Source organism: Ursus americanus, chromosome 27 (genome assembly GCF_024610735.1).
Source record: "Ursus americanus isolate L20-20 chromosome 27, mUrsAme1.1.p, whole genome shotgun sequence".
NCBI lineage: Eukaryota > Metazoa > Chordata > Mammalia > Carnivora > Ursidae > Ursus > Ursus americanus.
In genome coordinates, this window is record NC_142153.1 from 12,453,906 (window position 1) to 13,607,338 (window position 1,153,433).

Genomic DNA, 1,153,433 nt, shown 5'->3' on the forward strand with positions numbered 1-1,153,433 from the left:
AGTATGCGTATTAATGAAGCTGAACACATTTTCATATATTTCCTAGGCATTTCCATTCTATCTTCTATGAATTGCTTAACTTGTGTTATTTTTCTAACTTTCTATGGGCTTTTTGCCTTTCTCTGATAAAATTATCGGGGTTCCTTTTATTATTATTAATTCTTAAGTCACTTAATGTATTGAAAATGGTTATTTTCTGTTTATTCTGAATATGTAACCTTCCCATTCCAAAAACATGATGGACATTAAATATGTCTTTATTTTTGTTTATAATGGCTGCATCTCATATGCTGCATAGAAATATGTTTTCTGGGGCGCCTGGGGGGCTCAGTCGTTAAGTGTCTGCCTCTGGCTCCCTGCTCGGTGGGAAGCCTACTTCTCCCACTCCCACTTCCCCTGCTTGTGTTCCCCCTCTCGCTGCCTCTCTGTTAAATAAATAAATAAAATCTTCAAAAAAAGAGAGAGAGAGAGAGAACTGTGTTTTCCACCCAAGATTATTCATATAGAATTTTTAACAGATACACCTTATTTAAAATTACAATAATTGATAGAGCTAGAATTTGTCTTATTATGATAGAAAGTAAAGGTCTAGGTTTATTTTCTTCCATATGACTAGATGGTTATTACAATACTATTTATTAAATAGATGCACAATTTCCATTATTTTCACATTTCATGGGAATGTCACTTTTAACACAGGTTCCCACATATGCACACACACAATATATGTAAATATAATATATATAGTATGTATAATACAAACATAAATAGAATATGGAATATTACTGAGTCATAAAAAAAAATGAGATCTTGCCATTTGCAACAACAATGGATAGACCTAGAGGGTATCATGCTTAGTGAATTAAGTCAGACAGAGAAAGACAAATACCATATGACATGATTTCACTCATATGTGGAATTTAGGACACAAAATAAATGAGTAAGGAAAGAAAAAAGACAAACAAAGAAACGGACTCAAATATAAGGAGTAAAATGATGGTTGCCAGAAAGCGGGGGTAGGGGGCATAGGTGATGGGGATTAAGAACGCACTTACGGTGATGAGCTGTGGTGGTAACCACTAGACCGAGATGTCCTTACTCCAGCGGCAATGAGCACCTGTGCTACAAAGCTGGGCATAGCTACCGTGTCTTTTTCTGTCTCTACATTTCTTGTGTGAGATTTAGAATCAGCTCCACTTTCCTTCCAGGAGCCATCGCCCTCATGGGGGGCCTGTCACAAGGATAGTTGACACTTTTTTTTTTAGAAAGAAAGATAAAAGCACTGACTAAGATGACTGGGGGAACAGACGTGATGGGGCCTCACCCTCCTAGCAGATTGAATACAGTTCTGTAGTAGATTCACCTTATTTTCTTTTGTACTTTTTTTTTTTAAGATTTTATTTATTTATGTGACAGAGAGACAGCCAGCGAGAGAAGGAACACAGCAGGGGAGTGGGAGAGGAAGAAGCAGGCTCCCAGTGGAGGAGCCTGATGTGGGACTCGATCCCAGAATGCCGGGATCACGCCCTGAGCCGAAGGCAGACGCTTAACCACTGCGCTACCCAGGTGCCCCTTCTCTTGTACTTTGTATAGGATAACCCATGATGTTGAAGATTTGAGTTTTCCCTGTCCTCTTTCCCTATCATTGATCAAATATTTTAGAATAAGATTTTTAATTCTTTACCAAACCAGTCAAAGTCATTATATATAGTGCTTTTATTCCCCACCCCCCAAATTCAAAGCCCAGGTATTTTACCCAGGTTAGAAACTACTGACTGGCTTTCGTCCATTATCTGCCTCCTCTTGGCTTGTCACATATATATGATTATATATATATATGTCATATATGTAATCTTCAGAGTTTTGTTTCAAGGATTTGACCTTACATGAATTATGGGAGCCAAGTCAGCAGTGTCTGTAAGGTTACTGTCTTCGTGGCTGATGCCGGAGCTTGAAGTGTTCGAGGCAGCCCGATATAAAGATCAGGAGCAGGCTGGAACCCACAAGCAGAAGCTGGAGCCTGTAATGAAGAACCGAGAGTTTCTGTTGCCTCTGTGGTGAACAGTCTGTGGAAGCCAGAGCTCTTCATCAGGGAGCTGCAAATCTCTCAAGAATCTCTCCCGTGGCTCATTCTAACAAGAAACAGGGAAGAGGATTTGGGGAACTGTAGTTCAGCCCAGCCAAGTTGACACATCACAAAGCCACCCCAAATCGAGACAGATGAAGTCACGCTGCCATTTGAATCGGAAATCCTTTTCATTCCCGATGCAAAGATCCAGGATATATTTTAGACTGGAGAAAAAGATTTGAATCAAATATCTATATATGTCTGTTTCTTAGGTGAGGTTCTCTCAAAAGCAGACCCTGAATGAATGAGCAAAGATTCATCTGCAAGTACTTTATTGAAGAATCGCTGCGAGAAGGAAAAAAACAAAACACAACACAACAAAACCATGAATGGAGCGAGGGATGGGATGGGGAACCTAACAAAGGCAGGCCGGAGTACAGTCTGATTGGCCAGCGGTGTGGGTGGCACTCTGAAGCGTAAGGTTACACCCCAGAATTATTTGTCCTGCCTAGAGGCAAAGGCTTTGGCCTTTCGTACCCACTATGGAACAGGGAAGGGAAGGGACACATCCTCCCAGCCTCTTCTCTTATGTCCATTCATGTGCAGCACCTAGGTGTCTCAGGTGAGCAGTCATCAGCACAGTAAACAGAACTGAACCAGGAAGATGGGGTCTACGAGTAGGTACAATGATCCGGGAGTATCTGGGCAGGACACTATGTTACAGATTCTATTTCATGTAAATTACCGCTCTCCTATGTGACTCCAAAGCCAACATCCTGTTTTCTCTCTACAGGTCCTCGCTAGAAGTTTATGTTAATGAATGCAAGAAAATCGAATCCCTTTCACTTCAACAAGACCAACACTTTATAAAAAAGGGACAATTACCCACATAGTCACAGACACATGAATAACAGACTTCCTTGAATACTTCAGCGTTTAATAAATTTTCTGCTTGCTTTCCTATTTTTTTTAAAATATCAATTTCTTGGAGGCATAAAAATACTTTGAACAGTTTTTATTAATATTGTGTCATGCTTTATGCCTTATAGAGTGCTAGTCCCTTTAGTTGCCCATGGCAAGCTAATTTATGATGAAATAGTGAGAAAATCGTCATGCCTAAGATAAGTCTACTTTAGATCACGTAACCAGTGCTGAGTTATAAAAGATACTTACTGTAATGTTGCAATAGACTAAACATACCTACACTTTGACCGGATTTTAAAAATTCTAATCACTAAGATGACACAGGGGAGGAATCCAAAAAATACCTCAGGGTTGCAAAAGAGGCACCAAAGCACCTGTGGTATATTTTCCAGGAAACTAAAGAAGTCATAAGATCCTTGAAATTGGATCCTAGAAAATGTATCAAGCTTGGCCCTCAGCAAAATTCATCCAAAAAAATGGTTTGCAAATGAAGAAAGAATTGGATGTTTATCATATTGACTTCTAAGGAGTAAATTTTACGATACTAACACCATCTTTTCTACAAGAATGATCATCCCGCAGAGCTGGTCTCAAAGCCTGCATTAGAAGAACTAAATCCACGGGGGTGCTGAGTGTTAGGGGTAGACATGGCTTCTGTGGGCAGAGACATCCATATGTAGGAAGGGTGGAAGTCTGCGAGAGGGATGAGTTTTCACATCATGAGCTTGCTTAGTGCCTAAAATTCCCACCACCGAAGTTACCCACATGGGCTTACATTAAACCTTAGCAGATAAATACTGTCTCTCATCAAAATGCGAATGTATGAATTTGGGAATTTCAACACATAAACATATTAAGCCCCCAAAGAAGGATGGAACCCATAGCAGAAAACACTTTGATGGTAGCTGAGGAACGAGAGAGTCTAGAGGCTCAAGAATCAGCAGGAAAGAATGGACCCAGGCAGCGCTTTGAAGTTTGTGTGTCTAGACAGAAGTGGGTATCATGGAGGTGTTAGGTGGTCATGAGGCGCTTCAGCACCTAACCTGGAGAGAGGGAATCTGAGAGCAAAGGTTGGCAAAGCTTGGCAGAGTGTAGACACGAGGACTATAGGCTCACATCTTACCTCTTTCACCTACTTAATTAATTACAGCTTTTTTAGCCTCACGGTTTTGATCTTAACACCAGTGTCATAATATATCCTCTCAAGACCATTGTCAAAATTAAATAAGATAATATGCAAAATGCTTACCATGGTGTCACATTGAGCGCTTACTATGCCCTAACGAGTAATATATGATTTCGTCTGTCAATGGTTCTCGCCCACTCCTTCACAGACATCACTGGCTTCTGCTGCCAAGGGTAGCAGCTTTTCTACCTTTTCTAGGTTTCAGGTGGGCTCTCCAGACTGCGCTGGCCCAAGCTCATCTCCGGAGAAGGAAGTATGTCATACGTAAGCGACATAATATCTATCTGGACAGACCTGGGGATTAGGAATGGGCAGCGGCAAAGACAATTTTATTTCATTTTAAAAATCTTTTTAAAAAGATTTATTGGAGGGGCGCCTGGGTGGCACAGTGGTTGGGCATCTGCCTTCAGCTCAGGGCATGATCCCGGCATTATGGGATCGAGCCCCACATCAGGCTCCTCTGCTATGAGCCAGCTTCTTCCTCTCACACTCCCCTGCTTGCGTTCCCTCTCTCGCTGGCTGTCTCTATCTCTGTCAAATAAATAAATAAAAATATTTTTAAAAAAAAGATTTATTGGAGAGAAAAAGCAGAAAGAGAGAGCACAAGCTGGGGGGTGGTGGTGGGGGGAGCGCAGAGGAACAGGGAGAAGCAGACTCTCCGCTGAGCAGGGAGCCCAATGCTGGGCTTGATCTCAGGACCCTGGGATCATGACCTGAGCTGAAGGCAGATGCTTAACCGACTGAGCCACCCAGGCGCTCCAAGAAAGACAATTTTAAATACGAATTTCATTGTAGGGAGAGTGGGAAAGATGAAAAGAGAGAGAATTACTTTTATAATATTTTACCATGTGTCCAGCACTGCAGTTGGCATGCTACATGTTATCGGATTCGATATTCATCACAACCTTGCAGTATATTCACCACAACTATTACCTTCCTCTTACAGGTCAAAAAAATTAAGGCTTTGAGTTTATAAACTTATAGGTTGGCAGATCCAGAAAAATAACTACAAAAATATACACCAACGGAACCAATGCAAATATAAAACACAGTTTTTCAAAGAAAGCACTCAGAGATGCCCAGCAAATGTTGCTGTGACTTTCTTTGTATAAGCAATTCTGAATCCTTTGAAGTTTACAGAAAAAGTAACATAACATTGTTGCCAGATTTCTGAGTTGCTAGAGTTTGACAGGACAAGATGGTACATTCTATGCTGCCATAAAGGGAGCTCTGCACTTGCTTGGAAAGTTGCATGTGTAACCTTCCCACTGGTGATGCTGATACGACCATCTTGAGGGGAGTGCTTGCCACCGATCTCTCCTGAGCACTGGGGCTGGAGCAAACCACTGCTGATGGCAACAACAAATTATATTGTTCATGATGGCTAGGGGAGAAAAGCTAAACATCCGTTACCTGGGAGACAGGATACTTCACTCCGAGCAGGTCTGGTATTGGGCCACAGCAAGAGGAAACATCAGGAAGGAACTACAATTTCATATACTGAACCTTCTTTAATCCTATCCTAAGGAGGGTTGAATACATTTCCTAAGAAAGCGAGGGAGCACTGAAAGTTCTGATGAGCTCTTCTTGAAAAGTCCATTGGAAATGCTACTGGGAGACTAAAATTGGGCTTCCCGATGGCCGAGGGAGCTGATAATGTTTTCCTAGATGTATGGAGTCTGATGCGTGCGAAATGAGGTGACCGCATGAGAACTACCCTGTAGGAATTTGGTGATGCTGGATGCCATTGTTTTGAGGGGAACAATCACCACTGCAGACAGAAAACCTAAAGCTTCTGTTGCCAATGGGATATTCTGGACATCAGAAAACCCTCTGAGCAACCCACTCGGGAACATATTGAACATAGTTCAGATTCACTTTTTATTCAATTAGAATCATTTTTTTTCCTCATTGGCACTGTGCTATCTAGGAGCTGGACCTACCTTCAAATAGCCTGTAGTCAAAAGAGGGTGAGATGACAAAAGTAAACTGTTATAGAAACTTCTGTAAATCTTCTGATGAAATAAGCAGGGGCTATGAGAACAAACAGCAATATAGTGTTAAAAAAAATCATTTAAAACTTAGCAATAAGACAAAAAGGCAGGTGGAGGGCCCCGCTGGGATGTTTCAATGCTGCACTGGGATGCTGTTTAACAAGGATTATATGTGATTTTCTATGGAAATGTACCTTTGTTTGACTTTCCTATTTCCTACTGGGGGCTCAAACTCCATGAAGTCATATGTGAACTTGTAGGTTTCCACGTGGAAGAGATGTTAACCTGAAGTTTGATGGCTCCATGGGATGCTACCCCAGTTTGTCTCTGGCTCAGCAAGCTATTTCAGAATGAGCCTTTCCTGGTGGACCACACCCACTTTCTGGAAATGCTCTTTGCAACTTCCCAGTTTCATTCATGAAAGAATTGAATAAAATCTTTGATGCTTGCTCACTCTATATTGGTATGAGAGTTGTGTTTTTTAACTTTTGAAAACTAATTATTCAACAGCAACAGGAAACAGCTCTGGGAGGATGGGTGTATTAGTCCACTCAGGCTGATCTAACAAAACACCAGACTGGGGCTTAAACGATGAATATTTTGTTTATCGCAGTTATGCGGACTAGAAGTGCAAGATCAAGGTGCCAGGATATCTGGCCATCACTAGGTGGCCCCTTCCGGGCTTGCCAATGGCCATCTTCTCACGGGAGCCTCACACTGCAGACACAGACAGCTCTGATCCATTGTCGTCTTATAAAGGCATTAGTCCCACCATAGGACCCCACAAGCATGACTTTGTGTGAACCTGATTGCCTCCCAAAGACCCTATCTCCAAATATCATCCCATGGGGGCGTAAGGCTCCAATATGTAAATTTTCAGAGGCTCACAAACATTTGGCACATAATAATGGGAATGGGATTGATCGGACAAGGTTTACAGGATACAGTTCTGGAGGATGGAGCGGCTGATAAAACTGACCTGGTATCGGCATAAGGCCATTGAAAGGGCTTTGGATTCAGGAAGATGTGAATTCAAATGTGTTCAGGAGTTACTAGCTGGTAATTCAGCTGCTCGGGCTTTAATTTCCTCGTTAGTTCCGTAGAGCTGATACTAGTGACAGTATCGGGGGCGGGGGGCTGTGATTATTGGAAAATAACACTGAAACACCTAGCACAGAACCCGGTACTCAATGCTTAGTGCTTATGTCCCTTCCTGGCCATTAATACTTTGGGAATTCCCAAAGATAATCAAACCTGGAAGCTTAATTCCACGCTCTCAGTTCCCGGACCTCTCATCCCTCACATTCTAGATGGTAAGGTTTAATAATCTCTTCTTGACAAATTATGTACAATTTTCCATCAAAACACTTCAGAAATACAGCAGCCCAGGAACTTGGAGCTTAAGGCAGCTGTAGAGATCCTGAACCTCATCTCCGGTTTCTACGTTCAGCAAATGGTGAGGCCTCAGGAAAAGGAGTCCATGAATAGATTTCCATCTCATTAACGCAGGCTTGATTCAGTATTTGTGACAATTCTGATAAAGATCAGCATTGTGTTTACCTTTGCTCAGCAAAACCCACTTCAAAGATTAACAATGCGGTGGAAATTTGAGGAAGAATTTTTAATATATTTGAGAAATTAAACACTATTTATGCACCTACCTTAATTGCATTTCAAATATACACCAAATTATATGTAAAAACAAAATGTTCTTATCTAGTCTTTAAAGTTGGTCCCCAAGGGCTATGTACTAAGCTATACTTCATCACTTTCAAGTGCATGAAGTCAGATAAGTAAACTGTGTGCAAATGAATATTGCTAAGAGTAGTCTATAGCTTAGATTTTTTTACTAATTTAAATCAAACTCCCCTATTAGTCCAAATTGGCTTTCGGAGTAAATACAGTTTTATGCCATCTTGCAACATACATTAACACCCACTCCATGACACAGTCTGAGGATAAATAAGTAATTTATTTCCAATTACAATATGCAGAACTGATGTTTTGAGAGTCTTTAAGGGAATGTGGTAGGGACACAAGATGATTACAGGTGGCTTTAATAAATTTGCTTTTGAAAATCCGGTTCTCTTGAGCTCCTTTTGCTTTCTCCGTCTCCCACACATCTTTACATCTCTTAGAGGCAATAATCACCCCACTCATTATCACCCCTAATTGCTCAGCCTTATTGCCTCCTAAAATATGCTTCCAGATGCCACCATTATTAGTGTTGCTGCCTTGGTGGAGGGAGATTTCTCGTTCCCTAGTTTTTGGCGTAAATACTAAAATAACTAAAATTTATCAAGATTGCGAACCTGGCAGACACCAGGTTCAAGACTTTTATGTGAATGCACTAATTTAATCTTCTCAACCCCATGCAGTTACCATTATTATTATGGAAGGTTTACAGGCACAGCAAGAGGGCATTTATGTCTGCAGAAGTCACTCAGGGTCACACTGATGGTAAAAGGAGAGTCAGGTTTTGAACTCAGGAAGTCTAGCTTAAGAGGTTACGCATTTCCCTACGACCTTCATTTTTCTGCCTCACCTTGAACATGTTTCCCAAACAGTACTCTGTGGTTACCCGTTATAATTACGATACTTTTCTTTGGAAAAGGGACTGCGATGGTTAATTTTGTTCATCAACCTGACTGGGCCCCAAGGAACCCAGATATTTATTTAACCACGATTCTGGGTGTGCCTGTGAGCGTGCTTCTGCACAAATTAAAATTTGGATTGATAGACGTAAGCAGATTGCTCTCCCCAGTGCGGGTGGGCTTTGTCCTATCCATTGAAGGCTTGAATAGAGCAAAAGTCTGAGCCAGAGAGAACCTTCTGTCTCTGCCTGATGGTCTTTGAACTGGGACATTGGTCTTTTCTGCCTTTGGACTTCAACTTTCACCAGTTTGAAGGTCATCAGGCCTTCAAACTGCAGATCTTGGGACACTTCAGCCTCCATATCACATGGGCCAGGGGCCAATTCCTTTTCTCTCTCTCACTCTCTGTCTCACATCTATTTCCTTAATCTACATCTATACCTTTATGTATCTCTGAATCTATCCTACTGGTTCTGTTTCTTGGTGAACCCTAACTAATACAGGGACCCAGGACACATGAGATTTCCCCTAACCCGTTGTATATTTTCCCCAATATTCCACATTAGCACATGAAACATCTTACCAAGATACTGGGTATGTTCGTAAGTATAAACAACTTGTGAATTACTCCTATTCATTTTTATTACAAAATGACTACAAGACACAGCATCTTTCTGTGTATCTTTAGCAGATTTATATATTTAATCATTTTATTAAACGTATAATAGTAAAGAGAATGGAACTGAGGTCTTAGAATTAGAAAACTGCTTCTGTGACAGACCTATCAGCTAAATCTACCAACTGACTTAGGAGATGTCAGTACAGTATAAATACCCGTTACATATGGCCCTACTATTAATAGAGTAACTGGCCACATTTCACTTCCCCCAACTGCTGTGAGATCATTTTCAAGTCTTATATAAAATCAACTCGTATTTTTGTTTGTCTCCCATCCCCAACTTTTCATGTGTGCATCTATGAGTATGAGTGTATGTAAACGTTTATTACATAAGGCTTAATATCTTTTAAAAAAGGTTCTCCAGGCTTAATCATGTCTTGTTAGGTATGTTATTAAGCTGCATAATAGATAATGCAGTAAGGTAGAAAAAACATGGACATTAGAGCCTGCCAGACATGGGTCTGAGCCTTAGTTCTGCTACTGCTTACCTATGGGATCTTAGCTTGGCTTTTTAAACTTTATTAGTAATCAGGGAAATGAAAATGAAAATGTCACAATAAGAACCCATGTTTTATTTACCAGACTGACAAGAAATTTTAAATTTAGCAACACCTGTTATTGGCAAAGTTGTAAAACAATAAAAAATAAAACAAAACTGCTGTAAACTGTTTGTAGGACAATTTGAGCCCAAAATTTTACTGCTAGATGTATTGCTGGGACAGTATCTTGCACTTGTAAACCAGAAAACATCTCAGCAGCCTCGTTTGTAACAGCAGAAAATTAGAGACAGACCAAATGTTCACAAGCCAGAAAAAGGACTAATATATTGTTCCATATCCCCATACGGAGATATTAGCCAGTACACATGAGAAGAGCTAGAGACACACTCTTAAGCATGTATGAAGCTCTGTAGTTGAATCCCAAGAATAAAAAGATGAGTGAAAAAAAGTAGTCCCAGAATAACACGTGCATTTTAATGTTATTTATATGAAGTTTGAACACTTGCAAAACTAAAAGACGTACCATTTAAGGATATGTTCATGCATAGTTTGTATACTTGTATATACTTGATACATAATTCTATATATTATGCATGGTAATTATATATTTTATGCGTAATACATACTTTCTGTATATAAAATATGTATATTATATACGGTGAAAAACGGAGATAGGTAGCTACATCTGAGAGTGGGAAGTAAAAGGCTTCAGTGTTGTCGGCACGGCTTAATTTTTGCCTAGGTGTTACACAGGTTTTCATTATTTATATCTTAATAAGTTTACATTTTTTATGTACATGAATGTTTATTTTTTGCAGAAATGGGATTGATAAAATAAAAATTATATCTTTAAGTCAATCAATTTATTATTGTAAGTTTACTTTCAGCTCCAGCATTGCATGGTACCATGAACTCAATTTTCAAGACCTTTTGGAGAATCTCCTTATCTCATTTCTCAGCAGTATTTTTTGTGAAAGTGTTTCTCAAGTGTTAGGGGAGTTTGTGAGAAGTAACATCCAATTTGGAAGGATATCCCAACAAAATTTGTATTTCTTTCTGTTCTGTAATCTGTGAAACATTAGTTAGGCTCAGAGATCATGAAAGATTTTTTTAGCAAGTATAGAATTCTAGATGAATTCTCTTATATTGTAGAGATAGGAAACTATTTTATGTAGGGCTGCTGATACAGAATAAAAGGCATTATGAATGAACCAATTAATTTCTAACATGTACGTTGACGATTATGAAATATTAAACTGTATTTTTAAAAATGCAGAATAAAGGTTTATTAAATAAATGCTTTAAAATATACTTCTAGACTGTGACTGGCAAAGCATAAGAGACACAAGAGGAGGAAAGACGGGATAATAGGGGAAGAGAAGAAAATAGTCTGCACAGCAAGACTTAATTAAATGTGAAAAGTGTTGGAAAGACAAAGGAAGAAGCAGGATATGTATCGGACACATTCACAAATAGACATACACTAAATAATCACGAAATAATTTACCCATCTGGTGGGAATTGCCAGCAATCCCTGTACGGAAGGATAAAGATTACTCCAAACATTGCCGTCGAGAGAAGAGCAGAACGCCACTCAACGCTCACAGACAAGACCCTTTGCTCTTCTTTGCTCCGGCTTTTATTGGTCCTTCAGGATAATCACAAATCCTTATCACTGTTTCTCAAGCACAGGATGTTGACAAAGGGTCTTACTGAAAACTGGGAGGATCTGTTTATAGGGAAGATACAATATGCTGTTTTGGGCGTGTTCTATTAAGCACAGCCTAAGGGACAATGCCTACATCTCAGATCACAGGGCGACTGTTTGGGCTCGGAAAATTTCTGGGAGGCAACTCCCCGGCATTCCAAGGGCAGAGCGATCTCGCAGGCTTCTGCATTCCCAAGGCCTACACCCTTCTCCGAAACCTTCCCTGCCCTCAGCCGCCTCTGTGTTCCATTTTCACAAGCCAGGCATTATGGCTGATTTCATGCTCTACGTTAACTCCAACACCCATCTCCTAGTTTATTTGGGTCTACTTTGAACATTCTGAAATGTTGTTACAATGCAACCAAAAAAAAAAAAAAAAAATCTTTGGAAATATCAAGTACCACCCCGGCTAAGCCCTCTGGCCCCTCCAACCCCCGCACATTTTGCACCTGCTCTTCAGCTTTCTTCTGCTCTTCCATTAGGCCTGCTCCCTTCCCGGCTTCCTTTTAAAGGTGATAGAAGTAACCTTGGTTTATTCATGCTCATGGAATGCTCTCGAAGGTTTGTCTTTCTTTCCAACGTTTAAATAAAAAGAACTTTTCTCCCACCCCTCCTCGTGTGATCTGTAGGGTTTCATGAATATTAATCTCAGATTAACTGTTGTTGTCGTATTCAGCCTTTTGTAGACATGTAAAGAGAAATAAAAATGTAATTAATCTCTCCGTCGATCTCAAGATTTGAAACTAAGCAAGTAAAGCAAACCAGCTGGCCTCTGAGGAGCGGCCAACTGGCGTGCAGAGAACACTGGGGGTGGGGGCCGGCTTCTGCTCTCAAGAACCCTCAGCATGGGACAAAAAACGCTTGGTTTAGCGCATTGGAAATGGATCTGCAAATGAGTAAAATTGAAACAAATCAGTCTCTTTTTCCATAGTGTTTACGGCCGGTGAGTTGACGGTGTCAGCCGGGCCTTATTCCAGAGGCAGGGGAGAGAGTGAGATTCCGGTGCACAACTGTAGTGTTCTACCACGCTGTTATCATCAAGCCCAGAGGGGACTGTGTATTGTTTGGAGAAAGCTCCGTGCTACACTGCGCAACCTACTAAACCCTAGGGTCCAACTCAATGACTTTTACTCCCAATTGCTCTTTGTTTAACATACAAACTCGGTCCCCAGGCTATGGTTTTGCAGTTTGTGACTTTTCTGGACCTTTAAATTAAACACATTTTACGAACCCCACGCATCTAGCAAAGAACGTGAGGCCAGGCTTAGATCCGGTCTGTTTCTCTCTCCTAAAAGGGGGGCAGCAATGGGTCTGGAGGGGTAGACGGAGGCTCCAGGACCTGTGTGAGGGCAGAGCTGGACAGCAGAGCCACGGAACCGGGTTCGGGTCCAGTAGCCGCACTATGGGATACAGGTTTCTCTTCTTTTGTCTGTAAGGTGCCCTTGTTTCAAATTCAACAGCTGAAAAAGGCACAGTGGACTCAACCTGGGGCTGAGAGGGAAACGCAGGGAAGCTGTGTTTTTGGCTCCATTAGAATAGATTCTGGACGGCCCCTCCAGCGTCTCTAAAGGCAAAGAACATTCAGCTGGAGCCCCAGGGGGGGCATCTTTACTAATTAGCATGCTGCTACCTCCTCAAAGTAAAGGTTAAGTGTTTGAACTTCATAGATCACTTCTAAGCCAAACCCATTATGCTGCACTTCAGGGAAAAAGAAGGTACGCCCTCGGATTCAATAGGTGGAAAGGGAACAAACCATTCGACTTTCGAAAATAAGTGAACAAGAGAAAAACGTTCGGTGTCTTTCAGGGAGCTAGTCACCTGAATTGGGGGTGGGTTGAGCTGAATGTCACCCACACAGGTAAACACATTTCGAGCACATGTTTTATGCCCGGTCCTTGTCATCTGCCAGAAACATAAAGGCAGAAAAAGATACAACCTCTGCTTTGAAGGGACTTCTAGTCCAATGGGAATAAAAGACTCCTACAATTACATCACTAAATAGTAAAGTAAGTAAAGTGATAGAGGTGTGAGGAGAGCGTAACGCAGATGCTCGTAGTGGCTTAGGGTGTAGGAAAGGTCTCTTGAAAGAAATCGTGTCCAAGCTGAGTCTTTTGCAAGATAGTAGCCAGGTAAAGAAAGGTCGCAGAGGCGTTCCACACGGAGGGGAGAGCATAAGCAAAGACACAGAGGGGTGAACTATAATGGAGAGTAAGAACCTTGAGGAATTTTGCAAGACTCACTTGTCCAGTGTGAGGCCTGAGGTCATAAACAACGGGGCTGAGAAACCTCCGCGGGGGCAAGCCCCAGGTCTAGATTTTATGTTGAAGGAGGCAGGGTGGTATCCTTGGGGTCCAAATAGAAAAAGCGCCAGCTTAATTTACAGAGCACATGGAACATTCTGCCACACGGTACAGAGCTCTTATCCAAGAGAAGACAGAAAGGCAGGGGGGAGCATTTGAATGCTATTGCAACCTCTTGGTCAAAGCTGATGTCTCATGCACCAACCCCCCCCCCACCCCTGGGGGCAAGGACCAATAGCAGTCAAGACAGATGCGAGCAGGGGAGGGCACAAATGGTGAGATTTGGGGACAAATTGGAGCAGAGGGGTAACAGGCCAAGAGGAAGTTGAGATGATTTCAATTCATTCAGGACAGATTCTCTGTTTGCTGTTTTGGGGAAGAGGGTGAACACGCCTTCATTTTACAAAGGGGGAGCTGCATTCAATTAGGCAAAAGCACGAGTGGAGGGCTGCTCTTAGATGCAAGTTCAAGGTGGAAGCATGTGTGCAAGCAAGCATGCAGTATGGGCTCAAGCCCTTGTGCTCTGTGCTCTGCTTCACGGAGCCGCGCTGGTGTCCTCGTGCTTCTCTTTGGTCAACTGATCCTTCCAAGGGGGACCAGAGAGAAACAAAAGGCAGGCGGATTGAGGAACCAGAGCCTGGCCCCTTTCTGATCTGCTCGCTGTCTCTGTCGGCAAGAATAGACTCGCTTCAGCATGGGCCCTTCACTCCGGCCATGGCGTTGGCTCCCATCTCCCCCCTTTGTCCTGGCACATGCTAAAGCTTCATGGTACATCCTGGAAGGCATAAGCACCAACCAGACGGCACCCTCTCCTCAGAGGGCTGAGTCCCAGCTCTGCCTGGGGGCTCCAGCTCTTTACTGAGCTCGTAAAGGCCCATCCTAGGTGGCCGGCCTCCTGACTCCGCAGGTCTCCTCCAAGCCTGTCACGTCGAGAACCCCTAGCTTGTCTCTGTGACCCAGCCCCGAGGTGTACCGGCCTCCTGCAGGTTCTCGCTCTGTTTTTACTCTGTTCTCTTTTGGTTTTTTCCCAGTCCAGTTTAGCCAATTCCTTATATTAAATTCCCTTTACTGCGATACTCAGCGTCCTGTCTACTTTCCTGACTGCACCCTGACTCATTCGCGCTTGCATTGAAGGATTTATTATTTTTTGTCACGTTGTGTTGGCGATGCCCCTTCAGATAGAGTTAGGTAAATCCAGCAAGTTACTCATTTTATGTCTGAAACTCAAGGAAGAGAACATAGGAGAGTCTGTGCTATTAATTCAAAATTCTCATTTCATTCATTCGTGGTAGTTAAAATGTTAGAGACGGGGCGCCTGGGTGGCACAGCGGTTAAGCGTCTGCCTTCGGCTCAGGGCGTGATCCCAGCATTATGGGATCGAGCCCCACATCGGGTTCTTCCGCTGGGAGCCTGCTTCTTCCTCTCCCACTCCCCCTGCTTGTGTTCCCTCTCTCGCTGGCTGTCTCTATCTCTGTCGAATAAATAAATAAGATCTTTAAAAAAAATAAATAAAATAAAATGTTAGAGAATATATAAGATGACTCAAAATTCCAAGAAAGGAACTAGTCTCCCTCCTGGATACAATGTGCTGCTAAGCATTCCCCAGAATCAAACACCTCTAAGGATCATGACTTACTTGCGTGTGTGTGTGTGTGTGTGTGTGTGTGTGTGTGTGTTCCATTCACGCCCTGCACTACGCTTGGCACAAGTAAGAGCTTAATATCTTTTGAGTGAATGGAGGAAAGAAAAGAGAAGAAAAGAGTAAAGCTGAATAAGAAAACCTTCAGGTTGAAGGGTATGGTAGAGGCTATAATATCTCTTCTCCCTATATTATTAAGTAGAGGAATCATGATTTTATTTGAGTTATTAATGAGTCTATTTCCCAGATCCCTGCAGCTAATATGGTCACGTGACTACATTATGACAAATGACAGAAATGTTCCTTATGACCTCTAGGACCAATTCCTAAAGGAAACTGATCCCACTAGGGCCACACTTTTTTTTTTCTTTTTTTCTTTTTCCTTTTTCTGCTGTCTGGATGACGCAAGGACAGGAGCTCCAGCAATCATGATGCACCAGGAGGTCACTCTGAGGATCAGAAAGAGAGGAGTCTGTGTTTCTCTTGGCTGAATCGCACATACATGCCCTAAGCTGGCTATCTGTCTCTGGACTTCTTTAAACGAAAGAAATAAACTCTTGTTTCACCAATGCTTTTATTATATATAGTCCAACAGAGCACAAAGCAGCCCCAATGGTTCTTAAAGACCTGTAAGACGTATTTGAGGTTCCTGTTTGAACTTTCCTCCCATTGGTTGCCTCATATATGCTGACAAGAATTCTTCCTGAGGAACTTTCTCTGATTTGGAGTAGTTCTGACTATTATAATTTCATTGAATGAGAGAAGAGATTTCTACTTTATCACCTGGATCTACTTTAGTGAGTGTCATCAAAAATATCCATTTCTGGAGGTGCCTGGGTGACTCAAGTCAGTTAAGTGCCTGACTCGGTTTCAGCTCAGGTCATGGTCTCATGGGTTGGTCTTGGGATGGAGCCCCGCGTTGAGCCCTGCATTGGGCTCCATGCTTGGGGGAGGGGTGGGGTCTGCTTGAAATTCTCTCTCTCTGCCCCTCCCCCACTTCTCTTTCAAATACATAAGTAAAAATATGCATTTCTTCTTCACTAGAAAAGTATTTAGATTTCCAAGGACAGTTATAATGGCCTCCCTGCTTCTTGCTTCTGTTTTGCAATTAGATGTGGTATAAAATTCCCATCTTTACTTAGTTTCTAGGTAATGGCTAAATGGAGATACTCCTACATATTGTTTCCCAATCGTGTTTAATGTCGTTGTTTTGTTTTTGTTTTGTTTTATAAGACTCTTACTACTATGGATCCTGTGACTGCAGAAGGGTTAGTAAAATCTTACAAATAGTGGGGCTGCCTGCAAGTGCCCCTTTGCTCCACTGGAGAGCCTCGGGGACAGCCAAGGGAGAAGGAAGGAACCCCCTGGATACTGCATTTTTCCTCATAAAGATTCTCATAAAGGATGTCTACAGGTACCAATGAAAGGTCTAAAACGTTTCAAGCCATGCTGTCTACTGAGAGGCAGTGTGGCACAATGGCTAAATATAGACTCTGAGCCAGACTGCTTAAGTTCAAACCCAGCTCTGCTTCTGACCCACCTTGCTATAAGTCAGTTTCTTCATCTGTAAGGAGAAATCTTAATAGTATCACTTTCCCGGAGTCACTGTGAGGGCGAAATGTAACTTCCATGTAAATTCCTCTGTAAAGACTTAGAAGGGCCGCCACTCGGTCTCATCAAAGCTGCAGCAAGACAGCATAGTAGTTACTCCACAAATGTGTTCTATTTTTATTCCGACTTGCTGGTGGAATTTGATACATTGGCTACGACCATGTTCTATGCTGTTCTGGGAATCTTGACAGACTGTCAGAATCGCTGCCTCAGTTTGAGAAGAGAAAATGTTTCTCTCTTCCTCGGATGGTTTTCCCTTTCCTTCTCAGGAAAGTCCACTAATACATTAAGACTCAGCCTCAGGGTCGCACATTTCTTGTTGACGGTGCCTTCCCCTGAAATAGCAAGCTCCTCAAGGTCAAGGGCCCCTATATTCATTTGTAAGCACCTTTAGTGGTTAATATCATATCATTAATGTCATAGCTGGCATTCTGTAGGTGACTGCCACGTGTTTGTTGAAGGATAGTGAATCACTGAGGCATGAAAATAACAGATGTTAAAAAATAACTACTTTAGATCTTCTCCTTCTTTGTTTTTTAAGGACCAGACCGTAATTTTTTTGAACTTATACATTTGATTTCAGACAGGATAACTCTCTTTAAAATAGTTAACACTTTTTTATCTCTTACTATGTACCAAACTCTGTGTTAAGTGTTTGAGCTGTATTATTTCATTTAATCTTCACAAAAATCCAGCGAAGTAGATTTGAGCTTCATTTGACAAAAGAGGAAATTAATTTCTGAAGTTTACATGGCTAATGAGTCGTGGATTGAGTTCTCTCTCATCCCAAATCTCTACTCTAAATCAGGAAGCTACGCAAGTGGTTTTTGAACCTTACTTTGGGTTAACAAGTCACCCGGGGATGTTGTTAAATGCAGGTCCCGATTCAGTGGCCTTGAGATGGGCCACATGCTCCCAGGCAATGCTGATGTACAGACCACACATTGAGTAGCCTGAATCTGCTCGCCCTTCCTCCAGCTGTGTCTCAGCCGCTCTGTTTATGGTCCTGATTGACCATCTGTGGATCGCTGCCCTGCTCAGCAGGAGGAAGGTGGGAGGGTCCCTTTTCTGCAGTCCCCACATCACTCGTTTCAAGCCTGATATCCATCTCACCTTCTCCATCACCTTCTGTCTTTCATCTGCCTTATCTGTGCATGTTCTGACTCTTGACCCCACTGTCCAGTTTCTCACCATCCTTCTTCAACAACCAGTGCTCACCTTGCCTGTGAGTCACAGCTCACTTTGGAACATTAGCCGAGAGACCTTCTTTAGCTCTTGGCTTTTTGGAAATTAGAGTTGCTAAGACATATCTTCAGCAACAAGGAAGATTTAAGTTCACATAGACCCTCTTCGAGATCCAAACACGTAGTAATCCTGGATGAAAGAAAATCAGAAATATATAAAGTCAGGTTCGAAAGATGGTAAAATGACTTTCTTTCTCAGTAATAGAGAATTCATAACCAAGGCAGTTACTGTACAAGCTACTTAGTCATAGTCCAGAAGGTCATAGATCTCAATATAGGTGTGCACACTTCAGGGGGGTTAAGATTCAATGTCCATCCAGGCACAGAAGCTGTAACCTTGAAGACTGCATGAGACGGACAGAACTAAGAACAATGTACCCGGAGAAATCTGTGGAAGACTTGCTTTTCCAGGAACAAGGAGTAAAAAAACACCCACTGCCATGGACAGCAGCAAGAAAGCATATCATCCTCTGGGGTCTTTCAGAGGGAAGAAAAAACCTCTTGTGAAAATCAAAACCCCAAGATTTCACCACGGACAGATGTGAAACCTTAATTGACGCTGTGTGTGCTACTGGTATCCCATTTGAATGAATTAACATAGCAACTGAATTCAGAAGAGCAAATGACCTGAGACCTCCAGGAAAAGCACATGCCATACCGTTCTATTTATAAATTTCTAAATGACATGTCCACCGATATCCCACAACTCCCACCACACACACATACATACAAACCAACCCACCAACTCCCACTGAATATGAGCTCACAGTAAAACATGGCGAAACTCAAGACTCCACCATGGACGGATATGACCCTTGAATTCATACTTCATGCAGTGCAAGTATCCCAGGATGCAAACTAACATATAAAGTGAACTGAGAGCAGTCTTACCCCAGGGCCCAAAGCAGAAGCTCAGGCCATAGCGCTGTATTCAGAAACTATAACAACTTATGGCGCAGAGACATTTTATGTGCATGCGTGCTATGCACACACACACCACAAACAAGCAAAAAGACTTCCACTGAAAATGAACCTGCAACGAGACATTATAAATCTCAAGACTCACATGAGACTTATGGTGAATTAATATACGAACTGAACTCAGGTAAGCGATTTCCCCAGTGCTGTGCAGGGGAAGCTCATGACGTAGCATTCTATTTGGAAATTTCCCAGACTCACCGTGCACAAATCTCCCATAGAAAAATCAACTTTCCCTGAATGTAAGCTCAGAATAAGATGGAGTAAATTCTTTAGGAGAAGCTCTACCTTGTATGTGACCCGACACACTAAAACTCTGAGACATAATAGAACAACCTAAAAGAGACGATAAGCTTATTTACAAGTACTAAGGAACAAAAAGAAAAATAAAAATTACAATGAGAGAAAAGACATCATGAAAAATGGATAGGAAGACTTTTGAAAGATACAAATCAAACTAATGATGAAAAGCACCATCATTAAAAGTAATAACTCAATGAATGGATGAAAAAGGAGATTTGATAGAGAATTCGTTAAATCGAAGGGGAAAAAAGTAAGGAATTACTGGTAACTCAGCCCAGAGGGAGAAATTAATGAAAGATATCAAAGCAAATCTAAGAGACATTAAAGATAGCGTGAAAAGTTTTAACATATACATCTTTAAAGTTCAGAATATTTTAAAAAGGAAAAATGTTGGAAGTGCAATATTGAAAAGATTATTGAAATTTTTCAAGAATGGAAGGTACACATGGGTTCTGAGATTGAGGAAGCCCACCAAATTCTGAGTTTCTAAGCAAAACTGTCTGTAGAACAGCAAAGAAAATGAAGATGGCCAGAAAAGCAACCATAAGGGGATTACTTACACAAGAAAAGCAAATTTGACTGGCAGCCAACCTCTCTGCAGCACAGTTGAGATGAGACGATAAGGACATGATATCTTCAATATGTTGAAAGGAATAATCATCTATCTAGATTCTATATCCAGCTCAACTACCATTTAATAAAGGGAAATTGCAAATTGCTTTGTTCTAATAAAACAAAGATTTTCAATAGAACAAAGAATTTCAATAAAGCAAAGAATTTTCTTCTATAGACTTTTCTACTAAATGATCTTCTAAAGGATATGCTGAATAAGAAGAAAATTAAACCCAGGAGTAAAGACTAGCTCTCGCCCATAATAAGCAGACTAACTGATAAACTTCCTAAACATGAGGAAGTAGGTAAATAATTATTAATTGTAAAGAAAAAATAAAATAATAATATAATTTTAAGAATGATTTTGGGATTTGACTATAAGGAAAATGAAAACACTGGGTAATAGCATGGAATTTGAAATGGCATCATTGGAGTTAAAGTGTTCTTATTTCCCTTTGTGGTTCAGGTGGAATATAGAGACCATCCTTAAATATATACACTCCCAAGTCAAACGTGCATGTGAGGGTTAGGAGAAGAGAGAATAATTTCCAGTCCAGAGAAAGCAGGTGTAGGTATATGACTTTTCTATGGGTGCCAAATAAATGAGCACAATGGACAGCTTAAAACAGTGGAAATAGTCTCTCACTGTTCTGGAGGCCAGATGCTTAACATGTTTCCCTGGGTTAATTTAGTTTCTCAGGCCCGAAGTCCTCCGGAGTTTCCAGGTGAGAATGTGTCCCTTGCCTCTTCTAGTGTCCGGTGACTGCTGCCATTCCTTAGCTTACAGCCACATCATTCCAATCTCTGTCTCTATCTCCACATCATCTTCTATGGGTGTCTGTCTAATCTCCCTGGGCTTCTCTCTTTTAAGGCTGCTTGTGATGGAATTTAGGACCTACCCAGATCATCTAGGATGATCTCTCACTTCAAGATTCTTTGCTTCATCACATCTGCAAAGATCCTTTTTCCAAACGAGATAATATTTACAGGTTCCAGGGATTAGTGTATGGATGTATCTTTGGAGCCACTATTCTTCCCACTACAACAGGAATCACAAAAACACAGGCTATCCAAACACAGCAGAGAAACAGAAATAATGGGAATAATACAGCCAATAACCATTTTCTATCCACTTTGGCCGTTATTGACTGTTTCATGTCCTCAACTTACCTTTTTACTCTGAACCTAGATTGGAGTAATGGAAAACATTAGGAAAAGAGTCATCAAACTGTGGCCCATGGACCAGATCCAGCTCTCCATCCGTTTTTGTAAATAAAGTTTTATTGGGGGCACCTGGGTGGCTCAGTCAGTTAAGTGTCTGCCTTTGGCTCAGGTCATGATCCAAGAGTCCTGGGATCGAGCCCCATGTTTGGCTCCATGCTCAGCGGGGACTCTGCTTTTCCCTCTGCCCCTCACCCGGTTCATGCAGGCACGCTCTCTCTCTCTTTCATATAAATAAACAAAATCTTTAAAAAATAATAAAGCTTTATTGAAACTCAGTCATGTAAATTCTTTACATATTACCTCTGGCTGCCTTTGTGCTACGATTTTAGTGTTGAAGAATTGTCACAGAGACCATAAGGCCTGCAAAGCCAAAACTATATATTATCTGGCCCTTTCCAGAAAAGTGTGCCACATCTTGCATTAAAAGATCTACCCCAAGAGGAAATAGGAAGGAAGAGAATTAGATGGATTAGTCGACTGTGTGTGTGCGTGTGATACGTATTTTGAACTAATATTGTCATTATTAGACTGACACCTTCAATGGACTTAAAGTTCTCTCAGAGAACTGACAAGTAAAGGACAAAGTTTCGCTTCCTTGGATTCGGAAATTTGGATTCAGGATTTTCTTCAACTCTGCAGAATATTCTTAGAAGGAAGATTTGCAATTAAATGCTAAGCACATTGGGCTAGAGGGATAAGGAGCTGTAAATACTGCCAAAAATTTTATGAAAAGTGTATGCAGCCCGTATTTTACTCCTAATGGGATGCACATTTTGGCCTCATTTTTACTTCTATTGTAAGCTGCCTCAAATCATTTTGGTGGAAGTAGATGTGGTATAAATAAATAACCATACATGGACAGCAAAGAAAGAAAAGAAAAAATGTAGAGCAGAAAAAATAAATCTCATAAGTAGCTGTACTGTAAGTGGAAGGTCAGGCTTTGCATTAGGTAGTATTTATAAGATATTTTGTGGAGTGCCTTAAATGCCATGGAAATGTCAATGATGGTCACGGCTCTTGAAAACAATAGCGTCAGAACAGCTAACTTAGTTATTCCACTCCTTGGCTTCCATTTCTTCGTAAGAAACAGAATACCTGCTCCTCAAGGCTCTGTGTCAAGTTCAGAGATCACGTGCTCGCCCACCCAGGGTGCCACTGACAGCTTTCACTGACACGCTCCCCTAACAGGAGGAGTGAGTACACATGGACTCTGAATTCACAACCAGCATGGCTAAATATTTAGGGATCTGAGGTTTTAGGTTTCTTTTTTCTCTTTCTGCAAATTTTAGAAAAGGAACGATAGATATTTCTGTTTTATGAAAAAGCCTCCACATTATTTACATCGATACTCGTCTGAGCTGCCTGGAAAGTCAGCTGGAAGAATTATCACTCTCTGTGGTTTGAGACACACTTCTTCTTAAAGAGAACTGACAAGAATAACAGGATCGCGCCACTCCTCACTCCATCCTTCGCTCATTATGCTTAGCCTTGCATCTCTTCTCTGCCTATCTTGAAAGATTCTCAGAAGAGGAAGGAAGGGTCCCAAGACATGGTTGGAAAAACAGGGGACGGTCAAGTCTGGACTCCCCAAAGAACATCAGAAAGCATACCGATGAAGCAAACCTGAGTTTATTTGGCCCACTGCAGGCAGGGGGCATAGGACCCTGGTAGGAACTTTCTGGCATCTCAAAATTGGAAGTTCAGGGGAAGATATTTAAAGGGTTTTGTTATTTGGGCAGATCTTTCAAGGCAGAGAGCTGATCAGGTTCCAATATGGTGTTTTGGCCTGATACTTGAAGATTGGTGGACACCATGAGGTGGTGGGCTCAAAGTCAATCTTGATAAAGAAATTCTTTGTTTGCTAAGTGAGCTATTTGCCCAAGGGAACAATGTGTTCATCCTGATAGGAGAACTATTTACCCAGATGAGCAAACTGTTTGTTCCCATAAATTGATTTGCAGAAATTCCCTGAAGCAAACAGTGAATTTTTTTATGGCTTTACAGCTTTATCTTTCTGGGCAAGAGTTAAGTCAGGTTGAGAAGGGTGGCTTCTGCTGAGTTCTGTAGTTCCCTGGATTCCGGAGAGTCTCCTCTCTGAACGGTTTTATCTTAAACCACGATACAGATTTATAGGCTAAGTTCATTCTCGTTTCTCCACTCTTGGGAGTTGAAACTTACTTCTTATATCTCCAAATATATTTTCCTGAACAAATGTGTCTAAAGCTTAACATTGTTTGGGGAGTGTTGTTAGCCTCTGCTCATCTAGTCACATTCAAGTATCTGGCTGTTTGCTTACTGTCTATGCTTGCTCAGCCTTCAGTGGAACTGAAGTTCTCATAAAGAATTGATAATAGAAGGAAAAATATTTGGCCTTCTTGGAATGGGAAATATGGACTCAGGATTTCTTTTCAACTCTGCATTCGGCTTTCTTAAACGCAAGAATCGGTCAGATGCCAAGCACAGTGAACTAGAGAGAGAAGCGGTGGTAAAAGTTGGCAAAGGTATGCCTACCAGACTGTATCCTTTACCGTCTCCTACACTAGGTGCCCAGTTTCAAGGAATGGGAGAACAAATAGCAGAAACTTGCACAGATGACCATGTTTGTTTGTTTGTTTTTTAGACAGAGAGAGAGAGCAAATACGTGGAAGTGGGGGAAGGGGAGAGGGGCAGAGGAAAAGGGAAAGAGAGAATCTTAAGCAGGCTCCTTGCTCAGCACAGAGCCTGATGTGGGGTTCGATCTCAAGACCCTGGGATCATGACCTGAACAGAAGTCAAGAGTCAGGGGATGCCTGGGTGGCTCAGTCAGTTAAGCACCTGCCTTCAGCTCAGGTCATGATCCCAGGATCCTGGGATTGAGTCCCACATCAGGCTTCTTGCTCAGTGGGGAGCCTGCTTCTCCCTCTGCCTGCCACTCCCCCAACTTGTTCTCTCGCTCTCTGACAAATAAATAAAGTCTTTAAGAAAAAAAAAAAAGAAGAAGAAGTCAAGAGTGGGATGCTTAACCGACTGAGCCACCCAGGAGCCCCTAGATGACCATGATTTTAGAACTTGATTCTGTACCTGGAAGCCTGATGTTTTGGGTGGCTTTGTTGTGACCCCCTCTGGAAGGACAGGGTCATCTGTGTGATGCAAGAACTGGTCCTAAAATATTATAAAATCTATCAGAAACAAATCCCTTTACCTGACCAGAATTTTCATGTAGCCACTGCCCAGAGACTTCAAACCATAAGATCAGAGTCCTTGCTATTATGACAGTCAAAATTAGGCCTGAGTTTGCCATGGTTATTCGTTTAGTGATTAGAAACGATGGTGCCCTTTCTTACCTCCCTCATTCTCCCGGAGACCATTGATCTCTTTGTTCTTTATGTGTTGCTATAGATCCTGAATTATTTCTTTTACTTCATCATCCTTCACTAAAGTCTTAACATGGCTCTTGGGCCTGGGTCCATAATAACTCTCAGCAGCCAGCTATGGGGAAGACTGCTATGTCCTGGGTGTATATTCCACGGGGACCGTCTTAATGTTTGAGGCCAAATTAGTCCACCTGAACTAAAAGAAAAGTCAACCACAAAGCTGCCCTTCTGCTTCCCATTCCCCCAATCTGCTTTGCACCTAATTTTCCATCTAATTAAGCTTCTTTTCTTGATTCCTCTCTTTGCTGAGTCTGGTTAGAGTTGGATTTTATTTATTTTTTTATGTTTTTTATTTTTGTAATTCCAGAACGTGAGCCCAGGTTCTGACCTGGCACATAATTGGAGGCCACTTCTAGCAATTGTCACTAAGATCTTCATGCAAAGAAGACTGAACCCAGCACCTCCTAGCAACTTCCAGGGTATTCAATCCTGGTGCTTACCCTCCCACTGTAAAATCTGTTCTCGAAGGCTTCTTGTCCAAATGCTCCCTCTCCATGTCCTTCCACCCAAGATGCAGCTCATCAGACTTCCCTTTGGGGCTCTCATTTCTCAGGGGAAGGACGGGGGCCTCAGAACTTGTTCAGGCTGCTGGGGACTTGTGGAGCTGTTCCTGGGCTAGCCGCCCCTGGAGGTACCCTGGAGGTACCCTGTTCTCTTGCAACTTGATTCTGGCACCCTCTTTCATCCCCATTGTCTTCCCTCTGCCTTTCCTATGGATTCTCCTTTTCAAAAAAAAAAAAAAAAAAAGTTAGCCAGAGCCTGTTCCTCTTGCCTGCAAGCAAAGTATCTTCCCAACTTTTGTTGCCGTCAAAAATTGAGGTCGAATCCTTGATTTCAGTCCGGAATGCCATGTCCTGCCCTGGTTAATTGCAACAGAACGCGGGCATCTTCAGTCAGTTACAGCCAGTTCCCTACACAAAGCTCTATGAAAATAATCACACTTACAGGAAAAAATATTTGTTCCTAAATTGAATACTATATCTGGCTATATCAGGGACAAATTACTTCCTCCTCTCATACGATAAGCCAAGTCAACAAAGAGACCATTTCAAAATGCAGTGAGTCACTATCAATTTCGGCTCAAAGTTAGCCGTTCAGAAACCAGCTCCTTCCTGAAGTTTATGTTCCTAGCTCTGCGCGCCTGTGTGTGTGTGTGTGTGTGTGTGTGTGTGTGTGTGTGTGTGTGTGTGTGAGAGAGAGAGAGAGAGAGAGAGAGAGAGAGAGAGAGGTGCGCATGCGCGTATGCAAATAGACGCGTACGCGCGGAGGGGCTGATGGACCGACAGACAGATCCGAAATGGAAGCACAGAGCTCGGTTGAACACACCGGCAGTGTTCGTTTGGTTCATTACATTCTTTTCCCGAGGGAGTGCTGCTTGTGCTTTCATTTGCGTCTAAACCGGTCTTAAAATCTCCGTCTTCCTTATCTAGTCGTTCTTTGGTAGTAACAATCAAACGACAACCCAAATGGCACGGAGGTTAAGATTTCCCCAAGGCCTCACATCGGCGATTCCCCCGTTCAGGGCAAGGGTCTTCGCGCCCGGGGCAAGTCTATTTGTGTCCAGAGGCCTATCTACACTCACCTTCCTCCTAGATTTTTAATCAAATGAAATCCTGTCAATGTGAATAGCCGAGGCTGTTTTAAAGAGAAAGAGAAATCCTGGAAGAGTAACCGTGGACGGGGTTCTCTTTTGCCCTTTGTCATAATGGTTTTGATGAAGAGTAGATGTGGGCTAGTGATTAATGAATACTAGTATACTATACATACACATACATATACTAATGTATATGCAGGCATTACAATATATGTGATATGCACGCGCGCATAGAAATACACTAAACATCCAGCTCTCACTTTATGGCTCCCAGCATCCTCGTGAGATGGGTGTTCATATTGTTGACATTATGAACCCCAATTTAGAAGTAAATAAACCCGATGTCCCCACTTGGAGTGACTTGCTTCGGTCCCAAGTTTAGTACTTGACTCTCCCCGACTAAAGGATGTTTGTGGACCCGCAACATCAGCATCGCCTGGGAGCATGTTAGAAATGCAGACTCCCGGGGGGCGCCTGGGTGGCTCAGTCGTTAAGCGTCTGCCTTCGGCTCAGGGCGTGATCCCGGCGTTATGGGATCAAGTCCCACGTCAGGCTCTTCTGCTGGGAGCCTGCTTCTTCCTCTCCCACTCCCCCTGCTTGTGTTCCCACTCTCGCGGGCTGCCTCTCTCTCTGTCAAATAAATAAATAAGATCTTAAAAAAAAAAAAAAGAAAGAAAGAAAGAAAAGAAATGCAGACTCCCAGGCCCCACCCAGAGCTACTGACTGTATTTTCACAAGCCCCCAGATGGGTCTTTTGCACACCAGAGTTTAAGGAGCACTGCTCTGGGTCGAATCTCTGTTATGCGTCACGGAAGCTTTAGTGCTTTTATTACCGACCACCACCTTCTTCCTCAAAGCTTCTCTCCAGGATCATGTCCTAGGAGTCTGGCAATTAGGGTAAGGAGTCCCAAAGTCTGGGGCCTCCATGTCCCTTCGGCTTGGCTTTAGTCTGAGAAGCCATTCATTGTCACTGTCGGAAAACCAAAGGACGCAGAGCCGCAAGAGGACAGAAAGCAGGAGAGAAAAACAAAGTGTGCTCGGTAGATTATTTCCTGTTCCTTCTGATTTAAAGAGCTGCTCCAAAAGGCACAAACCATTAGGACTAAATTTTGAGGAGACTGGGGAGAGCCACAAATGGAGTCATTTTGCTGTCTGTTGTTAATGTAATCTTCCAGGTAGACAGACATGATTTTGTTTCATTTGTCTCAGGGCTGCAGTACACTCTCTCTGTTGTGGAATTTTCACAATGAGAAATGGCATGGTTTAAGAATGTGCAAAATTATATCTCTCACCGGGAGATCCAGGCTGGCAGGAGCATATATTTAGGCCAGGCCTACACGAAGATGTAAAGCAGCCAAGACCTCCGCCCCGGAGCCCCGGAGGCTGAATTCTGTCCTGCCAGCCCTGCTCGGACTCCTGTTCCCACTGAACATCAGAAGGTTTACCTGTTATCCCAAAGCCAAGGAAAAGACAAACCAGGATGCTGTGTCAGTTTCTCTGGTTCTGATCATACTTCGCATTTGAAATTAACCGATGTCTGATCCGTGATCCGACTGGTGAAAGTCAGAGGGCTGCAATCGTTCTAAGGTTTGAAAATCTACCTCCCACTACTCAAACCGAGCACTATCTGCCCGCTAAGTCCTTCCCACATTTTACTCTATTTCCAGACATTTCATTCTTTTAATAGCTTTTCCTTGCCTGGTACATATTTTTCATTTCAAATCAAATGATTTTATGTGTGTGTGGCTGTTTGTTTTTGTTTTATTCTGAAAAGTTAAAAGGCACAGTGCTTGAATAGGATGTGAAGAAGCTGATTGGCTGGAAACTGGGTCAAGGCCTATGTTTCCTTCGGAGATATCCTAAAACCTACTTCCCAAATGGAAAGAAGATCTAGTTAACAAATACAGAGATTTCCAAAATTCTTGCTGTTGGTTTTTCTACAAGCTTTACCTTATTGGACATATGAAGATGATGTTGGGGAGAGCACATGTGGTTCTGAGCATAATGTCTAGTGAAAATTCCGCAGGCTAGAGGTCAGGGGAGGAAGACTTCATCAGTGGATGGGTTCATTAAATCAAGCACCTTCAAACTGGGGGGAAGATTTTTTTTTTTAGCTTTTTATTTGAATACGGTTGATGTACAATGTTCCATTAGTTTCAGGTGTGCAACATGGTGATTCGACAGGTCTATACATTGTACTCTGCTCACCACAGCATAATTACCCTCTGTCACCATACAACACTATCCCAGTACCAGTGACTACATTCCCCATACTGGTCCTTTTGTCCCTGTGACCTACTCATTGCAAAACTGGAAGCCTGTACCTCCCACTCCCCTTCATCCATTTTGCTCATCCCCCTGCCCCCTTCCCTCTGGCAACTAACCCTCTGTATTTTAATCGGTCTGATTCTGCTTTTTGTTTGCTTGTTTATTCATTTGTTTCGATTTTTAGATTCATCTTTGCCGGCTTGCTTTCTCATGTCCATTTGTAGAGTGTCACGGTGTTGACTGTGGGGTCGTCTGTCAGCCACCTGATACATACGGAGCAGCTCCGGTGTGCTGGAGACCCTGCAGGCCGCCAGCTGAACAGGAAGCAAGGCAGACAAGGCTCCTGCTCTCTCGACGCTTGCGTCCAGTGTGGTTGGTTTTCATGATGGCAGAGACGGTGAGGGACCCGGACGAACACTACCAATGATCTTTTCCTACGGAAAGGGATGTAGGTTATGCGAATTTCTCTGAAGGTATTTATGGGAGCTGGTTGAACGGTCTGTCTCCCCGATCACAAGGCGTCAACATGTATCATAACATCAAAGCTCATCGAGCCGGACAGCCTCGGTCTTCACTTTTCCCTTCGTGATCACATGGGTGTCACAACTGCTGAAGGAACCTCAGTCCCAGACACAGATTTCATCAGCTTATTAAAGCTGAGGTTCTTAGAGGGGCGCCTGGGTGGCACAGCGGTTAAGCGTCTGCCTTCGGCTCAGGGCGTGATCCGGCGTTGTGGGATCGAGCCCCACATCAGGCTCCTCCGCTAGGAGCCTGCTTCTTCCTCTCCCACTCCCCCTGCTTGTGTTACCTCTCTCACTGGCTGTCTCTCTCTCTGTCGAATAAATAAATAAAATCTTTAAAAAAAAAAAAAAAGCTGAGGTTCTTAGAAACGAAGCATAAGGGAGTGCTGAGGGACCCACCTCTGCAACTCACGTTTGCCCACCAAATTGATTCTCCCCAAGTATCCACTTTAAGTGGAATGGATTCTCACATTTACTCTGCCTTCCAGCATAAGCTGTACTAGCAAGCAACCTCAATGGCTGTCATCTGTCAGCAGTTACTACCTACCATTAAAGCTAAAGGGAATGTTAATGAAAAATATTACCGCATGCTTTGTAAAATTCACAAGCCATTTTAACATCACCCCCTGCCAAGCCGAACAGAGCGGTTTGCCTAACCACAGAATTTTGCCTCTCACATCTTCTCCTCTACCCTCCTTTCCCAATACCCAGCATCCATCCACCTGGCAATAAGAAAGGCCACATTTAATTACTTAATGCAGAATTCAGTCACGTTTTACTAGAGGTTATTCTGCAAGAGTCTTTTGTGTTTAGTCTTTCCGAGTGCTGAAAAGAGTGTGTATTGAAGGTTGCAGACCATTCTCCCTGAGATGATAGCCTTATGCGGACTCAGAAGCCTCGTTGCGCTGTCTCACGAAGCTGTAGGAAAGCCGAAACAATGCTCTTCAATAAATAGACTTTGTCTGCCCGTGCTGGCAGCAACTGCTTCAGAAAGAGTGCACAGGCAGCATGCTAGCGCGTATTCCCCGTAGGCACGCCGCACTCCTGCACACAGCTTCCAAATCTGTCATCTTTCTATTCTGCTCTGGCCAAATTCCTATTCTCCTTGGCCAGGGACATAAGGCATAAGTTTCTTTTCCAGTCTCCAGGGCCCATGATCATTCTAGCCTTGAGAATGTTCACTTTCGAGAGAGGGGATACTGTGGGACTAGTTCCCCGTGGTGGAAGAAGTGAATTGTATCTCAGGGCCCGTAAGGCAATGCGCTGGTCAGCAGTTCTAAATGCAAAAAATAAAGAAAGGGGGGTAACCAGAAGGGGGAATGAAGCATGAGAGAGTATGGACTCTGAGAAACAAACTGAGGGCTTCAGAGGGGAGGGGGGTGGGGGAATGGGATAGACCGGTGATGGGTAGTAAGGAGGGCACGTATTGCATGGTGCACTGGGTGTTATATGCAACTAATGAATTGTCAAACTTTACATCAAAAACCAGGGATGTACTGTATGGTGACTAACATAATATAATAAAAAAATATTATTATAAAAAGAAATATTTTATAAAAAAATAAAAAATAAAAATAAAGAATCCTGGCTCAGCCTGTAATCAATAAAATAGACTTGGATCTTTCTGAGCTTTTGGTCATCTTACTGTCTCCCCACTGTGACTGTCTTCAGAAGGATCTGAACCATCAGGATACTGAGGAGAGCTAGAGACCCAGCGGGGTTCAGTGTCCACAGTTAGTGTCCAAGCTGGGATCAGAGCACATGCTTCCTGTTCTCCATTTGACCAGCCTCACCTGAGTTGTTCAGAAGGCTTTGAAGAGGAGGAAATCTTGGAGCTAGCTCTTGAGGGTAAACATCTATGTGTTAGGAAACGAAAAATCTGAGAAAAAGTACAACCACACAGATGAAGGCAGGCATGTGCTAAAAGGTGGCTTTCCAAGAACCTCAAGGAACCCAGGAGAGCAAATGAAACCCGGGGTGCATGAAAGGGGGTGTCCGTGACAGAGCTGGCAGAAATCCTTGGTGCCGGGGATGGAGAGACCGATAGGTAACTCCAAGGAGTCTATCTCATGAGTCATGGGGACTTGCTAACTGACATGATTAGATTTCAGTTTAGATAGGTCATTACACAGTTTTGCTCTCACAAAAACAATTGTCCTGGATATTGGAAATAAAAAATATCAAATGCAGAGAGCAGTTCTAGCCAGACACTAAGGCGGTAAGAGAAGAATTTGCTGAAGAAATTCAGAAACTGCAGAGTTCTCAGGCTAGCTGGAAAGATAAGAGATACAAGAGCAATTCTTTAGAAATGTGGATTCAGAGAATGCCATAGGATTCAACATTTATAATAGGCATTGAGATAAAGTTTAGGAGGGGGCAAGTTTGAAGAGCAGTGGAACAGATTTTTCTGGAGAAGAATTCGTCTGGGTTTTGATGGATGAGAGATAAGAATTGAAGGGGAAAATAAATATTAAAAACAAATAATTGTGGGATATATAGAACTAAATTATTTGGTGGAAAGGACAAGCAATGAAGATGTTGGTGAGAAATGACTATGGGAAAAACTCTGGGAGGGGGGAAATAGTTGACCGGGACCCTGGATGCCAGATCGATGACATCACAGCTTTAGGGAGTTACCCCCATCAAGGTTCAAGGTCAAGGTTCAAGGAGCCCAGCTAGTATCATCAGATGGTTGAGCAAAGATTTTTTGTCACAGCCAGAGTTATATGTCACAAGCAACTGAAATTGACATTGGCTGATTTGTTCGAGAAAAGATTATTTTGAAAGCCTATCAGGTATCGCACAGATTTGCTTGGAATTCTGAAGTAATAGGCACTGAAAATGAATAGGAATAAAGTGAGAATATCTGGCCATACCACAGCCAAGGTAACTGCAGACACAGTCCGCTAGGGAGTTGCCCCCTCCATTGCCGAGCGCAAGGCTGTGGCTCACACCCACAGGCCTGAGATCACCAGAGCCTGATGATGTCACCACCACTGCTGCCAAGAAGGATACCTCTGGCCCTGGATCCTGGTTCAATACGAGACCTAGTGGGACTACTATGCCCAGCCGAGGTCACAGACTCATAGCAGCATTGTCCACAATAGCTAAATCGTGGAAGGAGCCGAGATGCCCTTCAACAGATGACTGGATTAAGATGTGGTCCATATATACAATGGAATATCACTCAGCCATCAAAAAGAATGTTTCTCAACATTTGCTGCAACATGAACGGGGCTGGAGGAGATAATATTTTTTTTAAAGATTTTATTTATTTATTCGACAGAGAGAGACAGCCAGCGAGAGAGGGAACACAAGCAGGGGGAGTGGGAGAGGAAGAAGCAGGCTCACAGCGGAAGAGCCTGATGTGGGACTCGATCCCATAACGCCGGGATCACGCCCTGAGCCGAAGGCAGACGATTAACCGCTGTGCCACCCAGGCGCCCCTGGAGGATAATGTTAAGTGAAATAAGTCAAGAAGAGAAAGACAATTATCATATGGTTTCACTCATTTATGGAACATACGAAGTAGGAAGATCGGTAGGAGAAGAAAGGGAAGAAGAAAGGGGGGGTAATCAGAAGGGGGAATGAAACATGAGAGACTATGGACTATGAGAAACAAACTGAGGGCTTCAGAGGGGAGGGGGATGGGGGAATGGGATAGGCTGGTGATGGGTAGTGAGGAGGGCACGTATTGCATGGTGCACTGGGTGTTATACGCAAGTAATGAATCATCGAACTTTACATCGAAAACTAGGGATGTACTGTACGGTGACTAACATAATATAATAAAAATAAATAAATAAATTTAAAAAAAAACAGACTCAAACTTGGAAAGGGGCTGATACGTGAGGCAACACCAAAAGAAGTTCTATCTGCCACAATTTTTTTGTCGTGATTTTTGTTGCTGTTGGGCACACGTTCTCGCATTTTTCTTATTGATGTCATGAGAATTACCAACAAGGTCTCTGGAAATGTTCTAAGTTCCTGAAGTCATCTCTGAAAAACCTTAACCCCGGTCCTTACAGCAAAGTCAGAAACACCACCTGACCCCCGGAGATTCTCATTTCTCCTTGACCAGAACACTTACGGACGGGAGGAGGCCAGAGTTCTTCTTTCAAGTGTTTGTTTTTAATTGAGCTAAAATTCATGCAACATAAGATTCACCTTTTTATTTTAGTCAGTTTTGCTCTATAATTCAGTGGTTTTTAAATATATTTGCAGTGTTACAGAACCATCACCACCATCTTATTCCAGAATATTTTCAGGACGCCAAAAAGAAACTATACACATTATCCAATTACTCTCTATTCTCCTTCCGTTTGAGCCCTGACAGCCACTAATCTACTTCATCTCTACAGATAGCCTATTCTGGATATTTCATATGAATGGTGTTATCAGGTATTTGTTAGTCAAGGGCCAGTCCTGAAGACAGGACTTTCTTGGAAATGTACAGTGTTTGAACCATTGGCAGGTAAATTAACGCTTTCTTCCATGCCCGGTCACCCCCACCCCCACAAGCCCTTGGCATAGGCTGTCTTAGAGCAAAACTGTCGTATCTTTCTGGATATCTGTATATAATATATATATCTGATACAGCAATAGTATCAGCATGAATATGCCTCACATCTGAAGGAGTCATCATGGAGTAGTGATAGACTTAAGAAGACAAATAATCCAAACTCTAAAGCCATTACATACATTTTCATATCTTTATACTATTGATTACTCATTTTTTCCCCTTAATTTACCATTATTTGTACCTTGTGGTAAACTCTGTGCAGAACTATTCAGAATAGCAGTGCGTTCATGGTCAGCAAAACCCGGTCTTCCCCAGGTCATCCATTTTCCCTTGGCATTATATACTGAGGAGGCTTCCCTCCATCTCTCGATACACTCAATCATCAATACCAGTGTCATTACATGACATATATACACAGGTCATTACATCTTACCAAAAATGCCAGTGTGACACCATATCACAATATGGTTATGATACAATTCTGTTTTAATACAGAACAGATCAGTAGGAATTACGAATGTATTTGACATCTCTTCTCCATAGAATCAGCCTTTGCCCAATGTACCAGATATTACTGTGGATAAACACTGTTACAATTGGCACATAGTTCTTTTATTTCTGGGTGCGAAGCCAGTTGGAGACAAAGCCAGTCACTCTGTCCCAGCTGCCATGTTTGTGCTGAGACTGCTATCAATTGTGTGCTATTATATAAGAGGGCTCAGTTCCTTCCTGGGGGCAGGACACGTGTTACTTCGAATTGTAATTGTACTGCATTATATGTCTTATTGTCATATATGCTTGGCATGAGCGTAGTCATGGTACGTCGGTGTAAATTGCAAATGCCCTCTGAGATTTTCTGTGGCATGAAGGTCCCCAAGAGTCATATAGGCAGACCCTCTGGGCCTCAGCAGCCAAGTAGAGGAGGCATGGCCTCACGACTCCTTCACCCTGCATTATTAACATAGTCAAGAGGTGCTTTTAATTTGGGACACAATCCCTTTCCCAACACTGGGGTCTAACAGTATGCAGCATTAGTCCTTGAAACTGCCGGACCCACTTCACTAAAGCTTCATGGGATTTCCAGACTTATTCCCATCCTTTGCCTCCTCCTTGCAGAGAATTTCCTCCAATCAGTTAATAAACCTTTGTCTCTGAACGCCACTCCTCATTAAAAGCAAATTTAGCTGGTCCCATGATGCTTAGATTGGCACCTAAATCTCTCAAAGCTCTTCTCTGGCTTGGGGTCCAGTGCCATTTAACCTGTCATGGATGCTGTTGCCATTATGTACGAATGGAGCACGGTTCGGTTAGGGATATGTGTTCCATACCCCAAAATGCTGAGTTTCCCACCCTAGCATTAGATGGGGGGACGGGGGGGTAGTCACACCTTGATGAAATTTAGTCTGAGTATGCCATGAGGCCTCCTATAGCCTTTCTCATCTCGGTCCTGGGAATTCAGACCCACCATGGGAAGCCTTCTGCTTTGTACCCATCAGGAGCCCATTATTCCTTTCTCTTCTGGCTGCCACCTTCTCCAAGGTGCTCTGTATTTGTTAACGGCATGGTCATACATGCAGCTGCTATATTGTTTTCCATTAGAAGCAGGGACCTTTCTGAGCATTTGATCATCAAGGTTTATACCGAACAGTTATCAGTCTGCCGGGAATTGTACACTGCACAGTCCGAGGGCCCGTGGGGAGTAGTTCCTGGAAATTCCTTCCCAAATGATGCCCTTTGTCGTATATGTAACCTGAAAAATGAGTCCAAAGATACTGGCACATGGCCAGTGTTCCATGCAGTCATTAACAATAGGTCCAATGTATCATCATGTCGAATAACCCAGGGATCTCCCAAAGCGATGCCACTCAGGCTTGCGGGCTTCCGTTCGACCTTGTCCGTTCCCAGAAGCAGGAATATCCTGGAAAATGTATGGCTTCACCTTTTTGAGCATCTTAAATAACTGTGCTAAGAGATAGTATCATTCCCTTACTCTGAGCCTCTCTTTAGGCACCAAGGTAATATAGGATTTCCCTCTTTGTGTAAGCCATTTATTCATTCTGTACCCTCCACTCTTATTTCTCCTCTCTTTCTCCATTTATCATCGTTTTTAACCCAAACTTCCCCACTTGTGAAAGGAATACATACTCAGTCCTGCGCTGGTCCACACTGCTGGCAGCAAGGCGAGTCTGGCAGTGCCCATCCTCACCCACTGCAGTACGTGAGGCAGGGTTACATACGTGCAGAACGAGTGAGCTGTCTCAGCCACTAGGATACACTTGCGTTCACGGTCAATCCCACTGTTCCCAGATGGCACAATCAATACCATCAGGCCCTTGGAAATTTTGGCATAAAGGTTTAGAAGTATGCTGACAGTTTCTTGCTTAGGAATCATCCCTGTTGGGGGCACCAGGAGCTGCGGCCCTGATCCTAGGACCACCATAACAAGTAGGTAAAAAGAAATTTAAGGTAAAATTCTGGGGAAAAACTATAGAGCTGCACCTCCTCGTCTCCCAATCCTCTTCCCCACGTCAACCAGAAAAGCAGAGGAATCTGTTGAGGAGGAACTTTCCTCGGCACTCCTCATGTTGAGTGTGAACCCACACTCATGAAAGCATGTAAGCCAGACCCTCAGACTTTCATCTCCTCTCATTTTAGCAATAAATGTTACAATTGCCCAATCCCATTCTCTATAAAACCACTTACTCTGAAGATGGCATGGAAGACCATGTGTACATATGACATGTTATCCTATTTGCCCATTTTTGGACACTGTGGGCTCTCAAATGTGTTTCTTGGTTTGAAGAAATGTAACTTGGCCATCCAAACTGGTACAGTACCTTCAGTTCCAGTCTTTACTTTTCCTTCTTCTTCTTCTCCTTCTTCTTCTTTTTTTTTTTTTTTTTACCATTTTGAGCATTTGTGTGATGGACTGAATTATATCCCTCCCCCCCAAATTCATATGTTGAATTCCCCATCCCCCAACTATATTTCAAGAAAGGACTTTTGAGGGGATAATTAAAGCTCAATGAGGTCATATGGGGTCCTAATCTGATGGGACTGGTGTCCTTAGAAAAAGAAAAGAAACAAAAGATCTCTCTATCTCTGTCTGTCTCTGCACACACAAAGAGAAAAGGCCATGCGAGCACACAACAGGAAGACAGGTTTCTGCAAGCCAGAAAGAAAACGTTCACCAGAAACCAACCTGGTTGCTGGTCCTTGATCTTATACTTCGAGCCTCCAGAATGGTGAGAGAACGGGATGTTGTGAAAGCTACCCAGTCTGAGGTATTTCGTTATGTCAGCCCGAGCTGACTAATACAATTTGCATCTATCACTTGATATGCAAAGTCAAGTCCAGAACAAATGTCTATTTATTGTCAGGACCCATTTCTAGACTCCTAGTGTTGTCGGTGGTGGTCCAGTGACGTCTATGTGCCAGCCACACGTATGGGGAATCGGCCCCACAGTCATCTTCAATTTCTGTCTCTCTCGCTGGTCTTTGAGGCTTAGAAGGTGCAGGAGGCACATATCAATGATCAGCCCATCTCAACGTTGCTGACACTCCTCCATTTCTGCTCACGTCATGGACCCATGTGGCCACCTGCAGTGAGCGCTGCAGGATATCCATTTACTGGTTCCAATATCCTTCCGATCCTGGAAGGGGATTCTTCTGATTGGCACCCACAGGTTCTACTCTAATGTGTCTCTCAAATTCCCAAAGTGGCTTACATCCGGACTGGGACCATGTAGGCATGACTATCCTCCTGACCTTAATGGCCAGACCATTGGCCATCACTTCTAAGTCTGTATGCACCCAAACATTAGGACTTTTACTGTTCAATTCTCCCATCACTGCGAGGAAAACAACATGCAATCCAGACCATGGAGTTGGTTTGTTCTTGCCTTCTTCAATCAGAACTCTTCCACCGGCCAGTTTAGTGTGGCAGCCTTTGGAAAAGGATCCTGTCCACAAGCCAACTAGTTCTTTACTGGTCAATTAAGAGTTGTTAATGGGGCACAGCCCATGGGATAATGGGATCTGGGAGCCCCTCAGGTGATTCTAAAGTCAACCCTAGAGGAAAAAAATCGGCCTACTCATGAATACTCCTGGGTACCACCTCGCGTTCTTTCAGTAGCGTATTCCTATATAAACCATTTACGTTTTATTATGCAACTCTTCTTGGCATTGCCTTCCTTATGAGAGCATTTTTTGGACATTACCCAAGACATTATGGGTATTTTAGATTTCAAGATTATTTTATGGCCTTCAGTCATATGGGCAGTTTCAATTAGGGCCCAATAATGAACCACTGTCTCTCAAATGGCATATGCCGTACCGCCACATGTGAAAATTTCCTGGTGCAAAGTCCCCGTGGTCACTGCTGGGCAGCACTCATAGGCTTTTGCCATAAGCTCTGATCAACATAAGTGCAGGTCGAAGCTTCTTCCAAACTAATTTGAGTGCGGATAATAAGGGCCCAAAGGAATTCATTGAACCACCATCCTGAAATTCTGATACAGCCTGCTGTTATTCAGTTCCCCATTCAAATCACGGTCTACTTTCACGTAGTTTTATGGATAAGTGGCTGCAATATTCCCACATGTCCTCCCCAGTCCAAACAACCCGATCAAGTGCTGTGCTTTTGCGTAGGTAGGCAATGACCACAGTTTATTTCTGGTTGCCTGTGGAATTCCTGGCATAGATGGCTCCTGCCCTGGTTATTCTAATAATTCCACCACTTAAGCAGACGCTTGCCTCTTTGCTAAGTTTTTCAACCGGCCTCTGTTAGTCACGTGTGCCGTCACTTGATTCAAGACAGTCCTCACTTGTTCTTCTGTTTTTAATAGAATGATATCATCAAAATGTAGTGTTCTAACACAGGGGAGACCTGCAGTAAAATTCCCTCTAAGCCATACGGTTTAAATTCCTTCTAAACCAAATGATGATAGAAGTTGGTGAATTCAAATAGCCCTCTAGTAATAATACAACAAATTGTAAATCGAAAGCCTTTCCACGAGAAGGCAAACTGTAGTTGGCTCTTTTCTGGGATCGGAATTGAGAAAATAGCATTGGTAAGACCAATCACTGAGTGCCAGTCTCTTAGATTTCGGTGGGTTTTGAGCTTTTGAAATCATCTCATGGGCTGCTGGTGCTCTAGGCCATGCAACTTTATTCAAGACTTGATAATGGACTGTTAGTCTCCATGAGCCACCTGCCTTTTCCATGGGCCATATAGTGCAATTGTACTGAAGACGTGTTGGTACCGCACTCCAGTTTCTAACATGTCATTAATTAAAGTGGTAATCCCTTTTGCCACAAGTTATGCAATACTGTTTCAAATTAACAACAAATGTGGACGCAGGCAATTCTATGGCTTCCCATTTACCATGTCTAATTAATACTGGCCAAAGTATTACCATACCAAGTAGCAGAAGTGTTTTACACTCAGATACAATATCCCTCCAATAATACATTCAGATAAATGAGACACTTTTACTTCATATAAATTCTGTTCAAATATTCCAGTTTTCATCCAAACTTTTACCTAAATCCCATCAACCTTTGCCTCCCTATAACCTCTCAATCTAATTGTAGTCCACATTAAGACTTCACCACTGGTTTTGGAATTACGTTACCTGGAGTTTTGTCAAGAAGACCCAGAAAGCTTTCTTCTGTGAGCCCTTGGCCACTTTATCCATACATGTGCGTGTGACTTTGGGTCCCCAGGCAGGAGTTGCACCAATAGACTTTAGTTCCTTCATCAGTCTCCATCCTGATTAATTTGCCAGACCATTGACACTGGCAATTAGAGGTTAGGTTTGTCATTGTCATTTTGTCATCCAGCTTTGTACATTTCCCCCCAAATAGGATAAATTGAGTAGATTTAATTAGGGATCTTCAGTTTTAGGAGACCGTCAGGGGCTCACATCAGTCCTCCCAATCTCTTACAGTGTTACATTAAGACCTTTTCATTGACTCCACTGATATCTACATTATGCATACCATTCCTTAATTGCAATTTAAAGTCTTTTCACTGCATTGCCCAAGTCCCTTGATACCACTTTGTTTTCCCCCAGTTCTCTGTGAACTACTCTAATTTTTATAGCATCTGTAATACCCATAAGCTGAGAGAAAACTGTTATGGCTTCTGGGATCATTGATTGATATTTCAGCAGAAAGGTACAATGAGATACCCATGCAAAAGGGGGTACCTTAATGACAGCATTTACAATGACCTTAGTAAGAGGCGTATTAAGTAGATGCACATTCCAAACAAGCAGGACTTATACATGCAAAATATCAGCCACTTCATTTGGGAAGTTCCCCTTGACATTAAAAGAACAAAGGAGAAGTGCCCTTCTTGGATAAACAAACTGCATCGGCTTTGATCCAGTCCACCAAGCTAGCTGTCACTTAAGGAACATCGGTTGTATGTTTGGATCATGAACAGTCATCTGTGATGGTCAGTGGTAAGCAGCAGTACCTGCATTAATACATCCAAAAATGCTTCTCCGTTCTCCTGCATTGAAAACCACGAAGACTGCTCCTAAGCGAGTCACTCTTATAATCCATTTGCCTAATCTTCAGAACCTGGTAATAGCAATCCACAAAATAAGACCACTCCATCACACTATACCCCTTGGTTTGAGCATTCTTGTGGTTCCACCACCTAGACTACGTTTTGGTGTTCAGATTATAGAAGTGCTGTCTGTTGTTCCAGCATAATTTTTCTCTTTGCTAGTGGCCCTGAGGCCAGTGGTCATAGCTTAGACTGGCTACAGTCTGAGCCTGACACTGTGCCAGGATCTGCCCAACACCCTTCCTTACTTTAATTATTACAGATAAAAATAAGCAAGACATTGTATATTGAGCAGCATGATTTTCATTATTTTGCATTCCCTTATGTATCTAGTATATAATTTCTACCATTTTAAATTCCACTGGTAATTTTTACTAATGTAGCTGGTTGCAGTGCAGCTGCCGTCTCATACTATGGGTAATTCAGTGGCCATCAGACGTAAAAGTTGGGTCATCTCTCATCCCATCATTTTTCATTTTCCCAAATAGTACTTTTCCCATGTTTTAGTAAGTCAGTGTCATGCTACTGAATCCCACTTGTGATCCCAATTGCGCTCCAGAAGCCAAGACCACCCTCATGCTCAGTAATTTGCTAGAAGCACTCACAAGATTCAGAGCTGTTATACTCACTGTTTGAGTTTATTACAAGAAAAAAAGTCTAGCAGAAACCTGGCAGAAGCTTCTAGGTGTCTTTTTGCATGGTCACACAGACATGCTTAATCATCAAGCCATCCGTATAGATTTATACTTCCCAGTGTTGATGTGAAGTGTTACCAACATGTGAGAAGGGTTGTCAACCAGTAAAGCTCACTTGAGGGGTGATGCCCAGGGTATACATTGGGGGTCGGTTATGTTTGCATTCATCCACCTGCATGACTGACCTCAGCTACTCAGGTTCCAGACCCCAAAGCCAAAATAGGCATTCACCAGAAATCACACTTGGTAGCATGAACTACCTGATCACATGGATACCACGTATCCCAAGGCCTCAGGCATACAAAAAACAAGCATTCACCATAAATCACATTTGTTAGTGTAAACTATCTCATCAAACTGGTACAACACAGCCCAAAGCCTCAGACATTCAAACACAGTCTTCACATTCTTATCAGGCAGAGTATTCCAAGGGCTAAAGCTTGTCTGCTAGGAGTCAACTAAGGATTAGTTCTAAAGACAGACCTTTTTTGGGAATGTGTAGGGTATGGCAATCTAGGCCCATGTTGATAGCCCTTTACCACACACCTTCAGTTCCTAGTTTTTGGATAATTTTTTAAAATGAAATGGTGTTGGGTTTTGTAAAATGCTTTTTCTGCACCAAATGAGAGGATAATGTGCTTTCTCCCCCCTCCATTATATTAATATGGCGGATTATAGTAATTGATTTTCATATGTTGAGACATCTTATGTTCCTCAGATAAATCCCATTTGTCATGGTGTATTTATTTTAATATGATGCTGGATTTGGTTTTCTAGCATTTTGTTGACTTTTTTTTTTTTTTTTTTAAGATTTTATTTATTTATTTTGACAGAGAGAGACAGCCAGCGCGAGAGGGAACACAAGCAGGGGGAGTGGGAGAGGAAGAAGCAGGCTCCCAGTGGAGGAGCCTGATGTGGGGCTCGAACCCAGAACGCTGGGATCACGCCCTGAGCCGAAGGCAGACGCTTAACCGCTGCGCTACCCAGGCGCCCCTGTTGACGTTTTTGAATGCATATTTAGCAGGCATATAGGTCTGTCGTTTTCTTCTGATGTATGCCTTTAGTATGAGGTTCATACTGGTCTCATAGAAAGAGTTAGGAAGTATTCCCTCCTCTTCTATTTTTTGGAAGAATGTGAGAAATATTGGTGTTAATTCTTTTTAAAGATTTGGTAGAATTTATCAGTAAGCCATCTGGCCCTAGGATTTTCTTTGTTTGACATTTTTTGATCATTGAGTCAATCTTTTTCTTTGTTATAAATTTATTCATTTTTTTCTATTTCTTCTTGAGTCAATTTTGGTTGTTTGTGCTTTTCTAAGAATTCACATTTTTCTTTCTTTTTTGGATACAGTTGTTCAAGTATTCTCTTAAAATTATTATTATTATTTTTTAAGATTTTATTTATTTATTTGACAGAGAGAGAGAGACAGCCAGCGAGAGAGGGAACACAAGCAGGGGGAGTGGGAGAGGAAGAAGCAGGCTCACAGCGGAGGAGCCTGATGTGGGGCTCGATCCCATAACGCCGGGATCACACCCTGAGCCGAAGGCAGACGCTTAACCGCTGTGCCACCCAGGCGCCCCTAAAATTATTTTTATTTATGTAAGGTCATTCATAATATCTCTACTTTTATTCCTCATTTTAGTAATTTGAGTCTTCTCTCTTTTTTCCTTGGTCATTGTATTTAGAGCTTTGTCAATTTTGTTGATCTCAAACAAAACAAAACAAAACAAACAACTTTTGTTTTATTTATCCTTCCTAAATTTTCTGCTCTCTCTTTCAGTTATTTCCATTCCGATCTTTATTATTCTTTTCTCTCTTTTTGCTTTGGTAAATAAAGTTCTTCTTTTTCTAATTTTAGAAGGTGAAATTTTAGATTCTTAATCTGTGGTCTTTTTCTTTTTTAATGTAGGTGTTTATAGCTATAAATTTTCCCCTGAGCATTGATTTTTCTATGTTGCCTAAGTTTTGGAATGTGCTATTTGTGTCTTCATTTATTTCAGAGTATTTTCTAATTTATCTTGTCATTTCTTCTTTGATTCATTGGTTATTTAAAATTGAATTGTTTCATTTCCACATACTCACGAATTTTCCAGATTTCTTTTGCCTATGGATTTCTAATTTCATCCTACTGGTGTCAGGATATTTTGCATGATTTTAATCTTTCCAAATATATTGAGACTTGTTTTGTGATGTAGTCTATAGTTTATCCTGGAAAATACTCCATCTGCACTCAAGAAGAATATGTATTTTCTATTGTGGAGGGAAGTATTGTACATATGTCGGTTAGATCTAGCTGGTATTTATAGTGTTATTCTAGTCTTTAATTTCCTTGCTTACCTTCTGTCTAGTTGTTCTGTTCATTACTGAAAGTTGGGTATTGAAATTTCCACCTATTGTTGTTAAACTACTTATTTCTCCCCTCAAATGTGTCATTATTTGATTCGCATATTTTGGGGCTTTGTTATTTAGGTACATATACGTTTATAATTGTTATATCTTCATACAACTACTTTATTAATGTCCTCTATATTGGCCTTTTAATCATTGTATATATAACGCCATCAATATAGATCTATACTTACTGTTTCATGCAGTTGTCTTTTAAATCAAATACACAAAAAAGGAATTATATCCCAAAAATATATTAATTCTAACTTTTATTATTACCTATGTTGTGACTTTCCTGCTGTTCCTAATTTCTTTGTATGGATTAAAGTTACTGTCTAGTGTTCTTTCATTTCAGCCTGCAGTATTTTCTTTTGTATTTCTTGTAGAGCAAGTCTACTAGCAACAAATTGTTAGTTTGTTTTTATCTGCAAGTATTTTAATTTTCCTTCATATTTGCAGGATAACTTTACAAGCTATAGAGTGCTGGGAGATGAGCTCAGAGAAAAATGAAGTGCCACAAAGCTCTCTTACTGAGATGCAGCTATTTTTTTTCTTGATTAAGGATTTCTCTAGTTGTTTCAAACTTTTGGCTAGTTTCCAGAGTTCAAAAAGAGTTGATTATGACAGTTTTGCCAATGTATTTGTTGCTTTTGTGGAGGGAGAGCTTTTAGAGTTTCTTATTCTACCATTTTTGCTGATATCACTCTTTCTTTTTTAATATTGTGAGAGACATGTCTCCAAAGGGTAAATGATTCTTTTAATTCCATTTGAAAACTTACCTTCCACCTCTGTTATGGAGGATAATCAGGACTGAGCTAAGTGGGGTTTGGCCAATTCAGGGCTTGTAGGGTATAGAAGGGTGCTAAAACATAACATGCAAATCTGATCTGTTGACAGAGCCCAAGCCAGGTAAAGGCAGTGAGTTTGCAGCCACACAGAACCATGTCAGAGATCATACTGAACTTGGATATGGTTTATCCAAACATGGGTTCTGGTAACTGCAATATAAAGGGCATGCCAAGGGGGTGGAAAATTCTAGACCAGGGATAATAAGATTGATCTGGGTTACTTGGAAGTCATATATAGGCAACTAAGTAATGATATCAGAAGCTGACAAGATATGAGGCAAAATAAGATTTAGAGTGAGAAATAGGTCCACTTATAAGTTTAAGATGAGGCCGTGAAAAAAAGAAGAGTAGTAATGATTTAGTTAATTCATCTACTTTTCAATCATTTTATTAATCAATCATCAATTAATTGAATAAAAACTCTTTACCAATCCTATGCTACCTCCTGCTCTAGGTATTTTGGATATTATACTAAACACAGTAACCATAACCATATATTAATGATGCTTTCAGCCTGGTGGGGAAAGCGTGTTTTAAACAAATAAACATATAAAATTATAAATTGTCATAAGTATAAAAGAATACGTTACTATGAGAAAGAGCCATAGGTGGGCCGAATTTGGCTAAGGAGTGGAAAATGCTTAAGGAAGAGGAAACTAATACTGAAAAGATGTGGAAAGTTTCACCCGGCAAAAAGCAGAACATTCCAATCAGGAGGAATAGTATGCTCCATTCTTATGTTGTTGCTGTTGCTTGGTGTGGGGTTATGCTTGGTGGTTTATAAGACTGGGAAGAAAATGTAGCTTGTTCTTGTCTTAGCTAAGTAAATCCTGTTGGTAAGTAATTACGTCAGCTAAGTAAATCATGTCACTAAGTAAATAGGAGGCAAATTTGGGTAACTAATTAGTAATGGGTATTAGGAAAGATATGTCATGACCCATTGTCTTACGAATACTTAGGGATCATTCTTAATACCTACAATTTGAAATCTCCTCATTGGTAAAGCCAATGCCAGCTTTAGTGCCCCAGCATCATTTGAGAACCCTTTGGTCCATTGCTGCCAATTCCTTCAACGTTTCCTCTTGGGGACCATTCAAAACCTAATTCTCTTCCCACTGTCTCTATTGACTCTTCTTTCCTTCATGACTCTTAACAAATGTGTCCCGTATTTTCATCAAGAAAACTTGATCCACCTGGCATGAACCATCTCAAGCACCCACAAACTCCTTTTACAAACTTATATCACATTTCCCAACATTTTTCCTCTTTCTTCGAGATTCAAAGTGTACATTAGGTCTCTTTCAATTCTGGACTACCTCTTCCACCATACTTTTAATGACATCCCCTCTTCTAACATAGAGTATGATAAAATCATTAACCCCTCATCTTTCACATGTAATACTCTCTTTTTTCCTCTGAATCTTTCCTTTCAACCTGAGAAGTTACCATCAAACATTTCTGTTTAAAAAGAGTCCCCATCGGTCCTGTCTCATCCTACAAACTGCCCTCTTTTTCCTTTCCTTCCTAGTCAAATTTCATTGACTTATTCTGATTATAAAAATATATAAATCTATGTTTAGTGTATACTACATAAAAAGACAAAAAAAAATCAAAGAAGAATACTAAAATTACCCACAAGTTCTTTCTCCATTTACACTTTTATAAGGTTTTCTGAAATAATAGACACTTGCTGTCATACCTGTGTTTCCAAAACAATATCTCAGTTATCATTTGGTGAATTTCTATTAGGAGCTCAGTCTATATAGAATCAAGGTGAAATATTTTTCTTGTTTTCTAATCTTCTTCTGGTCTTTCTGATTCTTGGAATTGACTTCTATGGCTAATTTCACCTCAGTGCCCATTCTAAAGGACCCAGCAGGGCTCAAGGGAAAAAGAAGAACTTTGAGGAGATCTAGTTAGTGGCACAGGCAGTAATAAAGGTCTAGTGATGACCCATGGAAGGCTTTAACCTAAATTGCGACATGTACAGGGGTTGTCCTTGATCACCTTCCTTCACCTTTTGATGCGTCTCCAGCATTGCTGCCCCAGCCCCTCCCCAGAATCTGGATTTTGGGGCAGAGCAGACTCCATCTTCCCCAGCTCAGAGTATGACTTTGCTAACTGTGGTGTAGAATGTTCTTTACCTCCTCAGTCCAGTCAACATATGCGTGTCCCATGATTCAGTCCCTCAGCACTCTAAATGAACTTAGCAACACTCATCAAAATAAAGAGAAAATACAGTGAATGTTTCTTACAGGGTTTAATTTGCCTTCATCAGATCCCATAACAATCTAGCTCAATAATTTGTTCATGTCGGGGCGCCTGGGTAGTGCAGTCGTTAAGCGTCTGCCTTCGGCTCAGGGCGTAATCCCGGCGTTCCGGGATCGAGTCCCACATCGGACTCCTCTGCTATGAACCTGCTTCTTCCTCTCCCATTCCCCCTGCTTGTGTTCCCTCTCTGCTGGCTGTCCCTGTCAAATAAATAAATAAAATCTTAAAAAAATAATAATAATTTGTTCATGTCTTTTGAAGCCCCCCCCCCCCACATACACACACAAATTCTAATGAGGGAAAACTTCATCTGGAAATTTCTTATCAACGACATTCTTACAAGATGGATTTCCATCATAGGTCTTGAGACAACTGATTAATAATTAAGAAGAAATGGAACATTTGAAAATGTGCTCTTAAATAGTACTCTGTTGCCAAGAGCAGCATTTCATGTGGACTGAGAACGTCTGGACAGGCTCAGCAAGGATTTGCCAGTGGGTAGAATCAATTCCAGCTCCACCCTGAATGTAGCTCCACTTGCCATATCTACTAAATTTCTGCTGTGTCCTCACTTAATTAGGGCAGTAGTGGGTGTACAGGAATGTAGGCACTGCAGGAATGCCCATCCTTCTAAAGATGTTCATCCTACCCCCTTTCCAGGAGCCAGTGGATGAGCCATTTATGTTCTGTCTACAAAAGAAGTCAAGTCCAGGCTGTCCGTCCAAAGAAAGGAACGTCTTTCAGATGAATGATGGATCCATAAGTTGAAAAAAAAAATCCAGGGAAAGTGACTCTTAGAGTAGGGTTCATTGCCAGCATTTCTGTACCAGGCAGCAGGAACTCAGCCACTATATCAGGGTCTGGAGCAGATTCTAGCTGTAAAATGGTGACTGATAAGGATATGGTAAGTTTTCAGTCTGAAGGCAGCTGAGGCAATAAGAAAATCGGAAGTGTGTGTCCTGGAGAAGAAGAGCTACTGAACAGAGAGGTGTGTTCAAAATGCCTCATTCGATCAAACCCCATTAAATCAGCAAATATTTACTGAGCCTATAGGGTAAGAGAAATAGACAGGAGGTAAAAGAAGGATATTATGGAGTCTTTATCCTTTAGAAGATATTAGTCAATGTAGAAGGGTAAGATATAAAGAGTCCAAAATGTTAAATAACAATGCAAAAATCTCATTTATTAAGGCAAAGTGCTAAGATATGTTAAAAACTAGACATGGTTAAATGGTTTGGTTTTGAACCAAAATGGAATTTTCAGACTGAACCTTTAATTTCTTTGTAAAAATTATTATTAATATTAACTGGGAGACATGATAAATGATTGATTATGAAAGTGGTTTTTGTTCATGCTACTGGGTAACATGCCATGTACTCTATAGCATTTTTAAAAATCAGATCTTGGAATGCCTATAACAACGCTTCCTAATTCCTCCTTCTTCTTGCAATTACTTTTATTTGGCGTTTTTCTGAAATAGGTCACAATGAGAAATTCTTATCTATCTGACCATTCCCCAGGGCTAGCTACAGACAGGTGGCACCCAGGCTTTGGCAACCCGGTTTAGCAAGGATGTTTCCTGCCAAGCTTACTGCAAGGCTCACTTTGCTAGTGTCTCCATGACAACACCCCAGGCTGGGGGATACTCCATCAATTATCCAGTTGCTATATTTCCATAAGGCTCTGTGACTTATGTGAATAGCTTCCCCACTTTTTTATTGCAATGACCTTGTATAAGCTTATATATAGTCCCTACTTTTGAAGTAAATGGGTTTATACCATATCATGCCAAAAGAATAGTTTTGTTCACCAGTGAACTAGTTCTATTAACTGTGAACCTACCACTTCTATGGGAAGTAAATGGCCACTGTTCTTTTTATTTTTTTTTAGAGAGAGAGAGAGAGAGAGAGAGAGGACATGTGTGTGCACGCATGGGCATGAGTGAATGGGGGGAGGGGCAGAAAGAGAGGGAGAGAGAATCCCAAGCAGGCTCCACACTTGGCAAGGAGCCTGATCTCCCAACCCTGAGATCTTGACGTGAGCCAAAATTAAGAGTCTTAACACTTAACGTACTGAGCCACACAGGTATCCCAAATGGCCACTGTTCTAATGGACAGCTTAGCAAGTAGGGTTTTTCTTCTTCTTTACGTTCATTCTTCCTCCTTTTCTCAAGTTTCTAAAAAGAAATTGAGCTAATGGCCATGTAACTACTTATTAACGTGTCAAGTTCTCAGCTCTACAACTAAACTGTAGTAAACACACGGGCAACGCATACGGAGGAAGCACCCAATTTCCTTCCCATTTTCTCCTCCATATATATTTATGATAAAATATCCTGTTTTGTGAATATTGCATTTTAATGAATTTTAATATGCAGAATCCTTTTTGAGAGTTTTTAAAATCATTCTTTTAATTACCGAGATCAGCTTGAAGCAAAGGACTTGAAAAGCTTTGCCAAGGAGGAAAAAATAGTATTCCAGAAAAAGTCAAAGTAAAGTGTTTTGACTTTATTTTTCTTCTGTTAAACTCATGGCAGTATTATGCTAGCAATTACCATCTTTCAAGTCAAAACTTTAAGAATCACTAAATATCAGCTAATCAACAGCATTGTGCAAATCATTAAGAAAGATTTAAAACCCAAGTGCAGGAGGAAAAAAATTTCAAGTGGTTCTGATAAGCTCCCAAAGATCAGTTCTTATTTGAAAAATTTGATGGAATCAGAGTAGAATGGAATGTCGTCATTAACCAGGGCCATTTCTTCAGCTAAATCATTTTTCCAGTATTGAACTTGAATAAAACTAATTCAGTTTGAAGAGGTCACTTTCTGATCTCTCCAGTAAGATATTTTACAGGTCTGCATGAAACTCTCTTTCTTAGAATCAAAAATAGGGAAGTGTGAATTCCCAAATACTAAATGTAGGGTCAGAAAACACATTTTTTTTTTAAGATTTTATTTATTTATTCGACAGAGATAGAGACAGCCAGCGAGAGAGGGAACACAAGCAGGGGGAGTGGGAGAGGAAGAAGCAGGCTCCTAGCAGAGGAGCCTGATGTGGGGCTCGATCCCATAACGCCGGGATCACGCCCTGAGCCGAAGGCAGACACCCAACGACTGAGCCACCTAGGCGCCCCAGAAAACACATTTTTTTAAACAACATTTATTGGGGCACCTGGGTGGCTCAGTCGGGTAAGTGCCCGACTCTTGATTTCAGCTCAGGTCATGATCTCATGAGATTGAGCCCTACTTAGAGCCCCGTGTTGGGCTCCACGCTGGGTGTGGAGCCTGCTTAAGATTCTCTCTCCCTCTCCCTCGTCCTTTCCCCTCACTCCTTCTCCAAAATAAAAATAAAATAAAATAAAATAAAATAAAATAAAATAAAATAAAATAATAAAATAAACAGCATTTGTTATCACATTAGAATGGTCAGGCAATGGGGCTCTTGCTTTATTAGAGTACAGTCTTCATTGACATGCTTTCCTCTACGTAAGAACATGTTTACAATGGGACCAGTCAACTCGCCCTGAAATTTTTGTCAATCACTCCTAATAGAGAACATTTCCCTGAAGATGTACTATTCGGTTTGTCCTTGAAGCAAGAAAACAAATGAGAATCCAGAGATGCGTAACTGATTGTTTTATTATTAAGTTTAAGGGAAAAAACTGTGAGTCATGCTCTCATAATGTTTATGTAATTTTCTGACTTCATGATAGTTTCCCTAAACGGCAAATGCTCGGGATAATAGATCATAGGCCCTCTCTTGTCGTATATCATTGTGACTAACTTCTACCCCCTTCTCTTCCACTGCTCTACGTTGTAAACTTGGCAGTTATTTTGAGTATTGTTTCAGTCAAAGTGAACAGTATGTGCTGTCTTTAAGTGGTTTTTATAATTTAACCATTCTTTCTTTTTTTTTTAATTGAGTTAACAATTAGCATTAAGAGACTTATCCATACTCCGCCACATACTAGCCTTGTCACCTTATAAAAGTCACCCATCTTCCCTGGGTGTCACTGTGCTCGTCGGCAAAGTTATGTGGGTGACCATGACAGTAATGCAGGAGCTATGTGCCTCACAGAAGGGACTCCCAAAAGGCAATCTGGAAATACAAATGGTGGTATCGTAGGGCAGAGTTGTGGGAAAATCTGGGATTAGGTGGAAAAAGATCAACACCTGGCTAAGGGCAAATCCAGAGGCTTTTGGAACAGACAAAAGCGTTGGGATTTTGCAGATCCCTTTGTGTGTAATTGCAAACCCTGTGAATTCCAAGTGTGTAGCAGCTCTGTGAACAAAATCCTAAACGAGCACAGAGTCGGGATCCAAGTAGCTGTGAAAAGTCCAGGAAAGGTCAGGGACTAAGAGCTGATGCACACAGCAAGGACATTGCTGCTTTAGATGTCACTCTGGCCTTTGCCTCCGGGATAGAGGGGAGGGGGGACTGTGGAAGGAGAATGGGAGACCACTCTAGAACTGATCCCGGGGCCAACCCGAGGCACAGAACTCAGTTCTCTGCCTCAGTGCACAAAGCATCACAGGGAGGGGGCTGTGGTGGATGTTCACCGAGGATCCCTGATATAGAAAGCACTGGGGTTGGTGGCAGTGGCTGGGAATCAGAATTTAGGAGATCGGGAAGCAGAAGCCCGGCTCTCAGGTGAGATTTAATAAACAGGAGAGGTCCCTGTGCGTGACTGGGCAGGCGTTTAGTCATCCAGATGTGGATGGCCTGGGAAACGGAAATTAAAGACAAACATCGAAGTCTGGATGTCCAGAATAGCGAGGTGGTCATCTCAGTTTTCCAAACATTTGCTGCCGGGCACTGTGAACACAGAAATAAAGACAGGGATGGTATTTTTAGGCTCAAAATCTAGTCCGCTTGAGAATTCACCAACATGTACAGAGCAGAATTAGGGCTGAGAATGACTGGCCATGCTGCCCTCGCTACCTGATCTTGAACCCCAAGTGTGGAATAATATACCATTTTCACCAGGACTGTAAGCAAACAGGAGAAAAAATATAAAGAAAGTGTTATTATGGTCACCAAAGTTTGCATTTCCATAACTCAAGTAGTTTATGAATCAGTTGTACCATGAAGCAATTTCTTGTTGCTTCCCTGGCATTCATTCCTACTTCCCACGTCCCCAAAGCTCTTCCTTCTTTTTGTTGTTCCACACAGTCACAAGGAATCTGGCTCTCCTGCCAGTTCCATGCGTAAGGGTAATTCCATAACCTAGGCTAGCCATTCACGGCCTCCACCCACTTGGCCACAGCGATTGGTCCCGGTAGGCAAGTGATCTAAGCTGGTCTAGTTAGTATGAGCTAGAGGATTTCACTGAGAATATGGAGATGAAAACGCTCTTTTCCTCCTAAATGTCAACAAAGAGGCAAGCAACTCCAGAGGTGCTGGCAGCCATCTTGGGAGCACACGGAGAGAGCCAACGTGAAAACAGAACGGACTCCCAGGGAGAAAAGTTGAAACTGGAAAAAGGAAAACCATGTGGTGTCCAGACCATCTCTGGGAAGGCCAGCTATGTGAGCTTTTGCTGGCTCCACCCCCACACACTTTTTTTTCTTTTTCCTTAAGCAAATTTGGATTGACCTTTCTTTTATTTGAAACCAGTGACTTTAAAAAAAAAGATTTTATTTATCTATTTGCAAGAGAAAGAGAGAGAGCACGAGAGGGTATAGGGTCAGAGGGAGAAGGAGACTCCCCATTGAGCAGGGAGCCTGATGCGGGACTCAATCCTTGGACTCCACGATGATGACCTGAGCCGAAGGCAGTCGCTTAACCGACTGAGCCACCCAGGCACCTGAAACCAAAGACATTTTTAATGATGAAGCAGCTATTCTCTTTACCCTCAGCACCAGGCTCCCTGGTCTGCCATTAACTTGCTGCGGTCCTTGTGATTTCTCTGTGGGACATGGTTTCCTTATATCTCATACATGGAGATCGGACTAGTATCTATTTACCATCATTTTCATATCTAAAGATCAATGATATTCATCAACATGGCCCCAGACTTTCTGATCCTACTCTGAGAGTAAGATTGGCTGGAGAGAGAAGTGACCCCTAAAAGCCAAGGGACAGTGACATGGAATGAAGAGTGTCCAGGATACACTTGTACTGGCTTCATTTAGAGTTTCAGCCAAGTTGTGACCCCTGGATGCTTCTTGCTACTCTGTTTAGGAAATACCTCAATAATGAATAAAAATATGTCCATGGTGATATGGAATTGATTATCTAAAGGTACCAGCACAGCATTCATGGAGACAATCTGACTGAGCTATTAAACAAAGTGAAAATCTCTGGTGGGAGAGTTAAAGCAAATTTGGACATTAAGGGGCACCAAAATAAAGGCAGACCTCCTTAAAGACTGGAATGGTTTCTTCTACTTCTCCATGGTTTTCTATGGAACTAGCCCAGCATTGTGCCTGTCCGTGTTAAGGTCAACGGCTGTCCCGTCTCCTTTCCCTAACCACTCCATCCAGCAGCACTCCTGGAAATATTGAAAATCCAGAACTGATAATCTAGTTGCATTGTTATCTCAATGGGAATTTGCAACATAACAAAATGACATGTAATTAAATTTATGTTTGCATTTTACATAATGCCAAAATGTGCCATTATCTAAAATTAAATCTTTGGAGGGCACCTCCCCCAAGTTTTCATACCTGTTCTGGGGTCATCATCCCCCATAATCTGAGTGAACCCTAATAACTGCAGCCCTTCTCAAAACCACAGGGGAGTGCCATCAATGCCACCACCTTTCCTGTTCCCTGAGTTATCTTCATCTTCGGCATTTCACTCCTATACTGCTCTACAGGGGGGAGACGGTAATTGCTTCTCCTTTGCAGTGTCACCTTCCGCCCACAGTCATCATAGTTTGCTCTTCCTGTAACTCTTCCTGGATTTGCCAGAGAATTACTACTAATTCCCATTGGACATCTTTTCCTCAGTGGTCCTTTAGTTCCCATAGACCTAGATCATTCCCCATATTTAACCAGCACCTCCCACCCCAGTCTGGTTAAATCATGGCACTGTTATTCTTTGATGTCAATTCAGAAGACACTTGTTTGTTATATCATCAGGAGATTTTTGTACTCCAAGGACAGACAATCTCAATGCGTTGGTGCTACAATGGTAACTAAAATCGTAATCATAAGTTGCTCTGCGTTTAATTTGGATAAGCCTGATAAATTTGATTTAAGTTCATCATGGCCTTTGTCCTTTAATCTCTTTTTGGAGTACAAACACCTTGATAACATGGCAAGGATTTAGACACACAGCTTTAGAAGCGATAGTGGAAGCTTGGTAGATGACCAATTCCATTACAGTGATAACTAAACTTCAAACATCAAGTAGCAATCATCATTCAGTCACCTGGACACACATTTATTAAGCACCTGCTGTGTGCTAAGCACAGCGCTGAGTCCTACACCCAGAACAGTGACAAAAAAGCTCTGGTCCTTGTCTCCAGAAGTTTATACAGCAGATCTGACAGTCTTCCAGCAGCTTACAATATGAAAAAAACTAACAAGTTTCTGGCCGAATAGAATAAAGACCATGACAGAGATATAAGCAGGGTGCTTTGGGGACACAGAGAAAGGGGGGTTAATTCTTTGAGGGGAAATTGGTACCAGCTTCCCAGGGGTGTTAGAGCATAATTTGTAAGGAAGAAAGGACAGAGCAGGCCAAGCAACCAAATGAACACAAGCTGTCCCCTAGAAATCCTTACTTGCCATTGTTGTTTATGTCTATGCTAATGGCAATAACAACCTGTCAGAACAATGAACTCTAGGTACACATAATTTTGTTTCATCTTAGAACCTACCCCATCATTGAGACGGCACAGATCATGGCAAGAGAATGAAACTGCACATAAAAATTTATGGCATCTCATCAGTGTTTAAGTTTCAACATGTCAAGGAAATTGTGTTTAATGCATATGAATGGGAATTTCTTGGAGCTATGAAATGGATTGCACACTGCCACCCTCAAGTCAAGTCAATAATGTGCCTTGATAGAGCTAAACAGGGTACGCAGCCTGCCTACCTCAACGATCTCACCTTTAGCCGCTTCCGCCATACAAAGTATTCATAGGCCTCCATGCTTTTTGCCTTCATGCTATGGTTTCTCCTGAATTGGTCTTTGTCTCTGTTGTTCCCTCTTGCAGGGATGCACGCTTGTCCTCCTCCACCCTCTGCAGGGCTAACTGCTATTCGTCAGAGCTCAAGAATCATCCCTTTGGGAAACTTTCAATGATACCCCCTTCTGGAATAAGCACACTAAGAGACATCTGCCCCGACTATTAGGGTACTCGAGGGTAAAGCAGCTTTTGTAACCCTTAATTTATTGGTATTTATCTCCCACCAGGCCATGCGATTCTTGGACATTAGACATGTGTGTTATTTTTATTTATTTGCATTTGTCTGTTGGTACCCGCACAGAAATAGTAAGCACATGGCATATTTTGCCCTCCTTCTCTCTTTCTTCACACAGAACAGACAGCAAAAGCCCACCTCCACATCATTTCCTACTACGCTTCTCAAAAACATTCTCATCCCAATTCTCCAAGCAGATCCTGCCAATTCCTGAGTTGGCCCACAGATCCGTGCAGTAGTCTTGCCTTTACTAGGCTCGAAATCCTCATATGAATAATTAATCTATCAAAGATTGCCTCCTATTTTCCTAATATCATACCTGGAGCTTGTGTAAGAGGTGCCTACTTTGTTCAAGCCACACTCATGGCTGTTTATAGACATTACCTGCTGTAATCCTTACGACAATGTATCTGTGCTAATAATTAATTTATTTTCCACATATGAGAAAACAGACACACGGGAGTTCAGACACTAGTCTGAGGCCATGCTAGTAAGCCTAGATTACAAAGCACAGCTACAGAGTTTCTGTCATGCAAAAGCAATTGATTCTAGAAAGCTCCTGTCTGCATAGCACCTAAAGATGATACCACTATCTTGTACCATCTTAAAATTTGCTAAGAGGGCAGATCTTATGTTAAATGTTTTTCTCACACATATATAAATAATAAGAAAAAGATGAATAAATTAAAAGGGCAGGAGAAAACTTTTGAAGGTGAAGACCCTATTACGGCGTAGACTGTGGCAGTGGTTTCAAGGATATACACTTACCTCCAAGCGCATCAAGGTGCATACATCGAACAGTTATGGCTTCCTGTGTATCAAGCACGCCTCAGTAAGGTGCATTAAAATATGAATAAACCACAGCTGTGTGACTTCCAAGCCTAGGCTTTTTCCACTCTCGGCAGGAAACTCGGATTTGTTTTGTTGTTTGCGGCAAAGCCATCGCTTCAGCCACTCGTACTCAAGGCGCTCAGACTCGGGAACCCGCAGTTGCTGCCTCCGCTCTCTTCCTGGCTGACCCCCTGCCCCAGGCCACAGTAGAGAGACAGGTGGGTCTGTTAGCGTCAGTGAGGGGAGGACGATGGCGGAGCTGGCCACAAAGAGAACGGGGATGCATGTCGACTGAACACAAATTCTCAGATCTTCATGACTCTTTGTGGAATTGGTCTTTTCCTCACTTTTTTCCAAACATGTTCTCTGCCCCATTCCTTCTAATTGCCCTGTGCAATGGAAGCTGCTCTTTTACCACGTGTACTCTCTTCCTCTGCGTCGCACACACACAGACCGATTTGTTATTTCTGGGTTGTTCTGGAGTTCTGGACACTTGTCGATGGTTTTTTTTTTCTCTCTCTCTTGGAAAAAGGAGCTGCAAGGCATTGCCTTTCAAAGAAAAAAAATGGTGCTAGGGAAAGAGGAAAACCACACACATGGACGTTGTCAATAGATCTGTTTCCAAAAGCTTTCATTTACTCCAGTCAAATTTGGATGCCATTTAATCCAATCCAATCTAATCCAAATTAATCCAAACCAGCCTGAATGGTACCTCTGCCTATAAAGGAATTAGCTAGAACTTCCCATCAGAAACACACCATTTTGAAGCTTAACACGGACATGTCTTTAGATTTAGTCCCTGGGAGCGGAAAGTATCATGACAAGTGGCAAATGTGTCACTTTCTAGCTGCTCTTTCCTCTTTTCTTCTCAGCGCATGATCTCCTCGGCAGAGCTTGGGCTTTGAACAGACTTCGGTTCTGAGTCATCTTGGTCACTTTCATTTTTTCAAATCTGAGATTATATGAATGTCCGCAACACTCTCCCAGTTTAAATCTCTGCCAAAAATAACCTTTGGAGAACTAGCTGTGAAGTGAGAAACTGGAGCTCATAGCGCAGATATGTGAAACTCTGGTCCCTCCCTCACTGTCCCCACTGGAAGAGCTGATTGTCATCTGGGAGAGTCCAGCTTCCTTTTAAAGTCAACCCTGATCAAACTGAGGGCTTCAGAGGGGAGGGGGGTGGGGGAATGGGATAGGCTGGTGATGGGTAGTAAGGAGGGCACGTATTGCATGGTGCACTGGGTGTTATACGCAACTAATGAATCATCGAACCTTGCATCAGAAACTAGGGATGTACTGTATGGTGACTAACATAATGTAATAAAAAAAACATTAAAATAAAATAAAATAAAGTCAACCCTGATTAAACCAAATCACTTATGGGGGCACCTGATTTGCTTAGTTGGTTAAGGGTGTGCCTTCAGCTCAGGTCATGATCCCGGGGTCCTGGGGTTGAACCCCCCAATGGGCTCCCTTTCAGCGGGGAGTCTGCTTTTTCCTCTCCCTCTGCCCCTCCACCACTTGTATTCTCCCTCTCTCTCAGATAAATAAACAAAATCTTAAAAAATTCACTTACGAACTTTTGCCTTGCTGCAGAAAATCAGGAAAACTCATTCTCTTCTCTTCAATTAATCCAGATGACTAAAAACCACTGAAACCACCTAACTTGCTTTTCTAAGAAGTATCTTTCATGCCCTGGAGTTCAAGCTGCTCCAATGTGAAAGTAACATATTACCTTTTATCCTAAATAATGCTGAGTTCTATGCTATTTACCCTCAGGAGTCAATAATTTTTGAATGAATTAATAAGTCTGAACATGTATGAGACTAACTCTGAACATGTCCAGAAGGTTAACTCACTTTTAACTAGAGCATAATGCTGAGACAATGAAGATTCTATGCCAGTCTTAGTTCACATCCTGCCGTTTGTCCCTCCTGGAGCCCAGGCCACTCACTGTCTTATCCACTCATGCTTTGGGCGTAGAGGAGAAGAGCAAGAGTGTGTGGAATGAGCAGTGTAAGAACAGTGTCACTCCTGGGAAAGAAGTGGTCCTCAAGACTTTTCGGATGACTAGTGTAGCTCCTCCGTTGTCTGAACATCTATGAAGAAAGCAGGAGCAGCATGCAAGATTTGGGGTTGTTTTTTTTCCCCCAGTTATTCCTCTGGATATATTCAAGGCCATTGTAGTAATCTTCATCCTACCTTTCTTCAGGAAGCACATACTGGAAGGACATTCTCTACAGAGTATTATGCTAGAGGATAGGGGATGGCATTGGAGTTAAAATAATTTTACGTTTTTGCCTAAGGGAGAGAACATAAGCAGGTGCAAAATAATTATTCCTTGTTTTGCGTTATGCTTTACTGCTGAGTACAAACTTATACGTACATTAATTATTGTATTTACCTTCGTAACTCTCGAGGTGAAGGGATAGGCATTATTACTTGATTTTAGAGATGAAGACAATATTGCTGGGAATTTATATTACTTGTGGTAAATTGCATGATTGTCTGAATTCCTCACCCCTCCCTGCATCAATCCCCTTTGCCAAGTGACTTTAAGTTCCTCCCACAAAAGGAGTGGAGAATATTTGCCACCCCTTGACACTGACTTTGCCTTTATCCCTTGCATTGGCCAACAGAACAAGAGGGAAGCAGTGGTGTGCCAATTCTGAATGTCAGCCCAAGAGGTCTTGTATGTTTACATTTACACACTGACCCTCCACCGACAACATGAGAAGAACTTGCCCAGGACACCGTGGGGGTCCCAGGAGAAGGATGAGAGGAATGTGGAGCAGAGTGACCCCGGGTATGCCCGAGGTAGATCAGTTGGCAGCAGACTCACGGGGAATAATAAATGACTGGTGTTTTAAACCACTGAGTTTTGGCTGGGTTTAGAAGTAATAACACATACATTGCCAAAACTACAGTGAGTTAGGAGAAGAGTCAGAGATCAGTCATTACTTTTGACTCCAAAACCAACATTCCATTATCCCAGATGCCTCCTGGATATATCATCTGAGTCTAAACAGCTTCTCAGTTTTGAGGCTAAGAAACTTTCTTCTGGCAACCTGTAACTTACAAGCTAGTCCAACATACCTATCGTTATCCCCTAACATACTTCTCTGCTGTGGATACACTGCTATGCTTCCGCCAGCTCTTCTTACGTGTTCTCTTTCTTTCTCTATGTCCTCAGTCCTAGTGGTCACTACCCCTTCTCAGCTCAACCAAATCTGCGTATCCGACACTTCGCTTCCTGTCCATCCATTCATGAGCTCTCCCCTACCACCTATTCTCTGCTTACCTGGCACTTAGCATTTATTTGTGGTCTCCACCCCACACAATTACACCTCTAATCCCTGTTCATGATGACTGTATGTCTTGCCTCCATAGCTCATATAAGCTCCCCACAGGGCCCAAGACCTGTGCTTCCGTGGCGTACCTATAATACATAGATGAGTGAATACATAAATAATAATTAAACTCACAGTGTATAAATTATAAGGAGGCTAAATTAGTACAGCGTCTTTTTTACTGCTTGCATCATTGCTGCACATCCCCAGACTGCTGAAAAGCAAATACAAGAACTCTGTGGCATTACCTTGATCTCTTCGCATCTGAAATCCTATCAGAAAAGAAGAAATAAGTATGCCTTACCCAGAGAGACGAATGCTTCCATTCTCCAGCAGGTGTCTCCTCAGGTTCAGCCATTGTGAGCAGCACTGCTGTGAAAGCTGAGGACGTGGCTAGGTCTGACACGCAAGCGCAGCGCAGAGGAAGGCCACCTACTGCAAAGGACTGCAGGGCTGGTTACGGAGCAGAACAAAGCAGGCAGAGACACAACTTCAAAAAGTTGCTTTCTTGTGTGTGTGCGATGTGGGCACAACAGTTATTTCAAAGAACAGACCTTCTGAAAACATAGCTCATGGATCATTACTTGTAAAAGATAGCCAGCTCTTCTTTTAAAATGCAATTTCCACCTCAGGGAAAACCTTAATTTCCAGGCCTATCACACTCATTACCGTTGGTACATAGGTGGCTTATTAGCAGACTTTGGTATTCTTGAAGATTCTTCTGTTGGAACTTTTGCATTTGAAAGAAAACCAAAATCAGCAACAATAACTCAGCATTTGCTCTGCTGTTCTTCCCAGCTTTCTGCTGGCTGCACTCGGAGTCGGAGGCCTACGTGAGCCTGGCCCCAAACCGTCAACGTAAGAAGGACCATCATAACCACACATAGGTACCTTGTGGGTCCAACAAACTGAAGGACATGCCAGGATGCTTCCAGGGACAGATCATTAGAGCTAGGGAGTCAGCAAAATAGGAGGTGAATCTGCTAGCCTGAGTACAAAAAGACATGGGCTTTCAGCTACAAAACTTCTATAACAACTAGGCCCTCCAAACAAGAAGCTGTTCTTTTGTATATAGCATGTCTGGCTTGTCATTATTTCTTTTCAGGGTTTGCCCTGGGTATTTATTTATTATTATTATTTTTTAATTTTTTTAAAGATTTTTTATTTATTTATTCGACAGAGATAGAGACAGCCAGTGAGAGAGGGAACACAAGCAGGGGGAGTGGGAGAGGAAGAAGCAGGCTCATAGCGGAGGAGCCTGATGTGGGGCTCGATCCCATAACGCCGGGATCACGCCCTGAGCCGAAGGCAGACGCTTAACTGCTGTGCCACCCAGGCGCCCCTGCCCTGGGTATTTATTTTAACACCAATTCCTTAGATGAGTGTGTGTGTGTCTGTGTGTGTGTGTGTGTGTGTTGTGAGGGTTGTACCTGCCCACGAGTATGAGCTTGATCTATGGAAGAAATCAAGTACTGCTTTGTCCAACACCTTTTAAGGCTGTTCTTACCTGATCAGAGGGAAGAAGAAAGCATTGTTCACCCACTGATTAGCTAATTCCTGTTCCTTCAGAAACCCATGGGATCAAATCAGTTCACATTCATGTTCTGCCTGTGACCTAACATCAGGTAGATCAGATCAGAATGAGGACGGAGACGAAGCAGGGTGGAAGCATGGGCTGAATTTTGCTTCCCACCAAAAACATAGGCTGAAGTCATAAGCCCAGTATCTCAGAACGTCCCCTTATTTAGACATCAGGGGTTTTTACAGAGGCAATGAAGTTAAAATAAAGTCATTAGGGTGGTCCTAACCCACTATAACAGGTGTTCTTATAAATAGAGGAAATGGGGACATGGACATAGACACAGGGAGAATGCCACATGAAGGCTGAGAATAGGGCGATGCAATGACAAACCAAGGAATTCCACAGACTGCCAGTAAAGCACTGAAGCTAGGAGGGAGGCAGGAAACAGATTCTCCCTCGCGGCCCCCGGAAAGATCCAGTCCCGCTGACACCTTATCCCAGACTTCTGGCTTCCAGAGCTGGGAGGGAATACGTTTCTGTTGTTGAAGCCATCCAGTTTGTGGTATTTTGTGCCAACAATCCTAGGAAACAAATACAGGTAGAGATAGAAAAGAGATTCTGTGCTTCTGACCTGATTGATAGAAGACCTGATTGCTGGGAACTTCTGTTTAATTGGTGGTGGGCTGGGGTGGGGTGGGGCTGCAAGGAGGTGAGCCAGGAAAGGCATTCCTGGTTAGAAGCTGTACTGTCCTATTAATACGGATTAACTAAGTAGACGTTTGGACTCCACCAAAATCAGGATAACCTCCATTCTCCCGCAGAGAATGTATAGTAGTTTTCAGTAACTTACCAGTTATGTGTTGGATCAGCTTCCTGTGAGACATTCCGTTCTGAACATAGATGTTGACATTCCCTAATTTTGTTAGATAATAGTCAAATCCATCATGATCCCTGGCATATCCTGTGTTTTAGCAATTGGTCACTAGCTGGTCTCAACCCCATCGAGTCATTAAATCCCAAGGAAATGTTTTGGTTAGGGTTGTCATTGTTATCTTAAGCAAAAAGTCTCCAAAAGCTCATGATGAAATAATACCCTCTAGTGTCAGTTTTTGTCCTGCCTTTTGTCTTGGACCATGTTTAGATATGAGGACAATATTAAGTAGCTGGGGAGAATTATAATCAAACAGACATCATCGCAAAGCTCCATTTCACTCATGACATTTCCCTCGGCTCTGAAGCAGGCCTGGCATGTGATCCTGGGTTATAATAAGGACCTGGATACCAGCATTCCCATCTTGTACTACTGATTTTTAGCTCTACTGCCAAGATCTATCTTGAAGACGCCCACATTTTTATTCCGGTAAAATACAGAGTGAAACATGAGTATAGACACACAGTTAACGGTACAGGCTACTCGTGGATCTGGCCTTAAAACTATATAATCTGGCCAGAAAGGCTTAAATATTGAAGGGTGTGTGAGTAAACAACTCAAAAACATCTAGAAAGAAGTGCTTATTATCAATTAACCAGCTCTCCTTCCTAGGCGGGAATACTTTGCAATGCGCACAGCACCACTCGGGTCTTCATTCTTAATGAAATTAATTTAATTTCATGCACAGAATGCTGCACTGGGGTTTATATATTGATCATATTTTCTTTATTTTCTTTTTTTTGCTTTCAAGAGAAAGAGTATGGCCAGATTGCCTCCCCAGTTAGACTTCTGTCTTGTTTTTTAAAAAATGGCTTGAAATGTAATAGAGGAAACGGAATTTCCCTTTGATGGCTGCATTGGTAAATGTCTCTTCCCTGGAACCTAGGGCCCAGGAATTTGGAGCTGGTAACTACTGTTAATATATGAGAATCTTAGGCTCCAGGTTGTGTGTACCAGAGCCAAGTGACTGACACCCTTGATTATGACACTCTCTGAAGAAGAGTTTTGTCTGATGACACAAGAAGGCACCCAGCTGGAAACTGAGCTGAGATCAACATGGAAGGTGGGCCCCCTGAGAGAGACTCCTTGCTGGCGTGGAGGAGCATGGGTGGGGGTATTATCTTTGAAGGGGCAGTAGGGGAACCTTTCTGAAAAAAGTCCTACAGAGACTGGCAGTTCCCCGTTCTTCCACCGCTCCCCACACATCTCCCCCAGAGAGAGAGGTAGAGGGTTTCTCACATCATTGTGGTCCAGCTCAGGGCAGGATGGGGTGCTGGTGAGTCACGGGCCAAGCCCCTTGGACTATATCACAGACTTTGAATAGAAAGTAGTCATTCCCGGGATAGACTGTGCACATAGAGAAAAAATGCAGACTTTAGCTTTCAGCATTGCCTGGATCTGTGTAATAGCCATTAGAAATGGCAGTAGCTGTACATGACAGAAATAGTTGATGTAGTGTGAATCCCGAGCAACTGCAGAGACAGAATTCCCGAAAAATGGCCGAGAAGCCTCCATCCAAGGAAATGATTCTTTCAGGGCAGGCAAGTTTAGGGTGGAGAGGAGGGTGAGCAGAAGGGTCAAGATCAGAACGATGAAAGCAAAGCAGGGTCCAAACAGCCCCAGAACACAAATAACACCCACTTGTCTCTCTGAGTGAGGCAGGATTTGATACCAACACGGGGACCACGAGCATACCATTTGCAGTTGTAAATCTAAAAGTATTCTTCCATTTACTTTATAGTTAACCCAGCAGGTCACTCCACAGCATGGACCCATCCTCAAGGAATCCTTGCGTGCTTGTTATGATACCCCAAATAAAAGATCCTCCCCAATTAGCAGACATTGTTTCTCTCTTCTTCGTGGTCTCCAATTGACAACTGCACTCAGTACTCCAGTTTCCAGTTGGCTAAACAGGTAACGAAAACAAAAACAAAACAAAACAAAAAGCCACACACACACACACACACACACACACACACACACACCCCACTTGGAGAATACTGGCTTTCTAAAGGTACGTATTGCTCACAAATCCTAATACTGGCTGTGCCTTAATTGCCATTTGAATGGCGAGCAACGCAAAATGCTGAAACAAACAGCATCTGCTTATGAAAACAAATTCCGGATTTGAAGCTCTAGGTAACAGAACTGGCCACATAGTGGGAAAAGCAAGTTATTTTCTTTTAAGTTGTGACAAATACTAAATGTATACTTTTTAGTCATCCTTCCCTTGGGAAAAACCACAGCCGCGGGCTTCCTGCTGACAAAACTTATCACTAATTCATCTGCCTCCTTTAACAATAAAAAACATTTTCCATAAACGAAAGTGAATTTGCTACATTATAACTCAATCACCAACGAGGAGCGTTTTCCTTCTGCATCCGTTGGAAAACATTTACATTTTTCTCCATTCTTTGCTGTGTGAGAACGTGGGTGCTTTCATGGTCCCATTTTCAACCCTGAAAAAGTGGTTCCATTCTTGAAATCCAGGCGCGTCTAGATGCTTCATTTAATCAAAGCTTCCCTTGTCTTTGTAAAGTTGGCCGAAGTTTCGTAGGTCTGGGAAGGCACGGACGCTGAAGTTATTAAGTTTGTTTAAGTAAATAAATCAGAGAGAATCAGGAGCCAGCTGGTAATCAAACTGCCCTCCAGGCTTCCTGGGAAGTCTTCCCTTTATGTATGTATGTATGTATGTATTTATTTATTATTTTTTTCTCATTTGTAAGCACTCATAGCCTAGAGTAGTTGCGTTTGGGCTGAGGATACATTGGAAAATAATATGCTTTGCTTGTAGTAGCTAGGACACAGGTGGGGCAACAGTTTTTAAAACATGTTGCATTCATAAGAGTTATTTAATTATTTTAAAAAATATTTTATTTATTTATGGGGGGGAGCGGTGAGGGACAGAGAGAGAAGCCGACTCCCCGCTGAGCAGGGAGCCGGATGTGGGGCTTGATCCCAGGACCTGAGCTGAAGGCAGATGCTTAACTGACTGAGCCACCCAGGCACCCCAACGATTATTTAATTTGGAATACTAAAATCAGTTGTTATGAAATTGAGTACCAATTGATTCTTGAAGTATTACTTCGAGGCTGTGGGTAACTAAATTTAGTTTTGATACTACTTTGTCGGAATTACACGAGTATCAAATGTGTGATTAGGATGGACAATTGAAGGTCTTTGTGCTGCAGTGATTTATAGTGGTGGTGCGACTCGAGTACCAAAGAAAGCTCTGTGCAAAAGAGGAGGAACAAAACCCACCACACAACAGAATGTATTGCGGCACAGTAACAAAAGAGCAGTGTCTATGCAGTCAAATTGAATTCAAGTGTCATAGAGCACTCCTCAAGATGTCCAGGCTCAGCCCCATTGATATTCAAGTCCCCAGAAATAACTCTGTGATAGGTGAAAACAGTAGTCTCCAAACTTGGCTGCGTACTAGAATCCACTAAGCCGCTTTGAATGCGGACACCCAGGTCATACTCCATCTTAAGTCAGAATGTTCGAGGGTGGAAGTCAGACATCAGTATTTTTTTTAAGATCTCCAGTGACTCCACTGTGCAGTAAAGTTTGAGAATCAGTAAGTTACAGAAAATAAAGGTTCAAAGATCAAATGGTCTCCAAATGTTCAAGCAGATAGTAAGTAGTCACATTTTGACGGGATGCATGTAAGTACAGGCTCTCCATTCCTTATCTGACATCTTTGGACGTGTTTTACTCTCCAGAATGTTTCATGTTTTAGAAGTTATATAGTAATATACTTACATCATGTAGCTCCTTGATCAGGCTATGGGGATAGAGAACCGTGTAGCCACAAAACTAATATGTCTGTAGGAAATCATTCACACTAAGTGAGGAAATTGAAACTAGAGATAAAATCACATTTGCTGAAGTCAGGTTTTGCCACCAAATGAATTCACCCGTACTTATAAATCTGCTTTTGATTTTCAGAGCTTCTGGAATTTCATAACTGTTGATAAGGGTCTGTGGACCAATACTGATTCAAACTTTCAGCAAACCAAATAAGACCTAAAGCAACAGACTCCACTATTAGTAATCAATAGTAGTGTCATCAGTGAGGTTGACAGTGATGAGAGTGAGTAGACCACCCTGTCATCTCAGCCGAAGTCTGGTCCCCTTACCTCTAAGAACAATTCTCATACACGAGCTAACTTTTCTAAAAGCTGAATTCCTCGTTGTATGTGTTTCTGCACACATACATATATACATACATACATAACATCTGCATGTGTGTTTGAAATGCCAGCCCACTGGAAACTATACCTTAAAGAATCAACCAGACGCATTCTGAGAGTAATCAATAACCATAGATTCCCTGGTGTGCACGTCTCAAGGCTGTCAAACACAACTTCACAACCATTGGCACTACCTTGTCATTTAGTATCTGTAAACCACAGCTGCGGTCCAACAGCTTATGGAGCCTAGCAGCCAATCTCATCACATCCAGAAGAGAGCATGCTGAGTTATTTATCGGAAACAGTCTATTGGCTTTCTGTCCTGGGGTGGAGTTGCTCACTGATATTAATCAGATGAAGAGGAAACTCATGGATTTTTACTGGGGAAAGATGTGTATGGTCAATGAGAACAGGACCAACCCAAAGATGAAAGCTTTCACTCTAAAGGCACCTACAGAAAATATAGCTTCACGGGAGACAGTAAAAAGTCGAAGCTGGTTATACAGCTCTGATGCTAGTTAGCCAGTGGAGGACACCACATAGTTAGGCTTTAGAGGTATCTGGTAGGATAATTAGAGGAGATCTAAGAACTACATAAAGCTAGAAGAATCATCATTGTGCACTAAGTTCTCAAGACTTCCTTCAGGGACGGATTGAGAAGTAAGTAGCTTCACCTGATCCCCCGATGCCACCTCCCTCGCACCCCCCCCCATGCTCTCAGGGGCAACAAACCCAAGAATCAAGGGATAAAGCAGGTCTCTCTTGCTAGCATTGTTTTAGGCCCAACCAAGCACAGGATTTATCATACTAAGACAACCACCAAGGGTAAGAACTACCAAATCCATTTGAAAATCACAGTTTGGTCTTCAGAAATGCTCAAATGACCTTCTACTCCTTGCTGGTCACCTGTCTCTAATTTCCCATAGCATTCAGTACAAATGTCAAATATGAAAGAATATTCAGTACAAAAGAATAACTTTTAGAATAATGTCCCCCACCTCTCTCTCAGGAAATGAAGCTAGCTGACTGAATGAAACGAGCCTATGATGCGTGAGTCCCCTCACTTTCCTCCCCAACACCTACAAATTGACAAGAACCCTCTCCCACTTTCCTATTTCCTTGCTCCTCTCTCCACAATTGTCCCACTTCTTCTCCAGTTCAGGCACCTCTCACCTGTCCTTCTGCGTCCCCTTCCCGGATAGATCTCTCCTTTGTGAACGTGTTTGCACCTTTCCCACTCAAAACCCAGCAAAGAGGGGACATGACCTTCAGTTTGCCATGGCCTCATTTTCTTTGCTTTTTAGAGCTTCTGGAAGGGGCTGAATGGGAAGTGAGAAAATAGAAACACTTACCTTGGCTCCCCCTCCCACTTGCACACTGAAATTGTTCTTTCTTGGGGGCAATTATCCTAACAGCTAAATTCAGTGGGCATCTTTCAGTCCTGTCAAGCCTCACCTCTTCGCGGCATCTTTCATTCTTCCTGAGCTAGCATTGGCCTTTTGTGACACCCACTCCTTCTGAGTTTTTCTCAGGCATCTGGGTAAGCCCTTTGCTCTCTGTTTTCTTAATGTGCGCTTCTCTCACCTGCCAGTTAAATGACTGTGATCCTGGTTCTGTCAGTGATTCCAACTGCATCCTTAACACTGCCCAAACCTATCCTCTTCTCTCCTGCACCACTGACATTAATTTAAAACTTCATCATTTCTCTTTTGGATTTCAGCAACTGCCTCCCCCACCGTTCTCCTGGTTTTGCCTCACCTGCCATCAATTTGATGGCAAATACATGGCCCATCATCTACATTCCTCCATACTGTGCCCTTGACAACGACAGTCATTTTTTAACAATGCAGAAAAATATTTCTTTTGGAATCTGAATCTTCCCTTGACTTACATTTCCATTAAATCCACAATATGCCTCACCTTTCCCAGATAGTGAGGGCTGAAGTCAGGTGGATTTTTTTTGGAATTGATGCAGCAGACAGGAGCCATGCCTTCTGGAAATTGTGTCTGGAATAACAGGCATCCCTGAGAATGTAAGTATGGCTTTTTCCCAGCTGAGCCTGAACATGGGACCCCTCAGCATCCTTCTCAACACAGTGCCAATTAATGGGGGTTGAATGCTAGTTGAAAACTATTTGTCATTCTTGCCTCGAGTATTCCCCAGTGTGCTTCAGCGCGGTCCTTCTAAAACAAACAAAAATGTGGAATGCTGTCACCACCTTGCTGAAAGTGTTGTAATTCTCCTCCTTTGCCTACAGGGTACATGCTACAGTTTTATTCTGACACAGAAGTTCTCACAGGGTCTAGTCCTGCCTGTGTTATCAATCTGCCCTCCAGCACTCTCGGTCTTTCGTGAACTACTTACTACTACCAAGAGCTTCAGGGTTCGTTTGTTTCTGTAAGATGTTTAATAGTTGCACCTGGTGACTGTGGTTAACAATACCGTACCATGTACTGGAAAGTGGCTAAGACAGTGGATCTGAAATGTTCTCACCACGAAAACAACTATCCAAAAGCGGTGATTAGGTGAGGTGCGGGGTGTGTAACCTAACCTTGTTGTGGTAGTCATTTTGCAAGATATTTGAGTATCAAATCATCCCCTTGTATGCCTTAAACCTACACCGTGTTGTATGTTGATTATATCTCAGTAAAGCTGGGGGCAAAAGAGCGTTCATCTATGAGGGTAGGTGAAGTCAACAAAGAAATGAGCATTTAAATGGGGGACAGAAGGACTCAGAAAATAAACCCTGGCGGAAACCTACATTATAGGAATTAAAGAGAGGAGGAATGGTCAGAGAGAGAGAGTGGGAAAGAAAAAGAGAATTATAAGGAAACTTAGTAGAGAAAAATGTCCCAGAAATCAATGGGAGAACAACAACAACAAAAAACCAAACCTGTGTGTGTCTGTGTGTCTGTGTGTCTGTGTGTGTGTGTCTGTGTGTGTTTTGTGTCTGCTTGCCATGAAAGTGCGGGGGAGCCGCGAGGAGTGAGGGAAGAAGTAGATCTGAGGCCAGGAAGGTGAGCAGTAATTGCAAATATCACAGATGGAGGGAAGGAAACATGGCCTCTTTCCCCATTGGTCCATGAGCTTTCCGGAGGCAGACACTAGCATCTAGTACCGGTCTCGTGTGGCGTTCTTGGATAAATATGATTTCTAAACTACCCAGCTCTGTAAAGCCTTCGAGCCATAACCTGATCATGGCAATGAAGCTGAAAGCACAAGAGTGCCTTTGATTGACCTTTATTAAAGCTTGCCATGGGGACCAGGTGGACATCCTTTGCTCCAATGGATGGTCAGATTTCATATCGAAGCAATCAGACTTCAGAGTCAATGGTCTTTCACTTGGAAGCAATTTAATACATTTGAATGATCTAAGAACAGGCTATATAACCTCTATTGGAGGATTATGTGAATGAGAGAGCATTTAACCTAATTTTCCTCCCCATTTTTCTGGTTTTTGCCTTTGTGCTACTCTATAAACAATATGGAGCTTATCTCTTGACCTTCATCCCTCTAGAAGATCTATGCTGTCTTCACAATTTCAATTCCACCATGTCTTCATTTGTTCTTTCCTTTTTTGTTCCCTCTGTGCTATGTCATTCAGAACCTCTTTACTTTTCACTCAATTGATTTAATAGCATTTTTGAGGCTAACCGTGTCTTAATTTTTTTTTTATCTCCACATACTTTTCTTGCTAAAACGCAAAGAAAAGAAATAATTTCACAAATCCTGTTAAATTGTTCTCTTTGACTTTCCCAAAAAACTTACCCTGATTTTTAAGACTCGTTCATCTAGTGATTATTTTAAATTTTATCTCCAATGACTTCTCTTTCTACTTTACCCCACCAGACCAATTAGTCCCATTCCTACCAGGGTCTTCTGCTGTCTGACTTATTCACACAGTTTTTTCCCCTTTCCCTCCTTTTGGGGGTCTGTCCAAATTCGTTGTGTTTATATTATGGGTAAAGCAATCCACGCCACGGAGTCCTTCTGAGTCTTCCCCAACTGGAACATACCTTCTTCAACTGGGAATGTCCACAGTCTTCCACGCCTTTTTGATGAGACATATCACATTCTGCCTGTGGTATAGTCATAAGCAGATGTCTCAGTTCCCCCCCTAGATCTTCACCCAGTTCTTAGCCTTATGCCATCTGCACTGTAATTACTCAATAAATATCCAATGAATGAAAGAAGAGGTGAAAATTGAGGTGCACGAGTAAACCGGAATTAAAAATCAATCTTTGGAGACTTGCAAAGCAGTCTTTTTCTTTAAAAACTGTGGACTTCTAAATTGGCTAAATTAGATAAACAAAACAGCATAGTGTGTCATAAATTTTGCATTTAGTATTAGATCCATCTGGATAGGCAAACCTCCTCTTCATATTTGACTAAACTGATATAGCAAAGAACTGTACCAACTAACAAGGATAAAGGACTGGAAAGTCTGTTTGAGGCCAAGCTAATCTTTACTACGCAGACTTATGGTTTAGATGTTTGTTTCTATATGGAGACCAGAGAATTAACAACCCTAGGTTAGCAGTGTCTCAACAGGCATTTATAATGCAAATCTTTTAAAAGCAGGTTGTATAAATAGTTGCATTTATTCTTAAAATATTTTTTCCATAAAAGACCTAAATATATCCATCCACCAAGCCCTTAAAAATATATATTAGAAGTAACACTGGGAGTAGAAAGCAGGATGGAGCCAGCCTGGATTGCGACCAGGTCAATCAATTAGTTGGAACATGATGTTAATGAAGCTGGGGTTACATATGCAATCCCCACGTTGACCAGTTAGCTGGACTTCAGTCAAGTTCCAAAGTCTAAACTTCAGTCCCCAGTCAAATGAGAGAATGGAGCTGGATCAGCACAAAAGTATCCTTATTCTTAGAAAACAGAGCAAAATAATTTCCTTATGTAAAGAGGGTCAGAAGGGCCCTCTGGTTAGAAAAGATACAGCCCATTTTTTTTTTTTAAGATTTTTTATTTATTTATTTGACAGAGATAGAGACAGCCAGCGAGAGAGGGAACACAAGCAGGGGGAGTGGGAGAGGAAGGAGCAGGCTCATAGAGGAAGAGCCTGACGTGGGGCTCGATCCCAGATCGCTGGGATCACGCCCTGAGCCGAAGGCAGATGCTTAACCGCTGTGCCACCCAGGCGCCAAGATACAGCTCATTAAATTGGGGACAGGTTTGAAGATAGAGGAGTGGGGAAATCCTGGGGAGGAAAACAGGACTGGGCTGCAGGTGAGCAGGGAGCTGCATACCTGTGTCCCCAACGGAAGTTTGGAAGTTGAAGAATTGGGATGGGATGATTCAAAGTAGCTGAGGAGAAGTAGTAAAGTATTTTGAGGAAGAGCCATGGAAGACTGAATGGTGTGGAAAACTAGAGGAGAATTTTGTCAATCCTGTTCTGGTCCCTTTCTCAATTTTATGTATCACTGCCTGATTGTCCTAGTAGTTTATTGCATTTTTGAAGGGGTAATAGGAATAGAAACATTATCAAAGTGCTTCCTCTCAAGATAGTTCTGCTGTTGAGCAAACAGTTGAATGCCAAACAGCGTTCCTGGTAGAATGCATTAAAACACACATTTCCCTTTTTACTTTCTGTCAAATTTACCAGGGATTTTCTCTCCAAGGCAAATGATATAGGTGCCAGTTAAAAGTAAACCATTGGAGATTGGAAGCTGGACAGTCAGAAATTGACACTGGAATTTGAACTTTCCCCAAGCAAGTAACCACGCTTGTCTATAAAACTGCTTCAAGTGAGAAAAAGAAAGGACATTGATTGAGGCAAAGAAATCCACTGTGAAATGTTCATGTCTCCTTGGTGGGCAGCACGTATCAAAGTAACTAATGTTCCCAAATTACTTTATCCTGGGTGTGTATCCACTTCCTGTCTCTCCCTGCACCATATTTGTTTATAATGACATATTGATTTCAAGTCCAGCTTGAAACGCAATGGAAGCCACCCCTCCACCGGAGAAGGGGGCATTTCTCCTGAGTCAGCTCGCCTTGCGCACATTCTCAATGTACCATCTGTCTCCTGGCTGATTGGTCCTTGGACCACGTCGCGAGATGAGGTTGAGGAAGAGGAGCTGGGGAAGGGACGAGAAAGGAAATGGAGCCTTTCTCATTTCAGAGGTGAATTGAGTTCCAGGTCTGGGTTAGGAGTTGTCTATCAAAATCTGTCCAAATCCTTCCCAAAGTCAGACACATTCCATCTAACAACCTTGACAACTAAGGATACACCCTTTTAACCGCGGAGCTGAGCTCAAGCTTTCTGTCGGCATTGGCAGCTGCTGCCAGAACTACGATCCTGTCGTGAATTACATAGCAGCTTGTGAAGGAGAGACTGACCAAGCAACCAGAAGACCTCAGAGAGTTTCCATTCTAATTTCAGAAAACCTCCCCGATTGGGAATAACTGGGAGGAGAGGAAGCACACCGCAAAATACGGCGGCAACAAATCGCGACAAATTACACCGTGTTAGATATGTGGAGGTCAAAATAAAATGTATACATAAAGCAAGCCCAAATTATGGATGTTTTATAACAGTTTTATAACTTTCAGCTGCATACAGTAACTTTGATAGAAGGGTGTTTCCAGTTACAGGGTTGACTGCATCTGCTATAATGAACAGATAAAATGAGTTTGTCTCAATTGCTTTCAGTTTACATAGAAATACAATGGCAGGGCTTTAAAAATGCATTTTGATCCAAAGTAAAGGAAGGAGCGAATAACCATGGGTTTATTACTAAATGTTGAGACCTGTGTTGGACAATTTACATATGTTACCTCTTTTAATGGAACTCAATTTACCTTCATTGAATTAAATTTAAAATTAATTTAATTCTAAAGAGTATTTAATATCTCCTTTTTACAGATGAGAAGACTGAGGTTTAGGAAGGTTAAGTAAAAATGCTCAAGTTTATACAACTAGTAAGCAAGAGAACTCAAATCGAAATTCAATTTTGATCTGCTGAGTCCCATGGAACAGATTATATGTGCCAAAGAACACATTTGTTTTGTTAAATAACAAAAATTCAACAGAGCTAATGTTAAAGATCTAATTGGCTTTATTGAGTCATTCATGAATCGAACAGCATCCCATCCAAGTAGGTCCAAGTAGGAGCTCTGCTGAGCTGCAGAGAGTGAGAGGTTTCTAAAGGGGGAGGGAAGCAGAGAAGGGAAATTATTGGCAACGAATGCCTTGTTTCAGGCAAGGTCACCCTCCGAAGGGGTGTGGAAGGGCCTATAGGGCAGATGACCTCACTAGTGCTGACCAGGTAATTCCAAGTTGATGGGTTAAAGATTACAGTCCTGGGGAGTTGAAAACTCCCGGCAGGTCGGGCATTAAGTCTTGATTTGCTGAGGTTGGGTTTAGCACAAGTGACTCTGCAGAGGGCCTGCTGTCTCCTTTTTAACAGTTTCTGTTATTAAAACACACCACAGGAGATGCGACTAAAAGATAGACTTGCTTATTAGCAGGTAAGTGAAATTATACTGCTCAAGGTCCATGGATAGCTCATGTATACAAATGTTTTCCAGAAGTAAATTTGGGAAGTCTTAAGCTTATTCTATTCATGCCACTGATCCTTAAAAATCTTAAGAAATATTTTAGAACTCCTCTTTGGAGTTTAGAGGCCGTATGAAACTATATTTAGGACCTATTTATTGAGGACCTTCTAAATCCCAATCACTAAGCTGGGAGAAAATAAAAATAGGTGAAAACTCCATAATGCAAGTCCTGCTCTCTGGTAATTTAAAATCTGCTGGGGGGAGTGGGATAGTTATATGTCTTCCTGGATACAAGGCAGTCAGCCGTGCCCAAGCCCCGCGAGTGTCAATTTTCTACACATCGCGTGTGCAAGAATTGACGGCTACTCTGTAATTCAATCTGGCTGACTGAAGAATTTCAGTTTTAATTTATTCTTAATTTTTCCCTTGAAAACGTATTCCAGTAATGTGCAGCATGAATTTCTTACCTGTATCTGGAAGAATAGATACCAATCTACAAGTGGAAGGAGTCAAGGAAAGCTGATCTTTTCTCTCAATCCAACAATGAACAGACATCGTGTGTGTGTGTGTGTGTGTGTGTGTGTGTGTGTGTGTGTGTGTGTGTTAAAAAAGCAAAAACAATAAACTCCACACAAACTGATGACAATGAGGGTATTTTAGCAGGGTTAATGGATCATCTTGTTTTACCTACGACATCTTGGCTAAAAATGAGGAGTCTCGTGACGTCATGATAAATCTGGCCAAAAACGGATTGAACTTCCACCTTAGTTCTCAGATTTGGATTTCGTCTTTTGAGGAGAAGTTTTCTTTTTTCAGAAATGAGCAAAATCATCCATAATTGATCATTTTCAAAATCTCCTGTTGGAAGCTCTGATGACAGTTTTTTTAAAAAGGAATACAAAATGTGTGCCTACCCGATAACACATCTGAGGTTTGTTCGGGTCCGTTTGGTTTGTTTGCTCTTCAACAACGCATTTGGAATGAATGACCAGGTGGCTTCCAGGTGGCCCTGGGAAAGAACAACATGTCTGTGTCAGTATATCAGACATGACATGACGTCCGGCTCTCACTCTGAAATACCAAATCTTCCCGTCGTTGCCGGCCAGACTAAGATTTTATTTTTGCCATTAAGTAAAATCTTCTGTCAGGGTTTTCTTTACTATGTGATGAGCGTAAGATTTGCTTTCAGTTCAGAGACCTTGTAATTTGGCCTTTTATTACCTACAGTGCCCTTGGAACAATGTTGGCTCAATATTTCCCTTTGCTTTAGTTAATCCAGTTCCATAAATGGTATGCATGCTTATGGCCAAGAAAATAGGGACATTTAGTAATTACCTGGTTGCCGGTTGTTGCAGAAATCCATTGCAAATAATTCAATAATTCAGGCATGGAAGTGGAGTTCTGGGCCTGAACAGTTCAATTGGGCTATCATGAGCTATGTATAACCATGAGATTTTCTTTTTTGTTCAGTGCTGTAAGTCAGTGGCAAAATGAAAAGGTTCCTAGGTACAGTGTAGATAAAAAGAAGGACACAAAAAGCAATTTTGCTTCTGTATTTTCCCTCTCAAGGCTTTAAAAATTCTGATTATTAATCTGCTATGGGAAGTTTTCTATCTGTGCCTCTTTCCAGTTATCTTGCAAGCAGGTATTCCAGGAGACCTGCCCTTTCTAAATCTAACCTTTCAATAGATAAATAAATATTCTAGAGGCTGGGAAATCAACAAAACCAAGAAAAAAAAAAAAAAACAACCCCCGAAACCCACAACCCCACACCACGTGTGTTCCCCCACTAGTCACCAGAAAACAAGTATCGATAGCATATTACAGGACGGAAATGGTTCAGGCACTGCTCTGTGTTGTCAAGCCACCCACGCACACAATGCCCAGAGCAAGGAGAAAAAGCAGCATTTTACTGCTGATTTCCATGGTGCATTGTTGTGAAGATTTGCAGGTATAACTCAGGAATGCCAAGTTCATTGCTGGGCCCAGAGAGGAAGGAAGGGTAACCTGTGGGGGGGTGGGAGGAATCACTGGAAAAATAATGTAGCATCAGTGTTTCTACCTCTCTGGCCATTAACTCAGAGAAGAACTAAACCAGATATGAATTGAATCCCTTCTCCGTGTCTTTCCTTACCTTCCAGACCCATCCCTCCTTCATCATTAAGCCCCAACTGCACTCTCCCTCCCACTGCCTTCTGTCCTTTACCTGAATCCTTCGTCCTCACAGCCTTCTTGTGAATGTTGAGGCCACAGGTCTGGACAGGAAGCAGGTTAGGCTCTCACTTTTGCTTTCTCTGGGCAGCCTGTAGGCAGAAGAAGGTGATGCTACTCTCACAGGTCTGACTGGTGAGGAAGAGAGGCATTCCTCTGGTAGAGGAGAGACAAGGAGAGAGGTGCACTTGATTAAGCTCCGAACTAAAACTTATTTTGTATAGTCATGGATTTGCAGTAATTTGACAATTTTTTACACTATTACTGTAATCATTTATTTATTTAAACATTTTACTTATTTACTTATTTTAGAGAGAAAGAGACGGGGGTGTGTGCATACACGCATGCTAGTAGGGGAGGGGCAGAGGGAGAGGGAGAGAGAATCTGGAGCAAACTCCACCCTGAGCATAGAGCCTTACATGGTGCTTAATCCCACAGTCCTGAGAGCATGACCTGAGCAGAAACCAAGAGTCAGACGCTCAACCAACTGAGACCCGGGTGTCCCTACTATTACTATAATTATTTTTCTTTAAAATTTTTAAAAGCTAGTCATGATCTCCAACTAATCGATTACCTCTTTTGATATGAATTCATTCACACACACACACACACACACACACACACACCCCAGAATAAGGCAAAGAGTTGAGTCTCTTGTAGAGACTCGAATTGAGGCTCTAATAGACCCGAATATTGTTCAAGTAGCACCTGCTATTCACGTGAATCCAAAAAAAGTGGGCCATTTTCCTGAGGGTAAAGTCTTCTCAGAATTTTGAAAGTTTGGCTTCTTGGATTGTGGGATGTTCCCATTATCTTCGTGTCCACAGAGTTGCATAACCAAAGGATCACCTTGACCGACCACTTCATCGGGTGTGTGAGCTTCTCTTCACAACATCTTCCAGCTTCTGGTTGAAGTATCTAAAGGGATTTGTAACTTACTGCCTTTCTTTCATCTTGGGTGGCTCCAAACACTACAATCTTCTTCCTTCTGGGGACACAAAATCTCTCACCTGTAAGTTCCATACTTTGGTCCCATATTAGTCTTTGCCCCCAAAACAGTTTGATCCTTCCACAGGGGAAAGTTGTGATGAACTTTATAGATGGATAAAGTTGCCACTTATTTATATAATTCAGAAGAAGGAGTTATTTAAAAGCAACCCACTTGCAGCTTTATTTGTGCTTTTTTGGGCTATTATATTCTGAAGTAATTTTCTTTCTTTTTTTTTTAAGATTTTATTTATTTATTTGACAGAGAGAGAGACAGCCAGTGAGAGAGGGAACACAAGCAGGAGGAGTGGGAGAGGAAGAAACAGGCTCCCAGCGGAGGAGCCCGATGTGGGGCTCGATCCCGGAACGCCGGGATCACGCCCCGAGCTGAAGGCAAACGCTTAACAACTGAGCCACCCAGGCACCCCATGAAGTAATTTTCTGTTACAGAGAGACAGCAAGGCCACACATATGGGTATAGAATCGGGTTTCCTCAGAAGAAAGTGGAAAGTCAGACTGTCAACATTCCTGAAATGAATCAGAGCTTGGAAAAAAGATTTATGACACAGAAGAGAAGGAGAAGACTTTACTTTCCCTAGCCCTGACCCCATGAAGACTAGTCCTCTAAAAATATAGAGAAGCTTAAGTGTACTTCTAGACGGCAGGGAGCTCTGCAACAAAGCACCCCTCTAGTTGGGTAAGGAGGTTGCCCGGTAGCCATCTAGAGAAGCCCCAGAGGATTGGGCTTCTGCGTCCTGAGAAGAGCCAGCTCTCATAGATGGTTGAAACCTTTTCCTGCATTAGAATCTTCTTTAACCTTCAAATGTCTTTGCTGTCTCAATAAATATGCAATCTGGGCTTAGCTGGACTGAAAGTTGGACTCCCAAGGCCAGTATATTAAAGGCAGAAACCTTTAAAGCAATGGTCTTAGCCAACGCAAGCCATTCTCATCCCTCCGGGGGGCACTTGGGAATATGTGAAGACATTATTATTGTATAATCGGGGGTGCTGTTAGATTGAGTGGGTAAAGATACTGTGATGCACAGGGAAGCCCTCAAAACAAAGAATTTGCTGTCTGCAAATGTCATTAGAGCCAAGGCTCAGAAACCCTGCTCCAAGGTCACGCCTCCTGCCTCAGACCTGTAGAAGGGGCAGATTGGGGCCCGTGTGCGAAAGCCAGACTGGCCACCCAGAGCCCAGAAGAGTGAGCGGCAGAGGCGGTGACAAGGACCAAGTCAGAAACACATGTGTGACACTCACTGTGGACACAGTGGGGTCTCCTGGAGTGGAGGGGAAAGCCTGAAAGGGAGACTGAGGTGTATCTATCATTCTTTTGACCCTGAAATACACCAGGTTTCGCCAGTTAGATCCATTTTGGTTCCATGGGTCCTTGGTCGCTGTGAGGCAGGCAGCCTTGATTTGGCTGTCATTGCCTTGGACCTTGACCTGGTGCGGTTTTAAGGCAAAAAAGTCAGCTTGGAGCCTCATCGTTTGGAGCCTAGCTGTTGTCTTTGGGCGGGGCATGTGTAATACCAGAACTTTCACCATGCTTTAGCGTATGGCCTTACCGTCTCTAACAGGAGAATGTTCAGCCTTCCCTTCCCCAGCCTTAGCTGGGCATTAGTTTAGCATTTGTTGGGATTTTTAATCCTCTCATCCGAAATATCTGATTCTTGGGCTGATTTTTACCTTCCGTTTTGCTGAATCTTTGATTCCAACTCAGTATGTATGTCCGTATATTTTCTGTTATCTTGGCGCAGGAGAGATTTGCTTGGATGGAATCACAATGACAATCGCTTTCTTTGGTGTTCTGAGATTGATCTGGGAGTATTACTGCACCACTTAGCACGTTTGCATCATTTCTGCATATCGCATTACAGTTGCTGATTTCTTTGTTCACAGGGCTATGCCCATTGCAAACCAAAATGCAATAAATATCATTACGACGTGTATTGTGTTTAAGATCTATTTTTGCTACAGCAGAAAGTGTCGAAAACCATTTGCTTTGTTTTTAAAACAGATGCCTTTTCTATAATCATGGAAGTATTCAATTTCTAAGTATGCCATCCTTTGTAATTTTCAGTGTTCTTGAAAAACTACCCCACCTAATTTGAACAGTCGGCCTATGTTCTTTATACAAAGATTATGATGAATATGTTATTTATTTATTTATTTATAATAAGTACGTTATTTATTTTTTGAAGTCCCCTGGAGTTGCAGAACTTTATTTATTATTCACTGGAACGGACTGTCCACTACACACCTGGGATTTAGAGGAGGGGGGTTTTGGATATAAACGGTGTATACGACCCACGGTTGTTTGAATTGGGGGAAATTACAGTGTAGGTTGAAACCAAATCCAGATGCCTCATTTCCTTATATCCATGATTGTTGATCTTTTTGCAACTGTTTGGGGTAAGATCCACCTGTGATTTGGTTTTTCCAATCGTGACCTCTGAAAGGTCTTCCTGAAAAACAGGAAGAATGACATGTCGAGTGTGTGTACCCTTCTCAAGCTTTACAAAGTCGTCCTAAGGACTCTTTAATTAAGGGTCAGTAACCCATGAATCCCCCCTCCTTCCAATCTGGCCTGTTGATTTGGTCAGCTCAGAGCTCTCTGATGCAATTTGAAACAGAAGAAACGAAGACAATACGCAAGAGTGGTTTATTAGGGATGTATTATATTCCATGCTAATGTCAATATAAATGCAAAATAAAAAGCCTTGGAAAGACTTCGTTGTTCTTCAGAATTTCATTAATCCAGGCACAAATAACAGAGGGCTGGTCCATCTCCCACCCCACCTCCTTCCCCCCACCTTCAGTCATTGTTCAATTTTAAATAGTTTTAATGGCTCTGGAAGTATTCATGAATTCCGCCGGCTTCACTCTCCTAATCGTGTTGTCGGCTTAAAATTCACATTTAATTAACCTCTTCACCCAAGGCATAAATCAATAATAAAGCTCCAAATGCTTACCATACCAATAGTGATTTCCATTTGGAGGGAAACTGTTGAAAATTAGACTTTAGAACGCCTGAAGAAAAGCAGAGACCCAGTGGTGTGGAGCTAAAAAGAGCGAACATGTAAACTGTGGTAATGAAAATGAAACCCTGGGTTTGAGAGGGCATATCCTTTTAGTCCGACTTCAGAGACAAATAGGTGTTTAGGTTGGGTTCCGAAAATAATGTTTTGTCTAGAAACATTAGGGGCAATCTCACATACTGATAGAGGAGCGAGGTAACACGCAAATTCTTAGGGCAGAAAATGATCGACGACGTGTTACTTAAGCAAAGGAGCGAAGGCTTGACAAACAATTCACAATCTGGCACCAACACGTTAGCTTGGTGAATTTCATAGGATATTTGCACATCTCTATGTGTCAATTTCCTTGTGAAATGGAAATATTGGCATCTACCCAATTGAATTATCCTAAGCATTAAGCCTAAATACATTAAACAGATGGAGGAGGGATTCCACATGTGTGTACAATGGTGAGCATGTACGGAACACACACACACACACACACACACACACACAATATAGCAGACAGCGTCTGACTCTCTAATCGCTAATGATTATTGATTGACACAAAAGAGCACTGGAACCCACACCAAGACAACCAGTTTTCTTTGCTGGAATTTTTAACTGAGAAGAGAGTTAGTTTGGGCCTCTCTCCACTAAGGATGCTATTAAATGCAAGGCAAGTCATGTTTCCTGACGCGAAGAGAAAGTGGGAGGTAGGAGATATAGATCAAATGTACTACCGTTGCAGAGAGGGGAGTTGGGATACAGCACATAAAGTGGCGACACTTTGTTTTCTGGATCACTCTGGGGTGACTGGAAAAATACTACATGAGCCTATTATTGTAGACCGTGATTTTCTTCATCCAGGGACATTTAATATCAATGACCCACTTAGAGGTCATAGAGCAGATTTATAAAATTGGGTTCCAAGCAGCACAATATAAAATGACATGGTGATAATCGTAACTCCTTTGATCTGGACACATATTTCTGTGAAGGCCTTCTTTTGAACACCACATTAAAAAACAATCTCCTTGATAAATCGCCCTTCACAAAACTTTTCTAAAATTATTAAAAGCTCTGAGAGAGTTTTACATAAACTGCTATTAAACCAGACCTCCCATGTCTCACCCCCTCTTCTATTTGCACTAAACAATTGATTTAATTGAGCCTAAATGCTGGAGTTGATATTAACCTGTAAAATGTTGACTTCCCATTTTTATTATAAGAGGATATCCTTGAATACTTACTCTGTTGTTCAACTTCTTAGCTATTCCCCTCAAATTTATGGAATTTGCACATTAAATGGCCATGATCTTTTGTGTCCTTCACTCTATTTAGAAAGTTTTCGAGAGTAAGAATGATTTCAGACTTGAGTAAATAATAGGGACTAGATTTAGCCTCACATCCTCACACCTTAAACAACTAGAAAACTGGGAAAAAATGTGTGAAACAATGGTTGTCAGCAGTTCAGAACTGTGGTTTCTGAGAGAAGAGAAACAGATGGGATAAACTCTAAGATTACCCCAAATAACTGACTAGGCTAAGTTTTGAGGTTGCAACATAAGGAGGGGATACCTGGTTGCAGCCCAATGACCCTCTTGAGTTGAAGAGACTGAGCTCAGCATTGAAATGCCAAAGAACCCTAGAATGTGTGAAACACATTTGCAGAGAGGAGGGACTGCGCAGAGAGATGTCCAGAGATGTGCGTAAGTGATGTTCCCTCCCATCTTTGGCATAGATGGGCAGTGACTGCGCAAGGTCATGGAAAGAACCACGGAAAGCAGTAAGACAAATAATTCTCAACCTCACGTAAGACTGGGCATCTTTTATAATAAAGCCAGGCAGACTAAATGATTTCTTAATACACAGGCTTCAGTTAATATCCTGAGGGGATATAAATTAGCCTAAGACTAAAGACTAAACTGGACCCACTCTAACAAGCCTTAAAAACAAAGCTTGAAATAATCAAATGGACACCCATACCTTAACAGTGTGCCTGGAAAAAGTACAATATCATTTAAAGGAATAAAACAAAATCCAGAACCCAAAAATACACAACTCACAATGACTGACTATTTAGGGTTCCACATCCAATCCCACCGTGGGAGTGGGGGGAGAAAATGAGAGGTTCCCACACCAACAAAGGAGTCTCCAGGTAGCACCTGGATGTCCTAGGATTCGGCTCAATTCTGACACCATCTACCCTGAGATAGCATCAGATTCTACAGGGTAAGGACTCCGTCTCAAGAAACTGCCCTCCACTTCAGATGCCAATCACAAGTCCAGCTTGTTACCTGTGCTTCTGACCAATTGGCTATAAATCAGAGGTCCCCATAACCCCCCCTCTTGGGCTCAATTAATTTGCTAGAGCAACTTACAAAATTCAGGAAAGCTGTTTACTCTGTAGATTGCAGGTTTATTACAAAGGATGTTAAAGGACACAAATCAACAGCCAGCTGAGGAGACACACAGGTGGAGCCGCTGTCCTTGTGGAGCTTGGGGCCCACCTTGACAGCACGTGAAAGTATTCTGGTTCCCTGACCTGGAAGCTCTCTGAACATCCCCCCCTTCCTTTTTTTTTTAAGTGGAGGCTTCATGACATAGGCAAGATTGATTAAATCATTAACCACTGATGATTGACTTAACCTCTAGCCCATTTGCCCTCCCTGAAAATCAGGGGGTGGGGCTAAAAGTTCCAACCCTGTATTAATGGTTGATTTCCCTGACAACCAGCCCCCAACCTTAGGTGATTTCAAAAGATACTTCATTAACATAAACCCAGTTATGATGGAAAGGGGCTTATTACAAATAACCTCTACTTCAACTTTATGACTCTGGAATGATTTCAGGAACTGAAGACAAGAGGCCAAATTTATAACAAAAAAGATTCTCCCATTGCTTTTATTGCTTAAGAAATTCCAAAGGTTTGGGAGCTGTGAGCCAGGAACTGTGAATGAAGACCAAACATATATATTTCTTATAAATCATCTGAATTACCAAATACATATTTCTTATAAATTATAATATTGCATTGATAGCCAATTGAAAATCACCAGGTATTCCAGCAAGCAGGAAATTAAGATACAGTAAAAAAAATCAGTCTATATAAACTGACTCAGAAACAGCAATGATGATAAATTTAGTAGATACAGATATTAAAACAGCAATCATAAATAGGCTCAATTTGCTCAAGAATGGAACATGGGGATATGACCGGGAGAGACATAAATGACACAGAAAAGACCCAAATGAAACTTCTGGAGATGAGAAATGCAATATTTGAAACGAAAAACACTGGGTAGGACTCATAGTCGATCATACACTTGATGTCTTTAAGGCCAGATTAGATGGTACAAAAGAACAGGTGGGTAAACCTGAAGACACAGAAATAAAAATTGTACAAAACAGAGCATATAATAATAAACAATAAACGACATCAATGACTTGTAGGACAATACCATAAAATCTAACATATGTGTAATGTGATTTCCAGAAAGGGGGAAGGAAAAACATTTGCAGATATGAACGTTGAAAATACCACAAATTTGAATTAAAAAACAACAACTGTAACTCATAGATCCAAGGAGCTCTACAAATTCCCCTAGGAATGAACATAAAAACAAAAGAAAACAAACATACAAAAAACCCCACGATAATCAAATTGTGGAAAACCAGTGATAAGGAGATAAAAATTAAAAACAGAAGAGAGAAGATATATACAGTTTAAAAAGCAAGAATGATGACATACTGCTCATAAGAAACTATGCAAACCAGAGACAAATGGAAGAACATTTTTAAATACTTAAAAAAAAAAAAAACAAAACAGAAAACTATCAACATAGAGTTTTTTTATCCAGTGAAAATATTTTTCAAAAATGAAAGTGAAATACTTTCAGACAAGTGAAAGCTGAGAAAACCCATTCCTAGCAGACTTGCTCTACGTGAAATAATAAAGTTTTTCAGGCGGAATCACATACACAAAGCAATGAATAATGCTGGTCACAGAAATGAGCTAAGTAAATATATATTTTTCTCATTGTAAAATCTCTTTAAAAGATTATTATCAGCTTGGGGCAAACATAATAAAAATAGGCCGGGTTTATAGCACATAGAAATAAAATGCTTGACAATAGGACAAAGTATAGAAGAAAAGAATATACTTTTCTTCTACATGTAATAGAACTTTCCAAGTTCCTACATTATTTGTAAAATGCTATACTATTACTTGAAGGTAGGCTGTGTTTGCAGAAAAGAGGTTACCTCTCTCAACTTGTGTCCAGTGTTTGGGGGCCTGCAAATGAACAGACAGTAGACAGGTTTAATAGGAGAAAAGACAAGGTTCACTTATATATACATGTGGGAGCATTGGGATGAAGGTGGGGTTTATATGCCAATCTAATAGAGAAAAGGAAAGGGGGAGAAAGGAATTCTATGAGAAAACAAGTGGGATTTTCGGAAAGACAAATAGAAGATATGACAGGTTGTGATAACATTTGTTTATGTGACTTATCCCGGTGTAACTGCTGAATCTCCTACCTGGCTGTGAAGCTCCCTCGGAGAAGGGATTTAGAGCAATTGGACTCTCTGAAGGCTCTGATTTTATTCAAAGAAGGAGAATCTGAAAAGACTACTTTTGCATTTGCTATCTTTCAGGTGTGATAAGTTAAAAATACAAATTGTTAAACATAAAGCAACAACGAAAAAAACCAAAATAGTGTATCTAGTAACTCAATAGTGGAAACAAAATAAAACCACACAAAACACTCAACTGTCCCATTAGAAGGCAGAACCCCAGGAAAAGAGAACAAAGGCCAACTGGACAAATAGAAAACAAGTAGCAATATGGGAGCTATGACAAAACAGGAATCATAGAATATTACAAATTAGACTCATCAAAATAAAAAAATTCACTGAAAGACATGGTCAAAAATTAAAAGGCAGGGGCGCCTGGGTGGCTCAGTCATTAAGCATCTGCCTTCGGCTCAGGGCGTGATCCCGGCGTTCTGGGATCGAGCCCCACATCAGGCTCCTCTGCTATGAGCCAGCTTCTTCCTCTCCCACTCCCCCTGCTTGTGTTCCCTCTCTCGCTGGCTGTCTCTATCTCTGTCGAATAAATAAATAAAATTTAAAAAAAATTAAAAGGCAAACCACAGGCTAGAAGAAAATATTTATATAACATATATGATAAAGGATTTATATCCAAAATATACAAAGAACTTTTACAACCCAATAATAAGACCAACAACCCAATTTTAAAGTGGGTTAAAGATTCTAATAGATCAATTACCAGTGAAGATATACAAGTGACAAAAAGCACAGAAATGTTCATCATCACTCCTCATTAGGAAAAATGAAAGTTAACTCCAAAAATAAAGCAGTGAAAGTGAAACCAAGATGAGGTACTTGTATACGTTGTTTAGAATGGCTAAATACCAATGACGTATAAGGAGCAACTTGAATTTTCACATGTTGTTGATGGGAATGCAAACTATCAGAACCATTCTGGAAAACAGTTTGGGGGTCTCTTATAAATTTAAGCATACCCACACCCATTCAACACGATAACCACACTCCCATGAAATTAATCCAGAGAAATGAAGGCATATATTCACATAGACTTATTTGTTCAAAGTAGATTAAAAACAAAAACAGAAACAAAACTGGAAACAATCCAAGCAATTCAAATCCCCATCAACTGTTGAATGGATAAATTAATTGTGCTAGAACCATACAATGGAATAAGTAAGCAGTAACAGAAATAATGAACCACTGATACATTCAACGACACGGATGGATTGCAAAAGCATTTTTCTAAATGAAAGAAGATAGAAAGGGAGTGAATTAAATGCTTTATAATTCCATTTACATGAAACGCTAGAAAAGTTAAAACCTAATGACAGAAAGTAGACTGGTGGTTGCCAGGGTGATGACCCGGGATGAAACGACTGACTGCAAGGGATACTGGGAGATGTTTTCAGACTGTAGGAATTTTTCTATATCTTGATAGTGGTGATGCTTACATGGCTGAAACAATTCTCTAACTCCTCCTTTTTATGGTATATAAATGTTATTTCCATAAAACTATTTTTTTAATTGTCAAAATCAAGCATTTCTTATGTGTCAGGCATCGTGCTAGATACCAGAATTAAATCAATTAATCCATCCACCAACCAACTAACCAACCAACCAACCTCAGTCCCCTCTTTTATTATCTAGTTGGGGAGATAGACAATAAATTTAGTAACTGTCACATAATATGATATGTGATTTAATAAGTGTATCACAGGGTTCTAAAGAAACAGAATATTAGAAACTTGGGGGAAATTACCAGATGAGTAGCTAAGGATGGCAAAGCACGTGTCCCTATTTTAGCAACCTACTAAATTCACATCTTCCCCTAATACATACCATATAAAGGCAAATGAATTTGCACATCAGAATTTTGAAAATTCTGTAAATAAGATGGACGTATTGAAATTGCAACTCTTAAGAGATTTGTGCATCCCTTCTACTCTTATACTTAGTTTGCCTTCATTTTTATGAATTATAACATATAGTATCTTAATTGTACCACGCACAAATCTTAAATGGACCACACAATAAATTTTCACGTGCATATTATTTCCTCATAGCTACCACCTACATCAAGGTGTTTTGAGATTGCTCATTGATTATTTATTGGCATTTTGGAATTTGAGACAGAGGACAATGCTGTCACTCTACAGAAAAACTATAGGGGAAGACCAAAATTGTCATTGCTACTTATACGAATTGTTCAGCGTGATCAATTTTCACTCTGTTAGCTTCATTATGAAGATAGCTCATTTAGGTAACATTTGTAAGCACTCCCAGGGTGAAGCATGTCTTTCTAAGAGAGGTAAATATCAATATTCTGCCCTTGGGAAAGCTATTGGAATTTTAAAATCATTACACTACAGGTAGGAAATTATAATTTTCAGTGGGAACATGTTGAACCCTGAATAAGATGGGGGCCTACTAGCAAGTCTCCTCTGTGCTTTTGTATAAGGAAAGACTACCTTTGCGAGTTGACCTTAAAATGCACTTTAATCTATGGCAATAATCTATGGTTATCCACTTGAAATAATAATTAATGCTAATGAAATCGATAATTAGGAGCCAGTCTCAATTTTAATTAGACGTACAAGCATTCTAATTAACCACTTTCGGACTTTGTCTTGAAGTTGAAGGTCTTCTATTCCTTGACAGACAACGAGGACAGCTCAGGAAAAAAACAAGCACATCCTCCTTGAATTCGACTACACATTGCACGGCCTCCCACTAGCCCTGTAGGGACATGAAGGCTACTTTTCTGCTGGGATTCAAGCGGGCTGGTTTCTACAGTGCCATCATTCCCTTATCTCTGCCTTGTTGACTACAAGTGTCCAGTTCTAAAGACACAAGTCTGCAGGTACGAGCATCCCAGACTCTGACCACCCCCACTGCACTTGTCACTCTTAGGACGCATATCATTAGAATGAGACAGGTTGGTTTATTTCATTTTCAGACAAAATAGAAGGGCATGGCTTGCTGCCCAGTCTACTCATTTAAGGACCTATCCAATCACTAAGCATTATTTTTGCAAGACAGAATTTCAAAGTACCCCGGAGCATCAACACTATAGGGGATTGGGTAATGGTCTCTGGAAGCTTGTACTTTTTGTTAAATGGGGTATTTATTTGGAATAATTTGGGATAAACATTTTATTTGTGATCATTTTTGACTTATAGAAAAGATAGTACAGAGTCCTGTATACCCTTCACCCAATTTTGGGTTTCCCTTATGTTATTGTCTATTACTGCAGTACCTTTGTCCAAATTAAGGAACTAACACAGATACATTAACTAAACTCCAGATTTTATTTTAATTCTAACAGTTTTTCCCTTAATGCCATTTTTTTTTTCTGTTCCAGGATCCAACTGTGGATCAGTCCTCTTCCCATCTAATGTGAGGTCCTTTCTAGAATTTACCTTCAGATATCAGTATTTTCTTTCCAAGAATTCTTTGGATCTGCCTTGGATCTTAATAAGAACAGTACTAAGCCCTGAGCTCCATGTAGTGGGTTGTTTTGCTCCTCTCCACAGTGAACACAACTCACGCTTACTGCTCTGGATCAAATCAAAAGAGAGTAGAAGGGTGATGGGTTTTTGAAAGTGTCCTTCATTGGTTTTACCAAGGACACAGTAGAGGTAAGCCCAGTCTTCTTTCACTCTCTCTTCCTTTCTTTATTTTCTTCTGAGTAAAAACATTTAGGTCAAATATATCTGAACTAAAAAGCAGCTGAATTTTCCCTGGAATCAATAAAACCCTTCCACAGCATCCACACTGAAACAGACAAAACCTTCATCAACGCCCCTGACAGGTCCAGGACTCTCTGCTTTGTGCACCTGTAGGGTCACTCTGAGGCTGCAGCCTTTAATAAAAAAAAAAAAAAAAAAAAAAAAAAAAAAAAAAAAAAGTCCTTCAGCCCTCCAAGAATAACAGAAAGGGCACTATTCCTTGGTCTGGGCAGTTGTAATGCATCATATTAGATTCCGTTTGCAAAACCGTTCTTGCAAACACCAGCACACCAAGTACGCTGCTCAGCTATTGTCTCTTTAAAGCTGATTAAGCAGAGACATTGAGTTGCTCTTTTTTTTCCTAAACCTCTGAACCTGAAGTTTTTGCTCCGCTCCAGTGTCGGTTCACAGTAGCTCAGTATCGATGCACGTAAAAAGAAGGACGGCAATTATTTCTGAGAGTAGCCAAGCCTGTGCTAGTGGGGTGGGGAGGAAATCGTGATGAGGATTGTAGTATATTTAATTCACTTATTCGCTGAGCGAAAGGAGGACATTATAGACGGTTTTTAAAGTTTTCCTTTTTAATGTCCACTGCCTAGAGAATTATTACAAGTCTCTAGTGTTACAAGATTACATGGACAAAACACCCAGCTAAAACAATCACTTCGAATTTGATAATGAACTCTTTCAGTTTGGAGTGAGTTTGGGTTTTACATTGCTTCACAGTAAATCTTCGTAATTTCAGATCCCACTAACAGGAATTTAAAATTTCGTGGATGGGTTGGGTTGCGATTTCGTTTATGCAATTGTGAAAGCATGTTTTTTCCTTAGTAAATTAACCCTATGAACAAAGACTCTTGTGCAGGGGCACCTGGGTGGCTCAGTCGTTAAGCGTGTGCCTTCATGTCAGGGCGTGATCTCAGAGTCGCGTGATCGCAGAGTCCCGGGATCGAGTCCCGCATCAGGCTCCCTGCTCCTCTGGGAGCCTGCTTCTTCCTCTCCCACTCCCCCTGCTTGTGTTCCCTCTCTCACTGGCTGTCTCTCTCTCTCTGTCAAGTAAATAAATAAAATCTTAAAAAAAAAAAAAAAAAGACTCATGTGCTAAGGTTTAATCCTGTCAATAGAAATAGCTGCTTTCAAACAGTGAGGGTGTTCAACTGGTTGGGGTAAAAACATGAAGATGTTTTGTTTTTCCACTGTTATCAATTTAAAAAACCACTACTATCATAACTGATTCAAAAATACACCCCTCCTCACCCCTCTAGCGGGAGGATGAACCCATGGGGCCTGTGACCCCGCTGGGAGAATTCTATTCTGTCCCGTGTTCTCTCTCTCTGGTGCAGGCACCACACGTACCCACCACAACCCCCATCTCTTGCTTCTTTTCTTCTTCTTCTTCAAGCCCCCCCCTCCGCCCCGCCTCCTGGTAATCCCATCCCCAGTGCATGAAAGCACCAAGGTAGCCAGTGGATAAACAGATGTCAAAGCATAAACAAAATGTCCGACTTCCCTTTTGGCAGAGCCTCAGGCTATGAAGAGATTCTCTTGTGGATTCCCTCCTCTGGCTGCTATCCATAATAGGTGCATTAATTGAAAAGTGCTTATACGTATTCTTAGCTTTTAATTCACACCTTAGTTAGAACTTTGAAAAGTGGCAAATACTTCCCAAATGCTTAAATAAAATGAAGAAAGCAAGCTAAGTTCATGTCATCAAGTTAAACATTTAAGTTGTGGGGGTTTTGCCATTTAGCTTATTAATTTGTAGAGTACATAAATAGGTTTCGAGGAGAAAAGTAGGTAATATATTTTTTAAATGTCCATGAAATAAGCCAAAAGAGTCATTGTTAATATCCAAATGAGCTATTAGCCCCAAACCATTAGCTACATTGTTTGCTTTATCTTATCTATTGCAGGAATGTAGCAAGTTGAAATGAATGTGCTTCCATTCATGAAAATATTGTTGTTGACAATGGTGATGACAAGTTTTACGTTCTAGGACTGATTAATTCTTGCTCTCAATCCCACATACCCCAAGAAGTGGGAGGTGAGATCAGCCACTGGAACTTTCTCAGGACAACCTAGATATTCTATTCCCTTTATTCCAAAGGGATTTTGATCTCAAAGGGAAAGCAGAGAACTCAAGTCTGACCTCTTGCTGCTTGTTCTCTTTCCCCATCTCCCCTCTCATTACTAGAGGCTCTTTTTCTCTCTCCCATCTTCTGAGTGACCAGACCTCCAGTTCTATTATATTTTCATCTTCTCTAATTATAGACCTTTCTTTAAAATATCATTATTTATTTCCTTGTGTCCACAGTCTTCATGCCCTAGCTTTAATGGTGGGAGCACAACAGTGGAAAGTCATGGGTTAGTAATCAATAAAATATTTCCAAAATATTGTCCTCACTATGGAAATATTTGGGTGTAAGTTCACGGCATAAGGATGTTCCGGACTTAATTTTTTTTCTTTAATCCCGTGCTATTCTCACCGATTTCCATGACTCTGCTTTCATGACATTGAGGCATGTTGCTGCTCTTCATGCCCTAGGCCTTTTCCAACATGACCTATAAGCTCAATTTTCATACCAGTGATGATCGTGTTTTACTGCTTCTTTATCTGGGAGCCAGCCTGCTATGTGAATCAGTGTTTCCTCATCTTTATTTCATTTAAAAGGTAATAAAGTAGCCCAATCAGGAAACACAAGGCTACAGGCTATACTCTCAGAACTGTTATAAAACACTCTATAGCTAAAGAGTTGGGAAGGTAGTTTGGTAACCTGGACATAAACTTGCATAATGTTTGAGTAGACTTCACTTGGCCATATTGCAATACTGCCTATGGGAAAGAAAAAATAGTCAGTGGGTAGTTTAAAGTGTACTATTACAAAATTAGAGAGTATGTTTCTAATAGGATTATTTTCCACTGCTTCTTAAAGTTCATAAGTTTACCACACATAAATGAGAATTGACTATATTAACATAGACCTAAAAAGTTCTCAGCTCTAATTTGTTTCCTCTGAGCTTTAATAAATGACATTTAGATGCTGATGTACAGGCTTTAGAACGGAATTGAAACTGCATTTCTATTCCTAATACGTATGGTTCTCCTCCATAAAGAAAAGTCCGCCATCTTTAACCAAGCTCTCAGCTTTGGGAGGGAAACTCAGAGAATCAACAGAAGAAGAAGAAGATTGTGTGGATCACCGGGTGAATTGGTCATTAGGACACCTGGAGACTTAGCCGTAACAGAATACCCCTGAATGTATAGATTCTTTATTGTTAGAAAGCAGATTTTCATGATCAGTTTAGTCTAAATTAGGGCAGCTGGATGATATCCTTTGAAATAGGTTTCTCTAGGTGGCAATATTTCTTATAATTTAACCTCAGAGATTCAAAGTTTATTTTTTTTAAAGTGAGATAAAGACATACCTTCCAGACAACGGCAGAGATGTATCAAAATGACCTAAACTCTTAGGACCTTAGTTTCCTCAGAATTAAAATGGGGGAGAGAGAGAAGTGAGGTCTCAATCTTTTGCTTGTCTTAAAAAGCAACAGAGACAGATTTTGGACTCTATGTTTCTGACCTGTTTCCTTCATGAGCAAAATGAGGACATGGCTCAATTGAAAACAATGGTCTGATATGCATGTGTCTTGATGATTTCTCTCTTGCATCTGTTGCTCCCTTGAGGATGAAAGGTTTTGCCAAAGGTTGGAGCAACCCCATGAGAGCAGCTCCATAGAGGAACCCAGGGAGCAGAAATACCAGGACGACTTTTTCGTGTGTTCATTCTGGGTGGGAGGGAAACTTAAATTTAAGTGAATTTCCGCTCCCTAGTATTAAACAACAGAACTTCTCATTCTATTAAAAGACTCCAGAGAGAGGTATGATTCTCTGAAAACAACTAACCCTTGATGGGGGGCTTTTTAAACAGTGACACCATTAATGAATGGCAAGAAAGAGCTTGGCGATGGCCAAAACAGAGTTCGTGAGAATCACCAACAGCACATGGGGATGTTTAGGGAAAACCCGGATTCAGCTGCACCTAACTGGTACTTCTTTGTCCCACTTTCCATTATCCAAGGGCTTGAACAAGTTATTTATTTTGTTTTGAGCTCAATTTTATCATCAGTAAAACGAAAAGGCAGGTGACTACGAAGGATCGTCCCTTCCAACCTCTATTGTTCTAAGGCACTGGAGACACAGTTGTTGCTTTCACCCTTTCTTTGACTAACACAAACAACTCCATGGAGAGTCTAGTGATGACACCAGGTAGATTGAATTCTGAAGCACGCAAAGGGATGTGCATTTCATTCATAAAAATGGTCTCTGTTGAAGTAAAACAGGTTTTTGCCTACTACCACCCCAGCCATTACAACACAAAACTCTAGGAATTCAGAAGGGACAAAACATAACCATGTGAGTACAGGACCCTAGCATTTAACACGCGCACGCGTGCACGCGCGCACACACACACACACACACACATGCACAAGTAAATAAGAATACTTTGGGACAAAGTGAATTTGAAGTGTTAAAAGGGCTGCCTTTTCGGTCATTTTCAAATTGATAAAATCGTATTATGTATTAGTACTTAGAACAATTTGGACTACAGGGACAAAATGAAAATCTTTAAACAATTCAAAATAACACACTGAAATTAAGATTGGTAATGGGAATTTCAAAAGCATTTGATACTTCTTATAAAAAGGTTACTCTCTTAAATAGTGTGGAGCTTTTGGTACAACTTAATAAAGATTTAGAGATTTTTTTTTTAAAAAGCAAATAAAAAAAGGGGCGACAATATAAAGCTAAATTAAAGCTAGTCTTATGCCATTTGTCACCAACTCTGAGTCAATGTAGTATGCTTTAACAAATTCACCCAAGAAAAGCAGTAACTCAAAACAAAACAAAAAATTTGGTGACAAGAGAGCTCATGAAGGAAAAAATAAACTAGTAACCAAATACATGCTTCAAATATCCTTTTTATCTCTGCACATAACACAGTATGGCTTTCAAAATCAGTTAGGAAGAGCTTTTCTTTTTCATACTTCTTTTCTTGCTATCATTTCTTAGTTAAAGCAAGTGTCCTGCTTCACTGGGCATCACATTTCAATCGCTCTGACGTGATTGGCAAATATGGCTGCTGCTCTGAGATTTAGCCTGTTGCCAACCAGGTGGAGACGATCTTCCTAATATCCTCGCATTTAAATAGATCCTATCTCACAAGGCCCCCTGACAGTTCCTCACTTACTCATCCTTGCAACACTTCAGGAGGGAAGACAGGGTTTGGCTCTTCATGCCCTGGAGTAGAGAAATCAGAGACAGGGAAAGGCTGCACAATGGAACATCACAAAGCAAATCCACCATAAGGAATCAGAAATGCTGAAATATTTTCAAGGTCGAAATTAGGCTTCTAAATATATTCCCTCTAAAATCCTCTCTCTATTCATAAGCATTTAAGAATGGAAAGGGAGATTCACAGTATACCATTTTTTTAATTTGGTGGATTGGTGTGCGGGAGGGTATTGGAGAAGCCCCTCCCCCTTCTTGGGTTTCTGCCTCCAAGGAAGCTGGCAGAACCATCTCTGCTCAAACAGACCTAGGCTGGTTTAACCCTTGAATACTGCTGGCATCCAGATTTGCAGAAAGTTTACGGCTCACAAACTGCTACTTCCTGGGCTGAGTTATTCAAATGCCGAAGGACTATGAACTAATTTGCTTACTCTTTGACACTGCCAGTTGATTACAGTTATTATGCACAGAGTAATGGTAAACAATTATTGTCATGAAAAGGTATCAATAGACTTAAAATGTTAGTGCATGTACTATATATTCAAAATTTTGCCTTTGCTTATTTGGGGGGGGTGGTTATTAAGGATTAAAAGACTGTGGAGAAAAACAAGACTCACTCCTGAGTGAGGATTTGTTTCTACTTATTTATCAGGGGGAAGATAATCACGGACATTTTTTTTCCCCGTGTAATCAACATGCATTGAGAAATCTGTGTTTGGTGCCAGGGAGACTGATGAAGGCAGTGGGGGACGTGCGATTTTTCAGCATCCCCTATCACGAACTATGCCATAACAGATAGATTTCTTCTGGCCCAAACTCACAAAGGAATAATACTTCAGCGCCCAGTCACAGAACAGCAAAAAGCTAATATGTAGACTCTAGTCCAGCCATGTCATTTTTAAAATATTTGGATAAACTTTTTATGTTAGTGTCAAATTTGTAGAAAAGCTACAATGGTGGTATAGGGCATTTCCATACACCCCACCCCTAATTTTTCCTATTAACTTCTTATGTGATTATGGTCCACTTGTCACCAGTAATAGATTAATGCTGATACATTTTTATTCACTAAATTTCATTCTCTATTTGGACTTCATTCATGTTTCCTTAACTGCCATTTTCTGTTCCGGGATCCCATCCAAAGATCACATTTCAATGAGCTGTTATATCTCCTTAGGTTTCTCCTTAGTCGCTTATTCCTTTATTTACTTATATCAGAATGAATTCATAGATAGGTATTTCGTATTTCAGATTATACTGAGTTATAATCTAATACCATATTATATATTTCGTTGCGTAGCTTGTTCTAGCTTTACTATTGGGAGCTCCTTCTGCTGACTCCTGTGTCCTGGCATCTAGTTCTGGGAGTTCTGTCCTACTTTCAGACCCTACAAGACATTCCAGGCTCATCTGGTATCTTCTCTGCCTCAGTCCTCATATCAGACATTTTTTTCTGAGTAGCCCTGGTTCCTTTTGTTGGAGAATGGTATTAGAAACAAAGATCCGAGCACTGGCAAACATGTCATGTTACAGATTACATAACCGAAGCTCAGAGAAGTTAAGACATTTGCTTAAGAGCCAAAGGTGACTAGTTGCAAAGCTAACACTGGGAACACTGCAAAGCTAACAAGTTATCTTGATGCTGGGGTCACTGGTCTGGCTATTACACCACTCCGTCTTTCCTGTCACATTCCAGGACATGCAGCCTTCATGGGCATATAAATGAAAAACTCTGTCCTTCGTCCCTGTAGTCTAGACATTCTGAGTGTCCTGCAGTTACGTGCATTTTTATTTATGCAGGACTTTGAACCTCGCCATGAAAGAGAAGATGAAAGCGTAAGAAATACAGCTATCTTAATAATGACAAAGGAAACCATGAAGGGCCATTTGCCTATGTAAGGTGTGGGTTAGATAACATGGTGAAGATCACGTGCGTCTTTTTAGGCTCGGAAAATCTGCTGTGTGATCTGTGTGCATGCTTATCATTTCCAAGATCCTCATCAGTTCGTCACAACCCTTTCAGACGCAGATCTTTAAAAAAAAAAAAAGAGACACGTGTCTTTACAGCTGTGCAGACCCAGAGCCTGTCTACCTGGATACACATCCATAAAGAGCAAAAATAACTCTGTGGCTGGAAATTTGAAACTTGTTGTAAAATAATAAAGATTAATAAATAAAGAGTAATGCGTAGTATTCCTTTTTGGAAAAGACAAGTAGCATGATTCCCTGCAGTCTTTGAGATGTACCAAATTCAGTGTTCAGTTAGTATGTAAACATAAGAAAACCTTGGACAATGTTTTTTGGTGCCAGAGGGCAAGCATAGCATACACATCTCCTATCATCTTACTATATATTATATATAGCTTAATTTTATATTTTAAAGGTCAGCGGATCATTTTAATATTAATGCCTTAGGCTTATTTCTTTTTTTATCTATATAAGACGTGTTTCTAGTAGATCCCATGCATTTAATGGTGAGTCATGCTTATCACTATGGCTGGTTATTACCAAGACTGTTCCAGCCATATGGGTGATGCAAAGATGAATAAGTCCCAGATCCTGCTGATAAAATGGTACCCTAACGTATATTTTACTGATGGCCTCTGTAGCTCCCAATACAATATATAGCATACACGATAAGCATTAGGCAAGCAATCATTGTTTAACAAATTAATGGTCAATCCATATAATATTGGGCCTTTACATTTTTCACTGTAGTTGTTTCATTAAAATATGTATAAGGCAATTGGTCAACACGGCAAATTCTGTGTTATAAAAGCTTTTAATGATTATTTCCTCTTGTCTGTCAATATCTTTGTACTTTTGGTAATAAAACTTGTAAAATAACAACTGAGCCCATGACTACACAAAGGCTTTCTTTCTTATTTATCTCATAAGTGAAGTAGTAGGAAATCTTTGAGGTAACATTTTCCTGAAGGCTTATGCCTATTGGTCAGATTGTTCCTAGTAGTGAAGGGCTTAAGCACCCAGGCTTTATTATTTTTTTCTTAAAATAGGACTATATTTTATTTTATTTTATTTTTAAAATAGGGACTATATTTTAAGTATACAAACTTAGGGGTGCCTGGCTGGCTCAGTCAGTTAAGGCTCCAGCTCTTGGTTTCAGCTCAGGTCATGATCTCAGGGTCATGAGATCGAGCTCCCTATCAGGCTCCACATTGAGTCTGGAACCTGCTTAAGATTCTCTCTCTCCCTCTCCCTCTGCTGCCTCTCTTCTCCCCGCTTGCTCTCCTTCTCTTTATATAAATAAGTAAATAAATAAATAAACAACAAATAAATAAATAAATACACATCCTTAGAAGCAATTTCTGTCAATTATTCTAATTTTGGTGCATAAAAGAAAGAACTTGATATACTTTTGAAACTTACACACACCGTTCAAATTCCAAATGTCAGATTTTTTTACTCTTTTATTATTTTAAATTTTATTTTAAATCTACATTTTTATATGTGATTGCAATTAATGCAAATGTGTGACATTTATACCAATTACTCATGCGGTAGCAATCAACCAGTTGCTAGTACTAAATGTTTAATGCAGGCAAAGCCTCTCACTCAGTAGTAGGAATAATCACATTTTTACTTACGTTTATATTGGCTCATCAATATCTGTCTATGCATGTAATTTATTGGAACACTATGATGGAATATGGTCAAAGGCAGAATTAAGACTTTTAAAATAATGAGTCATTTTATGTGGGTTTGTACTAAATAAAGCTAATTGATGTTAAAGGCAATATCTTTAAAGAGCTTGTTAAGGGATTTTTAGACCCCCAAATACGCATATTTTTTCTTTTTTCTTAATTCATATACACTGAACACATTTATATGCTATCTAAAGCAATTTATCCCTCATCCCAAATGGACAAGGGTCGTTGTTACTTTTATAGCCCTTTACGGTATGTCCACAACCTTCGTAATGAGTGGCTGAGTTTGAAAGTAGCAGACATACGTGAAGACATTGAAGGAACTTTCCAGCTTGCCTGCATAAACCTTCAAGCATACCATCTACCTGAGAGATCTGGTCAGAGTATTACAGATTGGCTGGTGGTTTTTCTGTAAAGGACTTTGCATCTCACCAGAGATCTCTCAAGTTCCCTGCTTTCTGTCTTCAGAGAAAGAGAAAGTTCCTCAAAACTAATTTCTCAATGAAAACACACACACACACACACACACACACACACACACGAAAATAAAATAAAAAAACAGATACTAAAAGCAGGACATGCTTAACTTTGTTCTTGAATTTTAGCAAGTCGTAACACTTTTCTTAATTCTTGCCTCATAATTTTTAAAATCCAAGTAAACTTCTTTGGTTTTAGTTTAATTTCCTTATGGAAAGTTCAAGTTGGTCCCGGTTTCCTATTTCTGCTAAGAAGTTCTTTGGTAGAATAAATTCAGAAGAACATAACAAGATCCCCTAAACTTATCAAACTGAAATGGACCTATGAGAAAAGTAAAGGCATTTGTGAAACTGAACTCAAAGTCAATCTCCCATATTCTAAATCCTGGAGAGTGCTCAACACACCAAAGGCTAAGCTGTGGTCTTTGGTTTGGCATATTATCATGCTCTGAACTGACATTTGGACTAACTTCCCTGATCTGTAAAGATTTCATTTTCCTCTTTGAGGATGAAGTGAAATTCTTGCCATCTAACGAAGCAGCAGGATATTAACACACCCCACAATTGCTTGTTTTCCTTCCGGTAAATGACGTGAGTTGAAAACAATAACAACCCAGAGCCAATGCTGAGACTGTAGTCGTATTCTGAATATCCAAAAGCTCAGCCCGAGAGAATTTAGAGCATCACCCATATTGCCATGGTACTAAGAAGAAATGTACCAAAATTTTATCTCTTCAGGGCATACAAAACAAAGCTGTATCTATAGGACATAATCCTAAAGGATTATGGGGTAAATATGTAGTTCAGAGAACATCTGGGGCCGAGTGACGGGCCCAATGCTTAGGGAACTACACAGTTTGGTCTAGGACTCCTGACTCATCTTCCTTCTGACTCTACAATCCTACCTCATGCTTCTATTCCATGGCCTATTTGTTCAGGGGCAAGCTTTTAGTGGTATGTAAATGAACACAGGAGTTGTCAAACTATGGCCCATGAGCCAAATCTGGTCCAATGCCTGGTTTTATAAATAAAGTTTTATTGGAACACAACACTGCTCCTTCATTTGCACATTGCCTCTGACTGTTTGGGGGCTACCACAGCAGAGTTTAGCAGTTACGACCGATATCATATGGCCTCTATAGCCTAAAATATCTTCCCAGCTGACCCTTTGCTGAAAAAGTTGGCTAACTCTGAACAGAAAGGATCAGCTGATAACTCCGGATTTGCAAACATTAACATATTTGCTGGCTCAAAAAAACCACTAATCATTACACCCTATATTTCTTCATTGAATAATGCAGCATTTCAAATCCTAGACCATCTTCTCATTTTCACTCTGCAAAGAAAACTACGTGCAGCATGTGAGGGAAGGAAATAAATAGCCCAGCAGGAAGGAAATTTGGAATACTTTCTCTGACTCCACTACTTTTCTCCACATCAGTGACTTGAAAACCCTAAGAATATCATGGACAGCAGGATCCCACGCTTCTTTTCAGCTCATCATTCCTGGTGTTGCAAGAAGGCACAGACTTCTTGAGGTTTCACACCAGGGTTGGCGTGCGTGCGCGCGTGCGCACGCGCGCACACACACACACACACACAGCTAGCCTGCACGCATACCTGGTACCTTTCCTCATTTTGTACGTCCACTCAGGTGCTGGCCGCCAGCTGGCATAAATGACAGATGATGCTAACTTTCAACAGATGTCTTTCTGACCCCAAAGATAATGGAAATGACAAATAATAACTTTGTAATTACCTTAACTCCAACCAAAGCATAAGCTGAAAAATAACCAGATGAGAACTACAGGGAACATGTGGGACTGACTTCCCTATTAAGCATGTTTAAGTGTCCCCCGTGCTGTGCAGCTCAGAGGCTGTGCCAAGAGAGCGGGGAAGGCAGCCCAACATGTACCCAACCATAAATCTTTCTGGCCCCATGATAAACAAACAAGATTTCAGCATCTGCATGCACAGCTGATGAGAAAGGGAGAAATGAAGATTAAATGGGAGCTAGGGCACCACCAGACCTTGCAGTTTTACAGTGAGTGCTTCAGATCAGATCAAAGTCCTCCAATTAAAAATACATTTTAAACGCGTATATTCTCTTTTCTTCTGTTTGTTGGATCTGGTCCAGAGGTCTGGGAAGAAACAATAGGAGAAACCAAAACACAAACAAACAAAAAAAGACACAAACAAAACAAAACAAAACAAAAAAGACAAATAGAACTTGAACTGATGAGAAGAGAGTTTGCCTTTGGCTGATATCCTTGGCTGGGGAAGTGGCTTAGGCAAAACTGTGACATGTGGTGCGCCATTTCTAACTCTGACCAACAGCATGGCCGTCTGGTCTTCATCACGCTTTGAGGATGACAGAGGGACCCCTGAGCCTGGGGAGACTTTTCTTTATTTTTAAGAATCTGGAGATGTTTGATCTAAGTCTTTGAATAAGCACCAGAAAGTGAATTTGTTAGTTGGTCTAAAAATTCTGACCATCCTCTCTATTCCAACCAATCTTTAGGTAGAAACAATTCCTACTTCTGATGACTAATTTTATGTGTCAACTTGACTAGGCCACAGGATGCCCAGATATTTGGCCTGCTATTATTCTGGATATTTCTGTTAGGGTGTTTGTTTGTTTGTTTGTTTTTGTTTTTTGTTTTGAATGAGATTAATGTTTAAATCAGTAGTAAAGCAGATTACCATCCCTAATGTGGGTGGGCCACATCCAATTAGTTGAAGGCCTGAACGGAACAAAAAGGCTAATCCTCCCCTAAGTAAGAGAAAATTCCTTCTACCTGATGGCTTTCAAACTAGGGCATCAGAATTTTTCCTGCTTTTAGACTCAAACTGAAATATCAGCTCTTCTTGGATTTTGAGCCCACTGGTCTTTGGACTGGAACAGCTCTCCTAGGGCTCCAGCTTACTAACTCAGATCTTGGGACTTCTCAGCCTCCTTATTGTATGAATCAATTCCTTAAATTTACACACACACACACACACACACACACACACACACACACACAATCCTATTGGTTCTGTTTCTCTGGATAATGCTAACTAGTATACCACTGAGTCTGAGGCTAAGTATCTTAGGACACACATGAGATGGCAAAGATCTTACTGAAATTTTCTCTGTAGCTTCCTCCCATCAATACTAGCTATCCCGTTTGTAGCTATAACAGAATTAACTATATGAAGACAATTGCCATGATCACGTTCTGCAGGCTAAATATGTCCATTTGATCTAACCATTCCTCATTCGACATAGCTTGAATTCTTCCAGCTCACAGTCACTCTTCCCTAAATGTCCTACGGTGTGTCTATATCCCACTTGAAGTGTGGCTTACAGCTTCTGTAGGTACAGAGCAGCATTATCACCTCCTGAATTCTAGGGCTATCGAGTCACTGATACAGCATCTATTGGCATTAGTTTTTTTGATGATCGCATTAGTTTTTGATCCACATTAGCCTAAATACTCCTGCCACCCTAAATGTTTCTGCCAAACTGCATCTTTTTCTTTGTGTAGTAAATTATTTTTTCATTACAGAAACTTATTAAGCCATAATCTCAACTCTTACCTATAAGCTGTTCTCCCTTGGATCAACATTTCTAGAACAAGTATTTCACCTAAGCTCCAACATCAGTTCAATCACCTACTGGGACGTCCTTCGATACCCTCCAAATGTAAGCTCCACAAAGAAGGAATTTGTTTGTTTAAATCACTATGTATGTCCAGCACCAAGGGTAGTGTCTGGTACGTAGGAGGTAGGGTTTCTGCAAACATTGTTAAGTGAATAAATAAGTGAATCTTAAAATTAACATATTCAAATACGGTCTTATCACCTTATCCTTCTTCCTACATGTCTTCTCAGGAATAGTGCCATTATCTCTGCAGGAACCAAAGCCAAAAACTCGAGAGTCAACCTCTATTACACTCTCTACATCTCACATATCCAATTAGATTTCAAGGAATACTGATTTCTTTCCTGGGTGACTCTCAGGATGATCCCCCTTTCTCTTACTCACCATCACTGCCTAAGTGTAGGTCCTCTCTCCCCCTACTGATGTTTTACAATAGCCCCCTAACTAAATTAATCACTCAATTCTTGCCCCCACTCTTTTAATCCATCCATTCTTCATACTTCTGTCAAAGTGGTCTTTCCGAAATGCAAATCTGATCAAATTTTTGTACTGCTTAAAATCCTTTGGTGGTTTCCTATCATGGTCACAGTCAAATCCAACTTCCTTAGCAAGGCCTTCAACATTCTAAACTCCTTCAGGACCTGACCCATTCCTACCTTTCCAGCTTCATTGTTACTCACTTGTCCACCAAATGTCCTATTCCCCGGCCATAACGAACATGCCACGCTCTCCCCTCTGACCTGGGCACGTGCTATCGCCTTTGCTTCTTCTCTGTATTTATAGAGTTAATTACAACTCACTAAACCGTTCAGGAGGTTGTCGCCGATCATCTCCAGCCTGAATAAGGCACCTCGTCTGTGCTCACAGGACACCTCGGACTACCTCTCTTGTAGGCAATCCCAACAAAGCTGTGATAGGCACACTCTCTCACACTTGATTCTGAACATGTACAAATTTGTATCCTCAGAGCTCAACCTAGTATTCAGGACACACTAAGTGCTCAAGGGAATGAATTGCACTCTATTAAGCATGTTGCAAGAAGTAGAAGAGAAAAAGTATTGAGTGGGCGGGAGACATTCTAGAACAAGTGATGAGCAAAGGCACAGAGGCAAGTGAACTCTGCTTGTGTCTGCAAGACTCAGGCATGGAGTTCAGGAAAGGAAGTAGAGAGCAGAGGGCTAGGAAAAAAAGTTGATATTTATGAAGTGAATTTCTGAGGTCAGTGAGTTGCCATCTGGCCATTTCTAGTCATCCAAACCAGCAATAAATTATGTGCCTCATACAGACTTCCCTCTGAGTGTCCCACATCTGCCATTTTGCACTGTCTCCCCTTCATCAGCAATAACAGGCAAAGCTGCTGAGTTCAGCACAAATTATCTTGTTAGCAAGGTTTTCCCTTCAGTGCTGCCTTTTTGCAACTCAGTCTCTCTCCTGCTGACTGCTAAAGTGGCTTGATGTCCAGATGTAGATTCCACATCTGAGTCAGGAGATCTGAAATCTGTTCCAGCACGGTGGAAATGTGCTGGCAGATGTGGTAGTGATTTATCTCTAGCACGTTTCTTGGAACATTCCAAAGCCCTGAACAAAAATAACTCACATTTATGGAGTACTTGCTTTTACCAGGTATTGTTCCATATATTCTACATGCATAACATCACAATATTCCTATGAGATATATACCATTATCATCCCCATTTTATAGACAAGGTCGTTGAGGCACAGGGAGATCAAAAAAACTCTACAAGGTCACACAGCTGGCAAGGTTTGAGTTAGAATTGTTCAAATGTAGCTTCAAACTCCATAAACTTAATCATTATTCTATGGTGTCTCTTTAAAATGGGCAAGAAATACAGACCAAGAAAAAAGAGTACAGCTTCTAATATTGACTTTCCTATAAACTGTGTGATTTTGGATAAGTCAAAACTCCATGAAACTTAATGTATTTCTTTGTACAATGACAGAATCTGTGTAGAAGATCAGACTTCAAATATTTTTACTTCCACAGCCCTTAACAACGGTTAAAAAAATATTATATCCCCTTGTACATTTTAAAAGGACTTCTAGATTTTCAGTATGTTTAAATATTTGCCAAAAAAGTACTTTCTAGTATTTTATAAATACTGATTTTTAAATAAAACTTTTCTATTGCCCTTTCAAGATAAGTACTTCAGCTCTCTTCTGGTATATCTCTTTCCATCCTTTAATTCTCAACCATCTATGTCTGAATATAAACTATGTCCGTTACAGCACATATAATTAAATGTTGCTTTTTCTAGTCTAGACTGATGATTGTGCCTTTTGATTGGAGTCTTTAGTGCATTCATACTTAATATAATTATTGATGTGGCTGGATTTATGTCTGCCATTTTTCTATTTGTTTTTATATGTCTCATATATTTTTATTGTTGTCATTTTCCAGTGTTTCTCCTTTACTGCCTTTTTTTGGTATTAAGCCAGTATATTTTAGCAAATTTTCAGTGATTTTAAATTACTCTGTTAAAATTTTAGCTTTGATTCTGTTTTTTAGTTAACTTTCTTAAAGGTTTACACTAGGGACTAAAACATGTATTTTCCTTTGATAAAAATTATATATATTTAAGATGTACAGTATGATGTTTAACATACATAGACACAGTGAATGATTACTACAGCCAAACTAATTAACATCCCCCAGCACCTCACATAGTTGCCGTGTTTTTGTTGGTGGGAGCACCTAAGATCTACACTCTTAACAAATTTCTAGTGTTCAATACAATATTATACTGTATCAAATATTCATGTACATTAGATCTCTAGAATTACTCATCCTACAAAACTGCAACTTTGTATCCATTGGCCAACATCTCCCCATTTCCCCCACCTCCCACCTTAATTCATCACAGCCCACTTCAGATTTGATTGACCTACTTCTAGTAAAATGTGGTTCCATTCCCCACTCCTTGGTGCTAAAATTGTCATATATATTGCATCTATATATGCTATGAACACAGTAAAAGTGTTATAATCATTTCTTTATACAAACTTATGAGTATTTTTGAGAAATTAAAAGAAACCAAAATACATAGGAAAAGTACTTCTTATTTACCCACATATTTATCATTTCCCTGTTCTTTATTCCTTCTCGTGTATTTCACTTCATGCCTAGTTGTCATTTCCTTTCAGTCTAAAGGATGTTTTTGCAGGACAGATGTGCTAGCAAAAAAATTCTCAGTTTTTTGTTACCTAGGAATGCCTCTATTTTGCCTCATTTTTGAAGGATAGTTTTGCTGGATAAAGAATCCTTGATTGACAGTTCATGAATGTCTACAACCCGCTAAGTATGAGGCAATTAGGACTTGGAGAAGCATTCCCCAAAGAAGTGTATCTTTTGGAGAATGAGTTGCTATGGAATATCCATGGTCTATTATAGTTGGAAAACAGTGGTTTCTTTACATTAGGGATTCTCAGAGTCTTTCAAATGCTAATATGTATCTTGACTCTTATAGATGGTAGAGCTTAAAATGCTTCCAAAACTTTTCTGACTATAGAAAACTTTTTCTACTGAGTGTCTCACTTGACTGGTGTTCTACAAACAATATGTTGAAAAACATTGATCTAGTTTGGATAATTAAACTGAGAGACAGAAAGAAAGAGTATGGCCCAGTGGATGAAGCAATGGCTCAGTGAAAAGAATGGCAAGATGATAATTCCATCCTATTCACTCCCAGGTGCCTTACAGAAGGATCAATTATTGGAGGCGTAAGAGTTATGACATTTATTGACAGTCAAGGAAATACATTGTGATTTGTTTATTATTGGGCTTTTGGTTATTAATTAGTGCCCCATGTTTGACCATATAGCTTGATAAATGATCTGGAACATTGTTTGTTATCTTCACCTTAATGTACCTACATGCTTGACTGTTACAGCTCACACTGAATAGAAAAAAAATTGCTGCAGCTGAAGCATTCCTACTTTATAATTACATTCTGATTGCCAAGGCATTATCAGGGCATCCTGCAAAGCTCAACTAATGCAAACTCAATTCTCCTCTAATACCAATCCCAGGAAGAGTTTAACTTGAAAACAGTAAGATTTATTTTTGAGTCTGTAGATTATTTTAAATACTGGTTGCTGGATTTTATGTACCGTATACAAGGGAGAAAATAGATAGAAGGTTCTGTTGTTTGTTGTCTTCTGAAGGGGACAGGGAAAAGCACAATGTTCACAGTGGTCAGTTGTGTAGTTTGGAAGATGATTGTAGGAAATCTGGCAAATGATTGCAGAGCAAACAGGTGTACCATTACACAAAATATATAACAAGCCCTCTGGTAAGATATGTGAGAATAGGATTAGGTCTCTTATAGAATTACAATCATTAGTGTAGTTAATATTTATCGAAGTCTTGCTATACATCATTTTATCCTCACAACAATCCAATGGGGTAGCTATTACTAATTATTTTCAATATAAAGATCAGGAAAACAAGCTAGAAAGATTAAGTAACATTATAAGATTCACCCCTATGTCCTGTCTATGACTCCACATCTATGCTTTTAACTACCGTTCTGCACTGTGGATAACCATATAGCAGCGGTTCTCAAAGTCTGGTCCCCCAGTCAAATCAAATAAGACCTGGGCACTTGATAGAAATGCAAATGCTTAGACCTACTGAATCAGAATCTCTGGGGATGGGGCCCAGCAATTCATTTTAACCAGCCCTTCAGGTGATTCTGAGCCTCTCTAAAGTTTGAGAACTACTGTCATTTAGCATGACAATTGGGAAATGTGTGTTGGGTTGAGGTATATTTTAATAGACAATTTAAGGGATTTTTTTTTTTTGCTACACATTAGAAATCCATCTCTCAAGTTTTCAATGTCAATCTACAGAGCACATTATAGCATACACCTTACGTCTTATTTATAAAAATGCAACGCAAGAGTTTGTTTCTCTTTGTCTTATTTCCTATAGCAGTTAAGTTTTCCCAAGTGCCACTGCATTGCATAAGCATCTGATCCCACTGCCTTTGGAAAAGCCAATCTTACTTCCATTCAAGTCTTTTGAGCTTTTATCTCCTCATATATATATCCCGCCTACCTACCAGAATTCATCAGTATCCAGCACAGTCTCTGGCACATAAGAGGAAATTCATAATCATTAATTAAATAATCTGTTAAACTGCTATAAGCCCTGATGCAGATTTTATTTATTTTATTTTTTTAAAGATTTCATTTATTTATTTATTTGTCAGAGAGAGAGAGAGAGCACAAGCACGGGGAAAGGTAGGCAGAGGGAAAAGCACGCTCCCTGCTGAGCAAGGAGGCCAATGCGGGGCTCCATTCCAGGACCCCAAGATCATGACCTGAGCCAAAGGCAGACACTTAACCGACTGAACCACCCAGGTGCCCCTCTGATGCAGATTTTAAATGATTATTCTAGGTATTCTTTTGAAAGTGAATTCTTAATATTAGCTCACTATCTGACTGATTTGAGTGTAACAAGAGTCTACTAAAGCCAGGCATCATCATATTTCATTAAGGTGTACATGACAAATGTGGTCACTACTCTTCAAAGATGGATTCCCCTGATGAACCATGCTTCCCAGGAATCATGTCCTGTATTGTGACATTGTGTTAATTCCAAGACGAGGTCCTAAAAAACCATGCAGTTTGTGCATTGGTCTCCTGGAATATGTGTTCAAGGAAAAACTAGCCACCGTGTAACAAGTCTATACTGAGACCTTCTTGCTATAGGCATCTAGCTAAAAGAGAGACTCTATGGATAGAGAAAAATACCCCGTCAACTCCCAAATGTTCTGTGCTTCTCAGGTGAGGCACAAAACTTGTGAGTTAAAAAGTTATCATGGACATCCAGTCCAGCAGGGCCTTCAGTTGGGTCCCATCTACCATAAGACTTTGTTGGGTCCCATCTTCCATAGGACTGAACCCACGTGAACGACCTCAGGCATGAATAGCCCAGGTGAGCTCCGTCACTCAGAAAACAGTGAGAAACAATAATAAATTGCTGTTTAAGTCACTATATTTTGGGGTAGTTTGTTATATAGCAATAGATAACTATAAGAATAGATCAGGGCTTAAAGGTATCCCATATGTCATGATGCCTGAATATAATACAATGAGCTAAAGGAGAAGGGTCAACTTTTCAAGTATATAATAAAGTAGTATTACCTATAATCACCATGCTGTACATGAGATCCCCAGAACCCATTCATTTTATAACTGGAAGTTTGTATCCTTTGGCCAAAATCTTTCCATTTCTCCCAACCCAAAGCCTTTGGCAACCATCACTCTATGTTTGTATGATTTCAGCTTTTGTAGATTTTACATAAAGGTGAGAACATACAGTATATGACTTTCTCTGTCTGAAATATTTCACTTAGCCTAATGCCCTCGAGGTTCATCCATGTTGTTGCAAGTGGAATTATATCTTTCTTTTCCATATATGTGTATATATATATATATGTGTGTGTGTGTGTGTACACATATATATACACACACATATTATAATAAATTTATTATATTAAATAAATATATTATTATAATACATAATATATTATAATAAACATGGGAGTGCAGATATCTCATCAAGATCCTGATTTCAATTGCTTTAGATATATACCCAGATGTGGATTGCGGGCTCATATGGTAGTACTATTTTTAATTCTTTGAGGAACCTCCCTATATTCCATAGTGGCTGTACCAGTTTTCATTCCCATCAACAATACACTAAGTGCACAGGTTCCCTTTTCTCCACATCTTTGCTAACACTTGTTATCTCTTGCCTTTTTGATAATAGCCATTTTAACAGGTATGAGGTGCTATCTCATTGGGGTTTCGATTTGTATTCTCTGATGATTAATGATGGTCACCTTTACATGCACCTGTTTACCATTTGTGTATGTCTTTGGGAAAATGTCTATTCAGCTCCTCTGCCCATTTTTATTTACCTATTTTCTGTATTTTATTTTTTTGCTTTTGTTTATTTTTATTGAGATTAAATTCTTATAACACAGAATTAACCGTTTTAAAGTATACAGTTCAGTGGTATTTAGTACATCCACAATTTGGGCAACAATCACCTCTTCCTAGTTTCAATATGTTTTCATCATCACAAAAGGAAACCACATACATATTAGCAGTCACTCCACATTTTCCTCTCTCTCCAACTCCTCTGCCCATTTTTAAATCAGATTATTTATTTACTCTTTTTGTGATTGAGTTGTATGAGTTTTTTTTTTTAAGATTTTATTTATTTATTCGATAGAGAGAGAGACAGCCAGCGAGAGAGGGAACACAAGCAGGGGGAGTGGGAGAGGAAGAAGCAGGCTCATAGCGGAGGAGCCCGACGTGGGGCTCGATCCCATAACGCAGGGATCACGCCCTGAGCCGAAGGCAGACGCTTAACCGCTGTGCCACCCAGGTGCCCCGAGTTGTATGAGTTCTTTATATTTTTTTCATATTAACTACCTATCAGATAGATGATTTGCAAATATTTTCTCCTATTCCATAGATTGCCTTTTCATTTTGGGGATTTGTTTTTTTTGCTGTGCAGAAGCTGTTTAGTTTAATGTAGTTCCACTTACTAATTTTTGCTTTTATTGTTGGTGCTTTTGTTGTCGTAGCCAAAAAAACATTGCCAAGACCAATGTCAAGAGAACTTGCTCCTGTGTTTTATTACTGGAGTTTTATAGTTTCAATTCTTATGTTTAATCCTTTAATCCATTTCAAATTAATTTTTGTGAGTTGTGTAAGATAGGAGGCCAATTTCATTCTTCTACATAAGGTTATTCAGTTTTCCCAACATCATTTACTTAAGAAACTATCCTCTCTTCATTGAGTAAGTATTCTAGGCTCCCTTGTCAAATATTCGTTGACCAAATATGAGAGAATTTCTTTCTGGACTCTTAATTGTATTCTCTTGGTCTGTTTTGATGCCAGTACTGTATTGTTTTGATTACTATAGTTTTATAATATAGTTTGAAGTCAAGACATGTGATGCCTCCAGCTTTGTTCTTTCTCAGAATTCCTATGGTTATTCAAGGTCTTCGGTGGTTCACTACAAATTTTAGGATGTTTTTCCTCTATTTCTGTGAAAAATTCCATTGGGATTTTGATAGGGATTGTGCTGAAACTGCAGATCACTTTGGATGTATAGGTATTTTAACAATATTAATCATTCTGATCCATAAAATGGGTTCTTTCCTTTTTATTTGTATCTTCTTCGGTTTCTTTCATCAGCAGCTTATAGTTTTCAATGTGCAAATCTTTTATATCCTTGGTTAAATTTATTCCTCAGTATTTTATTGTTTTAGATGCTGTTGTGAATAAGATTATTTTATTTCTTTTTCAGATGTTATGTTGTTAGTGTAAGACACACAACTGATTTCTATATGTTGATTTTGTATCCTGCAACTTTACTGAATTTATTTATTAGTTCTAACATTTTTTTTGGTAGAGTCTTTAGGATTTTCTATATATAAGATCATATATCTGCAAACAGATAATTTCACTTCTTCATTTCCAATTTGGATGAGTTTTATTTCTTTTTCTTGTGTAATTGCTCTGGGTAGGGTTTACAGTATAATGTTGTATAAGAGTGGTGAGAGTGGACATGCTTGTCTTGTCTCTTCACCATCTTAGAGGAAAAGCTTTCAATCTTTCTTTATTTGGTATAATATTAGCTGTGGGCCTGTCATACATTCTCTTTATTGTGTTGAGGCATGTTTCTCCTATATCCAATTTGCTGAACATTTTTTTTTAAAGATTTTATTTATTTATTTGACAGAGATAGAGACAGCTGGCGAGAGAGGGAACACAAGCAGGGGGAGTGGGAGAGGAAGAAGCAGGCTCATAGCGGAGGAGCCTGATGTGGGGCTCGATCCCATAACGCCGGGATCACGCCCTGAGCCGAAGGCAGACGCTTAACCGCTGTGCCACCCAGGCACCCCTGCTGAACATTTTTATCATGAATGTGTGTTGTATTCTGGAAAATGCTTTTTCTGCTTCTCTTGAGATGATCATAGGATTTTTCTCTTTCAATCTATTAATGTGGTATATGACATTTGTTGATTTGTGTATGTAGAATCGTCCTTGTATCCCAGAGATAAATTCATTTGATAATGGTGTATGATCTTTTTAATGTGCTTTGAATTTGGTTTCCTAATATTTCCTGAACATTTTTACGTGTGTATTCATTAGGGATATTGGTCTATAGTTTTCTTGTAGTGTCCTTATCTGACTTTGGTATCAGGATAATGATGGCATTGTAAAATAAGCTTGGGAGTATTCCCTCCTCTCTAATTTTTTGGAAGAGTTTGAGAAGGATTGATATTAATTCCTCTTTAAAAATTTGGTAGATTTCACCAGTGAAGCCTTCTGGTCCTGAGCTTTTCTGCGTTGGGAGGTTTTTGGTAACTGATTCAATCTCCCTACACATTATTGGTTTGTTTAGGTTTTTTATTTGTTCATGTTCCAGTCTGCGTAGGTTGCATGTTTCTTGAAATTTATACGTTTCTTCTAGGTTGTCCAATTTTTTGGCATATAATTGTTCATAGTGGTCTCTTGTGATTTTTTGTATTTCTCTGGTATCAGCTGTAATGTTTCCTATTTTCATTTCTTTATTTATTTGAATCCTTTCCTTTTTCTTAGTATAGCTAAAAATTGGCAATTTTATCTTTTAAATACACCAGTTCATAGTTTTGTTAATCTTTTCTATTGCTTTTCTGGTCTCCTTTTTCATTTATTTCTGCTCTGATCTTCGTTATTTCTTTCCCTCTGCTAACTTTGAGCTTAGTTTGTTCTTTTTTTCTATAGTTCCTTGAGATGTACAGTTAGGTTACTTATTTGAGATCTTTCTTTTTACTTATTTAAGGTGATTATCGCTATAAACTTCCCTCTTAGCTCCTTTTTGGCGGCATCCCATTGGTTCTGATATGTTATGTTTCCACTCCGTTTTTTCAGAATTTTTTTTTTAATTTCTCTTTTCATTTATTCTTTGGCCCATTGGTGTTGAGAAGTGTGTTGCTTAATTTATTTCCCTGTGTTTGTGAATTTTTCCAGCTTTCCTCCTGTTATTGATTTCCAGTTTCATCCCATTGTGGTCAGAAAAAATACTTGGTATGATTTCAATATTCTTAAATTTATTAGGACTTGTTTTACACCTGTTATATGATCAATCCCGAAAAAAATTTCACGTGTACTTTGAATATAATGTGTATTCTGCTTCTGTTGGATGCAGTGTTCTGTGTATGTCTGTTAGTTTCACATATTCTATAGTGTAGTTCAACTCCAATGTGTCCTTGTTGATTTTCTGTCTGGATGATCTATCCATTGTTGAAAATGGAATATTGAAGTCCCCTACTATTATTATATTTTTGTCTATCTATCCCTTCAGATCTATTAGCATTTGCCCAATATATTCAGGTTTATCAATGTTGGGTGCATATATATTTACAATTGTTGTATTTTTTTTTGACGAATTAACCCCCTTATCATTATGTAATGACCTTCTTTTCTCTTGGTAAAGTCTAATTTGTCTGATATAAGTATAGCTGCTCCTGCTTTCTTTTGTTTCCACTTGAATGGAATATTTTTTTCTTTCCCTTCACTTTGAGTCTCTATGGATCCTTAAAACTGAAGTGCGTCTCTTACAGCCACCATATACTTGGGTCATATTTTTGTTTTGTTTTGTTTTTTAATCCATCCAGCCACTCTGTATCTTTTGATTGGAGAATTCGATCCATCTATATTTAAAGTAATTATTAATGGGTAAAGATTTACTAATGTCATCTTAACAGTTGTTTTCTGGCTTTTTTCTAGTTTTCTTATTCCTTTCTTCCTCTCTCACCCCTTCCTTTGTGAATTGATGATATTACAGTATTATGCTTTGATTCTCTTTCTTCATCTTTTGTAAACCTACTGTAGGTTTCTGCTTTGTGGTTATCATGGGGCTCACATAAAACATTGCAATGCATATAGTATAAAACAGACACACACACATATGTGTTACTCCTCCTCTTTTATGTTTTTGATGTCACAATTTACATCTTTTTATATTCTGTGTCTATTAACAAGTTATTGTAGCTGTAGGCATTTTTAGTACTTGTCTTTAACATTTATACTAGAGTTAAGTAGTTAACACACCACCATATTGCAGTAAACAGTATTCTGAATCTGACTATATGCCTAAATTTGCTATTGTGTTCTATATTTTCCTATGTTTTCATGTTGCTAACTAGCATCCTTTCATTTCAGCTTGAAGAATTCCTTTCAGGATTTCTTGTAAGGCAAGTTCAGTGGTGATGAATTCCCCAGCTTTTGTCTGTTAGGGAAAGTCTTCATCTCACCTTCATTTCTGGGTAAAGTATTATTGGATGACATTTTCTTCCTCTCAACACTTCGAATGAATCATCCCATTCTCTTCTGGCCTACAAGGTCTTGAGAAAACCACTGATAGCCTTATGGGAATTCTCTCATCAGGGTGATTTTTTTTTTTTTTCCTCTTGCTCCTTTAAAAATTCTCTGTTTTTGGTTTTGGAGAGTTTCATTTTAGTGGGTCTTGGAGAAATTAGTTTTGGATAGAAACTTTGGGACACCTATTAGCTTCATGAACTTGGATGTCCAAATATCTCTACAGATTTACAAAGTTTTCAGGGATTATTTTTTTAAAATAGCTTTTTCTATCCCCTTTTGCACCTTTTCGCCTGGGACTGTAGTGATGCATACATTGTTTCTTTCAATGGTGTCCCATAAGTCATGGAGGCTTTCTTCATTCCCTCTCATTCTTTTTGTTCCTCTGATTGGAGAATTTCAACTGATCTGTTTTCTCGCTCACTGATTCTCTCTTCTGCTTGACCCAGTCTGCTATAGAAGCTCTATTGAACTCGTCAGTTCAATCATTGTATTTTTCAGCTTCAAAATTCATGTGTTTCTTTTTATGTTTTCTGTATCTTTGTCGAACTTCTTATTGTGTTCTTTTATTTTTTTCCTGATACTGTTTTTTGTTTTTGTTTTTGTTTTGTTTTGTTTTTAATCCGTGTTCTCTTATAGTTTTTTGGAGCATCTTTAAAACAATTACTTTGAATTCTTTATCAGGAAATTCTTGTATCTCCATTTCTTTGAGGCCAGTTACTGGAGGCTTACTATATCCCTTGGTGGAGTCATGTTTCCAATTCTTCATGATTCCTGTAGCCTCGCACACTTGAAGAAGCAGTCACCTCTTCTAGACATTATGGACTAACCTCAGCAAGGGAAGACATTCACCTGCAAGTGGGGGCACAGTGGAGTTTGCTGTGACCCTGGATCTAGTGGTACAGGACACCAAGTATGGGGACATGTAGTGGCACTATGTCGAGGAGGGGGCATGATGTCTCTTTGGTTCAGTCTGTCTAGGCCCATGGCATCAACAGCTGTGTGTTCTTTGGCAAGTATTGGTTATGGGAGGAGGGGGGCGTTCTCACAGTGACCGCAAGGGCTGTTGGGTTCCTCGGCGGCACCTCCAAGTTCAGTAGCTAGGGACCAGGACGGGTGGCATTGGTATCTGGATCCGGTGGCGTGAGCACACTCAGCAGATATATACATAGTGGTGGGGCCCAAGGTAGGCAGCAAGGACTGGAGCCAACTCCGGGTTCACTGGCAGCTTAGAATTCCTGGCTGTCAGCATGCTGTCCTGTAGCAGCACAATCTCTTCCTGGGTAGATGCACTGCAGAGGAGGTCAGTGACGAGGGTCAGGCTGGCGGTGTGCACAAGGGCAGCTAGAGAGACGAGCTGCAGGTGAACACAGTGGTGCACTAGGTCTGACCCAGGCCCACAGGCAGCTGCAGGAGCTCTCCCATGGCTCTCCGGTGGCTACACAGCTCTCCCCTGCCATGTGCACTGCGGGATAGACCAGTTGCGCGCCTGTGAACAGCTGGAGGAACTAGCTCTAAGCATGCATGTGACAAAGAGGGTCGACTGGGGGTCTAGACTGGCATCTTGTACTTCCACAGCTACAGAGGCCTTAGCTGGTTGCAGTTTCCAGGTTCTGGCAGGGGCGGGGGGGGGGGCGCGGGGAGGGAGTGAAGAGAGGCTCTGGCAACTGGCATGAGCAACCATGAATACCTGTGGAATGGAAGCTGGTGAAATCTAGGGAGTCCCCGATGGCTGTGCTGTCTGTTTGGTCCCTTTGATGGTGAAATCTGCTGGGTTTGGCTACAGAGCAGAGCACCGTGAACCACAATCATTTCCAGTACATCGCTGCTAGTGGTAACCCCTGCTTTTCTTGTTTCTAGTCTCTTTATACATGTCAGCTTTGCCAATTTGGTTGAGGTAAAACCAAAGCAAGACCTAGTCTAGTGCTTCAAAGGGCTGGGGAAGCTGACTGATCTCCTGGCTTTTCTGTCCCTGGCAAGAAGGACTTTTTCCGGCTGAGAAGTTCCCTCTTGCACGGTGCCATGGGGGAATGGGATGATGCAGGCAAAATGAAGCTGTCTCACTTTTCTTCTTGTGTGGTTATTCTCGGGTTTTTTTGTTCTACTGTGTTGCCCAAAATTTTAAGTAGAGTCCAGAGTTCTCCCAGAGCCGCTTCTGTTCACACATGGCTGTCTCGTTGTTGCTTTTTGTTGGAGTCTCTTATGTTGCCATTTTGGTGACCTGGGGCAAAGGTCATTTCTTAATTTCCTTTTGTATCCCCACAATGCCTAGTTCTGTATAATTGAAAAGCTTTAATAAATATTTATCAAATGAAGAAGTGGAATGCATGCATGGTACATTTGAAAGATACTGCATTTATTTTACAGACTGAGATACTTACAGGATTATGGGTAAGATTTTATTTTTAAGTAATCTCTACACCCAACATGGGGCTCGAACTCAAAACCCTGAGATCAAGAGTGGCATGCTTCACCAGCTGAGCCAGCCAAGCGCCCCTAGGATTGTTGATGTATTTTGATTGCTTTATCCTCCATCTCTGATTTGCCTGCTGAGCTCTGCACTTTATTCTGAAATTTTATTCATCTATGCAAAGCACCGACTCCTTTGCAGAAAGGCATTGATTTTAATCCTGTAATAGGCCTGGGATCATCACCAGACACTACTCTCAGCTCACCTCTCGGCTTGACTTAAGTAACAAATACTCCGAGCACCCCTGTGTTTTATCTATCATAAGAGAGATAGAGAGAACTCTGTCGTTAGAGAAAACTTTGGGAAAATAATTTACAAAGTCATATGCAAGTATTCAACCCTTTGTAAAATATTAAATCAGCGTAATAGGTGACCAGTGAGCCAAGCAATTGACATTTACTTGCTTTGTATATACTTAAAAGGAATCTCAGCCTAATGTTTAATCTTGAGCTCATGGAGAAGGTGATTTGCAACATCCTCTAAAATATTCCCAGAACTTGGTCTCTCAGTTTATAACACAAGGATGTTTATCCGTCCATAATTTGGAGAATTTGGTTCGTATGGTACTAAAAAGTCCCCTTGCCAAGAATACAGTGTGGATATGTGCTGTGCAATGGCCCAGGCATCACACGGCCACACCTCCGCTGAATACTTCAACACTTACAGCTTTGTTTTGTTGTATAATAATTTGTTATTATGTTATGTTAGTCACCATACAGTACATCCCTAGTTTCTGATGTAGTGTTCCATGATTCATTACGTACGTGTAACACCCAGTGCTCCATGCAATACGTGCCCTCCTTAAACAGGAAATCCTTCAGGAGGTCTCCAACTACTTGAGCAAGTTCTACCAAGTTCTACTAATAGATTTCATTTTGTGTGTGTCACACACACACACACACACACACACACACACACACACACACACGACTTTCTGCAGTGGAGAGGAGAGCCCAGCAGGCAGTGAAGTCTTTGCTCCTCTCAAAAGCTCCTTCTATTTCCCCTTCCTTAAGCACTTCGTTACTAACTCCTCTTTCCTCTCTCCAGCCTATTTGCACTAATATTCACAAGAATTCAGGGGGCAAAAAAGAGGAAATTAAGAAAAAAATGCCCTCTTCATTAAAAGGTAGGAGAACCCCAATATATGCTTAATTGTGGACCATTTTCCACTGAGTCTACAGATGGGAAAAGAGAGGAAGGCATCAGGGATGCAATAAAATGTAGTCCATATGAGCAACTGGTACCCAAGGGGTTGATGGCTACATTTGTTTGCTTGAGTTGCTAGAGCAAAATACCGTCGACTGACGTTTAAATAACTCTGGACTCTGGGAAACAAACTGAGGGCTTCCGAGGGGAGGAGGTGAGGGATTGGGATAGGCCGGTGATGGGCATTCAGGAGGGCACAGATTGCATGGTGCACTGGGTGTTATACTCAAACAATGAATCACGGAACACTACATCAAAAACTAAGGATGTACTGTATGGTGACTAACATAACATAATAAAAAATTATTAAAAATTAAAGAAATAACAAACATTTATTTCTCAGCACTGGAAGCTGAGAAGTCCAAGACCAAGGTGCCAGTAGATATGCTGTTTGGTGAGAATCCTTTTCTTTGTTTGCATTCCGGCACCTATCGTGTCTCTTCCTAGGAGGACACTAACCCCATTTATGAGGGCCCCACCCTCATGACCAGTTACCTCCAAAGGCATCCCCCCGCTCCAAAGACCTTCATACTGGGGGATTAGGGCTTCACTATATGAATTTGGCAGGGGGACACAAACATTCGGTCCATAGCAGTGGCTTTAGACGGGGTGGACACCAAGGAAATCTGTGAGGCAGGGGAGCAGAGTGGAGGGAGGATGCATTTTGCCGTGAGATCTGAGATCCCAGTAACAAAATCCTTGAAACTATGGGATTCATTCTGCTCAGCTGATTTCCTCTCTCCATTCCACCCTCCTCTTCAGAACTGATTGTTTTTAAAACTTACATGTGCAAAATTTTCACAGTACATATAGACAGCTCTGCCTAAGACTATGAAAGTTATATAATAATAGAAATAATGCTATTGGGAAAAAATGGAGCCAGCACTTTCTCATTTCCATCAAGTCCCAGGAAAGCAGCACGTCTGTGCAGCTGCTTGACACATCTTTTTTGTGTTCTCCAAACCAGTCAACCTTAATTCTTTCCCAGAAAAATCACTGGTGAGGTTGTCAGAGATCGGACATGACGAAGAAATACTAACCTTTAGCACCCATACATTTCAGATTTGTCAGCTGTGGCAGTTACTCCCATTTTGTTCATGATGCAGCTCGGGCATCCAGACAGACAACAGACACCTGAATTCCAGGGATGACGGGCAGCGGATACAGCTCCCTGTGCTCCCCGTACTTCAGTCACCCCTCTCGCTTCATCTCAGCTTGCCCGTCTACACCTCCTACCTCCGATGCCACTGACAGATGTGCATCTTCCTTCCTCCCCAAATCACATTATGCTTCCTGCCTCCCACGCTTCCATCACCCCCGGGGTTTATTGCATTCTGCCTTAGATTCTACTTATGAGTCTGCGTCCTCGCTCGCTTCGTTAACTGCCTGCTCTCCGAGGGCAGGGATTATAGTTTGTTCACCTTGTATTACCCATAGATTCTCATATACAATGCATTTTGTGATAGGCACTGTTTTATGCCCCTTAGTGTGTTGTCTCAAGTCTTAAGACACCAGGACAGTAGCTGCTGGTGTCCCACCCATATATCCTCGGGCCTGGAAATTATAATCTTCCTAGGATCTCCAGCTGCCGGAACCAACGTCTCTTTGTCAAGAATTTCCTCCAGAATCCATTCAGACCAATGGCTCCCCAGGAGGAAGTGCTGAAGAATTAATGTTTATTTCTGAAACCCTCTCCCCATCCTCAGTAATAACTTATGGGAGTCGGTACATAAATATCCCAACTACCTTCCTCCCCTTCCCCTCCCCCAATAAAATAAACTCTGAGACAGATTTTCTGCATCTGCTTCCACAGTTCCCTAACTCATTAGCTCTCAAACTCGAGGGAGCGTCAAAATCACCACCAGGCTTTGCTAGACCAGATTGCTGGTCCCACATGCAGAGCTTCTGATTCGGCAGATCTGGAGTGAGACCTGAGAATTTGCATTTCTAACCACTGCCCCGGTGCTATTGATGCTGGTCAACCAGGAGCCATACTGCGAGAATCCTTCTTTGCTTCAGGTACCACCCGATAACTTGCTTCTTAGCCTCTCCTTCATTGGTTGTCTTTTTTTCCCTCCCTCCTTTGCTCCTTTACCAGTGTTTCTGAGATCATCTTGCAAGGAAACTATTTGTACTCAATCCTTATTTGTGGGCCTGCTTCTAAGAAAACACAAAATAAGAAAACCACTATCTAGATTGTTATTCTTACCATGATGAAATGGGAATCTCCGTGCTTAGAGAGATTAGGTGACCTGTTCCAGGTAACACAAGTGGAAAAGTCCAGCTGTGAACCACTGCATGACGCTGTCTCCTCGACCTCATGCTCTCGCCATAGAAAGTGTTCGATAAATGTTAGAATTAAATTCAATAGTGGTGATCAACTATCTCACAAGTATTAGAATCAGAACTTGCTTACTGTTTGAAGTCTCAAAGTTACCACGACAAGTGTTTCATGTTTTAGAGCAGAGCTACACATCTGGAGAGGTGACCAGGTTTGTTTAAGTCATTCTCCCGGCACCTGAAGACTGGGATGGGCTTGGCTCTGCATTGACACCACGGTCTTTTAGTGGCATTGAGGTCCGGTGTTGCACTCTGAAAACTCAAACAGTAGCCTGGAGAAGTTTACAGCTGCTTGGCAGCTGGGAGTCCGAACATCCTAATGCCACCCTCTGGAGATAATTAGACCCACTGTCTGCTGTCACTGCTGCCCTTGGTTCCTCATTTTATATTAGCCAAGAGCCCAGCTCCATCTCGCTCCAGTACGTATCATGTTGGCTTCAGCTCACCACCCTTATACAAGTTTGTTGTGGGTTTATTCTTCCCTTCCTCCTTTTATGGATGACGGGACTTTTTTTCCCCACACAGAACAAAGCATATGTTGCAGTTCTTGAGTGATCTTATGATTGAATCACACCACTCTTTAAACAGACTTGTCAAAAATTTGGAGGTGGTTGAATACTCAAAGCTTAAAATCAGACAGGGCTCTGCCTTCGTAGATCAGTCAATCACTGAGCGTTGGGCGCCCAGAGAGAATTGTACATAACAGGGGAATAATATGTAATTGCGTGAACAATTCACTTTATTAGTTTCCTTGGGATTAAGCTTGTACCATCTATAGTAGTTTTGACAGCAAAGGAAGAAAAAAGGGAGTGAAAACTGTGTGCAATTTTCATAACTTATTCTTAATAGAATAAAATTTGAATTGAATTGTGTGATAAGCTAAAAAAAAAGGAATACTTAAAGTGAATGTAAGTTCAAGCTGATTTATTTTTAATTAATTTCAATGATGGTGAAACAAGCCAGATTTTAGGCTTGGGAGTTAGGAGAATGCCCAGAATAACAGAAAAAGTAAATAACGATGAGAGCTCTGCATAGTCCATGCAAAATGTCAATACCACTTCTGCCACGAGTAGAAATACTTTAAATCGATGGCTTGGAGTTCTTACAGACAGTCCTTCGGAACAGCCTCATTTAATATAAGATACCTCAGAATCAGGCCCAATATTGTAAGTCCGTTTGTACAAAATAAGAATAAGAGAGGAATCTTGAAGCAGCTAAGCATTTTGTCTACTGTCTGATATCTGCAAAAGATTACTATTATCATTGAAAAAATAACAGCAAACACCTCTCTATTGCTTATTTCCAGGGCCAGCTTCATGAGTATGTGGTCAGCACAGCCTCCTGGTGTCCCCCAGTCAGAAGGGAGACCCCCAGTAAGGTTTAATATTCTTCAGTTGCCATCTTAAAATTCTTCATAATCTTATCCTTAATTCTAAAGACCAATGGATGATGGACCATATGCTGGAGGCCTGGAGGCCCAGCCCATATGCAGTACCCCCTCCCACTGTCCCCTTGTGTCTCTAGGATATGTGCTCAGTCACCTTCTTTCCCAGCCCTTGGCACTTGGGTACTATGTTGGCATCTGCCCAGTGACCACGGCCACCCTCTGCCCCCAGTGGGGGCCTGGGTATGGATACAGGGAAGGTTGAGCCCTAATCCCTAGAATTATGCATATAGTGAGATATTGTGCCCGTAATTATGTTATGCTCCATGGCAAAAGGATTTTGAGAGATAATGAAAGTTGCTAATAAATTCACTTTGAGTTCCTCTAAAGGGAGATCATTCAAGCGTGCCAAATCTAATCACACGGGACTTTTAAAAGCAGTGAGTTTTCTCTGGCTGGGAGCAGAAGGAGAAATCAGAGACTTCGAAAGTGGGAGAAGGACTTGGGGTAGCTTTGTTACATTGCAGATGGTAAGAGTCATGCAAGATGGAATGTCAGGGGCGGGGTTTTAGGGGGGTGCTCTGGGAGCAAAGGGTAGCCCTCGTCTAACAGCCTGAAAGGAAACCAGGACACTAGACCTACAGCCACAAGCACCCGGATTCTGAAAACAATGTGGATGATCTTAGAAAAATATTCTTCCCCAACAGTCTGCAGATAAAAGCTCAGCCTGACTTTGATTTTGACCTTCTGAGAGCTCAGCCAAATCAGCCTGGGCTCCTGACACACAGCACTGTGAGCTAATAAATGGGTATTGCTTTAAGATGTTCGGTTTGTGGTAATTCGTTATACAGCAATAGAAAACTAATACACTTCCATTCTTCCTAAGTGGTCCTTTGGCATTATTTCTTTTTAAGAAGAAACCTGTTACTACATAAAATTAATGGTTGGTTAAAGTAGACTCTTAAAATACAGCTTTTCTGTGTTTACATACACCTATAAACAGTATTCTTCTATGAAATAATTTATGACAAAGCTGAATAGTTTAATGAGCCATAACATTTATAGTCATGTTAAGTAAAGATAATCAAATGCGCATTAAAATATAGGAATGCTGGAGTGTTCTACAACAAGTTCTTGTCCTCACTCATGTCAAGCCCATATTTTGTGCAAGATCTTATAAAGCTTAAGAGGAATATTATAATCTTCTACATCTCTGATGCTCATGTTTACTCAAAAAACGTGTCGGAGAAAGAAAGTGGGCATTTTCCTAACTCCCAAGCCTGTCCATGGGAAGGGGTATGTCATGTTTCCTGACCTCTGTTTTTTATCTTAATCTGGTCACTGTGTCTTTTTAATGAAAATAATTTTACCGTAAAGTCAGAGGGAGTCCTCAACATTCAGCTCCTGTGAGAAACACGTTGGTGAATAAACAAGGTAAGGAAAAAGGAAGGAGGGTTTGTGCTGGACAGAAGGGAGACCATTTGATGCCCAGCCAGGATTAAGGCTTGGACCAATCGGAGCTGGGCCCAGTCTCCTTATGCTAGAGCTTAACCGTCATGCCATTACAGTTAAACTTTCATACTCCTCTCCTGAAGCATCTGAGTCATCCAGGAAAAAAAAAATTAATCAATGATATGCTCTGAATAAATGAAATTTAAGTCAAGACCCATATTATTATTTCACACTTAAAAATCCCCAATGGAGGGAGTTTTATTTTACTTTATTTTTTTTTTTTAATTTAGTGTGTGTGTGTGTGTGTGTGTGTGTGTGTGTGTGTGTGTCACTCAGCCAGGAGACTCTTAAACACAGCTTGCTACCAACCATTATTTATGCTCCGTTTCTGAGCGGCACCTAATAACTGCTAATTAAGTCTTTTGTAGCCTGACTCTGAGCTAATTAGGGTTAATTGAGCCTGCTTGTGCATTAGCTATTCCAGCTCTTGTCCTGATAATCAGGATTTTGGAGCACATTGAATATTTAGTCAGTCTGTTAGCTTAGACTTCTTTCCACTGGGCATTGTGTTATAGGCCTTTGTCATATGGTAATGGGCAACAGTGGGCCACTCTCGGCTTGATTTGCACCTTGCTTTATTGTGTGTGTGTGTGTGTATAAACAGCCAAGGAATATGCTAGAAGAATGAGTCCCAGAAGAATGGACAAGCAACAAGGTTGGTGTCATGTTATTTCAGCTTTGATTTTTAATCATTAAAGAGAATCACTAATGGATATATTTTCTCAGTGAATGAGAATGGAGTTTCCGAGGTGGTTGTTTGTGGTCTATAAATAAGACATTTTTAGTCCTCTTTCCTAGTCTTATGCATTGGTCAGATGGCCGTACCTTTGAACCGATCTTAACTGTGGTATATCAGGGACCACAATAGATATTATTATTGTTATTTTGACTATTTTAAGCATGATCACTTAATTCATATGAATAGCTTCTGTGAGAGGCAGCTCCATTTCACACCATTTCAGACCATTGACACAGCAGTGTGTTTCTGTTTTGTTTCGTTTTTAAGATTTTAGGTATTTATTTGAGAGAGAGGGAGAGCAAGAGAGAGCACAAGTAGGGGCAGAGGGTGAGAGAGAAGCAGACTCCCCACTGAGCAGGGAGCCCTACTTGGGGCTCGATCCCAGGACCCCAGGATCATGACCTGAGTTGAAAGCAGATGTTTAACCGACTGAGCCATCCAGGCCCCCAAATGCAGTGTGTTTTGAAACTTCAAAAATTCTTGATCATTGATCTTGGAATCCCGTTCAATTGTTCAGCTGTCTTTACCAATTCTACATAAAAACCAAATTGAGAAACATGTCTTCTCTTTAGTTTTTCATGGTTGCGCCTTTCAAGGGGATAAAGTTGACAACAAAAACTGAAAGATGATTTTTAACATCATGTCATACCTTTTCTAATCTCAACAAAATGACTAGTTATTCAACAATTTATTTATGTGTGTTACCTGAAGAGCCAGGATTTAAAGCAAATAACCTGGCCAAAACAAACATAAAAACAGTGTTTCTTTTTTTCCTTTTTCCTTTTTTTTTTTTTTTGAGAGAGAGCGTGCATGCATGCCAGATTGGGGGAAGGGCAGAGGGCGAGAAAAAGAGAGAATCTGAAGCAGGTTCCATACAGCCCAGAGCCCGACGTGGGGCTCTACCCCATGACCCTAACACCATGACCTGATCAAAATCAAGAGTCGGATGCTTAACCGACTGAGCTACCCAGGCATCCCCCAAAACTGTGTTTCTTTCATGAACCTCTGACAGGGAGATAGAGAGAGGTCACCCTAAAGCAAGAAGCCCAGCTGGCTTTTCTTTTCTATCTCATATGCACTTAACAAGAGTTGGCTGACAAATGAGTGATTGAATGAGTTAGTGAATGAGTGTGTGTGAATAACGCAGTAATTGATACAGTCACCTTCTCTGTCTCCATTCATGCAATCTAGATGTTCATGTTATGCAATTCTTTAATTCTATACTCTTGCTGGGTTAGCAGGTGAAAAAGATCATTAATTTCAACCTCTCCCTTTATAGATGATGAAACTATGGATTACAGGGGTCAAGTGATGAACACTAGTGCACTCATAATTAAGTACTGGCAAAGCTTTACCAGGGGTAAAGTTGAAGGGTTTCATTGTGAATGGAAATTCTGAGTACTGATACTGTCTGTGTCTGGTCATCGGCTGTAAGCTCCTTTGCCTTCAGAAATAAGACTAAGCCAGTTACAGAGGCCTGAATTCCAAATCTCCATGTCTGCCTGAATGCCCAGAGAGCATCCCGTGGCCACGCCCATTTGACATAGTTTATTGCTGAATATTTATTTTACTTTATGAAATGTATATAAACGCGGTCAAAAGAAGTTGTCATTACAAAGCTTTCTTGTTGTTGTTTTAAAAGAAGATTTATTCATTTACTCTATTTTTAAAAAATTTTTATTATGTTCAGTTAGCCACTGTATAATACATCGTTAGTTTTTGAGATAGTGTTCAATGATTCATTAGTTACATATAACACCCAGTGCACATCAAACACGTGCCCTCCTTAATACCCATCACCCTGTTACCCCCTCCCCCTCCCCCTCTCCCATCTGAAACCTTGAAGGAGGAGAAATCAGAGAGGGAGACAAACCATGAGACTTAGGGACCCCAGGAAACAAAGCCTTTAATTTATAGTAGAAATCTCCCTTTAAAAACATATCCAGGGGTGCCTGGGTAGCGCAGTCGTTAGGCGTCTGCTTTCAGCCCAGGGCGTGATCCCGGTGTTATGGGATCGAGCCCCACATTGGGCTCCTCTGCTGGGAGCCTGCTTCTTCCTCTCCCACTCCCCTGCTGTGTTCCCTCTCTCGCTGGCTGTCTCTCTGTCACATAAATAAATAAAAAATCTTTAAAAAAAATAAAAAATAAATAAAAACATATCTAAATAATATAACTAATTAGTTATGTATATAGAGATACGTACATACATCAAAAAGCTCAAAGAAAGCTGAAAATACATGCGCGTATATAACTTCATAAGCAAAAACTATGCATAAGTTTGGTTTCTTTTTAATTGAATCCAAAATTAATCAATACAATTATTACTTAGCATATTATCTTTGAGCTCCTAGAAACCTCGTTTCATGGTTTTAAACCAATGATTCTTTAACATGTATGAAAAAAGTACTGCCAACAATCGGCAGTGCATGGGAATAATATCTAATTACTTCAGTAGGTAGGGGAAATAATAGAATCTATAATTGTGGTCTAAAAACTGCAATTTAAAGGCTGCGTGCTGCTGTTAAGATTTATGATCATAGTAATCAAGCTGATGTCAGGATTTATTTCATAATAGGGATTTTATGATTCAGGGAAACAACCATGATGGCTGAGAACAAGTTAAATGGATTTTGTCGGAGGTGTCATTCCAGAGAATGAGGTGAATGTGTACTTCAGTGCTTCCTAGGGAATGCCTCCATTTCTTTTCCTCATAGCTCCCTACATTCTGGTGTGATTAATACTACTGGAAATTCTTGATTTTTCTGGTATGATTACGATTATAGGCAATTCTTGGGGGAGAGGGGCATGCAGAGTACTGATCATTAGAATGAATCAAATTTATTCAAGGACCCAGTACTAGTTCTTGTTGTTGTTGTTTTTTAACAATAATTTTTTATTATGTTATGTTAGTCACCATGCACTACATCATTGGTTTTTGATGGAGTGTTCCATGATTCATTGTTTGTGTATAACACCCAGCGCTCCATGCGATACGTGCCCTCCTTAATACCCATCACCGGGCTAGGCCAATCATGGAACCATTGTCATGATTGGACCTAGAATTTAACTTATGGAGACCAACTTCACTTTATAGAGGTGATGACACGGAGAGGTCAATGCCATTTAAAGAAGCTTTATTGCTCATAGTTCCCAAGAGAAGGCAACAGGCCACACCACACAGGTCTACGTGGGAAAACCCGCAGGTTGGTTAGGAGGCAGAAGAAGTGAAGGAGAAAGTGCAGCTCAGAGCTCTATTGTGGTGGCTAGGGAAAGAAAATGAGGGCTCTAGGGTAGGCAAACTTGAGCAAGTTTAGGATTGGACAGTTTAAGTAATTTCACCAGGCTCTAGGCTGTAGGGTGGTCTCTGATTATGCAGTCCCTGACCTGGGATGATTTAGGGCAGGGGAAATATTGACTCCTTGAGAATTACATAAAGGAAGTATTGGGGAGTGGGCTTTGCATTGGTTAGTTTGCATAGGAAAGCTGTGCCCCATGGGAGAGTCACTTAGTGTCTTGGAATTAGCTAGTCCTGGGAGGGGCAGCCTCTCCCAGCCTGCATGGTACCAAGATGTCCAAGCATCATAAAATATAGAAAATAAAAGACATGATTAATATAACCACCCCTGAACACACACTCTCTCTCTCTCCTTCTTGGCCTAGCCAACTTCAAAAGCAAAGATTGGTCAAGGAATGAACCAAACTGAAATGAAAATCAGTGGTTTTGGGGCACCTGGGTGGCTCAGTTGGTTAGGTGTCTGCCGTCAGCTCAGGTCAGGATCCCAGGGTCCTGGGATCAAGTCCCGCACTGGGCTCCTTGCTCAGCGGGAAGCCCGCTTCTCCCTTTCCCTCTGCCTGCCCCTCCCCCCATTTGTGTTCTCTCATGCATTCTCTCTCTCAAATAAATAAATAAATTCTTTAAAAAAAAAAAAACAAAATGAAAAAGCGGTGGTTTTATTGGGTATCATACGTAATACTAAGACAATTATTTTCACATTTGACTATGTTGTGAATGTGTTTTTCATCAATTACATAAAATATTAAGGAACTAGTTCCACATATAGTAAACATCACACAGGTGTATGCTACCCCTTGCTAATATTTAAACCTGTTGTGGGTTTATATGCAAACCACTACTTATCTTCTGTATAATCTTCTTTCCTTTCAGAAGCACAGTCTCTCTCTCTCTCTCTCTCACACACACACACACACACACACACACACACACACACACACACACACCAGGAGGAAGAAGAATTTGGAAGTCCTAAAAGCAAATAAGCCCTAGATTTGATAACCGAGAAGAGGCATGAATTAACTCTAGATCCTTTTGCTGAGTCCTTGGACTCTTTGCATCTGAGGGACTGAATTCAAATCTTTACGCTTCCTTACCTGAATATCTCTTTCCTTTTACAGCGTTCCCCTTCCCTTTCTCTCTTCTTACCTTCCTCTTCTCTTCCTTTCCTCTTTTATTTCCTGTTATCTTCTTCTAAGAAACAAACAAAAATATGATTGGGCTCAAATTCTACAGTATACTGGCTGAGTCCTGGTGATACAAAGATGAAAAGAAATATCAGTATCCTCAAAGAATTGGTAGAAAAACACCGCTGAAATATGGCTGTTTTCTGGATACTCTGGGAGCTCTTCTAAGAAGCGTAGGTGAAGAAGGAAGCATGGAGCAGGGAGAGTCTCAAAGGAAGGAACTCGAGATGAGAGAAGACAGCACTTGAAAGGTACCAGTGGGAGCAGCCATCCCAGGAAGAGGGAGGCTATGTGCTTAGCGGTGAAGGGAAATGCGGTGTCTTTAGGAAACTGAAGGTAGTAGACACTGACTGAAGCTTAGGGACTATGGGAAGTGGAAAATATAAGTGAGAAATAAGGCAGGGGCCAGATCATGAAGGACCTTTTATGTCACACTGTAAAGTTCAGATTCCACCGCCTCCATTCATAAATTCTAATTGAGAATCTATTCTCAAGACACCATCTAAAACACTGGGTATATGACAGTAAATAAAATATCTGAGTCTTCTTACATTTCGGTGTAAATGCATCAATAAACAAATGTATAAAATTGTGTCAGATGGTAGTATCTGGAAGGAGAAGGACCGAGATGGGGGTGCTGTTTTAAATGAGGTGATCAGTGTGCCTGGGTGGCTCAGTCGGTTGAACATCTGACTCTTGGTTTCAGCGCAGGTCATGATCTCGGGGTCAAGCCCCACGTTGTCGGGGGGTGGGGGGATCCGCTTGAGATTCTTTCCCTTTGCCCCTCCTCCCTTCTTTTGTGCACTCTCTCTCTCTGAAATAAACAAATACATCTCAAATAAATAAATAAACAGAATGATCAAGAAAGCTCCCCAAAGCACAAGTCATCTAAACAAGGCTTTATTGAGCTCTAAAGAAGTAGTATTTTAACAGACCTGAGGAAGTAAGGGGAAAAGCCAGGAGAATGTTTTAGGCAGAGGCAGGGATGAGCTCAGGATATTTAAGACAACTGGGAAAGACCACAAGGTGTGAGCTGTGCGAGTGAGGAGGCGGTGGTGGGAGTAAGGCTTGAGAGGTGGGCACGGTCCCACCGAGGAAATTACATAGGCAAGAGGGGGAATTGCATTTCAGTCTGTGATGGGAAACTTTGGAGAGTTATGACAAGTAACGTAACAGGATTTATATTTTACAAAGATGACTTTGATGTTTTATATTTTAATTGGATGGTGGCTTCACAAATACATGTGCTCACCAAATTCATCAGAACATATACAACATCCATGTATTTCATCACATGTAAATTATGCCTCAAAAATATTTTTAAAAAGAACTTTTCCTGCTGTATGGAGATTCGTGTAGAGCCAGGTCGTATGAGTTGAAGCTGTACGGACAGATTTTTTTCTTAGCCATCAATTGAGAGGCATTGAAAACTGGAGAGAGACGGAATCAGATTTATGCCTTTTGAAAAATAACTTGGACAAAGGAGTACGGGATGGATTGGAGAGCCCAAGAACAGGAAACCTGATTAAGAATCCACTGTTGCAGTAGTGTGGGTAGGAAATAAGGGCAGGGTTAGCACAGGCAAAGAAAAGAAGAATAATTAAAGTATTCAGGAGACAATCGCCATGATTGGGCCATCGGATAAAGGAGTGACGATCAAGAAGGGTCTAAGATGAATGGAGATTGGAGAGAATAGGATACATTTATTGAGACAGAAGTTACAAAAAAGAGAAAATGATTTGCAATATGTTTCATTTGCGATGTTATGGAACACATGAGTGCTGATGACCAGTATGTCGCCGTAGATAGAGGTCTAAGAGCTGACAGTGGTAAGGTCCGTAAATAAACATTTGTGAGTTGTTAATAAATGAATATTGCTTAAAACTTTAAGTATGAATATGGATGCCTTGAGAGAGTGCTAAATCATGGTCTACAGTCTTCAGAATTCCCTATTGTGGAAGGATGATTCACTTCTCCATAATTCATGTCATTCAAACAAGTCTTCACTAAGCACTTACTAAATGCTTGGTGGTAAGTAAGGCAGCATGGTTGATTAAAGAAAAAAACCTGTAATTTACATGCAATTCTTCTCTTCGTGGGAGCTGGGTGCACAAGTTGGTTACCAGAATTATCAGACCCTTTAAAACCTATCAAGTCTTAGCCCTATTTTATAGAGGAATTACTATTTATTGTATGCCAAGTATTTGCCTGGAGCTGGGTGATTTTCACACAAATTCTATCACTCTGCAATAAGTTGAATTCTAAGACGTCCCCAAGATTTCCTGTCAGTGATGTACATACTTTCTCTAATCCTAGGTCTGAATAGGATAGATTTCACCCCATTGATTAGGTTATGCTTTAGGGCACAACTGACCTTAAAATAGGGAGATTATCCAGGTGGGCATGACCTAAACACAAGAACCAATTAAAAGCAGAGACTTTCCTCTGGCTGGTGGCAAAAGAGGAAATCAGAGAAATGTGCTCCATCTGGCCTGGAAATGGGCACATATCCATGTCATAAACTGCCCGTGGGAACCACACAGTGAAGAGCCGCAAGCAGCTTCTAGTTGCGGAGAGCCACTCCCGACCCAAGCTAGCAAGAAAATGAGGACCTCAGTGCTACAACCATAAGGAAATGGATTCTGCCCACAGCCTGTGAGCTTTGGAAAAGATCCTGAATGCCAGATGAAAACCACAGTCCTAGCCAACGCCTCGGCTTCAGCCCTGAGAAGTCCTAAGCAGAGAGGATTTCCAATCGTTCTGTGCCTGGACTTCGGATCTACAGAAAGGGCAAGATCATAAATGGGTGTTAAATTAGCGGCCATTTGTTATGCCGCAGTAGAAACTAGCACATACTTAGTACCCAGCAATTCTCCCTGCGGAGGCTCAGAGAGGTGAAGCCACACCCCCTACTGCAGAGGCTGGTAAATGAAGCCTTGCGGATTACAGCCCCAGTGCGCTGACTCCAGCCCCCTGCTTCCCTCCCACAGCTCATCCAGAGAAACTGCGAGGCGGTGGGATAGTAAAGTGGTGCCGGCTGGAACTGAAGCTTCTGAAGCTTCGCGTCCGCTCTGTAAGCCCTTTGTTTTCGCCTCTGAGCTGGACTACCTCGCTACGTCGTCGGCTTCTATCCACAACACAGGGCCGGCGGCCTCTCCAGCATCCGCCTGCCTGCCTGCCTCCGGGGAGGGCCTTGAACACCCTTCTCATGTACCAATTAATCTTTGACCACTAAGGCTGCCTGACAGAGGCAGCAGGGGTGAAATAAACTCGTGTTTTTAGGAAGTGAGCTGAGACCCCTGATTTATTTCACCTTGTTTGTGAAACAGTAGCTAATGATTTTGGTTCACTCCCCACTGGACCAGACCTGGGGTGGGGGGGTGGGGAAGCCGTGTGGGCGGAATCGCAGGAGAACACGGGTAGGGCATGGGCCTGTGCACTTCTGGCGTGGCTGTAACTCCTCTTCCCCTAGGCTCAAAAGGCTTGGGTAGCCAGGGAACATTTACTGTGCTCTTAGAAAAAGGTGTCGATATCTTGATGACTGTTTGTGCATGAGCAAGTGTGTATTTTAGTTCTTCCTTTACCCAGATAAGCAAGCAAATACTCTTCTTGTGTCAATAGCAATACAATAATGAAGATGCCTGGTCCTTAGTCTCCTTACGTTTAACATGCATACAGCAACACCTCATGGAAATATTGTAAAGATCAAATGTGATAGTACACAAGAAAGTGCATTACAAACTGCAAAGTTTAGGGGCGCCTGGGTGGCTCGGTCACTAAGCGTCTGCCTTTGGCTCAGGGCGTGATCCCGGCGTTCTGGGATCGAGCCCCGCATCAGGCTCCTCAACTGGGAGCCTGCTTCTTCCTCTCCCACTCCCCCTGCTTGTCTTCCCTCTCTCACTGGCTGTCTCTCTCTCTGTCAAATAAATAAATTTAAAAAAACAATCTTTAAAACAAACCCAAAAAACTGCAAAGTTTGGATATTACTAGAAGAGTCTCAAGGTTGTTGTCTATAAAAAGCCCCAAATCTTAACTGTTTGAAGCTTTAAGCGTGTAGAAGCTACTAGAGATGAGTCATCGGGAGTTGAATCTATTTTCTCTGTGTTAAACCTCTCACACCCTATCTCTCTGTCTCTATCCCTGTCTCTCTGTCTCTGTCTCTCTCTCCTTCTTCCTCTCTGTCACACACACACGTATTATTATGAACTGAGATGATCCACTTTAACATTTTCAATCCGTTCTTACTTCCCCCTGAAAAATGCTCAGGTCCCTGTGAAGTATGCTCAGTGACTCTTGGTCTCGTGCTCTGACCTCTTAGAGACAAGGTGGTATTACTTACTCAAAGTCGAGTAGTGGGCCTGATACCAGGCATCAGTGGGATTCACCTGGAACCAGGTACATCAGAACCATATACTAGGGGTACCTGCGTGGCTCAGTTGGTTAAGCATCTGCCTTCGGCTCAGGTCATGATCCCAGGGTCCTGGGATTGAGCCCCCGCACCGGGCTCCCTTCTCTGCGGGAGGCCTGCTTCTCCCTCTCCCTCTGCTGTTCCCCCTGCTTGTTCTCTCTCTCTCCCTCTCTGTCAAATAAATAAAATATTAAAAAAAAAAGAACCATATACTAGACCAGAGACAGCTGCCGAATGAGATGCAGAAATGGGTAGGGAAAAGAAATGGAATTTTTCAGCTCGTAAAAGGGTATTACCCTCCCTGGTGAGTGGGAAAGAAGAAAAATTACTGAGAGAGTGTTAGAGAGTTACTTAAAACATATTTTTATGCATCGGACAACAGCAAGAAATTTGTCAGCAGTGGGCAGCATTATGGTTTGCCAGAGTTATAAAAAGGTTATGCAAACAGTAACCCAAAAAGAATAGAAACACATTAGAATTTATAGGCCTAAATTGCTCGCTATGTAAATGAAGCTTTCAAATATATATGGTTTATGGAAATTAATGTCTTATATTTATTACTCAGCTCTGAGATTAAAATTGGAACCACACTGATTAGGTAACATTACAAATCAATTCCCATAGAGAGAAATAATAATAATACATCAAAGTACAAATGCTCTGATTAAACAAGTTGATATATAAGAAGAGGAAGGATGTGTGCTTTTCCTGACTGCGGTTTCTGAATGCTAGTCAGTTTTCTCCTTATTCTTCCCAAAACAATGGGCTGAAAGGAAACAGACAAGCTGGTTATGACACTTCCTATTTCAGTAAACACACAGGGAGAAAAAAAGAGGGAGAAAGATCTGGGCTCCTCTCCTGCAAGTTAAATATCGAATCATGTGAAATTTGTGTTGCTGAATGTGGAGACACTCTCAAGTGCTATAATCAATGTAGCATTTAGCCAAAGAGAAGGCAGGAAGGCAAACAAGGTATCACTGGACCAGCCTTTCAGCCCAGTATCTCAATTCCCCTTAGTTCTTCCAGGCAGGGGAGCAGCGTTATAAAATAGAAGGAATAATATCAAAAGCTTGAAGCATTCATTTCTTAATTCAGTCCGATGTGCTCAGGACCCATGGAAACTGTTAGAATGCATGATGTCCATAAACAGTAGAACATTTTATTCCCGGGTGAGGAAACAAAGATCTTACCCAAAGATGAAAGAATGAAAGTAAATTGGAATCTCGGTGCCTTTCAGGGTGCCATGGGAGGAAGGAGACGTTTCTAGAAAGGTGCTTTCGAAGACTTCCATGGGAGGATCTGGGAGCTCAAACAATGCTAGCAGAAGTAAGGACCAGGTCTCCTTTTACAAAGAAGCAGAGTGTCCCTGTTAGGGAAAGTACCACCAGATAAATGAAACAAAATTTAAAACAGACAAACAAATACATATTTTTTAATTAACAAAGTGACTCCCTTCATCCTGTGCTTCTGTCCAGTTCCAGCCCAAATGTCTCATTTATGAAGCAAATCGAGACTGTTCCCAGGTTAGCGGACAGGGAAGGTTTTTCCACTTCATTAAAGACCGTGGGAGACTCAATGTAGCCTCAGTATTTTATAGCAATACTATTTCCCCCTCATGTTGCTCTTTCGCTAAGGTGAATAATGAGTGTATTCATTCTAATGTTGGGATGTCTTAGGTGTCCTGGAGAATTCTGACTTCGTGCCAATTACACCTGCAGGCATTGGGTGACACGCCAGGCTTGGGCCCCTCAGGCTTGACTTAAACATCTGCAGCGTTAGGTAGACTCGGAACTGAAAAAAAGAAGTACTGGAATTTGCTAATTGGCACATGCTGTCTTGGGAAATAATACCTGCCAGCTTCAGAACGTCGCCATTTCATACGGAGACGCTACCAAGTAAGGAAAGCATGTTTATTGCACCAGACTCATCGGTCTTTGAGTTCCTGTCGTGTTAATGCTTTCATGGTCTTGCCATCATCCTGGATGTGTCCATTTTCAAAATGGGTTGTTCCGGAAATTATGTGCAGAGTCCCGTGCCAGGAGCCTTAGCGGGCACCAGGGAGAAGGAGGTGAGAGCCTTGCCTTGATGGACTCCAGTCCAGTGGTGAAGATGGGGCAGATAAATAATGACCTTGTTTGATTAGTGATTTTAGCGTCGCAAAAGATATCCAGGCCCTGACAGGCTCTTAGTCACCACTCTGTCTTGAGTAACTCCTCACTGAGGTCCCAATTCGATTCACTGATCTGATTCACATCCTGATCTCTGTTATGTGATAATGATTTCTCCTCACGTGTTTACCGTTTTTTCTCACAATAACCTTCCATTCTGCTCTTTTGGTTCCAGCCATAAACCTATCTCAGTTTTTGGTTCCATTATTTCGTTTTCTGTCGCTAGTATTCTCTGAGAATGGGGGAGGTTTCATGAAGAAACCAGCAGGGCATTAGGACCTTGAATTCTGTGGGGTTAGGCTTGTGGAAAGAAAAGCCAAGATGTAGGCTACCTCTGCTTCTCGGCCCAGGCACACCTCCCTGGGGGCAACAATAACGATTCTTCTCTTTTTTATACCCGGGGTCCTCATTTAGATCAGCTAAACTAATAATAATATTTAAATAATATCTGCCAGCTTCAGAACATCACCATTTCATCTGGAGACTCTTCCGATGAAGATAAGCATGTGTACGACCCGGATAGAACTTGGCCACATAGAAATTGGTCTGAAGGGAGGAGAGGGCCTTTCTTGCCGAACAAACATCATGAGCCAAGACAGAAAGGGGGAAAGCATCTGTGTTAAGTTGTTTGGCTGGAACAGTTTGGCTGGAACATAAGGAACACACAGGAGACTTATGGGAGAGAAAATTTTAAGTCATATTAGGCCATATTAACATGGAAGATTTCAAATATCCGAGGTATGAGGACTTAATTTTAAAGGTAATGGGAAAATAGGAAAGATTTTGAACCAGAGAGCACAAGATCAGAGCTACTCTTAGAAGAGGAGTAATTTGGTAGCTAGGTATGGAATGTTTTAGAGTCAAACAAAGAAAGAAAGAAGGGGGGGAGGGAGGGAGGGAGGGAGGGAGGGAGGGAGGGAGGAAGGAAGACAATTGGAAAGAAAGCAGTTATAAAAGTTCACAGAACACTATGGCTGATCGAAATGGGGACCACAGGTATAGAAAAGAGGGGACTCGTTATTGTTGCCTCCAGGGGTGGCTGGGCCAAGAATCAGAGGTAGCTTACATTTTGGCTTTTGTTTCCAATAACCTAACCCACAGAATACCTTATAAAGTTTGTAGGAAGCAAATGGGAGGGGAAGTAGGGTGTTCAAGAGGAAGCAAGAGTGAGAGCAACAGAGGGGTCTGTGGCTCATGGGAGTTATGGGGGCAGCTTCCCAAAGAAGCCTGGCAAGCGCTTAGGCACCGAGCACCTGCCATGTCAGATTCTTTCCTCCCGTGCATGGCTGGAAGGACCTAAAGGCACCATGCAAACTGGGGAGAGATATATCTCATCACCACAGATATCTAATAAATGGGGGCTCCCTCTAGCATCCCCTCATCGTGGATGTCCTAGAATGGCATATGGCCTGACGTATGGGTGCAGGAATGGAAGGAACCCCAGATGTGCTGACCTTGAGTCAATCTCTTGCCAACACAGCAGGAATAGGACTCAAGAGAGAAATTACATTGATTCAGAGGAGAGTAAAAATGCTCTATTTCTTATCCACTTGGATTTGTGTACTGGACATACTCTAAATATCTTATGTATTTTTGTATTCTGGGCAGATAGCACGACATGTGCTAAGCCGTCTATACTCAATAAATAGGAGTACATAAATGTAAATGGATGAGATTCAAAATAAATCCAATTTGCAAACATATTTACCTTATAGTACATAATAATAGAAATGTCTGTATATATATTTACTACTGATAATTGCCTACTTTTTTCCTCCAAATATCTGATTTCTTTGTTTTGAAAATCAAATTATCAGACCACATACAAATAAGATTCTTTTGCTCCTCTGAAAGTTCCTGATTGTTTTCTTTTTGCTTTCCTTTTCTTTTTTTTTAAATTCAAGGTAAGCCTAATATTGCTCACAGGTTTTAAATCCCAAGAGATAACAATTGTTCTATTTAGTCACAGCATTAACGGTGAGGAAAATGGAACTATTTTGCAGAAAAGAAATTTAATTATGGCTTTAGCAGCAACAAATATTTAGTTAAAAATATCAGGTAATCACTTGCTTTCCTTGCCACATTTGACATTTTTTTTTATTAATGGTTTGCATCGATTTACATCAGAATCGAGTACATTTGCTGGCAGAGTCTGCCCCCGGATTTGTGTCTGTTTATTGAGCCAGCAATGTCACACAGTGGCCAACCTACATGTTAATTCCTAGGCACTGAAAACACCTGGTAAGTTTCACATGGGGGTGCAGCCAAGAATGTCCTCTCTCGTATTGACTGCCATTTACATGTGGGACCAGGCATTTTCCCGTGGAAGGAGGGCCTCTGCTACAGTGATGGAAACCTCCCTATGCTACATACTGACCAAGAAAACAAGGACCGTCATAGAAAGTCTTATTTTCTTCCCCCCAAATCCAATTTGGTTAGATACCAGATGAAGATTTTACTTGTCATAGACTAGAAAAGATTGTCTAAAGAATCTAGCAAGTTTTGATGCCAATAATGTTTACCCATGATTCTACAGCACTAAGTTTTCAAAATGTTTGGGGTCCTTTACCTCACTTATCTTGATCCTTCTGGGAGACTGGGAGGTAAACAGACACACAGACAAGCTGAGAGATCTGAAGTGACATATTCAAGGTCAAGTAGGTGGCTTAAGGCACAAGAAAAATGAGCACACAATCTTTCTTTATACCACTTCAGTCACTGATTATTCTGCCAAGGCTAAGAGCCTGTTATGTGCTGGGTACATTGTAGGCCCTTGGAATAAGAAAATCAAGAGGCATAGTCTTTGTCATTGAAAACGGTATGGTGCTTTATAAATGGTTGCTCAGGAGGGGGGCAATCCTAAAACAACATAAATACAATTTTCCAGGCTGATTTTACTTTCTCCAGTAAAACAAGAAATAGAATTTACTCCAGCTAGTCTACCTTTTTTTTTCCTTGTTGTTTCTATTACACTCATGCCTTTACAGACCCAATGCACCAGGACTATGCATAGCTACAGATTCCTGGCAAGGAGTGATTTGGTCTCAAGAAATGGAAATTATCTTAAACTGGCTTAAGCATAGGGAGACCTATTTTAAGGACACAGAAGTAAGTCACAGAAACCCAAAGCAGAAAACTTAGATAGGCCCCTGACTGGACTTTGGAAGACATTGAAGGCTATCAAAGACTAAGGCAGTTTCTCTCCTCTTGTTAGCTCCCTGATTTTACCAAATCGCTTGTAGGGGCGCTTCTGTTTATGCATTTGTTCTGTTTTCCCATATGAAAGACAAATGCACTGGACAGCTAAGATGATTTTATTCAGGATATTGCCATAGAAAAACCACTGCATCATAAGGCAGGTGGAGAACACTTGGGATTTTATAAAACAGGAGAGTCATTGAGGAAAGCCACAGATGGGTCTTAGCTCAGAAATGCAAGATAGGATTCTTCATGGTTTGCTCTCAATCTGAACACAAAAGGATCGCAAGATGGTGGGGGGACTTCTCCACTGCTTTCCAGGACGTCTCTTTGCTACAGAGTTTGTCCTGCTTGCTCACCAGCATACATAACCCAACGATGGCCGTTCTGGACCCAGAGTCTACATGATCACCTGTCTCCAAAGAGAACCACAAACCGAGTCCTGATTAATATTTTCAAGAGTTGGGGGATTAAAAAGGACCTCGAGGGTCAGCTATTTAGCCCAAATGCAATAATCCCACAAAGGCTGGGGTAAGTGAATCATGGCACTAGGACCCATCTCTTCTGTTGTATTGGTGGAGATGGAGAAGGATGGAGAAGAAATTATGAGCAAAGAAAATACATCAATAAATATCAGTTACTTAGATAACTGTGATGGAGCTTCTTGGAATGCAATAGCACTAGATATTTGGATGGGGAAGTTATTTACACATTAAAACAGATAGGATACTGAGGGGCGCCTGGGTGGCTCAGTTGGTTAAGCGTCTGCCTTTGGCTCAGGTCATGATCCCAGGTCCCCGGGATTGAGCCCCACATTGGGCTTCCTGCTCAGCAGGGAGTTTGTTTCTCTCTCTCCCTCTGCCCCTCCCTCTGCTCGTGCTCTCTTTTGCAAACTCTTTCTCTCAAATAAATACATAAAATCTTATAAAAAATTAAAATAAAATAAAATAGATAGGCTACTGATCAAGATGGCAGATTCCACAAATACACCTCATTTCATTTCTACTGAAAAATTCTAGAAATGACCAAAAAATATATGAAAGAAAAAAAAATTCTCCCAGCACTGAAAATCAAGAAAGTGTGCCAATAGCAATTTTGAGGACTTTCTAGAAGAAAAGAGCAGATGGCTTTGGATCAATCCATTAAGAGACAAAGTTTATTGATATTTTGGAAAAGCCTCCATCCTAGGAATGTAGGATAATTTGACATTAGGCAATCTAATGATATATCTCACCACATAAACTTATAAAACAGAAAAACAATAGAAGCCATACACACACACACACACACACACACACACACACACACACACATATGTATTTTTAATTCAGCTCCCTTTTTCTATATACACTGTAAACAAGCTAGGACTAGAAGCATTCAGCCCTGATTTGTTTAAAAGTATCTGCCAGGAACCTATAGTAAGCCTCATTTTTAATATTTAAAACAGAAAAATTCCCACTGTAGCAGAACAGCAAATTTCCTCAGGCTTTCTTCATTTCTCCAGAACTCCTTGACCTCTCCTTCAGCCCCCAGTGAATAAGTAGCAGCAGCTGACAGACTTATTTCAGTCCAACTTAGTTTAAAATATACAATTTAAAATATACAAAGACCCACTAATGTAAACAGTTTCTCTAGGTACAATTAGATATTCTCTGAGATACTTACTCAGTGTTTTCATTTCCTCCCCTTCTCCCTGGCTCTTCAATTGGCACCTGGGGTATGGGGACAGCCTTTCTATCTGTGTGACGTTGGAGAGAAGGGGGACCTCTGGCTCCTCGTGAGCCCCTGGGTGTACACTACCTGCCGGCGGAGGCACTACATTCTGCTCATACCTTTGTTATGGGCTTCAGAGCTTCTCCATGCTTGGTCAGTATGTCTACAGGTCTCTTGGCTACAACTTCTCTCTGCGAGCCCTTGTCTTAACCTCCTTTGGACCCGGGGTGAGACCACCCATCACACAGCAAGTCACCCCACCAAGCAAGCCCTACAGAAAGCCTTCTGGACAGGTTGGAGCTAGAATAACCCCAAATAATCCCTTGTTCACTGTCTTTCTCCCTGATCCAAGCTGCTCTTCACTATTATACCCATTGTTGGCAAAAACCAGCCTACAGAGCAGTAGAAAGAAAATTATTCAGCTATAGTGACACCAGCAAGATCACAGGATATGCGTTTCCACTGGCCCACCCCTAACAGAAATATCAATTTGAACAACTATCCACAAATGAAAAGGAGAGTGATATGAGCACCTGACTTCAATGCAAACCCTGAACCAGGCCCACCCCCCTGAGCCCCAACACCAGGCCAGCCCTTACAGCCTGAAGACCTGTGGACCTAGCCTCTAGATTTGCCCCAGTGCCAAGGAAACTCACAGCCTCAGGCCCCAGATCAGCACCCAAAGCTCCACGTTCTAAGCTCAACTTAGTGTCAGGCTAGCTCCAGTGGATCCAGCTCCTATGCCAGCTCCCATGACCCCAAGCTCCCATTCTGCCCCAGCATCAGACCAGACTCATGGGCCCAGCTTCCAGAATGGCACCTCTAGCCCCAGGCTACAGACTGATCCTGTGGTCCTAGGCTTACAGTCTGCCCCAGTGCCAGGCCAACTCCCACAGACCCAGTCTCCAGCCTGCATCCCAAAGAGGTAGGACCCTAGCTCACCCCAGCACCAGCATGCCCCAGGCTCCAGGTCAGCACTCACAACCTCAAGCTCCAGTCCAGCACCAACAGAGTCAAGATCCAGACCCATCCTTACAGTCCAAGCTTGCTGCAACTCCAGGTCAGCACTCACAGACACAGATGCGAGGCTGGCTCCCACAGACCCAGCTACCAGTCTGCCTTTGCACCAGACCTATGTAACTTAAGGAATACCATTATACACACACACACACACACACACACACACACACACACACACACACATATTATGGGAGTCCCAAAGGAACAGAGGAAGAGAAAAAGACAGAAAGCTTATTTAGAAATGACAGAAAACTTCCTCTGGAGTGAGGGAATAAACATTCAGATCCATGAAACCCAAAGACCCCAAATAGATTAAATATAAAGAGATCTTTACAGAGACACATTATAAATTATCAGAACTGAAAGACAAGGAGAGAATTTTAAAAGCAGCAAGAGAAAAATGACTCATCATATACAAGGCAACCCTCATAAAGCTATCAGTAGATTTCTCAGCAGAAGCTTTGCAGGCCAGGAGGGTAGGATGATATGTTCAAAGGGCTGAAAGAAAAATGAACAAACAAACAAAAAACTACCAACAAAGAATACTATACCAGGTGAGATTGTCCTTCAAAATTGGAGGAGAGGTAAAGATTTCCTCAAACAAAAGCTTCAGAAGCCCATCACCACTAAAATTGCCCCAGAAGAAATGCTACTCAGAGTTCTTCAAGTTGAAACAAAGAATGCAACCAGTGAGAAAAAACATAAAAGTATAAAACTCACTATAAAAATAAGAATGTAGTAAAATTCAGAATACTTTAATACTGTCCTGGTGATACATAAATCACTTTTAATTCTAGCATAAAAGTTAAAAAGCAAAAATATAAAAAAAACTATAGCTATAATAATTTGCTAATGGTAACATCATATCTGTAAAAGATAAGAAATGACATAAATAATTTGAAATGTGGGTAGAGGGGCAGTTAAATTGTAGAGATTTTGTATATAGTCAAAGTTAAGTTGTTATCACATTAAAATTAACTGCTATAATAAGATGTTTCATGTGAATCTCATAGCAACCACAAATGTAAAGAAACCTGTAGTAGATACACAAGAAATTTAAGAAGTGCAATCATATTACAACAAATAAATCATCAAACCACAAAAGAAGGAACTACAAAGTAGTCAGAAAACAGTTTTTTTAAATGGCAAGAGTATATTTTTACCTATAAATTTCTTTAGATGCAATTGGATTAAATATTCTACAAAATACATAGACTGGCTGCGCATAGACTGAAAGTGAAGGAATAGAAAAAACATCTCATGCAAATGGTCAACAAAGAGAGTAAGGATGGGTGTACTCATGCCACACAAAATAGACTAAAACAGAATCTGTCACAAGAGACAGAAAGGTAACTATGTAATCATAAAGGGGTCAATTCATCCAGAAGACGTAACAATTGTAAATGATTGTAAACAACATCGCAGCACTGAAATAAAGAAAGCAAACACTATCAGAACTATAGGGAGAAATAGGCAGTAATAAAATAAGAGTAGGGGACTTCAACACCCAACTTTCAACAATGGAATCATAAGCCAGAAAGAAAGTCAATAAGGAGGGGCGCCTGGGTGGTGCAGTCGTTAAGCGTCTGCCTTCGGCTCAGGGCGTGATCCCGGCATTCTGGGATCGAGCCCCACATCAGGCTCCTCCGCTATGAGCCTGCTTCTTCCTCTCCCACTCCCCCTGCTTGTGTTCCCTCTCTCGCTGGCTGTCTCTCTCTGTCAAATAAATAAATAAATAAATAAATAAATAAATAAATAAAATCTTAAAAAAAAAAAAGAAAGTCAATAAGTAAACAGCAGACTTGGACCTAATAGACATATAGAAAATATTCCATCCTGCAGCAATAGAATACATATTCTTTTTCAATGCACATGGGACATTCTTCATGGTAGATCACATATTAGGCCACAAAACAAATCTTAATAAACAACATACATATCAAAACCTAGGGAATAGAGCAAAGGCAATTTTAAGAGGAAGTTCATAGCAATAAATGTCTACATTAATTAAAAGAAAAATTATAGATAACCAACCTAACTTTAAAACTCAAGAAACTAGAAAAAAAGAGAACAAAGTAAACCTAAGGTTAACAGAAGGAGATAATAAAGATCATAACAGAAATAAATGAAATAGAGAATGGAGAAAAGTAAATGAAAGTGAGTTGGCTTTTTGAAAAGACGATCAAAATTGACAATTCTTTAGCTAGATTAACTAAGAAAAAAGAAGACTCAAATAAATCAAATTACAAATAAGAGACATTACAGATGATACCACAGACATAAAAGGATCGTAAGAGACTATTCTGAACATTTACCAGCCAACAAATTGAATAACATACAAGAAATGGATGTTTCTAGAGATATACAACTTACCAAGACAAAATCAAGAAAAACTATGAAATCCAGATAGATGAATAACCAACCAGTGAAGAGATTGAATCAGTAATCAAAACCTTCCCAATAAAGCAAAAAAAAAAAAAAAAAAAAAAAAAAAAAAAAGCCAAGACTTAATAGCTTCACAAGTGAATTCTACCAAACATTTAAAGAAAAATTAATGCCAATAATTCTCAAGCACTTACAAAAATTGGAGGTGAGGGAACACTCCCAAACTCATTTTACAAGGCCAACGTTACTCTCATACCAAAGACAGACAAGAACACTACAAGAAAAAAAAAAGAATATATATATATATATATGCGCCAATATCCCTGGTGAATATGGATGAAAAAATTCTCAACAAAATATTGACAAGCCAAGTTCAATAGCATATTAAAAGAATCACATACAATGATCACGTGGGATTTATCCCTGGGATGTCGAATGGATCTACATATACAAAACCATGAATGTGATAAACCACATCAGTATAATATAATATTAAACATATGATCATCTCAATCAATTCAGGATAAGCATTTGACAAAATCCAACATCCTTTCATAATAAAAACTCTTAGCAAACTAGTATAGAGAGAACATACCTCAATGTAATAAAAGCCATATGTGACAAGCCCACAGCTCTCATCATATTCAACAATGAAAAGCTGAAAGCTTTTCCCCTAAGGTCAGGAATAAGACAGGGATGCCCACTCTCACCACTTTTATTCAACATAGTACTGGAAGTCCTATCTGCAGCAATTAGGAAAAAAACAAAACAAAACAAAACAAAACAAGAAGAAGACAAAAAAGAAGAGGAAAGAAAGAAAAGAAAGAAAGAAAGAAAGAAAGAAAGAAAGAAAGAAAGAAAGAAAGAAAGACAAGGCATCCAAATCAGAAGGAAAGAGGTAAAAATTTTCCTATTTGCAGATGATATGATATTATATTTAGAAAACCCTAAAGATTCCACAAAAATCTTGTAAAACTAATAAACAAATTCAGTAAATTGACAGCATACAAAATCAACATATAAAAACCAGTTACATTGTTATATAATAACAATGACCTACTCCAAAATATATAAAAAACTCAACTCAATAACAAGAAAACATACACCTGATTACAAAATCAACAAAGGACACATAGACATTTCTCATAAAAAGACATACCAACAGCCAATAGATATTTGAAAACATGCTTAACATCATTAATCATCAAGGAAATTGAAATGAAAAGTGCAACAAGATATCACCCAGTGCCTGTTAGAATGGCTATTATGAATAGACTAAAGATAACAAGTGTTGGTGAGGATGTGGAGAAAAAAGAACGCTTGTATAATGTTGGTGGGAATGTAAATTGGTACAGCCACTGTGGAAAACAGCATGGAGGCTCTTGAAAAAACAAAACTAAAGCTACCGAATGATCCAACCATCCCAGTTCTATGTACATATCCCAAGGCAATGAAATCAAGATCTTGAAGGGATATCTACACTCCCATGTTCATTTTATTCACAGTAGTCAAGATACGGAAACAACTCAAGTGTCTGTCAATGCGTGAGCGCATAAAGTTGTGGTATATACCTACACACAATGGCATGTTATTCAGCCTCGAGAGAGAGGGGAATTCTGCCATTTGTGAAAACATGGATGCACCAGGAAGACATTATGCTAAGTCAAATAAGCCAGACAGAGAAAGACAAATGTATTAGCCCACTTGTATATGGAACAAAAAAAAGAGAGAGAGGGGGAAAAGTCAAACTCATAGAAGCACCAAGTTGAACAGTGTTGGGGGGAGGGAGAGATATTAATCAGAGGATACAAAGTTGCAGGCATGTAGGATGAATAATTCTAGATATACAATGTATAGGTGTGAAGACTATAGTTACTAATACTGTTTTGAACCCTGGAAATATGCTAGGAGAGTAGATTTCAGGTACACTAATCATCAAAAAATGGTAATTATATGAGGAGATATGTTAATTTACTTGAATATAGCTATCATTTCACTATATATATTTCCAATCATCATATTGTACACTTTAAATACATACAATTTTTGTTTAACATATGTAAATAGAAAAGAAAAAGAATTAAAAGTTTTTGTGCTTATACAACAATGATAACAAATGGAAGGAAGGAAGGAAGGAAGGAAGAAAGGAAGGAAGGAAGGAAGGAAGGAAGGAAGGAAGGAAGGAAGGAAGGAAGGAAGGGAGAAAGGGAGGGAGGAAGGAAGGAAGGAAGGGAGGGAGAAAGGGAGGGAGAAAGGGAGGGAGGAAGGGAGGAAGGAAGGAAGGGAGGAAAGAAAGAAGGAGTGGGGGAGGAAAGAGGTTTCCATTCATTAGGAGAGAGGCCAAGGAAGGAAAGGACTCTTAACAAGGGTGGAATTCACTTCCTTATTCAGTCTCCGTCCCGTGTGTGACTGCGCTCATTGCAGCCCCTCCCAGGTCAATTCAGTGTCATGAGGTACTCCAGTAAAGCTTCCTCTTCCCTGACAAATCCCCTATCCTATTTCCCCCTGATACGACGAAGTTTAAACTCTGATAATACAGCCTAAAAAGTAGGCAACCTTTGCTAACGCTCTGATCACAGCTTGCTGCTTATAACCCAATCAAGAAGTCATAGGCAGGGCCTGGCTTGCTGGAAAGAAAACCTTTACTGAATATGGAAATGTGTGCAAGGCTCCCGTGGGTAAAGGTTAAGACACAGAACTCCCACAACAACTTGATTAAGCAGATACATGCCAGAGAGAGAGCTCTGGGAGGCTGTATTAGGGAAAAGTAGATCAGTCAAACCCTTGACAAGGATGATAGAATTCAAAGCCTTGCTAGCTGAATTTCATACTGACTTTGTTGACAGAAGACCCACATGTTCCTGGAGGCATCAGCCAAGAATAGCCCTTCAGAGCCTCTTATTAGGGAAATATGTGTGCTTTATAAAGTTTAGACAACCAAGAGGGGGAAATTGGCTACCCCCTGACAAAAGTCATGCAGAGCCCCTGTTAGCCTCTTGTCACAGAGTTGGGTTTATTGACTATTCCAGCCTTTGTTTCATGTGACTCATCTCGTGTGGGGTCTTAGAAGCACACACACTTCTCCCCCAATGGAGTGGATTTATTAAGAGTTATATACCAGCTCTCGGAAGTGTCTCCCAGCTAATCAATATGCTGAGAGGCTCTATAAAATAGGCGATAGCCATCACAGCATGTCCAATTTCTCTGTGTTTTCACTTTACATCTGTTAAAGGTCAGAGACTATATTTATCACAACCAAATATACATGGATATTGAAAAGATACCATTGCCAGCATATTGTTTGGAAATGGGATGGCGTGTGAAAAGGCTTTCTTCTCGTTTCTGAAAAGTTCAAATTAAATTAAAGCCCATTACACTTTTATATGCTCCTTTCCATCAAAAGATTCCAAAGTACTTAAACAACTTTAATTAAGTTGCTCCAGTATCTCTCAGGAGTAAATCAATATTTTTCATACTCCTTGTTACAGGCTGGAGAAATAAAGCCCAGCATTGTCCCCCACCCCCAGCTCAAACTGAACATTCCTTCTTTGAAATATGGAAAATTCCTCTTGAATATATTTAATTAAAAAGGAGTAAAATTTTCCTCTTAATGTGCCTTACCTTTTTTTCCTCTGTTAGAGATAAGAAGGGGTAAAAAAAAAAAAAAAAAAAAAAAAAGCCAGCCCCAAATAGGAATCTGAGAAAAATATGATTTTTTGGAGGCCTGGATATTGAAAGCAGAAACAGAATATCTTTTTCATCTCTCAGGCAATATGGGAGGCTATCTGATTTTTTCAGCCTGTAAACAAAAGAAGTATAGCCATATTTTCAGACTCCTAAAAGATTAAAAAAAAATAATAATCTAGATCCGCAAAAGCAGCAGAACCAACTCTTCCACCTCAAAAGTGTCACCAGAATGAATCAGAAAATGTCCCTCTATAAACCTGTGGCAGAAAGGGAGGTGGGTGCTGACTTTTTCTTCTGTTCTCTTTGTAGGATAATTGGGTTTCCTGGGTCTTTGGATTGAGGATTGACATTCTCTGCTCTCAAAATGTCTAATTGTCCATTGGGGAGAGTCTAGGCTTCTGCAGCAACCAACAGATGTCGAGCTGGCCTCGGTATGACAGGAGGGCAGGAAAAGGCCGCTCTGCCCTCTCCGAGGTGGCACCATGGGGACTCAGGAAAAAAAAAAATCTAGGAGGAAAAAAGCAAGTTTACTCACATTTCTCCACCTGGGGGCTACTGTTTGTAGGAAACAAATTGCTATAATAATAGCTACACTTCAGCCACCTTCCTAGGTTCACCTTGGAGACGGATTTAAGCTCCTGAGATGGAGGCTTTTTTGCTGTTAACGTGAAAGCTTGAGTGCCTGCCACTGCCCCTTAATGGCTTTTGGAAATAGAGGCCTTCTGCATCTCCCGCATCAGAAAGCTCTGAATCTGAGAGCATCTCAGTTGAGCTGTATCCAGACTCGCATTTAAGAAGTGGCTTTACTGCGCAATCAACAGCCTCTAATTCTCTGTTCGTAGCATAAAGCAAAGGGAAATGGCAGCCACTGGACGCGACAAATGGACATGCTAGGCTCCTACGCATTTGGCAATCTGTTGGTCATCTGTTCTGAGACATTTTATCCCAATGTCCTTGAAGGTAGTGTTGGTTGACCTTGGTGACCGGGAGGGTGTTGACGATGGTCTCCCTCTCTCTGTTCACATGCCTACTGCCAGGGACTAAAACCTTTCCCGAAAGAGGAATGGTTTTTGATCTATAGTATTCAAATATAATAGAAGTTGATAGAAGAAGGCTAACAGATGTCACCTCTAGAAAAAAATAAATCTACATTGTGTTTCTAAAGACGCACTTAGGAAGGCCTACACGTGGGATAATCCCACACCCCCAGCACCCCGGTTGTGCCTGTTTTCCCAGTGTAGTTATTTCTATTGCTTCCTTTCTCCCTTAGAAGTGTCCTGATTTGGCTTACCTTCTACATGGTCACGCCACCTGGCAAGGTCTTCCCCAAAAAGAAGGGATAGAGAGAAATACTTGGAGAATTAAAGACAGAATGTCTGGTGCTAGAACAAAAAGAGAATTATAAAGACTAAAAAGGAAACAGTTCTGGCCAATTCCCTCGCAGCACCCTGGACCTGCCCGGTATGTCTACTGAGGTAATTGAGCACCTAAAAGACATGAAGACCCCCACACCCAAGCCGGAGTAGTAACAGCTCTGTGTAGCGTGTATGCGTCACGTGGACTTGAACAGTGCACTTGTCAGACACCACCACAGTCAACGGCAATCGACGAAAGACTAGAGAACATTTCTTCAGCTTCCGGGCATTCACATAAGCCACCTGTCTCCAAAGCTACCACCAAGTTTAAATTTCTCCCAACCATGAATAGTGTGGGCACAAAGTCAGAACTAATCTGATTTAGAAAAATTAAACAATGTGGTATTTCTTACCGCCAGGTGCAGAGATAGAAAGTCGCATGTGGTCACATATGTGTGCACATACAAGCAGCTAAGAGCTTGTGTTTGGATCACTAAAGGGATTGTTACACAGGTGTCTTTCGAGTCTAGGACCAGGTGGCTGCATCAGTCACCATGGGTGGTTGGAGCTCTCAGTGGCCTGGGATTTCCTCAGGGCCTGGACAGCCAAATGGGAAGGAATGGAGGGACTTGTTGACAGGGTCACTGGAGGGCTGCTTAATTTATTCAATCAATTCCACACATATTTATTAAGCAACATTAATGCTTTCCTAGCTGTGATGGAGTCTTGCCCATGTACTCCATAGGCCCAGGTCCCTCCTACATGTTGTCTCAGATGCAAGAGTCACATGGGGGAGAGATACTCGAGCCGGGGAGTTTCTTCATTTGTTGGTTTGGTTTTTGTCTAAGTAGAACACAACATTTCACTGCACACATGGGTCTAGGGATTCATATCTGAGGCAGAAAGTTCCCAACATGGGAAAACCCAAAGTCATAATAATTAAAAGCAAACATCTATTCCAAATGAAACGATTACAACAGAGGTATTATGGAAAGGTATTATGGTATCCAGGAGATTACACTAAATATTAAGTTAATTAGCTAATTAACTAATGTTCTACCCGTTTCTAAAAACAAAACAAAACAAACACATAAGAATTCGAAGGTGTAAGCAGGGTAAGACAATTCAGGAGGTACCCTGAGTGAATGTATACCCACCTCTTCTATGGTGCTTTATAGATGCTGGGAATAAGGATACAAGTGGTGTCGGCTGCTGTAGGCAGCCTGATATATTAGGAAAGCATTCAGGGAAGGACTCCTTGGAGGAAACTGGTGTGTAATAACTAGGACATCTGAAGGCTTATTAACCCAAGGTTCATGAGTCAATGAGCTTGTGGAAGATTTTTAACGTCCTGCTTGCTATTTCCCATAAAAGCATCCAAAATGAAAGTACAAAAGAATATGAAGTTTAGGTTAATATCCCTAAAAGTATCCATAGACAGCAGAGGCAACCGAGGCTTCATGGGCTTGCTGGCTCTGAACAGCTTTGGGGTGCGCTTTGGTGAGATGGGCTTTGAAGTATGGTTAGGAGATTGTTGAAATAGGGGTAATGAACTTCATACTTGTTCCTGTGCTCAATTCCAGTCATCCTGACCAATAGCAACCGAAGCTAATGTGCTTGTTTTCTTCCTCTCCAAACTGTTATTCTGCTGGGTGCCTCTCAGTGGTTATATAATAACAACAACAATAATAATAATCAGAATCAGTCATGACCTAGACCTTGAGTGGACATAATGATGAGTGTCTATGCCAAGGCTGGTCCTCCCGTTTGTGTAAGAGCCTCAGAATTAGTCCTGGGTGGTTGCCCAGGAGGAAATTAGTAAGTCCGGTATCTCATTTACTGAGGCCATCAAGGAGCGATCAAGCAAAGGTGACCTTCAGCCACATTTGACTTTGACTAGATTCAAACCAGTGACCTTGAAGTGGGAAGCACTGGCTATAGACTCTCTTCCCTCTGACAGGCTGCAGGACTCTTGGCACTCGGTTGATTTAAGCCTCGCAGCTGTTGCATTAAAAATTATTTGCGCTGCTACTGAAATCCTCTTGCTCCTGCCCCCTTCCCAAAATAATTATCAGTTACAGCACAGATATTAAAATGGCACTTTAAAAAATTAAAATACAGTTCTAAAAAAAAGACCATATAAATGTAGAATTAATTGCTGTATATGCTTCAAATTACCGAGAGACTTTATTTTATTTCTGTCACAGCAGAAAGTGCTTCATCAGGAGGAATTCATGTGGCGATCCAACCATGTCCTAGTTATTTTGTGTTTAATATGCTTGAGATGTTTAATTATTTTTGATTAATTCATTTACCATCAAACTGCCCAGAGACTTTGATGTGTTCTGCACCACGTGCCTCGCCAGCGTGTTGCTCGACGCTCCCAGCCTTAAAGGAGTCAACATAAAAGCCCAGCATTGGGGGTCGAAGCAGATTCAGATTCAGATCCTGGCTCCATTACTTACCGGTTGTGTGAATTTTGATAGTAAACACCTCTGAGCTACGGTTTTGTCATTTGTAAAGTGGGTAATACAATGAATCCAGCCTCATAGGCTGCTTTGAGAATTAAATGGGAAAATGAAGGTCAAGCATTTTGGACTTGTGACTAGTGTAGGCAAGCACTCAGTGAAAGGTAATTGTTACCGTTCCTGTTATTCTGTGGACCTGCTAACCGTCCACTGTACACAGAAGCAAAATATACAATTGCTGCTGGCTTTGCCTCACAGTCGTAGGCAGATGCCTGGGGATGAGCCCTAGTCTCAACTCAGTCAGATAAATCTAAAGGAAATCAAGGTGAGGAGAGAGTTCTAGTTGGTCCTAGATCACCTTTGGACCCTAGCCTAAATTTTTAGTCTTATCTTTTACTGAGACTCCAATGAACACTCAATTTCAGTGAAACTGGTCTCCATGATGTCCGCTGGACACTCCCATACTCCACTTCTTTCCCGTGTTATCTGAAAAGCCTTCTGTGACCACTGCAACCTTCATGCTAATACTTTCTGGCACTTTACTGAGGAGACCCTGACAGAAGCCGAGAATTTAGAACATGGAGGAACTCACAGAATGTCAGGGAAAGAAGGGAACTTGGAGATCCATTAGCCTTCTTTGACAGTTAAGGAAACTCTGTCCTTAAAGATTAAATAACTTGTTCAAGGTTGTACAACGAGGCAATGACAGAAACTCCCAGTTCCACATTCCTGTTCTTACCAGCCTTCCTCAGGTGCCTTGGCTTGCTGATTTGTTTCCAGGTGGCAAGTTCTCAGACAAGAGTAACTACTTCAGATTCTCTGTGGGGACATCTTGGGGTAGCCTAAGTAGCAGAACAGGAATTAGAAGAGAATGTCTTTGCCTCTATCTTTACCACCCTGTATAAGTGTCTGTCTCCAGGAGCAAGAGGAAAGAGAAAGAACATAACAGTTTTTGAGTCCTTACTCTGTAATCCTTACTATCCCCTTCCATGGCCTCACGTTCTCCAAGCTAGATCTAAAAACTGGAGAAAATGAGTGTTCTCTCCCACCATAATGGTAAAGCCAGATGTCCTCAAAATTCCTAGCCCTAAGTCAATTCTGGACATCCTGTGGGGATGTCTCACTTCTGCTACGAACATCTTCACAGCTGCTGAGTGATGCCTGCCATTTTCCTCTTCTCTTACTGGGGGAATTGAAAAATCTTTTATCACCACTAACTCAGCTGGCATGATACAGACTGTGAAGCTACCACAACATGACATCTTCTTGGTGTTGCCATATATGCTTTGGTGTCTCTCAGGAATCGAGATGCTACATTTTTCTATATCACATCATATTCTAGGAGGAATCTAAAGAGAGGGAAATGCTGTTCATTGGCACAAGCACCACACCTCATTACAACAAAGCATCATTTACTCTCAGTGTTTGTCTAGGAAAACTAGACTTTTCTTTGCTCATTGAAGAAACAGGCCCGGATAGGTTCTGAGAGGTCCCCGACACATCTCCACTCCAACACTTCTGTCAAGTCCTCAAACAAAATTTGTTATCTAGGCTTCTCCCTTGTCTTACAATGAGTTACCCTCCCTGCCCCTCTTGAGGCTCTATCTTCACACAAAAACTGTGGTAGGACTACCTCACCAGCCATATCTTCATACTAATCTGAATTTATAGGACTATGTTTACACAAACTTTAATTTATTTGATTTTTACAAAACTGTGAGGTATGGGAAGTATTACTTCTATGTTTCAGATGCCATCTCAAGGTGATAGAACCAGTAACCCAAAGCCAGGAATTAGAGCCAGGAATTGACCCTCTATTTGAGTTCAGGCTCTTGATACTGCACTGCAAGACTCGAGAAAGACCCCATTCTCCACCTCTTCTATGCACCAGTTCAATTCTGCTAAGCCTATTCTCCCAGCTTTCCTTATTTAAGAGCTCCTTGTGATTTTTACAGGTTCCTTCTATGAATGACTTTATTGCACTGTTTGTATCCTACCACCATTACCCTTGCGACCTACTTTGAACTACCCAAGTTTCTAATGTTTTCTTACAATCCAGTAACTAATCTACTGTCCAGCTTCTTTTATGTTAAAGACAAGTATTTAAGAAAAACACACAACTACACCACATTTCTGATTAAAATTTATGATGGACTAGGTATAAGCAGGCAAAGCTGTTAGATATCCTGACAGTGACTAATAGAAGTTTGTGTGTTTTAGTGAATTATGTATGCGGTACTGTAGGTACAGATGACAAACAACGCAATCTATCTCCTATTTTCTTTAATGGTCTGGCCCATAAAAATAGGTCGATCATGAAAAGGCCTTCTTGAAATGATAATTTGGAAATAAAACTTCCATACAGACACTCAAATGTAATTCAACATCCAAAGGGAAGAATAAACCCCTAGACTCTGACGTAACTGCCGACATGTACATCGTACGGAGATCTCTGTATATTTACCATATCTAGAAGCCATTAATTATCATGAGGATTTCAAACAAAGAAGGCTTCCTGACATGCTGGTCTCTCAAAATTTAAGATTCAGAAAAACCGTTTCCAGAAATTAAAGGCATTACAAAGGGTCACTCCGGATGGCAGATTAAGTGTGAAAGGCAAGTTCAGGGGCAGCTACCCCTCGTCTTCTACGCTCCATGTTGGAAAAGTATCAGGTCTCTTAACATTCTGGAAGAGGTGCTATTCTTGATCAATTTAACTATTACCTCGTTATATACCTTAGGGCACAGCAGACACATTATAAACTACCCATCTCTTTGGGATTAAAAATTCCTATGAGTGCTAAATGCCAGGCAAGCTAGAATTGAGACAGGCATTCCTATTTATTTGTGGTATCTGTTCTCCAATTGCTCACCTTAACCTTAGATCATCATACTATGAGATAATGTTAGCAGCAATGGCTAACATGAGTCCTTCATTATCTTCTCCAAAGTATTTGTGAAACATTAGTTGATTTAACCCTGACAATGTGACGTCGTAATCTCTCTCTAATTGTTCTATCTTCTTCCCAAGTACAAGACTTAAGCACACACTACCCAACTTTGCTTCTACCTAAAAAGATAAACAGCCATCCCTTGTCTTCAGTCTAGCCTTTTCTCCTTTACTGACACTCTTTCTGTACAAACCTTGCTAACATTCTTCTAAAAGCTCTAGGTTGGAGTTGTCCAATAGAGTAGCCACTAGCCCCATGTTACTATTTAAATGTACTAAAATTAAATATAATTAAAAATTTAGTTCTTTAGACACACTAGCCTCATTTCAACTGTTTGACATGTCTTGAAATAGCCACATGTCTATGAATGGTTATTGTAGAGGATAGTCCAAGTACAGAACATTTCCATCAACTCGGATAGTTCTTTGAACAATATTGCTCTATGATGAAGGACTAGTTATTGTTGACTGGTCATTGTTTAGTTTTTCCAATCTATCATAAAGCTTTTTTGATCTATACTCTATTCAGGAATTTCTCTTCAGGCTACGGTGGAGTAACAAGGGCCATTATTTATCCATTTGTCTTAACAACTAGAAAACTGGAAAAAAAATACATAAAATATATTTTGAGTTTTCAGGCATTGGAAAAGTGGCAGCAGAGAACTTGACACGTGAAAAAAGTGAAGCAAAGAGAGGTAAGTTCTATGATTGACCCAATTTATGCTCAGTGACAGTTTCTAAGCCTCAGGGAAGAAAAATCTAAACACAGCCTAGAAGTTTCCATGAGTCTCTGTTGAGGAGACAGAGTAAAGGGAGGTCCACAATGCTGGAATATGAGAGATGCAGTACCAAGAGAATTGACTACATAGTGAGAGAAATCCAGATGTTTTTAGAGCAGTTCCTTCATGTCTTTCGCATGTTCTCCATCTATATGTGCATGACAGAAAAATACCCAAGGTTGAAACAAGGACCCCTGGAAAAAAACAGGCCAAAACAGAATTCCCAAAGAAGGCTGTGAATCGTTTTTGTTCCCACTAATCAGAAGTGGTTGAAAACGACATCATAAACACCTGGTCAAATCTTCAGAAGGATATTACTTTAGTAGTGGATATAAATTAGCCCAAGATTAAAATATGTTCTGGATGTATTCGAATAAAGCTTAAAAGCAATCTTTAGAAGGATCTACCTGCTCCTACCTAACCTAACCCAGTGCCAGAACAACACACTATTTAAATAAATTCAAGAAAATATGGCTCCCAAAACCTAAAGTTCGCAAAATCTAAAAAATTGCTGGGTGTGCCAGGAAGCAGGAGAATACAGCCCAAAACCACTTGAAAAATCAATAGATTAAGACAGATCACCGAATGATGTAGATATGAAATCAGCAGATGAGATGCCTAAATGTCTATCATAAATATACCTCAGAAGACCAATCAAGTAGAGGAAAATGTGGGGCACCTGGGTGGCACAGCGGTTGAGCGTCTGCCTTCGGCTCAGGGCGTGATCCCGGCGTTGTGGGATCGAGCCCCACATCGGGCTCCTCTGCTATGAGCCTGCTTCTTCCTCTCCCACTCCCCCTGCTTGTGTTCCCTCTCTCACTGGCTGTCTCTATCCTGTCGAATAAATAAATAAAACCTTTAAAAAAAAAAAAAGTAGAGGAAAATGTGACTATAAATGTTGAAAGAAATGGAGTATATATCTAATCCAAATGAAACCTCTAGAGTTTATAAATAAAATATCTAAAAGAAAAAAAACCCCACACATTGGATATAATTAACAGCAGGTTGTAATACTACAAAATAAAGATTGCTACATTTGAAGACATAACAATAGAAATTATCCAAAATGAAACACAGGAGAAAAATAAACGAGCATAATGAATAGAAGAGCAACAACTTGTGGGACATTGTGAAATGATGTAAGTCACATATATTTGGAATTTCAGCAGGAAAGAAGGGAAAGACAGAAAAAAAAATAGATAAAATAATGCTCAACTTTTTTTTTTCAAATCTGATGAACACTTAGAACCCACTGAACCAAAAATCTCAATAAAATCCAAACAGAATAAACAAAACAAGACTGTACTAATATACATCATAATCAAATTGCTGAAAACCTACAATAAACAGAAAATCTGAAAATATTTCAGAGGCAAAACCAAAAAAAACCCAAAAACAAAAATGGAAAAAACAGTAAATACAAGGGAACAAAAAGAAGAATTTTACTAGACTTCTCATGAGAACTCTGCAAGCTGTAAAACCATGCAGCACCATCTTTAAATGCTGAAAGAAAAAAAATTTACCCAGAATGCTATACTCGGAAAAAATATCTTTCAAAAACAAAGGTGAAATCAAGACTTTTCAGACAAGTATAAGCTGAAAAATATATCTCTAGCAGATCTAGACTACAAAAGATGGTAAAGAAGTTTCTTCAGACAAAAGTATTTGAAAGTATTATTTGAAAGTAAATTGTGAGAAGTTAAAGATATATATTGTAAATACTAGAGCAACCACTAAAAACCAAAAATAATTATAGCAAGTTAGACAACAGTAGAGAATGGAAATAATAAAGATAAGAGCAGAATCCATGAAATAGGAAACACACAGTAATGCATAACAAATCACATGCTGTTTTTTTGAAAAGATTAGCAAAATTGAAACACTAGCCAGACTAACCAAGAAAATAGGAGTAACTCTAATAATTATAACCAGGAGTGAAAGAGAGGCCATTACTACGGGTCCTAAAAATATTAAAAATATGAGACTATTATGAATAGCCTTATGAAAAATTAAACATCATTGACGATGTGTAAAGATTCTCTGCAAGACACAAGCTACCAAAACTCACTAAGAAAGAAACAGATGAGTGGTCCTACATTTAATTTTTTAAATTTTTTTTGTTTTAGATTTTATTTATTCATTTGACAGAGAGAGAGACAGCCAGTGAGAGAGCGAACACAAGCAGGAGGAGTGGGAGAGAAAGAAGCAGGCTCCCAGCGGAAGAGCCTGATGTGGGGCTCAATCCCAGAACTCCAGGATCACGCCCTGAGCCGAAGGCAGACGCTTAACGACTGAGCCACCCAGGCGCCCCCCTACATTTAATTTTTACACCTGAAATCACAGACTAAAAAAAATCTACAAAGAAAACTTCACAACTAGATAGCTTCATTGGTGAATTTTATTCAACATTTAAGGAAGAAATAATATCAATTATAAAAACTATTATAGGACATAGAAGAAGGTCAACCCTCCCTAACTGATTTTAAAAAGGTTAGTATTATCCCATTTCTAAAACCAAAGATACTGAAATAAGAGAAAGGACCAATCAATATCCCCCAAAAACACAGATGCAAAAATTCCTGATGTACTTTTTAGCAAATCACATCCAGCAGTATATGCATCATGCCCAGCTGGGGCAAATCCCAGGAATGTAAACTTGGTTTAACATTTGAAAATCAATCACTGCGATTCATTACGTTGACGATCAAAAAAGAACAATCATATGATAACTTCAAGGAACAGCATTTGACAAAATCCAAGGCCCATTCACAATAATAATTCTCAGTAAACTGGGATACAAGGGACCAGTGTTCCACAATCTAATAAAGGACACAAGATAAAATCTACAGATAACATTATAATTAATGGTGAAAAACTTTCTCTCTAGATCGAGAATGAGGCAAGGATACCCCATTTTCTCCTACTGTTCAACATTATCCTGGAGGTCGAGAATGAGGCAAGGATACCCCATCTTCTCACTCCTATTCAACATTATCTTGGAGGTCTTAGGTGGTGGAGGTGGAGGGAAAGCACAGATTGGAAAGGACAAAAATCAAACTTTATTTGCTAATGTCACAAATGAATCCGCATGACTCTACCACAAAGTAACTAGAAATGATAAGTGATTTTAGCAACTTAGTAGGATACAAGGTTATGGAGGTCCCTTAAAAAGTTAAAAGTTGAGCTACCCTATGATCCAGCCATTGCACTACTGGGCATTTACCCCAAAGATACAGATGTAGTGAAGAGAACGGCCATATGCACCCCAATGTTCATAGCAGCATTGTCCACAATAACAAAATCGTGGAAGGAGCCAAGATGCCCTTCAACAGATGACTGGATTAAGAAGTTGTGGTCCATATATACAATGGAATATTACTCAGCTATCAAAAAGAACGATTTATCAACATTTGTTGCAACATGGACGGCACCAGAGGAGATAATGCTAAGTGAAATAAGTCAAGCAGAGAAAGACAATTATCATACGGTTTCTCTCATCTATGGAACATAAGAACTAGGAAGATCAGTAGGAGAAGAAAGGGATAAAGAAAGGGGGGGTAATCAGAAGGGGGAATGAAGCACGAAAGACTATGGACTCTGAAAAACAAACTGAGGGCTTCAGAGGGGAGGGGGGTGGGGGAGTGGGATAGGCTGGTGATGGGTAGTAAGGAGGGCACGTATTGCATGGCGCACTGGATGTTATACGCAACTAATGAATCATCGAATTTTACATCAAAAACCAGGGATGTACTGTATGGTGACTAACATAATATAATAAAAATATTATTATGAAAAAAATACAAAATACAAAAAAATACAAAATGTATTATATACCTTATTCAGTATATTTTGATGCAGCAATATCAAATTGTTATAACAATTTCTATTATTTATTCTCAATTTTTGTACTTTTCACTTTATGGATTGGTAACAAAAAATTCATGGACAGACACCCATCTATAGACCACCACCCAAATTTCCCTTTTACTAAAAAATAGAGTCTTAGTATCAGGCATTGTGTTAAACAGAGGGAATCTCCAAAATGAGCAAGGCTCAAATTCTAGGATGGAACCCCCAGTGTAATTTGTGAGATAAGACAAGTATACATATATATATGTTTACAGACATAAATTATGAGAAGTTATTTGCATCTGAAGAATAGGGGGGAAATGGAGAGTTGTGCTGATCCAGAAAATCTTAACAGTTGAAGAGATATGTGAATATGCCAGAGAAGAGCAACATGGAAACCCACACTCACCCACATAGCAACGACCTTAACGGTGAGAACCTGATATTCCATACTGGTTAGTTTTTTAGGAAATGGATTTCTACAAAAGCTTCTGGGACTGGAGGGTACATAAAAAACTGACTTTAAATCTCCCCCTTCAAACATCTTCCCAATCTACCCGACCCACTCATACTTCTGGTTCCCACACAGAAATTATATTCATGGCTGAAACCCCAAGAATAGAGTTTATGAACAGACTGTGAACCACTGTATCATAGAATGGCAGGGTGTTAGTAATGGAAGATCCCTTAGGGGTAAGACGATACCAAAATTTTGCAAATATGGCAATGAGAGGTAAAGTTTTTTCTTAGGCCACGTGGCTATGCTGGTATTACACTTTAGATCCAACTCTGACATGAAATCCAGTGCTCTTTCCATTATGCCATAACGGCTCCCCAGGCAGCAAGGAAACCGAAAGCACCAACTGCAGCTGCTGTCGCTGAATGTAATCAACAAACCTGGTTGAGTAATCTGTGTAATAGAATGACAGCTTTAATCTATACATAAAGGCATGTCTGAACTTGAATGAAGTACTGGGGACAAGTCCCCTAGGCATCTCTTTACAGGAGCACTGAAGAAGCCTCCTGATAAAAATATAATCAAAAGGAAAAGAAGGTATGGGAAAATCAGTTCATGCATATTAAGTCATTATTGAAAGGAGTAGGTAAAGTTGAAGATACTAAGTTATTGCTAAGAAAAGTTGGTGCTTATTAACTAACAATCACATCCCAGGAACAATAAAATCTACAAGATGAATTTCAATGAAAGATCAATGTCACATTGAGAGCAGTCTTGGCCTTGGCATGGCGTTGGCAAAGGCAGCAAGACACTGAAGGAGCGAAGCTGGTAGTGGTAGGGACAGCACTCACAGCTGGTTCAGTCAGCATTCAGGGGTGCCTGTAGTTTTAACATAAACACCAAAATAGAAGGAATCTACTCCCATATCCAACCATCAGATGGATTGCAAAGCACGTGAAGTAAACCAAAAGAATAATCGTGGAAACCTTCAATAAGACAGGTAGTAGCACATTCTTATTTTCAAAAAAGCCAAGCTAAATAGAAGACAAATGTATTTTTAAAAATACCTACTGGAAATTCCATGCTCTCAGAGTCCTTTCTCCTGAATGAATAATTGAGTTGTGAGTGAATGAATGAATGAATGAATGAATAAAGCATTTGTGTTTTTGTTTGCTTCAAAATCATGTAGAATTACCCTACACACAACAAAATGAAATACTACATGAATAAGAAACCCAACCAAAATGATTATATCACAGCATAAAGAAGAGATTGTCCTAAAAATAAATTTCCCATTATGCCTTTCAAACTGTAGACAGCAAATTTCTGACACTATTCAAATGATCACATCGTCCCTATCTACAGGCTTCAAAAGTTTAAACATTGAACACCAGTCTCAGAGGAGTATCTTTCCACATCAATAATTATTTCATGACTTTTTTTATTTTTTAAGACTTATTTATTTATTTTAGAGAGAGTGGGGGGACTGCAGGGGAGAAGGCAGAAGGAGAGGGAGAGAGAGAATCTCAAGCGGACTCCCAACTGACCACAGAGCCTGACAAGGGCTCTATTTCCTGACCCTGAGATCATGACCTGAGCCAAAACCAAGAGTCAGATGCTTAACAGACTGAGCCACCCAGGCGCCTCTACTTCACGATTTTAAATCCACATATTTATATGTCTTTATAACAATAGCACCCTTCTACTTAAGTAAGGTAAAGTGTCTTCTCCCTCCTGAAACCCAATTAAGTCATAACCCACAAAAACAAAGAGCTTGGAAGTGAAATGACACCAGAAAACAGAGGTCGGTGGTTTTCTGGAAGATGAAAAATATTGACTGAGCGGTAAATGCCTTCACATAGCAGAGAAAGCTGGATCCTGGGTGACAACAGAGATAGAAAGCAATGAGCAGTAAACAGACCCATGCAAAGAACACAGGGACACCTCAGGAACTGGAAGCCCCAGGCACCTCAGATGGCCATGGTGGGAAGTGAGGTTAACAGTAGGATCAATTTAAGGTTGAACAATGGGAAGTTTCACTTACAGACCTTCTTTCCAACTCCATGCTGTTAATTCATATTTAAGATCTCACGATATTTGAGGAGCACCATTATCATGAAAGATAGAGACCAAGTCAAACAAACGAAGGACGCTCAGAGAAAAAAGGGCAAAGTGGAAAGCAGAATAATTTTTTTAAAGAATATAAGATCTTTACAGAGATGAGAGAAAATTTGGCATAGCTTAAACAACAACAAAAAACCTATAATAAAAATAATTTTAAAAAGTTCTTTCAGGACTTAAATTTGGATTAAATTATATTTATATATAAAGAGATTTATATTATATTATATTATATATTATATTATATTATATATTATATTATATTATATTATATTAATTATATTATATTATATTATATTATATTATATTATATTATATTATATTATATTTGAACTTGGAGGTCCTGATGTCTCTTCAAATTAGTGGTTTGGTTTCCTTTGGATATATTCCCAGAAGTGGAATTCCTGGATCATATGGTAGTTCTATTTTTAATTTTTTGAGGCTCTTCCATACTGTTGTCTATAGTACTATACCAATTTACCATCCCACCAAAAGTACACAAAGATTTCCTTTCTCCACATCCACACCAGCATTTTTTATCTCTTGTTTTTCTTTTTGACAACGGCCATTGTAACAGGCATGCGGTGATATCTCATTGTGGTTTTAATTTGTATTTCCCTAATGACAATGTTGAGCATTTTTTTCATGCACCTGTTGGCTTTTTTTATATATCTTCTTTGGAGAAATCTCTATGTAAGACCCTTGCCTATTTTTTTATTGAGTTATTTGGGGTTTTGCTATTGAGTTGTATGAGTTCTTTATATATTTCAGATATTAACTCCTTATCAGATATGTGGTTTACAAATATTTTTTCCCACTTCATAGGTTATCTTTTTCTCTTTGTTGATGGTTTCTTTTGCTGTACAGGAACTTTTTAGTTTAATCTAGTCCCCCTTATTTATTTATTTTTTCTTTTGTTGCTTATACTTTAGGTGTCATATTCAAGAAATCATTACCAAGACTCATGCCAGGGAGATTTGTTCCTATATTTTCTTCTAGAAGTGTCACGGTTTCAGAACTTAGATTTAAGTCTTTAATCCATTTTTAGTTCATTTTTGTGAGTCCTGTAAAATATGTGTCCAGTTTCATGCTTTTACATGTGAATATCCAATTTTCCTAGTACCATTTATTGAAGAGACTCTTTTCTCCATTGAGTATTCTTGACTCCTTTGTCAAATGTTAGTTAACTAGAGATGATTGGGTTTATTTCTGAGCTCTCAGTTCTGTTCTATTGGTTGATTTGTCTGTTTTTATGCCAGTACCATACTGTTTTGATGACTATAACTTTACAGCATACATTGAAACCAAGTAGTGTGATGCTTCCTGCTTTGTTCTTCTTTCTCAGGATTTCTTTGGCTATTCAAGGTCTTTTTGTGGTTGCATATAGATTTTAGGAGAGTGTTTTATACTTCTATAAAAAACGCCATTGGAATCTTGGTGGGGAATGCATTGAATCTATAGATGGCTTTAGTAACTTACTTAGGTAGTATATTAAAGAACTAAGACTTGAACATAGCTGGATTTTACATCAAAGCCCATGTACAGTTTTGTCCATAACACTCTGAACCAATCTTATAAACGAGTGCCTGATTATAAACCCCATAAGGGCAAGAACCATAATAAGCATCATAGAATTATCTCCCCATCAGACAGTATATATACTGTCTATATATTGTATACACTGTATATAACAGCCTGGCTTATAATAAGTACACAATAAATATTTGTTGAAGGAATGAGCTGTTTGTACAATGTTTCCTCCATCATTTGTGTGCTCCTTGAGGATATTAGTCGTCCTTATATGCTGAGATACTAGTGCGGTGTTTGTTGAAAGAATAAATGAATGCACCACATATTCTCTCTCTTTCTCTCTCTCTCACACACAGGCACACACACATACACAGTCACGTTTGACTGCTCGTGCAGGGCCTTGAAAACATACCCTGCTGCTGGTTTTGGTATTATTACCCAAACAGATCACAGATCTTTAGAGTCAAGAACCATGACTTCCAGTTCCGGATCTCTCCGCATTCGTTTGCACACTCGGTAGATACTTGATGCTTAAAAAAGCTGTTTTTGTCGCTCCTCTTGTGGCCTCAAGAAGAAAAAAGAGATGAATCTGTTCAGTGGACTGTACAAAAAGCTTACATATCATTTGCTTGAGTAACTCTGCTTTATCCCTTCAAGTGAGACACATGTTTGGCTGTGCAGACTTGAAAGCCATCCGACATGGACTGGTCTAAATGATACCCTGGCACTGAGAGGAATCCTGCCAGGTTGGAAGCCCTGTGGTTTCCTGCAATGGGAGTGTTCCAGAAAAAGCCATACCTGTTCCTCAGAGCTGGTGGGGACCAGGATATGGGTGAGAGAAGAGCATTAACATTTTACGTCTGGAAATTAGAGGTTTTGGCATCCCAGGGAAAAAAACGATGTGGCCTTTTCGAGGCTTCAGGGGCTGCTGCCAAATGTCTTTCCCCTTGAAACAAAAACTGTGTTCAAGGCTAGATAATTACCACTGAGCTGTGCCAAGCCCAGAAATCCTTCTCAGCCAAGCAGCCTCACAGGGAGTCAAAATTTACATTTATAATCATTTATCTCCAAAAAAAAGTTAGGTTTTAGGACCAAGCTTCACACACATAACCTTGGGGTTAGATCTGGTTCAGTCTAAGGCTGGACCCCCCTATACCAACCAAGAAAAGCCAAGTAACAGAAAGACAGCTTTTTTTCCTTTCTCATTAATAGAGGATGTTTGGAGGGGAAATATTGAAAGACTAGAACAGCTAAAATATCAGAAGCAAGATTGCTTTTGTAGTACCATGTAGCCAGTTTTTCTGGAATTTTATAATCCCAGAAATGAGCAGCCTGTTTTTCATCTGCTCCCCAGAGGACTCTCATTGACTCAAGAGAGGCACAGTTCTCAAATCCATCTGATCCCCTTTGCCTATCTGAGCAGAATCAAAACACACAGAGCCCCCAAATATTTGGCCAAACAACAGAAGTAGCCAGGCAACAGATACTTAAAAAGAAAAAAAAAAAAAAGATTAAATCGCTTGCCTTTTCTTCTGATAAAGAAGCAGCCTTTATTGTCACTGAAAACATTCTTCGATATTATTCATGTCTGATTAATTCAGAGTAAGTCCCAGTTTTCTGTTTTGATCCCCTTGGTTTATGAATTCAGAATCATTAACTGTGTGTCAATGCCTTATGCTTTTATTTTCTTTTCTCCCTGGAAAAATTAATGTCAGTCTCTGTTGATTTCTCCATCTTCCCCCAGAAAAGATACAAAAAAAAAAAAAAATCCAAAAAAACAAAACCAAGAAGATTCACAAAAGAGATATCGGATCTTAGCGTGAATGGTGGAGGGGGTGGGCGTTGGGAGTTAGATAAGATGGGAGCCGGGGGAGCGTTCTGCTCTCAGCCTTGTCTTACTGTTGGGATTCATCCACAGTAGAAAAGGAATTCAATGCCCCTCCCTCCTTCTTTAAGTGTGACAAGGGTAATATATTACTGCCAAACCTTGTGAAAACGTTAAGAAACATCATTCCAGCTGTTAGAGTCAATGAGAAAAGCCATGAGTCTTGTCAAGTCCTTTTGCTACTTCACAGCATAAAACTGTCACTTCATTAATTAGATGAGCGTGTTGCCACGCGACTCCAGGATGCTCACTCTTCATCACTGATCTTTGTCAATTTTGGTAATAAAACAGCAATTTAATAATCCCCCCTCACACATTAGTAACTGTTTTATGATGGAATTTCAGTTTCCTGGTGCACTCGATTAATCAGTCTGGGGAGGTCTTAAATAGATATATTAAGAATTTAATTAAAAGGCAGGCTGCAAAAAAAAAAATCCCACAAAACTGAAAGGAAGACAGTTCAAAGAAAACAAGTTCAAGTGACTATGCAATAAAATGTATCTATATTTTAGATAGTCAGTTTATTATATGCATCTTAGGCTAAAAGCAGACGAATAAACTCATGGGAGGAGGAAGCACCACAGATATTTCGTGTTCTGTCCACAGGATTCCAAAAAAGCAGAGGTTTTAATTGTCTACTGCTCACATCCCCACCACGCACCTGCCAAACCCCTAGTTAGCACCACTGGCAGTGACTCAGGTGGCTCGAGAACTCCTTTGGAACTCTATGTATGGTACCTGGTGATAACCTTCCTCGGGTCTCTTGGCAGCAAGAACTGAGCTCTCTCTCTCTTTCAGGCTATGAAAAGATTCCATAGGAGATTTTAAAGTAATCTGATACCTGTCCTCTGTGGTGGAATCTCAAGTATTAAAAGGGTATACATTAGAAACTTCTAGGTATAAATGGAACAGGCCAAAAATAAATTGGCTCCCTCACTGGATACGAGCTGATGGTGAAGAGCAGCCTAGTGAAATAGGAAGAGAAATGGGTTCTGGTTCTGACTCTTCCACTGGCCACAGCAATATCTTTGAATTAATTCATTAATCAACCGTGTAATTTTAGGCAACTGTTTTCATCTCTCTCTGCTTCGGTTTTCTCATGTGTAAGACCTCTACTGTCCTTTCCACCTCAAACATTCCTTAACTCTCTATGCTACGTCTTGACTCCCTTTCCTGTCCCCCCATGCCCCCACCCATTCTTCTCCCTGCCCTAAGCAGTGTAGCTTTGAAAAGTGCTGTAGGGCCCTGAGGGTGTGTGTGGGGTGGGGTGGGGTACACTTTAACTAAAAAAATAGGCACAACCTTACCAATAAAATTAGCCAGGGGATCCATCAGGCAGTTACTACCACACTCTTAAGTGAAATTATATATTGCCATAAGGGCAAACCTCAAAAACAAACAAACAAACAACAAAAACAACAACAAAAGACCAAGATGAGTCTAAGAAAAAACTATTAGAATACCTAGGTTAAAAGGGAAGGTCACATAATTCAAGCAGGTATAAGGACATCTCAGAGCACCTTTTTAACCATTGGAGTGGATATAATATAGGATCCATATTAACAGTCAAATCCTATGAGCCTTTGAACTGAAAATTGATAATTTTGACTATCTTACCCCAACAATAACCAAGAAAAACACATCCCACAGCTTGCTTGAGAGGAAGTATAGTTATCCAGTCATCAGTGCATTTCCATGGTACTTGTTACTAAAGTACCTATCTCTTCTCTTCATCCTTATACTCTGCTCTCTGAGAGGTCCTGCAGAGCAATTGTTCCCAGCTCTTAAGTGGTCTTGTTATATATGATTTTAAAGAAACTCAGGTATACAGAATTGGATCAATTATAATCTTAAGTTCATGGTAACCTATCATCAATAATCCATATATAACATTACTTTAGTTATCTATTAATTTTAATAATATAATAAATAACAATACACCATGAAACCCAGTAATTCATACTTTGGCACTATCTTTTGTCTGTTTATATACTCATCCCAATCCTGCCCTTCAACCCCAAAATAAATACAATCCCAAATTTTATATTACTTATTTCCTTTAATATCTAATAGTGTTAGAAATATATATATATATATATATATATATATATATATATATATGTAAACAATATATCATTTGGTTTACTTGTCTGAATTTTGTAAAAGAATATTTAAACTGTGGTCTCCTGGAATTTGATTTTTTCATTTCCATTAATTTAGTAAGATGGATTCATGTCATAATGGATACATGGGGTTGATTTAGTTTATTGCTCTGTAATATTCTGTTGTCTGAATATACTATAATTTTTCATTCTTTTAAAGTTGTTTCTAGGTTTTTACTATTATGAACAATGATAATGTGGACATTTTGTTTACATCTTCTGGTGGTCCTATGCAACAATTTCTCTTGGGTATATACCAAAAAGTTGAATTGTTGGATTGTAAGTGTGCAACTGTCCAACTTTCCAAGGTAATGCCTTATTTTCCAAAGGTCTTATACCAGTTTATACTCCTACTAGCAAATGATAAAAGATCCTATTTATCTGCATATTCTTTAATACCTGGCATCTTTAGACATCTAAAATTTTTATCAACAGCATGCATAAAATGTGTTATGACATTACAGTCTTTGCATTTCCCTCATCGGTGATCAAGTTGAATATTTCTAAATATGGTTATTGGCCATAAATATATTTTCTTCTGTGAAATGATTATTTTCCCTTTCTAATACTGTATTTTGGGAGTTCTTTATCCACTAAACAGATAGTGACCAATCTTTGTCAATTGTAGGTGTCAATTTCCTAATTATTGGATTTTCTTTTTCCACTTTCTTTGAGCTATCTTTTGATTATCAGAGGTTTTCATTTCTATCACAAATTCATCTATCTTTTCTTTCTTTCTTTGTTTGAGAGAGCGAGAGTGAGAGAGCATGAGAGGGGGGATGGTCAGAGGGAGAAACAGTCTGGGACTCCAGTATCATGACCTGAGCTGAAGGCAGTCGCTTAATCAACTGAGCCACCCAGGTACCCTTCCTATCTTTTCTTTAATGATTAATAATTTCGATATCTTGTTGAAGAAAAAGTTTCCTACCTGGATTATCTATGAAAATTCTACTTTTAGTAGTCGATTCTTCAATGCACCTGAAGTTGTTTAGTTTGTATGGTATGAGATAGATATCTAATTTCCTAGCCAGTAGAATAAAATAGGAAAAACAAGTAAAGTATAGGGCTTGGAAAGGAAGAAAGAAAATAGATGATATGATTATTCAGAGAAAACCCTGAAGAGTCAACAGAGAATGATTATAAAAAATATATTATAAAATATGTAAACATGATAATTTTATAAATAAAAGGAGAATTGAACAGTTTTTAAAAGACAGAATATGGGGGGCCTGGGTGGCTCTGACTCTTGATTTTGGCCCAGGTCATGATCTAGGTGTCCTGGAATCCAGCCCAGCTCAGTAGGGAATCTGCATGGGATTCTTGCTCTAGCTCTCCCTCTGCCCTTCCCCCTGCTTGCATGCCCTTTCTAAATAAATGAAAAAGTAAATAATAAATAAATAAATAAATAAATAAATAAGATCTTCAAAAAAGAAGAAAAAATGAAAGAGCACAATATAAAATGCTATTGTGTTTCTATATATCAAAAGCAAATAATAAGAGAATGTAAAAATCTAAATAAAGATATTACATAGCAAGTAATACTGTAAAATATTTAGGAATAAATCTAACCAAAGATGTATAAGGCCTAGGAGTACAAATTTATAAACTTCCACTGAAAGACATTCCAGAAGACCTAAGTAATTGGAGAGAGGATCATGTTTGTGGCAGACACACATCACGGAGATGCCAATACACCCCAAATTTATCTAAAGACTTGATGCAACTCCAATCAAAATCCTAACTTTGACTGAGGCTTATTCTTAGATTTCTGTGAAGGTGTGAAAGGCCAATAATAATCAGGATAAATCTAAAAACAGCTAAGAGAGAAGACATGTCTTGTCATATATTTGACTTTATGATGGAACTCTTGTAAATGAGACAGCACGCATTAATGAAGAAACAGACAAATTGACAAATGGTATGGAGTAGAACAGAGAGCCCGTAAAAAGACCAACATACACATGGAATTTTGAAAGATTATACAAGTGGCATGGCAGACCACTGTGCAGAAGGGAATCATAATAAAAACGGAACTGGAGAAGTTGTTACTCACAATGCCTGTGGGTAGGAATTGGTTTGATGTCATTTATATAATCAATTGGTATTTATTAAAGTGGTACTTCAAAGCTCATTGGCTTGTCTTCATTAATAACAAGCTTCCGGAAGTCTTCCTTTTGGAAAAAAATCTGAATGTCATAAGGGGGCTGGATTAAGATCTCTAAGGGACATGCTTGAATAACAGGGAGTCCCTATTTCCCTTTCAAGAAGAATGAGGCTGGTTAACTAGAAGTTTTCGGACTGGTGAGTGAGAGAGACAATTTGAGACCAAAGTTGAACTCCATGAGGTCAAAAGGAGAAGCTGAGTACTAACTCCAGCAGTCATCTTTTGAGGCCCTTCCCCCTCACAGTATTCACCCTCTTTTCTTCAAAACATGTCAAGTAAGTTTTAAAGGACACAACTAGTAAACTATTAGCTTCCTGGCAGCACTCATATAGTTTGCTCTGCTTTTGCCTCACAGCGATTAACAAAGTCACAACGCATTTGCTTGGGTCCGCATTTCAGTGCATTTTCAGATAACCATTCATCACTGACATAGGTGCATCTCTCTTTACCCCTGAACCTTACCTCCCTGTAGTCTCAATATGTGAGATCCTGAGCACATTAATTCATTTCAGCCCACAAGTGTTCTCTTATAGAAACTTACATGTTGTCTATAGAAGTATTCACTTAACCTTTCTTTCATCTACCCCATTGATATTTATTAAAGTGTCACTTCAAGGCTTCCTGGACAGTACTCAGTAATAATAAGTACTCAAAAGGTTTTCTTTTCTCACCAGATGTTATCTGAATTCTTTTGATTCGTGGCACCCTATGCTGTACTTCCCAATCTATTATTGATCTTCTCTGCTCTTGGCTTAATATTTTGTCTGTTGACTCAAATCTTCCTCTTGAACATAAGGCTGATATCACTGTTTAGATATTTGACTCTTTGTGTCAGTTGTCATTTTAATTTCTCTTTGTTCCCATCCTACTTTTCAGGATAATTTTGAACGCATTCCCCAGAAACAGGACCAAACCATCCTACCCTAGCACTAAATCAAGTGTCTAGCTTTCCCAACAGGTTTGCTCCTTCCTCTGATGGAGAAAATAAGTCACAGAGCGCTATTATAAGCTTTTTCAGAAAACGTACATTTTTGGAGAAACAAAAGGTACACATTAAATAATTAGAGAAGATTCCCAGGCTCGCATGTCTTTGTGCTGCAGCTCTGCTGATTCAAATACACTGCATGTTTTACCTGCCTGGCTGAATTCCACCTCTTATGGAAAATCTTATTTCCTCTTTCACAATTTGGATTCGTGCTTTCTCTGCTTCGGAAATATGGAAGTGTTCCCAAATCAGACAGAAACATAGAATGGATTTGTTATTTGGAGTGCTTTTTTCCCTGCTGGAATCCCTATAGCCATTACTCTGCATTTCACTCACTTGACACAGATACATTAAAGACAATTAATAGGTTGAAAATGTATGGCTTATTTCTCCTCTTTGCTCCCTGAGACACTTAGCTCTTCCCCCCTTGAAAGTCCTCTCTATATCAGTCAGGGTCCTGGAGGAAGCAGATGGCACATTCAAACTGGGATAATTTGTGGAAATTTAGTAAAGGGGCTATTTACAACCCCTAAGGGATAGGGCAGTATTCAGGGACTAGGAATTATAAGGCTGATTCCTTGACTAGTTCTAAAAGACTAGAAGAAAGAGCAGTCATCGTAAGTCAGAAGCAGAGAAGGCTTTGTGGAGCATGCTGATTGATTTTTGTCCAAGGGAAGCATCTAGGAATAGTGTCTCTATAAGGAGAGTACTAAGAAAATTACTACCGTGGCCACATATGTCTCCCCTCCTTCCCTGTCTCCCCACATTGCTCCCCATTGAAAAACAAAAAGCATGGGCAGAAGCAAATGCAAAAGCAAAAGAGGGTCCCCTGTTGCAGTCTGTACAGACAGCCTTCCAAGGCACAAATCAAAGTGGAGAGTAGAAAATGGGTCTGCAGGGACAAAAGGAAGACATATAGCATATTTTCTGAGCCTCAGGTTATTTACATACAACGGACCCAACCAAAATGGAATTAAATTAGAAATAAATAGCAGAAAGATATCCAGACAATCCCCAAATATTTGGAAAATGGATAGTATGTTGGTGAAAGAAGAAATCAATAGGGAAATTAGAAAGCATTTTCCCTGAGTGAAAATGAAAGCATACTATATCAAAATCTGTGGGATGCATGTAAAAGAGTACTTAGAGGGATATTTATAGCTTACAATTGTATTAGAAAGGAAGAAAGGCTTCAACCTGATGACCTCATCTTCCACAGTAAGAAAATAAATAAATAAATAAAAATAACAGTAATAATAATAAAGGCCTGAGCAAAAACCAACGTAATAGAAAACAGCAGAACATTAGAGAAAAACAAGAAAACTAGAAGGTGGTTATTTACAAAGATCAATACAAACGTTAAACCTCTAACCAGCCAGAATGACCAGGAAGAAGGGAGAAAATACAAGTTATTAATATCAGGAATGAGAAAGGGGACATTGCCACAGATTCTTCAGATAGTAAGAGAATACTAAGGGAATATTAGGAAAAAACAATATGTCGACTACTTGGACAGCTTAGATTAAATAGCCAATGCCTGCAAAGACAAACTAGAGAGGCCAGCTCAAGAAGGAATGGCTAACCGGAATAGTTCTGCATCTATCGGACGAATTGAATTTAGAGTTAAAAATCTTCTCACAAAGAACACTCCAGACCCAGATAGCTTCACTGGGGAATTATATCAACTACTTAAGAAATAAATAATATCAATTCTACATAAAACCTTCCAGAAAAACATTAAAGGAAAAAATAATTTCTAATTCATTCTGGGAAACCATCCCCCTCTGACACCAAAACCAGACAAAAGCATTGTAAGAGAAAACAAAGCCGCCTACCAATAGCCTTCATAAATGTGAGTGCAAAAATACTTAGCAAAATCCTAGCAAGTCAGCTCGACAATACAAAAGAAAGGTAATACATTATGTCCAAATGGGGTTGGCCCTCAGGAATGCAAGATGGCCTTAACATTTAAAAATCAGTTGATAAAGATGGGACACCTGGATGGCTCCGTCTGTTAAGCTCGAACCCTTGATTTTGGCTCAGGTCCTGATCTCCGGGTCATGAGTTAGAAGCCTGTGTCAGACTCTGTGCTCATCAGGCAAGTGCCTAGGATTCTCTCTCTCCCTTGCCCTCTGCCCCTCCCCCAGGGACACCCCTCCCTGCTCCTGCACCTGTTCCTTTTCTGAATGAATTAATGAATTAATGAATTAATGAGGGAATGAATGAATGAAAATCAGGACACCTGGGTGGCTCAGTCGGTTAAGCGTCTGCTTTGGCTCAGGTCATGATCCCAGAGTCCTGGGATCAATACCCGAGTGGGGCTCCCTGCTCAGCGGGGAGTCTGCTGCACCCTCTGCCCCTCCCCTGCTTGTGCACTTTCTCTCTCTCTGAAATAAATACAATCTTTTTAAATAAATAAACAATTGATATATTCACCATATTAAAATATAAAGATCGGAACCATACAATTATCACAATAGATGGATGAAAAGCATTTAACAAAAACCTACACCCTTTTAGAATAACATCTCTCAGAAAACTAATTATGTAAGGGAACTTTCTCAACCTATAGAAGGCCATCTACCAAAAGCCTACAGGTAACATCGTATTTAGTGGTAAAAGATGTTTTCCCTCGAAATTCAGGAACAAGTAGGGACTTTGATGAGCCTCAGATTAACTGTGGTTGCCATGCAGACAACCTGACCATGGAGGAAGTGCTCAAATGTTCTATTTGGGTTTAAAATAGGATGGGTCACCTGTGCTTACAAACATAGGTTCAAAATCCCGCCTAGCTTCATGAAACTATGACTCACATGCTCCGATATAGTTCTCCCTCAGCAATTTCATCAAATCCTTGGTTTAGTTCCCTGCCCTATCTCCTTTACTCGCTGTCTGTATCTACATAGAAACCCCACAGATCTCATTAAGACTTCCAGGTAATGCCTATTTCCCTGCTTGTGTTTCCTGGCGGTAGGAGGGTGGGGGTGGGGGTGGGGAAGACCCAAGAACTTGTCTGTAGTCAACTGTCACCATTTTTGTCCCACACATTCTCTCTTTGTCCTACTCCAAACAGGTTCACTGGTTCACCAGCCTGGGCCTTACTCTTCAGTTCTAGGTGCAGAAGTCCAGCTCCTTTGCCTTTTCTCTGGTCTTTCCCACGCCATGAATGGCAATACCATTCACCCAGCAAGTCAGGCCCCCAAACCTATAAACCAAGCCTGATACTTCTAGCCTCAGCAAGTCCTGTCAGCTGTTCACAGGATACTCCGCATCACACCACTTCCTGCGGTGTGGCCCTCACAGCCAGCATCACACCTCCCCGCGACTACTCTCCCTTCTTTCACTCCTGTCCCCTGAAAACCAATTCTCCTTCACTTAGCGGCTAAGTGACCTGACTCCAGGTCAGACCTAACAATGTTCAGAACAAAATGCCCATGTCTGCCCCTCCCCACACTACGACCCATAGGGCTCCACGTGACCCAGCCCTCCCCAACCCTTAGACTTGACCCCCTACCTCCTCCTTTTCTCTCACTTTGTTCTAGTAACAGTGGTGTTTCTGTCCCTTCGTCGACTATACCAAGCTTATTCTGACTTTTGAGGCTTTGAATTTGTCGTCTCCTCCGCCTTGAACACTTTTCCCTCAGGTACCTGCCTGGCTTCTTCCTGCGTGTCAGTCATATCTCTGCTCAAATGTCACTTGCCCTGAGAGGCTTTCTCTGACCGTACTATTGAAAAGAGGTCCTCTTTGTCCTAATGCCGCTTTTCCCCCCAAATCTTGCTTAGTATCTTTTACCTTAAATCACTTAAACCACATTAAATTATATATTTATTTGCTCAGGTGCTTATGATCTGTCTCCCTATGTAGAAATACAAATCCCAAGAGGACATGTTCTTTTCCTGTCTTACTCATCCCTGTATGCCTGGTGGCTAGAACAATGTCTGGCCCATAGCAAGTACTCAATAAATATCTGTTCTAAGAATGAAATATTGAGGAAAATATTGTGTCAGATCAATATATTCCATTAAAACCTTGCCATGCTTTGAGATTTAGTTATTCCCCTTTTTATACAGCCTTTTGCTAATTGCATTCTAGAAAACGGAAAAGTAAGTAATTTCAATAAAACAAAAGAAATTCAAGGCAAGTTTACATTTAAATATTAAAAGCATCAATCATAATAATGTCTAGGTTTCAATAACACTTTTATGGGGTTCTGGGTACTTTCTTATATACTCTCCCATTTAATCTTTATAACAATCCTTCATTAGTAGCTCCATTCTGCATATGAGAAAATGAAAACTCAGTAGAGCTGAGGGACTTGAACAAGTTCACGCTGCTAAGAAATGACAGAGACAAGATTAGAAGCACTGTTCGTCAGACTTTTCACCAAGGATTTGTTCACTATGTCACACCCTCAAAGCTAACCTGAATCCTTTCCACTCTGCTTGTACCAGGTCCAATGTAAAAGAAACAAATTTGAAATGGCATTCCATGGCTCACATTGTGAAAATGTATATTGTCCTTATTTTATTTTTTTAAAAGATTTTGTTTATTTATTTGAGAGAGAGAGTGCACAAGCAAGGGGAGCAGCAGAGGGAGAGGAAGTAGCAGACTCCCGCTGAGCAAGGAGCTCAATGTGGGGCTCCATCCCAGGGCCCTGGGATCATGACCTGAGCCAAAGGCAGATGCTTAACTGACTGAGCCACCCAGGCGCCCCATAAAAATGTATATTGTTTTTAAAAGCCAAACTCCAGTTTGAAAAAGATTCTGATTCTGATTCTGATCCAGGAACTCTAAGAAGCAGCAGACGGGGAGCTTATCTCTTCAGATACAATTCCCAGTTACAGGGCAGGGGCTGTAACACAGGCGTCAGGCAGAAAAGACCACCTGGGAGGGGCAGGCTCGGACCCTACCTGGTAAACAGAAGAGCAAGGTGGGTTAAGAGTCAAATGATTTAATACAGAGGAATAGCTGTAAATGTGTAGCTTATGGGCCCTATAGAGTCTGAGCATTTTAGCTTGGGGTTCTATTGCGTTTTGCTTTTATTTGTTTTGTGTTAGTGCGGTAAAAGTTTATTTTGTATTTTAAATTCGTTTTAAATATTTCCCGCTCAAAAGACTTCACATAAAAGTCTTTTGACTTTTATGGGTTTCTCAGCTTCCTTTTAAAACTTGGAAAATAGAAGGACAGCTAGTTTACCACATAAAATCATGACAAACCATACTATGGATTAGTAACTACCCCTTCACATGAGGTATGTATTTTCCATACGCCATGGTCCCCAGTATTTGCTCATAAATTCCAGCTTTCTGCTTTACTCATTTACATTGTTTTCTTGGCCTCTGTAGATATTTAAGTTTGTGGCCTCTGATTTAGGAACTCCTTAGCTATATGAAGCAAACATGAGGACCCAGATAATCAATGACGGGAGGTGATATGAATGGGTTGTAGGAACTTGTATCCCTAAATAAATAGCTTTTGTTTGGGAAAAAGAAAAGCATCTTGAAAAGAGTGTGTTCATAATACATATATTGCATCTACAATGCACAGCCATAAGGAGCCAAAGACCATCTTGCCTAGTGGGACTGACTCCCCAGTGTAATCTGCTGCCTTGATGTACAAGCTGAAACCATTCGTTATTAATTGCTTCCCCTAAATGTTTCTCCAACAGCCCCTCAGAATCTTGAAGAAAGAGCTCCAGAGGTAGAACATAATACCTTATTTATGAAGGGTGGAACTCACTACCCCAAACCAACCATTGCCATGGTAGCATGTAGAGCAGAGCCATCAGGAAATGGGGAACACGACAGAGGAGGAAGAAAACCATTAGGTATTTTTAACCAAGACAATACTGGATAGGGTGATCTCGTGAAATACTTGTGCCACTTAGGACAACGTCTGGGCATTGGGTGTTGTGAGGGCAGAAGGATGGTAATCACAGTAGGAGGGGACGGTAGTCCCCACAAAAGAAAAGTATGGGGAAAACCCTCTCCCTCCTACTTCTCCAGAAAAGAGGAGTCACTTGTGTTATGGGTGTATTTAGAAGACCTGGAACCGGTTCCACTCAGACTCTTCACGCCTAGCTTCAGTCTGCCTGCAGAGAAAATACGTTTTGGTATGGTCCCCACCATGTGATAAGTTTATAAATTCAGATTCTGCCTTCAGAAGGGAAAGCCTCTCAGTCTGGGGGAAGAAGTTCAATTTGGGGGTGAATAATAAGATGTCCATTATGACCACACATGGGAAGCTATTGTCTCTAGTTAGCAATACTGTCATTTTTATTTCCATTTGTTTGTTTGTGTCTCAGTACCTAATGAGCACGGGAGGGGATAAAACAACTTATTTATAAGAACCATAGAGCCCTAAGAATGCTGAAAAAAAGTGAAAGAGTTGAGAAGTAGTTATCTTTCCTTGTCTTGGGTCTAGGATTTTTCTTGCGTAACTTGGAGATTTTCAATAGATGGGCTCTTGGATGAGGTGACATGTAATTTTCCCTTGAACCCTAAGGTTCTATAATTGTATAATAAGATGTATTACTGGTAATTGATATGTTTTCCAGTTGTAAATGTACAATGAGACAAGAGAGGTTCCACAGCCTTTGCAACCAATAAAGGGAAGCAAACAACTAGTTGTTATAGACTCACAGAATCTGTAAGATTGGAAGGGAGTATGTAAAACAATTTAGTTACCAAGCCATTGTCTGTGTGTCCTTCCTATTCCTAACTAGTAAGCCCTCTACATATGCATAAACATTCCATATGTTTGAAAATGGAAGATCATTCATTTTGAATGGTTGACTCTCAGGTTGCAAACTATAGGAATATAGATTTTTAGCACCATTTTATGAAAAACATACATAGAACAGAAATGTACTGAATACCTACAATGTGCCAAACATCGTGCAATATTTTGACAGTATAAAAGCAATATCTTTGAAGTCAAGGATTTCACAATCTCTTTAAGAGAACATATGTAGACAAATAAATATATTTGATTTCTGGTAAGTAGAAAATGCAGGTGCTGTGTGAGACAAATGTGAGTGACAAGGCTGGCTGAGGGTCTAAGTGGAGTTTCTGCAACAGGGTTTTCACATCTTCGTTGTGCACCTTGGGTTTTCCTTTAGAAATACTTTCTCAATTCTTAAAAAAGAACCTTCATAATTGAACGTTCTCTTTCTGTTTTCAACCAGTAACAGATAATAAATGATGAAGTAATCATTTCTTAGGAAACAGCCTGAAAGTTATTAGATATTACGCTTATTCTTAAGTATCTGTTCATATTTGTGATGCTAGCACTTGATTCGAATTCCCGTTAATGTAAAGAAACCGTAAGCCTCATTGAAACATTATGACTAATCAGTAAGGTAATGAACTTAACAGATCTCCGATGACCTCAATGAAGCAGTCATCTTCAGCAGCCCAGCTCAGGGTCACAACCACCAAGTGTAATCATCACAACTCATACGCCTTTGAAATCTTAAATTTGAAAACCTACTCTCTTATTATTATGACTCTTCCAACTCTCGCTTCTTCACCTTCATTATACCTGATCTCAACCTTGGGAGGACTAGAGTCCCAAAGAAGTCAACCAGTCTTCCTTGCTTTGTCAAACCCCAAATGTCCATCACTTCAGTCACAATGTCCTCATCCCTCTTCCATTCCGCCACACCCTCCTGAAAAACCATAGGACTGGTCATTCCAGCCTCTTGACTTCTCTGTTCCTATACCAGGCCTGTGGAGCAATACTTGAGGTCATTCTGCCACATGATGGATTGGTGGCTTTAAACATTCATGCCTTAACTGACAGCCAGAAAATCCTTTATTTTTTCTTAATAGAAAATATTTCTTCAGGTGCCTGGCTGGCACAGTTGGTTAAGCATTCTACTCTTGGTTTCAGCTCAGGTCATGAATTCAGAGTGGTGAGATGGAGCCCCAACGTGGGCTCACAACAGTGCAGAGTCTGCTTAAGATTCTCTCTCATTCTCCCTGCCCCTTACACTTGTGTACTCTTTTTCTCTCTCTCTCTCAAATAAATAAATAAATCTTTTTTAAAAAAGAAAATATTTCTTACTTCTTTATTAGAAAATCTTGATTTTTTTCTTTGTCAGTGTTCTTTCTCTCTTTGCCTTCAATAGTTATTTCATATTAAATAAAAAGTGATTATATTAAAATCTGGAATACAAAATACTATAAAGAAAATAAACACCACGTACAGAACCTTTCTTCAAAACCAACATTTTTAACAGGTTGCTGTATTCTTTAGGTCTCTTGCCTCCAACAAATAGGGTAATTTCATGCTATTTTATTTGTATAGCATTTGTGAATTTGTACCCTGCTTTTCCAATGAACCCTTTAATATAAACAATTTTCCTTGTTATTATATTACTTAAGCATCAATTAAAAGGACTGCACAATGTAGAGAAGATGTACTATGGTTTTATCATCAAATTTCTTGAAAGAATAGATGTCCCTTACTACATTTACTTAGTCATACACCATCACTCTATCATGTAGAGTCATAGGGCTAATTCTTGTTATTTGATGAAAAGTAACCCAACAAAACTCATCAATGAAGTCATACCAAGATTGGGTTCAATAACAAGTAGCACTAGGGGTGCCTGGGTGGCTCAGTCATTAAGCGTCTGCCTTCTGCTCAGGTCATGATCCCAGCGTTCTGGGATCGAATCCCGCATCGGGCTCCCTGCTCAGCAGGAAACCTGCTTCTCCCTCTCCCACTCCCCCTGCTTGTGTTTCCTCTCTTGCTACCTCTCTCTCTGTCAAATAAATAAATACAATCTTTAAAAAAAAGTAACAAGTAGCACTAGAACATAAAACAAAAAGGCATATAGGATATAAAAATTTATCTCCTACTCAAGATGAAGTCCTGCCATGGGATGTCCAGGGACAGTATGACAGAGCTGCTCCATGAGGTCTTCGGGGACACAGGCTCCCCGGATATATGGCTTTACGAGCATGACCACCATTCACAGGACCATACTGTTGTTGAAGATGGCTGCTCCATCTCCAGAAACAAAAGGCCTCTATCAGCTACTTAAAAAAAAAATTCTGGAAATTTTGATAGGGCAATTATTCTAATGTTTCCTTGGCAAGAACATAGTCATCTGGCCACAGCTAGCAGCAGGGGAGGATAAAGCATATAAAGAAATTCTAAGGAGTCATTTCAACACCATGAAGAATAGGAGAATATGTATTGGAAGATAATGAGCAGTCTGTAACATATCCTAATTACCAATCCCTCAGCATTATTTATCCCCATTGATGCCCTTACTCAGTACCCACTTTATGCAGTTCTTCCACTTTAATGATTATTTTTCATAAATTTCCACTATGGTGGCTTTCCTTCTTCTTCCTACCACAAAATGTTGATATTTCCCAGAGTTCTGTCCTTGAACTTCTTGTTTCTTCTATTCTACTTATGGTTACTATGTGTTCTCTCCGTGTTTTTACTACTACATGTATAGCAATGATTCCAACTTCTTTATTGGCACCCACGTCTTCTATTAGAAGCTTGAAATTGATGTATTTGCCATCTCTTTTGTATTTCTGGACCCAGTTCTCAATTGGGGAGTGGGAGGAGAGGTTTTCCACACCACTAACAAACAATTCTGGGACATCAGTAGGGTGTCCAAGAATTCAACTCAGTTTTGACACTATCTACCCAGAGATAGTCAAATTCCACAGGTTAAGAATTCAGTCCTGTAAGATGGCATCCACTTCAGACTCCGATCACAAGCCCACCTGTGGGGCGCCTGGGTGGCACAGCGGTTAAGCGTCTGCCTTCGGCTCAGGGCGTGATCCCGGCATTATGGGATCGAGCCCCACATCAGGCTCCTCTGCTATGAGCCTGCTTCTTCCTCTCCCACTCCCCCTGCTTGTGTTCCCTCTCTCGCTGGCTGTCTCTATCTCTGTCAAATAAATAAATAAAATCTTAAAACAAGCCCACCTGTGCTTCTGACAAACTCGTTATAAATTAGAAGTCTCCATGAAATCCGCATTGGGTTTGGTTAATTTGCTAGAATGTCTCCCAGAACTCAGTGATAACATTTCCCTTACTAGACGACTGGTTTATTATGAAAGGATTTAACACAAGGACAGCCAGATAGGAGAAATGCATTAGCACAAGTTATGGGGAAAGGGGATGGAACTTCCATGCCATCTCTGACATGCCATTCTCCCAGAATCTCCATGTGTGTTTACCAACCTGGGAACTCTCCAAACCCCAACCTTTGGGGATTTTACGGAGCCCTCATTACATAGACATAATTAATTAAATCATTGGTCACTGGTTACTTATTCAGTGTCTAGCTCTTCTCCCCTCCCTGGATGTAGGTTCCAACCCTTTAATCACATGGTTGTTTCCATTGGCTATCAGTCCCCATCCTTCTGTGAAGTTCAAAAGTCACCTCATTACTATAACAAGAGACACCTTTGTTGTCCTCACCGCATGGGAAATTTCAAGGGTTTACATACTTTGTGCCAGGAAGAGGGATAAAGACCAAACATACTTCTTATTATAAATAAAAATATTACATCATTCTATTTTGCATCTTCATGGATACTCAATGGAAATCTCAAACTCATCAAGTCTATAGCTAAGCTCATTCTTTTCCCTTATAAAACCTCTTCTCCTCATGTCTTCTATCTATTCTTTCCACCATAATGCTAATGAAGTTAAAACCTAAGGTCATTCTAAATTTTTCATTTTTTTGCACTACTACTCAGCTAATCGGTAATCCAGTTTTATAAATTACATCTTCAGTATTTCTCTCAAATTCATCTCTTCCTCTACATCTTTACAGTTGAAGTCTTGGAAAGTAACAGTGATTGCTATTCTGCCCTTAGAATTTCTCCTTCTTAGACCAAATTACACACTGCCCAAATGATCTTCCTAAAACAGTTGTTCATGCCACTCTTTTGTTTAAAATCTTTTAATGACTGTAATCAGAATAAAGTCCAAATTTATTAGCATTGTTTAAAATGTCACTTGAAGTCAAATAGTCCTTAAACTATCCAACCTCATTCTCATCTCTACCTTAACTAATGCCATCACTCCAAGTGACTATTGTACTTCTCAGAGCACACCATATTGTTAGATGTGGCCATTTTCTACTATATGTTGTCTCCTATGTCTGAGCCCCCTGACACACACTTATCCACCTATGTTATTCATATTTGATCTTTTAAATACATTAAAGATCATCTCTCTGATGGAACTTCTTTGGCCTTACTTCCTCCAACAGAGAGAATTGGATGTTCACTTTTCTGTACTCAGTACATATACATCCCTACATATCCACCATATCCATTCACAATCACTCTTGTTACGTTGTATTAAGAACGCTTGTTTTCATCCTGGACGCTTTGAATTATTGACTGCATATCTGGTGTGTCACCTAATGTGTGGCACATATAGATACGGATTCATTAGGGAGAATTTGGCAAAGATTGCCTTAACTTACCATTTCTGGGTACCAAACTCTCGATTTCAATAGGTAAAAGGCATTACCAAGTAACTCTATTTTTAAAAATAATACTTCAAAAGATATTTTAGCTTTGGAACGATGAAGACAATAAAATGTTTTACTGAAAATAACAAAAGCTATGCTTTGAAATGAGATTTCATGTGAACAGATTTTTATTGTATTAACTTACAAAAAGTAGTAAAGGTTTTAACATCAAATTCTTGTTCCTTTTCACTAAAACATTCGTTACAATAATTTCCAATAGTGAGGCTACAAAAACACTTTTGGTCTATCATGAGCCCACTTCTGAGTGATACACATTGTTCTTGTCCCACATTATAGGGTCTGCTCAGAAGTATCTGCTTCTTATTTCAGGATTCTTATTCTAATCACCAAGAGCTCTTGGTGTTTTGTAAATAATACCAGAAATGGCTTTTCAGCCTCCAAGACATCTTAACACAGCTTCAACTGAGCAACAGTGCCCTACCTGCAGGATCAGAATTTTCTCTTTTTTTGTCCTTTTAAAAGATTTATTTATTTAATTATTTGAGAGAGAGTGTGTGTGAGAGAGCGAGCCAGGAGTGTAGCGGGGGGGGGGGGGGGGTCAGGGAGGAACAGAGGGCAAGAGAGAATCTTAAGCAGACTTCACACTCAGTACAGAGTTAGACTCTATATTCAAACTCACAAGCCTGAGACCACGACCTGAGCCAAAACCAAGAGTTGGACACTCAACCGACTGTGCCATCCAGGTGTCCCTAGGATCAGAATTTTCTAATTCTGGCCTTTACCTTCTTTCTGTCATCACTACTTTCTTTTATGTACTGTGATGTTGGGAAGTTGTTTTAAACTTCTTCTAGAGATCTATAGTTCCATACCTATGAGGAGTGAGAACTAAAAATTGATCTCTACTTATTCACAGTCCATGAAAGTGTCTGCATTCCATCATAAAAAATAGTGACACAACATTACTTTTTAATCATTTCCTGCCCAGTTCAGTGGTTTCCAAATGCTTTTGTGCAAATGGGCTGCATTAGAATTGCTTGGGAAGTATATGAAAATTACAGATTCCTAGGTTCCAACCCAATCATTTTGGAGAATTTCCAGAACTGAATCCCTTTAATCTTCAATCTTGTTTTAAACAAGAATAAAAGCAATTTTTATTCTAACCCAGTTTGAGAATTTACAAGAGCACAATGACTATCATATACATGAAGTCAACAGATACCATTTTCCAAATCTAAAAAAAAAGTCAATGAACGGGTAACATTTGTAAACATTAAAAAGTCATAAAGAACTTATATGACCTTTCTAGACCCTTGACTCCAGGCAAGTGAAAGCTTACCATCTGTTTGATAAACTAAGGCAGCCTACACTTCTGCACGTAGGTAGAATGCAGCCCATAATAGCAGGGCAGGGCTTCTCTAATAACAACAAGGAAAAGTCATATATATTACCAAAATCCATATATTTTAAGGCATCAAAAAGAATTAGATGATCTAAAACCCCAGAAGTGTGGAATATTTCCAAGGTACCCGATCACGCCTAACCTCTATCTTTATCTAGGAGAATTTGTCAATTCTGTGCCTGAACTGACAATAGCACTTACTGAGAGCCTCTTCTTGGGGAGGTGGGACAGGAGGGATGGAGAGACAGGAAATTTTGGAGAGACTGTGTGGTGTTGGACTCAATTTGGAAATTTGAGGGAACAAAAATGACTGGCCAGTTTTCCCTATGATACACTTGCTAAATTCTGGTATTGTGAGGATGGTTTCCCAGGGGAATTCCTCTGAGTATTTAAGGAATAAATTATACCAATCTCATACAAACTGTTCCAAAAAAGTAGAAGAGTGAATACTCTGCCTGTATTTATAAGGCTAACATACATCTTGATTCCAAAAATTTTCAAAGAACATTGCAAGAAAGGAAAATTACAAACCAGAATCGTGTAATTATGGTTGCAAAAATCTTTGACAAATATTACCAAATCAAACCCAATGGTACATAATAATATAGTTTTAAAAGAATAATACTCTACAATACACTTGGGTACTCCAGGAGTGCAAGATGGTTTTGAAATTCAAAAATTAATCTATTTAATTTACTATAACAACAAAACAATTGCAATAATCATAGGATCATCCAGATGAATATAGGGGGAAAAAAACTCTAAATATTCAAAATCTACTATGAATAATAATAAAAAAAAACTTTAGCAAATTAGGACCAAAGAATGTCTTTTAAAAAAAATCTATAACAAATTTCACACTCAAAAGTGAATTGTAAGAGATTTTGTTCTTGAGTTTAGAAACAAGACAATGATTCTCACTGAAGATCACTCTGTTATTTTGTTCAACATTGTTCTTGAGGTCCCAAGCAGTGTGATAAAGTACGAAAAGAAACAAAAGACAAATGGTTAGAAAGGAAGAGATAAAGCTATCATTACTGGCAGACTATGGGATTATGTATATAAAATCTATCATACATATTTTCAAAATAATAGTGAAATTAATAGATGAATTTAGCAAGTTCATAAGTTATTAGATCAACATTTAAAAATCAGTTTTATTTCTATATACTAGCAAAAATAAATAAATACAATAATTTAAAATATACTATATACAATGACTTTTAAAAGCATTAAATGCCTAGGAAAATATCTCCTGAAAGATATGCAGAATTAATGTTAAGATATTGTAACATTTTTGAGAGAAATTTTAATAAACCTAAGGAAATGGAAGAATATATCACACTTAAGAAAAGGCCAACAAAGAGCATCGTATCAGACAAAACTCTCCTTCAGAAATTAAGGAGATACAAAGATATTCCCAGACTAACAAAAGCTGAGAGAGTGCACCACAACTATACAACTATATTTGCCTTACAAGAAATGCTGAAAGGATTTCTACAAGCTGAATGAAAGAACACTAATTATTAATACGAAAGTATATGAAAATATATGGCATACTGAAAGTTAAGTATATAGTCAAATTCAGAATACTCTAACACTGTAACATGGTAGCATGTTAACCCATTTAACTCTAGTGAAAAGATTAAAGGACAAAAAGTATTTAAAAATAACTATAGCTTCAATAATTTGTCAGGGGATACACAATATTAAAAAGGGTAAATTGTGACATCAAAAACATAAAAGGGTAGAGTTTTTGTATTCAATTTAAGTTAAGTTGTTACCAGCATAAAATAGACTAATATGTCTATAAGATGTTTTATGTAAACCTCAAGGTAAACACAAAGCAAAAACCTACGGTAGGTACACAAAAGATAAAGAGAAGGGCATCTAATCACGCCACTATGGAAAGTCATCAATCCACAGAGGAAGGCAGCAAGAGAGAAAATATGAAACAAAACAGCCAGAAGACAATGAATAAGATGGTGTTAGTAAATCTTTACCTATCAATAATTACTCTAAATGTAAATAGATTAAATTCTCCAATCAAAAGGCATACTGTTGCTGAATGAACAAAAAGAAGAAGGTTCAACCACATGCTGCTTACAAGAGATTCACCCCAGATTTAGGGTCACACAGAGGCTCAAAAGGAAGGAATGGAAAAAGATATTGCATATAACTGGAAACCAAAAGAGACCAGGCGTACCTCTACTTATATCAGACAAAATAAACGTAAACTAAAAAGATTTAAAAGAGACAAAGAAGATCATTACATAATGACAAAGGGGTGAACTCATCAAAAGGATAAAATAGTCATATATATATTTGTAGCCAACGTTGGAGCACTCAAATATATTAAACAAATACTAACAGATCAGAAGGAGAAATACACTCACATATAGTAAGAATAAGGGAATTCAATATCCCAATTTCAATCATGGATAGATCATCCAGGCAGAAAATCTATAAGAAAAGCTTGGACTTGAATAATACTTCAGACATATGTGGAACATTCCATCCAAGAGCAGCAGAGTACACATTCTTCTCAAGGGCACATGGGACAATTTCTTGTTTAGATCATAGGTTAGGCAAGTCTTAGAAAATTTAGATTATAATCACATTACGTATCCTTTCCAACTAAAATGACACGACATAGAAATTATTAACAAAAGAAAAACCGGAAAATTCACAAATCTGTGAAATTAAACAACACACTCTGAACAACCAATGAATCAAAAAAGAAACCAAAAGTGGATTTTTTTAAAAAAAATCTTGACATAAACAAAAATGGAAACACAATGCACCAAACTTCTGGAATGCAGTAAAATCAGTTCTAAGAAGCAGTTCAAAGTGACAAATGCCTACATTAAAAAAAAAAAAAAATCCAGGGCGCCTGGGTGGCTCAGTCGTTAAGCATCTGCCTTCCACTCAGGGCATGATCCCAGATTCCTGGGATCGAGCCCCACATCAGGCTCCTCCATTGGGAGCCTGCTTCTTCCTCTCCCACTCCCTCTGCTTGTGTTCTCTCTCTCGCTGGCTGTCTCTCTCTGTGTCAAATAAATAAATAAAATCTTTTAAAAAAAAAATCCATGAAAGATCTCAAATAAACAACCTAACTTCACACATCAGGGAATTAGAAAAAGAAGAGCAAACTAAGCCCAAAATTAGATGAAGGAAGGGAATAACAAAGAAACAAGCAGAAATAAATGAAATAGAGATGAAAAGGACAATAGAAACAATCAATGAAACTAACAGCTGGTTTTTTGAAAAGATAAGCAAAACCGACAAACTTTTTGCTAGACTTAAAAAAGAGCAAGAGAGCTCAAAAAAAATACAATTAGAATTGAAAGAAGAGACATTATAACTGATACATAAATACAAAAGATCCGCAAGAGCCTACTATGTACAATTTATAAGCCAACACATCAGATAACGTAGAAAAAATGAATTCCTACTTAGGAATTCACACAACCTACTTAGACTGAATCATGAAGAAATAGAAAATTGGAACAGGCAAATTAATAGTAAAGAGATTGAATCAATAATCAAAAATCTTCCAACAAATGAAAGTCAGGACCAAATGGCCTCACTGGTGAATTCTACCAAACATGTACAAAGGAATTAATGCCTATCTTTCTCAAACTCTTCCATGAAATAGAAGAAGCAAAACTCTTAATCTCATACAAGGCCAGCATTCCCCTAATATGGAATCAAGATAAGGATACCACAAGAAAAGAAAACTACAGGCCAGTATCCCTGATGAACATAGGTGCAAAAATCCTCACAAAAATATTAGCAAACCAAATTTAACAGTACAGTAAAAGGATCATATACCATGATCAAGAGGGATTTCCTCCAGGGAATGAAAGAGTGGCTCCATATCAGCATATCAATCAAAAAAATAAAGGACAAAAATCATATGATCTCAATAGCCACAGAAAAAGCATTTGACAAAATTCTGCATCCATTCATGATTAAAACTCTTAACAAACTGGTAGAGAGGAAATGTACAGCAACATAATAAAGGCCATATATGACAAGCCCAGAGCTAACACCATACTCAATGGTGAAGAGTTGAAAGCTTTTAGCTTCTCCTTTAAAATCGAACAAAACAAGGATGCCCACTCTTGCCACTTTTATTTGATGTAGTACTAAAAGTCCTAGCCAGTGAAATTAGGCAAGAAAAAGAAATAAAATCATCAAGATCTACCTTTGTTATCCTGACTCTCTAATTGGCCTTACTACCAGTTTCTGGCTTCTCAGTTCTCTCATCTGTATAATCAATTCCCTGCATTTAAGTCTTTCTGTTGTAAATACGCTAAATACTGTTTGGTAAATAGATCCTGACTAATGTAACTGTCCATTTCAAATTACAAATTTACAACCATCTTTTACTCACACAAGCATGAGCTGATTATTTCATTAATGCCACAGGGAGTAGGAGGACAATACCCTCATTTGGAACAATTGACAGATTGTGACTCTGAATCTGAAATTACAGTGAGAGTTAAATTAGCCAGAGGAGTTCAAGATTGCTTATCATGCACCAGCCTGTTGTATATGTATCTATTAAATTCATAACAAGATGGGGGGAAACATGCAGCATCACTTCCCTTCTAATAGATGCAAAAACTGAGTCACAATGAGTGACTAGTCGTATTCACTTGCTCCTATTGTCTAAGGGAATGAGATCATCTTAAACCCAGTTTCTCAACTCACAGTAATAGGTGGATGCTGTATTGGCACTTACACTAAAATACCTGAGAATTCTCATCCAAAAACTTTATAAATGTATGAACTGAGACCTAAAATGGTGACCTTTAGGTATGTCCAAAGGGTAGGTTCAAAATATTTGTGACTCTTGACTTCCAAAACCATGGTCCCATGGAAGCAAGACTTCAAAACTGGTCTTCTACTTACCTCCAATATCCCCATTCTTGCCTTGATAACCAAAGAGAATTAAGGGGTTGTTATGATCATTCAGAGGAGACTTTGATTTTATCATGGCAAGATCTATTTTTTATGATTATATGCTCATAATCTTTGCAGATTCTGAGCAAGGTTTTCAATTTCAGTCAGTGCATGGGTATTAATTTTCTACTACATTCAGAACACTATGCTACGTACTTCTACAGCCAATGGGGTTTAAATCAGATTTCCCATTCAGCTATATGGATAGAGAAGTTGGGCTAGTAGATTAAACAGAGATAAGCATTTATTTAATCATTTATTCATTTATTTAACAAATATTATTTGAGCACCTACAATGAAATGTGCACTGTTTTGTATACTGATGATATATAACTTTTAATAAGTAAGATAGACACAGTTCCTGCCTTCCTGAAGCATCTAAACTAGTGGAGGCATAAGACACAAATAAACAACGAATAATTTCAGCATGTGGTAAACACTGTGAATGAAACAAATTGGATTGCATTTATACAGTCATGCGTGTTTCACACACACAACCCTAGGAGGCGCTATTCATGTCATGGACACGGCAGATTTGTATATTTATTGAAAAAATTGTCCGGCAGGTGGCAGTAAAGTGTCTTGTTCAAATAAATTAGTATATTAAGATCATTTTCTGACAATCTAAGTAAAGAGTCTTGAGGAAGAACTGGTTTTTTGTTGTTGTTTTGCTTTGTTTTTCCCAACTTGCCCAAAGACACCATACAGACTAGTGGAGGCGCTTTGAAAAGAAAGTCAGATAAGACCATTTTGATGAAGTGACATTTAAGCCAAGGATAAATAAGAGCCAGTCATTTGCAAAACCAGAATAAGAACACTCCAGGAAGGAGGAAAATCATGTGCTTGACATTATCCACTTTTATTTTTGGTTTGTTTGTTTTGACATTATATTCTTACAATTAAAAATCATGAAGTTCTTTGTAGATGAACATTTTCATTAGCGGAGTCTGTGTTTTGCATGATTTGTTTTTCCACCGGTGATGACCTAGTCTCCTTGCTTTCTCCCTCGAGCACACACGTTCAGAGCTTTTTGCTGAGGTTAGGAATGCAATCTTTGATCACATAACCTAGCCGACTGACCTCATATAAACCAAGGACAGAGAAAAGTAATATAGCAAAAAATTAAGAAGTAATTTTCATGGCAATTACGACCATTTGTTGAGCATTTATTAAAAGCAAGGCAATATATTAAACTAAACAATTAATCTGGACAATTGTACTGAGCAATTAATCCGACCTAATCAGCCACCACCAAGGAAACATCCCCCCATCTTCCTTCCCTCTTCGTACCAGCTAGTTTGCCTTTCACCTATATGGCAGAGTTGAAATAGCTATGACTTAACCTTGTAATAATCATAACTTCTAGCATTTGTAGAGTGTTTATTAAATGCTAAGTATCATGTTAAGAGCTTTACTAACTTTAGCTCATTTAAACCTCAACAACCCAGATTAGATATAATTTTACCCAATTCACAGAGGAATCTGAGGCCTAGCATGCCTCGTATTTGTGGAGTTGTCCAAGTAGCCTGACTCCAGAAATCTCGCTCTTAATTTTTCATATAATACATGGTATCTAGAAAGATTTTCAATAAATGTTTACTATTACTGGAGGAAGAATGGCGTAGTGGTAAAGGGTATCACTCTATTAGTGATCACTTATCACTCCAATAAGTGGAGATTCCTATTTCCCGCATGACCTCTTATAACCTAAGAGAAGATATTCCAAGTTACCAAGTTTTCCTTAGAGAAACAGGCCAAACGAACTCAGCTACCATGGGACTTTTATTTTGCTGTGTGCTTTCATTAGTGTTCTGACATCTTTTGTCTCAGAAAAAGTCTTCACCTTCCTCCACGTACTCCCCAGGATAAAGCATGCTTCATTCTCTCCTAAAAATACCTGATGTCAAGGAGAAGAAGATATAGCACATGCATAAAGTTGTCTTCATTCATCCAGGTCCTCCCTCCCAAGAGACTACTACTAGAGTCCCCTAAGTGACAGAAGTAAATGGCAAAAAACACCAATTAGCAAGAAACCACTTTCTCCCCCTTTCATTTATTGTGAGAATACTGTTCAAATATTTAAAGTGCTGTGTGGCAGGTTTTTGCAGAAATTTGCAATTCTGAAGTACAAGGAAAACCCACATCGTGATATTAATTTGATAAAGAGACAATACAAAGCCAAGAGACTATTTAGACATGTCATTTTATCAAACATCATAAAGTCTGCTGTGTTATAGGCACAGTGGAGTCAATAAACCATTAATACAGCATCATGCAATAGCCAAGAGCAGAATGGGAACCAGCTTTGATCAGGTGTGAGCACAAAGCAGAAAGTAAATTGTTCAATCAATTAATGGGAACAGAGTTAAACACTCTTGTCTATCAGTAGGCTATAAATCATTGCATCCCGGTGGAAAGAGCTACAATAATTCCATAACAAAGCTCAGTGATTCTAAGCACTGTGCAGTAAATCTTTAATCAGCCTCAGCCTGGCATCTTTGTCCCAAGAGCCAATTTGTACTTTGTGGGCTCAGCCCAATTCAGTGCCCAGAAAAGAAGATTTCAGTGAGAGGGACTTGTGAGCAAACCTCCAAATGTTCACACACCAGATCTTGGATAGATACCCACAAGTTCAGTGGCTTATGTTAACTGTTGAAACATGAAAATTCAAGCTGGAATATGTGAGAATAGGCAGTGGGGGTAGATGGAAGTACACACTTCAGAGAAGCCAGGGAAAATTAAGAGTCACTCAAGGAAATAGACATCCAGACGTTTCAAATTTCTAAAAGTAATATTGAAAAATATTCTTTCTTTTTTTCCTAGACAAATGTGCTCCTGGGTCTCCAAAGATGGCTCCCTAAAACTGAAAACTCCCTCTCCCATTGCAGCTGAAGCCTGAAGCACTGAGAACAGGCAGAGCTCATTCTCGGAAATCTGGAAATTGAAAAGTCATAAGCCAAACTGCAACCAGCTTTGATCACCCGGAAATGGGCTCCTTTCCCCTCTCTGGCCTTTGTCATTTCCATTCAGCCCCTCACTTTTACAGTAATAACCTCAATTATTCTTAATGAAAGCCTGCCAGGAAAGCCAGCTTCTACCGACTCTGGGACTAATCTTCACCCCAAACAAGGGACATATATGAATTGCTTAAGTGTGGCAGTAACTCACTAGTTCAACCTCAAAGTCAGTCTTACTATAGAGTCTTTCTGACCTTGGTGTCAAAGTTCCCAATAACGGGTTTCATGCCATGCTCCCCAGTTATGATGGTAAAGTTGGGGGCTTAGCCTCCTGAATACCAATGTCTAGATTTTGACCCTGAACCTTAATTTTCCCAATATTTGTTCTAAATCTCTCCACATGCCACCAGCCTATTTGTTTTATCTGTATATTGCTCCGCATTATCTTGACTTGCATAGATTTTCCTTTCTCACACTGATAAACCTCTCAGCTTTAGAGGTGAGTTCTGATTCCTTCTTCCCTTCCTTCCTGTCAAACATTTATTGAGTGGCTATTTGGAACTTGACCTAAAAAGAGAAAATAACCAAGTCCTTGACCTTAAGAGTAACCATGGGTATCAACATCAATATCCTGATCTTGAATGACGTCGGGATCCGGTCCTACTTAATCCTTGGATCTGCTCGATCTCTGGTTCCTATTCTACCCTATAGGGCTTAAGAAACTGAGGCTGGGGTCCCAAGAGGATACGAAATACATCACTTCAAGTTGTTAGGCCTATAGTTTTAATCGAGAGCCTCTCCCATTGGTGTCCAAATTGCTAACTGGTTCGACTTAAATTGTTTTCTTTTTTTTACTCTTTTGCCTAATTAGGTGGGAAAGTATTAGGGCTAGAGTTTCCGCACAAGTCAATGTCTGCATTAAGGAAAAATATTTAGTAATTTTGGCAATAGATTATAAACTTCATCCCTGACAAGGACAGTTGTTTGTTTGTTTTTTTTTAATTTCAATTAGGGTATTTTGCCTTCACCTGTGTTGTGTTGTGTCCTGTGTCAAATAAAAGCTTGAGGTTTTCCACACGGGTATCTGAATGGCAGAGACCACTCAGTAACCCAACCAACACCTTCTAGCTCAGTTTTGATTAACAACACATACATTTACAGTTAAACTTAGAAATGATATTCCTTCATAATTGAAAGACGAACATAAAGTGTTTTCTTATTTTCCCTTCTCTCTGTGGATGTCTGTCAGCATTTCTCCAGCCAAGAGCAGTGTAAAGCTGACGTTGTGAGGCAACTCTCTAACCATAACTGACTCTCCTGTTCTCACTGTCTCCACACACTCCCACCCACCACACCCCCCGCACAAACACAGATATTTTTCAAACTCCATCTACTCTTTTAAACAGAAAACAAAATGAAAAAGCAATGAAAACACAACATCAGCTCCTCTGTTTCCATACTTGGAGCAATGATGGAAGAGCCGTCAAGAATTGTGGATCTCAACCACACTGAGAACACACACTCAAGACCATACCACAAAACTAACAACACGGTTTCATGAGAATCAAATACTACACATCAGATCCTTAATAGTTACCCTTGAGAATTATGGATTTTACCAATTAGCAAGTTCTTGACAAACACATTACTTATTCATGGAAATGGATTTGATTTTCTTCACTAAACCATCAGTTGCCTTATTTGGTAACCTTCGAAATGATACCTGGGCGCTGAGGAGGACTTGTAAAATGTTTTGTATTTCTAGAAGAGAAACTAGATTTTCAATCAGAAGACATGGATGGGATTGAAGCTTAGTCCCTATACTCATTAACTATATAATATTGTGCAAGGTATTTTACCATATATTTAGAGGTTATTAATAATATTAAGAAGAACCGCTCTATCAATTTGACTACACTTTTGTGAATTTTTTAGTAATTTTTTATTGTGATAAAATATACATAAATTTATCATTTTGACCATTTTTATCCATACAGATCTGTGGCTTTAAGTACATTCCCAACGGCATGCAACCATCAACACCATCTATCTCCAGAACTTTTTCATCTTCCCCAGTCGAAACACTGTACTCATTAAACACTAACTCCCAATTGTTATAGCCCTATTCCAGCTCCTAGAAACCACCATTCCACTCTGTTTCTGTAAATTTGACTGCGTCAGGAACCTCATGTAAAAGGCCCCAGACAACATCTGTCCTTTAGTGACCAGCTCGTTTTGTTTAGTCTAATGTCTTCAAGATTCACCCATGTTGTAGCATGTGTCAACATTTCCTTCCTTTCTAAGATTGAATAATATTCTCTTGTATATTTACATGCCATTTTGTTTGTCCATTCATCTATTCATGGACATTTATATTGCTTCCACTTTTTGGCTATTGTGAGCAATGCTGCTGAGAACATAGTGTACGAGTATCTATTTGAATCCCTGCGTTCACTTTCTAGAATATACACCTAGGAGTAGAGTTGCTGGATTATATGGTAATTCTAGGGTTAATTTTTTGAGAAATTACCATACCATTTTCCTTTTTTATGGGTTTTAAGGGAGATAATATTTGGAAAAGAGTTCTGAAGCTCCTATCTCTCATAAACAAAATAAGTTAGGTGGCAGCAAAGTCTATTTTTAGATAGCGTTGAGAATGTCTTCTTTGGAATTTTCCCCTTCTTTCAATCTTTACGTCTCTGAGCCTCAGAATTGTCACTATAAAGTAAGGATCCTTATTAGAACTTGCAAATTTGTTGAGAAGTTTGCATGTTATAATAATATATACATTGTTTTTGTTGTAGGTTAAAGATGGTCAAATATTGGCAATTTCACATACCTCGACCTAATATGCTTGCTAATATTCATTTGCCCTTCTAGACCCAATCTAGATTTTGACATAAACTATGCTCTGTGTTCTAAGAGGCAGAGCTGCATGAACAGCTCTCTTGCCATCTGGCTTCCAGTTAATTTGAAGGGATAGGAGGTAGATTGCCGGACAGGGGGAGAGTGTGTTTGGAATATTTATTCCGCAACTTCCTTGCTGCTAGAATACAGTCTGGCCAGCAATTGCATTCATCCAATGAATGCGAAGCTCTTCTCACATGGCCTTCCCCTTCAGCTAGTTGTAACGTCACCACCATCTACATGTTAAGCCCCTTCAGGCCTAGGGGTGCTAACAGCCCTTGGAGATTGATAGTAGCAGGGTACTCCACCATCTTGGATTGGTTCCTCTTAAATATGTCCTCATCTAGACAATTTCTTTATTAATTTCTCCTTAATTATCCTGTTTGAGTGTGCCATGTCTTTCCTGCAGAGACTCAAACTGATATATAACATCTTTAATATATTGCCTTGCTTTTATTAAGTGCTCAAAAAATGATAGTAGTTGTCATGAAAATTACGCCTAGTATTTTGATACTATTATTTCTCTTTGTCTTTGATTAATCATACTTCTTGTCTCAAGGCAAAATTGCTCATATGCTGGTGGCATGATCAATGAACAATCTTTGTAAAGACCATGTGCAAAGGTCAGGGCACCTGGGTGGTTCAGTCAGTTAAGCATCTGAATCTTGTTTTTGGCTCAGGTCATGACCTTAGGGTTGTGAGATCGAGCCCTGTGTCCAGCTCTGTGCTCAGTGGGAGTCTGCTTGAGATTCTTTCTCTCCCTCTCCCTCTGCCCATCCCCCTTTTTAAAAAAGGGGGAGAAAAGACCATATACAAAGGTAAGATCTTCTTTCAAGTATGCTTATTGGGTTCTCCGAGTAACCAAAAAGCTGGAAAACAAAACTAAACTAAAAAGATAGCTTAATCTAGCTCCTGAAGTCCTTAATCCTATCTTTGTTCCATGCTTAATATGTTGAAATAGTTTGAAAATAACTTATTTGAGAAGCTAAACAACCCAAAGGTTACTTTTGGCTTCCATTTAAGGAAAGCATTTGACCTCTTGTGGAAGATGTCCTGTCCCTGGCCAACGACAGTCAAAATGAAGAAGAGCCTAACTACACTGCTACTTTAGACAGAAGAAAGATAGCAAGGATGGACTCATGAATGAACTCATGCATCTTAAGCTGCAAGGGCCCTTGCTTGTATAATCTCCTTTCAGGATCTCAGGCAGGAGACATGGGTGCACAGGGTCATAAGTGTTTGTAAATTTGCAAAAGTAAGACAAACATATCTTTCCATTGTGACTTCCCCTCTATCACATTTTCTCTTATGGTGGGTAGGATTAAAGTGGATGTGGGCCTTGTGTGGAATATTACTAAGAGCAAGCTGAACTGGGCATTCATTGGGTTTAGTGGGATGCATTAACTCTGCTTAGAAGTATTTCTTGGTAAAGTTAATTTACTGTTAGCTATTCCATAAAAACAGCTTCAAGAATTCTATCTCTGGCTACTTTGCTGACTCAACCACCACTGTGGCATTAAGATGCAAAAATAGAGGCTGTATCACAATATGAATGTGTCGTACAACACCTGGCACAAAGATCTGTGACTAGTGGAAGAAAAACAAGATTTGCAAATACGGAACTAGAAGCTCATCTATATGAAATTCTTTCAGTCATTAGACATGTAAAATTATAAGCAGAGAACTTAGTTCTCATCAACGTCTAGTCAAAACAGGAATATACTCAATAATGCAACATAAAATTATAAAAGCACCATACATTTTCATTTTCACATGGTAATCATGCAAAATAAAATTTACCTGCATTCCTGTTATTGTAGAGCACAAAACTGTAGGGATACTAAAAATAGCAATGAATGTGTCTATATTAGTTCATAAATGAAAGAAACTTGATAAGCGTTTTTAAAATTTTGGCTACATTACTGAAAATTTTATATGACATTACTATAGTGAACTGTGAGGCAAAAAAAAGGTAACTTTTCTAAATCCATAGTCATACTGATCAATCACGGTAGATGAGAAACTGAATTATTGTAAAAGACAATAATTATTACTGTGATTAAATTTGTTGTGATGTCTTTCCTATTTCTAAATAAATATGGACTCTAAGACCTATTTTTTATTTGTTTTCTGACAGAGGTCCCCTCAAATTGTATAAGCCTCAAGTACCTTAAAACTTGTAGCTACCCCGGAACAGCAGAACAAAGGTTACATAAAGTCTCCACTTCTACCTAGTAGAGACACTCAAGGTAACCTCAGGCATTTGCTTACCATCTCCAAAGGTGATATTCTGTTTCTGCACCTCAGTCTAAGTAGAGTTTTGAATATTTGATGCAAATGGGATCTTTCTACTCAGAAGTGTAGAAATGCAAAATAATAATAATGATAATAATAATGATAAAAGTTCATGTCTCTGGCTCGATGGTCTATGGGATAAAGTCCTCCCTACTGGAGACTCCAGACACCCAGGTTCTCTGTTCCACTGAACTGGAGGGGGAGAAGAGAGAGAGATTTTCAGGCATCTTCTGCAACTTCTTTTCACGGACAGAATTCTAGAATCTCAGAAAACAACCTTGCATTTGTGAGAAGCCCTATCAGGGAACTAACATTTTCTACCTTATCCAAGGAATGGGAAGTGGTTTGGGAGAAAGTGAGGGAGAGAAAAAGAAGACGCTTCTCTGGTTTTCTTTCCCACAGTAAATTTTTTGGGAAATTTGTCAAAAGTAGCTGCTACGTTCCTTCTTTTAAGTGGCATTCAACCAGTGTCTACTCTGGAGAAAGATAAAGCCATGAAAGATGAGTTCATATTTTTCACTGTATCTCCTTGTATTTATAAATAAGGAGATTACTATGACCGGGGAGGCAAGTCCCTGGGGGCATTTTTAAATTACGGCAAAAGAACTAGAGAACACTAATGCTAATAGCACCAGAAGTGAAAATCATTTTTGCTATTCGATTCTGCAATGTGGCTTCCATCTCAAGATGTCAAAGCTATTACAATACTCTTGCATTTATATCCTCTCCCCAATTAGCCAAGAGAATCTCATGGATTTTGCTGAGTTTGGTAGTTAAGCACCAAGAGCCATGGAACACAGTCATAAAGATGGTACGAGCACTGCACAACTTACACACTGTTATATACCAATTATAGCTCAATAAAGCTGGAAAAAATAAAAAGACACTGTGAGTTGTTAGATGAATACACTCTTCAATAAACACATGTGACTTAGGGAGGAAAGAATAGTGTATGCCTGGGAGAAATGTAAGATGTTAAAGAACAAATCTAATTGAATTAAAAGTTAGTAACTTAATTGATTACTTTATTAGCAAAGTTGGGAGAGAAAACAAAAAAAGAGAAACAGATCCTGACTATAATATGGGAAGTTTTAAGGGTATATAAAATCATCATCCCTTCCACTCCTGGGAAAATGGGATAGAAGCAATTTTCCCTATCCCTACCACCAAGTACAACTGAAAAACCTTGAACATTATAAACAAAATAAATCTAAGATGATTCTGAAGGATGGAGAGAAGAAGGCACTCTATTGGGACACTGAGACCCCAAGGAATGACATGGTGGTGAGTTCCCTGGGTTTTCTATTGCATCATATACCCTGGATTTACCGTTGAAAAAACCAGCAACCCAAAAACACCAACATGTGAACACTTAAGAAAACAACCAACCAACCAACCAAAAAACCCAACAACAACAAAACTTGATCTTTCTAATAAAAGGATCAGTAAAGGGAAAAAGAAAATTTTTATACAATAACTACTCTACAGCAAAGGTGAAGGGGGAGCATAGAATCCCATCTGAATGGAACTGTTACAAGGTGCCCCAACAGCTCTGTCAGTGTGGTGTCAGTAAAGGCCAAGGAGGGAATCAGCACAATATCGTCATCAAGCAGTAACAAGGCTCCCCCATGGTATCAGTGGACACCATATGTATTGCCTAAACTTCTACCCCAACCAGGAGGTAATGAGATGTTTCTTCTCCCCCGCTTTGCAGGGCTATCAGAGGAGACCTCGTTGAGAGTGAAAACCGGCCCTGGCTTCCGTTGGTACTGAGGCCATCCCCCATTGGTACTTAGGCCACATGAAGACCAGTAATAAAACACTCTACTCCTTCCAGCCAGGGTGGTATCAGTAGAGGCCTAGTATGGAGCAAGCACTAGCCCCCCACAAAAAAAATTAAATTATTTTTTCCACCCCTGCTGGGTGTCAATGGAGACCAGTTTGGAAACTGAACTTCTACTCCCAGTACAAGTAGTGACTCAGCACTTCCATCCTTTCCCTGGATCAGTGTCAGAGGAAGCCAGCTAAAACAGAAGTCTTCAGTAAGATTCAGAATTTCATAACATAATACCAAAAATATCCAGCTTTCAATTTAAAAAAAAAAATCACTTGTCATACCAAGAGTCAAGAAAATCTCACCATGTATAAAATGACAATTGATAAATGCCACCACTCAGATGACAGAGATGTTAGAGTTATGTAACAAAGATTTTAAAGCAGCCATCATGAAAATGCTCCAATGAGCAATTACAAACATGCTTGAAACAAAGAAAACAGTGCAAAGTCTCCACAAGAAACAGCAAATCTCAGCAAAGAAGTATTATATAAACTGAATGGAAATTTTGAACTGAAAACTACATTAACCAAAATTTAAAACTTGTAATGTCTTCAAGTTCACTAATTGTTTCTTCTGCAACACCCAATCTGATATCTCATCTAGTGTAGGTGAAAATTTTTTTTATATTTACAGCAATTTTAGATTCACAGTTAAATTGAGAAGAAAGTACATAGAGTCCCTACATGCCCCTTCTCCTCCCACACAGCCTCCCCACCATCAATATCCCTCACCAGTGTGGTGCAATTGTTACAATCAATGAACCAACATTGACACATTTATTATCAACCAAATTCATAGTTCATATTATGGTACATTCTTTGCATTGTACTTTCTATCATTTTTTACAAATGTACAGCAGCATGTATCCACCCTTATGGTATCATACAGAATAGTTTTATCTCCCTAGAGCTCTTCAGTGCTCTACCCATCCTTCCTATTCACTGCTCCCTGCCCCGCCCCAAGTCCTTGGCAACCACTGATCTTTTTACTGTCTCCACAGTTTTACCTTTTCCAGAACGCCATCTAGTTAGAATCAAATAATATTTAGCTTTCTCAGATTGGCTTCTTTCTTCTTAGTATTATGTGTTTAAAGTTCCTCCATATCTTTCTCAGCTTGATGGCTCATTTCTTTTTAGTGCTAAATAATATTCCATTGTATGGCTGCACCAGACTTTACTTATTCATTCACCTGTTCCGTGTTTTGGCAATTATGAATCAAGCTGCAATAAATACGCATATGCAGGTTTTTGTGCAGAGATAAGTTTTCAAATACTTTCAGCAAATACCAAGGAGCATGATTCCTAGATCGTTCCATAAAAGTATGTTTAGTTTTATAGAAACTGTCAAACTGTCTTGCAAAGTTGCTGTACTGTTTTGCATTCCCCAAAAATACTGAATGAGTGTTCTTACTGCTCCACATCCTCACCAGCCAATAATGTTGTCAGAGTTTGGGATGTGGACCATTACAACAGGTGTGTAGCATAATCACATCATTGTTTAAATGTTCAGTCCTTAATGATATATGACGTATATCTTCTTTGAGGAGGTTCCTGTAAAGGTCTTTGCCTTTTTTCAATTGGGTTGTTTGATTTTTATTGTTGAGTTTCAAGGGTTCTTTGTATAATTTAGATAACATTTTTTTTATCAGATTAATGTTTTTTGCAAATATTTTTTCTAGTGTGTGGCTTCTCTTCCCATTCTCTTGGTCATCTAGTATATTTCTTATCTCATATATAGTAATTTTCACCTCCTGAAGTTTGATTTGATTTTTATTTGGTTTGGTTTTTGACTTTTTTAACATATTTTAAGTCTCTACTTATTGTGCCCGATCTTTCCTCTAGCTTCTTAAACATACAGAAGACAATTGTGATTATTGTTTTGTTGTTTCCTTCCACTAATTCTAGCATCAATGTAATTTCTTATTTGATGCCATGCTTTGTAAATGTTGTCTTGTGGGGTGTTTGATATGTTTATCTAACTATAAATATTTTGGGCTGTGTTTTGAGATTCACTTAAATTAAATGAAAACAGCCTGATTTGTGGGGTCTAAAACCAGTTTTGCATCTTTATTTAAGAAAGACCCTTCTGAGGACCCATTACCCCATGAATTACGAAGTTTTCCACTTTGGTGCAGAACAAATCATCCCTGACACTGGCTGAGCTGGAGGAAATACTCCATCTGATTTTCAGGCTATTTATTTCACTGGATAAATTTCTTCCTACATGAGCTGATCAGTTTTCAGCTGAAGACTAGAGGGGGCATCCTCTACAGATCTTCAAAAACTTGCTGTCTCTGAATCTCTCCTCTGATACTCTGTGCTGTGAAGTCTACCTCCTTGGCCTCTCTGGGCTCCCAGTTCCATGTCCTTCGGTGAGAGAAACTGAGGTTTCACCTGGGGCTCCCCCACCTGCACCATAGCCTGGAAAGTCTCCAGGCAATAACAAGGTCATTTATTAGGCTCACCTCAGTTGTTTCCCCATCTCTCAAAGACTACTATCCTTTATTACAGGATAGTCAGTGATTTTTTTTTTTAAGTTTTATTTATTTGAGAGAGTGAGTGAGAGAGCACGAGCAGGGGCAGAGGCAGAGGGAGAAGGAGAAGCAGACCCCCGCCTCAGCAGGGTGCCTGACATGGGGCTCGATCCCAGGACTCTGGGATCATGACCTAAGCCAAAGGCAGACGCTTAAACAACTGAGCCACCCAGATGTCCCAGGATAGTCAATGCTATAGAAATTATTGTTTTATTTATTGTGACCAGTTTTTGTTGTTTCAGGTAGGAAGGTAAATCTAGGCATTGTTACTCTCTATTTGGGCCAGGAACTCTTTGAGACCCAGAAGCAAATCATTAGATCTTCACTAAAGTATTACAAGGTAAAAAAAAAAAAAGGAAAGGAAAACATTTGAACTTGCAGACCAAAGTATGGTTTCCTTCAGTGGATCCCCCATCTGGCCTACTGATACCACACAACCTTGCTCCCACTATTGTCAGTGAAAATTCAGCTTCCTCCCATCAAGTTCCTCTCTTCTCACTGTGCAGTAAGAGGCTACACCAGCTTATTGATGATTTTTGAATTTTATAGCTGTGAGTCATCAGTCTCTGGATTTCCCAAACTCCAGGGAACATATGTCGATTTCTCTGAGAGCTTTCCTTGATCTCCCCTGACCCCACCATAAGGACTCTGACAACTCTCTAAAAATATATTCTGTTCCTATCTCCAAACATTTAATGAATTAATAGCCTTATTTCATAAAAGCAGCAGATAATTGATAAACTAGGAATTGTTAAACAATCTTCCAAAGTCTTAGCATTATCTTGCAGAGGTCATCTGGTAATTACTGTTCTCAGCTCTTTGAAGCCAAACAACTAGATAGCAGGAAACTGTCAGTTAAACTGTTAGCTTAGTTAAACTGTTTCATATATAATATTTTATACATTAGGCATTTGTTAATATGTTATCAAAATACATGGAAATACTGCCTGGCAAGTAATGGGCTTTCAATAAATGTTTGTTGAACAAATAAATGCACAATCTTTGGGGTCACCCAGGTTTGTTAGGATATTATTAACTCTAGAGTATACAGACATTAAAACACTCGTAGAAAGGGGAAAAAAATCATCAAAGATGAAGAAAATCTGAAAAGCAACCAAAACAAAGGATATGACTTTTCCTTTATAGCAGACTTCACATCAGTACTGATAGGTTCTCAAAGACAATAGAACACTATCTCTACACTGCCAAGAAAAATAAAGTTGCTTTCAACCTGAAATTCTGTACCAAGCTAGGTTATCATCATACAAGGGTGAGAAGCAAAGAATATTTTCTGACTATCAAAAAAAAAAAAAAAAAGATAATCTACACAGCACAAACTCCAAGTAAAAGAACTTCTAAAAACATCTATGTCATTTAATAGGAAAGAAAATAGAACCAGAAGAAAGCAGAGGGAAACAAAAAGTAAGTGTGGATAAAGAATTTTTAAAAATACATTAATAGAATTTAAATGAGAATTGACTGTTCACAATATACCAACAAGGTGATTTGTTATGTTTAAAACTAAGATGAAACTAAGAATTATTTTTTATTTAAATTCAATTAATTAACTTATATGTTATATACATTATATGCTAATGAATTTAAATAAAAATAATTCTTATGACAAAAAATAAATAAATAAAATTTAAAATGAAAAAGAAAAAAAAATCTAAGATGAAACTAAAATAGAAGCCATAACATGGGAAATGAAGGTAAATCAGAGTGAAAATACTCCAAAGTTCATGTACCAATCTACAAAAAAATAGGGACTGAGGGACTGTTGGCTACCTTGATTTTTAGGGAAAGGATGTTAAAGGATTTAAGAGTAACCATTAGAAGAATAAAAACAAGTTATATAACTTCAAGAAGAAGTCAGAAAAAAAGGAAAACAAGAAAGTTTAAAACTAGTTTTAAAAAATAAGAAAAGGAGCACCCGGGTGGCTCAGGCGGCTAAGCGCCCCGCCCGACTCTTGATTACGGCTCAGGTCATGATCTCCAGGTCCTGGGATCAAGCCCTGCTGGGGCTCCTTGCTCAGTGTGGAGCCTGCTTGAGGATTCTCTCTCCCTTTCCTTCTGCCCCTCCCCCTGCTCACTCTCACACATGCGTGTGCTCTCTCTCTCTCTCCCAAATAAATCAATAAATCTTAAAAAAAAAAAAAAAAAGAAGAAGAAGAAAAATAAGATGTTAGAATTAGGGGCGCCTGGGTGGCACAGCGGTTAAGCATCTGCCTTCGGCTCAGGGCGTGATCACGGCGTTATGGGATCGAGCCCCACATCAGGCTCCTCCTCTATGAGCCTGCTTCTTCCTCTCCCACTCCCCCTGTTTGCGTTCCTTCTCTCACTGGCTGTCTCTATCTCTGTCGAATAAATAAATAAAATCTTTAAAAAAAAAAAAGATGTTAGAATTAAGTTCAAAGAGGCTCGGAGAAAGAAAATCTTCAGTCTCTGAGACCCAGGAAATAGCCTGACAATTGCAAGTAGATCTCAGAGTTCTGCCAAGTAGGCCTGTCTCTCAAAGTAGACCATGAGTCCGATGTAAGTAATCTCCCAGAACACTGACTTCAGACGAAGTCGCTATGAGATCATGATTAAGTGAGACAAAACAAGACCGCTTTACAGTCCTGTCTAAACCTAGTCACTGTCACTGTACAATCCACAAAATGCCAGACACCCCCTCTCCTGGCTAATGTGAGTGAATGCTACTTCTTTCTTGTAAGAATCACATTAATCACACTGTTGTCCGACTCTAGCCTGCTGTCCTTATAGCTCAGATTTGTTAAGACACTCAGAGAATTGTCCCCATTTTCTGATAGCACTTAATCCAGAATAAGCCTTTTTTCCTAGACCATCCCCCAAATCACTGCCCCAAAGCCCAAATCTCATAAGAGGTCCTTTCTAACACCTTCTTACTGAGGCATCTCATTGTTCTCTACAATGTCCTGCGATAGGAGTTATAAACCCAACATTCACTTATGTGTGTGGTTCCAGGGTCTTTGGCTAGAGAGCACTGACACCTGTAATCATAATAAAATTAAAATTATATTTTAGTTCACTCTTTTCACTAATCGCTTCCTCCATGAATTTTAAAATAACTCTGCTAACAGTCCGCGAACCCTCACAACCCCCCCCAAAAAATCCCTTTGGAACTTTTCATTCTTAAAAGTGCATAGTAATGTAGTGAGAACTAATATTTTTCCAGTATTGAGTTTTTCCTTTCAGAAACATGACTTATATCTCCATTTATATACATCATGGTTTATGGCGTCTTTGTAGTTTTATTCATAGAGATATTATGTACGACTTGTCAAATTTATTTCTAAATAATATATAAAAAGGTATTCCTTAATATTTCTGTAATAATATTTTACAAAGATATTTATATATGTGTGTCTCTATATATGCACATATGTAATTCTTTTTTTTAATGTTTTTTTATTATATTATGTTAGTCACCATACAGTACATCCCTGGTTTTTGATGTAAAGTTCCATGATTCATTAGTTGCATATAACACCCAGTGCACCATGCAATATGTGCCCTCCTTACTACCCATCACCAGTCTATCCCATTCCCCCACCCCCCTCACCTCTGAAGCCCTCAGTTTGTTTCTCAGAGTCCATAGTCTCTCATGTTTCATTCCCCCTTCTGATTACCCCCTCTTTCTTCATCCCTTTCTTCCCCTACTGATCTTCCTAGTTCTTATGTTCCATAAATGAGAGAAATCATATGATAATTGTCTTTCTCTGCTTGACTTATGTAATTCTTTGCACAGTTTCTGTACATGATTTTCCAAATTTATTCATATATATTTATATTTTTGTGATGTTATATATTGCTATTAAATATCTCTATTATACTTTTTGTTTTCTAATTCACTAATATCCATATTTACTTTAAATCCTCTGGCATATTTTCTTAATCTCTTTCTAGAATTTAGAGTAAAATGATCGTCTAATTTATTTTTAATAAGCATTTCAGAATATAGATTTTTCTCTGAGCATATATTTGACCACATGCTATAAGTTATCATACAGACAGAGTGCTCTTCTTGTCTTTTATTCTTAATGAGGTTGCAACTATATTTTATCTTAGCTCTTGAGGAGAGTTGATTTTTTTCCAGGTCAAAAGCTTCATCTCTTTAATTTTTTGTAACCAATTTCTATGTTTAGATCATGATGGTAATGGACTCCTACCTGTATAATAACTGACATTTCCCTATTTTCTTTTTTTCAAAAAAGATTTAATTTACTTATTACACAGAGAAAGAGCAAGCACAAGCAGGGGGAGCAGCAGGCAGAGGGAGAGGGAGAAGCAGGCTCCTCGCTGAGGAGGGAGTCCGATGTGGGGCTCAATCCCAAGACCCTGGGATCATGACCCGAGCTGCAGGCAAATGCTTAATGACTGAGCCACCCAGGCACCCCGAACATGTCCCTATTTTCCTCAGTCATCTTCATTTTAAATAATTTTCATGAATATTTAAAAGGCAATATATTTTCCAGAAGATACAAACATTTGCATGGGCAGGGTGCAGCCCAGCCCAGAGCCCCATGTAGGACTTGAACTCACAGCCCTGAGACCATGACCAGAGCTGAGATCAAGAGTCAGTCGCTCAACTAATGGAGCTAACCAGGCACCCCTGCACGTATATTCTTAATACACATTCTTAATATATATACATCTTTACCAATAAGCTTTCCTATATACCCGAAGCTCCAAAGTACAAGGACTATATTTGTCCTTTTCACTATTGTGTCTTTAGGGCTTGGCACAATGCCAGGCATACTCAAGAAATCGTTGTAATTCAACGAATTAATAATTATTGTCATGTATTCCTTTGCCCTAAATGATCTCTCCAAGCTGAAAGATGTGCTAAAAATCTTCCACTACTATGGTTATGTCAAAAGGTCCTTGCATGTGTAAAAGCATTCATTGGGTATATTTATATTCTCCACTATTTACTGGATCGAGGTTTGTAACTGTGATATCTTCAGTGTGGAATTTTCCATCAAAATTAAATCATCTTCTTTGGCTGCTTATTTCTTGTGGAACTGATTTCTATGTTGATGCAGCTCTGGCCTTCTTTTCCTTGATATCATCTGATAAATCTTTGTCCCAATTGTTACCTTCTTAAAATTCTCTCATAGTTGTGCTCCTTCTAAAAAGCTATAAACTGTTTGTGATTTGGTTGTTTTAACTAATATGAGCCTTTGGCCTCTAAAAGATGACATGTCATAAATATTTCTTACACTTTTAGCTTTTATGCTTTTTGTTTTCTTTCCTAATTGGTGTTTGACCAATGTCTTTTGCTTGCTTTTTTTTTTGTAGTTCCCTAATAAGTTAGAAAATATACATTGTATTTTAATAGTATATACTCAAATATTTATAATCATAACGTTTCTCAATACATCCGTGTAACAATAGAAATAATGTTCTGCTTCCCACCAACACAATATTAGGAAAATAGCGCACTTCTACTCTCCCCGCACCCTCTCCACCAATCCCCGACACCCTCTTAAGAAAGAGAAATCTGAGACTATCAAACTGGAATATTGGTACTCAATGTCATTTACATTAGTGGCTCCCTTATCAAAAAAATTTCCTGATATTTTAATTTTGATTTTGTTCATATTTACAATAATTCTTTAGTCTTACTTTTCTGTTTAAATAGTTTCAAGGTTTACTTCTGGCTTTTGTACCACAATGTTCCCATTCTTGAGTTCTTTGGTTTCATTTTTCTCTAAAGAAAAATCCAGAAGACCTGTTTAAATATTTTTCTCCCCAGGAAAATAAATCTATAAAAGTAGTGTACTTTCTGCTCATGTTCACACAGTTCTTACTGTTGCCTTCAGGTGAACTCGAACTGATTTTCCTTCTGATCAGGTTTGTGTGAGAGAAGACTGAGGTCGGGGTATTTACATGTTCCTTTGTATTTTCTTTTTCTTCCCATTCTTGTATACATGCAGAATTTTCATTTCTCTTGTCTGGATAGAAGGTGGGTTTGGTCTCAGACAGAGCTATCCAATAGAACTTTCTGTGGTGATGATATATCGTGCGGTCCAATACAGTAGAAATCAGCCACATGTGGCTTCGGAGCATTTGAAATGTAGCTACTGCAAATTAATTTTATTACATTTTAATTAATTACATGTAAATAATTGCATGGGAGTGGTGGTGACTACCACATTGGATTGTACAGTTCTAGAATGTTCCAAGATCATGAGGGAGAAGGGGAGGGGAGTTCGATTCTATGTAACTTCTCACCTTGTTTTTATCTTCCTAATTAATTCTGCCCTCCTTGAAGAAACTGGACTTTCCTCAGATTTCTTTGGCTAGAGTGCAGATCTGGAATCTTGCTTCTGGCTACTTTTCCTTCCAGTAGTCTTTGCTCCATTTCCTTGGACCACCAGTAGAATTTCCACTTTGGTGCCCCTCGCGTCTCTGTTTTCTTCCCTAGCTTTTTTTCCCCTCAGACTGCAAGACTGGAGCTATTTTTCCACCAGCCCTGTGTTTAACTGCCGCATAAGAGCATTTGTGAAGGGCATGAACTTGGATGTTGCTTCACCCAAGAGTTCTATTTGATGGAGGGCTTGTCAGTTTCTTAAGATAAAGAGAATCTTCCTCCTCCTTCAATGGTTTATTTTCAAGCCTCCACTCTGCCCTTGTAGTGTTTAAGCCCCAAGGGTTGTCTTTTCTGTTTGTAATGCAAGTGTCTGATTGAAGCTTTGACTGCCAAGGCATCCACTTCAAGGGTATCTCCAAGAACACATTGCTAGCCACAGACTGAATGAAGAGCCAGGCCTCCTTCCCCCACCGAGTAGCCTTCGTTTTACCGATCTTGGTTGATTTTAGTAACTGATCATTTGGGTCACTTGTTTTTCTTTTCCCCTGGCTTCAAATTCTTTCTCTTACGTTTTACATTTGCCAAGGGAGTGAGCCCTTGAAACCCTAGACCCCCACCCTGGACCCCTTATAAGCAGAACCCCAGGCTCTCACTATCTGCCAGGGACCTCACCGTGTGCCCCTGATGTGCCTTGTATGCTCCGGGGCTGGTAACTAATAAACCCTTTTTTCCTTTCAGGTTTCCTAATGGTTATTGCTGAAGGGCATCATGCAATCATAATAAGAACCACAAGGGTTGGTCTGGTGCTAACATTATGTTTAGATAGGGAAGTTGTCAGTGGGAAGCTCCCAGGGGCCCAGGGGAGCGCCCCCAGGCCTTTCTAGCCCATAGCATTAGATCAAGAGGCAGAGACCAGCACAAAACAGTCTTCTTGTGCTTTTCATCCTTCTCTAAGACGCTGAACTGTCAGACTGCTACAACTCACTTCCAGGCTTTGACTGTTTCGTTTCCTGGGGCTTTGTTCTGCCAGCTTGGGTGTCTCTCCACACCATCTTCCTAATTTTGGCTATTCCAGCATATGTTGCCATTTCTCTTGTTCCTTTTGTAGTTACTTTCCTGCTTCTAGTGCCTTCACAGCCAAATCAGCACTTTGCCCCAAGTGTCTTTTTTTTCTTCTCTCCAAAATAGAGGCAGCTCAGCTGGACCGGGAAGCACTGAAAGGTACTGGTATCTTTTCCCTGAAGTGGACTCCAGGCCTCAGATTCACTTTGGGTCAGGAGTGGGAGTGAGGACTTTATGGAGAAGTCCAAAATCACCTAGAGGAGTAACTGGCTTATGCATTCCATGGCATCCTTCCATCTACAAGATTGTACTTTGCCTCTCTAGTCTTCCTAGAGACTGCTACCAAGCGCCCTTGTATCAAGGTCGAGGGTGGTTTCAAGCCCTTTCCAGTTTCTGCTGCCCAGCTCCTGGAAGCAACTGGAGCTGACTAATTGATCTAGAACCCAGAGTGGCCCATGCGATGCCGGTTTTCATCGCGAGAAGCACAGTACCCATCTTTGAAGCTCTCACCATGCCTGCAAGGTGGGAGTGTCAGTCCTGTCTGGGGCATCACGGGCACTGCAGGTTTTGTTTTATCAGAATGCCAATTTCCATCTCAGTCTTAAGACGATCTCTCCCAATTATACCCAGGCTTGCTAACAACTCAAATTTGCCAGTGACCTTTCCATTTTGAGGTTCAGGCACTGAACATGCAATCTAGATTCTAAAACCATGAAGCCTCTCTGGATTCCTTGTTCATGAGGTCAATGAGCTCCTCTGGAGCCTTTTATTACCTCCTGCGGCAAGTGTTCCTCACGGAGTCCAGGGATGGAGTAAGCTAATTTCAGCAACTCAGAGGCCGGAAGAGGCGGTGGTGGGCGGGACTCTGGTTAGCTACGCCCCTTGCTGATGGGTTTGCAAACCAAGGTGGTGGGTGGTAGGGAGGAACTTCTAAATTCCAGAAAGTCTTTCAGGATTAGGTCTTCCCCTGCCTTCTCTTTCTCCTACTCCACCTTCCTCTCTCATTCTCCCTTCCCTTCTCATTTCCTTGGACCTCTAAGCTGGTGGATGGAAAGAGAATGCAAAGAAGGTGAATGAGAGGGTGTGGTGTAACAGGGGAATTTTTCTGGGAGAGGAAACCTGGTGGGAGTGGGGAGGGAAGGTTGTTGCTTTCCAGTTCAGTGCTTTTACAAGCTAAGTGTACCTATTGCATCTTGTTTTGCTAAGTGTGCTTACTGGCTATCTTGATTTTTGGTTTTAGGTCTCTCAAACTTGGGAAAATTTACTTTATGACTTTATTTCTTCTTGTTTCTATATTCTGGTGTCTTCCTAGGGGACAACAGTTATCTGTGTCTTGGATCTCCAGTCTCTCTGTCTTCCATATGCATGCTATCTCTTACTATTTCCTTTCTTTCCACATTTTGGAAGGATGTTTGCAGTATGTCATCCACAAGTCAGTATAATCCAGTGTTGATTCTGCTCCTTACTGCAATTAAACCAATTTAATTATCCTATTGTATTTTTACTTACTGTGTAGCGTTGCTTTCTCATTCCGCTCTCTGTTTCTTCTGCCTCTCAACCAGCATCTTGTACATTTCAGCTTTCTGCTACTGCTTTTTATCAGCTTTCACATCTGATTTTGGAGTCCGTTTTGGTGAATTTTCTTGAGCATATTAACCACATGCTTTATGCGATTTCCTTCTCTATCTAATTGTAAACAATTTTTAGAAGTACTTTGTTCCTTCTCCAGTTTAAATTCTCATTTACATGGCAGATTTCTTTTATGGGCTCCATCTTCTTTGCTTTTTCCTTCCTTCCTTCATTGCTTCCTTCCTTTTTCAGGAAAGAGAGATCCATGTACTTAAGCAAGGGAGTAAATTTTGGTTGGTTCTCACTGTTGATTGTTTTCTGCCTTCTCTTAAAAGGTCTTTTATTTTTAAGACTTTATTTATTTATTTGAGAGAGAGAGAGCAGATGCAAGAGAGAGAGAGAGCCCAAGCAGGAGAGGGAGAAGCAGACTCCCCACTGAGCAGGGACCCCAATGTAGAGGCCAATCCTAGGACTCCAGGATCATGACCTGAGCCAAAGGCAGCCACTTAACAGACTGAGCCACCCAGGTGTCCCATTTTCTGCTTTCTCTTATATGACAAGCAGGAAAGCTAAACAAGGTGCACAGATCCAAACCCATTTCTAGTGGTTATGTAGCCTTTCATTTAGAATGGCTGGCCTGAAGAGTCTTCTATTTGACTTGATTACCTTCCTATTAGGGGTGAGCTTAACTTGTTTTATCTGAAGCAATCTGTGCTTCTTTACTGGTCAAAAATGGTAAGTGAAAAAACATAGCTCTCGGAGTGCCTGGGTGTCTCAGTCGGTTAAGCGTCTGCCTTCAGCTCAGGTCATGATACCAGGGTCCTGGGATTGAGCTCCGCATCAGGCTCCCTGTTCCTCAGGGAGCTGCTTCTCCCTCTCCCTCTGCTTACCACTCCCCCAGCTTGGGTGCTCACACACTCTCTCTCTCTGTCAAATAAATATATAAAATCTTTAAAAACAAAACAAACAAACAAACATAGCTGTCTTTCAGCCCTTTGCCTTTGAAACTTGAGGTTTAACTTGTGAGGTTCCCTGTCCTTTCCATCACCACCATCAATTATACTTCATGTTGGAGAATGTTTGGTAAAATCATATCCAATTAGGGAAAATAGGAGTGCTGAACCATCCCTACTCAATAGAAATTGGCTTTCTTCCCTCCAAAAATGAAGACCTCTCTCCTCTGAGGTCTGTGTGTACAGGGATTTGATGGATTCAACACTTTATCAACTTTTTCTCCATGTGGCTTGTCATTCTGCCTCAGGACTTCATCTGAGCTGTGGTCCATGGGCATTCCTCATTACATCTGCATTTCCCACAGTCTAAGACCCAGACTATTCTGTACTACTAAAAATGTGCATACGTTGCTGTTTTCTCAATGAAAAGATAAGATCGGGTGAGAGGCGAATTCTTCACTTTGCCACACATCGTGGTCTAAGAGGCTTGGTCAAGCAAATGCATATGTTTGTACAGATTCTCGTTGCCCTGGTAATATTCTCTCCCTTTAAAGAGAAATGGCCACATATTCACAATCATGAGTGATAATTGAGTGTTGCCTCAGCAGAAGAAATACAAGAGGAGCTCATTGTTCAACTAAAGCTTTTGTTCCCTGGCTGATTCATGTCATTTCACATCCCTTTCACCTCTCTGATATTTCCCATGCCTGTTTGTACCAGCAATCATTCAACTCATTCATTTGTTCAACAAACATTATTTACCAGTCTCTGCATTAGGCATTGGAGATATAATTACTACTTATACACATACAGTCCTTGCTCTTATAAAATGTATAGTCTAATGAGAAGAAAGCCAATAAACAAGTAAATGAATGGATAAAGAAATATTTATAACAGTTATGTTACTCGCTATGAAGAGAGTAAACTGTGAGCTGTCATAGAGAATGCAGAGGGGAATACTTTAAATAAGGTGGCTGGAAACTTCTCTAAGTTGAGAAGAATGAGAAAAAGTGAGTTTTGTGAGGTAGTGTGAGGATGACAGTCTGTGTCCCAGGCAGAATTGCAAGTGGGAAGGCCTGGAGGCAGAAATCAGGAGAGTGATTGGAGGATAGTGGGAATGGAGCCATAACATGAGATTTGGAGAGATGGGTGTAAGACCGAACATACAGGTTTTCAAGGTAAGGAATATGGGCTAAATTCTAAATACTGTGGGGAAACCTCTGAATGATTTTATTTATTTATTTTTTAAAGATTTTATTTATTTATTCGACAGAGATAGAGACAGCCAGAGAGAGAGGGAACACAAGCAGGGGGAGTGGGAGAGGAAGAAGCAGGCTCATAGCGGAGGAGCCTGATGTGGGGCTCGATCCCATAGCGCCGGGATCACGCCCTGAGCTGAAGGCAGACGCTTAACCACTCTGCCACCCAGCGCCCCTATCTGAATGATTTTAAAATAGAGAGTGACATGACATTTTAAACAGGGAGTAATATGATATGTTTCAAAAACATGATTCTGAAATGGGGAATGGAGAGGATATAGAGAAAGAGTGAAAGCAAAAAAGTCGTTTAGATGATGACAGTATCCCCGCTAGAAATGGACACACTGGAGATAAATCATACGAGTAGAATTAGCAGAGCTTGCCACTCATAGATGCAGGGGGTAAAGGACAGGAGCAACAAAAGATGCATTTAGTGTTCTTGCTTGAGCAATGGAGCAGGTGATAATCCCTTTGACTAAGATGTGAATGACTGGGAGAGGAACAAATTGATAGGGGAAAGAGAAATCAAAGGCTCGCATTTGGACGTGATACTTTTGGGAAGTCTTTCAAAATCATATGAATGAAGTGAAGAGGTTAACACCTAATGAGAGAGAGGAAGTAAGAAAGTCCTTGGCAACAACAACACTTTGAATTTGGGTAGAAGAGGAGGAGCCATCAGAGGAGACTAAACAGGAAAGGACATTGAGGAGAAAGAAAAGAAAGAGAGGAGAAAGAAAAGAAAGTAAGAAAAAAGAAGGAAAGAAAGAAAGAAAGAAAGAAAGAAAGAAAGAGAAAGAAAGAAGGGAGGGAGGGAAGGAGGGAGGGAGGGAGGGAGGAAGGAAGGAAGGAAGGAAGGAAGGAAGGAAGGAAGGAAGAGAAAAAGGAAGAAAACCAGTGAAGTGCAATTAGATGAAAGCCAAAAGAGGAAAGTTTTCAGGAAGGAGGAACTCTGTGTTGGAACTGCCAAGAGGTTGAGGAAGGTGATATGTCTTCAAAATTTGAAATCAGGGGTGCCTGGGTGGCTCAGTCAGTTGAGCGTCTGGCTCTCGATTTCAGCTCAGATCATTATCTCAGGTCCTGGGATCAAGCCCCACAGGCTCTGCACTCAGCCTCAGCGGGGAGTCTGCTTCCCCCCTCTCCCACTCCCTCTGCCCCTCCCCCCGCTCACACACTCTCTCTCTCAAATAAATAAATAAATCTTTTTAAAAAATTCAAAATCACAAAGGTCATTAGCCATCTTGACAATTTCAACTTTGAACAGTGGCAGCTGAAGGAGGAGGAGAGGGAGCTGAGGAAAAAAGCATCAAATTAAAAATTAATGTAAAATAAAGGGGGATAAAATAGTGAATTGCACTCAGGCAAATGGAGATAGCATGTGTGGGTAACTGTTGCAAGATCTTGGTCTCTGAAGGGTGCAAATACTCGGGGCAAAATCTCAAGGACAGCATACCAAAGGTTTTTAAAAGATGGGAGATTCTAGAGCATGTTTTCCCACTGATCATAATGATCTTATAAAGGGGAAAGAGACCAGTGATGACCAGTGATGAAATCAAGGAGAGGTGATCTGTCAGAGCAGTATCCCTGGGAAGCTGAGGAGGACTGGGATCCAGAATACACACATGGGATCCGGGTTTCGGTAACAGAAGGGAAACTTTAGCTATTGTAGTAGGAAGAAGAAGACTGGATGCAGGTAAGTTTATAGTCTTCTAGAATTATTCCAGATTTTACCCACCCTTCCTTGCTCAGAAGAGCAACCCCGTCCTAATTCTGCACTGCAAAAATCAGATAACAAAGTCAAAGTCTCCACCATCTGATCAGCAAAGCACTAGATTCTAACTTGTCCAGCTGTTCTCTGGAGGTCAGATGCCAGATTTTGGATAACCATGCCGCAGGGTAGTAAAGGGTAAATTCTGTTCAGCATCCAGAAGAGCTTCGTTTGCTTTTACTCACATATTGTATACCTGCTGCTACCTCCGTATCAGTTGTTAAAAACTAATTTTGTTTTAGTGATGAGGACTTTTAAGTTGTCACTTTTGTTCTAAAAGTCTAAAAATAGGGAAGCAGGCACACAGACTGGGAGAGGACTGCAGTATGTCCTTTCACGATAGAAGAACAAGACAACAGCATAACATGGAAGCCATTTTCTGGTATACTTTTTTTTTTTTTTTAAATGTTTATTGCATAATTTTCAGTGCAATGTCCTGGGATTTTGAGCCACGGCTGGTCTGGCTAGCTGACGCTGACATTTTCTCTTATAAGATACATCTGACAGCCCATAGCTCGCTAGTCATCCAGCTTATGGTAATATTTGTGGACACCTTTGAACTCAATCACACAGCTAGTAAGACCTACCGAAGAAGGAAAAACAGTGACAACTGTTAAATAACACTTGTCTTATTTTTCCGCTTTTCTTAGGCATGAAGTCAAGGGTTAAACGCACACATTAAAAAGAGAAAAATGCCTGCTGTTAGGGACAAGTGAGCCGTGGTTCAGTTAAAGGAAGATTTGAAGAAACATCCCATAGTAGAAGATTTTCTCTTCCTAAAATGAAGCAGCATTTAAGGTTTCCACCTACATATGTCAATTCAATTATAAAACAGATTTTTATAAGTCAGAAGCAATAATAGGGTGCTGGGTGAGTGGGTGTGTGTGTGTGTGTGCATGAGTGTGTAATTTTTAAATATTCAATGTGCAGATTTTGCACTCCAGAGAATTAATCAAACTGTCAGGCCCAAGACCAAAAACTGAAAAGCACACACAGTGGTATGTCATGGTAACTTAGCAACCAGAGCTGAAGAGGTTAAGACAGAAATTGCTGTCATTTTCTTACATGTAAGAATTTCTACCTTATACTCTCCTTGCTCCCCGCCTCCCAAACACACATTCTGATTCCTCCAGGTGGTAGTTCACTGAATCAAATCTTTTATATATTTTAATGATCTTGTGTTTGACAATTTCTATTTGTGGAGGATAAAAGGAATCACCTAGTGAGTATGGAATTTCAGAGCATCTGTGGATACTTCATTGATCAAGACTCTCAGGCTTTTGTGCATAACACAGGTGTTACCAACTCAACACAATCTCCCATCAGAATGTGAAACATCCATAGATAATGAGCGATTCCCATACAGAAGCATAGCGTTGGAGGGACATAGCCAGTTCCATGATAGGCCCGTTCTGCTGCTAAATGGCAGTCGCCTCTGTCAGGATGACAGGTGTGCAGCAGCCCTGAAGGGCACCACGATAGGGCCTTCCTATGGTAGTTTCTCTAGGTCAAGCAAATTCTGGTTTAACATATAGAAAAGAGCTCTGTACCTCTTGAGGCTTAAGTATAGAAGTATTTGCAAATAAAATATAGAAGGGGGCATTATTAGGGTACTTAAAATGCTGATATATTTAACAGTTTGCGTAATACCCCTATTGGCCTTGGATTAGAGAGAAGACGGAGGGATTACTCATCTCCTTCCTCCCGATCTCATCAATGTTGGCCTGTCGTATTGAGCGCTCGTTACACCAGGCTCTTACATCAACAAAAAGAGGCTTATTTGAGGGTATCAATGATCAAAGGTGAAGTGGAGCAACTGCATAATCCTTGTCCTCCATGCTGACCCTTGGACAGATGGCTGAAAAGGTCATGTGTCTCCTTTAAGGTAGACGTGGCTGGGGGTGGATGGAAAATAGTAATCCCTCTCAACTCTAGCATGATTGTGCTAGATTTTTGGTGCGACTTTTAAAAAGAAAAGGTCAGAATCTCAAGATACTGTATGGGAAAAAAAGAACGTGATTATGCCAACCACCATCATTCCATTTCATGATTTGAGACTCCATTCTTGCGGTGTTCCTGGCCCTGGCCCGGTCCGTTCAACATACTTGCTCCTGCCTCACTGGCTCATCTTTCCCCAAACTGGTGATCTCAGAAGCAGTATTTAATTATTCATTGGGTTATTTAGTCTCCCGATGAGCAGGAACTTGACTATTGGTTCATTGGTTTATCTTAACGAAAAAGACACAGTGAAAGAACTCTAGAAATAAAAATATTCTGGGCCAGGATTTACTGGAAATAATCTGGCTATTAGGATTTTTTTTTTTTTTGCTGTTGCTTTTATTAAATCAGAGTTCTTGCAGTTCATAAAGACGTTAATCATTTTTTAATTTTTTTCATTTCCTATGTAAGCTGGTCTAAGAGACATATGGAAGCCATATATATAAGCAGAGATAGGTGGGAATAAATAAAAGGAAGCAAAGAAAAGCTATGTGGCTTCTTTCTTGTCTAGTTTTGCCCCTTTTTCTATCATTGATGAGGCTGTGGCATGACACCCTTCCTCTCTGTGTGCTCACTATCTGTTCATTCATTTAAGCGGTATTAACTGAGTTCCTTTGGGGTCAAGTTCCACAGTCTCAGAATGAAATAGGTCATTTTCCTTCCCCTTAGAGCTGAAAATAGATATACTTCAAGTTAAGGCATTCCACATCAGCCCCAGGGCTGCGCTTTCTCTGAGCTCTGCTCCGGTAGGAACACCACCCTTGGTCAAAGGACAGCCTGGTCCTCTTGCCTGTCCTCTTGAGTCAGTGATGCTCAAAGGCAGGTGTATGCACTCGCTGGACCGTGGAAGATAACCGCCTGGAGTAGAGAAAGAAACTATTAGAACTTTCCTTAATATCTTTTTTAAATTCAGGGAAAGGAAAGAAATTATGGAATCCTATTAACTTGTTCTCATTTTTTTCCTACTTTTGGAATCACAGGACATTCGTAGCATACGAGGTGCCCAGAAGAAAGAGGAGGGGGCTGCCGCACAGATGGCGAAACGGTAGCATCCTCATTTGCTTTTCAAGTGTTGTAATACTGGACAGCATTTGTCCACTTAAGTGGGCCTGTAAATTGTACTGTCTAGTTCGACTAAACTAACCCTCAAAAATGTACAGCTGCCTTAATATATTCCTGAATAAAAACACCGCTGATTAAAGATGAGAATGCAAGTACAAATGAACACCAAAAATTGATGAAGTTGACAATCTACCTCTCCTGCATATTCTTTTTGCAAATCTTACAAGGAAAAAAACAATGCAATGTTAATGAGGGCTCACACGAAGTTGCCAGAATTTTTAGAAATTAAGAAAATCATTTACAACATGGAATTTTTATCCAATCAATGGATGTCATTTGGCTGTGTTTTGTAATGGACTCCGGGGTAAGTAAATTATGTTCCTTATGATGTAAGCTAATACCAGTAGTAAATATATATACATATTTATACATATAAATATGTATATATATTCAATATAAATATATACTTATATATTTTATATATATAAAATTTACGAATAAATGTGTGCATTTATTGGAGTGCATATTCAAAAATAGTTAATCACATGCATCCATGACCAACTTTAAGCCCTCATGCTGGAGGTCCTTTTCTGATTTAGTGACCGCTGCAGGGACACGGACTCTGTAGGCTGAGCCACCTTGACTCATCTGGCCCTTGAACCAGTATTGATCTGCTTGGCCCTTTGTTCGCCTGTCTTCTCCTGACCAGAACAGATTATGTATCAAATCCTAAGGAAAACCTTTTGATTTTAATGAGAAGAAACATTTCATTGATGCCTCCTCAAACCTGCATCCTGCTAAATTTGGAATGTATCTTTTCTCTATGGCCTTCCCCATTTTTGCCTCCAAAGGCTGTCAGCCATACTTTGTCTTTAAGTGTGGCTGGATCATATTTTCCTTCAATAAATACTTACTGACCATCTGCTAGGCTCCCTTCTTTGTAGCAGTGCTCTGTGCAGTTCCTCGAACAGGTGCATGAGGCCAGGTGACATTTTCGGGGGGCCCCCATACTCATGCAGCAATCCATAAGCATATAACACACAGGCCATGGGTCCCCACAGAGAGGTCAGTGGCCACCCCCCCATGGATGCCTCATTCCCAAAGCCCATTTCTGTGGTCTCTCGTCTCCGAGATGGCCCGCCTGCTGTTGGTTTGCAAATCCCCTGAGCAGCTAGGTGATATCTGAAGCTGGCCCGCCAGCCCCTAGGGCAAGAAGAGACCGAAGAAAAAGCAGGCCCCCTCCAGATCAGTAGGGGACAGGTTTCATAAGCAAGGGAACTCACCTCCAAGACTTGTGTTGGGTGGCCACAAGCTGAGGGGATCTCCATAAGCACCAGACAGAAGCATAAGTTTATGTGGAGGCCCTAATCGGTTTCAGTCATGTGTACTGTCGGGTGGTCTGAATAAGATATTGCTCTCTCAAGGCTGCCTCCTTGAAAATGGCTCTGGCTGCCGAGATAGTGGGTGGAGCCTACAGTCCAAGGACAGGGGAGGGGGAGGAGCCTCTGATTCCCTGGGCCCCTCTCAGGTCCACCAGAGGTCATGCCCTCCCCATAACCTCTTTCAACAGTCAGGGTTTCAGGATCTCACATTACTGGTATTTGGGGCCAGAAGATACTTTGTTGTGGGGACTGTCTTGAGCACTGTAGCTTATTTGGCCACTTCTCCTGCTTCTACCCACTAGTTGCCAGTAGCAAGCCCTCCCCGCCTAAGGAAAAGTGTCTCCAGACACCGCCAAATAGATTTTGGAGGGCAGAGTCACTCCTGGTTGAGAACCAACTCTTTTCAAGGCTGAAACACAAAAGAGCAGATGTCTAAGGTAAGAAATATTAGTCAGGGAGGATTTACACAGGGCTACCTGAGAAAGCCACCCTTGAGAAGGAGGTATGTAAGCTGCCACCTGAAGACTGAGAAGAAGCCAGTCTCCTCATGTGGATGGGGAAGAGCTTTCTAGGTTGCAGAGATAGCAAGTGCAAAGGCCCTGAGTCTTGAGCGTGCCGGACTCTGGGATCTGACAGGGCCAGAGTTGCTAAAGTACAGTGGTAAGAAGTAAGCCTGGAGATGTAGGCAAAGTCAGGATTACCTGGGCTCCGGGGCGCCTGCGTGGTTAAGTTGGTTAAGCGTCTGCCTTTGGCTCAGGTCATGATCCCCGGATTCTGAGATCAAGCCCTGCATTGGGCTCCTTGCTCAGCAGGGAGCCTACTTCTCCCTCTCCCTCTGCCTGCCCCTGCCCCTTGCTTGTGTTCTCTCTCTCTCTCTCTCAAATAAATAAATATAAATATAAATATAAATCTTAAAAAAAAAAAAAAAGAAGATCACACAGGCCCAGTACTCCACTGTGATAATCAGTTCTGGGGAAAAGTCCTGATCTGCAGCCATTCTGTGCTCATTCTGTGAATTTCGAAGAAAAATGCCACATAGCCTTGTGGAGCTTTTCAGGAAATGGTAATATTGGAAGTTATAGATTAGTTAATCTTTCTAATAATTGAAGACATTCACCCTTTGAGCCTGAAAGCTGGGACTAGTGACACACACGTGTGCACACACACACACACACACACACACAGGTGTAGAATTCACTTTCTGGGGTCGAGGGTTGGCTTCTGCAATACACAGACTATTAGTTAATTTAGAAGTAGATCTGGAATATTCAGAATCCTTGGGTGTTGCTTGAAATAAAAAGTTAGAGAGGGGAGAAAATTGAGATATTTATTTCTACAACTCAGAAAATGCATTTGCCAATTCCTCCCAGAAAATAGTTGAGAAATTAATCTGTTGTGTTCCAATTTGCATAATTAACTTTGCCTAACCCCAGATCTCTAAATTCACCTGCTTTTCTAGAGAAAGGTATTGGCTTGACAGCTTCAACTATTTGGGCCTCAGTTCCTTTCTCTATAAAATGCTAGGATTTCTAAGACCTATTCAATGCCTAAAATGTTTTAATTCTCTGCTCTTTTCTATTTTGCTCCCTCCCAGTAAATTTTTTTCCACGACATCTTCATGACCGTGTAGAATAATTGGAGAAAAATTGTTCTTTTTAATCTCCCTTGTGTGGATTACTTGGATTTGAGTTTGAGAAGATATATAGTACCACACTCTCTTTCATAACTCAATTTCTTTATCAAAACCGAAGGTGAAACTGGCAAGTGCCTTTGGCCCAGCATCCAGCCAAAGATATATCCAGGAGCAATTTGCTGAAAAGAAATAAGAAACTTTCTCTTCTGCCAAACTTCCTCATGCCTGCTGCTCTTGAAAAGCTATTTCTACAGAAAAAAAATTCTATAAACACAGATATAAAAAGCAACAGTTGCCTCTGTTCAACTTCCCATCACATGTGACCTAATTTTTCAATCCTCTGTGATGTCTGGACCCTTGTTACCCAGCAAGAGCCAAAGCAAACTGCTTTCAAGAGTCTCCATCTTTTGTCTGTTTGCAAACCATACCCAGTTTGCCCATTAGGCGGACATCTGGCACGGAGACCCCAGCACAGCTTCCTCGTGGAGCCTCATTCGGAGACAGGGGCCAAGCTGTACTCTGTCAGAACGCATCTGAAGATGTAGAGGTCGGTGTCGGGTGGGATAAATGAGCTGGTTTCTGACATGAGGACCAAACAGAAAACATCTTGGGACAATGGGTGGCCTGAGGCTGATACTGTTTTCCGGGGAAGAAGGGTGAAGAGTACGGTCATCTACCGACTGCCCTTGGAAAAGCCCTTGCAAGGGGAAAGTGTGTGTGTGTGTGTGTGTGTGTGTGTGTGTGTGTGTGTGTGTGTGTGTGAAAGACGGAGAGAGAGAGAAGGAATGTGAGCATGTAACTAGAAACTGAAAGCTAGAGACCATCATCAAATCATTCTAACAATAATTCCCCTAGTCCTTCAGACCCTTCTTAAAATCTTTAAAAGAACTATTTTTTGCAAGAAAAACATGGACTTCTAGTCTATTTTGCTATCATTTGTACCTGCTCTTTGCCATAGTCATTGACTGCAACTTCTTCCTGACATTTTGGACAAAACCAGTGTTTTTGGAGCCAGATTAAAAATTCTGTATGAGGATGCTCTTGTACTCTGGGGTAGAAAATTCTGCTGATCTCCTTTGCATGCATGAGAAATTTAGGAAGCCTGGAGTTGCTTAAACTTGCAGTAATATTCTTGATGATTTACACACTCTAATAAAAATACTACCTGGACTGGTTTATTATTGCAGTGTAATAGATAATCCTGAACCATAGTGGATTAAAGCAACATGCGTTTACTTGGTTCACGTTCCGTGGGTTGGAAATTGAAGCTACTTTACCATGTGGTTCTTCTGGCCTTGGCAGGGCTTCCTGTGCAATCAAATGCATGCCAGCTAGGCAGCGCTGCCGCTAGGGTTGTCTGGCTGTTGGCAGGACGGATGGTGACAAGTGAGCGACAATGCTCTCATCTTCCAGGAGGCTAGCCCAGGCATGTGTAGTGCAGTCACAGGGGTCCAAGAGAGCAAGCAGAAGACCTTAACTCAGAACTGGGACAGTATTTATTAACCCAAAGCAACCCACAAGATAAGGCTCCATTCCTCAGGTAGGGAACTAGACTCCATGGATTGAGAGAAGGCGCTGCAACGTTACCTTGAAAAGGCTGTGGATACAAAGAGCGGCCATTTTTGCCATCTCCCTCACTACTCAATGCGGGCACACCTCAGACCTATTGCTGGTTTGCTTCCAGACCCCTGCAATAAGGGGACTATCACAATAAAGGGAAGCAAATGAATTTTTTGGTTGCCCAGTGCATATAAAACTTATGTTTACCTTATAATGTAGTCCAATATGTATAAAAAACATACATACCTTAATTTAAAAATATTCAATTGCTAAAAAATGCTAATCATCATGGGAGCTCTCAGTGAGTTGTAATCATTGATCACAGATCACCTTAACAAAAATAAGAGTAATGAGAAAGTTTGAAACATTGCAAGAATTTCCAACATGTGACAGACACAAAGTGAGCAAATGCTGTGGAAAAAAATAACTGCAATAAATTTGCTCGATGAACAGTTGTCACAAACCTTCAATTTATAAAAAAACACATTATCTGCAAAGCACAATAAAGCAAAGTTCAATAATAAAACACCTCTGACCATGCTAAGTGACTGACATCAATTTTCACCGATTTTTGCAAGAACCCAGTTTGTTAAGTATAATTTTCCTATTGTAGAGTCGAAGAAACCAAGATTTAGAGAGACTAAGTAGCTTGGCCAAGATCATAAATAATAAGCAGACCAGCTTTGGACCAGGATTTGTGTGTACGTGACCTGAAATCTTCCTCTTTTTCTACTCCTACTTGATATATTTCTCTATTTTCATACTTATCAAATTCCGTTATCCAATTCTAGCATCTTTATTCCTCTATCTCTTTTTGAAAATCTCATTTGACTTTATTATTGCATCTATATAATTTATTAGTGTTCTTTTATTAAAAGAAAATTTAAGAGTTGCTAGATTTGGTAAAGACTGGAACTAAATATTTTAGTCTTAAATAAAACTTAGATGGTAGTCTACGCTATGGATGTATTTCATGCAGAAAAATATTTCCTGGCTATGGTCCAATCTTCATGAATACACTGGAGTCTAGGAGTGGGGGGATGTGAGGGTCCAAGAGATGGGGAGATATAATTAGGAGGATGAGAACAAAAAGAATGAGTGTTCTAGAATGGATGTGAAATTTTGGTGGTTCTTATATCTTCACTCTCCCTTGGAAAGGTCCTCCAGGATGAGTGCCTTGACACATGGTAGAGGGAAAGAGCCATGTCCTGGCAATCAGAACAACTTGCATCCCGACGCCCCTTGCATGACTAACGAGTTGTGTTAAGTTGGTACATCACTTTATTTCTCTAAATCTCAGTTTCTTCACTAATAAACCAAGAATGTTACAGTCATAAGCAACCTTGGATATAAACTATTCCCGCATTTTGATTCACTGCACGAGGACACGTGCAAGAGAGACTTCCGGGGCTGAAATTCAGCCAGCCTTCTAAGCTGGGCTCTCCCTATTGGAACAAACTGCTGTCTTTCCCAAATTTTTAAAAAAGTCCACTTTCAAAAAGAATGTGAATGTTCCATGCCTTACCCAAAGGGATGCCTTTTTAAATTCTCATAAATTTCTGTATGGTTAGCCTTTGTATTGCCCTTAATGGTCTCTACTCATTGTCTCCAGGAAAATGGGAGTGAGAACTGCACAAGTGTTAAGCTCTCCTCCTGAACCATGGATTAATATAATGACCATTGCCTTCTAATTGAGTACAAGCACGTGGTGACAGTAGCAATGCTTCATCCTCGTAAAAGCATCACCTAACGTTCACTCATTGTTAGTGACATTCTCCCCCCTTATACCTGATGTCTGAGATTAACTTCCTTTTGGAAGGAACAAGTCAAGAGAAGGTCTGAGGGGAATGTTTAGGGAAACATGGGTCAGGCAACTTCTGTTCTAGGCCTCAGGAGAAACACTCTTTGCCTTGATGTCTTTTCTGACTTCTCATCATCAGAGGAATAAGACCATATCATTTCAGATGAGATCGGGTGCGTTCAGGGTGCTATGGCCGTAGACAGACCTTATCATTTCAAATAAAGGTCTGTGTTAGGGGATGAGAGCATGAAGGAGGCTGTTTCTGGTGGTGGGAGGGGATGCTTTAGAATGGCCACACACGAAGAATCCTCAGACCCGGCAGATGCCCAGCCAGGCACATCAGAATTGGGGCTCTGCACTGGGTGTGGTACCCAAACATCAGCTTTTAAGAAGAATATTTATTTGCTGGCTTTGTGCCCTTTGCAGATTTCACTCAGGAATCTGTGACATCAGCAGACACCTCCCTATAAGCTTCACAGTGTCAGATCCTGGTCAGTTTGGGCCCAAGTAATGTACGTAACTATTCAGAATTAACTGTGTAAACTATGAGGATAGTCTTATCCCCTGGGATCCCTGCTAATGGTAAACTTTGTCACATCTATGGGCTAAGCATTTCCATTTTTTAATTTGCTTTTACTATCTCTAGTTACTCCTTTGCTTACAGGGCGACAAGCTAGCAGAAAACCAATACAGAGTTAATATTCTACTTCTGAGATTTGCGGTAATGTTTTCTTCCAAAACCAAGTACTTACTTTTGAATAATAATGATAATAGTAGCTGTTACTGTGTTAGTCTACAGGGACTACCATTACAAAATAGGCTTTATTTTCTTACAGTTCTAAAGGCTAGAAGTCTCACATCAAGGTGTCAACAGGATTGGTTTCTTCCGAGGTCTCTCTCCACGGTCTGCAGATGGCTAGTCTCTCACTGTGCCTTCACATGGTTGGTCTTTGTGACCAAGTGCCCCCGGGGTCTTCCGTTCTAATCTCTAGACATAGCAGGTCGGTGCCCCCCCAAAGACCTCATTTTAATTTTATCACCTCTTTAAAGACAATATTTTCAAATACAGTTACATTCCGGAGTACTGGGGGCCAGGGCTCCAATATATAAATTTTAGAAAACACAATTCCACCTCTAACAATCAACATTCTGTTTTTCACCAGATATGATTCTAGTCACTTAATACAGATTCAAGGCAGGGTTTCTCAAACACAGCTCATTCCTCATCAGGGTGGGTAGGAGGCTGTCCTGTGCGTGGCAGTGTGTTTAGTGTCATCCCTTGATTGGACCAGTAGATGTCAGTTGCACCTCCCACCCAGCTAGTGACCCCCAAAAATGTCTCCGGACATTATTAAATCCTCCCTGGGAGACAAAACCGTCCCTATTAAGAATCCTTTATTAAGTCTAATCTTTAGCACAACGTTGCAAGTTACCTTTTAATATCCCCAATTTATAGAGAAAGATACTGAGGTCAAGAGAAGGTGAACGATGGGTCAAAGTCACGTGGAGACTAACTGGCAGAGCCAGGATTTGAACCCTGGTTATTTTTTTATAACATTAACCTGCTCGTTAGGGGCTGCCCTCTACCTCTTCAACCTTCAACTGTCTCTAATCTAGTTAACTCAAGCTCTGAAACACTGGTCTCAGACTAATCAGTAGCTAACCATTTGATGATACTTTTTAGTCTCTTTGTGAAAGTCCAAACTATAAATTGCTTTCCCCAAATACAGACCTATTGGTATTGCTGATTGTCAACTTGACATCACACTAATGGTCCTTAACAGGGAAGCCCCGCTGGCTTAGTCAGTAGAATATGCGATTCTTGACCTCACGGTCATGAGTTCAAGCCCCATGTTGGGCATAGAGCTTACTTTAAAAAAATAAATAAGTAAATATCAAAATGGTCATTAATAATTGAGAACTGGACTGTAGAATACTCTTCAAGAATAATAGATTTTAAATCCTCGCTGAATCCATCACGCCTACAACGTGTGCAAGCCAATTTTAAAGAAGAAAAAAGAATCAGAGAATTTGGGATATTGGCCTTTGACTCCACAAAGAACTAGGAACAGAATTAAAAGGTTTACGTTCTGCCTTGTGAGAAATTGTTTAAATATTTAAAAAGCTTGCACAGTGCACCCCAGATAATGCGACAACTTCACAGTGATGTCCATTTTCTCTTAAGAGCCTGTGGGCTCATCACATCTCACCTGAACTTCTAATAACCTCCAGAGAGGAGAGAAAACTAACCGATTGTGCAAGCGTGTATACTGTGGTGTTCTGGGAGAGATCCCTTCCTTACTCGCAAGAGGTAATCTTTGCTTCCCTACCACGAAGCACAAGACTTGATTAACTTTATCCTAGCATACCAATAAATGTTGTATTGGCCATAAAAACCATCAGCTCTAGTATAAATCCAACTCCAGTATTTAATTCCTTGACCTTCCATGTCAGAGAGTCCCACAAGCAAGCTACATGCCCTGTGAAGTGTCTCCTTTTTATTGGCTCTAAATTTACCGTCTCATCACTTTGCAGCTCCTACGCTCATCGTGCTATGAGACGACGTAAAAAAGGACCGTTCCAGAGACCTTCCTATTTTGGGACATCTTTATCTATTGTACGCTGACTGTTCCCTCGGCCCCAGCTCTTCCATATGGTAATGAATCTCCTGGGGCAGATGTGATTTTTTTTTTTTTTAATACAGACTTGAAGCAAATGAGAGAGAATCTTCGCTTCAATTGAGAATGATACCAAGCCGAATCCTCTGGAATATTATTTTCACTTTAACAGTTATTTTATTATAAATATAATAATTTACCTTAAAAAATTTCTAATCCCCATTGTTCGTGCCATAGTTTTTAAGGGTGCTATCTAACAGAATGAGCTTTGGAGGTAAATTTAAAAAAAAACTATTCATAGATACTGCTAGTAAAGTCATTGTTTATTTATAGGGCTATATATATATATTTTTTGTTTATTTATGTGACAGAGAGACAGCCAGCGAGAGAGAGAACACAGCAGGGGAGTGGGAGAGGAAGAAGCAGGCTCATAGCGGAGGAGCCCGATGTGGGACTCGATCCCGAAACGCCAGGATCACGCCCTGAACCGTAGGCAGACGCTTAACGACTGTGCCACCCAGGCACCCCTATAGGGTTATATTTTAAACAGTATAAAAATCTTCCTATCCCTATTCCTCTACCTCTTGAAGAGGCTTCTCCTTTTACTGTTTTGAAATTTTTATTTCCATTTTATCACAGTTTTTTTTTTATTATCAATTTTACCAAGGAAAGATAAGGCATACTGGTCACTCTTGCCTAGGAACATCTGTGCCTATGATTCTTCACCAAAATGTGTCAAAATCATTCCTGGGGATTTTCCTGAACTATGCCCCATGATTCTTCTCCCTGCAGAGATGCACGTACACTCCGACATGCTGCAAATCACAGAGTTACTTTTACCAAAGACAGCACATTGTATCTCTTGGTATGTCGGGGCTGTACAATAATATTGAGAACCACTGGTCTGTGTTAAAGAAAACGTATTTCGTGGAGTGGGATTTTTTAGAAGACGAAATTTTAGGTTTTTCCCTGGAGTACTTTACCCTCTTTGTATATACCCATACACATGCTGTTGTCTCATCTGGGCTGTCCTCCTCTGATGTTCCTATTTGTCTTTAAGTATCTGGTTAGCTGTCTCCACTCTGGAACACCTGCTCCAGGCGACCAGGTGGAGTTGCTGTACTGGCCTGTGTGCTCTCATGGCACCTTGAGATGAGTTGAAACCTTATACAAAACATACAGAACTGTCTCAGAGTCTGTCTCTTCTGTCACTAGACTTTCAGATTTTGACATTTAAAGATGACAGGGAGATCTATATCCTTCATACAAAGAAACATGCCCAGCGTTTAGAGGACGCTCAACCAATGCCCATGAATGAATGGATGGAGATGAAAGAATGAATGAACAAATGAAAACAATTGAATGAATGACACTTTAGGGAAAGTATGGACTAAGAGAGAATTGAGAAATGTATTGTGTGGACAAGCGTGAGCAACATGAACACAATATGAGGGGTCCTAAACACACAGCCGAAGTAGAAGACTAAAGACACATTTGCTTCACAAATCTGCCTCTAGCCAGTTAGAGGAGGACCACAGGCAAGGAAAGAATTGCTTTACTTTAAGCCCCACAGTGTCAATGTTGTTTCTTTAACCTGCCAGCCTCCAGCAGACTGTTCTCATTTTGGGTGAGAGAGTAAATAGTAATATTTCACCCCACTTAGAAGTACTGAGATAGATAGATGATAGATGATAGATAGATAGATAGATGATAGATAGATAGATAGATAGATAGATAGATAGATAGATAGATGATAGATAGATAGATAGTAGATAGATGATAGATGATAGATAGATGATAGATAGATAGATAGATGATAGATAGACAGATAGATAGATAGATGATAGATAGATAGATAGTAGATAGATGATAGATGATAGATAGATAGATGATAGATAGATAGATAGATAGATAGATAGATAGATAGATAGATGATAGATAGACAGATAGATAGATAGATGATAGATAGATAGATAGATGATAGATAGATAGATAGATAGATAGATAGATAGATAGATGATAGATAGATGATAGATAGATAGATAGATAGATAGATAGATAGATAGATAGATGATAGATAGATAGATGATAGATGATAGATACAGAGACACATAGATACATAAATACATAGATGGATAAGTATAGAGATATATATTGGTTTTGGGGGGGGATTTTTTGTTTTTTCTCCAGCCCCAACATGACAAGACAGAGGAGATGTCACCGGCAATGGGTTAAAAATATTAAAGATGTTCTGAAAATTTGATGAAAGCTTCAGGGTAAATGTTATTTTAACGTTAGACGCTGCAGCAACAAGAAGACTAAATCCTAGAATTTATGAAAAAATAATGAAAAGGATTTGAGAATGCTGTTGTTCCTAATAATAATTTTTAAAAAAAGAATAATGTTGTCAGTTAAGTCAGTCAAAACTGAAACAGCCTCACAGACCCCCATAAAGAACAGAGTCCCAAGAGCAGATGGAGACTTCTTCTGCTCTGTGCATGGTGACAGAGGGGAATGTTCTCTCCCCCTTTACCTCGCTAATCGAATAAATGCCAGGGCAAGACTCAGGGCTTTGCAGGGCGTGCACACTCACACACTCACACATACACACGGCCAAATTCCTTCAATCTTGTTGGACTTTGCAGATAATTACTTACCCAGCTGCCCAAGGCTAGTGAAAATTGAGATGGTCCTCACCATTGGGAAAGACAATTTGGTTCCTCCTGAAAAATATTTGAAATATGCGTGTGAACTTTCCCTCCATGGCTACTTCTCATCCAGATACCCTGTTTTCATTCTTTGAATCCCAGAGCACCTTAAAAGCCAGTTGGGGGGGGGGGGCAAAGTCGGCCAAGTCACAAATTAGGAGAAACTTCTGTTTAGAGAAACTTTGGATAAAATTACACATACCTGCATGAGGCTTGAAACCGGAAAACAAAGGAGAGGACACATGGACCAAACACTCCAGTTTGGGAAGAGCACAAGGAGCATGGAAGCAGGGAACCAGAGAAGGTGAGAAGCACAATGATTCAGAAACATTTGTGGGTTCTCCTCCACATCCCTAACAGCAAGTGGGTATTTGGATTGAAATGGCAAAGGGGGGCTTTTCCCCCTCTCACCTGCTCGAGCTCCTGTCTACAAATCACAGAACTGGGCAAAATACCTTGCTAGAATTTGTGTTAAATCATTATCACAAAATTTAATAGAGGGATGACAAACTCATGGCATTGAGGTGTCCCTGTCAGAACTCAAATTCTCAGATATGGTCAAAGCTCATTTTGCTTCTCTGTTATCTGGCTGTTTCTTGAAATCCTCTTGAGAGAATGTGTGACTTTTGGAATGACTTGGTGGATGGTGAAATAAATGGAATTTGTGACTATGCCCTCTCTCCGAGGCACGCTGCCCGTGCTGAGGAATTGAGCAAACTAAATCTGAACTGGGTCTAGGAGTGAGCACCAGCAAAAGGGAAGGAGTCCAGCGTAAAGAGCACCCAGGTGGTGGCATGCCCTGTGATCCGTCAATGACCGTGGCAGACACTGCTCTGCTCTTGCCAAAACGGCTCCGGTTTTCCTCATGGACACAAGCTACGTTACAGTTGCCAGCCTCCTTTGCTGTGAAATGTGGCCACAGGACAGAGTACTGACCAATGGGATGTGAGTAGAAGTGATATTTGCCATTTCCATGCCAGCTCAGAAAAATGAACTCTTGCCCTGCGTCCTGGCTGAATGAAGGAGACACGATGGAAGCATCTGGAGAAGGGTGCAGCCACATGGTAGATACTGGACCCCCGAATGGCCACAAGAATGCCTCTCCCTGACGGCAAACACAGGCACTGGACCCTGTGTGGGGCTGAAACGTTTATGTGTTAAACTGCTTGGATTTAAGGGTCTGTTAGCGTAGTGTGACCTCGTAGACGTTAACCTGATTGACTAGGCTTAGGTTAAATCTCGTGGCTTCAGTTTCTTCATCTGGAAAAAGCGGCTGCTCTCTGCCTTATTCTTGTTAGCACAGTTTGGGGAACTAGCAAGTGAAAGAACATACTTATCAAAGTTTTGGAACATGTGAAGTGGGATACGAGGCATTATTGTGTCGCACCCTAACACAATCTCCTCGCGTCCGACATTTTCACTCTTCCATCCGCCATCCTGGCAGGCTTCACCCACAGCCCAGCCTCTTCTCTGCAGTGGAGGAAGTTGATTGCCAAACATAGCTAGGAGACGGGAAATTCCTGCTTAGTCATTCTTTGGTGACCATGGTGAAACTTAATGGTAAATGGATTCACCAGATTCCTTCCTGACAGTAGGTTTTAGTTTTGTTTGTTTGTTTGCTCGTTTTGCAAAAGACAAGGAAGAAAGCAGATTACTTCAGACACATAACAAGGGCACCATTGCTCATCAAGAAACTTTCCAAGACCTTTTTTCCAGGGGTGAGAGTAAGCAGGGTCATCTTCTCTGGTTGCTGCCAGGACACGGGAATAGGCAAGGCAAAGACCGCCACGTGATCTTAACCAAAGCAGGCATCTAGAAGCAGCAGAAGGAGAGCCAGTCACAACAGTAGCGAATGAAGTGGAAGCTACTGTGATTACATTTGAGGAAAGCGAAAAAGTATACTTAGCTTCCAAAATGTTTCCCATGTTGGCACCGAATAGTGGCCAATGCTTTCTGCGGCACGCGTGGGGGTTCAGGCTCCATGAGTCCTTTGTTGAAACGCATAGGTCATCTTTGGGAGGATCGTACTCGAGCCTACTCCCAGGTAATTAAGGCTGAAGTATCTTAGAATGCATCTAATTCTTTCTTCTCCTGTTTGCATATGTGACCCAAGGTGAGAAATAGTTTGTGCAGTGCCACGCAGTCAGCCCCAGAAAGTCCAGATCTTCCGATTTCTTATCCAAAAGGCTTTTTAACTCACTATACTCTGCTCTCCAGAGAGTAGTAATATTCCGAAAAGCAAGAATAAAAACAGCATCCTTTCTCCTTAAGTCTGCCGGTATTTCTTCTGTGTCTACAAATACCAAAGCATCATCTAATGTCCTCGAACATCTTACATAGCTGTTCGCTTTGGCAGGGAGGAGACTCGGTGGTAGAGGTGAGGGACAAAAGCTACCATACATTTCCTTCTATGTTCAGTACATATGAACAGTGTAGAGAACAAATTTACCCTACAGATATAGGAAAGCTCTCACTTGGTAAGAGTCACATGGTAAAACATATCAAAGTATAAGCATCGGATTTGTTTGACAGCAATTAGCCTTTTGCATCTGCCATAGAGAGGCGGTTAGAATAGAATGAGCTGGGATAAAGCAGTTGAAATAGAATTACACCACTGGTGGGTAGATGCAGGACATAAGCCACAATGAAGAATTTTGTCTCTTGGCTTTTGGCTGCTACAGGCTAAAGTTCCAAAGACATGGCCACATCACTGCAGATGCGTCCTATAACAGAAGGCCACATGTACACGTATTCACACTGACAGTGTGCCAAGCAGACTGCCTTACCTATCTTCCTTCCCAAACTTGCTCCACCCAGATCTTCTCCCTCTTGGTTAATGCCAAACAGCAATATTGCTAAGAAAACACGTGCGCGCGCGCACACACACACACACACACACACACACAGAGCTTAGATTTGTCCTAACTTCTCTCCTTTTTTTTATATACTCCATATCTAATCTGTCATCAAATCTTGTCAATTCTACCTTCAATGTATGTCCCAAATCTGACTAGTTCTTATCACCTCTACTCCAATCCAAACCACCATCTTCTCTTGCTTGGACTTTTTGCAGCTGCTTCAACCATCTTTCCATTTCTGCTTCTGTCGCTGTCCATCTATCAACCCCAACCAGAATAAGTCTGTGAAAACATAGGTCAGATCTCATCATCTCTCACTGCTCAAAACCCTCCAGCACTTCCCATCTCTCTTAGATTGAAGCCAAGGTACTTACAACAGCCCATGAAGCCACACCCGATCTGTTGCCCTCTTGCCTCTCCAACTCCGTCTGCTATTCCTCTATCCCTCCCTCCTTCAGCTGCCCTCACACTGACCTTTCTCCTACTCCTCAGCCATGCCCTTCACTCTTCCATCTTCAAACACCGCATGCTTGCCCTTCCTTCTATCTGGCGCACCTTCTCCTGGATAGTCTCATGGCTTGCCCCCTCACCTCTGGCCTTTTCTCTGAAGTCACCCCCTTGGTAACTTATTCACCAACAACTACATCTAAAATGGAAACCTGTCCTCTCACCTCCCTCACCTTCCCTATCTACACTTCTGTGCTGAATGTTTCTCCATTCTTCTTGTCATCCTCTAGTGTAGTCTATTATTAATTTTGTAAGTTGTCAGTCTCACCTCTCTAGAACGTAACCTGTGTGAGCGCGGGGATTTTTGTCTGTTTGGTGGGTAGTGGTATCTCCAGCACTTAGAATAATACCTGATAGACACTCAAAAAAAGATCTATTGAATGAATAAATGAGGGAACGGATGAATGAGAAGTTAAGGAATAGAGGGAAAGCTTAGTATATTTCGGGATTTTAGCAAATCGTTATTTTTCTGCTATTCTCCATACTTTAGGGCAATGAGTTATGTAGTGGGAGCCTCCAGATTGGAAAGATAAGCAAAACCATCTTCTTTTACTGGCACAGTATGGTTGTTACTGCTTTTTATTTAATTTAACGCTATGAGGCAGCTCACGGATGTTATTGCTCACCATTCCTCCTGCCCCCGTTTGTCTTAGACTTGGCTGATTTACACATTTACCTTACCTGCGTGGTGCTTGAAGGCATTTGAGTTTGTGACCCTGCTAATTTCACTTTAAAGACTGCTCTGTAGAGCAATGTTTCAGAAGCCGAAGTCATAATTCGTTGATTCATTTATGTGACTCGAGCATTTGTCATGACCTGGGCTAATGCCAGGGCACCAAAGGTGAAGACGTCCCTTCCTCCAATGCTGGAAGTTAAATGGGGCTGTCACAGGAAGCCCAACTCCCACACCCAGCAGACCCTTTGACTTCACACAAGAAGCCCTCTTCTCTCCCCCAGAAAGGTACATTTCAGAGATGCCATCATGCCAACATATCGTCAGGTAATTCCTTTCTTCCTCTCACTCTCCTGGCCCATATATATTTTTTCCATCTTAACTAAATAGACTTCTCTCTGAGGAGTCTGGTCCAGGCCAAAATCTTCTGTGTGACGTTGGAAGCCCAACGAGGCTTTGTCTGTCGGTCCTCATGGGGGAAAGCATCCCTCCCAATCCAGATTTGGTGCACAGCAAATGCATTGTAGTTTTTCAGAAAGATGTGTGGTCAAGGACTGGTTGCCCACCCCCACTGCCGGGCCTGGTCCAGTCAAGCTCATATGCACATCTACATTCCTAGCCCAGGGGCCTTGACTGAGGGACTTTCCTCCACTTTGGCTCAGTACCTTTCTACTCCTGGTCCTGCCCCCCTGGTCCTGCATGAGCCCATAAAAGGGACAGGAATCTTCTGTTTGGAGTTCCTCAGTAGTGAGATGATTTCCTTTGTCTGCACTGCTTCTGCCTGACCCTTGCTTGTTGCTGTTCTGTAGGGGGAAAAGGAACACTAGGAAGTCAGCATTTCCTTTTGCTTCCTGGTTGCACTGTGATTATTTTTTGACCCTCTATATCCAAGAAGGTAGTGGGAAACTAATCCTGACTTCTAATTCTCCTGTGTTCCCCTACTTCTTTCCCTTCTCCCTCCCTTAATATCTTGGGACCAGAGGAAGGCCAAGAATTCTCTTGCCTTTTGCTTACCATTTTGGAGACTATGATTTTTCGCTTATGTTTAATAATCCTTCCTACTTTGGAATAAATCCTGTTCCCTGGAAACCACTAACGCCTTCCAGTTGTACCTAGAATGGCATGTAAATCCCTTACGGATAATCATACCCTCAAAGTTCTGGTCCTCACTTCTCGAAACTTACCTCCTAATAGTCTCCACCTCGTTCATTCCATGTCAGCCATGCTAGTCTTTCTGAAACAGATCAGAATCGTTCCTGCCTCAAGGATTTTGTACACATTTTTACCTCTGCCTAAAATGTGTTTCCCCAGCTCCTAGCATGGCTGGCTTCTCATGCCTCAGATCAAACGTCACCTCCTTAGAATTGTGCTTTTACTGATGTGTCCTTCACCCAGACATTCTTAATTTCAGTATCTTGCTTTGTTTTCATAACCGTTGTCACTACCTTAAAATATGTTGTTCATTTATTTTGTCATCCATTACTAGAATGTAGCTCTCATTTACTTCATATTCCAGGGCTCAGGACAGGACATAGATAAGTACGCTTTCTTCCTGTCCTCCATGTTGACATCCGCCAGCGTCCAGGTCGTTCATTGTGCTCCTAATGCTCTGAGTGTGTGTCCAGGTCACATTAATGGGCTATTCAGTTCTGCATTGTACAGTTCCACGAATTCCTCTTCTTAAATGTATTTCACCATTACTCTGTCTCAATGAGCCATTCTGAGAACCGTAATTTGCCATCATCTCCAACTTCTAAAATCATCCTCTCTTAGACAACAATTACCTATCTTTCTACCACACCCCCCTCTCAATTCCGACTGATTCTTTCCTTGAAGCTCTTATTGATTTCCGACCCTGAATCCTTTTTCTCCTACTTCCTGATAAATCTTCTCAATCCATTTCCTCTCTCATCTGCTTGGAACTCATGACTAAACATTTCAATGTGCTCTCTCAAGCTTTGAAAAGATACCTTTGTTACATGCCTGTACATTGGGCTTCCCTGGCAATGCACTTGGACTTGCAATATCAACGCAATGAACTTCACAATGACTGTATTCTTTTTTTCCTATCCTGTTTCAGGGTAGAGAGTACAGCTCTGTTTGGTAATCCTTTAATTCATCTCTACCATGCCCTTTCTCATTCTTCAAAAACAGATAGATCCTCCTCTTTCCTCAAGCTTCCAGCTAGTCCCTCATGCTGTGCATAAGACCACACCTTTTCTATTGAAAAAATAAACGATAAACTTGATTCCATCAGACATAGGTTATTTCAATTCCTTACCTCCTTAGCTCCAAACTTATCTAAGCCATCTCCCGCCTTTGTCTTCTTCCGAGCTATCTCAGAATAGGAAGTGCACGGGGCGCCTGGGTGGCACAGCGGTTGAGCGTCTGCCTTCGGCTCAGGGCGTGATCCCGGCGTTGTGGGATCGAGCCCCACATCAGGCTCCTCCACTATGAGCCTGCTTCTTCCTCTCCCACTCCCCTGCTTGTGTTCCCTCTCTCGCTGGCTGTCTCTATCTCTGTCAAATAAATAAATAAAATCTTTAAAAAAAAAAAGAATAAGAAGTGCACAATTTATTCCTGCATTTTTCAGTACCTAGTGCACTTTTGGGTAGGCATTTTTTATCTATTGATTGAATAAATGAAACAACAGCAGATGGGCAATTCAGAAATTTATTAGCAGAAAGTGGGATATTTAATATTCTGAAGACTAATACAGATGTGCTCAGACAGATCGGTGGTCTAGAATAGAACAAAGCTAGATACTAAATCCTTTTGACTTGGTAACATTAGTAGGAGCACTTAGCCCTGCTGTCACACTGGGTCATATGTGACTGCATCGTTTAACAGATACCACCTGGGCCTGGAGTCGGGAAACACAGTTTCTAATCTTAACTTTGCTACCAGCTGTCATTAGCACTCTAGACTTCAGTAACTTCATCTGAAAATGAAGGCCTGATAGGCTCTAGTTTCTCTTCTGGCTCTAAAAGCCTATGATTCTTTTATTCCCTTGTCACTGTGTCAAATTGACAGCTAACAGTGAGGACTTCATTATAGAGTAAGTGAACCTAGGTAATAGGAAAAATATTTCAAGTGGGACTCTGGAAGGAAAGAAAGCACAAGGACATACTAAGTTTACTTATCATATTGTCGGGACCTGGTTATAGTGGGACATGTGAAAACTTGAAGCAGGAACTTCTAGTCTTGGTACATATTTCATAAAAGAGCAAAATTAACAATCAAGAGGCGGATTTTGGTCAGAACATGTAATAGGAAGGCCTTGTACACCATGCAAATGATCTTGTACTTCAAGTTTTGATGCAAAAGGAAAAAAAAGGATGGGTTTTACACTAACAGAGATCTCCCTTGTAGATATCATAGATCTAATCAGACCGATGAACACAGGAAGGCCAATTAATTTTGTGACGATTTCAAATGGACTGTATAACAGAGTTAATTATTGATTTTGAGTGTGAAAGCTCTCAATTTGCTATTTAATCACTTTTTAGTTATGGCCAAGAAAGATGAGGGAAGGAATAAGATTGGGTGAAGTAATCGTCCCCTGTTTTTCTGAGAGTATTAACTGATGATCTCACCCATCACAGACTCAAAAACCGCGATTTTTAATTATTGCTTGTAAAACTTGTTACATTTTACATTTCTTTCTGTCACCTAGTTCTGTCCTAATGCTACATGTTAAGCCCAAGAAAATATGTTACGTCTCTGCATATACTAGTATTGATAAAGACTCCTAGGACCAAGAAGATACAAATAAACTGAACCCTATTTTGCTCCTTCTCAAGCATATTGTATATTTCTGTATGGTTCCAGCACTGAGAGTAAACTCAATAACAAAGTTAGTGAGAAGATAGCTATTTCTTATTTTATTATTTACATCGTGTGTATATTGTACAATGTATTCTTGTTTCATTGAGGTATAATTGACATGTGACATTATGTTAGTTTCAAGTGTCCAACATAATGATTCAATATTTGTATATATTGTTAAATCACCACTACAAGTCTAGTTAACCTCCATCACCATACATAGTTACAAAATTGTTTTCTTGTGATGAGAATGTATTTATTTATTTATTTGAGAGAGAGAGAGCATGCGAGCAGGGGGAGGGGCAGAGGGAGAGAAAGAGAATCCTCAAGCAGACTTCACACTGAGCGGGGAGCCCAACTCAGGGCTCGATCCTGGGACCCCAAGATGATCCCAGGACCCCGAGATCATGACCCAAGCCAAAATCAAGAGTCGGCAGCTCAACTGACTGTGCCACCCAAGTACCCCTCTTGTGATGAAAATTTTAAGATTTACTCTCTCAGCAACTCTGAATTATGCAATACAGTATTACTAACTACAGTCACCATGCTGCATATTACATCTCTATGACTTACTTATTTTATAACTAGAAGTTTGTACCTCTTGACCACTTCCACCCATTTTGTGCTTCCCCTCCACCCCCACCGCCAGCCACCAGAAGTCTGTTCTCCGAGTTTGTGGTTTGGGGTTTGTTTTATTGTTTTGTTTTGTTTAGATCACACATGCAAGTGAGATCATGTGGCATTTATCTTTCTCTGATTTATTTCACTTAGCGTAATGCCCTCAAGAGCCATCCATCTTATTGCAAATGGCAAGATTTCATTCTTTTTTATGCCTGAATAATATCCCATCAGATATACATATCACATCTTCTTTATCCGTTCCTCTGCTGATGAACACTTTGGGTTGTTTGCATATCTCAGCTATTGTAAGTAATCCTGCAATGAACATGGGAGGGTGTAGTTATCTTTTCCAGTTAGGGTTTTTGTGTTCTTCAGATAAATACCCAGAAAGTGGGATTGCTGGGTCCTATGGTCTTCCTAGTTTTAATTTCTTGAGAAAATGCCATCTTGCTTTCCATCCATTGGCTGGAAATTTACCTTCCCACCAACAATACACGACGGTTCCTTTTTTTCCACATCCTCACCCAAACTTGTTATCTCTTGTCTTTTTGATCATGGTCATCCTCACAGGTATGAGGTGATATCTCACTGTGCTTTGATTTGCACTTCCCTGATGATTAAGTGATGTCCAGCATCAGTGTACTCTTTATTCAAAAATACAAGTTACTAGGCTTTTTGTATAACTAGATGCAAAATGTTAGGCACCACAGTGGGAAAAGAAAAGGAGTGTGTGGGTCCACTCCCATAACTGGGTTTGTTGATGCAGTATGGGTTGTGAGACCAAGATAGCATGCTGCATTCCCATCTGGAATGCCCAGTTTTAGAGGAATGAAATTTTAACTCAGGCATCAAGATAGGAGTGTTATCATTTGTCTTTCTGCGAGGATGATTGTGCAGGAATGCGCAGTACCAGGGCATGTCTCAGGATCATTGCAGCATCATCTTCACATAAAACAAAAATTATTTGTTTGTTTATATGTCCTTGTCATTTATCAGCTGGTCTGGGCCATTATTGGTTACTGAAAATGGTGACTTCTTTAGAAGCAGGAATAAAGGAAATGAGTCTGCACAGTGGAAAGCCAATTGGATGTTTAATAAATGGTTTTATGTTTTAATGATTGAGATCCACTTTCAGTTGCATTGGGTTTATATTTGCTTAGTGGCCATGGAGTGCCTGGCATTCTGCAAATGACACAGCTCTTACGAATGGTCAAATTTGGACAGACATGCAGCCAGATAGTTGCATATACTGACAAAATGTACGAAACCAAATACTACATGGACTGAGCACCACTCTGGGTGGCTAAAGGTGGTAAAAAGCAAACAGATGCTGTTTTGTTTTGCTTTTGTTTTTGTTTTTCAAAAAACAAAGGCAATTCAATCACCCTTTAACTTTCTCCTTACTAGCACTAAAAATGATAACATAGATTTATTCCATTGTTTACTTGAAAGAACTTTGGCATCCCAAGGTACTCCTATCAAATATCCATGAGCCGTGTATCTTAAAACACCTGTAAAATTACCCAACCAGGTCCTTCAGGCCCATAGTATATAAAATACCAAATAAAAATAAAAACAATTTCCAGGTTCTCCTTTTCCCTAACAAGCAAGAAAACCTATTCTAATACCTGAATATTCAGTCGTAATGTGTGCAATTTTGTAGTCCTGCTGTAACGAATATTTTTCCTCCTTGTACAAAGACATAACAGATGCAATTAGAGGATATTATATTGTCATATGCATCAGAGGAATAGAGTTGGTATTAAATCTTCCACATGGCACTCAGGCACGAAGACATCAAAAAAGGAAATGGCATTACTCAAAACCCCTTTCACCTTTCAGCGCCAGGGGGTCTCATTATATCTGAGGGAAGATATTTGCAAAAGTCAAATGCAGAGTGGGCTATACATTGTCATGGGGAGTGGTGGGGAAAGTAAGAATTCTCAAGAGCCAGGAGCAGCACCCTCTCAAGGACCGAGTAAAGTGGTGATTTTTCATGCTCTGCTGATCCTCCAGATACTGTGAGTAGAGGAAGGGGAGGTTTGATAGATGAGACAGCCCACTTATGATTACAGACAATGGTAAGTGATGGCATTGAATAACAATGACCAGAGAACAGTTCATGCACCATCACCTGCAAATCCTGATTACACACAAGACACCTACAAATGACTCGGAGATTTGGAAGTACCACAGTCCGAGTTTTATCAGCAACTTGGAGCAGCCTCTGTGGGGTCATCAACTGCCAATCTTCATTGTATTAATATTCCAGGTTTCATATTCATTCAGATGAAAAAGTAATGAAACTTCAAAACAATGTAATCATATTACAGTACGTCTAAACCTACCTTCTAGACACCCCCTGTGCTTTGGATAATGCTTTGTGTCATTCAAGCAGACATCTTTAATGCTACATTAGGTTTTTTTAAAAAAGGCTGGAGAAAAATAGCAATGCCGATGCCACTTGCCGCTTTTCTGATGGATGTTTCTCAAGTCCTAAAATGTATTCCTCTTGCATGGAATTTTCTTCTCTATAAATGGGAAAGAGAGGCTGATTTGAAAGGAAATTCACTGAGTTTTCTCTCATTTTGAAATTGCACATTTCTCAAAGTTATTTTTAAATTTATTGAGCACCTACTGTATGCCAGATATTTTTATATATGCCATTTATTCATTTAACAAATATCTGTTAAGTGCCAGACACTGTTCAAAGAAATAATTAATAGGGTTGTAAACAGGGCAGACAATTTCCCCATCCCCTTCACAAAACTTGCCTTCTATTTGTGGAAGGCAACAAATGCAGAGTAAGTGAATGAATAAAGACAAATACAGATTGTGATACATACTGTAGCGGAAATAAACTGAGTGTGCCAACATTTATTGAACATCTACTGTGTGCGAAACAATGTACTAGATAAAGTTCCTGCCCTCCAGGGGCTTACAGGGTGTCGGAAGACATAAATCATCAATCACTTTGTTCAGGTTTAAGTATTACGCATGTGCTCAGTTATGTGGTTTTATCTCTAAGCTCAATTCCTTAAGCTCTCTTTCATAAAAAGTTCACATAGGAGAGTATCATAATAAACAGTGGCTGCATTTTAGGAGAGTTATGTACAAATCTGAATTTAAATCCGAGAGAGGTACTTCATGGACAATTTCATAAAGAATAATTTTGTAATGTCAACCTGTACTGGGGACAGTTATGTAAATTTCTCACTTCTTTTTTTTCCAAAATTTGATATGCCGTCTAACAAGCAAAAGTGGTAATTGGCCTGGTTTTTGAAGGAAGAATAGAAATTTGCAAGGACATAGAGGTATATTATAGACAGGTGAAATAACATTTATGATGGCCCTGGGTTAGTTGATTTGGGGAATGTGAAACATTCAAAGAGCTGGGAAAAGGGGGAGAATAAAAGAAAATGAAGCTGCAGGTGGAAAAGGGCAAAGGCGGAAGCCCACCAATGGCTTTATTAAATGTGCTAAGGATTTTGGTTTTTCTTTTAAGACCAGTAAGAGGGCAGTGTAGTGTTTTAAGCAGGAGGTCAATATAACCATAATTGTTTTCAGAAAACATCACTATCTTGCAAAATAGAATACTGATTGGAGACTAGCACAGTGTGTATAAATAGAAAAACTAGGTGGCTCTTGAGGTAGTTCGCTCAAGGGATAATAGTAGCATAGGCCAAGTTGGTGGTGGTAGAAATGGAAAATGATAGATATTTGAGAGACAATTAAGAATTACAGTTGATAGGATTTAGTGATCCATCACATACGGAGGGTAGAGGCAAAGGAGATATCAAGGAAGACATCTTTTTTTTTAAGTTGTATAATAAGATAACTGGTAGTGCCATTCACTAAGATGACTACATTTAAGTGAATAATAAAAATTTACAGGCCATAAGTTTGAGTTGCCTTTTAAACATTCAAGTGAAGTTGACAAATAAGTAGCTATGTTCCAGGTACTGTATCAGTCAGGGTTCAGCCAGAGAAGTACAACCAAGAAGTTATAGCTAGATACCTATAGTGTGTGTGTGTGTGTGTGTGTGTGTTACAGGGAATTAGTTAAAAAAATTTGGAGAGCTGGTTAAACAAGTAAGTCTCCGAAGACTATTGTCTCTGTAATAGAAAATTTGAACAGACCAATTACTAGCAATGAATTGAATCAGTAATAAAAAATTCCCAAAAAACCAAAGTCCAGGACCAGACGTCTTCAAAGGTTAATTCTACCAAACATTTAAAGAAGAGTTAATATCTATTCTTCTTAAATTATCCCAAAAAAGTAGGAGAAAGAAAGCTTCCAAATTCATTTTACAAGGCCAGCTTTACCCTGATACCAAAACCAGATTACAAACGCTACAAAAAAAAAAAAAAAAGAGAGAGAGAGAGAACTATAGACCAATATCTCAGGTGAACATAGGTGCAAAAATCCTCAACAAAATGCTAGCAAACTGCATCCATCAATATATTTTAAAAAATCACTTATCACAATCAAATGGGATTTGTTCCTGGGATATAAACTTGGTTCAATATTTGCAAATCGATCAACGTGATACATCACATCAACAGGAGAAAAGATAAAAATCATATGATCATTTTGATAAATGCAGAAAAAGCATTCGACAAAATACAACATCCATTCATGATAAAAACTCTCGGGGACGCCTGGGTGGCTCAGTCGTTAAGCGTCTGCCTTCGGCTCAGGGCGTGATCCCGGCATTATGGGATCGAGCCCCACATCAGGCTCCTCTGCTAGGAGCCTGCTTCTTCCTCTCCCACTCCCCCTGCTTGTGTTCCCTCTCTCGCTGGCTGTCTCTCTCTCTCTGTCAAATAAATAAACAAAATCTTTAAAAAAAAAAAAACTCTCAACAAAGTAGATTTAAAGGGAACATACCTCAGCATAATAAAGGCCATGTATGAAAAACCCACAGTTAACACCATATTCAATGGTGAAAAACTAAGAGCTTTTCCCCTGATAAGACGAGTATGTCCATCTCATCACTTTTATTCAACATAGTACTGGAAGTCCTAGCCGCAGAAATGAGACAACAAAAAGAAATAAAAGGCATTCAAGTCACTAAGGAAAAAGTAAAACTTTTACTATTTGTAGATGACATAACACTATATATAGAAAACCCTAAAGACCACCAAAAAACTACTAGAGCCAATAAATGAATTCAGTAAAGTCACAGGATACAAAATTAATATACAGAAATCTGCACATTAATAACGAAGCAGCAGAGAGAGAAATTAAGAAAAGAGCCTCATTTACAATTGCACCAAAACGAATAAAATACCTAGGAACAAACTTAACCAAGAAGATGAAAGATTCATCACACACTATAAAACATTGATGAAAGAAATTGAATATGACACAAACAAATGGAAAGATATTCCCTGCTCATGAATTGGAAGAACTAATATAGTTTAAATGTCCATAGCACCCAAAGCAATCTACAGGTTTAACGCAATCCCTATCTAAATACCATCAATTTTCACGGAACTAGAACAAGTAATCCTAAAATTTGTACAGAAGCACAAAGACTCCCAAATAGCCAAAGCAATCTTGAAAAAGAAGAACAAAGCTGGAGTCATTACAATACCAGATTTCAAGACATACTACAAAGTTGTAGTAATCAAAACAGTATGGTACTGGTACAAAAACAGACACATAGATCAATAATAGAGAGTCCGGAAATAAACCCACGTGGTCAGTAAATCTACAACAAAGGAGGCAAGGATATGCAATGAGAAAAAGATGATCTCTTCAACAAACGGTGCTGAGAAAACTGAATAGCTACGTGCAAAAGGATGAAACTGGACCACTTTCTTACACCCCACACAAAAATAAACTCAAAACAGATTAAAGACCTAAGTGTGAGACATGAAACCATAAAATTCCTAGAAGAAAACATAGGCAGTAATTTCTTTGACATCAGCCATAGGCAGATTTCTCTAGTTATGTCTTTTCTGGCAAGAGAAACAAAAGCAAAATTAAACTATCGGGACTATACCAAGATAAAAAACTTTTACACAGCAAAGGAAACCATGAGAAAAACAAAAAGGAAATCTACAGAATGGGAGAAGGTTTGCAAATGATATATCTGATAAGAGATTAATATCTAAAGTAAATAAAGAACTTTAACAACTCAGCACCAGAAATATAAATAATCCAATTTAAAAATGGGCAGAGGACCTGAATGGACATTTTTCCAAAGAAAACATACAGATGGCCAATAGACACATGAAAAGATGCTCAACATCACCAATCATTAGAGAAATGCAAATCAAAACAAGGAGATACCACCTCACACCTGTCAGAACGGCTAAAATAAAAAGACAAGAAATAACAAGTGCTGGCGAGGATGTGGAGAAAAAGGAACACTTGTGCACTGTTGGTGGGGATGCAAACTGGTGCAGCTGCATTAGAAAACAATATGAAGGCTCTTCAGAAAATTAAAAGCAGAACTACCATATGATCCAGTAATTCCACTACTGGGTATTTAACCAAAGAAAACAAAAACACTAATTTGAAAAGATATATGCATGCCTATGTTTATGCAACATTATTTACCATAGCCAAGATATGGAAGCAACTCAAGCGTTCATCCAAAGATGAATGGATAAAGATGATGTGGGGTGTGTGTGTGTGTGTGTGTGTGTGTGTGTGTGTGTGTAGTGGAATATTACTCAAGCATATAAAAGAATGAAATTTTGCCATTTGCAACAACATGGATAGACCTAAAGGGTATAATACAAAGAGAAATAAGTCAGAGAAAGACAAATACCATAAGATCTCACTCATGTGAAATTTAAGAAATAAAACAAAGAAAAAAGGCAAACAAACAAACAAACAAACAAAACAGACTCTTACACACAGAGAACAAATGGTAACTGCCGGAGAGTGAGTAAGGGGATGGGTGACATGGATAAAGTGGGTTAAGGGTACACTCGTTTGGATGACCACTGAGAAACGTATAGAATTGTTGAATTATTATAATGTACACCTGAACCTAATATAACACTGGATGTTAATTATACTTGAACAAATATTTAAAAATAAAGGAGAATGTTGTCTCTGTATCTGATGCTGGAACTTGAAGTCCATAGGACAAACAGGCTAAGAAGATCACAAGCGGGCTGGAATCCACAAGCATGAAAAGCTAGACCCCCGTAAGAACAGACGGAATCCCATGATCTGCTCCTATTCCTCTGACCCTGGTGATGAGATTACCTTACAGAAGTCAGGACCCTTCATTACAGAGCTACACACACGGACACCAGGCCCGGGAGTCAAAGAAGCCGAAGGAGGATTCCAGGATAGGTAGAACGATTACAGGCCCAGCGGCTGCTTCATACCAACAAGGAACATCAGCAGGTCAGCAATGTGTGTGAGCTGTACAGTGGCTGCTGCTAGTCTTCTGCCTTCCAAACTGCCCAAGGATCTCCCTTGCCGCCCACCCTAATGGAAATTTACAAAAAAGCAAGTTCTGGAAAATGCAGTTCAGCCTAGCCAAATTGACACAACACAAAGCCATCACAGGCACTATGCTATTTTGGATGAGTAATGTGAAGATTAAGACCATTTTTCCTGGTTTTGCATAACTGACATTTTTCATATTTTTGATCGTTTTAAAAGTAAAGATATACACATGTGCTATGGAAGTCTATACAGGCTTTTCTCCCAGCCTGGAAGTTTAAACAAAAAACAAACAAACAAAAAACTTTCTAGACTGAGTTAAGCCTTAAATAATATGCATGAAATAAGGACACAAAGAATGATGGGAACTGAGGTGCAAACAAGGAGAAGAAACAGAGAGAGTATATAAATCCGCTTTCATTAGAATATGCTAATGCATATTGCAAAGTCTCAATATAGGTTTGTTTTACTTATATTGATGTCCATTGTATTTGGCTGTATTTCTCTTTCTAATTTTCATTCCAAGCCCCAGATTGTAAAAGCAGTTCTCCCTGAAGATAGAACATGCCTCAAAGGAGAGAAGAGTGAATAGTCAAATGACACAATGACTCTTAAGGACACTTGGGAAAATCATAGAATTCATTTCCTCTCATATGTTCTTGGCCATAGAAAGTCACATGGCCATGCCTGACTTCAGTGAATTGGGGATATATAAACATCTACATGGAGGGGTAGTAAATCTTTCAAACAAATAAAATAACAGTGTCTTGATCACAAATATTCTCGTTCTTCCCTTCTGTACACTAAGTTCACGCACTCTCCCGTCTTTCCAAAGGAGACAACCAAAAAGTCGCATTCAGATTCAAATTCTAGGGTCTTTTGCTAGTCTCTGTAGCAAATCTTCACGTGGCTCCTCTTGATTCAGTGACGTAAACTTAAAGAGATAAACTGTATTTCCTCACATATTCAATATGTAATAATGGAAGAGGGAAGTTGTAACTAAAATAAACCTTCCCGTTTGGAAAGGGGAAGAAATAAGACACTCATCACTTGCTCATCTATGTCAATCCAAAAATCCCATAGGGTAGGTAGATATTGTAAGTGGTCCCCATTCTGGAGATCTGAAACTTTTTAAATTTTTCCCAAGATCTACAACCTAGAAATAGCTCTTCAGTTCATCATGTCTGTAACCTTTGACTCCATCTTTGGAAGGCTCTTTTTCTTCCTTTTATCATCATTAGCTACATTTGAATATGATGCTGGAGAGTGTGGTTTTCTTAGAGGCCCAAGAGCATCTCTGTCTGCTTCCTATCTATAAAATCTTTGGGGTCCAAGATTGACTATCTTCTCCATACAATTCAGAAATTTCAGCAGAAACTTTGTTGGCAGTACCCTAAATTTGGACCTTGCCATTAGGCTGTTTTAATTGGCCCTTGATACCCACAGATCTTCCAGATTTTATATCTTTCTAGTTGGAAATGGCTTTCAGTTGCATATTCAAACTCTGCAAGTCCCATAATCTCTATCTTTTCTCTATTCCTCTCAATTATGGGCAAATCAATTAGTTCTTTTATGAGCTCATCTTTTCCTACCGTATTTTGTCAAATATAGCCAATAGTAATCATATCACCAACATTCTTTTTTTCTCTTTATGTCCCTAAAGCCACAAGTTTATGAGGTACATTATTTGGCTTCTGAGTTATTATAGGTTGTGGTTTTACACAAGCTGGAAGAATAGTGACAAAACACGTTTCCTCAGTTCCACCAACCCTCACTATGTGGCCCAAAAGCCAAAGCTACATATTTTAGTTCTTTTTTTAATGGAGGAACCCATTTTCATATTAGTCAAATTTCCCTAGATACTGCTACAATGAGAAACAACCCCCACACTTGAATGGCTCTCAACAATAAAAGTTGCTCACTTATATTCATGTTCATTGTTAATGGGCTGTGGCTGTGCTCTGCATCCTCTTTATTTTGTGACCCAAACTTGAAGGAGCATCCCCCGTCTGGGATGCGCCGGCCTAATGGCAGAGGGGGAAAGAGTGAATGGTTGAGAGACATGGTGGCTCTTAAAGATTCTGGTTTGAAGTGGCAGTTTTCAATCTCACCCACATTCTCTTGGCAAAAGAAAGTCATACGATCAAGCCTAACATGATGGAGTTGGAAAGTATTACCTTCTCACAAGGAAGGGCAACACATATTTTCAACAAATACTGTCATCTCCCACAAAATTTAACCTGAAGGGTGACATTCATTAGCAGTAAGATATAAAGTGAGACGACAGGAATGGTGGAGAAAATACTAGATTATTGGATGGAGACTGGTATCTAGAAGGTGCCATATGCAATACTAAGGATGTACTTTTGTTTTCAAAGCCAAGGGGAATTATTGAAGGTCTCTGAGCAGTGACATAGTGATGTTTTTAGTTTATATGTAGTATTCTGGCAGTGGTGAATACAGGGAGGCTGGTTAAGATGTAATTTCCATGGACTCAATGAAGGATGACGAGATCAAGAGCTAGAGCTATGGTAACAGGAAAAGTTGGGGGTGTGCTGTGTTCTCATTTGGTAGGTAAATATTCATATAAAGAAGGGAAGGATTGTAGAAGGGAAGGAAATTTGACTACACTGAAGAGAAAGTGCATAATCGATGATCTTAAGGGACATGGCAGGCAACAAGCAAGGTTAAGGCTACATTTTGTAGGTGGTGGGAAGAGTAGCTGTTTGTTCCTGAAGGCTTCAACTTTTCTGTGTGAGACATGGGACATTCAATTCTAGATGAAAGGATATCGGAGTTGGGTAAGAGGCTTGAACAGAATATCAAAGACCCCTGGTCTCTGAGAGGAGTGGGCGAGAGAACAAATAAAAACTAAAACTGTAAGGTAATGAAGAGCCTTGCTTCCTGTAAGTTTATAATGACTTTAAAGGGCACATTTGGTTGCTTTTCTCCACCAATGCTAAGCAGCCTACGGGTTTGAAGGGATTATGAAGTTGAGCTCATGAAGGGAAGGTACAGTGGAAATACTGGGTTTCAAGGTAATTGAGGATGCTACTGAGAAAGCAATTGAGGTAATAAACTAAGTAGTCTGGACTGGTTAGGGAAATGAGCAAGTCAATAGGTGGCTGATAATCCAGAAGACAATAGGAGAGTAATGGGGCCATTGCCTATCTGCTGTCAGAGTAGATGTCATCAGAGTGAGGACATGAGCTTGACTGATAACAGTCTGAGGTGAAAGGGTGGGATTTCTGCATTTAAGATTGCTGATTTGGTACAGTTCTGATTCCTGGTTGGTGATGAGGATTAGGACAAGGAAAGCATACAGTCTGAGTGATGCTCAAGAAAAATCTTCAGAATTGAGTAAAGGAAAAAAAGACATGTGAGGATCGTATATTGGCATGGTTATAGAAATGGATGTTGAAGTGACTCTTGATGTGAACGGTGGAAATAATTGATAAGGCTCTTTTTGGGAAGGGGCAACTACTACAAGAATGGCTAAGGAAGAAAATTAGGAAATTGTTGAATGTGTTGATTCCTACCTGTGGTTAGCAGAACTCTAAAATGACCTCCAGTGACCCACACCCTTGTAGAATCCCCCCTCTTGAGTGTGGAATCCTCCCTCTTATGACTTGCTTCTGACAAATAGAAGATGCAGAAGTGATGGCATATCATTCCCATGATTCTGTTATGTTATATGGCATAGATAAGGGATTTTGCAGACGTAATTAAGACCCCTAATTAATTGACTTTAAGTTAATCAAGCAGGAGATCATTCCAGGTGAGCCTGACCTTTACAGGTGAGCCATTGAAAGTAGGTCTACAGCTCAGAAAAAAAAGAAGTCAGAGGAAGGCTCTCCTGCTGGAGATTGAGAAGCCAAGAGCCATGTGGTGAATTTCTTTTTTTTTTTTTTTTCCATGTGGTGAATTTCTAATGGAGGAGGAGGTTGGGTAATCTTTAGGAGCTAAGGGTCTCGTTCCTACAAGCACAAGGAAAAGAATTCTGCCAACCACCACATAAGTTTGGAAGATAAGACCCCAAATCTGGCTGACACCTTGATTGTAGATTTGTGAGATCCTGAGCAAAGGACCTAGCTAAGTGAGGCCCAGACTCCTTACCCACGGAAACTGTGAGATAATGAATGCAATTGTTATGCAGTGGGAGAAAACGAATATACTATGTTAAATATACCACCTTATGTTAAGAGACTAAAGTGTTTTCATAAACCTTGTGTAAAATTCTATAAAAAAAGTTTTCAATTTTTTTTTGCCTTAAACTTTTATTCACAGAAGCAAACACGAGATGGTTTCCAAATTAAGATTGTAGATTAGAGCATGAGAAACAAGCTGTGCAGTAGATGGATAGAGAACAATGGGACAGATCGCAGGCATAATTCTCTCTACTCCTACTCCTCTTTCGTCACCTTGTCTGCATGGAGAAGAAACAAAAGGAACAGGTGCGTCCAGTCAGAGGGGCTGGATCTGCTGACAATCAACACCTCAGGAAAGGAAGCTGGCGAGGAGGGGGATAAAAGAAGATGTGAAGTTGGCTCAGAATGAAAAGAAGGTGGTAGAAAAGGAAACAGGACAAGGAAGCAGAGGAGAGAGTCAGCTCAGTGCTTGCTTGATGGACACATGATTGCATGATCACTTCTGGCATCTGCCCTCTTCCCTAAAATAATTTCTCTTTCCAAACCATATGGGAGAGCTTGCCTAGCCAGCAAGCAGTGACAGCAAAATCTCCTTCACATTCTGAGTTCTACCCTTGCAAGGTTATCAACAGTAACATTCTGCCATTCCAGAACACCAAACAGGTCTGAATGAAAGCTTCTTCCATTTTCTTTTATTCTATCGTGTCTATAGGCTTCATTATAAGTGAGAAGGAAGGGGCTTAATATCTGTTGGCTACAACAAAAATTAATGGCCATGCAGGAAGAAAGCATTAATGGTTAAATGGAAAGAAGTATAAAAACGTTTAGTAATGTATGAATTCACATCACTTGTACTTACATAAAATACATTTAACATTTCGGTTCTGTTCTAAAGGTTCACTTTAGAGCCAGAATGCAAAACTTTATGAAATTGCTAAGTGTTTCAGACTAAATTATGAGTAATGCTTTGGGACATGGTTAAAGATTTGTTAAACACACCACAGAGCAGTTTAAAGTGTGCAATGATTCAATAAGGTACAAGAGATACGATGGGCGTCTTTGATTCATTATTTATGGAATTACACTTGAGCTATCTCTATAGAGTGATTTTTCAATGCTAGCCATATATTCTTGACTGCTGTGGCTCATGGTTAGGGGTAGAAGGAAGGCGAAGTTGATTCTCAATTCAAGATGAGAAAAAAATGTCTTTATTAAACTCAAGAATTAAACAGGCAGAATCAGGACAATGGTCAATATGAAATTTTCACCACAGTATGTGATTGGGGAATAATTTGTGTATTTATGACATGATTTTCAAAACGTACTGCATTCATTCATGTGTTCATTCATTCAACAAATATTTTATAAATACATATACATCTTTAATTCAGAGTGATCTTGACACACCTTTCAACCAAAGAGAGAGAAATTAATCCTTTTCTTTCCTCATTTATGAAAGCTATTTGACTAATTACATTATATAATGGTCTAGTCAAAAGACCTCTACCTAAGTGAGAATTTAATTATGTAGGGTCGGCTGAATTTATCACTAATACTTTTACAGTCTGTATCTATCTCCTTGGCAAGAGTAGTAAGAAAGGAAATTTAGTTGGCCAGCAAGTTAAAGATATTTCTTTTATTTTTTTAAGATTTTATTTATTTGACAGAGAGAGAGACAGCCAGCGAGAGAGGGAACACAAGCAGGGGGAGTGGGAGAGGAAGAAGCAGGCTCCCAGTGGAGCAGGGAGCCCCGTGTGGGGTTCAATGTGGGGCTCGATGTGGAGCTCGATCCTGGGACCCTGGGATCACGCCCTGAGCCAAAGGCAGATGCTTAACAACTGAGCCACGCAGGTGCCCGAAGTTAAAGATATTTCCGTTGTTAGTCTGCGGTGTGTAAAATGAAGGGGGTTGTTGTTCAGAAATAGGAGATTTGGACGGAGCAAGAGCAGCTATTCAGAATTCAGAGGCCCATACCTCATAAAGCTGCGTTAGATATTTTGAACCTAATATGTTAAGTACATAAAAATTAGCAGGAAAAATAGTCCTGCAGGCAGGACTAGGGGGAAAAAAATCATAATCAGTAAGTCTCTGGTAGGGAGAGTGCATAAGAGTCTGGAGAAATTGTACCCAAACTGAAATAAAACCAAAAGTTAATTGTGGAGATGGCCTAGGCAATGCCAACGTGCCTCTGAGACCGGTGATTTTCAAACAGGGGGAAAAAATCATCCTTCTCACCCTCAGTGGCCTTTTCCTGCATTTGGAAAACTTTCAAATCAGAGAACACATTTCCCTTATGCTCTCTATAAACTCATTTATATTATGTGCTATCTCTACCACCTCTCAATTTACCTTTATAGTATTTTGATATAAAAAAGGAACATGATTTTTAAAAAATTTTCTAGCTCCCATCTCCTTCAGAATAAAAAAATCCCAATCTCTTTAGATTTTTTTTAGAAACTATTATTCCCCTACCATTTAATTATCTCTCTTATTTTCGTCTCTGGACTCCATCCAATTTCCAGATATCTCTTTTCACATACTGAAATTAAACCTGGTGCGGTGTTCTGTTAAGGTCTTGGCCGATTTTCGAATAGCATCTATGTGTCCGTGTGTTATTAAAGCTTCAGCATTTGATAGTCCTTCTCACACTCAAGGTCAAGATAGCCTGGCTGAGCCCTCTTACAACCAAAAGAGTTCAGGTGAGGACTCTTGTGTGTGCTCGTTGGCCTGGCCAAGGGAAGTTGCTGTAGGTTCTTAGAGAGACTGTGGCTCTCTCCAGACATTATTGGCATTGTTAGCTCATAGGCAAAGCACGTTAAGCAGTGTTTATTTATAGGCTTTCCTTCAATGAAGTGACAGGAGGCTCCCAAATGCTGCTCAAATCATCACATGATGAACTGCACGATACATGATCTTATGGCACTTCCGATATCAACTCCCAAGAATCACTTTAGACACGTGTATCTCCTTTCTACAAACCGTGGATAAATCAAATAGTGGTTGTTTGACTTCACAGGGTTTAGAACTGACCTCCAATACGATTTTGTGCCTTATAGATAGAGTCATCAGCTGGAATTTTCCCTGGTGACGTAGTTAAGCTGCACAGGAATACAGCACTTACATCCTGAAGGAGAAAAGAGAACCCAATTATAGAAGCCTTTTGTATTTATTTTTACTTATTCCTAATGGTTAACTACATGCATTGCCTATTTCCATATTTTTAAAAAAATCACAAGATGTTTATATTCCTTTAAGACGTCTGACAATGGACTGGGAAAGAATCCTTGATTTAAATATTGCAGAAGTATTAAATGTTTTAAAGGGGTGATTACAGATGGGATTTGTATCTGAGCCATTTTCCCCAAACAAGTTCTCAGCTGCAGGCCACTTAAGCACAGTTAATTCATTAGAACAAGAAGAACTTGAGTTAAATACATTAGCGATGAACTGTTCATCTGTAATAAGGCGGACTCATGCTGGCAATTTCTTGCATAGTTATTATTCAACATGTACTCTAGAGTCCTGACCGAAGGAGAGGAAAACAATGAGAAATGCAGCTTGTCTTTTAGAATCTGGGTTTTGAGAATAGTCTTTCCATGGTGCTGGCCTAATTTGATCATCCCAGTGTTATACTTCATAGACATGTCCAGTTCGAAGAGGCTAAGCATATTTCTATGATGCCCTACTATTCAGGGAAGGCTGGGGACCCAGGGAATTTAGGGAACGATATGCAAAGATGGGTGAGGTTGTTTTTAAAGGTCCATGTCTTCAACTCTGGGCCTTGAAATGATGTCTTTACAACAAAGCAAGCCCTACTTAGAGCCAATGACTCACCAGCAGTCCCTTATTCCCTGAGCAAATGAATTAATTTGGCAGTTGCTATTCCTCTCCAGACCAGCCATGTGATCTAATTGCCTATTTCCTCCTTCCGGGTTTCGAATGAAATACCTCCCTCTCACTTCCTATATTAAATCAAAGCATGTGTCAGCATCTGGTGGCCTCTAACAAATGTTCTCACTTGTCCTTCTCCCGTCCTCTCCCCCCTGCCCTATCTAGAGATTTGGAATTTCCAAGGTCAGGTCTTTAAATCTCATTAATTCTTCCTTAGGTGATGTGCCTATAAAATTCAAACTTATAAAGTAACAATCGATAACCCCGATAAAGGTCCTTTTGTAACAACCCCATGACTGCACCTTTAGAAGCAGTGTTTTCTTCGCTAGTGGATTTATAAGGCTAAGTCTCTCTCCAATCCTGATCAAATATTTAGAAATGCATGCATTGCAGGATCCCTAGTATCAATCAGCATACATTGCACTATCCGGGGTTAACCTCTAATTTTAAAAGAATCTTACTATTTCACCTAAAATGTAGTTTTAAGAAGACACTGTGTTAGAAGTATTCAGGACTGAGGACTTAGCATAGCCACAACGAAGTTACACACGTTTGGGAGTCAGCATTCTCTGATACAGTGGAGTGTAGCCAAAACTAAGTACCAAAATGCTACCAAGGGTCCTCCCTAAAAAGATAGACTTCATAGCCCAATCCCCTCACCTACAGAAGCATGATCTTCGGAACGAACACCTGGGATTCTTTGTTTTTAAGCCCATCAGTTAACCATTTTATGTTTTGACTGTCTCTGTCTTTTAGGATATAGGCTCTTTTTCTTCATGGCTAAATCTGCAGCGCCTAGACCAGTGATTGGCACATATTGGTTGCTCAGGATTTACCGGTTGAATGAACAAACTCTTGTCCAGGGCCAGGTTTGAGAACTACTGCATTAGCCAGATGATGCTTAGCTTGAATCCCAGCTCTGGCAAGTATTACCTGGTGACCTTGGGCTGGTCCTTCATCTTTTTGAGTTTTAATTTACTCATTTTTAAAATGGTGGTCATAAAATTAAAATAAATAAATAAATAAAAATAAAATAAACATTTGTCAACTAAGCTAGTGAAACCCTCAGATCAGTGTAAGATCGGGGTGACATATCTTGAAAACAATGCCTCACTCAGTAACTGACATCCATTGTCATTATTTGGACATGGAGGTAGACAGGAGTGGCCAACCAGGGGTCATGTTTATGAACACCTGAGCATGAAGCTTATGGGAAGGCTAACTGGACATAATGAAGTTAATGGCTGGCCCTAAGAACTGAGACTTCTGTACTTAATTCATGACAACTAATAGAACCAAATAGGAATGTGTGGGTGGCTCAGTCAGTTAAGCATCTGCCTTTGGCTCAGGTCATGATCCCAGGGTCCTGGGGTTAAGTCCGGCATCTGGCTCTTTGCTCAGTGAGGATCCTGCTTCTTCCTCTGCCTGCTGCTCCCCCTGCTTGTGCTCTCTCCCTCTGACAAATAAATAAATAAAATCTTTTAAAAAAGTAATAAACAAACTAAATAATCAGGTTCTCTCCAGTGATAGGAATTTAGCATAAAGCCACATAGAAAGCAAGAAAGGAGGGGAATCAGTGTCATTGGAAGTGCAATAGAGCCTCCTAGAAAACTGGAAGTTTCAGATGCCCCCGAAGTCCCAGTGTCCCCACAGAGTCTAAGAATCCATCTTTCCCCAACTCTGCTCTCTGCTCAGCTTCTGCACTGAGTGCAGGGGCTCTTCCACATAACCCACAATTCCTCTTTCAACCCCCTTCCTGAATCCATGCTTTTCTTTGGCACTCTATCATCTTTCTTTGTGTCTCAGGAAAAACTGATAAAATCAGTTCCTTTCTTAGAAGATTTAGTCATAGTCTAGTCTAATCTGGACCATCCATACTGAGTAAGTGTCTCATGCCAAGCCACCTTACAGGCTTCTGGGCAGCCTCTGTAGGTAATTGCCTGGGGCAGAACTCCCCCCTGTAGGACAATCTCTGGTGGTCAGGGCGGCAAAGTCAAAAGGCTTGAAGTTTGGCAATGTGTATAGAAGGAGTCACTTTTGGTCATCTTGCCTAGGAGACTTAAGAGGCTGTCATTTTGCTCTTATTGTTTGGAGATTGTATTAAAGAGATCTAGCTATGAGACTCTGAGTGCCTATCAGCCTATTGGTCCCTTCAGGGCAATTTCTAGTGAGGAAGGACTTTTTATGTCATTATGAATTATCATTTATGGCAATGCTAAACCTTATATATCTTAGGAAGAAATCATCTAGTAAAATATTTTAGGTCCTATCACTATTTATTAAGTTCTCAAACTTAAAATCTATCTTTACCATCATAGCTATATTGTAGATAACACAAGCTTAATTGGATTAGTCAGAGGGAAATAATATACAGGCACCTGACCTAGGCCGTGGTTGCTAGTCCGAGGGTGGAGAGGATATCAAGTGCTTCCGGTTGTTGTCTCGCACATTGTCTTCCAGCCTTACCCCTGAGAAACAAAGCATGTTAGCTGTCTAGGAGAAAAGGGCCTGAAACCCAAAGCAGGCCAATAAAAGAGTGGCATTCGTAGAGGCCAGGCTAGAAACTAAATATAAAAAAAAAAAGAAATTCTCAGGGTGCCTGGGTGGGTCAGTTGGTTAAGCATCTGCTTTTGCTCAGGTCCTGATCCCGGGGTCCTGGGATCGAGCCCCATGTCTGGCTCCCTGCTCAGAGGGCAGCCTGCTTGTCCCTTTCCCTTTGCCCCTCCCCCCTGCTTGTGTATGCTTTCTCTCTCTCAAATAAGTAAATAAAATCTTTTAAAGAAAAAGTCTCTTTTGTGGCTTCAGGGATAGACTGTAGCACAGGTGAGGAGAAGGAAATCCATCTCAGCATGATGAGAGTGGGCACAAGATAAAACAGTATCACCACGACAGGAGCACACGGGGTTGTGGCAGAAGACAAGGCCTCCCACAGGCTTTTCCGAAGAGAAAAGCCAGATGGAAGAGCGAGAAAGAGGTTCATTCATGAGCCCTGGAAGTCTGCCCTATCCCCTTCCGCACACGCACATGCCCTGAAGAATTTATGAGGCTAGGGTTCCAGTGATTCTGTTCGAGACTGATGAGTCTGGATAGGTGCTCTATTGCTGCATACCAATGTGTCCCAAAACTTTGTGGCACAAAGCAAGGAACATATATTTTCCCAGTTTCTCTGGGTCATGAATTTGAGTGGCTCTGGGTTAGGGTCTCTCATGAGGTGGGAATGGAAACGTCAGCTGGGCCTTCAGCCATCTGAAGTCTTGACTGGGACTGGGAGATGTGCTTCCAAGCTCGGTGTTTGGCTGGAGGCCTCAGGTCTCACTGCACAGAGCTGCTTGAGTGTCCTTGTGATATGGCAGTTGGCTCTCCCCGGGCGAGCAATCCGAGAGAGAGAAAGAGAAAGAAGCTGCGATGTCTTCTACGTCCTCATCACAGAAGTCACATCTGTCACTTCTATCGAACTCTATTCCTTAGACGTGAGTCACTAAGTCCAGCCCACACTCAAGGGAAGCAGTATTAAGTTCTACATCTTAAAGAGAATTCATAGACATATTTTAAAATATTACATATTTTATGACACATATTTTAAATAGATATTATACATTTTAATTTATAATTTATAAATATGTATTAACTTCTCTAAAATAATACGTATGTGGAAAAGAGAATTCATAGACGTATTTTAAAACCATTGCAATTTGTACTTTGGCCACATTTATTTATATTTGTCTCACATGCAAAATACATTCAGCGCCCTTCCCAAGAACCCCAGTTTGGTATCAGCTTGAAATCCAGGATGTTGTCATATAAATGAGATCATATAAATGAGATCAAAACATGAATGAATCTTCTCAGATGTCGTTCCTTAAGTACAGATCCTTAAGTACAGTTCTTCTTGACTGGAAGACCTGTGAACTAAAGAAACGAGTTATTGCTCTCTGTCCATGCCCTACATTCAATGAGGGGAGAGGCACAGGATACACTCTATAGACACGGAAGATGCCCAGGAGTCACTGGTCTAGACCAGTTCTGAAATCCAATCTAGCATGGGGTGGCAGTTTCTTGACTGGGACTCAAGGACTGGGAATAATTCTCCACAGCTCTTGGCCGCACTCTTATTTTTACCTTCTGAGTCATCCTCCTTTTTCATGAAAGCTAAAACGTTTGTAGCTGAGTAGTTTTCTGAGCCTGATTCCCCTTGGTAGAACTGGACGGGCAGGGTGGGGGGTGATTCCTCTTTTTATTTAATGCTGTCTCTGGGCTTTCAGTCTAAGATGACAGTGTTTCTGCTGATATAATTCTGTTTTTAAAACTTCGTGGGTCTCCTGTGAATGTTGTTGGGCTCCAATTCATTAGATAAATCTACACCTATAAATCAAGATAAGCTCCTCTCTAGGGCTTCTGCTGAGAGACAATATCTGTAAGCTTCTTAGAAGCCATATTGTTTGATTAAGGGGAGATCTGAGACAAATGGATCTTCAGAGGGCCCTTTTCTCTGACTAAATGGTATTCTGAGGCAGCACCATTGATCCCTCTGAAGTCTTAATAAGAGATTTCATAGCCACACCCTCAGCTTCAACATTAGAACAGGCAGGGCCCTTGATCTGATATTTGTACAGAAGCTATTTCTTAATTTTAACATCTTTCACCATCTGGAAAGGCTATGGAATTTTTTTAGAGATTTTTTAAGTTTTTTTTTAAGATTTATTTATTTATCTGAGAGAGAGCGAGAGAGAGCACGCACATGTGCACACACGCACGTGAGTGGGGGGAAGGGCAGAGGGAGAGGGAGAGAATCCCAAGCACACTCCCTGCTGCGCCCAGAGCCCAACTGAGGGCTCACTCTCATGAACCCGAGATCATGACCTGAGCTGAAATCAAGAGTCAGACGCTTAACCCACCCAGGTGCCCTGGGGCTATGGAATTTTTAAAGCCAAAACACTAGCTTCTTTTTGTTCAACCGAACTTCCATAAGCTTGTCTCTCTCCTCTCACATTTTACTGTAAGTAGGAAGAAACCAAGTAGTCCCTTCAACATTCTGCATAGAAATTGCCTTAGCTTGTTCGCCCAGCTCAAGTCATTTTCCACTTCCAGATTATCACAGGTGACAGTACTGTTCACCTGCCTGCCACTGCACAACAAAGCTTTCTTCCTTTCAGTTTCCAGGCAGATAGTCCTCACCTTGCTTTGAGCCTCACTGACAAGCCACTCAAAAGTCCCAACTTCTACTAACAGTCTATTCGAGGTTCATAAGCTTTCACTCCCACTTCAAAGTCTTTCTTTGTGTCTGCCCATTACTTAGTTCCAAAGCCACTCCACACTCTGCATCTGTTATGACAGCAGCCTCACTTTCAGATACTGAAATGTGTCTTGGTTATCTCTTTCCACATAACAAGTTATCCCAAAACTTAAAAGAAAATAAACATTTATTATCTCACAGTTTCTGTGAGTCATAACTTTGGGTGTGCCTGTAGCTGCAAAATTCTGGCTCAAGGTACCTCTTGAGGCTGCAGTCAAATCCAGGAGGAAACCACAATATTTTAGGTCCTAACTGACCTCACATGTGTCATTTCCATCACATGTATTAGAAGTGAGACATTAAATGCAGCTTCCACTCCAGAGGAAGGGTTTTAAGCCCCATGTTTTAAAGGAGAATGTATCAAAGAATCGGTGATCATATTTTCCAACCACCAGAAACCTGAAAGTATTCTATAATTTGTATTGAAATCATACTGTACCCCGAGGGAGATCTGGCCTAGGAAAATGACGACTGCATTTATACAGTCAAACTTTGCCAATGTTTGCAGCTATGAATAAACCCTACCTAGCTAAATCTAATGAGCAGATCTCAGTCCTCATCTGACTTCACCTTTCGGTAACACCAGGCATCACTGTGTACTCTTTGCAAGTTGCTTCCTTTGGCTTCCAGGACATCACATCCTCCTTATCTTTCTTCTGCCGATAACGAGCCGCTTACTTTCAATCTCTTGTACCACTTTCTCCTCATCTCTCCAACCTCATCACATTGGAACCCTAGAGTTCATGCCTTGAACCTACTCTTTATCTACACTCAGTTTTGTGGTGACCTAATGCTATCTCAAGTCTTTAAATACAATATGCACTTACAACTGTCTAATTTATATATCCCTTGTGTAACTCTTCTTCAACTCTAGACTCATGCCTAATCGCATCTCCACTTGAACGTCTAATAACGATCATCAGCATAACCTGCCCTAAACTGAGCATTTGATCTTTACCTCAAACTTACTCTTCTTACAGTCTTCCCCATTTCAGTGAATGGCAACTCCATCTTTCCAGTTGCTTGGAATCTATTCTCATTTATAGATTCCCTCGCCCTCCCTCATTTCCTTCCTTCTTCTTCTTGTGACACTTTCATCCGTCTGCAAAATTTGGTCTACCTACAAGGTAAATTCAAACTCGGACCACTTTTCACAAGCTCTGCAACTACCACAGTGATCCAAGGCGCTACTCTCTGTGTCCTGGATTCCTGCAGCAGCTAGTTCCCACCCACGGTTCCCCTCCACTCTTGCCCCTGTAGTCTATTCGGAGCACATCGTCTAGAGTAATGCTGCTAAATGGAAACCAGTTCATATCCTTCCTCTATGTTAACTCTCTGGTGCCTCCCTTTGTCACACAGAGTAAAAGCCTAAATCCTCAAACTGGCTCACCTGGTCCTATGCCGTTTGGCTTTTGTCACTTACCTGATATCATCTCCTACAGTTTTCCCTTCTGCTGCTCCTGCTCCAGCCACATTCTCCCGCCCACTGTTTTTTTTTTTTTTTAAGATTTTATTTATTTATTTGGCAGAGATAGAGGCAGCCAGAGAGAGAGGGAACACAAGCAGGGGGAGTGGGAGAGGAAGAAGCAGGCTCATAGTGGAGGAGCCTGATGTGGGGTTCGATCCCGTAACGCCGGGATCACGCCCTGAGCCGAAGGCAGACGCTTAACCGCTGTGCCACCCAGGCGCCCCCTCTCCCGCCCACTGTTGATCAAACTTACCAGGCATGACCCTCCTGCCTCAACACTCAGTTCTTAGATCTCCATGCGATTTGCTCCCTCACTTCCTGTAGATCTTCAAATGTCATAATCTAAGTGAGACCTTCCCTAACTACCTTATTTAAGGTTGTCCCCAGTAGTCCCAAGTCATCACTTCTGTTTTATTTTCTCCACAGCAATTATCATCATCTTAGCATTCATTTGACTTATTTTTACGGAATGTAAACCATGTGGAAGGTGAATTTTTATTGTTTTGTTTACTTTTATATTCTTCTGACACATAAGCCTCAGTCAATATTTTTGAAAGAATAAATGATCTTTCCATTAGTTTCTTCATCCTTATTTTCCTGGAATTCTCTTCTGTCTCTCCTCAGATCCTCTAAATCCTGACTTAACCCCACAGCTTAGCTGGTAAAGGCTTGTCTACTCCAGGAGACTTTCTTCACTAATTGAGGCTGACATCGATCTTCACTTTGACTTTCCTTAGCCCTTGTGGTCACAGCCCAGGTCACATTCCTGTATATTTGTTTGTGGGCCCCATTTTTCTCCATCTTGCTCATATATTTTTGTTTGTCTAAAGAGATCCTTGAAAAACCATAGTCACTTCCCCTTTTTTCTGAACCACTCTTTTGACCCCTTGTAATTACACAACACGTACTTTACAAATCCCTGTTTCATAAATAACTGCTAACCCACTGAAATGAACTCCTTAACTTCACACAGCTGATGGAGGATGATACTTTAGGACAACACAGTGTTTTTGTAAAATGCATGCAATCATTTTCAATTTATACAGTAATAAGTTTCAGGTAAAACCAGCCAAGCTACACGAGCATCTCTGTTCTAATACTCACACGCTTATTATATTCTCTTTAGGAAATGGAATCCATTTTTCCACATGGACTGGAAATCCTTCGATGTTAAAAATATTTTTAAATGCTCCACTGAGATTTAGCTTCTTGCCATGAGACTCTAAATTATTCCAGCGTTCTGTAAGGCATTATAAAACATTGTAATTTCTATGCTCCGGAGCAAGTACCTCTTAAAGCGTTCACCAATTAGTTCATTTCAGAACCTGCTTCTGATATCCCTGCAGGTAGGTAAGAAAAATCCCTTCGTATGCAACCTGAGTATAAGACAATATCAAAATCACTTATGTCAGCTCAATATTGTCATAAGAGCAGCTCTAAGTTTTCTGATAGTGGAAATTTTGGAGAAGCTCAACAAATGAATAGATAAGAATTTTGCACATAGATGTTTCCTTCTGGGAATTTAACACAACCCTCTACTTTTTCCTAAATTAATTTCATTGTATCATGATTCAGATTTTGCTTAGAAGTGAGGTAGATTGGAACTGTCTCAATCAGTTCATCTTAATCCCTGTCACCTCACCTCGGATCCCATACACGTCCACTTTGGTTGTAAGCAGTCATCTTAGGGTAAGACACACATGCACACACGAAGTCTAAACAGTGAATCAGGAATATTAGACTCTCCTTCGAGGAAGAAAATTAATATTTTAAAAAGAAAACGAAAGACTTTCTCAACTATATTCAAATATTGAATTCAGACTCATCTAAGTATCTGATTCTAATTCAGAACTCTGGGTTTATTTGCAAATAAGCTCAGCTAGATACCTTTCTCACAAATAAAATTCATTAATCTGTACTTTTATGTTGAAATCTTTGCTAATTTATTGTTTTAAATAGTTTTGCAAAATATATAAAGTAACATGAAAAACATCGACACTATATAGCACTTAAATTTTACTATAAAGTCCAGGTATTGTTTCATACATATAATTATAATCTGTTGCTCTTGTTCCTATGAGCCATCACTAAAGCATCATCTTAAAGGCTAAATGTTAAGATGGGAATTTACCAGACATAGCTAGCTACAAAATACCTATCATATACATGTGTGTGATCTCAGAGCTAAACAGGCAGTAGAGCTATCTAATTCATGGGTTGATGACCTTTCTTTCACTCAGCACACCTGAGAAACAAGTTGGTCTTTAAGGGAAAACCACGATGTAGAGTATTAGTTTCTTACTGCTGATATAACAAATGACCACAAATGTATCGTCTAAAAACAACACAAACCTATCCTTTTACAGTTCTTAATTTCAGAAGTCTAAAATGAGACTCATGGAGTTAAAATCAAGATGCCAAGAATGCTGCATTCCTTCTGGAGATGCTAGGGGAGAATCCATTCTTTGCCTTTTCCAGCTCGTAGAGGCTGCCCACATGCATTCCTTGACTTGTGTCTCTCTTCCAGTAATCACATCATTTGGACCTACTTAGACCTCTCCTTTCCTGACTCTGAAACTCTTGCCTCCCTCTTAAAGGACCCTCGTAACTACGTTAGTCCCACGAAGATCATCCAGGATTTTAGCATCCCTATCTTAATCTCGTCTGCAAAGTCGCTTTTGCAACATAAGGCAACGTTTGCACAATTTTCAGGGATTAAGATTTAGGACTTCCTTAGGACTTCTTTTGTGGGGAAGGAAGGGCATTATTCTATGCACCACAGGTAGTGATTTCAAGTAAGAGGGAAGGGTATAGTAGCACGTGTTTGACATATAAGCAGTATTGCATTGTGGTTAAGACCATGGACTCTAGTGCCAGATGGCAAGTTCAAATTCCACTTTTGCCATTCAGTAACTATGAAATCTCAATGCCATATATATTATTGAAACTCTCTGTGCCTCAGTTTTGTAATCTATAAAACCATAAATGAGAATATTAGTAAATACTTCATACTGTTGTCTTAAAGACTCAATGAATTTATACATGTAAACATACTTAGAACAATTCCTGACGCATAGTTAATGTACAATAAACATTTACTATTACTATGTGCTTTCATGGAGAAGATTAATCCAATCCTAACTTCTTTTACAGATGAAGAATTTGAGTCCCAAAGAACTTAACTGATTTATACAAAATAATATAGTGACATTAGATTATGAACAAGTGTTTGATAAATATGCTTTCAATGGTACCAGAATTTTTAAACTACCTATTTTCTTATTTCTGATCATTCTTAATTTAATGGTGATATCAATAATGCACTTCACTCTTGCTTTAGTAATGGGAGCCCTATAAGCATATTTTATTTCTTTCTCAATTTTCTGAGTCCTGATATGGTTGTATTACATTTTGTAAAAGGTAAGATATTTGACAAGCTGATAAGAATTTGAGGAGACCCCCAGGCCTAGCATTTCACATGATGAACCTGTCTTTGACGTTTTGTATCCAGATATTAGTGTACATTGCTATTAAAGTATTTAGAGGGCTTTAAACCTCTGTTCAAAATGTTAGTAAGTTTCTTCTAGTTATAGATTTGATGTTGTCAATCTATTAATTCTGCAGTGTAATCAATCAACTGCTTCCCACACCAAACTGACTATCAGAATATCCGCACTAAACAGACCATTCAAGATAATGTATTTCAATAATTTTCATTATGTAAAAATTACCATTGATTCTTATTTTCAAATATGCTTAAGAATCTTTCAAATCGGCACATCTGGGTGGTTCAGTCAGTGAAGTGTCTTCCTTTGGCTCAGGTCATGATCCCAAGGTCCTGGGATCCAGTCCCACATGGGGCTCCTTGCTCGGTGGGGAACCTGCTTCTCCCTCTGCCTACAGCTCCTCCTGTTCCTGCACTCTCTCCCTCTCCCTCTCCCATCCTCTCTCTCTCTTTTTTCTTTCTCTCTGACAAATAAATAAAAAAATCTTTTTTTAAAAAAAGAATCTTTCCAATCTAGGATTAGGATTCTGAGAGTAGATGTCATCTCTTTCATACTTATGATCCTCCCACCTCTATCAGGTCTGAAATGATTTTTTTTTAATCTCCCTTTACTGACGTGTTAAGCATAAAGTACAAAGAGAAAACTATTTTATATAGAGAATTACGAAGTCAAGGACATGTTATTTTATCTTTCCAATGAAATAGAAATTTCCTACTAAAAGTTACAGTCTCTCTTTTCCCCCTTTAACTAACAAATTGAACAGAGTCATGAAATTCAAGAACTGGAAAGGAAATAGAGATTATTTGGTCAAAAGTCCTCATTTTGTAGATGATGAAGGATATGAGGGGGAAATAAAATTGAGCAAGTTAATTTTAGGCATCTGAAAAAATTCAATCACAGAATATTTTTTTGGCTCTAGGCCAAAAACATTTCATTTGATTGTGAATAAGACACATTTTCATTCTCTGTGAGTTGTTTTTTTTTTTTCTCACTGCTCTGTTCTTCAGGAAGAGGCAAAACGTGTTAACCATCCTATAGGCCTTGATGGTACCGTACCCTTTTTCTAAATGAGTTTTTGCTGTTGTTTTGCTGCCAGCTAAAGATGGCCTTGTGCTCTTAACATATTTGCAATGACTGTTCTACCAGAAATGTTTATATATTCCTAAACTACTGTGCTTATTCGATTGTCAAGCATCAACTTGGCATTCTTCTCCTTTTGATGCCATTCTTCTGCTTCTTCTTTTTTTTTAATCAGCTCTGAAAGAAAAAGTGTAAGCCCTTCCTGGATTCTACAACCATCTCTACTGAATTTTTTATCCTGAGCGACCTTGATGAAGTCACTTAAACATTGTGTGCAACTTTTCTCATCTGTAAAATGAGGGCAACGACACATACGGAATGGGATAATTACAAAATGAATGTAGGCTTCAGAGACAACTGTTAGTTGTCATTGCTATTAATTATTTTTTGCCGATTAGAAATATTTATTTGGGGATGGCTCCTCATATGCACCCCTACACCTGCTGTCCAGTCCCTGTGGAGTTTTCCTTGCTTGCTGCCTACCTGTGTGCTCTACCGTCCCTCCAGGAAGTGACTGGCCTTGAAATCACAAAATTAAATATTCCCTTAACGTTTCATGTCCCTCTCTTTATTCTTTAGGTCTCCTAAATCGTAAGCTAATTGTCTCTTCCTTATGATCTCTATGACACAGCACGGCTGGATCGACCTCACCTCACACACATTCAACTTACCGACCTGATCCTAGGCAATTTCACTTAGACTATGTCCTTTAATCCTTGAAGGAACCTATGAAGGAGATATTATTACATATTATAAATGATGATCCAGGTGAAGAGACATTAAGCGACCTGCCCGAGGTAATTTGAATATAAGTGACGGGGTCAGTCAAGATTTGAATCTAGCTTAACACTAGGTTCTTCGGGCCCTAAGGAAGATTAGTGCCTTCGCTGAGGTGTTGGTCTCATAAGGCTAATACTTTAAAGTATCTTTGGTCCTAGTTTTAACAGTTGTATGCTAACATCACCAGGCCCCTGGATTAATTTAGGGTTGTATCCTTAACCAAAGGAAAGGTAGCTACTAGACTTCATCTTCACTTTGCAATGATTACCATAGTTTGTCTAGACAAGAAACACCCCCCAAAAATCTGAACACCATACAAAATGACATTGGCATGTATGATGATCACACAACATGGTTTAAGAGAAAAATAGCTAGGGGCGCCTGGGTAGCGCAGTCATTAGGCGTCTGCCTTCGGCTCAGGGCGTGATCCCGGCATTATGGGATCGAGCCCCACATCAGGCTCCTCTGCTATGAGCCTGCTGCTTCCTCTCCCACTCCCCTGCTGTGTTCCCTCTCTCGCTGGCTGTCTCTACCTCTGTCAAATAAATAAATAAAATCTTAAAAAAAAGAGAGAGAGAAAAATAGCTAGCATGAGAATTTAAACCTGTCCTGCTATTGTGTGATGTCACCAGCCAGCACCAAGAAGAGGATTTTTTGCTCAGGGCCCTATGTTCTAATTGCTTTCATTATGCCCCTCCCTATGAAAAAGGTAAGCTAATTTTTAAAAGTAATATTTTCTGCAAATGTTGAGAAATCATTCTTTTTGATAGCTGAGTAATAGTCCATTGTATATATGGACCACGTCTTCTTAATCCAGTCATCTGTTGAAGGGCATCTCGGCTCCTTCCACGATTTAGCTATTGTGGACAATGCTGCTACGAACATTGGGGTGCATATGGCACTGGAGGAGATAATGCTAAGTGAAATAAGTCAAGCAGAGAAAGACAATTATATGGTTTCTCTCATCTATGGAACATAAGAATTAGGAAGATTGGTAGGAGAAGAAAGGGATAAAGAAAGGGGGGTAATCAGAAGGAGGAATGAAGCATGAGAGACTATGGACTCTGAGAAATAAACTGAAGGCTTCAGAGGGGAGGGGGTGGAGGAATGGGATAGGCTGGTGATGGGTAGTAAGGAGGGCACGTATTGCATGGTGTACTGGGTGTTATACGCAACTAATGAATCATAGAAATTTACATGAAAAACCAGGGATGTGCTGTATGGTGACTAACATAATATAATAAAAAAATATTATTATAGAAAAAAATTAAAAAATAAAAAAAATAAAAGTAATATTTTCTAATCAACACAGGATAACAGAGTCTATGTTCAGCAACCCTCTTGTAAATCATCTTGTTACATTCATACATAGTTGTTTGTCATATTAAGTAAAACCAGCTCTTGACTAGCTTTGACACCATCATCAACAGAACTCAGAAGGGAGCAGTCTCAAAACTGAGCTTTCTTCTAGAATTCATTGTTGTGGGTCAAGTGATGACCTCAGGTACTCAATGTAGTACCATTCCTCTGTCAGCATTGAAGACTTCATCAGCAGAAATCAAGAAGTCATCTGTGCACTTAACATAAGACTGCTGCTTTGCCAACTAGCTAAGATCAAAAAGAATTACCTATACTCAGAGTTAGACTTCTTTCTAGTCCAGACCGTCCATCTTTTCCAGGTTTTCCTCCCACCTCTTTGGTCACTACTCAATATGCTTTGTTGGCTTTTTTTTTTTTTTCCATTTCCACGATCTGTATTATTAAAATGCCCAAGTCTCAGTTCTTAGATCTCCTTTCTTTTTAATGTTAGTCACTCTGTTGGGTACATCATCTAGTCTCATGGCTCTAAATACAACCTATATACTGATAACTCCCAAATTAATATCTCCAGCCCCATTCTTCTTCTTGAACTTCAAACTTGTCCTATTACCCATCTAGCATCTTAGCTTGGATTGATTCCAGGTTATCTCAGACTTAATAAGTTCTAACCTAGGTTCCTGGACTCCCCCGGTCCAAACCTACAATCCCACAAATCCCCTCTCCATCCCCACTCCAGGTAATGATATCTTCATCCTCCGATCAAAATTATAACTACAAATTTGGAGGCATTCTTGATTCTTCTCTTGTTCTCACAGCCTAATTCCCAACCAGAAATATATCTTATTGGTTCAACTTCAAAATACTATAGAATCCAACCACTTGTCACTTCTTTCCCGGCTATCATACTAATTTTTTTAACCATTAACCATGAACTACTACTGAGATTATCATAATAGCTTCCTAATTGTCCTGCTTCTGTCTTTAACCCACTACCATCTATTCTTAACAAAGGCAACATTATCCTGTTAAAATATAAGTCAGGTCATGTCACAGCTCTACTCAAAACCTTCCAATGGTTTCACTTAGAGTAAAAGCAAAAAATGGCAATAGCTTACAAGGTCCTATATGATCTGTACCCCTCCCCCAACACCTCTAAACTTACCTCCTCCTACTCTCCTCTGCATTCACTCTCCTCTAGCTACACTGGGATTCTTGCTATTGTTTGAAGATGTTGGGCATCCTCCTACCGCATGGTTGCACCTGGAATACATGTTTTCTGCATATCCATACTGCACCATTTCTTCACCTCTTTTAAGGCTTTGCCTCTTTTGTCAACCTCACTGAGGCTTTCCTGGGCAACCTTTATAAATGTGAAATTCTCACCACCACCCCCCAAATTTGCTATCTTACCTCCCTGACTTTTTGTCTCCCATAGTATTTATCACCATCTAGCATATCATATATACTTACTAATTTTTCACCTTGAAGTCTCCTCCCACAAGAATGTATAAGCTCCAATGGGGATGGGGATTTTTGTTGTTGGTTTGTTCTTTTTTATTCCAGAAATTGGCATAATGCCTGGTATGTAACAGGTACTCAATTGTATTGTTGAATATTGACTACAGAACATTTTTTTTACCATGATCTGACAGGGGCCTTACATTTAACACATATCATCTTCTTGTTCTTCCTGAAGCATGAGTTTTATTCATTTAACATTCATTCAACATGTTTTTAAGTGCCTTATGCGTGCTATGCATACTCTCACACAGATACCCCACACAAATGACTGTATAATTATAATCGAGCTAAGTGTTTTGTAGAAAATCAGATAGACTTAGAGAACACTTAATAAAGAAGCCTGACATAAGTTGAGGAACGCAAAACTTAATTAAAGAAATGTCATTTGAGCTGAGATCAGGAGGATAAGTAGTGAGAAAGATTTTCAGGTGCAAGACACAGTACCTGCAAAGTTCCTATGATGAGAAAAGCATGGAATTAAAAGGAGACCTGGGGAGCCCAAGTGTAACGCAGTCATTAAGAAAAGGAAGAGTATAACTAGAGGCCAGAGGTTTGCAGGTGACTTACAGGCCATTTTAAGGATTTGGGTTTTATCCTAAGAGCAATGTGGAAGCCATTAAAGACATTTCAACCTGGAGAAGACTCCATCAGATTTGTGTTTTCAGAAAACAATCCTGAATGCGATAAAGGACAATAGGAATACTGGCCTGGATATAGGGAGACTATTGTAAGAATTGGGATTTCCATATGGGAATTCCTTCCCACATGTCTCAGGACATTTGTTTTTCAGAATCCCAAGAAAAATCAATCAAGAGATCAGAAAAACAGGAAAAAGTAACATAACTTTCCTGTAAGAACCAAAGTTCCACAATCCACATAGAGGCTGCTGGTTTGAAAGAATCCACTGACACTGAGTGACAGGTCGGAGCAGGAAATGCTGACATGGACACACAGAATGGAAGGCCAAGGTCAACGTTTCTAGGATTTGAGACAAGGGCACATAGCAGAGAAGTAGTCACAATCAAATCAGTCAGTCAGCTCTTGTCACATTACAAAGTATCTCTGTAGCCCTGTATGCTGATAAGGGTGAGTTGTTCACTCAAATAGAAATTATTAATAAATGTATTCACGTAGTATACTTTATACAAATCCTATGTGTGATGTTCCAAAAAAAATAACAAGTTTTGGATGCAAAGTACTTAATCTGCCAGTTTGACACATGATTCTGAGTAGTGTTATTAAGCTTGTTAGAAGATCGGAAGTCATGTTATTTTAATACTTTTCAAAAAATGATTCACCAGTGTTGTCTAGTGCTTGAATATTTACTGTGGGCTACAGTTCAGTGTAAACACTTGAACAGAGGAAATGCAAAGAGAAGAGGATATTGTTGTGGACGCCTCAATACAAAATTAGAAACTGACCTGAAATCTGAATTAGTGGAAGCACTAAGAATTTCATGGCAAAATTAAAATTGAAGCGAGCTGACAGAATACTTTAATTGATTTTTAAAAATGAGCTTATATGAAGTAATATGTACCTTTAATGCCCAAATTGAAAATGCCTCTGGATCCCCTCTTAAAAATTTGACTGCCCATATGAAAGATGTTCAACTTCGCTCATCATCAGGGAAATGCAAATCAAAACCGCAATGAGATATCACCTCACACCTGTCAGAATGGCTAGAATCAAAAAGGCAAAAAATAGCAAGTGTTGCTGGAGATGTGGAGAAAAAGGAAACCTCATGTGCTTTTGGGAATGCAAGCTGGTGCAGCCACTGTGGAAACAATATGGAGGTTCCGCAAAAAATTAAAAATAGGAACACCACACAATCCAGTGATTCCACTGCCAGGTATTTACCCAAAGGAAACAAAATACCAAATTAAAAGGATACATGTGCCCCTATATTTCTTGCCCAATAGCCAAAATATCAATAGATGGATAGATGGATGGATGGATGGATGGATGGATGGGGAGATATATATATATAATGGAATATTACTCAGCCATAAAAAGGAAAAATCTTGCCATTTGCAGCAACATGGATGGACCTAGAGGTTATTATGTTAAGTGAAATAAGTCAGACAGAGAAAGACCATATGATTTCACTTACATGTAGAATCTAAAAAATGAAACAAGTGAATAAACAAACAAAAAGCAGAAAAGGGACCATAAATACAAGGAAAAAACTGATGGTTGCTAGAAGGCAGGGGACATGGGGGTGGGAAAAATGGGTGAAGGGGAGTGGGAGATATAGGATTTCAGTTACAGAATGAATAATCCAGGATAAAAGGTACAGCATAGGGAATATACTCAATGATACTGTGATGGCAGCATGCGGTGACAGATAATAGCTACAGTTGTCATATAGCTACACTGAGCATAGCATAACATATAGAGTTGTTGAATCAGTATGTTGAATTCACTATACCTGGAACTAATGTAACTTCATGTGTCAACTATAACTCAAAAAAAAAAAAAAAGAAAAGAATGAAAAGAAAAAGTCTTGTTGAATCTAAAACAATATTAAAGGTATTTGTATTACATGCATGCAACTACAAAATAACCACATAAAATACCTAATTAAAGAGGTAATTAGAAAAAAAGACTCTGTTACATCAGTTAAAAATGAGAAAATAAAAACTAAAAAAATTTAAACATTCGAATGCCAATAAACAGTGTAAGAAATTTTGCTACATCTGCAGTACTTGTCATGAAACAACAATCAAGGCTATTAGAGCAATTAATGCTTTGTGTGTTTTTACATTTCATTTTAAGAGTAATTATTAAATATTTGGTGTTTCATATTTCAATTTTAAGGAACTTATATTTTGGCATTTATTTTGTATTACTGTTTCCTTTATTTAATGTTTTCTGTCACCAAATGTCTTTATCAAGCCGAGATCCCTTTATATATTTCTGAAATATAGAATTTTGTCACAATATGCTGGTTCATGATAATAAGAAAGCATGCATTTATTTTTATATTTTTATAGAAAAATCTCTGAAACTTCTAGTACAGTCCTACCACAGAAATATGATGCATGGTTTATTATTATAGCCATTTGTTACTTTTAATCAATGTAAATATGTACAGGTAAATATTGTTAAGAATTATTGTTACAACTCTCCCACCAAAAAGTACATAGATTGTTATGAAGAATACAGAATGGTTTAGGATTTCAGGATTTCCAAAACATTCTCAGGAATTCTGATTTCTCATTTCTAAATCCTGAAGTTCAATATCTTTCAGGAATTTGAAAACATTAACAAAAGCGCATGAAAAAGATGGCAGTATCTTGAATTATAGTGCTAACAATGAAATTGGACAGAAATAGACAAATCGAAGAAAAAGCCAGGAAGTAAAAGTCACAGGAATTGTAGACTAGCTGAATGTGGGAAATAAGGTAACTTCTACGTTTCTGATTTTTGTGAATTTGTGATGGTTTGCAGCATTTATTAAGACAGAGAACACTAGAAGAAAGCTACTCTGTCAGCTAAGGTATGCTTCAAAAACTAGCATCCTCCAATTATTACTGATGTAAATAATAAAAGTTCAAGGACCAGAAGTAAATTAGAGGTCACCTGGAGCTGGAGGTAGGGACTGGGGTAAGCGGGAATGAGGAATGACTGCTGATGTATATAGAGTTTCTTTGGGGGGCTTTGAAAATGTTCTTAAATTGTACTGTGTTGCACAGTTCTGAATATACTAAAAACCACTGAATTAATTTTATGGTCTGTGAAATATATCTCGATAAACTATAATGATTCATTTCGCATTCACACTACATGTCCATCTCAGGTGAGACAGGGACTCTCTTCTATGGCATCCTCGTTTAGGAAACACAGTTGATGGCATTTCTACCACCTGAAATGTTGATTTCTTTGTCAGGAGGGAAGGGACTATAACAAATTTCACAGCAGCTCTTAAAGGCTTATATGCAGACGTGATATATGTCACTTCCACTCATATTTTGTTGACCAAAGCAAGTTATGTGACTACACCAAGCTTCGATGGCACAAAGAAGTACAATATACCAGAAAGAAGAGCTCCAGAAATAACACTCGCTACTACCACCAGGATTGAGGGGAATATGGGCATTCAATCACAGACCTGAGTTTGAAGTGCCTTTAAAACACCTCGAGAACATGTTAAATGGACAGTTGGCTTTGTGGGGCTAGGAGCTCAGAGGAGCTATCTGGGCTAAAGATCCAGGTCAGTTAGTCATTCATATACGCGTGGTTGTCTAAAGTCATGGACGCGAAAGAGATGCAAAAGTCGATGCCATCTGTAAATATCCTATACGGTCACGTTTCCCCATGTCACACACCCAACACACACACATGCATGTGTCACATTCTATCATGACTTCTCTCCTGAGCCATCTGGAATTATAACGATTAAGAGAAATGGAGAGGGTGTCAAACTCTCTTTGGTGGCTTAGAAATATTGAAGGTGACTAGAAAGCAATTGGTATTTTATATCTGTCAAACTTTATTCGAAAGGCCACATGCTCAATGAAACCCCTGACATGACGTATGCTCTCCTTGCTCTTTGAATTCCATCATACTGTATTTAGATCTCTCTTATAATAAATTTCACACTCGATCCCTAAATAGGTTTATATGCTTGTGTTATCCTTCCTGCTGGGCAATAGCCTTTTGAGTTGAGGTCTGTGTTTTCATCTTTTTTTATGGCCATTGGAACACCTACCACTATACCTTCCATGTAGTAGTGCAAAATATGCAGCAAAAAAAAGTGTGTTGCATGAATTATTTTCCCCCCAAATAAGCTGTTAGCTCTGTAAAAACAGATAATCTGCCTTTTCTTTCATTGTGTTTTGCTTTCTGCCCACCATAGTGATTTCCACGTAGTTGGTATTAGATAAATGTATTGATTGACTGATGAATCGGTTCAGACAAAAATTAAAAGCCTTTTAATACACATTTTTAGAAATTATTTGTATTACCTCCAGATGCAAATACATGTACAGACACACCTGATGCGTTCCCTTCACTTTTCAACAATTCAAACTTAAATATTCAAAGTTATTACTCAAGTTATTACTCAGTTATACTCTCAACTCCAGAATCAAGTGTAAGTTTGCCTGCCCTCTTAAGTGTCAGACTGAACAAGTTTGCTATTGTCAATTCAACAGAACTGTGGGTATTAAATCACAAGGACGTGGGAATGAATTGGTGTTGAAAAAAAAAAATCATGAACCAAAATTCTTAGAGCCCCTGAATTGTGATATGGCTTTCTTTTTGAAATCATGCTTTAGTGAAATACTGTAAATTTTTATTGAGCACCTACTATGTACCAGTTCCTCTTTTATGATACAAAATGAAAAGAATACAGTTCTCACCCAAAGAAATTTAGACCCCATTCCAATATAAATGCTAATCGCTTTGGGAGTTGATTCTTTCCTTTCACTAAAGACCTTGAAATTCTAGTTGCCACTTCCTTACAAAATACCAGCCCCTCACCTCCCTTGGACAGTGAGCTGATTATGGATCAGTGCAGCGCATTTTATTCGGCAAGATAGGTAAATGCTGGCTCTTCCATTTGGGAAGAAGACAGTCTGAGATGAGTCTGTCATCCTAAAATGTGCAGAAATAACCAACCGCCATATTGACCCTAACAACAGATTAGCTATGTCATTTTTAATTACCTCAGCTTGAGCAAAATGAATTTAAAAAAATGGCCTCCCTCTGCCCTTTTCACACATGAACTCTTTAGGCTGCTATCTCCTGAATGTCTGAGCAGGGTGCTGCAGGCCTCCTGAGACAGCCAGTCACAGATAATGAACCGTAATGGAACTAGCTGCTGAACTAAGCCTGATAATCCCAGCCCTTGAGACTTATCTATGCAGGTGGGGCATGGACTAATTCCCAATCAGATTCCAGCTCAGCGTTTGCTCCTGAAGTGAAATCATTTCCAATTACCAACAATGTCTAAAGGTAATCATGAACCCTCACGTAGTCACTTCCGCTTGCATACATGGAGCAGACGGGGCGCTCGCTCGGACGCACATTATTCCTGAGTCCAAGCAAAGACCTTGAGTCTGAATGAGTCAATAACTGCCACGAGGCGGACTCCTGGCACTGGCTGCTTTCGCTGTTAGGAAGGTGGGGTTTAGACCGACCATTGAGGACTTAAATGCCTTCATTTCACTTGGTAGTGAACTGTTTTCTCCCTGCCCCACCTCCATGGCCTTCTCACCAGCCCCCAGGTCTTGTAGGAGCACCTACAGAGAGCCTGCAGGTGTCAACGAAGTTCAAATCTCTTGACATGGACCGCACCCCTCAGCAGACCACATTGAAGAGCAGTGTAGACTTGGAGTCAGAAGCCCTGGGTAGGACAGACGCTAAGCTTTCTCCTTTACCAGTAGGGTGAACTTGAGCAAGAGATAGAACATCCCTGAGCCTATCTTTTTCATCTGGGAAATGGCTATAACAACACCTAATTAAAGAAGTTCTAAAACAGGAGGAAAATAGCCAGAGAAATTGGCATGGAAAAGGCTGTTGGACTGCTGTGGCAAGGTCCCCACAGAGTGGGACTGTTATGGCACGTGCTACAAAGTCCCATTCCCCATTCCATCTTGCAGGCTCAGTGACAGGAATGGCTGTTTTAACAGTGACACTTCACATTAGCCATGCACACGGAGACCGAGGTCTGACTTCTGAAAGCCTGTGCTTAATTTAAAATGAAAACTGTAACTACCAAGGGGCACTGCACTTCTCTGTTGGTACCTTACCTCCCGGAAGGCAGGGTCCCTGGGAAGTCAGATTATTATTAGAAGGGGGTTTCCTGGGGTGCCTGGGTGGCGCAGTCGTTAAGCGTCTGCCTTCGGCTCAGGGCGTGATCCCGGCGTTCTGGGATCGAGCCCCACATCGGGCTCCTCCGCTGGGAGCCTGCTGCTTCCTCTCCCACTCCCCCCGCTTGTGTTCCCTCTCTCGCTGGCTGTCTCTCGTTCTGTCAAATAAATAAATAAAATCTTAAAAAAAAAAAATAGAAGGGGGTTTCCTGAATATGCAGTTACATTTAATTAGCTGATTCTAGATATTTGAGAACCACACACTCAGACCTATGAACCCATCCTCATAACAAGGATACACGTGCCATAAAAATAGGATAGGTCTAGTTCTTCAGCACTCTCTCTCCTGGAGAGCACTTAGTGGTCACTAGAAAAAGATACCTGCAAGGTGCTCTTTCCGCTAGACTTCTGTTGGTAGCCAAATCCTTTCATCATTGGCGTATTCTTTTCTTAATAAATTCAATCAAGTTGATATTTTTAATTGTCACTCAAGTGTTTCTACCTAAAAGCATTCCTGACTCTGAATGGGGATTTTGCATACCTTTGCTTTGATCTGCTGTATGCTAACTTTAAAGATACTCCTCAGAGCAGTATTTCCAAGTTGTATGTTCATTTGAGCGATTTAGAATGGGAGAGGGGAGGATTGGAAGCTAGATCTGTAGAATCTCCGATTCAATCTCGGAATCACTGATCTATTATTAAATTAAATATATCAATATTTGTTAGCTCCTATGTGCTTTATGTGATGAAAGCATTATAGAACTCTTGATAATACTGTTGTGTTTAGGCATTTATCCTTTGGGATAAGGAAGCCTGTAGGGGGTTGTTCTTTTTGTTTTTAATTGACAGACAATAAACTGTGTATATATGGATTGTATGATTTGATCATTTTTTACGTATATATTTCTGAAATAATCATCATATCCAGATAATGAACGTGCATCCACCACCACCGAAAATGTCCTAGTACACTTTTCAATCTTTCCCTCCCACACCTGTCTGCTTTGCCCTCCTGAGGAAAACACTGATCTTTCTGTCAGTATAGATTAGTTTGCGTTTTCTACAATTTTATATAAAAGGAATTATATTTTATTCTCTCTTTTGGTACAGCTTCTTTGGACATAATTACTTTGAGAGTCATCCGTGTTGTGTGGGTATCGGTAGTTCATTTCTCTTGGGGCGCCTGGGTGGCTCAGTCGGTTTAGAATCTGCCTTCAGCTCAGGTCATGATCCCAGGGTCCTGGCCCCGCAGCCCGGCACCAGGCTCCCTGCTCAGCGGGAAGTCTGTTTCTCCCTCTCCTTCTGCCCCTCCCCCCATTTGTGTTGTCTCTCTCAAATAACTACATAAAATCATTAAAAAATATAGTTCATTTCTCCTTGTTGTTGAGTAGTACTCCATTGTACATAGATACCAAAGTTTATCTATGCACATGTTGATGGACATTTGAGTCGTTTCCAGTTTTTGTCCATTACGAATAAAGCTGAGATAGTCATATGCTTTCATTTTTCTTAGGGAAATACCTAGGAGTCAAACGAAGGGGTCCATATGGTAGGGATATGCCTAGCTTTTTAATGAAAATACCTAACTTTTCCAAAGTGGTTTTACATTACCATCGGCCACGTAGAGGAGTTGTCTTTCTTCTGCATCATTGACAATATTAGACTTGGCCAGTCCGTAATTTTAGCGATTCTAATAGATATGTAGTGGAATAGCATCGTGGTTTTAATATGCGTTTCCCAAAAGACTAAAGATGTTTTATGTGTTATTTGCCAGCTCTTTAATCTTCCTTTGAAGCATCTGTTCATATCTTTTGCCTAGTTTGTAATAATAGGGTTTTATTTTCTTATTACTATGTTTATGTGTTTTAAATATAGGTTCTCCACCAAAGATACACTTTACAAGTATTTTCCCCCGTTTCTGGCTTCTCTCTTTTTAATTTTTTTTTATTGGAGTATAGTCGACACACAGTGCTGTCAGTTTCAGGTGGATAACAGAGTCAAAGAGTTTATGCATTACTCTGCACTCACCACGAGTGGGGCTACTGTCTGTTAACATCTTTCACAGAGCAGAAGCTTTTAATTTTTATGAAATCCAATATATAAATTTATTATTTTACAGATGATGCTTTTGGTGTCATATCTAAAAAATATTTACCTATTCCAAGGTCACAAAAGTTTTCTACTATGCTTTTTTCCAGAAATTGTATCATTTTTAGGTCTTACATCTCAGTTGAGGATTCACTTTTAGTTAATTTTTTGGATATGATGTGAGGTATGAGACAATATTCTTTTTTCTTTTCTTTTTTTGCATAGAGATATCTACTTGTTTCAATATCGTGTGTTGAAAATTTATAATTCATTTTACATAAATTATAAACCATGCACTATATTTTCATTTTGTTTAAGCAGTCTAAAACTATCTTTAAAAGATATATCACAATAAAATATTTTATATTTATCCCAGTTTTTACCATTTTAAGTGCTCTTTCCTTCGTGTGAAAACCATATTTCCGGGCCTGGGAGTTAAGATGGCGGAGGAGTAGGGGACCCCTTTTTCAGCCAGTCCCCTGAGTCGAGCTGGATAGGTACCAAACCAGCCTAAACAACCACGGAATCAGCCTGAGACGCAGGAAGATACATCTGGATCTCTACAAATGAACATCTCCAGCGCTGAGTATTGAGATAAATAAATAAAATCTTTAAAGAAGAAGCCCACATCCTTAAGATCCCTATAAAACAAGGGGCACGGCCTGGGACCCAGTCAATAATTTGGGCTCTGGACAACCCCGCAACCTCTCCTCATCAGAATGACAAGAAGGAGAAGCCCCCCCCCCAGCAAAGAAAAGACAGTGAGTCTGTGGCCTCTGCCACAGAAATAATGGATATGGATGTAACCAAATTATCAAAAATAGAATTCAGAGTAACGATGGTCAAAATGATGAGTAGAATTGAAAAAAGTATTAACGAAAAGGTTACTGCGAATATAGAATCCCTAAGGACAGAAATGAGAGCGAATTTGACAGAAATTAAAAATTCTATGAGCCAAATGCAGGCAAAACTAGAGGCTCTGATGGCCAGGGTCACCGAAGCAGAGGAAAGGGTTAGTGAATTGGAGGATGGGTTAAGAGAGGAAAAAACAAAAATAGAAGATGGTCTTAAAAAAATCCAAGCCCACGAATGTAGGTTACGGGAGATTACTGACTCAATGAAACGTTCCAATGTCAGAATCATCGGCATCCCCGAGGGGGTGGAGAAAAACAGAGGTCTAGAAGAGATATTTGAACAAATTGTAGCTGAAAACTTCCCTAATCTAGCGAGGGAAACAAACATTCGTGTCCAAGAGGCAGAGAGGACCCCTCCCAAGCTCAACCACGACAAACCTACGCCACGTCACGTCATAGTGCAATTCGCAAATATTAGATCCAAGGATACAGTATTGAAAGCGGCCAGGGCAAAGAAATTTCTCACGTACCAAGGCAAAGGCATCAGAATTACGTCAGACCTGTCTACACAGACTTGGAATGAGAGAAAGGGTTGGGGAGCATATTTAAAGCTCTTTCAGAGAAAAACATGCAGCCAAGGATCCTTTATCCAGCAAGGCTGTCATTCAGAATTCATGGAGAAATAAAGACATTTCAGAATTGCCAGTCATTAACCAATTTCGTAACCACGAAACCAGCCCTACAGGAGATATTAAGGGGGGTTCTATAAAGGTAAAAAGGCCCCAAGAGTGATACACAAAAGAAAGTCACAACCAATACAAACAAAGACTTTACTGGCAACATGGCATCATTAAAATCATATCTCTCAGTTCTTAGCGCTAATGTAAATGGTTTGAATGCTCCCATAAATGCCACAGGGTTGCAGATTGGATAAAAAGAAATGACCCATCCATTTGCTGTCTGCAAGAGACTCATTTCGAACACAAAGATGCATTCAGACTGAGAGTAAGGGGATGGAGTACCATCTTTCACGCAAATGGACCTCAAAACAAAGCTGGGGTAGCAATTCTCATATCAGATAAATTGGATTTTAAACTAGACTATAGTTAGAGACGCAGAAGGGCACTATATTATTCTTAAAGGAAGTAATCAACAAGTGGATATGACAATTATAAATATATATGCCCCAAACAGGGGAGCAGCAAGATACACAAGCCAACTCTTAACCAGAATAAAGAGACATATAGATAAAAATACATTAATAGTAGGGGACCTCAACACCCCACTATCAGAAATAGACAGAACACCCTGGCAAAAACTAAGCAAAGAATCAAAGGCTTTGAATGCCATACTCGACGAGTTGGACCTCATAGATATATATAGAACACTACACCCCAGAACCAAAGAATACTCATTCTATTCTAATGCCCATGGAACATTCTCAAGAATAGACCATGTTCTGGGACACAAAACAGGTCTCAACCGATACCAAAAGATTGAAATTATCCCCTGCATATTCTCAGACCACAACGCTCTGAAATTGGAACTCAACCACAAGGAAAAATTTGGAAGAAACTCAAACACTTGGAGACTAAGAACCATCCTGCTCAGGAATGACTCGATAAACCAGGAAATCAAAAATCAAATTAAACAATTTATGGAGACCAATGAGAATGAAAATACAACAGTCCAAAACCTATGGGATACTGCAAAGGCAGTCCTAAGGGGGAAATACATAGCCATCCAAGCCTCACTCAAAAGAATAGAAAAATCTAAAATGCAGTTTTTATATTCTCACCTCAAGAAGCTGGAACAGCAACAGAGGGACAGGCCTAATCCATGCACGAGGAAGCAGTTGACCAAAATTAGAGCTGAAATCAATCAAGCAGAAACCAGAAGTACAGTAGAGCAGATCAAAAGGACTAGAAGCTGGTTCTTGGAGAGAATCAATAAAATTGACAGACCACTGGCAAGACTTATCCAAAAGAAAAGAGAAAGGACCCAGATTATTAAAATTATGAATGAAAAAGGAGAGGTCATGACGAACACCATTGAAATTGGAAGGATTATTAGAAATTTTTATCAACAGCTATATGCCAATAAACTAAGCAATCTGGAAGAGATGGAATCCTTCCTGGAAACCTATAAACTACCAAGATTGAAACCGGAAGAAATTGATTTCTTAAACAGGCCAATTAATTATGAAGAAATTGAGTCAGTGATAAACAACCTTCCAAATAACAAAACTCCAGGCCCGGACGGTTTTCCTGGGGAATTCTACCAAACATTCAAAGAAGAAATAATACCTATTCTCCTAAAGCTATTTCAAAAAATAGAAACAGAAGGAAAGCTACCAAACTCATTCTATGAGGCCAATATTACCTTGATCCCCAAACCAGGCAAAGACCCCCTCAAAAAGGTAGAATTACAGACCGATCTCCCTAATGAATATGGACGCCAAAATCCTCAACAAGATACTTGCTAATAGAATCCAACAGTATATCAAAAGGATTATCCATCACGATCAAGTGGGATTCATACCTGGGATGCAAGCGTGGTTCAATATTTGCAAATCAATCAGCGTGATACAGCATATCAACAAGAAAAGACTCAGGAACCATATGATCCTCTCAATCGATGCCGAAAAAGCATTTGACAAAATACAGCATCCTTTCCTGATTAAAACCCTTCAGAGTGTAGGAATAGAAGATACATTTCTCAATCTCATAAAAGCCATCTATGAAAAGCCTACTGCAAATATTATTCTCAATGGGGAAAAGCTGGAAGCCTTTCCCTTAAGATCAGGAACTCGACAAGGATGCCCACTCTCACCACTATTATTCAACATAGTACTAGAAGTCCTTGCAACAGCAATCAGACGACAAAAAGGGATCAAAGGTATTCAAATCGGCAAAGAAGAAGTCAAAATGATACTCTATATGGAAAACCCAAAAGAAGCCACTCCCAAATTATTAGAAGTTATAGAGCAATTCAGTAACATGGCGGGATACAAAATCAATGCTCAGAAATCAGTTGCATTTCTATACACGAATAACGAGACCGAAGAAAGAGAAATTAGGGAATCCATCCCATTTACGATAGCACCAAAAACCATAGGTTACCTTGGAATTAACTTAACCAGAGTCGTAAAGGACCTATATTCTAGAAACTATAAATCACTCTTGAAAGACGTTGAGGAAGACATAAAAAGATGGAAAGATATTCCATGCTCATGGATCAGAAGAATTAACATAGTTAAAATGTCCATGCTACCCAGAGCAATCTACACTTTCAATGCTATCCCGATCAAAATGCCAAGGACATTTTTCAAAGAACTGGAACAAACAGTCCTTAAATTTGTATGGAAACAGAAAAGGCCCCGAATCTCCAAGGAACTGTTGAAAAGGAAAAACAAAGCTGGGGTCATCACAATGCCGGATTTCGAGCTGTACTACAAAGCTGTGATCACAAAGACAGCATGGTACTGGCACAAAAACAGACACATAGACCAATGGAACAGAATAGAGAGCCAAGAAATGGACCCTCGGCTCTTTGGGCAACTAATATTTGATAAAGCAGGAAAAAACATCCGGTGGGAAAAAGACAGTCTCTTCAATAAATGGTGCTGGGAAAATTGGACAGCTACATGCAAAAGAATGAAACTTGACCACTCTCTCACACCATACACAAAAATAAACTCCAAATGGATGAAAGACCTCGAGGTGAGACAGGAATCCATCAAAATTCTAGAGGAGAACATAGGCAGCAACCTCTATGACATCGGCCAAAGCAACCTTTTTCATGAGACATCCCCAAAGGCAAGAGAAACAAAAGATAAAATGAATTTATGGGACTTCATCAAGATTAAAAGTTTCTGCACAGCCAAGGAAACAGTCAGAAAAACTAAGAGGCAGCCCATGGAATGGGAGAATATATTTGCAAATGACACTACAGATAAAGGACTGGTATCCAAGATCTACAAAGAACTTCTCAAACTCAATACACGAGAAACAAATAAACAAATCAAAAAATGGGCAGAAGATATGAACAGACACTTTTCCAATGAAGACATACAAATGGCTAACAGACACATGAAAAAATGTTCAAAATCATTAGCCATCAATGAAATTCAAATCAAAACCACACTGAGATACCACCTACGCCAGTTAGAATGGCAAAAATAGACAAGGCAAGAAACAACAATTGTTGGAGAGGATGTGGAGAAAGGGGATCCCTCCTACATTGTTGGTAGGAATGCAAGTTGGTACAGCCACTCTGCAAAACAATGTAGAGGTCCCTTAAAAAGTTAAAAATTGAGCTACCCTATGATCCAGCCATTGCACTACTGGGTGTTTACCCCAAAGATACAGACGTAGTAAAGAGAAGGGCCATATGCACCCCAATGTTCATAGCAGCACTGTCCACAATAGCCAAATCGTGGAAGGAGCCGAGATGCCCTTCAACAGATGACTGGATTAAGAAGTTGTGGTCCATATATACAATGGAATATTACTCAGCCATCAGAAAGAACGAGTTCTCAACATTTGCTACAACATGGACGGCACTGGAGGAGATAATGCTAAGTGAAATAAGTCAAGCAGAGAAAGACAACTATCATATGATTTCTCTCACCTATGGAACATAAGAACTAGGATGATCAGTAGGGGAAGAAAGGGATAAAGAAAGGGGGGGTAATCAGAAGGGGGAATGAAACATGAGAGACTATGGACTATGAGAAACAAACTGAGGACTTCAGAGGGGAGGGGGGTGGGGGAATGGGATAGGCTGGTGATGGGTATTAAGGAGGGCACATATTGCATGGTGCACTGGGTGTTATACACAACTAATGAATCATCGAGCCTTACATCAGAAACCAGGGATGTACTGTATGGTGACTAACATAATATAATAAAAAACCATTAAAAAAAAAAAACGTATTTCCATTGCCTGTCATTTTCTTTCTGCCTGAAGGATTTTCTTCGAAATATCTATAGCAGTAGTCTTCTTGTGGTAAGTTCTTTTAGCTTTATTCTGTTTAAACATTTTTGTGTTCCCATTGTTTTTGAAAGAAAATTGTGCCGGGAATAGAATTCTAGGTTAACAGAGAGCTTGCTATCTCTTTCTTGCTTTCTTTCTTTTCTTTAAAGATGCTGCTTTACTGTTCTCTCGCTTATACTGCTTCCAATGAGAAATCTGCAGTCATCCTTATCTTTGTTATTCTATCTATAATCTCATTTTTCTCTAATTTCTTTTAAGACTTTCTTTGTATCACTGGCTTTGTGCATTTGGTTATGATCTGTTTCAGTTTAGTTTTATTCATGTTTCTTGTCTTGGCCTTTATTAAGCTGCTTGAATCTATGTGTCTATAGCTTTCATAAAATTTGGAAAACTTGGGCCATATTTCTTTGTTTTTTTCTGCTTACCCACACACTCACCTGTTTTCTCCTTGTTGAAATTTGACTATAGTAAATTAGATTGCTTGAAACATTTCACAACTGACTGACGCTCTGTTTATTATTTTTTCTTAATATTATCTTTTCTCTCTGTTTCAATTTTAATAAGTTCTATTATTATGTATTTAAATTTACTAATAATTTTTCCTGCAATGTCTAATCTGCCATTAATCCTATCCTATGTATATTTGATTTTACACATTGAAGTTTTCAATCTCTAGAAATCTATTTTGGGTCTTTGTTGTATCTTCTATGACTCTACTTAATTGTTAAAACATATGGAATGCAATTATAATAACGAATTTTAATGTTGTTTTTGTTCATTTTAATATTTATGTTTGCCTGGGGGTATTTTGATTGATTTATCTCTTCATATGTTTACATTTTCCTATTTATTTGCATGCTGGAAAATTTTTTATTAGAAGCCAGATATTGTATTTTCACCTGTGTATTTTACATGGTGGATGTTTTAGTATTCATACAAATACTCCCAAGCTTTGCTCTAAAATGCATTTAATTGTCTTGGAATCAGTGTGACCCTTTCAGTCTTCAGTTTAAGATTTATGAGCCTGCACCAGAACAGTGCCTGGTATAGGGCCATTTATGCTCCACAACTGAGGCTAGATTCTCTTGTGTATTCTCAGCAACTTGAGAATTATGAGGAGTTCCAGTCTAGTTGTTGAGAACAGGCACTACTTCTGATTCTGTCTGTGTTGGGCATCATCATTTTTTTAAAATAATCAATTGGCTTCCTTTTTTTATTTTTTACTGAGGTATAAATGACATATAACAGGTAGTATTATTTCTAATCATTTCAGGTGAGTCTTCCCCACCTGAGCAGCTCCATCAAGCACACATTTTTACTGATACTCTACTGAATACTTGAGAGAAACCCCCTGCAGCTCTCTGGAGTTATTTTCTTGCACGGTTCTTTCCTCTCTGGTACTCTTTCCCGTGAACTCTAGTTGCTTTGGTCTTCTCAGACTTGTAGCCCTATCTCAACTCAGGGTTTCTCCCAGGCTGTTCCTGGCTCCCTCCTCCAGCACCTTGGCCTGGAAACTTTTTCAAGGCAATAATCTGGGGCAACTGTAGAGTTCATCTCATCCCTGGAGTTTGTCATCTGATGCCCAGTGGGAGTTGTTGTTTCATAATTTTATTTGTTTATTGTTTCAGGCAGAAAGATAAACCTGGTTCTTGTCACTCCATCTTGGCTTGAAGTAGAAATCTTTGGCTGTGGCTTTTTTAGTAATATATATTTATTTTATTCTTCTTGACCAAAGGCTTTAGGGTAGAGAAGGGAGCTGAGAGTTTCCTCTACTGTGTATAGTAACTGCACTTTTTGTCCATGATTAGAACTTCCTAGAGTCCTCTCTTCACCTGCGCAGATAGGTTTTAGGACCAATGTATATGTTCTTGTGTACTAAGCCAACAATTTAGGGAATGCAGGCATTCTTTCTCAGTGCATTTTCAAATTACTTAAGTAATTCCAATATAAATAGTAAATCTATTGATTGACTTAGGTGTCACTGTGAAAATGTCATTCATTCTAAAGAAGATGCTTTCTTCTCTACTTTCTTAAGCATAGGGTATTTTGTTGTCAGCCTGGTTTCATGAAAAGAGAGCTAAGCTTTAGATAGCACTCAGTCTATCCATCCTCCACCTCTTCTCACAGAAACTTGTTCTGGCAGCAAGCCTATGTGTGACATAAGATGGACATGGATAAGGGGCGCCTGGGTGGCACAGCGGTTAAGCGTCTGCCTTCGGCTCAGGGCATGATCCCGGCGTTCCAGGATCGAGCCCCACATCAGGCTCCTCCGCTGGAAGCCTGCTTCTTCCTCTCCCACTCCCCCTGCTTGTGTTCCCTCTCTCGCTGGCTGTCTCTCTCTGTCAAATAAATAAATAAAATCTTAAAAAAAAAAGATAGACATGGATAAAACATAAGTTGCAATTAGAACAACTCATTCACTGAACTTTCCGATGGGCAAGAAGCCACTATTTTGCCAAGCAAATTAACTCTTGAGCCTACTGAGCATAATAAGGCACTCAGGAAACCTACCCAGAAACTTATCAGAACCTGATGTTAGCTGTTTTCCTGGAAGTTGGTTATAGTCAATATGCATCTATCAACTATTGGGAAACATTGAGTAACTGATAAGCATAATACTTTCTTGTATATCTTTTCACTATAAAAATATGGGGCGCCTGGGTAGCTCAGTTGTTGGGTGTCTGCCTTCAGCGCAGGGCGTGATCCCGGCATTCTGGGATTGAGCCCCACATCAGGCTCCTCCGCTGGGAGCCTGCTTCTTCCTCTCCCACTCCCCCTGCTTGTGTTCCCTCTCTCACTGGCTGTCTCTCTCTGTCAAATAAATAAATAAAATCTTTAAAAAAAAAATCCTAGTATTATTATCCTCAGGTTGCATATGAGGAAAGTAAAGCTTGGAAAAGTCAAGCAGCCATCCCAATGTCATACAGCTGAAAAATGGCCGTATACAGTTTGATTCCTGAAGTCCACTCAGATTCCAAATTTCTTGGTCTTTCTACTGTTATCATGCTGCCTCCAGGAAGAATGTAACCTTGACTCAAATCAGATGGCTTAGTGTTTCAATAGCAGGCATGAAATTTTATCCCACATAGATGTTTTGCACTGAATAATTACAATTTTTCTTATTATGGTTGATTAAAACTCAGAGATCATCTTGACAGTGACTTATTTAAAAGTTGTTTGGCTATTTATTGTGTCTAGTGAACTTTCTGAGAAAAAGATCGTCATAGCTTTAGTGGCAAACCATGATCAGAAATTATGCCATTCAAGAAGCCACTACAATTTTAGGGTTGATATGCATAGAAAGTCCAGCAATAGAAGAAACAGAGTTTTGTCTCTGATTGATTTCATTTGTATAATTTTTTTTTTTTTTTTTTTTGCTGGGGGTAAGGATATTTTCAACAATCTCACAAGTTAACCAAATATCAAATCTAGGCAAAGTAGGAAGAAAGATATCAATATGGCATCCTAAGAGGATTTCATAAAATAAACAGGGTATTATGTATGTTCTTTTAAAGTGAACCAAATAATGTAGATGGAAAGAAAATCTAAAAATCCGGATTTAATTCTAACAGTGATTTTGAGCCAGTATATGACTTCAGACAAGTTACTCACCTGGTTGATTTCCTTCATTTTAATGGGGAAATTGGGGATCAGAGAGGTTAAATGGTCTTTTAACATTATTATTCTGGTGTCTTAAGGTAAAATAAAAATCCTCTCAGTATATAAATCCAAGAAACCAGGTTTGATGATGACACATTCTGCAATAGGTACCGAAGCAAACCCTGTAAATACAGAGCTTATTTGGTTCCAACGTGAAGGCAACTTTCAAATATTGCCAGAAATGTGTAGAATTTACGTTACTCCACATTTTTGGCTAGATTATCTACTCAAGAGCATCTAAGCATAATTAGATGTTTATGTCAATAATAACAAAACATAGAAAGCAAGCAGGGCATCAACTATGTATGACTCAGTTTCTGAAAAAGAAAGTTTGCTCTGGACTTAATCTGCTCTAAGTCCCTCTAGCATCCTGATACATTCCTGTACCATGTCTTACTATCTCCTATGTCTTCAAATATCCTGGCATACATAATTTCCATGACCAAGAAGGATTCTCAGTGAGTATATAATCTTGATTCGTATACAGAATACCCACTATATAAATACCAGACATACATATGGCAAACCCATGGTGAAATTCTCTCTCTTCAAAAATGTCCCTGCCAAACACTGGACAATCTCTGTTCTCCACCCATCAGTTTAGCAGGAGACTGGAAACACAAGCAAACCAATAAGTAACACAAAACAAAGCAAAACCTTTAATGGTAGGCCATCTAAAAAACCAACATGGAAATATGTTCCAAATATAGAGTATTATTACTAAAAGCAAAATAAAAAGAGTACAACATTCAAGTGATCGCTTCTAAGAACTGACAAATCACTTCCAACTCTTGCTCATAAACATCATTTTTTTATAAAGATTTTATTTATTTACTTGACAGAGAGATGGAGAGTAGCAGAGGGAGAGGGAGAAGCAGACTCCCCACTGAGCAGGGAGCCTGATGTGGGGCTTGATCCCAGGACTCCAGGATCACGACCTGAGCCAAAGGCAGATGCTCAACTGACTGAGCCACCAAGAGCCCCTAAACATCATTTTTTAATTCTTTTTAAGCCTCATTGAGTAGCTATTGTGTGGAAGGCACTGTACTCTTTGTTACATAAAAGAAATTATGGTCTGAGACCCTAAGTAACTTACCACATGAAGGAAGAGAGAGATCTTTACATGCCTTATTAATAAGAACAAAATATAATGAAGGAAAAATGGCAAAAAGTATATCAAATATATGATAACTTAATGGACATGATAAAAAGAATTGAAACCAGAGTCATGCAACAATTATTCAATAAATCAGTGGCTTGAAATTGTAACAGTTCATCAGAATTGCCTGAGGATATTTTTAGAAATATCAGTACCTGGGCCTAACACGCAAAATTTCTGACTTGCATGGACTAGGGTAAGACTAGTATTTTATAAAGGCTTCACAGGTTATGCAAATATGCAGGCAAGGTGGAGGACCAATGCATTAAAGATGCTGTTGGCCACTACCAGAAACCAGATGCTGCATGCCCAGTACCTGGTAAAGATGAATAAATACTTGTCCCCCTTAGAAAGGTAATCACACTGTAATTGGGATTCTTATGCAGTTATTAAATTTGAATGACTGGACCATTATGAACTTGAAGGGAGAATTCACCTGGAATAACACAAGGCTCTGTTTTGTCCAGCAACTTGACTTAAAAAGAAAATAAAATAAAAGGTAAGCATTCATCATATCTATGGATCATCTGAGACTGGCAGGGAGATTGCACATTTACAACCTTTTAAATCAAAATTTGAGAATATTAGAACATACTAGAAAATAAAACAAATCTTAAAAAAATCAAGTGGGTCTAAGATAATAGGAGTAAGATCATATACTTGGGTCCCAACAGTCAACTGCGTAATTATGTGACAGAGGAGTCGTAGCTTAGCAAATGCTAAGGAGTCAATGGTGAACTCATTTAGAGTCAACTAGAGGTTGAAGTTACCAAAAAAAAAAAAAAAAAGAACCCACTATAAATTATATTCTGAATTAATAGAAACATGAAATCTAAAATTAATGTTGACATAATCTCACTCTGTCTTGTCAGACTAAACCTAGACCGAGGTCTTCTAGTCATACTCTCATTCTTGAAAAGAGATATAGATGTACATAAGAAAAACAAATGTAAATTAAGCAAGGCAATGAAAAATTTGGCATGCAATTTAGATGAAGAATATTGAAGGAACTGGGGTAGAAATACAAGAGTTAGGATTCTCTTTGGCTGCATGTAATAGAATGCTCAACTGAAAGTGGCTTAAACTGTCATGGACTAAATGTTTGTATCCCCCAAAATTCATATGTTGAAGCCCTAACCTCTCATATGCTAGCACTTTAGGTGAGGCCTTTGGAAAGTAATTTGAATAAGGTCATGAGGGTAGAGCCTCCATGATGGGATTAGTGTCCTTTCAAGAAGAGAACTCTCTCTCTCTCTCTCTCTCTCTCTCTCTTTCTCTCTCTCTCTCTCTCTCTCATGTGAGGACACAGGGAGAAGAAGGTAGCTGTATACAAGCCAAGAAGAGGGTTCTCATCAAAACCCGACCACCCTGGCACTCTGATCTCAGACTTCTGGTCTCCAGAACTATTAAAAAATAAATTTCTGCTAAGCCACCAGTCTATGGTATTTTATGATAGCAGCCCAAGCTGATGACAAGAATGTTATTTTATTATCTCAAAAACCAAGAGGTATAGAAGTTGGTAGTTCAAACATTGTTTCAGTTGTTCATGATGTTACCAAGGACCCAAATTCATTCTATCACTCTACTCCATTATCCTCAACTTTTTGCTTTGCATGCTTGACCCCTCATGATGGCAAGATGGCTCCTGCATTATTCCTTCACACACCCACATCCAAATCAAGAAGGTGGTTTTCTCCTTATGTGCCTTAATTTTTTTAATTGGGAAATAATAGCAGAATACACTATATGTGCCCTCATCAGAACTTGCCATGTACCTACCCTAGAATAATCTTTGATATGAGGGAATAAAGCAACCATGACCAGCTTGGAACAATCATGATTCATTTCCAAGGACCAGGAAATTCTTAAATATTGATACAACCCAATATCTAAATAAAGTTGGGGAAAAATAAGGAATGGTTGTCGATTCAGAAATGAAAGGATTTTTCTGTGATGTTACAGAGAGGATGGGCCTCTGTGTTACATAGTCCCAATAGCTGTCTTCCAATATTTTGGGGAGATATAACTGGGCCTTATTTAGTATAATCTCAAAAGGTTAATCTAAGACCAATGGGAGACACCCATAAAGAGAAAGAGCTTTTTCATACAGCTGTACAAAAGTTCCTAAACACTTTTGGATTTGCTTTCATCAGTGATGGACAAGGATAAGGAAATGCAAACATCAGAAGCTTTGTTGGTTGAAAAGACCTTAAAATATCCTTAAAGTCTATACTTCCAGAAATGGGTCTGACAAAAATATAGACTTTTTTTTTAACCAGTAGTATATGAGGCCTACATGGGTTAGAAAAAAAAAGTATTAGAAATTTTTCCTTTTCAAAAATACTTTGTATTAGTTTCTTATTGCTGCTATGACAAATCATGGCAAATTTAGTGGCTTACAACAACACAAGTTTATGGTCTTACACTTTTTGTGGTCAGAAAGCTCAAATGGACCAGCAAGAATGGGTTCTTTCAGCAGGCTCTAGGGAAGAAGCTATTTCTTTGCCTTTTCCAGCTTCTAGAAGCTTCTCATGCTCCTCACTTGTGACTCTACATCACTCTGTCTACTGCTTTCATCACCACCTATCCTTCCTCCCACTGCCACACTTGTCAAAAAATCTTTGACTCCAGCCCACCTGTCTCCCTTTTGTAAGGATTCTTGTGATTATCTTGGGCCCATCCAGATAATTTCCCATCTCAAGTTCCTTAACTTAATCACATCTGCACATTCCCTTTGCCATTTAAGGTGGCATATTCACAGGGTTTTGGAGATTAGGATTTTGACATCTTAGGAGGGCCATTATTTAACTTACCATACACTTCAACTGGTTTTCTTTTTATTTTTTCTGTTTAGGATTCTTCACTTCACTGCAAAAAACAAACATAAGAACCATCCTTAATATTTCACACTGATATTAAAGAATAGAGTTAACATATATTATGAGATTTTCTATTTAAAGTAATACAGATACACTAGACATTACTTAATAAATACAAATTATTACAAAATAAATATGACACCAAAGAAACTGTATTCTGAATCAGTAATGTAACACATAACCTCATAAACATGTTTTCCTTCCTTGGACCAATTCGAAAGATCAAGAAAAATGAGTTCCATGAGCGATAGCAGGGAGGGGATATTTCAAATGTCTACAATATGAGGTTGAGCATATGAAATTGTTATTTTTCATGGGTCAAGCACAATTGAATACAAATAATTGTATGTAATTCAACATAATATTATAAGTCTTTATACAAGCATCTTCTATAATATTTATTATGAAATATTGTAAACATACAGAAAAAGCAATTTATGATGGACATCCATGTAGCTACCACCCAGATTTGTCAAATATTATATTAATAATGTGATATATTTCCTTTTGATTACTTTTTAAATAACTAGAACAGTAAGGTTGAAGCCCTTGTTTACACTTCTCCCAATCCCAGTCTCTTTGGGGAGCTAGAAAATATTCTTAAGGATATTAATGCTCCTTAACTGAACACAAGTTCATCTTTTTTTCTCTGAAAACAAAATCAATATGTACTTTCTTTTGGTCCATTGAGCCACTCAATTTTTTTCATTAAAAAATACCTCTCACATATATGTTTAATCAGATTCCACTCAAAAAAAACTGAATAACCTTTGAACGCTCTATTGTATATAAAGGGGAAAATGTGCAAAAGTAAATCTTGAGGTCTTCTCAAAAGCGATCTGTTTGGCTAGTCACACTGATTCAAACCATTCAACCATCTTTTGGCAGGTGGTCTCAAAACCTCTGTGAAAGAAGGTTTAAGAGTAGAATGAGAATCCTATCTTGATAAGATGATGATACAATGGATCTGAAATCATTAATTTGTTTACTTTGATTTTTTTGTCATTATTGGTTTTGTGTTTACACAGATTCTTTCTCTTTTTATTCCTCTTACCTCTTCAATATTCGACACACATCTGCAAGATTGTCTGCCCTTCTTGGTCATGCCATTTGGGGCCTCAGCTCTGAGACACACAATACTTCCTCAACACATGTGAGAAAATCAGTCATGAATATTAAGAGAAAGTACTCAAAGGGCTCTGAAAAAAGCCAAGCAGTTAGGGTTCACCTGATTGTATCCAGAATAGAGCTACTCATTTACAGACATGTGTGTGCGTGGGTAAGTACAGCTGCAGAATTAAAGGTAGAATTTTTTTAAATAAAAGTTTATTAGACTGCAGGAAATATCTACCCCACGGGGAAGGACTAGTTCAAATATTTTTTCCAATCTCCAATTTTGATTAAAGTTCACATCATTGCCTCATGTCCATGTGTAAGTAGCCATCTCATCCTGAATTATGCTGACAGCCTTCAAAATTTAGTGGAGGATAGTGAGTTTCTTCTGGAAATAAATGAAAAATTGAAGTTCCTAATGAAGGATATTTAAGTTGGAGTTTAAAAGACCACAAACTTTCATTTGTCATTTGAAGTCTACAAACTTCAACCTTTTTCCAAAGCTTTCTTACCAAGAAACCCTTGCATTTCATTTGTTATAAAAAGTATTTCAGAGGACGATAAGAGTTTTGAAGTATAGATAGACAAAGAATATTTGATTACTTATGTTTTGATATCCACTTTTTAGGTAGTTTTAGGGGGGAAATGGTGAGAGGTACTTCTGATGAAAAACACCATTTATTTCCACGGAGGTAACTTGAAAACTGCCAAACTATCACCAAACTTTTCAATGTAATTTGTCATCAGCACCAGAGCAAAAATGATTGTAACCTTCACATTCTTAAGATTGTATATGTGAGTGTGTTTAAATGCATAGAATCCTAATAGAATTGTACATTGGTATATGTAGGAATTCAGCTTTCATTTGGCAAGTTATTTGACATACGTCAAAACATTCTGATTGAGTGTTTCATTCCTTAGAATAAATAGTCATATAAGGATCTGGGAATGAAGCTTTCCAAAATCTCAGTTATAATCATCCCACTTTCCAAATGCTGATTCCCAAAAATCCACTGACATCATTAGGACCTACCATCCATTGACCTACCACCTCATCACCTCTCATACGCTTCTTTTTCCCTTCATCTATCTATAAAGACCACTCCATGGTCTTTCTGAGATACCTTACCCTCCCTAGCCTCGCTTGCTATAGTGCACCACCCAGAACCCACCTTCAGGACAGAAGCATCCATTCACCCAGCTGCTAAGACTACTGGCTGTCTTTGGTTCACATCTGAGTCTCCCCCTGCTCCCCAGGAAAGGCCTTCCACCAAAGGGAACAAGATTGTCCAAGATTACACCTCTTCCCCAGTAGCATCTTACTTTCAATGACTGGTTGATGTAGGGGTACAAAGACCCAGCTTTTTTTTGTCCCAATCAAAGACATCTCTGAAGGGCTTTCTCAGCTCTGTTCTCCACTAGAATCAACTGAAGACCACATTGGACTTCAGTTTCTCCCTCTGCCTGGTCCTATTCCCATTACCCCATGCAGGTTTACTCCCCAGATTGCTGTCCTATAAAACACCTGCACACAAATCTCCATCTTGGAGTCTGGGATGGAGACTTAAACAGTTAGAATTAGAAGTGGAACTAGAGAGTAGATCAAGTCAGAATTTGGAATGGGATCATCTGTCTCCAGGTCCAGCAATAAGGACTATATCACTGGTGGGGGAGGGGTCAGGATAGTTCCTGGTGCATCGCAGCGTCGTGATTGTGGTAAACAGAACTGGTATACCCATGGAAGAGAGTACACTGAGATCTGATGTCTCAAGCATTTGAGAGATACAGGAAAATACTAATCATGCAGACTATAGAATTGGACAGCTGCTACAGGGGAGTGTTAAAATATTGTAGAAGGATAGTGAAAGGCTAAGGGTAATTAATCATCAATATAAGGCACATCATGAAAGTATCCTTGGCAACATGGAAAGAATCTCTCATCTGCTGCAGCTGGAAGGAAAAAAAGAAAACCGAAGGTCAGGTTCAGGACTTCAGTTGGTAGCGGAGTGCCACATAAGCTTGAATTCTGCAACCTGAAAAGTCTGCTACATCAAGGTTGGGGACCAGATTGGGAAGTAATGTGACTCTAAGACTTGAGATGGGAATGTATGAGCATTTCCAAATTTCAAATGGCTAGATTTTCCTGAACATTCGGGGGCTGCAGACACGGCCCATTCCTTTCTGTTAAAGTCTAGTGCCCTCCTTTTACCTGAGAGGAGAGAGAACAGTCAGCTTCCAAGCTCACCAAGGTTGCTGGCAGAATTTATTTCCTTGCAACTGCAGGACTGAGAGCTTTAGTCAGAAGTTGCCCTCCAGCCCTAGGGGCAGCCCACATTTAGTGACTGGTTGATATGGGGGTCTAAGGGGTCTTTCTTCCCTTTGCTCAATCGAGACATCTTTTGAGTCATTCCAGTGTCTAGATCCTGAGGAATCCTGAGGGGCCACACCAGGGAACAGTTCAGCTCTTCCCTCTCCTCAAATCTGCTTCTCTTCCTCTGTTAGAAGTGTCTTTCCCAAAAGGGCAAAACCATCTGTATGCAAATGTCAGCTTCAGAGTTTATTTCCCAGGGAACATAGCCTATGACATTTGGCTAAACCACATGCTGGTTGAATACAATGCTCTTCTCACTCCTTGTTTACATCCATGAAGTTGCTGATGACTAAGAAAGCACACAGCAGTGCTAACTGGTCTTCCTCGGCCTTCATGCCCACTGACCTCACACAGACCCTCAGGGCTGCCCAGAAATCTTATCATCTTTTCTTTGTCCAGTAGCTCTTACCTTCCTTTAGACTATTTCTTATCCTTCCTTTCTACTATTTCTTATCCTTCCTTTCTCTTTGCAGATCTGCAACATGTCCTCTCCATTCTCACTTTCAGCTGACAATCCTGCTTTTTATATTGATGATGAAAAAGAAGCGTTAATGATAGAATCTCCACTACTCCCACCATCTCATCTTCTCACCTGCCTGCGTTTACGCCTGTTACTATTCAAACTAGTCCTGCTCCTGCCAAGCGCCACTTCCCATACAAGTAACATTTTATTCTATCCCCTTTCCTCAAGGACATTGCTCCAGAAATTCTCACATCGCTACCATATATAACCCTGTTTCACCGCTCTATCAGATATTCCCCAGCTGCACACAACCATAATGCTATTTTTTTCTCTCGACACCATTTTATCATTCAGTTGCTGCCCAATTTTCGGTTCTTTTTTAAAGCAAAGTTCCTCAAAAAGGTTGTTCGTATTATTTCCTTGATTCATCAGTTCACATTCCTTCTTGAGCCTATTCCAAGAAGGTTTTAACTTCTCCACTTTGCAGAGACTACTCTTTTGAAGGTCACCAACGACCCAAATCCAACAGACAATTCTTAACCCTCATCTTGTAATGTCAGGAGCATTTCATACCGTTAAGAACTCTCTCTTCCTTGAAACACTGTTTTCATTTGGCCTCCAGGACTCCATATTGCTCTGGATTTCCTCCCACTCCATTGGACACTCTTAGTCGATTCTACCAATTTCCCCCTCTTCTTCATAACGTCTTACTGTAGGAACAGCCTAAGATTCAGTCTTGGGGTATGTTCAGAAGCTGACCCCTTTTCACCTTCTCTTCCGCCACCTGCCTGCTCCAAGCCAACATACTCTCTCCACTTGATTATTGCAAGAGTCTCCTAATGAATCTCCCTAATCCCACACTCTCACTGTCACTGTCTATTCTCAATACACCCTCCAGTGTAATCCTGTTGAAATATAAGTTTTAATGTTATTCTTCTGCTCAGTACCTCCCAATGGCTCTGTGCCTCACTCACTGTAGAAGGCAAAGTCTTTCTAGTGGTCTGTTTGCCTTATATGTCCTGACACCCCCTTGGCTCTCTGAACTCATTTCAATAGAAATTTTCTCTCTCTTATTTTATTCTAGCCATACTGTCCTCAAACATCCATGCACACCCCCTTCCTGCAGGCCTTTGCAGTTGCTATTCCCTCGACCTCTAATGCTTCCCCTAGTTATCTGCTTTGTCTTTGCTCATTTCCTACAATCTTTATCCAAATGCCACCTTTACAGTGAGACCTTCCCTAACCACATTATCTAAAATCATACACGTCCTTTCTTACACATATGCTTTCTATCCCTCTACCCTCCTTTATTTTATTTTCATAGCGCTTTCCACCCTCTAGCATACTGTAATGCGGCTACTTCTCTTATGGATTGTCTGTTTCACCTGCCTGGACTTAAGGTTCATAGGGGCAGAGATTTCTGTTTTGTTCAGTGTTTATATTCTTAAGGCCCAGAATAGTACATAGCACACAGGAGATGTACATTTGTTGAATAGATGAACCAGTAAAGGAATAGATGGATGAATGAATAAATGAATGAATGAACGAATGAATGAATAAAGTTGAACTCTTCTGTATCTGTCAGGGCACCTGCAGAGAACGCATGGGAAATTCAAATAGGGAAGTTTCAGTAAAGTTTAAAGCTCTTATTTACAAAAGTGTGGACAAGATTGGAGGGGACAAATAAGCATGGTGAAACACCCCAGGGCCAGGAACAGTGAGATGGTGCTCTTGTCCCTACACCTAAAGGAGCAAGGAAAGGAATCAGATGCCAAAATATGAATCCTGTTGATTCCTCCTATTGGACAAACCCACCTGCAGGTCAGAAGACAAGGAGGCCTGCTAACAAAGTCCTGCAGAGCCAGCACGCAAGCACAGAGTAGGGTAGGAAGGTTGGAGAGTGAATCTGGAGAGGAAAATGGCAACTGTCCAGGACATCTGTTTTTACCCTCTATCGCTTACAATAGCTTATGGGATGGGATAGAACAAAAGTATTATTTTGAAATGAGCATACATTTGCTGTAGAAGACAATTTTCATTTATACTAGAAATTTTGTATCTCTAACTTTCTTTTCCCATTGCCTGTTGATCACTCATTCCTTTCCCTTAAAATGAAAATATTCGATCCTTGGACAGTTTGGAGTTTTCCTTACATCATTACAGTTCAGACTGTTTTTCCCAAATCAAATACTAACCTTTAAGAGAATGTCTAAAGGCTACATTCTTTGGCCTGTTCTATTTAAGAGACTAGGAAGAAATAGCATTGAAATTTGCTAAAGGCATCTTTGGAAATTTTTTGAAATGAGTCTTTAAAAAAAAAAAAAAACAAATGGAAGCAAGTAAGATAAAGGAAACTGAAGTAACAGCCTTGCTGTGGAAAGCAAAAACTCAGCCGTGGCTAAAAATAGCATCCATAACTGCTGATGAGAAATTGGAACATCTGGTAGAAAGAATGCATTTATCAGGTGACACTTTTGAGAAGGTGCTAAAGCATTTAGGACACCACAACCATACCAATATAGTGATATCCCTGAGAAGCTGAAGTAGAAAACAGACAAAATTTTAGCATTACTCATGTTTAGGGTATAATGTAAGTGGTCTTAGCTTTCTGTCCTATATTGAGACTTTCTACTTGTGAAGGACTTCCCCTGTCTTCATGTGCCTTTACTTTAAAGAAAAGGAGAAAGAGAGAGAGAGACTCACAAAGAAAGGGTCATGGGTGACTCAACAAGGAGGCTCGGTAAGAGGAATCAGTCACTGGAAGGACTTTGGCCCAATTCTGGAGGCTCAAATGTAAGTTCTGTAAACTAGAAGGTGCTGGCATAATACAGAATTGAGTAATAATACTACAAAATACTCCAGTGCTTTTGGTTGGGGGCTATTGAATACGGCAGTACTGCCTGTGAGCCCTGATATGCATGCATTTACCATGGAAATGCTCACAGGATTGTCCTGTTTTCCTTTTGAATGTTGTCGTTTTACCATGTATTTCTCTCTTCTTCCTGCTTTGAGCTCTTGGGATGTGTGATATATTTCTCTTTTCTCTCATTGCTATCTCACAATTCAAACTTGCTATCTTTTGCCTCCTCTTCTTGTGTCTGTGATTCTCTCACTACCTTTCTTGATCAGCAAATTTGTGCTCTGTGTGACAGTTACTATTCATCAATAAATGTTTGCTAATTTCCAATAAATCCCACCGCAAATCATTTGGTCACTTTTTATCCTTTCTGGGAACTCTTGGCATCTCTGAATCAGTGACCCTGCCATATTGTCCTTCCCCCTCTCAGTAAATCTTAACTGTAAATGACAAAGAAATGTACCTTTCTCACTTCTCTTTAGCATCGAGACTCCCTCAAAACTCCATTTTCTCCCTCCACATGCAGCCTGGACTCCTGCTTGTAGACATTCAGGCCTTTAATCAGATTAATCCAACTTACTTCAAACCCTGTTCCATCTGGTTAGGCCTAACCCAGATTACTCTCTCCATCATTATCTACACAGGTAGATAATAATACAAGACTAAGTGAGAGCAATTTTGTTTGGGAAGCTCTTAAATTGGATGCTACTGCTTCCATGCCCTATAGACACACATTTGCCTATGGAAATGATAAGTACTATGCCAGAGCCCTCCTCCATTAATAATCACATCTGACCCATCCTATCTGCAAAGTAGGTACTGTTCTCCCCATACCACAGATAAAAATCTTAAGATTCAAACAAGTCATTGTCCAAGATCATATTGTTGGTAAGTGGAAGAAATATGCACAATACAACTACTTGCTAATTTAGTATTTCTCAACCCTCAGTGTTTGTTGGAATCATCCATATCAGTCTTTCTCAATACTTACTGCACACACGAATCACCTGGAGGATCTTAGTAAAATGCGGATTATGATTTATTAGCTCTAGAGTAGGGCCCAAGATTCTGCATTTCTAACAAAGCCTCAGAGGATACCAATATGGCGGGTGGTCATGAGACATACTTTGAGCAAAAAAGACTTAGAGTGCTTTTAAGAAAATATTTTTTCAAACTCATTCAATCTTTGAAGATAAGGGGCCTTGTGGTACAGGTACACAATGGAATACTACTCAGCCATAAAGAAGAATGAAATCTTGCCATTTGCGACAGTACGGATGGACCTAGAGGGCATTATGTTAAGTGAAATGGGTCCGACAGGGACAAATACCATGTGACTTCACTTATATGTGGAAGCTAAAACAAACGACAAAACAACAAAAAGAGAAGTAGACTCATGAATATGCAGAATAAACACGGTAACCAAAAAGGAGGGGGCTGAGAGGATAGGAAATACAGGTGAAGGGGATTAAGAGGTATAAACTTCCAGTCATAAAATAAATAAGTCGCAGGAGTGAAAAGTACAGCACAGGGAATGTGGTCAATACTACTGCAGTAACCATGTATGGCGGTAGATGGCGACTACACTTACCATTGTGAGCGGTTGGTAATGTATGTAATTTTGGAATCCAAGTATGTTGTACACCTGAAACTGACATATTATATGTGAACTATGCTTCAATTAAAAATAAAGATAAATATTTTTAAAAGATAAGCGGCCAAGCAACTGACTTAGAAATGCATTCAAAATAAGAGGGATTAATGGATGGATACATAGAAACGTGATAAAGCAAGAATATAACAAACACAAATTTTAGGAAGTAGTATGTGGCTTTTGACTCTAAAGTTCTATGCATTGAAATTTTTTTCACAATAAAATATTGGAAAGCTGGGTTTGGGAAAAAAACCGTTTGGGGGCTCTGAAACACTTTCTAACCTTCAGCATACAACAATTATACCACTCTCCTCTAAAATAACCCCATCTGTTACACCTTTACATATTTTTTATTTTATTTCATTTTTTTCTGTAAAGTTATTCCTACTTGTTTCCCTGATAGGGAGAGTTCAAATCTTTGAGGTGATTTAATACATTGCAGAGCATGAAATTTGGAGTCTGCTAAACCATACCAAGGTATAAATTTTAAATCTACTCTGTCCTTTGCATATTAGTATGCAGTTTTACCCAAGTTACCTTGTTGCTATTAGTTTCATAATCTGAAATTTGGTAATTATGATAATATTAATAATAATACTTTCCTCATAAAACCAACATAACTACACTGCATTAATATATATTAAGATATTTCCTTTCTATGTACACTTTTTAAAGACACTGAATCCTACCATGTAGTCTTTGCTGTCCCAAACAGCCACGTTTTGTACCACATGGCTTGTTACTGACCCACCACCAACCTCCCCGACACGCTCATACACTGGCACAACTGATTGGGCAAACGTTAGACTGGTAACTAGTTGACACTGACTAGTCAATGACATCTGGCTTGTAACCTGTTCAAAAAGATGCACTAAAACTATAATTATATCCCTCAAGAATATAAACCAAGAGACTCAGAGAGAGGCAGCAATTGGTAGTGGGTTCTGAGATAGAAAATCATATAAAGACAAGAGCTGGAGGTCATCTTCATTTGGGTCAAATAAGTTTACTGAAGGAGAAAGAAAAAGTAGCAGGTAAGCGGAGAGAAGCAGAAATGTGAGTCTATGCAGCTGTAAATTATGGATAAAATAGCACCAGTTTCTGACCTTCAGTTTCCTGTTCCAGTGAAACCTAAGTGTTCTTCGTTCTAACTTATGACGTGCCTAAGATTCCCTGTTGAGTCCTTTCACTAAGCTCCCCTTCATTAGAAATGGGTTGAACAGATCTCCATCAGTCAGGATAGACTGTAGTTTGTGGTTGTAACACACACACAAATCACAGTGGTTTACAATAACAAATATTTCTACTTCTCACACATGTTACTCATGGTTTACAATAACAAACGTTTCTAGTTCTCGCTCAGCTCAAGTTAGCTGGGGCTCTGTTCCACAGCATATGAGGCTTTAGGTAAGGGACATTTCTCTTTGAAACATACCAGTGATCAATTACAAGACAAGCCACCAAGAACCACTCGGCGAAGCTACCGCACAGAAGTCACACTTGTCACTTCTCCCATTTCACATGCCCATACCAGAGTTCAACAGGGCAAGGATGTGTACCATCAGGGAAGGGCACTGAATATTAGCCAATAAAACAATCTATTACAAGGTCTTTGTTGTTACTGTTGTTGTTGTTGTTTTCCATAAAAATAGCTCTAAATGAGAGATAACATATAGAAAATGGCTGGTACATAATAGATAATAAATCAGTGTGGCATGTGTCCTTGTGAAGGTCTTTGCCCATTGAAGGCCTTTCTCAAAGTGTCAGATGGTTTTTTATTCATTAATTCTTCCGATATATAGAGTGTCTGCTATCCGCCAGGCAGGGTGTTAATGCCAGAAATAAAATGAAGAACAAGATAGATACAGATCTTACACACATGGTGCATAGGGAATAATAGATAATAAAGACCAACAAATAGGCAGTTTCAGTGCCTATTATAATGCCCATGATAAGACAAGTCCTGGGTGCCTTAAGACATAGAAGGTGAATCTAATTTAGATCTGGGATACACAAAATGGTTCTTGGAGGAAGTGACGACAGCTGAAACCAGACAAAAACGAATTAGCCAGGCGTAGGGCACAAGAGAAGGAACACTTTCTAAATAGAAGGGCCAGCAAATTTGCAGAGTCAGATGTGAAGAAAGCACGGAACATTCAAGGAAATGCAAGAAGGGAGGGGAGGGGTCCAGCAGTTGTAAGGTGTGCAACGGAAGTTGGACTTTATCCTAGGCAATGGGGAGACCCTAAAGGTGTAAGGAAAGGAACTTCACCAAATTGGTGTTTTAGAAGGGACACTGAGAACACGGTAAGTTGCCAGGGCCTATGGCCCACCTGAAAGCCATGCATTTACTGGCCAATGCTTACCTCCTACACACATACCTGTGCTTATGAAACAAAAAAGAATGGACTTGTTTCAACTAAACTATGTGTTTTTTTCCATTTCTCATCATAACTATTTTGTACGTGGCTTGCAGTCGTATAGCGTGCTGAAGTGGGAGCTAAAGCATTGAAATGGAAATCGGACAGGTGCTAGCCCCAATTCTATTACTTTCTCAAAATGGGCAAGTCACTTAACTACTCTGAAAAATAGTGATAACAGGTTAACCTAAGAGCTTTGGTAAATATAACTCTATTACTACGGATACCATTATGGGGAGATTTTGAATACCAGTAGTTGAAAAAAAAGAAAAAAAAATCTGTGCGATAATCTAGTTGTGGAACAGGTTAGATTTGCACGGCATAATTAACTTGTATCATTTAGATACAACTTACCAAGAATCCCTTTAGCAGAGGCGGTACTCTTCAGATACTATTCAGATGTATTAATTGAAACTTTTCTTCAGTTGTGTGGCTGACAGAGTAAAACAAGAGCCTTTGGGAGGTGAGTATCCTCACCCAGGAGTCACTCCTGAATACCGAACTCAGTCCCTTTACACACTTTGACTTTTCCTAGTTTGGGTTGGATTTTCCAATTTGCATGTGAAATTCAAAATGTCAGGCCTAATACTCTTGCTACATCTCAGAGGGCATGACATGGCCTTTATAACTAAATGTTAAAGCATAACTTGATGTCTGATAGTTGCAATTCCATTTTCCAGTCCTTGGTGCTGTCAAAGGCAGCATGTGATGTGCTGTCACGCCGGGTTGGTCAAGCTACGCAGAATACAATCTCCTTTCTGGATATTGTTCTTGAAATAAGGAGCATCTCATAGGCATTCCAGTTGTCTCACAAGTTGCCAGAAACACCTAGGATTCTTTTTTCTCTCTCTTCCTTTAAGAAGATTCACCAGAGAAACCCTTCTGAGGAGCCAGACAGTTGACGCCAAGGAATTGCTAAAGCTCATTTTTTATTTTCTCTATTGAACAGTTCACTTGTATTTCAAGTGAAGCAGCTGCAGAAAGGAAAACTGTCCTCCAACTAGGTAGATTCACGCATTTCCCAAGGATGGCCTCTACAGCCTGCATTGATCTGCTGGGGGGGCGGGGGGAGCAGAAGTACAGTTAATGTGGATAAAGGCAGTTTAAACATTCAAGAGAAATATAATAAGTATCTAATGATTTTGAATAAGAGATGTCCACGTAAAAGCTAGGACCAAACTTATTTTTAGTTCAATGACCTGGCTCACTATGGAGATGATCAAAAACTACTTTCGCAGGGGCTGGATAAAGATTGACAAATGACTTTTGCCAACAGATTAACGAATGATGAATCTTGATGGAAAAAAACAAACAAAAATAGTAGAAGTTATGGCTTCGCCAAAAGAAAATAACACAAGGAGGGCGTGGTTGGAAAAAAAATGCCTACGGTCCTGATCTGTCAGTGAAGCCCAAAAAATGTGGAAATTCAGGAAAACAAAAGTAATATAATGAAGAGTGTCCCCTTCTGATAGCGGAGGAGTTTGTTGTAAACCAACTGTCCATCTGATGAAAACTAGTAAAGCTGGTCAATTTTTAAAACTTGTGTTTGAAGGCATTATGGCATTCGCAGAGCAGCCAGGACTTGAAGACTTGGGATTCCAGAGGAAAAGACTTTTGACACCAAATGTTTTTCCCTTCAGACGTTTTTCAAGGATCTAGGATGACAAGACAGAGAGCTGAGGAGAAATCAGTGGCTAAGAGGCTGGAAAACAGCACAATTTTTGGAAATTTCATGGGAATGGAGTAACAAAAATACATTTCAGGGTGCACCAGGGTAGTAGGGGCAAACATCACATACCGCCAGTTAGGACCCAGAAGGGCTGCATCCTAGGAGTAAAGACAACCTAAAATAGACCCAGTGTTACAAATTCTACAACCTTGACTTGAAACAGCACAGTGCTAAACTCTAACGGCCTGTGCCAAATTAAAGTCAGTCTTCTCTGGAGAATGACAACCTGAGGCAGGGTCTCAATATATCTATACAATTTTTCTAATGTCTGGCATTTAGTCAAAAATTATTAGATATGGCAGGAGCATGTACCAAATGATTGAAAACAAGGTCCAAAAAATATTCAATGCAAGCAGATTCTTAGGTGATCCATATACCATACTTAACAGGTATGAGAAAAAAATTATTATTATTAATATGTTCAAGGTAATTGAAGACCATGGAGAATTTCACCAGAAAACTGGAATCTATAAAAGGGAGTCCAATGGAAATTCTACATCTGAAAAAAATAATTAAAATTTAGAACTTAATGAATGCGTTTAAAATAGACTACATGGAGCAGAAGAGGAGTGAACTTAAGTTAGAATAAGAGAAGCACCTAGAAAAAAGGAAAGAAGGTAAGAGACCTATGGAACACTGTGAAAAGCTATGATGTATGTGTAGTTGGAGTGGAAAGAAGAAAGAGAACAATACATCAAAGAAGGTTTTTTTTTTCAAAACTGACTAAAAAAAAAAAGTTAGACCACGGAAAGAATAAGCTCACTACTTTCCCCAAGCAGGTTAATTACAAAAAAGCCACACCTAGCCATATCATATTAAAACCCCTGAGGACAAAAGACAAAAGGAAAAATCTTATAAGTCTTACAAATCTTACAAAGGGGGGAAGAAACCCAGATATCTACCCTTTATAAAAACAAGGCAATGCAAAAGAGTATTTAAAACAATGGAGGGGGGGTTGGATAACTACCAACATAGAATTTTATATCCAGTAAAAATAATACTGAGAATGAGTATAAAAAAGATATTTTCAAACAACCAAAATCAAGTGACGTTTTTCACCAGTAGATGTTCACAAAAAGAACTATGGAGGTAAACACTTCAGGCCAGAGAAAGGCAATCCCAGATGAAAACTTGGACTGCAGGAAAAATGACAAGCAACTAGAAGAGTAACTATGTGACTCAATGTACATAAGTACTGAGTATGTGAAATCAGTTTTTGGGGGCCGAATGTAGATGCAATGCAGTCCCAGACAAAATTGCACGGAAAGTAAGAAGAGTTAAGAGAATTAAGTGTTCCTGGGTCCCTGCATTGTCTGGAAAATGGTCAATATTCCAGTTTATACCAGATTCAATAAGCCATGGGTTTATTTTATTATCTCTATACTACCACAAAATGAATTTTAAAAGTATAACTTACACAGGGGCACCTGGGTGGCTCGGTTGGTTGAGCATCCAACTCGATTTCAGCTCAGGTCATGATCTCACAGTAAGGGGTTAGGGCCCCAAGGCGGGCTCTGCGCGCAGTGAGGGGTCTGCTTCAGATTCTCTCTCTCTCTCTGCCTGTTCACTCTCTCTCTCAAATAAATAAATAAAATCTTTTCTTTAAATTATAACTTACGCAGTAATAGAGTGAGAAAGTTGAATAAGAAGAATATTACTTGATTCAAAAATAGGTGAGGACCGGGAAAAGAGCAGGGATAAACAGGAAACAGAGAGTAGGATGGTAGACTTAAAACCAAATACATCAGTAATTACACTAAATTTAAATAAAACAAATACTCCAGCCAAAAAACTAAGATTACCAGACTAGATTTTAAAAATATATTTAATCATATGCTACTTATCAGAGAGACACCCTAAATTTTAAAAAGTAAAGATACAGAAAGATTGTAACAGTAATCAAAAGACAATTAGAGCAGATCGAGAGCATAAAAAGGTAGACTTGAAAGCAAAGAGTATTACTGTAAATAATGAAATTAATGATGAAAGTGGCAATTTACGCAAATAATGGATTTTTATGGAGATAAGAAGGTAGATTGAGCTTTGAGTTCCTGTCAAGCTTTTTCAAGAGTTCATAAAGTCATAATTTATTGAACATTGTTTTTATAATTATCAGTTTATCCGTTGTTTCCCTCATCATATTATAAATTCACTAAAGGTAGAAATTATATTTATTATTGTATACCCGAGTTCTAGCATACAGCCAAGCACAAAGTAGGAGCTCAATAAATAATTTTTAACTGAACGAATGGTTGGATGGATGAGTACAGGGGCAGATGGACAGATGGATGGATGGATAGATGGTCAGTCTGGGCTTCAGAAGAACATTATGTTTTGTTCACATGATAAATAAGATGATACTATATCTGGACAGTGATGATATAACTTGCATATTTTAAAAATTCTAATTATAGATTTTAGTTTTTTTTAGATTTTTTTTAAATTTATTTGAGAGGGAGAGAGATAGTAAGAGGGAGAGAATGATCAGGGTAAAGAGGGAGAAGCAGGCTCCCCACTGAGCCAGGAGCCTGATGTGGGGCTCAATCCCAGGATCCCGGGACCATGACCTGAGCTGAAGGCAGACGCTCAACTCACTGAGCCACCTAGGCATATCTAATTACAGATTTTAATAATGTAGTGAGGAAATACCAGGACATCTTAATTTAAAAATAAAACAGTAGGCTTTAAAAATTATAATACCTTTGGGGTGCCCAGGTGGCACAGTTGGTTAAGCGGCTGACTCTTGATTTTGGCACAGGTCATGATCTCAGGGTCCTGAGACCAAGCCCTATGCCGGGCTCTGCATTCAGTAGACAGTCTGTTAGAGAATTGTCTCCCCCTCTCCCTCTGCCCCTCCCCCAACTCATGTGTTTTCTCTCTCTCTCTCTCTCTCTCTCTCAAATAAATAAATAAATAAATATTTTTAAGAAATTATATTACCTTTACTTAATGAGTATGACATGGTAGAAACTTTCTCAAGGCTGATTGAACTTGCCCCCTCATTCTCCATTTAGTTCATTTGCTACTGGTTGTATACACATTTTTGAGGCTCTTCATGGGATAATAGGTTGTTAGAAGAGAAAATGTGAACATTCCTGGGTCTTCTAGTTAAATGTCATCAATCTCCCACAATTTACTTCAACTAAACTCATTGGTTCTGTGTTTATTATTATTATTTTCACTGCCAGCTGCTTCCCTCTTATTTCTTATACTCTTTGGACCTCAGGTATTTAGATAAGAAGATAGTCAAACCACAAATGGCACACAGAATTAAGACTCTTTCGGTGGGAATCACAGCCTCCTAATTCAGTCATTTCCCGTGGTTTTATTACTGATCACGTTCCCAATCCCCCTCTCAATCTATCACGCTGGTGGTCTATATCACCAAACCAAGTTGTCATGAAGAAAGAAAATCAAGACATTCTTTCGGGAAATCCATCCAGATAACGCCGTGTTCTCTAAAACATTTAAAATCTTTAGGCATCTGTTCAGTTTTAGTTTTTGCACAAAAGAGTACCTGCTTCATAGTCATAAATACACTGCACCTTCCTGCAGACCTATAATTGAGTTAGTTTGGTTTCCTGGCAACCACCACGATTAATTAGAATACTTGAGCATGGTAAGTTTATAGATGCAGAAAATATTTCATGTATAAATAGTGCAATCTGTTTATGCTCAAAGGAATTTTCCCCCTCAGTTGAGAAATGGGGTTATTTTTTTTTCTTTTTGTGTGGATTAATCACATTTTCTTCCCCATAAACTCTGTAAGTAATATTTAAGGATTAATGTTGATTGAACCCTTTCAGCCAGCACTGGCACTCATTGGTGATTGCTGGCCTGAATCCCAGGCGCATGCTGGGTGAGGCATGATTGTACCCACAGTGTATTTAGCCACAAAGCTGGTGAAGCCATCCTCTGGGTCCCATCCACATTTCTGTCCTTTTCATAAATTAGCCTGTGGTACAAATTATTGTAAGACTATTTGTGTTAAAATAGGTTTTGCCCTACGATAAACCTTGCCCAAAACCAAAAGGGAGCTCAGCCATATAAGAAAGAAAGAAAGAAAGAAAGAAAGAAAGAAAGAAAGAAAGAAAGAAAGAAAGAAAGAAAGAAAGAAAGAAAGAAAGAAAGAAAGAAAGAAGAAAGAAAGAGAAAAAAATCTCCAGGCAATTAATATTTGTTTCACATTAGACAATATAGGAGCTATCATTTATTGAATGTTTACTCAATGAGTCAGTCATTTATCCAAGTATATCCCATAGGCTACTTCACTTAATCTTCACATTGTTACTATGATAGTGATGCTATGAATCTCATTCAGAGATATGCAAACTGAGGTCCTGGTACCTTGAGCAAATTGCTCAGGGTCCCTCACATACTAGCACCAAGTTTGAAGTTCAAACCTGTGGAAATTGACCTAACTCAAAAGTCTAGGCATTCACACATCTGCCCTGGCCATCACCACTCTTCCTCTGAAGTGGTCCCAGAAGAAGGAAGAAGAGAGATTCTGACTTTACATCGAAGCAAGACACCCCAAACTCTCTTGGTTAGCACAGAATCTGTCTTCACACTTCTTCTGAAATAGATGAGATGGGGTACCTGTGTGACATGTCAAAATTTCCTTTTACTGACACATAGCTGGCCCCAAACTGAGTTTTCAGCCAGGCATAACTGGATTTTAAGCTGGTTCTCAAGAAATGTTATTCAGCATGTATAGGTAAGTCTTGTGCCCCCAGACTAGGGGGTGTTGGGGAGAGCAGGCAGCCAGGTAGAATGGAAAGGTCATTGAGCTGCTTCTAAGGAGTTCTTTCACTAATTCGCTGTGTATTTTAGGAAAGTGCACTCTGAATTTTAGGGCTGGTAGAGGTTCTAAGAATTACTCTTAGAGATAACAACACGAACACCCCTCCATTCAGTTATCTAGAAAATACCCTCTATGGCTAGCCCATTTCCTTCCAGGCTGTACAACGCTAATTGCAGAAACTCACCTTCTTCCTCTCTTGGCTAAATTTATTACAGCCTTAGGAAACAATGGGAATTCTAAGCTATTGTCTCAATAATTTACATGTTGGAACTAGAGCAAAGATCCTAGGAATGGTTAATTAACAGTCTTATCTCGGATCACTTCCCAATTTTACCATTCCCCTTTTGTATTAATAATAATTTTACTGTTTATCATATAAGAATATCTAATACAAAATCTGGTTCAAATTTATTAAATCCCAATATACATTATTCTGAGACCTCCTGAATCTTAAGTGAGATTCAGGATTAACTTGTTTTTACTAGAAACTTGGCAGAATTTCCTTTTACGTAAGCTGGTCTCAGTTGTAAATATACATTTCCTGCTTTCATATTTTAAATTCCAAAATGCATTTGCAGTCTTACTTAATTTTTTATTGACACTAATAGCTTATTTTATTTTTTATTGAGGGATTATTGACATAAATGTGACAAATTATATTAGTTTCATACATACATGCATGTATTAATATGCAACATAAGGATTTGGTATTTGTATACACTGAAAATGATCAGTTTGGTTCACAAACTGGTCCCCATAGGGGGCAAGGAGAGACCAAAGAAAGGCAGGCCACTTCCGAAGTATATCTCCATACCTGTCCACCTAAATCTTAAAAAACATTCAGTCATGTGTAGCATCCAGAAGTTCTCAACAACCCATTGCTTCTTGAAAATGGCTCCCAACAGAGGGAAGAGAGCACAGGGAAGGGGGTGAGGGGCCTCCAATTGCCCAGGTCCAGCCCAAAGGTCAACTGGGTGTTACATCTTCTTGATCTCCTCAAACAGATCGCCACAATAAGTCTAGTTAACATTTGTCACTATAGGGGCGCCCGGGTGGCACAGCGGTTAAGCGTGTGCCTTCGGCTCAGGGCGTGATCCCGGCATTATGGGATCGAGCCCCACATCAGGCTCTTCCGCTATGAGCCTGCTTCTTCCTCTCCCACTCCCCCTGCTTGTGTTCCCTCTCTCGCTGGCTGTCTCTATCTCTGTCGAATAAATAAATAAAATCTTTTAAAAAAAAAAATTTGTCACTATACACAGCCACAAATTTTTTTCTTGTGATGAGAACTCCTAAGATCTACCCTCTTAGCAACTTTCAAATATGCACGACGGTATTATTAACTATAGTCACCATGTTGTACATTTCACCCTCATTTTATTTATTGTATAACTGTGTTTGTAACTTTTGACTCACTTCACCCATTTTGCCAACCCCCATTCCACCCCCCGCCTCTGGCAACCACTGCTCTGTTCTCACATCTGTGAGTTGGTTGGGCTTTTTTTCTTTTTTCTTAGAGAACCCAGATACAAGTAAGATCATAGGATATTTGTCACCACGTATTAGATACTAATTTAACTGCACCAACATTGTTGGTATTTCTTGGTCATGACATTAGACTGCTTCTCTAATTTACACAGATCCTCAATTTTAGGGTCATCATCTAAATTAACTTTTACTAAGAACATAGAAAATTCTGAAAGTTGTTCTCATTGAATGTTGCCAACACCCAGAATCTGTACGGCATACAGAGTATCTAGCTTGTTTGTCTCTTTCCTTCCTCCCTTCTTCCTCCTTTCCTTCTTTGACAGAGAACTGTTCTTCTTATCCCCTCCCCTGGCCTGCATCTCAAGCTCCCCCTATTCTGCCTTACTCCAGACAGAACACAGCTCAACCAATGTGCTTAAGCAGCAATGATAGCAACTCAGGTCTTCTGACTGTAAAGATCTCCTATGGTGATGGTACAAGCCTTTCTGAAAGAGTAGATGAGGAACTGGAGGCAAGGACGTTTAAGAAAATTGCCTCAAGAGCCCATAATGTCAACTGTTTATTTCTAAATCTCTTAAGAGAACATCGGAAAACTCACTCAATGGGGGAATAAAAACGGTTCTGAGCATGTTCCCTAGAGTCAAAGATTCTAAGTGTCCCTGTCCTATTCAGCTGTAAATTTCTAGCACCTGCCATAGGCCTGGAAGATAGTAGGAGATCAACAGATGCTCATTGGATTGAAGTTCAGACATCTTTTAAGTACACTAAACATGCTTATTTGTAGGAAATTTAGGAGGATATTAGGAATTCACCAGTTGAATTGATCTAACCAATATGTTTGTGCTTAACTTTATGGGGCTTTGTTTCAAAAAATTTTACTGACTTATAACAAATTTAATCCTTTTGTTATTGGAAAGATTCTGATCAAGTTCATGGGTTATTAAAATGGTGTTGCAAACAATTAAACAATTGTAAACGCCAACTCTGATTCTTTCTATGGTTCATCCAACCAATATTATGCCTAACATGATGGCATCAGGCACCAGGATTATGTCTAAGATGGTCCACCAGTGTGGAGAGAAAACAGTCATCTCCTCCATGGCATCCACCTGGGATGTTACGGACAGCCCCTGGACGTAAACTTCTATGCTGACTCATTACCTCAAAAATTTTGAAATATATTTTCAAAACCAGCAAAAAATAATAATGGCTAAAAGCTCTGAAAGGGCTTGGTGAATATTTCTTACTTCCTATAACAACATGCTAATGCAATACTTACTATTTTCCCTTATTTGCCTTCTTGGAACTTTTAAATGAAGACCCCTAATTCTTCCATCCTCTGTTTGGTAAACATATGTCTATTGTACCTATACACTTTGCTTTTTCATGGATATGTTATTCTCTTACCTTTCGCCTTATCTTTCTATACTTAAGACTCTTCACCATGTCTCTCCCTTCACGTGGCCACCCCCAAACCTACAATCTCTTGAGCAATTCAGATTCTCTCACCAAATTTCTTCATCTTATGAATCTATAGTTTTTGACCCCAGAAAAGGGACTAAATTTCTTTATGGCTCAAGGAATAATCCCAGAGAAGTGCTTATCAGCAGGCTCAAAGAATGTCCGAGGCAGGCTCCAGGTAGCTAAAAATGGGTGGTGACAATATAAGTGTCCTGTCTAATGAGGGGCAGGTGTCACTGAACTGAATGGCAGCGATCCTGCTTCTTCATATAGGTGACAGAACGGTGGCTCTGGTACAACTCAAGTTCTCTTGGCCCAATAGCCTCTAAATGCATATTAGCATGACATTTGTCCCCTCTGGTAAGTGTCATTAGGGTTTTTCTTTTCCAGTGGTTTCCAAAGTGGCACTTCACATGTGCCCAAAGACCAATCATTTGGCTATAAGCACCACATGACTTATGCCCTCTTCTACTCTGGCTTCCCCTCGTCACAGGCATGAAGTCTTCCTGCCACCACTGCTCGGACTGACTCTAATGAGAGTCACACTACATGACACAGGGATATAGCCTCTGATGCGCCCAAAGCTGACGTATTGCAGGGAGCCAAAGCAGACTAGGTTCTGTACGGAAGCAGAGAGAGCATCTTTCTCTCTCATTCTGAGCTACATTTTGTCACCTGGTACTTAAAGCAGTTTGGCTTAAGAATAGAGATCCACAAATTCTCTCATAAATAATTTTACAATTAACAGACCTTGTCTCTTACTCATATAGCTCCCAACTCAGTCCAACGGGCCAGAAGGACAATTGGAGTTACGTGTTAATTTTCCTCCTTGTCCTTCAGTTTACATTCATAAGCTTTTCCCCATGATCCCACATGATCTCCCCCAGACCCATTTTCTGTCTCTCCTCAGAATTCTTAAACAGCATTAGTTTAGCAGTGTTTGCAGGGAACTTATAATACACGAGTTTTTGTCCTTGTTATTGTTGTTTTTATAATATACGAGTTTTTACGCAGTTAGGCAGAAAAAAAATCAAACCCCCACATTTGAAAAGGCAGGACATTCTCTTGAAGATTTTTTAAAAGATTTTATTTATTTATTTTTGAGAGAGAGAGCACGAGCCCATGAGCAGGGGGGGGGAAGAGCAGAGGGAGAAGCAGGCTCCCGTTGAGCAGGGAGCCTTAGGCGGGACTCACTCCCAGGACCCTGGGATCACGACCTGAGCCGAAAGGTAGATGTTTAACTGACTCAGCCACCCAGGTTGCCCTCTCTTGAATCTTTTAAGCAACAAAGTTTTTAGAGTTCGCTCATCAAGAATTCAAGAAAAAAAAACCAGATTCCAGAACAGGATCGCTGTGTGACATGGAGAATTGTTTGACTGAGGCTGGGTCCCTAACTAAGCTGAAGGTACTGTGAGCAGAATCTCCGCCTTGCAGAGAGGGAAAGAAGGAGGGGTCCAGTCAAAGAACTGCACTAGGCTCTGGTCCCTCAAGGGAGCCAGGGCACAAGCCTGGAGACAGAAAAGCAGGCATGTAGACCGGACCCCTCCAAGGCTGAGGGAAGGACCATCTCCAGAAAGACTCGACCCAGGCTGCAGATCAATCAGACTATTGTAACAGGATGCCAGGCTCAGCACTTACTGATTCACACTCAGGACTACAGATTCTGATCCTTCTCTATGACAGCTGGTCCTCAGGCGAGGACTGACTTCCCGGCTGTGTCATTTCTTCTTTGACATATAACAACCAGAATTGAACACGTTCACACAAGTGAAGAAAAGCCCTCCCGCACCCAAATGGTTTGGCGTTAAGATAAATGCATTTACTTTTTGATTTCTCATCATCCATGGTCATATTGGTCCTTTAGTGGCCTGTAAATTAATGCTTTTATTCCAAAGCCATTGGTTCTGTAATATTGCAGAGTGACCCTCAGCTGGGGTCTGATACTGCTTTGGGGAGGTTACACGGTTTTATTAGAATTTCAATGCTAACCACATGAAAAATAGTAATAAAAGGTACTTTCATTGGGGTCCTACTTTATGCCAGTGCTTTGAGGGGTAGGGAGAGCTGTAGGCAAGGAGCACGAGACTGAGAGCCCCCCACACACGCCCATGGGACAGAGATCTGCCTCTTCAGCACTCTTCCCCTGAGCGTCCCTTGCACCTGTGCCGAGTTCCCACCTGTCACCTGAGCCGACCCTCCTCCTGCCTCATGATTAATAACTGGCTGGTACAGCATAACCCAGTTCCCAAAGCCCTTACACATGCGACATCTTGCTTGATACAACAACCCTGAGAAGTCCATAGATAACCTTTCTTTATCCTCTCCTCCCTGACACAGACGTTTCGGTTTCCCAGCGCACGCGGCGAAGACTGAAAGAGCAAGGTCGTAGAACACAAGGGGTGTGGAAGCTGTGCAGTGACCAGAATCCGCCTTTCCTCACATATAGCCCCCTCCTTGCTGCCGCCTTCTCCTGCCCAGTGTGTGAAGAGGGCCTTCTTTTGTGGGTTGTGGCGGGAAGGAGAAGGGGAGCTTCCAATCATCTGCATACCAACAGACCGCTCCTTCTCTCTCCCTTCTAACATCACATCTTGGAGGTCAAAACTGAACTCTTCCCAGGCGGGTGTTTGCGCTTTGTGCCTGTGGCTTTGACCCCCCGGGGGCTGGGCCGGGCGAGCAGTTGGTGCTCCATATTCATTTGCTCAGTGCACTATCTATCGTCCAGCTGCAGAGATGCAGAAAGTTTGTGCAGGGGAGCAGATTTCAAGGGCACATCCGCCGAGCCGCTGCCTGCTTCCAGCTTGCCGGCTTTCCTTATTTACTTGGAATTACCCGAGTACTCCCGCATCAGCTCCCATTTCCGGTTCCTATCACGACGTGTGTATTCATCAGAGTTGTTATCCAAGCACAGACGGTAAATAAACTACTTAGTGAATACGTTCTGAGCCTACCTAACACAAGGAATTGTTCAGCAGCGCGGAAACAGTTGCTTATTTACTCCCTGACAGCTTCTGAGCACAGGGTTCCGTGCACCACGATGGAGAGATGGGGAGAGGCGTGGCTGATACTGCGGAGGGATGGGCGGTGGCGTCGCATGCCTGGTTGGCCCAGCACCCAGCAACAGGTAGTCAGGTCATTCCCTCCACCGGGCCGTAGGGCTAGGGATGCTGTCTTCATCCTCCCACCGCAGAACCCGGACCGTGGGAGACTGACTCTCCGTACGCAGCCACACACCCCTGGCAGGGACCCAGCAGCCCTGCAGAGAGAAGAGGCAGCTTAGAACGCCTAGCTCCTAGAGACACGCTTTTCCACCGGGCCAGTCTGGGTCACCTACACGCCTGCACACCCCGGCGCCGCACGTCTAGGTGAGTGATCATGCGTATACGCACGTGCACACACATAGATGCACGCACATGCATGCGCACACACATATATCCACGTCCTTGACAGAAATCAGTCAGTCCCAAACCAACAGATGAGAGCGCTACGTCTCATGCCTGAAGTCCGACAGATCTCCCTTCAGCTTACATCTTGAAAATATGCCCTTACACATTTTAGAAGGCACGCAGAGAGGATGGGTGTAGAGCAGGTGGCAGGAGGAAGGGCATGCCCAGTGTCCCCTGTCCACAAACTAAACTCAACAGGCATCGGGCCTCTGAGCATCTGTCAGGAAGGGAAGAACAGAAGCTGTAACCGTCAAGACTCTGGAGCCCGAACCAGTGAATAAAACAGTCATCTTCCCATAACCGCTGACGGGCGGGAAATCCTCTGTTACAGTTTCTTCGTGATGTGTAACACGGTTGCATCGGAGATAGTTCACGATTTGTTTCAGCTATTTAGTACCACCTCAGTACAAATTGAGCTGAATTCTTGACATTCGTTAGCACACACGGATCCATTTATCTCTGTCCCTTTTTTTGCTTCAAGAAACCAACCTTGCATTGCAAAAAAAAGTACACAGAGCCCATAAAGACCCACTGATAGAGTGATAGATCTTTTTTAAACACTGGGGCATTACAGGATTTTATGAAGCAGTAAAACTTTCTCCAGGCATGAGAAGTGCAGACTGACAGAGATCATTTTATCTACAAGGCATTAAAGTATAAGTGCCACATCGAACAAGCATAATAGAAGAGGAAAAAAATAATAATTTCGAGAAAGGCTGCCCACTCCTCGAGGAAAAAGGATCGGACCAGGAGGTACCTAATGATCTTCAAGAAACCTGAGGAAGGACTAGCGCTGCCATTGCCTGAGTTTTCAGTCAGGGGAAACTTGGCTGCCACTCTGCCTTCCATTGCGTCGCAAAAAGCAGAAAATTGAATTCCAAAAAGTATTTCCTGACATAAATACTTTAGGCACTAAAAGAACGAGAGGATTCTATGTTCTCAGCCCCTTCTATCTCATTTCCCCCATCACTGCAGCGACCACGTGTGCAGTTTCATGGCTCCGCTACTATTTATTGAGCACCTACTAGATTGCGCACAAGGCATTTTATGCTGGGAAGAGATGGCCAGGTCTCTGCCCTCGTGGCTCACACGTCGTTATGAGGGGGAACAGACCCTATGCTAGTGACCAAATGAAATACACTAGATAATTCAGATTAGTGTAACAGCTGAGTAGAAACAAAGGAGGATGTTAGGAGGCATTGACAAGAGGAGCGAGAGTAGGGAAAACTCGATTTTGTAATCTGAGAAGAAATTGAAGAAGTAACTACAATGTGGGCTTTACTGGATGCCCCTGTTCCCTAGTAGTCTCGGAAGAGTTCATTTCTGGGAGGCATCTCCTGTCTTCGATTCATTCCACGTGCCTCTCTTTAGACAGTTTGGCTCATAAACCTTTCCTGTGAGAGGGATGTTTGTCCCATTTTAAAGGATGTGGATTCTGAATATTATTTTTATACCATTCTTGGGTTCAAAATGTCTTTAGTCATGACATTTCTACTTCGAACCCATTTCCTGTATTGCTTAATGTAAGCATCCATACTGTTTTTCCGGTTTTAGTAGAGGACCTAAAACTATTATCCCACCAGCAAGCTTTCAGATAGATGTGCTTATTTTCTTTATTTAACCTTTACACATAGTTACTATTTTCCAAGCTTTGTTTTCTCTAAAGAGACCTCTTCAGAAACATCTCTAGTAGTCTGTCTCGCCATGTAAGCGTGCTCCATTTGGATAAAATACGAGTCACTTTTGAATGTCTTCGGCAATGACAGCCCATTGAACATTTTTGAGCAGTGAGGGGAAATGATAAAGCCACTTCTAAAGGATCACTTCCTCAACTCAAACTTCAGCGTGTTGATGTCATATCAAGGGAGGCAGACAGATTAATAAAGCCTAGGGAATAATTCTGTTACAGGCAGTCCTGGATATGATCTGTATTCTTGGATGAGGGAAGAATTTGAGACCATCTGTAAGTCGCTGAGCTTTGCATGCTGAGTTTGGATCAAGAACTGTGTGTCCTTACTTTATCCTCTGCTGAGACCAGTGTATGAGTCGCAATATTCGAGTCCGTTTGAGTGTGACATCTGGCCCAGGTGAAGTCACCTCCTTTCCCCACAGCATGCTCTCGGTTATAACATTGCCCATTGGTGGAGAACACTGCAGCCATCCCGTAGCATAAACTTTGGTTTTTCCAGCACTTTCGCTGATCCCCACATCATTCAGCTGTTGTATTCATCATCCTGTAGTCAAACACACCAGGGGATTCTAAATGGTGTGTAAAGAGAACATCTGTCCACTGCAGGATGAGCACATCTGCACCCATTAATTTTTCATCATTTCCCCAAATCAGAGGTCAGATGTTCACAATGTGCTAATGTCCTGGCATCTCTCTCCCCTGGATGTCACGCTTCTGAAGCAGATCTTACAATTATAAGAATATGGCATGGATCTGGCAGAGAACATGCAGACTCGTGGAAAGATTACCTCCTACTCTTAATGAAAAAAAAAAAAATATATATATATATATACACACACACACACATACACTATTTTAAAAGATTGTATCTTCAAAGAAGATGGAAACAAGGCATCAGCTCGCTGCTTATTAAATATGGGATAATCATCTTTGTTATTTCCTACATGCTTGTTTAGAATAAAATAAACATGATTTTCTCGCTTGAGAGCTCCCTTTCTGTATTGTTCCGAAATGTAATGGCCTGTGACATTATCCTCTTTTTCTTTCACCTGCCATCGGAACAGCTTACCAGCTATTACCTCTTTCTTCCTCTGTGCATTTCTCGATCTTTTATGTTTTACTTCGTCTTCTACCTTTTTATTCCAAAGGACGAAGACAGTGATTCGGTGCTTCCAGACACCTTCTCTTAGCCACTCCACTTGCTCAGATTTTTTTATCCCTTCCCTCTCATTCTGTTATATTGGGTTGGGTACAAGGTAGAGAAACAATTTGCAGCAAGACAGACAATCATGACCCCTGTATGTGGCTGGCAGGGATGAAAGTCCGCAATGAGGTTAACACACATTTGCTGTAGGAGAGGAAAACCCTCATGCAAATATTACCATCATATAGAGAAGCAAACTATTTTCAGAAACATTGCCTTGGTTAATTACCAATCTCATGGTGTGTTAAATATCTAAAAATAACTATTGATTGTCCTTCTTTGCAGAGAGTTGAAATAACAGCAGGAGGGCCAGGGAGAGAAAAGATGTTTTTAAAACTTGGATGGTTTCCCAGGATTTTTTTTTCTGGCTTCCCACTTTCCAAAAATACAAGGTAACTTCAGAGATTTCCCAAGCTGTCATAAGGTTTGGAGAGATCGTGTCGGCATGCTCATTGCCCCTTAGGAAACAGGCTCTCTGGTTTTCTTCCCATCTTTGCAGTCCATGTAAGCATTTTGTTAACAGCAGGTCAGCTGTTTCAAATTCGCAGTGGCTATCAACATAGACCTCGTTATCAAGGGTAAGAAAATGCTTTTTTTCCAACCTAGTTTTCTTGAAGTCTCTCCTTTGTTAGAAACCATGGCCATTAATGCTTTTGTGAGTATACTTTATCAACAACCCTCCTTCCTTAAGTAAAATTGCCTGGCTCCATTCCAGGTGCTTCACAATGACTCAAAACCACTGCCAACAGCAGACACTGGCATCCTCAAGGTAATTATCCAGCAGACAGAGTCAGCACTGGGCTTTTCTTCTACATACTTAAAAAAAAAAAAATAGCAGTTTAGCATCCTGGCATCAGTTGAAATGTCTGAGTACCAGGTCTCTTTACTCTTTATCAATCAACCACTACAGACTTTCTGTTTGTTTCCGAGGAGCTAACTTTGATCCAGGCGTTACAGGATTTAAAAGCAAAGATAACTGGCACTTCAGATGTGTATGGCATCTACAGTTTGCAAAACATTTTCATAGTTTTCATGTTTTCCTTCTGACAACAGATTAGATAGTATATAAGATGCAGTGACAATCTGTGGGGGAAGATTGGATTTATACATGTTCACTTTTTTTAATTGGGAAAGAAGCTAATATTTAACATTGCACTAGGCGTTGTAAATTTTTATACGTGTTATCTCATTTTTCCTCAAAACAACCTTGCAAGATAAATTTCACTGCTCAAATCAGCCTCCAAGAAATGAATAACTTGTCCTAAGTCACATGTTTGAAGCCAGCTCCAACACCTGGTCCTTCCACTAAATCACACAGACTGATATTTATTACAAATATTTTCTTCAAGAATACAGACAAAGTATCGCAGGTCGCCTGGGTGGCTCAGTTGGTTAAGCGCCTGCCTTTGGCTCAGGTCATGATCTCAGGGTCCTGGGATCGAGCCCCAAGTTGGGCTCCCTGTCTAGCAGGAGCCTGCTTCTCCCTTACCCTCTACCCTTCACTCTCCAGCTCATTCTCTCTCTCTCTCTCTCTCTCTCTCTCTCTCAAATAAATAAATAAAATCTTTAAAAAAAAGAAAGAAAGAGAGAAAAAGTATCGCTGCTAAGGAGCCACAGGGTGCTGTATTTCAGTGGTCCTCATGCATTAGGGTGTTAAGTGAAGTCAGCAACGGAGAGGACCAGGTGGGATTTCATGTACCGTGAGGATCCGTTGGGTCCTTCGCCCACGTCCCTCTTCTCAGCCTCTTCACCTGACCGAGCGCGCATAGAATTCCATCCTGATCACCGTCGCTTCGTGGATGTGTTCATGTTCCTGGTCTACCCATAAGACTGGGCAATCTGAATAAGCAATCTAGATAACTCTTTTCTCTTCCGTTTCATAAGCACTCATTCTTGGAAACAGACATGTCCAATTTGAGAAGGAATTGGTTCTGCTCTGATAATTTACCTAGAAATGAATTGTATGAAGGCTACAAAGTGAGGTTAACTCATCCTGGTGTTAAAGAATGTGCAGATACAAGTAGCTCCCTAGTTGTCAGAAAATAGGGACTCTACCTATTAAGATCCATTTCATTTTTTTTTTTAGGACTTTTATTTATTCATTTGACAGAGATAGAGACAGCCAGCGAGAGAGGGAACACAAGCAGGGGGAGTGGGAGAGGAAGAAGCAGGCTCCCAGCGGAGGAGCCTATGTGGGGCTCGATCCTGGGACTCCGGGATCACGCCCTGAGCCGAAGGCAGACGCTTAACGACTGCGCCACCCAGGCGCCCCTAAGATCCATTTCAAGGGCAGTTGAACAATATGTGCCCAAAGCCCTAAAAAGTTCTCACCATTTTTCCCAAGAAAATCGAGTCTAGAAATATGTTTTAAAAAAACAGTTTTGTAAAAATATTTTCATGACTCAGTGGGTCATCACATATCAACACATTGTTTTCAAACCAAACTGTGGTTTTTAAAATTACTTTATTGAGGTATCATTTATGTACATTAAATAATATATAATTAAAGTATACAACTTAATGAATTTTGATTCTTGTTTCTACCCATGAAACAACCAGAAAAATCAAGATATTGGACATTTCCATCCTCTCACGCTTTCTCATCCAACCCTCCTCACTCTTGTCCTCAAGGCGACTGTCCTCAGGCGACTGCTATCATGAGAGAGCACTTTGTATCCTATGAAATTGTATGTAAATGGAATGATTAGCACTTTATTTTTGGTCTGGATTCTTTTGGTCTGAACAATGATTTTTGAGATTGAACCACGTCACTACATGTGCTAAGTAGTGTTACCTCGTATGTACACACCACATTTTATTTATTCATTCACCTATGGATGGATATTTTGGTCACGTTCAGTTTGAGAGATTACAAAATATTCACATATAACTCTTCATATGGACAGATGTTTCATTTCTCTTGGGTGAATATCTGAGCAGTAGAATGGCTTATCAATCATGTGGTAGGTGTATGTTTAATTCATTAAGTGGAGATTTTTACACCATCTAAACAAAAAACAATAATTAAATAAAATAATGGTGCTGTCTCCAAATGGAACATGATGCAGTATCTATAATTTAAAATGTATGATTCTGAAGAATATTACGAACATGAGAAAATGTTTATAAAGCATTAAGTGAAAGCAACTTAAAAATAGGCTCTCAAACAATGTGTATGATCTTTAGAAAAAAGATATGAAGTATGTACAATATTGTCAACAATCGTTTTCCCAGGGGATAATTTTCATTTTTTTTTCCAGCTGCCTTACCTTTCTAAATATTCTGAGATGGAAATGTATAATGAGAAAAAAAAGTAGTTATATAAACTATATATATTATATTTTTTTCTTTTAGTCTTCCCAAAGGCACACCTACCCTATGAAAGAAAGAGCTTTCCCAGCACAGGAACTCTGGGGAGAGATGGGGGAGTCAGAATAAATGTTTAAAGATAGCTGAGTTGCTTTGCTCCTAGCCAAAAGGTTGATGACCAGCTATTCATAGAAATACAAATCATAGTCCTTAACTTCTTTCTGAAGCAACGCTTTGGATGAACAAATAAATAAATTCTAAAATTCACCTACCGTTTTACTGTTTACCAAGTGTTTCCCACATATATTAACTCTGGTTAACCCTCACAACCACCCTGTAAGTGGTCCCAAAGGAGTGTATTGCCGGAGTAAGACTATAAATGTTGAGCTTAAAATTTGCTAGTGAATAAAGATACCTCTTCAAGTGCTTTATTCAAAAATATAAACTTTAATAAACATCACTTTATCATAGGCTTACTTTGTGTACCCACATGTGCAGGGGCTAGAGGAGAAAAGCCATCATGGCACGTGCCAGTGAAGGACATACTCTGAGATGCCTTTGTACTGCTGTGAGCGATCATGGAGACAGAAGTAGGAGTCTAGGTTCTATAAACTTAAGCACAGAAGCAGTTCTCTAAGTAAGAAGATGAAGGAGATTTTTTTCTTCATATACCTCCTCGTTCCTTAAATCCATCATCTGTGCTCTCTCCTCATCTCTAATAATGTGCTGCTCAGTGACTGATGAGTGACCCTAACTCCAAGACTTAAGCTGAGTAAACCCGGGTCAGTGCCACGAAGGCTTTGCGGTGTTGAGTAGATTCTGTACTGAACGCTCTCTCAGGTTCCTGCTCTGACCTTCTTCAGAAAAAGGATCATTCAGGGTGCCTGGGTGGCTCGGTTGGTTAAGCGACTGCCTTTGGCTCAGGTCATGATCCTGGAGTCCCAGGATTGAGTCCTGCATCGGGCTCCCTGTTCAGTGGGGAGTCTGCTTCTCCTTCTGACTCTACATCCTCTGGTACATGCTCTCTCTCTCAAATAATAAATAAGCAAAATCTTAAAAAAAAAAAAAAAAGAAAGAAAAAGGATTGTTCATTGACTTTTCATTGGCAACGTGTAGGCTAACCAGGGGTATGGAGCTCACACATATGAAGCCACGTTAAAAGAAAGCAAAGTCACCTAACTTACTTCCTCTAAAATTTTGAATCCTTTTTTGACTTCCATCTTTTTATGTATACAATATATTTAATTTACTTTATACAAGTTTGTACTATGATTTTATACAAAATTTTTCCCAACCAAATTATAAGCTGTCTCTTATTTCTCATCTCCGTCACCTCTACCTCATCTGTGGAAATTTGTAGAAAGCATAGTGGCTTTGTACATAGTACGTGTTCAGTGTGTTCAATATGTTAGTTGAATTCTATTTGTTTCATTGATTCACGGTCCATTTTACAAAATACTAACAGTTTAATGTACCTTAACAAGCTGCTTTCATCAGACTTTCTCTGGCATAATGATTTTCATGAGTGATTGCATTGTCACCTCAGGTTATAGTCCAATGTAGACAATGGACTTTCTGTTTGTTCTGTGGGTTTGCTCCATGTTGCCCCCAAAATTCCTCTTTCTCCTACTCCAGCAAGAGAGGTACAGGCCAAGTTCTCAGCATCTTTGGAATGATCAGTGCTATTTCTAGTTCTGACACGTAACTCCTCTGTGAAATTTTACTCTACTTGCAAGCTAATGAGTCAGCCTGACATTGTTTTGTGGGTTTTCAGGTAGAAAACATACAACTCCCATGTCAGAGACAAAGGACATTTATTAGTCACAGCAACAGCAAGTGCCAGAGCGTTAGCTTTTATGCTGGCTCTCTGAGACAGTGACACAGAGAGATCCCAATGAAACCGTCACATGCAGTAGGTTCCACTACAAAAAGGGACCCTGAGCTTAGGGAACTAGAATCTTTTATCATGGTCAGAAATCATGCCTGTGTTTTGCTCCAGAAGGAGATCTCATCTCTATCTCCCAAGACTATAAGTAAATCTGTCCTTTACTGTGGAGGGAAGCATGATCTCCAGCATCCAAGAATGTTTGCTATACAAGTCTAGAGTGAAGGCCAGTCAATGTTTTGCTTCCCAAGTTGCACAGAAATACAAGAGACTCATAGAGAATTATCTTTTTTTATAATAGTATTTTTTATTATATTATGTTAGTCACCATACAGTACATCCCTAGTTTTTTATTTAAAGTTCCATGATTCATTACTTGCGTATAACACCCAGTGCTCCATGCAATACGCGCCTCCTTACTACCCATCACCAGCCTATCCCATTCCCCCACCCCCTCCCCTCTGAAGCCCTCAGTTTGTTTCTCAGAGTCCATAGTCTCTCATGGTTCATTCCCCCTTCTGATTACCCCCCCCCTTTCTTTATCCCTTTCTTCTGTGGTTTCTCTCATCTATGGAACATAAGAACTAGGAAGATTGGTAGGAGAAGAAAGGGATCATAGAGAATTATCTAACCAACATTTATTGCTCATTCCTATGTCATCCCTGTCTCTAGAGAATTTTCCCATGAGTTCTTACTCCACTGCCTACTCTGAATAATCTGACCAGCAGAGGCTGGGACCAAATCCAGTCAGTTTGTCTCATATAGTATTTAATAGAGATTATTAGCAACAAAACTCTGAGCAGAAGGATGAGGGCAGCCTGTAGTCATAACCTCAACCATATCTCCCAGAATCCCAGATCCAGCCAGCTGAACAAAACACATAGGCCATCAGGGTTTACTTTAGAAAATCAAGTGACTTTCTCTTTAAATTTCTGTATTGACTTTTGCACCTGAGACATTAATTCATGTACAGCAGGATGTATTTGGCATGTTCCCAGACTCTGTGCCTTGGCCCCATAAGAAGGAAGTCTAGAATAATCTCACAATCCATAACTGTTCTTACCAGTGAATTGGAGCTAAATGGAATGCTTTCTAGGGTAAAGTTTGTGTCATTGAGACGAATTTTTTACCACTTTTTTTTTCTAATTGAATGACACCTATCGTATGGATAACTGTCCATCATAAAGATAACTGTCTACAAGGTGAGCATAAATAATGAGCCAGTTATCCCTCCAAGAATTTCCTTCTGATATCTAAGGGTAGCTTTACTTTAGACAGATCTTGCAGTCATTTAATGTCTACACGATCTATTTTTGGTGTTTCCTTAAATACTTGAAGGTCTCTCATGATCACCATTAAGGTGCCAATAACCATATTTTTGGAGAGAGGCAAGTTATTGAATGTCTGACTTCCTCACAGAAAGTACAGTCTTGAAGGTACAAATAGCACCACTTAAAAGAGTTCACAATTATTAGGCCCTGCCAAGTGGACTCTATATCAGTCTGATGGCAGAAGTTGACAATACCTCCAGGATAGCCTCCCAGTCGGATGGCAGGTCTTGGGTTTTACAGTTCATTTTAGATAAGTATTTTTGGAGGGACATCCAAAAGCCAGTCTTTCAGTCTGTCATGTTTATCCGTGCCATAATGAATGACTGAAAACAGTGGAGAAGACATCAGAAAGTGATGACAGGTAGAAACTGAGGGCATCCCCTGCTGTTATGGGGCCCCTGATAGACTTGTCAGCAAATTTAAGAGAAAATGTGATCCAATCGTGGTCAGGATTATCTCATCAAGAATGGCAGACCCAACACTCAATTAAATTTAAGTCGCTTGCAATAGTTGGGGAGCAGTGCAACAGGGTGTTTCCCTTTGTGAAGAAAGCTCCAGAGACAATTCTGAAAGACAGAGATCATTAATATTTACCCTCCCCCCCACTCCAATATTTCTCAGGGTCTAAGTTGTTCCCTCCTAGGTGCCAAGATTGCTGTTCTCATTCCACTGCCACAATAACATGACCTGTTCCCCACATGCACTCAGAATTTTGTCCAGAAGGGCCAAGTGCTAGTGGGAAAAGTAAATGTTCACAGAACTTACATAGACCCATTATGACTGTGTATGATGAGGAATGTGGACAGTCCATCGAATATCTTTCCCATTAACCTTTGTTGGGTGGTTGTGGCAGTAAAAGGTACACCAGTGCATCACATATTTAGTCTGGAAAGTATCTGAAAAGCTAAAAACATGGCACAATTAGTTTCAAAGGCCACGTGGTGAGGCCTGGGTCAGCTGAATGGACTGGCACAGCCCCACACTTGCCTGAATCAGCAACATAAAGTCTTTCGCACCCAGTCTTCAGTGGTAGGGGTGTTGCTGCGTGTGGTATGATGGGCGATGCAGGCAGATTGGGTGATTTGTGTAGTTCAGGCTTCATCAGCAGCTTGCTTACAGTTGGTCTTATCAGAGAACGGGCCCTTCCCAAGAGCATCTTTGTGAATGACACAGATGGTTCAATCAGCAGTCCCACAAGTGCCTTTAATCTGCTCCAAAGGGTGCCTTTAATTTGCCCCAAGGGTGTCTTTAATGTGTCTGCTTCTGGTTTTCCAAGTGGCAGACCAAACAGCCAGACCACTGGCAACATCTCAAGGATCAGGAAAAATATAACAAATTCATAAAGGCAGGTATTGGCCAAAGCTATGAGAACAACCCTGTGTCCTGTCCCGTGGAGTGGAAGGGCTTGGGTGGAAGAACCGCATCCATTTCACTGTTATGCAGCTGGTGCGGGAGCTCAGTGGATGCCGTCCAGCGCCATCTTAGCCAAGCCATCTGTTAGCCAGGCCCAGTCATTTAGGAGAACCCCTGGAAATCAAGAGTCCCATTGAGCCAATGACATTGCTACAGGCGGTGGAATTGGGAGTGAAATTTCCCCCAAATGGAATGGCTGTCACTTTTTCATGAAAACTGAGATATGGGTGGAGCCAGACCCTCTATATTCTCGAATACGCCATTTCGAATTGAAAAGCAATCTTGTTGGACCAGTCCCACCTTCTCAGTCAGTAAGTATGAATTGATCCACTCCAAAATAGAAACACCAGGCTGTAACGCATCAAATTCTCTGTGATTTAAGGTTTGGTTTTGACAAAAGTCCAATTGTAAGCTAATAGTGCTTTTCGAAGGGGAGGCAACAATTCCAAAACACTTCCAGGGAGAGGCTGGAAGCTCCAATTGGTGAATTTGTAAGTCACAGAGACTTGTAATTCAAAGTAGTCTTTAGAGTTAAGGGACCCCAACAGTATGAGTATTTCTCTAGGTGCAACAATTCCTAATTAGACTAATCCTCTCTGTCATTTATGGGACAGAGAAGTAAAAGCACATACGCATCAGTTCTTCCAATGCGTTCACTGATGTAGAAACATCAGTGCGTTGAATCCTCCCAAAGCCCCACCCACAAGGTCATGTTAGCTTTCCTTTTTCACTAATCTTTCCCAAAACCTCTGAGTTAAGTTTAGGGACCCCTCCCCCTCAGCAAGATTGAGTAGAACGGTGACTTGGATGCCTGTATTAACAAAACGATAGGAATTTAAGTCGGCCCCACCCAGAAGTTCCCTACCATACTTAGACTGGTAGGGACTGGTATACACAGCCTTTGGTAGTCATCGAGGACAAAGAGACCTCAGTCCTACTTCTAATCATCTTCTCCTTAAAGCAGCTGGGTTTGGAGCAGAGGAGGAAAGTCTAGGTGGCACTAATCACAAGGTATGTTTGCTTTCGGTTTTGAGAAATATGGCGGCAGCTTGTGACTCAACCAAATGAAATTCCAGTGTGTTTTATCCACTCGAAGCCCATCGATTTCAGCTTTGGGAACCCTTTGACTCAGCAGCCATAGGAGCACTATCTTCCGCCTAGGACCTCAGGGTTTACATTTTCGTGCACTTGGGCTTGACTTGCATAGTAGCACCTTTCTTTTTTGATAGATACTAAGATATAAAGATTTATTAAACAATTTCCTTATTTATGGGTACTGCATCACTTTCTACTTTTTAAACAGATACAATTTTTGTTCTTTTTATGACAGTTTTATTGATGTATAATTCACGTGCCATAAAGTTTACCTTTATAAAGTACGCAACTCAATGATTTTTCATATATTTCATAGAGTTGTGCAACCGTCACCACGTTCCATTTTAAAACATTTTCTTCACCTCCAAAAGAATCCTCAGACACATTAGCAGTCACTACCCATTCACCACCACACCACCGTCATTCCCAGCACCTGGCAGCCACTAATCTACTCTCTGTCTTTATGGATTCGCCTGTTCTGGACATTTCTTATGCAGGCTTCACCTGCTATCCAAAAGCAGAATGTTCCTATGAAAGCTTTGTAAGCCCAAATGGCCTAAAGCAAAGAAGCAATTGCCATTTCATGAAAGCAAAAATCCTCTTTCAGATTTGTTTCAGTTAGCAAAAACAGAATCTAAGAGAGGTCTTTTACAAAAGTGATGTGGCATAAAGCAAACTTTCAGAATACAAGGGAAACCTGTAAACAGAATTACACAATATGTGGCCTTTTGTGTCTGGGTTCTTTCACTTACCGTAATGATTTCAAGGTTTAGCCATGTGTTCTTTTTTTGCAGTATTTTAGTATCAAGGTGTAATTCACACAACATAAAATTCACCATTTTTAAGTGTACTACAATTCAGCGGTTTTTAGTATATTCACAACACTGTGCTTCTATCACTGCTATCTCATTCCAAAATATGTCCATCATCCCAAAGGGAAACTGTGTACTTGTTAGTAATCCCCCATTCCTTCTATCCCCTGGCAAGATTCAGCTGTTACAACACATGTCAGCGTCTCATTCCTTTTTACGGCCAAAGGTTCCATCATATGAATACCATGTCTTATTTATCCATTCATTAGTTGACAGCCATTTCAGGGTTTGTTTCTACTTTTTAGCTATTATGAATAAGGCCGCTATTAATATTCATGCACCAGTTTTTGTGCGGACATATATTTTCAAGGTCTAGGTGTGGAAGTGCTGAGTCGTATGGTAATCTAATGTTCATCTCATGAAGAAGGTGCCAAACTATTTACCGAATCAGTGGTTTTACCATCTTACCAACGACGTATGAGGATTCTAATTTCTCCACATCTTTACCAATCCTTGTTATTATCTGTCTTTTAGATTATAGCTATCATAATGTGTGTGACATCCCATTTTATTGTGGTTTTCATTTGCATTTTTCAAATGACTAAGGATACTGAACATCATTGCATGTGCTTATTTATGCTTATGTATCTTCTTTGAAGAAATGTCCATTTATGTCCTTTACTCATTTTTAATTGGAGTACTTGTCCTTTTATTATTGAACTGTAGACATTTTCTATACGGTCTAAATCCAAATCCCTTATCGACTATGATTTGCAAATATTTTATCCGATTCTGTGGGTTTCTTCATTTTCTTGATGATATTTTTGAAGCACAAAAGATTTTAATTTTGATGAAATTCAATTTATCTTTTTTTCCTTTTTCTTGTGATGTCTTATCAAAGAAATCTTTGCCTAACCCAAGGTCAAGAAGATTTATTACTATAATTTCTTCTAAAAGTTTCAAAATTCTACCTTGTACACTTAGGTTTATGATCCATTTTGAGTTACTTTTGTTTAAGAAAAGGGTCCAATTCCATCCTTCTACACATGTATACCAGTTGTCCCAGCACTTTTTAAAATTGAATTGTCTTGTTATCCATGTTGAAAATCAATTGACCATGGATGTAAGGGTTTAGTTCTAGATTATTCTATTCCATTGATCTATATGTCTACTCTATGACACAGTAACACCTTTTTTTAAGGAGTGCATCTTAATCCCAAGCATTTGCTGCTTCATTGTCATGGTGACATCTTGTAAATTCTTGCCTGATTTCAATACAAGGAATAAGAGACTGTTCTAGGACAATGGGGCTGATCGCAAGAATGTAATTTACTTCCTTTGGGACATTTTCTCATTCTCCAGTGGGTCACCTTCATCAGCACTGAAACCGTTTCTGGGGCAACAAGAGCCCAAATATTAATCACTGTCTTATCTGTGGTTTTTCACAGGATTTTGTCTGTCTTGGGCAAATCTCCCCAAGGAGCTAAATACCTTTATAGCTGCCCAGTCTGACTGCAAAGAACTCCGAGACTTTTTACTGTCATCTTCAAATAGATCTAAGGTTTGCATAAAGGCTGCAGGAAGGGCCGAGCCATAAGATGATCTTGCTGTTACCTTCCTTCCCAAACATGACATGTTCTCTCCTAGCAAGAGAATCAGCCAAAATTCTAACAAGTCGCCTAGATTCTGACCATAGGGGCCCTAAATGTCACGATTGCGCAGATGCATGTCTCCTTAACTGTTATGGAGTCTGAAATGTTACCTTGCTTGCTAGCTAACAAGTTAACCTGCTGCATTTTGATGGATGCTAAAAGAAGACCTGAAACCACGAAATCAGACACCAAGGACAGTTTCTTACCCACAGCAATAGCACTAAAAGTAATAGCATTGGTTTTAGTTACCCACACCTTATTCTTATGGAGTGATACAAAGAGGGACATGTGACGTCTTTACAAACAGTGGGTTGCATTCCCTGAGAGCAACCCAGAGCTTTGGGAACCTGATCCTCTATAATGGACATAAGCATGTTTACCCCTTGTTCTGGAGGGAAACATTCTCTTTACCTTGCAAGGCTTTAATGAACCTGCGTTTTGCTCCAGAGGAAGACACCATCTCTATCTTCTAAGGCTGGTCACTATATAAACATCTTTAAAAAGATAATTTGAACAAAGGCTGGTCAATGTGCAGAAATGTGAGAGTCCCATAAGGAACGGTCTCTCAGCAGGCAGCGGCTGACAAAGTTCAGTGTTTTTCTCCTGCTTGTGGGATCCCTCCTAAGCTTTTGTTGTAAAAACCTCAAGGGCGACTCTCCATTGAATAGCAGTAAGGTGTGGGGCCATACCCTATTTTGTCGATTTGTTTTTCTTATACTTCCTTCAACAAAGCCTATTCAGTGCCTAAACAAAGTGATTTTTTTGTGGTATTCTATGTTTTACAAGAGTCCTGGTTTAACGACTCCTCTTCTGAAAGACACTTGAGTGGATCTTTGGATGTAACGGAGGGGTTGTGAGGGGTGTGTGTGTGTGTGTGTGTGTATATGGGCTATATTTTTTAAGACTTTATTTTTCAGAGAAGTTTTAGTTTTACAATAAAATTGAAAGGGAGATACAGAGATTTCTCATAAACCTTTTGACTCCATACATGCATGGTGTCCTCCATTACCAACATCACTCACCAGAAAAGTACCTTTTTTTTTTAACCAAGGATGAATCTACATCGACACATTATAATCATCTTATCTTTCCCTTTTTATTATTCTGTATTGTTTTCTGGGGGAAATATAGGGGGATGGGAAGGTAGGCAACCACCATTGCTTCCAGCTACCTGGAAGTCCTAGACAATTTATAAAAACATGGATTGAAATATGGATTACTGAAGCAGTTCTAGAGTTTCTGTTTCAATAGGCCTGGGGCAGGCCCTGTGAATGTACATTTCTTACAAATTCCTAGGTAATGTTTAATGCTGGTGGTCTAAGAACCACACATTGAAAACTCTTTCCTCGTGCAAAACAGACACTTGAAAAAATGAAGCAAGAGGAAAGGATTATCCTCCATAACATAGGAATGTTGACCCCATGTTACAGTATACCTACACTGATTGCTTCCATTTGACATGGCTTCGGGGGCGGGGGCGGAATATACATATATATATATTATATATATATATTATATATATGAAATATATAATATATATATTTGATTTATATTGATATATAAAATATATATAGACATATATGTATATAGACATATATATATAGACATATATATATATATATATATAACCAAATAATCTTAGGAATTTAAACTATGAAATTATGGCAGTAGAAGATGGAGCTGAAACTGAAAAAGTAGCTAGAGATGGAGTCATAGCTGTTGGTCCATGAGAGTGCTATCATCACAGCTCAAAGTCTGAGGGAACATACAGAAAGAGGGGACAAAAGCTGAGAGTGACACAAGTCCGTATTTTGAAGTAATGATAAAAGCAATGAGAAAAATGAGATAGGATTACGTAAAGGAAAGTGAGTGGTACAGAAGTAGGGTTGGCCAGTGAGGCAGAAAACGAGATTTGTATAAATAGACAAACTAACAGTATTTGTATAAATAAAATATTGTATTGTAATATTGTAAAAAATATTTGTATAAATAAAAATAAATTTATATTTGTATAAATAAAAAAGGCTTCTCTAAGGACGTGATATTTGACCTGAGAAATAAATGATTAGCGGCAGTCAGCCATGCAAAAATCAAGGGAAGAGAATTCCGAGGGGGATACCAAGTGTGATGTCCTCAGTGGGAATATAAATAATAAAAATGACAGCCTTGAACTGACATTTTCATAGCTCTCTGACCAAGGGCCAAAATGCCTCTTTCCCACCAGTTCTGGCCTAAAAAATACTGGAATTGGGAACCTAGTGGGTTGATTTGGTCCATATGCTCATTGCTAAATCAATTACTGTGGCCAGAGAATTAGGGTCCTATCTGAAGAAGGAGGAGGAAGCATGGAAACAGCCACAAGGATGTGTTGGAAGCCAGGTAACCACTTTAATTTGTACCTAGTACATTGTATCTCTTTTCAGTGTGTGTGTGTGTGTGTGTGTGTGTGTGTGTGTGTGTGTGTGTGTGTATGTACATAAATACATACAATTTGTATGGATGTACATACATAAATACATACCCTTCCTATACATACAATTTTTAAAATGTCCTTGCTTAACATGATAAAATGCTTTATATGCAACCACAAATACATTAATCTTGCCTACTAGAGACAAGTCAAAACCATGTATACCTTCTACATCTCATTTTCTTTTATTTTTTTAAGATTTTATTGATTTATTTGAGAGAGAGAGAGAGTAGATGGAGGAGTAGAGGGAGAGGGACAAACAGACACCATGCTGCCAATGAAGCCTGATACGGGGCTTGATCCCAGGACCCTGAGATCATGACCTGAGCCTAAATCAAGAGCTGGCCACTCAACCCACTGAGCCACCCAGGCACCCCTGCATCTCATTTTCAAATTTAATCAAATCTTATATACGTTCCTCAGAAATTCTCAATCTTTGAGCTAAAATTGCAACCATCTTTAATACTTCCAATTTACAAGATATACAAAAAGATCATCACATTAAAAATTCCCATGGTGAAAAGTAGAACATAGAGAGCAATATTTGGTACCATATTCTCCTTTCTAGGAAAAGCACAGATTTCTTGTTGGAGTAACCTGGCCAGCTTCACTTTTATTCTTTCGAAGAATTTCTCTTGTCCATTATTCTTCAGGGCTAAGAAGGAGCACTGAACAGGGCTTTTCTATTAGAGGCCATTTTCCTTTAGCAGACCCTTTATTGTTGGCACAATTATAGAAACCCAGAGGTTGACTAAAAGAAGATGAAAGTTATAGACCTTAAAATATGGGCCTGGCTGAGCCAGTGGTAAGCACGAGAAGTGAGAAAAGACATCAGCTATGGTTAATTTACTTCTGACATGGGACTTGATCCTTTTAAACCAAACTTTGGTTCATGTCGGCAATGGCTATTGCTCTTTGTAGTCTGTGGGAGATTACAGGTGTTGAAATTTGCAATACAGTGAATGAGAGTAGAAAAACTTCTTAAATATTCATAATTTTGCCATTACGGATTTACTATTCCTGAACATATTTCTACTTTCAGTCTTTGAATATAGATTATACCTGGAGAAGAAAAGAAACTTTGTAAAGGAATCACTTTCTTTTCTTTCTTTCTTTCTTTCGTTCTTTCTTGCAGGGGGCTGGGGGTTATCATTTTCTTTTCTAACCAAGTTTAACAAGTCCTTTATTTATAGACCACTCTGAGAGTGGGGGGCAGGGAAATACCACCAATGCAGGAGAACATGATCTATGGAATTTAATTCTAATAGAGATCCTGGATACTTTTTGTAAAACCCATAACACACACACACACACACACGCACACACACACACACACACATTTTACACGTAAAGTTAATCTAGTAATCCATCCAAATAAATCAGTAGATGTCAGCGAGCCTCAGACACTTAAAAATACTTTCTTTCCAGGCGGCTGTTTTATCTAGATGTTAGCCAGTAGCTTTGATTTTTCTTAAGCACTCTGCTCATCTTTTTCTAGTCCAGTGATTTCCAACATAGAATCATGTGTATTTAATAAAATGCACACTAACTCCCAATAAATAAAACAAATAAAAGCATATTTATTAGTATATTTTACATTGACAAATATTAACTGAATTCCACTATCTACATATACTTGTAAAGCTAAGCAATAAATAAAGCCAATTCATTGGTCGTTTTCAATGTGTTAAATGTCAAAAACACATTTGAATGTGCCTATTTTCTTTTAATTCAACTTTTAAAACAGTTTGAAATACAGTATCAAAAACCTATACACACCTCCAAGAAATAAACATAGTTTGAAAGGCACAGTCTCTACGGCTATATTGTTACATCTTGCCATGTTTCACTTAGCAAGTTTCCGTAAAGCACTGGTTGTACTAGTTTACCATGCTCGCAGTATAAAAAACTGTCTGCCTCTAGTTCCTTTAAGAACAAAGTACATTCAGAGCTGTTAAGTCACTTTTTTAAATTATCCTGGTTACATAGTGACTCCAAAAGCCATCAATAACCAATGTGTCTAGCAGACGCCCAGGAAACACTGATCATAGGTTCCCTCATAGAGGAACGCCTGGGGGGCTCAGTCAGTTAAGCATCTGCTTTTGGCTCAGGTCATGATCCCAGGGTCCTAGGATCGTGTCCTTCATCAGAGAGACTGCTTCTTCCTCTGCCTTTCACTCGCGCTGCTTGTGCACCCTCTCTCTCTCACGCAAATAAATAAATAAAATCTTAAAAAAAAAAAAAAGAAATTTGCCAATATGGAGATTGCTATTTTCAACTTTCCTTTGCTATAATTCCGTTAAATGTTAACTTACAAGAGAATATTAGCTATCCTGTATGAACTGGCTCACATACACATTTTTATGTAGGAAACTGGAACTCTGGGTGGGGTGTGTGTGTGTGTGTGTGTGTGTGTGTGTGTGTGTAAGGAGATATTTGGACAACCACTGATAAAATGAAAAGCAAAACATCAATAACCCACTAATATGGAAAGATTTGGACATTCTTTGGGCAAACATATTAGATAACTAAATATTTGGAATATTTTGACTCTGTGATTTTTCCAAAAGGGGGAGATTATAGAACTTAATTAATAAAATACAAAAAAAAAATAAACATGATTTAGGACTAGATGAAGGATTAGGTCACCTAAATTATAGTCCAAATTGGTTCTATGACTTTGGCGATCAATCTAATTTTGCAGAGCACCCCTTTATTCATTTGCATAACGAGACTGTTTAACAAGCTGTGGGCCTCAATCGGAATTACCTGGAGTGTTCTTAAAGACGCTGATTCCTGGGCTCATCTCCACCAAACAAATCAGATTTTTTGGAGCTGGAGCCAAATTTTGGTGTTTGGTATTCTTTTTCCTAGGTGATTCTAATGTACGGACTGGGTTGAGAACCACTGCTTCTCCTTAGAATCTCCTTAACCACTAAGATCCTATTTTTCGTTAAATTTCTTCTGATATTCCAGCTCAGGGTTCCACAAACCTTAATGAGCATCAGAATCACCTGGGGGACTTAGGAAAATTCCGGTGTGGGGTCCCATCCCCGGTGTTTCTGATTCAGGAGGTTGGAGGTGGAGCCCCACAATTTGCATCTCTACCACATTCCCAGGTGATGTTGGTGCTACTGGTCTGAAAACCACATTTTGAGAATTACTGCTCCAGCCTTGAGCTAACTCAGGCCTATTCCACAAAGTATACGTGGGCATACAAACATTCTGTTTAGAAGCATGGAAGTTTTCACCTTTGCAAGCAAGCTTTGAGACCATCTCCTAAACACTTAGTTGTTCTACAGCTGAAATAAACAGAGGCCCAGAGAGCTGAGTAATTAACAAGGTCATGGTTAAAGCCTCTGTGGCTATTAGAATCACTGTCCACTCTACCTTTCCAATGTTTCAGAGAAGGAGAATGTTTGCTCCCTAAAGAATTGTTGTCGGTGGGGCGCCTGGGTGGTGCAGTCGATTAAGCGTCGAACTCTTGGTTTCAGTTCAGGTCGTGCTCTCAGGGTCCTAGGATTGAGCCCCACTTCCAGCTCCATACTCAGCGTGGAGTCTGCTTGGTATTCTCTCTCCCTCTCTCTCTCCCCCACCCCCTGCAGTCCCTCTCCCCCCCCCCACAAAATACATAAATAAATCTTTTCTTAAAAAAAATTTGTTGTCACAGACAACAATCTTCTTAATAAACAATTGTTACTAAATAGTGAGTTAATGCCAGCTGCATCCGACGAGTACCTACCATGTGTCAGATACTCTGCTTTAGATGCACCATCACAGTCAAAAATGAAACTTAACTGAGGTCTTCTTGTGTGCTAGCCACTGTCCTAAGTGGCTGTCCATGTATCAGTCCATTTAGTTTTCACGAAAGCCCTCTGAGGTAACTAATATTAACGCCCCTGTGTAATAAATGAAGCCGTGAGGCAGGGGAGGTTAAACAACTGGCCCAAAGTCCCAGATGCAGAGTCAGGCAGTCAGCCACACTGTTCCGCCACCTTCTTCTCATTGAATCCTGCCAGCAATCTGCGGGACCATTATTAATACCCGTCATTGTACAGATGATCAGATAAGGTCAGAGAGCAGACAATTTGAGACTACTAACTTGCTTGCTAATAAACTGGTAAGGACAGTAGTTGAAATTGATGAACTTTAAAATCCTGGCTTTCCCCACTATGCCAGCTCCTTCATCTGCACATATATATTAAGATTAGGACCAGGCAGGCTATGCCGAACAATGGAACTGGGAAAGCTGGACTTGTTGGCTTATCTTTGGGCCAAAGAGCAAGTCTCTCTCTCACCTTTCTGTCTTCCAGTGGTGATTAGACCAGAAAGTGGTGCGAACAGAGCGTTGCTGACAAATCCTTTTCCTCCCACTGTTCATTAGCTTTTTGTCACACAGCTTGTCCCGAACATCCCTCCCCTTGTTCGGCTTCTCTGGGACGTGTGTCAAGCACAGCTGGAGGGGGAGTCACATTGACTTGATGACTTTGCTTTGCTTCACAGGTTTTTCTCCTTTCCTCACTAAAATTAGGCTTCCATTACTTCCCAAGCAATAAGTGTTTGGTGAATGTCTACTACATTCCTGGCACCGTGCTGTGCCTTACCAAGATAGAAAATTCTGAGACCTCACGTACAGTGTCTTCGCAGTCTGAGCTTCTGGTTGGGAAACCAAGAGAAATTAAACAAAACAAAGCTAAAGACGATAAAAAGAACTAGAGAGTGAAGCAGTCTATTAAAAAGTGTCTGGGGCACTTGGGGGGCTCAGCTGGTTTAGCGTCTGCCTTTGGCTCAGGTCATGATCTCAGGGTCCTGGGATCGAGCCCCACATCGGGCTCCCTGCTGAGTGGGGAGTCTGCTTCTCCCTCTCCCTCTGCCTCTGCTCCCCACTCATGCTCTCTCCGTCTCAAAAAAAATAAAATAAATAAATAAAATCTTTTAAAAAAATAAAATAAAAATAAAAAGTGTCCAAGGTCCCTTCTAAAAATGGGTGCAAAGGAATCTGAGAACTGAGAAGTGATGTAAGCTAGAATTATCATCTGAAAAGACTTACTAGTGGTCTCCAAAATTGCTGTAATTATCTTTCAAAGAAAAAGGATACATAAAGGGAGAGGGGAGGGAAGTCATTTAAATGAGGGAGGAAAAGCCTGGTTAAAGCGTGTAGTGGGCTAAGGCAAACACTGCCATACCACCTGGTTGAGGCGCTCAATAGGCTGTATTGGAGAAAGGTCTTAACAAAAAACAGAAACACACACATACACCCATCTCTCACAACCCCTCCTTTACCACCAAACTCCACTGAAGAATCTGACAGAAGAGTTGTGGTTAAACCAGGATTCTTGTAAACATTCAACACCACAAAAAAAATTAAACAAGAAGAAAATCAACAGATCTATACAGCAGTATTGCAAAAAGTCAGTACACATCAATTTCAGAAGGCAAATACCACCCCCCTGGAAAAAAAAAAAACCACAAAACAGAAGAAAACTGCAAAATGACATTCCAAATGGAACTAAATATACTCAAGCAGGCATTCGAGGACATGAAACAGTTTTCAACATACGAGAACTTGAATTCTGCACTCAGATACTGTTCTTGAAGTATCTACAAAGAATAAGCTCTACCAATTAAGGATATGACTTTTCTTTTTAAAGATTTATTTATTTATTTTAGAGAGAGAGAGCATACAAGTGGGGAGAGGGGCAGAGGAAGAGGGAGAGAGAGAATCCTCAAGCAGACTCCCCGATGCAGGGCTCTATCCCAGGACCTGAGATCACGACCTGAGCCAAAATCAAAAGTTGGACACTCAACTGACTGAGCCACCCAGGGGCCTCAAGGGCATGAGGATAAAAGTTCAGTGAGAGGTCTGATGGTTGAGCACTTCAAAATACAGAATGTTTGCCAGAGTTTCTCAACGTTGGGCCTATTGACATGCTAGTTGTATAATTTTTTGTTTGGGGAACTCTCCTGTAAATTATAGGACATACAGCAGCATCTCTAGCCTAGATTCACTATGTTCCAGGAGCAACACCATCCTCTGCCCACGATCATAATCAAAAATGTCTCCAGATGTTGCCAAATGTCTGCAGGGAGGCTTTCGCCTCTCGATTGGGAACCGCTGATGTACATCTGAGATTAAAACATCAGTAGGGATGAGAATGGAAAATCAATGTATAATATATATTATGACAAAGTAGAAATAATAGAGAAATAAAGTAAAATAATTGATTGCCATACAGGCAACAGGTAGGAATTAAAGGATGCCAATAAAAAAACAGATAAAAGATTAAATAGTAAAACAATGTTGTTTTAAAATATAAGCATGAAACTAAAATAAAATTATAAATATATTTAAATATCAATTTTTTAAGCTTATTTATTTGAGAGAGAGCACGAGCAAGGGGAGGGGCAGCGGGAGAGGGAAAGAGAGTTTCAAGCAGACTCCATACTGAGCGCAGAGCCCAATGCGGGGCCCCATCTCAGGACCCTGAATTCATGACCTGAGATGAAATCAAGAGTCAGACACTTAACCAACTGAGCCACCCAGGCACCCCTAAATACCAATTTTTTTAAATTACAGGACAAAGGACCCAAATATTATAGAGGTAAAAAATTGGAAATACAGGGAAATACACGTCATTTAAAAATTCTAATGCTAAACATATCAATAAAAAAGGCTCAGCACACATATTAATTGAAGGAGATTTTAAATGTGTCTCATAAAATAAACTCCAAGTGTATTCTGGACACAAGAACCAAATTTAAAGCAAGAAAAGTTGGCAGAAAAAATAAGTGGTAGACAAAGGTATCAGGCAAACGGAAAGAAAAAAAAGATGAGAGTAACGATCCTGACATCAGACAAAGCAGAAGTCAAGCCAAAACAAGTGATAAGTAAGGGCACTTTTTAATGCTAAACATGACAAGGTCACAAAGAAAGTATAAAACTGATGAATAACTGTGCACGAAATAACACAGTAACCATCTTTAGGAAGCAAAAAATACAAAAGGTGCAAAGAGACATAGATAAAAACCCTTGCACTAAAAATGCAAGACTTGAGTACATCATTCACAATGTAAGTCGGATCGAGCAAATAACAACTAAAGAGACAGAATACTTAAACAACACAATCAACAAGGCAGAATTTATGAGTATAGATCAATCTTCAATCTGATAACACAGGAAGAAACTTTTTCTCAAGGACTCATGGAACATTCACAAGAATTAACCAAATATTAGGTAACAAAAAATGGGTAATTTCATATCTTAGAAATATTACAGTACAGTAAAATTAGAAGTTAGGAATAAAAACCCAGAACAGCCCTTAAACCTGGAAATTTTTTAACTGTTAAATAAATCTTCAATTAAATAATATAAACTGAAATCATAGAATTTTTTAAAAATAATGAAAATGAAAATGCTACATACCAGAATTTGTGGCATACATTTAAAGCAGTGATCAGAGTAAACTGCATTGCACTAAACATTTTCATCAGTAAAATAAAAGAATGCATATAACTGAATTCAATTACAAGATCAAGAAACAAAGAAAAAAAAGATACAATAAACCAAAAGAACGAACAAGAGAAGAAATAAAGATAAAAACAGAAACCAATGAGGAAACATAGACCTAATCAGCAAATCAAAAATAATAATGATAATAATAGACAAACCACTAGCCAACTTGGAAGGAAAAAGAAAGAGATCACAATATGCAAAATACAAAACGAAATGGAGACACAACCACAGAAATTTAAAAATAAATTCGTAAGATACTACTTTGCCGATGCCTTTACAACTAAACCTGAAAACCTGGATTAAACAGATAATTTCTTAGGAAAATGCAGATTGCCAAATTTGAGCCCATTAGAATTAGAAGTTTTATTCGAAAGATCAACAGGACTAATTTCCATGAAGAAATACAGAGATTTTTTAAGGAACTACCCTACAAAAAAGCACCAGGTTCAGATGGATTCATGCTGGAATTTTACCAAGTCTTTAAAAAAGATAGTTCCAGTGTTCTACATATAGTTCCAGAACATTCAAACTGAAGAAACTCCTTAGTTATTCTTATGAAGCACCTTTAATATCAATACCTAAACCTGACAGACACAATACAAAAGAAAGAAAGAAAGAAAGAAAGAAAGAAAGAAAGAAAGAAAGAAAGAAAGAAAGAAAGAAAGAAAGAGAAGAAAGAAGAAAAAGACCACTATCACAATATCACTTTATGAATACTAATGCAAAACTACTAAGTTAAATTATTTACAAACAGAATTCAACACCACAAGAAGAAGCTAATACAGTATTACTGGGTGGGATGTATTCCAGGAATGCCATGTAGATTCAATATTAGAAAGTCCATTGATGTCATATATTAATATAGCCAAGGAAACAATTATGTAATTATTTCTGTATGTGCTGAAAACTCATTTAACGGAATTTGACATTCATGATATAAACATCCAAGGAAATAGGAATCAAAGGCTACTTTTTATGAAATGGTACAATAAGCATAGTTCATTCTAAAGCCAGTGTTTTACTTAATGGGCAAAAATATTAGAGGCATTTCCACTAGAGTCAGAACCAAGTCAAGGATGTCTACTATCTCTGCTGCTTTTCGGCACTGTATTTGAGATATTAGCCAGTTCAGTTGCATAAGAAAAAACAAAGGCATAAGAAGGAAAGCTTAAGAAGGAAAACTATCTCTGTTTGCAGAGTGACAGCCATTCTGCAAAAGACCTGACCAGTATTCTTCAGATAGGTCAAGGTTATGAAAAATAGGGACAGACTGAAGAATTCTCATAGAGTTGGGAAATGCTAAGCAGAATACCAACTAACTCCAATGTGAATTATATCCTGGGAAGGGAAAAAGAAAAAAGGCATGTAATTGGAAAAACTGGTGAAATTTGAATAAGGTCTTTAAGTTAGTACTATTACTATGTCAATGTTAGTTTCCTGGTGTTGGTGATTATACTCTGATCCAAGAAAACTAGATGGAGAGTACATGGGAACCATTTTTGCAACTTTTCTGTAAGTCTACCATTACTTCAAAATAAAAACTTATAATAATAAATGACTACAGCAGGCCCTTCAGTTGATTCTACTGCAGGCTAAAATTTGAAAATCAATGCACTAGAGTAACAGTCCTGGCCTCTTCCCTCTTATTATTTTTTGCCATAGAGGTGACCTTCATTTGTCTATATTTCTTTTTTTTTTATTTTTTAAATTATGTTCACTGTATAGTTTTCAATAGTTTTTGATGTTGTGTTCAATGATTCCTTAGTTACGTATAACACCCAGCGCTCATCACAGCACGTGCCCTCCTTAATACCCATAACCCTGTTACCCCCTGCCCCACCTCCCTCCCCTCTGAAACCCTCAGTTTGTTTCCTGGGGTCCATAGTCTCTCATGGTTCACCTCCCTCTCTGATTTCTCCCCCTTCGGATTTCCCTCCCCTCCCCTATGGTCCTCTGTGCTATTGCTTATGCTCCACATATGAGTGAAACCATATGATAATTGTCTTTCTCTGCTTAACTTATTTCACTTAGTATAATCCCCTCCAGTTCCATCCATGTTGATGTAAATGGTGGGTATTCATCGTTTCTGCTGAGTAATATTCCATTGTATATATGTATCACATCTTCTTTATCCATTCATCTGTTGAAGGGCATCTTGGCTCCTTCCACAGTTTGGCTATTGTGGACAATGCTGCTATGAACATTGGGGTGCATGTGCCCTTTTTTTCACTACATCTGTATCTTTGGGGTAAATACCTAGTAGTGCAATTGCTGGGCAGTAGGGTAGCTCTATTCTTAGCACCTTAAGGAACCTCCATACTGTTTTCCAGAGTGGCTGTACCAGCTTGCAGTCCCACCAATAGTGTAAGAGGCTTCCCCTTTCTTCACATCCTTGCCAACATTTGTTGTTTCCTGTTTTGTTAATTTTTGCCATTCTAACTGGTAGAATGTGGTATCTCGTTGTGGTTTTGATTCGTATTTCCCTGATGGCTAGTGATGTTGAGCGTTTTTTCATGTGTCTGTTAGTCATTTGTATGTCTTCTTTGGAGAAATGTTTATTCATGTCCTCTGCCCATTTTTTGACTGGTCTATTTGTTCTTTGAGTGTTGAGTTTGAGAAGTTCTTTGTAGAACTTGGATATCAGTCTTTTACCTGTAATGTCATTTGCAAATATCTTCTCCCATTCCATGGGCTGCCTCTTAGTTTTGTTGACTATTTCCTTGGCTGTGCAGAAGCTTTTTATCTTGAGGAAGTCCCACAAGTTCATTTTTGCTTTTGTTCCCCTTGCCTTTGGAGATTTCTCAGGTGGGAGGATAAGAACCAGATGAATGTCCTTTCTATTTCTCTCTGCCTTTGATCTGCAAGAGGTTCTTGCTGTATGGAACCAATCTTTCACTTAGGCTGACCTTCCCAAGGTCTGAACTCTGGGCCAGGGTGAAAGAGGAATGTTAGCTCTTTTGCACAATGTTCCAGAGTCACATTTTCCAATCACCTTATCAATAATACAGCTAATATCTGCCATTTCCTGCTTCTGTCTTTCCAACGGTTTTGAACTTAGGAAGTGGAGACCTCTCTAAAACCCAACACCTTAGTCAATCAGCTGTGACCAAAGCATAAGGGGGTCACGTGATCTTTACAGGACACTTAGTTGAGGGCAGGCAGTAGGAAGGGCAATTTCCTAAATTAACTCCTGAGAGCAGGCAAAAAGATACATCTACCAAAGGATAATTACTTGCCGTTTAAAACATATTGGGGAATATATCTAAAACAATCAAGAAATGTTCCTAAAATTTTATGTAAATACATGAAAGAAAATACATGAAAGAAAATTTTATGTAAATACATGAAAGAAAATGATATACAAGGAGCCAAGACAAGTCAATGAGGAAAAGAGTCTTTATAATAAATGTGGTAGGACAACAGGCTATCCACACACAAACAAATGAAATTGTGCCCTTTCCTTGCATTGTAAGCAAAAATTAACTCAAAATGGATCATAGACCAAAATGTAAGCCTTAGAACTTTGAAATTCTTAGAAGAAAACATGGGAGTAAGTTCTTATGATCTTCAGTTATGCAAAGTCTCCCCCGACGTGTCACCAAAAGCACAAGAGAAAAAAAGAATAAAATGGATTACTTGAACCTCGTCAAGTGAAGACAACTTTCAAGAAAGTGAAAAGACCATAAAACAGGAGAAATGTTTGCCAATCATTTATGTGATAAGGGAATATATTCAGAATATAAAAAGAACTTCTACAATTCATTCATACAAGGATAGATAATCAATTTAAAAAGAGGCAAAGGATCTGACTGGGCATTTTTTTTTTTTTAAGATTTTATTTATTTATTTGACAGAGAGACAGCCAGCGAGAGAGGGAACACAAGCACGGGGAGTGGGAGATCGGAAGAAGCAGGCTCCCAGCGGAGGAGCCCGATGTGGGACTCGATCCCACAACGCCGGGATCACGCCCTGAGCCAAGGCAGACGCTTAACGACTGTGCCACCCAGGCGCCCCATGACCGGGCATTTTTCAAAGAAGTTATAAATCATCAATGAGCATATGAATTGAGGTTCCATATCATTAGCTATTAGCGAAATGCAATCAAAACCAAAACGAGATACCACTTCACATCCACTAGGATGTCTGTAATCAAAAAGTCAGATAACAAGTGTTGGCAAGGATGTGGAGAAATTAGAACCCTCATACATTGCTTGATGTTTGAGGATGTAAAATGGTGCAGTCTTGGAAAATAGTCTGACAGCTTCTTAGAAAGTTAAAAATAGAGTAATGATATGCTCCAGAAATTCCAAGTCTAGGTCTATACCTAAGAGAACAGAAAACATACATCCGCATAAAAACTCGTACACAAATGCTTAAAGCAGCACGATTCATAATAGTCAAGACGTGGAACCGGCCCAAATGTTCATCAACTGATGACTGGAGATATCAACGTTGTATATGCACACAATGGAGTGTTATTCAACAATAAAACGAAATGAAGTACCGATATGCGTTACCGCATAGACGAACGTTGAAAACATTATGCTAAGTGTAAGAAGCCGGGCACCAAAGTGCGCATTTGTATGATTCCATTTATATAAAACATCCAGAGTAGGCAAACACATAGAGTCAGAAAGTAGATTAGTCGTTTCCCAGGGCTGGGAGGTGGGCGGGAGGGGGAGGGGAGGGCAGGGACCAATAAAGCCAGTCTGCAACTTCGGGTGATGAAACTGTCAAGTTGATTGTGCCGATGCTTCTACGACTGTCTGAATACATGAAAAGTCATTCAATGGGTGAATTGTATGGTATGTGAATTCTATTTTCATATGAATACATGAATCAGCAAACCTGCTTTTTTAAAGAAAAGTCTTGAGGAAAGGAAAAAACCTTATACAACTCCATTAAACAAAACTTCACCTCAAAACCTTTAAATGATGGACCACGATCATTGCTGGGTGATAAAATTAAAGGTTACTATTTTCTTCTTCATACTGCTAGTGTATTTTCAACAGGCACCAATACTATTTTTAAATGAAAAAAATTAAACTTTTATTGTAAATGATTAAGATGGAGGGGGAAAAGCTGGCTAACGTAACAAGTTCCTCAGCGTACCAAAGAGAGCTATTTGAGGGGGAACACGTCGGTTCATGACATGAATCCTTGGAACGGTGGTGTCTCAGGACTGAAATGCATTTGACCCAAGTTCTGGTTAGCCACATGTGACTGACAGGCCTCTTTGGGCCAATCTTGAGAGAGCTTTCTAAACACCATTTTGATTTGCATCAGGTAGCCTAGAATCGGAATCAGAACTCGCCAAGCCGCTTACTGGCCAATTCCTCATCTACAAAATATGGAGAGAAAATAAATACACACCATGTAACGATCCGATTGCACTAGACTGGGGGCTCTCTTCACAACATCCTCTGTGAACCTGAGAGAAATGTACGTTCCTGGGCTCGCCCTCAGACCTCGGGAATCAGAAACTCTGGGAACACAGGCCAGCAATCCGTGTTTAACAAACCCTCCTCGTGCTTCTGATGCTGGCTGGATTTGAAAAGGACTGATCATTATTTCTTCAGGGGTTGAGAAGGAAATCATCAATCAGTACCCGGGGGATGTTTTTGAATTACATATCTTTAAACCTCAGGCATTCTGAAATGCCCCTTTGACTCCTTTCATATTCTGTCCCAAACACACACACACACACACACACACACACACACACACACACACACTGGAATTGCTGTCTTAACAAGTCACTCATTACTCATGAGCATCTCTCCCTCAGGTGTCCAGGGATTGTCAAGATGGCTCAGGACTTTCATATAGATTCCCTCTAATTTCTCTCAACTCCAAAATGCTGTGGTCTAGCAGAGTACAAGAAACCTCCCCAACCATCGGGAACAACTCCAGTGTTATTTCTGGCAGGGGCAGGTAGACATCTTTTGAGTCAGGAAGTCATTTAGCACCTCTAAGTTCACACCCCTTCTTTTTTGGATATACCCCTGTTGGAAATACTTGCCCTGCCTTTCGCTGTGGTAATTTCCGGTTTTTTACAACATTTTTCATTTCTTACGTTTAACTCTAGACTTCTTCAAAAAACTTCATGCTGACAGATTAAAGTATTCCTACCTCCTGTCTTCTTTGTCACCCAGCTGTCCTGCCCTTCACGTCTGTTGTGGAGAGTGGGGGCCAAAAGCTAGCTGCGATTTTGAGAGAAGTGGTATGCCATTTAAAACTGACTGGAAGTCTGAGTAGCAGTGGATCTCTCTCTCGCTCGCTCGCGTGCTGTCTCTCTCTCTCTCTCTCACAGATCTCATGCACACAGACACACTCACTTAAAGGGAAAGGTGATATAAAGGCAGAAATGTCAAAGCACCTTGCTTTGCCCACCTGAAGGAATCTGAATTCAGATTGCGTTTACTTATACATTTGTTTTTCACTACAGCTCTCTTCTGAGAGACCCAATTTCTTTGCCCAGCACATTTTGCAATGCCCGAGACCTTCTATGAGTGCCTTGATCTGAGAACCACACAGAAAATGTTTGCAGGCTGCACAAGAAAGTGAGGACGGACCTCAAGTTAAATCTCTTCTCTCACCTTTCAAAAACAGCAAAAATAAGCAGATGCAATTTGTTATACTCACATTGTTGACAAGATTACCATGAATGCTACAGGCAAAGACAGCAGCAAAGAGCTCACTTCATCTGCCAACTGCTTTGTGTCTTAAGGGAATGTGTTGACTCACTGAATGACTGAACTAAGCCATTCTGCAGAATATATGAATCTTGCCTCTGATCCTAGCACTTAATGGCTATGTCGCGGGACTGTGTTCTCCGTGTCAGACACGATCTGTAACATGATAACAGCACTATCTCCTTTCCTCCCTTTCTCTTCTTATTTTTCTAAGGATAAAGAAAAAGATCCTGTCACCTACCACAAATATTTGGATCTTTCACCTTGTTTTTCTAAATTCAGGCTTGAAGAAGTTGATGGAGCTCGTCATTTCCTAGGCTTTGGTAATAATTTCTCATGCTCAGAGAATTCTAGCATAATAGTAAGATGGTATTTGTTTATTTGTTCACTCCTGTCAGACAAGAGATCTGTATGTCCATAACACGTATGAAATTCACTGGGAAGGGCAATAATACTCGGACACATTTTTTTCTCTAAAATGATCTGGTAGCCCATTTTAACAAGGAGCAAAACACGAAGTTAATTTGTATCTGGAATCCCTTTCCTATCACTTCCCTCCTTAGATCTTTCTGGTCTAACGCCCCTAATGGAAATACTCAGGGCACTCAATGCCTTCCTAGTTCCTTGGTTTCTTCTGAATGCATTTAACATACTCCAGGGATAGTGTTCATTTCTTTCTGTTCTCCAGGCCTTATAGAACTGAAAGACTGAAGACACATAGTCTTTGTTAAGTGGAACCACTCTGGGAGGGTTTGCCGCCTTACCCTGCACCCACAAATCAACCCAACAGCAGTCTGTGGCCTTGAGAGACTAGCCTAAACTTTGCCTCCATTCAATTATTCAATCATATCTTTGTCTGTCTTGGAGAATCCTGGACTGATGTCCTGTACCTTTTGTTGTTTCACTGGTTGCCAAGGAATGTCTGTCCTCTGGATCTGCTCTTCCCTCTCCTCATACATGCTATAGAGCGTATCCTCAGTTCTCTCTCCAAACAGAGTCACAGCGGGAAGGAAGATGTGGGGGTGGGTCCCGCCATGGGTGTGCCAGGTCCTCGCTGCAGTGGAACGGAATGACACGTGGGCTTCACATCTAAGCCCCACCACATACAACCCTTGTGAGCTTTTCTAAGACTTAGTTTCTCTTGCATATGCGATATTGACGATAATACAAGTCTAAGGCAGTGCTGCAAGAATTCACCTGTTAGTTGAAAAGTTGCAGACAGTATATTCAATAAATATTCATTCTCTTCTTTCCTGTTTTCTCCCCATTTATATCATTAGTAAGTAGATTTAAGACTTAGGGTATTGAGGGGTGCCTGTGTGGCTCAGTCAGTGAAGCGTCTGACTCTGGGTTTTGGCTGAGGTCAGGATCTCAGGGTCTTGAGATCAAACCCTGCATCAGGCTCCATGCTCAGCGGGGTGTTTGCTTGAGAGTCTCTCTCTCTCCCTCTGCCCCTCCCCTCAGTGCTCACGCCTGTGCACATGTGCCCATTTGCTCTCTCTCAATAAAATAAATAAAGCCTTTTTAAAAAAGACTTAAGGTATTAAAGGTCATAACAGAGTTCCAGACCTCACAGAAACTAACCATGGCATATGACCAAACTTCTAGTGGTAGCATATTTTTTTTAACAGTATAGGTCTTAAGAAAAGAATTTGTTTCCTTTTTCTTGCCTCACTAAGTTTCCCAGCAAGAACAACTAACTGCTAGCGAGGTGATCTCTAGTCATAACCAATCCCTGTTACATGGTTCCTGCTTCTCGATCACACCACACCTGTGTTCTTCTGTCTGAGAAATTACCGACCCTCCCGGACAGCTTTAGAAAGCACACTCTGCACTGCTGTTGCGGGAAATAAAAATTTGGGCTGTAGATACGAATGCTATTAAAACTACAGATCATTTTTTAAATTTCTACCATCCAAAGATTAGAAGCCTCATAAGCATGTTATTCTCTGACTTTTGACCACTACAAGCTGAAGAGTTTTCAGTATTGCATCTCAAGGCCAGAGCTTTTCCGTGCGGATCTGCATGGCTGCGTTTTATAGTACGTGCAGCTAATCAAGGCAAATGTAATCACGAGGACACGATGCAATCGTCAGAGCTAATGACCCTCAACATTACCAACCAATACACCTTTGACATTTATTTAGTTGGAATAAGTATAATACCGAAGAGCAATTAAGAATCTATTTCTTCAGGTCCTGGAGCAGCAACCATGCCCTGATTGAAGAAGAAGAAGAAGAAGAAGAAGAAGAAGAAGAAGAAGAAGAAGAAGAAGAAGAAGGAGAGAAGAAGAAGAAGAAGAAGAAGAAGAAGAAGAAGAAGAAGAAGAAGAAGAAGAAGAAGAAGAAGAAGAAGAAGGGGGAGAGGGAGGGGGAGGGGGAGGAGGAGGAGGAGGAGAAGGAGAAGAAGAAAAAGAAGAGGAAAAGGAAGGAAGGAAGAGAAAGAAAGAAAGAAAGAAAGAAAGAAAGAAAGAAAGAAAGAAAGAAAGAAAGAAACTCAGTTTGAAATCCATTGACTTGGTTTTTCACAAATTATTTTCATATTCCAGTGTATTTGCCCCACATCGAAATTAGCAAAGTCATATGAAACGTAAAACTTTGGCACTTTTTTGGATAGTGCCTGATTAGAGAAACGCCCACTTCTGAATCACCAATTTCTGTAAAATCACAGAGCGGTGTGAAAAGGGAGCTCGGGGATATCATTTCTAGCTTGTACCGATGGGCCTTCTCCTCTGCGACCATAAGCCACAAAAGATAGAACTGGTTGATTTCCAGGGATCCTGAAAAGCAATAAAAATCATGAAGCAATAAACACTGTTTACTTGGTACAACTCTCATTTGTCTTGTCAAATTTTGAAAATGTCACCTCATGTCCTAACAGTTAAGGTTTATTTTTCCCAGGCAACTCTATAGGCCCAGCAGATTGATTTTTCTCAGTGAATTTTTTTTTCCTGAAATTAGATTTTTTAAAGATAACATCCGAACAATTCCAAGTGAGGCACAATACTTAGGCTTGTGACTAAAATCCAAACAGAGGAGTAGCCAGTTCTTCTAAGAGGCCGTTTCTGATTGTCACACGTGTCCTCTGTCTGCCACCTTCTTTCAAAGAGAAGTTGTATCATGAGAAAACAGGAGGCACGAAATCATTTACCTGGAGGAAAGCTTATGTGTCATGAAAAGGTACAACTTGTCATTGCAAGGAAGGGAGGGAGAGAAGAAGGAGGGAAGGGATGGAGGGAGGAAGGAAGGAAGGCAGGAAAGAAAGAAGGAAGGAAAGAAGGAAGAAAGAAGGAAGAAGAAAGCAAGAGAGAAAGAAGGTAGAAAAGAAAGGGTGAGGATTTAATTCTGTTTGTATTCTGCTAGGTTTTCAAGCGTCAGAATGGACAAGCCCTGTGCAGCATTGAACTCACCCCTCTTCTTAAACTGCTGGGCTTATATTGATGAAATTAATGCCCCGCCATCAATCCTTTGAATGTAGACAGATTTCTAGTGCCGAGTTCAGCAGAACTATTAAGAACAAAGTTTGGGTCTTAGAAGCTGAACCGAAAAGCTTTTCTTTATGTAGTGGCTAAAAGATGGCAAATTTTCTTTTATTTTCTGAATGGACAGAGTTATTCAAATTCTAAGTGCGGACGTATAGCTTCAATTGGAACTAAAGGCTAATGTTTTGTCTAAGAGGTAATTCCGAAGTGATAATGTTAATGGGCATTCTATTTCCTAATCTGATCAAGAAATGGCTCTTCGAATCTCTCCAGAGATCCTGTAACATTTTATACCTGCTTCATCATCATTCATCAATATTCATAGACACATCTGTAATTTTGGACACACTGAACAGAGCCTTGTTGGTGATGCAGAAAAAGCAGTCCCTGGAAGGGCAGTATTGTGACGGAAGTGAAGTGAGCCCCTGAGAGACCCTCTACTCCAGCCCCACCCTACCCCAATTAGGGTCTCTTCCTCCGGGTATCTCCCCACTGTCCACTCCTCCCCAGAGCCTGCCGTGACTTCCTGTGTGTTCTGCTCCCCTTCCTCTCTCCCCAAAACATCTTGCTGCGATCCCGAAGTGATTGTAAGTAACCTAATTTGCATGCACATGCTAATGGTTTGTAAGAGTGTTTTGTGTTCCCCTCCTAGGGGAATGCTTACACACTTGCATTTCTGCTTCAGCTTCTAGGGCTCTAATCTAGAGGAGAAACCAGACATGCTTCAGACGGTGTTTTCTGATTTTAATAGAGCCTCCAGCCACCTCCAGGAAGAGCATCTTCTTTCCACCTCCTTTGCCCTGAAATATGAAAAATCAATAACCGACTTCTCAAAACGATTCTGCAAGGGGGAGTCCACCCCGAGCAGTAGAAGCGTACTGTTCAGGTGACAGCCCCTGGACTAACACGTTAGCCCTCGGTGGCACCACGGCAGAAGTCCAGATGGATTTGTCACTCTGACAGCACTGCCGAGAGCCCCTCCGTCACTATGTCCGATGAAAGGTGAGAGTGCCCCAGCCCAAACATGGAAAAGCACCTTCTTGTAGTTATTGATTCCAGGCGAAGAGGATTCAGAAGAGCGTGCACTGTTCAAAGGCTCTAATCCAAAAATTGCTAGGGCGAAGAACAGAAATGTCTCCGGGGGTTCTTTTGCTGCTGCCCTGACCCCTCCCCACTGTGCAAACTTCTAGTATCACGCCCTTCACCCCTCATTCTCTCTCATCTTAACACCAACAGGAGAGTAGGACCCAAGTTAATGCTGAGAAATCTTTTCTTCTTTGTCATGCAGAGTCTTGGGGCTACAAAATAAGGCATTTGCGGGCCCGATTATTTTCCGGGGAAAGAGAGAATCTGCAACCACTTGAAAGTTGTTCTTTTCTCCGAGTCCCCTAGCTTCAGCTCTCCGTCGTGTAGACCTGTTTGGTGGCACCGTTTTATACCGAAGACACTGTTTTGCGGATCTTTGTCCCTTCCCAAGTAACTGTGGAACCATCTGGCACGCAGTAAACAGGCGTATGCAGTAACTGTGCTCGGGAAATCTGGCAGCTCACAATTAATTTTCTCCCTGAATAACACAGTGGAAACGATAACCGATGGGACACAAGCAGACAGCACTGGAAAGGGCTTGGAAGACCCCGCATGTCTACAGATGTAGAAGTTCCTATGCGTTCCCTCCCATCAGAAATCAAACCCAGGTCGGATCGTCTTGTAGTTTATGGATTCTAGTTGGTTGCGTAAATGGCAGCCCACTGATTATAAATTCCGCACAGGCTTCCTTTAATGACCTTAATGGGTTGCCATTATTTTACTGTGCTATCGTTCAAAAAAAGCCCATCTGGTATTCATAAATACAGGCAGAGGAGGGTGGACTTTGACATTTATAAATCCAACTGGAGACTCTCTTCAGCTCAGGTGGAAGCAGGAGCTTCTCTGGCAAAGCAGTCTCCCTCGGTGAGTTTCCACGATTCCTTCATCAGATGCATCAACTCAAACGCCCACCATTCGGGACTGGGTGAGTAAATGGTGTTTCTTTTACAGGATGGGTTATTATTTTCAAAGATGTTTACCGAAATTCAAGTACTGGGAAAACAGTTCAGTTACAAAAGAATGACCCAAACTGAACACGGGCCATAATCTCTACCATCTAACAAAACTGCCGAGGCCTGCTGACAAGTGACTTGCACTTTCTTGGCCTCAGTTCCCTCCCTTTCTCTATAAAGAGAAGGGTCCCAGTCGCAGTTCCTCCTCTGCATGTTCTGAATAAGGGTCCCAGGTACAAGTAGTTTATTAGGGTAATGACTCCAAGAGGCGCAGGGAAGCGTGAGAGAGTGAGATTCAGAAAAGCAAAGGAGTGTTGATCAGTGAGTTAGCCCTGTGGAAAACTGGAGAGACATCCTGCTGGAGATGCTCTGAGATGCTGACTTCTCAGAATTCCCCACCGGGGTGTGTATTCATCCACACCTGCCCTTTGTTGCTCCCGGGACACTTAGTCCTGTCCCATGGGGACCAAGCATGCTTCCGGTCCCAGAGTCCAGAGAGCTGCAGGAAACCAGCTGAGCATGGGAAAGCCGTCTCCAGGGGGGGCCATGGAGAGGCAGGGAGGCTATCTAGAGCATCTGCTGGAAAGTAACTGGTTTAGACAACGTCGGACATGCCTTCAACTGCTGGGAGCTTACTTAGAGGACAGGGATGTTACTAAATGATCTTGCTTTACATCTTTTGCATTTTCCACAATAAGCTTTAAAAGGCAAAAAATTGGGGCAGCTGGGTGGCTCAGTCAGTTAAACATCTGACTCGTGATTTCAGCTCAGGTCATGGTCTCAGGGTTGTGGGATCAAGCCCCGAGTCGTGCTCTGCTTGAGATTCTCTCTCTCTCCCTTTCCCTCTGCCCCTCCCACCTCTCTCTCGCTCGCTCTCTCAAATGAATAAAGAAATCTTTTTTTAAGTGTGTTATTAATTAGTTATTAGTTACCACAATTTCAAAGCAGCCCTCCATCCACCTGGAGAATTCTGGAAGACCACGTAGGCTACACCCCAGAGATATTCTGTACAAGAGCCAAGGGACCTGAGTGTTCAGCCCTCCCACATGTCATTTGTTGAAAACTGCTTCAACTGGGACACTGACTCCCCAATATTTCTGGTCTACACCGTGGTGGCATAGTACGTTTGGATGGCCAAAGAGCATCCCCAGGTAAAGAGAGCAGGTGCTTGGCATTGGAAGTCAGCCAGCTTACATAAAAACGGCAAAGACAAGGAGAGGAGTAAGGGCACTGCCAACATCTGCTGTAGAGGAAGTTCGTGTCTCAAGCCCTCCGGTAGACAGGGAAGCCCTAGAGGGCCGTGTACTGTGTTAGACATACAACCTCTAGCTTGCTGCAGTCATCAACAGAGGCCACTGGACGGGTGGCGGGGAGGCACGCCTGAACAATCCTACCGCCTCCATCAAGGGTCTCCTAAGCACCACACAGGAGCATTTTTATCTTCTTCAAACTCTTCCCATGATGGCATTGTCTCTGCCACCCGCTGAGAACGTACAGAGCCCTGTTTGGTTCTATAACTGTTTCTGCAGAAGAGAGCCTCTGTCTTATTCCGTTCCACTCTCAGTGCCCAGCACACAGCGACGTTCCACAAATACTTGTTTCCTTGGATAAGCTGCAAAAAATTAAGTATAGAAAAACTAAAAAGAAATGTGCTCTTTAAAATGGCATCCATGGCTGGTGGGATTATTTCCTGCTTTTGTTTTTGCCTTTGCTTTCTTTTATTTTTAACTTTTGTTTTTTTCATGAAAACAATATGTGCTTTTTTAGAGAATTTGGAAAGCATAAAAAAGCCATTTTTTAAAAAATCGACTTTGCTTATAAAGACGAAAGGAAGAAAACAGGCTCCTGCTTCAAATATAACTCAGCCCTACATCTGCGATTGGCTCTGTATTATATCAGAATGGTTCAACTCTCAGGCCACGTGGTAATTTGTTAAGTGATAATTGTTCTCACAGGCCCACCTCAAAGAGCACTGCCATCTTTCAGTAAAGAAAAGAAACGGTTAAGATGGAACAAATGACCTAAGTAACCCATCCATGTTCATCTCCAGTTTCTCAAAGGGTTCTTTACCTCATTGCCTCTAGAACTCTCCAGATAATATAGGATACTTCAGGTATAAAACTTGCCTGATTTAATTTAGAAACCAAAATACACTTTAGTGTAGGGCTAAGCTTGAGAATGAGCTTTGAACTGCAATGACCTTCTTTAATTTCAATATATCATTATAACTACCAATTTAATTTCTCATGTTTTAGAGAAACCCAGGTTTCAATCACCACATTATTAACAATTAATGGTCAGATTTAGGATGGGGTACTCTAATTTTAATAAAAGCCTTCATAGGAAAGGTCAGTGAACTCTGCAGAATCAATCATTTATAAGCAGTCTTTGGTTTTCACTGAAATATTTATGAATGATAAAATTATTTTGACAAGGCAAAGTTTGATATGGAGGCCATTTCTGACGACATGACATGGTTTCATAGAAATTCCTGGGTATAGTTAAAATAAGGCAAAAAGTTAAGCCAGAAGAAATGGATAATTCCATTTTAAATTCTTCCAGGAACAAGAGACATCGACTGTGAACATCTGCATGGTTATATATGCAACACGTTCTCAGGATTGGACCAAAAGAGCAACCAGAATCAACCTTGAAATAAAAATAAAAGAAAATACAACTGTTTTCCACTGTCTTAGCAAGCAGATGTTGGAAGTTTCTATAGTATAACGATGGCATTCAGTCAAAACACTGGTAGAAACGTGAAGAATCGAGTCAATATTATTTTTTAATGTAGAAATGCCTGCCTCTTCTAAGACCAAATTGCAATAACAGAAACCAACCGCATCCCGTTATTTAATTCAAATGTAGCAGAGATTACGCGCAGTTAAATTAAGAACGTCCGCATCATGGGCACAGTGAATTGGAGCCACCACCTTGCATATCACTGGAAGAAAGAGCTGCCTTTCAAATCCCTTCCTGGAACATATGTATAAAATTAGTCCCTATAGCCTGGCAACATTGCCAAACAAAAAGGCGGTCGATGTTCCTTTGAACCTGATTTCACATGTGCAGAAACAGGAAGCTGGTAGGAAGTCATTCATAAATGGGGTGAGTTCACAGTGATTTGCTGCTGACCCCTAGGCAGCCCACAGCTCCACAGGCCCTCTGGTAGAGCAAATCAACAAGCCTGGTGTTCACTGGGAGCTACACCGTATCTGAGGAGCAGAATTAGGAACGCTGAAATGAATGAAACGACCTTGAAGTACCATAGCTCGGTTTACTTTCCTTCCATATCCTCCCATAACATAAAACATAGCTAGGTGAATTGGAGTCAGTTACAACTGCCTGGAACTAATCTGGACTTGTTTAAACTTGCTTAATTTTGTTTGGACGTGGGACTCTGGGAGCCCGTGGAATGTTAGAAAAAAATAATATGAATCTGATCTATGGATTTGCAGTGTCAGTAAACTCACATTAATTCAGAATAATTAGGCAGAAGTGAACTACACAGAATATAGAAACGTTAACATTATTTTAAGCATATATATATCACATATGATATAATTAAACTATTTCCAACGGGAGGCCGTGAAACACTCCAGTTGCAATATTAATGAAACTTATTCTATTTTTTAACATTAATCATACGCCGGTGACTGTTGTCCAAGTGGTTTCCGAATACAGGAAAACAATTAATTTCCTTGGGATTTTGAGGACAATGCTGGCCTGCCTTTACTAGTAATCTGCTTAAGGAGTAATTGTTTTCTACAGATGGTGGAGAATTTCCAACTAATAGACCCTATTCAAGTCAGTACAGATTCCAAATTAGTAAAACCGTGGTTTATTACAGCATTTATTCCATCTCTAAGATTATTTGCTTCTGGAGGAATAGAATTCAGATTCCATCATGACAATTACTAACGTTAAGATTTAATTCTCTGAACTCTTGAAAAATGAGTTTGCAGTGTGGGAGCCTGCAGAACTTCTGCCAACCTGGTGTGAGCTCTACCGACGTTTCCCGGCGCTGATGCCTACCCCCCCCCCCCCCAGCAGGCTCATCTCCAGCACATTTGAGATTTCTCCTTCAGAGTCCCTTCAAAAGCATCCTATCCTTTGTCAATTAATATTCCACGAATGTAGTCTCTTGTCCCTGCTGGGAACCACCCCCCACCTCCTCCAAAGCATTCTGGATATTTCCCCAAACACAATTCTGATCTTGATAACTTCTCTAATTAGAAATCTTCAGTGGCCCCCACTGTCTGAAGTTCACGAACAGTAAAGGAACATGGGTTGAATAACACAGCTTACACAACTGTATTAGTAAACAAAACAAAACAAAAAAACTGCACTTGCGTTTGTGATCTTACCGTGTGTTCACATTCTCCTCTGTTGAAATGGGATACCTGCATTACCCGCGTCTCAAAGTAAGTGGGAACGTTAATGAAAAAGATGAAAGCGAAGTTGCTCTGAAAAGCGTAAAACTCTAAACACACGTAGGCTATCAGTGTATTTCTGTAAGCTTCTTGGCCTGTTGGCTTTTTGGCTCGGGAAAAATCTGGTGGTTTCTCTGGTTACAGCTAGAACATGAGGGGACACACTTCCTTCACTGGTCCTTAATTTCTGTTCTGCCCGGAGGTAAAAGAGCTAAAGTCACACGCGCTTAGCCCCTCGCTGTGAAAACCATTATTATTCTTTTGCATAATTATCATGCTTACAGATTTTGTAATTCTTTCTTCGCATTTGACATTTTACTCAGTGCCCTGTATCCAATTTTTGTGCAAATCAATTCAATTTAATCTCACCATCGGCCTCTCGAAGAGACAGTTTCAAGACACCAGGCTTCAAAGTCTCGCTCACTCCCTGCCTTCTCTAAACTTCACTTGGTATTTCCAACATTCATATGGTCTCTTCGGAGATCACCGCATAAAAGAAAGGGTGCAAAAGGCCATAAGGAAACATTCCAAGATGCTTGTAAACCTAATTTTCTGGGTCCTTCCTGAGAGTCACATTTATAAAATGTGCACTAACAAAAGCTCAGTAACCTATTATAGTGCATTAAACTTAATCCTCTGTGGACTTTTCTATTAGACTGAACTCCAATTTGATTAGGCGCAGGAGATCCCGGGACATTAAAGCTGTCTAAAACAGACCGGGCACACGTGCGCACACACAAAAGCTAGCTGTTTGAAAACCGGTGCCGAACCGATGCCGCCAGAGCTTTGCACGGCTTGAACTTGGCAGTTCTCACCTTCTGCATTTCTGTGGATACTCAGGTGGCAGGTCATTTTGTTGTGTTGTATCCCCGCCCCCCACCCAACACACACACACCCAAGAGAAAAAGATGGGAGGAAGAAAGGAAAGAAGGGAAAGAGGGGCAGAGGAAAGGAGACAAGACAAGAAGAAACAGAAAAGGAAAGAAAATGGCCAATGTGTAAATGATAAAAATCTTTTTAATGCAAAAGAGATGAGAATAAGGAAGCATCTCTTGGAAGGGCCACCTCAATGCCAATGCCGCGCCTGCCTCATCTCCCGCTGTAAGGACGACCAAAGCAGCTGTTCGCTTCTTGAATTCACTCCAGTTCCAAATTTCAGGGCTATTAATGAGAAAGAGCTTCTTCTCTCTGCGGCTGAGAAATAATAAAATAACAATAAAATACTGTTGTGAACACATACATTTGTGAATTAGCGTGCGCCAACCCCGCTCTTGCATGAAGGCTCAAGGTAGTGCAACCTGGTTTAAAATGTATTGAAAAGCAGACACTTAACCTCTGCTCCTTTCCATTCTCCATGCAGAGTTATTTGGTAATTAGGCTGGAAGCATCTACATAATATATGTCTAGACTCACTAATGTTCACTTTCTGTGGTTGCTGCCAGCACTTTACATTGCATTGCAAAGTAACTACAAAATATGAGTTGTGTTAAGAGTCTTGACAGAAGACATGAAGTATAATTTTCAAAGGAAGGAGGAAGTTAGGACCTTCTTTTCTATTGCAGAAAGGCCTTAGTGGGTGCATTTTAAAATACATATTATTAAATTTTTTGGTCTCTGTGTTTGGATCCTACATTAAAAGGGAAATGGCACTGATAAAAAAAAAAATATCATTTAGATGAAGTATGTTTCTTCCCTTGAAGATGACTGGAAGTTTTTCTTCTTTATAACTCACCTGAATGACACCATGAACAAAGAAACCGAAATCAATAAACAAAGGGAGGAAAGTGAAAGCCGACTGTGTTGCATTATAAAACGTAATCTACATCTCCACAGGAGTACTTTAATTTAGAAGAAAATTAGCAAGGTTCTGTTAACAGAATAATGAATAGTTTCCGAGGTTTACCATATCAAAAAGCCCTAATTGTGTTCATTAATACGCAACTCAACATTATTGTGGGAAAAAGTAAATGTGAACAAAGAAATAATGTGCCTCATGGTCTCAGAAACCTGCGCAAATGCTTGCTATCTGTTACATTGACTTCCGGATGTCCCGTCTTAATTACCCTGGCAGTATGAATATGACAGTCTCTAACGACAGGGAAAATTTGATTTTCAAGGGGTGTCTGGGGATTTCTGGGAAAGAAGATATGTGACCTTACAGGTCAAGATAGAGTTATGGAGACTGAAACAAGGTCGTGTAATCAAAGAATTTATACCATACAGTGTTGATACATACAATGGCTCTTGGAGAGAAACTGAATTTACACAATTTAGTAGGAAAACAAAATCAGTCAAATTGGTAATTTGGAAACGTGTAGACAAAATGTCCAGATGAGTGACTGGCGTTTTCCCTCCTCAAACTGGTGTTTTTGGCAATATTAGACTCAATATTGATGTCTGTGTTCTGGGGGAAATGAGTTTCTCTGTTGCAATTTTTCATTTTTAATAATATTAGTTCAAATTTCTCCAATGCCTCTCATTCCATTAGCTCAAAGCACTTTTCAAACCACTAATGAATTACACTGGCTGACATTCCAGCAAGGCAGAAAGCATCCCATCCATTTTCATAGCAAAATGCTTCACTTCCAGCAGCACCAGCCTGTAGAGAACAGCCACAATTTTAAAATATATTTTTTTTATTATTTTCTTGCTTCCCATTTTATTTCCTGCTTCACAGGTAAATCTGAGGCATTAAGTTCAACGAGATCGTCTAAAAGGGGAGAGATCAGACCTTCAATCCTCACTAAGTTTGGTCTGCCCTACACCTTACATTACCCACTGGAGACTGATCCACTCAGTTTCCAGAACTCTCCACAGGAGGCCAAAGGAGAAAGAGAGATGGCCCCCAAATCCAGTCTCCTACCACGAGGCATCTCCGTTATCCTTTCAGCATTCATCAGCCAGAAACAGAAAGCATGGAAAAGAACAGGTTAGGTGACAAAAGTTATTTCCCAAAGCTGAGTGAATCATTGACAACATCATCCATTATACTGTGAGAGAGAAAGCAACTGCCAAAGAGAACAACGTTAATTTCAGGTCCATTTAAGTTCCAAGTCACTTCTTTAGAGAAATCCATCCTGAGTGAGTCCTGGGTTTATAAACAAACAAATGAGATGAGATGAAAGCAACTGAATGAGTCTATTTGCTCCCAGTTCAAACAATCGAATATGATAAGTTCCACAGTTATCACTTCTGACATTTCTGTTTTTAAAGCTTTTCACCAAGGGTAAGGGATGACTGGATCTGTTCTATATCTATAGCAGATTAAAATAGGTCATATCACCATGGCATTGTCACCCGCAACTTGCCTCCCACAATTACTGCATTTTTCTATTCCTAGAAAATTAGACCCTTTTATTCTTTTTAAAGCACGCAGACCTTCCATTTGTCCTGAAGGCCCAAACGAGTTGGAAGAGCTCTATGTCCCAAGTGACTTATGGCTCCATGAACTTAAGAAGGGCAAAGCGACATAGGCAAGAATGAGGTGGAAGGAGAGCTTTCTATGAATCTCAGAGGTCATAATATTCCTGCCTGGACTCAGTAGGAAAACGAAACAATATACTAGAATCTTCAGAGTCAGAACTTTAGGCAGTGTCGTCGTGCTATATTAGAAAATCTCAAATTATCCAACACGTTCGTAGTTAAATAGTAATTCAAACATATTTGAAGTCAAATTTAAAACCTATAAAAATTAGACCATTACATAGTAAAAACAATACCAAAAAGGCACCAGAACTGCTCCCAGTTTGCAGAGATCGTAAAGAGTCTCCTGCACAGCCTGTCTGGATGTGCCTTTCAAAACACACACCGGAAAACAGAGTGCGGGAGGGAAAGCTTCCACGGAAACCCGTAGTTACGCCCCATCGACACCAGATGGCCTTCCACCGTCAAGTGTTCACTTGGCGTTTCCCCCACGTTAAAGAAAAGTGACGGATATTCAGATCGCTGCGATAAATACTACACAGAAGTGTGTGGTAAGCATTTTTAGATAAGCATATCAGCAAAATTTAAAGCTATAGAAAAGCAGAGACCACTTGTAAAGTTTTTTTTTCTTAAGAGCTCAGCATATTAGTTTATTGATGTCATCCTATTTCATCATTGATATTCATAACAATTTCCTCTGGAAATAGAAAAATGAATATTACACTATTTGACTAATAGCGATCAATGGGATACAGAGAAATCCAGTTATGCTAGAAGTTAGTGAAGGAAAAAAAAAAGAATCTGGAGGAATAGAAATCACTCGGACCTCGGAAACCTAAGTAAAAATTGGACAAAATATAAATTAATAAAGTCCCCAATATGTCATTTTCTATCTTCCTTGTGAAATTACCTTTCAAAAGAAGATGAGTGTCAGGCCTCAGGCAATATGTGTTAAGATCCCCGGATAAAACATGCCTTATACGATTTATTCTCTACTCCTATGCCCTCCCTTTGCTTTTTTGTTCTTTCGGTGTTACTAATTCTGGAGTATATGCACTTGTCATATTTTGCTCGAGATGGAAAGCACCAGTAACCGAGATACTTCTTCTGTTGCTATGTAGCTCAGATCCGACATGGATAAACAGAGCACATTAAGACAAAGGGACCAGATGAATTTCCCTTGAAATTTCCATCCACGCTACTGAAGAGGTAGAATGCTTCTTCAAATAATCCACTTGGCACACACTCCTTGGTAAGGGGCATGCATTCGATTTCTTCAGTATGCTTTCCATAGTTGTATTAAGCAGTTAAAGTGATGTCACTAACTACTTTGTGTCACTGATAATGGTTATTGCTTTCGTTTTGAGTGTTGGGTGTTACTTAAGGATGGATGAATTACCCAAAAGAAGGGGGAAAGAAATTGGTGGCATTGAATTGGTGCTCAACGTGTAAATTTTGCATCTGCCCCGAAGGTGGCTTCCAGCTTGCAAAGACCTCCACTTTCTGCATATACCTGCTGAGCGAAGGACCAAAAATGTCACGGTTACCTCCTTCTTCGAGCGCTTCCAAAGGCCAGGGACATCTTTCCTGGCATAGTACTGTGTTTTGAACCAGTTTGGGATCAGAAAATATGCGTAATCAAAGAAACTTGATGTGTTAAATAAACTTGTTGACATTAAATCAAAAAAAAAATGTTTTTCTTCTGAGTGTGTGACACAGCTGTGGGTAAGATTTCACCAACTGACGGAGACAGGAGTCATTCCCCTTCAGGGGCTCTAGGTCCCAGCCTGACATCAGTAGGCCATAGCCAACTATAGGCTTTTGCTGCAGCTACACAGCGTTTAACACATCTCTAGGCTCTAGAAGAAACTAACAGCACTAGTAAAAACTAACCCAGAAGATCTGATATCCTATATCATAAGGGATAGGGATATACATATATATACACATATATATGTATATATTAAATATACGTATACACCTCAGTAAGTATCCCTAATTCCTGAAGATGAGCTACTCAGCCTGACAATGACAAATTCCTCCCGGGTTTCTGCCCCACCTGAAGAAGCACAGAGGTCATAAAACAAAAGCAAGAATCATACAATCATAGAAAGGGGAGAAAGGGCCAAACCCGTCGCTCCTCTGTTTTTCCTAATTCTGCACAGGAAAAAATAGTGCCTGCCCCCTACGGCACTCAACAGAGAAGATAGGAGTGGTGATGCCTCAGAGTTGTTACTTTCACAAGTAATTAAAAAAGACATTTTTCTGACTTTGGGGGGGAGGGTGGGGCCTGGGTTGTAAAGCGTTGCGGCTAAGTCGCTGTCTCACAAATGGGTTTGGCATTCGGCTCAAAGGAGGAAAGGTTGTGTACATCTGTATGCTTTGCTTAGGAACCTTGGACCCACATTTGAATGCCAGCTTTACCACCTACAGGTTTTGTAATCCTGGACAAACTCACTGTCCCCAAGTGTCAGTTTTGGCTTTGCTTTTCTTATAATCCAAGATGAATGAGGCCTCCCTCTATTCTTTCTCACATTTCCAGGCAATGTTAGCTTCCAAGACCATAGCATCTAATTGAAGAAATGGTTTCTTCTTCCTAGTTACTGTCCCATGCAAATTCAGGAAAATTATCTGGCTTGTGGAACATCGAAATAGAATATTTTTAGTTTCTTCATCAAGAACTCATTTTGCAAAAAGCCTCAAAAAACATCTTCCCTTCCTCCTTCCCTCCCTCCCTTCTCTCCTGCTTCCTTCCTTCCTTCCTTCCTTCCTTCCTTCCTTCCTTCCTTCCTTCCTTCTTTCCTGTTTTTTTTTTTAAAGATTTTTTATTTATTTATTCGACAGAGATAGAGACAGCCAGCGAGAGAGGGAACACAAGCAGGGGGAGTGGGAGAGGAAGAAGCAGGCTCATAGCGGAGGAGCCTGATGTGGGGCTCGATCCCATAACGCCGGATCACGCCCTGAGCCGAAGGCAGACGCTTAACCGTTGTGCCACCCAGGCGCCCCTTCTTTCCTGCTTTTTTTGTGTAAACGTCCCTTTATTTACTCACTAAGTCTCTATAGCCCTATATTTGATCCAGAGTGGCTCTCACATCCAAACAAAACAAAACAAAAACTCTCTTGCAGACTTTTTTTTTAAGTAAAACAACCTGTGAGCACACATATGTGTGAATTTCTCGTTTTGGAGTAGAAATAGTGAATCACAGGGGACGCTCACCTTCTGCTTTTCTGGGTAATGCCAACTTGTTTTTCATGGTGGTTTTAATAATTTTGCTCTACCAGCAGTATGGGAGAATTCCTGTTTTTCTTGGTCTGAGCCAACCAAAGTAGACTTTTCAGTTTGTTCATTTTTGACAATCTGATGGGCATAAAATGACATCCAATAATTCAATTTGCATGGCCTCAATCGTTAAAGGATTTGAGCTCCTTTTCAAATAGTCATTGGTCATTGGATTTCCCCTTTCCCAAAATGCTTATTCGAGACTTTGAGCCATTTTTCTATGGGATTGCAAGCGCTCTCTTTTTATACTTAATACAAGCCCTTTGGCATCATATATGTGTCAGATATCTTTTCCCACTCCATGCCTTGTCTTTTTGCTCTGTTCATACTATCTCCTTTTTTTTTTTATGAATAGGAGTTCTTGATTCTAATGTTGTCATTTTATTAATCATTTCCTTTATGGTGAGTGCTTTTTGCCTCTTTTAAAAGAAATTCTACCCTATCCTGATTTTATCAGTTCAATTTTCCTTTCCCTTGGTTTTCAAAGAAGATTGAGTTTACCAAGCACTTGAAAGCTGCTGATTTAGCCTCGATTCCACAGTGCTAAACCATACTTAGAACAATACTTGCTCATTAAATGGAAACTGCTTCAGTGGCAGAAACAATATTTTATCCTTTTATTGGTATGATGGCATTGTCAAATCCTCTCATTGTTTGTAGACCTGTAGATTTGCTGGATTGAGGCAAAACCTTCCACATAAAGTCATCAGTAGAAGATACATTCCTACTAATAGCTTGATCTTAGAGGAAATGCTCAGAGATAGGAGTCCTTCACTCAGTGAAAGGCAGAAGCAATGGCAAGATCACTAAAGTATCATTTAGTGTGCATCGAGTTTATTCAGGAGGTAAGATTTTCCTCTTTGTTAAGAAAGAAATTTTAAAAAAAAAGTTGGTACCACCCCACCTTAAAAGAGGAGAAAAAAAAGACTAGGGTAGCAAAATCTGTAGGACGTGGTTAAAATCTCATAACACATTCAGCATCTCCAGAGAAGTATAGTATTCTTTATTCTATGGCGTTCGGTTTTTATAAACATGGTAAGAACTTCCTCTTAAAAGACACCCTCCACTTCCTCACTTTGGTGAATGCTCCAGGCTCCGCTTAGAAGTGCGCCATCCAGGGGCGCCTGGGTGGCACAGCGGTTAAGCGTCTGCCTTCGGCTCAGGGCGTGATCCCGGCGTTATGGGATCGAGCCCCACATCAGGCTCTTCTGCTATGAGCCTGCTTCTTCCTCTCCCACTCCCCCTGCTTGTGTTCCCTCTCTCGCTGGCTGTCTCTATCTCTGTCGAATAAATAAATAAAATCTTAAAAAAAAAAAAAAAAAGAAGAAGTGCGCCATCCTGGTACCATGATTAATGTTTACCCCTGGGCTCAAAATGCCCCTTCAGACTGTCAAGACTTGTAGGCACAAATCAGGAAAACAGCCACAAATCATTCTCCTTAAATAAAAAGGTCAACTGGTATTAAATTAGTTCATTTACAGAATCATTGAAATTAGCAGCATGTTCTTAAATTGCTTCTTGATTGAGGACATTTGCCTCATTAATTCTGAACAACCTGAGAAGACTATTAAAGTCTCACAGAAAAAATTGACCAAAGGACAAGATGCACAATACACTCTACCTCGGGGGCAAATGGTAAATCCCAGAAAATGTATCCATAGAGAAAAATCTCAGATGAGGGAGCTTAATTTCCACGTTCTACAGAGGAAGTCCTCACTGCATGTGTGTGTCCACGCGCATGCGCGACAGCCAGAGGGCGCTTCCTAACACACAAACCCGGCCATGTAATTCTCCAATTCAGTGGTTCCCTTTTGTCTTTAAATAAAGCTGTTGAAGATGTAGCTCTGGTTTCCCCTCTACCTGCCCCGCCAGTGTCCACCATACCAGACCTTTGGTTCCCTGAGTACGCCATTCTCTGGCTCACCTTCGAAAATTTTCTCCTCCTGCTCCCTTAGCCTAGACCAATTTCTGCTCATCTTTTAGGACTCAACTCAGGTACCCCTTTCTCTGAGAAGCCTTCTCTGAATCCAACGAGCTGCCCTATGTGCCCCTTTTCACAGTTCTCTTTACTGTAATACCTACCCCATTAACACAATCTCTTGTTAATTCTTCTCTCTCCTACTATAAGTTTTGTAAAAACAGAAACTCTGTCTTATACATCAGTTTATTTCTGGCACATTTACTTGGGCCTTAATGGGAGCTCAATAAATAGTTGAGTGAATGAACAAGTGAATGCTTTGATTAGCTTAGCTCTTACTGAGCCCTTTTCTTGTACAAAGCTGTGTTCTGGTGGGGGATACGTGATGCCACTGTATTGGAACCTATCACAATAAGCATTCAGTATTTTACTGAAGAATCATGCAAACAAGTTACTAGAGTGTAAGATACCAGAAGTTTCTTACAATGAGATTTTAAGGAGGGAACTTGGAGACATCAGGGAATCCTACTGGTGTGGGAGAAGGTGGGCAATATGATACAGTTCATTTGATCATCAATTGATGATATGTAGGATTTGGGTAAGAAAAAGAGGGGACGGGGCACCTGGGTGGCTCAGCTGGTTAAGCGTCTGACTTTTTTTTTTTTTTTTTAAGATTTTATTTATTTATTCGACAGAGACAGAGACAGCCAGCGAGAGAGGGAACACAAGCAGGGGGAGTGGGAGAGGAAGAAGCAGGCTCATAGCAGAAGAGCCTGATGTGGGGCTCGATCCCATAACGCCGGGATCACGCCCTGAGCCGAAGGCAGACGCTTAACCGCTGTGCCACCCAGGCGCCCCTAAGCGTCTGACTTTTGATTTCAGCTCAGGTCGTGATCTCAGGGTCATGAGATGGAAACCTCCATGGGGCTCTGCTCAATGGGGAGTCTGCTGGAGATTCTCTCTCTCTCCTTCTCCCTCTCCCCCTCCCTGCCACATGTATGCTTGTGCTCTCCTTCTCTCCTCTCTAAAATAAATAAATAAATCTTTGAAAAAAAAAAAGGAAGAAAGAAAAAGAGGCAACAGGGAAGAGCATTCCAATACAGGGAAGGAACAATAAAAGCAAAGAGACAAAAGAAGAAGGTTATTCATACATTCCTTCATTCACTCACTTATTAATCAGTCATTGAAAACTTATTGAATACCTCCTTTCTATGGCTGAGACACTGTGCTAGGTACAAGACACTCAGGAATGAGTTAAACAAGCTCAGTCCTTGCTCTGTAACACTTTCAACAAGAGGAAAGAGAAACATTATATAGTGAATCATGTAATTATTATTTGCTTCTAATCGTAAAGGTACTATATACTATAGATAAATGTCTTTAGCATCAGGAGAGTGGGATTGAAGGAGGGTATTTTTACAATGGATGACCTGTGAGCATGTTCTAGTCCTGGTAGCAAAATCTAGGAGATGAAGTTAAGATATAAGTGAAAGAACAAGTAACCAGTAGGATAACATACCATAAAAGGCCAAAGGAGATGGTCTCTGGAGAGCATGGATGACCTTAGATTTTAAAAAAATAAATAAATAAGAAAGCAAGAGAAGATGAGCCTAGGGTTTGGAGATTTGGCCATGGAAAGTTGATGTTGTCCTTGTGGTCCTGTGTGAAACTGGAGACCAGAAAATCTCCTGATGGTAAAAAAGAAAGTTAGAAAAAAGGACCACTGTCTGACGTTTGAAGAGCATGAATATGAGCATTTGTGGAAAGAAAAATACAGTTCAGTTTGACTTAGGGTTTGAGTTGTGGGAAATTAGACTGGGAGTAGAAAGTGGAGCCAAATAATAGGGGCAGTAGTTATAAAGCTTAGCATGCCTACCCTTCAGCTTCTGGCTGCCATATTGGAAAAGAAGTGGGAAAGGAACACCTAGCTAAAGAGGTACCTTTTTTTTCAGTTAAATAAGAGTTTCTAAACACCTTTATTCTTGGTTGTGCTAAAGGAGAGGAAAAGGTCTTGCCTTTCACTCTGTGCTACTCCTGGACTGGTGAGAGAACCAATTCTCAGAAGAAAGGAAATCACAGAGCACCTCTTGCTGAAAAAGTACACAGACCACCTCACAATCACTGCATTATCAGTGGCCAGAAATGGCGCTCATCGGTGGTCTGTTGCAGATGATCAGATGGTACCATCACACCAGATCGCGGGAACAGAACTTGGAGACCCTGTCATTCCTTTACCTCATAATCCAGTTCACGTGGAACTGCTGGGAAGTGAAAATCCCCTGCAGCTTCCATCACAACACCACAGTTCCAGTGTGGTTCCTGGATGACATTAAAATGATCACTGATCCTGTCTTCTTCGTTTATACAAAAGAATCCTTTGGTTTGTCCAATTTTGGAGGACTTGAAATTGCAAGTTTGGTTAAGTCCCTACTTCCATCCCTGGTGCAGCCGCTAGTCAGCCATGTTTTGGCCATGACTTTCCATACTCGACAGTTCCAAGAATGTTAGTTGGCCAGCCTACAGCAACGCCCTTTCTTCTTGCAGTTGGTTAGTGTCTTTCTCTTGATTCTATCAAGAGGTTACATCTATTTTGAAACATAATCAAGAATATCATCCAAAACTGGGAAGGAAACATGGTTCGGGACACAGGTAGGATCCTATTTTCCTCCTAACCTGTCTCGGTGATACCTCAAATCGTGACTGCCTTTCATTCTACGGAACAGCTGGAAGCTGCCGTCGTCAGGGGCCAATCTATAATGTCTCCCAGGTATCCTTTTCTGGCTTATTCATGGTCCTCTTTGACTTTTTTTTCCCCTGGGAGCATTCCTCTGAACACACTCACACTGAAAATACAGATAAATATCCCACCATATCTTTCACCAGACTTTGGGAAATTATCTTAATGTTCCCGGTCCTGAAATGCAAAGAAATAAAGTAAAAGGAAAGTCAATGAATCCGACCAGCATCTTGCTCTGCCCCTGAGCTTTACCTAGACCTTAGCTGACACTGACTTTGGAGGGAATCATGAGGAGTGTTGAATGTAGAACAGATGCATCGTGTTTGTGCCCAATTATGTGCAAGATCATTGTTGATGTCTAAAACTACACATAGGCAGATACATGCTATAGACCGAAATATGAAAGTACGTTCTGGAGAAAGTTTGAAGAGTGGGTGTCCCACCACCCCTTTCTGTTTGCCTCCTCTGCTCCCAAAAAAGGCATTACTTTCAATGAAATAACCTTGAACTTAATTTCTTCTATCATATCTAAAGATCCTTTTATGTCAAACGACGTCGTATCAACCCTAGAGGAGACAGACTTACTGTAAAACTGCATGTGCTCAGGTCGAGTTATTAATTTAGCCCCAAATTTCAATTTCAGACAGCCCGAGGCTGGCCTCCCTAGTTACCAATGCTGTCATCATCCACGAGCCCTTTGCACCCCCTATAACCTTTGGCTACCTCGTTACCGTCTCTTGCATAAATATGCACATTGAGTAAATGAGTTGTAGAGAAAATGGAGCAGAGCAATGCTTGAGACAGCATGGAGGGGTTCTCTACTCTGCCACCCCCAACTTGGTGACAGACCGGTCAGCATAACGTGAGTGCCAAGATAATTAGTGGGAATGCTCTTTATGGCTGCGTAATTTCCAGCACATCTTAAAAAAAAAAAATCTCCACCTGACACTGTGTTCCAAGGTTACTTTTTTTAATGAGCTGGTATGTGTGAAATATTAATTCTGACACATAAAAATGGAACTGCTGCTGCCAAGGAAGCCCAATGTTGTTTTTCAAATCTTATTTTTATTATTTTTAACTCAGTTTTTATACACAGATTTTGTGGTCTGAAGACATAAAGGATGCCAGACTCCAAAAATACAAATTCGAAATGTTCAGACCAGTTGAATGAGTTACATTTCATGGCTTCATCACAGCAGAATTTTATGCATCCACTGATTGGGAGTCTAAAAATCCTTTCCTCTTAGAAAACAACATCCTTTCGCTATCCCATAATTTCCACATTTATCTTTGCAAATATGTAGGAATACATTTAAAATAAAAAAAAAAGAAAGAAAAGAAATGAGAGAGCCTCATCTACAGCTGATATTTTGTCTTCTTTTCATGACCCAAGCAAAATATTCAGCCAAACTGTTAATCACCAGAGACGGTTGAAAGAAAACACTGGGAAAAAATGAAACTGTTTGGATTCACTTATCTAATTCTAACTTAGAGGAACGGGTCACTGAGGAGTCTTCTGGCTGTATGTCTTAGAGTAGAACAAACAAGACATCTGTATTTATTATCTCCTTTAAGAGATCCAGGGACAGACACCCCTGAGCGGATCAGTAGTGGGACGGGGGGACTGTCCTCACCATTCTGGCTGCTCATCGTCGTGCATGCGGTCCCCCTACGGCATGGCAGCTACCGAACTCCTACAACGAAGTCAAGGCAGGGAATAGGAATGGGGGAAAGGCTTATTCCTAGAAAACGTCTGTCTTTTTATACTGGAAGCGAACTTCCCCCATCTCCCACACTTTGCTTTATGTCTCATTGGCCAGAACTGGAACTTGAGCTTCTCCTAAGACAATCACTGGCAGAAGGGAATGGGATTGCCACATTCGATAGTTCGTCCCTGGGACTAGCTAGGAACAGGTCCAACTTCCACTGGGATGGAGGATCTTTTTCTACCTTTGTCTGTTCGCAAAAAATAAGAGCAGGTGACTCTTGGGTAAGCAATTAATCGTGTCAGCCACACAGAGTGGACACTTTGTCTCCAACCACTTGGATTATTAAGGTGTTTCTTCCATTGACAACTGCTTTGTGTCTGCATGCCTTCCCCCATTAACTTCAGCTCAGCTCACTCCTGGCAGACCTTGGGGTTTTAGATATCAGGACCCTTATTCTCACGTATAGCGTATTTTCCAGCACCTAGACCATGGCATGAACCATCTTCTCATAACATATAAGAATCTTCTCCAAAACGGCATTAATAGAGCAACCAGGAAATGATACTTGATGTCCATACAACCTGTATAGTCTGTAAAGTTATTCATAAGCATTATTTCTTCTCACCATTAAAAGAAAGAAGTTGCAATTTAGGCAAGACCTAGATGAAATTCAGGGAAGGAAACTGACTTGCTCCTCCAAGGTTACATGGCTATTTGGTTACATAGGAAATACTTAACTAGTGATCATCTGACCCATCTAGAGCCTTTCTTCTGCTACCCTGAGGCTGCTTCCCCTGCGCCCACTGCCATAACTCTTGAAGCCCGCTCAAGCTGCAACTCCCAGCCGCTATGCTGGTTCCATAAGGACAGCGTCTTTATATAATTCTTACAGGGGCGCCTGGGTGGCTTAGTTGGTTAAGTGTCCAACTCTTGATTTTGGCTCAGGTCGTGATCGTGAGATCAAGCCCCACGTGGGGCTCTGCACTGAGCATGAAGCCTGCTTAACGTTCTCTCTCCCTCTACCCCTCCCCCACCCCTTATACTCTCTCTCTCTCCAAAAAATAAATGAATGGATGAATGAATAAATAAATATAATCCTTTCAATTATCTTTCATATAGTTTCATCTTTTAGACAAAGACAATGTGGTAACAGAGCTAAATTTACTCAGCCAAAGTCAGAGTAAGTGTCAGCAGGGAGTTAAAAGCCTAGCCCATACCATTCCAAATTCTACACTCTTTCCAACAAACACATGGCTTCTAGATCACTTTTTGCCCCAAATGTGGGGAAAGGGTAACGAGAGGAAATGAGACGTGAAATGCTACCTTTTCTCTCATAACATTAACGTAAACTCTCAAAAAACAGCTGACCCACCCTGACTAGCATCTCGAGGTGGGGGGATTTGACAAATGGTCATTGGGAAGCTCACAGCAAACAGGGTGACCCTAGAACTTATTGTTCTAATTGGAATATTTTTGAAAGTGGAAGAAGGCCCTTTTGAAAATTTTATCAGGATAACAGGTGTAAACAAGGCTCTTCCTAGGAAAATTAGGACATATGGTTGCCCGAACTATAAACTATAAAAACAAAAGCTTGCAGAAAACAAACCCTAAGGGGAGGAAAATCAAGTAATAATCAATTTAAGATTCTGGCATCAATGTTCACTTTCTATGCTCCAATTCTATCTCTAAGAAACTATTTCCACCACTGCTCCACGTACAAAGTGCATCTGAATTGCTCTTACAAAGTGTAACTCCCCTTATAAGATTTAAGTCAGGGATGTTTTGGCTTTTTTGTTCCAGCAAATCTTGTTTATCTGCCTCTCCCGTCTCCCCAGCCTCATTCTCAGGCCAAGCTTTTAGGGAGGGAAGGTTCCAGGAGAGCCATATGATGAAAAGAGTTTTATCCGCTGAAACTGCAGGGAGCAGTGCACCATGGATCGGAAAGGGATTTTAAGAGTTCTGTTTGTGCTGGTTTTCCTTCAGTGCCCTCTAGGGAAAACTCTCTGGGAAGAAAATTGGCTCTTGAGCCTGACAGGATAGTGGGAAGATCTTTGCTCAACTTTATAGACTGTGTTGAATTATTTGGGGGCTTTAAGGAAATCCAGCTGGAAGGAAGCTAGCCAGGAGCCCTATCAGTAAATGCAGGTGTGATTCAAGGGAGTTTTGATTTTGGGGTTTCCCCCCCCCTTTCTTGGATGATTGTGTGAGGTGAAAGCTTTCGGCCCTCTGACTGCTGGGAAAATGGGGAAGGGTGGAAGGGAATGCTCTTCCACTTGGTCTGACTTCTGGGAATGCGGGAGGCCATCACAAGGATCTGTGCTGCGGAAGGCAACTCGGAGTTGGACCATCCAGGATGGAAGTTACTCGAGGACAGGTGCATGCCCCCAAGGCAGAGGGATGATTAAGCTGTCCGGTCACGTTCACTAGTTTTGCAACTGCGGTGGCATCTTGTTCTCATGCCAGCCCGGACCACGGGATGTGTTGATTGCAAAGGTCCAGGCCCTTCCGTTCTTCGGCAGGGAGAGAAAAACACACTTAGGCTCTGACCAAGCTGGCCTCTCCCCCCATATGCTGCTTCCCTGCTACTCAGCCCCTGATTGATGAGAGAAGGTGGTTGGGGGTGGGGGAGGTGGTGGGAAGTGCTTCAGGTGCTCCAAATTAGGAATAATTCAGCTTATTAGCCTAATGAAGTCAAAAAGTTAATTTGTAGCTGCCAGCTGTTGCAAGGAAAATTATACAGCTCCGCAGCCCCACGCAGCCAAGGAGGGGGCAACGCTGAGGCAGAGCGAGACACGCAGAGGACGTTGAATAAACACAATCAGTGGTGTCAGCGGAGGAAAGCGTGGCAGTGGCCAGGTGGCCTCGTGGAGGAAGAGATAATGGGAATAATGACGGAAGGTGGCCAGAGCTCCCGCAGGGAGAGGAAGGAAGATTTCTTAGCTCTGGCGCTGGATCGAATCCCTGGCTTACAGCACATTCTTGTCAGCTGGTGCCAGGCTTAGAGCCCCTGTCACTACGGGGATAACACAGTTAGTGTCATTTCTAGGTTTTAGCCTCCCCTGGTAATTTATATTCAGCTCCTTTGTCCTCCTATTTTTTTTTAAAAATCCACCAACTAGACCCTTTTTTTTTAAAACTGGCTCACGTCTTGCATTGACTCGGGGAGTGTGCATTCTAGGACAAAAGCAAACTTCAGTTGTCTTGCAGGAAGGAGAGCAGGCTCTTTCTAGCTCCGTGTCAGGTCCAGGTCGCAACGGGCTCTTCAATTTCTCATGACCCACCCACATGCAAATCTTACTGGGCTTCCGAGGGGATTCCAGCTTAAGGTAATTATCCTCCTAACTTTGACCTTAGAGAAAATGCAAGTTGTCTGGGAAGGTAGTAAGTACACACTATGCTTCAAAAAGCGTACAGGTAAGCAAATAAAAATAAAAGATTTGCATTATCTGTAAACACTCCTTTTAAATCCACAGAACTGTTCTCAAACCGCCCCCCCCCCCAGCATTTGGTAGATGTTGGTATTTCAGGATGTCTCACACCGTATTGTGTTCATGTGTCTAGAATGTTCTCCAGTATACTACTGTCTCCTCCATGGAGTTCTGAAAGAAATAGTAGGTCTGAGAAACACCTACAAAATGAATTAAAAGCTACTCTTTAGATGGAAGTCATCAAAATCAACCCTGGTTCTTGTTTTTATTGCCATTGGTTGTGGAAAGCTGTTCACACACTTAACCAGCCTTATAGACTCCTCTGCCCCGAACACGGCTCCTTAAGAGCATTGCAGACTCATAATTCGGATGCATATTTAATTGGCCTGCTGTCTCTGGACTGAGTTTGGATTTTAACCTAAGAAAACCGCTTCTTGTAGATCAGGGACTGGTCATATGTGAAAAGATTATCCCCTTGCTTGTTGGAAAATTATGTGATGTTGTGGTTGTAAAATTGGGTCTTAATATCTGGCTGGTGATTAAGTCTATAATCACCCACTCAGTGCAGTGATTTAGGAACTCGGCAAATGAACTGTTGAGGCTTTTTCCCTGGGGCTGGAGGCTCCTCCAGCTGCGCTGCTTGCAAGGGCAACAACTCTGAGTTCCCAAACACCGCGATCAGGCCACACGCTTGGTATGTCGCAATTCATTAAGTCCTCCTGTGAGCAGGGAGAACGATCATTATCTTACAAATAAGGAAAGTGAGGTGCAGGCAGGTTAAGTAAACTGCCCAAGTTTGCATAGCTTGTAAGTGGTGAGGCCATCGTTGGAGCTCAGAACCATGTAAAAACTCATGATGTTTATGGTTTTCAGTCTGCCGTGCAAGAGTCCTGCTCTCTCACACCAGTGAGCTCTTTAAGACAATGTGTTGATTTGGGGATTAGTTATGAGATCACCGTCATGAAAAACATAAGCACCTGTATCATCACGTTGACCATCTTTTAGTACCCGTGTAGTAACCACATCACCTAAAAGTCTAAGTTTGTGTTTACGAGCCTGCTCCTTCCAAGTGATAACCAAATAGTGTCAGGGAACATCTTACAAATCAGTATATTTTACTGCGATTTAAATAGGGAAAAGGAGGGGTGCCTGGGTGGCTCAGTTGGTTAAGCATCTGCCTTCGGCTCAGGTCACGATCCCGGGGTCTTCCTTGCTCACTGGGAGTCTGCTTCTCCCTCTTCCTCTGTTGCTTCCCCTGCTTGTACTGTCTCATTCACACGCTCTCTCTCTCTCAAATAAATAAATAAAATCCTTAAAAATAAATAAATAAGGAAGAGAGTATGAACATGGAGCCACCCCAAGGCCCTGCAACCTCAGACAACAAAAGCTGTACCAAAGTTGTGGGGCCACAGGCAGATGGCCCATCGATACCCCGCAAAGATGTCCATCTCTGTGTGGATAGGCACAGTAACGGAAAGGCTGCACCGAAAACAATTTCTATTTCTAATCCTAGTGAAAATTGACCCTTTGAAAGCAGACTTCAATAACGCAGCAGTGCTAAGAGTACCAGTATCTTTAATTGAATAAAACAACTTTATAGAATGAAACTTCATTAAAATTTGCTATCATGAATTGATTAGTGGCAATTTTGATTAAGTATGTGGCCTGATTAACTTGAACTAGCCAATGATGCCTTAAAGGTATTAATACTCATTTGTAAAACATAATTACAAATTAACATTTTCTGCATTATTGAAGTAAAAATACCGAAAGAAATTAAATATAGGCCCAAACTTGAGACTGTATCGTTCAATCGTTAAACTAAACATTAGTAATTTAATTTCATCAAAATAACACCATGCATCATATTAAATTAATGTTATTAATTTGAATTTTATTGATTTTACGGTGTTTTTATATTTAATTTACAAACTTGCTTTGGTTTTACTCGAGAACTGTGAACATAGGAAACATGGAGTTATATGTTAGTAGATATTAAATAACATTTTCACAAAATAACTGAAGTCAGGACTCGGGGTTTACAATAACTTTATTTTGACTTTAAAATGAGCCAAAAGTCTCAAGTTGGAGGGCAATTGCACTGCTTCCCTTAGGAAAAACCAAACAAACATTGAAATCTCAACTTGAGAACGAAGCAAACCGGAGAAAGTTATGGGTAAAATATTATATGCCAGGTTAGTATCCTGGTTGGAGATGCTGCATTTTTATTTATTTGCTTTTAGATAGATTCAGTGACTAAAAATAGCATTTGTCATGCTGAGCTTTTTCTGTTAAATACGCGCGCGCGCACACACACACACACACACACACGCCTAAAGAGATGTATATAAGGATGATTATAAAAACATTAACAACAGTATCTCAGGTGGTGAGACTTTAGTATCTCTTATTTTTGTCTTCATATTCGGTGTGTTCATTTCTTTCTCAAGGAGCATAATTGGAATTGGGAGGGCGGGGAGAGAGCTCTTTTCATCGTGGAAAAATTAAGCCAAAAAGTGAAATACAAAAACAGTACCTATGTTACGTTTGTCATTTTAAGATTATATCTGCAGGGGCACCTGGGTGGCTCAGTCGGTGAAGCGTCTGCCTTCGGCTCAGGTCATGATCCCGAGGTCCTGGGATTGAGCCCTACATGGGGCTCCCTGCTCAGTGGGGAGCTTGCTTCTCCCTCTCCCTCTGCCCTTCCCCCACCCCCCTAGTGCACTCACTCTGGCACTCTCTCTTGTGCTCTCTCTCTCAAATAAATAAAATCTTAAAAAAAAAAAAAAAGATTGTACCTGCAGATGAACAATGGATGGAAAGGAACATTGGATATTGAAATCAATATTGAGAGGCTTAAGTGGTGAGAATACTGTTTGATTTAATTAAGTAAAGGTGTCTATTAAAGTTTTTGTCCAATTATAAAGACAAACACTTATTTCAAGGGCTCTCAGAAGAAGAAGGGAACAACAAAGGGAAGAAGGGAGGAAAGCAATGATGGAAAAATGAAGCAGAACCTGGAGTCCACACAAGGTTTCCCAACTATGAGTCCAGAGCACTTTCCACAAATCACTTTAACTGATTTAATTATTTATTTATTAAAAATTATCAATTTTAATAATTCGCTTAAGTAGGCATTAAATGCCTATGCCATTGTAGATGTCAAGATATCAAAATCCCTGCCCCGATGGAACTTAACTGTAGTGGGGAAAAGAGATAATAAGTAAGTTGCGTAGTATGTTAGAACCTGGTGAGTGTTCTAGAAAATAAAATAGAGCTAGAAAACCAGTCGGGAATGGAGGCGGAGGGGCCATATGAAATGTTAAATGAGGGCCTCACTGTCTTTGAGCAAAAATAAGGGAGTCAGCCAAGTGGTGGGGAGGAAGCCCTGTGGATATTTGGAAGAACATTTTTGGCAGGAAGAGTAGCCAGTGCAAGGGCCGTGAGGCAGGAGTGAGCCTGCTGTGTTCCAGCACCAGTGAGGAAGCCAATGAGTCAGGAGTGGAGTGAGGCGGCTGTAGGAAGAAAGACGTGAGCCATAACAGGTGGCAGAGGGCAAATTGCACGGAGCCTACAGACCAGCCTAAGGACTTGGCCATTTACTCTGGGAAAAATGCAGAGCCGTGAAGTTTGAGCAGATGAGTGACGTGACCTGATGCTACCGGTCCTAGCACAATCATTCTAGCTGCTGTGTTAAAAACAGACTGATGAGGGAGGGGGGGTGCACAGGGCTATTGCTATAATCTAAGTGTATCAGTCAGGATCCCAGATGAAACAGTGACACACTAAAGTGGGTAATTTGAAGAACAGTTTAGCAAAGGGACTATTACAAAACAATGGGCGGGATGTCAGGAAACCGTAAGCCAAAACCGTAATGGAGCATTTACCCTTACCACCCCTAGGCCTGATGAGGTGAGAGAGAAAGTTGTCACAAAAACCCAGAGACAGAGAGTATTGCGTGGAGGAGGCCGCTTAATGGAGGCCCGGCCTTCGCCTGAGGGATGCAGCCAGGCTGCCGTGACCCTGCAGGTGTCTACGGGCCACGTGTGCCCACATCCACTCCCCCCTCATTCCTTGCTAATGTTCCCCCACTGACCGACCCAGTGGAATCCCCGGGGCAAGGGAGACCCCAAAAGAGTGCAAGGGTTGGCCCACTGGCCAAACGCAGCCCAGCGCCTTTTTTTTTTTTTTTAATATTTTATTTATTTGTTTGATGGAGAGACAGCCAGCGAGAGAGGGAACACAGCAGGGGAGTGGGAGAGGAAGAAGCAGGCTCCCAGCGGAGAAGCCTGATGTGGGGCTCGATCCCAGAACTTCGGGATCATGCCCTGAGCCGAAGGCAGATGCTGAAAGACTGAGCCACCCAGGCGCCACCCCCAGCGCCTGTTTTGTAAAGAAAGTTTAATTGGAACAGAGCCGTGCTCATGCATTTTCTGATTATCTACAGCTGTTTTCACACCACAGCAGCATTGAGTATCTGCAACAGAGACCAGCAGGACGGCAAAGCCTTAAATATTTACTATCTAGCCCTTCACAGAAAAGGTTTGTTGATCCCTAATCGCCCACACCAGTTTGCCTCCGGGGAGCAAGCCACAGAGTGCGGTGGACGGTGGCTCAGAGGGGGCCAACGGAAGCTAGCTAGTGCCTTGGGCCTGAAGTAATGACGGTTGAGATGTGTTTTATGTCCCAGTATATGGTCTATCTTGGTAAATGTTTCAGGGGCAATTGAAAGGCATGTGCAGTTTTCTGTTGTGTGGCGAGATAGTCTATAAACGTCAACTATGTCAAGCTGATTGTTAGCAGAGGAGATAGTGAGGAGTGACTGCGTTCTGGAATGATTTTGAAGTTAGGCCCCAAAGGATTACAAATGAGTTAGATCTGGAGTTGAATGGGGAGTGAGGAGGCCCGGGCGTCAGCCCGGCAAATGGAAGGGTGGGAACCAGAAGAGAAAAGCTGACGAAGGGACAGAGATGAAGAAGGCAGTTTGAGGGGCCCCTGGATGGCCCAGTCGGTTAAGGGACTGCCTTTGGCTCAGGTCATGATCTTGAGGTCCTGGGATCAAGCCCCATGTCCGGCTCCCTGCTCAGCGGGAAACCTGCTTCTCCCTCTGCCCCAGCCCCCCTCATGCTCCAGCGTGCTCTCTCAAATAAATAAATACGACCTTAAAAAAAAAAAAGAATGCAGTTCGAGATATGTTAAATTTTAGATGCCTGTTAGACATCTCAGAGGAAGTGTTGGGCAGACAGTCTGATACACGGGTCTGGAGTTCAGGAGGCAGGTGTGTATTGGAGAAATAAATTGGAGAGTCATCAGCATACAGACATCTGAAGTCCAAGACTCCATGAGACCGCTAAGGGAGTGAGTGTATGTAGACAGAGGAGAGAAGAGGTCTAAGTACTGCACTCTGGGCCATTTTAAGTGTTTCCCATGTAATTAATCCTCACCATAATCTCCTGATGTGACTAAATGATTATCCCTACTTTATAGATAAGAAAACCAATGTTCTGGGGCGCCTGGGTAGCGCAGTCATTAAAGCGTCTGCCTTCGGCTCAGGGCGTGATCCCGGCGTTCGGGGATTGAGTCCCACATCGGGCTCCTCCGCTGGGAGCCTGCTTCTTCCTCTCTCACTCTCCTGCTGTGTTCCCTCTCTCGCTGGCTGTCTCTCTGTCACATAAATAAATAAAATCTTTAAAAAAAAAAAAAAAAAGAAAACCAATGTTCAGAGGACAACCTCATCAAGGGTCACCCTGCTATGAGTACCCAAGTCAGGATTTGAACTTGACTCTGAACATCAGAGCCCATGCCTTTAATATTCCAAGGCAAGCCTTCCCCTGCTGTTGCCCTGTAAGCTTCTCCATCTCACAACTTCAGGCAGGAGCCTCGGCGCCTGTCACTTCCCAACCCTCAGTCCCTAGGTTCTTGCTGGTTCTCTTGGGTTTTGTTCTCTTCCAGCGTATACCTTCTGTAAGTCTCTATGGCAGTTGACAGAGGAACTGAGAGAGTGAAAGGAAGCAGAGTTAACTAAAAGAAGTAAGAGACAAATAGTAAACAAATACATGATTAATATACGGTGCTATCTAACTTAAAGCAATAATGCTAGTTTTTTGTAAAATAACTATTAAAACATCTGTGAAATTCCAAATGTGTTTCGTGATCCTTGGGTGAGTAGACTCTTAAGTTAATTCAAAGGCAAAATGAATTTTCATGTAAATGCATATACGTTATTTGTGTACACACACACACACACACACACACACACAGACCCACCCTAAAAGGCACTGAAGAATGATGACAGCCCTCTGTTACACGTCACTATGTAGTCTCAATGGTTGAACTGGTAAGTTTTTTAAGTTGTGACATCAAAATGAATTTTGGCACTGAACCCTTTTGAGGTTTTCTCCTATTTAAGCTAAAAGTATGAGACCCCTGCCTGACACCATGGTGTGAGGCCAAGTGTCTAACAGTAATGAACCGACAAACGGAGAAAACCAAAAAGCAGTTGCTTTTTGTTCAAAAGCAGTCAAAGCGCATGACGTCTACTACCTAGGTTTAGGCTAAGATACTATGGTGTGAGGAAAACAAGACGTCAAAACAGAGCGCCGTCCATCAGGCACTCATAAAGCCATGGTGTGGCTCTGAACCGAACTTCGAGCTTCCTTAAAGATGCCCGTGCGACTCTGGACTCTGGGAAACAAACTGAGGGCTTCAGAGGGAAGGGGGGTGGAGGATTGGGATAGGCAGGTGATGGGTAGTAAGGAGGGCACGTATTGCATGGTGCACTGGGTGTTATATGCAAATAATGAATCATGGAACACTAACTCAAAAACTAAGGATGTACTGTATGGCGACTAACATAACATAATAAAAAATTATTATTAAAAAAAAAAGATGCCCGTGTGAAAATCTAAGAAAGCCATTCTGCATTCATCCGTTCTGATAAACTTCTTCCTTCGCCTTCTTACTAACAGTTTAAATTTAAAGCCATTTTTAATGAAATACCAATTTAAAAAACCAAGCATGAAGCCCAGAGGAACGGTGAGAATTTTACAGCGGTTCAAAGGATCCTGTGTCCTATTAAACATAAACTCTACGATCGCTTACGTTACTGCCGCATCTAATCAATTTATACGCAAGGTTTATAATTTCTATAATACCTATAAATATGGTTTGAGAACACGCTGGAAAAGGTGACCCGTAGCCCCCTAGCCCGAGTGAATACATTGAAGACCAGTCTCACACTGTATTAGCATTGCTGCAGGAAAACCCTGTGACCGGGAGCCTGCCCCCCTGGCAGGAATGTAAATGGCTGTGTTTAGGGGCTCCTCTCTCCTCGCTCTGCACCGGTGTTCTCGCCATCAGCGTGGGCCTGTTGCAGTAAAAGAGAGTCAGCCGGTCCAACGCTGCCACCTCCACTGCAAAGATGTATGAAGACTTCCTCCTCCCGGTCATCAATCCGCACTCACCGAGCATGTAGGACACCCTCCACGGGGCTCCCTCCCCCAGCCCGGGTGGGAGGTTCACTCACCTGTGCCCTGCCAGCCCCGCTGCCTGGGGAGAAGTCGGCAGAACTGCTCCGGGTCCAGCTGCTTGGGCTGGTGTTGAAAAATGTTGAATAATCAAATTGCCCGTTTCTGCTCAATTGCTCTAATTTATTATCCCAGGCATTCGGAATGCTAATGAAAACTACCTATCATGCCAGTCCATGTCACTCTACTTTACGATCTTATTAAAATCTCAGCGTTTCTTAGCCCAGTGACAACGAGTAGAGAGTGGGACAGCTGTCCTCCTGCCTCCAGTGTGGTTCATACACCCGCCCTGTCACTGCTAACGGCTGAATGATTTAGGCTAAACGAGCAGCCTTGGAGTGATATTTTTATACCCGTGACAGGATTATATAACTTAGAGAAAGGCCATTAGCGAATACAAAGGAATAAGCAGGAGGGGGAAGCAGGTGACAAATGGGCAAGTAAATCTTTGGATTTGACTCTTCATAATAAAATGCCCTTCATATTGAGATTTAATAAGCTGGTTATCTCACCAAAAGGGAAGGGGGAATCTGTCGCCCAAGCTTCTGGGCTTTCCTCAAGATGGACCCAATTACAAAGGGGAGAGGCAGGAACAGCGGATGCCCGGCTCTAGCCCATGCAAGGTGGCATTGTCGCGGCAAAGCAGCCCTGTGGGAACAATTAGCAGCCCTCGGATCTGACAGGGACTGGGAAGAGAACCCAGGAGTTCATGTGCATGACCCAAATATGAGATAAAGCTCATGAATTATGTTAACTATTTAGGCTTTTAGAGGGTTTGTCCGTTCTTTGTAACCACTTCATCGAAATGGAAAGGGCACTATTCTGCTAGCACCAGATGGTAGGAACTACTGGACAGAGTGGCCTAAAGCCATAACGCTGAGGGCGTGGGAGGTGCTGGCGAGAGCCAAACCGAGGTTCTCCAACTCAATATTTTCTTTTCATATTATCTAGGAGAACCATACCACATGAAAGCTCCCAGAGGAAAAGTATCCCTACCATTTACTAGTCAGGAAATATGTGCATTTGCTTTCCTCTTGGACATGACTCATTCATATGAGAAAAAATACTTGATATTTATGTGCATATATTATCATTTCTCAGAGTTCTCTGGGTTTTCCATTGTAAAGCGGACATTAGCCTTTGTTCTAGATGATACTCATATATAAAGCTGTGCCATTTTTATTATATACAATACACATGTAATATACATATGTTTTTATGTGTGTCTGTATGTATATGTAACCATATAAAATTCCTTAATGCCCACCAAGCTCACCACCTTATGGGTCCTAGTCAGATGCCAGTAGTCATCAGATCCAACATCCTTAATATTGATATTCTTCTGTCGGAGAGTAGGAGTTCATTCTATTTCTCCAGGTATTCAAAGAGGGTAATAAACAAGACATGGACATTTGTTTTACATTTATTTGGGCCTTGGACTCTGCTTTTCTTGCCAGCCCAGTATCTTAGTGTGGCCCCAGTTGACACCACCTACACCTGCTCAAAGTGGATTGTGTTAATCTTACTTTCCATCCCGCCACCCCAGCCACACATACACCTCATATTCACAAGCCCCAGGGCTTCTGTACTCACCTCTTTACTGTTTGAAATTCCTACCTCTTAACCTCCAGATGTCTGATGTGTCTGTCTCTCTCTGTCTCTTGCTTGTAAGGAAATTCCTTCTCCTTTATTTTTAGAATCATAATTTTTACTGAAGAAGTGGTGGGATGGTTACAGCAGTAAGACAGGTTCCAACACAGGTTCTCGCCATCACCTCCAAAGGATGGAAGCAATGGAAGTTTACCACCCAGACCTCTCCTCCTAAGGGAGCTGTCTTCCCTTCAGGGGGCTGAACTGGGATGCATTCAAACATAGCCTCAATGTACATAGAAATATTCTTCCTTCTACCTTCCGCACTATTGTGGGGCCAGGCTCCTTCCTTCTTTATTCCGATATTTTTCCTCCCTGCAATCTGGTTTCTTTTTTTTTTTTTTTTTTAAAGATTTTATTTATTTATTTGACAGAGAGAGAGAGACAACCAGTGAGAGAGGGAACACAAGCAGGGGGAGTGGGAGAGGAAGAAGCAGGCTCATAGTGGAGGAGCCTGATGTGGGGCTCGATCCCAGAACGCCGGGATCACGCCCTGAGCCGAAGGCAGACGCTTAACCGCTGTGCCACCCAGGCGCCCCTGCAATCTGGTTTCTATCAGGCTCTATACAATTCCTCATAAACATCTGTACTACTCTGCATCCCCATTGTGGTCAGGGTTTGCGTTCTTACCCACTGGCTGCCTCCATTCCAGGCAAATAATAGACTGTGGCTGTTCTTAAGGGTGGGGATTAATAAAATGTTTTCTTAACCTCACATTCTTGCATATACTAGATTGAGCTGCATTTAGTTGGAGCTATTACCAGGTGGGAGAAGGATTAGAAGAAAAGCGGATGAAAGAAAGTAAGTAAATCTGGAACTAGTTAGCCCTGACATTAACTGATTTATCTGGACATTCACCTAATGATATATTAAGATCCAAGCTACACAAGGGGAAACAAATGTTAGCCGCATGCTGTTAAGCCATAACCTAATGATCATGTCAATATTGCCCGTGGAGATGTTGTGTTCTCAAACTTGTCAAATTTAACCAAAAATTGTGAATAAGGAAAATACTGGTTTTCTATTCTATACATCACCTGCAGGTCGAACTGTTTTATATGTCTGAGGTATCTATGTGGATGCCAGGGAAACAAAACCGTTTTCATGTTAGACTCAGCTTTTTTATTCTACTCACTCACTGCTGGAAACAACATTGCCATAGAAGGAGAAAGACAGGATACAGCATGAGTTCTTACTCAGCAGGCTAAAATCAAGCTCTGTTGTCTATTTCAGCTCTCCCCTGGATGGCCTCCTGTGTGTAGATGTGTTGTGTGTGCACACATGCATGCATGTGAGAATGTGTCTGTGTGTGTGTGCGTGTGTGTGTGTATGCTAACCATCACTGTCACCCACCTGTGAAGAAAAATCTTCAAAGAGGAATTAGAATAATAGTTGTGGCCTTTAAAGGCAAGAGCCATTTATTATTCATTCCAGGGGATGAGAGGCCATATATGTTACTGTCTCAAACCTGACTAATGCTCTCTTCTTCGCTTGGTGTTTCAACAAACATAAAGAATCCTATGGCAGAGGTGGGCAGGGTAAGTCTGTGAAATAAAAAGAGCTTCTTTACTATTGCTGTCTACCCCTTTATTAGCCTTTCCATGTCATCCCTCTCTCTCTGCTATAGAAAAAAAAAAGATATGCATAATCTGGTCACACTACAATGTTGGTTATTCAATATGTCCTTCTGAGAGATGTGCACATTTTCACAGAAGATCATGAGGATAACCTAATAGCTAATAGAAGGAAGTGAAGTGTTGAAAGTAAAATCCAAAATATTGATAGACAGTGGGGTAGGTGTTTAAAGGGCAGTAGAGAGGGGCGCCTGGGTGGCACAGCGGTTAAGCGTCTGCCTTCGGCTCAGGGCGTGATCCCGGCATTATGGGATCGAGCCCCACGTCAGGCTCCTCCGCTGGGAGCCTGCTACTTCCTCTCCCACTCCCCCTGCTTGTGTTCCCTCTCTCGCTGGCTGTCTCTATCTCTGTCAAATAAATAAATAAAATCTTAAAAAAAAAAAATAAAGGGCAGTAGAGAGAGACATGCTGCCATTCCTCCAAATTCTACTGGGTAAGCTATCACTTCCTCTGCCAACACTGATATGTTGCGTGGAAAAAAAAATGGAACTCATAGATTATGAGACCATTAGCTATACTGAGAGAAATTTTCCAGTTCGGGTAAAGAGCTTAGAGACAAGTCATGACATATATTCTAAAACTATACAAAAGAAAAAATTGAGGCAATTGTTAACTCCAAGGAAAACAAATGGTACAAAAGACAATGTAATCTATTGCCCCACTTGGCTCAACTATAAACACTGAATATTTAATAAGTATGTTGGGAGGGTAGAATGGTACAAGTTATATTGAAGTTGTAGTGTAAGAGTTAAATCTTCATCTTTTATCAAGAAAATTTTTAAATGTCTAAAACCAAAAATATAAGAAATAACAATGCTACTTAAGAACATCGAAATAGAAGAAAATTAAAGGAGTTAATAGTATCTGCCTCTGCTGAATGAATGACTGGGAATGGGTGTGCAGGGACCTGCTCATTATTATTAGAATAAGTGTTGCAGATCATTTGATCTTTTTCAAGTAAGTACATGTATTTTGAAAAAAATAAAAACTATATTAAAATGTTTTCTAAAAGGCTCAAGACAGGGAAATCAAGAGTTCCCATCTTACAAGATATGCTGTAGCTCCAGGAATCTAGACCAATAAAAGAAAAGGACTATATTTCCTTGTCTGTTCCTTTTTAAGAATGAGGAAACTTCTCCCAATATTCTCCCAGAAGGGTCTCACTTCATATCACGATGTCTAGAACTGGTTAGATACCCATCCTTAAACCAGTTGCTAACAAAAAAAAAAAAAAAAAAAGAGATACCATGAGTAACTTGGACTAATCAGAAAGTAACCGTTGAGTCCTATGGAATGAAAGAAGAACACCCAAACACACCAGGTGCTCTGCCAGTAAGGAAGAACAGAACAGAGTTGGTTGGGTGGTCAACCAAGTGTCTGTTGTCACACAAAACAGTTTTGATAAGACCCATCCTTCATTGCTCTTTGCTTTTTGTTTTTGTTTTAAATCAGTGGAGGAATACTTGAAGGCTATAGGAGTAAAATACATTTGGGATCTTATAAACGTGAGCATATCAGGACTTGATGTTTATGGGCTTTAGGCTTATACTCATGATGAAGGAAAAGTGTCATATACATAATACCAATATACCTACATCTGGGACTATGTGATATTGACTTTCATTTTTAAAAGTTTTTATGAAAGTTCTGCTTTTGGTCCTAGTTATGTATTGGTTCTCAGTATTTAAACAGTCACATGGGTTTGACAACAACTAATATTTGTTCACCAACTGCTTGACGTATATAAAGAACACTTAAACTATACATCTGTGATATGTACCAAGAGGGGTCTTGACTCTTACAAACCACACACTTCCAGATAATGCTTTGCTAGAAACCTTATTTCCTAAAGGCCTAGTCCTACCCAAGATAGTTGTGAATGAAATGCATTCATGGCTTTGGGGCATCATATCATCCTAATCTATGCAGTATACAACTTCCGCAGGTGTTCTCAGTAGCCCATGTGAGAAACTCAAATATAACCAGTTAGTGTTAACTTGAAGGCATGCTGAACAGTTACCTGATACAAGATAGGATTTTGATGACAGGCTCAAGTTTGGGCAGCTCCAATCTTGGAAGATCAAAACATATCCCTGTAACTTGACTCCATAACTTAATAACTACTGAATGAGTAAGTTAGATACTTTAATGTCCAGTTTTCTCATTTGTAAAATGAGAGAAGAAATAATAGTAATCCCAAATGTATAGAACTATTGTGAAGATCAAATTATATAATTAATGTGTTATAGCTTTTAGAACATAATTATCATCAAATAAATGCTTACCATTTATTATATTACTCTTATTTGAATGTTGCTTTCAAGATTAGGTGAAATGACGCATACACCATGTTCAATAAACTGAAGGAAAAAAGGAGCAGTACCACCACTGAACTAACAGGCGGGGGGGAGGGTGTTTACAACTATTATGAAATGAATGATGCAGCATGGAGTTGGGCAACCCAGAGGCCCCACATGGGAATACCTGCTAGGTATTATTATTGGCATTAATAATGTCTGATCCTTCTTCTCAAAGGCCAAATAAATGATCTACCCCTATTCTACTCACAGAGTGTTTGGGTTACACATTGCTATTAACTTTTTCAAGGAGGCTCTGATATTTTCTCCAGTTTTATTAAGATATAATGGACATATAGCATGGTATAAGTTTAAGGTATATAATATAACGATTTGATATATATTTTACAAAATGATTACTATGATAAGTTTAAAGGTGTTTTTTAAGATTTTATTTATTTATTTGAGAGAGAATGTGAGTGATAGAGCACAAGCAGGGGGAGCAGCAGGAGGAGAGGGAGAAGCAGACTCCCCATTGGGCAGGGATCCCAATGCAGGGCTCGATCTCAGGACCCTGAGATCATGACCCGAGCCGAAAGCAGCCGTCCAGCCGAATGAGCCACCCAGGTGCCCCATGATAAGTTTAGCTAAAATCCACATGTCACATAGTTACAAACTTTTTTCTTGTGATGAAAAGTTAAAAAAATGTGTTGTATATATGGAAAGAAGTAAGATAGATAGATAGATAGATAGATAGATAGATAGATAGATAGATAGATGATAGATAATCTTCACTGTATATATAAAGATGTAATCCTAGCATTTGAGACAATATGGATGGACCATGAAAGTCATTATGCTACGTGAAACAAGTCGGATGGGGAAAAACAAATATTGTTTGGTCTCGCTTATATGTGGAATCAAAAAAATCCTTAGAAAATACTTAGAAACAGATATTAGATATGTGGTTGCCAGAGTTAGGGGACATGGATGAAGAATAGGAGAATTGAGTGAAGGTGGTCAAAGGTACAAACTTTCGATTATAAGATAAATAAAATTCTGGGGATATAATATACAACGTGACATTCATTTTAAATCAATTTCTTGTTAGAATGGAGAGAAGGATCCATGATAGAATTTGCTCCTGAGGCTGCTACTCTAGTGACAATTCAAGAGACAGCCTGATGGGCTCTTGGGAGGCTCATGTGAACCTAGGCTCGAAGCACATCCCAACACTGCAGGCTTCCACAGCCCTGGGCTGATCCTCTGGCCCCAGGCTCCCAATAAGCTCCTACAAACCTAAGGTCCACATGGTCACCTACAAAACCAGGACCCTAGCTGTCTCATCATGAGGTTGGCTATCAGGGACCCATGATTTTGACCTACCCCAGCACTAGGTGCACCCCAACATCAAAACAGCCCCACAGACCCAACCTCAATCTGGCCTCTAAAGCCCCAGGTTCCAGGTCCCCATGGCCCCAGCTTCCAGGTTGATTCTTATGAAGCCAGACTCCTTGTCCATCCCTACTGGACCAGTTTCTGCAGACTCAGATACCAGGTTCACCCCAATAGTCCCCAGTTTCTGGTTGGCCCTTTAGAAGCCAAGATCAAGGGGCGCCTGGGTAGCGCAGTGGTTAAAAGCGTCCGCCTTCGGCTCAGGGCGTGATCCTGGCGTTCCGGGATCGAGCCCCACATCAGGCTCCTCCACTGGGAGCCTGCTTCTTCCTCTCCCACTCCCCCTGCTTGTGTTCCCTCTCTCGCTGGCTGTCTCTCTGTCACATAAATAAATAAAATCTTTAAAATAAAAAAAAAAAAAAAAAAAAGAAGCCAAGATCAAGATACCCCCCATACAGACCCAGATCCCAGATCCATCACCACAGACTCAAGGACCAGGCCTGCCCCGCTGATGGGGTTCAAGCCTGCTCCCACAGACCCAGGCACCAGGCTGGTTCCAAATGCCCAAATACCAGGCTTTCTGAGACGTTGACCTAGGCAACAGGTCTACCTGCTGAAGCTTGCCCACAGACATCACCAGATAGCCCACACAGAATCTCTTGATGGGCTGACTGGTGGTGAAGGGCTTTCCCTGCTGAAGCCAATCTTTAAGGATTGGAAAAGGTGCCTATTTCCTCAAATTTACAGACACCAACTAAGTCCACAAGGATGATGAATATTCAAAGACGTACGACACCACCAAAGGAAACTAATGAAACTCCTAAGACTGACGTTTAAAGAATGAAGAGCTATGAACTGTCTAAGGATGAATTCAGGACAATAAAGAAATTCAGTGAAATATAAGAAAACACAAATGAACAACTAAAGGAAATTAGGAAAGATTGCATGAACAAAATGAGTTCAACAAAGGAGTAGAAACTATTTTTAAAAATCCAGAAATCCTAGAGTTGAAGAACACAGTGACAGAATTAGAGAATTTACTAGGGAACCTTGATCTCAGTTTTGAGTTCCAGCCCCATGTTGGGTGTAGAGATTACTTAAAAATAAAATATTTTTAAAAAGAGAAATTAAAAATAGAATTCCCTTCTGATTCAGTAATCCTACTCCTGGTTATATTCTAAGGAAATGAAATCACTATCTTGAAAAGATATCTGCATTCCTGTGTTCCTTGTAACATCAAAATAAAAAAATGTGATATATATTGTATATGAAATATTAGGCAGCCATAAGTAAGAAGGAAATCCCGCCTTTTGTGACCACATGGAAGGAGCTTGGTAACATTATACTAAGGGAAGTAAATCAGACAAAGAAAGACAAATACTGTACATTCTCACTTATATGTAGACTCTTAAAAAGCTGAACTCATGGCAATAGTAGAATGGTGGTCACCAGAGGCTGGGGGTGGGGAGACGGTAAGATACTGGGGCAAAGGGTACAAACTTCTAGCAATAGATTAGTAAGTTCTAAGGATCTAATTTAAAGCATGGTGAATATAATTAACAGAACTGTGTTTTATATTTGAAAGTTGTTAAGAGAGTAAATCTTAAATATTATCACCATCTGTACACACACAAACATAATTATGTGAGTATCAAGATGGTAACTAACATTGTGATAATCATTTCACAATATATATGTGTATCAAATCATCACATTGTGTACCTTAAACTTATATAAGTTATATGTTAATATTATCTCAATAATGCTGGGGGAAAAGCAATAATGCACATTTACTGAAAAAAAATTAGAGAATATTAAAGAATTTCAGGAAGCATAGTAAAATTGCTAAAAATCCCACTGCCCAGAGATGATACCATTAATAGCATTAGCATATGGAGGAATTTTTTTTCCAGTCATTTAACTGTGTATATTGTAAAACTGGCATAATAATTTGCAACCTGCTTTTCTCTTTTTCTTAATATCATGAATATTTTTCAAGTCATTAAAGTCTCTGACAACATAGTTTAAAGAGAGAGAGAGTCTGATGGACTGGATTGTCCCAATATAAAACTTTAAATGGAGGACAGCCAAGAAATTCACCTCATTGTACTCTACCTCATTCGGTATCAATATTAATAGTAAAAACAATGTGGACAATGCCCTACTTATCAGGAAATCAGATTTCAGGCATCATCAACCATCTGTAACAGAACAATGACATTTTTTTTAGTAGAGAGGAATCTAAGCACAATATACTGTGTAAATGATTCTGCTTTATGAGGTCTATAGGAATACTACTTTCATTATCATATATTATATATACTGCATCGCTTTTAAGAAACAGAAATTATCTTCTGTGTGTAGTATATGGTTGTGTTAATGTCTCCCATCCTCTCTTGAATGTTCTTTCCTTTCTTAGTTATCTATTATGCCAATGATAATGGTGGTACCAATGATGTATCTAAATGTTCTAATAGTTTCTGATATATGGTAGGCATTTCATAAAGTTAAAATTTTTTTATACACCATCATAGGAACTTGCAGCTGTGCTCAGCATCCCATGTGTTCTCAGGTCACCTTTGAATATGTTCTTGATATTAAGTCCTTACGACAGTCCATAGGCAAGGTGGAATTCTTGGTAGTCAATTTATGCTGATGGGGAAGTTGAGGCACTAGGAGCATTAGTAGATGATACAAGATTATGGGGGTGATGGGTACCTGGCTGTGACAGGAATCCAGGTTCTTTGGTCTCTGCTATAGGATCCTGCTTGGAACAACTGTGGTCTCTACATACAATGTAAGATCTAGAACAAACTCTTTTTAGTTTAATTAAGTAGTTAATTTCAGCCCCAAATGATGTTCAATTCTATATCATTAGGAACATATTTCTGTTAGAAAACTCTGCGTTTACATCATAGATGTAATATGATCTTTACATTACTCTTACAGAGACACCAAGCAGGGGAAAGACAGCCATGGTATAATTTCTGGGCCTATTAATAACAACCACGAACAGTTATGGAGCGTTTGCTATGTGCCGATCACATTCTCTTGTTCATGCTTCAAAGAAAACAAAACCTCATTGATGTATATCCTATGATTTCCCCCAAAATACAGAAGAGAACTATGGCTTTTAGAAAGGTTTAAGTAGCTTGCCCAAGGTCAGACATCAAGTAAGTGGGAGGACATGGGAACTCAGATCCAGGTGTTTTCAATTCCAAAATTCAGGGTCTTGGAACACTAATTTCTATTTCTCCCTTCCTATGTCCATAAAAGTCTCCCCACTAAAAATGTTATTTAGGTCTGAAATTCTCTGCTAGACTTTCTGAGCTTGGTCTTGATTCTCTGCTTGGTTAAGACACAGTCACCCAGTCTTCATGGGCTTGGCTCCACCAAATCTAAAGAAAACACAGTTTAGAGGTTTTCAGGTGAGGAGAGCCGCCTCCAAACTCCCTTTCTAGAATTTCAGTACTTCTTCATTTACACTAACTTCACTCTGCTCCACTCTAGTCCTGTTAAGCAGTTACTGACAACTTACTCCTTGTGATACTATACTTTATTAAGTATAGATTTGGCCTTTTTAAAAATAATAATATTTTTTATTATATTATGTTGGTCACCATACAGTACATCCCTGGTGTTTGATGTAAAGTTCCATGATTCATTGGTTGCGTATAACACCCAGTGTACCATGCAATACGTGCCCCCCTTAACACCCATCACCAGCCTATCCCAGTCCCCCACCCTCCTCCCCTCTGAAGCCCTCAGTTTGTTTCCCAGAGTCCATAGTCTCTCATGGTTCATTCCCCCTTCTGATTACCCCCCTTTTTTTATCCCTTTCTTCTCCTACCGATCTTCCTACTTCTTATGTTCCATAAATGAGTGAAACCATATGATAATTGTTTTTCTCTGCTCTGTCCCCATTTCTGGCCCAGAGCTCCTAAAACCCTTGGAATTTCCAATGAAGAGAGTGGTAAAGGACTCTTCTGTTATGTTAATAAGGCAACTATTAGAAAGCACCTGAGGATGGGAACCAGTTGCCAGTGAAGCCAACCAGGTGTTTAAAGTGTTGGAATTTTCAGTCCCATCTGTGACCTCTGGGGCGGGGAGAGGGGCTGATGGTCAATGATTTAACCTGTCACGACTGCGTATCGAAACTTCCATAAACCCAAAAGGGTTTGGAGAACCTTCCGTGTTTGGAAAACTTCCGTGTTGATGAAGATGTGGAGACTGGGGGAGAGTGGCCTGCCTGGAGAAATCATGGAAGCTCGCCCTATCCATCTCTTCCATCCGCCTGTTTTTGAAGAAACCAACAATCTAGTAAGTTAAAATGTTTTTCTGAGTTCTAGGAGCTGTTCTAGCAAATTAACTGAACCCAAGTAGGGGTTGTAGGAACCTTCTGTCTCTGCTAGTGCGTCGGAAGCCTAGGTGACCATTTCTGCTCGCAGTTGGTGACTAAAAAGGGTGGCTGCAGTCCTCTGGGACTGAACCCTTAACCTTGAGATCTGATAGTATCTCTAGATAATGTCAGACCTGAATTAAACGGTAGGATACCCAGCCGGCATCAGATTATTGCTTGGTGGTGTAGGGAAGGAAACTATACATGGGAATGGGTGTCAGAACGGAAACGCTCTCCTTGTTGAGCATTTCGTGTATCTTGTATATTGCATAGTTTGGGTATTATTTTGTATATTGTCGTTGTTGGCTTAGTGTTGGGCTCCTTCTCTGACGGTCACTCTTGCTCAGATGGTTTGTATTGCTGGATTTTGCCTCCCACGCTACAGAGTTAAACACTTGAGAAACGCTTTGTTTTCCTGCTACCCCAGCTTCCTTTTGGCCTTCTAAATTTAATAATTAAAGCAATCATCATCATCCTACCGTAATTCCTATCATAAGAATTTCCAGGGATAAGCTCACATTTAAAGAAACTCCATGTCTACAAATATCCCTTTAAGGTAGGAGTTCCAGGCTGAATCTTATTAACATTTAACGCCTCTGGCTATTCCTTAAGCTGATCAGAAAACTTAAACAGGCCCGAAGGGTCCTGCCTCCATTACATTATTAACCTTACCTGGGCAAAGACGGAGGGGGCGGGGAGGGAAGGGAAGGGAAGGAAGGGCCTTACCCTGAGAGGCTGTTGGAGGAACTGTGTGGTTGAGAGAGGTCAAAATAAAAGAACCACCACAGGCTCCAGGCAAGTGTTCCATACAGCCAGGATACGCTCACCCAGTAAGTAAGGAGGGGGGGGGGGGCTCCCCGCAGACACCTTTCTTTCCAGCCATCACAGGAGTTCCGTGAAGCCATTTTTATCACTTGACTAATTCTTGCAAATACCTTGTAAAATCTCTTTTTGCAAATATCATAAAAGTGGTTGAAAGGGAAGGCAGACACTGAATCTCTGTTACTTAGAGCCCAGCATCAGAATAGTAGAAATTCATCTTCTTTCCTATTTAGCAGCAGCTGATCCCTAACTAAGTACAGATGGCTTAAGCCACAGCATAGAGGATCGAAGGACAAGTAGACTGAAATGCTTAAGAAAAAGATCCATCTTTCTCCTCTTATTTTGTCTGATTGATGTGAGATTAGAACTACCTGTGATTTCCTTCTATGGGTCTCCATGATTCCTTCCAGCATATCTGCAAAGTGAGCAGTGGGAACTGGGGGGGATGTCCTACGGGTCCATTGGCCCCTGGCACGGTCTCAAAAATCTCGCTTCCACAGAATAGCTCCCAAAAGGCCCTGGGGGAAGCAGTGGCACAGGTTGTTCATGGAAATATCTTGGCTGTGGAGAAATGAAACTCCCAACTTGGGCTTAGTTTCCCCATTTTGTTTAAAACGAATGGCCAATCGCTTTCAAATGCACTTTTTTTCACTTCCCTATTCCCAGCTTTCCATTAGATGAACCGTTCAGTGGTGTATTCAAGACTACATTTGCAGTGAGCAATAATTTTACTAGGGAGGTGACTTGAATATAAAAAAAAAATCATTGTTGCAATAAAGGAAATCTAAGAGGAAGACGAAACTGACAAATGTTTTGACCGTGCGCACCTGGCGGGAAATAGGTAATTGATGTGGGCACAGTCTCCCAAATAACAAGCTATCGGCCTGGAAGGGAAATAAAGCCAGAATTTAGAGTAAATTGATAAAAAGTAAATATGATAGACTCAATTCTGACCACTTCCTTGTTGCTCCCCTCCCCACCCCAACCCTTAAACCCCTTGTGATTGCTTCCAACCCAAGTTTCTAAAGTATAAATAGTTCAAGCCTCTTCTAGTTACCAGCCCAAATCCCTCCCCATTCCCTACACCTGCACTCCAGGCCCCTTTCCCCATGAATCCTCTTGTTCCTATTTCCCTTGCTCTGAACCCTGTGTCCTACAACTTGGCCTTTAAGTTTTGATTACTTATTATTCATAAGAGTGTCCAGGTCCTTTGTCGACATTTCCTGTATGCCAGTCATGTCTTCCCAACTAGACTGCTTACTTCTTGAGAGCGGGAACCATATCTTACATTTCCTTAGTATTTCGGGAAGAACCTAGCAGGGGGGGAAGACTCGAGTTGATTTTGTTGAATGAGCTAATGCCTGGTACGCTCGTGTTTCTTGATCGAACCATTGTGAGCATTCACCTTCTAGGGCTTGAAATATCTTTTTTTTTTTTTTTTTTTTTTTCCCAGAACAGAGAGATGTTTGATGTCTGATGAGATAGTTGGTGGTTTATGTTTGTGCTTGGCAATTTATCTTTCTTGCTGCTACTGTAGCTCTGACCTGGCTCGGCTCCCACAGCCTGAAGTAATGTCACATCATTGATCTGACTTGGATTGAACCTTCTTTGTGTCAGAAAAGGCACCTACTCCTGGTGTGTTTTCATGCAGGTTTCATACACCTGGCAAACCCTAAGAACACCATGTAGGTTGAGGCTAATTAGAATTTTTTTAAAAGATTTTATTTATTTATTTGACAGAGAGACAGCCAGCGAGCGAGAGAGGGAACACAAGCAGGGGGAGTGGGAGAGGAAGAAGCAGGCTCATAGCGGAGGAGCCTGATGTGGGGCTCGATCCCAGAACGTCGGGATCACGCCCTGAGCCGAAGGTAGACGCCTAACGCCTGCGCTACCCAGGCACCCTGAGGCTGATTAAAATTTTAACTGCATCTGTAGAAGTGGCCTTGGTTTTGGAGGTGGTGGCAGAACTGTGAAAAACCTCAGAGAGGGGACAATCACACGGGGAACCTCGGGCCTCCTGCTGGTTCCTGCTCCGCTCAGCCGAGATTTTTAAGTATATTAACAGGATTGGTAAAGTTTCTTTTTCTTTTTTCCATTCTGCTGTTTAAAGTGAACAAATACATATTGGGAGCCTTCCACTTCAACGAGGCTCTTACTCTTTCCCTCTACCACGAATTGCTTTGCTATGGAAGTCTTTGGTTTTTCTGAAAACGCCTCATTGTCTAGTAGTGTATTTGTTTCCCCCTTTATCACAGGAAAACATAAATATAAGTTTTAAAATGTTGAATGGTACTTAAGCTTATCCTGAAAAATAGCAGTTTTCTTCTCTATCCTATGGACTCCTAATTCTTGCTCCCCCTGAGGAAACCCCTTTCACTTTTTGGCTGTGCTTTCCTATTTACTTCTATATTTGTAAATACTATTTCTATACTACTTTCCTGAATTTTCTTAAGCTTTATGTGTTTTCCATAGAATACCTACTAGGGAGGATGAGAACCTCGTTCTCTTAAATACTTCACACACCCCCTCACATACAAAGACAAGCACACACAACACAACCATATTCACTCGTAAGTATCGTATTCTCTCAATATAGTCAGTCTCTTCTTCCAATGAAGTTCTATCACATTTTTGTTAGATTACTATTAATGGGTTGATATTACCAAGACTAGGAAACAGTCATTCACAGCTGAACGGTGTAGGTCACCACCATCACATTTGCTCATAAAATGTGAACTCCTTCCCGGTGGCCCTCTTTACCACATTTTAATTTTGCTTGGTGATCTCTGTATCACTCACAAATCTATCTTCAGAGCCTCTACAGATTTGAAGACCTCACCTGAATATAGTCAAACAACTCAGGTGTTCTGTCTTATCATCTTGCTGGATATCTTTCTCTGGGAGCCTAGATACTTCCTGCTCCAACTTTGATTCCCCTCTAAGCTTGAAGCTCAGTGATATCCCAGAACCTGTGTCATCATCCTGGGGATCCCTTCTGCTTCTCTTTTGTTTCGGAGCTCTGTTTTCTGGATTCCAGATTTTTCTTTTGCGAGTTTTCTCTCTTGTTTTCATGTGCATATCTTCCTGGAGTTCCCTAAGAAAAGAAAATGTGGAGACCTTTCCTGTCTGAAAATGCCTTTTTTCTATCCCCTCTAATTAGTGATAGCTTGGCTAGCTAGAGAATGCCAGGTTGCCAATCACTTCCCTTAGAATAGAGAAGACTAAGGACTTCCTTCCTCCTGTTCTTTTGTCTTTTTGACTCTGGAAACATTTAACTTCTATTCCAGGGGGCGCCTGGGCGGCTCAATTGGTTGAGCGACTGCCTTTGGCTCAGGTCATGATCCCAGGGTCCTGGGATCCAGCCGCCTGTCAAACTCCTTGCTCAGCGGGGAGCGTGCCTCTCCCTCTCCCTCTCCCTCTCCGCCTGCCTCTCCCTCTCCCTCTCCGCCTGCCTCTCCCTCTCCCTCTCCGCCTGCCTCTCCCTCTCCCTCTCCGCCTGCCTCTCCCTCTCCCTCTCCGCCTGCCTCTCCCTCTCCCTCTCCGCCTGCCTCTCCCTCTCCCTCTCCGCCTGCCTCTCCCTCTCCCTCTCCGCCTGCCTCTCCCTCTCCCTCTCCGCCTGCCTCTCCCTCTCCCTCTCCGCCTGCCTCTCCCTCTCCCTCTCCGCCTGCCTCTCCCTCTCCCTCTCCGCCTGCCTCTCCCTCTCCCTCTCCGCCTGCCTCTCCCTCTCCCTCTCCGCCTGCCTCTCCCTCTCCCTCTGCCTGCTACTCCACCCGCTTGTGCTCTCTGTCAAATAAATAAAATCTAAAAAAAAAAGTGGGGGGAACTTCTATTTGAGGAGCTGTGAAATTTCAAAGTACTATGTCTCACTGTGGCTCTTTTATTTTACTTTATTCTATATTTCACAAGGTTCTCAATTTATGTCGTGCCCTGCCATTTGAATTTTGTTTTGTTTTGTTCTGGGCAATTTCTTTTTAAATGCTATCTGCTTTTTCTGGAATGGCTATTATTCGAATACTATTTTCCAAGTTTAATTCCTTAATTTACTTATGTTTTCTCATCTAATTTTTGTATCTTTTGTTCTAGGTTTGGGAGTTTTTCTCAACCATTAAGTTGAAACTACAAATACTTAGATGGAATTATTTTAAATGTTGGTGTCCTATTTTTAGTTCTCGGAGCTCTTTTTTTTGTTTTCTGATACTTCTTTAAAATAGGATTTTTTTCATGTTTTATACTTGCCTGTCTTATCCCTCTAAGAATATTAATCATAGATGCTTTTAAGTGTTTGTTGTTTTATATCTTGTTTTTAGTTTGAGTCTTACTACTTATATTGTCTTTATTTTCCTCAGTTATTTTCTTCTCTTTCAATTTTGGTATCCTTTGGGTTTCTTGAGGCTTTCCTCAAATGTCTGGTCATCATTGGGCTTCTATTCATATTTTAAAATGAAGTATATACACATAGTACCCCTATTCAAAAACTCTGGATGGGCAGGTCTCATCAACTGATAAGCTTCATGGTTAGGTAGTTAGGTCGACCTGCTTGTCTTGTTTGAGGACCTCCAACCTCACTATCCAATGTTCTTCTCTCCCAGTCGTGTTCATTTCCTTACAGAAGAACCCACCAATTTCCTGCATGCGTGATACAAGCATTGTCAGAAACGAGATGGGAGAAGGGTGTACCATGGTCTCACTGTTCAGTATATTTACTGTCACCCTCCCTGCTCTTTTTTTTTTAATAATATTTTTTTATTGTATTTCGTTAGTCACCATACTGTACATCCCTAGTTTTTGATGTAAAGTTCGATGATTCATTGGTTGCGTATAACACCCAGTGCACCATGCAATACGTGCCCTCCTTACTACCCATCACCGGCCTATCCCATTCCCCCACCCCCCTCCCCTCTGTGGCCCTCAGTTTGTTTCTCATAGTCCATAGTCTCTCATGTTTCATTCCCCCTTCTGATTACCCCTCCTTTCTTTGTCCCTTTCTTCTCCTACGGATCTTCCTACTTCTTATGTTCCATAAATGAGTGAAACCATATGATAATTGTCACTCCCCCTGTTCTAAGCGTGGCACACCTTCCTTTCTGTGGCTGTACCTGAACTGGTTCTCTACAGCTGGTTTGTTTCCGCTCCTTCAAGGTAAACAACCTCTGATCAGCACAGGGCAGCCCCCTCGCGTGATGGGGAAAGTAGCTGGGGGTCTATCTGCAACTGTTAAAGCCTATTTCAAAGGATCCTGCTGGCTGATCGACTCCGTATCCTCCCCTTCACTCTTTGGTTGCTACAGATCCCCACTTGGAACTGCACTTGGCCCGTAGGAGGCGCTCAGTAAATATTTGTTGAACTAATGAATGATTTACAACTTTAATTGCTGACATGTTTCATGTAGATTCCTACCCTGCAGGTCTGGGGTTCAGCCTTCTCAGGGACGCTACTTTAACTACCCAGATTAATTTCTCCTTGCTGTTCTTTGATCCTTTCCTGCTCTTTCTGACTTTGTGGGTTTGTGCTCAGTTTATCCCTTTACTTTTACCATTTTCATGTCCTTGTGCCATTTTTGTGGGCGATGGAGATGGGAGATACGAAGACTAATATGATTTAATGTGCTGCAGAGATACAGGAAAGATTTTCTGCTTTAATTGTCATAATTACATATATTCTGTCTATTTATTTTACAGGGAGAAAGGGGAAGGGGCAGAAGAAGAGGGAGAGAGAGAATCTTTTTTTTTTATTATGTTATATTAGTCACCATACAGTATATCCTTAGTTTTTGATGTCGTGTTCCATGATTCATTGTTTGCGTATAACACCCAGTGCTCCATGCAATACATGCCCTCCTTAATACCCATCACCAGTCTACCCCAATCCCCCACCCCCCTCCCCTCTGAAGCACTCAGTTTGTTTCCCAGAGTCCGTAGTCTCTAGTGGTTCATTCCCCCTTCTGATTACCCCCCTTCATTCTTCCCTTCCTTCTCCTACCGATCTCCCTGCTATTCCTTATGTTCCACAAATGAGTGAAGCCATATGATAATTGTCTTTCTCTGCTTGACTTATTTCACTTAGCATTATCTCCTCCAGTTCCATCCATGTTGCTGCAAATGTTGGGTAATCGTTCTTTCTGATGGCTGAGTAATATTCCATTGTATATATGGACCACATCTTCTTTATCCACTGTCTGTTGAAGGGCATCTTGGCTCCTTCCACAGTTTGGCTATTGTGGACAATGCTGCTATGAACATTGGGGTGCATATGGCCCTTCTCTTCATTGTGTCTGTATCTTTGGGGTAAATACCCAGTAGTGCAGTTGCTGGGTCATAGGGTAGCTCTATTTTTAACTTTTTGAGGGACCTCCACACTGTTTTCCAAAGTGGCTGTACCAACTTGCGTTCCCACCAACAGTGTAAGAGGGCTCCCCTTGGAGAGAGAGAATCTTAAGCGGGGCGCAGTCTCACAACCCTGAGATCCTGAGCTGAGCCGAAATCAAGAGTCAGATGTTTAACTGACAGAGCCACATGGGCACCCTTATATATATTTTAAATGAAAATTTTCAAGCATTGAGATTGTATGGGAAGTATAAAAAACAATAACCTATATATCCACACCTGCTTTGAAAAGTCTTATCATTTTGGTCATCTTTGCTTCAGATTCATCTTTGTCTTAGTATCTGTCCCTGTCACTTGTGTGCTCACTGTCTTTTCACTCTCATTTTTAAAGAACCACAGAATCTCAAAGACATAGGGGTAAGACCTCTGTTTCTTCAATTTTGTTCATTTCCTTCCCTCCTCAGAGCAACTGCTTCATTTGATCTGTCTTATTCCCATCCACGTGGAGATCTGAATGTCCATGTATGTAGCCCTGAGTAATTTACGGTTTTATTTTGCACCTTTGAAATTCTATGTAAATACTGTCGTATTACACATATTGTTCTGCAACTTCTTTACATTCAGCATGTTTTCACGATGTATACGTGTTGGTGCATTCACGTAACAGCTGTCAGGCATTCCAAGCATATATTCTGTATCTTTTAACTTTGTCTGTCTTAGATTAAAAGCTATCCTGGAACACCTATCGGGTCCATAAAACTTATCGCATACCCCCACTACAAAGAAGCAGCATAATTTTAAAAGCCTGGATTGAAATCTAGAATCTTTCACTTACTAGCTGTAGAGTTTGGGGCAAATTACTTAACCTCTCAGGTCTCAGTATCACACTTATAAAATTTAAACACCGATAGTGCAGGCCTTATTGTGAGTGTTAGGTAAGCATGAAGATTTAGTACAGTATAGGACAATAGTAAATAGTCAAATAATGTAGCTGCTATCACGTAACGGCAACAGTTTGCTGACTCGGAATCTTGGAACTGGCATTTCAGTTATTTTAGGATGTTTGGGTTTGCTTTACAAAATCCCCTCCGAGTCTGGGTCTGGCCTCCGTATGAACACATTCAGTGACTTGAAATTCTTTGAGTTCCTCCTAGTTTTGGACAGCTCTGTGAATATTATGCTCCCTGGAAGGAATTAAAGTCTCCGCGAAGTTTCTGCAGATTTCGTCCTAGTTCTACCGCTCGGGACCAGGCAGAGCAAGTCTAATCCTTCTTCCATGTGACAGACTTTCAAATACTTGAAGACCAATATCGAGTCCCCCCCCCACCCGAGTCTAATTATAGGGAAAGTGGGGGGGGGATAGAAAAGGAGGGGAACTGGTACATGTCAGTGATGGATGAAACCTCCCCTATTGAAACAAATTGGTAAAAACAGAGAGAAATACCTTAGAACTTCCTCTTCTGCTGGTTCCTCCAAAAGAAAAAGCTGTCAGCAGAACCTCCCTTTGAAAAAAATCTTGTAAGTGCTCTTGAAATTTTTTTTGTTAGTACCTTTTGGGGGATCTGCCTTGATGGTATTAACATAAGTGCTACCAAATGGACTGGGAAATAATCTTCGAACATATCTTATAAAGAGAGTCTTTATTATAATCTGCTATACTTGAGGCCTGGAATGGATAGTCATAGAAGGGGATGCTCTGGTTTTATAAAGCAGTAATGTGCCTGTGCAGTCAAAGTTTATTGGGAGGCAGACCACAGAAGAGTGTATCCCCAAGAAGCTCTCTGACGAGCTCCAGAGCTGGGATCAGTGACAGAAGAGAGTTTTGTTAACAAGTACAATCCTGCTTTCTACTTCCCTGAGTTTCTGACTTTTAGTCCAGATATTATGTTCAAAACACACACACACACACACACCCACCTACCCCATCGTTGCATCTTCCAATGAAAGCCACTTCTTAAAACTGCCCGCTTAGATAAAAAACATTAATACATGAAGCCTTCTTTTCCCCAGTTCTCAGCAGATTCTCAACCTGCAGAGTCCTCTCTGAGACGCCAGTGAATCTACTCCTGTTCTTTGGACACGTCGTCCCTCCTGAAAGTAAGGAGAGGCTAGAGCAGAGGTTGACAAACTATGGCTGTTGGGCCAAAGCCAGGCTGCTACCTGCTTACGTGAGCTAAGAATAGTCAGCATTTTAAAAGGCTTAAAAAAAGATCAAGAGTGATATTATGTGACCCATAAAAATTATGTGGAAATCAAATTTCAGCATCTATAAATAAAGTGTTAGTGCAACCCAGTCACACTCCTTAGTTTACGTATGGTCTATGACTGCTCTCTTGTTACAGTGGCAAGTCAAGTGGTTTCAGTGGGGACCTTGTGGCCCCTGATATTTACGCTCTGGCCTTACCCAAACCGTGTGCTCATCGCTGAACTAGGGAATGAAGATCTGGTTACTGGGAGGGACCAAGAATCTGTTTGAAGGGAAAGAGAAAAAAAGTCTGATGTCTTAGGACAAAAATGTGGGGGGTGTGGGGTGTGGGGGATAGATTGTCAATAAAGAGAACGTGGACACTGTTTGTAGGCTTCAATGAAAGTCAGGGATCAAAATGACCAGAAGGTTTTAAGATTCCTTAAAAGCTCATCCCAGATTTGAACAACTCTGTGAAAATTATGCTCCCCTTATAGAAGCCGGGGGGTCGGTGGGGGGCAGGGAGTCTCCTTGTTGTTTCTGCAGAATTGGCCCTAAGTCTCCCTCTTGGGACCAGGCAGAACGAGTGTGATCTGTCTTCCATATGACAGATTTTCAAGTATTGGAAGACCATATCAAGTTCCCCGGAGTCTAATTATATTAAAAATGGGGGGAAACAGGAAAGCAAGAAAAAGAGGAGCATTGGTACATGACAGTGATGGATGAAGCCTCACACATCACAACAGAGTTTTTACCCTCCCCCTCCTCCCCCACAGGCTCACTAGTTCGTACTAACTATGCAGACCAGTCCTTAAACACGTGTAGGAGTGGCATCGCGTAGATTTCGGCAAGGATGGAGATGATGGTAAGAGAGGCCAGGTGACTTCTGTCCTCCCCTAGTGGTTTCAGATGTTGTGTTACTGGTGTTGGTGGCAAAGAAGGGAAATAGACCTGGCAGTTCTTGGGGCAATGGAAGGAAACAACAAGAACAACAAAAAACAAAGCACAAAGCACAGTAGTGACTTGGAGAGTTGTTGAGAGATCCTGCACCAGTACAAGTCTCCCAGGAGATTTTCCAGACACACTGAGTATTGTCAAGAAAAACTTGTCAAGGACTTGAACACGGACAAAAGGAAGTACCGAGTGTCTTTTCAGGGAAGTGCTGGGTGTTGTTGAACTGGCCACCTGGGGACTGTTTGATTCTGCAGGGGTGTGCTCCTTTGACCTCCTCTGACTTGCTTACAGTACAGGCCTGTAGGGGGAGAAGATAAACTATAGGAAACTGTAAGTCCTGCAAATGAATTTTGTCCAGACACAACTGAGGAGAAAAGATAACCGTGAATACTCTATTTTTATTGTACCACAGGATATTAAAATATGGGTTAATATTACAAAATCGGCCAATACCCTATAGGGCATCTATTATTACCCTATAAGATATTAATCAGTTTTTTCTGTTAGCATTTTCATTTCAGAATTCCCATGGGTATGCACATGTATGTCTATGTGTGTGTACGTATGTATGTGTTCTTCAAATTCTTCTTTGGACTAATGTTAACCAGTGTCTTCATTAATAAGTTATGTGTATCTTTGATATATATTCATTTTGTGTTCACACGTGAGCTGTTTTTAACTATCTGAAAAACACATTCTTTTAGCAATGTAAAGAATTATATCAATGTATTCCCTATAAAACATCTTTCAGGTACATGAATAGGTTCCCTTCCAGAGCACGCTTTTTTTTTTTTTTTTTTTAATGCATTTATTTGTTCTGCTTGTACCAGGAAGGAAGCTTCTGGAAGGAGCTAGCGTGTCTTGACCAACTCTAGTGTCTTCTGATGGTTTCCAGTCTGTCAGGGCTGCTGATCTCCCCCTTTCAACAGAAGCATTAGGCTCCCAGAAGCCTGTAGCGAGCGGTGGCTTATGGGAAGCCAATGCAGAAGGTCCGCCTTCTAGAATCCAGGAGTAGCCGCTGGGAGAATTCTTTAACTGTGTGCCTGGGTGAGCCATTCTGTCAGAAACCTCGCATTCTGCCCTTGAACTAAGACCTTCCATTCTCTATATAGTGTGGCTAAAAAACCCCCCAGAAAACCAAAACCAGAAACTTCGTTTTCTAGAATAAGCACCCCAGAAGAAGACCTGGTTTAAACTCTGCCACCAACTAGCTTTGTAATTTTTGGCTAAGCACTGCATTTCCCTTCTACTTCTGTTTTGTTTAAAGAAGCCTATAATTACTTACTTCCCAGGACTTGGAAGAAAGTTTCTAGACACAAAAGAGATAATGTCTAAATGTATGAATAAGTGGATGAACCTAATGAACTTTTAGTCAATCAGTTCCTTAATTTACGAGGCTTGATTGACCACTATTATCATGTCCTTTATCCCTGCCGAGGTCAGTCACCAGAGGTTGTCCGTATCTCCCATCCACTGGACCATGATTCTCCTAAGGGGTCGTTCATCTGACCCATTTCCCACTTTCCCCACTGGTGAAACCCTTCCCCGGTGCTTTCAGTCCTCACCAAAATGCTTTATATCCTGATAGGGCCTAGGACACACTACCCTAAAATATGGCACTTTGGCATATTGAATATCTGAAGCTGAAGGAATTTGAGAAAATGGCATGAACAGGAAGGTCACTGTGACCTCTCCTCTTCCCCTTCTTCCCTGAAAGCACGAGCTAAATCTCCCATGTGGAAGGTATCTTCCCTGTACCAGGAGGGAGGGAGACGTCCCTATCACCAGAGATCAGGAATGTAGGGCCGAGAGGCTGTATAAACAAGCCCTGTTACTTCTTCACCATGTGCCATCCCTAGCCCAAATCCCGTGGTCCTGTCAATTCTTCACCAGTTTATTGCTTCTTTGTCTTAAAGGTATAAAAGCTTCCTGCTCTGGTCATTTCGTTTTCTTGTAAAGGCTCCCTGTATATGTACAGATTCAGTACAATGTGTATGCTCTCTTTATGTGTTTTGTGTCTGTTGGTTAGGCCCAGAGACCCAACGAGAGTAGAGGAGAATTTTGTTTCTCCTCGGCAAATGGCATCACTGAACATTTCCTTCTCTTTCTTGCTCTTCGTGAAACCTGGCTCTTAAAGAAACCCCTTCCACTGTGGTCTTTTAGCCGATTGCTATTTTCTCTTCTATACTTTCTGTATCACCGAAGTTGTTTTTCCTTCTCACGGCCAAGGCCAGACCATCTCTCTCTCTTCTCCCTAATATTTTCCAGGTTTTGATACTCCTATTTTGAGAGCATACCAGCCACTATCTCTGCTGGTTGTAATAATCGACAGATGTCCAAGTCAAGTCCTGTTATTCGCTGAAGCATTCGCTTCTGACCGTCATTCCATGCAACATGCTCCCATTCAAATTTTGGAGATCTGAGTATGCATACAGATGATTCCTCTACCTCCCTACTCTAATTCCTTGAATGTTGATTCTCCAATGATTTTGTCTTTGATCCTAGCTCAGCTACTTACTCTGACCTGTCAACATACATAGACCAGTGGTTCTCAGCTGTGGTTGCTCCCTGAAGGATCATTGGGCTTGTCTGGAGATGTTTTTGTTTGTCACGGTTGGTAGGGACTATTGACATCTTGTGGGTACAGGCCAGGGAGGCTGCAGAATAGCCTATAAAGCACAGAGCAGCCCCTGACAACAGAGAATGATCCAGCCCCAAATATCAGTAGGGCCAGTCTCAGTAAGATTTTGCCTGACAACCCTAATTTAAAAATATAACCCAAATCACACCCCCAGAAACCCCATTCTTTTCTTTGTCTGACTCTCTATTTTCCTTATTTAGTCTTTACTCTCTGCCTCCCTTCAGAATGAATGAAATCTCTGTGAGTGGGGTAGCTTTTGTTCACTGTCCTACTCCCATTCTTAATAAGTGCCTCCCCCAATGAAGACAATAACTATTATTTTTTTTTTAATAAACTCAACACCTGGGTAAAGTAGAGAGTCAATACGAGGTACACTTAAGTGGTAAATTGTCCCCATTTTTGCTAAGAATATAAAGAATGATACAAAGAAGTGATAGTTTGGGCCCATAAAAGCCAGAAGTGGTTGTTTTTGTTTGATTGTTTGTTTTTATTATTAGGGGAGGGGCAGAAAGGGAGAGAGAGAATCTTAAGCAGACTCCATGCCTAGTGCAGAGCCCGACATGGGGCTCAGTCTCCCCACCCAGAGATCATGACCTGAGCCGAAATCAAGAGCTGACACTAAGCTGATTGAGCCACCCAGGTGTCCCCAGAAGTGTTAACTCTTAAGCTCTTTCGGTGATGGTAAATCGGTAGTTGTTGACCTCAGCATTTTATATAATTTTTCACTTTTGATGTTGTAAAGAGCATATTTCCATTGATCTTTCTCAACATACGTGGATATTTGGAGCTCAGATGCTGGGAGAAGAGACCATCTCTATTTCTCTGGGGACCCTAACCAAATTATTCAAGTTAGGGATCCAAGGAGATGAACAAAGGCCGGGTCATTTACTTTTTTTTTTTTTTTAACCTGCATGTCTAACAATTTGGTCTCCTATTTTGATCACATCGTTTCCTTTTGGCTATGGGCAGATAAAGGAAGTGGGAGGGGATCTGCATGATGCTGATTTTACAGATGAGGAAATTGGGACTCAAAAGTAAAATGAATTGTCTGAGACTCCACCAGCGGGCATGACCATTAAGATTAGAGAGCTCATTACCTAATTAATGCCTTCTTACCCTGCCCTGGGCTCTGTTAACTGCATAGCATCTCCCTCGTGGCTGGACACCTAACACTCACCCCTTTGAGATGATAGATATGTTGAATTTTTCTCCGAGCTTAGCGAAAACAAGGTTACTTGATACAAGTCATTGGAAAGATGCCTCCAGCTCTTAAAGTCATCTTTAGAAGGTGGAGCAAAATATTTACAACTCCTTCTTATCAGTTTTCAGTGTGCCTTTTTAATTATAGAGGAACATGGCTACATCAAGCATTCATAGCCAAGAATTAAAATGTTAAAAAGGTTGCCATGGGCTTAGCATATGCTCAGAGATGAGAAATTTTGCAAAGTGCAAAGAAATGGGTTGGTAGATGAGAAAAAGTTGAAGAAAATCTAGACGGAATTCATCCAGGATGAAGGACCCAATTTCTCTCTTCTACATCGTTGAAAAGTGGATCCCAGAGTATTAACTGTGAGATGTTACTACGTGCTCATTAAGAAGGAGTGAGTGACAACTATTCGGAAAATGTCGTAGACATTGTAGCCTTGGCTGAGTGATTAAAAATTCATATTAGCATAATTCTTTTCAGTTTTCCTATTTACAAAATGTGACTAATACTAGTACTGACTTCATATGGTTGCTAGGGGATTAAATGAGTACAGTGCCTAGCAGGTTGAAAGTATTCAAAGAGTATTGACTACCTTCATTATGTAAAAACCTTTGAGAATTCTTACAGTAAAGAAGACCCTGTGAATGTGACTAAGTCCGCTTTTCCCAAAGGTGGCTAAACATAGGATCATTACCAATTAGTCCCTAATAGCATAGCATAGAAGATCTAGCAGCTTATGAGGACTGGAAGCATGACAAGCAGTATGGTAGCCTCTCCTGAATAAAATACTTATGAATCTATCTATTATCTATTCAAATATTCAAAATACTTATGAATCTATTTATCTGTGTTAATATTCCCATTTGAATCCTTTCCTCCTTTATTTTTGTCTGACAAATTCTTACTCCTCTCTGATGGAGATATTGAAACCACGACCCAAATTCTCCACCCTTCCTGCCTCCTTACCCTTTAAAGCCCTGTGATTTTTTCTTTTTTTGCAATAGTTCTCATCAAGAGTTGGATTCTATTTCTCTCTATTTTGAATGCACTAGTCTTATGAGTTATGTGGGCCAATAAAATATCACAGAAATGATGGCGTTCCAACAAAAATCTCTACATACTTTTCTTCCCCTGCCTTTACCATGAGAACATACGCAGCTGAACCTACCGCGTCATAAGACCTATGGGGCAGAACTTAGTCCTGTTGTCCTAGCCAAGGCCCCCACCATGTAAGGAACCTAGTCTGGAAGGGCCGGCCCAACCAACCTCCAGGATATCAGCACATAGAGGAATGAGTTCAGCTGAGCTAGCCAAGCAAGGCTCGATCAGGACCTTCCTACTGATCCAGAACTCTGTAAGGATACTAAATGGTTACTTTAAGCCACAGATTACGGGGCTTGTTGCCAAGTGTTCTTATAGCGATAGCTTTGTTAATATATCATCTTTACATCTTAGCCCAGTGACCACGTGTCCGTGTTACTTTCCCTCATACAACACAACCTGGTCTCACCTCTCCTCCTTTATTCTCCCTTAACAATCTGCACTCATCTCTTTCACAGCACTTGTTTGATGGCACACTAACCCCTTGATACAGAGACAGTAAGCTTTGTGAAGGTTGAGTAGGGGTGTGTGTGTGTGTGTGTGTGTGTGTGTGTGTGTGTTTTGTTTTACGAATGCCCACTTTGTTATAGAGGGTCTGGCATGGAGAGAGTAATAATGCCCAGGTAACTTTTTAATTGTTGTATATCCTCTTAAGATTTTAAGGCCTTTGTGTTGTCTAAAAACCAGAAAATGGGTCATCTCATTGATAGGGCATCTACTCTATGCACGATCACTATTCTAAATAATGCTATTGGTCTTAGTGATAGATACATTTTAAATACGTATTTCCCCCATCATCTGCCTCTAATTCCTTCTCTCCTAAAATCATTTTAGGTGAGTGGATATAATGGACCTTAATTTTAAGCTTATTTTTAAAGCTTACTGTATTAAGCATTGACCTTTATATTTGAGAAACAAAATATTTTACTTATTTCAGGGGTCATAAGACTTTAATTTTTTTTTTTGCCTGAAATAACATTCAGGTAGCTATCAGAAAGATTAAAATTGAGTACATCTTTGCCCCTCTTGTCACGTTACTCTGTTTATATAATGAACACTCTCGGACATCTCTGTTCAGAACCTGGATGAGCCAGAGAGAGCTAGAGATGTATTTAGTCATCATACTATTTCTTGAACATCTATTTCGTACCTAGTGAGCTTGATAGGATTATCTCCTTTGAAAGAGAGTTTCTTGGCCAAGGTCATGTGCTCAGAGAATGGCAGACTCAGGATTACTGCCTACCTGTGTTGATCTCAAACACATTTTGTTAACTACCATGCTTATTGCCTTTCTAAAATAAGGTAAAAGTGAACACTCATTCGTTGCTTACTAAGTACCATATAGTGTACTAAAGGCTTTACATGTAGGGTTTTTTTTCCTTCACTTAATCCTCATACTTTGGAAAGAATCTAAAATTCTATTATCATCCCTATCCTATAAAGTAGAAACATTAAGTATTTTGTCTGATATTAAATGCTAAATGACATGGGCAGGATTTGAACCCAGGCTTTGTTATCCTGTGGCAAATCTAAATATATATATATATATATTTTTAAAGATTCTATTTATTTATTTGACAGAGAGAGACAGCCAGCGAGAGGGAACACAGCAGGGGGAGTGGGAGAGGAAGAAGCAGGCTCATAGCAGAGGAGCCTGATGTGGGGCTCGATCCCAGATCACCGGGATCACGCCCTGAGCCGAAGGCAGACGCTTAACGACTGTGCTACCCAGGCGCCCCTAAATAAATATTTTTGAATGAATAAGTAACCCTATCAGACTAAATCTGATCAAATTCTAATAAATGTTGGCTACAAAGAATAAACATTAGCCCAAAGTAGCTTAATCCACTCGGAATCAGTTACTCATTAGATAAAATATTTTTTAGACAAAACTTAAAAATATTTTGAACAGTTGATTATAGGCTCAAGCTGATATGTTCTATTTTTATCAAAATGAGCTAGTTCTGTTTGACTCTGCCAGTCACAGCATTCCTTGTAGTTGACCAACTCAGATTGGGTTTGTTTGCTCTATTAAAATAGTTCTGAAATTTTTGGCTTGGCTCTGCCTAACCATACTGATTTACCTAGTTAATTAAAACCAATTCTCATTCTACCAGTAACTTAAATATATTCTAATTAGCTTTATAGCACTGGAACCACTCACAGCCACTTTGTGGATATTACCATCCCTGCTAGTCCTATAAGATGATCCATAAAAAGAATTATATGGTCCAAACATTTAGGAGATGTTGCATACATTCCTCTTTTAGAGATCCATCCTATACATTAGACCCCTCATACACTTACAGGTTTTCAGAAATCTAGAGAATGTGGTTTCATTTTATGCCATAGTTTTCCAGACTTAATTTGATGAGTCAGGGTGAGGGTGGGGGTCCAAAACCTCCTATCTTACTATGGAAATTGTATTTTGTTTAAAGATGAATTTTGGAAAATACTGGTTGCAAACCAACTTGTGACCTTCTTTTAATTTATGACTAATTGAAATTGATCAGAAACCATCTCTGAGCGGACCACACTGTTTCAACAGACTCTGACCAGCTCTACAGAGTGATGATTAAATTCTTAGGATCTTGGGAGTGTTTGGCATTTTTAAAACAATTAAACAGATTCAGCCAGTGAAGCTATATCTGAAATGCACAACATTGTGCTTCTTTTTGTAACACCTTTCCCATGGAGAAGCAGAACATTTCTATAGTGTCTGTGAAACAGTAACCCAAGCATTTTGAGGACTAAGGTGAATGGTCTCCCGATTATGGTGTGGTCGGGATTCTCTCACAGTTTGTAACAACGTGCTAAGGGTAGCTGTGGATGTGTGCACAGAGGTTGGGTTGAGAACCGTAGGAGACGATCTCCTCTTTGTTGCCAGTAGCCTCATGGTGTCTCATTCTTGAGGCCACAGGGAGAAATTAGGTTCAGTACGTTAATAGGTATTTGGAAACTGTCCTCCCTGTGATGGGAATTCCAGCTCCTGCTAGGATGTGGCGGGAAGTGTACAGAGGGGCTCCTCCTTGGGATCTCAAATTTCCACTCATGGAGTATCCTAAAATGTCAATAAAAGACTCTTTATTCATAAATAACTGATATGCGGTAATTTACGTCTGTACATTTATCTTGAAAAGTCTGTAACCATCCAGTTTTGTTTTTTTGTTGTTTTTTGTTTTTTTGGGGTTTTTTTTTTTTTTTTTGCAAACTCTACATAAAACATCCAAACGGTCCATTTTGTTCAGTACAATATAACACAGCTGTTTGGCATTACCAAATATATATGTATATATATTCATAGATATGTACATGTGCTGAAAAAGAAGCCAGTGCAGCCTTTTCTAAGAAGTCCATCCAAGTATTTACTATACAACATTCAGAATTTACATTGATAATACAAGGCACAAAAAGTGTGGTATGAAGCCAAGGCCATGCTTTATTCGAACTCTTCTCTGGCTTGCTCCCTCCTTCAGCTTCATGTCAAATTAAGTGTTCAGTTCTGCTTTTTTTTTTTTTTTTTTTCCGGCTTTGAACACATCAAACAAAAGTCGAGAGTGGTATGGGTTGGAGATATGAATCACGAAAAAACCACCCCCCCCACGCACCTTCCCAAAATAAACAGAACAAAATGAAATCTGTTTTAAAATTCTTCCGTACAGAAATGGAGGTAAACAATTACTCAGATCTTTTGAGTTCGGGTCAGGAGAATAAGCCAGTTTTCCTCTAACTGCTTATATTCACGCTATTTCTAGGGCGACACGGACTGTATCAATTACGCGTACCAAATCAGAAACACGTCTGAAGAATGAGAAATTTAAAATCCGTCTTGATTCCAATTTGGAAAAGGAGAAAATTGTTTTCCTGACCAGAAAATTCGCACACTTTTTTTTTTTTTTTCCCCACCTTATTATAGAGACGTGTTGAATGGGAAGGACCTTCGTGATCTAGGCTGGGCCGTAGAGAGTGTTTCTGATTGACATTTTTAAGCTACACTCTGATGAGGCTCAGATCAGAGCTTCCTGCGAAGGGGTGATCTTACTTCATCAGTCTCATCAGGGCTCCTAACGGAAGGATTTTGGAATTATTAGATGTATTTCTGATTGTAATGGGGGTCATAAGGCAAGACATTCTGCTTACAAATTCCCTTAAAATTTCATCTTCCCATGATTCGACAGAACCATAGTTAAATCTCTACCTCCCGCATCTCTTTAATTTTAAGGGACTTGGAGAATTTATCCCGTTTTGGAATTTGTATGTAAATAATGCTTGCAATAGTGAAATACTCTTTGGGGTTAGCAAGATTGGAGGCAAAAGGACATTTTTGTCATAATCATGCCTTTTGTAAAAGTACTTGGCACACTTTTCCACTCATGCAGAGGGTTACATTGCCAAATTTCGTGATCCATTTTATAATTCAAGGCTGTACCTTTTTGGAGAAGAGGACGTAGCCTCTGCCCGACTCAGTCTTAGGGGTTGTGCGGGGTGGGGGAGGATATTCTTAAGCTTAGGCCTAAACATGAAGCTTACTGCCTTTTTAATCTTTGGGTTCAGATGGAGGGTGAGCACTAAGACATGGCGCTCGCGGTCACCGTCTTAGGCCCACCTTGTGAGGACATTCCAAAACCCGTGATCTTCACAGCAAAAGGAAATAGCAAAGTAGCTGCTTCAAACACCACGATTATTCTATGAGAGTTAAATTTCCTACCTCAGATCACAGTACTACACACTAGTGACTAACGGCCAGGTCTGATTTCCATCCCCTTTTTATCTTTCGAAAAAACACAGCACACAAATGGCCTTTTTTTTTTTTTTTTCCCTCGCTTTTTGCTGACGACCCTGGAGTGGGGATGTGAAGAGTCCGTGATAGACGCTGGCTCTCCTAGAATTGCTTTTGCAAAGAACACCACATGCTGTCACTACAGCCAAACAGCTTTATAACTGCAGCTTCTGAAAGAGTATGGAGAGTAAAAACACAAAATATGTAACACATCTAAGATTAGCAACATTTTCACTTTGTGACATTTGACGAAATACATTTTGCTTGGAGTTCAGGAAAATTCTATGCAGACAGAACAGTGGAAGCTGCGGAAGAGGGTGGCCGTTCAGCTTTTGGCTAAAGCATCGATTTTTCAAATACAGCACTATGGCAACTAACACCGAAGAGAGAAGAACATTTTGTCACTGCCTGTAGGACAACATTTTGCTCTCCCATTTGCTGTGGACGTGACCCCCTAGTCCAGTCAATGGGAGGTGCCAGGATTCAGAACTCTGCAATGTTTCATGAGGAAAAGTAATGGAAATGGGCCACACGATGGGCCATAAGAAGCATGTTTTCCAGCTCCTTCTGGTTCCTGAGACCTTCACAGATCTGGAACAAAGACCTCTGAGGGAACGTCACCTTCCCCACGTCTGCTAGTTAGGATTCCACACCTTTACAGAAGGACTAAGAAATTGCAGCGAAAATGGCAGAAAGGAAATACAAGCACATGAAAAGGTCTTCTAACATTTTGAAATCCACAAGTCAATTTTGCCAGATGTTTGGCAAGTGGAGAATACGATCTAAACCAATTACAGATGGTCCCCGACTTAGGGCGGTTCGACTGACAACTTTCTGACGTTACGATGGTACGAAGGTGATAGGCATTCAGGAGAAGCCGCACTAGCAACTCTGAATCTAGATCTTTTCCTGGGCTAGCGATACCTGGGCTGACCTTCTCATGACGCTGGCTGGGCAGGGGGCAGCCACGGCCCCTCCTCCCCCACCATCAGCCACAACGTCACGAGGGTAAAAACCAATACACTGGCAACCGTTCTGTTGTTCACGTTCAGTACAGTATTCGAGTCATTACAGGAGATTTTCAATACTTCATTATAAACTAGGCTTTGTGTTAGATGATTTTGCCCAACTGGAGGCTCATGTCCGTGGCCTGAGCACGTTTGAGTTAGGCTAGGCTAAGCTCTGGTGTTGGGCAGATTAGACATGGTAAGTGTATTTTCGACTTAGGATATTTTCAACTTATGATGGGTTTATGGGAACATGACCCCATCATAAGTCGAGGAAGATCTGTATACCATTTTCATATTCCACCTTTGCTTATCAATCGTGATGTTGAACATTCTTCTCAAGGAAAAGAGATGCAATACATTCCAGAACTTTTCATCCAAAGAGAACCCTGTTTCTGTCATCTGACTTAATAACCCCTCTCAAAGTCCACTGAAAGAAAAACGTAGGGACCATGGCACTGGAGAACACCTGTAGCTGGAGATAAAAATAATAAAAAGAGAGAAAATTTCCCCTCTTTAAAAAGAATTGTGTCAATTCCTATTCATCTCTTACAAAAAGGCCAATAAAATGTTTGTGGGAGTACATCTGAGTTTTACGAGACTTTCTGCACCGGTAAATGAGGTTTGCATTTAAATCCGCAGACTGAGCTTCCTTTTGGCTTAAAGGGTTTTAATGGAGACCAGTAAGACTGCACAAGCAACGTTGTAAAAACTGTAAATTAGCTTTATGATGTGGCGGCAGTCTGGTACAGCTGCGAAATGCACCACTTTGGTGGCATAATTTGAAGTCCTGTTTCAAGCATGACCGTTAGACTTAAATGCCTTTGAGGACTGAAAGATTTGGCATTAAGTGGGATATTTTGTAAAAAAAAAAAAAAAAAAAACAAAACAAAACCTCTTTAAGTAACCTACCAAGTATTACAGCCCACTTTTAATGTCTTGCTTCCTTTTACACTAGGACAAGAAGACTTCTAAAGTAAACACTTGTACTGACAAGTGAATCTTTTTCGAGAGGGGCATTTGTGTTGGAATGCGAAAACATTTAAATGGAACAAGGGTTTAGGTCCTAGCGAGTCACCGCAGGTTCAAGTGTCAGTGAAGTCTATCTGATCTGTGATTTCCGCTGCTCCCTGACACCCCTACCCCTCAACCGTGTCTGTACATCTCACAAACATGGGTTCTCTTTGGAATTCTATTGAAATACGGTCTTGACATGCAACGGCCACAGAATTTCATACATTTCTGTAGAACTCCTATGTAGAATTCTAGCAGAAATAAGTAAGAGAAATGAAAAGAGGGAGCAAAATGGATGGAAAGTGGATTTGAACCTTAGGCTGAAGTCAGCGGTGAATCCTATTAATTTGCTTCCTTTGTTGTTCAATATGGTACGATGCCCACATGCATTTATAAAAACCCAGGTCAAAAAAAAAGAAGTCCACGGAAGGAAATTCTAGATGTTGAGGGATTGATGGTAATCTGTTATCTTAAAATAATCTAGATTCTAGGGGAAAAATTAAAATATTCCGTTTAAGATATAAAAAAAATGTATCAGATCCAGAAAGGATCTGCGTGGATTCGCGGAATATATATAAAGCAATAAGGCCAATTAGAAGGGAAGAGGAAAAAAGGGTAGGATGGTTTTAAAACAAAAATCCTCCAAGATGGAAACTGACAAAAGTACTCTATGTTTCTACAAGTTATTATTAAGCAGTCAATGCAGATGCTTTCTGTATATCTCCGGGCCAATCAACTCTCTAGTTTATTTTGGGTGACTGACCATCTACTTCAACTTCTTCCTCTTCCAGAAATGTTATCAAGGGTGTCAGATGATTTACCCTCTCATGCCTTCTCTTCCTTATTCCCCGGAAGGAATAAACAAGTAGAGACGTTAGCAAAAGAGTCTTTTCCTGATCTAGAGTGATCTAGAGATGGTATTTTGAAAATATTCTCAGCAGTTCTAAGAGGATCTGTTTGTTCTATATAATATGTCTTTGGTTCCTGAGAAAAGCAAGATGCTTTTGAATTTCATGTAGCAAAGCCTTCCGTCCAATACAGGGGACCATATATACCACACGTTAGAGAAAATGGCTAACGCATTCAAGAGTTCTTAATGCCTTACCCATGGTATCATAAATTCCACCTATTTCTAGGTCTTTTTTACTTTGGTGGAGATTTACATTTATTTTTAAACAGGACTTACAAAAACATTTTTTTAAAAAATTGACCATATCCCCATTGCCAAGTACTCCCCAACTCCCCCATCCCTGACTATATTTTATTCTAACGTAGCCAACCTCTAAGTAGCTGCTCAGCCTTGTAGTTAATCTGGGTCCTTGACCTTGCTTGTCCTGATTGTGCACAGCTAATTAAAATATCCACTGGAAGATGAGGAACAGATCTGCTCATCTTTAGTCCACCAGGACATCTTGTCAAAAATGATTTAATAGGATAAAAGATGGACTAAAATGTTAAGATGGGGTTCACAAATTCTCTGTGGACTTCAGTTCTCCACAATATCACTGCCTTTTTTAAAAAATAGAATCTTAAAGCAATAGTCCTATGTTCATGGTCCTGTAGAGAAAGCATACCGGGTGAGGTTGAGTAATCAGAGCTCGAAAGCTTCCTGAACAATCCATGTGTTTCTGTGTCGCTGTGGTAGACCTATTCCTCACGTCTGTTTACTCCTATCATTTAGACCAAAGACTATCTGCTAATTTTTCAAAAGGCAAAAGGAGGATGCCCTATAGCCCTACGGAGAGATTTTGTGATAACATAGTACCAAGAGGCTAGAAAGTTTTAAGAACCTGGATTGAAGAGTACAGCAGAACCCCTCATCTCCTTACAACAATGTTTAGAGACTGGGTCAATCCCTCCATCCTAGAATTACAGCTTATCTGAGCCCTGTGGCAACTGCAGCCCCTATCTTTCCCTGGGCTCGATTTGACCGCCCCCTTCCAAACCCTTCGAGCTATATTCTAACAGCACTCTGCAATTCGAGTGGTTTAGCTGGGAACAGAGGGTTCTGTTTTGTCGAATTACAAAAAGTAAATTTCCATATTGAGAAGTTTAATTATGCTCTGAAACTGGGCAAGGAAGGGGAAGAAAGAAGGTGGGTAGATTTGTCTCGGGGAGAAAATGAAGGTGGCGTACACTGCAAGAACGAGTTTGTGGTCCGTCTTACCTTCTCGTTTCAGTGAAGTGGCTAGGAGAAATGGGGAATCGGTGCTGGTGTGATGGGCTCGGAGTCTAGATTCTAAATGCTCTCCTTGACATTACCAAAGTCCTACAAATGGGTTGGCAACCCCATCTCCCTTTGCAAAGCCGGTTTTACAATGATTGCTGACATCACGGATGCCAGTTGGTAGACAAACCTGACAATCTGGTACCAGGATCAGCTGGCCCTTTGGGGCACCTCATTAAAAACCTGTTTCAAAACATGCACGATTCAAGCTCTGTCTTCCTGGCTTTATCGTAGCTCATCTTTTCCCCCCCGCAGTTATTTTTCTCTAGCTACGCCCTCGCTTTTATCCTCCCCACTCCAAAGCTGAGAAAGTTCATCAAGTGTTAACCCGAGTGTGGATTCAGACGAGACAGTAGAGCCCTCTTATATTTAAGAGAGCTTGTACTTTTCCCTATGAACATATTATACCTATATAAAATTCAGTTTCTGCAACCAGGGATTCGCGCTGATTGTAAATGAAGGCTGAATTCTCCAAATGCCACTGGGCAGAAAGCTGCCTCTTTCCCATTTAGAGCAAATGTCCCGAAGCTGGCCGTCACTGTCTAGCGAGCGATCGCGGACTAGAGTCCGTTTTGCCTGCTGTAGTTGAAGTCGGCTTCATCGAGCTTGGATTCCGTAATGTTTGAGAGTTTCGTGTGTGTCCTCCCGATCTCTTCAAGGGCACAGGCCAGGGAGTCAAGATTACCATCGTGCTGATGACGAGCTTCCCACAGGTTCAGAATGACAGCAGATGGACTACTTTGTGTAGCAAAATAAGACAAATTCCTAGACAGGCGGATTTAAAGAAACAATAACAAAAATGAAAACAGAAATAAAGGAACAAATAATCATTTTAAGGGAATTAAAAATGAATTGCAATGGATATTATAGTAGGAATAGGAGGTTAATGGGAGCTAGTTACAGGTCTTGTAACTGTAACCAGTATCCTAGTAATTACAAATGTCCTTCTAATCTCACACTAGGGCATTTATTTGTGACTTTTCCCTTTATGTTGTTGCTTTCTTTTTGGCATACTCAGTCTTCCTTTGCCCTTGGAGCCATTAATGCTGGCTTAGGTGATATTTTGTTTCTTGTTTTCATTCAATCTGTTCTCTCCGCTTGGAATACCCACTTCCTCTCTTTACCCTCTGTTTCTCAAGATCTGACACTCCTGTAATGCCTGGTTCAATTCTCCTCTACTCTGCTCAAAATGCTTTATGTCCTCCCTGAATTTTTTCTATTGTTGCGCTTAAATTTTCATATGAAAAAACTGCTTATATATTTCATGGGAATTTTGCCCACCCAGCATGATTATAGACATCTGAAGGGAAAGGATCATCGCTAATAATCTTCTGATTCTGCAACAGCCCTTATCCTAATACGATGACAGGTGTTCATTCAATACCCATTGTCTTGAGTAATGGATTGCTATGAGCCTTTTTCAGATGATACGGGATCTTTGGTGAAAACAAACGGTAACCTTTTGGTCAATGACTTTGCTATGATGAAGATTAAGATAACACAAAAGATTAAAGGTCACGGTTTTTCATAGGCACTTTTACAGCAGGGATAGAAATGTCACCTTTGGTGAAATTTTGAAAAGTTGAAAAGATTTTTGAGAGTCAACCAAGAATTGCCTATTTTGGGGATGGCACCATTCTTCCTCACCACGTTCAGCACATCATCACGAAGTAGACTCATGTAACAAAGAGCACTTAGAAGAGAAGACAAGCTTTTAAGGGCACATTACCATTTACAAGCACACACACATACAATAAGTTTGAGTGAATAAAGTGCCATTTTATTCAAAGGTCTCAAGGGACTGCTTAAAGCTACTTGGTTGCCAAGTAGCATAAATATCAGGGAACCATATATACTTTCTACTATATCCAAATCTGTAATTGGGAGCGGGAGAAGGCCAGCTTAAAAATGTTCTTTCTGGTTTCTTTCATCTTTTTCCTTATTCCCCCCACCCCTTCCCCACATTTGGAATCAAATATAGTTATTTATTTCTACACTAATGGAAATGGCAAATCAAACCTTGCTTGGGCAATCGAAGGGATACTAGTTCTTTTTATTTAAGACCTTTGTGTTGAATGCTGTCCCTTCTTCCTGGTCATGGGGCCAGTGTTTGTAGAGAGAGCTGCTATGCTTCTAGGTCTGTTCAGTCCATTGATACCCTCTTCCCAGCGTTCAGGCAGAACACAGACTGAAGCGGTAGCTGAGAAAGAGACAAACTGAGAGACTAGGTGGGAGTGAACTCTGGGTGGGCTGTGTGACCATCTCTTTCTATGCCCTTTTTGAGAATAAAGACCATAAACATACATTTGTTCCTGGAATGGGTAAATATTTATGCTTTCTAATGTTGTTTCAAAAAGAAAAAAACAACAAGCAAAACAAAAGCACAGATTTCTCATCATTCTATTGAGGATTTATATTTTGTATTTTCCCTTGAACACCAAGGGACTAGTGTCCTGTGGGAATGAGCAGAATCCTTGTGATCTTATTAACCCCCAAACTAGGCTTTATTCTATAGTAGGGTTTGATAAATATTTCTATGAAGACCAGCTAGTAAATACTTTTCCCTTGGGGTCTCTAAAGCAGCTACCCAACTTCGCTATGGTAGTGTGAAAGCTGCCATAGAGGATACATGTGAATGAGCGTGGCTGTGTTGCAATAAAACTTTATTGAGACACACTGAAATTTGAACATCCTACAGTTGTCACATCACACAATATTCCTCTTCGTTTATTTATTAATTATTTTCCTGACCATTTAAAAAACCTAAAACTATCTAGCTTCTGGGCTAAAGAAAAGCAGGTGGTGGGCCAGATTTGGCTTTTAGGCCATAGTGCTGATCCCTGTCCTGTGCTATCTTACAACCCAAGCTCGATTTCCAGAGGAGCTAACTATTTGAGCGAAGATTAGACTGAACTTTTTGTTTTGTGTTGCCTTTGAAAAGAAGTACCCAGAGGGCTAAAGTTGTTGAATCCACAAGTCCCACATCCTGATTCAAGCACTTGGACAGCTTCATCCTCAGTATGTGTTCGGGGATCTCTGACCTTTCAAGACAGGACAGGAAGACCCCGGAATAAAAATGCAATTAATAAAACTCGGGGGGAGGCATACAGAATATGTTTTGGAGTCCGGGATGAGTCTTTGTCCCAACAGAATATCAGAAGTTTTCATGAATCCGTGGTGGGGGTGGGAAGGTGTGTGTGTGTGTGTGTGTGTGTGTGTGTGTGTGTGGTTTTTTTTGTTTGTTTGTTTTTGTTTTTTAAGATTTTATTTATTTGACACAGATAGTAAGGGAGAGAGCACAAGCCAGGGAGCAGTAGGCAGAGGGAGAGGGAGAAGCAGTCTCCAGCATGAGCAAGGAGCCAGGGGAGGGGCTTAATGCGACGACCCTGGGATCATGACCCGAGCCAAAGGCAGCCACTTAACCGACTGAGCCACCCAGGCACCCAGGGGAAGGTGTTCTAAGTACACCTGCCTAGAGGAAGAGGAGTGGGGCTGGCGAAGGGCTCCTTCCAGCCATTTGGTTATCAGAAGTCCTGCAAGCGTCCTGACTTGTAGAATAGGCACCCAGGGCTAAAGCAAACTAAGTGATCAAAAGAGGCAGAAATAGGACTCTCGCTTGGCACAGGTCTCTGAACATATTGTCACGAGTGAAATGTGCTCCCCAAAGCATGGCTCGGATTTATCCCCTATACAAGCACATTCATCACACACACACAAATCTCAAATTCCACTTAATTTTTGTAGATACGTACAAGAACATAATCAGTCTTATTAAAAATGATTCAGTTAGCTTTGTGATTAAACAGACCGATTAAATTACCTTCACCTGTCTACACCAGGATAATTAGTATATAAAAGACCCTAAGATCCTAATGCAATAGGCTATTCCTCCAAGATAGCTGGATTATTTTAACCGTTTACATGTGTGCAAATGCACGGATTTTTGTTTTGTTTTGAAAATTGGTATACTGTGCCTCTGTTAGGTGGTTTCCATACTGCCCTTTTGAAATTATTCTCAGCCCAATCTATGTGACCCATTTCTCTTCATAACGGTGGTGCATTTGGACATGAGCAGCTAAATGCACACACAATCCAGGGAATATTGCTACTACTAGAGAACAGAATTCATAGTAACAGTTGGTATCGAGCAGTTTTCTGGGTGTCTTTATTTTTTTTTGATGAAACCAGAACAATTAGCAAAAGTAGTAGTCTCGAAATTTAGGTGGATGCCTCAAAATAAAACTTAATTTTTTTCTTTCTCTTTGAAACATGTTTAAGGAACTGAATGTTTATGATGCTGGTCTTAGATGCTTCAAATTGTTATTATTTTTTTAATGCTCTGAACTTTTGTCATAGCCTTTTAGGATTCTCATAGACTAGAGTTATTTTGAAAAAATAAGATTTCTTTTTTTGTGGTGTCTTAAAGATGCTACGTATCATGCAGGTAAGATTACTCTTAAATTTTAGGAATTTACTTTAGAATCCTTCTAGGTCTTCAGGTCACTTTATTTGTCCTAAGCTTTGTAGATTCAAGGACTTTTGTCTTTTCCTTTGGAACTCCCACTAAAAGAGTAAACTATAAAAAAACACATGTAAGACAGCTGGACAAATTTATCCATGTAAGTTTACTGAGTAGTAATGGTTTATTAAATTAAATTTTGTTTTGTTGAGCCTGCATGCCTTCTATTCATCGGAGTTCCGGGCTGGGGTAGGGGGTGGGGGAAGGATGGTTTTTTTTATCACCATGATTAATTTCCTCTTTTTGAGACTTTTTTATCCCCATCCCTTATCCTCAATTAAAATCCCATGCTTGAGGTAGGACAGAATTGGGAGCATGAATCTTTACCTTCGCGATTTCACTAGCTAGACACAGGCCAATCTAAAACAGTGTCTTATGGTCCAAAACCAAATTTTTACACAGAATCCCAGTTTTCAAAATATATCTTCAAATTAAGGACCACGTTAAATGAATAATGGAAATTAGGTTAAAATTTGAGGATTTCTGGAAATAATGACTGTGCCTGTTTCCACTTTTGGATGCAAAGAGGAGGAGAGAATTAAGGGCCCATGATAAAATTCTGCCCTCTGATGTCTTTATATCCTATTATTACATGGGCTGGTTTTCCCAAATGGAAAAGTGGCTGGGTGTCCCTTTGGTGTGAATTTAGAGACACCACCTTTTCTTAAGTACTTGAAAGAGTGTTCAAATATAGATATCTTCAGGAATAGTAACATCTAAACTTTCAATCACTTAACAGGGAGACAAGAGTAATGGGGACAGGCACTCAGCCCTGGGGAAACAGGCCGGAACTCTCCTGAGGGCATACTGCGCTCACACTGGAGTTGGCCTGGCTCACTGTTCTTTGGGTCCGACTGTGTGTGTCCTAGAAGGGTCTCCCTTTCATTCTGAATTCCAGATAACAAACTTTCAGTTTCTAAGAATCCTGCTACCATGGAGGCTGATCTACCTATTTTCAGGCTGTAAGATCTTCTGGTAACTAGGAAAACGGATTTTCTACTGAAATATAGTTGGGGACCGCATTAGAACTGTAGCTTAATGGGGTGCCTGGGTGACACGGCAGTTAAGCGTCTGCCTTCGGCTCAGGGCGTGATCCTGGCGTTATGGGATCGAGCCCCACATCAGGCTCCTCCGCTATGAGCCTGCTTCTTCCTCTCCCACTCCCCCTGCTTGTGTTCCCTCTCTCGCTGGCTGGCTATCTCTGTCAAATAAATAAATAAAATCTTAAAAAAAAAAAAGAACTGTAGCTTAATGTCATTAGCACAGAAGACCTCCCTCCCCCCCCCCCATACCAGGTGCATGCTGTAAATTCATTCAGAATTGAGGATTTCACCCAGGTGGGGGGGGGGGGGCACTTGCCCCTGGAACATGAGGGCACCGAGTCTGTTTATATTCTACAAACTTGCCATTTACATCGCAGTCAACTGAATTGTTTCAGCCTTTAAAAAGCATATTTTAAAAATATCTTCTTTCCGAGTAGGCTTGTAGTATAAAAAGTGAAAACTAAGTTAAGCTGCCTCTAACAAATCGGGAGCCATCATTTATAGGAACAGTGCATAATCCTGCTAGTGCCAGAGGGACTGGGGACAGAGTCCTAATGAAAAAATATTAATATCCCTGCTATCATCCTCATTGTCTCATTTAATGAAAGCCTCGTATGTGACCAAAACCAACCCTCCATATGGTTCTTTCGATGCGGGCAGAAGAGAAAAGCCATTCATATTGAACAGCAGTAATTGGACACAACGCAAACATTTGTCCCACCCATCAGGCTTCCGTCCCCAAACTTCAACCTCTCTGGATACTCAACAAACAGCAAAGCAGCTTTCAAGATAAAGCCACGTCAGCACAGCATTTTCCAAAGAAGTAGCGAAAGACGGATGCCATAATGGAACCTCTGACTATTGGCTCCTGTGCCTTCAAGAGCAAGGCAGCTGGCAGGGGGGGACCCACAAGGATGGGGGTACAGGCAGTAGAAAACATGGAGTTCCACTCTGTCTTGCCCTAGACAGGTGCATTGTTTTAGGTCAATGAATGTGGCCATGAGATTCCTCTTAGTTTTTCCTTTTGTCTCTTCTATTATCTGGCTCTGGAAGGGGAATAGCAAGGATTTTTTTTTTTTTCCTTTCTTTGTCAAACATTTAAGGACCTGGAGGTTTCAGGGCCACCCGTGAGTTGCCAAAGGAGAACAAGCCCAGTTGTAGACCCTGTTGTCAGTGCTCTAGTTTCATTTCTGACAGGATGAAATTGTCTATGACAATTTGTCATATTTGGAAGTGAAGGGCCATGATAACTACCAAATGGAGTTTCTAGTGTTCTTTGAATTGGGATATATCAAGGAAAAATAGGTCTCCTTTAAACTAATTTTCCCACTCCATAACCTTGAGATATTGTAAGCATCCTGTGGGCGAAGGAGAAGGACCAGCGTGTGTTCCGAGAGGAGGGACCACTGTGTCAGTGCTGAGTGAGGGAAGCGAGCAATAGTTAGGCTTCTCCCTTTGCCAAATACTCACTAGGAGTTCCAATGAAACCTCGCAAATCACTGAAAAGGAAGTTAATCCCTTAAAGGATACTCTAATGAATTGGGTTAAAATCCTTCCTGTAATTTAATGTTCTCAAATGATGAAAACATCGTATTCAGGCATATTGATGCTGCCAGCCTTTTCACGTACTGTTTGAGACGGCTCTTCCGAAGGGGATTATTTAGGCTCTAAAAGGGGCCTGGGCATGTCCATCTTTCCTGAAAACTCTATTAACATAAAGGAGGAGAGCCTATTATTTCTTTAAGGATCAGCACAAAACCGCCCCTTGCCTAGAAGGAATGCAGTGCCCTTGTCATCAGCCCCTGGGGCTAGCGGGAGCATGGCTTTGGTTCTCTTGGAGGAACGTGAAGAAGCTTCTTTTCCGTAGCACCTTTAGAATGGACATCTGCCACTTGTAAACCGTATACAGCTTGTTCCCGGCTACACTTGTCCCAGGGCTACTGCTTCAGCTTTGTATTAGCGGGTAGTTTCACGAGTCCTTGATCTCGGGGGAATGAAGCTTTGCTGTGCTGGGTCCCTCTGGCTTCACTGTAGGGCTCTTGGCATTTCACCCCTGCATAAGCCTCCTGTGCCAGAACCAGAAAATCTGATTGGGGCTTCACTCTATTTTGCCTCCAAGGACCCGTGTAATGCTATCCCCCCACATATTAACTTTCCTTGGAAGAGTCCTAAAGGTGGCTTTTTTGGAAATGACGGCCTCATATCCGTTTTTATTACTTAAAGGTTAGGATGTGTTTTCTAGCCTCCAGCCTGCAAAAACCAAGAAAGTGGAGTTTGGTGTCATCACAGTAAACCCCAAACCACAGGAATGAAAACAGCGAGCCTCTGTGGTCACTGCAAGACACCCCTCAAGCAGGCATCCTGTATGGCTTTTGTTCTCCTCTTCCTCCCTCACCCCAAAAGGCAGCTGGCACTGGGGCTGCTCTACTTCTGGTGAATTCTCAACAGTTATCCCAAGATAGATGAGGACGCTGCCTCGTGACCTTCCTCTGTCCGCTTCCACTGCCCTCTGGTCATTTCACTGGGCCTGTGTATCCAATTAACAGGGTAGACAGAGGGAATGAAAGGATATGACCTCAATATGAGAAGATTCTGTTTCTCATTAGAGGTCCTGGTGGAAAAACTGGTTATACAGCACCGCTGATCAGCCATGAGGTTTGAGAAATGTCATTTGCTCCCAACTGCTACACCATCACCCATGAACATGAACAGGCAAAATGAACTATTTTAACCCTTGACCAACAAGAAATATGTTTTAGGTGACCCTTGAACAATGTGGGGAGTTAGCCCTCCCCCCACCACACAATCACAAATCCAGGATCACTTTTGACACTCCCAAAACTTCACTGCCACTAGTCCACTGTTGACCGGAAGCCTTATTGCTAACATGAACAGCTGGCACCTATTTGTGTATCAAATACTATATTCATATAATGAAGTAGCCGAGAGAAAAGAAATGTTATTAAGAAAATCATAAGGAAGAGAAAATACATTTATAGCGCTGGACTGTATTTACTGGAAAAAAAAAATCCACGTGTAAATGGACCCGTGCAGTTCAAAGGTTCAACTGTGTTGTTCAAGGTTCAACTGCATACTATTATGAAAAACCGTTAATAAGATGTAATTATGTGCTTCTCTCCACTTTGGCATCCTCTCTTCCATCTCGGCTGCTTCCCCTCCGCTCAGACTCCCATGTCTCATGCACTTTATCCAGCAGCTGTTCCCATAGCAACATGGTCAAGCTGGCTATGTTTTCACAAGGGTTTCTGGAATATGAAAATCACGCGGCCTTAAAGAAGAATGAGCTAATGGTAGAATTCCGGGGACTGTGGAAGAGCTGAGAGAAAAGACCAGAATCTTCCTTCATGTGAGCCATGTAAACTGTTTTCCTGGGAGACCAATTTTCAAAATCCTCTGATGCTTATTCCTATCAATTGTATTTATGAGGAAGAAAGTTTTTGAGGTCAAGCAGAGTTAGTGTCCCATGAGAGAGTTCATGTCAAAATTCAGAAAGGACTGAATTTCCCCTAAGTAGAGAGAACCACCCTGGTGGGCTTAACTAGAACTAAAGATACAAAGTGTCCTCCTACTACAGAGCGCTATGGAAGTTTAGAGACGGGAGACTACTTTGGGCTGAAGCCGTTGTTTCCAATTAATCTGTTTAGTCCTCGGCGGGTGTTCCCCGCCACCTACTTTCATGATCAATTCTTTATTTCTCAGCCCTCCCCACCTACCAATCACATGGGGCCAGGAGCACTGGAGGGTTATTGCAGCTGAATTTAGAGAACGAATGTGCAACCTCAGCTTTGGAATGCAGCAAGTACGGACTCTGAGTAATAGTCAGAGTTTGCTCACAGAATCTGTAATTGCAACTGTTGTCGGTGACATTCTTTGCTAGGCTCTGTCGCTTCTTCAGTGCGATCCGTATGCCAGGCAAGTTGCAAGGCCACCTGTGTTGCTGCCTCATAACACACACGACCGACATTTCTCACATTCTCATCGATTGCTAAGCCTTTCACTTTATATTCCAAGTCGTTTTTTTCCCCCCATTCAGATCTAAGTAGAAACTTGTTTGGCAAAAAAGCAGATTATCATCAGTGACATCTGCATTTCCCCAAAAGGAGGGCAGGAGAGCATTTTCACTGGCAGTCAAAGAAAAGCAAACGTTTCCCTCCACTCCCTTTGAAAACTCTTCCTTCGTGATTTGAGCACTGTGGCTTTGCTAGCTTTTGGATACTTCTGGAAACTGAAAGGAGGGGGAGAGGCAGCTGAGAAGTGCTGTCACCAGATCAAGGAAGGTGAAGTCTCTAACAGAAAGCCCACATGCTTTTGTCGTCCTCTTTCTCTTGTGAGCCCAGAGTGGACAGGATCTCATGCAATGGAACGACTCTCTTGCCCAATAATATCAGCAGATTGACAATGTCAGATTTTGTGTTTTAACACACCTTAATGATCAGTTCCATGCTCTATTCTGTGTGACCCTAAGAGAGCCCGGCCAGTGATCCGGGATTATACAACAGGAAGTTGTGACAAATTACATCTGAAAATCCCATTCCTCTCTGTTACGTAGGGCTTCTTCCCATGTAGGAGGAGGCAGATTTTTAGTACAGTAATGAAAACACAAAAGGAACTTGAACATTTCTGCAAAATGAGAATGAGTTCACGGTGCAAGGTGGTTTTCAGTAGTGTTTGCTCCACTCTGCTCCTGTGAATATGCTGGTGGCCTTTCTGCCAGAAACAACCAGTCTGCAGAAAAGGGTCCTATCCAGGGGCGCCTGGGGGGCTCAGCTGTTGAGCGTCTGCCTTCGGCTCAGGTCATGATCCCAGGGTCCTGGGATCGAGCCCCATATTGGGCTCCCTGCTCGGCGGGAAGCCTGCTTCTCCCTCTCACACTCCCCTTGCTTGTGTTCCCTCTCTCGCTGTCTCTCTCTGTCAAATGAATAACAATCTTAGAAGAGTCCTATTCTATCCCCTCTCGCCCCTCAAGCTTGGATGCTGAGCTGAGAAGCCTCATCTTTGGGTGTTACTATGACTGAAGCAACAAGGTCTTACTTACTAAATGAGGGCAGATTTATTTAAATGAGGGGTCAGCAAACTACGTTCTATTGGGCAAATGCTGGTTGTCGCTTGTTCTTATAAAGAAGTTTGTTAGACAAATAGGCGTAGCTGTGTTCCATGTATTTTTTCTGGCTGATTCTCACTAAAGAAGCAGGGCTGAATGGTGCCGAGTAATTACAACAGATCCTATATGGCCTAAACTATTTGCTGTCTGGTTCTTTAACAGAAAGAAGTTTGGTGATTCTTAATTTAAACCAGTCTCGCTCCATAGTTCTATGACTTTCAGAAGGCTAAGCTAGAGAATGAAGAGGGGGCAGGACGTGCCATTCACTGAAGCTGAAGATGTTCACCATAGAAGATTTAAAGAGAGTAGGTTACATGTATTCATGCCGTCCTAATTTGCCATTAGTGAAAATTGCAAAGAGCAACACTGATTGAAAATCAACATATTCAGGGGGGCGCCTGGGTGGCTCAGTTGGTTAAGTGTCCGCCTTTGGCTCAAGTCATGAACCCAGGGACCTGGAATCGAGCCCCGAGTTGTGCTCTCTGCTCGTCGGGGAGCCTGCTTCTCCCTCTCCCTCTGCCTACTGCTCCCCCTGCTTGTGCCCTCTCTCTGCCAAATAAATAAATAAAATCATTTTAAAAAAATGGAAATCGACATTTTCTGGGCACTGTGTTAGAAACTTTCCATTAAGTAGGTCATTTGTGTTTCTTATGTCAAGGAAATTTAGGCTTTCCTGGAGAAGGGGTCTTAGGGACAGCCCAAAGCAAGGGAACAGGCCCACAGAGTGTTCACACTGGAGGACCCTGGACACCAGAGGGGCGGTCTGCTCCTGCGCAGACATTCCCTGCTCATGAGAGCCGAGACACAAAAGGTGTTGACCTTAGTCTCCCAATTTGAAATGCATTTTCCCTACTGCGCAAGGGCCCCAACTGCTGACTTTGGGGGCACTCACAGTCGTTCTCGTAGGTAGACCGTAAGCAGAGAATGAAATGGAACGAGGCAGAAGGAACGTGTGCAGACTCATCCAGCACACGGATGGTAGCTTCTGTGGATCTGCAGGTATTTTGGGGCAATTATTTTCATGTAAACGGTGAATTAAAAATCATAAACTCTTATGGTCAGAATGGATTTGGGAGTTAACGCAGTTCGAATTCTATGAATTGCAGTTGTAGAAAAAGAAACAGGGCTGGTGAGTGATGTGTTCAGGCAGACTGGTATGAGTTGTAGAACCAGGGATGCCTTACGGGGGCCCAATTTGCCCCCCCCGACACACTTTTTTCTTTGTCAACCGAATTCTGTTCTCTGGGTTGTTTTTTGTTCTTGTCCCTGTGTTGATCAGAAAGTGAGCCTGACATCGTCAGGGTGCTCATGGGTTATAAATGAGACATCTCCTCCCTTTGTCAAACTTGCTGGGAAATATTCAACTTAATTTTTTTTCTCCTGTACACATACATTTTTGTATTCTTTCATTTTCAATATTCGACTCTCAAGAGTGTATCTGTTCTCTCTGGGTTTGCCTGTCTCTGCAAATCCCCTTTTCTTCGGCAGCCATGCCTCCTTTCTTGCTTTGCCCCTCTGAGCCTGACTGCTTTCTAGTTGGGTCCTGCGTTCTCGGATTTCTTGGATCCCTTTTGAGACAGGGAGTGGCACTCTATCATTTCCTGGCAGACACCTACCTCCCTTTCAGAGAAGAAAGAGTCAGGTAGGATGTCTGTGGAAATAAAGAACACAAAATGGAAATGACAGAGTAAGGCAAACAGTAAGAAAATAAGGCTTTGCCTCAAAAGGAAAAAAAAAAAAGAAAAGAAAAAAAGAGTACCAGAGGAAAAGGGAAGGAAAATGGTTCTGGCAAAATTTGTTCTCTTTTCTATTCATTCTGGGGCATGGCGGGGGTGGGGGGGGGTGAGAGGAAGAGGGGAGGCGGACGTGGGGGAAGGGAGGTATTGCTTGCCAATGCCCTCTCGCTGCTGGTTATCCTTCCAGCCCAGCCGAAGTGACCTGCCCATCAGTGCTGCCCGGGATGCCATCACTCTTGCTTCTCATCAAAAGTAATCAAGCCCATTATGAATCTCTCTATTCTACTCTCAACTTAACTACAACGCTAGCATTGGTAATGGGAGTCCGGGGAAGCCGCAGGCTCATTCACGTGCTTAGGTCACCTGTTTGTTTCACACCTTCTGCATTCAGATCTGGGAATTCTCATCCTCAAACTTCTAATACCAAGGCACCCACTTTTGCCGGCTGAACGTGTCCCCACGGAGGGTTAAATGATGCTTAAGGTGGCCTGATGGTAGGGAGGAAACACGTACTTCCCTGTCTCTATTATCACCGACTCAAGACAGTGCTGGGATCTCCCACAAATACCAAGATGACCTAGTCTCTGTCCCCATTTGGGCGGCCCAAGTTAGCCAACCTCAAGATGGGACCAGGACCAAAGTAAGACTTTTCTATCATGTCCCCAAAGGCAGAGCGGGTGGAAGGAAATGCCACACACAGTGTCCTGTTCTTGTTTCTTGCCCACATACGTAGCTAGGCTTCACACGAAATGTGGCCAGAGGGATTTATAAAGATAGCAGGGCCTGGAAACCACATGGATACGCCCAAACCCCTTTGTTTTTCAAAACTCTCAGGAAGAATGTCCTCTTTCCAGTTGCCCCCAATTACCTGTTGATGCTGTTTTTCTGTGCTAACATCTGCCAGTCCTTGCCTTTGGCATTGGGCGTATCGAAGGTGGCACAAATCCGCTGTCTGATGGAGTAAGGGATTTTGAAGGCTTTGGGGCCAGTCTGTGCAGGGAAAGTGCTATCCTCTTGTGCAAAGAACGTGATGGTTTCTCTTTCACTCTACAAACAGAGAAAGCATGGTCAGATCTAAATGGAAGCATTACCGAGAAACACTTTTATTTATTTTAATAGAAAATTAACACACACGCACAGCATGCTTGCCATTGTGATGGACTCTGTAAAATACATTGACACGTTCCCCTTTTTCTAACGTAGTAAATAAGTTCTCTGGCAGCCTCGTGAATTATGTACTGGAGATTTACAACAGGGTCTTCCACTCGGGGGGGGGGTGTCCACAATTGTCAGCCTCCTACATCCAGGGAGATGTCAGGTGACAGCAGGATTAAACCTCCCCCCCCCCCCCCTGGTTCTCAGGGATAGATCTAGAATCAGTAGGAAGAATCCCCCAAAGGACAGATTTCAGTTCAGTATAAGGAATGACCCTGTGATAGTCAGAGCTGACCGAAGACGAATGGGCCAATCCAAGTTGCTGGCTGGGCAGGTAACTGTCAGGAAATCTACAAAGGGGAACTGATTGTATATTGATCATCTTTAAGTGTGTGTTGCCCCACCCTGGTTGTGAAGTGCTGGTAAGTTTATGTGGACCAACAGAATTTTAAAGCCTGAAAAGTATCCGATTGAATCATTCCTGTGACTATGATAGGTTACAAGACAAGGGATTCCGCAGATGTCATTAAGGCTTCTAATCAGGTGACTATGAACTGATCAAGAGAGATTTTCCAGGGTCAGCCTGACCTATTCACGTGGCCCTTAGAAGAGAGAAGAGGCAGCTCTTATCTGGGGGCATCTCTCCTGCTGGGCTGGTAGAAAGCTAACAGCAGGGCTGTGAACTGGCTATAGAGCGGGGGCAGGGAGCTAGGACCTGAGGGCATCCCCTAGGAGCTGAGCGTGACCCCGGTCCAAGAGCCAGCAAGAAAATGGGGGACCTTCAAGGAATTAGATTTGGTCAACAATCCAAATAAGCTTGGAAAAGGACTCTGAGCTCTAGGTGAAAACATGTCCCCAGCCATCACCTTGATCTCAACCTTGCGAGATCCTGATCAGAAAACCCAGTTATGCCATGCCTGGACTTTTGACCTACAAAAAATGTGAGACAGTAAATGGGTACTGTTTAATCCTGTTAAGTTTATGGTAATTTGTTATATAGCAAAAAAGAAAATATAATAATAATATAAAGAGAATTTAGCCTTCGAATTTGAGATGGGGTTGAGGGACTAGTTAGGACTGTTTAAAGTCCAAGGAACCATCCTTCATGTTAGGAATGTGTCCTCTTGTATTTTCCGTTCAGCTAACATGTGCCATTTCTGAACTCTTCTGCGATCCTGCCCTGAAGCTTTTTTCAACCTTAACACCTCTTCCTACTGTCAGCACCACAGCCATGAGAGGCCTTCTTGGCAAGGGGCCAGGCTCACATGGCTCTAAACCTCAGTGAGTCTTGTGTCTTCAAGAATCTGTTAATTGAGGAAGCTCGTTCATGCAGAGATCTTATTAATGATCATATGTTTTGTGGTTCCATAGCCATCTGACATAGTTACATTTTGAGGGCTGCATCTTGGAAACAGTGCCTTAATGCATTATTTCCAAAAGGGTATCTCAGAAGACGTTCCAAGAAAGAGCAGATCTCTGGTCAAATACGTTTGAGAAATGCTGCATATTATAGCTTCTGCTTGGAAATTCAAAGTAGATATTATCATATTAAATAGATTCTACTGGTTTTAGTTCTACTCCCTGGAATATTATAGAACAACACCCATCAAAATTCTTCTAGTGTTTTGTATTAGTGTGGGGTAACAGAAAAGCATGGTTGGTTTTCAGAGGCAGAGGGACCTTGCTTTGGGCTATGATTTGATACTTCCTAGCTCAGTGACCTTGGGTACTCCATGACATCTGTCCAATTTCCTAATCAGTCTTTTGGCAGCTTTTATAGACACCACAAAGGTTATGAAATGTGGTGAAAATTACCCAGGTACTTTGTAACATGGCTGAAACTAGAAGTCTGATTTTCTAATACCTATACCAAAATTCATTTCTCTACAGCACCTGCTTCAAGACAAGCAGGTGGTTAAGAAAAATGCTGAGCGTTATTAGATTTATGCTTCTGGAATTAGCAGCAGGAAGGGCTTCCTGGAGGAGGCATTTTGGTTGGCCTTGAAGGATGAATAGCTATTGATGGAATAGAAATTGAGTGGGTAACTAGTGATTTTTGGCAAAATGAACAGTTCTTATTCTGATATGTTGGTTACAAAATGAATCAACTCAGACTTCTTGCTATATGAAATAGGTTATGAGGAACAACATTTTTTTAAATTTTTTTGTAAATAGAGTATTTTTTTATTTTTATTTTTTATAATAATTTTTTATTATGTTATGTTAGTCACCATAGAGTACATCCTTAGTTTTTGATGTAAAATTCCATGATTCATTATTTGCACATAACACCCAGTGCTCCATGCAATACGTGCCCTCCTTACTACCCATCACTGGGCTATCCCATTCCCCCACCCCCTTCCTTCTGAAGCCCTCAGCTGGTTTTCCAGAGTCCATCGTCTCTCATGAAGGAGGAACAACATTTTTAATCATGGTTTGTGAAATTTCTCCTAGCCTTTAAAAATGTAAATTGAAGACCGTTTCCTTCAATTTCCTGACTTAAGGCAGGAGGATGTACTTTAAAAAGATAGTAGAAACTGTAGAGAGGAAAAAAAGGAATTCTATGCAAGATAACATGGGAGCTGTCACTGTAAACCGACACCAAAGGGTGTTCCCATGTGAAAAGGTGGCTTGCCAGTGAAACTGAAAACACTGAAAGTAGCCACAACAAAGGGCTGCATAGACAGAGCTGGCTTGTGCAACCTCTCATGGCATCTTTGGGTGGACCAAGCTCACCAAGCTCTGTCTTTACCGTTGGCAGAAGAGAGACCACCCTGATCCACAGTCTTGAGGACAGAAGTGGTAGGAGTTCAAAGTGAATAAAATATTGGAGGAGACTGACTCTTAAGTATTTTTTCTGTTTTCGATACTTTGATAAGTGGGCCCCCATCCGTCATAAAGTTTCCCAATTTAAATATTTGCCACGCATAAGGATGACACTTTATGTAACATTTATGGTGCATTCTAAAAGACAGCTGGGCCAAGTAATAAGAATCCTGTAGATACATCACATTTCCTGATTGTTTAAATTAAATATGCAGAGGAACAGCAGATTTTCATGCTCTGCACATCTGAGATAAGAGGCTGCTACTTGGCTAGCTGGGGAGTGTAAGTCAATGAGAAATTCCAAGTATTCTGTCTATTTTGCGACAGACAAATCATCCCCCAACCTTCCACCACTTTTGGAAGAAAGATAAGAGAATTGCTTGAAGGGAAAATTGTAACATGCAAGTTTCCCATTTAAGTTCTTTTTACCAAAAAAAAAGAAAGGAAAAAAAGTATTCTCTAATAATATTACTTTAACAAGGGATGATGCCATAAATTACTTAGGGATTCTGCCCTCCTCTTCGATATTAGTAAAATTATTTTGCTTTACTCCGCAATTTTCCGATCGGTGATACAGTTGCTTTTACAGAATGTCAGTTGGTGGTAATCGTTTGGTAATTTGGTGAGGTTGCACTGAAAGAGAACCACCTGCTTCTACGGATGGACACAATAATGGTCACTCTAAAAAACAGAAAAAAATACGCTATCTTGATCATGGAAATAATTTTTAAGTTTGAGAATGACATGAATGATTCTATTTATTTGGAAAGCCATTGAGATGAGACGCATGAAGGAATGTGGTGGATGGGAGGCTAGACATAAAGAACCAAAGGCCTTCAATGAGCATAATCACTGTACTGATTCAGACATTTAAAATAAATATTATCTTATATATACAAGGACCTACATACGTATATCTTTTACCTCTCATGGTTCCATCGTTAAATTCATGAAACAGACGCTAAGATGATACGTTAAAGTAAGGTAGGAAGTTGGAGCTCTGAGCTTAACAATACAGGGATTTTTTTTTTTTTTTTGAGTGGGGAGAGGGACAGATACTTAAAATTCAGACATCTATTGAAAGCTTCAAAAGATTTATTTCCTTACTATTATTCTTATTATCTTTAATCAAAGAAATCCTATTACTAACTTATTAAAACCAGCTAATGCAGGGTCTTTCAGCCTAGAGGTCATAAAGTGTGATGCACTTACTGACCTATTATTCCCGACTCACTGACTGATACAAGTTCATGTCTGGAATGTATCTTGTCTCCTCTCCAGGTAATCCCAGTTTCTTAGCACTTTATGTATCCTAACTTTTTCTGGAAGTGTCTACCACAAAAATCCAAGTCATTTTTAGGGAGAAGAGGATACTTTGTATTCACCACATCTATTGGTAGATGTACACTTCTGGCAGGAATGAGACAGTCCTGGAGTTGGAAAGAACGCGAGCGATCGATCATTCACTGAAGACCTCCCTTTCCAGGCAGACTGACACGTGGGAAATCTATTCTATTCTTGAAAACCTATAGAATGAACACTTATTCTAGCCCATCCCATCCTTCTGCAGTCTTGAGGAAAGAACTTCCCAATTTTCACTCTACTTTCATACTCAAAGACAGAATTTTTGATGCTGTGATGTTTGGCACTAGTGCCTAAGCCCCCCAGAAAGAAGGCTTACATTATGCAGAAGGCCCAAAGTCAGTATTGCTAAATTAGACTTCCCTGACTGGGATCCGGAAGTAGTCTAGTATGGAAATCCAGACTTTGACCTTGACGTCAGGTATCTCAGTTGGGAACTCTGGCTCCCCATTACTGGGTTTATCTATCATCTTGGTTGACCTCTTTGAGAATGTTACATCATGCCAAATTGTGACAGTATAGTATTTACTCCACAGAGCTGGATGGTTACATGTGAAAGTGCATGAAATGGTACCGAAATAGAGTGGCTTTCAAAAGTTTTTAATTTTCTGCTGACAAAATAACAGATTTGCCTAACAAATACAGTTTATTACAAAGAGATGGAGATGCACTGGGCCAAATGCCAGCAGGAACACTTGAAACAATTAATAAAATCCTTCCAGGATCGAAAGGGTTAATAGAGCTTCTAAAACGCATTGGCCTCCAAACTGGATGGCGGTAACCCAACAGTGAGTAAGTATCATTCGGAGGCTGGCTTATTATCGAGAGATAGCGTGGTGTCGTCTTTTTCGAGGCATTTCAAAGTGATCGTAAGCTTGCGAAGCATTAGACAAGGAAATGGAGAGTAAAGGGTAAGATTGTGGTTATTAGCTCATTTTCCTCTGGTGTACTTCCAAAATTTGCTTAAGCAAGGAGCACAGGTATGAGGCTGTATCAACTCTATCACAGTCCTTTAACATGGATTCCTGTGATAGCAGAAGTTGGTCCTCACCATCGGAGTGCCTTAAAAAATAACAACCCTTTAAACCTGGAATTGTTGCATAGATCTGTGATCAGACATTTAGGGCAGTTTGCACCAGAGGTTATCTTTCTGTCCCGCCTTTTCATGCTTGCTTCTGAACACCAGAAGGAAAATCTGCTTGGATTTTCCTTTTGTGTTTATTTTAAAACTTTCCTGTGATTTTTTTATTTTACTTTGAAATGTATTGTGTTAAATATGCCACGACTATTCAAGAAAGACTCTCAAAATATCCTACCCTCCGTTTCTGGATCTACCTTTCCCATCAAAACTACTTTAGCGCACAATGTTAATTGGTGATAATGAATGCAAATACCGTACAAACATGTCAGCTAAGACAGCTATCAATTTTGAGGCACAATCCTTTGGAAAGCCATCCGCTCTTCAGAAGAACTATTCAGGGAATTAGCAATGTTCATTTTGCATAAACAATGAATTGAAATGAGAATGGAGTGAAGTGATAATGCTATAAGGCTACAGGTTTTCAAAGAAAAAACCCCCCTGAATTGAGTGGTATGTATATAACATTTGTTAAGCCTTCTGCCAAGCCTGAATGAATAAATACATATTATTTATATATTGGTACATAAATACGTATGTGTGCCTGTACACATGCATATATATATTTATATATTCTACTGATGAGCAATAAAATATGTTTTTCTACACTAGCCAGGGATTACCTTACAATTGCTCAACAGAAGCATCACATGCTTCCCCTGATTCTACCCCTCAGCTACTCTAGCCCTCTACCCTCAAATAATCATTCAGGAGGGAATGCCATCATCTCCTCTCTGAGCCAAGTCCACAGCCATGAAGACATTCAGTGGTTTAGGCAAATCAGAGCCATGGCGGAAATCAGGTGTCTTTTTGCAAAAGTGAATTCTCCTCTGACTCCCATTCTAACTCTGCCCTTCAATAATGATAGGACCTTGGACAGTGTCCTTTCCCTCTTTGCACTTGCATTTCCTTACTTTGTAGAATGAGACTTCGGTCTACTCTGTTGTACATGATGGCATCAATGAATCAGATTCAATTGAAACAGGGCTATGCAGAACCCCGAACCTGGGGGCTAGGAGACATTGTAAGACAGCAGGGTACCAAGGTCCTGAAGACGACTTCTGGAAAGCTGGTCAGAACCAGTAGAGGGGCGCCTGGGTGGCACAGCGGTTAACCGTCTGCCTTCGGCTCAGGGCGTGATCCCGGCGTTATGGGATCGAGCCCCACATCAGGCTCCTCCGCTATGAGCCTGCTTCTTCCTCTCCCACTCCCCCTGGTTGTGTTCCCTCTCTCGCTGGCTGTCTCTATCTCTGTCAAATAAATAAATAAAATCTTAAAAAAAAAAAAAAAGAACCAGTAGAAAAACAGCCCCATGGTGACCTTGTGCCTCTTCATGGTTTATGTCTCAAATGTACCATCAGCCACCAATGAATCTCAGGAGATATTGCAAACCTGCAATGGACGATTAGATTGTTTGTGGTTTTGTGTTTAAAATGCCCTCTACCAGTTCTTTCCCCAAAGGGCTCTCCACGGAGCCTAAGCTCTGATGGGTTGAGTTTCTCTGCCCAACGGGAAGCTCAGTTCAACCCTCAGCCTGAGGAAAAGTTAATCTGCCCTTACCGGTACCGAGGATTAAGAGCGAGAGCATTCCGAAGCTCTTTTAGACCCTGTGTAGCACGACTGAAAGAGGCACGTTGATCTCCGGGTCTTGTCGAAATGGAGTCAAGTGGTCCCGCAGACCAAGGACTCACCTCCAGGATGGATGTCTGCACTTGGAGGATCTGTTCATGGCCTTTGAGCTGCCGGATGCAGATTTTGCAGGACAGCTGGGTGGTGGTGGGCGTGTAGCGCTCCAGGGAGAAGGCACAGTGCAGGGGCTGCCTGTTACTGCACCACACGCGGGCGAATGGGACTTCCTGCAGGGAAACGGGGGAGAGAAGAGGGGTGTGGTGTGCAGAGCCCGGCTGAGATGAGTAGAGACTAGGAGAGACTGAATCGCAATAATTATGATGATAATGATGACAATGATTGCAGCAGAGATAACTGCCTCGGCGACTTTGGTGGAATTGTAGAAATAATGGTCCAGCATATGCCAAGCAGCACAAAAAGTAATTAATGTCAATTCCAATTGATAACATTTGGATTCCAAAACCACAGCGCAAGAACTCAGATTTCACTTGGTGACACATACAATTAGGATACTATCAAAAATTAATCCTCATGGTTTTCCACGAAAAAAAAATTCGTTGGAACACTCCCCTGGTCCATCCTTCTCCCTAAGCTTGGGGTAGGGTGATATCTTTTCCCTTAAATGAAAATTATGCTAAAGAACTGACTGCCCAGAACGTACCCCAACACCACATAAACTCCTACAGAATTGTGTAAACAGAACACGATATTGCTAATGTACCCAGCATAAAAATCATATCTACTGATGATCACACACACCCCCCAGAGAGAGAGACAAACATATGAGGCTGCCCTGAACAGTCCAGTTTGCCACCTCCTCATTTACTCAGTTCATCCATTCAGCAAGTAAGTGCATGGTGCCTGCTAATGACCAGACGCCGTACAAGAGAAACAATAAGAAACTAGGTTCAGTCTCTACCATAACAGGACTTACAGACAATTGAGTGGCAAAAGCAATTTTTGCTAAATGGGGGGGGGAAATAAATCTATATACATCAGCCTTTTTCCCCATTACTACTCAGTGTCTGCCACTGATTAGACTGTGGTCAGGCATGTGACTTTACAATAATGCGAACTAGAGGTCACTCACTGATAGTCTTTCATCTACTAAAAAGTCTCTCCTTCCTACTCAAATCAAGCTGAGATTCTTGGCAGTGACCATGTATGACCAGCTTCTAGTAACATTCATCCTCCCCTTTTTATCTTTTTGTCATCTCGTTAATGTGCTCTTTTTTTCCTGTTGCTATAAATATAATTTTTTGGAGGTTTGATACTCTGAAGTGTGACTGGTGATGAAGCCATCATGTGTTAGAAAATGGGGCGCCATTATTAAAATTCAATCTACTCACTTGGAAGAACTAGGAGTTACCTAGTTCTTCCTGAGCTCTCATGGGCACGTTGCTTGTTTCTTTGTTTAGTTTTCTCTACTGGAAGTCTCACAGATCTGGATTTTGGATGCTTCCTGGGGGGACCAGCAAGGAGGGATGTCTCTGATTGTTGTCCACGTGAAGAGAGGAGTGCTAGCTGTAGGAGTCGGAGAGAAGAAACTCATGCCCTAAGCCTACCACATATCCCAGCAAGCAGTATAAAGGCTTTGTGGTTTTGTTTCATTTGTTCTGTGGAATTTTCATCTCAAGAAGCAGAGAGGAGTGAGATGGGTTGGTGAGGTCCCCCAGCAATCTTTGGAGGAAGTAATTTTCCCAACATTCAAAAATGACTTTTCACCTATCCCAAATTCTACACCAGATAAATAATAACATGTATTTACAAGGTCTGCCATTTCTTCTTATTGTCCAACCTCACTCTAATCGTGCTTCTCCCCCCAAGGCTTCTTCCATTTTGTAAGCCATGGGTAGCCCTTACTTCATTATCTCGGCCTCCAACACATCTCTCTCCGCTTGCTGACTCTTCGAGATCCCATCTGCTCAGAGACGCCCAACTGCCACCTCGCTATGGAGAACTCCCAACAGCTACATCTCTGGAATTTATCTATTATCAATCACTGACATTATACCCCTAATCACTACAAATCATTTTATGTGGCTTTTACTTTCTCCGACAACTCTACCTTTTCAAACCTGATTATCACCATTCACTGTCTCGTCCTTCTCTAATTTTCCCATCGCCATTAATGATCCTCTTCTCTCCTCATTAGAGCTAACTGTAGTGACCTACTCCCCAATCTCCTGCCTGCATTCTCTATGATACCGAGCTAATGAGGGGGTTAGGGCTTGACTGGAGAGGGAAACAGGAAGCAGCTGATTGGTATTCTTCAGGAAATAGCATTGCAATGTCTCTTTTACCTCTAATCATGAGCGGGGGTCACTGATGTGACCAGATCGCCTGGGAACTCTGCTCTTGTTACAAGAATCCTTTGCGATGGGGCCCACTATGGCCGCCTGATGCCTGCCACATTAAACAGAGTCTCCTGCCTGGTGCTGCCATCATGTGTTGTCCCATCTTCGTTTTAACAGCCCTCAAATGAACGCTCCTTCAAACTAGTACATTTTTTATAGTTCCTTTGCACCACCCCCTTTCATGAAATAAACTGTAACATAGGGCTCCATGGTTAACAGGTTTTGCCTAACTGAGAAAACTAAGGGGACGCCTGGGTGGCTCAATCGGTTAAGCATCCAACTCTTGATTTCAGTTCAGGGTCATGATCTCAGGGTCATGAGATCGAGCCCCGTGTCAGGCTCTGTGATAGGTGTGAAGCCTGCTTAAGATTCTCTCTCCCTCTGCCCCTCCCCCCACTCTAAAAAAAAAAAAAAAAGAAAGAAAACTAAGAAGGTTTTTATGTTCTTAAACGGATATTTGAGTTATTACAATGTTGCATAAGTTCTTAGGCGGCAGGGCCAGAGCTGAATTCAAGGTCCTGCTCTTAAACTGACCTCCATGTTGTGCGGTGGATCTGAATCCTTGATAATGCTTCCTGTCCTAAAAAAAAAAAATGGTACTGGCCATTTATTGAAAAGTATCTTCTCTGGTATAATTTGCTACATTTCTTATATTTTCTCCGGAGAACGCTGGCAGAAAGGTAAGAGAGTTATGCCCACTGCAGAGAGAATCCTCCCTTGCAGAAAGCCATGAGAATCAGCACACACGCACACACACTCGATCACTCTCCTCTCTTTTCTCTTTACATCCCACTGCACACAATCAAAACATTTTAAAAATCTGATTTTAAGACCGTATCAAAAGAGTATTTCTTTTTTATTGTTGGCTTGAGTAGCAGCTGCCAGGAGGGCCCGACAAAACATTTAAAAGTAATAGAATTAGAATAGATTAGTGTGTTGTCAGGGCAATCATCTTTGCTTTCATTTATTAAAATAAAAAACTATCAAGATGCTCACTGAGTGAGAGGAATGATGTGGCAAGTAATATGGGAGGACAAAGTGTAGCAAAGTTATGGGTGTTTAAAGAATTCCGGAAATGTTTTCATTTTCATTCCCATTATAATTAGGTTCCTAGCAGATGGAGAGAATGTAAATCATATCCTAGCAGGAGACAGACACTGGGTTCCCCAAGACACAAAAGCATGCTGAAAAGACAGCTGCTTTTATCCTAGTGAGGTGGCAGCCCAACTTCGGGTTTTGTAGGATTTAAAAAATAAATAATATTTTATTGTATACTGTCTAATCCAGCTTCTCTACCCCACAAGCAGCCAGAAATAGCAGAACGCGTGATTCAGTAGCACCCAGGTCCCCGTAACCTATGGCAGGCAGACTTATTTACCCCCTAAACGAGGTCTGATAAATCTGTGGAGGGGATCTCTAACTGTGGTCAAGTCTGCCTGAGAAGAAGGAATACTTGGTTTTTCGGGGTGGCTGGGTGGGGGGGGACTAGCCCTGTGGGTTGTAGCACAGCGTGTTGTCAACTGTAATCCTCCCGAAACTAACCCAACGAGATTTCAAAGCCAGCTGGTCTGCCTGTGCACGGGGTTTCCGCACATAGCTCTGGACCCAGCCTTGACGTCACACCATTCTGAAAGCGTGCCTTGTGCAGTTGGTTGGTGTCTGATGGGGCAAACGTTCTCTGCAGTGGGTATCTCCCAGGCCTGAAAATTCCTGGTAAATTCCACCTTTCCCAGAAGAAGAAGGGAAGGTTTCCGAGGAGAATAGGCTTTGGGTCCCAACTGGAATATGTCGCTTCTCAGATTCCTGATCTGTAGTTAGAGAGTGGGGGAGAGAGGAAGACCAGAGGTCTTCCATGCCCAGAGCTGGAAGATGACAAAAGATGACAGGGAGATTTACCAGTTGAAGGAGACCTATAAATGATGTCGGGAAGAGTGAGGTTTTCTGTCCCTGCAATAGCTCTCCGTTAGTTCCCATCCACTAAGCCCTAATGAAAAGCCATTCTCTGTTATCCACGCCAAGTTTATCAGTGCACGTCCTGTTCCACATGAGGTTCAAGCGGGAGGAACACAAACCCTCCCCGAAGTGCTTACAGCTGATGCCTGGGGCAAGCGCAGCAGGACCATTAAGCGCAGCACCGCATGTATTCACACAAGCTAGGGGATTTCAGTGGTGACAGGGGCAAGACAATTGGCGGCAAGGAGGTGGGGGGGGGAAGGAGGAACAGAGCAGAAAGCCATTTGTGGGTAAGAAAAATGAAGTGGAAATGCAACTCAGTGGCAAACCTCCTGGTGCAGAGAAAATTAAATTATTTCTCAGCCTTCCAAGACTCTTTCAAATTATGCTCAATTACAGAAGGCAAATATTTATCCATGTTCACAACGTCCACGCAATCCAACCCCTCCCGGCAGTAAAGCTTATTGCGTTTCCGTGGGAGCCAATGCCCTTCGGCTTTGGCTGGCCCTGTCGCATGCTCTGAGGTCCACAGGCTCTTAGCCCCCAGCGCCTTTCCCGCCCGGGGCTCTCCTTGGAATTCCTGGTGTTGGAATTTTTGTTTAAGGGCTGGTGCAAGGTTATGGTCCTTCCAGCTGGTTTTTTTTTTTTTTTTTTTTAATCTTTAAACATTAAACTTAATAGTTACTTTGGACGGAGGCACCAGCATTAGATCCAGTGGCATGATGCCTTTAAGCCTATAAAGATTAATACAGAGGAATTTCCATGACTATCAGGACCTGTTTTAACAATGCCCTGAAGTTCAATTTGGTCTGGAAACTCTGAATCCTGCTTTCCTGGACACAGAGACACCTAGGTCTTAGAACATCATTAACAATCCATTTATTCATAGAAAACCTCTCATCATAAGGAAATATGCTGAATGTGTCAAAAAAAAAAAAAAATGTCTGGGGCTGTGAGAAATGCTCCTGTTGCTCTGAATGCCCTGAAAAGGTACACAGAGGGGCAGTTCCCAAGGTAACAAGAGGTCTGGAAAGTAAACAGGAAAATACAACCTTGTCCAATCTGAAAACCATGAATTTTCAAAAGCGAAAGGGTTGGTGGTTCAACTTTTTTTTTTCTAACTCTCATGGCTCAGGCAAGGTCTTTCTCTGTGATTTGGCTTGTTCCCATTCTGACAAGCTGGTTTACCTCGTGCAAGTTTTTGGCTTTTGTTTTTAATAAATGCCACAAGGATGGAAAGGTTAAAACCCCACAGAGCTCTGCAGGTTATTACAGAACAAAGGCATCTGAAAGCCTCCTGTGATTCTGGATCAATCTGAGCCCACCAGAAGCTTTTCCAAAGTTAAGGACCTGTCCTGTCACCTGGAGCACAGGTGACTTTGGTTTAGGAAGCGACTGGAGACCAGCTAGCTGCTTGTGGTGACGGCACTCATCACGGGGAATTTCCACAGCATTCCGTGGCAGGGTCACACACTGATAAGAGGTCTTCCTATACTAAGCAATTACTCAAATCCCCTAAAAGTTATTCGAGGAGACGCTAAGTCATTTTGCAATGTTTTAAAATTCTCTGGTACAGAGATAGGTGAATAATAACAGAGAAATATCTTTACATATTTGTAAAAGGATTCTAAGGGGCATGAGCCTTTCTTTGGCTCCCAGCATCTAATTTCCTCTTCCCATCTTACCCAGCTTACTTGGTGGCGAGCACTTCATATATGCACCTCTTGTGCATACCTGGCCAGCCAGGGCTCCCCACAGCTCAAAACTGTCACCCTTGGAAGGACTGACATCCAGACCATTCGTTGCTGACCACAGTTAAAAACCATGTCTTGTAACGACCTGGTTTTAATCAAACAACAAACCAACTTCGCTCTAAGCTGTTAAATGACCATCTCAACCTGTACTGAGCAAGAGTTTAAGTGGGGAGAGGAGAAAATTCACATTACGTGACATCAAAGCACCTTTCTCCCCCACCTGCTAGAAATCTGTGAGTTGATGACAATAGGATTAATTCCCTGGGTGTAGTCCCAACTGCTACATTTCTGTGACAGTTCTGAGATTAAATCCATATTTTTAAAGGAGCTAAGTCAAGAGTACCCTCACCAGGGTTTAGTGACAACGTACTGGTTAAGCAAAGCTATTTCTGTTAGCGGCCCATCTGGCCAGTACCTGGCATGCAGTGAATGGTTTAATTCTCCAGAGGAATGGGGGGATATCAAGGACGGAGATCTGAAGACTGAAGGTGTTCCCTTTGAAATGCAGCAACTTTGGCTCTTCCAGTAGCTGTCCACCTTGGTGCCTTTCATCTGAAACCACTTCCTAGGGGCAGGAAAGAGAGAAGAGGCATAACAATGAAGTATCCCATTTCTGCCACATTTCTTTCCATAGGCAGGTATGCTCCCTACCACGTGTCTCCTGGAAACAGACAAACAGCATGACAGACACACGCTTCTTTGATACCCCTCCTGTCCTGGCAAGGTCAGGACTGGGGAATGACTCAAAGCTGCGGACTAATAAGAATCTGGGCAGGAAGAAACAATTGTTCTTAATTATTTGCTTTGCTTAGGCTTTTAAACACACCATACCTTTCTTTTAAAACTAAAAGACCTCCCCTGCCCCAAGCAAACTGTTACACCGTTGAGTTTCCACAACTGTGTGAATTTCGTCCGCTATGACTATAATCAAAGGATGTGTTGAGATTTTTTAAAAATTTATTTATTTGACAGACAGAGGGTACAAGTAGGGGAGCAGCAGGCAGAGGGAGAGGGAGAAGCAGATCCTCACTGAGTGGGGAGTCCAACGCAGGTCTCGATTCCAGGACCCTGGGATCGTGACCTGAGCTGAATGCAGACGCTTAACTGACGGAGCCACCCAGGCACCCCGGATGCATTCAGATTTTACACTGAAAGTTGAACAGCAACTTCACCCTTTTGCCCCTCTACCCTTTCACATGTCCATCATGAATGTGGGCATTATACAATACTTAATTCTTTGGTTCGAAATAATGCTATAGAGTGCACGTATCCTATTTATTTGAGTAATGTTCATTAAAGTTATGCCAGAAGGCCAAGAAAAAAGTTGTTTATCAAGTGAGTTTTAGCTCAGAAAAAAGAATCAGATCCCTGAAGATAAATACTCCTGTATCTTTCGTTGAGAAATCTTTATAATTACATTTAATACAAACAAAATTCATCTACAATCTATTGAGCAAGCCATTTTAATCGGTTCCAAATGTGTGGTGTCTAGAATCCTATTGGAGCAATGATAAGCCAAATAAAATAACCGACACGAATTCTGCAAAAGCTTAACCTGCCGTTGGGGTGAGGCTGTTAGTGTTACTGGAGATAAGAGAGCTCCCTAAATCCATTTCTTAGACTCACCATTAATTGACTTATAATTCCCTTGTAGAGGTACAATAAATAAGAACACTGAGATCCTTTAATTATGTCTTGTAGTCTTCCCAGATTCTAAGAGATCGTGAGAAGTCAGGCAAGTAGGCTTATAAATACAATAAAACTTACATTTCAATTATCAGTGAGTAAAAGCAGCTCCCAAGGTTATCTTACCGACTCTTGAAAAACAGGAATAAAAACATGTCTTACTAAGACTCGGCTGTCCAGCTTTTACCCGTCACGTACACGTAAGCATTAATCGGTTACTAGTATCTATTCTCAGGACTAAGTGATTCCACTCCGAGGTCATTTGCTCCGGTTCTTTTAATGAGAGGGGTGTTTCTTGGGGGCTCTTAGGTCAGGCTGAACTTTCCGTGATGTTAGAAATGTTCTGTATCTGTGCTACTCAATGTGGTAGCCACTGGCCACAGTGGCTATTGAGCACGTGAAATGAGGCTAGAGCGAGGAAGGAACTGAGTTTTTCATTTTAATTAACTTCATTGTAAATATCCACACGTGGTTGGGAATTACCGTACTGAACAGCACAGTGCTAGGGAATTCCTAACAGTGTAGGACTAGGAGTTGGGCATGACAGCATGGTGGCCGGCATCGGATTGGGCTGAGTGGAAGGATCGTGGCATGGTGGGGCGGAGAGAGAATTCACTCCAAATGCTGGTTTGAGGTCTTTCCTTTTCCTTTGCCTTCCCCTTCCCCTTCCCTTCCTTCTTTTTATTATAATAATATTTTTTATTATATTATGTTAGTCACCATACAGTACATCCCTGGTGTTTGATGTAAAGTTCCGTGAATCATTAGTTGCGTATAACACCCAGTGCACCATGCGATACGTGCCCTCCTCACTACCCATCACCAGCCTATCCCATTCCCCCAACCCCCTCCCCTCTGAAGCCCTCAGTTTGTTTCTCAGAGTCCATAGTCTCTCATGCTTCATTCCCCCTCTGGTTTGAGGTCTTTTATCCATGCTGATCACTGGTTCCTTGTTGAGATTTAATGAGTGTCCACAGGAGCTATGCCTGGGCTGGACTCTGAGTTTATAAAATGAAACTATCCCCGCCACCAGGGAGCTCACAGTCTAGTGAGAGGCTCAGAACAACAGTAGGCATCTGATTATCGTATCTAAATATTACAAATACACGTCTACCGAGGAGGTCAAGGCAAGGCACGGGATAGCCTAACGCAGGTGGGAGGAGAGGCCAGGAAAAAGAAGCGGGAAATTCCCAGAAGAAGGGATATCTGAGCTGAACCTTGAGGTTACGATCAGGGATAGTCACAGGAAAAGGAGGGAGCACGCACTGGGGGCAGTGAGCAGGGTCTGCAGGAAGGTATGAGGCGAGGCAGAGCTGGGACAGGTTAGGGGAGAAAGTGAGTGGCTGGAGATGATGAAAATCAAGTCATGGATTCTCACTTGCTGTGCTGAGGACTTTGTATTTAATTTTAGAGCATGGATACTCAGGGTTTAAGGTGTGCAAGAATCTTTGGGGGACTACATCTACTCAAATGAGGATGAATCTTGTAAACCAAAAATGGAGGCCTGGGACTCCAATCACATTTCCATGCGGTCTTGGGCAGATTACCTGTTTTCTTTAGGCCTCTGTTCCTTAGCTGGGGTTATTCATGGCCAAGCAAAATCATCAGCCTGATACTCTATTAGCCTCTTTTTTGCAATTTTAGTGTGACGTTAGAAACAAGTACAAATAAGCAATGTACTTATTCAAATCCACATGAAAGCCACACGATAACACAGTGTGGGCTTTTCAAAGTATATTTGGGCTCTCTAAGGCATACCCCTTTTCTTTAAATAATCTAACTTGCCCGAATGTACAGAGAAGTAAACTGAGGTCAGAAGATGAGGTGTCTTGTGCAAGATGGCACATTTCTTAGTGTAGAGCTAGGCTATTTTAATATTTAGAAACCACACGGAGCATCATCGCACTAGAAGAGAAGCGTAGTTTTAAATCAAGAGATGAAAATTGGAAGCACACCCTTACCCCCAAAGAAAGTCCTCTTCCTAAAGGGTTAGTGATAGAGCGAAGACTCAAACAGGGCAACTTGACTGTGGTCTAGTATCTTTTTCTACATTTCCCTGCCTTTTTATATCCTATGCTGGATTTTTTTTTTTTTTTTTGAAGTCCTGTGAAGGTCAGACTGTTATTAACTCTGTCCTGTAAATAATTTTTCACTGGTGCAAGATATATATAAAGATGACATAAGTCAGTCGTATTTGCCCTACGGTGATATACACTGCCTAAGCAGTCCCTGAAATGCAGAATGGAGAATGTTAGAAAATTTTAATAGATGTCCACTTATGATTATCGCAGAGGAAAATGGTACCTTTTAGAAATTCTGCTTTAGGGCCCCCAATTTAAATACAACCATGATTTATTTTTGCCTTTTTTTTTTTTTTAGCTTGCTTTCATCTCCACACATTGAACCAACTATATATAATTAAGAGTGTCTCATAATCTTGCACAAAATATTAAGCAGTCATAGTTATTCTGTAACAAAACAAGTAATTATTAAAATGAAGAAGCCTGATAATGAACTAATCATTGTATTTATATATTTGTAAAGGCACAACTGGCTTCAGAGTTAAAGGAACTCCTGAGTATGAGCTTTAAAACACTCTCCAAAAATAATAAATTATACTTGGCACAGAATTCCCAGTTATGCCCACAACCTATTGTACTCTTTTCAGGGCTGGGCCTGGACATCTGTATTTTTAAATGATGATTCTGATGCCCAGCTGGGTTTGAGAATCAGTCATACAAACAATTCTGCTGAGCTGATTTTGAGTCACTCAGTGGACACATCACCCCAAGCGGGAGGCCTGATACTTCATTTTTCCTATCTGCCTCCTATACCACAAGGACCTTATGTTAAATCTCCGGTTCTATTGTTAAATTGATATCTGCATTAATTAAACTAGAAAATAGGGTCTGGCCAGTTTATTTCCTATAAAATGTTCCCAAAGGCTACGGTTGGTGGTGGTTCGAGTCTGCCTCCCTCCTTATTTCACACTGGGGGCTGCCAGCTATCCAGATCCTGGAGTTGTGGCCAGGAGAAGCCTGGGCTTTGTGCCTCAGTGAGCTCTTTATGTTGATTTAATGTGACAGGCAGCAATATTCAGGTGTGCTTCAGGGATACTAAAACAGGCAGGCTGAATTTACATATTTATGAGACAAAACTGTTTGAACTTAAGCATGTGTGTGTGTGTGCGCGTGTGCACACACACACACACAGACACAGAATTATGTCGCTGTGGTGTTTTCCTTTAAATGCTTTACGCGAACAATATTTCCCAAGGTTGCATTATTGATAAACACAAGAACTACATCTGGAGGAAATCCTTTGAAATTAGATTCTAAATCCACATTAATGCCAAGTAAGTAATGAGTACCGAGAGGTACTGAATAGGAGGGCTGGGAGCAATGGAGAAAAAACTAGTTGTTTTTCCTTTTTTCTTTCTAAGATGGGGCAAGCGGTTAATTCCTTGCTTTCCCTGTGTCAAGGTGTGTTTGAGCTGTGTGTGTGTGCGTGTGTGTGTGCGCGCACACCCATGTCAGACAGACACAGAAAGAAAACACAGTAACAGAAACCTAGGTCTTAAAATGTTACTGTCTTGGGGCGCCTGGGTGGCACAGCGGTTAAAGCGTCTGCCTTCGGCTCAGGGCGTGATCCCGGCATTCCGGGATCGAGCCCCACGTCAGGCTCCTCCACTATGAGCCTGCTTCTTCCTCTCCCACTCCCCCTACTTGTGTTCCCTCTCTCGCTGGCTGTCTCTATCTCTGTCAAATAAATAAATAAAAATCTAAAAAATCTAAAAAAAAAAAAAAAAAAAAAAAAAATTTAAATAAAAATAAAAAAATAAAATAAAATAAAATAAAATGTTACTGTCTTATAAATATACCACCATTCCTCAACCTTTGGTTTGAATTTACCAAAGGAGATGATGTCAGACACACAGACACACAGACACACTGGCAGCTTTAATTATCGTGGAAACACGGGAGCAGGAAGGATGAGAAGTCATGGGTTGTTCTCTTATTCTCCTCTCACCTTCAGACAGATTTTTACTTAAAAAAACAAAACCAAAAAAACATCTCTGAGCTGATTTCACTTCCCGGAGACAGTTGTAGATGTATTTATCAGAACAGATCATCAAAAACCGGAAACTAAATGATGTCTTACCGGGTGGAGGAGGTATTTTGTTTTTGTCACTGCGAGAAACCGAGAAACCGGTACTATTATTCAGATGAAGCACCCCCAGAGCAAAGGAGAAGCCAGCACAGCAGCCCCGGCAAGAGGTACGGGGGCGGAGGGCAGGCCTGGAAAGGGACAGGGTTTCTGTTCCAGTACAAAAACCCTCCATAGGACTACAGTTTGGTGGGACCATTATGTCACCAGACCCTCACTGGTTCTAAGAGGACAGAAGACTTGGGTCTGGAAGCTGTCATCCTTCCAAGGTTTCTAGGGAGGGGGGAGATTTTAAGTATTTTATTAGCCATAACTTCAGTGAGCTACGAATGACGTCATCACGATCTTCAACCAGGCTTCTGTCTTGGTTAAGAGGACAGTCCTAGGTGGGCACACGTGTGTTGTCATTTCTTTGAGATGTGAAAGACGCGCTACCACAAACACCACAACTGTTGCAACCAAGCTTGTATCTGTTTCCAAGTCACAACGCACATTTTTAACACCGTGGTAATGGAGGCAAATTCCAGAATAGGGCATTGCTGCAGAAAGGCTTCTTGAAAGATGGCCCGTTACTTTAGATTAAGGAGTCAGGGTTCCATCCGCGTTACGGAGCATGAGTCATCACTGTATACGATATTTTCAGCCCACACCACACAAGTTGGGGGAGCTAATATTAATGTGCGAAGTCTGCGAGAGGTTCAAGAAGTGAACTGTTGCTAAGGCTTTCTTCAAGTGGAACAGTTTTAATGGGTTAGTAACTATATAATTTTCCCCTCTGATTAAATACCACATACGAAGCTGTGAAACACGTCACGTGGATGATTTGGGATGTTAAGGTGATGTAAGGGAACCTGGGCAGAAGGCCCTGAACGTGTTCACTTAAGAGCAACGTAAAAATCCAAAAGCTGGATTCTCTCAGAAACAAAACCCAGAAACGAAGACCACAGACCTCACGGTTATGTTCTGAAAAGCTACAAGTTATGTTTTAATCTTACTGTGGGCCGGGAAAGCTATTCAGCCAAGGCTGACGATGTCTCACCACCCTGGGGGGAAGCATGGCCTTTACTGCTCATGACAGCTGTCACATACATCCTGTCAATAACAAGTCCAACCAAACCCAACTGTAAAATCCAGCTTTATTGGACATGGTAGGAAAGAGAAAAAACCACTGGAGGTAAATAGATGATGACAAATGGGGTCAAGAGTATTTCTACCGGAAAACATTTCTCTAATGCAAAATTATAGTGTTTTAAGAAGTATCTCTAAATGATGAAATAAAGATATTTGGATTCAATTTAGAGGGAGAATACCATTTTCCCTAGCACTGACGAAGAAGGGTATATTACCCATAGGAAGGAGAGTGGTTTGAAAACCTGCGTTTAGGGCCTCGTTCTTGTGACTTCCACTGCAATTCAGATTCATCTGTGAACAGCTAAGCTGTTGTGGAATCTGGTGGCAATCAACAGGAATGAAAATAGATTATCCGAAAGTCACTTCGTTTTTTCTTTAGGCAAACGTCGAACTCACGGGTATATAACATACATCAGCATTACTCAAAGCAAGATCAAAATGGCTGTGAGGGCCTACTTCCAAGGCAATCCTCACAGGCACACTGGTCGGCAGTGGGTTACCCACATGAGCCCGGAGGCTGGAAATCCTCCAAGGCCTGCCTCCCCACCCCATGTTTACTCCAGTTTACTCAGCCTTCAAAATCTGGCCGAGTTACTAAACATCCGACTTGAGTCATGATGCATTCAGTGGTAATAACGACCTCAGTTCATTCTTTATTTTTGGTTGCCGAATGTCTGTTAATGTGCTTCATTTTGGAAAAATGTTCTCATTAGGGGTGGCAAAAGCAGATTAAATGATCAAATAGCCATCACAGGATGACATTTAAAGACTCGCAAGGAAGATCTTTCCTCTACAAAATGGCGTCCCTCTGAAAAGAGGCCCTTTAACGAGCAGCCACATAGTAGGTGTGCCTTTCAAAATGACCTGTGCTACTTAGGAGATAGGGCAGGTTCGGGAGCATGGGCTGGCACTGTGTCACCTTTCCTGGCTTATGTTCAGGATTCGGGTCATTGTAGCTCTTCTATTGGTAAACATGAGTTTTCCAGCTCAGTGTCTTAAAAGCTAGTTACTGAGGAAATGCTCTGCATAACGGACTTAATGATCCAGGACTGGAATAGCAGGGATCTGGGATGAGGTGTGTCAGGAGAGCTAGGCTATTTATACATGGGCAAAGCTTACACAGGCACTTCTGCATTATCCTTGCCGCTATTAATAAACTCGCACTCTTCGTGAGTAGCTAATTTAAAAGGAGTCTTACGTGATTAAAAGTACCAAAATTGGAAAGGAACCTTGAACTCTCTCTGCCCTAGTAGCCCTAATTGTTAATAGACTATGTATCCAGGATATAACCTGACTGCCTGCTGATAGATAGGATTTATAATTGTTGTTCCCTAACTGTAACCTTCAGCTGGTTCAAGCAATTTTCTCACTGCCTTCTGCACATCAAATAACTTGTTCTTCCTGTGGCTCATGCCATTCTCCTTTCATGACATGGTAGCCCTTTCTCTTTTGTTCCTAAATGACATCCATGAAGGTTCACCAAGGGCTCTCAGAGATTGTTTTCCAGTCTCGCTATTGCAGTTGGGCCTCTGTTTTCTAAATTCTGACTACACTTGTAAGTCAGTTTATAATTCAGCACTGAATGTTTTCTATATGTGTTTATGTAACTAATCTCTATTCTTTAAGGTTTTATTTATTTATTTGAGACACAGAGACACACACAGACTGAGAGAGACAGAGCATGAGCAGAAGAGGGGGAGAGGGAGAGGGAGAAGGAGACTCCCTGCTGAGCAGGGAGCCCCATGCGGGGCTTGATCCCAGGACCCTGAGATCATGACCTGAGCTGAAGGCAGACGCTTTACCCACTGAGCCACCCAGGCGCCCTGACTCTTCTCCAGTGCCAAGCACCTCAGGTCCCTGGACCTCCGCACATTGTTGGACATACGGTAACACAGCTCTTGCTTCAAGAGAGGTATCCCCAGCAAGCCAGCGGTGTGGCTTCATTTTGCAGACCCTCAGCAATAGAATTCTCTGTTGGTCTTTAGGAAACCCCATGCTTTCATGACACCACAAGAATTCGAGAGGAAAGGCTGACCTGAAATGCCCAAGGGGTGTTGTCCACACAGTAGACCCTCAGGTTGTAATCCAGGGAGTTACAGGACATGCAGCCGAAAACCGCCACCTTAAGCTGCTTCACGGCACAGTCTGTGACTGGCTCTCCAGTGAGGGCGTATGTCCCGAAGCTGTCGAGGAGCACGTGACACGCAAAGGGGTCCAAAAGGCAGTAACAGGACGTGGATTCATCCTCCACTGACATCACTTCCTGTGGGGGAAGAGGTGTATGAGATTCTCTCCGCTTGGAAATAAGATGCGATTTAACAGTGACTTTGCATGGACGTAACACAATTATTCCAGAATATTTTTATTGTCTTCATTTCCTTGATGTTAAATGCTGTCTTTCTAGCAAAATAACTGCTTACATCAGGAATTCGAGAAATAGTTTTATTCGGTGTGTTGGGATTCTATAGGTTACAACAAACCTCATTTCCAGACTTCTCCTTTTTTCAGTTAATTCGTGCAGTGCCGGATTTAAGAAAAATCTTAAATATTAACACCCGACCAGCAAACTCTGTCTTGAATAAGGTCTATTTCTGAAAATCTCTTTCAATATCCTTAAGGTAATATTTATTTTCCTTCAAGTATTTTATCCTCTTTCCACCAAATTCATTCATGAGGGACCATTAAATAAATGGTTTTGGTAAGATGTACTAGAATATTCCACCTTCCCTGATAAGAACTTGGGTTTGTGTGACTGGTTGGGTAGAGCATAAATATAACACCACCTGAAAAGCTTGTGAGGAAGTGCTCAACAGAAAAACTAAAGTGGTAAAAATCAAGGCAAAGCAAACCCTAATGGAAAAGAGAGCAAAACCTGGCCCCTTTATGAAACCCACGGAACTTCATGCCCAGGAAACGTGCCCCTGGTTGTACTAGGACTGAAGAAATAGCAGGATGCATTTTCAACAGAGTACAGGCTAGTTGCAGAGATAGCTGGGCAGGGTAAATGTAATCCATTGTAGCAACTGGGAATTTTCTTCTCCTAAAGAAACAAGATTTTCCTTTTACTCGTTTTGCCTGTAGCCCCTCCTGGGGATCCCAGGGCTAGCGGGAACAGGTCATTGTGTTCCAGCAAGAAAATTCACCTGCTTTCATGCAAACTGACTTCAGACAGACATAAAAGGAATCCCTATCAGACAGATAAATCAGAGGTTTCACTTAAAATAGTAATAACAGTGCAATTGTTGCTGTGTCTGTCTCTCTTGTTGTTACCCGCCTCAAACGCTTCCTCATTGTCTTATCTCTCTTCTGCTCTCCCCTTGGACTGTATCACTTTCATATGTGCTCCTATACACAGGGCAACAGACGCTCGATAATTCTCAATGCATTCATTAATTCACCAAAATATTTTTAGCAACTACTGTGTTGCTGAACATTTCAACATGTTCTAATCCCTCTGATGGCAGAATCAGAGAGAAGTTTCTTTTATGAACACAGCCTGTGTGCCCTGAGTCGCCTCCCGATCTCGCCTCCCCATCTCCACAGAGGCCACAGGGAAAGTCATTCAGGCAGGGACATGGTCTGGGAGGAAGGAGAGAAGTAAAGGAACGCACCAGGAATGGACACATAAGGGTATGCTTCTGTGTGGGTAATTACAACTGTATCGTAAAACCAAAGAGAAGAGCTCGGGATGCTCTCTTGCTTCTGTTTTCCATTCTCAGGAAAAAACACTAGCCAATACCTTGAGGTTATTGGAAAACCCAGCCACCACCCTCTGAAAAAAAAACAAGAAAACGCTTACAGATTTCACAGCAGACTCATCTTGAAAGAAGGTAAGGTTAAATCTACCCCATAGGTGGAAGCTAAATCTTATTTTTTCAAAAGGAAGCTGAGGGTCTCACCTCCCACTTGCCCTGCTGCGTCCTCTTCTTTAAATGGATGTTCCAGTGCTCAGAGCTGACGTCCGCACAGTGTGGTATGGTCAATGCAAAGGGAGTGGTGACAGTCATGTCTGGGGGGCCACAGGTGACTTCAGGACTCAGAAGCACCTCGCATCCGTCGGACTGGAGGCTTCATGGTTGGGAAAGGGTACAAGAAGCATGTCAAGAAGGGGGAGCGTTTGAAAGAGAATTTAGTTATAGACCGGGGCTTTCTTCAGGCTGAGGAAAATGGTTTCCCAGGATTCCCTCCTGGACGGCACCACACATGCCCAGGGCTGGTCTGGGTGACAGCCATTTATCCTGAACAGCTCAAGCACGCAGACAAGTTTAGCTTAGATTTCAAATCTAGGTTTTGACAAACAAAATGACAGGTGCTTCCTCAGAAATATAGGGCAGAACAGAAGAGAGCAGAGACCTGGCTGGTGTGTCACAAACCGGCTGCTGAATCCTTATTCTTGTTGATAACATTATCAATGACCAAAGCCGAGAGCTTTGTAGGAACAACTGACCTAGTAATCTTCCCATCAGATTCCTTTCTCCCAACAACATGGTCTACAAATATTTTTAATGCTAGGAAGCGATAAAACAAATTATTACAGAACAAAGCAACCCTTCAGACATACCCAGACTGAGTATGTCACTTCTGTTTTTGAAAACATTTGTTTTCTGCCAATGCACACATAGGTTATATAGTGATAGCATAGTAGACAGTTATAGATATGCATAATTAAATACATAAATACATAGCTTTCAACTCCTTCCTATTTTAGTTCTAAATTTAAAGTCATTCCACCCAATCCTAGTGTTGAGACTTTTCTGTATTGTGAATTCTTCACAATGGGAATAGAGTTATGAAACATATAAAAGGAGGTGAAATTTAACTAAAGGGAAATGATATCATTGAATGTTTCTTTCAATTTCTTGTCTTTTGGTTTTAATTTCTGTCCCCAAATGGTAGGTGGGCTGGTTTATAGGCCAGCAGTCAATGAGAAGAACCCCGAAGTCTACTCATTCTTCCCTAACTGCTTCTGTGTTTTTGAACAAGTTATCTGATTTTTTTTTGGGGGGGGCTGTATTTTCACTTGTAAGAAATACAGTGATACAGAATATAGTCCATAAAGCCATTTAGGACTCTCAGATGAACACTGCTCTGTGGCAGCTGGGACTGGTATTAATACAGAAGTTTTCTCTTACCCAACCTAGGAAGGGCATTTAAATATGTCATCCCTTGTCAAAAAAGCCACCCCTTGAGCAAGATAAAGATGAAATTTAGCACCAAAAGGTACCACCTCTTCCATGGTCTTGTATAAACAGTTTTGGTTTTTTTCTACGAGTACATCTAACATGTTATTAGTGTCTGACTTGCTTTTGTTGACATTGCTTGTTCTCTTAGAAATGGTCATACTGTAGCTCATTATCCGTAATTTGCTGCTGCCTTCAAAGTCCAGACACAGAAGTGGGCAGGGACAGCTTCTACCTACTGAATCTAAAACAGACCTGAATGTGAATGGAGGGTCCTCCCCACTCCGGGAAGCCCCAAAGATGGATTCCCAAAGTTCAGTCCTCCACAGAGGCAGCCTCGGTCCAAAGTCGACAATTCTTCCCATACAACCAGGGCACAGGGGGAACTGAAAATATGTCTGCATTTCCCTTTAAGCAGAGCAGGTGAGCGAGGCAGAGGGGCTTGGAAAGCAGTGTATTAGCAAGAACAAATGCTCGCTCAACAGCCTAGATACAACAGTATACTTGAGGTTGGTGGGGGGCGGGGGGGGGGGGAAATTCCAGCGTGAGCTCTAAGCAGCACGGGGTGGCCGCTCGTCTGTGGATGCCTGCCAGTGGCCATCAGAGAAGGTTAAGCGCTTTCCGTATAATTGCTGCCTGCGTTCATCACAGACAGGAATAGCAGGGATGCTTATGAGTGACCGATGACAAGCTCTCCTAAAAGAACTATTTAATTGCTTTCAGAGAATCATCCCCCTTGTTGAACATATTGTTCAAACATATGGGAATTTGGGGAATTATTTAATGCCAAATGAACTGAAATCAGCTAATTAGATGAACTCTCACACTCGTGAATAACAAGGCTCCTTTCCATAATAACTTAAATAGCATTAGGAAGCAGAAGCAGAGCACATCGAGTCTCGGGCAGAGCGGGGAACGGGAGCTTTGCATTAAGCAGGCACTGGGCACTTCCCCCAGTGCAGAGGAAGTAGACCAAGATTTATATCTAAGCCTCCTACTGTGAAAACAGTGTCTGTGGGTGTAGGTCTCTGGTGAAGGAACAGAACTCAAATCTCTCCCCCCCCCCCATGATTAATAATAATTTGTCCTTCTCTGCCATCTTCTATCTATGGCAATCAGGGAGATGTACGAATACTAATGAAAGCTCTTCACACACCCGTGGAGGCAGGTGTTAGCAGCATAAGGTCACAGAGCAGTCCGTCAAAGCGAGGAGCCGCAAAATGTACCCCAAATTCCTGCCTTGTCCACAGGCTCCTGCTCTCTGTGACCAGATGTATTTTCCTTCTCTGTAACCACGAGCAGATTTCTGGTCAAGCTGCTGGCTCTCGTGACATCCCAAGGAAAGACAGGGGGGAAAATACAGTCCCCGTGTAGTCATGGATACAGACTTAGGACATTTGAGGACGGAGGTCTGGGGAGAGAAGGCTTTAATTGGGCTTGGGCAAAACTGAAGATTCCTAAGGACAGTGTGGATGGCATTTCAGGTTTCCCAGAGCACAGCTGACATGGAAGTACTCTCGCTGCTGCTAGGAGGGGAAAAAAAAAAAGACACATTTTTCTAAAATTGTTGTGAGCTAATGATAACTGTGAATTAATGACGGCAGTGATTGCAGGGCTATCCTAGGAACCACCTCTCGGCATCACACACTCTAGTGTAGATGGAAAGGTCTGGGTGTGTTCGACTTTTGCTACTTGTCTTTTTCCTTGTGTTTGATCTATCTGTCCGTCCATCCGTCCATCCATCCACCCATACGCTGTGCATATTTATGAACCCTTATGGATATAAAAAGATCAATAAGAGCCAGTTCTGTGTAGCCAGGTGGCTTGTGGGCAACTGTATGGTAACCGGGTTGTGAATTCAAATTTCCGCTCACACAGTGTGGCTGAGGGTTCGAGGGAGAACTCTGCCAGCTTTGCAGTGACCCGTCTGACCTTTCTGTCATGAAAACCACAGTGCGGCAGAAGGGAAAGCACAGGCCTTTCTAAGCCTCACTTTCCTGACATGCAAAATAACGCCTACTCTAAGATTGTTGTGAGAATTGAAAAAAAAAAATACCGCAAAAAACCATCTAATATGTACCCCGTGGGTGAAGGTTCTGCTTCTCCAACCTCGAATGCCCATCTTTCCTGCCTTTTGAGGGGCCTTCTTTTCCTAGGAACTGTGCTTTTTGAGATTGCTAATTGATTCAATAAACTGTCATTCTAGCAAGATATGCTTTACCAAACATTTCACGGCCTCAGAGATGTGCACTATTTATGGGAATTTAAGGCACCTTGGCAATGCTTCCCTCCTTACCTCCCACAGTCTGTCCTCAACTCCGCAACCAGCGGAATCCCACTGAAAATGCCAACGTGTTCCCACCTCCAGGAATCCCGGCTGTTCTGCTGCTCTGGAGAGCTCCGTGCTGCCTGGAAGTTTCCATCCCGCCAGCCACATGCTGTGCTCCCTCACACCCTTCAGGTCTTTGCACAAATGACGCCTGCTAGGGATGCGTTTCCTGACCATTCCCAACACCAAAGCTGATGTTTGCTTTTCTTTTCCTCCACTACACTTAACTGCCCTATAATACATTATACCATTTACATATGTATTTATTTTTGTCTCCCACAAAGGAGAATGTAAGCTCTATGAGGTCAGGGAATTTTTTTTTTCCTGTTTGTCATTGTATCCACCATGTCTACTAGATGCCCGTTGTAAGCACCCAGAAATAGTTGTTGAGAAGCAGAGAGGAGTCAGCTTGAAGTAGTTCCTACTGGTCAAAAACTGGAACATTTTGGGGGCGCCTGGGTGGCTCAGTCGTTAAGCGTCTGCCTTCACCTCAGGGCGTGATCCCAGAGTCCTGGGATTGAGCCCCGCATCAGGCTCCTCTGCTGGGAGCCTGCTTCTTCCTCTCCCACTTCCCCTGCTTGTGTTCCCTCTCCCGCTGGCTGTCTGTCAAATAAATAAAATCTTTAAAAAAACTGGAACATTTTGAGTATCAAAGTAAATAATGGTAGGTATAGGATTAAATCCACTGAATAACATAAGTCATGATATATATATATATATATATATATATATATATATATATATACACACACACACACACACACACATATGAATGAATAACGAGAAGAGAAAACTCTCCTATGCAGCAGGAAGCCAACTAATAAATGCAGAAAATCATTTGGCAACCAACCCTGTTGATACTTGATTCAGTCAAGAATTATGAATGGAAGCTAATCTACTTGGTGGAGGATTAGAAAATAAGAAGGAACTATTTATAGGGAAAGTATCTTCCCACAAGATACTAATTACAAAGGGTAAAAGACTGCTTTACAGTGGAGAACCTTGGCAGACATCACCTAACCAACTTACCCGAGTTCACACTGGCAGTAACAGGACGGATGGACAGAACATGACTCCCGATAGGACACAGTGAAAAGAACTTCGCATTTCTCTGTAACATTCCTGCCAATAATATACCACCTGAATCGAGCCACAGGAAACTATCAGACAAGCCCAAATGGAGGGACACGGTGCAAAAGAACTGATCCACACTCTTATAAGGGGTCAGTGTCAGAAAATAGAGACAGATGTACGAATTGCTCCAGATTACAGGAGACTAAAGACACGTGGCAATAGAACGGACTTGGATTTTCATTTGCTACAAAGGATGTTATTCGGATAACAGGCGCAATATGAATAAAGTGTGTGGAGTAGATGATACAACTGTAGCAATGTTAATTTCCCCATTTCGAGAATTTGATATACACACTGAAGTTTCTAGGGACAAAAGGACCTCTTGTTCACAGTGCTTCCAGAAATATACATGCATATGTGTGTGTATGTAGGTCTGTTTTGTGTGTATATGCACACAACGTGGAGAGAGAAGAGAGCAGAATATGGCAAATTAGTAAAATGTCAGCACTGGTGAATAGAGCTGTGGGATGGCTGGAAATGATATTCTTACAACTTTTCCTTAAGTTATTTTTTTAAGATTATTTATTTATTCGACAGAGATAGCCAGCGAGAGAGGGAACAAAAGCAGGGGGAGTGGGAGAGGAAGAAGCAGGCTCCCAGCAGAGGAGCCCGATGTGGGACTCGATCCCCGAACGCCGGGATCACGCCCTGAGCCGAAGGCACACGCCTAACGACTGCGCTACGCAGGCGCCCCTATTTTTTTTTTTTATGAGAGAGATAGAGATAGTGTGCAAGTGGGGGGAGGGGCAGAGGGAGAGGGAGAGAATCTCAAGCCGACTGTGCTGAGCACAGAGCCCAGTATGGAGCTCGATCTCATGACCTGAGCTGAAACCAAGAGTCGGACGCTTCACCAACTGAGCCAGCCAGGCGCCCCATCCTGAAGTTTGCAGTTGTGTCAAAAATAATTTTTTTGAATGAATGAATGAATGAAAATAGAGGCCCAGGGAAAATTTTCTAGACCTCTTAGAATGAAATCCACGAGGTCCTGGACTACCGCATAAAATGTGCGCTGGAGGACGACAGGCGCTGCAGCTGGTGGTCCAAGCTTGGCCACACCAGCCGCGTGGTAACTGCCACTATGCGGCACGCATGCGCACACCAATGGCCACAGAAGGTCACACTGAACAAGGTCCGCCACCAGACGGCAAACTGCGAACCACTGCGGGTCTGGAGGTGGATCTGGGCACATTTTGCTTTTGCTCTCAGTATTTCTTGACCTGATTCTGGACTGGTAACGTGTCACTCTCTTCAAGCAAAGCCACCAACTCCGTATTTCGAGAGGAGATTTTCATTGTTGTTGTCTGCCATGCTGCGCTTGGTAATTACTGCCTCCGCCTTTCCTCCTCATGGTCTATATTATAGATTAATGTAAGTTTGATCACCTTTACCCAGAGTATCACTCAGGAATGCAGGCAGGAGAGTAATGATAATTTTACTACGCCAGGCCCTGGGTCGATACATAATTAAATCATATTTTAATGGAATAGACGTAAAAGGCACAGAGACGAAGCTATACTTAGTCTTAAGATTGGCGCTCAGAAAACAGGGTAGCTCCAGCCTCCTACAGTTTCCTGCCCAAGAAGATACATAGTTTTAACTATTATTATTCTCTTTTCCTCTTTTCATGAAAAACCTCCCATATTGACCTGAATGCTAACATTGCTGTGGATGAAAATCAAGGTTTGGGGTTTATTATTCCTGTTGTTTTATTTGAGTCAGACACCTGTCTCATTCTCCAGCTCTGACTAGACCCTTCAGCCAAGCCCCAGGAACATGACATCACAGAAGCTCCCGCGGAGAGGAGCCCCTGCAAGCCAGCGTGGCCCATCAGTCACCCCCAACACCATGAGCAGGTCTCCTGAGGACTTTCCTTCTAAAACTGCCATGTGTGAGTTAAGAAAAGACTTTTGGAAAAGGAGAATAGGGGGGTGAGGAGCAGAACAGAGGACAAAGAGAGAAGTTAAGCAAAATCTCTTTATCGCCGTGGGTTCCTCTTTCAGCGTATAAGTGGTCTCGAAACTATAGAGTGGTTCAGAACTCTTTGGGCGGCTTAATCAAAATGATACTTGTGGACAACGCCAGTTAAGATTTTGATTCTGGGGGGGGGGGCGCCTGGGTGGCACAGTGGTTAAGCGTCTGCCTTCAGCTCAGGGCGTGATCCCAGCGTTATGGGATCGAGCCCCACATCAGGCTCCTCCGCTATGAGTCTGCTTCTTCCTCTCCCACTCCCCCTGCTCTGTTCCCTCTCTCGCTGGCTGTCTCTATCTCTGTCGAATAAATAAATAAAATCTTAAAAAAAAAAAAAGATTTTGATTCTGGGGATGCCTGGGTGGCTCAGTTGGTTAAGCGTCTGTCTTCAGCTCAGGTCATGATCCCCGGGTCCTGGGATCGAGTCCCGCATGGGGCTCCCTGCTCAGTGGGGAGCCTACTTCTCCCTCTGGCTGCTGCTCCCCCTGCTTGTAATCGCGCGTGCTCTCTCTCTCTGACAACTAAATAAAATCTTAAAAAAAAAAAAAAGATTTTAATTCCATATTTCTGGGACAGGGCCCCGAAACCTACGCTTTTTCACCTGTGTTCCTTACATGCAAAGTAGCCCTGCCACTAATGTTTGAGAAAAACTGTGTAGCTCTTGAGAAAACAGGGGCTTGGTGGTCTGTCCCATGTAGAGAGGGTAGGCTTCTGAAATGGAAGTTGGAGGCTGGTCAAGGTTAAATGCTCAGTCTTGAGGCCTCAGATGATGCTTCTGTGATGGAAAATACAGCCACACAGGAACTGTCCTACATCCCCTCTCTCTAAACCGCATGTGGTTAATAAGCAAGGATGTCAGCTTGGGGGGCGGTGATTAGCAGTAACTGGAAATAATGCTACCCCTCATATTCCATTAGCTGGGGTGGGGAAGGGAGCCATTAGAACAGTGGATTGCAACCAGCAACAAGCACAGTTCACTGAGGATAGAAGCATACGGCTCTACGATGAAAGGGTTTAAAGATCTGGGTCACCCACTCGGTATTATCTGAAATAGGATCACAGGAGGGGAGATGGCACGCGGGGGGCTGGGGCGGGAGTGGAATTACGTTCACATATCTGAGTGAGCAATCCCACACTGAGAGATTAAACTGTTTGCATACATGAAACGGCTTTAGTTTACACACACATGCATAGGTGTTTACCAATTAATATACTAAAGGAATCACAAATCATGTGTAAGCCACCAGTTCTTAGACACAATTGAAGCCTCACCTTTCATGCAGTGTCGGGCTTGTGTTCAGCTTGTTTACCAGGAGGAGCAGAACGATGGCTCGTTGAGATGCTTTATGGTGAAAGACGGGATGGGAGTGTGTGGGTCTATGCGGCACACGACTACGACAGTTTTTATATCTACCAAGTTGTCTATGCATTTACATCTTGAAAGGGAAAAACAGACTCTTCTGGAGCAAGCCTGAGTCTTATTTCTAGGATCATTTTCTTTTAGGCTGGGAAAGGACCCAGGATTTATCAGCCCCAAATTCCATTGTTATTCAGATGACGAAACAGGAGGCATGGCATGGGGAGGAATGACATGGTCAAAGTTAGACCTCGCTTGTGACCGAGTGGGGACTAGACTCTTCTGTCCTGTTAGTGGTGGTGGTTGAGGGGTATGTGTGGGGGCAGGGAGGTGAAGGAACCGATGTTCCCTGGGACACATTCCCCAAACTTGGCATTTCTAACGTTAAACGCTGGCATGAGAGTTACAAGTGTATATTTGTAGGGACTGAGTCTTGGGATGATGGCAGGGCACTGAGGTACAGTGACTGCAAAAGAAGCTTGTGGTAGTTTCCCGTTATCACTGTGCCACAGACTTCCTGGCTTAAGACAGCCCAAACTTACTATCATGCAGTTCTGTGGGCCAGACATCTCACTGAGCTAAAATGAAGGTGTCAGAGGGGCCGCATTCCTTCTTGAGGTGCGAGAGAAGAATCCATTTCCTTGCCTCTTCCAGCTTCTGGAGGCCCTTCTTCATCTGGCACGAGCAGAGATTCCTTACATCTCTGTATCGGACGCTGATAATTTGCACTTTCCTCTTACAAGGACCCTCCCGTGGCCCACCTGTATAAGCCAGGGTCATTTCTCCCTCTCAAGGTCCTTACCCTTAATCACACCTGTAAAGTCCCCCACCTGTAAAGTCCCCTTTGCCATGTAGCATAACATTCACAGGTTCTAGGGACTAGAATGTGGACATTTTTGGGTGGGTGGGGGGCATTCCTCTGTCTGCTACCTGGCTTTTCATGGCTTGTTCACTTTAAAGTTAGAACCTAGAGATCCCCCTGCTTCTGCCACCTGCTCCCCTCTTGTCCTCAAGACACTACACAACCGGGCCAAGGTGTCGGTTGACCTTTGGCCATGCCCATCCTCGTTTCCAGAGTGAGGCTCCATCTCTGCATATGACTTTATGGAGTCCCGGGAAGTTACTATTCCTTGGTCTGAAAGATGATAACCAAAGGGGTTAACAGGTTGGTCATCTAGTTGTTTCAAGGGCTGTGTGGATTGTCTTAGAAAGCATGGAGGCCAGCCTCAGTGTGGGCTTGCGTGTTCTCCTGGCATTTTTATTAGGCTATAACTAAGTGAAGTGGAAAGGATGATATATATTAAATATCTTAATAGGACAGGTTATTTCTACTTCCAGCGTGGGCAATAAAAGAGATGGCACACACAAATAAAAATAATTACAGTATGCGGTGTTCCTTTACAATGCGCAATCAAACTCACGACTTTCCTCTTATTGAATTAAGGTGCACCTTCCATTCAGATCTATTAACAACATTCACAAACCATTGTTATCTTGTCAATGGCATCTTTAATTAAAGACTCCTCTGGACCATTCTAATCACTTCACATTGTGAGCTCACAGGGGCTTCAAACATACTCATGAAAATGATGGCAATTTTTATTTATGCATATTTGTTTGTGGACCAAGGGGGCGTGGGGTGGAAGGAACGGTGAAGAGCGTGGTACTGGGAAATTCTTTCCAAAAAAAGCAGATCATAAAATGTCATAAAATGACAGTGCGAAAGTTCTCCCCCCTCCCTTTCTCTTTTCCCCCTTTCCTTCTTTCTCTTTTCCCTCCTTCCTTCTTTCTCTCTTCCCCTCCTCTCATTTTGGGGGTAATGACGTTCTAGTCTAACTGAAATGACTTTGTGAAGGAGCCCATGTGAGTTCACTGCAGTAAAGAGCACAGTCTTCAGCTAACGGTGCATTAACCTTTCTAAGCCTTCAAGATACCATTTGATTAATTGCCCCTTTTATCACATGCATGGCACCGGTAGCCTGCACGAATTAACGTGTTTCCCAAATGGCCGCAATTTGCTCCCCTTGCACTAGCGGAAAAAGCCCCTTTGTTTGTTCCTCAGGAAGCACCTTCTGTCCTCAGCAGTTGCCGCTGCCTGATACCGAGCTCATTAATGCCAAGTCCCCTCCAAGGGACAGATGTTTGCCATTCTGATTCTTCCAATAAAAATCTCTAAAACTCACTTAAAGCAACAAGCAGGATTCCAATCTATGACTGAGCACTGAACAGAACTGGTGACAGAAACAATCTGTTCACTTCTGTCCATCACTATCGAGCAAGGGAAGCTTGACAAGGCTTGTGCAAGGTGGCCTAAGCCGCCAGCCCAGCTTGACTGGTCACTGATCTCCTACTATGAACACGAGGCCACTGGTGGCACGCCACATAATAGGGCTTTAGAGTATAACTCATAGGCACCAATGTAAGGAGAGACAGAAATAGACTCAAAGGCATTGATGCACAGAGTCCTTCGTATCCTCGCACGGCTCTGATTTTAGAGTGAACAGTTAATACAGTTACTATCACTGAATTGATCTTTCCTCCGAGTCTAGGAATGCGATAGCAGTCAAAAAGGAACCCAGCATCACTGGGACAGAGCTAAAGCAAATTCCATTGACTCTAGAGAACTTATCTGTGTAATAAAAAAAAATAAATAAGGCCAGATGAAGGACAGTAATATCCAAAGGTAGCATTTGTATGGTGCTCTGTATTTTGCACAAGACTTGCTGTATGTAAGGTCACTTTATTGTCGTCACTGAAATCCTGGAATGCAGCTAATAATACACAAGATTGCTAGATGGTACAGATGAGACCCAGAGAAAGAAAACGACTTGCTCACAGCCATTTAGGCTGGAGGTGTCATGGGGGAATTGGAACTCGGGTCTTAGGAATCCCTGTGCTATCACTGTCCCCCATCATCTCCTTTCTGATCCTTCTTTACCTCGCAGGGGATGCCAATGACTGCGTCTACACTGCTTTCCTGACAAGTTATGTATGTTATCAGTTCACTTCAGTGAACTCCAGGACTGGCAGATTCTTGCCCAGCTACAGAGGCAAAGAAAACAAAGGTGGGCAGGAGACTGTGCCCTGCACACAGCAGGCGGGCATGGTCTGTGCCCAATCTCGTGACTTTCTGCTCTAAGTGTATGTGCTGCCACGCACTCTGGCCAAAAGCTCGACATGGGATTTCCATTCAGCAGCTGTCTTTTTTTCTTGCTATAAATATTGTTTTTGCATTGTAATGATTTAGTCTTTAATCAATTTCCTCTCTACCCCTTTCTTGTAAAAGTCAAAGGGCTGTGTTTATTCCCTGGAAAGAAAGCCAAAGTGGCTCCTGGAGCAAGTATTATCACAAACTCTCAGGTGACCTTCAGCTGGCAAATCTCTCTCAACTAGTTAATCATCAGTTCCCGGCAGAATTCTGGGAATGGTCTTCAACTCCTTCATCTCTCACATTAACACACCCCTCCCAATCTCTTGTGCACAACCAAAGACAAGGACACTCAGAAGCAGAGTGACTATAATTTATTGTCCAAACTCAGATACTTTCGAGGATGAGGAAGGGCACTGTTAATAACTGTGCTGGGCAAAAATGAGGCATATTTTCACTGGGCTCACAAGGAAGGTGCTGGCTTAAGGAAGACTTCAACTGAGGAGTGGTTGTGGAGATAAAGCAGAAAACAATACCGAAAATGTAAATAGGACCAGGTCTTCTGAAGCTGATCCTTCCTCAATCCCTGTCTAGCAGGTAGATGTCCATTGCTCCTGGGCAGCAAATAACCCTCTAACATAGTCTAGGCCTTATCACTCTTCCTTTCATATTTTGTTCAGATTTGCTTGGTTCCAAAATACATGATGCTATTTATACCCCTGTGCCTTTGCACCTTCTAGTCGCTTTGACTGGAATGCCTTGTACTCATGCTCAGTTTTTAAGTCAATTGTCCCTTCCTCTTGGAAGCCTTCCCCGAGCCCTTAGACGGGGTCCATCCCTTTGCTCCTGGCTAGCATCTGCGTGTCTCTGCCACCACATGTATCACCCTGTGATATCATCAGTGATCTGAGTAACTGGGTTTGCTTTGAGGGCTTCATCTATTAGGGTATTAGGTGGCTCTAGTTTTCCTAGTGGAAGTTGACCCTTGAACAATACGGGCGCTGGGGGTACCACCCCCATACAGTTGAAAATGAGTGTATAATTTTTGACTCCCCCAAAACTTCACAGCTTACTGTTTCCTGGAAGCCTTACCGAGAACATAAACAGTTGATCCATATATATTTTGTATGTTACATGTATTACATACTGTGTGCTTATGATAAAGTCAGCTAGAGAAAAGAACATGTTAAGAAAATCCTAAGTGCTGTACTGTATGTATTGGGAAAAAAATCACAGAGGTCGATGAGCACTGTTCGAACCTGTGCTGTTCAAGGGTCGGCTGTAATTGCTAACACTTGTGCTTACCGGAACTGCCCACGGTAACAGGGTCCCTTGAAGACTTCTCGTTTTGATTCTATAGCTATTAAAATAGTTTGATTTATTTACTAAGCAGAGGAGACCTAAAAACTGTTTAAAAATTTAATCTTCCATCTGATTCAGAATTCCACCCCCACCCCCGCAGTACCCGTGCACACAGATGCACGTGACCACACACACACGCGCGCACACACACACACACACACACACACACGGGGCTCTAGATGCTTGGTCTGGGGAGGAGGGAGCAGGCTGCCTCCCTCTTCCATGAGCTTATCCCTGTGGCACTGTGATAGAGCGCAGGGATAGGAAAACACACCATCTCCTTTCGTAACTATCTGGGACAAGGTGATAATATTTTCTTGGATGACTTCAGTGTCTTAAGATAATCCTTATTGGGTTCAGTACAGATAGGCGGGGACACCAAAAGACCTCCCGGACAGAGGGTGCAGGTGATGGGATCTCAAAAGAGTTGGTGTGAAGCATCTGTAGTTTCTTGTGGGTCTCAGTTACTTTTGCCAACTGGCCCCCCTCTGGCAGCATCTTGACCCCGCTCTCTGACTTCTTTGCCTCACATTGCGCTGGCCCCTGGCACTCCTGTTTTCAATCTCACTTACACTCTCTGGCTCTGGTCAATCTTCTCTACCCCTTGGGAGGATGGGGACCCGGGAATAACAGAAGTGTTCTTTGTCCCCCTCTCCTTGGCTTTAGCAGCCTGGAACAAGTCAACAAGCTTAGAAACAAGAAAATCAAATATCACTGTCCAATTCTGCAGATGGCCCAAATTTTGCGAGTAATTCTCTTGTGTCTATTTTCTTTGAGTCTGGAGAGAGCAGAGGCAGCCATTTTTGATACCTGTACTCCTCCAAAATAGGACTTATCTTCTCTCTTCTTGCCCTATTCTTCTATCGACAGGGAGGGAGAGGACCTGGTGTGTAAGTGGGTTGGGGGGCAATAGTGTCCATGCTGATGAAACGATGCTTCTTGGAAGGTTCTGCGGGGAGGTGGGAAAATTAGCCATTGTATGATAGCTGGAAAATCTCTGAAATTAGAATGTGGGGGCACTTCTCTCTCTTGCTCACTCTTTTTATAAATGAGCTCTGAGTTTTGTCAAAATTTTCAGAATACAGAAAAAGCCACTGCACCCCTAAACATCATTCTGCTACATACACACAACCTCTGTCCTCCAACCATCACCTCCACCAGAAATAAACTCTTTACAGAAGGGACTGTATTTAATCCTGCCCTATAGTACCAGACACATTTGGGGCGTAACAGTCCTGCACTACACCGAACTCTGATAGTAATTGTGAAAACTTTTCCAGAAGTCGGCAACATTTTTTTTTGCTGTGAGAAAGGGGCAGTGTTGTTTTTGCCTGAGCTGGAGGATGGCTTGAGACGGAACATAGTGGGTAGGTCCCCCAAGCTGGAGAAGGCCAACAGAGATAAACAAATCAACCCAGAAGCTTTTAGCCAGGTTTTCTCCCTGGTGGCAATATCCTGACCCGTCACCGGGTGTCAGGGTGGATGCAGCCAGAGGCAGGCTCTTGTTTGGGGGACCACCACACTAACTGCAGTACCCCAGTGGCCGGGCTTCCTTACCCTGTGAGAAAGCAGAGCTCTGGGAGGCCCCAGGATAGAGAAGGCGGTTTCCTACTTCACTGTGTGTGACGAGGGGTTTTAGAATGGCCTCAAATGTCTGCTTTCACAAAAGCCTAGTCGACTGTAGGTTCATTCATTAAAATATCATTTTTACAAGAATGGCCATACATATCTGGGTTTTCTTCTTACTCTTCCAGAAACCAGGTCAAACAGTCTAAGGGTGTTTCTGAGCGTTTAGATCTTGTAGGCCTCATAAGTGAGGATGTACGTGTGTGTGCGTGTGCCTGATACGTCAGGACGTATGTGCATGTGCGTGCATGCGTCTGATACGTGAGGATGTACGTGCGTGCGCATGCGTGCTGGTCTCACTGCCGCGAAGGCAAAGCTACAGGAAGCCGTTCCGCAGGAGCGGCCTCCAGCATAGTGTTTCGTGGTGAGCCGGTCCTGGAAAAGAAATTCTCTTCATTTCCCAGGGTGACTTTTGGTGTCTTCCTAGCCTTGTATTTGGTCTTACCTCATGATTTGCTATTAAAACCATTTTGCTTCATCAACGTGCGCTAAAAACAGGTCATGTTTCCTAACACCACTGTGTCTATTTTCCTGATCTTCACCCCAAGAAGCACCCACTCAGACCATTCGATAGCAAAACAAACAAAAACAAAAGAGAAGTGGTTGAAATATACCATCTGGGCTGAGCCCAAATTCCAAAATATGTGTCCTTTTGTAAAATCTTCAATAAGATTACTTATATTTCCAATTCCAGTTTAAGCATTTGGTCAGGGCTAGCCACATGACAGTTTAATTGGAAAAAGAAATGAGTGTTTGCCTTTGGTTTCGTTTTATTGCTTCTTGGAAGAAAGCTCCATATAATAATTTTCTGGCCCAGTTCTCTACTCTCCGACTATGGGTTGGGGAGGGGTGCAGGAGTCGGGGGAGGGGAGGGTCAGGGGGAAGGTTGTGCTGCATCCACATCATTTTCTCTGGGGGGGGGGGTCTCTGACATGATACTTTAATTCCCTTCTTGAGACACCTGCGTTTTATAAAAACTTATCAAAACCTGGTAGGAGAGGATGAGAAAAATTTCCCCCCACAAAGCTCCTGTAGAAATGTAACAACTACCACCCCAGATTCTTTCAAATTGAAGTTTGGGGAAAGAGACGGGTTTTCTGAGAATGATTAGTGCTGGACTCCTGCCCTCCAAAGGGGGCTGATAGGAAAGGAAGCCACGTCTCACTTTGAGCAAGCTGCTTAAAAGCCCCGGATCTAGGAGGAGCCCAAGGGCTTCCCCTGCAAATACTTCTGGCAGCCCCCATTTCATGCCCTTGCCTTTCTGTGAGGCTACTCGAGTTCCCGTTCCTGTGATGTCACTGAATGTTTTCTAATTTGTGAATGGGGCAGTGCGTGAAACCTAACTCTTTGTCCTATCTGTGCCCTGGCCTGGGGTACAGTTGGAAGGAAGCTGCTTAAGCCAATGACTTAGATTATGACTTAAAAGCAGGGAAAGATATCTGGATTTAGCCGCTCTTACAGACTTCTCCCCCTGCCCCTCTTATGCTATGTAGATAATGGAAAACGTATCCTGGATCTGGACCTTGAGGTACTTACTGACCTTATGCCTTTCTTTGCCTGGCCAGTTTCTACTGATGTTTTAGAGTTAGGTCAAGTGACATCTTCTGGAAGTCACTCTCTCCACACCCCATCTGTGAGTCTATGCTTAGAGTAGATTAAGGGCCATTTTGTATTTTTCCATGGTTTTCCATGATATCCCCTATTGTGCTGTGGTTCCACACTGAGTTGCAAAGTGATCGTGGCCTTCCCAAATCTGGGCTCCTCCCCATCCGTTTCATGGTGTATTCCCATTATTAGGCATAAGCCGTGTCTCTCCCCAAGTGTGCTTTACTGGACTCACGGATAACATATCTAACTGTGCCTTACGGTAGGGACTGTGATGTGGCATTGAAATACGTTAAGTGAGATCGCCCGGCTTTGGCGCCTTGTCTTGCTACAACCTAAGTCAAGCTTACTAACTTTTCTTGGTGTTAATTTTCATATCTATAAAAATTAGGATAATCATATTATCGCTTACCATACAGGCTCGATGTGGAGATGAAAGGATATACTGTGGGTAGAATGCTTGGTCAAATATAAGTGTAGCAATGACGAAAAGAACACCTATTCTATCATCATTTAGATTTTTGTATCACTGTGTACCATGCAATCCCACGATATCCCTATAAGGTAGATACCTACTGTTTTTCAGAGGAGGACACATCTGGGTTGCAAAGAATTTAGGAACTTCCCTCAGGTCCCATGGATGATAGCAGTGAAGCTTAGATCTGAACCCAGGGCCTTTGATGCCTAAGCTCACACTCCTAACCACGGAGCTCAGATGTTTCCTAACACTGTATCTGCTAAGACAGCAATTTAGTGGGACTTGTTTCCAGCCTGTGCTCTCCGTTCTATGATGGAACAACAGCAATTTACCCGATATACTTCTAAGAAAAGTTCACCTGGATCCTGCCTTTCTGCCTTGCTTAATTCTCACTGCTCAGACTGAGAGATTCCAGAGAATGTCCCTTTCTAGAGGCCAAGAGTTGGAACGCAAAAGTGAGAAAGCTGTTTCTATAAAGGCTCTGACATCAGGGAGAGATGGCATCCTTCAGTGTGTGAGCACTGGAATTGTGGTCAGAGAGCCTGAAGTCAAATCCCAGCTCTGCCAGGAGAGTAACACACCCTTCAAAGCAGCTTTGCTTCTTGGAACCTTCATGTTTTTACATTTGTTTTTTCTCCTTCCACAATTGCTACAAAATCCTCTTCTTTTGACATGATGGAAGACTAAATGAGTCAAATGCATGTGAGAGCACTTTGCAAGTTACACGGAAACAGAGGTAATTATTACTTTTCCAAGAATGCAAAGTCCTCGTCCGGCAAACCATTTAATACGCATGTCTGGACAAAAAGCCAACAGAGATTATTTCCTAAGCATTATGAGCAACCAGAGGTCCAGACTGCTGCACGAGGTTGGAAAAGATGCATTAAAATGATTGTTCAAGCCTGAAAGTGTAGACAGAGCAGGGACACTGAGGAAGAATGACATCATTCCATTTAATGGAAAGTACAGAGTATCCTCCTGGAGGCTTCCCAGCAATAGCAGCAGGACCCCCCCCCCCCCCAGAGGGCCAGGGTGCATGAATCCATACAATGAACCCCCTCACTGAGAACCTACCAGGAGCCTATTCAAATACAGGGGGTTATTTTAAGTCTGTGAGTCATTCCACACAGCCCTAATCTCTGGGAATCTGGTACTGAATTTGGATCAATGATTTCAGTGACACGTCCACTAAAGCATCACCTCGCTATCCCAGAGATGTCACTCAGAAAAAAGCAACAGAAAGGTACCATCAATAGGAAAACAGAACAGACTTTAAATATAGCATAAAGAGACTGTTTGGAAGATCTGACTGTAATTCTGGGTGTGGAAGCGACGGAGAGTCAGAGGTTAAAGAGACAGAGCCGTGCGGTTTCAGGTCTACGATGGTGAGAAAAATAGGCTTTACTCTGAGCACAAGTTCAGCAGGACAGGACGACAGCGTAAGAGGAAAATGGGTTTTTAAGTGACATCACAAAAGCAAGGTGACACTAAATAGCACTACGTTAATGGCCTTCTGATTAACCACCGGATTAAAAGCTGCAGAACTTGGATCCGAGCAGCCTCCTGTTAGCGATGGAAAAAATCACCAAGCTTAAGAAAAGTAGCAGCAGAAAGGCATGTGCTATTTTTAGTGTTTTCATCAGTAGTCTGGAGCTTCTTGAAAAGGAATGAAGATTGTCAAGGATGCTAAATGAGCAGTAGCCCGGGGACTGGCCATTTTCTTAAGAGCTAGGGTCATCTGGGAAGGGTTGAGCAACATGAGAAGGAATGTGTGCGTCCTACAATTGTACTTTATCCTCCTTTTAATAGACAGGAAAATGCACATCTCACAGATCTGAAGTCTTGGATGTCCTTGTTGCTGTCCACCCTCCTGGACAGCTGTAATAAACTCACATCTTAGATACAGACGGATAAGCCAAATCAGTTAACAGAGAACTTACAAAGCTAGTGGTGGTCCAGGAGGCGACCGCATCAGGCCAAACCTGTCTTTCAAGGTCTGTGGGCTCTGGCATATTTTTAAAATATTTCTCCTTATTTTATAATTGCAGGACATCTCGAGTGATATTTCCCATACAAGTCCTGTAAGTTTAATGCCTTCTGGCATACTCTAGCTCTGACCTCCTCAGACGCAGCTTCTAGTAAGAGACGGGGATTGACGTGAATCACAAATTGGGTGCCTTTGAAAATGTGAACTAGCCCTAGGTTGGTTCTCACATAATGAGGTGGAAGACACCGGGTTTGAGAGGAGCTAAACGTAGGCTCAGTGGATGGATTATAAGGAAGGAAGCGGGATGCAGGGGTGAAGGTTGGCAGGAGGCCGTGAGTCAGGCAGGCTGACTGGATTTGGCCTCGTACTCAATCTTTGCAGGACGATGTGTTCAGCAGCATGTGTGGAATGGACCCTTACCCGAATTTTAAACAGGTATGGTTTCTCATGTAAGTCAACCAGAGGGATAAAAAAGAGGTGACCCTTATCCAGGAAACTCCATTTTTAGGCTTGCCTAACTGAGGTTCTGAATAAACTCTCCAAACCCCTCTGTGCCTCGGTTGCCTCTGTTTGCACATGGAGGTGTTTAGACACTCTCCTGCCTTCAGAAGTGCCTCTGTTTGTACATGGAGCAGGTTAGACACTCTCGTGCCTTCGAGTGTTACACTCCCAAAGGCACGAGAAGGGATCTAGCTCTCCAGGACTGAAGGAGATAGCACGAGAGCCGACCACAGCCTACTCGCGAGGCCTCTGAGAGCCTCGCCAACAGCCAGCTAGCAGAGCCTTTTGCATTCCTTCCAAGCTCTCGCAAGCAGAAAGTTAAAACCACTGGGCACCAGCAAATCCTTTCATGGAGATAGCTATCAGAATCTGTTCAAACCATCTGTTTCTCTGGCTTTTTTTTCCTTCCAGTGTTTTTCCTTCATGTGTTCTCACATGAAAAATCTGGCCTAAAATAACCAAGATGTTAAGACTGAAAATGCCAGAGGTATACATCCACTTTATGAGAGAAATTGCTTTCTAAAGAGGAGCTGGGTTTATCTTGTGTGGAGGAAAGCAACATTTCCACAAATATTATACTTGTGCTAAGAAAATAACCAACTACTTTCATTAAAGACTCTGCGACAAGATTTGTATTTGCTCATGTAATTGAATTTAATGCTACTGAAATGTGTCAGACCTGAAAGCCAGTGCAGCGTAGACGGTATTTTTACAAGGAGGAAGATTACCTGAGAAATCCTCTCTCGGCCTAGAGCAGTTCTTGTGCTGACCGGAAAAGGTCACAGGTCGGCCATTTTCCACATTTGCATAATGCCTAGCACCGAAAAGCACCTCCTGGGATGATTTCTTTTTTCTTTTGAGAGGAAGACTATGTGAGGCAGTCAGTATTGACAGAGGGCCCTGCTAACCACTTGCTTACCGAGTCACAGTTTTATATTTGGTGTCTGCGGTCAAGAGGTCAATGACCTAGATTAGTCACCCAAAACTGTGGAGCTAGCTCTGTGTGTTTTCATTTTAGCCAATAGTTTTGCAACTGGTTTCTCCTTCTCTATAGTCAAGTAACTCACAGATCTGAGTTGTACACCTCCACCCCAAATTATCTTTAAAAACTCAGATTTTCTGCAGTAGCTCCATTCCACATTTGAGATGTCCTCAATAGGCCACCCTTCTCTGTCACTCACCTGGGTTCACCTTGGTTGATGGACATATAGATCTCCCAAGAATTCTCTTCTGGGATGGCGCCATGCGGTATGAGCAAACTCACCCCTAAAACAGAGAAAGCCAAGAGGTTATTTGTCGATTTTCCAATGATCGTGAAGCCCCTTAGCTGAGCCCCTTACAGATGCGTGCACACACACACACACACACACACCTCACAGCAATTTATGAAATCCTGATCTTGGCAAAGTTTATCAAGTCCAAGATACTAATGGAGAAAACATTGTTTCCCAACAGTGACATAAAGAGGAGCATGTTATCTGAGTGTGTACTCAAATTCGCTTTTTATTTAGAGTCTTCCCAGTATTTTTTTAAATTCTCTTCAAGGATTGGGTGTCCCGAGACCAGGCAGTATCAGACATGTCTGAGAATGTAAGAGTTTATCAGAGTATCGTTTAATTTGCTGCAAAATTTCAATATGTATTGTATCTCGTCCCTCTCCTGTCATTTCCTGAAAAGGCAGCTGAGATGGGGGGGCGAGCCCTCTAATGCTTTGCTCAGGCCTGGTGTGAAATTGTCTTATAAATTATGCATCCCAAAGTAAGTTTAAACAGGTGATCAACGGAGTACTGTATTTTGTCAAGAAAACTGGAGGAAAAAAAAAAGCATGGATAAATTTAGGGACATTGTAGGTTGTTGTGTAGCTGGTGTTTGGTCCTATATTTGCAAACCAAAGCTAAAAAAGATGAAAGTTAAAGGCGGCGTAATCATATTCATGTTGGTGTCAAATCAGAAAAAAATCAGTAGCCTAACTTCAGCAAAATCCTGTAACGCAGGGAGGGAAGGCCAGGAAGGCACATCACTCTGTGTATGCAACGTCCTCTCTCTCCTCTTGTCTCCTGTGAAGTAAATATTTCACTTTGGCCAAGAGAGAGGAATCTAGAGAGGGCAGAGATTCTCTTTAATGTAGCTTCTTGTTTATGAAAAGAGATGAAATAGAGACACAGTAAGGCCTTTGCAAAATAAAATCTCAGGGCATCCTCCTATTCTTTGAATAATGCAGTTCCCACCTTTCCCCCTTTCATGAGAACTAATGTAAGTGCACAGGAAGCTTTTCGGGTTGCCGACGGTAATTTACATCTAGAGAGGGCAGGCTTTACTGATCTCCTTCTATGTGCCTGTTAGCTGCTATGGAATCAAGGAATGCAAGACTCATTGCAAAACAAGTTATTCGTGATGCACATTTCTGAGCATTATTCAGTAACATGCTAGTTATCATCAGTATCTTTCGCCAGCACGAAGAATGAGGCACATTTAAATCTTGCTTACAGCTTTCCAGCAAGAGTATCCATTTATATTCTGGACTTTAATGTCAATGGAACTGTAATTGACATACTTAGGGGCTCTGATCAGGCTCCTCCTTTCATTTCCTGTTCTTTTTCAAATGTAGTTGCCAAATGAAGTGGACTCTAGTACATCCTTCCCCCCGTGGAGCAGAAGTTGTGACACACAGGATATTCAGTGTGTGTGGGTGTCCAGCGGAACGCACACCCTAGACATTCTGTATTCTCTCTCCGCTCGACACAGTGCTTTTTCTCTGTTGCCTCTCTCTTAGACTAGGCCCTTATGACAACAGAGATCTTCAGTCCTTGTTCTTTAGGTTCAGAAGCAAAGGCGGCATCATCAAGCTATAATGCTATCTTCGGCAATTAACCCGATAGAATAACTTTATCGTGCTCACATTTTTCCTATTTTTTTTCCTTTTTGAAGGTACAATTCACAGGCAATAAGTTGCACCCATTTTAAGAGTACGAATTGATCAGTTTCTCACGTATACTCTCATGTAATTACCACCATAGACAAGATACAGAACATTGCCACTGCCACAGAGTTTCCTGGTGACCTTTATAGTCAATTCTTCGCTTGCCAACCCAAATGATCACTTTTTACTTTCTGACATGTTGATTAGTGTGCCTTTTGTAAACTTGCAGATAAATCCTACAGTGTGTTTAAAATAAAAAAAAAAAAAACACCAAGGATAGGCTTATTACATCAATAACATGTTGCATAACGCCTGGCACACAGTAGGCCACTCAAAAACAAAAACCAAATCCTAAATAGATGAAGGACTGGATTCAAAATTGTTTAAAAAAAAAAAAAAAGAAAAAGCCAGACTCTGAGACGTGGTCTCTTCTCTAGATCAGTGTCTGACCGTCAGCTCCCAGCTTGAATCAGAATAAATATGTGTGTGGACTTTTGAGATAGGGCTGTTTGTAGAACGGATCATCTCTCATTCCTTTCAAGTCAGCTTAATTCCCTGTGTTCAGATTGAAACATTATTTCATAATACTTCTAAATACGACCTGAATCTACAGGATCATTAGAGCTTTAAACGATTTCATCTTTCCTTCAATCAGAAATTTTATGCTTCTCTTTCAAACATACTTCCCTCCTCCCACTTAAACCTGCAAATTGTAAACAGAGATGGGACACAAACACAGAGGCGGGGTCATGGTGGGTGGCAAGTCATAGCTTATGAAGAAGGAAGGGCTTAGTGGGGAATCTTCATGCTTATGGTCCCCTAAAGAAGTATCCTTTTTCAATACGTCACTCGCCAGTTATCTCTGATTAAAGAAACATACTCTCCCCCAAACTCCACCTGCTACCCTGACAGACTTTTATTTGATATGACAACAGAACCACCTGTCTGAGTTTCTTGCTTCACACTGTGCATAATAAATGACTTCTACAGCGTGGGGACCATCCCATCCTTTTTGAAAAATCATTGCCAGGCACCATACAATAATTCGGGATGGATGGCATTAGAACAATTTAATTGCTGTGCCTTGCTTCTTTACACTTTAGCCCCCTAGGGCATATTTTGCATTTATGTTCTGCAAATAACATAGCATATGTTTCAATTCCCCACACTTATTTTTCCTCAAACTCATTCCCAGTGAACAGCTTCAATCTTGTCCAGGGCTTCTTATTAGAAGCTTTGGAAATGCCGTTTCACAGAGGAAGTGTTTGGGAATCGGACAACGCCATCAGAACTTTGCGTTTGCAACACAAGTGCTTCTTAAGTCAGAAGGGAAGAAAAAGAGAAATCTGTTTCATGATTTCATCTCACTTTCTTTGATGAACGTTAAACGAGCCAATGAATGGGTTGATCTTGGCATGCCTGTCACATGTATGTAAACACACATAAAGATGCTAAGAGAGAGGAGGAGTGTGGGCCAATTTATTCCACCAATAACCACTGGGAGCCTCTGAAGTGCCACACACTGGGTTAGGAAGGGAAAGGAAGACAAAATGCAACTTTCCAGGATTCCGATGAATATATCCTGTGCTTAGGAGGGGTTTGCATCATGTTCTTTTTCCAGAGCCCACACTTCCAGCTGATAGGTTCTTACAAGAAGGGTGCTTGGTAAGCATGGCTGACTGACTCATTTGCGCTGAGTCTCCTGACTGCGAGTTATGACCAGGGAGGATTACGTCACACGTTGACATTCACGCATGTTTAAACAAAGATTCTTACCATGTTCTGAAACACAGACCAAGGAAGATTTCGAGAATTGAAAGTTCAGGAAACAAAATCACGAGGAGGGGCTGCATCTGAGGGCGATTTTTAAGGAAGCAACTGATGTAGGAGAACAAGACAACATTTCTCAACTTGAACCCAAGTGTAGTGTCGAGTCACTAAGCCACCGTAGGGTCAGTTAGCTGGAATGGGAGCTTCAGACTAGTCCTATCGCAGATTTCACTTCTGAGGATAAAGTGATTGAATTGGAGAGGGTGCTGAGCTATACCTCAGAGAGAAGGCACTTGAGGCCCCCGTGGTCCCGATTCAATGCCGTCTCGTTGTTTGTCACACAGAGACGGTGCACCCTTTCCTCTCAGCGGCCAACCAGCGATGATTCAGAGCACTACCTAATTCTCGTTGCTTAGAAATCAGAGGAGAGAATGCCCTCTTAGGCCACTCAGGTAAGTCTTAGATGGCATCTCTGAAGACCAATCCATACATAGAATGTCATTTTTAAAAGTGATTTGGTCTATACACCTAAAGTAACCTTGTCAAAACATTAAGAAAATCCCCCTTTGAACCAAAAGGAGGAAAAAATTCTTGAGAACTAATTATATGCATGATATGGCCCTGGACCTGAAGTTTGCATTCAAGGGTGACTCTGTAATGAACCATCGGTATTGCTTGTCATAAAGTAACATTATAGCAAGGTCTATGGACACTGACAGTGTTTATGGGGTCAGTTATGGAGGAAGTTCGACTCTGGGTGTCCTTCTGCTAAATTATCTACTAGTGTATAAACCTTGTTTGGCTATAAAACATGGTATTTCTCGTTCCCGGCAAGGAATATTTTCACTTCCTTCTGATCATGTTCTAGGAAATATATTTCAAGGGGGCTTAAACGCTGGGGACCACCCAAACCTTCTGAGCAAATATGGCTGTCAGCTCTAACAGGGCATCAAATGGCGCGGCCGATCCGTGCTGAGGTGAGGGCTGCAAAGTCTAATCTCAGTGTTGATTCTGGTTTGCTGTGCAAATCGAGGAGGCTTATACAACCACAGTTTGTAGCTCTGACACAGGATGGCAAGCATCTCCAAAATGAATCTTATGGGACATAATTGTGTCAACATAAACCACTTAAAAGAACACTCGGAAACACACAAACGCACACTTACCACCCACCTGTATTTGGCATGACCAAGCGTCCTCCTAAGTGGCCAAAGACCCCAGTGGTCCTCAGTTCCGTCCTTGTGGGGAGTGATGAGAGATTCTGGATGTAGGGTGTTTTATTTCTGGGATGCATTGTACTAAAGCTGCGGTTGTTTCCGTGGGGAAAAGTCCCGGAATGATTCTTGCCGTGGTACTCGGCTCTCTCAGACACGCCCAGGGACACCATGAATGAGCTCTGGACTTTGACTTTGATGTCGGACAAAGGGTTGAAGAGTGAGGACTCTGTCATGAGTTCCTTGTCCAGAGGGTCCTGGAGGCAGATGGGCCCGCTGTATGTTCGGCTGACCGTGAGGTCTGGTTGCATGGAGGAATTCAGGAGCAGGGAGTTACCTGGTCAAAGAAAATGCATCTGTCACTCAGAAACAAAAAGGCATCACACTTACCCCCTTGCCTCTGCCTCTCCTAACCGCATAACCACCCGTGCGCCTGCCAGTTGCCCTTCAGGCCCACCCCGAGCATCTGCGGCAGCTCTCATGGGCCGTTCAGGAGTGACCAGAACCTTCGAATCGGGAGCTCTGGCTTTCCCAGCAGATTCTCTCAGTGCCACTGAACCCAAACCACTCATTTTCCAGAGTTCCTTGGATGCCATCTTTTCAAAAACAAGTATTTCTGGCACTCCGTCAGGCAACAAACTCAGGTATTATTGTTGATGTGATTATTTTAACTGGCGAAGAGAAGCTTTAAGAAAAAAAAAAAGGAAGAAAGATGTTTTGCAATCCAGTTTGGAGGAAAAATAACATCTGTTCATTTTAAATGGTAAGAGGTGACACAGCTAGGTAGGGCTGTTTATAAGTAGAGTGGTGTTGGTGTCAGCATATCTCGCGTGGAATTCTGGGCAGTTTCTGGAGCTGGGGGAGGAAATGCTGTGTCCTCGGAGCAGAAGGGTCAGGGGAGCCCACGGATCACTCCATGTCTGAGGAGTCAGTCTGTTCTAATAGCACATATGTCACTCTGAGAGGGAAAAGAGGCCCCCCACCGGGAGAGTGAGACTCCCGATTCTACGTGGGGAAGCAGCTTAGAAGGGCTTCCTTTCTGTCTCAAAACAACCGAAAACAAAAATCTTTACGAGAACACGAGAAATTGGACTTTCATCTGTTGGGGCTCACCGATTTTTTTTCTAGGCCAAATATTAAAAAAGAAATGCCGTGCTATTTTCTGGTGATGAAGTAATCTCATTTATTAGTAAATAACGAAATAACCCTCAGTCCCAAACCTCCCACCCATATCAGTCCGTCAATGTGACTTCTCAAATTGAAACCCAAACCATATTAAACAATTTTCCTTCGAGGCCTGACAAAATGTTTAAAGTATGATATTTTTGAAAATGTTGCAATTCCAGGCCATATCGTATTAGCCTCTATTGTTCTTCCAAGTCATAATTTGTAGCAATGCCAGCAGGAAATCTATAACCCTGACTTTTCCCACCTCTTGGTCTGATGCTCTAAGAATCCAAAATCATAAAGGAGGAGGTTCAAAATGAGATGAAATGGCTTTGTAGATCTAAAGGCTCCTTGATGATGCCTTTTTTTTTTTTTCATGCTTGAGGCTCCAGTGCCAAGACATAGTCAAGGAGCTGTGCTTTTTAATGGAACTGCATTGAATTCTACAGGTCTCAGCCTGGTTCTTGTTTATGGTCTTCCCGGGCAAGAAATGGTACTTAAGAACCATGTCACATCTGAAAAGAATTTGGAACAGGCCCATCCCCCGAGACCTGAAAAATCACATCCCTGAGTCTCATGGCTATTTTATCTCAAGCCCTCACCTTCTGGAGCTTAATTTTTGGCCACTTTTCAAAGACCCTCGTAGCTTCTGTGAAGCCAAGCAGCAAAAAGATTTCCTAGAGTTACAGTGAAGTCTAACTTAAGGAGAAAATGCCTGATTCTAAAAGTCAGTACATTTGACAAGAGTCCACGCTTGAAGAACGTTGGCTGGTTACTCCACAGCTCCCTTTGGAAAGCCTTTTAAAACTTCTGGTGAATTCGAAGTATGGCATTCTGTTTAAAAGTCTCATCACCCTTCACCTTGCAGTTCTATTGGCTCAAGAAGGGATGTCTTTCAAGACAATGGAGGTGAAAATCACAGGAAGGTCAATGGGAGGTGTATCATCGCAATGAATATAGGGTAGAGTAGAATCTGAGTAAAGGATTTTTGCTTTAATCACTAGCTTTGGGGTAGTCTTGGTTAAAAATAAAAACAAAATGGTAAAGTAAGTTTGGAAGGGCTAGCTACGCTTTTAGAGGTTCACAACACAATGTAAGCTCTAAGGAGGCCCACACGAAGGAGACGTGGTCCAGCTTATGCAAGTCAGCATTCTCCAAATGCTTAGGCGAGGCAACCACCCCCTCACCTGCTGCCTGCCGCTCCAGGGAGCACACTGGCCTCCTGTGCCAAAGTCAGAGGAAACCACTAGCATCCAGACTTCTACTCGTCACATTTATTGAGCACCTTCCGTATGCCAAGGGCTTATAATCCGTGTTATTCCAGGTCATTTAATCCTCATGTGGATCCTCTGAGTGGATAGGAAGATCCCATTTTATAGCTATAAAAACTGAGATCCAGAGCATAATCGATTAACTGGGTCATAGAGCAATTTTGGATTCCATCTATCTGACTTCAAAGCCTCTGTCTCTCAAATGACTCTATTTCTTCTATTTTAAAATATTATGGTCTGAGACCCCGAGGTCTTATCATTTGATGGAAAGGTTTCCATCCAGTTTCTTACGTAGTCTAAAAATCAGTTCTTCGTTCGATGTATTTCTGATTAAAACATACCTACTAAGCTATGTACCCCAGTCAAGGGGATGTGTCCCTTTCTGAGGCCAAGCAGGCTGAGACCTGAAACTCTGGTGCCCAGAAGTGCGCGGCAGGCAGGAAAGCATTTTGTCTCTGCCGGCCAGTTTCTCGCATGTTCGCGTTCCACTTGGGAACCTGGTCGCTACCCAATCACCGCCAGGCAGTGAAACTTGTCTGGTCCAGGGCTATCGGCGCTCGTGATGCACGAGAAATAGAAATAAAGGTGACAATATGGACAGCAAGGGTCACCCTCTGAAGGGGGAGAGTTTCATTCTTTTCGAAACCAAACCCCATAATATAGCTCATCTCCATCTTGCAATCAGAAATAGATTTGGTTCACATAAGAGAATTAAATGACTCTGTTTCGAAAATGAGCATTGCTATAGTTTGACATGATCGATTTCCTTCTCCTTCCAACCAAAGAGTGCCTCGACTGGGCAACAGGTGAGAGTCCTTTAAGCTGGGAACTTCATTTTTTCTCCCCCTGTTGGCTACCTGACCCCTCACAGATTCTTTGACGTCCTTTTCACTTCTACAAAATAGAAGTAACACAGATAACTCTACCTAATAAATAGTCTAATTCATATGCGGGGGGGGCGGTTATGGTAAAGTAGTTGGTGCTCAGTTTTGAATAATCAGCATTTTAGTTAATATCCTCAGAGCGGGCTTGTTAAAATAGCAAGTCGGATAACCTCAGACAAAAGAACTTGCTGAGTGTACGACATATCAAAGATGGAAGTGCCTCACTGAGAACGTTGCTAATGGTAAACTGAGATCCACTCATCCTCGTAGCCAAGGCCTGAGGCAGACCACCCTACCCAGCCTGGTTTCCTAACACGTGAAGACAATTAGGCAGCGGCTCCCAGTGCCAAGAGCTACCTTCACACAGGGCCGGAGAGCACTGGGGGTCCTGTGTGAGCGTAGTCTCTATGGTCCTGAGGACGAGGTGTTGGGGGGACCTACGCCGCTGACCTTGACGGACCGTTTTGAAGTTGAAGGTCTGGAAGCCACCTGTCAATGCAGAAGAGTCAATGACGTCCACGCCATAGTCACTCTGGCTCCGTCTATAAAGGGTGACGCCAATGACCAGGACTGCAACGGCCACCACGGCAGCGCCCAAGCCCGAGTACAGAGCAATGTCGCTGGCGTTCTCAATGCCTGAAAGACACAAGAGAAATCCTAAATGGCCAACATGGGCACAGAGCCGAAGAGCCACCCTGGGATACCAAATGAAATGCTATCGGAATTTCTGGAGCTACCACTCAGAGAAAATGACAAATGCAGCTAGCCGTAAGTTCTACTCTCACACGTAATCATGTTTCTCAGATACCCTGTATATATCAGAGGGACACCAGTCAAATATCTTGACTGCATTAAGGTTAGCACATCATAAAATCTTAAAGAGAATCAATTTTGCAAAGAAAGTAATATTTTTCAAGGAAAAACAGACAACTCCTTAATTTACTTGATTTAGGAAGTCATATTCACCCACAAAGTATTTTTTGGCATCTTACTCTTATTTGAGGGGGGACATGAGATCCACATACAATGACAAAACACGGGCGAACCGCTCTGCTTCTGTATGATGGGCACATGCATTCACAGGGGGTGGGCTGGGGTCAGAAGCTCATACGCAGTATAGGAGTCGGGAGAGAGAAGACCAGAGCTCACGAATAGGAATTTTTTAGCTTTGGCACAAATCGTTCAGTTTCAGAGAACATCGACAACATCAGGTTAGGGTATTTACAATCATCATGAGAGAATTTCTGTTGTGAGATATGGAGGTCTTGGGTCCTAGGTGCTCCGATGTCCATGGTCAATGTTTTCTAGCACCATTAAATGCTAGACTTAATACGTTTTTGTGGAGGAGGACTGGTGTCTAAAAGGGCACATGCTGTTTCTCCCATACCTCTCCTACTCCATCCTATTGAATGCATAGGCAAAGCAAAAATAAAAGCGTTAGTTTGAATTGAGAATGTGGGTGTCTCCCCATCCCCCAAGATCGGCAGTAGTTGGTTTCCAACTCGTTTGCTAGTTGTCCTTTGGGTGTGGTTCATCCCTGACGACATTCATCATGGCTACTGCGGTTCAGAATGAGATTTATCCAAGACCACACAACCCTGAGAGAGGCTTCATCTTGGAAAGTATGTGGAAGGAGAAGGTGGCAAGTGCTATGTAATTCATCTCCCTACAGATTATGGGATGAGTACACTTAATAGGTCCCAAAGTAATTACTCTGTCACCCTGTATTGGGTTTAGAGGCTAAAATAGAGCTCTCGTATATTCACCCTGTAATTGCATGGTGCTTACTATGCATTCACTGCAGCCTAATATGGTACTTATGTTATCAGCTGAGGGCTACTAACCACACAGGTGAAAGGAATTTATTTTCGACAAAGTTAGTGGACTGTAAAATAAGGCACTACCGAATTAAAGAGTGAACGGGGAAATCAAGCAGAACCAGTTCAGCAATAGGGCAGCAAACACATACAAATAATTTGCAAGGGCGCGTAACCATCCAAAAGAATGGTATCTGAAAGGTTAGAGGATTATAAGACACTGTCAACGACCAAAACAGCCCAGGGGGTGTTGAGAAACGGGGCGTGACTCGGGTTTTAGTTCCAATGTCTTGGTGGTCCCAGTGGAGAGGGAAGGGGACGGAGGCTTCCGAATGGTGGTCTGCTCTGACCGCCCAGAGCCAGGCATTTGTTAACTGGAGCCGATCCCAAGGTTCCAGGGTCTGCCTGTGTCACAGAGAAAGGGAAGGGCAGCTATGCTCCCACTTAGGCTCCCACCCTCCCTCTACTCAGTTAAGCTCCTTGGAGGATGTAACTATACACAGAGCGGAGAGAGGACACAGAACACAGCCGGGGACCAGGAGTAGTGAGAGAACTCTGGCTTGAAACCAATTAGCCTTCCCCTGCTTGCCACCACTGACTGATGACACTATCAGCTTAAAAGGGGAAATCTGGGGAAAACACACCTGCTTAGCATCCGAGCGCAGAGAGAGCAACAGCCTGGCCGTGTACTGAATACAGCTGCTGAGATGGCAAAGTAGACACGGTGACCCCTTTAGCGTCCCAGGGGCTAAAACAGGAGCAGAAGCCAGGAGGATGACCAGGGCAAAAGACTTCTGCTGGAAATGGACATCCCTAGACCGGGAATATCCCGAGACGAAACCGAGTAATGGGAACAAGTTGTGTCTGTTCCTTTGTATTCCTGTCTTGTTCTTTGTTTCCACCTCCTTGCTGCCCAGACAACCAGAATTCTCCTTCTCAGACACAAACCCTGTTTTTAGGAAAGGACCCTACATGCACCTTCAGACTGAGATTTAAATGTTTGATATGGTTCAATGTGTTTCCCAAGAATATTTCCAGAATCTGTTTGACTTAAGAGAATGAAATACTGAATTACAGAATTAAAAAAAAAAAAAGTATGGGGACTTTGGGGATGGGGTTCAGGAGAGAAGGGAGAGAGCATATGGACGGCACTGTGTCCTTATAAAGCTTAGCCTGGCACTTGGTGGGACAGTCTAATCTAAAAGCCAGAAGGCAATCGACTCCTACAGGAAGATAAGCAACGTGGTATTTACTTTACAAGAACAATCTGTCTTGGGAATTAAAAACTTCAGAATCTAATAATTTCATTTATTCAACAAACATTTGTGAAGGGCCAACCGTGCCGTGGAAATGAGGATGCATGGATGAATTAACATATTCTTGTTTCTTGTCCAACAGTAGTGATGAGATTGACAGAGACAGACACAAGCTACTCGAAGCCACACGTGTGTGTATGGAGAGATGTAATCAGACATCCTTATCCACACTCAAACCCTTCCAAAGTTGGCCCACAGCACTTCTTTCTTCTTTCTCTTCTGTTTTTACTTCGCCTTATTCTTTTGTCTTTTTTTCCTCTGCCTCTGTCTTTTCTAATCCATCCTCCAGGAAAGGAGAGTGGTTTCCCCTGTAAGGATTGCTGTGTGCTTAAAATGTAATCCATTCATTTTTCTTGTGTTCAGGATGGGCTCCAGGAGAATCAGAGATTTAGTTCCACATTTTCCACTACAACTTCAAGGACAAGGGAGGAAGTGGGGTGTATGCGTGCACGTGCGCACACAGGCACACACTCAGTTCTTATCCAAACACTGGAGGCTGCCATTGCTCCTTCCCAGGGGAGTCTTTCTAACCACATGACCACTTGCACTGGCAATACCCAGGCACTGACCCTTTTCTCCACGCCGTGTCAGTGCTCCTGCTGCCCTTTGCTGTACCGCCCTACACCCCAAACTCAACTGTAATTTACCTGCCACATGGATGTCTACTAGTGAATGGCAGGTCATTGTACAGTATCGCCCCACCTCACTGGGCATCTAGGTACCACTCATGCATCAGGTGCCAGCTCAAGGTCCACCTCCGCCAAGAAAGCAATCTTGGCCTGGCCAATCCAGCCAACCCTGACCACCATGTTCTTCTAAACTCCAACGTCACTTCAGGGTTCCGACAACTCACTTCGGATCATCCTTTTTATTGTTTAATTATCTGAATGCCAACGCATTCTCCTTAACTGCTTTAAACACTTCAAAGGCAGTAATTGCAATTTCCCACAGAAATTTGCAAATCACTGCAACTATTTATTGATTGTTTGCCTGGTCTTCAACTGTGGGAAGAGAAGTATTAAAGAAATCAGTCTGGGGTTGATTACAGAACTCTTGCCACAGGGACTCCCTTTATATTTAACACGTGTATGTTTACACCTGTCTGCTTGCTCACATACACATGTGTTGCTGGTCTGTTTGCTCAAAGTGATTTTGAACAGAAGCACTGAGACCCCGTGACTGATGCTATTCTGCTTTCTGTGGGCACAGGATACTTTTCTCTGACTTTGTTTCATGAATGAAGCTTTACATATCAGTGTGTTATTGAGGTTTTTCCTGTGTCTTCACCCCCATTTTCCTTGATCCAAGAATCACAAAAGCTTTAGGCAAAGCACAGAAGGACCCAACATTTAATACAAAAACATGGTTGTGTAGGGGAAGGGAAGGAAAAATAAAATAAGATGAAAATAGAGAGGGAGGCAAACATAAGAGGCAGAACTCTAGGAAACAAACTGAGGGTTGCTGGAGGGGAGGTGGGTGGGGGCATTAAGGAGGCACGTGATGGAATGAGCACTGGGTGTTATACGCAACTGACGAATCACTAATTCTGCCTCTGAAACTAATAAATTGTTGCGTAAAATCTACACCTTAGAGAAAACAAAACAAAACTGAGAACTGACTGAGAAATCTCTGGTATTCCAAATTAGGAACTACTGAGGAGTATATTCGTTGCTGGAAGGAGTGTGGAGTATCTGCAGAGAAAGGCTGCAAAGATTAACAGAGAGCTGGAAATTAGGGCCTGGAGAGGACATGTTTATGGGTTCATTTGGCTTGGAGAAGAGAGAGAGAAGTAAAGTGACTGGAGGTGATCTTTAATGCACAGAGGGTTGTCACCAGAGGAGAACAGCCCCACAGTAGGCACTCAATGACCCTTCCTTTAGGACGACGCGAGGATCCAACGCTTCACCATCTCCCACAAGGACCGAAAAGGAGAACATGGCCTTTCATTACAGCAGTTGAGATTCTGGTTAGATATTAAAGTGACCTTTTCTACAGTGAGGGTTGTTAAAAAGAGTGTGCTGTGGTTCTGAGGGAGACTGAAATTTCCGAGAGTCTCTGGGGAAAAAAAAGGCAGCATGACTTGACAATGGTCTGCAGTCGTTTTATTTATTTATTTTTGGTCCGAGCTGGTGAGAAGTGGCCTTTCAAAGCCCCTGTGAACTTCCTCGTGCAAGGAACAGGCATCGGCAAGTTCCATGTCTTTAGGCATTGCCATCACAGCTAGTCACTTAGAGGAACTAATGTAGTCCCCGAAGGATGAAATACAAGGGCTATTTACTCGGTTTGCCTTTCTTCGCATGACTCCCATGTGAAAGACTGATTATTGCCACTAATTAATGGGAATATAACTCAATTCTCGTGTTATGAGCTTAACTATATATCAAATTAAAATCTATTTTATAGAATTAGATAGCTACACAAAATAAAGGAGCACAGCAAATGCCTTTCAAAACATAGAATATTCTATCTCCCATTAAATATGGTAGAACGACCATTGCTGCCATTTCAGGAGCAAAACCAACTTGAATTGGCATATACTAGAGATGGTGAATTACCAAGGAACCCACACAGTCAAAATTCACAGGTGGAAGATGGACGATGGAAGCTATTGCTGTGCTCACTCCCCTAGAAGGGCAGCTCCTGGCCGTCTCAGGATCTGCCCCTGGCCCCTTGCACAGCTGGTGCTGTGGAGACAGAGTCACGTGCCAGAATATTTAATTAGATGCTGAAATATGATAGAAGTTTCTGTTAGAGTTGTTTATCCTTGCTGTCATTGAGAAGCAACTTTTTTAAATAACACGTCAGAAAATAGCTTTAAATGGTCAGCCATGGCCAACCATGGTGAACCATTCCAATTATATTTGCACTGCTTGGAATCTTATAATAACCCTTGCACCAATCAGCACCTTGGCTTTTCTGATCTCCCGTCAAAAACCTCATTACTGTTATTGTGGTGATTGTTTTTACCGTTGTAGCGAATGACCAAAGAGCCAATTCCTAAATGCGCTTACCATGTGCCAGGAGCCATTCTAGTTCAGTAGGGCGTCCTCCTCCCCCGCCCTTCTTTCTAGCTGAAGAAATGGAGGCCGTCCCATGTGAGCTCACTCCCTTACACTCTAAAATTCCTCTGCTCTTTCACGCACATTTCCTTCCCTTTTCTCTGTTCCCTGAGGAGCTGCTCCTCTTCTGTGTCAGGCCGGCTCTGATTCCAAGCCCTCTCCTGCCTCCACCGGGACCCCCACTCATTCATTATTCCCTTTCGGTCTTGCATCTTCAGACTTTTCCTCTGCACCCGAGCCTTGCCATCTGCCTCCACACACACTCTAGTCTTCATCAGTCACCTCTCCCCAAATCCTTCGCCCAACTTCCTCTCCGATAAACTTCTCGAAGATGCGGTCTTCTCTGCACCCACGGATTCTTCGCTCTTTGTTTAAAAGAACTTAGAGCATTTTTTTTTTTTTAACGTTCAGCATTTCTTAATAGGTGTTTTCTTAATACATGATTTCCCTAACCAATTCACTGCTGTCCCTGTTAAGGGAATAAATAAAATACCTGTATAAGGGGAGAAAATGTTTTCGGAAGTATAAAAACAGGATGCAAGGAGAAAACCCATCTTCCAACTACTCCTTCTCCAGAAGTGGTCTTGATAGTATCTTTGAGACCTTTTGGTGGAAAAAGATGTGAATGTCCTTTATTTATTTTTTACCCTAAAGGATCCACATTATATTTTCTTTCCTGTACTTTGCTTTTTGTTGTTGTTTGTTTTTTTTGTTCCCCCCCACATACAGTATCTTGCAGGTCTTTCCTATCAGAACCTGGAGATGCACTTCGTTTCTTTTTACATTTGCCTAGCCCATGGCCAGGCGGTATGATAATTTAATCAGTCCAGTATTTCTGTATTTGATTGTTCTCTTACCCTTTAAGGTCTGTCTTTCCACCAAATCACTGTTCCTTCTTGAAGGCTGTTTACAACCACTGCCTCAATAGTAATGTTCTCTGTCTTACTCTTTCCCACTGCTCTGTGGCAGTAGACAAGCCAAGCCAACCCTCCTTCTAGAGAGAGAAAAAAATTCCTTAAACTCAATTCCCTTACCTTCTTCTTTCTTACTTAGTAATCACCCTTCATTCTCAAAGTTCTATAAATACACTTTAAAGCTCAGTTCTTAGCCCCTTTCCTTTCTCCATGCCAATCCAATTGAAAAATCACTCCCAGTCAGTGCTATTTCCTTGATGCCTAACACTCTCCACTGGAGATCTCCTGCCTCATCTCCTATCTGCAGACCTCATGCCGTATCTCCTTCCTGCTCAATGGACAAAACCCCTTGCATGTTGTGCTGACATCTCAGATCTGTCATCTGACTTCTAGATTCATCGTTCTCATCTCTTCAAATATTTTCTTCTCTTGAATTCCCTTTCTCCGGTAATGTGACACCATGAGTGAGGCTGAAGAGTCATCTTTCACTCTGTCCCCATTGAGTCCTTCCCCAAACCACTCATATGTCTTACTCGTTACATCTCCAGTGCCTCTCGCGTCTCAATTTCAAGACACCCCACTTGACACCCATGGTGTACAGTCTCGTCTTGCCTAGTACCCAGTCTTGGTCACTCAGAGCCATTGTACACGTGGATTAGTCTTCCCAAACACAGTCCTGGTACTGCCACTCCAACACCTTTCATTGACTCTCTGGTAGGAATTGAGTCCACTCCAACAGGGACTTACATTATGGCTCAAGACACTTTATGCTCTGCACCACCCCATTTTTCAGAAGCATTCGCCCACTTTTCATTCGTATGGACCCTACTCTCTGGCCAAGTCTGAGTACTCATTTTTTTCAAGTAGACCTTGTTCTCCAGGAGACGTTTTTTTTTTTTTTGGTTCAGATTTTTTGCTCCTACTGAAAGGCTCTCCCCTCAAGTATCTGTTTCAATTTTAACCATTCTTCCAAGATTGGCAATAAAGGTAATCTATTTTATAAACTGATTCTTGATAGTGTACATTCAGGAATGTTGTATTCCTCCTTTAAGCAAAGCTGCCAGATTTAGCAAATAAAAATATGACACTGTTAAACTTGAATTTCAGATCAACAATGAATAACTTTAGTGTATTTCCCATGCAATATCTGGAATATGCTTCTGCTAAAAATTTATTTATCTGAAATTCAAGTTTAACTAGGAGTCCTCTCTTTTATGTAGTAACTCTACCTTTGGCTGCAAAAGAACTGTGCTTTTCCCCATCAGATAGGAAGACCAAGTTAGAGTAGGGATAGACTCAAAAAGAACAGGATTGGAACTCCAGCCCTTGAGAAAAATGACTTCCCTTTAATTTCCTATCCTCAAAACTGAAGGCACAAACTCTGTAAACTTTGAAAATACTGACAAGTGGAGAGATGAGGCCTGTGAATTCACATTCTAACAAGCAACCTGGGTTATTCTCTTGCCCAAGAACATAGTGGTCTATCAACTACTCCTCTGTGCTTAGTTCAGAGGTATATAATGAAAAAACTCCCATCACATTCATTAAGAGCAGAGCCAACAATATCATTGAAAAGAGTAGTAAGAAAAGGCACACACTTATGATAGGATAAAAATTGGATAATGAGGATGTCAGAAGTGGTAAGAAAATTACAGATGTTGCCTATAAAGACAGATTGATTCACAGTAGGGATGATCGTAAAGGACAAAGCAAGTCATGCAATTTGCAGAAAGTGCTGTATTTATGTAACAGAAAATAATCAGGAGGGGAAGAAAAATGATGGGCAAAATACAAACAACAACAACAACAACAAAAACCCCTGTGTTTTAAAGCATGGCTAGAAGATCGGCATTGATGCCAGTAGCCTAATGTTAGCTTAGAAGAGCCTAAGCCTGTTCAGAATGTAAGGGTAGGTCCCAAAGTTGCAGACAGTTCTATGGGCTCAAGGCACTAGTCAAGTCTTCATAGCCTAAATGAATGTCCAAGATACAGTGTGGACCCTGTATCTTCTGAGGTATTCCCTAACCCTGGGAAGATCGCAGAGGATGGTGATTCCCAGGCCCCATATGATTGCAATATCGATGAAGGCTGTGTATTTTTGGAAAAGATGTAGAATGGGATGGGTGTTAGTAAGGAGTATACCTCATTTTTAGACTTTGAGGACACTTTTGGACCCCTCTTTGATGGAAATGATTCTGGAAAGCATACGCTTTGGGCTTTGACTTTGTATCTGGTACAGAATCAATGATTATTCAAGATTGTTCCTTCCCCTTTTCTCAAGTCATGTATCATCTTCTACGTTGTATTGAAGTTGTGGGGAAGAAACATTTCTTATTTTTTCCCTCTTATTGAGTGAGACAAGACTATTTACGTAGAACCATTGTATAATAAATAGCTACTACATAAATGAATAAAAATATTTAGAAGCAGACTTTATTTTCACCTTAACAGTAAAAGGCCCCATGAGGAGTTAGCTGGAGGATGTAGGGCATTCACGCAAGTGTTTTTGAGCATCTCATACATACTAGGCCAGCGGTGAATGCTACAGGTGTGCGAGTAGATAAGACTCAATCCCTGCCTGTAGGTAGATAGGATAATGTCTGAGAAGGGGAATCCAGACCAGCATCAGGGCACTGAAAATACAGAATTAGGGAAATAGTTTGATACTGGGTAAACTACAGGAGGCTTGGTGGGTGAAGGTCTTGCAGGGGATCTGAAGGAAGAATGAGCTTAACAAGTTAAGGATTAGGTAGCGTGGGGCGCCTGGGTGGCTCAGTTATTGGGCATCTGCCTTTGGCTCAGGGTGTGATCCTGGGGTCCTGGGATCGAGCCCCGCATCGGGCGCCCTGCTGGGAGCCTTCTTCCTCCTCTCCCACTACCCCTGCTTGTGTTCCCTCTCTCGCTGGTTGTCTCTCTCTCTCTAATAAATAAATAAGACCTTTAAAAAAAAAAAAAGGATTAGGTAGTGGGAACGAGTTTGTGGGCAGAAGTAAGAGAATGTATACGCGAAAATGGGCACAGGGTATTCAGAAAGCCCAGAAGCTTTATTTGGCTGAAGAATATAAGAAGTGGTGAGCAGGTAGGAAGTAGCTTACCTAATGATTAAGCTGATTGAGAGAAGCTGATGTGATGCAGAAAAGGAAGCTGAGACCAGATCATGTACCTGGTCAGTACGTTGGACTTGATCTTGGAACTAACGGCGAGCAACTGAAGAGCTTTAAACCTGGAGGTGGTGTGAACCAGAATTTATGTTTCAGAAAGATGAGATAAACTGATGAAGGGCAAGACCAGATCCAAGGAGGCCACTGTAGAAATCCTTGTTGGGAATGAAGATGGCCTGAACTTTTTGAACTTTTCTTCTGGGACATCATGTTCTTTTCTTTTGGTTTTTCTCTTACTCTGCTGCCTATTACTTTTCTGTCTTCTCTGCAGTGACTTCTGACCTCCTCTACCTCTAAATGTTGATGCCCTGCAGGGCTCAGTCCTCCACTTTCTTCCCCGTCTCCACGCATACTCATTAGCCCGGGATCCCTTTCAACCTAATGGCTTTAAATATCATCTGGACACTGACAAGCCCCAGATTTATGTCACCAGCCAGGACTCTCCTCTGACCTCGAGACTCATACATTCAACTGCCCGCTCAACCTCTCCATTTAGATGTTTAAGAGGTATCTCAAAGTTAGCACTAGTAACACTGAACTCTTGATTCCCTCTCTGGATTTGCTAGACCACAGTTTCTCCGTTATCAGTAACGGCAACTCCATCCTTCTAGCTGCATAGCCAAACTTCTGAAATCACGCCTGACACCTTTCTTTCTCTCACACTCGATATCCATTCCATCGGCAAATCCGTTCTGCCTTCCAAAGATATTCAAATATGACCCATTTTTACAATCTCCAATGTTGTCTATCTACGCCACGCCACAGTCATCTTGCACCTTGGTACTAAGAGCCTCCATATTGGAACAGCCGAGATTACTGTAACAGATTATTGTTACAATAGGTCACTGTAACAGATCTTGCTTCTGCTTTGATCCCCTACTCAGTGCAGCAGGTGGAGTTTATCCTCGCAAATATTAGGTCATGTCACTATGACTAACGTTCAATGGCTTCCCTTTGGTCAAAGTGATTATAATGGCCTGTGATACGTCTGGCAGTTTCCCGTCTCATCCCACTTCTCTGATCTTAGCTATCGGGGCTCTTTCCTTTGCCGCTCTGCTCCAGGTATCCTGGCCTCCTTGCTGGTCCTCAGACACTCCAAGCAAGTCCCCACCTCGCAGCCTTTGCATCTGGTGTTCCCCTTGTCTGGCATGCTCTCTCCCAGACATCCAGACTGTTTGTTTGTCAGGTCTCTACTTAAAAGTCATTTTTATACAGAGACCTACTCTGACCCCACCTGAGCCCCTTACCCAGCTTTACTCCCCTTTACGACACTTATGATCAGAAATATAGGTTTTCTGGTTTGTTAGCATCCATCCATCCCCACACACTAAAATGGTAAGCTTGGCGGAAGCAGAAACTGTACCTGTTCAGCTCAGTGCTGCTTCCCCACCGCCGCTTCCTAGCACGGCGTAAGCGCTCAGTAAACAGCTGTTGAGTGAATGGCGGGATGGACATGGGTAGAGTGAAAATGGAGAAATGTTGATGAACTCCAGAACAGTCAGACTGTAACGATTCATTGAGCAACGAGCAGAGCAGGAGATAGGAGAGGAAAAAGAGGGGTCTCAGAGACTGCCCAAGTTCTGCCTCTGGACAAGTGAGTTGTTGATGTGGTACTGACCGAACTAGAGAAGATGGGATGCGGGACTGGATTAAGAACAGGGCAGAGAAGGAGAAATTCACTTTCGAAAAAGTTGAGATGAAGGCACTTGGGAGACACTCACTTGGAGCCGTCCTGGAGGTGGCCGACTCTGGAAGTGCTGATGGGATTTGTGCCGAGCGGGCAATGCTATTAGATACTACAAGGAAAGATGAAGAGAAGACCATGTGTGCGCATGCGTGTGTGTGTGTGTGGTTCTGGGTTACTTTTTAGGGGAAAGCGGAATCCTTCTCATCGCTTAGGTGAATGCGCTGAGCGAGCCGCTCCTCAGGAGCCCAGGGCCGTTCAGAAAGCCACAGCCCAAGCCTCCAAGGAGCCCCATTGTCTGAAGGCAGCCTTTTTTCCATCTGACTCTGGGGGTGCGTGTTTGCCATTCAGAACCTACTATATTTTACTGCACCTCCTGACATTGTTACACAACATTTATTGAAAGCACATTTGATGGTAATGAAGTTTCTATTAACTATGATTAAATCTCATAAAGCACCTGAAGATAATTTAAGATGTGCAGAAGCAGAAAATGAAACATTCGGTTTAGTACATTAGGAAACGTAATTGATTAAATTATCTCATTTACAATAAGTGCTTTCATGAGCTATGCGGTGCACATATTTTCCCCAGTTTGTCATTATGATTTGCCAACAGATATCTTAAGACCTCACTTTCTCTTTACACCTCCCTGCAACTCAAAGCGGGCTCCTCGGCCCGCCTGCTCGCAGAGCAGTGCTCGCGAGCTCTGAGTAACGTCTTCTATCCACCAGGACTTGTGGAGGATCACGCGTACAGCTATATATGGGAACAGGTTGTTTCTCAATTATCTTCATAATTGACTTTGATTTTGCATCAGTGATGATTCATGTAGTCTTCAACTAAGCCCCTCTTTCACTGAGCAACCGCAGCCTGAATTTGCAAAATGCACTCCTAACCATGCAGCTTACAGAACCCCGACTGGATTCCTCTGGGAGCCTTTTGCAATCACATTGATTCTGTTAAGGTTTTATTTTTAGGAAATCACAAATTAAAACAGTTTAAGCGATTCCGTTGCAGTATCCAGCAATTAAGCATGGTGTTCATGAGCGAGAACCCCAAGCAAAAACTAATTCAGGAGTCCCTGAGGACTAGAAATAGCTACTGTGGGGTTTATGGCTGGAAGTACAGATGTAACCAAATTAGAATGGCACAGGACTCACAAGCTAAGCATGAAATTAATTTTTAAAAAACACATTCCTAAGTAACTCTCACAGTGGCCCCCACATGGATACCCACGATCTTGCACGTGACCACGGGTGGGGGGCATGGCTATGTCACCAGGAGGCAGCTGGGAGTCCAGCTGTCACCCTGAGCTCTTGACACAGGCTCAAGCCAAATATTCACTGACCCGAATTTTTTCCTCCCTCCCTCAACATACACGTACACACACACATACACCACCAGGTTCCCCCACTTTCAATCTTCCTGAGTTCAAAATCAAGCAAACTGGAGATCAGGGGACCTCTCCCTAAGTGCCAATCATGACTTGACCAGCAGACCTCAGGGGAAAAAGGTTAAGGAAGTTTGTTACTGTTTTGCAAAGTTCTCAGACTCAACAGCCCCCTTCTCTCTCTAGCCTGCCTCAAGCAACATAAGGCAGTATGAAACTAACAGCTTTCCTGGATCTTTCTCTCACTTCTCCTGACCCCTGTCCCAAGGTACCTATTTCTGTCTATCCTCGCAGGGTCTTAATTCCTTCAAAGAAGTTAGCTCATAAAAACTATTAGCTCTCCCAAGCTCTTTGAATTTTAATACCGTAGGATTTAAAAGATCAAAAGTCATTTGCTTTATATTAAAATGGGAGATACTGGCCAGGGACACCTTCTACAAGCTTATAAACTAAACCAGGCAGCTCGCTACCTCTCCTGTTGCTAAGAGCTGTGCTGCTGATGCCCTTCCGTCTCAAGATTTCCCCGGTATGCTCGACATACTTCTGAGTGCTTCAGGATCATGTGAGGAACATATGAACACAGAGATTCCCAGGAGGACCCTCCCCCCGCCCCCCATCTTGTTCCAGGGGTCCGGATCTGTTTGTTCTATTCTGACGTGGAGTGTATTTAACAAGCTCCGACCACACCCCATGATTCTGATGCACATGGTTGCTGATCCACTTTTTGAGAAAGATTTTTCTAAGACAGTTACTCTCAGCCCAAGCTGCACACTGGATTCTGAGGCTCTTTTAATAAAGAGGCATTCCTACCCTTCTATGTGGAATCTAAAAAAAACAAATGAGCAAACAAAACGGAACAGATTCATAAATACAGAGAACAAGGAGGTGGTTGCCAGAGGGGTGGGGGGATGGGTGAAATAGGTGAAGTGGATCAAGAGGTACAAACTTCCAGTTATAAAACAAATAAGTCATGCGATTTAAAGTACAGCATAAGGGAATATAGTCAATAATATTGTGATAACTATGGTAATTAGACTTATCACGGTGGTCATTTCCTAATGTACATAAAAGTGGAATCGCTGTGTATATAATATTGTTTGTCAACTATACCTCAAAGGAAAAATACATATTGAAATATGCATTAAAATTTTTAAACCCTAAACAAACAAAAACCAGGGATTCTAACCCACCCTGATTCTGATTCCATTGGTCTGGGGGTACAGCCTGAGAACTGGGGTTTTGAAAAGGCCTCCAGGTGGTTCTCAAGTTCAGCCAAGGCTGCAAACCATTCATGCTGTGAGGCTTTTCCCAAATCTGCTGGCTGTGTAAGGTGGGCATAAGGCAAAGGCCTGCCCAGGAGGTAAACCTGTGGATGGAGAGCTCAAGCCAGCACCTGACACCAAACTTTTCAGTTGCTGATGGTTTCTCTGTGGAATGCTGGTTTTTTAATCTCCCCAGTTGCCATGGAGTTCACGGTTTGCATCTCGGGGGGGCCCCCTCCTCCTCCTCTCTGGTGGAGAGGCATGTAGTCAGGCTCTCGCCCAAGGCTGCTCTCCTGAAAGTTTGTACTGACAAATACTTATTAATTTTAATGCTATAAATCTCCTCAGCAATAAGAATCCTAGATGACATTTGCAGAGAAATGGACTTCTAGGCAGGCAGCATCAAGAGGAGAGATTTACTTTCTCTGAGGGAGGGACGGGGAGGGGTGTGCATATTTCCTTTAGATTTCAACCTCTGATATGTGACTCCAAACCCGATGAGGAGAAGCCCTGAAAGTCCTGGGTCTTTCGCACAAACTTCAATTCTGTTTGGCTCCTAAGCAAATACAATAGTAAGGCAGCAAATATGAGAATAAATTATATTCACAAGAGGAAAAATAACTTACTTTGGGGTTTTATTTCATGAAGAGGTTTTTTATCTAAAAGAAAGAAAGAGAAAAAAAGAAAGTTTCATTTAATAAATTTACACGGAGCAGAGAGATTTCCTATATCACTGTATGTCCACCTCTATAAATGAAACATTTTCTCTGTTTTTGCAGACGATACGGATTATGTTGTCCGTATTTTTTCTTTTCACTCTAATTTTGTGTTTTTTCTCTTGCGCGATATTTTCCCGGGGTGATTGCTTCATTCCTTTGATTTATTTATTATTTTTCCTTTTCCCTCAGGCTTACTAGAGTTTCTCTCTTGTTGCATTTGCTAGATTCTTATCAGCATGCTGAGCGCGCGGAGCTTGCAGCGAGTCCCTAGTTCCTATACCATCAGAAGACTGCTCAGGTAAGGGATGCTATGTCACTATATGTGACGATGGAAAAAATGAGCTGGTGAATACATATTTAGAGGGCTCCTACATTGGTTTAGCGGTTATCATTGCCTAGATGAAAAAGTTCCAGGCTATGCGTTTTGCCCTTCCCTGTGGAGGATGGGTGCAGTATTGCGAGCTTGCTGGAGGTTTGTCTGTTTCATAGCCCTCTGATCTGTTACAATGTGTACCATCTCTCTGTAATCCCCGAACTGAGCCGTGCAGCAGGTGGGAGAAGCAGACAGAGAAAATCCATTCAGGGGTCAGGCTCAGGTGAGACCTTTTTATCATTTCTCCACAATGCCCTCCAGCCACTCTGTCCTGCCCTGTCTGCCATCACTACAGAACCTTGTAAATGAGACTTGGTGCCCATGGCTAACTTTGTCTCAGACTACAGACCATCTACTTCCCAGTCCCCATTCCCCAGCAGTCCCAGGCCAACACGACTCCACCATGACCCAGAAACCTGGGAAGATGGTGTTTTAGTCACCGCGTCAAGATTCCAGAAGATTTGCATGGCGTGACCTCCCTCTGATCAGTCCTCTTTGGGGACTTAGATGGAACACGGTCAGACTAAGCTCTGAGGCTGTTGTTTCTCAGTCACAGAGTCACGCTCCGGTAGGGGGACCTTGAGAGGTCACCTTACACAGTCCCTTTCCTCCACTTGCCTGAAGGCGAGCCAAGCAGGGTGAGACACTGTCATTTTGGATTACGTTTTTAACGGCATCAACTCTCGCCCACTATGTATTGGAGAACTCCATAAACATGATCTGACTGCCACATAACCCCTCCCAGGCGGAGAGACACAGCTCTATTCTGAATCCTTCACGAGATATGTATTACCCTGACCCACTCAAGCCCTTAATATTGATTCTGACAGAAAACCCTCGTGGTGTGCTTTACTGAACACAGCTCTCGTGTGTTCTGCCATCCGATTTACTACGGAAGTAACTTTAAAGTTGTAAGTCACACTCTTGCAAAGGGACCACCATTTTTTTTTCTCATTACAAAGAGAAGGTTAATTGGCAAGGGATAATTTCTGACAAATCTCCCTTTAAAATGAAAAATCTTCATAAAAGATAATAATTTGCTCAAGCGGATAGGATCATATTCAGATTGTTACACCATCAGGTTTCTTTTCTTTTCTTTTAAAGATTTTATTTATTTCACAGAGATAGAGACAGCCACCGAGAGAGGGAACACAGCAGGGGGAGTGGGAGAGGAAGAAGCCGGCTTCCAGTGGAGGAGCCCGATGTGGGGCTCGATCCCATAACGCCGGGATCACGCCCTGAGCCGAAGGCAGACGCTTAACGACTAAGCCACCCAGGCGCCCCAGGTTTCTTAAAACAGACAACACTTGCATCCCCCTTCCTGCACGAGTCGAGGGCGGCTAGTTTGCCTGAGAGCGGGTGGCACTTCCCAAAGTCCAGATGCTAATACACTCAAGGATTAGAACCCAACGACTTTGGTGTTTTTAACCTGACTTCAGTTTTTTGCTTATTGCCTGCTGGTGGAAAGCATCTGGCACGGGTGCAGGATGCTGGCAGGCCAGGCCAAGACGTTTGGAAGTGATGTATTGCTAACGGTACACACAGAGACATGCCGCACATCTGTTTAGGGCTCTAGCTGAGCTTAACAGCATTTTCTTCCTCCTAAACCACAGGAACGAAGATTATGCTGGGTAGCAAAATGAAACTCCATTAAAAACAGGTGAGATATAGAACCACTCCTCAGAAAATAAATCAAATACAGTCAGGCTGTTAAAACACTGAGGTGGTCGGGTTCCACTGGGTGCAGCTCTACAGGAAGAAAGAGTGAATGGGGCGGAAAAGCCAGGGCTTAACTGGTCATGAGACAAAGTCGGGCTGCAAGGGCACCCAGGGCAGAAGAGTGGGGCATTTCCCTCTCTGACCCAGCTCTGGGGTCATCGTGACTGGCAGCGGCGTTGTGGAAATCGTGCAGACTCTCACGGTTAGAACAGGACGTCCATCTTGAGTGGTCTTCATTCTATCTGTGTGACCTCAGTGTTCACGGAAATAATAACGTCCTTGAGCATCGGTGCTGAGATTAAACATGGTCAATATAAAGCCGATAGCCTCGGGCTAGCACATGTTCGCTAGCAATAAATGGTAGCGGATACATAATTTCCACATGTTATGAATAAGCTCATCATTGTCAGTCACTCAGAGTAAAAACAGGACCCTTTGGGCCACTGCCTGGAGACAAGTCTGGATCGCAGGAGTACTAGAAGGGAGTTAACTTGCATCCAGTCAGTCAGTCCCAGCTTCTGCTTTAGGAAACAGAGCACAAGCCAAAACTTCATTTTCCTGATATGAAAAATGGACGAGGACCGGAAGACCCCTGTGGGCTCCCTAGCTTTCACCCACTATAAATCTACAGAATAATAAGCAAAGGCATTCCACAGAAATCCATGTGGCACGATTTCCTAAAGCAGAGTAAAAAACTATTCGAAGGGCCATTGCTCTACTGTGGGATTTGTCACGCTTGGGTCCAGCGTGTCAGTGTGCATCCTCTAATAGAAAAGGCTGGAAGCCTCTGGTGCCCAGGAGAGCTCCAGTGCCCTGGCATCAGCATCCAGATTGGGTCCTGCTGGATTTTGTGAGATACCAGTGTCTTGACATTAAACATTTTCCCGGTTTGAATATCAGAGATTGTTCTCCCATGAACTTGGGAGAGAGGTCTACCCACCGACCTCACTATCTTTTGAAGAACTGCCCAGCCCACACTCCGTGTTCTTTTATTCGGTTTGCAAAATCATTCTCACAGGCCCTGGGCCGTGCATCCACTTGGCCTTGGTCAACCACATCCTCTCTGCTTTCATTTTACCTCTCTCCAAGGCCATGTTCAAATAACCCCTTAGTAAATTAATCCATTAGGGCCATGGTTCTTAATGTTGGCTGTACATTAGAATCACCTGGGGAGCTTTTTAAACAAATACCCATGCCTGGGCCCGAGTCCAAGACCTCCTGACTAATTGGGGTTTGTGTTTTTGTGATTATCGAGTGTACCACTACCTCCTGCCAACAGATCTGGGGCCCTGTGTACTCAACTTCAGCTAGTCTTGCCTCTCTAAGAAGCTTCGGGGTGGCTGCAGTATACAGATGGACCCAGAAGGAGCCCTCCTGGATCCTGCAGGCAGAAAAATGTAATTTTGAGCTAGTGGCAGCCGCCGAGCTGTAGTTTGGGAAAATCACAAGTTTTCCTGGGGTCTCGCTTAGACACCGGGAGGTACCTTCTGGGTAAATGGACACTGATGTCATTATAACTCAGTCTTATAATGACTGTGTGTATTTACAAGTTAAAGATGCAAAAACATTTTTTTAAAATTTAGATTCAGTTAGTCAACATATAGAGAACATTAGTTTCAGATGTAGAGTTCAGTAATTCATCAGTATGTTTTAAATCGTCATGTTTTCCTTAAGAATCCTTTTTATTATTTACATAGTCAGTACACAATTCGTGTATCCAAAATAAAATATATATGTAAGTACAAGGAAAAAAAACCTCATAATTCCACACTGAGAGATAACCATCATTAATATTAAGTTGTATATACAAAGTCTAGGCTTTTTTCCCCCTGGGATTTTATGTATATATAAAACCATTTACACACATATATGTTTGCTCATATATATTTACAGGAAACTACAGAAGACTGATAGTAACTGATCATTTTTACCTACAAAAACATGGAATTGTCTTTTATATATTGTTCTGCAATCTGCTTTTGCCTGTGGTGTGTGTATAGAGATATACATATTTACATATAAGAAATGATTGAGAAAAAGGGAAAGAGAGGACAATCTATATTTTTATTTTTGGTAGTGATTCATTTCTTTGCCATCTTTACTCTTCCTCTGTTCTAGGAGATGCTCCCCGAGCATTTCCATGGTATCCATTGTTCTTAGGAGCTAATTATAGCTGCACCCCTACCTTCCCACCCACAGCCAGCAGTAGACTTTCTCTGCTAGGAAACTGGTGTGGCCAGTTACGCGTACCTTTGCCCCTATCCTAGAGAGGTAAAGAGAGCAGGTCTCAGGAGAAATGGCACATGGGGACAGATGAGTTCAACCCCAACCCACAGAGTGGGCAAGAGACTGCTCCTCAAAACCTGGGCTTGGTTATTTGAAATCAGCTCCTCTGCCTTTTAAAGACTACACAGGTACGTGTGGTATCAGAGTCTATTACGTCACTATTTTTGAGAATCAGGCACAGAGACTCTCAATGTGACTGAATACCCACCAGGACAGCAAGCCCGGCTTCTCCTCCAAGGTAGCAATTCACATATGTCATTATAGTCAATGATTATTATCATTCTTTAATTTCACGAAACCAGTCATGTCCCATTTTTTCATCTCCAAAGACCATCTTCAGTATTTCCTTCATAGATCTTATGCTTTGAAACCTTTTTCACCAGCCCCCACACCCCCCCAAAAAAGATACATGTTGTCAGTTATGACTCTCCACATTCTTTGTCATCTTAAAATATTTAAGAGCTGATTTCTGAAGTTGGTGGAACAGTCTTCTTTCTCCCCCATTCTCTAGCTATTTTTGTATTCACTGGAATGATTCTCCAGCGTCAGCACCCAGGAGTCTACCATGATTCCACATTGCCTGTAAGTCATGGCCAACGGCTCTGCCTGCCCTTCCGGTCTTCTAGGACACCAATCCAAGCTCTAGTCTGATCGATCCCTGAGCTCTCCAGGCTCCCCTCCGTGCTGTTGCCTCTCCTTGGGATGCCCTTCTCTCTCCTATATAAAAATGTCCTGTTTCCAAGGCACAGATCAATTTCTGATGCCTTCATGAATTTTTTGGTGATTACTTGTTCACAGGGATGTCTCACCTCTCTGGACAGTTTATCTTACTTACAATACAATGTGTGTGTGTGTGTGGGGGGGATGCCTGGCTGGCTCGGTTGGTAGAGCATGAGACTCAATCTCAGGTCGTGAGTGAGTTCGAGCCCCACAATGGGCGTAGGGCTTACTTTTAAAAAAAAATGTGGATTTTTTTTTTTCAAATGTACACTTCGGAACTGTTCATTTGATTTATTTTAGACTTCTTAATCACTGTCAGTTATGGGTCCCTAACATATAAATCATATTTAAATGATTAGCTCATGAGTAATTGGCACTGCAACCAGAGAATCACAGCAAGAAAAACAGAGGAAAAATGAAATTAAAAGCTATTTGCTTGATTATTTACTGATTGGTAGAGAAGAAGTTGACATTATTGATTACCAATATGTTTCCTTTATTCATGCTTTCCCTACCCACCCCCCCCCCCCCCCGCCCCCAATAACTAGAAATAATTAAGGACAAGTGTTACGCTCTCTGAATCCTAGCCAAGGCTGCAGGAAATCCCAGGGTCTGGCCAATCTGCTTTATATTAGCTCTGGCAGATAAGGAGATAAACACAAGGCCGGCTTTGCATTGGCGATACCACTGCGACTGAGTTTGTCAGGCAGACCCTGAAGATGACAAGTGGGGATTCTATTCTATTCTCCTCTCGGTGCTGAAAGTTCTTTAGGCAGGAGAACACACAGAGACACCACCCCCAGCCCTGTGCTCCTCAAACTCTTCCAATGATCAAAACCACAGAAAAACCAAAAGAGCATAAAACAGAGCCCATCTCTGGTTTCCACTCTTTTGAGTTTTTAATTTCCTCACTATATTTTTCTTTTTGTTCATTTCAAAGATCCTGCTCAGAACTTATGCTTTAGAGACCGGATTTCTGACACATGTTACTGGGTTAGTTCAATTCTTGCTTCCTCACCCACTCCTCCTACCTCTGCCCCTTCCCAACCTAAACAGACTATTCCAAGATCTCTTCCTTTGAAAATGCACTCTGAGCACATCCCTAGAAGGAGGGGCAGAGAATAGGAGGATTTTTAGAGATTCCTCCCAGGGTTTCCCAGCTGGTCAGAGATATCTGGGTAATTAGCGACATTCAGGGACTGAATGACAAAAACACCCATCTGAATAAAAACTCAGAAGGTCTGAGATACATTATTAGTAAATGAAAAACAGCTCTATGGACGTCTTCTCCCAACAAATTATTCAAGATCCCATTACGTTAATTAGGGGAGGTCAGACAGGTACCACAACAGAGAACTTACAGGTGTCACTTCTCTTGACAGTGATCTTCCAGAACTGCCCCTCAGTCAAAGCATATGATTACTATGCATTAGAAGATGGCATCTTCCCCCACCTTTCTGAGGTCTCTTTATAGAAATGCCCTTTGCATTGTCTAAACTCAGACAAGTCAGTGTCCATAATGACCATGTTCACAAGGAGCATTTGCATATTTCATTTTTGAGCTAAATCATGTGAATTTCTAGAATCCACACCATCTTTGTTATAAAGTTCTTTCCGTTCCCACTGATTCTGTTAGGTTTTTTGTGATAAACAGAGTAAAATATGCTCTTGGGTCGCTGCAAACAATTTGAAGCACGGGCCCACAAAGACTTTATCAAGAAATTGGCCTCAAAGTAATAAAATGCAATGTTTCTATCTCTGCTCCCAGGGAAGATGTCTATTAAAATCCTTTTTCTATCCAATAAATTAATTTGCTTTGATTCCCTCCCTTCCAACCACGATAGGAATACACGCACATTCAACACTAAACACTGTTCAGATTATGTAAGTTTAAGGAAATAATTTATTGGTTAAGGTCCTGATGATTACTTTCTTTACCTTAAGGCAGGAGTGATATCCAAATTCTTTAAAAATTTAAAAACCTTCCTCAAGATGTTAAAAATAGAGCTACACCTACGACCCAGCAATTGCACTACTGGGTATTTACCCCAAAGATAGAGATGCAGTGAAAAGAAGGGGCACATGTACCCCAATGTTCATAGCAGCGATGTCCACAATAGCCAAACTATGGAAGGAGCCATGATGCCCTTCAACAGATGAAAGGATAAAGATGATGTGGTCCATATACACAATGGAATATTATTCAGCCATCGGAAAGGATGAATACCCAGCATTTATATTGACACAGATGAAATTGGAGGGTATTATGCTAAGTGAAGTAAGTCAAGCAGAAAGACAATTATCATGTGGTTTCACGCATATGCGGAACATAAGCAATAGCGTGGAGGACCATAGGGGAAGGGAGAGAAACCTGAAGGGGGAGAGATCAGAGAGGGAGGTAAACCATGAGAGACCATGGACCCCGGGAAACACACTGAGGGTTACAGAAAGGAGGGAGGTGGGGGGATGGAGTAACCGGGTGATGGGTATTAAGGCGGGCACGTGTTGTGATGAGCACTGGGTGTTTTATGCAGCTAATGAATTGTTGAATGCTACTAAAAACTAATGATGTTATATGCTGGCTAACTGAACATAATAAAAAATTTTTAAAACCTACAATGTAACTGCCAGCGTTGACTGGGTAGGGAATGGATGGGGATGGTGAGATTCAGGAGGGTGGTGGTTTAATGACCATTTACCAATTGCTAAGAAAACACTTAGCAATTGATAGACATAGGAGATCCCTCCCGCCTTAAAAAAAGTTGCTTATAGAGAAATTGTGATGAGCCCTTGACTTGTACCTTTTTTTTTTTTTTTAAAGATTTTATTTATTTTGACAGCGAGCAAGCACAAGCAAGGGGAGCTGGAGAGGGAGAAGCAGACTCCCCGCTGAGCAGGGAGCCCAAGGTAGGCATCCCAAGGCCCTGGGGTCATGATCTGAGCTGAAGGCAGATGCTTAACCGACTGGCCACCCAGGTGCCCCTACTTGAACATTCTTTTAAGCTTCATCACTCCCTGTGATGTATCTACCATTATAGACTGAGCTACCTGCACTCAGTCTGTGACTGCTTTCTACCTACTCCCAGTCCCTAGAACAGGAAATGGGATATAGTAGGTACTCGATAAGTATGTGTTGAGTACGTCTACAAGTTTTTGTTGAATACAGCATCAGGGTCCATAAATTCCCTATGGTCTGTGCAAATTCATTGGATACGTGGATTTTCAGTGAAGGGATTGAAATGGAAAGCGAGAGGCCTGACTTGATGATTTATTTCCTAGGTGAGACTATCATGGTTTGTATCATATCTAAAAGTTATCCCCCCCTCATGCTGCTTAATAATCACCCAAATGGTTAACTTTAGGTGTGTGAATGAATTAAAATTTCTCCTCAAAACTGGCTAAAAAACAGTATCTGAATGCACGGACCTGTGATAGTATTTGCATATTTTATATGCATACATGTATTAACTATGTTATTGAAAATTATCTGTGAAATATATATGTGTGTGTGTATATATATGTGTGTGTATATATGTGTGTGTATATATATATATATGCAAGCTACATTTAAGATATAAAATTATAATTTCATGTTTTTATAGTGGGATGAAACCTAGAAATCATCTTGCCCATCTTTTTAATAGATACGGACGAAGGGTACAGAATTGGGAGAGATTTGCTCAAGGTCACGTGTAGGTCACGACACAAGTGAACGCAGACCCAGGACTCCTGATTCCTATTTCTGAGCCCTTTTCACTACCCCGTGATCTCTTTTCTCAATGATCATGGCAATTTTCCACTCCACTGAACACTCACACTGTCCTCTGCCAAACACATGTACCCGAAGCCAGGTCTTTTCTTATTGTAATACTGACACTTCTCTGGAGAAAGGCAAAGGCCAGGTCTGCCGATGATGTTAATATCTTCATTTTAGGTACCACTTTTCTCCATGATCTTGAAGACACGTGTGCACGTGTAATTTAAGGAGAAAAGGTAGGATCGACACAAAGAGGTTTCCTCTCTATTAATTCACTTTGTTAGCACACCCCAGGGGCCACTGAATTCTCTACGCCATTTTAAACCACTTCCTTGATTGGGTTCTTGCCATTGCTTTTATAGCTGGACCACTCTATGATCTCAGGCATTAAATCTTCCTCTAGTCTAGACTAATATTTCTTACCCAGGGTTGTGTACTGTTGAGTCCTGATTACAGACACTGCAAATGTAGAATCTGGATTCACACAAGTAATGAAATGGAAAGAGTATGTTTTATATGCCAGAAAGCCTACTTTCTGGAAACTTCCAAAAAGGACCTTGGATATCCGTAATCACTGACCACCAGACCTATGAAGCATTTTTTAAAAATATGGAAGAATACGGCAAAAGTGCTAATTTTCAGATGTGCGAATGTAGAATAAGGGAAGTACCAGACATGTAACAAATATTAATTCAGAATGGTTGGCAATAGGTGGGTGATTCTGGAATCTGCATATACAGTCTCATAGTGTGTAGGCTGGATTATTTTTTTTCCAGAGAAAAAGAATTTTTGAATTTGTGTTGGAAAAATAAGGACTTGCTTTTAAAAATTGGTTTTCTGATGAGGTGGTCAGAACATGTGTATTTTTATAACATGAAGGAAACCTATATGATCCCCCACTTGTTATTGTGAGGACTGATTTTCTCACCTGGGGATCATCCACGTCCCTCTCTGCAGCCTTCCCCTTGAGTGATTTTGAATTAGTGATGAGAATCCTAGAATTTTAGAAGTGGTTGGGACCTCATAATTCACCTGCCTCGTCCTCAGGACCGAATCCCATCTGCAAAGGAAGACTGGACGATTAAGAGCTCTTTGTTCAGCTATTTAGAAAGTTCTGAGAGGGGCACCTGGGTGGCACAGCGGTTAAGCGTCTGCCTTTGGCTCAGGGCGTGATCCCGGCGTTATGGGATCGAGCCCCACATCAGGCTCCTCCTCTATGAGCCTGCTTCTTCCTCTCCCACTCCCCCTGGTTGTGTTCCCTCTCTCGCTGGCTGTCTCTATCTCTGTCGAATAAATAAATAAAATCTTAAAAAAAAAAAAAAGTTCTGAGAAAGGACACTCGATCTCTGGTTTGACATGAAGTTTAAGAATCATCACGATTCCCAGGCCCCTGGGTGGCTTAGTGAGTTGAGGGTACGACTCTTGATTTCGGCTCAGGTCATGATCTCAGGGTCCTGGGGTCAAGCCCTGGGACGGGCTCCACGCTCAGCGGGAGTCTGCTTGAGATTCTCTCTCCCTCTCCTCATCCCTCTGCCACTCCCCCTGCTCACAAGCTCTGTGTCTCTCACTCTCAAATAAATAAATCTTAAAAAAAAAACACCACCACAAAACATCAGATTCCTAAACTCCATTTTCCAACAACAACTACTAATCAGAACTGGCTGGTATAAAGAGCACAAAATTTGTATCATAGATTTTAATGACAAGTACATTTTATTTCATTAGATATACTATATTCATCAGATATATTAGGAAATGTTTTAAAAAAACATCTAAGTGTCACAGTGTCAATATTTAGCAGAATATGGAAAACATAGTTTTTCTGCCACAGGAATCCCTTCACTAGATCGCACACACACGATAATTATTTACACAAATAGCGTGCTTTCTGTGAATGCTAAATGCCTTACGGGGATTAGCTCATCTCCTCCTTGAAAAGAACCCTTTCTAATAGGCAGTATTAGACTTTTTAAAAATAATTTAAGGATTTTGAGAGAAAGCGCGTGAGCAGGGGGAGAGGGACAAGTGGACTACTCGCTTAGTGTGGAGCTGGACACAAGCCTCGATCTCCCAAAGCATGACCTGAGCTGAAATCAGATGCTTCACCGACTGAGCCACCCAGGTGTCCCGACACTATTCGAACTTTTATTTTATAGAGGAGTAAATTTAGGCTTAGAGAAATTAAACTTTCTCATAGGACTGTAATTATAATTCAGACTCAAGCAGTCTGACCCCAGAGCCCTCAGTCCTCAACCCGTTCTTCATCTATGGGATAAATGTTCAAATCTTGTAAGCTCAGCTCTTTCATTTCTTTCAGTCCAAGGTTCGGGTCCATTTCCAATCTTTGAAAAAGAGAAAAACCAGTATCAACTCAGAATCACAGAGGACCTTCGAAGGCTGTTCAGCCTTTGCTCTGAATGCCAGATCTACCATCCTGGGCCAGCCCCGCTGAGCTCAACTTCCAACAGTCAGTCCCAGGTCAGTGCTGATACCTTCCCCGTGCTTCTTGGGTTGGCATCTACCAAAATTTCTATTTACTTTGTTATGGATGTGCGTTCCCACCAACTCTCTGGTTCTGTGGCTGAAATTTCACTTCCTTAAGAAATGTTTGTAGGTTTTCTGGGCTGTCTCGAGTTCACACTGTCATGGAGATCTGTTCTTATCTGTTTACTTTTCTTGGGTTTTTGTTTTTTCCACTTGAAGTAATATCATCTGGAGGTAATGTACCCTGCTCTCCAGCTGCCCAAATTTAATTTTAAAGTCCTTCCTATTTACAGTGGAGGTGTTTTATTTCAATTCTGTTCATAAACTGAACAAAGTTAACAAGATGTGCCTGAGACAATCTTCCAGAGATCATGTTTCTGAAGCATGTGTAGCACTTTCTGTCCAATTCCACCAAAAAAATGTAAGCATAGTCAAAAAGGACACATTGAAATATGTAGACAGGGCATAGAGTAGGAAAAGAGAGATGGAAGAGACAGGCGCAATAATTGCCTTCCTTTCAATTAGTTGAGACAAATTCTTCCCTCGTTTCCCCTGTCTTGACTATGTAAGTAAGTGCAGCACACGGGGTCTATGAGGAAGTCAAGAGAAGGTGGTGACAGAAGAAAAATTTCCTGGATGGGAAAAGCCATCTTAAGTATTTCAGAACCGGTTAATAAGAAGGGCCATAGATTTAATGACTTACAAAATACTCATCCATCACAGACCAATGGATAAAAGCCAATCCTTACTTGGAAGGAGGATTATGCTAGAAAAACGATCAGATGTCTTTATCTTTTTATTAACAAGGCTAAAAGTAGAGAAGTCTATAATGGATGGATAACAAAGGGGAGAGATTTTATGGTAATTTGTGGAATATGGCTGCTTCTTTATCCTCTCTATGCTCCATTCCACTCAGGATACGACCCAAAAATGACAGTTTTAGCCCTGTAGAATTAAAACAACTGCTTCCACGAAAACACATGCGTATTGAGCTATCTCTGCTTTATTTTCTTTTTTAATTAAGCACAATGGAAACTTTAGTCATGAGCCACTCCACTCTGTCTCATTAAAGCTTGTTACTCACAGGCTTTCTTATTGGGTCCCATAATGGGAAAGTGTTTACTGGGGCATGGGGGAGAGATTGTTGCTAAGCTGCTAATGACACCATATGTGTCCAGATCTACATTCTTATTACTCCTGTGGGTCTGCAATAGTATATCCACTTCTGCTATGCAATATACATGAAAGCAACTGTGAATTAATCAATTGTTATACAGAAAGGCAGCTGTTGGGTATTTCTAGGAAAAATCTGTGTGTCAAAAGGAGAACCTACCATGTACTATAAATGGGCTGGAAATGGGTTTTTAATATTAAAACTCCTTGGGAGAATTAGCAAGCAGTAGTAGACGTCGTGACAACTTAAGAATACACTGGGCTAGCATGTTATCCTGCTGGTTCCATTTTCCTTTTGCTATGTAGAGTTTATGGTATAATTAAGCAATTGTGCAGGGCAGCTGCCTCTGAAACATGAACTTAGCCAACACAGAGTTTAAGAATGAGTCAGTCAAGTAGGTACTCCGGACTCTCTTGCCCGAAGAAAGGAAAGGATGGGTTTTGTTTGGGTAAAGGGAAACCTACCCTTTGTAATCCTAGATACAAAAAGTAGGCATTGTGTAAACCACTAGCGGAAAGAGTTGTTTTAGATGCACTGAGCGAACCCAGAATGAAAGTTCTCTTCTTCGGTGCCCTAGGAAAGACCGGGAAGGGACCCAGGTAATTACGGTAATGGAAAACAATGAAGCTCAGAAGGTCCAAGAGAAAATGCTTACCCAGGCAGCCTTTACTTTGATGTGATTACCGGCTCACCTTTTCAGGTGCTTCCTTTAGGTCATTTTAGTAGATCATTTGATAGACAATGTGGTGAGATTATCAGATGTAGCTTGGGGATGTTTATTTGAACCTGCTATTGTACAGATGTCTTTACCCTTGATTTAATTTCCAAACTGTCTATTCGAACTTTTCGTATCAATATACCCATCCGAAATGAAACCAAACTGGCATTCAACTGATATTTTGGTTGCCGAAGTGTCACTGTTGAACTGACCTATCTCACATCTTGACGAGAAGGACGGATCAGCTATCAGGTAGCTCAGCCTTAAAGATTTCCTCTCTCTTTCTGACCCCTGTGGCATTTCTCTGGCTTTGGTCTCATGACACATCAAGGCACTAATCTCTGAAGCAGACTGATTTAAGCTTCTCAAGCCACAGCCCTTAGTTTTCTATCTGGTAGCACAGAGGGAGAGGGAACAGGCTTCTCTTATTCCTCGGGTTCAAGCTAAACACCCCACCAATTTCACCCTTCTGTTCCCGTCAATGAGGCATACACCTGTTATTGACCTCCGGCTGCGATCCTCAGAGCAGAGAAGCCGCTAGGTTCAGCAAGTAGAAAGGGCATTGGTCAGAAAACCACCCAATGCTGGTGGTTAGGCTTAGAAAAAGTTTCTTGACAATCATACCACATAATTATCTTTCCGGAAGAGAAATGTGCAAGCATAAAAGCACTGGATATTTAGTTTAGCTTGTAATTTGGATCCTTGGACTGTTATTGGCAAAGATTGCGTGATCTTACTCTCGGGGCATTCATTTTCTTGTGGAGGGCATTTAGGTGTGGCCATCTGTGATAGCATAACACCAAGGTTCTGTGCACCAGTCACAACTGACCAAGCAACAATCACACCCAAATATTAAAGCGATCATTCAGAGCTGGCAGCTCCATCTCCAGAAATGCAGCCCTCAGGGACAACCAAGGAAATCCAGAGACTCTGTTGAAAGCTAAATAACATCTAAGAATTGAATTGTAGGTCACCCAAGAGTCAAGCAGTGCCATTGTGAAACCTCCCGGAGAGGTCGGGAACTGAAGCATTGCTTTAGGGTCATGTTTGGCATGAAAAGAAAAAACTGGAGTGAAGGAGATTCCCCAATTGTAACATGACCTAGATCCTTCGCAAAGCTCCTGCTCCATAAAGCTGTTGCCCAATGCTATTTTAATCAAACCCGGCCTTCACTGCTGAAACAGCTAGTTTTACCAAGAGCACTCTGGCAGGCTACCAGTGACACGTGCGGTGATGCTGGCATCATTTACCTAGACTGCTGTTCATTGCTTCCTGCAGAGACGGTAAAATGTAATTCGTTTTTGTTGAACTGGTAGCCACTCTCTGTCTAAAAGGGCAGAATATATCCTGGTGTTGGGCTCTTATACACACACCCCTTTCCCATTGATGTAAAAATAGATCTTATTCACCTCTATGATTTCAGAGGCTTCACTCTTTTTCCCTTGGAAAGCTTAGTCATTGTAGCCATTACGAGTCTCTGATCCTATCTGACCGACATCTCAATATGCAGAAGATGGAGGCTAAAGGACGCTAGAAAACCATGCATCGGTAGACAAGAGAGGAATGAATAGAGGGGAAAGGCTCACACAGCATTTTATACTCATGGGGGGATTTCACAGTGATCTTAGCTCCAGTGCTGGACATATGCCAAAGTTCCTTGTCTTCCTAGTGATTTTATGTCCGCTATAGAAAAATGGAAATCAAAAGCCCACTAAATTACACGTGCGTGACTAAAACCATACACGGCCAATGTCCACAGAGACGTTCATTCAGTAAAAGAAAGGACTTTAAAATGGTGGCCAGGAAAAGAAAAGAACTGCTAAGCTAAAAAGCAATGGTAACCACTTTCTTAAATCAGCTCTCTTGAAACGTTACTGGTTAGATTAATAGGTATGCACCTTTACGGAAGTTACGGTGATATGATATTTAAATGACCCCATCGCTACTAAAGTATTTGACTACTTGGCTACTCTTCTCACTCGTTTTCTTTTTGCTCTTGGAGAACGATTTTGCTTTCTGTTAACGTGTTCAAGCAAATGAATGGTCACAACGTTTCTTGCCATGTTGTGGACAAACACTGAAAATGTGAAACAGAAGGTGTTACCTAGAATGCAGAGACCATCTGTACAGTTTTCCGATTCCTGGCTTAGCCCTTCACAGAACTTGCCCCCGTTCCTTGGGGGTGGGGCCGTGCACTCCCGAATCCGCAGATGCTCGCACTCCGGGCTGCAGACTGACCATTCGCTCCACACTTCCCAGCTCCCGTCCACTTCAAGGGAAACAAAAGGAACCACCATTAGAGCGAAGCAGGCAGCTGTCAGGGGACTCACCCCAGGACTGCTGTTGGTCTTACGGCTGGATTTTAAAGAAATCACCACTACCACCAAAAAAAAAATAATAATAATTTCTGCTTATCTTCTCTCCATGGTTTCTGTCCTCAAGACAGAGGCTAACAAAAGCAGTGGTGTAATTCTCTGGCTACTTCAGGAGGGGACCAGTTACTGACTTTAGGCAAGCATTCACATGCTCCGTGCTCCTGGGGTGGCTAAAAATGTCATGACCCGTTCATTCCCAGTCTGGCATGCCCAAGTGCATCTTAGCTGGACAGATGAAGCATGTGGGGGTAATCACCAGTTCCTAGTGGGTAGACAGTTTACAACAGAGAGTAGAATGAACTATCTTTAAGCCCTGAAAGCCCTAAACAATAAGAAGTTAAACCTATATATATTGATAGTATTAAAGTAAAACAGGTCAGTCAAACCCCAAGACACCAGGACTTACATAAATAGAATTTCGTGGGTCATGGATTGTAGAAATGAACAAACTGATTTTAATTCCACTAAAAATTGACCCTAGAGATTATGGCAGCTGTTGGAGGCAATTGTCCCATTACCTCCTAGGAATAGTCCAACCACGCTTATGTGGGTTAAGATAGATTGTGCAATTTTTAATCTAGAGCAATTAGTCAAGAAGAGGGTAACATAAAAAGTACTGAACTTGAAGCAGCCTGGCGACTTGTCCTGGTTGTGTTCACATATTGGCTCCTGGGCAATCCCTTAGCCTCACTGTACTATTTCTGTCAACTGGGGGATAATAAAACTCACAACACAGAGCTAAATGACATTACATGTATAAAAGTATCTTGCACAGTACCTGGCACATAGTAAGCACTCAATAAATATTTACCGAATACGAGTTTAAAATGAAACTCCAAGAATAAGCTGCTGCTGAGAACCTCAGCTTAGCTCTGAGCGGAACTAGATCTGAAATTTTAAAGACCCGAGGCTCGAGTCCAGCGTCCTTGGAGTTAATGTTTTATAATGCATGTGAGACCCAGCATCAATTTATTTCTCAGTGGGAGGATATGCTTTCCATAAAGAAAGTCATCTTCCATCTCATCTATTCCTCATTGTAGAAATTGGGTTAGAGCCAGTAAGAGATGAACAAAAGAGCTTATAAGAGCCATATCTGGTCAATGAAGCCTCTATTCAGAAAGGAAGGCGAAGGCAAACACAGACCACATGTCAAATAGAAACTGCTGTGATACTAGACAATCCCTGCCAGTTGCATTGGAAATAAATACAAAGCTGATAAGGTTAGTTGATTGGTAAGTGATGAAAAAGGGTCAGAGTTTTGCTTCCTGCTTTGTGCTCACGGACAACTTCATCCTTGTTATTGTACAAGTAAGTGCCACCAAATGGGAGAACCCAAGGAGAGAAGGGAGGGCTTAGCCCAACCAGACACGGGTAATACAGAACTACTTCCAAGCCTTCGGCTTGTTGATGGTGAGTGTTCAGGATCATGTAAATATTAAATATGTGTGTGTGTGTGTATGTATATACACACACACACACACACACACACACACACACATACCCCCAAACGGAGGTATCTCACCCATGTTCTTGCTATCCTAGCGAGTTCCACACTAGCACTTTGCACAGAGGTTGCATTGTGAGAACGTGGGGGAGGATAACTTTGGGAAGGAAGGTTCTATTTGGTGCTTCCCACCAGCTTACTAGTGCCGGTGGGTCAGAAGGGAAAAGGGAATCTACACATATCTCACCAGGACAAAGAGAAGTGCAGGTTATTTTCTGCACTGACATTCCCTCACAAAAGGCCCCACCATTGAGAGGAGCTGGGTTGGTGCAGGTCCGGGAACGTTTCTGCCATCCTCTACCACAGCGAACATTGCAGGCTGACCACTCTGTCCAGGAAGACCAGCCTCCATTCACTGAGAGAGAAAAGTGGGGAGGGGAGAAAGAAAGGAGAGAGGGTTTTATTGATTGCCTACTATGTGCAAGCCACTGCGCCGGGTGTTGTGAGCTCGACATCCAGGGACCAGGAGACCCTGCGGACCCATACTGGCTGCCCCGTCACGAGGCACCAGTGGGGCTCACCTCGCCTCTGTCCCTCAGTCTACTCATCTGATAGGAGAGGGACCCAGAGGATTTCCTCTGTGGGAAATTATGAAAACTAGGAAGAAGTCATCAACATCTCTCTAAAGCACTTGAAAATCCAGGGAAGGAAATATCAGCATTTGAATTTCTATTACTTTAAGTGCTTCAAAAATAAATCCCAGGGCTCTTCTGTTGTGGAAGGGAATGCCTTTACTTAAACAGCCAGCAAGGTCTTCTATACAATACCTGAGCTATTTAGCAAATAGCAGTGTTTGTTTCTGGTGGATTTCCTATGCCAGGAGAGGAAGTGCCCACAGCGGGTCTGGGGAGGATGGGAGTGGATGTTGTATTTGGGACGGGTGGGGAGGCAGAAGTTGCCCACTTTGCTTCTTTTCAAACACAAACACAAACACAATGGGAGAAAATGAACGACTTGTAACATTATTTTTAAAAGAGGGATTGGAAAAGTCACTCTCTCACAGTAGTCCGGTACTGGAAGGAAGAACAACACATCAGTAGCAATAGGGATGTGTTCTCTCCCTACCAGGTGGGAGAGGCAGGCGAGAGCACAGTTGTGGATGACCCCTACAGTCCTTTCAGCCCTAAACAATGAAAGTTGTAATGAAAGACACATCCCTCTACTTCTCTGCTTTCCGTCCTCCCTATCCATTCCTGGACTTTGGGCTGGTCTTACCATAAACCACCACTGTGGCTGACAGGCTTCTCCTCTTGGCCACGATGTTGGCTGCCATGCAGGTGTAATTGCCCGAGTCCGAGAGCCGCGCCTGCCGGATAATGAGGTTGTGGTCCGCCCTGGTGTCAATGTTCTCGTCTTGCTCGGAGTCGATGGGCTCCTCATTTTTCAGCCATTCCACCTATAAGAAGAAAGGAATGTTTACTGGTCATTAAAAAGAAAAAGAACTCTTTTCTGGAATTGCTAGGTGAGCAGTTCTGGTGTGGGGGAGACAGACGTTCCCGACACACAGAGCAACAACAGTGATTTTCCACATCCCGTCCCTTTTATCTAGCCAATTTGGCACATTCAGGGAATGAACACTCGAGTTAATAAATGGAGGCAAGAAAAGAACGCAAATATGTACTGACTTTGACCTATTTTTTTAAAAGGCGGTGGAAGAGAGAAAAGAGGGGACTACAATGAGGTCATTTCGTTGTATTTCATTTTATTGCAACTCTGATGATGACAACTATGTTTCCATGACAAGTCCAATATGGAGCTCAGAAAATCAACACCTATATGCAGAACATTGTGCTGAGAGGATATTTATGTTGTCAGACAAGGTTTCAGGTCAATGTTTGCATTTAAACCCATTTTTAGAAAAGTGTGATGGGGCGTCTGGGTGACTCAGTTGGTTAAGAGTCCAACTCTTGGTTTCAGCTCAGGTCATGATCTCAGGGTCCTAGAACTGAGTGAGCCCTGCCTCGGGCTCCATGCTCAGCAAGGGGAGTCTGCCCCCCACCCCCTTTCCCTGCTCGAGTTCTCTCCTTCTCTCTCTAAAATAAATATTTAAGAAAAATTTTTTTAAAAAAGTGTGATAATGTATAAAGGCCAATATAATACAGATTTGGGCAATCATAGGCAGTAAAATCCAAATCTCAGTGTTCTCTAGTCTTGGAGATACATTTCTCTGGTGATCAGTTATGTAACTCCTTCAGTGATCCAACAGACATTTAGGCTGGGTCAGACGTCCGGCACATTTAAGGCCCAGCATCTCCTCTGGAAGAGTGGACTTCTACCCTTCTCTGGGCACAGGCTAGTCCCAACTCTGACTTATTTTCTCTAGTTTGCTCCCGGAGAACCTATTTTCCTCTTTCCAGTTCTACTCTAATCCTACTATTGGCCCAAATGTCCCTTTCCTTGGACATCTGGAGAAGACAGAGGTGGAATCTTCTGCTCCCTAGATCCTCTTCTTTCCCCCAGATGGCGTGTACCACCCTTAAGTGCCCCTATTTTATCAAGCAGGCCAGTTTCACCCCTGAACTAACTGCCCTCCTTCCTCATTGTGTCCTGTGCCTCCACATCTAAACAACATCTCCACTCCCCAGTGCCATCTTGGTAGCGCTAAATGTATCTCGTTCAACAATAACCGTCGAGCTCCAGGTATCAGCGTATATTATACACGGACATTTAACAGACTCATCAAAATCGTCATTTAACACAGAAAGCAACAGCAGGGGCGCCTGGGTGGCACAGCGGTTAAGCGTCTGCCTTCGGCTCGGGGCGTGATCCCGGCGTTACGGGATCGAGCCCCACATCAGGCTCCTCCGCTGGGAGCCTGCTTCTTCCTCTCCCACTCCCCCTGCTTGTGTTCCCTCTCTCGCTGACTGTCTCTCTCTCTGTCGAATAAATAAATAAAATCATCTTAAAAAAAAAAAAAAAAAGAAAGCAACAGCAGTGATTACACCAAAGAGACCCCACACAGAAGCATATGCATTGGGGGACTTTCCCTCATGCCCTGCCCACCATTAGCATAGATGATTGAAAGTTGGTTTTGGAGTACGATGCCTCATTTCTGTTTAAAGAATTTACCAACAAACAAGTGGTGTCTGTTGTACAACAGTTCGGTTTTATAAGGATTTCTTGGTCTCTACAAAAAGGGATTTATTTATCAGAAGAAAACCTATTAGGATCCTTTTATAATGACATTTATCCCTAGTACTCCCCCATTAACAAGAGCTCAGAGTAGGAGAAATCATCGCCATCCAAAAGCTACCCTCCAGGAGGTCAATTCTGGAAACTAAAGTGATGTGAAGAGCCAAAAGCAGAGGTCTGAGAACTGCTTCTACTAGCAAGAAGAGGGGGGAAAAGGAATGTGGTTCAGGGCCAGGAAGTAACGAAGCCAGACTACAACCCCAGGAGTTCCTGACGGGATCACCTCGTCCCAGCCTGGAGGAGGCCTAGGCACTAACGATGACCCCTAAGCCCCAAAGCACTGCTCTGCTTAACCAAGCAGGACAACGGAAAGGATTTTAACACACATTCGACCCCCAGTCTGTGACAAAATGCCTTCTGTTCCCCACTGACCCTGCATACTTTATAGTAATTCACTTATTCCCTGATGAATATTCAAACACACACGGGATATCAGAGGGGGGTCTGGAGAGTTGGGTAAAGCGAGATAGACAAAACCATATAGCCTCTTCTTTCATGGGTCTTAGAGTTAATGGGCAAGGTGGAAATAAAGAAGTCGGTCCACATCGCCACCAGAAAACAAGAGGCGGGAGTCACACTGTCACCAATATCTGGGATGAAACGCTTACCGTAAGGCCGACAGGGATGGATTTTTAAAATCCTCACCGTCACAGCTATGTCACTGGAAAGGAAGAACAAACTGGTCTGCTTAAAGCAGGTCTGGGGAGCTTCTGTTCCACTCCACTCTCCTGGTTCAGAAATTCCGAGTGTAAATTGCCCCGTTTTCTGATTGCTTGTTCCCTTCCTCTTGCTATTTGTGGGACCTAGAAAGTTGTTCCCTGTGTCCCCACCTAAGTCTTCTTTACCACAGTTCCCACAAACAGCTGGTCAGTAAAATCGGGCAGTTCTGATCCAGAAGGAAATTATCTCTAGCGAGTAAACAGCCAGAAAGAGCTCTGGAGACCAAAACCAAAGGAGTCCCAGCACCTGGAAATCACAGAAAGCTTTCCTGAAGGAACTCCAGCTCAGAAGAAATCAAAACCGCCATCATCAAGTAGAGGTTGGCCTCAAATTGCAAACTTGCATAAGAGTAAACCATACACAAAATGAAACAGCCAACAAACTAGGGAAATATTTGCTACAAATGCGGCAGATAAAAGGGGGAAAATATGATGATCCGAGGACTCATAATCTCAAGAGCTCAAGCTCTCATACACTGATGGTAGAATTCCATCCTTAATAATACAGCATAAAGATGAAGGAAAAAAGGGACACCTGGCAATTAAACAATGAATAAATATCCTACACCACTTTTAAAAAGTTACATATAATGAAGTTTTTCCTACCAAAATACCAAAGACTAAAATTCTACACACACACACACACACACACACACACACACACACACAGTGGTTTGTTTTTTGGTGAACTTGCAGAGCATGGGGCATTTCTGCGGTTGCAGAAATCCCCTACCATTATCCCCTTTCCAGGATGGGAACGGCAGCCTCTAACCACCTGGGCTGTTGCCTGCTTTCATTCTCGCCTCCACAGTTGATTCTCCATGAAGGAATCAGATCATGTCGCTTTCTGGCTCGAAATCCTTCAATGGAGAATCTAAGAACAAAATAGCAAATCCTTATCAAGGCTAACAAAGTCCTTCCCGGTCTGAACCCCCAGTTGGTTCTCCACCTCAGATGCCGCTAAGCAACCCCTGCTCCCACGGCTCCAGCCCTCCCAGACTCCTGCCTGTCCTGGAAAGCTCCATCAAGTTCCCACCTCATGGCCTCAACACTTGCGGATTCCTTTGCCTGGGAGGCCTTTCCCGATAAGCACCCTCATGGCTCAATCTCACTTCTCATTCAAGTCTCTGATCAAATGTTACCTCCTCAGAGAGGTCTTGCCTAATACACCCTTTTCCTAAGCAGCCTCCCTTCCCTTGCCCATTCCCTGCCCTAGCTGCTTTAATCTTCTTCCTAATATTTATCTCCATCTGATAGTCTTAAAGAGAGTAATGCCTTTTGTTCTTGTAATGATGATCCTAGGAATTTACTCAAAAGAAAGTATTAGGGCTACACCAAGGATTTAAACACAGTAAATTATTTTTGGTAGAGAAAGAGAAGAAGGGAGGGAGGGAGGAAGAAAAACGTTTGCCAAAGCCACATGCCAAATAGAGCTTTGTTTAAATAAATCATGATGTAACAATATGATTTAATGTTATATAGACATGAAAAGTCCTGATTTCAACTAGTGAAAACACAGAAAATGCTCCTAATAAATGAAAGAGTTAAAATGCAAAATTATATGTTTAGCTTTGTCATAAATTTAAAACAAAAAAAAATCATGAACATATATATACTTAAAAAATGATTGGAAGAAAATGCAGTATGTTTATAGAGGTTTTAAGAGAAACCTTTTCTTCCCAGTGGTTAATCGTGGCATATTCAACGGAAAGCTATTTAGTAATCTGACAAAATCACTTTAGCTTAAAAAATCTCTCTTAATTACCATGTGGCACAGTGGTTTTCAAATTTATATTTAACCATAGAACGTTTCCTCAGTTTAATGCTTATCTGAAAGCCCAAGATGAAAAAATAGATAAGGAAATTTCTTATAACGCTGAAGAAGTGAGGTTATCAGAGCCACAGATGGGAGGGACCCCAAGCTGCATTAACATGGCCATTCCCAGAGCCACTGTTGGCAGAACTCCAGGACAGATCATGCCTATCCTTCCCTATGTCAGTCATGCCCCAGAGAGATGTTCAGTGCACAATCTGTACCACCATAGAAGTTGCCCCACCATACGATCTACCCCCTCCCCACCCACACGTAGTATGGACATATGCAGTGGTCTGTTGCTGGGGCTTCCCAGATCATGGTTTGCAAAACACTGATCTAGGATGAATGCGGTATCGTAGTTACATACATGTCACGGTATATCAGTGTTTATGATGTCATGACGGAGCTCCCTCAACCCAGTTATGTCTATAAACAAGCAGCGCATTAGGAGACTCCTAACTGGGGGACTGTGTTTTTTTTTTTTTTTTTAAATCCGTAAACTAATAGTTTATCCATTAAACTGATGGCAGGATCTTTATGAGGAAATCAGTTTGGTATGTTCTGGGCTTATAAAAATGACGAATTGCTTTTGGATTTACGCTTTTGTCACTTAGAGAAATTTTAAAACATTTTTGATGAGCTAAGTGCTCCTAATGTTGAGTAGTTTAATAAATAAGATAGCAAAAGCGTTCCCTAAACCAGCAGCTGCAAACTCCAATGTTCCTGGGGGCCAGGGAGGAAACATAAATTACCGAAGAGGCCCTGGGTACAAGACATCCATGCACATCGCTTGCATATTAAAGACAAGGGGCTGCTCATTTCCCCAAAGGAATGAGCTCACTCTCATTTGTCTTAAAAAATATTATCACTTTCTGTCTGCTTTTGTTTTTCCTATTTTAGGTAGAGACATGAGTATTAAAAAACACCCCCCAAAACCCCAAAAACCCAAAAACCAACAACTATAATGAAAGTGACAACGACTTCATTTTTGCTTAAAAATCTCTCGCTTTTAATGTATCACGGCAGTCTTTGAATTTCTGGAGTATTGAGCCTCCGAGTCAGGATGTATGGGAAAGTGGTGGCCCTTTATGACAAAATGTAGATGACCAGTCAGGTTCAGACCGTGGCTACCCCTGTAACCAGAGCTTCCAGCTCTCCCGAGAAAACCAGGGACGTAGAGTCTAACGTAATATATATATATATTTTTAATGATTTTTTATTATATTATGTTAGTCACCATATAGTACATCCCCAGTTTCCGATGTAAGCCTCGATGATTCATTAGTTGCTTATAACACCCAGTGCACCATGCAATACCTGCCCTCCTTACTACCCATCACCGGTCTATCCTATTCCCCCACCCCCCTCCCTCTGAGGCTCTCAGTTTGTTTCTCATAGTCCATATTTCTTGATTCTAACACGATGGCTCAACATCTATTGTGAGGGCCAAACAAAATATATCTGGGAACGAGATTCACTCCCTCTTCTCCACGGATACAACACACCAGCTTTCTGGCCACCCCCCTCTGGCCACAAAGAGGAGCTCGGTGTCCTTCACTGAAGTTAATTCCTTTTCATTAAATCTGCCTCCCCCGTCATCCTAAAATGTTCCGGTTCATATGTATCAAATGCCACTCTCAAGGCTTTCTCGTGGAAATATCTGACAAGTATCATAAGGGCACGGATATTGGGTTAGAAAATTATTTTACAAGAGGTTGCCAACACCGGGAAGGCCCTAATTAAGCCCTTAACAGAAGCAACACAAATTTTCAAATTAGCATTATGGGATCAATACATTGACCGCCTCGAGGCTAACGGACATCTGTATGACTAAAGCCGAATGACCTCGTGCTAACAGGTCATCTCTTGGACAGAGAGGCTTACCAGTCCAGAAGGTTGTTGGAGGCATTCGCCCCTCAGAGAAATAGTTCTTCATACGTTTCTCCTTATTTGGTTTAGATGGATAATCCCAGTTAGGAGTGTGTGAAGAAACTAGTTACTTAGAGGTAATGAGCTTATGGATTTGCAGGATGCCCGCATCTATTAGCATAGTGTTATGTACAGATGGTCTGCAATTTGTAGATTTTTCCAGTTTATAAACAAATCTGGAAAAGCAGACCATCAAAGACAATTAGATTTCGTGCCAGACAGCAGGTCCCTGATCAGTCATTCTGGTTAGCGGGGGGCTGAATGTATGTAATTGATGAACCTATAGGTTTTCTCAACAATAGGCAGCGAAGTAAATAGACGGGGAGGGAACCTCCTTTGGAAGAGTAATGGGTTGAAGCTTTGTGGGGGCTTACCTTATCTGAGACCTGGGTTATAGGTGAAAATGGCTGCACGACACCTGACATTTCACCTCTACTGACCTTTTGTCAAAGACATTTATGAATGTACACACATAAGCCTTACACTTAAATGTTTATTTCCACCAGACACGATGTCAGAGTTCTAATGTTCCCTTGCTTGTTCTTAATATTCCATAAGAGAATGAGAAGGCAGTGTTACTAACCTTTCAGAAATGTAAAAAACAAAACAAAACAAAACTAGATTAGAAAGAAAAAGCCATTGTAATAGGCCAGCTCTCTCCCCATGCAGGATCCCAAACCTCTTCTTTGAACTCTAGAAAGCATCAACCGGAAACTTTTCCTTAATATCGCAGGGAAAATGCCAGTGAGGACCATTTGTCGATATCACGTAGCTCTCCTCCAATTCCAGTCCTCTGTCAGGATGTGCTAGACTGGTTACAAAATTGAGCTGCTCGTATATATTATAGATGTAAACTCAGATTTATGACTTTTGAAGGGTCTCCAACTACTCATTGCCTGTGATCATTTTCCCTCTGAAAATGACTCCGTGGCATGGTCCTTAAGAACATGAACAATGTTTTAAATAGTCTCATGTCTTGCAAAGAATCTACTTCCGAGGATGTTCAAGGCATCTCTTGGATACATTTTCTAGCTCAAACTGATGTGCTTACAAATTGAGAGACTGGCGTGATATACACATACAATAAAACTTCAAGCTGCATCATGGAGTGAGGGTCAAAGGAGAAGGATATCCTTGCTTTAGATCCCAGAGTTGAGCGTTTAAGCTATGATCCAGAAGACAGACATTTTTAGTGTAGTTGTTCTTAAAAATATTCTGGGAGCCACTTCCTAATGGCTACATATGGTCTTACGTTGAATTTTATGTATTTACTCAAAGTATGAATTATCTAAGAGTAATCAGTTTTCTTTCCTCCCTACACCAACTAAGGATGGCTTGGGAAGGCAAGCCCGTAGGCCAGAGAAGAGAGAAAGACTACATTAGGGAGTAGGAGAGACAGCACCAGGTAAATACTGGAAGGGCATAGAGGTTCCCACTGTGGTCATTCCCTACGTAACATCTCAAACTTTCTGTGAAGTTCCCATCTTACAAAATAAATGTGATGACTCCTGGGAGAAAACGGAGAAAAGCAGAGGAATTCATTCTACCTGGTAAGGGGCTAAACTGAGATAGCGCCCTAGCATACCTTGCCCGGAGTCAGATACATAGTCCATGGCAGGCCCAGAATCGGAATCCAAGAGGCTTCGTTGCAACAACTATGCTCCGTCATCTCTACCATTTGCCAGACTTGGGCGGAATGACCATATGCTATTTGCAAAATTACACTGAAATAGGGAGGACTGGCACCATCGAAGATAATTTTGTAGACATATTTCAGGATTTCATGATCATTCCTAAGGAAGAGCTGCAAAAATTTTCTTGATAAAAGCTCCTCTGTTGGAATAAGTGTATGATCTCCTGGAGGGTGGATTTAAAGGACAGCTCTCATTCGAATATGCGCATTCTGGTTATATTAAACTAACATGTCAGAATGTACAGAACACGGCCCAAGTTATTTTGACATAACAAATTACTCAGTATTTGTCCATGTATAACTCTTGGAAAGTTACGGTAGCCCTTTCGAAGTTATCTGGCGTTTTATTTGTTTTGGCAGTAAGTAGAAATGAGTGGAGCACACAGTCCGTGATATCAGGCTGGGACGATACAGTCTGCAGCCTTAAAATATTTAAGAAGGCCAAGCGTATCTAAGTCCGTTGGGGGATGTGTAGAAAAGCATTCGCTTTCCTGAGAAAAGCAGCCGGTATTTCTGGCCTTCTCCCTGTTTGGGCGTGAACGTGATTCTAAAGCCATGACAGCCACCTTGTGACCATGAACAGAAGGCAAGAAGCCACAGAGATTTCGGTCATGGTCTTTATACCTGCCAAGTTGAACATGCGGTGACTCAAGACATTATCTCATTTGATCCTCAGAACTCCAAGGTAAGCAAAGAAAAGATTTTCTTCCCATTGCACAGATTCTATGATCTGCCTAATAGAACATACTTGGAAAACGGCAGCACTCGAAGCAGTCGCCTTCAAATACTTTTTCTACCGGAAAACATTAGCCATTTTCTTATGTCTTTTACTGACCACGTAAAGAGCTGTTCTTAAACATTTCCCATGATTCGACCTGCCGTTCTCGAATAAGTCTTAACTGGGACTTACCTATTACATAGAGTGACATTCTTCTACTCATAATGGAGCATACTGTCTTTTTTTTTTTTCAAGATTTATTTGAGAGAGCGTGCATGCACTCACATGTGAGCGGGGTAGGGGTATGGAGAGAGGGGAAGCAGACTCCTTGCTGAGCGGGGAGCCCAACGTGGGGCTCGATCCCACAACCCCAAGAACAGGACCTGAGCCGAAACCAAGAGTCAGGCGCTCCACTGACTGAGCCACCCAGGCGCCCCGGAGCACACTGTTTTCTAAGCTTAGTTCAGGCCATGACTTGCTTTGCTACTTTCAGATGAGATGTCACCTGTCCTCTCCTCTCTCCTTGATAATATTTCCTTCAAGTTAGTTATTTATAACCGTACTATCAGGTTTCCCCTTTTGTCTTCCTTTTCTTGCTAGACCGTATAGATTGATTTTAAAGCCAGCTACACTGCAGTTTCTTCCATTTCGGTCTACTTATCTGATTATGCATCACAAAAGGAAGCAGAAATCCAGCTTAATTGTGAAGTCACAGCAGCAGAACCAGGCAAATGATAGAAACCTAATGATCACAGATTGAATCGCACTCGCTGAGGCTGAAGGAAACGACAGACATGCGGACCTCTGCAGAAGCCGGAATACTGATGATGGGGCTCGATGTTCTGACACTGGACGTCTCTTGTCAGATCATGTTGTCCTCTAACTTCCCCTTTTTCGTTGTGAAGGTCAGGTGTGGTGCCATGTTATTTTCTTATTCATTTTGACAGGTCAATGGTCTCTGAGAAAGGGAACACCCCGATCCACTGTTTACTGAAACCGTAACATTGTCACGAGTGACGAATGAGCCGTGTTTACATTAATGTGAAACATTTGCAAGAATGATGATTAGAGGCAAAAGACATCAATAGAACAGGGAGAGAGAAGCGATGGGCAAAGGATTTGTCAGGGAGGCACCTGCTATCATTTTCAGCTGTGTTTTCCATAGCGCAACACATCTTGCGTTTTGCTAATTCTACCTTTGTTCATTCCCACCTGCAAGGGAAAAAAAAGGGTTCTGGGTTTGACCCTTTGATGAAACAACACATAGAAGGTGCTTCCGAGGCTTGCTATCCCAAGGAGTGATCGTAAACATAGCGTCATGCGCCATTTCATTTTAAGAGACTATTTTAGGATGGGAAGAACTCTCTAACGAGATTACAAAGAGTTGGCCTTCAGAGAGACTCAAAACTGTTTCTGTAGTCACATTCCCTCCCCTAATTTCCACTACGTAAATCAGGTTTAAGGGTGGTGGTTGGGAGATTGTAATTAACGGTTCCCTTTTCCTGTTCTTGCCACCATGTAATATATGCTCAAGTGTTGAGAAAATAGCCATTTTTAAGGATTAAAGCATTAAAAGTTCATATCACACACTGGTTTTAGGTGCGGATATCTGAGTTACGTACAATTAGATAAAGATACACAAACGTTTCACTTACGCATACACATATACACACCATTGGAGAAACCTGGTCTGCTCAGAATAAAAATGTTTCCATCAGCCACAGTGAAAGACTAATCATGTAATGATCTACAAAGGAAATGCACGGACAGATATGGATTAGCTCAGCTCCGTATATTGGGTGGCTGAGAACGAATTAGCATAATCATAAATTTGTTCCAATTACAGAAGGCAATTATCAGAGACCAGCGTACAGCATTATCAAAATGAAATCACCAAAGTGCATCTACATTCCAGGTAGATGTCACTGAGTTAATAGTGCTTTAAAAAAAAAAAAAGAAAAGCAAAGAATAAAGCTCTATATTCATTCATCTTTCATCTCTTTGATTACTATAGACTCCATACAAGTTCCCTTTTAGCTGACAGTCACAAAGCCCCTATGAAAGAATAAAAAAAAAAAATACATGATGTACAACAACAACAACAACAACAACAAAATCATCCTCAATACAATAACACAACTGTAACGTCTAAACCCTTGTATGGATAATTTCTCTAGATCAGTGGTTAAAGATAGTGCTTTTAAATTTAAGACAGTAATTCCCACCACCTCTGTGTTCTCTCCGAAATATTGATGAGGAGTAAAACCGTGACTAACCCTGTCATCTGCTCCAAACAAAAGTTGTCTGTGCAGAAACATAGTGCTGTTTTGCCAGGGTAACTCCACGGTTCGTACTGTTTTCACGTTTGCCTTCCCATTACACACAAAAACTGTTGCCTTGTTAACCACTGCCAGCCTGGGAAGAGTCCAGGAGAGTTAAATCTATCTTGTAAAGAGGGCAACAGATTTAGTCTCCAAATTTTAGAGCTCAAAAGGCGATTCAACGTAAATAGTTAAGATTATACATATACATCAGAATGTGCTCAGCACTTCAGGAAACAAACATAAAAGAGATGCTGGAGAGAGGGCAGATTACAGGGAAAGACAGAAAGTTGTTTTTATTGTAACTACATACAGCGGGTTGTACTGTTACAAAGGATGGTGGGTCCAGTGGAGCGGGAGGAGGGAATAGAGGAAGGGAAGGGAGACTCCCATTTTACTTACACTGACTGCTACGAGTAGATACTAGTCTAGGCTCTTTCCCATCTTAACTCACTCGGTGAGCTGGGCATTCTGATGTTTTTATACTTAAAAAATAACCACGCAGGCAAGAACTGAAATATTTAAACATACTCAAAATTCTAGCGTCTCCAACCAATCAATAAGCAAACAAAAACTCCTTCCTTTCTTTTTTCGTAGCTGCCTCTCTTGAATTCTTTGGCAAATACTCACCCCTTATTATATTTCAGTCGGGCTCCCGCCCCATCAACTCACTGGAATTGCTCTTGCTAAGGCCACCAGTGATCTCCTAGTTGTTACATTCACTAAATGCACATTGTTTTCGCATTCTTACTTGACTTTTAGGGATAATGAGAACATTCTCTAATTTTCTCTTCTTTTTTTTTTTAAATAATTCCACATGTTGTCTCTTCCCAACCTTCTGGCCAATCCTGCCTTGTCTCTTTTGTTGACATCTTCTCTACCCAAACGTGAAGTGTTGCATTTCTCTGGCTCTCAGGATTAGGCCCCTCTTTACACCTTGCTGTACAGTGTCTTTCCATATGAGGTCACCAGACCTGTGTGCCATCCATGGCCACATACTGAGTATTTCCAAATCAATATCTTCAGTTCACTGACCTTGAGGCTATATAGCCTCTTATGTTGAGATGCCTACTCAGCACCTCTTTTTGTAGGCTTCAGAGATACTTAACGCTCAACATGTGGAATTGGATTGAGAATTCTTTTTCTTGCAGAAGAAAGGAGTAGAGGATTTCTTTACATGTATGACATAATATTTGAAACTTCTCATGGGAAAATAGGGACAAAATGGGAGGGTTGGTGACATAGTATGTTTACATTAAAAAGCACACTCTTGATGTCATATGTAGAATATATAGGGAGGGACAGGCAAAGCTAAGGCAGAGAAATCCTTAGAAGACTGTAACAATCAAGCCTGGGGAGACTCTCGTGGAGTGAACCGGAAGGCTATGATGGGTATATAGCAAAGAGCCTTGACAAGAAGTGAAGGGGTAAAGCAGAATGAATAAAAATTTGTGACTGATTTGATGTAAGATTTTATAAAGAGGAGGGCGGTCGAAATTTGGCACCCATATTTTTGACTTGGACAAATGATATAGAGAACACAGATGAAAAGGTCATTTGGGGATGTGGTACTGATATGCATTGACTGAATATCACCTTGCTCCTAATATACAAAGAGCACTCTCAAATCAATAGAAATAAACTGACAAACACGACAACACAACAATAAGCCTGGTACTTGAAAAATTAATTCACTGACACACACAGTGAAGTTTACAATGTATGTAAGCCTTTGAAATAAACACCTTCAACCCAGATCTCTCTTCAGCTCCAGAGCAACAGAGTCAACTACTTTGCGGGTGTATTTCCTCCAGGCTTCAGGATAAATTGTATCCAAGCCTCTAGGCCCGTGTGACATCAGGCAGAAAGTGTAAAATGGCTGGGGGAGGCGGGGCTAGGTTTAAGATACAATACCCTAAAGAAAATTCACCATTTTAACGACACAAAAGGGAAAACAGACTGCAAAAATATGTTGTTGATATTGAGGTAAGAGAGAAATCAGAAATGTATGTATCACAGAAGCCAAAAAAGAAAACATAAGTATATAAAAATTAGCCCTGAAATAAAAGGTGAATATAGTAAAGTCCAAGCTCCATTTCAACATAACACTCCTTCTACAGCATGAGAACTGAAGGACTCCACTCTTCGTTGATGTAAATAAATAAATACATAGACAGATAAAATACTTTCCTCCTCTTGCACTTTCCTCAATATTCACTAGAATTTCCCCACGGTCAATGACCACTTGAAAAATAAAGTGGTATCTCTTTTTCGCTCCTTAAAGTAAAACAAACCCCAGGCATATAAAATACAAAAAATATAGTCAGTGAAACCACAAAAGCACCATAAGAAAGCACAGGTGAATATTCCGGTGATTGTTAGACTGGAAAAGGATTTCCTATATGGTATAAAAGCAAAAGCCACAAAGACTGACTATTAACATTTTAAAGTTTAACATATGTAAAAGATGTCTTAAATATAAAGGTGTTTGCAACACATGACAAAGTGTTATTATACTAAAATCAACAGAGATATTAAATACATTTTGCAATTTGTACAGCATCATGCCCATCCCATAAAAACGGATGCTGGATACTATGTTCTACCAGAATGTACTGAATATCAGCCTGCTTTCTAAGATACAAAGCTCATGCTAAAACCAATAGGAAACACGAGTTCCAACAGAAAATGAGCTAAGTACCTGAATAGACTATTTAGAGGAGAATAATATGTATGGAGAACCAACTTATAAAAAGTTGTTCAACTTCTCCAATAATGAAAATGCTCTGGAGGATTACTGTTAGCCTGTGCCTGTGGCAAAACCTGAAACTCTCTGGGGTCATCAAAATCGTAAAGAAACAGATGTTTTCATTTAGTTTAGGTGCTGGTCTAAATTAGCACATCCCTTTTGTGGGACAATCTTGCAATTTTTACCAAAATTGAAAATACTGCCATCATTTGATGTAAATTTCTACTGGTTCCAGTGGAATAATCATCAGTAAAAATCCAGAGATATGTGCTACGATGATAATTATAACCTTGTTTATAATCATGAAGAAACTGGAAGCAACTTAATTGTTCACTAACAGATTCAATCAATTATGCACATTTATTCCACGGAATACTATGCAACCATCAAAAAGAAGGATGCATTTGTACTGAGAAATAGCTCAATGAGACATTAAGTGTTAAAAGCAGATCTTAAAAGTATATTTCTATTATCTCTCCATTCAGAGACACTCGTAAATAGCTGGAAGGCTGTTCACCAAATGTTATTTGGGTGGTGGAATTTTCAGTGACCAAAATATTCTTCCTTCTAAATATGGATACTGCTGACATTTTTAGTATGAACTACTTAACAAAATTTCTGGCTCCCCCTTTTGTAAGTTTGGTTTCACTTCCTGATCCCTTTTTAGTTTGGTGGGGTCATGTGACTAGTTCTGGTCAATGAGTCGTCAGTACAAGTTGCTTGTCAGTTCCGGGACTGAGTATTTATTTTCCTGTGTTGAGACTCTTTTGACTTCTCTTTCTCCCTCTGCCACAACAGCTTACAATTTTTTTGAAAATGGCTATTCCATTAACCTTGGACGTGCAGTAAGGCTGTCATGAACACAGCTCCCAGATGACATGTGATCGCTACGTAACACAAGAGAGAAATCAATCTTCACTGTTTTAAGCTACTGAGATTTCTAGGTTGTTTGTTACTTTATCATAATCTAGTTTACCTTATTTTCTGCCATCTATATTATGTTTTTAAGCAGAAAGAAAAAAGCTATTTTCATTAAACAAAGATATGTTCCTCCAAATGTTTATAACACTCCTGGTTTCTAAAAGGTAAACAAATTATCTTAAATTGCGTATCTTTTCTCCCCCCACAAACTAATACATTAACTAGAAAAGCAATCCATTTCTAGATGGCTGGCAGGCTAAGTGACTGTCCCATATCGCATTTTATCTTCACTGGTGTCCTTACTTGGTTATTTTAAATAACGCCTTGATTTCTGCATCATCTTACACAGTGTAGATCATGGCTCATGAGTCATTGCATTCAAACTCTAACCTCTAAGTCCATGGAGGAAAATTTAAATGAAATTACATTACTTTTACATGTCATGCTTACTTTAGTTACCTATACAATTTCATCAGTAAAATTGAGTTTTTCCAATTCTGTTTTTACTTTTTTAAAATAACATAGGTAGTGTCGTGGGTTACAAACATTCCAAGAGAAATCTAAAAAGAAGTAACTGAACATCCAACACTGTGACATGGTCTCATTTGGGGAGGGTGTTTACGTTTCCCATTTTAATCAGCCTGGTCAATTAAATTGGATGGTTTCCTATTTGTTTCCTCCCAGTTTATCCCCCTCTTCTTTGCATTCTGGTTTTTTATGAACTAGCTCAAAGCTGCTTTTTGGTTTTCACAACACTACAGGGAATGTTTTAAAAAATAAACTAAATTGCCTTCATGACTTTTTTTTTTTTTTTCAAATTTGCCGAAAATGAGATTTTTCAACAGCCTCTATGCCATAACCCCCTCCTTCCTTTTTAATTTAAATTTTGGTACTAAAATGAGCTTATGATATTCCATTAATATCACAAGGGGAGACACTTGTTTCCTATGCAATATACAGGTTAGTCTGTAATTCTCCCCACTCCTATCCTTCATCATTCTATGATGTATATGTTATATATAACTGTATATAATATATTTAGCAGTTTATTTGCCTTCAAAATTCTACTTTTCCATATTACTTCTCAAAAGTATTCAATGATCGAATGATCACAACTGTTGAAAAAGAGAAGTATAAACTATTTGGAATTGAATATTTAATCATTTGGGGAAAAATAAATGCATATACGTGTATCTTAAGTGAGCGTACACTTCTTTTCTTTTGATATTTTATTTATTTGTTAGAAAGACAGAGCACAATCAGGGGGAGCAGCAGGCAGAGGGAGAAGCAGACTCCCCGCTGAGCAAGGAGCCCGATACGGGACTCGATCCCAGGACCCTGGGATCATGACCCGGGCCAAAGGCAGATGCTCAACTGACTGAGCCACCCAGGCGTACCAAGCATACAGTTCTTATTAAAGAATTAGCTGATTATATGGTCCAGAAGACCAGTGGTATGCTAGACTATATAAGTATACATGGCACTTTCTCCCCAGAGAACTCATGAATTCTCAAATGTACATAGAGATTATCAAGAGTTGATTCTGTGTAGGACCTGCTCGTTAAATTAGGGTGGAGTTAATCCCCTATTATTCCTCTGTAAAATAAGAAAAAAAAATGTTCCCTTTTGTCCCCTCCTTACAGAGATCTTGGAAGGTTGAAAATGAAACCATGGATGAAGAGATTTTGGTACAAATATAAAGCAATACATTAATGTAATGTGGTGGCAGATTCCAGGAACAGATAGATGGTCTTGTGCGGCTTTATTCAGGATGTAAAGTCAGTAGTTCAAGAGGTTGAGACCAGACAACAGCAGGTTGAAGTTTGAATATGTGTCCTACACGCCACTTATGGAATTTGAACTCAACCCTGAAAGCACTAAGGAGCCACGGATGGGTTTGGTTTTTTTTGTTGTTTTGTTTTGTTTTGTTTTTAATGTTTTTTTATTACATTATGTTAGTCACCATACAGTACATCCCTGGTTTCTGATGCAAAGTTCGATGATTCATTAGTTGCGTATAACACCCAGTGCACCATGTAATACGTGCCCTCCTCACTACCCATCACCAGTCCATCCCATTCCCCCACCCCCTCCCCTCTGAAGCCCTCAGTTTGTTTCTCAGAGTCCATAGTCTCTCATGCTTCATTCCCCCTTCTGATTACCCCCCCTTTCTTTATCCCTTTCTTCCCCTACCGATCTTCCTAGTTCTTATGTCCACTGATGGGTTTTAACCAAAGGAGTCTGGGTTCAAAAAAAATCATTCTGGTATCAATGTGAAGGTGCCATGGGATACTGGATTAGAGAGGCCAGATGGGTAGTTTTTAGTCCACAAAAGGAGAGAAAGGATGAAGGCCTGCATACGGCAGTCAGTAAAGATAGGGATCCAACACAGAGTAAACACAACTGATACATTATGGTAATTGATCATCAGAGAAGGGGTGAATGAAGGACCTGAAGAAAAGTGCCTAATTCACAAAATCTGAGCCTGGGTGATGTGTACCCTTAACCAAGACAAGGGGTCCTGGATTTTCAAGGTCAAGTGCCTGTTTTGTACATGTTTTCTACATTGTCGGACACATTCAAGAACTGATCATCAACTTCAGCAACTGGTCTCACCCAGCTAAGCAGACATCCCAGCAACACGCAGCAGTCAGCGCGTCTGGTTTCAGAATACAGACGGCTTCCAGCAGCCAGAGTAGTCATCAGTAAACACAGTGCTTCTCTGTGGTTGGTGGGGATCATGTCATAGGTCACACCATGAAATGACTTTATAATTCTTCAGTTAAGAGGAGGGTACTCTGACCTTTACACACGTCTGACTTTCGACTGGGTCAGGAAGTGGAGTGTCCAAACATCAGAGGGACCACATCCCACGTCACCACTCCTTGAAGAGAGCAATCAATCGTTTTCTGGACGTAAGCTCACACTGGAACCAGCGTAAAATTAGAAAGGTCAACATCTGGCTGGTGGTTATGACTCATTTTCTTAAAACCTGTTCTTTTTGGTGTATCAGCCCACGTTCTTGGTAAAAAAGAAAGAAAACTTAGTTGAAGGTTCTTTACCCTTTATTTTTGTTTTTATTATTATTTTTTTTTGTAAAGGGAAATCATTTATTTATTCTACAGACATTATTTGACCGTCCACTATGTAGGTGACCCTGTACCGGGCGCCGTGGGCACATGGAGGGAGCGACACAGTGCCCCGCTCAAGGAACACGGAAGCAAATGGGAAAACAGGACGCACACGCCAGCATACCCATATGGCATACCCACGCATGCCAGATTCTGTGGCACAGAAATTCAGAAGAGTTAAGGGCATGCTTGCTTGCCCTGCTCCCACATCACCGGGAACGTAGTTGATTTTAACACTTGCCACATTGCTTGTTCACAAACCACTTACCCCAGTTCATCTGTGACCCTTTATTTTTAAACCAACCACTTCTCATCGGCATTTTCTAGTGTAAGCAGACATATCAAAATAAACAACGACTGAATGCTTTTTTTGTCATCATTTTACAAAGTGCACAGTACCTGGGATAGAAACGAGGACACTTTGGGAATAATTAGGATCAAATTCTTTCCTCCAAAAGTATTTCGAAAATATTCTCTCTCCCTCTACGTCTTTCTCTGCCACACATCTAGACATATCTACCCTAACCTCTACCCACCACCCTCCTCACCACCACCGCCACCATCACCAGCGCCCTCGTGATCTAGACAGACATGGTTATGGGAAAAGGGTACCTGCCTCATTTTCCTGTGGAGTCCTAGCGTATCATGAATACTTATGTTACCTTGAGGCCAAAAGGCTCAAACCATCAAAAGTGCACCGCAGCTACCATTGTAATCAATAGAGTCAATCCGTCTAGTGCTTAAGAAGAACAGAAACGCGAGCTGATTGGATTTGTCTTGAGAGTACGATGAATTGGAATAAGGGTAGGAAGGCAGGTTGGCTGGGGAGTGTTAAAAGATCCATCATTTTCTATGAGGCTCTGGGCTGCCTAAAGACAAGAAATGTGCCTGCTGTGTCTCCTCGACCCCGAGCACGGTTTCTGGCACACAACAGTTAGGAATAAGCAAATCTCACTGAGGCCCTAAAGGAGATGTATGGTAACAGCAAACTTGCGACCATTTATGACTTTGTTTCCTTTGCAGGGCTGTTCCTTTTTTTTTTTTTTTTTAAAGATTTTATTTATTTATTCGACAGATAGAGACAGCCAGCGAGAGAGGGAACACAACCTGGGGGAGTGGGAGAAGAAGAAGCAGGCTCATAGTGGAGGAGCCTGAGGCTCATAGTGGAGGAGCCTGATGTGGGGCTCGATCCCGTAACGCCGGGATCACGCCCTGAGCCAAAGGCAGACGCTTAACTGCTGTGCCACCCAGGCGCCCCTGGGCTGTTCCTTTATAGCCTGGATTTGCCTGTTTGAAAATAGGAGCAGGGGGTGTGATACATGTAGGGAGGGAGGGCTCGGTGTTGCCTGCTCTGGGGTCGGCACCTTCCCCTCCCCTTCAGGCTCCTGGAGCGAGTATTTACCTTGCTTTAAACCAAGACTCATCTCCTACGCGCTCATCTTTTTTACACAAATCACAGACTGAGCGCGGTTGTTCACCTGCTCATCCACACATCTGCAATCCCTATCAAGCTCGCCGGTAATGCAATCTCACCAGAGGGCATTGTCTGCGTTATGAACTGCTACAGATTTAATAAAGCACGGGGCCTGCCTGGGCTCTACCGCTCTAGTCTGTAACTCTAACTAGAGATGGGGCCGCCAGACCACATCTCATTAGAGAACCAGGTTTCACTGCAATCCGTCTATACTGTGTACAGTTCTATTTTTCTTTCTTTCTTTCTTTCTTTCTTTCTTTCTTTCTTTCTTTCTTTCTTTCTTTTCTTTTCTTTCTTTCTTTCTTTCTTTCTTTCTTTCTTTCTTTCTTTCTTTCTTTCTTTCTTTCTTTCTTTCTTTCTTTTTTAAGCTTCTGTTTTGTTTCTTTTTGATTTTGCTAAAAGCAAAGAGACTCAAAGGAACACACGTCCTCTGCAGTTCATACCGGGACAGTGCTGGAATTGATACACGTTTAGGACAGTAATCATGCTGGCAGCAGAAAACCGTGTTTTGCAACCCACTGGCCTATTTCCTATGAGAACATACCGTTGGCACAAAATGATGCTAGGTCCTCGGCCACAGAATTTGTGGAGTGCCGGGAGGGAAGCACGATGGGGCAGGAATTAAGGTGAACGCAGGCTCTCAAGTCACAATACAACTGCCTTGGGTTCAGGGCTGGGTCAACTCAGGAGTCCCAGACAAGAAACCTGAAGAGTGAGAAACCCATACACTCGCTAAACAGATACAATTCATCGTTTAGTTCTGTATTCAATGATACGTATCCAGTGATATGTAACAGAAGGTGATCACCCAAAAGGGGTAAAATGTGGCAAGAGAGGGAAGGTTCACGGATAGAAGCTTTGCTTCCGGCCGATCAGAGGCTGATGTGTCCTACACGTCTACTAGATTGGCCCAGGGCTCCTCAGATCTCCCGAATCTTGCAGAGCATGGGTTCTAGAATCTGACATAAAGATCGACCTACAATTGGGGGCCAAAGGTCCTGAGCATAAAGTCTAAAGCAGTGTAAGGACAGAAGGAAAGCGAATCACGGATATGAATGTGAAAATTGTACATTTTCTCTTTGTATGGCTTCTTTCCATCAAAATCTGCCAGTACAAGGCCCATTCCCAAGCCTTTCCTATCCAAAAACCTTCCGTGGGGATTTTATTTTAAAGATTTTGTCTATTTATTTGAGAGAGAGAGAGAGGGAAGCAGACACCCCACTGAACAAAGAGTTCAGCGTGGGACTCGATCCCAGGACGCTGGGATCATGACCTGAGCCGAAGGCGGATGCTTAACTAACTGAGCCACCCAGGAGCCCCTCCCATGGGGATTTTAAACCAGAACCAAGAGTACACCAGAAATGAGGAAGTTAAAAATTAAACCAAGAAAAAAAAAAAACTTTAAAAAAATATATTCAGACTTTTTAAAAAAAATGAAACTAAATTTTAAACAGAAACACGGAAGGCACTGAAACAGGCATGCCTAAGTCAAAACTTGGGTTCCAGATTCTGAGTTTTCTCTACGCTCAATCAAGGCTGTCTCATTATTTCAACCATTAGGAACAAGGCACATACCCAATAGTACCTCTCAAGAAGCTCCTCGCCTCTGCAATGATTTCATAAATGTTCCCTGAGGCAGCCCTAGGTGTAAAAGCGCTGTGCCTTGCAGTATTTACCCTGAAAGGAGAGCCACAGGAATTTCCACGTCACCTATTTCCTGTCCCTACCTAGGACCTTCAGCAAGGGATCAGAACCCCTAAATATACACCAAAGGCCTGGAGGTGCGTGGGAGAAGGAGAAAGGTGACTTGCTCTAAGCTCATCTCATGGAAGAAGAGAAATCAGAACCCAGGCAGAATGCGGTCAGCCAGAATTTGCTTGTAAATAGGCAGCCCCGAGGGGAGGGAATCCATTTATTCCCAAGCCTACTCCCTAATTGTCTAGTGCCATGGCTTTATTTTATCTCAACCCATAACTCTCTATATGCAACTCTGCTTCCCTCTGCTTCCCTTTTTTTCCCATTTCCCCTGTTTTATAACATAAACCAACTCCCAGCAGAATGAGAGTGATGAAGGGGTATCTTTGGTTCTGCATACATTACAAGGATCAAAACTAAATGCTGGGTGATAAATACCACTGGAGAGCACAGAATGCTCCAGGAGAAAATGATCTTTAATGGAGTAGCTCTTAAAAGTATCTGCATGTGGCAATGCTAAATACCATGAAGTCTCGGTTACAGATCACAGAACTCAAATGCATGAATATTAAAGAAGAAAACAGCAGTGGAGCAGCTAAAAGTGAGTGGAGGAAGCTACTAAGAGAAAACCACATTCATCAGGCTTACCACCTGTCCATGGACCCCTTCAGGCAAAACCACAATAGACATAAAACTTTTTCTTCTTGATACATTGTTTCACTCATCCTCTCTTCTTTCCATGCTCCTTAATCTTTCCCTTTCTATCATGTCCTGCCCACAGAGATAGGATCTGAAAATATTTGAAGATTACAAAAATGACATAGTTCCCTACATCTGCATTTTAATTGGGGTGAAAGGTTTATTCTAAGAAATGACTCTCTAATGGTGAAATTTCAGGCAAGAATGAGAAAATGAAGGCTAGCTGAAAATGGATGGAAGTTTTAGTAAATTAAATCTTTTTTAAGTTATAGCCCATAAATGGTTTCCTTCATTCATACAAACTCTTTTCTACAGGGCTGACTGCTACTCTGTATTCTTTTCCCTTCTAAAAATGGGTGGTATTGGTGGTGGGGATGCTTAGAACATCGTTATATCACGTGTTTCAAATGCTGACCCTTTAAAAGTCCAGTTATCACTCATGCCTTTGCTCCAGCAAAGCCGATATATCTTGGAAACGATTTCTGTTGAACACTTGCTTGCGGTGAGGACAATACCCATTTAAATTGCAGTTACCTACAAGATAGAACGTGAGGCTAATGGGGTTCAGGGGAGGCCACCTGAGAATGTACCACTTTGGTGTGCAGATTATTTCAAGCCAAAGACAATCAAATTCAAGAAGAGCTTTTTGTTTTGCTTTTAACTGCCTAAAATAACTTAAATAGTAGGCCTATACCAGAAAGTGAGTGATTATCAAAGATAACTTTTTTTTTAATCAGAAATAATTATCCCCATAGCAAAGGCAAATAATTGATCACCAAACATTTGCCCCTCTCATTTTTCTGTGAATTGCCTTCTTCCTCTTTGAAATCCAGACCCCTTTCCCCTTTGTCTTTAGTTCAGGATGGGATAATAAGCCTCAAATGCCTGTCAGGGGGCCCCTCATGTCTCCGTGGGGCTCCTGAATATATGTAATTAAATTTGTTTTCTCCTCTTAACCTGTCTTCTACCACTTTAATTATCAGACCAGCCAAAGAACCTCAAAGAAAGAAGGGAAAAGTGTTCTTCCCCTGCAGATGGTGCCCCAACAGGGAGCCCTCCACTCACTGGAGCCCGCTCGCTCCAGAGCTTCTATGGCTGAGAGATCCCGGGACCTCTGACAGAAGCTGGCAGAAAGTAAGAATTCTTACCACGTCAGTCTCCTGGACCTCTGGCTGCAGGATCTAATGGAAACAAAAGGAGTGAAAGTCCTTTTCTCTGCTTTTCTTTTTTTCCCCCCAAATTCAGATTAGCAGGAGAAAGTATTTGTGTGAACTACTTCTTTGGGTGAAGCGACTGTGGCAAAAAATCTATTAGGAGTACTCTTGTTTCCTATCGATCCTTTTCCTTCAAGAGATGGCCATCGTTTTCCTCTTAGTCTTTTGTGTCATTGTCATAAGAGAGAAAAGCACAGGCTAGAACACAGGCAGAGGTCCTATTAGCCTGTGTTTCCGGTCGGCCACACAGACTGGACAGTTCACAGTTCTCACCAGACCAGTGTCTGTTTAGACAAACTTTGCTGTGGGTTTCCTACGTAAAAACCAGATGAAGTTTTCCTTTCATCTTCTTTCATGCGCTGAGAGCCTGGCTTTGTGACCAGTGAGAATATTCTCTCAGGTCTCTGCCTGCTGGAAGGGGCCAGTACAGTGTGTATTATGTGGCCAGTTGAACATTCATAAAGTCACGAGAGCAAAATTTCTGTCTATCCAGCCATGCCAGCTTCCAGGGAAATTTCCCTTAAGGGATTCGGCCCATAAGTGGCCTTTGTCATCTCAACCTTGGTTGTCTTGTTAGTGCTAGAAAAGTCCCATTCCAGTGGTGCCTGCCTAGTGTCCCAGATCAGTGGGTTTGTGAACTGGAGGCATCTCATGACCCCATGGGAGGCCACAGACACGGTTCCACTATACCACTCTTACCACCCATGACAGCAAAGGGCTTTGCTTTCTTAGGCTAACTCAGGGAGAGAACTTTGTGGATCTCAGGAGGGCCACACTTTTTGCACTTTCCTTTGGACCCCCTCTTGTGCCCTTGGTTAAGCCATAAAAAAAGGATTAGTGATTTGAGTTACTATAGAGATGAACAGATCCTGCCATCAATGGCTAGAGAAGGTTTCTTCCTTAGAAAAACTTAAGTATTTAAAAAAAATTCTTTTTAGAAAATTATCTTATTGTTACCTATGACACCCAATTAAAAAGGGGCTACAAAAGGGGGGCACCTGGATGGCTCAGTCCGTCAAGTGTCTGCCTTCGGCTCGGGTCATGATCCCAGGATCCTGGGATCAAGTCCCACTGTCGGGCTCCCTGCTCACGGGGAGCCTGCTTCTCCCTCTCCTCCCTGCTCATGGTCTCTCTCACTCTCTCTCTCTCAAATAAATAAATACAATCTTAAAAAAAAAAAAAAAAAGAGGGGATATGAAAGGGTATAACGGCTGGCCTTGGGGACTCCCTAAGATGAAAAAACAAAAATTAAACTTAGAACAACATTAAAGTCTACATTCAACATAAAGTCACTTTCTTGAAATCCAGCCCATCACCTCCACTCCCAAACTCCTTCCCCAGAAAATTGGTTAAAGTGCCTATCTTAGCTTCCCTTTCCCTACGAGATTCATAGAGAGCACTCTAGCCTCATCTATCCCTTGAAAATATAAATCTTTCCATGTCTTTGAAATGTAAACACCCCAGGAGGTCATTAACACTTGAACTAAAGGGGGTGGTGGTGGTGGTGATGTAGGAGGAAGAGGAAGAAGAAGAAGAAGGAGGAGGAGGAGGAGGAGAAGGAGGAGGAGAAAAGAGACCTTTTAAAACTATAAATCACAACAGTAAAGCTTACTGACTGTTACTATGTGCATGAAACATGAGTATTTACATACATTACATGTTTTCATGCTCAACAGTACTATAAGGGGTATATAAGTATCTTCCATTTACAGGTAAGGACAGAGAGGTGAACTTGCCCAAAGTCACACAGCTGCTAAGACAAAAAAAGAATAAAGAGACCACTTTCAAGTATAAATAAATTAACTAATGAATTAAAAAAAAATACAAACTGCCAAAAAATCTCTCCTGTCCAAACTCCAGACCACAGCCTTGTTAAGATGACATGTCAAGGTCAAATACAAATCCTGAAAGTTTTCTCCACAAATAGTAAAAAGCTTTACTCATTTGAGCAGATAACTTACTCCAACTGTTATTTATAAACTGGTGAGTTTTATATTGTTATACCTGATTCATGGTTAAAACTTTACAAGGGAAGCTTGAAAGACCTCTCTGTTCATCTGCACGTTTATGTAAGTCTATGTATGCTCCAGATGGCAGGGATCACAGGAAGTCCCCCTCCAGGAACAAAGGAGCTGGCAGGCACCATCTCCTTCCCCACCAGCATAAACACGGGGCCACCGGTAGGAACCAGTACTGTGCCGGCATTCAATATCTCACTTGCTTACACGAAGCCCCACCTCCCCATACTTCAGAGGATCTGCTCTTTCCAATCATGTCTGCCTCAGTCCCAGAGCTGTGGGTCCCCTCCCCAAGAGGATCCGCGCAAACCTTGCCAACACATCTCCCCACCTGTGTGCTTTGTGGGGCGGGACCTCAGTCCCAGCTGCAGTTGCGCAGCCAATGGAGGACCAACATGCACCTTGTTAAAATCGTGCATGTTGCCCATGCACAATTTGTGGATCCACCAGGCCAACCCAGTCCCTGCAGCCCAGCAGCAGGTTTTATTTGGCAAGCGGGCCAGGACACACGGTACCCCACGCCGGTCTAGTCCTAGGGTGGCGGCATGTCTCCTCCGGATATGCCCTCAGCTGGGGCCCACGTAAAGCCGTGCCACAGCCTGGCAAAGAGCAAGCAGCGCCTACAGAAGCCAACACCAATCCAAAGTGACTCCATCCCTGGGGTGAGGGTAAGACAACCCCACATGCTAGTGAATGGTGGCCCCAACAGTGGGCTGGGGGCAAACGGTCCGTCTGACTGCAGGCCCCGCCCACAAAGGAAAATCTCTCAAGGGACAACACAGGGAAAGTGCCCCGCAGTGTGGAACTACTTCATCTCTGGCAAATGCCTGGTCCGACTCAAGTCCAAGGCGGCCCAACGCTGGTCCACTAACACCACAGGGACCAAATGCTGCCTACCAGAGGTAACGAGACCCACTGCACAGGGCTGGCTTGAAGGAAAAAGTGGCCCAGACCCCACAGCAGGGTGCATGCAACACACACAGGAGATGCCCTTGAAGAGCCAGGTTCCGGTGAGCCGCGGACACTGCACTGCAGGGCACTACCGGACCTCTTCTTCATAAAGCCACCACTTTCTAGAGCAGGGGATGTAGCTGAGTTTCTGAACACAGAACCAGGCAGAGAGTTAGACAAAATGAGGAAACAAAGCGCTATGTCCCAAATAAAAGAAGACAACAAAACTGCAAGAGAACTAAGCAAAAGGGATATATACAATGTCTGATGGAGAAGGTAAAGAAACGATCATAAAGGTACTCAATGGATGTGAGAAAAGAGTGGAGGACCTCAGTGAGACTCTTAACAGACACAGGAAACATAAAGAACACCCATCAGAGATGAAGAACACAATAAATGAAATGAAAAAAAAAAACACTCGATGGAATAAATAGCAGGCTAGAGGAGTGAGAGGAAGGAATTAACAACTTGGAGGAGAGAGTAATGGAACTAATCGAGCTGAGCAGATGAGAAAAAAAATTATGCAAAATGAGAATAGACTTAGGGAACTCAGCAACTCCATCAGGTGTAATAACATTTGCCTTATAGGGATCCCACAAGAAGAGAGAGAAAAGGGGGCAGAGAGTTTATAAGAAGAAATAATAGCTGAAAACCTCCCTAATCTGGGGAAGTAAACAGATATCCAAATCCAGGAGGCACAGAGATCCCCCAACAAAATCAATCCAAGGAGGTCCCAACCACAACACATAGTAATTAAAATGGCAAAAAGTTGTAATAAAAAAAGAATTTTAAAACCAGAAAGAGAAAATAAGGCAGTGTCATATAAGGGGAACCCCATAAGGCTATCAACGGATTTTTCAGCAGAAATTTTGCAAACCAGAGAGGAGTGCCATGATATACTTAAAGTGTTGGGGGGGGGGGGATCCGCAGCCAAGAATACTCTATCCAGCAAGGTTATCACTCAGAATAGGACAGATAAAGTGGAAGGAAGGAAATAACAAAGATTAGAACAGAAATGATCTAGACACTAAAACAAAACAAAACACAGTAGAATGGATCAATGAAACCAGGAGCCAATCCCTTGGAAAAAAAAAAAAATCAACAAAATTGGTAAATCCTAGCCAGATTCATGAAAAAGAAAAAGGGGGGGGGGAGGACTCGAACAAAATCACAAACAAAAGAAGAAAAATAACAACTGGCAACAAAGAAATACAAAGGATTATATAATATTACGAAAAATTATATGCCAACAAGTTGGACAACCTAGAAGTAGATAAATTTCTAAAAACATATAACCCATGAAAACCAACACAAGAAGAAGCAGAAAATTTGAGCACACTGATTATCAGCAATGAAATTGAATCACTAACCCCAAAACTTCCCCAAAACAAAAGTCCAGGACCAAATGGCTTCACAGGTGAATGCTACCAAACATTTAAAGAAAAGTTAATACCTATTCTTAAACTTTCCCAAAAAATAGAAGAGGAAAGAAAATTTGCAAATTCATTCTATGAGGCCAACATTACCCTGATACCAAAACCAGGTAAAGATAACACTAAAAAAAAACCATAGGCTAATATCTCTGATGAACATAGATACAAAAATCCTCAACAGAATGTGGGCAAACCAAATCCAACAATACATTAAAAAAAAATCATCCACCACCGACAAGTGGGATTTATTCCTGGGAGGCAAACGTCATTCAATATTTGCAAATCAATCAACATGATACATCACATCAATAAGAGAAAAGATAAGAACCACATGATCATTTCAATAGATTCAGAAAAAGTCTTTGACAAAGTACAGCATCCATTCATGATAAAAACTCTAACAAAGTAGCTTTAGAGGGAACCGACCTCAACATACTAAAGGCCATTTATGAAAACCCCACAGCTAACTTCATACTCTACGGTGAAAAACAGAGCTTTTCCTCTAAGATCAGGAAAAGGACAAGGATGCCCACTGTCTCCACTTTTATTTAATATAGTACTAAAAGTCCTAGCGACAGCAATCAGATGACAAAAAGAAATAAAAGGCATCTAGATCGGTAAGGAAGAAAAAAAAAACGTTCACTATTTGCAGATGATGTATTATAAGACAAAAATCCTGAAGACTCCACCAAAAAACTACTAGAACTGATGAATGAATTAAGTAAGGTCACAGGATACAAAATCAACATACAGAAATCCATTGCATTTCTATACACTAATAATGAAGCAGCAAGAAAAAGTAATTGAGAAAACAATCCTATTTACAATTGCATCAAAAATTAACAAAAGACACTTAACGAAAGAGGTGAAAGACTTGTAGTCTGAAAACTATAAAATGTCTTATGAAATAAATTGAGGATGACACAAAGAAATGGAAAGACATGCCATGCTCATGGATTAGGACAGATATTGTTAAAATGTCTACCTTCAGATTTAATGCAATCCCTATCAAAATAACAATAGCATTTTTTATAGAACTAGAATGAACAATTCTGAAGACCCTGAATAGCAAAGTCAATCTTGAAAAACAAAAACAAAACTGGAGGTATCGCAATTCTAGACTTCAGGTTCTATTACAAAGCTATAGGAACCAAAACAGTATGGCACTGGCACAAAAACAGACACATAGATCAATGGAACAGAGGAGGAAGCCCAGAAATAAACCCACAACATGGTCAATTAATCTTTGATGAAGCAGGAAAGAATATGCAATGGGAAAAAGACAGTCTCTTCAACAAATGACGTTGGGAAAACTGGACAGCTACATGCAGAAGAATGAAACTGGACCATTTTCTTACACTGTACACAAAAATAAACTCAAAATGTATTAAATACCTAAATGAGACCTGAAACCATAAAAATCCTAGAAGAGAGGAGAGGCAGTAATTTCTCTGACATCGGCCCTAGCAGCATTTTTCTAGATATGCCTCCTGAGGTAAGGGGGAAAAAACAAAAATAAATGATTGAGACTACATCAAAATATAAAGCTTCTGCACAGCAAAGGAACAACCAACAAAAGTAAAAGACAGCCTACTGGATAAGAGAAGATATTTGTAAATGGCATGTCTGATAAACAGTTAGTACCCAAAATATATAAAGAACTTCTAGAACTCAACATCAAAAAACCCCAAATACTCCAGTTAAAAAATGGGCAGAAGACATGAAGCGACATTTATCCAAAGAAGACATCCAGATGTCCAGCAGACACATGAAACGATGGAATGCAAATCAAAATTACAATGATATATCACCTTACACCTGTCAGAATGGCTAAAATCAACAACAGGAGAAACAACAGGTGTTGGCCAGGATATGGATAAAGGGGAACCCTCTTGCACTGCTGGTGGGAATGCAAACTGGTGCAGCCACTCTGGAAAACAGTACGGAGGTTCCTTGAAAGTTAAAAATAGAACTTCCTGGGGCGCCTGGGTGGCGCAGTCGTTAAGCGTCTGCCTTCAGCTCAGGGCGTGATCCCAGCGTTCTGGGATCGAGTCCCACATCAGGCTCCTCCACTGGGAGCCTGCTTCTTCCTCTCCCACTCCCCCTGCTTGTGTTCCCTCTCTCGCTGGCTGTCTCTGTCAAATTAATAAAATAAATTAAAAAAATCTTTAAAAAAATAAATAAAATGTTAAAAAAAAATAGAACTTCCCTATGATCCAGTAATCCATACTATAGGGTCTTTACTCAAAGAATACAAAAACACTAATTGGAAGGGATACATGCACCTCTATGTTTACTGCAGTATTATCTACAATAGCCAAACTATAGAAACAGCCCCAGTGTCCATCGACTGCTGAATGGATAAAGAATAAGTGGTATATATATATATATATATATATACATATACATATATACACACACATATATATACACACACACACACACAATAGAATATTACTCAGCCATAAAAAGAATGAAATCTTGCCATTTGCAAAGACATGGACAGAACTAGAGAGTATAATGTTAAATGAAATAAGCCAGTCAGAGAAAGAGAAGTATATTATGATTTCACTCATATGCAGAATTTAAGAAACAAAACAAAGAAAAAGAAATAAACCAAAAAAACAGCTCTTAACTACAGAGAACTGATGGATACCAGATGGCCAGTGGGTGGGGGATGGGTGAAAGAGGTGATGGGGTTTAAGAGCACACTTACCATGATGAGCACTGAGTAATGTACAGAACTGCTGAATCACTATACTGAACACCTGAAACTAATATAAAACTGTTAACGTTATACTGGCATTAAAAAATTTTAAAAAGAAACAAAGTAGAAACTAACCCAAATATTTTTCAAGTTCACATTATCTAGGATAACTTTCAGTAAATAAAAGCTAATTTAGGATACTCAGTTTAATTAATACAGACATGTCTGTACTAATAACAGCATTAAGTATAATACTTTTAGTATATATATGTTTACTAAATGTCAAATAAGCTCATGTTGCCTCTGTTACAAAATTTGTCTACCAGAAAAATCAGGCGATGGCTAGCTGCTTTAATGTCTCATGAAATCTTCATGAGTAATCGCAGTGTGATTGTTAAGGGCAAATGAAATAAATGTGAATTAAGAGTTCTTAGTGAACTTTTTAGGAATAATCGTTTTAGGATACCTCTAATTAAATAGTTTCCAAAACCTCTTTGATAACTTATACCCTTAGTGTTTTGGTAAGGTCAATTAAATGATGAAAATTCACTGAATATCTAGATCATTTCCAAATAAGATAAAACATAGAAACATTAATTACTGAACATAGGTTTATTCATTTTTGGTGTCCTTTTACAGAGGAACTAAAGCTATTTGGGTCTATCAGTAAACATATTTCATGTCACATTGAGAAACTGTACTATGAAGAGGCATAGATCTCTAGAAATTATGAAAGGTATTTATAAATTTACCGATCTAAACAGCACAGTTCACAACCGCTTAGTTTTCCCTAGAAAGTAAGGTTTTTAAGGGTTAAAATTTTCAATTTATGTAATTAAAATTACTAGGAGTAATAAGGGAAACAACTCTGTATGAAAGGAAAGTAGGATATGTTTTTTTGGTTAGAAAAGGTAGGAGGTATGAAGACACATTTTTGTTAAGAGAAAAGTTATTTGTCCCAAAATGAAGGTGGTTATTTCAGAATAGAAAGGAGGAAAATAAAAAATAAACCATGGATATAAAACAATGACAAGAGAGCAAAAGATGTCATTTTGTGTGGTCAAATTGGCTAAAAATTGAATTGTTAGTATAAGCTTTTAAAATGAAGTTTTAATAACAATAGCATAACTTACATAAAACTGACAATTTTGTTTCATCTGCTAAAAGGACAAAATTTTCTTGGACTATTGATCTGCTCTTGATGTTTTACAAAGTTTTCCTTTGCACAGTAAGTAATATGCCTAAAACAAAGATTTTGTGTCTTGTCAAAATAATTTCCTATGTTTCATATCAAGTCTTTGATTACTTAAGAGGGCTGGGTCTCATAAATACAGAGAACTGGTGGTTCTCAGAAGGGAGGGGGTGGGGGGATGGGTAGAGTGGGTGAAGGGGAGTGGATACAGACCTCCAGATATGGAATGAATGAGTCATAAGGGTACAGGGTATAGAGAATATAGTCAATGGTGTTGTCATAATGTTGTCTGGTGGCAGATGCTCACTAAGACTCCGTCTTCCTTGTAACAGGAAACAATTGGAAACTTTGATTATATTAGCAAAGCTCTGATGGAATGCCATCTTTGAAAGAGAGGTATGAAGATTCAGATATAATCAGACAGCTTTAAGGAACTAAGGTTGACTTTATGGAGCCCATAAGACCCCTTGGAGAAACTGGCCTGCTACTTTGCTTACAGGGTTCTAAGCAGCCTTATCAGGTGAGTAAGGGAGGTCACTTTCTGGCAGGTGCAAGAACCTCAGGATATTTTGGGGCCTTTGAGAAGAGATGAATTAATCCAAATCTGTACGTACTGTACGCAAAATCTGATGGTAAGTTCTTGGCATGGTTTCCTAGACTCAAGAGGCTTTTAAAAGTCCAACCTGAGATTGGACTTATAAAAAGTTTCAGCAAAGCAGATTAAAAGATTCTATATGGTCAATAGCTCTTCTTGCTGCCCTTATATAAATAATCAAGCCAACTTTATTGAAATGATGTATTGTGCAAACAAATCAGTCTTACTATTGTTATCTTGGAGAGAATTGGGGGTGACTGTTGCAAGAAAAATTATGTTTCGGTAGAAACTATAATGCGTACTTGTGGATATTAGATATTAACTGTCTTTGAGATTTTGTTTTCTACCTATAAACTGAACTGAATCCTAAATTCTTGTTGTTTCCTCCAATATTTGGCCACAACTCTCCAAATTAACACTTTCTTTTTTTTTTTTTTTTAAAGATTTTATTTATTTATTTGACAGAGATAGAGACAGCCAGCGAGAGAGGGAACACAAGCAGGGGGAGTGGGAGAGGAAGAAGCAGGCTCATAGTGGAGGAGCCTGATGTGGGGCTCGATCCCATAACGCCGGGATCACGCCCGGAGCCGAAGGCAGACACTTAACCGCTGTGCCACCCAGGCGCCCCCAAACTAACACTTTAAATTTTTCTCCCACCCTTATGACTTGGAATCACTGAGAACCGAAACAGTGTTTTTTTTTTTCAAACCACGCCAATTAAAGTTGGACAATGTGATATCAACTTCAGAAAATAATCATCACAACAGGCCATGTACAGACAATCTTCATACCTGTTGCTGTGTGGACGACTCAGAAAGATCATTCAGAAAGATTCAACCTGGAAACCAGGACAATCTGTCAGATTGCACCCGCCCACCCTCACTCTAACTGAAGAGGCTTTGAGGCTGACAGCTAGAAATCTTCTTGACTGGCTCTCCTCTGAACTCAGAAACTGGTTTATAATTTGCTCCAATCGTCAACCATCATTTTTCTTTTGCTTCCATAGAACTTCCTTATTAAACACCCGATTTCTCATACAATATAGGCTTAACTTTGGGAGCCCAGCCGTGTACCACCTCCTAAAATGAGACACAACTGTTTAACTGAACTGACCTATTTTCAAGACGAAGAGATTAATTCAATGAAATACTAGAGCAATCTAACAGCTCAGCTTTTAATATGTGAAATTTCCAGGGAAAAAGTTTCAGAGGCGGCAACTGATGGGGTTCAAAGCAGGCTGACCCAGAATGTGCTATCTTGGCGTGCAGATTATTTCAAGCTGAAGACAATCAAGGCCCGAGAGACTCAAAAGTTTTTTTTACCTCCCCCTTAACTGACTTAAAATAATTCAGATACAGAGCCTGTACCAGAAAGATAGCTAATAACCAGATGTAAGGTTTTACATCAGAAAGACTTATCTGCATGCCATGATAAACATTTGTTTACCAGGCATTTGCTCCTCGCCGCCTCCTATAAACTGTCTTCCTCCCCCTTCGAAGTCCCAGACCCTTACCTCCTTTCTCCTTAGCTCAAGATGGTATATAAACCTGAATTGCTTGACTGTTGGGGGGCCCCCTCATGTCTTTGTGGGGGGCCTTTGTATGTACATAATTAAATTTGTTTTTCTCATGTTCATCTCTGTTATGTCAGTTTAACTATGATTCCAGACAAAGAATCTAGAAGGGAAGATGGGAAAAGTTTTCTTCCCCTACAAGGTCATACATTTGTGCATGTGTGTGGATGTGGGTATGAGCACACCCACGCACGTGTGCACTTACAGAAATGTACCTTGGAGATCTAAGTTAAAAGATAAATAGAGGCTCATAACTGCATCGTTACAAGGAAGTCAGCAGTCACCATAAAATGTAACAGAGGTGATTAATCGAAACAGACCTCCACAATACCCAGAACACATCCCTAGGCTTACTAGTTCCATCTTGTGCATGTTTGCTTCTATGATCATATTGTTATGTCATCAGAATAACAAAAGACATAAATCTTCATTTCACAGAATTGATCACAAACCTAGGAGAAGAGGAGGTCACTTTACCTGTGATATTGTCTGAACAAATCCACGGAGAGATCTTGAGTCCTTTAATCACGGCACTGTCATTTGGTTTGGGTAAGCATATTTTCCCTTCATTAGATTTAATATATAATCTCATTATAGAAACCTGACACTCTGCACTGACTCTCAACTCATAAATCAGCTTCTACTTCTATTCCGGAGGCCCAAGAAAGGGGGGGATAAAAAAAAAAGAAAGCAACAAAGTGTGATAAACATGCATAACATAACACAATTTGAGCCGTTCAGATAATGCTCTCTTGCTACTCCGCTTCCTGTTTGCACTGTTGATTTATCCTGGTCCAACTGCCACGTGGACAATCACGCCGACTCCCATTTTTCTGTGCAATCAGACATTTAAAAAAGATTTCATTCATGAATCTTTCCAAAAGGTCACTGTCTCACCCTCCCCCCGAATTTGATCGCATCAACTCTTCCGTTTTTACAACATCATGCAACATCTGGGTACTCTCAGCCCCCCAACATATCTATTTATAGAGCATCCATGACACGTCCTGCACTTTGCCTGCTGCTAACTGGGATGGGAAAGTAGACGGATTCCCTGGCTTCAAAGATGATGTAATACCTTTGGGGGAAAAATATAATTTTAATCCCAAGTAAAGAGGCTTTCTAAATATTGATCTGTACCTGCGGACATTCTACCATGAACAGACATCACTTAGAAAATAAATCTTGTGGACATAATATACTCCTATAAAAACTTTCTAAAGAGTTTCAAAATAATTTCTTGTATAGACAAAATGAAATTGTTTCTCCATTTTGTAATAGTGTGACCCCTAAAAAAATCATGAGTCTGTGGAGGCCATATAATGTTTTAGTTCCCCAAAGGGGAACTATGTCAACCTAAGGAGAGGTGAATTTTACTAAGGATGAGAAAAATACTAAAAAAATGTATTTGTTACCGCACACGTAATGTTAAGATGTTATCCTGTATTTCACATACGTAGTCGTTATGCCTTTGATGGTAACAAGTTACACAGCATATTTATTCAAACCTCTCCTCTTGATGACTAACTTTTCCAAGCTCATTTAAATTTTCATTTTACTTACAAAGTTGTAATAGTGTGCCTGGTTGGTCCAATAATTCTCTGAAGATGAAAAATTTCTCTCTCTTCATTTCAAAGTTGTGGAAGACTGCTAATTTTAAAGACTATAAAAATAACACAATCTCAGGCAAAATGCCAGAAATAATCAAGAATTATAATTTGTAACTGGAACAGAGCCCTTCGGCTCTCTTGGATAAAAATGATAAATCTTCATACTGTCTCCTTTTGCATATGGACATTAATGTAAGTATATACTGCACCTAAAAATCTAGTGTGGCTTAAGATACAAGCCAACAACAAAAAATTTCAAGCTTTTGCAAGCTTTCAGCCAGATTTTTGTGTAGACAGACAATGGGCATCAAAGAGTACTTGGTTCTGCTTTCTTAAATATTATATATATATTTTCACAGTAAAGTGCCACATCTAAAAATGAATATTTATTTTGGGAGGAGCGTGTGTGTATGCATGTGTGTGCGTGTGTATGCGTGTGTGCGTGTGTATGCGTGTGTGTGTGTGTGTGTGTGTGTGTGTGTGTGCGTCTACTTGTTATATTTTTTAAAAGCTACTGGAAGATAGGAAGCATAAGAAGGCATGCGTGCACGTTCCTCTTTTATAGACGTTAATTCCACTCTGGCCTGTGCTGCTAAAGCTTCCCCATGTGCAGTCTACACTGAATAACTCAGCCTTTGGGGGCTGTACTGTGATTGATACTTACGTTCCTGGGATTGCAAAGTAAGGAGAGAGAGACAGATTCTGGGACTAAGAACCAACCTAACGGTGATGGAGCTATGGGGTAGAGCTCCCCCAAAAGGGCCAAGGTTTGCATTATGGAAGCTGAAAGGAAGTACCTCGTTGGCCTGACTTGAGGATGGGGAAGAAGGTGAACAAGAAAAGCCAGGAAATGGGATATGTTCAAGAAGGGAATCCCTGTGAAGTGGTTAACTCATACTGCATTTGCCTTGATTGATGAGGAAGACCATTTTTAATCAGCCATATTCAACTTTTTGGCTTTCTATGCTAAAATTCCCTCTTCATTAACCGTCACATTCTCGGTTAAATCTGATACACCTTATAGCTTTACCTGGTTATACTGGGAGGAATACAGGCTGTAGACAATGAAATCAAGTGTGTCCTGCCAAACACACTTCTCTTGCATCGAAGTCGGACTGCAAGGGTTTCCAGAGGCCAGGGGCACAGCTAGCAGACGTCTGAGCTGGAGAAGAGAATGGTGAGCAGGCGCTCAGGATTCCTGCCTATCAGCTGAGAGGCAGATGGCTCAGGAGGGGAGGCAAGACTGGTTCTGCCTCTCCCTCATAGAGAAGAAGAAAGTGACTCCTGACAGGGGGAGGCTGATGCTTGAATCACAAAAGTGTAACTTGAAAACTGTAACATATTCTTCCAGCTGAATGTGGAAATGGTTAATATCAACAGCTCCCAAGGTGAGTATCATTTCCATGCAAATTCAGGTAGCATTTTATATAAATGTGTGACTGAAGTTTGGCCCAGCTTTATATTATTCAAATTTAGAATATAAAGTTACAACTAGCAAAATTAATGAATTTTAGACAAATGCTTATGCATTGCAACTATTGATTATAATTTGGCTGTTGGCATTCTGTCTTTTCTTGTGTTTATGATGCTCCTAGTTGAGTTATTCTCCTTGTAATGATTTGCCCCTTCCTCCTCAAAATTCCTAGAGCATTTATTCTCCGCACCTTCAACTGGCACTTCTATCTTTTTTTTTTTTTTTTAAGATTTTATTTATTTATTCGACAGAGATAGAGACAGCCAGCGAGAGAGGGAATACAAGCAGGGGGAGTGGGAGAGGAAGAAGCAGGCTCATAGTGGAAGAGCCTGATGTGGGGCTCGATCCCATAACGCCGGGATCACGCCCTGAGCCGAAGGCAGACGCTTAACCGCTGTGCCACCCAGGCGCCCCGGCACTTCTATCTTATATCATTAATTACCTTTTCATAAATTCTGTCTCCTCAACTAAACTGGAAACTTCACAGAGGAATCAAGTATATCTCTGGGGATCCCCAATATCTATTGTTTATTATGCAACAGTTATTATTAAAATGATGACCATACTGCTTCTTTTAACGATTAAGTACAAAAATGATTGCTGTCCTTCTAACAGAGCAACTGAAATAAAAAGGATTTAGAGAAATGGTTATAAAGTCCATTATTTCTATGCACAGCTCCTTAGATACCAATTAAACACCCTAAAGAAATGGGCATTTGCCCAATACCACCAACTAAGACAATATGTATGAATATTTGTTACATAACCAGGAGACTTACATCTCAATGAGAGAAGATGACAATATGTTCGGCTAATATCCATGTGACAAATGGCCCAAACCAGATGAACATGAAAAACTTCATCTTAAGCATTTTTACGATCCATGTGGAACCACTGATAATCTCAGGAACCCTAAAAAAATTACCATATTTAAAAAAAAAAAAACCTTTTTAATAGGATGGCTAGGCTGGTGCTAGTAAGATAAAAAATTAGAGACCAGACATCTCAAGGTGATTTCTGGGTAAGTGAGTCTAGGAGTAGGCATTTTCCACTGGTGTGCCTTCCAGTCCCTGGGGCAGTGAGAAATCATACAGAATAGGGACAAACCTGACATCCAAGTAAGTAGGTGGTCATCAGAGAGCCTGGCACAAAGCAGGTACTGACAAAGGGCAACAACTCACTGAAGACACACTAGAAAAAACACACAGTTGGAGTTGATGTTAAGTGAAACAGGGAAAACAAAAAGTCTCTTCTGAGAGTTCCTTACCCAAAGTCCGTTTTCCGAAGAGTGAGGCCAAGATTCATTATGATAAGAAAAATCTCAGGAAGTATCAAATGAGTAGTGTCCCTAAGTAGGTAGCAGAAACAATTTACAAATATTCTCTAGAGAAACACATTCTAAGCATAGGCCACAAATTATTCCTATAGATGAATTCCAACAAACATGTGCTCATCATAAAAAATACCTCTAAGTACATGGGGAAACAAGTCCTATGAATGAATTTGCAGAAACAAAAAAATAAAGTATTTGATTTGCAAGACTGATTGTATGTAATTAATAAGAATATAATACAGCCTCAATATATTTAAGTCAAAGAATATATGAAAGCATGCCATATGAAAACAGGCCTATTAAAATTGATCAGGAAATAGTGAAATAGAAACAAACAGAATTTACGGAAATGAAAAGTATTTGAATTTACAACTCAAATGAATAAAGCTGAAAATATAAAATCTAACAATTGAAGAGGAACTTTGTAAACGGACATACACAGATCAGAAATTACGTGCAAAGAAGCACTGAGAGAGAGAAAATAAGGCATCTATGATCAAGTGGTTAAGAGACATGGGAAAATAGAAGAAGAGGGTCTAAGATAGTTTGGTCCAGGTGTGGTTCCTAGAATAATAGCACTGGCATCAGCATATCCTCAAGACGCAACATAGACCTACATGTAGTTGAAAATGTATTAAATTAATGAATGACCAACTCTGGAGACTCAAGAAGTTCGATTTGTCCCAAACAGGATAAATAAAAAGAAATCCTCACTTACAGTAAAAATAAAAAACATGAAAGAGCAAAGATTTTAAAAGCAGTGAAGAAATTCAATTTAGAGTCATAGGAAATCATAGGAATACAGTCTAGCCTAGAGAGAGGTCAGTCCAGATAAAAGCAGATGAGAAACCTACAGGAAAGATTGCTTCAAGATGGTAATAGTCACAGAACACACAATACCTAATGTGCTTGAATATATAAAAAAAAGATTTTCATACCTGGCAAAAATTTCAGGGGTTGAGTGATTGATAATCACATAGAAAAGTAAGAAAGTGGGGAAAAAAAAAAAAGATTAGTAATTACTCTCCAGGGAATCCAGGGAAAACAAAATATCGTGTAATAAAAGTAATCACGCTATACCTTGCTCATTTGTGAACAGCTTTTCTATATTGCGAATATAAACGATCATATAATGACCTACATAGTACAACTATATTGGGAAGATGGGCACTAGAATGTGTCCATGTATATAAGGAGGCTCAGGAGAGAAAAGGAAAGGCAACCCTCATTTTCTATGAGAAATAGAGTGAGTATCTCAATTTGAGAAATCAAGACCTAGCACTTGAAACATGGATAGAAAGGCCAAAAAAATTACTAAAATGGTAAGCAGTTGATTCTGACGAAAAAATGAGAATGTTTTATGTTTTTACTAAGCTTTCTTTAACTAGTTGACTCTTAAACACAAACTTGTTCAACTTTCATAATATTCCATTTTATCTTCCTGCTTACTAGCAAAAAGCTGCAAGTTTGAAAACAAAGTGCTACTGAGTAGGACCATAAGGATCAGTTAGGGCTGGTTAAGAGTTTACTTTTATACAAGCACTTAGAAAAATACTTTGGGGGGCGCCTGGGTGGCATAGCGGTTAAGCGTCTGCCTTTGGCTCAGGACGTGGTCCCGGCGTTATGGGATCGAGCCCCACATCAGGCTCCTCCGCTATGAGCCTGCTTCTTCCTCTCCCACTCCCCCTGCTTGTGTTCCCTCTCTTGCTGGCTGTCTCTATCTCTGTCGAATAAATAAATAAAATCTTAAAAAAAAAAAAAAACTTTGGTACGGCACGGCGAAGTTGGATATGCAGACCCTGTTAGCCAGCCTATTCTTACGTATGTTCCCCAGAGAAATTCCTGCATCTCTGCATAGGAAACATATCAAGAGTGGAAATAACAGCATTGTTTGCAATCCAAAGGTTTTTGTTTTTGTTAAGTTTTTATTTAAATTCCAGGTAGTGAGGACACAGTGTAATATTAGTTTCAGGTGTACGACATAGGGATTCAACACTTTCATATAATTAATGCCCAGGGTCCATCACAAGTGCACACCTTAGTCCTTACCACCCATTTCACCCATTCCCCCCCATCCACCTCCCTTCTGGTAACCATCAGTTTGTTCTCTATAGTTAAGAGTCTGTTTCTTGTTTTGTCTCTTTTTTTCCCTTTTGCTCATTTGTTTTGTTTCTTAGATTCCACATCTGAGTGCAATCATATGGTATCTGTCTTTAACTTATTTCACTTAGCATAACACTTTCTAGCTCCATCCATGTTGTTGCAAATGGTAAGATTTCAGTTTTTTTAGGGCTGAGTAATATTCCACTGAGTGTGTGTGTGTGTGTGTGTGTGTGTGTGTGTGTGTGTGTGTGTGTGACATCTTCTTTATCCACTCATCATTTGATGGACACTTGGGCTGTTGTATAGTTTGGCTATTTTAGATAATGCTGCAGTAAAAATAAGGGTACATGTATCCCTTCCAATTAGTGTTTTTGTATTTTTTGGGTAAATACCCTGTATATGATTACTAGATCACAGGGAAGTTCTATTTTTAACTTTCTGAACAACCTCCATACTGTTTTCCAGACTAGATGCACCAGTTTGCATTCCCACGAACAGTGCAAGGAGTTCCCTTTCTCTGCATCCTCGCCAACACCGTTGTTTCTTGTGCTGCTGATTTTAGCCATTCAGACTAATTCTGAGATACTGCCTCACACCATTGATTTCTATTTCTCTGATGATCAGTGATGTTGAACATCTTTTCATGTGTCTGTAAGCCATCTAGATGTCTTCTTTGGAAAAATGTCTCTTCATGTCTTCTGCCCATTTTTAAGTGCATTTTTCATTTTTGCGGTGTTGAGTTGTATAAGTTCTTTACATATTTTCCACACTACTCCTTGATCAGATATGTCATTTGCAAATATCTTCTCCTATTCTGTAGGTTGCCTTTTAGTTTTGTGGATGGTTTCCTTCACTGTGCAGAAGGCTTTTATTTTGATGAAGTCCTAATAGTTTCTTTTTCCTTTGGTTCCTTTGCCTCTGGAGACATATCCAGAAGGAAGTTGCTACGGCCCATGTCAAAGAGGTTACTGCCTGTATTCTCCTCTAGGATTTTATGGTTTCAGGTCTCACACTTAGGTCTTTCATCCATTTTGAATTTATTTTTGTGTATGATGTAAGAAAGTGGTTCAGTTTCATTCTTTTGCATGTTGCTGTCCAGTTTTCCCAACACCATTTGTTGAAGAAACCATCCTTTTCCCATTGGATACTCATTCTTCCTTTGTCAAAGATTAATCGACCATACAGTTGTGGGTTCATTTCTGGGTTTTCTATTCTGTTCTATTTTCAGCTATGTGTCTGTTTTTGTGCCAGGGCCACACTGTTTTGATTACTATAGCTTTGTAATATAATTTGAAGTCTCGAATTGTGATGCCTCCAGCTTTGCTTTCTAAAGGTTGTTAAGTAGGAGAGTGACTACATATACTGTGGCATAGCCACCTAGCAGAACAGTATAGAGCAGTGAACATGAAGGAACCAGACTTACGCACATCGACTTAGATGGATCTCAATCACACACAAGTTCATGAAATAAGACACAGAGGAGTGCAATTTCGCTTACATAAAATTCAAAACTAGACAAAACTGAATACCATACTGTTTAGGGATGTATCCACTATATAAAGCAGGAAAAATAAAGAAAATAAAATAAAGGAATGACCAGCCCAAATTTCAAAATAGAAATGGTGTTTAGTAGGGAGAGGGAGAAGCTATAAGGCAGAGATGGGGTGCGGAGGGCTCAGTCACCCGGAAGTTTTATTTTTTTAAACTGTTTTGGTGAGTTTTCTTAAGCTTATTTAAGCTGAAACTGTAAGTTATATGTAGTTTTTATTTTTCCCATTAAAAAAACAGTAAAGCATAACCTGATTCAGGCCACATACCCAGATTTCGATTTCTCAAACTGTCTGATCTCAGCCTCTGCAAACCTGGCACCTAGTTCTGTTCTCGACCCCTGTCTCTCCATTTCCTGCTTCCGTGTTCTCTTCACGGATGCACCTTTTATGGTGACTCTTAGCTTCTAACCTTGGGTCCCTCCAGCTATGCTTCGCTTTTCTTCTTTTTCTTTGTCTCCCTATATTTACACACAACCTTCCTGCTCTGGCCTGGCCCCTGGGAACTCCTATTCACATGCACTGTTCCCAAAAGAGAAAAAAAAAAAAAAATCCTAGCTGGATTGACCCAGTTTATATATGGATACCAGAAAAATCAAGGTTGTGTGTCTTCACTCCCCACTCAGGGCTGTCCTTTCAATGACACTCACTCTGTTGTGTCCAGCATCCATCGGGGGTAACATGAACACTGCACTATCCCTGATAGATATGGAAAGTTCTATGAGCAGAGCCTGCCATATGACCACAGAGCCAAACACCTGTTAGGCCACCGAGAATACAAGACCTTGAAGGGATATAAAGGGACAAATAAAAAAAAAAAAAAAAAAAAGCTTATTTCTTGATAAAGTACCTCCTTCTCCTTGAAAATCATCATGATTTGCAAAGATGCTCAAGGGTATTAGCAATGCAAATTCTAGCTCCCTGGCTTCTTTGCTGCAAGTGCAGGCCCAGGTCTGCGTCAAAAAACAGCCACCTTTTCCACAGTGCCTCCACTTTGTAAGCCAGGGTAGTGATCCTAAGAAGAGTAAAAAATACTCCTGCTCTCAACAACCCGTCACATCAGAAACTGCTTCGTCAGGACTCACGGAGGCTCCTGACACCCACAGGAAGTCAGTATTACCTCCGAGAGGAAGCCGGAAGAGCCAGGGGGCTAAGCGACCAGGAGACTCACACCAAGTCAGTCACAGAGCAGAAGCAGAGCCTTCATCATCCTCTACTCTCTATTCGAAATTCCTGGTGCCACGGGATTATTTGTCAGATACGGGTTACGCAGACCTTTCCCGAATCTCTGTCTTCATGGTCTGCGTGCAAAGGTTTGCGACTTCCCTTGCCTGCTCATTATAACAGTGTTCCTGTATGACTTTGACAAATTTTCCCCATTCTAGAAATATGCTCACCCAATGACTCTAAAAACCTGATTTATAAACAGGATTATGGAAATGTGACAAGATTCCTTCCCTTTGTTCCTTCTCCAAGAATGTAATCTCAGTGACAAGCGAAGTCTTCACGCGAGACAAAAATGCAACATAATCTCTTTCTGATAATTCCTGTTCTTGACGTTGCATTGCCTCACTAGACCCTGGACGGTTGCTCGCGCTTTTTATACAAACGGAAGTCAGTGTTAGGTGTTTTAGATTATCAGCTCTTGAGGACAGAGGCAGTATTGGCCCTGTCTGGTAGCCTTCTGAGGCACATCGTGCCAAAGTACGATGGACTCAACTCCATCTGTCAATGACACAACTGGACATTATCAGATCTTGACTTAAATATTGCCAAGGGTTCTCACTTTACCTCCCGTTCTCTGTAGCTTCTGTCACTATTGACTTACAAGGAGCTGGGGATCTTTAATTTCTTTAAGGATTTCTGGTCTGTGAGGCTGTTGTGAGAGCAGGTGCTTGTGCCCTCTTTATTAATGATGTTAACAGTCCTGTGATGACTGTTACTGTAGGGTATACAGGGTGCAGGTTCCAGATTTAGGCCATATCATTACGTAATAATTACGCACTTTATTATTATTTTTTTTAGATTTTATTTATTTGACAGAGAGAGACAGCCAGTGAGAGAGGGAACACAAGCAGGGGGAGTGGGAGAGGAAGAAGCAGGCTCCCAGCGGAGGAGCCTGATGTGGGGCTCGATCCCAGGACCCCAGGATCACGCCCTGAGCCGAAGGCAGACGCTTAACAACTGAGCCACCCAGGCGCCCCAATAATTACGTACTTTAAAGACGTGATCGACTGCCTAATGGAAAACCATATTCTATAAAGAAGAGCTATTTGGCTTTTTTCCTTTCTTTCTTTCTGTTTTAGTTGCCATACGCACCCATTCCTTTCTTTCTGCAGATGCTGGACTATGATTTACTGGTGACAGAGGGACCACAGACATTCATTACATGTACTTGGTACACTTTGAAGTGATGCCCAACACAACGATCAGTTGACTTCAATTACTCTCTAGTAAGAAATAAATGACCTGACGATTGCTGAAACTCTGGGTCCCTAGACTATTGTTCATGGGAATGAGAACAGCAAATTACGTGAGTTGTCTTTGGAACAGTACTTTATTTTGCTAACCTGGGGAGTAAAGAGGGAGAGAAACACAAAGCCTTGCTTTCTACAATGCTGGTGTAAGCAGATTTCTTGAATCTAGATCAACAGATTAAAGGAGTCCAAAATCATTGTCTATACTTATTTCTAGTTTGTCTTCATTTATAATTAACCAGGAAGTGCCTACACATTGCCAACAGATAATCCGTGCAGAAGGACAATTGTAGATAAGAATGCACCGATTGTATTTTTGTATAATCTTCTAGTAGAGCATTTGTCTAGCACTCATTTCAAAGATTAGGATCTGGACATAATTATAGAAAACCTAATGCGATAAATCAATAAAGTTCTTGCGTATTTCTATCCCTTAATGCGAAAATTAAGTAGTAAGAAGACTGAATAAAATTTAGGAAAAAAATGTACAATGTTGGAGGTCTCAAAAGAAACATAATTGATGCACACAAACGCCCAAGTACACACACACACACGCACACTGTCTCAGATATACACACACACCACACCGGGGCTCAAAACTAGGATTTTTAATGCTAATGAAACATCTTGATAAATGCACCATGGTCAGAAAAAAATAAAGTATTTTCCATTGCAGGCTTGTGTGATCCTTATTTTTTTTTTTTAAGATTTTATTTATTTATGTGACAGAGAGACAGCCAGCGAGAGAGGGAACACAGCAGGGGAGTGGGAGAGGAAGAAGCAGGCTCCCAGCGGAGGAGCCCGATGTGGGACTCGATCCCGAAACGCTGGGATCACGCCCTGAGCTGAAGGCAGATGCTTAATGCCTGCGCCACCCAGGTGTCCCGGTCCTTATTTTTGATTACAGCAGCAACTTGAGTATTTCTGCACTGTGTGTAAAAGCAACAGAGTCTACGTGTGATTACGTTTAGAGTTATAGCTAACCAGGAAGGCTGCAGATATGAGCCATTTTCTCTTGATAAACAGTTGCCTTCCAAGAGTACATTTTTCGTTTGTTTATAAGATGCAGGTGAAGTCAGACAGATAGAAACATCATTAAGATCTGCTAATGAATCATCCTCCTATTTGCACTGGGAATAAGTATTTGAACTCAATGCTGCATCTACGTTTGAAGAAATACAATTATTGGTTAACAAATGTGTTACATTTCGGTGGGATGGCTGGATGAGTACTAACTACGAGAAAGCACGGGGTCTGTTACGCTAACAAAATACAGTACATCAATGGCGACATCCCATTTTCACCTAAGCAAATGCACATTTACATTCTGTTAAATATATTTATCAAGTCCGAGTTCCTGTTTTAAAATTAATACTGTTCTTTTCCCCTGATAACACATCTATTGTAAAAACTGAAGAAAACAAAGAACAAATAACCATCAACAATCCCATCATTCAGTGATAAACACTGTGATAATTTGGGTGTCCCTGCCATCTATCTTCTATTGTAGATACCCGAGCTAATTTATTGGTACCCACGCTCTTCTTTGGAGCAGACGGAGAGGGAGATGTGCTTATAGAGATGCTAGTCTTCAAGGACCACAGTACCGTCACGGAACTCCTCCTCCCCAGCACATGACTGACAAGCATCAGTCATGACACAGGGGGGCCATAATTTACAATGCGGAGTATTTCCATGAGTGGGCTGAAGCCGTGTAGTGGTAATAATGTCCGAACTGAAGACGACATCTGGAACAGAGACAGATAACGGGGAGCTGATTTTCACTGGCTCGTGAGCACCTTCCAGTGTTCTTCCCAGGGCTCTCTGCTTCATTCCAGAATCTTTGACTCAAACGGCTTCTGACATGTCACGACTTTTTTTAAAAAAATGTGTTAAGTCAGTAGAAGTGCAGTGTTTCTCTTGGATTTTTCCACATCTAAGTAGGTAACAACTCTTGTTTCTCAACTTCATGCATTCCCTAGTTATCTACACATTACTCTTTTTATAATAATATTTTTTATTATATTATGTTATATCTACACATTTAAAGCAGAGACTGTGTTTCATATGCCTGGTCTGGGTGCAGCATAAACACCTGACACGCTGTGCGCGCTCAGAAGACGGCAAATGTGCTCAATTGTACAGCAGTGCTGTTGTCTTAAATGCTACTCTGCTCCCTCTTTATTCAGATGTCACTTATGTGACTTCATGGGCCTTCATGTCACTTACATTACTTCATGGGCCAATAGTCTCTGCAGAACTCAACGGACAGAAGGTGTTATTGGCTTTATTTGGGAATTTGTTATTACTGTTAGTACGGGTTTACTTCTGGAACACCTTAGCACAATCTCTTAAGTACAGGAGATGTATTTCTATATCTCCTAAAAACAAAACCCTAAAAATGAGAAGTTTTTAGGCAATTAAAGCCCTAAAAGAACACAGACCTTACTCTTACAAAGGACCGATAAACAGGCTATAGACAAAAGAAAGTTGGGTCGAAGTCATCATTCTCTGCCTTAAAGGTCTCATCTGCCTTGACCTTGACCAGCAAGAGTCTAGGAGGGTAGAGAAGAGAACAAAACCCTTGACAAATAATGTGATTCTTTTGCCTTGCCACCATGGATTTTCTGAAGAACACCCATTTCTACTTGAAAGTGTCCTAGTTCAGGGACCCTCACATAATGCCACTGCAAGGAAGTGAGGCTCTGGGTTTTCTGCCTGGGGAAAACACCGCACTCGGATTACATATGCTGAAAGAGAGAGGGAAGCACTAGAAACAAGTGATAAATCAACTTAAAAAATAGATTTTTTTTTTTGGATGGAGAAATGTTGCACGTGGGTACAAGGGTCTTACAGCTTCCATGCATTTTTTTTCCTTCCAGTTTCTTTCATTGTTCGGTGAGAGGGTCATCTGGAGGCTAAAACTGCGAAGCAGGCCACCTCCGTGCATCTTCCTAACGGAACACAGCGCGAGTCCAATGGATTCAATCATTGATTAATCAGGAGACCAGGCTGCTGCTTCAGCTTCTTCAAAAGCAGTGTATAAAGCCAAATTAGGGTTCTGTCACCCACCCAGAGCAAGTTCCTCAGGGAAGCGCGTCCAAGAGTTCCAAGGTACATAAAAAAGACATTTATTTTAAGACAATAAAATCAGATTTCTACAGAAAGAAGAGGTGGGGATGTGGGCAGGTTACACTGTGTGTGTGTGTGTGTGTGTGTGTGTGTGTGTGTGTGTGTGCACGTGTGTGCACACTCTCAACGTGCCAGAAATGGGAGCCATTAAACATGGGATACCGCAGCTACCTTGTCCAAGAGAAAACAGATCTGTGGGATGGAGAGACAAAGACCTCTCCAAGTCCTAAGTATGATTACATTTACATCAGCTGTTTGTAGAAGGGTCAATCCCAGAACTCCAGCGGTCACTGCTCCAAGTCTCCCTGTTTAATATGTGTCTATGTTGATTGAAATTCCAGGCCTCAAACATCTGACGCTTAGTGATTTCACCTCATTTACATTACTTATGATGAAAAGAAGAGGAGAAATATCAGAAACAAGTCAGAGTTCACTTGAAAATATGCTTTTTGGTGGTTTTCTTTCTTTTTTTTTTTTTTTGGATGGAGAAATGTTATAAATGGGTTCAAGGAATCTTATGGTTTGCAGGTTTTCTCCTAGCTGGGCACAAATGTGATTAACCATAACCCTTCAAGATGATCAGAGAACTTTCACGTGAAGGGAGAAAATGCTATGCATTCTTGAAAGAGAATCTGAGATGCTCTTTATCAATTAGGGCAGAAAGAGGCAGTAACAGCAAGACAACCTGAGTGAAGGTTACAGCATGAGCACGCTTAGGGCTCACGTTTTTGTTTTATGGATTTTTTTTGGTTTTGTTTTGTTTTGTTTTTTAGTCTGATACAATGAGCCCAAAGAGCTTTAAAAATGCTCAAAAAGGTGCTAGGTTATAGACCCGGGAACTGAGTGTGATGAGAAACTTTCCATTCTGACGCTACAGTCAACTTTAATTCTCAAGATCTTACAAGTATCTGGGGGCAATGAAGGGAGAGATATTGAATCAGCACAAATCAACACAGCTACAGTGAAGACAGACTTCTTGGTCCCCTGTGGATGGATTACTGATGTCAGTGGTGCTGATGAGAAATAAGGGTTTTCTTCAAATGCTCAAAGCATGACCATGGACACATCTGCAATAGGCCTAAGGGAAATCCCATTCCCCCTTTCTCTGTACCCACTAATATCCCAATCCTCTCTTTCCAATCCATTCTGCAATAAAAAGGATCAGGAGATCAAAAATATTGACTCTATAGAAACCTGAGTTTCAACCTGGAAGACCCTGGATTCTTGACTACTTTCTTAGCAATGACAAATGCCCACGATACATTACAATTTCTAACTTTCTGGAGGGACAAATTTGAAATGTGCCTGGTGAAACTGTGGGCAGAAGTGAATCTTGAAACTGGTGAGATACATAGCTGATGATGGCCCAACACCTCTAAGAGCTGTACTGTTCTCCCCTTGTGACCTGTGGGTATGAGAGAAATGGTGGGACGCGGGTGGGGTTGGGGAATGACAAAAGTCTTGGGCTGCTGAAGCCTGATGAAGACCGGGGCTTTATTCTTTATCCTATTTCAATTTTGTTGACACCGCTTAATTAAAACGGTAAAACAATCTCTCCAGATTTCACTCCCTTCTCCACTCTCTTTCCTGACCCATTAGCAATCTGAAACATTTTTAGACATTTAGAAGCCACTAAATGACGTCAAAGTCATGTATGGACTGATCTGCTTTGTAAACCCCAATGGTAGAGCTCTTACAACAGAGAGGGACTGCATGAAGGAGACTCGGGTGATGAAGACAGACTCACGGCAGTGGTTCTCAACTAAGGGCTGATTTTCCCCCAAGGGATATTTGACAATGTGTGGAGACATTTTTGGTTGTCACATCTGGAAAGAAGTATACAAGTGGCTTCTAGTGGGTAGAAGCCAGGGATGCTCTAAACATCTTATCGTGCACAAGACAAGCCCCTGAAACAGAGATTTCTCTCCCCTAATGTCTCTGATCTAGGGAGATTAAATACTCTGACTTTTCTAGAGATGAGAATTAGCAGGACGACCGGAAGCTTTTATGGCTGTCCCCTTCTCTAAGGATGACTTCCTAGCATGTTCCTAAGCCTGAGATAATAAACCATTCAGTGGGCGTTAACTAGTTGACAAAGGACACATGTTTCGCCAGATTTAGAGTGGGACAGGGAGAAGAGGAAAACACAATTCTTGGAACTAAAGATGGGGGGAAAAGTAATTTGTAATTATGCAAAAATGTACCTTCTGTGAGCTTAGTGCGTCATGAAAATGTCTTATAGGTGCTTAATGCCTCATTAAAATTAAATCTGTACCTGCCAAAAAACAGTACTTTCCAGTAATCTTTGGAGTATGTACTAATTAAATTTAGCAAATGCTTTGAGATTAGCCAAGAAGCCAGCTAGGAGAGCAATCTGTTGATATGCTTCCTCTCTCGCTTGATTTGATGAGTAGATGGCACTGATTCGGACCTGGTAGGGTTCAGAGGAGTGCCGTTAGCCAGTGACATGTGGTTTATCAGGGAAAACATCCACCCGCTGGTTAAAGTCTGAGTGTAAACCTAGACATATAACTACAGCTTGCCCAGTCAAAGTCATGGAGGGGGGAAGAGGGAAGACTGACAAATCTCTAAAAGAAATAATACTTTCTCCTGTTGTTTCTATCACTTTGGTGATAAGGGACATGTCAAAACGTGGGAATAGGACATACAATCTACTATTAATAAAATATGGACAAAGAGGAAAGATGCAGTAAAAGAAAACTCTCTTGATCCCAGGATCTGCGATCGAATGACGCTTTCATCAACATCAGGGCCCTATAGGTCATACACTTAATTTACAGCGAGGATTTGAGGTGAGGGGCCATAGCACTTCTGTCTTTGTTTTTTTTTTTTTTTTTTAAGATTTTATGTATTTATTTATTTAAGAGTCAGAGATAGAGATAGTGAGAGAGCATGAGAGGGGAGGAGAGGAAGAGACAGGCTCCCGCTGAGGAAGGAAGTGGGGCTCGATCCCAGGACCCTGGGATCATGACCTGAGCTGAAGGCAGACACTTAACCCATTGAGCCACCCAGGCGCCCCACTCCTATTAATTCTTCTATCGATGCGAGATGACTGGGTTAAGATCTGCCATATCTGTACAAGAGTAAAATCAACTGTAGGAGTAGTGTTATCAGAGTCTCATCCTGATAGAAGGATGAGAAGTGACTCCTGAGGACAAGTGACCCCTGAGGCCAGCGAGCCAGGGGAACAGTTCAAAGGCTCAGACTGAAAATATCAACTAACAACAACAGGCTTTCCAGAGACATTCCAGGGGTCCTTGCTCGGTCTTGGAGTGTTTGAGAGGATTTTCTGGGTATTACATCGTGAGATGGTGCCCCCGGATGCACCCAGGAAAGAACCTGGAGAAATACGGTCCCTGTGAGATTGTGCCAGGGCCTTCTATTCAGATTATAAAAGTCTTAGACAGCGTTTGGAATTGGGATACGTGAGCCCAGAGTTTCAGATAAATGATACTGTTCTCAAGGTCTATATGCTTAGAGGTGGCACGCTCCTGTTTTCCCCAGTGACCTTGAAACAGCAGTACTTTGTGCAGACTCTGTGAATGGAGCCCAAGGATTGGAGCCCCCGTTTCTGCTTTCCTTTCTTTCTACCTCTGAAATGCTACAGAAGATGTTATACCGTCATAAAATACTACAAACTGTGGAATATGACTCAATCTCTAATGAAGACTAAGCTGACTTTTGAAATGAAGGCTATAGGTGTTCCCACTGAGGGAAAGGTAATTACGCCCCTGCAGGGCCATTGACTTAAGCAGCTGGCGAGGATCTCATCAAGCCCACCAGCCAGTGACCTCTGCCTTCCCAAATGTCATAGACTCCTTCTTTCCCCTTGGTTTTCAGGAAGATATGCTATGCTGCCACACTCCTGCTGGCCTTATGCTGAAAAGACAGTGAATGATTAGAAATTTTTGGCCAGCTGTAAAATATAACTTAGTAGACTTTGCTTTCGTATAAAGTGAGAGGGGTATGAACATAGAAAACACGACACGCTTGGCTATGTAGGTCACAGAAGCGTGGGATGCTTGTCTCTTTGAGAAACTTTCTCAACCCTAATCTATATTTTGCGAACATCTATATTAAACAGCTCACAGTTCTAGGCTTTGATTGGGCCCACATCGGACGTACTTCCATATCTCAAAATGGCTATCTTACAAGAGAAAAGAAACCAAAGACAGGACATGCGCTTGGGTGTTAAAGGTTGTGGCTCAGGGAATTATTGGAGAGAACAGAGTGAAGGAGACAGAGAGGAGGGGTGGGGTCAGAGAGTCAGGCTTAAAGAAGAACAGGACAAAAATTCTAAAAAAAAAAAAAAAAAAATCGATTCTACTGAAAGTATTCCTTTGCTCATACAGACAGACTTTGCATATTTTAAAATCTGTGATCTATTAAATAGGAACTGCCCGATAGATAAGAATTCGAAAGACCTGTCAGGTAAGGTGACAAGTGTGAAAACATCTCTGAGCTTCCAGAGAGTTTAGATTTTGGAAGATACACTTATTTGGAATCAGGGCAGAATGTACAGTTCAACCATCTATGACTATAGTATCCTCCTAGGTTATCTTTTGCAGGCAGGTCTGTGATAATGGAAGATGCCAGACATTCCTAACACCAGGGGTTCTGGCTCATGTAGGGTCACTCATGGCAGCTTTGGGTCATCCTCTAAAGATCAAACTCCAGAACCTGATTTAAAGGTCCTCACTCCACAGAGCATCACATCAAGAAGGGGGGGGGGGGTCATATTGAGTACGTGCCCATCGTCAGTTGCTTTCTTCCGGGTACATGAGCTCTTCTTGAAGGGCTGTGTGTTTTACTCCATAATCCTCAGCGCAGAGATACAATCTGATCAAAAGATGAAAGTTTAAGGCCAAGGAGTGAATGAATCCTCAATTTTGTAGAACCCAAGGAACTTTGAGACTAGAACAGATCTGGCCTAGTCTGGCCAGACACGTAAAGTAAGAATAAAAGTGTACGCATAAGTTGGGCTTTTATAATTGGTAGAAACCACCCGTTTTCACTTTCTTTAGATTTTTCTTTTTACATTTTATGAAGGTCCATAGGAGATATCTTAAATATTTTTCAAGAGTAAAATGAGCCACGCACGTTAACTATAAAAGCGAGGAGATTTTACATGACTTAAACGAAAAAGAGTCGGTTTCCCTCCCCTACTTCTTCCTGCCTTTAAGTTTTATCTTCCAGTATTTATATCAGTATGTTTTAAATAATGTGCTTTTCTGGTTATTAATTAGATTTGAGATTCCAAAAATTATCTACTTGCTTCTCACTACTGAGGAGGAGGATTTAATATTATACTATCCCTCAGCAGCATATTTCTTAATCACCCCAGCAATATAATAAATATATTGTACTTTTGATTAAATTAATATTCAAGGCTTACAGTGTGACTCTTTAGCATTGTTTGCATTTAAATTACTTAGTTTGCTGTGACTGCTTTTCTCAACACCTTCTTTTACCCCCTAGAGTTGTTAATTCCATTAATTTTCGATGGAGGAAATTTTTCATCTCAATCTCCAAAAGAACTGCAAACCTCTCAATATATACAGATAAATTACATGGATAAATTAGGTAACCTTTAGTTCCACCGTCTTCTCGGAGACAAGCTTTCTGGATGTCCCAATCCCTCCATTTCCATCAGGGTTACCTGCCTTGGGGCCTTTTGCTTAGCCAAGGTTCCTTGGGTACACAATTCAAAGACGGAAAGGTATATTTATCAAGATATCTATAGCACCTTTCCTGAATCTGACCTATAGGAGACTGAACAAATGTTAATTAGAAAAAGAAAATCAACAAAAGTAGGTATAACTCATATACCCTTCTTCCCTTTACCATGTCTTAACTACAGTGAGTTTCAGTATTTTTTTTTTTTTAAGATTTTATTTACTTATTAGAGAGGGAGAGTGAGCAAGCGAGTAAACACAACAGCATGAGAGGAGGAAGGAGGGACAGTGGCGGAGGGAGAAGCAGACCCTGCACTGAGCCGCGAGCCTGATGTGAGGCTTGACTCCAGGGCCCCAGGATCATGTCCTGAGCTGAAAGCAGACACTTAACCAATCTAGCTACCCAGGCGCCCCAATAAATATTAAGAGTGTTCGCTTTGGTCCTTTTCGCATATTCTTGATACTGTGATTGGGGCTAGTCTCAGGATACATTAAAATTTAATCCTTTCCTTATTAGAGGACAAAAACCATAACATAACAAAAAAATTAAAATAAAATAATGATAATAATAATAATAGACATAGTCCATTCTTGTAGTTGTCATTCATTTAGTCAAACTGAATCTACTATGTGCCAGATACTATTTGCAGGCAGTGAATTCTGATTCAGGGAATTCTTCCTGTACCTAAACCCATCTTCATGTGCATACACTATACCTGTTTTTGTTGGCCCCCATACTCTTTCTCAAAGCTGAACATCTAAGCTACTGTACCTTATGATTTAATTGCTATGAGACAAGTGTTTATTCTCATAACAAAAATATGTGCAGGAAATGTAGGTGAAATATCTTCTTTCACTGTTTTGGATTAAACAGCAAATAACTGCCTTTCCTTAAAGATGAAAAAGTGTGAAAAATCTTTAATTGGTACAAACATAGTTCTTAGAATAAAAATGTGAAAAGATTCCATGCAAAAGCTGTACCATAGACTTTTTCATTTGTTCCTTTCCATCCTCAAGACCCAGAGAGCCTTGTCTTAGAGATACGCTGGACAATAAAGGGCTAGGAGCCGGCCTGAATTAGAAACATAATAAAGGGATGTGATCTCTCATGTTGTATGTTGGTTGGCTGGTGCATGGGGACTCAAGAATAGGGTCAGCAAAACCCACAGGTCAGAAAGCAGCTCTTGAATAATATCAGAGGGTGAGTGTCTCTTCCAAGCATCCTCACCACCAGGCAGGAATGAAGAAGCTCTGTCCCAGGAAATGGAGCTCACCATTTTTTCCCTTTTGATGTAAACCCATAAAAAACCCCAGTTAAGTTCCAAGAGACACCAATGCCAACAGAGTAGACTGACTTGTGCTAAGACCTTACCACCATGTGTTTAGTTCATCTTCAGGGGTAATATACTGATCCTGTCCAAACCCAGACTACCCCAGACCATTCAGAGAGGCCTCTGAAAATATGAACTCTAATCCTGTCTCTTACATCCACCCCTGAAATGCTCATTCTCACCGGCTCCCTCTCCATTTTATAGATGTGCTGTAAAGATAATTGTAAAGATAAAGATAGTCCAAAGCGCTTTGGAGATTTCAGATGGAAACTGAAGTAGAACTAGATAGAAATTAATTCATTCTATGCACCTGGGATGCTTGGCTTCCACATGACACCCAGATAAGATAGTATTTCCTACTGGTGTGACAACTGAACCTGAGTTAAGCTTAAGTGTTTGTGATGCAATCACAAAGAAAAGGTGTGATTATTAAAAAAAAAAAAAAAAAAAGAAAGAAAGAAAGAAAGAAAGAAAGAAAGAAAGAAAGAAAGAAAGAAAGAAAAAGAAAAGACAAAAGAGGTAAAGTTCTTCAGAGCACAAATCTGTCCGTGGACCTGACATATGAACAATGTGTGTTGCGAATTGCAAACCACTTTGGAAACAGGTGATTGGCTCTCCTATTGGAAAACTAACATCAATTAATTGCACTACGTGCTTGGGCATGATCATATTGCAATTCCACTTGTTTCAAACATTTCTTATCAGTTGAATTAGAAGAGGGTTTATTAGCATCTTCTTCAGAGGAAGTCAGAATGAGTACAGGGATAGACCTCAGGCAGAAATGAAGAACTTCCTCCATGAGGGACTGAACCTGACGCTGACTTGTGATTTATCCACTGTCAGAGTAAACACAGCAATGTTGCTGGGGTTGTTATGCTTGGTACTGGACTTACGTATACCTGCTGAGTAAGCAGGAATGCCAACTTTCCCAAAATGCTCACATAGGCAAGATACGCAAAGACCTCATGAGAACAGGAAGAAAGGATATGCTTCTAGGGGACCCAGTGGGCATTTCCTTGGCAGATAGGTTCTCTCACTGGGGAAGAGAGAACCAGGGAAAGATTCTTTGGTGTCACCTGTTTCACGAGGCAGTCTGTGTACCAGCCTTTACTTAAACCAGTGGTTACACTGGGGACAATTTACCCACCATTTAGCGGCGCATTTGCCAATGTCTGGAGCCATTTCTGATTGGCACAACTGAGGCGGGGGAGGGATTCTATTGGCATCAACTGAGTGGAGCCCAGGGATGCTACTAAACTTTCTACAATTCACAGGACAGTCCCCTGACAAAGATTATCGGGCCCCAAAGGTCAACAGTATCTGATCTACATGAAAAGAACATATCAGTTACTTTTTGATGCCAAGTCATTCACCATCTCCTTTGTGACAAATGCTCAGTTACTACAAATGATTCTTTGTAGGTATCAAACCTATCGTTGGACTCTGTTTGCTTTCCCCCCTTGATGAAATTGATTTACACAAATGAGTACAGAACGAGTCAGTAGCTCCTGCATAATGCCAGGCAAGTGCAATACAGACTGCGCAGGACGTAATCAGAACTCTAAATGATTAGGAACAATAGAATCACTATGTAGTCCAGCTTACTCCACGGCCTTCACCGCTGTACCTGCTCTCAGCCTAAAATAAGATCTTTTGAGATTTGTCCTTTCTTCTGAATATAGTTTCCTTCCCTACGTCCACCAGAGTAATTTTACTTGTTTTATTTCTTGGAGGGGTGAATGGCACGCCCCTCTTCAGCACACCTCCGTGAGTCCGGGAGAGGCAAGGCTGAAACCATAAACTTCTGTTGCCTTGATGAGGAGGAAAACGCCACGAACATAACTCTCTTCCTTTCCCCATTCCATATGACTTTTGATCTTCCATTTCTACATACATAACAATCTTATTGTATATGTGTCTTTTATTGTCAGCCAGCTCAAATCCTTTTGTGAAAGTAGGCAGGGTATAAATTACAAATAAATAAATGCCACACAGAAGAACCCTTTACTGCATGCGTCATGTGCTATTTATAGCAGATTTCACACAGCCTTCATCAATGAACTGCCACCAGTCAGTGTGGTTAAAATGATTTCTTACAACGAAGGAGCATTATCATGTTTTCCAAGCAGGCAAGGCAATGAGTTATTATAACTTCTGTTCAACTTCTTATTAAGAGCTGAACTGCCTCTGAGCCAGAGCTGGTTTCCTGGGTAGGTGAGCAGACCTTGGATGAGTGACAGGAAAAGCAGAAGACAAACACTTAACAGGTTAAAATAAAATGTGCATCCCTTTCAAAGTCAGAAGATTTTGCTGCGTCTGGACGTGCTGTGTGACAGCAGCCAAGGTATCAGTGTGCAGATTTATCCCTGTAACCCAGGGGAGACACCTGGGTGCAAATACTTAAAATGGGACACCTAAGCTGAAGCAGAGACAGGAGTCAGGAGGGACAGTGGAGGGCCCATTCTTCCCACAACAGGATGGGGATCATGGTGCCAAAGGGTAGCGGGGGTGAGGGGGGGAAATAAAACCCCAGCGGGCCCTTCTAAGAACTCCGTCTGTTTCGTGTAACTTTGTAGAAAAATCCGGGTTGGGGAGCTGGGTGGCTCAGTTGGTTAAAGTGTCTGCCTTCAGCTCAGGTCATGATCTCAGGGTCCCGAGATTGAGCCCCACCTTGGGCTCCCTGCTCAGGGGGGAGTCTGCTTCTTACTCATCTTCTCCCTCTGCCTCTGCCCACGACTCCTGTGCGTGCTCTCTCTCTGTCTCAAATAAATAAATAAAATATTAAAAAAAAAATCCAAAGGGGAAAAACCCACCATAAGAACTGTGCCTTTATTTGCCTTATAAATGTGCAAAAAGCACTTTGAAATCAATATGTGCCATCACATCCTCTATTTTTTCCCCCTGCATCAGTGTTTGCAACCTTTGGAAACCAAATAACTTGTCTCTCTGTACCCTGCAACTCAGTAGACTTCTTCTAATGCTCTTAATTCTATCAGATAGATCCATTTAGGTCACCCTAGGCCCAGGAAATGAATTCACACAGCTCTAAGAGGAGCTATCTAGGCAGGGCCGGAGGACCTCGTGATGCAAATCTTGCTCATTTGAGCGCTCCCATTAGTGGGGATGCGTTTGCTCTAGCATTTCATTTCTGTAACCTTTGTTACTCCTTTGTGGGCTGCCTTGTTTAGTTTACGGCTTAACACAGAAGCAAAAATAGGCAGGCGTCTTGGTTCTGGGGGAAGAGTTACCATGTTACCTTGCTTTGACTGAACAGAAATTCTACGTGATTCTGGGAAAATGCGTAAGAGCCAAATGCAAGCAAAATGGCTACTGTATTTCATCTCACTTATGAGCTTGTAAGTCATGTTTCAAACAGCTCTCATGTCACACTTTACCAACAACCAAGGGAGAGAGATGTTACTATCAGGACTGAGATTCAGAAACCTTAAGATCGCATAGGTTATTGAGTGGTGGAGTTAAGAATCAAATGCCAGTTTTTTTGTTTTTTTGTTTTACTAAAACACCTGTGTTCTTTTTTGTCAATTCTAATTGGTGAGTGGTTTGGACCAATTTCTGGGCTCTGATCCAGCTTGGTGAGGATTACCTGGGACCCAGACTTTGAGATATGCAAGTTGGTACTAGAGAACCAACTTCTCTTCTATAAGGTGGGAGCTGGTTATTAAAACTAGAGTCCGAACAGAGGACGTGAAAATCCACTGGCAGGCAGTTTGTGGCGATGTGGGTTGTCAAGGGCTGGTTTTGAACTAGGGAAAGGGGGGCTAAAGAAACCAGTCAGTGGCTGAGAAATAGAGAGGACTATTGGAACAAGCTGGACCACACACCCCCTGGTGGTAGAGGAGGGAAGGAACCTCAATTCATTTCTTTTCTTTTCTTTTCTTTTCTTTTTTCTTTCTCTCTCTCTCTCTCTCTTTCTTTTTAAAGATTTTATTTATTTATTTGACAGAGAGAGAGACAGCCAGTGAGAGAGAGAACACAAGCAGAGGGAGTGGGAGAGGAAGAAGCAGGCTCCCAGTGGAAGAGCCTGACATGGGGCTTGATCCCAGAACGCTGGGATCACGCCCTGAGCCGAAGCAGACGCTTAATGACTGAGCCACCCAGGCGCCCCGGAACCTCGATTTCTTGGCCTGAGTGGCCCTGGGAGGAGCAGAATGGCCCAGTGAGGTGTGACCTTACATGGCCCATGTGCCCTCTCCTGCAGTGGACAAGACAGCGAAAAGAGGGGCAAGCCCTGCCCTCAGGAATGTGATCTTCAGAGAATTCCATTTCCCCTCTTACCTGTGAATGCAGCAGCTGCAGCAGCAGAGAGAGACCCCGGCTGCTGGCAGGTTCTCTTATCCCCTTGGATTAGAGGTGACTTGTACCAGAGGACAATCACATGGATAAATGACCCTTAGGCTCTGGAGATCCAGGCCCCCTTCCTCAGCTTTCCTAACTGTGGTGGTCACTGTGGTCACAAGGAAGAGATTTCTGTCATCTCATATAACAGGCCAAATAAAAGTGCCCAGGCATTCAGTTCCAGGTTTTGGAGGGAATCACTGCCATGGTAAAGAGAGTCATTCTCCAAATGACGTAGGATTTCTTCCTTCAACATATCTCGACAAGGAAGCACGCGTGGATAAAGACTGAATTTCATCGCAAAGAGGAGAAATGGAAACATTTTCCAATATGAATGCTGATCCTGTCGCAACAAGGTTACGGATTTGCCACTGGTCCCATCTCACATGTGCGCTATCAGAGGAAAGTCTGGTTATAGCTCGTTCTCGGTCTTACGTGCAAGGAGGCCCCGGCTGCTCTGTGGCCACATGGTAGATTCTGTGCCTAAGTCTGGAAAGAGCAGCAAAGCCTGCCAGAGCGTGAGCAAGGCCAGGCACACGCAGACCACAAACGCCCGTACGGACTCTTGTTAGGATTTCATCTTGTCATTAGAGTATTGGATAAATGATGCATAGGAATTCTTTTTTGGGTAATATAGGATCATACTAAATATAAACATAAGTTAGTGAGTCATGTTAAAACACGTTCTAGAGAAAGGGCGAGAGGGTCAGAACATGGATCCCAAAGCTCGATGAAAACTATAAACAATCCGTACACATAATCACATAAGGCCAGGCCCAAGGGTCATCATGGTCAATGTCCTCACATTACAAGTGTGGAACCGGGGAGGCAAATTCCACTGCGTAAGAGCTCCAAACAGAAGGAGTAAGTTCTTTCTTCACCTACTCTGTTCAGACTCCTTGCTGTGGAAATGAACATCTGAGGTACCTCTGCGCTTCAATTAACTATAACTCCCCTCATCCATCCCTGTGCTATGGCGACAAAGCCAAATGAGGCTTGACACCTAATGATCTGAGGGAACTGGGTCAACAGCTTCCTAGGAGTGGGCAGGTGGAGCCATCCCACAATGCACGGGGCCGCTGAGAGAATATTCTACCAGGAGTCAGAGTAGCTACGTGGAGAGGCTGCCATGACACGGACCAACACTGCGACTTTGCATAAATCATCAGGTCTCTCTGGATCTCCTTTCACCTTCCATAGAATGAGGCAGTATGGTCAAATGGTCTCGAAGACTCCTTTCAGCTCTAATTATTCTGTTTCCACGAAGCGGAGGTCACAGACCCACCATCCAGAGAAACTGCTTTCATTCACAAATGATGATCGCTGTGCACCAAGACATCAGTGTACTGTCCCAAATCCCCGAGACCCACCATGAAGCCTGTGGGTGAAGCCTAGCTTATAGTAGGGATGAAGTTTGCAAACTTCTGGCAGATTTTTTCCCCCTTTGTCAACTATTCTGGCTCTAAATTAATCATGATAGCTTTGACAGCACTTTAAACCAGTTAACCGAATTAGACGGGGAAGATTTAACAAATCACTTTTTTCTCTAGAAAGTACTAGATACGAGAGAATGAGAAATTGGATCAGATGGCGCAGTCCTAAAATTCTAATGAAAATCCCAGGAAATTACATAAGACGAGAACTGGCAAGGTGGCCCCTCGCGAGAGAGCCAGACCACTGTCAGACATACCTAATTGCCTTGCCATGATATTCCTGGCTGGTTGACGTAGGAACAGAAAAGGACACCGCTGTTTCTTGGGTGTTAACAAGACTTAGCTTTGCCTTCTCCTCTGCTCCAGGTATAACTAGTCTGGACGACTCAAGTCACTGTCAAAGGAACCCCGCACCAACCATGAAGGGAGCCTTATTCTCGAAGATCAGGATGGCTCAGAATGCGTATGAGTGACTACTAATCCAGAATCGTACACTGATCACACAAAGCAATTGCAATCAGGAGAAAAATAAAATCTGCAGATCAATGAACACAAGAGTGTTTGTATATGGTCCAAGTTGCTGAAATAAAATCTTTACCACTAATTCCATTTTCATGAAAATAAATAAATAAATAAATAGATTTCCTGTGTGAAGGAGGGAAAGTCCAGGATAAAAAGCCCAGAGTTCGTCTGTTGTCAGAGAAGTAATTTATTAAATTTATTTCATTGGATTAATCAATTTCAGTCCAGAAAAGACCAAATTAAAGCCTTTTCCGCATGTACGTATCTATTACATGTTTGTTTTTCTCAAGGAAATGGTTACCAGGTAAGAAAATATTCTACATAAATGATTCAATTTTAAAAAGGAAATGAAAAAGGAGAAAAAACAAACAAAAAACTTACGATTACCCCAAAAGACAACACACCTCTGGGTCTAGGCATCATACGATTACCTCATTTATCATGATGTCAATACTTCCACGACTCAGAGGGGAACTGAAGATTGTCATAAACAGATAATCCATTCGAGCACAGAGGTCACAGCTGTGTGCTAGAATTTGTATTCACTTTTGTGAAACGAAAGCATTCCCTTTTCTAATTATGGGAAGAATGAGCGATTCAAACTGTAGTAAAGTGCTCATATTTACGTACCTTTCTACTCTTTGATTTAAAACAACAAAAAACACTGCTGCTATTATTTAGTAGAAAAAAATGGTTTGCTTTTGAAAGGGTGCTGGGAGTTTGGGAGAAAAATGGCAAACTCAAAAGGCACGGGTTAGAAGTGCTGGATGGAAACCATAGCACAGGTCTGCTCCCCATCTCTACACCTAAGAAACCCATGAGAATAGCCACAGGGAGGACTGAGCACCAGAGAGGAATCTGAGACCGATCTCCACACCTCTATAACAGGGGTTGGACAACTCTAGATAATTAGTATAATTCTATCCAGACTTGACAATCACAATTCTATATACAGACATACAGATATTCCCTAGAAGGGGCCACCCTGTTGGAAACTTCTAATTATTGTATCACCAGGAGTAAGGCTCATACTGTGATACGGCGTTAAGCTAGCTTCTCATGGTGTCTATAACAAGATTCCCTTCATAAACCTAACTCCCTTTTGAACCTATAAAACCTATCACTCTAGGGTTAGGTAGTACCTAGTATTTTAATACCTAATCCATTTCCTAGAACACTACGGACAGAGTTTTGTGTTTTGTTTTTAAAGACAACTGTTTGTTGAGTTGCAAAGTTTCTAAGCTTCAATACTAAGAAAAAGGAAAGAAAGAAAAGTCGAAAAGTAGACACAATACATATTTCGCTGATTCTACAACATACACGCACACTTTTCATTTTGACACTTCGAAATCAGGACAAGTTTTATAGTTAACATCTTAAAATTAAGAAGTAGCCTTTTTTCAGTGGTATATAAAGTAATGGTTCTTCTTACAACTGATGTCATCTTAAAATCTATGAAATATGGTATTATCTGTCACATAAAGACCAAATGCACCCTTTCCTCCAAAAAAAAAAAATACAGTGACAGTAAATACAAAAGGGAGTATATTATTTTTATAAAGTACTATCAACCGGAGAATGGCATTTGAAATTTCCTGCAATGATGACTATTTGAAAATCTTGGGTTATTTTCCACAGAAACAAAAGGGCTGGATTTTGTTAAGTAAAGATGGCTGCCTTCTCAGGCAGAAGACCCACATACTATAAATTATTCACCAGGGCAAAAGACTGCGTGATTGCTATGAGGGGTATGGTGACAAATTAATACAATAAAGATGCCCTGAGTGCACTAAGAATCTGCAGTCCTCCCCCCACCCCCCCAGCTCCTCTGTCATTGCAAGATGATGAATCAAACAAATTAGGGCAGAAATTACTAGATTAATTAAGCCAGGTCATTATGTCTGAACGTTATTGTTCGTAACTCGTAACTCTACCTTAAAGGTCATTGGGTTTTACTCTAGAGGGCGTGTATAAAGCTGGTAAGAAGAATTAGGGAAGAAGAGGCTAATATGGTGGAACCTACAGAAAGCTTTTTTTCACTTTTCATTTGGAGTTTAAATACACCCGAATACATTTGTTCTCACCTGCACTTAATTTAGAAAGATGAATGCAGTTGCTGCCTTCCTAACCACTTCCTAGGGGATGGGTGTTCAAGGGTAGGTGGGAGTGGAACATCATTTTCTACAGACGCAGAGTTAGCACCCACTAGGTTATGAGTACTGAGTGTTCAGTGCTCAGAACCTGTCCACTGAACCTTACTCAGTGAATCTATCTCCAGTACCAACAAGTCAGATGTCTGAGCGAACGCACAAGCAATTACAAACCAGCAAGCCAGTTTCATATATAGATGTGGGCCCTACATGCATATGTAGGTTTGCCTGATAGTACTATCCTGAAAACATCTGAACTCATAGAGAAATAATGAAATATCTCTTGCTAGCGCACTGAGGACGCCGATGATACGTATTCCTAGCTGGTGCTCTGGGGAAAGTAATAGCAACACAGCGAGTGGAAATTGTACCTTGCTAGCTCTGCTTTAATCATTTTCAAGCACTCCTATCTTTCAGATGGCTTTGAACCCAAATGAGCTGAAGGCTATGTGCGCCCTGCTATAAACGCAACACCTTACAGAATCTAATTAATCATTTTCATTCATTTCTAGCCTAGGAGCATGGTTTCCATGGTTTACCAAGCACCATAATCACATATATGCATATAGCTAATCAGAGTTAAATTCCAACGGGAGGCTATATTTTAATCTTTTGGTTATAATTACAATTTGAAAGTAAGTCTCACACAAAACGCAAGTGGACATTTCTTTAAGGATTTCTAAGATGCTATGATGATTATTTTAGCATCTGTAAGCGACTGAGAGTAATGCCTAGAGTTTATACTTTGAGATTGTCTTCAACGTTCAGATTTTCTTCCTTCTTTGCCTCCCCCCCCCACATCTGAATGGCCCAAGGGAGAAAATTCCATAAGGCATTCTGCAGACACAATGGAACATGGGGTGAGCTGCCCCCTTAGTGCATATGGTTCCCATTGGTATTAATGAGAATGCCACACGTACATCAAGAGGAAAAAGAGACCCCACAGGTTCTAAACCGCAGCTGAAAGACAGTCCTGCTATCTGCCAAGCAGCAATTTAATTAAACTCTTATTTATTGCCACTCACTCCCGTTTCATGGGTTTCAGAGAGCAGCAGCGGCACCCGTGTTTGCTTATTACAAAACCAGTCTTGCTTACTTTCAACAGGGCTTTTAGATCAATAATCATTGAGACATATATTGCACACTCTGACTTGAGAACTGAAGCCGGTATGTCTTCGATGAAAAATGAAACACGCTTATTGTATTTGTAACTAATGTTCCTTAAAAGTAAAGCAAATATTGATATTCCAGGCACACGTAAAACCCGAGATCTATAACTAAGTGTGTAAAATGCACACTGCACGCATTTAATAATCATACTCCATTTTCAATAACGGGAAGCAAGGTACAATGACGGCTATAACTCACCAGCCCTTTTGTTTTTTTCTTCAGCAAGCAACACATTGTTTTATTACAATATAGCAATCCTGCCACATTACATTTTACAGTATGTGTACAAGAACCATAAACACACTAGCCCATCTAAAATATGCAGCAATGACTCTCCCAGCTTTAGTGATACTTCCAACTCTGCTTTTTTATGTGGATCTCACATTTTGTTGATGTGTTTGCAATGAAATCAGTACTGCCCAGAAGAGAAATTATTTTACATTTCCATTAAAAGCGACAGTAGTAAATAAACCATCGGAGTGTATGTAGATATTCACTAGAACACCCAGGAGAGCCCATTAAGGTGCCAAACCCTGTGTTAAACGTTTGATAAAAGAGTATCTGAAAGGCACATTCCTAACATTTTTTTTTCAAGTGATAGAGTTTTAAAGATATTTTATAATACTGTACCGACCTCTGCAGAACACTCAAAAATCAAGGCAAGTTTACGTGCGTCGGTGAAGCAGCTGTACGGCCCATCACCACGGAGAGCCCCGTCAGGCCTGGGAAAGAAACAGTGATGGCAGAAAACAGATAAAAGGCTATCAGAGGCGGACGTTCGCAGACTGCTGGCTTGAAACACACACGCACTCAAAATAAGCGTGTAGTCGATTACAATAATTAAGGCGTGATAAATAATAATTAACATTCCCGTAATTGAAAAGGCCCTATTTTAAAGAATAAATGAACAAGGAGGTTTAATGTAGTCAAATGCATATATGGAATGTGACTCAAAACAGCTGGCTGACTGGAGAGGGAAGAACCACACCAATTAGTTAATTTGGAGAGAGAACGTGAATGGTTTTAAGATGCCCCATTTAGGTTTTCCCTGAAAAAAAGTGCTTGCAAGTAAAATGGAAAAGAGTAAGGGAATGCATGTGTACCCCATCAAGCCACGTGCCAGGCAGTATACCAGGCATTCTTCCATACTTCCTTCCAGTTAAGTCTTAGAACAATCCAGAGGTGGGCATTATCGCCAGTGTCATTTCCACCAGCGAAGAAATGAGCTTAGAGAAAGGAATCTGTCCAAGAGCACACAGTCGGGGACTCTCGGAAGGAGGGTTTGCATTCTTGTCTGTTGATTCCAAAAGCTCGGGCCCTTTGTTAATGAATGTACAAGTCAAATGCAAAAGCAAAACAAACATAGGTCAAGCAGGTTGTGAATGAATGATACACGGGATCAATCTTAAAGGCAAATCACGTTCACTCATGTAACGAGAGTTACATGGCGTTGGGCACTTTAATGGGCTCTGCTTGACGACACGTCCCCATTGATATCTACATAAACTCTGATGTGCAGCTTTTAATGCAAATGGAAAATAATTTCTCTTCTGGGCAGTGATGAGTTCATTGCAAACGTGCCAACAAAATGTTTAGAGAGGTACTCCTGAACATGAGAGTAATGCAAAGGAGCTGGTTAAAGAAAAAGGAATCTTCAACTGTTGCTTCCGTCTAGATGACCTGTAGCACTGTTCTCTACCAGTGTTTTGCGAAGACGGTGACGTACATCATTCATTCACAAAATGCATCAGCTATAATGACTTCTCCTTTTGCAAAATGGAACCAGTATGATGAATTTATTATAAAGCAACATTTAAAATGTGTAATTCTTAGATTGCATATTTTTAAATGTCCTTGTCTAAATGAAATGATGGTTATGGAAAGTGGCTGTTATGCTATCATAATGTCCTTCCCTGGGGGGGAAAATAGTTAAAAATTGGCAACAACCGGCCAGTCCCTGCTCTTAGAGAGGGGTGAAGGGAGTAATTTTATTTGCCTGTGAAATTCAGAAGTTGGAGCCATTCACTGCTCCGAAAGAAAGAGCCCAGGCAATGGCATAAACTCACTACCATGCAGCTAGAATGAACAAATGGCAAAGCCAAAGAAGAGGACGTTGAAAGAGAGAGGAAGGGAGAGAAAACAATTTTGGAAAAACTCAGGCATAGGGGAATAATGAAGTCATCACAAAAAATAATAAAAATAAAATAAAATGTACGCCTTGGGTGTTTGCGGTACATTCTCCGTTCCTGAGCCCAAAGTAATAGAGATTTTACTCAGCCAAAGAAAGTAATAAGGGGAACAAGCAAACATAAAAATGACTCAAAGCTTGACACACTGGCTGTATTGACCAAGTGCTCCCCAGCCTTGGCTTGTGATTGGTCTGACAGCCACCATGGAGACCACGGCGCTGGCGCTCTCAGGGCAGGCGGCGAGAAGGAATTACCATCCAGGAGGCATGGGGAAGCGATAATTTATCCTTTTTGCTGACTCCATCACTTAGACCTTGGATCCATTAGTCATATTGATTCTGGATCTTCTACTTTGACTGGTACAGAGCACTTCCAATGACAAAATCAAGTTGTTCACATTCTTCATTGTTTTACTTGGAAAGTAAATGGATTTGTCACTGAGAAAACATGAGTCCAACAGCTGCTACATCCCTAAAATTGAGAGAGATCACGATGGCTGGGAAAGAACGCGTTAGCCCTGACTGGAATATGAGGAACTATTATAGTTCAGTGGGGTAGGGATGAAGTTGGACCGCAGGGTTCTAGGAAGAGGGAATAATCGGGGCAAACGTCGACATGACCTTACATCAGAACACGTTACAGTGGAAGGGTAACACGAGGGTGGAAGGGAGCTCCTCAGACTTGCTAGTGGTAGGCTATCAACGAAGAGGAAAAATTAAAAAAAAAATAAAGCATTAACAGATTCCATTATCTAATACTACAATAGCCAATAACGATAGCCATTTACTGTCCTATGTGCTAAGAAATAAAATAAATGCTGTAAGATATTATCTAACTTAAGTCAATCTTCACAGCCTGCTTATGAGGCATTATTATCCCATTTTGCATATGAGGGCCCTGAAGTTCAGAACGGTTTAGAATTAGCTCAAGATCATGCAGCTAATAAGAGGCGAGGCTTGGATTAAGCCACACCTGCCTGACTTAGGATTCCAAGACACAGCCTTTTAAATAATATGCTGAGAGTCAATAATGCCTCCCTTGGATTTTAAGGGACCTCCAAAAGACTGGTGCTTTTCCCAGCCTGTTGCCTTTCAAGTAGGAAAGGTAATAGCTCCAGGTAAAGAAACCCCAAGGGATTTTAACTTTTCCTTGTTATGAGGCTGTGAAGGGGACGTGGGACCCACGTCACATTTCCTCTACCGTCATGTGAAGAGGAGCTTGTGGATGACGGTGGACACCTTGGGTTTGGAAGGGACCACCCGAGTGGAACTGAGACACACACTCGAGGAACACATCGTCCTCCCCACCATGCACCTTCTGGGGACTGTCAGCAGGCTCTCTGCTCTGAGGTGACTTCCTCTGCAGGGCGGTGGCCTGATGGGATTCATCCGGGGTGCACATTTCTGAACCACCCGTTGAAGTCCACAGATGCAGAACACAGTTGGGTGATGGGGCTTTCTTTTCTTTTCTCCCCCCCCCCCCCCCATGTGGAGCATATTGGACCATTTGAGTAGAGGCAGAGTGCAGACGATGACCACTCTTTAGGGAACAGAACTTACACCTTCCTGACTCAGTGTGCTTCTCAGACTGATTTCCTCTTTAACTGTCTCTTCTTGCATACATTCACCCATCCTTCACAGCACAGCTCATGCCCACCCAATACGTGTAATTTCTCGATTCATCCGCAAAATCTCACAATCACTTTCACTGGAGCTTCTGCCTACTCTCTTCATTGAAGCACCCCCTTGACATACACTTTCTGAGTGCCTGTTACATGCCAGGTACTGTGCTGGGGGCTGGCTAGAGATGAATATGGCGTGGTTTCCAGTGCCTCGGTGTCATCACAGGCCAGGCGGCGAATGTTAACAGCGATGTGTTGATGCTGGGCTCAGTTCAACAAAACAATTATGGAGCACCTGCTACCTGGCCACCAGTGGATTAGATGCCGTGGATAGCATCTCAGTGGGGTTCTAACCGACAGCAAGAACTCTGTGTCTCAAGGATGCTCAACGGGGAGTGACATGTGGCAACGTCTCCAGACACTGCTGGTTGTCACAAAATGGTATGTGAAGCCCGAGGTGCTGCTAGCCTCTAATGGGTAGAGGCCAAGAACCCACTAAACATCCCCCACAGAGCAGGGCGGCCCCCCAACCAGGGAGCATCAGGCCCCGAATGGGAACAATGGTCAGGTTGAGAACCCCGCTCTGTTCTGCGCTCCTCTGAGTCCGAGACAGTGTTCAGTACAGAGGGACCAGTACCAGCAAAGAGAAAGGAATTATCTTTGATAGAAGCTGCCCTCAATTGCCTCGGGACGCACAGTGGCTTCCGGGAGCCAGGAAGTCAATAGAAACCAGGAAACTCAGGGCTGGAAACCCAGTAATAAGGGCGTGATTAGGCCCAGGTACAGAAGTGAATTAGAGGCAGATTTGAGACTTTAAAGCAGGCAAATCAAAGGAATAATGGTCCCTGCACTCTCAATGCAGGAGGGAAGGTAAGCCATAATAGCACGAGGGAACGCGATGGAATAGAGCCCAGCGGAACGCAGGCGTAGGGGGCGAAAGCAAATGCAAAGGGTAATTGAGACAATGGGGAAAGGGGAGGGTGTGAGGAGGAGTTGCAGAGGTAAGCTGAGACAAAACAAAAGCTCTTTCCCAGACTGTGGTTCCAAAGAACCTTTGAGAGGCTACCCACATTATCTGGATGAAAAGATCCTGCCTCTCGGAAACAATAATGACAACACTCCACTGTCCTTTGTCTGCCTCGAACCCGGGCTTCAGCGAAATTCCCTAACGATGTGGGACAGCCTGAAAAGCCGGAGCTGCGCACAGCCTCTCATGGGCTCAAAGTCGCCTGCAGATAGGAGCTCAGCACGTTTCAGGGAAAATGCGGAGCAAGTACAAAGGAGGTAAGGGAGACCTCAAAGGCTTCGTCAAATAGATGGGGAAGCCCAGGCTGAATGCAGAGGTGAAGGGCTGGCGCAGGGGCTCTGCTGACATCAAGACGTCAGCCCCTCTCTTCAGCGGCTACGTTTGTTCTGCAGCAGGGAAGGGGAGGGCCCCCATCAGGTAAGCTGTGTAGTGTGAACACAGGGAGTCCAGGCCCTTGTGCTCGGAGGCGCCAGCATCAAGGCTGGTGACCTCAAATGTCTCCATGCCTGCACTTCCTCCCCTCCGCAGAAATGACAAGAGGGTTTAGAAAGACAGGCCAGCTACTTGCTGGGGCGACGGAGGCTGGGACGGCGGTCACGGTACCGTTGAAAGCAGGCTTCGGCTGTGGACCTATTCTCATTCTCGAGCCTTCTTTCTGCCAGTTCCCCATTACGTACAAATAAGCAGTTTTGAAAAAGTTAGTCCCAACAATGACATAGACACATATGTATTTAAAACTTCCTACAGGCTTCCCTGTTGAAATCTCATCATGGGTCCTTGAACTAAAACATCATATGGACACTGACAAAACGGACAAGCAAATAAATCTGGGGTCTCACTTCTCTGATTCAAATCCTTCAGTGGCTCCCCACCACTTCTGAGCAAAAAGTCAGTTTTTCAGGATGGGAGACAAGGCTTCCTCCGATCTGACCCCTCCCTGCGCCCTAGAGTTTCCACCCCAGTGACTCTTCTACGTGGTTCTTTAGGCTCTCTCAAAACAAAACGAATTGTACTTCCTGGCCAACCATGCTGTTTCACAGCCGTGTGCTTTGACCACGCTGACCTTGCTCCCTGAATATTCCGTGCAATGATCTCTTCTTCATCCTTCAAAAACCTGTACGCGAATTATATTTTGCCAAGTCCTGGTTGACCACTCTGGCCGACAGAAATAATTAGACACCTTGTATTGCATCGCTGTTATTCTCATAAGGATACACTGTCTTATTATTTCCATATTTATCCCAGTTATTGGATGTTGGAGTTAGTCAGGAATAAACACCATCTCTCATTTATTATTGTGTGCCTTGAGGCAAAGAAGCCATCTATGAAAGCAGTAAGAGGTTAAGGCTGTATTAGACCATGCAAGAGACTGTCCATGAACTGTCTTGAAGTCGTACTCTGACACCCGATACCACAAAGCTGACCCAGCACCCACAGGTGATATAGCGGAAAGGGCTCAGCACTGGAATCAGACAACATCTCTTCTTCCTTGCTTACCAAGTGCAGGGCACATGGTCAATAACAAGAGACGCTGTTGGCTTATCTCAGCCTTGGGGCTTTGTAATCAAAGAGAACTTGGCCCCTTACTGTCTGAGGGACTTTGGGGAAGTCCCCTAAGCCTCAGTTTTCACACCTATAAAACGGAAATGGTAACTCAGCTGAGAGAATGCAGTAGGATGACATATGATAATACAGCAGACAGCCCGCCACGTGGTCCTCGATATGTGGTAACTAACAATGATGATCATTAATGGGGAGTCTATTATCTTGGCGAATCACAATACTGAATGACATGGCATAAAAACACAATCCATCACGTTTAGCTCCCATCTCTACCTTGAGGTTTCTTTTCCCCACTAGTTTTGTTATCCTTCTGACTGTTACCCCTCTCTAGCGCCCATGCCTGCTGCCTATTGTTTGAATGACTGAATTCAAAATGCGAACGGGAGTTCCCTGGCTCTGAAGAAAGAGACAGATTTTTTCTGGGCAAAGGTACACTGTCCATTACCACATCCTACTCTACCCCTTCTAAACATACCCAGATCTGTAACAAAGGCATTTCAGGCAGTGCATCGCTGACGACGTTAAAAGGGAAGATTAAACTGACCACCTAGCCTCATACATAATTGATGCCCCGGGGTGACGGCTCCTGTCCAATTTGGGGGGTATGACGCAGCTCTGTTCTTTCCCTTCCCTGCAGCGGCGTGCCGGAGCTGCCTCGTGAAGGTGATCTCCAAACGATACTGTTGAACCAGCACGTGAATCGTCCGACTGACACTTCCCGCACACAGAAATCAAGGTTTCAAACACCACTTGTAAGTAGCGGGAGCCAGGGCTGGCAGTGCACAGAGGCTGAGGAATACTGCACACGATTAACACAATGTCTACAGAGATTCTGTTGGAAGGACGGACAGCCAGATCTCTAAGTCAATCCTGACTCAACAATTAAAGGAACAGATCCGATTTGGCTAAACCAGAGTCAAGAATGACTCAGAGTTAAACCAAAATTCACCATGGCAGGGGATTTTTCTTTTTTCCTTTTATTTGGAAGCTTCACTGATAGAACCTGGTGAATGTGAGTTATGGGTGGATTTGAGCCATGCAGCTGCTAAGCCAGGGGGGTGCACCTGTCACCTGCGGTGTGCGAGACACTGCAACTCGGAGAAACCAAAGCTCTCGGAGTTTCAGTAAGTCACTCTCCTCCACTCAGCATATTCACTGCGCTGAATCTAAGGTGGCTCCACGGGACAGATCACAGCTCTGTTAGATTTACAAAGTGGAGAAGTTTGAGCGCTGTGCCGTGCAATGAAAGAGGCCGTGCAGGCTTCTTCCAGCAGGCACAAATTCTGGAACTGAAGCACAACGGATGTCGGATCGGCTGGGTGTAGCTCAACGGCACCTGCAGGCAGGTGCTCAGTTGGCAGGTGTCTGCCCCACGGAGCTGAAATGGGCACGCTCTATTTTACCAACAGTTACGTGAAAAATTGCCCCCGGGGGTGTGTGTGTGTGTGTGATGTACCTTCTAGTCGCCCACAGTTAACTAAAAACAAAAGGCATTACAGAAGGCGGCACTTTCTCCCCAAATAGACCCTCTATTCAGTGGGCAGGATTTGGGGATCTTGGGCAAAAGATTACCCGGGGAAGCTGACACGGTAGCAGCCGTGTGTTTCTGTTTTAATAAGGTCCGCCTACAGAACAAAGGCATTTGCTAAGTGAATAAGGATGGTGTGTGGTATGCTTCACAGAAATATTAAAATCCATGCTGTCTCAGCAGGATTGGGATGCAGTTCTTGATTCATGCCTATGGAGCATTACTGCTGAATTACAGAACCACAGCTCTTTATGTGGAGGCCTCCCAGACTGCTTTTACTTCTGCATAATTCAAGATATAAAGACTGTTTATTGCCGCTAAACTGTGAAAAAAAAAAGGTGCAGGACAGAGAAATAGCTCTCCGCCTTCATTAGGTTAATTCAGAAATCATACATTTCCTTTCCTGATGTGTTTTTCTTTACATTTTTTTTACTACTGATTGATTGATCGCTAGCCTTCTGATTTTTCCTCCAAACCACCCTCCCTCTTGATCCATTTGCTGCTTCTCCCAATTTGAGAAACCTTAAACACAATATGCAAATTTTATATTCCTGAAAGGATAAAGGATGTAATTTCCTGTCGAGGAAAAAAAAAAATGGAGAGAAGGATAAAGAGATATTCGGTCAGGGGGGTTTCTGCATCCCACCAAAGCCCGCTCAAAGTTGTCCCTGGCACGGAGCCACTCGCAAAACCATCTCTAGAACATGAACACAACGCAGATTCCGAGGCCGTCAAGTGATGAGGTTTAACTGCAATTGGGGAGCAATAAGGCTCAGACCTGTAATCACAGACACGAGCAACAACAAGGAGGAAAAGCAGTAAGCTTGCGGCTGTGCACACTCATATATATATTTACCAATGCCATTATCTTACCTTAATACTTTTAGTTGCATATGCATGAAATGAGATGGAGGACTAGTTAATGCCAGGCATGGATCTTACCCAGCTGGTACTCAGCATGCAATGTCTGACACATAAAGAAGCCTCATCAAGTGCATTTTAAGAGAATAGGCTCAAAAGCCAGGTTTTCCGGGTTCAATTATTGGATCAGTCATTTAGTAACTATGTCCTCCAGGAAGGTGCTTAACCTGCCTGGGCCTCAGCTTCCTTATTTATAAAACTGGCAGATTATGGGCACCTACCTCAGAAAGCTGTTGGGAGGATTCACTGAACTCTGCCTGGCATGGAGTGCAAATGCACTAAGTATTAGCTATATAGTAGTTTCTGCATTAATTTATATCTGGAATAAATGACTATAAATAGAGTCATAGCATAATGAACTCTCAGAGAAATTAAGAAAATGGTCTCATTTGCAATTGGATCAAAAAAAGTATAATGCCTAGAAGTGAATTTAACCAAGGAGGTGAAAGATCTGAACTCTGATAACTATGACACTGATGAAAGAAATTGAAGATGACACAAATAAATGGAAAAATATACCATGCTCATGGATTGGAAGATTTAATATTGTTAAAATGCCCATACGACTCAAAGCAATCTACAGATTCAATGCAATCCCTATCAGAATACTAATGGCATTTTTCACAGAACTAGAATAAATAATCCTAAAATTTGTATGGAACTTCAAAAGACTTCAAACAGCCAAAGCTGTCTCAAGAAAGACAAATGAAGCTGGAGGTATATTACATGCTTCCAGATTTCAAATTGTACTACAAAGCTATAGTAATCAAAACTAGCACAAAAGCAACACAAAGATCAATGGAATAAGAGAGAGTCCAAAAATAAACCCAAGCTTACATGGTCAATCTTCATCAAAGGAGGCAAGAATATACAATAGGGAAAAGACAGTGTCTTCAATACATGGTGCTGGGAAAATTGGACAACTACATAAAAAAGGATGGAACTGGGCCACTTTCATTCACCATATACAAAAATAATCTCAAAATGGATTAAAAACCAGAATGTAAGAAACCATAAAGCTCCTAGAATAAAGCATGGGCAGTAAGCTCTTGGGCACTGGTCTAAGCAATAATTTTTTGAATCTGTCTGTTCAAGGGCAACAAAAGCAAAAATAAACAAATGGGACTACATCAAACTAAAAAGCCTTTGCACAGCAGAGGAACCTGAACAAAATGGAAAGGCAACCTACTGAATGGAGAACATGTTTGCAAATAAAAGAACTGGTAAGGGGTTAATATCCGAAATACACAGAGAATTCACACAATTCAACAACAAACAAAAAGAAAATAAAACGAAAGCAATCCAATTATAAATTGATAAGAGGACTTGAGTAGGCACTTCTCCAAAGGAGACACAGATGGCCAGCACACACATGAAAAGACGCTACACACCACTCACTATCGGGAAGATGCAAATCAAAACGACAATGAAGTATCACCTCATCCATCTTAGAAGGGGTATTACTCAAAAGACAAGAAATAACAAGTCTTGGCGAAGATGCGGAGAAACCCTCACATACTGTTGGTAGGAATGCGAAATGGTGCAGCAACTAGGAAAAACAGTGTGCAGGTTGCTCAAAAAATTAAAAATAGAACTACCACATGATCCAGCAATTCCACTTCTGGGTATTTATCCAAAGAACACAAAATAAAATTGAAAAGCTATATGCACCTCTATGTTCATTGCAGCATTACTCACAATAGCCAAGGTACTAAGTGTCCAACGGATAAATGGATAAAGAAGGTGTGATTATATGTGTGTGTGTGTGTGTGTGTGTGTGTGTGATATCACACATACACATGTACACGTACATGTACACACAAAGGAATATTAGTCAGCCATTCAAAAAAAAACTGAAATCTTCCCATTTGTGATAACATGGATGGACCCAGAAGGTATTACGCCAAGCCAAATAAGTCAGATAGAAAAAGACTAATACTGTATGATTTCACTTATATGTGGAATTTAAAACAAAACAAAACAAAAAATGAACAAAACGAAACAGACTCATAGATACAAAGAACAGTCTGGTGTTTGCCAGAGGGGATGTGGTGGGACAATGGGCAAAATCAAGGAAGGGGAAAAAGGTACAAACTTCCAGCTATAAAATAAATAAGGCACAAGGATACAATGTACAGCATAGGGAATAGAGTTAATAATAGGTAACACCTTTGTATGGTGACAGATGGCAGCTAGATTTACAGCAGAGATCACGTCCTAATGTATACAAATGTTGAATCACTATGTCCTGCACCTGAAAAACCAAGATAATACTCCATGTCAACTACGTTCGATAATAAATAAGTAACAGAGATACTGCTATATTTGCCTACATACAAATTGTAGCTTTAAGAGTCCAACAAGTCAATATATGTGAAAATCTATGTAAATTTTAAAGTGATCACTTCAATTTAAAAGCTTATTCTTGGGCTCGGGTCATGATCTGAGTCATGACATTAAGCCCCACATCGGCTCCTTGGTGGGCATGGAGTCCACTTAAGGTTCTCCCTCTTCCTCTCCCTCTGCCCCTCTCACCTCTCCCCCCTCCCCCCCAAAAAAGAGTTTATTCTTATATGTACCGCACAGCCATTGTGTAAATATTCATCAAGTCACGAACCCTTGCCAGGTATCTACTATATTCCCAGGTGCGATTGTGTCATCTGCTAAGGGAGGTGGGGAATGATAGTGAAAAGTATAATCTGCATTTCCTGTCCTGAGGGGAATTACCTTGAGGAGACAGGGCAATAGTCAGGAAAAGTTAAATGCGAGAAGTGGGCTGGGCAGAGAAAACAAAACGTGCAAAGCAATATGCTAGAGACGTCTTCAGAGGGAGGAGAAAATGCTGCCCTTCCTTGAGCAGTCCACACCAATCAGAGTAGGGTCTCTAAGAGAGCTCAGTGTCAGCTGGGAGGGCAGGGTAGGAGTTGGAACCGGGGTTCCAACGGGGTTCCAACGGATCCTCCAAGACCGTGCATATGACAGGGAGATATCGGAGGTCAAGGGCTTTCCAGGCAAGGAGAAATTGGGGAGACACAGAGATGGGACTGTAAATAAGAGAGTAGCACTTCGTAAGAAAGAGACAGTGTGTGTGGAGCTAACCGAGGAGATGAAGAGAAAAAGAAAAAGGCAGGCAAGATCAGTAACTAGGCAGCCTTTGCGACCTCATTGTTGGCCCCTGGCCTTGGCTTGGAGAAATGCAATTCTATCTTCCTTTACCCCCCAAGGAATACAGAACAAGAAGAAAAGAAGAAGAAAAAAAAAACAAATCAGGAATTTCAGATGTCTTCTCTCCTTTCTTCCTTAGTAGAGAAACAGAGCCTCCCAGATAAGGATGTGGTAAAAGTCTGTACATTCATAAGATTTACTTAAGGAACAGTTTTAACGATGAGGGCATTTGGGCTGAAGACAGTCACTTTTTAAATAACTTATATTAACCTCATTTTCCCATCTCTCTTATGATAGCAATTTTTTTTTTTTTGGCAGAAATGTTTTTAGAGAAGTAATCTACTGGCACTTAATTACTAGTATTTAACCAATTCAACATTCTCTTTTCTTAAGAGTCCATTAGGTTTCTATTAGAATATTATACATTCTAATCAAATGTGGCTTTCTGCAAAGGTCCTCATTGTCAGTCTCCTCAAAGCAAAGTTTATCTGGACTATTAGACATTCTCTCTACTTTGGCTGCACCAAATTAGATTAATTATTTATACCTGAGGTCCATTGTTTCAGAACTTGGGCACCTCACTTAACATTTCTCTAGCGAATTATTAAGAGTCTTATTTTTAAAATAAAGTCCTCATTTCATAGTCTGTTTGATTGAGGTTAAACACAATAGTCTAGTGATTCTTGTATTAAACAGTTCAATGTCATAAGATTCTCTCCTGGGTTTTGTGCCAATGAACACATTTGAAACAAATGAACCTTTCATTAAGAATACCCTCACAGGGGATAAGGGCAAAGGGCTTCTGACTCAAAAACTGTCAGGCACAAGTCTGGGCAAATTATTAAAACAAGTCATAGTATGTGGAGTCTACTCTTTATACATCAGGAACAACTAGAGATAATTATTTTGCAGATAAAGAAAAAACATATTAGCATCCTATAACTTTTGCAGATAATAATTATTTTGCAGATAAAGAAAAAACATATTAACGTCCCATAACTTTAGCTCGTAGTGACTTGCTTTATTCCAAAGGTCACTCTGAGGTAGGGTTCAAAGGCATCCTCAAAGACATGGTAGGTGCTCTGTAATAATCAGGATTCCTTTTTTTTTTAAAGATTTTTATTTATTTATTTGACAGAGAGAGAGACAGCCAGCAAGAGAGGCAACACAAGCAGGGGGAGTGGGAGAGGAAGAAGCAGGCTCCCAGCGGAGGAGCCCGATGCGGGGCTCGATCCCAGAACGCCGGGATCACACCCTGAGCTGAAGGCAGACGCTTAATGACTGAGCCACCCAGGTACCCCAATAGTCAGGATTCTTAACTACAAACAACAAATTCTTCTCTGGCTTGTATATGCAGGAAAAGACTATTAAAACATATTAGTAGTACCCAGAGCCTCCAGGAAGGCCAAAGAGCCAGGCCAGGGTGTCTAGCAGCCAGGGAAAATGTTCAACCACACCGTAGGGAAAGGGAGAGTCACCTGGCAATGTCCTGACTGCTCAAAAAACATGACATTGCTCACCTGTCCACATGATCTGTGCAAGAACGCCAGACTCATGGGCGGGAACGAACCACAAAGAAGACTAGACAATCCTTTTTTTTTTTTTTGTCTTTTACCTTAGAAAGGGGAGACAAAAAAAATTCCACGAACATAACACAAATGGTCCATCAAGTGTACCGAGATTAATAGAGCTTCCAAAAATACCTTTGATTTCCACTTGGGCATCTGGAAAGGAAAGGCTCTCCTCCCCCAGATCCCTGCCCCCGCCTCCCCCTAACCCCCCAGCAAGAATTCGGCTTCTTACATTTCTATGACTCTGACACACTTTATGAAACAGAAAATACATTCTTTCATTCCACTCCTGGAACCTCCCCTTACTACACAAGCATTCCAACCTAGTGATCAGTCAATGACAAAACTGATTTGGTGACCAGCAGAAAGGAGGGAACCTTCTCCCTACCCACGCTGTGCTGACTAAGGCTCTTGACCTTGAATTTTCTAATTCCAGCACTGTCTTGACTCTTTGGTGAGATAAAAACAAGAAGAGTGCCTGGCATGCAATGTCTCAAGGCTAGAATCTGTCAGTTGCTTCGCTTTGGGGCCTTACTTCTCAAAGACATTGAATGATTTTGAGTAGGCTGTTTACCTTGATGTGAGCAGAATTAGCCTAAGACACTAAGCCTTTATGGCAAGTTTTATTGTTCAAGGCAAATATAACCTGTTAAGATTTACAGGCTTTATTAACAGCAATAACCATTTTATAGCCAACATCAGTAAATCAGGGTTTATTGAGAACTCTACAATTTTAATCTGTGGAAAACCATTAAAATGTCGGATTTTCATTGGACATAATTTCTAACTTTTATGAAAGATAGATTTTCCATTTAATTGGGGAGTATAAAAAAGTGCAGTGTGGGATAATGAATTGTTTTGAAAAGAGCAAATTGGTTTTAGCTAAACAACGAGTGTCAAACACTAAAGTTTTCTCTTTAGTTAGAACTGTCCCAAGGTTAAGGTTAAAAGTAACCACAGTGACAAATACGTTCTAATACATCCAGCTCTAGGATGAGCTCATGGCGTTTAGGAAAACTTGAATTATCATCTGTTCCCATTTCAGGTATTTTGCAAAGACCATGTGACCTATTATTTCATCCAGACCAGTATGTAAATGAGCCTGGTGAGTATCTTCAAGTTCTATGCAACTTCTTGGAAAGTGTTTTACTACTACTAATACCATACTTTAGGCTCCTTAATGGGGTAAGCGAGGTGACCAAACATTGATAGTCACCGGCTTCTGTCAATACCCATTTATTTCCTCCATGTGATAGATTAAAAGAGAGGGAAGTGGAGAGCATGTCTTTGTCCTTTGATGAGCTTGAGAAGTAAGAACAGAGGGCTCAGGCAGGAGAGGTGGAGCTCATGGACAGTCTGGGGTAAGGAGAGATGGTCTTAGCAGCCCTCTGCTTTTTCATGGGGCTGAAAATGTGTCAGATACCTTAAGACTCTCAGTTTTAATCTGATTCTCCAACCACAATGGAGCCTTAACATGTTCTCTGAGAAGCAAAGGTTTGTGAAGCTTTATAAAAGACTAGGATAAAGAGGAAGAAGACAAACCACAATAATCCAAACTATTTAGTACTAAAAACTGTTTTGCATATTCTCAGGGGTTTTTTTTCCTTTTTTATGTCATAGCAAGCCTACAAAGAAAATATGGTTCCTATTTCTGGATGCGGAATCTGAGGTTCATGGTGGCTAGTAAATTCCTATAGGTCACAGCATCATGAAGGGCCAGTCAGGCCCTGACCCTTCGTGACAATGAGACCTGTCATGGCCAATGCCAGACATAGGAAAAATGTAATGAGGATAGAGACTACCCTAGGATCTCTCCCTTCCCCTGTTATATGTCCCCTTTTCTTCTCCTCCATGGCCTCCTCCCTGCAACTCTGGACATCCAGTACTTTTTTTTTTTTTTAAGGATTTTATTTATTTATTCGACAGAGATAGAGACAGCCAGCGAGAGAGGGAACACAAGCAGGGGGAGTGGGAGAGGAAGAAGCAGGCTCATAGCGGAGGAGCCTGATGTGGGGCTCGATCCCACAACGCCGGGATCACGCCCTGAGCTGAAGGCAGACGCTCAACCGCTGCGGCCCCCATCCAGTACTTTTCTATCTCCCAGCACAGCATCAAACCCAGGCTTCTGGCCCTTGGGAGCACAGGGGCTCCACAGATGTCCCTCTCCAGGCTCCTTGTCCTCCTGAGCTCCCAAAGCCTCTATTTTTTCATTGCGCTGTTCCTTGTTTCACCACCAGATTACCGATCTCAAACAAAAGCACACAATTTACACAAGGTTTAGGATTGGCATATTACCCAGAAGAAACTTTAATCTGAAACTCCATTTCTAAGGATGGAAAGTCTGGTAGCACAGCAAACAGAGAGGTTACCACTGGCCGAGGGGCCCTCAAGCTTCAAAAAGGCTTGGGGAAACTGATGGAACCCAAAGTCTCATTAAAAACCAACAAAAAATATTAGAGAAGGAAAAAAAAAAAAGATCTGAGCTTTAAGGTTAGATTGGGTTCCTTAGTGATCCGAGAGCTTGGACAAGTTCCTATAAGAAGGACATGAAAACACCTATAATCTTCTGGCATCCCTTTTGCAAATCAAATGAAATACCACAGAGAAGGCACTGAACACAGTGCCCAGCACATGGGGACATTCTATACATGGTAGCTCTTCCTATGCTTCTACAAACCACCTTCTGTGCTCATACAGGTGAGTTAGTTGTCTAGGAAGTCCTACCTCACAGACAGAAGACAACCGTACAGGTCTTCAAAGTGCCAAGGAGGAGCCCTCCTAGGTCACTGTGGGACAAAACCAGCTGAATGCCAGCGACCCTGCCAGGCACAACCCCTTCCAGTAATGATCCTGTGGCCCCAAAGCAGGTGGGCAGGAAGGGAACCATGAGCCGGAAAGGGAAGAACGTCCCTGCTCCAGGAAGATAATGGCTGGTATATTACAGTGACAATTTTGATGTAACTGATCAATTTCCACGCAGAGTTCCCAATCACGGCCATCCTGGAGAGTCATGAACTTCAGGGTCCTCACCAGATAATGATGTCAGAATGCACAGCGGTGCCCTCTTGGAGATCTGGAGACCGCGTGACAGGCACGGGCAGACATCCCTACCCTGGGAGACCCCGTTTGGAAGGGTACACATGTTCTCCCTTTCCTTCCCTATCCCTGTCCTCCTCTCTCTCAGCTTTCTTCTCTCATTCTGCCCTCCCGTCAGCAAAAACACAGATGGCGGTGGTAATAACGACCGCGTAAGCTACTGCACGCTAAAAGAGCTGTAAATATCGGTGTGCGGATACAGGTAGTATCCAACCCATAAATTCCAAGGTAACTCAAGTGTTTGGAATTGGGATGCTTTCTCGCATTATCACGATGCTATAAATGCTTGCCAGGGCCCCGCAAGAGCCCATTAACCCACAATGTAGCTGAAACACTCTCCATAGCCATCCGACAAGACAGAATGCACAAAACACAGCTTGCCCCCCACTCTCAGCTCAGAATTTCTGTGTTAAAGCATCCTGCAGCCCTGGCTGCTCCTTCGAATGGCCCTCTATTTAAAATCAGCCAGCCGGGCTCTGAAATGTATTCCTAATAACATACACATGGTTAAAATAAAAGGGTCACAGGATGTCAAAGGGGCAAGAGGAAGTGCACTGAGTTACACAGCACCCCCCACCCTGCCCCGATTTCATGTCCAGACAGACATTCACAAATCAGGATTGTGAGAGGTGAGAGGTGCATGTCCAATCAGAAAAGCAGAGGGACACATTCACCGGAGCACTGAACGCCCAGCTGCCCGTCACCCGGCTCTGGAAACCAGAGCACGCTCTGCAAGGAACAAGAAGGGAGCAAAAGAAGATCAAAAATCTTTCTGTTTCACATTAAATAAAAATCTAAAAATAAGCATTTTCCTTTCTAATCATTTCCTATCATGCATGGAATGTTCACTTTAATTTTCAAGTCCGTTTACTTCATTTCTGTGAACCACTTGAGCTTTGAATAGTGTCCACCCAGCATGCTTTCTGTCGAAACATGCAAGCGTGTGTGTGTTTTTCCGTTCCCCTTTATTTTCTCCAATCCTTTGTCCTTCCAATTACAAAATCCCCCAGCAATGTTTGCGAAAAATGTGAGGCAAAGGCTCCTTCCTTTTTTTTAAAATCTTCTTCTCAGTGAATAAACAAACCATAGGTCTGAGGACAGTTTCCTAGCTTCCCACAGAAGAGCCACCACTGGATTATCTATTGACCAACTCAGGCCTCCATTTAGAAAAATTATCATTCTATCAAGCATTCCTGGTACTTCCTAACTTGTCCCGGCCCCCAGTGCTGCTTTCACGACCGTATTACTCATCTGTCAGGACATCTTTTAAGAGCTACTGAAAGACTTAGGGAGGCTTCCCTATGACCACAGTATGTCATCACTGACAATTGTATTCAAATAGCATGGTAGACGTTCTAGAAAACATGCAAGGAGCAAAAACCAGAGTGACGCTAGATTCTAGACTCCCAGTGTGAAGGAGACCTGTGGCTACAGCACTTTTTATATCCCCCACACCAGCACAGTGCTGTAGGCATAATAAATGCTCAATGAACGTTTGTTCCATAGGTAAAGAAAGACTAAGGACAAACGTCGGTGAGACTCGGCACTAGGGGCTGATCTCCTTCCCCGTGCACTGTTTCACGAAGCTTTGCCTGTTTGAGTAGCTTGATGCATGACCCAATGGGTGTATCACAGTGTCCAAGGTGACTGAGGACACAAAGGATGTCACCTGTGTCATCTGAGGTCCCAAAATCAGAACACAGACTAATTCTACTCAGGCTACCTCGCAAGAGCTTTGTGTCAACAGCAAAGGAGACGAGAGGCAATTTCCTCTTCCAACTTATTTCTTTCACAGTTTCTTCATCATCTTTAGCAAATGGGTCCAGACCGCAAGAATGCCAGACACAAGCTCTTTCACTTCCCTTAGGACCACACGGGACTCCGGTCTCCCTCTTGGGACCAAGTCTGGTCCCACAAGTCTCTTACCTCAGCCGCAGGGACTCCCTCGGGCGGTCGGCAATGCAGCACTATCATGCCTTCGATGGGAACCTCCCTTCCCTGCGGATCTTGTTCAAAGTTTTTCCGTAAATCTGCCAAAAAAAAAAAAAAAAAAGAAAAGAAAAGAAAAGGGTGAGGTCCATGACCATTTGCTCTAGGGCCAGTATTACTCATATTTGTTCCAAATACAATAAAACAGCAAGCTTAATGTCACAAACTAGATATACCCAGAATAGTCAGTGGGTCTCAGGAATTCAAGAAGAAGAAAATCGTTTTCCCAAATATTCACAAGCACATTTGAAATAAACCGTCACAGGACTTCCTAATGCTCTATACCGACGTGAAGGAGAAAAGATTTAATGCGGGGGGGGGGGGGGGGGAGCAAAATGAAAACAAACAAACAAAACACAACTCGTCATTTCCTGAGTCTCTGCCAACATAATCTGCTTAGCAGCTGATGAAACACTTGGCCTAATAAATTGCTCTCCACAGCTATTATGCAGTTGAGATGCACGTGATTTGTTTTTTTTAATTTTTTTTTTATTAACTGAAGAATGCCTTATTAATCTGTAACCTCTGCCTCTCTCTTAACCCTCCAGGGGGCTCTAGAAGATGGTAATAGAGTGAGATTACCTATTAGTCTTTTATGTGTAACCAGGGAGAATGAGGCAACATCCAACCACAACAAAATCTATAACCCATCCAACCAAACATATAATTAAAAACCACAACGCCCTCCAGTCAAACAGCGACGCTGGGTATCTGCGTAGTGCCCTTCATGGAAGGTTCCGGGCACTTTGCAAACAAGCTGCACTATTAACCTTTTACACATGGAAGGGTGATGCTTGGAGAGGTTAATTGGCTTGCCAGTGGTCACGGAGAACATCAATGCCAGTGAGGGGGAAACATTCACTGAGCCTCCTGACATCCAGTCTCTGCCGGCTCACCAGCCCCAACTTTCTCAGGGAAAAGGACAGACAGATGGGTCAGAGAGAAGGAGCTTTGCTTTGAATGGCTTTCCACTTGAGTGTAAGCTTCAAGAACCGAAGTGGGAGCTGGCCTCTTCTTCTATGGAGGTGTCCCAACAGCCCTTGGATAATCTTACAGCACGGGCTTAACTCTTGCTGTCACTTGAAATCCTGGGATAGCAGACTGAAGACAGCTTTACAAGTCTTTCTCGACGTAAATGACTCCCCCTCCCTCGCAGACAATGTATTTTTCTTCAATTGAGTATCTCAAATTACAGGCTGTGGATTTATTGATTTAATTTTCTTTAGTGCTTACAATAACATGAAATATGTTCCCTGTGAAGAGCAGAGCTCCAGAATCCGTTACATCTTTACAAATTGTATAAATACATTAAACTTGCTTTTAGCAAGTCAGAAACACTGGGTGAATAACCAGCAGAACAATCCATGTATTCACGTTCTTCGGAATTCTACTCTTAATGTTTTCCCTCCCAGAGGCAACCGATGTCTTTCGTCAGTAGTGCTACATATCCAGGGGTCTTCATGAGTATATAGGAGGCAAAAGATCTTAAAAGGCCTTGCATGGCAGGCAGGGGGCAGGAGCCGCCTTCTCATTTCCCTGCTGTCCCCTGAATCATAAAGCCAGCTTCCTTCAATTCGAGATCCGTGAACTGCCACAGCCCTTAGGATTCGGAATTTCTGACTCCAAGTGTGATAAGGGTCACCTGACTTGTGATAAAACTGTGAGTGACGGACTGTGAGTCGACCCCAGAATGAAAAATCTCCCATTGCCTGCGCAGTTGGACCCCAAAGTTTCCTTTGCTCTCCCACAAGGAATCTGTGAGTCAAAAATCCCTCTTCCATAGGACTCACGTATTCATCGGGACCGCACGGAAATTAGTCTAGCACATAGTGTGAGTGTGACTCTCACGCGAGTTCTGCTCACACTCCCTTTGCTAATGGAAGGGGCTGAGTTTTTGTGGCTATTTTTGTTTGGTTTGTTTGCCATTTTGTTTTCCTTGATTGCTTTGTTTTCTAAATGAAGCCTCACTTCGTGCTACTACATAACGGTCGAAGCTTTGACAACACCAAATAATGTGTATTCAACCAGATGAAGCACAGAAAACGGATGATGGGAGTTTCTAGTCTAGCTTCCACTCCTATTCCCTTTGCTCAGAAGAAATGGGAAAGGTAGCAAAATGCATAGTTTTTGGTTAGCTCTGTACTCCACCATGTTAATACAGCAGCAGATGAAAACTAGAGCGAAATCATTTTCCCTCCCCATTCCCAACTGCTCAACAAAATAGAGAAATCTGTATATAAAAAAGGTAACCCTGTATTGACCCTGGGATGTAGGAAAGGGTGCTGTCAAGAAATTTTGAGAAAGTTCTAGCAGATCTCATCCAGCCAGGACCAAACTAAAGAAGGGATCTACCCAACCTCTTGCTCTTCCCCATGGACCCTGGAAATCACTGGAAGGTTCCAACATGACGCACAGAACACTCCTCAGTGTGGAGATACAAAGATTACAGATTAACCAGCAATGGAGTAGGGGGTCAGGGAAAAACTGTGGTGTCATGGATCAGGATCCTAGCCGGCAGCCGACCACGCACCAGACATCACACCAAGGGAGAAACGCAAGAATCACAGGGTGCTGGCCTATACCAGAGCCGGTGGCAGGAACTCTGGCATTTCTGATTCCCGAGAAGGGCAAACAGACCAGACAAATTCCAGCTAGCTACTAAATGTATTAAAAACCATGGGAATAAACTCTTAGACATAGAGGTGCATGCGTCCGGCTCTATCTCTGACTCTCACCATAGGTCACCCAACCTAATTAAGTTTCTGAATTGGCAGATCTAAGTACTTTTATCACCTATGTTAGTTCCAAGGCTTGACAAATTCAGACAGGAACCTATGCAACTTCCCAAGAGTAGGGAAACCATCCCCCGCCATATAAAAAGAATTCTTCTACAAATAAAGGAGGCAAGCCATAGAACTGAGATTGAGTGGCTTCCTCTAAGACAAGAAACAAGAGGCATTTTTGGATAACTTCTAATTTAAGCTCTTTAAAGTCAAAAGGAAATAGCAACTGAGAATCTAGAGTAGGGAGTTATAAATAGGAAACATCTGAGATCAAGAAAACTGCCACTATGCAGGGGGAAAAAAAACAAAACAACATAAGCGCTGAGTTAGAAATATACATATCAGGAAGACCGTAAACAGCATCTGGGATATTGCAGAAAATCAAACGTGGGAGGATCCAGGCAGGAAAATTAAAAAGGCAAAGGGGGACAAAGGGGATGAGGGGGCCCAAAGGAAGAGGTTGGGGTAACAGAGCAGCACAGCACCGGGCACTGGTGTTGGCAACCTCAGAAACTTGGAAGAGGGATACAAGAAGTCAAGACCCAGGCCTCTGAAGAAAGACTGCCCATCGGCTTGGTGCCGAACCTCTGTGGGACCTGACAAAGCTGGTTCTAAAAGTTTTTGGGAAAAATAGTAAGCTGGAAACAAGCAGCAACTGCCACTTCTAGGATAAAGAAACTCTCCAGGGGTGGGGGAGGAAGGAAGGGGGTGTACTGACCTGCACAGAAAATTAACAAGAAGTAACCTTTCTCCCTCCTCCAGGGATCAGGCCCCTCTGGCGCCTCCTCCTGGTGGAACCTTACAGGGAGCCAGGATCTAGCAAAAGAAGTCCCCAGCCCCAGCTTTACAAACCATAGACCAGTGGTATTAGGGGTGAGAGATAAAAGCTTTGTAACCAACAAAACCCAGTTTAAGAAACTTTATCTAGCAGGGCTCTTGTAATTGCTTACCCCCTATCTGCTTTCGACACTAGAGCCTCAGTTCTATGAAGGGGGCTTTATGTCTGCGATGGTCACCCACATATTCCCAGTGCCTACTGAACATCTGATACAGAGCATGTCCTTAATAAATATATGTTGAATGAATGAGCTAAGAGGAAAATGATAAAATGATAATAAACTTTCCAGCAAAATAAAATAACAAAAGATAACATTGAGATAGAGAAATAGAGGATTAAATATAATAGGAATTTTAGAAGGAAATAACGAGCTGAAGGAAAATAAATGATAATCTATTTAATAATGATAATAATTCTTCTCTGAGCTGTAAAAAGACTTGAGTTTGCAAAAGAGCTCACTGGATACAAGGTAAAACAGTCTTAAAAAGAAAAAAGATAGATTCTAAATATGTCATAATTGGAATTTTGAATTTTAACAAAACTAAGAAAATTATAAAAATAATTTTATAAGTATCTTTGGAGTAAACAGACAGATGTAACTAACAATTTCATGGACCTGAAGAATTAATATTGTTAAAATTTCTATAAGACCCAAAGCCATCAATAGATTCAATGCCATCCCTATAAAGATTCCAATGGCATTTTTTACTGAAATAGAAAAAACAATCCTAAAACTCACGTGGAACCACAAAAGACCTTGAATAGTCAAAGCAATCTTGAAAAAGAAGAAAAAGAACAAAGCCAGAGGCATCATACTTCCTGATTTCAAATTACACTACAAAGCTACAGTAATCAAAACAATATAGCATCAGCACAGAAACAGACACACAGATTAATGGAACAGAATCGAGAAACCAGAAATAAAACCTCACATATACAGATAACTAATATTTGAAAAGGGAGCCAATTATACTAAACGAGGAAAGGATATTTCTTCAATAACACGTGGTGGGAAAATTGGATAACCACATGCAAAAGAATTAAATTGGACCCCTACATTTTAACACTCACAAAATTGAACTCAAAATGGATTAAAGACTTGGGGTGCCTAAGTGGCTGTTGGTTAAACGCCTGCCTTTGGCTCAGGTCACAATCTCAGGGTCCTGGGATCGAGCCCACAGCAGGCTCCCGGCTCAGTGGGCAGTCTGCTTCTCCCTTTCCTTCTGCTGCTCCCCACCACTCATGCTTGCACTCTCTCTCTCAAATACATAAAATCTTCCAAAGGAAACGAAGAAATGGATTAAAGACTTACATGTATGACCTGAAACCATAAAATGACTAAAAGAAAACCTAGGGGAAGAGCTTCTCCACACAAGCCTTGACAACAACGTTTTGGATGTGACAACAATAACACAAGCAACAAAAGCAAAAACAATGAGTACTGAATCAAATTAAAAAGTTTTTGTGCAGCAAAAGAAATGGTCAACGAGGTGAAAAGGAAACTTACAGAATGGTAGAAAATATTTGCAAACCATATGTCTGATAAGGGGCTAATCCCCAAAATATACAAAGAATTCATTCAACTCAACAGCAGAAGAATACACAATCCATTTAAATAGCAGGCAAAGGACTTGGACAAACATTTTTAATGGCCAACAGGTCTGTGAAAAGGTACTCAACATCATTAATCCTCAGATAAATGCAAATCAAATCCACAGTGAGATATCACCTCACTCCAGTTAGAACGGCTGTCACCAAAAAGACAAGAGATACATGTTGACAAGAATTGGGAGAATAGGGAACCCTTGTACATTGTTGGTGGGAACGTAAATTGGCACAGCCTCTGTGGAAAACAGTATGGAATTTCCTCAAAAAATTAAACTGAGAACTACCATAGGATGCAGCAATCTCATTCCTGGATGGATGGATGGATCTATCTATCTATCTATCTACCTACCTATCTATCTATATCTCCAAAGGCAATAAAATCACTCTCTCAAAAAGACTTGACACCCTATGTTCATTGCAACATCATTGGCAAAAACAGAGACACAACCTAAGTTGTTTCATTCCATTCAACAGACGAATGTAGTTGTGTGTGGGTGGGTGGGTGTGTGCATGGGTGTGTGTGTCTGTGTGTGTGTGTGTGTGTGTGTTTATGTGTGTATGGGAGGATTATCCAGCCTTAAAAAAGAACCAAATTCCGCCATTTGTGACAACACAGTTGGACCTTGAGGGTACTATGCTAAGTGAGATAAGTCAGACAAAGAAAGACAAATACTGTATCCTCTGGAATACAAAAAGCCGAACTCACAAACAAGGAGTAGATTAGTGGTTGCTAGGCGTGGGGGAGTGAGGTAAATGCAAGATGGAGGTCAAAGGGTACAACTTCTAGTTACAAGATGGGGACTTGACATACAACATGGTGAATATAGTCAACGATGCTATACTGGACACTTGAAAGTTACTGCGAGAGTAAATTTTAAATGTTCTGTCTACAAAAAAGAAAAAAAATGTGCCTATGTGAGGTGATAGATACGTTAACTAACCTTATTGTGGTAATCACACCACAATATAAAAATATATCAAATCAGCACAGACCGTAAGTTACACAATGTTATTTGTCAGATATATCTCAATACAGCTACATAAATTTTTTTTTTTAAATAACTGACAACAAAACAAAAATCAGGCCATGACTAAAACTTTTTCCTCTGTTAGCATATACCAGAGTATAATTAATCATATCTATGTTTTTATTTAGGGGGGCAAGAAAGCATGGGCACTGATTTTTTATTCCCAAACAAGTTATTCTACGTGAGCAAACTAACAGCTACATCGTCTGAGACAAGACAGGCCTAAGAGATCGGAATCAGCTGCACACCTTTCCTGAAAACACCACCTTTTGTCAATGAGGCTCAAAGCCAGGAGTTAAGTATTTGGAAGTTGTGGTTTCAAAAATTTGGTAGTGGCCAATGAAAACCATTTAAAAATGTTTACATCTAATTTTTTTTATAATATAGCAAGGAATATTCATGTCATTATCCAAAAACTCTGGAAAGAGAAATGCATAACACATCATAACCATGCATGAAAATTAAGGATAAGGATTTAAACTCCCAGGTCATTTCTTCCAGAACTCCACTAGGGAAGACTGAACACCACTGTGGAAGAAGGTGGGGCTGGAGACTGAGCATCTGTCTGAATTCTGGGTCTGTCACCTACTAGAACCTTGATTCCGTAAGTATCCTTAGCCCTCTAAGCCTTAGGTTCTTCATCTGCAACATGAGGACAATAATTTCTATTACCTGTAGTTTTTGTGAGCATTAAATGATACATAAAATCCTTTTAAGAGCAGGGTATATAACACTTCTTAATAAAGGTCACAAATATGACTAAATCCGATTATAAATCCGTGATGATTAAAAGGGGTTGGCTTTCCCATAAATCAGATATACATATTAATTATAAAATTTTCAAGCATTTTTCACGACACTCAAATGTAAGGTATTAAGTTAGTATATGGTAAAACCAGAGCAGTAATAAAATACTTATTGGATCTTAGGATGGGGAAGGGGCTTCTAAACAAAATGAAAGGAAGAATGCTTAAGGAAATGATTGGCAGATAATTGTTTTGGTAGATAATGTTTGGTAGATACTGTTAAAATTAAATTATCTCAAACCCAAACATTGCAAGCAGCAGTATAAGCAGAGGTTTGACAGCCTTAATACATTAAGGGCACTTTTGAAACAAAGTGGGAAAGATAAATACCCTAAAATAAAATGGCAAAGGGGTATGTAAGCAAAATTTACAAAAGAAGAGACATCAACAGCTAATAAAGATAATTAGAAGGCCCAATAGCACTAATTATTAAAGCAACGCCCATTTAAAAAGCATCAATAGGTCTCTTTACTTTTCCAAACAGGCTTCGGTTTATCTGTTTCTTTAGGTACTAAACCACAGAGTTCTGGGGAGGGATGCCTGGGTGGCTTAGTCAGTTAAGAAGAAGACTGAGGACATCCTTCCTCATGTTCTTTTGTCTTTTTGACTGTGGAAACACTTAAGAACTTCAATTCAAGGGGGGCGCCTTGGTGGCTCAGTTGGTTAAGCGACTGCCTTTGGCTCAGGTCATGATCCCTGGGTCCTGGGATCGAGCCCCGGGTTGGGTCAGTCTCCCTGCTCAGTGGGGAGTCTGCTTCTCCCTCGCCCTCTGCTCCCCCTCCTCATTCTCTCTCTCTCTCTCTCAAATAAATCAGTAAAAAAAAAAAAAAGAAGAAGAAGAAGAAGAATAAGAAAGTGTGGAAAACTAGATAGTCAACACTGCTAGATGAAGTGACAATGGGTCAAAATGAAGAACAAGCTAGAAGATGTGTCAAAATCACTTTACAGGTTCATTTATATATTTACTTTCTAATGAATAAATAAATACGTGGTATATCCATACCATGGCTTATTATTTGGCAATAAAAAGAAATAAAATTTGGAAGTACATATTGCAACACAGATGCATATTGAAAATAATATGCTCAGTGAAAGAAGCCAGACACAAAAGGTCATGTATTATATGATTCCAATGATTCCATTTATATGAACTGTCCAGAGCAGGCAAGTCTGGGGAGCCAGAAAGATTAGTGATTGCCTAGCACTGCAGGTGGCCGGGCCGGGGGTGGGGGGAACACTGTGGTTAATGGGAATGGTTTTATTTTTTGGTGTGATGTAAGTATTCTAGAATAGACTCTAATGATGGTTAAACCGTAGACTTTAAGTAGATGAACTGGTGGCAAGGTATTGTGGATTATACCTTAATAAAGCTATTACTTAACAGGGTTCATTTACATAATTCAAGAAATCTACTTCTAAAATTTTCTAAGAAGAGGATGAGCCAGCCACTTAGAAAAATGTGGCATGGCAACATTGCTCAAATCATCACTTATGCTGAACACCTGCTGAAAATCTAAATATACAATAATATAATAATGGTTAATAACTTTCGGTGCATTCATATAATGGAATACTATACAGACGTTAAAAAGCTTAAAGAGTATTTTAAATTGCAAGCAAATGTTGAATAAATTGCTACATAAGATAAAATAGCATGGAGCGAATGGTTTCTATCTTTTCTATATTTTTTAATATGTGAGAACTGGCCTCCTTGAAATGTAATAATTATGTTTTTATAGAATGTGTCAACTTCTAAATGAAAGTGGGTACATCTGCATTAAAATCTGCTTTGGTAGGAAAGCCTCCTAATCTGCCTTCAGGGTTTCAGTGTATGTGCAGTAGCCTCCTTCATGCACTCATGCCATGGACCAAAGGCCAGACACTGCCAGGCAGCGAAGTGCACCGGTGAACTGGACACACACCATCTCAGCCCTCCCGCAGCATATATGCTAGCAGAGAGAACAGACATGAAACAAGAAATTAAAATGTATCTAAATGAATGATGAGATAGAGCAGTAGAAAGTTCTGTAAGGATCTACACAGTGGGACCTACCTTAATCTAGGGATTCCAGGAAAGTTTCTTAGAGAAAGTTCTAGGTAAACAGAGGTAGAACACCACCCAGCCTCCATAATACACCCTGTACCACTTTTACTGTTTCAATCAGGCTTTTACTGGTTTAAAACTTTTTTTTTTTGCATATAGATGCTCTCGTTTCTTTCTTGCAAGTCTCTGCAAAATGCCCGCCTAGCTACCTCTCTTTCCATAAGTTATCACATAAGGACGCTCTTTTATTAGACTTGGTCTTCTATTCATATATGGAGAGGGTGGAATATAGATTTCCACCTTCTGATCTCACTTACAATCAGGCTCACATGGTCTCTGGAAAGAAGAGAAATAATAATTTTCACATTATTTTGTATAAGGGAACTGAACCAAACTGCATCCACACACAGCAAGATTGAAAGTTTTAAAATTGTAAAATAGCAACTGGTGTGGGATTACTATGTATGTTACAGGAAAAGCCCTCGAGAGAAACAATTCGACATGTCAAAGATATGCTGCTGGATGAGTCTGGGTGTCCCAATGCTCTTCTTCATTTGTTTCTGCATGTTCTAAAATTTCTGCAATGAACATGGATATTTTTATTGCCAGAAAAAATACTGTCCAAAAAAGTCACTCTTTCCCAGGAGTTGTCAAGATTCTCTAAAGTAGACCGAAGTGAATCAGAAACCAGGGAAGAAGGACATTTTGTTTCATTTTATTGTAGCAAGTTTCACTCATCACGTTTATTAAGGAAGCAAGAAGGGCTATGGTTTTCAATCTTTTGTGACTTCTAAATTTGACTCATAGATTTCTGCGCACGAGGACAAAATTTTTCATTTGTCGTGTTCCCTGCCTTGCCTATAGTATCTGGAAGGGTATACAGTAGCCACTCAATAAGTGTTCATTGAATGATTGAATGAGTTTCCATTTCAACTCACCCGAATGATTATGAACTTACATACAACCAGATATCCAATAGTTAAGATGACTTTCGGGAAAAGCAAACACACGAAGAGATAACTGTACTATAATGATGTTAAACTAACACTTAGTCATTATCCTCGCGGGTGCGTGCGCGTCTGCTAACGATGCTAACAGCCCCAGCACTGACCAGCGTGGGGCACTTCCCCGTCTACTCCCGCTCCTCCTTCACCCCACCACCCTGTCTGGCTCCACAGCAGAATGCCAACGAGGCTCAAAGTGACTGGAAACACAGACAGCAGAAAGGAAGAGGAGGGCAAGGTGATGAAGCCAGGTATTTGGCTAACCTGTAAATCATCTGATCAGCACCAGGATCATCCCGAGTCAGCAGCGCCTGCCAATAAGCAGTCCATCTGGGGCGAGGCCATGGGAAGCAGCAGCCTCCCCTTCCTCACCCCATGCCCTGCTTGGCCTTTTTCTCATTTTCCTTTCATGCTACTATGTTAGAAAAGTCATTGTAGCACAAGAAAATCAATAAAAATTCAATTCCGAATAATAGTTCTTTGCGGCTCAGCAACACCAGGGAGTTATCGGCTCATTCAATGTTCTGGCAGTTAATGCAATGAAATAAAAATAATTTACTCATTCAAACCAAATCAGCCAGTGAAAAATCATAGTCATTTTTTTTAATAGTCATAGTTACAGTCATTTGTTAAGATTGCAGGAGGATGGTACAATGTCCCATTAGTGTCCAACGACACTGGTATGCAAATCAGCTCTGAATCTCTCCCACCCATATTTTTCGGAAGGAACAACAAATCCCATTTGTCATACACAAAAGGAATTTGTAACTTAGCCAAATACAGATCATTTGTTGGAATAAAAGGGCTGGTTCAAATGCAGAACAGATGGATGCCAGCAAAATGAAAGTCAAGGGCCAGTGCCCCCATTTGGTTCTGCCTCAGTCCTCCAGCCTTTAGGTGGTTATGGCCTGAGAAGTCAGCTACTAACTCCCGGTCCCTGAGGAAGCATATAAAAGGCTTCCTGTCAGGTCAGTTCCTCCTCTGAATACGCTTTCCTTGCCAGCCTGGCTTAAGCCCCCTGCCCTGCTGAGATCTATGCATTCTGCACATTTCTTGACCACTGATCCATGCTGATGCCAGACTGCTCGTATCTTTCATTTCCTGTCTTCGCTGTGGCTCTTTTAGTTCATATTTCGCCATGTGTCCTCAAAGGACAACTGGCTCTAAACGGTAATTCCACATGTACGTCTCTCTTTCCTAAAATCTGTGAATATTGGAGGCTCACCTCCTGCTGAGCCAATCTTGCAGCAATAGTGAAGGAGGGACACCTTCCTCCATAGTTGGCCATAGTTGAATTGCATGGGCCTCTCTGCCTTCCCCCTGGCCCCACCCTAGTGCCAAGCCATGAGCGGGCTCTGTTTATTGGGACAAGAAGGCATTTGGCTGATAACAGGAGTCTTGTCGATCAGAGACTCCTCAAGGCCGTTTTTCAGGGCCATGGAATAACTCTGGGGCTTTGCGAAATCCCGTGTTAAGCAATCTCTCTGCTGTTTCGTGGCTGTTATCAATAAATCATTTCATAACCAGTCCTGTGTGTCACTACCCCTTGCACACGAAGTAGCCTAGTTGGTCAGGCACCAGTGGTGTCGCAAAGGCAGCATACGGCAGTAGGGACACACTACGGTGGGGAGAAACAGCTGCAGTCTTACAAACTGCTTTGAGCACTAATTTAACCTGCGCTCTATCGAGCTATTCCCAAGTCAATACATTCCATTGCATTCGGCCTCTTTTGCTGACAAGGATGCAAAACTCATTCAGAAATTGAGCATTTATTGAAAATCAGAAGGACAAGAATCTTCATTTTGAGTCTAGAACTGATGGGAAACCAAGAAAGACCACAAACCAGGCTTGAAAGAGAGAGGCAGCGTCACAAACAGGCAAATCCTAAAGAGACTGTAACACGGCCAAGCAAGGGGATGAAGAGATCCAGTGTAATTCTGTTTACTGGGTGACTGCCCAGTCCTCTTAGCACAGACATGGCGCCTGTCACTTGCGCCCCTCCTAAGTAACTGTCTCTTGCTCTGCTGTCTTAATGGCCTCTGCTTATCTGTTGCTTACACTCACTCATGTCTTCTCCCGTCTCAGGGCCACCACAACCTGCTTCTTTGTCCGTGTCTGTCCCTTTCTCTTGCCTCAGCCGAGAATCTCTTTCTGGATCAAGTCATCCTCAGAAAAGCAAGAATCCAGAAGTACATAATCACGTGAATCCTTCTCGAGAGGGTCCCTCGTCCTGCATTTACTCACAGCGTACGTTCTTGGTCCGATGGAGATAGTGGACCGAGGAGGGACACAGTGTGGCCACCGAGGCTTATCAACACCACCTCCCTCAACAAAGAAATATGGGCAGGACTCCATACGAGGGTACCATGCCTGTAGAAGGATTCCTGAGATTTGCTTGGACTCCACGCTCCATGAAAGGCACTTTCTGTGTATCGATCATATTGATTTGGCTCATGGAGGACAGCTGAAGTTTGACCTAAACACCACATCTTCACAAGCTTCAATAGGGAAAAGTTATCAGGCTAAAATACAGAAATTCTCGGCTCTCTTATTTTTAAGGCATTATGTCACATTAAAATAAAGCTAATAATCTCATATTGTACCTTTACATCACGTTCTACTGAGCGCTCTCGGGACAATGTACCCCTAAGCTCCACATCCTGTGAGTTTGAGAATATGATTGCTCTTCTTGCTATGCTAATGGGGACGCTGAGTTTTAGATGAATGCAGAAGGAGACACCGAACCGAAGTGCTTTTGATCGAGGAAAAAAAAAGTGCAGTCCCAGGAATCATCGACTAGACTGCCCAGCTCTGAAGAAGTATAAAGAAAGGACACACTGCTCATCTTTCTACTGTTAGGATTCCCCCACCCCCACCCCCCAGTCCCTTAAGCCACACCCCTGCTCCCAGCTGCCCTAGAGTCCTACAGCTCAGCGTCCTCATGGACGCGCAAATGCAAAACGGACTCTGTGGTTGATGAGACGGAGTTATAAGGACAACAAAGACAAGGAAGAATCATTCCTGACATTCCGGGTACCTTCAGAACCCTCCACAGAAGTTTAGAAGGATGTGAACTGGCAATGAGGTTCAAAAGAAACGACCTAAAAATAACCTGAAGCTTTCCATACTCACCGTCTCATTAGAATTCAGTACTAGTACTGCTGGAGGGGTGGGGAGGGAATAAAAAGTCGGGGAAGAGAGTCCAACAAAAGAAAAAGCTACCCCAGCAGTAAGAAGAATTTTTTTTTTTAACCTGCCTTTTTAGCTTTCTGATTGTCCCCCCACTCCAGGTCTCCCCGAGGCCAGGAAGGTCTATCAGGACAGGATGTGGCCAGTGTCTTGAGCATGTCAGCACTGGAATATACCACCACACATCTAGCATCCCGGCCTCCTGCTTGGCCCCATACGGCAACTGAGTAGAAAGAAGGAAAACTGCATTCTGCTTTACTTCAAATCAATCTCGCCAGAACAAGAAGGATCGAAGGGATCACGTCAGCCAGAAGTTGTGCACTTTTCTGGGAGCAAGAGCATGCTGGCTTCAGTGGGGAGGATGGGTTTTAAGATGGTAAGAGAAAGCAGGGGGGAGATCATCTCGGTCAAGGAATAACGATTGTTAGTACCGATGGAGAGAAGCGGGGCAGATTCAGGGTGTGTTCTAGAGATAAAGCTGCCACTGGGTGGGATGTGGCTGGAAGAAACAGAGGAGTCCAGGATGACGCCCGGGTCTTGTCAGGAGCACCTGGGGGGCCACTACTGAACCAGGGAAGACTGGAGAATAAACACAGATTCGCAGCAGTGCTGAGGGAGTGAAAACCAAGAGAACTCTCTTTGCCATATATTACATTAAAGATGTCTCCTAGATATCCAAGTATATACAAGGTGGGCAGTGAGTAAAGTAGTCAGGAGATGAGGTGTAAGGTGGGGGCTGAGAGTCATCCGCAGTCAACAGACAGGACCTGAAGCCATGGAGGGAAAGATTTCACCTGGGCAGAGTCTGAGGCTTGAGGAGAGAAGAGGTTTCAAGAGGGAGGCCTAGAGCACTCCAATACTTAGAGTGGGGAAGAGAACGAGAGACCTGCATAGCAAACGGGGTTGTGGGTTATGAGAAGGAGAAGAAAAGACAGAAGTCACAAAAAGTAAGCTTGGGCCCCACCCCCCAGGGATTCTGATGCCACTGGGTCTCCACTGAGGTCCAGTCATCTTAATCTCAAAGCGTCTCGTGTGAATCTCATGTGCCGCGCGTTTGGGGGACTCTACACAGGAGTGCAAAGCTAGTAGGTTGAACCCAGAATGCAAAACCATCTCTTCTGACCTCCTTCTTCACGCTTCCTGCTGTTCCTGTTCCGTCTCTATAAGCTTTAAGACTATGAACCCTTCCAATCTTCAAGCTTGTATTAAATCACCATCCATTCCTCAAATGGTTAACTCTAGTCATTGCTCTAGTTCTCTCTGTGGTCAAATTTTTGGAAAAGGCTGTTCATACTACCTCTGCTTTCTCATCTCCTAAGGGATTCCGAGATCCACTATGATCTCCTAACACCTCCTCTCAGTACACTGCTTTGCCCACATCCACTGAAGCCTTGAGGTGATCACATCTCACTAACCCTTCTCACTTTTTACCTTCATCTGTGGATCAGATGGACACTAATGACCACTGATGCCTTCATACAAGTCTGCACCCCCTCTTGGGTCTCCCAGGGCCTCTTCAACCTTTCTTCCCCCCACCCCTGTCTTCTTCATGGCTCTTTCTCTGTTCACCCCTTAACCATTTACAGAAATTCACTCCTGGACTGCTGCTCTGGTCTTGTTCCCCTTAAATCTCTCTGGCTCTAGGGAATGGGAAGGGAGGGGATTTAGAAAACAAGGCCACATGACTGCCCTGCTTATGACACTTCAATGGCACCAGGCCACATCCTGGATGAGTCTAAACTCAACAGAGAATTCAAACACCCTCCATAATGTGACCCTATCTACTTCTAGCTGCATCTTCTAGTTTTCCCAAGTAATTCATACTGTTCCATCTTTCTGTGCTTTTGCCCCATTCTTTAAATTGTTAACCCTCCTTTCTCAGGAAGTAGCTCAGATACTAACTCAGGAAGTGTATCTAAGATCTTGAGAAGCTGCAAATTGCCCTCCTATGGGCTCCCAAAACCCACTGAGCTTACCACTAACGTGCCTCATTGAAAATACTTGTTTCTAACATAGCTCTTCCCTAGACTGTAAGCTCTTCAAAGGAAGGGATGGAATTTTATTTATGGTTGCGCTATCTAGAACATGGTAGAGAATTGTTCATGAATGGCTAACACTTCTGCATCTAAGTTAGCATTCCTTTGCTACTTTCCAAATTTCTAGAATGTTCTTATTCTGGCTGAGGGATGCAAGACTAATTTAATAGCATCACTAAGCTCAGAGTCCTCAAAGATAAACAAGGGTTTATTTTTGTTTGCTTAACAGCTGTTTGCATTATCCGTTAGAAGGTTTCCTTAGTAGAGAAAATGAGGGGTGAAATAATATCTGTATCCTCGTCCGTGCTACACTGAAGTGTTTACAGAAATGGCCATTTTCTAGGAAGTTTAAGGTTTATTTTTACCACAAGAACAGCAGCCTGGTGGTGCTAAAAAGGTGGTGGCCGTATTTTTGCAAATTCTTCTTGGTCAAATAATGGTCGGCAAAAAGTAGCATGAAGGAATATTATTTGGAGATTTTTTTTTCAACTTCTACAGTAGATTATGTTGTGAAGCAATGTGCTAACTAGGAATTCCCATCTTTCAGATGGGTGTACTCAGTTGTGCACAAGTGAAGCCAAAGTAGCACCATTTTTATCAATCCCATCCAACCATTCTACTCTGTTCACAGAATCACAATGTCTTATAGTTCAGTATTTCTCACAACTTCTATTGAAGTGCCCCTAGGGGCAGAGGAGAACAAATTCGACTCTCCACTACATTGATGGGCGGAGCCTAAAAAGATGGGAAATGCACCAAATGGCTTTAAAGTTTCAAGTTGTATCTTTACAATTTATGAAAATTTTGCCTTCTACTCCTTGAATCCATGTCTATATTCCACTGACCTAAAAGGGGAATATACCTGATGCTACAGAGAGAGACAGCATGTCTTTCCTGAGGCTTCCTGTCTCCCCAGAACATACCTGCATTGTTACACGCAGGGCCGGCATTTTGAGAGACAAGTGAAGTTAAAAATGACCTCTTATGTAAAACGTTCCTCAATTTAGGTTTGCTCCAATGTTTTCCTATGGTTAAATATAGATTAGGCATTTTTGGAAGAAACATCACTAAGTGATTCAGTCTGCTCTGTCCATCACATCGGGAGACATACACCGCAGACGGGTCCCACTGCTGGTGACGACAACACCCATCACTTGGTAAAGATGGTAGATGGCAGATTTCCCACTGAAAAGCTATGCATTTCCCCTTGGTAATGATTAAGTATGTTGTGGAGAGATACTTGGAGATTATATCAATATCCTGTTACTCCTGAAACTTTCACCCTCTAGTTTAAGCATCCGTGATACTTGTCTGAATCAATGAATATTATGAGGGTACTAAATAATGATTTTCCATTTATCCATTTACTCTACTCTAAGGAAGAGCTCTCCCTTTGCACCCATTTATTTATATGTTCATTCAGTCTTTTTTTTTTTTTTTTTCAAAATACCAGTATGGATTTTTGGATTATGTACTGAGTTATCATCTGTCATTACCAATTATTTTGATATTCAAATTGTCCCAGATTTGGCCAGTGGGAGTCCTTTCTAGTTGGCTGATGTCTCCTCTTTCCATGTTCAAATTGACGGACATTATACATTATAACTGACACTCACGCTTCACTCAATGTCATGAATGACAAAGGAAGACTGAGGAATGATCTGGATTAAAGAAAGCAAAAGTGACCTTTAAACTGAGTATAACCCATGATGTAGGATTTTTGTCATTGTTTGAAAGGGATGTTATTGAGCAATTGATGAACTATGAGTAAGGTCTCAGGATTAGATGCCAGTATTGCATCCATGTTAATTTCTTCATAATTGTACTACTAGTTATGTCAGAAAATATCTTTGTTCTTTAAAAACATACATGATGAAGTATCTAAGGGAAAGGGGGCATCATAGCTGCAGTTTAATCTTAAACATGTTAGAAAATAAAGCAAAATAGTCTACATACAAAAAAACATATAAACACAGAAAGAGAGAAAACGCCAAAGCAAATGTGGTCAAATGTTAACATTTCAAGATTCTCAGTAAAAGACTTAGGGGGATTCTTTGTACTATATTGTAACTTTTCTGAAGTCTGAAATTATGTCAAAATAGAAAAAAAAATTGAAAACCTCTATTAGTGTATACTTCACCTACTCCCCTAATGCAGTAATTCCTTCTAGAGAATCGCCACCAGTCATGTACCCCTTGCTGGCCTATGCACAGTTTACAGGAGAACATGACCAAAAGAAGAATGCTTTGTCAACGAAACTCTCTAGTTGCCAGCTTGACACCAAACATGCATTTGAAAACTTAGATCCTATGATGCTGCCTCTGGCTTTGGAGTAAAACAGAATAATCTGGTTCCCAATTCTATGTGGAATCGGTTTGAATGAGTCCCTGATCTTTCTAGGCCAATTACTCCCTTTTATATAAACATTATATACATATGAAGTGATTTCCTGAATCATCACACTACTGTCACTCACAGCCAGCTTACTGGGCACGGGGCCAGTGGATTGCCTGGGGCCCCCTGCTTGACAGAAGGTTCCCATGTGGATGGCTTCAAATTCTTAATTTTTCAACAAGGGGCCCCATACTGTCATTTTGCACTCAGGCCCACAAATTATGTACCTAGTCCTGCTGCCACAAGCCTATGTGGCACCTATGTGGAAATCAGACACATGTAAACACAAGGCTTGAAAACAAACAAACAAACAAAAAACCCACCTCCGTGTCGAGAAAAACCAGCCCCTGCCTTCAGGTGATTGCAATCATATTCCAGGTACACACCACCCCAGGCTGGTGGGGTGCACGCTGCATTTCGACCCCCGTTCCCTTCCCTGGCTAGATGCTCCCATACAGTGCCCAGTGTCATCTGGAGGTCCTGGACTCTCATATCTTCGATAATATTCATACACAGTTGACCTTGGACAAGAGGTTTGAACGGCGCAGGTCTACTTATGTGTGGATTTTTCTATACATAAAGTACAGTACTATAAATGTGTTTTCTCTTCCTTATGATTTTCTTAATAACATTTCCCTTTCCCTAGCTTGGCTTTAACTACAAGAATACAGTATATAACATGCATGGCATACGAAATATTTGTGAGTCGGTTTTTTTATCCGTAAGGCTTCCAATCAACAGGCTTTTAGCAGCTAAGTTTCTGGGAGTCAAAGGTTCTAAGGTGGGATTTTTTACTGCATGGGAGGGGGATCAGCGCCCCTAATTCTCATGGTGTTCAAGGGTCAACTGTAAATTAATTTCAGTCTAAAGGAAAGGACCACCCTTTGGCAGAGTAAAATAATATTTTCTCTTCACTTTGGCCACATGGTCCCACGAAGAGGGGAAGGAGGGTTTCAAGCTGTTGTACAATTTCTACCAAGTACTGAGAGGTCTTAACAATTCTTTCCCATACCCTGTCAGTAAATTCCATGTGCTTTAAAGGGAGGAACGGAAACAGTGCATGCAGAGCTGGTGGCCTTGGTCTCCATCAGAGCCCCACGCCGCGTGTCACGAGTTGTACGGTTGTAATGGTTCACCTACTCCCAAATCCCTTGACCGTTTCTTTAGGGCAGGAAAGGTCATTAGAAGTATGCACAAGGCAGGGAGGACAGATACGACCCTTACAATAACGTCCTGCTGAGCTAGGTCTTCGCTGAGAAGCCAGATGCCCCATTATACCATGGCACAATCGTGACGAACGACGAACAAACGTCCTTTCATAGAATCAGATCTGACATTGAGGAGGTCGCCTTTTCAAGCCACGCGAATATTCCTAATACTAGGAACGATCTATATCAGTCTCTCCAGCAGGCTCACAGGTCAAGACAGCGAGGGCAATACGGCTGAATCTTAAAGCAGGATTACATTCTAAGAAGGAAAATGAATTCACAAATAACTTCCAAATAACTATGATTCTGGGCAAATTATAATAAGTATCACGGGACAAGTACTAAATAAATGCTATAAGACCTCAGAAGTGGACATTTAGATCTTACCAGTTTTGAAGGTGGAGATGGTATGGGGCGGGGGGGGGGGGGTTGGTTTCGTCAGTGGCTCAGCTGGCTTGTCAGGTGCTGAGGTCCACTAGAATAAAGGGACTTGTGAACGAGGTTTCATAAAGGAGACGGCATACAGGATGGGCCTTGGATGTGGGAATGGGGTGAAACGAGATAGGCGTGCAAGGTGGGGCTGAAAATACACTCCAGGGAGGAGAAAGACTATGAGCACATCGCAGAGGGGAAAAGTGGGTCTCGTGTCCCAGAATCCGAGCCGCGCTAACTTAGTGGGAGCTCAGCACACTTGCATGACCTGTGCTGGGAGCTAAGGCTAGAAATGTAGGTTAAGGCTTCATCTGACGATCAGGCAAATGTGCCTCCATTTACTCTGATATCTACTGTGCTGTCAGGAGGGGGTCATTGACAGTTTTGAGCAGGTGAAATTATCAGAGCCATGAAGCTGAGATCCCTAATGGAGCTTTAATTGGACGTCTGTCTTCTAGAGTTTTCACAAAGAAACCACCACCTCCAAAACAGAAACATATAATACTGTTTTTACTGCCGGCCTATAAAATTAGGTAGAGCGTTTCCTGGCTTGTAAATGAGGTTCTCCCTTTAAACTCTCCACTCATTCTTGGCGCAATGCACAGATATTTTGGGAGAGCCTCAAATAAGCAGCCTATTTAAATTATATTCAGGATGTATATTTTAGAGCCTTTTTTTTTTTTTTAAATCAACAAAACAGTGGTTTCCTGCTGTGCTTCATTCTAGGGGGCCAACCCGCTATGTGACTATAACAGACACAGCTCTTCTGGTCGAGAAAAGGCCCAAGTCTCAAGCAACAATTGACCGACCAAGGGTTAATGATAAAGGCAAAACATTCTGGAAGCAGATGAAGAAGAGGGAGAAAAACGGGAGAGGAAAGCAAGAGCTAAGCGGCCAAATGTTCACACATGAAAGTACACAACTACGAATAATTGAATATTCCGCGTTTTGACAACCGTCCAGCAGCAGAAGCAGCAGATGCCGCAGCGGCCCGGCTATCTCCAGCTGGATGGAACCAGACAAACGAGAAAAGGCCCGTGGGAGTCCCTCCCTGGAGACAGGCTGCTGCCAGGCTGGCGGGGGTGGCGTGGGGGGTGGCTTTATTTATTTATTTTTACCTTTAGAAAATCACTTTTGAAACGGGGCCTCAGCTCTTTCCAGCCCCAGGCGTTTGGAAGGCGGCCAGCCTCTCCCTGACACAGTGTGGAATTATTAAGGAAAATACAATAGTTTAAGATGACAGGCACTTTGGCCACTAAAACAAAGCCTGCACTGTTTTCTTGAGGCTAAGGCATCCATGGGTTGTGGCTTCATATATGCGTGTGTGTGTGCGTATGTGTGTGTGTATAATACATACAACTTATGTGCATCGAAATATATGCAGTCAATGCAATAACTTTACCAGGAGGAGGAATTTACTCAGAAACAGAACGGAAAAGCAATCACGGCTTTCTTTAAGGAAACACCTAAATGCACGTGAACTTTTCTTTCTAGGATGGTTCTCACATTCCATCTGATAGAAAGGAACCAACACAGCTCAGGAGTAAGAGCACCGAGGAGGGGTGAAAGGGCGAACCGTCTGGTTGGACGGCTGCCATCTGCTGGGGGCGGGGCTTTGATCGGGCCAAACCTAACCTTTCTGAACATCACTCATTCAACTATTAAGTAATACAGTTGGATGAATGGGTTAAATCAACATTTCCCAAATAGTGCTTCATAAAGGGCTTTTCGTTTTGCTTTTTTTTTTTTTTTTTTTTTTTTTTAGGGTCTTGCTACTCAAAGTATGGCCCACAGACTGACCGGAAGCATCATCTAGGAACTCTTACAAATAATAGAATCTCAGACCTTGGACCGTATTGATAGAATCCTTTTAATTGAATCACCTGTATTTCAATAAGACCCCCGCACGGATTTTCATGCATGTTAAAGCTTGAGAAGCACTGTCCCTGAGCTGGATGTCCCAAGGTTAGCTGATCACAGAATCGTCTGGATAACTTCATACAAACACAGCTTCCCTGGTTCCTCCTCCAGAATCTGGTCCAACAGGCCTGGGGTGGAAGCCAGGAATCTGCACATTTAACTGATAACCCACGGGGGTCCATGTCAATAAAAATACGAGTTAAATAAAATAATTGTGCTTCCCTTTAAAATCAAATGATGTCTAAGTGATATCATGCCAGTGAGCTTCCTGACATTCTTGCAGAGATTACCCAATATGACCACGTCAAGGCACTCCAGTCAATACATCTCTTGGCTGAATGCCCCAACTGCCATGAAGGTTTTGCTTGCTGCAGTTTTGAAATTGTTAAATTCTGAAAGCATCATCGGTTAAATGTAGGAAGCATACGGAGCTCTGATGTTGAAACACAATAATTTAATGAATAATATAAAAATGATACTAATTTTGCAAAGTCCCCTCAAGACAATTGTCATCAGATTCATAAGCTACATTCATCTATCAAAATCCTTATTTAGCACATTAAGATGTCTTTAGTACTTCAAAAACCAATCTTAAAAAGAAGAAACATAGTGACAATTATATCCAATTTGGCTTTTCATTTATTGGGAATAAAGACTATCCTCATGTGTAATGTGTTATTTGCTGGGAAGTACTTGCAAATAGCAGCCAGAAATCTTATTTCAACAAAACATGAAAGTTATTAAAAAAAAAAAAGAGAGAGAGCGAGCGAGAGGGAGCCTTCCCCCCCGCCACCCAGGAGCAAATGAAAAGAATTTCAAGCAAGGTCCTAAAGGCAGTTTTTCCCCTCCACTTTTGATGCCATTAAATATAGTTAATTTCAATTTACATTTTAATGTACACTGGTCCCCAAGTCAAATGCAATATTTAATGACAAATCATGTCTTGACTTGCATAAATAATTCTAAATAAATTAAAGGATGTATCACTTGATACACAGGAAAAAATTAAAAATATGTTTAAATATAGGAGATTGCATTAATTGCATAATATAGGTTTTAATGATATTTTTTAATTTAAAAATCACACGCTTATGATATTCACATGTGCATATCGTATCCAAGAATGACAAAATGATTTTTTTAATCCCTGAAGAGAATGATGAGATTATTACCACAAAAGTATCAGACGACTCTAAAAAGGCAGGAGATGATAGAAAAGGGTTTTCCCTTTGTAATGTTCTTTGATCCTATCATGCTTGGGAGAGTTGGATCCTAGGGCTGTCCTAGAATGGATTTTTAGAGTCCACATAGCCATAATCTGCAGAAAATTTGCTAAGGCACTACTATTTTAACTCAGTGCAGTTAGTTTTAGTAAGTAGTAAGACACCTACCAAGGAGTGAGGCCGGTTATTTGGAGGCTCACGTATGTCATAAAACAATAGCTAATGACTGATAAGGGTTACCTCTGTGCCAGGTAGAGTTTTAAACACTTTCTAGTTATCAATATGTGTAACTCTTGCAATAATTCAATGAGGTAGGAGACCTTTTATCATTAGAGACATTAAGACACAGAGAGATAAATAATTTATCCACCATCACAAAATGAACCAGTGGAACCGGAAACCAAGAGGAATGCAGGACCTCCTCTTAACCACCACGGTACACATGGTGACATTGGAAACTGCAGGCACAAAGGCCCACGTCAGAGGAGTGAGGCTGATATGAGAACAGCCAAGTGCCTGGAAGGATATGGAGTCCATGATCAAAAGTTAAGAGACACGAACAAAGAAGAGTTGGAGCCATTCTTTGCCAAATTTTTAAGTGAGGGGAAAACCCCTGGAGCTTTCTAGCAAGGAGGCGACAATCAGAAATGAAGGGAACAAGTGTGGAGGTGAGAGAGACTGGAGGCAAGAGATCAGTGAGATGCTATTTATAGTGAATCCCAGAATAGGTCACGTGGGCCTCAGAGACGTGAAGGAAGAGGAGGAACGGGAACGGTGATGTGGAGAAGGCACACATGGAGGGAGTCCATGTTGAAATCCCCTGTGCTGTCTGGTCTCTCTTTTTTTCAGAGACAGAGCGAGCCTGGAAGGTAATTCGCTTCACCCTGACAGGATCAGATACCATGACCAGCCTAGACGAAGCCGTGTGGGGATCACAGAGCTAGTGGTGTTAAGGAAGAGTAAAAATCGAACATATTCCCTCTCTTGGCTGACCTGCTATTTTAGAGTCAAAAAATATTTGTTGGCTAAAATTAACGACATAACCATAGGAAAATGGTATCCCATGGCTCTTACATCAAGAGCACAGCTGACGAAATGACCTCTTCTCCTTGGCCTACTAGGGCCCAGTCAACATCCAGCAAAGGGCTTCCCAAATTGCCAGTATAGTGAAGGTGAAATGCATATTTTGAGAAGAAGATTTCATTTCCCAAGAAACATAAATGTCTCTGCAAATAGCAATTCATTCCTATTCTCAATCCCTAAACCATCGACATCTGCTATGAATTCCTTGAGTCCTCAAATAAATCCCCCTTGTCCCGTATTCTTTATGGCACTCTCAAAAGGCAGCATTTGAATAAAACAACAATAACCAAGTCTGCCCTCCTTCTCTCAATTTCTTTCCAGAGGAGCTTTTACACTCCTGGGCTCACAAAGGAGGTTTTATGGGGACCCGTCAGGGTGGGATAACAGGGGCAGGGGAATGAAGACATTTTAAGGGAGGAGAAAGGAAGTTTCTATACTTCTAAATATATGTGAGATGATAAAAACACCGACGCTGAAATATGATGAAGAAATCTTGGACTCTCCTGAAAAGCAATTTTCTTCTTCTTCTTTTTTCCCCCTCAAGTGTCTTTTTTCCCCCCCTTTTTTTGGAGTTCTCCATGGGTCAAACACATGCAGTTTTAAAACCCATTTCCATGTTTTAAGATTCGGAAGCAAGAGGTTTAACAGTAGGCTATAAAAATCTCTTAATCTTTAATGCCTTATTTTTGCAGATTTGCTGGAAAGAGCAGTACACAGTCACTGCTCACCTTTTTCCATCAATGCCCCTTGAACTTCGTCACTGATAATGAACAGCAGAACCCATTCACCTGGGTTTCTTTCTCTCCGGAAGCGATTTTCCAGGCATTGTCAAGACACACTGACGGTCTAGGCAGAATGTCTTAGCCTCACGGATTGGCTGATTGTATGCCAGAGGAAGGTACCAGACATTTAAAATACCACTTTAAAAGAGTAAATCTAGTAGAGATAGAGATCGTTGTGATAGTTTCTTGACGTCCGCTCATTTCTGTTCTACGGAAGCACCCGGCCCATCCCAAGCCCCCCTTTGGCTGCACTGAAGTCTGGCCCCCGTTCCTACGGGACAAGCCCATCCCCCCCGGATGTACTCACAAGCTATGCGCACGGAGGCCTTCCTGCTTTTGGAGGTCCCCAGGTGGCTCCACGCCACACACTGGCACCAGTAGTCCTCGGGCCCGTGGAAGTCCTCTACCTGCTGCCTGGTGACGTTGATAAACACCTCCCGGACCTTCAAGCCTGATGGGGAGACAGAGCAGATCCACTGAGGCCGCCGTATTTTTCAAACAGAAAGTTAAGGCTAGCCAAACCTTTTCTTGTTAATTAAACAATTCTGTTTTTAATCAAGGCGAGGTTTTAATTACTCTGACAATAATATATTGCTGCTAATTAAATTCCAACAGCTGGGTAGGCAGGAAAGCGAGAGTGTCAAGTATTACCAACCAACATGGCTCCGATACAATATCCTAATTTTCACAGGACCTTGACTGGTGCTTTTTCTTGGTCTTTCGTGGGGTAAGACCTACTGTGAGGAATGTGGTATCACAATTAACTTCTGGGATTCTAGAAGGTAAAGAGGCCTCAACCCACGGACTCCAGAGATTGAGTTCCAGGTAGTTCTAAATGGCCCTCCCCCTGGATATGGAGGTGGGCGAGGGTCGAGCAGTGTGGCTTAGGAGAAAGAGGGGACCGCGATCATGCTCGAACAGGCAGGAAACCAAGGAAGTGCCAACCCTCGGCTTCAAACACTTTGGACAACAAATGCGATGCAGACAAGCTGAACTACGTTAGTCTCAAAGCCCTAACAAGAGCACCCAGGAAGGCCCCTCCAGCAGTGGCCACGTGGAAGGAAAGGAAGGAGAGACTCTTGTTGTAAGAGGAGCTGAGGCTACATCTGCAAAATAAGATAAAACTAAGACAGGGGCGCCTGGGTGGCACAGCGGTTAAGCGTCTGCCTTCGGCTCAGGGCGTGATCCCGGCGATCTGGGATCGAGCCCCACATCAGGCTCTTCTGCTATGAGCCTGCTTCTTCCTCTCCCACTCCCCCTGCTTGTGTTCCCTCTCTCGCTGCCTGTCTCTATCTCTGTCAAATAAATAAATAAAATCTTAAAAAAAAAAAAAAAAAAAAAAAAACTAAGACAGCCACCTCTTAATGTGCATTATTATTATTATTCACTACTTGGCATCCTCCTAATAGGGAGTGTGAGTTTCTTCCAAACCCCTGACCAAGGACTATCAGCCTTCCTTTCTTTGGGAAGAACAGTCACCTTGCACAGAGCGCCAAGGATGAAAGAGGACGCTCCTCGCTCGCCATATCAGTTCCATCACCACGGGCCTTACAGCAGCCCTGACAGTCAGTGTGCTCACTCCAACCACCAAACATGCTGAGGCTGTGCCTTGCTCTGGGACAGCCAGTGGGGGAGAAAAAGAGGCCATGCCTATTGAATTCCACTTATGCGCTTAGCATCACGATAAGCCTTTAACCTACTCGCTCACTAGCTCACTACATTTTCATAACACACCAATGCAGGACAAAGTATTGCATCCCCAGTATGCAGACAAAAGAACCGTCTTAGAGAGACCAATTCATTTGTCCACAGTTTCGAGGTCTGATAATGGAAGATCTAGAGTTTGAACCTAGATCTGTCTTCTAGCAAAACCAGCACCACGTGCAGGTCCATCTGAAAAATTAAAATTCTGTCCCTGTATTTTAGGTGCTTATTCTTAATTATGGACATAGGACTAACACAGGGAACATTTAAAGAAAAATTAAATGCATAATTACGCTTTTTCCTTTAAATTCAAAAGGAATTCACGGGACAGAATCATCAGTATAATTACACGAGCCAAGGGCTCCTGATGGAGAAGACGGAATGGAATTCTATCTTGGGTGGTGATCGGATTTAAAGAACAAGAAGACAGGTGTAGGATTAGTCAAGGCTGGAGAGACTCCCCAGTCCACAGCATGTTACTTACAGTGTGTGATGAGAGAGAGTTTTATGACCACATAAATCACCGTGTACATGGAGTTACACTCTCTCAATTTTGAGGACAGACCACATACAGAAAATCATCTTGATGACAGCTGATAATCCACATTTCCCTATTTGCACCAAAGCAGAACTACTTTTTTCCCCTGGCAGAGATGTGAGCATCCCAAAAGCTGTGCCCCTCACCGAAGAGGAAAGAAGCCTTTGATGGGTTTTGATGGACAGTGGTGTTTTCATCTTTGCACTTAAAGAAATATAAAGTGTGAGTGGGAGGATAAAGGTGAGGAGGAGGTGGGGCTGGCAGGTGAAAGAGACAAGGAGAATAAAAATTAAGCCATCAGACAAAACAGGATGGTCAGGACAGAAAGCAGACCGCAGTGCGGCCGAGCATGCTGGGGATTCGAAAATAAGTTGAAATAAACAGAAGTCAGGAACTGGGCTGTAGAGCAGAGCGCTTGTGCTCAATCTTTCTCTTGGATTTGAGGCAAACGGTGGATGATTTACTTTGAATAGCAGAACGGAAGAGAGAGAACACCAAATCAACGCATGCAGGTGTCCGATGTCATGTCACAGGGTGAAGGGACCTACTGAGATAAAATATGCCCACCATTTAGGAATCAGGGGCCTCTCAGGGAAGCATTCAATTATAAGCTTGAGAGGTCTGCCTGTCCCTCTGCTCTCTCCTCCCCGCTGTTCACTCATGCTCTCTCTCTTTCAAATAAATTTTTAAAAATCTAGACATGTGTTCAAGCTAACGGGGGCCTATTCTATTCTATTCTATTCTATTCTATTCTATGTATTCTTTCTCCATCTAAGTTATCAGCTTCCTCTAGGTTGGAAATGAAGAAACTCAAAATGGTTCAAGATGATCACGTTTAGGAAACAGGGAGTTTCTATATCCAAACATCAAAACTTGCTATGATTTCATCTTGGTACCCGGGATTTGTTTTACTGAGGTATGGTAAGATGCACACAAAACAGAAACAACAGTCCTGAACGGAGACATGTACACTCAGAAATCCCTAGAAACAACAGACACAGCATACCGTGCAGGACCACCTGGGGGACAGTAGGAGGCAGAGGCTCAGGGGAAAATGGGGGCAAGAGCCTTTACTGTGATTTCCACGAGAAGTGTCCTGGTAAACAGGCTTAGAATTGACTAGTTTGAAAAATTCCAGTGGGTTCTGGGACATAATGGCTGTCCTTGGTTGTCAGGTTCTTGGTCCTGAGGTGAGGATAGGGGACTATTGCCCTGGAGTTTAAGAGCTTAATAAAAGAAGTGGCTAGGGGGATGGGCTCTGGGTTGGTTGGCTGGCACATGAAGGCACTCTCACAGGCAAGTTGTTGGCTTTCTCTGGGCATCAGCCAGCCCTCTGGCCGGACAGTCCCTCCAGAGGCAGCAAGACGCCAAGACGTCAGAGCATCAGATACAGAAACTAAACATGGACACACAGAGACAGACAGTTGCATATTTGTTTTGGGAAGCATAAACTGTAGACCACCGACCATCACTGTGAAGGTCCTAACTGATCTTACCCCCTGCTTAGTAGACTAGCTGCAGGGGAAAGCCCAATGTTGAAGTCAAGTTTCCAAGGTTAGGACAGCTCAGGGACAAGTGCTTCACGGAGGCATTCCCAGGGGACTGGAGAAACCAAATGAATAGAAACCAACTATTTCCAAACACAGTGTACTTTCCCTGCAGGGAGCATCGGGGTGGCTGGCTTCTTTAAAGGGCCACAAGTGACATTACCATCCCACCCCCACCCCCAAATACCCTATCTATCTGGATTAGGTCTTCTTCTCACACAAAGTCTTCAGTCTTCTCAAATCATTGTCGATCATTCCCCCTAGGAATTCCCCCTGGGAACACTATGAACACTTTCTACTATACTTCTCTCTACCATAGCAAGAAATAATTCTATTGAATAAAAAAAAATTTTTTTTTTTAAAGATTTTATTTATTTATTTGACAGAGATAGAGACAGCCAGTGAGAGAGGGAACACAAGCAGGGGGGGTGGGAGAGGAAGAAGCAGGCTCATAGCAGAGGAGCCTGATGTGGGGCTCGATCCCGGAACGCCGGGATCACGCCCTGAGCCAAAGGCAGGCACTTAACCGCTGTGCCACCCAGGCGCCCCTGAATAAAAAATTTTTAATAGTGTGTTCTCTCTCAAATCTCCATTATAGCCGACTAGTGATACATACAGATACATGCACACACAAGGGTGCACGTGAAAAACATCCTCGGAAAGCAGCGCCAAGGAAACCTCTGCCCGCCCCCCTCCTCTGTGGCTCGTCCACCAGTGTTGCAGAGACGGCCATCCACTCCGACACCTCCAGCGATGGCAGCTAACCTGTTCGTAGGAAACGCTCCCGGGAAGCAAAAATCGCAGGCAAACAGAAAATGACGTCTCATACCTAAGAGTACCACTGTACCTGATAACTTGTGTAACTCTCATAAGCACGGAAAAGTCCAGCCCTTTAAATTATTGTGCAAATTATAACCATCAGCCTTTGTTATGGACTTGAGTCTTCCAGAATATAAAAATATGACTATGGGACTGATATGCTAATAAGCTTTCCACACTGCTGGATGGTTCGGTTGTACGGAGACTAATGTTGGCAGTGGAAGAATAATTGCTCTGCATGTACTAAACATAACAGAGCAGCACAGGACTTCATCATTTGTCAGCTTTATTTGTTTAAATGAGAAAAATGCTGACAGCAGTTATTGCTGTAATCCCCTTATTTATCAGATAGAAAACACTAGTTACTCTTAGCAGGTCTAATCCTGTTGGGAGACGAAAAGTTACAGAATTTTCAAACTAATTGAAGGTATACGCATTACTGTTCCAAGAAGAGAAATACAGAAGACAGCGGGAAGGGAGATGTTGCGAGAAAAAGAAGGAAAATCATTTATTCCTGGCCAACTCTTAATAAAAGGGCTCCACAGCCTTAGTCTTAACTTGTTGCATAGAAAAGAAAGAACAGAACATTCAGCACCATGCCAACTGCAGCCCGGTGCCTAACGGCTGTCCCACGCCTTTTATCTGCTGCTCATTATCACACTTGCACAAAGCCCAGCGGCAGCGTCCCGCCGTGGTGACAGTTGCCAGCGTGCTCTCACATACACCTGGTGATGGGCACTTGGGGAGGAATTTGACCCAGCTCTCTGATGCTTGCCACCACCCCTCGCAGCTTCCTGTCCTTCAATCCTTCGGAGGTCCCTCTGTAGCCGGATGCTTGGCTTAACTACACTGGATAATGGATTCAAGACGGGAGGTTAAGGATCCCTCTTCCTCCTTGGAAATACTGTCCATATCCCAAAACCACACGGAGGAAGCCAGAAACTAGCAAACCAGCTTTTAGTGAATTGTTTTCTCATCCAAGGCTCTGTGGCCCTTTCCCTGGGCCAGTGTAGCTCAGCGTTTGACCAACCCCATGCTTCACGTTCCACGTTGTCATGTTTCGTGACTGGGGATTCACCAAGAGAAGGAGGATATTGCTTTCCACAGACGAAGCTCCAAAAAATTATTTCCAATATAGCTTCATGAGTAGCAGAGGGCCTTCCTCAATTCTTCGGGAGAGGAAAAGAAAAAATCAAACTCCTCCCGAAAAGCTACTGCTTTGATGAATCATCAGCTGTTGAGGGGTCTCTGTCCCCTCTGACGTCTGCATTTGGCTCTGAGACGGTCCCTCCTTACTCCCCACTCTCCCGAGGAGACAGAAAACCACCCATTCTGCGGGAGGAAGGGAGGCTACCACTTCTAGAAGGGAATGCTTTTCATGTGCCTCCTCCTTGTCCAGGGTTAGAGCCTCGAAAACAGGCTTCCACAGCGAGAAGCTTCCCCATATTCTGAAGAACACTGCTATTATCATTACTGAATATGATACCATTCTCTAGCCCTTTCCTTTATTAGTGCCATCTCATGCATGACCTTATTTCATCCTCACGCCACGTTATTATTGTTTCTATTCTTATCTTGCTGCAGGTCCCACATCACAGGGGATCCATCAACTATGTTGCACGGTTTGCAATGTACATTACTTGAAAACAATAACCGAGTGCATCACACGCGCCTGCCGCTCCACCAAGGGGCTGAGGATACCGTGACTAAGTAGATGCTCGAGATTCTTTTTTTTTTTTTTAAAGATTTTATTTATTTGATAGTGACAGAGATCGCAAGAGAGCACAAGGGGGGAGGAGAGGGGAGAAGTAGGCTCCCTGCTGATCCCAAGACCCCACGATCATGACCTGAGCCAAAGGCAGATGCTTAACCCACTGAGCACCAGGTGCACCCCACCCTTTTCTTTTTTTAAAGATTAGATGCTCCACGTTCTTGCCCTGGAGGAGCTTACAGGCTATTGGAGGAGATCTCTCAACCTGCCCCAACAACACGGCACAAAAACCGCCACGACAGCCGGGCAGATGGCTCAGGAACACATGGGAGTGGCTTCCCATGTCTCCGCAGCCGAAGCTTCATTCCACCAGGGACTTGGAAGTCTCTTCCCTTATCTAGTTAGAATGACGTCGAAAGCAAGGCTCCCGTAAGGACGCATGAATCGGGACACATGTTTGAAGTTTCTAAAGCCTGAGATATTAGGGAAGCGTTTTCACGGAAGTGTGCCTCCATTTCTTTGGGGACCTTAGATATCTTCAGGCCAACACGCTACTGAAAATAGTAAGTTAAATGTAGATAATTAAAAGGTAGAACCATATTTCATTTTACTGGCAGATGCTTAATTAGGGCTAAATGTCTTTTGCCACTTTATCCTAGCAACAAGATTAAAATGTATTTTGATAAAAAAAAAATAGTAATCCTTTGAATGTGCACGATGCCTAATGAATACTCTTTAGTTCCCCCTAGATAATAACCACTCCACGTATTCCTCAGAAGCGTCGCAAGTTCAGTGTTAAGTACAGAAACTAAGAATACACTCAAGCTCTCCAGTTTCTTCCACACCAGAGATTCGAATTAATCAGCACGGAGGTGTCTGGCAGAGGAAAGCAAATTAACTTGATAGCGTTGTCTGATAGCAGAGAGAGGGAAACTCGAGAGCCAGGAGTAGACACAGTAGGGTTATTTAGAGGACAGCACCCCATGAATGACTCACGCAGACATCACACTCACAGCTTTGTGGGCAACAGTCCTGCTTTCTGACCTTGCCGCCCCATCAGTGACTTTCCTTTCCAGCAGTCACTCAAATTACCTGCTGTGAATAGATCATGCCCTGAGGTCAGGGTCTGCACCATACTACTTCTGCCTCCCACAGTGCTGCCTTTGGCTTGGAGAATAACAAAGTCTGAATGTAAACTGAAGCCATGAATCCCAAGCCAAGAGCAATTCTTTATGAGAGACTGATATTTGCCTGTTAATAATATCAGCCCTTGTGTCCTTTCGGAATTATAGAAGTTCACATTCTTCTATTTGTTTTTGGAAGAGTAACCAAGAGCCACTTGCTCCACCAAAAGAGAAAAGAGTAATAATAAGCAATTTTAGATTTATCCTTTTGAAGGCTAACCTTGATTGACCACTTGCTATATATGCCAGGCCCTCGGACGCTGTAATCCTCATAGCAGTTCCAGTGGTAGATATAATTACAACTATTTTACACTTTGGGGAAACTGAGGTAGAAGGCAGCTGGGTAACATACGTACCTGAGTACCTGAAAGAGTCTGTAAAGGGAGAGCCAGATTTCAAACAAACATGGTACCGTCTAACACGGATTACCCATTCTCTTTTTTTTTTTTTTTCAAGATTTTATTTATTTATTCGACAGAGATAGAGACAGCCAGCGAGAGAGGGAACACAAGCAGGGGGAGTGGGAGAGGAAGAAGCAGGCTCATAGCGGAGGAGCCTGATGTGGGGCTCGATCCCATAATGCTGGGATCACGCCCTGAGCTGAAGGCAGACGCTTAACTGCTGTGCCACCCAGGCGCCCCACGGATTACCCATTCTCTTAACCACGACTGTCTTTAGGGTTTCTTTTAGATTCTTATCATTCCTACTTGAAACAAAAATACTTCTGAGTGTTGTACGAATAGAAAAAAATGGGAAAAGTTTGAAGGCACTGGTGAAGAATTTAGTGTTTACAACAAATCTCTGGTCCCTATCAGGAATTGTTATTAAAAATCACATCAACGGTGAGCTGCTTCCACCTGTGCTAAGGATGGAGTGAGTGTGAATGGTCTCCAACTTCTTGGAGATAAAGTTAAACTAGACACAAGAGACAAGGTCTTCATACTCTGTCACAAGTTTATGGAAAGAATTCATAATATTTTCCTGAAAATCTTTTAAGGATAGGTCAGTCCTCTCTGAGAAGCAGAGTGATGAACAAGATGAAATCTGGGCTGGGATGGAAGAGCCCTTCTATAAAAGTGAGTTTTAAACCCACAAACTGTCAATGGAACACCTGAGAGATTGATTATTTCTGTGTTACGTGAACTAAAATTTATGCTTCCCAAATGTACCTTGGTGATTTGTGAATCATCATAGGTAACTTCAAATTAATGGTTTTCTGGAAGAAACTATATTCAAATCCCCATCACTAGCACAGCAAAGTTCCTGGATACAAACTTTAAAGATTTAATACATTTTTATTTCTACTCTTCTCCCTTTTCTCAACACAATCCATTAACCTTTTATCCCCAGAGAGGGACTCCAGTTGTTTAAAAAGGAAATCACACACAATGAAAGCCCTGAAATGATATTCTTTAAGAAGAAAAATATTAGTTTACCGGAGTTGAGACTTTTCCCATAACACATTGAAATACACATTATTTCACTCATTAGAGTTCAATATCTCCAAGGAAGAAAAAGATAAGAGCCACTGAGCGTTGTTAAGGGAACTCCTGTTTTTATTGAACAATGAAGAAGTGGTTTAGCTTATTGATAACTCAAGCTTCCCACAGGCTACATTGCCTTGATTGCCAAGGATTGGGTTTTGCTGGTTCTTGCTGGGCTCTTTTCGGGGCGTGTTTGTGTGTGTGTGTGTCTGCCTGTTTGTTACATTAAATCTCTTAATTTCTCTGGTACTGAACACTCCGCCTGTTTCTCAGGGGTGTGATTCCCGGGTTGGGATTACGTCTCAACTCCAGATGTTGCCAGAGAAAAAACACCAGGAAGAAGAGTTCCCATATTTCCAAATGAAATGAGGCAGAACAAATGAGAGAGGACCCCCTGGCTTGTGCAGAGAACTGAAAGTGTACGTTACTAAGAGGTATAGCCATGTCTGTGCAAACGCAGTAATTCATGTCAAATAAATTGTGCCTTTTGCAGGAAAGAACTCTAGTTCTGGGTTTTCCAAGCTAAATTGCATGAAAACACACAATCTTTTTTCTTCTTATTTGAACTCTTCGATGACGGGGCCAAATTACCAGAAAGACCAAAGGCAGTTTGCAGCCCTTAACAACTGCAAGGACTTATTGCTTCCAATTTGGAAATACAAAAGATTCTGTGTCTACTACACACACTCCCGGGTCCTCTGCATTTCCCATTAGTACTCTGAAGGAAGAAAACGTTGAGCAAAAGGAGTATCAAAATTCTCCGGGAGCGCAGACATAGAGAACATGTTAGTCAAAGATATATAAGCGGTTACGACCAACTTCCTAAAAGAACACAGACGATTCTCTACCTCCGCTCAAATGTGGTCCTACTGTCCTTGGCCTCGTAGCATCCTTCGCTCCTACTGGACTGGCAGCAGTTATTTTGCAGACCCAATCAAAAGCCATTAAGTCAAGCGCTGCGCTCAAGCTCGGCACTGAAGAACCCAAGGGAAGTAATGCATCTATTTTTCAATACCGGAGGCCATTTTGTTACCAGCCTTAATTGCACTTATATATTGGCTTGGAGTACACCATCTCCACTCCTCTTGCTCCATTTTCCCCTATTCCTCTATTAATGCAGACCTTAGGAAACATAATTGCAGTGAGCAGTAGACAGCGATTTTCATTAAGTACAGAAGAAAACTGTTTAGGGAGAGACATTTTTTTTCCTCCTATTGATTCAATCAAAATGACTTGGAAGAAAAGGTTGTGCTTATTAAATTCTTTTCAAAAAGGTAGCTGCTAAAATTTAAATTCTTTCTCAACAAAAAACAATTGGTATATAATCTCTTCAGGTTTTGTCATTTATGAATTTTTGTTTTTCCCAGTTCCTTTGAAATTTGTGACTTTCATTGGTCTTTTTTGTTCTTTTTCCTTTTTTTTTTTTTTAAAGTGGAGAGGGGAGACTTTTACATGGAAACAGAGAATGTAATCAGCGCTGCTATCTGCAAGACACGGAGTTGCCTAGCAATGCTAGGGGAATTAAAAGGGGGAAGCAATAGCAAAACAGAACATTGCAAAATTACAAGAGGGCGCAGTGTTAAATTGGCTTGCAATACTTATCAAGAGGTCTTTCTATGAGAATGGATATAGGGTTTTCTAGGAGTGGTATAAAAAAATACCTGGCCACTTTTCAGTGTTCTTCCTAGCTTTCATTTGGAGTTTACCCAATGGGATTCTGCTATTTTGAGTTCATTACTGGACAAAATCTGGGCCAGAAACATCTGACAATAAAACACAGAGTCTCACTGAGCCACTGGTACTTGAGTCCTTTCCAGTTGGACTAATTGAATGTAAGATATATAAGCCTTTCATATTCTCCCATTGTTTTACAGGCTTTCGCTCACATGGCAAATGCTGTTCCCTTTGTTCTCCTCTCCCAGATTTCAGAGACCTCCTTTGAAGTTTTCATACCAAGATAAATGGCGCTGCTTTGTTTGTGACTCAGTCTCTCCCAACGCCAGGAGTATCTAAGATCCCAACCCCAGGAGCACAAAAGCAAAAATTTACTGACACCAAGATTTGATTTGTCTTCCTCCCTTGCCTTGATTATGCCAAATCCTTTTTTTAAGAAGGATACTATACTTGCAATCCTAGAAATATCTCTATGTCTTCAATTACTAAACTCTTGCCTCACAGTGTCAGAAACAGGACATAGAATTAAGGATTAGCCCTCACAGAGATGGCAGAAAGGATGAGGGATAGAGAAATCCCAATGGAACAGCTATGGGATTATACACTTGGGAAACAGAAATATGAAACAAGCTCATGATGGAAAAAATAAGGAGCCATGTGCTGAAACCCATCTTTATGTCAGTAAGGGAATTTGTCAATATTCTGACTAGGAGGGAGAATAGGAAACTATGTAAAGGTAATGTTTCTGAAGTAGAGAAAGTAGGAGATCTGGGTTCTATTTTGGTTTTCTTTCAGATTTTATTTTTAAGTAATCTCTATACCAATGTGGGGTCCAACTCACAACCCCGAGATTACGAGTTGCACACTCTACCGACTGAGCCAGCCAGGTGCCCCAGGAGACTTGGGTTCTAGAAACAGCCGTGCCATAGAGTAGTTGTAGCTCTTGGAATCTAAGATTTTTATTGTGTAAAACAGGGCTTTTAGGTTATCACTCCGGTCCCTTCCAATTCTCGCATTTCAATTCCAGAATTCTAAGCATGCTTTTGGTCTGAAGAACAACATCTTGAAAACAGGCACTTTTTAATTTTTTTTTCCTTCCTCATACCGGTTCCAAACTGCAATAGGGAATTGTGATAAGGTTTTAGGTGTTTCTCTCCCTTTTGAAGTTATGCATCTATTATGCAATCCCAAATGAGTTCAGAACTGTATAATGTTTACCACCGTTTATACAGGTTTAGTTCTTTGCCGCCGTCTTTATTGATTCGCAGGCAGAAACAGAGTATTGCCCGAAGATCTTTTGGAAGCAAGTTTCCCTTTCTGCTTTGGAAGACAGCATATACTGAGTGCTCTGCTTGCTTCTCTGCTGACTGCGGTTATTCCTCCTCCGGACTCCTAAGGAAGCAGCGCTCCGGATCCATTTCCTCTTCGTAGGACCCATTCTCTTCTGACAACTCCTTCGTCTCCATGGCTTCATCCTTTCCTGATGACTACAAGATTGACTCTTCTGGCTCTGAGCTCTACAAACCTCAGATCTACACTTCTTCCTTATATCCCATCATATTTCAAATTCAGCTTGTCCCATGATCTCAGCCTTCTCTCCTTGCTAATGTAATTACATCAGTAGCGTCCTCCTTCTGCTTCTGTTGCGATTGTACTTCACCCTTCATTCCTTCCTTCATTCATTCCATCAGCTATTCAGTCCGATTTGTTAAAGTGCTTCTCGTACCAGAAATCTAGTTCTTTTCTTTGTGTGACCACAGCTCTAGAGGCAGACTTTTTCTTTCCCTCAACTGAAATAGCCAAGTCTAACTCATCTATCCACTCTTGTTTCTTACCATCCCCAACAGCTGCTCCAGATTCATTCCTTGAAGGAGAGCTCCAAACACTGCATTGCCATAGTCAATATAATCATGCCCCACAACCACAAAGATTCATGAAATTAAGGAAGGGATGCCTCACTTCCTATTTGAGCCCTTGATTGAGCTGAATTTGCCAGTTTCCACATCCATTTTCTGTTTCAACCATATCAAACTCCCTGCTGAATAGATATTAAGCTTTCTTTCATTTGCTAATGTTGACCTCCAGACCACAGAGATCCCTCCCTCCCTCTCTCTCCCCCCATTTAGTGAAGCATCAATTAATAAATTAATTCAATTACTTAATTTGAATTAAGTAGTCATTGGTTTCCCTTTCAAATGCTCTGGCTTCCACACTTTTCCTGATAATCCTAATTGGGCATAATCATTTTTTTTAATCCTCCAAAGGATAGGTGCACTTTAGGGTATATTGGACTTCAACCTATCAACAGGTGTGAAGTCCTAGAGATCACGGTTTGCATCTTAGCACACTTTGAACACTCTGCAAGGCCTTGAGTACAGTGGCGCATAGTTAATAAATTAAGCTGACTTGAAACTTCCTAATTATACTCAGGCTTTTTGACTTACTCAAAATCTGTTATCTAGATAGTGAGTGGGGACTAGTAAGAGCAATAATCGAGGGTGAGAGCAGACTGGTTTTAGCGTGAGGCTAAATTTTCAGTTAGTCTGAGGAGCCAAAGTTCAAAAGCATATACTGTTTCTGTTACACACTAAAATTTAACAAGTTATACATTTTTCGAGTTTTAAGATTTATTATCTGAGAGAGAGAGCGCGCACCAGCAGGGGGAGGAGCAGAGGGAGAGAGAGGAAGCCGACTCCTTGCTGAGCTTGGGGCTCAATTCCATGACCCTGAGATCATGACCTGAGCCGAAATCAAAAGCTGGACACTTAGCCCAACTCAGCCACCCAGGCACCCCTAAATTTTGCAAGTTTTAAGTCAAATGATTTTGCTTTCAGATCCAGCACAAACCCGTAGTTTACTTAATGTCTCTGAGTCTCAGTTTCCTTATCTATCAGAAGGTAACCATAGTGTCATTTACCCCAGAGGGCTGTTGGAAGGACAGTGAGATAAGCTCTGTCAAATGCTTAGATGAAACTGGGTACACAGTAAGTGCTCAACAAACACTAGCCGATGTGACCATTATTCTCATCATCCACCACTCAAATGCCAAATTAGCCACATTAATAAAAATAGTCCCTAAATTTTTTTCATACTGGAGATCCTATTCAAATTTGGCCATCAGATTTGGGCTCTGTCATTACACAGTGATCAAAACAACTTAAAGGAGACTCAGAAACCAGCAACCATGGAGAATGACGTATACAAGAATAAGATCTAGGAGGAGAGATTAAAGAAACTGAAGTCATGCTGCTTACAAAGGTATTCGGTGGAAGATTTGCCTTCTAAAATATTTAGAATTGGGAAAATGAAAGCAGTTACTGGTAGGTTTTATTTCCAGTGAGAATATTAGCTTCCATACAAAATTGGGTGCTAAAGTTATATATAGAGCAGGGAGATAAAAATACCCCTTTAGCCTCCTAGAATAGGCTAGCAAAGGAGTTACAGAGTCATTTAGACATAGGATAAGAAACAGGGCAGAGGACCACAGGGGAAGGCAGGGAAAACTGAATGCGAAGTCATCAGACAGGGAGAAAATTCAGGAGAGACTCTTAACTCTAGGAAACAAACTGACGGCTGCTGGAGCGGAGATGGGTGGGGGGATGGGGTAAGTGGGTGATGGGCATTAAGGAGGGCATGTTATGGGATGAGCACTGGGTGTTACACGATAAATTTTTCATATGCACTAAATGATGTACTATAAGTTGGCTAATCAAATTTAAATAAAAAAATAAATAAGCATACGATCGCACCTTATATACTCCTGGATGATGTTCATAGGACTTCATTCAAATGAAGCACTGGTGTGTGGCTCACACAGTTTTTCCCAGCCACACGACAACGTGAGTATACCAGGTGAGGATCTAAGAACAGCTTCACAGTCTTACCTGAACTCTCGTCCAGACTCTCCTCGGAAACATGCTCATTTTGGTGGACCCACTCGCCATTGCATTTGAAGAATATCTGCATGGCTGGCCTCGCTTTGCACCGCAGTGCAATGGGGTTGCTCTTGATGATGTAAGCATCGTCTGGCTCCTCTATGAAATGAGGCAGCGTCCCAGGAGCTGAGGGGATGGACTCAGGGAGGGCTTCGCCATTGTCAGTTCCTGCAAAATCGAAGAGGCCATGAGAACACTGCCTATATCGACAGCACATGTCCCAGCAGGCAAAGCATAACCCACACCGGCTCTAAGAATCTGGGCTGCAAAATACTCGAGCCTATCAATACAGCATGCTCGTAAGGGCTGTGCCGATGAATTCTCTTCTAGGGGCCGACCTAGTGTAATAGGAGACCTCTAGCTGGACACACCTTCAGGGTCACCAGACAAGGGGAAATGATGACTAGGGGACTCCCTCAAACCACACTTTTGGGTCTGCAGGTCTTTGCTGAAAGAACAGAGACAACGTCTGGGGAGTGAGAGGCTGCACCTTAAGATTCAGTCTGGTGAGTGGTTACCTCAAGGGGTTCAAGGAGGGCCCCGAGCTGCCTCAAAACTTGGAAATACTGGTGGAAATAGCTTTTGTTCTCCCATAAATGAGTGTGGATAATGACCACGTTGTCCGAGGATACTCAGTCTTAAGACATGTGAAAAAAAAATTCCAAATCATCTGCCTTCTTTACCTGTCAAACTGGAGATCGGCTGGTATTCTACCTAAGACAGAATTTTCTCCAAAACCTCACCAACGTACTGAATCTTCTAAAAGGAATGCACATGTGTTTTGCTGGCCCACAGCTCTAGTCTCTGCCCCCAACACTCCCCTTGATATACTGCGAATCTCACTTTCAAGGCGACAAACTAAAACGAATCCCTAAAATAACTGTGAGCTTTTACTTTGGGACCTATAATTAGGTGTCTTCAAAGATAAAAAATGGACATGATTCTCCCCTAAATTTAGGGAACTGATGAGTAGAGAGAAGCAACATAAAAAGGGAAAAGAAGAAGCCAAGACTTTGCTTCACTACCTCTTTACTACCGTTAGCAAGGACTTAAGTCCTGGGAAACTACGGCAAAGTCGAGGGGAGCAAGATCTGAACACTGACTCAGCACTGTGCAAATGATCAGAAGGAACAAGTGTGCCTTCCACGGCCACTCCAAAGAAGGAACAAAGAAAGCAAGAATTTCACAGTACCGGGATCAACTATGCCCTGGAAAGGGCTATTCATATTCAAAGCAAACCAGTCCCCAGGAGGAAGCTGGAAAAGGGACCTAGGGAAAGCACTGGAAAAACCACCAGTTGATCCAGGGCCAGCCTAGGTGACAGACAGGGTGTGACCCATGATTTAGCCTGGCTCTCTGTGCACCTTGGGTGTCATTCAGAACAAACAACAGGAACCTCTTACCACCCACACTTAAGGCAATCACCTATATCAAGCAAGTACCGTCGAAGGTAAACCCAAGTCACAATATTAGCGGGTAATACCTGAAGACCTGGGGCACTCTCCGATGCAAATCAAGGGGGAGGGGCTAGACCACAAGAGGTATGGCGGCCTCTAATTCTACTTCTCTGTGAGGAAGGAAATAAGACAGTGAGTTATGAGGAACACGCCTTGCCAATGGGAACACACAAGCACCACTCGTGCCCCCGCAATGAATTAAACAAAACAAGAGTTTGAATCTCCACACTATTTTTTTTCCACTAAAGACATCAACATAAGGGGGGGAAACCTCACACAACAAAGAGAGACTGTAAGCTTTAAAATGCATTTGTAATAGAAAAGCACATATGTAAATACCTGGAAGTACCAAAAATCCATCATAAAGCAAAGGCCCTAAATAGCAAGAGAAAAAACAATTTATGTCATGAAAGTACAATACAGTCACTCAGAAAATAAAATGTGTATATGCCATATGGAATAAGAAGGGTTTCACGACAGGATCTAGAGGGTTTTCTTTTTAATGTTTTAAATTACATTTACAATGGACTTCATAAAATAGATCATATATTAATTCATTTTGTTACTGACTGCTTGTGCCAATTTCCATCTTCAATAAATAATAAGTCCCCTCAGGCTTTTGTAAATCCATGCATTAGAGGAAATGACAAAGGTATTAAAAGATTTTATATGGACATCAAACAGCTCACCCTCCCATCCCGGGCTTGAGTTCTGTCCAAAGTAATTCATTGCTGCAGAAAAGGGTCACCTGATAGAGAATATCCAAACCCTAGGGTGACAGCCAGAATGAACAGCCACAGGCATACATTCTAAAGGATGCATTTTGCTTCACTAGTAACAATGCACGAATGTCCAAAGTAACTACTAAAATGGGGCAGGGAGCATCATACCTGACTCTAAATAAACAGGAAGGCCACATTTATCTAGAATAAAATGACAAAGGCACTAGCTCATGAATCAAGTTTAAACCATCCAATTCACAAAACGGAGATCTAAAAGTAATTAGGCTACCCTCCTACTACTTTCATAAATACCCTCTAAATAAAGAAGCAAGTTCAGCTTTCACCTGAAACAGAGCAGGAGAGTGGAAGAGAAAAGTATGTAGGTAAGTGTTCTGGGTATCTCAAGGGCCTCTGTTAAGAATCAATCAATCTTAGTGCTCAGGGCAGGAGGGGGGAGGCAAATTGTAACATTACATCCTAATTATTACTGAAGCCGGGTCAAAGTCATGTATGCATAGGAAAAGGGCCAGGATCCATGAAAACAGAGAACAAAGGAAAAAAATCAATTTATCAAGGGCTAACAGTGGGAAGGTGAGATCATCTGCATATACATATCACCATTTATTTGTATCCTTCCAACAAAGAAATGAAAGAAGTGATTTTTTTTTTGTTTGCTTGTTTTAGGTTTTTTGTTTGTTTTGTTTTTTGTTTTTGCTTTGTATAGTGAAGTGTTGGGAGAGCTGTTTACCTAACCACTGTTCCTTAGCCCCAATTCCTCTCCCCTAAGTCCCCACCCTGGGCTCAGGATCAAATTCCAGTTACAGTGATGCCCTGCCCTTTAGATGGCTTCTGTGCTGCAAGAAGGTTGGGTTCTCCCAGCAGGCTGACCTCCAGGATGACACCCCTTCCATACCCTACAAAGCTGGGAGTCACCTACCTCCATTTTGCCCCAAGGATGCCTGCCAAGCTCAACTCCACCTACTGGTTTGCTCAGGAAATTCTCAAGGGATTCATCAAACAAAAGGGATGTGACAGAATGAAAGGAAGTGACCTGGGTACTTTTCAGGGGCTTAGAAATTGCCAACAGATCCTCTTCTTGGGGTGGGGGGGGCAACTTACTTTAATAAATGGATTCATGGAAGCCTGCATGAATACTTTTGGGCTTCAGGATAAATGTACCTAATGATCTCAATACAACTGCCACTGCTTTCTAATTCAGAGAAAAGTTTTAAACCTGGTGCGATGAATGCTGGCGACTACATGACCCAGTCAACTGCCTTTTCCCAAACTTGCTTTTACAGCAAAGGCAGGAGAAGTCATGAACTCGGTTTACTCCTTTGCAGATAGAAATGGTCACATGACAGCCATTTGGAAATGAATCATAAGCAAAAATTCCTGAGAAAGCTTTTATTTTCCTGATAAAGGTACGGTAGGTTCTGTCCCCTTCTCCCTATTGTCCCTGCCTTAACTAGGGAAGATGAAGAGGAAAAAAGTCCCAGAGGAGCAGACAATATAGAGACTGAAATAACAGCACGGGGTATCCCACCTCTAGACATTTTTTTTAAAATCTTTACTTATTTAAGCTACTAACACAGTCAGATTTTCTGTTGTTTTTGCAGAAGATATTCCTGACTGATACAACTAGATCTTCCTTCCTCAACAAAGCCAGAGCTCCAAGCTTCACTTGATTAAATTCCAATGCTCTCAGTGTTACTGGTAAAAACATGGGAAAACATGGAAACACGGATAGCAGCGAGTAAAAGTAAGAGCAACCATGTATTGAATGATTACAGATTATGGTGATAGGCCTTCCATGTGGATTAGGTCACTTAAGCTTCCTATCAATTCTCTGTGGGGGGCACTCTATCCTGTTCTGCATTTGAGGAAATGCTTCGATTCTGTGCCTTGTCTAAGGTCATAAGGCTAGTCAGTGGGGCTCAGAATTTGAACACAGATCTCTGACTCCAATCACCTCACAATTCCATTTTAGTTCAGATGAAGTCCTTAGAAGTCTGGCGCCGTTATTGAGTGTCTTATGGCCGTAACACGCACCTCGTAAAACCAAAAGGAGATATAAAATGATACAGTACCTGTGGTACCTCTCAGCCTACATTAAGTGTAAGACTCACCTTAAAGACCACTTACACAGTTATCCTGTTAGCTGCACTATGATTCCAGGTATATTATGGACATATTCTTTTTTTTTTTTTTTTAAGATTTATTTATTTATTTATTTGACAGAGAGACAGCCAGCGAGAGAGGGAATACAGCAGGGGAGTGGGAGAGGAAGAAGCAGGCTCCCAGCGGAGGAGCCCGATGTGGGACTCGATCCCGAAACGCCGGGATCACGCCCTGAGCCAAAGGCAGACGCTTAACGACTGAGCCACCCAGGCACCCCAATGGACATATTCTAGACAAGGTCTTGAGAAAATCTTTTTGAGAGAACAGCACAGCAAGTGCTCAGCTAATTAGAATCAAATGACTAGGAATCCTCACTAAAGTCAGAAAACAAAGAAGTTGAAGAATACGTGTTTGCGAATAAAATCATGAGAAAGTTTTTTCAATACTTCATTTGAAATAGTTTCATCTCTGAGCAGGAATATTTAAGTACTGAAACTCCAATTAAAATAACAAGGAGTTGGGGTGCCCGGTGGAGGGTGGGGGGGCGCAGTCCATTAAGCATCAGATTCTTGGTTTTAGCTCAGGTCATGATCTCAGGGTCGTGAGATCGAGCCCCATGTTGGGTTCTGTACTCAGTGCGGAGTCTGCTTAAGCTTCTCCCTCTCCTTGTGCCCCTCCCCCTATGCACATGCACTCATGCTTGTTCTTCCTCTCTAAAAATAATGAAATAAATCTTTAAAAAATAACAAGAAGTATTACAGGAGACAGTGAACCTCAGCAAGAAAGAGACTGGGGTCAGGGCAATGCCATTCTATCATGTTTAACCATTCAAAACTGTCCCTATTTCACTGGTTGGTACGTTAAATCTGTAACAGGACTGGGCACACTGGAGGCCGGTGTCATTCCAAACTGGGATTCCTAAGACCCTGGGCTATCAGCAAAATCCACTGTCATTGCACAGGGTTAGAGTATAAATGAAGTCGAGCTTTAACAGGTTTTGAGAAATTCCAAATTATTGTCATACTTTTTACCTGCAAGAGTACTTTGAAATACATTCCTCCCCTTCTATCTCCAAAGTATGCTTATACTCTCACTGGTACAAAACATTCGTATTTGTTTCAGTGTCCAACCAATAATTCTGCCATTAACCAAAGACTAAATCTGGCAAGAGTGAAGAACTTTAGAAACAAATAATCTGACTTAAACTCTGGGTTGCCTCTGTGAACTTTGGTGAGTAACTTAACTACGAGTTTCCAATTTTCTTATTCATAAAAATGAGGGATTGAAAGTTATTAGTGGCTTGTGACATTAAAATGAGATAACATATCTATATCTATATATCTATATCTATATATCTGTATCTATCTATCTATCTATCTATCTATCTATCTATCTATCTATCTATCTATATAAATAAAACAGTAAATGCCCAAATGTTACATAAATACAATGTGCTACCCCTACGACCACCATTAACATCAGTGCCTGGATAAAGAACAGCAAACAAAAGAAAGATATTTATAATTATGAGCTCTAGGACTTCCATTTCCAAGCGTATTATCCTAATACCTATATTTCGATTTTGTGATTACGACTCCTATTTTCATCCCGGAGCCCTCATGATATGAACTGTTGCTTATAACACGTTTTTACTATTTGCTACCCATATGTATATTAGTATAATTTTGTTAGGTCAAAACCCATGAAAACATGCTGCGAAGCACTTATGTATTCGATAAACACACAGCAACTGCTTACACCATACACCAGGCACACGGTTGTCCTGCAAAAGCAGTAGGATAATACACAATGGATTTCCTGCTGGCCAGATCCCAAAACCATTGCCTTTAATAGGCAAGCAGTTTTTAACCATAGGAGATTTCACAGTATTCCAGAGCCCCTCTGACTGCAATATTTAAATGAAGCAATGCACCTTAAAAATAGCTCTTTAAATTCCACTCCATGTCTGTGAGCATATTGGTCCACGGCAATACGCAAGCCGGAGCAGAAAGCCATAGGAGGGAAACCAAGTTACATAATCTAAGACAACACAACAGAACTGGGTTCTTTGCTTTTGTTTACAGAAATGTGGCTTGTCTCCATATGGTTATTTAATTAGATAGGGGAATGCACGGCACCCACTGAATGCAGAACAGCCGGAATTTTACACAGCAAATATTTAATGCAATTTATGAAACACAGACTCTTTCCCTAGGCCTCAAGAAGAGTTTTCTTCTTTTAAACTATTCTGCCTTCTTCCCAACCTCTAATAAAAATGGAAATGTTTTCTCTATCACTGCACCCGCCTGGCTCACCTCACCTGTGCCAATCTTCTATCTCGTCTGCCTAAGATATTATTCCATTGAGCAGAGCTTAAATTTTGCAGGGTAGAAGACGGTAAACAATGCTTACGACACAGTCAAAGAATTATGAAGGGTAATTCTTTGTTCCCCAAACAAGAAATCTTAGATTTCAGTAGAGCTTATGAAAGCACATTCACTATTCCCCAGATTATCATAATTTACCTTCATATATTCATTTCTTTAAATTGACATACTTGTGCATGCCTACTGAGGTTAGTCAATGCTCTCTGTATTGGAGATTCAAAGTTACCTAAGACATAGTTAATATACTCAAGGAGCTCACACGCTAAATTAGAGACAAAAAAATTCAGAACGATGATAAACATGCCAACAGTATATGGGAAGTATACATGAAATGTCATAGGAGCACTGGAGAGAGGGAGAGCCTGACTTTCCTTGGGAGGGTTCAAGGCAAGCATCATAAGGAAGAAAACATTTCAGCACAGTTTGGACAGAGGAATTGAACAGGGGAACAAATGGGAGAAGGCATTCCGACCCTGGTGATGGCATGTGCGGCCACGGAACACAGTTGAAACTAAATATATCTTCATTAGAATTCACATTTTACAGCTTACTGTAGCATTTACACCAAATCATTGGCTCTGCTTGGCTCCAACATCCCTTTTCCTAAGAATTTTTCTAAAGATTTTATTTATTTGAGAAAGAGAGAGAATGAGAAAGCAGGAGCAGGGAGAGGGAGAAGCAGACTCCCCACTGAGTGTCAGGGAGCCCAATACTGGTCTCGATTCCAGGACCCCGGGATCATGACCTGAGCTGAAGGCAGATGCTTAACTAACTGAGCCACCCAGGCGCTCCCCCAATACCTCTGTTTCTGTGTGCCTTTGACTGAGAGCTTTCTGGGATATAGATGCAGAGTAACTAGCAAACTGCAGAGAGAGAGCATTCTTGGTTTAACAACATGGGCGCCAAAGCCAGGTTAAAGTAATTCTTTTGTATACTTTGAATGCGGGAGAAGCCATGTTTGTTCTGATACATGGGATGGAGTTATTCTTTAAGCCACACCAACACAAGTCGCATATCTCCCAAGGCCACAGGGAAAGTTCTTTTTGTTTTTAAAATGACCACCATTTTGGTTCTCCCTTGACTTATACACAAAATAGACTTCTGATGCAGGGTCTAAGTCAGAGATTTTATACTCTTTCTGATGGGAGTCCTTGTTCCTGAACAGAAACAAGCAAAATACAATCAGATTTAGCACGAGGCATTTGTTCCCATGATAACAGTTTCTCGAATGGGACTCTGATTTAAGAGACCAAATTTAGTCCAATGGTTCTCTATGTGTGACGAGATTATTGAGGATTTAATTTTTTATTGTTCTTTCACTATATTTTCAAAATGTGTTCCAAAAATAAACACTTAGAAACAGAATATATAACATATAACTATACGCCTATATATAGTGTGTGTATATGTACATATATACATATACATAAATAATTATCTGTTGAGTGAAGGAACATAAACTCAGTAAACTACGCCAGCTTCTAGATTTTACTTCATGGTGTCTAACTTCTACTGTATAAAAATTCACGAATCAGAGAAAAACTAACAAATCTGTCCCTAGGGAAAAAATGTAAAGGATTAGATTATAAGATTTATAAAAATTGTTTATTCTAAAATATTAAAAAAAAAGTACTATTTTGCTGAAAATAGTAGATAAGATGAAGCTTAGAAATTGTTTCTTAATTTTTTCCCCCAACAATGGATACATTTGTGTATGAATGTGCACCACTGACTAGTGTTCAAATTCTTCTGAAAACCTAGTGGGATTTGGGAAAGGTTTTGCTTTTCAAAGTGTTATCGCTTTTCATTTGTAACTGACAGTTTTCAAGAGTGAGGCCATTCATAGTTATGGAAAAATGGTTGTTTTAATGCAACACTGAATGACAGAAAACCAAACAATCAAACACCATTCTCATATTTTTCATTCTTGGAAAATTACCTTTCAGGAAGAGCTTCGTGTTTTATGTTCTGCACACGAATACAGCAGGGACTTTCCATCTTTTTATGACAAAAAGAAGAAACAAAAGGTGGGAAACAAAAGCATAAGGACCAAACACTAAATTCCCTTTGAAGTAAACACACTTCCGTTACATGTCGAGTCACATTTTAAAAACTCAGATGGTGACCCACAAATTGCACAGCTCAAAAGTTTACTATGGGCCAATCGGACTGCAACATGGTTTCATACAGCATTTTATAGGTGATCTGGATTAAGCAAAATATAGTGGGAGCTCATCATAGATAAACTCTGGGCCAATTCTTATCTCACACCCTCAGAGGTTAAACAACTTGTCAAAGAGCTCCGCTCCTAGGAGCTTAGGTTGAAATCTCTCTGTTGACACTTACAATAGTATTTTCCCCATTATGCTGCTTTCATTTGGACAGGATACAAAAGACTGAATATACAACTAAGTCTTGTGTTATCATCTACTGAGAAATTATACGCAGAAAATAACCTTGTAAAACCTCTCTTAGGATGACCTTGTAACTTGCAAACATTCTAGTAAAATCAAATACAAAACATATATATACACACAATCTTTAACTTTTATGATATTTTCTATTGCAAATTTTCTATTATTATGAAACACTTAGAGAAAAATACAGGGGCGCCTGGGTGGCGCAGTCATAAAGCGTCTGCCTTCGGCTCAGGGCATGATCCCAGCGTTCTGGGATCGAGCCCCACATCAGGCTCCTCCGCTGGGAGCCTGATTCTTCCTCTCCCACTTCCCCTGCTTGTGTTCCCTCTCGCTGGCTGTCTCTCTCTGTCAAATAAATAAATAAAATATTTAAAAAAAAGAAAAATACAAATAATATATATATTCTTGAGAAGAATGTCATTCAATTGTCACAAAATTCCCAAACTATTACGATTCATAATTCGATATATTTTATTCCCAAATCTTTATTAGATATATATTGAATATTTGGGTTTTCTGTATATATTTGTGAGATGTTATTTCATCTTGTCATGGTATTACTTTTCATTAACCAGATTCTTAATGATTGAGAGTAGATGTCAGTTTTGATCTTGCCACTGTCTTACTATTTAACAGTTATTTCCAAACTTTATTTTATATTGATATTATAATGTTCCATTCATCTATATTCTGATTGGGCTCAAATGTGTATCTTCAATCCATTTCCCTCTCTGGGCAATCAAATCTGTATAAGAAATTGCCTCCAGATATATTCACATAAATGTCCCTATAGACCCCTCAAACTAAATTTTTAAAGATTTAGTTTAGAAAGAGAGAAAGAGACAGAGAGAGAAAGAATGCACAAGTCGGGGCATGGACAGAGGGAGAGAATCCCAAGCAGACTCCCTGCTGAGCACAGAGCCAGACAGGGGGCTCGATCCCAGGATCCTGAGACCATGACCTAAGCCAAAACCAAGAATCGACACCCAACTCACTGAGCCGCCCCAGATACCCGTCGACCCTTCAAGCTTTTTATGCCTAAGGCAGAGCTTATTACTTGGCCCCTCAAATCTGTTCTTTGGCCTAAGCTCCCTAAATGAAAGAGTGACCCTAGCAGTCACCTGAGTTCTCTAAGTTCCCCAGGGCTGGGCATCACCTACTTTCCCCTGCTCAGCCCCCACACCCAATTTATCACTAAGCCCTACTGGTTCTGTCTCCTAAATATCTTTGTAATTCAATAACTGCTTTTCATCCCTATTCCTTCTACTCTGCCCCTAGTCATCACCACTATTCTTCTGAATGACTATTACTAGTCCAGTCTTCGTCATCATTCTTGCTCACCCCCCTTCACACCAAATCACTTCACCACCAGGAGGCTCCAGGGACTGTCAATTCTTCAGAGGTCCAAAGCTCTTCACCTGGGTTCTGTCTGCGCCATGTTTTTCCTTCTGCCTATATTACTGATTTCTCCATGTTTGGCTTATAGCCTGTTCTCATCTTTCAGGTTTTATTTAGTTGACATGTCATATGTAAAACCCTAGTGGAGCAACAAAAATTTCAGGATACATTCCTTCTTTGTCCTTCCACAATACTTTGTACTGCTGTATAATTATTCATGCTACCACTGTACCTTCCTTTAGACTGTAGGTTCCATGAAGGCAAAGGACAAGCATATCTAAATAAACAGTTCAATGAAGCCCTGATGAAACTCTGTGAGCATTCTCTCTGTAACAAATATTTATTAAGTACATATGATGTGCAATTAAGTTTATTTACAAAAAAAAACTTTGCAAATTGACATAGCCACCAACATTACAGAACTTTACCAATTTTCCTCATCCTCACCAGCATGAAACATTTGGTGATACTGGGTAAATTGATGGGTCAAATGAATAGGGTTTCACATATAGTTCTTGATTACCAGACTAGTTGAATATTAAAACATGTTTATCACCTATTTTCATTTACCCTTTTACAAACTGCAAATTCATATTTTTTACCATTTTGATTTATGAAAAATATAGGTATAGAACCTTTAAAAATAAGTACAAACATAACTTAAATGCATGGATTCTATCATTTCCATATCAGGTGCTTAATAATACCAATCATATACTAATTTTACGTTATTTCTTCCAATCCATTAATTCCTTCATTCATCACCAATTTGGAGTTACAGAAATCAAAAGATTGGTTCCACTATTCCAAAAGCAACAGAATTTTGACTAAAATGGTTAGCTCTATACAAAAAAAAGTCTTGTGCAGGGAGGAACTTACATCTTTAAAAATACCAATACTTTATGAGGAGGATTCACAAAGAAAAGTAAAAGGAACGAGATCTGTTTTCCATTTCTTAATGAGATGACCTTCTTTGCACAACAAAATCCTTCTTCTGGAAATCACAGAAGATGTTGATATGAGGATGAAGTTTTGATGCTCATATGAAATCCTTTAATTCCTTTGTTATTTTTCCTAATACACAGATTTAGCTGATGCTGCTGAGATGTGGTATTTAGTAAGGACTGACAACATACCACATGGCACCAGTGAGCAGCAACAGAAGCGGTGCCCTGATTTGATGAGACAGTCATCTGATTGGGAGGTGGAAAGTGTACAATTGAGGGGGCTTAATTTCCTTATCCTCCTTAGAGAGGATGTCAGACACTGTCAGAAACAGATTTATTCCAAGTTGTATTAGAAATACAAAACACGGGGCGCCTGGGTGGCACAGCGGTTGGGCGTCTGCCTTCGGCTCAGGGCGTGATCCCGGCGTTCTGGGATCGAGCCCCACATCGGGCTCTTCCGCTGTGAGCCTGCTTCTTCCTCTCCCACTCCCCCTGCTTGTGTTCCCCCTCTCGCTGGCTGTCTCTATCTCTGTCGAATAAATAAATAAAATCTTAAAAAAAAAAAAAAAAAGAAATACAAAACACCTTTCCTCCTGATTATCTTTTACTAAGAGGCAGCTTGGTACCAGGAAACAAATGCGGGCTTGGAGTTAGAGCTTTATTCAAATCCAGGCTCTCTCACAATTAGTTACAAGACCTTAGGCGAGATATCTAACCTACTTTATCCTCCCAATTCTTCCACATAGAAAAAGAATACTATGGTATTATAGTACTATAAAAGTGTTGTATACATTCAAGGAGGTAAGTCGAAATTGAGGTTATTATATGGCATATAATAAGCATTCACTATGTAACAGAAATCATTAATAGCATATTATTAATTATTGAATGGAAATTAAGGGATAGACGGATGAGCAAAGGACAAATGCAGATTTCCGTCCAGTAGATTATTTTGTTTGTGAGAAAAAAATGGCTACGTCAAGAACCCCCCTACTACTTAGCACTTCAAAAAATGCCTAAACATTTTACATACTTTTTCCTTACAAAGTCAGGGGGAGCAGAATACGGGACCTGAAAATACGTCATGTTGGCATGTGGATTGTTTCAAGATGAAGACAGTCAAGGCCAACAGACTCATGAAGAGATTTTTACTTCTACCTTAACTGTCTAAAACAATTTAGATGGAGTCTGGACCAGGAAGAGAGCTGAGGCCAGAGACAGCTTTTTACATCACAAAGACTGATTCCTAGGACAAAGCAAACATTTGTTTATCCAGCCAGGGTTTGCTTCTCTTATCTTCCTATGAATTATCTTCCTCTCCTTTGAAGTCCCACAGCCCCACCTCTTCTTAGCTCAGGATGACATATAGGCCTCAACTGCCTGACTCTCTGGGAGCCTCATCTCTTTGGGGTTCCCCTAGCAGGAAATTAATTTTTTTTTCCTCCTGTTAATCTGTCTTCTACCACTTTAATTATCAACCAGCCAAAGAACCTCAAAGGAAGAAGGGAAAAGTGTTCTTCCCCTGCAGATGGTGCCCCAACATGGAGCCCTCCACTCGCTGGACCCGGCTCCCTCCAGAGCTTCCGCGGCTGAGAGATCCCGGGACCTCTGACAGAAGCTGGCAGAAGCGAAAAATTCTTACCACGTCAGTTCCCCAGACCTCTGGCTGCAGGATCTAATGGAAACGAAAGTGGTGAAGGTCCTTTTCTTTTTTCTCCCCAAATTCAGATTAGCAGGGGAAAATATCTGTGTGAACTACTTCTTTGGGTGAAGCGACCCTGGTAAAAATATCTGTTAAGAGTACTCTTGTTTCCTATCGATCCTTTTCCTCCAAGAGATGGCCATCGTTTTCCTCTATCTTAGTCTTTTGTGTCACTGATGTCATAAGAGAGAAAACCAGAGGCTAGAAACCGGGAGAGGTCCCATTAGCCTGTGTTTCCAGACGGCCACACAGACTGGTGAGTTCCCCATTCTCACCAGAGTTGGTGTCTGTTCAGACAAACTTTGCCGTGAGTCTCCTACATAAAAACTAGATGAGGTTTTCCTACATCTTGTTTTCCTCCTGCGTGTCTGGTTTTGTGACCAGTGAGAATATTCTGTCAGGTCTCTGCCCGCTGGAAGCAGCAAGTACTGGTGCGTATTGTGTGCCAGTTTAGTCTGAGGTTCTGAGACACAAAGTCACAAGCAGCACTCTTTTTGTCCAGCCACGCCAGCTCTCAGGGAAATTTGTTATGCAGGCCCCAGTCTATGAAGGGCCTTTGTCATCTCAACCTCTGTTGTCTTGTTAGTGACGGAAAAGTCCCATTCCAGCAGAGCCTGCCTGGTGTCACAGACCAGAGGGTCTATGACTGGAGGCGTCTCCTGAGCTCATGAGACCACAGACATGGTTCCTCTATACCACTCTTACCACCCGAGACAACAAAGGGCTTTGCTTTCTTAGGCTAACTCTGGGAGAGAACTTTCTGGATCTTAGGAGGGCCACACCTTTTGGACTTTCCTTCGGACTGCCTCTTGCGTCCTTGGTTAAGCCATAAAAAGGCTTACTGGCTTCAGTAGCTATTAAGAATAATATCCTATCATCAATGGATGAGATTGATGACAACAATAGATTCTTCGACTTAGGAAAACTATATTTGAAAAAAAAAATTAGAGAGCTCTCCTCGTAAAGGAATTGTGGAAAGACCAAAGAAAAAGCAGAGATTTCCTTAATAAGATGAAAGAACAGAAATTAGAACAAAAATTACAGTCCACAACCAACATAAATTTCCGTTTTTAATACCTGGCCTGATTGCCTACCCAAATTCCTTTACCTCCCAAACTCCTCCACCACCTTCCCAGAAAATCAAACACTCGGCTGCCTACTTTGGTTTCTCTTTCCCGACAAGAGTTACAGAGCACTCCAGGCTCATCTCTAGGCCCCAAACGTAGAAGTTGCTCAGATAAATTCAGAAGGCCAGGAAGCAAGTTTACGAGGAGCATCTGGGATAAACAATAAGGATCTTTCTTGCTGGGCTCTGTAATCAGGCTCTGTGAGCTTCAGGGCTTCCTAAGCAATGTCTTTTGCAGATACATCGTGGACCTCCACTCAAAGAATTTGTGTCCCCTGAACAACAACACATCTCAATTACAGAGCCCTTTACCCCTACTTTTAGAAGATCCTACCAGTTTTAAAGGGGAATTAAAAAGATTGATGGCCATTCACAAGCCCACTCACAGGGAATATATTTGGCTGCTAAGGGGTGTTTTTCACAAACATGATAATACTATAGTTATCACACAAGCCAGCCCCCCGCCCCATAGAAAACCTCCCTCACAGAGACAACAGTTGGCCAGAATTCTCCAGGCCCTCCTGCACAGGACCAGGAAATGGTTCAGCTGGAGGCTGATTTCAGGGGCTAAGAGAAATGTAAGTAGAGGCTTTTCCCCCTCAGGTGAATTGATCTAAGGTTAAATCGGGCACTCAAAAAGCAGGAGACCATCCAAAGGCCTTTGCTGAACACTTTGTACAGGCATTTCAAAGGCATACTTCTCTAAACCCTGGAGTTCCAGAACACAAAAATCTTGTAATTTATGTGTTAATAGACACTATTCTCCCTGATAAAAAGGCAAAATCAAAATAGTGCACTTGGGTGGGCAGGTCAAGCTCTTTAATAATGGAATTATTATAGTGGAAAAAGCACCCAATTCTTTGAACATAGCTTGCAGGAATGTAGACAAAAAACCAAAACAAACAAAAACAAAAACAAACAAAAAACCCAAACCCCAAAAACAAAACAAAATAAGAATTAGAATGAATAATTCTTGATTTACAACTTGAATGTTTAGAGATAGCAAATCATAACTCTAAGGGCACCTCCTAAGTCCACTCACCCTTTCCTATTTGCCTTCAGACATTTGAAAATAACAGGAAAAAAAAAAAATCAGGACATTGAAAGTACAGTTGTCTGCACTTAAGAAAAAAGAGAAATGACCCCAGATTTCTGACAGACACACACACTCCAAAAATCCTAAGAGAAAACTTGCATTCTTATCTGTCCCTTGAAGATGTAAATCTTATCATGTCTTTGAAGTGCAAACATCCCAGCAGGAAGGAAAATTACACCCTAAGACTAAAAACTAGAAGGGAGCTGTAAAAAGCCCCTTTGCCCAGTCTGGTCCGCAGCTATCGTAAGATCACTTGTCAAGGACAAATACAAATCTTAAAAGACTTTCCCACAAATATTAGTAAAAAACTAGAACCATCTAACTGAGTGACTTTATCTGGTTCCATCTGCCAGAGACATCAGGATTCATAAACTAGTGAGTTTTCTATTACACCTGATTTATAGCTAAAATTGTAAGAACGGAAGCTACGGAGTCTGTGTCTGCTTTTTTATATTTATCTATGGATGCACGTTTTATACACACGCACGCACGCACGCAACGTATTTGTAAAGAACTCTAATTGGCTTAAAAATAATTGCTTATCAAATTAAGTATTTCTAAATCTCAGAAATATAATGGAAATGAACTCAAATGTTTATCAAGTTCACATGCTCTCATAGAATTCTTTGGTAAAAGCTAGTTAAATTTCGTTGGTTTAATTTTAGAGTTATCATCATTAAGTATCAATTCTACTTGTGTTTACTAAAAGTCAAATGAAATCATGCTATCTCTGTTACAAACTTTGTCAGCAAGAAAGATAACTTAAAACCATGGCTAACTGCTTTAATGTCTCATGAAATCTTCATGAGGAATCTAAAAATGATTGCTAAAAAAAAGTGTATTAAATAGAAGTAGGAGGAGAGTTTTTAATCATTTCAACAATGATTGTTTTATGGTATGTCTACTTAAAAATAGCTAAATTTCTTGGATTTCCACTGGTAAGAGATGTGCTAGCTTAAGCGATGGCATTTCATTGACTATCTAGGTCATTTTCAAATAAGATAAAATACAGAAACATCGGTTATTGAACATAAGTTTATCCACTTTGGCTGCTTATTACAGAGAAACTAAAGATATTTGGATCTGCCAGTACACATATCTGGTGCCACACAGAATAAATTGTACTATGAGAAAGTGTATGCTTCTAAGAAATCATGAAATATATTCACAAATTTGCCAATTTAAAGAATTGAAACATCTTTATCTCCCCTACCTGATCCTGCCAGAATTCAGAAACTCTTAGTAGTCTTATTTCATGGTAATATAGTTATTTGTGTACGTTCCCTAAGAAGCTCTTCTCCTTGTAACAATACACAAATGAAAACACTAGTTATATTACCAAGGCTTTGATTAGAAGGTCATGTTTGAGAGAGCCGGGCACGGAGTCAGATATAACTAGATAGCTTTAAGGAGCATTGGTGGACTTTATGGAATTAATAAGGGCCCTTGCAAACAGGGCTCCCAGCAGCCTTACCAGGTGAGTAAAGAAGGTCACCCCTGATAGGTACAAGAAGCTCGGGATATCTGCAAGTCTTGAAAGGCTTTTAAAGGCCTGAGATTCCTTCTAGAAAGTTCCAGCACAACAGATTAAAAGATTCTCTATGGCCCATCACTATTCTTGCTGTCCTTATGTAAATAATCAAGCCAACTTTATTGAAATGAGACATGATTGGCAAACAAATTAGTCTTACTATGGTTATCTTCGATGGAAAAGGGGGTGGTTGTAGAGAGAAAAATAATGCTTCCGTAGAATACACACTTATGGAGATTAGATTCTGGTTCGATTCATTGTCTCTAAGGTTTCGTTTTCTACCTGTAAGCTTTGCTGGATCCTAAATTATTGTAGTTATCTCCATTTTGGCTACCACTCTCCAAACTAACACTTCCAATTTCTCTCCAGTGTTCGGACTTGAAATCCATGAGAACGGACACTGCCGTTTTACTGAAGCAAGTTGGACAACGTGATGAACACTGAACACAAGTCATGTAGAGACAATCCCTGTGCCTGTTGCTACGTGAGCCACTCGGATCACCCTAGCCATTCAAACCGTGAACCAGGAAAATCTGTCAAATTGCCGCTGCCCACCCTCCCTACACTAGAAATCCTCTTGACTGGCTACCCTCAGAAGTCTGACACCAGGACTATACTCCACTCATTAACTGCTGTCCTTCTGTTTCTATAGAACTGTCTCCTAATAGACACCTGACTCCTTGCTTGAAATGACTTTAACTGTACTGACCTATTGTCGGGACTAGAGACTGGATCAAAGAGAGCCATGTACCAACTCAACATCTGGACTGTGAAATTTCTTGGGGAAGTTTCAAAGGTGGTTTTCATGGGGAGAATACATGACCCCAAAATATGACACTATGACATGTGGCTTACTTTGAGCTGAAGGCAATCAAGACCCAACAGATTCAGTAAGAGGTTTTCATTTTTACACCTCTCTTTTCACTCCCTAAAAGGATTTGGATAGAGAGCCTGTACCATGAAGAGAGCTAAGACCATAGGTAACTTTTTATGTCAGAAACACTTATCCCTGTGGCACAGGGGGGAAAAAAAAGGTGTGTGTGTGTATTTTTTTTTTAAACAAACACTTGTTCCTCCCATCTTTCTATGAATTGTCTTTTCCCCACTTGTAGTTCCATACCCCAACCCCTTCTCCTTTTTAGTCTTTTTAAAAACTTTTTATTATGTTATGTTAGTCACCATACAGTACATCCTTAGTTTTTGATGTAGTGTTCCATGATTCATCGTTCGCATATAACACCCAGTGCTCCATGCAGTACGAGCCCTCCTTACTACCCATCACCGGGCTAGCCTTCTCCTTAACTCAGAATACCATATAAGTCTCAACTGCCTTCCTGCATGGTAGCCTCAGACCTTTGGGGTTCCCATATGCACAGAATTAAATTTGTGTGTGTGTTTTACCTCCTGAAACTCTGTCCTCTGTCAGTAAAATGATTAGACGATCCAAAGAACCTAGAAGGGAGAAGGAAAAATTTTCCTTCCCCAAGATCGCAACCCACTGACCAATTCTGAGGACCTGAATGTTCTTTGAGGATTAAGGCCACTAGCCTTTGCTGTAATGTATTTGGTAAAGAGCTTTATGTACATCATTTAAAAACCTAAAGTTGTACTTTGAGAATCTGGCATTTGACTTATGAAGCTTAAGGGGAAAAAAAAGAAAAAGGCAACAACAGAAAAGCCTACTACACACTTGAGCAGCTTAGTATTACCTAATCGGCTTAATTGCACTGGGGTGAAACCTGGTCTGCATGCTGTCAGCAAGAACAATGGAAGGAAAAAGAGCACCTAACAGTACGTTTAATTACATGATGTGCTTTAACTGTTTAGCTATGTCAGCACCCTACCTCCATATACAAAAGAATATAATCAGACAACACATACAGACGGCTAGGGCCATTCCGGTTTGCTATTTGTCATCAGTAGGTTGATACCTTGCAGGTGTCTACAGCTTATAACAAGCATTTAATTTTTTGGCACCTAGGGTCTGGGTCAGGAGATCGGTAATGACCTGTATTACTACTGAACAGGTTTTGAAATTAAAAGAAACAACCAATACTAGTTGGTACTCTGGGGGAAGATATTAAACCATCAATCAAATGGGTCCATATGCCCTAGAAGGAACGAAACATTTCCTACCATTTAGAGGAAATTTCCAGGGCAAAGATCTAGGGAGTCCAGGAAAGGATGAAAATGTGCTTGTTAGGTAAGTGGGGAAAAGAAAGAACGTATGCTGAGATCATTACACTATCTTTTTTCTACACCTTCTCCTGTCTCAGAGTCTTTTTTGAAGCGCAAATATATCTTAAAGCAAGTTTGACTACAATATTTGCCTAGTCAAATACCGTTCCTGTGGCCATTTTACCTATTAACTTACAGAAGCAATAGCATTGCAAAGTCTGGGGAAGGAAATATGTTCTGGAATCCTTCATTTAAAAACGGATCTGTGTACTTTTCAGACACAGTTTTCTCTAACTGGTTTAACTTACACTTGTTTAAAATTGATATATATATTTTTAAGTAGGCTCCATGCCCAGCATGAAGCCCAACATGGGGCTTGAACTCACAACCCTGAGATCAAGACCTGAGCTGAGATCAAGAGTGGGATGCTTAACTGACTGAGCCACCCAGGCACCCCTAGAATTGATCTTTAGGTAACTCTAGAATCATCAACCTAAGGGCTCTCAAACAGGAGACCAACAAAGCTGTTTATAGTTGATTAGAATTAGAAATTGAACACCATAACTGCAAAGTGGACAGAAAACACACTAAATACTTTCATCAGAAGAAAACAAAGTCAAGACATTGGAAATCAGTGTAAGACAGTGCTTAAAGCTGACAGAATGATGTATACAATGGCACCGGAGTCCTGGAGAAAGCTATTAGGTATGACATTAGAATCCACTCACCAGAAAAACCCCTAGACCCATGCTGCATTACATCCTTATTATACAGTCCCTAAGATGCAAAATGTAAAAGTAAACAGAGACTTAGAAATGACTTTTTTCCCCATTGGATGGATGCTAATATATTGTCTATAAAAATAACCAGTTGATTTTTAGTTTTTTAAAGGTTTTTTATTTATTTGACAGAGAATGAGAGGAGTGCACATAAGCGGGGGGAGCAGCAGAGGGAGAGGGAGAAGCAGGCTCTCTGCTGAGCAGGGAGCCCAATGTGGGGCTCCATCCCAGGACCCCGGGATCATGACCTGAGCTGAAGGCAGACGCTTAACCAACTGAGCCACCCAGGTGCCCCATGACCAGATGATTTTAGAAGTCACAGTGAATCCGACTGGACATTGTCCATCTTTAGGGAAGAAGCTTCTGGAGTACAAGGATTATCACCACATACAAGGAATTTCCATCAAAACACCACCTCCTTGTTTATCTGCTCTAGGGAATGCCACTGGCAAGATCAGGGTCGTTGGGGCAAAGGGATAAGAAAAGACCCTGAAAGTCTCAATTCAGAACAGACAGAAAACAACAACGACAACAACAACAAAACCCAAGGATCCTACAACTGTTTACTATTAAAGGTCTCAACGTGAAACTTCTAAGGTGTCTTTTTTTTTTTGTCCGCGTGACTTATTATAGATAGAAACCCATATTAAAATGTGATAAAAGCAGAAGTGAAGGCACACACAGTTTTGACCCATAATAACTACGAGTAACCATTTACTCATACACAGGCAGCGAGCCTGGCTACGGGGCTGGAACAAATGTCGCTATGGAGGGTATTAAAACATCGGATATATCCATATGCACTTATTGGAGCAAACTGGGCATTCACTTGTCATTAAAAATTATTGGGGAGTGGGGCACACTGAATACTCCATGACATCAGCATTTATCCCTCTTGGCTAATTCTCTTTTCTTGGATGGCAGAAATTAGGAAGATTTTCATATAGGGAAAAACAACAGTAATCCTTCATCGCCCAACACTTAAGGTTCTTGGACATAATCCTATAGAGATTAAAATGAGAACACTGGGGCGCCTGGGTGGCTCAGTCATTAAGTGTCTGCCTTCAGCTCAGGGCGTGATCCTGCCGTTCTGGGATGGAGCCCCACGTCGGGCTCTTCCACTGGGAGCCTGCTTCTTTCTCTCCCACTCCTCCTGCTTGTGTTCCCTCTCTCGCTGGCTGTCTCTCTCTCTCTGTCAAATGAATAAATAAAATCTTTAAAAAATAAATAAAATAAAATAAAATAAAATAATAAAATAAAATAAAATAAATAAAATAAAATAAAATAAAATAAAAACACTGCAAAAAAACAAAACAACTCACTCGTCTTCCAGTCTACCCTATACTTGTAGTCCCCACCTCACACTAATCCCAGATGAAACCACTACGACAACCACAAAGACTGGGGCGATCAGGAATCCACTTGGCTTCCAAGGCACCACACGCTCCGGAGCCATGGGCGCGATACAGATGCAGCCGAGATTGATGAGGTGAGCTCCCGCTCTTATTATTACTCTGGTGTCCAAGGACTCAAGGAGCCACTTTCTAAAGAATGTGCTGCTCTCCCTATGACTGCAGGGAACAACACAAACCTGCAAGATAAATGTGGACTCCGGGTTTGGTTGAAGGTCTGGGCTTGTCGCAAATGCAGATTACTGGTTTCCTATTAGTAAGTGGAAAACAGCAGGCTTCAGGTAGATTAATTATACATCAAAGCAATGTTCTCAATTGGCAACGGTAGACTTGAAGGTAAAACTATGAGAACGGACTCGTGCTTTTTCCCTTAGTCTCACAGGGAACTATTTCACTCCTGGGCCATTGTCACACTGCAGGGATTCACAGAAGAATGTAATGCTTAATGAGCCAAATATGAAGATAATTATGCCAGTTATATTTGGGACACACACACAAAATAACAGACCGTATTTGTAGACTCTTTATGAACACTCTAGGGCAGGGAGAGAAAAGATTTTCCTTTTTAATAGCTACACTGGATTTTATCATGACTAAATATCCTTCAAGTAACACATTGCTTTTCTGCCCAATTAAAAAAAAAACAACAATAAGTTGAAGAGTCAAAAGAGTGTATTCTTAATTTCAGAAGTTCTAAAAGGAATTTTAAGTCACTCTGAAACTCTAATTTTATCCATGTGACCGTCCAAGTGAATAATCAGATCTATCATTTTTTTAGGGGCGCCTGGGTGGCTCAGTCGTTGGGCGTCTGCCTTCGGCTCAGGGCGTGATCCCAGCGTTCTGGGATCGAGCCCCACATCAGGCTCCTCCGCTATGAGCCTGCTTCTTCCTCTCCCACTCCCCCTGCTTGTGTTCCCTCTCTCTCTGGCTGTCTCTCTCTCTCTCTCTCTCTCAAATAAATAAATAAAATCTTTAAAAAAAAAAGAACATTTTTTTTAAAGATTTTATTTATTTACTTGAGAGAGAGAGAGAGCAGGAGCACACTCAAGAGTATGAGCAGGGTGAGGGGCAGAGGGAGAAGCAGACTGCCCGCTGAGTGGGGAGCCTCATGCGGGACTCAATCCCAGGACCCTGGGATCATGACCTGAGCCTAAGGCAGACACTTAACCGACTGAGCCACCCAGGTGCCCCAGATCTGTCATTTCTTAAAAATTTTCTACTGACACGGCAATATCTCCTCATAGTTGCTTTTTTTTAATGAAATAACATATTAGATAAGCCTACGCAATAACGCCATTGTAATTATGAGTAAAAATGGGTCTTAAAGTCACAAAAGGACTCCAAGAAGGAAATAATTCTAGATCTGTTTAACATAATTTGTTTAATATAGATCGGTTTTAAACAAAGTTGGTAGATACCAAAGGTAATCACTAATTGGTAAATACTGTTTTTGGGTTTTTTTTTTTTGTTTTATTTTATTTATTCGACAGAGATAGAGACAGCCAGCGAGAGAGGGAACACAAGCAGGGGGAGTGGGAGAGGAAGAAGCAGGCTCATAGCGGAGGAGCCTGATGTGGGGCTCGATCGCAGAACGCCGGGATCACGCCCTGAGCCGAAGGCAGATGCTTAACCGCTGTGCCACCCAGGGGCCCCCGGTAAATACTGTTAATCAGGTTTCTCCAGCAAGTAATCAGAGCAAGAGCAAAAGTCAATATTGTGCTGTTTTGAAGATTAGTGCTGAAGAAAAATACTTTGTAGGGACATTTGGGGCATCTGTTAAGGAACAGGAAGAAAGGGCAGAGTGGTCCAAATCTATCTTAGGAATTTTTGTGTGTTAATGATAGAAAGTACTATGGAAATCATTCCACTGAACTCATTTTACAGACAAGAAAAGTGCCAATGATAGAATCTAAGTAACTTGGCCAAGTTTACTCAACTAGCTAATGATGACGTCAAGTTTAGGGAACTAGAAACACATCTCTTAATAGAGTTCTTTCTGCCATCTGAAACCAAGATTCAAGTGAAAAAAAAAACTGACATTTAAACCCAAAGTTACCTTAAAGTATTTCTTTCCTTCTAGATGAAACTCCCTCTCTTTGCATAAACATCTTGCAGGGTAAAAATATGCCAAGGCATTTCAGGAATTGTTGAAATCGCAGAGCTCACTGTAATCATCTTCGCAAGCTCTCGGCTTTCTGGGAGAGCTCCACTGATCAGAAAAAGGGCAAGTGAAACATTGCTCTTTGAGGGAATTTAGATTAGGCTCCACATGAGAGCTCATCAAAGACTAAGAGAATGGAGTTTAGATCAGATTACTGCCAAGTGGGTGCACAACTGATTAGAAAAATGATTCCTAAAATCTGATTTTAGACATCCAAGTATGACCCCAGTTCTCTAAAGCATTGTCACAGAATTTATTCCAAAAATAGTCTTTGAACAAAATAAACATACTTAAGTATTAATCTTTAGAATTAGCAGATGTTACATGAGGATTAGTAAAGCGTGCAATGTGCAATGTTTTGGGGGCTGGGTAGCACGAGGTCATGAAATCTCGGACTTTGGCTGTTCAAACAATCATGTGACTTGTTGCTCAAGGCATCTCAAGTTCAATACCTAAGGGAAGCACATAGAGCTGATCATTGCTTTAATTTTAAAAAAACATTTTGATTAAGGCTGGGTTATACAGAGTTTGTTCATTAAGGTGCTGATGAGACCCAATTTAGAGAAGTGTGTAACGGCGTTAGAGAAGCTGCTTAAAATACCATGTTACTTTCACGATTTTGAAAAATGGACATAGATGTAAAGAGAAAGACATACTTAAAAAGGCCAATAGGGATGTTTCAGATATTAGAATGACCTTACAACCCAAGGATGGATATACGTATATATCATATATACCATAGCTTACATATATCTTACATTTTAAGATCCAAATGGGATTGCAAGTGAAATTCTCACCAGCCAAACCATTCATGGGGTTGGAAATCACAGCATTAGGAGCAACTCTTCCTAATCTCTACAAGGAGCCTCTGGGAGAAGTCTGAAAGACTGAGCATTTCTTAGCTCCTCTATTTTTCTCCCTCTCTAAACTAGTTCAGTTTACCTCTTCTCTCTTTGTGTCATTGATGCCATGCCACTTCTGCGAGAGGAAAACAATCAAAATTGGGTTTCACATAGTCATTTTCATAAAAGGAAGTTTTTCACTCCCTCATGTAGTTTTTTTTTTTTTTTTTTTAAGATTTATTTAAGAGCAGGGGGAAGGGCAGAGGGAGAGAGAGAGAGACCCCAAGCAGACACCCTGGCAAGCATGCAGCCTGACTCGGGGGTCAATACCACAAACCCTGAGATAATGACTTGAGCCGAAATCGGAAGCTCAACCGACCAAGCCACCCAGGCGCCCCTCCCCCATATAGTTTTATCCTTTCTCTCTCACCTCACTGCTTACCCTCACCTATTCCTCCTCTGCTACTTCCCCTTAAAGAGCAAAACAAACAAAACAAAACAAAACAAAACCCTTCCTTGTAGGGAAAAAAAAATGCTTTCCCTCCATTCCCTAATACAAAACAATTCAGATTTATATAATGCAAAACTCATTAGCATGCTGGCTAAGCAATGGGCCACAGCTACCTGATGTGGTCACCCTTTGTCCCTCCCTTCCAGTCCGTCTGAGGGAACAGAAATAGTATAAATGTAACAGTTCCGCTAACAGCAGGTGCACTACCTCCTTCAAAAGGTAAAGAAGGGGCACCTGGGTGGCTCAGTCGGTTAAGCATCTGCCTTCACTCAGGTCATGATCCCGGGGTCCTGGGATCAAGCCCCACATCAGGCTCCCTCCACTTACCCTAAGGAAACAGAATGTTCCCAACACCATGGCTCCATGTTCCCCTCTGATACGATGTCCTGTCTGAAACGCACTGTTAACAACCACCACTCTATGCTACATTTTTCCTTTCCTTTCTTTAGCTCACTCCCTCCTTTATGTTTACGGTTTTACCCTATGGCTATATAACCATAGACAACATTTCGTTTACTTGATTGCTTTTGAACTTCATAAAAATCGCAATAGAGTACAGGCGTTCTTCGGACTGTTTTTTAAAAATAAGTATCTTTGCGATAGAATTCCTATACCTTAAAATTCACCCACTTCAAGTGTATAATTCAATGGTTTTAGCACATTCACAGTTAGATAATCACCACTACAACCTAAGTTTATTTTTTTAAGTAGGCTCCATACCCAACATGGGGCTCAAACTCATGACCGAAATTAAGAGTAACATGCTTTACGGACTGAGTCAACCAAGCACCCCACAAGCTAAGTGTAGAATGTTTTCATTACTCCAAAAAGAAATTTTGTAGCCATTAGCAGTTCTATTCCTTCCCTGCCCCTGGCAACCTTTAATATACTTCTATTTCTATGGATTTGCCTCTTCTGGACATTTCATATTAATGAAATCATATAACATGGATTGTGACAAGTTTCTCTCATTTAGCAGAATGTTTTTAAGGTTCATCCATATTATAGCATATCTCAGGGCTTCCTTCCTTTATATTATCAAGTACATACCTAGTTTGTTTATCCATTCATTAGTTCATGGGCATTTGGGATACTTTCACCATAATGAATAATGTTGCTATAGATATTCACAAACACTTTTTTGTGTGGACATACAATTTCTTTTTTTTTTTTTTTTTTAAGATTTTCTTTATTTATTTGAGAGAGAAAGAGAGAGAGATCATAAGCAAGGTGGGGAAAGGGTAGAGGGAGAAGCAAAGTCCCCGCTGAACAGGGAGCCCGCTGCAGGGCTCGATCCCAGGACCCAGATATCATGACCTGAGCCAAAGGCAGACGCTTAACTGACTAAGCCACCCATACGCCCCGTGTGGACATATGATTTCTTTTGGGTTGATATCTAGGAATAAAACTGATGGGTCATGCGATAACTAGGCTTAACTCTTTGAGAAACAGCTATTTCTTACATACTGCCCACACCATTTTACATTCCCACCAACCACACTAAAAGGTTCAAATTTTTCCACATCCTCTTCAAAACTTACTATCTTTCTTTTTGATGATCACCATCCTAGTGTGGGCGGGAAGTAGTATCTCATTTAGGCTTTGATTTGTATTTCCCTAATGGCTATGGATGTTGAGCACCTTTCATATGTTTATTGGCCATTTCCGTTCTTCTGATTGCTTTTTGCACTCAGCATTGTTTTTATTTTTTTTTTAAAGATTTTATTTATTTATTCGACAGAGATAGAGACAACCAGCGAGAGAGGGAACACAAGCAGAGGGAGTAGGAGAGGAAGAAGCAGGCTCATAGCGGAGGAGCCTGATGTGGGGCTCGATCCCAGAACGCCGGGATCATGCCCTGAGCCGAAGGCAGACGCTTAACCGCTGTGCCACCCAGGCGCCCCTCAGCATTGTTTTTAAAATCCATCCTTGTCAGTGCATGTGGTTGGAGATCAAGCATTTTACCACAATAGTCTATTGCGTGAATATATCATGATTTACTTATCCATTTTCTTGTCAATGGCCATTTCACTTTGTTTTGTTTTGCTCAGCTACTGAAAACAATCCTGCTATAAACTTTTTTTTTTAAACATATCTTCTGGTATACTCTAAATAATCACACCCTCCCCCTTTTATCAACTAGATAAATGCCTAATAGTAAAAACTGCCTTTGTGCAACATATCAGAAGGCCTAACTGGTCAACCTAACAGGCTACATGCTAAATATAATCCAGCCACCCAGTACTGTCAATGCATGATGTGTACCGAGTATATGTATTTGTTCTAAGTTTTGAACACCTTCTTCTTCAGAAGGAACAGTATACTTCCTGAATAAAGTGACAGATATATACATATCTATACATAAGTATAAATTCAGAAAGTCATATAAAAACTATGAGGTAATACAGTCAGCCCTGTTCAAGACCATCATATTTCTCTTTTTAAGTTTTGAGCCCTTAAAAAAAAAACAAAAGAAAGAAAGAAAGATATGGATCAATCTGAAAAATCCTTAATTAGAACTATACAAATGACCTAGTGCAAGAAATCCTAGGAGAATGACTTAAGAGACTAGACTCAAGCAGTCTAAAGAGGGAAAAAAAATTAAAAAAACAAAAAAAAAAAACCCTTCAAATCAGCATATGGGAACACGTGGTTCTTTTAAGGGTACAAGCAAGTAGTTGGTCTTCACCACTTCTGGAGAAAAACAAGAGAATGGGACTTCAGCTAGAGAAGTAAGATTTTAGGTCAAATGCTATGAAAAATTTTCCAACTCTGGTGTTCTGAGATACTAAAATATATGTCGGCAGGTCATAAAAAGAATCACAAGATCGGATTCACAGAAAAACCACAAGACCTCACTTTCTCTTTAACCAAGGTTAATGAGAGGTATACATTTTTATTGTATTATTTAAAATTCCCAGACAACAAACAATCGGAATCTCGGATTAATCCATTATTTCCAATATAATCGTACCGAACTGCAGAAGTTCCAGCCCCAGATCAGAAAAATGTGTTATGAGTCAATGCTCACTTTTCATAATGCTTTATTAAACGCCAGAAATAGTGTGCTTTCCCCAACTGCTCTGCAACCCCATGGCATCCCAGGTTAAAGTCAAGGAGACAGCAAAGCTCTCTTACATATCTTCCAATTCTGAAACAGCACAGTCTATACACAAACAAGTCCTCAGAACTTCCCAATCTCATTTCCCTCTCTTTAAAAATAAAAGGAAACAACAAAAGCATTGTCTATGAAAATTAACCCCATCATAATTTGCTGTTACAGAGTTGCCATGCCACCGACAAGAACTAGTTCCTACCTTTCCATTCTTTTCCACCCATACATCTGGTTCCCAAATTCTTTGAACAAGATTGCATGACAGCCTAGATGGTCTATCAACGGTCCAGCTATCTTGGTCAGGGAAATCAAAGAGAGGCACATTCCCGAAGATGGGACAGAACCTTTGGTTTTCGGGGAGAAGAGAAGGTAAAAAGAGGGAACAAAAGCTATCAAATCCTAATCCTTTTTTAAATTATTGTACTGAAATAATCCTAAAGGCAGAGAAGAATGTAGATCACTTAAGAGGGTCAAGTAAAGAGAACAGCTGAGACCACACAAGGTGGTTCTCTGGTATTATCTGTGTCATCTTAAAATCTGGGCAAATTTTGAATTTTACTTGATGATATATCTAGTAATGAAAACAAACAAAAAATGGTCTCAGATTTTTAAGTAAAATTAATGCTCCAAAAAGATGGATTACTCCCACATTTGCACACTGCTGGTACCCAGGATGGTACAGCTCTTCATGGAAAGCACAAAACAGGTAAGCAAAGATATTCACTGGATTTGTACCCAGACAAGGGAAGGAAGGAAGAGCCCAGAGGCTGAGCCTGAACGGGAAGTTCTGGGAAGGTGTACCTGGGAGGGGCCGTGGAGAGGAGGGGCGAGCTGAAGGAGGTAGGCTCAGCTCTTCCATTCTGCATCTTGGGTACACCTAGAGTGAATGTTGTGCTTCCGTCAGTTGACAACATGCTCTAAGGACAGACTATGATTAGCAGTGGCTTCTAGAAGATTGTTGAAGCTCTCTGCACACCAGGGTATCTCCACCAGTGCTGGACCAGCAGCAAACAAGCCAGCTGACCTTACTGAGCTGGGGGAAGCACACACCTCCAGTACAAACCGGAACTGGTTTTCAGAAGAAAATACATGCAACTCAGTGTGGAGCACGGAAACAACCTAACAAAATGCTCTTGAAGATCGAATCCATCTTAGTCTAGATTTGTATGCAACTGACGGGAATAAAAAAACACAAGCCGAAAGATTCCACAAACAACGTCTATGACTTGGTCTGAGTTCACAAAGGCGTTATTTCCAGCTGCATGCTTCAGGAAAGCTTTTTGGCGAGAACAGAATTTGTATGAAGTCATGATGGGTAGTTAAAAGGTAAATTTGATAAACAGGATGAGAAACAGCATGAACTAAAGCATGGCGATTTAGGTAATTTGCAAGGAATATGCAGGAAACAACAGTTGGGCTTGACTAGCTTGTAGGGTCCAGACAATAGGGGCAAATAAGATAGAAAATCCGAGACAAGGGCTCATTATCCAGGGACAGGAACGCAGGCCACCAACGTTAGCCCTTCCTCTGAGGTAACTGAGGAGTCCTGATACAGCCCAGCAAAATCCAGGCTTCAGAGAAATTCTTCCGACAGCAGCGATATTATTGTTACTTACGAGGTCCATAAAGTGTTTGAAGAAACAAGGGAAAAACAGTTTTATATTTATTCTGACAGTTTAAAAGGTTGCTACCATTATGCATGGATTTTTGAAATCTGTTTTGGTTCATTGTACAGAAGATGCTGGCTATATACCCAACAAACTACAGAGGGATGTAAAACTCAGTGGAGACCGTCAATTACTTGAACCTGAAATCAAACGACAATTTCATTTATACCCATGCACCAGGGCTTCTCTTTGGTTCCATTTACCAGGAAGATGAACAACAATAATTTCAGGCAATTAATTCAGATCTTTGGCAAGGCCACAAGAGTTTTGCTGGATACAAGCATACTGTCACAGCATAAAAGAAAAACGTCAGCTGCCACACAGCCAGTTGAGAAGCATGTGCGCACGCGCATGCGCGCCTGTGCCCATCGGCGCAAACGCACATACGTTTCTGTCATTGAAACTAGTCTTTTGGAAATTGCCCCTACCACCAGAAATCCTTCCACAGCTTCATAGACACTTTTGCAAGCTGGACTCTGATATCAGGGTAGTAGTTTCATTAGGGACCTCTCACTTCCAAAGATCCACAGTATAAACTTTCAGAGCCGGCAACATAATCCTTCTCATCAAATATTTGGGCGACAGGTGGAAAATTGTTCTGCCAGCTGAAGAAGACAAAATCCATTCCTTCTGGCAATTTTCTGCAATGAAAACTCCAGAAATGAATGTGCAATAACTTGTGGAAATAAATTTCAAATATTATCACACAAAAGCAGTGTGCTCAAAATCTCTAACTGTAAACTCACTCTCGCTTATCTGAATTTTTAAAATGTTGATTTCTCTTTGTGTTTGAATTGCCACTGAGGAAAGAGAAAATATTTCCGGACATTTAAAAAAAAAAAAAAAGCCAAAAGAAACGCTAAATTCGAACAAAATAGAACCATGTTGAAAGCTGTCCGAGGCTCGTGGCATCTCTCGAGTCTCGATGCAAGGACAAAAAGACCATTTTCTACCATCACCTCGTTCCTAGAAACCATGAGTTTATCCCCTCCGAGCGGGAAATGTATGCTGGGCTTTGACTCTTGGTTGGTTACAGTGACTTCCACCTGCTCTGGGATGCAGCTTTTGATCGCGAGCATTTTGATAATGTCTCCTTTAAAGGTTTCTCTCAAAAGCCCTCATTTGCTCACTCCCTAACCATAGAAGAGCCTGACAGATGGATATGCGATGGCATGGGGAGGCTAAACGGGCTTGGCGCAAGTTAATGACAGAGAGAGAGGATTGCACACACGCACTCTGGGTCTTCACTCTTGCACGTGAACTGTTCAACCATTCACTCCTGTGCTGGGCTTATGCATGTCAGTTCACGTGGCTGCTGAGATAGAAAATGGATTCAGTTGGAAAACGGGAGGTCAATAAAGAGTCCCTATTAAAACATTGTACTTGAACAACTTAATCTATTTTCGTTTATTTGGAAGACACTCCACCCCACTCACACTTTATACCAATAGCTTTATTTTAATGTGGCTTGTGTTTGTGACAACAACCAATTGATTCCAATTTACTTAGTTGGAGTTTCATGCAAACCACTGATGAAGTGTATTTTTGTAATAGCTTAAAAATGTTAAAGAATGTAAACAAAATGCCCAGTTTAATGCATTAGTTGTAAAAAGCAAACTCTTTTCCTAGATTTTAAAAGAACCCATGTGGGGCGCCTGGGTGGCACAGCGGTTAAGCGTCTGCCTTCGGCTCAGGGCGTGATCCCGGCGTTCTGGGATTGAGCCCCACATCAGGCTCCTCCGCTATGAGCCTGCTTCTTCCTCTCCCACTCCCCCTGCTTGTGTTCCCCCTCTCGCTGGCTGTCTCTATCTCTGTCAAATAAATAAATAAAATCTTTTAAAAAAATAAGAATAAAAATAAAAGAACCCATTTGACAAGTCAACAACCATCATACACACGATTCAGTCATTCAGAGAACAGTATCTTTGACGTCTTCCCTGTGCCAGGCACTGTGCTGGGAGTGCAATTTCAGTGGTCAAAGACGACAAAATCCTTCCCCTTCAAGCAGATGTTCTTGGGGGGAGATAGACAATGCATACGTTTTTACCTATTGAAAAATATATAGCCTGTTTGATGATGATGAAGCGCCACGGAGGAAAATAGAGCAGCTAAAAGCAATTAAAACTCCTGGGCGAAGGGAAGTTGCAACTTACACTAGTGTGGTTAAGAAGGGTTTAGGAAAGCAACGGATGTAAGAAAGCATATGGCTATTTAACCAAGTATATTTCAAGTATATAAAAGAGCAAGTGCAAAGGTCCTGAGGTGGGAACATGGCTGCAATACTAGAGGAACCACAGGAAACAAATGTGGAGCAAAGTGTGTATGGGGGGAGGGTGGGTGGGAGGCAAAGCCAGGAGATGAGGACAGGAACATAAAGGGGAGATGGCACAGTGCACACGTGGAGCGCTTTAGGACACGGGACTTTGAATCTGAGGCGGGGGACAGACCTTTAGAGTTTCTCAACAGAGGTGTCACAATCTCACTTTCTTCACATCAGGTAGATGCTACCTTTCTCTGAGGCCTACCTTGACAACCCTATTTAATACTCAAACCTGTGCAGGTATTCATTCTCAATTCCTCTTGCTCTAACCTACTCACTTCTTATCCCATAGTACTTTTCACCTTCTGTCTTCCTAGTTCTCTTTCTGATTCATAATATACGTGGTTTATTCCCAGTCTCCTCTACTAGACATGTCCGATATACCAAGGCAGGGACATGTATCCAGCTGGCTCACAGATGAATCCCAAGCACCCACACGAGCCCCTGGCACTCAGTGGGTACTCAGTAAGGCTGTGAGTCCTGTCAGTTGTCTTGAGTGATTCAGGGAGGTTTTTAAAATACTAAGAAAGATTTCAGAACAGCTCTTACAAACCTCTATATTTTGGGGCACCTGGGTGGCTCAGTCAGTTAAGCGTCTGCCTTCGGCTCAGGTCATGATTCCAGGGTCCTGGGGTTGAGCCCTGCATTGGGCTCCCTTGTTCAGGGGGACCCTGCTTCTCTCTGCCTCTCCCCCTGCTCATGCTCTGGCTCTCAAATACAATCTTAAAACAACAACAACAACACAAACAAAAACTTCCATATTTGGAATACTAAAGGGAAATTTTGAGGAAGTGGGTGCTGAAAAGAATAATTTTTTATCACCCAGGTTGACAAGGGAGGAATAAGTTGCTATGGGAAGAAAACTAAAATAACACACTTGCCAGTGTTTCTCTTCAAGACTGTTACACCCTCACAAGTTCAAGAAATTGCTCTTTGTCAGATTATTAGAATCCCATCTAATAATGGTCAAGGGAAGAAATGTAATTTAAATTCTTCTTAGTAAATCTAATTAGTTTCCTTATAGATAATGGTAAAAGTTTCTAAGGACCAACAAGAAGGCAGCCAGGTAACTAATGAAGCAACAGCAGACCAGACTGCTCTTTCAGTGTTTTAATATGTGAAGACAGTCTTCCTTCCCATATTCATTTTTTCTATGGGAGTACGTGTCTTTGGGTAATAGACTTCAAAATGCACAGTGAGTCGAGGCACAGCAAAACACAGACATCCGCAACCTGGTCTCAAGTTCAATAACTTAATAGCCATACACATATTATAGTAAACAACCCTTAATTTTATACCCTAATTAGAAATGATGATCCTTTATCGTGAAACACCGCTATATTCTCTATAAACGGAAAATTCACCAGGTAAATTAAAAATGTAAAGATTGGGGAAGGAAAAAATTTGAAGCTAGTGAAAAGACTCCTGTTTTCTTTTCTTTTTTTTCAAGATTTTTTAATTTATTTATCTGACACAGATAGAGACAGCCAGCGAGAGAGGGAGCACAAGCAGGGGGAGTGGGAGAGGAAGAAGCAGGCTCATAGCGGAGGAGCCTGATGTGGGGCTCGATCCCAGAACGCCGGGATCATGCCCTGAGCCGAAGGCAGACGCTTAACCCTATGCCACCCAGGCGCCCTGACTCCTGTTTTTCAAAGACTTCAGAAGCCTCCATTCCACATGGAGTCCAAGTATCTCCACTTAGGAATCTAGTTGGAGAACTCTATTTGCATGACGCTATAAAATGGGAAAGTTCCAAGTTTCTTTTTTAAATTCATACTTTATATATGTAATGTGGCATACCATGGTTGATATCCATGAGCTAATATTCTACAGGGATAAGGTGTTTTAGCCAGGTAGGTTTCCTGGTGAGAATTGTACTTAAGTCTTATTCCAACTCAGATACTATCATCTCATCTCAATAGACTTTAGTGTTCGAACTCTCATCAGCATACTGTCCATCTCCTGCTGGAGCACATCTGATGATGTGGTCCATCACTGCCTCCGAAGACCTCGCTCTCCTTCAAATAGCCAGGTGCCCAGAAATTTCTGGCAGTGGTTAAGGGAACCACCTCTGGAGTCAGAGAGCGTGGATTCAGATCCTCACGACCACCACTTACTAGTGTGAAATTCAATAATTAACCCCTCTGAACCTCCGTTTTCTTACATGTAAAACAGGGATAAACACAGGACTTTCTAGAGTGGTTGTGAAAATTAAGACTTAAATCATGCTGGGGTGCCTGGGTGGCTCAGTCAGTTAAGCAGTCATGATCCCAGGGTCCTGGGATCGAGCCCCGCATCCCACCCCCTGCTCAATGGAGAGCCTGCTTCTCCCTCTCCCTCTGCCTGTCATTCTGCCTACTTGTGCTCTCTGTCAAATTAATTAATTAAAAAAAAAAAAAGACTTAAACCATGCTTGTTATTGAGTGAACAATATCGACATCTGCATTGTTATTATTGTCATTAACTTGGCTCTGCACACTGGTCCTGCGCTACCGAGGGCTAGCCGGAGATCATGTTAATTAGAATTCTACAAGACTTCATTTCGGTATTTTCTTGGCATTTCAGGATTTTGCAGCACTTCATGTAGCTAGGTAGAGGGAAAGATCAGGGTTCAGTGAAAGAGGCATCACTCTTGCACTGACCCTAAGACAGAATCTAGAAATCTCTTCTGACGGGGAACGTCCCTGAAAGCCTGCGCTTCCTAAGAGTTGTGAATTCTCGTACAAACACAGGAAGACCCAGAATTGATTGATGTGGGGTCTAGTTAGTTGGACTCCAGTTAATGGCAACTTTGCTATATAATTGGCCTTTCTCTCAATTAGTCTAAATTAGTAAATTTTACTGTACATTTGTTACTGCCAAGAACGAATTAATAATTTAAGTGTGACATTATATAAATACCAGACATTGATTTATGTGTGTCATCTTTAGTATTTCTAGTACACATCAATTTTCCTGTTAAGTCCTTCATAGTGACAAGAGCACAGAACAGGTAAGGTGATGGGAGAACTTCTATGGTACCTATGTACACCACTAAAAAAGTACAAAAATCACCTCCTTAGAAAAACAAGGGGAATGATTCTAATATAGACTATGACCATGACTTGTCTCAACGTGGGGCAAGCGGTCTGTATTTGAGATTACGGGGGGGGGGGTACGGTGGTCATGAGTCATCTGTCTACTGGGCTCAGGGCAACCTCATGGGGCAGAGGTTGTAAGAAGCAATTTGTCACATCCACCACAATGACGCATTATTTTCCCTAAACAAGTCAGAGCCAAGAGGTGGTAAGTGGTTGGAGGTGTTGAAAACACACAAGCTCACAACTGGCCATGCCTGTTTCAACAAAGGAGCTGATGAGAAAGGATGGGGAACGAATCCAGTGCAGGGAAGAAGTCCAGCATGCGATATGTCCCAGGGTCTCCAAGAGCCGTTTTTGCACCCCAGCCCCACCAAAAAAAGGATTGCCCCAGCAAGCCTGGCAAGCTGAAGATCTTTAAATGGGATCCATGTTGGCCTGGAGTTCCCTTCCTTGCTGCAGGGCCTTAGCAATCAGTACGCTTTCCTGGACCTCCCCCTTGGCACTTCTTGACCCTGGAACACCTGCCACAGAGGGCCGAGGCGAGGCGTCACACCGTTCGTCCTACTACCGTGATGTGATAATACATACACATTCCTTGATGGATCCACAGGAAAGAAAAAAACGGTGCTCCTGTGACTCTGACACTCCCTCCCGCCCTTCACTCCCTCCACCATATAAATACTACTACCCCGTGTCGACATCGACATACTTTCTGAGTACAGACCTTTATTCCATGACATCATAGAAAATACGGGAAAAGAGCAAGTGTCGGCAGCCAGTCACTCCTGAATGTGGACAATATTAGTTCTTAAGGGAGACACGAAGCCTCCTAAGAGGCTTATCTGTGAAGATGCAATTTATAATATCTACTTCGAGGAGTGGCAGCAAGACTTGATGGAAAATAAACTAATTTTACATTTCCATTAGATATTAGCTTTTTTTTTTTTTAAGAAAGAGAGAGCAAGAGCAAGCAGGGCAAGGGGGGATGGGCAGGGGAAGAGAGAGAATCTCAAGCAGGCTCCATGCTGAGTGTGGAACCCAAAGTAGGGCTCCATCCCACCACCCTGAGATCATGACCTGAGCTGAAACCAAGAGTGAGACGCTCCACTGACGGAGCCACCCTCGTATTAGCTACTACTAATAAATTCAAACTATTATTTTCCGTGTTGAAACTATGCTCACTAAATCAAACCTGAGGTATGCACACTGCTCAGTTCCATTTTCTGAAAGTGACAGAATTCTGCCAGCTACCTGCAGTTCATTTCTAGACTGCAAACGAAGCCCTCTATCTTGATTTTCCAATGCTCACCCTCTCAGTTCCGCATAAGCTTATCACCAGCGTGTGCAGTTAAGGGGCTGAGTGCTTCAGCGGCATTCTGAGAGACACAGCCCCTACCCTCTGTGCCACCTGACCCTCTACCAAAATTTATTTCCTGCCCTTTTGCCATTTTCTTCTCTAAAACCTTCTCGTTGAGGAGACAGTTGGAAGAGATGCAAAGCCAGTTTCTACTTACCAGCAGGACTTCAAAAAGGGTTCAGTTTGTCTCGTGGGAAGCCTCCCTCTTGACTTGCCTATATAGTAATGACAAGAGGCGACTCAGACCCAGCAGCTTGATCCAAACCCTCCCCATGTTTGCTTCCTCATGGGTCTCCGAAGAGAAGTGCCATCTTTGTCGTTAGAAAACTCCTGGTGCTCTGATCAAGTCAAAATGTCAGGCCCTCAGCAAATGAAGATAATTAAAAAAATTGAAATGATCTAGACCGAGGTCAGAGTTTTAACTTTTCTTCCCAGCTGCCTCTGAAAATAGCCATTACCTTTAAATAGAACAGACAAAAGACCGTCCAAAGTCACCACACTAAGAATGCGCTGGTGTCCAGACGGTGAGGTAACGGGAGTGTCAAGAGGCCAGGATGTTCCTGGGGCGGCAGTTGCTAACTTTCAGAGCATTCCTATATGCATTCTACCCTTTATTCCCTATGAGAGCTCTGGGAGTGGCCATGATCAAAGTCATTTTACTGAGGAAGAAAATTCAAGAGCCACATTGGCCGTCTCAGGACCAGCGAGTGACAGAGCAAGGGCTTCCGACTTGAGGCCGGGCGCTGTTCCATTCAAGCAGAGCTTCGGCAACCTACTCAGCTCTGAGAGCAAGAGTTCTAGGATTTTTCTTTTTGACTCCTCTTTTATCAGTAAACCAAGGACCCCTGACAGTTTCCCCACCTACCAGATCATACTGTCATTGTCCTCCAGCACCTTCGCCATAAAGCCATTCCTAATTACACAGAGTGAAGGACAGACTCCCTCCAATAACCACATTATTTCACCTGTAGTGTGGGTCTGTCAACAGGGACTGATGAGAAGGGAAACCAGGACGGAGATGTGCCCCCAAAGACTCACCCCTACGAAAACACTTTCGAAGGGTGTGAATTCATCTGTCACACAAGACGCTGAAAAGCCAGGATGACACTAAATAAATCAGCTCAAGTATGTGGTCCATCTCATTTAGTCTTAGAGGTGGACAGCTCTTTTTCGAGATCCCTGACCCACAAAGTCACCCGTGTCCCATTCTGGATTCACAGGTCACTTCCAGCTCACGGCCCTTAGATGCCTACAGAGTCACGAGCTCATGCCTGACCACACAGCCATCCTGTTCTGAATCCTCCATTCCAGAATACCCCCGCAATGACTTCATCGGCGCTCTCAGACTCCAAACAGATGCACGTGCCAGCCAAGGCAAACAGGTCTATGAATCACATTGGAAAGAAGAGTTTTTAAAATGTGAGCTTTCGGGTCAACCACTCAAGTTCAAAACCAGGCTCGTCATTTTCTAACTGCGTGATCTAAGGCAAACTCTTAGAAGTTTTGAATCTCGGATTCTTTGTCTCTGAGGCTAATTCTACCTGCATATTTAATGGATACTACTGTTGACTAATTTCTTCCTCCTTTTGAAGAAAAACCCCATCTTGTACTCTCCTTTATGAGGCCCTGCAATTTCTTATGCCAATCAGGAAAATTCCAATCCATTTGCCTCATCAGTAATAGCACCGGAAGCAATTTGGACCATTGAGAGATGAATGACAGGATGCTCGGGGACTTTGGGACTTAAAAAGATACACCCAAGAAGAAAGGACCTTTCTTCTTCTACCAGACAATGTTGTGTCTGGATGTGATGGCTACAACTGGTATAGTGATCTTGTTACCAACAGTGTGGCCGGCCTGAGGATACACTCAGCTCACTGGGGATTACAGAGCAGAAAATTCAAAATAACTTGGTTTTTGCATATTCTGACTGAACTGCTGAAATAATAACATGTGTTGTGTCAAATAATAAACATAATATAATTTAGATAATCTGAGCCAGAGCTTTCTCTACCACTTGAAGCCGCAAGAAAGCACATTAAGTAAAAACAATGACACTATCTACCATCAAGGAATTTCTCAATGTCAAGTATTATTTGAAACACTCAGTGTATTAACTTATTTAATTATCACAACGATCCTCAGAGTCTGTGAGAAACAGCACAGACAGGTTACAGAATGTGCTCCCATCACCCAAAAGGGAGCAGAAAAGCAGGCAGGTGAGCACAATAGGTCTGGGTCCAGAGCCAACCCTGAAAATCTCTTTCCGTTCTTATGTATACAATCTCGATGGGGTAACAGGCTTAGCATTAAAGATAAAGCCACCTAGACCAGTTCTCCTGTAAAGTTGAAGGCTTTCAACCATGTTCATTTTGTTAATGACGCTATTCAGTTAACGATGATGTGTTCCATAGTATCAGGTATCCCTCACCCACTGCCATTGCGTACTGACCTCTTTAGTACCTCAATCTTTGAGTTTATTATTCACACTGACCCTCACCACAAACAGCCCAATGGTATTTTGATGGCCTACACCCCTATCCCAGACTTGGTCTCAAATTAGCCCCACTTAAACCTGATTCTTTTTTTTTCTTTTTTTTTTTGAGAGACAGAGTATGAGAAAGTGTGAGCAAGGGGGGAGAGGCAGAGAGCGAGGGAGGGAGCTTCTCAAGCAGAATCGCCCCTGAGCACGGAGCCCAGACACAGGGCTCGATCTCACAACCGTGAGATCGCGACCTGAGCAGAAACCAAGAGTCCAACACTTAACGGACTGAGCCACCCAGGCGCCGCTACATCTGATTCTCAAGACTAACTTGCCTTCTGTTGTGGGCTCCCAATGCTGCCCTCAGACCCTAATGTTATTTTTTCAACTCCTGATGCAGTTTCTTCAAGCCAGACTACCAGAATAACTTCTGACCATTCAGTTGTACTAGGGCCCATTTCCTTTATCCGATTTCCACACTATTCCTGTCATCTTCCGACATCCTTCTCCCTTGTTCCCAAGTGATTTGATCCAAATCGCCCTCAACGAGTTCCTGTCTTCACGTGTTGACCCAGTCCAGAACAAGGGCTCCTTTATCTTTCAGGCACATACAGGTGTCTGATCGAGCTGTTCCTCCATAGGCAGGGGGAGCTTGAGGGTAGAGAGGGTGCTGGGCCGAGAGAAGGGAAGATGGGTTGTGTTTTACTGTAAGGGAAAAAGCCACCACAGAACTACCACTACCAACTGAGTGATTTATTAGAACTCAGATGTCTGAGTCCTACACCAGACTTAACACAAGGTTTTCAGAGATAAAAGGCTCAAGGATATTCATTCTAGACCATTCCCCGGAAGATTCTGATGTACATTAAAATCTAGGACTTTATCATAATGGCCACAATGGCCAGAAAGAACAAAGGAGCCAACAAAGTAGAGGGTTTGAATGGTATCTAAACACTTACATATGGTATTTAAGCCTGGGGTAAACCTGTCTTCCTTCTCTTCTCTTCCTTTGTTCTCATACAATGAACTAATTACATCCCACTTAGACATTTCTCCACCCTTTCACAAGTAGATCATTAGCCCCATGGTTGTATTTACAGGGACTATATCTAATACTGCTTAGTATTCCCCAAGTGGCTTGAGTACTAAGAGCTGACACTGATAAAGGACCCAGGATAGGCAATGCCTAAGCGCTCCTGTATGTTAACTCTTTACCATGCTATGCTCCTGTTACTTTGCCACAGTACAAATCTAAAACCAGAAAGGTCACATAACTGGCCCAAGGTCACACAGCTGGTCATGGCCGATCCGGGAGTGGATCCAGGCATGTGGTTCCAGAGGAAGTGCCCTTTCACAACAGTGCTTCGATGCCAGAACTCCGCGTGAGTTTATCAGTAGTTACTGCCTCCCTCCAGCCAGCAAGTCCCATGGATGGGACACGCCCTCCCTCCAAACGGAATCTCACACTTTCCCCTCCAGGGATGCCCTCGTGCCTTCGTGCTTTCATTAGCTTCCTGCCTCTCACCCATCCTTTAAGGCCCCGTGGCTAACAAAAGTCAGGCAAACATGGCAACCACTTCATGGGCTGAAATTACAGGCGATAACATTCCCTACTTTATAAGTTTCTTGAAATTTAAATTATATGTAAATGCTAATAAGCACGGGGCCAGCACACAGCTAGCATGCATAGCAGGTAGCTATATTTAATGTTCTTCTCACTGGCCCACCCGCTTTCTTTAGATCTTAAGATAGCACGAGACACAAGGAGGCACTTTTAATATACACTCTTCCAGGGTGATGATTCAGAGGGAGGAACACCAGGAGTGGGAGTAGGAATTAAAATTCTAACTCCCTTCCTATTAAGAAAACTTCCCGCACAGCTTTTAAGCATTCTAATTAACAAAAACTTATGCTACTCATTACTCTTAATTTCTCCGTAAGAGAATACAACTGTAGCCCAGAGAGAGAACCATACCTAAAGTCTTGAGCTAGGATTGCCTCCTATCGGACACCTGCCGGCTTGGGATCTTGGGCAAGTCATTTTACCTGGATGTGAATGTTGCTGCCAGGGGTGTCTTTGGTCCTGGTTCGGCCACGTTATTGGCTGTGTGAATTCTGGCAATGCAGCAGATCACCTGGGAGTTTGCTAAAATGCAGGCTCTGATTAAGCCATTCTTGGAAAAGACAGGACACGCATTTTGAACGGATACTGATGCTTGTGGCCAATGGACCACACTTGGAGAAGCACAGTTTCCTTGTCTGTTAAGAGATAAATTAAAAATAACAGTATCGGGGCGCCTGGGTGGCACAGCGGTTGAGCGTCTGCCTTCGGCTCAGGGCGTGGTCCCGGCGTTCTGGGATCGAGCCCCACATCAGGCTCCTCCGCTATGAGCCTGCTTCTTCCTCTCCCACTCCCCCTGCTTGTGTTCCCTCTCTCGCTGGCTGTCTCTATCTCTGTCGAATAAATAAATAAAATCTTTAAAAAAAAAAAAACAGTATCTACATCACGGAGTCTTTGTGAGGACCAATGAGAGACTCCGTACAAAGTATATAGCAGCCAGCCTTAGAAGGCACTAGGGGGCCCGGGGAGATACCATATGTACATGAGGGCTAGTTATTAAACATCAGGGCTAGGGCTCAGGGCGCTTTCATCCAGGGTAGTAAGGACAGCCTGAGATCTGATCCTGCTCACGCACCGCTGGGACAACCCTGCTTTGACCTGAATACTACCTGCTCCTGGATCAGAGAGGACTCTGGCTTGTAAGAAGGATAACTTTACGGGCAGCCCTCATGTCTGAATTCACCCCACCCCGTTCTCTGTGTGCTTTAGGGAAGCTCTGCCACGAGGTCCTTACCCCAGTGAGACTGTGCAGAAACTAAGAGGGGGTGACTTCCCGTAAAGCAGGTCGTATTTGGCTTTGGGAGACGAACACATTTACATCTACCCATGAGGATTAATAAGCTCATAAAACACTAGTGGTAGCTAAAAAGACCGTATCATCACCCCACTGCAGTCTCTTTTGCATTTGAATCCCTCATTTTTACATATCTATGTACCTACCTACCTCTCTATACATATATATATACACAGACACCAAAAAAGCCACTCAAATTTTAAATACTAAGTAGAATGCAAGTTATAGGGCTGTCTCTCACATTTATTTAATGCAGGGATTAAGAAGCCACATTCAATAAACATGAATCAGTTCCTCAAATGCACACAAAGCTTTATTTGTTAATACATCAAATAAAGCAGGAGACAGTATTTGCTCCCAGGTAAAATGCCAGAGTGGGAAGTTGTAAGGCTCGAGGGAATCTGTATTCGTTAAATACAGTCTAAAGATGGTAAAGATGGGGTAATTTATTAGGGTAATGTAAATCCAAATCATTTATTTCAATTCTGAATGAGAAGACCAGTAATTTGAAACTTTTGGTTCTTCCTTATTTTTTTTTTTTTAAAGACGCAACTACTAGTGAGACCTAGAGAAGCTTCCTGACCTGTTTTACAGCATCTGTCCACCTGCCCTTGCACACAGACGACAACAACCTAGAACGACAGCTGCCGAAGTTAAGTTTTGGCTCTGGTAGCTTGAGAACATTTCCCCCAGAGGCCTTTTCTCTCCCTCAGGGTACTGATGGCCTCCACCTGAGGCGTAGCCCAGGGTGGTCTGGACCTGAGAGCTCTCATCCTGCTTCCTTAAGATCCTTGGAACAGAAATTTAAAAGAAAGCACTCACCGGCACAAAAGCAACACCTGGGGGACAAACACCCTCTAGGCTGGCCACTGAAGGCTTTTTGCTTTTAACCTTGGTCAGGCAGCACCCGGAAGTGAGGGCATTCTTAAGAGATTTATTTCTGGCACTAAGCCCCTCTACACATATGGGCCTAGATCTAGTACCCTGATCATCATGCTTTGTGAAACGGGGGAACTTTTCCACAGAGCACTTTCACGGCCGACAGTCCGCCTGTGCGCGGTCCTCGGACAGTACATTTTTATTGAGCACCTGCTATATACCAGGTACCGAGCTAGACAGCGGTGCACAACTCGGACAGATTGCCCTGCACGCTGCTAAGAACCGTGGTGTTCTAAATGCCGCAAGAAGGCTTTCTCACAACTTTTTCTTCACTCATTTCATTACAATTTCACTTCATTATTATCTTACGATTGTAACAGTTTTACAAACCCCTATGACAGAATTTTTGGGGGATTATACTTTTAACCCATTTTCTAAACATATTTACCCCCACCCACCCCCTCAATGTAGACAACATCTGGTGAATCTCACAATGGTCTGGCCTGACCTCTTGCTTTCAGTCATATGCATGCATTCAGTCACCATCATCCACGGTTTGCAAGGCTTTGGGCTGAGCAGGAGGAGAAGAACCAGCCCTCAGGATGCTCAGAGTCGAGTAGGCAAGGTGGAAACATTTCCGGGAGCATGAGTTGTTGTGTTCCGAAAAGAGAGGTCAAGAAGGGCTCCACAGAGGAGGAAATGTGCAAGTCATTGGTTCACATATACACAGCCTGACTAGACACACAGAGAGCTAACAGAAGCATTTAGCATCTTACAGCCTAACAGAGTCAGTAAAGGAGGTGAAGACAAATCTCCTTGAAAACTAAGTAACTGTACGAGCACACATGGCTTAATGCCATTTGAACATGAGATAAATTATCTAAAATGAAGGGTGATGGTACTAATTGGTTTTTGTTGTTGCTAGATGCAGTCTTAGGTTAGAACGGGCCGAGGTAACATCTACCCATTCCCAACTTAATAATTTCATTTGCACAAAATCCGATTAGAATATCAGATGCTGGGGCGCCTGGGTGGCTCAGTTGTTAAGCGTCTGCTTTGGTTCAGGGCGTGATCCCAGAGTCCTGGGGTCAAGCCCCGCATCAGGCTCCCTGCTTTGCTGGGAGCCTGCTTCTTCCTCTCCCACTCCCCCTGCTTGTGTTCCCTCTCTCACTGCCTCTCTCTCTGTCAAATAAATAAATAAAATCTTTAAATATATATATATATATATACATATATATATCAGATGCTTTGCATTTTCCAGCATGAGTATTCATGAAACATCGTGGGGTGGGGAAAATGAGTCTGCCTGATTCACGGATGTTTCCCAATATCATGCAATGTTCCAACTACTGAGCAATAGCTAAGAAGCAATGGAGGGTATTCACTGTTACATATGAATGATGCCCTGCTTGGGAATGAACACGGGCCTCTCACATGCAACTTACAAACAGCATGTGGTCCTGCAGCTTCTCCCCTGCCCAATTCTTCCCCCCAAGCTACTCTTCTCACAAGCTTTTCGACATTAAAACCGGAAGTTTCAAGGGAGATTAAGTGAGTTCCTCAAAAATTGTTTCCTCTGGCTCAGTGATGCCAGCACAGACATAATTAAAATATATTGACAATATTTGTTTAAAAGTCTTCACCCCAGAGAAGGAAGTTTTCCTAACCACAGAACTTGATATAGTCACTGAATCACATGTGGGCTGTCTGGTGAGAAGATCTCTGTCATTTCCGTCAGTTCAGTTATGATGAATCAAAGAGACAAATGTCCATGAGGGAGAACTAATGAAGAGCAGGGTTACCACTCCATCTTCCACCAAGGAGGGGACTAAGCCAAGAGTCCTCCCAAGTGCAATTACTGACCTAAGGCAGAGGCTCAATAGGCCTCTGGTCTGAACTGTTTGCTACTGCATTCACTTAGAAACTGGCAGGACAGTAATAAATGAAACCGAGGCCTGCCCCTGTCATAATTGCACCTGTGGTGTGGTGTGTATTCTTAGCCGGAGAAACATTTCATTTACCGAAGCTATTGGTCGGAACCAATCCCCAAGCTCTTCCCTCAACTTGATTTGCAGATCAATTGCTGTGATTAAAAGTAAAGAGATTTGAAGCAGCCAACTGCTGATTCAAATGTTGGAGGTGCTTACAGCGGTGTTATTCACACTCTGCTTTAGACGAAGCCGGTGGAGGTCTTGTTTCCAAACAAGGAAGTTTCAAAACACATTGCTGAATGCTTGGAAGAAAGTGTTAGAGAGCAGCATCGAGCCAGGGAAGGCAGGACATAGGACTCAAAGCCATGAAAATCTGTAAGGTAAGTTCTGGAAAAACTTCGTTTTTGTCGACTATTGAGGATTCGCACATCTCCTTTAATGATTATGAGTTTCGAGCTCACGAAGCCAGGTTTGTGGCTCCTATATACACAAGACTATGTGACCATGCCTCATGTCGAACTCCAGCCTTTAGAGAAGCAGGCCAGCCATACCAACGCAAATGTATCAACAGGTGGAAACACAAGTCCTAAAACCAACCATACATCTACTCACATCTCCACCCAGTCCTGCATTTTCTTCCTGGTGTACGGGAGGGGGTGTCCATCTTCCTGCTCATGCAAGCATGAACAGGATCCCATTTTTCTGCTTTCCCAGGACGCTCGCCTACCATGTTGCCTTACTTTCCCACATACAGCTTTCCAGTTTTCCTGCACCCATCCTCCTGGTCCCTATTTAGTTACGCTAAAATCTCTATCCTGTCATCGAAAGCAGTATTCAGCTCTACATTCCGCTTTCTTCTTCTTCACAAAAGGTGGCCCTAGATTCATTATTCCTTCTTACTTAACCTTTAACCCACTCAAACTAGAATCATCGAAGCCACACAACTCTAACCAACATCACCAATGACTTCCATGACAGTCAACCAGTGGAAATCTTCAGCACCCAATCTAAGTGACATATCTGTATCATTTGACATGTTTAATGACTACCTTGTTCTAGAAATGTTCTCATCACTTTGCTCTTGTTTGTCCTCTTAGCTCAAAGGATAGTTCCTTTAAACTGATGGGTACCCCCAAGGTCCAGTCCCAGGCCAGTTTTTTTTTTTCCTTTCTTCTTTTGCTTTTTAATCTTTTGTGCAGTTTCAGTTATGGTCCCACCTGATATCTATAAGGCACCTCGCTCCTGACATGTCTAAAGCTTCATTCATCACCTTCACCTTCTTCCTTGCCAATCTTATCTCCTCTGGCGCTAGCTCTCTCCGAGACAGGACCCACTAGGTTTCGAATTGCATAGGTAAACTACAACATTAACGCACCTCAAATATTTTGCTGAATGAAAAAAAGCCAGACATAAAACACACTGTGTGATTCCATTTAGAGGAAAGGTCTAGAAGGGCAAATCTATAGAGATCAAAACTAGATTAGCTGTTGCCTACGGCCAGAGAATGGGAATGGGGAGTGACTGTAAATGGGCTTGAGTTCTCTTTTTAGGGTGATGAAAGTGTTTTAAAATTAGACTGTAAATGAACGGATGGTAGCCAGAGGGGAGGGGAAAAGGGGGGTGGGCAGAATGGGTGAAAGGGAAACGGAGATACAGGTTTCCAGTTATGCAATGAATAAGTCACAGGAATAGAAGGCACAGCACAGGGAATACAGTCAATGGTATTGTCATAGCGTCGTACGGTGACAGCAGCTACACTGTGGCGAGCACAGTGTAACAATGTAGAGAAACTGAATCCCTGTTGTACACCTGACGCTAACATGACTGTGTGTCAAATATACAGAATGTTTTTTTCAGTTAGACTCTGATGTTGGCAGTGCAACTTTAAAGTTACGCTAAAATCTAATGAGTTGTATACTTAAAATATGGATGAATTTTGTGGTGTGTAAATTGTTTCTCAGTGAAACAGTTTTCAAAAATTACATAGATACGAGTCATGTTTGATTCCCTCCCTTTTCTGTCATCTCCGTTGTCAACCTATTCCTAAGTTCCACTAGACTACCAAAATATTTCTCAATTCACCCATTTTGTGCTCTATTTTATTTTTTAAGATTTTATTTATTTGGGAGAGCGTGCACACAAGCAGGGGGGAGGGGCAGAAGCAGACTCCGCACTGAGCAGGGAGTTGACATGGAGCTCCATCCCAGGACCCTGAGATTGTGACCTGAGCCGAAGGCAGACGCTTCACCGGGAGCCCCCCGGCCCCGTTTGTGCTCTAGTTTAAAGCAGCACTATCTTCCCCGACTGCTGCGAGAGCTTTTACCAGGGTCTCCCATCAGCTCTGGTACCCACGGCAAACCGTCATCCACACTCCAGCCGGAAAGATCTTTCCTGCTTAAATACCCTTTATTGGCTTCCAAAAGTCCTTAAAGGCCACATTCCTTATATTGACCAAAAAGACCCAGTGTGGCTGGCCTGCTGAGCCCCCTTCAGCCATTCCCCCCTCCCCACACCTCTCCTAGATCAGTGACATTTTCGCCTGCAACCCTCTAACACCCCATCCTCACCTGTTCCGTTCCTACTCCCCATTGGGTGGCAGCCCAAGAATTCGCTTGAGGAGAATTCTTATCCTGACTCCTCAGTGTAAGTCTGCCCCATTGGGTATTGGTCTCCTAGAACCACCATTCTTGCCTTCAAGGAAGGGATTCCAGTTTGTTAACTAACCCTTCACCACTACGACGACTTGGGTTAATATTCACCCTTCCCTCCACCCACCTTAACAGTTGTATGAAAGCAGGGTGTACATACGCTTCCCCCCTTTCGTTCATCACTCCATCTTCAGCACCTGACCATAACTAATTGTTCAAAGAATAACCTCTCTGCTGGCCAGAGTTCATACCAATGCCTTTCATTAATGAATATGAAAGTCCTTTCTTTATGGGCCAGTCAAGGGAGACGGATTGCTATTATTTAGTATGAAATTGTCACGCACACATATACACACAGTCCTTAATACACCTGGGAAACAACCGAGTTGCCCCTCCTCCGTTGAACCCAGGTAAACTGAGGACTGAAACGAACAAGCTGGCTGGTCTCTGAGAGGCCCAGACAGGAGCAGCCAGAATGGAAATACGGGAAAGCTCCACCTCCTTAAAAGATCGGGCAGAAATGACTTCAAAGCTTGTCTCCAAATCAGGGCTTTTCTCCTATTTAATAGAAGGAGCCTCTGCCAGCCAAATAGAAATGTTCGACTTCCTCCAAAATTCTGCTAGGAAAAAATGTTCTGACATCGTTTCCTTATGTCTGTGCGCTCTGACTTCTCCCTGTGCCTCCGTTCTGAGCTCTGACAGCACAGGCGGCAAGTCCAGATTCTTCAATGTCTGTCTGTCTGTCTCTCTCTCTCTCCTTTTCCTGTGATTAAAATAAGCTCCCAACCATCACTGGGCAATAAGGTTAGCTGTGAGGTGGCTAGTCCCAACCGCGTCACCCCTTTGTAAGCCCTGAGACTCAGGGGGGCCCACCTTCTGCGTATCCTTTCCTAATCCAAAACCCGGAGCCCTGAAGGCCATGGAGAGGGTAAAGAAAGCTGGAATTGCAGAGAGGAAAAAAAAGTGTTAAAACGAGATTTCTAAGAATCTTTTTTCAGAGACTTTAAAATTGAAATTTTGAAAAAAAAAATAATTAAAACAGGGCAAGGGAAAGTCCCTTTTTATAAAACAGAATTGGGGTACCTGGCTGGCTCAGTCAGGTTAAGCATCTGTCTTCTGGTTCTTGGGATTGTGAGTTCAAGCCCCACGTTGAGTGTAGAGATTACTCAAAAAAACAAATAAAAACAAAAACAAAAAACAAACTTGGGGCACTTGGGTGGCTCAGTCAGTTAAGCGTCTGCCTTCGGCTCAGGTCATGATCCCGGGGTCCTGGGATCGAGTCCTGCATCAGGCTCCCTGCTCAGTGGGAGTCTGCTTCTCCCTCCCCTTCTGCTCCTCCCCTCCACTTGCATGAAGGCGTGCCCATGCTTGCGCACTCTCTTGCTCTCTCTCTCAAATAAAATCTTAAAAACAAAACAAAACAAAAGATCTTAAAAAACATATGAAACAGAATTAAAATACACTTGAGCTAAAATCACAAGAATGATAAGTGACAAATCTGGATGTTGTAGATGTGACAAAATCCTAATCTGTCAGAATTACTCTGGACAATTGCATCTGAATAAATATTCCAAGCATTTGACTCAACTTCCGCGAGGCACACCCACAAAAATCCGAATCCTGCCAGTGCAGGATGGTCTGAACAGCAAACAGTTGAATGGAGAGTACTGCTTTTCATCACAGTCACCATCTATCTGTAATTCTTAGGAAATCAATCCTTTCTAGAGAGTATAGATTTTTCTATCTGTAAAATGAATATAATAATACTTGGCTTTCTCACAGGATTTTTCTAAAGAGTAACAAAAATACTGTACCGTAAGTAAAGGTTCTGGTTAGGAAAGACATTATATTATCATACTTCTGTCGTTAGGGGAAATAATCTGAAGACGTCCAAAAAAGCGCATTATAATGCAAAATAGTGTTTAATACATTATTCCGTTATTTCATTTCTTTTAGAAACATTTTGAACTACGCTCTTAGGAACTGTTCTGCGGAGATGGCAAAGATTGAATCAGAGACTTCATTAATGCACGTTACACACTACGTTACACAGTTTAACTATATCACTAAGAACCAAGAATCGCACAGAGAAGGTAGTCTGTATATTTGTGCAGACTCCAGGAGAGGGAGAGGCAACTAAAAGGAAACTGTAAACATTTAGGACAGATGAGCACGACGGGAAGAGGAGAAAGATCATTTTATCAAAGGGATCCATCCACTATTAAAAGGTGGCTTGAATCCTGTCTCCATGTACTTGAATTTAGTTATCTCAAAACAAAATTATGAAAAATGAATTAACTTAAACATGTTTTCACAGACATGCTCTTTGCTTAAGAGAAAATTCCACACAGTAATTTCAGTAACTTTCTCCCTGATATATTCTAGTAAAACCTAGAAATGCAAGGTCTCCCGCTCACAGAAATATGGCGGACAGTTTTTCAATTAAAGAAAGAAAAGCAAGTATCCACTAAAACCCATTATAAAGCACGCCATAAACCAAACTTGATACAGAAAACTTGAATATTCTCTTCAATTCAAACAACTTCAAATACTTTTTCTTTCATATTTATAACACCAGCAACTGTTTTTGTTTTAATCCCATTTGTGGGTTTGGATTTTTTTTTTTTTTTTTTGATGGTTCACTTTTTTTTTTTTTTTTTAATTCTGTGATCCAAACGACCTCAAGCTACCTTTAAATTATGTGCCAACTGGAAAAGCAAATTTAGTAATTATAAACAAAGGACCCCAACATAAGGAAATGCAATGGACTTTTAAAGTAATTGGCTTCCAGACCCTCTGTGACACAACATTTCAAAACACATACAACCCTGACACTCCCTCTCAGCAAGACGGATAACGTGCTGCCTATTTTCAGGGCTGGAAACAGATGCTTAACTACAAAGCAGACTGGTTTTTGTCACAAGCTTCATTGAAGCAAATCTTAATTGTGAGTAAAATTAGAGTACAGATAAGAGGAAATGTTCAGTGTCCTAATGCATGCGACACCTTCTGGGACCCCAAGTTCTCAACCACCGATGGCTAACTCTAGCATGTCCTTGGTTGAGGATGAAAATGCTAGTGTCACCTTTTATTTCTCTGCTTTTGCACACTGATGAAGCAGCATACCCCACTGACAGTTACTTCTTCTGCCTCACACCATAGTTAAAATAAAAAGAAAACAGATGAAAGATAAGAAAACTAAATCTGTAAGCTCTGAAAGGTGAGGAATCGCCTACCTAGCTGATGCATTTGACCGAAACTTGAAACTCACTCTTTGCTTAACAATGACAAGAAAGGTAGACTCACGTTTGGACCCTAGGAAAGAGAGCACAAAAGTGCAGTATTCGGGAAGCAACCGAAAATGAAGTAAATTAGCTACTGAGATATTTGAGATGAGTTCATTACGGTTTATCAGATACATGCTTCATGCAATTCTGTTGCTCCAAGTTGAAGGGTGCGCTGCTTCTCTTAGAAGAGAGAGAAGGAAAGGAGTAAAACAAAACACACAAAACAAAACAAAAACAACCCACAGAACAAAAAAACATGCAAGCAAACAAAACGAAGGCAGAAGGGATCTGATTGAGAAGGATCCCTACAAAAACTAATGACGGTCGTACACATAGTTGATTATTTCTAGCAAATAAAGTCCTAGGTAGAGAATAAACAAGACCCTGCAGTTTCAATATTAGAAGGAATCGGCAGGGGACAGGAAACGAAAAGGAAACCAAGGGATACCGATGCCACAAAGTACCATTTTATCCATCCCTAAAGACAGTTCCTAGAAGCTGAAAGAACAAAAAGAATTATTTTGAGGGGCGGATTTCCTCCCACAAGGAAACAATGTCTGAAGTGCTGCCTTCTTCTCGAAGTGTATTTTTGAGTATATTGCTAGAGCTACCATGGATCAGGTCATGCTTGGGTTCCTCATTTTATGGAAATAAGCCATCAAAACATCTAGTTTGTAGGGGGGCCTGGGTAGCGCAGTCGTTAAAGAGTCTGCCTTCCGCTTAGGGCGTGATCCCCGCGTGCCGGGATCGAGTCCCACATCGGGCTCCTCCGCTGGGAGCCTGCTTCTTCCTCTCTCACTCACCTGCTGTGTTCCCTCTCTCGCTGGCTGTCTCTCTGTCACATAAATAAATAAAATCTTAAAAAAAAAACAAAAAAAAAAAAACATCTAGTTTGTAAAAACTAGTTAACATTGAAGGACGTGGTAACGTGATGGCCCTGCTGTGGGGTACCTTTAAATAATGACCTCTCTGACGTAAGGCAAGTGGAATCTAATTTATCAAACAGGCTTATTGTTTGAAGACTTGGGTCTGTCATGTTAATAGTTACATTAAAATATCTCCCTCATGCAGTTTATGTGTGTTTTGAAAAGTTAATACCTGGTGAACGATCTTATGTTCTCTAAAACGAAGCGTTTATATTTCACTTATACAAAAACTTCATACAACAGAAGAGAGAACCTTCGGAAAGAGGTCCTTGCTTGATGAAACCTGCTATAAAAATACTTTCTTTCCCTAAAGTTCAGCTCAGCAGCCTCAACTACCTGAATGTAAACAAACCAACGGAAAACATTGGTAATCTCCTAAAAATGAGTGTTAATACTGCAAAGTTCACGCAGTATAAATCAGGCCTGTAATCACAGCCTGTTTTTGCTTACTTTGCAAACAACACTAGCCAATTCGATTATGTAAGTGCACAGTGAGGTTTTTTTTTTATTTTTTTTTAAAGATTTTATTTATTTATGTGACAGAGAGACAGCCAGCGAGAGAGGGAACACAAGCAGGAGTGGGAGAGGAAGAAGCAGGCTCCCAGCGGAGGAGCCTGACGTGGGGCTCGATCCCAGAACGCCGGGATCACGCCCTGAGCCGAAGGCAGACGCTTAACGACTGAGCCACCCAGGCGCCCCAACAGTGAGTTTTTAAAAAGCGAATAAGGAATGGGGAGAAGGAATGCTATAGGCAAGCGCATGAAAAGAAAGAAAACGAAACAATCAAAGATAGGTAAGGGAAATTCTGATTTAAAAAAAAAAAAAAAGTAAAAATTCTAAAACTATCCCCAAGAACTCAAGTCACAGTGATCTGAAGCTGTTTGCCAACATGACAACCAGCACTGAACTCTTACCTGAACCCCCCCCCCTCCCGGAAGTCAGGAGAATAATGTTAATAAGGAAATGCAGGTCCAGTCTATCTGATACAGCAAGCTAAGGCATCATTCATGTGCATAAAGACATTGACATCCAGGATTACTAGGGTGTCTTTTTCAGTTTGGGTACATAAAAGACAACTTTGGTTATCTAGAGATTTCCCTCCAACAAACCTCCAGAATCCTTAACAAAGCAAAATACAGAAGACAATCCTGTACTCGTGTTTCTAGTGGCTGCCAAAAGAGAGAACATGGAACGGCTAAGTAAGGAGAGATCTGGTTATAAACAACAACCAACTCACAATTTTAAGAAAATATATTATAATAAAATATACTTTCTTTATAAGGTATCCTTCCCGCTGGGGTTATATGTAAGTCAAGTCAACGTTGGTCTATAAATAGTGATTATCACTCGATTTTCGATGGGCCATATGTATTAACTGTGGAAACTAAAAAATGATCTTCAACATGAAAAAACCTATAAACACAATTCAAGCTGGATGTAATTGTAATTTAGTATAAATCTTTGATCGACCTGGTTCGGGTGGTGTCTCAGGATTCCAGAGTCGGTTAGAATAGCTTCGGCTGGGGCGCCTGGGTGGCACAGCGGTTAAGCGTCTGCCTTCGGCTCAGGGCGTGATCCCGGCGTTGTGGGATCGAGCCCCACATCAGGCTCCTCCGCTATGAGCCTGCTTCTTCCTCTCCCACTCCCCCTGCTTGTGTTCCCTCTCGCTGGCTGTCTCTATCTCTGTTGAATAAATAAATAAAATCTTTAAAAAAAAAAAAAAAAAGAATAGCTTCGGCTGCATGACTTTTACAATAACCAACCCAAAGCATCGTATATGTGGAAGGAAACCTCACAGAGAAGGTGGACTTTAACAAGTGAACAGCTCAGAATGATCTACTTAGAAAAGTTTGCCAAGTGTCTGAGTTTCCTATGGCTGCCATAGCAAAAGATCAGTGGCTTAAAGAACAGAACTTGAATTCCTCACAGGTGAGGAGGCTGGAAGTCTAAGATCAAGGTATCAACAGGTTTGATTTATCCTGCGACCTCTAGGTCCTTGGCTCAAAGATGGCCACCTTCTCCTGGGTCCACATCCGGCCTTTCCTCTGTGCAAGTATTCATCCCCAGTGTATGTCCAAATTTTCTCCTAGAAGGACACTAGTCAGGTTGGATTAGGGCCCAACATAATAGCATCATCTTAATTTAATCAATCCTCTTCAAAGGTCCAATCTTGGGGCGCCTGGCTGGCTCAGTCAGTTAAGCGTCTGACTTCGGCTCAGGTCATGATCTCAGGGTCCTGGGATTGAGCCCTGCATTGGGCTCCCTGCTCAGTGGAGCGTCTGCTTCTCCCTCTATCCCTCCTCCCCACCCCTAGCTTGTGCTCACTCTCACTCTCTGTCTCAAATATATATATTTTTTTAATCTTAAAAAAAAAATTAGTTAAATAAAGGTCCAATCTCTAAATATAGTCACATTCTGAGGTTCTGGGGTTTGAAACTTCGAAATATGAAATTTGGGGGGGAAACAGTTCAGCTCATAACACTCCACCCTCAGCCCCCCCCAAATTCATGTCCTTCTCACATACCAAACATACCCCCACCTGAGCGATTCCCAAAGTCTGAACCCATTCCAACATAAACGGTAAGTCCCAATCTCATGTAAATCAAGTATCGGTGTCACATCAGGATTTATTCTGAAGCAAAATTCCTCTCCAGCTGTGAACTTGTGAAACTGGACACATTATACGCATCCAAACTACAGTGGTGGGACAGGCATCGGACAGACAATCCCCTTTCAAAAGGGAGAAAAAGGAAAGGAGAAATGAATCACACGTCCCAAGCAAGTCTGAAACCTAGCAGGGCAGAGTCTATTAGATTTTAAAGCTCAAGAATAATCCACTTGGGTTTGACGCTTTGTCCTGGGGGCCTGTGAGAGTGATGGCTATGCCTGAGCTGTAGACTGGTCCCCTGGAACCAAAGAGGTGGCCCTGCCTTCTAAAACTGAGGAGGAGACAGCCGGTCTTACCTCCCAAACCTGTGCCCTCGGGGCCCAGGGGGGCAGTGTCCGCTCTGCCAATCTCCCAATCACCTTGAAGGTCATTCTTCCCCTTTCTTTGAAGGGCAAGGCATGTTCACTGCCAGACAGCTCTATTGTTTCATCCCGCAGGAGCCCAGAAATCTGGCAGTCTTCCTTGCTTTCATCCTATTTCTGTCCACTTAAGTCCAAATGAGCAGTGTTTCCGCTGGTATAACCCCATCTCTATTTCTGTCTTGGGTTGACATGGCTGATTCGATCCAGGAGTCACACCCATAATCTCTTTATCAAATGACTGCCCAGCCACACCTTTGGTGTTCTCTATGGAAGTGCTTGCTCATTTTTCGAAATACGGATAGGCTAAGAATTTTACAAATGCTCAAGTTCTGGTTTCTTTATGACAACACCTACTTTAATTTCTCTCTCTCTTTTTTTTTTTTAAGATTTTATTTATTTATTTGTCAGAGAGAGAGAAAGAGAGAGCGCACAAGCAGGGGGAGCAGCAGGCAGACGGAGAAGCAGGCTCTCGGCTGAGCAAGGAGCCCAATGCGAGGACTGGATCCCAGAACCCTGGGATCATGACCTGAGCCGAAGGCAGATGCTTAACCGACTGAGCCACCCAGGCATCTCAATTTAGCTCTCTCTGTTGGCATTTTGCTCTGAGCAACAGGCAAAAGCCAGGCTACACCTTCAACACTTCTCTTAGAAATTCACTCAACGAAACATCCAACTTCATTACTTACAAAATCTGTCTACCACGAAACCTTTAACATCTGTATTTCCACCAACTGTCTCTGCAAGGCAAGCTAGGCTTTTTCTAACATGTGCCAGGCTCTATCCATCACCCAGTTCTAAAGCCACATTCACATTTTTAGGCATTTGTTACAAACGGCAACCACTTCCCAATACCAAACTGTGTTAATCAGGGATCAATTGGAAACAGAATCAACAGGGCATGTGTGGTCCTGTTTTGACAGGTTTAAAATTGGCTCACATGATTATGGAGATTTGATAAGTCCGAAATCTGCAGGGAAGGCCAGCAGACTGGAGACCCAGGGAAAGTTGCAGTTTGAGTCTAAAGGCTATCTGCTGGCAGAATTCTTTCTTGCTTGGGGGGAATCAGCCTTTGTTCCATTAATGCCTTCAACTGATTTGATGTGGCCCACCCTTACTACAAGGTTAATCTGCTTAAAGTCTACCAGTTTAAATGTTAAACTCATCTCAAAAAACACCTTCACTGAAATATCAAGAATAATGTTCGACCAAATATCTGGGCACCATGGTCCAGCCATATCGACACATAAACTTACTCATGACACCAAGTATCATTTTAGTTTCATAAGGTATATGCATCGGGTGTAGTGCTGTGGTCCATTAGAAGAGGTTCCACAGACTCTGAAAATCTTTACCTTCTAAGAAGAGGAGTAACTAGACTGAAATCACATAAGGCATTGAGCGTAACCAAATCATGTACTAAATCTCAGTTATAACATTATGTATGACCTGAGGCTGGATAGTGTAGTCTAGGATCCTGCCACTGTCTAGTGCAAGAGTCCTGGGCTGAGAGTCTCAAGACTCAGGGTCTAACCTTATGAGCAGTTACTTGTAGGACCACATCTCCCAGTGTTGGCTCCTTAAATGCTCGGTCAGAGGGTCCATGAGAAGCTAGGGATTCTTCCATGCCTACCATGACAACACTCAGGAGAGCCTCTCCAAAGAGCTCAGGGAATATCCCTGGACAGACTGGCAACAGGTGACACCTGCATATGGACAATAAAGAAAATGAATTCACTGAAGTAAGGGGGTAGATTTTTTTTTTATATGTTTTTCGCATTTTTTTCTAGTTTTAAAGATATTATTTAATCAGATTTCTCTACCTGATTCCCTCATGACAAATGAGACATTCTGACTAACTGGCTTCCATCTCAGGTAGCAAACCAGCCAGTGATGATTAAAACAAAACCAAGTGAATAATGTTATACTTTGACTCTACGTTGGGATGTTTTTCAGATTCAAATCCTTATTAAGTGTCCCAAAGAGTAGGAAAGGTCAAACACCATTTTCGTGTTTATCAGATACGGATGGAGATCTCAAATGTCTCGTTGCCTCCCGCCCCCTCCCCAGTCGGCACCTGAACTTCTAGCCCACCGTCCTCCAGCTGGGCACTAGGTTACGTGTTTAGGGGACAGATCAATTAGACAGCGTGTGCCGGATGAATCACCCCTGCAGAGGGAACTGAACCACACGTATGCGTTACAGGAGTAAGAACGCTCCTCAGAGCTCAGCAAATGGCTTTTATATCTACTCACGCTAATTAGGAAATTACTGAAAATATTTCCCATATTTAAAACAGCAGCACTCCTCATTGATATGCCACTCTGTCCTTATATGGCAACCCTGGTATGAATCAAAGCTGAATAATAATCCATCACTGTCAAAGGTAAATTACCGCCTAGGAAAAGCAGCAGTAGGACATTTAAAGCATTGAGAAATAGGCAGCCAGTCCCCCGAGCGATCCCCAAGCCGCAGAAAGGGGCACGAGTGACATGGGCAGCACCAAGGACCAGAGCCGAGGAAGGCCAAGTGCAACTCAGCCCGGAGACAACACGGCCCACAACGGAGACCGTGGTAAGGAGACACCCTTTGATCACCTCCCCTGCGTCTACCGTGGTTTTACACACACGCTATTTCATTTCATTCTTGGAACAACTCTCAGGTTCTAATCGTCACTGGATACATCAGAAACCTCGGCCACTGCAACGTTAAAACTGTGCTCCGGGTCTCGCTGCTAGGAAAAGCCGGGACCAGGACTGACAAGCAAAGTCGGTCTGTCTTCGACACCTTTGTTATTTTTGCTGGTCCTGCTGCTGTGTTACTCAAGAGATCAGCAGTATTTGGGGGCGGGGGGTAGCACCACAAAGCAACAGGGCAATTGGGTTCCCACAGTGGATATTAATATAAGTTCTAGAATATAAAATTATCTAGGGACGCCTAGGTGGTTCAGTGGGTTAAGTGTCCAACCCTTGATCTCAGCTCCAGTCTTGATCTCAGGATCCTGAGACCAAGCCCCGTGTTGGGCTCCCGCTGGGCATGAAGCTTTCCACCTTAATAATTAATTAATTAATTAATTACCTACAGCTTTCCACATATCAGACTGCACTGGCAGATGATGGTATAATAGTTCCCTACCTTACAGTATGGACATTAAAGGAGATGTTCTTCCCATAAAGCCACGGTGTGTGAACACGCACCCTGTAAAAGCATGAGACACCAGAAGGTTTCTTCTTACTCCTCACTCTAAATTCTGAAACTAGCGGCAAATTGAAGGAAAATATGTACCAGTCATCTTGTCCATCTCTCAGTAAAGTTATGTTGAAGCTTTTCTGGAAACAAATATTGGCTCAGCCCTAAGGATGTGGGAGGAATTGTTGTTATTGCCAGGTTCACAACCACCAAAATGAACGTTAAGACAGAGAGTAAAGTAGATGGTATGACACTTTCAGTCCCCCGTCACCACCTACCCTCTTTTCTGTGCATTTCGCCTGTCAGGCTTTGTCTCTTTTGAATTGATGGAGTTCTCGGTCGTGCAGGAGAGTGACGCAAAGAAATTAGAGGAAATATCGTGTGGTGACGTAGAATGTTACTACCACACCATCCTTGCATCAGTGAAAATAAAACAGTTTAAAGGGGAGGCTCTTTATTTACGGCAAATATATGTATTAGAGTTAAGATATGGAGAACTGGAGTCCGAGCACCTGACTATAAGCCAGGACCCGCTAGCTACATTGACACCGGGCGCGCTGTCCCTCTTCTGTCAGCCTGAGCTTCTCCACGGAGGACGGGGATAATAACACCATCTGCAAAGGGGTGTTATAAAGCACGCGAAGCACTTGGCATGACGGACACACACAGTATCTGCTGGATACGTTTTTGTTCTTGGAATGCTGGAGTCCATGTCAATCAAGTCAAGGAAAGCCATTAAGAGTGCCGAGATGATCTTTGCCCAAATCATGCTGTACTGGCACCAGCCATCCATAAAGCAGGCCTGGGTGAACACGCAGCACATGGCATCCGCATAAGAACATACTAGAATTGTGAGGTCCCTGGGTGACTCAGTCAGTTAGGCATCTAACTTCGGCTCAGATCATGATCCTGGGGTCCTGGATGGAGGCCCACATTGGGCTCACCGATCAGTGGGGAGTCTGCTTCTCCCTCTCCCTCTGCCCCTACCCCCACTCACTCGTGCTCTAATAAATAAAATCTTTAAAAAAAAAAAAAAAAGGTACTAGAATTGCACTATATATATCCTGAGGCAGAAAACAAAAGAGCCCTGCTTTCTCATAGGGGTATACCAGTCTTCCCTCTTGCTCCAACCTGTAGATAAGGGCACAGAAAGACTACTTCAGCGGTACTGCTTACCAATAAATATTTATTTATTGAGCACTAGCGCTCAGGCACTAGGATAGGTGCTTGGGAAACCAACGATGAACAAGACTGGCATGGTCCCTGATCTCGTGAAATATATATTCTACCATGGGAGAAAGACCAAAACAAAAGTAGATAAAAAAATGGTTATTTTGTGATATATGGCTTGAGGGAAACAAGAGAGAAAGATGCAAACAAGGAAAAGAATACTGGGAGGGACTATTTTAAATAGGCTGGTCAGGGTCACCTCTCTGAAATGGTGGCCTTTCATCTGAGAACAGCAAGATAGTGTGGGGGGAGATTGTTATGCACTGTAGGGAAGATTATGCAAAGCAGAGAAAAGGAGGTTCTGATCCTGAGGCAGGACAGAGAGTAGCATGTTCCAGGCCCTGAGAAACTACAGTGGGAAGGAAGGAGAATGACTCAAAAAGAGCCACAGAGCATGAGGAGAGCCCTTGAAGGCCCCATTTCACTGAAAGGTCAGTGGGAAGACACCAGAGGGTCTAAGCAGGGGAGAGGCGCCATCCAAGTTACTTCTAAGAAGATCATTCTTCCAGGTGAAGAATGACCCTCAATGTGCCAGCATGAGTGTAGGGAGACCAGTCATGGCGCCTAACGTCCGACATGGATAGTTCCCATGAAGGGAATAGAAATAGGTTTTCTAGCCTTAGTGATAAAATTCTCTGATGACAGATCAAGGTAGAGTGAGGAAAAGAGAAAACTGAGGAGTCGCTGGACATTCTGGCATACAGTGGCTGGCCAGCCCCAGGGGAAGCCCAGACAGTGAGCAGAAGCCACACCAAGCTTTGGCTCTTTGAGAAGGTTACACAAAAACAGAGCAAAAAGATTCTGTGGGGTTGCAAGGGTTGTTTTTTTTTCCCCCTTTCCCTCCCCACCCCCCCAACAGGCTTTTGACAAGGAGCTTGACATTGATGTCTTGGTGATTAAATATAAATATGCTTAATTCATTACAGGCAGAGATAAAGGAACTCAGCTTTCCCTTAAGGGTCATTATCTAGATATGATTATATTGTGAATTGAAGCCAGGCCTCTGGAGGCAGCTGATCGATGGGCCAGTTCACAAGTCCCCTCCCCATCTCCCCACATTTGGATGCCGCACAGATATCCTGCCTGGAATCTCTACTCCCAGCAGCCCCGTGTTCACTACACTCTGAGCCTCAGATGTCAAAAAGCAGTCTAAGTGACTGCCTAAGGAAGAAAATAATTAAAATGTTTTTATCTGTTCTCATGTCTCATCCTACACTAATATATTAATTCAACCACTGCTCTTACGAGTGGTGTTTTTTTAATCAATACCTTCTAGGACCCAAGGAGGTTGGGGTGGGTAAAAAAAAAAAAAGAGAAAAAAAAAAAAAAAAACCCTTGGTTTTCTTTGTGCCTAAACACCTCTCTATATATAACAGAGAAATAGAGAAATAACAGAGAAACACAGATTCTTGGGTCACTCTGTTAGGGAGTTCAACATTAGAGAAAGAACCATATTGCTATTGGGAAAGGAAACAAAATGCTCTAGTTCTTAGTAATTCTCTACCTTTCAAGCCAAATTTCTCTCAACAAAAGCCGCCTCTACGACATCAGCCAAAGCAACCTTTTTCATGACACATCTCCAAAGGCAAGAGAAGCAAAAGATATAATGAACTTGTGGGACTTCATCAAGATAAAAAGCTTCTGCACAGCCAGGGAAACAGTCAAAAAAACTAAGAGGCAGCCCACGGAATGGGAGAAGATATTTGCAAATGACACTACAGATAAAAGACTGGTATCCAAGATCTACAAAGAACTTCTCAAACTCAGTACGAGAGAAACAAATAAGTCATAAAATGGGCAGAAGATATGAACAGACACTTTTCCAATGAAGACATACAAATGGCTAACAGACACATGAAAAAATGTTCAAAATCATTAGCCATCAGGGAAATTCAAATCAAAACCACACTGAGATACCACCTTACACCAGTTAGAATGGCAAAAATTGACAAGGCAAGAAACAACAATTGTTGGAGAGGATGTGGAGAAAGGGGATCCCTCCTACATTGTTGGTGGGAATGCAAGTTGGTACAGCCACTCTGGAAAACAGTGTGGAGGTCCCGTAAAAAGTTAAAAATTGAGCTACCCTATGACCCAGCCATTGCACTACTGGGTGTTTACCCCAAAGATACAGACGTAGTGAAGAGAAGGGCCATATGCACCCCAATGTTCATAGCAGCATTGTCCACAATAGCTAAATCGTGGAAGGAGCCGAGATGCCCTTCAACAGATGACTGGATTAAGAAGTTGTGGTCCATATATACGATGGAATATTACTCAGCTATCAGAAAGAACGAGTTCTCAACATTTGCTACAACATGGACAGCACTGGAGGAGATAATGCTTAGTGAAATAAGTCAAGCAGAGAAAGACAATTATCATATGATTTTTCTCATCTATGAAACATAAGAACTAGGAAGATAGGTAGGAGAAGAAAGGGATAAAGAAGGGGGGGTAATCAGAACGGGGAATGAAGCAAAAGAGACTATGGACTCTGAGAAACAAACTGAGGGCTTCAGAGGGGAGGGGGATGGGGGAATGGGATAGGCTGGTGATGGGTAGTAAGGAGGGCACGTATTGCATGGTGCACTGGGTGTTATACGCAACTAATGAATCATCGAACTTTACATCAAAAACTAGGGATGTACTGTATGGTGACAAACATAATATAATAAAAATAAATAAATAAAAATAAAATAAAATAAAATAAAGAAAGAAAAGCCACCCTTACGCGTGACCCAACCTAATCTGTGCTTCAGGAAGATTAGTCTGGTGGCAGTATATGAACTAGAGAACGTGACCAACCTTTCTCTCTCTCTCTCTCTCTCTCTCTCTCTCTCTCTCACACACACACACACACACACACACACACACACACACCCCGTTCTGGTGATTTTAGGGATGTATACAGACTTTGTATCTTGAACCATTTACGGCAAGTAAACTTAGCAGATACACAAATTCCTCTAATTTGGCTACTGTGGGGGAAGAAAAGGAATTCTCCCTCTACCTTAACAAGTTCTTGGCTAGGACACCCTTGTAATAAAGAGATGAACAGGAGAAAAAGCAAAAACAACTTTAACAACATGTCTACCTCCTTTACGAATGGGAGACACCCAGGAAAACTGAGGGACTCTCCAACGGCCCAAGCTACGACCTTAATCAGTATCTCCAGCTAAAGAAAAAAGATGTTGGGGGTGGGGGATTACCAGGTTATGGGAGGTTACCAGGAAAAGCGCAGTAAACAAGAGTAAGGTCTTTGTAGAGATTTACGTCCTCGTCGTCTTCTCCACAGGTAAGAGTTTCTAGAGGTTTTCGGTCATTCTGCTCTTCCTCGTACAGAGAGGGAGACACCCTTACAAAATGGAGATTTCCCTTGTAAATCCAAACGTCTCTTACAAAAAAGTAACTTCTCCATTTTCAGTGCTGTCTGATTTCTTACAAAGAGCCTAAAGTAATCTTAGGCCCAAAAGGCCTATTTTGGGGTAACAAACTCTGTTCCCCTTCACCACCACCAGCAGATAGCTCCTAGAGCTGGTGGTGAGAGGTCATTCTGAACTCAGGAAGGAGGAATCTTTTTGACCCTACTTAGTTCGTGATGAGAGAAGCTATGGGTCTAAGACCTGGAGGCCGGCCCGCCAAGCTCTAAAACTCCTGATGAGCACTGACTGCCTCCTATTTCTTATGGGACTGAACAGCAGCACTAAAAAATTAGAAGGATCTCTTTAATGACAACTGTCATTACTTTGCAGATTATATACATTTTAAGATTTAATGTTTATATTTGCGGTCTCTCGTAAGTTTCATGAGGTTAGTATTTGTGTCTCTTTTACTACTTACGTAGCACGTTGAATCCGCACGAAGTAAGTATTGTTAAATACAAGACAACAGGCCTACAATGGAGTCACTATGCTAAGCCTGAGACTTAATTAGTTTCGGTTCTCCCAGAAAGAACATCTTAAACCAAACAAGAATCCTCTAGTTAGGTAGACCTAAGGGACAGGTTGATAGGCCCCTCCTATCCCCTAAAGAAAAGTGACCTTGCATTAACCAACTAACTTTTTTTTGTCTAGTATCATTTCCTTAGTCCCTCTCCCTTCTGCCTAATATCTTTCATTTTGTACAGCTCCCCAGGGCCCCTTTGTATCTGCTAAATCGGACACTGGCGGACTCATGAATCTTTGAATAAAGACAACAAGATCTTAAAAATTTACTCAACTGAATTTTGCTTTTTAACAATATTTAAACAAATACTATAAATTAATGAATTCTTTCTCATGTAGACAACTGTTTTCAATTCTAAGGTCCATATTTTAAGAGGATTTTTACTGTGTCCAGAATAGGCTGACCAAGATGGCAAAGGAACTAGAAAGTTTGAGCAACATAGGTCAGAACCGGCAGCCAGGAATGGGATGGAGATATAATAGTAGTCTTTGTGGACGTGAAAATTATGTTTCAGAGAAATTAGACTTCTTCTGGAATTTCAAAAGGCAAAATTAAGAAAAATGCGTGGAAAGCAATGGAAGGCAAACTTAACTCAAGTTTAGGAAGAACATGCTTACAATCTAAATTATCTAAAACTTAAGCATCTCCCCTGGGAAGAAGAGCAGATCTCACTATCAGATGTATCCAAACCACTACTTAAAGACCACAGCCACCTGGAATCCTACAGAGCAGATGCCTTGACCTGGGGTAATGTCCCTTCCTCCGAAAAGGTCAGGATTTGGTGACTTTCAATCTGTAGATTAAAAAGTGCCTTTTGTGGGGCGCCTGGGTGGCACAGCGGTTAAGTGTCTGCCTTCGGCTCAGGGCGTGATCCCGGCGTTACGGGATCGAGCCCCACATCAGGCTCCTCTGCTATGAGCCTGCTTCTTCCTCTCCCGCTCCCCCTGCTTGTGTTCCCTCTCTCGCTGGCTGTCTCTCTCTGTCAAATAAATAAATAAAATCATTAAAAAAAAAAAAAGTTTAAAAAAAAAAGTGCCTTTTGTTATACGCAAACAATGAATCATGGAACACTACATCAAAAACTAAGGACAAACATAATAAAAACATTGTTTTAATTAAATAAAGTAAAATTCCCTCAATAAAATAAAATAAAATAAAGGTGCCTTTTGGCTTATATTAGATAGAAAGTGATGTATAAAAAGCACGTTCTAGCATCTTAATTTGGTATATGGTAAGATATATTTGACAGGACAAAGACAAAGGCATTTGATTAGGCTTGAAATCATAACTATTTAATTAGGATGATAAAAAGAAGGCTAAACAGGGGGAAAAAAGTATTTCAGGGATATGGAAGCCATCCAATCCATGAATTCTTGTGATTAACTGGACATGGAAGTGAAGGCATTAAAAAGGTACAGGATGATAATTTCAAGGCACAAATGGGTAAAGGAATATTTGTAATATTGATCCTATTCTTTTTTCATGTGGGCGGGAACGAGCTTTGGAAGCACAACTCGATTTTGATTTTCAAATCAAAAGTTTAGAGGAAAGCATCACAAGTATATGGAAATCGGCATCGTAAGGTCCGACACTGATCTCAAATTCAAGGGGAAGCTTAAGACTCAGAAGCATTATAGCTGTTACGGAAGGAGGAAAGCAAGAGAGAGGTAAGGGGGAAGACGAAAGTTCTAATAACCGTGTTAGAGTGCTGGGCTCTAGCACTATGTACATCGCATCTGTCTGTAAGAGCAGCTAGCGTTTACCGTGAGCTTGCTCTGTGCCACAGACCACATAAAGTGCTTCGTGAGCCCCGTAGTCAGCCCAAAACAAGTACAATTATCTCAACTGTCCATCTACAGATGAACTAAAAACTAGGATACATTAGTCACATGAAACATTGTGTGGATATTAAAAACAATGATTACACCCGTATCTACAGACCTGGAAAGATACTCACCATTGAATGTACCTACAGACAAATGTGTGTAGTAGCATCCTAAAAGGACCAGGCATTATATATGCACTCCGTGTATTTCTATCACACTTCAGATCCAGTTTTTTGTTAAATTCTTTCGACATACTCTTTAATAGATACCAAACACATAAAGGTAGAGAGATCTAATTGTCAGCCTGTTCACACCGGTTGCCTAGGAAATCAGAGCGTGTTGGAACGGGGTATCTAAAACCAAACCAAACCAAAAACAAAACCCAAGTGAACAAAGATTCGAGCATATTATGAAGTTAAATGAAAACTAAAAATATAAAATTCTATCCATGTTAGCATAACATCCAATTTTTACATATGCTTATGGACCATAATTAGAAAGTTAAATTTCTTTTTGAAGAGAGTGGGCACACAAGTTGGGGGGGAGGGCAGCAGGGGCACAGGGAAAGGGGAAGAAAGAGTTTTTTTTTTTTTTAGATTTTATTTATTCATTCGACAGAGATAGAGACAGCCAGCGAGAGAGGGAACACAGCAGGGGAGTGGGAGAGGAAGAAGCAGGCTCATAGCGGAGGAGCCTGATGTGGGGCTCGATCCCATAACGCCGGGATCACGCCCTGAGCCGAAGGCAGACGCTTAACCGCTGTGCCACCCAGGCGCCCCGAAGAAAAAGAATCTTAAGCAGGCTCCCTACCCAGCGTGGAGGCTGACGACATAGGGCTTGATCTCACAACCCTGAGATCATGACCTGAGCCAGAATCAAAAGTGGGACACTTAACTGACTGAGCCACCCACGTGTCCCTAAAAGGTAACATTTTTTTAAAGAAGCCACTGACTTGAGGAAACTATGAGATTGTGGGGAGTTTCAGTTTTAGGTTATCAGTTGTTTTAACCCTCTTTCAATATTACACTTTTTACAAAACGAACCTTATACCTGAATTCAGAGGTCGACAAGAATGTATGCTCAGTGAAGGATATCTGTTCGTACTTATTCTAGAGTTCAATACTGGACAACACAGAAAAACAAGTATGTCCTCGAGCGTTAAGTGTGTGGGGGCTAGAGAGCCAATACAAATCTACTGTATACGATGAGGTCTGGTTTGAAGTTTCATATATTTTTTGTGGTTGTTATCCATTCACTAATTGCCCTGCTGAGAGCAAATGCACTCTGCTTCAGCGCTGATAAGAGCAGGAATGATATCACCTTTCTGCCTTTTGCGCTCTAATCCCTGCCCATCAGATGGGCCGTGAGCCCTTCATTCAATGTTAAAGGTCAAGTGTTTCCTCTGGCTGGATATGTTTGCTTGATAGAGTATGTGCCCAGCTTTACATGCTAAAAAGCAAATAAAGTCCGTTAGCTTGACCAATGATTACTTCATCCACAGAATCAACTACGTGCGGGGGCCACAGAGCCCCTTTGCAAGCACCTGTTACCTTCTCAGTGTCTCACTTAGTTCACGAATTGCAGGGGTTTAGATGCAACTTCACATCTTGACTTGGCATCTCTCCACTTAGGAGCCTTAACTTCATCTTGTAAAGGACACACATCCAAAACTGAAATCCCTACCTCCTACCCATTCTCGCCAAACTCTCCTCAGTCTTACGGAAGGACCAGTTTCATCTTAAGGTAGCCAGACCGAGAAGACCAGAGTCATTGTTGATAGACTGTCACATCCCAAATCCAATTTATCAGGAAATCTTGTTGGTCCTCCCTTCAAGGTATACCCAGATTAGTCCTGTTTCTTACCATATCCACTGCTACTAGAATGGCCGAAGCAAATATAATAGCATGCTTAGACAAATACTCGTACTAGCCTCACAACTAGTCCTACTGCTTTCTCCTTAGGCTCTAAAAATCCGACCGAAGACAGAGTGATGGCTTGGAAAAGGTAAGTCACATCATTTCACGCCTTGCCCAAAGCCCTCAAATGACTCTTTATTCCCATGGAGTTCCCCTGTCAAATGTACATGCATTCTCCTACAACCCCGCTGGCTTCTCCCACTCGAGAGGGTTCACTTGGGCTTTTCCTTCTGCCTGGAATGTTATTTGACATCATAGTGGTGCAAGGTAGGCCACCCCCAAATGTGCCATGATGGCATATTGTTTTTAATTAAAGGTACTTAAGAAACAGCCAGTGTGGGAAGAATACTCTGACACTCCTTTGTTTGCAGAAAGCAGGAAATAAATCTCCCATGTCAGAAGTACCCCCCTGAACCAGGAGGTAGAGACATCCTAATTGTCAAAAATAGGGAATTCAGGGCCCAAGAAGCCTATATAAACATTGTTACTTTTTCGTTACTATTTGAAGCCCCTGAATATAAGTTTTCTTTGTCCCCTCAATTCCTTACAGATTTATGTTTCTTTATCTAAAGTGTATAAAAGCTGCATACCTTAGTCATGTCTTTGGGTCTACAACTTTATTACTGGGTCCCCAAATGCGTGCAATTAAACTCCCCCGCCCCGTCCCGTTAATCTATTTCAAGTCAATTTAATTCTTAGACCAGACAGAAGAATCTTGAAGGGGAGAGTAAAATTTTTCCTCCCTAACAGTAGCTAATATGCTAACTTCCCTTTTTAATTTCAAAGGCTATCTTTTCAATAAAGGCCACCCTAACAAGTCCAAATAAATGGCAACCTCTCCTGATCTCCTTTATCTTACTATTCCCCCCATCATGGCACTCATCACCTTCTAGCTTTCTATTGAATTCACTTAGATAAGAGGTTTATTATATATTTCTTGTCCTGACTCTGCCAGACCTTAAACCCTACAGGAACAGAGAGCTGTATCTCTCCCAATTACTGATGTACCCCAACAAGCTAGAATAGACGCTCGCATATAGTAGGCCCTCGGTAAATATTTTGTTTTGTTTTACCATTCCAAACTGAACTGAACAACAAATATTTTGTCTTTATCCCTCTCTACCAAGGAGTCTCTTTAAGATTCTTCAGGAACTCCAAAGAAAAAAGTATCAGATGCCTAAAACAAAATAATTTGCAAAATATAGTGAGTTCTTAATCTCATTGACAACTCTTCCAATAAAACAAAGCCTAGATATTCCAAAATTCCAAAACAGTTTTGTTTAGTTTCATTTTTTTTCTTATACCTTAGGTTTTGTTTTGGTTTTTAAGTTTAGTGTATATTGCTATTTATGACTTTTGTTTCCCTTTGGAAGAATGGCATTATGATAGTGCAATCACATACATTTAAGAGCATTAAGGAGAGCACGTGATGTGAGGAGCAGTGGGTGTTATATGCAACTAACGAATCAATGACCACTACATCAGAAACTACTGATAACATGTTGCCTAACTGAATTTAAATTTAAAAATTTTTTTAAATACTATATTTTCCAAAACAAGACAACAAGAGCAAATAGAGAAATCTACCATCAATAAAGGCCATGTGCTCAATATTCTACATCTAAATCACTACTTTATTACCGAAACACAACACAACAAAATGGAGACTAAAGTAATCTTGAATAGCCTTTTAGCATTTCACTGCTAACTTAGAGAGATCACAGTTTGTCATGGGATGATCACCATTAGAACCGCAAGGTAGAGATACAGGAGTACGGCGTTCCAAAGGACAGAGTGATGGATTCCCCCAATTTTAATGCATATATTATTAATGAAGGGCTCCACAGTCCTAGGACGGACACTTTTGCCCCAGGAATCAGATGCTCAGCACAGCAGTTACCGATTGTAATTCCTTTCTATTTCTTCTCTAATCAAAGAAAATAAAGAATCAAAGCCTCTCAAAGCCTAACAAATAATTAGAAATTCTAGGTGGGTGACTTTCTCCCCCAAGTTTGAGGCAACACAGACTTACTAGCTCTCTGTGTGTCCGCACCATCAAAAGGCAGGGCTACGGCTCGTCAAAGCCTCCCAAAGCAAACAGTATGGGGAGACACAAAAAACAAAGCAACCCGGTACTGAACGTGATGCTCTGAACTACCTTCCTATTTCTGAGCTCCAAAGACAAATGACTTTTCTCTAAGTCTTTCAGTCTAAAAAGACATCATGCTCTCCAAAGAGTTGTCCTTTATTTCACTCTGAAAATTTCCTAAACCCTCTTCTATAATGACTAGTTTGAAATGTAATTTAAATAAACTCAATAGCTAAGAGTGAGGAGCTGCCGTGTAATTCAACCAATCGAGCCTTAAATCCCTAATGACCTAATTAAAAGCAGGTTAAAGGATGTTGTACTTGACTTTTTGCTTCCTCCGATACCTGACACTTGATCAAATAGCATAGAATGTTTAATGTTATCAACACATTTCAATACCATCAGCTTCAGATCTGATATTCAAAACCATTTAAAATAAAACCAAAATTAAGGATCAGAATTCAGTGTGGATTTCTCCCACCAGAGACAGATAGGTAAAGCGTGGTCTTCTGCTTGAAATTTGATTCCATTATGAACAAGTAACTTTAGTACCAAGCATGAGGGTTGGTGCAACAGGATTTTTGAAATATGAACCTTAGTGACAAGAGATACTGAAAGCCAAGTTTGCATATATGTTTTTATCAGAATATTAGAGTGTAAGTTACAACTTTATAAGGACAAGTCACTTCCACAAAAGGTACTGAAGGAAGAAGAGCTTTTATGCATGTGCTTCTCATCTCTGGACTGTTGATGTCCAGTTCATTTTTGTCACCAATCTAAAAGAACAAAGTTAGTATGGGAACGTTTAAGCTAAGGTCACTCTGTTGGTTTTCTCAAGGGGGCTCACATAGGTTTGTCACATTTTTAAATACGCTAAATAAAAATTCAAACAACTTTTGAAGGCGCAAACCCATCTGTATTGATGAGTTTGGATTTTTATCTTATTTCACAACAGATTCTAAATATTGGCCTAACGTGTCAATATCTAAGGGCAACGGAAAGGTACGTTGATAATTGCAAGAATTCTACATCTGCCTACAATTTCTTAAAATGAAATAATCTGTTGATAAATATAAGGCCTTTTTATCCATCTGCATCAGTGATAATATTTCTCTGGCATAGAATTCAAAATTCTTTGTGAATATTTACTTTTATGTGCCAATGTTCAAAAAGTACCTTCCAACTTACACCACTAATTTTGGTAATAAAAATATAAGTAGAAACTCAATAGAAGTGGTTAATTACTTTTGTCTGTGTGATCACCAGTGCGCACTCAAGACATGGCAGGATTTTGTAATTTTTGTAAGTTGCACTGTGTATCCAGATGCAACCACTGCGCGTTGATTAATGAGTGTTTGGGAGACTGTGCAGAATAATAATGCAATGTTAAGTTTCCGGTCCACGAGGCTCTGGATGTAGCTAGTCCTTAGTTTTTACTATTGTTTTTCTTTCTGTGTTGCTTACTAGCCACACATAATGGTCTCTGATTGGATGTCAGAATAGTTTGTACCTAGCTCCGTTCAAATTTTCTCCACCCACACAAATTCAAGAATTTTTTTCTGGCACAAAAAACCAACACCATTAGCAGTGGCATCTCTCAACAATGAGCATCCTAAAAATCATCTTGAAGAGAAAAGAAGTTGATTTTCAACGATGTGATACAGACTTTGAAATCATGCAGGTAAATACCCAAATGATACGTAATGGATGGGAAAGAATAAAAAAAGAGAAAGACACAGAAAAGAAGATACAATACCATCATGAGTTCATGAGTGTCAGGCTTGTGTGCACAACGTGTACACTAGGAAGAATTATTATAAAAAATGAAAAGGAAATTCTTAAACTAATCAAAAGGAGAGAACGAAAAGACTACATTCTAAGTTTTGATTGCATTAAAATTAAACCCTGAAATAACTTCAAAATTAAGTGAAATGAATCTCAAAAGCAAGCAAATGTCTTTTAAAGTACAAAGAACATTACCTTAGAAGATTAGACAGAGGGACTTTTCAAGTGCAGCACATCAGATAAACCAGAAGGACCCACATGGGGGCCAGCTGCCTGGTAAATGCAATAGAGGTTGCTACACATTCAAATGCACGCCCGGCTAGAATGATCACAGAAGGAATGAGATGCAGACATTGGAGAGAGCGGCCCGATTCCAGGAGCAAGGGAAGGAGAACAGAATGGAAATCAGGATTAATGCCAGAATGGATGATCAAAGCATCGCAACTCAACATCCCGACCCTGGGCTGTGAAGCTTGAAAGAAATAAAAAGTTGCATATGAATAATCCTTCATTTATTTTTCCAGCCGGAGTTTGGAGGAGAAAAATAAACAGGAAACAATGTCTGTAGAGGGAGGCGGTCTTATTTTCAGCAGAGGTCTGAATCCCACTTGAGGCTAATCCAGGACAAATGGCCTTGCAGAAGGTAGGGCAGGAGATAACAGAGAAGGGAAACGTGGCTTGGAAATAAACTTCAGGAAGCTATTTGTCAGTGGTGGGGTTGAGGACAGACACTTACTGCTCTGAGCCCATATCGTGAGGGCCAAGTTAAGGCCAGAGAGCGTTCATGTTCTGTATCACAAAAGCTGTCGCTTCCTCTTATCGGTCTTCAGACACAACACCCAAACTACACCCCTGAGAACATGCAGATATGAATAAAAGAATTCAAATGGTAGAGCTGGGAGAAAGCTTTACAAGCATTTAGCAGCACACCTTTATAGCTCCATGAATAAACCAATACCCAGACAGGTGAAATGTCACAGCAGAGCCAGGCCTAGACCCCAGGCATCCGTCCCTCAAGGCTGGCATGTTGCTCTGCCAGCATGCTTGCAAGGGTCCATGGCCCAACTCACTGGTTCGTAAAACAGGTGTTTGCAGCAGAGTCATTTGGAGGCTTGTTAAAAGGTGATCCCAGGGACACTGGTCCTAACCCAATAACAAGAGTTGAGGGCAAGCAGGCCTGAGCCAGGAAGAATTTTTCCAGCTCTCACAACAGCACCACTACCTTAATTCCAACACAAGAGACATTCATTGATGTCTGTGTGCAAGGTACTGCCGGATGATGGAAAGTCAATGATGGCAAAACACTGCCCTCCAAAGAGTTTTCATTCATCCAGTTCCTGAACCACTTATTTCAGGCAAAGCACCCAGGGGGCGCTCTGTAGACAGAGTTGACAGTGAGGATGCTAGAACCTGTCAGCTGGTGATCAACAGATGCTCAAGAGTAAGAAGAAGTAATTCCTCTCCAAGTACACTATGGATGGCCAATTCCCCACGTATGCTCAGAACAGAAATGGCGATGGGTCACGATGGTCATTAAGCGTCAAACATATGTAACTGTGCCACAATTTTTAAAAATTCAAATTAGGACGCAGACTAATGTGCCCCCACCCTCGTGCTGAAACAAGATATGAAACAGAAGGGTTTGGGGACAAAAAATTCTCAAAGATGGAGCCAAATTTGCCCCCTCCCCCCTTCTCCTCCCACAAACCTGTTCACCAGGGGTCAGGTCTGAGCTATGGTAGGTTGGGTCCTTTGGGAACTCACTGGGAAGGGCTGCTCAAAGCTCCAGGCACAAGATCACCCCAAGGCACTTTGTAAGGCTGAATGTCCCAGGCACCTGTGTGGCTCAGCTGTTTGGGCATCTGACTCTTAATCTCAGTTCAGGTCTCAGTATCAAGGTCATGAGTTCAAGCCCCATGATGGGTGTGGAGCATACTTAAAAATAAAGTAAAATAAAATTAGAAAAAGAAAGAAAGAAAGAAAAAGAAGGCTAAAGGTTCAACAGATCAAGTGCAGAAGAACATCTTGCCCAAAGTTTAAGTCCCAGGACAGAGCCAACCCAGGGAAGAGGTGGCCAGTTCCTGGACGGTTGTGGTAGCTGCTTTTAAGTCACCTGTTGGGTCTGAATGTGACTGCTGTGTAGGCAAGTCCAGAAAAAAAGGGCAGGTGGAGAGAAAGAGACATGCAGAAATCCCAGGCTTGGCCCTCCTTTGCCTGTCTCATCGGGGTGGGTTTTGTTGTTGTTGTTGTTGTTTTTGTTTTTTTAAAGATTTTATTTATTTGACAGAGAGAGAGAGAGAGAGAGAGACAGCCAGCGAGAGAGGGAACACAAGCAGGGGGAGTGGGAGAGGAAGAAGCAGGCTCATAGCGGAGGAGTCTGATGTGGGGCTCGATCCCATAACGCCGGGATCACGCCCTGAGCCAAAGGCCGACGCTTAACGACTGAGCCACCCAGGCGCCCCCACTGGGGTGTTTTCATTTTGATTGTCACTAATCGGACTACGGATTTCCAAATTTAACTCCTCCTTGTTTAACATCTTTGTTAAAGTTTAAGAAAAATACAAGTAAAACAAAAGCAAAACCAATCAAGCAAACACCCTTCCCCTTACTCCTGGAATACTTTCCTAGTCCCGCAAGCAGATTAAGGCTTCCAGACCTCTCTGGGGAGGACGGTGAACTCAGTTGCTGCATCCTGCTCACAATTCAATCCCCTGCATTTGAGTGATTTACATAATGAAGGATCTCACCTACTGAGGCTCCGATTATCAACCCCACCCCCCTAAGGAGAGCTTTATGATTCACTCCTCTGGTGGGCCTCCTTTCCACCACTATAAAGTGGTTCGGTTCACTAAAACCTTATATAAAACTTTATTAGGCAGGATAATTTAGCTGGTGCAACAAGCAATGAAATCTCAGTGGCTTGATACAAAAAAGGGTTATTCCTTGCTCACATAAAATCCAAAGCAGGTCAATGGCGGACCGCCTCCCTCCAAGACCCAAGGACCCATAATGCTGCCATCTTGTGATGTCACCATTTCAACATGTGGCCTTCAAGGTTGCCGAGGCAGGGAAGAGATGAGGCATCTCACTGCTTTTAACTACCTCCACCCAGAAGTAACGCATCACACTTCTGTTCAGTGGCCAGAATTCATCCCATGGCTTCACTCCACTCTCAAGAGGCCAGTAAAAATAAAGATGGTCATGAAATATGTGGTGTACACAATCTGTACCATGACAGCAATAAATATCATGTATATGCAACATTAGCATACGTGTCCTAGCTGGGAGGCCCCTTTTCCCCATACTCCCATACTCCACCTCTCAGAAGTTGTTTCCCTGCGTTTGAATGCTGGGAAACCTTCTGTTCCGGTGTGTTAAGGAAGTGGTTGAGTAAATTGAAAACCATTAAAAACAAACAAAACTAAAGTGTCAAACGAGAAATGGTTTTGGTTTTGCATATACTAAAGGAGCAGAGAGGAGACAAGGTCAAGAGTGAACTGTGGTAAGTCAGCAGGAAAGGGGTAAAGAAAACAAAGGGCAAAAGAATCATGACTGGTGATTGGCATTACCTCTGATGAACACAGTGATTTGCATCTGAATGTAAACTTCCTACGGTAGAAATATACAAGCATACACACCCTGCAAAACAGCACTGCTGGATCATCAGTTGCACTTGGACATTCCGCAAGTTTGTGATTCATGCTCCCAAGCAAATGAAGTCTAGGTATCATCCTGGCAGTTCCTACCTTCTAGCATTCAATGCCCCTGGTGGCCCGTGTTGATTTAACAGAAAGAGGAGATGCCTTCACATGGTTCTTAAAGATGCAGGGGGCTCTTGAACTTGTAAAGGGAATTCTTTCAACTTAAATAAAAAGTATTTTTAGGATGTACCTTTTTTTTTTTTTTCTTGAGAGAGGCGGGGGAGGAGCAGAAGGGAAGAATCTCAAGCAGGCTCCACGCTCAGCGCACAGCCCAACATGGGGTTTGATCTCATGACCCTGAGATCATGACGTGAGCCAAAATCAAGCTTAACTGACTGAGCCACCCAGTCGCCCCTAAGATGTATCTTTTAATGCAGGTGAGTACCAATTAATATGTAAAGGTTGGGGAAAAATTAGGTATCGGAGGGATATGTTCATCTTCCGAACATTCAACAAACACTGAATGCCTCACATGTCAGCCACTAAGTTTGAGGATAAAGCAGTGAATAGAGCTAACAAAAATTGGTGCCTTCATCGAACTCACCTTCCAGAATAAACTGCATTCTTTAGTTTCTAATGGTTTTTTTCTAGTTTTCTTCAGTCTTCCTTTTATTCCCCACCCCCCAAGATCAACCTGAATGGCCTACCTCCAGATTCTACATCCTCTCTCAGCGTACTCCCACATTGTCAACGGAGGTGGACACCTTCCCTGTAACACAGGTCATCCGCTCACTTGTTTCTTGGAAGTTCTGCCACTTACTGTCAGGGCAATCGAATTTAAAGAAACCTTACATTCTACAGTTGACCACTCGAATATTATTTTCACATTCGGTGTTGCCTGGTTCACTGCTCGGTCGGCCCGGTAGGACAACTCTGCTTTACCTCTCTGATGGGCTTTTGTGACTCCCACACCTGCGCCATTGAACCCCCGTGGAAAAGTCGGCTTCCATCATTCATTCCATCTTTACACACAAGGCTTTCCACCCCAAGTCTTTATTTTCCATCTCTCACCCTTTCTCATTATTCTTCAAGTCAGGACAAGTCACATATCATGGAAAGGTCCATTCTGAGAGGAAACGTGGGTCCTCTCCTGATCCTGACAACAAAATACTTCTTGGACTTTTAAGCAAGTCACTTTTCCTCTTCTGTGCTTCAAGAGGATGCTTGGTTCAGAGCTTCTGAGCACAGATCATTTCCCCCCATTTTATTTACCAAGGGGCTTTATGGTAATAGAGATTATATGGCCTATTTTTTTTTTTTTTCCTGGAATGGTCTCTATTTCCCACATCCTTTCCCATAAGTATGCTATCATTCTTGTCAGACCGTAGCTTAATTCCCATTAAAAACACAAGACTACAGTTCACCTGCTTGCTTACCAGGGCAATTCACATTCAGATCAAAAGCCTCACACTTTTCTCAAAAGTTTTTCCAAATAGCCCTTTTTCTAACTTCTTCCCACGCCATCATTTATCTCAACTTAAGACCACGTATCAACCTCCTACTCATGCTGCCAACCCACTCTTGGCTCCAGGAATCACTCATCATCCCCGCTCTTTGTGGGCTGCTCTCCTAAACCAGGGTGCACCAAACCCTCCTCTCCCTCTCTCCAGTGCAGGTTACACTCCTGCTGCTCACTCCTGAGTGGGCACCGTTCCCCTGACTACGCCCCAAACCCCAGCACAGACATTCTCCTCCACCAGGAAGTTTTTCCTGACCTACAGGGCTAGGTAAGTGCGGTTTTGAGTAGCCCTTGTCTGACTATACAAATCTCAAGGCTCCTTTTGCTTTCCTATAATGGATGCAATCCCTAGTTTCTGCCTAAGTGGAAAACTTCATTCCAACTCTATGTACTCGAAGGCTGTCTTGTCTCTTTTCAGTTCATTCTATTTTGAGAATAGTGGACAGTGGTTTCAGATTTACAACACAGTGATTCAATAACTGTGTTGGGATAGTCTCACAAGTGTCGCTACCATCTGTCACCATGCAGCACTATTACAATACCATTGACTATGTTCCCCATGCTGTGCCCTTTATTCCCATGACTTATTCATTCCTTAACTGGAAGTGTATCTCCGACTCCCCTTCATCCATTCTGCCCATTTCCCCATTGCCCTCCCCTCTGGCAACCATCAGCTTGTTCTCCATATTTATGGGTCTGATTCTGCTTTGTGTTTATTCATTTTATTCTTGTTGTCTTAATTCCTTAGACAGGGACTAAGAAAATTCAACAGTTTTACTCATCCAGCACTGAACCACAAAGCAAACACTGAAGTGTTTGCTTGTTTTGTTTTGTTTTAATTTATGTAGCCATTAACTGGTTGGCAGTAATCCACAATAAAGCATCAATATATCTCCTTGTAATGGCAGCTTCCTCTTTTAATAACTCAATGGATCTTTAAATACTCACCAAACGCCACATTCTACAATAGCCATCAGGCAAAAGATGTGCCTACCAGAATGTGTTTGTTTAATTCATTCAGTAAAACATTAAAAAAAAGTAGTTGTGGTCTACTGCATCACGAAAACATTACCAGATCCCAGAATATTAATTAAGTCATACTTACGAAGAACAAGGATATACACTAACAAGAGAAAGACGTAATACAATAGGATATGCTAAAGCAACAGTTGGAGTTTTTACTACTTTTCTTTTGGTATTAATTGCTTTAAAGTCCACTACGGAACTTGAATTAACAACAACAACAATCAGTTTTTTCCCCCAACGTTTTCTAGGTTGGTTTGCAAGGTGTTGCAAATCACTGTAATTATAAGAGCCTTCAAGGAAGGCTTAGCTAAAATAGGAGGAGTTTTTGCAGTGCCTTCTAGTTGCAGGGATGGGGAAGACAGGGAAGTGTTTGGTCTAATTCCTCAATTCTCTATTCTTTGTGAAATCTCTTATTAAACCTTCTACAGCATATATCAATAGAGATAGTTACTTCAGGACTCTCAGACTGGTTATTCCCTGGATATTGGGGGTTTTGAATAAATGTTGAGGTGAAGAAGGTGTTTGTGGGTAAACATTTGTCACCCCTAGTTGCACAGCAAGGTCATCAAATTGTTCTTTTCAAGCAACGGTTCTGAACGAGAGGTGGGGTGGGCAGACAGCTAGGATCAAGGAATCAGTTTCAAGATACCAGAATCAGGAAATCTAGGTTCAAGTGCTAGAACGTGTAATGGTATAGGAACTGAAGTCCATCCTTTAAACCTGAGTCAGTTTTTATGGTTACAAGACAGGAAGTCAACCTCAAAGCATTGTTATAAAGATTAAGTGAGATGATCTCTAGGAACACATTAATACACATAATAAAAATTCAAGGCCTCAGTGGAGATGGAGGGTGGGCGGCAGGTCACCCACTGACGCCACGTTGTGCTTTCCAGTCAATGGCAAGGCAATCCTACGTTAATTCTTCACACTAAGTGTGTATGTGTAGGTCTTCCTTCCCCAACTAGACCATAACCTCCAGAATGTCAGGATGCACAATTTCCCCACAAACCAACTGAGTGCCAGGACCAGAAGATGTTCAATACATGTTTGTTATATTAATGAATAAATTACACAGAATTGTATCACGTTAGGCTAGGGCCACAAAAGCTATTTCATAGGGGAGAGTCTTTCCCTACAATCCCCCACACCATCCCGTGGTGTTTCCACCATTTTAAGCAAACCTACATCAGTACAGGTCTCAGTTAATTAGAATTATTTACAGATGTCTTGTCTCCTCAATTACTGGTGTATTTACTTTTTAATCCTCAGCTCTTAGCTGATATTGTTCATGATTCTACTTAACCTTCTGCTGGGAAGTCCTTCCAAAGTCAAATCTCAAGAGTATTTACCAGGACCAGTGTTTAGCCCAATACCATGCTTACAATGTCCTTCACCAATGGGACCCAAAAGACAAGAAAGGAGTGGCTTAGTCATTATGCGGTGTCCATCAGACATTCAAGAAGGACAAAGAGTTCCAACATTCTTTCCCTCACTCTCATACTCACACCCCCCCCAAAAAAAGCCTTTGCCATATACCCAAGTCTCTATCCCATTTTGAGATTTCCCCTTCTCTTAAAGTATAAAAACTGATGTATGTCAGGCATAAATGTAATAATGTGGTCAGGAGATCTGATTTTGAGCTGAAAAGCTCATACTGATCACTCAGATCTTCTTGGGGAAATGCATTACAGTTTCCTTCAAATACCCTTCTTTGGTCCGATGAAAATACAGTGTAGATTCATAATATCTACCTTTGAGGCTTCTCTGTGAGAAAGGGGCAGTTAGTGCTATCAAGCTGTGGGAGTGGTCGGGAAATGAAGGCGTAGATGTGTTCATTAAATAGGTATTCTGAAGCAAAAGGAGTTATTAAACTCAAGGCTGCAGAGTGTCCTACCCCCTCCCCGACCCCAAATATATGCACGGGATCCAGGCCATTCTAGGAAAGGGTGACCATGTGTTTGGTAATGTCTACATTCTTTAGCTTGGGTCCTGAAAATAATATTTAATTCTAATTACTGAATACTGCCTATGAACGGATGGTAGCCTAAGTGCCTTCTATGCGTTCTATCATTTGCTTTAACCTGCAAGATAATGTGATTAGGCAAGCATTATTATGCACACTTTAAAGCTGAAGAAAATGAGCCTCGTGGAGCCTAAATGAACTAAGTTTAAGTCGAATCTAGTTGGCTCCAAATTTTAAATAAGTGCATGTCCTCCTGATAATTAGGAGCTTTTACCTATGCTGGTCTGATAACAAATGTCATCGGTAAAACTTGCTCTCTCTCTGATCAGAATGGGCTAATAGCTCCTGTCACATCACTAGAATATTTTTAACTTGCTGAGAAAGGTGTAAAAATGAATTATTTCCTATTATCAGCTACCACCCTCTCCAACTCCCACGTGCCACACAGCATGGATAGTTTCTTTCTGCAGAGGCTTCTCTGGCTACTTCTCTCTGGTTTCTAATGCCAATTAACAAGGGCTCCCGCATTTCCCAAGCACTCCCACACCCTCAAGTTTTTTTCTAACCCACCTATTAATGCAGCACACGCTAAAGAGAAGAATCCTAATTAAAAAGTCATCCGCACCACCTCATGGAAATCACACCTTCTTTGCCAGGAGGTGTTCAGGGACAGCAAAATGGGACTCCAGTCATTCTGCAAGATTCAGACTCCCAGAGCAATTTGCTGCCATTGGCCAGGTGATAATCCAGTTAGTGCTGGAAGCCATCCAGGCTGTGACAGAATTTGCAAGAACAGAGAATCTTGACCGCCCATAAACACAATCCCTCAAGGAGACAAAGACCCTACCAACATGGGGGTCAGAGCTGTGCAAAGGAGAGCTCAGGATTTGATAGCCAACACTGACAACTCATTCTTTCTTCATAGGAAAAAAAAGAGAGGAGACAGCACATTGAAATACAACTTTCACTGCAATGAGCTATTCCACGCAACCTGAAGGAGAATTCTGGTATTCCAAAGAGTGCAGGCAAAGCAGAGAAGTATCAGCTGGTAGGAAGAGCTGGTCATCTTTGGTTTATGAAGCTCAAAAGCACTTTCCTATCCCTATTTATCTGAGGCTTCATTTCACATGTTCCCAGTGACGATCACTCTAGCACTGGCCAACCCTACACCAGAAGGGTGCTTCCAGATTAAGTTAGTTCCATCAACCACTGCATTGGGAGCGCCATCTTCATTCATCTGACTGAAGTCAATAGCCACTGAAGTCTGTTCTAGTGATCATTCTAATTCGGGTTATTATTTCTTTTAAAGAAACTTACAAAACTCATACAGAGAGTGGGTGTGTGTGTAGGTGTCCTTTTGATAACAGACTTTAAGGTTTGGTAGGAAAAAAAAATCATGAAGGACATCCAATATCAGCTCCCACCTGACCTTTCCCTAAAAAGTGATCCTCTAGCCTTTGGGTGAAAGCCTTAGGTTACTGTAAGTGCACTGCATGCTTACGCAGCTCTTGGAAGATGGGGCTTCGGAACAATGGCTGAACTCTACCTCCCCCCAACATCTGCCCATAAGTTCCGGCTTTGCCCTATATGCCACACTAAAGGAGATCATTTTCTTCCTTATCTTCAAGTCCTTTAAATATTTGGAGACGGTTATTGACAGGTTACTCAAACAAGCCTGATTTTTTTTTTTCCCCAGTCATAGTGTCATAATGGCTGGGATGCTTTCAGATGTAAAATAATGGCCCTGGATTACTCTGAACATTAATGCTGGATACCTAAGGGGATGAATCCGACAATCTCATGTATTTCCATGGAATTTAAATTATCTTCAACCCTGCCTTCATAGCTCAACTTGTGCTTTCAAACTGTCAATCCACCCACTTTGAAACCAACTCACTCAGCATGTCCACACACCCTCCCACACTTCTTCTCATCTTCCCAGAGCACAGTTCCAGGATGAATTTGGCATTGGAAAGAGAACAGGTAGCTTCAGCTGAGTTCTCAGAAAAGGACATTAGACATTAGAAACTAGCCATCCGTTGCTTAACATAAAGGCAAATGCTACGGAGGGAGGGGTAAGTTCCAAGGAGGACATCTTAAAGAAGAACTGATGAGGGCATAGGAATTTCTGAGCTTAACCATTTCTGAACTTAACCATCCAAATCCTGCCTGTCAGAAGCAGCTTCAGAAGACATGCTAAGCGTCTTCACATTCTCATCTTATTATAGCCATAGATGTTCACACAACCTGGAACGCTGCCCCTTGTCAGAGTCTCTAGGAGAGAGCTTCTTTGACTTTGATTTGTATTCCAAGAGAAAAAACAAAACTAAGTTGTAGTAAGTGAGACAACGTCCTCATTTTCTCCTGACCTCTTCCTAAAGAGAGCACAGGACCCGTACTATAAAATACCACCACGGTCACGAGACAGTCCGCTGTCCGCCCACGCGGCGCTTGCGACCGGGCCGTTGCTCTGTTTACCAGAGGCCTCCAAGGCAACTCGATTTAATTCTGACATACGCATACCAACCTTCATTGTGAAACGGTCAATGAAATTTAAGTCCTGAGTTACCATTACAAGCACAAGACTTGAAATTCCAACGCTCTCACTTTCAACTAAAAAGCAATGAGTTTCTGTTTTCAAAAGGGGTCAAAGAGAAATGGTCTCGTGGGATAAGGAAATTATTTTTTTAAGGAAATATCTCCATCTTGTGGGCATTTAGGACTCAGGTTTAGCACCATATACAACGTGTTGCATTTTTACAATTTGATTCAAAAAAGCATTGGCTTGTATAAAGCTTCTGTGAGGGGCTACACAAGTAATATACGAAAACTATTTTCTGGGCGTTCACAATCCAACGTGAGAGAGACACACACATGTATCTAATAAAAGAGAGAAAGCGCTGACACAGGACACAAGGTTTGAGGCAAGCGCGGAAGGATTACAGACGTGAATTTGGACAGCAAGTTCTGGAAGCAAGTCCTGGAGCAAGTGAGATTTACACTGGACCCTGACAATTACCTGATTTCAATAAGTCAGAGGGAAGGAGAAGCTTGCCCTCCACATTAAAATCAGCTTGAGAAGAAGCAGAGGCGGGTATGTTAGTTTCCTATCGCTGCTGTAACACATTATTTACTACAAGCATCGTGGCTGAAAACACAAGTTCATTATCTTACAGCTCTGGAGAAGTCTGACACGGGTCTCACCAGGCTAACGCCAAGTCTGATGCTCCTTTCTGGAGGCCCTAGGGCAGATTCTGTGTCTTTGCCCTTTCCAGCTTCTGGAAGCTACTCACATGCCTTGACTCAGGGCATCTTCCTCCATCTTCGAAGCCCGCAACAGCAGATAGAGTTCATGTCACCTGTCATCATGCACATCTTCTTCCAAGGTCACGTCCCCCCTCGGACTCTCCCCTCTGCCCTCCTCTTCCACTTTTAAGGACGCTTGTGATTACACTACGCCCACCTGAGTCATCCACGAGGCTCGCCCTATTTTAAGGTCAGCTGATTAGCATCCTCAATCCCTCTGCAATCTTAATTCCCCTTTTCCATGCATCCTAACATCTTCCCAGGTTCTAGGGATTAGAACAGGGGTGGGGCGGCATTATTCAACCTATCATGGTGGGAGAAGAACACAGTAAGAGACGGTGAGTAGACTGGGTTTCAGGTAAAGAAACAAAGGCATACGGGAAGGATATAAGGGGAGATAAAGTTGGAAATGAGAGAACTGAGACTCCCCTTTGGCTTCCGAGCATGGAAAACTATTATTTGATCTTGTTGGGAAGAGCACAACTCTGGCCGCACCATGACAGGAGGATGAGGACGTACCTGCTGGAGGCGGGAGACCAATGAGAAGAGCCCAGGGGGTTATGATAAGGGTCTGAACTGATACGGTGATTGTGTGAATAACAGATGTGAAGAACACTGTGTAAGAAAGAATAGGCACGACTCTGATGACCATTAGGGTTCTGGAGAAGACAATGAAAGATTCCACCACCACTCAAGTCTCAAATGAGAGAAAAATACAGCTTTGTTATCAGAGCTTGGGAACACAGTAGATATTATGCAAGTTTTGGGGGGGGGGGAGTTGTCATGATTTAGGAGTTGGTCAGGGATAGGGATAAAGGGAGCTTTACTTAAAGTGACAGGAGTCTGTAAGATTGGCCAGGAAGCCTAGATGAAAAAATAAAGTCGAGAATTGAACTTCAGAGACTTCCTTCACATAAAGGGTGCACAAAGAAAGACAAGAGAAAAAAGGCTAAGACAGAGTGAAGGAAGACTAAAGGACAAGAGAGATGAAAGGGGGGGAAAAAACCCACACAGTGAAAAATGAAAGCTGCACGTAGGCTGAACAGAATAAGAAAGAAGACCTACAAACCCAGGAAATTGAAACTAACCTGGGAACCCAAGTGCTGGAGTAATTCAGCTTTACCAAGGGTTTTCCCCAGGTGAAAGTAATCGCACTTAGCACAAATCAATAGAGGTATGAAACTGGCGCACGGGAATCATCAGCCAACTATTTCCTGATCGATCGACGCGAGATTCGAAATCTGCAAGGGACGGCAAGCAAGCTGTCACCGAAACATAATCATCGACAACTTTTGTTGGAACTTTCCGACCTGCCAGTCACTGTTGGAAGTGCTTCACATTTAGTTCAAGGAACAGATATAATATCCAGGCACTGTTGCAGGTGCTGAACCGACGCAACCGTTGGTCTTCATGAGGCTTCTGTTCTCGTGGATTTCAGACACTCAACAGTCCTCTGAGGCGGGTCTTGCCCCTATTGCTTTTTAGATGAGGACCTGAAGCAGGCATTGCCAACACAGCCGGGAGACATAGAGCTGGGGGCAAAGCCAGGTGATCTGCTTTCAGAGTAACCACAGCAGGTCCCGCCTCTCCGGACAGAATTAGTACCCGATGTGAAGAAGTGATACCTAACAGATTTTTTAAAATAGCTGCATTTCCCATTAGCATTAGTGACTTTCCAGATTTGTATAAATGCTTCTATTTGCCTTCTCACTTTTTCTCTTATAACTAATATTAAAATTCAGAGCTATATCAATAAAGGAAACACATCCTGGGCTTCGGCGAGCAGCAGTATAGTGGGGGATATGCTATGTGGGAGAAATGGGACGTGGTTTCAGTCTGTGGGAACACATTCAGGCAATGCTGTGACATATGCAAATCCAACTGGAAATGCTTTTAATATCTACCTAAACAAGTTGTAGTCCTGCCAAGAAGAAAACATTTGTTGAGAATACAGATCCAACATGTATCCAACCCAATGGGAAGGCTTACGTAAGGGCGTGAGGCTGCAGAGGGGAAGACATCCCATGGCTTAAAGTACGAAGACTGAAAAACCCGCCTGTGTTAGCTACATGTCTAGAGATGGTTGCAACTTTGTGAGGGGAGAGTGAAGTTCTGACGTTACTTAAACTGGAGGTTAGAGCTATGAGATCAAATCCCTTTTCAAGTTCAACTTTGGTACACGCATCATTAGGGCACTGTCTTTGGCAAAAACCAAGTTGTTTGTTTCACCCTATCATTTTGGGTCTGTAACTCACCGATGCGAGGACAAGGACCCCATTCCCTCTTGGTATGACATTCTCTTCCTCCTGTTTGGTGCAAGTGTCATTGAATCCCAGAGAAATTTAGAAAAAAAGTACAAAAATTATGAAGTCAATCAGTCCCAGCCTATGATTATTTTTGTTAAATTTAAGAATATTCTGGGTACAACTGATGTTTTAAGTACACTGTTTGTATCGTTTAAGAGAATTCAATACACAATACCTAAGAAATCATCTTTATGGTTCAAGTTTTAAATGAGGCATAATTGAATAACTTTTGTCTTCTTTTTTTTTGTAAGTAGGTGCCACACCCAACATGGGGCCTGAACTCTTGACCCTGGGATCAAGAGTCGCCCGCTCTACCGACTGAGCCAACCAGGTGCCCCTAACTTTTAAAACTGTAAATTTAAGTTGGTAGCTATAAGAAAAATTAGGTCCTGAAGTTGTAAATAATCTTGTAACATACAGAAGAATTAAAATCCACCATATTTCCAACTTGAATGTATGAGATTTACAAGTGTTATTTAAGCATGTGAGAAAGTTTATTTGTTAGACAATTTAAGTACTTAAAAAGAAAATCGAGTGTCTTAAGCTTATAAGTGCAGTTTAAAATATTTAAGTGATTTAATTCACTAGGTTGTAAAAAAATAAAAAAACCTTTTAAAAGTGATTGCTAAAGTTGCCAGATTTAGTAAAATAATTAGATTTGTAAATTGAAATTAAAGCTTAAGAAAGAACCCAGTTTTTGAATTTGTAATTTTAATAAAGTTAATATTACTATCCCACATGAAAGTAGCCCTTCAATAATCTAAGGATGAAAATCGCAGTTAAGAACATGGAAAAGCTCACCCAGATATCATGTGACTATCCAGGGTACCTGTCACATCCTGGGTTATGAAAGCTTGGGGTAAAGAACCTCTAGCATCCTGGCGAGTTCCTTCTAAAGGGCTGAAGGTCTTGTACCCGACCTGCTGGGGAGTTTGTTATTCATTATTGGTCACATTTATCGTCTCCTCCAAAGGGCGACTGGGTCAAATTTCAGTTCTTGTCCGAGAAGCACAGTTAGGACCTCAGGTAGCAAGTTGTTTCCCACCCTCACACCCAAGAAGCAGACTGCCCAGCCCCTGCTCCCTGGGGTGCCATGCGGACTAAGGAAGCGGTGCTGCTTCATTTCGGGTAGAGGCTTCATCTCACCCAAACATGTTTATAACAACTCTCTACTCTCTTGTTTGCCCTGAAAATGCTAAAAGGTGTATGCGGACAACATGCAAAGAGTGGGATGAATGCACCTCTTTCCCAGCTGGAACGGAATCGCTAGTATTATGTGTTACGACCCATTAACGGCCGTGTGCATGGGATTTTTTTCACCTCCTCCAGGTGATGGATGGGCTCTCCACCACCTTGCACAGCTCCACGTTGCTTCTGCTCATGGACTCTTTCCAGACGCAACCCTGAGCCTTCCTCTTTTCATCAGAATATAGCACAGAAGTAGGAGCTTTGGAACGTAAGCAATGCAGAAGCGTGAGATATAAACGCAGAAATAGCTCTGGAACTGAAAGGCCCCAGCCCACCTACAGTAACAATGGAACAGAGAATCTGTCAACAAATACCCTTCATTAAATGTCCCTTCTCTACCCAACGCCCCCATCGCCTCTCCTGTCAAAGAGTCCAATGCACTGTAACTTTCTTCTAACTATCCAGGGAACTACCTCATCATGCCATCTCCAACCCGGTGACTTTACTCTCAGAACCACCCCCATCTCGTGCTCAAAACAGGGTCACATCCAGCAATCCCAAGCACCGGGACCTAGTCCGCTTCACTTGCCTAAATGCAAGAGCGGAATAATAAGGTACGGCTCTGCTCATGAACCAACCACGGGAACCATCCTGACCACATGTCCTAGTTTGCTTTCCACAGAAACAGACCACGGGATGGACAAAGTCCGAAAAATATAAATAGAATGAATCACTACTGCTGGTGGCGAGGACAGGCGAGCCTTCTAAATGTGCTGAATTAAAGGACAGGGCGATCCAAATTAGCCTGAAGGACAAATGCACAGAACAGAGCAAGAAACAAGAGAAAAACAGCTTTAAGAGAACGATAAGGAAAATTGTCTCCAACAGGCGAGCAAAGGCTTCAAGCAGCTTGCAAAACTTGAAGGGCCTCCGCATCACTCCAAACAAAGAGGGGGAAGGATGCGGACATGATAAATAAAACATACCCTCAAAAATCAATGAATAAAAATTAATTGGCATTGTGGTTTAGCACTGGAGTTGTTGCATTTCCTTGGCTGAAACCCTACCTACCCAGGGGATTTCGAGTAAGTTGATGAACCCATGTGTGTTTCAGAGGTTTTGTGGTCCTGGTGTAATTTCAAGTTAACAAGTTCAGACTTTGCATTTCATGTTACAGCATCTGGACCATTTCCTGATGTGGATGGAGTTCGTTTTAACCTACATTTCCATGCGGTATCTTGAGTTGCTCCACTCCCGTGTCTCTCAAGCTGTCAAGACAGCTCTCCCTGAGGAGATGATAACCTCTTTTAGGGAAAGGAGGCTTCAGGAATGTTTTGAAGAAGAGAATGTCCCCTCTCTGTTGCTCAGAAAACAGCAGGGCCAGCATTTGCCATCTGACAGCCCAGGACAGAGTCTTTTAATGTTCTGGGAATAAAGAAATTTTGACAATGCCAGTTTTCTCAGTTGATGCCCAAATGAGCTTATTTTTCCTTTGCTTTCACTCCAAACTTCCAGATCATTTAGGGATCAGCTCTCCTGCCCAAAGGAGCTGGCTGACCTCACCAGTTGCTCTCACCCCTTCCAGCATGTATGGAGCTGAAATCTTGCAGGAGAGAACTCTGCAGTTCGGTTACATTCTGTAAAGGCCACAGCAGATCTAAAAATACTTAATGAGCCATGTTCATGCAAATGTTTGCCAGTTATAGACGGACTGTCCAATGGCATAAAAGCAACCTAAAAATATATGCAATAACATGTTAGAAATCAAAGCAGAAGGCTCATTAGTGTAACAGGAAGGGTCTACATTTAAAATAAGATGCTTTCTTATTCGACAGTACCAGTGCAGGTCACTCACCCCCATAACTAAGCCCTGTTAAAAAAAAAAAAAAAAAAAAGATAGCATTTCCTTCACCTAATCTGATAAATAATGCATTGATGATGGTGACAGGTTTGTAAAGACTGTGCAAGAGATCATGGGGGCTATGTATCTTCTTAATTCTTCCCTGTCTAATACACGCCACGACCTTCAGCTTTGTGATTTGAACATTTGGCCTCAAATGTCAAAAGGCTTATGCAGTGAGCCGGTGAGTTCAGCTATGTGTGATTGGATTCACCACAAATTCCAGAATTAATGTGTGTTCAACAAGCAGTTATACTTCAATAACATTTCAGCATGAAAGAAAAATGGGGCCAAGAATGTAAAAATTGAAATGTTATTAGCCTGCTTCTCCTTGTTATTGGCAATACTATCATTTCTGGTTAAAGGCTTAGCATTGCTGCTTGAAATTCTCTAGCCTCGCCTAACTGATTGAGACGTGCCAAAGGAATGAATGCGACAGTCTCTCGTCTGCACCAGGCCACCAGAGGCTGTCATCAACAGGGACCCGGGACTACTCCTGAAATCCGATGAATTAGCCTGTCCGATATTCCCCTCCTTCTCCTCACACCACACCCTGAAAAAGACCTAGGGAAAATTAATTACCAATGCATCAATCCATGACTTCCACTGAGATATCTACTAGCTCACAGACCTCCTGAAATGTTTTAACCACACACGCAGGGCAGTGGAGACCAAAAGAGGGAAAAAGGGGGAGGGAGTGGGGAGAAAGAGGGGGGAGGGGAGAGAAGTGGTTTGCATACTTAATGAAGATACTACTCATTCGGATAAAAATAAGAAATAACAGGAAAGCCCCAAACGTCTGAAGCTTGCCTAAGGTATGTTGGCCTTAAAAAGGCTACTCGTAATGTTTCATTTCATTGCTTTCCTTTTGGAGCATGTCTCTGACCCTGGACATGTACCAACAATTTCCAGTATCCCTGGGCTCTGCTCCTGGTGCACCTGTTTTCATCCATCCGGAAGTGTCTCATTATTTGAAATCAGCGTCTTGGTTTTCCTTAGCGGCAAACGTGAGGGTTTTCCATGCCGGCCTTGTTCTCTTATTTGTTTTCCTTTAGATGCTATTAATTAAAGATTCTTTGTTGGAGTAAAGAGGGACTGAATCCCATGGCCAGCAGGTCAGTGCTGGTGGCCTCAGAAAATGGTAGCACTATTCAACTACCAATCACTGTAAGCCGACGGCAGCAAGCAAGCGACAGGGTCAGGAACCACCATTAGCAGTGCTTCTCTGTGGAACGTATCCTGGCGATCATTTGTACTAAATTACAGAACTCGTCTCTGGGTTCATTACAAGGTAGGAAAAGGTATTGGTAGGCATTTTTGTGCCAGAAAACACAATCTCCCCAGAAGAGCAGTGAGTTTCGTCCTTTGCGCAATGAGGGGACTGCCCTGGGCCATCTCCAAGGAACTGCTCTAACATTCTGCTCTGTACGAGTGGGGACAGTCGGGCTGCCACATGATTAAGGTGCGAAGCAGCCCACCAAAGAGCTGAAAACTAATAGTTTCACAGGGTCTTCATAGGGTGCTCCATGCTTTACAGCCAATTTGAATAAGCCTTTTAAAAAGTTGCTTGCCAACCTTTCATGAGATTCTTGCATGACTTGGGATTCTTTTATTCAAAAAAAACAGTGATGGAGCCCATCCTATGCGGACACTGTGCCCAGCACCAGGAATAAGAGTAAATAAGACCCAGTGACCTCAAACAGATTCTTCCCATTAGGTTTCTAAGGGACTCAGGGAATAGGTGGCCTGGGAAATTAGAAAAACATCAGAGAACTGCCCTCAGACATGTCCGTTCCTCATGGATTTGGGGCATTCGACACCGTTCTGACCTTTCTCGCCCCACTTAGAATCAGGCTCCATATCCCTGCCTGCAGGGAGCACCCATGCCAAAAGTACCTATCAGACGCCAAAAGTACCTATCAGACGTGTAAAGACACATTCAAAGTTGCTACCTTGGGGATGATAAACAGCCTGGTAAGAATGAATCAGCTGGAAGGGCACCTGGATGGCTCAGTCCGTTAAGCATCTGTCTTCGGCTCAAAACAAAATCCCAGGGTCCCAGGATGGAGCCCCACATCGGGCTCCCTGCTCAGTGGAGAGCCTGCTTCTCCCTCTCCCCCCCTGCTTGGGCTCTCTCTCTCTCTCTCTCTCTGTTGCTCTCGCTCTCTTTCTCTCAAATAAATAAAATTATTATTTTTTTTAAAAAAGAATGAATCAGCTGGAGACAGTGAGACCCTGGCCATTGCCATCCTGTTCAGACACAGCAGAAGAGACTTTCCACAAAGGGAGCAGGCGGTCAGAATTGGAAGTTTACCAGTCTTTATCTGGGACGCTTCCTGAGTCTTAAAGAACACCGAAACATCATGAGACCAAAAAATCTTTCCAATTATGTCTGAAATCAGGAGATTTCAATTAATTTTTAAAATTTTTAATATTAAGCAAATGACATAAAAAGAAAGGGAAAGAATGAAGTATTTATTACATGCCAGTCATTTCACAAGCTATAGGATTTAATCTTCGAAGTAAACCTAATTAAGGCGAGGTATTATTATCCCCTTAGCAGAGGAGGAAACGTGGCCCAGTTGGAAACAATAAGAAAATGCGCTCGAGGGCATACATTAATAAATTTCTGAGCCAAGACAAAATCTTGTCTAAATGCATTAGAAGTAAAATAGGTAACGGCATGTGTATTACCTTATGTCTTATGTAGACCAGAGCTGCTAAGAAAGTGAAGTGAGAGACACACGCTAAGGGAGTGTGATCTCGGAACACCTGAGAGAATGACCCAATACCCACCCCCTAAACTGTGCCTCCCATCGTCCTTTCTTAACAAGCCAGAGAACATTACTAAGAACTACAGCATGAAGACCCAGATTCCTATGTAATGAAGGGAAGGACTCTTGAATTTAACAACTCTTGACTTTTAACAAATATTCTGACACATAAGGTCAATTACATCAATAACTCTTTCTCCCGTGGCCCATTATGGTCAGGCAGGTCCTGCCTCACCAAGCACATTTCTACTTTTAAGCACCGTGATGCTGTGAAAAGCCACACCGAAAACGAAAGCTTTTGGGGGGTGGGGAAGCACCCCCACCCCATTCTTGCAGTGCATTAAGGATGCAATACTGAATTGTCAGGTACACGTGACCATCGGCAACTGTCCACTGAACATCCACAAAGGGGGGTGAATCTCACCCAAACTTCCCTAATTTTTGTGACCCGTTGTGTCCTTGAGTCGTGGATGTCAAGGTGTGCTCGCTCCCATGACAAGCGGCACCAGCAGCTCCTAGAAATGCAGATTCTGGGCCCCACCCCAGACCTGCAGAATCAAAATCTGAAGTTTACCAACCTTTAGCCTGGAAGGGCCTCCAACAAGAGGCTTGAAAAAACTACATCAAGCCTGGAGGTGGACCCAACCAATCTGTGTTTTCACTTACAAGAAGCCCTCCAGGTGACTTACATACTCATTCAAGGTTAGAATGACTTGGCCTAAAGAGAACACCAGCCTAGTAACCCAGGTTCTAAGTAAGAGGGAAAGGGGGTGTTTGGGTGGCTTAGTCAGTTGAGCATCGGGCTTGGTTTTGGCTCAGGTCATGATCTCCAGGTCATGAGACTGACTTCTGCCTTGGGTTCTGAGCTCAGTGGAGTCCACTTGACAGTCTGTCTCTCCCTCTGCTTCTGCCCCGGCTTCTGCGCGCACGATCTCTCTCAAAATAAATAAATAAAATCTAAATAAGAGGGAAAGAATCAGAAGCTCCAACCAATTACAATGATAGGTAATATTCTAATGAAACTCCTTACAGAGTGTAAAATCAGAAATATGCTTGCCTGTTTTGATAAATGGATGCTCTTCCTTAAAATAAAAGTAACATTTAAATTATGTAGGCCATTAGGTTTACCTTGCTAGAAAGCACGTGTCTAAATTCCTGGATGTTTTGTATATTTATTTCACAACGGTCATCTGTGGTTTTTACACGATATTAGAATATCCATTTCTAATTAGAAGTTTTTTTAATTTAAATTTTTCAATTTTTAAAACTTTATTTTATGATGGTTAGGGAGGTGAAACATGTAGTACTACCTTATAAAATACAGTTTATATCTGAAATCACAAGGATATAAATAGATGGAGTGAAAGATAGATGGATGGCTGATTAATAAATGATAGATTGGTAGATAGCATGGTATCTTCTAACTATATGGTGATTTTCACTGGAGCAAATCTACTCTCTACAGAGCCTGAAAAGTCATCTCTGCTAGGGGCACCTGGGTGGCTCAGTCGTTAAGCGTCTGCCTTGGGCCCAGGGTGTGATCCCGGAGTTCTGGGATCGAGCCCCGCATCCGGCTCCTCTGCTGGAAGCCTGCTTCTTCCTCTCCCACTTCCCCGGCTTGTGTTCCTTCTCTCGCTGGCTGTCTCTCTCCGTCAAATAAATAAATAAAATTTTTTAAAAATGTCATCTCTGCTAGATTATCAACCACATGAGAGCAAGAAGTAAGCCTCACTAATGAAAGTGCTCAATAAAGTATTTGTCAGATAAAAGGAGTAAATTCACGGCATAGGGTATTTTTCCTTTGAAACTCCGAGTTATAAATGCGCTCTAGAGAAGTTTTTCTGAGTCCAGAAGGAAAAGCTGCCAAACAAGAAACAGTTCTTCCCCAATGTAGGGGAGGATAAACTCTTCCTCTACACTCTTCAGGTGTGTCCCTGAGGTTGGCGAATTAAACTGACAAAAAGCCAGACTAACAGGAAAAAAGGCATATACATTCTAGTGATGTTTTTCATTTTTATGGGGCCGGGGGCTTCACAGAAAACAAGCGAAACACCAATTAAATCGGTCGGCTTGAGAACTTATATTTTAAGAAAGGGTGATAAATTGCAGAGAAGTGACTAGACAAAGGAAAAGGGGTTCGAGCTTCTATGAGCAGTAAACTGAGAAAGTGAATATCCTCGGAAACTCATGAAAGATAAGGGTCATTTTAGTAACATGAGTTTGTGTGGACTTCTCTCAGGGCAAACTTCCCATCTCTGCTGCTCACGGGTGTTCTCTTCCTCCTGGTATATGAGAAGGAACGAGGGTACATTCACAACAAAAAGCGGATGCCCTGCTTTTGGGCCAAGAAGGGGAAAGCAGAGAGTTCTTCCTGGGTTTGCTTTTTCTCAATGCCTTTGGCTCGAAATAATCCTGATGACAAAGAGGCATATTTTGGGGTGGGATATTCTGATCCCCTTCACCAGTAACTCCCAAATCTCTGAGTCAGTGAAGAAAAATACCTCTGCTTGCTGGTTCTTTTCCTCTGGGGTACTCTTTTTTTTTTTTTTTTTTTTTATTTATTTGACAGAGATAGAGACAGCCAGCGAGAGAGAGAACACAGCAGGGGGAGTGGGAGAGGAAGAAGCAGGCTCATAGTGGAGGAGCCTGATGTGGGGCTCGATCCCATAGTGCCGGGATCACACCCTGAACCGAAGGCAGATGCTTAACCGCTGTGCCACCCAGGCGCCCCTTCTCTGGTGTACTCTTATACATGTGACCTCCTTTAGGCTCTGGATCCCTACCCATCCTGGCAAAGAGGTTTAAGAATCACGACGGCAACAGTGATAGCCATGGGCTATTTTCCCCTTTCCACTTGTTTCTTTCTTTCTTTCTTGTTTTTTGAATTATGTTCAGTTAGCCAGCATATAGTACATCATTAGTTTCTGATGCAGTGTTCAACTATTCATTAGTTGTGTATAACACCCAGTGCTCATCACAACACGTGCCCTCCTTAATACCCCTCACCCAGTTCCTATATAACAAGAAGGAACTCCTGGCAAGAGAGGGAAGGGAAGGTTGATCAGGTTGGCAGATCATTCGGTGAGTCATAAACCCAAGATCCAAGCACCCTGGGCCAATCTAATATGCTATGCAATGGAAACAGCCCAGTATCAAGATCTTTTTTTCTTAACGCTTTCATCGACTTCTCTGCTTCTGTATTTTTCTGCCATTAGGAGAAACAGGGTGTGGGGGGCTGGGGGAAGGGATGGCTTACAAAAAAACAAAGCCAACCCCTTCTCCTGAGTGTGGGCTGAAGGTTAATTTTACACTCCAGCTAAAGCAAGATGAGGAATGTCCTGGTAGGCAGGAGAGTGGGTGGGTGGCAGATGTCTCACTCTGCCTTTTAGAAACCCACGTTTTAAAAGTGGAGTCCTGAATATGCAACCCCCTTGAGAAGCAAAGCAGCCAAGAGCCCTGCATGGAGGGAACACAGACAAAAAAAGAACTAGGCCAAACAGCAATTAGGAGGAGACATTAACCGGGAAAATGCCAGAGGACTTTTCTCCTCTCTTCTCTATTCTCCCAGATACAAATTTAAAACTCACTGTTAAAAAAAACCCAGAATATTCTGTTATTTGATTTGCTTTACTCTTAACTGCTCTGAGGACTGTCATCAGGGTGGACCCTGTACATCCCTCACATTATAACCATGGAGATCTGTGTGACCCGGAGTCGCCAGAAATTTGAACTTGCAGAGTTCATGCCTCCCACTTCCAAGTTCACTTTGCCTTCGATAAACTTTTTAATGCATCTATTTTTCAAGGCCGTCAAAAAACAATGCATTCACTTCATCAATCGTAACTCTCCATTTTGATGGAGATGGTGCAGAGAATGGGCACCATGGGTAACGACTACAGGAAAATTCTGGAATTTGAGGATGAGCATTCACTTTTCTCAGGGTCAGCAAATGCTACTGGAGACAGCAGCAGAAATTCCAAGGTAGAAGGGCAACTTCATCCTCATGCCATTCATCTGAGGTCAGTAATTAAATAATTTCCTCGCATTCCAATGAAGACATCTGACATTCCAAAAAGAGGCTGTGGGTATTCTAGCGATTTTGCATAAGTGTGAGAGCCAGAAGCCTGCAGGACAAATGCATTATTTAATTTTCTACTATCACACACTAAACAGGTTTTTTGGACTCTAGACATCAATTTGTTCCAATACTAAAGGCCCCAGTGGTAAAAAGATATGAAAATATTCAAAGTAAACTAATGCCTCTGAAACTCTTGGATCAGAATACTAATGCCTCCATCTGAAAAGGCCTTTAGTCTGTTATCTTTCCATTAGAAACCTTTCACATAAGTCCATTTGGACAATAAATACCTGCGGCTCATGGAGCGCTAGTCGGTAATATCCATTTATTTTTCTGTGTAATGCCCTTCCTTGTCTGCATGCCGTGTGCAAATTCATCAGCGGCACCGTTTTTGTATTTTAAATCCTCAAGCATTCAAGAAAGCAGGTCTCTCCTGTGTCTCTTTTTAGCTAACTTTGGGTGGCAACTAGGATAGCATCGTGCGCTTTTGGTGCTTGATAACATTTGTTAATGAAGGAAATTAGAATTCTCGCTTCTCCGCGCATGCGTGCGCGCATAATTACGCTCCGAAGATCGAAGCCGTTGACAAATCTGTAGGGTGCGCTGTGACTCACATCAATTCACACACTACCTCATTAAGAATTTGTTAGGTGGTTGCTCTGTGCCAGGCCCTGAGTACTGTCCTTCGAATTGGGCAGAGACTGCTTGGCCATAAACAGCTCGCCAAATACAGAGCCGTGATGTATGCAACTCTCTCATTCAACAAACGTGTCGAAGGACAGCTCACTGCCTGGGTGGCTGTGGGGAGTGAGGATAGGGGATTCACAGGAAGTGTGGGTGCTTCGCTGGAGAAGGCTCTAGTTTAGGGTTCCTTCCCGACGGGACGAGGCTTTCCCTTATCATAGGAACGTCACACTTCTTCCCTTATTATCACAGTGTGCAGAACAGAATGAACTTGGAGAGAGAACTCCACTAACCATCAGAAAGGCCCGAGGCACAACCCTCCGTGTTCGAGCTAACAGACTTTCAGCAACACGTGCCGATGAAAAATGACCTATATTCAGTAATAAGAGGCAAACAGCTTCCTAGCAGGGCCCACGCACATCCTTTGGGACACACAGACAGGAACACGGAAGTGCCCAAGTTAGGACATGGCATCCCAATTAAGAGTGTGAAAAAATGAAGACGCCTGAACACTTCTTCTGGAGTTGAAACCTGAGCTCAATCACCCATGTGACCTTGGTTGGGCACGTCTTACCTCTTTCTGTACTTGTGTTTTTTCATTTGTAAAATTAAGATAGTAAGAGTTCCAACCACGTTGGACCAGGGTAGAGGACTATACATCTTAACATATATAAGAAACTTAAAATCATACTTGGTACCTAGTCAAGCGTTTTATAAGGATTTGCTAACAAATGAATGATTCAATTACTCACGTTTCTTATTGAGGGAGACGCCGATTGCTTTCAGAAGCACTGTAGTTAATCTTCATTTGTGAGCATACTTTATAAACAGTACATAGCTCTCCCTATATGACGTAGATGACAGTCCCTGTGTCATAAGGTGTCACATGAATTATTACTTTATCATTAGGTAAATTCAAAAGCACTTTTGCCTTCCTAAGTCCCAGGGTAAAGAACCAATCTACATATTACTATAGCGCTCCATGTTATTAATAAATAAGAGTAGGCCAGAATAGGAAAACCCAGGGAAGCATATGGCTGGCTCTCTTACTGAGGGTATTTTCTTTATTGGTAGAGGACAGTAATAACCTGCTCTGGGCCAGGCACAGGACATGTAAGCTCATGGTCACTAGAAGTGACGAGGATGGAATTTTAGTGAGCCATTAGAGTGCATTAGCATGCATTTCATCAATCCAGATGTATTCTGCACTCATGGACAAGACATCTTACTAAGTGCTAAACAGGTTACATTTGCATTTTTGGCCTTCGAGGAGTTTAAAATTTAGCTGAGGTATCACGTCTAGTATAATATAAACTTAACAAAAATGTGTCACTGTTTTCTGGAAACAGTTCCAGAAAAATCCAGAAAAGAGTATTTTATAAGAAATCATTATGGGTCAAAATGGTCTAAAAAGGCTTTGTGGAAAAGGAAGATAAATGGTAAGACTCTGGGACCAGATCTGATGCCTGTGGGGTTTTCTTCCATACCACCGAGCAATTCTGCCAAAGGAACTGCTGGGTGCTCTACAATACAGCTCAATTCCTACTCTATCGACCTGGAGGGCTCAGTCCCACCAGGCTGTCCCCACTTCAGATGCCAATCGAAAGTTCAGGGTGTTACCTGGGCTTCTGTCCACTGAGCTATAAATGAGAGGTACCCATAATCATCTTCTTAGGTTCAATTAATTTGCTAGAGAGGCTCACAGAACTCCAGAAAGCACCTTACTCCCTAGATTACCATTTTGTTACAAAGGACATTAAAGCATCCCAATCAACAGCCAGATGCAGACTTACATAAGGTGAGGCAGTGAATGAAGGAGCTTCTGTCCTCCTGGGAGTCCTCAGCCCAGCATGGTGGCACATTTCAGAAGGTCTCTGGTTCACCAACCTAGAAGCTCCCTGTACTCTGTCCTTTTGGGGTTTTTAATGGAGGCTTCATTACTTAGGCACGAATGATTGAACTATTTGCTCCTTAGCAATTGTTCTAACCCTCAGCCCCTCTTGTGGGGAGGGGGCCTGAAAGTTCCAACCCTCCAATCATATGATGGATTCTCCAGGCAACCAGCCCACCAGCTTGGTGCTTTCTGAAAGTCACCTCATTAACATAACAAAAACACCTTTCTGGCTCTCAGCTCCGGAAATTCCAAGGGTTTTAGGAGTTCTGGTGCCAGGAAAGGGGTCAAAGACTAAGTATATGTTACTTACTATAAATCACAATATCACACTTGGGAACTGACTCTTGAAAGACAGAAATGCATAGAACAGATAAAAAGGTCATGCTGAATAGATCAACATTGTAGGCAAAAGGTCAAAGACTGGAGATTGCAACGCACAGCAGTCAGTGTTAGAGTAAGTTTAGTTATAATACAGAGAGGTCCTTAATGGAACTAAAATACACTGAACCACTACTGTGTATAAGGAACAGGCAGGATGCCAGGGGTAGCAAGCTAAAAGACAGGCACGCGATCTCATGGAGTTTCACTACAGTTAAATACATAAAAAAAGGAAAAATACTGACAACATGATGTGAAATGAGTTAATTACATAAGATTCTAGTTCCCAAGCACAGAAAATACAAGCTCCGTGAGGGCAGGAACCAAATCTGTTCTCTTGTTATTTGGGCAAAGCAGATGCTCAGGAAATATTTGTTTAATGAAGAAACATCAAAGAGATTTAAAATATTCTAGACAAAAGTGGGATACAGACCAGTATTATGGAAAGGGAGTTCGAGAGTCAGGAAATGCTTCATGAATGAGTTGCTATGGGCACTGAGTCATGAACAATGGGCAGATTTCCATGATAGCGCAGAATGGAGATGTAATGTTTCGGGGAAAAGGCCCTAGACACCTAGCTTGGGGTTGGGACGGAGGAACTGGAGTTTGGTCCAGGAATGATAATGTCCACTAATGATGACCATTATCATCAACTTGGAAAAAGAAAGTTTGAGTCTCCCTTCTGATAGATGCTAATCACTAGGACTTGAAGGGGAACAGAATATGTCACCCCAAAATATGCCACTTCGGCATATCAATTATCTTGAAGAGAGGGTATTTAACAAAGGGCCTGTGCAAGAAGGACCCTCTGACCTTCCTTTGTCGCCCTGAAATAAATCTCCCATGTGAAATGTACCTTCCCCGTACCAATCATATCCAAAAACTGTTGCCAAGACCAACGTCCATAAGCTTATTGCCTATATTTTCTTCTAGGAGCTTTACAGTTTCAGGTTTTGCATTCAAGTCTTCAACGCATTTTGAGTTAATTTTTGTGGAGGGTATAAAATAGGGGTCTAATTTTATTCTTTTGCATGTGAATATTCAGTTTTCCCGCCATTACTTATTGAAAAGACTATCCTTTCTCCATTGGGTATTCTTGGTCCGCTTGTCAAATATTAGTTGATTGTGTATGTACGGCTTTACTTCTGGGCTCCCGTTCCATTCCATTGATTGATGTAGACACATATTTATGCTAGCACCACACTGATTCCGTAACTATAGATTTGTAGTCTAGTTTGGACCCAAGAAGCGTGATGCTTTCCACTATGTTCTTCTTTCTCAAGATTGCTTTGGCTATTCAGGATCTTTTTGTGGTTCCATTTGAATTCTTGGATCATTTGTTCTATTTTGTGAAAAATGCTATTGAAATTTTCATAGGGATTGCACCCAATCTATGGATGGCTTTGAGTAGTAGAGACAGCTTAACAATATTAATTCTACTGATGCATGAACACAAAATATCTTTCCTCTTGTTGTACCTTCTTTAACTTCTTTCATGCAAGTCAGTTTTCAGTGCTCAGATCTTTCCCTGGTTAAATGTATTTCTAAATATTTTATGGTTTTGGATGCTATTGTAAATAAGATCATTTTCTTTATTTCTTTTTCAGATATTTCATTGTTCACGTATGGAAATGCAACTTATTTTTGTATGTCAATTTGGTATCTTGCAAGTTTACTGAATTTATTAGTTCTGAGGATTTGAATTTCTAATAGCTTCCAGGTGCTGCTAATGCTGTCTGCTCTCCCTCCACAATTTAAGTAGCACTGATCTAAAGGGGATGAACTTAAAGAGCAAGGAATTTGGGTCAAGCGAAGTCTATCTCGGAAAGTAATTAGGGCTGAGGGAAAAGCATTTACTAAGGAACAATAAGACATTATTTTTCAGCTTTCCTAACATCCTGTCATCACCACCACCATTACCACCATATTTAAGGCAAATAAACTAATCCTTCACTTAAATCCTCTCCTTAAGACAATCTTTAAAATATTCTTTTAATAGTCCCAAAAATACAATAACAAAACTCCAGTGGTCAAAAAGCGTACGGAACACCACCAGCCTAAACCGAAGGGTTATGAAATTGCCCTTTAGCAATGGCCATTGTTTTCCTTTCCTTCCTTCCTTCTTTACTCTAGACCAGCCTGTTTATTAAAAGAGATTAATTTCAAATTGATGACAACATGTATCGTTGCTGCAGCTAAAAATTCTACAAGGAGCAAGAGGGGAGGTGGAGGGAGGGGGAGATTTTGGAAAATGCTGGAAAAGAGCCTCAAAAAAAAAAAATGGCAGGATTTTTGGAGGGAAAATTTCAGAACCTTTCAGACAGAGGAATATTATTTCCTGATAGAATATTGTTGAATTTCCAGACCTCCTGTAGTTCTCCTGTGACTGGTGTAAGGCTGTAATTATGGCAACAGACTCTGAAGAAGCAGATGCAGAGGAAAGACTTGGAGATAGATTTGCGGAAATTCTCCCCTACGTGGGGAGGAGAGAATAAGTCCTCCAAGGTAATGCTTCCTCTCCATGCAATGGCAGTACCTTATGGAACACAAGTTAGCTCACCCAAACGATCTTCTGTTTTCACGGCAACTGCCCATGTATTGGGCACATTGCCTAACAGACACGTTTTTAAGTACTTTAAATGTCATTTAAACCTCAAAAGATGTCCTAGAAAAATATTGTATTTTTTCCACTTCACGGATAAGGTAAGAGGCTCAGAAAGGCTAAATGACTTGAAGGTCAAAAAGTCATACATGTTAGTAGAAGGATTCAAACGGTTTCAAAGCCTGGACTCTCACACCTGTGCTCTCCTGGGCCCATTCCTATACGCAGCTGATGAGAAGTATGTAATCACAACCTCCCAGCTGTAATGAGACCCTCCTGCAGCTCTCCACCAAATGGCTGGTGATTTGTCCCTGGGCAAATACCCTGACCTCCTGGAATGCCACATTCTTCCTATGTAAAATGGAATTTTATCAATTCAATAAGCATTTCGTAGGTATTTAGTAGGTTCTTTGATAAGTGTTTTACCAGTGAACACTCAGCAATTCCACTTCTCGGCCACAGAACCTTAGGCAACTTTCTTCCCCTCTGTGCCATGGTGACAAATAAGAGTATTTACTTCCCAGAATTTTTATACAAACTAAATGAGCTATTCCACAGAGACCACTTAGAACAGCCTGGCTGGTACAAAGTAATCATGGTAAAGATGAAGATAGTGATGTCACTGTGCTACGCGTTATCCATACCTGCCCCCAAACCTCCCCCAGTCTCCACATATAGCTACAAGAGATTCATGCTGCTGAAAGCATGAGCTGGAGCAGTCCACAGATATTAGTTCCCACAGAGTCATTCAGAACCTTGCAAGAATTATGTTTACTGGAAGCTGGGTAGTGGATGGGGAAGAAAAGCCAACTGAGTCTGGACTTACGAAGTGCTGGACGGAGGTCCAGGGATAGGGAGCTGGGGAGCTGTGCTCTGAAGCAAATGGAAAAAGCGGATAAGGGTCGATGTATACATTACTTAGTCAGGTGAGATGCTGTACATTTAAATGATACAATTTGACCCCAGGATAAAAACATCACCCATAGCTAGACTGCCTCTGTAATTTCTCATCCAAAATGAGACACTTTAAATGTGAACAGAGGGAGATAACATTATTACAATGGACCAAAAAGTATAAATGAGACTTCTAGTCACATTGCCGCCCTTCCTTTGATATCAAAATTACTAAATTGAAATAATCCTTTTCCTAGAGTCAACGAAGATCATTCTCATCAGATTTGGATTACCCTGGGGACTTGGAATTCAAATACAGTTCTAGAAGAAAGCATGATGTAGTTGAAAGAACAGAAACCTGGAAGACAAAGAGCCCTAAATTCAAGATGGTTCACTCCAGAAACGTCTATCCTATAATTTCTGTTGCTGTTGACCCTCCTAAGGCTAGGATGATTTTAGCAGATGAATGGATTTGGGAAAACTCTGTGTGTGTGTGTGTGCGCGCGTGTGTGCGTGTGTGTGTGTGTGTGTGTGTTCATCATCACATACACGTGCATTACAAACACACACACACACACACACACACACACACACACTCACTCAATGTGTTACATCAAAGGGGAAAAGAAAATCAAGTCCTTCTACTAAGACCAGGGAAAAATCTGCAACAGACTGATTACTTTCCAGGAGGTAAACATTCTCTAAACATTTCGAGTAATCTCAGATTGAATGTGCTTCCACACTGAAATTAGCCAAGTCCCCCAAAGAGTTTATCACTTGGTTTAGGAGGAAGAACTAACAATGTACAAAGGGTACAAAGAGAAGCATAAAAGCAAGGACTAACACATACACGCTTCAACAGGACAGAAAGGAGAATAGGGAACTTGATATTTGTTCCCTAATGACTGCAAACAAAGTCACCTTCTGTTGGGAGAATGAACATTCAGAGATAGGTCAAGAAAAGGTCCCTTCCAGAAGTGGAGTTATCGTGTGTCATGGTGAGCTGTTCATAATGTATGTAATTGTTGAGTCACTATTTTATAAGCCTGAAACTACTATGTCAACTAAACTTCAATTAAAAATAAAGACAAATTGGGGGCACCTGGGTGGCACAGCGGTTAAGCGTCTGCCTTCAGCTCAGGGCGTGATCCTGGTGTTGTGGGATGGAGCCCCACATCAGGCTCCTCTGCTAGGAGCCTGCTTCTTCCTCTCCCACTCCCCCTGCTTGTGTTCCCTCTCTCGCTGGCTGTCTCTCTGTCAAATAAATAAATAAAATCTTTAAAAAAATAAAAATAAATTAAAAAAATAGAAAAATTGCCTTTGAACAGTGGATAAGGATACCAAATTATCTTATTAGACTATATTAAATAATTTCATTTTTTCAACCAAAATACCTGCTTTAAAAGGAGTCAGAAAAAGCACATAGAAAAATAAATATCATAAGCTTCCATATTAGAAGCAGTGAAGAAAGGGGCCCTTTCTTATGTGCCTCTTCTAAGAGGATCATCATAGAACTTACAAGTCCTGCTTCGGTTCCCGTGATGAAAGCTACTTCTGCCTGATACATCACCGTCAGATACATTAACATACAGACTTCCGTATGTAAATCTAATTCTGTATTACATCCCAGGTCTTCAATTTATGGCACCAATCAGACCTGAAGGGAATGATTTCAGAAAGCACCACTTCATTAAAAAGAAATCTTAACGCCCTTAACCACAGTTTGTTAGAAAAAAGAATTCTTTCTAGTGTGAAGCTATAACCATCAGCAGGAAAGGATCTGGAGCAGAAATAATACAGTGCCTTTCTTCTTGATTAGAACTAGATATTCATCACATTCTCATTGGAATCCATAATCTACCTTCTGAGAATCACCAAAGAACTAAAGCCACCAAACAACATTTACCCCAAGCTGCATCGAGACGGAGTCAGAACATGCCTCCTCTATTCAGTATCTGGCTGGGAACTTTTTCCCATTTGTTCCCATCTGAGCATGCCAGCTTCTGTGGTAGACTTCCCCCTGCCAGCAGTAATTTAGGGATCTGCTGAGACTAACTCCTGCTGAATCATCTCCACGCCCCTCCCCTGGATACTGTCGCTCATTGTCATGCACAGCAAATTGACTCAAGGCAAGGAAGTCGCTTTGTGCTCCAAGAAAGAAACTGCCATAGGTACATATTTTACAGGCATCCGTAGCATTTCCTTCTCAGTACCAAGGAATACATCATGCTTAGTCAAATAAATAGGGGTATTCGGTTTTTAGCACCCACCGACAGAAAAAACTCAGGAGGTAGGGTATGGTACAAAGAACATGTATGGATATGTAGTCTAAGGCCACGTGGGGTCAATTCTTTCTGTTCCCAGTTACTAGTTTTAAATTCAGAGGCCAGTTAACCAACCTCTTTGAGCCTAATGGTCCTTGTTATAAAATGGTGTCATGATGTCTGTAATAGATATTAAGATACTTAAGCATCGTGGTACGTGTGTGTGTGTGTGTGTGTGTGTTAATATGTGATAAACAGAGCTTTAATTTACAATCAAGGGTCTTTACTTGTCTGAATTGGGTTGGTTCTCATATAATCTAAAGGATACAGTAGCTACTAAAACACTCGTTATCTTTATCTCTGATCAGCAAAAGAGATTTTTATTAAATAGCATCAAAGATTTTTGAAATGGGGTTTCATTGGCAAATTTGGTGGTGCAAGTTCAAAGTGTGTGGATAGGCTAGAAATGTTATCCATTTCCTTACACGAACTTGTTATACAAAGTCTTTACCTTTGAAATGGGATGTGAGATTTGGTTTTTAAACAGCCTTGAATCTCACCACTATTACATAAGATTCTGATTATGAAGGCCAATTATAATATTAAACAATTCTTGCCTCTAGAATAACTGTTGTGTTTGCTGCAATCAATTTTTTTTATACAACCTGTGGGTAGAACTCTTAAAAGAACAGACCTCCGGATGTTGTTCAGCTAACATGACTGGGGCTAATTTCATACTTTCATTCTAACAAATATTTGAATTTGTAGCAAGGTCTGCATCAAACTATACTTTAGCATATGACAGCAAGGCTATCAAGGAAGATACGTGTAACTGTCCCTACCTCCGTTGACTGTTCATTAAAAAACAAAGCAGAACAACAATAAAATAGCACCAAAAACACTTGAATGTGAAAAACCAAATTTGGTTCCATCAATTTACAAAGCATAGAGAAATAAGTAAAAATAATAACCGTGTATTTTACTGGGATCCACAGGCTTCAGTAAGGACAAACAGGTAATGTTATGTACCTGGTACTTAGGCAACAGTAAAGGAGTAGTACTCTAACGATGAGGGAACAGAAGGCAAGCTGAGGACAAAGCAGAAACTGACACCCCGCAAACACCCCCCCCCCCCCCCCCCCCCCGCCAAGGGATGTACCTGACATCCCTCAGGCACTCCTGGCCACCCTGAAGGACAAAGAAATAGTTAACCTATAGAAACCACAATCCTGCAAGACTTAAGTCTCCCTCAGTTTACAAATGTCTTAGCAGTTTACAAGAACGAAGCATTTCGATCAATAACCTAGCTTCCGGAAGGGAATGTAGATACGATTAAAGGTCCTTATAATCTGCAGCCTCCAGGAAGTTGCCAAACATCTTAATGTTAACGCCTTGCTAGAGGGAACAACAACCTTAACTTGACAATAGCAAGGCCTCCAGTATCCTGCGAATCTTCTTTAACATATGAAACTAGTATTTTCTCAACCTCCCTTTTTCCTTACCTCCCCCAATCCCACAGTATATAATCAGCCACCCCTCACAACCCGGGAAAGCAGTTCTTTCTGCCCACAGGTCCTGTCCCTGTGCTTTAATAAACCACCAGTTTTGCACCAAAGACGCCTCAAGAATTCTTTCTTGGTCGTCGACTCTGGACTCCATCACACTGAACCTCACCTATATTCTATGACCTCATCACTATTATTGTGAAAATCAAATAGGTCCTAGAATCAGAATTTTATTGGCACAAAGCTGGGTCCCTAATTGAAGAATCTCTCCTTCTTGTTGTTTCCTTCTTGGTCTTAGATGAGTGATTATGATTCATGATCAAAAACTGGATTCTGTTGAATACAGCATTGATTCTCCTTTGCCTCTCATAGGCAATACCTAGGATACACTTTTCAGTCAGCATCTCTCATTAACCTAGTCTGTTGCCCTATACTGGCCAAACAGGTGCCCCACTTTATACTTCAGTATAAAACATGCTGGGGGCGCCTGGGTGGCTCAGTCCTTAAGCATGCATCAGCCTTTGGCCCAGGGCGTGATCCCGGCATTCTGGGATCGAGCCCCACATCAGGCTCCTCCACTGGAAGCCTGCTACTTCCTCTCCCACTCCCCCTGCTGTGTTCCCTCTCTCGCTGGCTGTCTCTGTCAAATAAATAAATAAAATCTTAAAAAAATAATAATAATAATAAAACATGCTGAAATGTGAAAATATGTAAATTGTGACATCAATATAAAAAACAAGATAAATTGTGGCATCAATAACATAAAATGTGGGAAAGTAGAGTATAAAAATGAAGTAGTCACATAGGAATGAAGTTAAGTAGTTGTCATATTAAAATAGACTATTATATCTTACGTAACTCTCATGATAATTGCAAAGAAAAAAAAACCTGTAGGAGATACACAAAACGGAAAGAAAAAAATCAGAGCCAACTACCACAAAAATATTACCAAATCTTTACTCAACACAGTATGGAAAGTAATAGTCACAAGCAATCAAACAAGAAAAGGCTATAAAAGGCACCCGATTGGTAAGAATGAAATAAAACTTACTATTTGTAGATGACATGATACCATACAAAGAAAAACCTGAAGACTCTATGAAAAAACTATTAGAACTAAAGAATGAATTCAGTAAAATTGCAGAATACAAAATTGATAGAGAAATCTGTTGTTTCTATACACTACTGATGAACTATCAGAAAGAGAAATTAAGAAAACAATCCCATTTACGAATGCTTCAAAAAGAATAAAATACTTAGGAATATATTTAACCACGGAGGTGAAACATCTGTACTCTGAAAACTATCAAACACGGAAGAAAGAAATTGAAGATGACACAAATAAACAGAAAGATCTTGCTCATGGATTATAGAAAATATTGTTAAAATGCCATATTACCCAAGGCAATTTACAGATCCAATGTAATCCCTATCAAAATACCAATGACTAGAATAATCTTTCTTTTTTTTAAAATTTTATTTATTTATTTGACAGAGAGAGAGAGGCAGCGAGAGAGGGAACACAAACAGGGGAAGTGGGAGAGGGAGAAGCAGGCTTCCCCCTGAGCAGGGAGCCTGATGAGGGGCTCAATCCCAGAACACTGGGATCATGACCCGAACCAAAGGCAGACGCTTAACGACTGAGCCACCCAGGTGCCTCTGACTAAAATAATCTTAAAATATATAGAGAACCACGAAGACCCCAAATATCCAAAGCAATCTTGAGGAAGAACAAACCTAGAGATATCATGTTCCCAGATTTCAAACGATACTACAAAGCTATAGTAATTAAAACAATTTGGCACTGGCACAGAAGGAGACACACAGATCAGTGGAGCAAAAAAGAGAACGAAGAAACTCCTACTTAGTTAATCAATGACAAAGGAGCAGGCAGGAACATATAATGAAGAAAAGACAGTCTCTTCAATAAATGACCTTAGAGAAACTGGACAGCTACAAGAAAAGGGATGGAACCGGACCACTTTCTAACACCATATACAAAAATAAACTCAAAATGGAGTAAAGACCTAAATGGAAGCAAGACCTGAAACCATAAAACTCCTAAGACCTTACATAAAACTCCTAAAAGAAAACATAGGTAGGAAACCCTTGGACAAAAGTTTTAGCAATGTGTTTTGGGGACTGTCTCTGCAGGCAAGGGCAACAACAGCAAAAGTAAACAACTGGGACTACATCAAACTAAAGCAGCTTTTAAATAAGAGATAAACCATCCACAAAACAAAAGCAACCTATTGAATGGGAGGAGATATAGAATAGCCAAATATATAAAGAATAACTCATAGAACTCAACACCCAAACACTCAAAAATTGATTAAAAAATGGACAGAAGACCTAAACAGACATTTTGCCAAAGACCTCCAGATGGCCAGCAGACACATGAAAGCATGCTCAGTATCAGCAATCATCAGGGAAATGCAAGTCGAAACCATAATGAGAGATCACCTAACACCTGTCAGAACGGCTGGTATCCAAAAGACAAGAAATAATAAGTGTTGGTAAGGATGTGGAGAAAAGGAAACCCTTGTGCACTGTTAGTGGAAAAGTAAATTGGTATAGTCATTATGGAAAATAGTATGGAAGTTACTCAAAAAATTTAAAATAGAAGTATTATATAATCTAGCAATTCCGCTTCTAGGTATTTATTCAAAGAAAATAAAAACACTAACTGAGAAGATATATGCACCTTTATGTTCACTGCAGCATTATTTACAATAGTCAAGATGAGAAAGTAAACTAAGTGTCCATCAAGAGATGAATGGATAAAAACGTGATATATACAAACACCGGAATATTACTCAGCCACAAAAAAGGATGAAATACTTCATTTTGCCGCAACATGGATGGATCTAGAGAAGGTATTATACTAAGTGAAATAGACTGAGAAAGGCAAATACCCTTACATATAGAATCTAAAAAATAAAAAAAAATTAAAAAATGGAAACAAACTTAAAAACACAGAGAACAAACTGGTGGTTGCTAGAGGAAAAGAGGTTGGAAAATGGGTGAAACAGGTGAAGGGGATTGAGAGGTAAAAACTTTCAGTTACAAAACAAATAATTCTCGGGGATGTTAAGTATAGTACACGGAATAAAGACAATAATATTGCAATAACTTTGTATGGTGACAGATGGTAACTAGTTTTATTTTGGTGATCATTTTGTAATGTAATTAAATGTCAAATCACTACGTTGCACACCTTAACAAGACTTCACCCCACTTTCAACAATGGATAGATCATCCAGACAGGAAGTTAGTAAGAGTGCACTTAACACGACCCGACAGATAGAACATTCCTTTTTTTTTTTTTTTAGATTTTATTTATTTATTGGGCGGGGCAGAGAGAGGGAGGGAGAAACAGACTCCCCACTGAGCAGGTAGCCCAACATCAAGTCCAATCCTAGGACCTTGGGATCATGATTTGACCCGAAGGCAGGCACCTAACTGACTGAGCCACCCAGGTGCCCCAGAACATTCCTTCAAATAGCAGCAAAGTACATTTTTTTTCCTAAAATGCACAAGGAATATTCTCTAGGACATATCATACATTAGGATACAAAAAAGTCTTAAATTTAAAAGATCAAAATCAGATCAAACATCTTTTTCCCATCACAATGGTATGAAAGTTGAATTCAAGAGCAGGAGGAAAAATTGGAAAATCCATAAATATGCATAAATTAAACACACTCTTGAACAACCAACAGATGAAACAAGAAATCAAAAGGGAAATCAAAAAATATCTTAATACAAACAAAAATGGAAACACAACGTACCAAAACATACAGGATGCAGCAAAAGCTCTTCCTGAGGGAAGTGTATAGTAATAAACAACTGCATTAATATTAAAGAATGATCTCGAACACCCTAACTCTGTACCACAAAGAAATAGAAATAAAAGAATAAGCAAAACCCACATTTAGCAAAGGAAATAAAATAGAGATAAGAAAGTAACAGAAAATATTAAGAAATCTAGGAGTTTTTTTTTTTTTAAAGGATAAACAAAACTGGTAAACACTTTTTTTTAAAGATTTTATTTACTTATTTGACAGAGAGAGACAGAACAAGCAGGGAGAGCAGCAGAGGGAGAGGGAGAATCAGATTCCCCGCTGAGCAGAGACTCCAACATGGGGCTCAATCCCAGGATCCTCGGATCAAGACCTGAGCCAAAGGCAGACACTTAACTGACTGAGCCACCCAGGTGCCCCAATATTGATAAAACTCTGAAGTATACTAAGAAAAATGAGGGTAAAAAATTAAGTAAAATTATAAATGAAAGAGGAGACATTATACCACAAATAGAGTTAGATAACTTAGAAGAAATGGATAAAGTCCTAGAAATATAAAACTTACCAAGACTGAATCATGAAGTAACAGATAATCTAAACTGATAAATGAGAAAGAAAATTGAATCGGTAATCAAAAATCTCCCCACAAAGTACAAACAAATAAACAAACAAAAAACAGGAGCAGATGGCTTCACAAATGAATCCTACCAAACACTGAAAGAAGAATGAATGCCAATCTTGCTCAAACTTTTCCAAAAATTGAAGAGGAATGACACAGTCACACTCATTCTATTAAGCCAGCATTACCCTGATACCAAAGTCATACAAAGACATTGCAAGAAAAGAAAATTATAGGCCGATTTCTCTAATGAACATATATACAAACACCCTCAACAAAATGCTAGGGCACCAAGTTCAAAAGTTCATTAAAAGGATCACATAAAATTATCAACTGGCATTTATCCCTGGAATGCTAGGATGGTTTAACACACACAAATCCATAAATGTGATACACCACATTAATAGAATGAAAAAGAAAAATCATATGATTACATCAATAGATAGAAAAAAAGCATTTGACAAAATAAAACATCTTTTCATACTAAAAACTCTCAATAAATTAGATCTAGAAGAAATGTACTCAAACATACTAAAGGTTATCATGACAAGCCCATAGATAATATCCTACTCTAAGGTAAAGAGCTGAAAGGTTTTCCTACAAAATCAAGACAAGAATGCCCACTCTTAGCACTTGTATTCAACATAGTAGTGGAAATCCTAGCCAGTGCAATTAGGCAAGAATAATAAACAAAATACACTAAAACCAGGAAGGAAGTCTTTGCTCACAGATGACATGGTTTTTTATATAGAAAACCCTGAAGATTCCATCAAAAAACTTTTTAAGCTAATAATTGAATTCAGGAAAGTTGTGGGATACAAGATCAACACGCAAAAATCAGTTGTTTTTATACACTAACAATGAACCATTTGAAAAAGACATTAAGAAAACAATCCTGTTTATAATGCAATAGAAAAAAGTAAAATACTTAGGCATAAATTTAGCCAAGGCGGTGAAAGATCTGTACACTGAAAACCACAAAACATCAATGAAAGAAACTGAACAAGACACAAATAAATGGAGAAATAGCTCATATACATAAATTGGAAAAATTAGTATTGTTAAAATGTCCATACTCTCCAAAGCGTTCTGTAGATTCAAGGCAATTCCTATCAAAATTTCAATGGCATTTTTCATAGTAAGAGAAAAAAACAATCCTACAAGAACACAAATATCTAAAGCAATTCTGAGCAAGAAGAAACAAAGTCGGAGGCATCACATTTCCTGAGTTCAAATTATATTACAAAGCTTCAAGACCTACTTAAGAGATATTGTAGGCTCTGTTCTGGACCACTGCAATAAAGTGACTCAATTGAATTTTCTGGTCTCCCAGTGCATATATAATTTATGTTTAGACTATACCGTAGGTCTATTAGGTATGTAATAACATTATTTCTAAAAAAAAAAATGTGTATACCTTTATTAAAAATATTTAATTGATAAAAAATGTTAACCGTCATCTGAGCTTTCAGCAAGTTATAATTACCCATCGTGGAGCATCATGATAAATATAATAATTAAAAAGTTTAAAATATTGGAGAATTACCAAATGTCATACACGAACACACAAAAGTGAGCAAGTGTTATTGGAAAAATGGTGCTGATAGACTTGCTTGATGCCAGGTTGCTGCAGACCTTCAGTCTGTAAGAGTGCAGTATCTTAAGACCAATAAAACAAAGTACAATAAAATGAGGTTTGCCTATAGCAATCCAAACAGTACGGTATTGGAATAAAAATAGACATATCGACCAGTGGAACACAATAGAGAGCCCAGAAATAAACCCATGCTTTCATGCTCAATTAGTTTGGTTAGAGAGTCCAAAAATATACAATGGAGAAAGGACTCTCTCTTCAGTAAATGTTACTGAGAAAACTAGACATCCACATGCAAAAGAATGAATGGGCCTCCTATTTTACACCATACACAACAATCGACTCAAAGTGGATTAAAGACTTAATGTAAGACTTGAAACTGTAAAACGCCTAGAGGAAAACCTAAGGGAAAGGCTCCTTGACATTGGCTGTGGCAATGATTTTTTGGATCTAACACCCAAAGCACAGACAACAACAAAAATGAGAAGTGGCACTACATCGAGCAAAAAAACCTCTTCATAGCAAAGGAAATAATCAACAGAATAAAAAGTCAACCAATGGGATGGGAGGAAATATTTGCAAGCCATATGTATCTGATAAGAGATTAATATCCAAAACATATAAGGAACTCGTCCAACTCGACAGCAAAAAACAAATAATCCAATTAACAAATAAGAAGAGAATCTGAATAGACATTTCTTCAAAGAAGACATACAAACGGCCATTTGCATACAAAAGGGTGTTCGAGATCATTAATCATCAGGAAAATGCAATTCAAAACCATAGTGAGATATCACCTCACACCTATTAGGATGGCTATTATTAAAAAAATCAAAACATATCAAGAATGGGCAAGGATGTGGAGAAAACCACATCCTGCGTATTGCTGGTGGGAATGTAAATTAGTCCAGCTATTACAGAAATCAGCACGGTGATTACTCAACAGAACTAACATGGGATTCACCAATCTCATTTTTGATTATTTATCCCAAGGAATTGAAATCAGGATCTGAAAGAGGTGTCTGCACTGCCAGGCCCATTGTTGTGTTATTCACAACAGCCAAGATCAGCCTACATGTCCACTGAAGGATGAACGGATAAAGAAAATGTGGTCTATACATGCAATAGAATATTACTCAGGCCTAAAAAAGAAGAAAATCCTGCCATATGCAACAGACTGAATGGACATGGAGGATCTTACACTATATGAAGTAAGCCAGACATAAAAGGGCAAATACTGTATGATCTCCTGTATATGTGAAATCTAAAATAGTTAAACTCATAGAAGCAGTTTTACCAGTTACTGAGGCGAGGGGAAAATAGGGAAATGATGGTCAAAGGGCACAGAGTCTCAGTTATGCAAGATAAATAATGGGTAGCCACTATTCAGCATCGTGCCCATGACTATGGACTACTGGAATAAAAATTAAAAATTGCAAGGTGAGTAGATCCTATGTTGAGATGAACGTTCAATGGGGCACCTGGGTGGTCCCCATTGAACGTCTGACTCTTGGTTTTGGCTCAGGTCATGATCTCAGGTCCTGGGACTGAGCCCATCAGGCTCCCAGCTCAGCGGCGAGTCTCCTGGAGATTCTCTCTCTCTCTTTCCGTCTCCCTCTGCCTCTCTCCCCACTCTGTCTCTCTCTGTCTCAAATAAATAAATCTTGAAAAAAAAATATGCACACTCAAACTCACATATATATTAATAATAATGAAGGGATGCAAGGATACAGTCGTGATGAGTATGTCTGTGGCCTTGCTGTCAGTGTTGGTTTCACAGGTTGGTTTCATCATCAGTGATGATAGTTACTCCACACACGTCAGGTTTACACATAAAATATGCACAGCCTTCTTTACATGTTACTCACACCTCAATAAGGTGGTTGAAAAATATAAAGATCGTTTGGTACAAGAAAACCAAACCTCATGGCAGAGAATGGGGAGTTAGGCACACTAACAGGAAATTGCATGCCCCGAAGACCTGCAAATCTTCCACCGGCCAACATCCTAGAAAACATCGAAACAGCAGACCTTTATTAAACATAGTTAAGGGAACAGATAATATCTGTTCCTCGCCTTCATCTTAGAACATTAATAGTCTGCTCATGGAGATAAGATCACCATGTATGAATCACCGAACAATATATTTGAAAACACATGAATCAGGGACAGTATTAGGAAGACAAAAATAGCACTCATTAATCAAAGAATACATACAAATTAATTTGTGACAAATGTTTTATGTGGCAGAGTTGTTTAGGGAAGATAAAAATTGGCAACAGCAACTAACATTTGCATAGCACTTCCACGTGCATTAATATTCCTTGTCTTTAATCAAGACAAGAGCAGCCGAGGAAGGCTGTGCGGAAAAAGGGAGATTCGAAGAGCTCTGAAGTTCAGTGTGGTTCAAGTGTAACAAAAGGACCTGAATGCATCAGAAAGTCCCAACGGAAGTAGGCACTACACGATGTGTCCATCTGGACACAAGCTTAAATTTAAACACACACATTCACACACCAGAAAACACAAAAATCTTGAGATTCAGGCTTTAATTTTTTTTCCCGATACGGCATGCTTCATGAAAAGTACATGATCCCAGAAGTGGATGTATTTTCTGATAGACACGGGCTGACTGAGTTTGGAAGAATGCACTCTAACAGTGATTTGTGTTCCTGTGATGGGCTCCAATCATGCACTAGGGACTCTACAATGAGACCATCAACACACACTCAGAGGGCTTTTAGGATCTCAGATAAGCCCAGATGGCGATGCTAGTTTCTTACCTATGAAGAAACATTTCTCCAAAACAAAAGGATGGAGTTAGTGAGAGCCACCAGGGGCCCATTGCTAGTGCTCAGCAGTACAGGTCACCAGAGTGATAAGAGTTGAACTGGCGGACAGTTGTGGGAAGGAAACAGGGAGGATCAGTGAGCACACTGGGGTCGGGGTGGGGGGGAAGTATTCATCTGAGCGTACCTGCTTGGTGACCTTTCGATCCCTATGGAGTACAACTGAACACATCTTCTTATAACTGCAAATAATTTTCCCATCTCCTTTCATTTACCTTTAAAACATGAATGATGCCAGCTGGAGAGATTTTTTGATACTTTGATTCAAGCAGGAAGTCAGTAAAGGGGGTAGATTATTCCTCTCTTCGGCACAGCAAAGTGTCCTAGGAAAAGATACTTTCCATAGCTACAAAATGACACTCTTCCTGGGAATGCCAGGGAACTCAGACAGAGTTTTGCCCAACTACTCCTTTGTAGGTAACAAAAGGGAAGCCTGAGAAATTAGGAAGTGGCAGTTTCATGGTCTTAAGAGACTTCTGCTAAAACAAGCATTCACAAAGTCAGAGAGCGTTCTAAACCTGACATTGGTTCTTAAACTTGTCCAAGTAGTGAAACACTTGGAATTTGTTGATTTCGGAAGAACAGCATGAAATATTGATACAGCTCACTCATTGTTTTGTCATCTGTTGCGGCCCACTGGCAGACAAGGAGCAGTAAACACCAAAGGGTGAAAACATCGATCTCAGACAAACTGTCCATTGAGAATATCCCAAACGTACTCAAGTTTCCTGCAAATTAAAAAAAGGCTACTCTCATGCTATTTTATTAACAGTGGCACATGCTGGACCTGCTTGCAGAAGGCAGCCACGTAGCGGGGGCACAATGACAATTAATATTTACCGGGAGCCTATAGGACAGGTGGCGATCTGTGAGGCAGATATTGTTATCCACATTATAAGATCTAGAAAGAGGGCTCTCATCGTTTTAAAAACTTGCCTTCACTCACTCAGCTTGGCAAAATGAATATTTGGACCAGAGCTGTCTAATACATCAGGCAGATTTCCAGCCTCTGTATCTGTCTCGCCCTCCACAGAGGTCCCTTTATCTGCATATATTTTTATCCCTGTTCTCTCTGAAGTCAGATCTGTACCTGACATTTCCCTCTAACTTCAGGCCCTAATTATGGTAAATGGGCTTCTGATAACCGTAAGCTGATATTCCAGATTCTCTAGCCCTGGTTTTCTACCTCGCAATTCTTGATCGTTCATTCACTGGAGTTTTAAACCTCAACTTCAACCGTTTATTTTGCTTCCTGCAACTTGCTGCCGATTTTGTCAAAGCAAATTATGTGAAAGCCAGGATCAACGCAAATCTTCCACTACAGGTGGTTTGTCTTATGTTACGTAGTCTTTGATAAACACACACCCCCACATATATATACATACATACATATAGAGACACATATATATACATATAATATCACTGAATATAGTAATTGTTGAAAGCATCTGTGAATGTAAAGGCATTTATAGTTTCCCATATACAAGGTGACCATACATCTTTATCTAGACCAGACCTGGTTTCATGTTGATTGTCCTGTATAATTAGTAATATGCTCCCATTTAACTCTCAACGCAGTCTGTTTGAATGATAAACTTCAAGGTTATCCCAATCATGTGCGCTCTTGAGACATTGTGAGGGCACTCCTCAAACAACTTCATTTTACTTTTCCATGAGTTTGAAAATGTAGCTAACCTTATTCCCATTATATGAGTGAGCTAAATGAAAATTAGCTTAAAATATCTCAATCAAAGACAGATGGTTAACTCAACGGAGGGAAAATTCAAACCCCAGTCTGTGAAGTGAGGCTCCAGGCAGTCCGCTTCTCTATCATATTGTTCTCCAGCAGGTTTTCCTAACAGCCTCTAGAACACCTGCTTGTCTGTCTGCCTGTCCAACAGTCCATGTATTTTTCTGCCTTTTCCAACATAGATGGAAAGGAGCTTACAATTAGACGTAAAATATACCAAGATAACATAAATCTGAAGAAATGGGAATACAAATACTAGAAAACAGAGACTTAAAATGGAGCCAGATAAAACTATATTATCGAATTATTTAACATATAATAAATAGTTGAGAGACAAAGGTAATCAGTTTATAAACCAAGTATCAATAAGAACAGAAAAAAAAAATCAGCTGATGTGAAGAAACCTGTTGCTGGTACCAAGTCCAGAAAGCAGCAAACCAATTCACCTTAGGAGCATTCATAAAAGGGACATTGTATCCCCTGAACAAAAATCACAACATCTTTAAGATAAACCTAAAAAATGTTTAAAGGTCTCTTTTCTATAGCGTCCTCTGCTACTGGCTCATGGTACCACTCCAAAGCATAATTCACGAGAGAGGGAGTGAGGGTGGAGAAGACAGACTGATTTTACAGGAAGTTTACAATACAATTCAGGTATGTGAATGTTATAGTTGCACTTAATTCTGGACTAGACATTAGCACATTGAACGGGTATTCATCAGGCAATTGTCTACAGATGTTGTTTCATTCAGCGTAACATTGACAGATACAGGACGAAATGTCCATGTCTTGCCAGAAGAGAAATTTGCTGACCACTCTACACAGATCAAAGGGCTTATATTTTTTTCATTGTAGCTTTAGACCACATACGCATCATCTACTCATTCCATGCTATGGAGAAAATTTAATACATTGAGAAATCAAGAAGTCAATGATATGGGCAAAATATGATGATGGTTTTCAAGGAAATACTACTAGTCATACCATATGTTTGGATTTTTATAATGAAAATGATAAATGCAATATCCATCCTAAGAACATGAGAGAATACTTTGTCCCTCAGAATTACCAAACATGAAAATGAGATGTTTTAATGAAGTTTTATTATAGTAGTAAATTGAGCAATCCTGTATTGCTATTAAAGATGCATTTGAAATAGTTTGCAGATACTTTCTTTTATTTCCCAATGTGGAAACATATACCAATTAGCACCAAATGTTTCATTTTTTAAAAGGCTCAAAAAAAAGCCTAGACCCTCTTCAAACTGGACCATGGGGAATTCTGACTCTAAGGTGTTATTCAAGGGATAGTTCCCAATGAGTTCAGGAGTTACCACGAAACTTTGCCTCCTGACCAAATGAACACATTCTGATTCTCTCCGATTATGACTCCTAAATAGAGTTTTTATTAGTATTTATATGGTAAAATCCAATGTTAGTTCCAAAGACTTCTTGGATGAGTTTGTCAGTCAACAAAACTGAATGCCAATTGCTGAAAATACCAGAAACTTTCTCAGCTAAATATATGGGTTTTGGTGTTCTCAAGAGTAGTTTTTGAGTACAGAAAAGTCTATTCAGAGCTTTTCTTTAGTTTCTGTTACAAAATTCAGTTTTTAAAAAATGTATAAGTTCAAACTCTCCCTTAAATTTTTAAACTAAACGAATCAATTTGCTATTTACAAATCTAATAAACTTATTTTAAGGGTGCTATGAATAATGTTGGCTTTCATTATAAATTTAAACATCTTTAAACATTTGAAACTGCATTCATACATTTAAAATTTTGTAATATAGGCCTTAGTGAGTAATTAAATTACTGTTAGAATCAATATATTTAAACTATAATGTGAAGAAATGCAAAATTTATAAATTAAGTGTTCCAACAATGTTTACAAGCTTACTAGGACTCAATTTAAAATCACGGTTCTAAATTATAAATTATTAAATTATAAATTTGAATCATTAAATTAGAATTGGAGTTACAGGCAAATCTATTTTTCTATTAGTTCAAATATTCTTAAATATTGTAACTGCAAGTTTTTATAAACCTGTTTTTGGATAAATATTAATACAATACGATCAATGCTCTCTTTACTTCATGTTAAAACTTTTTTAAGACTTTAACAAATGCTCACTCCCAAAGAAATAAGTATTTCAGAGCGCCCCCCCCCCCCCCCCCGCCAAGGTGCCTGGGTGGCTCAGTCATTAGGCGTCTGCCTTCGGCTCAGGGCATCATCCCAGGGTCCTGGGATCTAGCCCCACATCGGGCTCCATGCTCCACTGGGAACCTGCTTCTTCCTCTCCCACTCCCCCTGCTTGTGTTCCCTCTCTCACTGGCTGTCTCTCTCTCTGTCAAATAAATAAAATAAAATCTTAAAAAAAAAAAAGTATTTCAGCCCCCACAATGTAACCTTCCAAAGTAACTTTGGAGTTAATTTCTCAGTGTTCTACAACTCCCAAAAAGACCAGAAATGCAAGCTAAGCGGCTGACTGTATTTTCAACAGTTATCCTTAGAGGAAAGTCTGAATACTATTCATAGGTTCCATAGTCAATAACCGAAAAAATGTGGGTTCCAACATCTGAAATTCAAGTTTTACAGTATATCTTCCCACCCACAACTAACTTAGGTATCTCAGTAGACTGGATTTTATATTTCTTTGGCCCTTAAGACAAATTTTCACTTAAGCTCCAAAGAAGGTTTTTTCTCTCATATAGATTTTTGCACTGTTTCATATGCTTGGAAAATTATAATGATATATCTAATTGGATTATGGTTAGCACATGGCTCTGTTGTACTATCTGCCTACAACTTTCATGGTCATTCTACCTATAATCTCCAGTTCTCAGAAAGTGGAGGATTTCTGTATTATCAAATCAGTCACGTTTCAGATGGCAAGGTATTTTTTCCAGTTTTCCCCAGAAATAAGTGGAAGAAATCACCAAATTGAAGAATGAAGACAGAGAATGTTTTCATGCTATGATGAAGTTATACCATAGCTTCTCCTCTTATTCCTGAGGTGAAGTGCAATCCTTAATGCCGCTTTAGTATATGGATCATACTTAATTCTTCATGCGTATTCTTGACTTAATCTGTTTAATGTGTTAAGATATTCCAAAACAAATTGCAGACGGTCATATATGGAATAAAGAAGAAATGATTTGAAGAAACTCCCACACAATCAAATAAAAGATCATTGTTTTCAACCCCCTTTGAATCACTGAACCTTTCAGAAAAATCATAGTCCACAGTCATTCTAGTCTTAGAAGGTGCTATTAAAAACAAAACAACCAAAAACACTAGCTAATGTAAAAAAATCTCTCTCTCTCACTCACACACACACACACACGAACACAAACACACACACACACACACCTTGAATAATAACAGACCAAGGGCTGATTCCCATCCTTTCATTAATAATCGACAGAATCATTGCTCTGGGTCTATCTTTTGCCAGAGAATATATTTTGACTGTTAGAATATAAATTATAGTCCTTGTTGTTTTTTTAATGAAACTTGATCTAGCAAAGAACTTTCATGACAGTTTTCAGGCATCCAACTTGCTCTTGAATTTTGGTATCTTTAGAAATACAATCTGCCTAATGAATGGTATAGGAGCTACTTCTAAATTAAATGTAAAACTGTAATAGTCACACAAGATTTATAGTAACTGAATAATAAATATGTAAGGAGGAAGAGGAGGGAGAAATGAAGAGGGGGAAGAAAAATGCTAATTTTATTTCGGGGAAGCAGTTTCTTCTTCTTTTGTTTAAGATTTTATTTATTCATTTGAGAGAGAGCACAAGCAGGGAGAGGCGGAGAGAAAGAGAGAAGCAGACTCCCCACTGAGCTGGGAGCCTGAGAAGGGGCTGGATCCCAGGACCCTGAGATCATGACCCAGAGCTGAAGGTAGATGCTTAACCAACTGAGCCCCCCAGGTGCCCCTCCGGAAAACAGTTTCTTATCAAAGCCGTTAATACTGTGTAAAAGTTGAAAGCAAATATTCTACATTTCCGTGTCAGAACTTAAAAAGAGATTGTTTCTGTTGTTACATAGCTATTACTTAAAATCAAAATAATTTTAAAACCATTCCCTCTTCCAACATCACCCCCAATTTAAAAAAATCTTCATTTCAGAGCAATTCTAAGGCAGCAACTGATACTTTTTAAAATCCAAAATTAAACCACTGGTTCTTATTAGTAGAACTTCCTGTATTTCTACTAAAATGTTACCAAATTTATTTCTGTATTTCAGTATTATGGATGAACTAATACATAAAAATCCATAAGAAATCGATTAGATTTAATTTAATGTCAAGTCCATCATAAGATTTCATAAAATTCACCATATCGATAAAGGCTAAAATTCTCACTTTCCTCAATCAAGTAATAGATTTTAGTGTTTTATCCCAAGACTTACTTTGTTACATATTCTAACTCCTTAATGAAAAAAAAATGTTACTTTAAAAAGTAAATTATATTTTAAACAAGGTAGGAATAATAAAACATACTGTAAGCATATATCACAAAATAGACTAGGAATCAGAAAAAGATAGCTTGCTAATATCATCCCTGAACTGATAACATTTCACTGATATAAAGTAGAACATGGGGTGATTATCATGTGATTATCAGTGAAAATGGTCCTCTTCATTAACATGAAGCTAAGAATTATTTTACATTATAATATTTACAATAGTACTCTTTCTTCATTCTTATGTCTTTGAATACTGATGGTTTATAAACCAATTAAAAAGATATAAAAAATAAATATAAATATCCTGTCCATGAATATTCTATTCATTTATGTTCACATTTATGCCAGTAAAATATACCACTATTTTTAACAGCAGTCTTTTTCACAACAGAATTAAGCAGACTTTTATGATTATGTTTTTGTTGGGGGAAGATTGATAGAAATTAGTCCATTTAAACTCATATAAACTACTCTTGCTTTCTTTAGGAGTTAGTGTTTTTTCTTGTATATTATTCCCACTATAAACTAAGAAAGAAATTTTAGAAAATTCATACAGAGAATATTCCATATAATTTCAAACTTAATATATTCTCAGTAAATGGACCAAGGAAATAAAGATTTTGAGATGAAAATGGAGATTCCTAGGTACCTGTGAACATTACACACCAGATGGATCCTTATCATCCTGGACCCTAGCCACTGCATTATTCATCCTATAATTTGATTCTTGCTATTTTTAGAGAAATCTGGCAAACCAATAGAAATTTATCATCTAAGTCTTCATGCAAAACATGATAGTCAGTGAAGATAAATTTTAGCTTTCAGACTCAGCCTTGGAAATCAGGTAAGTATTCAATGCAATTACATAAGTATTTATGCGCCTAATATGTGTCAACACTATTAACTGTCAAGGACATAATGTTGTATATAACATAGACCTTGACCTCCAGAAATCTCAAGAGTTGTTTCTGAATATCCTTTCTGTTTGTTTAACTAGAAATTCACTGTTTACCTGTGCAACTAAATAAAACACACTTTATTAGAATCTCAAGAAATTAATTGTTCCTGGCACTAGACAAAGTTCCCTTGGCCTTGAAAGTGATTGTGGATCAAAAGTACTCAGGCAGGACAACCAACTATTTGGCAAACTGAATTGAGAAATTGGAAACCTTTACTCTTATGCAAATATGAAAAATACACAAAATGTGATTTCAGTGCAAGTGAGATAAGGGACGGTTTGTTATTTAACTGACAAGCAAGCAACCCACTTTCCCAAGTCTTTCCATCATCAAACACTTTTCTCCTGCTTTTCTGCCGAGCAGACAACATTAATTTCATAGAATTATGCACTAACCTTGATGCTATAGCCCAAGTGATTCTAGTTAGAATTAAAATATTCAGTATGAAGGGTAATAGTAACAGTAAAAATGGATGGGCCTTTTCAGCACCTTGGACAGTACCACAAAGCCAGAAAGGGAGGAAATATTTCATAAAATAAGACAATGAAAATTGGAGATCTTTCAGCAGAGCATTTCCAAAGTTTTTCTGATTCACTGAACTGTGTCATAATAATATCCTATATTTTCAAAACTTGGAGGATTAAAAAACTACTTGGAGGAGGGATGATAATGTAATAATAATTAATAATAGTAAAGATCTTTCTATGTGCTTGATACGATTTTAAGTATTTTCTGTGCTGAAGCTGGTTAACCCTCACAATAACAGTATGATGTAGTTTAGCATTACTTCCCGTTTTATAAATAATTACACTGAGATTAAATAACTTCTCCCAAGGTCACTCAGCCAGTACATTACAGAACCAGCATTCCAAGACAAATAACTTGACTGCAGAGCCCGTGCTCTTAATCATTTTTCTGTGACATTATAAAGAAGAAAGTTTAAGTTAAAGTCAATATGTTTTTAAGTATTATAACATAAAGTTCCTGGTAACACTCTACTTAAAATTAATCCTAACTTACACAGAAAGTTGTTTACTTCCTTCCATTGAACAAGTGGCCCATGCTACTTCTTTTATTTCAAGAATAATTTATTATTTACTATTATTATTTGAGACAAAGCACAATTTATAAATTACTTTTAGTTAACTACTACATTGTATTAGATTCAGAAACCAAACACACTACGAAAATGGAGAGTGAAAAATGGAGAGTGATATGGTATCAAAACTGTACAACATGTCTTTCATTATCTAATGCTTAGACTTTTTAGATTTTATTCATAAAAAATATTTGGCATAAATATATAATGTTTGTGTTTTATTTCTAAATGATGACATAACAGTCTTTATACCTCCCAAATAAAAAGCCAAACTGAATATAATTTTTACTCTATTTTTCATTCTACCACTGTTTGCCAAAAGCAAAAAAAAAAAAAAAAAAAAAAAACAACTAGATGTGGAAATTTTAAAAGGTATTTCTAGGACAGATGCAAACAAAATATTAGACTCTACAAAGACAAAAAATATAAGATCAGTAGTTGTCATAGGCTGGGGGCTGGGACAGCGACAGACCACAAAGGAATATTAAGCAACTTTTGGAAGTGATGGAAATGTTCTGTATCTTAATTAGGAAGGTGTCAAAACTCATCAAAGAGTACCCTTAAAATGGACATAGTTTATTACAAATAAATTGCACTGTGATGACATAAAATGTACTGTGATGTGGGAGAAAACATTATTTTATACCTTGTAGAATACGCTTATGAAACTCATTTGCCCAAGGAATATGTTCAACCCGAAAGGTTAAATAATAACAATAATATAAAATATACTGAACATGAAATATTCAAAAAGAATGTGGATGCAAGACATCAGAGATGTTGTGGCATACATATCTAGAGTTTTGAGATCAACATCGTAAATAAACAGATGTGGTTGAACAAACCCACCTTGGTTTCTACCAGAGATAAACCACTAAGTTCGTGATACTCTATCTACTGAAATATTCATATGGGAAAATAGGTCACATGTAAAAAAAAATCTAATCAACTGCTTATTTTATGACCTCAGTTCATTGCTATCTGTGTGAAAAATCTACAGTAAAAATCACTTGCACAACTCTCCTTGACCTTTCAAAGACACTAATGGCCACTGCACCTCCTTCTGTGTTATCAAAAACGTAAGATTTAAAAAGGGAACGAATGCAGCTTTTGAAAAGCACAGTCCGTATTCGTGTTGACAATCAACTATGATGTGTGTTTTATACAATGTAAATGAAGCATAAAATAGCCAACAGATTTCACTTTCATTGCTACCATATTTTCCATTTAACTAGCAAACTGGGGCAAAGAGATGGATTTACTCCAGCTTAGCAACATCTCCCATTCTTTCAATGACTAATCAATTACCATATTAAATTTCTTTGTAAATTGCCTACTTTTCCAATGATTATTTACTGTTTATTTGAAGGCTGTAAAGCCTTTAACAAAAAGCAAAAAATGGTTGGGAGAGCAACCACTTTCCCCACCCCAGCCCCATGAGGGTTTGTTTGCTGTTTTTCATTAGCGAGCTATCTCTTCCTCACTGCTGCAGAACTTCTTCCCCCAAGTGAAGCTATGATAGAAAGCTCTGAGAGATGAGTCCTTGCTGGTCAAGAGTTCAACACTAACTTGTTAATTAATCTCAGGTACTCATTAAGATAATGGATATCCAATGAGAATTATAGTGTGTGTGTTTGTGTGTGCATACGTTTATGTTCTATGTGTTTGTGTGTCACAGTTTCTGAACACAAGCAGAGTGACCTTATGTTGCACAACGCAAAATGCATCCTAAATGGGGCAGAAGAGAGCGAGGAAGGAGCACCATCCATTATTTTGCAAGAAGTAGGCTTAAAAATGTGAAGTGACATACCCCTGAGTCCCTAAGACTCCTGTCAGTGAATGAGAGAGAGGCCACATGGGCAAGGCTGTCAGCCTCTACTAGTGTCTCTGGACTCTCCATCCTCAGTTCAACCTGAGAACTACATCATTTATCTATATCAAATATTGGGCTTTCAGAAAAGGGTCAGTTTGAAAAAAAAAACTGGCTGTTGAAAGTGTTTGCAAACTACAACTTCGTAACACTCACCAAACGTTTCCACTGCATCAATGAGTTTTAGATACACAGGCTCTGCGTTGCCCTGACACAGACTGACTTGCTATTTTAGTAGCAGAAAACAGCAAATATGCCCCAGAAGCCTATGACATATAAATGAGCTTTCCAGAGAAAACCTTAATCTGATCAGGTTGACTTCATCCTGGAGATTATCAGTGAGGGCAAAATTGTCCAAGAGAACCAAAAATAACTTAGTCTAGCCTGGTCCGTGTACAAAAAAAGGACAGGGATTAAAAGCTACTCTCCCAGGATCACAGAGCAGAAAATATCCTAACTGAAATAACCCACGATCCACAGTTTCTCCCTATTTCTCCCAAACTCCATCACCACTCTATCTAATACCTAGATCTACCCATTCTTCAAAGAGCAGCATGTCTCTCAAGGCTCATGGTGGACAAAGATATCAAACTCTGTTTGGCATCCATCCTGCAAAAACTCATGAGAAAGTCTTTGATCACAGAAGCAGTTCAGCAAGTAGAATTTCATACAGCAGTAATGTGAAAAGTCTCTGCACTTCTCGTTCTGTTTTCTGATCTGGATGGATGCTGCCCTAGGTAGCCACAGGTGGGTTGTTGAAGGTCTGTGTTCACCTGTGCGTGTGTGTATATGTATGTGTGTGAGTGTGCGTGCTCACCTATGTGCATGTGAACATGCAGTGGAAGGAGAGAAAGAAGGGACTTAGGTAAGCAGAGGTGAAGAGAGGCACTGAATCCCAGGCATGTCTCCATCTCTTTATGAGTGATTTCATCTAACAGGCTTGACGGAATCATTCAAAAGGAGAAAAACAAAACAAAGCAAAACAAACAAACAAAAAAAAGCAATCCTGAATTCTACGTACCGTATCCAGCTAGAGCTGGATATCCTCCAATTCCACCAAAAGCTGTTTTGTCAATGCAAGAGGAATAAATCAAGGAAGATGTTTTTCACCTTTAGTGGAGCCAAGTGATTGCAAGAATCAATTCGTTCATCATCTTCCATCAGCGAGAAATTTAGTAAATACTAGCAGAATAGGAGTCGATAGATGTGCTTAAATAATACCTTGGCTTTTACTTGCTGTGCTTTTAATTTGGTAAATAAACGCCTTCCACTGGGCGCACACCCTAGAGTCCAGGCAGTGACGTGGATTAAGTACTCTGTTAGTTCTGCAAAGCTGAATGCATCTCAGAGGTCTAGCTAACTATAATGGCCCTGGAACATTCCACCTAAATCTCCCTGCTGTTTAATTTCAAACACTAAAAGGGGGCATGAGGGGGCAACAAAACTCTGAAGTTAAAAATACCACCTTTTTAATAGTTTTAAGTCTGCCAACGTAAAAGTAAGAGACACGTGCTTTTAAGAAATGAGAGTATATAGATGCCTATGGAAGATTATCACAAGCTATTATTACTAATTATATTAAGTTACCCTCAAAACAACTCTCCTAGTGTAATACTAGAAAGGAATACTTAGCGAAGGAAAGACGCCCACTGTTCTCCTACTTGGTTTCACAAAAGTAATGCAAGAAGTGGAATGCACGATTATTTTCTAAACTGTGAATTCTGTGATTATTCAGAAGAGAGAAGAAAACCTTGACATCGCTTTCTGTTGCTCCTTTATTTTCCTTATTTCTCCCACCTTTTCTGAATCTGTGTTTGTCAGATTATATTCAAAGTACCATATTAAATGCATAGCCCTTGAAGTCCATCCAGAGGAGAATAAGGAAACTTAGAACCATGTTTATGAGCAACACTCAAAAGAACTCAGGATTACTCAGCCCAAAAAGGGAAAGGCAGGAAGAATACATTGATGGAGGGGTGAGGAATCATAGCCAAAATCCTTATTTTCAAATACTTGAAGGGTTGTTGTACTTAGCTGTCCTACATAGCTTCAAAGGAGAGAAGTTACAGGGATGAATATTTCCGTTGAAGTAACGGGGAGAATGAGCTCTTGCTCACGACACGGATGCCTTAGGAGGTCGTGAACTTCCCATCATTGGCGTTGTTAAAAAATAGAGGGGAAAATGTCAGGATGTGAAAAGGGATATTCAAAAATCATATAAAGGATTAAACCAGATTGCTTTTAGGTTTCTTCTAACCCTGAGAGGGCTAGAAAACAGGTCATTGTTACGTCACCAAAACACAAACCCTCACAAACTCAAAGCCTGCCAATCTATCCCTTAGAAGTAGGGAGCAGGGGCAGGGCAGGTAGAGAAGCCAGGTGATTTGAGCAGTAAATAGGAGAAAGTCAATTGGCTCTGAGAGAGGAGAATCAGAGCCCTTGAGAAATGTATTGTCCTTGAGCAAGTCAATCTGACCTTCTGAAGTACAGCTTTGTTCAAATTTCTATAAACACTCACTTAACTTACGGGCATGCTGTGTAGCTTACCATAATCCTAAGGTGACACGGTATACTGAGCACAGCAGTGTTTTAACCTGGGGGTCTCCGAGGGCTGATACATCAGCATTTACCACATTTTGTGGCTGGATAAACAGAAGCATCAAGAAGCTAAAAGGGTAGCTAAGAGAATAATGCATTTAGCCAGGGGCTGAAATAGAACCTTCCCAGATTTTTGCCTTTTCACTGACTCACTCTCTACACAGAGCGCTAACAAGTAATGGGCATCTGAGCCAGGCTAAGAACAGAGTGCAGACAACTTCCCCAGCACTCACCTTGGCGAGAAAAGGGACAGCTACAACTCCGTACTTGCCCCCCCCACACTAAACAAATAGCCCCACGACTATCCCACAACCAGGGGTGAAAGAGAGAAGGTTAACATTCCTGTACGAGTCACTACTTGAGAATCAGCCTCCAATGAGCTCATCCCTTGCTTACATAAGGACGAAGATGTTAGATGCTGATTACCTTTTGCAAAGCAGAGCCATCAGAACTGAACAGAGGGCGGAGGCCTGAGTCCACCCTAGGGAGGTTAGGGTCAGGAACTAAACCGGAGTCACCTCGAAATCACCTAAAGGGCATCGACAACAGATGCAGAGGCCTCACCCCAACTTACCAAGTCAATACCTCTAGGAACAGCGTCTAGGACACCTTATTTTTTTAAAGCCTGATAGAGAATTTTGCAGCTCACGAAAGAACCCCCGGGTTTGTGGATCGTTCCTACATTGCTACCCCAGATCCGGCTTGTCTGCTATGGGAACCCCATGAGCTGCTAAGCGCTTGAAACATGCCTCATCCAAACTGAGCGGAGCTGAGAGGACACACCAGATTCCTAAAACTTAGGACCAAAAAAAAAACTGTAAAAAAACTGATGCCGTTTCAAATGATAATATTTTGGATATATCGTGTTAAATAAGATATATCATTAAAAATACTTCCTCTTGTTCCCTTTTTTTAATGTGGTAAATAAAATGTTAAAAATTACATAAGTACTGCAGTAATTACGTCTTCTATGTCTATAGATTGTCTCATTTTCAACGCATGCGCTTCCCCATACACTGTCTCCTACAAATGCTCCACTGAAGGAAATCATTCGAGCTCAGTCGGAACTATACTCTTTATTAACATCTTTCAGTTTATAGACCTATTACGGCTATTTCAATGTCTTAACTAACTCCGGCTTCTTTTGAGCCCTTTGGTTTCAATTACTGTCAGCAGTAGTCACCCTTCTTACTTCTGTAGAAGCGATGCTATCTTTACTTTTCCATCCTTCAGGAGATAATTTTCCAATGACTATCTTCTAAACTTGGCACCTATCCAAAATTGTAGTCACATTACGTATTTGGTGATCGATGGTCACATGCCAAAAGGGGTGATGGCTCAAGTATTTGTCGCTTTCCTATTTACTAAGTGTAATCATTGAAAAACTGAGTAAATGTCTATGACCATGTGTCTATTAATCAACTGAGGGAAAAAAGTAAAATAAGGTGTATGGTTTTTAGCCTGAAGAAAATTAGTCTCATCAGGGACTACTACCACTCATGTGTGTCTATCATCCGCTCCTGGAGTAGGAACAGCTGACTTGGCAGGGAAAGAGAGACCTTTAAGAGAGGAGAAACACCACGAGTGAAGGTCTGAAGACTGCCATGAGGACGGCATCTGGAGGGCACATCATGGCCAACATGGCTCCCGTGAAGATGCTTAAAGACCCGTGTGGTGACAGAGACTCGTGATGTGTGTGAGGGGGTTAAGTTCTGAGGAGGGGCCCTGTACTCAATACAATCATCTTCCCTGTTCTCACCTCACCAGCTGAACTACGAACACCGCTGCCCATGCAAGTGGAATAACGTCATGCCATATTGGCCATCAAACCACTGGCTAAGTTGCATTATTTCTGTTCCTCAAAAGCAAAAGGGTAATTTCCACTTGACAAAGATCAGTATGGAAGGACGAGTGACAAGACCTGGATTCCAGAGTCAGCTCCTCAAGTAGTAACTGTATGATCTACAGCAAATCACTCAAGTATGGGGCTTTGCTCCTCTTCTGTGAGATATTTATTGGAGAGCCTCATATGAGATATAAGATATCTGCACCCTTTCGCACTTTTAATTTCCTGTGATCACAACATGGTAGATCAGAGGAAGCATGGATTTCGGAGAGAGACTATTAATATTTCTCAACCCCAGTTTTGGAATTTTAAAGGAGAGAAAATACCACACATCTCACACAGTTGTTACAAAAAGTAAATGGGATTAGTTATATAAAGCACCTGGCACATAGTAGGAGTTCAATAAATGATAGGGGTGTTCTCCCCATTATTACTATTTCAAGCGATGTCGAGCCACATTCAAATTTTTATGCACAAAAAATCGGGAATGGTTTTAGCCAAACACAAAACAAAAATTCTCTTTGTGCATGGATACTGAAATTTATGGGCAAATGGAACTGCAGTGTTCATGGGAAGACATGTCACCTTTTGTCATTTTATAGTGTGGAAGCAATTTTTCCACTCATTAATGCCTGAATCCAATGACTGGTCTCCTGCTAGGGATGGCAACTGCTTCTAGACCTTCATCGACAATGAAAGAATATTGTTTCTTCAGAGAACAATCAAACCCTCTCTCACACCAGGACTGATTCAAACACCCTCTGTTCGGCAAAACAAAGGCTAAATGAGAGAACGGTCTCCCACTGAAACTCACTCCTCTCCAACTTCTTTCTACGCAGACACATTTTTATTAGCACCTTTTTCCGTGCTGCTGTTTCCACAGAGTGCCATGAACAGCAGTCCAACTGTTGCTGTTACCGTGTGCCATAAGCTCACAGGAAAAGGGCCATATTGAGGTCTGCGATGACTGGCAGCAACTTGGGGAGCATAAGGGTCTCTGCGTTCTTGAAACAGCTCCAGCAACCCCAGTGCATATATAATCAGCTGATAACCACACGCGAATCATTACTTCCGAGTTAAAATTGTCAAAACGTCATGGTTGAAAAAGTGTTCCATTACTGGACATGAAGAAGGCAGAAGGTGTATTACACCCTGCTCAGAGTTCAGTTTGTCTCTTGTGTCTTTCAGGGGGACATCGATGAAAATTTATTTACTCAGAAAGGCCCACTACAGAATATGTGGCTATAGAGCTGTTGAGTTTAAGTTTGGCTTTTCACTATTTTTAAAAAGCTAAATTATGGTATAAAGAGAAGTATAGATCAGTCAAAAGAAATCTAAAACTGAAGGGTGGGGTTATTTGGATACATACACACACATACATATACACATATATTTGATATATAAATATTTTACGGCTTTAAAAACATAAGCTCATAAGAAAAGAAACTAAGGCAATCAATACGAAGTGTATAAATTATAACACTACTTTACACACAATGCTATTGTCAAGTAACAAATGGATAAATTACACAATTCCCATTATTTTTTTTTTAAAGATTTTATTTATTTATTTGACAGAGAGAGAAACAGCCAGCGAGAGAGGGAACACAAGCAGGGGGGTGGGAGAGGAAGAAGCAGGCTCCCAGCGGAGGAGCCTGATGTGGGGCTCGATCCCATAACGCCGGGATCACGCCCTGAGACGAAGGCAGACGCTTAACTGCTGTGCCACCCAGGTGCCCCTACACAATCCCCATTATTAAAGCATAATTTAAAAGTCTCTAAAAACAGGAGCTGTACTTACTCACCGAATCTCTTCAATGGGGATTTGATACATATGTGTCAACACTATAAATGCCTTCCTTCCTAAATTATGCTTATTCCACGGTACTAATAATTCTCTTCTCCCCTTTCCAATACAGTTATTAGGTAAGGTCTTGAGGCCAATGCCAAGGCTGACTCGGCAGCGAAGGCTGATGGAGTGGGGACAAGTCTCACCAAGTAGAGGGCTTGCTGAGATCGCACTTCAGTCTGTGCCATCTCAGTGGTGCGAAGAAGCCACGCCTGGCCCCCAAATGACACAGGTCTCTCACCTACTCTGACTGTGCATCTGAGAGAACTGACATATACTCAGATTAAGATTCATGTCATAACCCTTCTTGAAAAAGGACTTTGGGGGCCGGGGGAGGTGGAAGAAGTAGCACTTGGAGTCACTGAGTTCCTAAATGGGGGAAAAGAGGCAAAGGAAGAAGGACACGACGCAGCGCGGGGAAAGGTGACACTTTATACCTTCACAATGTAGCGTCGGCCCAGCCTTGCAAAGAAGATAGTGGCAACCAAGCTATAACTTAAGTCAAAGTCTCTGGTAATGCCAGAACAAAGGAGTCACACATCATTTCTGACCTGTATCCTACTTGACTTGTCAGACACTTTATATAATGGTGATTTTTATAGCTCTCCGGGGTCTACCTTCTCTGTACTCAGGCATGAGAGAAATATACACACTCCCTTCCAACCTATTGAAATAGCAGTCTCTCCAGAAAAACCCACGGTATTAATGCTGTTAATTAGTATGGCATCGGTATGACTTTTCCAGTCACTTACCTCCTAAACTGTAGACTATTAAGGGAGGAAGAGAAGGACAGGAAGCACATCTGGCTCCCTACGGGGGAACTGGTGTCTTCACAATGCATCCGCTACTCTATTCTTGAGTTGTGCCTTCCAAAGACTCCAGAATAACTGTAATCAAATTAATGGAAGTAGCCAGCACTTTATCGTGAGCTCCGTTCTCCTGACTTCGGGATACATCACCAGGCAGCTCCTACAGTGCGACATTGGCAACTATCTTTACAAACAGTGAGAAACGCATCGTGCAGGGGAAATCAATGAAAAGAGAAAAGGCTATGTTAGTTGACTCTAATGAGAAGTTTCCTAGAAGGTCAGATCTTGTTCTTAAAATCTCCAATCAAGAAGATGTTTATTAAATTATAAATATATTAATAAAAGCTTTACAGCTTCTATAAGGGGGCTCTTTAATTTTTATTCTTTTCTTATTTAAAAAAAAAAAAGAGGAAAAATAGTTGCTCAAATGATTCTTTTTTTTTTTTTTTAAGATTTTATTTATTTATTCGACAGAGATAGAGACAGCCAGCGAGAGAGGGAACACAAGCAGGGGGAGTGGGAGAGGAAGAAGCAGGCTCATAGCAGAGGAGCCTGATGTGGGGCTCGATCCCGTAACGCCGGGATCACGCCCTGAGCCGAAGGCAGACGCTTAACCGCTGTGCCACCCAGGCGCCCCTCAAATGATTCTTCATTAGCTGGCCAGAGATGCAAGGATTCCTCCCTGAAAGAAGTCCACTGAGCTGGTTAATTAGCATGACTTGTGATGCTAGAGTATTCTTGCTACACAGAAATCCACATGCAGTCTGTATCCTACTTCCTGCAAGGCAGTCATGCCGCTTACAAAGTGCAGTGGTTTAAAAGTGGGTGCTAATGAGCCACTTCGTCATGATACCCATGGCTGTATTTTGGGAACCACCTAGAATTGTGAATTTTTCTACTAATAAGTGATTCTTGAAGATTTCTGGCTGCTTCTGCCACCCGAACTAACAGTGTGCCCCATTTCCAAAGTCCCAATGCCCAGCTGAAGTCGGGGACCATCCCATGGACTCTTGGGCTGTTTGCCCACAAAACCTACACCGTTCCATCCTTCCAACCCCCAAAACACATCCCTGATTCAACAGGGAAGGTTCTAGGGATTTGTGCTGGACGGTTTTGGCCACAACTTTTAAGATACTGTAGAGACAGAGGGAAGAGTTCAATGTGCCAGAGTTTGCTGGGGAGAAGAAGCCTATTGTACCACGTTGGTTTTAAGTAGAACATGATATTCTTAATGAGATGTGGAGTAGTGATGGGGTGGGGCTTTCTTTTACAGGGTCCTCCCAATTCATTTCCACCTTTTCTTGTTGTTTTGTTTTGTTCTGCTTTCTGCATCACAATCAGGACTCTGACAGGACTATGAAAGACATCCTGACACATTCTGAAGACAGGAGAGCAAATGCCTTAGCACGCGTCCGATTCCACAGGGGTACTTCTGTGTTTCATCAGCCTGGAACAGGGGTCTAGAGCATGTGGAAGAGCGGGGAGGCAATAAGGGCTTTAAAATCATCATTAATGTACAACAACACGCCCCAAACGCCTTTACACATCAACTAGGAAGTAAGCTTCTGGCACCTGCAGATGGAAGGACAAGGAAATCAAGTGTTGGCAACAACCCCACAGCCCTGCGAGGGAACAGGGTGAGTGTCTGGTAACAGCGGCTCCCTGGAGGCTGTGAGGTTGCTGTGAGCAAAGCCAGGGAGGCAAAGGATACCATAACCAAGCGCCCAGATGATGGCTGAACACCACTGACACAGGCCCTGGGCAGTAAGACACAAAAAGGAACGGGGCAGAATTTTTTTAATTAAATAAAAATAACATTTAAAGCTGATTAGCTCCCAGGTGGTTCTAGTCCCATCTCTATTTTCAAAACTCAGCCCTTGCTCTGGACAGCGGGCTCAGGGCCTGGAAGGAGGGTTGCTCATGGCTTGCAACGGGAAATGAATGCACTCGCCAGATTTAAACTGTCTCACCTAAGCATTGGTCAGTGGAGTCGAAAATGGGCATAGTTAAAATCCGGAAATCGAAGTCAGAAGTCCCATTGTCTTCACTCCACTGATTTATTGTGTGACACAAATACTCTGCCTTGGATGTTTCGCGTCTGTGAATCTGGGATAATGATTCTTTTGTTGGTCTGCCTAGAAGTATGGAAGCAGAAGTATAACATGCCCGGGGTCTCTTTGGCAGTCACTTTAAAAATGAAAAGACAGTTCCCATTTCAACAGGGAAATTCAATAACCAAAAGGTAAGTACATGTCATAATAAATAAGCAAATGAAAAGGCATTCGCATGTTTAAAGGAGAAGAATTTGTGTAACACCTAGATTTGTGTCGTTTAAAAAAAATCTATATGTTTGACCTGTTACTTCAAGCAAAATCAGAATGGAGTGTTGTACTGGCTGATTCATTCCATGTTATATTGCTTTTCTGCACACTAACTTTTTTCAAATGGCTCTGTTGGAGAAAATAAATCATTTGTACAATCCATTCCTTAGCCACATCAATCCTACTTAAAATGTATATCCAAACGTAATGCAAGTAGCCAAACTCACCTTGCCCCACTGAATCTGATATAAAAATCACTCCACACATCCTTTCTTGACCAAGTTCTAGACGTTAACTCTTGAGAGCAGACCCCACATTCAAATCGTTCACTTTAAACAACCCTCAGACTGCCAAGTTCCATCTCAATGATAACTGAACTTGCAGTCGGGCCACGGACACCAAAAGCCACACAATTATCATCATACGTTTATCAGCTGCCTTTCAAATGAAGTTGTCTGCAACAGAGGCAAAACTCTACGTGGCATGTTATCGTTTAGTAAATCAAGGTCACACACACTTTCTTCTCTCCCAGATGGAAAAATGACAACAGTTACTGCTGACTTGAGTCTTATTTTGAGAAAGGAAATGCCATCAATGCAAATACAACACGAAAAAAGTAGACGGTGAGGCCGCCTGTGTTCTCTTCACACGTGTATCCAATTAGATATTGTTAGGGCTATCTTCAACTTCCCCTCGTACAACTGGCTAAAAATTGTTGATATTTACATTGTCCAAGCTTTTATAGAGCAACTGGTTCATGAAATACTGATGAAAATGAACGTTACATTTAAATGTACTCTGAATTAGTCCTTTTTAAGTGAAAACAAAACAGCAAAAATCAGTGCAGCACAATACGAAAGGGTTTTGCTGTTGTTGTTTGTTTTTTTGGCTGAGCTATCTGCTTTTTTTTTTTTTTTTTTTAATCTTAATCCCTACATCTCCTTTCTGTACTCAAAATCTGGTTCTCCTTTTCTAATTTAGTGATTAATTTAACCAAGAAGCCAGCAGGTGCAATCCCTCGACAAAGACGATCGTCCTGTGGTTATGCCCGACCCTTCCTGGTACCTTGGAATCTTGCACCATATAAAGGAGACAGCAACAGTAGAAGCAATAACAGAACTTTACTTTGTTCAGTACTTTACAGTGTGCAAGGTGCATTACCAGAGGAAATTAAATCCAGATCTTTTAATAGAAACTCCGTTATCTTCCTAATCCACTGTGGTTCACTTTTCTGATGCACAAAAAAATTCCAAATTTTATATAGTTTACACAGTCAACCACAGAAAAGTAGGGAGCATAAAAGGGGAGCTACCATGGGCTTCATAACTGTTGGTGTAACTTTTGAAATACTCCATGCTACAAAAGATGTAACTAAAAGTGGACACAAAAATCAGGAAAGTAGCAGAAACAGCGGATGACCGGAAATTGAAAAGAATGACCTGGATAATTCTCCATTAGCAAGTGGGAGGGCACCACATGCACCCTCCACGGCCAATGTATAAGAGCGATGTACAGCTACCTAGTTGGAAAGGAGTCAGACGGAGAATATCCCAAAAACCGAAGAGTGATGTTTTTTGGGAGGTAGGGGAAAACGAAGTGGCCAGGGGACAGAAGGGTAGAATACTCTCTCCTCTCTGTCTCACCCTGAATAGCTTTTAAATAATTCAAGATGTGCATTTATAGTTATGTAATATATAAATTAAATAAAAAAGAAAAGAAGCCAGATGGATTGCATTGTCATAGACGGTCTGGAAATCTGCTTTTCAACCTTAACTTCACATCGGAATTATTGAGTCATACTGAGTCACTTAGTTACTCATTTAGAAAACAATAAAGCAAGATCTTGAGATTTGTCAGACCCTAAACACACACAATTATGTCAAGATCAGTTATAAATTTAGAAACAAATACAAACTATAAAATGACTAGCAGAAAACCTACAATGAATTTTTGTAATGATATTGGGTGGGACAGGTAAAATTTTATAAGCACAATCTCCTAATTTTGTTTTAATACGGTCATCTAGCTCCCAGGCCTTGCCTTCCCCAAGCACAATTCTGATTTAGTGGGTTTGAGATGAGGTCCAGCCATTTATGTACCTTACAGAAATTCCCTAGATGTGGATTCGCACTGCTAGTTGAGTGTTCTATTAAACACGGTGGTAGTGATTAGAGGATATTTTCTAATAAATGACAAGAGAGAGAGCAAAATAATGAGTCTTCCTATTCAAGGCCCAGTGTGCATTTCCATGTTCACCGACTTAGGGAAAAAAGATCAGGTTTATTATGATTTCGAAAACTGACCCATGAAGAGTTGAAGGAAAACTATGAGTGAATGGAACAACCATTGCAACAGACAGAATTTCTTCAAAAGTAAATCCTAAAGCCTCCCGCCCACATCACAATTTGCATCGGTCCGTGGTAAAATGTGACAAGGAGACAATATATTTTTTGTTTCAAGAAGCTCAACTTTCTCCAAAGTTTTCTTCAACTTCCTCTGAAAACTGTGTCCTTTTTAATATTTTGGTTCTCAATCCTCTCTTTTCAAAAATGCAATTATCCTGATAGTAAATCATAGCTTTTGTTTTCATTGCGGAGTTTTAGATTGGTAAATAAGGAGCTGCAAGACCTATATTAGACTAAGAACTGGGCTAAAAGATTTTTTAATTAAGTAAGACAGATGAAGATTGTAAGAAGAGTATATCAAAGGTAGAAAAAGAAGAAAAGACACCATGTGTTAGAGCTACATGAGAACAGGTAATCGCCATAAATCTTAAACTTTAATGATCATAAAATCCTGCAGTAAGACACACAAGATGAACAGTCAAGAGGACATGAAGAAGACATCAGAAAGACAGAGTTCCTGCCCTTGAGTGACTTATCATCACTCAAGGGTCCTTGGATTTCTTTTAGATTTCCATGAAAATCTTGACTGCAGACCTTACAGTAAGATTAATATAATAGAGCTGGGTGGGGTGGGAAATTGAGCTAGAAGGATCAATCAATGCTACGACAGGTGGCTCTCAGTGTTAACGGCACTTTAAAACAACTCAGAGAACGTTACAAACAAGCAACACATTGATAGTTGGGTCCCATTCCAATCAAGAATCCGAGGGTGGCTCCAGGACACAGGTGTCTTTTAAAAGCTCTCGAGATGATTCTAACGTGCAGCCCGCATTAAGACCCATGTCGACTCGACCCTCTTGAAATTCTATATGACAGAACATTTGTAGACCTATTCTGCTGGGGGGAAAAAAAAAACACTCTTCTGCTACCAATTTAAGAGATGGATTCGAGCAGCTCCTCTTTCCTCCACTTTTTGTGATTTCTCAGGCGAGCCTCACCACTTTCACAGGGCATTTGAAAAGATCTCAGCCATTCTTTGAGTTGAATGGATGATTGGAGGAATTTGAAATTAAGTATTTTGGGCTTTGCACATTATTACAAGCTCCCTGGGTAGACAGACCCTTTCATCAAGATCAGATTGTCTCCTTTTACATCCTGTCACACGACTTAGATGATGGCAGAAAGTCAAAGGGCAATCATGATCCCACCTGCCACCACCCTCCTCCTCTTCACCACCCCATTTAGCGCCTGCGGGCTGTAGGGCGGGAGCTGCTATATTCACATTTAGAATGCAGCAGTAAAAGGCTCCTGGTAGCATCAGGCTTCTGGCTATATTCTTAATGAGTTTAAGAGGGGAGAGAACAAACAGCTGAATGTTTTGTTTTGTTGCAGAGTCTGTTAAAACCCAAGCTACCAGATGTCCATCTCCAATTTGCCTAGGACTGCAAAGAAGTGGGGGGTGGGGGGTGGAATCAAAATCCCTCCTTAGAAAACCTGAGAGGGGTGTCTTTAGAAATCTAAAATGCAGGGAGATGGGACACAGCTCATGCAGATTCTTTCTGCACTGCCTGCACAGTGTAATTCACAGTTGTCCTTGGAAGTAAACAGACCAACACTGGCAAACTTTGTATGCAGCTCCGAGCGTTAATCCACTACATGGTGTGCTCAGAGCCACTCAGTGTAAACAAAAAACTACCTTAACAGTGGAATTCAATAGAACCAGGTCATTTTATATGCTGAAAAGGAAGCCAGAGAGACCCACACGTGGGTTATGAAGCTCTTTTCTGTATACACTGCCCACCCTCCTCCCTCTCGAAAGAATTTTCTGCAGCTCCCCACGGAATTAGAATTTGGTTCTGTTTCTAGATGACTAATCCTGGGAGCTGGAATAAGCACCTAACTAGTTGTGCATGATAAACAGGTATGCCCCAGGGCGGCACCCCATATCTGATAACAAGCAGTCCACCCAGCGGAAAAGGCTCATCACGACAAGGAGCTGAATGACAAATCCGCCACTGTCTTATCTTATTGTGAGCATTTCCTTTCCGAAAGGCTGAGCACTTGATTTACATGTACTGATTCATTTTTTAAGATCCCCATTCCTAAAAAGGAAGACATCATTTTGTCCCGATAACCATGATAAAACCAGGGCAGAGAGAGGTTAAGGACTCTGCCTGAGGTCAGACAGAAACCCTACAGGATTTGAGATTAGAAGTCACCTCTTTCAGATCTGTGGTTCCTGTTTCTTTCCGTCATTACATACAAAAAGCAAAGGACCTCGGCAATGCAAACAGAGAGCATCCTTAGCCCAAGGGAACATCTCTGAAGTTTCTGCCAAATCATTTGTTTCCACTTAACCCAATACTGTACATATTTTTAGCGTAAGATTGGATCAGAAGAGCCAATACAACTAAACTATGTGGAACACTTTATCCCTATTACTGTCAGTGTGGACAATTTAAGGGCGTTCCTAACTGATGCCCATTGGAGGGTTCTAAAAATAGGATGAGTGGCAGGAGCTCAGAGAACCTAACTGCCAGTACTGCTTTCAAGATACACACGAAGCCTTCACAGGGAAGGAGATGTAAAGGAGAACAACAGACTTGACCCGAGAAAGTTCAGTCACCAATAAATAACAAAGGGATAAAACCCACCAGGAAAACCAAGGAGGTCCACTACAGCAGACAGCAAACCTTTTTCAATAAAAGATACTCTGTTCATTGTGAGAGCCCCTCCTCTCTTTGATATGTCCCTAGTGTCACAGGGGCAGGATAGGACATAAGGTGACATGTGATCTATTCTTTCATTTTTTTTATTCTTTCATTTTTAATAGGATTATTAAAAGTAGGTAAGAATCATTTTATTCATTCAGTCAAGGAACACCTATGGAACACTTTTTAATACAATACACAACGTACCATACTGGGTACTATGGAGATACACCGGGAAACAGAGCAAACACCATCTTTGCCATCCTGGAAATTACATTCAAGAGGAAGGGAGAGGAAATAAGTATATATATAATATAATGCTAGCGCTATTTATGAGATTTTTTTTTAGTGTTCAATGATTCATTAGTTGCATATAACACCCAGTGCTCATAACAACATGTGCCCTCCTTAATACCCATCACCCATTACTGAATCCCCCCACCCCTCTGCCCTCTGAAACCCTCAGCTTGTTTCTTGGGGTCCATAGTCTCTCATGGTTCTTCTCCCTCTCTGATTTTTCCACCTTTAGTTTTTCCTCCCTTCCCCTATGGTCCTCCATGCTATTGCTTAGAAAAAAGGGGTGCCTGGGTGGCTCCGTTGGTTAAGCGTCTGACTTCAGCTCAGGTCATGATCTCGGGGTCCTGGGATTGAGCCCTGTGTCAGGCTCCTTGCTCATTAGAGTGTTTGCTTCTCTCTCCTCCTCTGCCCCCTCCCCCGCCTCGTGCACTCGCTTGCGCTCTCTCTCTCTCTTTCAAATAAATTAATAAAATCTTTTTTAAAAAGGAAAAAAAGTTGGCTAATGCAATCAAGAGTGACAGGGGCTGTGTACACAGGTAAGGTGGTCAGAGTGGACTTCTCAAGCGACATTCAACTTGAGATCTAAATGAGAAGTATTTCACTCACCCAGTCATTCATAAAAAAATGGGTCCGCGTCTACAATGTGCCCAGCATTGTTCTGGGTTAGAAAACGGCATTCACAAAGCCTCTGCTCTGTGAGAATGGTTTACCGGTAGGAAAAGAAAGATGTAATAATGTCACTTTGAAAGGAGGAATAGTATTTGTAGTTTTATAGATGACTCGTGCAATTTACGTTCTAGTTTACCTGTTTCTTCTTCAACTATCAAGCAAATCAAATTCACAGAATATTGCATATTTAAGTGCAACAGGTTTAAACAGCTTAACTGGCAAAGCTCAGGATGGACTTCATGTATTCTGAGACTGCAAGAGGCATTTTACTCCAAGGTGAGTACAAACTTTTGAGGCCCAGAAGCACCTGAATGATTCATGTGCCATGAATAACCCATGTGCCATGGGTCACGGCTGGAAAACCAACTGTCCTGTGCCAGGAAGCCTCATTAAACTAAGCTGACACCTAGTTTCTGGTGATCTCTCTCTCAAGCCTGTCCGTGTTTTCCCCCTGGATTACAGGAATAACATAAAGTAATGAAATCCTGATGGCGAGACTTAGCTACCGAATAGGTCTCCTACTGTGGGGGAGGGGCCTCGAGACATCCTTCTCTCAAATCAAACATTGAAGCTAAGATCAAGTCCAGTCACATTTCTGACTACAGCGTACAAAGGAAACAAAAAAACAGAGTTTCCATAGAAACAAAGAACCCAGCTTGAGGAAAATCTGAAAAGGCAGTCATTCGGGGCTTTGTCCTAAGAATCAGGAGATGGGAACTCTATTTATGCTTTTGCAACAATGTGTTGTGCAACCTTGGGCAAGTTACATAATCTCTTTGAGGCTCGCTTTTGCTCATCACTGCATTAATCATAGGAGGCTTTCAAATCTCTCTGCCGAGTCCGGTTCAACCTGAGCAGCTCTGCTTTTATCTATTTCGACTGTATTTCTGAGTAAGATTTCATTTGAAATGTATATGTCCTGATGAAAAAAAAAAAAAAAAGAAAGAAAGAAAAACAATGTGATAATCACTGGAAGAGATGTTCTCTGAAGCTTATTTCTACCCTGCGGAACCAGGAATACTAACACCTCTCAGACTTGGGGTCAGAGCTGCGCAGAGGAGGGGGAACCTTTCTGAAAAACAAACTCAGACCCTGCCTGACACTCGCTACCTTCTAATTTTCAAGGGTAGGTGAAGGTACCACCACGATACCACCAAAATTTCATCTGGCAACTAAGCACAGTAACTGCGGCCGTGAGTGACCTGAAGGCTTCTTCCCCCACCCCCCCAAAATGCATAGTTTCCTTTACCCCTAAAGGTTTCCCTTGAATAAAAGGAATGAGGAGAAAAGACAAAATCAACAGCATCTCTGCTAAGCGGCTGCTTTATCCAATAAATATTTATTGAATGCTTACTACGTCCCAGATACTAGTTGCTCTTGGGAGTTTTAGAGCACAATCCTCAGTGAAATATAAATCCCAGACCTAAACAAATGGAGTTACTCGTGCTCATGGATTGGAATACCCGTTGTTGTTAAAATGTCAATTCTTTCCCACCAGTTTTATTTATAGATTCAACAAAATCCCAATCCCAGCAACTTGTTCGTAGACATGGACAAGCTGACGCTGAAAGTTATATGGAAAGGCAAAGGCGTTACGTGGCAAAAATTCTGAAGAACAACAAAGCCGGAGGACACACAACGCAGTTTCAAGACTTCCAATAAAATGACAGTAATCGAGAGAAGGCAGTGGGATTAGGTTTGCAGTTACGGAATGAGTAAGTGGTGGGAATAAAAGGTATAGCGAAAGGAACATAGTCAGTGATATTGTAAGAGGGATGTACCGGGACAGATGGTAGGTTCACTTGCGGTGAACAGAGCATAGTGTACAAACTTGTTGCATCACTATATTGCACAAGGTGAAACTAATATAACACTGAGTGTCAACTCTACTCAAATTTAAAGAGAGAGAGAAGAGAAGACAGTACTGGTGTAAACATAGAGATACAAAGCCACGGAACATGAAAGAGATCCAAAAAACAGGATCCCACAAATACGTCTTTCAACAAATGGTGCTTTAACAGCTGAATATTCTATGTTAAAAAAAAAAAAAAAAAAAAAAAAAAAAAAAAAAAAAACCTGGGGCACCTGGGTGGCTGAGTGGGTTAAGTGTCTGACTCTTGACTTTGGCTCAGGTCATGATCTCAGGGTCGTGAGATCGAGCCCTGCATCAGGCTCTGCGCTCGGCATGGAGCCTGCTTCAGATTCTCTCTCTCCTTCTCCCTCTGTCCCTGCAGCCCCACTCCCCCAAAGAAAAAGGAACCTAAAAATAAAAATTATACTTCATACAAAAATTAATTCAAAATAGATTATAGCCTTACACATAAAATGTAAAAGTATAACATTTTAGAAAAAAAAAACAGGAGAAACTCCCTATGGCCTCAGGTTGTTGATGCTGGTCTTGATGTTAGTTATGACATCAAAAGCTTGATCCCCAAAAAAGAACTTGATAAATGAGGCTTCTTCAAAATTAAGAATTTTTGCTTCGTTAAACACAGAGAAAATAAAGACGAGACACCGACTAGGAGAAAATGTTTTCATATCACATACTCCGTTAAAAAAAAAAATTTGAATACTGTGTGTGTGTATATGCAAATATACACACACACACACACACACATATATGTATGTATGTATATTTAGAACTCTCAAAACTCAACAAGAAAACAAAATTCCCACTTTAAAACTGGGCAAAAGATGTGAACAGACACATCACCAAAGAAAATCTACGTATTTCAAAACAGCATTGAGAATAACATAAAACCATAACAAGATACCAGCTTCTACCTGTCGGGAGGCTAAGAGTAAAAGAAACAACAGAAGCTGGCAAGAGCAAGGATGTGGAGAGGCACTAGAACGCTCACACACCGCTGGGACGAATGCAAACTGCCAGAGAGCTATACAGCTTTGAAAAGAGTCTGGAAGTTTTTGGGGTCTTGGTTTAGGTTTCAAATAAAGTTAATATATACTGACCATATGACGTAGCATTCCCGCTTCTAGGTAGACAGCCACGAAAAATTAACTTAGGTCCACCCAAAACGCTGTGGGAGAATTTTTAAAGCATCCTTATTCACAACTGCCCCAAAGTATACACAATTCAAGTAGCCCTCCCCTGGGGACTGGAGAAGCCCACGGCAGGACATCCCTGTGGCAGGACACCACTCAGAAACGAAAAGGAAGAAACTACGGGTACACGCAACAATATGGGTGAAACACGAAGGCACGAAGCCAAGTGAAATAAACGAGGCTTAAAAGGCTGCATGTTCTATTTATTGGAGATTTTGGAGAATGCAAAACTATAGGGATCAGTGGCTGACAACAGCTCAGGGGGGAGTGTTTCACTACAAAGTGGTGGCAGGAGGAAGATGGGGGATAACAGAAGTTCTCTGGCTCTTGAATGTTATGGTGATTACAGGACTAGACGTTTGTCAAGATTCACGGAACCATGCATTTCACTGTTTGTAAATTAAAAATATATTTGAACCAACTTAAATACATGGGCATCTATGACAGATATAGATACAGGTACAGGTTTCTCTACCTCTGTCTTAAATCTCTGTCTACTTACCTAGGAATCTAAATGTGAGATTACATTGTGGGGTTCTTTTTCTGAAATCTTACCGGGGAATATGAGTTTTAAATTGTGCTGGTATTGAAGCGTGTAATATTTATGAACACACTTGATTTCATACAGGAAACATTCCTTCTGCAACCCCACCCGTTAAATAATACATCTTAGCCACGCTCTGACAGCCATGTAAATGAACAGCCAAATATTAGTAGAAAGCAGTATCACTGGAGCTAACTGTCCGGATTTGGCTCCCCATGTAATCAAACTTCAACACAACATAAAAACTACACATAGACACATACACACAAACACACACACACACACACAAACACACACACAGGTAAGCAGTTACTCTAATGGACCTTTATATTCTGTGCTTTTCATTTTGCCTAATGTGAGTTGAGACCCTATCAGTATTAAAATAAGGATGTTTATTCGTATGTCATAATTAAAAAATAAAATAGCAAAGAATTTTCAGGAAAACAAGCAATTACAAAGAAGGAATATGAACCAAAGAGCCCTTTAGTCTTTAAATGCTGAGTCAACTAAAACAATAACAAACAACTGAAAACAAACGATTACCATGTGAACATGTTTAAAATGAAATCTTTAGGTTTCTTTACAAATATTAATAATTTTATAAAATATTTTTATAAAAAGTACATGTCTGAAATGATATGAGTGATCACAAACTTTCCTGAACAGAGAGCTGATACCAAATGGTCTAAAAGTGGAAAAATAACTGTAGTTCATTCTTCTGTTTTAAAACTTACCTTTCTGTAATATGGTCTTTGAGATTTTTTCAGAAAGTCATCAAATTCAAAAAAAAAAAAAGAAAAAGAGAGAGAGAGAGAAAGCGGTCAAATTCAATGTAATGGTGTGCATGTTTCTGTCTGAAAGTTTATTACTGGACAATCAAAAATATCTTATGCTCAGGGCACCTGGGTGGCTCAGTCCATTAAGTGTCTGCTTTCAGCTCAGGTCATGATCCAGGGGTCCTGGGTCTTCAGGCTCCCTGCATAGCAGGGAATCTACTTCTTCTCCCCCTGATCCTGCTCGCTCTCTCTCTCTCTCAATCTCAAATAAATAAAATCTTTAAAAAATAGTTTATACCCAAAAGTATTTTTATCAAGTGTTTTTTACCTATACATACAAACACATACATACTTCTTACTTAAACCTATATGTACACATATCCATGGTAGTTCAAACACACATATACATACATATACCCTACATTCCATATATATGTAATTCTGGATGTTTGGGTTTGGGTGCAATGAATATATTACTGGAATACAAGACCAGTGTAGTAGGATACTATAATCTTAACTGTGGGATCTTGGGAAAGAGATGTGTTTTTCCTTATCCTTTAGTTTCCTAAATCTAGAAGGTCATTTCAAGTTCGAAAATTCTATCAAAGTCCTAAGGAAGACCTTTATGGGAACTTAAGTACTTCCTGTTTCTTTCTCCCGCCCGGCCTCTCTTCCCCTTCCCTCAGTACCGAAGTCGCTCAGGGAAATACAGTCTTTGAAGTCGAGGCTGATCGTATCTTTCACTATTAAAACATTTTTACAGCAAATGACTGTCTACTCTGATCTTTCACAACCAGCCTGTTATGATTGTGATAACACACAATCTTGGAAAATTAAAGTATCTAAGTTTTAGCAAGGTAAAGGTATCCTTGAAAGCAACATTACTCGTAAATCCTAAAACTATGTGTAACTTGTCAATACCTCAGTATGCAATGTAAAAATAATTAAGGCTTCTCAATTATTATCATCTTTAGGTATGGCACTCAACTGATACCATGGGAGAAGATTCAGTTACTGGTTTTGATTTTTTCCGATTTTATTTGAGAAGCGTGTGCATGAGCAGGGGGAGGGGCAGAGGGAGAGAGAATCTTAAGCAGACTCCCCACTGAGCACAGAGGCCCACTTGGGACTTGATCTCACAAGCTCGAGATCATGACCTGAGCCGAAAACAAGAGTCCCATGTTTAATGGATTGAGCCACCCATGCACCCGTTACTGCCTTTTTTTTTTTTTTTTTGAACAATAAAAGGTAATTAGGGGTGCCTGGGTGGCTCAGTTGGTTAAGCCTCCAACTCTTGATCTCTGGGTCGAGAGTTCAAGCCCTGCGACAGGCTCCACACCTCCAACTACTTAATTAAAACAAAACAAAACAAAAAAAGTAATTATAACGTGGCGAACCTAAGTTTATTATCTCTAGTCCATCTCACTTGCACTGTTTCACCATCAAGCCTGAAATACGATAAAATGGAAGGAGGTGTGAGATCTCACAAAACACACTGCATTATTTGTACTCCATAATTATTCTGAATTAATGTCATATTAATAAATACAGAGAGCTCAGAAACATGTACGTTTTCATTTCCCTTCCTTTTAGCCCATTTAAATCTACAAAGCCAGACTGCAGCTCAGTCTTTGAGTTACATATGTCAGGATTCTAAATTCGGCAAATTATATTCATATAGATATTATTTTTACATACTCCCGTTCAGCACACCAAAAGGAAATATATAGTCACATGTAATAATATTTTCCTACGAGAAAGAAGTGCTAAAAGCTGGTCAGAGTCGTAACTAGAAATGAAGTTGAAAATTAGAAAATGAATCAACTGTGATAATGTGATTTCAGAACCTATAAAAAAAAGTTGTGAATAGAGAATGTCAACTCCTGAAAACAGTTTAACATTAGAGGAAACTTCATTACCAAATGAACATGCATTTTTATGAAAATAAAGAATGGGGATTATTTTTAACTGCTCCTTTCGTATTTAACAGGGGCTAAATATTTTCAATTATCATCAAATATATAATACCGTCACCAGGTCAGCTTTCTATGCAATTTTAAGCCAGTTGGTCAAATCTGACACAAGGCACTATGTGAACCACAGGCTCAGCTTGAATTCACAAGTATCTCCAAAGTTTTATCTACTGGATCTCTAGAATTTCAGAATACTGTAACAGATTAATTAAAGTATAGGGTTCACTTTCAGTGGGAGCCAATATACATCCCCAACAGCCCAATATACTACCCCCAACCTTGACCTCCAACTGTTCCTACTTTCTCCAACGTCTAGGTAAAAACAGCTACAATCATGTGGGCTGGAACTGCTGCTGTTATTAAAAATGAGATTTTTTTGTACAGTGTCTGTAAACTCTTGATGGCTCTCTGTTTACATATTATTCTTAAAACGAACGTTTTCATAAGTACTTTCAAATATATAATTATTTTTTTAAATATTTACAATAGTGAGATAGCTACTAAAAATCCCCACTTTGTAGATAAGTATACTGAAACACTAAAAGCCTAATATTAGCAGTTATTAGTAAAACCAGTGCTTATGAAACATGAATTTGCCTACGAATCATCTGAGAAACAAGATATGGGTGCCCACTCTCACCACTATTATTCAACACAGTACTAGAAGTTCTAGCTAGAGTAATGAGGCAAGAAAAATAAATAAAAGGTATTAAACTTGAAAGGGAAGAAGTAAAGTTGTTTCTATCTGCAGGTAATATTTTTTTTTTCATATAGAAAATCCTAATGAGGGGCGCCTGGGTGGCACAGCAGTTAAGCGTCTGCCTTCGGCTCAGGGCGTGATCCCGGCGTTGTGGGATCGAGCCCCACATCAGGCTCTTCCGCTGGGAGTCTGCTTCTTCCTCTCCCACTCCCCCTGCTTGTGTTCCCTCTCTCGCTGGCTGTCTCTATCTCTGTCGAATAAATAAATAAAATCTTTAAAAAAAAATAAAAAAAATAAAAAAAATAAAAGAAAATCCTAATGACTACATCAAAAAGCTGTTAGGTCTAATCAGTGAGCTCAATAAACTTGCAAGATACAAAACTAACATACAAAAATCAGTAGCATTTACACACACTAATAACACATTTTCTGAAAAAAAAAATTGATTCCAAACAATAAATACTTAAGAATAAGTTTACTAAGGAGGTAAAAGACCTCTACTCTGAAAACTACAAGGAACTGATGACAGAAACTGAAGAAGACACAAATAAATGGAAAGGTATCCCCAGTTCATGGATTAGAAAAATTAATATTGTTAAAATGTCAATACTACCAAAAGCCATCCACAGATTCGATGCCATCCCTATCAAGATTCTAACAGCATTTTTTACAGAAGTAGAAAAAACACTCTGAAAATATATTTGAAGCCACAGAAGTCCCCAAATAGCCAAAGAAATGCTGAAAATAAAGAACAGTTCAGGAGGCATCACATTTCCTGATTTCAAGCTATACTATAAAGCTATAGTTCTCAAAACAGTAGGGTACTGACATTAAAAAAGACAAACTGACCAATGGGACAGAAGTAAGAGGTCAGAAATAAACCTAAGCATATACGGTCAGCTAATATTTGACAAAGGAGTCGAGAACACCCAATGGAAAAAAAAAAAAACAGTCTTCATTAAATGCTGCTGGGATAATTGGATACTCACATGTAAAAGAATCAAACTGGACATATATCTTACACCACTTCTAAAAATTAACTTGAACTAAAGACTTAAATATGAGACTTGAAACCATGAAATGCCTAGAAGAAAACATTGGAATAAAGCTTATTGACAGGATTCTTAGTAATGATTTTTTGGACAGGACACCTAAAGCATAAGCAACAAAATAAAAAGTAAACAAGTGGGACTACAACAAACTAAAAAAGTTTCTGTACAGCAAAAGAAACCACCAACAAAGTGAAAAGACAACCTACAGAATGGGGAAAATATTCACGAACCATGTATCTAAAATATATAAAGAACACATACATCTCAATAGCAAAATAAAGACAATAATTACTCAACTCAGAAACGGGAAAAGCACCTGAATAGACATTGCTCCAAAGAAGACATACCAAAGGCCAAGACGAACATGAAAAGATGCTCAACATCACTAGTCATTAGGGAAATGCAAATTAAAACCACAATGAGATATCACCTCATACCTGTTAGAACAAGCAGCACCCGAAAGACAGGAGATAACAAATGCTGGTGTGGCTACAGAAAAAGGGAACCCGTACGCCCTGTTGGTGGGACTGTAAATCGGGACACACTATGAAACCTGTATGGAATTCAGGTATTCTGTGGTATACAGGATCCCCCACCACCACCACCACCAAACGTAAAAACAAAATGACCACAGGATCCAGCAATTCCACTTCTAGGAATACATCCAAAGGAAATGAAAATACTAACTCAAGAAAACAAAAACACCCACATCTGTACATGCATGTCCACAGCAGTAGCATTTATAATCGCCAAGACACGGAAACAATCTAAGTGACGACTGACAGATAAACGGATCAAGAAGTTGTCTCTCACACACACACAGATGCACACACAGAATGTAATATTATTCAGCCTTAAAAAATGAGGAAATCCTACCATTTGCAACAACATGAATGGACTTTGAAGGCATTATGCTAAATGAAATAAGACAGAAAAACACAAAGAGTGTATGATCTCACATGCGGAATCTAAAAAACAAACAAAAAAACTTCATAGAAAAAACGGTCACATTAGTGGTCACCAAAAGTGGCAGGTAAAGGGAAGTGGAATTGGAGAAAGGTGGTCAAAAGGCACAAACTTCTAGTTAGAAAATAAGTTAAGTACCAGGGATGTGGTGTACAGTATGATGACGACGATAGCTAACACTGCTGTGCGATACACTGGAACGTCGTTAGAGAAACTCCTAAGAGTTCTCATCACAGGAGAATTTTCCCCCCTTTTTCCTTTCTTTCCTTTTCATTCTATCTATACAAGAAGACGGATATTAGCTGAACCTACTGTGGTAATCATTTCATACTACATATAAATCAAACCACTCTGCTGTACGCATTTTTTTCTGCTTCTTTAAAGATTTTATTTATTTGAGAGAGCGAGCGCGCACGCACGTGCAAACAAGTGGGGGGAGGGGCAGAGGGAGAGGGACAAACAGACTCCATGCTGAGTGTGGAGCCTGACTCGGGGCTCCATCTCAGCACCCCAAGATCACGACCTGAGCCAAAACCAAGAGTTGGATGCTCAACTGACCGAGCCAACCAGATGTCACTCATACTTACATGGTATATGTATACAGTAATGGATGCCAAGTATTTCTCAATAAAACTGGGGGAGAAGAAAGAGAATCACTGGGAAATCTTGTTAAAATGCAGACTCTAATTTGATACAGTTCTGGGGTGGGGCCCAATTACCCGCAGTTCTAAGCATCTCCCAAATGATGTCAACTCTGCTGTTCTCAGGTCATACGTGGAGGAGCAAAAGTATATACAACATCTGAAACCCAGTTCTCTTCAGAGCCCAAGCACCCCAGAACCTCACTGTCTTTATAAATAATATCTACTTCTTCTCTACCTCTTCAAACCAACTGCTGGGCATCAGGAAGGCAGAATGCATCTCACATAGGGGTCTCAATCTTGAATGACTCTCCTGGACTCTTCCCAAACCATGAAGAGGCCTATTCCTCCAGAGATGTCTAACCACACTGGGCAAAGCTTCTCTTCCATCCTATTACCACATGTTCTTGTGTTTTCTAATAGACCCATCAAGTTACCATTTATCAGAATGACTGTCTTCTTGTTTTCAATACTACAGGGACTAGAGGCTCTTGACGTACTCTAGCAGACTGCCTCAGGCCCCCAGGGCGGCGAGGCTGGAGAAGGGAACGCTATCTGCAGGACCTCAGGCTAGCAGAACACGAGCAGACGGCACGTGACAACACCCACACTGTGATCGCCACACAAGAGTGACCAGCTGGATTTCGATCATCTAGTCAGAGGACGCTTGAAGGAGATCATGAGGATTATTCCTTTCTGCGCTAATCCTCCACAGCAGCAGCAGAATGTTCTCACCACAAGTGAACTCAGGGCACTGAGGTATTTACCCTTTCTTCCTCTTCACGTACCTCTCAAGACTGTGTACGTGCCCAGTGCCTAGTTCAGCATCCTCCACACAGTAGAAGCAACATGGCGGCTCTTGGAATGGTCAAGAGGCCTATGGCACTCAGGCTAGATATAATACCATCCTCCTCCAGGTGTCCTGACCATCAGAATAGGCAGCAACACAAAGGTGTTCACACACAGCGTCTTCTCTGAGGAGGTGAATGCGCTATAACAAACGTGACACGGGACCGGAGACTGCTGGCCAGGTGAGATCACTACCAATGGCTTATGCTTTCACTTCCATGATTTACACTGTGTAATGGGATGGCTGAGCCTGATTAATAAGTACAGGGGGCGGGGAGCAGAACAGCAAAAAGTGGAAAATGTTAACTCACGCACTCCCTGACTTTCAGGACCTAATAATGCTTCTTTTTCAACGACCTGGCAGGACATGACTATGCCGCCTGAAGAAAAGAACAAGTCTCTGAGGGAAAATGAATGTTTATGCAGGTATGGCTTTCAAAGATGAAGGTAGCACTGGAAGTGAAGCCTGGACCATTAGAACCCCAGGGTCTACAAATATGAGGAACCCCTAAATGAATGAAGCATTGGGTAATTGGAGGGGCATCAAACTGTCCCCAGTCCCTTGAGGGTCACAGTGTTCAATTGCTTACTATTATTTTGGGACTAATAGGGAAGACAGCATAAGGATAATAAACATGTTCAGAAGAGTAATAGTAGTGAGAAAGGTAATCAAGCTCCTAATGGAAAGTCCTAATGCCTCCTCCATTGGTGGGTCAAGGTGAGAAGCCACTGTCAAACAGCTTATTTGGTCACCAAGTTGGTGAATGGGCCAAAGAAACCAATCTCCTCATATCTCATGAGAATACAGAGTTTGCATAAATTTCGAATTCCTACTTAGGAGGATAGGAAATAATGACAGACACATCAGCTAGAGATTCAGATTTCTATAAGCCACTCAACAGAACATAAACCAACCAAACTCCTTGCAGGTTAGATTTAACATTCAGAAATGCAGGACCTTTCAGTGACCCATCTAGAGCATGAATAATGGAGCAGAAAAGCAATCATACAAAGGCTGATCAAAGAGCGCATGGGTATGCAAGTGAGCAAAAGCTTTCCAGGTTAAATCCATTATTCACGAGGCCAAATAAAGATCAATATTAATTAATTAAGCCAATTATTAATGAAGCTAATATTTCTCTCCCAGCTTCCTTCCCTCATTTTTTTTTTTTAGCAGTATCTTTGTCATGGTTAATGGACCTTGTTCATTCTACACTATGAGTATGTTATCTTCTTTTATAAGAAGTGTATAGCCCAGGATACCCACATGGCTCTGTGGGTGAAGCGTCTGCCTTCGGCTCAGGTCATGATCCCAGGGTCCTGGAATCAAGTCCCACATCGGGTCCCTTGCTTAGCGGGGAGACCGCTTCTCTCTCTGCCTGCTGCCTCCCCTTCTTGTACTCGCTCTTTCCCTGGCAAATGAATAAATGAAATTTAAAAAAAAAAAAAGAAGAAGAAGAAGTGTAAAGCTCATCAGGGTGGATGTTCTTAAGATCATGTAAACCTACTGCTTATTTCTGGTAATTCTAGAGAATATTATGGATGTAAACTGTGTTACTGGTGCCAAGATAACAGTGAGGATGACTGCTTCCTGGAAATTCTTCTAGTGCTGACAAACGGGTATTATGTATCGGAGATAGATAGATAGATAGATAGATAGATAGATAAGATAGATAGATAGGTATCTCCCCCTCCACTGTGCATACACACATTACTCAGTAAGACAAATAATTGAACTAAGGGCAACAAATGACAGACTTTCTAATTCCACTTCTACCTCTCCCTCACAGATGAACTGAGCAGGGAGGGAGGAGTGGTAAACGATTATAACTGAAGTCAATTATGAGTGTGGGGGAGAGGGTGATGGTGGTGGAATGTCTACAAAACGTTGTCAAAATGTATCACTTTCCAAAACCTGGTCTAGAAGGTTTTCATCAACTAGTCAACACCTGTGTGGATAAAAACCAATGCACCACCACGCTGGTATCTTTGTTGCTCTAATGACTGAAAAAACACAGGAGAGATGAAGGTAGGGTTTTGTTTTATTAATGGAAAAAAAGGTTAAACCATAGGCCTCTGAGGAACAGAAAAGGCCAGTAAAGGAGTGTCTTGCTAACAAAATTTTGCCCTAATTGTTAATATAATCCAGGATAATGAACAGCTTGATTGTTAAGCCTAGTGGTAAAATATCTATTGCCTAAATTCAGGTACTGACTAAAGTATTTCACCAACACACACACACACACACACACACACACTTCAAATGGGTATCTTAAAGGTAAATTTGAATTTTTAAATTAATTTTCCCAGTGTATTGACAAGTGTTTTTTTTCTTTCTTTCTTTTCTTTTTTTTTAAGAAACAGAATCTCATCTAAAAATGGCTTAAATTGCAAGGACATGTATTATCTCACACGCATAAGTTTTAGGGGTCACCTGGTGCTTCCAAGGTTGCTGCAAATACCCAATGGTGTCATTAGAGAGACACATCTCTTTTCTTCTTTCCACCTGGCCAAAAGATGGTCAAAAGATGGCTGCCATTGCTCCAGGCATCACATCCTTATTAACTTTATCCAAAGGCAAAAAAATAATAATAATAATAATTAAGAAAAAGAAAAAAAGAAAAGAAAAGGCAGTTTCTCCACACAAAGCTGTTTTTAATCATGAGGGAAACATTCCCAGGAGTTCCCAAGCTGACTACACTCATACCCTACTTCCTACTGTCAGACTTCTCCTCTGGTCTCACTGGTGCCATTTGCCTACTTCCTGGCTGCTGGGGCTTCACGAAAAGTGGGCATTATATCTTTTAGCCCTATAGCTGAAGACAGCTCTGCTGGCAAAGAGGAACCCTACCGAGTAGGCAGTCAACTGTGTCCAGAGCCAGCTTTCACAATTAAAATTTAAACTATTGTATTGAATTAAGATCAATGAAAAGCCTTTATTCTGTAATTAAAGCAGTCTCAATTCCAATTCTCAATTTTTTCTTGTCCCTTAAAGAGACACAGATGTTAAGTATACTAACTTTTGACATATATATGCATGGAAATTTGTGATGGCCAGATGTATAAATCAGTGTATAAACAAATTCCCAGAGATAGTGGAAAGTACGTGGCTTGAAAATTGATAAACCCTTTGCTTTGGGTTGAATCTGAAACAAAATAAAAGCTCTCACTCTAGAGAATAAGGTATCAAAACAGCAGGATGACAGCAGCTATGCCAAATTTCTAATTCTACCCACAACTGTATACCTATTTGACCTGTTCAGACCTTTGAAGAAAAAGAAGAAACCATTGCCTGGATCACCACCTAAAAGGTTGGGAAATGCCGGGGTCTTCCTAGCATTTGCAGTACACTGCTTTGTTCATAGAAATCAATTTTGTGCTTGACCAGTTCCAGGAGATCAAAGCAAATTCACACCTACAAGGGCGAGATGAATTGATTGATGTAAAGACAACCGTGTTGTTGCTGTTTTTTTTAATGAATAGTATTCCTGTTTAAAAAAGTGAATGAAATGAAAGTTGCAGCGTGCCCATTTGAAATGCACACACATCACGAGCAAACCAATATGCCTGCGAGTTTCTGCAGAGGTGAAACGTCAACAAGGAGCCAAATTAATCCGTTTACGTAGTCAGGAAGACAAAAACTGGAAGAAAAATCCAAGAAGTTAATGAAGAGCTCCCCAAATACAAGTTCGGTGGGAGAAAAACCAAAGCAAGAGGAATAAAGAAAAGACAGATTCAAAAAAAAAAAAAGCCTGTTTGGAAGCACGGCCATTATCTAATTGTGAATTTAGGGGCTATTTATAAAACATCTCCTGGCACCGCTGCTGGTTGCTGGCTATAATAATGCCCATGAACTTGTGAAGCTTCACAGCACAGTAGAGATAAAAGATGTTAAACAAATCATCACATAAATTGGTACCTAATGATTATGACATGAGTGTTGTAAAGGAAAATGACAGGTTGTTACAGAGAGGAAGACAGTCATCCAATTTAGAGGGACGGGGTCAAGAAAGGGCTCTCCAAGGGAGGGACTGATTCCCAGGATGACGACATTGCCAAGATTACACCTGTTGACCTGGAAGAATTACAAGTAACACTCCCTTTTACGCTAAACAGTGTCCTGGTTTGGATGATAAATTACGTGGTTGTCCTACCTTTAAAGTAAACAGCAGGTGGTAGCCTAGCAATAAGAAAGCAAACTAGCCTTCCAGGTCTCTGAATGAGCTTGTGTGATGCCGAGGGATAGAGACAGACTGGGACAGCAGGAAAGGCCAGTGTCGCTGCAAAATAAGAGGAAGAATGGTCCTGGATGGTGCTGGATGAGTCAGGGAGAGCTGATGTCACAGACTTTGCAATTCATCTTAAGAATAATGTGAGCTCGTGGCAAAACTTTAAGTAAAGGAGTAACGTTAATCAGCTTTAAGAAACAATCTCGGCTGCTCTGTGGCATGTGGAAGCCGGCTTGGTGGCCTCTGCAACGGTCTCAATCAAGAGATGAGTGGCTTTAACTAGGACAGGGCAAAAGAAAGAAAGTGGGTGGACTCTGGATCTATTTTAGGCGCAGAGGACACAGAACTTGGCAGAGGACTGTGCTGGCATGGGGGAAAGGGGAAGCAAAGTACCTACTAAGTGTTCAGCCAAAAAAAAAAAGTTAGATACCAGAGTTTTCAACACATGCCTACTCTGTATAAAGTTTCAAAACGTCAGGTAAAAAGGTTGAGAAGATTGTAGGTTAATATACAGATTGTGCAGAAAAGGGATAACACAGCAGACCAGATGGCTATCCTTTCAAGGGCCTGTGTAGAGTTGGTCCTTAACTGGCCTCTGCGAACTTGGATTTCGAGAGGGCTCCCACCCTTCCCAGAACTGGTAAGAATGATGCCTCGTGACCAAACTGCTTACATGAGCAACATGCTTTATGCGGAACATCTGCTTGCTTTATGGGAGTCTGGAATTTTGGTTCCTGCCAGGCAGGGGGTGCCTGCCTTACCAGCCCCCAACGAAAACCTGGGCGGAGTCCCTAATGAGCTCCCCTGATCGGTGGCACCTCACGTGTATTGTGACGGTTTGGGTTTTGGAGAGAGAAGTACCTCCTATGTGACTCCATTGAGAAAGGGCCTTTGCATCCTTGAGTCTTACCTTCCTCCGATTTCGCCCTGCGCACCGCTTCCCTCTGTGAACTTTGCTTTGTACCTTTGGCTCTCGCACATCATGGCCCTGAGTCCTCCTAGCGAACCACCAAACCTGAGGGTAACCTCGGACACGAGGATCAAAGGCCAAAACGGAGATTTCAGCATTAACATATAAAAGAAGATACAGAAGGAAGAGCAGACAGTGTAGGGTAAGCACCTCAGGGATAGGACTTCCCGAACTACTTAGTCTAATAATACTAAATGCGCTCCAGACTGATGTTTACACAGCCCACGCTCTGGGGCTTCTCCTTCCTTTCTTCAGGGAGATAAAGTCACCATAGCAAGAAAAGAAATTACTGATAACAGTGTTTTCTTGACATTCAGGTTAAATTTTCCAGTATCCCGGTGCCCGGGCTCTCCCGGTGCTGAAGAATCGGGTTTAAATTCTGCACCTGCAGGGCCACACAGAGCCCTTGGGGATTGTGACAGAGGGGAGATGGGGGCTTGATGATGTCTGAAGAAAATAATGTCAGGGGCTGAGGAAGTGCCTGTGGATTTTTTTGCCCCCCTGAATAAGAGGTGCTTTCCTATCTTGCGAAAATACAGAATTAGCCATTGCCGACCTACTCTGGATGGACGGGGACAGGCACTAAACATAGAGATGTGAATTCTGGGCAGGTTTGGTGCTGGTATAGTGATTATTCATGACTTCTCCAAGCATTTGAAATTACTTACTCTCTAGTATTACATCTAAAAATAAGTTCTTGAGAGAAAAGCTTCTTTAAATACAAAATAACAATTCTAGCAATACAGGCAAAAGAGAATCCAAATAAACGTTAGGATAATTATAACATTAACTCTACCCCACAGTCTCTTCTGGCTAGTTTTCCCTTTTTGCTTCTTTTAAATGATACTGAGAAGGCTGCTCAGATGAGTGTTGCTCTTTCCTCTATCACGTGTGCAAATACCTTATCTGGTTAGGCCCTCTATTTTCCTAGTCATGTGTTTAGGGTAAAACAACATTTACCTCTACTTCATTTTTATAATTAAGTAGCTTTATCAACTGTCCAATATTCAAGTTACAGTACTAGATATGGACGGAAAGTAAGAAACACAGGGACAGTCCTTGCTCTTGAAGATTCTAGCACTGGCCCACTACTGCTTGGAATAAAAGGTCTCCCTTCTGACCTGACATTCCCGAAGCACCCAATACACATTATCCATTGCAATTTCCCACCAGTGTCATGAAGAAAAAGGAGTAGCCCTATGATTTTGGATTTTTGGGGGGTTTGTTTTTGTTTTTAATTTTTGTACACATCAATACTTAAGGCACTTTTACAAAGGGAAAACAAATAACTATTTGCCAAAGAAAGGTAAGGTAGGCTGAGGTATTCCCACTGCTCTATCCATCTATTCATCCCACAAATGTATTTGGCAACAAGTACCAGTTCTCTGCTAGATTCTGGAGATTAAGAAAAGAGTATGAAACCCAATTTACATTACCCTTGATCAAAAGATTGGCCCTTCTGCCTTTCTCACTACGAGTGTGACCAGAGAATTATAATGACAAGATTTCTGGCAATACAAGAAATAATACCTCTTTATATATACATAGACACTCTTATCCTATTTTCTTAATTTTCACGCTATCTGGAGGACACAGAAGCTGGTAATGGTTTGCCTTATTTTTTTTGTATTTAGTAGTGTCTTATAGTTTTTACTTTTCCGTTTGCTTTAAACAGTGTTACTAAGCTGTGTTATATACCATATATTCACCAGTCTCCTTAATTTTTCTTTCTTTAGACAGTAAATATAAATGCTGATCATAAATTCCAAGCTATCCAGATGCATATGAAGCAGGAAGTAAAAATCCCAGCACGACTCTAATCCTGTTATTAATACAGCCTTCCACATGCTCCGATCCCAGCATATAGATACATTGTTATTAATAGTATTAAAATAGGGGCGCCTGGGTGGCACAGCGGTTAAGCGTCTGCCTTCGGCTCAGGGCGTGATCCTGGCGTTATGGGATCGAGCCCCACATCAGGCTCCTCCGCTATGAGCCTGCTTCTTCCTCTCCCACTCCCCTTGCTTGTGTTCCCTCTCTCGCTGGCTGTCTCTATCTCTGTCGAATAAATAAATAAAATCTTTAAAAAAAATAAAAATAAAAAAATAAAATAAAATAAAATAAAATAAAATATACACGGAAGTTCACATATCACTGCTGCATACACTCTCTATTTTCATCCCTCTGTAACTATTTCCCAGATAAAGAGACATCGTAAATATACCACAAATGGGATTCTACTGTCTGCAACTTTCCACGTCAGCAAATATTCACTAATACTGCATTGCTTTCCTAAATTATTTAACTTAACTCTATTTGATAGGCATTTGGGTAATTTCCAATTTTTCGTCATGTGAAGAATCACATAATGAATATTCTTGTGCACGCAAGTCTCTTCTGCTTGTAAGGAACTCCTTCTGTAACACAAACCTCGTCGGGTCCGTGACAGAATGGTCAGGTGGTGCACTTAAAATATATGTCATTTGAAGTCCCAGGGCTGAGAACCGAAAGAGAGAGGGGACAAAACGAGAGAGAGAGGAGAAAGGAAAAAGAGAAGGGGAAAGGGGAAAAGAGCAGGAAGAAGAGGGACAGAAAGAAATTCCTACACCAGCTCTGTATTTACTCCCATGTTTCATTAGCCACACAAAAGTTTAAAACTGAGATTATCTTGGTTTGAGCTCTACACTGGATTATTCCAATCTAATTTCAAACTACCATTAAAAAAAAAAAAAGGGCCAGGGGCGCCTGGGTGGCTCAGTTGGCTAAGCGTCCAACTATTGGTTTCAGCTCAGGTCATGATCTCAGGGTCCAGAGACTGAGCCCCACATTGGGCTCCGTGCTCAGCGGAGACTCCACTTGAGATTCTCTCTCTCCCTCTCCCTCTGCCCTTCCCCCTGCGAGCTCTCTCTCCCTCTCTGTCTCTAAAAATAAATAAATAAATATTTTTTAAAAAAGGCGCTTGAACCATGAGAGACTGTGGACTCTGGGAAACAAACTGAGGGCTTCAGAGAGGAGGGGGGTGGGAGACTGCCATAGGCCGGTGATGGGTATTAAGGAGGGCACATATTGCATGGTGCACTGGGTGTTATATGCAAATAATGAATCATGGAACATTGCATCAACAACTGGGGGTGTACTGTATGGTGACTAATATAACAAACTAAATTAAAAAAATAAAAATAAAAAATAAAAAAGAATAGATGAAGGGAAAAAAAATAAAAAGGCGCATTTTGACAGTTTAACAAAGCAAGTTCTTTCCCCTTTCCTTAAAACATACTTCACAGAAGAGTCACAGGGTAGTCATGAGATGGCTTGAGGCTTAATGAGAATACCTTCCATGGCTGCAAGACCTTATGGTAACGCAAGGGGAAAAAGGAAAGAGTCTTCCCTGTGCTTTACATTTTCAGTAACAAAAGTAGGGCACTCAAATCTATGGGTGCCACTGGTGCTTTTCAAATGAGGCAAAATCTGCACTGTTGATGTCTTTAATTGGGGGAATACTCTCCGCACTGTGTCTTGAAGAAAGGAGGGTTCCTGATTTATGTAAAACGATACTGAGAATGATCTAGATCACGGTGTGATATAAAAAGCTAAATGCAAGTCATCTCTCACTGAAGATAATTTGAAATAGTCTTGTATCAAGGGAGTCACTAGATTACAGAGGATAAAATGTAGCAAGAGGTATTCAGATATTTAGCTACATTTGCATAATCATCTGAAGTAGGTATCCCATGTTCCCCTGGGGCTAACTAGCACACAAAGAACAGAATGGCAGTTTCCTCTAAAAGACACCATAGAAAAGATTTTTTAAAAAGCACAGAATGTATGGATGTTATCAACTAGCTCTCACTGACACCCATCTGATTACAGGAAGCTCTACAATTCTTGCTTTATATGAACATAAATAAATGCTCCAAAAATGATCAAAGAATTATCTGTACCATGAAGTCATTCTGGTAGCCAAAGGCTGCAGGAGGATCAAGTTTTCCCAATTTCCGGGGGAATCTATCATCCATGCAGTAAATAATGTAACCTCCCCACTCCTCACGATGTCCTCATCCTCATCTCCAGAACCTGTAAATGTGTCATCTTACATGGCAAAAGAGACTTTGAAGATGTGACTTTGCAGTGGAGGGAGTATCTTGGATCATCCAAGTGGATCCAGTGCAATCACAAGGGTCCTTAAAAGTGGAAGATGAACACGTAACTTTAAGAAGGGCCAGAGAGATGCAAGTTTGCTGGCTTGGAAGATCGGAGGAAGGGGCCACTAGTAAGGCATCTGGGCAACCTCTGGACGCTGAGAAGTTCAAGGACACAGACTTTCCCTGGAAAACGTCTAGGAAGGAATGTAGCTCTACCGATACCATGAATGGAGCCCAGTGAGACCCATGTGGGAACTCTTACCTCTAGAACAGTAAATTAATACACGTGTTGTTTGAAGACACTGAAATTTTGGTAAATTATGACAGCAGTGGGACACTAATATATACCATTTCTCCGTCAATTTGAGAATTGAAACCATCAGACACACCAGCTCCTGTGGTAAGAAATACTGGAATTGGGCAAAAGGAAATGGTTGGTTGGTGGGTGGGTGGGTCTTGTCTCTGGAAGCTAAGACCCTAAACTTGGTAAAATGGGTGACATATTGACAAGACTAACAGTGGGCCAATGATCCCGATCTCATTGTACCATCCAGACCAGTTTTTATACAAAGCACTCCCAATCCTAACCAGTTCCTCATTTGCGAGACCTGCCCCAAACTCACTCACCCAGGCTTTTTACCTCATAAACAGCTCCCCTCATTTTCCTCCTTTTGTGAGACTCCTAAGACGCCTCAAATTGCTATTTTTCTTTACTGCAATAAGTCTACTACACTTCTGCTTAATCAACAGTGTTTCCTATTTGAGGGGAGGTCACAACACAACATGGGACATTTCTTCCATTGGCACAACTGAAAATTTCTTTGCGTAACTATAAAGGCACAAGCCTACAGACCCAAAGTATAGTTTTGACTGAGATGTCACAAGAGAATGATAGAAACGAAAACGTACAGTGAAGACAATTCTCCATTTGTTTGTGTTTATTTCTTTAAATGCTACGCCCAAACTTTACATGTCATAAAAATTTTACATGGAGGTGGGGTAAGTCGGTCTCCAACAGCTCATTAGCTTGGCTCGTGTTACACAGAACTGAGGAATTCCATCTGGAGCTGAGGAACGATGATGGGAAGGAAGAGGTCTGCTCATCCACCCAAGGAAAGCAAACGGAATGGCTTTTCCCCACTCCGTAACCACGTAATCCATAACATGAAGATGGAACAAATGCCTCGCCTCAACAGAATCAGTCCAGGCACATGTTTCTTCAAAAAGATCCTTCCACCTATGCCTAGGGCACAGGACGTTCAGCTTTTACCCTCCCCCCCCCACAACCCCCAGCACACGCCCAGTTCCCCAGCTGTAGTCGAAAGGTCTGAGACTCAGCTCCCACAAGCTCCAACATCACACAAAACAGAAAGGCTCATCAATGCCTTGAAGCATTCCAACATTATCACTAAAAGCAACTGCCTTTTGGCAAGTGGAATTGAGCTTTTGTTCTTGTTCTTACTGTTTTTTAACTCTCTCAGAACAATAAAGAGAGTAGACTGGCAGGTTGGTTTAATCAGTTCAAATGACAATGAAGAAGAGCTCTAATCCATTACAACCAAATTACATCCGTCTCTTGGAACGGGGTGCTCACTAGTGAACATAAACATTTAATCCATAAAGGGGAACTAATGAGATGTTTGAAAATGGAACACATGCATCAGTAAATTTAGAGAGACTTTGCCTGGATTAATGACTTGCCAGAGTATTATCAATGAACAGGAAAAATATTTCTTGAGGATGTTTACTTAACAAAAAAAAGCACTTTTGCTCTTTTTATCCTGAAGTTGTTATATTTCGGGTTTTATCTTGCCCCTTAAAGATTTTAATTCTCAGAATTTTTCTTTTTAGAATTCTTCTTCTTCTTCTTATATCATAACCAATACTGAGAGAGTTCTCTTAAAAGGACCTTATGAAAAAGGAGCATTGCCACCAGTGATGATAACGTTAACAACAAGAATGATGGCCATAACTACTATTTGCTGAGAATTTACTGCGTGTGCCAAGAGTTTCAAACCTATTTTAAATTAATGCTCTTAACAGGTGGGTATAACCAGGAGGTATTTTCTCTTAATAGGCAATGATGATTATAATTATGTAGCTATAACTGTATCTGGATATCCACGTACATATTCTTTCTCATTTCCTTTTAACTTCTCATTACTTCTATATACTGCCCCAAAAGACTGACTTTTTTATCAGTCAGAACATTAACTTCTAGAATTCCATTAAGGAGGTGAACCGTGGTTGCAAAATCCTTTCTATACTGCAAAGTCATTTTCAGGCTCGGTAATATACATTTAATCATGTAAAGAAAGAAAGGGCAAGTTATTTAGAAAGTCATAATATTCTTTTCCATTGTTATAAAACGGGAAGGGAAAGAACACGGGATTCAGGACTGTCATAATTAGAGCCACGGTATAGTATCGTTTTTTTAAGGTGTATTTCATGATCTAGTTCTTTACTACTCAAGGTGTGGGCTGAAAACGTAGAGCGTCTGCATCACCCCCAACTTCTCAGAAATGCAGAGGACCAGGCTCTACCCCAACTGGACAAAATGCCCAAGTGATCTGCATGCCCATTAAAATTTGAGAGCAATGACCTAGATTTGTTTCTCTTATAGCTTGAGAAAGCCTGTGCCAGGAATCAGGAATAATGCAGGGCTTCTCTCCTAGCCTCAGCAATCAGACAAGAAAAAGAAATAAAAGGCATCCAAATGGGCAAAGAAGTCAAACTTTCACTCTTCACAGAGGACATGATACTCCATGTAGAAAACCTGCAAGACTCCACCAAAAAATTGCTAGAAGTGATGCAGGCATTCAGTAAAGTCGCAGGATATAAAATCAATGCCCAGAAGTCAGTTGCATCTTTATACACTGCTGATGATGAAGAAGAAAGAGAAATCAAGGAATCGATCCCATTTACAAGTGCACCAACAGCCATAAGATACCTAGGAATAAACCTAACCAAAGGGGTAAAGGCCATGTACTCTGAAAAGTACAGAACACGTATAAAAGAAATTGAGGAAGACACAGAGAAATGGAAAAACATTCCACGCTCATGGACTGGAGGAACAAATATTGTTAAAATGTCTACACTACCCAAAGCAATCTACACGTTCAATGCAATCCCTATCAAAATACCATCGACATTTTTCAGAGCTGGAACAAACAATCCTAAAATTTGTATGGAACCAGAAAAGACCCTGAATATCCAAAGGAATGTTGAAAAAGAAAACGAAAGCTGGAGGCATCACAATTCTGGACTTTAAGCTGTATTGCAAAGCTGTCATCATCAAGACAGTATGGTACCGGCACAAAAACAGACATAGATCAATGGAACAAAAGAGAGAACCCAGAAATGGAACCTCAACTCTATGGTCAACTAATCTTTGACAAAGCCGGAAAGAATTTCCAATGGAAAAGAGACAGTCTCTTCAACAAATGATGTTGGGAAAATTGGACAGCCACGAGCAGAAGAAAGAAACTGGACCACTTTTCTTACACCCTACACAAAAATAGACCCAAAATGGATGAAAGAGGGGTGCCTGGGTGGCTCAGTCGGTTAAACGTCTCCCTTCAACTCAGTTGTGATCCCAGGGTCCTGGGACTGAGCCCGCGTCAGGCTCCCTGCTCAGCAGGGAGGTCTGCTTCTCCCTCTTCCTTTGCCTCTCCCCCAACTTATGCTCGCTAGCTCTCTCACTCGCTCGCTCTCTCTTAAATAAATAAATAAATAAAATCTTAAATAAAAATGGATGAAAGACCTAAATGTGAGACAGGAATCCATCAAAATCCTAGAGAAGAACACAGGCAGCAACCTCTGTGACCTCGGCCGCAGCAACTTCTTGCTATACATCCATGTGTCTCTAAACCCAAGGGAAAGAAAGTAAAAATGAACCACCGGGACTCTATCAGGATAAAACATTTTTGCACAGACAAGGAAACAGTTGACAAAACTAAAAGGCAACCTACAGAATGGAAGGAGGTATCTGCAAATGTCTGTTCAGATAAAGGGCTAGTATCCAAAGTCTATAAAGAACTTACTAAACTCAACACCCAAAAAACAAAAAATCCAGTCAAGAAATGGGCAGAAGACATGAACAGACAGTTCTCCAAAGAAGACCTACAAATGGCTAACAGCCACATGAAAAGATGCTCAACATCACTCAGCATCAGGGACATGCAAATCAAAACCACGATGAGATATTACCTCACACCTGTCAGAATGACTGAAATGAACAACTCAGGAAATGACATGTTGGCGAGGATATGAAGAAAGGGGAACCCTCTTACACTGTTGGTGGGAATGCAAGCTGGTGCAGCCACTCAGGAAAACAGTATGGAGGTTCTTCAAAAAGGTAAAAATAGAGCTACCCTATGACCCAGCAATTCACTATTAGGTATTTATCCAAAGGATACAAACGTAGTTATTTGAAGGGACACATGCACCCCAATATTTATAGCAGCAATGTCCACAATAGCCAAAGCCCAAAGTACGGAAAGAGCCCAGATGTTCATCAACAGATAAATGGATAAAGAAGTGGTGTGTGTGTGTGTGTGTGTGTGTGTGTGTGTGTGTGTGTTTGTAATATTAGTCAGCCATCAAAAAGAATGAAATCTTCCATATGCAATGACGTGGATGGAACTAGAGGGCATCATGCTAAGCGAAATAAGTCAATCAGAGAAAGACAATTATCATATGATTTCATTCATATGTGGAATTTAAGAAACAAAACAGATGAACATAGGGTAAGGGAGGGAAAAATAAAGTAAGATGCAATAAGAGGGGAGACAAACCATAAGATACTCTTAACTATGGGAAACAAACTGAGGGCTGCTGGAGGGGAGGTGGATGGGGGATGGGGTAACTGGGTGATGGGCATTAAGGAGGGCACTTGATGTAATCAGTACTGGGTGTTATAATGCAACTGATCAATCACTAAATTCTACCTCTGAAACATTAATAATACACTATATGTTAATTAAATTGAATTTAAATTAAAAAAAAAAATGCCGGGCTCCTCAACCCTAGCTGTCTATTAGACACCAGGATAGGATATGACCTACAAAGACAGAATCTCCAGAAATAGACTCCAAGTTTCCGTATTTTTAAAGAAAACTGGACACAGGTGTTTGTGATGTAGAGTCAGTGTTGAAAACCACAGGTAAAAGTTTAAAGAATCTTACTTCCCGCCAGTTAAGAACTTGCACCCCCTCCAAACATTCCTCAGTCTGTTTGTCAACTCTGAAGCGTAGGAAAGTTACATTTTAAAAAGCAACACAATGAACTCTGAATGGATTCAGTGAAAAGAACCACTCCATTCACTCCAAGATATGCTGAAGTCGCTTGGGGGAAAAAAAAAAAAGAAAGAAAAAGAAAAAACCACTCGTTTTACTAACCTGAGAAATCTTCATATACAGGAGCTGCATTTTTTCATATCTAAATGTTGACTTCCTTATCAATGCTCCCATTTCACCTCAAAAGAACATTAATTCAAATACATTCTGGAACATATCAGTGCCTCTCAATTCAAAAACCAGAAAAACAAAAGAGAACGGCCATTTAGGAAAATACCGTGTCAGAATCTCGATAACTGGACTCTCTTCCATACCGGTTTATATCCATAGCCTGGAGCATGGGGATCACACGGAATGTTCACAGCTAACGGAACTGACCGAAAACATGCCTATAGATTGGAAACATGCCTATAGGTTTCCTCACTGAAAAACTATAGTCATGCCACACACTTGCCAGTGATCTTTCTGACTTTAAACCCTTTTATTTTGGTGAGTTTTACAATACTGTAGAATGTCCAGATTTAAATCCTTGATGCAGTGGAAACAAGAAAACACACTGCCTTTATAAGAACATGGGGGACATGCTCAAAGTGTGGTGGACTGAGCATTTGGTGTGCTGTGACGTACGGAAAAGAAGGCAATTTAAGGGGCTCCGGATTTGGGGTGCCTGGGTGACTCAGTCAGTTAAGCCTCTGACTCTTGATTTCAGGGTCATGATCTCAGGGTCGTGAGATTGAGCCCCGTACCAGGCATGGAATCTACTTGGGATTCCCTCTCTCCCTCTCCCTCTTTCCCTCCCCCTCCCCTAAAAAAATAAAATCTAAATTTAAAAAAAAATTTAAAGACTGAAGGGCTCTGGATTAGCGTCTGTTTTCAAATCTTCCCTTGTAATAAAAAGCGGATCCCTGAACAGGACCTAAGGAAATACCTCCTCGGTAAAACTCTTTACCCATTCTTGATCCTTTCCTCATAGGTTTGGAAATCTGGTATTATTTCTCTTAACTGTTCATCCCATCAAAGGCTGCTCCCAGAAAACAACCAGATAGCATTCATTCACACATTATCATGATACCAGATACATAGATCACCTCTTCCAAAATTATTTGTATTGTTGGTCATAGTTAAAATAATAGATAATTTTTACTCCATGCTTACTAGGTCCCAGGCACCATCTCTAAACATATGTACTCACAAAATCTGTTCAGACGGATAATACAATGATCCCTGTATCATCCCTATCCTACCCATGGGGACACTGAAGATCAAAGAGGTTAAGAAAATGGTTCATGGTGGCACAGCAACCAAGTGGCCAAACTAGGATTCAAATACAGACAGCCAGCTCAAGGGCCTTCACACTGGATCCCAATCCTGTTTGTCTTTTATTATTTTTTTTGGAGAGAAAGAGAGCTGTGGGGAGGGGAGGAGCAGAGGGAGACAGAGAGAGAATCTTAAGCAGACTCCACACGCGGCAGGGAGCCCGGCGTGGGGCTCGATCTCACAACCCAAGATCCTGACCTGAGCCGCATTCAAGAGTTGGGCACTTAACCAACGGAGGCCACCTGGGTGCCCCAATCCTGTTTGTCTCTTGGCTACCTTTCATTTCTTCAGTGTTAAAGAACTCTGCTCCATTAGCCAACAGAGAAGTATTTTGAGCCGGTAAAGCAAGTAATTTGCAAACTAGAGAAGAAAGGGCTCATCTATGAAAACTGCTTGGACCCAAGGTCTCATACTTGAGACCAGGGTCTAATACTTGAGTGTGTCTCTGATCCATGCTGCCACTATGGGGGGAGGGAGGATGGCGGGGCAGGCAGAGTCTTTCTCACCATTCAACATCTGCAAATTATGCTCATCACATTTCCTAAGTCACTTTTCATTTTCAATCTTGGACTCCCCCTCATTATCACCTTCAGAAGAGAGTTCCCGTTTTAAAGAGGAAAAAAAAAGTAAGCCCTGCGTATATCATTTTCTACCAGAGCTTTCACAAAAAGGTAAACTCAAATCGTCCTTTCCCATAGTCACAAATTTAGCCACTTCCTGAGTTTGAATTTAATGTGGAAAGCCTCCTGCATGCCACTTTTGATAACAAATAACTCCGGATACTCTTCAATGCCATTTCTTCAATTATATTTTCTTTACTGCTCCAACAAGATAAATGGGGGATTCCAAACAATTTTCATAGGTCAGAGATTCAGTGCACCTGATGCAGCTGGAGTCTGGCTAACAATACGGCGATAGCTCTTCTAAAATTATAACTTAGACATGTTTTCCCTCCTCGAGCATTTCATGGGTTTCCCTTTCACAGCACTGAGGCTCCTTGTGCAAAAAAATAATTAACAGAAGAAATCACTCAATCTTTCAGTTCAAAAACAATGAGGCATTGTTAAAAAGGCAAGCAATTGATTTATAGGTCTCGGGGTTGAGTGATTTCCTTATGTAAATTGCTGCACGTGTGTGTGTTGTGTGTGTATGTATCCCTTTAAAGAAACTATACCATATTGCTACTCTTAGCTAATAATTTTAATAGTTCCTGATTGAAAAGTCCATCTTTAACTTGAGCACATGGCGCTCTTACAAAGTTTGGGTCACGGGGCTTGAAAAGAAGTGAGAGCTGACTTTATTCCTCTTCTTCACCTCAGAAATGTTTCCTAAAGAAAGAGAAACGGAGGGAGAGGGAAAGAAGTTTAAAAAAAATCAAATTCGGCATGAATGTTGACATTTCAAATAGAGAATAACCTCCTTTATAATTCTGAGTAACTATAATAATTGTTCCATGCCACGAGACACGCCTACGAGCTGAACTGGCAAATAATTACGGAGAACACCGATCACAGAAGTGAAACTGAAGGCTGTCTACTACCACCACAGACAGAACCATTGCCTGCAGGTGGCTGGACATGTCGGAAATGGTCGTGAAACATGAGAGAAACGTTCGGCTACAAAGCGAATCCCCTTTTTATTGGCTAAACGTCTGTGCAATTCTGAAGAGGGTGCCTCCACTGTCGTCTTTGTTGAGAAGAGGAAGGCAGAAGGATGTGAACACAAAGCCACACGAGCGCGACCTTCTCTAATAGAGTAACCAACCCATTGAAAAATTGGCGGCATGCAGGTTTCAGGGGGCGCAAGAATCTTAACGAGGAGCTGCACGAGTCTGTGTGCAGAATGACAGCCTGAACAAATCAAAAGAAATTCACCACTGGGAAGGATCAATACCTTATCACTTGCGTCAGTTCAAAGTGGACTGGACAAAGAACTTGAGACTCAACTGTCAGGAACAATCCCCAGTCCAGGGAAGAGGGAAGGAGTGGAGGACATGGAAGGGACCACTCCCATCTGCATTTCTATGGCTTCACGGCACTAGCCAAGCCAAGGGAATTTCACTAAGGAAGTAGTGTGCTTCGAGCACCGGCTTCTTGCCAAGGCTCCTCTGACTTTGCGCTCACATTCTCAGACCACCTGGGGTACACTTTCAACGCGTGGCTTGGAGGCTCTAGACTTTGTTCACCACCTCTACTTCAGTGCCTGTTCCCAAGAAGCTCCAAAGTCATTGACCACCCTTTCAGGCCAACTCCAAAGCTAAGTCCCATGTCTTTCAGGGTTCCTGGACACTCCCACGCGGCCGCCAGACTGCTGTAAACCCCAGCCCCCAAAATGTAAACCTTTAGTCCTATCGGTCTCCAGGGCTGCACTTAACGGTAGGTAGATAAACCTTTCTTGTGGGGGGCAGAAGCTCCCCTCAGCCGGTCATACTGAAAACTGAGAATGAAATAAACTACACCCTTCACCTGCTAATTAATTAGCACAATCTGTAAATGTGGGTCAACTGCTTACCTCTTTCTTCTCTTCCGCCCCAGTTTGGGTTTGTGCAAGTGCCACCACTTAACTTGGATTAAGAGTCTGGCACTATTATTAAGCGGCCAGAAGTACTGAGGGGAACAAGCCAACGCATTTGGAAGCGAAGTTCCACCAAAGAAACAGGCATTCACAACAGAAGGCCCTTTAGAGGGTTGACTCTGTCGGTGTGGATTCGAAAGATACGAACTACTTCCAACTTAAATGGGGAAGAACGAGAGAGAAACTAGAACACAAGGCAAGGCGTGTTGGAAGGTACATATACGTACACGCCCACATTTATCGTGCATTCACGTGGCAAATCCAGTCTTCCCTGAGCCTCTATTCCACGTGCACTACCTACTCTAAATACTTTGAGACAGAGTTAATTCATAAATATACCAATAATTTTCTAAGATCACCCTATTCTAATCGGAGTTTTTTTTACTGCTGTCATATGCACATTTATGTGCAATGAACTTAGCTTTATTTAAAAATTAAGGACATTTCAACTACCAAACAAGGTCAAAAACCGGAAACTAAGCTTTAGTCTGTAATTTATTTTGAACGGCACCTGTTCAGCCTCACTCGCTACCATCTCTTCCGAAGCTCAACCACGAACCACGCCCATTCACACCGCCATGTTTCTGCCTACGCTGTGCCCCCTCCCTCAGATGCTCTTTACCTTCTTCCTTATCCTTCAAGCCCAAATGGAAAGATCTTTCCTCCTGGAAATCTCTCAGATAACGTCAGTCAGGTCCCCTATGAACTCAAAGGAATGGGTCTCTAATTATCTAACTTTAATAGCGCTTCTCAACTTGCCTTGCAACGTTCACTCCCTCCATGTGCCTGGGCTCCTCAAGGGCGTGATCTATTTACTGTAATATGCACACAGACATTCTCAACACTTAACTGGGATGTTTAACTGGAACACGTTTGTGACAGGTGCTGCAGGAAATGACACAGATCGGTGAAAGCAAGTGGCGCTCTGAATTAAAAAGTTCTGGGTGCCAGCCAGGGCGATGGTTTTACCAGTGGTGAGTTTCTGGACAAACGGTTCAGTGTCACTGTGATGAAGGTGCCTTACCCGCAAAATCAGGAAGGGAAATTGCCCAACCGTTGAATTGCTTAACCCTGATCACTGATATAAAAGTGTTCTTTACCTTAGAACGGGTTGTCAAATCACCACTCGGTATGATGCAGGTTTTTCTCTCCTACTTCTCAGCGGGGAGTGTGTTAAGCCAGGTTCCGTCAAACAGCTAACGTGTCCTGAGCCTGGGCAGGCTTCTAGCACAGAATTCCGGGGACTTTCAACGGGCGGTCCATGAGGAAAGTATTAACAAAATGACAGTAACATCTACGAATGGGAGAAGTGATGATGATCAAGGATGTAAACGGGCGGCACACATTTTCACCGAAGCCTCAAAGCCACGGTCACAGTCGGGGGACACAAACCCCCTCACCACACGCTGAGCTCCATAGACAAGTGATGTTAAACGGGTGCGTGCGGATGTCCTCCTGAGATGTGAGTGCAGACACAGTCACTGTAAATCTCCAAAGCAAAAATCTGCTTTGCAATTCCTATTCATCTTTTGGAATTTATCACCAATGAAATATTAAAGCTTAGCCGCAAGACAATACAAAAGACAGAGTACTTTAGCCAGTAAATTCGAAAGTGAATAAAAAACTGTATTTTTTAAAATAAATAAAATATCTGTAAACTCCCAAATCAGCAAAAGGGAGCATTACATTTTTTTTTTAAGTCAAAAAATAAGAAGGGGCATCTCTGTTCACAGTGGTGTAAGCTAAGCACTCTGAACAGGTTTGGTTTTCCCTTAGAAAACGGGACTTGAGGCAATTCTAAAAATCTCTCCAGTGTTCTTTTCCTCTTCTGTTTGAGGACATCACAGACACGTAAAGGAGGATAAGAAATACAGTTGTCTGGCCCGAGTTACATATCAAAACATGTCATCAACTGCTGTGGGGGAAAACACAGAACCTCACACTCCAGGCTTCTGGATGCCTTTCAATTCACCTTGACAGATCTTTATCTTCATCTGGGCAGAACTGTGAAGAACTCCTCAAGGTTATCGGAGATTGCTTTGTGGTGGGTCTACCGTGCCAAGGTTTTCAGGTGCTTGTTACTTAAAAAATGTATTTGCACTGAAATAATCCATAATTACAAAGTTACTTTCAAATCCCAAAAGGCAGACGAATTCTTTCAAAACGCTGCAACGCTCACTTTTGAGATCACGTCCACCCTTCAAACAGGTGATCCTGGCACTATTGCTGTACGAACACCCACTTACCTTTTAAGTTAATGAAGATGTAGTATGAAATGCAAACTCTGGCACAAAACAAAAGCAGCAGAGATCTGTGACAAGAAAGCACGAAGAGGAGACGAAGCAGGGGCTCTGTTAAATCAAACCCAGGCCAGTGTGCAAAGCACAAGGCAACTATATGCTTTGTGATAAGGCTTTCTGCTAGAATCAAAGGAGCAAAACTTCAATATTTCATGTTACCATAGTGGCTTGGCAGGGCTAAAAATTTAATAAGTGCTATCTAAACTAATGGCAGTGCTTCCGAATGGAAAAAAAAAAAAAAGCTGCATGAGATTAAGCATTCTAATGACTACTTAATGAAACTTAAAAGAATATAGATCATCTTTTCTTGAATTAAATTACTCACTCTAAATAATAACAGTTAAGAAACATAATAACGGCCCATAGCTGAGTGCTGCCCACGATCAGGGAGCAGAGCTGGTGGTTACTGTAGGATCTCAGTAAAGCCAAATCCCTGCATGGGGGGGGGGGGGGGGGGGGCGGCTTGTGGAATGCTTAGCTACAAGGGATCTGTTAACACAGGCTTAGCTAGCCCAGCTTCTCTCCAGTGTGCACGGCTACAGTTATAAATCACCCAGGATTCGGGGCCCTGGAATAGATAGAGGTAAAAAGAACAAGATAAATTCTTTGCACTGTACAGGCAAAATTTAAGTATCATTTGCTCCGTAAAAGTTTTCACGATCACGGCAGTCAACCCGCAGAAATCTCATTCAAATTCCTAGGCGCTCCCTCTTCCACTCCTCTGGAACACTTAGGAAGCTGATTTTCCATGCTGATTATCATATTAATTTGACTACCTTATATATTTAACTAGATCAATAATTCTTCCTGATAGAATTCTCTCTCTCTCATGCACACACACACACACACGCACGTGCACACGCACACAGCCTTCTGTCTATCCACAGGGCCTGACACAATACCCATTCTACTGATTATCCGGTGAATATTTTCGGGACAATTAGAAGGATAACAGCTAGAGCAACGGGCTGGGAAGCAGAGTCCCAGAAAACATGATGTTAGACCAAGTACTTTATTTTCAGGGCTTCTTTATTTCTCTCGAGAGCAGATGTAAAAACTGCTATAGGTTTAACATAAGAACTATGACTCAAATACACACACCCTATCAGTTTCCACACAATAGACCCAGATTGACATAGTGCTGTAATTAGTGTATGTCTTTCCTAACTGTGTAAGATCCCAAATCTTCCCTCTTCAGCGAATTTATAATCCTATAGTAAACTGTTTTGTTTCCTCTGCTTTATGAGATCAAGGTCAAAGAAGCCTTTCTTTCAGCTTCCTACTCTGGAAGCCAGATTCTTAAAAGCATGAGATAATTAAAAAATACAATCAACATTCAAGGGAATCACACCCCAAAAACCCTTACATTGTATTCCTCACAAAAAGATTTCAACTTCCCCTAAAAAGATCATGCCTCAGATGCAACATCACTCTTTCCAGCCGTAACTCATGGGCCCATACCTATAATATATTCAAATATATTCATACACATTTGTGTTTGTGTATGTGTGTATATTAAGTGTATGCAAGTATATAATACAAATATATAAAAACGGCCGCATGACATGTCGAAGGGCACGCTGTTTGGGCTACGAGACAAGGAAAAGCCCAAACTTAAGGAAGCGCCACTCTTCCCTTTGTCTCTCCTCACAGAAGCCTTTGGGTAAATGTGGGTTGAGGTTCTTCCTTTCTCCTCATTAAGTCACTGGTTTTCCTAACTCGGGGTCCCAAATAGAAACACTAAGGCAACAGAGAGTCCAGGGGGGCTTGGGTAATAGGGGACAGAGAAGATAGATAGGTCTGTAGCCATGCATTTGCTTCATGGATCTGGCAGTGGGATTTTAGGGCAGGATACCCCAGAAAGTGAGGAAAACCCACTGCAATCACTAGTGGGATTGTTCTGGGGAAGAGTCATGTGCACTGAAGTGCCGGGTCCAGAGAAGACAAAGATAAGGAAGGAAGAGAACAGATAAGAACAGATGTAGAGATGGGAGAATCCACCAGACCTGGTGACTGACAGAGGTCAAGAGAAAGGGCAGAAAGGATGTGAAGGGCTTCCACTTGGAAGACTGAGGAGTTCGGTGTGATGCCATTGCATAGAGGGACGAGAAGGCGTGAGCTGTTGGTGGGAAATAAGCTGAAAATAAGGAAACGATGTGGACAGTGTCGGAGCAAATGGGAAGAACCCTGGAGAGGCAGAGCTCGGGCACCCTCGTGGAGCAGCGGTGACCTTGGCAGGACACGTAAATCACCCGGGGCTTCAGTTATCTCCTGTCAAATGAGCAGGCTGAATTAGATGACTTTTATTCTTCCCTCAGCTCTGGAGACTACAACTCTAGTGTTATCGCTCCTATTTCCCCAATCAGCAATATAGGAAATCAAAAGAAACATCTATTCTCCTTGGCATGGGCAGTAGCTATTTAAAAAAAAAAAAAAAAAGACCAGAGAATTTCCTGCTAACCTTCTTTGTGGGGCTCTCTCGATACCAAGGACACCTGCTGGGGCACCTCCATACCTGTGACCTGACATAACCAGGGACCTGGCCTCCTGTTTTTTTTTTTAGTGGCCCGAGAGCAGCACATTAAGAAGGCAACTGGATTGGAGCCACATAGGAATTCCTAGCCCTTCGCCACAATTGCAGGGCCCACCTGTTTCATTCTTCTTCCTTCCTTCCTTCCACGGTACCCTGTCACACCCCACAGGGCTCCCACAACCCAGGTGTTTAAGAGAAATACTCAGACTGGGGCGCTTGGGTGGCTCAGTCGGTTAAGTGTCCGACTCTTGTTTTTGGCTCTGGTCGTGATCTCAGGATCCTGAGATCGAGCCCTGCATGGGGCTTTGTACTCAGCAGGGAGTCTGCTTTGAGATTTTTTCTCTCCCTCTGCCCCTCCCCACTGCTTCTAAGAATAAGAAATACTCAGAAAGTTCAGCTCTGTCTGTGGCTTCCACTAGACAGTGAAGCAGAATGAGCTCAAAAACTAAGGGTCGGACGCTGAAGCACCATGTGCTGAGCGGCCACAGGGCTTCCCAGGAGAGGGGAGAACCAGAAACCAGGCCAGGATCAGGCAGGTGCAGCAGAAAACACGGGAGCGGTGCACCGTGGTTGAGGGAGGGTGCCTCACCCTCTTACACGCAGACGCACAGGGTAGGGTGAGGTCTTGGCGATGGGCCAAACTGGAGGAAGCAAACCTCTCGACACCACCTAGGCTTATACTTTGGAAGCAGGAGCAGGAATCCGTGTCAAACAGGAAGGCCAGGCCACAATCTGGGTCGAAGGGACCGTCGGGCAAGAGAACCTGGAACAAAGAGCACACAGCCGGGGCCTCGCTACTGATTCCAGAGGATAGGGGCTTCTGCTTCAAACGTGATCTGACGTGTCCTCTCCAGTCGGACATGGAACGGAAGGCTTGTCTGACCATTCAGAACCAGGGCAGGGTCCTCCAATGCTTTTGCTCTGCCTGGAACCCAGGAAGGAGGCTGGAGCTTCCAGGTTGAAATGCTACAAGAGCATAAGAAGGTTGAAGCCAAGGGAAAAGCGAGTCCGAGGTAAAATTTCCACTGTGGGCAGAAAACGGCTCTCGTACAGGTCTTCCTATCCGCCAGGAGATGTACTCAAGGAGCGCATGCTTATGCCCTTGGAGGAAGGGCTGTCATAAGACACAGCAGGCAAGGAGATAGGGCATAGGAGGAGGAAGCCCGCATGTTTATCCTCACGGTAGAATCTTAAAGACCACCAAAGTTTTGAGGGTGGCGATGGACAGGAGATACAGTAAGGAGACAACAGTAGCTACAAGGGACTCGTAACCACCTCATCACTGGACACCGAATGTCATACAAGCAGTTCTAGGGAGGATAACACAGGGGCAGCCAAAGCCTGGATGACAGTGGAAAGTCTGTAATACGGTAGGAGGATAGAGGCTGAACCTCATAAAAAGGAAAACAGAAATAAAGTATATATAATAGAAATGGACAACTTCTCTCAGGAGGAAAACTAACTGGAAGCTCAAAGCAAATGGATAGACGCAGAAGAAGAGCACATTAAAAAAAAAATAAAAGTGTTGATGCGACCCTTTTGCTAAATCCTTTGGAAAAGTGACCCAGGCTGTCCCAGGGAGCCAGCAGTATCCACATATAGGAATGTCTTCCCCACGGCTCACCTGGAGACTCCTCTAATATCTATCACCACCTCTCTATGTAAACACAGAGAAACGAGAGGGAAAAGGTCAGGCGAATCAAAGGCACTCGAGCTGTCCCTGCGCTCCTAGAGAGGTTTACGGATCTATTCCCGGGCTGCACAGCAGGCAGCTCGGGGCAGCAGACAAGGAGGTGACACGGGGAGCTTCCCCACTGCGCTGCACTTACAGAAACACTCCGCTTTAACAACCCCGAACCCAGAGCGTTTGCAGAGCGCCTGCAGAGACATGCCACTCACTCTCTCTGCCCTTGTGCGCCCCTGCGCCCTGCAGGAGGCTGTGCACCCCGGGGACCGGGTTCAGGGGCTCCTGGAAGATATTAAATGCAGAGAAGAGACCTATGCTCCGAGTTACAGCACGGTAGTCATACCACAGCTGAGCCAGGATGACGGTCTACCAGAAAGTGTCGCCCTGTGACAAAGGCGAGAAGGCTACCGGGCCCCCCATAGGTCGGACATCCGAAGGCCGTGTTGTCACGATCCAGACGGCCAAACAAAAAATATTTGCTGAGCAACAAGGCGCTCTGCGGTGTACGATCTGCGAAGGAGACAAAGTGAAATACCATGCGTGCTTTTGGAGAAAAGCCTCACATCCAACTGGAGAAGATGACATGTACGTAAAAGAAATAAATATAAAAGGAGAGGGAAGGACTCACAGATGGCGACCCAAGTTCACCAAAGGCAAGTAGAAAAGAGAGCAAGCGTTATGAGATGAGGTAGTCGAGGACATTTTTATGAGACAGTTAGGGTTTTTGCTGCCCAGAAGGATGGCAGGTATGTGGACGATGGCGGGCTGGGGTGATGGCTCCCGACTGGAGGAAAATCAAGAGCAGAGCGAGGAAGGAAGACCACGGCTGGTTACAGAGCAGAGACTTCACATCGGACAGCATGTGGGTGATGCAGAGGTAGGTAGGAGGCTCTGAACAGATCCCATCATCTGGTATGAGGAGCCACTGAAAGTTCTAGAGTTGGGACTGACTTCCAAGAAAAACCAAAGAAGTCACAGATTTGGAGGCTAGGCCTTGCCACATATTCTTATCAACTCTCTCTTTTTCTCAATGGCAATCACCAGCAAAAACGCATCTGCTTTCCCACCTTCCCTTCCAAACAGCTGTCTTATTCACATACGTACAACTTGAGTTGTTTAGCCCAGAGCCCTTCCCAGCCAAGCTGACCAGCCACCATTCCACAGATTGTCCTCACTCACCCATCGCACCCCGTACCTGTTCTGTCCCCCAAAGGACATCACGTAAGCCGACATCATTTTCTTTACCGAATATTTTACTGTGCAGAAATTCCTTCTGGCCTACTGTCCAAAGTTATGATAAGAAAAGCCTTTTAAGCAAAGGCCTTCGGGGAGCGGCTTAAAATTCCTACGTGCCTGTCTTTGCTTCTATCGCTGGCGTTTACCTGCTTGCTAGAGCAAGGGAAGGTGCGTGATACAAAGAACCCTTGTTGATAATCCACTGACCATTAAGTGTGAGTGTTCATTTCCCAACTATCCACTGCTTTCCACCAATCTGCTTCTCTATGCTAAACTGCCCTGCATTGGTCTTTGCATCAGTCACCAAGGAAATGCAGATCAGAACCACAGTGAGCTGGCCACTTCCCACCCACCAGGACGGCCAGAATCAAAAGGACACCCAACGTAAGTGTCCATAAGGAACACCAACTCAAAGGGCTACCCCCAGGAAGACAACACTCAGTGTGCTGCTTATGCTTCCGCCCCACGAGAGGACATTTAATCCATTTCTGAAACATCAACTTTACTAAAGATTGAAAGGGGTTAAGGTTTTCTGTGATTAAAAAAATACACAATATAAGAACTTCTTGAGCATAATGAGACGCAGGCTGCGGGTGGCAAAAACCAGATTCTGGGAATGTCTCACATTTCTTCTGAGATTCAGAAAGTACAAAAGTACGAAGAGGTGTTTTTACCTGGAATTTTCTTTCTTTCTTTGTTTTTTTTTTTAACGATTTATTTATGTATTTTAGAGAGAGTGTGCACAAGCGGGGGGAGGGGCAGAGGGAGAGGCAGAGAATCTCAAGCAGACTCTCCGTTGAGCAAGGAGCCAGACATGGGGCTCGATCTCAGGATCCTGAGATTGCGACCTGGGCCAAAACCAAGTCAGAGGCTTCCGCAATAGTGCCACCCAGGCGCCCCTACCTGGAATTTTCATATTGAAAGAATCTAAAAATGATCAGCATTGGGGAGTCCAAATACCACTCCGGGTTCCTATTCTAAAGGGATTAAAAATATAATTCCCCTTTTCAAAAAAGCAATTGAACTAATGGGACAAATTTAGTTGCCGGGCAAATCCTCTCTATAGCTTTAGGAACTGCAACTCCATGAAACCCGACTGAAATCAATAGTTTGGATTAGGGAAGAAAATTCTCAATGACCTTTATTTATTCTGTTGCTCCAAAATGTTAGTGATTTCTAACAAATGGAATTCCCATGGTCAAAATTAAATACAGATTGTAAAGCCACACTATTAATCTTATTTGTTACTCTTGTTATTGTACGAGGATTGGTTTGCCATCATTCACGTGGTAACTCAGTTATGTTTTGTGTGCCTGTTGTCTTTTTTATTAGATCAAAGCTCAGCTGCAGGAGGGGGCTTCTTTTCTTTTCTTTTTTATATTTTTATTTATTTATTTGACAGAGAGAGACAGCCAGCAAGAGAGGGAACACAGGCAGGGGGAGTGAGAGAGGAAGAAGCAGGCTCCCAGCAGAGGAGCCTGATGTGGGGCTCGATCCCAGGACTCTGGGATCACGCCCTGAGCCGAAGGCAGACGCTTAAGGACTGAGCCACCCAGGTGCCCCAGGAGAGGGCTTCTTAACCATCTCTAATTCCTACAGGTGGATTCTGTCATGCACACATTCTCTTTCTTCTCTCTCCTTCCCCAGTACTATGAAGTATGGCAATTATCAAGGTATGAACTCTTGAGGAAGGCATACTTCAGTAATTCACACTAAATATTTTGGTCCTTTAACAAAGCGTTGGCAACAGACATTTTTTTGCTTGAAATAATTTGTGGTTCTTCTGTGGACAAGAAAGCAAACTTAATAAGAGCTCTTCCCTCTCCTCCGCTTTCAATGTGAGAGAGATGACATGAACCCACATGTAAATAAAAGATTATTTTTTCCATTCTAGATTGCAGTTCACATATTTTCCTATATAAAAGAAGCTCACTACTTTCAACCATTTATTATAGTCTCTAATAATCTGCATATAATTCTTAGCTGAATTCCACCTTGACACTACACATGATTTTAAAAAACCATGCAAATAAATAACATGGAAAGGGTTGTAAAAAGAACATTTAGCTCCTTATAATAGAACAAATTTTCTCATTCTCAGAAGATTCATTTATATATGAAGATTTGATCTGCTAAAGCTAATTAAAACTAGACTTACCTCCTTATTAAAGCAGACCTTCAAAGAATCTCAGGCAAAACTGTGAGCATTGAGTTCTCAGTGTATTATTACACAGCAAGAAAATGGGCTTCAGTTTTTAAATTCTACAACCCAAACTTGCCATCAATTTCACTTTTCCCACAAAGGGTCTGACGATGACGATCCTGGATATACGTTTGTGACCTCTATTGGGAAGCAGAGGAAGATGAAGTAGAACTGAAATGAGTCTTCAGTGTGTGTGTTGGGGGAGGGGGGCGCTGGAGACAGTAATAAATAAGCATTTGGGAGCCTGCTGTTGTTCCACGGGGATATGAACGTGGGTGGAAGGGAGTGGGATGGGAGCAAGGAGGTTGCTAATTCCTAATAGCCTCCTTTGGGTTTGGTCTCTTTATGGACCCAACCTAGCTCCGCCATATTTAGGCCATTCTTTATACGCTAAAAGCTTTGTGCATTCTCTAAGTTATGATGCTATCTTCTTGTCACCCCTCAGGTGACTGTTTTCACAGCTTCTTATTCTGACCAGAAAGAGGTGAACACCCTTTGAAAAATCATTCTCACTAGTATTTCTTTCCTCCAACTTCTGTTGGACCAAAAGTGCAACTTTCAACCCTTACCATTACATCATCATCTTTGGACACCTGGCTGGGAACAGCAGACAAACTCTATTTAAAACATATACGTTCTGTCATCATTTAAGTGAATTACTTCTAGTGCTAAACAGCAAAAGAACAGTTTATGGTGAAAGCAAAGTAAAAGTACAGTGGTAATTTCTCCAACTGAAATGCAACATCATCAATACACATAGAAGCTGTATATAAAACTACCAGTATGTCACCAAAAAAAACATGATTTCTCTGCAAAGTTCATGGTCTTTTTTGCAGCTAATCCATTGTATAAAAAAATAGCCTTTTAAATGCACATCATTCACTCACTTGCTTATCCCTTCCCCCAAGACAAAATAGTTCCCAACCCATCTTGGAAAACAAAAGCACAGCAAAGAAAGACCAGTTTGATCTCCGGAACCCTGGTGCTCACCTGAGATAAGGAAGTGTCTGTACTGATGTATTCGTCAACATTTTTTTTTCTATGATGATACCAAAAAGTGAAGATGAGTTTAGACTCATGAATTTTGAGCTAACTCTGGGGTTTAAACGTTCACACAGCGTATAACCGCTGATCGCTGAGTCTGGCCTCTCCTCTCAATTCCCTATCCGCTTTCCAGGGTAAGCCGATCCTAAATGCATTGCTGATAAGTTCTCGAGACAGGGTAAATCCAAAATAACAACATCATCTGCCTTATCAGGGGGCCCCTTGGCTGCACAAACTGTCGCTTTATTGCACCAGAGATAGTAATTAAACCTTCACCATCTCACGCGGATGTCCCAGTGCGAGGAGAACAGGCATTCGGCTTCCTATTATGTGATGCTTATTAACTAGAAAATAAAAGCTGTGTTAAAAAAAAAAAAAAAAGTGCCTGACAGAAGAGAAGGATAAATATGGCCATGCTTTATTGCTACATGTATTTTTTAAAGAAATGCCTATTGTACCATGGAGTAGGTAACGTTTCCCAGTATGTTTGAAATCATTCACTGTAGCACCATATGGTGCGGTAATGTCACTGAACAGTGGGGCACAAATAACTCACAATTCATTTCACTTCGTACTCGTATTTGTTTAAAAAGTAAAACTATTTTGAGAACACCGCCATTTGGGGTCCTTCAGAATCAGGGAAGGCTGAGCACGAGTGAAGTTATTCTTTTTTACATATGAAGCCACTAGAAAAACGAGAGGAAAGGCTAGCCTTCTGGAGAGGATATCTAAATTGGCCAATGTGTGCGATGGGAGTGGACCAGGCGGAGAGAATGGAGATGCTGTTTACCTGGCATGCAAAATAAAGCAAACCACTGGCCCCGAAATTGAATCGTATTTCGGCGCTCGCTGAGCTGGACAAAAAGACGATTCGGTCAAAGGGAATGTGAATGGAATGAGTGAACTAAAATATTCAGACTGTCTGACCCATTATGAAATTGGGTGCCTATTCCCTTTCATTCGAAAGGTTCAGCTTCAAATACCAAACAATGGCTTTGTTCGATAAGCCAATCTGGTTCTTCTGCAAAAATATATTAACCCCTAAAAATATACAAGGTCGATGCAGTTTCAAAGGGCCCAAAACTAGTGAGGAACCAGATCAAGTAACACGTCTTCTCATGTCATTATCAAAGGTCAGTGTGAGAGTGGGGGAAGTGAAAGGAATAATGAGAGTCAGATCAGAGACTAAGATCAAAGAACCAAAGAGTAGATGACATATGTCACCATGACTCCTCCCAACCCACCCAATTAGACAACGGTTCATTTTCATACTTGTTTGATCTGTTCAACAGGACCAAAGCCCACAGGTCCTAACAAAGAAGAAAGATTGCAGAAGTGTCTTTAACTCTAAACACCCTACCCTAAACATCTAAGCATCTAAACTTCCCGATGGGACACTACGCAGAAACACTTAGGATAATACACAGTGAGACAAATAAAACTATAAACAAACAAAAAACCTCGAGAACTCAGAATTATAAAAGGATGTGCCAGGAGTGTCCAGAGATTCAGCCTTGGACCAAATTCTCTTTCCAGTATGAGTCTTGAGGAGTGCTGACAGCTATCAATACCTAAGAAACTGTAACACAATTCAAGATCCTCTTTCCAAAACAGAAAAGACAGACCTTCCATCAGCGGGGTCCCTTCTCATACCAGGCATGTACTAGACAAAGGCTTGACATCCAGCCATCATCCGCGATGAACATTTCATTCCTCCAACATCCTCTCTATTTTTTTAAAAAGGATCATGCCAGCCTAACATATGCCAAAACAGAGGACCTCCTCAAATGCAAGGGAGGGAAGTACTGAGTAAGTACTGGCCTGGAAGGAGCTTCATTTCTCTCTTCCGCGTTAAAGGGACCCGGTGTTACAAACATGACTAAGACGCAGGGATCCCATGACAAAGCAGCATGAGACCTCAGTCAGAACACGTCTTACCTACGCCCTCCACCGCAACTGCCTAATACACTTTTTGAAAACATTAAAAATAAGTTTTGTATGAAATGCTATAATAGGTACATAAGAAGGAATTCAATAGAAATTTTCCTCGGGTTTCTTTAAATGTGATTGACAAGGCTGTTTTATCACTCCCTTCATCCTTCATTTACTCTGACTCTCTCCATGAAGGGGGGCACCCCTGGTTATGCTACAACCATAATTTCTCACACTGTTAGAAAACTGTGCTGGTACTTGGCTCCATACCAACAAATAGAATGAATTCAATGGCCTCAGCATGGCTGTCATGTATGTTTCATTTTCACGACGAAAGTTACTTCTATTATTTGGTTCCATTTTTCTTTTTTCAGCTAACAGGAAATAAAGCAGAAGTTGACAGACTGTTAAAAAAATATACAACATTCTAAACAGCACAAATAAAAGTGAACCATAAAAATCTTGGGGAAATTGCTGTTTTTTTTCCCCCTCCAACGACAGTTTTAATTTTAAACATTTCAATATTCTTATGAAATCTTCTAGACACAATTACACTGAAAAGGCTTCATACATTTAAAAAGAATATGACAGAACACTTAGTTAAATGTTATATTAAAGATTCATTGTAAATTAAATATTAAAGTATTCAGCAGATCCAAGTGTGGTTCAAATCCATCTGTTACTACAGGCTATATTTTTTCTTTATCTTAGCATTGCCATATGCCATGGCAGAGCACCCAAGCTTTTTTTTTTTTTTTTTTAATTTTCCATTTGAAAACCCTCCTTAGAAATGAATAGCCATGGTTAATACCTGGCATTTATTCCGCACTATGGATTACCATGGAGTCATATTTCACTAGGTTCAAGTGCGAAAGACCATAGATAGAATTAATTAGAAAAAGCCTACCTCCCCACACCCCCCCCGCCCCACCAAAAGGTGTGTTAGCTTCTTAGGCACTCTGGAAAAAATGTTCATCACTAAATTGACCTCAAGGTATAAGAAAAATGAAGAAAGGGAAACACACCTAGAATACTTCTAAAAGTGGGAAACAAGAAAGTAGGAAGAAAAGAAATGCCACACACAAACCAAAAAGACAGAAAACTGCAACCCAGAAAACACGGGAGTGGCTTTAACTTTCCATTCCTTGTGCCACTCACAATATGATTATTGAATATACAGGGAAAGCAAAGGAGAGAAAGACCCAATAAAACCCTCACTGAACAAAAGCTCATGAGACACAGGTCTGCTCATGATAGTCTATTCTGAGGGATAATAAAGGAGACCAAAAAAATGGAGAGAAAACCTAGAATAGTCTACATACCATCCCAGAGCAGCCAACGGGCCTATTCCTAGGGGGCTGCTTGCAAACAAAGGCAACAAACCGGCAGAGAAGAAAGAACTCCACGGGCACATCTACGGTGCAGAGAGCCCATTAAACAAACTCAGTCCTACTGGACAAGGCAACAGACTGAAGCTGTTGAGACAGTAGATGTACCCACATGACATGGGTTAGAGCCTTCTCGGGCAGAGGCAAGAAAAATCTGAGCAAACAAGACCACCCGCCCAAACGCTCTTTATTTATTTGACAGAGAGAGAGACAGCCAGCGAGAGAGGGAACACAAGCAGGGGGAGTGGGAGAGGAAGAAGCAGGCTCCCAGCGGAGGAGCCTGATGTGGGGCTCGATCCCAGAACGCCAGGATCACGCCCTGAGCCGAAGGCAGACGCTTAACGACTGCGCCACCCAGGCGCCCCTGCCCAAACGCTCTTGATAAACAACCCCGTTAGTGTTTTCCACCCGAGCATAAAAGCACTATCACCAAGTGTATGTAAACTTGAGTTCTATTTCAGAGCCCCTAAAATCTGACCGTTGAAAGGAATATCATTCTACCCATTAACTGAAATAAAATGAATTCAAAGTACAGCTCCACTCATCAAGTTTTCTGCATTCTACTCAGCATTTTCTAGATGCTGAGAATACAAAGATGACTAGTACGTGAATCCCGAATTACGCCTGATCCTTGACCTTTAGAAGCTCACTCTTTAGGGACAGAGACAACAGGAGAGACGGTCTTGCCATTACCACATGTTAATCACCAACATCATTCTTTTGAATATTGAGTCCTCGCATTGCTAAAAAAAATGTGTTTAAAGTAGGATTAAGATATATTATCTTAAATATATCTACATTACATCATAATGTATTATACAACAATTGTAGAATGGCGTCTTAGCACCAGCTGCTGTAACGAAATACCACAGACTCGGCTTAAACAACCGAAATGTCTTTTCTCGGGGCGCCTGGGTGGCACAGCGGTTAAGCGTCTGCCTTCGGCTCAGGGCGTGATCCCAGCGTTACGGGATCGAGCCCCACATCAGGCTCTTCTGCTGATGAAGAGCACTCCCCCTGCTTGTGTTCCCTCTCTCGCTGGCTGTCTCTATCTCTGTCAAATAAATACATAAAATATTTAAAAAAAAAAAAAAAAGAAATTTCTTTTCTCACAGATCTGGACGCTGGTCCAAGATCAGGTTACCAGCAAGGTCAGGTTCTGCTGAGAGCTCACTACCTGGCTTGCACGAGGCCACCTTCTCGCTGTCTCCTCATATGGCCTTCCCTCAGCGCAAGCACTCGGATAGGGAGAACAAGCTCTCTATTGTCTTTTCTCACAAAGGCACTAATCCCAGCATAAGGGCCCCACTCTCATGACCTCATCTAACCCTCATTACCTCCCAAAGGCTCCACCTCCAAACACCATCACATTGGGGGTTAGGGCTTTAACCTGTGAATCTGGGGGAATATATTCAGTCCATAATAAATACATGATATAATACATATTATATACATAATATATAACACATGATCATATCATGTTATCTTAAGTTTATATTACATATTTTAACTTCTATTAAATAATTTTTTTAAGATTTATTTATTTTAGAGAGACTGAGCGAATGCGTGCACAAGCAAGGGGAGGGGGAAGGAGAGGGAGAGGGAAAGAATGTCAAGCAAGACTCCCTGCAAGGAGCAGAGCTGGACACAGGGCTGGATCCCAGAACCTGGAGACCATGAGCTAAGCTGAAATCAAGAATTGGATGCTTAACCAACTGAGCCACCCAGGTGCGCTTAAATAAATTTATATTAAATACTTAAATTTATATCAAGCATATGATACAATGCAATAGAATGCCTTTCTTTTTAGCAGGAAATATAAGCTGATGTATTCAGGAATTAACTGTAAACATTTCTGCAAATTTTTTTAAAATAGGTTCATTTAAAACTCTTTGTGTGGGTGTGTGAGAGAGAGAGAGAGAGAGAGAAAGCAAATGTTAGAAAATATTAGTCACTGGTCAATCTGAATGAGAACTCCACACAAGGGTATCTTCTGTTCTTTCAACTTCTCTATAGGTTTGAAATTTTTCAAAATAAAAACTGGGAAAATCACCAAGTTAACCAAAATGATGTTTCAAAACCTAAACAATACTATTTTAGCTCTACCAGCTTTAAGACCTCTTTCTTTTCCTAGGCGTTTGGAAATGTGTCACTTAACTGACATAAGTTGATCTGTGTTGCTCCCCCATGATAATGTTCTGCCACATTATTAAACCATTTCTTCCGATTAAAACCAAAAGCAGATTACACCTGTGTGCAAGAACACGCTTTAAAGGAAATCACTTTGTTAATAAATTTAAAATAGAGGTATAGAGAAGCATAAAAATTTGGAGAAGGGAGGGAAGAAAGAAGTAAGGCAGGGAGAAAGGAATGAGCAGAGGGTATTGTAAATGACTCACGTCCTGGCAACCTTTTTGTTATGCCCCACGCCACACAGAAGAACGAATGATGAACTGGTTTGACTCATCTGGTCAAACAAGCCTGTAAAAGGTTCTTGCAGCCTGAAGACCCACCATGATAAATTCACTCTTCTTGCCTATTTTGTTTTACGGATGTCTCTAATGAATGCCATGTTTTTTGTTTTAATGGCTGACATCACTATTTTTATATTTGCTATTTTATACTATTACAGATTCAGAATTGAAGTATTTCGGAGTGCGCATAGTTCTGATAAGCACGTTCAAGAGTTCCAGCATGTTCCCAATACTTAGAAATGTTTTCTCCCTCTGGGAAGATGTAAGGACACATTCTCCTGTCCACTCCTAACACACCGGTCCCCAACATGATTCACTCACAATCGGGCTATCATCTGGAGAAGGCACAGTTTCTGCTCTGGTGAGAAAGTCTAGTATGTCTGAACTCTTCCTTTCTTTTTTATATAGGGAAGAAGTGAGAAAATGAGAAAAACAAAAGACGTTTACTGGCAAACAGGAACCGTGGAAGATCAAGAAAGCAGGGCGAGAGAGAGGAAGTAAGAACATAATTATTCTTTTAATCGGTAGGTGGGGAGGGAGAGAAAGGGAAAGAGAATGAGAATCACTAGTTCTACGAGATGCTCCATTGTGGGGAGAAAGGAAAACTGTTCCACGATCGCTGTGGAAATGCCATACACGATGTCCTCCGTGAGAGTCACAACGAAGAGTAGTGTACATACGGCAGGCTCAGGACCCTGCACGGCCACAGAACTACTAGTCCCACTTTAGGGCAAGACACCTGCAGCCGGCTGTTAGTTCCACCAGCTAAATTATAGCCCAGTCCGAGATACCCTTCCCCAATTCTCCCGGTGTGGGCTAGCCCTGGGAAATTATTCCTGCCATCTTTGACCAGGAAGCTCTCAAACCCTTCATCTCCCCCTGGCTGTAAGTAATGACTGGTAACAGTTCACTGCTTTGTTACCCCTCACTCTGTTTTGGTTTTTTTTTTTTTTTTTGTATAGAAACTACAAGCTGAAGAGATAATCCTCCGCTGAGAGAATTTTGGACAAAGGGGTAGGGAAGAAATTTCATGAAGGCACATGATATAGGGACTTCCAGCGGGGACCTTCTCTTCAAGCTATTCTTTATGCACTTTTTTGTTTTAACTTAACAATATATCCTGGAATTATCTCCAAATCAGTCCATAGAGATTTTCATTTTTGTTACAGCTACATAGGCCAGCGCCAGTCTATGGATGTATAATATTTACGATAGTTAATGCAACCTTTCTCCTACGTGTGGACATTTAGGTTGTTCACAATATTTTGCCATTACAGACAATGCTGTAATAAACATATTTTCTACATACGCATTTCCTATTGCTGGGTATAGAAGAATGTATAAAAACTTCCATGTATCTGGCTCACTTGTATAAAATGAAACACAGAAAGCATATACTAGGTACTAAGGAGATTAGTTACACCCAAGGGATAAGTGGGAGCAGAATGGGAAAATGTATACATGGAACTGGGGTAGAAGGGACAGAAAGAACAACATTTCTCTGAGGATAACTTTTCATATATTTCTGACTTTAGAACTATGGTGAGGTTTTACATATTATATAATATGCAATTAAAATAAATAAATGTAGGGGTGCCAGGGTGGCTCAGTCAGTTAAGCATCTGCCTTCAGCTCCAGTCATGATCCCAGGGTCCTGAGACTGAGCCCACATCAGGCTCCCTGCTCAGCGGGGAGTCTGTCTCTCCCTCTGCCCCTCTCCTCGCTCGTGCTCTCTCTGTTTCTCAAATAAATAAAATCTTTAAAAAAATAAAATAAATAAATGTGGGAAGACGGAATACAAACACTAAGGAATAAAACACTAAGAAATAAAAATTAACTTCATTACAAATAAACAAATTACACTGAAGGGGGGGTAACTTCAGTAACCCTGGAAAATAATACACTGACTATATGATCTAAGGCTAAAGTCAAAAAAATGCACACAAATAGTAGGTGTATCTTCACAAGGGCATAGGTTAGCAATTTCAAAATGACCTCGTTTATACTAGGATTGAAGAAATAAGTATATCACTCATAACGGGAGCCAGTGTTCTCACTGGGAAAAAGGGAGTTATAAGTAAGCAAGAGGGAAAGGATGGACACCCCCTCTGTTGAACTAAAATTAAAGGTACTTGTAAGAATGTTAATATATACACTGACACATGCAGGCGCAAATGCACACACACGTGTGTGTGTGTGTGTGTGTGTGTGTGTGTGTGTGTTTACACTTAACGTGTATTTATTTTCCAGTTCGGTTCACTGACAAGGCATAAACCCTATGGTAGTCCAGTAACAACAGCATGCCTGTTTCCTCTCTTCACTGTTTTTTTTTTTTTTAAAGATTTTATTTATTTATTCGACAGAGATAGAGACAGCCAGCAAGAGAGGGAACACAAGCAGGGGGAGTGGGAGAGGAAGAAGCAGGCTCATAGCGGAGGAGCCTGATGTGGGGCTCGATCCCATAACGCCGGGATCACGCCCTGAGCCGAAGGCAGATGCTTAACCGCTGTGCCACCCAGGCGCCCCTCTCTTCACTGTTTCTAAACACCATTATTTAATAATATGAGTCAGCAGTCCTTAGAAAAATGCCCTGATTCCAGCGTGGGGGCAACCAAAGCACAAAATGAGCCTGGAACACCCCATGGTCCCATAACATAAGGAAGTGCTTCCAAATTGATGGGGACATTCGAAAGGATATAACAGCTAACCAGAGGGTCCTTCCAGCAGCCAAATCTGTGATGTTTCCAGAAACAAAATGAGGACAGCAACAGAACTTAGCCCAATGTACAAAGTAAGAATCCGTGAGCTCATACTAATATAAACAAACAGGGAATAAGGGAAAGCAGGTCCTTACAGTAAAATTCCAACTGATAAATGAAAAAGGAATAATGAAACTAAAAATGCACCTTTTGACAAACAATACAGTTATTCACTGTTTAAGGAAAGAAAATACAAACACTAAAATTAATGGGCAAACGGATGAATACAGACTCTCATACACATAGTCTCAAAGTATGATCATTGATCGCAAAGGAAAAAATAGTAACTTTTTAAAAAGATCTTTATTTTTAAGTAATGGCCACACCCAACGTGGGGCTCAAACTTGCAACCCTGAGATCAGGAGTCGCACTGAGCCAGCCAGACACCCTGTAATGTTTAAATTGAAAATGGAAAAGGAGTTAAGTGTACAGTGGAAAAATCTGGCAGATAACATGCCACCCAAATGACCCGTGTTAGCATCACCAATAATGGGATAAATAAGCAGTCTGCTTCCTGATGTAGGCCACAGAGAAGGTCACAGTATCATCTCTGTGCTATTCTTAACAAAAATGTACAATCCAAATATAACCATGAAGAGCTACCAGAAAAGCCCAAATTGACACACGAGCTACAAAATAACTGGCCAATATGCTTCAAAAGTTTTAACGTCACTAAATACAAAAGCAGACTGAAAAAATCAGGACATGTAACACGGGCCCTGGGATAGACTCTGGATATTAGCAGGAAACGGTATTAGCAGGAAAATGGACGCATTTTGAAAAAAAGGTCTTAGATTTCATAGGTTGGAAAATTAGGGCCAACTGGTCACCTATTTTTATTCCCAGAACATAGCCATTCCTATTCATGTCAGTATCATCTGAAGCTCTTCTTGCACTACGATGGGGATGAACAGTAGCGACCAAGACCTTACCTCCAACAATGCAAAAAATATTCACTCTGGCCCTTAACAGAAAAAGCATGCTCGTATCTGCATGAGAACATAGTATTGTATCAAGGTTGCTAATTTCATGATACTGGTCATTGCGCTGTGGTTCCTGAACATGTCAGTTTTGGGCATCTGAGAGAAGGGTTTATAAGAATTTCTGGTTTTTGCAACTGTTTCATAAGTCTGCAAATATTTCAAAATGAAAAATTCAAAAATAATCTATACCTTGGAGCCTAGTCATTTCCATTGTCAGGGTGGTTCGGTCATTTGTGAGATGGATTCTTCCTTGACTTTAATACATTGAAGTTTGGCCCTTCATTGCCTCTGGTGAGAGACAGCTACTTTTACAGGGCGCTAAATATGGAAATGCAAAATCCATGCACTCAGCCAGAAAGTGCTCTTACCTAGAACGCACTTTATGGTTGCCATTTATTCTGTGTCAGGCTCTGGGCTAAGTGCTTAACACCTATTTTCTTGTAAAGAAGTGCATTTGCAAAAAGGAAAATCCATTTACTTAGAGATTTCTAATTCCATAAAAACACTCTTTACTAGACAGTAAAGTAAGCCAGCAAGAGCTACAGAGGAGTGGCATGAGATACTGACTCAACCATCAAGGACACCGCATGAAAGGGTTATTTTTAGCACAATTCCTCCATCCCAACATCTCCAACATATTAATGGAGGTTTTCTGTCTCTACATTAAGATGAATATTGTCTGAATAAAGAGACTCATACCCGTACCCTTCCTAGTAATACAGGTTGATCTCATAATCCATCCAATCTAAGATACCATTGATTTTAAGATACACCAATGTTTTACTGACCAAAGAGAAAAGGCTTTGCCAATTTTACTTAAATATGCCATCAATTATAAGTACTTCTAAATTCAAAAATAGTAAAACGTGTACCTTTGAATGAATTACAATATACAACACATACTCAATATGTGACCAATATATATTTTTGGAGGTACCTTCTACCAATTTGGATTGTTCTCTGTGGAATGATATTCCAGGTCGGCCTTAGCAAAGAAAGCAACAGCTGAAGCAGATGGCCAGTTAAAGCCGTTGCTAGGACTCACACTAATGGGAATGCTGGTCAACACTGGAAAATTTCAGCTCTGATGAACGAAAGAAGCTGCACAAGCGATTCTGAGAACCCAAATTACCTCCCGCACAGACTCTGCTGGCTGCAAACTAATGACCTTCTCACACATCTCTGCATTTCTATGAGTGCTCTGCTACTGGTATCCATGACAGTCAATATCCCACCTGAAAGAAATCAGTCCACTGTCCTTATTTCTAAACATTCCGAGCTGGCGTCTTGAAGACCCGGGGATAAGTGGCTACTTTTTTGTGACTTCAGTCCTGAATGTTTGTTGTTCTGGAGAGGTTGTACGGTCTGATAATTTAAGTTCAAACTACCCTATTTATATCCTTATTTATTTATTGTCCATGTTAAAATCAAGGGCAGCCTGGAGACTTCATAGTTGGGTCTTCAATACCATCTCGTCTTGCTCCTTTATTCCACAAACGAGGAGACAAAGGCAGAGAGGTGAGAATGTCTGCATAAACAAAGGCAGTAAGGGAGACTGGGGCAGAGCCCAGACCAGAGCCCAGGGTCCTCACTCCTGGTCCCGAAGCCCGTCCATTTCATCACACGGAGGACTGAACCTGATTCGGTATTTGCAACCACCCTGAAACTTCTCCACCCCCCACATGCCCATTATCCCAATCCTGGCAAACATGCTTGTTTTTATGTATTTTCACATCCATTAAACTTATTTTCCTTTTTAAAAATTGAGTCAAAATGTGCTTTTGATGTTTGAGGGTACATATTTTTTAAAATCTTTTTAAAAGCAAGTTGTATAAAAATAAAGCCATCTAAAGCAACAGCAATTTTGTAATAGTATTCCAATCACAACTCTCCCACCTGGGGAGACCAGCTGAAAAAACACAGTAGGAGTTTTAAACTATTGTCAGTAGCTGTAGTTTGACTTTAAAAAAAAAAAAATTGCCAATTTCATATCACCTCTTGGAATATGTATTCATATGAATATAGCCACACTTTACACCTACCACCATGCCCATCTAATCTTCCACACTCCTGAAATACGTACTCAGCGAGCAGAAATTAATAGACTGAATTCAGAAATGCACATACTTCACTTATATAGCACAGCTGCGGTTAAAATTCAGACACATGGAACAGAGAAGACAATTTTCTTTTCACGTAATGACTGGTAACCTATAGGCAGTGCACTCAACAAGACAGATTATGGAATCCTGGAACACACTCAGCATTCCGGAGAATACGCCGAGCAGCACGTCAAGCAGCTCAGCAAAGCCCAAGATCAGAGACCGACCGCATCTTCCATAACTCTGGTTTAATGAAGTTCACAAAAGCTGCTTTCAAGGGAGAAGGCTTGGACAAAATTGAGAGTACAGAGATTCTCTAATTGAACCACTCCGTACAGAAGAGATGCGTGAATTACAGGAACCCAACATGTTACGACCATTTGGAAGGGCTGTTCACATTCCCACGTGAGAGAAAACGAGAGACAACACTGATCTCAGAAGCATGATGAGCTAAGCACAATATCGGACCCAAACTTGATGAATGTGCTGCAGACAGAGCCTTCAAGGGCAGGGAGGGAAACCGAGAATGGCCCAGGGGACATGGAGGAAAAAAAAAAACCCAAAAAAACCCTAACACAAACCAAATTTCTAGTGCATTCTAAGTTAGCACACTAAGTACAATAATTTCAACGAATTCTGAACAAAATGGAAAGTGAGCACAGAGTCAGCTAATATACAGAAACTCTCCATTAACCCTCACTTCCAAGCTTTTATGGTAGAACGATAATTGGTATTCATAATTTTAGATCCTATACCACTCTCTGAATCATCATAGAAGATCATCGGAAACATCCGCTTAATGACTGCAACGCAGAGTATACTTTGAATAAGCTGCTGTACTTAGTGCTGCAGGACTGGCAGATCAAGGGTCATAATGTAGGCATTAAAAGGAAGGGGAATAACATATTTTGCAACACTAGGCAATCCACATATGGTATGAATGGTAATTTCACTAATCAGATATGCAATTAGCCAGAAAAGTACAGGCCAAAGAATCCGGAGTTCACGTGCATTGTCACATGAACCACAATCCTCTCACTCAAAGGAGACCTCAATAATATTGTCAATGTCCACAAATAAAAATATATGCAAAGGGAGATATATTCTAAAGGGGTGATGAAGTCTTCTCATCCCATGATTTGGCAATCGTACGGAACCTGGTAGCTGTGCGAAGAATTTCTGTTTTGAGAATGTTGACAGTGCATGTGCAAGAAGGAAAAGAAAACCACAGGGTCACAGAGATGTTCAGACTTTTGCTAAGTGTAAAAAGCAAGAATGTAAAACCAGTAAAATCTGCCAGTCCCAGCATTCTGGGATCGAGCCCCACATCAGGCTCCTCTGCTGGGAGCCTGCTTCTTCCTCTCCCACTCCCCCTGCTTGTGTTCCCTCTCTCACTGGCTGTCTCTGTCAAATAAATAAATAAATAATAAGAATGTAAAACCAATCAAAAATAGGTCCCTTCAAAAACAAATACCATTTCTCTGCAAAAAAAGACTTATAATCCCTAGGTCCATTTTTCACCTGTAGCTTATATATGAATAAGCGATCATGATTTTAAATAGGTTAATTTTTAACCTCTACATATAAAAATCCAGTTTCCAGTTAACCTAAGAAAGTCTCACAGTAGTATCAACTCCACAGGAATATCAAAGGATAGATACAGTCCTAGTCCCTAAAATTTTCTGAAGAGGGAAGTGTGAATAACTGTCACTGAACAGAAGTGTGTGTATCACAGATCTAAGAATGCTTCCTGAGCAAAGAGATAGCTGGAATGGAATTGCTCAAGGGTTAGAAGAGATCTCACGAAGAAGAGATGAATGTGGCACCATGACTGAAAACATGATATAGCAGGGGCGCCCGGGTGGTTCAGTTGCTTAAGTCTCTGCCTTCAGCTCAGGTCATGATCCCAGGGTCCTGGGATCAAGCCCCACATCATTGGGCTCCCTGCTCAGTGGGGAGTCTGCTTCACCCTCTCCCTCTGCCGTTCCCCCCTGCTTGGGTTCTCTACTGTCTCTGTCAAATAAATAAATAAAATCTTTAAAAAACAATTAAAAGGAAACATGATATAGCAGATACAGAACACAGAACTTGATCTAAAATATCTGGAGAGTAAGGAAAGATCTGGAGGCCAAAGAAGAATTTCCCAGAGCTCCAAATATGGAAAATGCTGTTATAAATTATAGTAACTTCCCACTCATCTGGAAGTCAATCATTTGGAAATTTCAACTGTCTGGACTAAAATAGAGAAAGAAAAGAAAAGAAAAAAGAAAAGAAAAGAAAAGAAAAGAAAAGAAAAGAGATAAGAAAGAAAGAAAGAGAGAGGGGAAAGAAAGAAAGAAAAGAAAAGAAAAGAAAAGAAAAGAAAAGAGAAGAGGGAGAAAGAGAGAAGGAGGGGAGGGCAGAGGAGAGGACAGGGGAAGAGAGCAGAGAGGAGAAGACAAGGGAGGGAAGGGGGAGGGAAGGAGGGGAAGGTAGAGGGGAGGAGGGGAGAGGAGAGGAGAAGAGGGAGGTGGGGGGAGAAAAGAAAAAAGAGAAGACAAAAGAGAAGGGAAGAGAAGAGAAAAAAGAAAAGAAAAGAGACACAAACTGGGTAGCTAGCTGGGTCAACCACAAGTATGCTGCCAGTAACAATGGGCAACAGTGCTTTACCCAAAGAACCACTGGCCAAAGCCTATTTACTACTAGCTTCACTTTTCTATGCAACTGATCTTTATGTGAGGCCTAGGACATACGAGGTACTGTTCAAAGAAGTGGCAATACAGCACTCAAAAAACTCCAGTCTCTTATACCTGAAACGAGCACAACACTGTGTGTCAATGATACTCCAATTAAACAAATAAAAAAACTCCAGTCTCCAGCCCCGCAAGTTTCCAGTCTAAGACAAGATACTAGACTAGCAAATGAGCAAAGCCAGCACAGGAACATGCAATGATATGTATCATGAGAAAATAAGAGGGTGAATTAGGAGCATATGCAGTGGAAACCTGGCCTCGGTGGATCGAGGAAGGCCCCTTGAAGGACCCGTGCTCCCATCTGAGACTTAAGAAGTAGGACAGTGAAGGAAAGAACAGGGAAGGGGAGAGGATGAGGGGGAGACACCATGCACACGGCTTGAAGTTAAGAACAAGCAAAGCGCACAAGGGCAACAAGAGCAGTTCACACAGTTGGAACATCAAGCTTACTTGGGAATGTGGGTCACGATGAAGCCTGAGGAAAGCAAGAACCAATCATTCAGAGCTATGTAAGTCATTTGACTTAAGTGGCAACAGAGCAGGGATATCACATCATTAGATTTTCACATTAGGATGAGGACCTCAGCTGCAATGTGAAAAATAAAACAGAAGGGAGACCAGACTGGTATCAGGAAAATCAACTGGGAGACTTCAAATGAATGAGATCTAGAATAGAAGCCAAAACAGAAGCAATAGTAAAGAGGAGAGATAAAACAGGTTGGGGGGCAAGGGGGTAGGTTCATGAAGTTTAAAGGGAGAATAAGTGCCTTATCACCATTCATTTACGTAGCTACACTAAGCACTGACCATACTCCTAGAGCCTCATGGTGCTGGGGAAACAGACACAAACAAGATGCTGAGCCTACTCCTACCTATTCCCCCAGTCCACAGCACTGGTTGAATGAGGAGAGCTGAAGAACTGGAAACAAGCCCCAGTGTCTTGTTAAAGGAGGCACTGCATAACATGGTTCTCGGCGGCGACTTCAACCTGCTTGACATACCAAGATGGAAGACCAAGAAAGCTATTTTTAAAAGGCTTTCATGGAAGAACGAATAAGCACAGCTTTGGGACGGAGGATCAGGTTACAGACTGCTAGGGTGAAGAGGAAGAACAGAGGCTGAATTCAATACTCACAACTCCCATCTAGCAGGTATTTCCTAATAAGGTCAAGAATACTAAGTTGCTTTGACTTGGCACAGAAGCACAGGCCAACTGCTAACAAGGAAGGAAGGTACACTGTGGAGTCTGAGCTGAATGAGGGCATTTTGAAACTTCCCAATAAAGTCCTTGACAAACCATAAGAGACTCTTAATCATAGGAAACGAACTGAGGGTTGCTGGAGAGGAGAGGGGGGTGGGGGGAGGGGCTAATGGGGTGAAGGACATTAAGGAGGGCACATAATGTAATGATCACTAGGTTTTATATAAGACCAATGAATCACTGAACTCTACCTCTGAAACTAATAATATACTATATGTTAATTACTGAATTTAAATTTTTTAAAAATAAAGAAAAAACATCAAAAAAAGGTCCTTAGGATCCTGTCCAAGTTCCTCAAAAAAAAATAATTAAAATTGTTCACAAATTCTTTGACATGCCTCCCATCAACAGGTTGGTCCATGTCCCCTCCCCCTGAACCTGAGTTGAGTGACTCTGAGACTGCACTGACTAAAGGAATAATGGCGGACGTGACTTGGCACTAGTTTCCAGCTCCATCCTAAAGAGACTGACGGCTCTCACTTCCTGTCTCTTGGAAAACTCACTCTAGGAAACCAGCTGCCACGGAAGCAGTGACTACCCTGATACCACTATACTGTGAACATCCCAAGTTACATAAGAAGGCCCTTGTAGGACAACATGCTGCGTGGACAGAGAAGCTACAGCGAATTGAGGCGCCTCACATTTGAGTGAAGACGCCATCTTGGAAATGGATCCTCTAACCCCAGCTACAGATGAAAACCAAATCACACTGTCGAACTCTTCCTAATATCTGTACCCAAAGGAAAGTAGTGAGCCACATAAAATGGCTGTACAAGTCTCTAAGTTTTGATGTAGTCTTTTATGCAGCAATTGTCCAAGGATAACTGGGATAAAATTATAAGTGAACTAAGAAAACAAGGCCACCTTTCCAGGATCCTAAATAAAAAACTGCTTCTTTGGTATCGAGAGAACCTCTCCCTCTCCTCAGTGAAAGTGTATTAGCAACATCAAGAGTGACCAGGCCAATGATGGTAGTTACTATGTAGACTAAGAAAAACAGAATAAATTATGCATAACAAAAAGGAAAAGCTCAGTCACCTTGAAAACACATGCATATGAAATAGCCCCAGTTGCACTGAAGCTCACTACACCCCTCTGTTAACATCTTGTAAGATGATAATGTTAAGTGCTTATTAACAAAGATGTCATAAACTCATAAAAATTCCCACAATGAACTTTCGCCATGACAAGCTGTCACTCATCTATCTGAGCATTGTCCCTGCTTTGCCTAATACATCAGAAGAAAGGAAAGACAAGAACAGGGACAAGTAAAAAGAATAAACATATGTCCCAAAAAGAAATGACCCACTTATTTCACCCTGGTTGAAGATGAAGACTTTTGAAAAAGGAAAAAGAGATAATAGCACTCAGTAATTCCAATAAATTTTCTTGTACTCAGTACAACCTTGTGAGTAATTACTGAACACACTTGAAACAAACTGTGGGTAGTCCTATTGATATCTTATTTATATTTAAATATATATGGGACGCCTGGATGACTCACCCAATTAAGTATCTGACTCTTCATTTTGGGCTAGGTCATGATCTCAGGGTCGTGAGATCAAGCCCCGAGTTGGGCTCTGCACTGGGCATGGTACCTGCTTAAGATTCTCTCTCTCTCTCTGCCCCTCCCCCCACTCTTGCGCGCACTCTCTCTCTCTAAAAAAAGAAAAAAAAAATATATATATATATATATTGCATTCGCTTTCAGGCCAAGTAACATATTTATATTATTCAAACTCTAACTTGGTAACGAGAATAGAAAGAAAAGTCACTCTCTCTACCCTATCTTCAGCCATGCAGCACCATTCCCTGGAGACAACAAATATATTCAGTTTCCTGTGCATATTTCTAGAAATATTTTATTCAATGAAAGTACATATGCTTTTATACAATTATATTAAATATGTAAAATGCACATTTTATATATAAATTTTATGTACTCTAGTATGAATCTGTAGATGTACATAAGTTTTTTCCCCTTTCCTACACATTCATTATACAATGTCCTAAACCTTCCCTTTTCCAATATGTTTTGGGGAGATTTTCTAATATTAATATATAGAGGTATCTTGCTCATCTCTGGTGTAATAATACATAACACACTGCTCTATATTTAATCAGAGCCCTTGATGAACATCAAATGCTGGCAGTCTTTGCACCTTGCCAGCAATGCTGTGATGAATGACCTCTTACATACATCCTTTGCTAGCAATATCTCTAGCATTTCCAGGATGTGAAGGTTCTGGGTGAAAAGGTACATACTGTTGACCTTTGAACACAGGTTTAAACTGTGTGGATCCACTTATCTGTGGATTTTTTCCCGATAAATAAAGTACAGTACTGTAAATGTATTTTCTCTTCCTTATGATTCTCTTAATATTTTTTTCTACAGATTACTTTATTGTAAGAATACAATATATAATACATGTAAAATACAAAATACGTGTTAATCAACTGTTTATGTTATCGGTAAGGCTTCTGGTCAACAGCAGGCTAGTAGTAGTAAAGGTTTTTGAGGGTATAAAGTTATACAAAGATTTTCAACTGCATGAATGGGCGGGTAGAATTGTTCAGGGATAAATCCCTTGTATATTTATAATTTGAATAATTACAGACAATTTGCCTACATAGAAACTGTATAGAGTTACAATCCCAAAAGCCATGGTTAATTATATCCACAGACATGACAACAGTCTTATTAAATGGTTAGATTTTTGCCATTTTGACAGGTGAAAAATCGGTATTTTGGTATGTTTTATTTTATAATTCTCCTGTTGATTATTTATCTATGACAGCTATTTGTGCTTTCTACTCTGTGAACCCTTAGCTCATATTCTTTTCTGTTTTCCTACCGAGTTACTAGTAGTCTTCCCATTGAGTTCTAGAAATTCATTAAAGAAATTAGCAGTTTAGGGGCGCATGAGTGGCTTAGTCAATAAGCGTCTGCCTTCGGCTCAAGGCGCGATCCCGGCGTTCTGGGATTGAGCCCCACATCAGGCTCCTCCGCTGGGAGCCTGCTTCTTCTTCTCCCACTCCCCCTGCTTGTGTTCCCTCTCTCGCTGGCTGTCTCTCTCTCTGTCAAATAAATAAATAATTTTTTAAAAAAGAAAGAAATTAGCAGTTTGGCTGTGATAAGAGTTCCAAAATATTATTTTCCCAAATTGTCCTTTGAATTTGCATATGAGGGTTTGCTATGAGAATTTTTTAAATGTGGTTGAATTTATCAAACTTTTCTCCGGTGGCTTCTGCATTTAGAGTCATAGTTGCAAAGACTACTTTTCTTGATTTATTTTGCTTTAATGACTCCACTATCCCACTCTACAAAAAGCAAATAGATATTAGTCAAATATCATTAAGAAATGTCATCATTGAGAACATTTTCATATAAAAAAATGTTTTCTCATCTCTTTATTAATGAATCCTTTCTTTCTAGCAACATTTGAATCAATACAATTATAGTATAATTTTTAAAAAAAACAATGGAGACAACTTCTTGGTTTTCACTAGACAACACAATTTTATATAATTTTTGATGTTGACAGTTTTTTACTTTTAAAATTATTGAGGAGGTCACACTAGCAAGATGGAGGGTTACAGGGTCCCAGAGCTCGTCTCTCCTACGAAAACAACAAATACACAACTACAAAGCAATGACAAATGGTTCTGGGAAAGCCTGGGACTACAATAAAGCAACAGAAACTCTGCAGAGCCCCAAACCGAGGATTCCTACAATGAAAAACATAGAAAGCACCTTCCCTGAATCACCCCATCCCAGAATCCAGAGCAATTTGTCACCAGAAGTGATCCCTTCAGAGGGATTTCACCCCATTGGGAAAGGAAGAGTAGGAGACACTCAGCAAGCTTTACTGCCATCAATGTTTGCAGCCCCTGCTACCAGAGACCCGGGGTCTTCACCCATACCAAACACAGCTGATGGCACCACCCAAAGGGCAGCCAATGCATCTCCTCCCCAGGACCAGAGATACTGCCGCACCCCACCCTCAAGGCCCACATTGGGCTTCTGACCCATCATACTCTGGCTGAACTGCTGCTACTCAGCATCCCTCCCTCTGGGTCCCAAGTCAGAGCTTGGACCCACAATAGCCAGGGTTTCCGAGACGCTGACTTGCAGCTGGACCCTAGATCCTAAATCACTGCTTTGACTTGTGATCATCGCTACCCTGCTCTTGCTGCTCTGCACTTGAACCTCCGGGGCCTGAGGGGTTAATGGGCCATCACCAGGGCCATGCCACCGCTCTTCTGCAACTGCCCACTGTGGGTACTCAATCTTGGCTTTGACCTCCCATCCCTGGGGTGCACTGCTGCAGCTCTGTGCCCCACCCCAATATTGCTGTGGCTTTGACCTGTCATTGCTGGAGAACACTGCTGCTGCTCTCTACCCCAAGACATACCTAACAGAAATGACAGGACTGAGGATATAATGAATCAAATGAAAACTGCAGAGAGCTACAATGGCAGGTTCAATCAAGCCGACGAAAAAACCTGAAACTGATCTCTCGATATTCATCAGGAGAAAAGAAATAAGAATGAAAGAGCGAGAAAAACCTGCACAAATTAAGGGACAGCATGAAAGAAAATAATATTAGCAATGTGGGAGTCCCAGGAAAAGAGAGAAAGGGATCAAAGACTTTTTTTAAAAAATCATGGTTGAAAACTTCCTAAATCTGGGGAGATGTATGGTCATCCAGGCACATGAAGCTCAAAGATCTCCAAACGGATTCAACCGAAGGAGACCTTCACCCAGACACATTATAATCAAACTTTCAAAAACTCACAGACAAATGAGAATTTTGAAGGCAGCAAGAGAAGAAAGACTAATCACATACGATGGAACCCTGATAAGGCTAACAGCAAATTTATCAGCATTAAATCATAACAAGAGACACAGAAGGTCATCATATAATGATAAAGGGGTTAATTTACCTAGAGGACATAACAATTGTAAATATATACACACCCAATACCAGAACACCTAAATACAGTGAATTATTATTAACAGATCTGCGAGTAGAAATAGACACCAGTGCGATAATAGTAAGGGACTTTAATACCCCCCGTTTCAACAACGGATAGATCATCCAGACAGAAAGTCAATAAGGAAATAATGGACTTGAAGTACACTTTAGCCCAGACGCACCTAGCAGACACATATAGACCATTCCATCTCACAGCAGAAGAACACACATTCTTCTCAAGCACACAGAGAACATTCTCCAGGACACACCATACGTTAGCTCACAAAGTAAGTCTTAATAAATTTAAAGAGATGGACAAAACCATAGTAAGTTTACACCTCACATCTGTTCACGTGGATCCTATCAAAAACAAACAAAAACAAGAAGTAACAAGTGCTGGTGAGGATGTGGAGGAAAGGAATCCTTGCGCCCCATTGGTGGGAATGCACACTGGGGCAGCTACTGGGGAAAACAGTGTGGAGGGTCCTCAAAAAAATTAAAAAATAGAACTACCAAATGATCCAGCAATTCCCCTCCTGGGTTTATATCTGAAGGAAATGAAATCAATAACTCAAAGAGATATCTGCACTCCCATGTCACTGCAGCATTATTCACGATAGTCAAAATAGGGAAACAACCTAAATTTCCTTTGATGGATGGATGGATGAAGAAAATGTGATATATATACATACACAAACACACATATTCCCAATGGAATGTGATTCACAGCCTTAAAAAAAAGAAAGAAATACTGACATTTGAAACATAGATGAACGTGATGGATGGTGCACTAAGTGAAATAAGGTAAAAGTAACACAAAATAATGTATATTATCACTTGTATCCAGATCTGAACAAATTCATTTTAAAAAACCCTAATTTCACAGAACTAGAGGATAAGTTGGCGGTTGTCAGGGGCTGGGCTGAGAGCAAAATGAGGTACGGTATAAAACTTTCAGTTATAAGAAGATTAAGTTCTGGGGCGCCTGGGTGGCACAGCAGTTAGGCGTCTGCCTTCGGCTCAGGGCGTGATCCCGGTGTTATGGGATCGAGCCCCACATCAGGCTCCTCCGCTATGAGCCTGCTTCTTCCTCTCCCACTCCCCTGCTTGTGTTCCCTCTCTCTCTGGCTGTCTCTATCTCTGTCGAATAAATAAATAAATAAAATCTTTTAAAAAAAAAAAAAAGATTAAGTTCTGAAGATCTGATGTACAGCACAGTGACTATAATTTAAAATATGGTATTGTATACTTGAAGTTGCCAAAGAGTAGATCTGAAGTGCTCTCAGCACAAAAAAATAAAGAGTTAACTACGTGAGGTGATAAAGGTGTTAATGATCTTTATATTGGGAGTCATCCCAAAATAGGTGTATGCGCCCATATGCTGCAAAAAATTAGAAACACAACAAATGATTGCTATAAAAAGCCTGGAAAGGGAGTATGGACCAAACAAATCAAGCCTGGAAAGGGAGTATGGACCAAACAAATCAAGCCAAAATTGTTGGACATCTCTCCATCGGAATAACAGCGGTTACTTATGTATACATCTTCCCTGCTTTGTTTCAGTGCACGTGTGTATGTAATTTTTAATAAAAAACTGAACCTGATTATTTCATTTAACATTGTAAGAGCATCTTTCTGTATCAATAACGTCAGAATCATACACGTATTTTAATGGTTATATAATACCCTCTAGATGTATATGTTTTTCCAACCCCCTAATGCTGGATTTAGCTTATTTTTCATTTTTGCAAATACTAAAAATATTTAGATGTGTCCTTACGCAAAAACATCTATGTATTTTCTGTTTCCTGGGAAAATTTCAAAAAAGGGAATATCTGAATCACTTTTAAGGAATTTTGATAATTAATGAGAACTTACCATCAAGATAATTGTCCAGTACCAATTTCTCCACGTACACATGTGCCCAATGCCCCTATCCATGCCAATACCAGCACCAGTTATCATCAAACTTTCAATCCTTTGTTAATCTTCAAAGGGGAAAGACAGTGCTTTCATATTTTAACTTGTATTTTTTAATTATCCGTCATTTTTAAAATAAAATTTTATTCTTTATAATTTCACTAACACAAACCATTTCTATATTACGGCAATTGCCTGATGAATGTCACCTAGGGACAATGAAATGAGTAAATTTCATTTTCTGGAGGTGGTAGTTATTTAAAAGCAATGAATTCTTTCCTTCCTGGGGATAATCGTTCTTAGTCTTCATGTGCTGAAGAGCAGCTGTTTGGTTCTGCAGTCTTCAAGAACACCATAGGTAGAAAGGCCCTGACGATAATTTAGCAAGGAAGATGCCATTCTGATGGTACCATTCTGATGGTACTTGCCACAATATAGGAGACTTGAAAAATATTTGCACTGGCAAATGTCAACCTGTCCAGCTTTATAAAATGTATAGATATATTTAATATTCTGAGCTCAGCTGCTTTAAACGCCACTATCAGGAATATTTTAGAAATGTCACTATAAGATCACCTCTAACTCTTAAAAGCTATAGCTATTTAAAAGTTACATGAGCCATGTGGGGACTGGGTGAATAAAGAACGAAAAAAAAAGAAAAGAATTTTCAATGATCTTTTAGGAAAAGAAAAAAAAATGTTTTCATGTCTTTGGAAATGTGGCCTCTGTTAAAAAGTACTTGCACACATCCATGGATTCCTGCAGCTAATTTTCAGCCATCAAAAGCGGACACAGACTCATGCCAGTGTTTTTAAGTTGGCTGTCTGTAAAGTTTAAATACAAAAAAATTAAATATATGTGTGCGCACACACACTCTGCTGTTTTTAAAACCAGTACAAAGAAATATCCCCCTCACCAGAATAACACGAAGCCTCACGACATAAGCTTCTATTTACAAGAACTTTTTAATTTTCAGAATCTACCATTCCCCATTAAATAAAATTGAACATCTTCTACTTCATGAATATAGGGAATATAGGACAACAACAAAAACAGCAGCAAATGCAGCAATCCGCAAGCACTTGACGGTCACAAAAGAAGAGGGTGCACAGAGTAGAAATCAAAACAAACACAAAAACAGAAAACAGCCTGTCTAACCCATGGTTCTAAACCGAATTCCCTCCATCCCCTGGCTTACTGAATGAACTCTAAACCTCATTCCGCCAAGACTTAGAAAGAAGATGGAGGATAGGATATTTGACTGTTTCTAATAATTATGCCAAAACAATCATTTGGAAAATAGGAACTCACTGTTCGAGTCCATTTCAAAGCTAGACTGAGTTTTGAAATCCCAAGTGGGGAGAGTTGAAGGAGCTTATTCCCACCGTGTTTCCTAAACATTGTATGGTTTAGTTTTGCACTCTCTTGAAATTTTATTAATGGAAATTATTGATTTGTTAAAAAATACTTAGTGAGTAGGGCACCAGGGTGGCTCAGTTGGCCAAGCATCGGACTCTTGATTTCGACTCAGGTCATGATCTCAGGGTCCTGGGATCGAGTCCCGCATCAAGCTCTGTGCTCAGCGGGGAGCCTGCTTCTTCCTTTGCCTGGTACCCCCCTTGCTTGTGCTCTGTCTCTTTCTCTGACAAATAAATAAAATCTTCAAAAAAATTTTTCTTAAAAAAAGATTCTCTCCCCCGCCCCCGTCCCTCCCCCTACTCATGCACATTCTCTCTTTCTCTCTAAAAAACAAAATCAAAAACTTATTGAGTGCCTGTTGTGTACTGGGCACTTTGACTTATTTTAAGATGCAACCGTGAGTGAAATAGACAATAATACCCACCTTCATGGAGATCACATCCGTCTGCTCTCATCTTTTTCACTTCTGTTTTTTTTTACCTAACATGTTCTAGAGATAGAACCCCATGCATGACTATACTAAACGTCTTTATCTATCCCCAAGTTAACGGGCACTGGAGTTATTTCTGAGTATTTTTCTACCGCAGACAACTGAACGGTAAATGTACTTGTACGTCTAGCTTGGTGAACATCTACAAGGTTTTCTAGGGCCATTATTGTCCAAACGTGGTCCACATGATGCCGGGGATTCCCAACACTCTTTCGAGGGATCCGGGAAGAATAAACGATTTCACTAATAATATTAAAATATGATTTTCTTCTTTCACTGCATTGACATTGCACTTACGATATACAGTCAATGGTGGTTTAAACTTCAAGCACCTTAGCAGAACTGAAACAGTGTCACCAAAGCCTACTGGTCATCACTGTGCTTTTTATTGTCACACCCTTGCGGCCAAAAAAGTGTCAACCTCAGGCTCTTGATAAAGCAGTAAAAGCCATTCATTTTATTAGGTCTCCACTCTTGAGAACATGTCTTTTTTTTTTTTTTAAAGATTTTATGTATTTATTCGACAGAGATAGAGACAGCCAGCGAGAGAGGGAACACAAGCAGGGGGAGTGGGAGAGGAAGAAGCAGGCTCATAGCGGAGGAGCCTGATGTGGGGCTCGATCCCATAACGCCGGGATCACGCCCTGAGCCAAAGGCAGACGCTTAACCGCTGTGCCACCCAGGCGCCCCCCGAGAACATGTCTTTTTAATAACAAAAGTGATGCATAGAGCCTTCCGCTGCGTACCAGACCAGGACACCAGTCTACAGGAACAGCCCGTGTGTAACTGAATAATAAACTAAACCAGGTTTTGTTGCTTTGCTTTGTGTTGTTTTTTGCATGGAACCCTATGGTCAACTTGAAAGAAAGATTGAAAAACTTATTATTCAAACTTGGGTATTTAGCAGAAATTTTCTCAAAAATAAACAGTGAGATTACCATTGAAAAAAACAAAACCAACAGTAGTCATTGCCAATAACACAATTTGTGCTTTCCTTTGAAAATGAGAATTTTTGAAAACTTTTACGTGTCACAGTGAACTTTACAGCTTCCTAATACTCAAGGACTCTTCAGGTGAAATCGGTAGTTATGTTAATGAAAGTGACTTTTATATTGCATTATGAAATGTGTCAACACTTACAAGATCTGCAGAACTCAGTGAGCCCATAGTTCCTAATTGATTAATATCTTCTATTTGTATTTCTATTCAATAATTTCTATTGACCAATATTTTCTAATTGACCATCACATAATGTTGCAAATTGATACAAGGCTAAAGGCTCGCTCGAACTGCAAGCTAACAGAATATAAACAGAGCATAAAAGTCCTTTGATACTGTGTCAGATTGCCACTAAATTTCACAAAAGTACCACCTGTCAAGTGTTGGTGTGATATCAAAAAGGATGCCCATAAATACTTGAAAAGCTGCTGAAAACACCCCTTCTTTTCAAGTATTTCAGCATTAGGCCAGATTTTCTTTATATACTGAACCCAAAACGACATGTCACAACAGATTGAATCCAGAAGCAGATGTGAGTTGTTTCCTATTAAGTCAAACAACAAAGAGATTTGCAAAAATATGAAATAACATCATGTTTTTTAGTAAATTTCTGTTTTGGAAAGCATGGCTATTTTTCATAAGAATATGCTATTTGTGATAATATGGAATGGACTTATTTTTATTATTTCTAAATATAATGATAGATATCTTAAAGTTGCCTAAAATTTAATAATTAATATTGGTTAAGAACAATAGATAAGGGGCGCCTGGGTGGCACAGCGGTTGAGCATCTGCCTTCGGCTTAGGGCGTGATCCCGGAGTTATGGGATCGAGACCCACATCAGGCTCCTCCGCTATGAGCCTACTTCTTCCTCTCCTACTCCCCCTGCTTGTGTTCCCTCTCTCGCTGGCTGTCTCTATCTCTGTCGAATAAATAAATAAAATCTTTAAAAAAAAAAATAGGCCTTTTTTAAAAAATTAAAAAAAAAAAAAGAACAATAGATAAAACCAATATAAACAAAAGCTTCCTTTGGGTTCTCCCTTCTTAAAACTCTAACGGGGTCCTGAGACAAACTATTTGAGAACCTCTGTTCCCAGGTACATTTCTAGTACGGAAATACCGGGTTTAGGACATACACACAGCTTCATCTTTATTTGAACATGAAAAAAACATTTTCCAATTTACACTCCCAGTCGTACGTATTAGTGCTCCTCTTCTCTATCTCCTTTCCAATATTTGGAATTATCAAAACGCTTAATGTTTGTCATTCTAATCACAGAGAAATATTATTTCACCGCTGGGTTAAAGTTCCTCTTCTCATGACCCCGTGAGAGCAACTCAGGATGGGAACTTGACACTGATTTTCACAGGCTGCTCTACAGCTCTTAATAGCATTTCTACATCTTTCAGTACTAGAAACAAAGAAGCTAATTTTTAGTGAATAATTAATAATTTGGTGTATCCATCTTACCCGATAGCATGCAGTAGACTTCGTAATTATCGAACTTGCTTCCCTCCCAACTGTACGTAACAATATCCCAGACTTTTGCTTTCCTGCTTGCATGTCTTGGGCTCACAACTTGGTCACGCCATGATGCATTTTTTAAAGAAAAATGCAAATTACACTAAAGTGTACACGATGATTTTATTTTAGTAAAACAATACCACCAATGAATTGGGAATTATATCTACCTTAATATATTGGTACAAGCAACTTAAAAAGGTGTAAGGAGAAACACCAAGCTGTAGAGCATTCCAGAGTTAAAATCATCGTACAAAAATCACAAATTAGGATGACAGTCAGTAATGTGCAAGGAGCACTGATCTTGAGGCCAGGTCACTTTCTCTACCTGTTTTGGAAAGCATGGCTATTGCTTTGTGTGACCATAGCAAGGCTACCTGTGACCACAGCAAGGCTCATAGGAGTGGACTTAGCTAGGAGGGATGTATTGGGAGTTTGAGCAATGCATGATGGCACTCAAATATCCTCCAACCAAACCCTAAAGGAATCACTTCACCTGTTTAAGAGAATGAGCTCTAAGTATACTGGGCAGGGGAGAATGACACCAATTATGACGATTCTAGAAAAAATTTTGCATCAGTATTCTTAAGAGAATTCTCACTTCATCCCAGAGAAAGCATATCAGCTGCAATTAAAGTGACCACATAAATGTAATTAGATTAAGCTGCGTTTAGACTAAAGACGACTGGTCACACAATATGACACAGAAGTTTGAGTCACAAAGCCTGGAGAGACAATGACTGAATACACACCCTACAAAACCTACCACGTGGGTAGATGATTAGCTCATGAGCCCCCACAGCTGCTGCTCATGGAATCAGCCTCTGTTCAGGCTCTTTGTGACAAAGAACCTATTTCTGGTCCAAATGAGTCAATTATTTTAACTTGTCAATTGGTGTGATCTGTTGACCACACTCACATTACAAGCCTCCAAAGCCATTTTCCAAAACATGAAGTTGTTCTTTGCTATCCTTTTAATGGTGGCAAGCATCCCTCTCTCTTATATTTGTTTAATTTCAGTTCCACTTCTGCCAAGCTTCAATTAACCCAGGGAAGAGCGGCTATTGTGCTCTAATGTATAAACTGTCTCGTCTACACTGATGTATTGTGCTACTCTGAAGAGCTCCAGGGTGGCTTTACAGAAACAAACACAAACAGAGAGAGAAAATCATTGCTGTGGATGCCCACACCTGACACATAGAATCATTAGGGGAAAAAAATTAAAAAGATGTGCAGGGGAAGGAAGGGTGAAGGTTTAATGACCCCTTGGAATAGTCACACTCGTTGTAATTAGGGTGGTGCCGCTCCACTATCTACAGTCCAGATGACCAGCTGAGTCCACTGTAGATTCCATACAAAATTTTCATCTGATTCTTTATTGTATTAAATACTTAATATTTAAGCTCAAAAAAGTCTTGGTTCTATGAAGATAAAATATATTTATACATATATACTATATATACTAATATCTATTTTTATATGTACTTTTATGTATATATACACGTGTATATATATATACACACATACGTGAATATATATAATATATACATATCTCTTTACTCCATGGTTTTATATTTTTCCTGAAGATGATGCCTGGAAATTCTTCTCTGCTATATTACCCCTCCAATTTCTTTTGACCATTAAGCCCGCTCCAACTACACAATGCATATGTTGTCCAACTCTATATTTTAAAAAAAGCAGCAAAATCACACTTAGGTTTAAAGAGGAAACACCTCGAATTCCGTATGTCACCAGGGTTTTAAGTTGATCCTTCAAATCTCTGCAGCCCTCATCAGTTTTCATTACTTTCTATATAAGTATATATTTAATTAGTCATTATCACTGGAAGTCTCTAATCAGATTTGCAATTCCACACAAAGACAAGGACTGTTTCCACACGGTCCCTCTGTCAGTTCCTGCTCGTCTAACTAATGATGATATCATGGCGGCCACTGACAGTTTCTCTCTACTTCATCCCAAGCTACAGTTCATTTCCTTTTTTCCCCAGGAGACTATACAAAACAGAAAGGGAGCATCAGATAGAGCAAAGTGGTTTTGAACTTACAGAATACTTTTTCTCTTTTAAGAATTTCCACAGGGTAAGAATGACTCGGAACTCTTCCACGGAAACTATGTACCATGACCCAAAAGGTCAGGGTAGACCATAGACACCGTAAAGACCGCCGGGAATTAAATGTGCAAATCTTCTTTCTCTTTCCACTCATGGGTGATACACCTCACAAAGAGATGACTCTGCTTTTTAACTTTTTTTTTTCTGTCAGGTCTGTATTAAAATCATAAAATCCTTGTTCCTTCCTTTGGACATTATCCATTTTATTAGGCACTTTCATGCATGAGTTTTTATTCAGTGTTGGAGGTAAAAAAAAAAAAAGATCTAATATGTGTTTCATATCCTCTAAATTTTTGTGAGCACACAGAAGAACATTTAAAATAAAAGTTTATAGCGAAGTCCCAGAGATATAAAGTTGGCATATTGTGTTTCTGAGCACACAGCTACGTTTACTTTTCTTCCCAAGCCTTACGCTGTGAAAGATGATGAAAATTACTTTCCCAAATAAAAGAAATCCTTCTCTTTAAATGAAAATGAAAATGGGAGTCAGAGGAAACTTACTAACATTGAGACGTGTTATTCAAATGTGCCTAAAGCGGAGCGCAGCACAGCTTTTGTTTCTAGAAATACTCCCCATGACAAGAACCACATAGTAGGAAAGCTCTCTCCGGGTTCCCTTGGGAAGATTTACGTGTCTTCTAGGAGGCATTTTTCTCTCACACTTCTGCTATTTTATAGCAACTTATTTTCTCTTCTCATGTAAGCAAAGGGGTCATGGAAAATTCTCAAAGAAACTCACGAAATGAAGATACAGCAGGTCAGGAATAAATGTAGGCATTAGGAAATGTAAACAGCACTGGCTACAATCAAATATAATTAGATTACAAGAATTCTTTCCGGCTCCTGCAAGCAGAGAAATATGCATTTTGAGGGAAATGCCTATGATTTAGCAAATTCAGAAGTTAATATATAGATTAAACTCTGCCATATTGGAAACATTAAATGTAATTGAGTTGCACTGTGTAACCCTTTTGGCATTTACTACTGCAAACACTTTATTCAATAGATTAGAGACATACGTACATCACCATTATGTTCTTTCTATACAAGCACACAAACCCACTTACATAAGTATCGCTATTTATCTAGGATACTAAACACTAACATGACATCATCTCATGTTTCCAAACTTGTGCTTCTTGCATAAATTTTGTAACAATTAACAATGCCATGTCCTGGCCAAAATGACAAACCCCTCCACCCCCAAGTAACATTTCTAAGCTTTTAAAAGATAAAACATGAATGGTTTGAAGCATCAGAGTACCAGATAACCATTCGGAAAAGCAAAAGATTCCGTGTAGTAAACCTCTTTATGAGACTGTAGTAGTTGGAGATGAAATTGTACATGGGGAAGGGTAGATTGCTTTGATTTAGAAAATTGTTACCATTAAACAGTTTACAAAGAGCCTACTGTTTCTGCATCATTATCCCCAATGTGTCAAAGTCAGCATTTTCACAATATTTAAAGCACTCCCAACTTCCTCATAAATATCATTTATATTCCTGCACAGCTATTCAGCATATCAAGGAATATCATTTACAGTCTTCTAAAGTTACACCGTATGGTTATCTGAGCCAACGCATGTGAACCCAAAATAAAGATAGAGAAGAAGCAAAATTCTCTCCGAGCAGAATCATGGAGATCATGTACTTTGGCTGCTAAGGTTGACCCAAGACTCAAGGCCATCATGTGCTATGCTTTGCTTGTGGAGTGTAGCCCAGGGCATCTGGCCTTTTGCCTGTAGCAGAATCTCGTTACTGGGCAACTCAGTTGTGGGTGGACAGCTGGCTCACGTATTGGCATTGCCATCTATTTTTATTTATTTGCTTTGTATTGGACGAGGTCTTTCTTGTATCAACCTTAAAAATAACAAACACAGTTATTTTATGAGCAAAATGAGTTTATTCTGGAATAGCAGAGGAATTGCATTTAGGGACATGCAAGCTATCGTGAACCGTAGGCAAGTCCAAAGAGACAAAGGAAGGATCAGATTTTATTGGGTTTTAGGAGGAAATCAAGGAAGGTTGTTTTAAGTTAAATTCACTGGATAAGAACAAGAGTTTGAGGTGGTGGTGGTGTCTCCCTGGAGGTGGTTAGTGTGTTGCTGGTGACGCAGGGAAGGATCTTCTTTCTTCTTCTTAAAAGCAGGGATGAAATTCCTTTGTGAAAAATGTCCTCCATTGTCAAGATAGGGTGTTTTGTTTTGTTTTGTTTTGTTTTGTTTTGTTTTGTTTTGTTAGCAGACTCCACGCCCGGATGGGGCCTGACTCGGGGCTCGATCTCAGGACCCTGAGATCATGACCTGAGCCAAAATCAAGAGTCAGATGCTTAACCGGCTGAGCCACCCAGGTAGCCCTGGTCAAGATAAGTCTTATCTTCTTTCTTTCTGCTGGTTTTGCAGGCTGCAATGCCTGAGTGGCACGTGCGTGAGAGCACCCCCTTCGGGGCCTCCCGACTCCATTCTAAAAGAGGTTTCCTTTATTTTCATACTTGCTGAAGAGAAAATAGAACCAGACTCAGAACGGCCTTCTCCTGCTGCTCTGCCTCTTGAGACCCCAACAGAGCCATTTCACGTCGCTGCCTCCATGAGAAGCGACTGCTCCTGCTGACAATGGTCACCGCCTTCTCTCAAATCCTCTAGCACTTGTAACACCAATTTTGATGCGCAATCTAACATAACCTTCGGACGAATCCTTCAGGACATTCCTGTGTAAGCGAGTAACTGCAAGCCGTGAGAAGGAGAAAAGTAGTCTTTAAAGGGAATTTGCAAACAAATTCATTTCTGCTCGAAATAGCCATGCTACAGAATTATAAGTGCCTTCTGACGTCTGAGGCTCTGAAAAACAGACAGTGCCACCACAGATGACAAGGTGCCTCGGGGGCTGTGACTGTAGCCTGCAGCAGACACAAGGTAAAAGGGAGCCAGAGCAAAGGAGATCTTTAATTTGTTTATTAAAAGTATAACTCTTCAAGTAGCCAATATAAAAGCTTAACGTGCTAAAAAGAAAATGCCAAGGGCACCTGGGTGGCTGAGTCGTTGAAGCATGGGACTCTTGTTTCCGGCTCAGGTATGATCTCGTGGTCCTGAGACTGAGTCCTGCAATGGGCTCTGGGCTCTGCACTGAGCTGGGAGTCAGCTTCCCCTCTCCCTCTGCCTCTCCCCCCGCCCACTCCCCACTCGAGGGCACTCTCTCTCTCTTCATAAATAAATAATCTTTAAAAAAATAAACAGAAAATGCCTAAACTGGGAAATGTTTCCCAAAGAGATAACTTCTTTTATCTATTAAGCACTCCAACATAAAACACCGAGACTAACAACACCTCACCGAAAAAGGAAGCTCCAGATAGAAAAGCAATTTGCCCACTGAAAAGACAGTTTTCTAACGTGCAAAAAAAAAAAAAAAAAAGTATCAATATTGAGAGTGGTCACAAGAACAGATGCTTTACAAGATACTATTTATTGATTTATCTGTTATTTGCCTATCATATCGACAAAGACTAAGATAGAATGATGATCTCTTGGGTTTTTGGGGTCCTAGCAAAATCACCATAGCCCTGTACTGCCGGAAGATAAGTTGGCAACATAGATCGGAATATTTGAAAACTGCGATCTCCAACTTCATAATTCTACTTCTGCAAATGATTCTAAGGAAATTATCAAGTCAGGACATAATATGTACACAGCATAACTTATTAAAGGAGAAAAAATGGACATACCATACATGCCCAGTATGGAGACTGGAAAAATAAATTATAGTCTTTCATTGACTCTATGATAGAGTCTTTGATCGAATCTATGAAATCCAACAGTAGTGATGACCGTGCACACATAATTATTAAAAAGGAAAGTATTCACGCATCACTAAGTGAAAAAAAAACTGTCACAGAAAAATAAGTCATGCTATAAATGTGTAATAACACATTTTAGTAATCGATGAATGTCTTCAGATCACCCCAACCCCACCCAACCTGCTAAGAGAGACTGGGGATCTGTGTCCACAGTTACTTTCCTCCCAAGCTTTCTACGGAAGGACTCAGCTAGTCAGACATCTTCTTCAGGCTTCTTTTCCTTTTTTTTTTTTCTTTTAAAAGATTTATTTATTTTCGAGAGAGAGAGTGAGCGCTAGTGCACACGAACAGGGGGAGGGGCAGAGGGAGAGAGAATCCCAAGCAGATTCCCCGCTGAACAGGGAGCCTGATGTTGGGCTCCATCCCAGAACCTGAGATCACGGCCTGAGTCGAAACCGGTGTGAGATGCTCAACTGACAGAGCCACCCAGGTGCCCCCTCCTTCAGACTTCTAATATCATGTAAATTTAGGAACAAAAAAGATGGGAGTAGAGAATAATTGATACCAATCTGATTCTGGGTAGATTTGTGTGTGTGTGTGTGTGTGTGTGTGTGTGTGTGTGTGTGTGAGAGAGAGAGAGAGAGAGAGAGAGAGAGAATGAGAGAGAGAGTTTTACAAGAAGTTGTATTACTAAAAAGAAAAAAGTGCAGGAGCTGCCCTAGGATTTGATAGGTGCAGACAGAACAAAAGGATATGTTAGAAGTAAATTACCATGTTTCACATACTTAACCTTTAAACATTCCAAGAAATACAATTAAAGAATTTGTGCTACTTTAATTGCTTCTCCATTGATGGATGTGTTCCTTTGAACACAACACAGCTCTGAGACTAGACTCTGGGGGTCACGGTTAGGGGTACAAGATGGTACATGATTTGACCCCCACGTTCACCTCTGGATGCTATGTGACTTAAACTTTTAAGTTTTGCTACACGAAATTTCTAGTTCTTCTATAATGAACATTCATTGCTAATAAAATAAGTATACTTCACAAAGAGTTATTAAAAAACTGAGTTGCTACAGAAATGTTTTTTAGGTACTCATTCTACTTTCCAGGCATTATTTAAGTTTTGACTCCCCACACCCAAAGCAACCTATGAGGCAGGGATGTAAGTGAAAGTTGGTTTCTTTGGGATGTATTGCTAGGAAGCACTGGCATGTAAATGGATGATAGCAATGCCTGGAGGTATAGTGATCGAGGAAGCAGGGAAGGGAAGGAGGCCAATACAGGATATAGATCTGAGCAGGCTGGTCTGCACCAGGGGGCCCAATCCTGCTGGGAACCTCTGAGAGATGCTGTTAGAGGCTTTCAGAGCTGCCTCTGCCTCGAGGTATTTATCCACCAATTCTCTTCTACTAACTGCTTTGGCATTTCCATCTCCAGCAAACCCGCCTGCAGGTCCATCATGGTCAGCCAGAGAAGGCCCACCCGAGCAGGATCTGAGGCGTGGCCCTACTCGTTCTCTGGAAGGAAGCATCAGTTTCGTAGTGACAATGCCATACATTATTCTGCAAGTTTCCCTCCTTTCCTACACCCACCCCGGGGTAGTACCCAGACTGAATAAGAAGTGATACAGGGGCGGGGGCGCCTGGGTGGCACAGCGGTTAAGCGTCTGCCTTTGGCTCAGGGTGTGATCCCAGCGTTATGGGATCGAGCCCCACATCAGGCTCCTCCGCTGGGAGCCTGCTTCTTCCTCTCCCACTCCCCCTGCTTGTGTTCCCTCTCTCGCTGGCTATCTCTATCTCTGTCAAATAAAATAAAATAAAATCTTTTAAAAAAAAAAGAAAGAAGTGATACAGGGGCGCCTGGGTGGCTCAGTTGGGTAAGTGTCTGACCCCTGGTTTCGGCTCAGGTCATAACCCCAGGGTTCTGGGATCAAGCCCCGCATCAGGCTCCCTGCTTCTCCCTCTGCCCCTCCCCTCCCTCTGCTCATGCTCTCTCTCACTCTCTCTCAAATAAAATCTTAAAAAAAAAAAGAAGAAGAAGAAAAAGAAATGTTATAAGGTAACACTAACCCAATACATCTGGGGCCTATATCTAATGTCCTTAGAATGCACGCCCTTGGAGAGCAGCCTGCCCCAAGAACACCATCCACCCACCATACTTGGCCTTCATCTGTATTCTCACCCAGGATATTTGGTTCTTGGCTGATGAACTTAGTAAACAACAAACAAAAAAAGAACACGTGATGAGAATACAAATATATGGTATAAAGTATGACTCTATTCTCATCCAATTATAGAAATCAGAGGGAGGAAAGAAAAAGAAGAGGAAGTTGATAAACTGGACTAGAAACAAGTGTTTTGTTTTTATTTTTTTTTTTAACATTTATTTCTTTTTAGAGAGAGAAGACAGAGCACCAAGCACAAGCAGGGGGAGGGGCAGAGAGAGAGAACCTTTCAGCAGACTCCCCACTGAGCGAGCAGCCGGCTGCGGGGCTGGATCCCACAACACGGAGATCATGACCTGAGCTGAAACCAAGAGTCAGATACTTAACCAACTGAGCCACCCGGGCCCCCCTAAACAAGTGCTTTTTTGACTCCCCATTAAACACAATTTGTGTCTCGACACGCTACGACAGAGATTCTCCTCTCCCAGTGTCCCCAGAGCAGCCGTGTCGGTCTCCCCCAGGAGCTTGTTGGAACCACAAACTCCTAGTCCTCAGCCCAGACCCACTAAACTCGCCAGAAATGCTCTAACAAGACCTCTAGGAGATCCTGCTGCACGCTTAAGCCAGGGAAACCACTCCTCAGAAGACTGGTTTCAAATTGTAGCTTGTATCACGTCGCTGCAGAAACCTGCTTAAACTGTTGTGGCCCGACAGCAGTTAAAGATGACCCGTCACGTGGTCTGCAGTGGCCTTGCTACAACATCCCCTCTGCCTTAGATAGAAGAAGGGATACAAAGGGAATCTGGCAAATAGTAACAACTGCGGACCCTAATGCAGAGTACGTGACACACAGCCTTCCCAGAGATCGTGTTTGTTACAATAGGTCTGTGCTCAGGAATCTGGGTTTTTACCAAGCACCCCTGGTTTTCCTTAGGATGATGGCTTACATCGCTTTAAAAGAACATGGTTAAAAAAACACTGCTGTAGACACACTCCGTATTTCTTAGTAGATGATGGATTGGGCAGAGCAGTCGGCTACCCCACAAGATACAAGCAATTTATATTTGACAGACCAAACCTGTGGATGCTTTTATGGTGAGTTTCTCGACGTTCCCATTATCTGTAGGCAGTGGTCACCAACAACTTTCCGGATGGTTCCTATTTTCCTGGACCTATCACTGAAGATCATAATCGATGTGTTTTTTGGGTTTTTTTAATTTTTTTAATATGTTATGTTAGTCACCATACCATAATCAATGTGTTTTGAATCAGAAGGACACATAGCAAAACTCGCCACATGGCCACTCACTAGAAGACCAAGTCAGTCCCACACGATGAATTAGAACAAGGATCAATGGGTGCAAGAACAACCTTCCTTCTGTCTGTCCACAAGACAGAATCTGACCTACCTGGATTCTCAGGTCACAGGGGGGATAAATGCCCAAGGCAGGGACAGCTCTGAAAGCCTCTAACAGCATCTCTCAGAGGTTCCCAGCAGGACTGGGCCCCCTGGTGCAGACCAACCTGCTCAGATCTATATCCTGTATTGGCCTCCTTCCCTTCCCTGCTTCCTCGATCACTGTACCTCCAGGCATCGCTATCATCCATTTATGTGCAGTTACATCCCAAAGAAACCCACTTTCACTTACATATTATGTACAAGATTCCTATCTGTGAGCTCCACTGAGCCCTAAAAATTCCACGAAGGGCTTTGTTTAGACCACAAATCATCTTGGGAGAAATCACTTCAATAACTGCATCAGTGGTAAGTTACATTTTTCAGGATGTTACAAGGTTGCTAGCCGGGAGTCTTAAGGATGGGGGTGGGAGAAAAACCTATATTCTACGGTATTGATACTGTGAAGTATGCCATTTAAGGCTACTATAAAATTACGGTGCTTGACATTTTGCCCTATTCTTCAAAATACAGATAATTGGAAAAAAAAAAAAACAAAACCACATGCTACTGCATGAGCCATTTATATAACATCTTTTTAAATATGTTTGTCTCATAAAGCTGAATTAACTATGATTTTCTCATTTTAAAAATGTTAGCTGGCGGCTGCATGTTTCACTATTAATTCCATTTATATGAAATATTTGTCACATCACTGGCCACTTGTTAATAACATGTTTTGTTATTAGTTATTTCTCCTATCAAAGATGTGTCTGTTCTGCCTAATTTACATGATTATTAAGCATCTTGACTTTCTTCTGAGTACTTGTGTAAAGGTTATATCAAGATGACAAGCCAAAATGTTTTTAAAATGGTGTAAAATGTAAAAGAGGGAGAAAGTAAATCTAGTGCTGTTAGCACAGCCAAGGATCAGTTCAATCAACTTCATTCAAATCGGTCCCTTCTAGGAAAAAATGCTTCTCCCTGACACTCCTGCCCCAATTTTGGGTCTGGCTTGTCTGCTCACTACCTTTCTACCTGGAAGACTATCTGAGCAGTAAGTCAAGTCAGAACTAAAATCCATGCGACGCTGAACTCTACTCAAAGAGAACTGTTGTTTAGCTAAGCCCTGCCTTTTTTCCACTTTAGATATGCATCAAAAATCGAAGCCAAATGTCTTACATTTCACACATTTGAGTACTTATAAAAACCATTTCTAGATTCTAATGGGAAAAAATCTGAACTCTTTCAATATAATTTATATGGTAGAAAACTCTAGGGATTTTGCTCTGAAGGTTATAGCTCCCCAAAATTGGTATCTTGGTGATTTTGTTTTTTTTTGTTTTTTTTAAATTTTATTTATTTATTCGACAGAGATAGAGACAGCCAGCGAGAGAGGGAACACAAGCAGGGGGAGTGGGAGAGGAAGAAGCAGGCTCCCAGGGAGGAGCCTGATGTGGGGCTCGATCCCACAACGCCGGGATCACGCCCTGAGCCGAAGGCAGACGCTTAACCGCTGTGCCACCCAGGTGCCCCCTTGGTGATTTTGTTAACACAGAATACAGTAAGTGAATAATCACAGAGAACTGCTGTTACAATAGTCATAGGTCAGGGTATGTTCCTAAGTTCTGAAATCAACCATCACAGAGAACTGCTGTTACAATAGTCATAGGTCAGGGTATGTTCCTAAGTTCTGAAATCAACCATTTTTAAACTATGGAAGATTAGATTTAGAAAACCATTCTATTCTGGAAATATCCTGTACTCTCAGGAAAAAGATGGGTATCAAAGGAATAGATTTTTGACAAAAATACTTTTTACCCGCCTAACATCCGACTAGAAACATGTGGCCTCTGAGCTTCGAGGCTGGTAATCCACCAATCTCTTTGTCCCCTTGTGTGGCGACCACGTACATACCAACTCTAGGGTCACCAAGCCAGAATACTATTTGTTATCCGTGCTCTGTACACTGACATACACATATCCAGGTTTTCTCCCAGTGGTATATCCCATATGACCAAACGCACTGCGAAGAGGGGAGGAGAGAATTCTGGACATGGGTGCCAGAGACAACGCAGACAAAAATTCTCTGTAAGTTGCAAATGGAAGACTCCAAATCATCCCAATGACCACGAAGAGATACCCCCTTTCCCCAAACCTATCTGCTGCCTTATTGTTTTTATCTACACTTCATCATGCCCACGTAAACCCGCAAACACACCAAACCAGTGACCATATTGCAAGTAAAGCAATCCATCACTAAATAAAACCCCACAGAGTAAGAACAGCTCTGGTCCACACACAGCCATGTGCTAGGTTGATGTATCTTTCATTCAACAATTTACAATATTTTCCATAATCCTGTAAGGGTGTCCAATAAGGCGTTCTCAAGAATATCTGTATTTAGAAACATATATTCCTACAATCAGAGAAGTGTTTTGTACTATAGGGATAAACTGATTTTATGTCCTTTTGTGAGCATGGGGTGTGCAAGGATGCCTTTGAAAATTCTTTCACCAGTCCCTGTCCTCCTGCCTTGTTAAATGCATTCTGGATGGGGGAGCATGGGCCAGAAGAAAGGTAAACAGCAGGTGGCAAAGCAGTAAAGAAACTGGAGTGTTTATAAACAGTGAGGCAAGAAGAAAAGCATACTGAAGTCAGAGATGGGAACAGAACTTTTCCTCTGCCCCAGTGGCCCAAGGCCAACCCTGCAGTGGTCTCCAACAGAAATCTGAATATAAGTTATGCACCCACTGCTCTTTGGCTCAGTTGATTTGGTTCTTAAATCTACCCTAGGAAATCAAACATTGTTTTTTGGCAAAGCATCTCATGGGCCTTTCTTATGTTACACACACACACACACACACACACACATACACACAAACACATGAAGCAAAACTTGATGAAATGAATATTGCTGAAGGCATCACTGCATTTTAGACACAAATCTCTCCTGCCAATTGCTATTAGATGATCAACATTTAGAAACAAAGAAAAAAACCTTTAAGAATAGCAAATTTGAAAATTTGGACAAATCTCCCTTTTGGGAGACTGGCATTTGGCAGCCTATCCTGTGAGAAGAGGTTCTAGTGAAACTTCGACATTCTGCAGGAGAATATATTACCTTTATGTTAAATGATCATTTAATTCCCCAGAAATTAGGTTAAAAAAATAAAGACATTCAAGAAGATCAATGGATGAATGTAGAAAGGTTTCATTTTGAGTCTCCCTTTAAAACACTGAACACACTGATTATGAATACTGTACAACAATTTTAATATAATCATTTGCATTCTGCAAACATTTTAAAGCAATGAGAAAGCAAAAGGCAAATTAAATTTTTACTGCATGCCAATCAATTTGGATAATGCCAAAGTGAAAAAATATCACAAACACAGACCTTTAATAATTCATAACTTTGACAGTAATAACTAAAAGTATGATTACCACTTTGAACTGTTGAAATTAAACCAACAATGACTTTCTTGACTATCTGATTTGCTTTTTTTTTTTTTTTTTTTTTTTGCCCCAGAATAGGGAAAGATACTACAGTTTTTCCATATTTGCATAGAATGAGGCTTTGTATAGTTTTTCCAACAAAGATGATCAGAAGTTGAGTTTGTTTGAGAGAAAACATTCTAGCGATTTACTGAAGGGAACAAAACTCAATGTATGCTGTGTACCACACTGGAATGCTAAGAGGAACTACCCACAAATTGGGGCATATTCTCTGAATGCAATAGGAAAAGCTGACTGCTTTCTTGATGACTGGAAGCTGAAGTCAGTGCATGTGCTCAGTCCCAGCAGACCCACTGAAGAGGCTAAATGCATGAATAAAATGTCAGCAGTGGCCCAAAACATCACTTCCTTATGTCAGAATGGAAAGAAATCATTCTGTTTAAAAGCAAGCTCTAAAGAAGAGACTGCCAAATAAACTTCCCCTGCCTTTGAGGATTCCTCGAGGAAAGTAACCAGTTTTTAATTGAGGAGGTATTAGCAACAACCTTGGAAACGCCTATCAAAAATCCTCTCCCGCAGATGGCTGTGGTGGTCCTGCGGAGATGTGGGGGCAGGGAGGCTGAAATTTATTAGAGACACTGATGTCTCCTCAAGTGTGCATCTGAAAAAGACAGCATTAAGATCATTCTGCAGTTCCAGTCGGTGATATATTGTATCAGAATTTATAACCACTGCAGTATTTCTAAATCATTACACTCCGACAATGGGGTCAGCATTTTGAATATTACTCAGGGAAAAGCAGCTATACATATAAATAAATAAATATGAAAAATGCAAATAATCGTCCTGACAAAATAGTGCAGGGTGCTTATTGGTCATCAATTGCTCACTGGCATCTGTTCATCCAGCTGCTAGTTGAAAAGACAGACAGCAGGTGTCAATTTAAGTGCAGTGTTATGGTTAATTTCATATAAGGAGCTGCTGAAAAGAATATCCAAACAACAGCAAAACTAAAAATAAAGTAGAAGAAGAATCAGCGTTGCCTTGTGTGTCTCTGGGCTTTGTGTTGCAAAAACCACATCCTCAGAAGAGGGTCCTTCCTCCATGTACCGTATACCACGGTTGGGAGGAAAGAAAAATGTCTGCGCACCGCTCACGTCTAGGCGACTTCCAAGCAAACTTGGAGGGAGGGTGGCGGCCAGCTCTGACCCTCCGTCAGCGCTGATAAAACCTGAGAGCTCAGCTGGGTCTCCTGCGATACCTGGCTGGTTTTCAGCATGCAGACCACAAAGATAACAGCCCTGAATCTGGACACCCAGTGCAGACTCCTGCATAAATGCATTAATATCTACACCTCTCCTTAAGCAATCATAAAACTCTCCATAGGCATAATTAAAACATGATTGCAACTCAATGTTTAGATTTGAGGGAGTGCCAGGATGGTTAAAGAAGTATCTTGTCGTAGAATGTGTCACAGAATTGTAGATTTCTGAGCTGGAGGCTAATGCTTCTAAGTGGCGGAGAGGTTAAATGATGTCCCCAAAGCAACGCAGCTAATAAGGAAAGTGGATCCCCTCTCAATCTAGAGATGGCCCCTCAATTACTACACCAGAACTCGAGAAGCTGCAGAATTGCGTTTTTTTAATCTCAGCTTTTATCACCGACTTTTCATATGTAAATGGTTATTTATTATTAACCCTCATTAAACTGATTACTCATTCCGTGCATTTTAATATATGGATAGTCTTTTAGAAACTGAAATCTCTCATGTCAATCTATCCTTTCAAAGGTTGCCGGCCTGGTAAACATTCTATGTATTTCATTAGCTAATAACCATACACATACCTCCTGTTACAAGGAAACGTATCTTTTAAATAGAGTATTTATTAAATCTGCCATTATGCAGCATGATGGAATAATCCCTTTTCACGTGAATGAATTTTCCCGACAAATAAAGCTAAGAAATTTCAGCAATGAAATTTTCTAAAGTTTTAAAATATTTAAAGTAAAAAAAAATTACAGCTAAGATGATCAGTGCTTACTATATGCGAGGCCCAGTGCTAAACACTTCACCTGAATCATATGATCTAATCCTTCTAACAAACTTGTGCCTTATATACCAGAGATTCAATGACTAATGCAATGTCATAAACTCTAAGTGGTACAACAGAGATTTAAATCCCAGTAGTCAATGTACCTTTAGCTATGACCCAGCCATTTCCCTCCTAGGTATTTACCCAAGAGGTTGAACGCATGGCCATACAAAGGCTTGCAAATGAAGGCTCACAGCAGTTTTATTTGTAACCGCCAAGTAGTGGAAACTGTCTAAACATCATCATAGGTAAATGGATAAACTTTGCCACATGTACACACAATGGAATACTATTCACCAATAAAAAGGAACTACGAGATGCATGAATCTCAAAACAATGAAGCTGAGTGAGAATTTTGACCAGAAATAAAAATTGGAATATATATATATATGTATTTATTCCATTTATATACATTTCTAGAAAATGCAAACTAATCTACAGTAACACAAAGCCCATCAGTGAATGTCCGGAAGGGGAATGCAGAGTAGGCAGGGACAAATTTATAACGGGTGTGAGGAAATGTTGGAGGGTGACGGCTGAGTTTATTAATTGGAGTGACAGTTTCACATGGACCACATAGGTCAAAATTCATCAAACTGTGCCCTTTAAATATGTGCAGTTTATTGTACGTTAATTGCTACCTAAATGTAAAAAGCTAGCATTCCAACTCCAGAGCTTGTGACCTAGCGGACACAGCATACATAGCCTCAGATGTGATAAAATTTCTACGTAGCAGAAGCAGCGTACTGAGTTTAATTGGTTTTACTTAGGGCAACATCACTTATTTTCCTCTCTTTAACATATAAAGGGCTAATTGATGCCTGTTGTTCTCATGAGTGATTGGTACCTCCCTGCAAGTGAAATCCCTTGGGACAATCTCAGTTTTGATCAGTTCGCCCCCACCCTGAATGGCCCCACGCCGCTGCTCCGTTTTCAGAGGCAGCCTGTCTTTCCCAGCTTTGATCTCTACAGTTACGTTTTGCTTCTCTACGTGGGTCTTTTCTTTTCATTATTCTTTTCATCTATTTTCTTTGCTGTCTGCTATTCCAATCCCTGGGGTTGTGAAGTCACCTAAAAATGGTAAGCATACACTGCATATAAAATTAAGTGGAAAAAATCTTCAAACTGGATCTGTGCTGAAGGAGACGGTCTGCCACACGTCACCTACACAGGAAAATGCTGTTAGAGGCACTTCTATTGGTGTTGATGGCTAATTCCCTTAAGAGTACTTAGGTTTGAACCTGAAGCCCTCCCAAAGTTTCCCACAGCTGAACACTAGGTAACTGGTAAATGACACAAGTCACAGTATTATTTTAACATTTTAAAACACTGCAGTGTAAAGCACTCTATGTTCTAAACTTAACTCTGTAGTATAAGGTTTACCCCCAAATGAGGATTAAAACCAATACTCATTCCCCAGCTTCAGAGGGAGCTCAAAGTTACACAACTTGAGGGGGTTGCTTTAAGACTACAAAATACCAAATACAAAATTTTGTCAGGATGTGGAAACGGCCCCAAGCAAGTAAGAGATATAATGCTTCAATATCTTCAGCTACATGGGAAATCCACCTCTGTACTCAGAACAGCTTACTCATAAGGTGAATTAGGACCTGTTCCTCTCCCCAGTGGGACTGGGATACAGCAGCAAGTGCTTGATGAGAGCTGTAGGCTAACCCCACTCAGAACAGTGGTCAGGATCTGGGGCTCTAGTGGGAGCCTATGTGGGTTCAGGGAATGCTGGAGTGAGAACCAGGGGGTGGTAATGCTGCAGCTTCCCAGACCTCAGACTAACCGACTCCTCGGACCCCACTGCAATTACCGTGCAAGGTTGGCCCAGGGCGGGGGGGGGGGGGGGGGGGGGGCGGGGCGGGTGCATTTAGCACTCGTCAGTCGTGGCCCATTATCAGATTTCTTAGCCCAGAAATGAAACATCCAGAACTTGCTTGGTTCAGCAGGACTGGTCTGCCCCTATATAACTGAAAGTTGATTGTGTGAAATTATACTGTTTAATTACCAGTATTTTATATTTTAAAACCACATACCAGTCTTACTAACAATGCTCTGACCATTAGGGCTCGGCGTACCCTAACTGCAGCCACTAAAGTGAAAGAGCTGCTAAACTTCACAAGATTCCCGATGAAATCTTTGCATTTTGAAAAATACTTAAGGTTATTACTAAATAACAAAGGAGAGACACCTGCCTGGTGCTGGTGGTGACACTGTCATTATCCTCACTAGAACTCGGAAGGTTTGCATTTGGAAATATAAGACCAGGAACTTCGAGAGTGAGCTTTGGATAAGCCTGTTCTGTTGCATTACAGTAGAACAGTAAAGGCCTCCAAAATGGATGCAGACTGAACGCTACACCTGTACCTGACGTTATTGTATTTAAAAAAAAACTGCCAGGTGAGCACACTCCTAGCATCATACCCACCCTCCTGTTAGCCTGTTTGGGCCTGAATCAGCAAGCTTATGATTTTATCCCTCAACAGAGGGTCCTCACAGAGTCATCTGAAGTCTGAATCTGAAGGAGTTGATTCAACTGCGAGGCTTCCCTACGTTAAAAGAAGAGTTTGCTCCCTTCGGGCAAGAGACAGAACAAGTGCAAGCAAAATAATAATAATAATAATAATAATAATAATAATAATCACCACCACCACCACCACCACCACCACGAAATACTGAACCTATATGCAAGGAACTAAGCCTAATACGTACTGCACCCACCTCTCCCAAGATCTGGGCAAAGGAAACACTGCATTCCCCTTTCCCAACGCGGCACAGAGAGATAGAAGCACCTGGCAAATTTCCTTCGGAAGTGATAGAGGCAGGATGTAACGCTGAATCCAGAGCCCATTCTTATCTTGTATCAGGCAGTTGGACTGTGTTCACGTCAACTTCATTATCCTTCTTGGTGAGAACAACTGGTTCAGGATGGGAAGGAAACATTATAAAAGTCTGTATGTAAATGAGGCCTGACCTCACAGGTGGGTCCACTCGAAGACTGGTGAAACTGATCTGTAATTGAAACTGGAGTTGCTTTCTCTCTAGTTAGCTATGAACCATCAGACAAGCAGTGCAGATGGTAGAAGACGGGAGGATAAGACAGGTAGACACAGCTCCTATCTGCTGCACCCCGGTCTGCAGGCCCTCGTGAAGCTTTGGGGCCACTGCTACCTCCACGATGGGACAGTCTACCACATGAGAGGAGCAAAGGGCTCCCCATGGCACTGAGGCTGGGGAAGAGCAATGTCCATGCTCTCGGGTCTATGAACTGCTAGAGAAAGGTGCGGTCATCGTCATCAACTTTGGTTGTTTTAATTTCTTTGCATCATTGGACTTAAGGCAAGCCCAGTGGCCTCCCCAAGATATCAGCCCTGTGCCTTTGTATGGTTTCAAGTATCTATATACAGGCTTATGAATTAACATCTATTTCTCTCTCTCTCTGGTTCTTTTCTCTTTCTCTCAGCTCTTATCTTTCTCCATCTTGCTGCCTTTATTTCTCTGCCTCTCAACAAATCACCTTTGAGTAACAATTCCTTAAAAAAAAAAAAATTCCAAGACTAAGATTATCTTAACTTAGCCAACAACAAACCAACCAACCCATCAATGGCAACCCTAAGCAACCCAGAAAGCACTTAAAAGAAAGGAAATGAGGCTGCCTTACATTTTTGGTCTCCCTAGGGCAAAATGCTTTAGTGTGACAGTGCACTTCACCTATACGATCATTTTTAAACTCACTTATCACTTCATCCACATTTCATATAATGCAGCGAAAGAATACACTTGAAAGCCAAAGCATCCGCGCATTAAGGAGGCCTGTCATGGCTCATATCGAGTTCAATTTTATAGGTTTTTTTATTGCAGCCCCCAGCTATGCCACTATATGGTAATCAACGTCAGCCTCGTTCATATCATCTCATGTATATTTCAGATTTCCAAACTCAGGGTTAGAAGCCTAAATGTATTTTGTTTTTCAAACATTCTGAAAAATGATAGAGGCCCTGCAAAAACGTATCTAGATTGGATCTAAATGGAATTATACCATCACAGCTGAAGTGAAGACCAACTGGAAGAAAGCAATAGCTCTTTGCCCACTAACTGGTGCATCAGCGGGCGGGTCTGAATGATTTTCCTAGTCGCCACTTCTCATTTGATTCGTCAGAGTTTAGACGAGACCTCAGAGCTCATTTAACCCTTTCCGCCGCATTTTAAAACTGAAGAAAAGGGGGGTGCAGAGAGGTGATGTGAATTATGGGGGTCACAAAGCAAAAAGTGGCATAGATGCAATTCAGACCTTGACCTTCTAAGGATCAGCCCGTGGTTTGTCTGAACAGAATCCAGTCTCATTCTTCTCGATTCAAGAAGCCCTTCTGAGCAATGACTCTGTGACAAAGACACAGAGAATGGAAACCTAGTGCTAAGGACCGAGGCCATGGAGTTAGAAGAATGAAGATTTGGAAGCTGACTCGCCTTCCCGCTCTGTCTGTGACTCTGGGCAAATCACTTAGCACCTGTGAAACCTCAGACAGGGTACTAAATTTTCCCAATGTTATTCCACAGTTACCCTCTCCTTCGAGAGTGTGAACAATTAAATGAGGTAATGCAGCTCACATGTTGAGCACAGTGCCTGGAATTTATTAAAGGTGCACTTAAATGTTAGCTATTGTTATTACAAGGTGAAGAAAGCATTGCCCATACCTTCTCAAGGGCTATAAATACAAGTCTAGAGACCAGCAGAGAAACGGTGAATTAATAACGGGGTGAGTTCAGAACAGTCCTGGAGGCAAATGCAAAGGGCAAAGATGCCACCGAATCCAGTTAGGGTGAGGACCCCTCGGGCGCACTGGGCTGGGTCCCAGATACGGACTTCTTTAGTTTTATTACTGTTAGTTCTGGGGGTTTTGTTTTTACTGGTTCAACTTTATTGCAAACCCGACCGTACCCTAATATACATAAAGGAGTCAGGGAGAAGGAAATAACGAAACACAACCAAAATAATGAATGAGACGTTAGCCATTCTTAGCAGAAGTTAATAACGACAGTTCGGGTGCTTATCTAGTCTCTGGTCTCATTAGAACTCCAATCTAATTCATTGCTTTTGGGATTGACATCTAATTTTTCTTTTTTTTCCAGATATGTCCCCCGAATAAGAACCAGGAAATTGGGAATATTCCCTACTTACACTCCTTGCATATGCTGGACGATGCTTATCTTTTTCTTTTTTGATCAGGGATATGTAATCTTATGTGCAGAAAAAGGGCGGAAGCACTGGGGACTACAGCATGGAGAGAAAAAATGGACTTTGAAGGTAGGCCATTCCAAAATCGAATTTTGGCTCTGACTTCCAGCGAGTAATTTAACCTCTCTGAGCGCAATTTCCTGTACAAGACAGAAACCCTATCTATTTTACAGGTGCCAGGGATGAGTAGCAGGTATAATACACCTCAGAGATTAAGCAGACCAAACGCAGAACAAAACCAAAAGGCTATCTTCCACAAGATTAAAAAAAAAAAAAAAAAAAAAAACCGAGAAAAAGAGGACTTTATAAGTAAGGGAACTCGGCCAACACACTCACTCAGAGAATAAGGCTGAGATCATGAACTCATGCAGGAGTGTGTGTGTTTTAAAGCAGGAATGTGGGGCAAAGAGATGCAAAAAAAAAAAAAAAAAAAGAATCAGAGAAAGACAAATAGTGTGATGAGTATGTGTGTGTGACTGGGAAAGAAACAAAAATAGAATACTTCCAAAATGTATCATGAAAGAACCAGTTCATACCGGTAATACACTGAAAGACACCCCTGTGGCCTCAAAGAGTAAATGCCGCTCCTGATACAGACCGCCTTGGAAAGAGTGTACGCATTGGGCCAATCTGACTTCAGTGAGTTTATATGTGAGGTCTCAGCTGGCGTATTAAAATTTTCTCTCAAATGCAAGTCCTATCTGCCTCGGGGAGTGGCATCGGGAGGCCCGATACCAACGCAACTTTACAAGAAGGGAGACCCGCAGACATATTTTGGGAGTGTAATTTGCATAATTATTATAATGGGAAGAAAGAGAGAGTTTGAGCTTCTGCTGTGACTGGAGCGATTAGTTCACAAAAATAAACTGGGCCTAGGTCCCTGCCAGGAAATGAAGGTCAAAAGTCTTGCCCAAAGCCAATGCTTAGACAATTAAAAAACAAATAAACAAGCAAAAAACAGCATCACAAATAATGATTTAATTTTACTTCCCTGGGGAGGCTGAAAGTGCTCATTGTTTGAAGAGGACAACTGTCACAAACACTATGGTCTGTGATTAAAAAGGATTAGAACCAATGCTATGTGTGACTTTTCTAAACTTTTTAAAGATTTTATTTATTTATTTATTTGAGAGGGAACACACATAGGCACACGAGAGAGAGAGAGAGCGAGCATGAGCAGGGGCAGAGGAAGAGGGAGAACCAGACTCCCCACTGAACAGGGAACCCGATGTGGGGCTCGATCCCAGGACCCCAGGATCATGACCTGAGCAGAAAGCAGATGCACGCAGGCAGCTTACGTGTGTCTTTTCAAAGGGCTCATCAACTCACCATTAACGCAGCGTTAGGCACACACAAAAAAGTAAATTCTGCTTTAAAAATGACTTCCATGATATCTTTCCTTTCGGGTTTTACATTTCTCAACAAATACATACACAGACATTACATAAGGGTTACAGCAAATGAGACTTGGGGCACCCAAATCTTTGCTGGTGTTATTCCAGGCATAAGAAAGAAAGAAACCGCCCTGGCACTGAACCAGTAGAAATGTCCATGGAGACCTTTCCTTACCACAATTTCCCAATCACACTGACCAAAAATTAACAAATGAACTCACTGTTGTCTATCACAGACCGTCTTATCCTAATCTTCTGTGAGTTATTTCTCTAAGCTGTGTGTCTAACAGCTGTCACCCCAAACATCTAAATCTCTGGGTTCACACTTCTGATAAATGACTCTTGCAACATTGTACTTGTGAAATCAACCGGCCAGCTGGGAGCTCAGAACTTCAACTCAGCCTGTCACCTTCAATCCATCACTGCGGATCGGAAGGCAGTCATAGTTCCCAACCAACCTCAGAAAGAGCAAGTGTAGTCAGTTAAGCAGGTTAGGAACCAACTTTCCAGGTTCCCCCTACAAGAGAGAAGCATCCTGCTCAAAGGAGACATCGGGTCACTCAATGCAGAAGACAGAGTTCTGGCCAAAGAGCCCTGTCAATCCTTCCTTTGGAGTCACAGAATTTTGGAAGAAGGAAAATGGCCTTCCTGACAAAGAGGGACTATGTGGCATTTTCCAGTGGTTGGGAACTCTTTCTTAGACCATGGGAGGTGGGGATGAATGGACACCAGCTGTGGACAGGTCCCTGACGGGAGTCGGATCAGCAGACACACTGCCTGCGATGCACACACGCAGAAAATGCGTTCCAGAGCAAAGGGCGTTGCTATAATTATTTGAAAAGGCCATTTAGTCCACGTGAAAATTAACTGCTACAATTTACATAGTTTCAATAAGTGAGCTGTATGCTCATCGCTGAACTGTCCTTTGGGAAACATGATTTAGAAAATATCATTACGGCTCTATGTTTCAGAACTCCGTGGGCGTCTAATTTTCCTGTTCATCTTTCTGCCAAGACACTTGGGTAACGCGCCTTTGGGTGCTCGGCCCTTCATACAAGTACGTATCTGACCACTTCCACTAATTCAGACAAATGTCCCCCTCCATCCGTCAATCCAGTTGGGGGCAACGTTCATGACAACTCCACCGCAGCTGAACCTTAAAACAAAACGACACTACTCCTGGAAGTCAACCTATGTGTACTGTTGGGACCATTCAGGACCCCGTACTGCACCCACGCTGGTATAGCACCTGTCACTGGGGACTGTGGACTCTGAGGGACGTCACCTCTGAAGCAATGCTCTCTAGATGCAGGTGGCTTGTTTCTTTTTTTTTTTTTTTAAATAGATTTTATTTATTTATTTGACAGAGAGAGAGAGCACAAGCAGGGGGAGCAGCAGAGGGAGAGGGAGAAGGAGAAGTGAGCTCCCTGATGAGCATGGAGCCCGATGTAGGGCTTGATCCCGGAACCCCGGGATCATGACCTGAGCCTAAGGCAGACGCTTAACCGACTGAGCCACGCAGGTGCCCCGCTGATGGCTTGTTTCTTATTTCTTTTCCACATGAGACCTTGCTCCCTTGGGTCCTGTGGGCTACCATCTAGGCCCTCCCTGCCTTGCCTTTTAAACACGAGTTCTGGTTTCTCACTGTCTGCCTTGACCTGTCCCTTCTCTGCCTGCCTTCAGTTTCCCTCCTTCGTTTCCAATGTGCTAAGTACACTTCGACACTCAATCAACGCTCAGTCTGGGTTTATTCATAAAATCTGGAAGCACACACTTTCGGGGTTGGAAAGGATATTAAAGGACATCATCCACAACTGTCCCTAAAACATTCCCAGTTGAGGGGACATCCTGCTTTGGCCTGAGTAACTCCTTTCGCATATAAAAGCCTCTTGAATAGCAAGAGAATTTGGTAGAAAAGGATTCATTATGTTAATCTAAATCATTGTGAAAGTTTCTGTCATTGGTCTCATTTCTAACCCCTGAGGACAGAACAAAGTGGAGAATAAGGAAGATGGGCATCGAAGGCCAAAGTTGGGATCCTAGCTGGGATCGTGACAACACATGGTACTTCCGGTGCGAGCTCGTGCATCACACCCAACCTCTACGAGCCTCATTTCCTCAACTCCATACTGAGCAACCATGATTTTTTTTTTTTTGGTCAAGATTAATTGTGGTATCTTAGTCTCTAGTACGGGGCTGAGAACACAGGGGACAATGCACAAAGGTTCTTCCTTTTCTATCTCCCCTTCTCCCACATAAAAGCCAGTCTCTCAGACGTGTAAAGGGTCATCGGGCCTTCCTTGAACAGTCCCTTGGTTGCAAATCCCTTAATGCTAATGGAAACTTCCCCTTGCACGTGGTCTAGTTGATTATATGCTTCACGTGGTACCCAGAACGGAATGCATTACCTCCTGTGAGTTCAGGCCAGCACCGAGCAGAACTGTGGCTTCTTCGGTACCGACGCGACACTTCTAATGCACTCCTGGTTCCTTCCACTGACTCACATACCCTATGCCTTGGTCACTCAACACAGACACCTGCCCCCACCCACGCACCACATCACTCTGAGCTCCCTTCATCTTACTTTTCTGCCTGTATTCCTTGTCCTGGGGCTTATGGCCAGCTACCCATTACAAAACCAAGAATGACCCCCCACCATCTTCATTGGTAGTCTCGGGATTTTCAACCTAGAAATGTGTGGGGAGCATTATTATCAAGTTAGGGCTCTCTTAAAAGAATCACCAGAAAATTTGTGTTTGCGTCTCCAACCCCCGGCCTCTACGTCGTGGCTCTTAAAGATCTGTTTTGAAAATCAGTTGTTTAACCATTGACCCCAAAGCCCCAAATTCTTTATTCATTGATAAAGACTGCTTTGTCGTCTCCCTACTGGATTCCACTTGCCTGCCTTGGCCCTGAATCCAAGAGTCCCCCATCTCTTGGCCTTTAGAGGCATCCGTTTTTCACTGGCAGGGAAAAACTCACCTCATCTGGAACCCCCAGTCTCTCCACGATTTGCTTCTACTTTGAGAAACATAGTCATCTCAGGTTTAGTCATGCCCACAAGTGAGGTGACGAGTGGTATCACTCAACGCAGCTCCCGGCACACGACAACGACCCTCCCTGTCCTTTTCTCCTGCCGGTGCCAACAAAAAGAGGGCAAGAACAGTCCTTGCAGAACTGCGATTGCTTTACAAGCACTGTCCCAGGGCAGGGATGGGCTGCCTTCTTCAGAACAGAGAACTAATTAGCATTCATTTTCTGTAACAAGCAAGCTGCTAATTTGATAGGAAAATCCAAGTAAATTTGCAGCTTCCCTTCATCACATAATATGCATTTTCATTTAGCAACATGGCCATCTCATACTGAATATTAGTCCTGAAATTTTAATTGACTATGTGTCTTTTACTCAGGAACCACAAACACCAAGTTTAATCATTTGAATGGAATATAAGTGGAATTAATCAATGGCCAAAGTTTCCTATGAGAAGGGCACATGAGATGCTGGTGACTAAGACAAGCAATGAGAAAAATAAATCCTAATATTTGCACAGGGGTTTAGAACTGACGGAGTGCTCTTTATACATCTACATCACCCATTTTAAGTACTTCAAAACAGCAGGAAAACGAAAGATGGAAATGATGTAATGCACAGCTTAAACTCCGTATGAAATTGGGAAAATGCTTTTTATTACCCCTCTTTTTGGCTCCCAGTGTCTTGCATCGCACTTGGCTCATAGTAAATACTCAATAAACAGCCATCTAATGAATAGAGGGTGGAATGATTCGCCATTATTCTTATGCTTCCCCAGAACCCGTGTACACAGGCCATGCTCTCGAGAGCGTGGAACAGGGGACTTTTCCCAACAGAAGTGGCCAACTTGCCAACCCGTGAGCCGGAGGAAGGCAATGACTTTGTTATTGGTCACCTTTGCGCGAGTGGTGACATGTATATTGAATTTATTGAAAAGAAAATCACAGACTCAAAAGGCAGTCCCTTATGCCAGGCCACGTCACCAAACTGGGCTTCATCCCTAACCTCAATGCAGTTTCAACCTCCCCCCCAGAAATGGAGTTTCAACCAGTCAGGAATTCTCTGGTAGGCATCAATGCAGTAATCTGCCACGAGAACCCTCCAGAGCCCCCAGAGGATGATGACTTAATCTGCCTGATGAGATGTCCTGCTCACTCCCCGAGGGACAGTTACCTTGCCTGAAACAATCCTTTCTTCTCTTTTGCTCCTTGTTGCACCCACCTTCTAAAAATCTTTCGTTTTGTACAACTCCTAGGACCTTCTCTTAACTGGCTAAACGGGATGCTGCCGAATTCATGAATTGCTTAATAAAGCCAATGAGATCTTCAAATTTACCAGGCTGAATGCTAGTTTTTGACACGTTTAACAGGATAGATTCTACATCGGGACAGATTCAGCTCCACCCTGGAAAAGTAACAAGATTTCTGTCCTTCAATCTTTTCTTTGCTAATATGGGAATACTAATAGTCCCTGCCCCATGTGGGATGTTCCAAGAAAACTAGATTAATCTATGTAAAAACGCTTAAAGTTCTGTTCCACACACCATCGACCTCATCTGTGTCTGGAGTTCGCGATGGGAATACCTCGAGCGCCCAACACCGTGTTGGCCACAAAGAACTCCTCAAGTGATATTTGTTGAATCAATGAATGATCCTTCGGACCTGTTTCTACTTGGAAAACCTGTATCTTTCCATAGTTTATATGGCCTAGAATGACTCAAAAATAATAATGGGGGCGCCTGGGTGGCAGAGCGGTTAAGCGTCTGCCTTTGGCTCAGGGCGTGATCCCAGCGTTCTGGGATCGAGCCCCACATCAGGCTCTTCTGCTATGAGCCTGCTTCTTCCTCTCCCACTCCCCCTGCTTGTGTTCCCTCTCTCGCTGGCTGTCTCTATCTCTGTCGAATAAATAAATAAAATCTTTAAAAATAATAATAATAATAATAATAATGGACTAGAAGGTGGGCAGACAAGTCATTTTGCAACTTATTACAGACAGTACGCTGCATTTCCTTAGAACGCCAAGTGACCCAGAAGAAAGGCTGTGTCAAACACACTGAACAAAACACATAAAGATACCAATTAGGCAGCCGTACCCAGTCTGCGGAGGCAAAGATTAGTTAACTGGTTAGTTCCTCAAGATGCTTCCAGGTCTCACACTGTCTGAAGACAGGCTTTTCTACAGTTTAATTCATGTAAAAAAAAAAAAAAAAAAAAAGGAAAGGAGGAAGAAAAAACAGTAAAATGTCAAGCTGTTTTTCTTCTAATGTCAGAAATGGAAATGATGTAATGAATTAATATCTACTTTCTCTGATGGATAGTATTAGTTCGGCTTTCAGATTAAATATTGTGTGATTCTATTCTGATATATGTGAAGGTCAGATGAGCCCTACCGTTAAAACTGGATTGCCAAAGAAGACATGCCTGGGCTCAAAGCAAACAGCCTGAAGATGTATCAACCAGAAATACAGTTTGCTTAATGGAAGGACCTGCTACTATAACCAGATATTATGTAGCAAAAAAAGTACTGTGTGATTTGTCTCTTTAAACCTGTCAATCCGACCTCTTCGGAGAGTAGTAAACTCATCAAATCATTATAACGATTTAGAAAGATCATTTAAGAAATCGTAGTACTGAGCCAAAACCTTGCGCCATGATTAGGAAAAATTAGAAGCATTAAGTTACCTATAAATAGGAAATCAACATATTAACCTTTACTTTATTTAAAGAGGCAGACACAACATGCATTGCAAATGAGGGACATTCGCAGACTCGTATTCCCTATTCACATCGTGATTAAGTCCTCCTGAGGAGACAGGGTCAGAGAGGGGATTAAAGCACAATGCTTCCTTTAGTCTCCAGGGGGAAGCCAAAACTGGATTCCTGTGTGAAAGCAACAGACTGACACGGAGTATGTGACCACAAGCAAAGGGAGGTGCCCAAAGCAGATGTTAATCCCAAGAAGCTAAGAAGGTGAGTATGTACAATGAAGATTTACACATATTTTTGTCTTAGTTGATTCACGAGGTACTCCTGCAGGAGAAACACTGTCTTCTAATTTAAAGGAACTGAGACAGAGAGAAAGGAAGGAAAGGAGGAAGGAAGGAAAGAAGGAGGGAGGGAAAGAGGGAGGAAAGAGAAAACACTTATTTGTTTTCAATTCTTTATGTAAGGAATACGAACCATTAAGTATTTGAAATTCAGCATGTCTGAGAAATAGGCAGGTAATAAAATTAATATGTGCCATCTGAGGAAGGAAGGAAGGAAGGAAGGAAGGAAGGAAGGAAGGAAGGAAGGAAGGAAGGAAGGAAGGAAGGAAGGAAAGGGGAAATCCTTGACCCCTTCAGTGTAGCTAACTCTTTTTTTTTAAGATTTTATTTATTTATTTGACACAGAGCACACAAAAGCAGGGGGAGCAACAGGCAGAGGGAGAAGGAGAAGTAGGCTCCCTGCAGAGCGAGGAGCTGGATGTGGTCCCAGGACCTCAGGATCTTGACCAGAGCTGAAGGCAGACACTTAACTGACTGAGCCAGGCGCCCCTGTAGCTAACTAACTTTTAACACCAGAATCCGCTCATATGATGATGTTATGTACTACGTTCACAGCAATTGTTAAAAGTATTTTTCATCCTACAACCAATGACCGATCGCGTGGATAATAATAAAAGCTAGCATGTACTATGTTTAAGGCACGAGGCTGAGCATTTCACATATATGTTCCTCATGTATTCCTCTTAAGAAACCTATGAAATAGGTACGACGGGTTTTCGTTTCCTGCCTACAAGACAGAGAAAAATATCTACTTAGCAGTTCAAAAGACTTTCTTATAATTTGCACCACCGTGTTCGTTAATCTGTTTGAGGGGTGGTGAAATGAGATGTGATCACAGCACAGAAAGCCAACAGCCTCCTACCATCTGATAGGCAGCACACACAATATGAAATCCTGGTGACCCAGGGACCCCAACTTCAAGGGAGACTCTGGCCTCTGATCTGTTTATATAGTCGCCTGGCCCTATTATCTGTATTATCACTTGAACTTGCTCCAGAGTTAACCTTCCACGCCCTGATGCTTGCTGCAGTCATGAGGACAGAAGGTCCGGCAGGAGCTTACAGAAAGGCTGTATGATAGTTTGGGGCTGCCTCCTAACAGAAGTTTGTAAGACCTCCTATCATGATAGCCCACTGACCAAAAGCAAGTCGTGGTACAAAGAGTGCACAGTCCCCGCTTCTCCTTGGTCCCCGATGCTACTGATATTTCCCAAAAGGACATGAAAAATATGAAGGCATATGTTCTCTTTGGTCACTTTACAAAGTTTCAATCCTATCAGAAGCTTATGGCCAAAATTTAGTCTTGTTCTCTTCTGGCATCTTCGCTATATAAATTGAAATCAATTTATCTCAGTCTGGTGGTTCTCTTAGCTAACCACCATTTTAAAGGAGAAAAAGGCAGAGGCTCGTGGAAAGTGAGTTGATAGTGGAGTGGTCTTAACCAAAATACACATTTCAGAGAGACAAAAGCTATTCTATATCATAGGGAAATAGACAATCTTATTAAGGAATACAGATTAATCTGACCTTTATCCAAGTGCACACTGTATCAAGGACTCAGACAGCCTTCCACGCTGCCCTTAAAGGTTCTGGGCTGCTGCTTATGTAACAACAAAAACAAAATGTGGGCTGTTACTGACAAGCGGAGGAGCAAATTACAAATGTATGCTACAAACTGTAGCAAGTCAACACTGCTGAGGCCAGTGGGGGGCAGAGGGAGATATGTTCATGTCTTCATAAATGAGATGTTAAGTTGGCCTGAAGGGTATATTTTAATAGGAAGTTATAATGTGGTTGTATGCTTCATACAAGGGGGAAAAAAAATCCAGACTTTATGGCCACAACTTGTGCAGCTGAGCTCAAAGATGCCTTGTCAGCCAAGTACTAAACACAGACGACATATGGCTATGAAATGCTACCATGGGGGATCATCGAATCCTTTCTTTTTCTAAAGACCTGAAAGAATAGATGAGTATTGTTCAGGGAATGTTGATGAGGTCTTTCTCTAAGATTCTATGTGCTCGCGCAGATTGGCTGTTAAAGGAAACTCCTAAGTGAGGATTAATTTTTGTGTGTTCTAAGGATACCCTCTCAGATACATCTTGAATGGACAAGTTACAGCTATTCCAGAAACTCACATCTTTGCAGTTTAGGTATACAAAGCTCTCTGGTGAAAATTTATAGTCTTACTGTGAAAACTAAAACAGGGAAATCTCACTGAGATGGAGTTGGGAGGACAGAAGGGGAGCAGTCCCACTCAACATCAATTATAGAAAGAACTGTCCGTTACAGACCCCAACAGAAGACGCCTCAACAGGAAAGAATTGTCAATTACAGGACCCAACAGGAAAAGAGGCACGATTCCTACAAGAAATCGCCTACCCCTGCAACTCAGCCAATGAGAAACCATTACCACCCTGAACTCTTGCTTTTCTCCAGTGGACTTTCATTCAAAACCACCTGCCCATCTTCCACCCTCTTCTCCATAAAATAATGTTCCTCTCCTTTGTTGGACTTGCCTATGGTTTTGCTATAGCTTGCGTGTTCCAAATTGCAATTCTCTGCTGTTCTGGCATATACCCATTTTGCTGGTAAAATAAGAGTTTTATTTTTAAGGTTAACATCACTAAGAATGTGCTACCTTGAGCCATCACCTGATATGTGTTCAGGCTGCTCTGACTATGCTGAGGATAACAAAGTCTTTGCTGGAAAATACAGAATTTTAAGCATCTCTGTGGTAACCATATTAATAGAGCCTTCCATGTACAGAACTGCTTTAAATCTTGACAATCCTAAAAGGCAAGTATCAGTAAAATATTATGTATGAGGGGTGCCTGGGCAGCTCGGTTGGTTAAGCATCTGCCTTCGGCTCAGGTCATAATCTCTGGGTCCTGGAATTGAGCCCCACATCGAGCTGCCTGCTCAGCAGGGAGGCTGCTTCTCCCTCTCCCTCTGCCTCTCTGCCCCCCAAACCCACTCGTGCATACTTGCTCTCTTTCGCTCTCTCTCACTCTCTCTCAAATGAACAAACAAAATCTTTTTAAAAAAATAAAAATAAAATGTTATGCATGATCGAACAGGATCAGATGCAAAGATACCTGCCCCACGTCACTAAGTTGGTAAGAGGTGAGGCCTGCTTCAAACCCCATGTCTAATTTCCAAGTCCCTCTTTTTTGTTAGGGATTCACGTATTTCCAGTGTGCTTACTTTTTATCCTGCTTACAGGAAACAGAATCTGTCAGTTTCGTTACTATTAACAGGTGAATGAGAATTAGTACTTGGGGAGGTCTGCTGAGCACCAGGAAGAGAACTGCTCTTTACATATCAGTCCAGCTACACGCCTGGCAGAGTATGTCAACATTTACATAGAATCTGGACTCCAACCGAGGCAGGGCTAGAAGCAGAACTCAGAAATGACAATGAGGTGATGTGGAACCTTCCAAGAATTGGGAAGTAAAGGGAATTAGGTTGCCTTCCAAAAGTTAAATAGTAAAAGGAGATCAGAGACAGGTAAAGTCAGTCCCCTTTCAGAGGCCTAACAAGACTTGAAAAAGGATTAATGTATGTGGGTGGCTGGGGTGGGGCAGGAGAATCAACCAGGAAAGAGGACAGTCGGAACTTGAGTAAATGAGAACGTGCCATGGGAATAAGCTTTGGCCGTGCTAATCCTCATACCAACCAGAAGGTGTGTTATGCCTGCCTCCAAACCAACCTATCTTGTCCTGGCAGAAGGCAGTCCCACAGTGAACACGGATATAAGAGGCAATATTAGTTTGGGACTGTGAAGTACTTGCAATTATCAATATCTACTCTCAGTCTAACTCTGAGCTCGTCAAGTCATCTGGTTTCCCAGATCAGTGGCAGCAGGGGAGTGCACACGACAGGTCCAAAGAATGTCTTCGCTGCCTGATGTTTATGTCTCTCATTGTAATGCAATGAGCTGATGGGCACTCTGCTTTCTATGTGTCTTTCAAGTACTGTTAATGTGATGTAGCGTCCTTAGTCAAGCACATCCTGATATACTGTCATCATGTAATTCTGGGGCTGGCAAGGAAAAAATTATACCTTTGGCCATGACAAACTTACCCAGATACTGTTACAAGGTCCTTCACTGCCAGTGAAGTCAGCTAGCCAAAAGGACCCAAAGTGCCTTCTTCTAAACATCTTCAGAGCCCGTGTAACAATTCAAGAAGAGATGTTCTCTATCAGCAAATGGACAGAGTTCTTCGTTTTGGCAGGAAAAGGCACACATGATATTTGGGGATCAATTTAATCATAACTAAATGATAATGCATCGGATGAGAATTAGAAGGTTGGGGTATTTTCCTAACCAGGCTGCTAATTGGCAACATAACCTTGGAAGTGTTAGTTAACTTCTGAACCTCAGCATCTTTACCCACAAATGGAGATTTTGAATACGTGCTGTCCAAGGTCCCTTCCAACGCTCTAACGTTCTCTCACTTTAAGATGTTAGCTGATCCTCTAAAAGTCAGAGCATTTATTTTATGCTGAAATGACTTCATTTTCTTTCAAATATTGGCTCTCTGGCTGTTATGGCTGCTCTCGGTGATTAAATGACTGTCCTCTGGTGGCCCCTAATATTGCCAACCCATCTGACAGTATATTTCCTGAAAATGCAACAGAATATAAGCAATGAAGAAAACTAATCTCCATACTCTCTGCATTATCTCTGACCTTACTTACTCATCACACCAAAATGCAGCCTTGATAAAAATTTAACCTAAATAATTATACTCTCGATTAAATCTGTAATCATTTTCATTTGGGCTCACATGAACCATCCCAGAAATCAAGAGGCTACAAGTCACTAAATCAAATAAGATAATAAAATCCCTCTTTCATTCTTGAATAGTTAGGGCAATGTATCTGACTTTTCTAAGATGCTAAGTCAGTATTCTGTGAAAATATATGTTCACACCTTGTGAGTTAGTTTGGCGTATGGACAATCACAACGGAGTTTTGTGTTCACCGAGCAAGTGCCATCTATATGTTTCACTTATAGAGACAGAACGGCGACTGGCATCTTTACAAAGCCAATTAGCAAATGTATTCGTTAAAGTCCCTTCACACCTCTATTGTCAACTCCAATCATTTATTTATATCAACGAAAATCTTCTGCCTTGATTACTCATTATCAACTTACAAATGATAAAGTAATTGTACTTCCCTAAATGTGTTATAAACCCACAATTCCAGTTTTCCCAGGCTACTAATGGCCAGTCCATAGTGTCATACAGTTATGATCATTTTTAACACGGCATTTCCTTAATGCAGATAAAACGATATAGCTACCCAACTACTACTACCTTAAGTCAGTCCTCCATCAGCGTCCTGATTAATATAGTAAGGAGCTGGCTGATTGATTTTCAATATTGCCCTCCTAGAGTTCATTCTCCACCATGCAGCTCAAAACTGATCTTTCTGAGATATAAAGGTGATTGTGTTAGGCTTCTGATCGTCGTTCTTCCTTCAGGATAAAAGCCCACCTTCTCACAATACCATACATTGTTCTCCATAGTCTCGTACCTATCCTACCTCTTCCCTAAACTGCCAGCACAGCACAATGGGTAAGAATCAGGAAACAGACTGCCCTGTTGGAAAATCCCGGACCTACCACTTGATGCCTATGTGACCTTGACCAAGCTAAACGTTCCCCGTACCTCCGAGGTAACTGGGGTTGACAATAAAAGCACCTAGCCCCAAGGTGTGTTTTTAAGTTGTAGCAGATTACAAAATCGGTCACACATATTTTCACTCTTCTCGAGGTGCGGAGGCACATTTCTCGCACCCTTCAATCTGGTCTGACCCTGTGAACTTGCTTTGTTAGCAGAGGCTTTAATGTGCTCGAGCGTTGAGATAGGTCCTCCTGCTGATCTTAGAACCCTCTGTCACGTGAAGAGGTCTGGCTGACTCGCTGAATGGCCAGAGACACAGGGTCAAGTCTTTTCTACTGCCCCAAACAAAAGCAAAGCAACTGATACAGACGTGAGTGAGATCATTCTAGACCATCCAGATTAGATGAACCACCAGCTGAGCAGAGATGAAGATGCAAATCCAGCCAAGACGATCCAAGCCTCGCCCGTACCAGCAGTTACCCTGCTGAATCCTAAACTGACCAGCAACAGTAAGGGATTGTTTTAAGTCACTAAGTTGTGGGTTTATCATGCAGCAAAAACTACTGGCTCCAACACTGTTAAATGAGTTAGGAAAGTAAAACACTTTTACATGTACCAGACATACGTGAATATAAGCTATTAAAACCGGTGGTCTCTACCTCACATTCTATTGTTACTTGGACCACTGGTACATAGAATCCTGGAATACACACGTGCTCCCATCTCTGGCCCTTTCCATAGTTTATCAACCTAGAATACCAATGCCCCTACCCTAATTTCACAAACTCCTATCCCTCTGAGTTTAATCCTATCTTCTTTTGAGGATCATTTGCTGATACCATTATGTGGTGTTAAATGTCCTTTCTACGAATTTTCAAGAACACTACGCTTACCCCCCTCTGGTACTTCCATACCATACCATTTTTACTTATAGATTTGTTACCCACACTATTTTACAAGCTCCTGGAAGGTAGGGCCTATGTCACTATTGGGTATTAGTGACTGTTTTACTTGGGACTCCTTCTAACCACAGCACTTAATGCAACCTTATCTAACCAACCAGAGTTGACTCTCCAAAAGAAAACTGTTTGCATTTAAAGGTTCAAAGTGTTGTGTCCATTTAAGATTTTATTTATTCACTTGAGAGAGAGACAGAGAGAATACAAGTAGGAGAGGGGCAGAGAGGGAGGGAGAAGCAGACTCCCCATTGAGCTGGGAGCCCCACATGCGGCTCGATCCCAGGAAATACAGATCATGACCTGAGCTGAAGGCAGACGCCCAACCATATGAGCCACCCAGGCGCCCCAAGGTTCAGTGTTTTTAAATAAATTTCTATTAAGTCTAGACTGCTTTACTATTGTGAGTTTTTAAAAATAAATTAACGACTTTACATATGTTCCCATTAAACATCCCTTCATTTGTATCGACCACTGTTCTATTTTTTCTTTGAAACGTACATTTGTCATCGACATTAGCTACCTTTCCGAAATGTGTGTCGCTCACATGACGTGCATCTTTTCCAAGACTTCATGGAAACGAGGGATACGAATACTGAATGAAAGGGGTAAATAAACTGTACTTTTTTAAACTGAGCAACCTCCCGTGAGAATAACAGTCATTCTTGTGGGATTTTACCCACAAAAATAGTAACTCTATGTGAGTATGCTTATGTGTTTTTCGTTTTGATCAAAATACGAAATGAAAGCATCCATATACCTTGCAGAAATCCCAATAAGGCATCTCTTATTCCAACAATCCAGTAACTCTTTCCAAAAATGAGATTAGGCTAGTTTGAAATGACTTGCTTTTAATTAACACATTATGATGGTGGTGACCAGTTTTTTGTGAGCACTCACGAGCCATCTGTTTAGTAATTTCGACTAGAATTTTTCAAAGGAGAAACTGTAACAATCTATTATTTTCAGAATCCAAATGTTCCATCAATTTAGAAAATTAGAACATTTCCATTCTCCTGACACCTTTCTCGTGCTCAACGAAGCATCAGAAAGCTTAATAGTACTTAACTTCAACACATCAATTCATATTAACAAAAGTTATAATAATAATGGCTAAATTTACTGAGTTCTTACTGTGTGTCAGGCACAGCTCTAAGACAGGAAGAGACATAAACTCATTCAATCTTCAAAACAATCCTATGGGGTTGCACTATTAGGTCTATGTAACAGAGGGAGAACCTCACACATAAAAAGGTTGTAACTTGCCAAAAGCACACAGCTCGTAAGGGGCAGAGCCAGTATTTGGACCTGGGCAGCCCATCCTGTGTCCATCCTCTTAATTACAGTGGGGGCAACAAGCTAAGACAACTCGAATCAGCCCCTGATGACTGGTGTAATCAATCAGGCCTCCCACCTGCGTTACCTCATTGGGAAGACAGGTCATTGGAAGACCATCAAGAGTCTGCCTGCTGCTGGCGTGAAGGACTGTTGGATTTTCTTTCTGCAAATAATCACAAAACTCCCATGTAGAATGGGATAATTATAGTAATTTTCTATCACTTGGGACATGGCTCTATTTCATTTCATGGAAGAGAAAATCTGATGAGCAGTCTACAAGATGCTCCAATGTTTTCTGTGCCACATTTCCTCACAGTCGAACGCGGGATCACAGAAACAAAGCACCATGATATTAAAGAGCATTATTGTACTCAATGACAAAGCAAAGATTTCCGCAAACTATATCCTTCTAGATAAATATTTGAATGGATGCATCCTATATGCAATTTACAGGAGCCTGCCCTCCTTGTATGTGAAGAAAAGCACAGTCCATGCTAATGACACATCATGGGTGAACTCTAATAAAATAAATGTGGACTCGTATCTGTTCCGGTGGTGGCTGTCCTACTCCCTTTAAGTAGACATTTCCATTGAATTTGAACTGATTGTTCCTTTTAAAGGACCTGCTGAATTATTTTAATGTGGTTACCCAGCTGTTAGACGGAACTGTCTTGTCATCTGATACAAAATTGTCAACTGAGTGCATATTGATACAGTTAGGTCCTTTGCTGGTCCAGCAGGAGGCTGGCGAGGGGGCACTAATTTGATAATTTAGGTGATGAAGCCAAGGAGTAAATAAATGTTAGATAACAGTGACAATTCAGTGAGAGTTTATATTCGGGAATACTGTCCAAAGTCGAGACGCTGACTGCTAACACAGAAGGGAAATTTCAACACAAATTCAACACCTCCTTTGATTCCAGTAAATCTGTGCTATGATCTGACACCCTCCGCAGACAGCTGGTGTCACTACAGTCCATAAGTATTCTGAGATGCTAATCATTTGTTAGGAAGTCTATTGAACATGTCAAAATTCATTTTTAAATATTACCCGGTATGACAAACCCATCCTTATTCCCTTCCAAAGATCCTTGTATCCAATTTCCACATCTAATAATTCTTTGTCACACAGTCGGGGCTGGACAACCCTGCATTGTCCCCAAACTTGAAATGTAGTGTGAACGCACAGGAAGACACTTCTCGAAACACAGGACATTAAACTTTAAAGTCACCGCAGAGAAGTGATGCTTTCTTATTCTGTCAGAGGATGTATTCTGGACATATATTTAAACGTTCGACTTGCCTGTGGTAGTAATTTCTGACATTTTCAAATGCTAGTGAACGCTACAGGCAGTAAAAGCACAATTACATATTTGACAATTATGTCATCCTGGTTAAACATTTTGGATATTACTACAAGCTGTGTCAGATCTTGCCACGAGAGGTGCTTTCAGAAGCGGGGTGATGACAGCAAGGCATCACGGTGATTTATGGTGCTTGTGACAGCATTCAATTAAATTGTTCTTAACTGATTTTAATTAATTGAAAAACAATGTTAGTTTGGGAAACATGACTTTACCTCCGAGAATGAAATACTGATTGAATGGAGTACGGTGTGAGCATAAAAGTAAGGATTTAAAGAGAATGAGGGAATTAAAAAGAAAAAGAAGAAAAGAATGGGGGATTTTTCCCCCCATTGCTGTAGGGAACAGATGGAAATGTATTATGCCAATGTGGAGTCAGCAGTGTTCATACAAGGACTGCAGATCCGACAGATTAAAACATATCCCACTAATTCTTGAGGACCCGACTGAAGATTCTCTTCCTTGTACTGTTAAAATAGCTTTGATCTGTTCTCTTTGCCTCCGGTACCTCCCCCAATTCCTTCCTCAGTCAACTCCCCAAACTACTGGCCTTGAATGCAGGTGCTGACGGTGTGACAATGTATTTTAAATCCTATACCGTGTTCATCATTTTCATACTCTTAAACCCCGGCTAGAGCGCCAGGCCCAGCATACATATATTTGCAGAATGAAAAAAAAAAAAAAGATCTCCTCTCCAATCAGTGTTGAGTGCCGGCTGGAGGCAAGCACATTTTATGCATGCTCTCATTCACGTCTCAAAGCAGCCTCCTGAAGACGGGGAGGAGTTAGCCCTACTTTAGAGCTGAGGAATCTCCGGTTTTCCGAACTTAAGTTTAACTTACCCAACCAAGATCATACAAAACCCTGCACCGAAGTCTGAACTTCAGACCATTCCCACAGGATCTACAACCCGGCGATCACGTGACTTCCCTGCACAAAACGAATGCCTGTCATCCACGGTCCAAATCACCGGCACCGTGTCAAGACCTTTTCTAATGTTCTCTGAAATAACCTTTCAGCTTCATGCCCCGCTATTTCTCTGGACACTTTCTCACTTTTATCACTTCTATTTGTAGATGCTCAAATAAGCAACTCGTCTACCATTCACCCGGCTTCCGTTCACTGCCTCGCCCTCCTTTTACGAAACCGTATTCGGCTCCATAGACCGGTTTCAAGTATCATCCCTTCCACGAAGCTTTCCCCGCCAGGTCCTGTGACAACTTCGCTCTTCTCCAGGCTTTCAGAGGTTCCCCTTAAACTCATCACCTCAGATGCCTGGGTGGCTCAGTCAGTTAAGCATCTGCCTTCAGCTCAAGTCATGATCTCAAGGTCTTGGGATCGAGTCCCACATGGGGCTCCCTGCTCAGTGGGGAAGTCTGCCTCTCCCTCTCCCTCTGCTCCTCCCCACTGCTCATGCTCTCTCTCTCTCTCTCAAATAATCTTTTTTTAAAAACCACCTTATTGTCCATATTAAGGTAGTATGGTTCAATTAGCCCACCCAATCATGTATCTTAAAACCTGTAACTCTGTCTTCAAGCTCTTACCTTTACATTCACTCTGACACTGAACTGTGCCCACTCCCCCAAATTTCATGTTGAATTCCTTTTTTTTCCCCTAAAGATTTTATTTATTTATTTGTCAGAGAGAGAGAGAGCACAAGCAGGGGGAGCAGCAGGCAGAGGGAGAAGCAGGCTCCCTGCTGAGTAAGGAACCCCACACAGGACTTGATCCCAAGACCCTGGGATCATGACCCAAGCCTAAGGCAGATGCTTAACCGACTAAGCCACCCAGGCGTTCCTCATGTTGAATTCCTAACCCCCAATGTGACTGATTCAGAGATGGTGCCTTTCGGGAGGCAATTAAGATTAAGGGCGATCATAAGAGTGGGACCCTACGCAACCCATTTGCACTTCATAAGAAGAGAAGATCAGAAGACAGAGACACACTGGGGGTATGGGCCCACTGTGTGAAAACACAGTGGGAAGACAGCAGTCTGCAAGCTAAGGAGAGCAGCCTCCGGAGAAACCAACCCTGAAGGTATTTTGATCTTGAACTTTCAGTCTCCAAAATTTTGCAAAAACACACTTCAGGCTGTGGGGCTCTGTTCTGGCAGCAAACTAATGCATGCATGGTAGTTCGTCCCATACACAGTAGATACTTAAAAACGCTTGGTGAAATAAATTAGAAAGGAATTCATGCTATACTTCATATATAGCAAGAGCCAAGCTTCTATGCAAATACATTTGCAGTATATAACCATTCACTACTTTTCCTTCCTTTCCCTTTTTCTTTCTTGTGTCCTCTATTCCCTCTTTTCCTAAATGATTGTTAAAACACTGAGGAACACTGTTCTAACTGCTGTATCTATAACGCTTTCCCCGGAGATCTTTGTAAATTAGCTGTAAATTCCTGAAGGCCTAATGATTTCAGGAAATTTTAAGTAGAGTTCCCCCTTCATTCCACATCTTTCATTTATTGTATTTATTTTTGGGGAGATGTCTTTTAAAAAGACATAAAAACAAACAGAATTTCACATTCACATTGGATTATACATTAAAACACAAACAAGATTAAAAAGTTACATATTAACTGTTATGGCATTGTGTTCTTCCTAAAAAAAGACACTTATAACTTACAAGGAATATTTGAATAAAGTGCCTAGGCATAAAAATCGAGTTATCAGAATAGAGGCTGAGACATGAAGAATCTTGAATAGCACCAAACTAGAGAATCACTTATGTGTACTTTGTAATTCACAAATTTCTCAAAAACAATGACTCAAATTTGAAAGTAATCAGAATTCAAAATCAGCACACTTGGTTGAAGATTCCCAGAATGGCTTTTTGATTTTTTGTAACAGAACCACCTGGAATGCTGGTTGATCACTCAATGTCTTGGGCCCCACACCAGCACTACTCCTTAGCAATCTCTGAGGGCGGCAACCTTGAAATCTGCATCTTAAATAATCTCCCTAGGAAAAGCTTCTGTCCTCGAAAGTTTAAGAACATTCTACATATGAGGTAAAAACAGTACCTTGTATTGACAAAAACGTAAGCGAAATAATACATGGGAATCCTATATTTCAGGATGGAACAATGAAGCTTTGAAAGCCACTAACTATCCACAAATAACCTTTCGAATTAATACTTATATTGTAGCGTTCTGAGTTTGTTCCAAAGCAGACTCACACTTAAGCCATATTGACAAAAAAAAAAGTTCATTTTCCAGACACATATTTCCCATGTAACATCATCAAAGACCCACAAGAACTAAGAACTCGAACAAGCAAGTAGGCTGAAAGACTGGATATGAGGTGACTTCGGGCGTTGTCCTGAAGCCAATGCAGCTGTGACCGTGTCATCTAACCCTCAACTGAACTCCTCCACGCCTCAGTGTCACCTCTGAGTGGGCAGAGCTAGAAATCACTACGGTTCCTTCTTCTATGAGGATACCAAGTATTTGGGGGGGGGGGGTCATTCATTGGCCTCATGCTATAGTTTCTACACCAATACACTGAAACGGAGCTCTGTTCACTGGCAAACATCAGTGTTTGTCAATACCAAAATTGCGAGGGAAGTTGCCGAGCATCTGAAGGTTCCAAAACTGCTCACTGTTGAGGAATGACAAAGAACCCAGTGGAGCTGGGATCAGCTCTCAGCCAGAGTTCTTGTGGCTAGTGGTTTTTGTGGAAGGCGCCAAGTATAAAGCAAACGGGAAGCAGCATGGCCACCTTGCCATCACTACCCCCAGTGATGCTCAAGGCTGTCGTCTCTCCAACCCGGCGCTCTCCCTCCCCTTCTCCTGCCTTCAAGCAGTGAAACCACAGGTTTCATGTCCTCAAAGTTTTATAGCATAACAGTTCCTTCCTGTGAAAGACTAAAAACTTCCATGGCATGGAATGATCGTTACTGACTCACAAATCATGGCTATGTTGGTAATTCTAGTATAAACATTAACCATGCGTTCACTGAAGTCGAAACGATCCCTTCTCAGGAACTGTCATTTTGTATGTATAAATATTGATTGAGCTTTGGTTCCTAGTACCAGATGGCAGACCTGTGAAATTCTAATAGAGTAGAGGAGATTCAAACAGATTATCACTCACTGACAGGCACTGGAGACCATGGTGAAGGCCAAAGTTTTTATTTCAAAAATAAGTAATTAGAGTTGACAGCGGAAGCGTAAATAGGGCCCAAATGAATAAATTTGTTAATTGGACTTCCCCTTGGTAGTTGTTAACCCAGGACTGTTTGGTCATAAAACATGTTCGCATGTCCACAGCTTCCCTGTAAGAATGTCCTTGGATTCGTGTCACAGAATGGGGTCCCAGGTGAGAAGAGCATTGTATTCACCAGTAAAAATTTGGCTACTAATTGGTGTCTACTCCATGGAAAGCTCTGTTAATTACTTACTGACAGGACGTCCTTCTGACAGAGACCCCTGATACATAAAAATCACAGACGAGGGTAAAAGCTGCCCTCTCTCTAAGCGTCTGTTTCCATGTCTATCATTACATGGAAAAGGCTTAAGATAGGTAACTCAATGGCTTCTGTTGAAAACATTTCCTTCATTTTAGGAAGAAATAGATAAGACATAATCAAAGTGGTATGAGAAAGCTGCCTCTATAGCAAACGAGAAATGGATCATCACGGGCCTCAGCACGTATCCTCAAGATCTCCACATCAGTCAATAATGAGGGCTTTTGCACCTTCATACATTCCAAATGAAAATTTCAGGAGGATCCCCCCCATCGTCTTTTCCCTTGCAATCAATGTGGTGCTTCTGACATTGAATCAATATTAACTGTAAAGTCCCTGCATGGCATTTCCATATGCATGTGTAGGAAAGCAAGGTCAATTTTATCTCGGAGCACTCTCTCCTCACCTACCAAAAAGACCGCACAAGTGGGAATGCAAGGTTAACTAAACCAGGTACACTGCAAATGATGATGCATTGCCTTTTCCTTATGTTTCAAACTCTATCACTTCAATCTAAGGCAATTTAAATGATTTTGCACTAACTAAGGGGACTTCCCTTCCCCCAACTCATCCCTTCTCACTCTCTCCGGAATCTCTCCTCACTTAACCAAGGAATCACTTACAATTCTTCTCATCATCCCATTAGTAACTAGCACCAGGCAAACGACTGGGTCACAACCATCTCAGAGAATACCGAAGATTACCAGCTGCTTAGATTAACAATGCCACCTCACCTGAATCCCTTGGGAAAGGGCAGAAGGAGAGAACACCAGGCAGGTAAGAAACCTTAAGATGACCTGTAACCAGTGAGTAGTCATGCAAAGTACACGATTTATCTCAATGTAAGTCCTGTCCCTAGAACTTTAAGCTATGGTGTGGACTACTGTTTTCTATGTTCCCAACCGTGAATACCTTTTCCTAACAAAATTTGAGATTTGCCGAGCTGTCTTTCAACTGGAAATATCAAGTGACAAACTAAAAACAAAAGCACAATAGAGTGAATGGGATCAGCAGTATTTCAAATTTCCCATTAAACAAGTTTAAACTATTTCAAACTGAAATGGAACTTTGAACTTAGAAAAAAAATGTCTATTCACCCCAGAAGTGAGTTCCAACTTCAGTCAATACCCTTTGTAAAACAAAAAATAAAAAAATTTTTTTAAAAACTTTATATGTCAAATTTTAGAGATGATTCATGATGGTGATGATTTATTAGGGAAGGTCTCCTTCTTCTAATTCCCCTACATAAACCTAAACTAATCCCTTTCCAGAGGTAGTTCGTAAGTTTTACCAAGCTGGTTGGTAATCAAGAATTACCAAAATTTCACTAGGGATTTAAAAACCTAAGTAATTAAGAAGGCTCACTCAAAATAACCTCTTAGAAGGGATACGTATCCCTGTTTCACTGTGTCTCTGCCTCTCGTGCTCTGTGGATACATCTCAATAATTTTTCATGGTATTCAGATAAAATGACCCTGCTTACAGTATCTGTCCCTTTAAAAAGGAGTGATTTTAAAAATGACCAAGATTATGTCTGTAAAAGTGTATTTCAAACCTTAAAATATAACTGGTAACCTTGAGAAACTGAGAAAAATTAAGTGGATATTTTTAAGCCAGTGAGTCAAAAGGTGATCATCAGGTGAGAACACACTGAAAACATCGTATAAATGAAAATAATTTTTAAAAAGGCACATGGGAAAAAATCTGCCACCTCTTCCCAAGGTCTTTTTTTTTTTTTTTTTTTTTTGTGGCCTACCTTGCATCATGTATGCACTCCCCTGTATAATTTAAATCAACTTCTTGTTGTTCTTTTGCCATTCCAAGTGAAGAATGAAACACTTCGCTATCTGTATGTTAAAGTGGTATTTAAAGTTTAGCAAACATCTATAAATATCACAGAAAGCCATACTTAACCTAATTGCATTTCTGCATGTAAAGGAAAAAAGTATCATTACTTTCTTTTTAAATATATTTAAAATTTATATATTTATACATTAAAATTCCTCCTACCACTATCTTCCTAGGTATGCATACCTACGTACTGGTAGGAGGCATTTTCCCAAAGTCATGATATCCAAGTGGCTCACTCACAATTTGACAGTTATTTTGCTATAAACCCAGGCTCCCTCTAGAGGACTGATTCCACGGATCTCGAAGTTGGAAGTAAAAGGACTTTAGGTGCTTTCTGGTGTTGTTTTTAAATCTACCTATCTAGTTACCTAATCTGGAGGATGTCTGGCCTTAAAGGAAGTGACCTCCCAGGACACTAAGATGCTGGGAACTCCTCAGCTCTCATGGAATTCTCATCTACCTTTAGATAGTTCTGACCATGATCATGGCTTCCTTATATTCAAATAAAATCTATCTTGTCACTTCCAGCCATTGATCCTGTTTCTCCCACCTGAAGTCATACAGAACAAATATAACCCCTCTTCCGTAAGTCTTCAAATATTTGAGGACAGCTATCATGATTTGCTTATATCTTAAGTAAAATGAAAAGGCTGGGATGACCACATTTCATGAAGATGGCCTTCAGAATAAAGCTGAATGAGCAGGGGGGGAAATCACCAATGGCACGGCTTCAATCCTGCAGCCTAAAATAATATAATACATTTCTCTGGCTTTCAAACTAATATAAATGAATATAATAACTTCCTTTTGTTCATGGCCGATTACATTATATTACAACAGCACGACTTCCAGGGCTAGCATGCAAAAGTAATTTATTTTTCTCCCACATCTGTAACTATTTGGGAGAACAGCTAAGTCTTCATAATTATGCTGCAGACACAGTAAATAGAGCAAACCCAATAGGTCACCCTGTGACTACAGTTCAGGGAGAGAACAATTATTTTATCCCATATAATTTGCATCCAACATTTCATATAGAAAACTAAAGAGAAAAACAAAACACTGGCTTACAAAATTACTACAGGCTTTTAATATTTGCTCTTTTTTTTTCTTATTTAATGGGTTTTCTGTTTGAAATAGGAATACACACACACACACACACACACACACAAATGACATGCCTGAATAATTTTCATTAAAAAGTAATTTCCTTTTAGGTTCTGATTCATTTTATTTTGTCTGACGTAGATTAAGTTATTATGAAATTAACTAAAATCGCTGGCATGTCATTCAATTTCTCTTCTACGCTTTTCCTTCTCTGTGTACGAAAACAATTATCCACTATCTGAAGAATGGTCAAAGTCAAGAAACGGGATTTTCTGTTTTCATGGACAGATACTACCCAGCACATTTTTTTTCCCTAAGGAAAACCCGTTGTCAAAATGCAAATCCCTAATAAGCAAACCATCTTTTCTAAGAAACATGTCCGTAACAGATAGGCCAGCATCAAGAAATGAAACCAACGCGTTTGCTGGGTTTTTAAACATATTATTAGCAGTAAAAAAACATGAAACATCAAAACGGTTCTCTAATGATGCTGAGTGGGGAAAAAAAAAATCAAGTCCATCGCAATTTTCTCTGGCAATTAAAGGATTTTGTCTACATTTCCCTTGTTTTAGAAGCCAGCATTCCTCACTGGGGAGATCAGTGTGAGTCCCTTGAGAAGAGGAATCTAATTGTCTTTTGTTTTTTTAGCAGGAAAAAGCCCCAAAATATACAAAACAAAAATAAAAACGGGACGACAAGGACAAACGACTCAGACTGTTAATGAAGTACAACCAGGGAACCCTGGTAACATAGAACCAGCCTCCAGAGTGAAATGGTTTCAGCTACCCATTTGCATTTTCGTTCTCACTGCACTGTGGCAATGACGGAGATTGACCAAGAAATACAGTAGCATTTCTGCCTGTAAAGTGTGTTTGCTTGCTCCTCTCTGAAGGCCTGCCTCAACGACTTCAGGGGCTAGCTTAGAAACAAGCTGCCTCACCGTGGACAACTGATGATAGGCATTCAGCCCATCAGCCAAAGTACAATTACCAAAAAGAGAGGAGAGAATGCACTCAAGTAAGCAAACTCTCACGACCACCCACCTTCCGCTAAGCAACAATACTTTCATACAAGAAGTTACAGTGAAGATCATGAAATCTGAGGCATGTTAATTCAGATTTAAATGTCAGTTCCAGCACGGAGGAGCTCTGAGGTCTTAGGTAACTAACTGTAATTCTCTAACCTTATCCTGTCCCCTGTGATCTCCATCAGCCACATGTTGCTACTGGGCTCTTCAAATGTGGCAAGTGTGATGGAGGAGCCGAATTGTAACTTTTATGTCATTTTAATTAATTAACATTTAAATTTAAAAACAGATAACTTTATGCGTTATTGGAACAGCTTTAAGCATGTTGGAACAACTTGGGTATATAAATCTGTTTCAACTATACATTTTATGAAATCTAAATACAGATCAAGTATTTCCAATAAAAATTTAGCATCCAAACTGAGATGTCGATGTATAAAGAATGCCAATTTAGAGATATGGTATAAAAAATGTAAAGTATCTCAATAATATTTTATATAATTACATAGTGAAATGATATTTCAGCTGAATTGAGTTAAATCATACATACAACTAAAATTAATTTCACCTGTTTACCTTTTTAAATCTGGCTACTAAAAATTAAAAATTACAGGGGCGCCTGGCTGGCTCACTAGGTAGAGTGTGCAACTCTCGATCTCCGGGTAGAGAGTTCAAGCCCCATGTTGGGTGTAGAGATTACTTAAAAATAAAATCTTAAAAAAAATTAACAATGATATATGAGCCTTACGTTTGTGACTTGCATTACGTTTCTATTGGGCAACGCTGCTCCAAACATTAGATTCTTTATCTGTTAACTTGGAGGATAAAGAACTACACTGTAGGGTTTTATAAAAATTAAAATGCACACATATAAAGAATATTCCCTAGTGTCTGGATTACCACTCAATAAAGGGTAATTTTTATTAATTCTACTACCTTATTAGGCAATAGAATGGCCTACTTATCTTGAACATTTAATACCTTAAAATCCTAAATAACTATCTAAATTTCCTAGGTCAATATTTTCTTTTTAATACTTTGCAATGCAAGATCTTTGTTAATGTTTAATATGCGTTCTCCAAAGAAGTGAAAGAATTTTTAAAAAATCTCATCTTCCATCCTGCCTTCAGACAGCATCCCTTCAAAATTCCCATGCTCTCTGCTCCACCTTCCACATTCACATACACACACAGCTACCGCTATTACAGCTGGTCCTGGAAAGAAGGTTCTTTAAAGCAGTTTTTGAAAATCCTCTAAAAGTCCTGATGTCATACAGCATCAGAAAAAAGAAAATATGTACAGTCCTGCAAAGCTTGCACTTGGGAATAGGTCATTTTGTTACACTGCGTTTCAGCTGCATTTGGGTTTAGCTTTCCCCTTTTATAATGCAGGAAACATCCAGAATCCTAAGGGAAGAGTGGAGAGATTGAATTTCTCCCATGAAAGGATTTTCTAGATTTGGCTCTTGGCCCATCTTCATTTGGAGATTTGGAGTTTCTCTCATTCCTCGAAACCCAGTGGCACCACTGAGCCACTCCATGCTAAATAAATATTTCAAGCAGAAGGGTTAGCTGCTCAATTTATCCAAACTGGATTAACAAGAGTCAAAGTCTATCCTTTCTCCCTCCTCCCAACCTCCACTAACTCTCACCCCACTTAATCGGGCACAAAGTTGTATGTCTCTTAAACCCATGGCTTTTCAACCACTGCTGAAATTTTCAAATCATTTCCCGGGTTCTACATCCTATCTCTCCCTCTCTCTCTCTCTCTCTAATAATTTTAGGCTTACACTGTACCAAGAGTTCCTTTACACACTGCACTCATCTTCCCCCAACGTTAGTATCTTATAAAATCATTATATAATTATGAAACCCAGGAAATTAAAATTAATACAATTTACTAAACTACACACCTTATTGAAATTTCACCAGTTTCCCATGAATGTCTTTTTTCTGTTCTAGGAGCCAATCCAGGATCCCCCACATTGCACTGAGTTGTCACGGCTCCCACTCTCCTTCAGTTTATAATCATTCTCAGTCTTCCCTTACATTTCACAACCTTGACACTTTGGGGGGTTAAAAAAAAAAAGGTCAGTAATTTTGTGAATGTCCCTCAATGTTTCTCTGATGTTTTCTCAAAATTAGATTTGAGGTTATGTATGTAGTTTTGGCAAGAAAACCACAACAATGATGGTAGGTCCTTCTCAGTGCATCGGACTAAGGGATACATGATGCTAATATCCTATTATTGCTGACATTATCTTTGATCACTTTGTAAAAGAGGGACCTTCAGGATTTCTCCACTGTAAGTGTTCTATTTTTCCCTCCGTAATTTAATGAATACTTTGAAGGAAATACCTTGAGACTTTGCAAATATCCTGTTTCAACTCAAATTTTCACCCACACATCTTTGCCTCCATCATCAGATCTGGCCTGCTTCAATTACGACAGTGTTGTTCGTCCAATGCTGATTTTCTATTTCCCTCATTTTTTCTACATTTCATAAGAGGAATTCTCTTAATAGTCCCTTCTCCGCCATTTATTGACTTTTTCAAATATTTACATCAGTGTGGACTTAGGGACATTTATCCCATGGGTTATAATGTAAACTTATTTATTCATTTATTTCCCCAAGTTGTTCCAGCTTTGGCCACTGAGAGTTCTTTCAGGTTCGCTTCTGTATCCTTCCAAAAGATTCCTCTTTCTTAACACTTTCTGGCACGACAGAACATTTGTGACTCGCCTTCTACTTTCTCTTCTCCAGTTCAGGAATCCGTTTTCCAAGGAAGCATAGTTTTTCTTTTATTAGAGAATGGTATTTAGAAACTAGGATCTGGGTGTCAGGTGTGCTCACTGCTACTGGCTTGTCATTGCTTCTAGTTCCTCTCAAAGCTTGGCAATATACACGTATGCACGCACGCGCACACACGCACACACCTATATTTCTGTATATATCTGTCTGTACCTACATTAAAAATCATGTGTCCATGCTGGTACCTCCAATTCCAATCCAATAGCCATACCGTTCATGCTATACTTCATCCTTTATTTGTAACTTCTTTTCCAACAGTGAGAAATTCAGTGCTCATTATCGAAACAATATCAACCTATTTGTTTAATCCTAGAATGCTCACACAGTTACACAACTGCGAACCCATACCTCTGTGGAAAACAAAGTTACGAAATAAAGTGTGGCATTTGAGAACACTCTTTTTGTCTTTAGTCTTACAATATCTAGTTAAAATGCTATTCTCCAAAGTTACTTAGTTCTTCTTTCAGATGGTTATTTAACTCATTTCTGATAAAGTTAGTTTCCATTATATTGCTTGTATTTTCTTTGGCTTCCACTGACATCCAGGTAAATTTTAATTATCTTTTTAAATATACAAAACATTATCCTGATTTTAAAAGGCAGGACAAAGTGAAAGTTATAATCAGAGAAGCATTGCTCCCTCCTCATCTCTACTACTTAATTCCTGTTTTCTTCTTTCTAGTCTTTCCTCAGCCCCCTCCTAAAGATAACCGATCTCATTAGTTTCTGATTAATGCTTTCTGTATTTCTTTTGTACAGATTGCCATTTACATGCATATTTTCAAACATTTTTTTCTTACATGAAAGGCAGCATATAGACATTAATTTGCACTTGACCTCTCCATTTAACAGTATATTCTGGAAATAACTCGATAGTAATCAGTTCACAAGAATCTTCCTGACATCTATAGCTATGTAGTACTTCATTGTGTAGATATAATAGTTTATTCCACCAGGCTTCTATGTGCAGAAATTTAAGTTGTTTCCAGCATTTTGCATTTACAAACAACACTGCCAAGTGTCTTATTCATATGTATCTTTATATTGTTGGAGATGGGTCTTTTGCATAAATTCCTAGAAGTGGGATCCTGAGTAAAAAGGTAATTGCATATGCAGTTTTGTTATATATTGCCAACTTTTCCTTCACAAGAGCTGTACCAGCTTGCATTCCCACCAGCAATGTAGGACAGTGCCAGGCTCCATGTTTTATTGTTGTCGTTGTTATTATTATTACTAGTAGTAGTAGTATTCTCCTATATCTTCCACAAAGCTCACCTAGAAGGAAAAATGGGAAGAAGAAAAGAAAGAAGTACCGAGACAGAGGTCTGAACATACCACTCTCCAGCTTATAAATAACTGATAATTCTCTACGGTCTGTGCAATGAAGCACTCATGCCTTTGAAAGTTCCTACAAGGCTCTCTCCAGGAAGATCTGAGGCTAGCCTCGTCTTCAGCAACTTTCTCCTGACACATTCTAACAGGGATTTGCCATTCCTCGAACATTCCATGATCGGTTCCCAATTTTATTAGCGTTGCTCACACTCTTCCTTTCGCTTGCAGTGCCACACCCCCATCCATTACCACGTACCCATGTGCTTTACACCCATTCACCCTACAAGCTCAAAGGTCAGTCCTGCCCCCTCAGAACAGCTTTACATTTTACGTGTTCCTTAGTATTCCAGAAGTTCTTCATTCACTCCATCTGGACTATACTGAACCCACTGTGTTATGGTCAGCTCCGGGCGACACTGACTTCTCTGCACAAGTGTTTCATCTTTGACAACGGGGATATTATCTTCCTCAACTCTGAAGCTCAATACCGCACTCAAATTTTCAAATGGATAAAAATGAATAAGACATGAAAATAACACGGCTTATTTAAAAGCAGACATATCTTTCCTGTATCCCTTCTAGTCAAAGAGTTTTATTAATGTTCAAGCATCCCTCCTCTCCATGAACACACTTTGAAAGAGCTGACGCCAATCCTTCGATCCACAACTACCAGATACATGCCCTTCCAATACTTTTCCTCCTGACAGTTTTTGGCAATTTACTCTATTTTCCTTGCTTTATTTTCTTAAAGCAACCCTTGCTGCCACTCAGTGCACATGTCTGAACCCTACTCTACATACATATATCTCATCACCACTCCTCCTTTCCTCCACCTGGTAACATCCAAAGAGACCAGGGCAATCAAAAATATAAAAGGCTAAGCAACCAATCTTCATTTTGACAATGAATTAGGGAAGAGCATAATTGATTAAGATATTAATTTGTGTTCTGTTCTGGTGCCTAGGAGCCCTCCAGCCCCATCGCCACACACATTCTCAAAAGAACAGCTAAGACCTTAAAACTAAGAGGTGAACTTCTCTTTTCCGAAGTGAGAACAGTTGTTTTTAAAAATACATATTCAAAGAGGCCATTGAGCCAAAGTTTAGTGATGGGGTAGGATGGGAATGGTCAAGGGCCAGAGAAGGCCAGAATGGCTCAACTGAGGAGACAAGACCGGCTTTTCTGGGACTAGAACGGATCCAGGGTATGTGGGGATGTTTCCGTAAGAGACCTAGATCCTGCTTGTATTCAAAGTGCAGATTGGCGGGGAAAGGCTCCCTATAGAGGGTTAGCAGACGCTGTTGCCTAGACATGACCTTCCGGAGCAGCAAGGGGGGGCCCCTGTGGTTGAGCCTATGGTCTCACCGGGAGGGAGAAGATCTTTGAGCAGAAGGAACACCAGTGCTGACTATGAAGCTAAGGGAGAACCGTACTAACCAAAGACCAGGCTCCTACCCTCTGTTACACACCAAGAAGCCCCATTTTTTAACCCACTCAATGGAAGTCATGGGACTTTGCTAAATTTGAGTAAGTCTGGGGTCTTAGTACTCTCAGTACCCTGATGAGTATAGATACTGTGCCTTATTTAACTTGCTGAAATTTTTTTTAAATAGATATCATACAGAAGAGTTTAGGAAACAAATCACACCTGTCACAGTTATCACCTGTTAAATGCAAAAGAGAAAGGGCTGAAAGTTTTCTATGCACCTTCATCATTAAGATTAGGTCCCCTGGAGGACAGGCTGGGACTCTCTCCTAGTGGGAACTGCTGGACTGAATTCTAGGTCCCTCTAGCTCTTCAACTGCCCAATGTGGCCTCAATCAGCCTACTCAGGGGAAAAATCTCCTCAAGGGATGTGACTCCATCGCATAAATACTTCTAAACTCTGCTACTCAAACCACTGGAAATGAAGGTCCAAGAAACTGGACACGAGATCATTTCAGAAACATCTCCACCCTCCTAGTATATTATTTTATTGATATCTAGATACCTATAAATTTATTGAAAAATGAGAAAGCCATTTAAGCCACATTTTAGAGTAAACTGTTTTCTTAAAAATGAATCCAACAAAGTGTATTTGCATGGCTAGTTATGAGAAATTTTTCTACGTAGAGAAGGAAAGTGAGCAATAGAAAACATTTACTTTTTGGAGAGGCATCAAAAAAAAAAAAAAAGGTCAGATTGAACACTACTTGCCTGGGGTCAACTCTTGTTGATTCCAATGAACAGAGGGCAAACATAAGCTTCCCACGATGGTCATTATCTAAACATCTGTTTCTCCCACAACTAAATAAAATTGTTATTGTGTCTTTAACTCAACTAAATATCTCAAAAAAATAATTTCGTATATAAGAGTTTCAACTCTAAGGAATCCATCAATGTCAATGCTATTATGTGGCTGACTTTGAATGATACAGATCGGCATGACATTATTTCCAGAATGCCCTTTGACTTACAAATATGAGTATTACACAATAGACAGCGTGCTATATGAGAGTGGTCTGGTATACTTATTTTTGACCCCTGAATATAATCAACTAATTTATTTTAAAATAAATTCAAGTTGCTTTATACCTATCTCTGGAAGCTTTGACCAATGTCCGATATTGCAATGCTATAATTAGAATAAAAATTTTCTGCTAGAAATGAATTAATAACTGAAGTTCTGGATATGCAGCATGCACTAATCCTGGTTTTTAAAATCTCTAATGGGCTTTGTAGCAATGCAATGTGGCAAAATGAGTAAAATCCTAACATAACAGATAAAGGTAATTAGAGATGCAGAACAAATTCTTTTTAAGTGCCCTGCATGCAATTCGGACACTTTAGTTCCCGGCTCAAAACGGGAAACTAGCAAAGGGAGGAAACACAACAGATCAAGAAAAGGGTAAGGAAAAACTGAACTGTATCGATCACAAAGGGATTTGGAGTTTGAGAGTTGTGAAAATTCCTTCTAGCTAGTTTGACTTTCGAGATCTCCCAAGAAACTGGCCCACTTACAGTTATGAATCTCTCTACTTAGAAAGCAGCCTCATTTAGTTAGGTTCCCAAAATGGGGGAAAGACAACTGGTGGTCTCAGGAACTAGAAAAAACCAGTGGTGAGTACCTTCGGGAAAAATGTATCTTTTTTCACAGGGTTACACAAATCTTTCCTAACTAACAGCAACCATTTCAAGTAAGCCCATGAAGAATAAATTTAGTTTATTACATAATAGGATTATATATACATATATTATTTGATTTACACCTTGATGTAACTCTACCTAAATAATTGGCTTATATTTATCTATTATATGATATAGTATATATTTATATATTCTACAATGTAGTTATAATATAGTAATATATAATAATTATATATTGCTAGGGTGCCTGGGTGGCTCGGTTGGGCATCCAACTCTTTAGTTTCAGCTGAGGTCATGGTCTCACAGTCGTGAGATCGAGTCCCACGTTGCACTCTGTGCTCAGCACAGTCTGCTTAAGATTCTCTCTCACTCTCTCCCTGCCCCCCCCTCTCATGGATAAATAAAATCTTAAAAAAAAAATAAAAATAATAATTATATATTGCTATATAATATAGTAAATATTTATACTTAATACATTAAACATAAAACTTTTTCATTGTTGAACTTCAACTAACCAGATACAGATGTAGCTCAGAGTGACATCATTTGCTGTAAAGATGAAATTCAGTTCGAAGTCCAACCACGTACTCATTTTTAAATGTTACATATATATTTTAAAAAGTAGCTATTTATAATATTATAAGTAAATATTATACTTACTATTTAATAAATAATATTTAATTATATTTCTATAATGTATTTAAAGTTATAGATTTATAATGTATTTCATATTTAACCCAGTTAATATTTAATACATAATAGTCACAGGATAATATTATGAATATTCATTATGTAATATACAATATTTATATTGCTGATATGTACAAGCTGCTATTTATCTAGTAGCTGAAGTCAACAATGCAAGAGGAAGAAATGGAAGAAGCAGGATTTACAATCAAGGCATCACAGAGGTGGGATGGCCTTAAAGGTCCCACAATCCACCACTCACCTCATTTAAGCATAAAGAAGCAGAGCCTAGAAGAAACCCAAGGATCTAAGAGTTGACCACAGGGACAGGTCAACTTGGGTCGAGAACCAAGTCTTCGGTTTCCCATTCAATGTTCTCTCCACTGCACAGGTGGCCTATTCACCCACAAGCAGCTCCTGAGGCCCCTGGACATGGTGGCTCACCACCCATGATCCTCAGAACACCAAGGACGTCGTGCGAACTTGCAGAGACGTTTCCTTTACGGTACTCGTTTTTAGACTAGTTGGTTGGTTGACTTTTACGACAACAGAGAAGTGATTTCAAATCCCTACACTATTTGCTCTCAGCTTACGGATGATAATGCTGAACGACTCTGTTTTCACTTAGGGTACTGGGCATTGGTCTGGGGTCTTACTCTGAAGCCTCGCCCCTCTCTCCAACAGTAGCAAGAAGTAGCTGCTCTTTGGTTATTTCTTCCAATTGCTTTGACACACCTCGTAGTCACACTTCCTTCAAGTCCGGTATGTTGGTTCTATTTGACAGAGTGAAACGCAGCCCTATTTTTGATGATAATGCCTTTTAACAGTTGTCAAGGCAGATTTAACAGAAGGCTACAGTAATTCATGTCTCCCAAACAGCTTTTTCATCTTTATATAAAACTTTGGGGCCCCATGAATAGTTATCATTTTGAATTTTTTCCTTAGAAATGACGTGCTCACTATATTGTGACCTTTTTTATTATTATCATTGCTGGTCTAAATTTTATTTATTTTCCAGGTTTTCTTTTTTTAATTTTATGTTAGTCCCAGCATAGTTAATATACAGTGTTCTATTAGTTTCAGGTGTACGATATAATAATTCAACACTTCCGTACAACACCCAGTGCTCATCATGTCATATTTTTAATGTTTGTTTCTAATGTTATTTTTAAGATTATACTGTCAAATGAAAGTTATTAACTATGTAGGGGTGCCTGGGTGGCGCAGTCGTTAAGCGTCTGCCTTCAGCTCAGGGCAGGATCCCAGCGTTCTGGGATCGAGCCCCACATCAGGCTCCTCCGCTATGAGCCTTTTTCTTTTTTTTTTTTTTTAATTTAGATTTTTATTTATTTATTTATTTATTTGACGGAGAGAGAGAGAGACAGCCAGCGAGAGAGGGAACACAAGCAGGGGGAGTGGGAGAGGAAGAAGCAGGCTCATAGAGGAGGAGCCTGATGTGGGGCTCGATCCCATAACGCCGGGATCACGCCCTGAGCCAAAGGCAGATGCTTAAGGACTGCGCCACCCAGGCGCCCTGAGGAGCCGTTTTCTTCCTCTCCCACTCCCCCTGCTTGTGTTCCCTCTCTCACTGGCTGTCTCTGTCAAATAAATAAAAATAAAATCTTTAAAAAAAAAGTTATTAACTATGAAATCACAAGACCTTCATCTCTGTGGCTTGCAAATTCCAAACCATAGGTAGACAGGAGTGAAACATCTGGACGATGCTGACTGCCTCATCGTCAGGTGCATGGATGAAGGAATAGATTGCTCAATTCCCCCAGCCCTCTGTGGGGTAACTTTTCTCGAGGTGGAACACGTTTTGCTGGGTCTTACCAGGGAAGGTTTCCTCAATAAGAATTCTAATTTGAGGGGCGCCTGGGTGGCACAGCGGTTAAGCGTCTGCCTTCGGCTCAGGGCGTGATCCCGGCGTTATGGGATCGAGCCCCACATCAGGCTCTTCCGCTGTGAGCCTGCTTCTTCCTCTCCCACTCCCCCTGCTTGTGTTCCCTCTCTCGCCGGCTGTGTCTATCTCTGTCGAATAAATAAATAAAATCTTTAAAAAAAAAAAAAGAATTCTAATTTGATGTGATTTTCTTCACCATTCTGTGCTCTGGATCAAAGGAACAAACTGTTTACCCTAAATCACTGAATAAATCTGATCAATTAACTTGATCGCTTCCTCCCCTTTATCTCTCAGAATAGCAAAAGAAATGCTCCCCAGAAGGCTCAGATTCATTTATTATCTCCTATGAAGAAATTTAATTTTATTTTCAGATCCATAGAACCCTAGAAATCAAACTTACGCGAAGCTTCCTCTAAAACCAGTTACTACTTCTGAGCAGTATTACAGCCAAACATTCGGAATAACAGTTATCTTCCCTGTGCTACAAAATATCCTACCATGAATGCTATAATTCTCCTACAGAGACCCAGGGAAAGGTGTTCTCCTGAAGATAAATTGGTCTCATCCTGCGCAGAATGGGTTGAGGAAACCCACAAAACTTTTCCTCATCCATGAACCCGACAATGAGGCTATTACGATTGTCACACAGCTGCACATCCGTCTTGCTACAATTTGGGATTCGTGGGCCATGGAGGTGAAAGTATTACAATTACACAATTAGTGATGTTGTAGGACTGCATATGCTTAAAAACACACCAGGAAGGAGTGTCACCATTTAGTGAGTGTATCATTTAGGTGCCAATAACTATCGCAAAGCCATCCAGAATGAGTCTGTTTTAAGATCGCAGGTCAAAAAGGCAACAAAAAAGGAAAAATGTACTCTAGGTCAATGGAGGCAAAGTGATTAACACAACCTTACTCTATAGTACATAACTCAGAGCAAGAAATGTTTGACTAGGGGCGCCTGGGTGGCACAGCGGTTAAGCGTCTGCCTTCGGCTCAGGGCGTGATCCCGGCGTTGTGGGATCGAGCCCCACATCAGGCTCCTCCGCTATGAGCCTGCTTCTTCCTCTCCCACTCCCCCTGCTTGTGTTCCCTCTCTCGCTGGCTGTCTCTATCTCTGTCAAATAAACAAATAAAATCTTAAAAAAAAAAAAATGTTTGACTTCTAGAAAATGCACCTTATAGTTTTCAAATAATTTTCCCCAGATTTTTCCCACTGCTAAATCAAAAATAGATGCGGTTTCCTTACCAGTGATAACCAGTACAGATAACTGAAATTGTCAGGAAGTAGTTTATCTCCAACTCACTATGTGACCCTGGAGCTCAGATGGATGGCACTGACGGTGGCAGAGGAAGGTGATATTTTTGACATTTGTGTACAAAGAAAATCTCTGTCACCAGAAGCAGTAATGTTTTAAATTAAGTTTAAAAAAGGTTTTGCAATCCGTAGGTTTTAAAAAAATATTCACTATTGGTTTAATAAAAGCCACTGATGCCCTCGGAGTCTGTAACTGGTTTATATATATAATTTCTAAGCTCAGTGCAATTATTTCTAGCAACAAGTACATACAAGCATAATACAGTCTGATAGAGCTTCATGTAATCTTTATCTTTTTCTATTTATTCACAGACCCGGCCAAGACCTAGATGTTTTGTTGGCATTCCCACTAAATCATTTCTTATTCTAAAATGAATTTCTTCCCAAGAAGAGTCCCTTTCCAAACCTATAGAAACTACTCACGTGAAAAGATTGCAAGATTTTTTTGAAGAGTCTAGGTACTTGAATGATTCTCGACATAAGTAGTTCTCAACCTTGGCTCTGCTAGAATTATCTGGGAAACTCTAAACACACACTTGCCTGGGTCCCATTCTCACACACACTACATCAGAATCTCTGAAGTTGGAGCTTGGGCACCCGGAGATTTAAACCTCCCCAAGTGACTGCAGCCCACATCTGGGAACCTCTGCTGTGGGCTCACCTGTGACCTGACGTGGCACATCTCACCAACAGAGCTATGTTTCATCCCACCACCTCCAGACACCGTTACAGAGAAGACACACGGCTGAGTGCTGATGGCAGTCACCAACTCTACCATGAACAGTTAGAAATCAACCCTTTTATTTGTATACTGGACACAAAGGGAGTCAGAAAGACCCCACCAGATAATACTTTATTTAAAAAAAAAAAAGGAAAAGAGAAATGATTACATGAGCAAGTTTTCTCAAATTAAGTTATTCTCCCCCTGTCCATGCTATGGTAGTTTTACTTTAATGTGTGAAATTAAAACTGTCGTCCTAAACATCTTACTAAATGTATTTTGAACTTCTATTTAGAAATTCAGTTTTTGTTTATAAATCAAGTTTTTTCCCTTGAGACTCAGTTTTCTCCAGTCTGCCTTACTCCATCTTACCTGCAGACTATCCCATTTTTTTGTGAAAAACATTTTATCTTCTCTACTACTGACAACCTCAAGAGTGAACCTTCCCTAAATAACCTCTGGGAGCATTAAATCTTCAAATGAATAATGTTCGTGTAAACCGCATGTAAACTGATAGTTTTAGCCAACCCGGGAGTTCATAAAACATCAAAAGTGTTTGTCAAGACTGAAAGTCTATTAAGATAAACGTACTGATGTTTTCATATAATCAAAGATTTGTTTAGAAAAGAGGGAATCCTTTACATGATGCTTCACTCCAGATTTAGAAAATAAACGTCCATAATCAATATATTTGGAAGGTTCCATTAATAATATTATGACTTTCTGTTAGCTGATAAATATTATCGCTCCAGGATGGAACATCAAGAAAGAAATATGTGGGGTGCCTGGGTGGCTCAGTCAGTTAAGCCTCTGACTCTTGGTTTTGGCTCAGGTCGTGATCTCAGGGTCTATAAGATCGAGCCCTGGCTCAGCAGGGAGTCTGCTTGAAGATTCTCTCCCTCTGCCCCTCGCCCCACTCGCACTTGCAGGCTCTCTCTCTAATAAATAAATAAATCTTAAAAAAAAAAAAAAAACAAGGAAATATGTTGTGTTTTCTGACCTGTTAGAGTAGCAAAATAAAGTTCAGCCCAAAAATAACACTTTAAAGAACATGGGGAGTATTTTTACCTCAGAAATTATGGTACTGGGTCAAGTTTTTTTTTTTTTTTTTTAAGATTTTTTTTTTTTAATTTATTTATGTGACAGAGAGACAGCCAGGGAGAGAGGGAACACAGCAGGGGAGTGGGAGAGGAAGAAGCAGACTCCCAGCAGAGGAGCCGGATGTGGGACTCGATCCCGGAACGCTGGGATCACGCCCTGAGCCGAAGGCAGATGCTTAACGACTGCGCCACCCAGGCACCCCACGGGTCAAGTTTTATAAACTCTTGTGTATCAGCTTCAGTAACTTAGAAGGGTCTATGCAAAGTTATATAGACTGGACAAAATACAGAAATTCTACCCTCTTCCTGACAAACTCTCCTCTTGCTGAAGAGATCTTACATGTGACACAACTTCTGATAATGCGTTTGTGGAAATGATTAAAACTGGTATTGGGGGTGGGGGCCATGGAGTGGTAGAGTGTAAGTTTGGTTTGTTGTTTCTTATAAGAGGGGAGGGGGTTACTGCACTACATTTACAACATTTGCAACTAAATTTTAACAGAAAACAGGTAAAAAGGAAAACTACGCAATAAAGTTGTTCATTGGGTTGGTAGCCAGCAAGCAAGAGCATGCTGTCCTGTGGTCTTGGATGCTGTGGTAACAGCGACAGCAGTATTCAGAGAGTGGCCACTGTTTCATGAGGCACTTCTAAAAAGAGACCATCTAGGACTAGTTTCTTTTTTCCTTCTTATTTTAAGAAAAACAAAAAATATATATACATATATATAATACATATTATATATAATACATATATATATATACATACACACACATATATATTTGAATATACATATACATATATATATATATATATATATGATTTACCTGTCAATTTGACCAAATTCCTGCCTCTGCAAATTCCTCTGAGCCTTTAGAGGTTGAGAACTGTTCTTTACAACTGAATCTTACCTAGATGGCTATGAAGTGATGCAAAATAACCCAATATTTTAGTACCTAAAAGAATAACTGAGTACATGTGAAGGGGTACGTCATTAAATGTGAATATTCAAGAAGTGGCATAAAAGGAATTCACAAAACAGAGAATGTAAGAGTTGAGACGGATACGTAGATTCAGGATATTACTGGAACACCGTTCGCCAAATGAAACCAAGGAAGTAGGCTAGAAGTGAAGAGAACTGTATCTCCTAGGAGCATCAAAGGCATGACGGGATTTATTTCCCATACTAATGAAGATGCAGCCCATGGTGGACAGACAAATGAGGCTGTCCCAGACTTCAGCCCTGAGGCATGTTCAGGGGGGAACATCCTACAAGAATCCTTTACACGGCCTATCAGCCTGTTTCCAAGAAAGGAGATACAGCTATGTCAGAATTTCAAAAAGAAGAGTTTGACAGAAAGTACTGGAGAGAAGGAGCTATAACTACTCATAATTACTCATTTAATGCAAGAAACATTCACACGCAGAGACAGAGAGATTAAAGATCTATTCTGTAGTAAGTGGTGCCCCGCCTGGACCCCACGCAGGCATGGAGCCGGCCAGGGGAACCTCTCTCCTTGGCTGAATCAGGGCAGGCAGAGCAAAGAGAAAACAAGGGAATGCAGCATTGTGAGGAAAGAGGTAAATTTTCCTGAGGGCCAGGACTCGAAAGAAGAGTTGAAAGAAGGGCTTCAGTATAAAGAGGAGTTTGCCCACAGGGAGAAGATACACACAGAGATGTGATCACAGAGCAGAGATCTGAGGCCCAGCGCAGGCCCGGGGAGCTGGTGAAGAGCCGGGTGAGCTCCGGCTGGGGGAGCAGAGAGAGGAGGCTTCATGCCTGCAGTGACAGGTAAAAAGAATCAAGCTGAGAGATATAATGAGTTGGGGGAGAGGCACACATCTGCTTTAGCTAAATATCATGTTGGAACTTTATTTGCCAGGCAATGGGGAGACAGAGAGAGGGAACCTGAGAAGGGAGACACAGTCGTGGGGTGTACACACACACACACACACACACACACACAATTTCACATGTACTGCAGACGCAGGGATAAGATACTGCTGGGAAGGTGAACTCTGTTCGAATACAGAACACTGGACACAGTAGACTCTTTCATTAAATACTAAACAATTAAAAACCAAGACTTCGCTAGTGTCTCCTCAAAAAGATCCTCTGGCACGAGTATTTCGCAGGGTGGAGGAATTACAGATGAACCCCTCTAAGGAAAGGTGGCATGTCTTCCTACAGAGTGGTACGTCGTCTGAGCCTTTAAGTGTACGGCTGAAAAGATGACGTTCCATTTCCTCCACGACAGCATTCAGAATCCTGAGTGCTTCTCGATTTCACGAGGCCACGTCTATAGATTCTATCCTCTGTTTCTGTTTTGGCTCGAATGTGCTGTAGCTAATTGAAGCTGGGGATCTTTCGCCGATGGGAGAGCCAACAGCCACGGCAGCCAGAGCCTGCTCTGCCCCAGCGTCTTTCTGCAGCAAAGCAAGGTCAGCTCGGAAGTGGGGAGCACACGTACGCGTGTGGAGGGAGCTGAGATGAAGGTGAGAGGGAAATCACCATCATCCCTTGAGGTTTACTGCGGTGGTAGACTTGGTTATTAACTGGCCATGGAGGACCGATTCCTCCACACTTTACATTGGGATCTGCGTTCATTAATCACCAGTGTGACTTACAACCAAAATATGATGCTGACAAATTTTTCCTTCATTGCAAAGGGTCAGTCGGCTTGGGAGCAATTCGCCACCCACATAAAATTTATATTATGCTTATATTCTCCAAATAGTTTTCAAGTTCATCACTGTATCTCAGAGACAGCTGGTCCTTATTCCCAACACCATCTCCCCCGCCCCCAGAAGTAAATACGAACACACCAAGTTACAGGTGGACAATGGAGTGAAGTCCCACATAGTCCTCTGAGTGTATTTAACTTCCCTTTTTGGAAACACTCGGGAATAATGCCTTAACTCAACTCTGTAAGCATCAGTCACTATTTACAAAGTGACTGAACACACAGATGTTGAGTCCACACAACATCATTAGAACTCAGGAGATAACTGCTCATCTTCCTCGATGCATCTCTGGGTGAGAGAGGTTCTGTTGGAGCTCTCCAGACTCTCCTGGGGGGCGGGGAGGGGGGCTCATAGCAGAGATCCTGCAATAGGGCAGAAATCTGATTTATTTAAATCCTGCATCTTTCCTAGGGAAGATGATTACTTACTACTGGTGACAGTAACGGGTAGCTACCATACTGCACAAAATTTAACATTTACTGGATTGTTTTTAAAAAAACATTTTGTTTTCAAGGTAATATATAGCCACACAAAGCTCCATCCCCTAACTCAGATACCCACTGAAATGACCAACAACTGGATATTTTCAAATAAGGAATAACCCGCTTATATTTTTCACAGCAGAAACTCCAAGGACTTTTTGCTAGATATAATGCAGATAGAATCAAAATTAAGGAAAGTATGATCTGATGAAGACATCTTACATGTGAAGGAAGTATAAACCTGGGAAGGTTCTGGAAGTGATCCCAGAAAATTAATGCTGCTGATGCCCATTAAATAACAATGGCCCGGCTGAAGATGAGTGTGGGTGTGGTAGAAGGCACTTGTGACTTTCCTAGCACACCTCGGGGGGCACAAGTGGCTTGAAGGCATTCTGAGCAGGACCTGACATCAGAACTCACTGCTGGATTAAAGTTGGCTTTCAAGGTGCCTGGGTGGCTCAGTCGGCCTTTGGTTCAGGTCCTGATCCCAGAGTCCTGGGATCGAGCCCCACATCAGGGTCCCTGCTCTGTGGGGAGTCCGCTTCTCTCTCTCTCCCATTGCCCCTCCTCCAGCTCATGCTCTCTCTTGCTCTCTAATAAATAAAATCTTTAAAAAAATTTTTTAAATAAAAAATAAATGTATTCCTTTAGTAGAACTCAAAAAGACCCTGCATTTCTGAAATGAGAATAGATGGGCAAGAAAGGCAGCAGTCAAAAACAGGGGAAGAATAGAAAGCCCAGCCCGGGTAATTAGAGAGGACGATAAAAGCAGAGAGTAGGAGGAAAAAAAAAAAACACGAGCAAAGCAAAAGTTTGAGAAAAGTCTCCCAAGACTCAAGGGGAAGGATAAAGTGAAAACAATTTAAAAATAAAAGCTGAAGGACAATGAAGGCAGGCCCAGCATGGCCAGTAGGCATTAAAGGAACACCAGCCAGAGAGCAAAGCCGGCGTCGGAAAATAATTAACAAAGGAACCAGTAATTGAAAACTTGTCTTTCCTGAGAAAAGGCTCTGAAAATACACAATCCGTTTACCAGTCTTTAAAATATATTGCACTAAGAATATATTCCTGCCAACTGACCAACCAGTATTTCCAATACTCATCTATTAATTAACAGTGATAGACAACTGTCATGCAAAATTCACCTGGATTCTCCTTGGATACGGACCTACATGGGGACCTTTCTCATAAGTCAGAAGGCTTCTCACTGGGTACGGGATCAGAAAAAATGGAAAGAGATGGATAAATGAAAACGTTAATGGTGTCCTCTTACGATAACTGGATATAGCCATCTGAAAGCACGTATCTCCATACTAATGGCTCAAAAATGCTCGAATCCACTGGCAAAAGCTCACTGTAACTTGGGGACTGCTTGCACTGACATCAGTCACGAGGGGTTCCCTGATGTCACTTGCTCAAGCCCTGGAGTCTGATGGACATTCGAATGGGTTATTATGTTAATTCAATCAATCGGTTTCCAGTCAAAGTCAAATCTTGCTGGCCCAGAAGTGATTGTGACTAAAAATAAATAAATAAAATGCCACATATTAGACCTTTGATCAACGACATGTCCGTTTTCAATTTAACACAGGGAGGACAAGCTCACTGCCATTATAACTGTGTTGTTATGGAGCAATTCAGTATAAGCCCCAGTACTGTCAATTTCCTCAAGAATTTAAAAAAAAAAAAAAAGCGTGGAGGGGTTTTTAGATGCCTATACATTGAAAGCTTTATAACCTGCCTATAAAAAAAAATGTGTATTTTATTTTCAATTTCCCTGAATCACTAACAAAAAAATTGATCATCTACTAAGTCACAAATGGAATCTTCTCTACCCACCCATCTTCCAAAAAATACAATCAGAACTTGCACATATCCCATTTCCCTGGCCATCTGCCCCTAATCCCTTAGAGATTTACAAGTATTTTGTTTACAAAAGGGCTTGGCGTTAGGAGAAAAAATTTCAAAACTACAAATGGAAATGAAAGATCCATATATAGATACAGATATATTAGAGTTACAGCCTACGAACAAAACTGCAATTAGAGGCAAACCAGTAGCACTTTATATACTATCTCAAACTCTGGGGGGAGGGGGGGAGTATGATGCCAGTTTTACAGATAAGGAAACCCTGGCACGCTGCTCGCCTCAAGGTCACACAGAGAGCAAATGGCAGAGCTTAGACTCCACACCCGCCAGATTCCGAAGTTCACACTTGTTGTCGACGGATCAGCTGCACTTCAAAAATAATGGAGACAAATTAAATAAGTATAATCCCATGGAGCTGAACGTAAACAGAGAAAAATATAGCTAAGAAAACGAACACCAATTTTCAATCACATCGTCCCAGAGAAAAGAAAAGCAAGTCAGTGGGGTGCCTGGGTGGCACAGTCAGTTAAGCTACCGACTCTTGGTTTCAGCTCAGGTCATGGTCTCAGGGCTGTGGGATCAAGTCCCGTGTCGGGCTCCGCACACTCATCGCTGAGACTGAGATTCCTCTCCCTCTCCCTCTGCCCCTCCCACTTCTGCTCTCTCTCTCTCTCAAATAAATAAATCTTCAAAAAAAAAAAAAAAAAAAAGCAAGTTGAGTTCCTCTATATAAAAGACATGTTTGTCACATTGATTTGTCACAATAATACTGATTTGTGTTTATAAAACTATATTTTCCAACACACTTTGCCTGAAATTAGGACACGCTAATTAATTTATAACAGATGGTGACACTTGTTATCAACTTTTAATCTAAAATATTAGATTTCTTCTGCCGAAGGTCTTTGGGAGGAGGGGTGGTAAGAAAAACAGATGATTAGTTACGAAGAGAAATTTGGCCCAAACACGGAAGGCAAATGGGACAGCAGGGAGAGAGGAGAGCAGATTTATTTTCCTATTCATTATATTTTAATCAAAAGGAGATTTTTAGAATTGATCAGTTTAAACCACTTCCACAATATATTAAGTCATTTTGCCTACCAACATTTTCTCTGGCTGCGGTTACCTATGGTTAAAATACATATTCGCTGTTTCAGACACAGAGAGGCAAACTTTGAAGTGATAAAACTGCTGGTCAGCCCACCTGTGTTAGGGAACAAAGAAGGAATTAATGTCGTTAAACTCGGCCACCAAAGGACACCAGGAGGTGTATCATAAAGCAATGAGGTTTGAAGGTTCTCTCCCAGGCTGATGATGACCGCTCCTCACGAAACCACCGGTCATTACCATTGCAGCTGCACACACCTGTACGCAGGCGTGCACACACGCGCCAACCCCCCAGAGGTGCTGGACCTCATCCAATATTTGCTGGGTAAACAGATTACAAATTCAATTCGGCTGGAGAATCATTTTCTTTCCCTTTCGAGGCAGTTTAGCTTCTGAGACCGTGATTGCTGCTACATGGACTGAAGCAATGGGTTCTTAAGACAAATCCTTCCTACAGATTCCCTAAATCATCTGACGAAAGCATCTCACTCTTGGATTTTCACCCAGCGAGCCCTTGTGTCATGCTGTATTTAAAGCCCCACATTCACATCATCATCGGAGGAAACCTACACAATATGATGATGATGAAGAAAAGATTTTACTCTTTAAATGCCAGCAGGTAACGAGCAAGATCTTTTGAACTTTACAGAGACAAGATTTGAGATTCTCAAAGGTTACAATGGGCTCCATTCGAACCATAATTATGCTCAGTTGAAGGAGACAAATGAGTCCTCCTTCCTGAGGAACTTTAAAAAAAAAAATTCCACGATGAATTAAAAGTTCATAATAGGCTTCAAAATGACACTAGGAAACCTAGGGAAAAAATAAAATGCTTTGGGTGGTTAAGCCCTGGTATTTCTCCCAGAGTGACAAATAAAATTAATGGGGAGGATGTGAGATTTGTATTTAACAAACTTTTCCAGCTCTATGGACATGTTTCTGACTCACACTTACTGGAAAAGCAACTGGAATTGGGTAAACCAATAAATACCCATCAGTCACATGGCAAACTGTAATTACCAACCCGGAATGGTTATATGAAAGTAAAACACCAAAATTAAGTAAATTATGCTGAGTGTTAGCTATTCATATTTTTTAACTTCCCTAGGGAAAAATAATTCTGGAGTCAACTTTTTGGGGACCTTTCCAAACATACCAGAGGCTCTTTACTGCTATTTCGCACAACTCAGAGGACCCCCAGTGAGAGAAGTTGGATTATTTAAGTTCAAAAGAGGAAAGAGGCCTGGCTGTCAGTTTCTCTGCCTAACAAGATCCAGCGTGAAGATCCAAAGGGCAAACTTGGGGTAAGGAACTTAAATCACACCTTCCGATTCCATCTTGAAACACCCACACGCTTCCCCACGGTTACACGTCTGCGTGTGTTCACATGATGGACAGCAACCAAAAGATCAGAAGATACAGGAACCACACCTGCCTAGTTGTCTCAGTTGGTTCTAGCCGATTAATATAAGAAGCAGTGTTTTGTTTGATTTTGTCTGTAGACTTTCAAGACTTGTATCCGGCAGAAAGGTATGAGACACGCGGTCATTATAATGAACGTTATGTGCTGCAACCAGATTCCATCTTCTACGACAAAGGCACACATTCCCCAGCTGTTGGGATTGACAGATTTCAGCTAAGCCCTCCTGTCCCAGGGCTGTTCCAGAGTTCCTCAAACTGTATCACTCCTGGGAGCTTTTCATGGCACTCCTTAAATTAAGAGGTGCCTAGGGACACCAAGGTGGCTCAGTTGCTTAAGCTTCTGACTCTTGTTGGTTTTGGCTCAGGTTATGATCTCAGGGTCATGAGATCGAGCCCTGCATCAGGCTCTGCGCTCAACGTGGAGGTGGCTTGGGATTCTCTCTCTCTCTCCCTCTGTCCCTCCCACTCATGGTCTCTCTCACTCTCAAATAAACAAATCTCTCAAAAAGAGAGAGAAAGATGCCTAAAGCTGCTGCTTGTAAGTTGGTCAAACATCTTACCATGAATTCAAGTCTTAATGACTTAGTGCCCATCAGGCACTTCAAAGACTGGACACTGACCACCTTCCTTTGCTGTTTGGCACTGTTTCTGACGTGGTACTTGCTTTTTCTGTACTGACTGCCAAAACCTGGTTTTGAAAGGAAAACTGCGATCCAGTGTGGAAACCATGAACTATCTCAAGCTCATAGTTCCTGCAGGGTTTCCGTGAATCCACTGGGGAGCCAGGGACACCTAGGTGCACAGTAGCATGGAAACCAGCCCTGGGGTGATTTCTCACTCCAAGAGTCCATGCACTTGAAGAAGCACTCCACGGGCAGGCCAAATCTGGGACTGCTGGGGACAGAAACAGGTATATTTAAAGTTATAGGCACTTGCCTCACTTTGGGACCATTCTGAAGGGTCATTCCGGTTTCCGAGCTCCCATGAAGCATCTGAGGTCTCTGGAGTAGCCACACTGCCTTTCAGCTTCTCCCTCCACCAGTCCTGCCCCCTTCTCTCCGTCCTGGACTGACTCCCAGAATGCTCACAACCAACGTTCTGCATGCCGGTCTGAATCCCGCCACGTGCAGCTCAGGACACCCAACGTAGGACACTAACTTCAGATGAAACGTTCAAAAATGCAAGAAAATGTTACACTCTCCAGCTAGACAACTGAAATTTTATTTTAAGGACTATTTATTTTTATGTATCATTTTTCAGTTTTGTCTGTGGCTGCATAAACACTCAGCAATTCAACTTCACTTTTTTTTTTTCCTAAAAATCCAACAATTTCAAAAACAGCATTGCATTAACTCCATTCCACAGCTGCTGGGATCTTTTGGAGTTTTATTTCAGTGGTGGGTAGACTGTCCATATGTCACACCTAACCGAGGCTACACTGCACATGTCGCTAAAAAAGTGTCTCCATCCTTACTGTGTTTTCCATGATAATTTTATCTACAGCAACGACACAAAGGCTTCTAAAAAGCTATCCTTAGAGATACAATGTATTTTAAATATACCCAAAGGGAAGGCCCATGAGGGGAGAAACGTGTCCCTCTTACCCTAGTGCCTACAGCAATGCCTCGCAAATAGATGTGTTATTGAATAAAAGAATCTCTGAAACCCAATTTCCGCACTATCTTTAAGGACGGTTACTTTTCTGCAATGCAAGTATAGGATGGAATTCATTAATCTCTCCTTACAAGATCAGTCGTGATTATTGTGACATGTGTATATTTTAAAAACAAAGCTTACCCAAACAGATGTGCTCTGCTGATGAGAAATGGCAGGAGGCCATCCCCAGTAATAGATTAACATCTCCATAATGTACCTTAGGGGCACATTTCGATGTTAAAAGTTAAAGAAATAAATAGTGATTTTTTTTTTATGGCAGTCACAAGTACAGAACCATAAGTTGGCAAATCTAAGAAAGGACTGCCTATAAATTTACTGTATGTTATGGGCACTGTTTTAAATGGCCATGAAGCAGGTGTCTGCTAGAGACTTGTACAAAGCTAAGAGGTTCATAAAAATATAAATGAACAGTGTAACTGTGTCTTAGATCTTATAATTTAAGATCTGACAGGACACATGGTTTTACTTCTAATTTGAAGGATACACTAAATTGCCCCAACCACTACTACAACGATAATTACACACAGTCAATCAATTTGGCATAATAACTAATTAAGACAGACAGCCTGTTGTGTTATTATTGTTGTTACTATTAAAGTTATTCAGAAAAAAAAGGCAAAAGGTGGACGAATAAGGCATAAAATTAATTTTCACCAGAATGAGAAAACTGTTTGTCATAAAGCTCATCTACTGAGAAAAGGAGTAGAAACCAATTCCCTTTCAAGGACGGCCACTGGTTGAATTAAATCAGTAAGTGTGGGGTACTGCCTGTGTGGCTCAGTCCGTTGAGCCACTGCCTCTTGATTTTGGCTCAGGTCATGTTCTCAGGACCCGGGGGATCGAGCCCCAGGTGGGGCTCCGTGCTCGGCAGGGAGTCTGCTTAAGTACTCTCTCTCTCTCCCTCTCCCTTAGCCCCTCCCCTCACCCATGCTCACTCTTTCACTCTAAAATAAATTTTAGAAATCTTCAATCAATCAATCAATCAATCAGTAAGGGTAGAGGCACCTGGGTGGCTCAGTCAGTTAAGCAAGGAACTCTTGATTTCTGCTCAGGTCATGACCTTAGGGTCGTGGGATTGAGAGCCGGGTCAGGCTCCGGGCTCAGCATGGAGCCTGCTAAGATTCTCTCTCTCCCTCCGCCCCTCCCACACGGAGCACAGGAGCGTGCCTGTGCTGTCTCTCTCGCGCTGTCAAAATCAAGCAATCAATCCACCAACAATAGTAGGCACAGCAGCATTTAGTACCTAATTCTACAAAGAGCTACAACCACATGCAATTTTATATCTAAAGCCCAGAAAACGAACTACTTACCACATTATGAGTTTACATGGTCACACACAAGCATCTGGTTGGGGACCGTTTCAAATCAGACAGGAAAATTACAGGAAGAAAATAAGGAGAAGTTCTTACAAGGGAACCTAGGCTAGATCCCAGGGCTGTTGGAAAGAAAAGTCCACATCTCCACCTGCCTCCATTTCCTTTCTGGCCCCGCCCTCAATTTTCTTACTGTATCCAGAAGAGAAAACATTCAAAGTAAAGTGGTAGAATAGAAGCTCTTTTCCCATCCTACTCCCAACCTTAAAATCCTATTTTGCATCGCTGAAGAGGTCTCAAACTTTGGTGGTTGTCAGGTGCCATCGAAGTTGTACCGAACGCAAGATTTTACCCAGCCCGGTGGATGCGAGCCAGCTCTTCACAGTCACCCCCATCTGCCTGGGTGGCTCAGGCTCCCACAGGACCTACCTTATCGGGTTTATTGTTCAGATTAAATGAAATAGTCTACTGAAGTGCTGAACACACAGTGCTCAATAAATAAAGCAGTGGGAACAGGAGGACCGGCCCAGCAATGGTAGAACCCGTAACAGGACGCAGCTGGCATTGTGCCAACTGGTGGGGATTAAAAAATCAAACAGTCCTGGTTCTTAGTCTGTGTAACTTTATATTCTATGGGGAAAGCTAAATGAGAAACCTATGCAAATGGATAAATGCAGGAATACGTGTGTAGTACATAAAATAAGTGGAAACAGTGCACATGGGAACCATAAATTTTGCAGAGGTAGTCAAGGCAGGCAGCATGGAAAAGGAGGCATTTGAGCTGCGTCTCCAAGAATGAGTGAGCACTTGGAAAGGCCAGTTTGGGAAGAAGAGAACACACCCCAGATTTAGAGGCATGAAAAAAGACAAGTGTTTAGGGCCACTTAGGACCTGACTACACCTGAGGATATCGGGTCACTATGGACTGGAGCCAGGCTGTGAAGAGGTCCAGAGGTTGCTTTATGAATTTCGTCCTCTAGGGTTAGTGGCAGCCAAACTTGTATCACTATATGCCTTCTCAGTTATAATTTTGTTAATAGAGTCCCAATAAATGTACATTAATTTACTTATATACAGTGATATTTCAGTATTATCTACATAGTTTAACTGTGGGACCTTGCATAAGATGCTTCCCCATGCTTCAATTTCCAGAGTGGAGATAATGACGGCACCTTTTTCACAGGGGTGTTATGAGGATTAAATGAGTTAACATGAGCAACATTTTTAGGACAGTACCCAGAATCTCTAAGTTCTAAATACAAGTTAGCTATTATGATAGTATTATAAAATATATACCAAAACAGAAAATATTAAAAAAATTAGAAAACCTGAAGTAAATATTTTTAAGACATGTCATTTTATCAAGAGCACAAAAAGTTCTGATATCACAAAATATCAATTATTAATATCTTTAGCAAAAAATGTGATTGAACACACTCTGATATTTTTTATCATCTTGGTTTACTTGGTGATGTCGGAATTCATGGCTCTGGTTCTGAATTCTATTTATCACTAACTAGATGATGGCCATTAGAGTTACAACAGATCCCCCAGGAAAACAAGGAGATCAAAAAAGAGTTACATTTCCACATGCACCTACAAGTAGTTTAATCACTCTTCAGTTTCATCCACCTGTTTTTCAGCAATTTTTTGTTAGTTTCATCTAATAAGTTTTCATTTTTACTAATGTCATTCAGTCGTTCTTAAAATGAATCAGAAGATACGAAAATTTTATATTTTTAACAAAAGGCCGAAAGCCACTGAAAATGTTAACTTTTGGAAGACTTTAAAATAGGTTTATAAGTTCTGCTTCTAAGTTTTCTAAATGAATAGATACAGAAATTTCTAGGGAATGCAAACAGTATTTGAAAACAAAATATAAATTAAATCATTTCCAAGTCTCATTTCCAAATGTTCTGTACACTGTAGAAGTTTATTTTAAAAATCACCCTGTTTTCACTCATTTTTACAATGATAAGAAACATCAAATATGGGGCTCTTGGGTGTCTCAGTTGATCGAGCTTCCGACTCAGTCGGTTGAGCTCTCTGGCTTAGGTCATGATCTCAGGGTCCTGGGATGGAGCCCTGCATTGTCAGGCTCCCTGCGCAGCAGGGAGTCTGCTTAAGGATTTCTCCCTCTCCCAGCCCCTCCCCTGGCTCATGCTCTCTTTCTCTCTCTCTCTCTAATAAATCTTAAGGAAGGAAGGAAGGAAGGAAGGAAGGAAGGAAGGAAGGGAGGGAGGGAGGGAGGGAGGACGGTCAGATGTAATTTTTCAAAAACCTTGCTGGATATCTAGTGACACTCTCTTGTCACCTCAGAAAAGGTCAGCAAACTTGCAACAGTCTTTTTAGAAAAAGAAATATGATATTCATCTTTAAGTCTGACAACTCTTTAGTTACTTTGCTGAAGATAACCAGAGACTCTCCACATGGCTCAAAAAGTGTTCAGTCGTTTCCCAACTCATCACAAAATACTGTCAAGATTCTACAATAATTTAACAAATTCTATTCTTTCATAAAATAAGGTCTACCAATGCGATATGCTATTCAGTGTGTTGCGCTGGTTTAAGGTTCTCAACTTTCCAAGAGTTCAGTCTTGAAGGATACAGAAATCAACTTCCTATAGGTGGTTTCTCATTAAACTTACCCTGAAAACTCATTTTTATCGCCACCAACATGGCTGCTCCACCAGTGATTACACTCACAAAGATTTATTATTTACAGTTGAGATTTATCTTCTCCGGCTTTCCTTTAATGGCTCATCAAAAGAAAAATTTAGTCCTTGTGAGAGATTTGTCCCTGTTCCCCCATACTGGGACACTCTTCCCATCTAATGGTGAGGCCTATGTCCCCTTCCTTTCAATCCAGGTGGCCCGGTTGACAGCTTCAAACTACACAGGAGGACAGTAGTGACTTCTGAAGTTAGGTCGTAAAATTCTGTCTTCAGTCATGTTCTTTTGCCTGGTTCTCTTGGAACACTCACTCTCCAGAGGCTCGGTCTTTGAACGCTTCCTCTCAGCACCTAGCTGCCTTGCTGTAAGAGGCTAAGCCACAAAGAAAGGCCACGTGTAGGTGCTTCCGACCTACTAGTTACGTGAGTGAAGAAATTTCTAGATGACTCCAACCCCAACCATTCTTGTCACTATAAGCATTCAAAGTCATCCCTGCCGAGGCCCCAGACATCATGGAGCAGAGACAAGCCACCCCCACTGCACCCTGCTCAATTCCTGACCTACAGAATTCAAGGCCTTAATGAAATGGTGGTGATCTTATGCCATTAAATTTGGGATGGTTTATTACACAATAGTCACTGGAACAGATCTTTATATATTTCACTATTAGAACGTAATCTAACAAACAACATGAGCTCTGAGATGTTGAAACTTCTGTACTTTTACCTAACTATGCGACAAACTTCCCGTGTGGTATAATTTCTTCTAATACTTGTTCCTTGAAAGCTTCGATATTTTTTACTATCTGCTTTCCAAAAGTATTTGTCAGCAGAGGAATGCATTCCACTTGAATGCCATAATGTTTGGGGCATATTACTTCAGCCATTTTTACCAAGGAAAGGGAAATAAACTTTTTTTCCAGTGGTATATAGCCAATTACCTTTTGGCCTAAAGAAACCTCAAAGAAAAATAGTGAAATTTTGTAAACTACTGGACTGAATGCTGATTTTAAATGTTCTGAGGGAAAAAAAAAAAAAGAGGTCTGTCCTAATGTTTTTTTTTTTTTTTTTAAAGATTTTTTATTTATTTATTTGACAGAGATAGAGACAGCCAGCGAGAGAGGGAACACAAGCAGGGGGAGTGGGAGAGGAAGAAGCAGCCTCCCAGCAGAGGAGCCTGATGTGGGGCTCGATCCCATAACGCCAGGATCACGCCCTGAGCCGAAGGCAGACGCCCAACCACTGTACCACCCAGGCGCCCCTGTCCTAATGTTCTGAAGGCTGGTTTTCTTATGAAAAGCTTAAACGCGTACTGTCAGAAATACATAATTAACACTCATATAACCACCGCTCAACTTCAGCATTTATCAACACGTGGCCCATCTTTTCTCCTCTATATCTCCAAGCACTTCCCCCACACTCCCAGGGTATTTTGATGCTAATCCCAGACATCATATCATTTCCATAAGCGTTTCCGTATGCATCTCTAACACAGGGGTCAGCAAACTACAGTCTCCAGGTCAAATCCAACCTGCTGCCTGCTCTTATAAATAAAGTTTTATCCGAACACAGCCATTACTCATTCATTCACTAATGGATTGTCTGTAGTTGCTTTCATTGACAGGGTGGAGTTATTGTGGGCAAACCTATGGCTTCAAGCCTAAGTAAGGTGAAGCCAAAAATTTTACTATCTGGCCCTTATTCAGAAAAAGCTTGCCAATCCTGCTCTAAAAGATAAAGAATTTGGGGCGCCTGGGTGGCTCAGCCGGTTAAGGATCTGCCTTCGGCTCAGGTCATGATCCCAGGGTCCTGGGATCGAGCCCCATGTTGGGCTCCCAGTTCAGCAGGGAACCTGCTTCTCCCTCTCCCTCTGCCTCTCCCCCTGCTTGTGCTCTCTTTCTCTCTCTCAAATGAATAAATAAAATCTTGTTTAAAAAACTTAAAAAATAGGGGCGCCTGGGTAGCGCAGTCGTTAAGCGTCTGCCTTCGGCTCAGGGCGTGATCCCGGCGTTCCGGGATCGAGTCCCACATCGGGCTCCTCGGCTGGGAGCCTGCTTCTTCCTCTCCCACTCCCCCTGCTGTGTTCCCTCTCTCGCTGGCTGTCTCTCTGTCACATAAATAAAATAAAATCTTTAAAAAAAAAAAAAACTTAAAAAATAAAAAATAAAGAATTTTAAAAAGAAAGGTAACCTAACACGCCTTGCTAGTCATTACAGTCCCATAGCTAGCTTGGTAATATGGCAACAGCTTCCCACTACGATCAGGTAAGAGTCTGAATATAAACTAAAGGCAGGATTTATTATTCACTGTAGTCAAATAAGGTCACTTTAAAATGATCTGGCTGACTTCTGTCAAACCTGATTTGACTGTTCCTGTTTTTCCTCACAGTTCAGAACACAAGGAGCATGCACTCAGACCTGAAGAAGCACGTCGCTCTTGTTTTCTTCTGGTTTCATCTGTGCTTGCCTCATTAGCACTATTTTCAATGCACTGTTTGTTTGCAGGAATAGGTATGACCCAGCTGCCCATTTCATGTACATGCGTTAAGACCAGAACATCACTTAGCAGCAGTCCCCTGCGAGCCCTGTGGGTTGTGTCGACCCCGCTTCTCCCAGGCTCTCATGTGCCCGCAGTCGGCGTGGGCGCAGGAGTCAATTTGTGCTTTACATATTTTAAAAGCTTGATATCATTCATGATTTACTAAATACAAAATTAGATGTTTGATGAAGCTTGGGGCAGGGACCATGGATAATCACCCTATAGTATTCTCTATGCCTTTTTATGTACTTGAAATATTTCACAGGAAAAGCTGTTTCCCTCCTGCACCCCAAGAGATCATATAGCAAACCGCACTTTGAAAGCTTGTGCGGGAATTTTATCCTCCATTCTTTTACACTTAAAACATCTGCAGTGCCCGAGCAAATAGATCAATGAATTGATAAGCTATAGCTCGTGCTGTAAATTTAGTCTATATATTCTGTGGCTGGAAATAAATGATCCCATGCTTTCACTCCCCAAAATATCATTGTATCTTAGATATCACATGACCTGGTTTGATTACGCTTTTCCCTGCACCAAAAAAAACATGACCCATGTAAGCTTTGTCTCAAAAAACACAGTGTTCCCCATCCCCCAGGAAGTACATTAAATTGAATACTGGTATTAATTATTGCAAAAAAAAAAAAAAAAGTCACATGTGAATATTATTTTCAGATAAATTTGTGGCAATTTTACACCAGTGGAGTTAGTATCCAGTACAGAAGGAAAGAAAAGCATTATTTACTCTCATTTGTTAAATGAGGTTACAGGCTAGGAAGTGTGCTGACAGACTGCCAGCCACAAGGCAAGTCAGTGGTCAACTGTGGGTCATCCAGGAGGATGCGAAGAACCGAAAACATCAAGCACTTCTCACCCCTAAGGTCAGTTCACTTGTTTGGTTTGTTTTCTCACATCTGCCCTTACCATTAACAAGGCTTAATATTCGGATGCTCTTTTAAAGCCTGAAGTCCTAATGTGTGGAGACAAAGCCACAAATTCGGAGTTTCATCACCAGTAGGTTGAATGAAAAAGTCCATTACTAGTTCAAAAGAAAAAAAGACAATTTATTAAGTAACTATGATGTGCTGCACAGATGAATAAAGCACAATCCCTTGGGGCGCCTGGGTGGCTCAGTCGGTTAAGCATCTGCCTTCGGCTCAGGTCAGGATCCCAGAGTCCCAGGCATTACTGAGCTACTGGCTCAGTGGGAGTCTGCTTCTCTCTCTGCCCCTCACCCAGCTCATGCTCTCTCTCAAATATATAAATAAAATCTTTAAAACACACACACACACACACACACACACACAATCCCTTAAAGTTTAGTACAAACTTGCAGAAATAGGCAATCTACTCATTGCAACTTACTACAGAAAATGCCATATTTTAACTACTAGCTTCAGAGAGGAGTGATTCATTCCGCTCAGTGGAATTAGTAGAAGAATTTCCAGTGGGGCTCACCTTTGAAATGGGCTTAGAAGACGAAGTAGGAGTTCATCAGCCCGATAGAAAGGTCAGGCAAATTTGTGTCTTGGAAAAAAGCACATATGCACAGCTGCAGAGCTGCAAAAAGTTCAGGGAATGTTTTTGTGATTGAAGTGTAAAGTACGCGGTGGATGGTTTTGAGGGATGAAACTGGAAGAGTCACTGAGGCCAAATTACATTATCAAGGAATGTGTACTTCAGCTTAAAGGCACCAGAGAACTGCTGTCCACTGGGCAGGGGGCGGATAAAAATGAGGCTTCTAGAAATAGATTTCTGGTAGAAAGATTAATTGGACTATGGGACATGGGAAGGTGGCCCAATATTGCTCTAGTACCTAATATTACAAAGATTCTACCTTGAATTTATAAAATGATGTTTTTTTCCCAGGTCTACAAATCACTTTGGCAAACACAGTTATTTTAAGCATTTTGCTGAGAAATGAAATTTTTTTTTTTTTTTTTTTTTTAGATTTTATTTATTTATTTGACAGAGACAGCCAGCGAGAGAGGGAACACAAGCAGGGGGAGTGGGAGAGGAAGAAGCAGGCTCCCAGAAGAGGAGCCCGATGTGGGGCTCGATCCCAGAATGCCGGGATCATGCCCTGAGCCGAAGGCAGACGCTTAACGACTGCGCCACCCAGGCGCCCCCGAGAAATGAAATTTCTAGATCAAGAAATCTCCCCGGTGAGGGGGACACTGTAGTGTGGAGCTGGGACACCGGCAGTCTTAGTTCCCAATCCCAGGAACTAGAGCTCACCCTGGCTTTCCAACGAAACCCTTCTTAATTCTTTCAATACAATCTTAGCTCCTCTGATTTGGGTAAAATTCTATTTCTTACTGAATACAGTGCTTTAAATTTAACTATGCTTGAAAAGGTGGGTTTTTTTTCCTCCTTTTTAAGCTGGTATAGCTGCATTCGATAGTTAAGTAAGCTTTTAAATCATTTCAAATTGAACCTAATACAAAAGGCCAAATATTTAAGAAGCCAGGGCTGTCTACTGGGCAAATATTTACACAATCTTTAAAACATCCAATATTTATTCACCCAGCCATAATTGTCGTTTCCAAGACATTAGTCGATGTAAATACATGCTAACTGGAAATTGGGGGGGGAGGGAGAGAAAGGGCTCTGGAAGAGAAGCAGCTCTTATCCTGGTAACTCTCCTGGCTTGGACTTCCCTGGAGCTTAATAGACTACAACTGAAGTATTTTTTTAATTTAAAAAGTTCCATTATAGGGGCGCCTGGGTGGTGCAGTTGTTAAGCATCTGCCTTCGGCTCAGGGCGTGATCCTGGCATTCCGGGATCGAGCCCCACATCAGGCTCCTCCGCTGGGAGCCTGCTTCTTCCTCTCCCACTCCCCCTGCTTGTGTTCCCTCTCTTGCTGGCTGGCTCTCTCTAATAAATAAATAAATAAATAAATCTTAAAAAAAAAAAAATTCCACTATAATCTGTTATTAGTTGCACCAAAACCCAGACCGCTCCCCCCAGGACTGTTAAAATTTACTGTTCAGGTACCTAAGTTTAACATTGTGCCACTGCCTACAAGTGTCCCCTTACATCAGGAAGGGAATCCGGAGCGTTTTCCTTGCGGTACCTTGGGGGTATTACTCGCACAGGTCAATAAAAAGAGATCAAGAAACCCAGGTAGCTATAATGAGCCCATTTTTATTTTTGTTAGCACGGGGTTTATTTAGTAGCATCAGATATTTTCTTGTAGAGATATATTTCGCTTCCAACACTGGGGGGGGGGAGGAGTAGCTGAAGAGCTTAATTAAAAACATCCTCCTTCCCAAACCTACCAGCAAAATGAAATTTCTAAACGCTCCCTATTATCTAGCACTAGGAAACAATAACACAGAGCACTTAGAATTGTTCCCATCAGAGGTAAGAATGTCTGAAAACAATTTTCGCCCCCGTAATAGAAGCAACCGTCCATATTTTGCACCAGTAATGAGCCTCTGTTAAACACACACGCACACGCACGCGCGAATTATTATTAAGCCACGTTATATTTCCCTTAAAAGGAGGAGCACAAAGACGAGCACAGAGCCCACCATTGAGGAATAGCTCTGGCTGGCGATAGCATAATAAACTGCTGTTTACCTTTTGGATTCTATTTATGCCACATGCACATTGTTCATCATTATTAAATGATCCTTTTTTATCTTTCTATGACAGTTACATATTTTAACAGGTGACAGTTTGCCTTTATAAGCAGCAAAACACTGGTTTATTAGTATGCTTGTGTGGCATAAAATAGAGTTCATTTTTTACTGAAATAACTGGAGGAAAGAAACATCAATTGTGCACGGTTCTGAATAGCTCAATGGGTATAGAAGCTACTGGCAATAAATTAAGATAGGTTTGCTTTATTTATGAGTCTTAGGTATTCCTTCACAGTTGCTACTGTGCATGAATTTTAAGTGGCCCTTTGATGGGCAAGTCCATAGGAAGCAGAATCATAAACTCTTACACAGTTTCACAATTAATTGCTTCTCTGTAGTAAACTCCAGGAAGAATGTAACTCTACCACGCAGAACATTCTCCCTGTCTCCTGACCAGAGCAGTGCAGGCTGTCTTAGAAGAGAGAGGGAGAAAGAGAGAGAGAGAGTGTGTCAGAGTCATTACAATACCACAGAGTCCCTGAAATGGCAGACTGTGTTCCTTACCAGCTTTAGACTCTAGCAAACCCCAACCCAACTCATTCTGGAAATGGCTAGTGATGTCCTGCGTGTCTTCTCGGAATGAGGGTCTGGGACAATTCCTCGGCCTGCTGATTAATGCTGTGACCCCTGGGGACCCAGAGGAAGATACCATTTCTAGCAAATAGCATTGAAGAACATCAACTGCCACATTGTTCATGTGTGTATTTAATAATAAACATAAACCAGTAAAATCCTGCCTGCAGCTAATACTTTGCGGGACACGCTTTGGGGAGAAGGCCAACAGCCCGTCTAGCACAGCCAGCACTGCCAACGAAGCCTGAGTTAGCAGATCATGTCTACGGCTGCTCGTAAGGAAGCACCTCATTGGGTAAAATATGGCCCTTTCAAATGATGGACACCCCAGAGGCATCTACCGTGCACAGGTGTGGTGCGGGGGGAAGATAATGGCCCCGGCTGGTGGCTCAGTTATTTGTTTCTTACCTGACAGGTGAACTGCTCTCCCTGCATTTTCGAGGAGACATAACTATACCTGTCACTCCGAAGGCAAAACCCACTCAGGAATACCACTGCCAAATTCCTGATGGTTATGCTTTCGATCTCAGAGACTTGGCAAATCAGTGCCAAGGAAGGAAGCAGGTATTTTCTCCTTAAAATCTTGAGGCATACCACTTGTTTTCTCTTAGCATGAGCCGGGGTGGGGGGAGGGGGGGTAAGGGCTATTTCTTCTGCAGCAAGTTACAAAGGGAAGAAAAAAAAAAAATCCCAGCAACAGAGAAAACGGTCATTAACTCTCCCAAATACACATCCCTCTCTCCTTCTCACCCTCCCTCCCTCGTCTACCTTTTTACCGGCGTCCACACACACGGGCCTGGAGGATATGTCTTATACATGTTTTCATTATAGCACTTAAAAAAAAAAAAAAAAGATCAGTCAGCTTTTTGCACTCTTCTCTCTCGCTAAAGTTGCTTCTGCCCTTTGAAAACATGAAAGCCCTTGAGTGATTTTATATTTTCAAAGGGTAAAAGTGCTAAAGAGCACTTCTCTATTTCAGAGAGGAGGAAAAAAAGTAAATCAGTCTGCCTAAAGTGTTCACTTGGAAAAGGTAAAAATGAACTACCAATGTGACGGGGAGCAGCCGCGGCACCGGAGTTACATATATACACAGCCCTCGGGAGTCCGGGGCTGGAAAACACAACACGAGGCACGGCCTCAGCCCAAACTTTACGGTGTCTGTTTCTAAGGGAAAAAAATGCTTCTCGAACTACTATCGCGATGATCCCAAACCTGTCTATCTAAAATCGATCAGTCAGCCCGGATATCATTTCCTCTGGGTAAACTCCCACCTCCCATGTTTGGGGGGGGGAGCCTCTTCATGCACCTGTGGGGTCTCACTTCCTGCATTTCCCACAATGCCTTGTAAGGTTTATTCTGGCATCTCCCGCAGGAGACGGTCAGACTCTTGATGGCAGCTGAAGTAGTTTTTATTTCTAGATCCCAGTTCCCAACACAGTGGCTCAAACACAGTAGGAGAAGCAATAAATGTAAATGATTATGCATCAGAATTATTTTAAGTACTTTGCATATATTCACTAATCCTCAGAATATCCCTATCACTTATCCCCATTTTACGTAAGGAGACTGAAACACAGAGAGGTTAAGTCATTTTCCTATGGCCACACAGCTAGCTAGTAAGTGCTAAAAACTGAATTTTAATTCAAATAGCCTGATTCTAGGAAATGTGTACTTTACCACTATTCTTCACTGCCCTTCAAAAATGATATATGCATACAGTAAACATACTCAATTGTTTTTCGGAAGAATTTAAAAATTCAGATCCATCATTTACAATATGCATGATCCCAAAAGAGCTCATTTAACATCTTCCAATTTTATTTCCTTCTCTGCAATCTCGGTTTCCTCCTTCTGAGAACTAAATAAAAAAGGGCCCTGCAATCTGGCTAGCACCATGCATGGGTGTGTTGAACACACATTCATTCTCCTGCCCAAATACCCGCCAATGGGAGGAATTCTCATAGTGAGTCTCAGGCAATAAAAACCCAGTTAAAAATGCAGGCAACTAAGTTTTACCTGAGGTGATCATTTGGTCTATAATTAATATTACCAACTATTATCAGTTCCTACATCAACTCAAGTACCATCTTTGCCCCAAGCAAGGTCAGTCATACATAATGCGGACTCCATGGCAGAAAGCTTACTGTTGCAGTTTTCCCCTGATGTATGGGAAGCATCGGCCCTGAATCAGCAAGGACCATGCAAGATAGGGCCCAGTCACCAGCCAGCAGAAGACCAGTGAAGTGGGCTTATGGGCCCACCAGAGCCCCAGAGAGCCAGACCTCGTCATTTCCGTGCTTGCTGTTTCCACTACCAAAGCGGAACTCAGGGCTGGTGTTCAAGGACATTTACACATTAGGAAAAACTGTAATCAATAAACTGCTGATACCAGAGACAACAGCCAAGGACAGAACCAAAAGATAGATTCCAACACACATTCACTTAGGGAAGACTACCATACCTGGTAACTAAGACGTGGCTGGGAAAACCAACTACAGCTGGCTTACAAAGGAGTATTTTATCCAAAGAATCCCAGGCACTCATGTGAATCCTCATTATAAAGCTGGAAGGTGTTCTCAGAAGGAGGAAGATGGCGGAAGAGGAGGGGACCCTCTTTCAACCGGTCTGCTGAATTGAGCTGGGTATCTATCAAACCATTCTGAACACCCACGAAATCAGACTGATGTAAGAACGTATATCTGGATCTCTACAAACAATATCTCCGGCGGTCTCGAGGTATGAAGGGCGGAGGCATGATTCTGCGGGCAGATATCGGAAGATAAACAGAAGGGTTAGGGAGCCACCACAAGCGGGTGGCGGGAAGGTGATATAATACCAGAGCGCAAAAGAGTCCCACGCTGGGACCTGGCACAGACTCACAGACCAGTAGCAGCGGGGAAAGGACTTTAGTCCAGCCCCCTGACAGGATCCAGGAGCTGCAGGTGCACGCGCACAAACTGGGGGCTACTCAGGGTCTTAGAAGCACAAAGGGCAGAGACATGCCCAGCCCTGGGATCGAGCTCTGGCAGTGCTGCCCTGGGGTGCAAAATTGGGGACGCTGTGGTTTTTAGCAGCACAGATAGAAACGGAGATTGTGTGGCCTGGAGAGCTCAGTGAAGAGCAGACTGCGATCTCTCTGTTCTGAGACTGAGGTTTGGATATGGTCACTTCTGCTGACTCTCAGAAGAGATGCAGAAAGCCAGAAAGCCGCCAGGGAAAGCCACCAGAGGACAAAAGCCCAAAAACCGGTTTTCACTGAGCCCGCCTCCCCCACCCCCTTCAGGGGGCAGGGCAATGCTGCCCAAGCAGGGTTGCCTAAGTAACAGAGCGGCAGGCTCCTCCCCTAGAAGACAGGCTGGTAGAACAAGAGGACAACTACCCTAGGGTCCCTATAAAACAGGTGCATCTTGCTTGGGTCGTGGTTAATACTTTAGACTCCGTACATTCCCTCAAACAGCCTCCCCAACAGAATGACTAAGAGGAGGAACCCCCAACAAAGAAAAGAATCAGAGACTGTGCCCTCTGCCACAGAACTAATGGATATGGATATAAGCAAGATGTCAGAAATAGACTTCAGAGTAACAATTATGAAGTCAATATCTAGGCTTGAGAAAAATATTAGTGACAATATAGAAACTCTAAGGGTGGAAATGAGATCTAATCAAGCCGAACTTAAAAATGCTATGAATGAAATGCAGTTTAAACTGGATACGCTGACTGCCAGGGTAAACGAGGCAGAAGATCGAATTAGTGAGCTAGAAGATAAGATGATAGAAAAGAAGGAAAACAAGGAGGCCTGGGAAAACCCGCTTAAAGCCGAAGAGATCAGACTGAGAGAGATTAATGACGGCATGAAACATTCCCAATATCAGAATTACTGGGATACCTGAGGGGGTGAAGAGAGAGAGAGGTCCAAAAGATATATTTGAGCATATCCTAGCTGAGAACATCTGTAATCTGGGGAAGGAAACAAGCATTTGTGTGCAAGGGGCAGAGAGGACGCCTCCCAAGATCAATGAGAACAGACCAAGGCCCCAACATATAATAGAACAATTCGCAAATCTCAGATCCAAGAAAACAATCCTGAAAGCAGCTAAGGAGAAGAGATTTCTTATGTACAGAGGGAGGAACATCAAAATAATGTCAGACCTGTCCACGGAGACCTGGCAATCTAGAAAGCTGGCAAGACATATTCAGGGTACTAAATAAGAACATGCAGCCAAGGATCCTTTATCCTGCAAAGCTGTCATTCAGAATGGATGGAGAGACAAGGAGCTTCCAAGACCAGCAGAAACTGAAAGAATATGTGACCACCAAGCCAGCCCTACAAGAAATATAAAGTGGGGTTCTATAAAAAAAGAAAGACCCCAAGAGTAATATAGACCAGAAATTTACAGAGATAATCTATAAAAACAAGGACTTCACGGGCAACATGATGGCAATAAAATCATATCTTTCAATAATCACTCTCAACGTGAATGGCCTAAATGCTCCCAGGAAAAGACATAGGGTTGCAGACTGGATAACAAGACATGACCCATCCATATGCTGTCTACAAGAGACTCATTTTGAACCTAAAGATACACCTAGACTGAAAATGAGGGGATGGAGAACCATATTTCATGCCAACGGACCTCAAAAGAAAGCTTGGGTAGCAATCCTCATATCAAACAAATTCGATTTTAAGCTAAAGACTATAGTTAGAGATACAGAAGGGCACTATACTTAAAGGGTCTATCCAACGAGATCTAACAATTACAGCTACATAAGCCAACTGTTAACCAAAATAAAGAAATATATTGATAATGATACTTTTATAGTAGGAGACCTCAACACTCCACTCTCAGCAATAGACAGATCATCTAAACAGAAGATCAACAAGGAAACAAGAGCTTTGAATGACACACTGGAACAGATGGACTTCATAGATGTATACAGAACATTCCACTCTAAAACAACAGAATACTCATTCTTCTCAAACACACATGGAACTTTATCCAGAATAGACAACATAATGGGTCACAAATCAGGTCTCAACCGATATGAAAAGATTGAGATTACTCCCTGCGTATTTTCAGACCACAATGCATTGAAACTGGAACTCAATCACAAGAAAAAATTTGGAAGGAATTCAAACACTTGGATGCTAAAGACCATCCTTCTAAAGAATGTTGGATCAACCAGGAAATTAAAGAAGAACTTAAACAATTCATAGAAACCAATGAGAACGAAAACACATCAGTCCAAAACCTATTGGATACTGCAAAAGCAGTCCTAAGGGGGAAATACATAGCCATCCGAGCCTCACTCAAAAAAGTAGAAAAATCCCAAATATACAAACTAATCTTAAATCTAAAGGAACTGGAGAAAGAAAAGCAAATAAAACCTAAACCAAGCAGGAAAAGAGAAATAATAAAGATTACAGCTGAGCTCAATGAATTAGAAACCAGGAGCACAGCAGAGCAGATCAGCGAAACTAGAAGCTGATTCACTGAAAGAATTAATAAGATCAATAAACCACTGGCCAAACTTATCCAAAAGAAATTAGAAAGGAACCAAATTAATAAAATTATGAAAGAAAGGGGGGGGCGCCTGGGTGGCACAGCGGTTGGGCGTTTGCCTTCGGCTCAGGGCGTGGTCCCGGCGTTATGGGATTGAGCCCCACATCAGGCTCCTCTGCTATGAGCCTGCTTCTTCCTCTCCCACTCCCCCTGTTTGTGTTCCCTCTCTTGCTGGCTGTCTCTATCTCTGTCAAATAAATAAATAAAATCTTTAAAAAAAAGAAAGAAAGAAAGAAAGAAAGAAAGAAAGAAAGAAAGAAAGAAAGAAAGAAAGAAAGAAAGAAAGAAAGAAAGGGGCGAGATCATGACTAACACCAAGGAAATAGAAACAATTATTAGAAATTATTATCAGCAACTATATGTCAATAAATTAAGCAACCTGGAAGAAATCGATGCCTTCCTGGAAACCTATAAACTACCAAGACTGAAACTGGAAGAAATTGACAACCCAAATAGACCGATAAACAGTGAAGAGATTGAAGCAGTGATCAAAACCTCCCAAAACACAAGAATCCAGGGCCTGATGGATTCCCTGGGGCATTCTACCAAATGTTCAAAGATGAAATTATACCTATTCTGAAGCTATTCAAAAAATAGAAACAGAAGGAAAACTTCCAAACTCGTTCTATGAGGCCAGCATTACCTTGATCCCAAAACCAGGCAAAGACCCCATCAAAAAGAAGAATTACAGACCAATATCCCTGATGAATATGGATGCCAAACTTCTCAACAAGACCTTAGCAAATAGAACCCAACAGTACATTAAAAGGATTATCCATCAAGGCCAGGTGGGATTTATCCCTGGAATACAAAGGTGGTGCAACATTGGCAAATCAATCAATGTGATAGGACACATTAATAAAAGAAAAGAATCATATGATCCTCTCAATTGATACAGAAAAAGCATTTGACAAAAAACAGCATCCTTTCCTGATTTAAACTCTTCAGAGGGTAGGGATGGAGAGAACATTCCTCAATTTCATAAAAACGAGCTATGAAAAGCCTACAGAGAATATCATTCTCAATGGGGTAAAGCTGAGAGCTTTTCCCTTAAGATCAGGAACATGACAGGGATGCCCACTCTCGCCACCATTCTTCAACATAGTACTAGAAGTCGTAGCCTCAGCAATCAAACAAAAAAAAGAAATAAAATGTATTCAAATTGGCAAAGAAGAAGTCAAACTCTCTCTTCGCAGATGACATGATACTTTATGTGGAAAACCCAAAAGACTCCACCCCCAAATTACTAGAACTCATAGAGCAATCCAGTAACGTGGCAGGACAGAAAATCAATACATGGAAATCAGTTGCGTTTCTATACACTCACAATGAGACTGAAGAAAGAGAAATTAGGGAATCAATTCCATTTACAATAGCACCAAAAACCCTAAGATACCTAGGAATAAACCTAACCAAAGAGGTAAAGGATCTATACTCTAGAAACTACAGAACACTTATGAAAGAAATTGAAGAAGACACAGAAAGATGGAAAAACATTCCATGCTCATGGACTGGAAGAATAAACATTGTTAAAATGCCCAGAGCAATATATACTTTCAATGCCATCCCGATCAAAATACCAATGGCACTGGTATTTTGGAGCTGGAAAAAATAATCCTAAAGCTTGTATGGAACCAGAAAAGACCCCGAATTGCCAAGGAAATGTTGAAAAAGAAAAACAAAGCCAGGGGCATCACGTTGCCTGATTTCAAGCTATATTACAAAGCTGTGATCACCAAGACAGTATGGTACTGGCACAAAAATAGATGCATAGATCAATGGGACAGAACAGAGAGCCCAGAAATGGACCCTCAACTCTATGGTCAACTAACCTTCGACAAATCAGGAAAAAATATCCAATGGAAAAAAGACAATCTCTTCAATAAATGGTGCTGGGAAAACTGAACAGCCACATGCAGAAGAATGAAACTGGACCATTTTCTTACACCATACACAAAGATAAACTCTAAATGGCTGAAAGACCTCAATGTGAGACAGGAATCCATCAAAATCCTTGACATCAGCCACAGCAACTTCTTTCATGACACGTCTCCAAAGGCAAGGGAAACAAAAGCAAAAATGAACTTTTGGGACTTCAACAAGACAAAAAGCTTCTGCGTAGCAAAGGAAACAGTCAACAAAACCAAGAGGCAACCCACAGAATGGAAGAAGATATTTGCAAATGACATTACAGATAAAGGGCTGGTATCCAAGATCTATAAAGAGCTTCTCAAACTCAACACCCAAAAAACAAATAATCAAGTAAAAAAATAGGCAGAAGACATGCACAGACACTTCTCCTAAGAAGACATATGAATGGCTAACAGACACAGGAAAATGTTCAACATCATTAGCCATCAGGGAAATTCAAATCAAAATCACACTGAGATACCACCTTACACCAGTTGGAATGCCAAAAATGAACAAGGCAGGAAGCAACAAATGTTGGAGAGGATACAGAGAAAGGGGATCCCTCTTACACTGTTGGTGGGAACGCAAGATGGTACAACTACTTTGGAAAACAGTATGGAGGGTCCTCAAAAACTTAAATACCTATGACCCAGCAATTGTACTACTGGGTATTTACCCCAAAGATACAGACATAGTGAAAAGAAGGGGCACATGCATCCCAGTGTTCATATCAGTGATGACCACAATAGCTAAACTGTGGAAGGAGCTGAGACGTGCTTCAACACATGAATGGATAAAGAAGATGTGGTTCATATATACAATGGAATATTATTCATCCACCGTTTGCATCGACATGGGTGGAACTGGAGGGGATTATGCTAAGTGAAATAAGTCAAGCAGAGAAGACGATTATCATATGGTTTCACTCATATGTGGAACATAATAGCACGAGGGCATTAGGAGAAGGAAGGGAAAAATAAAGAGGGGGAAAAAAGAGGGGGAGACGAACCATGAGAGACTATGGACTCCAGAAAACAAACTGAGGTTTTTGGGGGGTAGGGTGGGGAGATGGGTTAGTCCAGTGATGGGTATTAAGGAGGGCACATATTGCATGGAGCACTGGGTGTTATACGCAAACAATGAATCATGGAACACTACAACAAAAACTAATGAAGTACTGTATGGTGACTAACATACCATAACAAAAAAAAAAAAAAAAAGAAGAAGAAGAAAAATTACTGCCAAAATGAAATAACTTTTTAAAGGATGGAAAATTAAAAAAAAAGTTGGAAGGCACCTTGATATGATACAGAAAAGCATACATGTATTAGAGCTAAACTGATCTGTGCTCAAATTCCACCCCCCTTCCACTATTACAAGAATGGCCTTGGGAAAGTATATTTGAGTTTTAATTTCCTTATTTGTAAACAAATAATGCATACCTGACACAGTTACTGTAGAATTAAAGCACATATATGTCAAGCATCTCCCATAATGAATGGTACATTGCTGTCACATGATCATATACAATTAGCCAGCCAGAGCTCAGTTAACAAACAAATATTCATTGTAGCTGGTAACTACACATCCATTCATCTACTCATTTATTCCTTGAATTACTAAAATGTGCCAAACTACAGGTATGCAAAGATTCAGAAAACAACAAGCCTGTCATCAAGGTGTTTTATATGGAAACATAAACAGACATTCAACTCACTTCACAGATGACTACCAGCTATGAAAGTTTGATACCATTACAGATATGTACACATTGGGGGAAACACTTCTGTAGATTAGGAATTGAGAAGCCTCATTTTAGAGGTGAGGACTTTGGCTAATGGAGATGGGTGGTGATGGTCTGGACAGATGAACTGAAAACATGTTAAGTCACAGATTGCCAAAAAATATGGTCTTCAGATTTTTATTTTCTACATCTTAATTACTTCAGATGCATTTTATTAATAAATCAGTTTAAGAAGGTAAGAAGGGACTTGGCAAAGACTAACTGCTCTAATCTTAATTAATTTTACCTATGAAAATTCCATATAATTGTTTGTTTCTAGCCAAGAAAGGAAAAAAAAAATACAGAGCATGAGTATATGTATTGATGATTGCTCTTGGCTACATAGGGATAGACTTCAACACAACTCACACAGCCTGCACACATGTACGAACAATAAATATTCTAAACAACTACATCCCTACTTATCTCAGTCTACAATAGTTAGAAGAGCTCATATTAGCCAAGGTCTGACTCATCCTGATGCTGAGATAAAATCCATACATGGTAACATACCAGGTATAGAAAAACACCATCCTTCAAAGCTGTCTTGGGAGTGTTAAAAAAAACAAAACTGTCATTCTGAATTTCAGAGCAGTAACCAAATCACACACCATCTTCATACTGGGAGATAAAGAAATGATTCTCTAGTCAGCTCAATGAACACAAAGCATCACTATGTAAGTTCTGGGAAGACATTGCTGTCAAGGGTCTTGGGGCGCTACAGTACCATGGGCGTGTCCAGTAGCTCTGGCCAGTTTTTGAAAAATAACAATACATGCTATTTTCATATTATCCAAAGCACTGAAGATATGTCACAGGGATACTCAGAATCTGCTACCAATAAGTCAACATTCTAAAAAGATAAGAACAGAAGTACTAAAGTACATGGTTTAGTACTCAGATAATTGGTTGTTCCTCTTTACAAATGGTAGAGGCAGAGAGGAACCAACAGGGGTTTATAGACTGACTAATAGAGGCACCATGAGGAATACGGTTTCTACCTGGAGAATTCCCGAGTGGTTATTTTTTGGGTATCTACTGGGATTTTGTTCTCTTTAATACGTTCCTATATTTTCATGTTTCTTATGATAGACACATAACTTGCAAAATTAAGGAAAAAAATACTTTCACCTAAAAGAACTACTTAGAGTTGAGTTACAATTAAGCTCCTTTGGGCTCTTTAGTTGCATTCATCTAACCATTTGGCCTATTTGTGACTTCCAGGATGCAAAAGCGAATGCCAGCATCTGCAACTCCCACTGCCAGCCCTGCTGGCTCACTGACTTAGCTTCCCGATGTTCTCCTGCCTGGAAGTTCCCAGCAATAAACAGTCGAGTGAAGGAGACACTCAAGAGTTCACCTTCATGACTTTCAACTAAGTTGGAATGCTCACTCCAGAACTATAAACACTGCAGGGCTATCCCTTGAACCAAAGCGTTATTATTTGTAGCTGGTACCCTCTTATCTCCATTCCTTTTCTTGTAATTGTCCTCTTTCTGACCTTCAACTCCAGTGCCTAGGATCCTTAAGTTCTCTTCTGATTATACAGATCCCAACTATACAGCGTCATTCGCTCAGAAACCCAGCACGCTTTTAACCTAGCAAAGCTTCCCTAATGTGGGACTTTCAAATCCTTACACCAAGTTCTTTAGCTAATTTAGGCTACTGTAATAACAGCTAACATTGTGGAAGTGTGTTATCATTCCCATAAGTTTTGTATTTTATTAGATGGGGTAGCACAATGATTCTATCAAAATCAATTATACACCTAACCAGTGAATTGACAGAACGTATTTATAAGCTCATGTAAAGGTTTTGGTTTTTTGCTTGTCTCGTTCTGCAGTCAGAACATCTTGGAAAACTAATGTATTCCAAACACAGCCCTGTGTTAGGTGTTGAGAAGATACAGTAAAACAGAAAATTGTCTCTGACCTCAGGTGGTAAAAATCAAGAGCAAGAGAGACTTATAAAAAAGAACCAGAGTATGGTCTGATTGGTGTAGTACCAGAAGTGATGTCAAGGTATGGGGATACGGCATTCAACAAGGAGAACTGAATCTCTAGGAGTGGGAAAAATTCATGGATAGTGGTCCATGAAGACAGATTTGTTGAACAAGGGGCAGGAAAAATGGCATAGAGATGGGAGGCAGCACAGCATGCTTAGGAAATGCCCAGTGTCCGGAAATGAAATGAATGTCATCGTTGGCAATGGACTCAACCAGTCTAAGAATCTTGGACCCGCCACATATATCCCTTCACCCTTTTTCCAGTATCTTCATATTAATTCATACTTCTGGACAATGTCTAGAGAGTTCAGTTCTTTGCCTAAGGAATGGATAATAAATGGTGTTCTGGAATAAGTTCAAGAAAAAAAAAAGTCAGGGATCCACCAAGTTGTGTGACCCTGGGCACTGTATTTAAATTCTACAAATCTCAGTTATCTTCGGTGAGCAAATACAATGAAATTAACCGGATAATAGCCAAGATCCCTTCATTTACAAGCCCCACTTTAGTTCAATGATTTATCAAATATCTGTTAAGTCAAAGACATTATTCTGTCCAAAGGTATCAAAGATGAATAAAACATCATGCCTGCCCTCAAAAGTTCACATATAATAAGGAGCAAAAGAGAAATTAATATACCTAAAATAATAGGCAAGGCAACATGTGAGAGGTGTAAGTAATATAATGTACAAGACGAAGGAAACTGAGGCACAGCAAGGAGTCCAGTTGAGTAGAAGGTACATGAAGAGACAGTAGGAAAAAAAAAAAAAAAAACAGAAAGGTTTGCTGGAAGTGCTCTGAAGATCATTTAATGCCAGACCAAAAAATACCCATGTGTATATGAAATGCTCATATGTTACAAAGGTGACATCTGAGATCATTAGAGAAAGGAGGGGACTTCTCAATAAATGGTTCTGAGACAGCTGGTTATATGCATGAAAGAATGAAAAGAAATCTCTAACACAAACTCTACACAGAAAAAAAGAAATAAAGAGGTACTCTAGGTAGATTAAAGGCAAAAATATGAAAAATTAAACTATACAATTTAGGATATAGGAGAATGTATTTAATTACATGTAGGAAGGCTTTCCTAAGCACAACACAAAGGAGCTAAGCATTAAAATGACTGAAAACACTGATTACATTAAAATTGAAACTAAAGTTCGTAAGAAAATAACATAAAATATCCAAGTCTTCAGAAAATACCACAAATTAAAAAAACAAAACCAAACAAAAACTAGAAGAAGAAATCTCATTCACACATAACACATTAAGGATTACATATATATACACACACACACACATTTAAAACATGTATGACACATATACACACAAAACTACTACAATTCAGTAAGATACAATAGTAGAAAAAATGAGCAAAAGAACTGAGTGGGTGTTCCATAGAAGAAATATAAATGGCAAGGAGGTATAGGGAAGACTAACTTCATTAGTAATCAGAAATATGAAAATTAAGTCCATGCAGAGAGAATCATATTATAACCCACTAAAAATGAGCAGAAACCTCCAGGCCTATTAATATCCAATGGGGGCTGATAGGAAATGATGAGAACTTACATTTTGCTGAAAAACAACGTGGCATCGTCTGGAAAATTTAACGTGCTCGTGCTGTCTTTGTAACCTCCTCTCAGATAGGTAAGAAACACTTGAAAATGGGTACCACGAGGCATGCATAATAAAGTTCCTAGGAGCACTTTTCATAAAAGGAAAAAAAAACCTGAACAAGCCCAAATTTCACTGACAGCAACATAAGTCAATTACGGTTGAGTCACACCACGGAATATTGTATCTGAGGGAAGTGAATCAACAACAGTACATGTAATAACAGAGATGAAACACAATCTTGTCGTGACAAACAACAACTGCTGAGAAATATGTAGACTCTAATTTAAATACATCTCAAAAAGAAGCAAAAGTAAACTGTGTTTGTGTCGACGTACATACATATTTGTTTAAGCTATTTTTTAAAAACAAGGAAATGATGAGCACAGACTGTGAGCCACGATTACTTCTGGAGAACCCGAGCAGTGCATTATGGGAGAAACACACACAAGAGTCAAGCGTTGACAGCGCCCCCCCCCCCCCGCGCTTTTCACGTGTGGTGCTAAGTATACAAATACCTAGTTTAATTTGATTTTTAAAAAACTATTTACTCATATGCAACAATAAAAATCACAAAATGTCTTACAGTTTGTATTCGATTTCACAGACAAATAAGGAACCACTGGCAGTTGTGAACAGGGCAGTACTATTAGAAAGGTTTCCGGGAGAATTCCTACGCCAAGGTGCCTGGAATGGCAATGACGTCCCCACGTATCTCTCTGCGTCAACAACAGTGCTGCTCCCTGGGACCTTGCCCAACACTGCAGGAGCTTCTCCTTCACACACCAAGACTAGCACAAAGACATTAATCCACTCATAAATATGACCACTTATCGTGTACATCCTGGGCCCGGGAGACATTCGATCACGCTTCAAGGGGACAGGAACGTCTATCTGTGGGCCCTGTGCTTTTGTCCAGAAGGGAAACATGGTAAACCCTCCAAACCTGGGTTCTTACTACATAATCCGTCCCATACAATCTCATCCCTTTTAGTAATACCCTAGTTGTTCCCTCCTAGCAGGAGAAGTCGAGCTCCCAAAGGCTGAAATGTGTCATGCCGGCATCCAGTTTCACTCACCCAAGTCATCTGGGGTGCAACGTGGAAAGATGACGCCTAACTAACACAGAAGGGGAGGCACATGGCGCGCGGTCACCTTCCATCCCTTACCTTTTGCTAGGACAGTGATTTCCAAATCACTTCTCTAAATTTCAAAACAAGACCGGAGTCGTCGTTTGTACACAATCAATGCACCCATTAAATCAACGGCTCTCGATCTCGCATTTCCAAACTGAGAATCACCTGTGAAGCTTAAAAAAAATACCAGTGGGTCATCCCCCCGGAGATTCCGACGCGATCGCTCTGAGTTAGAGGCCCTTGCCACAGCTGACTGAGAATGTCAGGAGACACACTGTCTTCGTCATTGAAATTACACACAGACGGATTTCTACAAACCAGGGCTACCCTGAACATTTGGTGCTCATCTTTCCATTTACTGTGTCTTGATAAAACTGTTTAAACATACTTTAAACTGCTAAACATCAGTTTGAAACTCAAAAATAAGTTAGTGCCCACACACCTTCAAAGTACCTGTGTAGGATTTTCTCCCCCATCCTGGCTGGCAATACTACAGAAGTCCGCCTTTCTGCTGGGGTTAAAAAAATAGCGTTGGGTGAGGACCAGGAATTGCCAGATCTAAAACCTGACCATTTCCAGCAGCAAGAGCCTTCACCGATAATCGCTAAAAAAAAAATACCCAAACCCTGCATATTTTGACACCTACTCTCCAAGAATCAGAAGTTTCCTAAACCCCGTGTGTCTACCACTTCCCCAGCAAGGTGGCTTGAATATGAATCACCAACATGATCTAGTCACCCGAGTTTCCAGGCTCCAGCTCAACCACGGCGATTGCTTTTTGCAAGTTATCCTGGCCTTCAGAGGTGCAGAACTCACTTGAAAATAAGGAACAATAGGTACTCCAAGAAAAGGAGCAACCGAAGCCTTTAAAAGTATATCGAGTCGCTCTCTCTGAATGCAGATTTATAGCCTTTTGAGGGTATCACTAGCATACGGCTGCCAACATCGAAAGCTCTCTTAGAAGAGGCACAAGTCAAATGCTTATGCACATCTGAAATCTGCCCCACCCAGTGTCCTCAGAGTGTCCAACCATCACAACGACATGAATAACACCACCTCATAACGGGCCCAGCAGACCATTCAAACTCGAAAGTGTTACCTTCTCACCGCACCTGAAAATCCAGCTTTACACGGGGAAAAATGGAAATTGGAAGTGATTTATTTACCCAGATACGCGTTCGTAGCTCTGTGGCAAATACCATTCTAAAACCGTATCCTTTGCGTAAAGCATAACTCACAGCACTAATATCACATAGTATTAGTGGAAATGCAGTTACTATAATACTCTTGCCGGTATACACACTTTTAAAATAACATTTAGAAAGTATTTAGGACTTACTAGTGATTGTAGATCTTAAATACCAGGTCAGTATTTGCTCCTACTGAACACGTTTATTACCAAGGATGCAGAAGTAATTGAGACAAAAGCTTAAGACTCACCCCAAATTTCCTCCCAACATGAAACAAATCCATAATGTAAACCCTTTTTATGACATTAATTAGGTCTGCTACATTGAACTGACCTGAGCCCCTCAAATCAAAACCTTAACGTTCTCTAAGAACTGAGCCAAGAAGAGAAATCTATATTACTTCAAAGGTATTTAGAAAAATATAAACATTTTAAATAAAAGGAAGACATCATTTAACAGAGAGGAAAAATGATCAATAGTCTTTAGTCTTTTGGTATCATTTCTTTTGAATTCTTTTCGCCTCTATTGATTACTTTTGTTATTATAGGCCTGGAAAGGAAAAGAGGTAAGGATGACATTGAGCAAGCGAAGATCTGGATTCATGGGTGAGCACCGACAGAAATGACCTATGAAAGTCAAGAAAGCTACTTTGCTTCCCTAGACTTTGGTTGTTCACGTAGAAATTTGGGCTTTGGCCTAGAAATTTTAGGGTTCTTTACAGCGATATAATTTTATGATCTTCCTCTACAAGTGGGAAACAGAAGTACATAGAAACTCAGTGATCAAATTAATTGTTTATCAAACGTAAAATGGGTGGCCACATAAATGCTTTCTATCTTCTGCTTTTAGGCAGTGCCCCTCCACAAAGCTAGAAGCAGCTTTAGAAGCATAGCTCAAAGATGAGTACTGAACATGAGAAATGACTGGCTCCCAGATCCTTTCAATCTCTTCACGAAATACACCAAGGTCACGGAGACAAATTAGAAGTCTGAGTGTTCCATATAGTGAGTTTTGTTTATCAAAGGTGTTTTATTAAAATAACGGGAGAAGACTTAGCACCTGGAAACATAAAATTTCATAAATCTGGTTTCTGTTGGAAAGACAAAGTAAGCCACTCTAGCAATCAGAAGCACCTGTTCCCAACTGAGCAAAAATGAGCCATAGTGGGGCCTGGGGAGGGGGGGGAGGGTCCTAACTCCTTCAGCCATTTTCCATGCAACCTACTTCGGTTGCTAGGGTTGCTCGTGTATGCATTAGTTTATTACCACTGATTTAAGAGAAACTGATACCTAGAATTAAATTGTTTATGGTGTAGGTACGTTCCTCAAAATGCTTAAGCCAAGGCTTGCCAGCATCGCTCCTGAAGTCCCACTAACTTGTCCTGAAAATTCTCCTTCCGTAGCATTTTTTCTTGAAGGTTTTGATACATACTTAAAATGTCAAGAAATGCTTCCTAAAATGATAAAAATACTATGAATGAAAGATACTGAAAACAATGGAGAGCATCGTAGGACGTTAGAGCACGCAGGTGCTTTAAAGGTAATATAGTCATTTCTTCTCTCTTTAGAAATAAAGAGAACCAGAGAACGTAGGGACACGCTGAAGGACATGTGGTCTCGACTTCCCAGGCTCATCACGCCGCTTAAAGGAGAAGGGAGTTTTTGAGAAGGGATTCTTGAGGAAGAAACAGACAGGGGGGCCTGGGTGGTGCTGTTGGTTGAGCTTCTGACTCTTGGTTTTGGCTCAGGGTCATCATGAGATTGAGCCCTGCGTCAGGTGCCATGTTCAGCAGGGAGTCTGCTTGAGATTTTTTTTTTTCTTAAAGATTTTATTTATTTATTCGACAGAGATAGAGACAGCCAGCGACAGCGGGAACACAAGCAGGGGGAGTGGGAGAGGAATAAGCAGGCTCCTAGCAGAGGAGCCCGATGTGGGGCTCGATCCCATAACACCGGGATCACGCCCCGAGCCGAAGGCAGACGCCCAACCGCTATGCCACCCAGGCGCCCCTGTTTGAGATTTTCTCTCTCTGCCCCCCACTCCTGTGCTCCCGCGCACATGCTCTTGCAAATAAATAATCTTCAAAAAATACAAAGATTTGGGGGTTAGATGAGAGATACCATGGAGAAAGACAGAAATAGGAGTACCTAAATTAAGAAACTGACTCAGAAGTCAAAATTAAATCGACATCACAAGTATGTGTTATTAATGCCATTTAAATTAACGGCATAGAACTTTAATGATCTAAGTTTGCTATAAGGATGATATATGACATTCTACTAATATATAATGCATACAGACACCCATGCATTAAAGCACTTATCACCTGGACAATTATTAATAATTGGCTGTATAACTGATGGTCTTCTTGCTGCAGGATGTGATATGGTAGCGCTGTCTTTCCGCATCGCTATTCCAGAGGCTGACATGCATCTCAAGCTGTCTGTTAAACTTAAGAAAATATTAAATTGGTTGTGTGGGTTCTCTTTTTTTTTTTTTTTGCTTTATTTTTGCGCCAACGTAAAAAAAAGAAATTAATGACAGATCCTCTATCCAGATTTCTTTAAAGCAAACCCCCAAACGCTTACATCCCACCCACATACCTCACACTGACAAAACCTGTGAACCTCCTGATTGTTTTTGTTGTTTTTCTTTTTTTTCTTAAGGAAAACAACTTTGGAAATCTGATGCAATCAGTGTAGCTTCTGGTCCCTAGACTAAGGGAGATACAAGGGTTGTTGATTTAGATGCAGGAGAGTTAAACTTTTTCCAGCCCCCTTCAAACAGCTTATAACATACTAAATTTGCCCGGCAAAGAATTTTATTCAGTGGTCTGTATTTTTTGGTCCTATCTCTTTTTAAAGACAGGTTGGAAAATTCTTACACACACACTGATGAAATTGTTATTGGAAGTCCAATTGCCTGGTGCCACAGCCCTACCTTCAAGTACAAATTTAAAGACTTTAATCTTGTTTTACAAGTGTACGCAGTAAGAAAAAATAAAGCACATACACTCAAAATTAATAACAAAGACAAGGTATTTAGAGAGCCATGCAGATGGAGAAGCTAGTATTCTATTTCTAAAAAGCCTGGCTTATAATGGCATCTTTAAAAATAAAACCAGAGAACTAATTTGTGATTTCACCTTCTTTAATGAACACTTTCATTCCTTTAAGAAAATGTTATTGCTTAGCAAATTCCTCAGAATATCTGACACACGACTTACTCCATACCGCAGTACGCCATTAGTGACACAGTCACAATTTTACTTCCCTCCAGTCACTTCTGATGCATTTCCCAGGTGGGGAAATCTGTTTATAACCATGAGAAACGTAATACCAACAGACCGAGAAGGCAACACAGGTATCATCCAAAATGTTTGTTCCCATATTTCTCCTTTGTCACACACGCTCACACACACATGCTCACACATCCACAGCCCTGTCTGAAGTGTAACGTGAGCAAAATGCTGTGTCGTCTGGCTCAGGTCTAATCAATCTCTCCAGTGATAAAACAGAATCACACGGTAAAGAAATCCAAAAGGCCCAGAAACCATTTGGAGACTCAGCTTCTAGGCCTGGTACTATTTACTGCTACCTGTCCGGCCTTGGTTGAAGAATCTCTAAATCTAATTTCATCATCTGTTCGAGACCAGGGTGGATGTGAAAATACAAAGCGATCACACTTGCAAACATCCCTTAAAAGTGTCGAGTTCCATGCAAATGAATGATTACTCAAAACAGGCATCCATGAGAATGTCACTTTTATACTTAACCATCTTTCTAGAATAGTCTGTCTAGGAATGTAGGCTTTCCAACCTATTAAGGGAAAAAAATATATACATATATAAAACCCTCTTACAGTTATTTAATTCTTTCCCTGGCAATTAAATTTTCCTGAGTTGTTTTATCACAGTATTAAGTTTTAGAAACTTTCACCTAAGTAGTATTTACACCTTAACATAATGAGGTTGGAGTAAAAAATATTGGTTGGCGTATCCTGTTAGACAACGACTGCCAGGGGCTGGGTGAGCAACAGTAAGCACAACGGGCCCTGTCAAGTAGGAATAACTACCTTGCAGCCAAGAGAGACAGACTCCAAACACCAGCTCGTACATGATGTTGTGACAGGGACAATCCAGCCGCTTGGGGAGCCTCAGTATGCTGTACGAACAGTGCTCTGGGTTTTCTTTTCGGTTTTCTTGTTTTGTTTTGTTCTTTGAACCAACTGGTTTTACTCTACCTCTTACTTAACTATATAGCCTCGTTCTCTCATCTTGCATTCCAGATCATTTTAAGTGCAGGTGCAGTCAAGAGACACGATAGAATGAAGGGGATGGAGAGGAGGAGAAAAGATTCTTATTTAACAAAAATCTGACTTTGGGCAAACTGCTCAACTTCCGGGGGACTCAGTTTCCTCTTTATTATGCGCAATTAATTAGATGCAAGCATCAGTCCTCAATTACTTCAAAATAGAATTCAAGACTTTTCAAATATTGCATCTGTCTTTTCAAATGCTGGGAGCAAGACGCTATATCAGCTCAGAATGGAGCTCCTGAATGCGTTTGTTTTATGAGTGGCTGCATGTTTGAGTTAAAACTGACATTTGTGTTTACCTAGTCTTCTATTGGCATTTTAAAAATAGTCTTACACTGAATTCCACTTCGTACTGGCTTGCACATGAAAAGCAATATTGAAAATACAAACTCTGAATTACTACCACATATGGCCCTGCTACTCAAAGATGGATGGGGTACGTGGATGGCATCCTCTAGAAGCCTGTCAGAAATGCAGACTCCCAGGCCCCTCCCCAGACTGACGAAATCCGAAGGTGCATTTTTAGGAGATTGGCAGTGATTCACATGCACATTAACATTTGAAAAGCACTGATTTGTGAGTTTCAAAGATATTACCAGCTTAGCTTCCATAACCCCTGATCATTTGGTTTCCCCTCCTCTCCTAGATTTTATTAAATTAAATTCAAACAAAGATGGTAACTTCTGAAAAAGTATACTGTTGCTAGCAGAAGCCACCAATCACTTTCACACTACCCCCAACGACACGCGCACAAATGTATTCAGAGGCAAATTTCTCATCCAATATTTAGAAAATAAATTTGCTTTTATAGTAAGTTATCAAAATCTGTGAATGATATTACACAAAACATAGCTATGCCAGTATCAGTTGAGGCTCTGAAGTAGGCAGGAAGATTTCTTCCCGTGCCTGCCTGCCTGCCAACCACCTACCTTCTGGAATGCCTGCAGTATCACTCTCCCTGGGACTCACCTGATTTGAGAAATTACAACATTTGATTTTAGACAACAGCAAAGCATCTGAGGAATTCATTCTCACTCAAGCTCCACACCACTGCAGTGACGTCTTCCCCACAGGATTCCTCCTACTCTTCCAAGGCCAGCTTGAGTCGGTGGGACACCCGCGCACCAAGGTCTCTCTTTCCGGGGACGAAGGCTCTTTTTGCATTTTATGAACCAGAAATTTGGGCACAGAGTCGAAATCTGCATTAAGTGAAGCTGTCATCGACCTCACTTTGGAAGGCACCTTTTGGCTTTCCAGCCTCCTTACTTATGAAGAGAGGAACTGGTCCTAGAGGAAGAATTCAGGCCTCGCTTTACTCTTGTCTTGTTAGAAACGATATCAGGGGGCGCCTGGGGGGCGCAGTTGTGAAGTGTCTGCCTTTGGCTCAGGGCGTCTGGAATCGAGCCCCACATCAGGCTTCTCCGCTATGAGCCTGCTTCTCCCTCTCCCACTCCCCCTGCTTGTGTTCCCTCTCTCGCTGGCTGTCTCTCTCTCTGCCAAATAAATAAATTTAAAAAATCTTAAAAAAAAAAAAAAAAAAGAAACGATATCAGGAAATACTCTGAGTCCTGGGGTGGTCTGGTATGCCTGAGAAGCGCCATACAGGTGTGTTGTTTCTCCTCGAGCCCCAGAAACACAAGCCAAGACTTCTGCCCCTAATTTCTAGCTCCGTGAAGCCAGTGGGGAGGAGCAGGTGTGGAGCCCAGAAGACGTGGGACACGCCCCGTCCGGCGCTTGCACACCCACTTCCGGAAGAAATACTGCAAAAGCACAACACAGTTCACAGTGGATTTCTAAGGCAGTCCAAAGTGAACACAGGAACATCCGCCTAATTCCGAACATTATCTACGCACAGCATGTGTGTACGCACAATAGGGCCATACGATGCAATGTGGCGCAAACAATTAAAAGTTCTTTTCAAAGTGGAAATGCAAAATAGAACGAATATCTATTTTCTATAAATGAATCTAGCCATCTGCCTCGAAAGAGCAGCAGCAGGAGTTCCCAAAACAGCAGAAACAGCAGCCTCTGGTGTTAACAATCTACTCTCAAATCTCATGCTCCACATTTCCCCGGCAAACAAGGCTAAAAATACAAGACAGGCAACAAATGGTCTCTTGGGATCTGCCATTCCATGGATGGCGTATTCAATCAGAGTAATATTTTCTGTTGAAATGCAAAATTGAAAAAAAAAAAAAAAAAGCAAGCTATCATATTAGAAACTGGCGTTCGGAATTTTAAGTGTGAATCCAATCCCGAAGTATATTAAGCTGAATGGTGAGAAGGTGGTTGTTTTCATACAACATAAATCTCGGAGATTTATCTGAATATATTTATAGATTTATGTAAGCTACTCTGAATGCCTCTACAACTCTCACAGTGATAGAGAAATAAGTTTCGTCCTTTTGTCGCCAAAAGAGAAGGGTCATTCTATTTGGGGCATAGTTTAGAAAACAGTCCTTGTTGTAGGCTCTGGAGCAGGACGGTGTAAGTTCGAATCCAGCCTCCTCCATATACTAACTCTGTGGCTTCACACAAGTTATTTAACCCCTCTTTGCCCTTCTTTTCCTACGTTAAAAATGAGAATACTACTCACCTCATCGTGGTATTTTAAGAACTAAATGAGTTAACATACGTAAAGCATCTAGAATAGTCAATGGCATGCGCTAAATACAATAATTGCTATTATTATTTTGCACTCAAACAAGGCTACAAAAATGCCGTCTCTTAAGGAACAGGCATAATATAAAGAGTGGTAGCAACACGATGGTAAGTTCTCAGGCCAACGGCGGCCGTTTAGCAAATGAGGGGGTGAGCTGGTCAGTGTCTTCACCTAGAGTTTGTGGCTGTCATTACAGGAGAGTTCCCATTGACTATTCGGTCACGCTACTAGTTCGTGAAGGCATCAGAATGAGGAGGACAGAAGAGAAGACAATGACATGTCCGGTCAACTGGCACTTTCCTGAGGATGGGATTAGGATTAATGGCAAAAGTGCAATCAAGAAGCGTCCCCATTGGGACTTTCTGTGAATGTGTGTCCCTGTCCATTACGAGGACACCTGTATCCCCACTACCACCTTCTTTAAGAGGATGTTACAGAAGACATCTTTCTTTGTACATACACCTGTCTTTGAGATTCGATTTGAATGCATGTAGCCTGGGTCTCTAGCCTTCATACTAAAAAAAGGATTCTTCCTTTTAAGGCACAAGGGAGTGGTATCAAATATTCACTATCTCCCGTGCAACTAACTCCTTGAGAAACCTTTGGAGTTGGCAATATTTTAAGCTGGGTGCTACATATGGTAGAAGGAGGACAACAAAGTCATTGAGACGATAGACAGAAAAGTGCTTCCCTAACTAGTAAGACAGCAGGGTCTGGAATGACCTCACCCACCCAGTCACACAGTTCTGAGAGCTTAAGGAGGATTCCTGGCCCCCTAGCTTTTCCCACCCTATGGGCTACCACTTACAGAACCGCACACAGGTCACTCAAACAGTGAGGAAGGACATTTATTTTTCATAGTGAGACCCTGAAAGAGAACAACTTTCTTTCTAAGGGCCGGATCGGAACAACGAATCTCTTCTAAGAACTAAGATACTTGAAGACATTTCTTGAGCAGAACACTTTGTCAGGTAGGAAAAGAAGGTGCCACAGGACTCAAATAAGACAATCCTGGAAGGAAATTGGGAGAAAAGACACTTTCCTCATAGAACTGTGGAGGAACAGTTTTTTGAGGAAAAGGAGCAGAATGAGAAAGGCCAGAGTGAGGGGTTGGGGGCGGGGGAGGCAGGGCATATAAAGTTCGTTAAGACAATAAGGAAATGACTATAGATTTTAAAATGCATGAACCAGGTAGATAAATGGATTTAAGTATGTGTAAACCGCCTGACCCTTTTATGCCCAGAAAATAAATGCGTACCTCTCTTGCCCTTAATGCATTACTGTAGCTATTATAAGGAAGATGTCATTGTCCGGGACATTTTTTAATTTAGCAAGGAACCGTGTGGAAGTTTAGCCTGTCTACGAGTACCTCCCTCGCTGCCTTTAGATGAGGACACCTTTACGTACAGTATCTAATACAGGAAACACCGCCAGATCTACAGCACTACTTCTGTTCTTCAAAGACCAAAAACAAATCAACATGCCAACACGATGTGGAATCAATTAGCACTTGGCAGGTCATGAATAACTTTTAAACAACCTTAAGTTGGAAAGTGTTAAAATATACAGTAATCATGACCAAAGTGCCTTCCTTACAGTATGCCAGCAGTCAGGACAGAAATCTGGAGAGGTAAGTCTTGTTTGCAAAAGAAGGAATCAGAACATTGCTCCATGGGCCATACCAGTTGCTACGGGCAGCCCCTTGTCCCAAGTATCTTCCTCTTCCAGTACATTCATTTAAAGGCAATCACTGGAAAGCTCCCTCTGATTTTCAGACGGTTTTATATTAAGTATGGAAGAGAAGAAAAGGGGGGGGAAAATTGGTGCGCTCATCTTGCAAACAAAGGATAAGTCATTATAAAGAAAATGCTACCGAATTGTTAAATACTCTTAGACCATCAAAGCAAACGGCATAATTCTATGTACCCTGTGGTTTGGGGGTGGGGGGCAGAATACCTTGGTTCAATTCAACAAGAAAAGGCTTGCAGAAAAAAAACCCGATCTCGTTGGATATAGAAGAACCACCTAGGGTCAACCCCACAGAGTCTGGTGAGACGACTCAACAAACACGCCACAAGAGTGCACCTCATCTTGCTCTTAATGACCACGCACCTTCCCAAGCTGGCAGAACTTAAGTATCATTGAGACACGCCCTTTGTTCTGGAAACTCCAATGGTGCCCACCTGTCCAAAGCCAGGTGCTTGCAGCTTCACAGGGTCCAGAGCCGGCTTCTGACTCATTTCGTATAGAACCTCTGACAGAGGCTAAGGAACGGGCTTCAAACCCCTAAAACATAAAATACTACAAGGGAAATATTAGGCAGATTTACTGCTCTACTCCACGGGTCTTGAAGATTACTATGATCTGTGCAAGACATTTTGTTGTAAATAAGCCTGCGGAGTGTACAGTCTGTTTTCTAGGAGACCTTTAAAGAACAGCTTGCAGACAAGAGGTGCTAGCCTTAGTTTCACAGCCAGCAAAACTCCATCCAAGAGGTTTCTGGCTTGTCCCCACCTCTTGTTTGGGGCTGGCTTCAAGACAACTCCACCAACCAAATTCCAAGAGGTCAGGACAGGGAGTCAGGCACTTTTAGGTATTTCCACATCAAACAGCAAGAGGGAATTCAGACATTTAGATATTTAGAGGAGAAAAGGCCCGCTTTCCCCCCATCACAGTGTATTAAAAACAACTCAGAGCTGACTTTGCAAGGAGGCATTCTCCATAGTAAATTAAATGGCTGAAGCTTGTGCTTCTTCTAGCAAGGGAAAGAACTATGCTTCACCAGAACCCAGAGTGTGCAATCATCAAGGCTCATTTTTAAACCTTTGCTGCTTTTTAAAATGCCTGCTCCACCACACACACACACACACACCCGTAGAAAAAAAAAAAGTTTTCAGGAAATGAAACGCAAATAGTCACCGAACAGGATCATAAAACAGAAAGCCTCTATCTACCTCTTTTTCTTTTTCTTTTTTTTAATTCTTCATTCCAGGCATCCTGCTTTTAGCACACCGTTAGCTTTTATAAATATTAGATTATGTTGGTTCTTTTGCGAACGTCGTCAACCCCTTCCACCCTCTTCTGTCTCCTGGCTACTCATTATGTTCAGGATAGCCAAGAGAGCAGAAGGTGAGGTGGTCAGCTCAGTCCCCCCTGTCGCCAGACAAGCGTTAGGTAAATCATCCAGGGCATTACATATTCTAAACCTTATGGGTGGCACACAGGGAAGGAGAAAGGCGAAGACGGGCGGGAAGGAGAAGCTGCGGGATTGTTTCAAAGGTAAAGCCACAATACTCAAGCTCTGCCTGAAATTGCTTCTGATCATGTTCGAAACAAGTCGGAGGGATTTATCTTTAACTTGATGCTCCTGGTTCTCGTACACGGCGGAGGTGAAACCAGTTGCAAAATTTCACTCTACTGGAGTCCGGAGGATCCAGGAAAATGGGGTTTACGTTTCAAAGTCAGCAAGAAGCGGCGGTTTCCCCGCAGCTCCGTGGAGCCCTGCGCTCGCTAGCTCCCCAGCTGGAATACGCACCCGGTAGCGAGAGGACGAGCCGGGTCAGCGGCCTCGGGCCAAATGCTTATCCCGGCTGGGCACGCAGGCACGGCCAAACGCGGGTGGTGCACACAGCTCTCCCGGTCTCCCGCACACCGCGGCCTCCTCGAAAGAAAGCCCAGTGCTGTCTAGGACCCCGGGCTACTGTCGCCCGCGGGGTGTCAAGCTCAGCGGACTTTAGCTTGGGTGTTGCTCCCCAAAGGGAAAAGGCGCCCTCTCCATTCAAGCCCACCCTATAGAGACTCCCATCACCCCGCTCCTCTCCCAGGAACTCTCGGACACCACTACGCGCGCCCACCCGTGGTCTCTCGCCTTGGAGGCAAGTGGAGAGGGCAGGGAGAGCGAGATTGAAGAGGTGGGTACTCAGGTCTGCAGCAATTGGGGAGGGCTCGGAAAATGGAGCAGGCGATGGGCGTCAAGGGTAGGGGCCCTGGTCACAGCAACCTGTAGGATTGCGGCTGATAGCAAACTTGGGGTGGGAGGCAGTGGTCCCCTCCGAGGTCCTCGGCCCTATTCCCACCCTGTGGGGTCCGCGCGCGCAGAGGTGCAGCGCGCAACTTGGGAAGCCAGCGCCATGGGTGCGCGTCCCACTCGGTCTCGCCGTCGCCCCCTCGCCTCTCCCCCGGCCCAGCCGCCCGCTCCGCCCGGCGCTTACCTCGGGCAGCCGCAGCCCCCGCCGCCCAGAAGCAGAGCCCCAGCCACGGGAGCCACACGCGCGCCCCTCCAGCGCCTCCTCCTGCGGCGGCCGCTCTCCCCATGTTCCTCGCCCCGCTCGGAGTCCGGCTCCTCTTCCACGCCCCGGGCGCCCGGGAGAGGCACGGCGAGCCGGGGACCAAGACGAGCGGGTCCCGGCGGTCTTCGGCGAGTGACTGATCCACGGCGGCTCCCTACAGCCCCGGGGCAGGGCGCACCGAGCCGCCGCTGGCCGGGCACCGGGAGCCAGCACGCGCCCCCATAGCCGCCCACGGCGGGGCGACCGCTGCCGCCACGGCCGCTGCCGGAGTCGCGCGTCGTCACCGCAGCACCGCTTGCCGCGCTCCCGCCGCTGCCGGGTCCGGGACTACCGGGCGGAGGAGCGAGGCCGCATCGCTAATGAGATCCCCGCGGCCGCCCCTTCTCCTCCCCTCCGAGCGGCAGCCAATGAGCCGGGCCGGGGCGGGGCGGCGGCGGGCGGCGCGGGGCGGGAGGCCGGGAGGCGCAGGTGAGCCCCGCGGTGGCGGCACGCGCCCTCGGGTTCCTCCACGCTCCGCAAATGGCCCCCGCTCGCGGGGAGGGGAAGCCGGTCCGGAGCCGGGCTCGGGGACGCGAGCGCACGCCTCCGGACGTGAGTGGCGCCGGCGGGCCTTTTGGAGGCGAACCCGGCACGGAAGGATGTGAGCGTCTCGGCAGCCTAACTCGCGCGAAGCCTCTGTTTTGTTCAACTTTGAGCCCTTTCTCAGCCCTGCCTCTCCTGCTTCCATTTTTTAACATCAGATCAGACAGCACTCCGAACATGTTCAAAGAAAAAAAGAAAAAGCCTTAAATGCCAAGTAGGGAAGAATAACACTAGAATAAATCCATTATTGTAACTATGCTAAATATGCATGCATATAAATAAAGAGGTAGGGAAATTACAGTCAGGGGTGCATTAAGGCGGATGTGATAGATTTTTAGTTCTCTTTTTAACTTATTTGAAAGCTTCCTTATTTCTGACGCCTCCTGGTTTTGTTTGTTTTAATCTGGGCCCTGGGGATTGCCTTTCTTCTAAGTATCAGGGAAAGTGGAACGTGCTGGCCTTTGTAACAAGAAGGAAAGAAGACTTTTTCTTAAAAGTGTGGTTTATTTTGAATACACTGTCAAATCTTTATTTAACTGCTTTTGAAGGTACTCATGGTTGCCTCTTATTCTGCGCTCCCAAGTAGTAACTTAAGAGAGATTGCCTGAGGCCACACAGTTTCAGAGCAAAGAACACACCTGGGGAGTTGGCCGTGAGTCCAAGACTCCATATTCAGAGTACACATCATCTCTCACAGTATGGAGCCCCCCCAAATGGTGACAGAACTCAACTGGTTAGAATAGGCGTCCCCGTTTGCCTGGTTGACCCTAGCAGAAAATGAAGTCTTGGCTCAAAAGAAAATCTTCCCAACAGTTACCCACTACCCACACTCAATATTGATACTAGTACTTCTAAAAAAAATCCATCTCTCTCTTGCCAAAGTGCTCCCTGCTCTCAAACACCTTTCTCCGGAGAATAAACAGTTTAAAGTGAGGTAATTGTGCTGGATGAGGTAATTGCGTTAACTGCTTTCTTCGGAAGAAAAAGAGGATAGGAGGCAGAAAGATTGATTCCCTGATAAGCACATAAGCCATCCCTCCCCTGAATGCCACCAGACCTGTGAGTGTCGGGAAAGGAGCCAATTGCTTCCTCCAGTCTTCTTGCAGCTCAATAAAAGGTTTGGGTCCTGGTCAAGGAAACCAAGCTCTGGGGAATGAATGCTTCAAAGCAAAGACTAATGGGGGACTGGCTAGGGACTTGCCTGAAAATCTCTTTAGAATCTTGGTAAATGAGTGTTTTGTCCTTTTCCTCTGAGAAGGTGAATTGAGAATTAATCTACCAAATATGCTTTACCTGTCTTCTGGAAAATAGTCATTCATCCTCTGACGTTCCTTATTCTTCAAGACTACATGGCAGTTCTATCACAAATGAGTATTTTCTAAAAAAAAAGGGGGGGGAACTTACTTTGTTTCCAAGATAGTATTTAAGTATTACTACTGTCCCCAGAGATGAGCAAAAGTAAAAACAATTTTATTTAAAAAAAAAAAATCTAAGAAATAGATGAGCTAATATTAGTAATTAAAGTAGAATTGCAATGACAAATGAGACAGGAGAGAAAACAAGAAATCTTGAGGGCATTCCCTGTTCAAGGAATGGTTGTTTCACATATATTTTTTTTTTTTTGCATAGCAGAACCGAATCCTAGAATATAGGTCCTATTATCCCTGCCTGGCGGATAAGGAAAGTCAGGCTGAGTATAGAAGTGATTTGCCCCAGATCACAGAGGTAAGTGTCCAAACATCAAGAATGAGACACGAGTTTGTGGGATTCTCAACCCAAGGTTAAGGTTGAGGTAGAATCCTTTCAGTCAGGTGTTCCAGAAATAGATATCCCCCCTCATCCTCCTCAGTACCATTTAGCTATTCAGTTGGGAGAAGCTGGATCTTCAGTATGACCCCCACATTTTACACATCATGTATGAATTATACACCACACATTAAGTTCCGTATATCAGAATATCCTACTGTATTAATCTGATTCTGGCTATTTTTAAACATGTATGAATTGTATTCCATTCCATTTGGAGAAATAAATTGAATAGTCACTGCCCAGGATCAACATCTCCAGCCAAGCAACAGCAGCAAGGCATAGTCGAAGAACCAGCCTGACAATCGGGACACCAAGGGACTGGCCATGACATCGGTCAGGGACTGGCTCTGCAGCCCAGGGCAAGTCAACGTGTGGTTTCAGTTTCCTCATCTGAAAAATGAAAGTATTTGACTAGAGGATTTTAAGATCAATCCTTTTTAAGATCCGTCATTTTCAACTGTGGTGTGTTATGATTTTGAATACTCGGTACAACTGAATCAAAAATCAAGCCACCTATTCTGAAATTGGGGCAATTATGTAACAAATGCGAAATATGTTCTAGACAGGTTATTTGGCATGAAGCCACCCTAAAGGTATTAGCTGTAACCAGGTAATATTAATTCAGTGAACAGACTCGGTAGTGTTTTCCTCAATTCTTTGGTGTTTGAATTGACTACGCCCATTTTCTAACACTTTATACAGAAAGAGGTTGAACATTTCTACTCCCATTGCCTTTTGGCCATCTTGAGCCCAACTAGTCTCAAAAGTAGAAAATGTTTGAATCGAATCAAACTTAGAGGAGGGGAGATAGAGACTGGGCATAGAGAGACCTGTCTTTCCAAATATAATGAATTTTTTTCCAAATATAATGAATTTTTAAAAAATGGATTACTGTATAATTCCTTAGAAAAAGCTCTGTATTTGTCTGGAAAAAAAGTATTTAAAGATTTTAGCCAAACTGCTTGGTGTAAATAGTAAAAGTCCAAGGAAAGTTAAAGAAAATAGAAATATTCTACATGCGTAAGGGGAAGAATCTGTTGTCCTAGGATTTGGGGAAGGAAAAGGGGAGCAAAGGGGTTGGTGGAAAGCCAAGACCTGGCTAAGATGTGGCCTTTCTCCTGGGAGTTCCAAATCATCATTAAGGTTACAGAGGCAAGTGAATTTATGAAAAATGGTGAAGGGATTGTAGTTTGCATCTAAATTACTAAAGACAAAACAGACACTCAGGAGAGAGCAAAAGGACCTTAGACATGGAAGACTTTGAAAAGTGTGGGGATATTTTGGGACTGTCCTAAACCATAGACCTGCATTCTTTTAGGAGCAGGAAGTGCCTCATTTAAAATCTGAACAAAAGCAAGGTGTCAGAAGCAAGTGAGACCAAGACCCTTGGGAACAGAACACAGCTGCAGCTGAAAGGAGAGGAAATGGGCTTAAGAACATTGAACAATAGGACTATGAGAAAGAAGGGGCCCCTGGGCGGTTCATTCGGTTCAGTGTCTGCCTTTGGCTCAGGTCCTGATCCCAGAGTCCTGGGATGGAGCTCCAGTCGGCTCCCTGCTCCGTGGGGAGTCTGCTTCTCCCTCTCCCTCCGCTTCTCCCCCCTGCTCATGTTCTCTCTCTCTCTCTCTCTCAAATAAATAAAATCTTAAAAAAAGACTAAGGGAAAGAGGAGCTGAAAAGAATTCTGCAATATATTTGCACATCACACTCTTACCCAACCTTCTGGGCTCAACTGGCAATTTTAGTTAGAACTGCTCTAAGAATTTCTCTTAAGGTTTATAGGGCCTTTCTACACTGCATACAGATCCTTTCCTAGGCACGGGTTATAGAGGGCAGTCTTCCCACATTTGGGGTGTTAACACTGCAGCCTCCCTCCTCCCAGAACCTGACTTACTGTTTCTGAAGACACAACTATTTCTAACTCTGCCCCTGGTGGACATTTCTGATAAAAGCCACCATTTCTATTAATCATACAATTACGATAATAAATAGGGAAGACCAAAAATCAACTGGACAAAAGGGCCACAGCTGGCAACTTCAACAGGTGAACTTGGCAATGTAAGTAAATGAGATATTCTACAAGCGATATTTCCATTGGGAATACTCAGTGCCAGTCATTTCCCCAGGAGGGGCTTGTTCAATCAGAGCAGCACATTTTAGAAATGCATGCGACTTTCAGAGAACATACTGAATTTTTTTTTAAAGATTTTATTTATTTATTCGACAGAGATAGAGACAGCCAGCGAGAGAGGGAGCACAAGCAGGGGGATGGAAGAGGAAGAAGCAGGCTCACAGCGGAGGAGCCTGATGTGGGGCTCGATCCCAGAACACCGGGATCACGCCCTGAGCCGAAGGCAGACGCTTAACCGCCATGCCACCCAGGCGCCCCAACATGCTGAATTTTATTCAGCAGCTCTGTGTGCTCACGGCCCAGCTCATGATTCATGAACCTGCTGGAAGCATGGGGAAAAAGGATGCTCAAAGCCAGGGAGCTGTGAGTCCCTCACATGTCATGTTCTATCTGTGCACAATAATCCAGGTTAACAGTCTTCCCTGTTAAAAGCAATATGGGATCGTTTTGTTAAGTAAACCCTCTCACACAAAATTAGAGAAGTCCATTTCAGATATTGGGCTATGAAGCAGCAATAAAGTGCAAAAATCCCATACATTTGTTTAAAAAGGGCAGCAGGGCACCCAGATAAGAGGCTAACTAAACAAGTTTTTCCCGACATTGCAAGTGTGCCTTCCCCATTTCGTACCCAGGGAATTCTTCCTAGAATCACACATCCTGGAGTTTCAGCTTCAGCTGCTGACACAGACGAATGAAAGAACTTCAAAATAATAACAAGAAACACAGTTCTTTGGCAGTAAAATTAATGTGTTAGCGCTTAAAAAAATAAAAAACCGAGGAGAGGAAATGAGATGTTAACCCGTAAAAGATGCAGCCTCGGATGAGAGCGCAACATGGGACCCCTGAGTTATCTGACCTTGGCATTTAGCATCAGAAATGTGACAAAGTACACATCCCGGCACTTTGTGGTACTTGTGGTAGTGGAGGGAGAGCCTGGTGTCTTTCCACATTGGGTGGGAATACCAAGGCTCTTACTGACAAATGGAGGGTGCTTCCAAACTTCTGTGGACTATGTATTTGGGACAGGTTTTATCTGGGACAGGTTTTTTTTCCTGCTCAGTTTTGTTTCTATTTGTTCCTTTCACATTCTGCCTTGGGACGTCATTTAATCATTCATTCATTTGTTCCTCTTCATCTGTTCTGGTGGGCACTGAGCCTACTGGAGGGGGCAAGGGAAGAGACATCCAAAGATTCTAAACCCAGTTAACCGTCTGACTCTTGGTTTCGGCTCAGGTCCTGATCTCAGGGTCGTGAGATGGAGCTCCCGAGTCGGGCTCAAAACTCAGCTGGGAGTCTGCTTGTCCCTCTCCCTCTGCTCCTCCCCCAGCTCTCTCTCTCTCACACACACACAAATAAATAAAATAGTTTTTAAAAAAGCGAAAAACAAAGACAAAGTAAATTTATAGTTCAAAGTCATATAACTGCCACGTAGCCTTGACTAGAACACACAGGTTAACCACACAGCTATCTCCAACCAGAAGCCTTAAGCCCGGAGGAGACGGTGGCCCTGCAGGTTCTGGTCAAGAATAAAGGCAAGAGTCAAAAATGTAACAAGGCAAGCAAACTCATATTCCAACCTTCCCACCCCCTCATTAACATTATGAGACCCAGAGGTGTTTTGACTTTCCCGGCTCCGGCACAACGCCCAGAGCAAATGGTAGGAAAGTAGGGTTAGCTGCAGTTTCCATATACAGACATGACGAGGGCCAGCAGGTATCTTCTTACACTAAAGCTACCCACTTTCCTCCCTGACAAGGGCTAAGGAATAAATGGACACAGTCAGGAGGCTATCTGCATGCCAGAGTTGGAGACTAGAAGGGAATACGCACCTGTTTAGAGTACCAGAACCAAAAGAGGTTATCTGGCCTCTGGAACAAAATCTGACAAACAGAATGTTAGTGCACACATTTAGGGAGTAGCCTATGCTATCAAAGGAATTTATCTTAGAGTCTTTAACCATAATCAGCCACTTGTACAAATGCCAACTAGAAATCACTGAGAAAAGAAAGGAATGGCTCTCTGAAAGGTAAAAAAAAAAAAAAAACAAAAAGAAACCAAAAACCAACAACCATAAGTTTTCTTCCTATTTAGCTTTTACTTTCTGCTCTCATTTTCCTTTTCCTTCACTTTCCTTGAATTCTCCTCTGGAATAAGATATTATAAATTAATCCCTGTCACTAGGAGAAGGATGACAACTCTAGTAGATTCTTTAAAGCAGGACTTAAGTAACTATTACATGATTCCACTTGATGGTGTGCAAAGAGAAAATGCTAGCTTAACAAACAGAATTGTTTCCAATGTTCAAATAAAGCTTTGACTTTCATGGCCCAAGTCCTACCATACCTGCTTCCTTTCTCCATCTTTATAGCCCAACCCCTAAAAACCCTATGAATTTATAATTTGTTACATCTTAAGGCTCAGGCAGTAGATTTAAAAGCATTCATTAGTAAATGGCTGTCATGCATTTTGAAGGAGAAAAGATCTACTTTACATGTTAAGTAGTATTTTACTGAAAATAAAATTTAAGAGAGTACCATTTGCAATTTAATTTAACCACATATTCCACTCATCTTGTCAGGTATAAGGATGACTTCATCCCAATTCAAGTACCAATTTCCCTAGAGACAGGCAATCTAGTTCTAGAGTAGATTTGGGGGGATCACTAGAAGACCATGATCATTATTACTACTTTTGTAAGAAACTGATCCAAACAGAAAATAAAGCTAGAACTCCTTTGAGTCTCCTGCACTCAACCTACTGACAATATACTACTCTGTTGAGAAGAGAAGCAAATTACACACACTCTATCTCTATACACACACACACACACACACACACACACACACATATATATATATATATATGTAAGCATACACATACACACACATATACACATCCTGGGTAGATGTGCCATTTCATTTACATATGTATGAATGAGTTTTATATATTTATACATACGTATGTATGAATGAACTCTGTGTGTATATGGATGAATGAATCAATATATCTCTATGCATATATATGTCACATGCATATATATATCACATTTGTGAACATACATACTTACATATATGTGTTATGTGTGTGTATGAATGAACTGGCACATCCAACCAGAGTGTGTGGGGTGTGTGCATGTGTACATGTGTGTGTGAAAACAGAACTGAAATGTTTGGAAGTATTTTTTAAGACTCTTTAAGAAAAGCGGATGACTTTTGACCAAGACGACCTCATAATTTTACTTTAACCTTTGTCTACTCTAGACACCTAGAAATGAGACTGCATATCAAATAGGAAACTGAAGAAATATAGCCTGGCTCAAAACCAAGATAAATATCTGTATGGATCATCAACAAAACAAAATTGATAAATGGTGAGTGGGTCTAAATCCATGTACTGTCTGCGCCCTGGCTCCTGAAGCAGGCAGTGGAAGTCGGAATAATGCAGTGTAATAGGGAACAAATGACTCCATGACAAATGAGACGTGAGAGCCAGTTGCACAACTTAAAGAACGGATTGGCATGGAATTCCCCAGTACAAGGGAACTGCCTGAAAAAAACTCAGCCAATCTAGGACTGCTATTTAGGGAAGCAGGAATTACAAAGACACAGCTTCTTCCCTGGGACCTGAACCTAACCATACACTGGCTCAAGGGCTGATATCCCAATAATACTACAGCTCGGAGGTCCTGAATGACTTTTGTAAGACCTAGTTTTCCATTTAGGACCTTCGGTTTAGGTGGAGGTAGCCACACATCTGCAGTTCAAAGGCTGGTAATCACAGAAGGAGAGAGATGGCAGTGGGGAGGGGAGAGAAAAAGAGCCCCCTCCCTTAAAATGAGCGTACTGACCAGCGTCCTAAAACACTTGCGGATAACATGATGTTAAAAATTACAGAAAAATACAATCAATGTTTGAACATCGATTCACACTTTATAGAAAAAAAGCCTCCTAGGACTTAAAAATGTATGTATTTGAAATGCTCTGAGCAATAAAAGAGAGAACTACATTGATTACAAAATTATAGAAAATAAATAATAACTGAATTCAAACAAACAAAATGTGACGAGTATTGGTAGGTAAAAAAAATATAAATCTAGGAACTGGACGTTATGGACAAATGACAGAAAAGTAATAAACTCAAGGCTGGCAAAGATGAAAAGACAACTAGTTATTTTGAAAATCATACTGAAGATATAGAAAAAAATGCAAGGGTAATTGCAAAATTTAAGCAAAATTAAGAGACTGTGAGGCTAGATTGAGATACTCCTCCGCTATGAGCCTGCTTCTTCCTCTCCCACTCCCCCTGCTTGTGTTCCCTCTCTCGCTGGCTGTCTCTATCTCTGTTGAATAAATAAATAAAATCTTTAAAAAATAAATAAATAAAAGAACTATTAAAAGTTAAGAGATTAAAAATACAGATTATGTAGAAAAAAAACAGATTTAACATCAGCCATTGTGGATGCTAAAGAACATGGAATGATATCATCAGACTATTAGAGTGAAATAAGTATCAGTGTACAAAGTAATTAATTTAATCTATAGTATAGAACATTTTAAATGATGTTTTACACAAAAAAGAATAAGGGACATAGATCAATACGTCAATATGATTAATATTTTTAGCAAATTATATGGAAATCAGTGAACTAGAAAAGTCAAAATAATCCATTAGAAATTCTAGATCTAAAGACTTTAGTCATTGAAATTCAGACTTTGTTGGATGGGTGACATTATAATACACACAGAGGAAGAGCTAACTGGTGATGTGAAAGAGAGATCAGAAGAAAATATCCAGAGTGAAGCACTGGGAAATAAACAAAAATGAATGGAGAAAAGAGCCCAAGACACATATTACATTCTGGAAAAGCCTAATTTGGAATTTCAGTAGCAGAAGACAAGGATAAAGAAAGAGTGGGTGCAGTATTGAAAAGATAATGTCTGAAAATTTGATTAAATCAATGGAACTCATTAAAATAAAGATTCAAAACTGTGAAAAAGCTGGATCAGGATACAAAACTAAACCATACCATATCAAGTAAAACTGTTGGAAGAAAAGAGAAAAAAGGACAAAAATTGTTTTTAGAAGGAAGCAGTAAAAACAAAGGAGTGCCAGAGTAATGATGATAATCATTGCTCCCCTCTCAACAAAATGGTGGACATTATAAGACAGTGGAACAGTGTCATCAAAAGAATGAAAAAATGTCAACTTTAATTCTATATTCAGTGAAAATACCCTTCAGAATGAAAGTAAAATGGGTGAACTTCTTTACACAAAAGAATGAGAGAATTTATCATCAGCAGATACCTTATAATGGAAATACTAAAAGGGAGTTCTTCAGGCAGAAGAAGAAGACTACCATATGAACAGACAAATGCAAAAATGGAGAAGAAAAGCAATAAAAAGATGGCATTTTTAGTAAAATGAAAATTGATTGTAACAATGAAATTATAATGTGTTTAAGATATGTCTATACATAAAATTTACATTTTAAGAATGGGCAAGACCAATCCATGGTGTTAAAAGTGAGGGACAAGGGAGAATGTGATGAATAAAGAAGAGATACAGGAGAGTTTTGGGCTGCTAGTTTTGTCCTATTTCTTGATCTGGGTGATGGCTTCATGGCTGTGCTCACTTCATGATAAATTATTAAGCTGTACAATTATGATTTGTTCATTTTTCTATATGTAAGTTATACTTCAATAATGATTTTAAAAATTATGTCCAGGGCACTGGGTGGCTCAGTTGGTCAAGTGTCTGAGTCTTGATTTCAGCTGAGGTCATGTTCTCAGGGTTGGGAGATCGAGCCCCACGTGGGGCTCAGCACTGGGTGTGGAGCCTGCTTAAGATTCTCTCTCTCCCACTCCCTCTGTCTACCCCACGCCCATGCTCACTCTCTCTTTCTCTTAAAAAAAAAAAAAAGTCCAAACATCATAACTTTATGATCTCAAAAAACAAACAGCAAAATGGGGAATATTTTTGCAACTTAAATGACAAAAAATAGTTACTATAGCTAATAGTGACATGCTTCTCTGTATTGATAGCTAAAAGCAATTTGATATTATAGTCAAAGAAAGCAATTATCTAAAAGAGAAAATCCAATGGCAAATAAACACGAGAAGTGATCAATCTCATTAGTAGTCTGGGAAAAGCCAATTAAATATACATTGTTCCTCCACCGTTCACCTATAACAGAAGATACAATGCAAAACAGATGGTGTGAAGAAGAAATGCTCACTCATATTTTACTGATGAGTATGCATTACTGTAACCCTTTGGGACGCTTTCCCAAGTATCTATTGTACTACAGTGGCACTTTGATAAATTTATCTTATAAACGTAAAAATACTTATATATAATTTGTATATACAAAGATGTTTATTTTTTGTAGGGGCAAATCAAAACAAAACAATAACAAATTCTTTATAAATCCTGTGTGGATATTCATCCATTGGAGGCAAATGTGAATAAATTGCAGTTCATCTATTTTGTGAAAATTATGTAACCACTAAAAAAACAGGTGATACATTTATACATGTAAACCTGAAGAGATATCCAACATCATTAATTTAGGAAAGTAAATCACGAGCACTATGGATTCCATTTTATTAAGAACAATAAAGCACCAAAACAAAAAAATTTAAATATGCAAAGTATTTGTATGTTTTTATTAACAGAAAAATGTAGGAACAAAGTGGGAAAAATTGGGGGAGTGGGAAGAGATTGCTAACTTTATTTTATGCATGTTTACATTATTCCACTAGATAAAATGAGCATGTATTTCTTTTGAAATTCAAAATTTGACAAGGAAAATTAAAGAAAAAATTCTTTCCTAATTATAAAACTAGCATAATTCACTGAACTATACAGTGTGTACAAAATAAATCCTATATGAATATAACTACAAAGCTCTAAATTATACATGTATGTGTGTATGTACGATATATAAAACATATATTTAAAATATACACCTTTAGGGGCGCCTGGGTGGCACAGTGGTTGGGCGTCTGCCTTCGGCTCAGGGCGTGATCCCGACGTTGTGGGATCGAGCCCCACGTCAGGCTCCTCCGCTATGAGCCTGCTTCTTCCTCTCCCACTCCCCCTGCTTATGTTCCCTCTCTCGCTGGCTGTCTCTATCTCTGTAGAATAAATAAATAAAATCTTTAAAGTAAATAAATAAATAAATAAATAAATAAATAAATAAATAAAATATACACCTTTACATATATAGCCTTTATATATGTAAAATATGACCAAGCAGGGAGTTTTCAGGAATGCAAAGCCGTTCAATATTAGAAAACTGTTGGGAATGGCAGTTTGTTTCCTTTCATGCATGCAATCTTTCTACCCTGCATGGCTGCATAAGAGGGACCTTGCGCCTGACGTATTTCCTTACAGAACGCCAAGGAGTCCCCACAGCCTGTGCTGGCCATACCTCCCCATTTGGGAGTATTTTTCCCAGTTCAGGGGTTGACGTGTGCTTCTTTGTTCTGCTTAAAGGTGTGCACCATGTGACCCTCAGCCATGCTCCACCCCCAGCTTTCTGAATTTCAGACCCCGTGGGGGAGGGGTCAGGAGGCTTGCAGAAGAGGGGTGCATGCAGACCATCACTCGGTCACTTTGGGAGGAGACCCACTGGCTCTGGTGGCCTAACCCCTACTATTAAAGCTCATGGTGCTCTGTCTCTCCTGTTTGGAAGCAGGCCTTATTCCATCTACTAATTGTGTGACTCCTATGTTTCTTGCCACACCAAACCACGGACCGAGTCGACATCCTGAGACTCCGGCTCCTGGTGGAGTGGCATTCCTCCCTTGAAGGTGGTAACAGCTGTCACTTGCGGGGCAAAGACGCTGTAGTACTTGAACACTTGAAACTTTGCAGTCATCCCAATAGATGTGAAAAAAACATTCGCTACATTTTCCGTATATATTTTGACCAAAAGTTATTAACCTAAAAAAAGGAAGACACTCTTATGATTGACTATTCCAAGCCCAGAGCCAAATTTATAAAGCGAAATACAGTCATTCTCATTAAAACTGTGAAGGAACTACCATGCTCTCATTCTAATTTTTTTTTTTTTAGATTTTTTTTTATTTATTCGACAGAGATAGAGACAGCCAGCGAGAGAGGGAACACAAGCAGGGGGAGTGGGAGAGGAAGAAGCAGGCTCATAGCGGAGGAGCCTGATATGGGGCTCGATCCCAGATCGCCGGGATCACGCCCTGAGCCGAAGGCAGACACTTAAGGACTGAGCCACCCAGGCACCCCTCTCATTCTAATTTTTTAACAAGGTTCAGGATGATTCAGCCACTGTAATGCATTACAGTTGACCTTGGAACAATGCCCGCATGAGGGGCATAGATCTCCCACACAGTCAGAAGTCCATGTATAACTTTTGACTCCCCAAAAACTTGACTACCACTAGCCTACTGTTGCCCGGAAGCTTGATAACATAAACAGTTGATTAAAACATATTTTATGTGTTGTATGTATTCTATATTGTATACTTAACAATAAAGGAAGCTAGAGAAAAGAAAATGTTAAGAAAATCCTAAGAAAGAGGAAATACATTTATAGTCCTGTACTATATTTCTCAATACCCTGAGTTTACATTGTCTGTTTACAAGGTGAATCGTCTCTCAGTACCTACATCAATATTGTCTTATATAATACAAAACAGTGTAGATATATTACATATTACCAACACTAGGCATAAAAATGGGAAGATAATGTGAAAAAGAAATTCGTATTTATTTGCAGGTATAATGATTCATGCCTGATAAAGAAGTAACAATATGATTACCGTTAGGCAGCCTTATGTCATTGATATGATTGTTTCATGGTAGCCTGGCCTATACACTAATGAATTAATCATTATAAAATTTTATGGACTACAGTATTGTGTCATATTCATAATACAGTATTAGAAAAATTGTTATTTTTTAAAAGCACTTACCTGTGTTGATATGCTGATACACAGTTTCCCTGGTTATGAGAGAGAGAGACATACTGTCCAGTAAAGTTATTCTTCAAAAGCAAAGTTAGGAAATAGTAAAAAAAAATTAACACATTCTTAATTTGATATTAAATATCACTCACCTGGGGGCGCCTGGGTGGCACAGCGGTTAAGCGTCTGCCACTGGGATCGAGCCCCACATCAGGCTCCTCCGCTGGGAGCCTGCTTCTTCCTCTCCCACTCCCCCTGCCTGTGTTCCCTCTCTCGCTGGCTGTCTCTCTCTCTGTCAAATAAATAAATAAAATCTTAAAAAAACAAACAAACAAACAAACAAAAAAATCACTCACCTGACGCTTATGTAAAGATAGGCTCTCACTTCTGCATAAGCCTTGCATGTCATGTGCCACACGATGAATATTTAGGTGATGATGATGATGGCACGGAATGTCTCATCTAGTCCCGGCTGTACAGTTATTAGGTTTTCACATGAAGACACACACACACAACAGGTAAGTTTTTTTAACTGTGCGGCATCGTCTCTATTCCCTGTTCCCTAAATGGAAGTGGATCCTCACTGTCTTCACACTGAGCAGGCTGAGAAAGAGGGGAGGTCGGTCTTGCTCTCTCAGGGGCGGTAGAGGCAGAAGGGGAGGTGGGAGAGACAAGCACACCGGGGTTCCATTTACAGAAATACATCCTAGTTTCTGTCTGGGTGTTTTGCTCCTTCATTTCTCTAAAAATATTTCTATTTTTTGTACCAATCGTTCTACCATTTGCTTTAGTTTCAGTGCCCATATCATAGAAGGGTCCTGTTGTAAAAGAAGTCAAAAACAGTCTTGAATAATCAGAACCTTCCTGCCATGTGGTCTAATGTCAACGTGTGTTTGGTTTTGTTTTTTTGGTTTTTTTTGGCATTGCTTCCTTTATGCTTTCTTCATCATTATCTGGCACTGGTTCAAAAGCACACATCTCCATCAGGCTGTCTTTGGTTAATTCCTCTGGTGTGGTGTCTCCTAAATTTCTCCCAGGTCCGTGTCTTGAAACCCTCCATGTCCCGCCTTTCTGGCCGTATCCACAATCTCTCTTATGATTTCCTTGATCGGTTCTTTTGTAAATCCTGTGAAGTCACGTACAACGTCTGGACACAGTTTTCTCCAGCAGGAATTTATTGTTTCAGTTTGATGGTTTTCATGGCTTCTTTTTATAACAATGATGGCATCTTTAATGGTGTAATCATTCTAGACTTTCATGATGTTCTCTTCATCAAGGTTCTCTTCCACGGGGTTGACAATCCATCCTTTCCTTAGAGTATTGTGTGTAATAAGCCTTAAAGGTCCTTTGACTCCCAATCTAGACGCTGAATTAGAGACATTGTGTTTTGGAGCAAATAGATTACTTCGACACTTTTGCTGTTGAATTCATGGGGTTCTGGGTGACAGAAGCATGGTCCAATATCAAAAGAACTTCAAAAGGCAGTCTGTTACTGGCAAGGTACTTCCTGACTTCAGGGACAAAGCATCACCATAACCAAAATAATAATGAGAACCAGAAAAAGTTTCTCATTATCCAGGCCTCCTTATTGTACAACCGAATGACCAGCAGCTGGTGTTTATCTTTGCCCTTCAAGGCTCAGGGTTATTAATTTTATAGACAAGGGCTGTCTTGTTCATAAACCCAACTGCATTTGCACAAAACATTAGACTTAGTTCCTTCCTACCTTAAATTTTGGTGCACACTTCTCTTCCTCATTAATAAATGTCCTTTGTGGCATTTTTTTTTTCCAGTTTCATCTGCATTAAAAACCTGTTCATGCAGATATCCGATGTCCTCAATGATTCTCTTAATGGCACCTAGGAACTTGCTGGCTGCCTCTTGGTGGGCCGAAGTTACATATACGGTTATCTTGCAATTTTTAAGCCAAACTGTTAAGGTAGGCAGTTCGTTAGGTTTTAACAGGATGCCTGGAGGCCACCAAAGGGGGAAATCATGGCCTATTATGGCGGGGGGCAGTTAGAGAACTGTCCTGGCAGCCCTCCAAAAACAAAGGTACAAGAAGCTGGATCAAACCAGACAGGCCCAAGACAAAGAAGGCCAAGAACCCTTACTGAGTAAGGCAGAAAAGGCATGAAACCCTGCTCTCAAAGAGATCTCCTCCCCAAATAATGAATATCCCACTCCCTAGTTAAACAACTGTCCATAAAACATAGAGACGCAAACCCTGGGCGCATCTCTCCCTTAGCTCCCCTGTTCTCACCTCTTGGAGTACACTCTCACTTTAACAAACTTTCCTACGTGCAAGGCTCACCATGGTGTCTGGTCTGTCCTTGAATTCTGTCTTGCGAAGAGAGCAAGAACCTCCAATATCGAGGGGATGGGCTGGGTAGAGGCCTCCGGGCCCAGGGGTCTCCCCAGGTCCATTTGGCAACAAAACCTCTCTCTAAAATTATCAAACTATCTTCTGCTGGCACTAAATTCTCCAGCTTTAGATGCTTCACCTGCCTTTTGCTTTAAGTCATCATACAAGGACTTAGCTTTCTCTTGAATCATGTTAGAGTCTATAGGTAGGAATGCCTTCCTGATAGCAATCCTGCACCCACACAAAAGCTGCATTTTCAATATGGGATAAAAAGGCACTTCCAAAAAGTCGCAGATTTTCATGTCAGTTGGCTTCACCAAAGCAATGGCTTCACAAATTTCCCTTTCTTTTTCTCACAATGGTCTTTACTGGATTCATTACCTTGAAATAATGGGCAGCTCCAACTGTAGACCTCAATCTGTGGTACTCGTCAAGCAAGTCAACTTTTTCTTGTAGTGTCATGACTTTCCTCTGCATCTTGGGAGAATCTCCAGAATCACTAGTGTGGTACTTTGTGTAGGTCCCAAGGTGTTATTCAAAATTTACACTGTGGCACTAAACAGGATGAGAAATACACAAGAAATGCAAGAGATCACTTTTTTCCTGCGATATGTGATATACTGGAGAGAGGAACTATTCATGGGGAGATGATTAGGATCACGTGACATTCTGAGTGGATATTCACAACACTGGAGCTCAGGGCCATAGCAACAGGAGGTGACTACGACATTATGAGAGTAGTGCAGTAGGTGGTACGGTTAATTTTGTGCAGTCACGATTTGATACTGCCTTTTTACATTTGTTCACATTTCCCTGGACTGGGAATGGGGCCATGTCTGGTCTGTATGTGTGTGGGTAAGTGTCAGTAAATTTCAACTTTTTGTCATAGATTTGTGCATATTTTATGGTAGTATATGATAAAACAGACATCGACATGTATTTTATGGATTCACGACATTCCTAACTTTTTTCTTCACGTTTCAACATTTCTAGGTTATGTGGTTTGTCTGCAAGTTTTCTCAAATATCACAAATCTCCAAAAATTTCAAAAATATATTTATTGAAAGAAAATCCACATATAAGTGGACCCACATAGTTCAAACCCATGTGGTTCAAAGATTAACTGTATTATTAAATTATACTTACCAGAATGGAGACTAGTGAACAAATATTATTTATACATGTATGATTTTCTTTTCTTTATACATGTATGATTTTCTAAGTAGAATTTTGAAAATTACTAACATCACTATGGTGATTTCTGCTTGTGGCACCCAGAGGAAAGAAAACAAAACTAGAAATGCTGGATAAAATATCACTTCTCTGTAGTGCATTGTCAAATTCCCATCAAACTAAAGGGAAAATGCAGAAGTCAAAAATTTTTTAAAAACCTGAAAATCAGAATGATAAGCTTACTTTGAGGCTGTGGTTGTCCTGAGGAATTTAACAAAGTCTATAGCCTAGGGGCCTGCATTTTAATGCTAATTCTGAGGACAAGAGGCTAATTCTTGGGTCTTCCAAAAGGGAGGAATTAGACTTGAGATCTGCATACAAACCAGGGACCCATTAAGTACCTCAACACAACTGAAAATGTCGACCAGAAATATCTATCTATCAACAAAGAGAGGTCACAAAAAGACTCATCTGTCTTGGCCTCAGATCTAGGTTTTTAAAAAAAACAAAACAACATTTCTAAGACTTTTAAGTGAGGCCTTCCTGAATATAGGTTTGAGGGTCAAAATTGTACTACCTATGGGGTTATAGAAAATGAAACCATGAAACTAACTTGGGCAAGATGGGTAACGTGTCCCAGGCCCAGGGTATGTAGCAGAAGGTACTCTCTTTGGGGAGAGTACCCTTGAACACTGGGAATTTTTTCCCCATAAAACCAGACAAATATAAACTTACAATCTGTATGACAAATACCAGGAAAGAAGCGTCAAGAAGAGTCCATCAGTAGAATCAGCAAGCTAAAAATCACGTTACCGAAAAATTCAGATATTGCAATTTTGTTTATCCAATTTAAATAAGACTTTTTATAATATTTAATGAATTAAAATAATTGAAAACACTGGCAAGAAACAAGATGTTATACAAAAAGACTAAAGAGATCATTTCCCTCAGGAAGTTTGCAGGGAGTGTGCCATTTTTCTCCGTATGTTTATAATCCTGATGAGGGAACAGAAGGCTGGCTGAAGACAAGGCAAAAGCTGACACCCTGCACCCCCCCCCCCCCATGTATGCAACATTCCTTGGCACTCCTGGCTGCCCTAAAACTAAGGAAGAGAAAAACAAATGATTAACTGACAAAGATCACAATCCTGGGAGGCCTGGGTCTCCCTCAGTTTATACATGTCCTAGTGATTTACAAGGAAGAAGCTTTCTTATCAATAGCCTAACTTCCAGAGGCCCATAATTCAATTTCCTGAAGCCCTAACATTACCATCCCCTCCATAAAATTGAGGGAAGCTGAGGCAGAAGGAAATGTAAATAAAACGGAATTTCTTTCCGGACCTGGCAGCCCGTTGATAAGGACACGTGATAGGAGGAAAGTAACATTCTCCAGGGAAGCTCCCAACTATCTTACTATTAACACCTTCTAAAGGGGTCAACGACCTTAACTTGACAATAGCAAGGCCTCCAGTATCCTGCGAGTCTTCTTTGACATATGAAAGTGCTTTCTCAGCCTCCCTTTTCCTTACCTCCCCCAACCCCATGGTATATAATCTGCCACCTCTCACAACCCGGGGCAGCAGCTCTTTCTGCCCACGGGTCCTGTTCTCGTGCTTTAATAAACCACCAATTTTGCACCAAAGATGCCTCAAGAATTCTTTCTTGGTCATCGGCTCCGGACTCCACCCCACTGAACCTCACCGATATTCTGCAACTTCATCAGTCCAACATACAATTAGTAGATAGGGACGTTTAGAAAGAGTTTGTGGTTGATATAGTTCCCCCGAAATAGCTGAAGACAGAAGTTTGCAAGACAGAATTTATGAAATCAAAATTAAGAAGCAATCCATAGAGTGTTGCTTTGTCTAACTTACCTTGGTGGTCTGTGGAATACAACTCTATCAGAGTATTCAAACTTGGTAAAGAAGACAAACTTAACGCCTATGCAGGCATTGAGTGTCAATGCATACCATCTAGAAAAAAAGTTCTTGGATGAAAAAAAGCCATTTCAGGGCTCAAAGAATGGGGGGAAGCGAGAGAAACCAAGAAGACAAAATGAGAAGAGTTTGAGGGTAAGAACAGTGAGAATCTGTGGCCTTCTAGCCTGGGACACTCCTATCCTTCCTTCCTAACTTGACTGGTAAGAACTACAGCTTTCCCAGCATAGGAGTGGCAACAATCCTAGCAGATTTGCTGCCAGAGTGGGAGACTCAAATTTGGGCAGGGGTTACATCTGGTAGATTTGTCAGCTCGAAATGGAACACTCAGTAGGCAATGAATGGGAAACACCTGCAACTGTGCAGTCCCCAGACTGAGGTCCCAAGTTGTGGAAAGCAATCATGCAGAAATTAATATGAGATTCTGGAAAGGTGAGAGCCATAGAGGTGCTGAGATAAGTTCTCGCTCTCTCCCTGGGTAACTGGGAAACTACATACAGGAGCAATCCAGCAAAAAGGAAAAGGCAAGGGAGATGTGGGCACTGGCTCTATGTTTGAATGTTCTCCCCAAACCACAAAGAGATCTAAATGCATAGGATGGCAGCCTTATGGGTTTCAGGTGTTTGGATATCAGCTCTTTCCAAATCAACTCGCTAACCATTAAGCTATGCAGACATAAGGGCAAACGCTAGACAACCAGACTAGAACATAAAATAGAAAAATCAAAAACTAAGAAGAAACATCGTTTGCACTGAATGGAAGACAGATTCCATGGTTTCATTCTAGGCAGGCCATTCAAAACAAAACAATGGAAAAACAATAGAAGAGAACCCAGGATGTTGCTATAATATATATTATTTTAAATGAACAATTTTTAAAGAAAAATTATGAGTCACCCAAAGAAACAGGTAAGTGTGACAAGTTTGTTTTCTTCTAGGATTTTTATGGTTTCAGGTCTTACATTTAAATCTTTAGTCTATTTCAGTTTGACTTTTGTGAGTGGTGTAGGACGGGGGTCTAGTTTCATTCTTTTACATGTGAATATCCATTTTTTTTCAGCACCATTTATTGAAGAACCTGTCTACTCCACTGAGGATTCTTGGCTCCCTTGTCAAATATTAATTGACTTTGTATACCTGAGATTATTTCTGGACTCTTCATCTGGTTTATACGTCTGTTTTTTATGCCAATACCTTACTGTTTTGATAACTAAAGCTTCGTAGTATACTTTGGAATTGGAACTGTGATACTTTCAGCATTAGTTCTTTTTTCTCAAGATTGCTTTGATTATTTGGGTCTTTTGTGGTCCCACACAAATTTTAGGATTTTTTTTTTATCCATAAAAGATACTATTGGAATCTTGATTAAGAATTACATCAAGTTTATAGGTGGCTTTCGTTAGTATGGACATTTTAATAATATCAATATCAATTCTTCCGATCCATGAACACAAGATATCTTTCCATTTATTTGTGTCTTTTCTTTCATGAGTGCTTTACAGTTTTCTGTGTACAGTCCTTACACTCCCTTGGTTTAATTTATTTTTAAGTATTTTATTATTTTTTATACTATTATAAATGGGATTGTTTTATTTATTTCTTTTACACATAATTTGTGGTTAGTGTATAGACACTACTGATTTTTTATGTGATTTTTGTTTTCTGAAATTTACTGAGCTTGTTGATTATATTCAATAGTTTTTTGGTAGAATTTTCATGATTTTCTCTACATAAAATTGTGTCAGCTGCAAACAAGGATAATTTTACTTCTTCCTTTATTAGTTGGATGTCTTTTATTTCTTTTTATTACATTGCAGTGCTTTATTGGATAGGAATGGTGAGACTGAACACCCTTGATGTGTTCTTGATCTTAGAGGAAAAGCTTTCAACATTTTACCATTGAGTATGATGTTAACCATGGACTTGTCATATATGACCTTTATTATGTTGAGGTATGTTCTTTCAATACCCAGTTAATTCAGAGCTTTTATCATAAATCGATTTTGAATTCTCTCGAATGTTTTATCTTTTTTTTTTGAGATTTTATTTATTTATTTGACAGAGAGATAGAGAGAGAGCAGGCAGAGGGAGGAGAAGCAGGCTCTCCGCTGAGCAGGGAGCCCGATTTGGGGCTCGATCCCAGGACTCTGGGATCAAGACCTGAGCCGAAGGCGCCACTTATCCAACTGAGCCACCGAGGCGCCCCTCTCAAATATTTTTTCTGTGCTTATTAAGATGATATTATTTTTATTTTTAATTCTATGCATTAATGTAATGAAAGATTAAAATAATACATCAAACTGAAAAGTTTTTGCACAGCAAAAGAGATAACAAAATGAAAAGACAACCTATGGAATGGGAGACTATTTTACAAACTATATATCTGATAAGGGTTTAATATTTAAAAATTATAAGTAATTTATATAATTCAACAGCCAAAAATCCAATAATCCAATTCAAAATGGACAAAGGATCTGGCCAGAGATTTTCCTGAAAAAAATATTCAAATGGCTAACAGGTACTTGAGAGGTGCTCAACCTTCTAATCATCAGGGAAACGCAAATCAAAACCCCAATGAGATATTACCTCACATCCATTAGAAAGGCCACTGCCAAAATACAAGAGATAACAAGTACTGCGTAGGATGTAGAGAAAAGGAAACACTGTACATTGTTTGTGTAAATGTAAACTGGTATAGCAACTGTGGAAAACAGCATGAAGATTCCTCAAAAAAATTAAAAATGAAGTGATTAATATGATCCATCAATTCCACTTCTGAATATGTATCCCTATCTCAAAGACATATCTGTGCCTACATTCACTGAAATATTATTTACCACAGTCAAGACATGGAAACAACCTAAGATGTTATCAATATTGATGCAAAAATGCTCAACAAAATACTAACAAACTAAATTCAGCAACATTATAAGAGGTCATAATACCATGACCAAGTGGGATGCAAGAATATTTCAACAGAAAAACCTATCAATGTTATACACCAAATTAACAGAATGAAGGGCAGGGGCGCCTGGGTGGCACAGCGGTTAAGCATCTGCCTTCGGCTCAGGGCGTGATCCCGGCGTTATGGGATCGAGCCCCACATCAGGCTCTTCCGCTATGAGCCTGCTTCTTCCTCTCCCACTCCCCCTGCTTGTGTTCCCTCTCTCGCTGGCTGTCTCTATCTCTGTCGAATAAATAAATAAAATCTTTAAAAAAAATTATAAAAAAAAAACAGAATGAAGGGGAAAAAAATGAAACATGACCATCTCAACGATTCTGAAAAAGAAATAGACATTTCTCCAAATAAAATACACAGCCAATAAGCACATGAAAAGATGTTCAATATCACTAGTCATCAGGATAATGCAAGTCAAAACCACAATCAGATATTACTTCGTGCTCATTCGGATGACTGCTACAAAACAAAACAAAACAAAAATAACAAGTGTTGGTGAGGATACAGAGAAATTGGAACACTTGTATATTGCTGGTGGGGATGTAAAATGGTACAACTTCTATGCAAAACAGTATAGTGTCCCCTCAATAAGTTAAAAATAAAATTACATATGATCCAGCAATTCTACTTTTGGGTATATACCCAAAAGAATTGAATGCAGAGACTCAAACAAGTATTTACTTACCTGTTCATGTTAACATTATTCACAATAGCCAAAAGGTGAAAGCAACTCAAATGTCTATTGACAGATTAATGGATAAAAAATGTGATAAAATTTTTCGACCTTAAAAAGGAATGAAATTCTGACAGATGCTATAAGTGGACAAACCTTGAGGACATTTGCTAAGTGAAATCAGCCAGACCCAAAGGACAAATATTGTACAATTTCACATAGATGAGGTACCCAGAACAGAAAATAGAATAATGGTTGTAGGGGCCGAGGAAAAGAGGGATTGGGGAATTATTTTAATTGGTTTAGACTTTCAGCTTGGGAAAATGGAAAAGTTCTGGAGATAGATGATAGGAATGATTGCATAACAAGATGAATATATTTAATGGTGCTGACTTGTACATGTAAAAATGGCTAAAGGGTAAATTTTATGTTTTGTATATTTCACCACAAAAACATTTAAACATTTTAATATCCATTCATGAGAAGATGTCTCAACACTCTAGGAATGAAAGAGAACTTCCTCAACCTGTTAAAGTACAGCTAGAAAAAAACCAATAGATACCATCACACTTAACAGTGAAGAACTCAACTCCCTTAAGATATGGAACACTGTAAGGATATTTACTTCCACTGTTTATGTTCACCCTTGTAGTTATGGTGCTAGTCAGTGAAATAAAAAGAGAAACAGAAAAAGAAGAAAGAAAGCATACTGAAAATTGGAATGGATGGATCATTCAGATGCATGATTTTGTATGCAAAAATCTATGGATTCTACAAAAAAAAATCTGCTAGAACGAATAAGTGAGTATAGGAAGGTTGCAGGATACAAGACCAATATACAAAAAAAACCCCAAAAAACAAAAAAACCCTGTGTTTTTGTATACGATCAATGAACAACCTAAAAATAGAACTCTCCCCAAATTGATCTACATATTCAACACAATGCCTATGAAAATTCCAGTAAGTTTATTTGTAGAAATTAGCAAGCTAATCCTAAAATGTATACAGAAAGAAAAGAACCCGTAAGAATCACAGTGTTTTAAGAGCAAGTTGGGGGAATGTAAACTTCCAGATTTCAAAAGTTAATGTAAAGCTATAATAATCAAGGCAATATTATTGGCATACCAGTAGGCATAGAACCAACAGAATAGAGAGTCCAGAACTATGCCTACACATTTATGATCAATTCATTTCTGACAAAAGTGCCAAGGAGATTGCATAGAGAAAAGATAACAATTACACTAAATGGTGCTATATTGACCGAATATCCATATGCAACAAACAAAACTTGGCCTAACACCTCACACCATACATAAAATGAACTCAAAATGGATTACAGAAATAAATGTAAGAACTAAAACTCAGGAATTTCTTTTAAAAAATAGAAAAGAGGGGCACCTGGGTGGCACAGCAGTTAAACGTCTGCCTTCGGCTCAGGGCATGATCCCAGCATTATGGGATCGAGCCCCACATCAGGCTCCTCCGCTGTGACCCTGCTTCTTCCTCTCCCACTCCCCTGCTGTGTTTCCTCTCTCACTGGCTGTCTCCATCTCTGTTGAATAAATAAATAAAATCTTAAAAAAAAAAATAGAAAAGAAATTTTGTGATCATGCATTAGGTAAAGATTTCTATACTATAACACCAAAAGCATCATCCATAAATAAAAAATGGCCAAATTTGGACTTCGTCAAAATTTAAAACTTTTTTTTTCAAAAGAGACCGTTAGAAAATAAAATAAATTACAATGTGGGATAAAATATTTGCAAATCATATATTTGATTATAGACATATCCAGAATAATTAAAGAATGTTTGTAACTTAATAATAAGAGGAAAAAAGCCCCGCAAGAATGCTCTCTTTGCCTATGGAATCATGAGATGGCTCTATTGTCTGTCCAAATGTGTTGATGGTGATTAATTAAAAAGATTTATGTATTTATTTTAAAGAGAGAGAGATAGAAAGTGGAAGCATGGGGGGTCGGGAGTGGTGGGGAGGAAGAAAGAATCTCAAGCAGATTCCCCAATGAGTATGGTGCCCAACACAGGGCTCAATCCCATGACCCCGAGATCATAACCTGAGCTGAAACAAAGAGTTGGACACCCAACCAACTGAGCCACTCAGGCACCCCATGATGATGATGATTTTGATAATGATTGAACCATAAAGAAATATAGGCTATTTCTGAATATTGAAAATTTTAGAACAAATGAATTGAGGATATAGAAACTAAAATCTTAGCTTTGTAAAAACCACATTATTTTTATGTATGTCCATTAACTGCTTACTAACTAGCATGTGACAAAGACAATTGGCTACACTGGACGGAAAGAAGTTGGCATTCAATTTAAAGCATGGCTACAAGGATCATTCGCACTTTATTTCTGTCATTGCAAATCAAAATCTTGTCTCACCTGGGTGGGTTCAAGAACTTATTCTCAGTGATTTGACCAGAAATGATCTGGCTGCTTTGTAATTCCAAGCCTGTATTAAACGGACAGACAAGAATCCTTACTTTTTACAAAGAATAATAGGAATTTCTAAATAAATAATCTTACCTGTTGCTGCAAGATTATGGTGTGCAGTGCGTATGTTGGAGTTCTGGTGAATGACGTCTAGTCTGTAGGCAGGCAGAGTAATGAAGCTCAGGGAGGACCTGGAGAGGTACCTCTAACACATCATCATAACATCAGAAATCACCATTCTTCATTCTAGGGTCTTCCAGCTGCATAAGGAAGTCTGGGCAATAGAATCATCCTCTACACTGGCCGTTTTGGAAAATATAAAAACACATTGACAAATCTTTTAATTCACAGGCTTCTTTTTTTTCCTGTTGTTTGAGTCATTGAAATATTCTGGTATTATGACACTATGAAATAATGTACATACAAAGTGATTTTGAAGATAGCCCAATGTCATCCACCATAGTTGGACTATTTTCTTTTTGAAGATTTCTTTGAATGGCTAATCTAAAATATGTGTTGAGTCTTTTATGATCAAACATTAGGGTAGACTGTTTTCCAAATTTATACCTGAATTCCTAAGTAGGGATGGGGATTCCTTTTATAAAGTTTTACTACTCCCTATAAAAATATACCTGCATCAATTACATCCATTAAGACAAAATACAGTTAGGTTTGCACCAAAGCAGTACTTTTTCCCTTAAAGAAAGAGAGAGCATGAGAGTGGGGGTGGGATGGAGTCGAGGGGGTGCGGAGAGATGGAGGGAAAGAGAGAATCCCAAGCAGGCTCCGCAGCCAGGGCTCCCTAACACAGGGCTCCAAGGCTCTGCACAGGGCTCAATCTTGTGACCCGAGATCATGACCCCAGCCAAAATCAAGAGTCGGACACCCAACTGACTGAGCCACCCAGGCGCCCCACCCAAAGCAGTATTTAATACAATTACGTTTTGCTTAATGTCACTTCAAAAATGAACAACTTATGTGTTTTTATTGTTTATGCCAGGTCAACATGATCATTACCTTATAACTTGAGACAGTTCTATTGTGTATTGCTCGAGTATTCTGTCAAAGAATGAACACACTGTTCATCACAACATTAACTTGGCCACAGTCAGTGCTGCTCTTGCTGCATTACAGAAAAGCAGCTTTGACAATTTAACCAATTGGTTTTTATTTTTTTTAACACAAGGCAGGCAGTGTCCCTATCATCTAGGGGTTCTTACGAAAACCATGACACAAACAAAATGTACTCAGAAAGAGAAATAGAAACAAGGCAGAGTTTCAAGTACTAAGAAACAAGTCAGAGCAAAGCCACCTGGTAAAGATAAATTAAATGAATTGTATTATGCATAAGTATTTGTGTAAGAGGATTCTGTTTCTTGAGAAGTGTGAACTGCAAATCACAAAACAAGAGAGGGAAGGGTGGTTTGGTTTTGGTTGTGAAAATGACCTGCTCATTTCAGATTCTCACTCACTATGCTACAGACAAGGGAAAACAGGCGATTCTTCACTGACACCTTGGAAGAGGCTTTTAGGATTGAAATGGAAAAATACTCTCGGCATAGAGTACATATGGTTTGAGGACAAGCACAAACACGGCATGGGAAAGACTGCACTAAACATTGATCTACTTTAACTAACAGTCATTTTTATCTATAGAACAAGTATGACATTCCTTGAGTATATGACATCTGCTTGGTGGTGTTTTTTCTCCCTGAATGTAGTTATTTAATTACCAGCATGTAATTAAGTGATGCAAAGCTTTCCAAGGTGCGCAGTTACAGAATCGGTCGATCCAATAAAAATGCAAGTCTACTGATTGACTATCAGAAAGTCATTATATATATATATATGCACCACTGTATATATGTACAATAAATAGATAGGCATAGACATATATATAAAATGAATGCATATATGTATACGCCTGAGATAGAAAAATCATAGATTCATCTATTCATATATAGATATGTTTATTTATATATATATTCTTATGTATATGAGAGAGACAAGAAAATTATATCCAGACTCTTTCTTCTCCCCTCACATTTTAGACGCAGAGGAAGGAACAATCTTTGCCTTATTGGAGTAATTCCTTGAGTTAGGACTTAGAGTAATAAGAGCTATAAAAATATCCACACTGAGCGAAACCATCATTTAGCGCTATCTTTCTGCCTTGGTACCAACTGATATTTTGGGTGCATGCCCCTTCACAGTCCTGCTATAGTGATCCAAAGAAGACATGAGAACAAAGCTCTGCCAAAATAATTCATGAGTGTGCATGACTCTCTAGTGAATAGTCACAATTGCTGGTGCAAAACTTGTCAAAATGATAAATAAGCCACGTGTGGTGGAGAGTGGAACTGAGTTGAATGGTAGTATTGCTGCTAAAAAGATCTGCCTTTTGGTTATCGTGGAGGTTTTCTCCAGCCTGTGTTTTAGTGATGTGGGAGTGGCTGGGCCTTGTTTAAATTCAGGTAATATCTCCTTGTTAATGGTTTGGATTCAGGTTGTTCCACAGAAAAATCTCTTCCATGGTTGCAAAACCATAGATACAATGGCAGCCACCATGCTTACTCCATTGCGTGATGGAGGTGGGTGGAATTCAAAGACAATGGACATTGTGCAACACTTAATATTTTTTTAAAATTATTTATTTTAGAGAAAGAGAGAGAGTGGGGGGGGCAGAAGGAGAGAGAGAGAGAGAGAGAGAGAGAGAAAATCCTCAAGCAGACTCCCTGCTGAACGCGGATCCCGACAAGGGGCTCCATCCCAGGACCCTGAGATCATGACCTGAGCTGAAATCCACAGTTGGTTGCTTAACCAACTGAGCCACCCAGACACCCTGCAACACTCAATATTTAAACAGCAATCTCACCCTATTTGTGCTTCCCGAACAATCAAATAAAAGGGGAGGAGTCAAACCACACATAACTGGATACTGTACCAGTTAAGAATCTTAGCAGAATCTGGAAGAATTGAGGATTTGGTGACTTGAAATTTACTTAATTTTCAGAAGGTGTTTGAAGCATAAGTAGAGATCCTCATTTGAATAAATAAGGAAAAATAGGTGACAGCGAGAGACAAAACATTAGTGACACCATAAGCACAGAGCCTGGCGTTGGGTGCTCCCAAGAAACATCAGAAGATGAATGAGAACTTCTTGCAGCAATTACAGATCAGCTTCATGACGCAGCTGATTTTGTAGCTGACTCAGGGGTATGCGTTAGTGCCATAGGAAAGGAGAAAGGCTGCTTCTGTGAGTCATTACAACCCGCTGAAAGGGGAATCAACATATTCACTCTCTTCAGAAAGTGTTTTTTTAATTAACTTAAAATACAATTTAGTATATGTGGATAAATTTGCACCTGTTATGCTGGAAAAAAATCAGATTAAGTGCCTATGAAAAGAAAATAGTTTTCATGAGCGTATATTATATCTTGTACCGTCAAGAACCTGCCACAATGATTTTGCCTAGAAATTAAAAGACTTTTTTTCAGTTGTTTTTGATATATAAACAGTATCAGAGGCAATGTTCAAAACAGTCATGCTGTTCCTGTGACTTTTGTGACAATTTTGCTTCTGTGAAGGGTGAACATTTTTGTTGGAAACTCCTACATGACCAAGAGCTGTTTTTTGGGGTTTTTTTTTGCAACACCAACGGAGCCAAGAGTGGCCGGCTCCTAGGGCACAGAACCCCCCCTTACCTTGCTGAACTTCCACTGAAGTCCTGACAGCATCTGCTTCAAATCGGTGATGAAACATCGACCTCATTTCACATCGCCTGCTCGTTTCTCTTTTCCCTTTCATCTGACCAGTCTGTAACATAGAAAACTTATGTTAACTATCTGAAGGGAGGGCATCCCCTCCTGCTGCCAGAAAATAAATGGTTCCTCTTTACTGCTCCCATTTGTGCTCTGGATTTCAAGATCTTTCTTCATTTCTGAGCACACTCTTCCTCTTTTCTATATAGAAACGAGGGGGTATTTCATGGCCATATGAATATGCATATTTTTAAATTGAGAAGAGATGGCCTTGGGGTTATATAAGCAGGAGAAAAACTGGGGAGTTTTACGTTAGCCCTTTAACTGAATCCGCAGGTAGGGGTGCCTGGAAAATGCTTATTTAAATCCATTTTTCAGTCTTATATTTTTTAGTTGACTGGCAGTACAGGTCGGCCCTCTTCTGGCTTCTTGTGCCGAATGCCCCTGCTAACTAGGTGAATTTGAACAGATGGTAGCATTGCTTGGTGTGACGCAAGAAGCAAGACTACTTGAAAATGAACCTGGACTTCTTCCAGGTGGTCTGGACAAGGAGCTAGTGGGACAGGTTGGGGAAGGGGAGTCTCCAAGCTAGAGGGGGTGCATCCAAGGCCAGCTTCCTTTGGGATTCATGGGATCTTTCCTAGAGGAAGGGGGGGCACAGCAACTTTACAGGAGTCCCAGCTTCTGGGCAGCAGGCACTTCTGGGCAGTTCCTGCAAACTGCTAGCGATCATATTTGTACAATCTGGAGTCTAAGATGTGTAGGGGTCCCCTCACTAATCACGTGGCTTTGCCCTGCATGGGGAGGCAATCGAGCACGGGGACTATCCTCAAGAATGCCAACCCACATGGAGTGGCTATGCCCTGAATGCTTTACTGTGGAATCATGTGGGTGAAGGTCTGCAGTTTTTCTTCTCTTAATCACCCCTGTGGTGAGGTGGGCCTGATCTTGCAAGACAGTTTGAAAAAAGAAATAATGCATATCAGCGGTGTGGATGTGTATGAACATAAAATACACAGCTCTGAAGCCTGTAGGTACCTACTGTGTGTTCCCAAATTGCCTCCCTTCAGGTTAGCACAGTCGCTCCCTTGTAGACACGTCAATTCCCTCTGAAAGCTGGAGTCATGAACATAGGCTATCGGGATGCCCACCTTCCCAACAATATGAAACGATGTTGGCTGGGTTATAGGATCAATACATCACGAACGCTAAGGAGAAGGGTGCTTCGGTGAGGATCTCATCTTGAATTCAGAGAAGGCTACATTCCCAATGGACAGACTGATCCTAAAAACATGAGGTGTAATGAACAAGAAGAACTAATTTGCCAACTGAATTCCACTGGAAACCCATAGTCAGCACGATCTTCTTCTCATCCAGGTACATTCCATGTCTGCATTTTGTCTCTTGTAACGAATTTTCATGCCCAAGAATGGCTTTCATGTTTAACTTTAACATCATTTAAAGTACAGACTAACTTCAGTTTTAAAACCCTTGACATTTACAATGCACTTTGACATACATTATTACTTAATGGCACCCGTAATAATGTTGCAAAGAGATTTTAACATTCCCAGGTTGTAGTGGAGAACAGAGTCCCCTCTGCACTGCCTGCAGCATGAAAGTGTTGAGAGAGAGAGAGTGATGCTTACTCTGACAAACGGGGGTGGAGTGGCCTCAACTTAGTTAGAGGTGTCCACTTCAACCAAGTATCCTCCCTTTCTCCTTATCCTAGTGTACAACCAAGGCTTTCATTTGGTTTTATAAACACCGATATACAAAGATCAGCCACATGTTAACTCAACTCTTTGCGCAACAAAATCGATGGCTAAAATTCAAAAGATTCTACTCATGGATGCATCCATTCATTCACTTATTTGACCATCCGTCCGTCCATCCATCTGTCCATCCCTCCCTCCCTCCCTCCCTCTCCATCCTATAAATATTGAGTGAGTGTCTACCATATGCTGGAGTTTTCAAAGGGACCATGGTAGTGGACCTGTGCTCGTACAGATGAAGTCTTGGGACGTCTGGGTGGCTCATTCAGTTAAGCATCTGTCTTCGGCTCAGGTCATGATCCCAGGATCCTAGGATCGAGCCCCAGTTCAGGCTCTCTGCTCAGCGGGAGCCTGCTTCTCCCCCTGCCTGCTGCTCCCTCTGCTTGTGTTCTCTCACTTTTGCTTTCTCTCTCTCTCACAAATAAATAAATAAAATCTTAAAAAAAAAAATAAAGATGAAGTCCTTACAGGGGACAAACAGACACTAAATAAGATATGTTCCTTACACAGCTGGGTTTGTGGACAAAATCATAGCTGCTGTATGTTTTATTATATAATACAAAAATAATGGAATCACAATTGTGATCATCAGGGGCATAGGGTACTGTGAGTATATATGAAATGATCATGACCAGAGGATGTAGACTGGGATTAGGAAATGTCCACCTAAGGAAGAGGAATTGCTTGTGCAAAGTCCTTGAAGAGAGAAAAAAATATATTTTAAGATTTTATTTTTAAGTAATCTCTACACCCAACATGGGGCTCGAACTCACAACCCTGAGATCAAGAGTCGCATGCTCCACCAACTGAGCCAGTCAGGTGTCCATGTTTGGAGTATATTGAGCCAAGTTTTCAAGAGCTAAAACTTGAGAAGTGGACATGGACTATCCCGTAGGGACTTTTAGGACATGTAAAGATTTTACTCTTTACATTTATACCAATGGGCTACATATGAAGGGTTTTAAGCAGGAAAGTGATGTGATCAATCACACTTCTTTTCACTTTCTCTTCTAAACTCTAGTTTTATTATTATAGAATTATATTTTTTGGAAAATGCAATACTGTCTCATAGTCAAACTTTAATAGATGTAAAAAAATCATACAGTGAAAAATCTCCCTTCCAACATATTTTCCTGCCCTCTGGTGACCCCTACTAGAGGCAACCAATTCTTCTATTTTCTTTGAATCCTTCCAGAGCTTCCATTAGGATGGACTTAGTTTGATAAAACTTTTTATTATAGAAAATATTAAACATCTTTGAAAGTAGTGATAACAGTATAATAAACCTCCATACACCACCGTATAACTTTACCAATTATCAAATCACAGGCAATCTTGCATGTCTATAACTTCAGCTACTTTGCCAGCAACTCATAAATTTAAAAACAAATCACAGACATCATATAATTTTATCTATAAAGGTTTTAGAAAGCAACTCTAAAAGGACCTCTTTTTAAAATAGAACATCAACCCTATAATCACACTCCAGAAAAATAAAATGCTATTACTATAAAATTCCCAGTGTCTCAATTGAAGTTCCCCCAAATTAGTAAACCCTAAGACAAAGACTATAAACTACCTTAGAAGGTGATACCAGGAAGACTTTCCGAGGGGGAGGAAGAGGGCAAGTGGAGGAAATGAAAGTGAATAAAGAGTGTACTAATGGAGAAGTGCTGTCGTGGCTAAGTGGGATCCAATCCCGTTAGAGACCCTTGGAGACACAGTGTGGGGCACATGACTGAATTATCCTACAGAAGGTCAAAGAGACTGGGTATTTATCCTCTGTCACATCTCACTGGTTGAGAGTTATGTCCTGGGACTGCTGGCCTATTTCTGAGGCCAGAAAATATCCTCAGAGAAATGCAGGAAGAGTGCGGCAGGCCCAAGAACTATTGCCTCTGACATCTGTAACAGACAGGGAGTGTTCCTGCGGTGCAGTCAGCATCAGATGAATCATTCACTTGTCACAAATTCCACTCTTTATATATTGAATTGGGATCCAAACAAGATCCGTGCACTGTAATTAGCATGTCTCTTAAGTGTCTTCTCCATCTCTCTTTTTTTCTTGCATTTTTTTTTTTACTTGTTGATATAAAATCCAGTCATTTTTCCTGGAGAATTTGTTATAGACTGTGTTATGGAAGTCATATCCATAATGCTAACACGCTCTGTTCTCTGTATTTCATGTATATCGGTAATCATCACATTCAAGTTAGATTTGTTTCCAGACTACTTTACAGGTGGTGGTGTGTTCTTCCCCTAAGAGGTACCTAATTTCCAGTTTTCTCTGTTGTTATGATAGTAGTAGCTACTAAAAATCACTAATTAGATGAATTAATTTATTAGAGGTTGTAGAAGGGTACTAGTCCACCATTCCTTCTTCAGTCATTACTGTGAATACTTCTATATAGAGAAATCTGTCTTCATCAACTCTTTGGTTGCCCTAAGGTGTACTGTTAAAGGTTAAATGCTTGGTTATTTTCTTCCATTTATGAGTTTTCAAAATAGTGAGTCTTAATATTTTCCAAAGGTGATGACTGACTTTTTAGGTATCATTATGAACTCATAGATTTAAATAGTTTAGTATTTTTCAAACTACTGTGGTCATTACCTTTATTGATGTTCAAATGGTCTCGTCTTTGACCAGCGAGAAACTTTTTAAGTTGGCTCCGAAGTTCTTTTGACACAGTGTAGTCGCATCAGATAGCTTCCTTGCTTTCTGGTGTAGAAATGCTCATCTTGTTTTTTCCTAACTCCTAACACTTCCCCAGGTACCCTGTCCTTGATTATTCTGAAAACTATCCAAGACATATTTTTCCTCCTGGTAACAGCTACGTCTTTAAAGACTCCTGGTTCTTCTCAGTTGGTGATGGCATATCGAGACCATGACTGGCTTGAGGGGTATTGTTCATCGTTTTAAGGCCTTCCTAAGAACAGAACTGGAAAACATACATTTAAAAAAACCCAAAATGCATTGTGAATTTATACTGGTATTTCCAGTTAAAAATCAAGACTAAAGAGATTTTACTTAACATCAGTATTTTACTTTTCCCGTGACCCAAATCTTAGTTCTCAGTAACACCAATGTAATTACTCATTTGCTTTATCTCATATTATAGACACAACAGTCTCATAAAAATAATGCAACATTACCACCAATAATATGATTACTGAAAACAGCTACATTTTTTTCTTTTGCAATTTGTTTCCTTCGGGATTTATCCCACTCTGGACATGCAGCCAAATTATTGTGTTTTAGAGTCTGTTGAAATACTTCCTCTTTGACTGGCCATGCCAAAAATTGAATTACACAGTTATTACTTATTTTATTTTTTATTTCTAGGATCATTTTTAAAATTTACATTTTGTTTTATAATTATATAATGCATGTACATGATTTCAAATTCTAATTTAGAAAACAAGCTACGTTCAGAGAAGTTTAGCTTCAATTGTCGTTCCTTTTACCTTATTCTCAGCTACCCCCTTCTAGGTGTCCTTAACAATATAGGCAAACATACATATCATATGTATATGCACACACACACACATATATTTACACACATACACATTTGTATTCCCTTCCTCCCTTCGCTGAATGATAGCAAACTGTCTGTACTTTCTATAGTTTTGAGAATGCTGTTTTAATTGGAATTGAGACAGTCCTTAAGAAGACAACCTGTCATGCTAGAGGCTGCTGTGTGATGAGAGCAGGGGATACGTGGATGTGAGGTATCTGTTAAAACGGAAATCCTTTACATAGTGTAGTGAATATTTATATTGTTTTATGGCTTTTCCTAATGAAATTCTTAATTGCCATTTACCTGCTCTTCTTTGTTTGTGCCTGGTTTGGCCCCATAAAAATGCTTCTTTGACTTGCCTGAGCTAAAGATAATGCTTTTGAATTCTGATAGCATTTCATACAGGTTTTTATAAGAACAGGCTGCAAAATTCCCCTTTGACACATGTGCCTTATGCTACATGCATACCTTGTGCTGGAAGACGTTGGCTTTCCAATGTATTAGCAATTTAGAAACACTGTTTGCTCTTTTGTTATTTTCAATTTAATGTACTACTTTTGCATTTAACAGACTCAGTAATAATTGAAGCCAGATTAGTCAATTTCACTATGGATTACTCTTCGATTTAAGTCAGTTTTCTTTTGCTGGCCCTCTGGAATTAGCATAATGAAGTAAGCATTGGCACCGAGAGGAAAACAAAGGCCATTTTGCAGGTTATACGTTCTTTTCTATTTTTAAAACACATTTCCTTTCAATTGTGTCAGAAAAATTAGTGATCCCTTATTACTTCAGACAAAATGCTATTTCAGATTCTTTTTCTTCACACCAAGTCTGGAAAATGGAGCTGACATTAACTAGAGGAAGCAAGTACCTATCGATGAACTTATGGCAACCATAACGAACATTTTCAGAACTGGTGGGGGTGAGGGTGGGGAGATTCTGAGAAGAGGCCCTGGGATGGTGTTTAAGGAGCGTCTATGAGTAGGCGCTATGTGATGTGGAATTGGGTGGCCAGATTATAATGTGTGAGTTGACGCCCCGGAGTGGGACTGTGAACATTTTGTGAAGCCTTCTGCAAATGCACAGATAATCATACACACAAACCTTTTTTAAATAGCAGAGTCAAAAAGTAATATTCTTACTAAAATCTCATTTCGAAAAATCAAAATCATTCCAGCTAACATTGAACAAAATTGAAACTATCAAAACCTGCAATATAACAAATAAATTAAGAGATCAATATCATTTGCTAAAAAAAGAGTCATTTTAGATTTCCTTTAAATAGTGAGCTTCCCTAATATTCTTACTTCACCAACATTTCACTTAGCAACAGCATTATACAGAACGGTTAAGTAAAAGTAGGGATATTAATGATGATAATTTTTATAGCTTTGTCCACAATGAGATCATTGGTGACCTGGGAAGTTAACCGCAAATATTTACGTGGTAAGCAGAAAAGGGTGAGAAAGTAGAGAAAGCTGATATAATTTACTCATGCTTTTATTATAATAATATGTGTTACACTTTTAAGAAGTCTGTGTGTATATGAAAAGGAAGTCAGATGGTAGTGTGAAGGGACAACACAATCAAAGGACAGTTTTCTGATGAAATTTTTGCTCTCAGAATGTAATTTCCCTTATTTTTAAATATTTAATTTAAAATTTCGTAATTTTTATTTTGAATAATAAAAATACATTTTTACAGGTAAAAATGTTTGGTAAAAAAAAAAAATCAAACCAAGAGAAAAGTGTAATGTTAAGACAAGTCCCCATTTACACTGCTTTTTGACTATTGGCCTCTAACAGGCCACCACGTGAATCATTTTCTTGAATCTCTTTCTTAATTTTTCTTTATGCAAATATAAGCAAATATGAATATATGTTATCCATTGTGTTTACTGCTGTCAGTGGGTTCTTGGTGATGTAGTAGTGAGGTGTGGAGGAAGTGGGAGTGTTCAATAATGCTGTAGTCAGGGCTCAGTTTTTTTTTTTTTTTTTTTTTAGGGGGTGGAGGGGCAAAGGGAGAGGGAGAGAGAGATTCCTGAGCAGGCTCCATGCCCAGCGCAGAGTCCGACACGGGGCTCGATCTCACAACCCTGAGATCATGACCTGAGCTGAAATCAAGAGTCCGACACTTAACTGACTGAGCCACCCAGGCGCCCCAGGGCTCAGTCTTTTATTGAGCCCATGCCTTTGGACTGTGACTGTTTGAAGTGTTTCTCAGGGCTTTTTCTCTTTCTTTGGGTAGTGGAGGATGGCTGGGGTTGCTTCAAGTTGGGTATTTCCATTCCACCAGGTTAGTTAGGCTCCAGTTAACTCATTTTTCCTGAGGGTAGGCTCCACTGTGTTTACTATTCACTTTTTAAAAATTGTACATTCTCTGATATTTAAAAAGTTTGCATTTTCAGGTGATAACCATTATAATCATACCTACAATCTATTAGTTTCCTTTCCATGAGCATTAGAAAAATCAGTTGATATCTTCATGTATTCTTTATCCTCCTTCCTTTCCTTCTCTCTTTTCTATCTCTTCCTCCCTCAAAGTATTTTTCCTTTGTGTTTACCACTGTATTTGTAACCCTGCTTATATTTCTGTTATTTGATTTGCCAGCTTTCAATGCTACCTCTTGCCTTTTGGCTACTAACAATGAGGCATTAGCAAGTTTATTTTGTGGTTATCCTCTGACTTGTGAACTTCTGTAAACTCTCTGAACATTGCAGACTCTATTTTGGGGGACGAAAACTTTATCCTGCCCTTTTTTTTTTTTTAAGATTTTATTTATTGAAATAGAGTGAGAACGAGCGCGCGCGCAAGAGAGAGTGAGAGAGCACAAGCAGGGGGAGTGGTAGAGGAAGAGGGAGAAGAACCCTCCCCCATCCCCAGCAAGGAGCCTGACGTGGAGTGGAGCTCAATCCCAGGACCCTGAGATCACGACCTGAGCCGAAGGCAGATGCTCAACTGACTGAGCCACCCAGGCGCCCCTATCCTGCCTTTTGAGACTGAAACTGAAACTACATTGAACTACTGAGCTGGGCAAGGGCAGATGACTGAACACAGATCATTACACCCACATTCTTGATAAAAGTTGGATACCGAAAAACCTATTTTCCTAGTGACTGTCATAACATACGCAGAAAACCAATAAATGGTAAAATGTAATTAGATCTTCTGATCATCATTTTTGGAAAACAACTTGTATATGTTTCCTAATACTTCTGCCATTTGCTAGTAAAGGGCTTTTTTTAAAAAAAGATTTATTTATTTTAGAGAGAGTTGTGGGGGAGAGGAACAGAGAGGGAGGGAGAGAAAATCTAAAGGAGACTGTGTGCTGAGCATGGAGCCTGACGCAGGGCTCCATCCCAGCCCCGCAATCACGACCTGAGCCAAAACTAAGTCTGTCGCCTGACTTAGCCACCCAGGTGCCCTGCTAATAGAGGCGTTTATGTCAACAGGATATAATTTAGGAAGCTACCTGAACTTGTGCTCTTGCATTGCAGATCCAAGACCTAAAATAAAGGCTTTTGCTTTGTCCGCTGCTTCCTCTTGTCTAGGTCTATGTTCTTCTGTTCTTCTTTGTGTGAGCTGTTTTCTTCGTATGTTACCAAGCCATCTTGTATTTCCATACGAAGCTGTTACCCTTATCTCCACACTTAATTGTAGTTGTAGCAAAACATATTCCTAGTTCATCCCTCAGTCTGTTGCTAAACTTTCTGCAGTCATTTCTCCTCTGAGTAAAAGTCTTAAGTAGAGTTTACAGAAAAAGTATTCTTAGAAATTTTCCATTTTAAACTATCTGTAGCTATCATATATGGCTTTTTATACCTTACATGCTTAAAGGATAGCTTAGCTAGATATAAAATTTTGACTCATAATCTATGTGCCTTTTGTATTTTGTAAGTATGACTTCACTGTCTTTGGTCTGCTGGTGTTTGATATCGTGGTAGAGAGACAAGTCTGATGTTACCCTGATTATATAGAGGCTTTCTTTCCCTTAGGATTTTTAAAAAAAAATTTTATACCTGGAGGATTCTTTTAGTATCTTTAACATTCAGTGAATTTACTAATATTCATCATAGAGTTGACTATTCTCGTCCATATTTTCTGGAACAAAATGTAGGCTGAGTTTCTCTATTTTCAGAAAAGTTTCTTGGATTACATTTTAAAAGATTTGTTTTGTTCCAATGCTTTTGTTGTTGGATTTTAAGGATTCCAAACAGGAATATGTTGCCTGCCCTTTGCCTTTCTCCTCTACACTTCTTAGAGTTAAAAGAGTTCATCTATTTTATTTCTTTTCTTTTATAATTTCTACTGTCCCCTCGGGGCTACTGATAGCCACAATAACTCTTCTCCTGTGTTCTTTCCGATAATCTTCATTTGTGCAATCCTTTTGTCTTTCGTCTCTTCCTTCTCTGAGTGTTGTCAGCTCGTTTCACTTGTCTGCATTGTGTGGCCATTTCCCGCATGCTCCATTTTCCTGCTTTGTGGTCTTCCTTCTTGCTGTGATTGCTTCATAACTCATTTTAATGGTGGAATCTTTGGCTAAATCTTCAGCTACAACTTGACAATATTTTTCTGGTGACTGTTCTCCTGTTGGAAAGTTTTACTGCTCCTTTACACATTTTTTTTTTTAAAGATTTTATTTATTTATTTGACAGAGATAGAGACAGCCAGCGAGAGAGGGAACACAAGCAGGGGGAGTGGGAGAGGAAGAAGCAGGCTCATAGCAGAGGAGCCTGACGTGGGGCTCGATCCCAGAACGCTGGGATCACGCCCTGAGCCGAAGGCAGACGCTTAACCGCCGTGCCACCCAGGCGCCCCTCCTTTCCACATTTTTAATAGTATTTTTGAATGGATTCTGTGCCACTGTTCTTTTATGACTCAAGGTCAACTGGGTTAGGTTTTTCCAGACCAGTTATTTGCAGGTTTCCATGGTAGGTGGGACTGGGAAAGTGTGGGGCAAGGAATGACTTCCATGTGCTTTTCTCTATGACTTCTGAAGAGGCCTCCACCCTTTTCTGAAATTAATTTAGTCCAGGAGGGCTTCTGCTACCAGCTCTGGGCTGGCAAGGGCTGTCTTCATGGGATCTATTTCGGCGATATTTCACTAAACGCTTTCTCAATCAGCCACTGCTGGCTCCAGCCTCTGTTGCCATTTTTCTTGCCATCTCTGTGCATTGAGTCTCCTGGATAATTCCCAGCTCTGTTCTCAGCATTCCTAGGCAGTTTTTGGACCTTAGGATGTGACCTTTACCTTTTGGAATTATTTTTGCCAGTGCTTGCTGGGGACTCCTGCACTGAGGTCCTTTCATTTCATTCATAGCTCACTTCTGCTCTTGATGCCAAATACCACGCCAGCTCCCTGACAGCCCTGCCCCTCGCCTAGCAGCTTTCTCTCTTCTTGTTTCATTTTAAATGGACTGCGTGTATCTTTTTTGTGGGCACTTATTTTTTCCATCATTTCTTTCTATGATTTCCTAGAGGACAAAGGGAAGATTCTGATTTAAATTCTTGCCATTACATACTAGGGTGCTTTTTATTTGTTAGCTTTTAGTTATTTTTATACACGAAGAGACTTGAACACAAAGAAAAACAAAAGGGAAAAGCCAATGGAAAGCCGCCACGAAATAAAACTGTGAAGAAAAAGAAATAGAAAGAAGTTCTCAGGAGACGCAAAAGACTATAGTGTCAGTAACATGGAGAGATGCCTTGTTCCTCAGGACAGGAGGGAAAAGAGCTCGGGGCAACATTCAGGGGAACTCTGAGATGATGGGACGCAACGGTCAGGTGAAGTAGAAATGGGATTAGGAATTAAGGCTGGATGAGCTAGAATTTCTCAACGAGGTAAAGAAGAAGAAAAAAAGGTCACCCCTTGAGAGGTAGGGATGTGGAGATGACACAGGGCATCCAAAGACTATGGAAGGGATGTAGAATCACCTGCTGTGGGCTATTAAAGGAGAGAAGACATGATAAATACAATTTTGGGGGCGCCTGGGTGGCACAGCGGTTAAGCGTCTGCCTTCGGCTCAGGGCGTGATCCCGGTGTTCTGGGATCGAGTCCCACATCAGGCTCCTCCGCTATGAGCCTGCTTCTTCCTCTCCCACTCCCCCTGCTTGTGTTCCCTCTCTCGCTGGCTGTCTCTATCTCTGTCAAATAAATAAATAAAATCTTTAAAAAAAAATACAATTTCGTCTGGGTAGTCCACAGGCAGTCTAATTGAGTTGGGACAGATGAGTTAGGAGATAACAGAGAATACGTGTTCATGACTTTTCTCCTCATGTTCAGCCACTGGGAGTTAAAAGATTGGGAGCGCACAGGATGGAAGGCTTAGGGTTGGGAATTGGTACAGAAATGGCAGAAGGTCATGAGGTGATGAGAGATTCTATGATTCTCCCGAAGGTGTACTGAAATGGACACCGCAAGGTCTGTGCCTGGTGAGCCCCCAGCCTCTCCCTGAGGCTCTCTCCCTCACACACAGGTCACCTCGGCTCTGTTCAGCCAGCCCTGCACCATGAAAAGCAAGAAGGCTTAATACCAGGTAAGGACAAATTAACTCCTCTGCCTAGTTTTCATACTTACGAGCATCCACATAAATATTATCTAAAGTCTAAAATTCTGCATAAGAGATTATGGCCAATAACATTCAATTCATTACTTAGTTAAAGGCTTTGATTTATCTCAATATGAAAATCATTTCAGGTATATAAAAACCAGTTAAAACATGCTTCATCAAAATAATCACTTAACTTGAAAGGTGTATTCTAGGCCTTTCCATTTTAACTTGAATAAAGCCAAAGTTTTCTTCTGAGAGTGAATTCTCATATATATCAAATTTAGGTTGTGTTTGTGTGTGCACACACACGTGTGTTTAAATCAGAATTTTTTAAAAAGGATTTTATTTATTTATTTGAGAGAGAGAGAAACAGAGATAGCTGGAGAGAGCACGAGAGCGGAGGAGCAGGGAGCCCGATGCGGGACTCGATCACAGGACCCTGGGATCATGACCTGAGCCAAAGGCAGATGCTTAACTGACTGAACCACCCAGGAGCCCCTTAAATCAGAAATTTCCAAGTAGTTTGTTTTTATTCACAGAAGCACACAGCTTTCTTTCCTAATACGTGTCTCATGTAAATTATGATGAAATCTCCACCTTGAAGTCCTAAAATATGCCGACTCAGACACCACAGAAAAAAGCCAATATATGGCTAAGTCATAAACCAACTCTGAGAGTGAACGAACAAAACATTCTAAAATGAGGAGAATAGACATTCAAAATCTGACCGAATTCTGTAGAGAAGCTTCTCGCCGAAGCAGAAACTCTTAGGAGGTGCTGTATTTTCAGTAGAGTAGGTACAAAAATGGGATTCTGGTCACAAGTACATAGTCAAATTCAAGCTCTTGAATCATTGGATTCGGTTATTTAAAGAAGTGGCATAAATCCTTATAATACTTTACTTGTTCTGTAACTGAGAAAAATTATCCCTACTTGATATTCTCTTGACTTAATTGTGTCATGATCCAGGTTCAGGGGAAGAAGCTAGTCATTAACTACTTGCTTGCTTCTAAGTAACTCTGATATGCGAACAAGAGTCCAACTCCGTCTTTACCAGAAGGAGAGTCACCTCTCTGACAAATTTTCTTAACACAAAGGTCCGTATCTTCTCATATTGACTAATTAGCACGTAGAAAAGTCTTCAAGAAACATCTGCCTCTGATTCTTAAGGGAGACCTTTAAGGCTGCCTTGCAATCACTGCTTGACAAACAGGAGACATAGAAGCACAACCAGAAGATGATGCTGACTCCTGGCTGCCACGATTGCCTGTTTGCTGTTAGAAATTGGGCCAGAAAGTTCGCAGAGAGGGTTGAGGATGCCAGTTAAAACATTAGAGCATGTAACTTTTCCTCATTCTGTAAAAATTGATGTTTCTGCAGGTACTTGTGGTTGAAATCTGTCTAGAGTTTTCAAAGTGAGGAGGGAGACATGGCAATCGTGGTAGGATTAAAAAGAAATCGGTAATATCTTACACTTGCTGAAGAAAACAAAAGAAATCAAATCAGCAGAGTAATTTCTGCCTCTCAGAGAGGCAATTTAGCAGCTTGACTATATGGAAAATTGTGGGTTTAGGGGAAAACGTTTCAGATTCGAACGGTACAGCAAAGTTACCCAAGATGGTCTTTAAAACATCTTACACATTGTTGTGCCCAGCCTTGCATGATGTAAAATAGGGCTCGTTAAGTGCAAAAAGCTATAGGGCCTCTAGAGGAGAGAGCGGGATAGAGAGATTATATTTCACACAGAAGATGTGGGAAAAGAAATAATCTGGGAATTTAGAAAATTAATTCTTCATGGATCTATATTTTTCCCTTTCTACCAATTGAAATGGCTTTTACACATTCATGGGCTATCATAAATATTTGTTCAATAAATGAATGCCTTATGCCACGATTACTCACAACCACCAGCCCTACTGAGATGTAGGGAAAGGCAATAAATCAAGTAAGGGAAGAAGAAAGGTGTGACCAGAAAGATGGTAGATCAGAGCATCCTCTGAACACAGTGGTTACAAGTAAAGACAGAAATTTGGACCCCCTAGGCTCAAATCCTGATTTTACTCTCTCTTCTTGTCTGTCACTCAGCAAGCCATTGACCTCTCTTAATTTAATTACTTCATCTACATACTAGGGATACTTCCCCAGCATCTACTTCAAGGAGTTGTTATGAGATTGACTGATATAAGCCATATTAAGTATTTCGCATATTATTGACATATAGTAAGGACAAATAAATATTAGTTATCATCCTTACATTATTAATAAAACATGTAGTCCTGCTTGCTTATTTTTGCTTTCGTTGCTTGTGCTTTTGGTGTCCTTTACAAAAAAAAAAAATCATTGCCAAGTCCATTGTCAAGGAGCTTTTTCCTTATTTTCTTCTAGGAGCTTTCTGGTTTCAGGACTTACATTTAAATGTTTAGTCTATTTTGAGTTAATTGTTGTGAAAGGTGCAAGATAGGAATCTAGTTTCATTCTTTTGCATGGGAATACCCAATTTTCCCAGCATCGTTTCTTGAAGAGATGGTCTTTTCTCTATTGATAATTTCTTATCGAATATTCTTAGCTTCCTTGTCAAGTATTAGTTCACTGTATATGTGTGAGTTTGCAGTTAACAATACTGTATTGTGTATTTGAAATTTGCAAAGATAGTAGATATTAAAAGCTCTCATCACAAGAAAAAATAACTAGTGAGGTGATGATGTTAACTAAACTTATTGTGGTGATCATTTTATAATGTATACATGTATCAAATCATTAGGTCGAACACCTTAAATCTATACAATGTTATATATCCATTACATGTCAATAAAACTGGAAAAACTCACAAACAAAAAACACATTATGGTGGTATAAGCTGTCTTGCATGGAGGGAATCACCTTGAATCCTGGTATTTCAAGATCATTTAAACCCTGGAATATCTTTCGATTTGGACCTCAGACAAGGAATATTAACTTAGTAAAATAAATGATATAAAGGTTACTAAGTGTATCTATATGTTCTATGTTAGAAAAAGTGTGAGAAAGCAGTGGTGATGGCCCCCCACCCCCCCAAAAAAAGCACATACAGTTAAACAACCCTGGGAAGAGGAACCCGCTTAAGATCATCTCCCGGATACAAAAGCGGCACACTGAACTTACAAAGAGGATCTCTTGAAGTGTTAATGACTGCTGAGGTTGGTAAGTGAAAGGAGCAAGAGAAAATCGTCTTCCTCCGTCAGCTGAAGCCTAGTTGGGAGGGTGACGGTGGCAGGGTAGTTGGATGAAAGGTTTGGGTCCAGCTGCTTCTATCCACTGCTTCTGATTCCTCTTGTTCTTATTATAATCAAAAGTTACACTGAAGTCCCATGAGCACAAAATCTCAACCCCCAGCCTGCCGGAGCTGGCCAGTCCAGTGGTCATAGAAACGCAAGACTTCCCTCGCCCTATCAGCCTTAGATAGTGAAAATCTTATGGTGAATCGATGTTGACATATGATCAGCAGCACGTGAAGAGCTCTGTCCTAAGGAAACCTCACGCTGACCGGATGGAAGAAAACCCCTCTCGCAGATCCAGAGCTCGCCACTAACCCACCATGGATTTTCTTCCTTTTCTTTTGGATAGAAAATCAACCATCCAAACTTGCAAAAGTTACCCGAGAATAACGCTCAGAGATTGAACAACAACCTTTGATATGTTGGTGCAGCAAGAAGCCCAAATGTTTCTCTTACTTCTTACCTCCACATGCAGAATGGTGCCTGCAATGGATGGAATGTTTCTTTCCCCTAAAATTAATTTGTTGAAGCCCTCACCTCAACGTGACTATATTTGGAGATAAGGCTTATAAGGAGGTAATAAAGGTTAAATGAAGTCATAAAGGAGGGACCCTTGCCTGCTAAGGCTTATAAATAGAGGAAGAGATACCAGAGCTCTCTCCCTGTGTCATGTGTGGACACAATAGGATATCATTCAGCCTTAAGAAAGAAAGAAATCCTGACACACACACCAATGTAGACGAACCTTGAGGACATTATATGAAGTAAAATAAGCCAGCGAGGTATAAATACTGCATGATTCCATTTCTATGAGGTATCGAAAGTAGTCAAACTCCTGAAACAGACAGTAGAATGATGGTGCCTCTCTCCAGAGGGAGAGAGAAATGGGAAGTTGCCGTTCTTTATGTATAAAGTTTCAGTTATGCAAGATGAAGAAGTTCTAGAGGTCTGCTGTATATCATTTTGCTTACAATTAACAATACTGTACCGCACACTTCATGATTTGTGGAGGAGAGATCTCCTGTTATATTTTTTTTATCGTGATAAAAAAACAAATGTGAGCCCCAAGAAGGCTATGAAAAAACTGCTGTCTACACTGTTAATGTGGATAATAATCCTACCTCCCTCAGAGAATGAAGCTGGCCATCAGTTGAAACACTGATGGAAGACTTATGTTACCTTGCCTTTGGGTCCTCAATATCTGAGAAGTATTTACGTCGTTCCATTCCCCAAAGGCTCTGCTTGTACTAGCAGCCAATTGGGAACAGACTCTGTGTTCAGGCAATGGTGTAAATATCATCTTCCTTTCTCCTGGGTCTCCATTCAGTCAGTGACAAGTTCACCTCCTGTGGGCTCCCGGAAAGGAGGTTCTGTGTACCCCACGCGCAGTTGAGACAACCACCCTCCTTTTCTACTGCTGTTCCTAGGATCCTCACTTAAAACAAGCTAGTCTCTGGAAATTCTCTTCCCTTGCCTTGGATACTCACCTCCTTAAGAGGGGAGCATTTTACAAGGCAATGAAAACTTGCTCTCGCTGCTTTTGGCCATCTTTTAAACACTCTTCTCCTTTTAGTAATGAGGAACAAAAGAGTGAAATAGGGAAGAAAATCCCATAGGCTCGTCTACATGGAAATGTTTAATAAAATGCAAAGTGAAATAGAAATCGTCACATCATCATCATGGGTAATGCTCGCTAAGGGCTGAATGTGGTGTAGGCACGAGGTTAAGTGTCATTTGTGGATGAGCTCATTTAATCATTATGACAACTCTATGAGACAGGGAGATTATTTCCCTCATTCTAGAGATGACAAAAGAGGATTACAGAAGACAGGTAATTTGAGGGGTGGGTGGAAGGACTCACCTGAACACAGGTGACAGAAAACAGAGTGTGACACTCAATCTCTTATGAGTCAACAATAACTCTACTCATCTAAGCCTCAGTTTTTATTTTCAGGCCTTCAGAAGATTTGTCTTGGGACCGCTTTGGAATATACATAATAAATAATATATTATGTATGCATCGAGCAGTTTTTTGGTGGAATTGGGCTCATGCATGCTAATGATTTTAAGTGACAAATAGAAAAACTAAATTCCAAGTTTTTCTAGCTGATTTTGTGAGTCAGAATATCTCACCATTAGCCCAATCTTTGATGCAAAATGATGAGTAAATGAGGAAGAGCGTGTACGGAAGTGCAGACGCTAGCCAAGTGCTCCCGAAAGACATCAGTGTCCAAGCAACAGGAGGGAGTGATGTCTCACTTATCGCTTACGTTGTGGATTGTGTTTGCCCAGACTGAACACATTTCACTGGACTTTGACTTACTCATTGCTTTGAAGTCATCAGGTATGGAAATTTTCTTTCCTCCTAGCCAACCAGAATATTGAGATCTGCTAAGATATTAGGAGAATAAAAACGGGGGGTTCTATTTTGGGCTGACGTTTGTCCAATTCTGGAGTTTGGAAAACTACCTCCTTCTGTCATTAACTCGCTTCCTTCTGGGTAGAAATAGCGCAGAATGTAGCACAACCTTAAATCTACGAAGAAACTAAAAGTGATTTTATATTTCTTATAAACCACTGTCCCAGGAACACTGCCTAGTCCTGGTCGCTAAAAAGCTGAATTATTCCAGGCTCATGAGACCCGTGCACCAGCAGTGGCTTGATGCAGTCAGAGAGCAAGGAGGAACTCAGCAGGGGTCTAGCTGGACTTCTTCCCCAAGTTTGCAGAGACCTTTCTGGTGGGAGGGGGCAGGCACGTGCATCATCGAAGCCAAAAGGAAATACGAGGGTGGCTCTCACTCTGGATCATCTGAAGGTACAAGGAGGAAGATTCCGGCTGATGAAGTGGAATTAAGCACCAGAAAAATAACTTAAAGTGAACGTATGTATCAGTGCTCTCCATATGCTAACAACACAGCCATGGGGGCGGGGGTGGGGGGGCACACTTGATACTACTGGCAAACTTCCTTAATTCGCAGTTTAGGCAAGATACCCTCCTTCTTGGCTTACAAAGCGAAGAGCTTCATCAGGTTTTCCGCGGCACCAAGTAATATCAGAATTTGTGGCAGTGGTGATAATGGCGACAGATGTCCCTGAGTATTGTTTGTGGGTGAAAAGGGGTTATGACTGTCATGATTTCTTTCTCATCAAGTGCTTACTACAAACTAGGTGCCATATGGGATGGTAAGTTAGTTTCCATCCTGCCAGAGCCAAACGTGATTCTGCACCGAAGAAGCCGAATGGAGATTCTCTCTGGGGTGGCTCGAGCCAGCAAATAGCTTTGATGCGTTTCAGGCTGACAATGTGATTTTCAGCCATTCGCCGTGATGCCTTGCAGCCACTTCAAATCTTTGTCAGGTGCCAACCCAGTGGGGACGAGCTGACTTTGGTCTCTTTATTTTTCCCTTTGGGAAGCTCAGGATTCAATCCCCATGGAATAGTTGCTGGGAATTCAAATCTATATTGGCATGAAGGGAAGGGCAAGAAGAAGGAGCAGGCATCCTATGGGTTTCCTGAATTAAATGGTGCGTCTGGTCTTCCAATGTTAGAAACTGAAAACATTGGGCATAATAATAAATGACATTGATCAGACCCTTGTGTTACAGACATTGTTACAGCACATTACAGACATTATCCTGCTTAATTCACAAACCTGTATAGACATTTTTTTATGACCTCTGTTAGACAAAGAAGTTACGGGGGTCTAAGTAGCCCACCTGTAGTCATATGGGTGGTAAGCTGCAGAGTCAAACTTCGAATCCCATCCTTCTGGCTGGTTCCAGAGTCCACCAGATAATTTGTAGTTTCAGCAGGCGTTGAACATTTTGGAGGCTATATTTTTGTTGCTGAATTAACAGGACCTCAATTTCATAAACAGTTTTCAATTAAATAATGAATTTTCACCATGCTCGCTGCAATAAAGTTCTCGTCATGATGCAAGAAAATTCAGAAGCCCTCCTGTTTCAATACTGGATCTGGCCTTATTACAGAGCTATGCTCATATTCTTTTTAAAAGCAGTTCTATTTCTCCACAGACATCACAATCGGTATTTGAGAAGCCGTCTGAAAGAGCCTTATTATTGTGGCATGTTGCTGACAAGTAACGCACTATTGCCACCTATTGTAATGGAGACTGAGCTGATTTACTGCAAAGGATAGTGAGCTAATAGGAAACGGTCAGTATGCAGTTGGGAACCGCAATTCATTGTTCTCCTCTGTCCAGGAGCATCTCTCAATAGCTCAGGGCAACCTGCATGCCTTGCTCTCGGGGACAGGACTTGACCCGAAGAATCCAAAATCTCCCTCTGTCCAGGGTCATGAATCCCATTCACTGATGAGAAGACTGAGCAAGACGACGCAATTCTTTCACTCTTTTTCTTGACACCCAACAAGAAACATTAGCCCCATCTCTTGCAAAAGCGGCCTTTTGGCAGAAGATCTGATTCAGATAGCACTGGAGCAAGCGAGGCTGGGACTAAGCTGCCAGCAGCTTCACAGCATGACAGTGAAGGAAATGCCCTCCTGTCCTTTCATGTTGGCACCATCTCCTGCTCCCCAAGGAGATGCAATTGATGGGTCACTGATTTTGGAGGACTGTCTGCTGAGTCCCATTGCCTTGCCTTCCAAGCTCATCAGAAAGCCTTAGGGGGGCCCTGGTACCTGCTCTGTCTCCTCTTGCCTTAAATAAATTTGTGATCTGCTGATCGGCACTGGGATCCTTCACAGGGGCAGCCAGCATCCCGCACTTTCTCATGTCTGATCTGCTGCGGTGCAGGCCAGCGTGTACAGCTGACCTCTGGAAGGCACTGCAAGGCGGCCAGCACTCACTATCCATTCAGCTCATGGCTGTTTAATATCTGGCACATCCAAGCAAGTCTCAAATAGTGTCAGTTCTTCTAGGAAATTAACTTGAATTCCTTTCCATTTATGCTTAACCTCTTTGGCTTGCTGTCTTTTCTCCTGTGCCAGGAGAGCACACCTCTTCCGTGTGGTATCACTCCATTCTGCCTGCTTTCCTGGATTCAGGGCTTCTCTGGTGATAATCAGAAACCCCCGCTCTAGCCCTGACACCTGTGCACCCCCCCCCCCCCCCGGTGGCATCAGTTTCTACCTCTTTCCTCTTGGGTCTTCCTACAACTCCTAAGGGAAGTGGGACAGATTCGGTTACTTGTTAGAAGCTCCCAATTCTGTTTTCAATAGCAGTTTTGAATTTTAAAAAGTGGGGAAAAAATGTGAGTTGTGCTTCTGGGAGTCAGTGTGGAGTTCATCTGAACAAAATCCCTGCACAAGCGACCCTTTTCCAAAGGATGTGGAAGCCACTGGGGACATCTGGGATGCCCGGCTCCCTCGTTCACCCCGTTGAGTTCCTGTTTCATCCCATTCTTCCATGCAACAAATACGACTGTGCTCAAACTACGAGTCAGGTCTGGAGCTGGGCATGGAGGTGCAAGGATGAAAAAGAAATGACTTTATTCTCAGCGAGCTGACGGAGTCAGATATGCTACACGGACGCCTCGGACAGACTAAGCTCAGGGATGTGATAGAGGTGTGCATGGCGTGGAATGGGGCTTTGGGCAGTTTCCTGGAGGGGAAATACCTGAGCTGAAACTTGAAGCTAAGCAGGAGTAAGGCACTTGAAGAACGATGGCAAAGGACAGGGACAAGTTCCAGAGCATGACTTGGTAGGAAGCCAACTGCCAGAGTTTGATATCGCTTGAGTATCAAGTAGGCAAGCAGGCAGACATTCGAGAGGTTTTGACTTGCAAAGCAAATATCCTGTGGACAAGCATTACCTTAGATGCCTGGAAGGCTCTGATTGTCTTGCCTACATTCCTGCCTCCAGAAGCATGGAGTCTAGGTACCTGATGGGATCACTGGATTACTCTTTTTACCAAATCAAAAGACTCAGGAGGGTGCCACAGAAGTCTTACAAATGTGTAAGTCCAGGAACAGGAAGCATCATTAAAAAAAAAAAAAAAAAAAAAAAGTCTGGACAACACTTGTATGTAGACTTGCCCTGGGCAACTTTACTCCCCTCAGCTCTCGCTCTGGTGACACCGGATTCTGTGAAATTCCAGCTTGCAAACTCATCAAAGGGCTCCACTGTGTAATTTGTCATGGGCCCACTTTACTTGATTTGGGCAATTGAATCAGCACGAAGATGAATTGTCTGCAGGTCTCCTGTGAGCATGTGTCATTTCTGTCCCTTTTTATGGAGACTGTGTTTGTTGGGGGAGACCCTCACTGGAGACTCTCAGTAGGGAGGAGGGTGCAGAAGGAAACTAGAGTCGACAGAGGCTGAGGCTCTAAACTTGCTACTGACACATCCAAGAGGCACAAAGCAGAGTGTGAAGAGCATTTTAGGGTCGTCCAAGGCCTCTCTCTCTGCAACGAGCAGAGAAAATACTCCGATTTAGCAGTTTGATCATCATTCTCCCCATAAAGGAAAGTACAACTGCCTCTTCTAATGAAATAGTCCTTTCTTCCTGCTTTAATCAGCGCATTGGACTCTCTTTTAGGCTTAAATAATAATGGTCATATAATCTAATACAGTAAAAAGGAAATCAGCAAAACCCTCTAGATGACCAAGAGTTATTATCCAAGCCACTTGAGGAAAGTGGCATCGGCTCTGCCCTTTACAGATCTGGAATTTTAATGTCTATGCGAGGGAAAACGATAGCCGCAGAATTTTGAGGCAAAACACACCTGATAAACGAAAAATAAGATGTATACCTTGTTGAATTATCTTCAGTTTGTGAACAAAACTTTGTGGCACTTAGATCACTTATTCTAAGAAAGGTCCTCAGAAATACTAGTTCATAGGGAATTCTCCGTCTGCTGTACTCCTAGAGTACTTGTTATCTGTATTTTAATTTGGCAATTAATCATGCCGGATTCATGTGTATTGCGTATGGAACTGTTATTTATCTCTTGTAGTGCCATTTAATTTTTCATGGTTTTATGAGCAGTGGCCAGCATAGGAGAAAGGATATGGGTTCAAAACAACCAGATCTGACAACCTAGATTGCCAACGTTGCAGCAATATGGACTGACACAATTAGGTAACAATTCTAAATCTCGGTTTCCTCATCTTTAAAATAGACTCATCTTGCAAGGTTATTAGGAGAATAAAAAAAAAAGATATTCACAATATCTGGCATAGAAAGAGGTGCTCATTAAAATATTACTATTGTCGGGGCACTTGAGTGCCTCAGTTGGTTAAGCGACCGATTCTCGGTTTTGGCTCAGGTTGTGATTGCAGGGTCATGGGAGGAAGTCTGGCGTTGGGCTCCATGCTCAGTGCGGAGCCTGCCTGAGGATTCTCTCTGCCCCTCTCCCTCTACCCCTCCCCAGTTCATGCTCTCTCTTTCAAATAAATAAATCTTTAAAAATATTACTATTGTTTTATCTCTTAAAATGAGTTTAAGCTCTTGGTACACATGCTTAGGGGAAGCCAGTTGCCATGGTGAGAAGTTCACTGACTCCAAGGCTGCCATGCCATGAAGGAACCCATTTGGAAAGGCTGCATGGAGAGAAGGTGTGAGAACAAGAAAGACAAGCCCAAGCAGATATCCTGACGTACAACTCAGGCACCACACATGAGTGAGAAAGCCTCCAGATGACTCTGGCCTCATGGCCATCTAACTGCTGTGGGGTGAGAGGCCCCTAAGGGCCACCACCCACGTGGACCTGGTTGACTCTTACAACCAAGAGGGATGATATTGAATTTTTGTGTGAAGCCATGGAAAAGAATGATGATTTCCTTTAAGCAAGTGTTATTTATTTCATCTTTTGTATTTCCCAAGATCTAGCATCCTACCTTATATAACAATCACTATTTACAGGTAGACTACTGTTTCTCTATCTTTATTAAGCTAAAATACCGATATACCATATCAGTGGATCTCTGTAACAATACACAGACTTGAAAGCATCTGATTTTCTCTCCATGCATTTTCACAAAGGGACTCTCTTTTTTCAAACATGTATAGAGGGCATCATTGTAACGTATTTTAAAGTAGTGCTTATTTACTCAGAACGAATGGTGTGCTAATACTATACCCAACTTATCTATAAATCATAAGAACAAAAAATCAGAAAAATCTCACAATAAAAAATATATTTTGGGGGTTGGTTTTGTGTTGCTCTTAAGTCCCCAAAAGAGATCTGTGGCTTCACAGAAAATGGAATAAAAATTTTCACAGAAACTTGGATTTTGTAGTAATTGCACTTACACATTGTATTTAGTCAGAACTTCCAGATACTCAGTCCCTAGATAGATGATAGATAGATAGATGATAGATAGATAGATACATGATAGATAAGAAATGGTATATTGCCTTCACAGCTTGAAAAAACATGCACTTCATTTAGAAGAGACCATGTCTGACACTAAATTCTGTGCAGAACAACTTGATACAAATCCTCAAGTTAGAGCTCCTGATTAATAACAAATGAATCCTTCAAAAGAAAATTTGCTAGAAGATGCAAAACCTTACTTCATGAGCACATTTCTCTCTTTTTAAAAATATTTTATTTATTTTTAAGTAATCTCTATCCCCAACATGGGGCTTGAACTCATAACCCCAAGATCAAGAGTTGCATGCTCTACTGACCTAATCAGCCAGGTGCCCATGAACTTATCATGTGCCCATGTCTTATCATGATCTTATATAAAAATCAAGATGTCATATTAGATTTTAATTCAGTAAAAGTATTATAACTATCTCTAATGTGGTACCAACAGAGGTGAAGGTTTGCTGAAGAAACACCAAATTTATCGTATTAATTCTCTGCAATTAAGTAAAAACAGAGTTGAACATGGCGATGATGGAATATATAAGACAAGATAAAGGCCATGCAAGAGAGAGAAACCAGAACTAGAGCCAAGAAAGTATTAACTGGCACCAACAACTCAAAAACCAGGTTGAGTTGATGAGAAAGCGGTACAGGAAAGAAGTAGACCCCGTATGTCATTGGATGTCCCAAACCCTCAATCTAGAGTACTTTTTATAAGGCCAGGCTAGTGTTTGTGATGTCCTAAAGGTGTTCCCTGGCACTGGACAGATTGATGCCAGGTGAAGGAATACATTCTAGATTATGTGTTCTCTCTCTCTTTTTTTTAAAAGACTTTCTTATTTATTTATTTGACAGAGAGAGAGAGACAGCCAGCGAGAGAGGGAACACAGTCAAGGGGAGTGGGAGAGGAAGAAGCAGGCTCCCAGCCGAGCAGCCCGATGGGGGGCTCAATCCCAGAACGCCGGGATCACGCCCTGAACCGAAGGCAGACGCTTAACGACTGAGCCACCCAGGTGCCCCAGGTTATGTGTTCTCTTTACCAGTGAACTTGATACAAAACAAACTCAAGAGAGCTTGTAAGGATGGATGAATAGCATTTTCCTTATACCACCTTTAGCATATTCCAATCATTGTGAGTTTTCTTTTCACATGAGTTGAATAAGAGCTCCCCCAGATTAAGCTCCGACAAGAATCTGGAATCCAGACCATTGGCACATTAAGGCTCTACACACTTGTTTAGATGGCAAAACTAACATTTTCGGATAACGATTTGAAGTCTAAAAGATCACACAACACCTCTTAGAGATGGATAGAGGTGCCTGCTTGTGGGCAAAGATTCCTGATAATAGCTACAACAGTAATACAAATATTAGTAACTTACATTTATTAAGTGCTTAGTCTGTGCTGGGCACTCTGCCAAGCACTCATTTCCTTTCATCTTTATGGTAATATGATGCTTGCAGACAATAATATGCCTACTATTATCATCATTTTACCAATGGGGAAACTGAGGCCTAGAAAGGCCAAGGCCTCAGAGCTGATAAGGAGCAACTTTTAATTTTCCTTGAACGTTCATAGGAACTTGTGCCTATACATGTCAATATTTGCTTATATACCACATTATATATAAAATAAGTTTTCACTTTTATCATGTTGAACAGAAACATAATCACAGAGTTTATTCAAGCATATGAATTTACCTGTTCACCAACTTATACAATCTGTTGCTGCAATACATTCAGGAAAGATCCTTAATGAAACTCAATCCCACAAAAATTGATCAGTAGTTATGGGTCAGGGATTGGCAGACTTCTTCCGTAAAGGGCCAAATAGTAGATATTTTAGGCTTTGCAGGCCATACTGACTCTTTACTCAGCTCTGCCATTGTGTGTGCATGAAAGCAACTATAGATAATATGTCAACAAATGAGTGTGGCTGTGTTCTAATAAAACTTTAATTACAAAAAGGGGCAGGATGTGGCCCTTGAGTGTAGTTTGCCAACCCCTGACACAGAAGGGATTACTTGTAAATTACAAGTAAATGTGTGTGTGTAATGTATAATGTGTGTGTATTTAATGTATAATGTGTCTGTGTGTGTATACATAGAAACAGTATACACACAGACACATTATACATTAAAACCAGATACATGCAATATATAACTATTTCCTTTCTATTTCCTATAAAATTTATTTCTAATACTGGTACGATATTCAGCTGGTCTTCGTAATAGGACTCTGATCATTACCTTCTATGAAAAGTAATTATAACTATAAAATTCATAAACAAATGAGAATTCAATTAGATGTTATGTATTCATTGCTATACAGATTTTCATGCATATGATTCCTCAAGTTTCTTCCTCTACCACACACAACATTTTAATTCACACTGTCAATAAATTGAGTTGCATAAATTAGGTTTTTAAGGGTACAATGCTAACATTGTATTTATATTTGTGGGGGGTAATGATTCTTTGCCTGTTGATCTAAGTATACTTGTAAATGCTTTACACAAAGAGTTACAAATGCTTTCTTGCTCTTGTTACTAATATAAGATAGATTTCTTTCCCCAAGAGGAAAAAGAAGATTTCTCATCGTTCCCGGTGTGCTTTTATATTCCATTCAGCTTGGGTAATTAAAGGAACAGATTCTTTCTGTTAAGTTTCTGGCTTTCAGCACTGCCATTTTCCCTTTCTTGGCATTTTTAAAAGAAACCTAGAAGATGCTTAAAGAGAGGTAAAATTTTCCCTATTTTTCTTGGAATTAATCATATATATTTATTAGTTTCTAAAGATTATTTTACATTAACTGATTTCTACTAGTGCTCCTTTAAAAAAATCTCATGACATTAATATTAAAAACTGAAGCTTAAGGACTTAATATTTTATTGGAAAGGCAAGGAAACAAAAAATGCCCAGTTTTAGACTTCCTGGACATTTTCTGCTAGTTCTCATATGCCCATTTAATGACCTTGGGGAGGGGCACCCTGTGGCAGAGGGAAGGTAGGCTCAGCAGTAACGGAAGCCTGGTTTGGGGTCCCACCTCTCAGCTGAGCTGTGCGTGAGTCATACCCAAGCTCCTTATTTGCTACTTGAGATTAGTGATGCCTGGCATATGCTTATCACAAGGAGAAAAGCAAAAGGGCACATGGCAGAGGATGGGTGCGGTCCCCCTCACTTCTCTTCCTTTTAAAGGTAGCGTTTTCTCAATTCCAGAAGTTACTTTTTCATTTTAAAACAAACCATTCTTTAAAAATGAGTGTGCTAGTAAGGAGAAGGCCACCCCGGAAGGAAAGCAAGGGGTCCATGCATGAGACGGCACCCTCTGGAAGACACATTTGAGAACAAATTGCTTGATGGAGAGTGAGAATACCCCTTCCTCCGACTTTCATGAATCTTTTAGCTATAGCCCAAGATAGAATTAAAGGTTAAAAGAGGGTCATTACTGATTATTTACAAGGTGATTGTAATGAGCTTAGATTTAAAAAAATCATTATATTTCAAAGCTTGAAACTCCTTTTTGTCAAGCAAAGAAAATGATTTCATCAAGCAGTATTTGAGACTATTCAGGTTAGATGTGAGCATGATGTCTAGAGGGACGTTGAAGACAAAGTCTTGAGTGCAGATTCTTGCGTGTATCTGTTGATGTATCAAGGAGGAGAAAAGGGAAGGTGTATGCATAAGACAGGAAAAGATCATTTTATCGAAAAAACTGGACATCGTATGTCCTCAACAAGGGGAGCTTTCAAGAACATCAGCTGGCTGCTTCTCAGCTTTGCAGCAGAAATTGAAGTCAAAGAGGGGAACGTTTCATCTGCAGAGTTCCTAATTCACAAGAAAAGCAAGACTTTCTTTGTAAATTGATTTTTGAGTTTCTCATCAGAGGTGAGAAAGAAACCATGGTATTGTTTTCCTATTAAAATTTTTTGTTTGACTGTTTTTTTTTTCCTTTACAGAGAATAAAATCCCTTAACTTTAACTCTGAGACTTTTTGATGCCAGAGAATGATTTCTTAGAAAAGGCAGTTGGGGATCCAGAAATGTCACACAATCCCTCTCCGCCAGGTGCAATTATTTTCCTCAGCGATTTCTCATCCTGGGTATCTGTTTATCTAATGTCAAGCCATCATGTCAGGACAGCCAGTAACAAGTTTAGCTGGTGAAGCAACTTGGTAGATACCAACTCACCCTGGTCAATGTTCACTCAATTTCTCTCCTGGTGACTGAAATCAGGCTTCATGCTGATCACTCGGATGGTTCTTCCAGGAAAAGCTTTCCCAGAGTTTCGCTTGTCTTCGAGATGCAGGAGGCCCACTCTGCAACTTTCCCAAGGAGTGTATCCTCCTATTGATCATGAGCTGAAAGGGAGAAAATTTCTGTGAGTCGATGTGTGCAAGTGTGTGTGTGTGTGTGTGTGTGTGTGAGATGGTGACAGAGAAAGAGCATGCTTCCTTGTTGAAATGAAACAGAATTTACGAGTAGGAGCAGACAGTGTTTGCTCCTGTTTGGCACTGCTCATAAAAAGGAGGCCCGTGTCTCAGTTTTCTTAGGGACTCAGCTCAAATGATTTTCAGGTATGTGTGTGCCAAAGAAAAAGGATTTGAGAGCATGGGGAGAGTTGAAAGAACCATGCAGGCAAATTCATCAGCATGGCACAGCGAGGAAAAATCCATTTTGAAGCACTGTCCCATTCCCTGTAGAACATGGGGTGTCCCTTCTCCAAAGAAGTGTTTGTTTGAATCTCCAAAGCAATACCAAGGTCTGAATTCAGGGTCTCGCTGCTCTGTAAAGAGGATGGTATCCCCAGGATAGGGCCAAGGTACCAGGTGGGCAGGGAGGATGTGGTGAAGGCTCTGGGTTACAATTATCTGGGTTTTCTCTTGGCCTCTGGAACTCTGGCTGGCATCCCTCATTGGCACCAAATTCACATTCTAATGCACCATTATTTGCTGCATGGATTAAGAGGCTTTTTTTTTTTTTCCTTGCTGGATCAAACCGCACTGTGAGTCTAAGGTTTTAACGTTAACATTCTGTATTTTCAGTTTAATTAAGTCCATAGCCTAGAAAATGTTTTCCTGCCAACCCCTACAATAAGACTCTTGTCAGGCAGAGCTAATCTCCAGTGCTCTCTGGACTAGCCCATAATTACTTTTAAGAACAAAACTAGGATTATTAAAAGTTATTTATATTTGATCACATTTGGGGGGGTGCAAAGTATATACTCAGTTTCCAGGGTTCCTTTTCCAGTGACTCTTCAGATTTGTGCCTGGAATTTGATGAAGACACCCCAAGCCATCAAGAGTCCCTCCCCAGCCCCCTCAGTAATTTGTTACCACTGAGATCTTGGCTCAAGCAGCAGTGAATTCCTAGGAGACAGAGTTTTCATGGACACATTTTTAACACTTTTCATTACTAGCAGGAAAGAAAGAAAATTCCTCTCCAAAAGCAGACAACTACTTCTAGGCTTGATTCCCTGTGATGAAAGCAAAGGGTGTGTGTCAGTCTGTGTGTGTGTGTGTGTGTGTGTGTGTGTGTGTGTGTGTGTATGTATGTATGTGTGTAAGGGCTGATTGCAATGAGGAGGGGCAATGTGTGTTTGCTTTTGGATGGCAGCATTGCTATGTGGAAGCACCTTGCCAGTAGCATTTAATGATTGTCAATAAACAAAGACAGTGACGGGAATTAGCTTCCACGCTTTAGCTACAGCTCCTATCATCAGCGGAACTTCAGCTAAGTAGCATGCTAGCCCCCTACAGGACTAGCTTTGTAGTTCTCCCATAAAATGTCCAAGTGGCAAAGATGATATACACAGTAAAGAAGACTACAGAGGGCTCTTGAGGGCCGCAGGAAGCATTCTAGGTGGGAATTATGGGGGATGTGAAAATACACAATGGCAGTCATTCTAGGCAGACTCCTTAATGAAAATAAATGTTAAATCATATAAAAACACTACTAGCATTTCCAGAAAAGATAGCTCCAATCCCTCATGTACAAAGATGACAAGACTTTTGGGTAGGAACCTCCTCTCCTCCTCATGAGGAGAAATAGCCAATATCCGAGGACAGTCACTCTGGAGCCCTGGGAGGGGTCTTTGACGGGCAACTGTGTAAAAACATAGTGATCCAGGGAAGGTCATGTCATATCAAGTGTCATAGCACATTATTATCAGTCAGTCAGACTCAAAGGTCTTAATTTTTCTACGTAACCTCCTTCTGAGACACTGACATAAACAGATGTTTTATCAACCATTTGGACCACTAGTGGATTCACGGATAGCTGAAAAAAATCCTAAACCCAATCACAACAAACACTATGTCTTTACCAGTCACAAGTTGATGAGATAATGTCTGGATTATTTTAAGGAAGTCGCCCTTTTGTCTAAGAATAAGAGTAAAGATATTTTTGTTTAGAAAAATGAATATTGCAAGCCATTAAATCCAATGCCCACACTGCAAAACCATTATTTATCCAACAAAGGAGCCCTGCTAACTTTGAGCCTGAGATTTAGTTGGACCGGCTCATTCACGGCCCCCCCCACCGAGCTGTGCTCTTCCCTGCTCCAACTCTGCTCATGCTACCCCTTCCTCTTACTTTCTCCGTGTCCAAATTCCAACCACCCTGCCACACCCAAGTCCTTACCTCCTCCCTTGTTGTAACATTCACGCTCCCAGTGATGTCCTTTCTTCGTTTCCGGTCTTCACTACTCATTTGGCATGTACCATTAATCAACTTGTTTTTCTTTTTAAAGTTGTATTTTGAAATGATGTTAGATCTACAGGAGTGCTGAGAAGATAGTACAGAGAGTCCTGGATGCCCTCCACCCAGTTTCCCATGATGTTAACATCTTATGTAATCATGGCACGTTTATCTAAACTAAGACATTCTCTTGGTATGAGACTACTAACTAAACTGCAGAGTTGGTTTGGATTTCCCTGTGTTTTCCAATATGACCTTTTTCTGTTCGAGGATCCAATCCAGGATTCCACATTGCATTTAATCATCATGTCATCTTGTCTCACCAATATGTGATAGTTTCTCAGACTTTGTGTGTATGTGTGTATGACCTTGACACTTTTGAAGGGCACTAAAGTGTTCTGTAGACTGCATCTCCATTTGTGTTTGTCTTGGGTTTTCTCATGACAAGATGGAGGTTATGGATTTTGAAGAAGAATACCGAAGAGATGAAGTGTCCTTAACATCACGTTATACCAGAGGGCACGTGATGCCACTGTGACTTATCACTGGTAATGTTAGCCTCAAACACTTTATTAAGTTTTGTCTGTTAGGTTTCTCTACTAAGTTATTATTTTTTTCCCTTTCATAGTCTTTTCATTAGGAGTGAGTCACTGAGTCTAGCTAGCCCACATTTCAGAGAAGGGAAGTTAAGGTCCATCTCCTGTAGGAAGGAGTATGAAAGAATTTCTGGAAATATAGTAATGATGACAATGGCAATTATTAATTGTTCTGGGAGACACGCTTTGAAGCTATTCATTTATCCTGTTTCTTCTTAACATTTGCTCGTTAACTTTAGCATCTATTAGTGAATCTTGCAAAAAGCAGTTATTACTATGGTGGTCTAAACGTGCTTTTCTATTTCCCTCATTTCGGTATTAATCACTTGGGTTTCTTCTGTATAGAATATTTGTCCACTTGAACATTTATTCATTTACTCAATCACTTATTTATGTTAATATGGCATAGATGTTTCTTTATATCATTATTTGTGTTATAATCCAGTATTCTCTTTATTTTGTTCCAGTGTTGGCCTTTGGAATATCGTGTCTTTTTGACATGCCTCCACTGTTTTTTTTTTTTTAAGTAGGCATCACGCCCAGTGTGGAGCCCAACGTCGGGCTTGAACTCATGACCATGACATCGAGACCTGAGCTGAGATCAAGAGTCAGATACTTAACCAACTGAGCCACTCAGGTGCCTCCATTTCTTTGCTTTTTTTTTTTGAACACTGCTTTAATTTCTGGAATTTCAAGATGTTCCAGTATTATCTTGTATTCCCTGAACCCTAGGATCAACTATTTTTCCAGGAAGCCCTGGTTGCTAGTATCAGAGAATGGCATTTAGAAACCAAGACCCGGGCACTAGCTGCGTGTGCTTGCGCTGCTAGCCTTCCATTGCTTTTTGATCCTCTCACTGCGCAGATATAGGAAATTTATCTGTACGGATACTATCCTATGGATATACTCGTACCTACATTTCAGCACCTTTCCTCCCTTTCCCCACTTCTCTCTCTCTGTATACATGTACACACACACACACACACACACACACACACACAGCACTTCTCACTCTAACCTACTTCTTCCTTTGGCAGTGAGAGATTTGGCTTCCATTACTTACAAGTCATTTACTGAGTGTTAAACTCGCTAGAGTATACACAGAGTAGCTTCAGAATTGCTTATCTGTACCCCCGGAAAACAAACTTACCAACCACAGTACGGTGCTTAGGGAAAGTTCTTATTTGTCTTCAGTCCTACATGTTCCAGTTAAACCACTGCATGCCAAATCTACTTAGGTCAGCTCATTTTTTACCTCACTCCCTTCAGAGTGATTTTCTCACATATCTGTAATACAGTTAGATTCATTTGTCAGAGTCTGCATTCCATCTGGGATTCCCAGCATGTTCTGTTTATTTGTTTGTTTAATTAGCATGTAATAAAGTTCATTTGTGGTGTATGGTTCTGTGGGGTTTGACAAATGCACAAAGTCATTTATACCTCCCTAGTGCCATGCAGAACTGTTCTATCACCTCGTAAATTCCCATAAGTGCCCGGGTGCGTCAATCACTCTCCCTCCTCGAATCCCTCAAACAAATACCTGTTTTCCACCCCTATAGCTTAGCCTTCTCAAGAATGTCACATAGACGGACCATACGATATGTAGCTTTTGGGGTCTGGTTTCTTTGACTTAAATTGAAAAATGAATTTAAATTTCATGAAGAGCTCATTCCTTTTCATCGCTGAGTAATACTCCATTGTATGGATGTACCACAGTTCATTTATCCATTTACCTATGGAAGGACACCTTGGTTGTTTCCCATTTCAGCTCTATTATGAATAAAGTTGCTATAAACATCTGTGTACAGGTTTTTTTGGTGGGCGTAGTTTTCATTTCACTTCAGTAAATACCTAGAAGTGGGATTGCTGGGTCTCACATATGCTGGGTCGTATGGCAAGCGTGTTTAATCCCACAAGACACTGGAAAACTGGTTTCAAAACTGCCTATATCACTTTGCAGTCCCACCAACCATGAATGAAGGCGAATTAACTTTTTATATTATATTCACGTACAACACCAGCATGTGCAAGACATTGTTTACTTATTCACAATTATTGAGTCCCTATGTATCAAACACTATTCAAATCTTTTTTGGTCAAGATTTAGTTTGGCTGTCAGAGAGAAAATGCTTATAAATAAATAGTTTTAAAGAGTGATGAATACCGTTAAGAATATTGTTCTATGATTGAGATGAACCACTTTGAGGAGTTTGAGCCTTAAAATTTCACTTTGCCCCACTGACTAAGAACTTAATAAAACTTCACTGAGACCAATGAATGTGTAATGGGTGTTCTGAAATGATGCTTTGGAAACGTGCTGCTCAAAGGAAATTTAATAAACTATAATCTTTCACTAAATTTCTGGTTCTAAAATCTCTGCTTGCATAGCAAGTGGACAGGATCTCTTGAAGTAAGCTCAAGCATGTGTTTTTTGTTTGTTTCTTTAAAATGTTATTTGGTGAATTAGAAGTAGGGAAGCAGAGTGGGAGAGAGACCAGAAATAGAGGGAATTTCTCGATGGTCATCTAAGATATACCCTGCATTGACTAAGTTGACTCTAAGAATGTTTGCACTATCAAGGAGAAATAATTCAATTGTGTTACAAGTATTCTACCTTTAGAAATGGAAGATACAATATATCTTTTTAAAGAAAATTATGAATTAATTTAAAAGATCATCTGGAGAGACACATAGTATCGTGCATGGAAGAGGAACAAACAATGGTTAGCTGTAGGAGGTTTAGCAATTGATTTTCATAACATTGGATTTATGGTTCAATAATTTTCTATTTGGATGGAGGTCAGGGTGTCAGAGATGTTTCCTTGATACGGTCACATTCCTCTTATAAAGAAATGCATTATTATCTAACACAGAAGAGACAGACTTCCTGAAACCAGATATTTGAAAATATTAATCATGGAACTTCAGCCAATGGGATATCCTAAGAATGCCCAGAAACCTATAATGGTCCTCAGCTTAGGTTCCAGATGCACTGACCACTGAGCTGAATGCGCTAAACCTATTTCTGGGGAGATGACCCTTGTTAGAAAGGCTGAGCTTGGCAGGGACTGGTGATGCAACTCAAGCTGAGAACAAGTGAGTTCCAGTAACTTGAATGTGAACCGTTCCCACTGGTATCTGCTCTGGCCTTGGAATACTACTGTCCCGTTCTTCCAAGCTCATGAAATGACCATTTGTCCGTTCTCCCTTAATGATGTGGCTTTTGGAGACAGTTTCGTTTAATAGTCTCTTGGGGAAGGGAATGATTTGCGGGGAGGTTATATTGGGTGTCACTGGAAATCGATGCTTTGCCAGAATTATGGGGAAAAATATTCAGAACCAATTTTGGAAGGCTTAAGTCCTTCTTCTACGAAGCAAAAAAATCAGAGATGTCTTGTGAGTTTGGAAGAGTTTGTATAGGTCCACACGACATCCTCTGTGGGATCGTCACTCTCTGAAGCACAGCTCCAATGTCCCTCACCAGCTAACGATCCCCACAATTGTGACAGAAAGATGGACAAGCACAAGGCGGGCAGGACCGTTGGCCTTAGTTAGCTTGTACTTCCTGCAGCTTCTCCTCATGTGATCAGCAACTCATTTCAGATGTATAGGAGTGATTTTCTACTTGTGGCTGTTATTTTAACCTCCCTTTATGCACGTCATTTTAATAAAATGACTACATTTTCTCTGTCAAGATATGAAAAGGCATTGATGAATAAAGCATGGATGAATTTTGTAGGGAAGATAAACATATATGTGTATATATGTATGTATAACTATGGCTATATGTGTGTATATCTTCTTTGATCCAGTTTTGATTTTACTTCCTTGTCTCTGAGAGATTTCTGAAGTCAGAGCTTTTGTCCTTGTCCATGGCCCATGGCGTGATTAGACCCTATTTTCCTCAAAGCCAGGGCTGACAGTATCAGGTAAGGGAAGAAAGGGGGAACAAATCAAAACTTGTTTCTTATAGTTAAAACTGACAATAATACTCTGACAGGACTTGCTGAGGGAATTGTAATGCAATGAATATGTAAAATAGTTTAATGAGGTAAACTATGGCTAAGCTCATTTAAAGCGAAGAAATCCAAAAATGGTGAAAGGAAAGCCTAGATTTATTTAAATACAGGTCAAAGTTTGGGTCCTTTACAGATATGCTGTTTTCATTTGTGGATGCTCACCCGCTTAATGAATAAATACCATTTTTGGTGATAGAATTACGGCTAGTGCCCCTGCTGTTGGGGTGTCCCGGAGCGCATATTTGAGTGCGTGCAAGTCTCTGCAGCTGTCTAACACAATCCCGTAGGCACTGTATGTATATTGATCTGCTTTGCAGCAGCTCCACCTATTGGTAACAAAGGGCAGGGGACAGACCAATGCAAATTGACTTCGAGGAGGATTTCATTAAGTTTGGCTGAAGTTTTCTTTTCGCTAGGGAACAGAAGGCAACAGGACAGGGGAGCGCCATTTTGAACCCGACACTACACGTTCCCCAAACTGAGCTGAAGGAGAAGCTGTCAGTGTCTGTTATTTTCGTGCCGGCTCTGGGAATTAACTCTGTTATACATAAAAGGACAGTGAGGGATTTGCAGATGAAATGAAGAGAAATACTGTCTGAGGATTTCCGGCTATTAACAAATATTAACTGAGATTTTCATCCCTCAGACACCATGGCAGTAGATTTCTCTTTTTTCCATCTGTTGGGTGGTCGTGGGGAGAAAAGTTCAGACCTCCTTAGAGGTCATGAGCTTTGAACATTCGATTAAGGATTTCCTTTCTGCAAGCAGACTTTCTGGCGCAGGGGTTCCAGAGAACTTGTACAGCAGGTTGTATACTGACATTCCAACATATGAAACTGTCCATCCTCCACATCCTAGGCAGGGTGTTGCCCAGTGGAGAGATGGTTTCTTGAGTGGATACTTGCTTGGCCAGGCATTATGGCAGTGTTGAGGCTGGAATGGAGCTGCCCTGCAGAAAATTCTGAAAAACGCTGAATACCTATAGAGCCTTACCTTCCCATTCCAAAAGTAACTGGAGTCACTTGCAATTTCTTGTTGCTGTTGTTGTTATGGGGAGAAGAGAAAGAGGGATGCTTAGCAACACTGGTGTTCTAATTTTCTTATAATTAGCTTCAATTCTGCCCCTACTTCTGACTACTTCCTCTCTCTTTCTCCCCAGTTCAAAATGGAGGGTGCAGGAAGACAGATGGGCCACTTTGGGGTTTATTTCTTAATTAAATAGCCTCGAGGACCCAGTTGCAAGCCCTCATTTGCTTTCGATTCTCCCTCACTCAAATGATAGATGAATAAGAATCTGAGGCAAGTACATAGCCATGAAAGAGGCAAATTCTCTCCTGACAGTATATATGGTAAAAAAAAAAAAAAAAAAAAAAAAAAAAGAAGTGAAGGATAGCTGACTGTCCCAGGGCCCAGAGGAGTGAAAATAGTGAGTGAAAATCAGTCTTGGCATTTAAACTCCACTATTACTAACACAGAGTGAATCTTGTCCTCTCTTTTTGTCATTTCTCAAAACCAGTCCTAGAATCATGTATGCTTAGACACTCATGTACTGAGCAAAATAATATGAATCACAATTGATTTCCCTTAATATCATCCCACCAAATAGCTCCCGTTCAATTAAAATACACCACGTGAGCTTTGCTGGACTTAAGGGCCTTGACCACCATTACTCAAGTAAGGGATAGCAAAGGCCAAACATAGAAAATAAAGTTAAATTAACCAAACTAAGCCAAAGAAATGTCCCCCCTTCTCCAAATAAAACAAAAAGCATGAATATTTCATTGTGTATTCTAAGGATTAAAACAAAACAAAAATTGAGTCATTATTTTAATAAGTTATGGAGGAGACCACTCATATCCAAGGGAGGTTTTATGCTTAAAGCGTTTAAAATCTAGCAGCAATAAGGTGTGTGCTTATTGAAATTAAGTAGCATAATAATAGTATTAAGCAGCAACAGAGAATGTTAAAAAGGTAGCAATTAATTAGCAAATGAGTGATACATCATGTTCTATGTGTTTATAGGAGGGGGTCACTGGTGGTCTAGAGAAGCGAAGGAGGATTCTTTTGGCTTTGAAAAATAGGTAAATTAAAATGATTATATGGTAATATTACTACCGTTTCCTAATTCTTCAGTGTCCTTCCAGAGGTATCTTACTTTGATCTCATGCAATTTCTAAGGTAAGTGGTTTTATGCTTCGTAATTCAAGAACGCCTAAAATATGTCATAAAAAATGAAAAAAAAAGTTAAAAGGCAGCTTTGAACTCCAACCTCTTCAAAGAGTTGAGATAAATGAACAACTATAAAAAACAACAATAACAAATCTTTGATGAGTTGGAATATACAGACAGAGACCATTAGACCTTGTTTTGAACGAAGACAGTATATCATGAACCATTTTAATAAATACCAATGCCTAGCAATGCAGTTCACAAGTGCAATATGTTTGACATTGCATTTGTACATTTCTTTCCTCAAAAATTCGCCAAATCTTTATTGGGACTTACTTTAAGTATAAAGCCTGGTCTAGAAAATAAATACGCGGAACCAGAAAATAAACACTGGGAAAAAACCCTATATTTGGCTGTAAGAATTTCTCAAAGTAGTGAAGAGACAAGGATATTCAGAACTAAGGTGAATGATGTGATAGCAGTTATGCACACAAAGAGTATAGGAATTATGTCTGACCTTGGATTCGAGAAAGTACCATGGATATGGTTTTCGTCCTTGACAAATTTTGACAGCAGAGAAAAAAGAATTATGATTCTTTATAATTACGTACTTATAAATAGAATAAATAAATCGATGGAATAAGGGTGTGAATAGTTTAAGTAAAACGCTGAATGATTTGGAGCAGCAAAAGAGTAGAAAAGAAAACTGTCAACAATCTTTTGAGTTAAGATAGCGAGTTTAGACTTCACCCTGATAGCAATGATTTAAGGCCATGGAATGATTTTAAGCCTTGATATTTTAGATGTTGACTTGTTTGTGTTAACAAAAGAATTTGACTAAATATTTGTAGCAAAGGACAATGGAGAATAAAGTGCATTAGATCTAGTAAAAGATATGAAAACATGAAATAAATGGGAACAATTACACTAGGATAATAGTGGTAAAAATGGAGAGATTAAAAAAAATGATACTTAGGAAGAAGTAATGGAAATTGGGAATGACTGGGTCTATAAAAGAACTAAAAGAACAGGGTGATTAATGACTAAAGTTACTTACTTAGGTGATGCTGTTGGTCAGGGTAAGCTATTTTCTGTGACAACCCCCACACAGTGGCTGAACACAGTAAAAATGATTTTTTTTTTTTTTTACTTCCATTCTAATGAGAGTTGACAGAGGAGTGACCATGACCAGCTCTGTTCCATGAAGTAATTCAGACACCTGGGCTCCTACCATTCTGAGCTCCACAACCTTGCAGGAACTTGAATTCCTACACTTGAAGCCTCTGTATCGAGCCAAGAGGTGAGGTAAGAGAGGAAGACAGAGTGGAATGTTTCATAGGGCTTTAGGATCAGACTCAGAAAGTGTTCGCACCACTTCCACCCAAATTCCATGAAGTCACACGATCCATTTAACCTCAAGGGAATCAGGAAATGGGTGGCATTAAGAAATAGAACATGGATATTGGTGAACAATGGGTCAATTTCTGCTACGATGATCAGTAGATGGCAATGCCATGGAACCAAAAATTTTAAAAAGCAAGTTTGATGAGAAAGAAAGAAAATGAGTTCAAGGTTGGACATGTTTAGTGTTGCATGTGTTAACTCCATGCTGCTTGAAATATTCTGCACATAGTGTTAAATTGGAGTTTGAGCGTCAGGATGGAGTTTCTGACATGGGAATTATTAGGATAGAGGGGGTAGTATAAACAAAGTCATGATTGAGATGAAGGGAAAACCATCGATGAACCATGAGCGGCCATGTATTATGAGACATGATGGAGGAGGAGAAGTAAGCAAAGGAGGTTGAAAAAGGCAGTCAGGTATGTGGGAAAAAAATAGGGAGACAAGAAAGCCAAAGGAGCCAAAGCAGACTAGGGCAAAAGGAAGAGGAGTTCAAAACGTCACATACAGCAGGGGAGGGGCAGAGGAAAAGAGAGACTGAGAAATGAGAATTGGTGAAGACAAAAATATTTGCTGAAAAGTGCAAGAAAGGTAAAGCGGCAGGAGACTAGGTAAAGTAGGGCATCGGTTAGCAATGAATACAAGCATTGGCAAGTGTGGTATTTGTTGAGCTGAATTATACAGTAGATTGTGGATTCTAGAAATGTGACAAGAGCATAGACTTGAATTTGGATTATGGCTTCTAATTTAGATCTGCTTAGCCCTGACACCTTGGGCTAAACATTTAATCTCACTTAGTTTCCCCACATGTGAAATGAAGCAGTTGGACTCAATGTTCTCTAAGTCCCCCTTGAGTCAAATTATTAGTTAAGGCAATGCAGTATAACCACAAGGAAAGGAACTCTGCCTTAGTATCATCCCTATGATGCAGCTTGGATCACATCATTAACATTCTCTAACCTTCATTTCCTCCTCCCTAAAAATGAAAATGATATCTACCTGCCAGGAGTGTTTTAAGGTTTAAGAAAGTCACTGATTATAATACTCTTCGCGCAATGCTAGCCATCTAGTAAGTAATTCTAAATGCGAGTGCTAGCAAGACAAGAGGACAACAGTTAGACCATTGGGATGGACGTGATAGTGAATTCAGAGAAGCCTCCTGGTGTGAAATTTTGGAAAAGGAAGAATAGCTTGTGGCATCTAGGAATTGCCTGATTCTTACTGATTATACAAAGAGAACGTGAGTGGACATAAAGAGGTTAAAAAACAAGAATTTATGTATGCCTTCACAACAGGCATTCATGAGGACTTATAACCTATTCAGACTCTGTTCTTGGTGCAGGGAGGAGAAGAGAAGTAGATAAACAGAAAAAAAGTCTGGTTTCCATATTTAGCCTGTGTAAATGACTGACGTGCCTCTGTTTGTATCCTAGGTGGCCTTAAAACAATGGAGAGTGATCTCGCTCTCTAAATGATCGTGTGTGTGTTCGAAGGCCAAAGCCTTACTAAAATACAGAGGGGAAATAAAACCAGAGAAGAGTTTTGTTTCTTTTTTGTGTAACCTGAAATGGACAGCCTGAAAAAGACCAGCCATGAGCCCTTGAAATATCCACTTTGAAGTGCCTCTGGTAATTTTTCACACAAAAAAGACTCTCTTGTTTATTTGAGCAGCAGAACTGAAAAAATATATGCACCAGAAGCAAGATAAATCAAGATCCTTGCTAGAGTAGAATTAGTTGACTGCAGACAGTGTTTTATGGGTTGTTTCACTACCACTTTAATTAACTTCAAACAAGGAATACATTCTAGCTTTGCTCTTTTTCCAGTGTGTGAAGCTGGATTCCACATGTGTGATGATTATAACATCGAATTCTACCCTTTGGGAAATCAACCTGACATTGCTCTGAATTGCCCATTGAGTATACAAGGCATTCAATTCCTTTAAATTATAAAGGACAATGTGAAGAGAGTTTTGCCTTCCGTGTCTTGATTGGCTGTTACCTTGTTCCTCTGAGCCAATAGCATTAACAAGTTCAATTAGAAGGGTTAACACTGGAGCTGGGGATTGGGATTTAGCAGATTGAGGTGTTGTAAAGAGGACTAGGAATATAGTATGATAACTACATGCAGGATTTTTAAAATTATTAAACTTCAGAAAGACTTTTGAAAATAATTAGAATTCAGTTGTGACTTATATCTTAAGCAGTTTTCTTTCTCCTTTATTTTAGTTTTTTTTTTTTTTTTGAAGTGTATGAGATATATTCCTTATTTTTCTTTGTGGGTATATATATAGTCCTATGCTCTCTGTCGAGTTACTGTTTATTAAGCACTTGCTGTGTACTAGACAATGTGCTAAGTGCTTTGTGTATTTTACTCTTAGACTCTTCATTATCACCCTGAAAGTTACTTATCATTATCCCCACTAAACAGATGAAAAAAGCGAGGGTAAGAATTGGTAGAGCTGGCGTTTGAACACAAACTCTTATATCCCAAGACAACCTACTTTGTAATCACAAGGCTACAGAGCTTACCAGTCACCACATAAGTAAAGGCAAAAAAAAAAAAAAAAAAAAAGAAAGAAAGAAAAAAAAAGGATTAATCTTGGAGAGACTGAGACTAAGGGTGGTGGGCTGAATCTTCTGTCTTGTGTCAACAATTAGCTGAGCTTGTCTTTGGGAATCTCTTAAGATCTACAGAGGACTGCTTTTTCTAAAGTTTTAAGGGTGCTAGAAAATGGTGTTTTTATGTGGCAACTTAGCTGAAAAATTCTCCCCTAGTCCAGACAGAAGACAGGAAGGTGAATAGGAGCCATATTACGAAGTAGAAGCAATTTTTATTACTTCTCAGCTGTGAGGTAGACCTCACGGAGTTAGTTCCTTTCTCCTTCATACCACCTGAGTCTGTGGTCGTCTTGTGAAAAGGAGAAATGGAGATTTTTCAGGTTGGCTTTGGCTGCAGCTGGAAACTTACTCAGCTGGGAAAGGAAGCGATTTGTCTCCTGAAAAAGCCAGCTCTTCCTAACTCTGGAAAATTGGAATATCTAGAAAATCTGGAATATTGTATGAGAAACTCAAAATGGTAATGCCAATTTTCTGCTGTAAAATCAAAGTCTCTTCAACCCTCTAACTGTTGAGAGAGTTGCTATTAATTCTCACTGTGATTTTTCTAAGGTGAAATATGGATGGATACAAACTCAACACAGTGCATGGATTCAGAAGAGGTTAGTAATTGTCCCACCCGGCAAGAATCATTCCAAAATATGAATTCTTTTGGCTCTTTTTTTAAATTAATATTTATTTATTTTTTGGGGGGGAGGGGCAGAGGGAGAAAGAGAATCTCCAACAAACTGTGCTGAGTGTGGAGCCTGACCTGGAGCTTGATCTCATGACCCTGAGACCATGACCTGAGCCAAAATCAAGAGTCCAATGCTTAACCAACTGAGCCACCCAGGCGCTTCTTGGCTCTTTTTTTTTTTTTTTAAAGGGTTGTTTATGAGCATAAACTTATCAGTGTTCTTTCACTCTCCATGGATACAGACAATTGTCACATGGCCGACTCCTGTCTCTGGAGATGTCCTCCCCCCATGAGGGATCCAGGATGACGTGTGAGCACATCTGAGTGTGTGTCTGTGGGTCCGTGTATGTTATTGAGAGAATTTGTGACACAGAGGAAGAAGTGGCAGCTTGTTCAGCGCTGATCCTTTTGACCTTTCACTGTCATTTCAGTGAGCTTCCTCCTTTACTATGGAGAATAGAGGAAGAACTCCTCTACCGTGAGATTTGAAAACTGGGTTAGAATTCCAGCTGCCTCTCAGAATGTGTAGGCCCTGGGTGGCCACCTGATTGTTCTGACCCTTAGTTCCCTTGGCTATGAAATCAGTGGTACCATGCTTATCTTACAGATTTGTTGTCAGGACGAAAATGAGATGATGTAAGGGGAAAAACATGTGACAGGAAGAGCATCATGCAGCTCCAGTGTGGTATTACTTACATTGTCTTTGGGTAGGTGTGTGCCGAGTCCTGCTTTTCCCTTGCCGTGGCCGCTTACCTGGACAGGGATTACATGCATGCACTGGTCAAGGAGAGAGGGGGAAGGCAGGAGCCAAGGCTGATCTGTGAACTGCTGCTAAAACAAGCCAGGGCTTAAACCTGTAAATATTTCCTCAGCTTCGTATAACACGAAAACCAATCCTTAGTTTTGGGAATTACCTTTTCCCCTTAGACCTCTAGGGCTAAAATGTTTTGCAACTTATAACTTTTGGTTTCTTTTAGAGCAGATCTTATGTAAATAGTAGGGATGAAATGAGATGGAAAGGAAGATCAAAAAAATTAAAATTTCCTTTGAGCTCATATTTCTTAGGGATAACTTTGGGGTTATGTCAATTTAAGACATCCTTAGGGATAAGACAAATCAAAGACTATGATATTGCCTGCCTTCCTTCCTTCCTTCCTTCCTTCCTTCCTTCCTTCCTTCCTTCCATCTAAACAAAAAAGATAAAACTAAGTTCACTGGAACATTCTTTTTATTCCACATGCCTGTAACTAAGAGATTCTGATTATGAATTAGTCACTGAGAGCCTGGCATTACTGCTAGTAGGTATATTTCTATATTGACATTTCACTTGGATAAGCCAAAGGTTAGAAAGAGATTGAGTTACAAACTAGGTAAAGATCTTTGGTTTACAAGTAACTTATTTGTGTGTGTGTATGCATGTGTGTATGGATTGCAGATGTTTCACTGAAAGGGAGTCAAAATATGTTCCCTTAAAATAAGACTGGAATTGATGTCAGAAAGTGACTCATACTTATTAACCCAAAGAAGAACACAGATTGTATATATTCAACTCCAGTGTGCCAGAGTACAAATCTAAAGAGACTCATTATCCATTTTTGCTTTTTTAGAATTTATATTGTTCCTTCTTCAGCACTGAGCAATGTCCCTTACAAAAAACACTTCCCCATTAGTCCACAACCAGCAGGGAAAGAGTCTTCTTCAGTCACTGAAACCATAGAGAACATCTGGTTGATTAACAGATGTTAATGCCAGAATAGCTTTGGTTTGATCAATGATGTAATCAATCATGAAAGTTATAATTTTAGCAAGGTTTAGACTGTTCCATTAAATAAAGATGGAACATGTCTGATGTTCCAGATTTTCAGAAAAAAATGTATTTCTCTAAAACCAGTATTTGTGGAACATCTGCATACATACAATTTTAGATGTCATTTTTAACATGTCCATATGGCAACTACCTTACGTAAAAATGAAACAGTGGGGGAAACGTAAAGATTTATTTTTCCCTTGTAGTTGAGGGGAGGATATGAATTTAGTTTGATTTTGTAGATTAAAGAGACAATAGAAAAAATATGGTTGAAAAGCCGACTGAGATCCAGTCAATTTATTTAGGAGGAAATTGTTTAATGGATTATTTTATGTTTTAGATATTCATATTATGATATCTGAAGGTGATTTTTAGATTTACTTTCTGTCATTAAACAAAAGGAACAACAATACAACAAATGAAAAGTGAAAATGAGAAAGAGAAACCAAAGTAAAATGAATGGTAAGCATTTAATACCCTTTTTTGTTATGGCAGGAAATTAAGACGTAAAAGCAAAAACAGAAACAAAAAAGAGATGTAATCTAATAGCAAAGAAAGAATGCAACTCATTAGAGATATGGCAAGGGAACGAGATTGAAGGTGGATGAACAAGGAAAAATATTCAAGTATTTCATGGGAAAATTATTTTGAAATGAATTTGAAGATGAATTATTTGCCGACAAGTTGTTGCTAAGATAGCAGAAGAGCATGGCTTTCAGAAAATTTCTCAGAAGGATACCCTCTATCCAGGAGAGCTAATTACTTGCCACCATCATCAGGCTGCATCCACAAATGAAGTCATGACATGGGCAACTCCATCAAATGGACGCACAGCTCATGTTCAATTAGCCAAAATGCCCAAACGTATGTAGCAAACAAAACTCGTGAAATCAAATTATTAGTAACTAGTTCCTGTTTGTTACACTCAACTCAGATGTGCCTCTTAGTTTCAACTAGTTTTACACGTAAACGCCATCAGAAATATAAACTAGAACTTCTCGAATTGTACATAAAGACCACATGGCTTGAGTGTTTCTTACATTCTAAGAGTTTTACATGCATTAAACTCACTTAAGCAGCACAGAACATGAGGAAGATATAATCATTTTCTCTCTGTGTAGATGAGAAACAGAAGCCCAGAGGACTTAAAACTCACCCCATGTTGCATGGCTATTAAGTGGCAAAAATTAAAATTCAAATTCATAGTTGTAACACCACAATGTCTTGCAGTTTCATATTAAACCATGACTCAAAAAGAAATATAAAATATTTCAGAAATTTTTTTGGTCACATAGTTTTGCTAAATGCAAAACAGAGATGGCCAAATTTGATTCCTGATTGTAAGAAAGAGTGTGCTTCACCCAGATAAGCAACTTACTTCTCCCCACCCCTAAGGTTCAAGCATATTAAATATGCTCTGACATTAGCCTATTTTTCCTACTTATGTTATTTTGGAAAAAAAAGAAAAAAGACTTTTGAGAATAACTTTTAAGCCCAGTGTTTCAAACACTTTGATTAAAAAAACAATTTTGCAAATGTAATCCAAGGGTAGTGCTCTCTAAAACCATCTGTAAAAGATACTTAAGAGCCTATACTAGCAAAGAGAAACATTTACATCATGAAATATACCATCATGACAAGTGTTATATAATCTTCTGTTGTGAGTCCAAATTAGGAAATATTTTCCTTCTTAGAGACATGGATTCTTAAAAATAACTGAATGAATAAGCTTCTTGGTTCGTTGATACCAAATTTAAGAAAGAGGGGATGACAAACAATAACAAATTTTAACTTTCCTTCATATTATTTTCGAAGATTGTTTCTTAGTAGTATTCCACATCAGGTGTATTTGTCAGGGTTCTCCAAAGAAACAGAACCAATAGGATGTATATATAAATATATACATAATGTATCATACATGAATGATATAATATATGTCTCTTACCATATATGTATTACATGTTAATGAGAGAGAGAGGAGCATGAGAGAGATTTATTTTAGGGACTTGGCTCATTGGAATGTGGACGATGGTAAATCCAAAATTTTCAGGGAAAGCCGGCAGGCTAGAGACCCAACTGATGCTGCAGTTCAAGTCTGAAGACAGACCGAAGGCAAAAACCCTCTTCCTTGAGGACATCAGTCTTTTCTCTTAAGGCCTTCAACTCATTGGATGAGGCCTCCTACATTACGGAGGGTAACCTGCTTTACTCAAAGTCTACTGATTAACATGTTAATCTGATTTTTTAAATATTTTGACTGTAGCATCTAGACTAGTGTTTGACCAAATATCTGGATACCATGGCCTTGCCAAGTTGACACATAAAATTAACCATGACATAATGAGACTATTTCTTCTAAGCATTTGTTTTCGGCAAAGAGAAACAGACCTCTTATACCGAAATCCAGGGCCAATAAATGAACATTGAAGATGCAACATCTGATTTCATAATTTATTTCTATTATATATAGAGACATATATTCGTCAGTTACACATCCCTCATTTGGGACGGCTAGAGAGAATGCTGTTACTGAAAGGAGTAGAGAGCAAGATTTTTTGTTACATGCAAATGTTATATTCTATGGCAGCTGTGATGTCCGCATGTGGGATGGCAGCGTATATGTGAGATCACTTAATTATAAAGATTTTTGGATTACTGTAGAAACAGAACATGGAAGAAGTCCAAGATCGATGGGCCAATTCCTGGATATCATTGTCGAGTGGTGCATACCATTATGAGGGATGGGGATGGAGCACTTCATGTTGAGGGGTCCCTTTTATTGCTTGTGGTGTTTTAAAAAGTTAACATCCAACCTTCGATCTTTTATTATTTTTATGTGACTTTAAAAAGCTGCATTTCTGTGGAGCTGCAGGGCTTTTGAAAATGAATTCAGCTGACACATTGAATTGGGATGTATCAAGATGGATGGCAGGTTCATATTCCAATACATCACATGACTTGCATCAATTTAGTGTGTCAGCTAAAAAGTTTAAGGAGAGGGAAAAAAATCAGTTAAAGAAATTTCATTTCTGGTAAAACTGGATTTAGGAAACCTGTGGTTATTAAAGAAACTTTATATTGTGAGTCATCATAGAGGTTTTAAAGACTGTAAATATAGTGATATTTCTGTTTAAATTTGCATGTCAACACAGGCCATGGCAAAGATTTTGGACAGCATTTTGGAGTCCAAAGAAAAAAGCAGGGAAGCATGAACAAAAAGCGATAGCTATCAGGGGAAAATGAGGCTTGTCCGTAGTTTAAGGTAGGAATATCTGGCTGATATTAATTGGAGAAATAGAACTGTAACAATTTTATATGGCAGAGAGTTCAGCTCAATCAATATGGAAAGTAAAATTTTGTAGATTTTTCTAATATTGAGGTAATGTTTTTAAAATTAAAGAATAAGTACACTTATGGGTAAATCAATATATATTTATTACCTACTATGTACCAGACACTATTCCAGGTACTTAGACTACACTCCATAAACAAAGAAGACAATCTTGGAGCTTGAGTTTTGACAGGGAGAGATAAAAGTAAGCCATGAATATAATACGTAAATTGCGTAGTGTGCTAGAAGATGGTTAGTGCTATGGAATAATTAAAAGAAATTCACCAGCGTTGCAGAGATTGAGAGTACCTCAGTGGGCTCAGTGGGAGGGCTGATTGCTCAGGTAGGCTTCACTGAAAATGTTACATTCAAGAAAGAATATGAGATAGGTATGGAAGTTCACTCCTTTGTTGTCTGGGGAAGGAGACTCCAGGCAAAAGGAACATCAAGGCCAAAGTCCAACGATGGAGGGAGGCTAATATAAGAATATGAAGTCACTGAAAGCCAAATTAGTAGGGTCCAAAAGATTAATGCATTTAATTTGACTTTTACTCAGAGTGATATGAGAGCCATGGGTGGTTTTGAGAAGGGAAGTGAAATAATCTGACTTATGTTCTAAAAAGATGACTGTGGCTACTTTGTTGGGAATAGAGCATGCAGGGTAAAGGCAGAAGCAAGGAGTTAGAAAATAAATGCAAAAATCCAGGAGAAAGAAGATGGTGATTAGTACCAGGCTAAGAGTGGGGGCGGGGGGAGGGACATGGAAAGTTGGTTGGATTCTAGATATAGGTAGAAGGTAGAACCAATAGGATTTTTGTTTGTTTGTTTTTGGCAGCTTGCATATGGGAAGTAGGAAAAAGAGAGCAAAGATGACTCAGACTTTTGGTTTGGGCAACTGAAAAGATGGAATTGCCATCAATTTAAATGGGATAGCATGAAAAAGGAGTGGGTTGGTGGAAATGAGCAGGAGTTCAGTCATGACACTTTAGGGTGAGATGTCTATTAGACAGCCAAAGGAAATGCTGAGTAGACATCTGGCCATATTAGAAGATACATCTGAGCTGAGAAGTGGCACCATGTAGATGGGATAGAAGTTAAACCATATACAACTGACAATGCTTGATGATTTTTGACTGTAAATGACAGCAATTTCATATGATTCGACCTAATAAAAATATTTGGAACTGAAAGAGATCACCAAGGTTGAGAATACAGATAGAGAAAAGTACCAAGGATGGGGACTTGAGACAGTCCCTTTTAGGAGGTTGGAGGAAAGATGAGGAAAAACCAGCCAAGGAGATGAAAAGTGGAGAGGAAGAAAGAAACTGTGCTGTCCGGGCAACCAACCTAAAAGAAAAGAAAAAAAGAAAAAAGAAAAAAAAGGAATCAGAGGATATAATCATCAAGTTAGATGCTAGTGATAGATTGATGAGGATTGATCATTAAATTTAACAGGAAAGAGACCTTCAGTGATCTTGATAAAATCTTTTTTGATAGAATGTGGGAGTGTAAGTATAACTGGAGTAGTTCTAAACAAAATGGAAGGGAAGAGAATTGGGAATCACACAGATAGACAACTCTTCAGAAATTTTGTTGCAAAGAGAAGCTGATAAATGAGGTGTTTGGTGAAAGAGGTCTTCACATAACATTTTTTTTTTTAATATGGGGAAAAGTTCATATACTGATTGGACTTAATCTATAGAGAAGGGTAATCTTGTGATGCGGTAGTAGTAGGGAACAATTACTAGAGCTCTGTTTTTGGGTAAGCAAAAGGGAATGGAATTCAGTTTACAGGTAGATTTATATCACCATTGTGTGGTTTTAGAAAGCCACACAAAGAGTTCAACTCTTGAAACAGAATGGAAGTTAGGCTGTATGGACACAAGTGTAGGTGACATAGAAGTTGTACTGATATGAGCATGTGAAAGTTTTTTGTTTTGTTTTGGTAATTGTTTTTATTCTCTTAATTGAAAGCAACATCAACAGTTGAAAATGAGGAGAAAGGGAAAGATGATTAGAGGCGGCAACAAATGTATGAAGTAGTTACTAGGTGATGTGGAAATCAAATGGAATAGGTAAAGGAAGTAGGATTGTCCCAGGGTACTGAGGGCCCTTTGAGGATGGTGGTCATGAATTCAGAGTGAGGGTAGTCAGCAGGGTATATGCTTTTCTCCAACCACATTCTGCTACATGGATACTGGTATAAGTAGAAAGAGAATTGAATTTAATCAGGGTTTAATTTCTAGTAGGATCTAATGGAGGATCTAATTTCGAGTAGGATCTATGGAGAGAAGGGCAGCTTAGTTGACTATATCTATACAAAAGAATAATCATCAATATAATGAGAACCTAGTATCTAAACTGTGTATGGAAACTGGTGAGGATGTAAAGAGTGTGGAGGAAAGTGAAAAGAGATTATAAGAACTAAGGATTTAAGGGCCTTTGGAGTTGGGTTTCTAAAGGCAGTGAACTGGAAAGACAGGAGGTGGTGTGTGGAATTGATATAGAAGAGATGTAATTATTGGCATAAGAGGCCTAAGATATGATTATAGGAGTGAATAAATGAGGTAGGGAGGAAGATAAGACCATTGGAGGAAAAAAGTTTAAGTAACTGAAAGCCTCATCAATTAGAAGCATCATCAATGAAAAATTTTGAAATGATCAGGAATTAAGCCAGTAGGCTCATTTCATTCTTGGACAAGAAGATTGATTGTTTGATGGATGCCAACTTACTTTATATGTTTAAACACAAATGAATTGAAAATCTCAAAGGTCTTTTTTTTAAAATTTGGAAGCATGAATAAAGAATTCTCTAAAAATAAAATGATTGGGAACCCTGACAAATGTTTGATTGAAGATTCAAAAATTAAAATTAAAAATTTTGAATATCAAAAGTAATAAGGGAATGGTGACTAACATAACATAATAAAAAATTATTATAAAAAATAAAAGTAATAAGGGAAGATTTCTTACCAGGTCTTATAATATACTATAAATTAAAATAAAAACAAGACAACAAAATAAAATTAACAGAGGGACCAACTTAAGAGAGGAAATAACTCAAGAATAGACAAGAGTATTTTGGATTTGTTATATAATAAAACTGGCATCACAATAAATATGTTGAGAAAGTCCTATTTAATACCTGAATCTAGCTAACTGTTTAAATGTTTAAATAGTTAACTATTTGGGAAAAAAGACTCCATACTTACATAAAGATGAAAATTTAAAAAGTTACTTGAACAAATAAACCTTAAAAAATAGAAGAAAATGTGGAAGAAATTTTTAAAAAATATTTAATATAGCGAAGGGACTTTTTTGGTGACCTGGTAGAGTTGACATTTTAAAAAGGTTACTTTGGCTATTGTGTGAAGAATGATCGAGAAGTGTAAGATAGAATCAAAGAGATGAGTTGGAAGGTGAGAAATGGTGGTGCCATACATGAATAGAGCAGTTTCTGATGGAGGGAAGATGAACAGGTTTGAGACATGGATCAATAAAATCAATTGTATCCAACAATCACTTCCCTAAGATGGAAAAAAAAAACACCTCACTTTCAGAATTTGAATTTTTCCTGAATTTTCAGTTACTTAGTTATCTCTGCTGTATCATTTTTTATTCTGTGTATTTTAGTTTATTTGTATTTTTTTTTAGGTTAGGTAACATCTTGTCTCCCTGCCCTCTCTGAATTAATTATAGACCCTCAAAAATGTGTAAAATTAATACAGTCCTGTGTATTCACCCAGCTTCTCCCAAAGGTAACATTTTTTTTTTCTTTCCATTGATCAGTCATAGAAAAAATGCCTTTTCCTACCAATGTTTCTGTCTACTTTGCCTTACTTTCCTGTCTTCTATCTTTGAATATTTCTTTGGAAAAATTTCATGCCAGCTGCTACTTACCCCTTCACCAGTGAATAGATTTTGGACTGGCTAAGTTAGGATATGCTCTTAACCTTACTGGGATGGGTTTCAATATGGATCATTTTGTGACATCCTTTCTGGAACATAGTTTGCTAATTATTCTGCACATTCCAATCTTTGGTTTCTAGAAATATTTCTTAAATTATAATTTTAAGTATTTTTAAAAATTTGTCAATATTTTGGTGCTCCTTCTGGGAACCTCATTTACACTTATGTTTGATTATTGCATGATGCCATTCTCACTGAATGTTTTGTGGAAATTATTTTATATCAACTAATATTTTTCTATCCTGTGTATATGCATAATTTATTCAATAATTCCATCATACATAGTCTTCACTTTCTTTTTTTTTTTTTTTTTTAAGATTTTATTTATTTATTTGACAGAGAGAGACAGCCAGTGAGAGAGGGAACACAAGCAGGGGGAGTGGGAGAGGAAGAAGCAGGCTCCCAGCAGAGGAGCCTGAGGTGGGGCTCTATCTCAGAACGCCTGGATCACTCCCTGAGCCGAAGGCAGACGCTTAATGACTGTGCCACCCAGGCGCCCCTTCACTTTATTTTCTATGCTTTAATATTTACTTTTTAAAAGTCAAGTTTATTCATATGTATTTGATATATTCTAAAATTTGCCTTTTTTGGTATTTAATTCTATGAATTTTGAGAACTGCATTATTGTGAAATCACCATTACAAACAAGTTATAGAACATTTCCACCACCACAAATGTTTTATCGTGCCTAGTCAATCCTTTCCCCACCTTCAGTCCATAGCAACCCTTGATATGTTTTCTGTCCTAATTTTGCCATTTATAGAATATTCTATAAATGAAGTAACACATATTATATATATAGCTGTAACTCATAGTTTTAACTTATATTTTCCTGATGGTTAGTGGTGTTGACCATATTTTGATGTGCTTGTTTTCAATCTATTTATCATATTTGTGAAATATTTATCCAAACCTTTTACCATTAAAAAAAATTGAGTTGCAAATCCAGCTTATGCTAGCCATCCTGTTCCATCTAGGAAAGGAAAAACTAGAAAGAATTAGTGAAGTTCACAGTTCAGAGGCAAACTCTCACTAAAGGAATGAAACCTAATCATACGACTAAGGAATACTTCCCCTAGCCTAACACCTCACTAACATAATTAAAATATATTTACAAAAGTTTCTCCTACTTGGTACATTTCATGCCTGCCTATCAAGAAGGAACTATAAGACATACTGAAAGGCAAAAAAAATCCATTTTAAGAGACAGGAAAAGCATCAAAGTCAGACTCAGATACGGCAGGCATGTTGAAATTGACAGACCTGGAATTAAAACAACTAACAACTAGATTAATATACTAGTCTTTCATGGATAAAGTAAACAGGATGTAAGAACAGACAGGAAATATAGCAGACAAGGGAAATTGTGGAGAAAAGAGAAAAAGAAATATTAAAGATCAAAAACACTGTAACGGGGGGGGGGGGGTCCTGGGTGGCTCAGTTGTTAAGTGTCTGCCTTCAGCTCAGGGCATGATCCCAGCGGTCTGGGATTGAGCCCCACATCAGGCTCCTCTGCTGGGAGCCTGCTTCTTCCTCTCCCACTCCCCCTGCTTGTGTTCCTGTCTCGCTGGCTGTCTTTCTCTCTGTCAAATAAATAAATAAATAAAATCTTAAAAAACAAAACAAAACACTGTAACAGAAATGAAGAATGCCTTTGATAGGCTTCATAACAGATTGGTCATGGCTGAGAAAAAAATGTCTGAGCTTAAGGATATCTCAATACAAACTGTCAAAACTAAAAGCAAAGAGAAAATAGACCAGAACAGACAACACTAGAATTGTGGGGTAGCTTCAAAAGGTATAACACACGCACACACACACACACCAAATATAAGTGAAATGAATAGGAGCAATGGCACAAGAGACAGGAGGGAGGAATTAGGGTAATTTTGTTGTTATAAGATATTAGCACAAACTATGAAGTACAGTGTTATTTGAAAATGGAGTCGGATTAGTTTTACATGTATATTGCAAACTGTAGGGCAACCACTAAAAAGAGTAAAAGAAAAAAGTATGAATGATATACTAAGAAAGGAGGGAAAATGGAAACATACAAAATGCTCAATTAAAATTACAAAAGGCAGAAAAAGACCAAAAGACAAAAATATCAACAAAGAACACGGCAACAAATAAAAAAATATATGAAGATTAAACAACACACCTCTTAATAGCACACAGGGCAAAGAAGAAATTTCAGGTGAAATTTTAAAATATTTTGAACTAAATGAGGGTAAAAAAGTACAACTTACAAAATTTGTGGAATGTGCCAAAAGCAGTGTTTAGAGGGAAAGTCATAGCACTGAGTGAATAAAAGAAGAAAGATCTAAAATCAGACATTTAAGCTTCCACTTTAGCAAACTAGAAAAAGAAGAGCAAATTGAAACCAAAGTAAGAGAAGAAGAAAAAAAGTAAGAGCAGAAATCTACAAAATTGAAAACAGGAAACCAATGGAGAAAATTAATGAAACCAAAAATTAGTTCCTTGAATAATCAATAAAATTGGTAAATCTCTAGCCAGGCTAACTAAGGAGAAAAGAGGACACATATCATGAATATCAGAAATGAAAGGGGAGACATCACAATAGTCCCACAGATATTAAAAGGATAGTAAAGGTATACTACGAACAACTCTATGCTCACACATTTGATAATCAAAATGAAATGGACCAATTCCTTAAAAGACACAGTATACCAAAACTCACGCAAGAAGAAATAGATATTCTGAATAGGCCTATAGCTATTAGAGAAATTGAGTCTATGAAGTCCACAGTTGGCATCATACCCAATGGCAAAATGCTGAAACAAGATCAGGACCAAGACAAGGATGCTCACGCTTGCCACTTTTATTCAACACAGTATTGGAAGTCCTAGCCAGGGCAGTTAAGCAATAATAATAATAAAAAAAAGCATCCAAATTGGAAAGGAAGAAGTAAAACTGTCACTATTTGCAGATGATATAATATAACACCAAGGAGGTGAAAGACCAGTACAATGAAAACTAAGATACTGAAAGAAATTGAGGAAGACATAAATAAATGGAAAGAGATTCCATGCTCATGGATTGGAAAAATTAATACTGTTAAAATGACCATGATACCCAAAGCAGTCTATAGATTCAGTGCAATCCCTATAGATTCAGTGCAATCCCTATCAAAATCACAATGGCATTTTTTACAGAAATAGAACAAATAATCCGAAATTTCTGTGGAACCACAAAAGACAAGTGGGACCATATAAATGTAAAAAGCTCTGGCACAACCAAAGGAAACCATCAACAAAATGAAAAGGCAACTTACCAAAGCAGGAAATATTTGCAAATCATATATCTGATAAGGGTCTAATGTCCAAAATATATAAAGAACTCATACAACTCAATAGCATAAAACAAAAACTAGAAACAACAAAAACAATGAGATTTAAAAAATAGGCAGAGGATCTGAATAGACATTTTTCCAAAGAAGACATGTAGATGGCCAACAGGTACATAAAATAGGCTCAACATCACTCATCATCAGGGAAATACAAATCAAAACCACATGAGATATTAACACACACCTGTTTGAGTATTATCAAAAAGAAATAACAAGTGTTGACAAGGATATGGAGAAAGGGAACTCTTGTGCATTGTTGGTGGGAATGTAAATAGATGCAGCCACTACGGAAAACAGTATGGAAGTTTCTCAAAAAATTAAAAAGAGAACTGCCATATGATCCAGTAATTCTACTTCTGGGTACTTATTCAAAGAAAATAAAAACACTAACTCAAAAAGATATATGCAACCTCATGTTTATTGCAGCATTATTTACAGTAGTCAAGATATGGAAGCTACCTAAGTGTCCATCAAAGGATAATGGATAAAGAAAATGTGGTATAAGTATATAATGGTATATTATTGAATCACATAAAAGAAAGAAATCTTGCCATTTGCAACAATGTGAAGGGAACTTAAAGACGTTATGCTAGTGAAAAAAAGGCAGACAGAGAAAGACAAATACCCTAACATCTCACTTATGTGTGAAATCTAAAAAAGAAAAAAAATTACAGAAATAGAACAGAGAGATGGTTGCCAGAGGCAGGGTGGGAGGTGGGATTGGGGGCAAAATGGGTGGAGTCAAAAGGTACAATCTTCCAGTTATAAAATAAGATATGGGAATATAAATTACAGCATGGTGACTAGCATTAATAATATTGTATTGTTTATTTGAAAGTTATGGAGAGATCTTAAAATTCTCATCACAAGAAAAGAATTGTAAATATATGTGGTAATGAATGATAACTAGATTTATTGTGGAGATCATTTTGCTATACATACAAAATTGAATCAACATGTCATACATCTAAAGTAATATGATATTACATGTCATTTTTATCTCAATAAAAAATAGTAAGAAAAAAAAAAGGATTGGATCTAATTAATAAAATTCCATAACACAAAGCACCAGATCCAGATGGATTCCCTGTTGAATCTAACAAGCATTTAAGGAAGGAATTCTATCAATTCTCTACAATTTCTTTTAGAAGATAGAAGTAGAGGGAATACTTCTTAACTCATTCTGTGAGAGAAGCATTCCTCTAATAACAAAACCAGGAAAAGACATTACCAAAAAGGAAACCTATGGACCAATATCTCTCATGAACACAGATAAAAAATCTTCAACAAAATATTAGCAAATTAGATCCAACAATGTATAAATAGAATTATATGCCATGAAAATGTGAGGTTTATCTGAGATATGCAAGGCTGTTCAACATTCAGATGTCAATTTATATAATCCATCACATCAATAGGCTAAAGAAGAAAATCACATGATTATATCAATAGATTCAGAAAAAGTATATGATGAACTCCAACACCCATTCATGACAAATTCTCAGTAATTAGGAACAGAAAGGACCTTCCTCAATTTGGTAAAGAATATCTACAAGAACCTGCAGCTAACACCATACTTAATAATGAGAAACCTGAAGCTAATTTGGGAAAATGCAAGGATGTCTGCTGTCATCACCTCTTTCAACATTATACTAGAAGTCTTAGCTAATACAATAAGACAAGAAAAGAGCCCAAAGTACAGACTGTGAGGGAAATAATAAAACTCTCTCGTTTGCAAACATTATCTATATCTATATCTATATATCTATATCTATATCTATATCTATATCTATATCTATATCTATATCATCTATATCTATATATATATATCTCCTTAAAAAATCAACAAAAAGGTTTCTGGAACTAATAAGAATAAGCAATAGCAAGTTTACATGATAGAAAGAAAATATACTAAAGTAAATATTTGCAAGTGGGATTCAAAATTAAAAACACAATAACATTTACATTAGCATACCCAAAGTGAAATACTTAACTATAAATCTGACCACAATGATATGAAGATAATAACCAATAACAGGTGGAAAGTTGAAAAATTCACAAATATGTGGAAATTAAATAACACCCTTCTGAACAATGAGTCAAAAAGAAATCAAAAGGAAAATTTAAAAGAAATATTGAAACCAATGAAAATGGAAACACAATATATGAAATCTTATGAGATGTAGTAAAAACAGGACTAAGGGAGAAGTTCATACTGATTTCTACCTCAAGGAACCAGAAAAAAAGGAAAGAACCAAAGTTAATGGAGAGAAGGGAATAATAAAGATAAATGTAGAAATAAATAGAGACCAGAAAAACCACAAAAAAGATGAATAAACTAAGAACTTGTTTTTTGAAAAGATAAACAAAATTGACAAACTGTTACCTAGACTTACCAAGAAAAAAATGGAGGACTTGAATAAATAGTTATAAATGAAAGAAGAGACATAGATTACGCAGAAACACAAAGGCCCATAGAAGATTACTATAAGGAATTATACGTCGAAAAATTGGAAACCTAGAATAAATGGATAGATTTTGAAAAACATAATCTACCAGGTGTGAATCACGACGAACCAGAAAATCTGAATGGACCAATTAAAAGTAGGGAGATTGAGCCTTTAATCGAAAGTCTTGCAACAACAATAAAAAAGGTCAGAGACAGATGGCTTTATTGGTGAATTCTATCAAACATTTAAATAATTATGACCAATTCTTTTCACTCTTCAAAACAATTGAGGAGGAGGGAATACTTAAAAACTTATTTTGTGAGACCAGGATTACCCTGATACAAAAGCCAGGTAAGTACATTAAAAGAAAACTATAGGTCAATATTTCTGATGAATACAGATGCAAAAATTCTGAAGGAAATACTAGCAAACCAAGCTTAATACCACATTAAAAGGATCATATACCATGATCAAGCAGGATTTACACCCTGGAATGCAAGGATGGTTCAACAGATGGACATCATAAATGTGATACACCACATTAATAGGATGAAAGACCAAAAATCATATAACCATCTCAACAGACACAGAGAAAACATTTGACAAAATAAAACATCTATTTATTATGAAAATGCTCAATAAATTGGGTATAGAAGGAACATACCTCAACACAATGAAGGCCAACTATGACAAAACCATACCTAACATCACAACCAATAATAAAAGGCTGAAAGCTTTCCCTCTAAGATTAGGAAGAAGACGAGTGTGCCCACTCTTTCCCCTCCTATTCACCATAGTACTGGAAGCCCTATTCCAAGCAACCAGGCAAGAAAAAACAAAACAAAACAAAACAAAACAAAAACAGGTATCCAAATCAGAAAGAAAGAAGTAAAATTGTTTATGTTAGCTAATGACATGATATAGGAAATGCTAAAGACTCTTCCAATAAACTGTTAGGACTAAGGAACAAATTCAATAGTGTCAGGATATAAAATCAACATACAAAATCAGTTTGTTTTTATATGATGGACTATCTGAAAAAGAAATAAAGAAAACAATCCCATATACAATAACATTAGAAACTAAAATACTCAGGAATAAATTTAACCAAGGAAGTGAGCAATCACACTGAAAACTATAAGTCATTGATGAAAAACAAAATTGAATGAGATACAAATAAGTGCTGTGATATCCCTTTTTCATGGATCTGAAGAGTTAATATGGTTAAGATATCCATACTACCCAAAGACATCTACAAATTCAATGCAATCCCTATCAAAATTCCTATTTTTCAAAGAAATGGGAAAAAAATCCTAACATTCGTATGGAACCACATAAGACCCTGGAGAGCCAAAGCAATCTTTAGAAAGAACAGAGCTGGAGGCATCACACTTCCTGATTCAAACTATATGCTCAGAAATAATGACACATGTATATGGCTAACTAATATTTGACAAGGGAGCCAAGAACACTCAGTGGGTAAAGGACAGTCTCTTTAGTAAATGATGTTGGGAAAACTGGGTATTCCTGTGCACAAGAATGAAATTGGCCCCCTATATTATACCACTTACAAAAATTAATACAAAATGGATTGAAGACTTGAACATAAGACCTGTAACGAAAACTCCTAGGATAAAGATTTTTGACATCCGTCTTCACAATGATATTTTTGGATATGATACTAAAAGCACAAGCACCAAAAGCAAAAATCAACAAATGGGACTACATGAAACTGAAATCTGCACAGCAAAGGAAATAATCAACAAAATGGAAATGCAATCATGGAATGGGAGAAAATATTTGCAGACCATTTATATGATAAGGATTTAATATCCAAAATACTTAAGGATCTCATGCAACTCAAGAGCAAACAAAAACAAAAACAAAACAATCCCCCCAAAGCAAGATGAAACAACAACAAAAACCTACATATAATCTGATTAAAACATGGGCAGAGGGCTTGAATAAATATTTCTTCAAAGAAAATACACAGCCAAAAGTATATAAAAAGATGCTCAATGTCCCTACTATTCAGGTAATGCAAATCATAACAACAATGTAATATCACCTCACCCCTGTTAGAATAGTTGTCATCATACACAAGCAATGACAAACATTGGTGAGGATATAGAGAAAAGGGACACCTGATACACTGTTCTTGGGAATGTAAATTGGTATAGTCTCTATGGAAAACAGTATGGAGGTTCCTCTGAAAATTAAAAATAGAACTACCATATGACCCAGCAATTCCACTTCTAGGCATATGCCCCCCTCCCAATAAAAACCCTGAAATAACTCTCTCAAAGAGGGATCTGTGCTTCTATGTTCATTGCAGCATTCTTCACAAAAGCCAAGACATGGAAACAATTTGAGTGTCCATTGGTGGATGAATGGATAAAAAAATGTGATCTGTATTTATAAAATGGAATATTATTCAGCCATAAGAAAGGAAATCCTACCATTTGTGATGACATGGATGGACCTTGACAGCATTATACTAAGTGAAATGAGTAACACAGAGAAAGAAAAGTATTGTATGATCTCACGTAAATGTGGAATCTAAATATATCAAACTTATAGAAACATAGCATAGTGTGATTATTTCTAGGGGCTGAGGAATGGGAAGTGAGATCATTGGTCACGGGGTACGAACTTTACGTTATTAGATGAATAACTTCTGAGGATCTAAGGTACAGCATCAACAATAGGTAACAATACGGCATCGTATATTTGAAAGTTGCTATGTGAGTAGAACTTTAGTGTTCTAACCATAGTACCAACAAGAATAAAATTCTAATTATGTATGGTGAAGGATGTGTGAACTAAACATATTGGGGTAAACATTTCGCAACATGTACATGTAAGTTGTGTCTGAATAAAGCTGGGAAAAAAGTGAAAGATAACCCATACAATGGGAGAAAATGTTTGCAAATTATATATTGGAGATGTATATAAAACATAAAATAACAGAGTTATATATAAAACATATAAAATATTCTTATAACTCAATAATAAAAAGGCAAATAACCCAATTAAAAATGGGCAAAGGATTTATATAGTCATTTTCCCAATGAAGACATACAAATGGATGGTAAATATATGTAAAGATGTTCAACATCATTAGTCACTTGGAAAATGCAAATCAAAATCAAAATGAGATACCATTTCTCATCAACTAGGATGGCTGCAAACTTAAAGACTGATAATACATTTTGGCAAGGTTGTAGAGAAATCGGAACCCCCATACACTGCTGGTGGGAACGGAAATAATACAGGCACTATAGAAAATAGTTGGGCAGCTGTTTAAAAAATTAAACTTAGAATTACCATATAACCCAGTAATTCCATGCCTAAGTATATACGTCCCACAAAACAATATATATCCATACAAAAATTGTATATGAGGGACACCTGGGGGCTCAGTAGGTTAAGCCTTTGGCTCAGGTCAAGATCCCAGGGTCCTAGGATCAAGCTCCACATCGGGCTCCCTGCTCAGTTGGGAGCCTACTTCTCCCTCTACCCCCTGCACTCATGGTCTCTCTCTCTCTCTTAAATATATATATATATATATATGTCTTTAAAAAATTGTATGTGAACATTCATAGCAGCATTATTCATGATAGGCTAAAAGTGAGAACAACTCCTATGTTCACCAAATGATGAAATGATGCACAAAATGTGGTATATTTATTTACTGGTCATAAATAGTAATGAAGTACTGATACATGCTGTGACATAGATGAACCTTGAAAACATGCTGAAAGAAGTTAGTCTCAAAAGGCTACAATTAATAATCAAATTATGATTCCATTTATACAGAATATCCAGAATTGGCAAATTCATAGAGGCAAAAAGTAAGTTAGTACTTGTCTTAGAGTTGGTGGTGGGGGTCATTGAGATGAGAGAGTTGGGGGTATCTAAATGATATGGAGTTTCTTTTCGGGGAGATAAAAATGTTCTAAAATTGTGGTGATGGCTGCACAAAACTTAAATATAGTAAAAATAATTGAATTGTACACTTTAAGTTGATGAATTGTATGTGTGTGAGCTGTATTTCAATAAAGCCGTTACCAAAAACGTCCTCAAGTGTTCACTATTGCTGCCTTGGGCTTAAGCTGTTTTGCCAGGGGGCTTTTCTTGGTGTTTGAGTTCTACTCTTACCTTCTAGCTTACCTACACTTGAACGCAGGAAGCTCCGTCTCTAAGTTCTGCCCCCTCGCCCACTGCTAGACTATGGTTCTCAGTGCTTTGCCAGGCTAGTCTTGATAATTCTGATCTAGCCCCTTAGGCTGGCCCAGCATGCCTGCATCTTCAGGTGGGACTTTCTTGTCCTCCTGGTGTCTCCTCTCCATGGCAACCAAAGCCTTCTTTGTATCTGTGGAAAATCTTGTATAGAAGAGATTTCCTGATTTACTCTCCAGTAGTAAGTAACCTTTAATGGCATTAATAAAGGGTCTAGGACTTATGATTATTACTACTACTACTACTTTTTACTTTTCCATCAGTAGTGGGATTGTTTTGTTTTTCCCTCTATCCTTTTACCAGCTACCATGGGTCTTGATGTGTACCTTGCAGGTAACAGCATTTTAAGACCTTTTTTAGAAGCTTAAGGCTTTGGTTTGAAATGAGAAAAATGTCTGTGGGAGGGGATTAGGGGTGGTGAGGCTCTGCGCCCTTTCCATTGTGGCTCCTAATTCCCACCTGCATATCTGCACTACAAAGCAGGTGTGTGTGTGGGGGGTTGCTCTTTCCCCTGTCCAGTCACCAGTATTTCTTATGAGCATCTGATGAGGTTCTGTGAAAAAGAGCCTTCAAATGAATCCATGGGAGTAGCTTCAATAGCCAGCTCCTCTGCCTGTGCCCTGTCACAAGCTAGTCAGTCTATTTTGTCTCTCCTGGGAGGGGCCTGTCCATCTCTGGTTACTCCAACTTCTCTAATGGGGTTAAGAAAAGGTATAATTTTTAGTTGATCCTGGTTTTTCTCATTGTTCATGGGATCTAAGCTTTTCTTTAAAAATAATTTAAAAAAATTTTATTTAAGCATAATTAACATACAACGTTATATTAGTTTTAGGTGTATAATAACAATGATTCAACAATTCTGTTACTCAGTGCTCATCAAGATAAGTGTACTCTTTTTTTTTCTCATTAAACTTTTGTTTTAATGGGTCTCAGAATTCTATGACAGATTTTTGGTCAAGTTGTTTCCATTAAAAAATACTAACTTTAAAAACTAATATCTTTAAACTGCCATACACACACAAAAACCAAATGGTCCACAAAACATTCTCCTTTCCTTCTGAAGGTTTTACGATGCATTGTTACCATTAACCAGGCTTTGACTATTAAACTCAAATGGCCAATTGACACAAACACTTCTGAGACCGTTCTTCCACCACTGATTAAGACTGGGGTGGCAGGTATTGGGGATAATACTCATTTAGCCTTCTGAGCTTTCTGGGCAGACTTGGTGACCTTGCCAACTCCAGCTGCCTTGCTGCCTTCTTGTCCACTGCTTTGATGACACCCACAGCAACCGTCTGTCTCATGTCATCAACAGCAAAACGGGCCAGAGAAGCTCTGAACACACAAAAGCTTGCCAGGAGCCATATAACAATGCTAGCATCACCAGATTTCAAGAATTTGGGACCATCTTCCAGCTTTTTTCCAGAACGACGATCTATCTTCCCCTTCAGCTCAGCAAACTTGCAAGCAGTGTGAGCTGTGACAATCCAGCACAGGTGCATATCCAGCACTGATTTGGCTTCGATGTTCAGGATAATCACCTGAGCCCTAAGGCCAGCTGTTTCAATTGGTGGGTCATTTTTGCTCTCACCAGCCACATTGTCACAACAAACATCTTTGACAGATATGTTCTTGACATTGAAGCCCACATTGTCCCCAGGAAGAGCCTCACTCAAAGCTTCATGGTGCATTTCAACAGACTTTACTTCAGTTGTAACAGTGACTGGAGCAAAGTTGACCACCATGCCAGGTTTAGGACACCAGTTTCCACTTAGCCCACAGGGACAATACCGATACCACCAATTTTGTAGACGCCCTAGAGAGGCAGATGCAAAGGCTTGTCAGGTGGACGAGTTGGTGGCAGAATGCAATCCAGAGTTTCAGTCAGTGTGGTTCAACTGGCACTCCCATTTTTACAGGTGACTTTTCATCCCTTGAACCAAGGCATATTAGCACTTGGCTCCAGCATATTGTCACCAATCCAACCAGAAACTGGCACAAATGCTACTGTGTCAGGGTTGTAGCCAATTCTCTTATTGTAGGTGATGACTTCCTTAATGTTTTTCTCGTATCTCTTCTGGCTGTAGGACAACTCAGTGGAATCCATTTTGCGAGCACCAACAATTAGTTGTTTCACACCCAGCGTGGAAGCCAGAGGGCATGCTCATGGGTCTGCCCATTCTTGGAGACACCTGCTTCAAATTCACCAACACCAGCAGCAACAATCAGGACAGCACAGTCAGCCTGAGATGTGCCTAGAATCATGTTTTTGATAAAGTCTCTGTGTCCTGGGGCATCAATGATGGTCACATAATACTTGCTGGTCTGAAATTTCCACAGAGAGATATCAATGGTGATACTAAGTTCATGTTCAGCTTTCAGTTTATCCAAGATCCAGGCACACTTGAAGGAGCTCTTTCCCATCTCAGCCCTTTCCCATCTCCCTCCTTCTCAAATTTTTCAATAGTTCTTTTGTCGATCCCACCACATTTGTAAATCAGATGACCAGTAGTGGTAGACTTGCCCGAATCTACATGTCCAGTGAGGACGATGTTGATGTGAGTCTTTTCCTTTCCCATTTTGGTTTAGGTTTAGGTTTAGTGGTGGTTTTTATGACACTGTGTTCTGGTGACAAACCCGTTGTGGAAAAAAGAGCTGAGTGTACTGTTAATACTCTTCTTTTTCCATCTTTCTAGTTCCCAGTGAAGGAAAAGCTCATTTGTATCTTTTGCCACTACCAATAATTTCATATTAATTATCTGTATACATTCATATTAACTGAGGATTTTTTTCAATGGGAAGTATGACCAAAAGCAGGAATTCAGTGTCAAATGGTGTGAGTATGTTTACTTTTTTGGGGGGAGGGTATTTTTATTTTTATTTCTTCTTTTTTCGTTCTAAAATTTTTTTTAAAAGATTTTATTTATTTATTTGACAAAGAGAGAGCACAAGCAAGGGAAGCAGGAGGGGGAGAAGGAGGCTCCCTGCTGAGGACCAAGCCCAATGCGGGGCCTGATCGCAGGACCCTGGGATCATGACCTGAGCTGAAGGCAGATGCCCAACTGACTGAGCCATCCAGGTGCCCTGGTACATTCACTTTTAATTAATCTTGCCAGATTTCTTTCTACATTCTACCAAGATGGTAACAATTTATGTTTTCATCTTCTACCTCCTCTAGCAATAAATATTGTTTTAAAAAATATTTGCTAATCTTAGTGGTATAAAGTTATATTTTGTGGTTATGTTAAGGCGAATTTACCTAATTAATATTAATTTTGTCATTAACATTTTCTATGCCATGAATTGCCTTTTCCTAATTTTGCCAACTTTTCTATAGGGTTATTTGCATTTTTCTTGTATTTTAAAACAATCCTTGTGTATTTCAAATACAAGCACTTAGTTTGTCATCTGCATTATTTTTTTCAAAGCCATTTATTTTTTTTATTATGTATTTTGGCAAACAAAAGTTTACATATTTACATATTTTAAATTGATTTATTTGTAGGCTTAGGTTTCTTGTTTGATTTAGAATGTCTTCTCTTCTTTAAATTTTTAACATGTGCTCTCCTAAATTTTCTGCTAAGAGTTTTATTATCTCATTAAAAAAATAAATTTAAGTGTATAATCCATTTGTAATTTATTTTTGTATATGGTGTGAGGAAGGGATATAATTTTGTTTTCTTTTTAATGTATAACTATTGTCCATGTAACCTTTAAAAATGCATCATCTTTCCCCACTGAATTCAAATACCCCTTTGTCACATGTTAAATGATTATATTTTCTTGGATCTACTTTTGGATTTTCTGTTTGGTTCTGATAATCTATTTGTCCATTCCTATACACTATCACACTGATCAGATTAGTGAATTTTTAGTATATTTTGATATCTGGTAAGGCAAATTCCTATACTACCTTTACTCCTGTTATTTTGCTTCATGATGTTCTTGTTTATTCTTAAGTATTTATTACTCAATATAAACTTTAAGATACTTTTATACAAATCAAATCATATGATTTTAATTTTCTTATGTCTTGGTTAAATTTCTACAATGAGCATAAATTTGTTATTTATAACTAACAAAAGATACATAATATAAAAGACAAAAAAACAAGGGTGAGAATATTGAGGGTAAATTCCCTGGTGCTTAGTCTGGGCTACAAAACTAGATTAGAGAATCACATTGTAGAATACACGTGTTCAGGCAGATCAGGAGAATGAAGGAAAACATTCTGTGCTTCTGAAAGTTATAAGAGCACAAAGCTGTGCACCTTAAGTGGCAAATGATATCAGATTCATATCCTGTGGAACATTTTTGCAACATGAAAGGGGAAGTAATTTTTGGTTTCACACAGGGATTCCATGAATTGTGGTTTGCACGTCATTCTTGTGCAGGCGCCATGCTAATCTTCCCTGTATTGTTCAATTTTAATATACGTGCTGCTGAGTAGGCATGAATTGTGGTTTGATCCTGCAGCTTGATTAGTGTACTCAGGGTTTTGTTCCCAGGTTATGTTTCAAGGAACACTAGAATCTCTCTCTTGATGCAAAGAGGTGTTCTTTGCTCAGATGGACATGGAAAATGCAGCTCATTTTGCTAAGATCTTGGAAGAAGACGTACACGTAGCTTCATTTCGCTCTATATTTCTTGAATTAAACTTCACATGCAATCTTTTTCTTTCTTTCTTTCTTTCTTTCTTTCTTTCTTTCTTTCTTTCTTTCTTTCTTTCTTTCTTTCTTTCTTTCCTTTCTTTCTTTCTTTCTTTTTTTTCTGAGATGTATCTTGAATCTTTAATGGGACTTTCAGAAGATGCTTTGGAAGATGTTGGTCTTGGAAGAGGTAGAGTGGGTACTGTCAGGCCAAATAAGCTCACCAGGCAATGGATAAGGTGGAGTATGTCACCGGAGTCAAACTATATTTATGTTAATTACTTATGGCTAACATAGCAAAAAATTTTTTTTAAATCTCAGAAACATAAAGTTGATCTGAATTCTTGCTAGATTCATCTTTGGCCATAGATTATGCCTTGATTTTGGAAAGTAGAACAACTTTTAAGTGGTATAGTTAAAATTCTCAGTGCCCTTTCTAATAATGTCCTGATTAAGTCATCATTCATTTTGATTTCTGTCTTGCATATTATTTTCCTTTGAGGCTGACAGTTGGTGTTTGGATCACTTAAAAACAATCTTTTCCATGCTTTTCCCTCTTGTCAAGTCTTATCCTTCTCTGGAAAGATGCTCAGCATTATCTGAAAAGAGAAAATGCTCTCTGTCTCATTTTCCTGCGGCAATTACCAGTTAACTATCTTTGCCTTCAGCAGAGGTAGGAATACACATCGAGGTAGAAAAACTGTATGTACTTGGCTTCTTCTCTAACATTATCATTTCCTTGCATATGTATAGCTGTTCTTCTGAGGAAATCAAAGCATTTGTGCAACTATTTTATACTTGTATTTTTAAAAATGTGTATAGATTATGTTTATAAATACTAAATACATACATTCACATGTAGACTGATCACTTAGCATTTATTCTAGTTTAAATTCCTGGGAGCTCAGACAAGGCAAGTTTTATGTGTAATAGCTGTGAGGTGTGGGAGATCTCTTGATATGGAGGTTGAAAATCGGTGTGTACCTGGTTGTGCTGCTAAGACAGCTATACTGCTGAATCTATAAGGTCTTTTCTACCTCCAAGATTTTTATCCTCCCAGGGAGAAAAGAATAATTTTTCAAGTGAAGGCAATTGCCGATACATGTAAAAAAAAAATGAGGCATGGCAGAATTAGCATCAGAACTCTGGCATTCTATTCCCTATCTACAATCTACAATTGTTCTATCAAAACATTCCTTTTCATTTAGTTTCTTTCATGTGGCTTGTGATTTGGAGATTGGATAGACTAGAAAATGTTATTGTTTTGAGATGTCTGAATTCAGATGGAATGGGTAATCAACTAGTGACCAGAGGCTTCTGGAGCACCAGGAAAACTGGCATCGCCAATGTCCCTGAGGCTTGGCTACCTTCTGCTTCAGCAGATGGTAGGCAGAAACAACATCTTGAAAAGTTGAAGAAAGCCAAACTGGAAGTGGTCCCTGGAAGGCAATTTCAGAATGTAGTGGGGCCATTCACTACCCCTCTTGCGTTTGTGATATTTTCTACTTTTTCTCTTGCCCTTCATTGCCTAGAATGCCCTCTATTTCATGCTTTGTAGGGCCGACTTACTTTTGTTCCTTCGAGGCTTAGCTTAAATATGAACTGCTCAGTGTAGCCGTCCTTGACCACTCAACTTTCTAGGTTGCTTTACCCTGTTCTACTTTTGTTTGCTTACTTGTTTAACTCTTTCTTCCTCTCCTACCAGATTGCAAAATCCATGAAGACTGAGACCATGTCTGTTTATTTTTCTGTGTAGTCAGTATGTTTTATGAATATATTTTATGAGGGGAGCCTGGATGGATTAGTCGGTTAGGGGTCAAACTCATGATTTTGGCTTAGGTCATGATCTCAGGGTCCTGAGATTGAGCCCTGCATCAGGCTCTGCACTCAGTGTGGAGTCTGCTTGACATGGAGCTTGCTTGAGATTCTCTTTCTCTTTCTCCCTCTGCCCCTCCCCCTGTTCACACATGCTCTCTCTTTCGAAAATAAATAAATTCTTAAAAAAATATGTTTTATGAATGAATAACTCTAAAACTTATATCATTTAAAAATTAACAGTAGTATAGTCATTGGCAAAACACATGTCACTTGGTAAAATACATAGCGGACACTAAATAAATGGTAGTGTAAAATGGGAAATTATTTTTAAAAATTAAGAATTGTAGCACGTAGGTTTGAAAATATGTAAACTTCTAAAAATGCTAGAAACAATAAGCGCGTTTTAAAATTACATTAGAAAACAGAAGATCATAAAAGGAATGTCTGCTGCCCAGAGGTATAAGGGAAGTTGTCAATATGTAATATTGATATATAATAAAGAAAGTACACTTAATTTTAATTTTTTTTCTTTTCCTTCTCTATTTTGGATATTGACCTTTGGGCTAAATATAGGAGAACAGACATCCAAGTTTAGCAAACAGACTATGAGAGAGTATCGAGGTGCTGTACAAATATATGTTCTCTTGGTTATAATATATTTTATTCCAGGGAACAAGAAGATTCAAAAAGGAATCTAAAGAAGTTTGACTTTAGGAAGATGGAACACATATACTTTTTCCTATTCCCCCCACCAGGTACGACTAAATGTGTTGAACATTATGTATAAAACAACCGTGAGATTCAGATAGATTGGAAGGAAAAAAAAGGAGAATGGCTAGGGACCTCGGGTTGAGGAACAACACATGATGAGTCCCCTAGGTTTTCAGTTTGCCTCATATGTCCCAGACTGGAAGCAGCAACTTAAAAATGGGCACAGACCAAAAAGACAAAAGACAAACAGAAAACCCCAACCCTAACAAAAACTTGCTCAGTCTAGTTGAAGGACCAGGAAAGGAGTAGCATAAGAGAATGAAAATTTTTAAGAAAATAATTACTCTTCTTCAGCCAAACACCACAGAACATACTTCATCTTCACCCAAGTCAATGATGGCTGAATTAGAAGTCTAGACTTCCATTCTCACCAGGCTGATGAGGGACCTTAACACCTTACCACTGTGGTAAGAGAAGGTTGAGTATGAAGCTAAGAGTTTTATCCCTCTTAGATGGTGAAGTTATCCCCTCCTCCTCTCCTCTGGTATCACCAGAGACAATGTGGGGAGCCTGGAGATTTTCTCCCTATTTGCCCACCCAGCAATAATGTGGAAACTTATTCATTTCCTGCTGGAATGGTATTAGAAGACTCCTAGTGGAGTCAGAACTTTCACCACCATCCAGCATTAACAAATTCCCCTCCTTTAGGGATTTAGTGGAGCTGCATGGGAAACAATAATAAAGCACTCCTTCCTGTCCTAGCTGGACTTCCCACCTCTACCCAGCAGTAATGAGGAGCCACCCACCCTTAATTAGATGTCAGTGAAGGCCAATGAAAGATCATAGACTTCTATTCGATATGGCAGCAACAATGCAGCACTCTCCCATACCCTCCTACCTTGTCAGAGCGGTGTCAAAGAAAGCCAGATAAAGAAAGAAGTTTTAAATAAGTCCAAAGTTTCATAACATAATATAAAAATGTCCAGGTTTCAACTGACAATTGCTCACCATTAAAAAAAAACAACAAGGAAAATCTCAACTTGAATGAAAAAAGACAAAGATAATCAATAGACACCAACATTGAGATGACAGGGTTAGAATTATCTTACCGTGATAAAGCAACCATCACAAAAGTGTGTCAATGAGTAATTAATAAATTCTTAAAACAAATGAAAAAAAAATGGGCAGCCTGAATAAAGAAGCAGAAAATTTCAGCAAAGCAATAGAAGATACAAAAAGAATCAAATGAAAAAATTTGAAATACATATTTCAACTGAACTGAAATATATATTAACTAAAATAAAAGTATCAGTGGATTAGCACAACAGCCCAATGGTCTGGAGGAAAGAAGAATCAGTATATATGAAGATAGAACAATAGAAACTTTTTTAAAAACAGAGAGAAAATATACAAAAAAAAAAAAAAAAAAAGGACAGAACTTAAGAAACCTATGGTACTGTAACTAAAGAATTGCATCACCAGAGTCCTAGAAGAGGAAAAAGTGAGGCAGAAAAAATAATTGAAACAATGGCTAAAAACTTCCAAATTTGGCAAAAGACATAAACCTACAGATTCAAGGAGTTGAAAAAAATGCAACATGATGAATTCAAAGAAATTCACATCAAAACACAGAGGAGTCAAAATTCTGAAAACTAAAGACAAAGTCTTGAAAGCAATGAGAAATGAACAATACCTTACCACTTACCGGGGAAAACAACTCAATGACAGCAGACTTCTCATTGGAGAGCACAGAGGCCAAGAAGAAGCAACACATCATCTTAAAGTGTGAAAAGAAAAGGAATTTCAACCCCAAATTCTATATCCAGTGAAAATATTCTTTAGGAATGAAGTAGAAATCAAGACATTCTCAGATGAAGGAAAACTAAGGGAACCATTGCCAGTAAACTTACTCTAAAAGAATGGCTAACGGAAGTCCCTTAAACAGGAAATGACAAAAGAAGGAAACATAAAAGAGAAGGGCATGATTGAAGCAAAAATTATAGCACTCTCTGATGTGCATTTAAATGAACATAGAGGACGTATTTGACCACTATATTACAAAAAGGGAAGGGTAAATTAAGGCATGGTTTCTACATTTCATTCAGAACTGTAAAATGTCAACATAGGTAGACTGTGTTAAGTTTTGTATATAAAATGTAATACATAAAGCAACTACTAAAAAACTATAGAAAAACAGACACTCAGAAACCATATAGATAAGTCAAAAAGAAATACTAAAAAGCATTCAAATAACTCATAGAAACACATGGAAAAAGAAAACAAAAATGAAAAACAGATATCACAAAATGAAAAATAGCAGACTTAAGCTCTAACACATTAATAATTCCATTAAACAGATGTGTAAATGCAGCCCTTTAAAGACAGAGATTGTCAGAGTGAATTAAAAGACATAGCCTCTACTGCCTGCAGGAGACACACTTCAGATTCACATGTACAAACGTGTTGAGACTAAAGGGATAAGGAAAGATATATGATGTAAAAACCAACCATAAGAAATCCATAATTGTTTTTGTTCCAACAGTGTTATATAAATGAAATCATACCACGTATAATTTTCAGGCTTTGTTTTCTCCATATACATAATTATCTGGAGATTCATCCAGGTCGTGTGTATCATATAGTTTACTCCTTTCTAATCACTGAGTAGTATTCAGTGTTGTGTATATATTACAGTTTAAGTATTTCCCTATTAAAGAACATCTGAGTTGTTTCCACTTTTTGTCTATTATGAATAAAGCTGCTACAAAAATTCCTATATAGGTTTTTGTGTGAACACAAATCTTCATTTCTCTGAGATAAACACTTAAGTCTGCCTTATAATTTTTGTTTTCCATTTGTCCTCTTTGTTTCTCTGTTTTCTTTTTTCTGTCTTTCTCTAAGTTACTTGAATATGTTTTTTAGAATTTTGATTTGTTTTATCTATAGTGTTTTTGACTGTATCTTTTTTTATAGCTTGTTTTAGTGATTGCTCTGGGTATTACATTATATGCACGTAATTCATCACAGTGTGTTAATGTCAACATTTTACCAATTTGAGTGAAGTGCAAAAAGCACACTTTATGTCCCTTCACCTTTTGCATGTTGATAATATGATCATCTTAATATTTTACCTCTGCCCGTGTAGATCTCCATTTGACAGTGTTATAATTTGTGCTTCTATCATCAGATGTAATCCTTCCTGATACTGCAAGTTTCCTTCTTACGTCATTTCATTTCTGTTTAGTCATTCTTTTAGTGTAGGTCTGCTGGTGACAAATTCTTTTTATCTCACCTGAGAATATCTCGCTTATCCCATTCATTCCTGAAGGATACTTATCTAGGTAGAGGAATCTGGGTTGCCAGTTCTTTTCTTTCAAAACCTGAAAAATATTGTGACATTTGCTTCTGGCCTCTCAGACCTCTAACAAGGGATACACTGTCATTCTAATTGTCTTTCCTCCATAGATAAGGTGTCATTTATTTGGCACTGCTTTCAAGATTTTTTTCTTTTTCTTTAGTTTCCAAAAGCTTACTAATGATGTGTCTTACCATGGATTTATTTGGTTTTATCCTGTTAGGTTTCAGTCACTGCTTTTTTTTTTTTAAAGATTTTATTTATTTATTCGACAGAGATAGAGACAGGCAGCGAGAGAGGGAACACAAGCAGGGGGAGTGGGAGAGGAAGAAGCAGGCTCATAGCAGAAGAGCCTGATGTGGGGCTCGATCCCGTAACGCCGGGATCACGCCCTGAGCCAAACGCAGATGCTTAACCGCTGTGCCACCCAGGCATCCCTCAGTCACTGCTTTTATTTGCAGGTTTGTGTCTCTTGCCAGATTTGGAAAGTTTTGTGCAAAGAATTCTTTGAATTCCTTTTCAGCCTCACCTTCCTTCTCATACCCTTCCAAGGCTCAAATGACATTTGAATGTTAAATCTTTTGTTATAGTCTCACCTGTCTTTCAGGTTCTCACATTATTTATTTAGTCCATATTCTCTCTCTTGTTCAAACTGGGTAATTTCTATTCCAATATATTGTAGTTTATTGACTCTTTCCTCTAATCACTACATTTTGTTGTTGAGCTCATTCATTTTTATTTTGATTACTCTATTTTTCAGTTCTAAAGTTTCTTTTTGCCTTTTCTCTATGTCTTCTATTTCTTTGATGAGACTTTTTTTTCATTTGTTTCCAGCATTTTTTGTAACTGTTCATTGGAGCATTATTAAATAGCTGCTTTAAAATTTTTGTCAGGTAATAACATCTTTGTTATCTCAGTGTTGATATATATTGGCTTTTTTTTTAAATTTTTGATTTGCTCCTTGTGATATTTGGTGTGATGAATGATTTTCCATTTAGTTCAGACGTGTTCTTATTATATTATAAGACTGGTTCTTTCTTTTTTTTTTTTTTTTTAAGATTTTATTTATTTATTTAACAGAGATAGCCAGCGATAGAGGGAACACAAGCAGGGGGAGTGGGAGAGGAAGAAGCAGGCTCACAGTGGAGGAGCCTGATGTGGGGCTCGATCCCACAATGCGGGGATCACGCCCCGAGCCGAAGGCAGGTGCTTAACCGCTGTGCCACCCAGGCGCCCCTATAAGACTGGTTCTTATTTAAATCTTCCATTTTAGCTGGTTTTGTCTAATGCAGCTTTGTTATATGAAGTTGGGGATGCCTGGGTACTGCCTTCTTAGTACTGTGTGGAGTCAGAAGTCCCTGGTCCCCACTCACCATTCATTGACAACTGAGGGTGGAGGAATCGCCTTGTAGGCAATGGTGGAAGTCCTGACGCTTCACTCAGCCTCCTCTGATGCCACTCTAGCAGAAATGAATGGAGGCACCCCATCAGTGCTGGGTGGGTATTGAAATTCAGGGTTCTTATGTAGTCTCCTCTGATACTTCTTGGGTTGGGTACTTGTTACTAGTCAAAGGGATTCAAAGTCAAGCTCCCATTTGGTCATCTCTGACACCACCCTGGCAGAGGCACTGAGACACCCGCCCATCATGTCTTGAGAGTGGAACTCTAGGCTCCTCTTTTGGCTTTCTCTGATGTGGATGGGTGTTTGTTCAGTTTTTTTTTGTTTTTGTTTTTATTTGTTTTTTGTTTTTTCCCCCCCTGTGGTGTTTGAAATACAGTGGTTATTGTCTAAACACTTTCTGTCTTTCCTGGTCCTTTAAGAAAAGAGGGCAGGCTTTTGGGGGCTCTATTTCTTTGTGCCTGTTGGTATTTCTGCATTGCAGTCTATTTCAACTCTACGTATGGAATGTATAAAGCAAAAAGAAAACTCAGGGAAATCATTACTGTACTGGTGCTTATGTTCTGAGATCCTCAGCCAATCTGTCTTCTCTCCATCTTTCAGAGTCTTCTTATGTTTATTTTATTTATAATGTCCAAGTTTTTAGTTGTACTTAGTGGGAGGAACAGAGAAATAGGAATACACCATCTTCTAAGAAATGTAATTTCCCATACTGATTTTTAATATCCCATCTTATTCGTTGCTATCTGTTTTACTTGCTTTTTGGTACCACTTGATTCCTTTCCCTCTATCTTCCAGAGTTTATTATTTTTCCCACGTACCACCACTGATTTAATGTTGTATATTCTTTCTTTTTTTAAATAAGTATCCTTAAATTTTTAACATGCATACTTGACCTTTCAGATTCAACAATTAATATACAACATACCCCTCCTTCCTTGAGAAGGGTACAAAGATCTTAGGGTACTTTAATTCCAACAGCCCCCTCTCTCACTTATAGTAGATGATTTCCTTCTATGTTGTATACTTTTGGTTCATGAAATGATTTATTGCTGAGATTTTTGGAGAGATTTCTAGGTTGCTTCAAGATGTGTGAGAGGTTTTGTTTTATGCTTAGCTCTCCAGAGTTGTCATTGGTCAAGGACTATTTTTTTTATTAGCTTGGGGTTGGGTGTTCTTTAACTCTTTAGGTATATTAAGTTAAATCTCAAAGGCATATAATATAAATTCTGAATGAGAGGGGTACTTCCCAAGCACAGAAGCTAAGCCACAATAAAACAAAGAATAGAAGGTCCCAAACCAGCTTTTGTGATTCTTCTTATTTTGGTATACAGATAATTTTCTAGTATACCTATATGCTAAGTCTGTACTTCTACAGAGATTCTGATTTTATATGGTAATATCAGTTTCACTTTTGTATTCCAAAAAGGCCAAGCCTTATCTATTACCCTTTCATGCATATTAATAATGTAGTCCCCGTACAGCTTGGGACACCGGCATCTCCTTGAGCTGCTTAAGGTAGTGAGTTACCTATTGCTGGAGCATTCAGGCATCTGTTAAAAAAGGTTTAGGGATTCTTCAAGATCCCTGCAACTTTAAGATGATTTGATACTGCATAAATATTATCTAATCTTGTTACACTTTTATTGTTTATATGAGATCATTGCCTCACGAACATTGAGTGTAAATTGTTCAATGACAATACTAGATGTTTAGTGACACAGCATGGTAACATGATATGGATACTGAGCAGACATATAAAAAACACAATGAAAAAGCACTACGTGAACAAAAGAAGTACAACATGGGAAACAATCACATCTTTTCCTTAGGGATTATAAGCAAATGCTTTCAAGTCTTGAACACATGACTGTGTTCTTTTAGAGATGATGATAAATATAGATGTTCTGTTATCATTAATGACTCAGTAAATAAAATCCCAAGATACTTTTCAAAAGTACATACAGTGTGATATCTACTGTTATAGGCAGCTGTGCCTCCTAGTGATGTGTGGAAATTTTGATAAAATGCCTCAAATGTTCTGAAGATCAAAAGTGCCATGTACCATAAATGATGAGTGATGATTGTAATGGTAGAGAATGGTCACAGGAATAGAGACACTCTTGTTACCTGGAAAAAGTTGCTTCTTTTTAAACACAGTACCATGGCTTTCTTTAATTTTTATTTTTAATAAAGGACTTTAAGACCTCTCATATAGATCTGGTTCTCTCGAAGTTGAAAAATTTCTAGACTCAATGCACTCTTCAGAGAGAATTTAGTCCACTCTATGCCTCTCTTAAATTAATCTAAGGACACTGTCTTGTTAAGCCATGCCAGGAAAACGTCCTATATCCTTACATGGATATCATTTAGCACATTAGACAACTTAACCTAGTCCTCTGTTGTCCTTCAAATTCATGTGTACTGGTTAACTACTTTCATGGAAGAATAGCATAGACATAAAATATGGGAGAAAATAGAACAGCTGACATTTTAATTTATATTTGCCAGTACATTCTATTGGTTAAAGAACCATTTATTTTGTCCATGTGAAGTTTGAAGGGTTATAAAAGTAGGAGTTAATGTGGTTGATCCAGCAATGGATTATGCCAATGTATGTAAATGCTTTTATGTTCTGCTTAATAATGTAAGCAGTTGGCGATACAGGGTGACTCATCAGGCTTTTTAAATTTAGGATGGAATGCATTAGTAAAATTACTGTGAGCAATGATTCAGCTTGCACAGCTGGATTATCTTCAAAAATGCTGTTCTTGGGCACATTTGTACAGTAAGAGACCGTTATGATCTGGAGGCCTAACCTACCACCTTCCTCCTTGGGTCTGGAGACATACAGCAAATTTCTCCTGGAAAAACCCAGTGTTATGCTAGGTGAAGAGTGGATAAGAGAAGATGCTGTAGGTGTTCACAGCTAAAGGTATCAATGCCTAATTGGTTTAAAAAATCCAAAAAGAGGGAGTGCCATTAAAAATACATTTCACGTAATAATGTGTGATCCACAAACTTAGCAAATCTGCAATGAATATAAAATATTTCTATACTCCTAGCACTTTGATCATAGATCTTCAGCACACAGGAGCAGGTGTCCTATAAAAATATCAAATCTGGCTGTTAATTTAAATGAATTTCTCTCTCTTGATTCTCCCTGACTCACTTAGGTTTACAGCTCCAGCTGGCAATATTCCAAAAAGACAACAAACATCCACTTTCTCTAAAGCCTATTTTTTAAAAAATTCGAATGCAACTTCAAATAGGAAGAATTGTTAGGCCAAAAGGCCACACTTAAGATGCATTCATAGTTCCTAAAATGAAAAAGATTAAATATTTTGGAGGTACATATTGGAGGCTATGTTATTTTTTTCGCTGTCTCATCTCAAAATAGTCCCATGTGCTGGCAAGTCCAGAGTAGAGAAACTGAAGTATGCTCAGTTCAGTCTCGCTTCCAGAAGATACTGAATCACATTTTCAGATTTTAAGTTTCTATTTTCTGGGAAACTTATACAGAAAAGCACTTCATTGTTATGTTGGAGAACAGCTAAATAATAGCATGGTGTTTAATATTTGTTTATAAAAATAAACTTTATCACACATTCTGGATTACAAAATTACCCAAATTGCCTATCCTTTTTTTAGACAAGAGCTATTCAGAACATGATGTGAATGAACAAAATGTTTCCTTAAACACTGGACCTTGACCACATTTCACATTCCCTTTCTCCAATCTTTACTAAGCTCTGAGAAAATACATAAATATTAAGAAGAAATAAAGACAGATGAGAAAAAGATTTGGAGAAAAGGAGATAAAAAGTTAAGAGGAGTAAGAGACTGAATATACATATGGACAATGACCAGATCATACGGAAAAACAAAAATCTGACCCACAATCTGCAGCAATCTGCTCAGGAAAACCAACCTCTTTATCTACAGTGAATAGCTCAGGAAGCCAGCCTTCTGTAAATCAGACTTGTAGGAAGCCAGGTTGTAGGACGGGGAACAATAACTTCTATAACAATTGGTCCCAAGTGGCCAGGACTTGATTAATAACTGACAACTTCTCTAAATTTTATCCCTGCTTCCAACTTTGGACCAACCAGAAAAAGCCAAATATGCACCCATAGTTAATCACATAGAATGCTTCACTTCTAGTTTCCCGTGCCAACAACCTCCAATCAGGGCCCACTTGAGACTTCCCTTTTTCCACTCTAAAGGTTTCCCTTTCTTCTGCATGCCTTTGCGTCTCTGCCAGAACCCAGGTGATGGTGGTTGACTCTCCTGCTATTTTAAACTCTGATTCAGTAGCTTTTTTCTGTCTCATTTGATTGGTCTTCACTTATTTTGACAGGAGAAATAAAGAAAAGGAAAAAGTAAGAGTAAGGAAAAAAAAGGAAGGATAAAGAAAAGGGGGTTTACAAAGCAAAACTAAGCAAAAAAGAAAAAAACCCTGTCATACCATTGCCAAGCCCACAATGCCCACACATGCTCCATCTCTCAGAAATGAAAGCGTAAAATGAGGTTCCAAAGTTTGGTTTCATTTTGCTATGTCATCTACCTAGGCCTCTTAATAATTTATATAACTCAGCCTTAAAATAAAGCAAAATCCATGCAGTCCTGAAGAGAAGTGATCAAATTTGAACAGAGAATTCCTATTAACAAAAATATCGGAGTAGTTTTTAAGCATTCTAATAAAAAAAGTTGGGGGGTCAGGATTGATATTAATATTTTCCTAAAGGAAAGATCTCTGTTGCTTCTTTAACTTCTTGTTAGGCTTTTGAATTACTTCATATGTAAATTGCTTCATATATAAAGAGTTACTGCTGTTGCAAAAAAAGGAATTCCCTGTAATGGACAGACTCTCACCTCTACACTTGGCTTCTAGCGCATACAGGGATCTCGACTTCGAAGTTAGCTGTAGGATTCAACTGTATTTGAATAGAATTTTTTTCAGCAGAGATAGAGAAGAGACTATATATATATGTACTGCTTTTGAGGAGAAACGTTCTACATTTAATACACCACTGTCTACATTTAAAGTGTAAAGCACAATGGTTTGATTTACATATATTATGGAATGATTATTGCAATAGGTTCAGTTAACATTTATTTTCTCATATAGATACAATAAAGAGAAAGGGAAGAAGAAAAAAAAATTTCTCCTTATGATGAGAACTCAGGATATGCTCTTTTTTTTTTTCTTTTAAAGATTTTATTTATTTATTTGACAGAGAGAGACAGCGAGAGAGGGAACACAAGCAGGGGGAGTGTGAGAGGGAGAAGCGGGCTTCACGCCGAGCAGGGAGCCCGATGTGGGGCTCGAACCCTGGGATCATGACCTGAGCTGAAGCCAGATGCTTGATGGCTGAGCCACTGCAGGCTCTGCAGTGTTACCAATAATCCTCAATTTGTAGTACCTATTTGTCTTATAACTGGAAAGTAATACCTTTCCATAATTCTGCCTTCCTGAACCCTCTGTCTCTGGAAACCACATGTCTGATCCCTTTTTCTATGAGCTTGGTATGCATGTGTGTATGTATTTATCTATTCCACATGGAAGTGAGATAATAAGGTCTTTGTCTATGTCTGTTATTTTTTTTAGCGTAATGCCTTCAAGTTCTATCCATGCTGTAACAAATCATAGGGTTTTCTCATTTTTATGGCTGAATAATATTCCATTGCATCTATCTATCTATCATCTATCTATCTATCTATCTATCTATCTATCTATCTATCTATCTATCATCTATCTATCATCTATCTACATCTATCACCTATCTCTATCTATCGCTATCTATCTCTATCAATCATCCATCTCACAACATCTTTTTTTTTTTAAAGATTTTATTTATTTATTTGACAGAGATAGAGACAGCCAGCGAGAGAGGGAACACAAGCAGGGGGAGTGGGAGAGGAAGAAGCAGGCTCATAGCGGAGGAGCCTGATGTGGGGCTCGATCCCACAATGCCAGGATCACGCCCTGAGCCGAAGGCAGGCGCCTAACCGCTGTGCCACCCAGGCGCCCCATCTCACAACATCTTTATCCATCCATCTATCAGTGAACACTAAGGTTGTTTCCATGTCTTGGCTATAGTCAATATAGCTTGAAATCAGAAAGTGTGATGCCTCCTGCTTTGTTCTTCTTTCTCATGATTTCTTGGCTATTCTGAGTCCATATAAATTTTAGAAGTGTTTTGTTCACCTCTGTACAAATTCCATTGAAAACTTTATAGAGATTTTACTGAATCTATAGATGGCTTTTGGTAGTATTACACTTCAACAATATTAATCCATGAATATGGGATACCTATCCACTTATTTATATCTTCTTCAATCTCATTCATTAATGTCTTTTAGTTTTCAGAGTAGAGATCTTTCATTTCCTTGGTTAAATTTATTCCTAAATGTATTATAGTTTTTGATGCTATTGTAAATGAAATCAAATTCTTTTCTTTCAGAAAATTTATTGGTAGTGTATAGAACACTGCTGATTTTTGTATGTTAATTTTGTATCCTGCAACTTTACTGAATTCACTGATTAGATCTGACATTTTTTTGGCTGCAGTTTTAGGAATTTCTACATATAAAATTATGTTATCTGTAAATGGAGACAATTTTACTTCTTTCTTTCCAATTCTAATACTTTTTCTTTTTCTTGCCTGATTGTTCTAGCTAGGACTTCCAGTACTGTATTGAATAGGAGTGGTAAAAGTGGGCAACCTTATGTTGTTAGTGATCTTAGAGGAAAAAATTCCAACCTTTCGCCATTGAGTATGATATTAGATGTGGGCTTGTCATATATGGCCTGTATTATATTAAGATATGTTTCTGTTATGCCTAATTTGTTAAGAGTTTTTATCATGAATGGATGCAGAATTTTGTCCTATGCTTTTTCTGCATCTATTGAGATCATATGGGTTTTTTTCATTCTATTAACATGATGCATTGTGTTGATTAATTTGCGTTATGTCGAACCATCCTTGCACACCAAGGATAAATCCCACTTGATCATGGTGAATGATTCTTTTAATATGCTGCTGAAATTGGTTTGCTTGTATTTTATTGATAATTTTACATCTATATTCACCAGAGAACTTGGCTTGTAGATTTCTTTTCTAGTAGTGTTCTTTTCTGGTTTTAGTATTAGGGTAACGCTGGCATTGCAAAAGCAGTTTGGCAGTGTTCCCTCCTCTGATTATTTTGGAAAAGTTTGAGAATTGGTGCTAGTTCTCCCTTAAATGTTTGGTAAAATTCACCAGTAAAGCCCTCTGGTCCTGGGGTTGTCTTCATTGAGAGATTTTTTTTTTTTTTTTGGATTACTGATTTAATCTCCTTACCAGTAATTGATCTGTTCAGATTTTCTGTTTCTTCCTGATTCAGTCCTGGTAAGTTATATTTTTCCTAGAATTTTTCCATTTCTTCTAGGTTGTCCAATTGTTGGTATATAGTTGTTTATTGTAGCCTCTTAGGATCTTTTGTACTTCTGACAGTCATTGTAATGTTTTCTTTTTCATTTATATTTTTGTGATTTGGGTACTCTTTTTCCTTTGTTAGTCTAGGTAAATGTTTTTCAGTTTTATTTATCATTTCAAAGAACGACTCCTAGTTTAATTTTTTTTTTCTGTTCTCTATTTTATTCATTTTTTCCCTAATCTTTATTATTTCTTTTTTTCCTGCCAACTTTGGGCTTGGCTTGTTCTCCTTTATCCATTTACTTAAAGCAGATTTAGCTTGCTTGGAATTTTTCTTGCTTCTTAATGTAGGCATTTATTGCTATAAACTTTCCTCTTAGGATTTATTTACTCCATCCCATAAGTTCTGGTATGTTGTATTTCCATTTTATTTTGTCTTAAGAAACTTCATTACTTCTCTTTTAATTACTTCTTTAAACCATTGGTTGTTCAGGAGAGTGTTATTTATCTGTGTTTGTGAATCTTCCAGTGGTCCCCCCATTTTTTTTTTTAAAGATTTTGTGTATTAGAGAGAGAGAGAGAGAGCATGAGCAAGGGGAGGGACAGAGGGAGAGAGAGAAGCAGACTCTCCACTCAGAGAGGAGCCCAATGTGGGGCTCAAACCCAGGACCCCAAGATCATGACCCAAGAGGAAGGCAGACATCTACCCGACTGAGCCATGCAGTGACCTCCAGTGTTCCTTTTGTTATTAATTTCTAGTTTCCATGTGTTTGTGAATCTTCCAGTTTTCCTTTTGTTAATTTCTAGTTTCATACTGTGTGGTCAGAGAAGTTATTTCAAACTTCTTCAATTTGCTAAGATTTATTTTGTGGCATAACATATGGTTTATCATAGAAAATGATCCATGTGCTCTTGTTTATTCAGCTGTTGTTGGATAGAATGTTCCGTGTATGTCTGTTAGGTCCATTTGGTCTATCGTTCTGTTCAAATCTGCTGTTTCCTTATTGATTCTCTGTCTGGATGATCTATCCACCATCAAGAGTGGGATATTAAAGTCCCCAACTATTAGTGCATTACTTTCTATTTCTACTTTTTCTCTGTTAGTTTTTGTGTTATATATGTAGGTGTTCTGATCTTGGGAGCATAAATATTTACAATTGTTATGTCTTCTTGATGGATTAACCCCTTTATCATAATGTAATGACCTTCTTTGTTTTTTCTTTTTTTCTATTTTTAGTTTAAAGTCTATTTTGTGTGATGTAAATATAGCTAACCCTGCTTTTTGTTGTCATTTTTGTTACTATTTGTTTGAAATGAATTTTTCCATCCATTCACTTTTGGTGTATGTGTGTCTTTAAGGCTAAAGTAAGCCTCTGTAGGCAGCATATCATTGTATTTTTTAAATGCCATTCTATGTCTTTGATTGAAGAATTTAATCTGTTTACATTTAAAGTAATTTTTAAAAAATAATGATTGATAGGTAAAGACTTACTATTGCCAATTTGTTAATTGCTCTTTGATTGTTTTGCAGATTCATTATTCCTTGTTTCTTAACTTGCTATCTTTTTTTTTTCCTGTTTTAATGTCTTTTGATATCAGTATTCATTGACTTGTTTATCATGTTATTTTGCATAATTGCCACAGGTTTTTCCCTTGCGGTTACCATTAGGCTTACATAAAATAGCAAAATTTATGAACTCCTATTATAAGGTGATAACAACTTAACTTCAACTAAACTTTATACTTCTATTTCTTCTCCCCCCTCACATTTTAGCTTATTTCTGTTATAATTTACATATTTTTAATACCATGTAGCTAATAACAGATTATCCTGATTATGGTTATTTTTACTGCATTCATTTTCTTAAACTTTTAAACTAGAATTATGTACCATCATTACCTAATTACAGAATCTAATTTTGACTCAATTCAACTCTAATTTTGAGTCTAATTTATCATTACCAGTGAGTTATATGCTACCTTTTTCCGTTTTTACGATGTTAACCAATGTCTGTTTACTTCCACTCAAATAACTTCCATTAGCATTTCTTGTAAGGCAGCTCTCGAGGTTATGAACTCCCTCAGCTTTTGTTTGTTTGGGAAAGTCTTTATGTTTCTTCATTTCTGAAGGACACTTTGCTGGTTATAGCTTTCTTGGTTGGCAGCTTTTTTTTTTCCCTTTCAATATTTAAAATCCCATTCTCTCCTTGCTTGAAATGTCTCTGTTGAGAAATCTGCTTGTAGTCTTGGGGGGGGTTCGCATGTATGCAACTTCTCTTTTCTATTGTTGCTCTTAAAATTCTTTGACTTCGACATTTTACAATTTAATTGTAATGTGTCTTGGTATAGTCCTATTTGGGTTCAATCTGTTTGGGGTCCTTTGGGCCTCCTGGATCTGGATGTCCATTTCTCTTCCCAAGTTCAGGAAATTTTCAGCCATTATTGCTTTAACTATACTTTTTGCCACTTTCTCTTTCTCTTCTAGAATTTCCATAATGCAAATATTGTTCCCTTTCATTGTGTCCCATAAGTTTTGTAGGCTTCCTTAACTCTTTTCATTCTTTTCACTTTTTCAAGTAAAAAGATTGAAAGTCACTGATTCTTTCTTCCATATGGTTGAGTCTACTTTTGAAACTCTCTAGTAAACTCTTCAGTTTAGTTATATTTTTTATCTCTAGGATTTTTATGTTTTTAAAGTGTTTTCCATTAAACAAGGCTGTTGCTCTCATTTTTTAAGGCATTGTTTCCCTAATTTTGTTTGGTTGTCTGTCCTTCCCATTCATTAAGTCATTAAATGTCTTTAAGTGGATTATTCTGAATTTTTTGGCTGATAGTCCATAGAGCTCTATTTCTTTAAGATCAGTTATTAGAGCTTTATTAGTTTCCTTTATTGCTGTTATATTTACCTTTGTTTTTGTGTTTTTTATTTTTATTTTTCCTTGACTCTTTGTACTGGTATATGCACATTTGACTAATCAGTTTCCTCTTCCAGACTTTAGGCTTGCTTTGGCAGAGACAGATCTTCACCAGTAGCTCTAGTTTGAGTTTCTGGGCATGTCTACTGGTAATGTTCTTGGGCACGTGGGGTCTGCTGTTATGGTCTATTTTTGGGTGAGAAAACCTTTTGTCTTCTGAGGCTGGGGGTGGGAGTGTGTGTCACTGGTTGACAATAGTTGGATGGGACTGTTTGTTTGGCTTCCCACTCAAGTGATGCTGTAGGATGGGTCCTTCAATTGTCTGGATTCTCTGGTCAGGCTTACTAGATGGTTGGGACTAGGTACTATATTCAGTAGTAAGTGGGGCTATGAATTACCTTGCCTGCCCTGGAAGGCATCAGGATCTGAGACCCAGGACCTATATCTGAAACTCATCGTTTGGGGATTCAAATCCAGGCAAGAGTGTGCATTAAATTCCCTGGTCAGATGAGGCCACCAGTTCTTCTCTGCAGATTCAGAAAGCCATGGGCTGTGCTCTTTGTTCAAGTACCAATGTAAGCAAAGCTTTTGCATGGGCTACATAGTTTTCCATGTGCTCCAGTTAGGTTCCCTGTTCAGGCAGGCTGGAGTCTGTGTTCAGGATGAGCAGAACTATGCATTAGTTTTTTTTACCTGGGCACAGTGGGAGAAGAAGCTCTAAGACTGCTACAGTTCTTTGTTGTCCTAACTCAAGCTGACCCATGCCTCAAGGTCTTGGCCAAACAGGTCCACTGGGTTTGTTCTGCAAAGTATCTGCTCTGCCTGCCCCTCCCTGCTTGAGTGCCACTGATCTGTAGAGCTTCCAGGTGTTCTCAGCAGCCCTTTTGGTCAGATGGGGCTGGGAACCACAGTGGGTTCATGGAGCTATGTCTCAGCTACCTTGCCTAGGAAGGATGGGGAGGGGCTGCTCCAAAACACTCTCAATTTCCCAAAAGGCTCTGGTTGGTACCGGCTGGGATTGCCCCACAGTTTTGTGCCAGTACATAGTATGGGAGTCTTCCACACCCGGAACTTGCTTTGTTCTGTGGGTGATCAGTCTGCCCACCAAACTCTCAACTCAAGTATTATCGGGCCACACAACCTCCAGGTATTTCCACCAATCCCTGTAGTCAGATGTGGCCAGGAGACACTGCCACAGTGGGTAAGGGCTGTGACTCAGCTCCTTATCACTGTATGGGCAAACCAGACCCTCGGGCTGGCAAAACTTCTTGTTTAATAATCTGAATCAATAAGATGTGCAATCTACCAAGTTTCTGGTCAGAGTACACTACCAACTTGGTTCTGCACATAAGCAAAGCTGCTGATCAGGACTACCACTTGGGTGCTGTGGATATAAACTCAGTCTGCCAACAATCATGTCCTGGTTGTTGCAAGACTTTCCCCTTTACTCCATCACAATCAGATTCCCAGTATTTGAGCCCTGAAGATTCTCCTGCAATCCCTATGGGATAAGACCAGAATAGTGGCTTTCACAAAGCAACCCACAATGCTGGTGGGGGATCTGATTGTCCACCCTGGGTTCTTATTTCCCACAGGAGAAGCTGGTGTCTCAGGAGAGGCCTCTGTGCATGGTTCTGTCCTGCCCTGGTGAAGAGGCAATGCTGTCAACATTTAGCCACTTTTCTTACCTTTCTAATGTCACTTTAGTCTCTGTGGTGTGGGGGTTCGCTTTCAAGCTCATTCCTTTTTTCTCTCACTCCTTAGAATTCTCTCAGTGGTGTTTTGTTCTTGAATAGTTATTGGTTTTTCTTCTTGTGGGAGGAGCAAAGTTAGGAACAACCTATGTTACCATGTTGGTTGAGATTACTTTTACATGAAAACAATAAATGAAAGAAAATCTATATGGCAGTCAAATTTTTACTTTGAAAAGATACTTATATTTGATATGAGAATGCACAGTTAAGCAATGACTTGTTGAAATGAAGAAAATTTTCCAAGTTGACTACTTAAGATCCTGTTGAATCCCCTGGTCTATGCTGAAAGTATTTGCAGCACAAGGAATGATTGGATGAAGGTCAATACAGCCTATTTGAATTAGTACTATTTCAGTGCCTTGGAACAAACAAGTTTAAAGCCCAATAATCTCAAGGTAAACCATTATTATTATTTAAATTTATTCAATTATTTAAATTTATTATTTATTATTTAAATTTTATTATTATTTTATTTTTTTAAATTTAATTTTTTATTTATTATTTAAATTTATTATTTTATTATTATTTAAATTTAATCAATTATTAATTTATTTAATTATAATGAAAAATTAATTTTATTTTATTATCTTAACTTTATATTTCATTTTATATTTAATTTTATTTGTTAACCAGAAGTATTTATCTTTTTATCCCCTTCACCTATTTTGCCCACCCCCTAACCCCACCCTCTGGCAAAGGTGGTTCTCTTTATTGATGGGTTTGTTTCTGCTTTGTATGTTCATTTATTTTGTTCTTTAGATTCCACATATAAGTGAAATCATATGCCATTTGTCTTTTTCTGTTTGACTTATTTCACTTGGCATAAAAACTTCTAGGCCCATTTATGTTGTTGCAAATAGTGAGATGTCATTCTTTTTATGGCTGAATAATATTCTATTACATATATTATATATGTCATGTGCAAAATTTATATTATAGTCTATATTTATTATTTGTATATATTAATATATCTTATGTACTTCTTATATAACATATTATACATTATATATAAAATATGTTTATGTATAGTAAATATATAAAGAATATTTTAAGTTTTTATGTTCATATTATCAGTATATATACACTGATGTGTGGGTGTGTGTACACACATATATATATCTCCTTCATCCATTCATCTTGGGTTACTTCCATATTTCGGCTGTTGTAAATAATGCTGCAATACACATAAATGCCTATATCTCTGTGAATTAGAGTTTTTGTTTGCTTTGGGTAAATACTCGGAAGTGGAATTACTGGATCATATGGTATTTTTAGTTTTTTGAGGAACCTCTGAACTGTTTTCCACAGTTGCACCAATTTACATTTCCAGGAACAGTGCAGGAGGGTTCCCTTTTCTCTATATTCTTGCCAGTGTTTGTTATTTCTTATCTTTCTGATATTAGCCATTCTGACTGGTGTGAGGTGATATCTCTCTGTGGTTTTGATTTGCATTTCCCTTATAATTAGCGACATTAAGCATCTTTTCGTGTCTATTGGCTGTTCCTATGTCATCTTTGGAAAAAATGTTCACTCACGTTTTCTGGCCATTTTAAAAATCAGATTTTTTTTTTTTTGGTGTTGAGTTGTATAAATTCTTTATATATTTTGGATATTAATCCATTATCTGCTTTATCATTCACAAATCTCTCCTCTGATTTGGTAGGTTGCCTTTTCATTTTGTTGATGGTTTCCTTCATTGTACAAAAGCTTTTTAGTTTGCTGTAGTCCCAATTGTTTATTTTTGCTTTTATTTCTCTTGCTGAGGAGACAGATCCAGAAAAATATTGCTAATGCTGATATCCAAGAGATTATTGTCTATATTTTCTTTTAAAAGTTTATGGTTTCAGGTCTTCCATTAGGTCTTTATTCCATTTTATTTTTGTATATGGTATAAGAAAGTGGTCCAGTTTCATTCTTTTGCATATAGCTATCTAGTTTTCCATGCGCCATTTACTGAAGAGTGTATTTTCCCCAATGTATATTCTTGTTTTGTGTGTGTGTGTGTGTGTTGTAGATTGATTTTTCCATAAAAGCATGGGCTTATTTTTGGGTTCTCTATTCTGTTCCACTGATCTATGTGTCTATATTTGTGCCAGTACCATGCTGTTTGATTAATATGGCTTTGCAATGTAGTTTGAAATCAGGGATTGTGATACTTCCACTTTGTTCTTTCTCAAGATTGTTTTGGCTATTCAGGGTTCTTTGTGGTTCCACACAAAGTTTAGAATTGTTTGTGCTAATTCTGTGGGCTTTTTTTTTTTCTTTGAAAGAGAGAGAGGAAGAGAAAGACAGAGAGAGAGAGAGAGTGCGAATGGGGGGCAGGGGAAAAGGAGAGGGAGAGAATCTTAAGCAGACTCTGTGCTGAGTGTAGAGCCCAACATGGGCTCTATCTCAGGACTCTGAGATCATGACCTGAGCCAAAATCAAGAGTTGGTTGGTTAATCTACTGAGCCACCTAGGCGCTCCGGTGGCATTTTGATAGGGATTGCTATGAATCTATCAATTGTATGTAAGTAGTATGAACATTTAACAATATTAATTATTCTAGTCCATGAGCATGATATCTTTCCATTTATTTGTATCACATTTAATGTCTTATAGTTTTCTGAGTACAGGTCTTTCTCCCCTTCACTTAACTTTATTCCTAAGTAAATTATTCTTTTGAATGGGACTGTTGTCTTAATTTATTTTTCTCCTACTTTGTTATTAGTATACAACAGATTTTTATATATTGATTTTATATCCTGCAACTTTACTAAATTCATTTATTACTTTTAGTAGTTCCTACCTTTTCAACCATCTGCCCTACCTCTAATACTGACTTTCGTTATCACCTATATGCCTGTCACTCCCATATCTATATATACATTCATGACTTCTCCCCGGAATAGCTCCACTGCTTCTCAAAGGAATAACGAACTCAGAGTAGACAAATTAGAGCTCTTGGTAACACTTTACTCCTGCCCAATCTTCTTTTTCCATTTTTTAAACTAAGAACTAAGAAAAAAATTATCCAATCTAACAAATTGTCTAACTTGTCACAGAACTAGTAGTGGAACAGGTAGAGTATGAATCAAGGCAGAAGAGCTCCTGAGGATGAGTTCTTACCTACAATAATCCACTACTCCCATGTCAATTTAAATTGATTTAGATTTTATCTTCCAAACATGCTTATGATGAAAGATTTATTTTTTTTCCAGAATATTCTTAATCTCAGAAAGATTAAGTTACTAGCCCAATATCACCAGCTATTACTTTGTAGATATGGGATTCAATCTTGGGAATGTCTTTCTCTATGTTGCTTGCATATTGGTTATTTGCTTGCTATTTCCTCTCTCCCATAGATCTTGGTTCTTTGATTCAAGTTCTTTAAAGATATATCAGTACTTCATTCAATTTCTTGTTTTTACTCCAGCGTAATTTTTATATGTGCTAGATGTTCATGATGTGTGATCCTTTTAATGTGCTGAATTCAGTTCACTAATATTTTGTTGAGAATTTTAAGTTGATATTCATTAGTGGTATTGTTCTATAATTTACTATTCTTCTGATGCCCTTATCTGGTTTTCGTATCAGGGTTAAATGGGAGTTATTCCTGGGATGAAAATATAGCTTAACATAAACAAATCAATAAATGTGATACTCATATTAATAGAAAGACAGAAGTCATATGATCATCTTAACAGATGCAGAAAAAGCTTTTGACAGAATAAAACATCCTTTTATAATAAAAATGTTGAATGAATTGAATATAGAAGTAACATACCTCAACACAATACAGTCATATATGACAAACCCACATACAGGACAACCACGGAACAAAAAAATAATAAAAGGCATCCACATTGAAAAGGAAGAAGTAAAACTGTCTTTGTTTGCAGATGATATGATCTTATATATAGGAAATCTTAGGTTCCACCAAAAAATTGTTAAGACTAATTAACAGATTTAGTAAAGTTGCAAGATATGAAATAGTCATACAGAAATCAGTTGTGTTTCTATACACCAACAACAAAACATCTGATAAAGAAATAAAGAAAACAATCCCATTCACAATGGCAATAAAAACAATATAATACTTAGGAATAAATTTAACCCAAGGAAGTGGAAGATCTGTACACTGAATACTACAGGACTTTGATCATACCATATGAATTCACTTTATGTGGAATCTGAAAACAAAATGAATGATAAAACAAGCCAACAAAACCAGAAAACAACTCATAAATAGAATGAACACACTGGTGGATGCCAGAGAGGAGAGGGGTAGGGCGATTTGGTGAAATGAATGAAGGAATTAAAAGGTACAAACTTCCAGTTATAAAATAAATAAGTCATAGGACGAAAAGTACAGCATAGGGAATGTAGTCAATAATATCGTAATAACTTTATGTGGTGCTGGATGGCAACTGCACTTACTGTGGTGAGCGTTTCATAATGTAAGTAATCATTGAATCGCTATGTTGTACATTGAAGATAATATAATATTGCATGTCAACTATAGTTCAATAAAAATTGAAAAAGAACTGATTAGTAAATAACAGTATATAAGTGATCATAAAAAATAAAAGGAATTGAAGAAGACCCAAACAAATGGCAAGATATCTCATGTTCATGGATTGGAAGAATTAATATTGTTCAAATGTCCATATTACTCAGAACCATCTATAGATTCAATGCAGTCCTTATCAAAATTTCAATGGCATATATTTTACAGAAATAGAAAAAAAAAGTCCTAAAGTTTTTTGGAACTGCAAAAGACCCTGAACCCAAAACAATCCTGAGAAAGAAGAACAAACCTGGAGGCATCACATATCTTGATTTCAAACCATACTACCAACCTATAGTAATCAAAGCAGTATGATACTGACATAAAAATAGACGCATAGATCAATAGAACAGAATTGGGAATTTAGAAGTAAACCCTCATGTATATTGTCAACTAATACTTGAAAAGGGAGCCAAGAATATTCACTGGGGAAAGGATAATCTTTACAATAAATGATGCTGGGAAAACTGGATAAACACATGCTTAGATGAATCATGGGCAGCATTCCCTTCAACAAGATGACTTCTGTCTTTTCTATTACATAAGGGATGACTAGAGCTTCCTGGGTCCACCAGCTATTCAAATGCTTTTAGAACCATCACTAAGATTGGGGATGTAATGAATACATTGACCCACCCAGAAAATATATTGATCATCCGTCACCTGAAGCATTTCAGTGGTGTGTAGAAAGGTACGTCCATATTTTTCATTTACAAATGAATGGCAATCACCTCCCTGTTTGATATATATTTTTAGTTGCTTTTCTTTATAGTTTTATCACATTGACCTGATAAATGTGATAAATGTGACCCAAATTAGTCCTTGTCAGACTGGCTTGTGGTTATTTCTGAGACCTTAGCATAGTTCATCTTGGATTCTCCTGGAATTTTCTAGGAAAGTCCAGGTATCCATGCAAGGGAGAGCTTACATTTATCTTATACTTTAGTCATGGCAAGATCTAGTTTTGATTCCTGGCACTAGATGGATACTATGTTGATAGATGCAAAAAAAATTTAAAAAGCCTGTTTTTTATTTATCTGATCCTCAGAAACATATCTCAAACATGTCATTTTCTTTGCCTATAATTAGAGGGTAGTATCTCTCTTGGCCACCTCACAGAGCTATAATGACTCAGCTGAGATAATGTTAAAAACAAAAATCCTGGAAATTATATAGTGTCAAATTAGTGAGAAAAACAGGAGAGAAGTAACCTGTACAAAACGTCATGCTTTACAAACAATCTCATTTAATTTTTACAATAATCCTTTTAGGAAGTGTGGATTCAGATGAATTGATTAATTTCTCAGGTAAACATTTCAGATTAGCTGAATATTTCACAAATAGATAGTAGGAGAACCAACATTTTAATCCTATGTTATTTAAGTCCTTAGGTCTTGCTATTTTTGTTTCTCTTTTCCATAAAGATGGGATCTGGTGTTATTTAAAAAATGTATCTGGCTAAGTCTTTTCAACACTTTACACCTTTTCCAGTTGTATCCTGATAAAAAGAGAAACATAACAGGCACAGCCAATTCTTCTACAATCTCTGAGTCAACCTAACAAAGTAGAAATAGTACTAGGTAGAGAGAGTTTAAAAATAAAAACAAAAACACACCAGTGGCCCTTTTCATGGCTACTTGTGTGAACTTGAGCAAGTTACTCTGATTTTATTTAGTAACTTCTCTGTACAATGCATTGTAGTCGGAACCGAGACTAAGAAGACAATGGAGGCACTGCCCCTAAAGAGACGGATGTGCAGCCAAGTTTTAATAAAATATTGTTAGCAGTATATCCTAAGAACAAAGTGCTATGGACTCGCAACACGGAGTTGTTGCTTAGAGTGTGTAGAAGCCGGTCCCATGGAAGAAAGAAAGCTGAAGTCTCCAGGAAGAGATAGAAAAGAGAGTCATTAGAAAACGTGACATACTGAATGAGCAGAGACACACCTCTTTGGACCTCACTTTCTTCATCTGTAAAATGAGAGCAGACACCATCATCTCTAAATTCCTATTACACTTGACTATTTCAAGATTTTGTTTCTATCTCTGTGACTTCTGTTTCTCGTGTTCCCATAGTTGGTGTTGAAGAAAGCCAAGTGCATGAAATAACCCACTATTCTGTAAAAATAATACAATTAAATTTTAATATGAGCAATTTACTGACAGGTTTATCTACTCTGAGCTGCAAGCTTTTGAAAAACATTAAAAACAGGTTACCTGAAGGCGAAGGCTTCTCTTAAGAAGGAGCGATCACATCCCTGAGCACATTTGATTCTCCCATAGGCATTAAAACAGCAGGGACCTGTATTTCCACTGAATTGTAAAAGGGTTAAGTGTCAGACATGATGTATTACTCGGGAATGTCATCGAAAATGGACCAGGCCACTGCCCTTAGAGCAAGGCTCATTATTAGCCATCAAAAGAAATAGCTCTGACTTTCAGTCACCTCACTATACTTTAAGGGGAAGGATCACTTTGGGCAAATAGAAAGCAACTTGTAAGTACTTATTTTAAGAAATTGCTCCCATAGATCCTAATGGATACCTTCTGTAAATGTTGGTTAAGCAGTTAATCAATTCAGAAGCCAAAAATATTTCCCATTTTGATTTATCTTAGATTCCAAAGGAAAGAGGAGCTGGTGGTTAGCAAGAACCAAAACATTGTCGTGTTAATTTACAGAGGCAGGCAGGGGTTGAAAGCTTAACTAATTACAAGGTCCACTTCTTAAAAGAGACCTTCTTCATGTAGTTTTGAGTTTCAAAAATGGCTTGGTTTTCCTAAATACTAGTCTCAGAGGACTTTGTTTGGTAGGTTGCATAAACTGGTGGTTTATTAAATTGTTTGGGGAAATAGAATTTTTTTTAAACTGGTATTTTGTACATAATAAAATAGTTCCACTCATCCATTTTACTACGAAACATCTATAAAATATCAATTTTGCATTTGATTTTTTGCAGTAGGTCTGTTTTTTACACATGCACGAGTATGTGGGGTAGGGAACAAACCCAGCCACGTGATATACAGCTGTTTAACAACGGACTGAACTATCACAGGTTTCCTCTTGGGACTTAGACCCCATGCTGGTCAAAAGCGGAACTTTAGGGGACTTGATAGCAGTGACACTGAAACTATATCAAACTGTATTGGTATGCCTTTCCTTAAGTAAAGAACAGCATCAGTGAGCGACATGATCTGGGATTTCCAGGCCACACACTTGAGAGGAGAAGAGCTACCATCTTGAGATTGCAGATCTCAATGAGAAGATAGATCATGTCACCTCCCGGAATGATCTTGGTTACTGGAAATGGGTAAGATTCTGACCACTAGAATGAATGGATCTAAGATGTTAGGATCTCCATTTGCCTAGGAACTTGCTTTTGAGTTCTTTTCTAGTCATCAAAAACGAGACTTGCTTCGCACTGTAGGGAGAGGCAGCACGTGCACTGGAGATCAATGCCTCATGGGCTTGTGGTAAACTTTCCTGATCATCTGTCTTTTCTTCTCCAGCTCTCCTCTGAACCTAATTCCAAATTGGTATTCAGCAGAGCCCTAGCCATGGTTATTCCTAAGCAATGGGTGATTCATGGGAGGTGTTTCCCAAAGTGTGGTCCCTGGAACACCTACATAGGAATCAGCTGAGTCATTGTTAAAAATTTTAGACTTCCAGACCCCACCTAAAACTACTGGGGGCGATCCCAGGCATTGGTATAAAAGTTTTATCTCTCCAAGTGATTCTTATATTAAAATATTTGGGAATTCCTAACCTAGATCAATGACAGAAGAGCCTAACAGATAAGGAAATTGCAGATTATAAAACTGCCTGAGATGATACATCTGCTCCCCTCCCCATGAATGTGATGGATAATCCTCTAAAATTGCCAGGAAAAAAAATGCCAAGTTGATGAAAAGGGGCTATTACTGCAGCAGTTAAAGGCTCCCAACAAGGGCTACCACACTTAGGAAATTCCCAAATTCAAGTGCAAGGTTTGTAGTCTCCTGGAGCTGCACCTCTAAGGTATGGAGTGTGACACGTTGTTCCATAAAGTAGCCTGTCCAGAATCTCAGTCTCCAAATTTTCAAAAGCATTTTGACTCCATTGGTAAAAGGAAAGGAAAGAAAAGTGATTCACGTGTCTGAGTAGCCTCCATCTGTGAACAATTTTATGGATCTATTAGTTAACACGGTCTCCTTTATCCCAGCCTGGATACTAAACTTTATGCTCACCTGTTAGTAGTGAAGTATTCTCGATATCCTGCAATGATTTTGACTCATCTGCTTATCACTTCTAGATGTAAGCACAAGAGCAATCATGAACATTTTCCCTGCAGGGTCACTGATTTGTTTCCTACTGCTTAGAATGTAGGAAATTTTGTTTTGCCTTTATGTGACATGGGAGCCTGGAAGCACTGCCAAGGCTCAACACTTAGCTACTGGGCACTTGCCATGTCCTCGTACAACCATTTATTCCAGATGATTTTCCTCCTGCGTCCTTATTACTTCTGGCCCTTTAAATCTGATCATTTTTATTTTACCTCTTACACAGCCCAAGGTAATGAGCACCAGCAGGTACCATGAGTCATGCTGAGTGTTTCCCATGAAGGAATGGAGTATGATTGAGGTAACAAAAGGTGCTTTGTTTAACACAGTGGATAAAAACCAGCCACACTTCATAATATACCTGATGTCTCTTGTCAAGGGGGAGGAAATGAGAAGCATGACTTGTGGCAGTATCTTTGCAGAAATCTCTTCAGGTAGCAGAATGCTTAGCCTAGGTTAGTGCTGGTAATGAAGTGGTAGGGTCTAATTGTTGGAGTTACCTGATTATAAACATAATCCTTAAGTTTTTCCTGTCACTATAGTACTGAATTTATCGCAATAGAAAGGATATAGTTCAAAACATCGAAATCAATGATCTTTCAGGAAAAGTGAAAACTTACTCATCCTAGTCACTCAGCAAATGATTCATGTACGTAAGCTGATGCTTTAATTTATAAACTCTTAGTTAAGGGGCAATAAGGCAATAGCAAAAGCATTCCTCTTACTGCGACCAGGCATACCTTTCATACTCTGCTCCCCACCATCGCTCCAAGGGAGGATTTCAGCAAACTTCTCAGGCAATTACTGGATTACTATACATTAGTCCTTGGCATCTCCAGACTGGATATTCTCTCAGATTCCCAATGCTTTCCCAGACTTATTCTGGAGTTTTTCCAGTTTGGAACTTCTCAGACGTACCATTTTCTGCCTTCAGCATTAATAACTATAAATCCAAGCAGAGAGACACCAAGCACCATTGCCCAGCAGGGCATTATAACACAGTTACGAAAGCACATGCTCTCGAGTCAGACTTCACAGGTTTGAATCCTGGCTCTGCCATTTAGTAGCTCTGTGATTTTCTCAGGTGATTTAACCTTTCTGTGCCTTGGTTTCTTTACATAAATTGGGAATAATATTAGTAACTGTCTTAGGCAGTTGTGAGGATTGAAAGAATTAATACATATAAAGCACTTGGAATGGTGTCTGCAACATACTAAATTCGCAAAGTTATTACCTGCCATTGTAACTATTATTATCTAAGCATATGCCTTGTGTCTTTATCAGGGATAATTTGGTTATAAAGAGACATAAAGGTTTGAAAACTACCTTAAGCAAAGCAAACACATGAAAAACTACATCCCCCCCGCCAAAGTTAAAGGAATGATTTTATGGAAACCAGAGAGGGAAGTGTAGCTGGTTTTCAGGGTGCTCCTTGGCCAGACTCAGAAAGTGCTTGGAATTTCCAAGATAGACACTCTCTCACTTTCTTGGGAGTCAGATGGCCCCTTGTCACTGGTCCAGTCAACTGTGGGGAAAGCTTCAGAATCATGAGTCCTACTCGTAGGACTCTACTAATTATCGTAGGAATCTACTATGTGAGAAAGGGCCCACAGAGGATATAGACACATTGATTATTTATTAGCCACTAATTTTAGCATGAAGCACACTAAGAAAATGCCCAGAATGCCTTGGCAGGCTTTTGGTAAAGGTGTCCATCTCTCCACAGGGAAAAAAGAGGTACATAGTAAGATACACCTTCAGGAAAATCTCAAAGCATAGATCCAGACATCCTATTTTAGCTTTCCTAATTTTGCATAAATTTTAGGTAATTTTGTCATATGGATGGTGAGAAATTCAAACTTTTTGCGTGTGAATTTATTCTTTCCTATTTCCCTTTTTAAACAGTACTGCAAGGAGACTTTCTTTACTGTAGCACAGAACTACATGCTGGGAAAGAATTTTATTTTTATATTGTTGTGATATGTAATTTAGCATGACAGATATCTATATTGGATAAGTGATTTTTGGATACTACAGGTTTTTACAGGCCAAAAAAATCCAAGACCAAAGATCAAACAGAAAAACCCAATTCCACAAATAATAAAAACTGCCAGAATTTGAAAACACAGAGAATTAAATCCATGGGCATTTGTGATTTAGAGTTCATGAATCTCAGATATTCTTTATAGCCATTTCCAAAACAACCAGTTTCCCTTAGCTAATGTTTAAACTAAGATATGAGCACCTGTGTATTACTATACACATTTTAATAGCATGTTAATGTAAGAATGCTTAGAATATTGGATTATTTCTAGCTATTATCAGCACTTAGAATGGGGAAAAAATGGAATCTAAATGCCACTTTTCCATTGCATAGCTGGTATTTCAAATATTCCTCATTGACCAGTTCTCTCATCCGGAGCCATAGAGGATTACACTTCCCAACCCTCTGAAATTCTGCAAAGCCACAGACTCCTTTGGCCTGTATAATGAGAGCAAAAGCACTGCATGTTACCTTCTTGTAGGGCATTTCGTTTTCAATGCTTGACTCTCTAGTCACTCTGGATTGGACAGTGTGTGATGAAGTAGAGGCTCCATGAGATCCAAGCTGCCTGGAATGCTGAGCTTCCACAAGGAAAAAAGTTAATCTGGGATTCATTCACACTCACAGCGGACTTTGTAGGAATGACTAACTTCTTCATCTTTATTGAGTTATAACCGACAAATAAGAATTGTATACTTCTAAGGTATACAGCCTGATGTTTTGATGATATTCATATATGTTGTGAAATACTTGCCACAATCAAACTAATTAACATAGTTGTCACCTCACAAAGTTATCTTTTTCTTTTCTTTTGTGGTGACTTAAGATATGCTCTCTTACCAAACTGCCAGTACACAGTGCAGTATTGTTAACTACAGTCATATTGCTGCACATTAGATATCCAGAACTTACGGGTCTTGTATAACTGAAACTTTGTGCCCCTTGGATATAAATTGCAATTTGGGGGCTATTTGTTACTGGAGCATGACCTTAGGGTAGATTCTGTCTGCTACATATTTCAAAACTAAACAACATTTTGAACCCATGGAGATTGGGGAAAATCCTGACACTTTGTGGAGAAAGGGAAGAGAGAATCGGAAAGATGAAGTTTCATAGAAATTCTTATATCTGCTTTTATGACGTGAGGAATCGTGTAGTACAACTTCTTCATTTCACATAGAAATGACTTAGTGACCCGGAAAGAGGAACTGACTTAATATAGTTCAAACATTTGTCAGTAGCAAAGTCTTAATGTTTTACATACTATTTCACAGGGAAATAATATGAGAAATAAAAGGGAAAGCACAGGCTAGAATGAAAACCCTGTAGCTAGCTGTGTGCAATTTCAATAAAATAAGATTTTGACAAAAGTTGTCAGTGGAAATGTGAGACTCTTGAACTCAGATTTAAAAGTCCATCCCGCCACTCTGCTTGAGAAAAGAAATGAAGCCCCATGCAGTATTGCTAGCATATGCTGTCAGGTTGAGTTCACGCTACCACCAAGAGACACAGGGAAATTCAAGCACTCTGCCTTTTTGTGTGACTTACGTGTAAAAAATAATAATAATAAAAGAAAAAGAGCAGGTAGTGATTAAAACCAAAGCAGAAAGCTCTGTAATAGCAGAGATGGGGCAAAAATATGAGTCTGACTGACAGTTAATTAGGGGCAGATGATTAAAAGACGTGAATTCTAGTTCCAAGCTGAGGAAGTTGAGACAGGTTATTTAACTTCATTAAATTCACTTTCTGTACTGCAAGAATTGATTGAATTCTAAATTTATTTCTCACATTACTTTTTACCTTCTTTTCCCCACCAACCTTCAATGATTTATTTTTCAATATTAAAGTACTATCCTTAAGTAGCAATGTGAAAGTGTAAGGAATTTAGCAAAACATTGTTGAGTAGAGCTAACGAAACTTATTTTTCAACTACACTCCCTTCACGCCAAATATCAACTCTTGCTGTCGCAGGAACAAATCCTCTCCTTCCCGTCTTTGGCACTCCCACTTTTTTTCAGGTTTGACTTTTCTTACCTTAGGAGCCCTCTACATTCCCCATCTCCCCCTCCCACATGGAAACTTTGTGGTACTGTAAGCAAGGAAATTTCCCTCTGATCTGAGACTTTTCTGTTTGTGCTCTATTTCTTAAATTTAATTGAAAATTGGTTTTCTCCAATGGTTTCCTTTTCCTGAATTCCTTACCAAATTCTTTGTTCTCTTGCTTTGACAATTCTTGAGACAAGTTGATGGAATCAGACTTTTTTTTTTTAACCTGTCTCATGCTGCGGCTACTTCCAGACGATGACTTCACTCAATAACTTCTTTACTTTTTAAGTGTATGCCATTTTTTTAGCACCCTTTAGGTGACTGAAGACATTCACCACGTACATCTATCAACATCCATGATGTTGCCCTATCTTTCGCAATGGGCACAGCATCTCAACTACACATTTCCTCTTTTTTTTTGTGATTGTCTTGACCTTTACATTCCTTCTATTTCATAACACATACATAATGGTAAGGATGCCTAATAGACCTCATTATCATTAAGTTTGGGATCTCTGGGATGCTTTTATTTATTTATTTATTTATTTATTTATTTATTTATTTATTTTTTGATGACTATCATCTTTTTATAAGGATCTTGTTCTAATTCTTTATTATTGCTGACATGCTTTTTACTTTCTTCATAAATGTGAATCCCTGAAACTTTCCCAGTTCTTGTAGTCCAGCAATTCTCTCTGAATCCACTTGCCTTCCTATAAAGCCTGGAACCTATGGTCGGACAATTCTGTGACATCTCATTAACATCTTCGAATTCTCTACCACTACTCCCAACCTTCTGTCTAGTTTAGTTTATAGATCCCTAACCCAGAATAACCCCATCAAGCATTCTCAACTCTTTCTGCTGAGCTGCCAGCAGTAGACAAAGAAAGTCACAAAACTAAAATAATTGGGTCCACTGCAATTTCATGCTAAGTAAACACAGTCAGGCCTTCCGTGCTGCTCTGTAATCCTTGAACTATTTATTTATATGTGGGGGTTGCAACAAAGGATCCCCCACAGCCACTGCTCCACATTATTCCACATTATTAATTTCTTTAGGTTGCCACCCCTACACATGTCACCTGAAGGTTCTAACTACAGTTATGATACTGGCAGAATTGAAAACTTCTGACTTGAGTTTCTTTACTTTCTTCAACATCTCAATACATACCAGGGTCCTTCCTGTTCTCCTCTCTTCCTATTATGGCATCACATAAAACTACATCACTTGTCTTTGCCAAAGTTTTCTCCTATGCACCTGATCATAACCCTTCTTTGTCTTTCGAATCAGTTCCCATAGATTAACCCTCTCTTTGATCATCTCCCTGTCTATGATTTCCTTTCTTCTATTGTTTCAAAGAGCAAGGCCAGATTCCACTATTCTGGAAAAATTAGAATTTTCTTGATTATTCTCTACAATGCCCCAATTATTCTACTATAACATTTGGATAAAATTATAGTCTCTTTTGCCTCTTCCTGGCATTTGAGCTCTTGATCCTTGATATTTGCACTTACTTTGGATGCCCTCCCTGAATTTCTGGTAAGTCAAGGACAATATTTGAATATTAAAGTGAGTCATGATGATATTTGAAGCTAATATTGACTAGAATTTCTTAGCATGTCAGGCTTGGGGGCAAAGATTCATGGAACATTATAGCAAGCTGCCAGGGAAGATAAAGAAGGCAGGAATGGACTCTACTAACAATTAACTGAAGGGATGATCCCAAGAAGGTTTGCCAGTTATTCAAACCACAGTGTCCACACTTTTGGAAAATACACATTGTAGATCAGTACCCAAGGAGCCCAAGATGATCCCTGCTATGGTAGCAAGAATTTTGGGTCAGTAAAAGAAAGTGGTCCCAGCAGGAGATGCATGGAACCAATCAATAAGTAGATATAAGACCAGGATTAGTAAGAAGCTTGGTAATCAGTCTCCCATTTTAGAGGAGTTCCTTGGAATCAAGGTCCATGTATTTCTTAGATTTCTATTTTCATGCACTAGCGAGTTTTCAGTCAGTATTTATCCCCGTGGTCCCTTGATTTAACAGAATTCAATGCACAGAGTAAGATTTAGTGACTATTCACTGAAGTGAATTGAAATGTAATCAGACAATTCGGAAAACTAAACCTTAGGACTAGGCAAACTGTTTATAGATGGGTAATGGGAAGCTACAACTCAGTGACTACACAAACATTCAAAGTTGACACCAAATTTAATGCAGAAAGAAATTTCAGGCTCACTGCTTTTTGATGGTGGAACGGTATCTCTTGATATACTGCTACCCATGGTCAGAGTTGGCTCATAATTCAGTCTGCAAGTGATCCTTTCAGTGCATGATACTCAAAAAGCCTGGTGAAGGCAAGTAGCCAATTCTCATTCTCCTTTGGTAAGTTTCTTTTCCTCCAAGGAAGACTAAGCTCCTTCATTCTTGGATATATAGCACATTTCATCTTCAACTGAACTAAACTCAGACTGCTTACAGAGATAACTCATACTGTCTTTGTAACTTTCTGTTATAACTTTTATTGTGGTCAATATGCTACATGTCTAGAATCTGTAGATGTACCTGGAAACACACAGATGTCGGAAAATGGAATTCCAGATGGCAAGAGAAGGTTCTGGATTCACTTTGTGAAGGGGATGATGAAAGTGTCTCATATAAGTCCTACTGTATCGAGTGACCTCTACTATATAGCAGTAAAGGTCTGGTCTCAAACAAAAGGAGTTTGTCAGTGAAATACTTGATCAATAGTGGTGAGAAGAAATGCTTCCTGCTTTATTGACATAGCAAAATTCTCACCCAAACACAGTGCCATTCTGAGCCCTGATGAGCAGTGTGTGAGGCTGGAGAGACAGATACATGTCTTTCATGGTCCCTAGATAGAACACTGACCCAACACTATGGAGCATGAAAGTGGGGACTTTAGGAGGACCAATGAGAGAAATATGAAGCAAAACAGGTGTTTTGGTTAACATAGCTGAAGTTCTGGCAGTGATTTCTCATTTCTCAAGAAGGTATACAAATAGGCATGTTTTTTTGTTTGAAGTAGACATTTGGCCTATAATGTATTTTTTATAGTTTTATTGAGGTGTAATTGTTTGATAAACTCCTATATTAAAGTGCACAATTTGAGAAGTGTGACATCTATACACCTTCCAATCAAGATAATGAACATATCTATCACCCTCCAAACTTGTCTTATGCCTCTTTGTAACTCCTTTCTCCGTGTTCCTTCTCTGCTCCCCTACCACAACAGTGACAACAACTGATATGATTTCTGTCACTAGAGTTCTGTTTGCTTTTCCTACAATTTTATATAAATGGAAATATCCAGTATGAACCTTATTTAGTTTATTTAATCAGCATAACTATTTCAGTTAAATTCGTAGTGTTGTGTAGATCAATAATTTATTCCTTGTCGACTAATGTTCTACTGTATGGATATACTGTAAATTGCTTATTCATTCACATATTGATGGACATCTTGCTTGTTTCCAGTTTTTCTATTACAAATAAAAATGCTGTGGATATTTTTGTGCATATCTTTGTTTAGACATATATTTTCATTTCTTTTGGGTAAATATCTAAAGATGATTATTTGTATATTATGCCTATGATTAGCTTTTTAAGAAACTGTTAAACATTTTCCAGAGTAGTTGAATCATTTTACATCCGCAGTGAATATGAGTTCTAATTGTCCCATATTCTCACCAACAACTGATAAGGTCATTATTTTTAACTTTAGACATTCTAGTGAGTATGCAGTAATATCTAGTTGGGAGAAGAACTTGTGCTTTCTTAATGACCAATGATTTGAGCATCTTTTCTCATACTTAGTTGCCATTCACATCTTTGTGGAATGTCTATTCAATTATTTTTGCTTTCATGAAAAATTTGGGTTGCTTATCTTCTTAGCATTGAGTTGCAAATATTCTCTATTTAGTCTAGACTCAAAGCCTTTCTCAGATATATGTCTGCAAATATTTTCTCAGTTTCTAGATTATTTCACTATTATCACAGTATCTTTTGAAGAGCAAGTTTTTCAAATTTTTATGAAGTCCAAATTATTGATTTTTGCACTTATAGTTCATAATTTTTGTGTCCTATTTAAAAAAATTGTCAACCCGACGGTCTCTAATATTTTCTCCTCTGTTTTCTTTTGGAAATTTTAGATTTTAAATTCTTACAGTAGGCCTATGTTCAATTTTGATTCAATTTTTGTTTAAGCTGTGAGGTTAGGATTAAGGTTCATTTCCTGCATATGGGTATCCAGTTGTTCCAGCACCATTTGTTGAAAGCTTTTCCCATAAATTCTCTTGGTATCTTAATGAAAAAGCAATTGACCATATGAGTGTGAGCTTATTTTTGGATATCCTAGTCACTTTCATCATTCTGTGGTTTCCTATCTTGATGTCAATACTACACTGTCTTTATTACTAAAGTCTAGAAGTTGGGTATAAACTTTTAACTTCTTATTTTTAAGAGTTTTTTTCCTATGGTCATTTCTACATTCTAAAGAATGCATACAAATGGACATCATTTTTTAAAAACATAATTCTAAGTATAAGAAGAAAATAACATGACATTTTCCAGAACTGTGAGCCTAGAATTGTTCTTTTCTTCTGTTTTGTGAGTTCAGAACACAAACATTTCCCTCATCATAAAATTGGGGTCCTACTATTAAAGGCCAACAGTCTATGACTCTGAAACAATATTTCACAAGGCTTTGCCTGTAATGTTACATTAACTGATCCAAAACTCCTTGTAATCATTCATTGTGCATAGAGGATATAATAATGTATGTAATTTTATATACTTACTGTTTCATTAATATACCAATAATCTTTCTCAAATTTATAAAATGCTTTGCAATTACAAAGCATTTACTTTTCATAAATCTCACTTGAACGTCACAACAGTTTTGTAGGGGTCTTGTAAGCATTATTAGTATAGTTGTTACAACATGTATATTATAAAACTCTCAGCAGAAACTGTTGCACACCAATTATGCATGCGATATGGCACATTATATAGAACCATAAAGGCTATAATCCATTGCTTGCAAAAATAATAAGTTTGTAAAACAGAAGTATTTATGTGTATGTGTGTTATATTACACATTAATATAAATTATTATAAATTACAAATTAATGCTAACTAGGATATAATTAACTAATAGTTGAGATAGACAGTATATCCTATAGGAATTAGAAAGGAGTGAAAGCACTAGTGAGACTGAATTATCCAGGAAAGTTTTCCCAGACTAAGAGCGATTCACTTTTTTTTTTCTTTTTTAAAGATTTTATTTATTCAAGAGAGTGAGTGAGAGAGAGTGAGCACAAGTGGAGGGGAGGGACAGAGTGAGAGGGAGAAGCAGACTCCCAGCTGAGCAGGGAGCCAGATGCGGGGCTTGATCCCAGGAGCTGAAATGATGACCTGAGCCGAAGGCAGACACTTAACCATCTGAGCCACCTAGGCGCCTCAATGACTCAGGTTTAATTTAAAAGAAAAATAACATGTTGGGAGTCAAGAAAGAGAAAGAGGACTTTTTAGGAAAATGCAATAGTATGAACATGGACATGGGGGTAGAAATGCATAAAACTTGTGTCAAGATAGTAAAAAGAATATGCTCTCTCTAAGAAAGGAATTGATTAGAAAAATACCGTAGATGATGCTAGAATTGTATGTTGAGGTGGGTTGGTAAGAACCTTGAGTGCTTTCTCATACAAAGACACAGCTTCTATTAGTGCCTGTCTCGTGATGACTCTTACATCCAAGTTTCCAGACCAGAATCCTTTCCTGAATTACAGACACACATGGGTGCCAATGCCTGGGGAATCCCACAAATAACTCAAAATAAACATGGTCAAATCAGAATACTATTTTTTCCACTCAAGCTTGTGCATCCTCCTATATTGTCAATTTTATTAAAGACAATCTAAGCTACCCAGAAGCCCATCGAAACCAGGGAGTCCCTCTAGTCTTCTTTTCATCTTTTTGTATGACTCAACTAGGTCTATACTAACTTCCATCTCTTCAACTTCTCTCCTCTTCTCCGCAATCATTGTCATTGCCTTTGCAACGGCTTTTAGCCTCTCTTTCCACAGCTATTGGGATGATCTTCCTATTAGTTTTCTTCACTTGGGTCTTACTTAAACTATCACATAATTTCCTTAACAAAATTCTTCTTCAGTAGCTTCCCATCAGTGAAATAATCTTTTATTATGGCCTGTGCCCAGCCTACATTTTTTTTTTTTGTTTCAATTATTGTAATTGCTACCCTTCCTGTATGCACCCTGCACTGCTGCCGTCACAACAAATGCATTCCTTGGAGGTACCATTTTCTTTTTTAGCATTGTGCATTCATTCCTGTTCTCTCTATGGGCGTGTGTTCCCTATCGTTCATTTATTGTGCCAAAGCTCCAGCTCAATGCATCTGTGATGCCCTTGCTGGTTACCCTACATACAACTGGGTATTCTTTCTTCTATGCTCCACTGCATTAGGTGCAGGCTTTGGTCTGTTTATATGAATGTGCCCCAGGAAGACTGTGTGAGGCTTTTAGGAAAAGTATCATATGCTATTTTTTGTTGTTGTTGTGTTGTTAATACTCACCATGATAAGTATAGTCCCCACACAACATCATTATAATATTATTGACTCTATATTCCCTATGCTGTACTTTTCATCTTTGTGACTCATTTTATAATTGGAAGTTTGTACCTTTAATTTCCTTTTTCGCTTTTGCCCATCACCCCTCCGCCTTCCCCCTGGCAATCACCAATTTGTTCTCTGGATTTAAGAGCCTGGATTCTATTTGTTCATTTGTTTTGTTTTTTAGATTCCACATATAAGTGAAGTCATATGGTATTTGTCCTTCTTTGTCTTTTTCCACCTAATATAATACCCTCTAGGTCCATCAACGTTGTCCCAAATCACAGGATCTCATTTCTCTTTATGGCAGAGTAATGTTCCAATGTATATACACCAAATCTTTATCGAGTCATCTGTTGATGGGCACTTGAGTTGCTTTCATATCTTGACTATTGTAAATAATGCTGCAGTAAACATAGGGGTGCATGTATCTTTTTGAATTAGTGTTTTTGTTCTCTTTGGCTGAACATCCAGTAGTGGAATTACTGGATTATGGTGGTATTTCTATTTTTAATTTTTTGAGGAACCTCCTTCCTGATTTCCACAGTGGTTGCACCAATTTATATTCCCAACAGTGCAGGAGAGTTCTCTTTTCTCTGCATCTGTACCAACATTTGTTATCTCTTATCTTTTTGATACTAGCCATTCTGACGGGTGTAAGATGATCTCTCACTGTGGATTTGATTTGCATTTCCCTGATGATTAGAGATGCTGAGCATCTTTTCATGTATCTGTTGGCCATCTGTATGTCTTTTTTTTTTTTTTTAAGATTTTATTTATTTATTTATGTGACAGAGAGACAGCCAGCAAGAGAGGGAACACAAGCAGGGAGAGTGGGAGAGGAAGAAGCAGGCTCCCAGCGGAGGAGCCTGATGTGGGGCTGGATCCCATAATGCCGGGATCATGCCCTGAGCCGAAGGCAGACGCTTAACGACTGAGCCACCCAGGCACCCCTCTTTTCTTTTTTTTTAAAGATTTTTTTAATTTATTCATTTGACAGAGAGAGAGAGAGACAGCCAGTGAGAGAGGGAACACAAGCAGGGGGAGTGGGAGAGGAAGAAACAGGCCCCCAGGGGAGGAGCCCAATGCGGGGCTCGATCACAGGACTCCGGGATCATGCCCCAAGCCAAAGGCAGATGCTCAACCACTGAGCCACCCAGGCGCCCCCATCTGTATGTCTTCTTTGGAAAAATGTCTATTCAGGTCCTTTGCCCATTTTTTAATTGAATTTTTTTATTGTTGTTGAGTTGTGTAAGTTCTTTATATATATTTTATGGTATATTAGAATATATATCATATATTTTTATATATTCTTTATATTTAACCCATTATTGGATATATCATTTGCAAATATTTTCTCCCATTCACTAGGTTGCCTTTATTTTATTGATGGTTTCCTTTTCTGTGCACAAGCTTTTTATTTTGGCATACTTCTAATAGTTTTTTTTTGCTTTTGTTGCCCTTGCCTGACATATTCATAAATATGTTGCTAAGGGCAATGTCCAAGAGATTGCTGTCCATGTTTTCTTTTAGGAATTTTATATTTTTAGGTCTCATATTTAGGTCTTTAATACATTTTGAGTTTATTTTTGTGTATGGTGGAAGAAAGTGGTCCAGTTTCAATCTTTTGCATGTTGTTGTCCAGTTTTCCCAGCACCATTTGTTGAAAAGACTGTTTTTCTCAGTGTGTGTGTGTGTGTGTGTGTGTGTGTGTGTGTATTTTACTGAAGTATAATTAGCATACAATGTTTTATTAGTTTCAGGTATACAACATATTGATCTGACAATTCCATATATTACTCAACATCACCACTCTAAGTGTAGTCATAATCTATCACCATACAACATAATTACAATATTATTGACTATATTCCCTATGTACTTTTCATCTTTGTGACTTATTTATGTTATAACTGGAAGTTTGTACCTCTTAATCTCCTTTATCTATTTCACCCATACACCCCCACCTTCCCTCTGGCAACCATTAGTTCTCTGTTTTTAAGAGTCAGTTTTGTTTGTTTCTTCTCCTTCTTCTTCTCTTTTTTAGATTTCCCAAACAAGTGAAATGATATGGTATTTGGGTATGTGTCTTTCTCTGTCTATTTCACTTAGCATAATACATTCTAATTTTTTCTTTTTTTAAGATTTTATTTATTTATTTGAGAGAGAGAGTGCCTGAGTGGGGGGAGGGGCTGAGGCAAAGGGAGAGGGAGAGGCAGGCTCCCTGATGAGCAGGGAGCCCCAGCAGGGCTTGATCCCAGGACACTGGGATCATGACCTGGCTGAAAGTAGACACTTAACCGACTGAGCCACCCAGATGGCCCCCCTCCTATTTTTTTAAAATCATTTTCCCTAACATGATAACAGGTTTAGAGGGGGTATTAAATATGTATATTTTTGAATGATTGAAATGAATAAATAATCAAAGACTTAAAGATATAAACATGGTGAATTAGAACAGAATGGTTGGAGGTGGTGACTGATGCTGGGTAGTCTGATATCTGAGAAGCTTCTTTAGAGTAGGGGTATGGTGGTGAGTACCTGCCCTTTGCACCTTGGACTTAAACTGGATATCAATTTTTATCCTCCCCTACTATACCTCCCATTTATGAGTCATTTCTATCCCATTTACTCAATCACCCACACCAATTTTTTCAGTCCATTAAGAGTCTGAATCAGAGAATTGGGTGGCTGAAAGTCTCAGGACTGAAATTCCTAGTAGGAAGATAAACTGGGACAGAAAACTCAAGCACCTGGTTTTCAAATAATAATTACATAATATTTGAAGGCTTACATCTGCTTCAATAGTAAAAAACGATTTAGGAAACCATATTAGAAGCCTTATTTGCCCCCCAAAAGAAAGGTGATGATGGAGATAAGAGACACAATAAACTGCTTGAAGAACTCTATTAGTGTATTTTTGGGAAAAGTAATTGACCATTGGCAGGACTGACATTTTAATCACATTTTCTCTTCTACTCACTTACATTCTTTAAATCCAGCTTGCTGCTCATTGAATTGGAACACTGTCCTGTCTAACCTTGTTACTTTACTGAGGTTCACCTGGTGTTTAAATATTTTCAATGCCTTTAACATTCTTTAAAAAGTGTAATTAAATGATGCTTAGCCTTTGACACAATTAACATTCTCTTCACTTTTAAGAATGAAGATAGTCCAAGGTACTAAATATAGTTGTGATCACAGACTAGAATAACAAAAGCAAGAGGAAAGGCTTAAACAGGTGATGTTAGTTTTGGGGGGAAGGATGAGTCAAATAAAGTTTTTATAGCAACTGCCTTCTTTTCTTCTTGTTGGTCTTTGTATAAACTACATTTTCACAGACTTGCCATTTTATACCAGAAAGCAACCAGAATATATGTCCTACACCAAAAATATCTCCAGTGTGTGTGTGTGTGTGTGTGTGTGTGTGTGTGTGTTGGGAAATGGTGGTGGTAGTGGTGGTGGTGAGTGGATGGCAGCAATGAAAGTCAACATGAAGAACAGTGAAACATGAACAGTAGCTCTTGGTAAATGCTGAGAAACAGATATGTCACATAGTAAAGCAATGGGAAAATCATGATTAGCACCACTGGGATTTTGGAAATTCCAGCTGTGACAGAGAGCTTTCTTAATTCCTGGGTTCACTGCCCACTATAAAATAGGTTTTCACAACTAACCAATCCATCAATCATAAATCTACTCACTGTGCTGGATGTTATGTAGAACCAACCATAAATCAAGCATAAAATAGTACCTACCTTTTAAGAGCTTATGGCTTTTTGAGGGAGGCAAGGCATGATGGCATTTTCTCCAAAAGGAAGTAAAAATATCCAGTTGCCTTTTTTTTTTTTTTTTTGGTCCATGGAATATTCTGGAAAAGCAGAATAGAAGAGTTCACTGAAAATTGATAGGAAGCTGGGTTCAGAAGCTTGGATGCCTGAAATTAAACAACAACAACAACAAAAACTTCAGAGAAATCTTTGACATTCCAGGAACACATACAAGAGGGAAACAGTGGCCATTCTGTTCTCCCCAGGGAGTTTCTCTATGAAGCTGTTACCTAATAATGATTCTAATGTTATTAGTAACAATGAGGCAATTGTTGAAACCTAATTAACTGCTACTACCAAATGAGGTTACACATTTAAAAATTTTTCAGATTACAAGTGACTCGAATCTCCACTTGACAGCAGGGCAGAACTGTCTGTGAAACTAAGGAGGCTTACTCTGCTCCAGTGCATCATGGCAAAACAGTGGGGGACATAGTAAGTCTGCTAGACGGCTGCTTCATTGCTGCTGCTTATACTCTTAGCCATCAACGAAGTATTGGTCCAACCAGTCTAAAGCTATCACGTTCACTGATGTGATGATGTTTTTTCTGTTCCAAACACTCGTAGAAGCCTCAGTGGTTTTCAGTGGGAGAGATCCATTTGCCCATTGATATTCTTTAGCTTGCCTTCTTGTCTAAAGCTCATCTACTCCATGTAATTGGCCTTCTTTAGCCTACATAAAAAAAAATCTGATCACAGTCTTTTTCCCTAGGTCATTGGGTACCTATGAGTCTTACATTTGTATAATAATAGGATCCTACTCAAGTGATCTTCCTTGGACAAAATATAGTCCAAGGGAACATGTGATCTCTATTTGGACACTTTCAATGACAACTTGTCTTAAAAATAGAAATATAATTTTTAAGTACTGGATTCCTTAGCTACAACTTATTGAATCCCCACTATATACTGACTTTCAACTGGACCATAATATCTCATTTAATGTGGGATTCCAGTCTGTAGACACAGGCCATGAAAGTGCTAAAATAACTTTCCAAATAGAACTATAATTTCCAATTACAGTCTTTCTGATTCTAAACAGCATGTTCTTTTCTCCATGTCAGAATGCTTCATGCTGATAGTACACTAAAAACAGTTGGAATTTCTGTCCTAGGATAGAGATCAGTGAAAACACTATTCCTGAATGTGAATATTTACAGGGTGTGGGACATTAAAATATTCTCTAAAAGACAGCATATTTCTTTTTTTAATTTTAGGAGAGAAAATATTCTAGATAGAGCTGGATAATTAGTGCTGGGAAGTATTTGGGACTAACATGACACATACACTCAAAAAAATATATGTATATAAAATGAACAATATACACCAATGTAGTAAGGTCCTAAAATATCTATTGATTTGGTAAACATTGATTCAATGCCCACTGTGTGCCAGACACTGAAAGAAGTGCCAAAGATACAAAGTCATGATCCTTGTTCTCAGAAAACAGTATAGTAGCAAAAGTGAGTCTTGGAATCATCTCAGCAAAGAAAGAAAATGACAATTTGAGATGACCAGATAACCAGCTATCTTGGCAGATAGTCCCTACACACCAGTTTACTATCATTACTAAAAGATTAGGAAAAAGTAGCACCCTTCTAGAAAATGATTCATACCCTCTCCTCTCTCTGAAATACTCTCAGCCTACAGCTTATTTCCTATTTCTCTGAGCAAATCTAAATAATCAGAATAAAATTTCCACAAAGTCCTGCCATTTCATTTACCATCCTAGGTACTCCTAATATTAGACTTCATCCTATCTCCCCAAGGATATCACTATGGTAATTCACCCTCACCCGAAGTCATTAATAATTTTTTTCTTTAATTTTTCCTGACTTATTTTATTTTTTAAAGATTTTATTTATTTACTTGACACACAGAGATAGTGACAGAGAGGCACAAACAGGGGGAATGGCAGACAGAGGGAGAGGGAGAAGCTGGCTCCCCACTGAGCAGGGAGCCCGACGCAGGGTTTGATTCCAGGACCTGGGAATCATGACCTGAGCCGAAGGCAGAGCTTTAACTGACTGAGCCACCCCGGTGCCCCCTGACTTAATTATTTTAGAACAGTTTTAGGTTCACCCCAAAATTGAGAAAGGTACAGAGATGAGATTTCCCAAATATTCCTTGGCCCCACCCATGCAGTGTCCCCCATTATCAACATCACTCCCCAGAGTGGTACATTTGTTAAACTGATTAACCTGTGTTGACATATAATCACCCAACTCCATAATTTACTTTAGGACTTATTCTTGGTGTTGCATATTGCATGGGTTGTAACAAATATTATAATGATGTGTATCTATTATTATAACAGTTTACAGAGTGTTTTCTCTCCTCTAACAATTTGTGCTCTACCTATTCATCCTTCCTCCACCCTAATCCTTGGCAACAACTGACCTTTTTACTATCTTCATAGTTTCGTCTTTTCCAGGTCATATTGTTGGATTATACAGAATGAGGCCTTTTCATATTGGCTTCTTTCATTTAGTAATACTCATTTAAATTTTCTTTAATGAAAGGTAAGGAAAATCCACTTTATTGGGAGCATTAGAATAGAGGAATAGTTGAAAATAGTGCTAATTATTTCCTAATTTCTCACCCCTATAATAAGGGTAGAATTATCTCATCATATGGACATTCTGCTCTTGTGAATATGTATCTTACAACAGATGTGATGCCCTCTGAAGTGGAGACATAATTTCACTGAGGATTAAATAAATTCAGTAAATAAAATTATTATTATTATTTTTTAAAAGATTTTATTTATTAATTTGACAGAGATAGAGACAGCCAGAGAGAGAGGGAACACAAGCAGGGGGAGTGGGAGAGGAATAAGCAGGCTCATAGCAGAGGAGCCTGATGTGGGGCTCGATCCCATAACGCCGGGATCACGCCCTGAGCCGAAGGCAGACGCTTAACCGCTGTGCCACCCAGGCGCCCCTAAAATTATTTTTCTGTAGAAGTCTAGATAGCCAGTAGGAATTTATTCTCAGAACAATCAACATGCCATTTTAACCATTTCTTCTATTCCAATGGTAAGGCTGATGTTAGATATTAGAATATTATTACTGTAAATGTCCCTGGTTTTATATTTCATATCTCAATTCTCAAGTTGGAACATGTCAACAGTACTTTAAATTTTACTGGATAGTTCCAAGTTACTATGTAATTATTTACCAGGTGTTATTGAGTAACACCTGCTATGAACTGCTATGAAAACTGCTTAAGAAAATTATCTTATTATTTTTGGGTTTGCCCACAAAGCCTAATCGATTTTAATATCTAAAAATTAATATTCAGTGTTTAATGAATCCCGGATTAAAACACTACAATCAAATTTTATTGCTTACCAAATGATAAGCATTAACCAGTAGCATTTTTCTCCATCTCTCTAACACGGCAGGACCTTTTCTGGGAGTCTTTTTAAGAGTAAGGTGTTGGCTTCATGATGGAGCTAATCTCAGGCTTGTGGACGAGTCTCCCAGGAAGGTAGGTACACCTCCTCCTTCTCTGAGATACATTTGAAGAAGAAACTTATTTAGTTCTGAGACAAGAATAAACCAACTAAGGCAAAAGAAAAGAGATCAGTTACAATTTGGTATGAGTCCTAGATATATACCTTGAAGAAGAAATAAATTGTTTAAGAAGAATGGGGTCACTTAGGTTCCCAGGTCTGACTGGATCTTTGAAAATAGATCCATTTACATACTAAAACTTCACTTTAGAAGTGAAAACAAAGCTTGCCTGTCCTTTCTTGATTATGGGTCTTTAATCAGGACTGGGCCTTGCTTGGGCTGTGCCTCAAAAAAGGGATTTCAGTGGTCCACTTTACCAACAGGAGTCAACACTCCTAATCAGCATTTCACTTAATCTGGCTCATTAAACATTCAAGGCAATCAGAAGGTTAAATTACACAGAACAAACACCAGTGACTGGTGTACGTGTAAGAGGAGGGGGAGGTGTCCCTGGAGGGCAGAGAGTGGCAGGGCTGGTAATTTTGTGAATTGTATCATTAATAAAATATATTTTATTCTATTTGATGCTGACTTTAGGAAGGTTCCTGTGTGATGATTACATTTTTAAGCAGGCAATTTTTTTTATGGCTTTACCCAAGGCTAAAGGGAAATCTAATACAAAATTCAGAAAGACTTCGCTGAAATGCCCATTAAAATTTTATTTGTGTCCTTTTAGGAGTTTTTAAGAGCTGTAAATTCAAAGCTGCCCATGACAGAAAAAATGTAACTTTAAACAATTGCATAACTCATGATGGGGAGCCTATCAAAGTGTGATGGTTCTATAATTCTAATTCAAAAACACTTTAGAAGCTTTTATTTTCCTGATTAAAAATATTTAAAGAAACTTTATGTTTAGGGTGAGACAACCATCTTAATGGCAATTAGATTTCTTTCAAGTTAATTGAAAGACAAATTTACTTATATCATCTTTTTATTTATCACAAAGCTAAAAGAGTGCTTTGCCATTAATTAATTATGAAGTCTTTAACCTGCATAATTATAGCCTTATGGATATCAATAGCTTCTATTTTTATGAATGATGCAGAGAACTGTATGCTCTATAACATTTGAGAGAAGATAAACTTGGCAACATTCAGAGAAAGGATTGCTTCTATCTCTTACCATGCAATAGATCATAAGGATCAATTGAAAGAAAAAGGATAGAAATTGGACAGCTTCCCTGCATTTCTAGAATCAAACCTCCATAAGCAAAATTACTATTTTAATTTCAATCAATCATCAAATAGCCACACATTGGTTTATATTTCTTAAGTCAACATTTAATGAGCTCCTTTCATGAGAAAGACCCTGCTCTGAACACTATATACAAAGTTGACTAAGATAGGATCTGATCTCTCACTGGCAGAGTGTAATCTATGGGAGAAATAAACATTTGTTCACAAGTATCTATGGTATCCCATGCAAAGCAAGCCAAAAGCAAAACTCAGGAAGGATCTCTGGTAGAAAGGCAGACCTGTGTCAGATGTTAGTGTGGTGGCTGAGAGTATGGGCTCTAGAATCAGAATACCTGGATTCAAATACTAACCCTACCATCACCTTGTTTGGTAATTATCATCTCTTGCTTTACTTTTCTTGCCTGAAAATTTGGGAAAAACAATTTTATCTAAATGGATGGCTGTGATGATTAAGTGAGATACTATGAGTATAGCTCTTAATCTAGAGGCTGACATATTATAAATCCTCAATACATTAAGGCTACTTTAATTACTCAACACTTAAAATTATTTCATTATTCACACTTCAGATCTATCTTCCATGGGTTAGAAAAATTAATACTTGGCCATAAATATATATTTATTTAAAATGTGTGAATAGAACAAAAAAGTCTATCCACAAATGGAACTGAATGAGGGGAAGACAAAAAATAGATAAATAGATATATGTAGGACAGTGGGAGGGGTTAAGTTCCAAAAATGAAAGATTCCAGTTATAAATAAGATGATCGTGGGAGACCTCACTGATAATACATTTAAATAAAAATTGGAAGGAGGAAAAGAAACAAGGCACACAACTATCTGAGGAAGACATTCCAGGAAGTAGGAACATTATATCAAAAAGTCCTAACTATGCATAAAATGTGGGACACACACACACACACACACACACACACACACACAGAGCAAGAGAGCCAGTGTGGCCAGAACAGAATAAGTAAACAGAGGGGGTAGGAGAGGTAATGCATGAGGCTGATTGCATAGGACCTTCTAGGCTCTTGAAAGATTCCTGACCTTTACTTTAAATTGGGTGGAAAGCCATCAGAGGGTTTGGAGCAGAGAAGTAAGAGGATCTAGCCTACTCGGTTGCATGCTGAGGTTTGGCAAAGAGAAAAAAATGAAGACAAGTAATAAAAATATGTCAATAATTCAGGAAAGAGCAAATGCTGCTTTGGCAGGGGGCTTAGAGTAGAGATTGTGATAGTGGAGGATTCTGAATATATATTGTGGGGGAGGCAAGAGGTTTTCCTAACCCAATTTCCTGACAGATTTTCCTGAGCTACCTAAGGTGCACACACTTGCCACTAACTAAAATGGAGACTGTGGGTGGGGTATGTTTAGAGGGGAAAGTCATGTGCTCAATTTGGAATGCCTTGTTACTGGTGGGTGTGCTGAGTGTAATAGCTGGTAGTTGGAATTACAAGTCTGGAATTCATAGGAAAAGACTGCATACAAATTTGGGAGACATCAGCATACAGATGCTATTTAAAGCTAGGCTATTGGATAAGATCACAAAATGAGAAGAGTAAATACAAAAGGATAGAGATCCAAAGAGTGAGTACTAGATTACCTAGATGAGGGAAAACCAGGTGAAGAAACTGAGAAGCAGCCCCCAGTGAAGGAGAAGAAAAAATAGAGTATGCTATCCTTCAAGTCAAGTAGAGGAAATACTTCCAAGAGGAAGGAGCAATTGATTATGCAAAGTATTAGTGTTACATCAAGTAAGATAACTAGGAATTATTCATCAGACCTACCAACATGGAGGGCTTACGTGAATTTGATAAGAGCCATTTCTGTAAAGTGTTACCAGTGAAAGCCTTCCTGGCGTAGACCCAGGGGAAATGGGAGGAACCTAACTGACTGCAATGAGGATGTCTCTTTAAACAAGTTTTCTTGTAAAGGGGAAGGGAGAAATGATTGCTGAAAGGGATTTTGAGTAAAGAGAATGACACCATGTGTGACTGGGAGTGGGAATGATGCATTAAAACAGGAAATTATGAATTATGATTTCTGGTTCCACAGGTAAGAAGTTTGGCGGTTGCCACTCCATCCTAATAACAAATAAAACTGAACAGACTGAAAAATCAACAACTCCTCTAGGACCTATAAAAGAGGAGGACAGAGGATAAACCACTGCGCCCAATACTGGAGAGATAGGCAAATACAGAGAATAACAACTCACGGGAGCAGAGACTCACACATGAAAACCATTGCAAGAACGAGTGCCGGGGTAGAGAAACCTCGAACTGTAATTGGACAACCAGAGGCTTAGTGGATGATTCTGCGGGTTAAAAACTCTAGCAGGAGGGTGCCTGGGTGGCTTAGTTGTTAAGTGTCTGCCTTAGGCTCAGGGCGTGATCCCAGCGGTCTGGGATCAAGCCCCGCATCAGGCTCCTCTGCTGGGAGCCTGCTTCTTCCTCTCCCACTCCCCCTGCTTGTGTTCCCTCTCTCGCTGGCTGTCTCTCTCTCTCTGTCAAATAAATAAAATAAAATCTTAAAAAAACACAGAAAACTCTAGTGGGGACCTACTCATAGGGAGGGCCCCCAAATACTGTGAAATTTACCTCCAGGAGCTCAACCAGATTCCCACAGTAAATAATAAAGGAACATCCCCTCAAGCTTCTGTCAGGGGGAGGAGAAAAGGAACTATTTTGAAATAACAGGAGCATTCTGTTCTTATTAACAAGGTCTGCCCTCAAGAGAAACTAATTAACCAGAACCTAACCTGCTTGTGTTTTATCGGAATATAATTGACCTTGGGGAAGGGAAATACCCAACTCCAGCCAACTCTAGCCATCCTCTCCTACCTGAGGGGAGAGAAAATAAACTGAGAAACACTTGTGAAGTTCACAGTCCAGAGTCACAGCCTCACTAAAAGAGTGAGCCTACATAAAACTATATAAAGCTTCCTCTCCCCTCACACCTCACCACCACATTACTAAAGGCCTACTTACAGCAGTTTCTTTTACTCAGTACATCATGTCTGGCTATCAAAAAAGATTTATAAGACACACCCAAATGCAAAAAAAAAAACAACACAAAACAAAACAAAAAACAACCCCCCCCCCCCAATTTGAAGAGACAGAACCATCCTGAGAACCAGACATGGCAGGGATGTTGGCAGTGTGAGATGAGGAATTTGAAACAATTATGCTAAGGGCTAGAATGGATAAAGTAGACAACATACAAGAACAGATGGGCAATGTGTGCAGAGATATGGGAATTCTAAGAACCAAAAAGAAATGCTAGAGATGAAAAAAATACTATAACAGAAATACAGAATGTCTTTGAAAGGCTTAGAAGCAGAACAGAGAAGAGAATCTCTGAGCTTGAAGATATTTCAATAGAAACTTCAAAAACTGAAGGTGCCTGGGTTAGGGTTAGGGTAAGCATCTGCCTTTGGCTCAGGTCATGATCCCAGGGTCCTGGGATCGAGCCCCGCATCTGGCTCCCTGCTCAGTGGGGAGTCTGCTTCTCCCTCTCCCTCCACCTCTCCCCTGTGCTCGTATTCTCTCTCTCTCTCTCAAGCTCTTTCTCAAAATAAATAAATAAAATCTTCCAAAAATAAAATAAATAAAATCTTAAAAAAAAAAAAGAAAAAGAAACTTCAACAACTGAAAAGCAAAAGGAACAAAGACTAAAAAACCAAAACAGAACAGAATATCTGAGGACTGTGGGACAACAGCAAAAGGTGGAACATACACACAATGGCGGCATCAGAAAGAGAAGGAAGAGAAAAAGGAACAGAAGAAATGTTTGAAATAATAATGACTGAGAAATAAACCAAATTAATGTCAGACTCCAAACCAGAGATCCAGAAAGCTCAGAGAACCCCAAGCAGGATAAATGCTAAATGCTTTTGCAAAGCCAAACCAAACCAAATACCACCACCACCACCACCAATAACAACAACAAATTCTACACCTAAATCTATAATTTTCAAATTACAAAAACCAAAGCTAAAGATAAAAGTTCTGAAAGCAGCTAGAGGGAAGAAAAAAAAAAAACCTTACCTATAGAGGAACAAAGATAAATACATCATTCTCCTCAGAAACCATGCAAGCAAGAAGACAGTAGAGTAAAATATTAAAAGTATTGAGAGAGAAAAAACAAACCCACCAACCTAGAATTCTGTATCCTACAAAATTATCTTTTAAAAGTGAAGAAGATCATCTCAGACAAAAAAAGAGAGAATTTGTTGTCAGTGGCTTTGCCTTGCAAGAAATGTTGAAAGTACTTTATTTATATATAAAATATATAAAACTTGGATCAACCCAAAGAAAGGAAGAGCATCAAGGAAGGATTAAGGGTAAAAGAAAAAACTTATTTTTCTTACTCTTAATTGATCTGATAGATAACATTTTGTTCAAAATAACAACAGTAACAACATACTCTGGGTGTGTTATGTATGCATCATATCCATATACTTACATATATATTTATATATAAATGAATGGCAACAGTGATACAAGAGTAGGAAAAAAGAATTAGGATTGTTTTGGTATTATAGGGTACTCACACTACTCTTGATTTTGGCTCAGGTCATGATCTCACACTAGCTCCATCCCCATGTTGTTGCAAATGGCAACATTTCATTCTTTTTTATGACTGAATAATATCCCATTGTCTATATATACCACCTCTTCTTTATCCATTCATCTGGTATAGTATTATTTGAAACTGGATTTGGATTACTTATAATGTATATTGTAAACTCTAAGGCAACTACTAAAAAAAAGTTCAAAAAAAGGAAGCATAACTGATATGCTAAGAAAGAAGAGAAAATGCAGACCACAACGCTCTGAAATTGGAACTCAACCACAAGGAAAAATTTGGAAGAAACTCAAACACTTGGAGACTAAGAACCATCCTGCTCAGGAATGACTCGATAAACCAGGAAATCAAAAATCAAACAATTTATGGAGACCAATGAGAATGAAAATACAACAGTCCAAAACCTGTGGGATACTGCAAAGGCAGTCCTAAGGGGGAAATACATAGCCATCCAAGCCTCACTCAAAAGAATAGAAAAATCTAAAATGCAGTTTTTATATTCTCACCTCAAGAAGCTGGAACAGCAACAGAGGGACAGGCCTCATCCACGCACGAGGAATAGTTGACCAAAATTAGAGCTGAAATCAATCAATCAGAAACCAGAAGTACAGTAGAGCAGATCAACAGGACTAGAAGCTGGTTCTTGGAGAGAATCAATAAAATTGACAGACCACTGGCAAGACTTATCCAAAAGAAAAGAGAAAGGACCCAGATTATTAAAATTATGAATGAAAAAGGAGAGGTCACGACGAACACCATTGAAATTGGAAGGATTATTAGAAATTTTTATCAACAGCTATATGCCAATAAACTAAGCAATCTGGAAGAGATGGAATCCTTCCTGGAAACCTATAAACTACCAAGATTGAAACCGGAAGAAACTGATTCCTTAAACAGGCCAATTAATTATGAAGAAATTGAGTCAGTGATAAACAACCTTCCAAATAACAAAACTCCAGGCCCGGACGGTTTTCCTGGGGAATTTTACCAAACATTCAAAGAAGAAATAATACCTATTCTCCTAAAGCTATTTCAAAAAATAGAAACAGAAGGAAAGCTACCAAACTCATTCTATGAGGCCAATATTACCTTGATCCCCAAACCAGGCAAAGACCCCCTCAAAAAGGAGAATTACAGACTGATTTCCCTAATGAATATGGACACCAAAATCCTCAACAAGGTACTTGCTAATAGAATCCAACAGTACATTAAAAGGATTATCCATCATGATCAAGTGGGATTCATACCTGGGATGCAAGCGTGGTTCAATATTCGCAAATCAATCAGCGTGATATATCATATCAACAAGAAAAGACTCAGGAACCATATGATCCTCTCAACTGATGCCTAAAAAGCATTTGACAAAATACAGCATCCTTTCCTGATTAAAACCCTTCAGAGTGTAGGAATAGAGGGTACATTTCTCAATCTCATAAAAGCCATCTATGAAAAGCCTACTGCAAATATTATTCTCAATGGGGAAAAGCTGGAGGCCTTTCCCTTAAGATCAGGAACTTGACAAGGATGCCCACTCTCGCCACTATTATTCAACATAGTACTAGAAGTCCTTGCAACAGCAATCAGATGACAAAAAGGGATCAAAGGTATTCAAATCGGCAAAGAAGAAGTCAAAATGTCTCTCTTCGCAGATGACGTGATACTCTATATGGAAAACCCAAAAGAAGCCACTCCCAAACTATTAGAAGTTATAGAGCAATTCAGTAATGTGGCGGGATACAAAATCAATGCTCAGAAATCAGTTGCATTTCTATACACGAATAACGAGACCGAAGAAAGAGAAATTAGGGAATCCATCCCATTTACAATAGCACCAAAAACCATACGTTACCTTGGAATTAACTTAACCAGAGATGTAAAGGACCTATATTCTAGAAACTATAAATCACTCTTGAAAGACATTGAGGAAGACATAAAAAGATGGAAAGATATTCCATGCTCATGGATCAGAAGAATTAACATAGTTAAAATGTCCATGCTACCCAGAGCAATCTACACTTTCAATGCTATCCCGATCAAAATACCGAGGACATTTTTCAAAGAACTGGAACAAATAGTCCTTAAATTTGTATGGAACCAGAAAAGGCCCCGAATCTCCAAGGAACTGTTGAAAAGGAAAAACAAAGCTGGGGGCATCACAATGCCGGATTTCGAGCTGTACTACAAAGCTGTGATCACAAAGAGAGCATGGTACTGGCACAAAAACAGACACATAGACCAATGGAACAGAAGAGAGAGCCCAGAAATGGACCCTCGGCTCTTTGGGCAACTAATCTTTGATAAAGCAGGAAAAAACATCCGGTGGAAAAAAGACAGTCTCTTCAATAAATGGTGCTGGGAAAATTGGACAGCTACATGCAAAAGAATGAAACTTGACCACTCTCTCACACCACACACAAAAATAAACTCCAAATGGATGAAAGACCTCGATGTGAGACAGGAATCCATCAAAATTCTAGAGGAGAACATAGGCAGCAACCTCTACGACATCGGCCAAAGCAACCTTTTTCATGAGACATCCCCAAAGGCAAGAGAAACAAAAGATAAAATGAATTTATGGGACTTCATCAAGATTAAAAGTTTCTGCACAGCCAAGGAAACAGTCAGAAAAACTAAGAGGCAGCCCACGGAATGGGACAATATATTTGCAAATGACACTACAGATAAAGGACTGGTATCCAAGATCTACAAAGAACTTCTCAAACTCAATACACGAGAAACAAATAAACAAATCAAAAAATGGGCAGAAGATATGAACAGACACTTTTCCAATGAAGACATAGAAATGGCTAACAGACACATGAAAAAGTGTTCAAAATCATTAGCCATCAGGGAAATTCAAATCAAAACCACACTGAGATACCACCTTATGCCAGTTAGAATGGCAAAAATAGACAAGGCAAGAGACAACAATTGTTGGAGAGGATGTGGAGAAAGGGGATCCCTCCTACATTGTTGGTGGGAATGCAAGTTGGTATAGCCACTCTGGAAAACAGTGTGGAGGTCCCTTAAAAAGTTAAAAATTGAGCTACCCTATGATCCAACCATTGCACTACTGGGTGTTTACCCCAAAGATACAGATGTGGTGAAGAGAAGGGCCATAATGCACCCCAATGTTCATAGCAGCAATGTCCACAATAGCTAAATCGTGGAAGGAGCCGAGATGCCCATCAATAGATGACTGGATCAAGAAGTTGTGGTCTATATATACAATGGAATATTACTCAGCTATCAGAAAGAACGAGTTCTCAACATTTGCTGCAACATGGACGGCACTGGAGGAGATAATGCTAAGTGAAATAAGTCAAGCAGAGAAAGACAACTATCATATGATTTCTCTCATCTATGGAACATAAGAACTAGGATGATCAGTAGGGGAAGAAAGGGATAAAGAAAGGGGGGGTAATCAGAAGGGGGAATGAAACATGAGAGACTATGGACTATGAGAAACAAACTGAGGGCCTCAGAGGGGAGGGGGGTGGGGGAATGGGATAGACTGGTGATGGGTAGTAAGGAGGGCACGTATTGCATGGTGCACTGGGTGTTATACGCAACTAATGAATCATCGAGCCTTACATCGGAAACCGGGGATGTACTGTATGGTGACTAACATAATATAATAAAAAATCATTAAAAAAAAAAAAGAAGAGAAAATGGAAACACATAAAATGTTCAATTAAAACCACAGAAGGCAGAAAAAGAGTAGAAGACAGAAACAAAGAACATAGGCAACAAACAGAAAACAGTAACAAATATAGTGGATATTAATCCAACAATATTAGTAATCATTGTAATCAATGGTCTAAATGCACCCATTAAAAGACAGGGATTGTCATATAACAGGTTTAATTTTCCAACAATCCTTAATGCGTATGCACCTAACAACAGAACATCAAACTACATATGGCAAAAACTGATAAAACTGTAAAGAAAAACAGATAAATTCACTACTATAACTGGAGACATCAACGTTGCTCTATCAGAAATGGAAAATCCAGCAGGCAGATAATCAATTAGGACATAGTTGAACTCAACAACACCATTTGACATTTGTACACTTCTTTATCCAACAATATACATGTTTTCCAGTTCATATGGAACATTCACCAATATAGATGACGTTGCAGGCCATAAAACACACTTTAACAAGTTTAAAAGAATAGAAATCATACAATATCTGTTCTCAAATCACAATGAAATTAAACTAGAAATCAATCACAGAAAGATAACTGAAAAATCCCCCAAACATGTGGAGATTAAACAACACACTTCTAAATAAGACATGGGGTCAAAAGAAATCAGAGAAGTTTTTAAAATATTTTGAACTAAAGGAAACTGAAATCATAACTTACCAAAACTTGTGCAATGTAGTGAAAGCATTGCTTAGATGGAAATTTATAGCATTGAGTGCATATATTAGAAAAAAGATCTAAGATCAATCATTTAGCTTCCACATTAGGAAACTAGAAAAAGAGGATCAAATTAAATCCAGAGCAAGCAGAAGAAAATAAATAATAATTAATGCTGAAATCAATGAAATTAAAAATAGGAAATCAATAGCAGAATAAATGAAACTAAAAGCTAGCCCTTGAAAAGATCAATGAAATCCCTAAGCCCACTAGCCAGATTGACAAAGAAAAATAGAGGACACAAGCTACTAATATCAGAAATAAAAGAAGGAACATCAGTACACATTCCATGCATATTATGAGAATAATAAAGAAATACTATGAACAACTTTATGCTCAAAAATTTAATTACTTAAATAAAATGAACCAATTTCTTGAGAGACACAATTTGCAAAAACTTACACTAGAAGCATTAGACAATTTAATTAGGCCCATATCTTTTAAAGAAATTGAATCAACAATTAATAACCTTCCCAAAGGCAAAACACTAGGCTCAGATGGCTTTACTAGTGACTTCTACTAAATATTTAAGGACACAATTATGCCAATACTCTACAATCTCTTTCAGAGCACAGAAACAGAGGGAATACTTCCTAACTCATTGTATGAGGCCAACTGTATTCTGCTACCCAAACCAGGAAAAGGAAAAAAATAACATTACAATAAAAGAAAACTACAAACCAATATCTTTCACGAATATAGATATAAAAAGCCTCAATAAAATACTATTGAAATATTAAATCCAACATTATGGAAAAAGAATTATAAAACATGACCAAGTTTTTCTCATGACCAGCTTTATCTCAAGTATGCAAAGCTGGTTCAACATTCAAAAAACAATGTATTCCATCACATCAACAGGCTATAGAAGAAAACTCACATGATTATAACAATAGATGTAGAAAAGCATTTAATAAAATTCAATACCCATTCATAATAAAATCTTTCTGCAATCTAGGAATAGAAAGGAGCTTTCTTGATAAAGAATATCTACAAAAACCCTACAGCAAACATCATGGTTAATGGTCAGAAACTCAAAGCTTTCCACTAACATTAGGTATAAGGTAAGGATATCCCTTCTTACCACTCCTTTTCTACATGTTACTAGAAGTTCTTGCCAATGTAATAAGGCAATAAAAGAAAATAAAAAGGATACAAATATGAAGAGAAGAAATAAAAAAAAATCCTTGCTTACAAATGACATAATCATTTATTTAGAAAATCTGAAAGTACTGAGAAACAAAGAGCAAAAACAAAAAACAAGAACAAACCGCTGGGGAACTGATAAACAATTTTAGCAAAGTCACAGACTAAAAGATCAATATACAAAAGTCAGTTGCTTTCCTATATACCACCAATTAATAAGTGGATGTTGGAATTGAAAACATGATATCATTGGGGCACTTGGTGACTCAGTCAGTTAAGCATCCAATTCTTGATTTCATCTTAGGTCATGATCTCAGGGTTGTGAGACTGAGCCCTGTGTCTGGCTCCACACTCATCGGGGAGTCTGCTTGAAAATTCTCTCCCTCTGGGGCGCCTGGGTGGCTCAGTCGTTAAGCGTCTGCCTTCAGCTCAGGGCATGATCCCAGCATTCTGGGATTGAGCCCTGCATCAGGCTCCTCCACTAGGAGCCTCCTTCTTCCTCTCCCACTCCCCCTGCCTGTGTTCCCTCTCTCGCTGGCTGTCTCTGTCAAATAGATAAATTAAAAAAAAAAAAAAAAAGAAAGAAAATTCTCTCCCTCTGCCCCTCCCCAGACTCTCTCTCAAATAAATAAATAAATAAATAAATAAATAAATAAATCTTAAAAAAAACATGATACCATTTATATTACCATCCAAAAATTAAATTCTATGTATAAATCTAACAAAATATGTACAAGATCTGTATGCGGAGAACTACAACACTATGATGAATGAAATCAAAAATAGCTTAATAAATGGAGAGATATTCCATGTTTATGAATGGGAATACCCTAATTGTAAGGATGTCTCTTCTTCCTACCTTGATTTATATATTCAATACAATCCTAATTAAAATCTCATCAAGTTACTTGTAGACATTGACAAGCTTATTCTAAAATTTATATGGAGTGGAAGACCCAGAATAGCCCACACAATATTGAAGGAGATGAACAGAGTTGGAAGATCTTTGAAAATGGAACAAAAGCAATACAATGGAGCAAAGATAGAGTTTTGAACAAATGGTTCTGAACAGCTGGACATCTACATGCACAACAAAAACAAAACAAAAATTAAAGTAAACTCGGACCTTACAATCCTTACAAAGTTAACTCAAAATGGATCATAGACCTATATGTAAAATGTAAAACCATAAAACTCATGGAAGATAACAGGTAAAAACCTAGATGACCTTGGGTATAGCAATGGCTTTTTAGACACAACACAAAAGGCACAATCCATGAAAGAAATAATTGATGAGTTGGACTTCATTAAAATTAAAAACTTCTGCTCTGTGAAAGTGTCAAGAGAACAAGAAGATGAGCCACAGACCAGGCAAAATATTTGCAAAAACACACATCTGATAAAGGATTGTTATATAAAATATATGAAGAATTCTTAAAACTCCACAATAAGAAAGCAAAAAACTTGATTAAAATATGGGCCAAAGTTCTTAATAGATACGTCCTCAAAGAATATATACAGATGATAAATAAACATATAAACAGCGCTCCACATCATATGTCATCAGGAAATGCAAATTAAAACAATAAGATACCACTACACGTAACCTATTAGAATGGTCAAAATCTGGAACATTGAAAACACCAAATGTTTGTGAAGATGGGGAGCAACAGGAAATGCCACATATTGCTGCTGGGATGCAAAATGGTACAACCACTTTGGAAGACGGTTTGGCAATTTCTTACAAAGCTAATCATTCACTTACTATAAGACCCAGCAATTGCACTCCTTGGTATTCACCCAAAGCAGTTGAAAACTTAGGTCCACACAAAAACCTACACATGGATGCTTATAGCAGCTTTGTTCATAATTGCCAAAACTTGGAAGTAACCAAGATGTCCTTCAACAGGTGAATGGATAAATACATTGTGGTAAATCCAGACAATGAACTAGTACATGGTGCCTAACAAAATGAGTTATCAAGCCATGAAAAAACACGGAGGAATCTTAAATGCATATTACAAGTGAAAGGAGCCAATCTGAAAAGGTTATATATTGTATAATTCTAACTATAGGACATTCTGTAAATGGTGAAACTACTGAAACAAAGGATCATTGGTAAATAGATCAGTGGTTGCCAGGGGTTGGGGAGTGGGAGGGATGAAGAGGAGGAGCACAGAGGATTTCTAGAGCAGTGAAAATACTCTGTGTAATATCATTATGGTGGCCACTCAACATACGCATTCATAGAAACTACAGAATGTACAGACACCGAGAGTAAATTGTGCAAACTGTGGACTCCTGGTGATTACCGATAATGTGTCAGGATAGGTTCATTGGTTGTAAAAAGAGCGCCACTCTCGTGAGAGATGTTGATAATGTGGCAGGCTGTGCATCTGTTGGGGCAGGGGGTAAATCTGTACCTGCACATTAATTTTTGGTGAAACTTAAACAGCTCTAAAAAATAAAGTCAATAAAAAATAAAAGAAGAGGAGACGTTAAAAAGACATGGAAAAAATATACAATGTTAGCAATAAATGTAAGAGAGCTGGAGTGCCTATATTAATATCAAGGAAGGCAGACACGAAGTTAAAGAGTATTACAGAAGAAGGGAATTTCATAATGATGAATATGTCACTTTTTAGGAAGATATACCAATCGTAAGTATGTATATGGATAATAATAGTTTTAAAATACATGATGTGACTACAGACACAACTGAAAAGAATAATATTAAAATCTATGCATTCAGTTGGAAATTTTAACACCCCCTCTCTAAGTAATTGATAGAACAACTGAACAAAGAATTAGTATGCCCATAAATGCTCTGAACAACACTATACACATCCTTGAACTAATTATATTTTATAGAACACTATGCTAGAATACATATTTTATTCAAGTGTACTTTGTACATTCACCAAAATAGACCATACACTGGGCTGTAAAACAAGTTCTGATATGGCAAAAGTTTTGAATGTTTCAGTATGGCTAAAAGACTGAAATTTTGTGGACAATGTCCTCTGTTCATAATGAAATTTAATTATAAATTAGTAATAATAGATATTATGTAACCCCAATGGGCCAAAGAATAAATAAATCACTGAGATATTTGAAATTACTTTTTATCTAATGATAATTAAAAGACAAAAGATCAAAATGGAATTTTGTGGAGTGGAATTAAGTGAAGAGTAAAGTTGATAGCATTAATTGCTTTTATAATTGAAAACAGAAAAGGCCTAATATTAATGATCCATAGGTACACCTTAAGAAGCTAGAAGAGCAAGGTAAATATAATGTAATTAGAAACGAAGAAGTAATAAAGATTAAATCAGGTATCCATGAAATAGAAAACAAAAATATAATAGAAAAATTGTAAAGCTAAAAAGTTGTTTTTTTGAAAGTATTAATGGAATTGATATATCCCTAGGTAGACTGTGTGTGTGTGTGTGTGAGAGACAGAGAGAGAGAGAGAGAGACAGACATAAATTACCAATGAAATATATCAGAATAGATATACAGATATTAAATGGTACTAAAAACAATTTTATGCCACTAAATCTGACAACTCAGATAAAATGGGTAAATTCCTTGAAATTTAAAACCTACCAAAAAAATGGTACAAGAGAAAACAAAATCTGAAGACTCATATACCCCTTAAAATAATTCAAATATTTACTAAAAACTGTTCAACAAAGAAAATTCCAGGTCCAGATTGTTTCAGTGATGAATTTTACTAAACATTTAAGAATGTAATACTATCAATCTTACATAAATATTTTGAGAAAGTAAAGGAGGAAACACGAAGTTCTTTTATTAGGCCAGCCAAATACTGATATCAAAGCCTGCCAAAGATATTCCAAAAATAAACATGTTACATGCAAATCTTCCTCATGAACATAGACACCAAACTTTAAGAAATATATTTGCAAATGAAATCCAGCATACATAAAATGACAATATATTATGAGCAAGCAGGGCTTATTTTCAGAAAGGCAAAATTGGTTTAACATTAAACAATCAATATGTAATTTGACAAATTAATAGGATAAAAAAAATCACACTGCCCTCTCATTAAATGCAGAATGATATGTGGCACAATCCAAAACTTATTCCAGTAAAAACTTGCAGCAAACTGGGAATAGGAGAACATCCTCATTCTGACACAGGGCATCTACAAAAAAAGTCCACAATGTCAGGATAAGGATAAAACATTGAGCACATTATCTCCATGACGTTCACTCCCACTGATTTTATTCTGCAATGAACTGGCTGTCTGAGTCAATGAAATAGGCTAGGCTAGGAAAAGAAAAGACATCTATTGGAAAGAAAAAAATCTGTTTTTTCTCAGAAGACTTCATAATCTACACACACAAAAAAATCCCAAAGAATCTACAAAAACTACTAGAAATAAGTAAATTTGTTTAAGTTAGAAGATAAGATGTCAATATACAAAAGTCAATTGTATTTCTATATGCAAGTAACAAACTTTGAAGTTTAATTTAAAAAATAATATTTAAAATAACATGAAAACCCAACATACTTAGGAATACATCTTTAAAGTATGGTGTAAGACTCCGACACTAAAACTACAAAATATTACTGAATGGAATTAAATGGACTTACGTACCAACAACATTTTTTCACAGAACTAAAACTAAAATTTGTATGGAACCACCAAAGACCTCTAGTAGCCAAAGCAATCTTGAAAAATAAAAATAAAACTGGGGATACCACAATTATAGATTTCAAGTTAAATTACAAGGTGGTAGTAATTAAAACAGTATGGTACTGGCATAAGAACAGATACTTAGGTCAATGGAAAGAACATAAAACCTGGAAATAAACCCACATTTATATGGTTAACTAATCTTCAACAAAACAGGAAAGAATATACAATGGGAAAAAGACAGTGTCTTCAACGAATGGTGTTGGGAAAACTGGAAAGACACATGCAAAAGAATTAAACTGGTCCACTTTCTTTCATCAAATAAAAATATTAGCTCAAAATGGATTAAAGACCTAAATGTGAGACCTGAAACCATGAGTCCTTGAAGAGAGCATAGGCAGCAACCTGTCTGACATCAGCCATAGCAACTTTTTTCTAGATAAATCTCCTGAGGCAAGGGAAAGAAAAGCAGAAATAAACTATTGGAACCACATCAAGATAAAAAGCTTCTGCACAGCAAAGGAAACAATCAACAAAACTATAAGGCAACCTACAGAATGGGAGAAGATATTTGCAAAAGACATATCTGATAAAGGGTTAGTATCCAAAATATATAAAGAGCCTATAAATTTCAACACCCAAAAAACAAATAATCCAATTAAAAATGGGCAGAAGACACGAATAGATATTTCTCCAAAGAAGACATCCAGATGGCCAAACGACACAGGAAAAGATGCTCATCATCAGGGAAATGCAAATCAAAACTACCATGACCTGTCCCCTCACACCTGTCTGAATGGTGAAAATCAGCAACCCAAGAAACAACAAATGTTGGCAAGGATGTGCAGATAAAGGAACACTTGTGCGCTGCTGGTGGGAATGCAAACTGGTACAGCCAGTGTGGGAAACAGTACAGAGTTTCCTCAAAAAGTTAAAAACAGAACTACCCTACGATCCAGCATTACTGAGTGTTTACCCAAAGAATACAAAAATACAAATTCAAGGGGCTACACCCGCCCTGATGTTTATAGCAGCCTGATCTACAATAGCCAAATTATGGAAACAGCCCGAGTGTCCACTGACAGATGAATAGATAAAGAAGAAGTGGTGTGTGTGTATATATATACACATATACATATATATATATACACAAATATTATATATATAATATTATTCAGCCACCAAAAAGAATGAAATCTTGCCATTTGCAACAACGTGGATGGAGCTAGAGAATATAATGCTAAGTGAAATAAGTCAGAGAAAGACAAACATATTATTTCACTCGTATGCAAAATTTAATAAACAAATGAGTAAAGGGGGGAAAAAGATGGAGAAACCAAGAAACAGACTCTCAAAGTATAGAGAACAAACTTATGGTTACCAGACAGGAGGTGGGCAGGGGGATGGGTGAAATAGGTGATGGGGATTAAAGAGTACACTTATCATCATGAAAAAAAATAATAAAAGGATAAAAAAACCCAGACTTAATGTAAGTGGAGAAATATACATACGTATGGATTGGAAGCCTTACTCGTTCAAAGATGTCACTTCCTACCAATTCATCTATAGATTAAATGACATCCTAGTGAACATCGTTTAAGCCACCATTTCCCAGAGCTTTTCAGCACCCAAATCCTCTTTCCTTGAAGCAAATATTGACATCTCCCCAGTATACTAGTTTGAGAAATGCATTAATATTACGAACATCACGGGTCTATGTCTATAAGAAGAGTTTGAAAATAGGGCAAACAGAATTCGCCACAAGGGGGTAATCTGACAGAGGAGAAGAACGGGGGGAAGAAGGTCGCTAAGGAGAAGCCCGGAGAACATAAAAGAGGAAAGCACCTCGTCAAGGTGACTTTGCCAGCTTCCAAAGTTGACCTAATTTTAAACCTAGACTTAGTTGCATTTTTTTCTTTTGTTTTTCCATGCCTCCCCCCCCCCCCCGTCTGTCTAACTTGGGGGGAAACTCAGTATCATTGCTCTAAGCACTCTAGAGTTTCTACGATGTATGATCTATATATGGTCTATAGGTCTCCCTAGCGCAGTTCATGCCCATTTGTCACCTTCCTATTAGCTGGTATCAGGCACAGTAACTACACGGTAGAAGCTTAACTCATTTCTTCATTCCTTCAGCCATTTATTCCTCGAAGATTTAATGAGTGCTTATCCTGCGTCAGGCACGATTTTAGGCTTTCGCAGCCTCCCTAGATCTTTAAATATTCGTCAACTTAAAGAATGAGGGAAGGAGAAAAATACCTCCTGCTAATAAACATGTGTATGTTTCTAGTCTCCACGCATCCCGTTCCCTCGGGGTTTCCTAACAATGGTGCGGAGGAGACCGAGTGCGGTCGTGTTTCTATGTTGTAGAGAAGGAACGTCAGGCTCGAGAGACAGTGAGTGGCCAAGAATCCCACAATGATGAAGCAAGGACGTGCATGGAAGTCTCCAGAGAGGAACTCTCACTTGCGTTCTTCTTCCTTTAAGATGGTCCAGGACAAGGATGAAAATAGATGAGCCCCACAATTTAGGATTTATGAAGCCTGCCACCCTCTTTGTCCGAGCACAGGAAAGCTGGGAGCCTTAAGTACTTGCTTATTGTTCCACGAAGGCGGTGATGCTTTGTTACCAGGAGAAAGCAGCATGGTTGCTTTGACAGACGTTTTCTCTTGTGGTTTGCAGACGATCAGGCATTCATCACGCGCTGTTATTTATTTATCGTATCTTCGACATGGCCCTCAATAGCACAAATGTGAAAAAGCAGTTTCTCCTTCCCCTGGGAAGGCCAAGGCTGATGAGTCAGTAATTAAAAAGCGTCTCAACAGCTGACACTCGTGTCTCGCAGAAAAGCTGCGAAAGGGCAGGGGAAACAACAGAAAAGTTCTTCTGAAGTCAAAGCAAACTTTGTCGGTGCAAGAGGAGCTGTGGGCCAATGGGCGGGAGAAAGACTGAGGGGCCGCGGTGGACCATTAGCCTACTGGGGGTCAGCCGTGCAGAGATCCCATTAACCAGAAGTCGGATGTGAGCGAGGGTTGGTAACCTCAGAAGTGCTGGGACGTGAGGCCAGCAGGGCATTTCACCCTCGAAGAGGGCGCAAGGTTCAACGGCACAACGTGAGTTAGAGATAAAACTAAGTAAGAGAAGTTTCTGATGACCCGCCTAAAAATAAAAAATAAAATAAAGGGAACAGAAAGACGACGTCACTTGAAAATCCACAATAAACGTGGAAACCTAGAAAGGATGATGAACTTTCCTTTCCGCTGGACACAGAGGAGGGAGAAAAAAGGCTATTTGAAGCCGAGGACTCTTAAAATAGTCCAAAAATAGCTAAAAATGTCATTGCTAGGTTGTTAAATAGCAGCAGACTACCTGGGATTAAAGTAACATTTTCTTCCCCCTCCTCCAAAAAAGAATCTGATTGTTAGCAGGGAGGGCGTGTGTGGATACAGGGCTCATTACTGATAGAGGTGACGGGCAGTGGATGGTGGGACCTTAGGAGGCTCCTCCAAAGCCCTAGATTCTATTTTCATTCTTCTAGTTCCCAAGGAGGCTGGTGCTGGCTGGAAAGTGTTATCCCCGACTTCACTTCCACATACCTCCAGATGCCAGTGAGTGGTGCTGAGTTAGTTTAAAAAATATCTTTATATGGCTTTTTGTCCTCCTCCTCTAGCTACTGAGAAAAATTCCCAGAAGAATACAGGTAATCTTTAGAAAGCATGTTTTCTCCAGTTGAATTTTTCTTACTTTTCTTTCTAAGGCTTCATAACTGTCTTGCCTGAAATTTTAAGTATTTGAAGCATTAGTTTAGGTAAAGAGAAGAAAAAATGCCAAGGTTCATGAAAGGTTTCAATAAAGCAACATAAATTTAAAAGAATGCTTTGATCTTATTACTTTCCTCATAACATTGGCTTAAACATCTTCTATCTACAGTTTGCAGGGGGAGGACCAGGAAGGAGAGGAGAAAAACCAAGCTAAGGATGATAAAGGTGTTATTAAACCTAAGCCAGTTAAGTGACTGACTCTTGATTTTGGCTCAGGTCATGATCTCAGAGTCCTGGGATCAAGTCCTGTGTCCAGCTCTGTGCTCAGCAAGGAGTCTGCTTGAGGATTCTCTGTCATTCCTCCTGCCTCTCTAAAATAAATAAATAAGTAAATAAATTAAATAAATCTTAAACCTACCCCAGGTCAGGCAAGGGGAAGTCCTTGGTGAAAACCTAGCCTTAATGGTCTTCAGAATTATAGTGCAAAGGGTGGAAATGTAAACCAGGGGCACTCAAGAGCCAGCCTCAGCAGGACACAGGACCACAGACCCACATGTGTCCTGATTTCAGGGTACTGGAGAATCTCTGTATTCCAGAATGCTTCTCTAATCCCTTCTGTTGCCTTAAATTTCATCATTAGCACCTTTGCTCTTTGACTTAAGGGTGTTTGCCATTGTGATGTTTCCTGGGTCACAGTGTAAGCCTTTCTACAACAGGAAACAACTGGTCACATATATTCATGATAGCTTATTTGGCTAAGGGGTGAAAGTGTGAAGAGGGCAGAACAGAAGACATCAGAGACGTAGATAAAAGCAAAGTAGAACAAAAAGTAAATATTATTATATCCAGCCAGGACAGAGTGAAATTCTTAAGGATGCTGTGATTTTCATCTAGTTCATACTTGGAGTTTGAAACCACAGTGAAGAGGAGAGATGCCAAAAGCCTGGAGATTAGCAAAGGATGCCTCTGGTTTCCAAAACGAAGATAAATTTCAGCAAATAATAGTCCACTGAACAGTGAACATAACAAGCTGATGCATTTTGTGCCGCTTTATTGAGATATAATTTGCAAACAACATAATCTACCCAAAGTATACAATTCAATGGCTTTTGGTATATTTATAAAGTTGTGCATCCATCACCACAATGAGTTTTATAATGTTTCATTATCCCAGAAAGAAACCTCACACCATATCACTCAGCTTTGCACCTCATCTCCCCAGTCCCATGGGCCCGGGCAACTCCTAGTCTATTCTCCATCTCTATAGATTCATCTATTCTAGACATTTCAGATAAATGGGATTTAAAATGATTCTTAATGATCATTATTTCATTCCCCCCCTTTTTTTATTTTTATTTTTTTTAAAGATTTTATTTATTTATTCGACAGACATAGAGACAGCCAGCGAGAGAGGGAACACAAGCAGGGGGAGTGGGAGAGGAAGAAGCAGGCTCATAGCGGAGGAGCCTGATGTGGGGCTCGATCCCAGAACGCCGGGATCACGCCCTGAGCTGAAGGCAGATGCTTAACCGCTGTGCCACCCAGGCGCCCCCCCTTTTTTTTAGAGGGGGAGAGAGAGAGAGTGAGAGAGGAGAGGGGCAGAGAGCGAGAGAGAGAGAGAATCTCAAGCAGGCTCCATGCTGTGCTTGGAGCTCTATGCAGGGCTTGATCTCACAATCCCAAGATCATGACCTGAGCCAAAATCAAGAGTTGGATGTTCAAATGACTGAGCTGCCAGGCACCCCTCATCATTTCATTTTTTTAAAAAGATTTTATTTATTTTTCAGAGAGAGAGAGAACGAGAGCACAAGCACAAGCAGGGGGAATGATGGGCTAAGAGAGAAGCAGGCTCCCCACTGAGCAAGGGCCCTGGTGCGGGACTTGATCCCAGAACCCTGGGAGCATGACCTGAGCCTAAGGCAGCCACTTAACTGACTGAGCCACCCAGGCGCCCCTCATCATTTCATTTTTAAGAACAAATCTTGCCACAACATACTGACTTCCTTGTTGATTAAATTACTATAATCTCTCTATATAAAGAAAATATATGATGAAAGACATTATTATTCATAAAATTTGAATCTAAAGTTCTTGCTCATAACAAAAAAACTGATAAAGGAGGAGCAACAGAGAAGGAAACAAAGAAAGGTTGGTCTGTAGTGGTATCTAATTGTTTTAATGAGCATTTCCCTGAAGACCAATGCTGTTGAACACCTTTTCATGTAATTATTTACTACTCATATAGCTTGTTTTGTGAGGTTTCTGTGCAAATCTTTTGCCAGTTTTTTTGGGAGTTGTTTGTCTTCATGTTATTGAATTGTAAGGGTTTTTTTTTTTTTTTATATTTTCTGCATACAACTCCTTTATCATATATGTGTATCGTGAAAATTTTTCTTCTAGTCTGTGCAGCCTATTAATTTCCTTAGGAGTATCTTTTGACAACTGGACATTTAAAAATTTGATGAAATCCACTTTACCTATTTTTTATTTCACGCTTCCTGTTTTCTAGGACTTGTGTAAGGAACCTGAGTCCTGCCTCATCCAAGATCATAAGGTTGCCTTCTACGCTTTCTTCTAGAACTTTTATAGTTTTAATTTTTACAATAAGCCCATGAATTATTTATAATTATTTTGAATTAATTTTGTGTATGATGTGAGGTAAAGCTTGAGGGCTGCATTTTTAATGGATGGATATCCAGTCCTGCAAGCACCATTGGCTGAAAAATTAATCCTTTCCCTCATGGAATTACCTTTGTGCCTTTGTCAGAAACCAATTCCTCATAAATGTTTAGGTCTGCTTCTGAATCCTCTTTTCTGTTCCATTGAGGTAAATATCTTTTTTTTTTAGGCTCAAATCGTACTCTTTCTTACTTTGCTTCAGCGTAAGTCTCAAAGTCAAGTGAAGTCCACCAATCAGCTGTTACTTCTCATCTAGTGAGTTTTAACTTTCTGTTACTGTATTTTTCAGTTATATAATATGCATTTTGACAAATTTTTTATTTCTCTATTGATATTCCTCATCTGTTTACTCACTTTTATCATTTCCTCCTAATTCCTTGAACATTTTTCTTTTAATTCTTTGACTATATTTATAAATAATGCTTTGAAGTCCGTCTGCTATATCGAAGAGCTGCTCCTGCCCAGATTATGTTTTAATTGCTTGCCCTTTTTTTCTGTGCATGTTTATTTATTCATTCATTTTTTTTAGATTCCACTTATGAGTGAAATCATACGGCATTTGTATTTGTCAGTCTTGCTTGTTTCGTTTAGCATAATATCCTTGAGGTCCATCCATGGTGCCAAATGACAAGATCTCTTGCTCTTTATGGTGGTGTAATATTCCATTGTGTATATATATATATATCATAAGGTCATTCTTATCCATTCAGCTACCAATGAACACCTGGGTTACTTCCATATCTTAACTACTCTAAATAATGCTGGAATAAACACAGGAATACATATATCTTTTGGAATTAGTGTTTTCATTTTCTTTGGATAAATACCCAGTAGTGGTATTACTGGATCATGTGATATTCCCATTTTTAATTTTTTGAGGAATTTTATACAGTTTTCCACAGTGGTTGCACCAATTTACATTCCCACCAACAGTGCATGAGGGTTCCCTTCTCTTCATATCCTCTCCAACACTTGTTATTTCTTGTCTTTTTGATACTAGCCTTACTGGCTGGTGTGAGGTGATACATCATTGTAGTACTGACTTGAATTTCCCTGGTGACTAGCTATGTTGAACATCTTTTCATGTGTCCGTTGGCTGTCTGTATGTCTTCTTTGAAAAAATGTCTATTCGGGTCGTTTGCCCATTTTTAAATTGGATTGTTTTTTTGGTGTGGAGTTGCATAAGTTCCTTATGTATTTTGGATCTTAACCCCTTATTGGTTATATCATTTGCAAATATCTTCTCCCATTCAGTGGGTTGACTTTCTGTTTTGCTGATGGTTTCCTTCATTGTGCAAAAGCTTTTTAATTTGATGTAGTTTCAATAATTTATTTTTGCTTTTGGTTCCTTTGCGTGAGGAGATATATCTAGAAACATGTTTCCGTGGTTGATGTCAGAGAAATTACTGCCTGTGTTCTCTTCTAAATTTTTTATGATTTTGGGTCTCTCATTTAGGTCTTTAGTCCATTTTCAGTTTATTTTTGTGTATGGTATTAGAAAGTAGTCCAGTTTCATTCTTTTGCATGTCACTGTTCAGTTTTCCCAGCATTATTTATTATAGAAATTGTCTTTTCCTCATTTTATATTCTTGGGTTTTTTTTTTTGCCATAGATTAATTGTGTAAGTGTGCATTTATTTCTGGGCTCTCTGTTCTATTCCATTGCTCTATGTATCTGTTTTTGTGCCAGTACCATACTGTTTTGCTTTCTGCAGCTTTGTGGTGTATCTTGAAATTTGGAATTGTGGTACCTCCAGCTCTGTTATTTCTCAAAATTGCTTTGGCTACAAATCTATACAAATCTTAGTATTATTTGGTTTAGTTCTGTAAAAAATTCTGTTGGTATTTTGATTAGGATTGTGTTGAATGTGTTGATTGCTTTGGGTAGTGTAGACATTTTAACAATACTAATTCTTTCAATCCATGAGCATGGAATATCTTTACGTTTGTTCGTGTCATCTTTAATTTCTCTCATCAATGTTTTATAGTTTTCAGAATACAGGTCTTTTACTTCCTTAGTTAAGTTTATTACTAGGTATTTTATTCTTTTGGTGCAATTGTAAATGGAACTTTTCTTAATTTTTCTTTCTGCCTCTTCATTATTAGTATGTGGAAATTCTATCAATTTCTGGGTATTAATTTTGTATCCTGCAACTTCATGGAATTCATTTGTTACTTCTAATAGTTTTTTGGTGAGTCTTTAGGGTTTTCTAGGTGTAGTATTTTGTCATCTGCACAAAGTGACAGTTTAACTTTTTCCTTACCAATATGGGTATCTCTTCTTTCTTTTTCTTGTGTGATTGTGTGGCTAGGATGAAGTTACTTTTTTAAAACGGCTATCTTTTATGTTGGTGGGGGTGGATGGAAGGAAAGAATTCATGTGTCTTTATTTTTTTTTAATTTCAAGAGCTCTTTATTTTCCTTTTTTCTTTCTTTGTCTTCACTACTAGTTTAAAAGGATGTCTTCTCCTTTCTACTTACCTGCCTCTCCCTCAGAAATGTTCTCTGTACAAGACTGCCACCTCAGGACCTATGTATTTTCAAATCTTTTGCCACATCTAGTACTTTCGCCTATCAGGTTTTAGACCCAATACTGTTCAGTACTGGGTTTTTCTGAGGTAATTTTATGTTTGCTTTGTCAATGTCCCCTTTTCTCTTTTCCTGTTTTCTATGTAGTTTCCCAAGTCTTAGCCCTGTTCTCCATACACATGGTCTTGAGGTGATAGTCAGAAGTCTAATAGTAGCTATGTTGGCATTTAATGTTGTTTTCTCTATGTACAGATAATTAAAACTCATAGTAGTCTCTGTTTTCTAATAATACAGAAGCTGTGTGTTTTGTGTGGTTTTATCTGTACTTCTTCATTTATCTACATGTTATTTTGCAGACTGTGTAGACTTATTCTGGTTTTGATAGCCACCTTTATATTGGGGTTAACTGTACTCTATATTTTCCAGGTGATTTTGAAATTTTCTACAATAAATATTTATACATTTTGTAAAGAGATTGATCAAATATTTTCCTCCAAATTTCACCAAGGCACATTAAATTTTCTCAAGTCATTGTACTTTGGGAATGAGATAACTAAATAAATCCTAGCTAACAATATAGTAAGGTAACTCTGAGACCTTTTAAGTAACCACACATAAAAAAACATAGGTCTTAAGGATCATGTCAATTATGAGAGAAAGGTAAAGATCAAAGGGTTCTGTTACTGGTCCTGTTCTATCTGATGTTTTAATCAATAACTTAGATAAAGGTTTAAAAGCATTTGTTTCAGATTTTTTAATGACAAAATTTGAAAAAGCTACCAATAGTTTTGATTATAGAAGTAACATTTAAAAAGAACCCTAAGAGGATAGAAAATGGATTAAAACACAGGAAACTAATTTAGCACAGTGCTTTTTGATTACTTTGGATAAGAGAAAAAAAATCAATTGTGTGACTGTAACGTGGGATGAACTTGGTTTGTCAGGAATTTATGTGAAAAAGACCTGACATTTCTAGTTAACTGTGAACATAATATAAACCAACAATATGATTCATCTGCATATACACAAAAAGACAAACGCGGTATGAAGTTTTGCTTTTAGGCTGTTGTGGGGTGAGGGCATATAAAGTACATTTTGTGTGGATTTTGCCAGAATACTCAAAGATTTTGAAGTCATGCCACTTAAAAAAAATAATAAGCTAAGTTTAGTTTGGGGAGGAAATTGCTTATGATATCTGAGAGAAGATAGATAAATTCAGTGGAGGCTCCAGAGGATGGTCCTAGGACTATGGTTAGAGATGATTAGGATAGGTGATTTATGCTTAGTAAAAGACAGTTCTAAATATCAAATTCAATCATGATAAGCCCTTTCCTGTGGATTCCATAAGCTCCCAGCACTGTAGATTATTAAGCAATGCCTGCTTATATTTTGTGTATCTGCTTTGTGTGGGAAGTTGCACAGAGATGACTTTTAAATCTTCTTCAACTTTAAAATTTAAGTCTATGATACTATGTTTACAAAAAAAGGGAACAAAATAAAAGTGTTTTGAAATCTATATATGACTACAGAGATAAAATTGGTAAGGAAACACTACCATCCTCCCTCCTCTCCACTTGCACAGGCAACTATGGTCAGATTTATTAGACACACTGAGAAAATCAATCATAAAATCAGTGGGAGAATATGTTTAAGTTCAGATTTGATCTGCAAGTTGCTCCATATAGAGAGACCATAGTGAGATAAAACGCCAGCCTGTCCCTCCACCAGAATGCAAATCAGAATTCTCAAGAGATTCAACATATGGGAGTGTAGACCTGGTCAGGACAGGGATGCCACGTCTGGGTCTACAAATTACTTGTAGAAGTGTTTTCAACACTTTCTACAAAGAGAAAGAGTCACTTGAAACTTTGTAAGTTACCAATAGAGATAACTAGATTATACAAATAGTGTTTTCAAGGGCTTGCTGCTTAGTCTGAACTTTTAGTAAGAGAGAAATGGAAAATGTTATGCAATTCACTGTCAAAACCATGAAGCATCTGGGATTTTACCTTACCTTTAAGACAGTAAATTACCCCAACACAGATGATGAAAGAAGACAAATGACCTCTAGATTAGAGACAAAGGATGATTAATTACACAGTAGCCACACACAAGGCGATGTGAAAAGGACCAGGTGACACTTGTACATGTGATGGGTTATATTACAGGAAAGAAACCTTGAGCTTAGGAAATATGCATCTTTTACACTGTCTCTATCCTTCAAGGCTGCTTGCTATGCAAACATTTGTGAAAGTATAGCTCAGCACAATCATATAGTCAGTGTCTCTGCTTATAAGACATGCAGAAATAGGAAAAACCTATGGATAATTGTCTCCCAACATTGAAATTTCCTAGCTGCCATAATGAACCCATTATTACATTGGAAATCAGAGATAAAGAAGAGCGACCCAGGATGACAAAGAAAGAAAAGAAAGACTATCACCAAACAAAGATCTAGTGTTAAGCTCATTTGATTAGTATTATCACTAATTGCAACAAAGAAGGCATTAGGCATTACAACCAGAACCATATTAAATATTACTCTAAATTTATTGCCTATTTCTGCCACAGTCTATACCTCTGTCCTTCTCTTTTTCCATGCACACATTCTCTAGTAAAGCCATTCCATCATGGACATTAAAGTATTTTCAATTAATCCTTTTTTTCAATTCAAAAGTTCAAAAGTTCTACATGTATTGTTATAAATAGCTGTCTTAACTAGCTGGAACCCAGGAGATAATTGCAATCAAGATTGCCATGCCAAAGAAGAGGCATAATTGGTAAGACCACATGATTCTTGAACTTTCTTGAGTGAAAGGATGGAGATATATACACATACATACATATACATACATACATACACACATGCTTCTGGACACCATCTTAAAGAATTCTTTCTCTTTGAGTACTTGTAGGGTCATTCTCATAAACCTGGTTTTAAATAAAGCCACCAGTGATTTTCATGCTACTTTATTTGAACAATGATTTGAGAACTAATGCTACAGACAGCATTATCTATTGAGTCTCAGTGGACTACTATTACTAAAGGATATTGAAATATATATTTCATGTGAATGAAAGGCATTGAAGTATTACTATTATTTTTTAAGATTTTATTTATTTATTTGAGAGAGAGAGACAGCATGAGCAGAGGGAGGGGCAGAGACCGAGAGAGGGAGGGAGAAGCAGATTCCCCACTGATCGTAGAGCCTGATGCAGGGCTCGATCTCAGGACCCTGGGATCATGATCAGAGCCAAAGTCAGATGCTTAACCAACTGAGCCATCCAGACACCCTGGCACTGAAGTATCATTTGGGAATGATTCAACATTATTAGGCTATGTCTATGTGCATTAACATATGCATATTTGAACAAGGACCCTATGGAAGTGGGATAATGGAGAGAAGCAAAAGTGAGATGAAGATTCAGAAGGCTCCAATTTATTATTATTATTTTTAAAGATTTTATTTATTTATTGGACAGGGACAGCCAGCAGAGAGGGAACACAAGCAGGGGGAGTGGGAGAGGAAGAAGCAGGCTTCTAGCGGAGGAGCCTGATGTGGGGCTCGATCCCAGAATGCTGGGATCACGCCCTGAGCCGAAGGCAGCCGCTTAACAACTGCGCCACCCAGGCGCCCCAGAAGGCTCCAATTTAGAAGAGATACTTGAGTCCTTACCTGATGATAATGGGGAGTATCTATGGTAAATTCACCATAATTGGGTGCAGAGTTATTAACTTAATAGAAGTCATTCAGACATAGGCAGTGTTTTTATTTTACCTCTAAAATTTCCAGTGGAAACTTAGATGTTTTACTATTTCTTTTCTCAACACTTAATTTGCAAAGTCACTGACCAGTTTATACAAATTATTATGAAACTTGTGGTGAGAAGTCAGACCTTCATTTTACAATCAGAGATCAGACTAAAGTGTTGATAGGTACCACTCCCCTTCTATCTGAAGTACTTAGAGCCCATCAGCTGGAGAATTTCAGTGATGCAAGGATGCTTTGTTATCAAAGCTCCAGTAATATGTCCCATGGCTCCTAGGTCTAGAGTTCTAATAGCAAAAGCAATAATAATACATTTTAGGCAGGGAGATAGGAGCCTCATGAGCATTCCTTAAAAACTCTCCCTTTCATGCCTGGTTGAAGGGACTAATCATGTGGATTTCCTAACAAGCAATGCTTTAGTTTTTATTATACCTTGCTTCTGCTCTACAGTAAAAAAAAAAAAAAAAAAAAAATAGCAACCGAGCTACATGAAAACTTTATTACAGTTTTCCTTGTAGATGTTTTCTACTTAAATATAAATTAATTAGAAAAATGAGATTTCATTTTTTCCAAAAGGGGGTCAGTTATGTTGAATGCATAAGGAGATACTTTTACAAATAATTATTTTATTTATTTTATTTTTCCCAACATTTTATTATAAAAAGTTTCAAACATATGGTGACTAACACAATATAATAAAAAATCATTTAAATAAAAAAAAGTTTCAAACATAGAAAAACTAGAAAGGTACAGCGAATACCCATATATTTACCATGTAGATTCCTTGATTAGCTGTACTGTATTCACTTTCTCACATAACTATCTATCTGTCCCATTGTTTACCCACAAATCCACTTAAGTTTTTTGATGCATTTTTAAGTAGGTTGTAGGTTATAAATAAATATTAAAACCTTCTTAATGATATGCATACTGAAGTGTTTGGGCACCTCTAAATACTTAAGCATACATATCATTAACTAGTGTTCAACATTTGTTTATTGTTTTTAAGGTAAGGTTTTTATTTAACTATATGAAAAAAATTTTGTGTATAATTCAATAGGTTTGGAATCTGCATACATCAGTGAAAATCACCATCCCTTCAAGATATAGAACATTTCTTCTTTTTTTTTTTAAGATTTTATTTATTTGAGACAGAGGGGAGAGTATGCATGGGGAGAGGGGCAGAAGGAAAAGCAGACTCTCTGTTGAGCAGGGAGCCTGATGTGGGGCTTGATCCCAGGACCCCTGGATCATGACCTGAGCTAAAGGAAGATGCTTAACTGACTGAATCACCCAGGTGCCCCCAAGATATAGAACATTTCTATTATACTGGAAAGTTTCTTCATGCCTGTTTCTCATCAATACCTACCCACCTGCCCTCAGATTCATACACGTTCTGTTTTTCTTTTCTGCTATAGATTGTTCTTGCCAGTTTAGATATTTATATAAATGGAATCATACCTTATGTGTTCTTTTATGTAAGCCTTCTTTCATTCAGCTTAATGTTTTTGAGATTAATCTATGTTGGTGTGGATAAGGAATTTGTTTCTTTTTATGGATGGGTAGTACTTCACCTTATAAGTATTCCATTCTCCAAGAGAATGTCCATTATCTTGCTGATGGACAAATAAGAGGTTTGTTTATTCTGAATAAAACTGCTATGAAAATTTTTTTACAAGGTTGTTTTTTTTTTTTGATGTGTGTTTACTGTGCTTAGTTATTTTGTTAATTAACTTTTTGTTTCAACTTGAAGAATGTTTTTGAATGAGCTTAACATTTATAATTTGAGTAAGCAGATTGCCCTCTGTAATGTGGGTGGGCTTCATCTAATCAGTTGAAGGCTTGAATGGAACAAAAAGGTTGGCTTCCTCAAGCAATAGGGAATTATCCAACAGATGGCTTTTGGATTTCATCTGCACCATTAGTTCTCCACATTGCAGATTTGGACTTGCTAGCTTCCATAATTATGTTAGCCAATTTCTTAAAATAACACACACACACACTCTCTCTCTCTCTCACACACACACACTTTTTTTCTTTTTCTTTGTAGATTCAAATACATCTGTAATTACTGGATTTTATTTACTTTTAATAGTTATACATGCATACGATTAAAAAAATCAACAAGTACAAAATGCATTCAGTGACAAATAAGTCTCTAAATCACACTGGTGATTCTCACTGGAGCCCTCGGTCCCTTTTGCAGACAACTACTTGTAGCACATAGTTTTGTGTTGTTAAAGAAAAACTCTATTCAGACTTAAAAAAACCCCACAAAAATGGCAAAATGCACATTGTTCTCTACTACCCTGACTTTCTCACTTATGAGACTATAATTTCTAAATATATACTTTTTTATTATTTGTTGCTACTCAGAATAGGAAATTTAAAACGTAAAAACTGAAAAGTCACACTAGTTTATCAAAGAATATTTATAATATGTGTCTGTCACTGCTTATTCTATTCATGGAAAGCATTTACTGAGATTCTGTTGGATATCAGGTGTTTTACCTATGTTACTTAATTTAATTTGTACAATCAACCTGGATAGTTCATTCAAGAAATACGTAGTGATTGTCTATTCTTGGTTAGATACTCTTCTAAACACTGTGTTACAGTGGTGAAAAAGAGAAACAAAATTATTGTTTTCTATTTTAATGGGAGGAAAAGTAACAATAAGCATAGAAAATAAGTACATTATATACTTTGTTAGAAGTAATAATTGTATACTATGATAAAGGTACTGTGAAGGAAAATTAAGCAAAGTAAGAAGTACAAAAGTGCTTGTTGGAAGTGGGTTGGTTATTGTTTTGAAAAAATGACATTTGAGCTACTAACTGAAGGTGAAAAAGTGATCTCCATAGATACCCAGGAGAGAAAAGTTCCAGTCAGAGGGAACATGCAGTGCAAAGGCCCTGAGGTAGGAATTTGCCTAGGACTTTTGAAGAATAGTAAAAAGAGTCAAATGTAGTTGGAGTTTATTTTTCATTTTAGTAGAGTAAATTTATTATTCATCTTAGTGAGAGGAAGAGCAGTAAGAGATGCTGTTAACATAAGGAGGTCCAGATAAAGAGCTTTTGTAATACCTTCGGTTTTCATTCTGGCTTAAATAGGGATTGCCAGTGGCTTTGGGGTAGGAAAGTGACATGATCTGCCCTATTATTTCCAAAATTCACTCTTTTTTAAAAAATGGAAATGAAAATATATATTCATTTTATGATATTCCACTCCAAAATTCACTCTTAATGCCATGATGAAAACGTACTGAAGCAAAAGTAGAATGAAGGAGACTGGAAAGGAAATAATTACAGTAAATTAAACAAGAAATGATGGTAATTTGGTTGCAATAATCAAAGTGGTTAGAAGAAATTGAATTTTTATTTTATTTAAAAATTTTTAAAATTTTTATTTCTTTTTCAGGTTGAGCCAACACGACTTGCTAAAGAGTTTATTGGGTGATGTGAGTGAAAGAGGGAAAGCGAGGGTAACTGAGTTTTTGTTTTTGTCTGCTGGATCTGAAATAAGAGGTTATAATCTGGAGAGATGGAAAAGAATGTGTGTGTTACAGATTCAAATATGAGGATAAGGCATTAATTTTTTTGACAAGATATGTTTGAGCTGTCTATTAGACACTGTAGTGAAGAAGCAAAATAATAAGTTAATATGAGTGTGGCAGAAAAGAAGTTTGGGCTAGATAGAGAAACCTGGGCTAATACTTAAAGTCACAGACTGGATGAGATCACTAATGGACATAGGAAGGGAAGAAAAGAGGTGAAATAATTGAACCCAGGGATACTCCAAGTTTAAGACATTGAAAAGAAGAGGAATCAGCAAAATACAGAGAGAAGGAACTTCTAGGGATGAAAGATGAAAGCTATGAGTGTATTGTGTATAAGAAATGAATTAAAATATTTACAGAATAAGAGAAGGATCAACTCTGCCTATTGTTACTAATGGAGAAAGATTAGTACGAGAATTATCTAGTAGATTAGCAGTATGGAGCTGCCTGATGATTTTGACCGTGTTGGTTGAGAGGTGTAGGGAAAATCCTAATTGGTGTAGTATAAAAAATAATGGATAAATTTTGCTTATAAATTTTGCTTATGGGGGGCGCCTGGGTGGCTTAGTCGTTAAGCATCTGCCTTCGGCTCAGGGCGTGATCCTGGCATTATGGGATCGAGCCCTGCACCAGGCTCCTCTGCTGGGAGCCTGCTTCTTCCTCTCTCACTCCCCCTGCTAGTGTTCCCTCTCTCTCTGGCTGTCTCTCTCTCTCTGTCAAATAAATAAATAAAATCTTAAAAAAAAATAAATTTTGCTTATGATTAGAATGTACCAAGCTAGAACATGTGTCACTTGTGCCAAAACAACAAGAAGCAAGCTAAATTGCAAAGTCATTAATTTTCTGGAACCTATCACAAAGCTGATGTGTAGGGCATCAAATAGCCTAATGGTCTAGTACAGGACCATTCAAGGAGAGAGAAGTAACAGAGAACGGGAGGGAGAAGCACCAGATGTCATTCGATGGGTAAGAAAAAAATCAGTAAATATTGCATAGTTGAATATAGGCTGATATGACACCATAGATCCCCTAGGAACCCCAGGCACACTGAGGTTTCATACTCATTTACAGGCTACTTTTCAGGGACATCATTCGGGGGCTTGGTAGAAAGATTGGTGGCCCAGAGCAGACCAGAGACTCTCCCGCAGTGCAACAGCCTGTGAGAGGGGTTTGACTGCTACTCTAGAGCAGGCATAAAACATCACACATTTCCCCAGACCCTTCTGCTCACACAAAAGGAAAGCTAGAAGCTTCTTGCGAAGGGACAGTGAATCTTAATTTTTTCTGGGGAAAGGATAGAAGAAAAATCCCTTTAGTCCTAGAGAAAGAATAGGAAAGAGTTCTAGGTTGACGATCCTATATTCAAGGTCTCCTACTGAGAGGCAAGAAACTCTTCCGCACAAGCTCTACCAGAGACTCAAGGCAAAGTTGGCTGTTACAGGAAGGAGGACCTCTACATCTCAGGTCCATTAAGAGGGGGGCTGGCCCACAGTGGGGGCTGGCCCAGTACAACAAAGCACCTATCCTGTCCTGCCCCAAGCATGGAAAGCAATGAGTGACAGTCAAAAAGCACCTGCCCCACTGGGTAAACTTAAAGAGACTCTCACCGTGATACATTATAATTAAACTTTCAAAGTCAAACTTTCAAGTGAAAAAGAATATTATATACTATTAAAATGTTGAGTACAATAAGGAGATACAATAATTATAAACATGTATGCACCCAATAACAGAGCATCACTCACCGTCTGGCTTCAGAGTCCGTTTACTAACAAGATAGGCACAGTTATAACTTTGATTAGGAAACTGAGGCTCAGACAGGTCGATGAACTGGCTCAAGGTCACAAAGCCATTCAATGTGGAGCTGGGTGTACTGGATCCCAAAGACAAATGCCTTTCTAGGGTCCCATGTTTCCCTACTTCTGAGAAAGGATGCTAGCCTAAGTCAAACACTAACTTACAACAGCTCTCTAGACTGTCGTTTTGTTGGTGTGGCAATGACACCAAAAAGCCTAAGTCTGCATCACCTCTCTGCCCCTTACCCGCTGTGTGTGCCTGGATAGGTTCCTTGATTTCTCAGTGTCTCCCATTTTTTTATCTTAAAATGAAAATAATAATAATACTTATCTCCTATGGTTCTTGTGAGGATTAAATGATTTATGAGTATTCTGCACACAATAAGCGATCTATGTGTTAGTTACCATTTAAAAATTTTATGCTATGCATTTCCAATGATCATAATTAATTATCTCATTTACACAATGCATTGTCAACAGAACCTTACTGAATGCTTAGTTGTAGTGCCTCGTGCTAGGACACGTGGGATACAGTAGTGAGTTAAACAGTACTATATTTAAACACACACACACACACACACACACACACACAAGCATATGTAAACAAAGCCATATCATTTTCAATTTGGAAAGGACACTTTTGAATCACCAACTCCAAGCTCTCTGCCTCCCCCCATCTTAATGACGTCTTGATGCCTGGCTGGACAAGTGCATCGAAACTGTCACAGTCGGGGTTGTGCCTCCCACATTGCCTAATATAAGCCCAGTCCACGGTAGGTATTTAATAAATGTTTGTTTAGTGAAGAGCTTTGAAAGGAACATAAGTAACAGTCCTGAACGGTAGAATGATCAGTGTGCCACAGGGAGAGCTGGCTGTGATATGCTTCACGTTCCAGCCGAGCATTCCAGCATTCTGGGATCAATGCTGAGCGCTAAGCCTATCTGGACCTTGGCGTTGCCGATGCCAATAAGGAAATGTCGGGCAGGGAGGGAGCCACTCATTATTTCCAGAAAACTGCATGGATGCCGGGTCTGAAAGATGCAGCATGAGCCACTAAAGAGCCTTTTGTTATCGACTGTTCGCAGGCAACTGCTTGTCATCTGGCTTCTGACAAGAGAATATAATTTTCCAAAGTGGAATCATTTTCCTAGGTAAATGTATCTTGTGCTCTCTTCCACTTTGATGGAACTGACATATTTGGTGTTGGATGTCTTCCATGTGAAGATTTATCATTTAATTATAACTAAGAACACTGACTCAATCCCAGCTGCTTGGGGAAATTACTTACCCGAAAGGCAGGATTCCCAATAAAAGACCAGGAGCTTATTTCTGATCCGCAGACTCAAGACTTCGATTCCGTAAAAGTGACAAATGTTTCAGGCTCCCAGAAAGACCGAAGCCCTAATTATGAGACACAGAATATATTCCAAATTAGAGAAGCACAAACACGAGCCACTCTGAAAGGCCTTTGAGTGGTTTGAAAAGAGACCAGGTGTGTTAATTCCTCACTCCACGTGGGCAGTGTATGCCCCTTCGCTTCTATCGGTTGTGACCTATAACATCCTGAACAATATGCCTCTTGGTGCCATGTGGGTAGCCACACCGCTTAATTATTCTGTTATGGTGAAAGGAAACACAGAGAATGTTATTTCTGGGCTTTTCATCTTTTGCTCTTCTAACCTCAAAACAGCATTAAAGGGATGGGAGCTATCAGGCAGCCGATTTCATTAAGAAAATTAATTCAATGATGCAGGGAGCTTTCACCATTTGGGCTTTTAGCATTTGTTGCTATGATGGATACCTTAGGACCAGATTCAAGTGCTGAAGGCAGTTTTGTGCGAGGAAGCTTTTGATAACTGTTTTATCATGTAGAATTTTGAGGAGTGGTTCTCAGCCCTGGCAATACATTAGAATCATTTGGCCATCTTTTAAAACATACCAGAGCTTTGCTCCGCACTTCATAGACTCTGATTTAATTAGTTTGGGGTACATTCTGGGTACTGGTATTTTTAAAAGGCTCCCCAGATGATTTGTATTTACAGACATTGCTAAGAATCACTGTCCGGTGTAAGATTGTCCAAGTCAATGTTGAGCCATCAACAAGAAGAATCTGGAATAATTAGAATACAGCTAATAGAAGCGGAGTCTTTTTCTTGGCTCTAGCGCCAAATGGACACAAATGCTGTGATTCCAGCTTCTGTAGGCGACCCTACATTTCGGATTCTAGCAACATCATTTTTTCTTTTGTCCTTTTAGCCAGAAGGAAGTAGAGGTCTGCAGACTCTAATCTTGGGCTCCTTCACCCGACCCTATTGGCATCTCAGCTCTTGCATTATCTGTTTTAAATGCTTCGAGAGATTTCTGCTTTACTGGGTGGACTCTGATGCATATATCCTCATCTTTAGACAATTCCTGCCCAAACACTATATTCCTCTTAAACGAGGGTCACTATTTCTCTGGTCTTAAAATGTAGCAATACTTGCTTCTACTTCCTCTTTTCATATTTTGCATGAATCTCTCCTGGTCAAGCTTTCATCTTCATCAGTCCAACCAGATTGTTCTCATAGTATCCATTGTGAAATATAATAGATAATTCTCAATCATGATCTTACTTGACTTCTCAGCAGCATTTGACAAAGTTGATGATTTTCTCTTTTGGAAAAATTTTTATCACTTGGTTTATGGGGTTCCTATTTTTCTTTTCTTTTTTTTTTTTAAGGATTTTATTCAATTGAGAGAGAGAGAGAGGGAGAGAACGAGCGGGGGGGCGGGGCAGAGGGAGAGGAAGAAGCAGGCTCACCGCTGAGCAGGGGTCAGATGCGGGGCTTGATCCTGAGCCAATGGCAGCCGCTTAACTGACTGAGCCACACAGGTGCCCCAGGTTCCTCTTTTTGTCCTGGTTACTCCATCTTAGTCCTTTTTTCTGGATCCTCTTGACCTTCCTGAACTCTAAATAGAGTCGGGGTGCCAAAGTCCTCCATTCTACCGGCAATACCAGCTGAGGCAGATGGCCTGGAGAAGGGTTTCGGTTCTCATTCCTCTTGTCCTACAATCTTCCCCCCGTTTTTCTCTCATTGGCCAAACCCAGCAGAGGCCAGCTAACCTGTGAGCATGGGATACGCAGCCTGTCGTGGCCAGACCCTGCAGAATCAGGAAGGCCGAGGGAGTGAATATGAGATGGGAAATGTTATTGTGCATGTTACTTCTAGGAATGATGAGTAGAAAGGGACAGATAGACAAAGCAGAAGAAAGAGAACAAGGAGGAAAGGTGGTTTGTTGTATCTATACCCCTCCCAAACCTCCTCTCTTCCATCTTGGTAAAGGGCACCACTGCACACCTTGCTGCCTCGACACCGAAGATGTGAGTCTCTTTCCCCCACACCCACCACCCTCTGATGCGTCAGCAAGTCCTATCAGCTCCATCTGGTAATGCAGCTTAAAACCACACGTATCTCATTATCTCCTTGTTAGGTTTAGCCCGTTATCTCCTCCTGCCAGATTATCCCAGTGGCTTTTTATGAGGTCTCGGCTTTCATTGTATTGCCCTGAATCACTTGCTTACATAAAAGCCAGTCTTACATAAAATGTACAGTCTTTTTCTTTTTCAAGGAATAGTTCATCTTTAATTTAAAAAATTAATTGTGGTAACATGTAGATAACATAAAATTTACCATCTTAGCCATTTTAAGTGTACAGTTCAGTAGTAGTAAGTACATTCTCCTTGTACAACCGTCATCACACCACCATCCAGCCCCAAAGCTCTTCTCACAAACCTGAAACTCCCTAACCATCATACAATGACTCCCCATGCACTCCTTCCCTCAGTTCCATACAAAAACCATTCTACTTTGTCTTTATGAATTGATTTACTAGATACCTCATATAATTGGATTTATAAAATCTACGGTCTTGTTCCTCTCTTGCTTGAAACCTTAGCCTTGGGCCCATAGCCCCTGCTGAACCGGACTGTGTCCTGACCAACTCTGGGGACTAGGGATGGTGCCTCTGTCATTAAGCAATGTAGAGGCCCTGTTGAGAGTACACACACTAAAAAGTCAAATACGTAGCACCTGGGTGGCTCAGTGGTTAAGCGTCCAACTCTTGCTTTCAGCTCAGCTGGTGATCTTGGGGTCCTGCGATCTAGCCCCAAGTGTTTGGCTCTGCGCTCAGTGGCGAATCTGCTTATCCTCTCCCTCTGCTCCTCCCCTGACTCGCCTTCTCTCTTTCTCTCAAATAAATAAATAAAAGACTTTATTTATTTGAGAGAGAGTGAGTGAAAGAGAGAGAAGGAGTGGGAGGAAGGGGGAGGGAGAAGCAGACTCCCCGCTGCACAGGGAGCCCGAAGCCACGTGGGGCTGATACTGGGACTCCGGGATCATGAGCTGAGCCAAAGGCGGACACTTAAACGACTGAGCCACCCAGGTGCCCTAATTAAATCTTTTTTTAAAAAAGAAGACACATACATGATTGTGGTCTCCAGAGCCCTGCCAAGTTGGTCTGACCTGCTTCTTGGGCTCATCTCCTACCAATCTCCACCTGGATCACTACACAGTAGCCATACTGGTCTTTCTTTTCTTGATCACGCCGCACTTATTTAAAACCCAGGGAGCTTACATTTTCTGTGCCTTTAACCCAGATGTCCTTCACCCACACCTGTGGGTACCTTGTCCCCATATTTTATTCAGGCCTCTTCTCAGAAGTTATCTCCTCACAGAGACCTTTCATGCCCACCTGTGTAAAACACCACTCTCCGTCTGTAGTCTTCTTTAAAATTTGGTTTGCTGGGGTGTCTGGGTGGCTCAGGTGGTTAAGCGTCTGCCTTCAGCTATGATCCCAGGGTCCTGGGATTCAGCCCTGGGATGGGCTCTCTGCTCAGCGGGGAGTCTGTTTCTCCCTCTCCCTCTGCCACTCCCCCTGCTTATGCTCTCTCTCTCTGCCAAAGAAGTAATGCATCTTAAAAAAAAAATGTTTGGTTTGCTTTCCTTCTTACAGTATTTATCTATCTGACCTTGTAATTTAAGGCATGTTGTCCCTTTTTCCCCTCTTAAATGCGAGCAAATTTTTCTATCTTGATCTCTGCTATGATCACAGTAACACAAACAGTATCTGGCCCATAGTAGGGGCTTAGTACATTCTTGAATAAATAAAAGAAAAAAAAAAACAACAATGAATGAATGGTGGGAATTTGCTCTTGCCAGAGCTGAAAGTGTCCCTTGTGTAAACGCCTGAAACTCTGCTAATGCAGTTACTTCCGAATCCTGTATAAATCTCAGAATGTCAGCGTATTGCTAAATTCCATGCAAAAGGCAGGAGAGTGACTTTCTGCCAAACCCCATGTCACCCATGGGCCCCCAAAGAGTTTTTATTTTGATCAGTGTTCTCTGTGTTCCCCTAAACAACCTCTCCAGGCGCTGGCCCCAGACTCAAGATGCTCACTCTGTCTCACGTGGAAATTATTCCATCCACTTTCTGCCTTGTCTCAAATCATAGAGATTTGAACTCTGTCCGAGGGGTCAGGCAGAAGCAATCACCCTGCCGTCAACTGGCTCTCTCCCCTTGTCTCAAACCATACTCCCTAAGCTTCCAAATCAGGGGCTCTTTGGCATATCATCATCAATGAAGAAACATTCTGAGCATAGAGAGAATGCAGCATCAGATCCCTAGCCGAACCAACCAACTTATTCTGTACCAGTTAAAAACATCTTAAGAAATACAGGTCATACGAAGGCAAGTTACACTGAAGTATGTATGACAAAATGACAAGCTATCTGAGAGTTGCTTTAAAATTACCCAGTGGACGTTGGGAGAAGGGTGGAAGACAAGACTGGCCAACAGATGGGTACCTGAATGCACCCATGTGTCGTCTTTGCTACACATTTATGTTTGAATTCTCCCACAGTGAAAAGCCAAAAGTAAGAAACAGATGAAAGATAGATTTAGCATCAGCAGAATACCAAACACCTTGCAGCTTTGCTTGTAAATCAGAGTTGTCTGGTGTTATATTTCGAATGAAAATCCACAGCAAATACACAGATTTCAAATCAAAGACTAAACCTTCTCTCCGCTTTGATGAGCGCGTCTCTCTTGAGACAAAAATTCTCATTTCTAAATGAAATGGCACCCAAAGGTATCCAATCTATCTTTTTTGTTGACCTCTTTAAGACAGGGCTTCTAAATGGATCGACTCTTTCCGAGGAGGTGTTTTTCGGTGCTCAAGGAGGCTGAGTGAAAGAGTCAGACCAGGCCATGTAAGATGGACTTGGCGAAGTCCTCTCGTGGAGGGTGCTTTTGCTGCCATCATATCCATACCAAATGCTTCACGCAGAGGGTCATTGGCAGCAATAGCTGCACACTCTGGTGCTTATGGAAACTTCCACAAGCCTAGTGAATAGGTACATTCTTACCATTTATGGTCCTAGATTTTACTGGCTGGATTTTATATGAAACTTGGAGAAAAATGGCTTTCTAAAGTGCATCAACTTTTCACTTTGATATTCTCTTCTGAATAGGAGGCACTCACCCATCTGGCCACCTGCCCAAGCACAGCCCCATTAAGCTTGACCTTTGGGTTGTCCAGAGTGGTTCTTTCCTACTTTCACCCAGAGTCCTCCTACTGTTCCTAATCAATTTATGAGTAAAAAACAAGCAAACAAAACCCCCAAAACCAAACCAAACCAAAACAACCAGGCAGCTAGGCTAAGCCATTTTTTAGCTGTTTCTTATCAGAAAGCTTCTGCTCTTGCTAGAATTTCTTCTGGTCTTCCCAATTAAAAAATCCTTTCTTAAGTGTCCTTTCTTCCTGCTGATGTTTCTGACCCAAAACAAGGGAGAGCGTTGCAATCAACACCTGAAACTCTTTGTTCTTTGGACTCCAGAGTGAGCACTCCAGAACGAATCCTGTTAAGCGGCAGCAAACTCTGTGTCATAGGTGATTTTTTTGCTAGGTCTGCCTACTCAGAGGCAGAAGGATGAAGTTTATAAACCACAGGGAAACCTTCTGACAGAGAAACCAAGGGCTCAAACCTGAGCAAGCTAATTACTCCATTCTGAAACAGGCCAGGTTGGCCTGAGGCGAAGTTGTGAGCCCTTGGCATCTGTCGATGCATCACCTAGATTTTCCTTCCTTCCTGATCCTTCTTCTTGCTTTTTTTATTATCTATTTCCCTGCCAGGTGCCCAGTATTTCTGTGTTGTTCCATTTTTCCCCACACTTAAGAATTAATTTATTCTGAAGTATTACATATTTTGATGTTAATTTCTTACTTTTCACAGGTGAATTTGAAAGAGAAGAGGCCCAAAGAAATGGATGGTGGAATTTCACTCTGGAAAGGGTGGACTTTTCCTTTTGGAGAACTCCATCAGTGAAAAGTGTCTAGGAAGTGTCAGTGAATGGGAAATCTTAGAGACCTGATTTCTAGTCTTTACTCTGTCAATAATTAGCTTGGTGACTGCAGAGAATCGACCTACCTGTCTAGACCTCTGTCTTTACTTGCATGAAATGAAACAGTTGGTCTGGAGCTCTAATGTCCCAGAGACTAGCATCACACCTGCCCATAGTAAGTATGCCTCCCGATGGGTGCTGACGGAAAGCAGGGACACTACTTTCAGCTTCACCCTACTATGATAGTCAGTGCATCTTGAAAGCAGTGCTCTACCTATGTGTCTGTCTATGCCTGCCTCTTGACCAATGTCCGTGCAAATTCCATTTGCTTCGTCGAAAGCTTGTAGGAGATGAGGTTACATTTTCAGGTAGTTCAAATTCTTATAGAGAAACTTCAAATGGAGCTTGCCTCTGAAAGGCGTAATCTGTGCTTCTAATAGATGGTTTGTTCAAGATTTGTATACAGCACAGGTTAGGTCCATAAAAGAAACAGTTTAGGTGAATTATAGCATATAAAGTAATAAGGGGTGTACAATATAAAGTGATAAAGAAAAACCATATATAAAGCATATCATCCATGGACTGTGTGTTTTAAAGGTTCAGATCTTTCACTGAGAAGGTTGGTGGGTGTTCCCACAAGGCAATTTTTTTTAAAAGATTTTATTTATTTGACAGAGAGAGACACAGCGAGAGAGGGAGAGGGAACACAAGCAGGGGGAGTGGGAGAGGGAGAAGCAGACTTCCCTCTCAGTGGGGAGCCTGACGCAGGGCTCTATCCCAGGACCCTGGGATCATGACCTGAGCCAAAGGCAGATGCTTAATGACTGAACCACCCAGGCGCCCCCCACAAGGCATTTCTTAGAAGGGTTGCATTCTCTGGAATATTATAGGAAATATATCAACAATGTCAACTTTCTGTGGATTTTTAGGCGCTGGGAATCATGCTGGCTAGAATACATTGTTTTCTTGCATACCATATTCATATTCATTTATTCATTTATTCACTAAGTTCTCATTTGAAGATGTATTAAGTGCCAATTACTCTGAGTTACAGGGACTATAAATATGAAGAAAATACAGTCTGTATTACTGACAGTCTCAGAGTATAGTTGGATAGATGGATAGGTAAACATAATTACATCATTGTAATAAGTATTGTGATAGTTACTTTGAAATAGTGCAATATAATACTTCGAAATAATATAGAAAGGCAGGAGAAAAAGTACCTTAGTCTTACTAGCTGAAGGGTTAGGAATGACTTTATTGAGGAAACGGCTTCAGCAGAATGAAGTTCAATTGTAAATATGCAGAGGTAGAGAAAAGCATGAAAATCTCCCTTGCCCCCCACCAAAAAATGGAATTTTTTTTTTTTGGAGCAGAATGTAAAATTGGGGAGAATATAAGAGGTTAAGACCAAAGTTGTTGGCAGAATTTAGTTTGTGAAGAGACAGGTGAATTGAGATTTTATATATTTCAGTCACTGGGGAGCTACGGAGTCCTTTGAAAGAAAAGATCAGTTAGTCTTTGCCAGTCTTGTAAGTCTCAAAACCTATAGGTCATACACACAGGAAGATGGTACTTTGTTAGTGTTAGACATACTCTTGGGCCTGAAAATGTATCTTGGGGCACATCACTTAGGATTTTTGTGAATTAATCAACAAATTTTCATTGCCACGTGCCTTAAGCCTAGAATTGTACTCAAAAAGGATTGTTATACAAAGGAAGTTTGTAAAGACATAGCCACTTGACTTGAAATTATTCGAGGAGCCAACATATTCATGAAAAGAGAGTAGAGAGGAAAGTTATAACATGTAGGTAGGGGTTAGATGGCTTGAAACCTACTCTAACACTAAGTGCCTAGTGTGAGAGATCACTGAGGCTTAGAGTAGCAGGGTCAGGTATTTGGTGAAAAAGGTAGTTTCCAGCATAATTTTAAAGAATGAAGGGACTTCGAATAACTGAAGGAGAAAGCATTTCATTTTGGAAGATCAGCATGAATTAAGATTTGAACATGCAACTCATAACATTTGGTGGTAAGATTAATCGATCGATCATTTATTTTGTATTAATTAATCAAAATCCATACTTTACTCAGATTTCTTTAGTTGTTGTTTTTGTTTGTTTTTCTTCATGTCATTTCTCCATTCCAGGATTCCATCCAAAATGCCACAAAGTTCTATTTAGTCAAAATATGTTCTTAGGCTCCTCCTGGCTATAAAAGTTTCTCAGATTTTCCTCGTTTTTGATGACCTTTGATGACCTTGATGACCTTTGAGGAGGATTTATCAGGTCCTTTGTGGAATGTACCTTAATTGGAATTTGTCTGATATTTTTCTCATCATTAGACTGGGGTATGGGTAGGGGTTTTTGAAAGGCAAATCATAGAGATAAAGTAATACTGCCTTTCTCTTTTTAAGCAAGTTTTTATTTTATTTACTAGGTGCTCATCACAAGTGCACTCCTTAATCCCCATCACCTATTCACCCATCCCCCCCACCGCTTGCCCCTCAGGTAACCATCAGTTTGTTCTCTATACTTAAGAGTCTGTTGGGACGCCTGGGTGGCTCAGTCAGTTAAGCACCTGCTTTCAGCTCAGGTCATGATCCCAGGGTCCTGGGATGGAATCCTCCTTCAGGCTCCAGCAAGGAGCCTACCTTTCCCTCTGCCTGCAGCTCTTCCTGCTTCTGCTCTCTCTCTCTCTCTGACAAATAAATAAAATCTTTAAAAAAGTCTGTTTCTTGGTCTTCCTTTCTCCCCCACCCCCGACCATATTCATTTGTTTTGTTTTTTAAATTTTGCATGTGAATGAAATCATATGGTATTTGTCTTTCTCTGACTGATGTATATCCCTTAGCATTATACTCTCTAGTTCTATTCATGTCATTGAAAATGGCAAGATTTCATTCTTTTTTATGGCTGAATAATATTCCATTGTGTTTATATACCACCTCTCCTTTATCCATTCATAAATCAATGGACACTTGGGCTAGTTCCATATCTTGGTTACTGTACATAATGCTGTTATAAACATAGGGGCACATGTATCCCTTTGAAATAGTGTTTTTGTATTATTTGGGTAAATACCCAGCAGTGCAATTGCTGGATCATAGAGTAATTCTATTTTTTATTTTTCGAGGAACCTCCATACTGTTTTCCATCGTGGCTATACCAGTTTGTGTTCCCACCCACAGTGCATGAGTATTCCTTTTTCTCCACATCCTGGTCAACACCAGTTGTTTCTTGTGTTATTGATTTTCACCATCCTGATAGGTGTGTGGTGATAGCTTATTGTAGTTTTGATTTGCATTTCCCTTATGATAACTGATGATGAACATCTTTTCATGTGTCTGTTGACCATCTGTATATCTTCTTTGGAGAAATGTCTGTTCATGTGTTCTGCCCATTTTTTAATTGGATTATTTTTGGGGGTGTTGAGTTTTGTAAATTCTTTATTTTGGATACTAACCCTTTATTAGATATGTCATTTGCAAATACCTTCTCCCATTCTGTAGGTTGCCTTTTAATTTTGTTGATTATTTCCTTTGCTGTGCAGAAGCTTTTGATTTTGATATAGTTCCAGTAGTTTATTTTTGCTTTTGTTTCCCTTGCTTCAGGACACATATCTAATAACTTGCTATAGCTGATATCAAGTAAGTTACTAACTGTGTACTATTCTAGAATTTTAATGGTTTTAGGTCTCATATTTAGGCTTTAATCCACTTAGAACTTAGTTTTGTATATGTTGTAAGAAAGTGGTCCAGTTTCATTCTTTTGCATGTTGCTGTCCAGTTTTCCCAATACCATTTGTTGAAGAGACTGTGTTTTTCCCATGGGATATTTTTCCTGCTTTATTGAAGATTATTTGACCATATCGTTGTGGGTCTACTTATGGGTTTTCTATTCTATTTAATGATCTGTGTGTCTATTTCTGTCCCAGTACCATTCTGTTTTGATTACTATAGCTTTGTGATGCCTCCAGCTCTGCTTTTCTTTTTCAACATTGCTTTGGTTATTTGGAGTCATTTGTGGATTTCCAGGTTGACCCATTGTTTAATAGCATGTTATTTAACCTCCATGTATTTGTGATCTTTCCAGATTTTTTTCTTTTGGTAGACTTCTAGTTTCGTAGTGTTGTGGTCGGAAAAGATGCCTGCTATGACACTGATCTTCATGAATTTGTTGAGGCTAGTTTTGTGGCCTGTGATCTATTCTGGAGAATGCTCCACACGCACTTAAAAGAATGTGTATTGTGCTGTTTTAGGATGAAATGTACTCAATATACCCGTTCAGCCTATCTGGTCCAATGTGTCATTCAAAGCCATTATTTCCTTGTTGATTTTCTGTTTAGATGATCCATCTATTGATGTAACTGGACTGTTAAAGTCCTCTACTATTATTGTATTATTATTAATTAGTTCCATTTTGTTTGTTATTAACTCTTTTATGTATTTGGGTGCTCCCATGTTGGGTGCATAAATATTTACCATTGTTATATCTTCTTGTTAGATTATCCCCTTTATTCTTATATAGTATTCTTCTTTGTCTCTTCTTACAGTCTTTGTTTTAAACTCTATTTTGTCTGGTAGAAATATTGCTCCTCTGGGCTTTCTTTTGACATCAATTTGCATGATAAATGTTTCTCCATCCCCTCATTTTCAATCTGTAGGTGTCTTTAGGTCTAAAATGAGTCTCTTGTAGGCAACATATAGATGGGTCTTGTTTTTTTATTCATTCTGTCACCCTATGTCTTTTGATTGGAGATTTTAGTATATTTACATTCAAAGCAATTATTGATAGATATGTATTTATTGCCATTTTATTACTTGTTTTGTGTCATTTCTAAAGATTCTTCTGATCCTTTCTTGTCTTTCTCTCTTCCATGGTTTTCTGGTTTTCTTTAGTGATCTATCTGGATTTCTTTCTCTTTATTTTCTTTGCATATTTATGAGTGGTTTTTGATTTGTCATTGTACATAACATCTTCTGCATATAGCAGTCTATATTAAGTTGATGGTCATTTAAGTTTTAAGCCATTCTTTACTCCTCTCCTCCCATGTTTTAGGTGTATGATGTCATATTTTACATCTTTTTATTTTGTGAGTTCCTTGACTGACACTTTAACAGAAATATTCATTTTTACTGCTTTTGTGTTTTCTACCTTCATACCACCCTTCTTAGTCTTTCCACTCAAAGGTCCCCTTCAATATTCTTTGTGGGCCTGGTTTAGTAATCATGAATCATGAACTCCTTTATTTTTTGTTTGTCTAGGAAACTCTTTAACCCTGCTTTTATTCTGAATGATAGCCTTGCTGGATAGAGTATTCTTGGCTGCAAGTTTTTCCCATTCAGCTCTTTCAATATATGAGGGCACTCCTTTCTGGCTTGGAAAATTTCTGCTGAAAAATCTGCTAATAGCCTTATAGGGTTTCCCTTATATGTAACTTTCTTTTCTCTTGCTGCTTTTAGGATTCTTTTCTTTATTGCTATATTTTGCTAATTTAATTATAATATGTCTTGGTTTGGCCTGCTTTTGTTGATTTTGATGGGAGTTCTCTTTGCCTTCTGGATCTGGATATCTGTTTCTTTCCCCAGATTAGGGAAATTTTCAGCTATTATGTTTTCAAATATATTTTCTTCCCCCTTTTCTCTCTCTTCCTCTTCTGGGACTCCTACAATTCAGATGTTATTATGTTTGATGGAGTTCCCTAAGTCCATTCTCATTTTGTATAATTCTTTTTTCTCTCTTTTGTTTAGCCTAATTACTTTCCATTATTTTGTCTTCTAGGCCATTAATTTGTCCTTCTGCTTCTTCCAGTTTGCTGTTCATTCATCAACTGTGTTTCTAATTTCATTTGTTGAGCGCTTTATCTCTCCTATGTTATTGCTATCTCTGTGTTAATGGTCTCACTGATGTCTTCCACTCCTTTCTCGATTCCAGGAAGTGTCTTTATGATCATTGCTTTAAATTCTCCATCAGGCATGTTACTTATATCTGTTTTGTTTACATCTCTTGCTGTGGCCGCATTCTGTTCTTTCTTGTGGGACAAATTGCTCTGTCTTCTCATTTTGCCTAAGGCTCTGTGCCTGTTTCTCTGTGTCAGGAAAGTCAGCTACATCCCCTGTTCTTGAGGCTAATGGCTTTACGAAGAAGAGGTCCTATAGTGCCCTGCAGTGTAGTGTCCCCTGTTCTTCAGGGCCTGGAACTTCCAGAAGGGTCTCTAATGTGTGCTGCATGTGCTCTGTTACTGTGTCCTTGCTGCTTTATCTTTCAGGCCAGTTGTCTGCAGAGGCTCTCTTTGCCTGTTGTATGCAGTGTTTGGTCCCTGTCCTAAATGTAGTGCATTAAAATCTAGGTTTGCTCTGGTGTGCTTGTGAGATGAGACCTGTTGCCACTGCCACAGGAACCAAGGCCTTGCCAAAATCCCAGATTGGAAGATGTGGTGTTGCAAGGGTTTGGACTGGCCTTCTGTGTAAGGGGGCTGGCCACACTGGGACTGAGGTAAGGGTTAATGGGTGGGGCAGTTCCACTGGAGCAGAGGAGGGGGCTTGGTGTAAGCAAGATAGGTAGCAAATGTCAGTGTTGTGCTGGTTACTGCAGTTGTCCCTGTGCTTATGCTGAGGGACAGGGGAGGGAAATGGCACTTGGCAGTTACTTTGTTCCTGGAGGGATTTTTCTGTGAACTCTGCCTCTCTGGCTCATACTCCAAGAAGAGTAAATAACCTCCCCACTGTGTGCCCCAGGTACTCTTCAGATCACTATTTCCATGCTATATGACCAAGGGCTGTTTGCTTGTCTTCTCTCCAAGAGCAGCCCCAATGTCTTCTGAATTCTCCCAGAACTGAGGATGCTGACCATCCAAACTCTAGGCCTTAAGTCCCTCTGGTTGCAAGAATTCATGAAATTCAGGGTCTCTTGCTTTCCAAGCCAATTGCTATGGGGATTTGTTTTCCCTTTGTGCTTCCTTGTGTGCTAGTCTGTTTCTTGCCCTTATCCACGAGTGTGGCTCCTTCCCCACTACAGCAGCATCCGTACAAAATCAATCTGTTTCTTTTGCAAGCCATGTCTCTGTACTTCCTACCTTCTTCCTACCTATTTACTTTGAGTTGTGGTTTGTTCTTCCGGTCTTCAGATTGATTTCTGGGGTATTTTGGATGCCAAGATAGTTATCTAGTTGGGGCAAGGTGAGCCTAGGGTCCTCCTACACTGTGGTAATCTTTGCTTTGTCTAATTGATAAAGTGCCACTTTAATCACATCATATCAAGGGTACTTACAAGCAACATGGCATTACTGTTGATGTGAGCCTTGATCACCTAGGTGAAGTAGTGTTTGTCAGATTTCTCCTCTGTAAAGTTACCGCCCACCCCATACTGTACTCTTTGAAAAGAAGTCACCATATGCAACCTAAATATAAGGAGGGGAAAATTATACTCTCTCTCCTTGAACATACAGTATGTACATAAATTATTTGGAATTCTTCTCTTTTATGGATTTATTCAACCTACCATTTATTTATCTCAGTATGCACTCATGGATGTTTATTTTATACTTTGGGTTATAATACTGTATCATTTATTTTATTGCTCAAATTGTTCCAGCTTTGGCCATTATGAGTTCTTTCAGATGGCGATGATATCCTTTTGACATACCCCTTCATGTGTTTTGGGTTTTTTGGTTTGTTTGTTCATGTATTTTTAGTAATTCCTTACTTCTGGGCACTTCAGGATACTCTGGGTTCATATTATCTGTCACCTAACCTATCTCTAGACTCAGCCATTTCTCCAAGTTGCCCTCATTTCTTTTATTGGAGAATGGTATTAGAAACCAAGGTCTAGAGACTAGGAGTGTTTGTTGCTGGTGGTGTGCCTTTGCTTCCAGGTCCTCTTGTCTGACAGAACGAGGTAATATATGTGTGTATGCTAACCTATGTATTGACAGACCATAGCTAAGAATATTTCTGCCTGTAACAAATCTGTATCCATATTAACCTAAATATCAGTGCATACTGGTATCTCCAACTAAAATCCACTTTCACATGGATCATTCTAGTCTCTTCCCCATCCTTATCTGTCTGTGACTTAACCAAAGAGTGAGAAGCCTGGTTCTTACTATTCATTGTCCATTTACTTATCTGTTCAATTCTAATATTCAAGAAGAAGTATCAATGATTAATCTATATCCTCATGGGACAATTTTATCAACTAGACTACAATTCTTATGTATAGCTTCTTTTGCCTTTAGTTTGACATATTCTAGTCATTTCCAAAGTTACTTACATCAGCAATTTCCCCCATCCCCTAGAGTGAGGTTGTTTCATACATTTGTAATAGAGTTAGATTGTTTTGTCACATTCTGCATTCCATCTTGGGATTCTCCTGACCTCCTACATGTTGCTTATTTAATTTGCATACATTAAGGGCTGTACGGTTCTATGAGTTTTGACAGTTGCATATTGTCATGTATTCACCATTACAATATCACACGGAATAGTTTCAGCCCCCTAAAAAGTCCCTTGTGCTTCACTTATTTAGCCTCCTTTCCCCTTTCCCCAAATCCCCGGAACTACTGATCTTTTCATTGTTTTGTCCTCTTTTATTGGTTTGGATTTTCTAGAATGTCATATAATTAGAATCATACACCATATAGCCTTTTCATACTGACTTCTTTCACTTAAACAGTGTGTACTTAAGATTTATTCATCTCTTTCTGTGGCTTGCTAGCTCATTTATTATCACTGAGTAACATTTAATTGTACAGGTATACCACAGTTTGCTTATCTATTCACATATGGAAGCACATTTTGCTTGCTTCCAGATTTTGGTAATTATAAATAAAGCTGCTATAAACATTCAAGTGCAGGTTTTAGTGTGGACATAAGTTTTCACATCAGTTAGGTAAATATCTAAGAGCATGATTGCTGGATCATATGATAAGGCTATGTTTAGCTTTGTAAGAAATTGCCAAAATATCTCCCAAAGTGACGGTACCATTTTGCATTTCCACTAGTAGCAAATTTGAGAGTTACTATGAATTACTATTACTGCACATCCTTGCCAGAATTTGGTATTGTCTTTTTTTTTCTTTAGCCATTTTGATAGGCTTTAGTGGTATCTCATTTGTTGTTTTCACTTGCAGTTTCTTAACAAAAATGATGATGAACATCTTTTCATATGTTTATTTGCCATCTGTATATCTTCTTTGGTGATATGTTTGCTCAGGACTTTTGCCCATTTTTTAATTGGGTTGTTTGTTTTCTTACTGTTGAGATTTAAGAGTTCTTTGTATATTTTGGTTATAAGTCCTTTGTCAGATATGTGTTTTGCAAATATTTTCTCCCAGTCTGTGGCTCATCTTTCCATTCTCCTAACAGTATCTTTCACACAGCATAAGTTTTGTTTTTGTTTTTAATTTTTATAAAGTCCTACTTACTTTTTTCTTCAATCTCACTTTTGGTGTACACCACCAAAGCTCCTCAGCAAGCCTAAGGTCACCTAAATTTTCTCCTGTTTTCTTCTTGAGGTTATATAGTTTGGATTTTACATTTAGGTCTATGATCTATTTTGAGTTAATTTTTGAAAGGTGTAAGACCTTTCTCTAGTCCCTCTCCTTCCCTCCCTCTCTCTCTTTTTTCTAATTTGGGCATCCACTTGTTCCAGCACTACTTGTTGAAAAGACTATTCTTTCTCCACTGACTTATCCATGCTCTTTTGTTAAAAATTAGTTGACTACAAATGGATGGGTCTCTATTCTGTTCTATTGACCTGTGTGTCTATTCTTTCACCAATACTATACTGTGTTGATTACTGTGGCTTTGTATTAAGTCTTGGAAATCAAGGTAATGTGAGTTCTCCAATGTTCTTCTTCGTCAGTATTGTGCTGGCTACTCTAGGTCTTTTGCCTTTCCATATAAGTTTAAAAACAGCTCATGTTAATATCTACAAAATGCCTTACAGGGATTTTGATTAGGATTACATTTAATCTTTGCATCAAGTTGGGAAAAATCAACATCCTAACAATATTGAGTCTTCCAATTCATGGACACAAAATATGTCTCCAATTATTCAGATAATTTTGGATTGTTTTTGCATCAGAGTTTTAGAGTTTTCCACATAGATCCTCCATATATTTTGTCAGATTTATACTTAATTTTTTGTGTGCTTTATAAATGATATTTTCATTTTATTTTAAATTTTAATGGTTTATTGGCAGCATATGGTAAAGCAATTGATGTTAGTATACAAACATTATATCCTGCAACCTTGCTAACTTGGTATTGATTCAGGAGTATATTTGTTGATTCCGTGGGATTTTCTACATAGACAATCCTATCATCTGGGAAAAATGAAAGTTTTACTTCTTTATCAATCTATCAATATATTTTATTTCTTTTTATTTCTTATTTCTCTGATTGCAGTAACTACACCTTCCAGTACTATGCTGAATAAAAACATGAGAGAGCATTATTGCCTTGTTACTGATCTTAGCCAGAAAGGCAACTAGTACCTCACTATTAAGTGTAATGTTAGTTGTAGGGGTGTGTGTGTGTGTGTGTGTGTGTGTGTGTGTGTGTGTATTCTTCAACAAGTTGAGGAAATTCCCTTCTATTACTAGTTTGTTGAGAGTTTTTATCATGAATGTGTGTGGTGGTAAGTAGGGGAGAGAACGCATTTTATAATCTTCTGATTTAATCTTGTTTTCAAGAGCCTGGGTCTCTGGTTTGTAACTTTCACAAGTATTTCTCCATTTTTGTAGCTCTGTTCTTCTTTTAGATGAAACAGGAAAGCTAGAGGGCCAGAAGTGGCAGCAATATTCTTCACTCATTTCAGATAAGATTTTAGTTAGATCCTTTTTTCCCTGAAGAGAAGGTCTTTGTTATGGAGAACACTCTTAGGGGTATTTCACAGTGACTAGTTTCCTCCTGGCTCTATAAGAGAATCTTTTTAGATCTTCACTTTGGGAAACTAGTAGATTCCTGGAGGTAAAACCCACAAAAGTCTGGGGACTCCTTTAAGACTGCAGCTCTCAGGAATATTTTACTTTATGTGTTCCTATGAGGTTTTGACTCTAGAAACCTTTGCTTTAGGTATGAGCAGAGACTCTCTTGATTTCCCTCTCTTTTTGGATTTCAGGCTGAAAATTTGTCCTGCAAACTTACTCTGACAGGTCCAAGAAAACTCATGGTTTTTTAGTTTGTTCAGTTTTTTTCTTGTTGTAAAGACAGGAGTGACAACTTCCATGCCTTTTACATGTTCATACTGAAACCAGAAGTGAACACATTGCTTTTTATCTCTAATTTAGAAGCCCAGAAACTTTAGGACCTAGTCTGTATTCTATGGATCATAATGTATTCTATTTATTCTGCAAGTTTATGTTGGTCACGGAAGCAGAGAAACATTTACCCCTGGAGCAAATAAGGTAATTTCAGTTCAACTGAAAATATAATGAATGAAAGCAGGACAGGTAACAAAAATGAATTATCAACCTTTGGCTACACAAAACCCTTTTGTGAAAAAAAAAAAAAGGCCTAGGGCAACATTTTTCTAGATGGGGCATTTGAGGGCATAGAATCATTTATTGCAGGTATTGATTGAGTACCTATTATATGCTAAGCTCTGTGGGAGGTGCGAGGACTATGAGAATAGGTAAGATGGATGTACTCATCCTACATGTTGAGTTTAAAGTTCAGGGAAGAATGTACAATTATGGTATATTTAATAGTATGATTGGAGGATAATCTTCCAGGCAAGAGAAAAAGCCTAAGTAAACCATGGGGATAAAAGAGAACAAGAACTGAAAAGAAACAAAGAATCTCAGGATGAAAGGAGCCTGGAATCTGTTCAAGTGAGAATCAGAGTAGGAAATACATGGCACGTTCAAAAGGTACAACTGAAGATAATTATAGTGAGGAACTGCTTTCAAAGATGTTGACAAGCTTAATGAAGACTATCAGGGGTTGATGAAGTCATCCCACCCCATCGAAAGGGCCATGGGAAGGAAGGGTTACCAAACCTAGGGGAGAGATATAACTGTAGAAGAGGGTTGCCAGAAAGGAGATGTGACCCCCAGTTGAGGAATGTAACTTCTATCAATACCTGGCCTTACAGGAAAAGATGCAGGGGCATCAAACCTCTGCCCTATGATGTCCTATAGTTGCCTATCATTGGCTGAATCCAAACAGGGGCAAGGAGGTTAAGGCAGTCTATACGGTTAAGGCTTCTTGACCAACAAATGGAACAAAAGATGGAGAGTGTAACTGTAGGGATAAATATGGTGGCAATGACAGTATGTAGCATAGTCCATTCTTATTTCTTTACCTAGGTTACAATGTGTATCTTTTTAAAGTCCTATCAGTCATCATTTCATCATAGAATGTGTAATTTTAGTCATAGTTCCATGGGAAGCCCAAAACATTCACCCTTACTAATACACTCTGTATTATAAAAATAAGGGGGGGGAGGGGAATGAGGAGTTATCAAAAAAGCAGTTAATTAAAATAACATACAGATGCAACAGCCTCCACTTCTATAGCTGCTTATAAGACCTGCATTAAAAGTCAGAGTTTCCTTTTTTCTCCCACTAATTCCATGATCCCCTTGCTCTCTGTCAGCATTTCCTTTGGACAGCATTATTTACCAGGTGGGATGAAACAAATCATAATGTTTGGGTCCTTGGCAGTCCTGATCTTATCGCTTTGCCTCAGTTTTCTTTTGATTAGTATGATTACTTAAAAGGCATCTTCTAGATTTCAGTGATAAGTCCTTGAGATATCTCATTCTCTCTTAGTAAACTGGATGAATCATCTCAGCCAGTAGAGTGATTACTTTTTCTACCTGTTGGTTAAGCAGCATGAGGATTCTCAAATGGCTAGGAGGCAGTCTCGGCTTTAAGATTTAACAGAAACATGACCACATTCCCCCAAAGAATCACTTCTTTCTTAGGTACTAAAAGCTCCAAACCCACTGTCCTCAAGCTAATGGGGAAGGGCAAGAGAAATTTCTTAAGTGTTAGGTATTAAACTGACCTCTTCCATCGGCATTCCTTGATGCCAGGACCAATTCACATTGACTACAGGTAGACAAAACTGTATGTTGCCCACACGTGAAAGAAATACACTGCATCTTGTAGGACAGCACTCTAACCTTAGATCCTATTAGGAACAAATTACTGCCTATTCTGTGATGGAGGTAGAGCCACTGTAATTAATCTGCAACCAGATAGATGGCTTCTTTTTCTAGGTACTAATGCGACTGTACCTAGGCTTAGTGTTGGCTTCTGCTGATGGCAGAATGGGAACTCAGCACTGGCACAATATGAGCAACCTTAGTCAAGCAAAGTTCATGTTGTTGAGCTCAAGATAAACCTCCATCTTCATTACCATGACCACTTTTAAAATTGGTGCCCTGAGCAAAAATTGGGGTGGTTAGGAAAAGAGGCAGACTGACATTTAGCAAATATGTCATCTTGTCCACCTTCTCTGCAATGGATGCCTTCTGATAGACATTTACGGTATCTCTACATTCTCTTCCCATTCTGAGAAACCCAACTACATACCTCTCCCCAAGTCTTCCATATTATCGATTTTTCAATCTTATTCCAAGTCCTTGATCACTAAAGCTATTAGGCACTCTCTGACAATCAACATTGATCTGTACCTCTGATCATGTTTTCTTCAATGAAAATGGGCTTGATTTTTCTTCTAGGCATTCTTTATACCAGGAGGATTTCCTCTCAGCATTGATTTTCAGAACCAACCTTCAGTAGGGCTGTAATGTAGCAACTACCCACTTCTAGGTGGTACCAGCACAGTGTTCATGCCTACCCATAAATCAGGCTTGATCATATGCGTGAGTTGAGGGAGATGTGGCAACAGAAGAGAAGTAGGTGCTAAAAGAATCGGATCCACTTGCTCATAAACTTTGTAACTTTTGGACCTTCTTATATATACTATTTCTATTTTCCATTTCAAAATGGGTTCACCCTCTGATTTTATGATTCAGTGTATCAGGTAACACTCAGTTCTTTTTTTTTAAATTTTATTCTGTGAATTTGTATGCCCTATATTTTTGGGGGGGAGGTACTTTTTAAGTTTTTATTTTAATTCCAGTTGGTTAACATATAGTGTTCTATGAGTTCCAGGTGAACAGTATAGTGATTTGACACTTCCATACAACACCCAGTGCTCATCAAGTGCACTCCTTAAACCCCATTACCTATTCAACACCTCCCTCCACTCCCCTCCTCTCAGGTAACCATCAATTTGTTCTCTATAATTGAGTCTGTTTCTTGATTGGGGTGTGTGTGTGTGTGTGTCGCTCTTTTTTTTTCTCTCTCTCTCTTTTGCTCATTTGTTTCTTAAATTTTGCATATGGGTGAAATCACATGGTATCTTTCTCTGATTGAGTTATTTTGCTTGACATTATACTCTTTAGCTCCATCCATGTCATTGCAAATGGCAAGATTTCATTCTTTTATGTGGCTGAATAATGTTTCATTGTTTATATATACATATATACCACCTCTTCTTTATCCATTCATCAATTGATGGACACTTGGGCTGCCTCCATATCTAGGCTATTGTAAATACTGCTGCTATAAACACAGGGGTACATATATCCTTTGGAATTAGCGTTTTGTTATTCTTTGGGTGAATACACAGTAGTGCAATTGCTGGATCATAGGGTAGTTCTATTTTTAATATTTTGAGGAACCTCCATACTGTTTTCTACAGTGGCCACACCAGTTTGCATTCCCACCAACAGTTCACAAGTGTTCCTTTTCCCCCACATCCTCATCAACAGCTGTTGTCTCTTGAGATAACACCCAGTTCTTGAACAGCATTTCAGGGGACTCTCCATGTCCCATTGTTAGGTGTTCAGTCTCTACCAGAGTCAAGTAGTAATCTAGTAGCTGCTCTTCATAAGAAGATATATCTATGGACTCTGAGAAACAAACTGGGGGCTTCGGAAGGGAGGGGGTGGGGGAATGGGATAGGCTGGTGATGGATAATAAGGAGGGCATGTATTGCATGGTGCACTGGGTATTGTATGCAACTAATGAATCATCGAACTTAACATCAAAAACCAGGGATGTACTGTATGGTGACTAACATAATATAATAAAAAATATTAAAAAAAGAAGATATATCTACAGGAACAAATACTGCCTTACTCAAAAAGGCTAGGGAGATAAGCCGCAGACTCTGTAAGTCATCTCTGTGTTCCACAGATAGCTTCTAACACTATTAGGTCTACTGGGTCATAAGATTCAAGTAACAGAACAACTTACATTATAGCCTAATCTTGCTGCAGGATCTCCTCTTCCTCCAGACCCCATTCAAAACAGGTAGAATTTTAGGTTACCTAGGAAATTGGATAGCACAAAACATTCAAATTAGCCTATGTTGTCTTCCAGAATCCAAAGAGACCCCCCCAAATTTTGTGCCTCTTTGTGTTGAATGGGTAACATAGGGGCAGAAACTTGTCTCCTACTTTAAAAGTTTGTGGGGTGTTTTGTTTTGTTTTGTCAAGCCTGCTGTCAGTGGACCATTAGAAACTTCACCAATGTGGCAGGCTTTGCACTTTCATTGGGTTTATCTCTCATCTTTTGATATGAATGTGTCTTACTTAAGCATATAGGATAATGGCAAGAAATAACCAAGACAAATGAGGAAAATTATCCTTAATGTAATGGACCAGAGTAGTCTCCAGTGGGATATCATGATCTTGAAGGTTCACCAGAAAACTGACTGGGAGTTGACTTATCTCTAAGTGTAGATAGTGAAGATGAATTGCAGTTTTTGCTTCCTGAAGGCAAACTGCTTCTGATTATCTTTGCTGATATGGACTAAAAAGAAAGCATTTATTCAGTCAATATCTGCATATCAAGTATGAAGAGCCAGTTGATTCATGTTAGAAGATCCTACTTCTGGAACTATAGCCATGATAGGCATCACCATCCGATTAAATTTAAAACAATCTATAGTCACTCTCTAAGCTGCATGTGGGTTTTGTACCTGGCAAACAGGTGAGTTTAATGAAGCCAAAAATCACCCGCTCTTAAATCTTTGAAGCCCTTAATGGTGGCACTAGTTGCTGTAATATTCTCAGTGAAAGGATAATGCTTTGGGGTTACTATCCTAGAGAATGGTGGCAATTTCTAGAGTCCTGGGCTTCTAAGTTCTGGCTTTATTTATCAAAAAGTCATGCATGCCCAGGACTGCATATAATATGATTCACCAAGGCTGTTAGAGCCAGTCTAAGTGGTAAGCTTAAACAGACCTTTACAGTGATATTAGCCAACTTTGAAGTGAAAAGTTAAAAGACTAAGAGAAAGGAAAAGATTTTTTTGAGGTCAAGGTCCAAAAGAATGATATATAACCATTGGGGTGTTGTTAGACAAATAGACCAGATTGCCTTGAGACATTCTTAATGTTTCAGTTGGGAGGGAAAAAAATGAAGCATGAAACATAAATACAATCCATTTACCAGCAATGGAGGTTTCCAAGGGTGACTTTTTGCTTGTTCGAATTTTTAGCATAGCCAGAAGTATTGTTCTTTTCCCAGACACTACCTCTTTCTGAAATTAGTAACGGAATAGATACTGTATTTTTATTTGTACAGAATAAAATGGTTCATCTCAAAGTCAGTGGGAAGTGTGAGAGTCTTGTCTTAAAGCATGGGCATTCATGCTTATTTTATAAAACATTAAAGAGGCAAGTGTGCACCTGGAGGATAATTTGAAGGACGGCACATTTCTCCATCTGATAATCCTATGCAGCTGCTCCAAGAAAGATCTGGGCAACGCTTCCAATATTGTTTTATCAAAACTTGTCTAATGTGCTGTTCTTTGGATGTCTATAATAAATTCAATCAAGACTACTGATTTTATCTCTTTATCCACGAAAATTTGCTTTGTGGACATAAATTTGTCCTTTCAAATAATACTGGTTTAAGTTATCTAATGATATCACATACTTTATTTTTTTAATGATTTTCCATTCTTCCTTGTATAATCTGGGATCTTGATAAGCCAGTAAGTTATTGTGTTTCCAGGAAAACAAAGTTGGGGTATGTTAACATTCTCTCCAGTTTCAATACTTTGTCTTGAAGACGATGAACTGTCACTAACTAACTCTTGGACCCCGATACAGAAAATAGACACGCTGTCAAAATACAGGTTATGAACTTTGCCTGTTGATATGAGGAATATATATTTATTCAAAAATATTAAATGTCTAATATGTGTGAATACATTGACAAATATAAGAATGTTGGTTTCTTCCCACAATAAGCTTTTACGTAAAATGTAAAAGAAATAAATATTGCAAATAAAATTAATGAAATGAAATTGTATTTGAGAACTTATAATACAGGAATTTGACCTAGTAGGATGTCAGGAAAGGCTTTCCTGATGAAGTGAGTTTTAAGCTGAAACCTGCAACATGAGTAAGATTAGTGAAGTGAAAGGTATGTGTGTCATTCACACACAGTCCAGTAAATGTGTATAGGGAAGAATGTATTTCAGAGACAGGGACATGATGTGAAAAAAAAAAAAAAACTCTGTGAAATAGAAAATAGCAAAATACACATTAGAGAAATTCAAAGAAGGGGTAGTGGAAGCATAGAGAGCAAGGGAGAGCATGCTTTAAATAAGAACAGAACTATTACACAGGGCCTTGAAATCAATTTAAGAACTTTTGAATGAATTGGATTGAATTCTGAAACCAATGGAGAGCCTTTAAGCATGTTAAGCATGAAACTTGACATAATCAGATTTGTGGTTTGGAAAGATCATGCTGGCTTCCTTGTGAGAAAACACTGTATTTTCTATGGAAAGAGCAAATCATTAATAGAGAAACCAAAGTGAGCCAACAGGAAGTGGTGGTCCAGTTCAGAATGGAAGAGTTCTTTGTGAATGCTGGTAGTTTTAATGTGAGTGAGGGGAGTGGAGTGGCAAGACTGAAAACTCAGTGGGTAGGAGTAGAGGTAGGAGTACAAATAAAAGAGTCTATGGAGACGTTGGAATAATTCTGGCATTTTATCTAATTTTAAATATTGAGAATTATGTCCTTTTAAATGAACCACTGTCTTCCTTCTTTTCAATAATAGTCATTGAGTATGTTCTTTGTTCAAATACTGTGGGGGTTGCTGAAGGACCCTTATGTATCTTAAACAACATGTAGAGGTAGAAAGCCTCAGTTTCTTCTGGCATCAGTGTGGATATGGTTAGGAAAATGAAGCTATTCCTGGAATAAAGTTTTTCAAAATAGGAGTTATTGTTTATACCTGATTTGGGCAATGATGTTCTGGGAAGCCAAAGTTAGAAGATTAGAGATGATAGGAAGATTGCAGTTAGAAGAGTTCCTGAAAATTTCAGCCCGAAACACTAAAGTGGGCGTTTTTCAAAAGTACTTTGATAAACCACTGCAAATTTTAAGTCTTTGGGAAAGATCCCACCATTTTCCCAGTTTATCATAGTAAAGAGATAGCCCACAGAGAAGTCTATAAAGCCACTAGGTTTGCTCACAAAGACCTCCAAAGGATAATGACCTCTCTTACATTCTGTGTTCTAAATGTCACACAAATTACTTTCATAGGTAAACTTTCTCCAAGAACCATATAGGAAAAGAATATCTTAGAAATGTAGTTCCTGGCTTCTACCCTGCATTATATAGGAGACCTTAAATGGGAGTGGATTAGCCCAGCTCATCCACAAAGCTGACTCCAAGATAGAGTTAAATGCACAGTTTTTATTAGGGGGAATTCCTGTTAGAGAAAAATAAGGAGCAAGCTAGAGAAGGCTGGGAGAGGCATCGGTTCCTAATGCTATTTTGATTATTAGTAAAGGAAGAGAGAAAAGGGTGGATGGAAATGAGGTGTACTGCCATAGAGTCTAAAGGAGGTTCACCAGAGTGTCAGGGAGTCTTCAGGCCAAAGTTGGTCATTAGAGGAATCTCAGGTCTCCCAAAAAGATAGCTGCCTCATATACTTGCCATACCCAGTCACTGGCTGGGTGTAGCTCACGGCAAGTATGGTCTCAGTACAAAAGTGGTGACGGATTTCAGAGCAAACAGCAGGGCTCTTCCTCAAGTGGGCTCTCTGCAGTTGAGGTCTGGGAACCCCATTCTCACGGCCATCACATGCAAGATCTAGTGAAATGTTGTCATCTGACAATCCAGCACAGTCCACCCCTTTGTTGACTTAGCATCCATACTACTTCTTAAACCCATATTTAACTTTGGAAGAAAGACTAGAACAACATCTGGCTAACACGGTGTAGCCGTCTGACTACGAACACTTTCTCATCTTCTCACAAAAAATGGACACATGCAAGTTGTGTCTGCTACTTTATTCACCCCGAGTGATATTTATCACTCTTCTAGTAAGTTACAATCCTAGTAAGTTACAATCCTTCTGATATCCTTTAATTTAAATACTGAGTTATAGCGTTAAGCACTATTAATACATCCTATCTTTTTTAATTTTAAAAAGTTTTTATTTTAATTCCAGTTAGTTAATATAGAGTGTTATATTAGTTTCAGGAGTACAGTACAGTAATTTGACATTTTCATACACCACCCTATATTAACACATCTTATATCAGATAGAAAGTAAATGGGAGAAGGGAAAAAGAAATGGGATTGTATGTGTGTGTATATCATACACAATATATATATTTTTTGTGTTTATACATATACACACACACATATATATACATATTTAAAAAATTAAAATATGTGCAGATAATCTGGTTCTCATTTTTGCAACTGGTCATAAGGGTACAACTGCAATTTATAACTCTCTTTCTCCACTGATCATTTCATTTTTCCTTTGCACTCAGCCAGTACCCCAGATGGTTCTTATCCTGGTGGGTCTGTGCTTTTAATAGTTCTGCTTGTATTTTGTTATCGTGGTTTCTCACTGACTTTCACTATGAAATATAGGGATACTAAGAGGTTCCCCAGAGAATCGCTTGGATTACAGGCATACTCCTTTGTGCCCCATTGTGTAATAGTAACTGTTTCCCCTTGATAATCAGAATTTGTCACCCAGCCAACATATCATCTGTTTGAGGAGTCCAAAGTAGCAGTCTCATCTTACCAGGTCAGCGAAACCCTCACTGGGTCCCCTGGAAGTTTTCCATTTTTGGAAACTAAGACTTCTAATTAAAGATTTCTAATTAAAAGGAATCCAAAGTTTTGAGAATGGGAAGCAAAAAAGCTTATAGTAGGTCATTAGACGTTCTAGTGAGAGGAGCCATTCTCATTTTCACCTTTGTGTTCCAGACGTGCGCTTCCTAGCTATATGCTGGCTCAAATCACATATCATACCCAGAGGACATGATCTAGCCACAAAACTACTGCATCCCAGGGGTTACCATACCTAACCGAGCATTCAAAAAGACATTTCCCTCTTCTACCCATTAGCTAACACCTCTGTAAATGATCTCCCATGCTCGTTCTCTCACGAACAGTGACTGAGTATGCCTCTGTCTTCAAAACTGTTAGAGGCTGCAGAAACCTTATTATCTTAAGCATCATAGTGATGTGTAATATGTGATTTCCTTCTCTTCAGAAGTTTCCAGGGATAAAACAAATCCATTGTCATTTTAAAATTAAGAAATTAAAAATGCTTTCAAAGACATACAAAAAATGTGTGCACTCATTATTAATAAGGGAAAACAAAACAAAACAAAACAACCCCAGCACTTCCAGTTTGGAAGTCAGAAAAGTCTTGATGGGAAAAGACATGGGGACGTGGAAGAATTATCCGAGGCAGTGGCAACCAGAGGGAAAGCAAGACACGTAGTGATTTCGGGAGCACAGCAAGAGCAGCGTGGCTTGGCTGGAGACAAAACAAGCACACAAAACAGGTGGGATAGGAAGTTTGAAAGGTGGATGGGTATGAGATCTTTGCAGAAACTGAAATGTCAGTCTAATGACTTCTTACTGCACTGAGAAGCAGCAGGAGGGTTTTCCTTTTGTTTTTTCTTTTCGTTTGTTTTCTTCCAAAAAAAAAAAAAATGTTGCAAAATATTACAGCTGAAGAAAGCTTCAACCTTGCTTCTGCTGCTCAGTTGTCCGATCTTGGAGGGTTCATTATCTCTCTGAGCTTCGGCTTCATTGTCAGTAAGTGTGGACGATAATGCATCCTTCCTAAGGTTAAGAGGCTGAAATGCCTGCTAGAGTACCTAGTTTTTTATTACATAAATATGCCTTGAGCTATGCTCTGAACTGGGTAGTGGGTCATGATGACAGTGAAGATTGATAACCGCCCTTGGGAGGCATTGTCTATGGGTGCAAGCTACGAGTCACCCTGTTCCAGCCTCCACGAGGGCCTTTGTGAGGCTGACTTTGAGGGCGGGAGTCCCAGCCCCTGGAGCCCCTGGGCATGGGGAGGTAAAGGGATGGGATTCTTTCTCAACCACATTTCGCTAGACCATGACTTATTCCTTTTAACTCCTTTTCATCTCCTCATCCTTTAGGGTGAATAATTACTTTATTACAGTTTGTTGCAATCACAAGAAAAGAGCATATGTAAGTATAGAATTTCATAACTTCAAATATCAGATAAAATATCCATTGCTTAAACGATTTGGAATTTTAGCAGGCTTTTGTATCGGACTCTCTGCGCTCATCTCCAATCCCTCCAAGCCCCATGCGTCGTCTGCCTCATGGAAACACAACTTCTTCATAATGCATCGTGATTATAATAATAGCTTGTTCTTGTGATGTCCTCGTGTTGTTATAAGCACTGCACACATACTATATTATTTAATGAACAAAACAACCCTATGAGGTATGTGTTATTTTTATCCCGATTTTATAGATGGAAAAACTGGACTACAAGGGGATCATGTAATTTGTCAAAGACTTATTCTACAGCTGCTGAACTGCAGCTCCAAGCTTGAGTGCTGGTCAAACACCAGCCTGGCTCCCTTTAGCAGAGGTCGCAGATGTCAGCCCGCAGGATGTCAGACATCAGAAAGCTCACCTTCCCCAGCGGTCCTCCACGCACCTCCACTGGGTTCCTCCACTCTGGTCTTCCTCTTCCCAGCAAAATGAGACCATCCACTGGTGCTCTTCTTAGTGCAGGCCTGTCGCACTTGTCTGGCCACAGTAAGCCAGAATACTCTCTCTCTCTGACCTACGCCCTGCTTCAAACAATATTTCTACATTTTCCAGTCTTGAAATTTAAAAAATTTGGAATAAAATCTCGATTTTTCTCAGCAGCATAATCCCTGTTCTTCCATTTCCTGCTCTTTCCCTTCCTCAGTACCCAGCACAGGACAGGGTCTGTTTGATTTGGGTGTGGATACTTGGATAGGCCCCTCGGCGTGGATGGGGAATTTGGTTAACTGCAGTACCTTTTTTTTTTTTTTTTAAACTCTCTCAACAGAGTGCAAATTTGGAGTCGGGTTGAAGTGAGGGAGCCATTGGAAGAGTCTCAAAGCCTGCATGGGAAAAAAGGAAGGAACTCACAGCAGTAGAGGAATTTAAGGAAAAAGCAGAGATATCTAGTAAGGATTTTATTACATTTTGGTATATATGAAAACCTTTGACTTCGACTTCCCATGAAAGCTTTCCCTCTCTCTCTTTCTCTCTCTCTCTCTCCCTTTCCCTCTCTCTCTCACTAATATATTGTGGAGTTGGAAATGTTCTCAGAGAGTGCCTAGAATGGGCTCAAAGTCTGGGCTCAGTATGATCTAGAGTAGGGCAAGGTCAAGAGCCAAGGCTACGTATAGGCAGCCAGCCACATCTGGGTTATGTCTTTAACATCATAACACCAGTGAACATTTATCTAGCATTTACTATGAGCCAGGCACTAGGTAGATACTTATTTAGTATTTGACTTACTGAATCTTCGCAACAACTCTATAAGCCAGATATTACTGGCATCCTCTTACGGATGGAGAAACAAGCATGGTGAGGTTAAGTACTTGCTCACTGTCATACAGTTAGCATGCGATAGAGCTAGAATTCTAACACAACTTGTTTCAGAGACCATGCTTCTTACATCTCTGTTGTACTCCCATGATTTTGGAATTCTTACTTTTCCCTATAAAACATAATCCCAGACACCTATTGGAGTGTCTGCTGAGGCATTATTCATTGAGAACTGCCCTTGCTTCCAGCAAGATACGAGCCCCTCATAGCTATCTTCAGACCAGGGGATTTTGACCTCTTGGATGTAGCCGATTTCACCAGGAACCTAGGAAGGGCCAACACGGTTCTCAGAGCTGAGAACGGAGGATGGGCCGCATGAACAGCATGACTCCAGGGAAGGTTGGCGAACTTCTACTGTTAAGATTCCCAGGCTGGTCTGGCTCCCATCTTCCCAAGTCATGGTTATTAATAATATCTGTGGATTTCATACAGCACCTAAGAATCTTTCTAATAAATATCCTTTAAAATTAAGCCAGTTTGAGATGGCCCCTGTGACTTGTAAGCAAGGGCCTCACGTCAGCCACTGTACCTCCCGTTAGCACTCTTTTGCACCAGGCTACCTGTCAAACAGTTCTTCAATAATAAATGTTATTTTGCTAAGCCACACACATACTATTATTCTTCCCTCAGTACAAGGAAAGGCATACACAAATACACATACACAAAAGGAGCTTTAGCTATATTTCACTTTTTTAAAAATCAATTGCTTCCTTATTTTATAGCTAGAAATTTCCTTTAGGTATTTCAGCCAATATTTATTTTTACGAAATACAAATACACTCTTAAATCTGAATCTTACAACTAATACTAAATCCAAAAGCCACTATTGCTCAATCAAACTGAAATAGCACTTCTTGCCTTGAGATATTACTGGAGTGGACCCTTGTAAAGCAAGGTACACCCACTCTATAGCGAAGGGCACTGGCAATGACAATCTGAAAAGCGGCACTTAGCAAGAGTAGCGATAGTATCGAAGCAAAGTTGGGTGGGGAAGATCATAACTTTACTCTTATGCTATTTTGCATTAGGATAGGAGGAAAACATGTTTATTTCATAAGGTGAAATTTTAAACTACATATTTTAATTCTATTTAACAAATTAAACCAATCAGCTTATCAATTAATACATATGTTTTAAAAACCAATTAGATAGATGCCCAGTACATTGCTAGGCTATTTTAGTATTTCTCACTCTTTTAGTTCTATTATCTTTCCAGTTCATCTTTGCTCAGGCCTCTCAATGAAATCATCAGAGATCAGTCCTATGAGTGCCTTTGCTTTAGATTCTATTACCATTGCTTGAGAGGGGGAAATTCTTGATGAGAATGGACTGACAGTCACTAGTGTCCATATAGCTCTCCCTGTCTTGTGGTTTATTGGCTATATGCCACATTTTGGGCTTGTACCTAAATTTTTTCTTAAAAATTTTTGTATCTACATTTTTTTCTTAAAAATTTTTGTATCTAAATTTTTTTTCTTAAAAATTCTTGTATCTAAATTTTTAAGTTCAAAATGTTGCTGCCACCTTTGCTTTTGTTCCAATGAGTCTTCTAACTAGCACGGCCCAGAAGGGACAGACAAAGCTTAGTTTCCCCTCAGTGAAGTGGTTCTCAATCAAGGGCCACTTTGTCCCCCAAGAAACATTTGGCTGTATCTGGAGAAATTTTTGGTTGTCGCATGGTGGGGGCTGGGGTGAGTATTACCAACATCTAGTGGGTAGAGGCCAAGGTTACTGCTAAACATATTGCAACACATGGGACAGCTCCCTACCCCTCAATGTCAATAGTGCCAACGTGGTGAGACTCTCCTGTGGTGTTACAGCGGAAGCAGTGCAGTGAGAAGGTCAAAAGCACAGATTTTAGCGTCAGACCTGAATTAAATTCTGGCTGCCATATAGTAGCTCTGATGCTGTTGGCAAGATATTTCGCCTATCTGTGCCTCAGTTTCCCTATCTGTTAAATAAAGTAACATGGTCATTATCATTGTGTAGATTTGCTGGGAAGATGAAATGAGCCTAGTCCGTGTAAAAACATTTAGCATTGTTCAAGGCACGTAGTACTAGGTAATAAATCACAGATTCTATACTCTTCACCTGAGATACAGAGTTTTTTCCAAAGCAGCTTTTCTAGGAAACTAAAGTGAAGATAGAATAAGTCGGAACCAAAAGGAACAGTGCGGAAGTAGACACAGGTATGGAGTCAAGGTTCTGTGTCCTAAGGCCACTGCGGCCCAATCCCCAAGAAGCCAGCTGGATCCAGCCATCTTCCCTTGTCTTAGTCTGTGTAGAGCACAGGTATGGCAAAGTCAAGTGATTACAGGGGCCAGACAGGTAATATAGATGGCACCAGTGGCCCAAGGTTGGCATTTTAAACATAAAGGAATGTCTTCACTTCTACAAAGAAATATACTCACTCCCATTTTTCTTGAATCATGTGGCTCTCTCAGTCTTTTGTTTTCCTGCTGTTGACAGAGACATGGGTACAGAGAAATATTTCTCTGCCTTAATCCATACAAAGGTACAGTAACAATGATAAATGGCAACTCACACTTGGCCTTGATGTTGGGGAGACAGTCGTAGGTGTGTGTACAAACAGACAGGAGAAGGCAGGCCTGGCCTTAAAAAGGCAGCTGCTACTCAAGTTCAGATGACTGTTGGAACATGAGAATATAGGTCCAGGGGATGCCAAACCTTTTCATGTTTTGGAAAGAAGCCAGAACCTGGATTTTTATGTGAACTCTCTTGATATTTAAATATTGGTTTATATTGTTGAAAAATTGCTCTGCAGATGAAACAAAACATGGTTGTGGGCTGCATTCAGCCTAAGGGCACTCAGCCTACTGCCCCCAGACTAGTTAAACTAAGGCTTTCTCCCCCTACATTTTAATATCATTGCCATTATTCAAAATTCTCAGGAATGTTTAATGTATTTGCTCATTCAACAATTATTATTGAAGGTTTACTGTGTACCCAGTGCCTTTAAGTGCTGTAGATATAACACTGAACACAAAGTGCCTATCATTCGGAAGCTTGCGTCTTGTGGGAGGAGATAATGAAAATAAGTACATAATACACCAGGTAATGATATGGATTATGAATAACATATAGCAGGGGAGATATGTGGGAGGCTTCAAAATAAGGAGGCATTTGGGCTGAGACATAAAGAAGAGAGGAAAGGAAGCTTACTGATGTTTCAAGGACTAGAAGCCCAGGCGATTGGTACAGAAGGTGCAAAGGGCCCGAGGCAGGCAGATTACTTAGCAGAATTGAAGAACAGCAAGGAGGACAGAGCACAGGGAGTGAAGACCAGTGTGGAAGGGCCTGTGGGCTACAGGAAAGGTTTAGATTTTGTTCCCAGTAGATGGGAAGCCACTGGAAGAGTTTCAGTAGAGAAATCACATATTTTTATGCATATTTGAATAGGATTATTCTGGCTTTTCTTGAGAATAGATGGTAGAGAAATAATGTATTTGGGTGTTCTGAGAATCGCTGAGGCTGAATCTTGGTGGCAGTCAATTGTGAACACAGCTGAAACTGACTCTTCAACTTAATACCACTTTTCCCAGACCTTCCTGGTTAAGCTACAAGCTCCCTATGGAAGGGGCCCTTCCTCTCACTTATAGGCACAATTTATAGATCCCTAGGCTTTGTGTTATTTTTCTTCTCCAGAATCTTTCAGGTCCATAGTTTTGTATTTGCTCTTCTACCCTCTGTTAAGCTGTTGATGGATTTGACTCTCAGCTGGAATGGACTTTTCTCTTACCAAACTCATCTTTATCATAGGATGAGTGGTATTTGCTTTACTTTCTTCTCCATTCCTTTCATTATCCCTGGATCTTTTGATCATCTTAAATACCAGCACTCTCTCCATGTTCCCCTTGCTCAGGAAAAGATTTGAGGAAGGGGGCGCCTGGGTGGCACAGCGGTTAAGCATCTGCCTTCGGCTCAGGGCGTGATCCCGGCGTTATGGGATCGAGCCCCACATCAGGCTCCTCCGCTATGAGCCTGCTTCTTCCTCTCCCACTCCCCCTGCTTGTGTTCCCTCTCTCGCTGGCTGTCTCCCTCTGTCAAATAAATAAATAAAATCTTTAAAAAAAAAAAAAGATTTGAGGAAGACTGCTGTGCCTTAGATATTTATCTCTGGCCATCTCTTCCCCTTGCTTACTCTTTCAATCACTGCACCCCTGGGGATATCCTTCCTCTTTGCTCCTTAAAAGAGGCTTTTATTTCCTTCATTCTCTCAGTTCATTAAGAACATAGGCTCTGGAGATAGTCTATCATGGGCTTTGCCACTTCCTGTCTGTGGGTCCTTAGGCAAGTAACTCAACCTCTCTGTTACCTTCCGCGTTGAGGACAATATGACCATACCATAGGATTGTTGTAAATATTAAATGAGTACATGTAAAGTACTTAGGACAGCACCAGACATACGGTATTCCTCTTAATAAATGTTAGCTATTATTATTACTGTTACTTTTCCTTTACATTATTTAAAAATGTAAAGCTTTAAAAACTATTAAATTTGGGGGAAAGAGATAAGATGGCAGAGGAGTAGGGTGACCCTAGGTTTGCCTCCTCCCTTGAACACAGCTAGACAAATATCAGATCATTCTGAACACCCAAGAAATCGACCGGAAGTCTTAGAGAACAAAGCTGCGCATCTACACACCAGAAAAATGACCCATGGAAGGTAGGAACGCGGAGAGTTGATTCATGGGAGAAACGAGCTGTCCGTGCTGCTCAGGGGAGGGAGCACTGATCGTGGAGGGAGTAGCAAGAGAAAAGGAGGAGAGAGAGAGAGAAAGCGTGGGAAAGAAAAAAGAGTGAAAACACAGACAAGGGACTGCATAAGAAAACAATTTCCCGAAACCACTGATGGAGAGAAAGGAAAGGGTTACACCACCACCAGTTTTCTATAAACAGTGCAGCACAGAATCGGAAGTTTTGGAAGTCTGCAACATCATCAGTGTGGCTCCTGGGGAGCTGAGTGGTGCTCTGATGGGGACGCAGGGCGGAGACCCAGGAGCCTCAGGGTCACACAGAGAGAAACAATTCCCCTGCTTGGAGTGCATTTGGTAGAGGTGATACGGCTTCTCCAAGGGCAAAGGACCCTACAGACACCATTAAGCTTCCTGGCTCACCAGTACAGGAACCAAGATAGGCTGAAGGCAGCAATCCCTGGCGCCAGCTGTATGCTGCAATTTACCATAA

At 40.6% G+C, this 1,153,433-nt stretch overlaps 1 protein-coding gene, 1 non-coding gene and 1 pseudogene across 6 annotated transcripts; all 3 read right to left on the minus strand.

The window, feature by feature from the left end:
• Positions 1–406,142: 406,142 nt before the first annotated feature.
• On the minus strand, positions 406,143–943,285 carry UNC5D (unc-5 netrin receptor D). 5 transcript variants are annotated; one of them, XM_087856399.1, is made up of 18 exons: positions 943,183–943,285; positions 632,338–632,556; positions 618,100–618,243; positions 593,352–593,455; positions 510,886–511,066; positions 509,858–510,025; positions 507,896–508,060; positions 492,468–492,500; positions 478,623–478,637; positions 477,686–477,871; positions 473,873–474,250; positions 469,191–469,275; positions 449,234–449,402; positions 447,370–447,597; positions 438,766–438,915; positions 432,349–432,513; positions 425,045–425,223; positions 406,143–412,521 (listed from the first exon to the last, which is right to left on the minus strand). In XM_087856399.1, exons 1-18 carry the CDS (start codon positions 943,283–943,285, stop codon positions 412,317–412,319), a joined length of 2,877 nt encoding a protein of 958 aa, XP_087712525.1. In that variant the 3' UTR covers positions 406,143–412,316. The 5 variants fall into 5 exon arrangements, with proteins under 5 accessions (XP_087712525.1, XP_087712527.1, XP_045635316.2 ...); XM_087856401.1 differs by lacking the exon at positions 478,623–478,637 and having other exon boundaries at positions 477,725–477,871; XM_045779360.2 differs by lacking the exon at positions 478,623–478,637.
• Positions 943,286–1,033,808: 90,523 nt separating this feature from the next.
• On the minus strand, positions 1,033,809–1,035,387 carry LOC123780406 (elongation factor 1-alpha 1 pseudogene; annotated as a pseudogene).
• Positions 1,035,388–1,037,146: 1,759 nt separating this feature from the next.
• Positions 1,037,147–1,037,252, minus strand: LOC123780447 (U6 spliceosomal RNA). Its single transcript, XR_006776413.2, has one exon. It is a non-coding gene; the product is annotated as a U6 spliceosomal RNA (small nuclear RNA).
• Positions 1,037,253–1,153,433: the final 116,181 nt, after the last annotated feature.

Excerpts from the sequence above, each read along its gene's own strand:
- UNC5D (XM_087856399.1), bottom strand. The coding sequence starts at position 943,285 with ATGGGGAGAGCGGCCGCCGCAGGAGGAGGCGCTGGAGGGGCGCGCGTG. Across the intron at positions 510,026-510,885 it reads AGCCACAGTGGTGGTTTATG|TGAATGGAGGCTGGTCTTCC; the intron begins GTAAGACCAGCC and ends TTTCTCTCTCAG. Across the intron at positions 449,403-469,190 it reads ATCAACCAAGGTGAACCCAG|CCTCCAGTCCGACGGATGCG; the intron begins GTGAGTGACAGA and ends CCAACCATGAAG.